This window comes from Mustela erminea, chromosome 7 (genome assembly GCF_009829155.1).
Source record: "Mustela erminea isolate mMusErm1 chromosome 7, mMusErm1.Pri, whole genome shotgun sequence".
NCBI lineage: Eukaryota > Metazoa > Chordata > Mammalia > Carnivora > Mustelidae > Mustela > Mustela erminea.
In genome coordinates, this window is record NC_045620.1 from 125,000,757 (window position 1) to 126,103,854 (window position 1,103,098).

Consider the following 1,103,098-nt stretch of genomic DNA (forward strand, 5'->3'; position numbering starts at 1 on the left):
GAAAGAATCTTTGACTGTAGAATTTCTGGCATCGGACAATTTCACCACATTTGAACCACTGTTCTTACCCCGATGGGTCTACCTAGTGCATCTGAATGAGAAAACAAGTAGGCTTTCACTTTGTCCCTCATTTCTGATGCCTTGTCACCTGTTCCATTTCTTCCACCTAGGCTTTCAGGGAATCTCCACCCTTGGCTCCCTGTCTACATTTGCCCTCTGAAAAGCCACAGGAACTCACCCAGGCTTTTTAACTCATTCCTAAATGTCCATAATTATTTTAGTCTTGAGCCTTGAGTCAAAAACCTTCATAACCAAGACAGTGAAAGGCTCCCATGTGAATTGTTCTATAGCCATTCAAATATTCAGATTACCTCCACTCGAGGTGCCATCTTGAACTATAAGAAGATAGGGTCAAATTTATTCCTATCTATAGAAGAGCATTAATTAAAATATATATATATATTTTTTTTTTTTCTTAGTATTTCCATTTTTTGTTAAGTCTGAAGGCTAGGACGTAGAAGGAAGAGAGAGAATATGGATAGAACACAAGCACAGATAGACTTCATACAGATACATTCTATTAAAAAAGCAAAACCAACTAATAATTCAATTACATTTGGATATGGCAGTTTTTCACCAAAACAAAACCATTGAAGAATATGATAACATTTAGGAAAACTCATGAACAAATGAGACATTGAAAAAGGAAAAAAAAAAAAAAAAAACAAGAGAAAATACCACCTTTTATTTATACACACTCTGGATATTTTAAAGATTATTTTTTTATGACCAATAAAAGACTGAATCCCACAATACTTGTGAAAAGAAAGCAGGCAGGGTATTTTTATCACAATTTATGGATAAAGAAACAGTTTCAGGGTCCAAGGTTATGCAATAAATAAGGAGTTCCCCTCTGAAGCAATTAGGCCTACGGAAAAAAATGATCAACAGAGTCTAGAAGGTTGGTGTTTTTTTGTTTTCTTGTTTTTTTCTAGACTGGGCGATCCTAAATTCAATCCAGAAAAATACATTAGGGTAAAGCAAATCAGTGGAAGAAAAGAAAAAGAACGTTTCTTTTTTTCTTGAAATTAATTAAATGCAACTGCAGTTATCATAATCTGAATATGCAAAATCTGAAATTAGCCTGTACTAGAAACTCACAGTACCAATTTGGATTTATAAGACTTATAAAACAGTGAAACCTGTTTTTGTACTTTTAGATTAATATGCCAACTTTCTTTTCTTAAGTTTACAATAATTGAATAAATAGATGTCTATTAAAATAGAATGATATGGTGATGTTCATTATATACTTTTAGGGAAAAATATGAAATGAAATGTGATTCTGTTCCTGTTTAAAAATACATGTATTTACTTATATTTAGCATTCAACAATAGCAAAAAAGTCGGAAATTGCAACATGAACCTTTTTTCAGCTTTACTGAGGTGTAATTGACAAAATTTTAAGATATTTAAAGTGTACAATGTGCTGATTTGATATATGTAAACATTGTGAAAAAAAACACAAACATTTAATAGCAGCAGCTATCTAGGAGTGAAGGGATGATGGGTATTTTTTTCTCACATATTTACCTGTGTGTGTGTGTGTGTGTGTAAGAATGTTTAAATTCCACTCAGCAAATTTCAGTTACACAATACAGTGTTATCAGTGATGGTCACCATATTATACATTAGATCCTCAGAACTTATTCATTGTGTAACTGAACATTTGTACCTTTACCAACCTCTGTCTACTTCCCCCACCTAAAGTTTCTGGCAACTACTTTTCTACCCTTTGTTTCTATAAGCTCGATTTTAGTTTAGATTCCAAATATACATAATACCATGTAGTATTAGCCTTTCTCCATCTGGTTTATTTCACTTAGCATAATACTCTCCAGTTTCATATATGTAGTTGCAAATGACACAATGTTGTTCTTTTTCAAAGCTGAACAATACGTGTGTGTGTGTGTGTGTGTGTGTGTATTTATATAATTATATATTATTTATTTTTATAATTAATAAATAATTATCTAATATTAAATTAAATTCAACTAAAATACAATTTAAAAATTTTAGATCAACTTTTTATAATTTTTAAATATTTTTTTTAAATAATTTTTAAAAGTTTTAATTAAAAAATTAAAAAAATGGGGCACCTGGGTGGCTCAGTGGGTTAAAGCCTCTGCTTTCGGCTCAGGTCATGATCCCGGGGTCCTGGGATCGAGCCCCACATTGGGCTCTCTGCTCAGCAGGGAGCCTGCTTCCCCCTCTCTCTCTGCCTGCCTCTCTGCCTACTTGTGATCTCTCTCTCTGTCAAAAAAATAAATAAAAAATCTTTAAAAAAATTAAAAAATAAAAAAATTTAAAAAAATTTAAAAAATAATGCACTTCATTGGTTATTAGAATTCCTTTCATAGGTATTCATTATGGAGCCTTCTTTTCCTTTGCAACAAATTGCTGAGAACTGCCCCTGAAAAGCTGAAGTTTTTTTGGGAAATTAGGAGAGAAAGAAGGAATACCTTTGGACCCAGAACTCCAAATCCTTCCTCAGATTCAAAACTCAGCCATCCTATTTACTAGTTTTGTGCTTCAGGCAAGCTTTTCAACATTTCTGTGCTTTAAGTTACAGAACTGTAGTGCCTATCTCCTAGGTTCAGTGACAAGTACAGTGCAGAGTACTTAGTGATCACGAATAGACGCCCAGTTTCATTATCAGTTGGCATGTCTGACAACTTGACTGCAAGCCCAAGACAATGGCAGTTCTGAGGAGAACAGAGAAAGATGCTGCATTAATAATTCATAAAATGAACGTAATGGCAAATAAAAGAAGCTTTAAACAATGTTGGTATTTAATATCTCATTTATTACACAATTTAGTTCTAGCATTTCTAGTATTGGTTTCAAGCAGCTTAGTGATGACACCAAAGACTCAGGAGTTCAGTTATCTTCAAATATTATTTGTTCCGTGCATGATGCATGTTGCAGCTCTATACAGAAAGCAGATGGTGGAAACCAAATTATCTATAAGGAAAAATTTTCCTAGGAACATTACCTCATCCCTCTTCATCCCAAAGATTTTACTTTATGCCTCATTGGCCAGAAATGGGTTGTGTTGTGCAGCCACCCATAATTGTGGAAGGATCCAGAAAGCAAAAATACTGTAAAAGAGAACAGGAATTCATTATTCATTCTCTCAGACTGGGCACATTGTTTTCTGAACAGAGTCGAGGTGTCCTGAGCATGGTTAGAGGAGGATGAGTGGGTCACTCTGAGTGTGCAGTGATTGTTACCCTGGGAGCTGGGTATTCAATGGTGGACATGGCCTATGAATGTCACATCATTAACACGGTGGCATATTTGGTTTTGCCTCTTGGAAAAGGTATTGCAAATGTTACTCTTTATAATATAGCTCAACTTGTATAACTAGCTGTAAATTCTGGGCAAGGCATACTTCTAGGTGGTATGGAAAAGTATTTGCAATTAAATGTATGCTTTTAATACTAGTGCTGCCCATCTGATGATCAGTGTATCTCAGAGGAGTTTATAAAGAACTTTGGGGGTTTTGGTGGGGACCTTTTTTTTTTTTATTTCCTTGCTTAGGTTTTAGCGTGAAGACTAAACTTTCTTAATTGATTTTATTACTTGTTTCACCAAAATCTCATTTTGCAATGCTTTGCACATTACCACATAGTTTCAGAGCCCGAAATTATCCCTGATTTAGATTTATGGGAAGAGTTTGCATATTTTACAAACATGGATTTTCTTCTAGTTCTACCAAAGTGCATTTATTTTGTGTACAAACAATATATCTGTTTTGGAATGCTTTTATTTAAATTCTAATGATTTATGGGTACTGTAACAGTTTGGCTGCCCATGTAGCATTTTATCTGGCCCTTTCTAGAACCCTAACCCTTAATTGGGCAAGACTATACTGCAGAAGCTCGTTGATCACTATCTTTTGGCTTCTGTATTATCTCTAGGTGGGGGGGAAGGGGGTTTTTGTTTGCTTTTATTATTTCCTTCAACTCTCTTGCTGGTTATTGCATCCCTGTATCATTTTGAAATTTATAGTCTATTTAATAGCATTTTTATTTTTTTATGATTATGTCAGTCTTACCCATAAGAGGGTCTTAGGGAATATGTTTTGAGTTTCTTTCAATAGCAACCACATCTAGAAACTACCTAACTGAATTATGAGTTTTATTTTTTTACCAGAGGGAGCTATGAAAAAGAAATGATTTTAGATGTAGATTATAATAATAATTTGGAGGCATCTTTATGATGTGTGAGTTTCATATGACTCTCAAGCCTGGTGCTCCTTTGATTATTATTGTTCTAATAGAACACTGCAAAACTTCTAAACGTGTCCACTAACAACCTCCACTTCAGGGGTAGGTGCAAGGAAGTGGGGCGTGCTTAATACCGAATCATTCACCAAAATGTCAAGAACAGTTTGATCAAACTACCCCAAAGGGCAGCACAATCTGGTGTTTCTTCTTCAGAGATTAGGTGTTTACAAGGACTAAAACACTAAGCTATCATTATTGGGGGGGAGGAGATAATTTATTGGAAGGATAAGGGGATGTTTCAGGGAAGCGCAAAGTCCTCTTATGCAAAACCAGATCGAGGAACTAGTTATCCAGGAACAAGGCATCCTCCTATCTGACCCTCTCGCTTACAGAAATGTGAGAGTGGGTCCTCCTCATACATGGATACAGACATATAATGGTAGATTAAGACTTCATAATTAGTCACAATTAAAAATATATATACCATGTCCCAGACCCCCTTCCACATGCGTTACCTATATTGGCTCATTGGATAATGAGCCAATGACCCTATGAAAGACTAAAATGATCAGGGAGAAGTTAAGTAACTAGCTTAAGGTAGCATCTACTGGTAAATAATAAAAAGTAGAGACCTGATTGGACCCCAGCTACCCAGCTTCAGACATGAGCTCTGAATTTCTGAGAAACACAGTGTGTTTGGTCAGTCTGGGTGAACAGCGCAGTTGACTATGAAGAGCGCAATGGGGTCAGATTGTTCGGACCTAGGCATCTAGGTCCTCACTGTGGTGAGGACAGATCTTATAGAGGGGATATGACTAAGTCCCTTGCAAAAGCTGTCTCTTTATAATTTATAACTGATAATAAAATATCCACATCTGGGGAGGTCATTCACACGGTTTCCAGTACTTTTCCATATGTATCAATTATTAATTTTAAATCAACTTACTCTATATTTCCTCAAGAACAATTTTTAAAATACAAATTAATGGCAATGCATACACTTTCTAACGTCATTTTATTTGTCTTTTTTGCATCCATTTCTCTCGAGATTAAATTTAGAAACCAAATAAACACAATGAAGATTTAGCAGTCTAAAGTTACCATTGAAGATAATAGCTAAAATTAATTACCTTATTTAATCCTCACAACAAATCTACGAGGCAGAATCAATACTATCCTCATCTTAACAATGAAGAAACTGAAGCAAAAAAGCTCAAATGAATGATCCAGGTCTCATAGTTAGAAAGTTGTCACTTCTGTGTACAAACAATATATCTGTTTTGGAATGCTCAGGACCTGGAACCCAGGTCCAAATCAAGTCTGAGCACAGGACCTGAACTTTAAACAATTATACTACATTAACACGTGCCTGTTTTTACTTACTTCAGCCAGTATTTGGGGAGGGGGGGCAGGCCCCCATCTAAAAATACCATAGCAGTCTGAGACATAAAAGTGGTTCATAGAGCAAGATCTTTCCATGTGTATGTGCATCTGCTCACCCTCAGAAGAAGTACTTGCCATGAATCTTCACAACGTCATGCACATCTGGCAGCACTTGCCTCATCTCAGAGAAATCTGGGAGCTGGAAGCAGTTTACCTTTGTGGCTGAGATGGGAGACAGGTCTGAATTCAGGCCACTGAGATTGGAATGCTAACTATATTTCTTAAGCGCTGTGCAAATTTGAGCAAAGAACCAAACTGCTCTACACTTCATTTTTTAAATCTGGGTGTTGATGCCTACCTCCCAATTTTGTGAGGACTAAATGAGGCATGATACACACTGAGTTAATTTGGCTGCTAAGTTTAGGGCATCCTTGTTGCTTAGTCTCAACTGCCTCCTGTCTCTTCCTTTTCTCCACCTACCATGGTCCACACTGGCCCTTGCACACCCTAGCATTAGATCTACTTTAATTGTGTGGCTCTTCAGTCTGCTGTCCTGTGTATCTTCTGCTGTCAAATTGTAGCTTCTGTAATAAATGAGTGAAACACAAGAACTCGTAAATCTCCCTGATTTCTCTGCATAGGAAGGCTCAAGAGGCAATACTGTGATATTTTAACTGGTCTTTATATTTGCAGAAAGCCAAAGAAATCATCATCTACTAGAAATAGCTTCCAAGGAGAATCCAGCAGAAAAGAGAGATGTTAGGTCATCTCTGGCTTTTTGAGAGAACTATGAAACATATTCAGCCATCATTGATTTTTTGTGGGTGGAATATTTAGGAAATATGACACTTTATGTTCTAAAATTGTATTCTATGATCAGAATCTGTGAAGTCTTTTTTTTTTTTAAGATTATTATTTATTTATTTGACAGACAGAGATCACAAGTAGGCAGGCAGAGAGAGAAAGGGGGAAGCAGGCTCCCTGCTGAGCAGAGAGCCTGAAGCAGGGCTCCATCCCAGGGCCCTGAGATCATGACCTGAGTCGAAGGCAGAGGTTTTACCCCACTGAGCCACCCAGGCACCCCACAGAATCTGTGAAGTCTTAAATCTGCATTAATAATAATATAGATCTAATTTCTATTGTTCTTGGATTTTGTAGAATACTCTTTTTATATTATTATTTTTATATTATTTATATTTTGTTGAATACTCTTTTATATTATAAATTTTTCCATCAACCCTTACAAAAATGAATGAAATATTTGTTATGATCCCTATTTTATAGATGGGAAAATTGGTTTCCAGAAAGATTAATGGCTTCTCACTTCGTTGTTCAAACCAAGGGCCCTCATGCCTTGCAGCATATGGCTTGACAGCAAAGAGTTTGGAATCAAAGGGACAGGTTTTCATCTGAGCTTGCTGGGTAGCAAAAATAAAGATAGTAACACCACCTTCCTAAATGGGAAATGTGTTTGGCTGCAAGCACCAGAAAGCCAGTTTACAGAGATAGAACTGAGTTGGGGATTATAAATCTCAGACAAAAAGAAATGTGGACCCTGTCAACTGCCAGGACTGGTTTCCTCCTTTGACAGTGTTGTTGACAACCAGTCTGCAGTTGCCTTGGCTTTTCCCTATCCTTGCCCCCTCTTCCATAGCTTCAGGCATGCTGCCTGGGGTCTGGGGTAGAAATAAGAAGGATGAAATTTTCACTATCTCTGTTTCATAGACAAAGCAAAGGTTTTCTTCCTAGAGCCTCCCCATGGACATTGCTGCTCTGCTACAGTGTGTCCTGTTACATGGCCACCACCAGCTGCAAGGGACTCTGGGAAAAAGAGTGTTGACCTTGGGGCTGGCAGTGGTGTTGCCCACAACTAGAATTGGGTCATTATTAGTAAAAAATGGGGGGTGGATCTTAGCAGGGACTGCAAGTGTGTCTATTTCAGATAGCTTTTAGACATATTTTATTCAGTATATATCTTCTTGTTATAGAATAGGTAAGTAATAATTAATATTATAGGTAGTGACCTTTATAAGATTAATAATCATATGATGGGAGCATTGTTTTTCTTTTCCATAGCAAAAAGCACCTTTGAAAGAAAAATGGTAGTTGCTAATAATTATCAAAGTTGAATGTTACCTCATATTTTTATATTGTGTTGAATTCTTAATCTCTTTCAATTTGTTTTAGCCTCATAATATTCCTGTAAATAATGGTGGATAGTATAATTATTATAATTTACAGACAGGAAAACTGATCTCCACAGAAGTGAAGGGAATTGCTTAAATTAATGGCAGGGCATGTGTTTTTACTTCAAATCTTGCAGTCAGATCTGAATATCATGTGCTAGTACTCAAAGCCACTCCTTTCCCCAGACCGATAGAGGGAGTGACATAAATGATAAGTAACAGTCACTTTGTTATTGATTCATTACTGAAAAATTAAAGATAGATAATATTCTCTAGTAATAGGATCCCTTGTGACTTAAGAAGTATTTCACTGACATTAAAAACAAACAAACAAACAACCAAACACAAAAGTAGACATTTGATTAGTATATTTGCTCTCTATAGGCGGGTATGTTTGTGACTCCCTAATTAACTTACAGATAAGCCATTTCCTGGTACTGGTCACTGGAACAGATGATACAGCATTTTCCTTTTCCATCTCTGGGATTTCTTTGGGCTCTTTGTACATTCACAGTAGGAGAGGAAATTTTGGTTGTTTTCAAGGTAGATGGAAAAAATGTACTGGCCTTTAGTCTGTGTGGCAGTGACTGGTGTCCACTAAACGCACTCAGTATCTACTGGATACAGATTTGACCTCGTTAGCCTCCTGGGACAGAACAGAGAAGTCAAATGAGGCAGCTAAAAACAAGGTGATGGATGGAAGTTGTTGCACGAAACAGGCCGATTCCACACAGGCTCGATGCCACCAGAGTTCAGATTTCGGCCACCTGAGGACCACGGCTTGACAGAGGACTCCTCACTTACCCCCACTGCTAGTAAAGGAGGCCTTCTTCAAGGAGTTGACTCATCACTTGTTCCCCCCCCCCTCGTAAATATAATTAACTATGAAAAGTGGTGATCGCAGCGGAACATCTGTCTTTAGCTTTCAGATTTTTCACAGTCTGTTGATTAGGTTATGTTTTGTATTATTTCAATGTCCACAGCTGTCAAGTGAAGTGGGAGCAGGCCGGCCCGACTCGAGGAGCTGAGGTCTGCCGTGGCTCCTCACGTTCCACGTGGTAATAGCCGGTGACAGCTTCTACTCCAAACAAATTGTTTTCCGTTGGTTGATGGGTCTCAGCTGTTCTAACCTGGGAAGTGATGAGTTTTGCTTTCGTGTGGAAAGTAAGCTCTGTTCAGAGAGTCGCTGGCTTCTTTGGGTGTTACCGTTTGTTTTATTTTATTTATTTTTATTTATTTTTTAATTTTTTTTTTTTTTTTTGTTATATGTGTGTGCACCTGTAGTGGTGCTTTGGTCCATTTGACAGCAAGTTCTAAACTTACCAAAGCATAATATATTTAGACTTCCAAGGTCTGTGCTGTTCCCAATACACAGGAGGGAGTGATCAACACAAGGGCAGACGAGCATTTCAGACCGTCTCACTCACACCGGGCTTTCTGAGATTGATTTCCCACCTTGACTCAAGAGCATTTGTTTTGGGTATTATCTTTTTCTTCATGAGTGAGGTTAGCTCACACCAGTATCCTTGGTAATGCCAAACAGTGGAGTGCCAATTAAAATGATAGGATGGGGAAACACAGAGGGTCTTCCTTCAGAGGAAGGATCAGTTGTCAGATCTACAGACTTAATATATATACTCCAAGTGTGAGCACATAAGTTGGGAGTTGAGTGTGTTTAAAATGGAAAAGCCAAGAAGATTTTTCCTTAATGCCTTCATGTCCCCTTCCCTTTCTATGTATCAGAACGTGGCCTTAGAAAAGGATCTAGGGGTACCTGGGTGGCTTAGTTGGTTAATTGCCTACCTTTGGCTCAGGTCATGATCCCAGGATCCTGAGATGGAGCTCCGCAACGGGCTCCTTGCTCAGCAGGGAGCCTTCTTCTCCCTCTCCCTCTGCTGCTCTCCCTGCTTATGCACTCTCTCTCTGTCAAATAAGTAAGTAAAATCTTAAAAAAAAAAAAAAAAGGAAAGGATCTATACATATTTTGTCCTAAAGGTATAAATAATGAATGATTGCTTGGTTAGTGCACTTTAATAAGAAACAATGAAAGGTATCTATATCTATTCAATACAACTTTCTGTGATGGTAGAAATGTTCTATAGGAAATGTGGATAATATGCCGGAGGGACTCAAGTTTTATTTTTATTTCATTTCAGTTAACTTTAAAGAGCCACACGTGGCTAGTGCCTGCCATATTGAAAGTGTGGAAATAGACCATTAACAATAATCTTTAAAGCCTTCAGCTATCTCAAATGAAGTGTGTTTTTTTGAAGAGGGTTTAATTATCCTGGCATTACTGAAATGGTACCATTGCCACCTAAAAGAGTAACACTGACCATTTCTAGTATCTAGCACAGCAGTATTAAATCATAGGCAACAGTAAGAATGAGTGTATGAATATAGGGCCTTAGATCTCCAATGTCCCCTTCCCTTTTCAACTTGATGATTATATTTAAAATAAAATGTCTACATGCAACTACCAAAGAGTAAATATTCCATTAAAGGCAGCTATATTCCTTTTCACTATAATCATAATGATATGACATTTCTGTACACTCAGTTGTACATGTGGTATCAATCAGAATGGTCATTGAGTCATAAATGATTCCCGTAAGTGATTCTGCACTTAATGTCACCAATGACAAAAGTGTCACAAAATTATTGTTCTAAAGATTTAAGGGTCCTGAAGAGAGTACTAAAAACATCACATCCCAAACAGAAGAGCTTTTGCCATATGGGATTCTATTCTCCACTCAAAATCAGCAATACTACTTATGAATATAGTTACCAATATCACAGAATTTTAAACTTTTTAAAAAATATTTATTTATTTGACAGAGAAAGACACAGAGAGTGAGGGAACACAAGCAGGGGGAGGGGGAGAGGGAGAAGCAGACTTCCTGCAGAGCAGGGAGCCTGATGAGGGGCTCCATCCCAGGATCTTGGGATCATGACCAAAGCCAAAGACAGATGTCTCATGACTGAGCCACCCAGGTGCCCCACAGAATTTTAAACTTTTAAAAAAATTTGTGCCTCAGGGGCGCCTGGGTGGCTCAGATGGTTGGGCATCTGCCTTCAGCTCGAGTCATACTCCCAGGTTCCTGGGATCAAGCCCTGCATCGCTCCCTGCTCAGTGGAGAGTCTGCTGCTTCCTCTGCCTCTCTCCCCTTCTCATACCCTCTTTCTCTCTCAAATGAATAAATAAAAATATTTAAAAAAAAATTTGTGCCTCATTGTCTAAGTAACTACTGCATAGTGAATTTGGTGGGGGCGAGGAGGAGGATGTTGTCTGTAAACTAAATGGAATTGTTAATTAAGGGTGAATTGAGTCTACCATCATTTCTACTGAGTACAGCTCTAACTTTCTGCCATTCATTCTCCCTGAAATGTATTTCCTAGTGTTCCCACCCATAGGACTTGTCAACTACTGCTCCAGGCACTGAGATTGGTAGAAACTTATCCACTGGTTATATTAACATGGGAAAAAAAAATTCTACCACAAGGCACTTAGCTGTCAGCCATATGATCTGAAGTAAATTCAATGGAATTGATTTAATTCTTCAGTATTTCTAATTGGTCCCAAGCTGATTGCCAGTTAGTGTTTATAACACTAAATTCAGGTTAACCATTTGATTATCAATCTTTGCATCAACAATGGACTCTGTAATTTCAGGGCTCCTCAATTTCACTGTAACTTCTTAGTGGCCATGTTAAGATTTATTTTCTGTTTCTCTGTGACATATAGAATGATTCTGATGACACACAATATATTCAGTGGGTCCCTAGTAGATTAGCAAAGCAGCTGAATGCCTGGGAGAAGGGGTCAAGGTAATGAATTTTGTTGGTCCTATAGCAAAGAAGACTTGCAGGTATGGTCTGCTGTGCACTAAGATAGGAGTAAGAAACTATAATAGAGATCATTAGGTTTGTAAGGCCTGGAAAACCCAAGAGTCAGAGTGTAGTGGGTAGGACTATTGATGGTCAGAAGGCCAGTGTTGGAGGCTAAGCCTTGAGAAATGTCAAAAGTCCAAGCAGGGTGAGGAAAACATGGCAGGCCCAAGAATCTGTTGAGGATAAAAAATAGAGATGAGGCAGAGTGAAAAGAGGAGTTTGAGTCCTCCTCTGCTAGAGGGCTGAGCTTTGTTTCTGTAAACCCAGGCACAGCATCTGAGACTGGATAAGTAGGACACCGGATTCAGTTTATTTTGTACAGTTTTTTCCTTTGATAAAAATATAAATCTCTATTCACTCATTTCCTTCATTTACATTCACACTGATCTGTTAAGACAAGCAGTTGAGATGGGAATAATTTTCCAGTTGAGCATATGTCAGCATGATGCTAAAAAATGTAGTTGGTGCGCTGTGTTCACCCCCCAAAAAGTTGGATATATTTCCTTTTAAAGTAAACAGACCATAAGGGAGGAGATGTTAATAAGTAATAAAGAAGGAAGGGATAATAAGCCTTGAAAGAAATTAAAGCACAGGCTAGATCAGCAACATTTCATTGAGCAGAATGATGGTCCTTCTTCCTTCTCCTGCTATAGGTTATAGGGAGGGAAAATCACATTGGTTCTTAAATTCTTTATAGGGAAACCTGTTCATCTGAAGTGAGTTTTTACAAACAAATGAACTATAATCAGAAATTAAGGGAGGGCAAATCGGGGAAGCTTATTAAATAAATTATAATCAGAAGTTAAATGAGTGCAGGCCAGAGATCAAGGTTTGAAAAATGGGACCTTGAGGAGCCAAAAGCTGCCTAATATTATAACCACAACTTCATGCTTTGAGGGGTCAGTTGAGTTGATGGAGAAATCAGACAGCAGGGGTATAAAATATTCTGCAGAAAACATTCTGTGATGAACATTCTCTGCCACAGGTCTTCATTGTGTTCAGGGTCTTATGCATACTCTCAGAGAAGGCATAAAAGTTTCAAAGAAAGATCATTACAGTCACACAAAAAAAATGTTCTTTAAAATACATATACATATGTATGTATGTGTTTCCTTCAAAATAGTATCTCACTTTTTGTATTGTTTTATAATCTGCTTTTCTTACTTACCAGTATATTCCATATATAAATATTGAAACCTAAATTCATATTCGTGGTTCTATATGGTTCCTACCAAGTTAAAGTGGTGTTTGGTTTGTAACTGCCAGTTAAATTTTTTGATTTCATGATATCTGATAAATCACCATTGGAGCTAAAGATATAATGACCCAAGATTATCTTAAAGAAGCAAAATTTTGCAAAGGGCATATTTAATGTGCATCAATGTACAGCTTTTCTCTATTCTAGTTCCAGTTCTCTTCTTACCCATTACAATGACTCAAAGGCTGTAATGAACGAGTATAAACATTAACAATATAGGTTGGAGGAGGGAAGAGTCTAGCGTTTATTGGGTCTAGAGCCCCAACATTTTCTGTGCTATTACACATTTGTGGGGTTTATTTCCAATTTCATAGGTTTTTATTTAAATATTTTATTGTGATAATTATAGATTTACATTCAGGTAGAAAAACAAAACAAAACAAAACAAAACACAGAGTGATTCTTTGTATACTTTTCCCAGTTCCCCCTAAGGGAGTCATTTTGCAAAACCATAGTATAATATCATAACCAGGATATTGACCTAAATACAATTCATTGATCATATATAAATTTCCTATTTTACTTTTACTGGTGTGTCTTGTAAGAATATATTTTTTACTAATGCATATTTAGTAAAGTATTTTTAGTCTTTGGTCACATTTTCTAAATTTGAATATTTAATGCATTTTACCTTTTTTTGGTGTTAGGGTTTAGGTTTTCTTTTTTAAATTTGAATATTTGAAAGGTAATGTTACATTAGTTTCAGGTTTAGTTCTTCTAAGTGGGTATTACGGAGGGCACGTATTGCATGGAGCACGGGTGTGGTACATAAACAATGAATTCTGAAACACTGAAAAGAAATTTAAAAAATAAATAAAATTAAAAAAAAATACCCCTTTCCCTTGGATTTGAACAGTTTGCTTGATTGTATATTATAAGTGTAATATATTCTTTCCTTTAATTTTTCCACATGTGGCATTGATGCCTCTGCCTTTTCTTGAACTTGTCCCATATCCTTTAGTTATTATAGCTTTAAAATATATTTTACTCTTTGGGAAAGAAAACCCATTCCCATTACCCTATTTAAAATGAAAATTTACTTGCAATCCTTAGACATTTATTCTTCCATATAAATAATTTATATAATTTAGCATTTGTTTTCATTTCTTAAGGAAATCAGTATAAAGTTGATTTGTATTATGTATGTAAATTAATACTTAGAATATTTTCCTTCTTACAAACCTTTCCATATAAATTCTTGCCATTCAACTTAATGTTGGATCCTTACTTTTTTTTTTTTTTAAGATTTTATTTATTTATTTGACAGGCAAAGATCACAAGTAGGCAGAGATGCAGGCAGAGAGAGGGGAAGAAGCAGACTCACCGCTGAGTAGAGAGCCCGACAAGGGGCTCGATCCCAGGACCCTGAGATCATGACTTGAGCTGAAGGCAGAGGCTTAACCCACTGAGCCACCCAGGTGCCCCAGATCTTTCCTTTTTGTCCAAGTCTTTTTCGTGGACCTTAGCAAAATTACTCCGTTTGCTCCACACAGGTTCTGCATATTTTCCAATAGCTTCAGAGAAGTTTCCCTAGCTCTTAGGTTGAATCATTAAAAATGAGTTTTCCCCACATGCTTCAGTACATTTCTCTTCGTCTGACTTAGTGACAGGGTGGCCACAACTGTTGGAGTGTTACCACTAAGGGAAAGGAAGAGTAAGTAACATGACTGTTTCTCTCTGATGGAAACTCAGTGTCTTATTTGGACTGAGACTCAAAGGTGTTGCGCAGTGGGGACAGGATTGATTACTGAGTAGGCTAAATGATCTCAGAAGAGTCCACGCTTTCACTATAGGTTATACATCTGCAGTGTATTATCTCTGCAGTCCCATTTCCCCCAACTCCATCTATGCCCTCAGGATACAGAAAAGACACAGTAAGCGTGCTGTCACTCTTAAATAGCAGCTCAGAGAAGTAGGCAAATGACTCACTCAGGTGGGAAAGAGTCAAAGATAATTCAAGTAGACCATATCAAAGCAAACAGGATATGATATGGGAAGTGTTGTTTGGAATAAAAGCAGCATTTCCCCACTGCTTTTGCTATTAGAGTGTGATCATAGGACTAAGTTTTGACCAATGGGATGTAAGCAAGAAAAGTGTGTATGAATTGCAAGAAATATTGTCAGAGAAACATGGTTGGCTCATTTTTCTGCATTTCTCCTTACGGTGCTTCAAATACTGACATAATGGCTTCCTCCAGACCTTTTTTTTTTTTTTTTTTTTTGTATGAGAGGAAACTAAGCTATTATCTTGTTAACTCAGTGTTATTTTGGGTGTTGCTGATAATTGCAGCTGTACTTGATTTTAACAAATATAGGATGTGTCTTTTGCAGAAGAATTCATACATAACAGCTACTGCCACAACATATCCTCAACGAATTACTGAAATTCATGAATGGAGAAAGAAATTTTCAGTCATCCAAGCAGAAAAACAACTCTCAACGTGAAAAAAAAAAAATCAGGTTCATTTTCTAATTCTTTGCAACAATGTTGAATTTTTACAAAAAAGTCCTAGGTCTACAGTTCTGCATACAATAACATATGACCAAACTATCATGATAAGCTGAGTTATGTCATATCCAAATGTTAGAAGAAGATATTCTCAAACAGGGATGAACTTGGGGAACTGTTGTACCTCTGAGAGAATTTTGGGGAGAATTTTTTTTTTAAAGAGAAACATAAAAAATAAAGAATTAAACACCTGACCATGAAATCTAACCAGAATCATGAATGGGAACACAATGCTAAAAAGGGCTGATGATGAGTACTGGTGCTACTTAAATATTACACTACAAAGGAATGACAGTGGAAGAAATGACATTTTAAAAAATCTTATGCATAATAAATGAGTAACAAAACTCCCACAGTGAGAAGGGAAAAGTGGGCGAAATCATAAGCTCTACTTTTCATTCCGGACTTATATATCAAGGCTTCTTGATATGTTATCTTGGGCATCTTAAAGTCAGTATGTATAAAACCAGATTGTTGTCTTTCTCCCCCAATGTGGGCGGTTTTCACTGTTCCCTATCCGTGAATAATTACATCATTCATTCACAAACTGGTCTGGAAGACTCTAGTGGTCACTTTTCATAAGGGGCCAAGTGTTCTTAGTTGTTCAGCCTAAGGTACATACATGCTTTTCCCTCTATATAAATCTTTCTGTCTCTCACCTAACCCTGTTCTTAACTTCCTTAAAGCATCCTGTCAATTCTGGTTCCTGGGACAGGATCATAGGGCCAGGACTCCTAGATGTACTTTCCTTGAGTGGATAAATTCAATTCAGGGATTAAAGAAATGTCCTCAATATAATTTTACCAAAATAGGCTCTGTATTGTGCCTCATCTTGGTATTCTTGAGTAAGTTCTCAAAGTAGTTCAGAAGCAAGAGAGGCTTATAATTAATCTCTGCCCCCTCAAATCACATCATTTTCTATTGTTTCTGCCTATGTGGGTGAAGGACATTTTACCAAACCACTGTAATTTGAGACTTTGATAACCTTTCTAAATCATTTGTTTTAAGTATATCCCTTGTATGGAGTATATAGAGTTTTGACTTGTGGTCCAACTGATAACTGTTTCTTTCAATTGGTACTATAACCATTTTGCTCACATGACAGATAGGTTTAACTTTAGCTTTTTTTGTGATGTGTTCCTAGGCTTTATAATCTTTATATGGTGATTTTATTTGCAATGATTTGTGTATGTGTTCTGATAATTTTGAAGGTTTTTACATTTTCTTCTAGTGGGTTTCTAAAGATACTATACCTTTATGTAATATGAATTTTATATAATTAGCATGTTTTAAAAGTAATATCTATTTAGCAATAAGAGCATTATAATTTTACATTCTCTTCATTTTTTTTTCTGACCTCCTATGTTTCATTAAACCTTAATTAAAAAAGATAAAGGAATTAGTGTCTTTATTCTATTTCTATTCTATTAGTATCTTTATTCTATTCAGTATCTTTATTCTATTTGTTGGGTTATAGCATTCCTACACTCTCAGTGTTTATGACTAAATCTAAAACTAAAGTTTATGACTAAATTTAACCATAATCCCAATATTTCTTCTACTTCATTGCACAATAAAATGAATTCAATGTCATTTGTCTATAGACTTAGTTTTAATCTTCAGTATGTTAACAACTGAAAAAAAAAAAAAAGTAAAGGGCCATGAAAGAATTGTCTTTAAGTTAACATTGGGCTACTTGGGCAGCTCCCTGAAAGTATTAAAGTAGCAATTTCAATAGCCACCATAACATAACTAATATATTTTTTAATTCCCCTTTACTCCTGTGTTTCGTTTGTGAATTGGTCAGTGTCTGTAAAGGAGAGATGTTTATTACTAACATACAGAATTCCAAGAGAACATAAAATATACAAAATGGTGGTTAGAATAATGGCTGTAAGTTGTGGGATCAATGGCCTGCTTCGAAGCCTAACTTTACTACCTACTATTTGAGAAAAGTACTAATATTTCCTATAAAATGGAGATTAGAAATGAGACCAGAAGTTCAATGAGGTTTATAAAAAAATAAAGCATGTAGAAAAATGTCATCACATAGTACACACTCAACAAAGGCTGGCCATTATGGTATTATCCATCTTCTTAATGTTTGCTGGTCTGCTAGATGAGAAATGGTAGCTAGTTGTTTGAATTTGCAGCTTCCAGATCAATAATAAATTAAAGATCTTTTTAAAAACATGTTTATTAGCCATTTGTATGCCTTCTATGAATTGCTTGTTAATGCTCTTTGCCCATTTTTCTCTTGGGTTATTTGTCTTTTTCAAATAAATTTGTTAAAGTTTTGTTTTGTTTTTGTTTTGTTTTGTTCTGTTTTACTTTAGACACAATAACCTTTTCTGGGTATTTTCTCTTTTTTGCAAACTTTACTCTTAGTCTTGTGTTTGTACTTTTAAAGCATCTTTTTTTATTAAAGTGATATACATTTAGGGAAAGGTCCATCAAAAAAGCCATCAAAAAGAATGAAATCAATGAACTTTCATAATCTGAATGCATCTGTGTTCAGCTACCACCTAAATTACAGAAATAAGAAAATAATCCAGCAGTCCAGAAACTCCCTTCTTGGTCTATCCTTAACAGTACCACATCTAAGTGTAACTATTATCTTCAGTTCTGACAACATAGATTAATGTGTTTTCATGTTTTTGTACTCTAAATGAATTTGAATCGTATAGAATTGAGCTCTTTTGTGCCTGTCTTCTGTCATTTGTAATTTAATTTTTTTTTAATTATGGCACCTTTCATTTTAGTAGGATTTTTTTAATGTTTTAAATAATTTAATCCCTTAAGAACTTAGTGAAGTGAATAAAGAAAATACTTTTAAGTGTGGTTGTAGAGGACGGTAGACTAGTAAATTTTAGAATAATGTGATTTTTTTTTTTTTTTTAGTAATTTCATCTCCTAAAACAGTGTTTCACAGAAAAGAGAATACAAACTTTTAATCATTGGGATTCTAGTTTTCAACAATATTTCATCTAATCTCATTATGTAGTTTTAAAGATTTCTATAGTCTGGCTCACCTGACCTTTGCATCCATATTATGTGCTACTCTCTGAAACAGTCTATAAAGGCAGGGCTGTCATTATCTTCCAAACCTAAGGTCTCTTTGCATCTTTCATTCTGTCAGGAGTTGCCCTTTTCGTGCCCCTTCACTATTCAAATCCACATTATCCCTGATACCTAAGTGTACAGTCTTGGTGTCTTCAGGCCAATGCATATTTATTGAGCAACTCCGGTGTTTCACAGAGGTCCTGAGGTTAAAATAAATAAATAAATAACTGTGCTAGGAAGTCACTGTTATTAATGTGATCACAATCTAGTAGGAGAAACATTTAAATGCATACTTATAATCAAGTAAGTTTGGAAATATAGGGAAGTTATAAAATTTGTAAAAGGAAAGAGTGGTTCCCTTTGCATACATCAAAACTCTCTGAAATTAGGAAGTGGAACTTGACAGAGTGATATATGGTAAGTGTGGAAAACAATGCTTTTGAGTCCACATGTGGGGGGAAGAATATTTTAAGAAGAGGGAACAGATTGTGGAAACCCACTGAGGACTGAACCATTCTAGTAGTTATAGTTGGAAGTCCTTGTATCCTAATGGAGAAAGCAGAATTTGGTCCCCATTTGGAAAAGAATCCACAAAGCATGAAGCAAGATTAGGCAAAGAGGCATTTATTAAGAGGTAAGGCTGAAGAAGGAGATTGTGTCCATATTGTGAAGGGACATGTCACATAGCATCCATAGAAAAGGGAATGAATTTTCTCCTATTGTTGGTGAGGGGCCTAAAGAATATAAAGGATGGTTCTACCTTAGGTAAGTCACTCTTTACTTATGACAGGTGCAAAGAGACAGGGTCAGGGTAATAGCTGTGCCACCAACTGAGTGGGGTGATGCCTCTGAACTCCTCTCTGAGTAGAAGCATCAGTCATCTTGCTCTCTGCCACCTGTCTCCTTGCAGCCCAGGCTTGGGGTATGCCATGATCTGCACTCTATTTGCATGCCTAGGTGACTGGTAACTTCTGAAGAAAACCCCACCACGCCTGTAGATGACAACTAGATCCACGTCCACTATTGCAAGAGTCTTGGTAACACTGAGCAGTTAGTTCAGTTTTCTTCCTGGGAAGGGTTGCTCTTATTCTTCTTAGTTACTCTTAAAATTTAGGTCTTCTCTTAAACCTGTTATCCAAGTAACTAATTTAATTCTCAGCAAACAAATTTGCCTTTTATTTCTTGAAGAATTTTGGAGACTTCATGAACAATTTCTCTAAAAATGTCCTCTCTTCCACCAAGATTAAAATTATTGCTTATTACTACTAAGTATTATTCAAAGGACATAAAAAATACTGATATAAGGAGGCACAGGCACCCTGATGTTTATAGCACTGTTATTAACAACAGCCAAATTATGGAAAGAGCCCAAACACCTACTGACTGAAAAATGGGTAAAGAAGATGTGGTAGTGCGCGCGCGCACGCACACACACAGGAATATTACTCAGCTTTCAAAAAGAATGAAATCTTGCCATTTGCAATGACATGGGTAGAGCTAGAGTGTATTATGTGAAGCGAAATAAGTCAGAGAAAGACAAATACCATATGATCTCACTCATATGTGGAATTTAAGAAAATAGATGAATATATGGGAAGGGAAAGAAAAAAAAACAGGCAAGCCATAACAGACTGTTAACTACAGAAAACAAACTGAGGGTTGCTGAAGGGAAGGTGAGCAGGGGATGGGTTATATGGGTGATGGGTATTACGGAGGGCACTTATGAGCACTTACACTTACATATGTAAGTGATGAATCACTGAATTCTTCTGAAACCAATATTAACCTACATGTTAATTAATTAGAATTTTAAAACTTAAAACAAACAAAAACCCCTATTGCTTATTTATTATATTTAACTCCTTCCCCTGGGGGAAGAGGTCCCTTTTCTATATGAAAAAATCCCATCCAATTGTAACTATAATTCCATATCCCTATATTTACCAGCACTCACTCATGGTCTTTGCTAGAGCTTCAATTTCTCATGCCCATTTTGTTCACTTTAGCTTATGTTATTCAAGCCTACATCCTAAATTTAAAACTAGCAACAACACTGATATGTTTTGTTTGTTTGTTTGTTTGTTTTTGCTGGATTAACATTCCTGCTTTATGTAAGGTAGAAGCAGTGAGCTACTTTTTCCAGTTGAAGAGAGTTTCTTCCATGTGTCCTTTGCTTCTAGTACTGTTGGATACCACCAGAGAAATGTAATACTCTTCAGTTTACATGCCATGCATGGTAAAAGTTACATGTGAGTGAGAACCATCCCCTGATGCTTCATTTACAAGCCTCTTACTAATTTCCATAAGTTATCAGTTAAACATTTCCCCAACAAATCTTGACTTTCAACCCTGCCATTTGGAGCCTAAGAGTACAGGTGGGATAACATTAAATGATCTTATTCATTTATTCCTGTGGACTACCCTTTCTTTTTTGTGGGACTCTTGGGTCAATTAACCCTTTTCTTTCTCAAGCTGAACATATTTGCCTTTGGTTTCTCCTTGATTACAAGTGCTAAAATATTTCCTAGTTTTTGTATGTTTTTGGTCAACTAATCCAAATATGTTTCCTGGAAGCCTTTATGTCATGCACTGGTCTAGATTTTGAAAATATAAATATGAATAAGACAACTTTCCTGAACTTGTGGTCTTACACTTGGAAGAGTAAATGGGAGTGAGTAGCACGCAAACAGACAATATGCAATTTTTTTAAATGAATAAAAGCAGAAATGGATTTTTTTAAAGAAGGAGCTAGGGCTAGCTGGGAGTAGTTAAAATAATTTTTGTTTTCTTCATTTCATACTGCCTGAATGGAATTTTCATACTTCTGTGCTTCTAATCTTTGCATCTTTGTGTTTATGCTCTGCAGACCTCAGCACAGGTCTAATTTATACAGCCAAGGTTTTGCAGAATAATGTGACCATTTTTGACTTTAAGAAAATGTCTCTTAGATCATCGAGGTTCTATGCTACAAAGGTCTTGTTTTCTTTTCGTATCAATTTGTCAGTCTGTGTTTCAAAATATTGAAAGTCTACTTCATCCCATTAACCTAAATTGGGATGAAAGCCCTTTCCCATGTGAGAACCTCCCCACACAGTTCTTGGCTTTAACTTTCTTGGCTTCTTGGCTTTAACTTTTAGTTTCCCTCTTGTGCTCAGCATTAGCTGGAAGGACAGGACCTGTGTTGTCCTGTCATCACAGTGCAAGGGTCTTTGATAGATGGGACAAAGGACTTCTTTTTTTTTTTTTTTTTTTTTTTTAGTGGAAAGGACTGCACTGAAGAAAGCAGCATGCTAATCTGGTAAATTCAGAAATCAGTCAAATCAATTAGGCAGCAACATGAGGACCAATCCTCTAACTTGTTCAACCATAGTTTGTCTTCTTACCATCTGTGTTAGCCTCCTATGTTTCTTTCAATGGGAAAGATTTAAGTGGCTTCAGGAAGATACTGTTTCATCTTTTGTTTTGTTAATAGTGAGTGAAAGCTTTGACAAAGAAGTGAGTCTGATAACAAAATAGCTAGATTTCAGCGTTCATGAGCCAACATGATTGTTTTTCAGAGTCCATAGTCTCTCATGATTCAACTCCCCTTCATGAGCCAGTTCTGTTCAGCAGAAGAAGAAAGCCTGTAAGCAAATAATATTTGGAGCTTTATAGATTTTAACCCCAAAACTGAACATTAAAATAACTCTTTATGGCCATTTCTCTCTGGCCTTTATTGAGCCACTGCTGAGGTAGGTTTTGTCATTTTCACCTAAGGATCACAATAGGCACTGAGTGGGCAGCAAAAGATTAATACAGAATGAAAAGTTGAGTGTGTACGTACAGCCCCATATCCAAGCTTACATTCAGGAATAGGTGGAATAAAAAGCGGGTTGTAGGAAAGGTATATTTCATAAACATCAAGTCTTCAGTGGGCTTCTTTCCCCATGCACATGGTGAGCTAAGGCAAACCTCACTCCAGATATTGGCACAAAGCGCGCTCTGCAAGAGTTAAATTTCTTCTTCCACTGTCAAAGCACTCATGTGATCTAGTACTGACTGTTGACATTCACGCCTGTTTATACCTGTGATGGTTAATTTTTTGTGTCGACTTGACTGGGTCATAGGATACTGAGACATCTGTTGAAGTGTTCTTCTGGGTGTATGTGTGAGGATGTTTCTAGATGAGGTTAATCTTTGAATCTATAGACTGAGTGAAGCAGATTGTTCTCCCAACGTAGGTCAGCTTCATCCGGTTAGTTCAAGTCCCGAGTAGAACAGGGAATAGAACAGCTGAACCTCCCACAAGGGAGAGGACATTCCTCCCCACTTACTGCCTTTAGCTGGGACATCATTTCTTTCCTGCCTTTGAAAATGAACTGAAACGCTTGCTCTTTCTAGGTCTCTAGGATGCGGAATCAATCAGCCTCAATCAGTCGCTCTCTTTTATTAAATCTGTTTCTCTGTAGAGCCCTAACTAATGTAATACCCACATGGTTCTGTCCCAGGGCTGGTATATGAATTTTGAAGGGAAGGACAATGGACATGAGGAGACTGAGGAACACTTCTGAGGTTTTAGAAGGCTCATCTCTCCCTCTGCTGCTTCTTTGTTTCTCCTCTTCCCTGACAAAGGGCCTTTGTTAATTTTCATAATGATCTCAGTGATATCTCTCTTTTCATCCACTTCCTCCAACCTATTATAAAGCTAGAATCTTTTTTTGTAATCACCAAGACTCTATAACTGAATTCCTGCTATGGCTCCCAAATGCCTAACATTACATGCACTAATGGCAAGTGTATCCAGAAATAATCTCAGCAGACTTCTCCACAGGCCCAGAAGCCCTCGTTCTTTTTATCTAGAAAGACAGTAAATATATCCAAACATTTCAGTAAACCGAACAATTGTATAGTGAAGCAAGACTCCGTACATAATGAAATGAAAAGAAAGGAAAGTGGTAAGGCTGCAAGAGGGGAAGGGAGGAAGAAAGAAGAGTTTGCTTGATCTACAAAGCCATTATTTCAGTGATGTGATGTCACTAAGGTAAGTAAGAAATAGTGTCTTGCTTTCAGGGGTTAATAAGCCAGTGAAATGTGAGAACTGTACACAATTAACTTCAGGCATAAAATAATACTCTTAAGAAACTCTCAGCCAATGTGCTTGCCAATGAATCTAGATCATTCCTAGTTCTCTGTTAAGTGAAATACTCCAGACTTCAACAAAGCTTTTCTTCTCTAACATAAGTAGATATCTGACTCTGACTCAAATAGCGTTCATGCTGCAAATTATTTCCGGTGATAAAGCCAGCAATTCCAGAAAACAGCAGGGCATTTGTTTGCTAAAAAGAAGTGCAGGGAGAAGGGAGAATACTTAAGGAAGTACACTTAGGTTGTGTTCCCCTCTGCTCCGTGTGTTTTGACAATGTCGACTGGTATCTCAGGAGCTTACAATTCAGAATTGGTCCTCCTGCATATCTCAGACTCTAAAATCAGTTATTCCCATAAACAAGAAGCTGTCGTTCAAAATAATTTGCATTTATTAATAACACTCACTGTGGATAGGCATTTCATTTTTTTTCTGGGTAGCGTTTTCTTCCTAGTATACCTAAATTTAATATCAAATTATAATGTCTCAAGCGCTAGAGTGAGTACTTTACCGATTGTTTCTTATTCAGTCTTCCTAATAGAAAAGGAAAGATGAATGGTATTTTCTCTGTTTTAGAGATGAGGAAAAAATGAGGCTTAGAGTTAAAATGAATTACCCAAGAGGGCACCTGGGTGGTTCAGTTGATTAAGCATCTCACTCCTGATTTTGGCTCAGGTCGTGAGCTCAGGGTCCTGAGATCAACACGAGTGTCAGGCTCAGTGCTCAGCGTGGGGTCTGCTTGAGATATTTCCCCCTCCTTCCCTTCCCACTCAACCTCTCACTTATAAATAAATAAACAAACAAACAAATAAATAAATAACCTAAGGTTACCCAGCTGGTAAGCAGAAGCATTAGAATTTAATCTCAGATTTGCTGGGTTTGGGACGTGGTACTTGATAGTAAACCAAGAAACGGGAAGTCACACTCACATCACAGTGGACATCCAAGGAAGGGGTGATGTGGTAGACAAATCAAGATGAAAGAAGTCTGGCTCTCCTTTCATTCAATCATTTATCCACCAATTTGTCCATTCGTCATGTATATTTAGCCTCACTTTGTACCAGTCATTGAGCAGGATGTCACAGCTCATGTATTAATCATAATCCATGACTTCAAATAACTCACAGATGTTTCCTTTGAATTGGAAGTATTTTGCTTTTACAGTTCTCTCTCCTTTCTTTCCTCAACTTCTTCACTGCCATTCCTGTCCTTTGTTTACTCACCCCCCATCACCCCCTAATGCTTAATCTCCAGGTAGCGTTCAAGCCTCCTCTTTTCCAGAAAACCTGCCCTGAATGTACCTACCCTCCTCAGATACTTAACGTGAGATGTAGCCCAATATTTAATTATGTTCCCTAAATATTCTGTTTGATTTTTCCAAATGGACCATAAGCTTATGGACAACAAGATCTGTGGATAAGACATTTCCCCCTTATTAAAAAACACAATACGGACCCCATAATAGCACCTAAATAAATTTCAGTATAATTTTAAGCTAGGTGTATTTCTTGAAATTCAGCCACACATTACTAAGGGATCACTTAAATTGCCCATTCTTTTGTTTAAAACATTGCAATGACTTGCATCCTCCCAGTAATCTAGGTTCTTCCTTAACTCCAGGTAGATATTCAGTTTCCAATCTTGTCTAACTTCCCCCAGTTTCCAAGGAGAAGGTTTCCATTAATTTGCAACCACATTTGTTCTCCGTAACAGGAATGAACTTCTGAAGTCCCACTGGAAAGCAGGTAGCTGATTATCTAAATGGTTCTCATACACAGCAAAATAATTTTTCATCTGGGTTTTAAAAATTGCAAAACATGATACTCCACACACAAAACTGCTGATGTACATTTTTTGTTTAATTTTGCCAAATGCCCTGGGCTCAAATCTGGAAGAGAATTCCTCTTCCAAGATTTTCTTTCGTTGCTAGCACTCTGGAACCTTGTGTCTTGTTGAGATTTGATGGTGACCTCACAGGTACCTTATTAATAATAAACCAGAGGGGCTCAGCAGAGCCTGGGTTTGGTGTAATAAATCATACTGTAAGTAAGTGCCGTGTTTGCAGTTTTGGAATTTAGAGGAATATAATAACCGAGATTGAGGATCTGGCAGGTGGTAAGAGTGACTAAGGGTGGGGACTGGACTTTTATGGGTCTGACACATGCTTATGGTTATTAATTACTTTTGCATTTTACATTGCTAATTGCCGGTATTCTTTCCAGTTACAATGTAATTGAATTTTTTTAAAAAATGAAGCCTCAAATATCACATCCAGATATTACATTGTACCTCTACCTAAGGAAGTACATACAGTTTAGGTTACTTGAAAGGATGTCTAATAAAGGTAACTAATGATATCCAAAGCAACGATGCACAGCATGGGAAATGCCAGGGGGTTGTAAAGGAGAAATAAGAACTCACAATGTTAACATGTGGATTTTTGTTAGTGAACCAGCATGCAATTCAGTTGTCCTGTTTATCAGAAAAATCCTTTCAGTCACTAAAGAAGAGCGCTGCTAGAATAGTTCCAAGTCCATGTGTTTTTAAAACACAGTCTATTTTCCATGCATTTTGTGGCCACACAGTGCTAAGTGATGAAGGTGACAACATTTGTTAAAAGCATGTCTTCAGCCATATGAATATTGCTATGTGGGCTTCTTAGCATAGTTCAGTATAACAGTTTGGAAGTGGACATCTTGGACAGTGTAAGGAAAATGTGGACTTCTTTCTCATGCACATATGTATGTAAGCATAGATACACTATGGACTTATCAACAAGCTGGGGAGCATAGGTGGGTTCCTTGGGTCTTTGCTTTGATGGATCCTGGAATAGGAATATCTGGTCCAGGGGTGGGATGACTGGCGACTATAACACCACCCCACTGTATCACCACCCCACTATGGTGATGGATTATCATAATAATGACCACTCGTTACTGTGAAAGATTAAACCATGTCTTTTGTCCTTTCTTAAGAAGGCAGATAGATGGGCGATTTATTTGTTGGTTAGAATTTTCAAATAAAATAACTGTTCCTTAATTAACCTTTATAGAGCAAACTTTAATAGTAAAAATGCTATTTATTCTAATGACAGTGTACTTTTTGACAGTAATTGCTAAATAAGGAGTTACTGTAAGTCGAAAGACCACCTGTCCAGGGTTACTTTCTGCACAAGGGAGGCTAAGAACAAGGAGCCAATCCTTGTTCTTCAGTTCCTTGTTCTTCTGTTCTGCCAATCCTACTACCTCCTCTTGTGAAGTTAGAATGCCCTGCATGATTAGGATTGCACACATTTCTGAGCAAGGCCAAATTGCCCCATACTGTATCATTCACATCTTGAGATATCGTACTTTTCCAGCATCCTCTTCCTTATCACACAGGCTACCTGAGAATTCGTCATCATCAAAGAGGAATTTGATTGGAAGCCTGAGTTTCACATCATCATAAATCTCTCTTTGTAAAGATGAGAAAACAGAGGCTCCAAGAAGGAAGGGGAATGATTCTTCTAAATCTCCACTAAGCATGAGATTGGAAATGAGAGCCAGTCCTGTGTTCTTTCAGAATGGGATCCATGTAACCATTGGGAGTACAGTTCCTTGGGATTTAGCAAACCTGTGGTAACTGCTTTCAGGCAGAAAGCAGCCTGAAAACAACATTATTGACCTCTGTCAGAGAGAAGCCTGCTCCCAGATCTAACAAAAGTTCATGTCTAATGGATGTGTTCTTCAGTGACTCTCTGTAAGGCAAGATGCCTTTAACAGCATCTTTGAAATTATAGTACTTTGTTCTAGTTTCACAGTAAATGCTCCGATGGCTGTATGGGCTCTCTTGGGTTTCTTCTTTCTTTGCTGTGCTATGAAAACACACACTGCATATACATTGTTATTATCATTGTTGCTAAGAAGTAAGAGAGCATGAGTTTCTACCCCGTCATCTGTGCAGAGCAGAAGCAGTGAATCCTACTGGAGCGTAATAACAATCTATAAGTAAACCAGTCATGGTAAAATCTATCAAAAATGTGGCAATTTACAAAAATATGTCCCTCAAGCACACCAAAGTTGTCATCAAAGTGAGTTAGCTGCCAATTAACTTCTACATCTTACACAAAGGGCACAGAATTCTAGTGTAAAAATAAAACCAGTTATTGCATATCTACTGTCTATGAACAAATAAATCAGAAACAAAAAATGAACACACCACTTGGTGCTTTTCAATGTATGTTACCATCTTATGGAATGCTGCTGCTTAGGCTTCTGATTTAGGAAAATGACTTTCCAAGAAGACAGTGATAAAGATATTTTTGCCTACAAATTTGAGATTCAAATTTCAACTGCTGAGCTCTTAATTGATCACCAAGTATGTTCTAGGTGCTGGGTCACAAAAAGCAGGACAATTTGTTAAAAACTCATTAGCACTATGTTAATTCCTGTCACAGATTATAGTCAGCATATTTATATTTTCAACAGATCATTCACTTTTCACACTGGGCATTCAGTTAATCACTTTTGGCAAATTCATTTATACCCCAAATAGAAATGTACAGAGGATGCTACATGTGCCTGAGAGAGAGAATGAAATGTTCAGGAAAGGAGGAGATACTAACCCTTAAGGGATACTTAGGTTTCTATCATTTCCAGCCAACCTATTAGTGTGTTCTTGTTCTGCTTCACTTATTCAGCTGAATTCTCTCAAAAACATAGAAATAAACAAAAAGAACAGCTACCACCTCTGACACCTGCCTCCCAACCTCGAGTTTATGCACTCTGATGAGTTTCTGCAACACTTGTCTGCAGCACACACCTTTCCAGCATTCCACTATCCCGCTATCATAAGGAATCTCTTGACACTTTATGACTGACTCTAATACAAGACTTTCACATCACACTTCAGAGCTCATAGGCAAAGCATGTAGTCACTGCGGGTTCGGAGTAATTTTCCTCTGCCCACATTTATCCACCCAGCTCTCACCCAGCCACATACTCGCTCATCTTGATGGTGACACCATGCATCATGGGCTCTTCCTGGAAAACCTCTATGCACACCTGCCCATCTGCTACCCAGTTTACCATCAACCCTTCCCTGGTCCTCTGTGCCTTTCAAAGTAATGCTGTTACCTAAATCTCATCACTCATCAGTTCTACTTCTATACTTTGATCATTTTCTTCAGTCATATAGTTCAATAAATATATATTGAGCCTACTGTATTCTAGGCATTATTGTGGAAGCTTTGAAACAACCCTTTATCAAAAACAAAGATCTTTGCCCCCTTTGAGTGTACAGTTGTGGGGAAAGAGATGATAGACAAATAGGTAGCCTAGATTATAATAAGTGCTCTGGAGAAGACAACTTATCACAAATACAAGGAATGCTTGAGTCCTGTACAGTAGTAAAGAGGATGATCAGGGATGCTTCATGGAGAAGGGAATATTTGAGCAAGAATCTGAAGGGGGTATAATTAGATAAGCATTCATCAAGCATCTGTTGTTTTACTACTCCCTAAGATTATAAAATAAATAGATGACAGATCAGTCTCTTGTCTCTATATCATTTCAATCATATATTAGACATTAAACAGCTTGAGACCTATTAATTATTTTTATCTTGGGCATCCCATACAGAATCAGGTATTTAGTACTTATAAAAAAGAATGGATGAATAGTTGAATGCATGTGCAAATAAATGCAGATCTATCTTTTCTAAACTTTTTAAGTCTTAGCCAGCCCCTACCCTTCCCGCCCCCCTCCAAAAAAATGCTATGGAAGAGGCAGTAAGGTAAATCCAATATTTGATGAGCTCTTCCATATTTCCCAGGCCCCTTTGCAGTTAGCAGGGACAGATGACTAGATTTATCCAATAAAACACAAGCAGAAGTGAAATGTATCACTTCTTTTTTTTTTTTTTTTTGGAGATTTTATTTATTTATTTGACAGATAGAGATCACAAGTAGGCAGAGAGGCAGGCAGAGAGAGAGAGAGAGAGAGGAGGAAGCAGGCTCCCTGTTTACCAGAGAGCCTGATGTGGGGCTTGATCCCAGAACCCTGGGATCATGACCAGAGCTGAAGGCAGAGGTTTTAAGCCTCCCAGGTGCCTGGAAATATCACTTCTAAGCCAAGGCATTTATGAGACAATGTGTAGCCTCCAGTGTTCTCTTCCCTCTACTCTGGAAATCTTGAAGGCCACATGTTGAAATGAGTGTGTCAAAAATAGAATAGTTTGGGACACTGGATGGAAAAGAGTTGTCTTAGCTTTCAGCAGATTTTAAGAGAGAGAAATAAATTATTCTGCTATCACTAAGATGTTATCAATTGTTTGCTACCATCACCTTGTCTACTTTATTCTTATCAAATAAGTATGAGCATATCACTGCTGGGAGTATGTAATCAGTCTATTGTACATCACTGAAAATAGAGGAGAACTAGTATTCTGAAAGTTCTCAGTAATTACGTTGAGACATTTTAGTTAGTTGAAAAGTCTTAATGTTGGTGTCAGTTCTAGGAAGGTAAGGGGCTTTTCTGAAGATACCTATGTGGCATCTAGAGACCCTATAATAATAGGAAACTAAGTTTCCTTGAGACTTTATTTGCTGTGAGACTTTAGTTGCTGTTCTATTCCCCCTAAGTTGCATGGGAGAGGGGTCAAGAAATAGTGGCTTTAGCTCTTTTTTTTTTTTAAAGATTTTATTTATTTATTTGACAGAGAGATCACAAGTAGGCAGAGAGGCAGACAGAGAGAGAGAGAGAGAGAGAGAGAGAGGAGGAAGCAGCCTCCCCACCGAGCAGAAAGCCCAACGCAGGACTCGATCCCAGGACCCTGAGATCATGACCCGAGCCGAAGGCAGTGACCCAACCCACTGAGCTACCCAGGCGCCCCTGGCTTTAGCTTTTTAAAATCCCACAGCGCTCCTAGGGAAATGAGTGGACATGAAGCACTGAAACGCTTACTGCCTTGGGAAGGCTCATGCTGAGTAGATATATTGCAGCTGACACTTTATTCTCATGGTTTTCACTAGACTACCTTGCTGTCCTATGAATTCCTGGATAATGAGAGCTTTTTTTTTTTTTTTTTTTATATTTAATTTATTTTTTTATTTTTTTTTTATTTCCAGCATAACAGTATTCATTATTTTTGCACCACACCCCGTGCTCCATGCAATCCGTGCCCTCTATAATACCCACCACCTGGTACCCCAACCTCCCACCCCCCGTCCCTTCAAAACCCTCAGATTGTTTTTCAGAGTCCATAGTCTCTCATGGTTCACCTCCCCTTCCAATTTCCCCCAACTCCCTTCTCCACTCTAAGTCCCCATGTCCTCCATGCTATTTGTTATGCTCCACAAATAAGTGAAACCATATGATAATTGACTCTCTCTGCTTGACTTATTTCACTCAGCATAATCTCTTCCAGTCCCGTCCATGTTGCTACAAAAGTTGGGTATTCATCCTTTCTGATGGAGGCATAATACTCTATCCCCAGGGGTACAGGTCTATGAATCACCAGGTTTACACACTTCACAGCACTCACCAAAGCACATACCCTCGCCAATGTCCATAATCCCACCCCCTTCTCCCAAACCCCCTCCCCCCAGCAACCCTCAGTTTGTTTTGTGAGATTAAAAGTCACTTATGGTTTGTCTCCCTCCCAATCCCATCTTGTTTCCTTTATCTTCTCCTACCCACTTAAGCCCCCATGTTGCATCACCACTTCCTCATATCAAGGAGATCATATGATAGTTGTCTTTCTCTGCTTGACTTATTTCGCTAAGCATGATACGCTCTAGTTCCATCCATGTTGTCGCAAATGGCAAGATTTCATTTCTTTTGATGGCTGCATAGTATTCCATTGTGTATATATACCACATCTTCTTGATCCATTCATCTGTTGATGGACATCTAGGTTCTTTCCATAGTTTGGCTATTGTGGACATTGCTGCTATAAACATTCGGGTGCACGTGCCCCTTTGGATCACTACGTTTGTATCCTTAGGGTAAATACCCAATAGTGCAATTGCTGGGTCATAGGGCAGTTCTATTTTCAACATTTTGAGGAACCTCCATGCTGTTTTCCAGAGTGGCTGCACCAGCTTGCATTCCCACCAACAGTGTAGGAGGGTTCCCCTTTCTCCGCATCCTCGCCAACATCTGTCATTTCCTGACTTGTTGATTTTAGCCATTCTGACTGGTGTGAGGTGATATCTCATTGTGGTTTTGATTTGTATTTCCCTGATGCCGAGTGATATGGAGCACTTTTTCATGTGTCTGTTGGCCATCTGGATGTCTTCTTTGCAGAAATGTCTGTTCATGTCCTCTGCCCATTTCTTGATTGGATTATTTGTTCTTTGGGTGTTGAGTTTGCTAAGTTCTTTATAGATTCTGGACACTAGTCCTTTATCTGATATGTCATTTGCAAATATCTTCTCCCATTCTGTCAGTTGTCTTTTGATTTTGTTAACCGTTTCCTTTGCTGTGCAAAAGCTTTTGATCTTGATGAAATCCCAATAGTTCATTTTTGCCCTTGCTTCCCTTGCCTTTTGCGTTGTTCCTAGGAAGATGTTGCTGCGGTTGAGGTCAAAGAGGTTGCTGCCTGTGTTCTCCTCAAGGATTTTGATGGATTCCTTTCGCACATTGAGGTCCTTCATCCATTTTGAGTCTATTTTTGTGTGTGGTGTAAGGAAATGGTCCAATTTCATTTTTCTGCATGTGGCTGTCCAATTTTCCCAGCACCATTTATTGAAGAGGCTGTCTTTTTGCCATTGGACATTCTTTCCTGCTTTGTCGAAGATTAGTTGACCATAGAGTTGAGGGTCTATTTCTGGGCTCTCTATTCTGTTCCATTGATCTATGTGTCTGTTTTTGTGCCAGTACCATGCTGTCTTGATGACGACAGCTTTGTAATAGAGCTTGAAGTCCGGAATTGTGATGCCACCAACGTTGGCTTTCTTTTTCAATATCCCTTTGGCTATTCGAGGTCTTTTCTGGTTCCATATAAATTTTAGCATTATTTGTTCCATTTCTTTGAAAAATATGGATGGTACTTTGATAGGAATTGCATTAAATGTGTAGATTGCTTTAGGTAGCATAGACATTTTCACAATATTTATTCTTCCAATCCAGGAGCATGGAACATTTTTCCATTTCGTTGTGTCTTCCTCAATTTCTTTCATGAGTACTTTATAGTTTTCTGAGTATAGATTCTGTGTCTCTTTGGTTAGGTTTATTCCTAGGTATCTTATGGTTTTGGGTGCAATTGTAAATGGGATTGACTCCTTAATTTCTCTTTCTTCTGTCTTGCTGTTGGTGTAGAGAAATGCAACTGATTTCTGTGCATTGATTTTATATCCTGACACTTTACTGAATTCCTGTATAAGTTCTAGCAGTTTTGGAGTGGAGTCTTTTGGGTTTTCCACATATAGTATCATATCATCTGCGAAGAGTGATAATTTGACTTCTTCTTTGCCGATTTGGATGCCTTTAATTTCCTTTTGTTGTCTGATTGCTGAGGCTAGGACCTCTAGTACTATGTTGAATAGCAGTGGTGATAATGGACATCCCTGCCGTGTTCCTGACCTTAGCGGAAAAGCTTTCAGTTTTTCTCCATTGAGAATGATATTTGCGGTGGGTTTTTCATAGATGGCTTTGATGATATTGAGGTATGTGCCCTCTATCCCTACACTTTGAAGAGTTTTGATCAGGAAGGGATGCTGTACTTTGTCAAATGCTTTTTCAGCATCTATTGAGAGTATCATATGGTTCTTGTTCTTTCTTTTATTGATGTGTTGTATCACATTGACTGATTTGCGGATGTTGAACCAACCTTGCAGCCCTGGAATAAATCCCACTTGGTCGTGGTGAATAATCTTTTTAATGTACTGTTGAATCCTATTGGCTAGTATTTTGTTGAGTATTTTCGCATCTGTGTTCATCAAGGATATCGGTCTATAGCTCTCTTTTTTGGTGGGATCCTTGTCTGGTTTTGGGATCAAGGTGATGCTGGCCTCATAAAATGAGTTTGGAAGTTTTCCTTCCATTTCTATTTTTTGGAACAGTTTCAGGAGAATAGGAATTAGTTCTTCTTTAAATGTTTGGTAGAATTCCCCCGGGAAGCCGTCTGGCCCTGGGCTTTTGTTTGTTTGGAGATTTTTAATGACTGTTTCAATCTCCTTACTGGTTATGGGTCTGTTCAGGCTTTCTATTTCTTCCTGGTTCAGTTGTGGTAGTTTATATGTTTCTAGGAATGCATCCATTTCTTCCAGATTGTCAAATTTGTTGGCGTAGAGTTCCTCATAGTATGTTCTTATAATAGTTTGTATTTCTTTGGTGTTAGTTGTGATCTCTCCTCTTTCATTCATGATTTTATTTATTTGGGTCCTTTCTCTTTTCTTTTTGATAAGTCGGGCCAGGGGTTTATCAATTTTATTAATTCTTTCAAAGAACCAGCTCCTAGTTTCGTTGATTTGTTCTATTGTTTTTTTTGGTTTCTATTTCATTGATTTCTGCTCTGATCTTTATGATTTCTCTTCTCCTGCTGGGCTTAGGGTTTCTTTCTTGTTCTTTCTCCAGCTCCTTTAGGTGTAGGGTTAGGTTGTGTACCTGAGACCTTTCTTGTTTCTTGAGAAAGGCTTGTACCGCTATATATTTTCCTCTCAGGACTGCCTTTGTTGTGTCCCACAGATTTTGAACCGTTGTATTTTCATTATCATTTGTTTCCATGATTTTTTTCAATTCTTCTTTAATTTCCCGGTTGACCCATTCATTCTTTAGAAGGATGCTGTTTAGTCTCCATGTATTTGGGTTCTTTCCAAACTTCCTTTTGTGGTTGAGTTCTAGCTTTAGAGCATTGTGGTCTGAAAATATGCAGGGAATGATCCCAATCTTTTGATACCGGTTGAGTCCTGATTTAGGACCAAGGATGTGATCTATTCTGGAGAATGTTCCATGTGCACTAGAGAAGAATGTGTATTCTGTTGCTTTGGGATGAAATATTCTGAATATATCTGTGATGTCCATCTGGTCCAGTGTGTCGTTTAAGGCCTTTATTTCCTTGCTGATCTTTTGCTTGGATGATCTGTCCATTTCAGTGAGGGGAGTGTTAAAGTCCCCTACTATTATTGTATTATTGTTGATGTGTTTCTTTGATTTTGTTATTAATTGGTTTATATAGTTGGCTGCTCCCACGTTGGGGGCATAGATATTTAAGATTGTTAGATCTTCTTGTTGGACAGACCCTTTGAGTATGATATAGTGTCCATCCTCATCTCTTATTATAGTCTTTGGCTTAAAATCTAATTGATCTGATATAAGGATTGCCACTCCTGCTTTCTTCTGATGTCCATTAGCATGGTAAATTCTTTTCCACCCCCTCACTTTAAATCTGGAGGTGTCTTCGGGCTTAAAATGAGTTTCTTGGAGGCAACATATAGATGGGTTTTGTTTTTTTATCCATTCTGATACCCTGTGTCTTTTGACAGGGGCATTTAGCCCATTAACATTCAGGGTAACTATTGAGAGATATGAATTTAGTGCCATTGTATTGCCTGTAAGTTGACTGTTACTGTATATGATCTCTGTTCCTTTCTGATCTACCACTTGTAGGCTCTCTCTTTGCTTAGAGGACCCCTTTCAATATTTCCTGTAGAGCTGGTTTGGTATTTGCAAATTCTTTCAGTTTTTGTTTGTCCTGAAAGCTTTTAATCTCTCCTTCTATTTTCAATGATAGCCTAGCTGGATATAGTATTCTTGGCTGCATGTTTTTCTCGTTTAGTGCTCTGAAAATATCATGCCAGCTCTTTCTGGCCTGCCAGGTCTCTGTGGATAAGTCAGCTGCCAATCTAATATTTTTACCATTGTATGTTACAGACTTCTTTTCCCGGGCTGCTTTCAGGATTTTCTCTTTGTCACTGAGACTTGTAAATTTTACTATTAGGTGACGGGGTGTGGGCCTATTCCTATTGATTTTGAGGGGCGTTCTCTGAACCTCCTGAATTTTGATGCTCGTTCCCTTTGCCATATTGGGGAAATTCTCCCCAATAATTCTCTCCAGTATACCTTCTGCTCCCCTCTCTCTTTCTTCTTCTTCTGGAATCCCAATTATTCTAATGTTGTTTCGTCTTATGGTGTCACTTATCTCTCGAATTCTCCCCTCGTGGTCCAGTAGCTGTTTGTCCCTCTTTTGCTCAGCTTCTTTATTCTCTGTCATTTGGTCTTCTATATCACTAATTCTTTCTTCTGCCTCATTTATCCTAGCAGTGAGAGCCTCCATTTTTGATTGCACTTCATTAATAGCTTTTTTGATTTCAACTTGGTTAGATTTTAGTTCTTTTATTTCTCCAGAAAGGGCTTTTATATCTCTCGAGAGGGTTTCTCTAATATCTTCCATGCCTTTTTCGAGCCCGGCTAGAACCTTGAGAATTGTCATTCTGAACTCTAGATCTGACATATTACCAATGTCTGTATTGATTAGGTCCCTAGCCTTCGGTACTGCCTCTTGTTCTTTTTTTTGTGTTGAATTTTTCCGTCTTGTCATTTTGTCCAGATAAGAGTATATGAAGGGGCAAGTAAAATACTAAAAGGGTGGCAACAACCCCAGGAAAAAATGCTTTCACCAAATTAGAAGAGATCCAAAATCGTGAGGGGGGAGAAAGGGGATAAAAAGAGGTTCAAAAAGGAAGAAATAAAAAAAAAATAAAAAATAAAAAAAAAAAAAGGAAAACACCTAAGAAAAATGTAAAAAAGAAAAAATATATATATTAGATAAACTAGTAAAAAATCGTTAAAAAAGAAAAAGGTAACAGTTAAAAAAAAAAAAATTTACCCGAAGGCGAGAAAAGAAAAAAAAAAAAAAAAGAAAAAAGAAAAAAATTAAATTAACTGCAAGACTAAAAAAAAATCACAGGGAAAAAGCCATGAGTTCCGTGCTTGGCTTTCTCCTCCTCCGAATTCTGCTGCTCTCCTTGGTATTGAAACCGCACTCCTTGGTAGGTGAACTTGGTCTCGGCTGGATTTCTTGTTGATCTTCTGGGGGAGGGGCCTGTTGTAGTGATTCTCAAGTGTCTTTGCCCCAGGCGGAATTACACCGCCCTTACCCGGGGCCGGGGTGAGTAATCCGCTGGGGTTTGCTTTCAGGAGCTTTTGTTCCCTGAGCGCTTTCCGTAGAGTTCCGGAGGACGGGAATACAAATGGCGGCCTCCTGGTCTCCGGCCCGGAGGAGCCGAGAGCCCAGGGCCGCACTCCTCAGTGCGCCCTCAGAGAACAGCGCCCAGTTACTCCCGTCTGCCTGACCTCCGGCCGGGCTCCGAGCTCTCCGAGCCTGCGACCAGTTCAAGGTAACACCGAGCTGTGAGCTTACTGTCGGCTCTGTCTCTGTAGCCGGCTTTCCCGTTCCAATACCCGCAAGGTCTGCGACACTCAGACACCCCTGTTCCTTCTGTGACCCTGCGGGACCTGAGGCCACGCTGAACCCGCGTGGGCTTCGCCCCGGTTTAGCCTCTGGAGCGATGTCCCTCAGCGGAACAGACTTTTAAAAGTCCTGATTTTGTGCACCGTTGCTCCGCCGCTTGCCGGGAGCCGGCCCCTCCCCCCGGGGTCTATCTTCCTGTCGCTTTGGATTCACTTCTCCGCCGGTCCTACCTTTCAGAAAGTGGTTGTTTTTCTGTTTCCAGAATTGCTGTTCTTCTTCTCTTCGATCTGCCGATGGATTTTCAGGTGTTTGCAATCTTTAGATAAGCTATCTAGCTGATCTCCGGCTAGCTGAAGCAGTCTCAGCCTGCTACTTCTCCGCCATCTTGACTCCTCCCCGAGCTTTTTTTTTTTAATATTTTATTTATTTATTTGACAGAGAGGGAGATCACAAGTAAGCAGAGAGGTAGGCAGAGAGAGAGAGAGAGAGAAGAGGAAGCAGGCTCCCCACTGAGCAGAGAACCCAATGTGGGGCTCGATCCCAGGACCCCGAGATCATGACCTGAGCCGAAGGCAGAGGCTTTAACCCACTGAGCCACCCAGGCGCCCCATGAGAGCTTTAATCTGTTACTCCCCCACATTCCTCACATCACTGAGCAAGAGAAGGATCAATAAACTATGGATAACTGTATTTGGTTGGTTAGTTCATTAGTTGGTTGCTTACTCAGGTAGTTGAAAAGCCATGAAATGAATGAATGAAAGAAACCAGACTGGCAAGAACGCATATTTACTTATAGATTCCTTAGATATCTGGGTTTGAATCTGGACTTCTCAAATCCTAAATTTATCACTCATTTATCTTCCATTGGTCTAGATGCTGAAGACCAAACCATCCATAGGCATACTCATTTCTAAACAAAATAAACTGACTCTGGATGATTGAAGCAGTAAAGACAAGTGAATGGATAGCTAAGATCAAGGATATAAAGCCAAGAACAAGCTCAGATCAGCTGCATACTTGATATATGAGGACACCAACACCAGACACCACACTGGGCACTAAGTGCTACAGTTTACGCCACCAACCACCAAGCCTTGTCGACTGGAAGGCATAACCAACATCACTGTCACTGCTGCCCAGGCTATTCTCTCTGTAACCTGGTCCTCTCAAAGTTATTCAGTATCACTTGTGTGTTCTTGATAGTCTTCTTAGTATACCATTTGCTGTATTCCTTTGTTCACCTCACCTTTATTTAACAACCCCAAACAAATGGCTTCTTGCTTCATCATTCCACTCATGCTGCCCCTTGGCTAAGACCTCAGTGACTCTCTAATTAGTAAATGCAATGACCACGTAATCCAACTAAATTATTTAATGTTCTTGACCATTCCCTTTGTCATCAGCACCTGTTTTCTTGCCTAAGCCTTAGAGTATTAACATCCCAAGGGGCTAGTCTGCAACCCACATATCTACACACTGTAAACTTCCCAGGGATTTCATCCGCTCTTGTGATTTTAACTACCACCTACATGGTGATAACTGATAACACCAACATCAGCATTTCAAACCATGTCTTCTGAGCTTCACACTTGCATACAGAGTTTGTGGCAAACATCTCTAACTGGATATTTCCCAAGAACTTTAAGATTAACATATCTTAAATTTAACTTACCATCTACCCCCAAAAATGATTTTATTTTTATGTTCCTTGACCCAGTGAATAATACTTTCCAAGATTCCCAGCTTGGGAATTATTCACTCAGGTTCCCAGCTAGAGACCTGGTAGTCATATATTTTTTTTTCATCTTGCACACCCCCAACACTAAATTAAACAACCTCATGTACAGTAATTTTATATTTTCTTGAGCCTGTTCAGTAAAAATGAATAACCTCTTAGATTAGGCTTTCACCATAATTTTCAATATCTTGTGACATAGTCTTTGTTAGGTGGGACATGTAATGCTAAATGGAGTGCCACTTGTTCTTTTGGAGTGAAATCTTATTTAAAGAAGTAATATGGTTGAGATCTTTGCCTCTGTGAAACTAATTTCTCTGTAATTGCAGATTTGGTCTTGAAATTAGGTACTCTATGCTTATTAATTTTTACTGAAATAGGTTAAACTGCCCAGATCATTTATTTATCTGGCAAGTGTTGTTTGAGCATATACAATGGACAAGGCTATATGCTTGATAGTTGGGGGAAATATAAAACAGTTCCTGCCATCAAATAATTTACTATCAGTAGAGCCAGGGACAGATACATGTAAATATTTACATATGATAAAAGATATAAGGGGGGTATAAACACAATACCCTGGGAATTCAAAAAGGAAACCCTCTTCTACATTAAGGTCAGGGAAGGGATTGGTGGGAAAATATCACACCAAGTGGGGCCTAGAAAGATAGTGTTGAGTGGCTCAGTAGTAAACAGGCAAGCCTGTATAGAGTGGTCTTAGCAAAGTTTCTGAAGTTTGACTTGAACTTCAGCCTTGCCTGGGTCCATCAGCTGAGGGTCTTATAGTCCATCCCTATCAAGGCTATATATTTCCAATGATATTGGTTATTCTTCCCCAACTCTCAGATCTGTCTGCCCTTCTAAGAACACCCACAAATCCTATTTACTATTTACACAAGGCAACAGTCCTGTTTCAGGTGTAAAGTGCAATCACATACATACACCAAGACTTGGCATTTGTTATTATAAATTTTTGAGTATTATAATCTATTGCTCTTTTCCCTAGTAAAACTGTCTTTGAAAATAAGAAAATGATTTAGCTTTTAGTCCAAGAGGCTATTATTATGGAGTTGTATAGAAAAGTTAAAAAGAAAGATGCATGGTTTCCAGAAATGCCTGTTTTTTTGGTTTGTTTGTTTGCTTTGTTTTGTTTTGTTTTGTTTTTAACTGTTTTTCCAGCCACTCCTGCTTCTCTAGGACGAAGATGGTGTGGGTGGGGGGTAGTGGGGCAGAATATGAAACTGGTCTTGGCTAACCTGTAGCTGATTTTCAGATACTTGATGAATGAATGGATGTGTCTTTTTAATATATTCCAGAGACTCAGAAGTTACTTTGCCCGGAATTTTGCCTCAGAAGTAAATTAAGTGGGAGCAGGAACCAGAGTTAGGTGGGACAGTTCCTTGGAACTTGGGAAGAGAAGATGTAGAAGAAATAATATCTTCTTGGAAACATCTCATTAATAGAATTAGCCTTGGGTAAAAAAATGACTCAAGGCTGCAGCATGGTCTGTAGATTTTAACTTGGGTTCCCACCTACTTCGAGACTTTTCAATGTCTTATGGGAAAAGAACACTGGAAGTTTGTATTTATTTTATTTTGAATCTTGTTAACGGAAAACAAAAGCAATCTAAAGTTGTAGACTTGGATATATTTCTTCTGCATATTCTGTTCACATAATCCCCCCTGTGTCATATGGGCCATGTTCCATGGCAGGTCAGAAGTGTTGGCTGAACTGACAAAACCAGTGAAAGCAAGAGAACCTCTAATGTGAAGGGGTAGGCAGATAGCTCCCTCCTGTCCAGTCTCATTCATGTGTCCTTGTGACAGGGTGATGCCAACTTGACCAAGTGGGAAAGGTTGATAGACATTTATGTGCATGTTTTATACTAGATCTCATGCCAGTGTAGCCTTGTTCAGTGATTGTGATCAAGACCTTCTCTAAGAATGCTGAGGTGACTGGGGATCAAACCACTCTGCTGTGGGTTAGCCCTAACAGACTCTTGCTGCTGGGTCCTGGCCTCCAGGTCAGAAGCTCTCCAAAGCAACACAGACTCCATTCCACTTCCTGACAGCTCCAAGGAGTCCCAGCTGTGCCTGTGATTGATTTCAACACAGTTCTCCAGCCACATTCATTTCGGCCAGAAGCGGATGTTCTTGTTCACCATCCTGTGTTAAATCCTCAGGACCAGGGAAGATGCTCTCTGACTGAATGCAGGAAATAAGTAGGATTTTTGAATTAAAGTCATTTCGCAAAATGGATGCTGAGGAGGACCATCTCTAAAATAATAAAAACTAGATAACCTTGTTAGTGTTAACTTTGCCTCGGGGCCAGTTCCCTTTTATAGGAGCTATGATATAGAGTCTGCAACAATCTGGCAGACTTTTGTTTGTGTGTACAATATGTCTATATTGAATATTTAATTTTGCCAGTAAGTAGTATTTATTTATTTGTTTCTTATGGTAAAGATGCAACAGTAGTTTTTCAGCCTTTTTGAGGTAGAATTGACATATAAAATTGTAAGATATTTAAAATGCACATCATGAGGAGTTGATATACATAAATACTGTGAAAAGTTTCCTCACACACTCATCACCTCACATATTTATCTTTTTTTTTTTTTTTTTTTTAATAAAATTTAAGTTCGGGGTGCCTGGGTGGCTCAGTGGGTTTGGCCTCTGCCTTCGGCTCAGGTAGTGATCTCAGGGTCCTGGGATCGAGCCCGGCATTGGGCTGTCTGCTGGGCAGGGAGCCTGCTTCCCTCTCTCTCTACCTTCCGCTCTGCCTGCCTGTGATCTCTCACTCTCTCTTTCTCTCTGTGTCATGTAAATAAATAAAATCTTACAAAAAAAAAAAAAAAAGTTTAAGTTCTAGCCTCCTAAAATGTCAATTATGCAATACAGTGTTATCAACTATAGTCACCAGGTTATACACTAGCTCCTCTGACCTTATTCATTTTATAGGTGACAGTTTGGACCATTTAACTAGCCTCTCCCTAATTTCCCTCTCCCCCAGCCTCCAGTGACCACTAGTCTGCTCTCTGTCCCGTTTATATTTCACTTAGCTTAATCCTCTCTAGGTGTATCTATATTGTTGCAAATGATAGGATTTCCTTCTTTCTTGTGGCTGAGTAATATTCCATTGTATGTGTAGCTTCTTTTATCCATTCACCCCCTGATGAACATTTAAGTTGTCTTCCATCATGGTTATTGTGACTAATGCTGCAATAAATATGTACAGAGATATCTCTGATATTCTGTTTTCATATCCTTTCGAGAAGTGGGATTGATGGAGCACATGGTAGTTATATGTTCAACTTTTTTGAGGAATCTCTATATGGTTTTTCATAATGGCTGAACAAAGAAGGTTATTTTTAACTGATTTTCTATTTGAGTATTTCAAGGGAATCTGCAAAACAGCTGCTAGGCCATTAGAGAAGCAGAGCAGTGGGGCAGAGCATTGGGTTTGAGCCCTGCCTCCCTCCACTATTGACTGGCAATGAGAACTTGGTCAAGGTACTCAATGTATTCATATATCAAAATTATTATAATAGCAACATGTATTACTTACAATAATTCACACTATTATGTATATACAATGAGATATTCATGGAAAGCACTTTTAAAATGCTTCTTGCAAATATTAAATCCGTACTTAAAAAAAAAAAAACTATTATTGTGGTAGCGTTTTTAGATAAAACATTTGGCTACAAAATACCTGAGGGCTTCCTTTGTTCAATGTTCAGAACAGAGGAATATGTAAATAGAGGCAGGTTAAAGGAATTTGATATTGACGAACTAGAGAAAATAATCATTTAAGCATTTTTTGGGTGACTGGATAAAAGGAATCCAAATTCTTTTAAGATTCTATTCAGTAAGCATTGGGTGGGGGAGAAAGGGGCTCTTATCCTAGCCTCTGCATATCCATAAAGAGCTTTTGAGGTCAGCAAAGAAGGAAAGCAAGAGTTTTTTTGTTTTGTTTTGTTTTTTTAACATTTTATTTATGAGAGAAAGCACAAGTGAGGAGGGCAGAGGAAGGGGGAGAAGCAGACTCCCCGCTGAGCAGGGAGCCTGACATGGGCTCCATCCCAGGACCCTTAGACCATGACCCGAGTCAAAGGTAGATGTTTGACCAACTGAGCCACCCAGGTGCACCAAGAGTTTGGTTTTGTTTTTTGGCTTTGTTTTCTGGTTTTTTGTTTTTTTTTTTTTTTTTTTTTTTTTTTTTTTGGTTTGGTTTGGTTTTATCTTGAGCTTTAATCTCTGACAAGACTGATGACTTTAACATCACTGTTGTTATCCAACCAGAAGGCAGTGGTCTTGAGGACAGGGTTCATTTCCTCTTTTCTGAAGCAGAACAGCAGAGGACACAGGTATGTGTTTGATAATCACTTGCTGATGGATTCTCTTGCTTCATTTCAGTTCCGTCCTTAAACAGAATGTAAAATGCTATCTGATGCCTGAAACATAACAACACTAAATATTTTTATAGATTCGGTACCATGGACCTTGTGATATGAGGACCCAGTAAATTGTTCTAAGGATATACTGCCACACAGGGCAGTGCCTCTCACCTGCTTTGCCTTGCTCGTATAAGCACAGACGCCATCCCCCAGCACCTACGTTTATTAAAGATGGAAGAAATACCTCTTAGTGCTTGTACCCAAACCTAAAACTGCTGGTGCACTGCACAATAACGGTCTGGTGTTCCTTATCCCTCTTCTTCTGTTAATAATACATTAAACCTCAGTTAAAAAAAAAAAAAAAAAAAAAAAAAAAAAAAAAACCTTAGAAAAAAGAAAAAGAAAAGATAATGATTTCTTGACAGATCTTGAATGAAAGGCTTTAGCACAGCTTTAACTGAACTTGACACACCATTTTTTAATGTGCACGTCCCTTCTCTTTCCCAATCTCTTCATACTTAATTGAGAAGTCCCACTTAGGGGTGAAGCAAAGAGTTTAATGAACCTCCCCCTAAAATCATTAATTCAAAATATCTGATGTCGATTATGCATTTTTTTTTCTTTTTTTGGTGATAAGTACTCTCCCTGGTGATGTCTGCATAGAAATGGGCTGAATAACCATGTTTTGTGAATAGAACCCACACTGTTCAAATTGGAATGTTTTATTAATCACAGTTCTTAAAAGATATTGAGCATTGGAGGGGGTAGATCAGGAAATAAATAATACATACTCTTGAAATGGCCCTGAGATGAGTAGCTGTTCTCTTTATAAATATTACAAACCTCACATAATCCCTTAGGTAAAGACACAATATTCAACACACATAATGATAAACAACAAAAAACCCAGCATTTTAATTTGAACCAGAGTAACCGTGGTTGTGGTTTGCTCATCCTCTTAATACAATATTCCCGTAGGTCTTATTAACTAGGCTATTAGTAGCCCCAAATAATACATGATTATCCTGAGATACAACAATCGACCCACATAGTATTACGTTTGGTCACTGTCAGTGATTAAGTGATATGAAATAGAAGAGAGAATTCACATGCAGGGAAGGTTATTGTATCATTTTCTGATCATGTCTTATACCAAATTTGTTGGACATACATGTTTTTATAGCTTCTTTAATCATTTCCCTATACAAACAGAATCTGGGTGTTGCTGAGATTCAGAAAATATTTTTTATTGCATTTATTCTTTAGTAAGAATTATTATGGCATACATTAGCACTGTGAAACTAATTGCTCTAATTAGCAACTCCTGTCAGTGACAAACTAACACAGAGTATTCTATTTTCCACAACTGCCAGTAATAGTTTGTTTTAAAAAAAAATAAAAAAGGAAGAAAGAAAAAGAGTTTTCAAGTAGCCATTGATTTCTCTTGGACCAGAAAGACTCATGTTCCTTTTTTCCCTGACTTTTGGCTCCAGCTGCTGAGATCAGGGGTTGGTACTAGGGTACCTCAAGTCCTGGGAACCCTTTCTCCCCAGTGGTTTTTACATTTCTGTCTTCTATTTTCAGACTGATCTCCCATGATCTTTATAGCTAATTATCTGTTGACATATTTTAGGCTTGTCTTTTCAAATAGAACAAGGCTAGCAACTATGTCTAATTCATCTCTGTATGACCGATATTTGATCCTGGGATCGTATCTTTTTACAATGTCTTTATACAATAGTACATTCACAAAAAAGAAAATAGGCTGGTTGTTTGGTATTTGAATGACAAATCAATTTAGGATAAGCAAGTTTTTTTCCTCTGAAAAATCAGAAGAAAGTATAGCTACTTATATTCCACTTAAGTAGAAATGATGTATCATATATTTGCAACTCCTGAACTTGTTCAGAGTGTAATAATAGCAGATAGGCCTTCAAGTTTCTCTTTTAGAGAATCATACTTATGAAGAGACGGATTCTGTTTCATTTTGTGAAAAATTTTTGAGGACATACTATGATCAGGTCATGGAGGATACAAAAATATGCAAGATCAGGCACTGTCCTTATATATACTTTGGAGAACACAGATACAGATATGATGGAAATAAAACAGATATGATGGAATGAAAATAATTTTAAGTAAACATACAATAGCCCTGCTGTTGTCTGAAATTTAAGGTGGTTACACACATACCTGTTGAACTCACAAGCTCCTTGAGTATAAGATATAGGTTTTTATTTTTTTTCAATGTCTCAATTCCCCACAAGTCCTACAAAGAAAATCATATTATCAGACATTTATCTAAAAAGGATACTCTCTACAAACTTCTCCTCTTTTCTGATATTCTTTCTTACAGTTCCACAAGCCAGTAACTGGCTCATATAGCCAACTCATATGGTAAGATTAACAGATTTATATCTGTATTTTTCTGCTCATTGTGTGACTGGTACCTCAGTGGGAATAACACACAGAGGTCAAGAGGCAGATGTTCTCTTACAAATTGCTCAGCTTGTTCAAAAGGAACAGGGTGTTTGGCAAGGGAAGAAGTCAATTTAATAAAATTTATTTAATAATGCTCTGAATATTTTATCTGCCAATGCTTTATTTTCCAATAAGTTGAAAGTTCTACAAAAGTAAAAATATAGTCATAAATTGAAAGAGTGACTGGATGGATAAACACTTTCTATTTTGTATATAAGAGCCAACAACATCAACAGGCACAAAATAATTACAAAAATGAAATGAACTTTAATTAATTTGCTGCCAAATTTGCATACCTGTCTTTTTTACTAGGGCAGGAGAGAGAGGATTGTATGTTGGAAAGGTAGGGTTATAAATGCACTTAAAATACCATTGCAAAAATAAATAAATAAATAAATAAAATAAAATACCATTGCAAACATCACAAATCAAAGTGCTTTTTTCTGAAACTGGCCACTGTCTGGTGTTTGGTAATGATGAAGTTTTAGAACATAAGTGAAGTTCTGTGGGGTGAGGTCAGGAGCGGATGACCAATAAAGAATTCTTGAGACATCTTTGGTGCAAAATGATGGTTTCCATAGCATGGAGGACATGGGGACTTAGAGTGGAGAAGGGAGTTGGGGGAAATTGGAAGGGGAGGTGAACCATGAGAGATTATGGACTCTGAAAAACAATCTGAGGGTTTTGAAGGGATGGGGGGTGGGAGGTTGGGGTACCAGGTGGTGGGTATTATAGAGGGCACGGATTGCATGGAGCACGGGGTGTGGTGCAAAAATAATGAATACTGTTATGCTGGAAAAAAAAAAAATGATGGTTTCCAGGACCTTGATGGGCTAGCTATTGTTGAGAAAAAGGTTATTCATCACCAGTAATAAACCTTTGTATTGAAACCCTTTAGATATGTATCAGTGGGCCTTATGCTTGGGAATGATTGTCAACATGTATCTTGGAGGGTTTAGAGATAAAGGAAGTTTCCAAAGGAATTGTTAAAGTAGACTTACAGGATCCTCCTTGGGGGTAGGGGTCAGTCAAGGTAGGATTGCCCTTTGCCCTTGGCAAAGCCTTAAGGTGGAGGTAGTTGAGTCCCTAGAGGGATGTCACCCTGCCTGTTTCAAGGGCTTGTCAGTGGGTAAGGAGATTTAATAATTTTTCTTCTGCCTCTGTTTCCCACATCATTAAGGTTAGTCCCACATTATCATTTCCAAGCATTTCATGTTGAGTTCTGTGTTTGAGTTGATTGAAATCCTACTCCCATCGTGTGTGTGTGTGTGTGTGTGTGTGTGTGTGTGATTTTGAGTGAGCAAATCCTCTCCAGGAGCTAGGCTAGAACTGGACAGAGAAACTCTACCCATAGTGTGGCAAAAGCCTCTGGAAGGTACCCTGTTTCACAGTAAGTTAAAATGCATGGCAACAACCTAGCAAATCCCCACCTGATTTGTTCTTTTATAGAGTGAGTGCTCCCCTGGGAATGAGAAAACTTATCCCCAAATCTTTTGTTAAACTCTCCCTGGGTTGTGCTTAAAGCACATGAGCTGTGTCTGTCCTTGGGTTTTCTTGGTTTGTGTATTGTGTTGAGAACCTAGAAGATCTGGGCAAGCCACCTTCTCCCCCTGCATTAGAGAACATTTTCCATAGACTCCAATAACATGCACACCTTCTCCCACTGCCTCACAAAGCCCTTTATATCTTCATAAAAAGTTTTCATTGGAGCTCCCACAGTGAAGAGCTTAAGGAATGGAACCCTGAGTTCATTTTGATTCATGAATCTGAATTTCCACAGAACTTCAGATAAACTCATCTTTGCTGACTACTGCAGTGTAGTCAACACAGTGATCTTGGGCAAGTTAGCAAACCTCCCTGTGCCTTGGTTTACTCATCTGTAAAATGGTGCCAGTGATGTTCCAACCTTAGAAGGTTGTTGTGAAGAATGAATGAGCATATGGAAAGGGCCTGGAATATGCCCTGGCAAATAGGGAGCATCTGATATATCTAAGATATGTTGCTGATACTGCTTCCTGGGGCCACTGAATGGCATTCCTTGGAGATCTACTGTATTACTATAGGAATCGGAGCTGAGAAATCCTTGCATCCTTGAATTCCTGATCCAGGAGCTTGACAAGCTCTTTCCTACCGCCACCTTTGGTAAAGAGCATTACCCTCTTGTCATTCATGACTGGGGGGCACTGAACCCATCTTTCCCAGACCACAGTGATCTTCTCTCCCCTGCTCCTCATCACAGGTACCCTGCACAACTTATCATATCCCCTCTTAAAGGGGGCTTATGCTTCTGTGCTGCTGTCCCACCTAGACTGGGAAGTCCCACCAGCTCTTGGTGTTTTATTTTGTTGAAATTCTTTCATCTTTACAGTTCACACATGCAGAGTATATGGAGGTTTATTTAGGCAGTATCTCGTGGGAAATACATTTGTGTGTGTGAGGGGAGGTGCTACTGGAGGGGTTCATATTACTCTTCCTGCCATGTGGGCACCAGAATTTGATGGTAATTGCACATTGTACCCTCCCTGCCCTAAAACCTATATTTAACAATCCCCAAAGGGGCTCTGAGAACTGTACATAAAGGCAACAAAGATTAAGTAACAATGGCTAAACCCAGTTGATAGAAATAACTCTGTGTAGTTTTCTAACTTAGCATAATTATGTATTTAGCAAACTATAAATTGATGTTGGAAATGTGCAGAGATGTTTCTTTCATTGTTAAAGCACTGCAGAGGCTTTCAAACTACTTTATTCTATTCTATTTTTAATATATATATATGTATATATATATATATATATATATATATATTATTTTTTACCTACATGCCTCCTTCTTCTAACAAAATCTTATGCTAAGAACCAAGTACATAAACAAAAGAGAGAAAGAGAAAGAGAGAAGTGTGTGGGCAAGTGAAAGGCGTGGAGAGCTGTTCTGTCTAAAGAGGGAGCATGAGTGGCAGCCCTAAGATCTCCCCATCATCTCCTGGGCACCATCCATGGATATTTAGGGAGCAGTGGAACCTACTGGTTTTAAAGAGAATGAGTTGTGGAATGGAACAAGTCTTGGTTCTGTCACTTACATGCAAAAAGAATATGGAATGAATAAGTCACAGAAATAAAAAGGCACAGTGTGAGAGATATAATCAATGATACTGTGGTAGCATTGTGTAGTGATAGCCATGTTTGTGGTGAGCACAGCACAACATATAAACTTGTGAAATCACATATTGTACACCTGCAATTAATGTAACATTATGTGTCAGATATAGTAAAAAAAAAAAAAAGAAAATTATTGGAAAGTCTTTTGATATCTTTGAGCTACAAGATAAGATAATAGTCGATATATTATGTTCAAGTGTTGGGAGAATCAACTAATACAGGATAGAGCATGTCCTCCTACAAGATAGAGACTATTATTCTTTTCTGTGTTTCATGTCAAAGAAAGCCATGTGGGAGCCACATGCCTCCTTCCATAACACAATTGTCGCAGATCCTAGTGAAGAAGACAGAAAGAGATACATCATCCCTTATACCTGATGCTTGTGGTTCCTAATGCCCCACCGCTTTACCACAGCAAGTCCACGAAGTGCAGGCTAAGAAATCTATCAAGCAAAGGTGTGCCTCCTGGCTGGTATTCTCAGCTCTAGTGTAAGCCTCATCTCCTGAGGATGACACCAAAGTTGTGAGACACATCTGTACCCCAACTCACTCCTTATTTTTTATTTTTATTTTCATTCTCAGATTTCCTTGTAAATAGCCTTACACAGATGATGAAGGCACACTACAAATGGACTTCAGTATAAGAGAAAACTTGCACTACTCAGACAAAGGGAGGCAAATGGTTTTTTGTAACTGCTTGTGACTGGAGTCCCACAGAAGAGTTGTCTTAATTGGTTAACAGTCATTATCAACATGACCTAATGATCCAGGTAGCCCAGGGACTCAGGACCGTGCTGGGGCTCACCCAGGGACTCAGGACTACCCTGGGACTCACCCAGGCAGGTCAGAGTTCTGCATTCATCATCATTGCCACCTTTAGACCTCCACATGTCTTGTTGATTTCAGAAAGTGAGTAACACAGGAGTCAGGGCAGGGTTTCTTGGACTTTAAAGTGCCCTGGCGTTGAAATGACACAGCTCTCAACAGCCACAGCCAGTTCTCTCCTTCTGGGTATACAGCCCGTTGGAAGGATCTGAATGACTTCTGGTATGAGGTGATATACTGAATACTGGAAACACAGTCACTTTTAGGATGTGGACTCTATCATTGTTTGATAGTTTTCATAAATAGAGCACACTAACCATTTTTATGCTCACTATTGTAGAGTATATGGGCCCTGAGCAGAGCACACAGCAAAGCTCACTTAGGACTTAAGAATGGAACCACTTTAAAGATGACTCTTCAGTGTGCACTGCCTGTAATTAGGTATGCTTCAAATGAGGTTTCCTTCCCCCTTTCTCGGATGGTTTGCTGGGAGGGAATTTGGGGTGGTTTATAAATTGCAATCTGCTCTCTTTTCTATTTTCTTTTAAATTACTAAATGGAAGTTTTGCACCTTTGGACCTATTGGTAACCTTGGGGCTCTGCCAGGGGGAAAGGAGAGAGATTAACTCAGAGTTCTCCCCTGGCAACATGGAGCAGTTTGCAGAGATGCAAGGGTGGGCAGAAAGTCATCCTGGGCCCTGTAGTCCAGCCCATTTCCACTGGGCCTTTCTTTTCTGACTGCAATTTTCACCTCACCCAGGTGTGAAAACCTTTCCTGGGGAGAGGAAGATGCAAGCTCCTCTAGCCACACCAGGTTGAAGTCACTGTCGTCCTTGTTACTGAGGAAATGGGTCTGTGGCTTGGCCTCTGATTTTGCTCAGACACTTGAACTATTCATACTCTATTAGACACATATGAAGGAAGGAAATTGGACTTTCTCAGGTTGCAGATGTATCAGCAGGGATGTATGACTGAAAATTAATTCCCTGACACAGACTGATGAAGACAGCAGTTTCCTGAAATACTGAGATACATTTTATATATATATTTTTTATAACATATGATCTCAATGTTTCATATTTTCCCTAGTTCAAAGTGCTATTGAAATTTTGACAATAGGACCTAGAATATTCTGTTTTCTCACACATACACACACACACACACACAGACACACACACACAAACACAAACCACCTTTCTTGTTAATTAGCCAGGATGTCAAGAAATTGGTCAGTGTGTCTAGTAATGAAAATACTGTAATAAAATCTATGGATCTTTTAATGAATACAGAATGTCACTTAACTATTAAGTGCTGGATGAACTTATGCCTTTTGAGATCTAGGGTTTAGCTACAACCGAAAGCTGAAAGTCCCTTCTCTTAGTGTTTCTATGTTTTGCTAAAATCCACTTTTTTACAGGCTTTTTTTTCCCCTTCCCTCTTTATATAATAATGGTGTCAGCATTGCTAATCACTCGAGATTCATTCATGATGCATTAGGTAGATGCCATTCTTAAGTCAGTCTTGCTTGTTTTTAAATCTGATCTTGTTTTTCATTTTTACTCTTACTATGCTGAAGTCTCATGAAGTCTCTGGTCATTAAATTTTATATGTCACTATTATCCATGGCTTCGAGAGTAAGTTTCTTTATTTTTCTGATCCCTTGTCCACTTACTTGAAAGAAAGTAGCATCTCCTTGATCTTACATCATTGTTTTGATGAGCAAATTGCTGATATATATTAGAGAAGGTCAAAACCTGTGAAATAATTATACAAAGACTATTGCTATTACTGTGCTATTATATATACCCATATTATGCTTTGTAGCAGAAGCAATAATCTAATCAAGATGATTAAAATCTGTATCATAGAAAAACATTCAGAAGATGCTCAACATATTGACTGAAAGAAAGACTGAAGGATTTAATAAAAGTTGGCAGGATTCTCTTGACTGTGTGTCAGAGCCAAATAATTGGGATCTTTCTTAGCTGCAAACACTTGATATCAGAGAGGACTTTTAGAAACCATGAACCATCTTGGTGAAAAAAGGCAGAAACAAAGAATCAGCAAGACACCGAGGTTACAGATATCCCCCAAACGCATCCAAGAACAGCTTCTCTTCAACTCCAGCAACAGCCCATGGCAGGGATGAAGTCAGAGATGAAAAGCAGTAGTTCTTTAAAATACTGAGTAATATTGGTGATGTGAGGTTTATGGTCACCTATATACCAGATCTCTACATCTCTCTGGGTTTTAAACAAATTGCTTTGTAGAATGAGTCCTGAAAGGGATTAGAGCAGACCAGCCAGTCTTATTACAAAGATATGAAGCAGCTCATTGTACCCCCAGGAATGGCTTTTCAGAACTGATTTTGGGGTGTGCACACACACCCCAACTGTATTTCCTTCTGAAAACCAAAGGCATTATAACCATAGACCAGTGTTTCTGAAAGCAATTTTCTCTACAACTTAATTCACTTTTTTAATTATCTTAAGTTTAAGATACAATCTGGAATGGCAACTAAACAAAGCACCCTGTAGTTGTTGGAACAATGACAGGTTACTTACATTGTGCTTATCGGTGGATAGAACAAGGAGAGAAAATGTGGATAAATGAAGCACCAATGACAAAGAAGGGAGGAAGTATTTGACACCACTCTGACTTTTGACTGTGTTATTTCTGGGTTGAAAGGATCACCTTGAGAACCAATAGGAAAAGGAGGTGCATGGTTGCAGTGGAATCTAGAGGAAAAGGTCCTCCTTTGAGATATTTTCAGATACTAAGTTACTTCCTCATTTGTTAGAATATGGAGATTTGCAGTGCAGTGACCACTGATGGCTTTCAGAGTTCATGACCGCTTCAAGCTTCAGAATATATTTACCTTGATCTTTGAGTATGTCTGTGGGGGTGTAGGGGATAAATCTCCCTCCCTGTCCTACAGGAAGGAGCCATTTGGAAGTTCTCAAAGCAATCTCTTATATACAGGCGACTCCTTAATTGTTCTCCTTTTCTCTTTAACCTGTTAATATGAAAATAGATATAAAAATATAAAAACTATTTCATACTGTATCCAAACATGAAGTGAGCTTTCTTGAATCTGTCCATCTCTGTTTTGTGCTAGGCTAGCCATGTGGCATCATGATTGGAGAAGTATGGTGGAGTAACAGTATAAGAATAAATTCCGTGCTTGAGCTTGAGGAATTAATGTGTTGAGACCTGTGCATAAATGGAAAAAAAAATAAAAAAATAAAAAGGGAATGCTACAGTGTCTGTTACATATGTAGTAGACTCTAAATTACCTAAGGGTTAGTAGGGGTTAGAGTCAGGTATGTGAGGGGAAGCCTGATAGTGGAGTCTTCAGTTCAGTAAATATGTATCAGATGCATATTTCTCCTATCTCTTCCTAAACACTTAGGACATCAAGATGAGTCCATCAGAGCCCATGTTTTCTGTTTGCTTATAAATCTTTAAAAAGGGGTTGGAAAAATAGGAAAATGAAAGTAAAAACATAATTAGTAGGTGGGCTATTATTTCTATATGGAGGAATTAGAAATGAAGTTGACTCCAGAAACAGCCTGCCTGCAACATTTTCAACCTGGGGCCATTGCTTTCCCTTTTTTTTTTTTTTTTTAAGTATGTTATGTTGGTCACCATACAGTACGTCATTGGTTTTTGAGGCAATGTTCCAAGATTCATTGTTTACGTATAACATTCAGTGTTTTCCTAAATGAAAGTTCCAAATACCCCAGTAGTCTCCATATTGACAGTTGGGAAAGAGATGGGCTGGTCAACTCTATCTGATAACATACTTGGTTTTTTCCTCTAGTGTTCTTGGTCTTTTAGAAATCTCATTTCCATGGGTTGAAACATTCTGGAATACTTTCCATAATGCTTTTCATTATTACTCAAAAGACCTTTTTGTTCATAGAAGGCAAGAATTGGAAGAAAACAAGTTTGGAAATCTCACTGGTATGGAAACCAAGACCTACTATTCCTCTTCATTTTCCTCTCCTTGACATGCCAACAAAGTATTATTAAGCACTATTTCTCAGAGAAGTGAGAATCATGCTTGGCTTGTATATCAGGAAAGACTTCACAGAGTAGTTGGAATTTGAAAAGAAATCTAAATACAGATTAAGATTTTCATGGGAGACAGAGTAGAGAGAAGATACTTCACATGCAGAGAATATGAATGGTGATACAAAGATAAAAGAGTGGGAAACATGATAGGGACAGTGTCTAATTATATTTTGTGGGAGGTTAACCATATATTGATGAAAAAATGAAGTAAATTCTGAAATGTAGGTGTAAACCATGTTTTGCATAATTCTAAATGCTAGGATGTGTGTAAAATCCTCTAGAGAGGGAGAGAGTCATAGAGGTTTTGTTGGAGGTAGTAATGCAGTTGAAGTTTATCTTCACAAAATTAGTATGGCTGTCATATGTGAATTAGCTAGAATAAAGCAAGTAGGTATTAGAGAAACCAATTAATGAGCTATTAAAAGAGCCAAAGCAAAATATAATAAAAGTCTAATTAATTAGATGGCAATGGACAGGGTGAAGAGGGGGTGAACGAGATGAGTATCATGAAGGTAGCATTCTGCATGACTTGAAATGTAGATTTAGAATATAGTGAGTGGCTCTAATGAATGTAAAGAAAAATGGAAAGGTAAATGAATACGACTCCAGGAACTGGTTGTTTAGGAATAAGAGAGTGCCATTATAGGAAACTAGATATATAGGTGAAGAACCTGGCTGGATGTATAACCGCATGGAGGGCTAGATGATTTAGGGACAGGAGTCTATTACTTGCAAAGGCATATTTTAGGATATTCAATTTGGTGGTAGTGAGAGGATGGGTTGAAAGGGGTAAGTGCTTTGAATAGTAGTTGGTTTATCATTTTTAGAAGCTTTAAAAGGATCATCCCAAAATGGCAGGATACATAGCTAGGAAATAATGGGGCATCACAATAAACAATGATGATTTGTGAGTACATAACTAAACAGACTTTATGTCTAGCAAGTGGCTATGACCACAGATTTTTAAGAAGAATTTTCAGGGGCATGGAACCTATTAATTTACATTTAGAAGTCAGTTTTCACACACACACACACACACACACACACACAACCAAAAACCAAGAAACCAGAAAAAAAAAAAAAACAGTCCTTACTAATCCTTCTGGAAGGCACACACATATCCACAGGAGAGGAGGGAAGAACTCCATGTATTTTCACTGAGGGACCCCCATAGTTAAAGGATAAAGACAAGAAAGAACACATATTGATAAAGAAATTTTAATAACTGGAAGGAAAGGATAACACTTTTCAGCTTACAGAACTTGAGTACAATTACCTGACATCTATTTTTTAAGAAAGAGAAGGAAATTTAATTGAATGCACAGTTAGACATCTATCAAAATGAATTTTCTTTAAAAACCTCATATAACAATATCCCATTTCTCTCTCAGCATAATGATTTCTTACCAACAAAGCCTGTCAGTGTTTCCTAGAAGCAATATTGAAGTGACTTCTTGCTGGAAATTCAGCAAATGAACTTTTTCTGCTCCCAGAATCTCTGTCCTCATTAGGCTAGTTAGAAATTCGCCCGGGGCTCGCAGCCCTTCTTTTCTCTGACGGATGCTAAGTGTAGAGGAGCTAATGGACACTTTAACTGTTAGGGGGCTTTCGATGCAATCCCTGGCAGCTCATTCTAAGTCCTTTCAGAGAAGCTGCAATCATATGCTCAAATATGATGGTTAAATATGGGAAGGGAAATAGCATTTTCCCCCTCATCACTAGAGATACTTGTTAAAAACAGGAAGTCATTCCTGAAGTTTCCCAACTGGCTGGAACCCTCACCCATTCAAGAAGTGACTCTCCCTGGATGTCCCTGTAGGAAGTTGCTCCTTGTAAGGAGAAAGGGGGAAAGAAGACTTTTCTCTAGTTGCATCTATGTTCATACAGACTCCTCCTATGTGCCATAATGTCATATATTTCTTCTTTAAAATACCATCTAATAGCAATTGCTAATAGAATAAAACAGCTTGAAAACAGTTTGAATTTCAAATAAAGGAAAACTGACAAGCACCCTGTAACCATGAACCATGTTTCCAGGTAAATGTGTATTATCTGAATAGGTGTAATTAGCAATTTTCCCATTTACCTTACCCTTCTCTGAACTCTGCCCCCTCCAAACTTTCTTGCCCCAATATTAGCACCAATAAATTGGCCAGTGATTGCTCTCTGATTGTCTGTGTCCTCTGTTTTGGCATTTAGTTGGAAGGTTTTTTAAACGATGTTTTTTGCTTCCACTTCTCAGTTCTCCCCCAAGAAGCCTGGCACCAAAGCTCGATTTTGCAATTCTTGATTGCATTCTTAATCTACAGGTTAAATTTGGTTTGGGGAACATTGCCTTGATGTTTCAGATGGTTTACATTCAATAATCCACAAATGTCTAGACATTCAAATGAGGTCAGGAAAAAAAAATCTATTCTTTGAAATTTATTTAGCAATTTCAGACATCGATTTGGAGAATGTGTCTTCCACAGGCAACTGAAAGAGAAATCTGTACTGGTTCTAAATATGAATCAAAGTGGCAAGACCCAGACTGTCTTATCTTTCTAAATGTAAGCCTTTTGGAATCTATAAAGATGCTCCTGTGAATTTGGCTGGTGGTAAAGTGTCAAGGCACAATTTATCCAAAATGACTGCCGTTGCGGGGAGTCCAGAGCTGAATGTAAAGAGGCACTGTCTTGCCGAAGCATTGGAGTTCAGAATTCAATATTGCTCGGATTTTGTTTTCTCCAGAATGTCACCTCATGACTTCTTCAAGTTCTATTGACTATTTTTCCTTTGGAAAAAAAAAAAAAAGAGAGATATTTTGTGTGGTGGCTATAGAACTTAGTGGTATAAGATCTAGCTCATGTGTCTCCCAAGACTGTAGAAAAAAACAAAGGCTTTTGAATCAGTGGCAATCTATATGCTGCTGCTCTGGCAATAGCATGTCTCATTGTTAACTCTGATGGCATGACCTAACATAATATGACACACAGTAGAAGAAGTAATGTGACAAGTGGATCACGCAGGCAATGCTGCACATGAAAAATATGACATCTTATCTGAAACCAATCCTGCTTTTAGCAAAGATACTACCTCAAAGGGCACATCACTTTTGTCCACATCCTTCAAGCTTTTGGATAATATGAGATCCATGTAAAGACCACATTGTCTTTAGGCACAGAAGTAAGCAGTCCTCAGGCAGTAACAAAAGTCAATCTTTGAGAGTTGACGTGCTCTAGCAATCAGTCAGAAGAGGTGTAATTAGACAGTGGGAATAAGAGGGGCTGCCTATCTCCTACACTACCAGGTCTCTAGGACTAAGATCTATAACAAAGCAGTCAAGTTATTCCTGAAGAGGAAAGTTGGGATGAAAGCTGTTGGGAAAGCATTAATCTGTTCTCCAAAGATTTCACCGCAGAGTTTCAGAACTTGGTCCTAGTTCATTTCCTCATTCAATTAGTATAATTCATGTATATATTACCTGTATCAGCCAAGGTCCTGTCAGGAAGATAGAAACCACTCTAAGAACTCCAAACAGAAGAAACATATTTACAAATTGTTGGAAAGGGGTTATAGGGAAATATAGAAAAGAGACTGGAAAACAGAGGAAGTCACTACCACTACCTCTCAGGGCTAGAGAAAGAAAAGTGAGAAAGTGGAATTAATTCCTTACCCCAAGACCCAGATGCTATTGGAGCTCATATTTTTCCTTTCTCTGATTGTGTTACTAAGACCCAAGCCCAGAACCCGACTGTAGTTTCTAGACTTCCAACCCTACAATACAGTGCAGAGGATGTTAGGTGTGGCAGGGAGGAGCGGGGTTGAGCATGAGAATACAGTAACTGTCATTTTATGCTTTAGTCATTGTATAAAATATAAACAAGGCAAGGAGATATATATATATATATATATATATATATATATATATACATATATATATATACACATACATACAACAAATTGTGAATGCACTATAGGTAAATAACAGGTAAATGCGCATTTATTCTCAGCTATCTTCATACCCCTGGGACTGGACAGTAATGCCTGATATGCATTTGCATTAGTGGAATGCAAAGGATACAGCATTATCTAAAGATATGACATGCTTAGTTACAGTACGCATCAAATGCTTTACTATGGCTTATTCTTTAATCCTATTTGCCAAAGGTTTGCAAATCATTTTAACACTATAGTTCTCAAAGTTTGGATCTCAAATAGTGGGTTAGAACTTGTGTTTTGTTATTTACTGCCTTCTCAACTGAGGCACAATAAATATTGGATATTTAATTTAAAGATTGACCCTAATACCCATGGAAGAGAGACACATATTTAACATGTTACTACAAATCTTGTAGAACATCACACTTTTCTTTTTTTTTAAGATTTTATTTATTTATTTGACACAGAGAGATCACAAGTAGGCAGAGAGGCGGGGGTGGGGGGCGGTGGTTGGAGCAGGCTCCCCACTGAGCAAAGAGCCCATGCAGGGCTCAATCCCAGAACTCTGAGACTATGACCCGAGCTGAAGGCAGAGCCATAATCCTCTGAGCCACCCAGGTGCCCCATATTTTTCTTCTTAGGGCAGCAAAACATAGGGGGAAAAAACCAAATTATGGAAAATTAAAGAATGTACATTTAATTCACAAAAAGAATTTCCTACAGGAAGTTTTTTTTGTTTTTGTTTTTGTTTTGTTTTGTTTTGTTTTACATGGCACAGAAATGCCTCATTAGATTGATCATCAATGGAAAGTGAGGTGTTCCACTTAGCTGGTTTCTTCACATAAGCAAAGACTACCTTTTTAATTTATTTTTAATCACTGGAATATTTTTAGAGTTTATTGTTTTCCCGCATACAAAATTAATACCTGACAGAGGAGTTGGATCAAGATTGCAAACTTAGGTCATTTTTTTTTTTAATTTCTATTCCTACTGAAAGTGAACTGAAAAGACAGAAATACTATTAAGCAAGAATATTTCTGTATAAACACTAAAAAATATTCGAAGCATGAACCTTCTTCACTTCAAAGTGCAAGATAGGATTATCTTTATTCTGAACATACAGAACTTTTTTTTCCTTTAAAGCAGTGCCACAGTTTTAAGTATTTTGTCAATGATCAAACAGCATGTAAAGTGGTGTATCCAGGATTTAATCCAAGTCTGTTTGCAACTAAAGGCCATGCTCTTTATTTATTTCTCTTTTTAAATTATTATCGTAGCTAAAATCATCAAGAAGGCATGATTTAAACTAGGGCTTAAAAAGTGGAAAGAATTTTCACATGCAGAATGACAGAGGTAGGAATACTAAAAGGTAAGAAAAGTTAGAAAACAATTCAGAAGCAAGAAATCACATAACATTGGAGAAGGCATCTACTTTCCCTGAAACAATATGTGGAGTAGCAGTGGCAGCCATAGTGAAGATACTGCACCCCAAACTATTTGGGGCAGATGATGGACATAGACACACTTCTATAGGAGTTGAATGGCATTAAATCTGACACATCTTTGTAATCTAGCAATGCATTTTTGGAATGGAAGTGATTATAAAAGTGGTAAGGCATAGTAAGATAATTTTTTTGATTGGAGGTGAGTTGTATGGGAAAGAAAATCAAACTTCATTTAGGGGAGTTTTTGAAGAAGTAGATAAATACAGCACAAAGACATATATGGCTGACTTAATGCTCATGTTACTAATATTATCACATCAAGAAGTAAGTACACTGTTATTTTCAGTATAAAATGATAAATTTAATTTTGGGTATGTTGAGAATGAGGGGATTATAGGTTATGCAGGAGATGATGTCCAATAGACAATTCTAATTTAGATCCATCGGATAGCTGAGGGCTGGATTTTGGAGTATTCTATGGGGAAGTGGTCATGTACCCAATACACAGTAATTGGTCAGATATTAATTAAACTGAATTGAATTGCATTGAACTGAATTGAGTTGAATAGGGTCATCAAGTACACCAGAAAGAAAGTAGTCAAGCAATTAGCAGGAAACCAATGTAGTTAACTTTCAGTGTTACAGAGTATAGGAGGAGCAATGAGGTATTACATGGGGGTAAGGCAGGGTAAGTGCTGGGAAGAAGGCTCTGAAAATGGTGACACAAGTGGTCAGGATGGTAGCTACAGTTCACGGAATTCTGGAATGTGTGAGGGATTTTGCATTAAAAACCCATTTATTGAGTGTCTACTCTAGTAAATACAGCAAATAAAATAATGAGATGCTTTCACATGAATGTGGATGCTTCCGGTTTACAAGGCAGCCAGGTGGTAATGGGTCCTGAAGTGAATCTAGGACAGAACCTGCCCTTAAGGAGCTCACATTTGTTGACCAGAGATGGAACAAGTCCAAGAGCAGAAAAGTTCAAAGTGTCTCAAGAGAAGACAACAATTGTGCCTTTTCCCCAGACATTCCTATTCTAGTAACATCTGGTCTGTCATCAGTTTCTGATGAATTGATGAGAGCCTAAAATACACTCCTGCTTTGTTAGACTATAAGCTCTATGAGGCCAGAAACTGTGTTTGCCTCCTTTGATGCTGCTTCCTTGGCACATAGAATAGAACCTTGTGCAAGGGTTGCTCAATAAAACATTTTTTAAGAAAAAAAAAAAATGACTGGATGGATGGATAGAAGGATGAATGCATGAATAGATAGATCTCTGACCACTGTTCAAATGTAAATGCTGCTTCACATCACTTTTTTTTCTTTTTTTAGTTGTATTTACCCATCGACATATTTCTTCTATTATTGCAATCCTTATTTTGAAAATACAAAAGGTAGTAAAGTACTCAGCAGCTCTCCTGTTTGAAATCTGCCACACTGCATCCTTCAACCTCGTGTCCTTGATTTGTTCCTTCAACATCATAGCAGCAGCCAAGGTACCCTAAAAATACAATAAAAGATAGTTAGATTCTTTTGAAAGATAGAAAATGCAATTTTCTTCACTTTCTCAAAATGATATAGCTTTTGAAAATATTAGACTTTTGACCAACTTCTGAATTCAGAGCTAAAGAGTTGCCTTTCAATTACTTCCCACATGAACATAATGTGATTTGATATTGTCACCTGGTTTGGATAAATGGGAAGTTATTTGCAGTTAGTCTGAGAGGTACTGAAGGACTCTTTTTGGAGAGTTGATCAGATTTTGCTAGACTCTGAAGTCCTTGGGGTCCTTGCAACCACCCAAGTACATCAAATTATTTGAGGGAGATGAGAAAACTTCTTTTGATTAAATTGAGACCATTCTCTGACTTTCTAAGCCTTCAGACAAGCTCGGGACTAATGCACACGGCACACGTCTCTTTCTGAAATGTTCTCTACGTTAGTTTTTGTATGAGAGGGAAAGAATTTCTTCATAAAATACATGAAGAAATCTGGGGATTCTATAGAGACAGGAGTGGTGTGACATAAATCCCAGGAAGGCATCTTACTTCATGAATGTCCCAGTGGAGTTCTGCTATTGTGTGAGGCTGGGCTCTGCATTTCTATCAGAATCAGTCAGAAAATGAAGTCTTCGGTCTGAGATGACTTCATGAGAAACTAATATTCCTGCAGATTGGACCAAAGAGGCCACACCCCCATTGGTCAGATTATACATTTAAGTATTGTTGAGCTTTAAAATTATATTGTAGATGCATGCCTCAATTTGTGTATATTTAGCATCAGTATTCAGTGTTAATAGGTTTCATGTGAGAAGAGACATTGAGCCCAGTCTTGGGAGTTTTATTTAGGGACATCAGATAGTCCTATATCTAGGGAAGTATATGGTAAAGAAAGGCCAGGGAATATGATACATTCTGACACGTCAGATTTTTTTTTTTTTTTTCTATTTCCATGTCCTGGAGGAAGGAGGGAAAGATTTATATGGTAAGCATGTGAGTGTCAGAGGCCAGGTGTCTTCTAGATAAATAGAAGAATTCTAGGTAAATAGAATTTCTAGTGATAAAAACAGTGCTAGGGCAGAGATCTAAGAAAGGTGAGAAGGTCAAAGGCAGTGAAGTGCTGTCTAACAGGAGTGGCCAGGAGAATTACCACGGGAGAAGCAGAGGCATCTGGGTATGTTTATACTCACAGAATTTTCTGTTTACTTTTTATAATCCAGATGGTTTTCTGCTAAGTGAAAATGCTTAGGCTTGATCTCTACACATTCAGAAGCTACTTTGTGTCCTTTTGTGGAAGAACATTATGATAAAATAATGTTTGAAATTAAATCTGCAATACATATTGTTGAACCTAACATTTTCTTTTTCTTTTTTTAGCATGTAACTCATGCCAGGCACCATTCCTTTTAAATTTATGAACTAATGTAAACCTCAAAACAATTTGATGAGATTACTACTATTACCTCTGTTTTACAGATGAGTAAACTAAGGATCAGAAAGGCAAATAACTTGTCCAAGAATACTCAGAGAATAAAAGGCAGTGTTAGGAACCAAGCATTTGTACTCCAGACTCTGCTAAATCACTATGCTGTGATTTCAGCATGTTTAATAGCTCTATCACATATCTTTAAATAACAATGAAGTTTTTACAACAAAATAACTCTTAATAGTTTCATATTATTGTTTGTTAGGAAGATACAATATCATTTACTCAGTTCTCTCTTTGGTCAACAGTTAGATTGTTTTCCATTTTTGAAAAATGCTATGATACACGAAGCTGCATGAATTTTTATCTTTGTAAACACACCTCCAGGAATACTCAGTTCTTAGCAGTGAAATGACTGGATCAAAGGATATGCATATTTTTAAGGATTTTTGACATATGCTATCATAAATCACTCTCCAGAAAGATTGTCTCAAATCACACCGTACCATTAGAGACTGAAATGATCAATATCCCTAAACCCTTACCAGAAATGATCATCTTTTCTTTATCTTTGATAGTTGCTAATCTCAGTATAACTCACTGTAGTTTAATTTAAAATTTTTGATTGTTAATCAAGAAAGTAAAATATTTTCATGTGTAATGTTAATTATAGCTCCTTTATTAGGAATCAAGTGATCCCATTGTTGTTTAATTTATTTGCAATAATGTTTTAGAGTACAGTTATCATCCCTTTATAATACTTATTGAAAATATTTCCCTAGAGATTTGATTTCATACTTTTTAGATGTAAAGAAGCTATTTCAAAATTTACACAAATATATCAATATTTTCATCAGAGTATCAGCACTTGTTTGGATGGTTAGAAAACCTTCCTCTAATCTCAACAGTTTATAATTGTTTGCACTTATTTTGTATTGTTCTTTAAAGTGTTTAAAAAAGAAATAACTGTAATTTATTTTGATGAATGAGCTGAAGTAGGCAGCTTGCTTTCTGTTTTTTTTTCTCAAATAATTAGCACTTGTCCTGTTTAGCAAGTGACTTTTTAGCCACTAGTCATTATGATCATAATTTTTATTCATACTATTAACCTGAATTATTGTATTATTAACATATAATATTAATGTATTGAGCAATGTTGAAACATATAACTTCATTAATTTAGGTCCTAATATGAATCAACTATTTCCTTGGGATATTTATCTTAATTATCATGGTACTTTTTGGCTACTAGAAAATATCTTGTTTTTAATTACACAAATAATACAGACTTATTGAAGAAACAAAGCAAACACAGTAGAAGAAAAAAAAACAGGCAATACTTACTATTAGGTTTTTACATTAGACCCTTCCATCTTGGTTGGCTGTTGTTTTTGACATGCATTTTTCAAGGTACTATACATCTTGATTTATAATTTATTTTTAAATTCAATCATAGCAGAATTTTTTCTCTACCTAGATAAATGTCTTAAAACATCAAGTATAATAAGTATATAGTTTGGCACACACACAAATGTGCTGCAGTTTATTCAACCAATCATAGATTTCTTACGTTTTGTCATTTTCCAGTGTTGCTTTTATAAATAATAATATAGCCTTCATATATCTAAATCTTTGGGGAAGGATATGCTTGATTTTAAGAAGATAAAGCACAATTTTTCCTGGGAGTTCTAACATTTTTTCCTTTCATTCTGTATAACATAGCTCAACGAAAGTCCTCTTCCTAAAGCATTGTTTTAAATGGAGGAATAATTTATTTTCAGTGAGGTGCATCCATTTGAAGTACAAAGCTTTTGAGATCCTATTTATGTACAAGCCTCTATAACCACCACACAGGAGGCTCTATCTTGCCTGTGCCACTCACCATCTATCCTCAGATTTGTCTCTCAGCTTCTGTGCCTGCTCCCCAATTTCCCTTAGCTAGAACCCCGGAGTGCTGGGATAAAGGATGTCTTTGCTGCCCTTCACCCCCATTACTCTGAGAAGGAGAATCTTCCAGCACTACTTTTCTTACTGCCCCTTACCTTTTGGATTCTCCTCAAGTCCTCCACAAAGGGACATAGGGATATGTTGGCAAGGCGATGTGTTCCTGCTTGGTGGCTTCCCATTTGGGGATTCTGCACTGTTAGACGATGTCAGCTCACGCACACAGTATGTTCACAACCTGATGGATAGTCTGATGGTCTAACCCCTTCTTTTCCTAATTGGATAAATTTGGCATGTAACATTATGTAAATTTAAAGTGTACACAGTGTTATTTTTAATACATTTAAATATTGCAATATGGTTACCATTTAATGATATTTATCACATTATGTATGTATACTATAATATTGTATATGTTCAATAAGTTGTACATTAAATCTCCATTGTTATTTGAACACTTGAAATAAATTTGTATTCTGAAACACAATTAATGTTATCCTACCCCCACCCCCCATCCCCTGGTAACCACCATTTTATTGTTTTGTTTTGTTTTGTTTTCTTTACAAGTTTGATTTTTTTAAGACACCACATTAAGTGAAAAAGAGTACTTGTCCTTCTCTGTCTAGTTTATTTTCTTTAGCATAATGTGCTCAAGGTCCATCAGTGTTGATGCGAATGGCAGGATATCCTCCTTTCTCATGACTTAGTAATATTCCTTTGTGTTTCTTTTACCCATTCATCCACTGAATGGGCATGTGAGTTTTCCATATATTGGCTACTGTGAATAATGCTGCAATCAACATGGGGGTACATACATTATATCTCATCAAATTCATGTTTTCATTTCCTTTGTCTTTATTTCCAGAAATATAATTGTTTGATTACATGGTAGGTCTACTTTTAAGTTTGTGGAGGAACCATCCTATTGTTTTCCGTGGTATTTGGACTAATTTATATTCCCATAAACAGCATATGAGGGCTCCCTTTCACCACATCCTTGCCAGCACTTGTTATCTCTTGTCTTCTTTATGATAGCCTTCCTTTTAAAAGTAATCTCTATGCCCAACATGGGATTTGAACTCACAACCCTGAGCACATGCTCTACCAGCTGAACCAGCCAGGTGTCCCTTGATGATAGTCATTCTTAAATATGTGAACTGGTAATATATTGTGGTTTTTATTTGCATTTCTCTAATGCTTACTGATGTTTAGCTTCTTCTCATGTGCCTATGGGCCATTTAGATGTCCTGGTTTATCCCTTTTTAGAAGAGTCTCATCTTTCTGCATTGGCAAGGATAACAGAAATGGCCTCTTCCTTTTTTTTTTTTTTTTTCTTCCTTTTTATAAGAAAGCCACTTTCATTGTTTAGTTTAGTTCGGTTTCTCAACCCTCAAATGTTTTTCAAAAACTGTGATATTATAGATTCTTGAGCTTGTTTTGGTGTTTGGTGTGAACTCTATTGTTTCTTGTAATTTTCTACATCAGAACCTAGTGCAGGACTCCCAATGTTTTTAATCTTGGGATATAGATATAGATCCTTAACCCTATCATCTATCTATCTATCTATCTATCTATCTATCCTGTGTGTGTGTGTGTGTGTGTGTGTGTGTATAAAATTTAGCTGTAGCTATGGTTATAGCTTAGTTTTCATTTTTAATGCTAGGAACAGTATATTGTCTTATTTCACTTATGATTCTTGCTGGATTTTCTTCTGTGGCTCTTAAAAATTTTAGTTATTGAGTAAATCAATTGTACTATGACTTCTTTCTCTAATTGTTTCAATCATATTTCTATCTTAAATTCGTTTCTTCTGGTATCATAATATTTACTGTGTTTCTCTTTTCTAATCTTAACTTAAATGTTCTATAAGCTCTAAAAATAAAAGTATGTAAAGCTATAAAATTTGCCCTAGTTATACTTTTGTTTTTATCTTATAAGTTCTGGTAAAGGTTTCTCAGAGTTCTTAGTGTTAAATAGATTTTTATCACTGTTTTATTTACTTTTTGATGAAATGATTATTTAGCAGAGTGCTTTTTTTTCATTTCCTAGTTATTGGGTATTGAGATATATAATAGTAAGTAATTACATTAGTAATTCATTGGTTGCAAAGTATTTACTGTTTATAGTTTAAGTTTTCTTTACTGAGTAGAATATGATCATTGTTACTCAAATATTCTGAAGACAACTGTAAAGCATGTCTAGTTTGTTTATAAGACATAGATTTGAACATTTGCCAATTATATAAAGTCTGGTGATTGACTCACCTCCTCTCTGTTTTTATTCTTATATCTCACATTTCTCACAGAAAGGAAATTTTTATATGCATAATCTGGTGACCAGGTGATTTAGAGAGCAGAGGAAGTGGGGGTGGAGCTAACAATCAGACACCTGACATAGAGTAGGATAGAATCCAAAACAAGAGTAGTAGTGGTAGAAAGGTGACTCGGTTATCAAATCCAAAAGATAAAATATTGATCTTAGTGGTACCTGGGTGGCTCAGTGGGTTGGGCCTCTGCCTTCAGCTCAGGTCATGATCTCAGGGTCCTGAGATAGAGCCCTATGTTGGGCTCTCTGCTCAGTGGGGAACCTGCATCTCCCTCTTTCTCTGCCTGCCTCTTTGCCTACTTGTGATCTCTTTCTCTTTGTGTCAAATAAATAAATAAAATCTTTAAATAATATTGATCTTCTCTTGATACGTACTTTACCCTTTCAAAATTGTTTTGTATGCATTTTCTCCTATATTTAGAACAACTAAATGGTTAGTATAGTTTCTTTCTTTTTAAGATTTATTTATTTATTTACTTACTTATTTTAGAGAGAGAGTAGGGGGTAGAGGCAGAGGGAGAGAGAGTCTTAAGCAGACTCTGTGCTGAGCACAGAATCCAACATGGGGCTTGATCCCACAACCTTGAGATCATGACCTGATATGAAACCAAGAGTTGTCAGATGCTTAACCAACTGTACCATCTAGGTGCCCCTGGTTAATATAGTTTCAAATTCATATATGTGGAAACTTACAGAAATTAAGCAGTTTTTCTGATAGCACACAACTTTTAAGTGGCAGAGCCAAGGACTAAACTAAATTTTTCTAACCATTGTCTTTCCACAATTTTGGAATTGTCTTCATAGTTTAAAAGTTCTTGTTACTAGGGCGCCTGGGTGGCTCAGTGGGTTAAGCCGCTGCCTTCGGCTCAGGTCATGATCTCAGGATCCTGGGATCGAGTCCCGCATCGGGCTCTCTGCTCAGCAGGGAGCCTGCTTCCCTCTCTCTCTCTCTGCCTGCCTCTCTGACTACTTGTGATTTCTCTCTGTCAAATAAATAAATAAAATCTTTAAAAAAAAAAAAAAAAAGTTCTTGTTACTAAATGAATTGGAAAAAAAATCAAAAAGGTGTAGAAGCCTACAGAATGGGTTAACTCAGTAGCTCATCCAGGGCAAGGTTATTTCCATTTTCCCCCTCATCATTCCTAGCAAAGCTGACTTCTGTTCTTAGGCTTATCCCCTTACATCCTCAACATCCCTATAGAGGCTACAATAGCACATCCTTATAACATCTAAATAACCCCCTTTCCCCCAATAAAAGCCTTCTCCCTTCCTTGTACCACATTTTAAGAATGAAAAAAAATCTTCCTAGGATACTGCTCAGTGGCCAGAATTGCATAGCATGACCAATCCTAACTAATTATGGGCAAGGAAAATGAAATTACTGTTATTAATTCACACTTACCAAGATTTAGACCATGGGACATTAGAGACTGACTTCTGATCCTAAAGAAAAGAAACAGAAAAAGAAAAAAAAAAGTACAAACTTCTATTGTCAAGAGTAAGGCAGGGGAGTGGCTTTGGGTAGATGACAAATAGTGTCTGTGGTACAGATACAACGATTGGAGACAAGAGTGAGAGGATGAGCCAAAGACTATTACAGACCACACATCCTGGGAAGTGTGGAAATAGATTATTATTGAGAGAAATATGAAAAGAACAAAGAGATGTCCGTCTTGACAGAAAGATGATAGCTTTGGTTTGGCACAAGTGGGTCAGAGATGGGATTTTCAAAAGGAATTACAGGCACATAGTTACAAAGATTTGAAGCACACAACAGCAGTCAGAATACAATATTGAATCCTGAAAACTTCTTTATAGATATGTTTGTCAATGCCATGGAAGTGAGATTGCAGAGAATGACACTGGAAAAGAACAAAGACTGAGCATTAGGAATTATCCCTAATTAAGACTACAAAGGCTGAATAAATGAAGAAGGTACAGGTGGAAACAGAGTAGATATTATTTTTAACAAGCCAATCTCCCTCTATTGCAAACATAGACTACCAGACTCATCATTGAATTATTAACATCCTCCATCGTTTTTCTTGTCTATAAGCAAATATTTTAAAAATTTTAGGTGTTCCATCTAGTGGCTGTACATGATTTATTTAATCATTGTTGTGTTTTGGGATATTTACTTACTCACCATTATTTTTTTTTTACATCTTCTCCTTTAATCTAGTTGCAGTTTTCCGCCTCAGAGTTTAGGCCAAGAGGTATATAGTCCCAGAGCAAGAAAATAAAGATATTTTTAGCAAAACAATTGCCTTGAAAACAATGATTAATATAGAGAAAAACTGCTTGAAATTCCTTTGGTAAATGATGAAATAAGCTTGATCTACTGAGAGCATATATTCTCTCACTCAGTTCAGAGTGATACATGTACACTCACTAAAGCTCAACGACAAGGTTGGATTCAGGAAGAAGGAGACTGTCATGTAAAGAAAGTAATATAAAATCCTATCTTTCTTGTCCTGAAGTATCGTGCAAAGAAAAGAAGGCAATGGAAGAAAAAGTGGTTAATCAAATGGGTTCCCCAACATTTCTTAATCAGATTTAAACCCACAGATGTAAAAATGAGTCATATTGATTTAAAAAAAATGGGGGGGGTTCAGGAGGCAATCTTCATTTGGTCCTGTACAGATAGGAAGGAAACCTGAATAATTAATGTATAAAATGTTTACTCTGAAAGAGAGGATTATGGTTTGCTTTCCTAAGTTTTCCCTAATTCTTCTGTGGCCTGGACACTGTGGCAGGGGCAAGGTGACCTCATGACATAAGCTGAAAATGGACTAATAATATGGTAGATTGTGTGACAGGGAAAGTCATATAAAATCAGAAATATCTAGAATTGGAACTAGATCTGAACAATTGAATTAGCACAGAGATCATCAGGCTTTATTGTAATGCTAAGGGACTTATTTATATTTTATCAACTAAAGATATTAACAATTGCCAGAAAAAAAAAATGCCAATGGATATTATGAGAGGTGTCTCCAAAGTGGACACTATGTACTTCTTTTCTCACTCTATATGTGATAATACTGTTGAGAAGTAGAATATATGACTATTCCCTCTGAATCTGGATTTTCCTTTGGGAACTTGTTTCACCAAAAGAATGTGGTAAAAGTAATGTTCTAGGATTTCTGAGGCTACATCATTAGGGGCTTTGAAGCTTTCAACTAGGTCTCTTGGAACCATATTATGAGAAGAACAAGGCACATAGAGAAGGCCACCCGTGGGCTTTCCACCTTCCAGCCTAAGGTGAACCTCATCCGTAGACAGAATCAACTGTCAGATATGTGAGTAGGCCATCTTGGATATACAGCCCAAATGAGACTTTAGACAGTCCCAGTCCTGAGAGTCTGTACCTGCAGTCCTGAGAGATCTGAGGATAGAACTATCCAACTGAGCCTTATCTACCCACAGAACTATGAAAGTTACTATCAATCTTTATTTTAAGTCATTAAGTTTTGGGGTGGTGTGTAACACAGCAAAAGGTAACCAGGGAGATTAGATCAGTCCAAACATCCCAACAGAGGTCTCTGAAGCCAAGCTCAAACTGGATCTTGTATGAGGATTCTTTTACCATATAGGCAAGAGGTCATGAAACAATTTTCCTAAATGCATTTTTGAGTAGAGCAGGATTAGGGGACAGGCATAAGAAAAACTGAACATTTTTTACCAGATACTAGATATTACCTGAGATAATTTTGAGATTACCATATTTGGTTAAATACTAATGAAGATTAAATAGAGTAAGTAGAAACTGAGGAGAAAGATGAGATCATGCACAATTAAATAAAGAAAATATGTTTTATATGGGCTGCATGGTAATCAAAGAGGACTGGAATCAGTCCACTGCAACCTGCTTTTTTGTAAATAAAGTTTTACTGGAACACAGGCATGCCCATTTGTTTACATATCTTCTGGAATGGTTTTAGTGCTATTAAGAGTTACAGAAGAAACTGGCCTACAATGTCTAAAGTATTTACTCTCTGGCCCTATAAAGGAAAAGTGTACTGACCTCTATATAAAATGAAGATTGGAACTCTGAGTCACAAGCAGATTTTAAATAATTTTCACAATTATATTTTCAGGGTAAATTCCTAGACAGAATTGCTAGGCCACAGAGTTTGTGTAACTTTAAAGTCTTTCATGTATTTTGGTCCTAAATTATCTCCAGAAAAACAGTGTTAAGTTTACATACAATCATATCAATACAAAATGGCTGAGTTCTCTATATCCTCCTCAGTCCTAAAATCTAACTTCTGAGTCATATAAGAAAGGAGGAGAAGGAGATAAAAGTCCTGTATGCAAATCTTGACCATTATTTAGCATACTTCTTACAAGCAGAATACAGGGTCAAGGGATAGTTGATTCAAAAGGGAACTATGTCCCTTTTCATATATTGCCAGATTAATTTCCAGAAAAGTTATACCAATTTGTAGTGCTCTTTATACTGTATGAAGTTGACATATTTCACTTAGCAAATAAATTCATTAGATAAGTAGACATAATTATTTCATGTAGTTGTGTCAATTAAGTTGTTCATATTTTAGGCAAAACTATCCCATATTTCTTTTTATTCATCCTTTATTCCTCAGTAAATTTGAATATTTCCTCTATGGTTATTAATCATTTTGATTTTTATAAAAGTTCTCATAATTTTTTAGCCAGCCTTTCTTTGTTTTCCTAACTGTGCTTATAAATAAAGCACAAACTCAAGAAATACATTTTTAAAAATATGCATATGAGTCTCTTGTAGGACTTCCTATTCCATTTCTGTGTTGATCTACTTCTATACTAGTACTAATCAGAAATAGATATTATAGATTATGATATGTTTTGGCATCTGGTAAGGCTTACATTTAATATTTTTTAAGTTTTGTGTTATTCATATACTTTTTCTCTTTCAGATTATTTTAGAAACACTCTGTCAAAACCATAAAAATCTTTTTGAGATTTGCATGGAGATTGATTTGGTATGTTTGCAGTTTCATCCAACTTTCCACTGAGATGTTTGTCACAAAAATTATTTTGAGTTGATTATAGATTAAATAATTATTGATATTTGTGAGAATCACAACTACCTTTTAATTTTTTAAAAAAAATATTTTGGCATAAAGGCTTTATCTTGATTAGTTCATTATATTGATCTTTTAAATTGTGTATTTTTCCTTTGCTGACATATTTTACTTTCTTGACATGTTTTAGATGGTGAATACTCTATTGCGTACATGGTTAAATAAAAGTTCTACCTTCAGAGAAAGAAAAATGTTTTGTTTTCTATAATATAAATACAAACCATAATGAGAATATTAACCAAAAATAAAAACTATACCATAGTCTGTTGATATTTTTTAAATAGTGAGGCTAGTTTGGGTATAAATGGAGTATTTATTTTGAGGAATTCGAAGAGTGCACATAAATAAATCTGGGTAGGGAAAAATTGTTTTAGGTCCAGACTTCATGGCAACCAGGACTCATTGGTGTCAGACACGGAGTCTGGAGTTCATGGATTCATCATGTTTCTGACTCATTTAAATATCAACCCAGTTGTATCCAGGAGAACAGAAGCAGGCTCTCATTCTTGGTCCTACAATGAGGTGGTTTTTTTTTTTTCGTTTGTTTGTTTTTGTTTTTGTTTTTTCTACATGTTATGTCTAAAGATCTGGTCTTTCTTAAGTATCAACTGCCATGTTTCTCTCTACTGTATCAGATCTTTCTATGGCCTCTTTAGTTGACATGGTTATCTTACTATGTAAAATTACTTTGATTTGAGGTACAGATCATCAGTTACCTCTTCTTAGTCTGCATATAGACTTGTGTGCATCTCTTCAGAAGCCAGGAGGAGTGGGGCAATCCAATAGGAAGATGCTATGAAACTGAGTAGATCTGAACACTGCTAATGGAAATATAATAGCAGTAACAGGGCCTTTAGTAGGCCTCTAGGGATTAAGATATCAACCAGCAAATGTTTATCTCAATTCTCCTTAAAATGGGTCTGCCAGTGAAGCAGATATCAAGATTCCTAAAAGCTTCCATGAAGACAAATAAAAGTTAATATTAGCCTTTATAGTAAACAAAATACAACAAACTATACAGCTTGAGATGCAAGGGCCTATGGCCATCAACCAGGGGAGCGCTAACTTGGTTGCATTTTTTTGTTGTTTTTTGTTTTTTTTGTTTTTTAACTGTCATTCTTCTCCCATCCCTACCAAGGATGAAAGGCAGCTATATGTTTTTTCTATTTTTAATTTATTTTAAAATTAGGTCTTTAATCCATTTTGAGTTTATTTCTGTGGTTGGTATTAGACAGTGGTCCAGTTTCATTCTTCCACATGTAGCTATCCCACTTTTCCAGAGCCATTTATTGAAGAAACTCTCTCTTCCTGTTGAATATTCTTGCTTCCTTTGTCATAGACTAATTGACTATATAATCATAGGTTCATTTCTGGGCTCTATTCTGTTTCATTGATCTGTATGTCTATTTCTGTCCCAGTACCTTACTGTTTTATTACAGATCTGTCATATATCTTGAAATCTAGTATTGTGATACTTCCAACTTTTTTTCTTCATTCTCAGAACATCTTTGGCTATTTGGGGTTTTCTGTGGTCCTATACAAATTTTAGTATTATTCATTTATTATTTATTTATTAATTTATTATTTATCTAGTTTGTGAAAAATGCTATTGATATTTTGAAAGGGATTGCACTGAATCTGTAGATTGCTTTGGGTAATACGGACGTTTTAACACTGTTAATTCTTACAATTCATGAGCTTGGGATATCTTTATATTTGTGCCACCTTCAATTTCTTTCATCAGCATTTTATTGTTTTTAGAGTACAGGTCTGTCCCTTCTTTGGTTAATTTTATTCCTAGGTATTTTGGTATCTTTTGGTGAAATTGTAATTGTTTTCTTAATTTCTCTTTCTGCTACTTACTTATTAGTGTATAGGAATCCAATGGATTTCTGTATATTGATTTTGTATTCTGTAACCTTTCTGAATTCATTCATCAGTTCTGGTAGTTTTTTGGTGGAGTCTTCAGCATTTTCTATGCTTAGTATCCTGTCATCTGCAAATAATGATAGTTATTATGCCTCTTATTTCATTTTCTTGTTTGATTGCCATGGCTAGGATTTCCAGTACTATGTTGAATAAAACCAGTGAGAGTGGACATTTTTGATATTACAGCAAACACAGACACCACAAGAAAAGAAACCTATAGGGCCATATCTATCCCTGATGAACATAGATGCAAAAATTCTCTACAAAATATTAGCAACCTGCATACAATAATACATTGAAAAGATCATTCCCCACAATCATTTGGGATTTATTCTGGGGATCTAAGTGTAGTTCATTATTCACAAATCAATCAGCATCATATACCATGTCAACAAAATAAAGGATAAAAAAAGGTATCATCTAAATAAATGCAGAAAAAGCATATGACAAAATTCAACATCCATTCATGATAAGAAGTCTCAACAAAGTGGGATTAGATGGAATATACCTCAATATAATAAGGCCATGTGTGAAAAACCCACAGCTAACATCATACTAAATTGTGAAAAACTAAGAACTTTCCCTCTAAGGTCAGGAAAGACTGCCATTTTTGATGATGATCTTGGCACCATTCTATAGTCCCCAGATGTAAAACAAACAAACAAAAAACCCCCAAAAATAATAACTTTGTCTAAGATTCCAGAATTATTTGGCTTTCTGCTATAACTATTATTTTCTAATATACTTCGCTTCTGAGCAATGAAAAAGCTTATGGGAGAAAATGGAGGCTCAGTACGTTCCCTAATTTTGGGTCAAAATTAGTGTACTACTCTGGTCCCAAGGTAAAAGTTTAATTTTCTTATTTTGGAAATATCAGAATCTGTGCAGAGTGTCCCACCTTGGCCTATGCTCAGGCATTTACTTTGCCACCACTTTGCTCTGATGTCTCCCATCATAGCTTGCTTCTCTTGTTATTGTTCTAATTCACTTTTCACTTTGCCTATTTCTTATTTCCTTAAGTTTCTCTAGATTTGGATTCCAAGTTATTTTGGCTCTAGTTTTGCAGTCTTCCTGGGCATAGCACACTGCTCTGAGTATCATCTTTTTTAACTAGCTCTTGCACTCGATAGTGGAGATACAGACATGAAACAGTTTCACTTCTCTCCAAAGATTATTCCCAAATATGCTGTGGAAGTATTTTCTTCCTACTGGCAAATAAACATTCTAATGATATTTTGGGAAGATATGGTAGGTACCTTGTCACTTAGTCAAAGTCTATTCCTTTTAGTTTAAACCTAAAACCACATGCCAGAGTTTCCCTATGACCCTGCAATTGCACTACTGGGTATTTACCCCAAAGATACAGATGTAGTGAAAAGAAGGGCCATCTGTACCCCAATGTTCATAGCACCAATGGCCACAGTCGCCAAACTGTGGAAAGAACCAAGATGCCCTTCAACAGACAAATAGATAAAGAAGATATGGTCCATATATACAACGGAGTATTATATCTCCATCAGAAAGGATGAATACCCAACTTTTGTATCAACATGGATGGGAGATTGTGCTGAGTGAAATAAGTCAAACAGAGAGAGTCAATTATCATATGGTTTCACTTATTTGTGGAGCATAAGGAATAACAGAAGACATTGGGAGATGGAGGGAAGTGAGCTGGGGGAAATCGGAAGGGGAGACAAACCTTGAGAGACTGTGGACTCTGAGAAACAAACTGAGGGTTTGGGAGGGGTGAGCCTGGTGATGGGTATTATGGAGGGCACGTCTTGCATAGACACTGGGTGTTGTGCATAAACAGTCAATTTTGGAACACTGAAAAAAAATAAAATTAAATAAAAAACAAAAACAAAACAAAAGAAAACAAAACAAAAAACATGTTTGCATAAAAGCTGGTTCTTTTCCATTTCTAGCCAGTTCTGATTCAGAAGCTCTGAAGTAGGGAGAGATTGTGGCCCCACTCTGGCATACAACCATCCAACAGTATGTATTGAGTAATTATTGTATGCAAGGATCAGATCTAGGCAATTAGAATTCATCAGTTACCATTAGAGCAGAGCCTGCTAATAATTTGTGGGGCCCAGTGCAAAATGAAAATGCAGGACTCTGGCCAGGGTCTCTGTCTCATGAGTCCACTGTGCCAATTCATCATAGATAGGTACTAGGGATTTAAATTTCTGCTTAGACGGACTCCTAAGTGGCTAAGTCAGGTAAGCATATGGCTCTTGATTTTGGCTCAGGCCATGATCTCAGATTTGTGAGTTCAAGCCCCACATCAGACTCCACGCTGGCTGTGGAACATGCTTAAGATTTACTTTACACCTCCCCTCCTCTCTTCCTTTCTTAATTTTTTTTTCTTTTTGCTTAGAAACGTCTTTGGTGCCTGGACTGGGAGGTGGGAAGCCCCCCAGTTGTTCAATGAATGTATCTTGCATTGCCAGGTTCTGCTAGTCTTGCATCTGAACCCTCCTTATATTCAGGCTCCTATTGGGCTGGAGGGCAATGGTAGAACACAGGCTTCTGTGCCACCACCACTCCCCAAGGGGATAGGAAGGCCAGGCAGTGCCAAGGATGCCAGAGACTAAGAAACAAGCAGCCTGAAACTTACTCTGGAGGCAGTAGATAACAGGGCAGCACAATAGGTTAAGAACATGCACTCTATAGCCAGACTACCTGGAACTGGAATGTGAGACCTTACATACCAAATGAGTAGCCATGGGTAAGTCACAGAACCCTTCTCAGTGTAACGAAAGGGTGAAAATGATATTTCCAAATTATAATGTTCAAGGTTGTTCTGAGAACAAAATGAGCTCATATATAAAGAACTTAGTATATAGCACCTAGAATGGAATAGATGCTTTACAAATGTTATTGCCTTCTGATTATCACCTTTCTTATTGTTTGCCACCTACCATATACTAACTTGTGTCATAGTGATTTGTCAACATTTAATTATCTTAAAGTTCTTGAAGGAAGAAACCATCTCTCATTTTCATTTTAGTAATTATAACACATCCATCTGTTCAACACATGTTTATTGGGGTCTATACTAGGCACTGGAGAAATGATGATGAGCAAGGTAGGCATTATCTCTATTACCTGGAACTTATAGTCCAGGAGAAGTTTGTTTAAATAATATATAATATTGTGTGTGTGTGTGTGTGTGTGTGTGTGTATAAACAAACTATAATTGGTCTAATCAGTGTTAATAACTATAATAGGAAACACAACATACTGTGAGGACATATAATAGTGGAATCCACCCAAGGGATTATTATCTACTTTGAGACCCTATTTATTTAAAGAATATTGTTGAAGGGTCACAACTTCTTCCCATTTCAGAGCTCCCGAATCATAACTAACAATGGAAAAGAGACAGTTTTGATTTAGATATGTATCTTGGGATTCATATAAAAAGGGATATTTACACCCAAACAAGTAGGATTTGGAAAGGCAAATAGGAAAATAGAGTAGAGGTTGAATTGGGAAAGAGTAGTCCAGGAAGAAAGGAGATAAAATTTTACGGGTGAAGGGAAATGTGGAATATTGGGCAAGGCAGCCATCTGTAATGATAATTTTGGCACCATTGTATAGTCTCCAAATGTAAAAACAACTCTGTAATACAATGTAATTGAAGTCAAGTCAAGAATAGCCTTGGGGTGCCTGGGTGGCCGTCAAATGTCTGACTCTTGATTTTGGCTCAGGTCATGATCTCAGTATCTTGATATTGAGCCCAGTGTCAAGCTATGCACCGGGCATGGAGCCTGCTTACGATTCTCTCTCCCTCTCCCTCTGACCCTCATTGCTCCCCACCCCCACTACTACTCATGCACATATGTGTGCTCTCTCAAAAAAAAAAAATAAATAAATAAAAATTAAAAAATAAAAATTTAAAAAAGAAGAAGAAGAAGAACAATCTTATGAGATATTTTAGTGGGCTTAGGCTTAGAAAGAGACACTATTGAATGATTCAACAAAGGAATAAAAGAATTGTATTTGCATCATAAAAGGATCATTCTGTCCTCTGTAGAAGAAAGAATGGATTAAAGAGATGCAGGACTATAGGTAGAGACAAGGACTAAGAATTAGTATTCGTAATCTAGTCAATGGAATTGGGCTATAAGGATAATTATAGCTAGAATGAGAAAGAGGGGATTGATTAAAGTTAAGTAGTAGAATCGAAAGGAATTCTTGATTAACTGGATATGATTATTGAGGGAAAGTAAAGACTCCAGGATTATACCTGGGTTTCTGTTGGTGGTGTCGATTACTGAAATAAGCACAGAGAGGAAAGTTTGGGGGTGGGGAATGAGGAGTTCAGAGTAAATGGAAATGGTTCTGTTATCTCTGAGTGATATTGTATAGTAGGCAATTTGTTGTAAAAACTTAACAATGTATAGCCATCTTCTGCATGATTTTATCAGATTTCCAGAGTCCTCAGAAGTAGGACTGACTTGACATTTTAGGAACTAAAGTGAAATCTAGACTGAGGAGATAATCATCCATGTTCACCCAGAAAGTATAAGGGATGGGCAGGAAAGAAGCTTTGCCTCCTATTTCTTGTCTAATACTCTTTGCTCTGTGGCATATAATCTCCCAGAAGGCACTACACAAGGGCTTGCAGAATGGGTGAATTTTAATTCTTTGTATAGAATACAATGGACTATTTTACCACACATATTATACAAGGTTATTTGTAGATATTGAAGGATGAAGTGAGCAGACCATGAAAAATGAGAAAAATTATAAAGGACCTGAAAATAAAACTTCTACTTCATTGGAAAGCCACCTCCATTATTTGGCTTTCAGTACATTTAATTCTTTATTTTAAGAATGTGTTTCAGTGCAAAATGATCTCAAATTGCATTTTCCCCCATGCTATTGATGGAATGCTGCTTTTTAAAGTGCTGATTACAAATTAATCAACATTATGAAAATAAATTATGGGAGGTGGTCAAAGAGAAGCAGAAATAATATTTCTTTAATGGTTGCCCTTAGTATTGTCACAAAAATGTCATCTCATATAAGGTTAGCACAAGGAGCGCATTTGGACTCTGAAAAACAATCTGAGGGTTTTGAAGGGACGGGGGGTGGGAGGTTGGGGTACCAGGTGGTGGGTATTATAGAGGGCACGGATTGCATGGAGCACGGGGTGTGGTGCAAAAATAATGAATACTGTTATGCTGGAAATAAAAAAAAATAAAAATAAAAATAAATTAATTAAAAAAAAAGAATAAATTATAAACAAGATCAAATGAAATAGCAGTGAAGAAAAATGGGGGGGCTTGTGACACGAGGAGAGAAAAATGTTGGACAAAAAGTGAAAAATTATAAATGGTGGCACGTAAACATTACAGTTCAGGACAGGTAAACTATTTGAATATAGAGAAAAAAGATTGGAAGATGGATGGAGAAATAAATTCCAGGCAAGGACAGGAGAGGGCTATGAGATTGAAAAGTGTCAGTCTGACTTCCTTCTGGAAGAATCTGGTCCTTTCCAGGACCCGGTGTTTTGCTGAAGTGGGCACAGCCGGAGCAGGTGTGACTGCTCTTGTTTCCATCGTCCCCAGCACCATCTTCTAGGCCTTGTTAATTGCATGTCTACGAGAATATTTTCTCTTTTGAGATACAAAGAGAGTTCAAACTCTGTCACTGTTAACTTAAACAAAAATCTTGTTTGTAGTTCTTGTCAGTCTTTAGGCTATGATCTAGATTAATCGAAGGCCCAATTATTAGAATACAGATGTGTGATCTGAATGAAGGAAGTCTCAATCTTCGGACTGCCGTTGGCTTTATCTATGTGATTAGCTTTGAAAATAGCTCCTTGCTAGGTCTCTGAAAGGCAGGAGAAAGGCAGGAAGGCATTTTACCTTAAAAGTGGCAGTCCTTGGCTCTTGCTAATCACAAAGACTCCAAAGATGTCATCATTCCCTCAAAAGGAAGGAACAGGATGATCTCCAAAACCTGAGGACCTGTTTTCCACAGAGCTCTTTCAGATTCTGATCCCCAGTTACTAGTCACTTTGCCCTTTCTGGGAATCTAGATACACTGAAGAGACATCAAGTCCAGGAAATAGATGACAAGAGCTATTTTTATCTGTGGCTGAAAAATTCTGATCCTAAGGTGCTCCTTGATTTCACATTGATAAAATACAACATGACCTATGAATGCAGTGCAAATAGAGAATATAATATTTGTGCAAATGCACATAAGCACCTTTAAAATGGTTCTCAAACTTAACTGTACATCAGAATCATCTGGAAAGTTTGTTACAACACTGTTGGGGCCCACCTCCAGTGTCTTAATCAGCAGGTCTAAGGTAAGGCCTGAAAATTTGTATTTCTAACAAATTCCAAGGGTGGTCCAGGATCACCCTTGAGAACCACCCCTTGATACCATCCAGTGTTGAGTGCAGTGCCAGGACTGAAGCTGGGTTAACCTCACAGCCGGCGCAGAGCTCGTTCCACGGCAGTATGCCCCTTCTCCCTGCAGGCTCCATGGTCTGTGCATTCATCAATCTATGTGTTTATTTGTTCCGGCGTTTCCTAGTTTGGATTAATTAAGCTATTATTCAACAAGACAGAGGAGGTCCTGCGACCTCTAGCCAATTCTGTCTGCTTGGTTTTCAGCATCACAGTCTTCAAATAAACCATGTACACGTGTATACACACTATTTAAACTGGCTAAGCTCTGCCACTGGATTACTCTTAAACTGCCTGACCTATGGGGTCAGAGAAGTTCGAAGCTGCAGAGAAACAGAGTATGGTCTACCCCGTTGGGTACTCTTGATCTACCCACTGTAACCCAAACTCAGGAACATTTGAAAAGCAAATTGCCACTTCCATGATCTACCCTGAGGATGATTCAACCCCATCTGCCCTGTTACGCTGCACTCTCAACTTTTATATTTTATCTCTCTTTAATCTCTGTATTTTTGCCTTCATCTATGCTCATTCTTCTTGTATGTCACCTACTTGGAAAGTGGTTCTTTTGATTTTTTTTTTTTTTTTTTTTTATGAGTTAAATTCCTTTTCAAACAGCGTTTTGACGTTTACCTTCTGGAGCCACCCACTCCCATGTGGGTAACAAAACTGAAAACAGACAGGGTGCTGCTCACCACCCACCTGTTACACCTGTCCTTCTGCAGATGGGGGCTGGCTGTAGAGGAGGGTCAGAGAGAAACAGCACACTGTGCCTACAGGCAAGACGTTGGAGCTAAAGGTCAAGACTCCTTTGAGGATGTCCCTTCAACCCCATCGCTTTCACAATTGTTACCAAACTGAAACCAGACAGAATACCCAGGTAGATCTAAATTTTTGAAACCACTCCGTATTTAGCTCTTGCAGGATGCTTTCTAAAGCATCACAGTCCCAAAATCTGCCATGTGAATTCCTGATAAAGACTGCAGTAGCTGTGAAGTGTGAGCTCTTGCCAAGCCCTGGCTGAAGCCCTTCACTGTATTATGTCATTTAAGAACTGCAGTGCCTTTATCAGAGAAGTACTGGTTTTTTTGTTTTTTTTTTTTTTTTCACATTTCACATGCGAGGAAATTAAAACTTCGATGTTAAGCAACCTGCCCAAAGTTACACTTGAAATCAGGGTCACAGCTAGTATCTCAGCCCCATCAGTCAGATGCCAGACATCACACGAGCACGGGTGGGGTGTCTGCTTTCTATGGCACAGACAGCCAGCCAATCGCATGGCACTTTCACAGTTTTTGTTTGACAGATTTGAGATGAATATCTTATGAACAAATGTACCTCGATTCAACACAAGCATGTGGTACACCAATTGGGTTTCCAGCCAGCTGTGTGCAAGGATCCTTCACAACATGGAGGTGAGGAAAGAAAACCGTTGAACTTGGTCCGTACCTAAGGAAAATTTGTGTATGCAAATAAGCCGTGGAGAAATGGATGGAGAAGCATATGGCTAAGAGGCCAAATGTATGAAAAGCAAACTATAAGATATGCATTTTAGCTAAAACCGAGAACTAAAAAAAGAGGCTAAGTAGGCTAAATAGTATAAAGGAAGATCTTCCAAAATCAGTGGCAGAGCTGCCCCTAGCTCAAATGGTGACAGACTGGCTGCCTAAAGTCCTAGGGACTTAGGCATGTATCTGTTGCACTGGGGGTATTTACAATGCCCTCTCATTTTAATATTTATTTAGAAGTTAATTACTGTCACTGTCAGCTCTTTTATCTCAACAACATTTCAGAGAAATGTATTCAGGCATTATGTGACTTGTAAGTAAGATTAACAAGAAAGTTCAGAGAAGTGTAATAATCAAGGGATTTGGCTGTTAATAAAGAACTTAATGAAAAACAAATGAGTTAACACCACATTGAATTTGAATTTGGCTAAAGCAAATTCTAGAATTACATACAGTACACTTTCTTAAGCATATGTTGGTGTACACCTAAAATCAAAATTAATGACCAGTGACCATATTCATGTGTCAATGGGCAATGAGAATTCTGACTTTGAGGATTATTTCAGACTCAAAATTCAGGGCTTTGCCTGTTTTACTTAAACCTTTAAGTCAATACCAGTGTGCTTTCAGGTGGGTTTCATTGGTTGTATTATGTGCACTCTGCCCTCATGCACACAGACACACACACAGACACACTGACACACCACTGATGAGTTGATAGAGTGCATTACTCCTGCTCTACAGATGGCTAAAGGGATTAAGCAAATATCGTTGGTGCAGCATGAGGCTGAGCCTTTGTATTCATTTATAAAGTTAGGGAAGTCACTGAAGAGAAAGAAAAATCATGCAACTGGAATGGAGAAGAAAAGCTCCAATTATAGTTCCAGAATTGGCTGCCACCTTTAGTGTTAACAGAGTGTGCACGTTTCTCAGAAGTGACACGTGCACTGTCTATTGGGAAACATTTAATCCCTGAAGTTGTATTAAGGAGACTGGTGAGCATACAAGTGAATAGAAATGATGTCAGGTCTTTCTCCGATAGAAGAAGCTGCACTAATTTAAATAGGAGCACATCAGACGGTTCTCTGGACCCCTCTTAATTTGATTTCAGTTGTGACGAACCATCCTGCCCCTGCAGAATATCTGGAAATTGCATAAACATATGACTATTTGAATGTAGGTATAGTTCTGATGTTCCCGCTGCCCTTTGCATATGCCTTTGCCCACGATTTGATTAACTTGTATCCCTTCTGCTAGAAGGGAAGACATTTTGTTTTATTTAACATAGTGTGGCCAGTGACGAAAGTGTGCTGTACGCACACAGTTGGCACCTAGGGAATGTTTGTGTCATGAATGGCAGTACACTCACAAAAACGCCTCTTTTTCTCAGGGTCACATTCTACAGCTTCAACCACAACATACCACAGCTGAGAAGCCATAGAAAGTTCTTCTGAACAGTTAGCATGATGGTGACGATGAGGCCAGTGATTAAACTCTGTGCTTTCTCTGAAGGAAATTCTCTTGAGCCTTCCCTTAATATCCAACTTCCTGTTCTTATTTTTGCCCCTAGTAATTGTTGCCGTTCCTGAACATAGTTGGTGGTCAATGTATGAGTGTCGCACCAAGAAAGAAATTTTATGTATACTGAGAGATTTCAGCTGAATGTGCTTAATGTGTGGGGACTTCAAAATCTAAGTTCTGGTGGCCTGATAAAAAAGTTCATGGTAGTAGCCGATTCTCTTGTGATTTAAAAAAAAAAAAAAAAAAAGATAAAGCGTTTTCATATAGGCTACTTCCAGGCAGCATCTCCCCCCACCCCCCAATCAGGAGACAACCTGGGTTGTTCAGCCTGCTGCTGAGTTTGCTGTGAGAACATAAAGTCAAGACGGATGCACATGCTAACAGGATGCTGACACCTTTTCAGATAACTGGCTTCATCTGTCTGCCTGTTTATGGGGAGAGCTGATTCTCAGCCATGTGCAAATACAAGGGAACCGATCTGATCTCTTTGCTGTTTTACTCCAAAGGCAGAGCCATCTCTCTATCCCGCATTCACTCAGCGAGGCAGGAACTATAATTAAGCTTTCATGCATATTCCCACAGTACCCTGCATAGTCATTCAATCATTAGAAGAAAAAAAAAATGAGTCCGTGTCAGCAGTGCTTGCTTGTTTGAAGACACTACCAAAAACTTAAGAGCTCTGGGAGGCAGAAGGGAGGATGTGAGGTATGGGTCTGGATAGTGGGTTTCTCAGAGAAGTAAAAGGGAGGCTGAAGGCATTTGTGCGCAGTTATTCTGCAATACACTCAAAGTGGATTTAGTCAGTTAGACATAATCCAGAGAGTTTTTTAATAAAAAAACAAAAATAGCCTCAACATTGAACCACTTGAAAGAGTACAGAGTCCTTGGCTGGGGTCAGGTGGCCAGTATTGTTGGGGTACGGTAATCACTAGTTAGCTGGGCCTGGAGTGGCAAGGGGCTTCACTGAAATCATTTGTAGAAGCTGTTCACACAAAGAAATGTTACTGTACCAACAATCATAAAACCCGATTTGAATTCTAGGTCTGTTAATTATCGTGTGAACTTAAGCAAATTATTTAACCACTAGAGCATCAATTTCCTCATCCATAAAATGCAGGTGCTAATACCTAATCATAGTATGATTGTGTGGATTAAATCAAACAATGTATTATATTTAAAGCAACCCATAGACTGCCTAGACCTCTATAAGCCACGATTGGTTTTATCAACCTTTTGTTGATATTCCCAGAATGTGCTCCATGAAACACGAGTTATACCAAATGTAAATATATCTAGAAATACATTTAGAAAGCACCACATCCTAGATCCTCTTTTTGATAGTTATAGTGAATGCTGGAATTCTAAAAGCTCTGAAAAGGCCTGAAGTTAAAGCAATAACAAAAAAAAAATAGCAATAACAAAAAACACCTGTGTGCCCTATGTTTCTTATCTTTAATTCTTACTAATATGTCTAATTACTCACTAATTATGACTCCTATGTCACAGAAATGCGGCACAGATTATATTTGGGAGAAAGTCCACTTTGCCCAAATTCTTTAATACCTAGGTCTCTAAAGTTCCTAAATAAATCTTTACCTTATATGGGTTTCCCCTGCTATCTGAAAGTAAAGCATTCCTGTGAAATCTTTCATAAGTCATAATGGCAAGATGCAAAGAAGCAATTGCCATTCGTTTTTCTGGACTTTTTTTGAGTGTTCCCAAACCCAAAAAATACCTTTCTTAGGTTGTTCTGATATCTTAAGACACATCTTGCTAACAGAATCACAAAATAAATTGAGATAAAACACACATGCTTGCAGACACCGTTCAGAGTCTTGGCAGCTTGAAGCTGAGATGTTGAGTGTGATTCCAGAGGAAGGAGCTGGGTGGTACCACTCTGGTTGCTATGAACTGCCTCTATCACAGCTTGCTATAAAACAAGTGCTGAACATGATTTTTGCTTTTAGCCTTTTTTCATAAAGCGAAAAGCATCCTTGAATATCTTTTGGCTAGCAAAAACAGGTATCAACGTTGAGTTGTTCATAAAGCCAAGTAGGGTAATGTGTCTTTTTGGGTTATGGTCCTTGCACAGGGCACTTCACATCCCATTGCCCTGGAAGACAAAATACTCTATAACTGCACTTCAGATTTGGCTTCATGCCACAATCAGCTAGGGTGCTTTAAAAATTACAGATGCTTGGGTCCCATCCCTAGAGATTCTCAAATGATTGGTATACATGGTGACCTGGGAACACTGCTGGAAACACAATTGGTAATTCCAAAATGCAGCTAAGTTTAAGAACTAGTACAAAATCATCATCTTCATCATCATCATCAACATCATCATCCCAGAGCTATTATATCTAACACTGTTGACATATTTTTCACTCAAATTTGAGAGTAAGACTGCAGTCTTTCTGACAAAGCTCAAGGGTATGGTAAACATTCAGTGATTATAAACACTATCATTCATTTTTTTAATTCATTCAGTTAACACGCACATTCTGGTCACAAAAGCAATAGCCACGTTCAACAGGTTTTGTTCAGCCTCTACTTCTGGCTGCTGCAGTTCTCAAAGCTCTCTTGTTTCTCTAAACTACTCATCCGATAGACTTTTACCATGCAAAATAACACATGCAGCGTTCTGCCCAGTTAATTACTTTTTTGTTTGTGTCTAGCTCACTCTTCCCTCCACCTAAGCTGAGACCATGAACTTCTAAACTCAGATACCAGCTATGACACATGAAGGCAGAGATAGCATCACATTTGGAATAAGACAGACATGAGTGTAAACACTGATTCTCCCTCTTATCAACTGTGTGGTCTCAGACATTTTCTTTAATTTCCCTGAGCTAAATTTCTTTATCTATAAAATAGGGCTGATAATATTGACCTGGAAGAGTGGTTATGAAGAACCAGTGGGATAAGGTCCTCAAAGTTCATACACCAGGGCGTAACACATGAGAGATAATCAAACAAAGGAAGCTCTTACTACTATCAATGTTGACCATCTTGAGACAGTTGATTGTATCCACATGTGTAGTGAGCAGGAATGTGGACTCTTCAGAGGGAAATCTTGCAGAATTCCTATCTCTGGGTCCAGGGAGAAGACTTCGCCATTTTATGCAGAGTGATTTTCCCTGAATTCATTATTTTCCTGCTATTTAAAAAAAAGAAGAGGAGGAAAATTAATGTGGTCACAGTAATACATGAATATGGAGAGGAAATATAGTATCACTCTAGATAAGTTATGTCCTTAAATAAAAATAAATCTGATGAAATTTTACTTCTGTTGGACTTGAAGGTGTTTTCAATAAACACCATTAGAGACCAAGAAAGAGAAAACATGAAAAATATTGGAACACAATCTAACGAATGCATTAGCAAGTTATTACCCATGGTAATGAAAACTATTAAGAAACTGCCTTTAGTGACACAGGGAGACCCCAGAACTTGTGGCTTACGATATGACCTCAGAGGTTTAGAGCTCTAGCTGTATATCTGTGCCAGACCCAAAAACGTAGTCATTTGGCATTTATACTTCATTAGTCATTACCTTCCCTTCTATTAGTAGCTCATCAAATTCAACAAACATGCTCCATTTCTGTTTTGGTTGGGCCTTATTGACTTATTCCTGGGCTAGCTATATGGAACTTACTCTCCAGAATGGAACCAAAGTTGGGTATAAAGAAATGGCTTTAAGGCCTTAGCTTTGCCTGTTCTCAGTGAGACCACACAAAGTTCAGAGTGACGGTTATCATGGGGAGAAGGTGAGTGGGAAAGGAAGGCAGGAAATCACTAAATAATCTCTGGTCACAGGTGTGGGGTGGCATGCCTGCCTCTTTAATTGCCCCATGAGTTAGTCCCTGATTTTCTGAGGCCTTTATCTGAGCACTGTGACCACTTCCCAAATATACCCAGGTGAACAGGGGAACAGGGGAACAAAAGAGACTTGTTACCACCAGCTTCTGCTTTGGAATCAGTGCTGTACTCTTCAACAGGATATCCAGGATCTGCAGGTATACAGAGCCCCAAAAGGACTCTCTACTCAACTTCTATATAATGGGTACCCTAATCTACTCATCATGGAATATGCTCAATTCACACATCAGGAAAAAAACCAAAAACCAAAACAAAACAGAGTGTTGATGCTTTTTTAGCACAGTGCCTGGCAAATTTTGACACTCAATAATATTAGCTATTATTATTATTATTATTATTATTACTACTATAGAACAAAGGGAACGAAGTATAATATCTAGTGATATAAAAAGGCCTAGTGAGATAAGAAATGGTCAAATGTCATTGTCTTTGGCAATTTGGAGGTCATGGTAACATGATAAGAACACTTCTGGCAAAGTACACTGAGTCGTGAATGGAAGAGAAGGAAACTGGATGGAGAGTAGAGAACCTTTTTGAGAAATCAGCATGAGGGGGCACCTGGATGGCTCAGTCCTTAAGTGTCTGCCTTCAGCTCAGGTCATGATCCCAGGGTCCTGGGATCAAACCCCGCATCAGCCCTATGACCCAGCAATTGCACTATTGGGTATTTACCCTAAAGATACAAACGTAGTGATCCAAAGGGGCACATGCACCCGAATGTTTATAGCAGCAATGTCCACAATAGCCAAACTATGGAAAGAACCTAGATGTCCATCAACAGATGAATGGATAAAGAAGAGGTGGTATATATACACAATGGAATACTATGCAGCCATCAAAAGAAATGAAATCTTGCCATTTGAGACAACATGGATGGAACTAGAGCGTATCATGCTTAGCGAAATAAGTCAAGCAGAGAAAGACAACTATCATATGATCTCCCTGATATGAGGAAGTGGCGATGCAACATGGGGGCTTAAGTGGGTAGGAGAAGAATAAATGAAACAAGATGGGATTGGGAGGGAGACAAACCATAAGTGACTCTTAATCTCACAAAACAAACTGAGGGTTGCTGGGGGGAGGGGGTTTGGGAGAAGGGGGTGGGATTATGGACATTGGGGAAGGTATGTGCTTTGGTGAGTGCTGTGAAGTGTGTAAACCTGGTGATTCACAGACCTGTACCCCTGGGGATAAAAACATATGTTTATAAAAAATAAAAAATTAAAAAAAAAAAAAAACCAAACCCCGCATCAGGCTGCCCGCTCAGCAGGAAGACTCCTTCTCCCACCCCCCACCCCAAAATAAATAAATAAATAAATAAAATCTTAAAAAAAAAAAAAGAAAGAAAGAAGCATGAGAAGGATCTGCAAAAGACTAGGCTGCATCTAGGGAGGGAACACCAGGTCAGTAAAGTCGTTTTGTTTTTTAAATTTTTTTTTCTCACCAAGATTAGGAAGTTTGTGGTGATGCTGAACTTCCCATACCTCATGGTCTTGCTGACTTGAGGTCCCTGAGGCCTTTGTGGCTTTCCTGATGTCTAGGTATCCTCCAAAGCAAAACCTTCTGGAACAATGGAATATTTCTGCTTAATTTTCTGTCCACAGGAAAGATGCAAGAAAGGAGCAGAATGATGGGCTTCTTTCCTCTGTGTTCCTTACATGCACTTGTGACCTGAAGCTGAGATATGAGCAGCCTTTTCTTTCTTAAGTTATGATTCATTTACCCCTTTTTCTGGAAACCGAGAGGAACTGGGTAGATCATTTAGCAGAGGTCTGATGGCCTGAATCTGAAGAAAACCCTAGAGCTGCTAGTAGGATAGCTGTTCCATGGGTGAGCAAAGAGCGGTATATGCCTAAGAGGTGTTAAGTTCCCCGCCCTGGAGAATTGTCAACTCTGCAGTCTTCCACTAGAATCAGCCTTTCTGGAGGCTTACTGGTCTTTTTTTGAAGCCTTTAGACTTCTTAAAAAGATTCCTAAGAGGGGAGCCTAGGTAGCACCTGTTGGTTAAGCATCTGACTCTTGATTTTGGCTCAAATCATGATCTCAGGGTCCTGACCTCAAGCCCCACCTTGATTGAGCCTCCACATGGAGCTCAGATTGTGGTTTTTCTTAGAGTTTATTTCTTAAAATTCTCTCCTATAGGTGTGTTAGTGATTCTTATTTGCAACTTTTTTTTTTTTTTTTTTTTTTTGCGGGTGGGGAGGTTTTCAATATTTTCTTATTGACAAAATAGCTGTTGAGAGCCACCAAGCAGTTGTGTTTAAGATCGTATAAGTGAATCCTTGTAGTCTATGATTATCCAAACCTGTCTGGTTGGTACAACTGGCAGTGTTCATTATCTAAATGATGTATCTCTGTTTTGAGACGATAACATGACCAAGACTTCAGAAACATCACAGATGTTGATTAAAAAATGAACTCTATGCAAAGTTTATTCAGTTTTTAAATTAAGATGGTATATTATTTTAAACTCTGCTAGCTCTCTATTGCCTTTAGGATAAATCCTAAGCCCTCTGACATAGCAAAAAAGTATCTCCCAAGTCCTGACATACTTTTCTAACATCATCTTTTGAGGTTTTCTGAATCTGTGTTCTAAGCTACAGTCATACATATTTTCCTTGCATTTGCAAATTCGACTTTTTCTGCCTAGATGTCTCTAGTTCCACACCTAAATCTAACTGGAAATTATTCCTGATAATTTTATATCTAATTCAAATGTTAACTCTTTTGTAAAATTTCTGGCAAATCCCTACATAGAAATCTTATCACACATACCTGTACCTCAATTGTATTACATTAATTTTAATTGGCTGGTTTCACTCACAGTTGGCATTTTACATTAATATCTGATTCTAAATGCCTGAGTTTCTTATAAATAGTAGTTAATAAATGAAATGTTTAAATTATTTATTGCTTACTCAAAATAAATTGCTCATATTATTTCCAAACCTTACTTAAAATGCTGTAGTCACCAATTCTTGACCAGTTGGTTGGGTTGTGCCTGACAGCCTCCCAAAGGTACATCATTTCCTTAATTTAGGTTTTTTATTTCTGTTAGAACATGTCCATTGCCTCAGAGAAATCAGAAAGTGAATGGTTAGCTTTTGGTTTCTTGGTAGGCTGATGATCCCAAATGAAAATGTAGATAAACAACAACAGCAAACAAAACAAAACAAAAAGTGTATATCTGTCTCATCTTATTCCGGCTAAATATGGAAAGAATCAAGGAAGGGGCGAGTAGTTGGTCCAAAGCCAAGCAGTGATCTAGAATCCATACAGGACTAGAATGTAGGTCTCCTGATTGACATTTCTAAGATTGCAGAGAATAAAATTAGATTAAAATATCTGAGTTCTATTTTTGATAATGCCATCAATAAATTGGGTGATTTAAAGCAAGGCTTTTATATTCTAGATCTTGGTTACTTTATCTGCAAAATGAGCAAAACCACACCTGTATTATAAAAATGTGAAGATTAAATGTGATAAAGGAGAGAAAAGGAGCACTGTAAATCACCTCAAAATATATGTTATAATTTTTATTACAAAATTAATTCTAGTTAATGCCTTTATGGCAGATAAAGAACCCTGTAGGTCACAGCTCTGATTGATTATCACTGCTTTTGCTTCCTCCATAATGGGAGAATTTTGTCATGGAGTAATCATGGTTGCTTGTCAGGAATATGCCTGTATGTCCCTCCCACTGCACCATACACCACTCAAAGGAGAAGCATCTTAATGACAGCATTTCAGGTATTTGGGGAAGAAGAGAATGAAAGATCTGGGGCACAGTGGTAGAATGTTTTTAAGGGAGCTCATTATTCATGATGGTTTCATACAATCCCAGCAAGCAGTCCCCCTTTCTAGGCTATGCCTCTCACACCCAACCAAGCCTTCTCTCTAACCACTAGAACTGCTGGGATTTTCCTTTAGCTTCTCTGTAGCTGATAAATACTTGTACAAAGATGACAATAAGGGTAGGACACGGATAACCTTGTAGCTTTCTTTGTTTTGTAGTGAGGGTGGTGGGGTAGAATGCTTTATAGAGGAGAACTTAATATGTGTCCATGCACAAAACCTAGTTTTCAAATCTATCTGTATAATTCCTCCCTCTGCTACCCCTTCACACTGAGAATAGTATAGATTGATTTCTGTATCTATATATAGGTAATATATTCTGTCTATCTATCTATCTTTCTATCCATAATAAAAATACAGGGACAACATTGTATTTGCCTTGGCAGTCACTATGCAAAACTGGCCAACTCCTCTGTACTTTACAGATTGTAGTCTTTAATCACCTCTTGTCTAGATTGCTAATATTGCCAAAGGTATATATGCTCTGTGTGTGTGTGTGTGTGTGTGTGTGTGTGTGTGTGTCTGTGTTAGGTAACACTTCCAAAGATACTGCCTGATGGAAAGGGACATTTCTTAGTGCATACGTTGTTATCTTCTTATTAATGAGATGCCCAAGCTCAGATTAACTCCCTAAGACTTTAAGATAGCCTCAGTGGGCTTTTCTGAAAATCAGAGTATTATAACCACTAGCTACCTTTTAGCCACCCCATATTGAAATTTGGATATAGAAGTGATCCCATTTTCTTGCCCTGTTTTATTTCCCCTTGTGGCTCTATTATCACCAAGGGACATCCAGATTTATCCGCCTTAATAGTATATTTCATTGTTTTCCGTAGGACTAGCGATAAATGGATTTATAAAGAGAAATTGAATTGGATTTTTCTCCTTCTTTTCATAACATAGTAGGAATTCCAAAATTATTACTTGGGAGATTTTCCTCACTGTGACTAGATTATTGTCCATGCTACATTTTAATTTCTTTTGCCCGTATCAATATATTTTTTTAAAGACATGACTATTTGAAGATACACTGTGTTCACTCTCTCTGGATATGAAGAAAAAGAGGTGATCAAGTTTCTGTTAATTAAGTGTATGCTGGAGGCATTGAGATACTCCTGGGTCATTCTTTTGGTTGTTAATTTTGTGATCAGTAAGCAGTGCCCTGTAGCACCTCCTATCTGATTCACTATCATGCTGGACATTCAAATGTTAGTTATCATGGTTTTTAAAATTATTGTATGTGACTTTTCCACGCCTGGTTCCCTGGACATTATAAACCATTGCTAAGCTTGTGTTTATGAAGATATCACAGCTCCTATTTCTTTTCTAATGGTAGGATGCATACTTCATCTAGAACTATACAGAGCTGATTGATAGTATTTTCCAGGCTGCTGGGTTATTGGAGACAGGAGCTATGGAATGAAGAGATAGATGGAAGGACTAGAAACTTCATGTGTGACGACGGGGCAAGGAAGGAAGGGCCACAAGTGGGGATAAGGAGGTCCTACACAAGCCACAGAGAGCGTAGCATTTTAGATTCTGTCTGCTAAGACAGCTGAGTATGTAAGGGCAGACAACTGGCTGGTAAGCTAACTAGCACACCAAAGTATGCTCACACAAAATTACCTTCTTGACGATGAACTTTAACAGACTTCCCCCAACTTTGTGTGTGTGTGTGTGTGTGTGTGTATGCATGCATGTGTGTTGCATGACTTATTAAATAGATTAGCTACATTGATTTTTACTTTGAGATTTCCAGGCAATCACACAATACTTGAATTTTTCAATCATGTTTCTACATTATATGTTAATAAAAGCCAATAGCAAACATTTAAAAAGTTTTCCTATATTAGGGCCCTTCCAAGAATCAATAATCTCATTGACACGGTTCAAAAAGCTATCAATTCTATGAGGACCACTAATGGCTGAAGAAAGCATGCATGTAAACACCACCAGAAAAATCGATGTCCTCTCTAAGTCATTGATAATTCTTGATGGAAATTGGAATTACAAAAATGTAACATGTGTCTCACACCTTAAGCATGAGAAATATCCAACGTCCTGATGTCCAGGACAAGGCACTGTGGGTTAGGTCTTGTTGATCTGATAACTTTTGCATGGACAAAATGGACTTTATGAGTTCTAAGATTACAGCATCATATACATCATTCATTTGATAGCCAGCGCAAACCTGTGAAGTGGAGAAGAAGGTATTCTCACCTTATTGTTGTAAGACTTCTCTTAAGTCTCAGAATAAGAGAAATTGTACATTGGCCGAGGTACTTAGGGGATAGCTGGCAGTAAAGCTCTTCTGATTCCTATGTTTCTGCCCTTGCAGAAACTGCAGCCACTGTAATGGGACATGCAATAATTATTTCTTATTTACCAGTTCTCAATAGGTGGAAGGATTAAAGACACAATGAACCCCACCTAGATTTAAAGAATTAATGTAAAAGAATATTCATTGAAGGATAGTGCTTTCTCATGCCCTTCTATTGTCTCAGTGGCTACTGGAGTATCTCTACTATCTCAAATGGGAGGTGTCCAGCATTTCTTCCCATACATTCCCATTTTAGAGGAGGTAATGATAAACAGAGCTGACCTCAGTGAGATAGTCAGTTACTAGCCCTAGCAATTCCTCTTCTAGCAATGAAAAAATTTATCCTCTAACAGGGTCACTTCTCTGTAGCAGATTCTATCTCTGTTTGAATATTTTTAAAATACAAATTTTTATTAAAATGAAAAGAAATGTTTACAAATGAAATGAAGCTTCACCCTCAAAGAAACAGAAGGAATAGGTGAAAGAAATGATCCTGGGAACTCCTCAATGTAATAATGAATTCAACATTCTTCAATCAAATTTAAAATTTAATTACAGGTAATTGTTCTTTTTTTAATGAAGTACGTTTGACATAATGCTCCATTATTATATAACTAGATAATTAACTCCATTAATCACCTTACAACTTATTTTTCTCTGTATTTTCTTTAAATATTTATATACCGTGCCCATTTTTACAGCCAGAAAGCTCACCATAATCAAGAATGTGAGTCAGGGTGAACAGAAGAGCTTGGTGAAGGACAGTCACTGTGATTTCCCCAAGTGTACCTCTCATGCTCTTTGATTTATCAAAAAAATTAAATGTTTGCAAAGTACCTTCTATATTCTGAAACCTATAACAGGCACTCCACATTTCTTCTACCATTTGCTGACCATCTAATATGTGTCATTAATGCATGTCACTAGTCCTGGATTTGAAGGAAGGGGATAACGAGAGATGACTAAGGCATAACCCTTGACCTAAAGGAGCTCATAATTTATTGATGGAGAACCCATGAAGGATGTTCATGGCTCCTTCTCTTAAGAAGTTCACACTGTAAAATAGAAAATCAAGTGTAAAATCTGTCACAGATAGGAGAAACATATTAGATTTAGTGCCCCCAAAATGGCAGGAGAGTTTTTCTGGCTACATCCAATCTTCTTCTGGTGACCTTGACCTGGTTACATTTTGCATACTGAGTTAACTCTGCATCACATGGGGGTCCTTTCAGGTCTGTTGTACACAGCTCATATCCCTGCTCACATTCTTGCTTCTTAATTGATATACTAGTGTGGCATGATATTCATTTTCCATGTTTGTTTATTACCAAAGAATTATGTTTAAACTGCCCTATTTGACTAGCGTCAGTTATCTAACCCAGTTCTGCAGCCTTCCACGGTATAATCTTAGGTAGGTTACTTGACCTTTTGTGCCTTAGTTTCCTCACCTGTAAAACGGGATATTCATAGAGTAATGAGAATTTTAGAAGCTAATAAGTATAAATCACATCAGTTTCTAGCACATAGCCAAAATGCAAGATGATAGATATTATTTCTATTCTATTTTAAAATTAACATTAGCTAGGGATGCAATGAAAACCCATCAATATCTTCTTTTCTATCCCAAACTCACATCTGATTATCCATGAATGGTTTTCATGGGAGTGGTTCAGGTAGCTGTGTATATTATAAACCTTCTCGTTTTTAGGAGGCAAACCAAACCAACCAACCAACAAACAAAAAAAATTTGAATCACAACTGTTGTCTTAAAGTAACTTCTCCACTGTTTTGATTGTCTTAATAGTTATTTTCCACTACTGAGCATTCTCATGGCTAAAGCAGTCTCACAAAAAATAATAAAAGAGGAAAAGTAAAATGAAAAGGATGAGCAAGAAAACAGGAAATTAACCTTCTCTTATTGCTGACTTACTAGAACTTTATTGTTTTACTGCTTCAATTCTCTTCACATATGGTTACCCTGGATTCTGTACAACTGATTTGTTGTCACTTGTAGAGAACCCTTCCAGCTTTGGTAAACCAGCTGAAACCTAGGTACTGAGACTCCTTTATAGAGGAGCTGTCTGCTTTGGGATAAAGTTCCTGAAAAAAACCTTTAGGAATCTCAACCTTAGTTGAGAAATCAAGTGATTAAATATTGTAGTAACAAATGTTTTCTCTTGGAAATGTCCCAGATTTTTTTTCTTTTCTGTAATTAATAAGAGGAAAAAAAAAATGTCATCCTCTCAAAGGAATACCATAGTGAACACCCTAATAGAGTATACTATGGGCTTTGTACTAGGTTGTCCATTATATGCTGAACTGACTCTGGATCTCATGGGAGTGTGATAAAGGCAGGTTTCACTGGGAAGAGTGAGCCTTCCCCCAGATTGGCCCTCTCCTCACACACCAGTGGGAACTGCTGCTTGCACAAGAAAATACAGTCCATTAGAAATGAGAGGCAGAACTGGATATTTCACTAGGATACTGGGAGAGATGGGACAGAATTTGACCCAGGGATTTTTATTTTCATCTTGTCTCTTAAAAAAGGTAAATTTCTTTAAGGTTGAGGTTCACATATTCTTTCTTTTATTCAAGTACCTAGCTTACTGGTGATGCTCAGCAAAGAACTGTTAATTTGTTGATTGGTTATGGGTGGAAACTAAGGTGACAAGTGCTGAAATTTAATGATGAATATGTGGCAAGAGATCTGGAAGTTTCTAAACTTTCATTGTGTGATTTCACCTTCACAGCCATTGTCTAAGGTCAACAGCAACAGCACCAAATTGCAGATGAGCAAACTGAGGCTCAAATAGGCTAACTAAATTTTCTATAATCAAAACTGTGTTTCTATCTCAATTCTATATTTACACATTAACTTGGGGGAGGGGGGAAAAATGAAGTTTTTGCTACAAAATAATCACATCTGTTGCCTGTTTTATTTCTTTCCCTGTTAATCACTAATGTTAGAGCCCTACATCTTATGTATACAATTACTCATTACGGTAGCAGAATTTTTTGATTATTTGTAAGAAAGAAAGGCTACAACCTGATTTAAGAATAAAAAGGTCAATGGTGGGGTTATGGACATTGAGGAAGATATGTGCTATGATGAGTGCTGCAAAGTGTGTAAACCTGGTGATTCACAGAACTGTACCCCTGGGGCTAATAATATATGTTACAAAAAAATAAAGGATATATATATATATATATCTATCTTTTATTTGCAAGTATATATATATATATATATATATATATATATATATATATATCAGTTAAAAGGTCAAGAAAACACCCCAAGACAAAACTTAAAAATAATATTAAATAATATTAAAAATAATATTCTGGAGGTATTCTTCCAGCATATAGTTTAACCAAAATGAATCCACTTTTAAATCCAGTTATTGGGGATTCTAAATCATGTTCAATTAACTGCACAGATACCAACAGATCCCTAAGCACTTAAGTTGTACTCTTTTAAAATTGAATGACGACCCCAGGGACTTCTTGGGGGTGGGCAAAAATGGGAATGGATATTGATTAAAAGCAGGCATTTATAACTCATCAGATGACCAAATGTAGAGGTGCTGGGAGAAACTGAGACCTGCTTTCCATAGGCATTTATAATCTAACCCGATGGGAGACACCCAGGGTTTAGAAGCAAAACTAATCTCTATGAACTTCTGTTTCACAACCTATGAAATAGGAAAGCAAACAGCTTCCTTGCCCCCCCCACCCCCCTTAGCAAAAGGAGAAAAGGTGTATGACAGCCACATGTTGGAGGTCAGCAGTTCTGAGTTCTCCTCCTTTCCATCCTGATCTTATCCCTGTCCCTTGGTTGAGATGCTGTTTGTAAGGCAATACTATTTACAAAGGTTGCTCTGTCAAACAACCCTTTCCTTCTTTTCTACCCCATGAAAGTGAAACAAGGCCCTTAAAATCCACAATTCCTACCAATGTCAAAAAGCACTTCTTACAAATGGGTAGAGCTTCAGGTACGGGGAAGGGCCAATGGGCGAGAATCATTCAGGAGAACTTGGAGGGGGGTGGCAGCGCTGGGGAGTTGTGAGGCTACACCTAGAGCTTAATAAGAAAATCTAAATGTCTGATGGTCCTCTCCTGGCTAAGGTAAATGCAAGTCAGACTGTCTTGAAGGGGGATCCTTATATTATACCAGTTAGCTGATGAACAGGAGACAGCTGGTGATGGGTAAGGCCAATTTCTCTTCATAGAATGGATTCAAATGCACAGGAAGTACCAGGTCCAAATTGAAAAACGGGGCTTGTTCATTCCTCTGGCAGAAGTAGAATCATAAAGGAGGAGGAGTTACACTTTGCAAGAACTGAAAAGAGAAAGGATTCAGAAGACATATCAAGGAGCCCCAATGAAAGGGCAGCTGCACTACACTAGACTCCTATAACTACAAAAAGTTTCAGGCTGATGGGATAACTTCATTCTGATGGGGAAAATAAAAATTGTTTCCTCTAGTTCTGGCAGCCCAGCAAGGAAAAAGAGGTATTAGCAGAAGTCTGAGCCTTCGGGGGTCTGGCCGACATCCCAGCCATATCCTGAGAAAATGGCAGGACTTCCAAAAATTCTTGTGGCAGGCATTCGCATTTCCTGTCCTAAATGGTTAGGCCATCTGGAATGTCTATTATGGAACCATTAAACTTATGGAACTGTCCTCACGGGCTCTCAAAACCATTTCAAGTATTCTACAGAATAAAAATAAGTTGAATAAACACAAACTATGCAGATTACCAACTCTTCTGGAGGAGGAGGCACAAATGTACTGAAGTCATATGGAATTATCAAAATATAAAAACTCAGAATTTAAAAAGTGCATTTCATTGAGTGATTTCAAAGTGTAAACTTAAGATATAGGGCTGAACCTAAGGTCAGGACATTTTGGTCATGGTCTTCTGGAGTTCCTACAGCTACCTGACTTATGTATGCTAATGGTCTCCTCACAGGCAGGAGAAGTGCTTTGTTAAGCCAAAGTGCTGTAACAATGGGGAGGCAGGAATGTCATCTGTCTATATACAAGACAGCATTACTCTTCTTTAGATGTCACTGCCATTTTAGAATGTACATGTAAAGGAACTGACAAGTAAAAATATATAACAGGAAAATCTGGTCATAGAGCAAACATGCCCACACATAATATAATAGTTTAGAGTGTCTGTATAACAATTTACCACAAACTCTGAGACTTTATACAATACTGTTTATTATCTCCCAAGTACATAGGTCAGAAGTCCAAGCAGGCCTGACCATGTTCTCTGCTTTAAGGTGCCAGAAGACCAAAATCACGGTATCTTCAGGGCTCTAACCTAGAGGCTCTGGGAAGAGTCCAGTTCCAGACTCATTTTGGCTGCTGGAAGAATTCAGTTCTGTGTGATTGTAGGACTGAGATCCCCGTTCTCTTGTTGTTTGTCAGCTCTTTAAGGCCACTTGCATTCCTTCTCAGGTGGCCTTCTCTGTCTTCAATCCTGTAAGGGCCACTAACTACTCACCCTTAGAATCTCTCCTCACTTTTCCTCTGAGGAAACATCTCTGATTTTAAGGTGTCCACATTACATTACTCCCACTTGTATAATCTCCCTTTTGCCATTTATGGAACATATTCACAGGAATAATGCCAGGAGGCAAAGATCATGGAGATCATCTTAAAATTCTGCGTATCATACATAACTCTGTGCTTTCCCACCAGATGATGACTCTGGTTAAAGAGAACACCAGAAAGGAGGCAGCCTGCATTTTTGTGTGGAGTGTATAATCACAGGTAGTGTGATATATGGTGATAGTTGTGATTATTCATCTCACATGACTGCTGCTTAGTATCCTTTAAAATGATCTCGGGCATATGTTCTACCTCTGCCCTTATAGCTCCTCCCCACCTTGACTTCCAACCTTACTCCACCTCCCATCACAGAAGTCTCAGGTCTGAGTCTTAAAGAAACCTCACTTTCCTCTGGCGATACTGCTCTTCTGAATACAGTTAGTGGTGTTGATGGTGCTCGGTTCACATTGATTTGCCTGTATAAACCTTTTCTCCTCCAGTCTGCTCTGAGCACCTCAAGGGCAGTTACAGTGCCCGAGGAGATTCTACTCACCTGTGAATCCCCTGGCAAAATCCTGCCTGAAAACTGAACCAGAACATGTGCTCAATGAATGATTGTAAGACTGAGATAGGTAGTGCCATATACTGTACTGTGTTATGTATAGGCAGTAAATTATATGCCAACAGCTTTGCATGCTGTTATGTTAGCAAAACAGATTAAGGTTTTAAGTCCCACAATAGCCAATCAATATATATTGCAACACAGAATCCATACACTTCTAAATGAGTTTGTACAGTTCAGTTACCTTCTTTCCCCATTCAGGTAATACATTTCTCATATTTAATCTGTTGGCTGATATGTGAGCTCTCAGAAGCCAGGGGATTATCTTCTTTGCTCCTGCAAATGATATCAGAATTAGCTACAGTGAGTCTATCCGTGCTACTTCTGCTACAGGTAACTTCATGATCTGGGGAAGAGGCAGCTGTAGTCAAGGAAGTAGCTCTTGCACACTCAAGATTATTCTAAAATCAAATAATCAATCCATATCAATGTCATTTCAACCCAACAAATGTAGGAATTTCAGGACCACCTATCAGAATGTGATATGGAAATCTAATAGGTATAGCCAGATCTATGACAAAGGACTGGATAGGAAACAGCTTCAATGCCAGGTAGCACTTGGGTGTGCAGACACTTCCACCAAGAATATGGCATTTAACTGCTGCCCATAAAACATAAGGAGCTACTTCTCAGATATGCAGAACCAGAATGGGAACATAAGTATACATTATTGGGGCAGGGCTGAGGAGTCCCCTGATTGCAGAAACAGAATATCTCCAGTGATATGCACTTAAATGTTGTCCAGAGGCTAACACAGACCCAGGGACTTTTACAGAATAAAATATGATTGGAGAGCTGCCAAGTGAAAGAAGGGGTGGAGGAAAACTATTGTTACTTTGAATCATAAATGACCTGCCCATGGATGGTCCCTTAGACAGGGTAGCCAGACTCTCAAATGATCTGCCCCTGCATTTCCGATAGTTTAAACAGTGGACAGATATCCCAAGGAATGAGAAACAGTGGCCAGATGTGGATACTTAAAAATACTAAACTCTGTCTTCAGTGGCCTTTCTGGTGCCTCAGCAAGGTCACCGAGGGCAGTGTAGTAATTTAATACTTGGCGTAGGTGCTCTCTCTATATTGGTTTAGGCATTAAAATATGCTAGGCTATAAATTAAAAAACAAAAAATAGATGAACTGTATATAAACTGATGCTATAGGAGAAAGCCAGAAAATCAAGATGGCTATGAGGTGATATCTTTCTTGTTTTCCATTATTAAAGGTTACCATATATTGTATTTGAAGAATAATCCCTGTCTTTATACTTAAAAATTTATAGACTACATGAATGGTCTTCTTAGAACTTCAGATGAGTCCCTTTACACATGGCTCAAAAGCTGTTGAGAAAATATTGCAAATGTATTTTTCAATGAATAAGTACATTATTGAAGTAGTACTGCGTAAACCAAACTTTATGATATTTTGGTTGGAGTGTTTAGGTCTTTTTTTCCCCCCAGGGAGCCCTCTTGTGGGTATTTCAGCATATTACTGAAACATAGATTATCAGTGACTTGGTTGGAATTGAGTTGGGAAGAATGCTTCATGTTTCATTCATGATAAGCCTGATAAGCCTGAATATGTATGTATTTTTCTGCCCCCACATTGTTTCTCCATTTTTAACTTCCCAAATTTAATTTTAGAATCTTTGACTTCCAAGCTTTCAGAGAACTCAAAGGTCACCTGCTTTGGTGGATCCCAAATCAACTGATCATCATTATCATCCAGGGAGCATTTAAAAAGTATATATCCAGGGATGCCTGGGTGGCTCAGTTGGTTGAGCAGCTGCCTTCAGCTCAGGTCATGATCCCAGCGTCCTGGGATCGAGTCCCACATCGGGCTCCTTGCTCGGCAGGGAGCCTGCTTGTCCCTCTGCCTCTGCCTGCCATTCTCTCTGCCTGTGCTCGCTCTCTCCCCTCTCTCTCTCTGATAAATAAATAAAATCTTAAAAAAAATAAAAAAAAATAAAAATAAAAAGTATATATCCACATATCCTTGGGTTGCTCCCAAAGATATTCTGGGTTGGTATGTCGGGAAAGGGACTGGCAATCACCAGTGTTTTAAATCCCCCTCCCCCGCCCAGTGATTCTCGTTATGAATCAAACTTAACACTGAATCTGTCTAATTCCCCTTCTGATTATACTTGCTGCAACATAAGGAATACTCAAACTTAAAGTTATTCATTTACTTGTAAACTCAACTGTGAATCTGGGATAAGGTCCTGCTTGACTTCTTCCCCTAAGAACCTAGTGTAGTGAGGAGTAAAGAGTAGGTACTCAATAAATGTTTATTAGATTGAGTTAGGTAATTCCAATCTACTAATCAATATTGTTAATAGTATTGAAACAATAGTCCCAATGGATTTGTACCTTGGGAATCTTAAACAAAGAGATTTCAGTATAAAATCTAATAGTAATCAATCAGTTCAATGACCTTACAGAATCCCAGAAGCATTTAAACATGTATCATGTGTATTTGGAGTCCTTATGTTGAATGATAGGAATAAAGCTGAGACTTGTTTTCCCTCACTTTTAGTTTAAAAGAATGTGGTGTTATATTTCAGTTAAAGTTAATAAAGTTTTTCAGTCCTTCTCACCATTCAATGTAATGTACTTGTATGACTGCTGTAATGGAAAAAGACAATCATGGCTACTCTCATTTATATGCACAATTTGAATTCCAGGAAAATAGGGAGCAAGTTGCCATGCATTTACCTTTACAAATGCTGGGATGAGGCAAGATTGGATATAAGCAATCGGATCTGACGATAATATATTCCATTTGCGATTGTTAGAGATTTATGCAAGATAGCAGGTAACACCTTCCTTTTGAATTTCAAATGCTGTATAACCTTTTGAAGATAACAAGGGATATTCATCCAAAATAATGGTAGGAAATTTATAATGGAGACTACATAATTAGTTGTTATTTTTTGCAAGTATCATATATTCTGATAAGAAGACGGCTAAGGAAAAAATACATACTCCTTCGTAAAAAGTCAGCCCCTTTCCTATCCTCCCCCTTCGCTGTTCAGCTCTCCGGGCCTCTCCTCGCCTCTTCTCGCCTCTCCGGTCCTGTCCTGTCCTTTAGTTTAACAACTTGGTACATAGGGCACCCAACAATTTACAAGAATGCACATTAAATGTAAAAGCATTCCGAAATGCTTATGGGCTCTGTTGGATTCTCGGGTTTATTTCTAATGTATATCCTTACCAAAATAAGAGTTATATGGTTCTGGGTTAAACTCTTTGGCATGGTAGACATCTCTCAGTCCCTAACCTAGCAGTTCAATGTAAGAAGGAAGAAACATGAATTTAATTATTTTAAATCTTTTATGTATGTATTTATTTATTTGACAGATAGCGATCACAAGCAGGCAGAGAGGCAGGCAGAGAGAGAGGAGGAAGCAGGCTCCCTGCTGAGCAGAGAGCCCGATGCAGAGCTCGATCCCAGGACCCTGAGATCATGACCTGAGCCGAAGGCAGAGGCTTTAACCCACTGAGCCACCCAGGCGCCCTGAATTTAATTATTTTAGAGAAACCATTCTTTACATGATATTTTGCAGCAGAATTCACACCTCACCTTCAATTTCAGAGTAAAGCTACTTCAAAGCAGCTTTACTCCAACAGGAGTAATTCAACAGGTATTCCCCTAGAACTGTGGCCTGGCAACTCTGTTCATCTAGGATAATTTTAAGCTGATATTTCCTGATATGACCATTTACTCCTTGTGTGGTTGAAATGGGCCATGCAGAGTAAACTACACTGAGTCTTCACATATCTCTAGAAAGTTCTCCAGTGGGCAGCAGCTACTACTGAGTGACTGTATTCATCTCTGCCATTTCAACTTTGGTGTTCAGAGAGAGGGAGAGAGAGAGAATCTTCTACGTCATCCCACCAAGCTCTTAATCTTGATGAAGTGAGATAGAATGACTCTGCTTTTGCTTCCTAGAAGACACTTTCAATTCTACGTACTGAATCAGTGGTTTTATACCACTGATTCTTCTTTTCTACCAGACCCACGGTGCAATTTCAGAGGAAAACTCTTTGCCTCCTTGGCTATTCCTCTGTCACCTTTCTCCCACTTGTATACAGCCAGAAAAAACATATTTCTAAACAACTCTGCCAGCAGAATAGTCATTTCCTTCTCTTTACATCCATCCAGTGACTTCTTACCTAAGTCCTCCTTTGTTAAATATTAAATGAGGGATGTCCTCCTCATCCCCACAAAACAAAACCAAACACCCTCCTTCTTTGAGACAAAAACAAAACAAAACAAAATGTTAATAGTAATATAAGTTCTCATAAAATAACAGCAACAAAAATTACTATAGACAATAATGTCTGTGGGAGTTCAGCACATGACCTGGTTACATGTTCCAGAATAACCAAGGGAAGCCATGGGAAGAAAGGGAGATGTGAGTGGGAACTTGGAGGATCAGTGAATTTCCATAGTGGAAAGCAGAGGGGAAGCATCTGAGTATCTTTTGTCTATGGGAAACCCTGCCCTCTCAAGCAAGAGGAGGTCCAATCTGGATGCTACTCTTTAAAGGGAACTGATCCCTAGACTGTTCAATGTTTTCATATACATAGTTGTTGGCTGTGTGTACTCAATCTTATGTCTATCCTTAAATTAGAACTTAAATGTCAACATTAAGACAACAAAGCTTTAGTTGAAAATGGTTGGGCATACACTACTGAATATAAATTATATACTGTTTGCCAAACACACGACTTGGGAGCATACAGACACTTTTACATTATAAGTGATATCCAGAAATAACTGCATTATGATTCTTCTGTTAACCGCAATACCAATGTTCCATAACTGAATGGTTGAGGTCGAATTTTACTCCTGTTTCGTAGTCCTAATTCTGTAAATCTCTAGTTGGAAGATCATCTCTTTTTATGAGAGCTCTTCTTTTCCGTCTCCTTCTTCTCATCTTCTCCTTCTTTGTTACAGAGTACTGGCGCTACAAAAGTCAGTGTTTAAAATAAAGACCCTTTTAGTTTCCAAAAGAGACCCCACTGACAATACTTTGATTCTGGCCATTTCTGATATTATTTGCTATTGTGTATAAGAGAGAAAACTCAGTCAAGGCTTAACGCTTCCAGTGCAAACATTCCGGTAATGCTCTCCACAAATTGTTTGTACACTGGGTTTCTACAAAATGTTTTCTGTTGCAATGGAAGGAAAGGTACTGAAAAACTTCCTGGCTTTAGGTAGAACAAAATATCTTTTATCCTGAGGACTCAGGGGAAGGCTTGATTTTCTCTCCATAATAACTGGGCTTTTAAAGTTGCAAGGATGAATACTCCCTGGTTACATTAGTAAGAGGGGTTCCTGCATGGATACCAAGAAGTAGCCCATATCATGAGACTTAAAAAAAATCATTAGGTAGGGTACCAAGCAAGAAATTGTGTGATACTTAGTGTTTTATTATGAGTCATTTAACAGGTGCACCTTCAAAGAGAGAGGATCCTTATGGATCAGTCACTCTTCAATATGAATCACCCCCCGAACAGAAGTTTTCACCACAACTTTTATTCATATTAGTCCAAGAACCTATTATGTGCCTCACACTGTATTGAGGTTTCAATCCTCTTTTTGTTGTTGTTATGTTAGTCATTATACAGTACATCATTAGTTTTTGACGTAGTGTTCCAAGATTTATTGTTTACATATAATGCTCCATGCAATACGTGTCCTACTTAATACCCATCACTGGGCCAACCCATCCCCCGCCCCCTCCCTTTCAAAACCCTCAGTTTGTTTCTCGAGTCCACAGTCTCTTATGGTTCCTTTTCCCCTCTGATTTCCCCCTCTTCCTTTTTCCCTTCCTTCTAATGTCCTCAATGCTATTCCTTATGTTCCATAGGTAAGTGAAACTATATGATAATTGACTTTCTCTGTTGACTTGTTTCACTTAACATAACCTCCTCCAGTCCCATCCATGTTGATGCAAAGGTTGGGTATTCATCATTTCTGATAGAGGCATAATATTCCATAGTATATATGGACCACATCTTCTTTAACCATTCGTCTGTTGAAGGGCATCTCAGCTTTTTCCACAGTTTGGCTATTGTGGACATTGCTGCTATGAACATTGTTCTTTAAATAATACCTGACCTTTGAGCTTACATTGTAGTAGTCTTTCAGTTAAAAGAAATTTAGCTTTTTTTGGTAGATGGTCAAACACAATTGACTTTGGCTCAGGCGGTAATAACCAGAATAACACAACTGGTTTCACTTGAGCCAAATGGCGGTAGCCACTACAATGTTATATAGACAAGACTTCCAAGAGATCTTATTTTTTTTTTTTATTAGAGGGTATTTTAGGTTTATGAACTCTATGAGCACCACTCCAGGGACACATTATGCTTTGGAACACTTTTCTCTACAGTCTGTCCAGCTTTCAGCCTCAAATGACCCTCCAAGAGGAGTTGGAACTAAGTCTGGATCTTTTCTGAAAAATAGTAGTGTGGTTTCTTTTGTATTTGATTTCCATGTTCATATTAGTCACAAATATCGGGTAACCTAAAAATATATATTAAAGATACAAAATAAGCAATGATTTAATTATGAAAAGCATGACTAACATAGTTTTACTGAAAATAAAAGAATTATTCAGACACACAGACACATCCCTTTACAATTCAGAAAACAAATTTATATGCATTTAATTTCACCTCATAACAGACCTGCGAGACTGATTCTGGAAGCATTACTGCTCCCATTTAACAGATGAATAAACAAGGTCTCATGTTTTGAAAACGGGAGAGTTAGAATTGAAACTGTGCTTGCCTGGCTAGAAGCCCAGTTCTATTTCCATGTTATGTTCTGCCGCCCCTAAAACTGCTAATTTGATTCAGCAAATATTTATTAAACGCATGATTGAGTTTTATTTCCCCCATGCTTGCTACTTGATTGACTAGTGGTTAGAACTGATTGGTATAAGTAGCAGATTCTACTAGGCAGCTTTCATAAAGGAAAGGGATATTTTGCTGTATGATTTTAAGTGATGATGCTTAACAACAGGCTTGCCAACACACTCAACACTCAGAGATAAGTACCCCATAATAAATTTACACCCAGAGTTATTTGAACAAATCATTTGATTAGTAAAGATATAATTTCAATGCTTAGAACAGCTAGAAGTGACTTAGGTGAAGGACCCCAGAGCCTGGGAGTCTAGAGGTAATAGGAACAGTGTGTGTCTGAAATCTCTAATGTTCACCCACTCCCACCCCCTGCCACTGTCCTCTCAGATCCCAGAATTTTGTTGGTGGCACCTTTTGGCTCACTTGCCTTTCTGATGATCTGTAGCATGTATTATGAGGTATTGATTTCGCTTTTCCATCATATTGCATTTTTTATGTATATCTTATGCACAGTATGATTAGGGGTAAAGAGTGTTTTCCTACTTCTTGAGGTACCCCCTTAGCTTTTAACACAGTCATGGCACTCACTACACTTGGAAAATAAAATTAAAACATCACCAAGCAATAGAAATGCCCACTATGGAAGTAATATAAAAATGCCAAAACCCTAGCTCTCAATTCACTTCTCTGCCACTGGAGTCTATTAATTTAGCTGATTAGATTCTAAACATGTGCACCCATGTTTCTAAGGAAAAAAAAAAACATGGAAAGAATTTGTAGTCCTTTTAAAGAAAACATTCTACTTATTGATTCACTAAAATACTTCTTTTCCCAGAACACTTTCCCATGTTTGTTCTAAGGGAGAAACGTGGTACAAAGTCTTCAGGCAGAAATTAAAGTGAGAAATATGCTTCCACTGGGATCCATTGACTATACATTTGAATAATTCTGAAATGGAAAGAAAAGTGTTCATTATTATCCTAATTCTCAAGTGTTATGTTTCTTCCCTTCAGGGTTATAATAGAAGCAGTTTCTTATGGGTCATGAAATGGTAGCCTGAGTCTCAGGAATAGGTTTCCACAGGGTCAAGACTGAGTGTCCTTGAAGTGGAATTAGAGAAATTTTACACTTGGCATCAAAAGTAAATCTGTGCAGGCCAACAGAGGTGGACATTAAATGAGCACTATCTACAGAGCACTTTCTGTGTTTTAGGCATAGTCCCAATTGCTGCATATCCATTATTTTGTACAACCTACAAAAGTCCACTGCAAATAAGTGATTGTGTTCTTATTTTACAACTGAAGAAAATACATTTCGATGATTCCAGTTATTGGGACATGAATATGGTAGCTTATTATACTCTGTGCTTCCGCAAACTGTCTTAACACAAACTTCCCTGTCAGCCTGACCAAACTGAACAAGGTTTGTACATCTCTTAATAGCTTATTTGCTCTCAGAAGTACTTTACTCCAGCATAGCTGAAGTTCTTCATGCCTTATTGTGATGGAATATAGTCAAAAACATGATGTGCCTCATTTGGGTATTTTTAAATTTTGATATGTTTTCTAACTCATGGAAAAGTTGCAAGAATAGTATGAGGAACTAATGTATAAATTCAAATAAAATAAATTCAAATAAATTCAAAATGAATATGTCATTTGCAAATATCTTCTCCCATTCTATAGGTTGTCTTTTAGTTTTACTGTTTTCTTTGCTGTACAGAAGATTTCATTTTCATAAAGTCCAAATTGTTTGCTTTTTTTCCACTTGCCTCAAGAGACATATCTAGTAAGAAGTTGATAAGGCCTGTGTCAAAGAAGTTATTGCCTATCCTCTCTTTTTGAATCTTTATGGTTTTAGATCTCACATTTAGGCTTAATCCATTTTGATTTTTTTTTAAAGATTTTATTTATTTATTTGACAGAGATCAAAAGTAGATAGAGAGGCAGGCAGAGAGAGAGGAGGAAGCAGGCTCCCCGCTGAGCAGAAAGCCTGATGCGGGACTGGATCCCAGGACCCTGGAATCATGATCTGAGCCAAAGGCAGAGGCAGAGGCTTTAACTCACTGAGCCAGGTGCCCCTTTTTTTGAATTTATTTTTATATGCTATAAGAAAGTAGTCTGGATTCATTCTTTTGCATGTTGCTGTCCAGGTTTCCCAGCACCATTTGTAGAATATATTGTCTTTTTCACATTAAATATTCTTTCCTGCTTTGTCAAAGATTACTTGACCTTGTAATTATGTACTCATTTCTGGGTTTTCTATTCTGTTTCATTGATTAATGTGTCTATTTTTGTGCCAGTACCATACTGGTTTGATGACTACAGCTTTGTAATATGAATATGACTTGAAGTCTGGTATTGTGATGCTTCCAGCTTTGTTTTGCTTTTTCAAGGATTCTTTGGCTATTTGGGGTCTTTTGTGGTCCCATACAAATTTTAGGATAGTTCTGTGAAAAATGCTGTTGGCATTATGATAGGGACTACATTAAATGTGTAGATTGCTTTGGGTAGTATAGACATTTTAACAATATTTGTTCTTCTAATCCATGGGCATGGAATGTCTTTTCATTTCTTCATGTCATCTTCAATTTCTTTCATCAGCATTTAATGGTTTTCAGAGTTCAGATCTTTCACCTCTAGGGTTAGATTTAATCCTATGTATATCTTACTGGTTTTGGTATGACTATAAATGGGTTTGATTCCTTAATTCCTCTTTCCACAGCTTTGTTATTGGTGTATAGAAATACAAGGGATTTCTGTATGTTAATTTTGTATCCTGTGACTTTATTGATTTTGTTTATCAGTTCTAGCAGGGTTTTTTGGTGGATTTTTAAAAAGATTTTTATTTATTTATTTTTTGACAGAGAGAGACACACAGAGAGAGGGAACACAAGCAGGGGGAATGGGAGAGGGAGACAGGAGCAGGGAGCCCAGTGAGGATCCTGGGATCATAACCTGAGCTGAAGGTAGACGCTTAACGACTGAGCCACCCAGGTACCCCTTTGGTGGAATCTTTAAAATTTAAAATTTTCTACTTATAGTATCATGTTACCAGCAAATAGTGAAAATTGTACTTCTTCCTTGCCAATTTATTGTCTTTTTGTTGTCTGATTGCTGTGACTAGGATTTCTAGTACTACTTTAAATAAAAGTGGTGAGAGTTTTGACAAAATTTTGTCAATTTTTGACAAAATTATTGACAAAATTTTGTTAATTTCCTGACGCTATAGGAAAAGCTCTCAGTTTTCCCCCATTGAGGTTGATATTAGCTGGGGGGAGGGGATTCCTTATTACATTCCCTCTAAGTTTACTGTGTTGAAGGTTTTTATCATGAATGAAAGTTGTACTTTTTCAATGCTTTTTCTGAACCTATTAAAATGATCATATGGTTCTTATTCTTTCTTTTATTAATGTGATGTATCATGTTGATTGATTTGTGAAAATTGAACCACATTTGCAACCCAGGAATAAATCGCACTTGATCATGGTAAATGAGTTTTTTAATGTATTGTCAGATTCAGTTTGCTAGTATTTTGTTGCAAATTTTTGCATTCTGTTCATCAGGGATGTTGTCATGTAAGTTGTCTTTCTTTGTGGTGTCCTTATCTGGCTTCAGTGACAGGGTAATGCTGGCCTCATAGAATGACTTTGGAAGTTTTCCTTCCCCCATTTTTTTTTTTTTAATAGTTTGAGAAGAATAAGCATTAATTCTTCTTTAAATGTTTGGTAGAATTCACAAAAAAAGCCATTTGGCCCTAGACTTTTGTTAACTAAAAGTTTTTTGATTACTGATTCAATTTCTTTCCTAGTTATCAGTCTATTCAGGATTTCAATTTCTTCCTGTTTCAGTTTTGGTATGGTATATATTTTTAGGAATTTATCTATTTCTTCTAGGTTGTACCATTTATTAGAATATAGTTTTTCATACTATTCTCTTATAATTGTATTTCTCTGCTGTTTGTTGTTTTTTCTCCTCTGTCATTTGTGATATTTATTTGGGGCCTTTCTCTTTTCTTTTTGATAAGTCTGACTGGAGATGTGTCAATTTTATTAATTTTTTCAAAGAACCAACTCCTGGCTTCATTGATCTGGTCTATTGTTCTTTAGTTTCTATATTATTTACTTCTGCTTTAATCTTTATGATTTCTTTTCTTCTGCTGGTTTCAGCCTTCATTTGTTTTTCTTTCTCTAGCTCCTTTAGATGTAAGGTTAGATTGTGAGTTTGAGATTTTTCTTACTTTTTGAGGTAAGCTTGTGTTAGCTATTAAATATATCCCTCTTAGAACCACTTTTTCTGCATCCCAAAGGTTTTGGACCATTGTGTTTTCATGTCCATTTGTTTTCATAAATTTAAAATTTCTTCTTTGATTTCCTGGTTGACCCACTTATTCTTTTTTATTGTTTGGTAGCATGTTGTTTTACTGCCATGTATTTGTGGTCTTTCCAAAATTTTTCTTGTTGTTCATTTCTAGTTTCATAGCATTGTGGTGAGGAAAGATGCATAGTATGATTTCAATCTTTTTGTATTTGTTGAGGCCTGTTTGTGACCTAATACATGATCTATTCTGGAGAATGATTCATGTGTACTTGAAAAGAATGTGTGTTCTGCTGTTTTAGGTTAGAATGTTCTGAATATATATATTAAATCCAACTGGTCCAGAGTGTCATTCAAGGCCACTGTTTCATTCTTTATTTTCTGTTTAAATGACCTGTCCATTGATAAAATTTGAGTGTCAAAGTCCCCTATTATCATTGTTATTATCAATTAGTTTTAACGAATTATTTTAGATATTTTGCTGCTATCATGTTGGGTTCATTAATATTTACAAATATTTTTATCTTCTTATTGGACTTTCCCACTTATAAGTACATAATGCCTTTATTTGTCTCTTTTTATAGTCCATTTGAAAGTCTAGTTTGAAAGTCTGATGTAAGTATTGCTTCTCTGGCTTTCTAATGACATCCACTTGTGTGATAAATGTTTCTCCACCCCCTCACTTTTGATATCTGGGTGTCTTTAGGTCCAAAATGAGTCCAATTGTAGGCAGCATGTAGATGGGTCTTGTTTTTTTCTTTTTTCTTTTCTTTTTTTAATCCATTCTGTCACCCTGTCTTTTAATTGGCACCTTTAGTCCATTTACATTCAAAGTAATTATAGATAGATCAATATTTATTTCCTGCTTGCTTTTTTATTGTTTCTGGAGATTTTCTCTGACCCTTTCTTGTCTTTGTCACTTCTGGCCTCTCCTTTACACCCAAATGTTCCCCTTTAATATTTCTTGCAGGGCTTATTATTTAGTGGTCATGAACTGATTTAGTTTTGTTTTTTTCTGGAAAACTCTTTATCTCTCCTTCTATGCTGAACGATACTCTTGCTGGATGGAATATTCTTGGCTACAGATTTTTTCCCATACAGCATATTGAATATATCATGCCACTCTCTTCTGGCTTGCCAAGTTTCTGTTGAGAAATCTCTAACTAGCCTTATGGGCTTTCCCTTATAAGTTAAGGACTTCTTTTGTCTTGCTGTTTTTAAGATTTTTTTCTTTATCATTATATCTTGCAAATTTAGTTACAGAATTCTTGGTCTTGACCTGCTTTTGTTAATTTTGATAGGAGTTCTTTGTGCCTCCTGGATATGGATGTTTATTTCTGTCCCATTTTAGGGAAGTTTTCTGTCATTATTTTTTAAAATAAATCTTCTGCCCCCTTTTCTCTCTCATCTTCTTCTGGAACTCCTATAATATGAATGTCATTATGTTGGAGTCACTGAGTTCCCTAAATCTGTTCTTGTGTTTCATAATTCTTCTCTCTTTTGTTCATCTTCATTATTTTTTATATTATTTTGTCTACTAGGTCAACAATTTGTTCCTCTGCTTCTTCCAGCCTCTGCTTATTACATCGATCCTGTTTTCAAATTCTTCATCTCTGATTCTTTTTAAATTCTTCTGTCTCTGTGGTAGGCTCTCACTAATATCTTTATTCTTTCAAGTCCAGTGAGTATCCTTACGATTGTTGCTTTTTTTAATCTAAGTCTCTGCCTTCTGCTGTGTGTTAGAAAATCTAGTTATGGGGGCACCTGGGTGGTTCAATTGGTTAAGCATCTGCCTTTGGCTCAGGTCATGGTCCCAGGGTCCTGGGATTAAGTCCAGAATTGGGCTCCCTGCTCATCAGGGAGCCACCTTCTCCTTCTCCCTCTGCAGCTTCCCTACTTGTACATTCTCTCTCTTTCTCTTTTTCAAATAAATAAAATATCCTTTAAAAAAAAAAAAGCCAATTATGTCTCCTGCTCCTGAAATTAATGGCCTTATGAAGAAGACATCAAGTACTGACCAGGGCCTAGCATTTCAGAAAGTATTTTTGATGTGTTCTGCATTCACTTTGCTGTTGTGTTTTGGTCTCTCCTTCAGGCCTGTCATCTGCAGAGGCTCTCCTTGCCTGCAGGGCAGTGTTTGGTCCCTGACCTGAATGTTATGAGTTTTAACTGATGTGCTCTGGTCTGCTTGTGAAATGAGACCTTCCACCAATTCCACCAGAACTGAGGCTCTGCAGAACACTCTGGTTTGGAAATGTGATGTGGGCACAGGTTTGCTGTGACCTTCTGTGGGAGGGGCCCACCATACTGGGACTGAGGCAAGCTTTATTGAGAAAAGCAGTCCCACTAGAGCACAGTGGGTCAGGGCTTGGTGTAAACAAGTTAAGTACCACTGTCCATGCTATAGTACTTCCCACAGGTAGCTCTGTGTTTATGCTGAGGGGCAGGGAAGAGAAATGGTACTAGCCAGTTCCTTTGTTCCTGGTGAGGTGTCTCCATGAATACTGCTTCTCAGAGATGTGCTCTGAGAAGAGTGAATAATCTTCCCACTGTGGACCCCAGGCATTCTTCAGATAACTGTTTCCACAGAGTCTGCCCCCAAGTTTTTTGCCTGCTTTATCTTTAGGAGCATTGTTGTACCCTCTGGTCTCTATTCCAGCCAAATCTTTAGGAGCAGTGTGGTACCCTCTGGTCTCTATCCCAGCCAAGCCTACCACTGACCTTTAGAAATCCAGGCTTTAAGCCACACTGGTTGCAAGAACTCACAAAATTCACCTCCTCTTGTTTTACAAGCCAATGACTTTGAGGACATGTTCTCCAGCTGCATTCCTCTTGTGTACCTTTCTCTCTCACCCCTCTCTGAGACCATGCTCCCTCCTCTCTGAAAGCACTGTGATCCATTTATCCCTTAAACCACATCTCCACACTTCCTACCTTCTTCACTGTGGCTCCCTTCTCTCCTTTTAGTTGTAGAGTTTGTTCTGTCAATCTTCAGGCCAATTTCTGGGTATTTAGGATGATTTGATAGTTATCTGGCTGTGTTTGTGGGACAAGACTAGCCTAGGGTCCTCCTCTACTGTCATCTTCCTCTAGTCTCTCATTTGTATTCTGACCTATTTGTTTTATCATTCTCTTTCTCCCTCTATTCCATGTATTATATTATGTGCATATGTGCATATTTCTTTTCTGATTCATTGGAGAGTAAGTTCAAAAACTTCATATCCATTTTCCCCCATATACTTCAGGGTATATTTTCCAAGAGCAAGTATACACTCTTAAATAATCATAGTACAGTTATCAAAATCTTAAGGTTAAGAAGTAATGCGATACTGTTGTCTAAATTGTGGCCCACATTTAAATATCAATTTTCCAAGAATCTCCTTTTGTTTTTCCCTGTTCAGAGTCTAATCCAGAATCATATGTATATGTGCTTTTAGTTGTCTTGCTTATTTGTTCTTCTTTAATCTGGATAATTACTCAGACCCCCAGACCTCCTTTTCTTTCTTTCTTTCTTTCTTTCTTTCTTTCTCTCTTTCTTTCTTTCTTTCTTTCTTTCTTTTTTAGTCTTTCTTTAACTGGGCAATTTCAAAACACATGATTTTTTGAAGAATTGCCCTTCATTTTGGTTTGTATGATATCTGCTCTTATTTAGATTCAGGTTACACATTTTAGCAGATATATTATATATGAAATTTTATGTTCTTCTCAGTGTTTCATAGTAAGAGACACATGATATTGATTCATCTGAGTATTGATATATATCAATGATATTAGCTTTGAATCATTTGGTTAAATTACCAGCCTTCCCTATAAGATTACTATTTTCCCTTTGTAATTAATGTAATTCATAAAGATATACTAAGTAATTTATGGTTGAAATGATGTAACTACTCTTTAATCAAACTTTCACCTGCTTATTTTAGCATCCATTACTGATTTTTCTAACTCCATTACTTCTCCTATAACTGTTACATAGAATTCCACTGCAAGGGAGACTCTTCCCTTGTTCATTTATTTATATGTTCATTCATTTATTTATGTCACTCTATGGACCCATGAATTCTAACTTTATTCATTAGATTATAGTCCATTCATTACTATCATTATTTATTTTGAGGCTCAAATTGTCCCAGATTTAATCAATGCAAGTCCCTCAAGCTTAGCTCCTATGTCTTTTTAACATGCTTGTGGTTCCTAGAACATCCATCACCTTCTGATTCAAGTTAATCTTTTGTACTGTCTTTTAAAGGGCTGTGTGAGACTTTCTCTAGTTTCTCTAGATGTACTTTCTCTTTCTTGCTCTCTTGTCTTAGTTTACTACTTGTGGACACTTTGAAAACACACTGTACTACCTGGACTAGTCTTTCTTTCAGTGATTGAGGTTAAACATGTTTCTAGTTCCATGGACCATGTAAAATGACAGGCTAGTTCCAAAATCAAGTCCTCTCTGTTATGCATGTACTCTAAAAATGTGAATATCAGCATTTGGACAGTTCTTTAAATTTCTAATTTGCATCCATGCCTCTATAACCTCCCCTTGTGGCAGAAGTAGTGCTATGTGGCTCAGAATGTATTCTTATGAGTTAATTAAGACGCCGGTGGAACAGAGATTGTGTATTTGCACCAACAATATGAGTACCACAAATATAAATGATAACTTATCAGGTTCAGAGCATACCATGTGAAAATGGAGTGCCAAGGAGAGGGGCCTAAGAACTTACATATCATTGACTGATTCAGTGGAAATGAATAAAGTATGTCTTAATACTTGATACCTATTATTTAATTGCTGTGACTTTAGAAAAGTCATTCACCATGTCTGATTTTTAGTTTCTTCATCTGCAAAAAATGGAAAATGTGACACTTGCTCTTTGAGTTTGAAGAGGCTTTTAGTAGAATGCAACTGTAAAGATAAATAATGTGTTGCTAAAATACATACTCAGTTTATTGAGTTCATTTTAATATTTACTTTGTCAAGTTAAATGTAGTACATAAACGTTGTGTAGGGCTGTCTAGAAAAAATGTAAAACTAAGTGGCAAGTCCATTAGCTATCTTGATATTGATGAAGCTGCATAGATTTCTTTACATGATGGGGGGGTCAATACTCTGATACATAGTCTGTACAATGTAGCATAGATATTTAGTATGAAACTATGTCAGCAGCTCTTCAAGCATTCACACTCTAGTCCTTTCAAGACTGGAGCCAGAACAGAAACTCAGTATCACTATTCTTCCTGATAATTATTCTGCCTTCTTACTATTCATCTAGAAGTAATGTTTCCACCATGAGAGGAGTTGATTGGCATTGTTCTTCATAGATCAATGAGAAGGAAATTTACTGAGTAGAATTTGATCCCAGATGTCTTAGAGGCTGCCGCCATCCACCTTTTCTAGATTACATGTTACTTTTATAGTTCACTTTGGCCAGGATGAAAGGGGTAGTTTTACTGAGTCACTGTGGCAGGGCATGTAACCTAGGGAGAAATAAACTTCCAAAGTTCACTTTCCTTAAGGGAAATGGAGCATAAATAGAGCATCATAGGGTGTGAAAAACACTAGGGTATTGCTCTATCTTAGTTCATAAGCACAGAAAAATGTTTCCCAGAAGACAAACAGACAAAATCCACTATCCTGCCAAGTACCTTGGCTCTGATTTGTGCCTTATTTTAATGATGTCCTCTCTTACCACTTCCTCCTTGAAATTGAAATAGTTTTGCTTTTGCATATTGTGCCATCACGTTAATTGATTATGAGATGTTGATAACATAGTAACGAGAAGATCCATAACAAATGAATTGTATCATGGCTGATAAATATTTACTGCTGGTATAACCAACTAGCTCACTGCATGCCATATAGCAAGTGCTCAGTAGGTGCTGGATTCTTTTATCTCCTTGAACACATCTAGTTTTACATACATGCTTTGCCTATGATAATGTTCTCCAAATTCTGGAAAAATAAAATCAATAAAATCAATTTTATCATGATATAGTATGGTTTTTCTGAACTGATCATGTTTTGTGAATTAAGAGTCAGAATTCCGACAATTATTTTCCACAGCCAACTACTTAGTGCCAAGTGCACCTAAAGGTGTGTTAAAGGATTCATGCTATCTTACCTCAATGCTAAAGGACAAAAGTAAAACTCACCTGTAACTTGTTTGCTACATATTCTAAGCTAATGAGAACAATGACCCAAAAAAGTATCTAAGGCAAGCACTGTGCCAGTAGCAAAAACTTCCAGGACAACATACCTCCCTGTAACTAGACTAGTCTCAAGTCACAAAGAGCCATACATTAATGTTGTAAGAAAATAAGCTTTTCAAACATCATTTTTTAAACCTCAAATATCATTAATCCCTCATTTTTACCCTCCTCTAAAAATACATTCCAAAATAGAGTGCCTTAAATAAGAAATCTCACATTCGTTTACATATGTTACCAGAACATATTTTGATATTTAGTTATTAAGTTACTTATACTTATTACAGTATGTGAATGATATAAAGTAATAATATTCACAGTTTTGAAATTTCAAGTAAAACATTTCCCACAAATGTATCTGTTTCTTAAGCATACAATCTTCAATTTTATTATCTTCTCTCATAAGTCAAAATTAATATGTGTACAAAAGTGCTAAAGTCTTCATATGTAGTGACATATGAGGGGATGCGATGTAAGAGATAATGAATGATTTGTCAACATTATACTGAAAACTCTTTACTAATACTGCTACAGAGAGCTTAAGCTTTTTCATTATCTGTACATTAAAGCCCATAATAGTTAAAGTCAAAGCAATGTATCAAAGTAAAATTAAAGGAACTAAGTTCAGTCAGTTTTATTATCATTACATTCAGGACTTTATAACATAGAAAGTGAAATAACATCTTATAAAAGCAGAATCAAATTATACTTTTGTTTTGTTACCAGTGCTGTTTTAAGATTTCACATCTTACAGCTAATCCACTGCAACTGATTTTTATGCAGAAATGATCTATTTCTAAATCTTTCCATCAAGCTACATTGAAACTTCATATTGACAAATGATTAAAATATTACATATTTATAATTTTTATTTTCTTTTTTTAAAAAATTATTTAATTTTATTTTTTTCAGTGTTCCAAAATTCACTGTTTATGCACCACACCCAGTGCTTCATGCAATACGTGCCTTCCTTAATACCCACCCCCAGGCTCACCCAACCCCCCACCTCCACCCCTCCAAAACCCTCAGTTTCTTTCTCAGAGACCACAGTCTCTCTCTCATGCTTTGTCTCCCCATCTGATTTCCCCCATCTCACTTCTCCTCTCCATCTCCCAATGTCTTCTGTGTTATTCCTTATGCTCCACAAGTAAGTGAAAGCATATGATAATTGACTCTCTCTGCTTGACTTATTTCACTCAGCATAATCTCCTCCAGTCTCGTCCATGTTGATATAAAATTTGGGTATTCATCCTTTCTGATGGAGGCATAATACTCCATTATATATATGGACCATATCCTCCTTATCTGTTTATCTGTTGAAGGGCATCTTGGTTCTTTCCACAGTTTGGCAACTGTGGACATTGTTGATATGAGCATTGGGGTACAGATGGCCCTTCTTTTCATTACATCTGTATCTTTGGGGTAAATACCCAGTAGTGCAATTGCCGGGTCATAGGGTAGCTCTATTTTTAATTCCTTATGGAATCTCCACACTGTTTTCCAAAGTGGCTGCCCCAACTTGCATTGCCACCAATGGTGTAAGAAGGTTCCCCTTTCTCCATGTCCTCTCCAACACATGTTGTTTCCTGTCTTTCTGCTTTTGGCCATTTTAACTGGTGTAAGGTGAAATCTCACTGTGGTTTTTATTTGAATTTCCCTGATGGCTAATGCTGATGAACATTTTTTCATGTGTCTGATAGCTATTTCTATGTCTTCTTTGGAGAAGTGTCTTCTGCCCATTTCTTGACATGATTATCTCTTTTGTGTGTGTTGAGTTTGAGGAGTTCTTTATAGATCTTGGATAACAGCCCTTTGTCTGTAGTGTCGTTTGCAAATATCTTCTCCCATTCTGTGTGTTGCCTCTTTGTTTTGTTGATTGTTTCCTTTGCTGCGAAGAAGTTTTTGATCTTGATGAAGTCCTAAAAGTTCATTTTCGCTTTTGTTTCCTTTGCCTTTGGGGACATGTCTTGAAAGAAGTTGCTGTGCCTAATGTCAAAGAGGTTACTGCCTATGTTCTTCTCTATGATTTTGACAGATTCCTGCCTCACATTGAGGTCTTTTATCCATTTCAAGTTTATCTTTGTGTACAGTGTAAGAGAATTGTCAAGTTTCATTCTTCTACATATAGCTGTCCAATTTTCCCAGCACCATTTATTGAAGAGGCTGTCTTTTTTCCACTGTATATTTTTTCCTGCTTTGTTGAAGATTATTTGACTATAGAGTTGTGGGTCCATATCTGGACTCTCTACTCTGTTCCACTGGTCTATGTGTCTGTTTTTGTGCCAGTACCATGCTGTCTTGGAGATCACAGCTTTGTAGTAGAGCTTGAAATCAGGCAACATGATGTCCCCTGTTTTGTTTTTCTTTTTTTCAACATTTTATTAGCAATTCAGAGTCTCTTCTGGTTCCATACAACTTTTAGGTTTGTTTGTTCCAGTTCTTTGAAAAATGCTGGTGGAATTTTGATTGGGATGGCATTGAAAGTATAGATGGCTCTAGGTAGTACAGAGAGTTTAACAATGTTTATTCTTCCGATCCATGAGATTGGAAAGCTCTTCCATCTTTTTGTGTCTTCTTCAATTTCTTTCATGAGTGTTCTGCAGATCCTCAAGTATAGATCCTTTACCTCTTCGGTTAGGTTTATTCCCAGGTATCTTATGGTTCTTGGTGCTATAGTAAATGGAATCAATTCTCTAATTTTCCTTTCTATATTCTCATTGTTAGTGTATAAGAAAGCAACTGATTTCTGTGCATTGATTTTGTATCCTGCCACATTACTGAATTGCTGTATGAGTTCTAGTAGTTTGGGGGTGTAGTCTTTCGGGTTTTCCCTATAAAGTATCATGTCATCTGCGAAGAGAGAGAGTTTGACTTCTTCATTGCCAATTTGAATACCTTTTATTTCTTTTTGTTGTCTGGTTGCTGTTGCTAGGACTTCTAGTATTATGTTGAACAAGAGTGGTGAGAGTGGACATTCTTGTTGCATTCCTGATATCAAAGGGAAGGTTGTCAGCTTTTCCCCATTGAGGATGATATTTGTTGTGGGATTTTCATAGATAGATTTTACAAAGTTGAGTAATATTCCCTTTATCCCTATACTTGGAAGGGTTTTAATCACAAATGGAAGTTGTATCTTGTCAAATGCTTTTTCTGCATCAATTGAGAGGCCCATGTGTTTCTTCTCTCTTCTCTTACTGATTTGTTCTATCACACTGATTGATTTGAGAATGTTGAACCACCCTTGCATCCATGGATAAATCTCACCTGGTCATGGCAGATAATCTTTTTAATGTACTGTTGGATTCTATTAGCTAGGATCTTGTTGAGAATCTTGGCATCCATATTCATCAGGGATATTGGTCTGAAATTCTCCTTTTTTGGTGGGATCTTTGCCTGGGTTGGGGATCAGGGCAATGTTGGCTTCATAAAAAGAATATGGAAGTTTTCCTTCTGTTTCTATTTTTGAAACAGCTTTTGGAGAATAGATATTATTTCTTCTTTGAATGTCTGGTAGAATTCTCCAGGGAATCCATCAGGTCCTGGGCTCTTGTTTTTTAGGAGGTTTTTGATCACTACCTCAATCTCATTACTACATATTGGTCTAGTCAGGTTCTCAATTTCTTCCTGATTAAGTTTTGGAAGTTTATAGGTTTCCTGGAATACATCTATTTCATCTAGATTGCTTAACTTGTTGGCATATAACTTGGTAATAATTTCTGATGATCATTTCTATTTCTTTGGTGTTAGTTGTTATCTCTCCCTTTTCTTTCATAATTTTATTAATTCGAGTTCTCCTTCTTTTGTATTAGTTTGGCCAGTGGTTTATCAGTCTTTTTGGTTATTATAGAGGGCACGGATTGCATGGAGCACGGGATGTGGTGCAAAAATAATGAATACTGTTATGCTGGAAATAAAAAAATAAATAAATAAATAAATAAATAAATTAAAAAAAAAACAGCTTCTAGGTTCAATGATGTGTTCTAGTCTATCTCTAGTTTCTATCTCATTGATCTCTGCTCTAATTATGATTATTTCCCTTCTTGTGTGTGGGGTTGGCTTAATTTGTTGTTGATTCTCCAGTTCTTTACGGTATAAAGACATCTGGTGTATTCTGGATTTTTCAGTTTTTTTGAGTGAAACTTGGATGGCTATGTATTTGCCCCTTAGGACCACCTTTGCTGTATTCCATGGGTTTTGTACCCATGTGTCTTCATTCTCATTGGTTTCCATGAATCGTTTAAGTTCTTTGATTTCCTGGTTGATCCATTCTTAAGCAGGGTGGTCTTTAGCTTCCAAGTGTTTGAATTTCTTCCAAACTCTTTCCTGTAGTTAAATTCCATTTTCAAAGCACTGTGGTCTGAGAATATGCAAGGAATAATCTCTCTTTTGGCATCAATTGAGCCCTGATTTGTGACCCCATATGTGGTCTATTCTGGAGAAAGTTCTGTGTGCACTCAAGAAGAATGAGTATTCCATTGTTTTAGGGTGGAATGTTCTATATTTATCTATGAGGTCCTTCTGGTACAATGTGTCATTTGATGCTCTTGTTTCTTTATTGATTTTCTGCTTGGATGATCTGTGTATTACTGAGAGTGGTATGTTAAGATCCCCTACTATTAATGTACTCATATCATTATGACTCACTCTCATGATTAACAGTTGTCTTATATAGTTGGCTGCTCCCATATTGGGGGCATAATATTTAAAACTGTTAGATCTTCTTGGTGGATAGATCCTTTAAGAATGATCTAGTGTCTTTCTTTATCTCTGACTATAGTCTTTAGTTTAAAATCTAATTTATCTGATATGAGAATCACTACCCCAGCTTTCTTTTGAGGCCTATTGGCATGAAAGATGCTTCTCCATCCCTTCACTTTAAGTCTGGATGTATCCTTAGGTTCCAAATGGGTCTCTTGTAGACAACATATGGACAGGTTCTGCTGTTTTATCCAATCTGCAACCCTGTGCCATTTTATGAGAGTGTTTAGGCAGTTCACATTGAGAGTGATTATTGAAAGATATGTTTTTAGACATCATGTTGCCTGCAAAGCCCTTATTTCTATAGATTGTCTCTGTAAATTTCTATTCTATGACACTCTTGGGTTCTTTCTTCTTTTGTAGAACGCCCCTTCTCTTAATATTTCTGGTAGTGTCAGCTTGTTGTTCTCATACTCTTTTAAACCTTGCTGGTCTTGGAAGCTCTTTATTTCTTCATTCATTCTCAATGTCAACCTGGCTGGATAAATTATTCTTGGCTGCATATTCTTCTCATTTAGTGCCTTTAATATGTCTTGCCCGTCCATTCTGGCTTTCCAGGTTTCTGCGGACAGGTCTGACATTATTTTGATAGGCCTTCCTCTGTACAGAAAGAATCTCTTCCCCCTAGCTGCTCTCAGGAGCTCCTGTCTAAAATTATGATTCATCAGTCTCACAATCGAGTTTTGAGGTGTTTCTAGACTTGTTGATCTTGAGGGGTGATCTTCCTGCCTCTAGGACATCAACGCTGGTTCCATTCCCCAGATTGGGAAAATTTTCATGGAGAATTTGTTTGACTATATCTTCTAGTCTTCTCTCTTTCTCCACCCCCTCAGGGATCCCAATAATTCTGACGTTGGGACATTTCCTGGTTTCATTTATTTCCCTAATTCTGTTTTCATGGTTGCTAGGCTGTTTCTTCCATGCCTACTGCTGTTCCTTTTTCTCTATTAGTTTGTCCTCTAGATCACTACTTCTGTCTTCTGCCTTGGTTACCCTAGCTGTTAGAGTTTTTAGATTAGATTAGATCTCATTGATAGCATTTTGAAATTCTTCCCAGGCAGCTTTCACTTCTGCCCTTAGAGATTCTATGTTGTCACTAATGGTTTTCTCCAACCTAACCATTGCCTGGATAATTGTTACCCTGAATTCACTTTCTGACATACTATTTATGTCCATATCCAACAGTTCTGATGGAGAGGGCACAGTGTCTGAATTTTTCCACTGTTGGGTGTTCCTCCTCCTAGTCATTTTGGTGAGAGGTGGTTGAGGGGATATATAGCTGAATATATCAACCATGATCCAAGAGAGGTGCACCCTGGAAAGCTTCTGAGCAATCGGAAGTCACCACTAAAAAGAAAGAAAAAGAGAAAAGGAAAAAAGAAAGAGGGAAAGAGAGAAAGAGAGAAAGAGACAGGGGAAAAAAAAAAGATAAAACCTAGCCATAATGGGCCTCAAAGGTAAGCTTTATAAGGTATACAAACAAAAACAGACAAACGAAAAGACCGCCAAAAGTAAATGACAAGAAAAAAAAAAAAAGAACCGAGCCAAAATGAACCCCAAGGAAAAGATTTATATAATACCAGAACAAAAACAAATACAGAGAAACACTGACAGCAGATAAAGGTGGGAGGGTGGTTATAAATCCTTGATGTGACAAGGAAGGTTATTGTGATTCTTCCTGGGTGTATTTTGATATCTTTGTTAAAGGACTCAACTTGCCAGAGACAAAAGGAGATTAAAACTGGTTTATATATAGGAGTAGTATTGATTAGGGAAAGAGGATTACCTTGAAGCTTATATCTATATGTATATTTAAAAAATAGAAAAGAAAATGGGTGTATGTTTGAAAAAAGTACAAGTTAAAAGGTTAATATGGAATATGTTGTATTAAACCTCTAGTTTTAATGTTAACTAGGTTAAAAAAAATTAAAAAGAACAAGAATAGAGAGAATAAATTAAAAATAATAGTTGTATCTATGAAATAAACAGGTTTTAGGGTAATACCGGGAGCTTAATACATTGTTTTCTCCTGATAATGGGGTTTTACTGTTTCATGGGGATCCTGTGGTGGTTGTCCTCTCATACTTTTGGCTGGCTTTCTGGGGGAGGGGCCTGTCCCATTGGTTTTCAGTCAGTCTTCCTTGGGTTGAGTCCTCCTTCTCCCTATCAAGGGGATGGGCTCTGAAGGTTTTTATTCTTTGGCGGCTTTTTGCTTTTTGGAGGAGCAAAAAGCAAACTGCAGTGGAATGCAAACTGCAGTGGGTTAAAGCTTCTGCCTTTGGCTCAGGTCATGATCCCAGGGTCCTGAGACTGAGGCCCGCGTTGGGCTCTCTGCCCAGCAGGGAGCCTGCTCCCCGCCCCCCTCTCTGCCTACTTGTGATTGCTCTGTCAAATAAATAAATATCCTAAAAAAAAAAAAAAAAAAAAAGGAAAGAAAGAAAGAAAATTGCACCCAGACCTCCAGACCTCCATCTTGGAGAGAAGCCTCAGTCTGCTCCCCTCTGGGTGATCCAGAACACACAGACTACCCCCTGCAAATTCTGCTAAACTTTCCAACCTCCCACAGGCAGTGCACATTCCTAGCCACTGTCTCAGAGGTCACCCGAAGCACTTGCTTGTCTCTGCACCCTATCCCACTAAACTGCAAGTGTTATTGGTCCAGGGAGCCTGCTTTTGGTGGCTGCCTTTGCCAGGATTGTTGTCTGGGGTCCAGACTTCAGGGTTTCACAGGTCCCTGGACCAGAGGTAGCACGCTGAGTTCCTCCAGGCCTGGGATGGAAGTTTCAGACTCTAGGCCGGTCCTAGAGATGGCTGGCTAACACCCTGACAGAGCTCTCTCAGGTGCAGGTGAGGAGCATGGTTCAGACCTGGGTCACACAGTGCATGCAGAGTGCAAAAGGCTGTAGCTCTAGAGAGTGCAGGCTGGTGCTCACATCAGACTCCCTCATGCAGGGGTGGGACTGCACCCAGCTGAGTGGTGGTACAAGCCACGCAATCCTGGGGGCTCCCCTGTACTCTCTCTGGAACGGGTGGTCACCGGTGGTGTCCATCCTGGGACCGTGGGTTTAAGCCCATGTCCATGATTGCCCAATTCCACCAGTTGCCCCTTAAGGTCTTTTGCTCTTTTTGAGTGCTTTAAACCAGACTCCAAGTTAATGCTGGTCCCCAATCACAGGGCACTTTCATATTGGGGTATTAGTTTCCAATGGGTTGATTCTGATGGCTCCCTCCCCTTCTGTTTATCCTCCGATATCAGTCCAAGCATTCCCGCTCTGCTTTACCTTTCCACTGGTGTCTTCTGCCCCCATAGAGACCCAGAAATGTATAATCCAAAACTCAGGCTGATTTCATGGGTGTTCAGAGTGTTCTGGTAGATAATTAGCTCACTTTAGGGGACCAGTTGAAACAGGGTCTCCTACTTCTCTGCCATCTTCCTCCTCCCTCTGCTATAATTTTTCAAGTATAACCTAAATTTCCCAATTTTGATATAGTTGCTAATGGTAACTAATGTGTTTTGTCTGTGTTTACCATTCTGCCATTTAAATGAAGAAAGCATATGCTGCTCTCATTAGGAAAGTTGGCATGAATATAATTTGCATGGCCTTACCCAAGGCTTTTTAGTTGGAAAGGGTAAATGTCTTTAGGCAGTCTCTGGATTAAAATAAAAAATCAGCTCCCCCAAATGCCTCAAAGCTGGATCAGTAGCAAGTCAGTCTTGATGAGCTTTCGTAAAGCTGGGCTTTTATTCTTGGCAAGAGAAGGAAGGACTTACTGGACTTATCTTTTTCATTTAAAAATACAAACCACAAGTCTATAGAAACCAAAGCCATTTCCAGTAAGCACTGTCATGATTTAATAATTGAGGGCTAAAACTATCAAATTGAACTATTTTTTTCCTATTCCTTCCATAAAATATAATTGAGCTTTTAGACTTAACATTGACAAAACAGATCCATGAAATACATAAAATTCCAGAGAATAAATTTACAGCAGAGATAAGAAAAACACCTACTTAGGGGCCAAGATGATTCATAAGTAATGGACATTTGGGACTTGCAATACCTTTGAATCACTTAGTTAAGGACGCATAATCTCTTGATAGTGTCTTTGCTTCTGTCTTGCCTTTGCACACAAGTCTATTATTTACATAGAAGCCAGAGAAATCTTTTTAAAAGAAAAATCAGTGCATGTCTGTCCCCTGCTCAGGGACTTTCCATGAGTCGTTTTCTCTTTGTGGGACACTCTTCTGAAGATATCAGTACAGTTGACCATCTCATGCCATTTGGGTCTCTACATAGATGTCATCTCCTCAAAAAGTTTCCTAAATGTCCTAAGAGCAAATGTTACTCTTGTTTCCTCTGCTTTATTTTTCTTAACACTTTTCAGAAACAGATACTTAAGAATTAATTTGTTTATCTGTGATGTAACATGCCCAGTCACCACTGTATCTCCAACACCCAAAGAAGGGTCTAGCACATTCTGGATAATGAAAAATATCTGTTGAATAAATTAAGGAATAGATACCCAAAATAGACCATGCAAGAACATAAAACTCACTAAAAGGGTGCATTGAACAAAGGAGGAGTAACTATACAGTGGTCAAGACTTGGCAGGAGTCAAATAAATGGTCTACATTATTTCTAAAGTTGAAGTGGGCAGGTGAATGTTTCAGTTTGGGGACACAATTAGAGAATGTTTCCAGTTTATTAGAGCAATCCAAATTAAGGAAATAAGAAAATATGCAAATATTCCTTTCCCCAGTCATCATTTTTTGTAAAATCTTTTTTTAAAGTATAAGTATATGAAGACTAGAATATCTCACCAAAATAATTTTGCAAAGTTTGTATATATATATAATATATATACAAACTTTACAAAATTTATATTATTATTATTTTTATATGATTTTTTAATATTTATTTATTTTCAGCATAACAGTATCATTATTTTTTCACCATACCCAATGCTGCATGCAATCCTTGCCCTCTATAATACCTACCACCTGGGACCCTGACCTCCCACCTCCTCGCCACTTCAAACCCCTCAGATTGTTTTTCAGAGTCCATAGTCTCTCATGATTCACCTCCCCAACCCCTTCTCTCTAACTCCCCATGTCCTCCGTGCTTTTTGTTATGCTCCACAAATAAGTGAAACCATATGATAATTGACTCTCTCTGCTTGACTTATTTCACTCAGCATAATCTCTTCCAGTCCCGTCCATGTTGCTACAAAAGTTGGTTATTCATCCTTTCTGCTGGAGGCATAATACTCCATAGTGTATATGGACCACATCTTCCTTATCCATTCATCCGTTGAAGGGCATCTTGGTTCTTTCCACAGTTTGGCGACCATGACCATTGCTGCTATAAACATTGGGGTACAGATGGCCCTTCTTTTCACTACATCTGTATCTTTGGGGTAAATACACAGGAGTGCAATGGCAGGGTCATAGGGAAGTTCTATTTTCATTTCTTGAGGAATCTCCACACTGTTGTCCAAAGAGGCTGCACCAACTTGCATTCCCACCAACAGTGTAAGAGGGTTCTCCTTTCTTCACATCCTCTCCAACACATGTTGTTTCCTGTCTTGCTTATTTTGGCCATTCTAATTGGTGTAAGGTGGGATCTCAATGTGGTTTTAATTTGAATCTCCCTGATGGCTAGTGATGATGAACATTTTTTCATGTGTCTGATAGCCATTTATATGTTTTTATTGGAGAAGTGTCTGTCCATATCTTCAGCCCATTTTTTGATATGATTTTCTGTTTTGTGTGTGTTGAGTCTGAGCAATTCTTTATAGATCCTGGATATCAACCTTTTGTCTGTACTGTCGTTTGCAAATATCTTCTCCCATTCCGTGGGTTGCCTCTTTGTTTTCTTGACTGTTTCCTTTGCTATGCAGAAGGTTTTGATCTTGATGAAGTCCCAAAAGTTCATCTTTGCTTTTGTTTCCTTTGCCTTTGGAGATATATCTTGAAAGAAGTTGCTGTGGCTGATATCGAAGAGATTACTGCCTATGTTCTCCTCTAGGATTCTGATGGATTCCTGTCTCACATTGAGGTCTTTTACCCATTTTGAGTTTATCTTTGTGTACAGTGTAAGAGAATGGTCGAGTTTCATTATTCTACATATAGCTGCCCAGTTTTCCCAGCACCATAAGATACCTGGGAATAAACCTGACCAAAGAGGTAAAGGATCTGTACTCAAGGAACTACAGAACACTCATGAAAGAAATTGAAGAAGATACGAAAAGATGGAAGACCATTCCATGCTCTTGGATCAGAAGAATAAACATTGTTAAAATGTCTATACTGCCTAGAGCAATCTATACTTATAATGCTATTCCTATCAAAATTCCACCAGTATTCTTCAAAGAGCTGGAGCAAATAATCCTAAAATTTGTATGGAATCAGAAGAGACCCCGAATCGCTAAGGAAATGCTGAAAAACAAAAATAAAACTGGGGGCATCACGTACCTGATTTCAAGCTTTACTACGAAGCTGTGATCACCAAGACAGCATGGTACTGGCATAAAAACAGACACATAGACCAGTGGAACAGAGTAGAGAGCCCTATATGGACCCTCAACTCTATGGTCAAATAATCTTCAACAAAACAGGAAAAAATATACAGTGGTAAAAAGACAGTCTCTTCAAAATTTATATTATATATAAACTGCAAAATTAGTATTTTTTAAAAAGTATATATATATATGTGTGTGTGTATACACACATACACTCCATCTTGCCATTTCTGAACCAGTTTTCATCTTTATAGCAGTAGTAAATTTGTGATCAGTGAGTGTCTTCTCCTAAAGTTTACTTGTATTTTGACCATGATCTCCTAAGTCAAAAGAAAGAAGAAGAAGAAGGAAGAGGAGGAGAAGGAAAAGGAGGAGAAGGAGGAGAAGGAGAAAGAAAAGAAGAAGAAGAAGACTTTCTCCGGTGCTGAAAAATCTCATGTTGTAATTACACAGTGATCTCCTTAAGGAAAGGAGCGTTTTCATTCTCTCTGTATATCCTCTTATTGTAGCACACTCACTCATAGAAACTGTGGTCAAAAAGTATGAGCTTCTGATGTTGTTGGACGAATGTTTCAAAACGTGTGCAAGGTATGTATATTAGCAGTTCCTGGGATTGGAAGTGGAGAGATAAATAGAATCTTGCAGAAGACCTTCTACCAATTCATTCTAGGACCATGGAAACTAATTGAGCCAAAGAACTTTGATTCCAGAATTGTAGCAAGGTGGACAAGTCAAGGTTGAAGAAACTTCAATAAATTCAGGTACTTCTTGCAGATCAATATTTAATGCCTACAAAAGTGGAGGTTGCAGTCTTTAGGACCAGGTTCATTTTTTTTTTTTTTCAAGGAAGCCAAAGCAAACTTCCTCATATCAAGAATATAGATGCACAGAGTGATGAGAAATAAAGCCAGAATCATAAAAGTTATAAATAGTGCCAGGTCTAAGGATAGGCAGTTCTATATTTAGAAAAAATGAGAGATTCAGGATAGGCTTAACATCGGTGAGACAGTGAATGGTAGAAAGATGATTCATTTCCTATCAGATGGTAGTAAGGGTCTTAAGTAGAGAGTGGTCTGGACTGCTGCAAAAGTCTCTGTGCCTGGTGGATTCAGCCACAATCCAGAAGTTAGTGGATTGTTTGAACTCCAGGGTGGGAAGAACATAGTGAAAGTGTGGACTATGAGTTTCGTAACTCTAGTCACTTGTTTCTGATATTCCACTAATGAGCAGCAGACCAGGATACTTGGGAATGAGTTTAGAACTGAGTATAAAGACCAGGCAACAAAATTTGGAAACAAAGATTGGAGGTTGGGAAACTTTCTATTGAAAAACAATGCACATCACATCGGGTGCCTGGATGGTTCAGTCAGTTGAGCATGGACTCTGTTTCCCCTCAGGTCATGATTTCATGGGCTGAGATGAAGCCCCCTGTTGGAGCCTATGCTCAGCAGGGAGTCTGCTTGAGATTTTCTCCCTTGGCCTCTCCCCACTGCTTGTGTTCTCTTGCTCTCTCTCTCTCTCTCTCTCAAATAAATAAATAAAAATCTTCTAAAAATGCAAATCTTGGTAAACTATAGAGCAGAGCCATCCAATAGACCTTTCACAATGGTGTCTTCATGACCACTAACCATATGATTATCGAATAATTGAATTGTGGCTAGTGTGTCTTCATGACCACTAACCATATGATTATCGAATACTTGAATTGTGGCTAGTGTGACTGAGAACTGAACTTTTAATTTAATTATGATTTTAATTTAAATGACCATGTGTAACTAGTGGTGGCCATATTGGACAGCATCAGGTCTGAGGTTTAACTAACAGCATGGAGACTCAGAAAGCAGTGGCAGAAAGAGGTAAGGTAGAAATAGAGACAAAGAATTACAGGATCGCTTAGGAGTGTTTTAATTTTCAGGAATACATATGTGTTTATTCATATTAGTCCTATTTCATATCTAGGTTTTTCTAAGAACTTGGAAGGAACTAAGCGTTCAGGGACATCATAGTGTCATCAGCTTTTTGGATGTATGGGGAAAGGAGAGGTTTCACTACACTTAACTATGAAGTCCTTGAAGTCATAAACTGCTTTTGCTGTTGTTTTTTTTTACTGCTGTATCCACAGCATCTAGAAAGTAGGAACTTAATAGATATTTGCTTCAAGAATGAATAAAATAACATAGTGTCTGATATTCCCTGCATCAATGAATTGGTGGAAATGGATTCTGGGAATCATGAAGACTTTCTGTTGGCCCTGTAAAAAACCTTAAATGACAAAAACAGGCATCAATTTCCCCTTTGGGTAAATGTATTCCTGGTTATTATGGCATTTTACTACTCTTATTACTAGGAAAAAAGAATAATCATTGCTATTGCCACTTGCAGCATGGGGGAGATTTGACGATCTTGACAACATTGGTGAAGGAGGGACTTCAAACAGGGCTTGCTTTTGAAGGAATGATGTGCTCCCTTACCTATTTCACAGAGGTGTTGCGAGAATTTATAAATATTTGGTCATTAAATGCTCATAAAAATGCCTGCTAAACGCCTCCAGAGTCTGTCACAGAAGATGCTTGTTTGAATGTTTAGTGGATCCAGTGCTGTCAGTGAAAAGGCAGACACTCACTGAGGAAAGGGCATTCATACTTTTTAGTTTATTTTTAATGCTTGTTTTTCTTTTCCTGACTATGAAAATAGTGGATGCTCATTAAAAAGAAAAGAAAAGAAAAGGAAAGGAGAGGAAAGAAAAGAAAAGAAAAGAAAAGAAAAGAAAAGAAAAGAAAAGAAAAGAAAAGAAAAGAAAGAAAGAAAGAAAGAAAGAAAACACATGTAAAGCTGAAAAGGTTAATGAAAAGAATGAACAATAACTTCAAATCAATTACATATATTAAATTTTATATATCTCTGTGTATCTACCTTTCTCCATAATAGATATCTCCTTTTCTCCTTGTCTATACATAGTCAAACATACAAGTGGACTTTGAATATTTTGTACTATTTTCAACAAGTATTTTTCTCAATGTGTATGTATGTTAGATAAAATGCTAAACGGTTTTGTATTCTACCTTTTCAATTATGATAATGATAGTGGACAGTCATCTACAGCGTGAATTTTAGTTCATGTTTATCAGTCCCTCATGCAGATATTCTGTAGTTTCCAACTGTCTATTGTTAGATACTTGGACTGTTTTCATTTTTACACTATGATAAACTGATACAATAATCACTACTTTGCACAATCTCTTGCCTATCTTTCTCTTTCTCTTTCCCTTTGTTTCCGTCTGTCTGTCTCTCTCTTTTACATAGATTACTAAAAGTGATATTGTTGAAGTAAAGGATAAGTATCTATTAAGGTTCTTAGCTAATTTTGAAAATTGTTTTATAGTAGGAAAACCAAATTTATACTCACTTTAGGAGTATATAAAACTGCTCATAAAATGCATTCTGCCTAGTACTGAAGTTAAAAAAAAAATCTGTTTTAATATGGTGAATGAAAAAAATCTATAGGACTTTAATTTGCATTGCTGATTACTTTGAGGCTGATCTTTTCAACACATTTTCTGACCTCTGTAAATTGTTCATGTTGAGTGGCCACTTTTTTTTTAAGTTTTTATTTTAATTCCACTTAGTTGACATAGTCTTATCATTTTCAGGTATACAGTATAGTGTTTGAATTATTCCATACATCACCTAGTGCTCATCACAAGTGCCCTCCTTAATCACCATCACCTATTTAACCCATCCCTCCCACCCACTTTGCCTCTGACAGCCATCAGTTCTGTGTAATTAAGAGTCTATTTCTTGGTTTGCCTTTCTCTTTTTTTTCCTCCAATGCTCATTTGTTTTCTTAAATTCCACATATGAGTGAAATCTTGTAGCATTTATTTTTCTCTGACTAATTTACTCCACTTAGCATTATACTCTCTAGCTCCATCCATGTTGTCACAAGTGGCAAAATTCTTTTTCTTGATTGAATAATATTCCTGTGTGTGTGTGTGTGTACCACATATTCTTTATCTGTCTATCAGTTGGTAGGCACTTGGGCTGCTTCCATAATTTGGCTATTGTAAATAATGCTACTATAAACAGGGGTGCATGTATCCCTTTGAATTTGTGGTTCTGTATTCTTTAGGTAAATATCCTATAATGCAATTACTGGATCTCAGAATAGTTCTATTTTTAAGTTTTTAAGTTTTCGAGAAACCTCTGTACTGTCTTCCACAATGGCTGTGCCAGTTTGCATGAGGGTTCTTTTTTCTCCACATCCTTACCAACACATGTTTGTTGATTTTAGCCATTCTGACAGGTGTGGGGTGATGTCTTATTGTAGTTTTGATTTTTATTTCCCTGCTGGTAAGTAATGATGAGAGTATTTTCTTGTGTCTGTTGATTTTCTGTGTGTCTTTGGAGAAATGTCTGTTCATGTCTTCTTCCCATTTTAAATTGGATTACTCATTTTTGGGATGCTGAGTTTTTTAAGTTCTTTATATATTTTGGATACTAACCCTTTATCAGATATGTCATTTGCAAATATATTCTCCCATTCAGTAGACTATCTTTTAGTTTTGTTGACTATTTTCTTTGCTGTGCAGAAGCTTTATATTTTGATGTAGTCCCAATTGTTTATTTTTTGCCTGAGGAGGACCTAGAAAAAAGTTGCTATGGCTAATGTCAAAAAAAGTTACTACCTGTGTTCTCTTCTAGGATTTTTATGGTTTCAGGTTTCACATTTAGGTCATTAATCTACTTTGAATTTATTTTTGTGTATGGTGTAAAAATGTGGTCCAGTTTCATTATTTTCATGTTGGTTTCATGTTTGGTTTCCCAATACCATTTGTTGAATAGACTATCTTTTTCCCATTGGATATTCTTTCCTGCTTTGTCAAAGATTAACTATATAATAAATTGTCAAAGATTATTTGATCATATAATAAATTGACCATATAATAAATAGTTGACCAGTAATAAGTGGGCTCATTTCTAGGTTTTCTATTCTATTCCATTGATCTATGTGTCCATCTTTGTGCCAGTACCATACTGTTTTGATGACTACAGCTTTGTAATATAACGTGAAGTCTGGAATTGTGATGCCTCCAGCTTTGTTTATCTTTTTCAAGGTTTCTTTGGCTATTTGGGGTCTTTTGTGGTCCATACAAATTTTAGGATAGTTCTATGAAAATGCTGTTGGTATTATGATAGGGACTGCATTAAGTATGTAGATTGCTTTGGGTACTCTAGACGTTTTAATATTTGTTCTTCCAATCCATGGACATGGACATGGACATAGAATGTCTATTTCTTTGGGTCATCTTTAATTTCTTTCATCCGTGTTTTATAGTTCTAGAGTACAAGACTATTTTTGGTGCAATTTTATGTGAAATTGATTCCTTGATTTCTCTTTCTGTTGCCTCATTATTGGTGTATATAAGTGCAAGAGATTTCTGTATGTTGATTTTGTATCCCTCAACTTTACTGAATTCATTTTATCAATTTAAACAGATTTTTGATGGATTCTTTTAGTTTTTCTATATATGGTATCATGTCATCTGCAAATAGTGGAAGTTTTCCTTTTGCCTTACTGATCTGGATGCTTTTTATTTCTTTTTGTTGTCTGATTGCTATGACTAGGACTTCTAGTACTTTGTTGACTAAAAGCTGTGAGAGTGGGTATCTTTGACCTTGACCATTCCTGACCTTCTGGGAAATACTCTCAGTTTTTCTCTATTAAGGATAATGTTAACTGTGGGTTTTTTATATATGGCCTTACTATGTTGAGATATGTTTCCTCTAAACCTACTTTGGTGAGGATTTTTATCATGAATGGATGCTGCATTTTGTCAAATGCTTTTTATGTATGTATGTATGTATGTATGTATTTATTTTTTTAAGATTTTATTTATTTATTTGACAGAGAGAGATCACAAGTAGACAGAGAGGCAGGCAGAGAGGGAGGGAGGGAAGCAAGCTCCCCGCTGAGCAGGGAGCCCAATGCGGGCCTTGATCCCAGGACCCTGAGATCATGACCTGAGCCGAAGGCAGCGGCTTAACTGAGCCACCCAGGTGCCCTTTTTATGTATTTATTAAATGATTATATGGCTGTTATCTTTTCTCTTATTGATGTGATATATCACATTGTTTGTTTTTTAAAAATTGAACCACATTTGCCAACCAGGAATAAATCCCACTTGATCATGGTGAATGAGTTTTTTAATGAGTCATTGGATTCAGTTGGCTAGTATTTTGCTGAGGATTTTTGCATCTTTGTTCATCAGAGATACTGACCTGTAGTTCTCTTCCTTTGTGGTATCTTTTTTTAAAGATTATTTATTTACTTATTTATTTATTTGACAGAGAGTGTGAGAGCACAAGCGGGGGAAGGGGCTGAGGAAGAGGGAGAAACAGGACCCCCTCTGAACAGGGAGCCCAACATGGGGCTTGATCCCAGGATCCCAGGATTATGACTTATACTAAAGGCAGACACCCAACTGAGCCAATGAGGCACCCCTCGTTGTCGTATCTATATTTGTCTTTAGTGTCAGGGTAATGCTGGCCTCAGGGAACGACTTTGGAAGTTTTCTTCCTTTTCTAATTTTTGGAATAGTTTGAGAAGAATAGGCATTAACTCTTGTTTAAATGGTTGATAGAATTCACCAGTGAAACCATAGGATCCTGGACTTCTGTTTGTTAATAGTTTTTTGTTTGTTTGTTTGTTTTGCTTTGTTTTTATTACGGATTCAGTTTCTTTGCTGGTTATTGGCATATTCAAATTTTGAATTTCTTCCTGTTTCAGTTTTGTTAGAATATAGGTTTCTAGGAATTTATCCATTTCTTCTAGGCATACAATTTTGTGCTGTTATTTCTCCTCTTTCCTTTGTTATTTTATTTACTTTTGTCCTTTTTCTATTTTTCTTCATAAGTCTGGCCATAGGTTTATCAGTTTCATTGATTTTTTTTTTTAAATAATCAACTCTTGGTTCCATTGATCTGTTTTATTTGTTTTTGCTTATGTTTGTTTTTGTGTATGTGTGTCTATATATTTTATTTCTGCTGTAATAATTTTTTCCTTCTGTCTGCTTGCTTTAGCTTTCATTTGTTGTTTTTCTAGCCTCTTTAGTGTTAGTCTTGGTTGCTAATCTAAGATTTTTCTTGCTTCTTGAGGTACGCCTGAATTGCTATAACTATCCCTCTTAGAATGGTTTTTGCTGCACTCAGAGGTTTTGAATCCTTGTGTTTTCATTTTCATTTCTTTTCATGTGCTTTTTAATTTCTTCTTTGATTTCCTGGTTGACCTATTCACTATTTAGTAGCATATTATTTAACCTCCACGTATTTGTGGTCTTTCTAGATTTTCTCTTATGGTTGACATCTAGTTTTCTAATTTCTAGTATTATAATCAGAAAAGATGCATCCTTTGGGGGGAAAAAAGAAAAGATAAATAGTATGATTTTGATCTTATTGAATTTGTTGAGATTTGTTTTGTGGCATAATATGTGATCTATGCTGGAGAATGTTCCATGTGCACTTGAAAAGAATATGTATTCTTCTGTTTTAGGTTAGAATGTTCTGAATCTATATGTTAAATCCAACTGGTCCAGTTGGCCCTACACCCCTCTTTCCTTCTTTGTTTCCTGTTTAGATGATCTGTCCATTGATATAAGTGGGATGTCAAAGTCCCTTACTATTATTGTTATTATCAACTAGCTTTTATTAATTGTTTTAGATATTTTGGTGCCATCACCTTGGGTACATAAATATTTACAAGTGTTTTTATCTTCTTGTTGGATTATCCCCTTTATAAGTACATAATACTTTCTTTGTCACTTTTTATAGTCATTTTAAAGTCTAGTTTGTCTGATATAAGTATTGCTATTCTGGCTTTCTTATGACATCAACTTGTGTGATATATGTTTCTCCATCCCCTCATTTTTTTTTTTTAAGATTTTATTTATTTGACAGGCAGAGATTACAAGTAGGCAGAGAGGCAGGCAGAGAGAGAGAGGAGGAAGCAGGCTCCCTGCTGAGCAGAGAGCCCAATGCAGGGCTTGATCCCAGGACTCTGGGTCATGACCTGAGCCGAAGGCAGAGGCTTTAACCCACTGAGCCACCCAGGCACTCCCATCCCCCACTTTTGATATCTGGGTGTCTTTAGATCCAAAATGAGCCACTTGTAGGCAACATATAGACGGGTCTTGTTTTAGTTTGTTTGTTTATTTGTTTTGTTTGATTATTTTATCCATTCTGTCACCCTATGTCTTTTGATTGGAGCAATTAGTCCATTTACATTCAAAGTTATTATTGATATATATGTATTTATTACCATTTTATTACTTGTTTAATGGTTATTTCTGAAGGCTTCTCTGATCCTTTCTTGTTGTCCTGTAATGCTCTGCCATGGAATATCCTGTTCCCCAGGGCCTGGCACTTTCAGGAGTGTCTCTGATGTGTGCTATGTGTGCTCTGATATTTTGTCCCAGGAATGGTCACTTCTGTACCGTGACATTTAAAAAAATGTTTAAGAATTATTTACAAAGTGGAAATAATATGTTACAGTAATGTCTCAGTTTGTTCTTTGCTTCATAAATTTATTTCTGTTTTAAGCATATACATTGTATATGGTACATAAAATAATCATTGTATGATGTCATCAATGTATTTGTTCATTTGTCTTTAAAATTAGTTTTAATTAAACAATCAAAATTAATCTTCCTTTCTGTAAAATATTGAAAAACAAAGACAGTTTATCTTGATTTTTACATAATTCCATTGCCACCCCTAAAATCTTTTTATTAACCTTTGTGCTTAATTGTAGACATGATCTATATATTTAATTATCTACATACACATGTAATAGTATAATTCCCTTATTATATATTAACAAAACTGTAATTATATATTTATTTTGCATCTTATGTTTTAGTGAACTGCATGTCTTGAATATCTTTTGGCTGATTTATACTTTGAAAATCTATCTTCTATACACACACACATGCAGAGGTGACTAGCCAATTTTTTTGAAGGATATCTTTATTTTCTACATCAATTCTTTGATATAGAAAATACATATGGCATATATATTAATGGATTTCATTCAAATCTAAGTTTATCATTTTCCTATGTGTTTAGCTCTTCTCCTGAAGTCATATTCTGAATAATTAATTAGTTCCCCATTGGTGTATGTTGCTTTATTATCATTAGACTCTAATAAATTCTATAGTGTAGTTGAAGGCTAACTAGTCTATTCAATTAGCATGTTTTCTTACACCAACCATCTTTTGGTTGTTGTAATTTTATAATTACATATCCATTAAAATTTGGGAAATTTTGGGGCACTTATTGTTACTTTCTCTTTCAATATTATCTATCTTTTCTTTTAATCAAACTTTCAAATAACTTTTTCATACCTCCGCTGCTTTTGCCAGGAAGAATGAAACAACCTAATTTAAATCTTTATCAGAATTATGTTAAAACTACAAGTTGATTTAGGGAGACATGACACCTATACAATATTTAATATTACTATCTAGAAACATGGTATATATCATCAACACTTGTTGTTTCCTGTCTTATTGCTTTTGGCCATTCTAACTGGTGTAGGTGGTATCTCAATGTGGTTTTTGATTTGAGTCTCCCTGATGACTAATGATGATGAACATTTTTTCATGTGTCTGTTAGCCATTTGTATGTCTTCTTTGGAGAAGTGGCTGTTCATGTCTTCTGGCTATTTTTCTGATGTCATTATCCATTTTGTGTGTGTTGAGTTTGAGGAGTTCTTGATAGATCTTGGATATCAGTCCTTTGTCATTTGTGAATATCTTCTCCCATTCCATGGGTTCCCTCTTTGTTTTGCAGAAGACTTTGATCTTGATGAACTCCCAAAAGTTCATTTTCATTTTTGTTTCCTTTGCCTTTGGGGACATGTCTTGAAAGAAGTTTCTGTGGCTGATAGTGAAGGGGTTACAGTCTATGTTCTTCTCTAGGATTTTGATGGATTCCTGTGGGATCCCTGAGCAGATAGAGAGAGAAAGAGGACTAGAAGATATAATTGAACAAATCCTAGATGAGAATTTCCCTAATCTGGGGAATGGAACAAGTGTTCGTGTCCTAGAGGCAGAGAGGACACCATCAAGATTGATGAGGGTAGAAATACCTCCAGACATGCAATTGTGAAATTCACAAATTGTAAAATTAGAGACAATGTCTTAAGGACAGCTAGGGATAAGAGATTCCTTACATTTTCCACAATTCTTAACAAGGTGTTCCATATAGTCTGTTTTTTGCTCTCAAGACTAGCACACTTTCTCACGGCATCTACCAATTTGTTATTTATGGTGCATTACAAAGGTTTTGACTTACTTTATATCTTGAGTCATATTTCCATTAAATTATCTTGTATTTCCACAGAAGCTGCTCATAAATATTGATATTTCTCTTCTTATTACCAATATCTACAGATTTCATTTGTATTTCTTGTCTTCTTAGTCTGTGTTTTAAAATGATATGAGATAACCATAGGGATAGTAGGAACTTTGTCATAATCCTCATTTAAGTAAAAATTTTTTTTCATTTTCCAGTAACTATTATATTAACTTTAATGACTAGTAATCCATGGTGTTTTTTAAAAATAGATGTCATATTGAACAAATCCATTTATGCTTATTTTTTAATAATTAATTTCCTAATAGCAATGAAGTAAATTCTACTTGTTGGTTATAAATTCATCTACTAATATTTTAATATACTGTTTGTCAATAATTTATCAGGAGTTTTTGAAACTGCATTCATAAATTTTATTGGTCTACAATTATGGGTTATATTATTCATGGTTTCCTTCTCAAGGTGATATCTGCACCACAAAATAATTTAATAATCTTTCCATATTTCCCACATGATGAAATATTTGACATGACTTTAGAATTTCTTTAGTAATAATCTAAATGAAATCCATGGTAAAAGTCAGACCTAGTAAGCCTTTGTTCTATCAGACATTTAGTTTTGTTTTCTAAGATTTTTGAAGCACTTTTCATCAGTTAAAAATGTCCTGTAAGGGGCGCCTGGGTGGCTCAGTGGGTTAAAGCTTCTGCCTTCGGCGCAGGTCATGACCTCAGGGTCCTGGGATTGAGTACTGAATCAGGCTCTCTGCTCAGCAGGAAGCCTGCTTCACCCCCCTCACCCCACCTGCCTCTCCACCTACTTGTGATCTCTGTCTGTCAAATAAATAAATAAGAATCTTTTTTTAAATTTATTTTCAGTGTAACAGTATTCATTGTTTTTGCACCACACCCAGTGCTCCATGCAATCCGTACCCTCTCTAATACCCACCACCTGGTTCCCCCGACCTCCCACCCCCTGCCCCGTCAAAACCCTCAGATTGTTTTTCAGAGTCCATGGTCTCTCATGGTTCACCTCCCCTTCCAATTTCCCTCACCTCCCTTCTCCTCTCCCTCTCCTCGTGTCCTCCATGCTATTTGTTATGCTCCACAAATAAATAAAACCATATGATAATTGACTCTCTCTGCTTGACTTATTTCACTCAGCATAATCTCTTCCAGTCCCGTCTATGTTGCTACAAAAGTTGGGTATTCATCCTTTCTGAAGGAGGCCTAATACTCCATAGTGTATATGGACCACATCTTCCTTATCCATTCGTCCATTGAAGGACATCTTGGTTCTTTCCACAGTTTGGCGACGGTGGCCATTGCTGCGATAAACATTGGAGTACAGATGGCCCTTCTTTTCACTACATCTGTATCTTTGGGGTAAATACCCAGGAGTGCAGTGGCAGGGTCATAGGGAACTCTATTTTTAATTTCTTGAGGAATCTCCACACTGTTCTCCAAAGTGGCTACACCAACTTGCATTCCCACCAACAGTGTAAGAGGGTTCCCCTTTCTCCACATCCTCTCCAACACATGTTTCCTGTCTTGCTTATTTTGGCCATTCTAATTGGTGTAAGATGGGATCTCAATGTGGTTTTAATTTGAATCTCCCTGATGGCTAGTGATGATGAACATTTTTTCATGTGTCTGCTAGCCATTTGTATGTCTTGATTGGAGAAGTGTCTGTTCATATCTTCTGCCCATTTTTTGACATGTTTGCCTGTTTTGTGTGTGTTGAGTTTGAGGAGTTCTTTATAGATCCTGGATATCAACCTCTTGTCTGTAATGTCATTTGCAAATATCTTCTCCCATTCCGTGGGTTGCCTCTTTGTTTTGTTGACTGTTTCCTTTGCTATGCAGAAGCTTTTGATCTTGATGAAGTCCCAAAAGTTCATCTTCGCTTTTGTTTCCTTTGCCTTTGGAGACATATCTTGAAAGAAGTTGCTGATATCAAAGAGGTTACTGCCTATGTTCTCCTCTAGGATTCTGATGGATTCCTGTCTCATGTTGAGGTCTTTTATCCATTTTGAGTTTATCTTTGTGTACAGTGTAAGAGAATAGTCGAGTTTCATTCTTCTACATATAGCTGTCAAGTTTTCCCAGCACCATTTATTGAAGAGACTGTCTTTTTTCCACTGTATATTTTTTCCTGTTTTGTCGAAGATTATTTGACCATAGAGTTGAGGGTCCATATCTGGGCTCTCTACTCTGTTCCACTGGTCTATGTGTCTGTTTTTATGCCAGTACCATGCTGTCTTGGTGACCACAGCTTTGTAGTAATGCTTGAAATTATGTAACACAATGCCCCCAGTTTTATTTTTGTTTTTCAACATTTCCTTAGTGATTCGGGGTCTCTTCTGATTCCATATAAATTTTAGGATTATTTGCTCCAGCTTTTTGAAAAATACTGGTGGAATTTTGATCGGAATAGCATTAAAAGTGTAGATTGCTCTAGGCAGTATAGACATTTTAACAATGTTTATTCTTCCAATCCAAGAGCATGGAATGGTCTTCCATCTTTTTGTATCTTCTTCAATTTCTTTCATGAGTGTTCTGTAGTTCCTCAAGTATAGTTCCTTTACCTCTTTGGTTAGGTTTATTCCCAGGTATCTTATGTTCTTGGTGCTATAGTAAATGGAATTGATTCTCTAATTTCCCTTTCTGTATTTTCATTGTTAGTGTATGAGAAAGCCACTGATTTCTGTACATTGAATTTGTATCCTGCCACGTTGCTGAATTGCTGTATGAGTTTTAGTAGTTTGGGGTTGGAGTCTTATCAACAGTTATATGCCAATAAGCTAAGCAACCTAGATGAAATGGATGCATTCCTGGAAAACTATAAACTCCCAAAATTGAACCAGGAAGAAATTGACAACCTGAGTAGACCGATATCTAGTAACGAGATTGAAGCAGTGATCAAAAACATCCCCCAAAACAAGAGCCCAGGACCTGATGGATTTCCTGGGGAATTCTACCAAACTTTCAAAGAAGAAATAACACCTGTTCTCTTGAAGCTGTTTCAAAAAATTGAAACAGAAGGAAAAATTCCAGACTCTTTCTATGAAGCCAGCATTACTCTGATCCCCAAACCAGGCAAAGACCCTACCAAAAAGGAGAATTTCAGACCAATATCACTGATCAATAAGGATGCTAAGATTCTCAACAAGATTCTAGCAAATGAGATCTGACAGCACATTAAAAAGATTATCCATCATGACCAGGTGGGATTCATCCCTGGGCTACAAGGATGGTTCAACATTCGCAAATCAATCAATGTGATAGAACAAATTAATAAGAGAAGAGAGAAGAACCACATGGTCCTCTCAATTGATGCAGAAAAAGCATTTGACAAAATCCAGCATCCGTTCCTGTGATTGAAACGCTTCAAAGTATAGGGATAGAGGGAACATTCCTGAACTTCAATAAGAATCTTTAAAAAAAAAAAAGTCCTGCAAAGGGCATCTGGGGGGCTTGGTTGTTGAGCATCTGCCTTCAGCTCAGTTCATGATCCCAGGGTCCTGGGATTGAGCCCCGTGTTAGGCTCCCTGCTTGGCAGGGAGCCTACTTCTCCCTCTCTTGTGTTCCCTCTCTTGCTATGTCTTTCTCTGTCAAGTAAATAAATTTTAAAAATCTTTTTAAAAAATGTCCTTTTTTACAGTATCTTTTTCATTAAGGTTTGACTTCATTGATGTAACTTTTATTTTTTTTTTAAGATTTATTTATTTATTTTGGGGAGAGACAGCAGGAGCTGGGAGAGAAGCAAAGGGAAAGGGAGAGAGAGAATTCCTAAGCAGACTCCCTATAGAGCACAGAGCCCAATGCAGGGCTCAATCCCAGGACCCAGAGATCATGATCTGAGTCAAAATCAGGAGTCAACTGCCCAACCAGCTGAAGCAGCCAGGAACCCCTGGTGTAGTTTCTTAAATAAAAAATTCCTTACTCTTTTAATGACCACTCTGTTGAAATCTTTTTCATTGTAATGCTATATATTTGTGGTTTTGCTTTTTTTTTTTTTTAAAGATTTTATTTATTTATTTGACAATCAGAGATCACAAGTAGGCAGAGAGGCAGGCAGAGAGAGGAGGAAGCAGGCTTCCTGCTGAGCAGAGAGCCCGACGCGGGACTCGATCCGAGGACCCTGAGATCATGACCTGAGCCGAAGGCAGCGGCTTAACCCACTGAGCCACCCAGGTGCCCCAGTGGTTTTGCTTTTTTTTGCCCTTAATTAAAACAAGCTATTTGTCTATTTAATTTATCATATTCTCTATGACTCCAGAGTGAATTCATCAAATTAATTTTTCAAATGTCCTTTTTGAATATAATCAAATCGTCTATTTTTGATTTTTTAAAAATCCTTCTGCTGCCTTAGACGTGTTATTTTATAGACATTGAAAGTTTAGCTAATTGCTATTTCTTAGTAAATAATGAAATCAGGGCCACTTGGGTGGCTCAGTCATTATCATCTGCCTTTGGCTCAGGCCATGATCCCAGGATCCTGGAATCGAGCCTCACATCAGTCTCCCTACTCAATCGGGGGCCTGCTTCTCCCTTTCTGCTCCCCCTGCTTCTCTCTTTCCCACTCCCCCTACTAGTGTTCCCTCTCTTGCTGTGTCTCTCTTTGTCAAATAAATAAATAAAATATTTTTATTTTTATTTTTATTTTTTTTAAAAGATTTTATTTATTTATTTGCCAGAGACAGAGGGAGAGAGAGCGAGCACAGGCAGACAAAGAGGCAGGCAGAGGCAGAGGGAGAAGCAGGCTCCCCGCCGAGCAAGGAGCCCGATGTGGGACTCGATCCCAGGACCCTGGGATCATGACCTAAGCCGAAGGCAGCTGCTTAACCAACTGAGCCACCCAGGCGTCCCAAAATAAAATATTTTTATAAACAAACAAACAAACAAACAAACAAACAATTTTATGGTTTCTGCAGCCTTTCTCCCCCTCATTTATTGATAATAAATCTGTGTTTTTATTTTGTTTGGTCCTTAAATTGTTATTATTACTTTCCAATGTTGTGCTTCAATGGTTTTGATGTCAGATAATCTTGTATGTTTCCTTTCATATTTTTATAATACTTTAGTGTTTAATTTGTGGTCTGTGATATATAAAATAACTCCTTCATCAGATCTTAAAAAGATACACACTGTATTTGTAGGGTATGTATTCCTATAATTAAGTAATTTTAATTTTAACTTTATTAATAATAATGTTCTATGTTTAGAGAGGCAAAGTTTGAAAATATTTTGTTGTTTTCTAGTTTTTATAAATTTATTTTTTTTAAATTACTTATCCATTAAAAGCTGAATGTTTGGTCAATTTAGTCTTATATTCATAATGGGCTTTATTTTATATATTTGAGGAAAAAATTAATCCTACATAGATATTTAGCTTCATTATGGATTTACTGTTATTTTTCAATGGAAAAACTCATCTCTTTATCTAATGTAACCTGAATGTTAAAAATACATTGATGAATTTTGTCTTATTTCTATCATATTGTTTTGCAATTTTAAGAAATTACACTTGTGCTATGTATCCTTTTTCTTCTACATATATTATTTTAAAAATACTAGTGATTGTTAAAATGAGACATTTTTTAAATAGAACTGTAAAGATAATTTGATTTGCAAAAACTCATTCTTATTGTTAATTTTAGAATTCTAAAAGTCATGAATTAAACACTGCCTTTTGTATTCATCATTTCAGGTAAGTCACCTTTGTCTTTGGTATTTCATTTTGAGGTTTTAGATACAGGTCACTGTTCATAAAGGATGACTGTACCATTTAACTTTCAAGAATAAGTTTAATATTTGAGTTCTTTTTTGTTGCCAAAATTTAAATAATTATAAATATAGTTTATCTGTTTCTAATATTTGGCTAGGCTTTTTATTTTTATTTCATGGCTATGCTAAGTTTTTTTTTTTCTTTCCTGTTTTTATTACTTGCACTTTTTAACTTGAAAACATGGAATTATAGTACCTTCTCTTACATGTCTAGGAATGTTTATTTATTGGATACATATTTATTTCACTGACGGCTTTTTCCTTAAATTCCTATAGACATTGCTCCATGGATTTTTGCTTGTTCATTTGTCTCTGGGGGGCTGACTTATTTGTTTTGGCTTTTTACCTTGTGCAAGAGAAATCTGAGGCCAGCTTGGGTTTTATTTAATGAAGCTATCCTTGTTTTACACCTGAAATTTTTTTAACCACTTTTAATTACAAACAGATAGATGTCTTTTTTTAACTAGACAAAATTGGTCTTTCCATTTGGGTAATTTTTTTTGTCTGTTATATACCTCTCTTTCTTCATTTTATTTTCTAGATATATCCATTTTTCAAAGGTTGGATCTCACCTCTTCTACATGTGGCATATTCTTTGTTGTTAATTTCTGTTTCTCTTTTGAATTAGTGGAGAGCCTTTCAATCTCATCCTCTGCATAATTCAGTTTCTTGGAGGGTCACTTCTGATGATTAATTCCTCTGATTTCTTCTACTAACCAACCTTCTTTTAGAAGCAGAGTTCTCAACTCCAGAAGTGTTGGTGGCATTTGAGCCAGATGACTCTTTGATGTGAAAGACTGTTATGTGCATTGTATAATATTTAGCAACAGTTCCTAGCCACAAGATAACCACTAGTATCCTTCACGTCGTGACTATCAAAAATGTCACCAGACATTGCCACACTGTCCTTGTGGAGAGACAGGTGCAAAACCACTCTCAGTTGAGAACCACTTCTTTACAGTTTAACATGTTTTAATGTCTTGATTTCTCTTTGTATTAGTCTTTACCTGAGTGATTTACCTACGAATCCTTGCTCTGATTTGATGATTTAATCACCAGTTTTCTTGTTTTTTGCCTAGTCAGTATTTCTATGGTGGACTTTTCTTAGGCTATAAAGTCTTCATCTTATCACAGTGTGGTGAGGAGATGTTTAATCTGTAATTTTTAATTCATGTGTAATGTATTCAAGCGAGCAACCGTAGCATCAAGTACTTTCAGATTTTTCTAGGGGGTGCCTGGCAGTTAAGTGTCTGGGACTCTTGATTAGGTCATGATTAGGTCTTGATTAGTTTGTGGTCTTGGGGTCATGGGATCTAGCCCTGCATTGGGGCTCTGTGCTCAGCATGAAGTCTCTTTGTCCCTCTTCTCTTCTCCCCACCCCCCCAATAAATAATTAATAAAATATTTTTTAAAGATTAAAAATAAAAAGATTTTTATAAGAACAGCTCCTGCTTTGCCTTGTTAACAATGCATGCCCTGCTTTTCACACCACAATCTACCTTGTTTACCTTCAATACGATTGCAAATTATATAATTTCTACTTCCTCATCCTCCCTCTGCCTCTTCTCTCTTTTTCTTTTTCTCATATTTCTTCCCTCCTTGTGTACATAGGAGATGGTCGCAGGAAGAACCATAATAATATTTGATAGATGATAAATAAGAATGGCAATTGAATACTTGTTATATTTGTAATCTTGGGCTAACTATGCCTTGGGTACTGCCTCAAGCATCACAATTCTTTGAAATAGGTACTGTTACTATCCCCACTTTGCGAATGATAAAACTTAGACTTAGCCTAAGTAAAATGTCTAAGCTAGTAAGTGGTGGAGCTAAGTTTTAATTCAGGTTCTGCTAACCTCAGATACAACCCACATTCTTCTGCACATTGATTTCTTTTTTTTTTTTTGGTGGGGGGGTTCCAGGAAATAGTCACCATGACATGGAGGTGGGATAGAAATAAGGATGAGTAGCTGCTTAGTTTTCTACTTGAATCATCTTCTCTGACCTCAAGCAAGGATAAGACAGTGCAATGGGTCAAAAGCTTTTGTTACCATTTTCTGGCTGGATGAATGTTTTACTTCAGGTGGCAGACCATTTTCCCAAGTCAAATTTATAGTCTCATCATCTGTGAATATCATTGTCATATTTTGGCCTGAATTCTCTTTTGTCCCCAAATCCCAGGAATGTTTAAGTTTTTTTCTAAATTATATGATTCTGTCGCTATTCTTATGGGATCTTGGAAGAGAATCTATTAGTCATTGGTAGCATGAATGTTAAGATTTTAACTAGAAATCTACTTTCTAAATGTGTTTTTTGTTAATCATTTTGAGTACTAACAAAAATATTAGTGGTCCATCAAATAAATACATGTATTTATGTATTAAATTAAGAAGATTAATTTAAAAAATTTAACATGTTATCTCTCATTAAACAACAATTTTTTTTTAAGGGCCTAGAACAATGTCGGAGTACTTCTCAAAAGTCTATGTAGGAAATTCTGGTTTCTGAGACTTCTACATTGTCATAGGGCAGTCTTTATATCCTACTTTGGCTCAAGAGTTATAAATACACATGGGAAACTGAATGAAGATTTTCAGCTTCTCATCCTCTGACATTTTTATTTGAAAATGTCTCTTATTTTTAACAAGATACTCAACTTGCAAAAATAATTCTTCAAGTTTGTATCCATACAATAGACTTACATTTTTCCAGAGAATAAAATCCTTCACAGAATACCATAAAGAAAGAACCCTGTGTTGTAGTGGGATAGATAAATTGAATCCCAATTCTGGAAAGCCAGTTTTCATTGCATGGCACAAGGTTAAAGTCAGGACATAACTCGGAACCTGAGCTACCTCCCAGGACAGATATAACATCAGAAATTCAAATGGAGCTTATGCCCTGTCTACACATACAACCTGAAATCGTATTTAATTCCATTTAGTGTCCAGGATACCCAATACCCTTTACCTCTTTGTCATGGCTAAAGAACCCTTGGTTTTGTTTGGAATAGCAACATGTCCAGCTCAGACTATAGACTAAAATTAGACTACTATAGTCTTAAGGGATCACATGGCCCATTTCTGACCAATGAGCTCTTTGAAGAACTCACTGGGATTCATTTCTGAGAAAAGTTCCTTCCCTAATCCAGACAGAAGAGGACAGACATTAGGAATATAATTCTGTGCACTCCCTCCCTTCCTTTTTCATGAGGCCTGAGGCTTGCACACTGATCTTGTATCTATGAGGCAAAAAATAAATTAATTTTAAAAAAGATAAGAGGATAAGAGCTATCACTGATGTTGATGGAACGGAAGGATAGGAGAAAACTTAGTTCTACTCTGAGCAGCTAAGCACATGCTAGCATCTCACACTCAAATCTTGCTATGTAAGAGTAATAAAGTCCTGTGTTCAAGGCCTATAAGTCAGATTCACTTTACTTGCAGCAAAACAAATTCTGAAGTGGTACCATTCCAAGAATTTCTTCTCTTACTTTGGAATTTTGGGAATGACCTTTACATGTAAGAATGGAGGATTAAGAAAGAAGGGAATTGGAAGACAGTTGTAGTTATTTTCTAGGCCATGGAAACTTTATGAAGAAAGTTTACCCTTTCTCACTCTTGCAATCAATAATCTTTAGAATATACAGTTGATTCTCATTATTCACTGTAGTTATGTTCTGTAAAATTCCTGAGGAACACTGGATTAGTGAATGCTGAACCAGTGCCCCCTAAAGGAAATAGATATAGATGTAAATCTAGATATTTCATATATTAGAATCTTAAATATCAAATACTTGATTCTGGTAGATTCTATTTTCTTTATTTAACAAAAGAATAAATGAAGTTTAGAAATTTTAAGGGATTTCCCTGAGGCTGCTTCGTTAACAAGAACCAGTTCTGGATTCAGACTCCATTCAGTTGGACCCACAGTTTGTACCACAATGCTCTGCCCCTGAACTTCTCCATCCTCTGGTCATCTCTAAAGCTGAACAAGGAGTCATTCTGTTGCCTTGGTTGATATCAGATGAGAACATAGGGGAGGGAAACGAAAGGATTCCCATTTTTCACTATTCTATATAGGTCTGCAAATGACTGCAAACCATGAGTATTGATTTGGGGGTTACAAATAACAATTTCTTGTTTTGTTTTAAAGTTTTGTTGTAGACTTTGCTGCTGGATACAAAATAAAAGGCATGCATCTGTCACAAGCAGAGCAGTACATACAAATCCTAGGCTATAAAAGCCATTTCAAATACAAACTCATTTTTTGGAATACATTGTGTCAGAGGTTGCCCACATTAATACCTTCTCCATAAAACAGTAACATTTCCCTTATAAAGCACACCAAACCTATGCATTGTAACTACTTTACCTAGTCTGGTCTCTACCACCCAATTAGTCACAACTCACTTCTGTCCCTTCAGAGACATAAAGGAAACTGGGAAGTAGGTAACCTAGTAGGTCCATCCTATGCAATCACCATGCAGTCAACATAGATCCAGTGCTGGCTACCTATGCCCCAAAAGCACACCTCCCCTCAACAGTCTTACACACAACCCTTAAACAAATATGAACATGGACGTGTTCACCAGACCCCAAAGAATCTGCACAGCCTCTCAGTCTGCTCGCTGATGGGCATTCCATTTTAGCAAGTGGGTGAACTGCAAGTACAGAATCCCTAAATAGTGAGAATTCATGTAACTGTATGTTTGTTCTTTTCTCATTACAATTCCCTTTTCTCAGTAAAAAGTAAAATCTTGTTATAACCACTTTGAATACCTCTGCTGACAGCTTTTGCTTTCAAAGTGTAAGCTGACTTCCAACCTTTGTTTCTCTTCATGAATGATTTCTTATATTTCCTTTAGCTTCTGTGCATGAACATAGGGGCTCATACACATATAGCCACAGAATAGCCATGCCATATCATGTTCTCCAACGCATACCAGTGCCAGTCGATTATTCAGTGGCCCAATTCACAAAGCAGCAGGCATATGAGATCCAATAGCTCCAAGCCAAAATGGAGTAAAAATGAAATATAGACTGAAGGAGTGAATAGGGAATAATTGTAAATGGGTGTAAGGACTCTTTCTGGGGAGATGGAAATGTTCTAAAATTCGTTTGTAGTAATCATTGCACCACTTTGTAAATATATTAGACATTATTGAGTAGTATACTTTAGGTGGGAGGATTGTATGCTTTGTAAATTATACCTCAATGAGCCTGTTAATAAAAACAAAGTGATGCATCTGCTACACATGCACAGGCCTGCAGAACAATGGGGGGACATACTGTCACTGCTCGGGAATTTACACTCACTGGGGATTTTCTATGTACAGTTGCCACGTTCTTGGGAGGCTTTATTATTCACCTGTCACAAGAAAGCTGCAAAACTCCATGTGCTTGCATGGGTTGGAAATGTCTATTAACTTGTCAGTAAATGAAAAGGGTGAAGGGTTTTCATCTCTGCAGATGAATTGGAACAGGTGCAACGTGTCTCCGAGATCGCTAATTAAAACTACTCAGGACTTATATTTATTTTACATGAAAAAGAGTTTTACACGTGTTTGAAAACTGTATGGAAATATAGCTTTTAAAAATTTGACTATAGAATCAAGCTTTATTTCTGCTTTATATCACTTCATGAATGGAACCCTTGCTAGGGCATTTCTCATTTTTGGATTAATATACTGGTTTTATATTCCACATACCAATGTAGCAAATCTAAGTGGTATTTATTAGCAAGAGGATTTTAGTTAGTGTGGGCATAAATATATGCTTTCAATTTGTACAATTTGTATTTGACTCCATGGAATGATGCTAATACATTTTTATACATAATCTTTGGAGAGTCTGAGACTCTTGCCCTTCTGAACTGCATATTTCTTTGCAGCTCAAGGAAAGGAGAGAGATACATGTGCATGGGAAAAGAAAAGAACAACTTGATGGATCTATATTATAAATTTTTGAGAAAAGTCTGAATCTAAGCATAAGAAAACCGGTATTGAAGAACTTATGAAATTTTAAACAAGTCCCTAAGCCTATCTGTTCCTTAGATACTTAGTCTCTTAAGGTCTAGCTCAAATGTCACTTCCTTCACAAAGTTTCAGGAGATCTCTTTAGCTGGAATCAATATTTTCTTCTATCCTCCCATAGAACTGTACACCTTGAGTATATTCTATACCATAGAGGAGTAGGTTTGGAGAAAGCAGCAAGTTGAGAGACTGTAGTTGTGTGATGAAGGTTTGGATTCTGTTACCAGAGTCAGGATATCTAGGATGAAAGCCGAGTCTTACCCCTTATAGCTATAGAACCTTGAAGAAGATTCTTTAGGTTTCTTATCTACCAAATTAGAGTTATAATGGTACTTGCCTTACCTAGTTTTTTGGGGAGGGTTAAATGGGAGAAGCCAAGTAAAATGCTTTGAATTGTGCCTGGGAGAATGTAATTGCTCCAGAAACAATGATTGATATTATTGATATTATTTATCAGGAAGGCAGTGTAACTTAGTTAAAAAAAAAAATTGAAAAAGGAAGATTGGATTGATTTCTGACTCAACAAATTGCTAGACTTGTGATCTAGAAACTCAGTTAACTATGTGTTAATTCCCTCATCAATAAGGTTATACATAAGGGTGCTAAGGCTCCAACACGATGGAATCCATGAACGTGTTTTACAAGTGACACAGTGCTATTCAAGTATTACACACTATTTGGAGGAAGTTGGGTCTTAAAAAATCTGTAGTCAATTAGACCTGGTTTTAAATTCAGGAATTATCCTTCACTTAGTGAAGCAATGAAAGGTACAAGTCCAGTCCTCGCCTGAAATGGTTCCTACCTGGCTGGAGAGATTCTGTCTGGTGGGTGTCTGTACTTAGCAGCCTTAGGATCCTTCACATCATTCACTGCACTTTGTTTCTTACTAAATAACTTACCTCTGTGCAAGTTTCCTAATATCAGTGAAGACTGGATTGTTATAAAAAGCATTAAGTTAAACAATATTTTATGTACAGGACCCACTGTGGTGTATGTAGCAGGAATCAAATTGCATAATGTCATTCCCAGCATAGTTTGTTTTATTATTTGTACTTATGTCTATCTGGTCTCCTGGACTATATAGTGCTCTGTTTTGCACATTACAAAGACCCCTGAAAGAAACCACAACATAGGGAGATTTTGGCCAAGTCTTGAGTTGCTAGACAAAAATAGCTTACCTTCAAGGCTTTGTACAGAAAACCAGTAGATTCTGGGATAAGTTTCCCTTGTCATACCCAATGTTTTGAACAAAAAGTGAAGTGAATCAACAAATACAAAGATACTCTGATCAATTCCAAGGCCTTTAATATAAAGATATTTTATTGTATAATGACTGTTCCAATGTCAGCACCCTCCACATCAGCCTGTACCTGTCTTGCTCTGCATTTTACTTTAGCCTGGCCACCAGCTGGAGGGAATAGAATCCCCTGGCATTGGGCAGGTCATGGCAGGAATGAGCAGTCAGCCTCCTTGTTTATGTTGAAGAAAGCAGGCCATCTTGAAGAACTATATTGTTATTTCAGTGTAACTGCCAGTCCACTAGCTTTTAGGCTCTGTAGGTTATCAGTGCTACTCCCTTTTCTTGCTCCTTAGCCCCAGTGGTTGAGAAGCAATGAAAGGTACAAGTCCAATCCTCACCTGAAATGATTCCTACCTGGCTAGATGGTTGTCTATACTTAGCAGCCTTAGGAAATAGTATGGAATGTGGAAAGAAAAATCATAGGGCTTGCAATTTCATTTTGGAAAGAGGAATAACGATAAAAATGCAAATCATATGTCAATCAGGAAATTATTTGGTTTTTCTCCATAATTTTCATGGTACTAGGCAGTAACTGAGAAGTGTAGACTGACAGTGGAAGATTCCTGGGTGCAACACAGGTGGCCCCCTCTTTGTAGCTCTGCAAAACCAAAGGTCATTTTTTACTGTCTTTCTGGCATCTGTCCCATGGCCACTCTTTCTTCTACACCCTTTACTGTGCCAGATCTGCCAGTTACCTACAGCCCCCAAAATTCAGCTAAAATTTAAAACAAAGAGAAGACTCAGTAAGCAGTAGCAAAACAATTCAGTGGCAGTGGCTCTCTGTGCCACTGGTGTTCATAGAATGAACAATGAAGTAAGAGTCAAAAAAGAAAAGAAAAAAACAGAACAAAACAAAAAGAGAAAAGGACAAAAAAAAACTGTCACACTTAGTAATATGTAAGAATCATGTCATCAATTCAGACTCAACTGGTCTACCCACATCTTTCCAGAAGAGACTGGACCATTTTCAAGTTCTGTTTATGTGCCCACAGGAAGCAGGGTTATAAATATCCCCTGATGCACCATTTGAGCAGCTGGCCGGTCTCAGGAAGTTTCAAACTTTAAACATTAATTTCCCCACCTTCTGGCTCTTCCTATCCTGTGTCCTCTCCTTGTTCTGTCTCTCAAGGCAGAATGAAACTGGGTTCCGAATTGCACTGTAGAAAGACAAAAGAGTTTCCACAGCTTGAAGCTTATTCCATCCAGGGAGGGAGCGCAGACTTCAGGTGCTTGGGGAAGCCATCTGCAGCTCTTGAGGCGACAGAACTGGGCTGAGAATGAATGCTTTCTGGCTTCTCTGCCTCCAGCTGGAAAGACCACTGAGGAAACCCATCTCGCAGCATTGCCTGCAGAATTGTCTTTATCCATCCCATCTGCTCTTTCCCCGTGATGGAGAGCTGCCTGAAATGTCCCAGAAACTGAAGGAAGGGATGCCAGAAAGGTCTGGGGAACTATGTTTTCCAGGTAATCACAAAATGCTGGAACATACCTGCCATACGCAGGCTACCTGAGCCTGAGCCTGGGGAAGGGGCTCAGATACAGGTCTGAGCATCTCCGGTGGAAAGGGAGGGATTATCACAGGTGTACCAGCAGAAGAGAAGCAGAAACACACGAGGCTGCTTTTGAAGTATGCAAACCATAGACCAAATTCTACTTTATAAAATCACAAAACAAACCACAGCAACTTTTTGCTATAAATGTGGACGTAATCTGACTGAGATGAAATAGAAATCTCAAAGGTATGCAGAAAGGAAAGCCTAATAACGTCCAGGGGGATGTGAAAAAGAAATGAAGAGGAACTAAGGAGAGAGAAAGGAAAGTGAGCAAGGAAGGGAGGGCGAGATACTTATCCTGTGCAACGCAGTCTCTGGGGAACAGGGACCTTCATCTCCCTGCTCACTGCTTATCAAGGCACATGAGAGAAGCAAAGCACAGTGTGCTCCTTGTGTGGTTTTTCATCATTTTTTTCAGTATGTTCTGATTGAACCAAAGCCTCCATGTGGCACGCTAACAATACCCTTTACCCTCCTTTTATCCGGCCTGTTCTCCAGACTTGTCATTATTTCTCAAGCCCCACGTGTTGGGTCCCTTTCATCTTTTCTCAGAAATGATTACCTTCAGACCTGTTATGTGAAAAGCTATGACATAGCACATAATACCCAAGACCTTTCAAACAGACCACCTTGAAAAATCCTTGTTAGTACGACACAGGGACCTTCTGGATTAATGTTTGCTGTATATTATTACCACAAGATGCGTAGGAAGGTAGCTTCAGGCACATTTACCTGTAAGACCCTAGGGAAGAGGAAGGGAGAAATCTGAGTGGTGAATCCAGTTTATGCTTTTGTAGAGAATAAATATTTTTCTTTTTGGTAAATTTGTGTATAACCTACTTCTAATAATGATTTGGGTGTCTTACAAACAACAACAACAACAAAAAAGCTTGTTCAACAATAGGCACAGATAATTATAATAACAAAGATGGAGAAGGATATTAAGACACCAAAAATATGAACTATTATAGTAACAAAACCTTGCATTTAGCTTGCTGGAAGCCAAAGCAAACACAAACCTACATAAACATATACATATGTGTGTGTGTGTGTGTGTGTGTGTGTGTGATACTTATTTATTAATAGTTGAGGAATAAAATCATAACGGTTAATTGAGTGGGACAATTATCTTTCTGGAAATAAATTCTAAAATATGTTTCAATACATTTAGATACCATTAGCTAGCTAAATTAGCATGGGAGGTGAATGAAGTCAGAAAAATTTGTGTGTGTGACTTCAGAAAACACTTTATCACTTCAATTTATTCCTCCTACATTTGTGCATATATGTAAAGTCTCTTAAAATACAGTGGTATCAAGCTGGAGCAAATTATATTACAGAATTAGCATGGGAGACATTTTAAATGTGCCCGTTCTTCCCATCTCCCGGAAAATTCTGATTTGAAGGATATAACAGAAAGGGATTTGTGTTTAGGAATGTTATTGAAATAAATCTTTCCTATCCATATCCCTCCCTGGTAGAAAACTTGCTGCAGCCCCAAGTGCCAAGAAGGTAGCAGTCACCGCGGACAGCTTCGCTGCTCTTTAAATGAGGCGGGTGTGATCGGGAGGATTTATTTGATTTTAGCTTTCTTAGGAAAATCTAACTCATATCCCAGGTTTGTCCTGTCCCATTAAGGTGTGGAATCTTTTAGTTTCTACCTCATTGCCCTGATCACTAAAAAATGTATTATTTTTTTTTCTTGAGCTATACATTGCTAGTTTGACTTAAAATGTTCTTCTAAAGAAACAAAGAGTAAAAAAGGCTTCTTCTTTCTTTAAATGGTCCTTTGACATAAGTTCTCTTCATTGTCAATTCTTGAGTGGGGAATTTGTCAATGCTTCATCCACGCCATCACTATGGGTTTTCAGTACACTTCTACAAACCTAACCCAATAAAGGATGTGACTATAGGCAATGAGGCTAAAATTTAATAATGATTGTCATTCATTGACAGTCTACTAATGGCCATGAATATATAATTTCACCAACAAACCTTATGAGAACAGTCTTACTATCTCCCTTGTTTCATGGATGAGTAAACTAAGTGATTTTCCCACGTATCATGCACCAAATAGATGACAGAGGGCATTCTGGGCAGAGCCCATAGATCTCAGCAACTTATTAGACTGAACCTGGGCTACCTCATGGACCCTTAGTAGTCATGGTTTTATTTACACACCAGATAAAACCTGTTTGGGAAAGTACCTTAAAGCCGGGTCAAGGGCCTTGCCAAATCTGTGCCCACATTCTAAGAATATCCCCACTGATCATCATTGAAAGGCAGGGTCCTGTTCATTGAGTTCATTTCTTAACTTGAGAGTATCTGTAGTTAAATTTGTAGCTTTGCAGCTAGAGAAACGTGGAACTGGGAACCGTACTGTCCATGTACAAATCCTGCCCTCACACTTGTTAGCTTTGTGACTCTGCTCAAGTTCATCTCTCTATGCCTCTGTTTTCTTCCTGATAAAAAGATGGCAACTATGGTGCTTATCTTCGAGGTTTCTTGTGGGCACTGAATATGTTTTTACATGTACTATACATGTATAGTACTTATTAAGTACCCGACAGAGTATACATACATTCAATGAACACTGATTTTAGTATTCTCTTCCATTGAAGTTAATCTATTTGTCATCTTCTTTGGACATCACACTAGCTATGTTCTTTTCATGAAGAACATGCTTTTTAAGGTAGACCTGTGGGTCCAGTGACACTTGAGGTAGCATCAAAGACAGCCTGCCTGCTGGGACCCAAAAAACCCAAACCTTTGCCAAGCTACAAAGGAAAACTCCATCTCTATATTTCTCCTCCAAGCATGGCTGCACCTTCTGGCTCATACGTCAGAAAGAACATCTGAATGAGGCAAACTTTCTCCCTGGCTCAGTCTCTCTCCCTTTCTCTCACTCTCTCAAACAAACACACAGAATTTCTTACGAGATATTTTTCTTTCTATATCATAGTCTCCTTTTTTTATGTTCCTCAATTTTAAATTTAAAAGACTACCTATGCTGGGAATTGTTCACTGATGTTGATTTATGAGACTTATGCAAAAAGGACAGTCTTACCGATGCACGTATCTATTTGGCAAGGCAGCAGTGATTTATAAAAAGACAGGCTGGTGACACTCATATAAAGGCAGCTTTCGTGTGGCAAGTGTAAAGGCAAAAAGAAAACCTGCTACCAATTGAATGACAAAATCCTTTGCTATTTTAAGAGGAGAGTAAATGCCACCTGAGTTTCAGCTAGAAGTCCACCTATGGAGAATGTGCTGTTTCAGTTGGGGTGCCCAAGGTGAGCTTGTATTAACTGTTCTAAATCTCTGAAGCTCAATTTCAATTAGGTTGGCTGGTCTTTTTCTAATCAGTATTTATGGGGCTGCCCACTATGAACTTCTCTCCACTTCGCTGAAGCTCTATACATTTTGTAGATATTTTTTTCATCTAGATGACCCACTGGGGAAATGATATGTAATATCAAGCTTCTTTTATTTACCCTAGAAGAATATATTTCACATTTTGTAAGACATTTTCTATGAAAACTAGACTTGGGACATTGGACTTCACTCATTAGGCTTTCTGGACTATTTTTTGGTGCAGTAGCCTCAATCATGATTAGTCTTGTTCCTGAGACTCAGTGTAGTTCAGCACAAACAGGAGTCCAGCTTTATTTCTAGGACTTTCCCTGGCAATGCACAACCTATCAGAGAGAATGGCCATGGTGAATTATCAAACCCTTTCAATGACTGCAGAACATCACACACATTGCCTGAAAGTGACTGCACAAATGCTTCCACCTGTCACATCAGTTAAAAGTTCACTCTTGCATTCTTCCCACCTGTATGTGTCAACACAGGCTTGGTGTCATAGACGGAATGTTTAGGTCCCCCCATCATATGTTGGTTAACCATAGTTGCAGCAATTTACCATCAACAAAGGTTCTTTCCTGCTCAGGCTGCATGTTTGTAATGGGTCAGGTGAAGTTCTGTTCCATATCATCTTCACTCTTAAGGCCATGTTAATGGAATAACCTCTAGAATTTTGCCTGTCTTGTGGTATACGGAAAAGGAATCATACCAAAAACTATGAAATGGCTGCTCAGAAGTGACACGCATTTCTGCTCAAATTTCTTTAGCTGAAGCAAGGCATATAATCAATATGTACTAGTCAATAATCCTCCCTTAAGGAGGGAGGACCATCGGGAGAGAAAATGGAATCTTTTCTGTGACAGAGAACTAACATGATCCCTCAGGTTTTGTTTTTTTTTTTTTAAGATTTTATTTATTTATTTGTCAGAGAGCGAGCAAGAGCAAGAGAGCACAGGCAGACAGAGTGGAAGGCAGAGTCAGAGGGAGAAGCAGGCTCCCTGCGGAGCAAGGAGCCCGATGCGGGACTCGATCCCAGGACGCTGGGATCATGACCTGAGCTGAAGGCAGCTGCTTAACCAACTGAGCTACCCAGGCGTCCCAGTCCTTCAGGTTTTGATGAAAGCACAAAGAAGCAGGAGTAAAGTGGCCACTGAAACATCCTAAAACTGGTCCTTAAGGTAAGATGTGTTTGTGTAGTGGACTGATTGGGGAAAACTATGTTGTGATGAATATAAACACAGGGAATTTCTAGAAAAGAGGAAGAAAGCAGCAGTTCCTTTTTTACCACGTGTTAAGAATTTCAGCTGAGCACAAAAGAGATAATGGTGGGTTTAAACTGTTAGACCTTGGAGAATCTTCCCAGAATAGTGTTTGTAGAGGACAACAAAATCAGAGACCCTGGACTCTGCTTGAAATCAGATCTTCCCCAGGCTGAGGATCAGCAAAGGATGGCCTGCCTCTTGAGAAGGAAACTGCGCGGTATGGCGAGCAAGAGATAGGACTGTGCAAGGGAGTGTTTGGGGGGAATGTTCTTCAGTGAACAGAAGAACTAGACATTTCCATGTAGAACGGAAATTCCCTTTGCTTCCAAAAAGGAAAGCAGCAGCTGAGAGTGGGTGAATGTGAATGGAAGAGAAAGAAGAACATAGAACACTAAGAAATGGAGAAATAAAGGAAACTGAGAAGCTTAGGTTGAGAGGGAATACAGGAAATTCCAGGTGGGGTGAAGGCAGCAGACAGAACGAAGCCTGGGTAAGAACTGGAAGATGATAAAGAGTCAGGTGAAGGAGAGTTTTTATTTAAAAAGTTTGGAATTACTAAAAAAGGGATTATGAGAAGCAGTGAGAATAGTGGCCTGACTTCCTCAAGTCAACAAAATCTTCAGATCCTTGTTATGATGGGCTCTGTGCCAGGTCCGAGAATGGAAATTTGAATAGAGCACAGACCCTTACCTCCAGAATCTTATATTCTAATATAGGTGGTGGTCATTAAATAGAAACACTTAGTATTGTGTGGTTAAGTGCAAACAGAATTAAATTCAAGATGGTAATAGAATATAGGAGAATGGCATTTAGGTAAACAGAGACAAAAGTAATGGAGGAAGATCAAGAGAGATTTCCTGGGATGGTAATACTTGACTGTCATATTGAAGGATAAAAAAGACTGGACTATATAATGAAAAGTTAGAAAATTTGCACCTCTTTGCATGGCAAAGAGCAAATGCAAGTGCATACAGATATTAGAGCCATTAAATGGAAGGCCATATTCAGGGAACTTAGCACAAACTGTGCCGTTGTGGCTGAAGCTGAGGGGATAAGTGAACACTCAAATGTGAATCACAGGCTGGGGTCCATGTGTCAGCTCTGCCACTATGAAGCTGAAAATTGAGCCAAGATTCAACTTTTCTGGACCTCAGTTTTATTTCCGGGAAAAATGATGGTGTTGAAGGACTTGGTTTCTCAGAACCCCTTGACACCTGACATTGAAAAAGGTCAAAGTGAAGAATTTTCAGTGGAGGGCTAGACATCTGCAGCACTTACTAATTACCTGTTAGAGCAAAGGCGCTAAGAGGAGACATACCAAGTCCTGAAGAAGGTAGCTCAAAGGTTGTTCAGGTCATTTATTTTTTTAACACCAACTTCCCCACATTCGGTATCCTTTCTACTGACTTCCTGAAAGAATTGTGTCTGAGAGCTCATTACCACTGGGGGCAGGCTTTTTAAGTGATAGGCTATTTTGCTGTCTGGAAATGCTCCTTAGACTGTGCTGAAAAATCATAGATGAGACATGACAGCCTCTGTGGCATCTCCACATTTCCGCACAGGTGCTTGAGAGGCACCACTGTGTGAAGGACTGACTGCAGAGAATAGGTGCACTGGACATTTCCACCGGAAGAAAGAAGGTGCAGCAAGAGTGAGTGAACATGGATTGCAGAGAGGAGAGGGAGAATGTTAGAAGTGGAAAAAGAAAGGAAGTTGAGAAACTGAGGGTGAAGGAAGAAGAGAGAACACCGATTAAGGGGAGGGTCGCAGAGAGGATAAAGCTAGAAAACCAGTGGGTGAAAAGGAACCAAGGTGAAGGAGAATGTATTTTTCACCCATAAAGTTCAGTAATGCTTTTAGAATTGCAAATATGCATTTAAATTTAATAATACAATTATGGTATATTAAATGTCAAATGACTGTTACAGAAAAGCACTTAAAATTAATACATATGCATGAGATAAATCCTGTCTAGTTGTCAAGGTCTGAATTCAAAGTTACATAAGTGAGGCTTTTGCACTGAATTTTCTTAGAGCTTAAGGTTGCAAAGATCTATGAATTTCATTGGTATTTAACAAAGAAGGCTGAGCAAAGCTTCATCCAAAAGACGGGTATCTAGGCAGTGAACATCCAAGCCCAAATGCTGTTCAAATCAAAGTAAAATTGAAGGGAATAATGGTCTTCATTATTCACCATCATCACCATCACGATTGACAAATGACTACTGAGGCCCCTAAGTATAACTCTGTATTACCAAGGAGTCACCCTTTACTTCCTTCCTTCCTTCAAAAAAGTACCACATTAACTATATAAATATAAATAAAATATATTTTTATATAATTTATATATAACATATATAAATCATATGTGATATATAATACATTAGCATGTATTAATATATAATTTATAAATATAATTTTATAAACATAAAACAATACATATATTTATGTATATTGTATATTGTGTATATATAGTATATATTATGATCTATATTGTATATTGCATATATACAATGTATACGTATTGTGCATATATACTGTGTATATATTATATATATTTAGTTTTCATCTTAAAGAGATGCAATAAATATATATTCAGGAAAGAGTGAAAGTTTCTTGTCACAATCAATATCCCTCCACCAATTCTACTTTTCAGAAGTAACTCCTTTGTGACCTTCTGAACCTTTTTCTTCAAGGAAATCATTTTCAACAAAATCATGGGATACCTCTAGAGGACCCATAATTTTAAGAAACTAACAATGGACAGTGGAAGATATAACACTCATGCTTCATAGACATGTATTCTGTGCACAATGGGGTTCTATGAGAAGGTCACCACATCCCCATGATTGGAGACCCTTGGAAAACATCCCTCTGCTTATTATTATTATTTATCTGCTTATTAGCTCGTTATTTTTTGGAGTAACTCATTTCCTTACAGTTGTGGGGCTATGTTCCAATTTTCTCGCCAGTTGCCAACAGGGGCCTGCTCTCAATCCCTGAATGACACCTATATTCCTTGACACATGATCCCCTTGATTAAGTTATTTAAGGTAAACTGTGCCATATACACAGGGAGAGTGAGTAGAAAATCTTGGAGGCCAGCTTAGATCTGCCTACAGAACTTCTTTTGGCTCTGGAACCAATACAAAATAAAATATAGGAGATGACTATGAAAATGATGAAGCTGATAACAGAATGTGATCTTTGGACTGTGACAGAATGGGCTTACAGATATTCCCTCACCAAATTAAACCACTTTACTTTCCCCATCCCTGACAAGATGTACAATTTCAGGCCTCCACAGGACAGGAAGATACTGACTTAATGAACATATCTCATGGTAGAAGAGTAAGTCAGAATGCACTTTCTCCATAGCCAGGCAAATGTGAGAGTTGGAAACCAAAACACAAAAAGAAAAGTAAGAGTTGGGACTGAATCATTCTGATCCCTGAAATAGTTCATGTATTCCTCCCAGTTCTTTCTTTCATCATCACTGAGTAGAGCAAGAGGGTAGAATCAGAAAATGGAAGAATTGCCAAGTCCAATCTGATCCACAGTGGGCTTTTTGTGAGTGAAGATTAAACTTACTTTTTTTTTTTTTTTTTTTTTTTTGCATTCAGCCACTGAAGTTTGGGGTAGTTTGTTTAGTAGCCAACAGTGAGTTCTCTGATAAATGGCCAATAGATTCTTTATAAACTTAGTATATTTTTACCAGTCTTATTTTCAGTCATATAGCCCATATGTTTTCACACCTTTATTCCATTACTAAGGTTGTTACCTTAATCATCACCTGAAAAATATTCAGCCAGTGACACCAGGAATGTTGTTCCTCTCCATTCTCCTTATTATCTCTTTCTGTATGTATCATTCAGAATCAAAACACAGTATCCTTGTAATAGAGTTGTATGATGATAGATGGTAGCTACACTTGGGGTGAGCATAGGATAATGAATAGAGTTGCCAAAACAATATATTATATACCTGAACCTAATGTAACATTCTGCATCAACTATACTTTAATTTTTTAAAAAATGCAATACCTGGGGCATTCAGGGTGGCTCAGTCATTAAGTGTCTGACTCTTAATTTCAGCTCAGGTCATGATCTCAGAGTAGTGGGATTGAGTCTTGTGTTAGGCTCTGCTCACTGTGTGTAGACCCACTTGAGATTCTCTCCCCCTGCCTCTCCCCACATTCTTCCTCCCTTAACAACAACAACAAGAAGGAATATTATTTAAAAATCCCAATTTTTAAAAATAACCTGCCAAAAATTTGTTTGTGTATGTGTATGTTTGGTATGTGTTAATTAAAACATATGAAAAAAATGGACAAATAAAAAGAATATCATCTTTAACATATGAAAATATGTCAAAATTGAGTATATGGCAATAATGAAGTCATTCCAGATCAGTGAGTAAAAATAATACAGTTAATATGTTATGTTGGAATAAATAGCCATTTGGATAAGGAATGAGATATAGATCATTTTCATAATTCTAACTAAGCATTTAAATACAAGATTAAACACAAAATTACCAAGAGTGAATAATCCCTGGCTTATTTAAATCTAACACAGAAAAGACCTTTCTAAGCATAATTCCAACACAGAATAGAGAAATGATAATTCACAAAGATTTCAGGAATCATTAGAAGAAAACAAAAATATAATTGCATAATAAGCAAGATGCAAGAAGAGAAAATCACAGATTAAAACAGTCCCAAAATATGTGAAAATATTTCCTTCATATCATCAGAATTTAAACTTCATGAAGGCAGGATTCATTTTAAGTGTGTTCATCAAGATACACTAACAACTTAGTTTAGTCCCTGGTAAGCATTAATTTTATAAGTAAATGAATGAATCAATCAATCAATAATTAAATAAATATTATCTATGGTCCTTTGTTTTTGGTTATTAGGTTAGCTCTACTAAAAGATCTGTTGATGTACAAAGCCAACTTAGTTAAACTTTCTGAATAAGAATTTATAATACCCTTTTATAGGTAAGGGTTGTATAGGAAACATTTAACAGAATAAATATTCTAACAATGTAAAGATAAATATTTGTTTTATAAGCTTGGGTAAATGTGAAAAAATCATACTTTTAAACACATCTGTGTATGGTATGTGGAAGCAACAAAAATTAGATGAACTAAAATTCCAGAATGAGAACTATCTTGAAACAAACTGTTACCAATTGCCATTCATTTGGCACCATGGGGGATTTATCAAATCTGGGCATGTACTGAGCCAAAGAAAGGGGCAATACTATGGGAAAGTTGGTGATACAGGAATAGAAAACTATATTTGGTATTGTTTTTGACCTAGCTGTCCTTTTCTTTTGTTAATTTCAATAATATATGTATTGCAAAAGCAATATCTAAAGCCATATCACTTGAAAATTTTCCAAAAATGCTGAAAGACATCAACTCACAGATTCAATAAGGTCTGAGAAACCCAAGCAGAATAAGTGTCAAAACAAAACACATGTTTGCAAACAAAAGTTTCCATAAACCAAAGACAAAATCACATATGTTCAGTAGAAGACAAACATCCAAATGTTCAGATCTTCACTATCTGAAAGTAAACAACAATTGAAAAGTACCTAACTGACCTTGACCAGCATAATGGAATACTGTAAAGCAATGAGAGTGAACTATACATAATAGTATTGATACAACCTATAAACAGTGTTCAACAAAACTATCTGGACACAAAGAAATATATATGATCCCACTTATAAATACTATAGCATTGTCAAAACTAATTAGACATGGGTTTCATTATCAGAGAAGTAGTGACTAAATGGATATCTGGGGTGCCTGTAATGTTCTTTATCTCATACTCTTGATATAGCCTGTTTAGCTCAGAAAACTCAGACTATACATGTATGAAATATGCATTTCTGTATGTGTATTATACGCCCATACAATTCTTTAAAAATAATTATACTTCTTGGAATTGGAAAATCCCAATTTTTGACCATAATAGATAGCAGAATTAGAATGGAGGTAAAATTCATTGGGTTGAGAATTTCAAGGATATAAGCAGGCAAATTTTGGATACACTGTTTAAATGGACATTGATTCTCCTCCACATAAAGCCAGAACTTGAGAAAGCCTGTAAGTCAGCTACTAAAATGACTTAGAGTTGAATGAAGAGGTTGGCTGGCAATATTCCTGAGAATATTCATAAGGTAGATTTTGACAAAGAGTAAGAGCTTTGAACAGGACAGGGAAAAGTAAATATCTGAAATCAGAATTATGGGGAAAAAAAGAGAGTCCATCTCCCCAAAATATGACAAATGGGTTGTGAGAAATAAGGATTCCTCACTTTGGAGGAATGGAGGTCAAATAAAAGACTCAGGATAGAGCTATATTTTTGTTATAGTAGGAAACAGAGGTGACATGTAGAAATGCATTTAGGAATTTAGGAAATGTTTTGTTTCATAGAAAATGGGTGCCAGAGAGAAGTCTAGAAAGATTTGAGAGGGAAAGGAGTAAAAGGTAGTATGTAGAGTTAGAGGAGAGAGAGACAAAGGTGCAGAGAAACAGAGGAGCCAAAATATTAGATATTACCAAGGATAATGAGCTTTTGAAGATATCTCAAGCCAGGTAAGTCTTTGATTATTCAGTTTGTGGAATATACTTTTCAAAAGTATTTAGAGAGAGTGAGATGTACTGATAGTGGTATGCTTGGGGAATGAGAGGGGAAAATGCTGCCTTCTCATCATACTATAGCTCCAACTTTATATAAAATGTAAAAGAGGGGTATGTGGGTGGCTTAGTCAGTTAAGTGACTGACTCTTGATCTCAGCCCAGATCTTTGATCTCAGGGTCGTGAATTCAAACTCTGCCACACTGTGCTCCACAAAACAAAACAAAAACAACCTTAAAAGACCTCAGTTACTTTGGTCTAATATAATAGATACATTGGATGTAGATAGCTTACTCCAAGCATGCATATAATATAAGAACCCTTCTATAACATCCTTGAAAAGAAATCCTCCAATTTCTCCTTTAATCCTCCAAGCAATGGAGAATTGACTGTTTCATACAATTTTCTCTTCCAATTTCAAATAATTCCAATTATTAGAAAGCACTTCCTGGGGCACCTGGATGGCATTGATTAAGTGGCCTAGTCTTTGTTTTGGCTCAGGTCATGATCTCAGGGTGAGGGGATCAAGCCCCATATCAGTCTCAGAGCACAGAGCCTGCTTGTCCCTCTCCCTCTTCTCCTCCCCCTGCTCTCTCACTCTCTCTCTCTCTCATAAATGAAAAATAAATAAATAAACAAAATCTTAAAAAATAAAAAGTTCTTCCTAATCTTGAGTCCACATCTGCCTCCACGTCATTCCCATATATTAGTTCCAGTTCTGCCTGCTGGAGCCAAACGGAGCAAGCCTGCTTCCTGTTTCACATGACAGCGCATCAAATATTTATTGACAGTTTGCATGTCACCAGTGTTTTCTCCAGGCCAAACTCCCTTAGGTCCTAGCTGTCTCAGAATCAATGGACTATGGCAACACAGATGATGTATCCTTCATTTCCAAACTACTAACACCTGTTTCAGATACTAAATGGTAGAAAATAAAGAAAATCCTGGTCACATTTACACCTGGGGTTCCACTGGCATACTGTATATAGGAAATCAAATGATTCATCTTCAAATTTATACCATTGTACAGTGGCTTCCAATACCTCCAGTGGATGCCTGAAACTGGAGATAATACCAAATCTTATGTATAGTATGTTTTTTCATGTATATGCAACCTATGATAAAGTTTAATTTATAAATTAAGCATAGTAAGAGATTAGCAACAGCTAATTCTAAAATATAACAATTATAACAATATGCTATAATAAAAGTTATGCAAACATGGTCTCTTTCTCTCTCAGAATATTTTATGGTACTGTACTCACCCTTCTGATGATGGTGATGATGATGTGTGATGATAATATGAGGAGTGCCTGGGTGGCTCAGTGGGTTAAAGCCTCTGCCTTCGGCTTGGGTCATGATCCCAGGGTCCTGGGATCGAGCCCCACATCGGGCTTTCTGCTCAGCAGGGAGCCTGCTTTCTCCTCCCTCTCTGCCTTTCTGCCTACTTGTGATCTCTGTCAAATAAATAAATAAAATCTTAAAAAAAAAAGCCTATATGATGACATAAAATAAGAGAAGGACATAGGCACTATAATAAAACATTAGGCAACTACTGACTCTCTGATAGGGCAGAGCACGGATCATCTGCTTCCAGACTGCCATTGACTGAAACTATGAAATGTAACTGAAACTATGAAACGTAACTGAAACTATGAAAAGCCTAGCGTGGATAAGTGAGGACTACTCTATTGATAAATACATGCTCTGCTTTTACTATTCAAACAGAAAATATACTATACATTCCAGGTGTATATTGGTTTTAAAGAATCACAATTACACTTTTGTGGTTGATAAGTACCAGTTATAAAACACTGATTTTATGAGAATTGTGGGTCAAATGAACTGAACCATGAAATAGCAAATGTGTCTAAAGGTGATATTCTGTCACAAAGTTAAGTTATATTTGTACTCCAAAATTTTACTTTTGAAAACTTGGGAATAAGGAAGTGCTTTAGGATGTTCAAAAAATACTAAGTTTCTCCAACTAGTTTCTACTTGGTTCAGAAATGGCCTTTAGACTCACTTAATGCAAGACAGTCATGGGAAATTTATTTTTTTCTCTCTAGTGAGATGGGATACCTACATGGGCAGTATGGCAATTATTGATTTTGGCTCTTTATGCTTGTATTTCTACCATGATTCACCATATAATGTAACTTTTCCCTGACCAACTACCAAACTAAAAGCACCTTCTGTGAGCAAAATGCTTAGATTTTGGAGGGAATTGTGCAGGTGTGTTTCCCACCATGCCTTCTTTAAAGGGCTTCCAATATGATTGGGGAGATAATACTGAAACTTCAGAGGGATCAATTGTAGCAACGGTGAAGGCATGGATGATGGATAGATAGATAGATAGCTATACCATCCATGCCTTCACTGTATGTGTGTGTGTGTGTGTGTGTGTGTGTGTGTGTGTGTGTATACACACATATAAAATAACAGAGCTGCATGTGAATCCTAGATTTACCATATATCAGCAGCATGGCCCTTGACAAATTATTAAACCATTATAAGCCAATATCAGGAGGATAATAGTTACTTTTATATTAGAGTATTATATAGCCTCTTCTATAATCTTCTTAGTCCCAAAATGACATGGAATATCACTGATTTCAGTGATTTTCAGTGGTTTTTTCTTGGTGTCCCTATTCTTCTGGTTCTTCTACTCCACTGGGTGTCCCATCACAGTCTATCTTGCTATTTTTCCCCTCTCTTTCAGAATTCTCAAAGTTGAACTGCTTCAAGGGTTGGTCCTACAACATCTTACCTTCTCTGGTTATTTTTTTTCTCTATGTAATCTCATATAGTACCACAGAATTAAATATCATCCATATGTCAGTGATCTCCAAAATCATATCTCTAGACTTCATATCCTAAGTTTCAAACTCTATATCTAATTACCTTTTTAACATTTTAAAAAAATACTTTATTTCTTCATTTGAGAGAGAGAGAGCATGAAAGGTGGAAGATCAGAGGAAGAACCAGACTCCCTGCTGAGCAGGGAGCCTGATGCAGGACTTGATCTCTGGACCCAGGATCATGGTATGAGCTGAAGGCAGTTGCTTACCCAACTGAGACACCCAGGCAACCCCTTCTTAACATTTTTAATGAATGCTGTATGTGTAATAAGTATCTTAAGTTAAACATGTCCAACACAGAAAATTGGATTTTCCCACCTTTGAAATCTGTTCTTCCCTTACTCTTCCACTCTTAATAATATAATCCTGTCCACAGAGTTCCTAAAGCCAAAAATAAGGCATAACCCTTGAATAATGTTTCCTTCCTTTGGAGGCTATCGGAAAGTCTAAACTATCAGAGTCATGTTGACTCAATTTCTAAAACATTCCCCAGATGAGTTAACTCCCTTGACTTCCATAATGACTATAATTGTCCATGTCCTGGCCTAACTCTCTCACCACTACTAGACCTTCTAACTAGCTCCCTTCCCCTATTCTTGTCCCAAACACAACAGAGAGGCTAATCTTTAAAAATATCATAGCTAAGATCAGTCTACTCACTTGCCTACAACAACAACAACAACTGCATAGGCATTGTAGAGGTTGTGGTCCAAGATGTCAATGTAGAAAGACCCTGAAATCACCTCCTCCATTGAACACACCAAATTACACCTATTAACAGAATGATTTCTCCTGAAGAACTGAGGACTAAATGGACAGCCACTGAATAACTAAAGATAGAACAACAAGAAAGGGGCACCTGGGTGGCTCAGTGGGTTAAAGCCTCTGCCTTCAGCTCAGGCGATATCTCAGGGTCCTGGGATCAAGACCCACATTGGGCTCTCTGCCCAGCAGGGAGCCTGCTTCCTTCTCTTTCTCTGCCTACTTGTGAACTCTCTGTCAAATAAATAAATAAAATCTTTAAAACAAAATAAAACAAACAAGCAAAAAAAAAACAAAACCAACAAGACAGACAGAGACACAACAGGAGTGGGGGAAGATACTACTGAGGGAAAGGAACAAATTCTTTTGTCCTTAGGAATTAAAAAACAAAAAATCAAACACACAAACAAAACCCTGTGGTTGAAAAGAACAACTATCATAAAAGGAAACAACACTAGAACTCTGCAAAGCATTGAAGGAACTATGGCAATGCTGTCCAGGGTAGAGAGACTGGAAAACAACACAGTTTACATTTCTACTCCACCTTAAAAGCTTAAACCGGAGCAGGGTCTGGACACCATAATGGGTGGGCTAACTCATTACCGTAAGCTTGTGACCTCAGTGAGCCCAGAGTCCATAAGCCCACACCAGCCCACATTGCATTGGGACACAGAAAAATAGCCAAGTTTTAAATAGAGCTAAGAAACTTCTAGAACACTCTCCCCATCCACCTTAAAAGACCAGACTGGAATGGAGTCTGTTCATAATGAATTTGCAACCACAGTGAGCCAGGGGTCCTCAAGCTCACACCACCCTCTGTAGTGCTAGTGCACAGAAAAAAAAACAAAGCAAAACAAAAACAAAAAAACAGTGGGTTTTTTTAAAATAAATTTTGTTTTTGTCTTTTTAATTAAAATTTTATTGTATCTTTTTTATTTTTCTAATTGATTTAATTTTGGTTTAATTTTGGTTTTCTTTGGTATTGTTTTCTGTTTTCCTTTTTCTCCTCCCCTTTTAATTTTTTCCTTCTCTTATTTTCTTTTTTCTTATTATTTATTTTTTCTTCATTATGAAAAAAGCAGCATTTTAAGAGAGTAACTAGAATATACAGCCATAGTGCCAGGCAGCCAGCAAAAGTCACCAAGTGCACAGTTTATATAAGGGATACTAATACAAAACCACTCCTTCAAGTGTAAGAGAAGTTACCATTCCACCTAATCCATAGAAACACACAAAGAAATTCAAACAAAATGGGTAGGCAGAATATGTTCCACAATAAAGAGCAACAACAACAACAAACCCTCAGAAAAATAACTAAATGGCACATGGATAAGCAATATGCCTGATAACAAATTTAAAGTAATGATCATAAATATAGTCACAAGGCTGGAGAAAAGAGTGGAAGATCCCGGTGAGACTTTCAACAAAGAAACCAAAAATATTAAAAAGAATCTATCGGAATTGAAGAATTGAATAATTAATATTAAAAAAAATAGAGGAAATCAATCTAGACTGGAGGATGCAGAATAACATACAAACAATATGGAAGACAGGGTAATGGAAAGCACACAAGATGAATAGCAAAAAGAAAAAAAGGATTTAAAAACATGAGAATAGATTAAGCTATCTCTTGGATAACATTAAATGAACTTGCATTATCAGAGCAAATGAAATGTATAGCAAATGCACCTGAAGAAATAATAACTGAAAACTCTCATAATCTAGGAAGGAAAAAAAGACACCCAAGTCCATGAAGATGGAGAGTTCCAAAAAAGATGAACTCGAGGAGGTCCACACCACAGCAAATAATAACTAAAATGTCAAAGGTAAAGTTAGAGAATCATTAATCAGCAAAAGAAACAAAAAGTTACCTACAAGGGAAAACCTATAAGGCTGTGAGTTGATTTTTCAGCAGAAACTTTGCAGGCCAGAAAAAAGTGGCATGATCTATTCAAAGTGCTGAATGGAAGAACTTACAACCAGCAATACTCCACTCAGCAAGAGTATCATTCAGATTTCAAGGGAGATAAAGAGTTTCCCAGACAAACAAAAGATAAAGGACTTATCACCACTAAACCAGCATTATGAGAAATGTCAAAGGGAAAAAAAAGTCCATAATTAGATATAAGAAAATTATAAATAAAAAGATGTAAAATGTGGCAACATATACATAAAATGTGGAGAATGGAGTAAAAAGGAAAGAGAAGAGGAAAAAGAAGAAAAAAGTGCTTCTTTTTCTTTTCCTTTTTACAATGTATTTGAACTTAAATGACCATCAAATTAATATAGATTACTATTTACATAGGATGTTATAGATGAACCTTGCAGTAACCACAAACCCAAAACCTATGATAGTGTCACAAAAAATAAAGAAAAAAGAAATTCAAACATAACAGTATAAAAACTCATCAATCACAAAGAAAGCAAGATTAAAAGGAACAAAATAGAAGAGCAAAAACAACCAGAAACAAATTTTAAAATGGCACATACCCATCAATAATTGCTATAAATCTAAATGGCCCAAGTTCTCTAATCCAAAGACATAGGGAAGCAGAATGGATAAAAATGCCAAGAATCATGTATATGCTGCCTAGAAGAGACTCACCTCACATCTAAAGACACATACAGACTGAAAATGAAGGGATAGAAAAACATTGACAATGTAAATGGAAGCAAAAAAAAAAAAAAAAAATCTTTAAGATTCTTACTGATTTTCTGCCTGGATGATTTATCTAAGAAAACATTGTCTTTGAATGACACATTGGACCAAATGGATATAACAGATATATATGGAATGTCCCATCCCAAAACAACAGTGCACATAGAATATTCTCCAGGATAGAAAACATATTAGCCCATAAAGAAACCTAAATTTAATATTTTTAATAAATTTAATAAATTTAAGAACCCTGAAACCATACCATGAATCTTTTCTGATCAGAATGGTATAAAGCTAGGAAGAAATCGCAAGAAAAATACTGGAAAAACCACAAACATATGGACACTAAACAGTATGACACTAGACAACCAATAGGAGAATCAAGCAATCAAAGAAGAAATTCAAAAATACATAGTTACAAATGAATGAAAACACAACAGTCCAAAATCTTTGGGACAGAGTGAAAAGAGTTCTGAGAAGAAATAAGAAAAAGCTAAAATAAACAATCTAAACTTACACCTAAAGGAATGAGAAAAAGAAGAACAAATGAAGCCTGAAGTGAGAAGAAAAAGGAAAACAATAAAATCAGGACAGAAATAAATGACATAGAAACTAATAAAAATAGAGAAAATCAATGAAACTATAGAACTCCATTGCATTTCTATACATTATTGAAACAAAAATCATATGACCATCTTGGCCACAATACTCAGAAGAATAAAAAAGAAGCATTCATATTGGTAAAAAACTTAAAGTATCAATAATCACAGACAACTTATACTATTTATACAAAACCCTAAAGACTCCATAAAAAAAAAAAAACTGATAGAAGTAATAAATGAAGTCAGTAAAGTGGCAAGATAAAAAAAAAAATTAATACCCAGAATTGGTAATGTTTATATTAACACTAATACCAAAGTAGCAGAAAGAGAATTTTTTTAAAAAGTGCCATTTAATAATGGACCCTAAAGAATAAAACACAGGAATAAACTTAACCAAAGAGATGATAGACCTGTACTCTGAAAACTATAAAACACTAATGAAAGAAACTGAGGATAACATGAACAAATGGAAAGACACTTCATGCTTATGGGGCTGGAATAACAAATATTATTAAAACATTCATATTACCCAATGTCACTATAGATTTAGTGCAATCCCTATCAAAATACAAATAGCATTTTTTACAAAGCTATAACAATCTAAAAATTTATATTGAACTACAAAAGACTCCAAATAGCCAAAGCAATCTTGAGAAAGAAAAACAAAGCTGGGGGTATCACAATAAAAAATTCCAAGGTATACTATAAGCTGTAGTAATCAAAACAGTACGGTATTGGCACAAAAACAGAATAGGGGAGAAAACACACAACTATATGGTCAATTAATCTATGACTAAAGAGACAAGAATATACAATTTAATACTTTTATATATAATATCACTTTAATAAATGAGAAAATTGGACAACTACATGTAAAAGAATGAAACTGAACCACTTTCTTACACCATACACAAAAGTAAGCTCAAAATGAAGTAAGGACTTCAAAGAGAGACTTGAAACCATAAAACCCTAAAAGAGAGCATAGGCAGTGATTTCTCCGATTGGCTGTAGCAACACTTTTTTTAGATACAACTCCTAAGGAAAGGAAACAAAAACAAAAATAAACTATTGGGAATACATCAACATGAAAAGCTTTTACATTGCAAAGGAAACCATTAACAAAACAAAGAGACAACCTCTGGAATGGGACAAAATAACTTGCAAATGATATGTCTGACAAGGGGTTAGTGTCTAAAATATATATATATATATATACACACACACACACACACACACACACACACACACACACACACACAAAATGGAATATTATACAGCCATACAAATGGTGAGATCGTGCCAGTTGAGACAGTGGGGATGGACCTGGAGGGTATTATACTAAGTGAAATTAATTAGGCTGAGAAAGCCAAGTACTATATGATTCCATTAATAATTAGGATCTAAAAAATATAATAAGAAAGAATCAGAACTATAAACACAGTGAATAAACTGGGGTACTGGGCAAAATAGGTGGACAGAGGGAAATACACGCCTCCAGTTATTGAATGAATAGTCATGGGTATAAAAAGCAGAGCATAAATAATATAGTCAATGGTATTTTAATAAAAATGTAATGGGAGAGATGGTAGCAATACTTGTGGTGAACATAGCATAATATATAAATGTGTCAAATCGCTAAGTTGTATGCCTGAAACTAATGTAACATTCTGTGTCAAGTTTACTTGAAAAATAAATAAGCCAATAAAAAGCAGAAGTAGATCTATAAATATAGGGAACTGATGGTTGTATATAATGTAACACTGCGTGTCACCCATACTCAAATAAAATTCATCTTTTTAATTAAAAAAACACTCTGGTGGTTCTACATTTTATGCCAAAAAATTGAAACTCTTCACATAACCTATGAGGCCATACAGTATCTGATCTGGCTACTTCTCAGATATCGCCTCCTATAACTCTCCCCTCTCTTGCTGCATTGCCAGTCCTACTAGCGTCACTGAACATGGTGAGGGCTCAGTTAGTCTTGGAACCCTTATAATAGATGTTTCCTCTATATACCAGTATGTTCCATATCTCTTCATGGCTGGTTCCTTTTGTCATCCATGTCTCTTCTAAGAAAACTTCTTTGGGTATATTTATAAAAGTTACAGAAAAATGAGCATGCTCTCAGACACTCAACCATAGGGAACACAACTGAACCAACTATTGTATTTTGGTATTCATCACTATCTTTGCACAAAAGTCATGCCTACTTTAAATAATGACTGAGTTTGGCAGAGACACTAAGGCACACCCATTGCTAGGAGATGTGGAACTTCCCTGATAGCCATCTTTAGCTTGAAGGCTCTACAAATGGCTTTGCCAAACCACAGACTGTACAACAATCTATGACACATTTGCCCAAACTTCCTACTTCTCTCCCTCACTCAGGGTCACACTTGCATCAAGGTACTCGGTTCCCCCAGCTTCCTTCATCTCCCTCCCTATTTTTCCTGATGTAGGCATTTCCACTAGTAAAAATCTTGCAGATTTAAACCCTTCTTTTTAAGCCTGTTTTTCAGAGAACCCCAAATAACACCCCATTAAAAATATATCTGATTCTGAGACACTGAGTTTTAAAATTTGCACATCATAATTTAAAAATTGTTTTTCTGCACAGCAATGGAAACAGTCAACAAAAGAGGCAACCCACAGAATAGAAAATAACTCGCAAATGACAATACAAACAAAGGACTGATATCTAAGATCTATAAAGAACTCCTCAAACTCAACACACACAAAACAGATAATCACATCAAAAAATGGGCAGAAGACATGAGCAGACAATTCTCCAAAGAAGACATAGAAATGGCTAACAGACGCATGAAAAAATGTTCATCATCATTAGCCATCAGGGAGATTCAAATCAAAACCACAGTGAGATACCACCTTACACCAGTTACAATGGCCAAAATCAAAAAGACAGGAAACAACATGTGTTGGAGAGAATGTGGAGAAAGGGTAACCCTCTTACATGGTTGGTAGGAATGCAAGTTGGTGCAGCCACTTTGGAAAACAGTGTGGAGATTCCTTAAGAATTTAAGAAGTTAAAAATAGAGCTAACATATGACCCTGCAATTGCACTACTGGGTATTTACCCCAAAGATACAATGTAGTGAAAAGAAGGGCCATCTGTACCCCAATGTTCATAGCAGCAATGGCCATAGTCACCAACCTGTGGAAAGAACTAAGATGCCCTTCAAAGGATGAATGGATAAAGAAGATACGGTCCATATATACAATGGAGTATTATGCCTCCATCAGAAAGGATGAATACCCAACTTTTGTATCAACTTGGATGGGACTGGAGGAGATTACGCTGAGTGAAATAAGTCACCCAGACAGAGTCAATTATATGGTTTCACTTACTTGTGGAGCATAAGGAATAACAAGGACGACATTGGCAGATGGAGAGGAGAGGTGAGATGGGGGAAATCAGAGGGAGAGACAAAGCATGAGAGAGAGACTGCGGACTCTGAGAAACAAACTGAGGGTTTTGGGGGGGTGGGGGTGGGGGGGTTGGGTGAGCCTGGTGGTGGGTATTATGGAGGCCACGTATTGCATGGAGCACTGGGTGTGGTGCATAAACAATAAATTTTGGAACACTGAAAAAAAAAACTAAAAAAATTGTTTGATTATTACATCATCTGGCCCACATACAACATTGTCCCCATTTTTTGCATTAGGAGCTGAGGCTCAGAAAGAATAAGTGACTTATGCTAAGGATCATAATAAGCGAGTGTAAAAATAGAACTCACCTTCTAACTCTAAACACTTTCCACTGTGTCTGTTGTATGCCCTCCTGTGTACCAAGGAGGGCTTCAGAGATGCCTGAAAAGACTGAAATCTCCACCAGATCTGCATCCAAATTATGCTCTGAGTGTTTGTACTTTGGTTGTGACTGACCCTAGGGTTATGCATTTAGATGGGGAGGACAGAATGCTTAGCATTTTTATTATACATGACACTCTTCTTCGGCAGTAGCACACACACTCTTTACATTATGCAAATGCATTTTCTTCTGCCCTCTCATTATTTTAGTGAATGAAGTCTACCTAAGGTCAATGTCTTTGTCAGCAACAGGGTGGATGTTGGCAGTGTGACGGCACAAAACTTCAGCCCGTTAGCAGTCACTGTCAGCAGTAAGCTGTGTTCCTACCTCTACTACCCTAGCAGAGCCCTTTCACTCTCCCTTCACACCAGCATAGAAGAAAGAATTTCCTCTCCTTTTGATATTTGAAAGCCATATCCACCTACTTCTCCAAATGCCCAGCAGAATTCTTTTGGCTGCTTGGAAGGGTCACTTTATCAAAACTTTACTGTGAAGACTTTTCATTCCTTCACTCAGCTATCATTCCTGCACCAACATTCCTGCTTCTTGCTTTTCAAGAAGACTTAACAAACCTCAGAGAGGCCAGGGAATGCAGCCACCAACGTGCAAACCCTGAAATATTCAAAGTAACAGTTGTTCTCAGTAGTACCAGTCCTATTTCGTGAGATTTGGATGACATGCCATCATCATTTCCTTTGGAAAAGCCTCGATCTGCGACACACGCGTGGCCTAGTTGGTTAAGCATCAGCCTTTGACTCAGGTCATGATCCCAGAATTCTGAGATCCTGTCCAGAATGGGCCTCCTTCCTTAGTGGGGATCCTGCTTCTCCCTCTGCCTGCTGCTTCCGTTGCGAGCTAGTGCTCCCTCTCTGATGAGATGAAATTTAAATTAAATTAAATTAAATTAAATATAAAATAAAACATAAAATAAAAGAAGTCCTGATCTGTCAATATAACACCCATATAAGCTGTGCACCATTTCTTCCAATACAAGTTTTCTTCTAAATTTTATATTTAGGTTTATTTTCATCTGATACATAGGCATAGCAGGGAACTATTTGTTGGGGGGAAAAAATCATGTAAGAAGAGAAAAAAGTTTTCTGTCAGAATCACAGAAGAAGTACCATATATTTAAAGAATGAATACATGGTGGGATTCTAAAATAATGAAACTGATTTTCAAGTGTAGCTGATATATATCTCCTTAAGAATCTGATTCATTTTTATAAAAATTGCATCAACACTACTAATTTTATTTTGTTTATCAAAATTGGAGGACACATTGCAATTTTTCTACAAAATCTGGTTAATATGAAATGCCACTTATTCTAAAATTTTAAGAAATAACATTTTTTGACAGAAGCTTTACATGAGAATCCACTCACTCATAGAGTATTATCTTTTGCAGAGAATACTAAAATGCAAGGAGGAGAATTAAGTTTCCCAAGATCATACATCTGGTTAGTGACTGAAAAGGAATTAGAATCCAGATTTGCTAGTACATAATTACTATCATGCTCTGTACTCATCTTGCAAATACCTGAACGCCGTGGCATAGACTAAATGGTTTTTAACAATATAGCCCATATATGGTACACCAAGGTAAGATGACTTTATCTTGGAAGTGTTGTGGTTTTGTATTACTAGCAGTGTCCAAACAGTAGCTGGGAACCAGCTGTCAAGAAGTTTAGGGAGATTTCTTTCTTTCTTTCTTTCTTTCTTTCTTTCTTTCTTTATTTATTTATTTATTTATTTTGGTTGTTGTTGTTGTTAAAGATTTTATTTATTTACTTGACAGAGATCACAAGTAGGCAGAGAGGCAGGCAGAGAGAGAGAGAGGGGGGGAAGCAGGTTCCTTGCCAAGCAGAGAGCTCGATATGGGGCTTGATCTCAAGACCCTGAGATCTTGACTTGAGCCGAGGGCAGAGGCTTTAATCCACTGAGCCACCTAGATGCCCTGAAGTTTAAGGAGATTTCTAACCCTGGTTTGAAGAAGGTAGGACTTGAGCTGACCTTTGACCTTTGAAAAATGTAGTGAGATCCAGGCCAAACAAGAGAAGAGAGAGCTTTTAAAGAATGGTCCGAGAAGAGAAAAGAGTGGGAACATTTGGTGGTAGTAACTGTATTACTATGTACATAAGAGAAGCTTTAACTCAGGCTGGAGAAGTCAGGAGGACCAAATGTGGGGCTCTTGAAATCTTATTGGAGAGGGGATGCTAGTTAAGTGTATTGGACTCAAGGGGAGCTAGCCTACATAAATGGCCAAGGCAAAAAACTGTTGGCAAAGAGAGAGAAAGAGAGAGATCTTGGAATTTCTCAGAATCTGCATTTCTGTTCAGCCCTATATCTGACACAAACTTGCAGTCATAATTTATATGGTCTTGCTGTACTCAAAGGTGGGTGCACATTTCCTGCAGCTTCTAAATGAAGCTTATAGTCACCTATGGGAAGGTAGTTTCTCTGAAGGTCAAATGCACTGAGCAGTAACACAAAATGCAGCCTCAGGAACCATAGACTTGACTTCCCAGAAGTACTCTGGAATAGATAGAAGTAGCATTGCATTAATCGATGCAAGAAAGAAGCTGAAGGCCATGAACACAATCAAGGCCAATTCTTAGCAAGGAAAAGAAACAGTGAGAGGTTTCCAGAAAGAGGGGATTTGAGGGTTCTAAAACTACAGATAAGTAAAAAGAAGAGTATGTTAAAAAATATATATATATATATCATTTCCTCTTCTGTCTCCCCCGGCTCAACTTCCCACCTCCATGTAAAAGACTCAGGTACTATCATTTGTTACAAATGTCTTTAAAGCAGATGGGGACCCAACTGAAACGTATCTCAGAAGCAGATGCAACTTCACAGAAGTTTAAGAGCCCACAAATGACAATAGAGACTGTTACCACCATAAAACATGTAGAAAACCATCAAAACACAGAGAAAAAAATGTTTTTATATTTAGCAAAAAAAAAGTAGGCCAATAACTTAGGTATTTAAATTGATGCATGAACCCCACAGGGCAGGAGGAAATCCAATGTACTCCAGAACCAAATTACAAGGTAGAAAAGTTCAATTCACATAAATACATGGATTAACTGATCTGAGAACTGGGTTCAGTTGTCACCTTTGGGAAAATAAAATCTGTCATATTAATAACAAGAGTATTAACATGATCCTCCTATTCAAATGCTAATCACAATAAGGGCTTTTCTACGTGTTATCAAGCAAAATAAAACATTTTTCAAATATAAAGATTCTGCAAACTTCATAATACCGTCAGAGCCTTATTAAAAGTGTTCACACATTTAAGTAAAATTAAATTCCAGCCTAATCACCTCAGGCAGATATCTTTCCATGTGAGGTGGCTTGCCCCCGAAGTCACATCTGAACAACCATATGCAGGGGATTTCACAGTGATTTATCTCTTGTGGCATTACATATATTGAATTCAGATTATTTATGTTGCAAAACTAGTGGTTTAATGATCTAGAGGCCATGTCCACAATCTTAGCACCTAATCACTTTGACCAGGGTGGAAGAATGCTTATATTAAAACAAAACAAAACAAAAAACAGAAAGCTTCCTAGAATAAGGCTTATTTCTGGAGGCAAGGCTGCCAAGTCCTTATACCTAAGAAGGATTACAGTTTATATTCAAAACACCACAGCCTGGATTCTTCAGGTAGTTTGGAAATAAATGACAACCTCATTAGGTGCTGAAGTTTATAGTCCCATGCCCTGTGCACTCAAGCAACAAAGCCAAATCTTCAATCCCAGATTGAGTTCCTTAAAGATTTCATTCAACTATCTCATTTAGTGATGAGCATCAAGCAGTATTTAATGAAGTCCTATGGATTTATTCTCATTACTGTATAAAATGTATTAGGAGAGTGAACACACAGCTGCAGAGACTAACAATTTCTCAATCTCTGCAATTTAACACAATGGAAGCATATTTCCACTTATCTCACAGTCCCCTGGCTTTTCTTGCGCAGGATCCTAGTTCTTTACAACTTGTGTCACCATCACATTTGAGGGCCTTTTCTCACTCCTCCACTGAATTATTTACATTCACTCAGCCAACTAATAAAGAGAGTAAGTATGGAAAATAAGGAACAATAGAAAATGGATTGATAATCCAGTTTCTGTTACGTAAATTGACTCATTTGTATTTAAATTCAAAAAGAGGAATTTCATAGGAGAACATGGGAATGGTAGAACAAATGAGAAAATTCCCTAGGTAGGGGTGCCTGAACGGCTCAGTCAGTTAATCATCTGCCTTCAGCTCACTTCATGATCCTGGGGTCCTGAGATCACTATCTGGGCTCAGTGCTTCTTCTTATACCTCTGCCCTTCCCCTGCTTGTGCTCTCTTTCTTTCTCTCAAATAAATAAATAAAATATTTTTTAAAAAAATCCCCTAGGTAAATTATAGCTTCAACAAAGAAAATTCAAAAGAAAAATTTATGCCTCATGCCTCAATTCCCTCGATCAGCCACTGACACATACATTGTCCACCTGGTCACATCCTGGATTTGAACCTCTGGAACCACCCCCATGCCCAAGAGCTTGCAGGATACTGGGAGTGTGCTGGGGAGGGGAAATAATAAATAGAGAAACCCAGTGTGGTGGTCGCAGGAACAGTGATATATTAAAAGGTGTTACCTCTTCTGTATTCTTTGTGTCTGCTTAGTCTCTGAAATTCTTTGTGACAACTCATTTGCCTTTGAATTGCCATTTCTTGGTCTCCTGGAAAAAGTGTGAAGACCTTGGAGTATCTGTGTAAGAGCAAATAAAATAAGGAAAATACTTAAAATATACTGAATAAAAATTAAACATTAATATCTAGTCTATAACAAAAACCATAAAGATATTCATTCCCTCTAACCTAATCATTGTTTTCATGAGAACTTATCCTAAAGAAATCATTCAACAGAAGGAAATTGTTTTATAAATCAACAGGTCTATTGAAGAGTAAGTTAAAATAGTTTAAAAATAGAAGAAAGAAGAGCAAAATACCTAATACTAAACTTGCATTTACTTGATGGGTATGATAGACTCTTTAAAATCATACTAAGTTGCCACATCAAAATGTTTATGTCACAGTTTTAATACAAGTAGACAATGGAATGTTTCTTTCACAGAGTATATATAATACAAATAAAAAATTAAAGTAACTGCTTTATTGGGATGATGAAATGACAGGTAATTTTTTAATTCACATATTATCTTGAATATTGCTACATCACCTCAGTAATTAAAACATTTATACCATCTGTATGTGGGAGGTGAAACATACAATTTATTATTCATTCTGAAAAAATTGTCATTTCACAAAATTGCTAGCATTTGTCATCTAGAATTTTTTATTTGGGTTACATGTCCTCCTCTTCCCTAAACATATTTCTTTCTTCTTCACAGGATCCTCCCCCAAATCCTCTTTCTCCTGTTCTCTTCAAGCACATTTTCCCCAAATCATAACATTGTCTTTGGCCCTCAGAGGGCTGGATTCCTGGGTAATGGGGAAAGCCCACAGCCACATCCATTCCCAGCACTCATGATTTATCATCTCATCCTTAAAATTCAGAAAATCCCTAAACTCTGGGGCACAAGGAATTGTGCTTTCTCTGAATCATACTTGAGGCAGGAGGTAAACAACAGTTGAAGACACAACAACAAAGGTTGTTAGGGTTGTAGGGTTGTAGGGTTGAGAATTAAATAAGATAATATATGTAAATTCTTAGATTAGGAGAGATTGGCTCTGTAATAAATTGCTTCAGATCAAATTCTGGCAGGTTCATCTTATTATGATATTGGGAAATTTATTGAAAATTTCTATGCCTCCATTATTCCATCATGTGAAGAACAAGAAGAGGAAATGAAGGGAGCTGCTACCCCCACAAAACCAGTATAAGGATTAAATGAGATAATGGATGCACTTGCTTAGAACCATCCTCGCATATTGTGTTTTAGCTATTTTCTCAGTAATAGTTACGAAGGTGGAAAGAGATTGTGTTTTCATTTAAATATGGGTGAATTATGTAGAATTGACCAGGTATAAAATTCCTCAACCTTCTGCCCTCCCTTGTAAGTGTCACCCGCATCTCTGATGACAGGCATCCTAGTTCTTACTTGCTCCACTTGTGTTCTTGTCCCCATCTCTTCAAATCTTGAATATTAACCCATAATTTTTTATCTTATATTTTATTTTTCTTCAATCAGTCCCATTTTGATTGTCCTCTTTCCATATCATTCTTCTCCATGCTATCAGCAAATACTGTTGATTTCACCCCCTGGTAATTCCCAAATCTATTCTCTCCTTTCTGTTTTACCTCGGGTGCTCTAGTTGATTTCATCAGTTTCTGCCTAAAATATTGCAGTAAGGAGCCACCTAATCAGTCTTACCTGAAATCTTGCACTGTCAGAAATTTTCAGAAATCCAGAAAATTTACCTAAAACACAACAAATTACTGTACCAAGTGTTTCTCTCTTTGTAGACCTTCAGTGGCCTTTCATTACTTATAGGATAATGTGCCGTACTTTCAGTATACCATGCCCCTTCTACCATGTTTGCTCTTTGACTCACCTTGCTATGAAATTTGCCATTTTTAAAACTTATTTTCTGTAGTACAACATACGAGATAATGAAATGTCTCAGTTTGAAAATATTCAGGCATTAACAAAAGCAAACACAAACTCTGTACACTCACAACTTTCCTTCAACAATAGCCTCCAATTAAAAAGATATTTTTTTAGATTATGACATCATAGGCAAAAGACACTAAACACACAAGAAAAGAAGGCACCATGAACAAAAGTAGACAGAAACAACAGATCATAGAATCAGATGTCCAGACACTTTAACTGTGGAATTATGAAACACTGAATATAAAATAAGTATGTTAATATATTAAAAGGGAAATTTTTAATGTAAGAAAATATAAAATGTCAAGCTTATTTGAAAAAAAAAATCCAAATACATCTTTGAACTAATACATTTTGAAAAATCTCTAATGGAAGGTTTAAAGGTAAATAGACATGATTAAGGAAGTAACTGATGAATTGTTTTAGAATGTAGCTTAAAAAGATGGGAAATAGAAGAAAGAGGTTGTAAGACAAAATAAGGATATCCATAATATATCTAATATGATTCTAGAATAAGAATTGATAAGAAATGAATAGAAGTTATATTTTAAGAGAAAATGACTAAAAATTTTAAAACTATTAACAGTTATGAATCAATAGCTTCAGGAAAACCACACACCCATTTTACACAATGGCAAACTGCTACATATCAGAAACAAGGAGGTGACTATAGAAATAGCTATAGTAAAATATAGATTACTAACATAGGAACAATTATTGGAATGGCAGCTGCTTTCTGATCTGCAACAATGAAAACTGGAATACAGTGTAATAAAATATTCATTGTGTAATAGGTAATAACTATCAACGTAAAGTTGTGTTCCCAGTGAATGTATCTTTCAAGAGTAAGGTGCAATAAAAACAGTTTTGACAAGAAAAAAGTATGAATTTGCTACCAGCAGATCTTCTCACATAAAACTGGTAGGAATGTAAATTGATATGATCAATTTAGGAAACAGTTTGAGATTACCCAGTCCAGTACACTTGGACATGGACACACCCTCACACCCAAGTTTTACTTCTACACATGCTCCATATATGCACTAAGAAAAATATATTAGGATATTCATAGTGGACAAAATGACAATAAGCAAGATGTTAAAACGGTTAACTATCATTATGATATATTAATACAGTGTAACAAATCAGTAAATCATAAACTGAAACAACAAGGTGCAGAATATATGTAGTATAACCCATTTATACACATTTTCAAACACATGGAAAGCTAAACAAAAATCATTTAGAGTCAGAAATATGTGGAAAAAAAAAGAAAAGAATAAAGAAAATCAAGAATCTGATAAATACAAAAATGAGGACAATGTTACCTGAGTAGGGCAGAAAACAATGGAATGGGAAGGAGTATACCATGGGCTTCAAGAGTCATGATCATTTTTAAATGGAGCAGGGGATATACGAGTGCTTGATATATTGTTATCCTTTATAACTTATCTATTTTTTTTAACAAATATTCATATGTATTTACCCAATATTTAATTTGAAAAGTTAAAGTGAAGGAAAGTCATCTACTCCAGACTCTGAGTTTTCCTCCAATTTGCCTGTACACAAGCTGGTCCTGCTTGGAATACTGCTCTCTCCCATTTTTGCCTGGCTAATACTTGTAATTACCTATACTCTCAAAATTTTTTATCAAACCCATGGTGGATCTACGGACTGTCTTTCTCTACCCTTCCCCCAAATACATACATAGACACCTTCCTTTGACTTCTACGAGGGCAAACCAGTCTTTATCATGCTTTACATAATATGCTGAAGATACTCTGCTTCCCTCTCTCTCCCCAATGCATTGCAAGTTTCTATAAAGTGGGTATTTTCTCTTATTTTCCATATCCAGTGTCTGGTTCATAGTAGACGGTCAATGAAAATTACATGGATTGTCACTTGGAAGTAGAGTTTTGTCCTTATATCCACCAGAGTCATTCTGGAGGAGGTGCAAACTGAACAAGGTCTGAAAGGAGAAAGAAGAGGAGAATGAAGAATTTAAACCTGAAATGACTGGGAATTTCATCAGGACTACAAATTATTCTGGTGTTGCTTCTACAGCTAGGGCCAGAAGTTCTTACCATTCTTACTAGTACACACATACATCTCTGCTTCCAAGTCTTGTTTCAATCCTTCTTTCTCTTGGTATGTGCAATGCCTCCCTTTACTCATCTTACATTCACATCCAATTCATGTATTAAAAAACTTGATCCTAGAAAGACAATTTTCCTCATTCATCTCCAGTGCTTAGGAATCATTTAATTAAATTATAAATCATTGATTGAGGTGGTGACTAGCTGGTCACTTTACATTTTCAAGATGCCTATTACCCTTGGAAAGATAAATAGCCCTAAGTGGTAAATAAGTCATTTGGGGCCTGACTTCTGAAAGAATTTTTTTTCCCCCAAGGAAAATGTTGGTCACATAAGGAAACACATCAAGAATAGCTTTAGCTATGGATGAGGGTTAAACAGAGGTCCAAGATTCCTAGAACCGGCTCTCATGGAAACTAAGATAATATCCTTCTTTGTCACGATCAGCAATAGACATTTCCGTAGTAATGTTCACCAGGGGATATAGTCCCTCAGGGTTGAAGAGGTTTTATTGAGCATCTAATATGTATTCAATTAGAAGAAACTAAGGCAATAGTGCTTTGTCTTAACCTTTATAATTTAAAAATTATTTTACGAGGAAACAGTACGACACCCATATGGCAATAAATATAAAGAAGCTATTCCACTCAATCACAAATATTACTGAACATTTATGACACACACACACACACACACACACACATATAACATTCTTCTAGGCATGAGATATAACTAAGAATGAATTATGTTGTTAAATCTATTTTTCCAGATATTTTGAATAACTATCAAGGCTTCTCTGTTTTCACTGCCTCTAAGAACTTAGAATGGTGCTTTACACAGGTTCCAGGCTCAACCAAGTTATGTTTTAGAAGATCATGGCAGCTATGTATATATAGGAAAAGTTGGTGGACAGTTTGTAGTATTAGAATACCTCAGTGGCTTAGGAATTGCATAAGGCAAAGACATGGTTACATATATATTCTATGTGTATTTATTTTAAGTGAATTCTGACTATTGCCTCTATAGTGATACTGTCCACTCTCTACTCAATTCAGACTGCTTCCATTAGCCCGAAATCAAATGTTGCTGACATGCTATTGATCTGAATTAGCATGAAGTAGGATATTAGTTAAAATGGTCCTATGAGCACTCATCCATTGTCTACCAGCAGCCCTGTCCCGATCACTATCCAAAGTATTGCCTGAGGACTAAAGTGACCAAATGTGGAAAAAACAGAAGGGTGGAGAGTAAGAATGCCTAAGGTTTAGAGGAAAATCACAATGGGGTCCTTGAGCTCTCCATCATCTTTACTACGGGAAATACAAGCTCTTATTTCCTTCCTAAGTAGCTTATGCATACCCTTACTGTCAGCCATTTCAGTTTCCCAATACAATGATGGTCGATTCTCTTTTATAATAACTCTTTCCTTTCTTACTACTCCCAAGAGATAAAACTGGTTTATTATATCTTCAAAGATCTTGCTTCTCAGAAACTCAATATTCTTCATTTAAAGGTTGTTTTTTAGCTTCATGCTCTCTTATCAGTGATGGAAAAATAAACAAAGGGCCAGGCATATTTGGATATGCACCACAAGGGCCAGGCAAGAGCTAGCAGCTTATAGACATGATTTAATATAATCCTCATAACACTGAATCAGCTGTTATTATTTACTTTATTTGCAGATAAAAGAGATTAAGTGAATTGCCTAAGCAATTCTGAATTAAACCAACCATTCAAACTTTAAACCAAATTGTATCAAACCCATCCCTGTGTTGCTTACACTACACCTACCAAAACCCTTTGTTTCTCAAGGAAAGAGGAAATAGTACCAGTCTTGAGTAAAGGAGATTCAACTCCCTTAAAGTAATCTTACAGAATTTTATTGTGAGAACTTTGCTATGGAACATTTTGTATCCCCTATGAATACATGAATATAAATATTTTGTAGGAAAAGAAGTTTTGTGTGTGTATGCATACACATGCTATATCTGAGTTCATTGTAAGTTATTAACCCTTTTATACTGTAAGGAATTTGAAAATATTTGTATTTTTTTGCAGATTTTAAGATTTTTATTGTTCTTATATCCCTAGGAATTAAGGAAAAAAATAATGGTCTCTGCAGTGTTCATTTCTTTAGTAATCCTCAAAAGAAACATAAAATTTGACCTATAGTTCCTTAGCCAAAACTAAATATAAAATCTGACACCCTGAGCTGAGTATTCCTTATGCTAACTCTTGGAAAGGAATGGCCTGCTTCCTCTCAATCCCATCTGGATCTTTATATTTGGCTGAGATTAATGGATTCAGCTAATGAGTCACCCCATCAGTGTGTAGTTGTTCAGCACTGGAGGGAAAAAAAATAAAAAATAAAAAAAAATAAACCCAACCAACAACAAAACACTTCCACCTTTCTTTAGAGCAATTAAATTTCTTAGGTAAAGAAAACATTCAATAGAAATACATAAAGTTATGAAAAATAGATTTGCCTCTTTCCAAATAACAGTATGGGCATTTTATAAAGTGTAATTCCAAAATGGCCACATTTCTATGGGTTCAGATACAACAGGGTATCTACAAATTGGATTTAGCATTTATTACTGAAGTTGGATGTGATATTATGATCCTTCCTTTACATACTTGGCTGTCCATTGGTATTACACATGTGATTAATGTGTGTGAGTGTATATATGTGGTTGTGTGTGTTTACCAACTCTGGCTATTTCCTTTTTTGGAACACAATGGATGATGATCTTAAAATTATTACTTAGGGACTATAAGAAATTAGAACCTGTAAAATACAGGAATCCCAACTTTATGTTCTTCCTTTTCCTGTAGTTGGCTTCCTGAACTATTAGCCTTACAGTGAAAGAAAAGGAGGAATAGGACATTTCTGAGTGCTTCTGATTTAAAGGAATAGCTCATTTTTGTTGGTTGTAATTATGTCATTCCCGGTGGCAACCAGAGAAAAAGAAAGAAAAGGCAGGACCAGAAGAGCCACAGACAACATTTTAGGATAGGTGTGTTGGTGAGTACAGGCAATGACCTAGAAATAAGGATATCTGGGAGAAAAAGATGACAATGAGGCACAGAGAGAAACTGGAGACAAATGTGGCACAGATAAAAGGAAGTTATATTTTACAAAGTTTCAGTTACCTGGAAACAAAATCCCAGTTTATGGCCTTTGAGAATGCATGGTGTAACAAGATGGGAACCCCAGGACATTAATCTGAAGCACTTTCAAGAACATTCAAGACTAAAAGTCTCAGAAGTCTTAATAATGGTCATATACATTAGATTAAAATGTTTAGAGTTGGTTTTTGGAAGGACTGAATGGTTAAAATATACTAACTTGCATTTCCTAAAGAAGAAGTACAGAGGATAAGCCTGGGATACACTCACTAGAAGAACAGCTGAACTCATGTATCTTTAGATATGACCCTGGGAAAACTCTTTCCAACAAAAGAGACATATTTCCTAAGAAAGCAAGGAGGCTGGACTAACACTGATATGGAAAGAAAGACACCATGACAATTGTTTTCCACAGCCTTGAAAGTGGAGAAAAGCTTTGGATGTTTAATATTTCAAGGAGCTCTTCTGGTGGTAGGAAATCCAGTGGATGACTTTAAAAAATATATGATGTTGTTTACATAAGACTTGTCTCAGGAAAACTGTAATCCTGTAATGAATATTAAAAATCTATATGATATTTACCTATTCAAATAGTTGATCATAATGTATTATTCATTTTATGTATTGTGGACTGTAGTATGCTAAAATTTTGTTTAGAATATCTGTATCTATGTCATAAAGAATATTGATCAAAATGTTTCTTTTTTTTATTATTTTATTTTTTCATCATTATAAGTGTACTCTTTAATTCCCATCACCTATTTTACCCATCCCTCCACCAACCCCTCCTCTGGTAACCATCAGTTTGTTCTCTGCAGTTAAGTGTCTGTTTCTTGGTTTGTCTCCCTCTTTTTTTATCCTTTGATCATTTGTTTTGTTTTTTCAATTCTAAATATGAGTGAAATCATGTGATATTTGTCTTTCTCTGACTTATTTTGTTTAGCATTATACTTCATAGCTCTATCCATGCTGTTGCAAATGGCAAGGTTTCATTTTCTTTTGTGGCTGAATAATATATTTCATTTTATATATGTGTGTCTGTATATACATCTTTTTTTTTTTTTCCAGCATAACAGTATTCATTATTTTTGCACCACACCCCGTGCTCCATGCAATCCGTGCCCTCTATAATACCCACCACCTGGTACCCCAACCTCCCACCCCCCGTCCCTTCAAAAAAGATGTATCTACAGAGACTATGGACTCTGTAGATACATCTTTTTTAAAAATATTTTTATTTATTTATTTGACAGACAGAGATCACAAGCAGGCAGAGAGGCAGGCAGAGAGAGAGGAGGAAGCAGGCTCCCTGCTGAGCAGCCAGATGCGGGGCTCGATCCCAGGACCCTGTGATCATGACCTGAGCCAAAGGCAGAGTCTTTAACCCACTGAGCCACCCAGGTGTCCCTACATTACATCTTCTTTACCCACTCATCTATTAATGGACACTCGGGCTTTTTCCATAACTTGGCTATTGTAGATAATTCTGCTATAAACATAGGGGTGCCTGTATCCCTTTGAGTTACTATTTTTCTATCCTTTAGGTAAATACCTAGTAGTGCAATTGCTGGATCTCAGGGTAGTTCTATTTTTGACTTTTTGAGGAATCTCCATACTGTTCTACAGAGTGGCTGTACCAGTTTGCATTCCCACCAACAGTGCAAGAGTTATCCCCTTTCTCCACATCCTCACCAACACTTATTGTTTCTTGTTTTGTTGATGTTAGCCATTCTGAAAGATGCACAGTGATATTTCATTGTGGGTTTAATTTGCATTTCCCTGATGATAAGTGTTGAGTATCTTTTCATGTGTCTGTTGGACAACTGTATGTCTTCTTTAGAGAAATGTCTGGTCATGTCTTCTGTCCATTTTAAAATTGGATTATTTGGTTTTATGGGTGTTGAGTTGCATTGGTTTTTTATATATTTTGGATACTAACCCTTTATTAGACACGTCATTTGCAAATATCTCCTCCTATTCAGTTGGTTGCCTTTTAATTTTGATTATTCCATTAGTTTTGCAGAAGCTTTTTATTTTGATACAGTCCTAATAATTTATTTTTGCTTTGATCTCCCTTGCCTCAAAAGACATATCTAGAAAAATGTTGCTAGAGCCTGAAGGTTCATTTTCTTGTAATAGCTTTGTCTAGTTTTTATTTTTTTTTTTTAATCAGGGTAATACTTTCCTCAAAACATAAGAGGCATGCTCTCTTCAATTTTTTAAAAGTAGATTTGTAGAATCAGTAGTATTTCTTCCTTAAATGATCAGTAGAATTTACCAATGAACCCATCTGGGTGTAGAATTTTCTATGTGGGAAAATTTTTCACTAGAAATCACACTACTGTGGTTGATATAGAGCTATTACATTTCTTTTTAAGTTAGGTTTTCTAGGTGAGTTATTCAAAGAATTTGTCCGTCTCTCCTAAGTTGTAGAGATTAGAATAAAGTTATTCAAAATATTATCTTATTAACATTTTAATATGTATAGAATGTATACCAATGTCACCTCTCTCAATTCCAACAGTGACAATTTTGTATCTTTCATTCATTTTTCTGATTAGTCAGGTTAAAGATTTGTCAATTTCTTAAAATCTTTTCAAAGACCAAAAAAAGATCATTTGGTTTTCATGTCTTTCTCTATATTTTTCCTTCTTTCTAGTATACTGATTTCTGCTCTGATATTTATGTTTCTTTTCTTTTACTTATTTTGTACTTAATTTGCTCTCTCTTTTCTAGTTTCTTAGGGTGAGCTGAGGTCATTGGCTTGATAAAATTCTTGTTTTCCAATATAGGCATTAATATGATAAATTTCCCTCTAGCTATTACTTTAGCTTTATCCACAAACTTTGATATGTCGTGTTTTCACTTGCATTCAGGACAATATTTTAATTTCTTTTTTGCTTCTTTTTTGACATGGGTTATACAGAAGGATGGTATTCAGTTTCTAAATATTTGGAAACTTTCCATAGATCCTTTGTATTTCTGATTTAGTTCCCACATAGTCAGAGACCATGTTTTTGAAAAATAAAATTACTGAGATCTACTTTAAGACCTGAATATGTTTTTTCCTGGTAAATGTCCCACGTGCACTTAGAAAAAATAATGTGTATTTTGCTAATGGTAGGTGGAGTGTTCTATTAATATCAGAGTTTCAAATTGGTTCACTTGTGATGATTAATTTTATGCATCAACTTGATTGGACTAAAAGATGCCTAGAAAGCTAGGAAAACATTATTTCTAGGTGTGTCTGTGAGGGTATTTCTAGAAGAGGTTAGTATTTAAATCGGTAAACTGAGTAAAGACCACCTTTACCAATATAGGTGAGTGCCGTGCAATCTGTCAAAGGCCTGAATAGAATAGAAAGATGGAGGAGGAACAAATTTGCTCCCTGCTTGACTACCTAGTTCTGCCCTTGGACATCAGCACGTAACGGTTCTTAAAACTTTGGACTCAAACTAGAGCTTATACCATTAGCCCCTGGTGCTTAGGCCTTTGGATTGGACTGAAACTGCACCATCAGCTTTCCTGCGTTTCCATTTTGAAGGTGGTAGATCATGGGACTTGTCACCCTCCAAGGTCATGTGAGCCAACCCTTCATAATGTGTCTTTCTATGTAGCTCTTGGTAGATATTATACTGGTTCTATTTCCTAAAGAATCCTAACTAACACAAGTCTTTTATATACTTAATGATATTATTCTTTTTACTTGTTTTATCTACTATGGAGGTGGGAATAATTAAGTATCTGAATATAATTGTGGCTTGTCTATTTCTTTTTCAGTTACACCAAGTTTTCATGTGTATTTTGAAGCTCTGTTATTTGGAATATAAATGTTTAGTATTGTGATGACCTCTTGGTGAATTAACTTTTCACCGTTATGAATCTTCTGTTTCCCTAAAAATATACCGTTTTCCTGCAATCAACTTCATGGGACATTAATACAGCCACTATAGCTTTATTTTCATTAGTGTTAGCATTGCTATACTTTTTTCTTTCCTTTTTACAACTTACTTATGTCATTAGAAAGTGCATTTGGGTCTTGCTTTCTTCAAACTGATAATCTTTGCCTTTATATTAGGATTTTTTTTAAAAATGCTTATTTATTTACTTTAGAGAGAGAGAGAGAGCATGAGCAGGAGTGGCAGAGGGAAAAGGAGAGATAATCTTAAGCAGACTCCATGCTGAGCATGGAGACTGATGCAGGGCTTGATCTCATGACCCTGAGATCACAACCTGAGCCCCAAAGTTGGACACTTAACTGACTGTTCCACCTGGCACCCCTTATTGGGATTATTTTTAAACCATTTACATTCAGTATGATTCTGAAATGCTGAAGTTTAAGTCCAATGCCTTGAAAACCATGTTTCATACATTTTATTTGTCTTTTGACTATTTGGAGGATAGATTCATTTACTTTTATGGTTCTCTGTCAACCTGATGTGGAAGTTGTTATATTGGAATTTAAGTACCTGTGTACATTTCTATATTATATTCTCTGTCATTAATGCATTATGAGCAGAAAATGCCTTATTCATCTTTCTTGAACTTTTGACATTATTGGTATTTTACATCTAGAATCTAAATTGCTTCACTATCTTTGCAGCAAATAATGAAATGAATACATCCATTCATTCTTCACTAAGAAGTGTCAGTTGTAAATGGGTGCTTTATCCTTAGGTTAACTTCTCATTACAAGCCAATCAACATCATCTGGGTTAAAAATTTTACTCCTATTATATGGTTTCAAACTCTGTTTTTAACTCTAAATCAGGATGGCGGAGGTAACTTAGAACAAATTTGAGGTCCTTTTGGAATCCATGTTTTATTGGATATACCACAGGTATTCCAATTGGAATGTTAGTATGTCAAGTATATGTTCCAACAAGATGTAAGAGAGAAAACTAGCATTAAAACTACTTGCCTGATTAATTCTCCTTGTCTTACAGAATAAGATTCTGTAAGTGGCATATATGCTATCGATTCAATACTGGAGAGAGTCAAAAGAGGGGTATTTGACCAGGACAGTTAGTGCATTCAATTGAAATACTGGTCTTAGCCCTTTCCAAATCCCAAATGTAGAGAAGTCCAGAACCAGATGAGCAACTTGACCTTTCTCAATTAGTAAGAATTTTAAAAACAGTAACACTAATTTGATTTTTTTTCATTTTTTAATATTTTATTTATTTATTTGACAGACAGATCACAAGTAGTCAGAGAGGCAGACAGAAAGAGAGAGGAGGAAGTAGGCTCACTGTTGAGCAGAGAGCCCGATAACGGGGCTTGATCCCAGGACCCTGAGACCATAACCTGAGCTGAAGGCAGAGGCTTTAAACCACTAAGCCACCCAGGTGCCTCTGTGACACTAATTTTAAACCCATCTTCAAAGATTTAAAAAGCAATTAGTTCAAATTAAGTTTAAAAATGTAACTATTTTCTGAATTCTGGCATTAAGATTAGTTGCACTAGATCAATATTAATGCTATAAACATGCTTTTAAGTTATTTCTTTTAATTTACGACTTTTTTGTACTCATTGTAGTATAAAAATATATAAGGTTTTTGGGTTTACCTATGAAGCCATAAATCAAATTTTCCTGTAAATTCGGACTGATACTAACTAGAAATTTTAAGGGGAAGAAAAAAGCAAGCACATCTTATATTTTGAAGAAGTTGTAGAGAATATATCCTTACAGAATGCTTTTTTCCAAAAGAAAAAAAAAAGAGAATGTGACTTTTCCTCCTTAAAAAAGGTTTGAGAATTTGAGTGAAAGATGAAAAATGATTCTCTCTTCATACAGTGAAACCACAGGCAAAACAGAATAGTTTTGGCATCTTAGGAGCTGTAAGTGAAAAATGAGTACCCAGAAGTAGATAATTCTATTCTGGTTGTACAGTTATAGAAACTTAATGGAAACTTTTTTGTTTTGTTTTGTTTTTCCCCAGATAGAAAGATAGATAAACAGAGATATGTATGTATGTATATATGCGAAGTATTATAAATTGGCCAACATATAGTTAGGTTACTGTAATTCAAAGTATGTGAAAGGCAAAATTATAACTGGACATCTTTTATCACAAATTACTTAAAGTAAGATTGGGCTCCGTAGAATATGAATCATCGGCATACTTATATATTCTGTTACATCAACTTGGTGAGTTATCGCCACTGCTGCTCTAGCATGTAATTTATTAATAGTAATATTAAGCAATATTCCCTTGATTTCCATAACTGTAGTTTCCCGGGACAGTGTGATGCCACAAATAAGCTAGGATAATGGTTGTTGTCATTTGTATTCATTACTTTGATAGCTGCTCCCAAAATAGACCTACTGGTAATTTACATGTCTGATTTTGTGTTCAAGAAGGTTATGATTTTAAGAAATGCTTGCCCTGTTATGAACCACAGTTTGTTGGTCTATCAGTAACACTGAAGTGTAAAGTTAAACCAGGTAGGTCTTTAAGGGACTCTTCCAAAGGCTTGAAATTACCAAAGGGGCACTTAGTAGTTTCTCTGGGGTGCAGCTGTACTGCAAGGCACAGAGTCCCAACCAGCCACACAGGCTGGCAAGTTAGTTTATATGCACAGGAACTCACAGTCCTAGAGGTTCTCCCCTGAGGAAAGTTTTTCAAGTTTTCCGTTACGCACATCATACTGCCCTCCTTCATTTAAAGGCCTTGGTCTCTTACCACTGAATAATAGCATGTTGTTGAGTAGAGAAGTGACATTGGGCAAGCAGCTCTTGAATGAGGAAGTCCTGAAGGACTGTTAGAGGCAGGGTAGTTTACAAATGTCAAAGATGATTATTCCCTAGGACATAAAATAAAGGTAAATGGAGAGCATAAATCTTGTCTTTGTACACTGAAGGTTTTATTGTGTTTCCCCCTAGTTATTGCAAATCCAATTTTCATTGGAATCCCATTGGGAGTGTGGCTCACACTAATTTTTGAGCTTGAAGAATTATCAGGGAACAAAATCATTGTATTGTTTTTGGACTCAAATGCAAATCTAGTATGAATATGGAGTAGGCATTTCTGTACATTGAGAAAGTGTGTTTCTCTTCAGCTTAAAAAAACAAGCTACAAGAGACATATTTCTCTCCAAACATTAAGAAACAACTGAGCTAAGTTGCAAAATACCTTCTCTTCCTAGGTTGCCAGAACATGAAAAATTGCAGAGCTTCTAGGCCTTGAGCCAACCTTATTCAGGACTCAGGAAAGAAAAAAAAAAAAAAAAAAAAACAGTCTGGATAAATTCTCAATGTAAACTGCTATGGGATCATGCTACCACCTAAGCCTGGAGAGAGAAAGGTTGTGCCTGTACCTCTGTCTTGCCTTTCCGTTATTCCATCCTCAGCAAAAGGCAAAGCAAGTTAAAGTGCTATCTCTAGCCTTCCTTTTGCTCAGCTCACTTAAGTCATCTTTATAGACGTCAACCACACATTGTGTCTACACATATTTCCGAAGTATTTCCAAAGCGAGTGGTCAGTTTTATCAATTAAAAGAAAAAAAAATAGATACTAGTCACATTACATGAGTGGATTGACAAGGTCTAAAATCAACAAATAATTCTACAACAGCCCTGGTTTTCTACCTGTGCTTTACTCCAGATACCTCTCATCAGTTGAAATAATCCCCCAAATCCAATATATTCAAATGAATAAACCAGAGGGCTCTGGCTGAAATGTTTATGGAGATCTCTGAGCCAACCTTCCCCAGCCCAAGAGCTTCCTCTTCCCTGAACAATTGCTAAGACCCCTCAGAACGTCTATGGTTGCACCTGACTCAGTGTACAAACTTCTAGAATAAGATCACCCAACTCAGATGGAGGCCACTTGTACCCCAAAACAATAATCATGACTAAGATAAGGTATGTGTTGAAATAGAATGAGATTAATGGAAGAGATACTAGGATTTGAGTGTGTGTTAAAGAATCTAAAAGAAGCTAGATGAAGCCAACTCTGATCCTTTTGATGAATGTCTAATGATAACTAAATAAAATAGTAAACCCCTCCTTATTTTCATGATCATATCACTCTTCATCAGTTCTTGAGACTAACTGTATGTGATTCTCCTTCTGAATTTTCAAGGAGATGGAACTTCTCACATCAATGTGCCAGGGACCCCACCCCCCCAAGACTTACACTTTCTGTCCTGTGCTTGATAACTTGAGCCTTTTGGCCTTCTGCAACCATCTTCTAGCAATCTCCTATCCCAGGTAAAGATGAAGCTCAAGAAAGCCTCTATTAGAATTAAAGCAGATCCTTGTTTGACCCAGGTCACGGACACATTCTTGCTCATCAACATTAACTTAAGTCAAATATTTTAGCTAGAAGAGACTGATCCACTTTGGCCAACTACTTGTCCCCACCAACATCCCTCCATGAATCACTAGGTCTCCTTATAGCAGACAAGTTGCCTTGTCTTCCACTCTCTACATTTCCAGAGACCACTAAGATGCCATGTCCCTAGGAAAGTGACAACCTCTTTTACGATGGCAAACTTAGAGTGGCCCTGGAATACGTATTAGACTCTAGGAATGCTGGTTGCTATGTAACACTCATGCCGATATTTTCCAACTTGTGTAATATTTTCTAACTTATGTAATAGAATATTCAGGGAACAACAGAAAGTAAGTATTTTTCCAATAGGGTATGTAACTTGCTATAGAAAGAATTAATTTTTGAGTTTTCAAAGATACAAAAGAAATGACTAGAGGCTGTTCATGTGTCTGGGTAAGGAGCATATGGAAAATCTCTATACCTTTTACTCAATACTACTCTAAAAAATAAAATCTATTTTAAAAAAAATGAATGACTCCTAAAATAAATACAAACATCTGGAATAAAACAAATTTTAATACTAACTCTTAGCCTTTTCCCTGTCAACACTATTCTGGTGTTTATATATTTTTTTCTATTTTTAAAAATTGTGATAAAATATATGTAAAATTAATTTACCATTTTTACCATTGTAAGTGCACAGTCCTATGGTACTAAGTCAGTTCACATTATTGAGCATCATTATTATTATCCATCTCTAGAATATTTAAGTTTTCCCCCAATAAAATCTGTCTTTATAGATTTGACTACTTTCTAGGAACTTCATATAAGTAGAATCATACAAGATCTTTGTAATGTTTTTTCATTCAGCATAACATGAGGTTCTATGTTGTTACATGTGTCAGAATTTCCTTCCTCTTTAATAAAAGGCTGAATAATATTCTGCTGTATGTATGTACCACATTTTATTTACCCATTCACTCATTAGTGAATGCCTGGAGTGTTTCATTTTGTCTCTTAACTATATGTAACTTTGAAGTCATAAACAATAAAGAGAGAACATTATATCATTATATGATATAATATATGTAATATATATAAAATATATATATAATATATATACGATATATTATATATATATACATTATATCATCACCATTTCCTTAAAAAATTAAGTAAATGACATTCATGAAACACATGTTAACAAGGAAAAATAATAAAGAAAAGAAAAATAAAGTGGCCATATCATATCAGCATGAGAAGGCTTAATCATCTCTCAAAAATCAAAGTAGATGACATGAGTTACAGATTCTAGGAAGTTATTATATGGCTATTGTAAATTTAATGGAGCTTTATACAATGTCTTTATTATAATAATGGGTGATATTATGCCTACATTTTTCACCTTCTTCTCTAACTGCTCTTCTTGTTTTTATTTCTCTACTTCATTTGGGATGGCTGCCCTCTCCTCCAAGCATTTTTCAAATACCTCAAATCCTATCTCTTACAGAAAGTCTGACAGTTATAATTATCCACCTACCCTGATCTTGCCTTCATTCTACAAACATGTGTTGATAACTACATGTGATAAGCTCTTGTCTAAGTAATCAGAGCTAACAGCTTTGACTTATTGACTTATTGACTTCCTTTTGCATGTCCACATACACTAAGAAACATGGATTTCCCATGCAAATATTTGGTTAAGTGTCTGCCTTTGGGTCAGGTCATGATTCCTGGGTCCTGGAATAGAGCCCATCCTCAGACTCCCTGCTCAGCAGGGTGTCTGTTTCTCCCTCCCTCCCTACCCCTCCCATTTGTGCCCGTTCTCTCTCTCAGATAAATAAAATCTTAAGCAAAAACAAAAACAAAAAACCTAGTGTGTTATCTCATGTGATAACAACAGAATGCTTGAGCTGAAGAAACCATATTCATTACCCAAGTAACAGCACAAAGGTGGGTATCAGATCCCACAAACTACAACCAGTAGAAAGCATATGGTAAGTGACTCACAGCAGTTCAATGCTTTGGTCAGAGCTTGAACTACCAAAAAGGACTCTCAGATCTGATGCCTTTTGGGATGGCCATTACAACCTTTACCACACAACACTAACTGCACCCAGCTAAGTGTAAATAACTCAACATTAGTACTCCTCTTTATAGAAAAGTCTGTGTAAAGCTAACCCCAAGCTCTAGGTATATGGAATGGGATAAAAACCATAAATATCTAAGTTTCCACTCATATTTGACCATACATATATCTTCTAGAGAAGCTCAGTTTTCTTGCTATTTCTTCAATGTTCCTTTGCAGAGAGGGGAACAGGGGAAAAGTATGCTACTAGAAGTCAGAACATTTGGGTTGACTTCACATCTTCCATACTCAAGGCATCCGAATTTAGTTCATTTTCTCTCTAGCCTGAGAATGTGTTTCCTCTTGAAAATAAGTTCAGACAGTCTTTTTTACCTTTTATGATGTTGTGCAATATTAAATATAATAATAAATGTGATTTTTTTTTGTAACTCTGAATGGCTATATATACCCAAGCACAGTTGGTTCACATATTGTCTATGAGGCAAGCAGTTATAGCATGGGAATAATGGCAATATTAGAGATTTTAAATGTTTGTCTCCTTTTTCTTCCATTCCACCAAGATTTGATTTCCTATTCTTCCCTAAACAGTGTCAAAGGAAAAAGAATCAGATCCCTAGGACAGTTAGAGGCACAAATCATGGCAGGAAGCACATCGAAATCCTGGAGATTTGAAGTGTAGGTGCATCTTGATAGTAACCTGTGCACAGATTCAGGTATGCCTCTCTGGATATGTGTAAGCAGTATGCAATGATAGACAGTTATTGAACATGTACAGGTGCTGGGTCCTGTCAGTGTTTTCAGGATAATGATAGCAAATGTTTAGTAAGCCCTACCTAATTTGTATCAGGTACTGTTCTAATAACTTCATATACACTATTTTATTGAAATATCACAGCAATCCTAAGTCAGTGACTATTACTATTCTATTTTACACCCAAGAACACTGAAGCACAGAGAACTTGAAAAACTTACCCAAGATCCCTCAGCTAATATGTAGAAGAGCCACAATTCCAAACCAGGCACTTATCAGAAACCATACTAAGCATTTCTCTGTTCCCAAGATAATAACAAGGCAAAGCAGAAGTCTGGCTGAGTGAGAAATGGATAAAAAATCTTTATGAAACAGCAGCTGCTGAGCATTTCCATCTTCTCTTCTAAGCCCTAAGTATAGGCAGTTACAACCAGGAGAAAGAAATTCTTAGGAATCTTCTAGATTTTCCAAAGGAGAATGAAAGACTGGTAATGACAAAGCAAATGGGTATGTTGAGGTTATCCAACACTAAACTCACCAGAGGGAGCAGAAGCCCTTATCCTCTGGGAAACATGACTAGTTAAGGTAAATGAGCTTAAAGAGAAACAAAAGAAGCTATCGGAGTACAGCCTTTAAAACAGAATGTAGGCACATAGAACAATGTATATTCCATGATTCAGAATAAATGGAATATAGAGACCAATGTTTAAAAACAAACATAAGGGGCGGGGGTGGGGGGGCCGGGGGGGGTGGGGGGGGTCCCTGGGTGGCTCAGATGGTTAATCATCTGCCTTCAGCTTGGGTCATGATCTCAGGATCCTGGGATCGATCCCACATCAGGCTCCCCGCTCAGCAGGAAGCCTGCTTCTCCCTCTCCCACTCCTCCTTCTTGTGTTCCCTCTCTCGCTGTCTCTGTCAAATAAGTAAATCTTTTTTTAAAAATAAATAAATAAATAATAAAAACAAACATAAATATATTAAAAGAGCTAGGATAGGATATACTGATGACATCAGCTGCAATGCACAATTATCAAGAAGAAGAAATAGATTAATTGGATATAAAAATAAATATATTTTAAAAATCACATGAAATGGATAGTTAATAAAACTGATAGAGCCACAAATTAGTCAACAGGAAGATCAAATCTAGGAAATTATTTAAAGGGTGATAGAAAGCAATAAAGTAATGGAAAGTATAAAAGAATAATCAGAGATGATAAAAACACAATGGGCATTTATAGCAGTTTCAGAATAAAATAAATGAAGATGTCAAAATAGATAAAATAATATTCTACCAGTATGTCCCAGGATTTAAAAATATGAACATGTAAGATAAAGGACCTTGGAATGTGCAAAATAGTATAGATAGAAAAACCCCCACACATATGCATCTTAAGGAAATTTAACAAAATATTCTACATGCTTTCAGAGAGTGAAGTTATTTTAAAGGGTAAAGTTTCAGATTTATACCAAATTTTTCACTATCAACACTGGGAGCAAGATGTCAAAAGGCTAACATTTTCAAAGTGTTAAAGATCTTTAAACCTGTATCTACCAATTGTTTTATTTATTTATTCTATTTTAGAGTGCAGATGATTCCCTGAATAATTATACCCCTCTTTGAAAAAAAGTAAAAAAAATAAATTAATCCTAGACAATGCTATGTGAAATTTGGGATATGAGTGTAATCAAATAACTAAGTAAAGCTTATGATTATCTAAAAGTAAAGAATATAATGAAAACTTAGGAGAAGTAATGATGAAAACAGAAGATAGTTTATGAACCATGTGGGGATATCCACTGGGTTTCTCCATCTTTCTCGAATATTTCTGGCTTGTGATTTAAAATCTAAAGCAAGGGTGCCTGGGTGGCTCAGTGGGTTAAAGCCTCTGCCTTTGGTTCAGGTCATGATCTCAGGGTCCTGGGATCGAGCCCCACATGGAGCTCTCTGCTCAGCGGGGAGCCTGCTTCCTCCTTTCTCTCTCTGCCTGCCTCTCTGCCTACTTGTGATCTCTGTCTGTCAAATAAATAAATAAAATCTTAAAAATAAAAAATCTAAAGCAAAAGACTCCTCTCAATGCTTTCTGCCTCCAACCACTTAAAGACAAAAAAACTGTCTGGAAGTGTTGTTGCCTGGTGGTATGGGAGCCAGAAGGAATACTCAACAGAGGACCAAGGATATACTGGTTTTCTATTGTTGCATAAACAACTGTCACAAATTTAGAGGCGTTGAACAGCACACATTAATTACTTCCCAGTTTCTGTAGAAGTGTAGACCCAGCTTAATTAGGTCCTCTGCTTTAGACTATCATCAGGCAGCAATCCAGCGTTAAGTGGGGTTGCAGTCTCATCAGTGGCTTGGTGGGGAAAGATGTGCTCCCAAGCTCTCTCAGATTGTTGACAGAATTCAGCTCCTGAAGTTGTGGGACTGAGATTCCCGATTTCTTGCTGGCTGTCAGCAAGTGCTCCTTTCCATCCCTAGAGGCCACTTGTGATTCCCTGTCATATAACATTTTCCATTGGCAATTCACAATATATCTGCTTTCTTCTTCAAGACTAGCAGAAAAATGTCTCCCTCCAGTCTGCAAAGATGAAATCATACACAACAAAAAATAATCATAGGAAGACCTTCCATAACATTTGCCAAGGTCTATTGCTTAGAAGCAAGATGCAGGTTCTGCTGGCACTGAAGAGGGAGGGGACTTACAAGGAGTTACAAGGACATGATCTGTAGTAAGTGACCAAAAGGTGTGTCTGCCACAGGTGCCCAGGAGTGTCCACCTTGATCTTATTTCCTCCTACTATTAGACTGCCAAGGTAGGTTCAAACTTGAGCTTGTCCATTACCACAGGTGATAACCTTCAGGAAAATATGAAGTGGCATGCCAAATTTTCAAGCACTTACAGAATACAATCACTGTGTAAGAAAGACTACAAACCAAACAGCATATGCTCCATGAAGCAGAATTATTGAAACAGATGGCCAATGAATATAAAATAAGCATACTAAATATTCTCAAAGATAGGAAGAAGTATACTATTAATATAGAGAAGGGACAAGAAGTCATAAAAAGTTGGAAATATTAAGTTTGCAGGATATAGTAGCTAAACATTTTTAAATGGTTTAATTAGTATGAATACAACTGCAGAGTGAATGAGCAGGCTGAAAGATCAGACTAAAGAACTCTCAGAAAACACAAAAAAGAAAAAAAAGAAATAGAAGATGTAAGGGAAAAGCTGGAGAATACAGAGGTTAGAAATAGGAATGCTAATCACTGTAATAGTGTCAGAACAAAAATAATAAGCAGGAGAAAGAAGATATTTGCAAAAAGAATGAAGATAAATCTAAAATTAAAACCATGATAAGAAACATCAGGCTGGAAGGGTACATATGGTACCAAGTAAGGAAGGGAAACATCCATAAGGAATGTAAGGTAAAGGAACATCAGTACCTATACACGTTGGAAACACCCAACACACATGGACACTATCCTCCAGAAAGAACATAGGTTACTTATAATGAAACTGGATGAGACTGACATCAGATCCTAGAATTCTTTGTTTAGCAAAATCACCATTTACAATATGATGGTGAAAAAAAGTATCTTCAAGCATGTGGTCTCAGAGATTCAAAATACAAAAGTTCCTTTGAAAAACACTCTTGGAAGACACATTCAAAGAAGAAAAAATACATATCCACAGGGATGATGCAACCCATATGAAAAGTAAGGATGATTAACTATTTTAGCACAGATTATGGTTTACTTCTTAAAACAAGGAGTTTACTTCTTAAAACTTCTTAAAACAAGGATAAAAGAGGAAAGCAGTACTCTGTGTTGTGTAATACATTTAGGACAAAAATGTAGAGGGAGGTAAGTGAGAGAAAAGACCAAAACATCCCAAGAATGTCATAATTTTATTTGTTTGGAGGAAAGATGCAGAAAATAATAAGTTTAAGAAATCAATATGAAGGGCACCTGGGTGGCTCAGTCATTAATTGTCTGCCTTCTGCTCAGGTCATGATACCGGGGCACTGGGATCAAGTCCCACATTGGGCTCCCGGCTCAGCAGGGACCCTGCTTCTTCCTCTCCCGCTCCCCCTGCTTTTATTCCCTCTCTCGCTGTTTCTCTCTCTGTCAAATAAATAAATAAAATCTTTAAAAAAATCAATATGAATATAAACAGGAGGATACTTTATTGAAAGAATAAGGAATAAGAAATAAGGAATATAAAAACAAAAGAAGCACCTAGAATTTCAAAACCAATAGAAGAAAATCTAACATGACCAATGTTGACCAAAGTAAACAAAAATAAAGGACATTAAAGGGAAAATATTAAAATAAGAACACAGGAACAATTCCCCATGTAATTATGAAAATAAGATTAAACTCACCAATAAAACAGAATAACTCAGACTGAAAACAAAAAAAACAGTTCCAACAATATATCATCTGTAATATTTGAAAATAAAGTAAGGGTGGAAAGTAAAAAATGGATGAGCAATATGTCATACAAATATTAAGCAAAAGAAATATGGGGAAGTATTCTCAATATCTAGCAAAATACAATGGCAAAGAAAATCACAAGAGATGAAAGGGGAACATTATGTCGGCAAAAAGTGCAACTGAACAAGATCATAAAATCATCATAAACAGCTATCACTACAACAATAAAATCACAAAATATATAAAGCCCAAATGGGAAAAACTAAAGAGAGAAATAAATACATAATCAATTGTTGCAAGAGATTTTATTATACTTATAACAGAAATGGATACAGAAAGCAAAATAAATAGAAATATGGAAAATCTGGATAAATGAACTTCTGCTCCTTGACACAAATAACACAGAAGTATAACAGTAGGGAGAGGGCAGGTCATACAACAGTATCTATAAAGAGAGGACCCCAAAATAAATGTGAACAAAGATATTAATAGGTAATAGAAGAAAACAAATTGACTGAGTACAAGAAGCTATCAGACTCACTACAAAGCAGAGACATACAAGTGAAATTATGGTATAATATTTTACATCATAAGAAAGGCAAAAAAAAACAATTTTTTTTAATGACTAGCACCTATTAGGAAAGATGTGTACTCTTTTGTACCAGAGATAGCAATGCAATATCCAAAAGAAACCCAGGCTCCCTTGGCACTAGCACTGTATCCAATGAGGGTGCAATCTCAGATGGGAGACATGGCAGCGGAAATATAGTAAGTGTACAATACTCAAAATCAGTTCATCCTAATGCCAGTTCAGCTGGCATTCAGAGTGTGTTTTCATTTAAATCTAAAAACAACAACAAAAGAAAAGACAAAAATTCCACTCCCTTGCAGCAGGAAGGTTGGGATAGGCCTTACCTAATTCACTCCATGGCTGTCCCCGGATGCCCAGAGTATCTTGAGGACCTCAGCTCCTATCTTCCTGGGAGATCTTACTCTCCAGTGCTGCTCAATGATGTCCTGGGTGTGAGTGTTTTATTTAAAATCTCATCTTTTATTTCCTGAGAGTAAACCCTGAATATGGTAGGTTTCCTTCCTAAGCCACAAACAATGGACTCCAGATAAACCAACATACATCATATTAGTGGATATGACAAATCAATAGTAATCTTTTACTGCCAATTTGTTTCTGATTAAACATAATATGATAATTATGATCCATTAATAATTATCAATTTTTGATTGACTAAATGCTAATATATCCTAATAATCAATTGGACTTAATTTTTAAAATAACTTCAGCAAGTATCTCCTAATCTAATGCTTTTCCAACTCAGTTATAATCACCCAGCCAATTTCTCTGTGTGTATTTAACACTGCATGGTGATCTTCACATAGAGAGAAATCCTTTTTTGGCACATATTCATGACACTTTGTGATCAGTTTTGTCAAATAAAATATAAGAAATCTAGTTAAATTTGAATTTGAGATAATTTTTTTTTTTTTAGTACAAATACGTACCAAATATTACTTATACTAAATCTGGCAACTGCCTGTGACTCCACCTTAGCCTTGCCTCTAAACAGCAGAGCTGTTCATACTGAGTATTCTCTTCTTTCTGTTCACTTTCCTCAAAACTGAGTCTCATTCTTCTGGTAATTTTTCATTGCCCATAAACTGAAATCTGTTGCCAAGACAAAAAAAGGGAACATGCATTTTTTCCCCTTAATTGTAATAAAACTGTGATATTGGTATCATTATCCCCAATGTCTAAAGAAGAAAACTGAAGTTCATATGTTCAAAACTGCTCCTGGGATCACAGAGCTCCCCAGTGGAGTCAATCTTAGAATATGAAGTAGTCTGAGACCAAGTCCTTCTCTTTCCATTTAATCATACAATTAGGAAGAATAAAGGAGAAATTCAAAGACTTAGTGTTGTGTCAGGGTGGGTGAGTGGGCAATATTTTTGCACTGATTGAGGAGTTTTGACCAAAGTGGGATACTATCGTAAATATATAAAGCACTTATAAAACTCAACACCCAAAACACAAGTAATACACTTAATAAAAGGGCAGAAGACGTGAACAGACATTTCTCCAAAGAAGATACAGATGGTCAACAGACATATGAAAAGATGCTCAATATCACTGATCATCAGGGAAATACAAATCAAAACTACAATGAGATATCACAATCTGACACCTGTCAGATTGGCTAAAATCAACAACATAAGAAACAACAGGTATTGGCAAGGATGCGGAAAAATGGGAGCTCTCCTACAGTATTGGTGGGAATGAAAACTGCTGTAGCCATTCTGGAAAACAGTATAGAGATTCCTCAAAACGTTAAATATAGAACTATGCTGAGATCTAGCAATTGCATTACTAGGTATTTACCTAAATAATATAAAAATACTATTTTGAAGGGATACATAAACCCTGATATTTGTATCATTATCTCCCAAAACCAAATTATGGAAAAAACCTGAATGCCCATCAATAGATGAATGGATAAAGAAGATGTGGTATACATATACTATGGAATATTACTCAAACATAAAAAGGAATGAAATCTCACCATTTGTAATGATGTGGATGGAGCTAGAGAGTATTATGCTAAGCAAACTGTCAGTCAGAGAAAGACAAATACCATATGATTTTACTTATATGCAGAATTTATTTATTTATTATTTATTTATTTATTTATTTATTTATTTATTTATGTCCATGATATTTTTAAGAAGTCAAGTTATAAACAGTATAGCTGGTAAAATCTCAGTTTTGTAAAGCATACATATGTACATAAACATTCATACCTAAACACTTAAGATACACATTCATAAAGACTAAATAATATATACTTTTTCTTTTTTTTCCTTTATTTTATTTTGTTTATTTTCAGTGTTCCAAAATTGTTTATGCACTACACCCAGTGCTCCATGCAATACACACCCTCCACAATCCCCACCACCAGGCTCACACAACCTCCATCCCCCTCCCCTCCAAAACCCTCAGTTTGTTTCTCAGAGTCCACAGTCTCTCATGGTTTGTCTCCCCCTCCGATTTCCCCCATCTCACTTCTCCTCTCTATCTCTCAATGTCTTCTGTGTTATTCCTTATGCTCCCTAAGTAAGTGAAACCATATGATAATGGACTCTCTCTACTTGACTTATTTCACTCAGCATAATTTCCTTCAGTCCCATCCCTGTTGATATAAAAGTTGTATATTCATCTTTTCTGATGTAATACTCTATTGTATATGTGGACCATATCTTCTTTACCCATTCATCCATTGAAGGGCATTATGGTTCTTTCTACAGTTTGGTGATTGTGGCCATTGTTGTTATGAACATTGGGGTACAGATGGTCCTTCTTTTCACTACATCTGTATCTTTGGGGTAAATACCCAGTAGTGCAATTGCAGGGTCATAGGTTAGCTCTATTTTTAATTTCTCAAGGAATCTCCACACTGTTTTCCAAAGTGGCTGCACTAACCTGCATTGCCACCAACCATGTAAGAGGGTTCCCCTTTCTCCACATCCTCTCCAACACATGTTGTTTCCTGTCTTGTTGATTTGGGCCATTGTAACTGGTGTAAGGTGGTATCTCACTGTGGTTTTGATTTGAATCTCCCTGATGGCTAATGATGATGAACATTTTTTCATGTGTCTGTTAGCCATCTGTATGTCTTCTTTGGAGAAGTGTCTGCTCATGTCTTCTGCCCACTTTTTGACATGATCATCTGTTTTGTGTATGTTGAGTTTGAGGAGTTCTTTATTGATCTTGGGTATCAGTCCTTTGTCTGTATTGTCATTTGCAAATATCTTCTTCCATTCCATGGGTTGCCTCTTTGTTTTGTTGACTGTTTACTTTGCTCTGCAGAAGCTTTTGATCTTGACAAAGTCTCAAAAGTGCATTTTCGCTTTTGTTTCCTTTGCCTTTGGAAACATATCTTGAAAGAAGTTGCTGTGGCCGATGTCGAAGAGGTTACTGCCTATGTTCTCCTGTAGGATTTTGATAGATTCCTGCCTCACATTTAGGTCTTTTATCCATTTCAAGTTTATCTTTGTGTACACTCATATGCAGAATTTAAGAAAACAAAATATACCAGCATAGGGAAAAGAAGAGTGAGAGAGGCTGACCAAGAAAGAGACTCTTAACTCTGGAGAACAAACTGATGGTTACCAGATGGGAGGTGGGTGGAAAGATGGGTTAAATAGGTGATAGGGATTAGGTGGTGCACTTATTGTGATGTTACATGTGTTATATGTAATACTGAATCACTAAATTTTATACCTGATACTAATATTATGCTGTATGTTAACTAACTGGAATTTATATAAAAATTTTATAAAATAAAAACAAAAGCAAAAAAAAAAAAAATCCTCCAGATATTGATGTTGAGATCTTAGGCTGGGTTAGAGCAATGGTGCCTGGACCTCTGTAAGTTGCAGAGCTAAGTTCACAGTGCTGCTTCTTCTAAGTCATCTACTGGAAACCCAACAGTGAAGAGACATCATAGACATGCAGGAAATAGAAAAAAAAAGCAGTAACTTGAAAGCACATTCATTTGTTCCTGTTCTCAGAACCCGCCCCCCCTGATAAGTCATCTTATATCTTCTTGCTTTACTCACCATCTATAGAACAAAACAAAGACCAAATTCTAAATCCTACTTCTAAGAACCATTTACAAACTCCATGCCCTTTCTTCCATCTGTCCTCCTCACTGAGAAGAGATAACTCTCCTATATTTAGGAAAATCACCCAATTTATATGAGCTAATTATCCATGTCATGTCTTTCTCTCTCTCTCTCTCTTTTTCCCTAAATTATGGTCACCTTTAAGAGCATCCAATTGCTTTTTTAAAACAGAAGAGTGAACCACCTTTTGGAATATAAAATAATGTGCTAACTCGAGTTCAAATCAAATAATGGGACACAGTCTAAATTTATACTTATAAAACAAATTATCCTCACCTGTGCACCCTTAACTCCATGGACTCAAAACAGAAGAAAGACCCAAAGTCACCTTGAGTCTGCCCATCCTTACAACCTGACAATGATTGCTCTGTTTTATTTTGTTTTGTCTCTTTCAACCAGAAGTAACTGCTCTTAACTGTGAGATTATGCAGCTCTGTTTGGAAAGCTTTTGTGAGTCCCTGTAGTATAATGACTTTCCTTTAGAGAGCATGTAATTTTAGGTTCTTGCATAACAGCACAGATTTTTATGGTATTACTAAACTTTGTAATTTTATTTCCCTCTGACAATTAAGTGCACATTGATGTTATGGAATTTTTTTCTTCCTTCCATCACAGTTGGTTGAAATTGGAAAGGCAGACTGTGCTGTGTTGGGAGTGCTCATGTCTAGAAGTGTAAACGTTTTGTGATTCCCTTGTTGAAGATCCATTTCACACATAGGCAAATCCATCACATCGCTACTGTTTGCTTTCAGTTACAAACAAGCTGTAACCCAAAATACACAATGCACCAACCAAAAACAATCAATGTGCCATTTATGCACTCCCTTTGTTTAGGAAATAGTTTAACAGTTTACAGTACATTAGCTCAGATGTTTAAACTAACCTTTCTGCAGAAAGTGAGCATCTTCTGAATAAATGCATTTTTTTCCCTCTTGGAATTCAGCATTTCTCATCACTAGCCATATCACTCTCTCATCTATTGCACTCAGACTTGGGCAGTAACACCTGTCTTCTATAGAGACCCTTGTTGCTTCTCTTTGCTATGTAAATGAGGCACATCACCTGTTCAGATCCAGGCAGCTGAATGTAGATGACTGTGAGCTAAGCAACCCCATTTGGACATATATGACTCACTCTGTCCCTTGGAGGCAAGGTCAAGGTTTCTCTACCACAAAGGTGAGTGTTTAGTACCCATTAGTCATTTGGCAATTGGCCCCTGAGTCCCTCTAAATTGAATTTTGTAATTTATCCAAGAATCTCTAAGAATGATAATGCTCCTCTTTTAATTTTCATCTGTTGGCTTTAATCCATTCCCCGATGATTAGAGTTTTGCAGGCTTGCTAGGACTTAATGATGCCTCTCCTGGAAAGGTTTATATGATCAGTAATAGTATGGTCCCAAGACAGTGTGGATAGAAACCCTGAGATTCAGTCTGGCTCAGCCTCTACTCTATGGTCAGGTGCAGTCATTTCCCACTGGAAATCACTTCCCATAGTTGGCAGTTCCCGCATCCTTATATTCTGTCACTCAGATTTGTGAAATGGAGGCACTAGACAAATGTTTGTGAACTTCACTTCATGTAATAGCTTTATCTTAAAATCTACCAGTGGCTCTTTCTCCTTCCCTAACACTTGGGTATACTCTCTTACTGACTGACTGTTCACACAATCCCCTCCACCCCGGAATTCATATGTTGAAACTCTAGCCCCTAGTTTGGCTGTATTTGGAGATGGGATCTCTAAGGAAGTAATTAAGATAACCATTATGGGGGTGCCTGGGTGGCTTAAAGGGTTAAGCCACTGCGTTTGGGTCAGGTCATGATCTCAGGGTCCTGGCATCAAGCCCCACATCAGGCTCTCTGCTCAGCAGGGAGCCTGCTTCTTCCTCCTCTCTCTCTCTGCCTGCCTCTCTGCCTACTTGTGATCTCTCTCTCTCTGTGTCAAATAAATAAATAAAATCTTTAAAAAAAAATAACCATTGTGTGTATTTGTGAGGGTACCTGAAATCTACTCTCTTAGCAAGTTTCCATTATACAATATAGTACTATAGTTATCATGCTGTACATCAAAACATCATATTGTACTCCTCAAATATATACAACTATCATTTAAAATTTCTTAAAGAAAATCTCTAAGATTGTTTTTAATTGGGAAAAAAAAATAAGGTTAAATGAAGACACAAGTTTGGGCTGATCCCACAGGATTAGCATCCTTACAAGAAAATACACCAGAGAGCTTTCTCCCCCAACACACATGCCTGGAGGGAAGGCCGTCTCAGGACAGAGTGAGAAGGAGGCCACATACAAGCCAAGAAGAGAACTCTCACCAGAAACTCACTGTGCTGGCACCCTGATCTCAGAATCTGCCTCCAGAACGATGAGGAAATAAATTTTTGTTGTTTAAACCCTCCAGTCTATATTTGTTAAAGCCGCCTGACAGACTAATACATACTCATGTGTATAATTATCCTAGAAGCCATCTTAATATTCTTGCGGTTTTCACCAAAGAAGTTACAGATGAATTGGGACTCATTTTCCACACACAAAACACCATTTCCAAAGTTAAACAATCAAGAAATGAATACATGTAGATGTATGGTCCTAGATTTAGCAGCCTGGGTAAATAATTATGGACTTATTCCTTCTAAACTTTGAAGTTTGCTTCCATGAGCTATCCTGAATAAATACAGAATCATTAAGAAAAGAAAGAAGAAAAAAATGCTTCCCCAGTAGTGGTCTGTCCACTTAATGTCCAGAACGTTGTATCTAGAAGCAATATCTCAGAGCTCAGTAACTTTGCTGAGATAGTCTGTTCATCCTTAACTCCCTAAATACTTTTCACGTTGGTCAAACCCACCAATCATCCATTACTTTTTCTAACAGAAGTTTTCCCCAGATTCAGAAACCTGTTAGACTGATTAGACTGCAAAGTTGAGTGGCTGTGCTTGCCTAAGTGTGAACACACAGAACAGAGCAGGCCCCACATAGTGCCATGTGAAGATGACCGCTTTGTGGCCATTCTGTCCATAGTAATTCAAGAAATTTTCCACCAAAACTGACTTATGTCAATTTAATAAACAATTTAATTGGGTCCAAGAAAATAACCAGGAAACTTTGCCTGGTGTATCAATGTAGATTGCAAATCTATAACTCTGTGTGTGTGTGAGAGAGAGAGAGAGAGAAAGAAAGAGAAGGAAGATTTAATCACAATTGTTATTTTTAAGCATTTATGAAATATCCTGTGCACTGAAAATTATGGATATCTGAAGATCCAAAATGGACTTAAGTGAGCCACGCACACTTCAGGAGCTCAGTCAGCATTAGATTTCTTCCTTCTCACAGGTGTTGCATGCCAGCTGGTTCCCCCTACCCCTCATTCATCTTTCCATCCCAAGTTCAGTGTTTTCAGCTAGACCTCTAAGGCATTCCCTGTACTATGAGTATTTTAACTGAGAATAGGGATAAATAAATGTAGAGGCAGGGATGAACTTAGCCTCCTCTTTGACTGAAGCACCTGTTCAGTGAAGGTTTTCCCAATATGAATCAGTGACCCAGGTTCTCAGAGCAGATAACTTTTTCACCCTGTGATATGACTTGCTCTTCCTCCATTTGGTGACTACAGATTATGATTAATGACTCTCTCTCTCCATTTATCTGGTCCAAATCCCCTCTAGACCCTCCTCTGGGACTATGTAGTGAGACTAGAAATACATTTCTCTTCCCCAAACTCCATTTCCCATTCCTGGAGGGACTCTGAAGCTTCCTGTTGATCAGGGCTGACAGGGGAGCTTGTGTATATGCTGGCCAAATTCAAAGCAGGATTTATGAATCCTGAGCAGGATTTTCATGGTGTCTATACCACCGTGAAATTATCTGCTGATTCCATTTAGTGAACAAGGCAGCAGGTTGAAGCCTGCCATTCCCAAACCCAGCAGAGAGATTATGTGGTCACAATGCTAATGTGATAATGTAGAGACTAATGAATAGGACTTCTACTGGGGAGGTGAGCTCCAACCCAGCATCACTTTTCTAGTGCCTAAATAGGAGGCAAATGAAAGAAGATGTGTTTGCATACAATTTCTCCACTTATGCACAGTGTATATTATTCAAAATAAGAAATTATCCCAAAGAAAACAAAACTGTTTTCATTTCCCAGGAGAGAATTTGCCCCTTTGAGGAAGTTAGTGTCAGAGAGTAAGAAACAACTGCTTAGAGCAGAAATAGTACCGTATTCCCTCTGCAGGAGAAAATCCAAATGCTTCAGGCTGGCGAGGCCAGCATTCCACATCCTGGCCTTGGCCAGTCTGATTTGTTTCACTTCACAAATGCCCAATATAGCCCTTGCTCTTGAACTGGACTTAGCTCTTATTCAAAATAGAGACCAATGTCGTAAGCACCAATATTTAAAAAAATTATGGGTGGGAAAGCCTCCACTATTCGCTTCCTTTGGTGAAATAAATATAGTGAGCATTACAGTATTAAGATGATTCTTCTGCATAAATCCTTTCTTATGTACTCTACCCACAGTGTTTTTTCTTGGATATTTGAGCAGTGGTTTTCCAATTTTCATAAGCAATCAGAGTTCCTTAAGAGGCCTGTAAAAACAAAGATAGCTGGGCCCCACCCCCAGTGTTTCTTATTCACTAGGCCTACATTGAACACCAATAATTTGTATTTATAAAAAAATTTCCCAGTGGTTCCTATGCTGCTAGTCCAGGTACCAATTTTGATAACCATTGTTCTGAAATTGTGCTGTCCAACTCCAGATAATCAAAGTAATCTTGAAAAAGAAGAAGTGGAGGTATCAAAATCTTAGATTTCAAAATATCCAACAAAAGCTGTTATAATCTAAACATAATGGCACTGGCACAGAAAAACAAACAAAAAAAACCCCAAAAAACAAAAAACACAGAAATCAATGGGACAATGGAGAACATGGAAATAAACCCACAATTATATGGTCAATTCATCCTTTACACATGCAAAAATTTGCAATGGGAAAAAGTCTCTTCATCAGAGTGTTGGAAAAACTGGACAGCTACATACAAAAGAATGAAACTGAACCACTTTCTTACATTACATACAAAAATAAATTCAAATGGATTAAGGACCTAAATATGAGACATGAATCCATAAAAATCCTAGGAAAAAAACACAGTAATTTTTTGACATTGGCTGAAATAATATTTTTCTAGATACATCAAGGGAAATCAAAGCAAAAATAAACTATTGGGACTATATCAAAATAAAATGTTTGTGCATAGCAAAGGAAACTATCAACAGATCTAAAAGACAACCTACTGAATAGGAGAAGATACTTGTGAATAACATCTGATAAAGGGTTAATATCCAAAATATATAAAGCACTGATACAACTCAACACCCAAAACACAAATAATCCAGTTAAAATGGGTAGGAAACATAAACAGACATTTCTCCAAAGAAGACATACAATTGCCCAACAAACATATGAAAAGATGCTCAACATCACTCATTATCAGGGAAATTCAAATTCAAACTTCAATGAAATATTACTTCATACCTGTCAGAATGGCTAGAATAAAAAACACAAGAAATAATGGGTTTTGGAGAGGATGTAAAGAAAAAGAAACCCTCGTGCACTATTGGTGGGAATGCAAACTGGTGCAGCCAGTTTGGAAGTTCCTTAAAAAATTAAAAATAGAATTACCATATGATCCAGTAATTTCTACCACTAGGTATTTACCCCAAGAATATGAAGCAGTAATTCAAAAAGATACATGCACCCTTGCGTTTAGTGGCAACAATAGCCAAACTATGAAAGCAGTCCAGGTTTCCATTAACAGATGAATGGATAAAGAAGTCATGTATATTCATATACAATGGGATATTACTCGGCCATAAAAAGAATGAAATCTTGCCATTTGCAACAACCTGGATGGATTTACAGAGTATTATGTTCAGTGAAATAAGTCAGTTGGAGAAAGACAAATACCATATGACTTCACTCATCCGTGGAATTTAGAAAACAAAACAAACAGGGACACCTGGGTAGTCCATCAGTTAAGCATCCAACTCTGGATTTTGGCTCCGGTCATGATCTCAGGGTCATGAGATTGAGCCCTGTGTTGGGCTCCATACTGGGTATGGAGCCTGCTGAAGGTTCTCTCTCTCTCCCTCCCTCTGCATACCCCCGGTCCTTAAAAAAAATGAACAAAGGAAAAAAGGAGACAATTCATGAAGAAGACTCTTAAGCATAGAGAACAAACTGACGGTTACCAGACAGGATGGTAACCAGGTTACCAGTGGGTGGCGGGATGGGTGAAATAGGGAAAGGGGATGAGGAGTGCACACATCATTATGAACACGGGGCAATATATGGAATTGCTGAATCACCATATCATACACCTGAAACTAACATAACACTATATGTTAACTATACAGAAATTACAATTTTAAAAAGTTGTGCTGTCCAATAAGGTATGTACTAGGTGGCTACTGAGTACCTGAAATGTGGCTGGTCTGGGATGTGCCATAATGATAAAATACACTTTAGACTCTAAGACTTTGTACATAAATAGAATGTAAAATACCATATTAATAACATATATATGATTTTTGATAAAATTATAATATTTTTGAATATTTTAAGTGTAACATTATTAAAATTCATTTCACTTGTTTTCATTTTTTAATGTGGCTACTATAAAATTTTAAATTATAAAAATGGCTCACATCATATTTCTATCTAATAGCATTGTTCCAATGCTAAAGATGGCATACTGTTAATATGAGATTGAATGGTGAATACAGATTCAAAGTAGAAACCAAATTCAATTACCTGAGTATTAGGTGACTCTTCTAGATCTTAGGGAAGACTAATATACTGAGCTATGAAGTAGCTTAGATGATCCAATTCAGAGAAACGGGGTTGGTCTAGAGGAAAGAAACTAAAAGAACAATTTATGTCAAAAGTATCTAATAGAATTGGACTTTTAGAGAGTCAAAACATGGTTTTCCATTTGCCCAGTCTTACAGGTGATACCAGCATGTGAAACACAGCTCTTATTATCCGATGAATTTGACTTCTATGTGTATAAATTGATTCTTCAGGGAAATTGCTAGCTTTACAAGGACAAGAACTAAGTCTCTTATTTTACATAATTTTGGATACTGAGCACTTCATCAATCTACATTACAAAAATAAGTGTAATAAATGAATTAATGAAGACATCTTAAATATTTTACATCTCTAAACCAAGAATAAAATCATGCTCGTATTTTATGGGACTAACATCAAGCCCAGGGAAACAATTCTCAGCTGGTGTTGAATAGTTTACAAGTAATCTGTAGTTGTAGCAGTTTAGGAGAATATATATACAACCGCTGCTTGGATATTCACAGCAACAACAAAATACATAAATACAAAATTGCACTGAGAAGTCCTGCAATTATTAAACATTTGACTTTATCTTACTGAGCATTTTATGTAAACATAAGATGATTTTTGCTCATAGTATCTATTAACTTTTCATGAAGTTAAACTTAACATTTAAGTTTTTATGGAACTCACTTCTAGAAGATATAGTCCAGTGACAAGAGGTTTCTTGCTCATGATTACTCTTATGGGCCAGGAGAAAAGAAGCAGGAAGGCTACCTCCCTGACGAACCATGTAGACAAATCCTTCCTGATACTTTACCTTTGACTCTCCCAGTCTGTGAAGGCAGGAAAGAATTCTACTGTTTAGATCCATCTAATCCTTTCTGAAATCAGCAAAACCAAGCATTCTGAGGTGAGATCTCTGCATGGCAAACCTCTCCCAAGATCTTTCACTTTCTGGCCCCTTTCCTGGGATTTCTTAGCAGTGGTCCTGTGTCCGACCCATGACTTGAAGAGAAATGTCCTCAACATGTTATTTTGCTGGGCTGACTAAGGATAAGATAGTTCTTAGGCAGTAGCTGATAGACCCAGGCACTAGTCTGGCCAGGAGAGCAGGAGGTAGAGAAAAGGAGAAGCAGAGCAAAGCATAGCTGTGTTCAGGGGTCAGGGGCCCTGCTTTCAGCAACTCCCTGTCAAATATCTTTAAAGGTGTTTGAAAACAATTCTAGTAACATGTATTATTTTTCATAAAATCCATATGGTTACCTTTGGACAGAAAGTATTTGGGCTTTCATCACAGCAGAGGCTAAAGTAATTTGGAAGGTAAATATTTAAAGTAAAAACTGTTGTTTGCCTTAGCGCCAAATCACAAACAACAATCATTCTCTCTTATAAATAGATTTGGGATTCTCTAAGATAGCATTTTTACTCTAGCTGGACTTTCTGTCCCCAAACTCCAATCTGCCCCAGTTGACAGAGCAAGACTTTTTGTCCCCGTGAACTGCTATCTAAGGTTGCATGACTTGATTATGTTGTATGCATATGATGCATACCCTCCTTAGGGAGGAGCTCTGTAAGTAAAAGGCATTGTTGGAATTTCTTTGTTTTATTATTCCACATTGTTCTTCCCAAGCCTAAGTAAGGAGTTTTCTCTGCTGGTACAGAACCAGAATGAATGCACTGTTCTTACAAAGTTAATAGGCAAAGATGTGCTTCCATAGGAGGGTCAAGAAACTATCCTCACATTCTTATGTTGGGAGAATCCAGTTCAAGTGAAATCACTCTTCCTTAATTTCATAAATATTCATATTGTAGGGAGGAATTTATCCAAGTCAAACTATGTTACTCTTGTAAGTGACAAAGGACAGGGGATAAGTACACTTCCTCAAATCCCAAGGTTCCTACCCTGTCAAGTGATGGCCTGACGTTTCACTGAGGTTTTTCCTTTCTGCTTGGATGTATGGTAGGCAGCTAAGAGAAACCGATTCATTTTACATAAAATATTAGCGATCGTCAGGGTGTTTGTTTTCTTTTTTCGTTTTTTCTTTACATGATTAGAGCAATGTGGAAATAAATGTAGTTCCCTAAGTGAGGTGTGAGTGTGCCGGCCCCAAGAAAAACCCTGGGCATGGAAATGGGGAGAAAATTGCAAGCAGACATGGAGAATTTCTCTCATTACTTTACTCTAAGAACCTTAATTAGTCCCCAAGGTTTTTCTCACTCATTTTAAAGCAGACTCAGGTAGATCATACAATGAAATACGTGTCAATCAATCTCTGTTAGAGTCGACCACCTTTACGCAATCTGACCCTCTATACTTGGAATCGTGAGTTGGCTGGGATTTTGTTCCATTTGAAACAGCAGATATGCAAGTGGAATTGTGCCGATAGATGAGCTTTTCTAATTCAGTTCATCCTTGTAAATTAATAAAAAAAATTCCTGCCAATCAAACATGTGCATGTTTGCAGGAATATTATCAGTAGGTAATGGAGATAATTAATACTTCATGACATCAAGGTCTGAAATTAAAATCAAATCTGAGCCTTAACTGCGATTATTAAATCTGAGGAAAATTATCTTTCAGATGACAAGTGTCACAACCTTCAGCACCTGCATTAATAACAGGGAGCGAGCCTCCAAAAACACAGTGCACACTTCTTTTTTTTTTCCTTTTTTGCAATAATTACCACTTCATGACATCAAGGACCCTATATGTCTGGCTCAAGATAATATTGGACATCAGTGAAATATTACTGAAGCAGAAAACACAAATTTCAGACAGAGGATCTAGTAGCAAAATATTACCGGAAGGGTACATGATGGGCAGCGGGGAGATACTGGCTATAGTGCTGACTTTTTGAGACCTGGCTTCTAACCCAGAATCTTGCTGATAATTCTCCTTTTGACTCTAGTCAAGCAAACCATTTTCACCTAGCGTCTTCTTAGTTATTTCATCATGTGAAGTTAGTTTTTGCTCCATGGAAAGGATGGATCCTAGAGGAGTCTTTCTGAAACCAGTTATTTGTTTTCTTTTATCCATTCATCTTCCCAAGAGGTACTGAGCCCCAGCCATTATGTGAGGGATTTGAGAAAGAGAAATTAGAAAAGACAAGATACAGTCCCTGCTTTCAAAGGACATCATGACCTGATGATAGAATTGTCTCCATAAAGTGTACCAGGACGGGGAGAAACTTGGAGTCCCGCTTGCGAGGCATGTCTTATGGGGCAGTGCTGAGGGTGGAGGCCCCAGAAGAGAGAGTGCTGGGCTGAATCTTGGGGAACATGCGCCTTTTAACAGACAGACAAATATCCAAGGACACACGATAACTGCTCATAAATTATTTTTCCCACCATAAGTAGGTTGGAGCGTTTGATTCTCAGGGGATAGTTACATACTAATAAGGTATGACTATTATAGGTACAAGCTGAAAACAAAACACTGTTTCTCAAATCACATCTACATTCTGGAAGTGGAGAGCTATGGTTTTAAAAAGGAAAAAAAAAAAAAAAAAACTTGCCTGAGGATAGCGGACTAGAAAGTATTGGAGCTAGGATTTGAACCATGTAGCTTAATGGGTACATGTAACATCTTCTTTTACTGCGATTGTTGAGATCCAAGAATCACCGGGGTAAGGCCAGTGAGGACCCTTTCTTATAGGGGCAGGACCCAATAAAACATCTGGATTGAGGACCAACCCCAGACCCAGAGAAGCTGCCCAGTGCCCTTCAGGGAGTGCAGTCATGGAGACCAAGCTGGGTTTTAGGAATGAGGAGAGGGATGGGGCTGACCAGGGCCCACTAAACCTCAGATCGAAGGCTGAAGAGTAACTCCCGACACTGCACTGGGGTCTCTGAGCTCGCTTTGGCCCTGGCTTGCTTTGCCAGTATTGACTCAGGAGAGGCTGTATCTTTTTACAACTGAGAAAGGGGAGAGGCAGGTCCTAGCAATACCCAGGAATGACTGAAGAGGAGTAAGAATCCTGTGTTCAGCTGGATCCGGCAACACTCTCCCTGCCAAGGGAGATGTTGATCTACAACTGTGCCTACTGCTCTTCAGACCTATACCTTCCGACATACAGGCCCCAAGTCTTTCCCTTCTGTGCAAGCTGGCGGAAACTCAGGTGGTATGCACCCACACTGGTGGTTAAAATATGAAGAATCTTCCATCCTGGTGTGTAAATAACCATGACGCAACCTCCAACCTCCCTACCACAACAGCTCCTCCTCCATGATCTTCTAGGGCTCCCCTCGGGGGGCCTTCAGGGCCTCTCTCCAACCCTAGCGCCACTGTCTGTCCAGTGGCTAGGCCCTGTGCTATATACACTCTCAAATATTTTGAAAGTCACCACTAAGTCAAAGAACAGTGCTACCCTCCTCTATGCCCTGGGTGACTCCGTATCCCCTGCCCCTGATCCCACTTGCTGCCCAAATGCGAAATCTCCTCTCAACTCAGATGCGACCAATAGGAAACTGTTGGAAAACATGACTTAAACTCAATGCTGGCCTAGCATATGCCCTTCTCCAGCACACACCCAGCACAGACTGCTGTTTCTTACTCTCTCGTCTGATTAAAATCCTTTCTATATTACTTTGTAGCTGAGACATGAGATGTTCAAACTGTGTTAAGACAAAGGGCCTGCTAACATACAATTTCCTCTTTCCTCTACCCATCCGAGCTTGCCATTCGTTATCTCATTTCTCCTGAGCCTGTCAGATGCCGGAAGCCTAATTTAGGACACCAATTATCACTTTGGAAGTGACAGTTGCCGGAGGGGTAGTACGGTCTTATGACTGAGCACAAAGGTTAGTCAGAAAGACCTGGGCTGGAGTCCTGTGTCAGCTACTTAAAAGATTAATGACTTTGTATGGGTGATCTTGTCCCTTCAAATTTCAGTTTTTCAACTATATATATATATAAAATGGAGACATTAATGGAAGTATATATTTGTAAAATATATATACATTAATGGAAATATATATAATGGAGATATATATATATACACACACACACACATATATATATACATATATATATATGTATGTATATATATATATATATAATGGAGACATTAAGAGGATCCAACATATAAATTTGTTGTGTGGGTAAATGTGATCATGGACATTAAATGCTTAGAAAGCTTTAGTGGAAAATAAGTGCTTTTGCTGGCCCTTCTTGCTGCTTATTAACACCTTTGCAGTATATTGTGCTCCAAAGCTCAAAGAACAAGTGTGTTCAGCCTTAATGTGAATCCTTGAAACCCAGGTAGAACGCTGCGAAATAGCACAGGAAGGTCATAAACCATGGGAGACTGCTGACAGGGCTTTGAGGCAGGGATGCTTACCCTGCTGTCAGCCACCTTCCCATAGTAAAGATGTGGCTGAGTGTTTCCTCAGACATTACAAAAGCCCTGAGTCCAACTCTAAAATCTGGGTCTCATGAGAGCCCCTGCAAAATGGGGGTTTGGAATTTACTTGTAAAGAGATAAACATATGCTGTAGTTGAAAGGTAGCTGAATCTCCAGGCCATATCCAGTCTTCTGGGAATTTGGTGTGTATTAGCATAACTACAGAAATCATCTTTTCAGCAACCCTGCCATGGCCAGAGTTGCAGTGGACTCCCTGTTAGCACAGGGAGCCCTGGGGTGCTGGGACTCCACTTTGTGTGATCCAGAGAGAAGAATCTGGAGAAGCTTAGATTCTTAGATTCCACTCCCCTCACCTTGGAACAGTGTTTATTTCCTGCTTTATCCTCCAAGTGAATGCATATGTTTCTTCGATTTGTTGTTTGCAGCAAGGTACAGCTTAGAGGGGAGTGTGGATACGCTTGTGTTTGCCATGAAATTAAATAAGAGCAATGATACATAGCCAATGTGCACCCATAAATTTCAAGAAGGAAAATTCCAATGTGGCATGAGGATAGGAGTAGCTGATATATTAGAAGCGAACGACACTGAATCTTGTGCAAAACGAGAGAAATATAATTTCCCTGCATTATCTTGTCCCTTTCTTAATTGCCTACCAAGATGCATTCATCAACTAGCTTCCCCTAGGCTCAAGCTTATGACTTGCATGCATTTTTATATAAAACCAGCTTGTGTTTTAAGTCTAAAACACACTGCTTGTGCTATCACACCAGACACAGCAAATGGATAAAAATCTTCACTTGTCAGTTTCTAGATCCAACGCACTTTGCATTTCAAGACTGGGAAATAGGCTGCAAACACCAAGCTCTGACAGTAAATATGGAGCTTTGGAGGATTGGCTGGACCATATTTACTGTGGAGCAGGCTCATACCACTCTCCAGGGCTTTGTACAACCTTGGAGTTGAGAGAGGGTAAGGATGGCTAGCTTTTCAGCTGCTCCCTACCCCGGCGGCAGGCTCAGTGCCCCCTTCCAGACATGGAATTAGTTGCTGAGAGATGTACTCAAGCTCCATCCACTCCTAAAAAAACTGAAAGGAAGGCAAATTTGGAGAATGTGGGCTAAACAGCAAATAAGGACTTGATGTAGAAAAGAACATGAAGACCACACAAAGGGGACACATACAAACCGTAACATCTCCTGCTTTGATAATGAGGCCCTCTGGTACATATACCCCAAAACAGCAGGATACAGAAGCTGATGACGGTACCCAAAAAAGAATGCCAGTAGGCAGAAGAATGCTAACTTACCTTAAGACCAATGATTCCAGAGGTGGCAGAAGCCACACTTCCTATCCCATCTCCTGCCATCACCTCACCATGCAAATGGTGTACATTCAGAACTTGGCATGAAAAGCTGGAAACATATGGAAGCAATTCCTAGTTCTGACGCCATGCGATTTTTGGCAAATTACATAATCTCTCTCAGCCTCAGTTTCTTAATTTGTAATTTGGGGATAATAAAAAAATCAATCTCATTGAGTTATTATAATTATTGAGTTAGACACTGCATCTTAGCTTCCTGCCTGCTAAGTGCTGAATAAATGTGAACTATCATTATTGGCTTTGACTGATGTTGCACGAAAGCCATGTGTATGCACAGAACTGCAAAGAATTTTGTTTAACAGTTTACGTTTTGAGGTCAAGGAAGAATATATTTCATCATTGTTTTGGGGTTTCCAGTTTAAGGATCTTGCACATATTTTGTTAGATTCATATTTGCCTCTGCTGCTGCTGCTGCTTCTTCTTATTTTTATTTTTTTTGGTGCTGTTATAAATAATTATTTTTAAAAAATTAAATTCCAAGTGTTCATTGTTAGTATAGAAAAATACAACTGATTTTTGCATTATCTGTGTGCTTGCATTATCTGTGACCTTGCAGATCTTGTGTGTTAGTTCTAGGAAGGTTTTTTATCAATTATTTGGAATTTTATGTCTTCTATGAATGGATACAATTTTATTTCTTCTTCTCTTATGTGTCTGTTTTTATTTTTATTTTTTCTTTTATTGCACTGGCCAGGGTTTCCAGTACAGCATTGAAAGGATTAGCGAAAGAGGAAAATCTTGCCTTAATCCTAATATTAGGTGAAAAATACTCACTCTTTCATATTATATATGATGCTATCTGCAGATTTTTGGTAGGTGTCTTTTTATCAAGTCACGAAATTCCTCTTCTATTTCTGGCATGCTTAAAATTTTTATCATGAATGGGCATGTTAAACTTTTTCAAAAAACATTTTTTTCCGGTGGCTGGGTGGCTCAGTCAGTTGAGCTTCCAGCTCTTGATTTTCACCTTAGGTCATGATCTTAGGGTCCTGGGATAGGGCCCTGATTGGGGTCCATGCTCGGTGGGGAGTCTTCTTTCTCTCCCTCTCCTTCTGGCCTTCCCCTTGCTCTCTCTATCTCTCTCTCTCTCTCTCAAATAAATAAATAAATAAATCTTTAAAAAATGTTTTTGCATCTATTGAAATGATCATATGATTTTTCTTCTTTATTTTGTTAATATAAATTATGTTGATTTTTTCAGAAGTATATATATATATATATAAAATTAGAAGTATTATAACGTTAGTGGAATCATTTTTATTTTTCTGAGGATAGACATTTTGATTTAGAGAACTTTAGTAGGGGAAACTGGGAAATAGCTATTTACATCAGTGTTAAATTTAATTAGTGGATAGTTCCCATAGGTCCAGAGGGTAGGACATCTGCTTCTGAGTTTGGAGAGTGCTTGTGGATTTGTCCAAGGTGTTCCATGTGAAACTGGCTTATGCCATTATTTTTAAAAATAAATTCATTTTAATATGTTATTTTCCCTAAGCTTAAAATCAAGCACAATATAATTCAGCTTAAAGGCTGCAATGTGCTCCAAGAGGCCCTGAGGAGAAGGTCCATATAGAGACCAGCCAGGTCTGTCACAGCTGAGGGCTGGGGACGGTGCAGAGATGGCTGAACCAGCACTGGCATGCCACTGCAACTACCATTACACCTGCCCTAAAGGTCCCAAGGCAGAGATGATAAAAGATAAAATGAGTTAATACCCAGGCATTGGTTCCAGAACTTTCCAGCCTCCAATTAAAATTTTATGTGTGGGAGTTTGAATGGGTGCTTTAATAAAATTTTGATTCATTTGGGTCCTAATTTTTTTTTTTTTAATAAAGAAACAGGTCTTTTGTCTCCTAAACAGCACTTGCTCCTTTCTAAATAACATCCATGCCAAACTTCTACTTTGCTTTCATCATTCAAGTCTGATCTGTCTTAGACTGTCAAGAGTCTTTTGGTCCTTGGCTCCTTTGCCCATTGTCCTTTTCCTCTCACACCCCTTGAGCGACAGCTATTCCATGAAATGAAGTTAAAACAACAACAATAATAAACATTACTTAAACCATTTTAACAAATAAGTGCAAGATCTTTCTCCATTTAATATCCTCCCTGGCAGTTCGGTGCAGACAGGAGCCCTCACAGCCCCAGACTGTAGCAGATATTCTGGTTCACATGTTCCATATGAAGGAAGCCATGTATTAAATTGGGATGAGCCCTTGCATTTCATCACAGAAAGTGAGTGTTGGCTTGAAATGGGGGATCAGCTCATGTGGGGATGAGATGGTGGCTGGGATCATCGACTGCTGCTCCTGAGCAAAGGACCGAATTATTAAAACTGTTGTTTATGGCCCTTATCATTTACAAACAGGTGAACAGAGAAAAAAGACTTTCAATTTCCCTAAATTAATTTGCAGTTGAGGGTTCTCTTGTGTTAAAAAGATAAGAAACTTGTATGGAATTACAGAACAAGAAGTTTACAGCTGTCTAAAGGAAGTGCAAGTCTAAGATTATCTAGCAAATATGGATAAAATGACATTTGTCAGGATGACTGTTACTCTTTATGACACATCTGAGAAACTGAAATGGCTTTGAGACAAATAATGTCCAAATTCGTGATCCCATCCCCTGCAAAAAACTACCAGGTAAGTTCAATAAAATTGGCTCCAAGATAGTAAGTATTGGCAGAGAAGGGAGTCAGGACATTGATGCTCTGAGAAGCCCAAACTGGGTATTATTTTGTATTTTAATTTCAAGAAGTCCTTCCCCAAACCAGTGTCATTGGCTAAGTAAAAGACTCCTCAGCATTTCAAAATGAAGAACTATCAGCTTTTTTTTTTCTTCTCTTCTACTGACTGGTACTACTACTACCACCGTGCACATAAACACTCATCCACATAAATTCACTTCCATATTAATATTTATATGCCTCTCTCCACATTTATATATATATATATAGACACTCACAAAACCTTTTGTATCTATATAATAATAATAGTATAAAATTTATAATACTAATAACTCATATCTATTGGATGTTACCATGTCTACATAACTTACCAAGTATTTTATATATATATCATCCCATTTCTACCTCATAAATTCCCTACTTGATTCAACTATAAGAACTACACCCATCCTACTATTGAGAGAGTTGAATTTTAGGGGTTGGGCGACTTGCTTAAGTGCCCATGAATAGCAAAGAAAGAACTCCAAAGTATAACTTCTCTGATTCCAAAGCCCACGCATTAAACCGGTCCATAGAACTTCTCTGATTCCAAAGCCAATGCATTCAACTGGTCCATAGAACTACCTGATACAACTCATTCAATAACTATTTAGAGTGTGTCAAGTACAATTCTATATGCCTTCCTAAATATCTTGCACTTCCAATCATATACACAGTCCTCTCTCCATTTCCCGCTTTGAAATTCAATACCACTCATGTCTTTTAGTAATACTGGAGTATTTTTCTTTTTTTTTTTCTTATTTTTTTTTAATTTTTTTTTTTTAAGATTTTATTTATTTATTTGACAGAGAGAAATCACAAGTAGTCGAAGAGGCAGGCAGAGAGAGAGAGAGGGGGAAGCAGGCTCCCTGCTGAGCAGAGAGCCCGATGCGGGACTCGATCCCAGGACCCCGAGATCATGACCTGAGCCGAAGGCAGCGGCTTAATCCACTGAGCCACCCAGGCGCCCTGGAGTATTTTTCTTATAAGAATTCTCCTGGGTTTTATTTTTTTAATTATTTTTTAAGATTTTATTTATTTGACAGATGGAGATCACAAGTAGGCAGAGAGGCAGGCAGACAGAGAGCGGGGCGGGAAGCAGGTCCCTGCTGAGCAGAGAGCCTGATGTGGGGCTTGGTCCCAGGACCCTGAAGGCAGAGGCTTTAACCCACTGAGTCACCCAGGTGCCCCAAGAATTCTCCTGGTTTTTGTCTTTTGTTATTTAAGACAGTGTTTATTTTTCCCCTCCTCCATATATTCATCAATTGTGCCATGACAAATTATTCTGAGGCAAATTTAAATTCCCCCTCAGTGTCAGATTTCTCCTCACCTTCCCCAATGGATAGACATTCTTCTCTCATTGAAGATTATGCTATTTCACTTCATAATCAGCAATTTGAACCATATGTCCTTTTGTCAGTTCTGGTTGTGATACTGTTTAGAACATATTTTAATGTCTTTCTTGAGCATAAAACTGGGTTCCCAGCTTAAGCTTGGTGAATTCCTATTAAATGATCAGATGATTAAATAAGTACCCCCAAAGATTACATGCTCAAAACAGCAATGAAAACAGCAGCAAATAAAACACAATACAATTTTTAAAAGCAAGTTTTTATGCCTTTTGGGAGAATGATACCATATATCAAAGCCAAGAGAATGATTCCTAGAAGAAGACAGAGAATCAGAAAGGGTCCAGGGCAGAGTAAACTAGAGGCTATGTGGCTTGAGCTAAGAAAAAGGCCACCTAGAGTTTTAAGCAAAGTGAAGTGAAACAGCTGTGCTTCAATTCAGACACCTTCTCTGGGCTGAGAAAAGTCTAGAACGTGACCTGAAGATCACAATTCATTCTTCCACAACAGTATGGGGACAGGTCTGTCTGGGTAAGAGATTCAAGATTTGTTTGTGCAGGACACAAGATGGATGTCCATTATTTTCCCTCAACCATTTTATTCTCATTATGCACAATGAGGGCTTAGGTTAGCAAGGATTAAAGAACAAATTATTCTAAAGCAAGAAGCTCTAGCCTCAAGACATACATATAGAGAGAAACTGGCTTTTAAAAAAATAAACAATGTAGGATTAGATTATGAACTTGTTCACTGAACAGTTACATGGCAATTTGCTAAGGTAATTATTACCATTAATTCGAGAGCCAATAATTATCATAGCAGTTCTACCATTTCGTCTCTCATTTATTCTGAAATCCTAGAAGCAGACTTTTTGTTTTTGTTTTTTAGATACCTGGTTTTCTTGGCTAGTCTAAAAACCTCCATTCTAATGACTTTTATAGTCTTAGGCATTTTTTTTTTTTTTTTTTTTTTTGGTGGGAATCGCAAACTTTTCAGAAAGCTTTCTTAACATTAGTGAAACAATGCACTGAGATCCAAAAGGTAATTAATCTTGGTCACTCTTCCTTCCATAGAGCACACCAGCCTGGAGGTTAATAGAAAAGGAGTCAGTGGCTGCCATTTTGGGTCTCATTCTGTTTCAATTTTCTGGTCACAAACACCATGATTTTTCTAGCCAAAAGGGGTGAGCAGGAGCATATAACTCTCCCCATGATGCCTTTCCCTCAGGACCTTCAGTCTTTGGAGTGAGGACTTGGTGCTAGTTTAATTGAACTGCTGTGCTTGGCTTCTCCTCTGAAAGAGAGAGATATATAGTCCCTATGGTGACTTGTTGCAACAGATTTCAAACACAGCTGGATTAAACTCTGTGAATTAAAAATACTCCTTGAGATTGGGAGCCTCATGAAAAGAGTAACTCCAGATACTAGCATGTAAACAGACACCTTACAAAGACAGTGCAAAAGTATTGGCTTCTCTTCCACTTGACTACCATAAATTTGCATTGCTCAATTTTCTTTTTTAGAATGTAGTAATGGCTGGTTTTTGGGTGTGGGTAGTCACGGTGTATCTTGGTGGAACATCTAATAAATCTGTGCTTGAGGCAATAAAATACCAATATCCTTGCCTTAGAGAAGATATTAACTTCATAGTTTTGAAAGAAGACAATTATCAGCACTATTGCATTTGCTCACAATAGGTTAGAATAGGCTCATTTAAATCCAAATAACCTAATTACACTGATGTTTTGAGAAGAAGAGCTAGAATCAAAGACTTACAGAAACTAGAAATCTACCTTCTAATCTATGCAGCTACATGAATACAAAAATGAAAAAAATGAAAATAAAGAAAGAAAACACAAAAAACTGAGGCCCAGAGAGCTTGAAGTGACTTGATCTATTATTGCTCGGCTAGTTGGGGGAAGGATGGAGCCAATATTCTAAGGCTTTTTAGGTCTTCTTTTAGGTCTTCTTTAGGTCCTAAGGCTTTTTTTCTCCTCTACATAACACCGCCTCAAAGAACTTGGGGAAGCTCTGAAGCCTATTTCCTAGCTATATTACATAAGAGAAGGTGAAGTCAATAAGGCTTTATAAAGCCCTAATAAGATATTAAGAAAGGATGCTTGACCTGGATGACAAATAGCAGCCAAATAAACATCCACATATTCCTTCCCATATTTGGACTCAGAATCCAGCCTTCCCTTCTGACCCTCGGGCTGGGCTAATGGTGGAACCAGATAGGTAAGAATGGGCATCAGAAACCAAGGTTTCCATAAGTCTGCACATTGGGCTCATGACCAGAGAAAATTTCTCAACAGTCAAAGAGGGAGGGAAGCTATTCAGGGAACAGGGAGAAAAAGTGGCAAGGGAATTCTTAATTGAGGTGGGGCTTATAATTTGGTCTTAATAGAGGGTGTTGAGGCTTTAATTCTTTATTGCTCTTCCAGACCCAGGACTAAAGGAATAGCATGGAGAATATTGCAAGGCAGAGCCTTAATCCAATATTTAACCTAGCTAGTTCATAGTAATGAAATCCAACCACTTATCGAATCTCCTAATGTTTGTCATGCCCTATGCTGGGTGACAGATGTACAGAGATGAATGGGCCATACTCCTTGCCCACAAGAAAGAGAACTTCAGAGCAATGTGGTACATGATAGAATCAGCATGTGGCTTTGTGGAACAAGACAGATACCTCATTCCTAACTGTGATTAAATATCCCCGATAAGGGCATAGAGAAATCTCAGAGCCTTCATGTGTAGGAAGAACCTGTGTCCAAGGATGAGTGAATATAGCTGAGGAGAAGGGACCATTATTACAGGAGGTCAAGTGGTCTTTCTTTCAAAGACACAAGCAAGGCAATAGGAGGCAGCTCACTAACCATGATCATCACCCAGTATGAGAGTGTTTTGTGGCCCAGGAATGAGCTGCAGGGCAACATGGCTATGCCACCCAAAAAAAAAAAAAAAAAACTATAGCCAAAGAAAAACAGCTGAGATATTGCACAGGATACTAAGGCCCTCTTCCACAGGGAAAGGACAAGACCGAGACAAGACTCTAGTGTGCTAAGAGAAGCAGAGCTGTCAGTAATAAGTGGACATCCAACAGATTTGCTGCATTGTTTGCATTTTCAGCCTATGTTTAAAATAAGCATGATGGTTGCAAAGAAAGAGAGCTCAATTTTATGGACACCTGCTTCTGTTATGAGCTCCTATTCTTCTCTTAGCTGGGCCCTCTCTTTGCTGGTTCCATCCTTGTCCTACAGGTACAGTCCCTCTATCCTCTGTATGGCAAATCGCTGTGAGTCAAGACTCTTTAGGAGTAAAGCAGTTGAAGATGGTAAATGAACCTGACTCTTTGAACCTGGAAGGCTCTTTCTTTGGGCCTCAGTTCCTTCCTGATATCCCCTGAGGACATGGTAGATGGAGTTAAGATCCCTTCCAGGGAAGCTATAAAGAAATATTGATTCAAAGACAGCATCCAACTTCCCGATTATAAAATGTAAAGAAGCTGTCTAACATCAATGCTGCATGAGAGTGGGAGGGAAGAAAAAAGAGGTAGTAAACACACAATGTGTCCTGAAGCTGTTTCATGTCTTCAGCACAGTCAAGCAGACAAAACAAAGGAGAGGCTGAATCTTTCCTCATGGGCCTTGGGCTCCACAGAGAGCAAAAGATCATCATTATTATCCTGCTCTACCTCAGTGAAGATGAGTCCTGGAAACAGAAGGGATAACTGATACTAGAAGCACAGTCTTCCCCTGTTCAGGGAGTTTTGTGTTTCAGAATGCACCTTATTGATGAATGTCTGCTGTCCGGAGATTCTGGACCTGCACAATTATTGACCTGGTGTTGCGACAAGACTAGCTGCCCGGCTAGGTCCAAAATGCTTAAGGGACATAGATAATTCAGGTATTTTTCTCCAGTGAAATCCCTCTGGTGACATCCTAGAGTCATAGTGCATGCACAAAGATATTGATGTAGCTCTCACACCTGAGCTCCAGCATCTTTCTTTGACACAAAATAGGCTTAACCTAAGATAAGTCCAGAGACACTCAATGCACCAAGAGGCAGATGTCGGTGGGATGACCTTTGGAAAGCATAATTCCTGGAGCCTCTGTCACTGTTTTATTTAGCATACTTTCCAAGAAATGTGACCTGTGACTTTACTTTTCATTTGGTGCAATCAATGCCTGCTCTGATGCATGGGGGGCTCCATTATGTTAAATTACCCCCTTATCACTTTTACTCCTCGACAGTGTGCCACTTCCTTCCATACTTATCATGCCCATTTCCCAACATACACTCTCCCTAATTTCCCTGATTCCTCTCTGCTTTTTTACTCACCTCCTATTCCTGCCATTCCGGAATATTCTCCACTCACTTCTGGCTCTGTCATTTTGATGACCCTGCTCCTCTCATGTTGACTACTTTGTCTACTCTAAATGCTCAGAAGAACTGTTTTTGTTTTTGTTTCATATTCCCCAGTGTTATCAGATAAATGTCATTTCTCTTAATCTCAGACTCTGGGACTCTGGAGTTCTAGAGGTGTGCTATAGATCATGCATATCTATTCCCAATTCCACATTCAGTTAAATCGAGGTTGGTAGCTTGAGACCAGCCTTTGTGGTTGGAGTATAGTATTTGCACAACAGAAATTGGCAAATGCTACAAATCAGAGCTTTCTGCTACCCCAAAACCAACCCATTTTTGAATAGGAAGTGGTATAGAAAATTACATATATGTGGCACTCAACAAATTTTTACTAAATGGATTTTCACATGCTAAAGATACTTATTTTTTATTTCCACCATATGAGATATTTTTCTTTTTTTTTTTTTGAAGAATAAAATATCTAACCACTGTAGACAAAAGAACTTGGTAAAATTGTGAAGAGTATATTTGTAAGAATGTTATTTTGTTTACAAACAGAATACATTAATTTAATGGGAACCAAAGCCAGCTGAATTCCTGCTCTCCTCCAGCTGACAGATTTGCTCATCTGAGGATAGAAGTCTGTTAGGATACAAGTCTCTCCTGCCCAGAACAGACTTCTGAAAACAATCATTGGAGCTACAAAATAACTCTGGCTCTTTATTTTTCCTTTATTTTTTTCCCCAAAGCAAGAACAGCCTTAAAAGAAATTTCTGATCCAAGATACCTGTTTTCTTGGAATGTAATCTTAGCCTACATGTCATCCAGCCATGATCTTCTTTTTTTTTTTTTTTTTTTTAAGATTTTATTTATTTGTCAGAGAGAGAGTACAAGCAGGGGGAAAGGCAGATGGAAAAGCAGACTCCCCACTGATCAAGGAGCCCCATGCAGGACTCAATCCCAGTACCCTGGGATCATGACCGGAGCTGAAGGCAGATGCTTAACCGACTGAGCCACTTAGGCATATGACCTTCTTTTTGATGAGAAAACCTCCAGAGGTGGAAGAAATGGTCTGGATACACACTAGGAGACAGTTGGTATATGGCTCAAGGATATGATTCTTGAGAGTCTTAAGAAAGTGAGAGAGGTAGACATATGACCTTAATCTCTGGTTTTAAATATCCCACAGTCTCTTATTTTTAAGAGAGCCCTATTAGTAAGTTTCTATGCATGCCAGCACACAAACAAGATCTGGCTCATTTAAGTAACAAAGAATATAAGGTAGCTTACAGATTCAATAAAAGTCCAGTGAATCAGATTCAGAAAACGGGCAGGAATCAAAAAAACAAGGTGACAAAACACAGCCTAGGTTATGTCTCTGACAACTCATGTGTTAGAATCTCAACACTTCTATTATATGTGGATAATTTCTCAACTGCATTCTAGGGCCTTGAGCTGCTTCTCCCTGATTTGAAGCCCTGGGCAGGAGTATTAGCTTAGTTGAGCCTAGATTACATGTTCCTGTGTTAGCTTACTGATTGAACTCTTTAGACTCCTATAATGGGAAATAGGCACTGCCTCCCATAAGAATTCCACTCCAAGGGATGGCTTAAAATAAAGAATGTGTGGAGCTAAAAGAGAAAATGAGAACTATACATAGAAATGCTGAAAGAAAAAAGATAGGGAGGAACAAAGCAAGGCAACTCCTGATCCGCTTGCATATCTGTTTTTCTAGATGAAAAGAAATCTTGAAAGTCATGTAGTTTTGATATTGCCATTAAAATATATTCTGAAGATATCTAGGCATTGAAATACTACATAATTAATTTTATAAATAATCCCCTTCACTCCATTTTATAAGTAAAATACTTCATTTTATAAATAATCCCCTTCACCTCCATATTAAATCTGGTAAAGTGTTTGGGTCAGTGTGTATTCCAAAAATGGAAGAAAGAAAACATTTGAAACAAGGTGTGAAAAACCTAAGTCAACTTTTGCTCATTCAATAAAAACAATTAATTAACTCTACATTGTTTTTCCCATTACATCACCAAAGAGCAACCACTCCATTTTAAAGTTGTAGAAAGTCAACTTGATATTCAGAAAGCCACTAGAGTCATCACTGTTGGTTGCCTGCCCCATACTGTGAATACTTTTGGTCCTTTCTAAAACAAAACCCTTTTACTTCATATAACTATCTTTACTTCATACAATGTGCCTCAATTTCACAATGGCTATCCCATTCTCCTTGCCAGGGATTGGCTTAGAGGGCGTATATGACCCAACTCTGATCATTGAGATTTGAAGGGGGTCTATGGAAGTCCCCTGAGAAGATAAAGAAAGAATCATGTTGGTCCCTTCACCACCTGAATGTTATTAGGACCAAATGTGACGCTGAAATTGCTCCAGTCACCACACTAGTTAAAAGGGAGGTTATCCTCTTAACTAACCTCTCACAGGGCACTGCCCTACCTTTAGATTTCTTGTTATTTGAGACCATGGTTTTCCTTTGTGTGAAAGCCAATTTAAGGTGGGATTTCTTGTTAATTGCCATCAAATGTGTCCTGATATCACTAGCTGGTTGGTTGGTTGGTTGGTTGGTTGGTTGATGATTAATTGATTTGGACAAACGGAAGGCTACACTGCTCATGGTGTCTATTAAGAGGAAAGGCAAGAGGAAAGGAGAGACAACTGATTTTCTTTTAGGAAGAAGGTAAAGCATACCCTAATAAAAAGATCTAATTCTTTAGAATTAACGTAAAGATCCAAACTGGATGTTCCTCCTGCCTTTCACAAAAACAAATCCATAACATGGTCTAATGATCACATGTACTCAAGGGACATTCAAAGTGGAGCCATTTCTCAGTACCGTGAAGCTTATTGAATTTGTCATATATCTAGTAATACAAATAGTAATGCAGGCTTGGAAGAGCATTCTATTAAGTGTATATTCTTTAGAGAAAGAATAAATGGACTCAATTAGTTGGTTTCATAGGAAGCAGGTCTACTTGGAAAGGGTTAATCCAATATAATTGCCATCCATTGCCTGCTAACCATATGTCCCAAGTGATTCATAATGTACCAGAATCGTGTAATCTTTAAATAATTCCACGACCTGGGTTTTATTAAACCCATTTCTCTAGGAAAAGAAACTAGCTTTCAAAGAGGTCAAGTAAATTGTCCAAGATCATAGAGCCAGTAATTAACATGTTGGAATATGAATCCAGCATGCCTGACTTAAAAAGATAAAGATATTTATCTTTTTTCTGTCTTGTTTCTGGGTTAATAGGCCTAGATTTAAAAAAAAATGTTGAGAAAGACTTCGTTTGGTCATCTTTTCCACTTCTTCCTTCTTAAAATTTTTTTTCTGTTATTATCTTCCCTTTTTTAAAAATTTTTCTTCTTTCCTCATAACATATTTAGAGCAACTATGAAGGATACAAAGCTGACTCAGAATAGGTCCTAATCTTGCTGTCTTCAAAGAAGCTAATCCATACATACCTATAAGTCAAAGTGGAAATTAATAAACAATGTAAGAGAGACAAGTGAAGGATGATAGACATTTGGAGAGAAATGAATGATTTCATAACAATGAAAAATTTGTACAAAGAATGCAGACAAGTGGTCCTCTATGAAGACAAGTGATCTAAACGCATATTATACTTAGGCATCAGTGAGATCTTGGCTTTTAGAGATGAGAAAATCTTGGGAAGATAGTAGACAGAGATAAACATTTCTCAGGTTCTAAAAATAGTCAGTTATCCTGACATATATGAGAGTATCCTAAATTCAACTTCAGTTACCTCAAGATGTACTGAGATAAATTCACGTGAATTGATGGCCTAGAGGAGTGGCATGTCCCTCCATTATACTCCGTGTATCTTCTCTAATCAAGGACTCGGGATCCTCAGTTGATCACTCATACATGCTCCCTAGGGCAGATGTATGCAACAGCCTGCTACTGAGTAGATATAAGGATCTTCAAAGGTTCCCTCTATCTATATTTCTATGGAAGAACATATTTTCCATGGATATTTTCTTCTTTGGGATGAATACACAGTGCTTGAGAATGTGAAGTATTTGTTAAGATTTTAGTATGTTAGGGAGCTAGATGGGGTGAGTAATATTATATCCATGTTAATAATTCTCCCACAGACAGGAAGGTAATTTATTATACTCCATTACTGAGATTGGGAAATAGGGTGAAAAAACATAAACATTTCAGTCAAGATAACCTTCCCTTACCCCTGAAAAGTAAGTCTTCATTTATCTTCTTTCTACCCAGATAGCTTTGACTAAATACTATTATACGAAAAAAGAGTGTAGTAGATTTTAAATAGGAGGGGATAATACTATGTTTAATATGGCTATATATCATCTGTGCTCTCATGAAACTCTTGCAGCAACTATTTGTTCATTCAAAAATATGTTTGAAAACACCTTTTTGCTGGTCTTCCTATTTCTTAACACATGGTATCAACAGACATAGGTGATTTGTGAGTTTTACAAATATATGGATTCCCTAAACTGATTGTTTCCATATTTTCCAAGACTGTCATAAAGTTATAGACATAGACAAATTGAGATGATTTTATAATCTATACCTAAAGCAGAAGAACATGTTATAAACATTCCAATCCAAAATTTAATAAGCAAATAATATAAGTAATAAGAAAACTGCCAGATTCCCTATCTCAATTCAATTCAAAATAATATAGAGCACAATTTAGGAACAGACATTCTAGGGAGGTAGAGGCAAAGAGTTGTAGAACATAGTTCTTCCGGCAAGAAGTTCACTGTGGAATAGAAGGCTGGAGCTGAATGAGTGATATGAGGCAGAATACGGTCAGCTGTGATAGGTATGGATGAGGGCCACGTGATGTAGAAGAGATGAGCTTCACACATGACCGGAGAATCAGGAAAGGCTTCCGAAACACTTGATGTCTCAGCTGCACTCTGGATAAGTGGACAGAAAGAACTTCCTTACATAAAGATGGGGAGGAGTAAATGAGTAAAAGGAAGGCCATAGATGGCCTCGCTCAGTCGATGTGGAAACAATATAGCAGTGAAAAGATCAAGAACTGCTTCAGACAAAATAGATTCGTATCCTGGCTGTCCACCCTCTAAAAATTAACGAAATAAAGCCTATTTCATTTCTTGGGCCTCATGTTTTTCCCTATATGAAATGAAAATTTTTACCTTATAAAACTCCTCAATTGGTTTGTTTTGAATATTAAATGACGTTTACAAGTGTTCAGCCCAGGCCAACGGGAAATATTCTATTATTTCTTCCCCTCTAGTCTCTCTACTTAACAAACTTAACAAACCCAATCTCTAATCTTTAAGAAGACATACAGCCTGCAGGCATGCATGCATTCGTTCCACAAATATTCACTGAGCCCTGTCTACATCATTCACCTTCTTCTCCTAATACCTACCACACTTCCTTTCAGTATAGCAATTACCTTGAGAGCAAAGAAGTGTTCACACTTTCTGTCCTCCTCAGTTTGAGAATCTCTGTTGTCCTGAGTCAGGATGAACTGGTGAACTACAGGAGTGGCAGATGTGAGTGAGTGACTGCCGTGTGCAAATAAGAATCAAGATCAGTGGTTACCCTCTGCCCTCTTTAGCACAGGGGACCCGAGAGCATACAGACTTAGCCAGCTCTAGACTTAGGTAGACAATGAACCCTCACTGTGGAATTTAATTTCCCATTTTTTATTTGTCACTTGAAAATACTGACCTATTCCAGCTCTGGATCCAAGATGAACACACCCTGGCACAGTGGAAGTATCTTCAGGTGCCCACAGCCTTATAAGGCCCTTTGGAACAGAAGAAAGAACAAAAATAAAAGAAACAAAAGGCATTAGCGACTCACTTTTCTCCACATGTAAACATAATTGCCACTTCTCTTCTTTCCCACATGGCCTTCAGACTCTTAAATGCAATATCTCACTGTTGGTTTTTTTCTTATTTTGCTTTTTTTTTTTCTCTTTTTGTTTTGTTTTGTTTGTGTTCAGTATGTGCTACAAAAAAAAAAAAAAAAGAGAAAGTTGAGCTATATTCATTATATAAAAATAAGAAAGTAACACAGTTGAAGTGTCAGGGAGTCTGTGAAAGTTTCTGATAAACAATACCACTGCTGAGAGGTCCCTAGAAGAATCTTTTACACTATGTGCGAAATGAGCAGATCCTGAGCCCATTTACCTGGGTTAGCTTTCTTAGAATCAAGCCTTCAAAGTCATACATGGAGATTATCATAAATAATCTCGTTTTTGTGTTGTTGTTGTTGTTGTTGTTTTTCTTTTACATTGTTATCCTTTTTCTGCCCACCCTGACCCCAATTCTATATTTGATGATTTCTCTAAGGCAAGGAGAAAGACAGCCATGAGTCCCCACAATTACAGAATCAGTGATGAGAAGACAGATAACACATGCCCCTGGGGGAAAGCCCATTTAATCAGAAGACCAATGGAGCCTTTACTACTTTGCTATAGCCTTTAGAAAGGTATATCCAAAAGCAACTGAATGCCCAGAGTCCTACAGAAATAAACAACTGATAAATATTAAAGGGATTTGATATGTCCAGCAGAGCTATCTTCTTTCTCCCCCCAGGCTTCCTTATCCAGTTGAGTCACTTAGAGGATGCATTTAAGGAAAAACAAACAAACAAACAAAGAAACCAACCTCAAAACTTTTTGCCTTGCCTTTAATGTCTTCTGAATTCATCCATTATATATTCATGATGTATTATAAAGTATTTTTCCTTAAAAGTCCAGATATTCTTGAAGAAGAAAGAACAGTCAGAGTGTAAATTTAAGTCAACAGATTGCTTTTCTCCTAACCTTACCATGTGGACAGAAGTTTTTGAATGGCTGGAGGAAAGAGTATTATGGTGTGTGGGTTATTTTGAGGGTTTTGGACTTGGATATGACACTGGAGTCTAGGATTTTAGCCAAGGGAAAAAAAAAAGAAAGAGGGAGAGAGAGAAAGAGGGAGCAAACTCTGCCAGTGATAAACTAGGGCCAGACAGTAAAAAGAGAACATAAAAGAATTCAAGAAGTACCAAAAGCCAATTTCTCAGTCTATGAGATGCTAGATATTCAATACAGTAAAAACACTTTTAGAGGGTGGCAACTTTCTAATCACCATGTTTCTTTAGGATAATGTTGTTTATTATTAACAAAGGAAGTGTCTGGAAACACTTTCTGGCCAAGTAGATTCTTGGCTACATCAACCTTCTCCAGATTTATCGTTTGATTTGTTGCTGTGGCAGTTTTCTTTTTTAATTATTGTGATGTGCTCAGTTTGAAAGCATTTTTATTTTCACACTGGAGATATATCCAAAGATCTCTGGAGTAGACTCTTCCTCAAAATTCTACTCATCAACATCGGGTTGCGATGTAGGAAATACTACCCTCTGCCCAGGTTTGGACACAGTCCTGAGCTACCATGTGTTCCCAGTCTTCAGGTCACAGGGCTCAACTGCAAATTTCCTACTCTGTGTCTGGTTCTTTTCCTTGCCTCATATGATTTTCAGTTCATTTCTGCTTTTGCTTCTGGCATGATGCTACTTAGCATGTCTTCAGTAAATAAAGATTTGGCATGTTACAGGCTTTTTTTCACACTGCTGCACTCAATGAGAACTTTCTGTTGGTTCTTTTTTTCCAGTGAGAATGTCTTAAAGATTGCAGGTTAATTCCTCCTTGTTAGATGCTTTATTCAAGAGCATCCTGATTCTGGAAGATTCAGCTTTCAGTGGTTATTTTTAGTACTCAATTGATTCAAGCATATTCCAAATTCTGAGGGGAAAAAAAAATCACTTCAACCAAGAGATCCTATCAATCACAGCATGGTTTGCATGCTTATTTAGCTGGTTAGTAATTAAAGGCAGCTAAAAATACCAGGCATGCATGAATGGTGTGATTTTTATATCTTAGCTCCTTTCCAGAGAAGACACAAGTTCCATCAATCAAACAGTTGGTAGCTGAAGTCATTATCACTGAAATTAAGGCAATTATATACAAATGAATATTAATGAAGTATCTAGTCAAAATTAGGGTCAGTTCTTAACACGTAAAAAGAAATTGTAGAGAATCTAGGTTCACTGTTAATCCATTATAAAATAACTTAAGGACACACCTTCCATATTAAACTGCCACTACAGTTAAGCGGGCACCTATCACATTTATGTTATCTCTTGTTTCAGAGACAAATGATTTTCATCCATATAGTAGCCTCTATTTTAATATTTCAAAATGGCCTACATTTAATATAATCACACAACATCCTAATAAGAAAAAGGCCTATTGGCCCCAGGCATTGTGATTTTATAGCTTAAAAAAAGTCTACATGATATTCATTGCAATTTACATCAGTTATTATTTATAAAATAAGGAGGCTATACCAGATGATCTCAAAGGATTTTTCAGTCCTAACATTCTATTGTTGGAGGATTCCAATGTGAAATGAGAACATATTTCTTTAAAAACTGGAAAATTTAATGCTGGTATGTTGATCCTTTAAAATGCTATGACTAGGAAAGAATTGTGAGAATGTAAGAGGTCTGGATTTTCTAGATCTGTTTGCAGATAATTAAAGTTCCCCAAATGAGACTTTTAAAAAAATAAATAAATAAATAAATAGAAAGCACGGGGGGCGGGGGACGGAGAGAGAGGGAGAAGCAGACTCCCTATTGAGCAGGAAGTCAGATTCAAGGCTTGATCCCAGGACTCTGGGATGCTGACCTGAGCTGAGGGCTGATGCTTAAACAACTGAGCCATCCAGGCACCCCCAAATGGGACATTCTTAACTAAAATCTGGTAGTATCCCCCCAATAACCAGATGTATGCCTCCAGGCATGGCTACCATATCCTGCAACTCCAGGGACACCATTTACATTAGGGTCTAGACAAGAAGTTCTCCTGGGATTGTACAGTGTACAAACTGTGTGGCTTTAGATGCTAGCCCCATACAACAAAGCATTTTGTGTCACTTTATTTTTCTTATCTTTATACTACCTATTTCATATACCCAGAGAAATGAAAGGAAGAAATAGAACACTGTTCTGTGACTATTGGAAGTGGAAAAATTTGGACTCAACAGGTCTTTGCGTTAGTCATGTCTCAGCCAGAAAAATCAATGATCAGGGCCTTTCAGATGGTCCCTAAAAGTAGCCAAAATGTAAGGAGCCACTCTAATTTCAAAATATATACGCCTTTGAAAACTGGAAAAGAAGAATGAGAATAAGAAAGCAGTAGGCTAACTGAGCTAGATGGATTCTAAAAAGAATAGATCTGGAAATCAATAGCAGAAAGCAAAAGTAGTTGGGAGAGGAAGAGAAAAGACAGTTGTATAAAAAGATACAGTTATTCTGATTGAATCCCATTGGCTCCGCTCTCCTCAGTTGCTTGCAAGATGGCATCCCTGTAGAATAGTAAGGCCTCAAATAAAAGTAAATAGCCTAGGGTGCTTGAAAAATTGCCACACGTAGAATACAAGAATACAAAGTAGATATTCTTTTATTCTTTAGAACCCTGTGCAACACTACAAAATGATTTATCTTTGTGAAGATTTAGAGTAAGGTACTATAAGTATATAAGTGTGTACACACACACACACACACGCACACACACAAACACACACACATGCACTATAGAGTACTATAGTTCATCTGGTTAAAAACATACAGCTTTCTACTAAGATTAGGTACAACTCACCTGTTTCACTAGAAGTCCTTGCAAATGCCATAAGGCAGGAAGAAGAAATAAAAAGTACATAGATTAAGAAGGAAGATATAAATTTGTCTCTGTTTGTAGATGACATCACCATCTATGCAAAAAATCGAAATGTAGAAAATCCAAATGGAACTGGTAAGCATTATATAGCAAGGTTCAGGGCACAAGTTTATTATATAAAAGTCAACAGCTTTCCTATATACCAACAATAAAAAATTGGAATTTGAAACAAAAAATACAATATCATTTATAGTAGCATCCCCCAAAATTAAATACTTAGATATAAAGCTGACAAAATATGTATGAATCTATATGAAGAAAACTACAAAACTCTGATGAATTAAATCAAAGAAGAACTAAATAAATGGAAAGATATCCATGTTCATGGGTAGGAAGATGCAATATCACCAAGATATCAGTTATTTCCAAATTGATCTATAGATTCAATACAATCTCAATCAGTATCTCTGAAAGTTAACTTTTGGATGTCAACAAACTTATGTTTTATTGGAGCTAAAATGCCTGGGTTTGTTGGTTTGTTGGTTTTTATTCAAATTTAATTAGCCAACATATTTTATTTATTTTTTTAAGATTTATTTGTTTTTTTGAGAGAGAGAGAGAGAGAGAGAGAAGTAGGGAAGGGACAGAGGGGAAGGGAGAGAAAATCTCAAGCAGACTTCCTGCTGAGTATGGAGCCCAATATGGGTCTTGATCTCACAACCCTAAGATCATGACTTGAGCCAAAAGCAAGAGTCAGAGGCTTAAGCAACTAAGCCATCTAGGCATTCTTCCACAAACTTATTTTAAAAGTTTTTACAGAGAGATAAAAGACCAGAAAACCCAACACAATATTGAAGGACGTTAACAAAATTTGAGGATTGACACTACCCAGCTTTAAGAATTACTGCAAAGCTGGGGCGCCTGGGTGGCTCAGTGGGCTAAAGCCTCTGCCTTCAGCTCAGGTCATGATCCCAGGGTCCTGGGATCGAGCCCCACATCGGGCTCTCTGCTCAGTGGGGAGCCTGCTTCCCTTCCTCTCTCTCTGCCTGCCTCTCTGCCTACTTGTGATCTCTGTCTGTCAAATAAATAAAAATATTTTTAAAAAAAAGAATTACTGTAAAGCTACCTAATCAAAAGAGTATAGTATTGGAGAAAGAATACACAAACAGATCAATGGAATGGAACAGAGAACCCAGAAATAGACCCCCATAAGTACAGTCAACCCTTGGAAAGGAGCAAAGACAATACAATGAAGCAAATGTAGTATCTTGAACAAATGGTGCTGGAACAACTGGACATCCACATGCAAAAAAATACATCCAGACACAGATTTTACTCTGTTCCCAAAAATTAGCTTAGAAATGGATCACTGACGTAAATGACTATAAAACCACTTGAGGATAATATAGGAGAAAACCTAGGTGCGCTTTTGTAAAGTGATGCTTTTTTTAGGTATAACACCAAAGACAAAATCCATGAAAGATATCATTGATAATCTAAACTTCATTAAAGTTAAAAAATTCTCCTTTGCAGAAGGCAGTATCAAGAGAATCAGAAAACAGAACACAGACTTGGAGAAAATATTTGCAAAAGATATAGCTGATTAAGAAATGCTGCCTAAAATAAACTCAACAATAAGAAAACAAACAGCCTGGTTAAAAAATGGGCCAAAGACCTTAACAGACGCATCACCACAGAGGATACAGAGATGGCAACTAGCCTATAAAAAGATGCCGCATCATAGCTCATCTGGAATTTCAAATTAAAACAATGAGATTCCACCACACACCTATTAGAATGACCAAAAGTTAGAACACTGACAATACCAAATGCTGATGAGAATGTGGAGCAGTAGAACTGTCACTTATTGCCAATGGGCATACAAAATGGCACAGCTACTTTGGAAGATAGTGTGGTGGTTTCCTACAAAACTAAATGTACTCTTACCATATGATTCAGCAACTGGGCTCCTTGGTATTTACCCAAAGGAGTTGAAAACTTATGTCCACACAAAAACCCACACATGGATATTTATAGCAGTTTTATTCATAATTGTCAAAACTTGGAGGCAACAAAGATGGCTTTTGTAGGTGAATGGATATAGAAACATCTGGACAGTGGAATATTATTCAGTGCTAAAAAGAAATGAGCTATCAAGCCATGAAAAGACAGAAGAAACTTAAATGCATATCACCAAGTGAAAGAAGCCAATCCAAAAAGGCTGCCTTCTGTATGATTCCATATGACATTCTGGAAAATGCAAAACTACGGAGATAATTAAAAGATAAGTGGCTGCAGGTCTGGGGAAGGAGGAAAGAAGACACATAGGCATAACACAGAAGATTCTTAGGGCAGGGAAAATAGTCTAAATGATATTATAATGATGGACACATGCCATTATATATTTCTCCAAACCTATAGCATTTACAACACCAAGAATGAACTCAAGGAAAATTATGTACTTTGAATGATTACAGTTTCATCATTGGTAAAAACAAAACAAAATGAAACAAACAAACAAACAAAAACTACCATTCTGATGAGTGATGTTGCTAATGGGGAAAGCTATGCAAGTATGTGGGCAGGAGATGTATAGGAAAATCTCTGTACTTTCCTCTCAACTTCGTTGTAAACCTAAAACGTATCCACAAAGCAGTCTTAAAAAAATCATGTATATAGGTATATTCAAAGTGTAACTAAAACCAACCTTTAATGGAAACTCTCTAAAATACTCTAGAGAGATGGAAAACATGTGTGTATATGTATGTATATATATACGTATGTATACATATATACATACGTATACATATACATATACATATATACATACATATACACACACACTCCTCCCCCAAGATTTTCAGTTTGCAGCTAGGATTGCAAATGATACACTGAACTGTAGGCTGCTGTTGAGTAAATGTTATATTTTATCTTTCCCTAACTCATATATTGTGAATTCTAGATAAATGTCTGTTTTTAAATATAAAGTTTGTTTTTAAAAAAAATCAGTGCCATACACAATCAATGGAAGACTCCCATAAATAAACCACATTCACAGTATTTGTAGTCAGTACTATGAGAGAGATTTTTTTCAGGGTGCTTTTAAGTTCAAAGGAAGGTCACTGCAACCATACTAGGCTTCATGGTTATCCTAGTACAGAGCCCAGGCACATTTCCTCCCTGTGCATTGAGAACTTCTCAGCACTGGGAGATGCCAACAAAATGAACAAGTGTATGGGTTTGGCAATGGGTTCAACACAAACCTTAGAACCTGCATTCTTCTCACTCCTCTTCCAAATAGCCCCCTTAAGGAGAAGTTTGGTTAATTCAGCAGTATACCTCATTCAGAGTTTTTTCTAAAATATATTTTTCAGGAACTAAGCCACAAATGCATGCACAAGCGATACTAAAACAGATTCACCCTCAAGTGTCTTAATATCACGGTAGGAATGAATCCGTATTGCACTCAGAAAATCCTGTATGTCTCCAAATTCTAAATTCCAAGAGTAATTTGTTGTTCTGCTGATAGCATCCACAATAAGCTTCCCTAAGTCACTTATTATTGAGACAGTCCTTCTTAGTATGTAGAGTGATATGGCAAAGGAATTTATCATTAGGCAGTTTTCATTTTAATTATACTATTGTGAAACAACAAGCTAAATATAAAATTTACATGACTTGGAGGGTGCTAATTCCTCCCACTTATCTACCTTCTCATTCATCTATTGTCTTTCAATTTTAAATAATGAATTATTTCAAAAATATAGAAAATCACAGGAAATTCTATCATAGCTATTTGTGCATTCAACACAAAGATGAAAAACACATTTATATTCTACCGAATGGCTTCAGCTCCCCTTGTTTTAAAATAAAGTAATTGTACAGATTCAGCAAAATATCTACCTATCTCTTCCCATTCCTTCTTCCGTCTCTTGAGATAATCTCCCATGGCTAAGATATGTTTCATTCACTGTTTTATACTTCTACTATACCCATAAACATGAGTATGGCGGTTCATATAAATATAAGTCATGCATTTTAATGACAATGTCAAACATATGTCCAACAGATGAAAAAAATCAGTTTATTCATTTAATTTATTGTGGACCAGTTGGGTTGTTTCCATTTTCTAACTATTGCCAACATTTTTGCAGTGTCACAACTATTGCAACAAATATGTTAAGCATGTTTGAGAGTTTCTCAGGAGAATACACTTACGGAGTAGTTGGGACTGCTGGGGTATCACGTATGTACACTTTTACCTTTAAAAGATACTGCTAATTTACTCTCCAAGTGATTGTGTCAATTTTTTCCCACATTAACTATACACAATTTGCCTACTTCTACATAATTTCTTCTAAAATTCAGTTTTATTAGATTTATAAATTTCTACAAATTTAATGGACATAATATTATCTCAGGTTGATCTTAGCATTTTTTATTCTTCAAAATTCTCATTTATATTTGCATTTTTACAGGTGATTTTATTATTCAAAATTTAGTTTATATATAAGTGTGTATACAAAGACATATATGTTTGTATATGTGTACTTGCATGAAGAATCTATTCTCTTATTTTGTGCTTCTCATTTATCATGATTTCTCTTTGCTTCAATTGCCTCTTTCCATTGGATTACATTTTCTTAGTCTCTTTTTTTCCCATCTATTAATTTAAAGATTATTTATTTTAAAGAAAGAAAAAGAGTGAGCAAGTGTGGGGAGGGAGATGAGAAAGAGAGAGAGAGAGAGAGAATCCCCAAGCAGGGGAGAATCTCCAGCATAGCCCAATGAGGGCTCCATCCCAGGCAAGACCCATGAGATCATGACCTGAGCTGAACCCAAGAGTCAGATGCTTAACTGACTGAGCTACCCAGGCGTCCCTCCCATCCATTAATTTAAGTTATATCTTTTTTCACTTTTTGTTCCTTATCATGCCTGCTTGTCAAAATCTGAAGTTAATCACATTATCCTCTTGTATGATGCAGAGACCTCAAGATGGTTTAACGAGCCAACCTTCCAGCTTCCTTGCAATTATTTTCTGATAATACAATTTCAGTCTGTTTTTATGTCATAAGTTAATTTTACATTTATTTTTCAAACGAATGCATATTTATTAACAGATGTTTACTAATTTATTGCTCCCCATCCTTTTTTTTCCACATTGTACTTTATCCATCTGTTTTTCAGTTATTTCTGAAAATGTATACATTTAGTGATTTTTTTTCCCATAAAGAGTTTGTGAATGAGAAACTCTCAGACTTTACTTTTCTGAAAATGTATATTTTCCTCCTTCACTTTATCTAATCCTATATTCTTTTTTTTTGTTTTATTTTTGTTAAAATTTATTGTAATTTCAAGTGTTTTTGTTTTGGGTTTTTGTTTTGGTTTGGTTTTGGTTTTTGGTGGTGGTCTGGGAAAAATCTCCCAATCTTCCATGGTTTTGGGAGCCACGTTGGGAGAAGGGGCTGGGGGTCTCAGGTTCAGTATTTATTACACTCATGCTCGTTTTCATCCCATGACTATGCTGGGATTCCCCCATTTCAGAGATCATCCATTTTACCATCCCTAGAGAATAAACCTCAAGATTCCTTGGAGGTGGGATGGGTTAGTCCCCAAAATCCCAGAAAGAGGAAGGACATCTACATTCTCAAACAGATTATCCCAAATACTGTGTTTTTTTGCTTGTTTGTTTGTTTGTTTTTAGCCTTCCTCATTCACTTCTAGTTTCAGAGGTATGGGGTGCTTATTTGTCCTACTCATATAAGTTGCTGGGTTTTTTCCTTTCCACTTTATACAGAGTGAGATTTGTAAAGGTCACTGGTCTATGAAGGTTTATACAGAATGAAATCTGTAAAGGTCACTGGGTCACTATTTATCACAAATCCAAGTCTTATCAACCTTCCCATTAAAGGATTTAAAAGCCACACTAACACTCGTTCTCAGCCTCAGAGCTATCCTCAGCTACCCTCTTCCATCCCTTGCCCTGGGTGGCCCAAGGCTGAATGGGGCTTGGTAGGTAAAGGCAGGAGAGAAAGGCAGGTGGCTAAAGCACCAGCTCATGTGCTCACTGATCTTAATTTCAGTTCCCTCTTTACTTCTGGATGAAATTCTCAGGCATTTAATTTCTTTAAGAATCCATTTATGTATTTAAAATATTTTAATAGCCTTTTCGTTAAATTTTATCTAGCTTTTAAAAATGTTTGTGTAGGGGCACCTGGGTGGCTCAGTTGGTTAAGTATTTGCCTTCGGCTCAAGTCATGATCCCAGGGTCCTGGGCTGGAGCCCTAAATCAAGCTCTCTGGTCATTAGGGAACCTGCTTTTCCCTTTCTTTCTCCCTCTGCCTCTCTCCCTGCTTGTGTGGTTTCTCTCTGTCAAATAAATAAATAAAATCTTAAAAAACAAAACAAAAGAAAATTAAAAACAAGACAAAACAAAAAAAAAAGTTTGTTCTAGTGGTGCCTGGGTGGCTCAGTCAGTTAAATGTCTGACTTCGGTTCAGGTCATGATCTCTGAGTCCTGGGATCGAGGTTCACATGGCATTGGGCTTCCCACTCAGCGGGGAGTCAGCTTGCCCCTGGTCCTCTCCCTCTGCCCCCACCCCAGCTTGTTTGCTCACTCATTCTCTCTCTCTCTCAAATAAAGAAATAAAAGCCTTTAAAAAATATTTAAGAAAATAAATTAGAAAAAAAATGTTTGCTCTGGGTGAATTCCAGTTAATTCTCTCTTACCGTCTTCCAAGAACCACACCTCTCCATTCACCAAATACAATGGCAGCCACTTACTTAGTGTGACTATGGGCCAGGGACTCATCCTTACCCTCTTCCTGTTTACCGGGCATCATTTTCTGTATTTCACAGATGTGAAAACAGTGATGGATGGAGGGTAAATTATTCTCTGACGAATACCCAATTTACTGGCAGAACTGGGATTTAAAAGCAGGTTCGTCCATCTCTGAAGCCCATGTATGGTAAACCAACCAGTCTCCCGTAAGCATTAATAAAGACTGTAGGGATGTGCTGGCGGCCTCCAGGGGAAGGGCGTGCAAAGCCATATTTGTTGGTGTGTGTGTGTGTGTGTGTGTGCCTGCTCATGTAGAGAGCCATAGCTGTGGGCACAGAGTATTTATAACATAGTGCTATCATGCTACTTGGTTCAGGCAGTGCCACTTTTCACTGATTTGCCTTCTTTCTCTGTGCTCGTTCAACAACATCTAATAAACACCTTATTTCCCTTCTTACTGACTTTCTATTTATTCCGTACTTTCTGCTCAAAGTGCCTATTGTGTTCTGGCAGATGAATGTCACAGCACGCACACTGCTTTGTAACACTAGGGACTATGAACAAGAATTTTACTTTGAGGTAAAAACGTAGTGGAGACAGGGAAAATGAGGAGGCTGTGCAGAGACAACACAGAAAATAAATGTGTGTGACCCTGTCAGCTTCAAAAGAAAGCCACAATATGTGTAATATTGCACTTTTGTTGAATAAACTGGTAAAAGTGTTAACTCTATGTCTTTGAAAGATAGAAACATCATCTTAAACATGCTCTTATTTCAAGGGCCTATCATGTAGGTACAGAGTAGTCATTTAATAAATATTTGTCAAGCTGAAAGGGTTATAAATTGGGGAACTTTCCAATTCATACTGACATTGTATATTTTATCACATTTCCAAGTGAGCTATTAGTGTGGTCTTGTTTCATTCTTTATTTTTAACGAATCCTAGAGTTCACTTCTCCAAGATATCCTGAATCACTTTTGTCCTCAAACGAAATAATCAAGTCCATCTCTTAATATCTGGATCTGTATATTATAGTTCTGATGCATTTATCATTGTGCCCAGTTGGGTGACTTGTACACAGTAGGTCCACAGTATGTGCATCACTAAAGATAAGGATTCTTGTCTCTCTGGAAAAATAGAATGCACACTTCGTGGCACTGGGACAGACGACAGAGCTCATAGCCAGGTACCAGGAGGTGCTAGAAGAATCTACATTATATGGTTCCTCCCCAGACTCAAAGAAGGATGGTTAGAAACCCGTAAGAGTAAGGTCCCTCACATGACCGTTTTTGCTCATTTTTCATGCCTCAGCTACATGTCAATTCCTTACAGATGCTGGTCATAGCAACTTAACTAAAATAGAATCCCTTTCTTCTTTCTTCTCAGTTACTCTCTTTATACCTGCTTAGAACTTATAGGCATTTGTATGTATTTAATTGTCCTTTTAATTGATTTCTGTCTTTCCTTCTAGACTTTAAGCAGCATGAAGTTAGGGACCATATCTTCTTCACGTATCCCCAAAACAAATAGAGACCCAGTGTTTATTTAATGAATATTGACTTCATTGAAGTCTTTCCCTTTCTCCTTCCTTTTCTTTAACCCAGAAATGGGAAGTGTTATTCAGAGCGTGGAGTAGCCACACAGCTTGCCGCTACTTCATTTCCATGCTTAATACAAGCTTCTAGGCTGTACATACCAAGAATAGTGTTTCAGAAAGCTGGAGACTCTCCCTGCAGTTGAAATGGTCTTTCCATGTAAAATCCTCCTGTGCTCTCTATACTGCTCAGCAGCAGTTAAGAAGCAAGTCACTTGCGTAAACTCTGAGAGACTACTGATAAAAGCAAAAGGATGACATTTGCTGCTGGCAGTTGTACTCAAAGGTATGTGCCTGAGAGTGAGAGAAAGATATCATGAACCATAGGAAGTAGGAGAGATCTCTGAAGAGAAGTTAGGAAAAGGATGTTCACAGGGTAAGGGCATTTTCCACTGTGTTTGGCAGAAAGAGCAGCTGAGAAACTGAAAGAAGAGTGAGTGGGTTTTAGTAGGTAAGGCCAAGAGAGAGATTGTAGAAAACTGACTCTCGTTTCTTATGCATCATGACCGTGAGCCTTATTGGAGTTTCTAGGTGAGTTAGTCTAGTGGCAAATAGAATTACGGCCAGGGTTCACTGCAAACACTTGTTCTGATATAACCCATCATGTAAACTATCAAGAGAGAGTCAAACAGAAGTGAATGGATAAATCTGATCAAACACGTACCTACTTTGACGAGACATATAAAAAGAGATAAATAAAATATTTCTAGGACAGATATTGGTTGGAGGAAGGGAAGGAAATTGCCCTAAATTTTGTTACATTTTAACTGAGATTTCATGGAAAAATTCACCCGAGAAATCAACTGATTCCCAATCAGTGTTTTAATGCTGCCATTTATAGTGCTCTATGCTGCTTCATTGCCCAGGTAATTACTTCTCATCAACCTAAAATTCTCCAGCACATTCAGCTGGAAAAGCTAGTCCTCATTTCCCCACGCTGAAGTCAGTTGCAAAATGTTATTGACCCAGGTCTGCTGTCATCTTCCATTTGAATGCAACTGTATGTGTAAGAGAGCCATTATTTACAGTTGCTTTCATGGGTACTTAAAAATAGTGCTTAGCCTTAAGGATGGACAAATGGATATAAAGAATAAATAAATAAATAAATAAATAAATAAAGATAGCAGGATGTGTTCTAAATGGGTAAGTAAATGAATGAGTGCTGTGTACCAAGAATACCTTCATTTATTATATTCATTCAGTAATTCAACAGACGTTGAAAGTGAAACATACTGCTTTTTATTTTTAACTTCAAATGGGCAATTTATCAGCCAGGGTTTAATTAGAGAAGCCAAATCCCTCGCAGTGATCTAGACGAATGGCTTGATTAAAGGGAGTTGACTACACAATTGCAGCAGCTACACAGTAGGTTAATAGTCTATGTATAATTTCTGCTTTTGCATGTGGTGCTAGAGGCTAAAGTCCACATGGTGGGATGCTGGGAAGGAAGGATGGATATAAAGCTCTGGAGAGAAAGGATGAACAGGACCCAGGAGATGACCTAGAACCTGTGACGATGAACTGGATCCCTTTCAAATTCTCACTGCATCTAAGTTTTCACATGGGATAATGCAGGTTAATTATAGAAGATGGTGCCCCTCTTCCCAGATCCAAACACACATTTGACCCAGAAGCTAGGGAAACGGAAGAAGATAACCCAGTGGCTGCTGTAGGCTGCATGCCTGGCTCTTCACTCCTGCTGACAAGGTCAGCCTGCAGATCTGTAACAACATGGCTTAACTTCAACAACACCTGAACCTAACCCCCACCTTCTGAACGTAAAAATCACCTGCGCAAATCTCTCATGTGGTTAGTTTTATCCCAGAACCACACACTAAGAACTCTGCTAAACGAAATGATGACACCCAACAGGAGGCCTAGGAGAGAAGGGTGGGGAGTGCTTGGGAAATAACTCTTGGTGAGCACTGAGGCCCTGACTCCTATACATCTCAGCCACATATGTTCACTTTTTTATTTTGTTAACTAATGATTCTTTTTATGCATTTAAGGCAACTCAACTTGAATTTCTTCTGCCTGAAAGTTAAAGAGATCTGATCAATGCATACATTGTATGATAAGTTGAAGCTACTAGGTATGGAATGTAACTGGAGGAGGGTCGATCAACTGTGAAAAACAGAGTCTAATATATTTACATGGCCCAAACAATGAATGAATGAATGAATGAATGAATGAGAGGTTCAAAAATGAAAAACATTATGGTGCATATATGTGGAAAGTACAAAGTGATTATTAGTATTGACTTTTTCCCCCCAAATTCCATTTGCATGAAATAGCTTCCAAATGAGTTTGGCTTCACTGTAGTTCCAATATAGACTTTATGGCACAATTTGTTTGTCACTTGTTATCATCATGGTGATTGTAGAAATTTCTAACAGTAAAAGACCAAGGCTATCCACATCCAGTTTCTGCATTTGTTTTCTTTTAAATGCTCAGCAAAGTGTTAACATCGTTATGGACCAATAATTATAATAAATTAAGAAAAAAATAATTTAATTAAATAATTCCACAGTTAAAGTTGATTCTGCCTATGCTGTTAGTTCTGAGATGCCAAGATTTCTAGAATGCTAAGGGAAAAAATTAAGTCCCAGATCACTGAGTTCTTGTATTTATTTTCCTGAATTTAATTTCTCCCTTCATACATGTTAGTGTTTAGTCAGGATTCCTAATGTTCCACAACAAAACCGTCTGGAGATACATTGTCTAGCAGGTCTAACCATTTGTGTTTTACTCTGGTAATTCATTAGAGGAAAGAAAGTTCTCTCAATGTACTCTCTTAAAAGTTTTAAAGAGGGGAAAAAAAAAATTATTCTCAGCACCCTGTAAAATGGGCTGCACAAACCCTGATTCCAGTTTGGCTGGCTAGGGAACACAGTTAATTACTTTGCAATCTTGTCGTTAGAAAAGAGAAAGCAAGTGGCATTGAATAGTGAGATAAGTGAAGAGATTTTAACAGAAAGTGCAAACTAACTGCATGTGGTTGGAACTGCAGGTGCACACTAGCCCAGGGCCCACAGGGCTTTCCTCACAGAGCCACGGAAACGTTGCCTCACATGTGAATCAGCCCCGGAAAATCACAACCATTTATCTACATCACCTATATGGTTCTTCATTATGACTTTCCTGCATGGTTGTTTAAGTTAATTTTCTCTAACACATCAGTGGATCAGTTAGATACATAAACTGAAGACGTTATTTACAACGGTCTAAGCAAGTTGAAGCTTATTTCTTTACATAACCAGTCATCTCTTGGTAAGGGGTCAAGAGCATTTGTTTACAAGCACAACATTTTCCAAACTGGCACTCCTGTGATTTTCTTGACATTGTTCTCACTATCAACACATGAAAGTTGCAAGATGGCTGCTACAGTTTCAATACGGCTGCTCGCCTCAGGACAGAGAGGGGGTGGGTAAGCCATACTGAATGCATTCATTTATACCGGCTCTTAAAAGCAAACATCTTTGCAGAGCATGTAGCAGATTTCACTCCTATCTCAATGGAAAGATTATGTCACATGCCTGCACATATGGCACGGGAGGCGGGGGTTCTGTCAGTAAGAAAGAAGGAATACATGGATATTAGGTGGGGAACCAATGGCTTTAGCTATATTTGCCAAGATGGCTATGGGTTCTTTGAAAGAAGGAACTAAGCTCTATAGTTCTTTCACATTTTCTTTTTGCTTTAAAAAGTTTCTCATATTTTCATTTCCCTTCTCTGACCGTAATTGGGAAGGAATTGGCCTTTGACACCTGATGGCTCATTTAAATTAAAAATGAGTCAACGTTAGACATTAAAGGCACTCACACATATGATGCCTTAATGTTTTAAATTGGCAGGTTAATGCAGACATTGCCCAATATAAGATTAGTCAAGTAAGCTGGGAAATGGGAAGGAAAACAAACAAATCAGCAATAGCAACAACAACAGAAGGCTCAGTCTATGCAAAATTTGGAGAAAAAAAGAATTTATCAGCAGCCGGGAAGGGAAAACACATCTATAAAGAAAAAGAAGTATATTGATATAGATTATTTTAAAGACAATGGAAAAATTTCAAAAGATTTTTGAGGGAATACAAAAAGTAAAGTACTACAGATGCTCTTTTTCTTGACACTGATAAATACAGAAATATAAGCTTAGGTACGTGTGTTTAAAATATAAAATATCTGGGATGTCTGGGTGGCTCAGAGAGTTAAGCATCTGACTTCCGCTCAGGTCATGATCCCAGGGTCCTGGTTTTGAGCTCCGCATCTGGCTCCCTGCTCTGTGGGGAGTCTGTTTCTCTCTCTGCATGCAGCTCCCCCTGCTTGTGCTCTCTCTCTCTGAGACAAATGAATAAATAAAATTCCTTTAAAAAAATGTAAAATATGCTACTAACAGAGTTAAAATGTGCTATAGAATTTTCAAGTTAGAAGAAATAAGGAAGAACAAAAGTTTAAAGGACAGTAAATAGATGATAAAGTAAGCTGCTAAAAAAGCAAAGAAACAGAAAGCAAAATACAGGCTGGACTTGGACTTCTAATTCCTCTTAGTTGTTTCTGTAAAGAACATCTAGTAGTAAACTTGGACAACACAGAAAAAACAAAAACACTTGAAATTCATCAGAGTCATGAAGCTCTCAGCACTTGAGGTTGCAGAAGAGAAAAGGAAGGAGAAAGAGGCAACCTTCTGTAAGCTGCTTTTCTCCTAGGCTTTTTTCTAATTCTTCCAGGCAACAGGATGGCAAACCAGCCGGAGGGTCACTGCTAAGAGATTAGTATTTACCCACTTTACAGAGCAGGAAAGATCATCACTGGAGGAGTCACGGCCACCAAGGAGGGCAGGACCTAAGAGGTCAAGGCTCCAGAGGAAAAGCAGGTACAGAGAAACTAGCCCAACACTGGAGTGGAGGTTCTCCGTTAGGAGGCATTTGCTGAATTTAAACCTGTGCAGGGTAGAAGTTAGGAGGCCAAATAGAAAACCACTGAAATGCAGAGCTGAGTTTTTGGAAGTCTCCTTGTATCGAGGAGACGAAGACAGTGCCCAGGGCCTGCCAAAAATAGAGGCACTGAGAGCATCGCAGTCTCTCAGTTGGGACCCTTTTAGAGCTACATCCTAGAAGCATCCTAGAAGCATGTAGGAGCCACTTACGATCTGTAAAGTTTATAAAATTTCCTATATTTTTCGTTAATAATTTATAAATAATTTACAAAAAAAAACCCCAACAAAATCCACAAAAACCCACAATATACACAGTATCAAAATAAATGAAAACAGGCTGAATCCTTAAAATGAAGGCCAAAACTGAGATTGGTTTAAAATAACTCACCTTATAATTTCTGTAAAAAATCACACCCAAATCAAAATAACAAAAAAAGGGGCAAATAATGGGGAAATGCCAATACACAGGCATTTTCTATATACAATAGAAATAGTAATCATAATAGCAAAAGTAAAATCATGCAAAAGACATTAACTCTGAAAAAGGAAATTATTTAATATAAGAGACAATTCACAATGAAGATAAAGTTGTCATGGTTCTGTGTTCTGAATTCATTAATTCCAAAGTATACAAGAAAAAACTTAGAAAATAACCAGCAAGATGAAAAAATAGGAGGAAGAGACTGACATATATTGCTATATATAATTTTTTTATGATTTTTTTATTTGAGAGAAAGAGAGCACACAAGAGGGGGTGGAGGGACAGAGGGAGAGGGACAAGCAGACTTGGAGCTGAGCACAGAACCCAGAGTTCAGCATAGAGCCCAGAACTGAGCACAGAGCCTGACCAGGGGCTACAGAACAGAACCCTGAGATCATGACTCCAGCCGAAGTCAGACGCTTAACCAACTGAGCCACCCAGGTGCCCCCTATATTACTATATCCTTTACAGCTCGATCAGAACAAAATGATGGGTACAGTATTAGAATAATATAACCAATAAGTTAAACCCAGTAGATGGTATTCACTAACATTGTTCCACTACATTTATTTAGAAAAGATCACAATTATGATCATAAATCCTCTATTCACAATGTAATAAAACTAGAAATGTATTACAAAATGATTAAAAAAAACTAATCTAATCACTTAGAAATAAAAATAAAAACCTCTGCTAAATAATCTTTGGATCCGAAGCTTAATCAAAGCTTCTATGACAACTTATTAAAATTAACTACAATAAGATTTTATGTAGCATGGTAATCTCACTGTAGCTATTTAGTCATTTATAGGTGTGGTTGAGACTTTAAAAAGAACAAAATTCATTTTCTTAATTATATTTTTCATTAAATAAGAAATTATAAAATCAAATGAAATAAATATCCCACTCCAGAAACTAGCAAAGTTGCAGCACAACAAACCTAATAAATTTTAAGTATTAAATCAGAACACAGAAAAAGTTCTAAACACATCTGAGAACTTTCAAAATTTAAAAAAAAAAAAACACTAATGTGTTTGCAAACATATCAAGTCAATTAATGAAAGATGAGAAAAAGAAAATACAATTATGCAACTGATGAAGGCTAAAAGGCATAAAAAAAAAGCTTTGGTTATCTAAGAGACAAGCAGATAATGCTGCTTTTTCTCAGAATGCAGACTTGTGAAGAGCTCCTCTTTTCTTCCTTCAATCTGATCAAACTGTGCCATACAGACTGGACTTGTTTTTTTTTTTTAACCTTAACTAAGAGATCATCTCCTTCTTATTTACAGGGCTGCTGAAAGCTTTTCCCTATTGTTATTTTAATAACTTCATCAAAGCCCGTTTTTGTTTTGTTCTGTTTGTTGTTGTTATCACTGCAAGGCCTTCTAACCCTTCTCTTTGTTCCTTTCCGAAGGAAGATGAAACAGGAGCAGAGACGACAATGGGAGGTCAACATGCTACTTTTTTAATCAGGGTTACTTAATTATTAGTCAGACACATGCCTTCTATCATACAGGACTTTCCGAGACCTATCTGGAATGCTGGTTTAATCTAAGGCCGGGCCACAATTTTGCCTAGTGGTCCCTATCTGACCACTCACCATGTTCTGGAGAGCAAAAATCCTAACACCGGATGTGCGAAGGGTAAAAGAAAACCACAAGGGAGCAATCTATCCAAGTCTTGAGCCTTGAGCAGAACCACTTACAGAGGATCCCTTGAACACCGGCTGACCTTGCCTATCAGGAAATAGAACTTCACTGCCTGCTGCTGTCTCCACCATCTGATAAGCAACTTCACAGAGGGAGGTGGGATGGCGAAAGAGGAAGAACAGCGCTTCCGGAGACACAGTGATTGTTCCCCAGGTGTGTATGGCCGCAGGCGGAAAGGGTTACAAACCTGCTAAGTAATGCAGGTTTGCCTCTGTGTCAAGGGACTCCAAGAGCAGGAATGAAGCACAGGTCCCAGCCTGGTTAAAGATGTCGCTGTGGATTTTCATGTGCTCCTCCTGATGATTTATAGATGTGCATAATCAACCTGTTTTGGCTAACATATGTAAATAGTTCCTAATGATTGCTTAAGTAACAATGACTCTGCCACAAGAGCACTTTATAAAAGCAAATTTCCTCTGAATAGAGAGTGCCTTGAGAACAATATTTTTCTGAGCCTTGATACAGAGTACTGAGTTGAGCCCACTGTATTTTTATATATAATTGTGAAAAACAATTAGTCCTTTTCAGTAAATGAAAAGGCATTCCACAAAGGAAATTCTCTAGAAAATAGTTCATCAACCAAAGCCTAAGGGAACTGAAGGGAAAAACAACTGTTGTAGAGGATTTAGAAACATTTTTTTTCTGTCTCCAATTAGAAAAACAATATATTTAACCCTTGGTCTTTATTGTTGAGAGAGATCATGGTTTTCCTCTCAATTCTATTCTCCAAAGATTTTCTGGGACACTGAGTGCTGAAATTATGAAGATGAATGAAAACCCTGAAGTTTGTCAGAGACAGATATATAAGCATGTGTAATTCATCTTCTGGTTTCTTCTACTGAGACTTTATTGCAGGGATTTAAAAATATCAGTGAGAATTCTGGCATGTGGAGTCATCAACCAGAAATAACTTTGCATCAAATCCCAAAATGGTCTTTCTGATTGGCAGGCATGCACAGGCTGAGAAGTAGCATTTCCTTTCTCTTCGACTTGTTCTGCCCTTTATATAAAGGAGGCAGCAGTTCTAACTAAAACTCTTGAAAGTAATAGATCTTAATGTGGATTCAATTCCATATCAGTGGCAGATTCCTGCACTATAGGTAGCAGGTAAGTTATAAACGACTTTCTGGCTGTCTACAGTAGCTAAACTTAGAATATAAAATTTTAGGACTAAATGGAACTTTAGGAACTATCCCACTCATTCTTAATTCTCTCATTTTGAAAAAAAGAGAAAAGAAAACTAACTTAACTTAGATGTTTTGACAAAGAAAACATTAAATAGAATTCTTGACTCACAGAAGTTATCTGTCTGTAGGACCAAAATTTTTATCAATTTCAATATGATTACTTCACCAACTAAATGTATCACAAAGCTTTGCTTGATTATTGCTAAATAAATAAATAGACAAACAAACAAATATCTTTCATAACCTTTGGAGCATGGGAAAAGTACCTGAAATTATTAAAAAAAAAAAAAAAAAGATGTTGTCTCAACTGTCAGAAGGAGATAAGAGATGTACTGTAGAAACATCTCACTACTCAGCCTCACTGCTAGCTTCAAACAGATGAAGAACAAGATGACAATGAACTTTGGTGAAAAATACGGGAGGAAAACATAAGGTTATACTAGTTTTTGTCTTCTCGTTATCCAGACAAAGGCTGTTAAAGTAGGTTTATCTTGGTTTTAGGAAAACATTAAAGATGACCTTTATTTCCGTTATATTTTCTTCGAGAGTATGACAAAATGTATGCCAGGGTACATATCTGTTTGTGAACTGGTTTTATAGCTGCTTAAACAATAAGGTAGGGTCACTTAGTGGCTTCTTGTCAGCCTAGACAAAATTTCCAGTGGTCCCACTCAGGATTCCTCCCTTAGGTCTATTTGGTTCAATATTCTCAGCCCAAAAACTGACAAAAAAAAAAAAAGGAAGAATATGTGTTCTTTACATGGGACCCCTGATCGTTGTCGGAAGGGAGCACTTGGTATTGTCAATGGCAAAATCAGAGTTCGAAATTATCTTGAAAATTTGTAATGCTCTCAGCCAATAAAATGAAATCTGACACTTAGAAATGCATAAAGTTCCATATGTAGGATCAAAAATCCATTTGCATGAGTATAGAATGAAAGAGACCATAGGTTTCTGAGAGTTTTATTTTTAAAATAGGCTCGTTATGAGCCTGTGATCTCATGGAGCTAATATATTCTAACACTGAATTTACATGAATTTATAAATAAGAGTTTATAGAGTCATAGGGAATCTGAAGGTTAACCCTGCATTGGGAGTTTTCCAGTTCAGATATCACATCGTTAGAGGATGGTTGGTCAAGTAAAGACCGTAGTCAATTAGACAGGGAAAGAAGCAGACAGATTACAGGGAAGCTAATGATGTCGCAGACCAGAGACTCCTATGAACAAAGTGCAGTTGAAGGAAGTGGTCATTCATCAAACACTCTTTCACATGTTAAGTACCGATCAGTGTATAACATCATGGGAATACAGAGCCTTACTTCCACTCTTGAAGAACTCAGGGTCTCATGAGGGAGAAAGACAAACATTTCTAACACTAGGTGTGGAGTGGAACGGTCTACAGAGCACAGAAGCACAGAGAAAGATATGTTTCTTCACGGGGACAGCAGCAAAGCAGGGTGTCAGGATAGTTTAAAATTGGGACTATTTCATTTGGAAAAGAAGGCTAAGGAAAAGAACTATCTAATTAAATCTAATAGTGCTTGAGGCATCCTGCAAATATGCCATGTTCATTTTGCTTCTGTATCTTTGCTCATTCTCTTGCCCCTTCTGTAGGATCCACCTGTCCTAAATTCTACCTACCCTTCCAGACTTGCTTACAAACCGGTCTTTCCTATCATGCTGCCCACAGGACTATGTCAGCTGACCCCGAGGGCAAGTATTCCCTTTACACTTGTTACACCATTTGTCACATTGTCGTACGCTAGTATCGTAACCAATTCACCTGAGCAGAAGAGAAACACCTTTTCAAGTTCTTGACTGTGCTTTATACCAGACTGGCACAGAAAGGCTCAATAAATACCTTGCAGTTAGCCAATTAGCCTACTTTCTTTAATAAAGATCAATTCTAGACCTCTGACTAGTGAGCTGACTTCCCAAGTTCCTTCCTTTGTGCATCATTTCTCCACCTAACAGAGCAGAATTCTTCCTGCCAACATTAACCCTGTGGGGGTAGAGTGAGAATGCACTGCACATCTCTGATGGGTCCTGCCTGGTGAGGTTGTCCGGATAGGGAAAGCTCCCTCTCCCAAAAGAAGACCCTAGATCCAGACCAATTTCTGTCCTAGTTGTAGTGATTTTGTCCATAAAGTTTCATTTCGAGCCACAAGGAAAACCAATATCTTTGTGTCCCATATCCTGAAACTTGTGAAGGTATCTTGCTTTTATCTTTCTGATTTTTTTTTTTTCATCTATTACAAAGCTGCTAAAAGCCTCAGGCATGGGCAATGTTTCTTTGGGCTCAGTTGCATACATCTCAGTGGCTCCTTCCCTTCCAAAAACCAGTCTTTTCTGTCAAACATGCCTTCATCTTGTTACAAAATAGGGCTCATGAATTCGGCCCTACCCAGGGAACAATCCGCATGCTGGTGATTGCTTTGAAAGCAGTATTATACTAATACAGGATCTCATTAGAACCTCTTTCCTGGGATCTGGGGGTTTCTTCCAAATCCAAATGGAGATTGTGGTGTTCATTATATGTTCAGAAGCGCTGCTTCTCTGTACCATCAAATGGCCTGAGGAGAGAAAATCTTTTGACCTTTGTAATTGCTACAATATTATGTAGGGTTCTTCCTCCATTTGAACAGAGCAATAAATATTGCAGAGCTGTACTTCTTTATTCCTTCTAAATGCAATTAAAATAGAGGGGAGAAAATTATTCTGAAGATATTTTGGTGGTGCCATGCCATCCAACACCTGGGTGGGACATTTGTAGGCAGTTGTGCTGCAGGTGGCAAAAGTTTGGGTCCATTTCAGATAATTTTCATCAACTGGCTTGGGGCCAAGGGTTGCAAAATTAGCTCATCCAGGACTGCAGCTCCTGGTTTCAGACTCATTAAGACTGTCTTGTCAGGGTAGGTATGTGATCAGTTTCTGGACTGCAAACTAAGCCCAATAAATTGCTGAACTCGGCTTAAAAAGTTAATTACCGAATCTGGTGCATGTGGTGCAGAAAAAGGACAGAAACTACAAATTAATGTGCAGAACAGCAGTTAAAAAAAAATTAACTTCAAAAATATAAATATTCTACCATGACTGCTTGGGCCTGAGCATAATCTCAATTCACCTCTAAGTTCTCATTTCTTTTTTACTTGCCAGACTGTTTCCTTTTTCTGTGCTCACATGGGTTTGTGTGGGGATGAGCTCTGAAACTTGTCAAGGTATCTTGACAGATCAAGCACAATGCACAAGGTATGAGCAGTTTCTCCAGACACATTAAAAATGTCCACATTCAAGCTGAATATGATGTGGATTTGTAGTAGAAATATATATTGGCTGCCAGTTCATATGTTTTCCTGAAGGGCCACCATTTTTATGAAGGAAATTCTTTGGTGTATTTGAGAATTTTCTTTTTCAAACTAGTAATATACAAAAGCAATTGCTGTAGGGTCTACAGTGGGCCATGCCATGCCCTGTGCCTGGCACTTTGGGAGACGTAACAGGAGGCAATGTGACCACTGGAATAAGTGGCCTGCACTGGGGGCAATTCAAGGAGTGGCTGCACCCTCCACCCATGCCCCCCTCCCATTCTCTTTCACCATGCCCCAGATTTAGTGGAGTAGAGGGAGGAAGTGGGCCTTGATCTTCCCTTTGTTTCCATCTTTTTCATCCTCTTGGGTTGAACATAAATATGTTTGTTTGTTTTTTTCACCAGAAGTGTTTGAACAATCCTCACTTACCTGGACTAGGTTTACATATACCCAAGGAAGCAGAGTTGATCCAAAGGTGCTACAGAATATAAACTCTGTAGAAGTAGATGCTTATCTTTCCATTCATGATTCCTACGGTGCTTAACACAGTGCCTGTCATCAAAATTTCAGAATGGCAGTTAGTCCTTGTTGGAATGAAGGAAAAGTGAAGAAAGGAATTGGAATCCGTTCACAGTGTGTTTAAAAGAGACATGATGTTCCAAGACTCCTATGTGAATGTGGTAATGCCTTCACAGACATCTTGCAAAGTGTTTCAGGATCACCAAAGATGGAGGGCCTGCAGGACACAGTAGCATTTCAATAAATGTCGGAGCAATAGTTTGTGGGGTTTTACACGCTGGATCTGTTGTTTCACATACAGCATGTTCCAGAAAATTAAGTCATTCCTTATTTCTCCAGCCAAAAAGAAATAGTATTTCCAGAGTGCTTACCAGGAGGTGGGTGCCATGCTAGGAGCTCCAGTTCATGGTGTAATTCTTTAAAGAGTTCTGTTCCATTAAGATATTGTACATAAATATAATTATACCAATTTAAAAGATGTAGAAGTTGAAGCTCACGAAATGTAGGTCACTTCCCAAATATATAGTAATTGTAAGTAGCAGAACTAAAGGTTCAAATCTAATTACATCTTAAAACACCAATGCCCATGGTCCATCCACACCACCATGCCATGTAGTTGGAGAACAGGAGAAGGAAAATCTTGTCTTCTCTCCTAGGAAGAAATAGTGTATACTTTTTTTTCTCCCTTCCTAATTCTTTAAGTGCTATATTCACTTCTTAGGTGCTTTTTTATTAATACCCCATAATAACTTTTATTTGCTTTATTGAAATTAAGAAAGAAAAGGAAAGCCTAGAAAATCCACATAGCCAGTCAACACTACCTCCTCCCGTGTCCTCCAATTTGTTCTGTAAAAACTTTGCAGTTGGCTAATAGTTATAACATCAACAAAATAACTTCTTTCACTTTCCTCATTAAACTAAAGGAAAAAAAAATCAACTGATACACTGCGTCCTTGTTGACTGGTGGCTCATTACAGAGGCTAATAAGAGAAAATACATTTTCATATACTGATCATTGGAGCTGAGAGAATTTGAGGAGAGCCACCTGCTGAGTAAGTATCTATTTTCGCTTCTGACTTTATATGTATTAGTCTGGTCAATTTTCCCAAGCTGGCCTGATTAGGAAAGTTTTATTTAAACAAATGGATAAGACCTGAAGTTAGTGGAGAAACACAGAAGCTGTGCCCGACCACTCAGCCAGTTTTCACCCTTGGCCAGACATACTGACCACTGGTGCCTCTCTGGGGCACAGACTATAGGCCATTCATCAGAGTCCAAGATTTTTTCTTCTTGCACACAGCTAGACCGCATTTCTCAGCCTCCCCTGCAACCAGCTGCCACCTTCCATTGGCTATCCAACTGCGGGGAATGAAGTATGCTATTCCAGATCCCAGCAAGAAGATACCTCCATAGGCACATGCACAGCTTCTCTCCCTCCCACCCCGCCCCTTGTTTGCCTCCAAAATTTTTTGGCTCCTGGTGACTTATAAACCACATGCCAAATATAGCAGAACTTTTTTAGTCCGGGTTGCTGAATGACTACATGGACATCACTGCTTCACAGTGCCAAACAGTCACTGATTGGACTTTAAATGAGCAAGAAGTAAGTTTGTGTGTATTAAGCTCCTCAAATTTTAAGCATTATGTGTTACTTTATGTTATGGACTAAATATTTGTGTCTCCCCAGAATTCCCATGTCAAAACCCTATCTTCCCTACCCCCACCAACACACACACAGAAGATGTGTTGGAATTAAAAGGAAGAGCCATTGGGAGGTAATTAGGATTAGATGAGGTCCTGGGGGTGGAGCCCTCGTGAATGACATTAGTACCCTTATCTGAGTCACAACAGAACTTGCTTCCCCACTCTGCTCCCAACCATGGAAAACTACAAGTCTGAAGTCTATAAGCCCTGATGTGGACTCCTGCCAGAACACGACCATGCTGGCACTTTGATCTCATACTTACAGCCTCCATAAATGAGAGAAACAAGTTTTTGCTGTTTATCATCTACTCAGTCTATGGTATTTTTATTATAGTAGCCCAGCTGACTAAGACCGAAGACAGCGCTAATTTAACTAACATATACTACCCCTTAAAATATTTAGCAGTATATAGCAGGTATGGATTTGTTCTTCTTTTTAGAAAATACTTTAAAATTCACATGTCACATTTTAACACACTGAAATCTAGAAATGAATATATTGAACAGCTTATCTGTTTAAATGTAATAGTAACAGATGTCAATATAGACATGGATGTGGTATGGATGGAAATGGAGATTCGGGTGTAGCTATACACACAGACATGTTCCCTAACAAAGATAAGGTGGTATCTGTACACAAATTCGACACAAAGCTCATCACACAATAAGTTTCAATGAAGATTCTGTGAACTTGAGACAAACTGAAAATGTAATCTAATTGAATACAGTTGCCTGGAAAATTTACTTGTGAATCATTTAATATCACATCAATAAGAACTTTTAGACACAACCTAATTTATAAACAGAGGGACACACAAAAAAGAGAGACTAAGTAAGATAAATAGGGGACGAGAAAGAAGGTCACTTTATAGTTACATTTGTAAATTCTCCATGAAAGCTTTATCTTGAAAATCTAAGTATGAAAGTCTTAGGTTCAAGTAGGATGAATCAAGAAGAAAAATTCAGAACTTGATAAGAAGTGTCATAGTAGATTCTAAGCCTTGTAGAAAATAAGCCCCTCAAGAACCAGAATAGGTTCAATTTAATAAAATGTTTTGAGAGATGACCTTGAATAAGTCATTCTGCAAAATTAAAATATGAGTAATACCTAGAGTATGACAGGACAGCTTCACAACCCAGTGGAAGGACAGGCTTAGGTAAGAAAATTTCAATACTGTGTGCACATACAACAGAGGTGCACATAGGATAAAACAGAAATTGGGGGAGATCATGGCAATATTATGAAGGGAAATGACACAGCTATCTCTGGAAAAACAAGAAAGTTCGGGATGAACATAAACCAGAAACAGACAATCATAGGTAAAAACAGACTGCACATGTTTCTTTATCGTTTCATTTTGTTCCAAACCCCTTGTGTGTCAGAAAAGATGTATGTGTTAATGTTTTATAATTGTTATTTAGAATGCATCTATTAAAAGGATAAAAATCCAGAAAGTGTCTCAATCAGATTAAGTATGAGGAATTCCTGGAAAATCAAAAAAGCAGATGATATCAGACTGATAGGGAAATATAATAGAAAATTACAAGCCAAATATATGCATAAAAATAAGTAGAGGCAGGTTCTGGAGTGGAGTGTGATTTTGGCTACAAATAAGGGAAGAGAGAAAAAAGTCATATAATCTGTTCACCTACAACAAAGTCGGGATATGGGCCATTTCAGGCTGATTTCCCGGGCCCCACTACAGCATCAAGGGCCTCCAGGCCCTTCTTGTATTCCTTCTCTACTAATACCTTCTGTTGTCAGGGTTGCAGAAAATTTGGGGGGTCTGAAAACACTATTTCCTGACTTGAAATCTCCCAAGCAGGGAAAAAGGGAGCAATAAAGGAAAAGCCTTCTTCTTGTGCATCTCCTTCTTTTATAATGGAACAAGGAGTAAACCTTTCCCAGAGAGCTCAGCATACATGGCAACCTCTTCATTCTTATTTTCCTTGCAGCCACATTTGGGGTACATGTTCACTGCTTAACCAACACAGACACACTACAGAGTCTGCTATCATTAGGTAAACTAATCATTATTCAAACTCTGAGGCTGATGCTTAATAGTTTTCCCAAAGTGAGGGTCCTATTAGCAAGAAATAAAGGATATAATTCAATGGGTGGGTAACAATATATAGCAGGTATAGGGAACTCAGATTAGAGGTCAAGTGACATAAGGAACTGGAAATGACCTGGCAATATTTGTTAGGATGATTGTTACTAGAACTGTACTGAAGCAATGAGGTCTGTGTGACCTTTATATCTCTCCAGCTTGCACTTCACAGAGTTCACTGCTTGCCTGGAAACTAGATAAAGCAGTGAGTATGAGTGGTTGGGCTGGTGGAGCAGGGCCCTAGATGGCTTCCTGATCCAAGAAGCAGCACAGGAGCCCTCACACTGGATTGCCGATCCTTCCCCTTTCAAACACAACCAAAGGTAAACCCCCACAGGCAGAGCTTCTGTTAATCAGAGAGCCCTGAAAAGTGTGGTTAGAAAACCCTGGAAGAAAGGCACCCAATTAACCAAAGAACTAAAAATCAGATTGAAAAGCGTAAGCATAGGATAAACACAAAATAAGGAAATTTGATGTCTTTACAGAATCTGAAACAATTACCACATTCCTAAAAAGAGGACAGGTTGCTAAAACAAACCAAACTAAATATGAACCAATCAAAGAACCTGAACAATGAAAGTACAGTCACAAGCAAGGGCAAGAAAAATTTAAATCAAGAGGCTTAAATCTCTGTTGGAAATAAGGGCATGTACTTCCCTCCTCCCTTTTCTTAGAGCATTTTCTTTGGAAAACTTGTTAATTCCAAGTTCTTTTCCCAAGGTCTTTGGAATGTATGAAAATCTTTTTAAAGGCTAAATAAGGCTTTTGCCAGCTTTACAACCCAAGAATGTCTTTATCAAGGACCCCAGGGTCATCTCTTTGAAATGCAATCATCCAGAGAGAAAGTATCCCCATTTCCCACTTTCTGGGGAAGGGGAGGAGGTTAAGCTAAGAGGGCCAAAGTCCACCAAATTGTAAAACCACTTCTCATTAAAACTATGATGTTTCTTGGGGTTATAGACATTGCAGAGGTTATGTACTATGGTGAAGTGTGTAAACCTGGTGATTCTGGAGTAATAGGAAGGTGATTCTGGAGTAATAGGAAGTTTTGTTTTTAGTTATATTACCCCAAATATCTAAGAAACACATTATAGAATGAAAAGAATGAGCCTAAAAGTGCCCCCAGAAGGCAGCATATTAAACAAATGACAAAAAAAAAAAAAAAAATTAAGTGACATAGAGGATGGATCCAGAAGTTCTATAACATATTTACTAGGATTTCCAGAAGAAAATTAATATAATTGAGATGAGATATAGTAAAGCAAAAAAGAAAAAAAAATAAACTTTTCAATATTGTAAAGAAGACATTTAAGTTCTCAAATTGAAAACAAACAAAACAAAACAAAACAAAATGTGTTCCAAGGAAGATAAGTCGAAAACATAAACAAAAGGCCACACTTCAACATTACCAAGCGAAATTTGAGAACTTCAATAAAATGTTAAAGTCCAAAATGTGTTCAGAGAAAAAAAAGTACATTTGAGTAAAAAGAATAAAAACAACCTATTAACATTATAAATACTGGAAGATAACTGAGTCATTTCTATAAAGATGTGAGATAAAATAATCCCTAACCAGAAGTTTTGTACTAGGCAAACAGCACTTGGAAAAGAACCAAAGCAAGAAATTTTCATGTGGGTCTGGCGTAAACAGCTCTTAACTATAACAGGCTCTAAAAATCTTACTTAGATATATGCTCCATCGAAATTAAAGTAAATCCAAGAGTGAGAAAATACACGTTATAAGAGCAAAGACACTAGTAAACAATAAAGCTTGGTGATTTTATAAAAAAAATAAATCTTGAAATAAAATATCTAATGATCTTAATAGAGGAAGTGACCAAGGAAGTAGAAGAGAGAAGAATATAAGCACTTTAAGTGTCTTCTCTAATCTAGGGGAAGATATAACTAAAAATTAACCCTAAGTATTAAAAATGGAAGATTGAAAATGTATGTTAAAATTTTTATAATAACCACTAGAGGGATAATTAGCATATACAACTGTTATACTGCCAATGGGAGAGAATAAAACAATAAAAAAATCTAAAAAGATAGAAAAGAGGAAAAAAGAAATTAAGAAAAACAAAGCAAACTGGAGTAAACTGAAATTTAAAAAAAAAACTATTTGGTAAACGTAAACCATATTCACTGTTAAGTCTGAATTGATTAAATTCCCTGTTAAATTCACTATTAAACAGAGATCCTCAAATCAAGTAACAAAGTAGTATATTTTAATTATAAGAATGATACCTAAAATGATATATCAGTGAGCCTTTAGAAATAAGCAAATGCAAATACAAAAAAAAAAAAAAAAAAGTTAGAGAGCTGTGTCAGAAAAAGACAAACAATAAGAAAAACTTACAGAGATATCACTGGAAAAAATAAAATCCAAGTGAAAAGGAATGAGCAACATAATTTTAATTCATTCAAGAAAGATAAAACTTAATAGACAAATAACTATTTAAAATATTGGAAAGTGTCTAATAGTATGTCTCTAAAAGGTCTCTAAGCATCCTTTAACAGCTGTGTTCTACCAAATTTTCAGGAAATACTTTATTCCTCTGTAAAACAAACTGTTTCAGATCCTCATCCCAATCACCCAGTTATATTACTGTGTGATATATTGATGGAAAGCCTTCCAACTTAATTTGAAAGATCAAAAAAACTATGGTTTAACAAGATAAAGGTAGCACCAAATGTTAAAACTAAAAAATAAATATAAAAATAGAATTTTTTATTTTATAAAAAATAAATATATTACTAAAAAATATAGATAAAAAATGTTAAATAAAGTAATAGCAGATAGAGTTTATGGTAGATTAAAAGTATGAAATAATAAAACACAAAGAATGATACATTGAGATCAAATGGCCTCGATCCTGAAATGTAAGTATTGGTCAATTTTAGGATAAAAAAACCTGGAGTGTGGCTGATCACCTGGGGAAGTAGTCAGTGCAGAGAACAGGCTGACCAATACGAGAAAGAGCACACAGCAAAGGACTAGCTTGAAAACATGAAATCCAGAGTCCAAATAAAGAGAAGCCCTTGAGAAGGGGAGAAAGAGCCCATCCTCTGAGGGTCCAAGGAAAGCAGCAGCTGTGATGGGAGTACAGGTAAGTTAAAACAAAGTTGAGAAGCTGAAAGTTGAGGGTGATCACGCAAAAGGCTCTCCAATTCTCCTTCAAAATTAAAAAGAGATTTCACATTGCAAATTCTGGACTTGTGGCTTGGGTGTGGGGGTCTCAAGAAGAACGATGGGCATTTAAAGTTGTCGGGGCAAGCAGAAAAGGTTGCAAGCCAATGCAAAGTAAAACAGTAGTCAGGATTACTGAGTTTAGAGGTGAAAGTGAAAGAATTATATTAACATGATTATTACTGTTATTAATCAGAAGAGAGGCAATAATTGCTATTTTTTTTAAAGATTTTATTTATCCATTTGACAGACAGAGATCACAAGTAGGCAGAGAGGCAGGCAGAGAGAGAGAGAGGGAAGCAGGCTCCCTGTTGAGTAGAAAGCCCAATGTGGGGCTCCATCCCAGGACCCTGGGATCATGACCTGAGCCAAAGGCAGAGGCTTTAACGCACTGAGCCACCCATTTGCCCCAATAATTGCTATTTTTTGAGACTACCTATAATTCAGGTGACTAATACTATTGTAAAGTAGGGGTGCATGGGTGGCTCTGTCAGTTGAGCATCAGACTCTTGATTTTGGCTCAGGTCATGATCTCAGGGTCTTGGGATTGAGCTCCACTTCCAGGTCCCCTCTCAGTGATGAGTCTTCTCTCAGTCTCCCTCTCTCTCTGCTTCTCCCCCTGTGCATGCTCTCTTTCTCTCTAGCTCTCTTTTGCTCTCGCTCTCACTCTCAAATAAACAAATAGATCTTTTAAAAAATAGTATTGAGAAGTAGAAGTTAAAACAGAATTTTTCTTTGGCTTCCTTTCATATTTTAATGTTGCCTTTAAAACTACCTAAGGCTGAGACAAAGAGAGAAAATGCTCTCAACAAAAAGTCAGCTCCAAAGTGGGAAGCTATGGACCTGGGATAGTCCAGAACAGAAGACACTGGCATCTGACAAAGAGAGACCAAGAAGGGAGCTGTGGTCCAAGGATGGTGGCATGTCTGCTTCTCACATCAGAAATTACAGTAGAAGTCCCTGTGAAGAGGAGTGGATGATGAAATCTGGGGGCTGTCGTACCCAATAGCTATTTTTAAGATTTCCTTTTCTGCATTCTAATTCCATTATTTAGTCTTAATACCTTAGAAATTAAACTTAACAACTTTTGTCAGTAATGCCTTGAAAGGAAATTGTCATACCTCTCTCCTAGCGCTGGGGCAAAGTGGACCAGGAGAAGATCAGAAACCACCAGAGGCAATGAGAAGAGAAAGTAGAGGACTAGGCAAGAGGAAAAGGTGTGAGGAAGCATCTGCACATGTAAACTCCCTATCAAGGATGCACAGAAATCCTAACTAAGGGAGGGATAGATAATAATTATATTATTATAATATGGCCATGCAGAATGGGGGGGATTCAATATTTAAATAGACTTTTAGAGAAAAGGGTCATGCCAGAAGGTTGGAAACCCTGAAAGCTTTTATGTTGTCTTTACTAGGAGTGATACCAAATCAAGGCATGGCCTGAGTTCAAAGAACATGTGTATTCTGTGGCTGACCCTCCATGGGGTCATGCAGACGTGATGTTAGGAAAAGGACAGCAATTAAGGAAGTCTCAGTTGAGAGCAAATGTGTGGACACTAAGTCGTTTATGTCTCTCCCATACCTAAGAACAGAGAAGGAGATGCTTCATCTCTAGCTGCATAAACCCTTCCTTAGACTCATAATAGATTCGCCTTAGCTGAGAAAAAACATGATTTAATTATTTCCCTGAATGATAGCTTTTTTTTTTTTTAAGATTTTATTTATTCATTTGACAGAGAGAGATCACAAGTAGGCAGAGAGGCAGGCAGAGAGAGAGGGATGGAAGCAGGCTTCCTACTGAGCAGAGAGCCCGATGCAGGACTCGATCCCAGGACCCTGAGATCATGACCCGAGCAAAAGGTAGTGGCTTAACCCACTGAGCCACCCAGGCACCCAATAGCTTCTTTGACTATTATGTCTGCAAACCCATTATACCAATTATGATATGGACACCTCTATATATTTTCCTTAGAATAAGATCTGGGTTTCTGGAAAGTCCCAGGGTCTGCAATAGAGAAGATTCTATTCTCTGATCCCTAAGAGTATTGAGCTAAGGAAGAGAAAAGATACCAGATCAGTTTTTGCAGATACCTCCACCCCTGCAAGTCAGCGGGGGTCTACTTGGGTCAACAATTCCAGCAGCAGGGCCCTTAGAGCATTATCTTTTCTTTGATCTTAGCAATGCCATGTGGATTGATTTTTAAGGCATGCCTATTCTTCAAAAGGCTTGATCTCTAGCTTAAGAATGTGAGTTAAGTAGGGATTTTATAGGAATTTTTTGGCTTTAGGAAATAAAACATAAGAGACCCCCTGCCTCTTATAGTCTTCTGTAAATCACCATCCCTAATTGTTTCTCCCCTTCAAAGCAAATTCCCATACATTTCATAATGTATTAGCAACATCTCCAGCAGGCATGTGTCTAATTACCCTCCACCTTCCCGACACAGTTCGGAGGGAAATGAGTAGTCGTATTTATTGTCAGTTTGTCTCTGAGAGATGACAGTTTATATCAAATCACTATGTGTCAAAAATTGAAGGGTGTGCCAAGGTGGAAATTCAACTCCACAGTTCCCAAAGGTGGAGGGCACCCCTGTTCCACATGCGACTCCAATGTGTCTGCGGCTTAGAGATCTGGCCTTCGCAGCCAGCCAGCCTCTTTCCCACAATGGACTGAGCATATGATGCAGCAGGACTGCCTTTGCCCAAATCTGCAGGTCCTCTTTGTTCAGAGGCCTGTTCACATATTCCCTACCTGCCCTCCCCTTTAATCCAGTCTCTGCTGACTCGGAGCTCCCGGCTCTACTCCACAATTTTGATGCACCCTTTGGCCTTCTGGTCTTTTACTCTACTTAGCATCTGAGAAACAACTTTCCCTATCAAACTCCAGATTGAACTTGGACCAGCCTCTACCTCCTATGCCACCTTAACTGTGACATTGTCAGAAATGAAGACCCTGGCTTCACCAGTTTTGTGTACAACCTTGGCGACATCCTCAAACTCCCCTGTGTTGGAATCCGGGGTTATTCTTCAATATGCAAAAACAAGGCAAGACAAAACCACCCCCTAAAAAGGGAATCAGGGTGTTAGTCTCTTCCTACTGTTCAGTTATACTTCCAATGTATTTGTCAGTACATCACTGTGACCTACTCTCAGGTGGCAGAATTAGAGCAACCTCCTCAACTTAGAATGCTAACCCTGGGGCGCCTGGGTTAAGCCGCTGCCTTCGGCTCAGGTCCTGATCCCAGGGTCCTCGGATCAAGCCCTGCATCAGGCTCTCTGCTCAGCGGGAAGCCTGCTTCCTCCTCCCTCTCTGCCTCTCTGCCTACTTGTGATCTCTGTCAAATAAATAAATAAAATCTTAAAAAAAAATGCTATTCCCTGTCCTCTGGTCTGTCCAGTCTAGTCATATAAAACAATCCATCCATCAATCAATCTCTCCACCTAATTGAATCTCCCCTTCAACCTGGATTTCATCTCTTCCCTATCATTTGGCAATCCCCTAATTTCTGTCATCACAGCAGAAAGGGCTGTTGCTAAAAAACAGAACGATCTACCAAGATAGGATAAAGAGAAAGGAATAATACCATTTGCACTTGAACTCTTCTGACCATCTGGAAAATGGGGGAGGGGACATGAAACACATAACATTTGCCAGTACTTGTTCCACTAATCCCTTCTTTGCTCATTCTATGAATTCCCAAGTGTTCCCGTTTATTCCCTCTGTTGGAATCATAACTATCCCCAAGACAGAAAATTCCAAGTAAGAAAATCATCATAAATGAGATCTAGTGAGACTAAGTGGTCACCTTCAGTTTATCTGAGACAACATAGGGACTTCTAGATTGCATTTTAGAGGGTGAACACCAGCAATTAGCATATAAAGTATGCAATTTGACCAAAGAAATTCTGCAAACTGCACATTAAATTTTAGTGTGTTCTATTGCTAGAGAAGAATACCACAGACTAGGTAGCCAATGAACAACAGAAGTTTATTCCTTATAGTTCTTGAGGTTTGGAAGTCTAAGATCAAGTTATCTACAGATTGAATGTCTAGTGAGGGCTCATTTCCTTGTTCATAGATGGCCTCCTTTTAGTGCATATAAAGGACAGGACTAGGGATCTTCCTGGAATATCTCTTATAAGGTCCACTAATCCGCAGACCCCTCATGACCTAATACCTATCAGAGGCCCCACCTCCAAACACTATCACAGTGTGACAGCAGGGATTAGGTTTAAACATATGAATTTTGGGGTGACGAAGGCTGGGGAAATACAAACATTCGTTCTGTAGCAGCCGAAGACCTATCCTTGAAGTTAATTACTTCCTAATGGAGAGAAGAGGCACTCCTCTATTACACACATTGTAAATCATTCTATATAGTTCATACCAAGACACATATATTAGGGTTGCTTAATAGATCATTGTTTCTTGCAATGACTGAGATATTTCCTGGCTGTTAATGTTCAGTACATTTCTTATTTCTGGATTTTTTTTTTCTAGAGAGAGAAAGAGAGACAGAGAGAGTGTCTGCACATATTAGTGGGGCTGGGGCACAGAGGGGGACAGAGAGAAAAAAAAATCCCAAGCAGGCTCTAAGCTCAGCAGCCTAGTGGGGAGCCCAATGTGGGGTTTGATCTCACAACCCTGACTGAGATCATGACCTGAGCTGAAATCAAGAGTCAGACACTTACCGAACTGAGCCACCCGGATGCCCCAAATTTCCGGATTTTTATTTTCAGTGCCTTTCCTTCTTCTATCTTACAGTTAATTTTCCCACAACCTATCATTCTCCAGGAAATAATACCATGATCCATCTCTGAGATTAGCAGTTATGAATTAGCTTTCTCTCCTTCTCCCAAACCTAATTATCCCACACCCAGCTCAACCTGGTCAACAGAACTGGAGGCTTGAGGCACTGCTGGTGCCTCATCACTCAGAGAGCGCCATTCCTAACACAGGGCACAAGATGAGAGCTATTTCTTTCTGGCAACACTGATGGCCACTAAGAATTAGGTGAAAAAACATCACAGGGTATTTTTATTTTATTCTTCTGCATGTTGTACTTGATTTTTCTAGAACGTACTGTTTGGTAGTCCAAATTTGGTAGTCCAAATATGTGGCTCATGTGTGTTCAGAATTCTGAACTCACTGCTGTGGATGGATAATGGAGCTGAAACGACCATAAGGCAAAACACAGTGTGATTATCAAACTTTTGCCTTTGAGCCACTCCAGGTGTCATTTGATCCCTTTATAGAACATCTTATTGTTTGCTGCCTAAATCTGGTCATATAAAAGTAATAGGGTATTGTTTTTTGCCCTTTGTGTTGTGAGGTTATCTAATTTCCATTCCCAGACGCACGTCAGGACTGTTCTTTTTTTGTCTTTAAAATAAATCTGTTGCCTAAAGCTAAATATACAATACTTTGAACATGACAATGAAGCTATTTTTAATTTGTCCTTTCGTTTTAATTATGCTCTTGGTATTATTTAGTTGCTACAATTTGCAACATTCTTGCTGCCACCTACAGGCAACCCTATGCACCACCAAGGCTATGTGTGGTGATGGCTTGGGGCGGGGGTGCTTTGGTGTAGCATTACCTGTTTATCTTGAATTAGAGATCCTGCTGTACTTCTAACTATTATTTGTCAGCATGGATATGAGGGTGTTCAAAATGTTTTTTAAACAATACCTAAATCTTTATTTATTTCATGAAAATAAAAATATCTGCAAGATCCTCATAAAATCAGTAAATAGGACAATCTTTGCAAACATAAAGAATTCACTTGGGACAATACAGGAGAAATTCTACACAAATGTGTTCTTAATCGTTTCCATAAGTAATAAAATCAGCATGTTTATGAAAAACCTAAATACATAATTGATCAAAGCAATTTTCACAGTTTAAAATTTATTAGCTATGAAAATAGCTGATGTGAAAAGGAAGGTTAAGAGAAAAGAAAACAAGTCTATTAAAGAGTGATTCTCTCTCATCTTGACAACTATTGCTAAGTGCACTGAGCTCACTCTGAAATAAGCACAGAGAAGAAAAGTTGAAATGGAGAGGGAGCCGCTGTTAAGAGGCCATTTAACACACAGAGAGAAGAACAGAATGATGAAGTTTGCAAGAGAATCCTGGAACTCTGTTATGAATCTTAGTCCTCTGTGAGGCAGGAAGAGTCCAGCACTTGTGGGACCGAAAGAATATTCTCTTTGGGAAGCTGGCCTCAAAGGTGAAAGGTGGTTACTTATAGAATATGCCTGTCGTCTTTAAGCATCTCTTCAGGGATCACTCATTAATTTCCTTCAACTTTCTATTTTTTACTGTAATATACATACCTGTTAGAGTAAATCTCATTGTTCACAATGTGATACAGAGTTATATGCCACTTTCTCAGCCTTGAAGAATTGCATCCCCTGGTCCTAAAACCCCAGCATTTTGAAACTCCTTCATGCAGTACATACCAACATTTGAGAGTGTGAGAGGGAACCTGTATTCTGGTGGATAATCTATTTAACTTCTCTGTATAATTCCTGATTTTTTTATTGAAGAAACTAGCATTGATTCACCTACCGTATTCCACGCTATGTATTTGATGTTAAGGATTAGGATTTAGCCCCGACTTCAAGAACACTTTCTCAGAGGGGTGACAGAAGCAAATGTTGGGCCCAGGGTAAGTTGCCCCCAAAATGTGCCACTTTGGCATCAGATTATTTTGAGCTGAAAACAATCAGACGCAAACTCTCAGAAAGCAATTTTCACTTGCTTGTGGAGCATAAGGGATAACATAGAGGACATTAGGAGAAGGAAAGGAAAAGTGAGTTGGGGGACATCGGAAGGGAGACTAACCACAAGAGACTGTGGACTCTGATATACCAACTGAGGGTTTGTATATCAAACAAGGGAGAAGGCTGGGTGAGCCTGGTGGTGGGTATTAAGGAGGGCACATATTGCATGGAGCACTGGGTGTGGTGCATAAACAATGAATCTTGGAACACTGAAAAAATAAAATTAAAAGTTAAAAAACAAAAAAAGCAACTTTGGCCTCTCCCTACCTGCCTAAAAAGCATTTAGATAGAAACCTGCTCTAGGAAGAGAGCTATCTCCATAAATAATTAATTATAATAGGAATGAGAGGTGATAGGCAGGGAGGAACTTAGCAAAATGTGTTTGTTAAAATTCCTCTCTATGCCCCATTGCTTTTGTACAGTCTAGCAAACATTTGCTTATCAAACATTCACTCTTTTTTATCTTCCTGCAAATTGTTTTCCTTCCCTTTGGAGCCTCAGACCCCTACCCTCTTCTTAGTTCATGATGGTATTTATACCTCATTTTGCTTGATTGTCTCTGTCGTGTGGATCCCCGGTACATAGGCAAGTAAATCTGATTTTCTTCTGTTGATCTGGCTCATTTAATTCTTAGCCCAGCTAGGATAAGCTTAAAAGGGTAAAGTGTTTTGGTTCTTGTTTTTGTTTTTTTTTTCCTCCCTAGCAGTGACACCAGGGAGTGCAATTGAGTTTGAGGACTACTATACACGCAGGTACTGGCGCAATGACAGCCATAAAAGAAGGATGTGACCTCTCAGCAGAAAAAAATCCTGGAAGGCAAAGGGATAGGGGAAAAAGGATAAATATATGAGGGAGAAAAGGCAGCACAGCTTTCGCTATTCCCTTTTAGTTCTTCCTTTCTATTCCTTTTATTTCTTGCCAAGAGAAGGATTTTTAAAATGAAAGAAAAATCTTAGCAGTATTAAAAAAAAAAAAAATCTTGACAGTATCAAGTAGGACCCCAGGCTCAGTACTGTATTTGCCACAAAGAGGATTCCCATTAATAATTCATTCTCAATATTCTCCCCTGTCCCTTCACCTAAAATGCAAATAATCCAGAAATGTACAGCATACCAACCTTCCCTGTCACATTTTCCTGCATGAGAGCAAGAAAAGAAAAAAAAACTTGATCAGTAGCACTGAATTGTTAAGTGAACTTTACATGACTGGACATCACCATTATATGTCCCCCCTCATTCTTGCCCAAAAACTAGATCCTATTGGGTTTTCTTTTTTCCAGCATTTTCCCTCTGACATTAAAAAAAAAAAATTATCAATGCTGAAATTAAGTATAAACTACTATTATAACATTTCAGTTTTGGAAACCTAAACTTCTTTCACATAATAAAATAAAATAGACATAATGAAAATCATTTTATTTCAATCATCATGTTCTCAGAAATTTCTGTATGAGAAAAACTATATGAGATTCTATAATAGAGATAATCTTGGATACATCTCTTCTTCATAAAGAATGTCAAGTTCATAGAGAGAAAGGAAAAAAAAATACACACACACACACACACACATACATAAAAGCAGATAGGCTTGGCACTGGGAAATCCTGAAGTCCACGAAGCCTATCATTAATATCTTTAAATTCTCTTTTTGTACTATTTCCTAATTTTCTCAAATTATTTTCTGTCTCTTCACGATGTATGACAATCTCCAGACCTCCAAATAACAATGTGGCTCAAACTCCTAGTCTCTTTCACTGTGAAGGAAGACATGAATCAATTTGATGGAAGCTTTAATTTGTGATACTCCCTAGTATTATATGAGTTTCAATAATGAACAAACCAGAGAAAACACTGTTTACACCAATGGAATAATCACTTCTGATGGAACTTCAGACACCATAAATAAACACACGCAAAGAAGACCGTTAGCAGTGATAAAATCACTGGGGCAATGTCCCATTGGCTGCTCCATATATGTGGAAATCCTGCTCTGAAATCACAGAATGACATGGTAGAATTTACAATGAAGATTATGAAACAAAGAAGGTCAGGGAAGAAATATATCCGTGTTTCCTCAAATAGTCTGGAAAAGCTTCCTGGAAAGAAAAAAAAAAAAAGAGTTTTGAATAGTTCTTTAAGAAGGAAGATGACTTGGATAATCAGAGCTTAGGAATCAGGAGACAATCAGGAGCTGGGAAGAGAAAGGACATCCAGGCAGAGGGACAGCAAACACAAAGAGTAAGCCTGGCAGGTATGGGAGACAATTTGCTTTTAAAGATCTATTTAAAAGACCAACTTAAAAAACCATTAAAACATTTTAAGTTCACCAATAACCTTTGTTAGATATAGATGACTCTGAGAATACTCAATGTAGATTGACTACTTTTCTGATAAAAATGAAAAAAAAAAAAGTTTTCCCATGTTAAAAATACCTAATGTATAATGTACAAAATAGATATAAATCCTTGTGATATTTTACCATTTTCCTAATTGTCTTTAAATACAGTATTTGATGTATTGTAATAAAATTTAAGGATGGGGCTTGTTTTTTAATTATTAAAGTCTGATCCTAAAGCAGGATTTTAATTAAGAACAAGAATTAGGGAGTGTTTGAAATGAATTCTGGTGAGTTTTTCCACAGACAAGAGAAAAACAGATAGACAACGTTTTGACCTTTTCCTAAAATTCCCCAGACCCACTGACCTTTCTGACTTAGTTCAGTCTATTCTGATTAGATTCTAAGAATTCTTGACCAAGAATATTTCATTAGAAATGATATGTGTGTCTGGGTGGCACAGTCAAGTATTTGGCTCAGGTCATGATCCCAGGGTCCTGCAATGGAGTCCCACTGGCTGCTTCTCCTTTTCCCTGCCACTCCCCCTGCTTGTGCTCTTGTGCACTCTCTCTCTGAGAAAATAAATATCAAAAAAAAAAAAAAAAAGGAGAGAGAGAAATTATATTTATATCATTATATCACAGAAAATAGTAAATATGCAAAAGTTTTGTTCTTTTTCTAAAATATCTAGTCAGATGGTTGGTTTATTTTCATTCTTTCTTTCATATGAAGTCTATAGGCTATGAATTTTCCTCTGAGCTCTGATTTAACTCTGTTCCATTGATGACTGTATTGCTACTTTCTGAAAATTCTGAAATTTAGGGTTTTTTTGCTTTCTTCATTAATTCAAGAGTGTTTGAGAAAGATTTTTATTTAAGTATTATTTTTCTACCTTGTTATGATGTCTATTGTACAAGAATACCTTTTAGATACATAAAGGCTTTCTTTACAGTCTAGAATATAGTCTTAAATGTCACTATAGGAACGTGCTTAATTTTCTTTATATCATTATTATTAATTAATTAATTAATTAATTTTTTAGAGCAAAAGCATGAGCGGCAGGTGTGTGGGGGCAGAGAAAAAGAGCAAGTGGAGCCTTACCCAGGCTCCATATAAAGACTCTGAGATCATGACCTGGGCTGAGATCTAGATAGAGTCCAATGCCTAACTGACTGAGCCACCCAGGTGCCCCAGACTTGTGCTTAATTTTTAAAGCAATGAGTACCATATACATCTTCTTGATAATATTGTTAAGGAATACCATATTCTTAAGTATGTTTTGTCCTTTTGTTATATTTACTTTTGAAATTAGGGACTAGAAAGACTTGATTATTTTTAAGCCTATTTTGTTATCTCCCATAATTTCCGATTTATGAAAGTTACTGCAATGCTATTTGGTACACTGGTATTTATCATGGTTATTTTTAGTGTGAATTATACCGCTTAATATTATAAACTGTTCTTTGTATCAGATAATGCTCTTTGACCTAAATTCGGCTTACCCAAAGTTAAAACCAAGACTTACATTTTTTCTGAATTTAAATTAATATGGAATAGCTTTACTCTGCTTACCTTTTTGGGGGGACAGAGTTTTTCTAAGTGACCTTGTTTAAGTGTGTCTCAACAAATTAGAGTAGGGTTTTGTTTTGTAATAAACAAATAATCTACCTTTAAATAAGTGAGTTAAACTCATTTATATTTATTAATATAACAGGCATGTCTTCTTTTTATATTATTTTGTTGTTTTTTGTTTATATTTATTAATGAAGTATTTTTTCTGTTTTATGTCATTCTTATATTTGTAAAGTTTAATATTTTAAATTATAGTGCTTACATTTTGTTTGCATCTTTATCTAATACTGTTTGCCCTTATTTTTAAATAGTATCATCTCTTAAAATATTAAAAGAGATGTCATCTCTTAATTAAAATATTCCCTGGATCAAATCTATTATAATACTTAAACTTGAAGAAAAGTGATGTGTTTAGATATTTTGGCTCACTCTTCTGGAATATATTGTTAAGTGTTCTTTCATTTCCTGTCACTGAACATTACCATCAAGAAGTCTGTTGAAAATCTTATTTTCTTTTGTTAAAACAATAGTTACCATACTTTTTTGTCTGACTATATATTTTTTTAAAGGTTTGATTTATTTATTTGACAGAGAGAGACACAGCAAGATAGGGAACACAAGCAGAAGGTGTGGGAGAAGGAGAAGCAGGCTCCCTGCTGGCAGGGAGCCTGATGGGGCGCTGGATACCAGGACCCCAGGATCATGACCTGAGCAGAAGGCTTAACGACTGAACCACCCAGGGGCCCCATGTCTGACCACATTTTGAGATGAAAGAGACTACAATTTATATTGATTTATGTTTACGGAACAATAAGCATACATTTGGATTGCCCCACGTAAACTGAGCTATATGGTTTTGCCACCTATACATGGCTTGATTTTTTTTTTTTATTTGGGAGCCTAAAATAGCCTTTCTTTTTTTAATCATCTTATCTACAACATTCTTTTCCTTACCTACATTACATTGATCTTTCCTCTAAATAAAGATATTTTTTCTTTCATTTTCACCTAAATCATGTTCAGTGTTGACAATTCTTTTTTTAATTCAAGTATAATTAACAGTGTTATATCAGTTTCAGATGTATATTATAATGATTCAACAATTCTATACATTACTCAGTGTAGTGATGACAATTTTTAGTCAATTTTCTTTTAGTGACTTGTCAATATGCATAATTTTCCTCATATTTCAGAAGAGTTTTCTTGAGTTATACTTTTAAACATCTATGTTCCTTGTTTTGCTTCATTCTCCTTTGCCTATATTTTATATCCATCATTTGGCCCTCTAGTTTCTCTATTCCTCATTCACTTTGTTCCATTTCTTAAATTTCTAATATTATTGTTTATGTAGTATATTGATAATTAGTGATCCCCCATTGGCCATGCTTCCTGACATCCATACCCTTTTGTAGTCCTCTCCCATACTGACTCTTGACTTAACTATGTGACTTGCTCTGGCCAGCAGGACATCACTAAGTGTGGCAAATGAGGAAGACTGATAAGCACTTGCTCATGGGGACTTGCTCTCTTCACCATGTGAAGAAGCCTAGTTTAAACTTGTTGAGAATGAAAAGCCACATGTAGACAGAGGCTCAACCATTCCAGCTTAACATAGCTCTCAGCCAATTCAACAGCTAAATTCATGCATGTGAATGAGCCCAGGCAAAACCAACCCAAGTATGTTATTGGGCATATCTGATTCACAGAATCATGAGATACATGAAATCATTGTTTTAAGCCACAAATTGTGGGGGTGTTATTATGTATTATTAGATAACTGATAGAGAATTTGTGGCCTAGAAGTGTGGCATAGATGTGATAAAACCCCCAAATACGTGGCATTGGCTTTATAAAGGGGCAGCAGATGGAGGCTTGAGAAGTATAAGGAGTCTGTTGGCAAGATCTGAAGGAATGGCAAAGGAATGTTGGCAGAGACTTGAAATGAGCTGAAGAAATCATTAGTGGCAGGGGGAAAAAAAAAATGGTTGCCCATACTCTATAATAACAAAACATTTGACAAACCAGTTAAGTGCTGGTACACAAAAGATAGAATCATACTGATGAACTAGTGGATCTGGCTAAGAAGACCTCCTAGCAGAATATTGAAAATGCCTATTGGCTTCTCTTAGGTGCATATGGTCGTATAGTGGAAGAGAGTTATAAGCTAAGGAGAGAACTATTTAGTCTGCAAGAAGAAACTAGACATGAAGAAAAGCAGAACTTCCTGGGTTGGAAAATAAAACAACATTTACAGACTTTCCAGATGGCAACTCAGTTTAATCAAAGGCCTCAGGGTAAAGACAAAACCAAGGATATGGATGTAAAACCATTTTTTAGACCTTAGAATGATTGAAAATGATTTTTAGCTAAAAAGAAGGGCTTGCAGGAATTTTACAAACAGTATCCCACAGCATTCTGAGATACCCAATATATAGCAAAGTCTATGTTAAAGAGTATGGATGTGAACTTAAGGCATGGGGTGAGTCTATCAATAAACACAGGAAATCATTAGGATTTTTAAGGTAGTTGTATCAGTTTCGACTAAAAAGAAGAAAGACAATTAAAAAGAAAAGAGCTTTTCCTGCCTCTACCTTCCTACATACAGAAAATTCACTGATAAACCTACTCAGCTATTTCTTAGAGAAGAAGAAAAGTCTCCAAGAGAACTGAGCCAAAAGCCTATAGAACAAAGCCAAGAGCCCTGGACAAGAATGGATTAGGAAGCCATTTCAAGGGGTGGGGGGGAACCCCCGAAATCTTAATTAAGGAATATTCCAAGACCCAAAGTAATTATTCCTACAACATATGTTCACCTAGATATCAGAATTGTTATGGACTAGTGATTGCTATAAGCTTCCAATTATTTTCCTTTTCAGTGGGACTTTCTATTGTGGCCATACTGTTTCTGTCTCACAATTCGATGTTGGGTCTGTGGATTCTTTACTTCTTTTTAAAATTTTTTAAATTTAAATATAATTTAGCTAATATATAGTGTATTATTAGTTTCAGGGGTAGAATTTAGTGATACATCAGTTTCATACAACATCCAGTGCTCATTGCATCATGTGCCCTCCTTAATTCCCATCACCCAATTACCCTATCTCTCCCCACCTCCCCTCCAGCAATGCTAAATTCGTTTCCTATATTTAAGAGTCTCTTAGAGTTTGCCTCCTTCTCTGGTTTTATCTTATTTTATTTTTCCTTCCCTTACCCTTGTTCACCTGTTTTGTTTCTTAAATTCCCCATAGGAGTGGAATCATATGGTATTTGTCTTCCACTGACTCACTTATTTCATTTAGCATAGTACACTCTGGTTCCACCCATGTCATTGCAAATGGCAAGATTTCATTCTTTTTGATGGCTGAGTAATATACCATTATATATATATATATATAAAATATATATATACACACACACACACACACACATATATATGTGTGTGTGTATATATATATGTGTATATATATATGTGTGTGTGTGTATATGTATATATATATATATATATATACCACATCTTTATCCATTCATCTGTCAATGGGCATCTGGGCTCCTTCCATATTTTGACTATTGTGGACACTGCTGCTATAAACATTGGGGTGCATGTGACCCTTTGAATCACTATGATTGTATCCTTTGGATAAATACCTGGTAGTGTAATTGCTGGGTCATAGGGTATTTCTATTTTTAATCTCCATACTGTTTTCCAGAGTGGCTGTACCTTCTCAGTTCTTTCCTTCTGATGAGTGATTTCCTTCAAGGAAGCAGTGGCTTCATTTGACATTTTAAAAATTATTATTATTGGAATATTGAAAAACAAATTTCTTTTTGATTTCTGACTACACCCTACTCTTTTTATTGCTTTGTTTTGTTTTAAGTAGGCTCCATGCTCAGCATGGAGCCCAACATGGGGCTTGAACTCATGACCCTGAAATCAAGACCTGAGCTGAGACAGGGAGTCAGACACTTAACCTACTGAGCCACCCAGGCACCCCAGATATATTCTATTCTTACCTTTTGTTTTGTTTTTGAACCTTGCAATGACATTTTGCACATTTCTTCCTATAACATATTTGCATAGTTGTTAAAATGGTGCCTTCAGTTTGAAACACCAACAACCAGGATTTTCACTGAACCAACTATTTTTAATAGATGAGAGATAATGCAGGGAAGGAGAGGGCCATTGATATTGGCTGCTATAACAATAAAATAGTTTTAATGAAGAAAATGAATGTGTAATTAGTGCTCATTTGCAACTTAAAATTTAACTTTCTTAGGACTTCTACCATCCATCCTATGACTGACTTATTCTTATTGATTCCAACATAATTTGCAGTCACTAAAGTGCACAGCCTCTAAATTTTAAGTGTTGCACTCATTTATAGTACTTGATGTTGTATGAGTCCTTCCATTTTCTGTAGCACTTAAACCTAGTTAATTTGATCTCAGCCTAGTTAATTTGATCTCATAGCAGTTCCCACCTAAGGTGGGGACTCTTTCCAAAAGTGAGTAAGTTCTGGAGATTTCTGAAATCTATCCTCAAAATATCTTCTCTAGGGTACCTGGGCAGCTCTATCAGTTAAGTGTCTGCCTTCAGCTTCATTTATAGTCCCATGGTCCTGAAATCAAGTCCTGCATCAGGCTCCCTGCTCCACAGGGAACCTGATTCTCTCTCTACCTCTCTCTCTCTCTCTGTCTCTCATCAATAAGTAAACAAAATTTTTAAAAAATATTCTTTCTGTTCTTCCAGTGTTTCAGCATCTCCCCTTTTCTCAAGATTTGCATGCTCTTGCTCTGCTGGTCCCTGTGCATTTAAAAATAACTAATAATAACTTGGAGTTGACAACTTTTTTTTTTTTTAAGATTTATTTATTTATTTGAGAGAGCAAGAGAGAGATCAAGAGATAGAGTACACAAGTGGGGGAAGGGGCCAAGGGAGATCAAAAAAGAGAATCTCAAGCAGACTCCATGTTAAGCATGGAACCCAGTGTGGGGCTTGATCCCAGAACCCTGAGATCATGACCTGAGCCAAAATCAAGAATTGGCTGTTTGACTGAGCCAGCTAAGTGCCCTGGAGTTTAGAATTTTTACAGAAAACTTGTGATTTCATTCAATATGAGAGTTTTGCTTTTATTTTCATTTTCTATGCAGTTGTAGAGTTTTCAAGAGAATTGAGAAAGGAAGAACAAAGTTGACATCATGATCTTGTTAGAAGCCCTCTCCTTACGTCTTCTGAGCACAGAAAACTCCCAACAAAATCAACAAAAGCAGATCTACACCAAGACATATTATAAAGAAAATGGCAAAATATAATGATAGAGAAAAAATGTGCTGCCTACAAGAGGCTCATTTTATACCTAAGGCACCTGAAAATTGAAAGAGAGGGGATGGAGAAACATCTATTATCAAATGGATGTCAAAAGAAAATCAGGATACCAATAGTTATATCAGACAAAACAGATTTTAAAACAAATATTGTAATAAGAGAGAAAGAAGGACACTATATAATAATAAAGGGGAAAATACGACAAAAATATATAACAATTATAAATATTTATACAACTAACATGGGGACACCAAAATACAACAGTTAGCAACAAATATAAAGGAACAAATCAGTAATAATACAATAATGATAGGAGAGTTTAACAAACACCCCACTTACATAAATGGGCAGAATATCTAAACAAAATTAACAAGAAAGCCACTTTGAATGGCAGTGGATGAGGTGGATTTAACAGTTACATTTAGAACATTCTAACCTAAAACAGCAGAATACATATTCTTTTCAGGTGGACGTGGAACAGTCTCCAAAATAGATTAATATTAGGCCACAAAACAAGACTCAACAATTTAAAAAGACTGAAATAATACCATGTGACTTTTCTGACCACAACACTATGAAACTAGAAGTCAACCACAAGAAAAAAATCTGAAAACACCAGAACTACATGGAGGTTAAATAACATGCTACTAAACAAGGAATGGGTCAACCAGAAAATCAAAGAAGAAATAAACAAGTACATGGAAACAAATGAAATGAAAACATAATGGTTGAAAATCTTTTGGACACAGCAAAAGAAGTTTTAAGAGGGAAGTTTATAGCAATACAGGCCTACCTCAAGAAGCAAGAAAAAGGGTGCCTGGGTGGCTCAGTGGGTTAAGCCGCTGCCTTCGGCTCAGGTCATGATCTCAGGGTCCTGGGATCAAGTCCTGCGTCGGGCTCTCTGCTCAGGACGGAGCCTGCTTCCCTCTCTCTCTGCCTGCCTCTCTGTCTACTTATGATCGCTCTCTGTAAAATAAATAAATAAAATCTTAAAAAAAAAAAAGGAAGCAAAAAAAATGTCAAATAAACAACCTAATCTTATACCTAAAGAACAACAAACAAAACCTAAAACCAGCAGAAGAAAGGATATAATAAAGATCACAGCAGAAGTAAATGATATAAAAACTGAAAATACAATAGAACAGATTAATAAAACCAGGAGCTGGTTCTTTGAAAAAAATCAATAAAATTGATCAACTTATAGCCAGACTTATCGAGAAAAAAAGAGAAAAGACCCAAATAAATAAAATCACAAATAAGAGAGGAAAAATAACAATAAACACCACAGAAATACAATTATGAGAATATTATGAGAAACTACATGCCAACAAATGGTACAACCTGGAAGAAATGGATAAATTCCTAGAAACGCATAAGCTACCAAAACTGAAACAGGTAGAAATAGAAAATTTGAACACACCAATAACCAGCAAAAAAAATACACAAAAACCCCCCACAAAAAAACAAAACAAACAAACAAAAAACTGACAGTAATAAAAAAGAAAACAAAAACCCAAAACCAAACAAATAGACAAAAATTCCCAACAATCCAAAGTCTAAGTTCTGATGACTATATAGGTGAATTTCAGAAAATGTTTAAAGAAGAGTTAACACTTGTTCTTCTCAAACTACTATAAAAACTAAAAAAGGTACAAAAACTTCCAAATTCATTCTCTGAGGCTAGTATTATTCATCTGATACCATACCAAAACCACACAAACACACACACACACACACACACACACACACACAGAACTGGAGGCCAACACCCCCAATGAACACAGATGCAAAAATCCTCAACAAAATGCTAGCAAACCAAATCCAACAATATATTTTAAAAATCACTCACCACAATCAAGCAGGATTTATTCCTGGGTTGCAAAGGTGGTTCAATATTCACAAATATATCACATCAATAACAGAAAGGATATTAAGCATGTAATCATTTCAATAGACATGGAAAAAGTATTTGATAAATTATGATATCCACTCATGATAAAAACCCTCAATAAAATAGGCTTGGAGGGAACACACCTCAACATAATAAAGGCCTTACATGAAAAACCCATAGTGAACATCACACTCAATTGGGAAAAACCAAGAGACTTTCCTGTAACTCAGAGACAAGACAAAGATATCCACTCTCCACTTTTATTCAAGATAGTAATGGAAGGTCTATCCATAGTAATCAGACAACAGAAAGAAAAGGAATTCAGTTCCATAAGGAAGAAATAAAACCTTCATTACCTGCAGATGACATGATGTTGTATAAAGAAAAACTAAAGGATTCTACCAAAAACAAAGCAAAGCAAAACAAAACAATAAAACACATTCAGCAAGGCCACAGGACACAAAAATCAATCAATAGAAATCTGTTGCATATCTATAAGCCAACAGTGAAGTAACAGAAAGAGAAATTAAGAAAACAATCCCATTTACAATTTGTACCAAAAATAAGATACCTAAAAAATAAACCTAACCAAAGAGGTAAAAAATTTGTACTCTGAAAACTAAGAATACTGACTGAAAAAAACTGAAGACAACACAAAGAAACAGAAAGACATTCCATGGTTATAGATTAGAAGAACAAATAGTGCTAAGATGTCTATACTACTTAAAGCAGTTGACACGTTTAATGCACTCCCTATCAAAATACCAATAGTATTTCTCACAGGCCTAGAACAAGCAATCCTAATATTTGTACAGAACCACCAACGAACCTGAAGAGCTTAAAGCACCTTGAAAAAGAAATGCAAAGCTGGAGGCATCACAATTCTGGGCTTCAAATTATATCACAAAGCTGTAGCAATCAAAAAAGTATGGTACTGGCACAAAAACAGACACATAGATAAACAGAACAGAATAGAAAACCCAGAAATGAAACCATAATTATATGGTCAATTAATCTTTGGCAGAGCAGGAAAATATATCCAATGGAAGAAAGACAGTCTCTTTAACAAATGATGTTGGGAAAACTGGACAGCAACATGGAGAATGAAACTTGACCACTTTCTTACACCATATACAAAAATAAATTCAAAATGGATGAAAGACCTAAATGTGGGATGTGAAACCATAAACATCCTAGAAGAGAGAACAGGCAGTAATTTCTCCGACATCAGCAACTCTTCTCTAGATTAGGTCCCCTGAGGAAAGGGAAACAAAAGCAAAAATAAACTACTGCGAATTCAACAAAATGAAAGACTTCTGCACAGCAAAGGAAACTACCTACAAAACTAAAAGGCAAACTACAGAATGGGAGAAGATATTTGTAAATGACATATCTGATAAAGGGTTAGTAACCAGAGTATATAAAGTACTTGTTTGGGTAAAAATAAATAAATAACCCAACTGAAATTGGGCAGAAGCCACAAACAGACACTTCGTCCAAGAAGACATACAGATGGCCAACAGACATGGAAACAGACATGAAAAGATGCTCATCATCACTTACCATCAGGGAAATGCAAATTAATGCTACAATGAGGTATCACCTCACACCTATCAGAATGATTAAGATCAAAAACACAAGAAACAACAAATTTTGGTGAAAATGTTGGGAAAGAGGAACTCTCATGCAGTGTTGGTGGGAATGCAAACTGGTGTAGCCACTCTGGAAAACAGTATGGAGGTTCCTCAAAATGTTGAAACTAGAACTACCCTAAGATGCAGCAAGCGCAGTACAGGGTGTTTACCCACAGAATACAAGAACACTAACTCAAAGGGGTACATGCACCACTATGTTTATTGCAGCATTGCTCACAACAGCCAATCTATGGAAGCAGCCCAAGAATTCATCAACAACTGATATACAGGTATGGGAGGGGTGTGTGTGTGTGTGTGTGTGTGTGTGTGTGTAATTATAATGGACTATTAATTAGCTATTAAAAAAGAATGAAATCTTCCTATTTGCAAGGACATGGATGGAGCTAGAGAATATAAAACTAAATAAAGTAAGTCAGTGCAGGAAGGACAAATACTGGATTATTTCATTTATATGTGGAATTTAAGAAACAAAACAAGTGATGGGGGTGGGGCAGAGAGAGAGAAAGAAAGACCAAGAAACAGATTCTTGACTCTAAAGAAAAAACTGATGGGTGTGGGTGTGGGGGGTTGTTGGGAGTATGAGATGGGTGATAGGGATTGAGGAGCGTACTTGTCATGATGAATACCAGGTGGTCAAAAAAATGTAAAAAATGAAATGAGGCTTTCTAGAAAACAGCATAGTTTGTTGAGACCTTTGAGGTATGGGAAATGCAACCTGCCAACCAAAGTTCTACTGGCAGAAAAACTACATTACTTTGGCCACATATGGAACAACTTTAATTTTTCACAGAAGTGTGGGGCTATGGCACTGATGAAGTAAGGAGCCACGTAAATCACCTTGGTGCATTGCTTTTAGATTCATAATCAGGTTCTGAAAAATCTCTGCCATATGCTGGAGGAATTAGCACCTAAGGCCATGAAGGTTGATAACTTCTCAGAGCCAGGGCCTTAAATTACTGCCTGAAGGCTTTTGGCAAAAAAAAAAAAAAAAAAGAAGAAAAAAAAGTCAAAATCTAATATTGTTATTCTTTTTTTTAAACAAAGAATTTTTTTTTTTTAAGAAAATATTTAGAGTACCTCACGGAATTTTAGGAAATTTTTTTCGCTTTTTTTTGCAAGTAAAGTAAAAACCCATTCTCAGAACATTTATCAGAGAAAGATTTATTCATAGACTCCTTGAAAGATATTTTTGGCTGTATGAATGAAGCAAATCTTCTGAATCAAGGCCTTGGATTAACTATTTAAAACAGCACTAAAACTCTGTGAGCAATTTTGGATAAACTGCCATTTTAGAAGAGGAGTTTGGATGCAAACAACTTTGCAAACTTTCAAACATTGGAGGAAGAACTTCAGAAGACTGGAGCCTCAAGGAACTGAGGATGCCAACTTTTCTGCAGTCAAAATCTGTATAAACATTTTATAGTTTTTAATGTCAGTGCTGCTCAGAAACTTTACTTCCCTCTCTTATTATCAGGTATGGCAAGACTTTGCACTAATAATATTTTCAAAATATTTAACTCTTTTGCATTATCTCTTTAGGACTTTGGGAAGTTATCTTGTTCCATTACATGAAGAAAACATCTAATTTTCTTCCACAGAGAACTTCCACAGAGTTCTCATTTCTCGAACACTCTCTCTCTGTTTTCAGATGCTTCTATTAAATATCACAGGCCAAGTTATCACATGGTAAGACATGTCTATTAAATACTTTTTATACTAAAGAACAGGAGGAAAGAAAAAAGGATAAAAGGAGAGAAGAGATAAGAGAAGTACAAAGATGAACTTTGAGCACTGCATTAAGTAATTTCACATAAACTATATACGACTTACTCTTTTTTCTGGGTTATTCTTAAACTAATGCCATAAAAACTTTAATGAACATGTTTTACAAATTAGAAAAATAAAGTTCAGAAAATTTAGTAGCCAATGGTTTTGGCAGAGATATGTGGAGAGACTGGCTGAATAACTGATTATGGAGAACTAAACCAAGTAATGGGAAACTGGTTATAATCTAATCTATATGCATATGTATTTCCAGAGTTTGAAATTTTATAGGAATGAAGATTAAATGTGAGTTTTTATTAACTCAAGTATGTAACATAGTGGCAAGTCCATTGTTAACATCATATGAAATTATTCCAACTTAGCCGTTACTCAACCTGGCCCTTGTTACCACCAACCAGTGTTTTATCGGTTTTATCTCTTAAAAAGACCCCAGGTCTACATATAACCATTGCAACTTCACTTCTTATACTGCAGATGGGTAACATTCTGGGGATTGCACTGAAGAATTATCATTTTTTTTTTGATGCTGTAATACCCCAATCTTTCAAATTAATGTAGTCATGTTGATGGCATATATTTAAAGCTAATCAAAGTGATATTTTAGAAGTGGTATGATTTTATTTTAAATAAAACAGTTATGGTTGAAAAACCTTTTCGAATTGAACTTTCCGTATTTCTCCAATGGCTCCTCATTTGATGTCAACCATAATCTCTCCTCATCTGCTACTTTCCTCGAAGATCGATTCAAATAGTCCTCTGGTGAAGTGTCTCCTAGATCTGTCCAGTCGAGTGTGGCAGTCCCTGTGCTCTCTCAGCACTTTGTTCATTCCATTATTACCACACTTAGTACAGTGAAGAGTGACTATGTAGTACCACCTGGGCTTTCACCATTAGGCTGTGGGAATCTTGTGCCAGTGGCTATAGCTTATACCTCTACACCTATCAGTCTAAAAGCACACTGTCCAATCTAGTATAAGAAAATGATAAGAAGAATTTTTTAAAAATAATAAAACTAAACATAAAACTATTATTAACATTATAATATGCTGGGACGCCTGGGTGGCTCAGTGGGTTAAGCCGCTGCCTTCGGCTCAGGTCATGATTCCAGGGTCCTGGGATCGAGTCCCACATCGGGCTCTCTGCTCAGCAGGGGGCCTGCTTCCCTTCCTCTCTCTCTGCCTGCCTCTCTGCCTACTTGTGATTTCTCTCTGTCAAATAAATAAATAAAATCTTTAAAAAAAAAAAAAAAACATTATAATATGCTTTAGTCTTTCATGTATATTCAGAGTGTCTGCATATATACATATATATGTATAAAATATCAAAACATTTTATAATATATAGTCATATATTTTTTAAATAACAGTATACTATGAAAATATTTCACATGGATAATTATTCAACAACACAATTACTTTTACTTGTCACTAAGGATATTTCAAAAATATACCAAAGTAAAACAAAAGCATGATCAATCTCTATGTAACTACCACCCAACTCAATAATTATTAATATGTGGCAATTTTTAAAGATATGTATCTCCACCTACTTTCCCACTCCTCACTCTGAGTTATTTTAAAGCAAGGTCCAGCTATCATAGTGTTTCATTAGTAAGCACTTCAATATGTACATTAAACAAAAAGCATAATGCTATTATCACCCCAAGTTATCTTAAAGTTTTATTTATTAACTTTGGAGAGGAAGAGAGAGTGCATGAGCAGGAGGGACAGAGGGAGAGGAAGAAATAATTTCAAGCTGATTCCATGTTGAGCACAGAGCCCATCAGAGCCCCTTAGATCCCAACATGGGATTTAATCCCATGACCTTGGAATCATGACCTGAGCCAAATTCGAGAGTCAGATGCTCAAACAATTGTGCCACCCAGGAATCCCCACCCCAAGTTATTTTAAATAATTCTTAATATAATCAAGTATCCAGTCAGTATATAAGTTTCCCTGATTTTCTCATGAGGGGTTGTTTCATGGTTTATTTATTAAATTATTAAATCAGTGTCCAAAGTCTTCATGTTGAAATTGGCTGATGTGTTTCTTAAGTCTTTTATAGTCATGCTATCTCATTTTATTTTCTCCCTGTCATTATTTCATAGAAACATTTCAAAGCCTTCATCCTATTCCATACTATGGCTATAAGACAATTCAAAAGGCTTCTATCATTGAGCATTTAGCTTATTTCTAATTTTTTTCCCTATTAAACAATGTTCTAATGAATATGCATGTAGATAAATCTTCGAGCACACCTAGAATTATCCTATTAGGATTAATTCTTAGAAGTGGAATGCCTCATGGGTTTTGTTTTTTTTTTTTTTCTTTTTTTTAAGATTTTGATACAGCTTGTCAAATTACTCTTCAAAATGATTGAGCTAATTTACACTCCTACCAGCAGTATGAGCATATCTGTGCCCCTCCACCCTCATCAACACTGCATAATATCTTAATTTAAAATATTTGCCAATTTGATAGACCAGAAAGATCTTGCTGTTTCAATTTGCATTTTTTTGAGTTAATAGTAAGAAGAAGTGCCCTGAATCCTTGAATCCTTATTGAATGCTTACTATGATCACAAAATCCCTTTCTGGTAAGTCTACGAATGAGATACACGTATTTAAGGGACAAAGCCAAGAAATGCAGATTTTTATTACTAGATTTAAGCAGAAATTCTGGCCCTGGTGAGTATAAACTGCAAGCTTTTTTTTTTCCCTTAGTCTTCAATTAAGTTTAAGTGCCTTAAAAAATGTAGTATTTCCCTTATGTGCTTTTGTCAGGATGATGATACTTCCCAAATGGGATGCAGCTCCAGACCCACTGTATTGTCTCAGGCACACAGTTCCAAAAGTGCATGGTCCCTAAAGTTCCTTAAGCCTTTTAGTCACACATGCACATAATAACTCCTTATACTACGGCCAAGCTGTAGCCTTGGCATATTACTGTCCAGCATCAATGTGCCTCCTTCCCAGGGTAGAATTCCTGGGAGGTAGTGGGTAAAGGAGAGTGTTCCACATGGAGTAGCAGTGAACCAGCTCCCCTTAGAATAGGGGAGGTACAGCCAAAGTAGAGTTAATTTTTTTTCCTGTAACACTTTTGGTCATCAGAGTATGTCTTTTGTGAATCCTGTATTCATTTTCCTGCCAATCAAGGAGTAATGAACAAATGAAAGAATGAATGATCACATTTTGGGTATAATCATTCAACTAGTTACAAACCAACCAAATTGCACTGTCTTTTAGTCCATATTTCATTTTCTTGTCAACTTTTATTGCAGACACTATCCAGTCTAGTAGACATCTATTTTAAAGCAGGCTTTTATGTCTAACTTCTTTCTCAGAATTCTTCAAAGTAACTTAAATAGCCAGGGTTTTATCTCTATATACCCTTTAAATGAGGCCAGTCAAGATCCCACTGGTCTAAAAACCAATGGATCAAAGATCACAGAATTATTGATCGTGAGTTTGCTTTCTTCATCGTCGTGTCAAGAAGAGGACCCCTCCTTTCTGAGAATAACCCAACCACGTGCCCTGCATTTTTATTCAATTCTTTTCTCCTCATCATGCCCTTCTCCCACTGAGCTTCTCCTCCCTCCTAAGTCATCAACCCTACTCTGGGAACTGTAACAAAGCCCTTTATCCCATCTTTTCACAACAGACTTAAATATGAAATTGTTTTTTGGTTCTTACAGTGCTTAGCTTACGCATAGGAGTAGTTCTCTTCAGAAAATGTAAATTTGGAAATCAGCTGGAAATTAATGTCTTTACAAATTCGTATTGTATACTGGTAACAAAATTTAGATAGAGGATGGATAGACGATATATAGATAGATAATCATTCTCCATGGCCTGTAGAACATTTCCCAAATAGTGTCCCACTAAACCACTCTTAAATTGTTACCATGCTCAGAATTTTTTTTGTAAATACATTTTAGAAATGTATTTTGCATTTCTTTAAGATTCATAATACATGTAAATATTAGCATATTAAACCCTCTGAGGAATTTTTCATTGAAGAAACCTTACTTATCTCTTTTAATCAAAATGTAATTTGACCACAGAATCAGGGTTTTCTGTTTCTTTGTTTAATGAGGCATCCATTAATATTTTTTGCAGCATTGTTTGGGACACACACAAAACACAGGTGATGACACACAGGTGAAAGCATCTGGAATTGCCTACCAGAGAATGCTAGATTCTGCATAACATTTTGGTCCTCTTTCTGTGGAACTTCTTTGGTCCCTGTTGCTCTCTTCCAGTCTCTCCACTTTCAGTGCAGATATACTAGTTCCATTAAAATCAAAAGTCCCATGCTTCCCTGAACACAAAGTGCTTTAAGATATTCACAAGCCGTTTTACATGCTGTTGTTCGCTATCTCGAAAACATTCTTCTGCAAATTCACCTGCAAATTCCCACATATTTCTTAACACTCAGTTTATATGATAGCTCTTCAGTAAGATGAGTCAAGCTTCCAGGTTTTATACTCCAAGCTTTATCTCCTTGGCTCCTCCAGAACTTTATTTCCCCTTTATAATAGTCCATCCATACTATACTACCTATATATCTGTCTGTTTCCCTCTTTAGGCCATTTCCCCCCATAGGTCAGGTACCATATTTTATTCATTATTTTATATTTACTGATTAACATAGTGCCTAGCACATAAAAGGTATTCCATGTCTATTTTGGAAGTTGATTAATTTGCTTATCCAACAAAGTTCTTTTCATTGAATTCTAAGTAGCATAAATATCATGTATCCTGTCCTGACTGTGCACCTCCCTGCAATATTTTAAGACTGCAACGTGCTGTCCTAACAGAAAACAAACAAGAATGGCTTGATTGTTCCCTATCAAAATGATGGCAGGTCATTTTGTTGGCCCAAATGTCTGGATCATTCTGTTAATTTGGCTGTGATGGAGCCACGTAACCATGAACTCTCAGCTTTAGAAGAACCATTCAAATCATCTATCTAGTTCTGCCACACTTGTCTCTTCATTTACTATGGAGCTTGTCTGGAGTTTTCTACCTTTCAAAGAAAATATCTTAAAATGGAAGTTTTATTGTGCATTTTTCACATTCATTGATGTACATAAAAAGATCTATAAAGACTACCCATCAGTCATAAATTCATGAGCCTCAAGGTCTCTTAAGGATCATTCATCCTCTCCAGAAATTGTTCTCTCCCCTCATGGAGAAGAGAGGTGAGCTCCCTCCCGGGCAGTAAGGACAAGTTTGTGTAGGGGATACTATCAGACCTGGCCCCAGCATCTAAACTAGTTTATACTTTTTATACTTCTTTCGTCCTTTTTTGTTTTTGTTAAAGAAGAATTTATTTATTTATTTATTTATTTGAGGGAAAGTGATAGTGAGAGAAAGAGAGAGAGAGAGCACGAGCACAGAGGGAGAGGGAGAAGCAGACTCCATGCCAAGGAGAGACCCTGACTCGGGGGCTCAAGTCTAGTACCCTGACCTGAGCCCAAGGCAGACACTTAACTGACTGAGCCCCCCCAGGTGCTCTGTATAGTAGCATAACCATAGGCTACAGAAGTATAGCCACCTCTATACTTCTTCTGTCCTTCCTAAATTGCTTCTTAAAGATTTCAGGAGTATCATTCACCTTGCTTCATAATGACACATAGAAGACACAAATGGATCCTGCATTCCCATGAATAATGAAGGAAATTATTCAATGTGCTGTCTTTTAGTCACCTCGTTATTAAGGGCTAGTCTATCTGACAAGTCACAAGGAAATCAGAAGTCTTTGCTAAACCATTTGAAAAATGTACTCCTCAACTATCATTATCAATTCAGATATTCAGAAACCTGAATCCCACCCAGAAAATGTCATTTTTAATGCTTTTATGTCATCTTTTGTGTGAATCATTCGCATTAGGTCTGGCTGGAATCAGCAAAAAGAATTTCGGGGAAGTTAGAGCCAGTGACACTCGCTCTGTAAAGTTACTGGGCATCGTACAAGTTATATAATTTCAATGTAATTGTTTCATTTAGAACAATTCTGAGAGCCAATTCCCACTGTTGATTTGTATCTATTCATTTATTTATCTAGTACTTCATTCAATCAATTACACCATAAAAATAGGTGCTGAATACTGTTATGGACATGATGGTGTATAAGGCACATGGAGTTTATCAACATAGTCCTTAAACTTTCAGGAACTCAAGGTTCTGCACAGGTCAAGTGCACACATGAGAAATAAAATGACTTACGGACATTTTCAAAGACAGAAAAAACATTAAGCTTAGAGTAACATAATGAAATTGCTCCACCGAGTATACATATAAATACAAACACTGGGTAATTGTATATCTTTTCTGTCCAATATGGTAGCTTCTAGCCATAAGCGGCTAGTAAGCACATGAAATGTGGTAACTCCTCATGGTAATATGTTGCCTACATATAATACTCACCAAAATTTGAAGATTTCAAATGGAAAATAATGTAAAAGAGCATTTATACATTTACCTTGATTGCATCATCACCTGGGTGGCTCAGATGGTTAAGCCTCTGCCTTTGGCTCAGGTCATGATCCCATGGTCCTGGGATCAAGCTCCACAGCAGGCTCTCTGCTCAGAGGGGAGGCTGCTTCTGCTACCACTCTGCCTGCTTGCACTTTCTTGCACTCTCTGTCTAATAAATAAATAAAATCATAAATAAATAAATAAATTTAAATAGGTAAATAAATAAATTTACCTTGATTACTTGTGAAAACTGTAAGACTTAGTATACATTGGATTAAATAACAAATTGCTAAAATTAATTTCGTCTACTTCTCTTTACTTTTTTCATGTGTGTGGCTATCCGGAAACTTAAAATTACACACACACCTTCTTTTTACATTTTTATTGGCCGCTGGTGGTGGAGATGATCTGTGTGCAGGCACAGGACAGGCTGGAACACAGGCACCTATGTATTCTTACCACTTTCTCATACTGCAAGGGCTACAACTAACAATCATTTCCCCCCAAATCCTTTGCAGCTAAGGATTTAGAGGCAATTTACTCCCATTAATTATAAGCACGCGCATGAGACTTGACCAAGGGGCAAAGAAGGAGAGATACAGGTCATTTTGCTGGTTCAGACCCTGGGAGAAGTGGCTCTGAAAGAAGAGCTGCATTGGTGGGTTTCCAGTTAGATGGGGGAAATTTCCTGATTGTGGCAGAATAATCAACTCCCCTTGATGGTTCCTTGGTACTGCATAACTTCGGAAGTCAATCCTAGAATGCCCTTTCTGGCTTTGTCAACAATTATACAAGCTACTTAAGAATCTATACTAACTCTGTTTCTTCTTAAATGAGCTAAAGTTGATTCTGGTGTCTGCATTTGAACACTTCTCAGTTCAGGGTTGGTGGAATAGGTGTTAACCGATTTAGCATAAGTTAAAGCGTATATACATACAAGTCGCTTGTTAGTAACAATTTCTCTGTTATCTCCTATAGGTACAGATGTATAGTAGGAGAGCATTTAGCTGTTGAATGCATTATAAAATAAAGAAATATAATGTAACAAATGACTGTAAGTTATATATTATAAATTTTAATATTATCTTTCTTATCTAATGTTTAAGTAATGTTATAGTAAGGCCCAAGAATTGTAAAAATCACACTATTTCCTATACTGTGTATGCCAAGATTTTTTTTTCTTCGTAAGTGGGTCATCAGCTGGGCTTATAGTGTTCTTCCTTATATCAGAAATGTGTCTTTTTTCTGTTTCTATCCTAAGGACTGTACACATTGCTTTTGATATGACAGAACTAATTCAAACCTTTTAGAAATTGCAGCAGATAAGGACATGCCCCTGATTTGTCCACCTAAGGGCTTGGGACCTTGGTTTACCATTAAGTTCATGGCTTGGCATTTTCCCAAGAAAATCAAGAAATCATCTGTGAATGCTCCAAAAAGTTCACATCACGGTCAGAGAAAGCTAAGTTTGGCCATGATCAAGCATCTATAAGGTGGAAAAAAGGCCAAATGCACTGAGGATTGAGATGACCCTGATCTCCCTACTAGCCAAAGTCCACAGAAGGTACAACTGCCTTGGGACCCCAAGAGCTGGAGGTCAGAGGAAGCACCAGAGCATGCCACAGAGTTCTAAAAAAACAATTAAAGATTTTCTGGCTTAATTTTCCCAGATAATTAACTTCAGCGGATGCCTTTGAATTTTCTATCCCTTACTGGTATGCAAATTTTTAGTTTTCTAAATCAGTGGTGATCATACTAATAACTACTGTGCCAATAGAAGAGATGCTTCTATAGCCATTTGCAGTCTCAGTCTGGCCACTCATTTGCATAACTCTTCCATTTTTAGATATTACTCCAATTTTAGTGTCACTGCCCAACTCTCCACATGCACACTACCTATTATCACTGAAGCAGAAAGAGTGAGCTAAGAAATACCATAAAAGAAAAAAAAAATCAATGTGTAGAATTTTTTTGCCTCCAAGTACTAAGACCTTATAAAGTAGAAGAGAAACAGAGAGAGACCCAGAAGACAATGCAGTATTAAGTGAGAGATTCTTGGAATGAGTGTTTGTGTGTGTGTGTGTGTGTGTGTGTGTGCATGCATATTTGTGTTTTAAGATCCAAGGTAAAAGAGCAAGTGAGATAGAAAAGAATGATGCAAAACACAGAATAAAGAAGGCCTTGGTGAACAGCGTTTGACCACATTGGTTCATGTCCTCACCATGCTATTATAAGATTCTGCTTTAATTCAGAGAAATAGAACTTTATGAAATGGACTTTCAAAAAAAAAAAAAAGCCATTTCTATCTTCAGATACCTAACTCAGCCCTCAGGCATGATTAATGCTCCAGTGGACCTGATCCAAAGTGAAATCATTACAGCCTATGCAGTTCATGCCTTCGAATGATTCATTCCTACAGGAAATTGAAGAATAAAGAGAATTCTATAAGTACAATGATCAACCCAAAAGAGAAATTGGAAAGTTTAAAACTCATTTTTGGCTCCCAGGTGGAGGCCATCCACAGACCCCTGCCCTGAGTTTAATGAATCTGAGTCTTGTTAATGCAGAGCAATACTTCCCTCTGATCCCATGGATCTAGTCCCTGGGTGGATTCACCACTGATGCCATGGGAAAGCACTTCCGCATTACCAACAACCTGCAGAGGCATAATAGCTATGCCAGTAAAATCCTCAAAGACCTCTTACCTTTCTGCCATTAATCACTCTGAAGAGCTGGAAAGTGTGAGGCACATCTTTTATCAGGGTACATTTTGAGAATATAACATTTTTCCTTTGCTTTCTCTTGGCTCCTCAAACCACACTTTGTGTCCCTCTTCTGTGTACCCTGGAATTTCCTCCTCCAAGCTCCAAAAATTCGGCATGCCAGGGAAATCTCCAGATCTTTTCAAGTGTCTACCCAGTTAGGATGATCCCATCCAATCCCTACATACTGAACCTTTCACCCCTTTACAAACCAAGACTCCATTCATCATTGCAGTGCCTTAAGACTGATATTAGAAAGAAAGCAATGTTCTGAAATCTCCTTAGAGTAGGGCTGATTTCTAAGGAAACTGGCTCTGTCACTGGAAGTTCTCAGAGCCTTGAACATTTTCTATTACAAATGCCATAAAAGGGATTCTTATCCTTGGTGGGAGGTTAGACCAGACCCCTAAGGTCCTTTCAATCTCTAAAATTGGAAGTTATGAGTAACCCGTGGACCACTCAACTCTCCCTGTGTAATACATGTTTTTAAAGAGAAGGTTGAGGTGATGAATATAGAGTTAGGTTCCAGGGGCCCATTCCTAGCTCAGAAATTGTTGGAGGCAAGACAGATCCTGTTTCCATTGCTATTTCCACACCTGACTTAACACAAGCCCCAGGAAGACAATAATATATCATCTTTTTTCTCAGTGAGGGTCAGATAAAGTCTATAAAGTTCAACAAAAAGTGACTGTGACCCTTACTTTTCTCTTCTCAATGCACTACCAAAGTCTCTGGGATTTTGACTCAATTACAATGTAATTTGGGGTCAGCAGAATAAGACTGTTGTTGGGTCTGAAATTGGAATAGAGTTGTTTTCTGAGATATTAGCAATTGTGGACAGTTAGGCCATTTTCGCTTTAACATCTCTTCCTCCATGACTTCACTTGTGGTTGAATTTGCTCTGTTGTGAGAGCAACAGTAGTGGCAGCTGTGGGCAAATCACAGCTGTTAAACATCCAACCGGATGAATCAGGGACAGAGGCTGGCATAATAAAGTCAGTGCTTAACAGCTGTGGGCACAGCAGATGTTCTTAAGGTGTACTAGAGGGAGGAAGGAGAGATATGGTAGGGAAGTTATTAAAAAATGAGTAGGCCTTTACATAATTGAGCCAATAAGATTGAGCTAAAAAGATATGTTTTTCAGAAAACATTAATTTGTTCTCCTTTTCCAGCCAAGCTACTTGAGACAACATATCCATAATTATCCAAGTCCATTTCTTTAAGAAATGAGAAATGACATATTTCACAATTTGGCTCAAGATCACTCAACCCTGTATTATAGACAATTCCTTGTGTTTTCTGAGCATAATTATTTCCTAGGGAGGTACAAAAAGAGCAGTTTTCAAAACAAGCTCAGCCCAAACTCAGGCCTGGATAGGATGTGCTCTGGGGTGGGTGTCACCAGTGTTCTCCAATGTGATTTGTCATAAAAATAATCTCACGTGGGTCTAGATTTCTATATCTTTCATAATGCATTTAAGTTCACATGGTTTGGGATGTGACACTTGAGTCCAGAGACTAGAAGACCCAACAGATATTGACCCTCATGTTCTGCCTTTATCAGCAAAATTCTCCATAGAATGATATGAATAAGGATACAGAATATTTAAAGGTGTTTAAGGTGCTCCCAGAAAGTGATTGAGGAATCCAGAGAAGGAAATGCAGTATAACAATAGGTATGAGGTTAATAAATTGAATAAAGGTGAGAAGAACTTGTAAATGTTTTATAGAGCATTTGTCTGAAGACCACTAGTGGAGACCCCACCTAAGAAAAACCAACTGGTGTCAAATGCATGAATAGTATGTGTTTATCAACATCCCCAAATGATTAGTAAAAATGATTCTGCTGGGTGAGCTTAAGGAGAAACAAAGTCAAAGTTTCTTTAGTGAACAGAGCCCCATTTTAGGGCCCAGTAAGCTAGTCTATCCAGAATGTTGACTTCCTTTTTGGCTGATAGCTCTATGAAAGTCTCCTCATGGTTTACATTGCTACTTATTTTTCCTTTGTCCCATCTCCAACATCATTTCTCATTTCTCCCATCTCAGCATGCTTTACTTACCTAACCGTGTACCAAGGAATAGGGCCAGGGCAAATGTAGAGAGTGCCACCTCTGGAAGGTAGGATGGGCAGGAGGTCATACATTTGCGTATGGACAAAGGAATGCTAAGGTTTAAATGGTAAATATGTGTACATTTCTTCCTATATGGATTGAAAATCATAAAACACGGGAATTTTCAAAATTGCAAAGGGCACATTAAGTTGCTTGAAGTCTGGATAAGATTCTCAAAAAGAATGGAGATAACCTGGTGGATTAACTGTGTGGAAAATGGTTCATTTCACACCTTCCAATGACCCCACTAAGTCCAAACTCCATCTCTGCAGTACACACCTTTCTGAGATCCAAAACATTATCTCTAACAGTTTAACAAGTGGTACTATAGTAAATATTAGGAGAAAAAAAAATCACTTGCTTAAAGAAAATAAGTGTAAGGACATTGCTCTGTTGTCATCTTTCTTCTAAAACAAAAGTTGGCACTAGGCATTTTTTTTTTTTTTAGATTTAAAGACATTTAAGATTAAATTTGGAATCACTTTCAGAAAACACAGACTCTATTTCAAAGATACCATACTGCCTCTAATTCTATTAAATGTGACCTTGTAAACATCTGCAAACTTCTGCAAAATTACTATACCTAAAATCCCCCAAATCCAGTGTGCTTCTTCAGAGATTAAAAACACTTGAAGTACTATAGCTCTAGCAAAACACATCAGAGTAGAAGAGCATCACCCAAAGCTACTCTGGTCATGGTTGGATTGTCACCCCAAATTAGTATGCATGAGGGTCTCTCTGACAAATGGAGTTATTATCCACAGATGCTGTAAACATAAATCAGGAGGATATCATCAATAATGTTGTATTCTCTTTGTCCTCATCGTGTTTACAGATCTCGCTTTGAACAGCACATAAATACTTAGAGCATATTGTGGGAAACATGCCACTCATCTTATTAGCTTTCTCTGGCTCCAAGCTCTGATGCTGATCATCCCCTGACAGTGTTTGCCAACAACAAAAGAAGCCTATTGATCACATCGCTTCTCCCTTTGGCAGCCTTTCTGCCCACGATTACCTTGCATCACTCGCCTTAAGTCAAATGTCACAGAACAACTTACAAGGGATGTATCTATCCGGTAGAGCAAAATGTATTACTGTGAGTTTAATTGGAGGAAAATCCTTTGGTATTATGAATTGTTTACAATTTAAAATTTTATTCCTTGGCACTAATGAACAGTCAAAATCAAAGCTTACTTTGTGCGATGCAAATCCATAAAATTGTACTCATTTTCAATTTATTTTCTGAACAGTTTGCAGAGTCCCAAATATCTTGGAAGCTGACCCATCAATCATTCTGAGTCACTCTATGTATGAACGGTTTTCTCTGTTGGCATTTTCTTTCTATAACAGAGTATCTCTATTGAAATTTCCTGGTAATTTTTCATCTATAGCATAGTCTTCATTTGGCTTTTTACTTTGATTCCAGATAGATACTATGAAAGGATACATGATTTTTGTTTGTTTGCTTAAATTGAAAAGGAAACTACAGATTGAGAATGTAGGAATATAACTAGGATATGCATACTCAGTGTGAAAAAGAAAAAAAAGAAAGATTATTGTGGGATTATTTGCCAGAGGAAAAATAATAGTTATACTGGAATGCCATAGAGAAAGGTGCTCACATGTAAAGACAGTCATTTCTGGTCATAATTGGTCTTCTTGTCATTTTGTAGTGTCCACCCTGTTACCTATAATTTGTAAGGTGTCCGTTAGACTCTCCAGAGAGATTAGATGTCTGTCTCTTATCAAATCAGGAGCAATTTGACCATACTGAAGCATATCATGTGGTTTGGTTGTTAGTGTGCATCTTCAGGCCCATGTCCACTATCAGGTAGTGTGAAGGAAGCAGGAACTCACCCCTCCAAATGCAATTACCTGTTTCTGTCCTCGGGTAAATCTTGAAACTTTGATTTACTCTATGTTTTCTACCTTTGTTGACTTGACTCTACGAAGCATAGTGTTCAATTACCTGCTATTTGAATTCCCTGCCTGACTTCTCTGCCCTTCCTTCCAGTCCCTGACCTGTCAGATTCACAGCCTCTTCTCAATCACAGCTGCAGTACTTAGGGAATTATATATGCTTAGTCAACTGTTGGTGTCCACTACCAACTACTCACCTCCATCGTGTCTCTGAAAACAAAAAATGGGTTTCAGAGCAAGAAACCAAGAGAATTCTTCATGCAAGCATGTTTTGTTTTTTTAAGATTTATTTATTTATTTGAGAGAACCAGAGAGACAAAGAACAGGGGGAGAATGAGAGGGAGAAGCACACATACCCTGAGCAGAGAGCCTGATGCGATGCCGGACTCCATCCCAGAACCCTGAGATCATGACCTGATCTGAAAGCAGACACTTAACTGACTGAGCCACCCAGGCACCCCCAGGGTTTTAGTTGAGAAGAGGAATTGAAGAATCTATACTCCTATGTGCCATGTTTCACTAAAAAGCCCAAGTCACCTCAAAGTCATAAGTATAACTGAAATAGAAACCATTAAAAGAAATTTCTGCAGAAACCACTAATCACAGGTAAAGGAAACATTTCATTTAAAAGAGGATCCCTTGGGCGCCTGGGTGGCTCAGTGGGTTAAGCCACTGCCTTCGGCTCAGGTCATGATCTCAGGGTCCTGGGATCAAGTCCCGCATCGGGCTCTCTGCTCAGCAGGGAGCCTGCTTCCCTATCTCTCTCTCTCTCTCTGGCTGCCTCTCCATCTACTTGTGATTTCTCTCTGTCAAATTAATTAAAAAAAAAAAAAAAAAAAAAGCTTTAAAAGAGGATCCCTTGAACTGTCCTGTAAGCTTCTGAAACTCCACGCTTTATACATTAAAAAGAAAAAAAAAAGTTCATTGGTACCAGACAAAAAGACATATTTTCTATGTCTTTCTATCATTCACTAAGTTACAATTATATACTTGAATATTTCCTTCATTTTTTCATCCTCATTGCTCTTTTGTGTGTGTGTGTGTGTGTGTGTGTGTCTTTAAACAACTTCCCACTTATTTCCCATGGAACTGTGTTCTTTGACTCCTTCTCTTCGAAGATGTCCGTTCTAACCCCCCCCACATGTCAGTCAGTTTGAACATCAATCATTTTTTCACTGGTTTGTACCTGACATGTCCAGACTAGACTCCTGAACCACTACATTTGTATTGACGTTGCCTGTCGAAATATAGGTCTATATGATTCATTGATTGAATCATTCATTAATTTATTCATTCATTCAGAAAATAATTAAAAGATAAGCATGAGCTGGACTGTATACCTGGAATCTTTAAGTCAGCAACAAAAAATAACCAGGGTTAGCATAATCCCTAGAATTATCATGGATTTTCATTTCTTTTTCTTTTGTAAACATTAATGAGCTAAGCAACCAGGGTTTTAGACCCAGAGGGTACACTAGGATCAAGATTCTAGCTCCAGATGTGAAGATAATATATGCTATACTGGCCCCTGAAAAACTCAGCTTCTTGGTCTACCTCCTTTCCTTTCCTGAGGATATTTGCTGAATAATTGAAATAATTGCAGAGATACATATTGAAAGACTCTTTGTAAATTCAGGGTATTATTGTCACTATAATTAGGCCATGCATGGTATATGGAAATCTTGATTAGAGTACTGCTTTTTCAAAAGCTAATTCGCTTTCATGACAATATGTTTCCTGGATGTGTTTTCAGAGAACTGTTTTATATTTTCTTTTCACTCCTGTCCCCCAGAGCAAATGAACTGAAGTGTCCTCCAAGGAAGACTCGGAACCTGAAGGGTAAAAGGTTCTGAGTGAGACCGATGAGGAGACATTTCCCCATGGTGGCTTAGGATAAGCATCTGAGCAGAGGCAAACAGATGACCAGGTTATGGGAAGCTCTTCTGTTTCCTGGGATTGTGTCAGAGGCTGACAACTGCCAAACTAACAGTTTCATCTGTAGAGTGATTTTTTTTTTCAATTTTCCCTGACAAACCTTTCTCATTCTGCTCAAATGCCTTCAATCCTCCCTGACCTGCTAACACTCTGTGCCCACATAACACTTATTTGACTTATCCTTTTATTTGTTTAACATGCCTATACTACACTCTCTCCTGTACTAGATCAGAATCTTATCTTCCAATCTCATTGAAAGAAAGGACAGGAATTGGGCGCCTGGGTGGCTCAGTGGGTTAAGGCGCTGCCTTCGGCTCAGGTCATGATCTCAGGGTCCTGGGATCGAGTCCCACATCGGGCTCTCTGCTCAGCAGGGAGCCTGCTTCCTCCTCGCTCTCTGCCTGTCTCTCTGCCTACTTGTGATCTCTCTCTGTCAAATAAATAAATAAAATCTTTAAAAAAATAAAAAAAAAGAAAGGACAGGAATACATCTCACTTGTCTTTAAGTCACCAGTCCTTAAACAGTCTTGATCTCAGGCTTCCATGAGTCTGTTGACTTTCTCCTAAGTGAAATACATACATATATGAATTTTTCATAAAATTGCAGGGAATGTATGAAATTCTCCCATTTGTCAAAACACACATACTTGCTCCACAAGAATCCTTGCATTATTTCTGTCCCCTTCCCCAAAATGGTCTTGAGATTCTGGCATGAGCTGACCAATCAAAGACAACCATGGTCCCACATCTGAATTTTGGACAGAGAGAACAAAATCCAGTCATTTTTGAATCCTTTGGAAAAATGATCACCACTGCCTTCAAGGTGTATATATTTACTTCTGAAATTCACAAGGGAAGAACACATGAGCTGCTCTAGCACTCAGGGCCACCATGCAAACCTCACAGACATACGTACAGAAATTCTAGGAGGGAAAAATATTTTGGACTCTTGCCGCAGGTGAAATGATTTCTACAGGCAATTCTCCTTGGTGGTTTGAATTAATGTTTTGCTATTGCCACCAACAATACACTTGTTATAGACATCTTCATCATAAATGTGGACTAGTTCTCAACTCATATGAAAGGTGGGGAATGATATCAAAATCTTTCAATAGGCTCTTACTAAAGTACACATATCCCACTTCCCTCCCCACTGGAAACCCACATTCAAGAAACGTGATTGCTGTATTGAAAGAAGTAACTTCTGGAAGCTAAGGAATCCTGTGCCATTTCTGCAGATGAATGGGCATTTATAACTAAAGTAATGTCGCAAACTTATAAAGAAATGTATTAAGAACTTAATATATATGGATATATTATATAATTACTCTAAGTTCTTTATTTGTGTCATCATGCTTAATATCTATAATAATCCAATGACATAGACATAACTATTTCTGTCGATTGCAAAAAAAGGAAACGGAATTATAAAGTTCACAAGTGGCAAACCCAGAGCTTCTGGCTCCGGAATGTGCTTGGAATCCCCCTCCTACTTGCTTCCCTGGACAATGATGACATCCCCAACCCTACCCTCAATCACGTGAGAACTACTCCGATAGAACCTTAGCAGGGAAGGCAGCATAGTATCCATCTGTCCTGAAGAAGCAGCCTCATCTTCTGAATCCCCCAATTGTGTTTCACCCTCCCTCCCTGCTTTGCCACTTCCTCTAACTTTGCCCATGATTAGAAAACACAGATACTCATTAAAGTCCATCTCTCCATCCTATTGGCACAAATTAAAACTAGCAGTGGCCCATGCAGTGAACTCAGTGGGATCCCAGCTAATCATTTTTATAAATTGAAAAATAGACTTTTTCTTCATAAGCACCATCTGTACCTTCAGGACATTCTTATTAACACTTTCTCTCCTGAGCCATGCTTGCCACTGAAAATAAATGGAAGCTAAGGTCCTAGATCTTCTCATTTTTCTAGCCTCTGGGATTTTTCTAAAGGGCTCCAGGCAGTCCACAGCTTATCTGGTTATTGTACAGCAAAGTGATGAAGTCCTTAAGACTTCTGCTACTGTTTCCATCCTGGGACTACAGACGTTCAGAAACTTGAAAGTGATATGTCCATTCACTGAGCAAAAGTTTTAGGGGGCTTTTACTATATAATGGGCATTGTTCTAAGTTCTTCAGATACAGCAGTGAGCAAAACAGTGAAGATACCCTAATCTCCCAGAGAATATATTCTAAGTTTAAAAAAAAAAAAAAGAAAAGAAAAGAAAAAGAAAAAAAGGCAAACAATGTGTCATACTTAATGTACACCAAGCATTGTTCTGAGATTAAGTACAATATGTACATGTGTGTTCACACAATAGCTTTACCAGGTGCTTACTGCTATTATCTCTGTTTGGCAGTGGAAGAAACTGTGCACAAAAGTTAAGCACCTTCCAGGTCATATGGCTACTAAGAAGCAAATCTAGCCTTCAAGCCTCAGAGTCCGGTACCAGAGCTTATGTTTGAACTACTATTTCATCTCTTTGTCACGCAGCTAGCTGGTGGAGAGATATGCAGGACACATCATGCGGCACTGGGTCTAGCCTTCCAGCACAGAACTAATTTTCTGGGATGAAGACTTATCAAACTTTATTAACTGCCTCTAAAGGGGTTTTCTAAGCTTTCCATTCTCCCGTTTGGGTTGTGGCCAAGTGTACTAGGCTTCTGCATGCATTCAGGCATGGCTCATGGCCAGGCTCCCCCACTCAGCAGGGGTGTGGTCTGGACAAGCCCAAACCTTTCAAGCCATGTATCAAAAATGAAGTACTTATATCATAAGTTTGATTAACAATTATATATTATATACATACATATATATATATATATATATATAAACATACTTAACATAGTGTCTAGTAGAGAATAAGCACTGAAAATATTTTCATTATTATCATATTAAGCTGATGGGTCTTTAACCTTCTCTTAGGACTTCTTATCTGCCTCTCCTTTTGTTCGAGAGAAGCTGGAACCACAAGGAAACAGAGTCAGTCTCAGAACCTCATAGGGATTCAGACCCTAGACAGTACAGCAGGGAATTCCAACAGTGGTCCTGAGGGAACACAAGGATCACGTGGAGGTCTGAAATCCCTACCGAGCATCTTTGTCGTTGCTGAGAATTTCGAGTGGTCCCTCAACAACTTTTACCATGTTCTCAAACCACGAGTAAAACCAGTGGGTTAGAATTTGATTAAATTAGTTGATAGAACAAAACTGTTTCTGAGAGACTGTGTTAAGGACATAATGCTGAAAAATGATGATGAGGAGGATGATGGTGATAGCTACGATTTTTGGAGCACTGACTGCATACCAGGCACACAACAGGTGCTCCACATTCACTATGTTGTTAAATGTCAATATATTCCTGCAATATAATCATAATTTTACAGATGAGGAAAATGAAATTTAAGAGGGACAAATCCTACGTCCAAAATCATGCAGTAAAAGTAGCACAAGTAGGGGTAAGGCCCAGGGCTATCAAACTACATAGTCTCTTTGGGTTTTTCTTCTTTGGTTGGGACCTGGTTTCTCATCTTCAAGAGCTCCTCACAGAGAGGGACATGGGGATATTCCCCTGCCTCCCAAAGCCAGTGCAGTCATCACTGGTGCCCAGGGTGCATTCAGGAGCTATCCACTCCAAAAATGTTGGTCCTCTGTGTGCTGCCTGGACTGCTCAGGAATTTACCTCTCCAGAGGCAATCCTTAGTTAGTGATGGATGGGAATCCATAGATGTGCACCTCAGTACCCATGCCCCTTGGTAAGATAATACTGAAATGCATTCTATAGGACTCTTCAGAGGATCTCCTGAGAGATGAAGCCCCTGGTGGCAGGCAACTTGTTCATTAATGCACCTTTTACTGGAGTCTTATCCTTCCTTGTCACCTTTGCCCCTCCCTCATCTATGTTTCCTAAGGTCACCTCCTAAATAAACTGCGCATACCCAAGTCATTGCCTCAGCATCTGCTTTTGAGGGAATACCCCCTAAGACAGGGTGAGAGAGCATTCTAATTAGAGAAAGCACCATTTCTCTGGAAAAATTAGTAGCAGAGTCCTTGCAACTAGCACATATTAACTTCTTCTTCTTCCTTTTTTTAAACTTATGTCCTTATTACATATTGACTCTGGCTGATTAAACAGCCACGTGTCAATCTAGTTGCTGGTAGCACCGAGCTGAGTGCTGTCATCAGGCAGTGAAAGAAATGTCAGACCCAGGGCCTGTCCGGGGGAGGTTGATAGTCTGCAGGGAGAAGAGGGTGACTCTCATGCCACAATTAGAGAATAAAATAAGACAGTGTATAATCAGGTGTGAGTCTGAGAGACAGCTGCTTTGCGTGCTTTAAGACTCTGGAGGCGGTGGCGAGGGTAGAAGTACTAAATAATGCAGATCTCTCCAGCTGTGCCATGGGGGGTGGTTTCCAGTGCTCCGTGGTTTACAAGATGTAAATTGCCTTTGCTCTTTGGTTTCCATCAACTCTAGTCACAGCAAGTTAAGCTCAGCATATAGAAGAATGGGACACCAGGAGAAGATTAACGAAGCACACCAAGTAAGAGCCTCAAATACACTCGAACCCTCCTTCCACAGGAGGTGGCTGAAGTTCTGAAACAGGCAGGAGGGGTTTCCCACAAGGCAGCCTAAGGGGCAGGACCACTCACCCCATACCACACACTACAAGAGGAGCTGTGTGCATAGCCAAAACTAGGTAAGCCCTATATTTTGCTTATCCCAGATTTCCCAGTCGAGTTATACAGGATGTGAATTTGGTCTTTGACAAGTTTCTGCAAATGAGACTTATACTGAAAGCGCCGCAATGAATAATGGGGAAATTTGCATTTGATTTCAAATTTACGTTTGATTTAAGTTACATAGGCCATGAATTGGTTGTGATTCTGGCTCTATGGACAAAAGGATTGGGCAGGGCCAGCTAGCTAAGCCTGAGTCTGATTATGTGAAGTTTTTAGGTTAGCTTTGACCTAGAGCTCATCAAGTCATCCCTAGTAAGATTCAGATACCAAGTGAAGTTCTTCCTATTATTCCTCTCTAACTTGCACGACAAATTCATCAAATAATACTCCCTTCATTTCTCAAGTGAGGAAACGCGTGCCCAGAGTGGTTATATGGCTCAGAAGAGCTAACCAAGATCTCAGGGGAGTGTGAATCCAACGCCCTTGTTCCTAACCACATTTGTATTCATATTCAGCCATTTAATAATACTGGCCATAGAGGTTTGTGCAGTGTAGGTAGATAGGCTCATTTAAAATGCATTCTCCATGCACACACATGCATATGCTTATCACCACTATACCTTTGGCTGATAAAAGTTAGCTTTCCAACAGGCAGACCAGCACACCTGCTTTTCAAATGTCTTGTCTAATGCACGAGACATAATTGTCCTGTTTCATGTTTGAGAAGGGCATGAATGGAAGGTTTAGACTTACGCTGTCCTTTCATTTCTAAGGCCTTTTCATTCTTACTAACCAAAATGCCATGCTCTTATTCAAAGCAACATTACCCAGGAGCAAATGTGTTTGGGGTTCGCCTGTTGTGTGTATGTGGATTTGTTTGTCTATTTGTTTTGGCAACTGCAACATCTCCATGTAGCTACTGAATAAGTAAAAGGGGATAATATTTCATAAAATTAATGAAGCTTTGTGGACTCACTAAGTGTTCTTTCCTGCTATAGACATCCTCTCCTATAAGAATGTTCATTTATTTTGGATTGCCATTTTTTTAAAACAATTTCACATGGATTTTTCTACAAAAGTGATGCAAAGTTGGCAGGGGATTATAATGCCCATGTGTGGCTTGGAAAATCGAGAGTCAGAAGGTGTACCATTCTACTGAACACCGTTCAGGCAGAAATGGAGTCAGGTCTTTGCTTCAAAATGTGTGCTTGTGTGCTGTGTGTATGTATTTTAGTCTTAGTCAGATACACAATTACTGAGCACTCACAATGTACCAGAAGAGGTATAGAGATGTGTGAGTTATGGACTCCGCACTGAAATTAAGGAGAAAAACATGTAGAACAGTCTTTTTTTTTTTTTTTTCCAGTCACAGATGTAAATAAGTATGATAAGACCATGTGCAGGGGGAGAATAATCTGTCCAGAGGTGAGAAATCAGATAAATCTCTGAGCTATTTTAGTTAGCCTTGAACGAAGAAAAAAGGAAAATGGACAGGTAGAGAAATGGGAAGAAAGGGTTCTATGCAAAGTATACCACTAGAGGACAATGAGCACGTTAGGAAAGCTGCAGGGTGGATTGTCCCGGAGGACATGGTGATGAGAGGTGGAAAGCTAAAGTGGCAGCCAGGGCACCGAGCACCCCTTAGAAACATGTCAAAGAGTGTGGGCTTTGTTGAATAGGAATTGGAGAGGTTTTACAATTTCCCAGTGAAGTGGAAAGAATGATTGCTATGGGAGAAGCAGGGAAGGAATTGGAACAAGCTGATGGGGCCGTCAGGTGGCTGAGGTAGCATTGTCTCCTGTAGGAATCCTTCCCTGACACCCTGAGGAGAGGGTAGTTGCCTTTCCTCTATGAGCAACAGCACCTTCCCACGTGCCTATAACAGCACTCGGTATTCTGGGTTTTGCTCCGCCTGTGTCTGCATCTGTTTCTGTTGGTCTCCCCTCTTCCTCTACTGCACACAAATCAGGCTCTGCACAACTGGCAACAGGACCTGCCATTTTGTATATAGTTAATCTTTAGATCCTAAGCGCCAGGCATATTGATGGCTCACAGTAGGTACTCAGATAAAGGCCTATTGGATTTCATTGAATGGAATCCATAGGAAAGGAGACAAGGACAGATGGAAATATTGATGGTTTTCAAGTAGAATGAAAGTAGTTAAGAAATTTCGTGTCTGATGATCATTATTTTCTCAGTGTGATAGGAAGAAAAGCCATCTATTGTGAGGGAGAAGAACATAAATTATGCTGATTTCCTAAGGAAATCAGTAAAGGTTTTGCTCTGGAGGATGCAAGGAAAAAAAAAAAAACCTAAAGTGGAAATGTGTATGCACTGGGGGAAACATTTAAAACTGTACTGTGTGTCCAGATGGGAACAGAAAGCACTGTTGTAGAACAGAGCATATAAGTTTGGTTACACAATTTGTTTCCAGAGAGGAAAGATGGTTTTATGACCTCAAGTTGGGATTTATCACCTGGTTCTTTGATTTAAGTGGTCAAAATTGCTGAAGATGCTAGAGAAAGAGTGAAGTATCATGGATGGGCAGGGTAGAAAAGCAAGGGACTATGCCACTGAGAAATTTTACGGGATTGACTCTGGAAAACAAAGAAGGTAAAAACCAAGTTCAGTGGACAAAGTAGAAAGATAGACTTGTCAGACTACTGAGAACGCAAATAACACGGTAGCCAAAGAGAACTCCGTTTTAATTTCAACTCCACTACCATATGTTAGCTGTGACTTGACTTGAATTTACTAACCACTCAGAAACTGAATTTCCAAACTAGAACATATGTGTCATCCCATGGTTTGGAAACTGAGAAGGTTCCTGTGCTTCTAGGCCAGAGCTGAGAACCCTAATGTCCCACAAACTAAATTCAGAGAAACATCAAAGGGCGGATCATCCATCCCCGGCAAGAAGTGCCATTCCTAGAACTGACAGATACCAACGACCCCACAATTCAGTAATGCTGTAAGGAAGGCTATCCCAGTATTAATGAAGAGAGAAGCAAGAGGAGTGCTAACAATACTGACTCCGTCTCTGGCCCGCCATCTTGTTCATGTTTGCTCAGAGACCTCTATTGGCACTATGTGTTCTGGGCCCCTTGGAGATTAATATATATAACTTTAGAAATGCCTGCAAGGGCCAGGATGTAATGAGGTTTGTTTTGGCCTCCCATGAATCTGCTAAAGATAACAAAGTCTTTCTTCTTCTTGATGCACAGGTGGTAGGTACCATAAGATCTAATCATAGGTTAGCTGTCCATCAGGTGCATGCAAACCCTCTGGGGTGTGTGCAAACCCTCTGATCGCCATACAGTGTTCTTCTGCATGTCTTCTTGTTTTATAAATCTGTGGACTAAGGTCCAGATTTTGTGGAGAATAACTCTGCCGCTGCCCTGGATTATCCTTTGCCCGATCTCCCCTTAGGAAGCTACCCGGCATAAATCTCTGTGTAGATTGTGTGGAGTAGCTGGTTCATTTTCCAGTCGCAAAGTGCCTTCTTGGTTTGTGAGAAACTTTACTGTCTCTCCCCCACCTTCTAACAAGATACCACCATTCCCTCCTATAGGTACCCTCAGCCTGCCCACACACTGTCTCTCCACACTGCTCTACCCATCTCCAGGTCCTGAAAGAGTGACTTCTGTGAACTGGAACACCAAGACCTCTAGCCCTCTGCCAGCTTCTGGCTGGATTCAGCTACTGTGAGACACCAACAGGAAAATGAAGGATAAAGAAGAGATATTTTGCAGAGTATTTTTCCCCCCGGCTGACTTCCTGTCAGAGAGCAAGTTGCCCATGGCAATGTTGCTAAGACCAGAGCTCCTGCCAGGCAAAACCTCTCATAGTTACAACTCTCTTTCTTCACATCCCTGCTGGGTTAGGAGACTCTAATGAACAACATTTAATATTTATTTCTTGATCAGTTGGCTATCTTGCATATTCTTAAAAGGCATCATTTTGAATGTCATTTCTCACCGCTCGAGGCACAAAAGCCATAGATTTCATACAAGTTTAATGGATGTACTCCATCAGTTCTTTCAATATGTGGGGTGTGTGTGTGTGTGTGTGTGTGTGTGTGTGTGTACGCACGTGTCGTTGTATTGTATTTTGTTAAATTAAATCATGGACTTTTTCCCAGAATTTTTCTTCTCTTAAGATGGAAATGTAGCTAAAAACAAAAGTCAAACTACTGAACTTGAACATCTGTTTCCTTGAATTCTGGTTAATTGAAGTTGACAAAAATACTCATGCTGAGAGAGCAAAATAAAACATTTCCCATGGAAGTTCTGCCAAACAGAAAGGCAGCCTTGCAGGACCTGGAGAATATCAAGCATTGAGTTTTTTCTTGATTCTGAGCACATTTTAGAGAAGAAAAATCCGCATGCTTCTGAGCCACCCCTGATGCAATTAGGAGGGCCTTTCGCCTCACCAGCCCTGCAACCGCAGCCAGCCCTGCCTGATGTCACCTTTGTTCAAAGTGCAGCTAGGCAAAGTGGGCCCATCGAGTCCTTCACAGCTAATCTCACAGCAGCTGTAATTCTTGGTGCTGGAAAACACACAGAAAGCCTCAACATAAAATCTGTCAACTCCGAGTGTCCTTTTCCTATTCAAATTCACTCAGGTTAGTTTCTCACGGCTCTCTACTTGCTCAGGATGACAATGGCAGAGCGGACATCAATTAGCTATTAATAGTATTTTTTAAACCTTCATCATGAGTATCAAATATTCTACAGCTCTACACAGAGGGCCAGATTCTTCCCTGAAAACACGCAATGGCTAAGTTGGATTTTGCTCAACTTTTGTTTTCACAGAAGCACTCAATCATTATGGTTATTTTTGTTATAACCATCTTTTAACAAGACTATTTTTCCAATTATACAGCAATTTATGTGGAAGAGATTGGCTTAGATGATGTCTAAGCATTCAACATAACCCTATCCCGACTAATACAAATCACAGGAAAAAGTGGTAAGTTCATCTCTAAAAAAAAGGTCTGTATCACTACAATTAACAAACTGGAAGGTTTCAGAGCTTCCTAAGGGATGACAAGTAAAACTGGATCTATGTAAAAGCAAGCCAAGAAGGGAATGCAGCCAAAACACACAGATGAAGACTCCTGCAGAAGCAGGGCCAGTTCTGGGGAACTCTGAAGCCCAGACGTACAAGAATCAAGGAGCAGGGGGATGAGTTGGGCCTTACACAGGGGTTGGTTGGGAGAACTCCACAGAACACCTAAATGGTTGTTTCTGGACTGAGACCAGCAGAGGGATGTAGAGGGATTTTCATCTTCACCAGGGCAAGAATGATGCTGCAGGAGACGGGCGCTTCCCTGGTAGCTCCTAATCCCCAGAGAGATGTTGGCACACCGAGGAGCTGGGTGTCCAGTCACCACCTCTGGCAAGTCCTTCCTCCCCATGGAATTACTGAAGGCAGACCAGGTTGAGCAAAGTTATCGCCCATTCAATCATAAAAGCAAAGGTGAGGAAACAACCCATATTGTCATATACATGTACTATCCAACTTCACTAGCAGTTGTAATACCCGAAGAAATAAAGAGATCTTTCCCATCTTATGAGAGTAATTACTGTATTAAAAAATACATATTTTAAGGAGCATCTGTATTGCTCAGTCAGTTAAGCATCTGACTTTTGATCTCAGCTGAGGTCTTGAGCTTAGGGTCATGAGTTCCAGACCTTCACTGGGCTCCACACTGGGCATGAAGCCTACTTAACAAAAACAAACAAACAAACAAACAAACAAAAAACAACAACAACAAAAAACAAAACAAAACAAAAAACCAAACTATGTATTCTTGAGCCTCCAACTTGATATACCTTTATACCAAAACATGTCAAATCCCATTAAAATGAAAATAATTACGTCAGTAGTTCATATTAAGTATTATTTTGTAATACAACAATGTATTTCTTTGTAACAAGTTTTGCTTTATAATTTGGCCGATTACTTATTCTCATAAACTCTTGTAGATATTACTAGAAAATACATATTATGCTTGCAAACAGCATTTGGACCAGGACTAAGGAAGTCAATCTTTAATTTAAAGGTTGGATCAATATTAAAAGGATAGAATCAGTCAATGGACATAATATAAATGAGATAGCGTTTTCAAAAATGTTTTTTATTGTAACAATTATCTGGCATGAAATTATCACTGCTACAGATTGTGAAACTTTGAGTACTCAAAGTTTTCAAGCACATAATATACACACAACCGTAAAAGTGGGGCTTGATCAGAGTCATGGCATCTAGGCTGGGAAGCAGGATGTACACAGATATGAAGACAATTAGTGACAGGGAAGATACAGTCAAGGTATTCTCCAAGATTCTCCAGTTCTGCATAAAAGGTAAGACAGATGGGAAGTCTGGCAATTAAATTAAGAGCCAGAGAGAAGAGCTCCAGAAAGTCCAGCTAGAGAGAACAGGGTGTAAAATGGAAAAACATCAACAAATAACTGGACAAGGTATGAATCTTTTTTTTTTTTTTAAGATTTTATTTATTTGACAGAGAGAGACACATGGAGAGAGGGAACACAAGCAGTGGGAGTGGGAGAGGGAGAAGCAGGCTTCCTGCTGAGCAGAGAGCCCAATCCCAGGACCCTGGGATCAGGACCTGAGCTAAAGGCAGATGCTTAAAGATTAAGCCACCCAGGTGCTTCAAGATACAAATCTTTTCATTCAAAGGCCAAACACAAATTCTGAATAGATCATATGTAGATAAGCCAATGTCTGAAAATAATGGCTTTGAGAACGAGAGGCCAGGCAAAGGATGAGGGGGAAAAAGATGATGTGATAGAGTGAAAATAAGATTAAATGAGTAAAAAAGGCTGTAAACTCGACAAAGTGAGACACACAAATCGATCCACCCAAAAGGTGATGATATTTTAAAATATTTTCACCTGACTACATTGCTTTGAAATATTTAAAACAAATCTCATAAAAAATACAAGAAAAAATTGAAAAATCCATAACTGTTGTAGGAGAACTTAATGACATCTCTCTGTATTGATAAAACAAATAGGTAAATAAAAGTAAATAGGGTATCAAGGATTAAATAAAACAATAGGCTTCAAGGAAAAGGTCCTACCATGTGAAACAAACCACCATACCCCTACAAATGAGAGAAAATAAACATTCTTTCAAAAGCACATGAAACCTACACCCATACAGGATAACTGTAATAAAGAGCCCAATAAATTACAACCATATTCTCTAACTGCAAGGCAGCAAAAAAAAAAGCAGAAATTAAACGTGAAGTAGACTGTCCAGAGACTCTGTTAGCTTGGAAACTTTTATACTGTTGTTTAAATAACTATTGGGTTGAAAAGCAATCTAAGCAGCAATCTGGCTTGTAAGGGTGGGTTTGAAAGTGTATCTGCAAAGCCTTTTATATAAGAAGGAAGAAAAATCTTTGTCCATATATATATATTTTTTAAATTTTTAAAATCTTTGTCCATATATATATACACATATATGTATATGTGTGTGTGTGTGTATGTATGTATAAGTGACATTTCACCCATTTTATGGAATATGAGGCAGATTTTGTTCTATTTTGTTTATATTAATTTTTGTTTAATTAATAATGAAGTGTACCTATATATTCCAATATGGAAATAAATCAAGACATATTACTAAGTGAAAAAAATGCAAGTTATATAATAATACATACAATATGAGCTCACTTACTTTAAAAAATGTACATTTGTATATGTGTATAGAAACAGATATATAGATAAGAAAAAAACTTAGGGTGAGGATATGAAAAACACATTTAAAGGCTTAGAAAAAACCTAGGACAATGTATAGTGAATTATTAAAACCTGCACTTCTAGGCATGGTTACCTTTAGGGAAGTTTGGGGACCACTTTCATCTCTTGATTATGAATATTTAAGTACTGCCCAGATCTTAACAGTGAAAATAAATTCACATATTTTTCTGAATAAAAACAACAAAATTATTATTCAACTTAGAATTTTCTACTTAGAAAACACAAAATATTTTTTTTTAAAGGCAGAAAAAAAATCACTCAAAATTCTACAAAATTCACCCATATCAACCAGAGTGTGCATTATACAAATTCTTGTATTCGGAAATATCTGGGCCACGTTCTGTGTTCTACTCTGTGTAGAGTATCCCTTCGTCTTCCAGGGATAATGTCAGAGTCCTGAATACTGACAACTGATACTCAGAGTAAGAATGATAATAACCCACAGAAGCACTAGGACGAAAAGAAATACCCAATTTTTTCATTACACTCCACTGAATAAAGCACAGAAGTAGATTAAGTCATTTTAAAGAGCTTTTTCTATGAAAGTTGATGTGTACAGATTATAATATTAGTATCCTTCTAGTCTCAAAAAAAAAAAAATCTTAAAAACACAATTCTTTTCACTTCGGCAGCAAACTTCTGTTTCATACTTAACAAATGGCTCAAACAATTCAGTGCTGATTCTCATTCACTCAGTCATGAACACTCTTTCAGATTCTGCATCCAATTCAGATTCCCTGGCTTTCCTTTGAAAACTCGTCCTTAGTTGATTCTTTCTCACTATCTCTGCCACACCCCCCATCCAGCCTCAGATGTCTCTGGAAGATTTCAGTCATAGTCTTTTCACTCCCATTTACCCCACCACAGTCCTCTTCACAAAAGACCAGCTATTATCTTTTAAAATATAATGCTTGGGGGGCCTGAGTGGCTCAGTGGGTTAAAGCCTCTGCCTTCAGCTCAGGTCATGATCCCAGGGTTCTGGGATCCAGCCCTGCATCAGGCTCTCTGCTCGGCGGGGAGCCTGCTTCCCCCTCTCTCTGCCTACTTGTGATCTCTGTCTGTCAAATAAATAAATAAAATATTTTTAAAAAAATAAATAAAATAAAATATAATGCTTAAAATATAAATCATGTAATTTACTTCCTGGTCAAAAAGACGTGTGCTTGGTGATGTGGAGATCAAAGGTAAAAGGAATGTTTAAAAATAATAATAGTAATAGTAATAGTAATAATAATAATAAAATTTCCTTACAATTTACAGCCCACTGACAAGTACTTGACACAAGCAGAGTGACCTTCCCCCAGGTACTCAACCATTTCATTGTGAGTACTTTGCTAAAACAAAAGCCAACCTTAGCCTGACAGTAGCCTGACCTCCAGGATCCTGTAAGTCTTCTTTAACATGTAAAAATCCCTTTGTGTGGAGGTAGGTGGGGGATGGAGTAACTGGGTTGATAAGGGAACAGAAGGCTAACTGAGGACAAAGCAGAAGCTGACACCCTACAACCTTCCCTGCTCCCACTACTGGGTGGGACCTAGGTGACATTCTTTAGAAATCTCCCAACTATCTTAATATCTTGGGAAGAAGGGAAAAATGGCCTTGTCTTCAGCATATGAAAGTTCTGTAGAAACCTCCCTTTTTCCTTACTTCCCCACCCCCCCCATATATAACCTGCCACCCCTCAAAACCCCAGGGCAGCAGCTCTTTCTGTCCTTGGGTCCTGTCCCCTTGTCCCCATGCTTTATTTTAATAAACCACCATTTTGCACCAAAGATGTCTCAAGAATTCTTTCTTGGTCATCAGCTCCAGACTTCACCACATGAACCTCATGTATGTTCTAAAACTTCATCGGGGTGATGGGCCTTAAGGAGGGCACTTGATGTAGTGAGCACTGGGTGTTATATGCAAGGGATGAATCACTAAACTCTACCCCTGAAACTAATACTACACGTATGTTAATAAACTGAATTTAAATTAAAAGAAAAACCTCTTTGGATGGGTGCCTGGGTGGCTCAGTAGGTTAAGCGTCTGCCTGTGGCTCTGGCCATGATCCTGGATGTTAGGTCGGATGTTGGGTAGGCAGGCTCCAGGAGCGCAGGAGGAACAATAGAAATGAACAATAGAAATGACTGCCGGGTCCCGAGGTCTTCCAGCCTCCTCCCCACCCTTTCCTTCACCCTTGACTCTCCCGCCAAAAGGATGTATACCCAGGTCACATCTCCATAGGCAACCCAATACCTATGCAGGAAACAGATAAAAGACCCCCCACCAACTCCCTCCCAGTGTGACTTCCCCCATTCCTCTTTCGGGGTGGAGGAACCTCACCCAAGGGTGCCCACCTCCTCCTGCACAACTTTCCTGGCTCCCCTTCTCCTGAGCCCTGAAACTTCGCTGGAGAGTGCCTTTAATAAATCTTTCCTTGCACTCACTTCGCCTGGTGTCATGTTTATCTCGCCTATAAAACCTTACACTGGAGTCCTGGGATTGAGCCCTGCATGGGGCTCCCTGCTCAACGGGGAGCCTGCTTCTCCCCATTTCTCTCCCCAGCTCATACTCTTTCATGCTCTCTCTAATAAATAAAATATTTTAAAATATATTAAAAAATTCCTTTGGAAACTTCCTTTACCTCCCCCACCTAAGATATATGTTAGCAATCATCTGCCAAGCATTTGGTCCACTGATAGACATCTAAAGAGACTAATGGTTTACTAGACAGTAGTAAATGACCTTATCCTAACAACAGCTAGTCCTGGAAACCTCGCTTCCAATTTCCTATCACTAACACTATCACTAACCCCCTCCTAATGTAAAAGTATATAACCAGTCACCCATCACAACCCCAGGATAGCTCTTTCTGTCCCCCATGCTTAAATAAAACCACCGTTTCAGTACCGAAGACATCTCAAGGGTTCTTTTTTGACCATTCACTCCTGAATCCCAATACTTCACGTCACTCAGAAAAATAAAAATAAAAATGCAAATCCATACTCCTTACCATGACCTGCGTGATTGAGTCCCTGCCTTGCATCCTCCTTGCTTACTCAGCTCTGTCTAAAGAGGTCATCTTGCTTCTCCTCCACACAGCGGGCTTACTCCCACTTAAGGTCTTGGTTCTTATTGTCCCACCCAGGAAGATCAATTCCATTTCTAAATAGGGTCATTGGCTCATTCTGTTGCAAATGTCATCTTCTGGGAGACTTACCCTGGCTGTCCCGTCTAAAATGGCACCCACGCTAGTGCGTGTCCTTACCCTGCTTAGTTATCCTTGGTGTCTATCACTACCTAATATTGAGTCATGTAAGCATGTGCTGTTTGTCAATCTCCCTGATTAAAAGGTAGGTTCCATCACACCAGGGATTTTGTCTGGTTCACTTCAGCAGCTCTTGTGTCAAAAAGACTGACAGGCACATACAACATAATCCTGACACTCAATGAAAATATGTAGATGGAAGAGAGAGGCATAGAGAACGAGGATTAGAGAATTGCCTAGGAAGTCACCTGCTGAGCCTGGACTATGGTGATGGTGCTAAGACAGGAAGAAGCATTCAAACTTGAGAGATATCTCAGGGGTAAAATTATCAGAGCAGGGGACAGACTACACAGGGAGTGGGGAGTGGAAGGAACGGGAAGGTATCAAGACCTGGTTGAAACAAGTAAATATTGTGCCATTCGTTGAAATGGAGAACACTGACAGGTGCCCAGAACAGGGGTGAGGGAGACACAGAGAGAATCAAGGTTTCTGATGTGTTCAGTTTGGCACATGCTGCTTGAGAGGTGACTTTGGCAACCAATTTCCGGTCTAGAGAGAAGGGCATGCTCATTTCAGGCTTCGGTTTCTGGGATCAGCTCGTCAAACATCCTGCTAGCAGGCATAGTATTGGAATCTGAATGTGGGCCTCACTTTTCATCAGTCAGCTGTGTTGCTGTCAGATTTTATCTCAAGTTGAACACTTTGGAGTCTTTCACTGAAAATGGATGAAAGATAAGTTAGGCATGACCTGGCTGCTGCCATAATAGCTAGAAGTCATATTTTGTTGACCCAATTTGAGAACCTTTTTCTTTAATAGAAGTGTTTAAAGTTTCATATTTATTTTCAGAACCCTGCCTATGTTTACTCCTGTCAACTTATTTTATGTTTTCTAGGTGGATTTGTTCTAGTCTCGTTTTTTCTACTCTTCTCTTTCCTCTGGCTCTTTCACTACGTTGACTAATTTTAGTTTCTTTTTAAAACCTTTTATGGAGATTTGGGTGCAAACTTACAATTTTCCTAGTGACTAGTTTCAGAGTTAGAAAACTGAGTTGAACCCATATGTATATAGTTCCTCAAATCAGAAATAATGAGGCTCCGTCTGGGGAGGATTAGGAATTTAGTGTGTGACATTTTATTTCTCCACTCAGAAGGCTGCATCCTCATGACCCAATCACTCAAGCAGCAAATACGGAAGTCTTCCCTGGACTCTCCCTGCTTCTCTCTTCCCCATCAGACTTTTCAACAAATTACCCAATTCTACCTAGTTTCCCTCCTAAATTTCCCAGGAATTTAATAATTCTAATTATCTAAATATCCCTGGAATTTAATAATTGCCCTTGTATCTACTTCTCACTCTTCTAGGTCCTCCCTTTTCTCACCTGGACGAACAGCCTCTCAACTAGTCACCTCACCCCCAATTCATGTTCTTGAGGAGCAGCGAGTGTTTAATGTAGCATGACATCTTTGACCCTGCATAAAACCCTTCAGTGATGTCTTATCATCTTGAGATAGAGTTCCTACCCTGAAACATGGCATGTAACATCCTCTGAACTCTCATTTGCCTACTTTCCTGGCCCTGAACTTCTCCAGCCCATACTCTGGATTTCTTTGATGCAGAAATCAGAAAATGTATATTCTCCCACATAAATGTTACACGTTTCTATTTTATTTGTCCCTATTGTCCTGAAAACTTGAATAAATATCCTTGCCATTTCCTTGGGTCTAGTGCTTAAACATAATGAATATTTTATATTTTAAGTCCTTTTAGAAGTCTGCACCAACAGACGAACCATAGATACTACCAACCAACCATTTGCCTTGCTCTGATGCTACAATGATCTGCATGATTATTTTATCACTAAATTGGCCATATTTTAAATAACCATCTTTTTTTCTGTTGTTGTTTTTTTCCAATAGACATTTATCCCTTTGAGGCAAAAAAACTATATTTTGCTATCTCTTTTATAGTACTAATAACACAGCCACCAAACACTAGGTGCTCAAAACATATTACTGAATATAATTCCTGTTTGTTCAAAACATGGCAAGAACTTTTTACCTGAAAAATTCAAATCTTGTTGTTGTTGTTATTGCTATTGTTACATCTTAGGAAAAGATGTAACATGGAAGCTAATCATGTAGCTTGAGCTACATTTCTGGTTTTTTTTTTTTTTTTTTAATTTCAGTTTCATTTGTTCTGGTTTCCTTTCTAGAAAACCCCACTATTCTTCAGTTAGCTCTCTGCTCTCTACGTATTCATTCCTGTGACCTTTACATTCCAATTTTTATTATTCAACACTGATTTAATTTTGTGCAGTGGAAGTTCTATCATTTATTGTCTCCTGTCAGGATTTTAATTCAGCTTTTTTTTTTTTTTTAATTATATCTCTATAGCATACAATGCTTAAGAACACTTGCTTTGGAGATAGTCTAGTTTGTTGGCAGAAAGATCAGGTGTACGTGACCTCTTGCAAATAACTTATTCTCAGCTTCAGTTATCTGTAAAATCAAACTTATAGCAGTATCTATCTCACACACTTGTACTGGTTAAAGATAACAGCACATAGAAAGCACATGGGAGCTGGGCACATTAAAAGGTACAGAAAGGGACGTTCATTCCCGGCTGCTGGTTTCCTTCCCACTAGAAGAGCATCCAACAGAGGAATATTCCTACCTCTTTCTTCCCCTTCTTGCCTTTTCCCTTCAAGTTACCTAAAGGTTTGGTAAGGAAGAAATGATCAGCCTTTCTTTTTTATTTTTGGAATCTCCCTGTCTAGTTGAAGAGAGCAGCATGTGTGTTCTTGATTGCTACCAGTTAAACTTTAAGTTTTTAATAATTATAAGCAGTTTCTTTACTATTTTTGAACCTTTTTTTCCCCCCCTTTTAAATCAGTGGCTCAAACTCAGGTGGGTAAGAAGAATGTTATTTCTTGGAACACCTTAAATTCCCAGTATCTGTTTCGTTAAGCTGGGAATCCTGAGAGGGAAAAAAAAAAAAAAAATAGAAAAAATTCTGGGAGATCAGAGTCACACGAGGAATTTGAGGAGTAAGGCACCAAAGGGTGTGGCTGCCAGCCTGGAAGGCACTGTACTGGACAATGTCCATACGGGATTTTCCCTTTGTTTGCTATGAAGACTTTATATTTAATGCTTCTATGAGGAAACTGTGAATATTTCCCTCTCAGAGAATTTAATATTTTAAGAGTAAACTTAAGAGTTCCAAGATTGGAAGAAACCACTTATTGTTTCATGGGAACATATCTCTACTTTCTATTTCATGTTCAAATATGTGTTGTTTTTATTGTGTTGTTTACAGTTCTTGCTAACATTTGAATAAAAATAACTAAAGATGACACCTCTTCTAGCATATATTGCTTTCTTATTCTTCAGTCCTAATTTACAGGAGAGAGAATTTCTCTGAGCTTGAGCTAATCATGGATGCTTTACATCTTTCTGACTTGCTGGGACTAGCTGAACGCATGGAGAATGTCAGATGTTCGACAAAAAAGCCTCTGTCAACTTGGTTTTCATGTAGCTCATCAATTTAAAAAGTTTTGGTTTTTTGTTGTTGTTTTTGTTTGTTTGTTTTTTAAGCAGTATGATGTGGCTTTAAGATTTTCTTCCTCTTTTGGTTAATGCAACTCACATAACATAGAATTTACTTTGCTAAGTATATGAGTTCATGCTTTTCAGCATATTCACAAAGTTGTGCAGCCAATACCACTAAGTCCAGTACAATTCCAACAGCCCCAGAATAAGCCTCATACCCCTCACAGCCACTCTCTATTACCTTCTCCCCCTTAGCCCTGACAACAACTTTCTATCCCTATGCAGATGCCTGTTTTGGACATTTATTATAAATGGAATCATACACTATGTGGCCTTTTGTGTTTGGCTTCTTTCAGTTAACATAATATTTTTAAAGCTCATCCATGTGGCATCATAAATTGGCATTTCATTCCTTTTTATGACTGAATAATATTGAAGTGTGTAGGTATACCATATTTTTTCTCTCCATTCATCAACTGATGGGCAAGCTGCCTGCTTGAAGAGACCACATATTTTTGATTGTTCCCTGCCATGCAGGAATCTTTGGGTTTACAGGTCTTCCTGGACGCTGCACTGTTGGCTAGGTAAGTCTCTCTAATTCTGAGACCCAGTGTTGGAAAGAGCATGTCCTTGCCTCCAAATGAAAGCTACAGTTTCTGTTATCATGTTCATTTGCAAGAACAGAGATAGTTTGGTCTCCCATCTGTATTAATATATGTATTTTTTAATTTAACAATTGGTTCAAACCTGAGTAGAGTAGAACGGTGTAACTTATTGGGTCGTCCTGAGCTCCTGATAGTAATCAATTTAAGCAGTGAGCATGAATCTCAGTGTCATGTTGCTGTCACTGTCATTGCTGAAGCTGTCACCCTCATCATCTCAGCTGGGCCCTTGCATTTCAGTCTGTTCAGTTCTTACAAAGTCACACTTGGGTTTCAAGTTCTCATCTGTTTCCCAGATATTAGTTTCAAGAATAACAGTTTAGGGGTGCCTGGGTGCTTAGTGGTTAAGACTCTGCCTTTGGCTGAGGTCATGATCTTAGGGTCCTGGGATTGAGCCCTACATCGAGCCCTGCATTGGGCTCTCTGCTCATCAGGGAGCCTGCTTCATCACCTCTCTCTCTCTGCCTGCCTCTCTGCCTACTTATGATCTCTCTTCTTCTCTGTCAAATAATAAATAAAATCTTTAAAAATAAAATAAAAGTTTATAAAATGTTCTCTTCTCTTTTTACAGTAATCCATATCAATGGTACCATTTTCTTCTGCATTCTCATGTCATTTTCAGTTAGATATTTTAGAGGGAAAGACAGAGGGATAGAGATGAAGATATCTGTATCTGCACAATCTCACCACCCATCTCCAGAACTCTTTTCCTCTTGTAAAACTGAAACTCTGTCCCCATTAAACAATAACCTTCATAATCCCCACCTCCCTTGCCCCTGGTAATCACCATTTTACTTTCTATGTAGGTGTTGTTGTTGTTGTTGTTGTTGTTGTTAGTGCTAATTTCCTCTTCTTCTCCTCACCCCAGCTTCTTTCTGGTAATCACCATTCTACTATGCTACAATGTTACATTCTACTATGTTACAAATGGTTTTTTGGTTTTTGTTTTTTGCATTTTTTTAGATTCCACATGGAAGTGAGATCATACAGTATTTGTTGTTTGTGTTTGGCTTCAGTTAAGATTACGTTCTCCAGGTTCATCCATGTTGTTACAAATGGCAGGATTTCCTTCTTTTTTAAGGCTGGTACCTTTATATTTTTCCCACATTTTTTAGCCATCCATCTATTGATGGACACAGACTGTTTCCATATGAGACTATTTTGAATAATACTGCAATGAACATGGGAGTGCAGGCATCTCTTTGAGATACTGATTTTATTTCTGTTGGATATATGCCCACAAGTGGGGCTGCTGGATTATAGGGTGATTCTCTTTTCACTCTGTTGAGGGACCTCTATACTGTTTCCCATTATGGCTGCACCATTTTACCTTCCAACCAACAATGTACAAAGGGTTCCCTTTTCTCCATTTCCTTGTCAACACCTGTTATCTTTTGACTCCTTGATAATAGCCATTCTAAGAGCTGTAAGATGATATCTCATTGTGATTTTCATTTGTAGTTCCCGGATGATTAATGATATTAAGTATCTTTTCATATACCGCTGGCCATGTCTATGTCTTCTTTGGAAAAATGTTTATTTCAGTACTTTGTTTTTTAATTGTTTTTTTCTTTTTTTGTTAACGTTAAGAGTTCTACATATATTAAGATACATGGTTTACAAATATTTCCTCCCACATTGTCTTTCATTTTATTGTGTCTTTTGCTCTGCAGAAACTTTTCATTTTGATAGAGTCCCACTTCTTTATTTTTGCTTTTGTTGCCTTTGCTTTCAGTGTCAAATCAAAAAAAAAAAAAAAAAAATCACTGCTAAGGAAAACGTCTAGGAAATTTTCCCCTGTGTTTTCTTCTAGGAGTTTATGTTTCAGGTATTAGGTTTAAGTTTTTAAACAATTTTGAGCCAAATTTGAGTCAATGAGTATGCTACCAGATAGAGGTCCCATTTCACTATTTTGCATATTTTTAAAATTTTTAATAATCTGAAGAAAATATGACATGTTAAAATATTTAAATATTTAATATTTAATTTTGGCAAGTGCCTATAAGGATCTTGTCATATATTGCTCTCTGAATATTCTTTATGTAGAAAAAGACATTACTTTCTTGACCTTGTATAAATTTAAGACAATTCCCGAAGTATAAACATCTTTTCATACAATGAGAACAGGATGATCCAATTAAGACCAGAAAGGAGAATGGTACAGAGACGATGGAGAAAGGTATCTAGGAAATTAAGTAGAAAGGAGGCAGAATATAGTGCATTGCCCTTCATCCTTTGTGAAGGGATGGATACAAGAAATTGGAGGAAGTGGAGTCTCACTGTAGGGACTGGAATTGATGAGAAAAAGCTAACAGATAGAGGAAGACATATAGATTTGGCTTATTCATAATGCTAAGATTCCCATCCAACAGTTTCTCTTTTCTTTATCAACCTGAAGCATAGGTTGACTACTAAGACTGAGAAGAATCACAGAATGTACAGCTTGAGGTGTTTGGAGATTTTATGTGGGAAATGGGAGTGAGGGTTCAATGGGTAGATATAGCAAGATCATTGTACAGTGTTTTTTTTAATTTAAATACAATTAGCCAAGATATAATACATCATTAGTGCCAGGTGTAGAGTTCAGTAATTCATCAGTTGCATAAAATACTCAGTGCTCATCTCATCACACGCGCTCCTTAATGCCCATCCCCCGGTTACCCCATCCCCCTACTCACCTACACTCCAGAAACCCTCGGTTTCTTTCCCATAGCTAAGAGTCCCTCATGGTTTTTCTCCCTCTTTGATTTCTTCCCCTTCCAATTTCCCTCCCTTCCCTATGATCCTCTGTGCTGTTTCTTATATCCCTCCTGTGAATGAAATCATTTAATTGTCTTTCTCTGTTTGACTCATTTCACTCAGCATAATACCCTTCAGTTTTGTTCACACTGGTGTAAATGGTAAAATCACTAGGGGAAAATAGTATGCATATCGGAAAGATTGGGTTTTACAGTATTAACAGGGATGACAGCCCATTGCTAGTGGTTCCAACTGACCCAGCTGCAATGGGTCAAGCTGTTCTTAGCAGTTCAGGTATAGCTACAGAACCAGACAGTTCCATAGTTAGTTAGAGTCAACACAGTGAGATTTTATCAAGTGTATATGATAAAGATAATCACAACTTAATTTAGCGTATTGTCAAGAGAGTAGTTAAGTAAAATAGAGACTTTAGTCTGGAAAGAGATGAAAATAAGAAGATAAGAGGGATCTAGAAAAATGAGAGAAGAACAGAAAACAAATATATATATATAAATATATATATAAACAAGTATTAAATAAAATTCTCACAGTCCTTCTACCTGAGAATAAGCACTATTAACATTTTGGTGTATTTCCTCTAAGCCTTTAAAAATTATACAGACATAGCAGTGCTTGAGTGGCTCTGACAGTTAAGTGCTTGACTCGATTTCAGCTGAGTTCATGATCTAATGCATGGAATTGAGCCCCATATTGGGCTCCATGCTCAGTGGGGAATCTGCTGAGGTTCTCTCTCTCCTCTCCCCATTCTTGTCTCTCCAAAATAAAAAGATACATTTTAAAAAAGCATACAGGTATAAATAGACATAGATGTGTATATGTGTGTGTATATATATACACACATATACTATATATAACATGTTTATATGTTGTATGTACAATATATATATACAAATATAGATACACACATATATACCATATACATATTCATTTTGTAAGTAAAAAAAAACCAGTATTATACTATGGTTAGGGTTTTATGTCTCTTTAAATGTATGTGACTATCTTTCCAAGTCAATAATATTCATCTAGCATCGATTTAATGGATAAACGATATTTCTTTTTTGAAAAATAATTTATTTAACTTATTTTCAATTGTATAGCACTGATATTGTTAGCAATTATTTGCTATCATAAATACTGTTGTAATAATCAACTCTGAGATTAATCTTTCATATATCTTAATTAGTTTCTCAGATAAGTGTCTGAATATAGAATTGTATCAAAGGGTTAGTACATTTCAGCTACAAATTGCACTTTAGGAAGTTTTGACTAACGTTCTCACACAGTGTACAATATGAGAAAGTCTATATCGTTGCACCCCTATCTATACCTATTTTTTTTCCTATCTATACCTATATATTTGAAAAATGATCTTTAAAACTTCCCTAGGACTCTTCATGAGAGAAGGTTTTATAATACCAGCAAGTACAGGAGATGGTATCCAGAAGTGATACCTTCTTATAATTCTTCAGTGACTATAAGGGCAGATACCACACAGATACCATGAACCCTAAACTCACACTTAATTCAGTTCCATAAGTTACAGTCTATTAAACATTCTGAGGCAGGACACAGAAAAGAACAATCAGTTCAAATTTTCTCCCTTGGTTCAATTCTTTACTTTTTGAGAATGATGAAATATGTTCTCTGCCATCTAAGTCAATCATTTTGTACTTATGCTCCTTCCTGCCTTTCAACACCCAGTGAGCTTTCCTGAGTACACAAGCGATTCGTATCACAAAAATCTATTGGGTTGACCATGTAACAAACATTTTGCAAGCCTGGGGAAATAAAGAGATACTTAATTATATAAAAATTGAGAGATTTCTCTCTTCCAGATATTCATATAGCATTTATTATCTGTACCATTCTATGAGCCTTAAAACACAAAAGCTCTGGTTTCTCAGGAAACAAACTCTGAGATGGAAATTTGTGCACAAATGGAAGGGCTCTTAGGAACAACAAATCTAACCAAATGAAGAAAGCAGAATTGGGCACAGAGAAATGTAGAATTAGGATGCACTGCAACATAAGCTCTAGCCAGTTGAATGGCAAGCCCTTCAGTTCCAATGACCCTCAGAGACATCTCTCATTTAGACAAGCGGGTTGGGCCTTTGTGAACCCTCCCCCATCAACAAGTCATTGGATGTGTCTTGTCCCAGGGGAAAGGGAGTAACCTTGGGTAAGGCCACTATCTCAGGCCAAAGGAAGTTCTTCAAGAATACTGATCTAGGGACACCTGGGTGGCTCAGTTGGTTAAGCAGCTGCCTTTGGCTCAGGTCATGATCCCAGTGTCCTGGGATCGAGTCCCACATTGGGCTCCTTGCTCAGCGGGGAGCCTGCTTCTCCCTCTGCCTCTGCCTGCCATTCTGTCTGCCTGTGCTCGCTCTCTCCCCCTCTCTCTCTCTGATAAATAAATAAAATCTTAAAAAAAAAAAAAAAGAATACTGATCTGTGAGCCACCAGAAAGCAACACTCTTGAGGAATGAGTCATAAAGATACAGAATCTGAGAGGTATGATACAACGTTCGCTACAAAGCCCAAGCTAACTTGTATTACTGAGCTGGGTTCAACCTGTATTCACATCAAGAACTTGCCTATATATGAGCCTCACATCTCCAATAATTTTTAAACTCCTAGAGCTCAAAGAGGGGATATGAAATGTTTTTGGTTTACCGATAGATCCTGCATAATGGTTTGTAAGTATTATGCTCAATAACACTTGCTATTTAAGTTTACAAAAATCCTACCTCTTACTTTTACAAAATACTGCCTGTCCCTGTCCCTGTTGCTGTATTTGCTTTCTCCTTTATAAGCACCATCTTAGCTGGATAGTCATTCATAATTTGTTGCCTGACTTGTTGCTTAATTTTTTACAAGCAGTTCTTACATTTTACCTCTTCAGTAAACTCTCTTACATTTAGCAGGAAGATGGGGGCTTGCATCCTTATGGTTAATTAGGAAGGATGGTGAAATTTGAACACGATATCTTAGAGTGGAGTCATGTATTAGTTATTCATTCTCTTTTGTATAACTTGCATATTTACGGGCCTGGATTTATACATCTGATGGTGGGGGCTATGTTTGCCTAATCTTTGCTTAGTCCAAGAATGTGGACTTCTGGATGAATAGTTTATATGATACTTTATATAGTTTATATGAATAGTTTATATGATACTTCAGATTGCATCTCAGAATAGAACCTGAGAGATACTGGGTGAAGTTGCAACAGCAGGTATTTGTGGCAATAGCCACGCAAGCATTCTGGCCCAACTCTGATTCAAGAGGTATGACTCTTAGGGACCTGCCCCACTGCTTTTCCTAAAATTCTTTTCTCAGTGGAATTCTAGTTCCTCTTTAGCAATGAAATCTCAGCTTCTGCTTCTTGGTTCATATTTACTCTCCAAAGATCAGAAGATGAAATAAGAAAATAGGAATCTATCAACAGGAAAGAGAAATCTTAGAAGAGAAGTGTATGCACTAGCATTCAGGGAGGTACACAAGTCAGTCCATGTGGAATCTGATACATATCTTGAATTGAATCTATGTGTAGAAATTTCACATTGTATCCATTTCTCCTGCTCTGAATGCTTATACTTCTGGAGACACAGCATATGAATTTTCTATTCTCTGTTTCATCAAAGAATATGGTTAAGTTCATTTTCTTTCTTTGCTTCTGCCTTTATCTTTCTCTTACTGGATCTCTTTCCTGTCTTTACCTCAGATACCATCTTGTGATACCCGTTATAAGCCAGATATCATGACAACGGCTTTATATTCAACATCCCTTTGTATCTAATCCTCATAACACCTGTTCTTATTGGTGATTATCCCTATTGTACCGTAATTGAAACAGAGATTTTTCATATCTTGCCAATGGTTACACCGCTAATAAGTGAAAAAACTAATGGTATGGGATAATCCCTACTTTTCCAAAATGCTCCATGCTATCTGCCCACAAATATCTGAAAGAAAATTCCTGATTGTTGGGCTCAAAAGTAAATAAATAAAACCTATACCCAGCCTACTTGGTGTTCTAGACACCTCCTCCAAATCCCTAGCATCTGCCTTCTCTACCAGAGCAGAAGCCAGCTAGGAGCATCTCCTAAGGTTGGCAAGTGAGGAAAGGGAAGCTCAGGTAAGCACGAAGCAACGTTAACAATGCAGGACTCAAATTACACCTTCCACACATGCTCCATTATAGGTAGCTGCCCCACACAATACTGACTTTTACAAAGTATCACAAGGTTGTGATCATTAATACACAAAGCTCCATGAAATAGGATGACTAATCAATAAACATAAGCATGAGATGGAATGAAATATATGTTAAGAAATACATACTGTATTAATTTTGCATAGACAGTAACATATTCTGTAGAACTTCTTGCACAATGTAGTGACATACCACTGCGTTATTAATGCTTTGGAAAAATTTATTTATTCTATTCCATTAGTGTATTTTAACAAACATTGCTTTGGGACAGTATGCTTGCCAATTTATGTTTATGAGACTGTCAACATAATTTACATGCAGACAAAAATATGATACAATATTGCCAATGCAGAATTGGCTTGTCAAATGATATTGTCACAAAAAAATGAAACAGTACCCCAGCTGAGGAAGTGAGCATATTCATCACTGTTGGCTGCACAGAATTTGAGGTGACACGCTGAAATACATTTAATGCCTTTTTTTCATGCATCAAATGAATAAGAAGTGAATGAATGAGGTACTTCTGACTGCCATATACCGTGCAAAAGCAAATAGATTTCTTGTTTTTCAATGGAAAAAAAAAAGAATAAAAAGAATGCATGGGTTTTCTGAAATTTTTGAAGAATTACATTTATTATTCATCTGGAAAACTGAGGATGCTACAAAAATCATGAATAGTCTAGGTGTTCAGCCACAGTGATGTAGTGATTGAAATTGTAAGGGAAGGAGATCCTGTCAATTTAAAGTTCCTGACTCACCCAGGATGAAGAGCTGGGCAGTGTGGAACTATAGGAACATGTCCCAGGAAGTGAGGAGAAAGAGTACAAGAGGTTTTAATAAGACTACTTCCTCTAGAAGTGAAGAATTAGAATTGTGGGCCTGCTTTTCTGTGCTTGAAAAACTCCAACCCCAAAAGCCATCATTTCTGGGTCCTAGTAGGTTCGAGTCCTGGTTCTATCTGAAGACATCTGAGCTTCAGTGGCATGTATGTAAATACTTCAGTAAGTGAACCTGACTCTAGTAAATGATTCTGTGGTTCTAACATTCAGACTTTGTATTTTCAAGAGGAGAAGAAAAAAGTCCTGGTCAGGAACTAATGTTCACAGTTTACAGGCTCTTGGTCTGCAGCACACTGGGGACACTGAGTTCTCCCCTGAAACTTTTTGTTAACCAAAAGGAAACATGGAAATCACAAAATGAGATTAGGGTGGGTTTGGTGTAGCAGTAGTTCAAACATACATTCCAGTTTGAGGCTCTGACTCCCTATAATGTTTTCTGATCTGGTCCTTGGTGTCCTCATGTAGGGAACAAGAATAGGCTTTACCTGATAGCCTTATTATAAGAATTAAATGTGAGACTATTGAACCACATGAACACACCAAAAAATTTATCATTTGATTTGCCAGCCACAATCCCAGACATGTAATAAGCATTTATGAGAAGCTGGTTAACCCAAATATATTAAAAGTTGAAGACATTATTCAAACAGAAAGGTAGTATACTGCTATTTTTACTGCTAGAAGTACTGCTACTGCTATTATTACTGTTCCTCTCTTAGTCATTGTTCTCCATCAATGATATCTGAAATCGAATCTGTGAAATGTAGTATGCCAAATATATTACTACCACAATAAAGTATATGATGAAATATAAGATAGTCTATCTTAGAATGTATTTAAATTGATGTAGCATGTATATGGAACTTTGGCTATTTATTTTTATGTGCTATGAAAACATCAGTTGTATCAGAAAATGTTTTCCCTGAAATTGACCTTTAATCCAAAACCCTGAAAACTCTGTTTAAGCTAATGTCTCCCGTTAGATAGCATAGAACCTGCCGTATTCCATTTTACACCCTCACTGGCAGCACTGTCAAAGCAGCAGCTGGCTCCTGCAATTCAAACGAGGATGTCAGCGAATGTCCTTATTAATGGCTGGGCAGAAGAAATGATGACAAGAGGGTATAGGTGGCCAGTACACCAAGATGGGTGAAGGGACAGATACGATTCTCAAAGCTCCTAAACCCAGATACATGTACAACTCACTGTAAAGAGGGAGAGAAAGGGGGTAGGATATAAAGAAGAAAAGTAGTACAAAAAAAGAGACACTGAGGCAGGAAGTAGGTAAAAGAAGGAGCGATATGTAATGAGAAGAGTAGGCTGTAGGAAAATCGGCTGATGCATCATGAGGAGTAGCTCACACCTGCTGTGTCTGAGAAAAGAAACTGTTTGCATGAAGGGTACATTTCTCTGGGCAGAAAAATTTCTTCCTGACCCCAGCTGGTGATCAGATGGTGTCCTGGAGAAGGAGGATGAATAGCTTTTGTCATTTTGATCTCCTCATTAGAAATTACCATCGCTATCTTAAAGAAATTATATTAAAGAAATCTACCTTAATAACAACTTATAGCCAAAAGAAGATAAGATGGTTTATGGGGAAAGAGACAGAATGTAGAACAAACAAACAAATCTCTTCCTTCTAAGTCCCTGCCAACATAAAAGATTAAAATATATTTTATTCTTATTTAATTGTATGGAGTGATAAACATATTGGTCAAAACCACTAATGAATTTGACAAATTATTGAATCTGGAATTTTTTAGCTGAAATCCAAAAAGATTCTGATGATATACTGCAAATATATTTGCACCTGAATCAGAATATTTATAGGCTCTGAAAAGGCTGTTAGAATGTGAAATCATATATAAGTTGGATTGGGATAATTTTAGAGTCAGAGACTAATGAAAGAGCCAAATTAACTAACTAAAATAATCTGAACTTTTTAAAACCGAGCAAATATGTCAAGACTGAAAAATGCCTCTGAGTGAAAGGACTTTTATACAGCCCTCACTGTGTCTGTCAACATTCTCAGATTATGGTTTCCTAGATCATCCAGAGCTCTGGCCTTTGGCTCTACCACAGAAAGTGGTATCATAGATGAGACAAACATTTGATTATGAACGCACCCAGCACTCCACAGATGACAGGAATAAATATCTTCCCTTCCAAAGGGTGGGACTGTACTACTGGTAGGTATCTCACGTGAGAGTTTTATTTAGGACACAGACCAAAACTGGTTTATGTATGTAGGTATCTTGTACATCAAACTCATGCTATAAAATTCTTTAAAAGTAAATTTATATAAGTAAAAAAGTGAAAATATTGAATTTATAAGATGCATGTGAATATTCAAAAATGTGTCAAAACTGTGACATTGGTCCTCAAATAATTAGTTTGCAAAACACTGGCTTAGATGAAGGCATAGGTGGCTGTTGGCCAAATCCCCAGATGGTGCAAAGCTAAGAGGGATGGAAGCAAAGTCTGATGAGAGAACCTCGATGGGGGGAATACTGAGCTGAAACTAATAGAAATAAAATATCAGAAATGTATATTTTTATATTTTTAGGTGAAAAACATCAGAACAAGTATAGGACGTGTGGGACCTCACGTCACTGCTATTTATATGGGAATAGCTTGTTTCATTAATAATATAAAAGTTTTGTGCTTGTGTTTGGCCTCACAGTATATAAGTTGCATTCACATATCTTTTCCTCTTTCAGCTATAGATAAGCACAGCTGCAAATGAGTCAAGAACTTCCTAAAGTCTAATTTAATTTGGGATGTAAATAGAAAAATATAGTAGAAGTAGAGGGTAGTATTAATCATACTCCAGAAAGGGAGAAGAAAAGAAAAATCAAGTCCTATCACTTTAGTTATGTTTTCCATGTTGTAGTTAAGATTAAATGCAATGTCTTAATCTTCCACCCTTTTACACCATAATTTTGTGCTTTCCTAAACTCCCATTCCCCTTTGTCAATAATCTGGGAACTTATTAACTTTATTCTCAATGTCATTAATATGCAAATAGCCAGGTTTTATTTTTAATTTACGTTCAGTTTTGAAACTGGAGCTAGAGAATATTTACTTTGACTTTTTAAATGGGCTTTACTCTACCTCTTTATCTCATAACAACTACATTCTTGACCTTTTGCTTCTTTTTTTTTTTTCCTTCTTCCTTTATCTCCCTATCAGAAGACTGTAATTTCAGGAGCTTGAGTGTGTGTGCATGTGTGTTGAGCATACCTGGCTGGTAGAGGATCTGATTGTTTGCAAAGTTGAAATGTTTCTCCATTTTTTACTTTTAAAAAAAAAACCCAAGCTGAATAAAATATTCTTAAATCACAAAAAAATTCTTCAAAATTCTACATATTTTTTCATCTATTATCTTCTTATAGCTGGTGTTGTAGAGCAAAAATTGAAGCTACCCTGAAACTGGTTTCTCTTTAAAACACCCTTATTTCTAGTTTTGCTTTTTTCACCTTACTAAATGCTTATGAGATATAACATCTATTTATATTTATTGCAATTCAGATTTTTGTTATTATCTATGTGAGTATTTTCCTTATCTCACCATGCCTGCAAAATGGTGAGATACTTCCTTCCACATATAGGTCTTTTTTCAGGCAAAAGGAATAAATGTCTGTTTGATTTTTCCTTCTACTATATTTTTGGATATTGACTAGTCTTTTCTTCTGTTGTTTATTCGCTACCATATTATTTTTCTTACATTTATTTATCCTATTGTTCCACGTTTTGAGAGGTCTTTTCAAATTTTTATCTACACTACAGATTAATTTTTTACAGAGTCATACCTATTTCTTATGACCTCATCACCCCTTTGTGTTCTTAATCCTCTTGCATTCTTCCTCATATCATCTCTCTTTTTTCATTTGCCTTGCTGTTTCTCCAACAAAATCATCTTATTCTTTCCCTCTTGATCATTTGTGCTCCTGTTTTAGAATGTAAAATCTTTTTTTACTCTAAGGAGAATGCCAAACTTTGCCCGTAAATTTTCTCCTTACAATTAGAACACATTATTTTTAGAAATCTTCCTCTAGTCTCCCAACATTTGTTAGTATTTCTTCAAGGGCCACATGACCACATGAAGAATCTCCCTCCCCTCCACTCCTCTTTCCATCCTTGAACCAGGCAAGACTAATTCAGTCATCATTTGTCAATAGAGTGTGTGCGGTCTGTTTGTTTCCTTTCACCAAAGTTTCTTCTCTATCAAAGAATCACCATCTTTGCAGTGGTGTTTTAAAAAACAAACAAACAAAACTAAGGAACAACTTTGACACTTTCTTCTCTCACAGTTGCTATATTCTAGCACATTCACAAGTGTTGTGGGTTTAACCTCGTAAACATATCATTAGTATGTTCACTTCTTCACTTCTGTGCTGCCATATTCCTAGCTCAAGGCACCATGATCTCTGGTTTGAACAATATGGAAGGTCTCCTTACTGGTTTTCCCACATCTACTTCCTCTTGCCCAGAGTGACCTTTTAAATGCAAATGAACCTGTGACTTCTTGGGTGAAAATTCTTCAGCAACTTCCCATTGCTCTTAGGATGAAAAATCAATAACTTCACATTACCTACAAGATTCTACGTATCCTGGCACTTGCTCAACTCACCAGACTCACCTGATACTCTTCCTGACTGACATTTCCTTTTCCCTTTCGTTACTGGCTCTTTGCATTTGTTGTTTCTTCCACAAGGAAGGCTCCCCACTGTCCTTACCCCATAGGAAATATCCAGCTAATACTTACACAAATTTTAGTCTTTAGCTCAAATTATATCATTTGGGAAAACATTCCTTGACATTTAAGATAAGAATTAGTCTTCTGTTACATATCCTGTGATCAGATTCTCATTTTCCTTTATGGTACATCTAACAATGTATAAAATATATTTCTTTTTTTTTTTTTTTAATTTATTTATTTGACAGAGAGAGAGGGATCACAAGTAGGCAGAGAGGCAGGTGGGTGTGTGCGTGGGGGGGCGGGTAAGCAGGCTCCTCACCAAGCAGACAGCTCAATGTGGGGCTCAATCCCAGGACCCTGAGATCATGACCTGAGCCAAAGGCAGAGGCTTAACCCACTGAGCCACCCAGGCACCCCTAAACTATATTTCTACCATTATTTGAATATTGAGTTCATCCATCTAACTGAAATCTCCATCACATGGTAACTGTGTCTGTTTTGATCAACATTTGTTGAATTAATAATTGAATCTGTGTCCTTTTCTCAGATGTACACTTGGAAAGCAGGTTGAACTACATAACTCTAATCCAATCTAACATTTCAAGCAGGCTTTCATCTAATTTCCTCATGCCATACTAAAAAGTCATCTCTTTGTATGGAAAAACTACAATTCCAAGCAGGCACCAGAAATAGGGCTTTGGCCTTGCCCGTAACAGTTTATGTCAAAAGACTCCAGAGTTTACTGCCTAAAACACCCCAATTAATTTAGGATCCACATAGGTTCTTGTTATTCTAGACCACATCAAAAGCCACCTTCTTGAAATCGATAAACTACTTTCTTCAACTCTCTATATCATTATCTTCCTATTTTTCTTTCTTCTTCATAATTAACACAATTTACAGAATTCCTCATTATTTGGTGGACTCTCCACAAAATTCCTGAGCCCAGAATCTCTACCCTGTCTTATTTCTACTATAATCAACCACAAAAGACAACTGGATAGTATCACATTAAAATGAGGGGTAATATATGGAGCCACCTCAGCATTATCAACAAAGACTGCCTTAATTCAGAGCTGCTTAGCACCTTCTTTGCCCTGGGATGCTGATCACTGATGCTTTTCCAATGTAGTCATAACCACTCTCCACAGACCACAGAGGCTACTTAAACCACACTTGAGATTGTGTCATCAGCGTAAGTGAAGAAGTCAGAGGGAAAACTGCTTTGATCTGTTCATATATATATATATATATATATATATATATATATATATATATATATTTTTTTTTTTTTTTTTTCCCTTGCAGGACTCCAGGCAAGCTAGCAGAGCAGACGGAGAGGTGATGGCGGTTCAGGGAGAGCCTGTGGCTATAGTTTGGGCAGCATGTCGTGGAAAGGAACTGCAGCCACAGGCCCCATAGCTCTTTAGAGTTCCTCCTAAATCTGGGAAAGAAGTTATGAAGTGAAGGGAAGAGTATATTGCAGGTAAGAGTATTGAGGGAAGCAATAGGATCAGCCTCTGCTCAGAAGGTAGCACTGCAGTGGACATTCTCCCTTCCTCTTCCTACCAGAACAGCCTGCCCCACGTGATGAACCTTGGAACCTTGTGTCTATGTCTCATGGGACTAAGAATGAGTGGCGCCTCTACAGACACTGGCCTTGCCTTTCAGATTTGAACTGTTCTGGGGCTAGCTGCTTCCACAGAAAGCCTGAGCCATAAATATACTCACAGAGCAGGAATGACCTGGCAGAGATGGAACACAAGGTCAAAACCATTGAGTGGGGGTCTGGTCAAACACCCTTCTTGTTCCGGTGAATGAGGAATCATGGTGATGAACCACATTTTTTCTGCTTCCTTGATCCCAGGAAGCAGAGTCTGAGAACTTAATATGAAAAATTCTATATTGAGACTGTTGCAGAGGCGTGGTTTCCCTCCATTGTCCTAGGACAAAGATGGGCAATCTCCCTTCTTTTCTTTATTTTTCCCTTTTTTTCTTACCTCTTGTTACTTTTGGTACCCTAGAAAGATTGTTTTGTCCAAAAAGATGTGAAATATTCCAGATGTATTGCACTGAGAGTGTGTGAAGCACAAATCAACTTGCCTTGAGCTTCTCTGATATATAGCCAGTGTTTTAATGTTCCCATTTATACTGATCTGTAATACATCTTCATAGTGTTGGCTTAATCACAAATGACAAGGGTGGAAAATGTAATAAAGACAGGGGCACATTAATCCACTTTGTATGAAAATGTGGAAAAGTAATCCAATTCCAAACTGCTTGCTCTTAAAAAATATAAGTTTGTAAGATTTCTGTATCTTAGTTGGGGAGAAGGCAGTCAATCCTAATGAGCAATATTTCAGGATAATGAGGCTTTGGTTCCCTGAATGTGTGCACAGCGGTGGTGGGCCCAAGCTGAGAAAGGACCCCAGGGGAAAGAGAAAGGAGGCTCTGGGGACCAAGTTGTCTGATGATCTGGAAACCTGTTTGTCAAGAGATCAACATGCAGACAGCATCCCGGCGAGTTCATTCTGTGTGAGCTTCAGAGAGAATCCAGGACTAGGGATGCTCTTGTGTCTCCCCACTGCATAATGCCTAAGGCTAATTCATATGAAAGGTAATTCTGACTCTGCTCCCTAAAGACAAGCCAGAGTTCATTTTGTAAAAAATCCATAGAAGGGAGGTAGATATAGCAGGACTGCATGTTTCCAAGCAGGGGAGATGTTGTGAGGGACAGAGTGGTCATGGTGATATCAGGTTTGTCCTAAACCACAACTGATGTCATTCTGATAATTATGCATGTCTGCATAATTATCTTGGAGGGGGTGATGTTCATCAAATGCATGGACATAGCTGCATATTTAGTGCTCACATCTGGCAGAAGTATAGTGGAGGAGACATGAACTATGGACTTAAAGGACACAGAGTTTTAATTTCACTTTATATTTGCTCTATGACATTGGTCAAATGGTTTAACTCACCTGAAGCTCAGTTTCCTTATCAGTACATAGATTGAGCTACACAGATCCTAGATAGATTGTTAGAAAGACAAGACTCAGTAATTCTACTCCCATGGATTTACTCAAGAGAAAGGAAAACTGAACTCATTTAAAAAAAAAAAAAAAAAAGCATAAAGAGAATATTACCCAACTATCAAAAAGAATTAAATTCTTTGAATATTGCCATATCCAATGATATAGATGGAAATACAAGTTTTTATACAAAGCAGAGTAAGTCAGTCAGAGAAAGATAAATATCATGTGATTTCAATCCTATGTAAGATTTGAGAAACATAACAGATGAACATAGAAGGGAAGGAAAAATAAAATAAGATGAAAATGAAGAGGGAGATAAACTGTAAGAGACTCTTAGCTATAGGAAACAAACTGCGAGTTGCTGGAGTGGAGGGGGTAGGGAAATGGGGTTAGGGAGCTGGATGATGGATATTAAGGAGAGCACTGGATGTAATGAGGGCTGGGTATTATATGCAACTGGACATTTAGGAGGGCACTGGATGTAATGAGGGCTGGGTATTATATGCAACTGGACATTTAGGAGGGCACTGGATGTAATGAGGGCTGGGTATTATATGCAACTGGACATTTAGGAGGGCACTGGATGTAATGAGAACTGGGTGTTATATGCAACTGCTAAATCACTAAATTCTACATCTGAAACTAATAGTATACTATATGTTAAGTAAATTGAATTTAAATAATTTTTTAAAGATGCATAAAAACCTATAGATGAATATCCACAGTAGCATTATATATAATAGTCAAAAGATGGAAACAACCCAGATGTCCATCAACTGATGAATGGATAAACCAAGTGTGGTACATCCATACAATAGAATATTAATCTGCCACAAAAAGCAATGAAACACTGATGTGACAATGTGCATTGTCGTACCTTAAAAACATTTATGTTAAATAGAAGAGGTCAGTGAAAAAATATGACATATAATTCTTTTATATGAAATGTCAAGAAAAGGTGATATAAAGAGACAGAAAATAGCTTGGTGGTTGCTTCGGGCTGACGAAAAGAGGAACAGAGAGGTGATTGCTAAAGAGTATAGGATTCCTTTCTGAGAGGATAAAAATGCTCTACAATCAACTGTGGTAACGGCTATACTTAACTGTTAATATACTTAAACCATTGAATTGTATACCTTAAATAGGTGGAATAGATGAGATATGAATTATATCCCAATAAAGTTATTTTTAAAAAAGAAATACAGGAGATAATATATGAAAAACCTATTCCTAAAATCATGTGATAAGAACTAAATAAATAATTGGTATTCTGTTTACCCCAATATACACATAGTTACATAGTGTTAAATATATAGAAAGTTCAGAGTATACTACACTTGCTTTGCGTTTCACATTTGCAGACCTGACACAAAGGAGCATAATCTGGAAATTAATAGAAAATTGGTAATAACTGACATAGCCTTGAAACTACAGGAGTTCACTCAGCCTTCCCTCCATGACTAATCAGCCTCACTCCAAAGGTAGCACTTCTTCCCAGGCCATATCTCTGTCCCTGGGGCAACAGGACCAACTAGCTGACTCAGCGCCTTCACCTGATGTGGTCCAGCATCATGGTCAAAGTACTACCAAAGTGATTAGAGCAGAGACTTAACCTCTGTTGTCAAATTACAAGTACATCATGAGATGAACTTGGAGTTAGCTATTACTGCCCTGCTGTGGTGGAATAGTATTGTGTCAACTTAGCTAATGGACAGAGTTCTAGGTTAGTGTGGGCCACAAATAACATTTTTCAGAAGATTCAGAGGGCTAATGTGAAACAGTAGCTATATTTTTTTTATAATGATAACTTCTCTGGGTTGTCTGGGTTCTGGGTTGTCTGGAGTTGATTCTTTGACCTGTATTGAAATTGAAGGGTGTTTGACCATATCTACAATGGTTTGACCCAATCTATAATGGTGAGAGACTCTAATAGCTCATGTCATGCATTAATGCAACAATTACTTAATTAATCATCTCCATGTGCATTTAATTAAAGGCCCTTTGAAAGTGATCAAGTATTTGGTGTCACAGAACACTGTAGGAAAAAAAAGTTGTATAATATGGTTGTCTGGTTATGTCTAAGTGCACCAGAGAAATTGGAGAAATAAAATTATTTGGGAGTTTTAAATTTCCAACTCAAGGTATGTGTCTCACACACCTACCTTACAATAAATCCAAGTGAGTTGTACCCTTGTAAGATCTCCTTCCTTTGAATGTTGGTAGAAACTGTGACTTACTTCTAGCCAACAGAGCATGGCAAATATGTAGATCCTACCATAAAGCAATTATATAAGACTCCATCGTAAAAGGCTATAGAGAAATTATTTTGCTGCATTTAAATAAACAAGCCATCTTGAGTTCTACAGTTGCAAAGAAATGGATTCTGCCAACAAACTCATGAGTTTGGAAAAAGACCTGGGCTTTAGCTGAGATTACAGTTCCAACCCATGTGTTGACTACAGCTTTGTGCAACCCTAAACAAAGGACCCAGCTGAGCTGTACCTGAAATCCCAACACATGGAATCTGTGAAATATAATAAAATGGAGGTTGCTTTAAGCTTCTAAGTTTGTGGTAATTTTTTGTGCAGCAACAGAAAACTAATAAGCAAGGACTTAGAAGTTTCTGTGACTGCTTTAAATAAAATCTTGATATCTCAGGGTCACAGGCTCAGGATTTTTTGAAAACCAAACCCAAAGTCTAATCTTTCAGATGGTTGAATTATAATTAAAACTGAATTCTCAATTTTGTAAGCTCTTACAATAACGTTGAGACATTGACTAGAAATAAAGGGGACTGTGAAAATTGGGATGGGGACATACAAGGTATTTCAGTGAAGCTGGTGACCATTAATCCCCACATTTTGGCAAATAGCCTGAGGAGGTTTGACTGATAATGGCCTCTCCTGTATGTAATACAGTTTCCCTACAAAGGCCTGATGATTGTTCTAAGGACATATCCTTACCACCTTCTGTTACTTCTTCAACTGGCAGGTGACTCACAAACAGAGAAGTACAAAGCATGACCTGTGAAGAGGGAAATACACATCCAAATAATTGCATGATTTTTACAATTTATCAACCAAATCCATGTGTGTTGGAATGAATCCTAAGGCTGTGGAGTAAGGATGGGAGGAATACCACATTGGGTTGAGCCCATTTTATTGATACGGGCTTACCAAAGAGATTCAGGATTCAATATGTTAGCTTAGGTGTCCGAAGTGATCCTACCAGCTTGCTTGGTAGGTTGACTGAAATTTGGACTCAAAGTGACCGATATTAAATTAACTTAAGATGCCAAAAATTGTCTGGTATCATATTGTAGAGGAAAATATTAATTTGCTTGGAAAAATTAGAATTCTGGAGTAGTCTTTCATGTAACACCCTTCCCTGTTACTATGTCTCCCAGAGGATATATCCTTCACCTAGGCTATGAGGAATACACTGGTAAGGAGAGCCCCAGAACCCTTTAAGAATTCTCTAATACATATTTACTCTCTATATATTGGGATTGGCAGTAGGAATTTCTGCCAGTGAACTGAATTCATTAGGAGTAATGGATTTGAGAAATCCAAGAGCCAGGTGATGGTACTTAGTCACCAAAATCAAAGTAAGAGACATTAACATAATAAGCTGCACAGTCAAAGCAGTGAACAGCTTTTAGTGTTGGTTACTTGATAATGGTGTCCCCAGAACTGAAATAGATGGGCAGATTACTAAAGTCTTACTTGATCTGTATTAGGAAGAATCACTAGGTATGAGAAGAAGTCTGACTTGAATCACCACAAAAGATGGTCATGACCTGTCAATTCCCCATTTTGAGACACAGAGCCTCTTAAATGAAGAGGAGGCTAAGACCCCTTAAGGAAAAATGCTGCCATATTTCCAGCATTTATACATAAATCTTCTCTCCCCTTCCTCAAAAAAACCTGTGGCCAAACTGTTTACCAGAATGATAATACACTAGGGAAGGGAAACTAATCACACATTTTAGGGGTTGTTGGCATTGATTATAAACTATTATAAATTATATGTATCCCAGAGATCCATAATATCATTTTGGTCTACTAGTCAGAAAAAGGGCTTGAGAAGATAGGAAAATTAATGGAATTTTATTGGGTTCTGACTCACAGTGAACCCGAGTCACCAAAATCATATTCTGTGTTTATTTTCCCTGTTTCAGTGTACATAATTAATGTAGATTAATTATGCATCTGATAGAATATCCCCATCAGTTCCTTGACCTGTAGGATGTAGGCTATTATTATAGGAAAAGTCAAAGGTAGAATACTGTGATTAATTGCTTCTATCAAAATAGAAAACCAAAAGTAATACTACATTCCTAAGGAGATTGCAGAGATTAGTATTACCATCAAGGATTGAAAGATGCAGAGGTGTGAAATCCTTCCACAGTCCAATTCAATCTCCTTATGCAAAATCTGATTTTGGGAATGACAGTGGATTATTAAAACCTTACTCACGTGATGATTATAACTGTATATATAAATTCATTGTTGGAGCAACTCAACACATTCCCTGCTAACTCGTAAGCATCAATTCATCTGATGAATGTCTTCTCTTTAGGTAGAGACAATCTATGTCTTATCTTGTTAGTAGAGACAATCAAAAAGAGTTTACTTTCAGCTGGCAAGGTCACCAAGAGATATTCCTTGTTCCGCCGAGGACTGACTTTCCAGCACTATGCCATAATCTAGACCATAGTGTCTTCAGTAGCCTTTTCATTCTGCAGTATGTCATGTGGATCTGTTAGGTTACTACATGGAGCAGACAGTATGCTGGAAATGAGGCAGCTCTTTTAGTGTCTGACATTAGAGTTAGATAGATATGCCCCTACCTAATAAAGAATTGGTAGCTTCAACACTTTGGGCCAAGTTACAACTTTAATGAGATATTTTCCTCCTACAGGAAAATAAAGATGTTGACAGTCTTTCCCCCAGAGTAGTTGAGAAAATGAGATAATGAATACAAATATAGTATTTATTACATAATAATTGCTAAGTAAATGTTAATTATGTTGGAGAAGTATGACATGCAATATGTTCACAATAAGTTCAATTGAAAAATACTACAAAATGTGACCTCAAAAAAGCCCAGAGCAAGAAAAGGCTCTGAAACAAGTCAAGAGACCCACTCGAGCTGCTCTATCAGTTAGGCCATGAGATTTGGCAGATCTAGTAGTTGAAGGGTCTGTGGCAGACAAGAATGTTGTTAAGGAGCCTCAATTAGATCTCTGTAAGTAAATCTTAGCATATACTCAGTGAAGTCATTTACTTCCCTAGAACTTTACACCAGCGGTCTGGATGTGGACACTTCCTTCCTAAAATTTATTTTCAACTCTTTATTGAAATATAGCTTTCAGGAAGAAAAGCACACATAAGTTCACATGTACACGCATCAGAAGCATTCAGTTTTGTGAAATATTAAATACTGGTTTGAGGGGGAAAAATCTACCACTACCACCCTGAAGCTCCTATTGGGGTCCCTCCTATACCTATTCCACAAGTATAACTATCATCATTATTTCCATACTGTACCATACTTTAGTTTTATACAAATAGAACTATGTATAGGGTACTCTTTTTGTGGCTGACTTCTTTTGTTTAATCTTGTTTCTTGAGATTGTCCATTCTGTTGCGTGCAGTTGTGGTTCATTCACTCTCATTGCTGCTTAATATTCCATTGTAGGAACTCCGAGCTAATTCTTAGACTAGCTTGCTGTCGGGACAGACTAGTGACTGACGTTGGTTTAAATGCAAAGACCTCAGACTCTAATGACACAGTTTATTGGAAGAGGTAGGAGGAAATGTGGAAAAAGGAGATAGTATTAAAAACCCACTCTGGATCATCCTCTACACAAAACCACAATGATTTTTCACTGACATGGGAGAAGAAATAATTTCAAAAGCGATTTCCACTGTCTACTGAATATAGACCATTTAATACACCAGACTGAAAATTAATTTCAATTCAAACCGGTCAGATTCACAGTTCCCTGGGTGCTTCTACTGACCCTGAAGAAGCAACTGAGATACTGAGGTTCACTAGCAGGAATTCAAAAACAAGGAACCATTGGATCCAGAGAGTGACTGGTAAGGAAAATGGAGACCAAAACCATGGACCCCAACATCTAGAAGGCAGAGAGCTGAGAAGTCATTCTTATAAATGGGGACATATTACCTATTGCTTTATACAATATATTTCCACATCTTTCAACCAAAGACACTTTTCATCCTTCCACGCTGTCTCTTAATATCTTTATGCTTGTCATTTCACTTTCTGGTAATGAAGACTATGTAGCTCTCTAAGCCTTGGTTTCCTTGTCTTTAAAATGAGCATAATACTTATTTGCATAGCACCGTTGAAAGGATTAAATAAGTCAACATGGACACAGTGACTCATGTTATCATTATCTGTTAAAACCATTTCAATCTTTAAACACCTTTTCTAGCAGTCATTGTCTATTTAATACGTGAATATTAAGTTGACAAATATCAATGAGACCATAAGCTACTGATTTTCCACGTGATTATTAATTTGTGCACAGACTTAAGTACTGATAACCTTGTATGTCACAAGAACTAGAAGAGGTGTTGAGATGTCTTTTCTGCCATTGCCTGTGTCCTAAGGGACCTGCCCAGAGCCCCTACCACTCTGAGTTACAAAGTGTCCTCTGAGGCGGGTGAGGTCACCACAGTCTAGGCTTCTTTATGAAATTTCAAATCCTGAAGGTTATAAGGGACCTTACAGGACATGTGACCCAATTTCCCTCACAGGATAGTATGTATGGCATCTTTGACAGGAGTCTTTCTCCTTTTGTTTGAACACCATTCGTGAGAGGAAGTTCTGTGCCTTATAAGGCACACCACCCTCTTCTTGTTGGATTGCCTGGATTTTTACCTGCCTCCTTTTCACATTACATTGCAATAGTCTCCCTGTAACTTCCACCCAGTGGTTCTATTTCTCCATTCTAGAGGCTACGTAAACAGTCTGTACTCTTTTCCACATGACAGCCATACAGAAAGATTTCCTTTTCCTTTGGAGATACATCACTTACCAAAAAGATGGCTAGCAAGTGATCTTCAAACCAGGGGAATTACAGTGTAAGTTTAGTAAAATAAGTGTGTGTGTGTGTGTGTGTGTGTGTGTTTGTATCTATATATGTGTGGAACTTTTAAAAAAATATTTATTTATTTATTTGAGAGAGAGAGTGAGCAAGCACAGGGGGTGAGAAGCAGAGGTGAAGGAGAGAGAGTCTCAAGCAGACACCCTGTCATGCATGGAGCCCAGTGTGGGGCTTGACCCTACAACCCCAAGATCGTGACCTAAACTGAAATCGAGTTAGGCACTCAATCAACTAAACCACCCAGGCACCCCTATGTTGAATTTTAAATGTATGTGATGTAAAATGTTTATCAATGAGGTTCGCCAAAAACTTTCATTTACATGAATATGCTTGATAAGGAAATAGTCTAAAATTCAAATTCATTAATATGTTGAATCTGTACTGCTAGAGGGTCTGGATTTGGTGATAGTTTTGGAGAAATGCGGAAAGAGGGTTTAAGAATATGAGCTATGGAGTCAGACTGAATGAAAAACTTTGCTTTCCTCTACCCTTTCATAACTGTGTCACCTTGAACAAATTTCTTATCGCTCTGAGCTTCAGCTTCCTTATCCATGGCTTGTCTTTTGAGAGGATTAAATAAGAAATTATGAAAAATTTAGCTCAGTTTAGCACATAGTAGATAATCAATAAAAATAAATTATGTAATAACAGTTAGTTTGATTATTACAATTCTGGAGTTCCCATGACCTCATTTTAGCACAATAACCTGAAATCTATTTTTCACCAAAATTCAGTCACTTATTTAAGACCACTTAAGTAGCAAGGGTCAGGGTAAGAAATCATGTCTAAAGCATATCTGATTTTAAGTTTCATGCCTTTGTTACCAGACCCAAGGTGACTATGTGTCATAAGACTAATTAGCAAGCCAGGCCATCAGCAAAAATTGAGACCAGCTCTTCCAAACAGCCTTTATAGGAGATAATATGTATTTTTCAAAGATGTTTCCTTTGATCAGAATATGTCTAGACTCCTCCTTAGAATGGACTTCAGAGCCAGTAGATTTTTTTTTAATTCTCAATGGCAGAAAATTATGTCTTTTATTGCCAAAAAAATAAAATTCACCCTCATTTAGAAGTCATTCAGAGTTAAAGTCTGATGAGTAAGCTGGGTGATAAAGCTGGGAGTTAGTTTTATGCCACACGCAGCAATGTGCTATTGAAGCTGAGCCCAATTTCCTTATGTGATTTGTAAGCAGGCTCCAAAGCAGTCCCCAAAGAGGAGTTTCCATAAGGTTTTGAATTTTTCTCACCAGATTAAGCCAACACCTCCAAGAAAATTCTTTCAGGAAAGACAATGTTTATTTAAAGACAGAAATTCTCACTTATTTTTTGAAAGTTTAAGTCAACCCTGTTAATTCACCTAAAGATATTAATTTGGTGCAAGATGTGCTAAAGATATTATATTAAATTCTAAGGCTACAAAGACAGAATCATTCCCAATAAGACATTTGAAATGCAGCTGGGGAAAAAGAAAGAGTAGTGACATCATGGAGATTGATTTAGAATTGTTTTATACATAAGGTGTTATGAGAACATCAAGGGAGGAGTTTAATTATATTCAGAAGCCAATGTTGGTAGCTTTGTTGGAGATGGTGACAATTTACCGACTTTGGATGGACCTCCAGGAGTAAGCTAGGCAGATAGTCAGGAAAAAGAAATTCTAGACAGGTGGAATAGAATAACAGTAGTCCTTGAAACAGAATGCAGCACTGAAGTAACTAGAAGATTATAGTTATGGCCAAAGGGGTGAGCATTTACCAGGTTGTGTTGCAAAACAGATTAAAAGAGTCAGGCAGGAGCAATATCTTAATATTTGGAATATTAAGTTTAGTTTTAACCTTGAAAAAAGCTCAGTTTTATAGGTTAAAAGCAAAACAAAACAAAGCAAAAACTACTCTGGCAGCAGCGTGAAAGGACTTTAGCAGGACAAAACTTATAAAGCTGTAGATAACTCAATCAAGGTGTCATGAAGATCTGGATGGAGGTGGTAAGAATGAGAATAATGAGAGGGTATGGGGTTGAACTAACAACAAACAACAACAAAAGGTAGGACTAACAACAAAAGGGTCCATTCAGAAGACTTGGTAACCAATGGAAAGTGGCAAGTAAAGAAAAGCAGTGCATTTTTATTACAGTGCAGCTCACTCAAGGCCCCTCCATTTCTGCAAAGGTTTAACACTATCAGAGAGGATATTTAGGCATGAACATCTAGAATAGTTCCTCCCTCCTCCCCCCATCTCTCTCTCACACACACACACACCCTCTACATAATGAATACATTTCATTATTTTTAGTCGATCGCAGGGCCATCACATAGAACGTAAGTGATGCATGAGGCCAGAAATAATTTTAGACCTTTGTGTTTGGCATTTATTTAAGGTTATTATCAAGAGATAATAGACTATGTGCTCCTTATAATAGAGCTGTAGTTTTTTTAGAAATTAAAGTAGCAAGTAGTGGAATGCTTCGTGCATGGCAATGATATTTAGCTTCTTCTTTTAGTTTCTTTCTGAGATATGGGGGTCCAAGGTGATTTTAAAGAGTCCTTGGAGACTGCTGTGAGTTTTCCATTGATTTCATATGCACAGAGACTTCAGGTGTGCTCCAAATGGTGCCTATTGTTAACCAGTTTCAAAGGGGGAAAGCAGTCATTTCAAAAAAAAAAAAAAAAAATTGAGATGAATTTCAGGCCAAGAGAAAAACAGCAACCACTGAAGACCTATACTTTGCTACCTCTACAACAACCTATTCCAGATTGACATAGGAAGGTAGACAAAGATTCCTATTAAAAAAAAAGAAAATCTTTCTGGAATGCTCAGGCTGCTAATTCAAATCTCATTGGGGGGAGGGATAATTATTCTTTCCCCATGAAAGATTATTCATAGACGGAAGAGCCCAAAGAAGTTTGAGCAAGGATCTGGGAGCACGCTTGGTTAGGGCAGGAAGTAAGATCAATAGGGCAACAAAGGGAAGAAGGACCATCACAGAAGAGATGCCTCTCTCCTAAACTCAAAATTTGGCCTCACCGAAGGGCCCTGGAACTAAGAGCCCAGAAAGAGCACACATGCAAGCAATTCTTCTCTCTAAACAAGTCAAATTTAGCCATCCCTTGCCCTGAGTGAACTCATAATCTGACGGTGAGTCCTGTCTTAACTGTAACTCATTATAGCACAAGATGCACACAGCTCAGTATCACAAAATCAGTACAAGTGACATGCTGAAGGAACAAGGAGGAGACATCAGCCCTGGCTTCCAAGATGAGACAATTTTTGCACAGGAATTTGAAGAATATACATGAGTTTCATAGCAGAGACAGTGCTATGTTTCCTTCAAATGGACATTGTGATGAGAGGGGTGTAAATGGCACAAGCTTTTTTACCTTCAGTGAAGACATCATTTGCTGTCTTCAGTAATCAAGTGGCCTCCCCATGTGTCATTACTGAGTAGGCAACACTATGACCTCCCTAAAATATCTTTCCATCTGCTAAAAGGACGTCACTGAATCTAACCTTAGCAAATTAAACGGACACTTACAGATTCATGCCAGTCTGAGATCTGCCAAAGAATAAGATTGTTGAAGGGCATATGAAGGGAGAAATATTTTGGGAACCCAGGGAACTTATATTTAGAGCAGACATAGATTGAGAAGCAAATCTGACAAGTGCCAAGCTTGAGGTAATTTACAACATTCTGGGTTAAATCTCAGCACTCCTTAATCCCTTTTTTAGCCTCTCTTTTTCCTCTTTTTCTTACTTCTCATTGCAACATCAAGGTACCAAGATTTTGTCTACAACTTAATGTCCTTCAGGCTCCCCTGAAAATCACAGAAGAGACTGTAGAATAATTTGGAGATAGAACAAACACTTTCAGTCCATAAGGAATAATGAAGAAAAAAGCCAGGTTTATCTTGGGACAGAAACGTCTTTTCTTTATTGTGGACCCTCCAGAAATCCGGAAACAAAATCCAGATCCAGGTATGTGGGAGGTAAATACTTTACTATAGTAAATCTTTCAAGGGAAACAAATCATCGAAATTCACATGATTTGGATAAAGAGTGAAGAAGGCTTGTGTGCTATGATGGCCGTGCTAAGACTTCAACAGTGTGGGTGTATGGGTGTCAGTTCTTCTGTGAGGAGGGTCAAGGCTCGGATTGCTGGACTGCAGCTCTCCAAGTAGGATCACACCTTGCCTGCCTGACTGACTCCTTCATCTGTTGTGTGATGTGGATCCACCATGTGACTCTCTAGGACAAATATGGCACATATTTTGGGAACATTACTTTAACTTGACTATCACAGGAAAAATAATCTAATCCTTATTAAAATAGTAACTAATATTTGTTGAGTACTTAATAATTGTTTAGCACCATCTTCAGTGCTTTATATAAATTAACTAATTTATTTGCTTACCTCAACAATAAGGTAGAAACAACTGCAATCTTTGCCTTAAAAGTGAGAAAATGAATGTATAAGAAGCTGAGCAATTGGGCCAAGGCTGTCTTGTAATTGACCCAAGACTGGTGGAGTCAAATTTTGGATTCAGTCTCTTGACACAGGTATATTATGGCTCACAATGTAAAATTAAAAAACAAAAACAAAAATAAATTAAAATCACATATGCAACTTCAAGGAAAGGCCAACTTAAGTGTATCTCTTAGAATGAGATCCTTACTCTTCTTTGCTTAAAGACATTTTTTCTTAAGGATATTTTTGTAGAAAACTTTAAAACATATCAATTTATGTATGCCAAATCATGTGCTTAACACATCAATGAGTTTGAGAGAAATGTTAGAATCCCTGCCCCCAAAGGCTTGAGGAAGAAAATGCACATGCAGGCAAAAGGCACACATATGAGTTTAAGGCAGCAAGTTCCATGTCTTGTTAGTGTTTGCAGAAAGATAGAGATTGCATAGTCTGGATAGTCAGGGTAGGTTTCCATGAGCATTTAGAGTTAAAATAGATCCTTGAGGAAATGTAGATTTAGGTGGGGAGAAGAAAAGCCCAAAGGAGTGTGGAGCTTAAACAGGAGCATAGAAACAGGATGGGGATTCACCTTGGAAACAAGTGGGGGTGGGGAGAAGGTCATGATAGGAAGAGAGGATTCATATTATTAAGTTAGAGAAAAATGTTGTTAGGCAAAGGAAAAAGCTCTGATAGAGATTTGTGAATGTTATTCAGCTCCTCCCTTCATTTATTAAATGCTTTCTATCTTCAGGCACTGACAGTTTAGGCTAAACTTGATCCAAAGAGAAGGGGGAAATTGTATATTATATTGTATATTATATATATACAATTGTATATTATATTATTGTATATTATATATGTATATTGTATATTATATATGTGTATTATATGTGTGTGTATATATATATCTCCATACACACACACACACATATATGTATATATACACACACATGTATATAAACATACATATATATGTATATTCATATATACTGGAAGATATGGTGACAGTGGTCTTAGGAAGGTTTGAATAAAATGGGAATGGAGAATGAGAGGATCAGAACTTGCCAACAGGTTGTTTTGCAGTAATCATGTTGAGAGGTAATGAGAGCCTGAACTACTAAAAAAGAAATGGTTAGAGACAAAAGAGGGCACATTTGAGAGATGTAATGAAGAAAAAAATCAATATGCATTACTAATAGATTGAACTGAGGGACAAATTGGCAATGTAATATAACAGTTTGGAAATCTAGAAAATGGTGGTATCCATGGCTACAAGGGGTAGGTCTGAGAGAAGCACTAAGCTACAAGGAGTATTTTGGTGTTTTCCAGTTAAGCTATAACCGATTAGAATATCTAGGTAAAGCTGCTCTGTAGGAAAGTAACCCTTTAAAAGTAGAACTTCAGTGAGCTAGTACATTCAGAAACTTCGATCTTCCTATCAACAACAATAAGAAAATAAATACAGTTGAACTCTAAAAGTTGATGAGGACCTTCAATTAATGACAGTAGTTTCATCACACAAATTGGATTGGCCACAGCCAAAAAGAAACAAGTCAAGATATAAAACACAATAAAGTAATTGTAAAAGGACATAAACACAATGGCAAAAAGAACATCAGTGGAGACAAGACAAATAAAATTTTGAAGCTGGAAAGCAGTCAGTGTTAACTGCCTTCGCATGGCTGGAGAATGTTAAATCTACTTTAATTCCTAATCTGTGGAAGCTAAGAAACATACACATTTACATTATAAATTCCCTAAAGGCTCTGGAATTGGAAGAAGCAGGTATCCAGAAAATTCATTTGTATCGGAGGGTGGGAATATAAGGTTAAAAACAGCCTGACTCTGAAAAGCTTTGCTGAAAGCTGTGATCACCAAGATAGCATGGTACTGGCACAAAAAAACAGACACATAGACCAACAGAACAGAGTAGAGAGTCCAGATATGGACCCACAATTCTATGGTCAAATAATCTTCGACAAAGCAGGAAAAAATACACAGTGGGAAAAAAGCCTCTTCAATAAATGGTGCTGGGAAAACTGGACACGTATGTATAGAAGAATGAAACTCAACCATTCTCTTACACCATACACAAAGAAAAACTTGTAATTGGTAGAAGACCTCAACATGAGGCAGGACTCTATCAAAATCCTAGAGGAGAACATGGGCAGTAACCTCTTCGACACTGGCCACAGAAACTTCTTTCAAGACATGTCTTCAAAGGCAAAGGAAACAAAACTGAAAATGAACTTTTTGGACTTCATCAAGATCAAAAGCTTCTGCACAGCGAAGGAAATAATCAACAAAACAAAGAGGCAATACATGGAACGAGAGAAGATATTCGCAAATGACACTACAGACAAAGGGCTGATATCCTAGATCAAAAAGTACTCCTCAAACTCAACACTCAAAAAACAGATAATCAGGGCACCTGGGTGGCTCAGTGGGTTAAGTCTCTACCTTTGGCTTAGGTCCTGGGACTGAGCCCTGCATTGGGCTCTCTGCTCAGCAGGGAGACTGCTTCCCCCTCTCTCTCTGCCTGCCTCTCTGCCTACTTGTGATTTTTCTCTCTGTCAAATAAATAAATAAAATCTTAAAAACAAACAAACAAAAAAACAGATAATCATGTCAAAAAATGGGCAGAAGACATTAACAGACACGTCTCTAAAGAAGACACACAAATTCTTCATATCAGGGAGATCATATGATAGTTGTGAAGAATTTGAGAGGCAACGTGGGGAGTTTGGGTGATAGGGAAGGAAAAAATGAAACAAGATGGGATAAGGAGGTAGACAAACCATAAGAGACTCTTAATCTCACAAAACAAATGGAGGGTTGCTGCAGGGAGGGGTTAGGGAGAGGGTAGTTGGTTTATGGACACTGGGGAGTATATGTGCTATGGTGAGTGCTGTGAAGTATATAAACCTGGTGATTCACATACCTGTACTCTTGGAGCTAATAATACATTATATGTTAATAAAAAATTTTAAATTTTTTTTTAAAAAAAGACATAAAAAATGGCTAACAGACACATGAAAAAAGGTTCATCATCATTAGCCATCAGGGAGATTCAAATCAAAACCACATTGAGATACCACCTAACACCAGTTAGAGTGGCCAAAATTAACAAGATAGGAAACAACATGTATTGGAGATGATGTGGAGAAAAGGGAACCCTTTTACATTGTTGGTGGGAATGCAAGTTGGTGTAGCCACTCTGGAAAAACAATGTGGAGATTCCTTAAGAAACTAAAAATAGAGCTACCCTATGACTCTGCAATTGCACTACTGGGTATTTACCTCAAAGATACAGATGTAGTGAAAAGAAGGGCCATCCATCTTTCATAGCAGCAATGGCCACAGTCACCAAACTGGGAAAGAACCAAGATGCCCTTCAACGGACGAATGGATAAAGAAGATATGGTCCATATATACAATGGAGTATTAGCCTCCAGAAAGGATGAATACCCAACTTTTGTATCAACATGGACAGGACCGGGGGAGATTATGCTGAGTGAAATAAATCAAGCAGGGAAAGTCAATTATATGGTTTCACTCACTTATGGAGCACAAGGAATAACATAGAGGACAGTAGGAGAAGGAAAAGAAAGGTAAATTGGGGGAAATTGGAAGGGGAGACAAAGCATGAGAGACTGTGGACTCAGAAACAAACTGAGGGTTTTGGAAGGGAGGAGGGTGGGGGTATGGGGGAGCCTGGTGGTGGGTATAAAGGGAAGGTATTGTATGGAGTACTGGATGTGGTGCATAAACAAAAAATCCTGGAACATTGAAAAAATAAAATTAAATTAGAAAAAATTTTTAAAAACTTAAAAAAAAAAGAACAGCATGACTCATAGAAACTTTTGATGATGCAGTTAGACTCCCACAGATGTCTTCCTATTCCATGTAACTTCTTCCTCACTGCAGGAGCCTAACGGGCTTTTCTCTGGAGAGAATAAAACAGAATTTTTCTGGACTGAAGGATACCGGGCACCAACAAGAACAGAGATAATAAACACACTATAAACAGAGAGCCTGATGAAACTCAAGATTGCTAACTCCATGTTTTGCCCAAAACTCTGAGGGAAAATAATAGCCAATAAAGTTTCAGAACCAAACTCTCAGTTAAGTTGAAGAGTAGGAAAAGATGTTTTATGGATGAATGTATATAAATCTAAATTATCTTACCTCCCTTACTTTTTTTTATCAAGAAGCTTCTGAAGAATCTGTTCAACTGAAATGATGCTGAAATCCCACATGATATGAGGTAAAAAGACTCTTCAAGATGCAGCTACAGGGAGTTTCCGTCCCACAATGCAGTTGGGCAGTACACTTAGAAATCAACAAATCCAAACTGAACAGGTCAGAAAATTGTGGGAGAAAGTTCTTCAAGAATATGGGACAGACAGGGATACCTGGGTGCCTCAGTCAGCTAAGCATCTGCCTTAGGCCCAAGTCATGATCCTAGGGTCCTGGAATTGAGTCCTGCACTGAGTTGGGCTCCTTGCTCAGCAGACAGCCTGCTTCTCCCTCTGCCTGCCACTCCTCCCACTTGTGTTCTTTTTCTCTCTCTGACAAATAAATACATAAAATCTAAAAAAAAAAAAAATATATATGGGACTGGCAATACCTAATTTGACTGGAAAGGCTGAAAGAAAATTTATACAACTGGAAAAGGGTATGGTTAAGAGGTAAATGCAAAAAAAAAAAAAAAAAAAAAAAAAAAAGAGGTAAATGCATAGGAAATTTAATAAAGAAAAAAGTCTTTCCAGAATAGAAAATTATTTTATAATACATAATTCAGCTATGAATAGTGTTTTTGTAATAGTAGTAACACAAAAGTTGCATTTGATCTTACTTTAATTTTACCATAAAGGAAGATGAAAGGACAAGAAATGGACATATTTTATAGGATGTTGAGAATGAAAGGTAGCTAAATCCTCATTTTCTATAAAGGGAAGTCAACACATAATTACAAAAACTGAAAAAAAAATCAAGAAATTCTAATTTAGGAATTCTATTCAGAGAAGCTGGAGTAATTACCAAATAATTATCTAAAAGAGCTGAATGTGAATATCCCTTGTATAGTAGGCAAAATAATGCCCCTACCCCAAAAGATGTCTAAGTCCTAATTCTCGGATGTGGGAATGTTACTTTATATGGCAAAAAGAACGTTAAAGATATCATTATGTTTAAGGACCTTGAAATGGGGGAGAGTATTCTAGATTATCAGGGTAGGCCCAATCATGAGTCACTAAAGTGAAAGAGAAAGGCAGATGCGGTGAGAGAAACAGCAGAGTAAGAATAACCCAAAGTTGTGTTGCTTGTTCTAGATGGACGAGGTTATGTGTAAAGACCAAGGCTCTAGGCAGCTGGGGGACCCATCCAGAAACTGTCCCACAACTGCATGAAACTAAAGTCTGCTGACATGTGAGTGAATGAGGAACCAGATTCTCCCCTAGAACCTTCAGAAAGGACTGCAACTTCAATGACCTATTCTTTTTATCCCAGGAAAATCTGTCAGACTTCTGACCTCCAGAACTATAAAATAATAAATCTGTGTTGTTTTTAGCCACTAAGCTTGTGGTAATTTGTTAAGCCAATAGAATACTCATACACATGAGAAGTGGGAAATATTAACAATGAAGCAGGTAAAATGTTCATAAGAAACTCTGAGGAGATATCTGATTTTTAAATCATATTTCTGTGTATCTGTAATAAAAGTTTAAAAAATGATATACAAAGTTAATATAAGATAGTAGGACCTATTAAACCTACCATGAGAAATTTATAACTCAATTTTCTTTTAATTTAGGATGAGTTGAAAAACAAAGGACAAATATGAAGGGAAAGCTAGGATTACATTACCAGAAATAGGTATAAATGGATGTAAATCACATTCAGTTATAACTACATATTTGTATTTCAGTTTTGTTAAGATTATGATCTTATGAATATGTTTATATTTATTTTATGTATTATCCATTATTAGTACATATGTTACTTTAGTTTATATCTTGCTATTTTTAAATAAGGTTTGTGGGAAGCCCTATTTCTAGGAAATCATACTCAAGGAAGATGCACCTAGGAAGAACCAAAGAATATCTTGAGTTTAGGCTTTCCAATGGCATCTATTGCTTTTCTGTCTTCTGGTGATCTATCCACTGCCTTGAAATGAATTACTTCACTTTCTAAAACAAATAAATAATGAAAGAAGAAGGAAAGTGAAGTGAGTGAAAAAGGGAAAACCATAAAGTGGGATGAGGGAAAGACTTCAAAGAGAAAACCTGGAAGATCCTGTGGTTTGGAGCCAGAGTATATAAGAAAGAGACCTGGAAAAATCAACTAAAGAGGGTCAGACGGATTTGGGGTTGGCAGAGTGGGTTCAACATGGAGGAAGATGATGAGTGTGTAGAGATCCATTCATTTGGCAAACCGTTCCTCGTTGGCAATGAGATAAGCACTCTGCTAGGCACTGAAGATGTAAAGGAAATAAAAAGACGTCAAAATAAACATGAGAGGAAAGTGGAAGAGAAGGAACACTTGAGAACAAAAATTCATTTATACCTACTCACAACCACAAAGTACAGCTAATTAATGACATCAGAAAAAAACATTAGTGTCTCCCTTGGTTTGGTAACTGGGAAGAAAGAGGTGGTCAAGGACACTGAAAACTTCAGTCCAGTTGTTCATACAATGGTGTGCTCAGTCTCTGTGTCTAGAGACAAAATCCATGGATGGACTACTCACTGGTATCAGAAATTGGGAGGGGGAAGCCAGACAGGATTGACTCAAAACATTCCCCTGGCCTGGGGGGGAGTTAAGAGTCAATGTAGAGGCTTAGGGAATGCAGACGCTATGAGCCCTTCTGCTCCCAATGAGGGTTTTACCAACTACAGAGTTGGTGCCACCACTTAAAGTGGTCACCTCCATGAATGAGGGCACACGACCTAGAGATGATAGAGGAGCATAGAAAGAAACATGCTCGGAAGAAGCATACGTGGCTCTGAAGAATTTGCTTTGCAATTTGAATCATTTTCATGTTTTTTTTTAAGTTTTTTTTTTTGTAATATTTCATGTAAAGGCAGATTAGTAGTGAAAGGCACATGTTTCTCTTGGTTCTTTTATGTTGTCTTGTAAATGTTGGGTCTTCAGAAGTTGTATTATTTTTGTCTCTGCTGTGGAGGCCTGCTGTTTCCTTAATTGATGTGGTAGCATTTGACTGGCTTTATTCCCATCGTCACATATTCATTATTTCCCATATCTCAGTTGTTGCTCCATTTCATTAACTTTTTCAGAAAATTGCTCCCTATTTATCTATTTATAGGTTTTGAATGCGTGTAGTCTTTGTCCAAAACCAGTATGATTTCCTTTATCTTCTTGCTTTTGATCTTTAATTTTCCTTTGTTCAGAATCAATCATTTTTCCCCTCGATACTTCCTTTGATATTCCCTTTTTCTATATGCTGCCACAGTAATTGGAATTTTCTTGAATTTGTACTTCATTTAAAACCTTTTGGTTATGGGTGGTCAATTTGGAGGACAGCAGTAGTTCACCAGCCACAGCTCCTAATTGCGAGTGCCTCCGGCTCTTGGTCCTCTGGGCTCATTTTTATCCTCATCCTTCACCAAAGTCAGTTCCCTGAAAGGCTCACTGAGCTCCTTCTGATTAGTTTCCTCCCCCCCCCTTTTTTTTTTTTTAAATTTTTGGAATTTTTCCTGCTTTTGTTTGTCTACCACTTCCTTTTAACCATAGAATCACCATTATTTATCATCCTGGTCCTTTCACAACGTGTCAACTTATCCTTTTTATATCATTTTCCAGTTTTATATTAACTACTAGTACCATTATTTACTTATGGACCTAAACCTTCTAGGTTTTCTATTTATTTTCTATTAACTAGTAAAAATGGCCTTTTATTTGCATCATGTATTCATTGGTTTGATGTCATCTTTATCATGTAAGATCATTAAATCCATTTTAGCTGATTGATTCTTTTGGCATCTCTTATCCTCAGACTTAAGCCAAGAGGAAACTATGCCATAGCATTCAACATTTATCTGTAGAATGAATGAATGAATGGAAACCCATGTGCATAGGCTCGCGGGAGCAGTGCCGAGTATCTCACCATCTCATTCCGTGTTGCTTTCTGTGATGTACATTTAGATCCAGCCAAGCAAGGGAAGGCTGTGAATCTCTGGGTTCTCTGATTTCAAGATTTCACTAACTGTTTATGAAACCTTTTATCTAGTTAACTCAGCTGCTTGCTATTAAGATGCGTTATCTTCTTGGCTCAGAAATAAAAGTCCCAGGGTAAAGAAATAAAGAGGCCTGGTGTTCCTTGTTACTAAAGCCCTGTTTGACTGTCCCTGGCTTAAGCTTCCTGGGGCTAAATTATCTATAACAGATCTTGTTTTATCTTGTAAGAAATGTAAATTCTAAGGAATGAGGTGGTGCTTCCTGGGCCCAAGAAGGCTGTGATTCTGAGAGATGGTAAATGGAAGGAACAAGTAAAACATTCTCTCACTCTCTTTAACCACTGAAGATCATTTTCCCCAAGGCTCTAAGGGTTCCAATGTCTTTACCATCATTTAATGCGTATTAGTGGCAAACAGGTCTCTCAGTTTAATTTGGAATCAGGGAATGGGGCTGGAGCTACACTGGCCAGTGGCTTTTAGTCCTTTTCTATCGGAAGCAATGTAGACACTCAGCTCCAAGTTTTGTGACATCTGTGGTTTGGTTCTCACAAACACATGTACCATAACAATGACCCTCTCTCAGGATCCTATAATTGATATTGCTGGTGCTTTCCTATTAGTTCATGAGAACCTTTATAGCTGCCACTCCACTCCACCAAACCTCTTAGATGACTCTTCCTACTCCTCCATCCCTGTCAATTATGCCATCATAGCTATACAACAACAGGCCCACAGGGGATAAAAATGTCCTCTGCAGGGACACCATCATTACTGCCTGCTACTTTTAAGTAGGAAGCAATGATGTCCAGAACAAGGCCATTGGGTCCCATTTTTCCCAGAGTCACTGGCACACTTCCATCTCCATATCTGAGTGGCATTCCTGCTGCATCAGGGGCTGGGCACCACTGTTCCAACTGGGATGCGCCCACCCTGAGTCCCATCACTGCCATGAATCCTGCTGCCTGCATCAACGCCCTCTGTGTGCCCAAACCAGACTACGTCTTCTGAAACTCTCACTATGATCCAGCTCATTTTGTATCCAATGCCAAGGCAGAAAAAGAGCCTCCATTCCCTCATAGAGTTATGCTTTGCTACATGGGAACTGGCATGGGTCTTCCACACCATACAGAGTCTCACAGAGATTTTAGTGGAATTATTTTTGTTTGTTTCATTTTTTTTATTCCTTGTCTTTGGTTATTGTTTCTACTCTCCAGGGCACAGCAGAAGAGTTCTGGGGCTCAGGGGTTAAGGAACAGGTAGAAGCCAAGAGCTGGGTAAGTCACACACTCACAATGCCTCCTCTCCCTTGGGCCCTCTCACCATCCTTTCAACATCCTTTTGTGCTCATTCTCTTATAAATTGTCCTCCCCTTCGGGGAACTCCTGGGTAATTTGTACACCTAGACACCTTTGGTCCTGCCTCTTAAGCTTGCCAGTCCTGGTCAGGTGTGTTTGAATCTTAGTGTGAACATAGAGTAGGTTTACTGTGAGACGTGACCTCCTTTGATTTATTGGTATGAAGGGACATTAGCACTTCTATTCCTTACCATCTTTATTTCCCATAATCCCTTTACACACAGCTCTGCCAGTTCTAGGTATTTTCATGCCAATCACTTCATTAGTGTCATTATAACTCTGTGAGGTATACAGCACAGGTGTGATTATAACTGAACCAGCTGAGACCACAAAGCTGTCCCTTGCCCAAGGCCACATGACAAATGAATCCACAATCTGAGCTGAACTCACCTCTGTTAGTTCTCGTGACGTCGCCGTAGGACACCAATTCTTAAAGTCCCTGAGTTATGGTTAATAGTAAGGTTTGGATAGGGATACTCTATTTTTAATCATACATACCATTCATTAAGGAGTTTGAGAGGTTGGCAGAGCTTAGAAAATATAAAACTTACTTGTCAACTAAGTAGAAAGTTTGGTAAGAGAGTGTTTTCCTAAACAGAATTCCCTCATAGCTAATAAACATGGTATGACTAAGCTAACATAGGAGGGGGAAAAAATGTAACAAATTGATTAATTTATTTCCTGTATAGCATTTCATCCAGAGGGATGGTCCTGCTTGCCGGGGATGGAGGAAGTGCTTTAATTCTGTTCCCCAAGCAGACTCAAGCCACCTCTTTGCCAGGTCCTGTGCTGAGGTACAAGGAGGGACTGAAAGGATGATCACAAACTGGACCTTGATATCAAAGAGTTCATGGTCTGCTCGGGAAAATAAATCTGAGACATAAGTAACTGAGAGCCAGGTTGAGTGCAATAAGAAACAGATAAAAAGCCATGGTAATCCAAGAAAAGTAAGAAATGTGAGTTACAAAAACATACTTTAAAATGTGCGTAGCTTTCCTTTCCTGAGGAGCAGGAATGAGGATCAAATCCAGTATATGTCAAATATAGTAGAGACATAATGTAGCCCCAAATGCCCCACCCAGACATGTGGTCTTCCGTTGTCAGGACAGTCGGAAACTTAGTCCTGCTAGGTCCTACCATTGTTCGAAAGGAATTGCACTGAATTGTTCTCACTCAGGGACGGAATTTAGTATCTTTGGGTTTAACCTCTGAAAATCGGGCCATTCAGCTGTGTGGGTGATCGAACTCAGCCCAGTCCCTTTTGTCACAATTGTATTTTCCAGTTTCATTAGGGTCACTGAATTTCCATGGGACGGATTCCCATTTCAGCAAGGTGCACACAACTCGCTAATGATGATCTCAAATAAGAAACCCGTGTGCATCCCTACAAATTGAGATCACACCTTCATTCTTGGACTATAGTTGTAATTACATTAAAGACACATTACAAGTCTGTCGCCTCTCATTTCATTTGTTGTGTGTGTGAGCTGTTTTGGATCACTTTATCTCCTATTAAATTGCTAGCATTTCCTTTGGACTCTGATATGCCTTCTCTAGCACAAAACAGCAGCACACCCAACAGTTGCAGTTAGGAAGTGAAAGGGAAACCCACGACCACTCAAACAAGTTTGTATATGGTCTAATAAGCACAAATACGCCTTCTTCGCTTCCAAAATGCGAATTATGGGTATTATGCCTAGGACTTGGCCTCAATTTTCTTTTAAAGAGACAGTGCCTGGTTGGTTTATACCCGCTGCGTCTCCTACTCACTTTTTTTCTGAAGTAGCCAGGCACACCTCTTCTTCTGCTTCACATGCAGAGTGGCAAAGGTGACCATGAGCTCTCAGAGTTTTGGGGGTTACCTGGAATGTGGTAAAACAAAGGCTATAGGGTCCATAAGATCATTTGAGGCTCCCCCACCCAGGAATAGAACTCATTATATTTTTACATATATTTATTTTTAAATATTGAACATTTCCTTTTTTTCCTAAACATTACCCCACGCTTTACATTTATCATTGTAACTCCTGAGTACACAGGGCTAATCTTACTGCCCTCATTTTACAGAAGAGAAATAAAGATCCAGACATGATTTTTTTAAAGTGGGGAGAGGGGCCACATAATACAGTTTCTTAGTGGTAGAACTATAGTCCCGGTTGTTCACTGGTAGTTCTGGGCTCTTTCTTCTAGGTTCATAAGCATGCGGGATGCTGACCATATGCCAGACATTGCGCTAGGTGATGAGAATACCCAGGTAGTCAGAAATGGGCTCTACCCTGGAGACTTCAGTCTGTAAATGGCATTGCCCTTTCTATGTCAGGAAAAGCGTTGACCTGGGAATTGGGAGCCTTAGTTTTACCTTGGATTTTGCCCCTGACAACTATGATCACTGTGAGCAAGTACTTTAATATCTCCCAGCAATAATAGCTCAGGCTCTGCCTATCCCTTGGCAATTGTGAGATTCAAAGGAGAAAACTCACAGAACAGAGCTTGGAAAGTAGGTATTGCACTAACAGTATGCATCTGCAGTGATAGTAGGGATATTTAGAGCTGTCTGAGGTACCAATGTGGGTGGAACACAAAATATATCGGCTTAGAAAGGACTCCACTAATACATAAAGCTTGAAAGGTGAACTAGTCTATTACACATGGTAGGTTTTAAACCCTTTGTGTGAGCTGATACTTGGGGCCAATAGGGGGCTAAATAATTAATCATCCAAGTGCAAACAGGCATAAACCTGAAATGTCCTGGCAAATGGGGCATGGACTCCTACAATGAGTAGAGTTCTAGATTTCTCAGATTCAGCCCAGAAAATCGGTTCTGTAAGGCCTTTCTGATGATCAGTGTACTTTCTACCTAAGGCACCCCCTCTGTCACATCTTCCCCGGATCACCTTCACCCGACTCTGATCATCTCTGCCCCCTCTCCCTTTCTGCCCGAGGAGTTCACAGAGACTCAGATCCTCCTCAAGGTCTGTGTGTCAATCCTTTTGGTGAAGAATAATCACCATGGAGCTTTAGCAAATGCTGAACTGCTGGGCACCACTCTATCTTCCTGCATGTTGTAATAATCCCTTTAAAATAACTGTATTTGGGGCAGCTAGCTGACTTAGTCCATGAGGAATGCAACGCTTGATCTCAGGGTTGTGAAATTGAGCCCCATGTTGGAGGTAGAGTTTACATTAAAAAAAAAAAAATTTTGTGTTTCATGGTTGAAATCTGAAGTTCTATATTTCAAAGTGCTTCAAAAATATAAATAGCTAAATACTTCTTGAGCTTTATTTGTAGTTGGCTGGAAAAGCTGTAGATATATTGTGATTTCTACTTTCTGCCCAATCATAACCTGTTTTTCTGAGCCAGACTGAACCATCCACAGTACCAAGTACCAAGTTACCAGTCTGTCTACCACATTAAATCCTAAGCTCGTGAGCAGTGGGATCTGTCAAGTTCACTGTGGTATTCTTTAGGCCTATAAGTGAGAGACCCACAAGAAGCCCTAATGGAAATAAAAAATATAAGACATTACATTTGAGTCCTCTGCTTGGCTCTTAAGACCATCATAACTTGTCATTAGTTAGTTCTGGAAAACAGAACCTAAAATATTTAAAGTAATTGATTTTTTCCCTGTGTAAACAACATCAGAGATAAGCTAAGGGTTAGCATATTATCCTTACATTTCCCTTTATATGCACTGGGGAGAAAAGGGAGGGCTGTTTGGGAAGACGCAGTTATAATCCTTCCCAGCAGAAATACCTAATTACACACAGGTCTTGAATCTCCAAGTTAGCATATTTTGCCCATTCATTGCTCAATAAATATTAATTGGTGGAGATGGGTTATAATTTAGCATGTACATAATATATAATTTACCTGTAACCTATAATTATCTTAAATGTTCAAATAAGGGAATTGATTGGACTGAAAAGAAAATAACTTATTTAAGTTTAAAAATGTTGTTATGATCTAACTCTTAATAAAATCACCCACCTTCAGACATCATTTCACTTAGATAGGCAAACTACCATTTGCCATGTTCTGTCTCAAGGAAGACAAGATTGAAGTCAATACTGAATGCAGCTTTATGTATGCTCTGAAGCTCTCTGGTGTATTAGAAATATTCTGTGCTATTTGCCCAGCTCAGAATGGCCAGTTTCCATGACTGCCTCCTCCACACACAGGAACAAGCCCCCATTGGTGCAAATTTGTTAATTCATAAATGGCTGGTTCAAAGGCTGAACTTTTTTTTTTTTATTTAAAAAATCATTATTACTGTTTACTAATGGGAAGATGTACTTTATTTACACCAACAGCCAAAGCAACAAGGTGAGTACACAGAGTTAGTTAACCATTGGGAGAGGACTTTTAAGTCAAATCCATCAGATGATCATTCCTAGGAACATGGAAGTGGGATTCAATTCAGCCAGTGTGGTGAAGTTAAGAGAATAGAACTGGGAGATTGCTGCGTAGCCATCTTCTGCCTCGTATATAGGGAGAGAAACAGAGGACAGTCTCAGAGAGAGGATAAATGAAGAAAAGGAGAGAAGCAGAACAGTAGAGACAAAGGACAGAGAAGTCCCCACTAAATGGTTTACTGATGGCTTCCCATTTCCTCCTTCTGCCTTTAAAAGATCCTATACATGTGTCCCACAAGAAGCACCAGCAACCTGACAATAAATCCACTTTCATCCGACCAGCTTTTTTTCTTAAATTAGTTCTAACTGGTTTCTGTTGCTTGCAATCAAAAGAATCTCTTCCTAGACATTTAACAATACTTAACTCATTCAGCTAAAAGGTGCCTCTGCCCTTTACCGTGTTTTTCCCAAGGAGACTCCACAGTCTTTGTCCACTGCTACCCTCTAAATTCCATTTTTCAATGAACAAGAATAAATCACTATATCTAACTTTGTTAATCTCTGTTGGTAGAAATGAGTAGTAAACATGGTCTTCGTTCTTGGAGACCAATACTGATCTAGACAAGAAAATGGGGGCAACTAAGTGGCAGTTGCCTCAAGATACCTGCCCCTGATTTTGTGGTGGGAAGAATGCAGTTAAGGGGCATAGAGAATGATCGCCCTAGCTCACTCACACATGTACCTGCCCAGATATCTGTATACACATGAGCACATATATACGCATGTGAGCACAGTGGGAAAGAGAGGGAAGTTCAGAGTCCAAACTCTTGCCCTTGGTGACATACTTATTCTCCACACACCCAGAGTCTCTCACAATCCACTGGAAGTATTCAACCCAACCAGCCCTCCCATGGAGCTTGTAATCAGAATTACCATTCAGATCCATCTTTCAGGGTTCCTTGCTTTGCAGTTCTATTATTGTTTCATGAAACTTTAAAACTTTCCACACTTCCTTCATTGTAGTCAACTTTAAATAAATTCAGAGTGTCACTTGTTAAAATAAATGACATTTAAACAACCTCAGCATGGTAACTCATTCCTCATTATCATAGAGAGCTCTTCTGAAAGGTCTATAGTACATTATCTCTACGAAATGGATTTTACCTTCAATATTAACCTCATTGCTCAGAGAGGACAGGTGCTAAGCACTCTGGTGAGAGGTGGCATAGAAATGCATAGGTAGATTGATAGAACCGAACAAGTGATGATGAACTAAAACAAAAGAAGTGAAAAGGTTTAGGTTAAATATTAGGTAGCAAAGCTGAGCCGGGAGAGGGCTACAGTGATTGAGCAAGCTGCCATGGAAGACTGAAGCCAATGTTTTATTATTTTAACTTACAAAACTTACTGTGTCGGCGCTTCTGGTAAAAGAAGCCACCTGTGAGGTATGGCTGATAACTACGGTGTGCCTCAGAAAAGCCCTAGGTACTGTTAGCCCAGTGTCTGCATTGCACAGTTTGGGAAACTGAGGCCCAAAGCAAATACTGCTTACTTTCAGGTGCAGAATGAGTAACATAACTCAGCTGGTTGGCAACCATGCAGTCCATAGACTTCTCATAGTTCTTTCGCTTGTTCACTCTCTGCCTCCCCAGGTTTTTATTTTCTTCCTCCTTTAGAGCATGGAACCAACTGATCTGACAGCCAGTACCATATCTGACAGGGTGTTTCCTGTGCCTGCATATTCCCAGCATTATAGATCTGATTTAAAAAAAAAAAAAGTTGTTCTGTTCCTAATAACCTAAGGAACTTAAAGGACCTCTGCTCTCTTAGCAGGCTCTAATGTCAGAGCCCAGGAATGAGGTTATGGACACTAAATGAGCTCATCCCTTCTAAGGAGGGGCTGGTAATCATCTCTAAATTTTGAGTCTCACAAAGATGGCTGTTTCCCTATCTGCAACCTCTCTTTGTTTTTGTTTGTTTGTGTTTTATTTAATTTACATTCAATTAATTAACATAATGTATTAGTTTCAGAGGTAGAAACAAGAGGTTGTTGTGGCCAAGGTCACAGAAGTTGCTGCCGTGTTCTCCTCTAGGATTATGATGGATTTGTGTCTCACATTGAGATCTTTCATCCATTTTGAGTCTGTTTTTGTGTGTGGTGTAAGGAAATGGTCCAGTTTCATTCTTCTGCATGTGGCTGTCCAATTTTCACAACACCATTTGTTGAAGAGACTGTCTTTTTTTCCATTGGACATTCTTTCCTGCTTTGTCGAAGACTAATTGACCATAGAATCTAGGGTCTATTTCTGGGTTCTATATTCTGTTCCATTGATCTATGTGTCTGTTTTTGTGCCACTACCATACTGTCTTGATGATTACAGCTTTGTAATAGAGCTTGAAGTCCGGAATTGTGATGCCACCAGCTTTGGATTTCTTTTTCAACGTTTTATCTATTTGGGGTCTTTTCTGGTTCCATATATATGTTAGGATTATTTGTTCCAGTTTTGTGAAAAAAAGTTGATGGTAATTTGATAGGGATTGCACTAAATGTATAGAGATCGCTCTTGGTAGCATAGACATTGTAACAATATTTGTTCTTCTAATCCATGACTGTGGAATACTTTTCCATTTCTTTGTGTCTTCCTCACTTTCTTTCCTATGTGTTCTGTAGTTTTTGAGTACAGATCCTTTACCTCTTTGGTTAGGTTATTCCTAAGTATCTTACGGTTTTGGGTGCAATTGTAAATGGGATTAACTCCTTACTTTCTTTTCCTTTGTCTCATTGTTAATGTATAGAAATGCAACTGATTTCTGTGCATTGATTTTATATCCTTCTACCTTGCTGAATTCCCATATGAGTTCTAGCTATTTCTGGGTAGAGTCTTTTCAGTTTTCCACATAGAGTACCATGTCATCTGCATAGAGTGAAAGTCTGACTACTTCTTTGCTGATTCTGATGCCTTTTATTTCTTTTTGTTTTCTGCTTGCTGAGGCTAGAACTTCCAGTACTATGTTGAACAACAATGACATCCCTGCCATGTTTCTGATTTTAGGGGGAAAACTCTCAGTTTTTCCTGATTGGAAATGATGTACACTGCGAGCTTTTCATAGACGACTTTTATGATATTGAGGTGTATACCATCTATCTCTACACTGTGAAGAGTTTTAATCAAGAAAGGATGCAGTATTTTGTCAATTTTTTTCTACGTCTATTGAGAGAATCATACGGTTCTTGTCCTTTCTTCCATTTATATAGTGTATCACATTGATTGATTTGCAGATGTTGAACCACCCTTACAGCCCAGAAATAAAACCCACTTGGTCATGGTGAATAATCCTTTTAATGTACTGTTGGATCCTACTGACTATACTTTAGTGAGAATTTTTGCATCTATATTCGTCAGAATATTGGTCTGCAATCCTTCTTTTTGGTGGGGTCTTTGGTTTTGGGATCAAGGAAATGCTGGTCTCATAAAAAGAGTTTGGAAGTTTCCTTCCATTTCTACTTTTTGAAACAGCTTCCTCTCCTGGGGGAAAGGAATCGGGGGGCGGGTGGTGTTTCTCATGGCAGTTTTGCTGCTTGCTGGGGTCTGCTCGGAAAGTGGTTGCCTGACCGTGAAGTGGTTCCCCACTACACCTCTTTGAATCCAAGATGTTAGTTGTGATGTTGTGACTAACAATAAGAAATAGATATATTTAGCTTTAGTCCCTGCTTTTAGTACAGAGCTCCTAAATCCTTTGGAATTTCCTGTGATAACTATGGTGTCTTATTTTATGTTAATGAGGTAACTTCAGGATATATCTAATGATGGGGGTTGGTTGCCCAGAGAAGCAAAAAAGTCATTAGAAACTTGGAACTTTTGGTCCCATCCCCAACCTCCACAAGGAAGAGAGGGCCTGGTGGCTGAAACAATTGCCAAGAGCCAATGATTTATTTAATCAATCCTATGTAATGAAACATCCATAAAAAAAGGATAGGGTTTGGGGCCCCTGGGTGGCTCAGTGGCTTAAGGCTCTGCCTTTGGCTCAGGTCATGATATCAGGGTCCTGGGATCGAGCCCCACATCGGGCTGTCTGTTCAGCAGGGAGCTTGCTTCTCCCTCTCTCTCTGCCTGCCTCTCTGCCTACTTGTGGTCTCTTTCTCTGTCAAATAAATAAATACAATCTAAAAAAGAAAAAAAAATGGATGAAGAAGAGCTTCTGGGTTTGTGAATACAAGGAGATTTTGGGAGAGTAACAGGCCTAGGAGGGCATGGAAGCTCTGTTTCCTTTCTCTATACCTTGCCCTATGTTTTTTTTCTACCTGCCTGGTCCTAAATTATATCAACTTATAATAAACTAGTAAGCTAATAAGTAGAATGTTTCTCTGAGTTCTGTGAGCCACTTTAGCAAATGAGAATCAACAAAGAAGGGGGGTATGGGAATCTCTGATTCACAGACCGTCAGCCAAATGTATAGGCAACAACCTGGACCTGTAATAGACTTTGGAAGTCCAAGGAGGGGGTCATTGGAACCTCCAACCTATAGCCAGATGGTCAGAAGCAGAGGTGACAGCCTGGGTTTGTGACTAATGTCTGAGGGGGGTAGGTGAGTGAGAGGAGTCTCATAGGACTGAAATTTTAACCTGTGGAATCTGATGTTATCTCTGGGTAGATAGTGTTGGAATTGAGTTGAATTACAGGACACCTACCTGGTGTCCAGAGCATTGCTTGCTGGTATAGGGAGACTTGCCTCCCAAAAGTAAAAGCAGCTGACCAGAATCCCTTCATTAGCCCATAGGAATCTCATGAGGAATAGAGTCTCTTGTATACTGCTCAGGTTCCATGAACTTGGGAATCTCCTGAGCAAATCTTCATAGTCCCTGTCCTATGTGCCTCGTCCTGAACATGGACTGGTGAAGGCAGAAGCCTGAAAGGGAACTTAGCCTTTGATTTATCTACAGCCTAGCAGTAGTAGAAGGGTAAGGAGGCAAGTTTTAACATGCATGAGACAAAGTAAGATGATATGCCTACGGGCTTTTAATTTACTGCAAAAATGAAATAAAGAAGTCAGTGTGGATTTGGGTCAGAAGGCAGTAAGAAAAAGCACTGGATGTGAATAGGTTTTACTAAAAAACAAGTCTAAATTTTCAAAGAAAGTAAGAACACAGGGATGAGTGTACAAGGATGAGAATTATGACCTCAGCCCATAATTTACCACGTGACCTAGGACTCACTCTCCCTCCCTGGATTCCCTCACCTGCTCGGTGAGGACACCTGGGTCTTTCTCAGCTGAGGGAACACTACTGTGTCTCGGCAGCCCCTCCCTTGTGGAACCGTGTTGAACAACAAGTAAATTCACTGAACAGTGCAATATCTGCTTTCTCACAACTTCCCCAGGGCACGGTGACTGGTGAGTCTTAGACATTTTCCCTCAGACTAAAAACATTGCCACGAGGTCCAAAAACAATCCAAAGTTTATCTTTGCACTCATACCAGTAAGTGTTTAAAATAACTATTTACTGGTAATAATGAAAATATTTGAGGTGCTCTTACAAAGTTCCAGTTGTGAAATATCAATAAAATAATTGCCTAATTCTAAACCGTGTACTGTTCTAATTAATTCTGCATGAGACATTTTTCCAGCTTCAAAGATTGCTTTACTTGTATTGCATAACAAAATAATGGTATAATTAGGAATAAATTTGTCACTTTTATAAGTAATTCCTTTTTATTATGTGTTTGGAAGCAAAGCACAAGCATGATTAAAGCCCCCTTTAAAAGGTTTTATTAATTATTATGATTATTATGGATAATAAGCGTCCACAAGCTGCAGAATATATCCCAGGCAAGATGCACAAAGCCACAAAACATGGCAGAAACAGGGAGGGATGTTGGAGTCAGGTTTCTTTATTCTCTGTGGTTCAAGTCTTACTGTCTATCTTGTCCTTTGTGTGAGGCAGGAATTTTACTTTTAGTTTCCTTTTATGTCAGCGAAGGCACCATTCCCAGTAATGCCTTACTTACCTCCCCTCCAACACCCTGTTCCGTAAAAATGCAATCAGTCCTCAAAAGTTAGCTCTGAGAGTCTTCTGCTAGAGAGCTTCCTCTGGCTTGTCACTCTGGACTGGGGGCCTCTCCTGAGCTATTGCTTCTGTCCTGTACATTTGGCAATGAGCAACTTGAGGCAAGAACAGCATCTTGTTTTTATCTGTTTTTCTTCTATCCCCAACATAGAGCCAGTTGTAGAAGGCATTCAAGAACATTTACTGAATAGATGGGTCACTTAATGACAGAATAAGTGAAAAATAAAAACCATATTCCCATTAATATGTATTGCCTGAAACCCATGGATTGGACTTTATTAGTGAACATAGGTGTCCCAGAAATCTGGTATCCAGCCAGCTGTCCTGACAATTAACTGGGGTAGCTACTAACTAAACCTCTCTCTATGTATAATGTGTAAACTATCCTGCTTTTGAGACTCCACATGTTAACCTAAAATATGCCCTACCAGCATTCTCTCCTCAAATGACTTAACATGAAGCCACAGATTCACAGATCATCATAGCTGCAAGGACCCGTAAGGGCCATTTTCTTTGTTTCTAATTTTACAGATGATAGAAGACTCAGATAAAGGCAGAGCGCACTCAACATCATATTATGTTAGGTGATATAGGACCCAGGGTTCCCAAAATCTAGACAGGAGTTCTTTACTGTCAATTGTTAGTTCATCTCTTTCTTCTAAAGACAGAAGAGGCCACTGTACCCACAACTCCCTGGGCGATGAGGAAGGAAGCATACCTCTACACCTTCTTCTTTTTCTGGGCTGTTCTGTATGTTCACAAACATTTCACAGGTGTTATTGGGGTCTTAAGACTATTAGGACCACCAGTCCGCATCATTTATCAAGGCTACTCCTCTTCCTCCTTCTCTTCCCTCCCAAATCCCATAGCCCTTACCCTCATTCCAATTTTCAGTTTAAAGGCAGCCTCTCTACTGAAGATGATGACATCATCCTACAGATGACAATCCCCATGGAAACCACATAAACATGAAATGAAGCAGAAGCCATATGTCTTATTTTAGGTCTACAGCCTGGCTTTCTAAACTTGCTCTGACTTCCTTTAATCAAGCCCTCATTTCTATAAGTATCTGTCCAGGGGCACAAGCATGAGGAGGGGCAGAGAGGGAAGCAGGGAAAGCCCTCTTGTTGGGCTGGTCAGATGGAGCACTCCAGCCATAGGTCACTGAACAAAACATAGGATGGTGCAAACAGGAATACATTAGTCCTGGCTCTGAGTGGACATCCCAGAGAGGGTATTTAAACTACTAGTTTGAGCAACACCCCATGAGGGAAAAGAAAGTAGCAAGGATAGCTATGGAGGGAGAAACTAATGCCGGTCTTCACTAAAAGTATGTACTACCTACCACAGTTTTTCCATTTTTCATTCTGTCCAGCTTCTACCTTCAAGGTTTCCACATGCTCTTGGTTATGGCTTGCGTTTAGCTAGAAGCACCCTGAATGTCTCCTCAGTCCAACAAGGTGAAACGGGAAAAGAACAGGAGGGTTGAGGAAGGGACCAGCATCAGGTAATGTTCTGAGGACACTTAATAGGGGCACAGGAGCTCTCTGATTTTTAGCAGATGAGGAATGGCTTTCCCTAATAGTTGGCTTTCCTTAATAGTTTCATTCTTTCATTAATTCTTCCTGAGAAACTGTGTACCATTAAAAAGAAAAGCACAAACTTTGATTTCCCACTAGACCAAACAAAATGTGAGGCCATGTATTTTACACACTAGAGAAAACTGCATCCTCTGGAGGAATGACTGGTAGGTTGGCTGGGATGGATTTCCTCTCCATTGTCTCCTTGGAATTCAGAGTCATCATTTCCAATTTCCAAACCCCTCTCAAATCCTACCACTCTGTGCACCTTGCCTGGTTTCTCTATAGCCTGTCTTATCTACCCCCTCTAAACACTTATAATATATATTACATGAGTCTATTTAGTAATTCATTGTCTGTTGTATCTATTCTCTTTTGGCCCACATCCAGACTTTGAGCTCTTCAAGAGGTAGAGGATGTGGCTTCCATTTTTCTTATGTCCAGGGACACGGAAACTATGCATTCGTCCATTCATTTATCCCTCAATCATTTACTGAACACCCACTCTCTGCTAGGATTTAATCTAGGCACTAGAGTTACAGAGATGAATAAAGTATGGTTCCTGACTTTGAGAGCTCTCAGTCTAGTGAGTGAATCAGCTATGCAGGCCTGTAATGATCATACATTGTGGTAAACATGCTATAAAAGTACAAGCAAACTGAGCTCTATGAAAGAAGGGCAGGTTCAGAAGGCATGGTGGTAGGATTCTGTGCCAGAGCTGTTCAATAAATATTTGTTGATTAATTAGGGGAGGAGTATACTTCTTTAGGGATTACAGGGACAAAATGTCCTCATTAGCTGATGATGAAAGAAACGTTTTTCCTTACAGGCAGGAAGCTCATGGGAGCTGGCAAAAGATAATCTGTGTATTAATGATAACAAAAGGAAGAAACACTGGCAGAAGCAGAAAGCTCTCAGGCATGTTGAGCATCAGATAAGCCCATTACATTGCGGGACGTGCAATGCCCTGTCCTATCCATGGGAGACCTCCCATCTTTCTCTCTCATCCACGGAGATTCTCACACCCAAAGAGAGCCACATTCCAAAGATACAGGCGCAGAAGTTCTGTGGGCTCAGACCGGCAGCTGACAGGCTGGCAGATGTGCAGGTCTTTCTTCAAGACCCTGGCCTGGCCAGGGGTGGGAGCTTCTCTGTGTGGCCTGGGCTTTGCCCGCACAGTTTATTTATTCAGCAGCATATGCTGGCTCAGCACATTAAGGCAGCTCCAATTTTCCATGTTCATTTTAGATGTCCCTTAACTCTCATAAGTTGCCTTTTGCAGCGATCTCGCCCTTATGGTTTACAAGGGGAGCAGCTGTGATTCTTCTTCCTTTGAACTTTTGAGCCAAATAGCTTAACACTACCCCCTAGTTACCCTCTCGCCTGGATCAGATGACCAACAGTGTGGTGGTCAGTAACAAGCGTCTTCTGCAAAGCTGGCAGTGTGTTTATTTTTCCCCCCTGCTCACACCATCATAGTGCTTGTATGTCCTCAGTATTTATGTCCATATAGTCTTTGAGGTGTAAGGAAACACTGACAAGTGAGAAAGTGAAATTGCTTTGCTCAGGTGGCAGGAGAGACCTAATCATACATGCAATGCAAGGAATACTTAACACTCCCTTTCAGGTCATTTCTATCACTTACAGTGGGCTTCTACCCTTCATCGACTCTACAATTTCTATGACTACCCCTCTTTTTCCATTTTGATGACTGCAACCCAGGACTTGTAGTAGTAGGTCTTATTGATCAATTAATAAGAAAGGATGTACACTTTTAATTCTATTTATGTTTAAAGAGCAGCAATGGTAAAAGGATTTTTTATATTAAAACTCATGGTATTAAGCAATTAATTTCTGTATGGATCAACAGTCTATCTCTGTGATATATTTTTTAAATCATTATTTAAAGCTAAAAATGAGGTCAATATAGTTTTAGTGATCTTTCAGTCTTTGGGAGTTCAAGGTTCAAGAGCAACATATCCAGTGCTTCAAAGCTCATACTTGGTTTGCATACTGAACCCCTTTATAATAGTTCATTGTACTATTTCATTCATCATTTTAAATTTTGACTCTAGAGATCTAAGTACTATGTGCAGATGTGTCTCAGTATTTAAGCTCATCTCTAAATCCCACCTGGACGGGGAACCCAAAGAGAGGGAAATAAAGTCAAACGAATATCGGGAAATGGCAAGGCTGGAGTGGAGAAAAGACTGAGCTGCAGACCTTTTATTTCATCTGTAGTTTCTGTTGGGTTTGACATTTATTCTTGAGCAGAAACTTTGGTCATTGCCAAAGGTGCTGAGCTTAAGAGGACAGCAAAGTAGATTGCAATGTTGTAAGGAAAATAGACCTTACTGAAAAAAGAGAAAAGCACAAATTAAGAGAGCAATTCACAAAGGATCATCTCATCCCCATAAAATGAAGTCTGGTTAGCCTCTGTTTTTGTGCCTGGTATTCCTCATTATGGTCCAGGCTAACAGGTGTCTTGAGTGCTGGTACCTAGTGCTGTTGCCAGTGGCTTTGAGGCACAGTCACACCCCATTGGTTATGCAGCTGACCCGGACACTCTTGAGGAGAAGCAAAATGGATAACCTCCAAAAGTGTTTGGCCAAGAGTGACAACTGTAGAAGAGTTTCATATGAAGAAGAAAGATGATATGATTTGTGTTTAGCAAGTAGTTAAGAGTTCAGAATTTAGTTCCACACTGCCTTGGAAAGAGCACTTAGGATGTGTATGTGTATAGCGGACCAGGATCATGGGAGAAATTGTCCATGGTTTTAAATGGCCCCACTGGGTGGGAATCATTAGAACAATGGCAGAAAGTTTGTATTTAACTTCTCCCAACATTGCCTAAAAAACTAGCACTGTTTGAAATGTGTTTCTCCTATACCACACATGATTGCCTCTGTGCTTAAGTCAATTTTCCATAGTCAGAATGGAGAAGGTCGCAAGATTTAGAAATCCAGGTCAAACTTCTGATGTCAGTCACATCTCTGTTGCAAGTGGAATGGACCCTGACATATGTTCTACGTTCTGGGAGTACAGATAAAGCAAGTTTGTTTGCTATTTGCCCCAGTGCTGAAATGGAGTCTGAGGAAAAAATGAATAAATAAACTTGGGGAAATGATTTTCTTCATCTGAAAAGTTCTTTAGTATGTAACTAGGTTTTCCTTGATTCTGTTAGACCAATGCATACAACTTCACATCTTGGTAGCTGTCCATATGTCAAAAGACTAACATCAGTTCGGCTCAGAAATGCCAGAGTTGAGCCTCAACATTAAAAACGGTCCAGATGAGAGATTCTGGGCAACAGGTATGTAGGTGTCTAGAAATGCCTCTCTCCCCATTTTATTATCATTGCTCAGATTAGAGCAATGGTTCTCAACTGGAATGAGGTGCCACCCCCAGGTAATATTTGGAGACATTTTTTGTTGTTGCCGTTGAGGGGTTGCTACGGATATCCAGTGGAAAGGGGACAGGGATGCTGCTCAATGTCTTACAAGGCATGAAACAGTCCCTCGCTAGCAAGAATTATCTGGCCCCAAATATCAATAGCGTCAAAGTTGACAAGCCTTGCCCTGGAATCACTAGAGTATTGTAGAGCTAAAAAGATTTTCTAGCTGTTCTTGGGACACATGACACCCCACTAACCAAACTGGCAAGTTTCTAGACTCTTCTCAGGTCTCTCCCTCACTGACACATCCAACTTAAGACGCTGGTCTTTATTCCATCCTCCAATATGTGCTCGCACTACATATTCATTCCATGCATGTTCAACTTCCCATAATATTCTTAAGGGGGCAAAAGGGCCTGCTACATAGCAGAACAAAAGTCAGAGCTCATTTTTAAAATATTAAAGTCGCTGCTTTGAACTTGGCATATAATTCAGCATTGGCCCTCCTCTCTGAAGCCTTCAGATAATTTATGAACAGATTCTGTTGGTAATACCCTCTCTGGCCTCTTTCTGATTAGTTCAGATGTCTTATCCTTAGCACTGAGTGTGGTTCATCCATGAAGTACTTCCTGTCAACGTGGCACAACTTAGACCTTTATGTTCTAAGAAGTTGCATGTCATAGCCTGTCTTTGTGACCTGTTTCACATCCTATCTCTTCAGGGAAACCTTCCCTACCTGCTCTAGTTCACATTTCTCTCCTTTTTCTGAGAAACAGAACTGAATGTGGAATGCCCTCATACCCCTACCTGTACTAAGTGGTTACTGATGATATAAATCTTATCTTAGCCATGAATGGTCATTAAGGGCACTAGGAACATAAAAAGAAAAAAAAACACTTTGTCCTGCATTATCATCATCATCATCAGCAGCAGCAGCAGCATCTCATCATTATTAAGAGCTTCAGTGCTCTTCATGAGCCAGGAATCTTGCTAATAAGCATTTTAGATGTACCACCTCGATTTTGTAAGAACCATGTTATTATTCCCATTTTCCACAGGAGTAAACTGAGCTCAGAAAATTTAAGTAAATTGCTCAGGATCCAACTTTTAAATTCCAGATGTTTAATTTGAACTTAGATGTCTGTGAATCTAATCTCACGAGTCCACTGCACAGTCTCCCTCAAGGTGTTCACAGTCTAACAGAGGGACAAATATATTCATTTGGGGGTTAAGCCTTCACAAGCCAACTCAAGCTAATGAGCTTGTTGGTGACTAAGCATGATCAGGCTCCAGGCAGACATCCCACTGATGACTTTAATACACCTTTTTTGAAACCAGCCTTGAGGACCCTGCAAACACGTGACTCAGTGCTACATAGTCTTATGAATAATAATGAAATCCAATCAGGAACAGAGGCCTTAGATTTTAATTGAGCTATCTTTTAAAGGACTGCTTTTCTCAGTGTCAAGGTCATGTTCTCCTAGCTAAAGCAGTTATTTTATGTGTGTAGCAGAGATAATAGGCACTGGAGACACATTGAGGACATGTGGCATACGGCATGAAAGAAAGGAGGAAATATACGAAAAGCAATCATTGAAGTATACACTATAGACCTTCCCATTGATAATTGGTTTAAATTATTAAAGCACATAAGAGGTTATTAACTAGAAAGAGTATAAATTACTTTTTTTTTTTTTTTGCTGAGCATGACTTTTCAAAGTCTCCCAAACTTCCACTTAAAAAAAAAAAAAAAAAAAAGCTTTAAATTTAAAGTCATTAGAAAAAATATCTTTTAAAAATTATCTCCAGAGTGAATGGATGAGGAGAGAGCAGATGCTTCATGAATTCAAGATCATGCTACCTGCCCAGAGAATATAAAACGAGAACTGGTATTTAAATAATGGTAAGGTTGCTCAGGAGGTGGCTGGCATTGTCTAGGTCCAAAAAGTCAGGGTTGTAGGACCCTGGAGTTGAAAGCATCCTTGAGGGACTGGGACAGGTAGCTGAAAATATACACTCAGGACTTCTGGAAAACTCTGGAATGAACAGCTCTTGGAGCACAGCTACCTCAGGATGGAAGGGCACATCTGCAGTGAACATGATGAGTAGGAACCTGAGACCCGATCTTGTCCCCTCCGCCGATGTGCAAGAATAGTAGAGGGGAATTGTTGAACCCAGGAGACTTTATGAAGAGGCCCAGCCAGAGCAGAATGAGTGACATACATCTTTCTTCTTGCACTCGAGATGCTGAGATATATCCCTGTTCTCTAAGCCCTTCCGGACTTTTCTGCAAATAGGTCTGATGAGCCTGTTCTTATCTAAGGCTCTCCAATCTTCTGGGGTTCTGAATTAGCATTTTTAGGATGTACTGTTCTGGCAAGAGACCCTATATCTAGTAAGGCCAATTATCTCCTTGGATTCTTAGTTCTATCTTTATTCATTAACTCCCATTTCCTCTCTCAGAAATGAGCTCATTTGGGCTGCTTGCCTTTTCTTTGAATGACTTTTCCTCCTTGTGGCCTAAATCCAGGATCCTTTTGCTCAAAATGCGCCCAGCCTCCTACTCTGCCCTATGGTTTCCTCACCTCCATATTTTGTCATCAGGGGTATCTTAACTGAAAGAATAAAATGAGGACCAAAACTTTTCTCCCCTGCCATCCAGCCCAGGCCAGGCCCTGCTTTGTCTGGCCCATCAGGATGACAGATCTGTTACAGTCACAGAGCCATCTTTTTAAAGATGGTCATGATGTATCATTACATGAGGTAAGAGGATATGAAACAACATGCCATATGGATGCACATACTAACACACACACACACACACACACACACACACACACACACACACACACAGAGTAGTGCATACTTCCCACCAAGCTTCTCCAGAACTTCTTTTCTTTTCGTGACTGTTTGTGCCCCAAGTCCAACCATATTCCTATAATGCCAATTCTCTTGTTTAGCATCAGACTCTAGCTAATATGACCAATGAGAACTTTTCTCTAGAATAAGAATTCTTCTCAGACTTGAAATAGTAAAGTCCATTCCAGAGTCAGCATTTCCTCCATCTGCAAGAAGCTGTGTTAGAGAAAGACATAATGATGCTAACAGCCCTGGAAATGGGACAGTGAGTTAGGGGGACAAAGAACAAAAATGTTAATAGAATCTGAGACCTGGGTTCCAATTACTCCCTGTCCTTCCTAAATTGGAATATTACCCTCTCCTTCAACTCTATGACCTTACCAGATATCCTTCCAGTAAATCCACTTCTTATTCAAGCTCACAGTCCACTTACTATTGTTTGTACCCAAAGGACTCCTGAAAAACACAGAAATATATTCTTGAATAATATACTGATATAGTAATAGTATTTATCGCTCTCTATTTTTTTCTTTTCCTTCTCTGCTTTTGCCACTGCATTATAAAGAATGCACATAATATTTTGGTCCAAATGATTTTGTCTGATGATTTACCTAATTAAGAGAAAAGTACTTTTCAAAAGAATAACAGACATAACTGTGGAGGAAGTCACCTAGATATGAGGTGACCCTCTTCCCCGACTAGATCAGGATTCTACGTCTGTCCTGCAAATATTTACTGAGTGCCCAGTACTGCCAGAAATTGGAGGTATGGAGTAAGAAAATCTGGACATAGATTGTGCAGTGTCTGAACTTGTGGGAAATATGGATACATCAGTAATCACCCAAATACATGTAAAGTTGCAACTACAATGTGTGCTATAAAGAGAACAACTTGGAATTAAAAAGATGTGACTAAGTTGGAAAAATCAAGAACACTTCCTGGAGCAAAATGACACTTAAGCTGAGACCTGAGCAAGAAGCAGGAATTCAAAGAGGAAGAGAGAAAAGGAAAGAATGGGGACTCCACAGCAAAGTCTTCATCCAGGAGGAGGTATGGGGCATCTGAGACACTACAAGTCCAGTTCCCTTTATGTGGAAGGAGCAAGGAAGCCAGAGTCAGAGAAGAGACTGGAGAAACAGGTAGTGACCAAATTATGTGATGTGGGATCAAATGCAAGAGTTTTGTCTTTTTTTCTCAAAGCACAGGAAGTCTACAAGTATATGTGGATGTAGTATCTACAAGTGTACGTGGATATAGTATCTATATGTAAGTGTGTTTGGGATGTGGTAGATGACCCATGATTAGAATTGCATTGTTTGGGCATAATCCTGACCCTAGTGTGGAGAGCAGATTTGAGAAGATCCAAAGAGGACACAGGGAAATTAATTACAAAAGTCTCCAGAATGGGCATGAACCAGGGGCAGTGAGGGAGAGGTTGGTAACTTATGTTAGGTTGGTGATGAAGGATATACGGGAGAGTCTGAGAGATATTTAGGTGTATAGCCACAGTTCTGTTTTCAGGAAGTTTAATTTTTGTCAGAGGCAGGAATTTTTTTTGTTATAGGCAAAGGAATTTAAATATATAAAAAACATGACATGGGCAAATATAATTGAGCCAAAATTTATTGAGCCACATTTCTATCAGAAGTAATTAGAGAAACCTTAACAGCAGAGGTAGGACCTAAGCTATGTACTAAAGAATAGACCAGGTTCTATGAAAAAGGAAAAGATTCCTCTGGAATTTAGCAAGAAACAGAGGTACCCTCAAACTGGGTAATTTCTTTTTTTTTTTTTTTAAGATTTCATTTATTTTTTTGACAGAGAGAGATCACAAGTAGGCAGAGTCAGGCAGAGAGGGAGAGTCAGGCAGAGAGAGAGGGGGAAGCAGGCTCCCTGCTGAGCAGAGAGCCAGATGTGGGGCTTGATCTCAGGACCCTGAGATCATAACCTGAGCTGAAGGCTTAACCCACTGAGCCACCCAGGTGCCCCCAAACTGGGTAATTTAAAGAGGGTTTAGGTAAAGGAGTATTTATAAAGATATGGGCAATAGGTATAGAAATCATAAGCAATGGTGAAGAGCCACAGATCTAGTGATCACCCTTAGGATCGATGCGCTGAAGTGAGAAAACAGCCCCTGGAATTTAGAGAGTGTTGTGTGTAGAGAAAGTGATGAGAGTGGAGCAAGGCATTTCAACAAATTAAAGAGTCTGTGATGATCCTGCAGGCTGAGGAGGAACCAGAGAACAAAACCTCTTCCCTCACTCTCCCTTATTCCTCCAGATCTCTGACCTATGCTCCTTATTGACTTATCTCAGTTCAAAGTCAGAAGGCATGAGGGTTGTTTGATAAAGTACATAGATGTCAGTCTCCTAGGGCACAAAGGAAGAGAAAGAGGGATGGAGAGTCTATCTACAGAGAAAAACAAAAGAAGACCCAGCTCATGGATAATCAAAACCCATAAAAAAAATCTAACAAATAGACATTTACTAAAGACACACTGTGTTCATGGAATGGCCCTGGGAATCTTAGTGAATGCGGAAGGGGGTACAAGTCTATTTTGGAACTCTAAGAGGGCATAATCAAAAAGGGAAGAGGGGTGAGACTATATGGGCATTAGAAACACTAAATAAAAAGAGAAGTGATAAATCAGAGAACAAGAGAGCAACACAGAGTGTCACTTGGCAGTATGTGAACAATTATCAGGGATGTATACAGTTAAAATGTGCTGGTGGCCATCAGAGGTGAGGAACTCTATAGCCTACAATGACCATAAAACACTTCTTAATAGAAGGCCATGATTTGAGCCTTGCTGGATAAAAAACATCCTCATAGATAAAGATCAAAAGGACAGGCACAACATTGTAGGCTAGGAAATGATTGACTGCAAAATGGCAGAACAAAAGAAAAGCGAGATGTGCTTGAGAAATTTGACTATCTAGTTATTACAAGGACTGGATAAACAAGCAGAGATCAATTGTGTTGGAAATGTTATTTTATTCATTGATTTGTTTTTCAAATTGAGCATCCAGGGTATGTTACGCACTGCTCTTGATGCTGGGGATGCACCAGTGAATCTGATAAGACAAAAACCTTGCCATTGTAGATATTACATTCGTGAGGCAAATGGAATATAGATAAATATATACATTAGGTAAACATTAGATAGATTCAAGTCTCATGGAGAGAATTAATATCGCTATGTACCACAGAATGACTAAATGGTAATTATAAGGGATATTCAAGGAAAACCTCACTGAGGATCACTTTGGGCTCAGGTAAGATCTAAATAAACAGAATTCTTCTTGTTCTACATCAAGATCAAGTAGAAGAGCATTTCAGGCAGAGAGAGAAATGATGCCTAAACCAGAAACTTGAATAATGTGTTGGAGGAAATAAATGGCTAGAGTGGCTAGAGCACTGTGATGGAGATTTATACCAGGTGGTGGGGCTGACTTGTCCTGGCTACTGAGAGACAATTGTTACATCGCCAGGAAATTTCTGAATCAGCGGACATCATTTTGGTAGCTTGTAACTGGCCTTGGTGGGAGAATTTACAAGAAAGAAATTGGAAAAAACACTGTAAATCCAGTTTCCCTACAGTTCCCAGCCCCCTCCTCCAACTCAACACCCCATATATAGAGCCTGTTCTTAAACATTTACCAGCATACCATAGGGTGGATATGAGAGGAAACTGGAGAAATAACCAGGGACCAAACACTGAAGGCGTTATAAGCCAGGGTAAAGGAGTTTTTTATTTTATTTTAAGTGTGATGAGAAGCCATTAGAGGGCCTTAAGTAGGACAAGAACGTGATCTGATTTGCATTTTAAAAGACAGTTCAGGCTGTGTTGCAGAAAACTGAAAGTAGGAAAAAAGGGGAAATAGGAAAATCAGTTGATTTGCTTGAGAAGCCACAGTGGCTTTGACTAGGATGTACTAAAGAAAACTGAAGAAAATTAAAAATTTGAGACTTATCAGTATAGAAGTAGTAGAATATATACTTCTTGCTCATGGATTTGATGTAGGAACTGAAGGAATGAGAGGAAACAAGGATAATTTTTGTTTTAACTTGAAAAACTAGGTATATGACAATGCCATACACTGAGAGGTAAAGCATTTATGTTAGAGCAGGGGTGAAGTGGGAAATTAAGAAAATTATACTCACTCTGTTAAGTTGGAGGTATGTATATGACATCCATGTGGAAATTTCAAATTGAGAGGAGGAGGAGGATATTTGTACTTGGATTATTGGGGAGAGATAAGAACCAGAGATACAGTGTGAGAGTTACTGGCGCATAGGTAATATTTAAAACCAGAGTTCAGGTTCCATCACCCAGGGAGAGTCCAAAGAGAGAAAATGGAAGGTAAAAATGGAGGCAGAGCAGAAGGGAAAGAGCCATCAAACCAGGTTGGAGGAAAACCAGGGGAGTCTGGCGCCATGATGCCAAGAGAAAGCAGCTCCAGGAAATCAGAGTCCATTTTGTTGAATGCTACTGGAGATCAAGTAAGATAAGAGGAGAGAAGTCACTTGGACTGATGACAGTGGGATAAAGAATGCTTCTTACAGAAGCAATGTTAATGAAGGAGTGAGACTATAGGAAACCTCCCTGGAATAAATTAGAGAAAAGTACATGCAACGAAGAAGCAGAATTGGTTATTAAGGGGGCAAGGAGATGACAACAGCTGATGGAGGATTTGAGGTCAAAAGAGGTGCTTGCTCATCTTACTTTTTAGATAGGAGTAATCAGAATATGTTTGTATGCTAATGAACTGATCTTATGGAAAGGGAAACCTCAGTGAATTGGGGGGAGGGGAGAGAAATACTGGAGAAAAGTCCTTGAAAGGCAAGAAAGAAGGGAGTCTAGAGCACAAGAGGAGGGATTCCTATTCCACAGACATTTATTAAATGCTCCCTATGTGCCATGTTTCATTGCACAGATTTCTGGTATCACATCGGGAATATTTTCTAACATTTATTTGTCCTATTAGATTCAAGCTGCGTAATGACTAAGACCCTATTTTGTTCTTGTTTCAAATCCCAAGTCCCAACCCAATTTCAGGTACACAGTAAGACTTAATAAATATTTGTTGAATATGTGTTGAATGAGACTAAAAAGTTTTAATCTAAACTATCCCTATTAACAGCTATTTGAACATTTGATTAAATCATAGACAGCAGTGAAGAGCCAGATATAACTGGCAAAAAATAGACAACTTCAATTATAGGATTTTTTTTTTTCCCTTACTTTAAATTTGACTTGGAGTGACAGAGAAAGAGGTTGGGGCCAGATGGATGTGGGAGTCAGGGAAGAGATAGCTCCCTCTATGGCACCAATCAAAGAGAAAGAAAGCTATTTTACATAGAATCCAGTTTAGTTCTTTAAAAAAAAAAAAAAAAAAAAAAAGTATTGTTCCTACACATAGTGTATAGCGTCAACTTTATAGTGTGTTATCTTAGTATGTCTTCTCAATAATCTTAATCTCCTGGATCTCCTTGAAAGCATATTTTACTTCTGCCTCTACACATGCCTCATGCCCCTGGGGCCAGTGAGTCCAATGCCAACTGTTTCACCTAACCCCAGGCACACCCCATCACCAATACATCATGTTTCGTCCTGCATCATATATCCTCTTCTCTGATTATGACCCAGATGCTCTTTATCTTTCAACATCTAATTTAAGTCCCACCCAGCTCCAGGAATGCTTCTCTGAGGAAAATAAATCTATCAGTTTGTTTAAGTTCTACAGTATTCAGGAAATCAATTATTTAGCAATTGTCAGATAACACCTGATTAATTTAACTTTACACAATTATACATGTATGCAAGCAAGTGAGCAAGCGAGAGAGATTCCAGTGTATGAGAATTTGACCTGGCAGCAGATGACAGGTATCCGTCAGACAAGGATTTCACTCTAGCATCTCTTCTGCTCTTCCACCCTCAGCAGCCCGGAGAACAAGGTCAAGGACTGAATGTCTCTGGAAACTCAGCTGTAAGTACGGATGGAACATTTTTAATTGTCTGCACCGCATAAGTGCTCTATCAACCACATTCCAGTAGTAAGTTATTGACTCTGATCTTTTTCTTCAAAAATATATAAAAGGTACACACTTCCAGTTATCAAATAAAGAATTCATAGAGATATGATATACACCATGGTGACTATATAGTTAATAATACTACATTGTATATATACAACTTGCTAAGAGAGTAATCTTTAACGTTTTTATCACAAAAAAAAAAATAGTGTTGTAGCACATTTTCCAGTTTTGAAACCAGAATAATTATGACATCATATCTAGAAAATGAACCCAGGCCAGGTAGAAGGAGGAGGCGGAGCAATGGGGTTAAGTGGAGAGCTCACAGAACAGCTTCAGAAGACCTGGAACATTTTTAAATCTCTGTAACAGCTGTGTGATCTTGGGAGAGTCACCTCCCTTCTCCAGGCTTTGGGTTTCTAAAATGAAAGCTTTTGAATAAATGATCCCTAAGGTCCTTCCAGCTCTGTCAACCCACAGCTCCAGGGTTGTGAATGAGATCTGAGCTTTCCTGCCATCCTTTGATCAATGCTGCAGACCGTACTCTTTCCTGACATGCTGTGCTTCCTGGAACATAATTGAAATAATGTGGGTGTCACATCTCTTTTGATTCCCCAAACATGAACTGCAGTCATCAACTCTCCTCATTTAATCTTTCAACAAATAGCTCTGTTTGTTTCAGCTGGGGGGGCAGTATAAATAATCATAATAAAAAGTCTTAATATAAAGAGGAAGAGATAACATTTGAACAAATAAATTAGAAAATATCCAAGTGCCCATATGGCACCCAGAAATTATTCTCCCATTAGTGACTGGATTTCAGTTAGTAAAAATGGAAATCAATTTACCAAAGCCCACAGCCATGCTGGAAGCGGGGCTGCCCTAATATCCCCTTTGGTGTTGTCTTCCGTGTTGGGACTAGGGCTGGCTAGCAGCAAGGAGCACCCCTGGATTCCACACAGCAATGGGCTTTGTTGTTAGCCAGGGCAGATGCCCTCTGGCAGTCCTCCCTAGTGCCTGGTGCCCGCATCTGCAGCAGATTGGCTGCCTCTTCCTATTTGTCTCCTTGTTCCTATTGGCCTAATGTGGGTATTTGTTTTACTAAAGGGTTTGCTTCACTCACTTGGTATTAGACTTAGGGATCAGACATGAAATAATTATTCAGCCTAGAGCAGCTTTTTTCTGGTGCTGGCATTTCTAAGCAAGCAGCTAGTTCCTGCAGGGATCTGTGTTACAGGAGAAAAAGCATTCACAGCCTGACCGGAGTTCTGTAGAGATGGAGGGAGGCCTATTAAATCCTTTATCTACTATTAGCTTGAAAAAAGAAGATTCTTCAGCTTTTCTCTGAATTGTGGAATTCTAGGAATCAAGCACATGGCTCTGCCATTAATATCTGTCAAATTCAATTTGTATCTTGCAGCTCTGTGGTTGTGACCTTCCCGTGTGGCCCACAAACTCCGCAGACTCCGTCTCAGGCACATCTATGTGCTGAATGGGTCAAGACTACATGTCAAGAAGGCTCAATCCACTACATTTGGAGGACCTCAATGTTGGTGCCATATGCAGGATTTCAGGCTCCTATTCTCTAATTGCCACTTATAAGGACTGATCAGAAGGATGAGCATTCAAAATTCTTCCACACAGAATTAAATTCGTCCTGTTTGGTTATTATCATTGTTGTTGAGAATGCCACAAGTCCACCTATTTCTGAGGATTCTACGTGCTTGCCAAACCCAGGTCTCAGGATTGTGCTTTAGTTTGTCCAATCCAAATGACTCATACTTAGTATTTAGCATCTGAAGATGTGGATAACCACAGATAAGCACTTTCAATCATTCCTCAAATATTTAATGAGCAATCATGTGCTGAGTTCTGTGGATAAATGGTATTTGCCTTTCTAGAGATCATAGTCCAGCCAGAAAGACAGAAAAGTGAATAGACACAATTACTGTAAAATATACCAGATCCAGCAAAAGGCACGGTACAGAGTGAAATGAAAGCATATGGCACATCACTCATTACGAGAAGTCAGCCCCAGCGTGATGTTCTGTGACACATTCCAAGCCATGCTTTATCCATTAAGTCAATGTCATCTTTGAATATAATGATATATATGCACATATTCACCTATACACACACACTGTGAGGTCATCCCTGTTCAAAAGACTTAGTCGGTAAATGAAGCAAAAGACAAAATCCCTACTCCTAAGGAACTTAAGGTCTGCCTATAATATCATTATTGAGAAAACACAAATATGGTATGAAGTCTAGCTAAGCAGGGTCAAAGGAGTAGAATGCCATCTAAAAACTGTTTCAACTATAACTATACATCACGTCTGGGAAGACTTCATTGAGGAGAGCCATTAAATCTAATATGGCAACACCATTAAGTATTTCCTGTGCACCTTCCATGTTTCAGGCTTCAAGGATGTAAAGAACAAGACAGGTGGGGTCTACACTCCAGGACAAAATTAAAGCCCCAAGGAGACAAAGAGAGAGAGGCATAACTGTTTCGAGTGTAGCCCTCTTAGGCAGATTTGCCAGATTCAAAACCTTGCTCTTCTCCTTACCAGCAACATGCCTTTGGGCAAGTAAAACGGGGATAATTAATACTAGTTACCTCATAAGGTATGTAGGTATGTATGTATTTATATGAGAATATGGTTAAAACCCTTATATAGTTATTAACTTATATTGAGTATTAATAAATGATATTATTCTCTTATTAAAATGAAGCACACAGTCTAATGGAGGTCCTTTCATCATCTTCTTTCAAGGCAGGATAACCAGTCACCTACAAGATAATAGAATCTAACAGAACAAATGAAATCTTCTAGTCAGTGATATTGCTACTAAGATATATGAAGCCTTATGACTGAACCCCTACAGTGACTGAGGAAGTAAATGTATCTTGGAAGTAGATTTTGTTGACTTAAATGGTTAATTTTCTTTCCTATGTCAATGCACATCACACAGCATGAATTAAGGCTGCCTTGAGTCCAAAGATACAGAAATAGGGAAGGTGGGTAGTGTGTTTATGACCTATCCATTTGCCCTAACGCTTTTAGTCATCCTGACTCTTGTCCAAGGCTGAGGCATGGACAAAGGGCATCATTTTCTACTGCATCGCTGACACTCAGTAATTAAGGGGTTCCTAAGACTTTTGTCAAATTTTTGCCATAAAATATTTCCTAGGTCTCTGGAAGCTTTGCACAGTAGTAAAAGTCCTCTTGCAAACCATTTTACATATTTGGAGATAAGCCATGCTGTTAAAATAGGGGACAGAGGCATTAGTTATTTCTAAGGATCCTCAAAGGCAGTTACAGATAAAATATAGAAATGGCCGAATTTATCTTGGCAAACTTCTTCAACTAAGGAATTCATGAACAGTTAGACTCAACTCAACATTATGGAAGAAAGATAGGCAGGTAGAGACCCTGAAGCAGAGACCAGATCAAAACTACTGGGGTGTAGAAACTGGTGAAGCGCCAGAGGTTAAAACAGGAGCAAGATGTTTACGGGGTCTCTCTTTAGTCCAGACTGAACTAGGTGGGGAGGAGGAGAAAAGTCCTTAGGTGAATGTTTCCATGAGAATATTTCCTAAAGGAAGCTCGTTGGAAACCAATGGCTGAAAAGTTTACTTTCTGAGAGAAGTATACATCAGAGTTACATTTCTATTTCCAGCAATAAATGAAAATGAGATAAATTTGATGGACTCAAATAGGTAAAGGCTCCCCACAGAATGACTCTGGAGCTTGCTGGAAAATCAATGCCCATGAGATCCTTCTCATTAGAGGGCAAGACCAGGAAGGTCACCTTCCACATAAGGGGCCAAACCTGCTATGGAGCAGCTTCACTTCTAGTGGATTTTTTGCAGCCATCTGAAGAAGGACAGCTTCAGCAAGGAGGCTGCTCTCCCCAGGGCTGAGCATCACCTGTGGTCCTATTAGGCAGCCTGTGAAACTTCCAAGCCATGAAGAAACTTTGTAGTTGTCCAGGCTCACACCATCATTGTCTTTGTGTTACAGAAACAGGCATAGGGACAGTATGATTAAGAGCAAAGAGTCTGAAGTCAGCCTCCCTGAGTTCAATCTAGGTAGCATTTACTACCTAGATGACCATAAGAAGTTATTGAATCTCTCTAAGCCTCAGTTTCACATGCAAATGGAGGTAATGAGAGTAGCAATTCCATAGAGTTGTTACGGAGAATAAATATAAATATATGAAAAAATGCACTCCAAATAATATCTGATACATAACAAAAGGTTACCATTATTACCGAAAATTGTTCATACCTTTTTCCTAATTTGGGCCTTGGAAAATGACAAGTAGGTCCACCTATGCAGGCCTTTAGATAATATCTTCTCATGATTTCTTTGTAGAAGTAAAAATAAAAAATGCTTCTTAGGAGGCAGCTCCTTTCTCAATGTTGTCCCGTTTATTATAGGAATATGCATGGAAACCAAGATGATAAGTTATGTAATCTACCAGTAACACCCCATATCGCTGGGAGTCCCCACCAGGAGCACTGTTGACAGAAGCTGAAAGACTGTCAGTTCACTTGTTTGACAGCCATGTAAGAGCCATCTTTCAGGCTCCCATGATTGCAACAGTACCCGTGACACTTTTCAACAACTCTATGCCCAGGACCTGATCTGTGTGCAACCTATCCTGGGCTCCCCCAAGAGAGAAGGATATCCCTCCCATCAAAGGTACCAGTTTGCTTAGGAAAAATGTCCTATCCTCAGGAAACAACTGGCAAGCTTTCTGAGGTCCTGCTTGGTTGACCCTCTCTCTTAGGAGTGTATAGAAACAAGAGCACAGGGTTTCCTATAAAAGATTAAGATTCCTACCCCAGACATAGAGAAAAGCTGAGGATACTCAGACCTCTTGTCTGTGAAAGGGGACCTATGCCTTCCAAGTGAGCACCCAGAGATCACTGGCAGATTCCCTTGCTATGCAGAGATCCATTACTTATTTCTGCTGCATCAGTTTGCCCCACACCTTCTTCTTTTTTTTGAAAAATTTGCTCTCAACTATTTATTTTTATTATTATTTTTTATAAACATATCATGTATTTTTAGCCCCAGGGGTACAGTTCTGTGAATTGCCAGGTCCAAACCTTCTTTTAATGGTGGTTCAAATACCTTCATTCCAGTTAACCTGGATACCTGAAGGGGACAGTGGCACTGGCTCACCTTAAAAACCAAAGGTGTCATTTTCTGAACTTATTTTTATGTATCACAGTATGATAGAAAATATGCTAGTTTGGAAGTCAGGAAACTAGAGATGGGTGTGGCTGCCTCTACCACTAATTTGTGTGATTTTCAGTACCTTTCTTCAACTCTCGAAAGAATGAGTCATCTCTTCAGAGTGAGATGAAGATAAATAATGCATGTGCCTTCCCAGCTCCATGGTTCTCTGATCAGGTGAGGATATAATGACCTCCATAAAAGCTTCAGGCAAAGAGATCTCTAGCAGAGATTCTATAGTTTCCAAACCTAAGTCTAAGGAACTTCACTGTAAGAGGTCACTGACTGACAAGTTAACTCTATAACAAATCTGTGGTATTTGACAACTAAAGACAACTTCTTATTTAAAAAGTATATAATTACTACCCTCCAAAAAAGAAAACAGGACACTAGCAATGTACCCATATACTTTAAAAGTATCCACTTTTGGTATGAGAAATATATCAAAATTATTTTTCCATTGGCCTCTGTCATGAAATAATAACTCAATTATGAAAAAAACCCTTAAAAATTTATGACAAGCTGAGTACTGGAAATATGAACTTTGGAAATACTTAACTTTATGACCATTTCTCAATCCTCCTTAATAAGGAATTTCTTCCACCTCTCCCCAGAAATGACCACATATCTGGGGCTTCTTGCATCAACTAGCATATACTAGAGGACTGTAATGGTACATTTCCTAAAATTTTCTATTTTCTGGAGTTTCTGCCAAACTCCAAACAAGATAACAAAGAGTTGTCCCTGACTTTATTAACACAGTATATTTGACTTTGAATAACCAAGTTCTGCAGAAAAGGGAAACCCTCCAATGAAAGGCTTCTGGTGCATCCAAGGTGGAATCATATATCACCATTCACTTTCTCGAATCATTACTTAGTGGCTTTTGTATATTACCATCAACTATATGCCATGTATTATTGTAAAATAAGTCACTGGAATTTCTATAGTTATGTATCATCAGCTCCTAAACTTAGATGTCGGCAACTGAGAGCTGCATGACCGTGTGACAATGGATGATTATGAAACAAATTCATATTTTAAATTCTATTCTTTGTTCTCAACACTTTCTTGAGAAAAGAGGAAATCTTAGTTCTCAACAAGGAATATATAGTTGCTGAATGATGGATAGAATGCTGCCATCTCTTGGTAATCTAGCACAGAGGAAACAGTTTCTAGAAAAGTGATTTTGCATTTTTATTGGCTGAAGACAATGCAGTTAAGAAGTATAATTCTACTCTTCTGATGTCAGAACAATCTATAATTGCTGTTATTATTTTTAGCATTTAAAGCTTACAGTGCATATTGAAGCTATTCCCTGACAATAATACCATATTAAAAAGAATCCATCACATGGTTTGAATGCCTTAGCTTTCACGAAGGAAGGTCTCAATTAGGTTGGCCCAGCACTACCTCTCACAAATCTGCCTTTTGGATCTGTGCTGAGTACTTGCTCAGTAAAGTTCACAAGCTGTGCATGACCCCTTTGAGTTGTGGGCATCACCCAAATGCTCTCTCTCCCAATGTACATACAGATAAGATTGCCCCTCAGACTGGCTTTTGATAGAATCAAAAAGCTGGGATGCAGAAAACTGTGGCTCTTACTGGTCCTAAAACTTCAGCCCAGCAAGTCATATCTCCTCGGTATTTTTTTTTAAGATTTTATTTTTTTATTTTACAGACAGAGATCATAAGTAGGCATAGAGGCAGGCAGAGAGAAAGGAAGGGAAGCAGGCTCCCTGATGAGCAGAGAGCCCGATGCAGGGCTCAATCCCAGGACTATGGGATCATGACCTGAGCCAAAGGCAGAGGCTTTAACCCACTGAGCCACCCAGGCACCCCCTCCTCAGTATTCTTAATCTGCAAAGTGGAGACAAGCAATCTCTATTCCTCCTACCTCATCATGTTACTATAAGGATCAAACACAATTGAAGATGTGAAAATGTTCTCAGAGGAGCAAAGCACTGTACTTAGGTCAAGGATGATCAGAGAAGGAATGACATTGTTCTTGCACTTTAGAGATTAATAAATCTAAATGAGTTTTATTTGGCTTTGTTCACAGTTGATTACCATTTTTCTCAGAGTTGAGCATCTGATGATACCAATAAAACAATATCAACAAGCTGGCAGGCTTTCGAGGTAGTATTATCATTTATAAACTGTCAAGTAATTCAGATTTGTCAAAGAATCATATCAACTCATGGGCCTACAATTTTGGCCACTCAAAAACATAGCATATTAAAGATAGCTTGGAAGGTTGGGGGAACCATTCTGCCTTACTGTCATTGTATTATATCTATAATATAACTTCTACCAAGCTGATCAATTTATTAGAGCTACTTGTCCACACTCTGTCGTATAGCAGACTAGATCTTCCTTGGTTACTAATATGTACCTCAGCAGAACTTAGCACTGTACCTGGGTCTGTATTTGTTCCATAAATATTTATTTTATTGTTAAATTGAAATGGATTAAGTATTGCTAACCATTCTCAATGTTCTGAGTGCTAAACAGTGAAGAGGAGTGACTTAAATTCTACATGTGGTCTGCACATTAGAAAAAATGTACCCATTTTGGGAAAACGTAGAATTTTTAGGAGAGAAAATAAATTGACAATGTCACAAAGCTATGTGTTGATTCTATTTTTTTGAAGTCTGAAAATATCTTGATAAAAAATAGAAAAGTCATGTTTATTTGGGAGTAGTGAGTAAAATTGGGGGGACAGGAAGGAATCTGTGCTTCATTATAAGCCACTACAATGGAAAGTCACTGCCAGCACAGACCTTGGGATCTTGAAATGCACAGGGAAAGCATAATGTTCATAGGAAAAAATTTAATAGGTTCACTCTAAGCTGTATATTTATACATCTGACATATTATATTAAGCTATGAGCTATTCATTTAGAGGATCATGGAGAACTTTACGTAGAATGGCAACTAACTTAAAAAAAGATTCTGGGGAAAAAATGACAAGTAGGAACAAAAGACGAAATTGAATAGGGATACAAAAGAGAAAACAGATTTTCAAGAGATATGTCAACTATATTCAGATATTAGAAAACTTTCCTGTGAAAAATGTTGAGAGTTGATGCACAAGTCCAGAAAGTAAGAATTAATGTCACTGGAAAGAAAAAATAAGGAAGTACCTTCTCCATATAAAACAAAATAAAACAACAGTAACCATAACTTTCCAAGGGGAATCTCAGATGGTGCAATGAACTGTCCAAGGTAGAAATGAGCTTCTTGCCCCAGATATATTTTAGTACAGGACAGAGAAAGATGGAGGCCCCTGGTAGGATGTTAATAGAAGATTCTTTCATGATGCAAAGGTCTTCCCTAAGTAAAATAATAAACTCTTGCATTGTAAAATAAACATGCACTGTGAATATAATATTTTTCAATGATATGTTTATGAATATCATATGGAAGATGTTATTAAAAACTATGGCTTGAAAAGGAAATAGGGAAAGCAGAATCCTCAACAGTGAAAGAATAAAGCAAATTTGCAAATTTTGACAGAATCCCTAGATACAAGTCATAGCTAGCTGCTGCAGGGTCAGCATTTATGTACTAACTCTATGGTATAACATTTACCTAGGTGCCATTTGTAATCTATAGGTAGGGAGGTCGCCTTACATATAATCACTAAATGCAGTCCTTCATCAAGGTGAGTTTGTCTTATATTCAGATAAAATGATTATAAGTGTTTGCTTTTGAGATTGTAACATCCTCTGTACCAGCTCTCCTGCCTAGTACATAATTAACCTGTCAACCCACCCTGCAGTAATAAGTGTGATAGACAGGAAATATATTAGGAAGGAACTTTTGTGTGATGTGCTTTCAAGCCCTCCTTTATCCTTCAACTATCTTTCCTTTTAATTAGCACTCGGGTAACAGCATACCATAATGAATTACCATATTACTGTTATCAATAAAAATTATTTTGGGTCTAAAGTAGTCATTAAGATGAAATGTGTAAGACCTGTTCTGGATAGTATGCAGGGAGATAGCAGTTGGAAATCAATCTCTGTTTTGTGTATGAATTTTAAAAGATTCACAGAATGTCCAGATTTGTGAACACATATTTACTAAACATGAAGATATGCATGTATGGGACATAAAGAAAAGGGAATAAATGTGTGCAGCTGGGGAGCATATAGCACTGATGTATTAAAGAAGACATTTTTGTTAAAGACAGCAGATTGAGCAAACACATTTGTCTCTGTTACCTCTCTACAGATCCAACTGAAACAACAGTAAGAGGACCACTGGTATCCCAGATAGAAAATAGGAGAAAGGATGATAATAACCAAATGCTGCAACAAGAAAGCTGAAGAATGAGTGAATCTAACTTATCAAATGTGAGCATATTGAATATTCAACTCGTAGTAGGAAAAATAGAGAAGAGATTCAATTTACCTCCCACAAAAAAGTCTCCCATAAGCTTAAGAATTGCCAAAATCAGCCATCTAGAAGGGACAAAGAGAAAAAAGATTAGGTAAAAGATTTTTTATCAAGCTAGGTCAGAGATTCCCTTCTCCTCTTGGATCAGCTGAGCAACTTTCCTCCCATACCATGCTAGCAGATTGGAGGTGGAAGCATCAGCCCTGGAGATGGTAAAAAACCAGAAAGAGATGAGAGCAAAGATGTGATATGCTACCCTCCTCCCACAAGGCTCTAAGACTGTAGGCAGCCAGAATTATACAACGTAGGCAGAAAATTCTCAGTCCTGGAGAAAAAACTTAGAGCTCCAGTGAAAAGCTTAACCAGTTCCACCTATAATAAAACCTACCAACATGAACACTTTATTAACATCTAATCAGGTTTTTTGTGTCATTCTCGTAAATGAACATGTAGTTTAAAAAAAAAAAAAAAAAAAGGACCAAGAAATCCAAGGAAAATAGCATGCAGAAGATGAAGAACAAAACAAACAGTAAAAATACATTGGAGGAAATAAAAAAAAAATCATCTAATAGAGCAAAACTTGAAAAAGAAAAAAAAAGTACTACTCTAATCATATCCTTAGTGAAATAAAAGAAAATACTGCATCCCCTAAGTAGTAACAGACTATCATACAGAAAGGATAACCAGAGGAAAGGAATAGCTGAAAATGAATGCAAGAAGGGAAAAATTAGAAGTTAAATAAGTGGATTGAACTACACAGTTATGAACAGTTGTAGGTATCCTCCAGAAAGTGGAAGAGAGGATGGGGACCAGTGAATAGAAAAGAAAATTAAAAAAAAAAAAAAAAGATTATGGTTAGGTTAAGATTACTACAAGAGGTTTCATATATAAACAATAAAAATAGAGAATAAAATAATTCAAAAAAGCTTCTTAGACATGATTATCTGAGTTCCTAGAATGAACAGTGTCATCAAGTTCCCTGCAAAAAAAAATGAATAAAATACACTACAAGGTAAAACATCATGAAATTTTAGGACACTGAAATAAAAAAGAAAAATCTGAAAATTAAAGAGAAAAAAAGAAAAAAAAAGTAAGCGACTTCAAAGAATGGAGAATAAGAAAAGCTTCACACTTCTTAAAAGTAGTACTTAAATTTATAAAATAAAGGAACAAAGCCTTCAAAACCGTGAGGAAAAATTATTTCCAATTTTGAATTCTTTAATCAGCTTAACTCTCACTGAAACAGGAGTATAAATAAAAGCATTTGAAACATGTAATAGCATAGATTTGTCTTCCATATACCCTTTCTCAGGAAAGTGCTAGAAGAGGTGTTACACCAAAATAAGTAAACCAAGAAATGAAAACACATGGGATCTAGGAATCAAGGCAGAAAAAGAAAATCCCCAATCAGATAATGGGAGGAGATGTGGTAATAAAAGATGTTTCTCAGTCCTAAAGATAAATCTGCTCAGATTGGAGCAGGTTAGAGGGACCAAAATAACACCCCCCCAAAAAATAGATTCTTCAAGAAGATGAAAAGTGACCAAATATATAAATGATGTGTTTTGACATATTGAGAAGAGATGCATACATCATAGATAAGAGTTTAATGATGAATTAGTGGTAAGACCATGGAATATTAAACATTAAAAAAGAGTATTCCTAATTCCTGAGAAACCAAGAAGTTTTGCAAGAAAGAAAAAGTGGTCATGATATAGTACATGGCTTCCTTGTGAATAACACTGACACAATCATAATTCTGATCTAGCCAAAATTAAGTCATAATTATGATGGTAGGATGAAGTGGAAGGTGAGCAGCAAACAAACAAACAAAACACACCCTGAGCTTTCTCTTCCACAATGGGAAGTCAACAGATAATGCTTTAAAAATGGTAAAATGAAGAAATGTCAGTGTAAAGGTGGTGTTAATGTGAAGTCAGATAACAAAGGAAAGCAAAAATATTTGCAAGCTCCCAGTTTCTGGAGGAGTGATTGGGGGTCGCAAGACTATCATATTTCTCATAATTAATTTGGTTGAATTTGTGTCTTTAAACTATGTGTTCTTTGGGAAATACAAAAAATGTATTGCATGTCTACAAAGTTCAGACTCATAACTACACATTCTCTTTCAATAAGCCTGAAGCTAGCCTCAGGGACAGAAGGACCTTGTTAGAAGTTACCAACATCTTCTGTTGAGCTATTTTGAGGACGCAAAGCCTCTGGGGGAGACCACAAGAATCCAGAGGAAGCAGCAGAATTAAGAAGGAATGCTTAAATCCCACTCCTCATTTTTGCAGAATGAGAAATGTTCTCATTTTCTGCTCCCCATGAGAGAAGAGCATGGAAACACTTTCTGCGCTCTTCCACGACCTCTGATGAAATGAAGAGAAGGCACTGAGTATATAAAGCTCAGTTGCTTCTGGGGATGTTTCCTCTTTCCACTTGGACTGCCCTCAGGACACAGGTGTCCTCTGGTAGCCCAGTGGTATGCATTTCAGACAGTGCCAGCCCCAGATGCTGTAGAGGGAGATCTACAGTTTTGAGACTATGTCCAGTTCCAGAGAGGAAGCATGTCATACAGGGTGATTATTGAAAGAAATAACTCTACTTTCTCCAATTCACCTTTATCAGTAATACATCTAACTCCAAGTGTATGATTCCTCTATTTTGTATCTCAAGTGGCTTCAAACTCAGGAGAAAAATAAAGAGGCTGTTTTTGCTGAATACCCCCTCGAAACCCAGCAGACAATATTGCCTTACAGGATACTGCACACTCCTTGCCAAATGATAGGGCTGGTCATGATGAGTATAGGGGATGCTGCCATGTCTGCCCAATGCTCCTTTCAGAAGTGAAGACCTTAGTTCCTAGCTATGGAGAGTGCTGCTTATCAGCAACCTTCTTCAGGAGTTGCTTCCATAAAGAGAATTGCTTTAAGCAAAGATGCATCCCTTTGCCAATGCAAACAACATCCTTTGACTGCCTAAGGGAAGGTTAAAGGCCCAGCCCTTCACTCTATCTCTGGAAAACTCTAAAAGACTATCTCAGGGTCAGAGATCTCTGTGTGGTCAGCAGAAATCTGGATGGAAACTTTATCACAACGTAACTTCTCCCTCTGACAAAGTCTGCTGCCTGCTTTGACACAAATCCATCAGATTCTCAACCACATGTTAATCTTCCCACCCTAATAGATAGCTTAAGTGTATTTGGTCTCTGCTCTTTTTTTTCCCACTACTTCTCTTTTCTTCCTATTTCCAAAACTGTATTGTAAATAATTACACATATGTAAATAGATTATAAAATTTATGTATATTTATATGTGTATAACGCCATACACATACATAGTTGTGTACCCACTTTCCTACTTCCTCCTCTGTCGACTTTTCTTACTACCCCTCTCAAATCCCAACTTTTTCCTATCTACTACCAGTATTCCTTATGTTACAATCAGCAAAACAGGTTCCTAGAAGGGATGTGACTATTTGGTAGGCTCATTAGCTGGCTGGGTAAGTTCTACCTATATTTTGAGTCTGCTACTATGTAGAACAACAATATTCTACACACAAATATAGTGTAAGCCACATCTGCAATTTTAGATTTTCTAGGAGCCACACTAAGATGTAAAAAAAAGAAAAAAAACCAGATATCTGAAATACTGTCATTTCAATATGAAAACTATATAAAAATTTAGTAATAAGTGTTTTCTATCCTTTTCTCCATACTAAATCTTTGAACCCCGGTATGCATTTTATACTTACAGATACATACGTTTGGACTAGCCATGTCTCAAGCACTGAATGGCACATGTGGCTAGTGGCTACTATATGGGAAAGTGCAGATACAGAGTCTAGACTAAGACCATGACTTGTGGCTTTTTTTCAGAGAGATCTGCCAATTACATGAGGATTGCAACCTGTGCGGAACACACCAACAATGCAAAATGTCCAGCAACTCCACTAGTCCTGACCTCTCACTCTCACTATCCAAGCTTCAAATCATACTTGTCCCAACCCAACATTGATTCTCCAAACTTAACAAAAGTTCTACACTAACCCACTCCTGCAACCTGCAGACTAAAATAACCTAGTTCAAGAGGCAGAAACTGTACTTACTCTCCAAAGAGAGAAATAATAAATCCGTCAACAATATAGCAGAGTGAAGCTCACAGAACAGGGCTACACATCCCACTTCAGTCTTGGGCTTACTCTCTTAGAAGTCATCTGACTCTCAGAAGTTGCCGGAATCCTGTTTACTACCTTAGAATAGCAATTCAGGTGGTGCTTCCTTCCTTAGAACCTGCTGTGATTACTTACCCTCCTATACCGCTTCTCAAATAACTGTCAAAACCTAAAAGGAGAACTCGGATGGCCTCCAGGCTTTAGAATTTCAGACAGGGAGAACAGTGAAAGTTCCTCTCTTCAATCACTATTCTGTTTGCTGAAAATGAACAGAACTCATGAGTAAACAAAAGTTTGTAGGCTCCTTCTTTCCATACTTCCTGAGATGGAAACAATTTCATGTGTGTGCATATGCATCTGAGTATGTTTGTCTGAATGCATGTTTATGCATTTTATGGTATCACCTTCTGTATGGAGCATAGAGACGCGAGCTGAATTTATGCATCTTGTATGCATGTCATTGGAATTTCAGAATTAGGTTTACCATGAAATACAGAAATGTAGATATATAGAGAGGTGACTCATTTTTCCAATATTATTAGAAAATTATCTATTTCATATATGTGACTTTTCCATATAATTAAGTGCAAGTTGTTTCTTTCTGTCCCATGGTGCTGCGCCATGTGAAGTAAAGTCTATACAAACCCTGTGAAGTATCCCCATTTCACATATGAGGAAATTGAGGCCAGAGAGGTAAAACAAATTTGGACTTGGAAACTACTTATGTATTGCGTTACCACAGATTTTAACCACTCTGCTGAATTATCCATACACCCAAACCTTCACTGTTCCATTATTTCTAATGATCTCTCCTAAGAAGCTTAACGTTACTAGCCATACTAAGTCTCCTCTGTTCTGAAGGTCGTGTTGTATCTCACCAAAAGGCGAAAGAGCATATTATTTGTGAAACTCTTTTGCTTCTTAGAAATATGTTTAACTAATTTCAAGTGCTTTGTGTGGATGGGGTGCCTGGAAACATGACCTGTGGACAAGTAAGGCATTTCTTTATGACTTATTCAGAGTAAGAAATGGGACCAAAGCTCAGGACACTAATTCTTGAGTCAGAGGTTAATCACCTTTCTTGTGATGTGAGTCAACTGAAGGCAAATAAGTAGCTCAGTTCAAATGATTTAACAAATATTTCCTGGATTATCATTATCCTCAAGACATTATGTAAATATCTATCACCATGCATACATATATGAGCATGTATTCCTTTGAATATGTATCTATTCCTTTGAATACAAAGATGACACAAACATTCTCCTGTGGCATTTTGAGTCCCACCAATCATTTGTATTCATACCACATTCCCCTTATAACCAATAGTATAGCTTTGGGCCAGTGCTGAGGGTGGTAGTTACAGTTCATAATAGCTATGGAAAAATAGATGCTGTATCCAAGGAAAACAAACTGAACTTGTACATAAACAAAATTGTGGTTTTTTGCTTTATTTCTACCATGGATTCAATATGTATTATCATAAATAATCAAATACATCACAAAAATGAAACTAGAAAACTATTCTTTGGATTTAAAACTATGCATACATTCAATCAATCAAAAAGTATTGACTAAGCTCTTACAATATACGTGGTCTAATACAAGGACTAGTATTATGAGAAATTGGGAACATGAGCTTCATGTGTAATAAGGAGTTAAGAATAGAAAGAACTGAAATTAGGAAAATGAAAAGTGAGATATGTATTTCAAGTTTTCTGTAATTCCTGTGCTAGGATCAATATCATCCCCTATGAAGAGGATCCTCTTGTCCTTGATGATGGAGGCATCAACCAGAGCCTTGGCATGAAAACAAAGAAGAGCCAGTCCTCTATCCCCAACCACAAACCCACAGGCATGAGGGACATGTACCTTGGCTTTCTCTGTAAATGGAGCCCACACAGTTTAGATTTTTACACATGGATCACTGACCTTTCACTGCCTTTAAAATTACCCATGGAATATGTAAGAAGTTAAAGTAAAACTCCCTCCCCGACATCCACCTCAAACCACTACACAGACACACAGAATTAAACCCTGATGAGCAATTTGCTGAGGCACTTCCTTTTCTATAGTTCCTCCCAGGTATATTCCTTCCTGTATGGTATAGATGATAGATGGTCATAATAATTTGTTCATTTGTTTGTTTTGCATCTAATCACACACAAAAAAGTGCGGTCTATTTCCATCTACTTTGAAACGTGGCCTGTCCTGTGATTCCCTGCAACCAACAAGAAACAGAAGTGCCTCCATTAATTTCTGAGGCTAGGCTTTAAACTGATCTTCAACTCCCACATTATCTAAGTTAGAATTCTACGGGAAGCCCAGCCATCATGCTGTGTGAAGCTCAATCCACGCAGAGAGGCCACAGGAGAGGAGGAGATTCAAGATGCTCTGGGTGACAGCCCAGGTGAGCTTGACCTGATGCTGCACCAACTGTTAGCCGTAGGAGTTAGTCATCCTGGACATTACACTCATACCAAAAAAAAAAAACTCATTGTGCCTTCAGAAGAAGCCCCACCCAATAGCAGATCCATCAGAAGAACTGCCTTGCTAAGACCAGCCAAACAGAATTATGAGAGATTATAAATGGTCATTCTTTGGGGCCATTAGGTTTGGGACGTGTGTTATGTTGTAATAAATCACTGAAGTAATCCTATCTCCATTAAGCTTTTAGTCCCAGTTGGAACCCATACTATTCTCAGTATTTTAGAAAAACACTCCCAAGTAACTGGCACAAATTAAAAGCCATATAAATATTAGCTGAGTGTGTGTGTGTATACAATCCACATCTCTGTACACCACAAGGAAGTTGCTTTAGAAAAGTAATGGGGCGGGGCACCTGGATGGCTCAGTGGGGTAAGCCTCTGCCTTCGGCTGTGGTTGTGATCCCAGGGTACTGGGATCGAGCCCCACATCAGGCTCTCTTCTCAGCGCGGAGCTTGCTTCCTCCTCTCTCTTTGCCTGCCTCTCTGCCTACTTGTGATGTCAAATAAATAAATAAAATCTTAAAGAAAAAAAAAAAAAAAGGAAAACTAACAGGGGAGCAGACACCCAGGACTCCAAGATGGTGTCAGTCATACCAGTGAAGGAGAAGAAGCTCATGGATGTGAAACTAGGAGAGCTGCCCAGCTGGATACTGATGCAGGATTTCACCCCTAAAGGCACTTTTGGCGCATTTCAAAGAAGTTACTACCGGTATACCACAAGTAGGTCAAGGTGAAGAAAGGGGGCATCGCTGGGATTTCTATGGTGCTGGCAGCTTATGTGGTTTTCAACTACTTTCCTTGTTACAAGGAACTCAAGCATGAACAGATACACAAGTAGCACTGAAGAGGGCCCAGTGTGAAAACACACATGGCATTCCTGACCATGACCTTTGCTTGGCACCCTTGAATCCTTTCATACCGTAGTTCAGAATAAAAGATGACTTTTAAAAAAAAAAAAAAAAAAAAAGGAAAAGTAACAGATAATCACATGTCCTTAGTATTTTTAGATTACTCAGGGGATATCATAATTCTTTCCTGGCCACTGCAGTACTTAGAAGAACTGTAGAAAGGCAATATTACTGCATACATTTTTATATATTCCTGCTGCTTACAATCCTCACTCCGTCCCATCACCCCTCTCTAGGCTCCACACCAATACATGCTGCTGAGTTCCCTGTGGGGTTTCCACTGTCAGGTGTAGGATAGAATGTTTACTTTCCTGAAACTAGGTTGTCTCTATGACCTAAACTCTAAAATTCAAATAAGAAAGACTCTGATAAGGAGGCTGCATTGTCAAAGGACTGCAGAGAACATTTCAGAGGCTTGTTCAATGCACAGATCATTCCAATGATAATCATAGATTAGGATCTTTCATTCACGCAATTTTTTTCTTTTCTATTTTAATAGGTCTCAGTTCTTTCCAATACATGTTGAAACCACAGGCATCTTCCTTTATGGTTTCACTACCCCAGAAATACTGAAGACCCAGAGTAGGGGGTCTTTTAATGAACTGTTTGAACAAAACAGCTCACATTTGGACAGTTTCTTATAATTTTGAAAGTACTTTTTAAACACTGTCTCCTTTGTTTCAGTCTCTTTATGAATAAAATTCTTGCTTTGGGTCATTTAGGGTTTGCCTTCTAAGGAGGGTAATTGTATAAGGGCTATTGATCTAGCAGATGTTCGCCTGCTTCTCTCAGATGTTTCTCCAGTCCATTGTCTGTTCTCAGACATTCATAAAGGCAGGAAATATACAGATGTATTTTATTCTGGGACTTGTAGTAGCTAATCACATTGCAACAATCATTTTGAAAAAAGCAATGGCGTCATTGATGCTTTACAATTATGTAAATCCATGAGAGGGGAAGGACCGTCATCCCTTTCCTCTGCTGTGAAAGCAGAAGGGGATGGAGATTTGGGTGTCAAGTGGGCCCAGGTGAGTGACCTGATTAGACAGCATCAACAAACTCCATAGCCTCTCACTCTACTTGTGACACTGGAAGTGAAGATTCCACCTTTGGTGCCTCTTCCATTTTTGAGAAATACTACCATCATTATGGAATTAAATCACTTAGAATCCAAGTACCTAAGCTAACTGTATAGTGTGACTTTATACACTCCTCGTTCCCAACACCAATCCCCTATAAGCTCCTCCATGGAGAATTGCTGACTATTTATACATCTTTTTTTTTAAACCATAAAATACCACTTTCCACCCCACCCTCCAGAGATGATTATGGTGATTAAACAGAGAAGAAATAAAAGAATAAATCACGGAGCAAAGCCCTGGAGAGAAACATCATCACATCGTACGGTATTTGCTCTAAGACAGAACCCAACTTCATATCCCAGCTCTGACACTAAGCACACTGTTTAAAACATCTAGTTTCTCAATTTCTTCATTTTTAAAAATGGAATAGTAATGGTATTTAACTCATGGAGTTGTTATGAGATAACATATAATGTGCTTAGCATGTAAGTGTTCAACAAAATGTTATTACTATCTAATGTCTCACAAATACTGCTTAAGCAATTGGCCTGTGCCAACTCTGTGCCAGACAGTGACAAGGAGGTTAGGACACAGTGTGGCCATGCAGGGGCATAGATCTATTTAGTCTGTTTAAGGTCACATACATACTAGAAACATTAAGTTGCATGAGAAGTAAATAAGAGCACAAGGGAAGTATACATTGAATGGAAATGGAAGTGGTCAGAGAAGACTTCTTGGAGGAGGCAGACTTTGAAGAAAGGGCTTATTTTTACTAAGTGGTACTAAGTGGTATAGGTAAGAGAAAAGAAATTCATGAAAGCAGAGATCGGTTAGTAGGATTTTGAATAAAGATCTGGACATGCAGAATATATTTGGGAGAAATTGCACTTTTCAGCCTCTTATATTCTACCCACCCATAAAATAAACGTGCTTCAGTGGATCACTGTACTCTCTTCCAAGTTCAGTGCCCAAAAGAGTATAAGTAAACCCAAGCGGCCAATACACAAAGAAACCAATATTTTAAAAGTAATGGGACGCAAAACAATAAACTAGGAAAGCATATAATGAAGAAGTCATAGGCAAACATGGAGCTGTATACCAGAGGAGGTAATGACCTGAGTGTGGCATTTCCACCATCAGATGAGGGGTCGGACATGAATGAGAAAATTATCTTGTGGGCAACATGAACGAACACGAGACCTGTACAACCTTACACTGGTGTTTGGACCCTGGTCTTGTTAATTCCTGTTCCCTTCATTGCCCCTATCATACTTGGTGATTGCTTTTCCACTGAATTGTGGGAGAGAGAAATTAGAATGTAATTAATAATTAGATGATATCACATGTTTTGCAAATATGATACTAATTAGGGTGGTTATATTTGAAATAAGTTCTCGTTGTGTTCAAAAGCCAAGGTAGTTTGGGAACAGAATGAGCGTTATCCTTTCATTCCAAGAAGATTCTAACAGCCAACATTCCTAATGCCTTAGATGGATACATGCTGACTTCACCTAAGGCACAGCAAAGATTTAGCAACCAAAAGCAAAGCAATCTTAGCCAAAGCATTAAGCACATGATGCAACAACAAAAAATAAAATGTTTTAAGACTAGGGAGAATAGAACTCTTTTGATGATGGAAGAATCTATTCACATTTATTTTTTAAGTCATTTTGGCTTGATGGGGTTTATCGAGAGACTATGGATGAAAGTGGATTGGGTGTTGAGGGAAAGCAAGGGCTTCTTGTGGAAGAATCTATTCACATTTATTTTTTAAGTCATTTTGGCTTGATGGGGTTTATCGAGAGACTATGGATGAAAGTGGATTGGGTGTTGAGGGAAAGCAAGGGCTTCTTGCAGCCAACAGACTCAAGACACATTTTCCTCAATACTGTTTTGGACTTTATTCCCCCCATAAGCTTTCAAATTTCAATCACTGCCCCACTGAGTCTGGGGAGAAATTGATAAAGAAAATAATATAGCACACAATCACAAGTGAATTGAATTTGAGCACAATTGAGATGAACTGCAGTGTTTAAAAATAGAATCATTTCAGAAATGGGCTTAAGGGAGAGCGTTTTTCTCTTATGTGTTGCTTAAATGTTTGAGACCAGAAAGAAGGGAAGGAATTAGAAGGGTGGGCAGATGGGAGGGGGGAAGGTTGTACAATGACTTGGCTAAATGTTTATTTAATTCCTCTCAGCTTTTTCATTTTTTGGACACTTCTTCAAACTACCTGAACAGCATTAGAAAGGGAAATTGTTAAAATAAAATGATGTTGCCTATAATCACAAGTGAATTGAATTTTTCCACTTGGGCTGTGGTGCGTAAAAGCCTTTTCTTTTTAAGATATATATATGTCTATATAAAATCACTGAAGTTTTGAAGAGAGAAAAACAGAATCACAAACTCAGAGACTTTTAGAACTGAAAAGGACCTTAGCATCTTACCCATTTGCCAAATTGGGTTGTGCCATCAGGATCCTTGGAAAAACTTAAAGAAACATATTATTTCTTAAACCTACTTAAGATCTATTGAATCAGACTCCCTGAAGCTGAGGCTCCACATTGAATAGTTTATAAGCTCTCAAAAAAAAAAAAATTAAAAAGTCAAACTGATATCTAGAAACTACGGACTCAATACATCTCTCATGATTTATAGGAATCTAAATCTCCAAATATTTATTTATATGGGTATTAAGCAACAAAGCAAAGAACTGAATCCAGCATTCCTGAATCCTAGTGCCTTATACTTCCCACTACTCCAAAAAGCGAGGAATGAAAGAATATAAACATTTCTTCAGTAATCTGGATTAAAGGAAATCTCCCCAGGAAAGTGTGGATGTCCCCAGCTAACATGATGTAGGATTTCCAGATCACAGACTGACAGGACCAAGTAAAAAATTGCCTGGCCCTATTCAAGCTTGAAAGCTGGGAAATCAGCACTGCTTTGGTTAGAAACTATAACTCTGTGCCTCTGCTCTGGTCTTTTGGAGTGTATGCTCATTGGACAAAAACCATTCCTTTATTTACAGGATAATTAACAGGCTACAATCCTAAAATAAGCTCTAGTCAGATAATATGAAGACACAGGTAAGAGGTCATACCCACAAGATTTATGCTGGACTTATGTCAGGAAAAAGCTAATGCTTTAAAATATCTAAAGAACAAACCAATCAACACTTCCTGTAAGTAGGTTTCCAATTTAGGAAGCTGTTCATGCCAGTAACAGATTCTCAGAATTTGGAGTGACCTTAAAAATCACTTAGCTCAACCTTGCACTAAGGCAAGAATCTGGTCCATAATGGCCTTGCCAGATGATGGGCTGGACTCTGCCAGGACATGTTCAGTGGTGTGAAATTCACTTTTTTTTTTTTTTTCAGGGTAACCTATTATCTCATCTTTTATTGTTAGAAAAATTTTTTTTTACCTATGAATAGATGTTCTTTTCTACGATTTCAAAATGTTTATGCTCCTTCTGGTGGGCTTTGTTTGTTTAACAAATCTGTTTCTTGTGTCAATAGCAGCTCCTTAAAATATTTGCAGAAAACTATCAAGTTACCCTCTTCTGTGATTCTCCTCAAACAGAAGCACTTCAGCTGACTTCCGCTGCATCTCATAGTGTGTTAGCCCACTGCATATATTACTAGTACATTATTCATCCTATCACAGTGGAATATGTGGTCCGTCTCTCATTTACTAGACTGTGATCTCCTTGAGAATGGCCATCTATTCAATGGCCATTTATTCATCCCTGTATCCCCGTTATCAAACATAATGTGGGAGACAGAGGATGTACTTACATGGTTTTGGTAACTGAATCACACCTTATCCTCTTATCCTACTCTCAAGTTACCTCTTCTTTGGGATGAATACCTGAAATTGCTTGAACCTCAACTTCTGATAAGCACTGTTTTGTTTGGCATCATACCATAATATCTATCACAGGGTACTCCATTAATACAATTAATTAATACAATTAATACTGTTGAATTAATCTGGCAATATATTCCAGGGCCTTCAAAAATCTTTTTATTGTCTTCTTCTGGACACACTGTGTTTTAAAGGCTCTTCTTAAAAATCAATACCACCCCAAATGGGGTCTTGATGTGTGGTAGGATTATTGCTTCCCTTGAGCTACACATTATGTAGCTCAGATTTGCATTTGATTTTTCCTTTTTTTTTTTGCATTTATTTTTCAAATAGCCATCTTATGCCTTTGATTCAGGTTGACCTTAAAGTTACTGAAATACGAAAGTCCTTTCTCATGAATATTAGAATTTATATTTTCCCAATCTTGAACAACAGTTACACATTTTTTTTTAATTTATTTATTTTACAGAGAGAGAGAGATCACAAGTAGGCAGAGAGGCAGGCAGAGAGAGAAGGGGAAGCAGGCTCCCTGCTGAGCAGAGAGTCTGATGCGGGTCTCGATCCCAGGACCCTGAGATCATGACCTGAGCCGAAGGCAGCAGCTTAACCCACTGAGCCACCCAGGCACCCCAACAGTTACATATTTTACCTAAAATATAAAGCATATTTTAAGGTATATATAAAAGGTAATATAAAGCTATATGAAGACCTAAACAATTTATAGAGTAGGCTGGTTAACTATGCAGGTTCAAATCCTGGCTCTGCCACTTACTAGCTATGTGAATATTGGACAGGGCCCAACTTCTCTGAATCTCAGTCTCCTTATCTATTAATTGGACATTTTGTTCGCAAAATGCATGACAAAGGCTTTTGCAAAGAATAGGTGAAAAATTTTTGTAATTCAATGATAAAAATCAACCCAATAAAATGAGGGAAATGTTTTTACAGACTCTTGATAACTGTACGTAATGTAGTAGGTAAAAGGAACTGATGTCAACAGAACTTTAGGATGTGGTGAGGTGCGGTGATAAGGGAAGTATTCTATGGTCCTACTAGATTTCAGTCTTTCAGTGGGGCTATGCCTCTGGACTGTGAACTTCAGGAGCACTTCTTAGTTTTTCTTGCCCTCCCTTAGGTGGAACAGGATAGCTAGAGTGGGTTGGAGTTGGCTATTACCCTCCCCTAGATCAGTCAGTCTCTGATAAAACCCTGGTAGTTTAGGCCCTGGTTTAATAGTTTCTCCTAAGGGGAGATCTTGTTAAGAAGAAGAGAATGCTTTGGTATATTTCAAAATAAGGAACTAAAGCTCCAGTTTTCATACCCCAGCACTGGTTCCCAGGGAGGTTTCAGCTCATGGCCTTCTTTCTGCTCTGGTAGGTTTTGATTCTTTGTATTTGCCTGCCAGCCACTCCAGTCTGTGGAATGGCAGCTTTTGCCCTAGGACCTCACTTCTTTTAGGGATCTGGAAAGAGTTTTTGAATTTTCAGTTTGTTCTGTTTTTTACTTGTTGTTAGGATGAAATGGTGACTTCCACGCTTCTTATACCCTGGGCAGGAAATCAGAAGTTTCTTCAATAGCTTTTTGGGTACATAGTACATAGCATTTTTTGAGGTAATGCGTGTACAGCACTTTCTTCTGCGCCTAACAAATAGTAGATGTTAAATAAATATTTATGATTTTATATGTTTAGGGCTGTTATTCTAGCTTAGCAAGATTATTTGAACCTTGTCTGTCAAACAGCTTATTAAATTGACCCTCCTAATTTGGGGCCAAATGAAATGTAATTAATCTGCCTCCAGATATGACATTGATTAAAAAGACATAGAGACAGGAGCTCTAAGTTTTCTTGGATGTGCTGATTCACACTTTTCTTTTTATACAATCACTTAATCACTTATACAAATGAATCTACAACATAAACCATAAAACTTCATTCTCTTCTTCCTTACAAATTTAATCTGTGTGTCAACTAATGTTCTTGGATGACATTGTGAGAGACATTGTCTTGTTCTACCACTGGATATATAGCATATATTTCGTACTGATACAGTAAGGCAAACTAGCTGTCTTAGAATCAGTAAGGGGACTCCTCATATATTCAAACGAAAGAAGCCATTTGCTCAGTGCTGCTGCTGAGCTACACAACGCAATGTTCTGGGCAGGGTACTGCAGCTTCACGTTTTGGGAACAGGTTTATAAGTTAAAAGTAGAGCCACCATTTTTTACTCTAAGTCCATAATGTCTTATGTCAATCTCTAAATAATTTGAGCCTGAGTCTGGATTCTCCAAGAACACTGAGCCACATGAGGACAAGCACTGGATCCCCACTAACATCATTCTCACTCAGTCTCCTCCATTGGAGGAACACTAATGATAATAGTCTATCCTCAGACTCTTATGAGATTGAAGCAGAAATTACCCTTTGGGACTACTGATGTCTTTTTTTGGTCCATTGACCCAGAATGTGAGAATCAGAAAAGACAGAATCCTTGCGCCTTCCGCTAAGTGAAAAATCTCATCTATTATTCAAGGGTCCCATTCTAAAGCTTGCTGCCAGGTGACACATTACTAAGAACACAATACAAAGAATAGACACACACAAAACAATCACACACACACACACACACACACACACACACACACACTCCCTTGTAGTCATAACCGATAGTATCACCTGAAAACAAACAACAAAACTGCTCATGGCCTCTAGACCCTGCCCTAGAATTCCCTTTCCAAAGCCTTCCACATTCCTATGTTTCCTGCCCCAATCTCTCCCGATAGATATTCTGGAAAAGCCAGTTAGAAAATATGTGCTGAATATTTATATTGTGCCTAGTTATGCATAAAGATCTGGGCCAGATTTAGAAAGTTTTTTTTTGTTTTTTTTTGTTTTTTTTTAAAAATAGAAGAAGAAAAGAAAAAGACTAACCCCTGCCTTCAATGAGTTCACTGTCATCAGGAGGGGAAGGACCCCACGTGAAGGAGCGGTTCATCAGCAGTTCAGCATCCAACAACTGAGGGCCAGATTGCGTATTACAGACCATAAGTGTCAAGGACTTCTGAGGATAAACAGCACAATGAACAAGTAATGGCTGGGAAAACTTCATGGAAGGGGTGCTTTAACTCACTGCAAAAAGACAAACAGGACTGTGTGTAGGCAAAGTGATGGTTCCAGTTCTTTTTTTTTTTTTTTCAATCATTAGACTGCACTGCAGCCTACATACATCCTGTTGCTTCTATATTCAGAAAGAAAAAAATAATAATAAATTCCAAGTTCAAAGTTAATCAAGGGCCCTAGGCTTGTGCCTATAAAGTTGCCTCCTATTTCCCTGGGGCCTCTCAGGGTCAGTAGCTGTCAGAGGTTATGTGGGAAACAGGGTAAACACTAATAAATTTTGTGTGGCATTTTTTTAATAAAAACATTATGGATAAATTGCAAGCAAGTTTCTACATACTGAGAAAGCACTTTTGGATACCAAATTAAATTCTGAACTTATGTTGATGTTTAATTATGATTTTGAAATCCAGTTATACCGCACAAAAAAGTAGAATTTAGAATTATTCAAGCAAGGGGACAAAGTTATTCCTCCGATGATGAAGCTTGAGATCCCTGGCCATGAAAGAAAAGAAAGGGAAGGGACAGGGGAAGGGGGAACAAAAAACAAGAAAGAAAGAAAAAAGAAAGGAAGGGGAGGCAAGGGAAGGAACGGAAGGTTTAGCTACCTAATAGAATGGGTTAGCTTTAAACACTTAATGAATTCCCTAGGAATTTGCTTAAACAACTGTATCTTCTACTATTTATCAGATAAAAAAGACCTTAATGTAAAGAATTAACTAACATTGTAGTAGTGACTAGGACCAGAAAAAGACCCAAAGATATGAGCCAGTGTAGAAATAATCAGCAATTATTCAATCAACAAACATTTGTCAAAAGCATGCCATGCACCAGTTATTGTGATGAACATTAAGTTTTCCTAGAGAGGAGGTACTGAAGGCAAGGTGGAAATGTGTTAGGAATAAGTTTAGATTTGGAGAACTCTGTGTTCAGTCCTAAGCAAAGTGGCTCCTGATGAAAGAAACTCAGTCAGAAACCACAGAAAATGTTAACATATCTATATGGTGAACATTTTCCTTTTTTTATGTTATGTTTGTCATCATCAGTACATCATTAGTTTTTTGATGTAATGTTCCCCTGATTCATTGTTTGCATATGACACCCAAATCCATCTCAATGACCCAAAGGAGTTGGAAAGGAAATTATTGTGACTTTATTGCTTCACTGGAATTACTTTATTTAATACTACTAAGTTAGAGCATTTATAACTATTTCCTTCGTTAGATATGCAACATGACAATGATCATTTTACTCCTCCCTCTGTGAACCTTCAATGTTTTTTTTTGTTTTGTTTTGTTTTTAAATTTTATTTATTTATTTGGCAGAGAGAGATCACAAGTAGTCAGAGAGGCAGGCAGAGAGAGAGAGAGGAAAGCAGGCTCCCTGTTCAGCAGAGAGTCTGATGCGGGACTTAATCCCAGGACCCTGAGATCATGACCTGAGCGGAAGGCAGAGGCTTTAACCCCCTGAACCTCCCTTCAGTGTTTTCTACCAAGAAATATTTGGTTCATTTAACAAATAGATACACAGGGGGGTCTGGGTTGCTCAGCCAGTTAAGCATCTGCCTTCTGCTCAGGCCATGAACCTAGGGTCATGGGTCTCACATGGGGCTCCCTTGTTCAGCAGGAAGCCTGCTACTCCCTCTGCCTCTGCTGCTCCCCCTGCTTGTGCTCTTTCTCTCTCTCTCTCTCTCTCTCTCTCTCTGTCAAGAGATCTTTAAAAAAAATCTTAAATCAAAATACATAGACTGCTTATACACACACATAATACACATATAAGCACATGTGTATATGTATGCATATGTATGTATATGTATCACATGTGTTGTAAATACACATGTAAGTGTGTTATACATTTTACAAATATGTTGTTTATATATTCATGCACATATATTTGTGTGTATGTACTATATATATAGTGGGTTAACACATATTTTGTTTTGTTTTTAAATGCAATTGTATAGTCACACAAGTTGTAAGTAGATGAAAACAAGGCTTGAAAATTATTGAAAAATACAATCAATTCTTTCATTTATAATTAGATATACTTGAAATTAAATTTTGTTGGTTTCTTTCAGAATGGCAAGTAAGTAGCAACTATTGATGAAAAAAAAAAAAAAACTAAGAAACCTAATTCCATTATCTAATTCTCTAGTTGGAGACAATAATTTTCTTTTTCCTCACATTGTTGGAATAATAATTACTGCAGTGTAATATTACTTCCACACCCCCAAAACAAGTGAAAAGTAAAACAGAGAAGGCAAAATCAAAATGCATAAGCTGTGGAGAAATTCCGAGATAAAAAGTTGCTGGGAAAAGATGTTAGATGGTAAATTCATAAGCTCTGGTTTGTATCTTTTTTTTTTTTTTTTGTCTTGGTAATGGTGGTCTCCACACTATACTATATATGGCGTGGACAACTATGTCTGTGGAAGAGCCCCCTCTCCCTACTGAACAGGAGAGCAAGGATTGTTTTTTGTTTGTTTTGATAGGTTCATGAAAAACTTGACTCTCATGAGACCATCCAATGTTACAAAAATCAAATGTATATTTTAGCCTGGAGAACTATCAAAAGAACTTACATTTAGATTCTAATCCAATAAGGAGAAACACAGTAAAGGCAGAGAGCGTGTCCTCTGACCCATTTATATCACTAGATGGTAAGATGGCAGAATGTTGTATTGTACTGAATAAGGTGGTGTGGATGAGCATAGTGTGGAATGGTGTGAATCTAGTAAAAATCTTTGTGGGATCGTATCCACATCATCCCCAAATACACCATTTAAACATGCACTGTTTATAAATATGTATCTTTATGATTCCTTAACCCACCCATTCACCTTTTATTAATGTGCATAATTACTGTCCTCATCATTCAAACAACATTCAGTATAAACTAAAACTAACAAGCTCACATAGCTTCTTTTCGAAAATCTGTGCTTTCACTGTAGTCAAAAAAAAAAAAAAAAACCAACTGATAGGGGGACAGTCTCTTTGTTAAAGCTAATAGTATAGAGAGAAAGGAATATTTAGCAAAACACTATAAAGGTAGAAACTCAGAACAATATCAAATATGTTTCCTTGATAAGTGACTGTGCATATCGGTAGACCGACCCCACCCATCCCCACGCCCTGATGTCTTACTGCACCTCAGTATAATGACATGGCACCCATTTGGAAATAGTAATAGTGATTAATAGGTGGGGTTTCTATTGTATTATTATGACACATTCTTACTATCTGAGTAGGGATGCTGAAGATTAATAGAATTTGGAACAAAGCCAAGAAAATTTTCAACAGAAAACCTATACACCTATGAATTTTTTAGTTAATTTTTGTCCAAGGTAGTGCTGCCATTTATAGGTTTCATCCGTGTGGTCAGAAGAACAGTAAAGACAACATGACCTATGACAACACACCCTGTCATTTCACCTCAAACTGGAGTGAGCTGCTTCCTCTTTTTTCATCCCATTCAGCTGGTGCTGCCTTTGCAGAGTCAAATCCCCAAACACACCACAGCATATAGCTCTGAAATCCTCCATAGCTCAGACAACAGAATGGGGATTATTTCTTCTTTATGGACATGATTATATTCTTATTTTATTATTATTACTAAAAACCACTGAGAGTAATAATAAGGAAATATATGAAACTTTAAGTACAGATATTAAGAAAGGGATGAGAGATACCAGATAACTACAAATAGCTAAGAAGAACAAGGTCTGGGAGATCTCTGGGTCAATCTCACTTAGGGGACTCAGAAAAAGAGCTGAATTTGTTAGAGCATTGTTAGATTCAGCTTGAGTCAACAAAAGGAAGCAGCTACCAAAGAAACTTCTTCAGACCAGTTAACACAGGTATAACGTCAGATCCATGAGAGTGGTAGGCCAGCCCTCTTCCGTGTCATCAGAGTAATATATCCAATTCAGGACACTAGGATAGAAAAATATAATGATAGCTTATTTTGAGGTGCTGGATTAAAATAGTGGCAGGTCTAGAAATGTATTATCTAGGGCACAGTTGAAAGTAGAGAGAACAAAATCAATCAATCAATTAATTAATTAATTAATTTTTAAAAAGAAGAAGAAGAAAGCAGAGAGAACATTTAGCCGAGGGAAGATTTAGACAGTTCATGGAAATGGTAGTGAAATAGTTAAACGGTGTCTGGTGGGGGAGGGAAAGAGCATATCATATGGCTCCCTGAGGCCAAAGTCCAGCTGGTAGACATCGTAAGAAGCAAGTTCTTTAATCCATAAGAGGGATCATTTCGACCATCTGAGAAGGTCGTCAACTCCCTATCCCTGCAGTGTTCAAGTACAGACCCAACACCCGCTTGGGGAGGATATAGAGTCAGATGAAATGAACGTAAAGGTGCTTCCAATGCAGCAATTACTCTCATGCAATTCCCCCAATTCTCCATCTCTCACCAAAGGTAGCCAGAAATGGCAGGTCTTCTTGTATAACTTTCATCCCTACTTCATTTTCTTTTCATTTTCCAAAACTGCTGCTCTCATCACGGGGTGCAATAGCATACCGTCTTCTCATGCTTTCTTGCTCCCTTGAGGAATGTGTTCCAGTTTGGGTAATTACATTCTGCCAGCCTAAATTATGCTTGCAGTTTACATTGAGTAAGGCATTTTTCTTTAATATCTATCCTAAATTGTTGCATAGTGTTTCTGTGTACCAGTAAATATTACATACCTGCCAAGGTAATAGTCAGAACCTTGGAAACAGCCCACCCTATTTCTAGGAGAACAAGGAAGGATTAAAACTAATTAAAATTTCCTTCGATTATTCATACTCTTTCTGCATGTTTGGGCCTTTACACCAGCAGTTAAGGGAAATTGGCTTCATGTAACCTGCACTTATTTTGGGGGGTTTTGTGAATGTTTTCAACTCCCGTATCTATCCAATTCCCACTTCACCCAATGGGCACCTGAAATAACTTTGTGAGTGGCAGGAAAGAGCGATATGTCAGTAATATGGTTGTGGGGTGAAGAGGAGGATTTGGCCTGAAACCCTTCATCGTGGAGGTAAGTTTTAAATACAGCTCTGCAAATTTAATCACAGTCATGGCTGCTCCAGTCAGAGGCTATATCTTCCACACACGCACACACACACACACACACACACACACACACACACATATTTTTTTGCTTGTCTGCTTCCTTATTAAGAATATTTATTCTAGTTACTTTCATTGCTGACCTTGGGAGTTAGTTTATTGCAAATATTATTTCTGTTGTTTGTTTGCTCTCACTCTCATTCTCATACACACACTCTCTCTCTCTGGTCTCTGACCTCATTCCTTAATGATCTCAGTATCTCAAGATAGCATTTTTTTCCATCGGCACATCATTTTTTCTATCTATGTTCTGCATTAGGCGAGAGGTGCATGAGGGTACACAGCAGCTTATTTGGAGATCGTGAGTATCGGCGAATAGTCTGCATATGCTATGCTTACTACAGGGTGAGAAAGTTTATCAACTATTGACTCTCAAGGTCAAAAAAGCAGGGGTGGGTCTACTATCCTCATCTCTCTCCAGGGTTCAAATGCATTCTAAAACAAACAGATTTCCAGGAAATGCTGTTTGAACTAACTTGAACGGAATGGAAGAAGTGAATTGCGTGTGTGATACTTTAATCTCCAAAACCCCAAAGCCCTCTTGGACATCTGCCCAAAGTACAGGATCCCTTTCTCTGACTTCCAGGCTCTTCTTCCTCTTTCAACCTTTGTATCTCTATTTCTATGTTTTCCAGAGCAGAGATGCCACTCTGCAAATATTATGTACAAAGAAATACTCTTTTTCCCTTTAAGATTTGGTCCTTTTCTTTTGCCATTTCTTGCTACGTCGAGATGTTCACTGACATCTTCACATATTTATCCTTGATTTGGCAAATCCTTACAGAAAAACAAAATCAGAATTGTGTGATATCCAGAGGTACACAGATGAGGGCTGCATTCATGAAACATACAGTGTAGAGAAGAAGAAAAATGTTAAATATTTATACAAAGAATTAATTTCTATTCTGAGATAGAAAAGCTCAGAATGATAAAAGAGTATTATAGAGAAAATAAAAAATTCCAAAGTCCTTATGTGAGGCCAAGAGACCTTTAAAAGCAATCTTTGATGTTCGGATAGGAACTGTCATAGCAAACCCTGTCTGCACTTGACTGTCTTCTTATTCCCCAGTCTGGAGCAAATAGAGAGAGGGGTCGCTGACTAAGAATTAGGAGACCTTGGATCTTCTTTAGACCCTGCCATGGAGTCCGTGGTGGTCTGGGGAGAGCCCCTTCCTTTCTGGGCCTCTGATTCTCTGGAAGCAAGGTAGGCAGATGGCACTGTGCTCACTGTGGTCCTTCAGGCTCTGACATGTTTTGATTCTCAGAGCCAATGCCTTACCTTAGAGTGAACAGCAGACAGGTATGACTGGGTGGCTATTCAGGCCTGAAGTTGCTAATTAGGCATGGAACACTACATGCGTTTTACTTCACCCCAACTTTAGATAATTTTTGCTTTACAGTTTACTCTTTCCTCCGTACAATCTCCCCATCTATTCTAAACTGATTCACAAATGGTTGCAAGAATTTGGGGGCTTACGTTGGCTGTTTTGCAATTCAGACAAGTGATTAGAATATTCCCAGCACATACACTTAATCAAAACAAGCCCAATTAAGCTCACTACTCCAGATTCCACCTCATTAGCTTTCTGTTCCTAAAATATAACAGATGTCATTGCTGCAGGCCCGGAGGTACAGACACATTTTTCAGCTAAGCACTTACAATGCAACCTAAGTTAGAGGAAGATTTAATTATTACTTTCATTGTCATGGCTTCCTGTGGAAGCTCATTTTTCACTTAATAGCAATCTCTTTCTACCTAGTTGCCCACTGCCACCAAAATAATGCGTCTTCCTCCTGAAATAGTGGGTTCATAAAAAGTCTCATCCCGGTCCTCTCCTTTTTTTGCTTGGTAAATTGATTTTGGTTGTTCCTGGATTTATCTGACCCTGCAATTTTTATTAAGTGAATGGAAGGAGGAAGAAATGGTGTGCAGTGATTCCTTCACCTTTCTTAGTAACATGCGTCCCTGTTTATGGGAGGCTCTGGACCCTGCACTCAAAGAAGGGTTCACGTCTCTATTTGTTCCCGCTGCATTTTGGACAATATTGTATTATAGCCCTTGTCTGCATTGCAATTCTTTGTATGCATTCGCTCCTTCTCAAGGCCATCAACACTTCGAGTCCTGGACCCCGACTTACTTCTCTTCATATTCTCAGCTCCAAGCACACACTGGCACCCAGTGGGCACTTGTTTTTAAAAATGAATGGAAAATTAAAAAAGGAAATGAATCCAATTCTGCTCTGGGCAACCAAAGAAAGGAAAATGCTTAATGTGAGAGAGAGTTGGTAACTGATTCTTACAAGTGGAGTAATTAGTGATTATTTGTCCGACAAGCAGGTAACTGTAAATCTCAGTCTAATACATTATTCACCGGTTTAATCCATTTTTCTAATCAATGTCAGCATGAGTTCACTAGTTCTTAGTTTTTTTTTTTTTTTAATTACATATGTTCTTAATTATTGTGGCAATGCCATAGTTTGAGATTATAACATTCAGGGAAGGAATAAGCACTGTGGCAAGCCGTGTATACAGACTCCCATGCCTTCCTGCAAGGCCACGGGAAGAAGTATGTCAGATGGCGGCTCCCAGTCAAGGTAAATTAGGCACCTTATGTGTTTTAGGTTGGGTTTTATTCATGGGCATGTCTTTTTTTCCTCCTCCCCTCATTTTGTATTCCTAAATAAGTACTTATTTTCTAAAAAGGCTGTAGGCAGTCCCCCACTCCAGAAATATTAAAAAATTAGACTCCAAAATAGCCACCCCTACATAGATGCATCTCTTGTTTAGATTTGCAGGTGACCCTGGGCTTAGAATTCATAGTTACTAGGGAGTTAAATAAATATGAAGCAAACCATATATATATATACATATATATACACGTACATACATATGATTTTATACAGATATGATTGTAGTTTTTAAAACTGACAAGAACCTATGTAACCAAATGAGTGTCTTTCTCTTTACTGAGTCTCCTTGGTGAGTGGAAAATAATTCCAAGAAGGCTGACATTACTCAGAACTTTCCAAAGTCTCCTTTAGGAAATTTCTAGAGAGCCATGTATTAGTCAGCTCAGCCTACCATAACAAAGGGCTACAGACTGGGTGGCTTAAACAATAGAAATTTATCTGCCACAGTTTTGGAGGCTGGCAAGCCCCTGATCAAGGTGCCAGCCACTTAGTTTCTTGTAAGGACCTGCTTCCTGCCATTTCCTCACTGTGCTCTCACAGGGCCTCTTCGTGCATGTGGAGTGGATGGGGGAGGGGATAAAGAGCAAGTGAGAGCGCGTGCACCAGTGAACTCTCTGGTATCTCTTCTTATAAGGGCATTAATCCCATTGGACGAGGACCTCACCCTCATGACCTCATTTAATATTAATTACCTTCATGAAGCCATTAACTCCAAATACAATCACATTCAGGAGTCAGGGCACCAACCGAAGAATTTGGTGCGGGGACAAAAATATTCAGTCCACAAAAAGCCAGTCTAAGAAAAATAACACAAAATTTCAACTGGGTTGCCTTGAAATCAGAGATTTTGTGTTTCCGAAGGAACAAGCGTTACTTGCTTTTTTTAGTCACCCTTACTCATCTAATTCATTTACTTAACTTGGCTTTAAATAATCCTTGGCAGTTTCTAATATTAAAATTCACAATCATGTAAAAGATTGTCACTGCAGAATAACGTACTACAGAGTCTGAAGACAGTTTTCAAGGAGGAATTTGATATTTATTTAGAATGATTACAGAATTGTTGGAATTAGTGCAAGGGCATCTAGGTTGATCTGATATAGGGAAAAGCATTTAATCAGATAGAGACTGTGGGGTATGTTTATTGAGGCAACCAATAGCCTACCTGTGTCTAAAGTAAGAGCTTCTAGTCATAACATATCTACAACACACCTGTAATTAAATAGCACAGTGCCATATAAGAGGCAACAGGGCATACTAAAGTTAAATACTGATGCTTTCATTTTTGGATTCTCTGAGAGTAGGACAATATTTGTCTTATTTATGACTTTATCTCTAGGGCCTAGAATAATGCTGAGCACAGAGTAGGCACTTAACAAATGCTTACTAAATTGAATTGGTAGGTAATTCTCTAAAAGGCTAACTAACTGTATTCTCTTAAACCTGAAGCCTCTTTAATATAAAGCAAGGATTGGCAAACTATATCCCTGGGGTCAGATATGACCTGCTACTTATTTTTGTATGGATTGTGGGCCAAAAATGATTTTTACATTTTTATAAGGTGGGGGGGGGGGGATCAGAAGAAGAATAATAGTTTGTGCCACTTGGAAATTATATAATATTCAAATTTCAGCATGCATTATCACAACACAGTGTAAATACGGTGGTTTTTATTAATACATCTGTACTTAGTAATGAGAAAATTTTACTGAAGAATTATTGCAAGGGGGTGATTGGGGGGATTGGTGCAATTAGGGAGGAGACCATAGCAATAGAAAGAAAGCACTAATTAAAAGATTACCAAACACCTCAAGGGTTAGACAAAAAGGAGTTTTCTTTTGTAGAAAGAAATGAATGAGACAAGAGAGAACCAAGTGTGGAAGTAAGTCAAAAAGTTGGTGTAAAGGGTAGCAGATGGAATGTCAGAATATTTTGTGCTGAGGCTAGTCTATTTTCTGGGCGCAGCCCCTAAAGTGGGTCTGTAGGCTGACGGAGGGCAGGTCAAAGTTCAGAGGCCCGGAGGAAAGTGAGACTCTTAACCAAAGTTTGGTTTAAAAGTATTTTGTTCTCATTTATCAATGGAAAAAAAAGTTTAGCTAATTATTTATGACGCCAAAAATAAAAAAAGGGGGGGGGGGATCTAGCCTGGCATAGGTGAACAAGGGGACCACCAAGGAGTCTCATGTAAGTCATATGGGGAATGGTGGTTTTTTTGCAGTAAGCTGTCTCCTAGAAGACAACAGGGTTGGGAGATTTCTCAACCTCTTTGTTTTCTAGGATCACAGGGGGCAGGTGAAATTCACCATGTCAGTAGCTACACACCTTCATTTATATATTGTTCATGGTTGTTTCTAGACTACGAGGCAGAGTTGAGTACTTACATGGAGACTGGATAGCCCACAAAGCTAAAATTGTTGCCATCTGCCCTGTTACAGAACAAGTGTGTTGACTACCGATATAAAAAGAACTGGGGTGGGGGCGGGGGGTTGGTTGAACTGGTGAAAATTCTGAATAATGTACTGAAAGCATCGTAGCTTATCAAACTCTTACTCAGCCTCCCAGAATTCAGCGAAGTCTCAGAAAGACATTGCCCCCTGACTGCCGGTACAGGCTGTGCTGAGCATCTGCTCTGTGTGCCTGAGACACCCCCTGTGACTCCATCCCCGCCCTCATGCACTGTAAACATCCTGGAGGGAAGAGTAAGACTGTGCCTTCTTCTTTGAAATCTTAACACCAAGAAAAGAACCCAGAATCCTAAAGAATGAAGAAAATAACACGAACAAACTTTGATGTTCAAACTCATCATGAACAATAAGGGCACACCTGAGAGACATGGCAGTTCAGTTCCAGACCGCCAGCACAAGACAGCGGATGTGGCAATAAAGTCAGTCAAATGAATTTTTCAGTTTCCCAAAACATATACTATACTGTATATGTAGTATACATATACTATATGTATATGTACATATATATGTATGTACATATATACGTATATATGTGTATGTACATATACTATACTGTAGTTTCTTAAGTGTATAGTAACATTATATCTAATAAAACCAATGTACATACCTTAAGTAAAAATACTTTACTGCTAAAAAGCGCAAGCCACCACCCGGGCTTTTTGCCAGTTGAAGGTATTCCTTCTGGGTTGATGGCTGCTGACAGATCAGAGTGGTGGTTGCTAGTGGCTGGGGAGGCTTTGGCAATTTCTTAAAATAAAACAATGAAGTCTGCCACATCGAGTGACTTCCTTTCACGAAAGATGTCTCTGTAGTATGCACTACTATTTGATAGCATTTTACCCAGAGTAGAATGTCTTTCAGAATTGGAGTCAATCTTTTCAAACCATGCTGTGGATTTATCAACTAAGTTTACGTAATATTCTAAATCTTTTGTTGTCATTTCAAAAATCTTAACGGCAACTTCACCAGGATCAAATGACATCTCAAGAAAGGATTTTCTTTGCTCACCCATAAGACGCAACTTCCTATCTGTTGAAGTTTTATCAGGAGATGGCAGCAATTCAGTCTCATTTTCAGGCTCTACTTCTAATTCCAGTTCTCTTATCGTTTCCAACACATCTGCAGTTACTTCCCCCACTGAAGTCTTGAATCCCCCAAAGTCATGCATGAGGGCTGGAATCAACTTCTTCCAAACTCCTATGAATGTTGATATTTTGAATGTACTTAATGACATCTAGAATAGTAAATCTTTCTCAGAAGGCTTTCAGTTTACTTACCCCAGACCCACCAGAAGAATCACTACTTGTAAGCTACTGCCTTACAAAATGTATTTCTTTTTAAATATAGGACTTTAAAGTCAAAATTACTCCTTAATCCATGGGCTACAGAATGAATATTGTGTTAACAGACATGAAAAGAATCTTAATCATTAATCTTAATCATCTTAATCATTAATCATTAATCTTAATCATTAATCTTATTGTACATCTCCATCAGAGCTCTTGGCTGACCAGCTGCATTGTCAGTTAGCAATAATATTTTGAAAGGCATCTTTTTTTTTTCCTTCCTGAGAAACAGTTCTTGACAGTGGGTTGAAAATATTCAGTAAACTATGTTGCAAATAGGTGATGTACTGTTATATAGACTTTGCTGTTCCATTTATAGAGCAAAGGCAGAGTAGATTTAGCATAATTCTTAGGAGCCCTGGGATTTTAGAAGGGTAAATAAACACTAGTTTCAAGTTAAAGTTGAAACTAGTCACCAGCTGCACTAACCCCTAAGAGAGTCAGCCTATCCTTTGAAGACTTAAAACTGGGCATTGACTCCTCCTCTCTAGCTATAAAAGTCCTAGATGGCATCTTCTTCCAAGAGAAAGCTAGTACATCTACACTGAAAATCTCTTTAGCATAGCCACCTTCCTTGATGATCTTACCCCAGTCTTTCAGATAACTTGTTGCAGCTTCTACATCAGCACTTGCTGCTTCCTTCACCTTGCACTTTGACTTTGATGCTATGGAGATAGCTTCTTTCTTTCATGAGCCAAGTTCTGCTAGCTCCAGACTTCTCCCAGCTGCCCTCACCTCTCAGCCTTCTTAGAATTGAAGAGAGTTAAGGTCTTGCTCTGATTTAGGTTCTGGCTTAAGGGAATGTTGTGGCTGGCTTGATCTTTTATCCAGACCACTAAAACTTTTTCTATATCAGCAATAAGGCAATGTTATTTCTTATTATTCACGTATTCACAGGAGTAGCACTTTTAATTCCCTTCCAGAATTTTTCCTTTTCATTCACAACTTGGCTAAGTGGCACAAAAGGTCTAGCTTTTGGCCCATCTTGGCTTTCAACCGGCCTTCCTTACAAAGCTTAATCATTCCTAGCTTTTGATTTATAATGAGAACTATGTGACTATTGGACACAGAGAAGACATTATAGGGTTAGTCACTGGGCTAATTTCAATACTGGTGTGTCTCAGGGAATAGGGAGGCCAAAGAGGAGGAGAAAGATAGGGGGACGACCGGTCTGTGGAACAGTCAGAACACACACATTTACTAAATTTGTCTTATTTGTGCATGGGTTGTGGAGCCCAAAACAATCCCAACAGTAAAATCAAAGAGCACTGATCACAGATCACCGTAACAAATATAACAATAATGAAGACTAAAATATTGTGAGAATTACCAAAATGTGACAGAGACATAAAATTAGCAAATGTTGTTGGAAAGTTGGGTCCAATTGACTTGCTTGAGGCAGGGTTGCCACAAACCTTCACATGGCTTAAAAAAAAAAAAAAAAGTACAGTATCTGTGAAGCACAATAAAGGAAAGTGCAGTACAATGAGGGATGCCTGTTTTGCCAAAGACAAGTCTGGCTCCAGGGAGAAAGTAAGAGCCATCTCTAATCACACCGTGCATATGCAAATAGCTACTGTTAGAGTGCAGAGAAGCACTTTGTTCTCTTTCATAGGTTAAATATGCCTCCCCACAAATGTGTTAACATCCTTCCTTTGCTCAGCAAATCCTCCTTTCATGAGCTGTTCAAAGGTAAACTTTATCCCCAGGTTGGATTATCATAACCTCCATATCTGTGTGCCTGTATTAAGCTCATCTTTCCCATCTTAAAAAGAAATTACTCTTCAACCCCCATATTCACTGCAAATATCAACTAGATTTTCTCTCCTCTTTCATAGTCAAACATCTTTAACAAGTGGTCTACATTCTCGCTCTGAAAATTTACTTCAACCATTAATGATTCTCCTGATATCAATTTTCTTCTGGGGACTCATTCTTTGCCAACTCTTAGGTGTTACTGCTTTTCCAAGTATCCAGTTAGTTCTCTCACCCCTAATGCAGTCTTCTTGAACAAGTTCACTTACTTTCGTGGCTGAAAAGATCATCTAAAAGCTCATCACCCACAGACGCTTAAAATTTAAAACCTCTAAGAGAGAACTAAAGCCCTTTCCTCCAGCCCCCAAGGTCTTCATCTTGGGTTTCCTATGAGAATGTCATTGTCTTCTACCACGTACTCCACATTATTTAAAATGTCCTTATGGAATTAGTCATTGATGCCTGCTAATTTTACTTCCTCAGTAGTTCCCAAATATCTTCATATCCACAATTCCACCTGTCTTTCTATATGTGCTTCTCATAACAACATTTTAACTGGCTTTATCCCTGCAACAACCTCGTAAGAGGTTTCCCAGTCCTCAACTTTATCATCACAGAAAGTTCTTCATCCTAAAATGCAAAGGAGACCAAGGCACGGGCGTGCTTAAAAATACCATGCGGTAAGTCCAAACTCCTTAATATAACTTAAAAGACCCTTTGTGATCTGGGACCCCCAGACTTACGTCTTGTCTTTTCCTAAAATCACATCCCTGTCCCCAGGACCCCATCACACACACTTGTCTCTAGCTACACAGAAGAATGGTGTTTTCTGAATATATCATTCTTTCTCTCTCATTCCTTTTCAGAGGAAGTTTTATCTTTTCAGAGTATCTTTTCCCCAGGGAAACCAGGCCTCTGTTCCCAGCCAATTTCTACTCATCATTTGTATTGAAGCTTAGACATTTTTTCTCTAGGAAATTCCTGCATTGTCCCTGCCTCACCACCACCAGGTCTGTCAGAGGACTGTCCCATCTCTCCCTTAGGACTCCGTTCTCCCCCTCTCACAGTCCATATCACATTGTGTTTTAATTGCCTACTTCCTCATAGAAATCTCACATAATTGGCAAGTTATGTGAAGTCAGAACACATGTTTATATTGGTCTGTCATGTGTCCCCAAAACCTATTTCACCACCTGGCACATGGCTGGCATTCAACAAATAAAATAAATGGGAGAATAAAATCTTTTCCATACTTCAAAGGACATTAGTGAAAGAAATCCCTTCTTTTGTCTCCTTCAAAATAATTCGTAGAGATTATTAAGTACCTGATCAGTTTATCAGCCTGAACCTGTAGAAATAACTTTAAAAAATTAAAAGGTACGTGGGCTATGGAAGATTTTACCTAAAAACTCACCGTTGTGCTATTATTGCCGTTGTTTCTGTTGTTGTCTAGATTAGTCCTGGGGTTTCAAAATGTCCTTCTTTGTTGGATTTGACACCTGAGAATAAGGTCTTGAAGGGGATCAGAACTTTCACTCCGAGGGATGGTACAAGAGGTTCATAAACCCTAGTTATTGCGTCGCGTGTTTCAGGACCATGGCCTGCTGTGACTTCTTGTTCCATCTAGACAAGCCCTGCCCTTTTCCTGAACCCCTTCAATATCTGGTTTCTGAAGCCCACCTTACCTCTGCGATAGCCCCCCACCCACCCAGAGCCTACATGCATATCATACGTATTTCATCCAACCCGAGAAAATTTCTAGAAAATTGAGATGGAACTTTCAAAAGATATAAACTGTTGTGGGTTTGGCATCACCCACGCCAGCCATTTTAGTCGATTTGCTATTAGCATCTGTGATGCGGCTTGGAGGTGGCTGCCAAACCTTGAATGTCACTGAGATGAAATTTAGCTGGTGGGGCTGAAGCCAGGCTTATTACTGTTCAGATTATGGAGCTTCATGACTGTCCTCTCTTGTTAGCATGCCTCTGCTTGAGCATAAAAAGCATAGATTGCTTTGCAAAATCTATCTTAATTAATCATAAATACTGCCTGATGGGAAGATTGCTGCTTTCATCTTTGTTAAATAAAACACAATCACCAAATTCTTTTCTTGCTCCGGGTTTTCATAGTATTGTGCAGGTTGCCTCCTTACATATTTGAGATGCTGGGAGGTCTAATCGCATGAGTGTGTTACTGATAGCCTCATTAGGTGGTGCCATCAAAAGCTGTTACCAGCCCCTTCTCCACTAGCAGAGCCAAGTCCCAATGAGTTAAATGGGGACACTGGAATGGCAAAACAATTCCACTCCTTCCCAGCAGCTAATTAAGAAGGAGGGTAAAGCATTGTGCTAAAGACTTCAGTGAGTTTGCCTTGCAGCTCTTCAAGGGTGACCTTGTAGCAAATGGTGAAAGTACAGAAGAGAGTCACTGTTGCGTGGTAAATGATCATCAGGAAAGTTCAAATGCTACCAAATGGGTGGCTAAGTATGCTAGAATAAGCTTGCTTTGTTCTCTGCCCCTTTGAACTCACAAAATTTCCTTTCTGTACAAAACAGAAAGCAAATAATGAAGAACTTAACACTCTACTTAAATGGACAATATATAATCAGCCTCTTGCATCAGTAATATAAATGCTATGTATTAGGGTTTAAATACCGCAGTTTACTGTCGGGCACCCATGTAATATAATGGGACGATGTATCTGTATAATGAGTATTGTAATTGTCCTTCTTTCTCGCCAGCCTCTATTTATAGAGCTTAAAAAAAAAAAAAAAAGGCTAAAAATTTAATTTCCCATCTTTGCTTGCAGCTTCAGGTAATGCCCTGATACAGTTCTGACCAATGACATGTAAGGAGAAATCTCCTGACACAACTGCTTCTCCCATCATCCTTCTGCCTGGAATGAGGAAGTGTACCAGTACTTGGAACCAGGAAAACAAAAGTCACACGCGGAGAATGGCAAGCTAGATAGAAGAAAACTGATTTCTTAATGCCATCTGGATTCTTACAAGTCATGGATTGCCTATGTCCAGGTCTCTTGGTGTATATGTGTTTAAGTCTCTATTAGTCAGATGGTGTGTTCCAGATAGCAGAATCCAGTCCCTTCTGACGGAGAGCACAAACGGCTTTGGATTACTTCACCTCTTTCTAAAAAGCCATTTCTCTTTCACTCCATGGGTCTAGACTATATACGTGAGCATTGACAGAAGAGCGCCTCATGAAGAGATCGGATCTTATTCATCCCCTCTTCTGAGAAAAAAAAAAAGCAACAGGTTCTTAACATGCAGGAAATAATGACCTCAAAACCTCCTCCTTTTCTCAGATTCACAAATACCACTTGTGTTAGTCCGAATTCAGTCAAGGAAATAGAACCCATACTGTATACTTCAGTGGAGGATTTAACATTAGGGATTTGATCTTGGCAAAGGAGGAGCATCACTGGGATAAACCAGAGAGAACAACAGGGAGCAGTTATTACTCCTAAAACTGGAGGGACAAAGAGAGCAAGTAGGTGGAAACAGAACTCAGGAGCTCAGAGAAGGAGCCTCAAGAGTTGGTGGCCCGTTCTTGATGAGGAGAAACTTCCAGGAAGTGAGCTCAGTTTCAGTCTCAGAGAAGCGTGATGACATTCACACACTGACCTCTGAGAAGGGGACTTTGCCCGGCTGTTCTGATCTCTCTAAGGGGACAGGGTATCTCTAGGCTTGTTCCAGGACTGCTGCAAGATGCTGGGCCAGCTGCTGCAGCTGGGGTGAACTGCACTGCCTGGAGAGCTGCGGGTGGGTGATTCTGACAGGGCCCAGAGCATACAGGAAAAAGGAAGCTCCCTTTCCCTTCCTCTTCCCTTCCACGCCCCTTCTACTGCCTCTACTGGCCAAAACTAAGGGGAAGCCAGCTGGGAAGAGTCTAGAAAGCATAGTTCACAATTTCTACCCCGAGCATTACATGCCAGAACAGACTGGAACAGGGTAGATTAGGAACTCTAACACTTTGGACAAATAAATTACTACAGCAGAAAATGCAATAAAGAGTAACTGAAACACTGAAATGATGCCACAGCAGCAGTATTAATACAGAACTAAAGTTATTTTTAAAACTATCAGGCAATTCTTCTACAAAAACAAAATTCTACATTTCTGGCTAAAACTTGCCAGTAATTTAAGTAATTATAAATGTTATTTTTCTCTTTTTTAGAAGTTTAGTAATATAAAGTCATTGTATGATGATTAGAAAACAGTTAACCAAAAATCAGAAAATAAAAACTACCTTTAATTTTATTGTTTATATTTCTGACATTAATATTGCCAGAAGTCAAGTTTCACATCCTTAATAACAAAGATAATTATTACAACTTGCCAAGTACCCTTTTAAATGCTTTGCATGTGGTATACCTATTAATCCTCAAAATAGCCCTATGAGTTAGGTATGAATATTATCACTTACATTTTGCAAATATGGAAATTAAAGCCCAGAGAGGTCAAGGGACCACCCAAAGTCATATAGGAGTAAGCAGTAGAGTCAGATTTGAGAGTCAGTATTGTCAGATCTAGACAATCTAACTTCAGAAACTGAATGCTTAGCCACAACCCCATATTATTGTCTTCGGTGCTCCAAAGTCCTCTTCAGTCAGCATATATGGTATTTGACCAAGACTTTTTTTTTTTTTTAAAGATTTTATTTATTGATTGTCAGAGAGAGAGAGACAGCAAGAGAGCAAGCACAAGCGGGGAGAACAGCAGGCAGAGGCAGAAGCAGGGTCCTGGCTGAGAAAGGAGCCTGGTGTAGGACTTGATCCCAGGGTCCTGGGATCATGACCTGAGCCAAAGGCAGATGCTTAACTGACTGAGCCACCCAGGTGTCCTCATAAAGACATTTTTACTGGGCACCTGGGTAGCTCAGTGGATTAAGCCACTGCCTTCGGCTCAGGTCATGATCTCAGTGTCCTGGGATCGAGCCCCGCATCGGGCTCTTTGCTCAGCGGGAGCCTGCTTCTCTCTCTCTCTCTGCCTGACTCTCCGCCTACTTGTGATTTCTCTCTCTGTCAAATAAATAAATAAAATCTTTAAAAAAAAAAAAAAAAAGACATTTTTACTTAACATAAAAAGTGTCATATCGGGGCGCCTGGGTGGCTCAGTGGGTTAAAGCCGTTGCCTTCGGCTCAGGTCATGATCTCAGGGTCCTGGGATCAAGTCCTGCATCGGACTCTCTGCTCAGTGTGGAGCCTGCTTCCCTTACCCTCTCTCTGCCTGCCTCTCTGCCTACTTGTGATCTCTGTCTGTCAAATAAATAAATAAAATCTTTAAAAAAAGAAAAGTGCCATCATCATTATTTCCTTGGGCTTAAATCCTAAGCATGTAATTATAAAGTCACAAGACTACATGTTTCATAGTTGGGGGAAATACCTCATTATTCTTGAAGTTTACAGTTAGTTATAATCTCACCAAAACAGTTTAGCATCTTCCCAGTAGTTGATGGTTTCTTCCAGGTTATACCCACTATTGTTTCTTTCCCTGATGTTCTTTCTCTTTCTTTTGGAATGTCTATTATCCATTTTTTAGATAGCCTGTATTTGCTCTCATGAATAACTTATTTTCTTTCATTGTTGTTCCCCTTCCCGTTTCCTCTAACTCCTGGACAACTTCCCCAAGTCCATCTTCTAATTCACTGATTTGGTTTTCTATGATATGGATGCTGCCAGTCCCAGGCTTTTTTCACAGTTTTAAACTCAGCAATCACATTTTTAATATCCAAATAATCATTCTTAACTTCGGATTGTTTCATGTTTATCAGTGTCTTAATATCATAGGCACAAAAACATTTCAATGTCTTTGAAGACAATATAGTCTCAGGTTGAGACCATAAATTAGACATATTCTAAGGAATTTTTCCTCTTTCTTATAGACACTATTTATATGGTTATATGTTCTCCTATTTCCTTACTATGAACTGCAAAAAAGCCACATTACATGCGGCTGGTAACTTTCTATTCTTCCCATTGACTGACATATAAATGTGTTCATTTATGTGATGGGTCTGAAATCATGGTGTGTCCATTCAAGTATTTCCAGCATAGATGAATAGAAAAGAAGAATTTTAAATTTAGTATAATTTTTCTTTGCCCTTTTATAATTCTATAGCCTTTAGAAATAGCAAGAGCCCTTCTGTCATCGGCCAGTGGATTTTTTTACCAAAGAACCAAGAATTGTCTTTTACACTGTGAAATAATAAGAAGTATATATAGTGGTCTCTGGCCCTGGTTCCTAACACACACTTACTAAAACCTTTGTAAACAGGGGTGCTACGAGGCCTTTTGTTCTAACATTTAGTCTTTGATCTTACCTCCTAACACATGGCTCCTAAATCCCTTGGAATTTCTTGGTTGATAGCAGTGTCTTTTGTTCTAATGAGATGGCTTTGGATGGGCTCCTAGATGGGGGCTGCTAATCTGAAAGACCAAGCCAGAAGTAGAAGCTTGGAATTATCAGTCTCATCTCCCCATCTCCCAGAGAGGGAAAATGGTCTGGAAACAGTTTGTTGTTGTTGTTTTTAAAATTTCATTTATTTATCTGAGAGAGAGAATGGGGGAGGGAGAGAGAGAGAGAGAGAGCGCGAGAGCAAGCGCCAGCGCATGAGATGGGGAAGGGTCAGAGGGAGAAGCAGACTCCCTACTGAGCAGGAAACCCAATGCAGGACTGGGTCCTAGGACTCCAGGATGGTGCCCTGAACTGAAGGCAGTCCCTTAACCAACTGAGCCACCCAGGCACCCTAGGAACAGAGTTAATATTTGATCATGCCCATGTAATGAAGCCTCCATAAAAATCCTAATAGTATGGGCTTCTAGGAATTTCTAGGTTGGTGATCATGTGTACGTGCCAGAAGGGCTACACATTCCAACTCCATAGAGACCAAAGTTCCTATTTTGAGATCTTTCCACACCTGACCCTATGTACATCTTCACCTGCTGTTCTATCTATACCCTTTATCATATCCTTTATTATATAATAAACTGGTAAACATGTTTTCCTGAGTTCTGCAAGCTTTTCTAGCAAATAATCAAATCTAAGGGGGGAAGTCATGGGAACATCCAATTCATAGCCAAGTAGGTTGAAAGTTGTGGGTAACCTATACTGGGTAACCCCAGTAACCTGGGGACCTACCAAATGTGATTGACATCTGAAGTAGGAAGCAGTCTCTTGGGACTGAGCCCTTAAACTGTGGGGTCTGGGTTAACTCTAGTTAGTGTGAAATCGAATTGAAATATACTCGCTGGTATTACAAAGAACTGTTTGGTATAGGAAAAAGTCTCACACATCTGGGGTCAGAAATGTTGTGAGTGTGGTAGCAGTGTGAGAGTAAAGAGAAACACATGAGAAATTAATTTTTCCTGTACAGCACAGAAGTTGTGGTGGCTTAAATTCCACAGAGATAAAGTGCCCTTCTTTAACTGGCAGAACTGCCCACATTACAACAAGGCAGATGAGCACCCTAACGAGAATGTCCTTTCACAAAGGGATAACTTTGAGCTGGACCGAAATTGATCCCTAATGTCTGATGTTCTCCCGAAGGGTAAAAGTAATATTTAATAATTTTCGTTTCTCTCTCTGGTCCCATAACCCCCCTCAATCTCCTTTCCTCACTGCTCCAGGCTAAGGGTTGCTAGTCGAGTTCCTGCAGGAGCTTCTGCCATTTCACTACTCAGGAAGACTTTTCCTTCTCATAAAATGAATTGCCAGCAGGCCATTCCTTCCTCAAACTGACTTTATATTACACTACATTTCATGAGACTTCTGACTTGCAGGTACCACTCATTCTGGTTTCTTGGTGTGACATAAATATCGTCCCCTCATTTTAATGTGACTTTTTCATTTAGAAATGTGGAACCAAGTGTAGTTAAATGCATATGAACACATTTCCCCATCTACCAGAACCAAAATATCAGTTTCCATGACCTCTTCAATACATTTTTGCTATCTAATCCAGAAATTCATTTACATTTCCACACATCGGTCAAGTTGTCCTTTCAGCGTTAACATTTATATAGGGATTTATATTCCCGTAGCCTAACAAAAGAATGTATGATTCAGAAACATCACAGTACTACAGATCACACCATTTACCAATAGAAGTTGTGAAAACAAAATCCTCAATATATTTCTAAGCACATTCTAACTGATGGCAGATACAGTACCACCTCTGAATTCAAAAGTTCTGTCAAGGAAAATAAGTACTTTGAGAATTTAGAGAAGCAAACACCCACGAATATCTTGGAATAAAATTTCTGGATAGATTGTCTATGGATCCAATGCTGATTGCAATTTCCCAAGGCACTGTGGGTAGCCTTGAAGCGAAGGGGAAAAGAATGAAAATGCTGGGTGCCTAGGTGGCTCAGTCGGCTAAGCAGCTGCCTTTGGTTTAGGCCCTGATCTCAAGATCTTGGGATCAGGTCCCACATCGGAGGGAGTGGAAGGTGGTCCCTGGTCAGCAGGGAGTCTGCTTCTCTCTCTGCCTCTGCCTCTCCTCCAGGCTCCTAATCTCTCTCTCTCTTAAATAAATAAATAAAATCTTCCAAAAAAAAAAAAAAAAGAATGAAAATGCCATTCTAAAGTATGCTGATGTCTCAGGTTAAAAGCACTGCAATGTCCATAAGGGAAGCAAAACTGCCGTGTCAGTAAGCAATAGAGAATATGTTGTCAAAACACCAAGCAAGTTTGAAGTCCTTGTGGCTCCTTAACTCCTTACTGAAATCTGTATCACCCTTTGCTACTGTTGGACATTCTTGCTCAATGTAACAGAATGTGCAGCAGGTCCCCACTAGTAAGCAGTTTTCTAAGACAAGTTTGCTTGTTAAAACATGGAGTTATCAATTGCCCTAACAGTTTCTAAGTAGAATCTATATGTCTTCTCCCTGCCACTAAAGAGTGACTTCATTATGCATTATTACTAGCTGCAACAAATCAGCATGTAGTTATTTAGGAAGCATAATAAAATGAATTCCCTTAAATGAAGGTAATGGAAAGGGGAAGAGTCTTTGAGAATTTAGGTTGAGGAGTCACCATGAAGATACCCTGTAAGGTAAATAAAAGAATCCTTTCTTATCTCACAAGCTGGCCCAATTTCTCAACGAACAGAAGATATCTTTTGTTCCTAGAACTGTCATAAAAATTACATGATGATAATAATAAGTTTAATAACTGTTGGAGACTTGCCTAATACTAAACATACAAAAGATGCAGAAGAAATGTGATAATGAATAAGAACATAAGGATGGAGAACAAAGTTCAGCAAGCCAAAAGCTCAGACTGGAAGTTCACCTCACGCTGTCAATATTAAAAATAGGCCCATCAAGGAAACTTGATGTGCAAATACAGCTCTTCATCAAACCTGCCACGTTAAATAAGAGCCAAAGTGATGGTCAGATGATGGGTGCAAATCCATCTCCATCACCCATCTGGATGTCTATGAAGAGTGACTTGCAAGAATATCTAATTCACATATGCCAATAAAAGATCACTAAGTATCCTGATGCCTATATCTATAGGCATCAAGAATCATTAATGCTGATATAAATTCAAAAGCATTTTCAACTTGAAGACCAAGCGGGAAGTGTTTGTTTCTATTGTTCAGTTTGTATCTCAGCACAAATTTTACATTCCTCTGAGAACAGTGATCCAAGCAGTTGTATTACCACTTTAATTAGATAAGCCCCATCCTCTAAATGGATTTGGATCTAAATGCGCCCTCAGGTACCTAAAGCTAACGCTCCAAGTGGTGGGAGACAAGAGAGGGAGGGATAAGAAAGTGGCAAGGCAGGGTTCTGCTGGATTAAAGTGACTGTTTTAGAATCTGAAACAAAAATCATATACACTTCAGCTATAAACTCTATTTTTCTTACACCACAGAAATCCACCCAATATTATGACATTTAGAAAGCATATCATATGTCAGATTAAAGCACACTTTGAATTTAGTAAGGATCATTATATTTCAAATTAGAATCATGTTGGTTACCTCCTGTGAAAGTCACCAGTTGGTTGGCAACGTTTACACAGAAGAATCCAGGGTATGAAAGTCCACTAAACCTGTATTCTAAATCAAACTGTTACTTTGGATCCAAATGGGACATTTCAATCAGTCAGCAATCATTACCTATTTGTCCAAGACCTTATGTTCTAAGATACATAGGGAAGATCTTGGGGGAGATCACAATCTAATTGATAAAATTTTTAAAACCACTTTTTTTTTTTTTTTTTTTAGAAAAACAGCAAAGACAAGCCATTAAAATTCAGTTCTTAACTATGCAGTAGAGACCTCAAACCCTTTAAGCGTTAAGGGAAGGTGGCTGCACTGTGAGCTAGAACAACCAGAAAAACCTGCCCTGGGGTGGTGAGATCTGGTTGAAGCCTTGATTGAGTAGACAGGAGAGAATATTTTAGGCAAAGGAAACAACAGATGCAAAGTCAAGGAAAGAAGATAGGCAGAATATTATTTTTCTTTATCTTTTTTTTTTTTTTAAGATTTTATTTATTTATTTGATGGAGAGAGAGAGAGATCATAAGTAGGCCGAGAGGCAGGCAGAGGGAGAGGGGGAAGCAGACTTCCCGCAGAGCAAGAGCCTGACATGGGGACTCAATCCCAGGACCCTAAGACCATGACCTAGACCATGACCTGAGCCGAAGGCAGAGGCTTGACCCACTGAGCCACCCAGGTGCCCCAATGTTTTTCTTATAAATACAGTGAATAAGTGCTTCCTTGCCTCCTGACTTGTCTGCATTGTTTTAACAACTATGTCTGAACTAGTCCAATGATGAATGGCCCCAGGAAGAAAGGTGGAGCACACAAATGAGTGGAAGTAGATAAAAAGAAAGAAAATCATCAGGAGTTGAAATGGTAAAAGATAAATTAAATTGCTGGGACTATATAGTGGATTTAAATTTTCAGTCATAAACTGATATATGCAAAAATGTAACTTATTTTTCTATATTCAAATATAATTTCTATCATTAAGCTCCCATTTCTGCTCAGTAGCAGAAAACCAACATCAAGTTGCTTTCAGGTAAATTTCTTCCCATTCAGGCACTTTTCAGTCATTTCAGGTTTATAATGCAGCTGTATTCACATTTTTTAAATCACTCTCAGATTTTATTCTCTCTCTCCCTTTTCCCCATTTGATTTAAATCTCTGGGAAACTTCAACCACCATTACCAATTCAATAATAGAGAAAGAAAGAGAAGCTCCATTCCATAGTCTCTTTATGGCTATTTCCTGTTAAAAAACAAAAACAAAAACAAAAAACCAAGGGCCTAAAAACAGCATCATTTGCCCCAAGTCAGTAAACTAATACCTAACTTAATTGGAGTTTCAACATCCCAGAGATGTAACCTTTAGCCAGTCAACATGGGACGTTCCTAGGCAGCACTAGGAAATTTACTGAAAGACCCATTCCATTCTCCTTAGGAGCACAACCTTTCCTAAAACAATGGATTCTTTGCTGATAATTTACTCTTTTTCCTCCTTTCCTCCCTTTAAAAACTTCCTTTTCTGCAGAAAGTTCCTTTGGCGCTCCCCTCTGTTTGCTGGGGAGTTAGATGGGATGCTGCCCAATTCCTGAGTGGATTAATAAAGCCAATTAGATCTTTAATATTTACTTGTTTGGATTTTTGTTACTTAATGATTCTAATCTACCTTTCTGTGAGATGTACCTTGTCTTATGTGGTCTTCAGACATACCTTCTTCATGCTGACACCCACGGAGATAACCAGTCAACTGGTCAAAGATTTGGGTTGAAGGCCTCCATTCCTGTTAATTTACCCAGGGGTCCAAAATCCTGGCTTAGTTTTCAAGTTTTGAGTCTAGTACTGTTACATGGGGGTCTTCCTTTTTCACATCCTCAGTCCTCCCAAGGTCTTCTATACCTTTTCTCCAGGGCACTGGGAAAGTTAACCTATTTTGCTAGTCCATCTAGTGGCCTCAGAAGATCTGAGTTGCCAGCAGACACTCACTTTGTCCCTAACAAACCGCTGAGCATCTCTTCTCTATATTCTCGGCACCATTATATCCAAGAAACACACCATCTGCCTATCACCAGAGCTCTGGGCTGGATTAGAAAATCTCTGCTATATACTGCTTCTGCTCATATTTGTTCACTGTATCCTCCTGCCCAGTATACCCAGGGCGTAGTACAAAGGCTGTCACAAACCCAAAAAATGCCTTCTCTCCTTCTCTACTTCTTTCCCTGACTGGAAGATTTTTAATCAACTTTATTCTGGGAGCTTGGTAGAAGAAACTTGGACATACATATCTATTCCTTGTTTTTCCTTTTTGCTCCTTTGTATCTATGAGTCTCTCATGAAGTTAAACAGAAAGAATATAGCTACTTATTATTCCTCCTCTGAATAGTCCAGAATCGGAAGTGTTATCAGCTACTTAACTGAGAAGGTGAGAAAAGGTGTAACATAAGCCAAAATTGTGATTCACCAGTCTACTTCTAGTGCTTTTAATGTTCAAGAGTAAAATAATAAACTGAGATGTAATGGTGACTTAAGATTTGAGCAAGCCTAGAGTACGATTTCTATTACTCTAGGACAGAAATTCTCTTTGTTCACTTATTCATTCACTCATTCATTTATTCATTTAAGAATATTCACTGAACACCTATTAATGGCAAGGTGTTTGGATATACCAGCAGGGAAATTTCCTGTTCTTGTTGAATAAACATTGTAATGGGGAAGATACACAGTAGAAAAATAAACAAGTAATTACTCCTAACAGTTATAAGTACCATGTGGAATTGGGATTTGGGGATAAAAACTCTGGAGGTGGATCTTTTAGATTGGTGGTTAAGTGATAAGAAAAAAAAAATTTTTTTTTTCTCTTAATAGTCTTTAATCAAGTCTGGACTTCCCAACCAAATAGGGTTGGAGAAGCCTATCCCTTCACTGTCTTACTGAGGCTAGAAATACAACTACAGAGAATGGGAACCACAGGCCTCATTCCTCCTGAAAGGAGCTCTACAACGCTTGAAAACAAGGAGTGCTCCAGACTCCTGTGGTGGCGCTGCTTTTGTGAGAGTTTAATTGCTTTTAAATGCATATGAATGTCAATTTGAACCAGGCTAAAAATGTCTTCCTGGAGACAGAGCATTTGGTCTTTCTTTCAAGTTCTTTTGTTTGCTTGAATCAGCTTTGTAGTTTAACAGATGTTTTTAGAGGAAATGGAGACATAAGCTTTTATAATGCTGAAAATTAAATGAGAAACAATACTCTTCTCATCACCCTCCCCTAAAACATGCAACCCTACAAGACTGGCAACCCACCTTACACTGCAGAAAATCTTCACTTTTAGAGGGTACACTCTGCTAAAATGAAAGACTGTTTTATTTATTTATTTATTTATTTATTTATTCATTTATTTATTTATTTATTTTTGGTGTGTACCTGGAGTTCATTATATATTGTTTATTCTTTGGGGAGATATATAATTGAATGTGAAGTGATTATCTCTTTTGCCTTGGGGAAGGATAGTGTTTCCAAGATTCATAAAATTTCTTTACTTTAATTAAAAATAAAGTAAAACTACCATAAGAATATAAATGCCTAGATCTTCTGTGCCAAGCTTATCTCTCCAACCTTCTGTTGGACCCCACATGTAAATTTTTTGTCCAAATTCAAAGACTTCCCCCACCTTCCCACCTTCAATCTCTCCATGTTTCTGCCACCGTTTCTTGTATGATACTGTTCCCTTACTGGGCTGCTTTCCTCTTACCCAGATCCAACAACTAACATTACTTGTGCCCTTGCCTCTACAACACTACTACTGTAAGGTCTTTACTAGAAGATAATAAAATACAAAGAGCATCACTTATGGAATCAAGCAAACCTATTTTAACTCTATAACTTTTTACATAGTTGATATTGGACCAGTCAATTAACCATCCCAACATCACTTCTCTAGTCTGTTAAATTTCCCTCTCTCAGAAAGGTTCTGTTTTTCTCTGCAAGTAACGTTCCTTTCAGACATGTCTCCTGTCTTCCATGTGAAATTGCTGTAGCATATCTAGACTCCACATGCTCACCACTGCAGGTTATCAGAAAGAAAAAAGGGTTCTACCAAAAAACAAGGATTCAGAGTGATTTATCAGGCTATGCCACCTTTCTTTAGCTGAACAGATCACAGAAGCACAGGAAACACTATACATGGATTGTGCTAATTCACATGCCCGGCAATTAGATCTGGGAGTTCTGCGAATTCTACCAGAGCTCTTGTATTGAACATAGAGGAAAGGGTGAACTGTAGGACTTTTCAAACAACTGGACAGAATGATTATTGCATCATGAAATCAATTTGGCAAGTTGCCACCAAATATTCTTTTTGTTTTTGTTTTTAGTTTTAGTAGAGAGAATAGAAGGGGACAGAATAGAATTTAAAAAAAAAAATGTGAAGAAAAGAGACAAGAAGAGAAATACCAGAAAATAAAATAGGTAGTAAAAATATTACTTTATAAAATTTTTCTTTCATATTTAACAGTATTTACCAGGTTGCAATACTAAATAAACTGTTATGGCAGGTTATGCTAAAAAAATTTTGAAAACCAGTGTCCTGGTGGAAAATTAAAATATGATTATTAAAGGAGATATGGATGCTAAGCAAGCAAAAACCTATGAAAATTCACTGTATCAGGAAAGATTATATAGTGGGTACTCAAATGATATTTATGGAATTTTTTTAGAACTTATATTTTGATTGATATGCCTCTTCTCATTGAACAGAGTTTAATCACATCCACTAGAAGGAGACAGTTTATACCTCATAGGTTTAAATTTCTGAAGGAATTGTCAAGACACTTGAGTTAAGTGTTTAAACAGTTAAGGTCCCTGAATACCCTGGGCTGAGGCTGGAAAAATAAGGTTTTTCAAAACTGGGTGACTTTGGCAAATGCACAAACAGGTATGAATGGGAAGGAGATGTATGAAATAAGTACAGTTTGTCTTTGACACCATCTCTCCCCTCAGATTACCTAGTCTCCTTTCTCTAGCAATCCACCATCCCCATTAACCTAAGCCACACACTCTCGGTTCTACGTGTGTTATTTTCATAATAGTTGTCTACAGCTAAAAAAAAAAAAAAAATGATTCAAAGCAGGAGAATTTATTCTGTTGAGAGGGATAAGAAAGATGTGGAAAGGAAGAAAGGATAGAAGAAAGGAAGGAAGGAAAGAATACTTTGTAAGTTTTTCCATACATACTTACTTAGACTAAGAAAATAAACTTTGGGAGGGGAGGGGGGTTGGAGGTTGGGTGATCCTGGTGATGAGTATTAAAGAGGGCATGTATTGCATGGAGCACTGGGTGTGATGCATAAACAATGAATCTTGGAACACTGAAAAAATAAAATAAAGTTTAAAAAAAAAGGGAAAAAAAGAAAATGAACTTTAGAAGAAATTAACAACATTAAGGATACAACTGGAATTTTTAAATTGCATAAAGACCCAGACACACAGCACAAAAGTTTTAAAAGCCAACACTGGCCACAATAGCCTTGTAAAATGTAGTAACTATACAGAGAAAAATAAACCCATTGACAACATAACTTTTAATCCTAGAGTCACTAGTAACTATTGGATACATGTGTGTATGTGTGTGTGTGTGTATGTCATGTGTGTGAAGGCTGCCAGCAACAATCACACACATCTTAAATACATTATGGAAAATGAATAACTTCATAGAATTCCTTTATGAGAGACCACTCCTTGACTCTTCCCCCTTCAACAGAGAGCAGAGTGACTAGAATCCTGATGTAATGAGTGATTCTGTGGATAAACTGAGGCAAAATTTCAACCCACCCCCCTTCTTTAATCTTCACCATAATCTCTTGTGTTTATTTAGCATTATCATGGATTTTATTTCAGTTGATCATGTAAAATCAAAGAAAGTGATAACTGGAAGGGATCCTGGAAAACACTCTGTCAAATCTATGTATTTTTTAAGTAAGAAAACTGAGGCCCTGAGCTGTTAAGCAACTTCATCAATATCAAAACAATTAATGTTAGAACCAGAACCAGAATTAGGTGTGATGCAGAACTATGCTGTGGCCATTTCTCCTTTTCTGTTGAAAAAGACAATGCAGGTGGCAACATTCATGGAATGACCTCATTTCTTCAAAGAGAAGACACTAAAACATGATTTGAGGGTGGTCTAGTGGGCAGCTATGGTCAGGCAGTAGCAGCAGCAGCAGCAGCAACAAAAAGGAACAAAAGGGCAAGAAACCAATTACTGAGAAAGCAATTTTGAACAAGTGTTTTGATCAATGTATTGAATCTCACAACAACTGTTCAGACAATTATGAGTGTAGCTTTTATTAGGACTGAAATGTCCATCAGTGATTCAGGAGCTTGTCCTCAATGAAGGGAAAAAGAACCCGGTCACTCACCAGGCACCAGAATGGCTTTCTTTACTTCCTAAATATACTGAGTTTTGAAGCTCAATAAATAAAATGATAATCCTCAAGAGCACTAAATTTTAAAACAAACCCATGAAAATTGCACATTTTATTCAATTTAGAGAAAATTGCACCCATATAATGTGTTTAACTTTCATCATGAAATACATACCGGAAAGTTACCTTGTCTGATTTGTAATTTCAAGATCTATAATCTTAAAATTCTGAATACCTAGTTTGACATCCTAGATGCTGCATATGCAGGAGTCAGTAGAAGTGCAAACTTCCATTAATAAAATAAGTTCTGACAATATAATGTATAGCACAGTGGCTATAATTAGTACTATATTGTATAATATCAGGTAAAGGGCTAGTATCCAAAATCAATAAAGAACTTATCAAACTCAACATCAAAATCAAAACCACAATGAGTTTCTTAGAACTTATATTTTGATTGATATGCCTTTTCTCATTGAACAGAGAAGATATTTTAAAATTACATATCAGATAAAGGGCTAGTATCCAAAATCTATAAAGAATTTATACCCAAAGAACAAATAATCCAATCAAGAAATGGGCATGAAAAGACATTTCTGCAAAGAAGACATCCAGAAGGCCAACAGACACATGAAAAGGTGTTCCACATCACTCACCATCAGGGAAATACAAATCAAAACCACAATGAGATACCACCTCACACCAGTCAGAATGGCTAAAATGAACAAGTCAGGAAATGACAGATGTTAGTGAGGATGCAGAGAAAGGGGAACCCTCCTACACTTTTGGTGGGAATGCAAGCTGGTGCAGCTACTCTGGAAAATAGTATGGAAGTTCCTCAAAAAGTTGAAACTAGAGCGACCCTATGACCCAGCAATTGCACTACTGGGTATTTAGCCTTAAGATAAAATGTAGTGATCCAAAGGGCCATGTGCACCCCAATGTTTATAGCAGCAATGTTCACAATAGCCCAGCTATGGAAAAAAGCTAGATGTCCATCAGAAGATGGGAGATAGATACACACAACCACACACACACACCCCCCTACACAATGGAATACAATACAGCCATCAAAAGAACGCAATCTTGCCATTTGCAACAATGTGGATGGAAATAGAGGGTATTATGCTGAGTGAATTAAGTCTCAGAGAAAGACAATTATTGTATGATCTCTCTGATATGAGGAATGTGAGAAGCAGGGTGGGGGGCTATGGGGGGTAAGGAAGGAAAAAATGAAACAAGATGGGATTGGGTGGGAGATCAACCGTAAGAGACTCTTTTTTAAAAATTAACATATAATGTATTATTAGCCCCAGGGGTACAGGTCTGTGAATCTCCAGGTTTACACACTTCATAGTACTCACCATAGCACATACCCTCCCCAATGTCCATAACCCAACCACCCTCTCCCTCCCCCTCTCCTCCCAGCAACCCTCAGTTTGTTTTGTGAGATTAAGAGTCTCAAACCATAAGAGACTCTTAATCTCACAAAATAAACTGAGGGTTGTGGGGGGAGCGGGGGAGGGAGAGGGTGGCTGGGTTATGGACATTGGGGAGGTAAGTGCTATGGTAAGTGCTGTGAAATGTGTAAGCCTGATGATTCACAGACCTGTACCCCTGAGGCAAATAATACCTTATATGCTAATTTTTAAAAATGGGGGGGGGGGAAATACTGTGCTGTATATTTGAAAATCACTAGAAGAGTGTGTCTTCAAAGTTCTCAACAAGATAAAGTAAATTTGTAACTGTGAGGTGACAGATATTAACTAAATTTACTATGGTGATCATTTTACAGTATATACATTTTACAAATCATTATGTTGTATGCCTAAACCTAATACTATGTCATATGTCAATTAAATCTCAATAAAAACAAAAGAGACATAACTCAGCATCACTGAAACCAGTCCCTACCCTTAAAGGGAAATAAGAGATATTAAAAAGTTAGAGAGAAACACATACTAATATCAAACATGTACCAAGAAAATCTCTTCAAATTTTGCAGAAGTGATGAAGATGAAGGCTAACCAGAAATTTTAATGTGAAACAGCCAGATCGGTTTGTTGAGAAACACTCATTGGTCTTTGGACGAAGAAGCAGGCATCAAAAATTTAAAGAATTATCACTGAAAGTATTCTTTTCCTTCCAATTTTTCCTTCTTTTCAAGTTGGAAACCCAATATTATTAAATATTTAGTGATGACATTTCTTCTAAACATTCAAGAGAGCACATTTCATGAACACAATGAAAAAGAATAATTCTTAGAAATATAAATAGATGGTCATTTTTTGTCTCTGCTGGTGGTGGTAAAATTATTCAAGACACAATAACTTTTGGCTGAATGTCTGTATTCATATCTGGGAAGTCTTTCAAACACTAAATGCACATCTAAACTCTCTCACAGAGCAGCGTGATAAGCTTTTTCTGAAAAATCCAGCCATCATTATCCTATCGTCTTGCTTCAGTGAGACCCTGAGAAAGAGCCCACAGAATTCACAAGGATACAATCTTTCTTCATCGGTTTTTTCTTCTTTGAAAACTTCAGGTATAACCTCAAACCAAAAAGGTATTTGGCTCTATTTTTCTTTGAGGAACAGAGTCAAACACATTCTAGTAACCCCATTAGAAATTATATGCCTCTGTTCCTGAGTCTGCGTGCTGTTTAGAACTAGTATGACACACATGGATTCTCCATAGGTATCCGCCTACCCTTCAGATTTCACTAAGTTTCCACTACGTGGCAGCTCCTGTCTAGATCTTTTGTAGGTATCACAGATATAAGGACCCACCTTGACACTCTGATGCTTAAAGTGTAGCTCAAAATGCATAAGGTAAGTATACCACTAATATGAAATATTAGTTCTAGAATATACATTCTAGAATATACTGGGTACTCCAAATAGTTAATATTACAAACATTTAAAATAAGGAGGACCAGGGGTGCATGGGTGGCTCAGTCATTAAGCATCTGCCTTCAGCTCAGGTCATGATCCCAGGGTCCTGGGATTGAGACCCACATCGGGATCCCTGCTCAGTGGGGAGCCTGCTTCTCCCTCTCCCTCTGCTTCTCCCCCAGCTTGTGTTCTCTCTCTCGCTGTCTTTGTGTCAAATAAATGAATAAAATCTTTAAAAAAATAAAATAAAATAAGGAGAACTAGATACAAAAAAGGGGTGGTGGGGATCGGAAGGATAGGAGATTTGAGTTGTATCTTTTAAAATAGTAAGTGCTCTCTCGCTCTCCTCTGGATTTTTTAATGGGACCTACGAAATGTACCTGCTTATACTCCACACATCTAGATCTATATCTACCTTCCCTTAACATAGATGCATATATACCCTCAGGCTTATATTGAAGGTTTGTATTAAATAGCATTTATATGATATGTGTGTGTGTGTGTGTGTGTGTGTGTAAATGCTAAGTCAAATACAAAATAAAAGCACTAGATTTCTGCTGTGTTTCATTTATATTTCATACCTTATCAATTCCTGAATATTTGGGAAACTCAACTCAGAAAGGATTAGGTAATTTTCACATACTAAGCGCTAAACAAATATTTTTCACTAAAATAAATAATTATTATTGGACTCCTACTTACGTGAGATACGACAATATATAAGATATTTCCCTCCATTTGAAGAGAAAACAGGTAACTTCACTGTGATGTGCTATGATAAAGGTATGAAGGTAGTGTTAGGAGAGCAGAGAGGAGAATCACTAGGTACCAAGGAGGGAGAGGAATAAGGCTGGATGGAAAAGATACTAGGAAGGACAAACTGATGAACAAATGCTGCATAAATGAACAAACAGAACAAAAAGAGGAAAGTAATATGAGAACAGGTACTACAGAGACAAATTTGTCTATATTAGAAATCTTAGGTGGAGTAACTTTGGGGAAAAAAAAATACAACTTGATTGCATCACACTGTGTAAGGTTCTGGCTCTCTGATTAAAAAAAAAGTAACCTGTTTCTGAAATAGGGTTGATCCCTCCTTCTTATTCTTGACCTATATAGTCCCTGCCACATCAGGGCTGGGGAACTTGGAACTGACCAAGCTTGACTCTGTCAAGGCCAGGTATATTAATTTACAGAGTTCAGAACTACAGCTGAATGTGGAGAAAAATGTATGGCAATCCTCAATCACAGAAATGTCGTGAGCATAGACACGCATACAAATAAGTGTATATATGTGTGTACTTCTCTTCCTCCAACACACATAGACTCATTTGTCCTAGGGCAGCTGTGAACTGAGGGATCTTACTTCAGAGCAGAGAATACTAATGCCAGAAGATATAGAGAATTTAGCCTCTTTCCTAACATTTTATGTGAGGCCAGGAGTGTGGAGATTTCAGATCTATATTGCAGCCATCAGGGACATTCAAGTAGACTCTAAATCCCTTCTAGCTAGGATGTCATTATAATGAATTAGACCTCCAGGGATAAAGCAGATAGCAATTTGCCATGGAAACTACAATGCAGTTGATTGATCAGCATTCCACAGCGGCCAGAGCAGAGTATCTGGAGTTTGACTACCAGCATTTATATCCTCATTCAGTCTCTTATCAGCTATGATTGGGGGGCATGTCGCCTAACCAATCTGAGCTAGTTTTTACTCATCTGATGAAAGTCATCAACTGCCTCTTAAATGATAAATTCAAAAGACTCCGTAACCCCTCATCTAGTGTTTGTTCTCTAAATACTTCCTTTCCCATTCTCTGGCTTCTCTGAAATCACCCTGTCCTTGTTGCCCAGTTTGCGCTCATGCTCCTCTTTGTTTTCTCGTGCTTCCTCCATTCTCTCTGCCCACTCTTTCCATGACAGTAATATTCTGGGGCTGTGCACTTCGTAGTAATTCAGTCTCCCTGGAGAATCTCATTGCCTCTGATGGCTTTAGTGCTACTTATGAGAAATGTTTCCCACACCTCTCCAGATTTAGCCTCCATTAACTCCAGATTCATTTTTCTGACTGCTTACAGAACAACATAATCATTACTGGTGCAGAGCAAAGTCTATACCTAGCTCTACTCTTCTTCCAGGAGCAGTTAAACAATTAGGAGCAAAAGCCAGTCGAGTGGTGCTGGGTTCACATATAACATATGGTAAACAGAGTGACTTAAAAGGCAGAAGGAATCATGAAACTCAAAAGAACCTGGGAGAGGAGACCAGAAAGTCTGAGCATCAATGAGGATAATAATTGGAATGGATGGAAGCGTTTCAAATATAATTAAATGCATGAAAATGTATCATGGTATTTATTTTTAAAAACTCCCTGGTCATCTTTGAAAGATGCTCAAGAACCCAGTGAAAATCGGTAAATATAGGGAAAGAGGCACTTCATTTGCCTTGAGGAATATACCTCAAGGTAAATAAGTAGTTAATGAAGGACATCTCTCCCTTTCTAGGAATTATTCTAAGTATTTAAAAGAAAAAGAAAATCAAAGAATTAGAATCTCTCCACGTGATCATGGTATCTCCCCTGCCAGGTCTCCACGTTACATATAACGATGTGCTGTAATGAAACAATGGACTAATATGTTAACTATCAAGGATGCTACTATCGCTAAAAAGGAAAACAAGCAGGTATGATGAATGCCTAATGAAAATAAACAATTCTACCTCTGAAGTGTTCTTGCTTAAATATCAGAACCTGAGTCTAACTTTAACTTCAGCAAATGAAAAGAATAGAGAAAATGCAATCAACAATCCTGTGGTGTATGTTACAAGAAAAAATTATGATTCCGTCAACAAATAAAAAGGGGTGAAAAAGATTTGGAAATGAAACAAAACAGATCTAAGAGATATATCAACTAAAGTCAATACATTCCTTGCTTGGAATCTGATTATATAAACTAAAGATGATTGACATTTGAGAACATTTTAACACTTACTGACTAGAAATTTGTTAATAGTAAGAAATTTATTATTATTTTAATAATTATTATTTATATGCATGATAATGGTACTGAGATTTTTAAAAATGTATGACTTTTAGACAGTCATACTGAAATATTTATAAGTGAAATGATATGATAACTGAGATTTGTTCTTAAAAATAGCAGGGATGAGGGAAAACAAGTGAGGTATAGAAAAATGGTAAATTTTGAAGCTAGCAATGGGTAGACAGAATTTCATTAAACTAGTCTCTCTTTTGTTCATCAGCAATTTTCCATAATAAAATTAAATATATATATGTATATATATATATATATATATATATATATATACATGATAGTTTGATTGAATAAAGATTGTGATATAGCCAGGGGCTTGTTATAAAATCACTACTAGGGGGAGCTTGAGTGGCTTAGTCTGTTAAGTGTCTGCCTTGGTCTCAGGTCATGGTTCTGGGCTCTGGGGATCAAGCCCATCGTAGGATTCCCTGCTCAGCAGGGAACCTGTTTCTCCCTTTCCCTGTGCCCCTTTCCCTCCTCTTGCTGTGCTTGCTTTCTCCCAAATAAATAAAAATCTTTTTTTTTTATTTCTTTTCAGAGTAACAGAATTCATTGTTTTTGCACCACACCCAGTGCTCCATGCAATACATGCCCTGCTTAATACCCACCACCTGGCTCCCCCAACCTCCCACTCCCCCACCCTTCAAAACCCTCAGATTGTTTTTCAGAGTCCATAGTCTCTCATGGTTCACCTCCCCTTCCAATTTCCCTCAACTCCCTTGTCCTCTCCATCTCCCTATGTCCTCCATGTTATTTGTTATGCTCCACAAATAAGTGAAACCATATGATAATTGACTCTCTCTGCTTGACTTATTCCACTCAGCATCATCTCTTCCAGTCCCGTCCATGTTGCTACAAAAGTTGGGTATTCATTCTTTCTGATGGAGGCGTAATATTCCATAGTGTATATGGACCACATCTTCCTTATCCATTCGTCCGTTGAAGGACATCTTGGTTCTTTCCACAGTTTGGCAACCATGGCCATTGCTGCTATAAACAGTGGGGTACAGATGGCTCTTCTTTTCACTACATCTGTATCTTTGGGGTAAAAACCCAGTAGTGCAATGGCAGGGTCATAGGGAAGCTCTATTTTTAATTTCTTAAGGAATTTTCACATTGTTCTCCAAAGTGGCTGCACCAACCTACATTCCCACTAACAGTGTAAGAGGGTTCCCCGTTCTCCACATCCTCTCCAACACACGTTGTTTCCTGTCTTTATAATTTTGGCCATTCTAACTGGTGTAAGGTGGTATCTCAATGTGGTTTCAATTTGAATCTCCCTGATGGCTAGTGATGATGAACATTTTTTCATGTGTCTGATAGCCATTTGTATGTCTTGATTGGAGAAGTGTCTGTTCATATCTTCTGCCCATTTTTTGATATGATTATCTGTTTTGTGTGTGTTGAGTTTGAGAAGTTCTTTATAGATCCTGGATATCAACCTTTTGTCTGTATTGTCATTTGCAAATATCTTCTCCCATTCTGTGGGTTGCCTCTTTGTTTTGTTGACATTTTCTTTGCTGTGCAGAAGCTTTTGATCTTGATGAAGTCCCAAAAATTCATTTTCACTTTTGTTTCTTTTGCCTTTGGAGACATATCTTGAAAGAAGTTGCTGTGGCTGATATCAAAGAGGTTACTGCCTATGTTTTCCTCTAGGATTCTAATGGATTCCTTTCTCACATTGAGGTCTTTTATCCATTTCGAGTTTATCTTTGTGAGAATAGTTGAGTTTCATTCTTCTACATATAGCTGTCAAGTTTTCCCAGCACCATTTATTAAAGAGACTGTCCTTTTTCCACTGTATATTTTTTCCTGTTTTGTTGAAGATTATTTGACCATAGAGTTGAGGGTCCATATCTGGGCTCTCTACTCTGTTCCACTGGTCTATGTGACTGTTTTTATGCCAGTGCTATACTGTTTTGGTGATCACAGCTTTGTAGTAAAGCTTGAAATCAGGTAACGTGATGCCGCCAGTTTTATTTTTGTTTTTCAACATTTCCTTAGCAATTCGGGGTCTCTTCTGATTCCATACAAATTTTAGGATTATTTGCTCCAGCTTTTTGAATAATACCGGTGGAATTTTGATCGGAATGGCATTAAAAGTATATATTGCTCTAGACAATATACACATTTTAACAATGTTTATTCTTTTGATCCAAGAGCAAGGAATGGTCTTCCATCTTTTTGTGTCTTCTTCAATTTCTTTCTTGAGTGTTCTGTAGTTCCTCGAGTACAGATCCTTTACCTCTTTGGGTAGGTTTAATCCAGGTATCATATGGTTCTTGGGGCTATAGTAAATGGAATCACCTGTTTCTCCCTTTCCCTGTGCCCCTCCCCTTCCTCTTGCTGTGCTTGCTTTCTCTCAGATAAATAAATAAAAATCTTTTTTAAAAAATCACTGTTAGGGTAGAAATCTGTTTTAGGGTTTGAGCATCCCTGACATCAAATGGCTGCAAGTAAGCTGACACCATATAGGTACATATGAATCTCATGGTGCATGGTGAATGATTAAGTGGATGGAGAGATATTGCCAAGGAGTAACTGAGAGGTCTTGCTGACTTTCAAGTCAATCACACTTTATTAAACATTCCTGAAGCTTAAGAATCACCTCCAATACTGATTAAATGTACAAATTCTAGGATCCAATCAAGATCTAATGAAGAAGGATCAGAAAAGTCATAGGTTTAACTACCTCTCCAAGTGCTCATCATAATTTAGAAATTAAAGTGGTTAATTTCAAGATACAATATAATATTCAGTTGGGAATAACTTATAGAAGAAGTTAGAAGTTGGATGTAGTTAGACCAGAATTAGACTAGAATTAGATGAACAAAGAGTACTATAGATTTATGAGTCATTTTCATAGATTTTAAAAAATATTTAATTAAAGGCATTCTCCAAAGGAGGGAAAATGACATTAGCAAAAAGACACTACTGACAATTTGGGGTGCCAATCACTAACTACTCTTGCCTCCATAACACAACTGATTGAAAACAGTATACACAGACAAGTAGGGCTAAAGCATCAGTTGTGATCGTGATGAATGGAAGAAGGCAATTTGGGCCTGATGCCAAAGTGGGAGTTCCTACTCTTTTCCTTGTAGGCTTGAAGTTAATGCACCCCAGGTAAAGGACACTTGATATACCTTCTCATCTGAGCCTTTAAGAGGTTGTCTGGCCTAATCTTTTTACTGTTGAGGAGGTATGAATCAAAACACTGGCTGTTTTAACTGTCAAGGCATTATGTATCTAGAGACACAGAAAGTGGAGCCTGTTTCTTGTCCTTCTGGCATCATGAATCTATCTGAGGATAGAGTGGCCCAATGGATATCAGGTTCCCCCAAAAGAGTGAATAAGTAATAGCAAGAGACCAGAAATGTGCCTTCCAACAAATGCGTTCAGCTATAGGCCAAGGTAGGATTTAAAGATTAGCATTATTTGCCCCTAGTCCTATTTACACAAGCCTCTCTATTCACTTATGTCTATTCAAAATTTCTATAATATGATGTAGCAAGCTCTAGCATACTGGAGAACAGAAATGAATTTTTCAGATTTATTTTGGTTACTTCCTAAGATGGAGGAAGGTGATATAAAGGTGATAATTTTACTGCAAACAATCATCAATGGAAAATTTCATTTTCTTTTTCTTGTTAATTGAGTTAATACATGATATATGTTCAGAAGATGCACTAGCACATAGTAAGCCCCTGAAAAATGTTTGCTGTTATTGTTGTCACCATTAAATAAAACTTTTTAAGAAATAAAACAGTTGTGACAGAGAGTTTTAGGGAATGAGTTTGCTTCATTAAACCTAAGAATTGTATTACTTACTTTAATTTTTTTAAAGGTTGAATCTTACCAGTTGAATCCTGAAAATTTAAAATATGGGTATGAGTCTGAAACACTTCTCAGCCTACTTCAGTTTACTAAGAATCAGTGGAAAGTGCCAGGGTTTGGAATTTAATATTTGTCAGTTTAAACCTGAGTTCCTCCGCTTACAACTGTGTTGCCATCAGCTGGTTACTTGATCTCTCTGAGATTCAGACTCTTCATCTGTAAAATAGGTATAACAGTTCACTGGACTATTTGAGAGAGATGATAACATTATATCCTTCAGAGTGTTACTAGAGGAATAAATGGGATCACATTAATAAAGTGTTTCTTTTTTTTTTTTTAAGATTTTTTATTTATTTACTGACAGACAGAGATCACAAGTAGGCAGAGAGGTAGGCAGAGAGAGAGGAGGAAGCAGGCTCCCCACTGAGCAGAGAGCCCGACACGGGGCTCGATCCCAGGACCCCGGGATCATGACCTGAGCAGAAGGCAGAGGCTTTAACCCACTGAGCCACACAGGCATCCCAATAAAGTGTTTCTTTTAAAATACAATGCTCACATAGTGTTTCAGCATTTTAAAGGGCTCTTAAATATACCACCTTTTAACTTTTTTTTTTTTTAATCCTGTGATTAATGTAAACAGATGTTTTTATTTCTATTAAAGAACTCTGGAGATCCATATTCAGTGAGTCACTCATTGATTTGTTTCTATTGTTGTTGTTTTCAAAGATTTACTTATTTATATTACAGAGAGAGAAAGAGCAGAGGTGGGGAGGGGCCGAGGGAGAGACAATCTCAAGCAGACTCCACCTCCACGTTGAGCACAGAGCCCCACACAGGGCTCAATCTCACCACCCTGAGGTCAGACTTCATGCTGTTGAAAATTTACTGGGAACAAGTCAGTTAACTTTCCCACAATTGTCATTTCCTGTTCAAAGACACTTTCTAAATACAAAAATAGAATTTGGTAAATGTTGGTTGTCTTAGTACTCTGAGATGTGCTCCATAAAAAAGCTCATGATAAACACGGACAATGATACGACAGTCATTTCCCCTTACATATCTAAGAGCAAGAACATCGTAAGCTGTTATAATGTTAAGCCTTATCGGTGGAGGTATAGAATTGAAAGGCTTTAAGCTGGGGAAAGAAAAATGATTTAAGGGTTTGGATGAATTGCACGGGCCTGTAAAATGGTATTAAAGCAGTTCTGAAAAGATTTGAAGAGGATACAATACCCTGTAAATGTGTTATGCTTTGGTATCATTAGCGAATGATTGGACACCACAGAAGAGGGAAATGTGAGATGGAATATCAGAATCGCACAAGACACTTAGTCTTAAGAGGCATCTGAACCATGATGGTTGACAGCTAAGCTGTTACTCCTTATCAGACAAATATTGATCACTATAAGAAAGCTTGCTCTTAAAGCAGAACTCCCACAGCCAGGGACTGATAGAGAAACTCTAGAGATGACATTTTGTTTTTATGTCTTGGATCAACTCAGGAATGCTGTAGCCATGCGCAATTGTGAATATGTGGGAAATCAGACAGGAAAACTTAGGAAAACTAGTTTATCTTTAGGGAAGAAAGGAAGGTCAATAATCAACAAAATGTATTAAACAAGTACTACTTTTTTTTAAGATTTTATTTATTTATTTATTTATTTGAGAGAGACAGAAACAGAGATAGTGAGAGAGAGAAGAGGGAGAAGCAGGAGAGCATGAGCAGGGACCCTGGGATCATGACCTGAGCAAGAGGCAGACGCTTAACTGACTGAGCCACCGAGGTGTCCCAACAATTACTATTTTAACTTTTATGTCTAATGCTCATATGTGGCCACTTGCCAGCCTAAGGTCCCCATCTATTGGGCTATTTCCTCTGAACAGAAGGAAATGCTTCAGCCAAAGATAAATGTTAATTTTTTTTTTTTTTTAAGCTCCTTTCCTTCCACACCTGTTGAGGATAACAATACTGAGACTGGGTACAACAGACAAAGGCTGATTTTTCTTTATGATCTTGTATTGCCGCCTCTTCTAAGTACTTCTCATGTCTTATTTATTCAACCACCCAGAACCCTATAAATCTCTTTTCAGATGAGGAAACTGAGATGTAGAGAGGTTACAAACTTCTTCAACCTTACAGAGAAAGTAAGGGTGGAGCCAGAATTGGAACCCAGCTACAGAGCCCCAAAACCCATACTCTTTTCACCATACTCTAAGGACAGCTGTCAATGATGCCACCAAAAATCTCTTATAGGTTAGCAGCTGGAGAACAGTGTCACATGCTCAGGTTGCCTGTAACAGGTCAGCATTATTTTTGAGCAATTGAATTTCAGGTTCAGAGACTCTAAATTTGATCTATTAAAATATTTGAGCCACCCAGTTTAGAGACTACAGCTAGCGGTGTTACCTCTAAGTATTAGCCTCTACATGTCTGTTCCTGACTAATTGTCAGAGCTGGATTCCCAGGTAGCAATACAATTCAAAAGGTTGAAATAGGATGGTATCCCCCAACTCTGTTGATATCTGAGGCATTTCAGTTAAGAGCAGTGATATATTCTCATATGTAAATGCAGGGAGTTGATATTATTACTTTTATTTTTACAATGCTATAGAAGGAAAACAAACCAACATGCTATGTAGTAGAAAGGATTATCAAATGCTGATTATCCCCAAAATTAATGGAAACAGGTCCCTAACAAGATAGGCTCTCCCAGGATAATTGCTTATGTTCTGATCTTTTCCCTCTAATACAGACTTACATAGTAATTAACTATTCTAGGGCTCATTTCCCAAAGATGCCAACTAAGTACCTGAAGCTAGTATGATTTAATTAACTAAGGTGTTAATGACCATAAAGCACCTAAAAATTTGCTTTTTTGAGTACACTTTTACTTTACAAGAGCTGTTGCCTGCCTTTGGTACCAGAGTCTCAGTCTGGGATGGCTAGATCACATGAAGGGAAGTCAAAACCAGGTTGAATACGGGTCAAAGCAGGTCTGTAAGTCAACACAGCTGCAGCCAGATGAGAGTGCAGTCAAGGTAAGAGAATAAATAGAAAATTACTGGGATGAAAAGGATACCAGTCAGAAGAGTCAACAGGTGATGAGAGCACTCTAGTTCAGGAAAGTAAATATCAGGGTAGAACAATGCTGTAGACAAACACTTCTCAAAATTTAATATGCACAAGAATTGCCAATAGATTTTGTTAAGATGCAGGCTTGGAGTGGGGTGTGGGATTCAGTATTTCTAATAACTTTCCAAGGATTCCTATGCTGCTAGTCTGCAGATCATGTGTTGAGTAACAAAACCTCAGAGACTGGGCCATTTGTGGCATTGGGTAGGAGAAATGAAAGGCAATCCTCTAATAGTAACTAGGACAAATGTTTAGTCAAGCTTTAGAAGGAAGCACAATCATAGGGCTTTATCCTCAAAACCAAAGTGTATATTCAGCTGACTGTATTCACCTAATCACTGGTTATTGAGTAACTTTTATGCTAGACCTAGTTCTTTTATGGTAGAGCATCAAACTTCTGAAGATATTGTGGAGAATGGTAGACTAGAGTTATATGATATGTGTTCAAGTGGAGTTTCTATTATCTACTTGCCATTTTGCCTTGATCGAAGTTTTATTTTCTGAGTCAATCTTAACTTAGTTGTGAATCTGGGAAAACAGTATTTTATCTGCTATATTAATAAAGGAAGACCGATTAAGAAAACAACTCCTAAAAGTCAATGGTTTAACGTACTAATACTTTAATTCTTATTTGCATAATAGTTCAATAATGGTATTTGGCAGGTGGCTTTTGACACTGTAATTTAGGGATTCAGGATCCTTCACCTTGGGGCTCTATTCTTTCCTGTATCTTCAGAGGTCTCTTATTTCAGTCAGCGGACAGGAAAAGCATATGGACCAGCATGCAGGAGAATTTCTATTAGCTGGGTTGAGAAGTGGTACATATCAATTCTATATGATTCTATTGACAAGAACTTAGCTATTTGGCTCCACTTCCCTTCTAGAGAGAATGATAAATGTGGTCTATCTTCATAGTCAGGACAAAGAGGGGGTAAGTTTGGTGAATGTCTATCTTACGTTTTCTCAACCAGAGAATTAAATCTCAATGCCCTATGACACCCATGGCATGTAATGAACTAACTGTTTTCATATGCACATAGAACAAAGCCCTTTATGTACTCTCCATGGAAAAATTGAGAAAATCATCGCTTCAATATTCTGTAGTGCTTGGTCAATCTCTGCTACAACTGAAGGCAGCTAGAAGATCAAATGAGAAAGTACATGTGCATACTCTAAAACTACACAGGATTATACAAATGAAAGCTTCCCCAGAAGAGAAAAACAAATGAATCAGGTTGGGGTGGAGATGTAGAAGCAATAGTAGTAGCAGAGGTATCAGGTACTGTCCAAGGTGGTTTCCTTTTTCTGAATTTTTTTTTATTATATTTTTGAGGACTCTCTCCATCCAACATAGGGCTCAAACCCACCATCCCAGGATCAAGAGACACAAGTTCTACCAACTGAGCCAGCCAGGTGCTCCTTTTTCTGAATTTCTTTTGCATTATTTTAATCCTCCTGGTCTACCTGAGGACCTCTTAGTCCTTATTAGCACTTTTACCCTGAAGCCACTTTTTCCAGAAAGCCTTGTTGAACCCTTCCCTTAAGCCCAGTGTGCTACTAATTTCTCTATAACCCCAAACAACATAATGCATTCCTCAGTTGGCATACTGCATGTGTGCAGTTATTTATTTTGTTATTACTTGCCTCCCACTAAGAACAGAAGTCATTTTGTATTTCTCCCTCTTTGCTTGGCACATAGTATTGGGCATTTAATTCACATGCATTGAAAAGCTTTAGATTTTTTTTTTTCTTTAGTCAGAGCAGAATCCTGTTGTCTGTTTAGACTAACTGGAGGCTCTGTTACCATGTTGAGATTCTCTTAGTTTCCAAGGTAGGGTCCCCAGGAGTTATCCCATATTTTTCACCCAGATACAGTTTATTTACTGGTACCACCCTTAAATACATACTTAAACTGAACTGGCTGAGAAAATAACCTATGGGACTTTGATTCCTATGACTGGTGAGCGTAGGAACGATTTCAGGAACTTGGGTAAGCTGGTACAGATGACTCCTGGAGGTTATGAAGTTTGTCTCAATGCCCCCCAAATTATGCTCCATAAACATCTACATGTAGCACTCAATTCGGGTACATGATGACTTGGATATGATGAAAGGGTATACTCTTCCATTACTTCTTTTCTGAGGAAACAATTTTGTTTCCCAGAATGGTTTGGAGCTGTGGTTTTTGTCTAGAAAAGCTCTGTTAAAAAGATAAAGATAGAGGACTGCTTTCTCTATCACTCACCGTTGAGTAAAAGGGATGAGAAATCTGTCTTGCAAACCACCTTTCTCAATTTAGTTGCACCAGAGAATCAAATAAATGTGTATTTTATCTACGTAATCTCATGAATTCTGTGGATGCCTAGCCCAGTGGCTGACTATGACAAGCCATCAAAAATTTCTCCTTAATTTTATATTTCCCCATTTCACAATTGCTTGATAAATGATAATATCTGACAGCTTTTAATCCATGTAAGAGTGATCACTGGCAATGAGGGCTATAGAAGAATTGTCTGTATCTTGTCCTTCTCCTTATACATCCCTTTACCTGGTTTTTAATCAAGAGATATGCCACACACTGACAGAGTCTTTCATTACATGCTCCATTCAGGGCTTCAGTATTTTTTATAGCTGTTACATGATAAACAGGAAAGATGCACCCCCTACTACAAAAACAGATTTATTAATAAATAGCTGACACTTTGTACTTTTGCAGAATACCAAAGCAATTAGTGACAACGGCAGAATGATTTCCAATACCTACAGAGCAAAATATCATATTGATTTAAGCTCAAAGCTTTCTCTAAATAACAGCCGAGGAATTGTCTACTGTATTTGGTCAATCCTTTTAAGTAACAGTGGTAAAAAAGAAAATACATCAGTTAAACTGCTTTGAGTGTCCTTCCCCCTGGTTGAACTGGATATTTCAGCTGATTTTCCAACATAGAATAACTGGAAGACCAAGGACATCAAAAATTATTTTGGTTTCTTTTTTTCTTATATTTGCTTTTATAAATCAATCAATCAATCTGGATTTCATGTAAAATTGAGATATTCATTGAATTTAAAAGCAAAGGATTTACTGTGGGAGAAAACAGAACATTTAGATCATGAAACTGTAGAGTCACAGAGTCAGAGGACTATGAACCAGAAGAGAGGTAAAGAGATGGACTAATCTAGTTTCTTCCCTGGGGAAATATGATGTTATTCCTACTCCCAGCCTCTCCTAATTCACACAATATTACAGATGACGCATTGAAGTTAGTGGAGAAAAGCTCACCATCCAGTAACTAAGAACTGGCATGGATCAAGAATTCTGCACTCTCTGGTTCTCAGTGCTTTCTCCCAGGGAGTGTGCATTCATTCATTCATTCATTCATTCCCTACTAAATTTTGTGCACTGGGGAGGCAGCAGAGAATAAACATAGACAACACTCCTTTCTTCATGGACCTTTTGTTATACTCGAATGAGACAGACCATAAATAAATAAGTAAATAAATGGTATTTGGGGAAGTGAAAACTGCTATGGAGAAAAGCAGAGTAAGCAGAATAGGGTAAACAGAGTATGAGAAAATGGATTGCTCTTTTTTTTTTTTCATTTATTTATTTTCAGCATAACAGTATCATTATTTTTTTCACCACATCCAGTCCTCCATGCAATCCGTGCCCTCTCTAATACCCACCACCTGGTACCCCGACCTCCCACCCCCCTGCTACTTCAACCCCCTCAGATTGTTCCTCAGAGTCCATAGTCTCTCATGATTCACCTCCCCTTCCAATTTACCCCAACTCTTTTTTAATATGAAGGTCGAGGAAAACCTTATTGATGAAGTAGTGAATGAGTGAGGATCTAAGGAAGGGAAGGAAAGAAAGGAGTCACTTGGCTCTCTAGAAAGGGCACTCTGGACAGTGTCCCCAAAGTGGAAGAACATTTAGTATACTCACACATGTGCCTGCTGAATGCCTACTTTTCTTTGGATTTATTTTATCACATTCTATCCCTTTTCGACTTCTTCATTGAAACTGTCTTTTTTCGTTCTGTTGAAGACTAAGATAGCTCAACAAATCATCACCTGCTTCGGCGATGGCTCCCCAGTCTTGGAGCTGTGCCATTTCGAGTCACTGTCTCCGCTTCTATTCCAGCCTCTCAGCATGACTGTCAACCTCCCCCTCGCCTATGCCGGGTTCATCTCAGGACACACAGTACCTCAGCTCAGGGAGTCAACAGATTCTCTCTTGTCACATTCAACACCTGAGGTTTATTTAACCCAAGCTTTTCTCCTGAATTTTAATTCTACCCCATGCCTAATAATCTTTGGAGATAACTATGATGTGAAAGGGCTGTAGAGGTGCAGGTCACAAAGAGGTCTTGCACCTTAAATAGAATCACATGCTCCTTTAAAGCACTTCTTCAGAAAGTTTGCACAAGCCTGTTCTTTACCATAAGCAATCACCCTGTGTCTTAGGTCAGCACTGTGGGGGCTGCCCGCCACACAGCTCTAATCCAGTCCTCTCCACATGTAAGTATTTTGGGGGGAGAGAGGTTGTCTTGTGTATGTGTATATGTTCCAATGTGGCAAGCATTGTGTTAGGTGCTATATGGCAGAAGAAAAAGTAAAATACATGATTTTCCCTAAGGAGCTGGCTGCTTAGTTGGTATGACAAGATATAAAAATATACACACACACATATATATGAAAAGTTATATGGTGATGCACCACGAAAACCAGAGTTTAAGACCACAATAAGAGTATCATAAAACAGAAATTACTGATTCTTGTCCTCTAGCCATTTCCCAACATTATACTCATGTATTCTAAGCTCAATTGATAAATGCAAAGGAACCAACAACATCACTGCCCACATGGATTCAAATATGCTATTGGTGATTTTCTTTATTTTTTGTTACAAATAGCAAAAATAAATTTTCTGTGAATTCTATCTGTGGAAGTATCAAAATGTATTCCTTTTAAATCCAGATTACTTGTAGGCACTCTGGTATGGGAATCCATTATCCAGTTTTCGTTTCTACTAATAATCTTAGCAGTTCACCTATATTTGTGTACTTTCTTTTTAAATACCACACGCCCACTATTTGGTAAAAGTTGTAGAAACATCTAATAATAGTTTTCTATCCTTGTTTAAAATTTATTTTTTTTTCAGTGTTCCAAGATTCATTATGCACCACACCCAGTGCTCCATGCAATATGTGCCCTCCTTAATACTCACCAGCAGGCTGGCCCAACCCTCCCATTCCCCTCCCCTCCAAAACCCTCAGTTTGTTTCTGAGAGTCCACAGTCTTTCTTGAAATACTTTGCTTTTGGCCAGATTTCCTAAGAATCTTGCTCTTTTACACTACTCATATATAAGGGACATGGTCACTGTCTACCTAATTCCTCTTCCTTTCCTTCCACTCCTCTGAGCATTCCTCTTACTATTCCTTGCATGTAAACTCTTCCACCAAGCTTCAGTCCTGTGAAGTTGGAAGTAAATATGTAGAATAATATATTCCGATATTAGCTTTTCTGGTTGAAAAGCTCTAATGAAAAAGGAGTACCTGTGCCAAAGCAGAAATATTAAAGTTAGAAATGGAGGAGCAGCTCTGCCTATATGGCAGGCCCAATTTTGCTCAAAAAGATAGGATGTGAATAGGTACAGTTTTCAGGAGTCGTCATTTATTTGCAGGCTAAGTAGCAAATGTATTATTTATTCGTCCTCATATGAAATTATTCTCTCTGACATGATTTTGAACATCCTGGGCAACGTTAAGTCTGAATTCTTATCCGCTAAAACCCAGAATTCTGTGTGCATAACCATTATCAGCTTGTCCCCAGAGCAGCAGATACAATAAAGGATCTCCAGGGGAGAGATCTTTCTCATGACCATCCCATTCAAATCCCAGGGAATGGTCCAAGAAGACCAGTCACATCCTGGAGCAAATGATGACACGTTTCCCTCACAATGCAGAAAAATTCTCCCATCCAAGTACTAACCAGGCCCGACCCTGCTTAGCTTCCGAGGTCAGACGAGATCGGGCGCGTTCAACAATGCAGAAAAATTCTGATTCCCCTTGCCCAAGATGCTACCTTAACAGACAATGTAGCTCATAGGAGAAGCCAAAATGAGCTATGACTCAACTTACAGGAAAGGGTTATCCATTTAAAGTTTTAGTACCTGAAAATCAGCCAGCATTAATGAAATAGCTAATTCAGCACCCTTTTATTTTTGGTTTAATGTGCTTTTCTAAAAAGTTGGTGTTCCCTTCATGAGATGCATTTCAAAGTTTTAGCAAAGCCCAGCTTAAGCTGGGAGTTCATATCTAGTGCCATGACTGCGTCTTTGGATTCCCTGAGCATGGGTGTGAGGCCTGTTTATGTGTTGTAAGACATGCTATCTCTGCTCCAAGTGTTACATGCCACTAAGATTATGTTTTCTCCACTCCTATGGAGCAGCTAAGTACCCTTGACTGTTGAGGAATGTAGCACAGCTACTAATCTTGCTGGTCATTTATTCTACAAGGGCATTGTCTGCCCTCTCTACTTTCCATAGTTTTCTCTTACCAAACTTTAACCTTGTGGGCTAGGAAGGTAAATACTTAGCCAAATTGTGAATTTTGATGATGCAGAGGAGGAAGTAGGGATGCAGGTATGTTCTTCACCTGTCTATAAATATATTCTATTAATTAGGTTAACAAATATTCACTGAGTATATAGTCTTTTCCATGCACTGTGCTAAAAAGTTCCATCGGTATCTCCAAAAGCTTACAATCTGTTAAAGAAACATGCAAGGGAACATAAACTCAACCACACCTACAGTCATTCCAGGTGTTTACCTACCCATAAGACCTCATTCTGCACCCATGCCATCATCATTACGCTTCCTCTCATATCTCCTAAACTGTGATGCTCCAAATTAGATATAATATGCCTACAGATGGATGACAGATGTAAAACAAAATCTGTTATTTAGATTCTATTATTCAAAGAAGAAGCAAGTATTAAGGATTGAGTTGGCTTTGAGGGGAATAAAAAAGCAGCTCAAGTACCATTGTTTAACTCCAGGTATTAATCTGGTGATGGGGTTGACAGAACTACCCATGAAACATCGGGCAAAAACTGCAGTATGGTGTTGTAGTAAAGGTGCGCCCTGTAGAAGGCCAGAAAAGATAGAACAAGGGTGTGTTGAACAGGCAGATGAGGTTGCATGGCAGATTTGGGAACTGGAGTGTTCCCTGAAGAAATCCGAAGGACAGAAGAGAGGCTGAGAACTTCAGTAGGTCACCGTATACTGGTATTTATTGTTGTTTACTGAGATACATATTGATGCTATTCCCCATAATCGCTCATATCCAACTCAAAATATGTTATATACAACATGGTGTGAATACTCAGGATTTTAAAATGACAATTTTATTTTCTAAGTTGTAGCTCTTTCTCTCAGTATTTTTCAAGATGTTATAATTGGGCTAACAGGGGAGGCCACCAGGCATACTCAACGTGGACACATTTTGTGATCTCTAAGGAAGTAACTTCTACTAATTTACTAAGTATTATCTTAGACTCTATGCTTTATCCAAGGCTATGGTAAGCACTGTTGGACATACAAGAGAGGAATACACAAGCCTAGAAGAATTAGAGAACCAAATGAGAGTTTTTGAGGTTGAGTTCAGCCGTGGCTCTTCAGTTACCAGTGTTATCAATTTGATGATCCTTTAAAACCTCTCAGGATCAGTTTTCTTATCTATAAAATAGGAACTACTGTATTGACCTCAACTTCCTGATAAGGTTACTAAAAACATAAGATATATCACAGATATAAACGGTCTTATAATTATTAATGTGCTCTAAAAAATCTTTCAGATTTCAAAACCTACTTCCATGACAGTTAAAAAAAAAAGACAACTTCACTATCATTGTGGATGAACTCTTCAGATGGAATACACACACACATATTTTGTGTAATATATATATACACACACACACACACAAATACATAATATACATATATACATATGTGATTCATAAATATATTATATACATATATTGTATGTATATATATTCAGTTTTATATTTTATATACATACACACTTTTCTGTGTGTGTGTGTATGAATGAAACAACTGGGAATCAATTCTAAGTTTAAATTTAATCACTATGCCAAGGCAATGACAGTTTGTGGAATTGCTAACAGATCTGAAAATACAGGAATGAAATGTGTGAGGAGAATGATACCAGAATCCTTCCTGGCAGAGACGCAAACCCAAGTGGGCCTTGAAGAAACTGAAGGAAGATGGTTTGTCCTCTAAGCTGGGATTACATCCTACTTGAACCTTGAATCAGTGAACTGTTGATATGTGTTCCTAACACAGCTTCCCAATGCCTTCGAAAAGATCTGTTTTCAACCTCCCTTTGGGTAGAGAAATCAGCAGCCATCTAGGAGGCATCTGTTTTATGTGTTCAAGATGGCTATATTCTTAGATAAACAGGGGGGAAAGAAGGCTTATTACAGAGTGATTTTATAAGGGCAGAGTCACCTCAGTTACAGACTTAAGATTTAACTATCTGAGGTGAATTCATTATAACTCTATTCATTTAGAAACAAAATGCCACTTCTCATGACCCAATATAAATGAAGTGTAATTACTGAAAGTACATAAATGATAGAATGGGAATTTTTCTCCTCCCACTCAGGCTCATGACAAGAAGCGATTTCACGTATCTAAATAACTGATAACTGTGAAGAAACACCTGAAGAGAGACGGAACACTTTGGATAGAAAGTCAACATTAAAGATCATGTTTAAAAATCAGTCTTTTGAGAGATCCTGGGCTTTTTGACAACTGTTAAAATCCTAATGTGAATTTCACTCTCCCTTAGGAAATATTTAACACACACTGAAATTTAAAGAGCCAGAAACCTCAGGAATGTGACCGAAAACCCTAGCATGGCCTCTTGCCTTCTAAACCCAGGGCTTTGACCCTTTTAAACTGTCAGTGTCTTCCTACAGTTCCTAGGGATTTTAATCCTCTGTGGTGCAAAGATTATAAACAAATAATCCACTGATTGTTTCAAATGAAAACATTTGTAAAATTCTTCATATGATAGTTAAATGAAGTCAAGTATACAGGAAACGCCAAGTCTGTCCTTCAACTCATTCAGGTTTGGTCTACTGAATGTTCAATTTTTAGTATTACTAGAAAAATAAATATTCTGTCAAGCACTTCTCCCAGAGAAAATCTGCTTAAATGACTTCTTATTCTTAAAATGATGCCGATTTCTTCCAGAAAACTGTATGCACCACTCAATGATATATGATTAGAAATTATGAAGCCAATTTTCCAAAGGTGTTTCTTCATTTGCATCAGCAAAAAAAAAAAGAGTACTTATAATTGTCCATGCAAATCAAGGACTTTTCATATGCAAATCATTATATGTGGATGTAATTATGCTGCTCCAATACATGGAATGAGATTTTAATCTGTTATACAAATAAGTGTGTAAATATGTATTTGTATTTTTAGTTCCTCTAGAAAAAAAATAGTGTCCATATGTGTTCCTATTGATAGGAACAGAAACGAAAGGACCAGCAAGGTCACCTATTATACTCCAGATAATGTTATTTTCACTAGCAACATGCTGTAAATAGAATTCCCTCTCTCTTTTTACCCCCATACCCCATTGCAAATCTTGTCCACTGAGCCAGACTTCATCTTCTATGATGAAATTCACTCTGTGGTGCCTACTTACCCTCACTTTGCATTTGGTTACCACTGAATTTACCCATCCTCCAGCCTTCCAGACAGTCTGAACTCTATTGGTTTTTGTTGTTGTTGTTGTTGTTGTTGTTTTGGTTTGGTTTAATTTTTTTTTTATTAAGTTCAACTAGCCAACATATAGTACATCATTAGTTTTTGATGTAGTGTTCAATGATTCATTAGTTGCATAGAACACCCAGTGCTCATCAACTCTATTACTGTTTGAGTTGGCTTCCCAGGAGGAGTTTCAACCTCATATAAATCAGATATTCAAATGATGTTGGGAAGAAGGTGTTCACTTACTCTAAAAGAAGTTCAGTTCTGGCCAAACTGGAAAGCATACTGTATAAATATTTGCTCAAAGATGCCTCATCTGCCATATAGTCTCTGAGAAATCACAGTGACCCCAGGGGGAATAGTATTTAAATGGATAATCTTTTGTTCTAAAAATCCAAGCCATTCAGCCAACACAAAACTAAATTCTTATAAACCAGAATAAACTAACAACTCACTTCTAGGAACATTTTTCTCTACACAATGAAGCAGTACAAAGAGATCTGTTTCCTGGAGAGGATGTTCATCCTAATTGACAAGGTGGCTCATTTCGGTTTGACCCAGGGAGGATATTTCACTGGATGAGTAAATTATATAGTGTTGTAAAACCGGGAACATTTTCTTGTACCTTCCCCCATTCCCCCAGTGGACAGTGAAACCTAATGACTAGAATAGATTTGCCTCATTTGACTACAAGATCATATCCTATTTTATATAAAATCTGAAAAAGAGAAAGATTTACAAGTAACAGCTAGTGATCTTCTTACTGGAAAACTTGATGATATAAGCTATGACAATATTTTCCATCTGGAAGTGTAGCTCATGGTCTGAATAATTATATTTATCTTGGTTTCAGGAGCAAGAAGGAGCTGAGATGATGTGACCTAGATGAAAGATATTAAAATTACTAGAACATTTAAATGGTTTAATGGGGAAAGCAAGACAGAATACTGAAATAGCAGACATCATTAGAGCAAGCCACAGCGTAAGAAGAGAAAAATGGTTAATTTTCTTAAGTTGCTAAGAACACTAACTTGCCCATCAGTTATATAAGAGATACTGGGATTTCCCGGAACCGTCTGGGAGAAGTGAAGGGAAGGATTGGTGAATGTATAACTGTTTGTGTAATTGTTACTGAAACACTATTCTTACCTCTTTACTATTGTAGCCTAGAGTACGTGAATCGCAGTGATGATAATATTGACAACTTCTACTCAATTGGTACAATTAAACCTTCCAAAGTACTTCCATGGATGAAGCAACATTATGAATATTGCTGAAACTTAAAATGGTCATTGGACATTCAGACCTGGTCCTACTTCAATCCAATTTAACCAAAGGACAAAGGACAAAGTGTTGTAATTGGTTATTGCTGGATTTCATGAAACTCAGTAAGTGTAAGAATTCATAATAAATATTGGGGAAAAACAGCAAAAAAAAATTTAAAAATTTTATTGAACTCAGAACTTTCATTGTTGCATATTATCCCTGTGGCAATAGCACCTGTGTATGATCTCATAAATCTGTGCTGGAAGCTATGGAGCCCTGCATGGGTAAGGAGAGGGTTAGAATAGAATAAAAAATCAGATGGTAAATAAAATGCATGCATTTGTCCTTTCAGAGGGGCATACTGGATAGACACAAATACAATGCTGAATCAGATATCATTCTGCTTAGAAATGTGCATTTTTCGTCACAGTGAGGGACATTTGTATTACGGTCTCTTACAGGTGATATAGACAAAATAGGAGAATTCTGGTTTCTCGATTGTGTGATACACTTGCTCTCCCTGGAAACAGGGAGAACCATCACCTCCACTTTACTAATTTAAGATGGGGAAATAATATAATTGTGAAAATAGAGAGCAAAGCCTAATCCCCAGTGTGCAACTATAGAATCCTCCCCTCTTTTTAAAGACAGCTCTGGCGATATAGTTTATTATCCATTCTTGTCATTTAAGCAGATGCCTTCAGATAATTTCCCAAGATTGTTCTTAATGGAACCATATGAGTATCAGTCAAAAATATCACAAAATCCAATGTTAATCCCTTGTCTGATACAAGTTAAAAGAGAGTTTGATCTTGCATGCTGCCAGCCAGCCCCCAGCCTTGCATTGTGCTCTCCCTCTGATTTCCATCATAGACAATTTTATCTCTCAGAAGAGCCTGAAGTATAATCACATTGTTATACAACAGGGGTTGTGTGTGCTTGTAAGCAAATATTTCTTTTTGCGAAAAAAATCTCCCTTGGTTTTACACCCTACTGGGACTGGCAGGCCCACCAGCTCCTGCCATTCAGCACAAATACATCTTAGCTTCAACCAGTTAATAGATACCGACACATGAAACGCTTTGCCTTGATGGATCTGTATTTGTATCTAGCTTGTTTCAAGTTCAATTTGCAAGGGAGCTTTATCTTAGGTGCTATCAAATATGCTACTTACCCTGCCATTTCCACCTGACAGCCCCTGATGGTACAGATCTCATTTCAGTGAAACCCACAGCTGCCTTCCCCACTTGCATATGCCTTCTGGGCTATCATATTATCCTGTCTATACAATGCTATTTCCTGTTCCCTTCCCTCATTTCCCTGGCCAGCCTTATTTATCTTCAGTGCTCTGCTCAGCTCAAAGGTCACCTCCTCTACCAAGTCTGAGTCTTGTCCTTGCAGACTCACTGTGCAGTGGACCACATACTCTCTCCGAGCATTGCCTTGGACACATTTCAAAAAGAACACCTGTGACAAATTTTTGCCTTTATTTGTGACCTTATCTCTCTAATTAGGATTTAAGATTTCTGAAGACATGATTGGGTTACATCCATGTTTGTATTCCTAATGTAAAGTACTATGACAGCATATAAGTGCTCAACATACATCTGCAAGGAATCTTTACAGAAATGAGGTATTTTTACTTATATCAAAATTTATCAAAAGAAAATAAAGACTCTTAAATTAAAATCTGTTCACATTAACTATTCTTTTGTATCTTTCTTGTCTGCATTGTTGGTAGTGTCTCCATTTTTTTTTTTTATATTTGTTTTCAAGGTCTTTCAAAATCCGTAATTGGTTCCAAGGAACACAGTCAACTTTGCAGAGCAATATTGTGAACTCTGGAACAACAGAACAAGTTCCAGTGATAAGGCTTCCTATAAAAGTCATTCATCGCTTATCAAAAAAGTACAACTCATCAATCCTTATCACTCCAAGTGTCTGAGCATTACTGTGAACCAAGTATGAGTAGGCACATCATTGCATTTCCCCTCCTCTTCCTTTTGTACATTGATTAAGTTAGCAAGAGCCTACTATGTATCATATACCAAGCTATGCATTAGAGATTCAAAAACAAACAAACAAAACAAACAAAAACAACTAGTAATGCAGAGTCCCTGTCCTAAAGGAGTTCATTGTCTAAAAAAGGAGTTTATTGATGCAATAACTTATTATGATACATAAGATAAAAGTTGTGATGGAGTTAAACATTAAAACCAAAGGGCAAGGAACTCCGGGTTGGGAGGAGTGCTTCTACCTATAATCCTCTATAGAGCTCCTAGAATGATACCTTTGTGAATAACAACAACTATTTCCTTTGGCTCTTACATTTATTTTTCAGTTGACACTGAAAGACCTCTAATACTGAATAAAATCCTAATGGACCTCTCCAAATGATAAAATAAACAGGAATCCCCTATTCTATTGGATACCACGGCATTTTTCTACACTTTATTTAACTCCATGAAGTTTCTTATCCCATGTTACTTTAGATGACCTAGATACTACCACATAATTTGCACTGGTTGTCAGATTGGATTGATTATGAGTCCAGATACCCTTACTCCATTTAATTTTACTGCCAGAAGTTCAGCAAAATGTTTAATGATCAACCATAACATAAATAACCATATGTCCAATATTTGTCTTAGGAAGCCTAGCAATAGGAATGTTACCAGTGTACCAGTAGCATCCAACACTATAAAGCTGATTACTATCTCAAACGACTTGGTGGTGAGTCTTGGAGGCAAGCTCCACCATTTGATCTTTCAGAGATAACACAAATATGGAGGGAACTTACTAAGTACACTTATCCTAGGGAAAAATGCAGTTGTCAATAGAAATGTATAAGAGTGTGTGCATGTGTACGTGTGTGGGTATGTGTGTGTGTGTGTGTGTGTGTGTGTGTGTGTGTATCTGTCTGTCTGTGTGGATGGGTTTAAGTACAGAAGGAGACATTTGGAGTCTAATACCAGAGGTTTGAAGTGTTTGGAAAGAAAGTAGAATCGTGCCATATGGCAGTATAAATGAAGTGACAGTGCTTGGATTTTATGTTCTCTCTAAAGCTGGAGATATGGTAAGGATAACTATGGTTAAATGGCTGTGCAGGCAAGTTTAGTGACAGCCTCTGAAACTGGGAACTCAGCTTCTATTCCATGCTTTCTTACAAAACTTAAGCATTTTTGTTTTGGGAAAAAATCTATAAAATTTAAACTGTCTGTATGGGTATGCTTAACCCAAGTGTAACCATTTCATTTTAACTGTTTGACCCTTTATGAGACCAGTTATTTATCTCAGTATTCTTTCTTATGCAGAGATATAACATAAGCACATTAAAATAGTCTGGCTAGATTTGAAATCCTGGCATGAAATAAGGAATTTGTGTATGCCATAAACATTCTGAATTAGGAATCCTTTTCCAAACAACAACTACTACTGGAAGCTAAAGTCAGAATGGAAATGCTATTTTTTAGACAGGTGTCACTCAGATGGTGACATATGTTATTTCTGACTCTGATCCCCATCACAAGAACAGCTAAAACCATTTAAGAATAAGCACTAGTAATAGAATCCTAGAACATAAGGGTAAGCCTGAAGTACTCTTCTGCACTACAGACCAATACAGCCTGCTGTAAAAGGTAAGGGAAGCAGCTACACATTGGCCACACTGTTTTTACCCAGGCCAGGACAGCACCATGTAGAGAGGTCTCCCCTGAGCCTGTGGTTTCTCCAGTGGGGAAAGAGAAACCAGGGGACAACATCTCCCACAGAGCATTTGTGATTGCTTTGTTGGAGCCCCTACTTTGATCTCACACCAGGAGGATTTCAGGAAAATCTGTGACGTTCAACCCCTGGGAATTTAACTGTGACAGAGAAGTAGGGAGGGGTTTGCAACAACTAGCAGGGATCTTGGGACACTGAGTTTATATCTGCAGTGCCCAAGTAGTAATCCCAACCAACTACTCCTTTTGCTCATCAGCAGTAAAGTTGGGGGAGGCCCCAAATCACTATTAATTAGGGACATGCAAATTAAAACCACAATAAGATATCACCATATGGCTATTAAAATGAAAACATTAATTCCAAGCCATGGAAACAACCTAATGTCCATCAATGTATAAATGGCCAAAGAAGTTGTAGGGTATATGTGTGTGAGTGTGATACAAATCAGAAAGACAAATACTATATGATCTCACTTATAATGGAATCTAAAACAAAAACAAGAAAACAAACCAAAAAAAAAAAAAAAACCCCATAAAATCATAGAAAAAGAGATCAGACTTGTGGTTACCATAAGCAGAAGGTGGGCGCAGAAGGGAATTATAGGAAGGCAGTCAAAAGGAACAAATTTACAAGTTGCAAAATAAGTAAGTTCTAGGGATGTAATGTACAACATGACTACTATAATTAACACTGTTATATGATACATAGTAAAGTTGTTAATAAATTCTAAGAGTTCTCATCATAAGAATCTTTTTCTTTCTTTTTTTTTTCCTTTTATTGTATTTCTGTGACAACATAGATGTTAACTGAACTTACTGTGGTAATTGTTTCACAATATAAGTAAATAAAACTGACATGCTCTATGCCTTAAATTTATACAGTAATGTATGTTACTTATTCTCAATAAAACTGGAAAAAAATGAAAATGTTGCCTAAATCGTTAACCACAATTTCCTTACTTTGAACAACAGCTGGAGTCTGTCTTAGCAATGTGAGGTCTATAGATGTGTATAGAAACTGTCAGAATTTGGCATGTATATACAACTTTTTCCTCTTTATCTCTAGGGACTGTCAGTCTTGTTAGTTAATCATCTGAGTTGAAGACCAATTATCTCCAGATTGTGTTTCTTGTACACTCTTAACAAAAAACATAACAAAGCTATCAACTTATACTTGGGATTCCCTGAACCGCATGAGATGACAGTCCCTTTCCCATTCCCTTACTCAATTTATTAATTCAACAAAATTTAAGACTCACTATGAGCCAGGAACTGTGTTAGGCACGAAGAAAACAAAAATGTATGTAAGTTTTACATGACAGAGTGAGGAGGTCAGCAAGTCTTTCCCTAGTAACCAAATATAAAGCCACACAAAAGTGTCAAAGTAATTTTAGCATTCTGGAAATGGACCAAAAGCATAGAAAAAAGCAAGTATTTATTTATAAAAACTATTAAATTACAAATAGGAACAGTAAGAGTCTGCGACGTTCTTGCCTAGAACTGCTTCTGGTTTCCCAGTGTGATGGTTCCACCAGGGCAGAGCAGGTCATGAAAACCAAGAGTCTCTATGCCACTGCAAGGGGTATATGGGATCACTTGATTTGAAGTGTTGCTATGGACTCACAAATTAGCTTGTGTTGTCAACAGGGATTTCTAGATGATCAGGTAGCCATATGAGACTTGAAAACTCCTCTACATATCCTGGAAAGACCCAAAGCTTTGTACATGTGTAGTTTAGTCTAGAGTGGGTAGAAACCAGTGACATATCCCTAGTTGATGGAATCGAACTGTGTTCCCAAGGAAGACATGAAAGTAACTATCAGAAAATTAAAGCAGGAGAGAGTTTAATTAGTCTACAGCATGAATGTGGTTCCCAGCCCACACACAGATATATAAGAAAAAAAAAAAAAAAAAAGGAAGACTTACTTGTTTCAGGTTTCTTAAAATCTGTCTCTCTGAAGACGCAGACCAAAAATTAAGAATCTGGGCTTAAAACTTAGAACAGAACAAATAAATCTGGAGACATCAATGGCTACACATTGTAGGGAAGAGAGAGCTTACAAATTTATCCAGGCAAATTATGTTTATCAACATATAAGCAAACAAAAGTAACAATCCTATTCCATTGCTCACATTGTTCTAACCTGGGCCTCTGACAACCATTCAGATTGGCTCCTTTTCACATGTCACATTCTTTGGGGCTTTTTTTTTTTTTTTTTCCCCTTTCTTACTTTTTGACACTATAAGAGGGTCCAGGCTCATCTCATATTTTTCCACTCCAGCCCAAGAATTAGTCATTTCTCCAAGATGCCTTGGTTCTTTTCCATGAAGAATGATATTCAGAAACCAACATCTAGGAGCATGGTAAACTAGGTGTCACTTCTTCTAGGCCTAGAAAAGTTTGCATCCTGTGTTTATGTGTGTATGAATATAAACTCAGTTGCATACACATATCTATCTATTTATCTATAGATATGTATCTACATCCATCTATCTATCTTTCTATCTATTTATCCTGATAGGTATCCTGATAGATTTATCAGGATATAGATATTTATTAACAGACATGGGCTCATAATTATATTTCCAACCTCAATCCAATATTGCAGGGTCCATTCTAGACTTCTCTCTTTGATTATTTATTATTTCTTTCACCTATAATGAGAAACTGGGTTTTAATTATCTATAATATATTTACTAACATTATAAAGTAGTTTTATAATTATAAACCCATACCCTTGTGAAAAATAAATTAACCAACTAGAGTACAGTATTTGTGTATACTACTTTAGCTATAATAATATGCAGTTAAAGCACTGTTTTCCAAAGTTCCTTAGGTCAGGATCTTTTGTCCTCACCACTTCAATAAGGTTATCTCACACATTCATAACAGATTAATCTGTCACTGACAGATTAATTTGTCATTCTATCTGGTTCCCCCAACCGGAGGAATGGACCAGAACCTGCAGCTGATTCAATACAGAAACTAAAATATGCAATATTCAATAAAATATTATGATATTTCTAAAGAAAGAGAAAGTGGAAGTCATACTCAAGAAGAACAAAATTTTTCAATAAAAAATTTGTATGGATGTCCCTAGATGTTCTATGTAGCCAACAAAGATTTTCAAGAAGCTATGATAAATTTGTTTAAGAAACAACAGGAGATCACATTTAAGAACTAAAGGAGGGGGGCACCTGGGTGGCTCAGAGGGTTAAAGCCTCTGCCTTCAGCTCACGTCATGATCCCAGGGTTCTGGGATCCAGCCCCCACAGGGCTCTCTGCTCAGCGGGGAGCCTGCTTCCTCCTCTATCTCTGCCTACTTGTGATCTCTGTCTGTCAAATGAATAAAACCTTTAAAAAAAAAAAAAGAAAAGAACTAAAAGAGGGGCACATGGGTGACTCAGTTGGTTAAAGCCTCGCCTTCAGCTCAGTTTGTGATCCCAGGGTCCTGGGATCGTGCCCCATATTGGGCTCTCTGCTGAGCAGAGTCTACTTCCCTCTCTCTCTCTGCCTGCCTCTCTGCCTACTTGTGATCTCTGTTTGTCAGATAAATAAATAAATAAATAAATAATCTTTTAAAAAGAGGCCAACTTTTGATTTCAGCTCAGGTCATGGATCTCAGGATCCTGGGCTCAAGCTCTATGTTGCGCTCCGTGCTCAGTGGGGAGTCTGTTTCAGGATTTTCTCTCTATATATAACCCATCCCCACTCACTTGCTTTCTCTCTCTCTCTAAAAAATAAATAAATAAATCTTTAAAGATGAAATACAGAAAAGTAGGACAATGAATCAACAAATAGGGGATCTCAACAACAAAAAAATTGAAAAAAAAAAGAAAATTCGGGAGTTGAATGAATCAATACTTGAAATGTAAAATTCATTAGAGAAGCATAATACTATAGTTGATATGGTGAAAGAATCAGTAAGCTTAACTACTGATCAATAGAAATTATCCAATCTAAAGAAAAGAGTAAAAAAAGGAAAAATAAACAGAATCTCAGAGATAAAGGAACAATAAAAAACATACCAACAGATGTGTAATGGGAGTCACAGAAAGAACACAGGGAAAGATAAGGCTAAAAAATTGATATACAAGTGACAAAAATGTCCTTAATGTGATGAAAATCATTAGTCTACAAATCTGGGAAGCTCAACAAAACTCAAGGATAAACATAAAGTCACAGCTAAACATGCCATAGTCAGTTTCCTAAAAAATAGAGAGAAATCTTGAAAGCAGTAGGAGAAAAACAATTCATCATATACAGAAGAACAATGAAAGGATAAACATCTGACTTCACTTAAATAATGGAGTCTAGAAGTATTGAAATGGGAAAAATATATCAAGCAAACATCATATATCCAGCAAAATTACTTTCTAATATGAAACTGAAGCAAAAGGTATTCACAGATATGCAAAGACCAAGAAAATCCATTCTTAGCAGACTTAAATTACCTAAAATACAAAAGGAAATCTTTTAAGTTGAAAAGAATGACACCAGAGGGTAGCATAAATCCAAAAGAAATAACGAAGAGCACTGGAAATGGGAAATGCTTTGGTAAGTAAAAATGACTCTATAAATATATATTTTATCTTTTTTTTTTTCAAAATTTAAAGGATGTAATATTGAATAAAGCAAAAATATATCATTGTTTTTGGGCTTATAACACATACTTATATATAATAATATTAAAATAAAGGAGAGATGAAAGGAGATATATTAGAGCAAAAATTCTGAATTTTGCTGCAATTAAGTTAGTGTTATTTTGAAGTAAATTGGGATATGTTAAGATACATATTGTACTTCTGATAGCCACTGCTAAAAAGCAACTAAAAATAAACGTTTAAAAAGTTAACATAGAAATTAAAATGGCACTCCATAATATTGACTTAAAAATGACAGTAAAGGCAGAAAAGGGGGACAAAAAAGGACAAATGATGAATAGCAAAACGGTAGAGGTACCAAATTATATTACCAAGTTGTAGTAATCAAAACAGTAGGGTACTAACATAAAAATTGACACATAGATCAATGTAACAGAAGGGAAAACACAGAAATAAACACACAATTATATGGTCAGTTTATTTTTGACAAAGGAAGAAAGATATCCAACGGGAAAAATAGTCATTTCAACTAATGGTGTTGGGGAAACTGGACAGCCACTTTCTTATACCATACACACAAATTTAAAATAGATTAAAAGACTCAAATGTGAGACCTAAAGCTATAAAAATCCTAGAGATAACACAGGCAATAATCTATTTGACAGCCATCATCATAGCAACATTTTTCTAGTTAAGCTTCCCGTGGCAAGTAAATAAAAACAAAAATAAACTATTGAGACAACACCAAAATTAAAAAAACAAAAAACAAAAAACAAAACAACAACAACAACAACAAAAATCTTCTACACAGCAAAGGAAACAACAAAACTAAAAGGCAACCTATGGAATGGAAGAAGATATTTGCAAATGATCTATCTGATAAAGGGTTAGTATCCAAAATACACGAAGACTGATACAATTCAACACCCAAAAAACAGATAATCCAATTTAAAAATGGGCAGGAGAAAGTGAAAAACAGAGCAAGAAATTAAAAAAACAGATTCCTAATTATAGAGAACTGATAGTTACCAAAGGTAAAGGGCAGGGGTGGGTGGTGGGAGAGAGGGGTTAAATAAGTGATGGGGATTAAGGAATATACTTGTCATCATGAGTACCTAGTGATATATTATGGAATCATTGAATCATTTATTGTACGCCTGAAACTAATATAACACTATATGTTAACCAATCGGAATTAAATTAAAAACTTTAAGAAAATAAAAAACAGGCAGAATATAAGAACAGACATTTCTCCAAAGAAGATATACAGATGGCCAACAGACGCATGAAAATATGTGCACCATCATTCATCATCAGGGAAATGCAAATCAAAACCACAATGAGTCATCATCTCACACATGTCAGAATAGCTAAAATTAAAAACACAAGAAACAAGTGTTGGTGAAGATGTGAGAAAAAGGAACCCTTGTATACCGTTGATGGGAATGCAAACAGTGCAACCACTATGGAAAACAGTATGGAAGTTTCCTAAAAAGTTAAAAATAGAACTATCTTACAATTCAGGAATCACACTCGTGGGTATTTATTCCCCAAAATACATAAATACTAATTCAAAGGGTTACATGGACCCCTACACTTATTGCAGCTTTATTTATACTAGTCAAATTATGGAAGTAGCCCAACTGTTCACTGATAGATGAACGGATAAAGAAGAATGATGAATGGATAAAGGAGACACACACACACACACACACACACACACACACACACACACACACACAATGGAATATTATTCAGCATAATAAAGAGTGAAATCTTGCCATTTTCAAGAACATAGATGGAGCTAGAAAGTATAATGCTAAGTGAAATAAGTCAGTCAGAGAAACACAAATACCATATGATTTCATTCATATTTGGAATTTAAGAAACCAAATAAACAAGCAGAGGGTGGGGGAGAGAGACAGAGAATTAGAGACAAACGAAGAAATAGACTCATCTGCAGAGAACAAAATGATGGTTACCAGAGCAGAGGTGGGAAAGAGTTGGGGGGGATAGGTAAAAGTGGTGATAAGGTTTAAAGAGTACAGTTATCTTTATGAGTATTGCGTAATGTATAGAATTGTTGAATCACTATATTGCATATTAACTCTACTGGAATTAAAATTTTTAAAAAACAATGAAAATGCTATGTAGAGGTAATATGAAACATATCAGTAATTACATTAAAGGTGAATAGTATACACGTTCCCATCCAATTGGCATAGATTATCAGACTATGTAAAAAAGCAAGCCCTACTAAATGCTGTCTACAAAAGATACACAGTAGATTAAAAAATATAAATACATAAAATAAAATGTATAATATGCAAACAATGACCAAAAGGGAACTGAGTACCTATATTCATATCATACAAAATCAACCTTATGACAGGAACTTGTACTAGAGACAAAGACAGACATTACAAAAGAATAAAAACATCATCAAGGATATATAAAAATTATAAATACATGCACACCTAACAATATAGCCCCCAAATACACAATATACAAAGCTGATAGAATTAAAAGTAGAAACACAATTAAATAACAAGGATTTCAATGGCTTATTTATAAATATTCATAAAAAAACTAGGAAGAGATCAGCAAAGACATAAAGACTAGAATAATACTATCAAAAGAATTTTCTAGGGTGCCTGAGTGGCTCAGTGGATTAAGCTGCTGCCTTTGGCTCAGGTCATGATCTCAGGGTCCTGGGATCGAGTCCCGCATCGGGCTCTCTGCTCAGCAGGGAGCCTGCTTCCCTCTCTCTCTCTGCCTGCCTCTCTGCCTACTTGTGATCTCTCTCTGTCAAATAAATAAATAAAATCTTTAAAAAAAAAAAATTTCTAGCCAACACCAATAGAACACTTCAACCAAAGTCTGCAGAAAGTACACTCTTTTCAAGCACACATGAAAGAGACTCTAGGATAGACAACTTGCTAAGTCATAAAACAATTCTCAAAAGTTTAAAAGGTTGAAAGTATGTAAAGTATCATCTCCGACCACTTAAAATTAAATAGGAAATCCTCAACAGAAACAGATCTAAGACAATGCCAACACACAGACATTAAATAACACTTCAACCCCTGGTTCAAAGGAGAAATCATAAAACAGTTTGAAACTATGAACACACATCAGATCAAAATTTCTGAGATGCAGCTAACATCTTGGAGGGCCTGAACTTTAAATGTCTGTATCAGAAAAGGAAAAAAAAAGTTCTCAAATCACTCACCTAAGCTTCCACCTTAGCAAGTTATAAAAAGAGTAAACCAAATTCAAAGCAAGAAGTAAGGAAATAATAAATATGAGAGTGAATCAATGAAGCTAAAAAAAAAAAAAAAGAGAGAGAGAAAAGAAAAACCCAGAAATGCAATAGAGAAAATAAACAAAACCAAAAGATAATTCTTCTAAACAAATTTTTAAAAACATAAACCCTTAGCTAACCTAAGAAAATAAAAGAAACAAATTACCAAAAGCAGTATTGAAAAAGGGAATCAGGAAATAGGGAATTTATAGGGAATCTATAAAAATTAAGAGATTTATAAAGAAATATTAGTTTAAATGAATGCCAAAAGATTAGGCAAGTCAGAGTATATGCACAAATTCCTAGAAAGATATGCATTACCAAAATTTACTCAGAAAAGAAGAAATAGAATCTGAATAGATCTATAACATGTAAGGAAATTGAATTAATTAAAAATAATTTCTCAGGGAGAATTTTAAGCACAAGTGGTTTCACTGATGAATTATACCCAACATTTAAAGAGAAATAATACCATTTCTTAATGAACTCTTTCAGAAAATAGAATACTTCCCAAGTCACTCTATAAGATTAGTATTATTGTGCAACAAAAATTGATAAAGAAATCAAGAAAGAATACTATAGACCAGTAGCAAAAGTGAAGAGATATATAAGTCTTTAACAAAATATTAGCACACTGAATGCAGCAACATATAGTGATTATACATCATGACCAAACAGAATTTATAACGGGAATTCATAGTTTGTGAAATATCTGAAAATCAATTATTGTAATGTAATGTATTAATGAAATAAAGGCAAAATCCTCTTGATAATCCCAACAGATGCAAAGAGTTGGTGAAAGAAATTCAACACAATTTCATCATAAAATTTCACTACAAATTAGGGATAGGATATTCCATAACAAAAACACACACACGCAAAAACAAAAACCAAACCAAAAAAAGAAAAAAATAAAAAACCTACTGATAGCCAACTTAGTGGTGAAAAGACTGAGTGCTTTTTCCTAAAGATGAGGAAAAAGGCAAATATACTCTGCTTTGTTGTCTCCATTTATATTCAACATCGCACTGGTGACTTTAGTCAACACATTAAGGCAAGAAGAAGGTGAAAGTGGAAGAGGAAGAGGAGGAAGGGCTGGAGGAGGACAGAAATTATTTACTATTCATTATTACTTATTTTTGAAGAAATAAAACGATCTTTATTTGCAGATGCATAATCCTACATGTAGAGAATCCTAAGAAATATCCCTTTTCCTCAAAACAATTTACTAGGATGAATAAATGAATTTAACAAGATCACAAACTGCAAGATTAATACCTAAAATCAACTGAATTCTATATACCAGTAATGAGAAATCAGAAAATAAAATCAAGAAAATCATTCTACTCAGAATAGCAGCGAAAAGATAATGCACATTGGAATAAATTTAACACAAGATGCACAAGATCTCTATACTGAAGCTATAAAATACTGGCATAATAAATAAAATATAAATAAATGAGGACACATGCCATGTTTGAGAATTGAAATATTTTTCCCCAAATTGATGCAGTTTTTCCCCAAAGTGATCTGTAGACTTAATGAAATCCTTGTTAAAATTCCTGCAAGACTTTTTTTTTTTTTTTTTTTTTTTTTTTTTTTTTTGTAGAAGATAGCAAGCTAAATTTAAAATGCAAAGACCTAGAATAGCCAAAACACTTGCAAAAGAAGAACAAATTTGGAGGGCTTAAAGTACCAGATTTCAAAATTTATGATAAAGCAACAGTGAAGAAGACAATGTGGTATTGGCACAAGAGTAAGCAAATAGATCAATACAACTGAACTGAGAGTCGAGAAATAAATCCTTATGTTTACATTTTTTTCTTAACAAAGGCAACGCAATTACACTTTAAACAAATGGTAGTGGTATAATTAGATATTTGCATGCAAAAGGAATAATTTAAATGCTTAACAAAAATCCACTCAGAAATCAATCATTGACCTAAATGTAAGAGCTAAAACTATTAAAATTCTTCAAACAGAACATAGGAATAAAGTTTTAAGACTTCAGTTTAGGCAAAGAGTTATTAGATATAAAACCAGTTATAAAATATAAATTATAAAATAGATTATACCTCTTTAAAATGGAAAATATTTACCACTTCACAAGAGTCCATTAAGAAAATGAAAAGATAAGGCAAAGACTGGGAGAAAATACTTGGAAAACGTATCTGGTAAAGGACTCCATTCATTATATATTATGTAACATAGTGTATAATATACAATTTATAACAGAATAATATGATATAATACTGTATGACAACTCAAAAACAAGAAAAGTGTCCTAAAATCGAAAACAACTTATACATACCAAAGAACACATGCAAAGGGCTAGCAAACATATGCAAAGTTGTTACACATGATTAAGCATTAGGAAATGAGATTAAACCTACAATGCAATTCCACTGCATACTTACAAGAATGGATAATTTTAAAAGTGTGACTATACTATTTTGGGAAGGAAATTGGATTCCTTGCCTTCTCCTGGTAGAAATGTAAAATGGCATAGCCAGATTGGATATCGGTTTGACAATTTCTTTAAAGTGAGACATAAATTTACTTATCTGACCCAGAAATTCCACTCTTTGTAATCTAGCACAGAGAAATGAAAATGTGCTCATATAATGATTTTCACACAAATGTTCATAGAAGCATTCCTTCAATAAAATGAAGGAATGCAATATTGATACATGCTACAACATGTATGAATCTTAAAAACATTACACTAAGTAAAAAAAGCTAGACACTGGCTGAGTCTACATATTGTAGGATTTCATTTCTATGAGATGTCTTAAAAAGATAATTTTATAAGAAAAACAAAGCTGGAGGCATCATAATTCCAGACTTCAAGTTATATTACAAAGCTATTGTAATCAATAGCATGATACTGGCATAGAAAGAGACACATAGAACAATGTAAAGAATTGAAAACACAGAAATTAACCCACAGTTGTATGGTCAATTAATTCTCAACAACACAGGAAAGAATATTCAATGTGAAAAAGACAGTCTTTTCAACAAATGGCACTGGGAAAACTGTAAAGCAACATGCAAACGAATGAAATTAGACCACTTTCTTATACCACAGACAAAAATAAATTCAAAATGGATTAAAGACCCAAATGTGAGACCAACCTGAAACCACAAAATCCTAAAAGAAAACACAGGCAGTAACATCCTTGACATTAGCTGTAGCGATGTCTTTCTAGATATGTCTCCTGAGGCAAAGGAAACAAAAGCAAAAATAAACTGTTGGGACTAAATCAAAATAAAAAGTTCTACACAGTGAAGGAAACAAGCAATAAGACTAAAGACAACCTATGGAATGGGAGAAGATACTTGCAAATGACATATCTGATAAAGAGTCAGTTTCCAAAATATATAAAGAACTTATAAATCTCAACACCCAAACAACAAATTATCCAATTAAAAAAATGGGCGGAAGACATGCACAGACATTTTTCCCAAACAAGACATATAGATGGCCAACAGACATATAAAAATATGTTCAACATCACTCATCTTCAGGGAAATGAAAATCCAAACTACATTGAGATATTAACTCATACCTGTCAGAACAGCTAAAATCAAAAACACAAGAAACAACAGGTATTGGTGGGGATGTGGAGAAAGGGGAACTCTCTTGCACTGTTGGTGGAAATGCAAACTGGTACAGCTACTCTGGAGAACAGTACGGCATATCCTCAAAAAGATAAAAATAGAACTACCCTAGGATCCAGTAATCTCACTACTGGGTATTTACCCAAAGAATACAAAAATCCTAATTCAAAGGGGGTACAGGCACCCTGAAGTTTATCATTATCTGTAATAGCCAAACTATGGAAACAGCCCAAGTGTCCATCGATTGCTGGATAAAGAAGTGATTTATCAGTCAGAGAAAGACAAACACCATAGGATTTCACTCCTATGTGGAATTTAAGAAATGAAACAGATGAGCAGAAGGAAAAAGAAGAGAGAAAAAAAAAAAGTAAACAAGAAACAAACTCTTACCTATAGAGCACAGACGGATGGTTACTAGAAGGGAGGCGAGGTGGCTGAGGGGAGGCATGAAAAAGATAATGGGTCTGAAGAAGAGCACTTGTTCTGAGGAGCACCAGTGTGCTGTTTGGAAGGGTAGAATCACCACACTGTACACTTGAAACTAATATTACACTGTTTGTTAATGAGCTGGAATTTAAAGAAAAATTTTAAAATAAAGTAGAATTTTTAAAAAGGGTAACTTTATAGAGACAGAAAGCAAATCAATGGTTGCCTCAGTCAGGGACACTCTTTATAGTAAATGACTGCAAAAAGAGCTCAAGGGAGATTTTTAGTGATGAAAAGTTCTGCAACTGGATTAAGGTGACAGTTGCATAACTCTATAAATTAAAAAAAATCAGTGATTTGTGTACTTACAAAAAATGAGTAAGAAGCAGTTTCTGTCCTAAAACCCACCAGTGACCCATTTTGATGGATGCAGTATAGGATAGCTAGACATGGTCTTGCACAAAGACAAAGAGCTGGATTTTTAAAAGAACATCAGTACTACTGGAAGTTAAGCCAATATTGAAAATGACAAATTAACAGATGCAAATCCAGTCAGTACTACTTGAAGCCATGCAAATAAGAGTTTTGTAGATGACCCACAATATCTAAAGGGCATGTTATTTTGCTCTGAAAGAATGTAGAGAAATAGGAGATAGCTACATTTTGAAGTAAGGTTAGCTTACTTCAACATCATCAAGAACCTGATTGGATGGCAAGGATTGTGGACTTTCCAAAGATTAGGAAGTGACAAAGTTCAGCCTCCTTCACAAGTCCTGCTCTAAGTACTTACTACTTAAGGACTTGACACCTCTGAATACCAGTCTCCTCTCCGTGAAATAGGGGCGTAATATGAAAACATATATAAGCTCTACAGTAGGCACTGAGGACATGTTTCATGTTAACTATGTCTTTTAAATAAATGGGAAGTAGAGGAGATACATGCTTGGGGTTTTAATATTTGTGGGTTCTTTAGGGAGTTGCCTCTGAATCTACTTCATTAAGAGATTTGAAAAAAGTAACAGATGTTCTTTGAATAGAAACCTGCTGAGATAAGCCATCCAAAGGGTCCAACCAGGTAAATGAAATGAGTCATTACTGAAATTATTTCTTACCTGTGGAGTTTCACTGTTTCTTTCCAAAATGGAGCTTTGTTTCTGAAAATAAATGCACCGGAATGTCAAGAAGCTATTCTGCTTGAAGCCACAAAGCTGTCTTTGCTTTCTGGAAGTTCCTGAGAGTCAGAGCTCCCAGGCTGGGAATCAGAACAATAGGTAAGAATTGCAGTAGGCATAAGAGAAGTGAAAGATCCTACCTAAGCAAGGGAGAGGGAGAAATGCCTGGGAATTCATTCAAGGCACAACGTAAAATCCTGAGGAGACACTGGGGCTCAATTAAACCCAACTGAACAAATACTTCTTTCGAAGCTTAAGTTGGGCCTAAAACTATTTCAAGGATCTAAAGAGAGTTTAAAACAAAAATATGGCCCTTGCCTTTAAGAAGCTCACAAATTTGTAGGAGAGATAGATGTGAATGAATAATTATCTGGGTGAGAAATGCAACAATGGGAGGGAAAGAACAATCACCTCTGCTTAAGGCACACAATTTTCACAAATTCCAGCAATTGAAAAAGCTTTCTATGCTTCAAGGAAAAGTCTCAAAACCTTGCAATATGACAACACCTAAGAGCTGATTTAGTAATGCAGTTTCCAGGAAAATTTTCCTTTTGTGCTTTTAGTCAGGACTTGGGGCCTGAAAGTGTTAGAAATACAAAACCAAATTAGTTTCAAGAAATAGAAAAACTTTGAGAAAAGTGAGGATCGTATGGAGCCTTGGAGATGACCAGATGAACTCTGCAGTATCAGAATTTCTCTCCACCTCCCCTTCTCTTCTCCCTGTCAGCTTCTCTCACTCCTAAGAGCTTCTTTCATGCCTACTGGTACCTCTAAATTTATATATTTCAGAATCTCCACAAAGAAAAGGTCTGACACTTGTACTTTTCTAAATTGATGTAAAAATCTGAAGAAGGATGATTACAATGTGGGGGAGTTCACCCACTCCGTGACCCAAAGTGTGAGGTCATTAAGAATGTAGTCTCCACGCCAGCATGATAGGTCTGGAAGAAGAGAATCTCTTACAAGTAAGATGGCACATGTCCCAGAAGAAGGGTCAAGCATAAAAAGTATGAAAAGTAACACTTTTCCACCACACTGTTTTGCTTTAAATTCTGACCCATCCTTTTTCACACTTCTTGAACCTGCCTTTACCCCAACCCCCATTCAGCTCTGCTCTAAGTCTCTTCTGTCCCTCCACCCATAGTACATGACCTTGTTTTAAAAATTAGTTTGTGGAAGGAGATAGCAACATGCCTCTTGGTTCTGGGCACCTTTGGGAGTATTTCTAAAGCAAGAGATCAGAAGGGGTTAAGTTGACTCCCTGGAGAGGTAGGCCAAGGAGACAATACTGGAGGGACTAGTCAAATATGGAGGAAACAAGAGTGCAATGACACAGTCAGTAATGAGAGAGTTATTTTAAGTGATCTAAAGGACACAAAAGTCTTTTGACAGATATTTTGAGTAATCAGCTTTCTTTACCAAATATAAGGTCTGAGTGTCTCTGGTAATACATTTCATTTAATCATTTTTCCCTTTTATACATATGGCACATTAACCACAAATGAAGAATAGCAGTGATTATCTTCCTGATGAAATATGGAGAAAAAAACAATTTCTGGAATCCCAGTGTCCTGTTTATCTATAATAAGACAAGTGCATGTGAATGCATGTGTGTTGAGGAGGGGCAGTAGTCAATGTCAATAAGTCGTATGCATAAGCACAGCTTTGAGGCAGAGCCTACAAACAGTCAGACTTCCCCTGGCTTGCTGCTTTTACAAGCAGACATGCTTATGTTGCATTACCATTTTGACTGAATGAACAGGGTCAATAATGTTACTTTTTCCCACCCAAGGACGAAAATTATTCTGAATCCAATCATCAATCAATGTATGTAATCAGTCTGCTTAAAACACTTTGGGTTCTCACACAGCTAGCTATTCCTAGGAACCCAAAGGAAAAAGCCATGGTTTGGGCTGACTTGTTAATCCTACTACATCCCCCCTAAAGTGTTAAAAGGCCAGCTAGGATTCAACATGTGCTCTGATATTAACAAGAGGATGGCAAGGGATTCATTTGAGAAGTTATAGAGTCTGCACTCTGAGACCTCTAGTATCTACATTCATTTGCATATAATTGTTTATCCATTACTTTGCCATACCATACAGCTACACTATTTTTCTATAATTTCTGGAGGTTAATGGCTTTTTTTCCCCTCTAAATTCAAAGTCAACACAAACTGACACTAAAGTCAAGAAATGTGCTTTTCAAAGTGCTATAACAACAGTTGGCAGTCTGTACATTGTGAAAAATGTATTTGATCAAGGAACTTTTGCTAGCGGCATGCCAATGGATCCACACTGATTTCCCTGAAAACAAAGGAATTAATCCTCATCTTCCATTTGGGGATAGAAAACAGACTGAGACATCTTGCATCATACACATCTCTGACTTAGCCTTCACTCAGCCTTTTGTACAAGTAAATATAATTACTGAACAAAAGAGAGGAACAAAAGAGCAGATTTTGATTCTCTTCCTGAATGGCCAGAATAATCAGCAGGCAGCTGGAGATGGGGGGTTTCAATTGTAGCTATCATGTCCACGAAGCCGAAGCCTCTGACTAGGCACAAGCCTTAGAGAAATGAATGGCAGGGCTGGGCAAACTGGTTTGGATATGGGCTCCTTCTTTCCCTTACTTTCAACTATCACTTATGTGCTTTCTGCTTCTTAAATTTATCCAGAGAAATACTGTATCTAAAAACATTTCAACTGTACATCTTACTACTGGATAAAGCATGTTGAAATTTACTTTAAAAGCATAGCTAAGGCAGAGGTAAAGATAGGCAAAACTTAGATGCCAGGGAGATAGCACACCAGAGAGAATAGGGGCATCTGCTAATATGTGGAGGCCTAAATAAAGCTATTTTTAAAAAATTATTGGGACACCTGGGTGGCCCAGTTGGTTGAACAACTGCCTTCGACTCAGGTCTTGATCCCAGAGTTGCCTAATTGAGTCCAGCAACGGGCTCCCAGCTTCACAGGGTGTCTGCTTCTCCCTCTGACCTTCTCCCCTCTCATGTTTTCTCTTTCTCTGTCTCTCTCTCTCTCTCTCAAGTGGATAAATAAAATCTCTTTAAAAATAAATTAACTAATTAAAAATTAAAAATAAATTTATAAAATTAAAAAAATTATTTTAAGGGCACAAAGACAGCTCAGTTGGTTAAGCTTCTGCCTTTGGTTCCTGTCATGATCCCAAGGTCCAGGGATGAAGTCCTGCGTCAGGGTCCCTGCTCAGTGGGGAGTCTGCTTCTCCCTCTACCCCTCCTCCCTACCACCTGCCTTGTCCTCATTCTCTCTCTCCCTCAAATAAATAAAATCTTTAAAAAATCCCTTAACTGTGATTAAAATACATATAACATATTATCATTTTTAAGTGTGTAATTCAGTGCCGCCCATTACATTCACACTGTTGTGCAACCATAATCACTATTTCCACATCTTGCCATCACCACAAACAGAAACTCTGTACCCATGAAGCAATGACTCTGCATTGCACCCTCCTCCAATTCCTGGTAACCTATAATCGATTTTCCGTTTCTATGAATTTGCCTATTCTAGATAGTTCGTGGGCATGGAAATGTTCACATGCATGGAAACATGCGATATTTGTTCTTTTGTGATTCACTTATTATACTTAGCATATTGTTGTCAGGGTTCATTCATGTTGCACGAATTCATTCCTATTTTCAAGCTTAATAATATTCCACTATGTCCATGTACCATATTTTCTCTATACATTCATGTGTTGATGAACACTCAGGTTATTTCCATCTTTTGGCTGTTGTGAATAATGCACTCCAATGAACACTGGTACACATACATCTGTCCCAGTCTCTTTTAAATTTTTCTGAGATATATATCTAATACAGATCCAGAGTTGTGATGGGTCACAGTGAATCAACAGAAAGTAGACATGGCTTAGAACTCCAGAATCTGGAGGAAGCTTGGCTTAGGGTGTCCCTAATAAACCTGAGACCACCAAAGGGCAATCCCTTCAGTAAGTGAAATAAGAACCAAAAACATTCCTCAGGTACAAGGCATGCTGCATAAATTTCAGCTGTGAATGAATGGAACAGAGAGAAAACAACAAAATTCAGATGATTCCTAAACCAGAGCCCTGAATCACATGGGGTTTTGGCTCTAATTCATAATGCCTATGTAGCCAGGAAAACCTCAAGCCAAAAAGTCTTGGATTGTTTGGGTATCCAAGTACCTAGCAAAAACAAATACCAACCTTCCTTGCCAAACAGAAATTTTCAAGAAACATTAACTAACAATAAGAAACCACTAAACAAGTGTAGACACGATTCACATATGAATAAAGTGAACAGAAAAACGGAAGTAAGATACAAAATCAATCCCCAATGGCTGAATGTATTAGAATCATGACGTATTTTCCAGGTCATGTGAAAAACAGAATTGAAGAAATTATCTAAAAAGCAAAACAGAGAAAAATAAAGAAAACACATAAAATTGAGGTGAAGATGTATTGGACACAGAGTAGCAAGGCCTTATAAATCCAGTCAGAGAACCAGGAAAGAATAATTAAAGAAAAAAGTGAATAGGTAATATTTAGAGATACAGTAGCTAAGAATTTTCTGGAGTAGATTAAAGGCAATAATGCTTAAGTTCTAGACAATCAACAAATCCTAAATAGAAAAAAAGAACAAGAAATCAATATCAAATTAAATGAGACATACCTTAATGAAGTTGTAGAACCTCTCAACAGACAAAGCATATAAATGAAAAATACACAGTTTACTTTTAGAGAAAGGACAATTAGACTGACATTCAACTTTTTTTTTTTTTTTTTTTAGTATAGTTGACACACAGTTTTACATTATTTTCAGGTGTACAACAGTGATTCCAAAAGTTTATATGTTATGCTGTGCCAACCACAAGTGTAAGTACCATCTGTCACCATACAACACTGTTTCAGTATCATTGACTGTTTTCTTTATGATGTGCCTTTTTCCCCCTGAGTTATTCATTCCCTAACTGGAGGCCTGTGTCTCCCACTACCCTTCACCCAACTTTTAAATAACAAAAAATGGGAAGCCAGAGTTACTGTAAGAAAATAACCTTTGATCTAGACTTATAACCAGAAATACTATCTAAATCAAGTAAAATAAAGATGTTTTTCAGACAAATAAAAACAGAGAGGTAACTAACAATAGACCTTCAGTAACAGAACATGTAAGGAAGAAAACACAGGATAAACGACACGACCACAGAAGGAAAATCTTAGATGCAAGAAAAAATTGTGAACAATGAATGCCATGGGATCATAAACATACCTAAATGATTATCTTCATTAGAAAACAATAAAAATGACTTCTTATATAAGTGTAGAAAAATCAAGATTGAACTATATAATTGTATGTAAAAAGGGTATAGATAAAAGTTTATAAATTTTAAGTACCCTATTCCCTTTGGGAGAAAGATAGAGATTAAGACTTAGTTTGTTAAATCAAAAATGCATGGTAACATCTCTAGGGTGATTGTGGTAGACAGAATAATGGCCTTCCAAAGATATTCATGCCCTAATCCCAGAAATCTGTAAATATGTTACATGTCAAAGGGGAATTGAAGAAGCAGATGGAATTAAGATTGCTAATGAGCTGACCTTGACATGGGAGATTATTTTGGATTATCCACGTGGACACAATGTAATCATAAGCACCCTTAAAAGTGGAAAAGGTGGATAGAAGAGTTGGTGTCTGATACAATGTGGGAAAAACTCCACTAGCCATTGCTGTCTTCTAAGATGGGAGTGGGCTCTGAGACAAGGAGTGCAAACTACCTCTAGAAGGCAAGAAAACAGATTCTCCCTTACACTCTACAAAAGTGAAGATAGCTGTATTGACACCCTGATTTTATCTCAGTGACATTCATTTCAACTATCTAAACTCCAGAAATGTAAGATAATAAATTCATTTTGTTGCAAGCCACTAAATCTATGGTAATTTGTTATAGCAGCAGTAGGAAACAAATACAGAGACAACATAAAAAATGTAAAGAGGATATCAATCCTAAATTTGCAAACTTTAGAAAAAATATACAATAAAAAATACATAGGGAAAAAATCATACAATACACACTATAATATATACCATACAAAATATACAAGAAAAATAATAAAATAAATAGATTTTTAAAAGTCATGAAGGAGACAAAGAATAGAAATAGCAAAAGCAGGGCAGAGACCCCAAAATAAGATGATAGGTATAAATCCATATGTATGAAATCCATCCTCAATGTTTACATAAGAGACAAAATTCATCATACTGGACTTGACAAAATTTCATGAAACATCCAAAAAACTAGACTTGCTTTGGTGGTAATTTTGTAATGTATATATCTATCAAATAACTATATTGTATACCTGAACTAATATAATATTATAAGTAAATTACTCCTCTTGAAAAAGAAACTAAAGTTCTTTGGATATTCGAAATTGACAAACCTCTGGCAAAAATAATCATGAAAATAAAGGAAAGAAGATAACTAACTAACATGAGGATATAAATTACAGATGCAACAAGAGAGATTTTAACAGATAATATCTATTATGAAATCAATTTTCCAAAGAAATTGAAAATTTAGGTTAAACTGAGGCATTCTAAGGAAAATACAAATTAAAAAATCTTACCTAAGAAGAAGATTTAGGTTTGAATGACTCTTTAAACATTAAAAAAATTCTTAAGTAAAAATTTTCCCATAAAAAAAAACCATCAGGCCTTCATAAGTTTACAGACAAGTTCTCATAAAATCTCAAAGAACAGATAAGAGTAACAAAGATACTTCTGTATTTTTACACATTTCAAAGAACGCACACAAAAATCTCTTCAACTTGTTTTGAGGGAAGTAAAATCTTGACATCAAAATCAGACGACAACAGCACAAGAAGGAAAATTCATAAGATGATGTCATTTATATAATTAGATGTAAATTCCTAAATATATACCAAGTTCAGCAGTGGATTAAAAAAATATAATATACTATGATAAAGGGGTCATCCAAAAATGTAATTAAAAAAATTAGTAATGTAATTATTACACAGTCCCATTAAAGAAGAAAATTAATATACGATCTCAATTACCAAAATTACACAAAGTCTTCATAATAAAAACAACTTTTAGGAAACAATGAATGAAAGAAAACTTCCCTATCCTATGTATACTAATTTTAAATAGATGCAATTCTTAACAGTGAAATACTGAAGGATTCGTTTTAAAAAGCAGGAGAAAAACAATACCCTCTACTGCCCTTTTCAACAGACAACTTTTTCAACTTTGGTTGCAGTAAGACAAAAAACAAAAAACAAAATAAGACAAAAAAAAAAAAACAACAACAAAAACAAAAACAAACCATAAAAAAAAAACCTAAAGAAATAGAGAAAAGAAAACTATATCATTATGGCAGATCATAGGGCTGTCCACATAGAAACTCAAAAGAATCTAGAGACAAACCATCAGTATAAATAAGAGAGAACAATAGTTAATTATGTTTCTGGACACAAGATAAGTATATAAAAATCAGTGCATTTTTGTATATCAGCAATAAACAGAAAATGCAAATTTTACAAAGATCCCCTTTTAAAAGAGCAAAAAAAAAAAAAAAGCTACATAGGAATGACTCCAACAAAAGATTATGAATTTTTTACATAAAAATCTATAAAACAATTTTAAAACTATAAAAGACTTATGTAAGTCAAGATAAATGAAATATTTATGAACAGAAAGACTAAATAGTGCAAAGATCCTGCCCAAATTGATCTATAGGCTGTGCTATAATTCTACTCAAATTCTCAACAAAGACCCCCAAAATGAAATACACACGCCTATGAAAAGAGCACATATGGAAGAACTGGAATTGCTATTCAATTGGCATAGGATGAAATTTTCAATGAATTTTGTTAAGAAAATTAGATTTCCATATATTAGAAAAAGTGAATCCCTAATTTTTGTCATACTGTGATAGATTAAAAACTTTAAATGTAAAATATGAAAATGAAACTTTAAATTATTTAGAAGAAATGTAGTGAAAACTGTAGAGGCTGGCAATAGGCTTGATGGAGAGAATGTAGAAAGGCCCACAGAGAACCCCCTGGCTGAATACAGAAGGGCCAGCAGGTGACCACCTCAAAACAGCCATAGCCCCAAACTAACAAATGGGCTACTCACCACTAGGGACAGCTACCAAAAAAGAAACAATCCCATACATCCCTCACTTCCTCATCTTTCCCCTTTAAAAAGAGCCCCACCCACTGCCTCCTGGCAGACAGCTTCTCCTCTAACATCCTGCCCACTACCCTCTTGCTGTGTATTCAATAAACTATCTCTTTTGTTTTCCCTCAGATGAATTCTTTTACCCCCTGTGCCACTGGCTTCCACCCCATAATCTTCCCCAATTTGGGGCCTTCATTTGATTTAGGGATACCTTGTGTAGACATCACAAAAATATCTTTATGATTTCAGAGTGGTGAAAGTTTCTCAAGGAAAAAACATAGAAATTATTGGCCTTTTTAAAAAATTTTATTATGTTAGTCACCATACAGTACATGTTTGTTTTTGATGCAGTGTTCCATGATTCATTTTTTTTTTGCATGTAACACCCAATGTTCCAAGCAATCCGTGCCTTCCTTAATAGTGCAAAATAGATAAAAGATATTATTTGACTATGTGACAATTGGTGATCAAGAGAATGGGAATTATATCCATGCAAGATGGCATTTCATGTCTTCCCTAGCACCCTGGCCCCCTTGTGCCTTTTCGCCGGTGCCTTCTAGCTATGGCTGGCCTCAGGTTGGGGGTGTGTAGTAAGAGGCGGAGTTGTCCAATCTCACCATTGAAATGCCAGACTGTTTCTAAAGTAGTTTGTTTGTTACCTTCCCATCAGCTAGTTTGCATGAGCATTTGCACTGCTCAGATCCGCACCAATGTTTGGTATTTTCTGACTCTACAACACAGGGAAGGTGAGTAATCGCCAGCATCAGTCCTAAAGACAAGACATGAAGGGTTGAGGGGAAGTCAAATCTGTCTTCCATTCCCACTTTGCTCTAAATGTCATCCTCATACTCCTCTCCAGACCAATACTTCTCCTTTTAAGTAATCAGTGTGTATACACCCTCTTGACTGCCAGGAAGGAGTATGTTTTCAGACCTTTGTATCACAAGGTAACTGTGAGCCTGGATGTGGTACTCTCTGCTTGGATACAGAAAGACAATGAAGGAAACATTAAATCTATTTTAAAAACAGCCCATAGCAGAGAAAAAGGTATCCTTCCAATTCTCTGCATGGAGCACAACTTAGCATTCTGAATCCAGACAAAAAACATGGGTGAGACTGAAAAGGTTTTTTACCGATTTCAGCAATCAGCATTTAGTTGAATCAGGGTTTTCATTTCAGAGTCTCGTTTTATAGACCACAGAGTAAGGAAATTCTCCTAGATGGCAGCAGCAGGTCAACTGTCAGTTCTGGTGTTTCAGTGAGTAATTTATCTTTATTGGTGTCTTCCTAGGTATTTCAGTGTCCGCATGAGAGACTAGGTCTGCATCAGGAGCTGAAGCCATCCTCTGCACACTTACTCCTGAAAGGAAACTGTCAACCCAAAGAGATGAATCTTGGGCCCTACAGATTAATCCTCATCCTAAAACCAGTCTTTACGAAGATCAGAGCCTCAAGGTCACCTGCCAGTTCCCTCCCCTCTAGTTGCTCCTGATAACCATAGGGCATTACTTCAGGCCTTGTCAGAAGACCACAGCTGCCCCGATTTGTGGTCTTCACACTCTAAAGAACTTTAAAGTGTTTGGTAGACCTTGATAAACAGGGCGCCCAGATCTGTTTTTCTCATCAGATGAATACCAAAACCCTTGTCAAGGTGACAGAGCTATTAAGTGTCTATTCACACAGCAATCAGAAATTGGAGCATCAATCAGTAATCATAAAGTCAGGGGCATTTTCTCACAAAGTCAGGAATTCAGAAGGCTTTCATAAGCTAATCAGCAGGCATCAAATAGACAATCAATCTAATTAGCTGCTCACATTCGGATGGTAATCAAAGCAGCACAGTGCGCTTCATTAGTAAAGATATTGAAAATGGTGATCTGTGCCGTATTCAGCTAGCAAATGAATATCCTTTTCTGCAAATAGGTAGGCAGGACATGGCTGTTCTGTATGCACCCTGGGCCAATTCAAAGATGCGGGAACCAAGAAACCAACCAATGACTATTTTTGCTTTTCTGTTGGTCTCAAGTGAGGGAGCCAGGCAGGGTCATTTATTGTTAAGTCTGACAACACATCAGTAAACTGTGAGTGATGGGACCCACCTTAGAAGAGAAGTACAGTAGAGCCATGTGAAGGGGAGGTCATTAATTCTGGAAATGTACTCTTCTTTATGAAAATGCCATCGTTTAGCTTCAAGTTCAACTCCTCTTTACCTTTAAAATCCACAACTTGGGGCACCTGGATGGTTCAGTGGGTTAAACCTCTGCCTTTGGATCAGGTCATGATCAGGGTCCTGGGATCAAGTTTTCCATTAGGCTCTCTCCTCAGCGGGGAGCCTGTTTTCCCCTCTGCCTGCTTCTCTGCCTACTTGTGATCTCTCTCTGTCAAATAAATAAATAAAATCTTTTAAAAAATTTTAAAATACAATAAAATAAAATCCACAACTTTTCTACTAGAAATACCTTCGTTGGATAAAATGGGCACCAAAGTACACATGAGTATCTTAAGAATCATCTTTCTTGGGTGCCTGGCTGGCTTAGTCGGTTAAGCGATTGCCATTGGCTCAGTTCATGATCGACTCCAGGATCGAGTCTGCATCAGGCTTTCTGCTCAGTGGGGAGTCTGCTTCTCCCTTTGACCCTCCCCCCTCTCATGTTCTCTCTCAAATAAATAAATAAAAATCTTTAAAAAATCATCTTTCTTTAAGGTAATAGCACTTCTCTCCTTGCAAAGCAAGCACCAGCTAGAAAGCTGTGGGCTGCCCTCGTGGTAGAAGGCCTTCTGAGACAGACTCAGTCCTTCATAACCCAGAATGACAACGTGTATCACATATTCTGCCTGGCATTTTGAAGGCAATGAAAGGGATAGACATGATCACTCTTCTCCAGGAGCTCATCTTATCTTTGGCTAACACTAGGGAAAAAAATAACAAACATTTAAAAATATCATGTTAGGGACTAAATTGCTGTGTTACAAATCTTCCTATTTTAGGATTTGAGAAATGAACAGAAGGAAGAACACTGATAGACTGAATATCAGAAAAGTCTTCTGGAAAAAGCTAGAGGCCAGGAGCCAGTCGCTTTCAAAGTGGTATATTTCTGAATTGCCAGCATTTCAAGAAAATTGATTGTCATTTTTAGTGAAGGTTGGAATATACTTCACAAAGCTGATCCAAAATTGTCACATAATGGAACTTAAAGGGAAAAAACTTACAAATAAACTCCTCCATGTTTGCTTAGTTTAGCACACTTTTAAGAGCCAAATTTCATTCTCTATGAATCTCCATGGTCAATACATGTTTATGAGTAAAAAAAAAAATAGTAAAAATATTCAGATACCAAGTCCTAACATATGTCGACTGGGCTCTAAGTTCCTTAAAGGGAAAGTGTCCTGTCCCACATGCCTTGGGACAAATACATCAGAGCTAAGAGAAGAGGCAAGGGAGTTTGACTAAACATCCATATACTTCAAGTCTCTGCTCTACAGTCATCTTCTCTAAAACGTCCCCCAATTCTGTCCCTGCTCTGCTGGTGGTCCATCCACTTCAAACCTCCACCACACCTCTAACTCCACCCAGACCTATGCTTTCCTACACATATTTATATACATGTTCGAATCCCCTTTTAGGTTGAAAACGCTTCAGAGCAAATAATGTTTCTGACTCAACTTTGCAAACCCATCTGCTGATATGTGTCTGATGATTAAATTAACGAATATTTTCCAATTAGTTTTCCTTTATGTGAAAACATCGAGTTCTATGGAGGGAAAGTGCTTTAGACACTGAGACAGACATTATAGAAATTTATTAAGAACACTTAGTACCTGAAAGGCTATGTGTGAGATATAAAATCTCACGTCTCTGTCTCCAAGGAGTTTGTGTGTCTATGTACGACAGATCACTCGTGGATTCACTCTGCAGGAAGTTTAATATGAGGGCTGGAGAGAACAAGCATTCAAAGAATGAAAAATCTGGTTTATGATCAAAAAAAAAAAATCCTAAGAGGTGTTCAAGGGGCTTGTTATATAGAGAGAAAAGTTTAAAAGGCAGGGAAATAAATGAGGACATGGTATCTTAAGGGAGAGAGCAGGAGCAGGCCTTCCTTTATACAAAGAAGAACACCCGAGTCTTAGAAAATGTATAGAAATTCCATTGAAGATATTTAAGCTTCTATGTTCCAAGAGAAAATTTTTGGATGAAAAGCGCCATAAGTAAACTAGGAAATAAAACCCCCAGGAGTAAAGTAATCTGTGTGTTTCGATTGTTTTCTTCCTTTGTGATGTCTCACCATACAGAGCATTTGATTATAGAAAGCCTGGGTGCCAGTGCACCTGACAATGGCACTGAGCAGTGGGTGTTCAGAGCCTGGCGCAGACAGGCCCATCAGCAGCAGACCATGGCGAGACCCCCACGGAAGGAGGCGCCGCAGGGTCTGCGGCTGGCTTGGGCTCGGATTTTGAAAGGCCTGTCATTACAGTATGTCCTGAGAGGAGTGACAGTTCACTGCTGTTCTGTGTGGGGAAAGCCTGGGTGCTCCGTAGAGGGGGGCGTGCTGTTGAGCCGGCCGGCTGGCAGAGATGGAAGTGCTATTGCAAGAGGCCTTCTGTCTGGGCTGTGGATTGGTTCGCTAGGACTCCGTGACTAAATATCACAGACTGGATGACTTGAACAACAGAAATTTGCCTTCTCACAGTTCGGGAGGCTAAAAATCCAAGATCAAGGTGTTGAAAGGGTTGGCTTCTACTGAGGCCTGTCTTCTTGGCTTGCAGTTGGCCGCGCTCTGTGTGTCCTCATGTGGCCTTTCCTTTGTGTGTGTGTGTGCATTCCCGGTGTTTCTCTCTCTGTCCCAATCTCTTCTTATAAAGACACCAGCCATATTAGACCATGTTCTACCCTAAGGACCCCATTTTAACTTATTTAATAATATATATTATTAATATTAATTAATTGATATAATATTAATATATAATAATGACTTATTACCTCTTTAAAGGCCCTATCTCTAAACATAGTCACATTCTTTTGTTGTTGTTCATGGTTTTTTTTTTTATTTAATTTTTTCAGTGTTCCAAGATTCATTGTTTATGCACCACACCCAGTGTTCCATGCAATACGTGCCCTCCTTAATACCCAGCACCAGTCACATTCTAAAGTATGAGGGATTAAGAATTCAACATTGGAATTGAGGGTGAGGCACAATTTAGTCTAGCAGGAATGAGTAGTTGCCCCTCAATCTCCACATGCAAGATTCACTCAGAAAGCACTCTCTCTGTTCTCAGAGTTATATTCTTTCACTGGTCCAATAAAAACACACACACAAACACAATACATGCTAGTATTTTGAGAAGTTATACTATTGCCAGGAACAGTTCTAAGCATTCAATATGGGTTACTAATTTCATAATCACAGTAATCTTTTGAATTGGTCTCATTTATTTTGGGATTTATTGGGATTTATTTGGGATATATATATATATATATATATATATGATATAAACTACCTATAGTTAAAGCACATAATTTGATAAGTTTCAATGTATGTACACACCTGTGAATTCATCGTCCAAGAAAAGCTTCTCCCTGCCCCCCCATAACCCATCCGTCTTGTGCCTTGCCACAACCCACTAACCTCATCTCTACGGAACCATAGTTCTGCTTTCAGTCATGATAGAGTTGCCTGTATTTTATATGGATGGAATTTACAATATGTACTCTTTTCTGTCTTGACTTCTTTCCCTCAACATAATCACTTCTAGATTCATTCATACTGCTGAGCACATCAATAGTTTATTCCTTTTATTGGAGTAGTACCACCTCTCCACTACAACACAATGGATAGACAACACTTTCTTCTTGAGAATGATCTTGAGTATGATCTTGAGAAACATACTTTATTTTGTTTGGGATCCACGTTATACTATCTTCAAGTTTTGTCTCATTGTCTCTTAGAAATTCTAAAGAGTTATTCCTATCCCCAATAATAATACCACAAATAAAAAATTATTAGGTCTTCTCCTAGTTCATGTACTAACTAGTAACTAGGAATCAAGAGAACCTACATTGTTCCTTAGTATGTTTTCAGTTTTCAAACATCATGTATGAACTATGGAGCTAAAGGATTTGGTGTACAGTTTTTATATTTACACATTTTTATTAATGACCTAAAATCTTCTTCTTCCCCAACTCTGTTTAAAATCACTGTACTTTTCTATCTTCAGTGTAATTTAACCTCTCACTTGAACATAAAGCATAATTCAATTGAGAAGTGTGTTTATAGCACATGAAACACAATAAAGCATGATGAAGTATATCTTAAATCATTTGTGAATGAATGGCTGCCGTATTCTCAGGGTGCTCTCTGCTTTCCCACAAAATAAAAGCAACCGTGGTTATTTATTAATATATGGGTCCCAAATGCTTCCTCGAGATATTTAAAAGCTGGATGAGATGAGCACAATCTAATGGAAAATCACAGAGAAAGATACTGAATGGAAGATGTATGCTGAAACAGAGAGAGGATGTTTAGGTGAATAGCAGATAAAAGCTATTATCTAGGTAAGAGCTAGATGAGGTGGGAAAAAATGGGAAAAAATGACTCGGGAACCTCCGAGAGGGTCAATGCCATGGCCAAAGTTAGAGCCAAAAATAATACCCAGGTCTCCTGACCTCACAATCTATGCTGCAGTGGAGGATAGAACTTGAGAGACAGGAAACCTGGACATCTGCTCTCCTGGTTCACAGCTACAGTTCGGAGCCAGTCAGTCCTTAGTCCTTCATTATAAGGAATTTCTGTTCTGCACGTGAGCTCTCTTGTTACTTCAAGTACTTTATTTTCCTCCAGTAGCTGTTTTCATTTTAAATCAAAATATATTTTTCCAATACTTCGTTTTTTCAATGCAAGGTTACTCATATTTCTAATGATGGTAAAATATCATTTCAACACTTCCATGTAAATAGTTCTTTAAAAATCACCTTAAATGTAGCTCCACCTATCAACTACATAAACACCCCGTTCACCTCATTAGAAAAATAAGGATAAAGATAATTTTATAATCTCATATTGCACAGGAAAAAGTACTTGACAAAATTCAGCATCCATTTATAGTAAAAATTAAAATCTCTGAGCAAGCTAAGAAGAGAAGGAAACATAAACATGATTAAAAATAAAGTATATATATAAAAATTATGCAGCAAGATCAGAAACAAAACAAGATTTTACTCTCTTCCACCTTCTCGTCCACATTTTACTAGATGTACTGACCAGGATAAGAAGGCAAGAGACACATAAGAAGGGCAAGAGACAGAAAAATAAGACAGAAGGAAAAGAAAGAAAGAAACAAATCCATCATAATTCACAGATGATTCGATTTTATTAAAATTCCTAAGTGAGTTTAGCAAGATTTCTACATCCAAAAATCTGCACTTCAACCTTAAAAGTAATCAAAATATTATATGTAATATCACTACAAATATGAAATATCAAATAATTATATGGCCAATGTACAAGATTTCTACAAATCTAATAATAAAGCTTTACCAACTTGTATTCAAGAAGAGCTAAATAAAGGAGATGGTATTGATAGGCTTGGAGTATCCATATTTAAGGTTATCAATTTTTCCCAAATATACTCAATTTACTAATATTCAAAATCTATTAAGTTTCCCCAAGTGTGTAAGTTGACAAAGTGAGTAGTATGACTTGTATGAAAATGCAAAATAAATAAGAAAGAAAGAAGGAAAAAGAAATAGCCAAGATGCACTTAAAGAACAAAGTGGGAAGATCTGCTTTCCATATATCTTACTACGTTATAAAGCTTTGATAATGAGAAAAGGAAAATAGACTAATGATGGAGAATAGAGAGCCTTAAAGAGATCTGGCTCTCCATGCACACTTGGTTTCTACAGCAGTTGGAACTGCAGAGCTGTGGGGCAGGAACCGTTTTTTTTCTTTTTTTTAATATATGTTTCTGTGGTAATTTGATAAGCCATAGGGAAAAGAAATAAAGTTAGAACTTGCTTCCTACCATAGAGAACATGTTAACTTTAGATAGATCATAAACTTAACTGTGAAAGGAAAACAATAGAAAAGAATGTCTTCATGACTTTAAATATAAAGTGATTTCCTAAATAACAACGTGATAGCTATGAATATTGATAAATGCCAATATTTCAAAAGTTATCTACTTATTAAAAGATACCATAAAAAGAGAGAAAAATCAAACCAGGGAATATATTTGTTACACACATAAACAAAGGACCTTTTTCAAAATACATAAAGATTTCCTATAAACCAATAAGAAAAAGGTAGACAAGAAAGATAGGCAAGAGTTATGAAAAAACAAAAAACAAAAACCACTTCATTAAAGAGGACCTTAAGGAGGACAGATGACACGATGAGCACTGGGTGTTATAAGCAACTGATAAATTATTGAACACTATACCTGAAATTAATGATGTACTATATGCTAATTGAATTTAAATTTAATAAAATAGGAAAGCTAAATGGCCAGTAAGAATGCAAAATTTTAACATTATTAATCATTTAAAAATGTAAATTAAAAGTGAAATGTAATACCATTTTAGATACATCAGAGTAGCTAAAATGTAAATTACTGGTAATGACAAGTGATGATGGTGTGGAGGAAATGGAACTCACAAATAATTAGCTTATTTAAAATTGTTTAAATTTAGGGCGCCTGGGTGATTCAATGGGTTAAGCCTCTGCCTTCAGCTCAGCTCATGATCTCAGGGTCCTGGGATCAAGTCCTGCACTGGGCTCTCCGCGCATCAGGGAGCCTGCTTCCTCCTCTCTCTCTCTCTCTGCCTGCCTCTCTGCCTACTTCTGATCTCTCTCTGTCAAATAAATTAAATATTTAAAAAAATTTTTAAAAATGTTTAAATTTAGAAAACTGTTGGATAATATCTCCTAAGGCTAAACCTATGCATCCCCTATGATCCTCTAATAGTATTTCTTAGCATACAGCCTACAAAGTTATGTACAGATGTTCACCAAAAAAACATGAACAACAATTTCATGGTGACAGTATTTGCAAGAGCCAAAAACCAGAAGGAATTAATATACATAAATTAGAGCATCCTCATTGAAAGGCACAAAAAATAGCAATGAAAAGACCCACAGTTACACACAACCAGCATGGGTATATCTCATAAATATAAGGCTGAATGAGGAATTAAGATACAAAAGAATATACAGAGTATGAACACACTTATATAAAACTCCAAAACAGACTATATTATTTAGCAAAGAAAGCTTTTATAATAAAGAAAAGGTCATTCTTAACCAAAAAAAAAAAAAAAAAAAGTAGGGGAGGAAGAAATAGTGATTGTTCAGGGGAGATAGTAGTGTTCTCTTTCTCAAGCCAGGTAATGACTCCAAAAGAATATACTCTATGAGTTTTTTATTTGTATGTTATTGAATAACATTTTTAAAAGTTTCAAGAATTCTCTTTAATCCTTATCAATGATCAGTTTTGTCCCTGGATACTGAGTTTAAGAACCATGTAACTTGTTCTAAGCTATCTACTTTGAAAGGTCTGCACCATCTGCTGTTCTGAATGGTATGTCCTGTAACTCATACTGGTATATTTATATCTGTGAGTTCTTGGGTGAAACTGCTAATTAAGCCTTATGTTTCATTTATTCATATAATTAAATCTCACCCAACGGGATATAGGTTTTTATTCATATTACATGGAGCACAGTGATTCTTTTGATCTGCATTCTTTGGTTGTTTATCTTTTTATTTTAATTCAGGAAATAATTTCTTTCTCAATCTGTTGATTTGTTCCAATTGTTTTTGACATCTTCCTCAGAAGTAATGGTCATGTTTATCTTAGATCTTGGATCACTCATTTATTTTCCATCTTCTCTCATACTGTAATTTATTCAAAAATTTCCATCTAACCTAAGAGGATTTCCAAACTGTATGACCCACATTATTATATCTACTTCCATATTATCAGATACTACCTTCACTGTCTCTGTGTGAATTTTGTTTGTCATTACCATTTGAATTTTTCTCTTAATTATTCCTTGCTTTCCCACATTTAAAAAAATATCTAATTTCTTGTCGTTTGTTGCCCCTATCTCTTTTTTGTCTTCAAATACAGAAACAAGAATGCCAGGTTTTGATGCGTTTGATTGAAATATTTTAAACTATTTTCCTTCTGTTTCTTCTAATAAATAATTTTTAAAAGTAAATTCTTAATCTTCAGAATGATCTTTCCTTCCTGGCCTATACAGTACATTGTCATAGGCTCCATGTTGGTTTTCTTCTGTGTCCTCATCCCTGGTAAGAAACTATTCTTCCTAGATTTAATATGTGCTAAAAATCACAATATATGAAGTTTCCTTTGGTACTGAATTGCTGAACGTCCAACTGGATGGCAACTTTATGAAACCTCTCAAGACTTTCCCTAACCTCGTTGCTATACTATAAATTATGCTATGTACTGATTCAATATATAGCACCCTAACCCCCCCAAATGCACTGCTATCAATGTTTTCCTAACTTATTGCAGTGTTTTTTTTTAATAGGTTCATGACAGCCAAAATTCAGCGTGTCCCTGTGAGCCCTTCTCCTTCCCACATACTTCATGTAGTATTATTTTGATGATTTTAGTCTTTTACTAGATGGTGAAAAAGAAGCAATAAAGGTGTGATTTGGAGATGGAGTTGGGATATGGGGGAAAGCGGGAAATGAGAGAGAAATGCTGTTTAGGTATCATAAAAAAAAACTGTCATGCAGTGGAGAAAAAGATTATTGCTTACTAGGGAGCTTGTGTTTCTAATCAGGAGGACAAAGAATGCATGAAGAAGGTAGGGATTTTCCAGCTACACTGGAATGGGCAGATTTCTCATGAGCTTAGAAAATGGACCATCAATTGCACTTTTCAATCTACTTCAATCAACTTAATAGTAGAAATTCCTGCTAGATTTGGTAATAGATTTACTGTCAGTCTTAATTTATCCTGTTGTGAGTTTCTTTAGTAGTAATTCAGATGGAAACCAGAGGCTTCCTACCTTAAATATTGTTTCTTAATGATATTTTCATTTTTTAAAATGTCAACTGACCTTACAGGATATGATGTTCTGGGAACATGGGGAATCCAAGCCAACAAAGAGTCCTGCTTATACACACAGTAAAATGCTGTTCAATTACATATAATTTATAATATAACTTATATTTGAACTCAAAGAAAAAAATGTGAAATTCCTCTGTATAATAAAAAAGAAGAAATGTAATGAAAGCATGGTAAACTAAGAAGCCAAAATTATAGTGGTTTAAGAAATAGAGTATGGCTTTGATGATATTGAGGTATGTGCCCTCTATCCCTACACTTTGAAGAGTTTTGATCAGGAAGGGATGCTGTACTTTGTCAAATGCTTTTTCAGCATCTATTGAGAGTATCATATGGTTCTTGTTCTTTCTTTTATTGATGTGTTGTATCACATTGACTGATTTGCGGATGTTGAACCAACCTTGCAGCCCTGGAATAAATCCCACTTGGTCGTGGTGAATAATCTTTTTAATGTACTGTTGAATCCTATTGGCTAGTATTTTGTTGAGTATTTTCGCATCTGTGTTCATCAAGGATATCGGTCTATAGCTCTCTTTTTGGTGGGATCCTTGTCTGGTTTTGGGATCAAGGTGATGCTGGCCTCATAAAATGAGTTTGGAAGTTTTCCTTCCATTTCTATTTTTTGGAACAGTTTCAGGAGAATAGGAATTAGTTCTTCTTTAAATGTTTGGTAGAATTCCCCCGGGAAGCCGTCTGGCCCTGGGCTTTTGTTTGTTTGGAGATTTTTAATGACTGTTTCAATCTCCTTACTGGTTATGGGTCTGTTCAGGCTTTCTATTTCTTCCTGGTTCAGTTGTGGTAGTTTATATGTTTCTAGGAATGCATCCATTTCTTCCAGATTGTCAAATTTGTTGGCGTAGAGTTCCTCATAGTATGTTCTTATAATAGTTTGTATTTCTTTGGTGTTAGTTGTGATCTCTCCTCTTTCATTCATGATTTTATTTATTTGGGTCCTTTCTCTTTTCTTTTTGATAAGTCGGGCCAGGGGTTTATCAATTTTATTAATTCTTTCAAAGAACCAGCTCCTAGTTTCGTTGATTTGTTCTATTGTTTTTTTGGTTTCTATTTCATTGATTTCTGCTCTGATCTTTATGATTTCTCTTCTCCTGCTGGGCTTAGGGTTTCTTTCTTGTTCTTTCTCCAGCTCCTTTAGGTGTAGGGTTAGGTTGTGTACCTGAGACCTTTCTTGTTTCTTGAGAAAGGCTTGTACCGCTATATATTTTCCTCTCAGGACTGCCTTTGTTGTGTCCCACAGATTTTGAACCGTTGTATTTTCATTATCATTGGTTTCCATGATTTTTTTCAATTCTTCTTTAATTTCCCGGTTGACCCATTCATTCTTTAGAAGGATGCTGTTTAGTCTCCATGTATTTGGGTTCTTTCCAAACTTCCTTTTGTGGTTGAGTTCTAGCTTTAGAGCATTGTGGTCTGAAAATATGCAGGGAATGATCCCAATCTTTTGATACCAGTTGAGTCCCACCGCAAATATCATTCTCAATGGAGAAAAACTGAAAGCTTTTCCGCTAAGGTCAGGAACACGGCAGGGATGTCCATTATCACCACTGCTATTCAACATAGTACTAGAGGTCCTAGCCTCAGCAATCAGACAACAAAAGGAAATTAAAGGCATCCAAATCGGCAAAGAAGAAGTCAAATTATCACTCTTCGCAGATGATATGATACTATATGTGGAAAACCCAAAAGACTCCACTCCAAAACTGCTAGAACTTATACAGGAATTCAGTAAAGTGTCAGGATATAAAATCAATGCACAGAAATCAGTTGCATTTCTCTACACCAACAGCAAGACAGAAGAAAGAGAAATTAAGGAGTCAATCCCATTTACAATTGCACCCAAAACCATAAGATACCTAGGAATAAACCTAACCAAAGAGACACAGAATCTATACTCAGAAAACTATAAAGTACTCATGAAAGAAATTGAGGAAGACACAACGAAATGGAAAAATGTTCCATGCTCCTGGATTGGAAGAATAAATATTGTGAAAATGTCTATGCTACCTAAAGCAATCTACACATTTAATGCAATTCCTATCAAAGTACCATCCATCTTTTTCAAAGAAATGGAACAAATAATGCTAAAATTTATATGGAACCAGAAAAGACCTCGAATAGCCAAAGGGATATTGAAAAAGAAAGCCAACGTTGGTGGCATCACAATTCCGGACTTCAAGCTCTATTACAAAGCTGTCGTCATCAAGACAGCATGGTACTGGCACAAAAACAGACACATAGATCAATGGAACAGAATAGAGAGCCCAGAAATAGACCCTCAACTCTATGGTCAACTAATCTTCGACAAAGCAGGAAAGAATGTCCAATGGCAAAAAGACAGCCTCTTCAATAAATGGTGCTGGGAAAATTGGACAGCCACATGCAGAAAAATGAAATTGGACCATTTCCTTACACCACACACAAAAATAGACTCAAAATGGATGAAGGACCTCAATGTGCGAAAGGAATCCATCAAAATCCTTGAGGAGAACACAGGCAGCAACCTCTTTGACCTCAACCGCAGCAACATCTTCCTAGGAACAACGCAAAAGGCAAGGGAAGCAAGGGCAAAAATGAACTATTGGGATTTCATCAAGATCAAAAGCTTTGCACAGCAAAGGAAACGGTTAACAAAATCAAAAGACAACTGACAGAATGGGAGAAGATATTTGCAAATGACATATCAGATAAAGGACTAGTGTCCAGAATCTATAAAGAACTTAGCAAACTCAACACCCAAAGAACAAATAATCCAATCAAGAAATGGGCAGAGGACATGAACAGACATTTCTGCAAAGAAGACATCCAGATGGCCAACAGACACATGAAAAAGTGCTCCATATCACTCGGCATCAGGGAAATACAAATCAAAACCACAATGAGATATCACCTCACACCAGTCAGAATGGCTAAAATCAACAAGTCAGGAAATGACAGATGTTGGCGAGGATGCGGAGAAAGGGGAACCCTCCTACACTGTTGGTGGGAATGCAAGCTGGTGCAGCCACTCTGGAAAACAGCATGGAGGTTCCTCAAAATGTTGAAAATAGATCTGCCCTATGACCCAGCAATTGCACTATTGGGTATTTACCCTAAGGATACAAACGTAGTGATCCAAAGGGGCACGTGCACCCGAATGTTTATAGCAGCAATGTCCACAATAGCCAAACTGTGGAAAGAACCTAGATGTCCATCAACAGATGAATGGATCAAGAAGATGTGGTATATATACACAATGGAATACTATGCAGCCATCAAAAGAAATGAAATCTTGCCATTTGCGACAACATGGATGGAACTAGAGCGTATCATGCTTAGCGAAATAAGTCAAGCAGAGAAAGACAACTATCATATGATCTCCTTGATATGAGGAAGTGGTGATGCAACATGGGGGCTTAAGTGGGTAGGAGAAGAATAAAGGAAACAAGATGGGATTGGGAGGGAGACAAACCATAAGTGACTTTTAATCTCACAAAACAAACTGAGGGTTGCTGGGGGGAGGGGGTTTGGGAGAAGTGGGTGGGATTATGGACATTGGGGAGGGTATGTGCTTTGGTGAGTGCTGTGAAGTGTGTAAACCTGGTGATTCACAGACCTGTACCCCTGGGGATAGAGTATTATGCCTCCATCAGAAAGGATGAATACCCAACTTTTGTAGCAACATGGACGGGACTGGAAGAGATTATGCTGAGTGAAATAAGTCAAGCAGAGAGAGTCAACTATCATATGGTTTCACTTATTTGTGGAGCATAACAAATAGCATGGAGGACATGGGGACTTAGAGTGGAGAAGGGAGTTGGGGGAAATTGGAAGGGGAGGTGAACCATGAGAGACTATGGACTCTGAAAAACAATCTGAGGGTTTTGAAGGGATGGGGGGTGGGAGGTTGGGGTACCAGGTGGTGGGTATTATAGAGGGCACGGATTGCATGGAGCACGGGGTGTGGTGCAAAAATAATGAATACTGTTATGCTGGAAATAAAAAAAAAATAAAAAATAAATTAAATATTAAGAATTTCCAAAAAAAAAAAAAAAAAAAGAAATAGAGTATGGTATATTGGACTGTTGGATGTAGGACCTACAGAGCTGGGTTTCTGAACCTGCTTGAGGACAGGATATGTGATATTTCACACATGTGAAGCAGGATGATAGAAATGAGAAACCTCAGTGATAGTGACAATAGTACACCCACTAGCCTGGACACCAAAGGAAAAAAAAAATGTGTCTCAGGAGCAGTGTGTAAAAACATAAAGTATGGAAAAAAAAAAAAAAAAACATACAAACCAAAAAGTAATTGCACAAGATCTGTAGCCGAAAAGGCTTTTTGTTAGGTAACATAACCTGTGTTAAGTTGTAAAGCCTACATTTTTTTCTACCAAAAATGAAATTCATATCTCCAGAGTGATAACTGAATCAAAAAATTGGTTCTAGACCTATAAAGCTCCCAGATTACCTGGGAAAAAATGTTCTTAAACCCAAAGAAATAAAACTATTTCAAGCAACAGGTCCATAAGAAACTTTTATGGGAGCAAATATCCTGGGAATAAAACAGTGCTTATGAACTAAAGCTTATCACTAAACAAACAAACAGAAGAGGAAATGATCCCTTGAATAATCCCAGAGAACCTGACAGTAGAAGAATTAGCTCCATAGATAGCATATTCAAAGGGAGTACACAGACAAAAGAAAAACTGCAAGGAAAAACTGTATTTTATAGGGGATTATGGAAAAGAAGTAGGCCCTCTGGAAGCAAAATTTGAATGCAATGTCTAACAATTACATGCATAAATACAATGTTTTTCAGAGAAATTCAAGATTTAGTGGATAAACAGAGCCAAAGACTAAGTTGGGGAGCTGGAATTTCCTCATACTGATTAAAATATGGGAAATATGAAATAAAATTTAAGAACTATGGATGACAGGGGCACCTGGGTGGCTCAGTGGGTTAAGCCGCTGCCTTCAGCTCAGGTCATGATCTCAGGGTCCTGGGATCGAGTCCTGCATCGGGCTCTATGCTCAGCGGGGAGCCTGCTTCCCTCTCTCTCTCTCTGCCTGCCTCTCCATCTACTTGTGATTTCTCTCTGTCAAATAAATCCATAAAATCTTAAAAAAAAAAAAAAAAGAACTATGGATGACAGAATGAGACATCCAACCTATACTTAATGAATGTTCTACCAGGAAGTTAGAGAGAACACTGAAAAGTCAATATTTAAAATAATAATATCTTAGGGTACCTGGGTGGCTCAGTCGGTTAAGCATCTGTCTGCCTTTGGCTCAGGTCGTGATCTCAGGATCCTGGGATGGAGCCCCACAGGGAGTCTGCTTCTCATTCTCCCTCTCCCTCTGCCCCAGCGTTCTCTCTCTAATAAATTAATAAAATCCTTAAAAAATAATAATATCTTAGGATTCTCCAGAACCAGTGAAAGGTAAGAATCCTCTGTACCTTAACAAAGTCAACATACTTAAAAAGAAAAAAAAAAAAATCCACAGTTATGCACTAAATTAAATTGGTACACAATTAAAGTGGCACTTTAATTGCCACTAAATTGCAAAACCCTAAAGATAAGCAAAGAATCTTAAAGAGCATCCAGAGAAAAAGCAGAGTATTTACAAAGAATCAACAATTACACCTGTCATTAGCAAAAATAGAGATTAAAAAAAATAAACTCTCATGCTTAGTGAAATAAGTCAAGCAGAGAAAGTCAACTATCATATGATCTCCCTGATATGAGGAAGTGGTGATGCAACATGGGGGGTTAAGGGGGTAGGAGAAGAATAAATGAAACAAGATGGGATTGGGAGGGAGACAAACCATAAGTGACTCTTAATCTCACAAAACAAACTGAGGGTTGCTGGGGGGAGGGGGGTTGGGAGAAGGGGGTGGGATTATGGACATTGGGGAGGGTATGTGCTTTGGTGAGTGCTGTGAAGTGTGTAAACCTGGTGATTCACAGACCTGTACCCCTGGGGATAAAAATATATGTTTATAAAAAATAAAAAATTTAAAAAAATAAAAAAATAAAAAATAAAAAAAATAAAAAAAAATAAACTCATGTTAACAAAATACTATGGGAAAACTATTTAGAAATTTTATTTCTAAATTTCATTTATTTATTTTTAAACTATTTAGAAATCTTATCATTCAGGGGAGAACAACAGAGACATTTTCAGACTACCTTAGTAATTCATAGAACCTTATTGAAAGAAACGATAAAAAATGTAATTCAATATGAATTAAACTGAATCCAGGATGAAGAGTTTGATAAATATTCCACCATGTTTTCTTCCCATTCACATACAAACAAATTTATTGGTGTACTAGTAAAACCAAATAATATATGCAGAGTACTTTGTAATAAGCAGTCAATTAATGTGAGCTATTAGGAGCAGTATTTTAAAATTGTATATTTTAACCTTCAGTTGCTGGGGGTATAAAAAGATAGAGGATGTTTGCATAGTGTTACCCACACTCTTAAGCCCTCTTATTATTTCTAGTAATTTAACTGCAGTTTCTGATAAGAGTTTTCTGAGCTATAAATTGGTATGACTTGAAAATTAGGGGATATGATTACTAAGAGGTAGATTTGTATAGGATGATTTCAAGAGCTCTGGATTAATTCAGAAAGTAACAGGTGTGTCAAAAGTGGAAATGGAAGGGGAATTCTGAGTTGACACCATATGAGATTTCTGCCAAACATCTGTGTTGTCTGTGCTTTGGTTTCCTCATCTGAAATGGGAATATAATGATGATTCCCACCACATGAATTTGTACTACCCTCCTAGGAGAGGTCCAGCTATTTTACTGTCATCAGAGCGCCAAAGATTTAAATTTTTTTTTTTTTTAAGATTTTGTTTATTTATTTGACAGAGAAAGAGATGGCCAGAGAGGAAACACAAGCAGTGGGAGTGGGAGAGGGAGAAGCAGGCTTCCTGCTGAGTGGGGAGCCCAATGTGGGGCTCTATCCCAGAACCCTGGGATCATGACCTAAGCCGAAGGCAGACACTTAACAACTGAGCCACCCAGGGGCCCCAAGATTTAAATTTATTAGGGGTTGCATGGCACCAAGTACAGCACCAGCTCTTTATTGTACAGAGAACTTAAGTAGAGCCATCATGAAGACTCTGTATTCAAATGTCAACCATAGGGCCATAATCTGAGTTTGGATTTAACTAGCACTTCCTTGCAAATAGAGTGAAGCTTTTCTCATCTGTCACTATGTTGCTCTGCAAGATGTGCCTGTGAATGCAATTAGCAAGCAACACTTGCCCTATATCATAAATAGCAAAGCAAGAGGTCTTCAGTGTTAGGCATTACGACGGATCCTAGAAGTCAACAGCACTTCTGCCAGACTAAGATCTCACCCCTCCACCTGTTCTGGCAAGAAGCTTCCACTTCACACATGCAGCCTCTCAATGCTCCGTGTGACTACACAGAGGCAAATGCAGATGAATTCCATTATTCATGAATACTTAGCCTATTTCTTGCTTTCTCTTCTTGATTACATTTCCACTCTAGGAAGGGAGGCTAGGAGCTGGGATCAAAGTTCCTAAAGTATCTTAGGAATAGAGATCTGAAGAATTCCTAAAGCCACTTAAGCCTTCCTCCCGGATGCCATCCATTGTGGTCCAGGTCCTGCATCTCCTTGGGTAAGATCCTCAGCCAGAAAGATGGTTGATCCCCACTGGCCTCCACTCACACTGCTGGCAGCCTCCAGGCCAGAGAACCTTTTCAGAAAACTCAACTCTTAGGCCGGGTCTAAGCCTCCATTCTCCAAACAATTGGAAACCACAGTGAATACATACTCTTATTTTCTGTAGGATGACCGCTCCAGCACTAAAGTAGTTTCTGTGCGATTTTCTACTTTGCAGCAGGAGGCTGTGGGAAATTTCTGGCTTTGTTTTCCTTTTTCATGGTTTTAACCAATGCATCTGAGAAGAGGTATGAAGAAAAAGCAGGTGACGTAAGTGGAATTCTGTAGCTTTTATGCTAGAGACCCTTCCGAATTATCAACAAAGTACATGTTCCCAGAGGGAGCTATTTATCAGCCAGTGGGAGAAGAATCGACCAACTAAGCTTGTGGTTCAGAGAAGAGCAGCCTCTATCCTAAAGGTCTTCCCTCTTGGTGCCTCCCAACCCTCTCTCCAGGATTTTTAGACATCTTTTTAACATTCTCTTCCAATGTCTGAAAATCCTACAGATGCTGCAGCCGGCACCCTACAGTTAACAATTACACTGTCTATAGATACCTGTGTTCCTTTCCAGATACGAACCCTTATTTCCTTAATTCCACCCCAGGTAGAGTGTGGTCAGCTCAAGTTCCCTTTCTCTATGTTGTCAATTGGTAATAGTGACACATCCCATTTATCTAATGGTTTGCTTCTTTGGGAATCCCTTTTGCTTCTATTTCTTAATTCTCAAAACAAGCATGTAGAACAAGTCATAGTCTAATTATAAAAAAAGGAATCCAAAGGTCCTCATCGAGTTAAATAGTGGGAACCCTAGACCCAATAACACCTTTTATTTATTCAATGGTATTTTCACTGTAACACTTTGCCTCTCTGTCTACTGATGGTTATGGCTGACAAAACCTGGATCCTGGGTGAGTGATAAGGATCAAAAGCAAATTATTGAGAGCCATGTATCTAACCCTGACTAAACCCAGAAGAGCAAATGCTGATTTTCTTGAGACAGAGAATCACTAAGAAAACAAAATCTCACATCTGGAGCCACCAGAGAATCATATATAACCACAGAGAATATAATTGTTCATTGTGAGGTATCAGCTACAGAGGCTGCAGGATTTTCAGACAATGAAAAACAGTGATAAAAGATGTCCAAAAATGTTTCAAGTTGATCTTGAAAGATGGGAAACATGGGGAAAGTCAGAGGTGACAGGAGGGCAAAGGAACAGCAAAATGTGCAAAAGAATGTGATCTTGTGATAAAGGCTGCTCTGTGCTGCTACTTCTCCCAGAATTTTATCCTCAGGGCCTCCTGTGGGAACAGAAAAAAGAACCTGAGTTGCTCCTCAAGGGGCGCTCCCACTACCAGTCGGTGCACCTGCTGCGTGCTGTTCTGTGTGGGGCATTCTGCCAGGCTGAGCAGGGCCTAAGGAGGTCATGAGGGCTCTCAGAGTCACACCATGAAAACATCTGGCTCAGGGACTGCTTGCCTATGTTCTGTCCAAGACAGCTGACCGTGTAAAGTGATTCTAATCTCCTTCAAATATGCAACATAAATACTCCATATAAATGAGTTTGCAGGGGAAAAACATCCTTCTATCCTGCATCTTTGTGTTAAAGTCGTTACTTTGAACAACCATGAACGGGGGTCTCTATCAATCTAAGCATTTTTTTCTCTCTTCAAGGATGTTTCCACATAGGTGTTTGGGAGAGGGAATTTCTGAAGGCAAGGATACCTCACTAGTCAAAGTAAGTCTAAACCTTTCTATTTCTAGACAGTGTTGAGTGGCTCAGATGGCTATGGCCGAAAAGGAAATCTGAGCAGTGGCTCGGGCTGAAATTGTCCAATCTCAGAGGTTTGCTCCATCTCCTTTGGAGGGCTATTATGCCTAGACTCCTCTCTGCCATCTAGTGGTCATTCCTTCTCTTGCCTGCTTCTTTTGCTCTTTTTCTTTTTTTTTTTTTTAATTTTTTATTTTTTATAAACATATATTTTTATCCCCAGGGGTACAGGTCTGTGAATCTCCAGGTTTACACACTTCACAGCACTCACCAAAGCACATACCCTCCCCAATGTCCATAACCCCACCCCCCTTCACCCAACCCCCCTCCCCCCAGCAACCCTCAGTTTGTTTTGTGAGATTAAGAGTCACTTATGGTTTGTCTCCCTCCCAATCCCATCTTGTTTCATTGATTCTTCTCCTACCCACTTAACCCCCCATGTTGCATCACCACTTCCTCATATCAGGGAGATCATATGATAGTTGTTGCTCTTTTTCTTAACCCTTGGCTGTCTCCTGCAGCACCAGCCTGGATAAAGAAATACACACATTCCCTGTAGGCCCTTTGCTAAAACTCCTAGGAAGATACAAACTAACCTCTTTCCAGCCTTTGACATTGCACATTGCTTTGAAACTGCTCCCCATACTAAATTGTCTGTTAAACTGTAGGTTTTTGAACAGTGTTTTATATGGGACTTTGTAGACACTGCCATGAAAATTAATTGAGTTATCATTAAAAGGGATGCCTCTGAAACAAAAATCATTCTCATCATTTCTCTTCTCTGAGTGGCTTATCATCTGTAAGCTTAGCATTTGTTTTAGAATGAGGGCTCACATGCAGCCAGTGCCTCCTTCCTCTAACAAAGTGCCTATGTGAACAGTCTTTAGGACAGCAGCTCATGTTTATCTTGGCCCAGTAAGATTTTTACATCCATACACTGTCCCAGGTCCTATGAGAAGCCTGAACTGGATTTAGATGGAATTTTTTTTCTTTCATACTCTGTCTTCTTTCATTATTACTGACAGCAAGATGCACTATGAATTAGGCGGCTGGTTGGCATCCCAATTTTTTAGAGCAGCCAATTTCTGGGAATTCTTCTGAAGAATTCTTACTTTGTAGCCTCTTAACCACTATAAAAAAATCAGTCCCCATCAGAGAGAAGCTCTAAAAACCAGTATACAATTGGGCTGAAGAAGGAGAAGGCAGGTTTCTAGGGACTAAAGTGGCATGGTGTGACAAAGTAGGTTTAATGTTCTGGGCGACAGAGAAGCTAAGGGCCACCAAGTGAGGAAGACTGGGGGCAACCAAGACCAAATACTGACCCCTACACCTTCAGTGAGTACCTTAAAATTTTCTTATATGTCCACCTTCTTAAAAAGATACAGTTCTCAGGTTTACCTTTGGCACTGGCTGCTCCCAGAATACACATTCTGGTTTCATAGCTACTCTGTGCGACCTTGGACAAAACTCAACCTTCTTCTTAACTCACTGTTTTATTAAGTGTTTCTGGGAGATCACCTGTATCCTATCTTTGTTAGAATGAAGATTCCTGGGTGCCATCTCAGACCTAGTGAATCAGACAGAATCTTCAAAGGCCATGTTTGGGAATCTAAATTTCTTTTCCAAACAGATAATTCTTAAAAACAACAAAAACTGGCAACCCACTTGCCTAAAGTACAAGAACACTGCCACTTGTAGCATATTAATGATCTCAAAGCATCATTTCATCTGAGACACTGGAGGAAGCACCATCTTGCCAATTTTGCTAAAAGCCCTTCCTCCCAGGTAAGCTTGTTAGAACATCCTTGAAATGACAACATGAGAAACGAAAGTGCCATTAGGCCCCATTTAGTAACTGCAGAGTTACTGGTTAGTTTTATGGGGGTTTTTTTTTGTTTTTTGTTTTTTTCCCAAGCCACTGCATACAAATTATATTTTCTACTGTGTCAGCATTTTTCTAATTCAAATTTCCACTAGTAATCTGTTTTGCTGTGAATACTGGGTAAACTTCATGCCCAGCAGCTAAAATTTTTGGATGCAACAACTCATTTACAAAATTCTCATATATTCATCAAGGAATGAAAGCATGATTTTGCAGAATTGAATTTTAGAGCTCTGATGCAACTGAAAATTATATGGACCAATTTCCTCATTTTAAATTAGAAGCATTAACTTGATTTTTCTCTTCCCATCCCCATCTCAGCCCCCAACTCATCATAGCTTTCCTAATTCTAAATATCCTTCAGCTCAAATGCCACACTTTTAGCCCTTTTCTTTCCCTCTCCTGTGCTGTGTCAGCAGTTTGCCTCAACCCCTCTATGAAAGGTAGTACACTTGATATTAAATATAGATATGGATATAGATACAGATAGCCCCCTAATGAATCCTTGAAAACAGAAACGGCATCTTCTTAATCCCTGTTAACTAACTTGTAGGCAGTACAGGGTACTTAGTTAGTGGTAAATTTTAGTTGGGAAAAACTTGGCACAGGGCATGCTGGGAGGCAGCAGAAGAATTAACATGGTCATTACTATAATTGCAGACAATTATTTAGTTCTTGCCATGCAAGTGTTCTAAGTGTTTTACAGCATTATTGTACGTAGTTCTCAGAACAAACCATAAAAGCAGACATTATTGTTTTTCCATTTTAGAGTTGAAAAGACTGAGGCACTGACAGATGAAATAACTTACCATCGATTATATGACTGGAAAGACAGAGGGCCATGACTGGAAAAGGGAAGTATGAATCCTGAGATTCTCCTCTCATTCTCATACTGCGCTGCTGCTCATAGTGGCACAGGACAGTCTTCCTTCCTCAGCCATGCTTTCCCACTGTGCACACCCCTTCACAGTCAAAGATGGAAAACTCGACATCTTGAAAGCCCGATCCTCAAGGAAACACACTCTTATAGGTTAGAGTGGCTGAATTTCACAACATGGTCACAGAATTGTGGGGCATCAAGAAGAAACAGAACCGAATGAATATATTTTTTTAAACATTTTTATAGATTTCTCATAATATGAGCTTATGAAGCTTGAGATACATGAAATCAACCCATCAATAGCTGTTAAAAGTATAAAAATACATAGATAGTCATTTCTGGTCTCACTCTAACCAATAATTTGGAAAGAAAAGGCTATCTATACGGAAATGCCAAAATCTTTCTTGGAATAAAACAAACAAGCAAATGTGTATGGAGAGGACAAGGAACCATAAAGAGCAAAAGGTGGGCATGTGTCCACCCTCCACATAAACCATTACAGTTCCATGACTTAATCCTAGAACTCTGTTACTAGTTCTCTACTAAGGGTCTCAGGAGTATTTACTTGGTTTTCACCTACCAGTGTGCTGCCCACCCCCACCGCCCCTGCCCGGTGGCTTTTTCTGTACTACTATGTGAGTTGTTATCCAGTTTTATCCCTTCTTCCCCTCCAAATATTAAATCCTTCTCACCATGAAGTACATGGTAGGTGGTAAATTAATCCCATTGATCAGAAACCTGAGCTTACCTGATTTCTCTGTGACCCCATAACATGCTAAATCACATTTATGTCACTCTCACGAGAGAGACACTATCACTCCAGGATTCCTTGGCTCTCACCTCAACACAGCTCAACCAACCAAGTAGTTAAACCCCACCACTGTTCCTGCCTTGTCCTAAAGTAATAATTTTGTAATCTTACACACCCCACAGTCACCTTCATCTGCATTCTTCCTTTTTCGTATCCCTTATTGGAAAACATCACAATATTGATGATTTTGAAGACATTATCAAGTAACTATTTGTATGGCTGTCTCTCTCACTATAGCATGAGCTCCTAGAAATCAGGAGCAACATTTTTTTTTAAACTGTTCTTTCTCACAGGGTGCCTAACATTTGGTTAATAAATATATGCTAATTTAATTGAACAAAAATACAGAATAAAGATCTTTGACTTGAATGTACAGTGTTTACTCCTTCTAGCACTAGCACCACTTCCAGTAAGTTTTTGCTTTTTCTAAGGGTTTTGTTGCAGAATTCAAAAAAGTCCAGAGCCCTTCATTACTCCTAGTGGTCATACTTGTTGCAATGTGTCATAATGTGATGTTTCATCTCATTTCATCAAAAAGTGGACTTCATTTCCTCTCCACTTGATTCTAGGCTGTGTGACTTGCTTTGGCCAACAGAGTTCAGCAGAAATGATGGTATGCCCGTTCTGGACTACCGTCCTAAAGCCTTGCATGCTCTACTTACTCTTTTGGAACCCTGGAACTACCATGAACACATGCCTGGCTGAGGCTGCTGGAGGGCTTCAGACACTTTTTATAGCCATCCTGTTGCCCCAAGCCAACAACCAACCAACTCTAGAAGCATCCCTGCTTGGTTAACCTAAAGCTGACTACAGATATAGAAGAGGGCCAAGATGAAACCCAAACTGCCCAACTGATTCAGCCTAAGTTATAAACTAAATAAATGGTTGCTGATGAAAGCCACTAAATTTTGCACTGATTTGTTATGCATTAGTTACAAGTTCTAAGCATTGACATCTAGTGATTTTAATCCTCTTTTGTAGTAAGCAAGAACCTACAGCCGAGGCCTCAGAGGCTTTAACTGCAGGTTGGATGCTACCCTGGCTCTTTATCAGCCCTCTGGTAGTGGGTGTCAGACAGATTACCAATGCTCCTCCCTGCTTTGGCTTCTGATGTTGCTCTCCAGGTTTGCTCAAACTTGAGAGTTTTAATCTCATGTTAATAAATATGTGCCTGTTCAGGCAATTTGTTTGGCTATAATTATGCCAGTCTCCTAGGAAATTACTGCCACCTAAGTTATTACAAATTCACCTTGGAGACACTGCATCTGGCTGGTTCTTGTTCAGTCAAGTGCTCCCTTGCCAGAGACCAATACATAATGCTTTAAAGCTCTCTCTGCTTAAATTCCTCTTCCTTCTTGGCATGATTCTTGCTAGAAACACCCTGCATAAAACACAGCTCTAGAGAATCAAAAGAGCTGATATGTCCAGAGGCACACTGCAACAAGGAGGTGAGAGGTTCTTAAACTTAAAAAAAAAAAAAAATACGAGTTTGAATTCCAGTTTTTATTTTTCTTTCCTTCTAACTGTTTTGAAAAAATGAGGCTGTTTGTTCTATGGAATAGCCTGCCTTGCAGAAGAATTGACAGAATTCAATGTCCAGGAACCAGACATCTTTGAGCTCCAGAGATTATGTGGAAATTCCTTCCCTGGAAATCCTATTTCTACTGGGTCCTTTGAAAAAGAGTGACCTGTAGCTATAATAGATAACATAACAAACAAACAAACACAAAAATACCCCTGTGCTTCTGAGCAGTAGCACATCAAGGCCAGAGTATTGGGAGATGTCCACCCCAGGTGCAAGTAATAAATGGACTATTATTTGTAGAGAATTTAAAAACAATAATGGAATGGACCAAAAGTCAGTGTGCTCTTTGTTATTACCATGAGTCAGCACTTCTAAACAATGTCAGTGATAAGACACTTAAATTTGTGGATTTCCCATCAAAACTGACCTTTTTGTACCTGCCTCCCTATGTGTGTTCTTCTCTTTAAGGAACCCTGTAAGGAGGCTGAAGACCTATCCCAATGATTCTGGCAAAGCTTAGGCCATTTCAGGAACCTTCCTATAGGAGCTGCCTTCAGGTGTTCTTTTCAATTAATAGTCTCAATGGTAATAAATATGTATTCTTACACATTGAAAGTAACTGAAAGCCAGATTGTTCTTTGCTACCCCATCATGTAGCCAGCAGGAATTATAAGAGTTCTTGATTCCTGGCTATCTCGTGCATGGGAGGGCAAGGATGGGGAATAGAGCTACCTCAGTCCCATGTTCTAAATACAGAACTACATTTATGACATTATAAGGAATCTTAATGCGTGATGGAATATACCAAAAAAAGGAATTAAATAAGCTGACTGGAAATGAAAAATACAACATTAGAAATGAAGATCCCATTTGATGACATTAACAATAGACTGATAAAACAAAAAAGAACCAATGAATTATAAATTGAAACATACAGGTAATCCAAACAAAATACAAAAAAAAAGTAGTGAAAAATATTGAACACAGCATCAGAAATATGTAAGACAATATTAAATAGTCTAAGACATGTGTAATGTAGTCCTGGAAGGAGAAAGAACAAAGGTCAGTAGAAGTATCTGAAGAGCTGCTGATCGAGGATTTTCAAAAATGGGTGAAAATTTCAATCCACAGATGAAGGAAGCTCATTGAATCCAACAAGATAAGTTAAGTCAGAACAATGCATACCATACTTTTAAAAACTAAAGCTAAGGGAAAATTATTAAAATCAGCCAGAAAAAAAAAGATTATATGTAAGGAAAAACTGGTATTAAACACACACACACACACACACACACACACAACTTGGGTCACCTAGGTGGTTCAGTTAGTTAAAGGATCCTATTCTTGATTTTGGCTCAGGTCATGATCTCAAGATTGTGAGATTGAGCCCCACATAAGGCTCGAGGCTGTACACTGGAGCCTGCTTGAGATTCTCTCTCTCCATCTCCCCCTCCTCTTTTTTCTCTCTCCTTTTCTTTAAAGAACAAACGAAACAAACAAACAAACAAAAAAAAAATCTTGTCACCAAAAACAATGGAGGTCAGAAGTCAAATAAACAGCATGTAGAGAAATGGGTTCTGGACTCTAAAACAGTACATAGAAAAGGTTGAAAGAAAAAAGCCCTGTTAATTTAGAATTCTATCACACATGAAAAAAGGCAAAATAATGACATTCTAGACAGAAAAAAAAAGTCAATATAATTAAGTTTCAAAAGATCTTCCCTAAAAACAAACAAACAAAAGATATTCACTACAAGAACTATTAGGAGAATTTCCTCAGGATGGGAATTCAGATGAGCAAAAGTCATGGTAAACTTGTATAATATTAATATTAGATAACAGTATTTTATCGACGTTAATTTTTTTTCACTTTGGTATTATACTGTGGTTATAGATTTTCACATTTCATTGTTTTTATAATTTTTTCAAAGTTTCATAAGATTAAAAAATTTAATGTTAAAAAATATATTAAAAGAAGGAACAAAGTTGGAAGATGTATGGTACCTGATTTCAAAACTTACTATTAAGCTACAATAATCAAGAAAAGTCTGTAACTGATACCTTAAGGATAGATCATGTCTATAATTATATTTAATCAATAAAACAAAATAGAGTCCAGAAAGAGATCCCCACAAATATGTTGATTTATGACCAAAGTACTGAAGCAAATCAATAGAGAAGGATCACGTTTTTCAATAAAGAGTACCGGAACATACAGATACCTAGATAAAAAAAGAAATTAACCATAACCTTTACTTCACACCATTACTTTACACCAATCATGAAAGTCCATTTGAAATGGACCTACATTTAAAAGCAAAAATCTATGAAACTTCTAGAAGGAAACAGGACAATTTCGAAACCCCACTGTATGGAAAATTTATTATAGAGGATACTAAAAGCACAAGCTTTAAAATAAAAAAAATAATAAATTGGAATTTACCAAAATAAAAACAATTGTCTTTTGGAAGACAAAGGTAAGAAAATGAAAAAGCAAGCTCCAGACCAGGTGAAATATTATACATGGAAAATATTATATGTATATGGCATGGAATTTATATCTAAAATATAAAGCATTCCCACAAATCAGCAATAAAAAATTAAATGATGCAATAAAAATTTGGGCAAACATTTGCCCAGACACTTTGTAAATAAAAGATGCACAAATGGCCAATTTATAAACACAAGAAAGATAGTCAGTGTGATTACTCACCATGAAAATGCAAATTTAAAAACTGAGCTATCATTTATGACCACTAGAATGGCTAATGGCTAAAAGATAAGATGGAGGATACCATACGCTGGTGAAGATTTGGAGTAACTGAATCTCTCATGCGGTGGGAATATAAAATTATTCAATACGTTTGAAGAAGTGTTTGGTAGCTGCTAAAAATGTTGAGGATACATGCACCTTATGACTCAGCAATTCTATATCCAAGCTTGTAACCAGGAGAAATAAAAATACATGAGTATAAAAGACTTGTAACAGCCTTATTCATAATAGGAAAAAAAAACTTGAAACGGGCCAAATGTTCCTCAACAAGAACATGAATACAAAAATTCTAGTGTATTCATGTAAGGGACTGCTATTAGGCAATAGAAAAGAGTAAACTGGTACCGTATGTTAAGAGATGGAAGTCAAGCTCAAGAGGTACATGCTACATACAGAAGAAATCAAAGAATGGGCAACACTAAAATGATGGAAACCAGGAAATTGGGAGCCTCTAGACTGGGAAGGAACACAAGAGAGCTTTTAGAGATGAAGAAAATATTCTAGATCATATTTTGGGTACAGGTTCCATGGCTGTATGTGAATGTCAAAATTCAACAAACTAAACAATTTAGATCAGTGTATTTAATTGTATGCGAATCATACAGAAACTAAAGAGAGAGGAGAAAGCGGACGAGGAGGGAAGGAGAGATACAGAGAGAGGAGAGGTGGAGGAAGAAAGGGAGGAGGGAATGGCAGGGGGAGGGAATGGCAAGGGGAGGGAATGGGAGGGGGAGGGAATGGCGGGGGGAGGGAATGGCGGGGGGAGGGAATGGCTGGGGGAGGGAATGGCAGGGGGAGGGAATGGCTGGGGGAGGGAATGGCGGGGGGAGGGAATGGCAGGGGGAGGGAATGGCAGGGGGAGGGAATGGCAGGGCAGTGATAAAAGATCACATGCTAATTCTGAACCCAAGTGTGCCAAATTAATCAAAACAGACATTTAAAAATTCATGGTAGTTGCACTGGATCTTTCAAAAACGAACATTGTTACACATTTTTCAAGTTAACTTACCATTACCTTTCCAAGAAAATTAACAATCCAACTGTAAAATCTGCTCTTTTCACATGTGGATAGAGTAGAATCCATAGAAACTGATTTTTGTTTTAATGCTGAGGTTTAAAAAATCAGATTGCTGGATGAATTTCATGCCAAAATGAGTGATTATTTCAAGGTTTGAGGTTGTACACAGCAGGCCCTGTGCCCTCTCTCTCAGGTATCCAGTAGATAACAAAGTTTCTTTCTATACCCCAGCAGGAAGTAGAAAGTTTCCTCAAAAACACAAATTCAAAAATCCTATTAAGAAAGTTCTGGAAACATCTTAGTCTGAGAATTAAAATTTCAGCCTCAGCAGGCTCTTTTCTTTCATCCTTTCTCCCCTTAAACAAACAAACAAACCACACACCTCAACAATGAATACCTTATGCTCTTAGAAAGGTTCCATATTTGAAAGTAAATATCAGGTTTATTTATTGGTTTAATCATTTGAAGATCATATATTTAAACTTCATCATTCATCTTTTAGCAGATGATATACAGAAGTGAGGGGAAGGTTTGCTTGAAAAGAACAAGTAGACTAGTGTATGAAATAATGTTAAGGAGGTCTTCTTTATTCTAACAATGGAAGCACTACCTTTTTCTACAGGCTGTTTTCTTTTTTCAATTTAAGCTTTCCAAAAATGACTATGATTAGTTTCAGATAACCAGATATAAGGACTCAAGCACTTCTGTTATTTTTCTCTAAATTTGTTTATTCCTTCTTTTGCTCTCTCAGGGAAGAAGGAACAGGAGATTTTTTTTTTTTTTTTTTTTTTTGTAATGTTCAAGTAGATTTGACATTGAATTGATTTACTTAGTTTTGGTCTTTTTGGAGAGACAACACCAATTAAAGTTCATTTCTCTCCCCCACTTTTTCCTAGAGTCACAGCTAAATTCCAGAGAACTTTTCTGGAACCCAGAAATCATTAGAGAGAAGAACTTTCATCTGAGACTATTCCATGAGCTCAGACTTTATTTGCCTCTGCACTCACTGTCCACGCTACAACTCTTTGTCTGTATCCCTCATTCAGTTGCTAAATCCCTTTAGACCACCAGATCTCCTCCTTAGTTAACTTCTGTACCTGCTCAGGGGTGAATAAAACTGGTTTGGCTGTGTGTGTGTGTGTGTGTGTGTTTTCCCCATTTTCATTTTCCTTCAGGAGAGAAAGGTCTTCTTAATTTTGTCAGCCCTGTGCCTTGATGATGGGTAAAGTGATACAGTATATAAAAATGATAAAGACTTGAACCTCAAAGATACGGAGTCTCTGTGATTATAGAATTTATCAAATGAAGTTTATGGATGGAAATCACAAGTACAAATGTGTGATCTTTCAAATATTATTGAGTCATGCAATACATGTTTATTGGATGTGCATTATGTGTACCCAGTATCAATCTAAAAGCTGGGACTACACAGAATAATAAGGCAGACATAATTGCTGCCTTCTTGGAATTCAACTAAAATGGAAGCCAAAGAGTGGACAAGTAATTCCAGGTTTAAGATCAATTTGGGAGAGGAACGAGGGGTGCCACAAGAACACATGAAATAACCCTAACTCTTGGGAGAAGAAGAATATTCAACAGTGTTCTCTCTTGTTTTTTCACTAATTACTAAATATTTTTACACTCCATATAATGTACACAGAACTTCACTAAGCATTGAGATTCTTAGATTTGAAACTCAGAAGTCTTGCTTTTCAACAACAGCAACAAAAATGGTGATCCTAATTACAATATAAGTGTCAGTAAGACTTTAATTCATACATTTGTTAATGGCTATCCCTGCTGCTCAAAAACAAATACAAATGTGATTTTCTCTGCTCAATTGCCCTCTGTTCCACCTTTCCACTGAGATTTCTCAGCAGCACCTACTTGCGACACTCACTCAATAAAGAAAGAGTTGACAGCAGTGAGAAGTTGGACTAATCTTCTAATCTTGTCTTAGCCAGGCACAGTAGCCCTCCTGGTTCAGACTCAACCAGTGCCCAGACAAGAGTAAGCAGCAGATCAAAATGCAGCAATCCCAAAGGCAAAGTAACCACCACTGTGCTACCCCTCCGGCTTTCTGAGATGGTAGTCTGCTTCCTCAGCATAGAGTCAAGGTTATTTTCCCATAGTAAGACCAAGACAACTTTTTGGTGCTCACACTATTCACAGCTACCGCTGATATCCCGTGGTGTCTGCTCCAGAGGTCAGGCTGCAACTTTTGATTCACACCATTTGATTAAAAAAATCAGAGATGTGTTGCCCTTGGAAATAGGCTGCAGTAAAAATAGATCAAAATATCCAGTGTCTCTAGGAAAGCTCAGGTTATTGTCTCTTTATCCAATTTTTTTAAATTTGTAAAGGCAGGAAGAGCTCTAGGTCTCTGAAGAAATTGTACAGCTAAGGATAGATTTAATAATATAAACTTTTCTCCTGCACAATGAGAGTGACTCACAAAAATCTGAACTCACGAAGCATTTAGGGTTGTGACATCCTGGGGAAAAGCGAGAAGTTAGAACTCATATTTATCTTTCCATAATTAGAATTTGCTCTAGCTGTCACAAGGAACATCGCAGGGCTCTGAGACACCAACAGCATTCAAATTTGGAGTAATGCTGAAAATGAAGGCATATTCCACTGTCAAGCAGATCAGTTTGGAGAAATATTCCAAAAGAAGACATGTCATTCAGAGTGTTGTTTAAACTCAATGGTTTCTCTGGAGTTACTTCTACCTCCCAGGCATACCCATCTACTTGAAAGAGACACTGGCTGCACATTAAAATATCTCCAAAGACCTTTTTGGAAAGAGAGATTAATGTGAGTGGTCATTAAAAGCTGTGTCGGGGCCTCGTAAACACAGGCACCATGCAGAGTTTACAGAGCAATCCATCAATCAGCAACAATCCTTGCGGGCCTGTTCCAAAAGCGGTGGGAGCCACAGAAGGTCCTTGACCAGATGACTGGCATATGGAAAATGCTCTCTGTCTTATGGAAATGGTGGGTTGGCAGTAAGGGCAGCTGAAGGGGAAAGCCAATAAGAAGACAGTGCAATGGGTGAGAGCCATTTGAGAGCCTAACCTAGGTGGGGAACAGTGGACAGGAAATGTTTAACAACAAGAAGCGTTGGAGATGCTAAACATCAGGGCCAAACAGGTGGAGGTAGGACTGGAATCCAGATAATTATGTCCAGGAAATGAGGAAGGCAGTGTAAGCATCAGACAGAAAAAAGGTCAGAACCTAGAGCAGCCTCAGAGGGACAATGATACTGAGGTTTAGGTAATGTCAGAACGATGTGACGAGCAAAGAGTCTTCAGGAGTCTTTGAGAACAAATTATAGCTGTGTGGCACAGAGGCCACATCTTGCCACCCACCCAACCCATAGCCCCTCCCCACTGTATTGTTCTCCCCTTAGTAACCACAGGTCTCAAAGCACTTCTGTAAGTTTCATTTTAATTATTGGCTTCAGGATCCTGTGCTGAATCAAAGGCAGGGCAGAGTAAGTCTTCTGTGCACAGAGCCATCCTATCTACATACCCAGGCACCCCCAAGGGAGGAAAAGCACAAAGTGTTTTGGAAACATAAATAGGTTAAGGGGAAAGTCATACATCCAGTCATACCATGAGAAGTACTGCAGATCCATAAAGGCATAATTAGCCGATGCAGAGATTACTGCTCCGGCAATGGAGTATAGACAGACACTTGCTAAGGCAAAGGGACATGGGAAGGAAAAAAAAAAAATCAAGGAGGCAAAGAGGAAATTTTACCCTTTCATAGTGAAGCTCTTTTCCTATAGAGTTGGAGAAAGCAGATCAAAAAGATGCTTCAGTTAATTGTGTGTTGCTATTTGTTGTTTGGCAAGCTCCCTGGGAGCCTCTCAGGGGTAATCTGAAACATGACCCCATATGCAGGAGAGAGACCAAAGAAAGAGGCAGGCCACTCCAGACGGATAGGTGGCATGAACTTACATATAAAGGCTTGTCTTGCACAGCCATAAAATTAGTATCTCCACATCATCTGCCCACCACACCTTAAAAGTTTATACTCTAAAGATGCCTTAACTGGATTCAGTCATGTATACCATCCAGACATTTTCAACACCACATCATTATCTCAAAGCTATGTCCTTTAAAGTAACCTCTGGGAGAAGGGAAGTCAACCAGAAACCATATTTCAAGGACAGAGGATGGGTAAGGAGCCTCTAATTGCCCAGGTCTAGCTCATGGTTCAGCTGGTGGTCATGTCTTCTCAATGACCTCCCCTATACTGCTAGGATCCATCTTATCCTCTGCAATGTGTCACATTATTGTTCCATTATGCTTATTTTGTTTGCTGTCAAGTCATTGCTTTTTTTTTTTTTTTTTTTTTTAAGTCATTGCTTTTGTTTAATGTAACAGATATGTATTGAATGCGCTGTGTTATATACTACTCTGCTAGATGCTAAACGGGGTCAGGTGAGAGCAGAAGGTGGGTAAAGCAAAGGGGAAGAATGGCATATGGGAGGAGCCACGGTGCTATGGAGGGAAGGTTGGTTCAAAGTTCTAGGTTGAGTCCTTGATGTCAGGATTAGAAGTCAATTCTTAAAATCCATCATAGCAGCAGATGGATGGCAGAGAATCAAGCAATAGGTAGAGGGCAGAAAAACAAGCTTGATGAAAAAGTATGAAAAAGTCCCACTAAAAAAATGCAGAATCAAATAGATGGATAAATTCTGAAGATCCTCAGAGATCAGTGGAAAGGTTCTCAGAACATGCAGTGCAGATCGCAAGTAACAAGACACCCTCGTGGTAGAAAGGGGAAAAGACTGATGGACAATATCCCAGCTTCTCTCATCAGCTGACATATGACCTTAGCAAAGCTTACCGGCCTCAGTCTTCCCAGATGTCCAAGAAGGAAGGTAAATGGCATACTTCCTGTCATGCCAGCATAGCACTGCCTTTTATTACTCTGTTTTGCAATGCAACCGGGCCCTGCTCTTCCTGATGACATTCATAGTGACAGTCACTCTCTACTCCCCAAGGATACTTTTCATTTCATCCTTGCCATAAAACTTTTTTTCCTCTGATAAGTGAAAATATCATATGATTCTCTATCTACTCCAGGTCCTACCTGAGATCACTCATAAGCAAAATCGTAAATTAAATCCACCCAAAACTCCCCTCCGTTGTCCTTCAAAAAGAGAATCATTGCTATCTAGAGTGAGTATGCGTCCATCGCTTCATAATGCAAAATTCTTAGGCTGTCTGTGGGGAAAGAAGCAGAGGAAACAAGGCAAGGGCTGACTCCTTAGGTGGAAGCCAGCGCATGTTAAATCAGATATGACCTACCTTTGGATATGTCATTTCTGAATTTGTTTGCACATATTAGGAGAGATATTTTCCTGATGTTATTTCATGATGAACATCATCACAGAAACCTTAGAAATGAAACAAATATTCAAAGGGCTCTCTGACTCTCTAAAACCCATTTGATAGGGTTCAATCTTTTCTCTGGGTTACCCTATATATACTTTTATTATTAACTTTATCTGTTTAATGCAGTTACCTCTCTGTGCAAGTATTTTAAGGACAGAGACCACACGTAAATCACCTCTGCATTGCCAGTGTCTAGCACAGTATATGGCACTGGGTAGGTGCCCAATAAATATTTATGGAGGCACCCAATGAAAATGCAAATGAATAAACATGGCCAGTGGGTAATGTCCTAGTATAATAGGTCACCAATGGCTATTTACAGATTCAAAGACATGTGCTATTGGATTGCTCTCTGCCAAAGAACTCATCTGTGTGCTTCACAATTATTTCTAAATAGGGTTTGTGTAATAATAAGAGCCATGATTTGAGCTTCTCAGTGTGCCAGATCATGGACTGTTAGCTCATTTAATTTACACAACAACCCTGTAGACACTATCATTATCTTCATTTTATAGAGGAGATAACAGACACTAAGGGAACAAATGCAACTTGCTTAAGGTTATCTCATGAGCCCAATTTTGAAAATCCAGAGCTAACTCCAAATTTTGTGCTCTAAACCATGATGAAATATGTCTCTCTAGAGGCAGCTAACAGACTAGGTCAGTTTCCCAGAATGTTACCTCCCAGAGGATATTATGTTGATGAATCGGAATAGCCAGTCAAAAGGTCACCAAACCACCATATAATCCAAAACCTCCCACTGAAAATGCTTACATTTTGGATTTTACGTTCCTTGTTTGAAAATAATGGTAGTAGACTCTGAAATCTCTTTCTAGAATATATTGTGACTCTAATAGGTCATGTGTTTTAACACATTTTTTCCCTCTATCAGCCTTTTCTTATTGGCTACACTTTCTGTCACCATTCCTTGCAAATGCAGATGTACTCTTCAGTTTCAAAAAAGAAGACAACAGTAAAAACTTTAGGCTAAGTGGAGTATGAAAATGAACAGGAAAGGATTGTTAACTGAGTTTGACGTTGGAGGTGACATTGCTAATTTCTACCACCTCTTCTGTCTTTATGAAATGTACAGAATGACAGAATATCTGTCAAGGAGTGGCAGAATTCCCTGTCTTATCACAGATGTGTGCAAATTTAAAAGCTATGCAGAAGGTCAGTGAAAAAGAGGAAAAAGGAAGGGTAATGTATGCCAAGTAATAATTGGAGCCAAAAAAGAAGGTTTAGTGGATTTCTATGAGGCAAAAGGAAGAAATTGGAAATAAAATAAACATTCATTTAGAAAACAAGATATAACCACTACCTTCGGTTTACAAGAATTTCAAAGATAACAGTAAATTCATGAATAGCACTGGAATTTACTTATGCAACTCAACAGATTGGCTACTATGATCAGTCTTTTCCTATGTGCAAAGTATTATGCTGGGCGATGTTAGGAGAAATGTAGGTAAAGTATCAGCTACAACCTGTTCTCTGGGAGCTCAGTATACCATGGCACAGCAAGACCAAAACATGAAATAAACAGAAAATTTTATAAAATATATGATGCAATATTCCCAGACCCAGCACTGGACTTGACAAAAAGTAAATATTCAAACAAAGGTTGAATGGAATTGAGGTAAAATCAAAGTCTGTGTGGTACCAGTCCCAAGTGGTAAAGATCAGAGATGAGCTGGTCTAGACAGGTTTCACAGAGAAGGTGAAATCGTCCCTGGGTTTTTAAAGATTGACAAGATTACAGATCAATTGATCTTTAACATACTTAGATAAGTATCTCCCAGAATTTGTGGCATCTTTGAAACCATGGTCAATGAAACTTAGAAATTTTCACTTCTCACTTGACATCCAAATTGCATCTAACTTGGGACAGTTCAAATGCAAAATGCTGTGTGCATGACTGGTCTATGAAAGCTTGGTAGCAAGATGCAGAGGCAGATTTCTAAGTCACTTTTGGTTAGAAAGACTCCAATACAGACTCTTTGTGGATGCTCAGTAAATAGATGCTCCTGAAGGAATGAATGATTCCTTTCAAAATACAGTATTTCAAAGAGTTGCATACCAGCTGAAATACAAGGGTGGCGCCAGTGGAACTCCATGGGTTGGTCCCTCCTACCTGTAATCTTCCACTGCAGACTGCTGAATGCCCCAGTCCTAACTGCAGCACACGTCCAGCCATAATTGCACATACAGCAGTGCGTCCCATGATGGAGCCCCTTCTAAGAACTACACAGATCAACCCTTCAATGACAAGTCTGATTTCTCAAAATTTTCAGCTAGGGGAAATCGTTAAGCCCCTCAAATTAACTAGGAAGAGGGCTTCAAATTATTCCCTTTATTCTATCTGTATCAGTTACTGTATTTCTGAAATGGGACTAACAGAGCTGTTGGAGGGAACAATTATTAAAAGTGATTATGAAGAACTTTGCAATATAAAGTGCTTGTTAAAATTGAGAAGTACTCAATGTACCCTTCTCAATTCCCTCCAGACTATGAAAACCCCATTTGTAGAAATATCATAAGCTTGCCTAGACAGCAAGTATTTTGAAGCTTATGCTTCACCATTTAAATCTGTCATCTTGCAAAGTAGCTCATTATTTTAAAAATATGAGCATTTTAAAGATGCTGCTGCAGTTCTCAATCATAAGTCTTCACTGCTTTTATTCAAAATAAGCCACCTTGAAATTGGTCTCCAAATCTATGTCTTTGCACATAGGTCTTAAATAGCGGTTATGTGTGGGCACATACGTGTATATTTTAAATGTGACATCTAGGTGACATCTCTTTTAATTATCCCTGTTAGAATGGTCTTCCCCCTTTAGAATTCCCATTTGGTTGAACAATAAGTGGAAGAATTCATTTTCTCATGTACACCTCATTGAAATGAGCTTTAGTGAGAAGTTAACTTAGCTAATTTGTTTGCTTTGTATAATTATTATAATCACCCTCTAAGTACTACCAGTGAGTAAGCACTAATATCCTAAAAGAACATCACAGGCATTTTTTATAAATCCTTCCTTTTAGTCCAAGGAATGTATTTTTGCTTCCTTCCCTATTACAGAGAGACAAAGGGATGGAGAGAAAGTGACGTCCAGCTAAAACCCAGAGCGTGAATAAAGTCAGACCTCCCTGTGAGAGGGTGACAGTGAATAAAAAGGTAGAGATGACAACATAAAGAAAACAGACTGTGGTAGAGGAGGCAGGGCAACATAATGCATAATTGTTTGGGCTTTACAATCAGACTGCCTGAGTGTCTCACACTAAAACTTACTGCATAGGCTTGGGAACATTATTTAATTTCCTAGTTCCCAGTTTCCTCATCTGTAATAGAGGTAATATTAGTTAATACTTCAAATTTATGCTGTTAGATATTATGTGATAATAGGTAGAGTACTTATAAAAGTGCCTGATTTATAAGTGCTCTAGAATGGCTAACAAGTATGAATGGCATATATTTGGAAGCACACCCAAGAGCAGCACCCAGACACTTCTCGGGAGGGAGTTATAAGAAGAGCATCAAGCCATGCCACCCACCTCTGCCAAAATCATCTCCCACTTCTACCTGGAGAAGCGTTGCCTAAGTCAGAGAACTTGGCTTGCTTTCTAGATCTGCTACGCACTAGGTTGTTATTATGTTCCAGACACACTGCTAATTGCCTTACCCTGAGACTTAATTTCATAAATGTAAAAAAGAGAAAATAGTAATTCTTAGCATGGGTTTGTCATAGGACTCAATGGTGAGAATGCATGTGAAAGCATTTTGCACATTGGCAGAACACCAGTGGCTACAGATTGGATGGTATTAATGCTAAATACATCTGGTTGTGTTTATTTTACTACATAGTCTAGTTTCAGGTAATCCACATCTGCATTTGACAATGAAGTAAGTTTTTATGGTCATTTTCCTAAGAGCATTCACTAAAAGCTACTTCCTCCAAGGGCAGAGTGTGACACTGAGTTTGTGGAACCTTGCCCCCAAAGCCCCTGCCTGCTGCTTTCCCTGCAGAGGTCTGACATGAGGGAAAGAGATGTCAAGAGAACCTGTCCTAGCTTGTACTGGCTAGATGGAAGCTGTCAGAATGACTCCCATACTGCTGTGGGGGGTGAACATGTAATTAAAAAAAGAGCAAAGGTGGGGGAATTTCAGAATATTCATATATGATGGTGTTCTTCTTTGCTATTCACTGATCACCTTATTCATTATCCTCTCTGGAGTGGCTGTGCCTGGCTGTGCCAGAATGTATGTTCCAGTATTATGGATAAGGAAAAGGCTAATGTGCTATTTCATTCAATCAGTATTTACAACATAACTTTGGTGTGTAGGTGCTATGCAAAGATACAGGGCCTGTGAAGAAGATCAAAACATGCCTTGCCTTTTATTCATTTATTCATTTGCCCAAAATGTCTTGACTGTCAGCTATGTGCTGGAAAATGTTCTAGGAACTAGACCAGCAACAGTGAAGAGATAGAGCCCCTCTGCCCTTGCTTCTTAGAGACTGCATTTCAATGGGAGAAAGTGCTTGTAGACTGATGGTGTAACTGCAAGTTTCATTGCAATTATGGTACATACTATGAAAGAACAGTACAGAGCACCATGAGAGCATTTTACAAGGGACCTGACCTGGGATGAAAAGTCAGGGAAAGCTGCTTGGAGAAGATGAAATTTCATCTGGGATCCAAAGACAATAGAAGGGGTAGTTGAGCAAAGAAAGGTAGAGGAGGAAAACTCCAGGAAGCTAGAAATATGTGTAAAGTCCCTGATGCAGAAACATCATGGAGCTTCAAGGAAATATAAGAAGGCCAGTGTGGCTAGAGTTTGGAGAATGAGTTGTGGAACAATGTGTGAAGCTGGAATGATAGACTGGTGCTTAATCTTCAGGCCACATAAGACACATTAGGAATTTTGAAATCTATGCAATGGAAATGGGAAAAATCTAAAGGTTTTATAAGGAAAATTACACAATAAAATCTGTGTTTTAAAACAGCAATACATATATACTACGGAAAATTGATTGGTAAGGGCAATACTAGATGTCAGAGAATTATTGCAATAGACCCAGCCAGAGACATTGTTGAATAAGAACTAATAGTGGCTGTGAATATGAGAGTATAGGGGGAGGTGAGAATATTTGAGGGACGTTTAAGTGCTAGAATTTTCTGAGTCATTTTATGAATGATTGGCATTAAAAAGACAATGATGTCAAGGATGACAACCCATCTGGTTTGCATACCTGGGTACATGGTGCCACACCTTTCACTGAAATAAGGAACTGTGAAGGAGATCCAGCAATAAGAAATGATGAGTTTACTGTCTTTTGTAGAATTTTGGTTATTTGTGGGCTTTCTCTGGGAGAAGTCCAACAGGTGAGCTGGAGCTTAGAGGTAAAGACAAAGCAGAAGTTGGAGATGCAGGAGTATTATCTGTTGAATTGTGTCCTCCTCAAAACACAGTGAAGTTCTGACCCCAGTACCTTGGAATGTAACCATACTTGGAAATAAGGTCATGGCAGATGTAATTAGCTCTGATGAAGTTATACTGGTATAGAGGGTAGCCTCCTAGTCCAATATATATGTCTATGTCCTTATAAGAAGAGGAGAAGATGGTGACACAGACACATGAGGGAAGAGCACCATGTGGTGGCAGAGCAGAGACTGAAGTACAGCAGCTACAAACCAGGAAAGCTTAAGTCCTCTAAGGCTGAAAGAGGAACAGAAGTGTCCTCTGTGAGAGGTTAGAAGAGAGAGTAGGACATGAGCAATATCTTAATTTCAGACCTCTAGAACTTTCAGTCTTCCAGAACTGTCAGAAAATACATTCCTATGGTTTTAAGCTACCTTCTTTGTGGCACTTTATGAAAGCAACCCTAAGAAACTAAGACAAGGAGTCATTGGCGACGGATGGTCACTGAAGCCAAACTTGTAGCAAGATCACCCACAAAGACAACATGGAATAGAGAGGGAGGGTCCATATCTAGGAAACCACTCTTTAGGTAGAAAAGAGAAGACCAAGGGGCAAAGAAGAAGCCATAGACTCCCAAAAGATGTTTGTGGTGTTTCGTATATTAAGTGACAGAGAGTTAAACTTAGAGGATCATCCAATGGTTCCCAAAACTCTGAGCACCACAGGCAACAGGGAGATGAAGATAAAAGGCCAAACTCACCTACCCATAAACCTGCCTGAGGTCCACCTCCCGAACCTTAAGCCAGAGAGGACAAGCCTTCTTACTTTCAACCTTAAAAAGATCTTGCTTTTAGCAGAGAATTAAAATACAGAGTGTATATGTCAAAGTTTAATATCCAAAGTTAATTTGAGGATTAAAATTCTCATCTCATTAGTAACACAAAAATATGAATTATTTTCAGTCATAATATTGAGACTTCCAGCAAGTAAGTAGAGGTTATTAACCCTGTCTCAACGTAGAGGTGCCTGCAATGTTTCTTTAAGATACTAATTCCTGAAGCCTAGTTCCAGAGATTTCTCTCTCATTTTGTGTCAAGTAGGACTGAGGTATCAGTGTTCATAAAGCCTCCCAAGAGGATTATCCTTTTAGCTAAGGCTGAGATCCACTGGAGAAGAGCCAGGGGACCTCCTCTGTTCTTTATCAGTGAGTTTTCTGTCTAATCTGTACACTAACAATGTGCTCTTCCCCCTTCCCCTTTTCTCACAGCGAAACGAAGCTGTGTATATATATGCCCACACATGTGTATGCTTGTTTAGGGGTTTACGTATGTGTACTGCACAGGCTCATTGATTTGTTGGTTCATCCAGCAAACATTTATTGAATATCTGTAAGGTTCCCAGTATTAAGAAAAGTGTTAAAAATAAGAATTAGGCCTTCATCTCTTGAAACTTGAGTCTGGGGTAGAAATGGAATGAGAAGTGGCTCTAAGTGATGATTTATTGCTTTATTAATATTATGATGAGACTAATTCTGATAGGCTGGAAGCTAGGTGTAAAAGCCAAGCCGCAGCATGCATGGGCAGAGCGCTGAGCAGGGTCCGGGAGGAGGCTGTGCTGCCTAGACCTCTATCTCTCTTCTCTTAACTGCTCACCTCCAACAAAACCAATTCCACCCAGAACTCAGTGTGCTGCAACTATGTTGCACATGTTGGCAAGGCAGAACACATGATTAAATATAGGCTTGCAAACCAAGCAGATGCAGGCTTCAGCTTCAGCTTCACTATTTCCAGGTGGGGGCTGCAGCAAAACTTCCCCCTCTGAAACTCCTCTTCCTCTTTGCATAAGTGGAATGACAGTGTTGATGGGGATAGTAACTGAGTTAGTACTTATTCTTTGGGTTACAATAACTACTATTTCAAACTAAACTAAAACCAATAAAGAACACTACCGGTCTCTAATATTCTTCTGTATACCCATAAAACACAGTACTAGACTTGCTAGTTTAATAAATGCTTATTGATGTATTACCATGTTTATAAAATCTGTAATAAGTTATTAGGAAGTTCACTAATATGATAATATGTGCTTATCATGTATAAATCCTGGTGGGGAAGGGATCCCGGGGAAAGACTAATGGAGAACCCTGAATCTTTCACCCTTTCAACCAGAAAAATTCCTCCTTTACGCATTTCATTCTGTAAGTGATAATGAGTATATTTTGCTTCAAAAATGATGTTCCTAAGACATGAGTTGGGGAATAAGAGGAAAGGTGGCATCTGGATTACTTATTGCAATTTTTTTATGTGGTTTTGGGTCATGCCACAATCTCATGGGCCTTAGCTCCCAGCTGTTAGACAGGTCACCTGGGGTATCTCAACTTAGTCCAACACTTAATGGGTTACCATGAAATGCTAAACACTTTTTAACCATGATATACACCCTAAACAACTGCCCTTGTATACACTGAATTGACACAGGTCCCTTACCCTTCCCTTACTTCCTGCATGTGGAGTGGCTGCTCCACGGTGCTCTCGAAGCAAGTAAAACAAAGGTGCTGAGAAGCCAGTGCCTCCACAGAATGAAAGACCCAGGAAAGAGAGGAAAAGAGAGGTGTCTCATTCAGCCAGTGATCGCGCTGCTCACCCTATACAATCTAGATGATGAAGGGGTTGCAAAAAGGCCCATTTTGATCCTTCTCTGTGAAGAATTTCACTGTCTCCGTATGGTTGTTTCTCCCTGGAGGGCCATGGTTATTTTATAAATTCAACTCCGTACTCACCTTTCCTCAGTGGCTATCCCCAGGGGGCTAATAAGAAGGAGATCACTTTAGTATGTCTTTTTAGTTTTAATTTGTTCATAAGAATCATGCAGGACACACTGGCATTGATGAGATTTTTCTCCCAGAGCTACTATTGATCAGCTTATTTGGCACAAAATGTGGGCGTTATTAAAGGGGCTACATGAGAAATAATTGCATCCAGGGGGGATTGCACGTATTTTCAATTTAGCCATGACCTGATGAAGAAATTGGCCTATTTTATCATTATAATAGCCAACAAGCTTGGCTTCTTAACTGAAAACTAGATTTCAAATCTGGACATATGGTTATACATTTTTAAAAGTTTTACTCTCACAAGTAGAAAAAAAACTCAGGATATGCTTAAAAAAAAAAAAAAGGTATGTAACCCTTGAAATTATCAGGGGAGCAACCCATTGTTTCTGTGATGCTGACAGAGACGATTAAGTGGTAATGTATAAGAAAGTCTATTCTCTGCAGGAACTCCATGATGAATCCCCTTCCATTATCAGTGTAATGCTCAAGCTTGGGCACTAAAATGTTTTAATTCCTAGGCATGGAATTAAAAGTGGAATAAAAAGTGCTGGATTAGCTTTTACTCTTATGTGTAATTGCATTTGCTGCCATCTGGACTGAAGTCAGAGCAAGAACATTATGAGATGGAGGACAGATTTGACCCAAAGACTATAGTTATGAGCCATTTAAAATATGGTGAACACATCATTTTAAAATGGCTATTTCTGTGAAAACCCACTGGCCTCTAGATAAAGAGACTTCAAATTTAGTTCTAAATTTCACTCATAACCTAGGGTGAGACATTAGCAGCAGAAATACATACTTGTTAAGATGATGAATATGTATCTGAAATTAAAAGCTAGATATATTCTTAACAGAAACCCTAAAAGTCACCATTAATGCCAGAGAGAATACCAGAATGTCCACTAATTCCAATCTTATCTTTAAACAAGGACATACAAATGCAATTAGGGAAAAGAAAAAAACAGCAATAAAGGTGTACAATTGAAATCCAGAAACGTTTCCATTATTTTGAGGATGACAGATGGTTGTTATTTTACAAAACTCGAGACAGTCCAGATAAAACTCATTAAAAAGATTTTAACAAATTTATGTAATTAACATTAAAATTAAGTTTTCTTATATATAAACTATAGCCATGAGAAGATATAATGAAAGAAAGATTCAATTCAGAATGCTACTCCCAAAAATAAAATAGTTTAAAATTAACTTGAGAAAGGCACAGGATCCATATGAAGCAAAATGTGAAACTACTGAGAAACACGAACTAAGATTTAATTGCATGACATGTTCTAACATAAGAAAACCCAATATTGAAAAAATGTAAAGTTCCCCCAAAACTAATATACAACTTTCACAGACAAAATTAAAATACTAATGAGATTTTTTATTAGTAACATGAAATGATGCCAAAAGATTTTCAAGGAGAATGAATATAAAATATTATCACAGAAAATTCTGAGAAAGTATAGTAATGAAAGGACTCAAGCCTAAACACATATTAAAAACATTGTGATGTTGTTATGATTAAAACAGTTTGGCACTGTTTTCCATATTGGAGTTATTCATGAAAAATTATATTAGGTCAATTGGCTAATGTTTTGGAGGAAAAAAATTCTTGGCCCCTATATAATTCCTTATATCAATCAGATAAATATATTCCTAGAAGAAATCACATACATAATTACTATAACCCTAGAGTCATAAAAAATATTTCTAAGCAAGATAAAAACACTTAGACTCCTTGGGAGAAAATATTGATAAATACTGGTGCTAAAAAATGTATAACTTCTCTATAGGAAGAAAATGAGTAAAAAATGAACTGAAAAAATACACATATACCACAGGGAAGAGAAATTCTTTTTAACCTATAAAAAGTTTCATAACAGTTGATGAAGAAAGTAAGCAAAAAAAAAAATGTAAAGTACATATATATACTCATAGAGAAACAGAAATGGCCAATAAAGATAAGAAAGAAAATATTCAAATCCACTTATGATTAAAGCAATGCATATCAAAATGAGATACCATTTGCAGGATACAAAATCAATATATGGAAACCCAGTCCATTTCTATACACCAATAATAAAGTAGCAGAAAGAGAAATTTTTTAAAAATCCCATTTACAATTGGTCCAAAAGTAATCAAATATTAAGGAATAAACTTAACCAAGGAGGTGAAAGACCTATACTCTGAAAACTTAAAATATTGATGAAAAAAAGTGAAGATGACATAAACAAATGGAAAGATATTCTATTCTCATGGACTGGGAAAACAAATAGTGTTAAAATGTCCATCCCACCCTAAGAATCTAGAGGTTTAATGCATTCCCCATAAAAACACCAACAACATTATTCACAGAATTACAACAAACAATCCTAAAATTTGTATGGAACCATGAACGACCCAAATAAAGCATCCTTCAAAAAGAAAAACAGACCTAGAGGTATCACAAGATTTCAAGATATACCACAAAGCTGTAGTAATCAAAACAGTAAGGTACTGGCACATAAACAGACACACAGATCAATGGAACAAAATAGAGAGCCCAGAAATAAACCCACAATTGTATGGTCAACCAATTTTTGACGAAGCATGAAAGAATATCCAATGGAAAAAAGAACATCTCTTCAACAAATAGCGTTGGGAAAACTGGACAGCTACGTACAAAAAAAATAAAAGAAAAGAAAAGAAAGAAAGAAATTGGAGCACTTTCTTACACCACTCAAAAATAAACTCAAAATACATTTAAGATCTAAATTTGAAACCTGAAACCATAAAACTCTTAAAAGAGAACACAGGCATTAATTTCTCTGACATTAACTGTAACAACATTTATGTCTCCTAAGGCAAAGGAAACAAAAGCAAAAATAAACTATTGGGACTAAATCAAAATTAAAAGCTTCTGCACAGCAAAGCAATAATTATGGAAGGAATAATCAACAAAACTGACAAGCAAACTACTGGATGGGAGAAGCTATTTGCAAATGACATATCTGATGAAAGGTTAGTAGCACAAATATATAAAGAACATCTACAACTCAAAACCAAAAAGCAAATAATCCAATTTAAAAATGGGCAGAAGACATGAACAGACATTTCTCTAAAGAAGATATACAGAAAGCCAACAGACACATGTAAAGATGCTCAACATGACTCATCATCAGAAAAATGCAAATCTAAACAACCATGAAGTATCACCTCACACCTGTCAGAATTGCTAATATCAAAAACACAAGAAACAATGTGCAGAAAGAGGAACCACTGTGCACTGTTGGTCGGAACTCAAACTGGTATAGCTACTGTGGAAAACATTAAGGAGGTTCCTCAAATAATTAAAAATATAATTACCATAGGATCCGGTAATTCTGCTACTAGGTTTTTGTCTGAATAATATGAAAACACTAATTCAAAAAGAAAAACACACCCAATGTTTATTGAAGCATTATTTACAATAGCCAAATTATGGAAGCAACTTAAGTATCCATTGACAGATGAATGGATTACCAAGAAATGATAAGCATATAGAATGGAATGTTACTTGGTCATTTAAAAGAATGAATTCTAATCATTTGCACAACATGGATGGATCTAGAGTATATAATGCTAAGTGAAATAATTCATTCAGAGGAAGACAATGCCATGTGATTCTACTCATATACACAATTTAAGATACAAAACAGGAGTCTTGGGTGGCTCAGTTGGTTGAGCATCTGCCTTCAGCTCAGGTCATGATCCCAGGGTCCTGGGATCGAGCCCCACATCAAGCTCTGTGCTCAGCTGGGAGCCTGCTTCTCCATCTCCCTATGCCTGCTGCTCTGCCTATTTGTGGTCAGTCTCTGTCAAATAAATAAGATCTTTTTTTAAAAGATACAAACAAATGAACAAAGAAAAAAGGACAAACATAAAAAGAGATTCCTAACTGCTGGTTACCAGAAGGGAGGGATGAGTGAAATAGGTGAAGGGGACTAATCTTACAGTGATATGGACTGAGTAATGTATAGAATTGTTGAGTCACTATGTTCTACACCTGAAACTAATATATCACTGTATATATTAACAATAATTGAATTAAATATATACACATAATAAAGGCATGGAGAATAAAGTTAAAATCCACCTATCAACCTCTTGCATTTAGAGTGCATACCTCTGAAAATGTTAGAGCATATCTTTCTCTTACTTGCTAAGTATATATATCTATATTATTTGTGGGATATCATACTTGCTATTTTATAGTTTTTTCATATGTGATTTATTAAAAGCATATATGTGTATATATATATATATATAATATATATTTCCAATATGAGTCATTTTGTCACTTTCAATGCCACATAGGATTACATGGTAATGGTTGTACCATAATTTATTACATTTAATTATGGAACCCATTTTAGGATTATCCAGGGAAACAGAATCTGTAAGTTAACATACCCCCAAGTATATATGACAATCTAAATATTCTGACGTTACGAAATTCCATGAGGTTTTTTTTATCTGTATTTGGTATACCTTCCATAATGTTTACCTAAAACACAATATTCCTCCACAATTTTAAGCCTCAGATCTTTTCCTTGTCATTATCTTCAATCATATTTTCTTTTATTGTTTCTGTTCTCCCTGTTTATACTCTCTGGGATCCCTGATATATGTAAATTCAAGTCTTCATTTTCATCTGTTGTTTTCTTCTGATTTTTTGGAGAATTTCTCACATTTGCTCTTCTAACTCACCAGTTTGATTTGATACAGTGATGAAATTGTTATTCAGTGGTCCCACTGGCATTTTTAATTTGACAAGTCTGATTCTCATTTTCATCCAATCCTCCATAATCTTCATGACCTTTTCCCTCAATGTCGTCATGGTTGCAGTGAACTCTGTCTTCTTGAGAACACACACTTTCCATTTCTTGCAGTAATATATTTCATTTGGAGGCCATTATTCTAGTTTTTTAGGGCTCCTGTTTTCCATTTTGTTCTGTTTTTAAATTTATAGTGTTTGTAGATAGATCTTGCTCTCCACCATTCTCTCTTTTCCAAAAAGAATCTAACGTATGTATTACCAGTTTTTAGCCAAATAGGAAGTAGGTTGGCTCCTGTCAGAATTTTGTATCACTGCTCTAGAAAAACTAAGGAGGAAAAAATTATATAAAATAAATTAAAATCTTCCAGTAAAGTTCAAGCAGTCTCAACACAGCAGTGGTGACAGAGATGGGCCTGAAGGAGCACTGACTCCCTGTGAAGTATGTCTCCATATGGTGAAAGGCTGCCCAGGAGGCATAGACCATGCATTTCTAGGCCTTTGCAGGGTTTGGACAGCAATACTAGAGACACAACGTGGAACAATCCTGAGCCATAAGTACCAAATGCCCTGGAAGTTAGCAGGTGTGGAAGGTGGTTTTACTGTCTTATTTTCCAGCTCTTTCCTATCTCAGATAAAGCAAAGGTGTGTCCAGCCACCATCTCCTCTACTTCCTTTCATGCTGCTTCTGTGCTCAGTGAAGAGCCACATACTCATCCTCTAAACTTCTTTAGTATGGTGCCATATTTGTATCAGTTCACAGAAATTCTTTAAATTCTGCCATGTAGTTGATATCTTTTCCTTCATTCTATGACTGGTAAAGACTTTTCATAATTTGTGTATTTTCTATTGGTTATTTTAATAGGAGTGGGGGAGACATGTCATCATGTCTTGAACATGAATGACTCCTCTCCATTAATTCTCAATATTCTCTTCTCTTTAATTTCATTGCCATCAGAAATAGAACAATTATCTTTATTCCCTCCCTCTGTCCTTCATTTATTGGCATAACTTGAAAAATCTTTTGTCTTGGTGGAAGAATTGTCATTTTTTTCACCTTCATTGAAAACACCCTTGGGATTTTCCTCAAATAATTGATTAAACTGTATTTAAAATAAGTTACCCATTTTATTTATTTCTCACTGTTCTTGATGCATCTAAATTTCCTCTTAGTTTGAATTTTTATTTAGTATTTTAGTACCTTTTAGTAATTGCTCTACATTTGATGAGATGTGGAAGCTTGTATTTATTAGATTGTAAATTATTATGCATATGCAATTTTGATTAGCAAAGTGAACCAGAGCGTTGTATGGATTAATAAGGGAGAAAATATATGGTATTACCCAAGAGAAATGCATTGAAATTTTAGTTCACAAAAGTAATGGAAACAAATGGCTTGATTGTCATATATGTTAAACTGCAAAAAGAATTACTGCTAACATCTCTGTACTATGGTAACCTGACTCTTGAGAATACTTCAATGGTATTTTGGTATTTTTTTTACCCAGAATATGAAATTTATAGCTAACTAAACCACCTGTACTATTTTTCCATTAGCTATAATGAATGCATATTTATTCAAATATATTATATATATATTTATACACATACACTATATATATATATATATTTATACACAGACACACACACATATATATTTGGCTATGCATTCAAATATATACATAAAAGAATATAAAAATAATGTTTCTAAGCATGACTTAATATGATCTGGGCTTGGTGAGTTAGGAAATGGGGTTAGGGATATTGCTTTGAGTTCAGCAGGGCACTAACTGAGTTATAAGATAATTATTCCTCTTGAATGGCTCTCACCATGACAACTTGGTTCTGAAATTCAACTATTATTCAGCTCAAATTATTGTCAAAGTTTAAAGCTTGAATTTTATTGACCTCCTTCTGATGTCTATGACATTTAATCATCTGGGTATATGAAACCAGATTGTTAACAGTAAGAGCAGCTCAAAAGATTCCTTGCTGTACACACCTGGACAGTTCCTTTGTTAAGCCCAAATGATGATTCAGTCCCTGGGCTCTGTTATACATGCACCACCTTGGGGCAGAAATTGAACATGGCATTCCCATCTCCCTTACTATCAAGCTGCAAATCTTTCACAGCCCAAACATCACAGTGTTTTTTTTAATAGTCAAATATAGGTTATCTTATAGTGTAAACTGCAAATGTCTGCTCAACTTAGAAAGAAAGAAAGAAAGAATAAGAAGAATGAGAAATATATAGGAGCCATTGGATTTTAACGCCAACAACTCTGATAAATACTACCCCTCCCTGGGTTAAAACTATGTGGGCAAGTATCCTATCCATTTAACCCATTGTCTGATTTTTTTTTTCCCATTGTCTGATTTTTGACCCGTCTGTAGAATTAAAAGAAAAGTGTTGTTTTCAAATGTCAAGTCCAAAAGAAGTATTGGTCCTTGACCCCCAAATCTGGTTAGTAGCAGTTAAACAGCATATTAGTTTTCTAGTGCTATTTTAACACACCACAGTCTAGGTTGCTTAAAAAACAGAATTTATTTTCTTACAGTTCTGGAGGCTAGAAGTTCAAGATCAAAGTGTTAGCAGGTTTCTTCTGTAGCCTCTCTCCTTGGTTTGTAGATAACTTCCTTCTCACCGTGTCCTCACATGGTTACCCCCTGAGTCTGTGTATTGTCTATGTCCTAATCTCTTCTTCATAAAAGGACACCAGTCATATTGGATTAGGGCCTACCCATATGAGTTCCTTTAAACTTAATTACCTCTTTAAAAGCCCTATTTCCAAATATAGTCTATTCTGAAGTACTAGTGGTTAGGACTTGAAGATATAAATTTGGGGGTGGGAGATGGTCACAACTTGTAAGACTACTAAAGGAACCCAAAATAATTTTATGATATCTCTTATAACTACTATTACAAGTAAATGCTATTGGTCATATAAAAATACACTGACTGCATCTCTCATAAACTGACAGACTCATTGGTGAGATCAGACATACACATGAGAAAGAATAATAATTAGAGAGTATACCAATGAGTGATAAGGGCTATGGAGTTACTCAGCTCCTCCCAAGGTAAGATCCACACTGTCTCTGCCCACAGCAAGCTTACTATCTAGAAAGAAGAAACAGATCCATAGACAACTGTAACTAAGCCTGCTGATTACTCTTGATATTTAAGCAAAATGCTGTGGAAACTCAAAGAAGAGAGATATATATCTTCTGAGTTGTTGAGGGAAAAAGGCAGGGTTAGAAAAGTTTTGCTGAAGAGGTGATAGGGTGAGTGGTCTTTAGCCAAGAGAAAGTCGAATCCTATCTGGTGAACAGTATGGCAATAATGATCAAGTATGAGGCATGTTTAGTGTGTGATCATGAGTACAGCTTCTAGTGTTTAGGTATAGGTCTAGAGATCAGAAGAGTGGTGCCTGGCATAAAAAAAAATCTGTTCATGGAATCACAGTCATACAGAAGGATATGGGTGAAGTGGAAGCTATGGGAAAGAATGGAGGGAGTATAAGGAAGAGTAGCACTGAGAACAGAGTTTTGGGAAACATTCATATGCAGGAGTGAAGCAGAGATAGACAAGCCAGTGAAGGGGACTCATCAAAGGGACACAGTAGAGGCAGTCACGTGAGCGCAGGAGATGTAAAAGGAAGCCAAAGGCAGGGAGAGCAATCACTTGAGAAGCAGGTGAATTATACACTGTAAGCAACTGAAGTTGTTAGGTATCCAATGCTTCAGAAAGATCAAACAGAGTCCCCACCAAGGCAAGATATCAGCTTTAGCGACTAGGAGGTTACAGGTGATCACACAGGCTTGGTTTTAAAGTAATAACTAGGCTAGAAGCTGGACTGGAGAGATGAAGAATCAAATGGTCCCAGGAGACAGGGGGGGTAGCAAAGCCAAACCCTGTAAAGTAGTAGCACTGAAAGGAAAAGCATGAGTGCGCAGCCAGAGGTAGAGGGCATCAAAGCAAGAAGAGAGGGATAAGAAGTAGAAGTTGGTGATTCCCAACAGAGCTCATTCTATTCAAGAAACTGTAAATATGTCCTCTCTGCTAGTCCTCTCAACATCTAGTATCCTAATTTGACCATGAAGAAACCAAAGCTCAGAGTGCCTAAGTTTCAGTAGTTCGTAATGGACAAATTGAGACTCAATTTTAAGCTGTAGTTACCAGCATTTTGTCTCTTTGTTTTTGTTAGTGGAATTTCAAGTACTAGGGACAAGTCTTAATTAAAATATGGGGGGATCAGAATCTTCTGAGACTCGTAATATACCACCTTACAGAATAGCTATCAGAGGAGCTTAGAAGCAGGGGATGCCGTGACATGTGGAATGAACTACTCTATCAGGTTTAATGTGTGAATCTGTGAGTGTGAGTCTCCAAGAATCTGAGGCTATTAATACCTAAGTGGTGTGATGTGCAGTGCTCAGGACAGGTTCATCATCAGTGTTGGAAAGGAGACTCTGGATGCCAGGTGTGACCTATTGGATGTCTTGATGTTGCAGATCCTTCCTGGTGATTCTCAGATGAGGGTTTAGGGGTTAGTGGAGTAGGACCACATTCTGTTTGTGCCCCATTCATTTCATTTGTCATCAGAAGAGATAGCATGGAGCAGGTTTGGAACAGGACTTTTAACCAGATTCCCCGGGTTCAGTCTCAGTTTTTTCCACTTACCAACTGTGTGACCTGTACCATTGGGTAGGCAATTTAACCTCTCCTTTTTTGCCTCTTTAATAAGAATAGTTCTGTGTAACAGGGTTGTTATGACAATTAAATCTCCTTAATGTCCATGAAGGGCTTGTATATTTATTAAATAAGTCTGGGACTGAAAATGGTTCAACTAACTTCTGTACATACAAGTTGGAGGAATATAAAGAATGTGGAGGGGGTTAGGGAGATGGTGGTTGGGATATGGACATTAGGGAGGGTATGTGCTATGGTGAGTGCTGTGAAGTGTGTAAACCTGGAGATTCACAGACCTGTACCCCTGGGGCTAATGATACATTATATGTTAATAAAAAATTAAAAATTAAAAAAAAGAATGTGAATATACATTTTAACCATTTGCAAATATATTTTCATACATTTACTATTAAATTTCTACATAATTTGGTTTTCCTCATTTTTAGATGAGGGAGTTGAGGTGACAAGTCAGGTGACAAGCCAGGAGCAAGCCAACCAAGTCTTTGGGGGAACTGAGCTGAAGCCTCCTGACTCTCCTTCCAGAGTTTGTTAGCTCAGAATTACAGCTGCAAAACATCTCTGCTGCTTCCTGCCGAAATAGTGGTGTCTGACTTTTCTATCTAACCAGCTGGATGGGAGGTCCTCAAGGTATAAGTGCTTTGAAGCAGTGTGGTGGGCAGAATAATGGCCCCCAAAGTGGGGCATATCCTAATTCATATTAGGATATTCATATTCATATCCTAATCCCCAGAACTTGGGAATATGTTGGATATGTTACCTTACATGGCAAAAGGATTGAGCAGATATGCGTAAGTTAGGATCCTGGGATGGGGAGAATTCTGACACCAACAGCAACTGATACAGGGTGGACTGCCATTCAGTTCTGTCACTAACCACCCAGAGTTAGTGCAGACTCCACTAGGTAAAGAGCACAGTACACAACAAGACTGCCCTTGCTTCAGACCAACTGGCTACAAATCCAGGGAATGCTCATGACTTCCTCAGGTTCAATAATCGGCCAGAATGACTCCCAGGACTCAGAGAAGCACTCTACTTACAATTATAGTTTTATCGTTGAGCCCGCTTTGGATTTCTGCCCTCCAGAACTTCAAATAATAAGTTTGTGTTCCTGAAGCTTCAAAGTTTGTGGTAATTTGTTAGAGGTGCAAAAGCACACTCTAACAGTAAGTGTGATGCAATCGTTTGAAGCACAGGCACTGGAGCCAGACGCCTCAGCTTGAATTCTGATTGCTCTGCTCACCACTTTGGCCTTGGTCAAATTACCTCTTCTCTCCTCTCCTTAGTGTGCTCATCCTTTTCCATAGAGCTATTGTGAGGACCTAGTTTTTACATATAAAATGCTTAGAAAAATAATGAAAACTTAGCATATATTGAATATTATTTGATGCACAGTGTTTAAAATACATGGAAGTACTCATCAAGCAAGCCTGTAAGATTTTCTAACTCGCCTTGGGAATTCTGGTCCTGACCAACATCCTCCCTGCATTTTGGCAGTCTAAAGGACCATTCTGCTGGAATATTGATTCACAGTCATTGCTAAAATCAGTCAGTCAATTTTTCATCCCTCTCCTTCTTGCTCTCTTCCTTTCTCTGTCTGAAAAAGAGCCAGGCAAATCACTAAGTATGCCAAATCTCTGCCTTTGGACCCTGGCGTCTCTGGCTTCACTTCTCCAAGGTGACCTTCACATGTGCTCCCATCTCTGCAGTGCACTCTGCTCTGCTCTCATCTAGACTAGAGGCTGGTGATGGCTGAAGTAGCTGTATGTTCTGGCCTCCAGCACCATGCTCTGGGGACACTGAGACTCTGAGGAGTTATCAGTATGGTGAGAACCTCTAGTAGTTGCACTCTGCTGGTTTCAGCCATCCGCTGGTGGTGCACACCCGCTGGAGTAGAGCGGTCCTATTCTGGTGACTTCAGATGAAACTGAGCTTCAGGAAGCAATAGAATTTGAGAAAAAAAAAAAAAAGTCCCTTAAAGTTCACCTTGGCCCACTATCTCATCTTACAGGTAAAGATAATACAAACTCCAGACAACAGACTTAATCTTAAGTCACCAAAATTGTTTTTTAGTCCAAGTCAAATATAGGCACTGGTTTAATTCTCATTTTACCACCTGTCCCAGATTTGAGCTTTACAAGAAAGCATCACTAAGCTTCCCAAAAGGTTGTCCTAGCAAACAGTCTTTACAGTTTGACTCTCACACTGTTGGCCTGTGGAAGTAACATAACAGGGACTAATTCTTGACAGCCAACCTAATATCTCAATCTGGTCCTCAGGCCAGAAATGATTCAGAGCAATGAGTAGCTGGCACAAGCAGGGACCACAGCTGGGACCATGGTAAAGCAACATACAGGATATTTGGCTGTAGAGTTTGTGAGTAGTGAAGAGTTCTAACTATAGACACACAAAAAATAAATAAATAAAAGTTTTGGATCCTAAATTTGATTTTGATTATAGGACTCATTTCAGGACAGCTGCTGCATGAGTTGTTGGTATGGTTTAGCAATAGGAAATGATAAGTCAGAATATGGTTCTCAGCCTTCTGCCCTGGGAAGGAGCAAGCCTATATTTCCCATCAAACACCTGACTGATAGGTAAGTGCAAGTTCAACAGGGGCAATCCTCTGAGACTATAGAGAAGATAACAAATAACTCACTAGGATATCTCTGTCAGTCACACTGATGAGAAAACTGAGGCACACAGAGATCTGCTGTAGCACACCCTTCCTTATGAGCCCCCACTGCCTTCCTACGGACTAGAGGTAAAGCTTCTTAGGGCTACAGGCCTTCTCAGTTGGTTTTTCCACTTTATCTTCTAGCATTTTCTCTGTACACATTCCCCTCAGCCTCTCTAATGAATAATTATTCCTGAAAATCACCAGAACTTCCATCTTCCCTGAGCATCACCCATACTGACCCATCATCCCAGAATGTCCTCCAAAGACCAGGTTCCCCTTTACCTTATTCAGACCAACTTATCTTTCATGAGCCAGCTCAAATGTCACTTCCCCTTGAAGCCTTCCCTGACCCCTTGATGCAGTCAGTGTCCCTCTCCATCATGATTTCACAGTTCTCTGCTCATTACTGTTTAATCACTTAAGCCATTGTATTGTAAAATCACATGACTTTTGAGCTCTAAAGTTCAGGGAATATACTTTATTTTTTCCTTTGTAGCCCTGGTTCCCAGCATGGGGTGGGTTCCTGATCTATGTTTACTGAATGGATAAACAAGCAGCAGAAACTAATGTTTGCTGACTTCCAAATGATTCTCCCTATCACTGCATGGACACTATACCTGGGCCATTCTGCAAGCATGAGGCCAGGCCTGAGCCAGCAAAGCCTCATTCCATTTCTGTCATCACTTTCCCAGGATCACTGTAGGAGGTATGGAGCAACACCACTGCCCAATTCTGAGAACTCACAAGATCTCCCCAAGAATCCAAGGGCACATTGCTGTGACCTCCTCCAGACTCCTTATTTCCCTGAGGTGTGTTTTTATCTGTCAAAATGCATCCTTCCATCACAACAGAGCAACCTAACCACACTCCCACTTCTGCCTGCCCTCCCCAGGAGCCCTGGGTTGTGGTCTGGTTGCCTTCCTGGCTGCAGCCTGACTCCAGGCTTGGGGATACTTGCTCCAGGCTTCATCTATGACCTTTCACCTCCAATTGCTTGGCTCCTTCTGTCCTCCTTAAGGCTCTACCTTTGTTCCTTTTCAATTTGTCTCCTGCTTCCCTCACCTACTCAGAAGTCAAAAGTTCATGATTTCACTCATTGTGAGAATAAATAACCCAAAAGTAGGCACACTTAAACATTTAAAAATATCTAAATAGGAAGCCCAGCACACCTATCACTTGAAAGACATTTCTAGAACATGTGTCCATCTTCCTGAAGACTGAAGGGAAAAATAAAGCCTCACCAGGGGCTAGAGTATGGTAGGAAATTTCTAATCTTAACTAACTAATGAGTCCAGGTACCTGATGGCCTTGCTGGTTACAGTGTACTTTTACGCACATTTGAGAAATTCAAAGGACCTCAAAATTGCTGCTCTGAAATCTCCCTCATCATTTTAAGTAGGAGATTAAGAGATTTCGTGTTGTTAAAACACTTTAATGGAAGGAATCTTGAATGACATTATTTAAATCGGCAGAAAACTGCCTTGATTTTCATTTCCACCAGCCACAGGCTTGGAGAAAAATGAGAAGACACGCAGTCAAGGTCCCCTCTGAGCTGACTGACAACTGTGGCTGTATCTGAGGACAGCCCGGCACCGCAGGCAGATAGTCAGAGTGCCCAACCTCATTGATTTTTATAACAGGTCACTCCCATCGAAACTCACTATTCTTCCCCCTATGAAAATACAGGCCCAGGGGGAAAGGGAGGTCTGCATCGTGTTTCAATGAGCACCACCTGAATCCATATAAGCATATGATTCTATCTAAAACTCAATAATTCACTGAACTGGCATCCTTTTAGCATCTCTGCAGTCAATGCCTCTCAAAGAACAGCATTACAATTGAACTAGAAAATTAGAGCTTTTAGCTGGACTCCCTGGAGGTGCATATGTAAAACAGAATAATAAATGATTGTCATTTCAGTTCAGAACATAGAATTAATCATGGCAAAAGAGAGAGTCTGGAGCCCTTTGAGAAGGGCCACGTGGGTCACTGGTCATCATCACTTGCCAGCAATGAGGTCAGCAATGGAAAAGCCCATTTTCTTTGCTACCTGACTATCCATGTGGAGTATCTATAGTTGCATATAACCTTTAGAGAGCCCACCAACAGGAAAATTATTTCCTAGTATATTTTTTCCTTTCTGCTGAAAAATTCAAAAGCCCAGCCTCAGGCAGTAGAAACACAATCAGGCTACAAACATGATGAACACACTTGTCTTTCCAGCAGGAAGGGGGGTAAGAAAGGCGTCCCAAGGCCCTCCGGGGGAAGTCACAATGAGCAAGGCAGAGGCTGTGAGAGCTTCTAGAAGCCTCTCTTCAACCAGATCAATTAGGTCACTGAAAAAACATCAGTCCAGACTCTCAGACAGAGAAAACCTAACAGCCACTGGCAACAGGAACGGTGATGCATTTTGAGAGCCAGTTGGAGTATGTGTCTATGGGCATGTCGGCTTAAGAGCTTGATGCCTCTGGTACAAAAGCAGTTAGATCTGTGCAATGTAAGTGAGGTCCTTGGTGTCTGTCACAGCTAGAAGAAATACAGAATCTCAGGTTCCAGCTTGGACCTACTGAATCAGAAAGTATCACTGGGCAATGTTTGTACACACTGAATTATGCTTTAGCCCTGGTTTACAGCACTGTTTCCTGGCCTTTGAGAGACATTTTAGAGCAGTGCCAGTATTTGCCTAGATGAGCACTTATTGAAACAAAAGAGAGATGTGTTTTTGCCTAATTAATGGTTTTGTGTTGCAGAGACAGGCCTCTGACCTCCTGGGCTTTCTGTTTGACATCAGTCTATACAAACACAGGGCTGTGGCCTGTAAGTCAGTGTCATTGGAAGGAGGTGACCCCTACTCCCTAGTCTATCAAGAACAGCTTGTTGGGGCACCTGGGTGGTGCAGGTGGTTCGGTGTCTGACTCTTGGTTTCAGTCCAGGTTGCAACCTCAGAGTTGTGAGATCAAGCTCCGTATCAGGCTCTGCATTCAGTGTGGAGTCTGGTTAAATTTTCTCTCTCTCTCTCTCTCTCTTTCTCCCTCTGGCCTTCTCACCCCCCCCCCTTTTCTCTCTCTTTCTCAAATAAATAAATAAATAAATCTTAAAAAAACAAAACAATAGCTCCTTAGAAAAAGGACTTGACTTGTAACTAAGTATAAAAGAGACCAGGTTGGGAGCCTCTATACAAGGATGACCCTAGAGACAAACATTTGAAGCATTCCTTTGGAAGGGGCTACACTGCAGGCAGTGGATGGTAAGTAGAAGTCTCCAGGGAAACCAGGAAGCAGAAGAGATATGGATTTCTAATTAGGCCTCAATATATCCCCTGCTCTCAGACCCTTGTTCTGTTCCCACCTCTAGCCCTACACCCAGGACCTGCTCCTCCATATCCCTCTCTCCCTAGACCCAGGCCTTCTCATAGACCAAAGCTCCCTTCTTCTCTCTGTTAATCTAACTACTACCCTACCCAGGCTAGAAAACCTCTTCTACCTCTTAAAGCCATCACATCCACACCCTGCCCCAACTCTTCCTGAGGGACAGCAATCCTAAATCAGGGAGAAATTATGGGGAAGCCCTGCTTAAAACCCAGGAACCGCTCCCAGAGGCATTCCAAGTCCCCTCTGTCCCCCAGTACACTGCCACCTTCCTCAGCTCGCAAGTGCTAGTGCAGTTGAATTGAAGGGGATGCAAAGAAGATGAAGGGATTAGAGTTGGCTCTGTGTGCCCAGACTTCAAGGGAAAAGGGTCCCTGAGAAGAGGAGAGTGCCCCCGCTCGGTGAGCAGCCTTTCTCTGGGATCCACCCACAAAGGAATGTGCCTTTCAGACCTCACCACCTGTACATAATATACTCTCAGGACTAGCAGGTAAGAAAAGCTGGAGGGTTACTATTATAGACTTGTGTATAACCAAATGTGCTTTTAATCTTCCAAAGTCTTAATGCTTTGGACAGCACTTGGAGTAAGACAGACTGATATTTGAGTCCCACGTTTCTCCTCTATGAGCTTTGTGACCTCAGGCAAATTACTGAACCTCACTTTTGTCCTTATTTTCTCTTCTGTAAAATGGAGAATAATAGAGATCTCATAAGGTTACTTAGATGCACAAAATAATAACATATATTCTCTGGCAAATGAGAAGGTCAGTAAATTTTATTCAACTTATTATATCAAAAGGATAGTGTCTCCAAACATATTTCCTATACAACAGAAATAGTTCCTAACATTAAATAGTTTTTTTTTTATTTTTTTTTAAAGATTTTATTTCTGTATTTGACAGAGAGAGATCACAAGTAGGCAGAGAGACAGGCAGAGAGAGAGAGAGAGAGAGGGAAGCAGGCTCCCTGCTGAGCAGAGAGTCCGATGCGGGACTCGATCTCGGGACCCTGAGATCATGACCTGAGCCGAAGGCAGTGGCTTAATCCACTGAGCCACCCAGGCGCCCCACATTAAATAGTTTTTAAATCCTTAAGGCTGAAATTTGAACTTGACACTTTTTTGGTTGAATGGTAGGAATACAGGCTGACAATGACTTCAAACTTTAGAACCAGACAAATTAAGAGAATTTTTCATCAGTATAAATACTAATTAAAAAAAAAAAAATAGGGGCACCAGAAGAATCAAAGCTGATTGAGGCGGGAGAGAAGATGGTAACGGAAGCTTTTGTGACATTGTTTGTAAAATGCTGCTAGCACAATGAGAACCAAAGTAAATCCAATATTAACATCATGAAACAGCAATAGCATCATTAATCTCCTTCTCTTTGCATTTCTGTTATCAAAGCTAGGCATTTTGCTTAAGGTAATAACAGATCATTTATGGATTTTAACTTCTTGGTACTAAGTGTAGTTCCTGAGTAATGCAAACATAATTGTTTGAAATGCAAACATATATTCATTTACCAGTCATCCTGAATTCACTAAAAAAGAATCTGCCTACTTATATTAACACCTTTGGGAATCAAACAACTACTTTTAACACTTATATAAGTCAACTCCTAGAAGTACTATTTATCAGTATTTAGACTCCAGCCATAGTAAATATAGTGGCTAAAATATTTCCAATCAAATATATTTTCTGTAATAAATGATTAAGAGTCAGATCTAAAAGTCAAGCATTGTACATGTACATTCACAAAATGAATAAAATGTGACAGCAAAAAAGTGTATTTTGAAAAGTATATATATCTTGAAAACAATCCAAATTCAAACATCACTCTTTACAAGTTCAGCTCAATATCAAGAAATACCACATCAAAAGAGTCTAATTTTGGGAAGTTTTCACGTGAGGGGAAACAGGGTTGGTCTGAAAAGAAGCTTGGATGCATTTTTCACTGTAGTGTTCACTGCTGCCAACAAGTTGGAATTTAAGAAGAAGAATAACACAGAAAGAGAACATGAGGACAAATGCATCTAAGGGTTTCTTCAAACCAATACAATGTCACCAGCAGCTATTTTCTCTCAGGATCCAGGGAGACAGACGTACACTCAACCGAGATCCAGAAAGAGAAGTACCTATGATGGAGTTTATTGTTTTAAACTCCTGTATTCACATGTGCCTCTCCCTAGGGGATGAATGGCTCCTCTCGGAGGGACCCCTTCTCTCATTAAGAAGCTTGTGCTTTATACATGAAAATCAATATCTGCCAAAGGAGTCCTAAATTACACTGTGTGATACCTCCAGCTGGAGTATACACTGTGTGATACCTCCAGCTCGAGTAGATGCGAGGAAAGAGCACCTCTGGGAGATCTGGGGCAGCCCATTCAGAATATGCCAACCTCAACTATCCATTGAATACCTAGTCTCTAAAAGGAGACTCTGAGTTGTAGGGAGCAAGGAGCAGAGAGTATCTACTGTCTGCAGGAACATGGGAATGAGTAGTCCATGGATAAATGGTATAATCAAAGAGAATTTCTAGGTACTTTGTTAAGTGGGCTGAAAAAGTATATCTTAGTCCAAGTGCAAGAGATTATTTCAATAGTCACCTTTGCAAGAAAAACAATGCTAACAGTCACCATTTTTGTTCCTGAGAGTATCATTATACCATGTAAATTAAATTTTGGTACTTCTTCAGAAGTTCATAGTTTTTTGGGGGGCAGGTAAGGTGTTGTTGATTGAATTTCAGGCAAGACAACGAGGAAAGCCTGAGATAAATTCCTTATTTCCACCAAGGATAAGGCAAGAGCTCCAGATTAGCTTCTCAGACGCTTCTGAGCAAAGCAGAGGCCATGTCATCAGAGACTCTCCAACAGTAAGTCTTGAACATTCACTCTGAGCTCTTTATCCCACGGCTAATCTAAAGACTTCTGACTATTCTCTCTGTCCCATGTGATTTTGTCCTGGACCAGGAGGGGCTTCAGAGGCTATTTGTAGCAGACATCCTTGCAGGAACACGGGACAGCTTTGATCAAGACTCTGCTTTTACTCAGCATCTCACTGTCTGGTTTGCAAATCTGAGGGAGTGTCATTTTTGGGGAATAAGCACTGCTTTTTCTCTGTTTGCAGTAGGTAGGACACCGTGCTAGGTGCTGGGAAGGGAAGACACTTCCAAAGCACACCTGTGAAATTCTGTATCTGGGAGGCTGGTTGTGCTGCTCCACCTTGGATCCAACAATCCCTTCCTCCAGGTCTCAGTCTCAATCTGTCCTAATCTACCACCATGATCCATTTGACTCACAAGCCGAGAGAACCAAGTTTTACCTCTGCATGGAACTGCTCTAATATAATCTCTGGTAGAATTTAGTAGACCTGCAATACCTTTAGGATATCATGTTTCATACCATCTAAAAGGATTTGTGTTTTTCTTATTCTTAAGTTTAAAAAGGACTTTGGGATACCTGGGTGGCTTGGTTGGTTAAGTGTCTCTGCCTTTTCCTCAGATCATGATCCCAGGACTGTGGAATCAGCCTCACTAGGCTCCCTGCTCAGCAGAAAGTCTGTTTCTCCCTCTGTCCCCTCCCTGCTAATGCTCACTCTTTCTGTCTCTCTCTCATGCTCTCTCTCTCTCAAATAAATAAAATCTTAAAATTTTAAAAATAATTTTAAAAAAGTAAAAGGGACTTTAGAAAGCAACTGTTCAACCTCTCTACTAAAGGGAAATTGAGACCTAGGGATAGGGTGATGTGCCATGGTTGTCAGATCACTGGAAACTGTGAACCCTAGTCTAGGGCCCTCTCCATTCAGAGACTAGTAAACCAAATGTTTCCTCAAGATCTGGCATAAACAATGAGATGAACTAGGGGCACCTGGATGGCTCAGTGGCTAAAGCATCTGCCTTCAGCTAAGGTCATGATCTCGGGGTCCTGGGATCAAGCCCTGCATTGGGCTCTTTGCTCAGTGGGGAGCCTGCTTCCCCCTCTTTCTCTGGCTGTCTCTCTGCCTACTTGTGATCTCTTTCTCTCTGTCAAATAAATAAATAAAATCTTAAAAAAAAAAAAAAGATGAACAGGATATTGTGAGGAAAATAGCAGCTAAAAGCCCCTGTTTCTAACATGAGGGCTTTAATTTGGAAATTAGAGTGCTCACTACCATCTCTATAGAGTACTGACCTCTCCTTTTCTCCTACTTTCCAAATACCATGTGAATGTCACTCCTTGGCAGACTCTTCCCTAAACCCCTAGGAGAAAGGACAACCTGTGCGATGTGGCTCGCAGCTTCCCTCTGGAAGAAAGAGGTAGTGATGTTGAGTTAACAACAGATGACCCCGCAGTGAAGAATTCATTGTTAAAATGTGTGATGGGTCACAGAGGCCATGACTAAGCAAAGGGGATTGCTGAGTTGTTAACCTGTTAACCAGGGAAGTAACTGATCCGAATGAATCTTTTCTAAATCCTTTCTCTCGGACTCTCTTTTTCCAAAAACTGCACGGGCCCAGATTACTTAGAAAATGTCCTCCCTCGCAGTAGAGATCACATTGAAGGAAAAAAAAGAAAGTCATTTAGGAAGTTAGAAACTATAGTGGGTGCTGACAGTCATCCTCTGAAAAGGAAAAATAGTTGGATGTGGGCCTGAGACAGTGATGGGAGGGGAACACACTGGGAAGATCTGAGGGACTTCCACCTTTGCTAAGTGAGGGTAAACCAGGAGAAGGAGCTCTGGACTTAGAGACAAATTAATCTCAAACATATCCAAATGAATGATATCTTCTATTCAGAGATATCATTGTGCATTATTCCTCATAAAAGGCAAAACCAAAACAAAGGACATATTGTTTATCTTAAATTATCTAGATGGTAGGTTTTATGAGTCTCCTAGAATAATTCATTCAGTTTATATTTACTGAGCACCTACTATATTCCAGGCCCTGGACTTAGTAGAAAATACATTGGTGAATGAGACAAAATCCCCACCTTCAGGGATCTAGTAACCTAACATGGAGACTATTTTTTTTTTTAAAGATTTATTTATTTTAGAGCAAGTGAAAGTGAGTGAGTGAGTTTGGGGGAGTGGGATAGAGGGAGAGCAAGAGAGAGAATTTCAAGGAGACCCCCTATTGAGCACAGAGACCCTGACCTGGGGTTCTATCCCACAACCCCAAGACCATGACCCAAGCCAAAATCAGGAAGCAAATGATCAACAAATTGCATCACCCAGACATCCCAATGTGGAGACAAACTTAGCAAACTAGTCACTGCTATAAAATAAACTACAGGTTATGAAAGAGGAACAAAGGACAATGAGAAACAGGAAGGAGCAAGTGTCTGGTTCCCTCTGAGAGTGACAAGCTTAGCAGAGGAAGAAATGTCTGAACTGAGTTTTGTAAAATGAATAAGCATTCAATAGGCAGAAGAGTGTGTGTTGCATGTGAGAAGGCATGAGGCTTCTAGACAATGTACAAGAGCAGACAGACATTACGTAATTGTTCACTTTTATGACTCCACTCGACAAAGCTACAGTTCCCAGTTTTTTGATTAAACACTGGTCTAGATGTGGCTGTGGAGGTAGTTTGTAGATATGGTTAATACCACAATCAGCTGACCTTACATAAGGAGAATACTCCTGTGAGTGGCCTTCCTCCAATCAGGTGAAGACCTGAAGACCAAAAACGGAGGTTTCCTAGAAAAGAAATTCAGTCTCAGTACCAGAACATAGAACCTACCAGCCTGCCCTATAGATTTCAGACTTGCTAGCCTCCCAATAACATGAACCAGTTCCTTAAAATGAATATATGAACATATATCCTATTGATTCTATTTCCTTGGAAGACCCTGATGGATATGTGGATATGTATCAGTGCATGATGGGTCTAAGCAAGAAGAGGAAAGACACTGTGGAGAGGTACAGAGAGTGGTGGCAGAAAGAACCATAGGCGACGTTAGCATCATTATGACATTTATGCATCACGCTCAGTAATTAGGATTTTATCCTATAAATGAACAGTGACCACTGAAGGTTTATAGGCAAGGACTGCCATGCCTATTAGAAAAATTCCATGGGACCCCTCCAAATAGTGGAATCACCTCATAGAACACTGTGCCAGTCTGGACCCTATAATTTAGCCTATCACTCATTTTCTTTATATATATTAATGTTTTCTTTACTTATTTGAGAGAGAGAGAGCACAAGCATGTGCAGGGGCAAAAGAAGAAGCTGACACACTGCCGAGTGGAGAGCCCATTGCAGGGCTAGATTCCAGGACCCTGGGATCATGACCTGAGCCAAAGGCAGATGATTAACCAACTGAGCCACCCAGGCACCCCTAGCCTATCACTTCTTTCTGTCTATTCACTTCACTGAACTTCACTTTGTTTTCCTGTATCCATATGTAAGATGAGGTATATGAGTGATCCAGGTTATGCTGGTCACCAGAATTTCAGGTCACCCACCCCTATCCAGGGCCTCAGTGAAGCCCATGAACAGGGATACTCTGCCTGTCGCCTGTTTCCCCCAGCCCATCAGTATTGCAATTGTCACCATCCTGAGTGACACCCTTGGAAATTCATCACCATGTCACACTTGGCAGCTGAATCAACGGGCACCTTTTATTTATTTATGAACTGAGCACTGGGGAGCAGTGAGGCTCTGTCTCCTGATCTATAGGGCTGCTGGTTTTGAGAGCACAGCATATTTATTCAAAACCATCCTCAGCTGTGTGAGACCTTTACACATTTGTAAGTAAATAGAGTGGGATTATTCATGCTTCTTGTGCAGGCCCCCATTCATTGCCTTCCCTAAAGGCTGTAGGCAACCCGAAAGTGAGAAGGTTCCAGCCAGTCAGAAGGGCAGCATTCATCTCCAGGTGATTTGTTTACTGACATTCACCTAAAGGATTCCAGGCTGCGCCATAGAAGAATCACTAATCTGCCAGAAAAAAACATGGCCACATTTCTGCTCATGCTCTGGAGACAACCCCCAGTAGGCAGCACCCCGAGGCAGGGAGGGAATTCAATACTTACCCCAGAGAACAGTATCACAGAGGGCCACCCTGGCTTGACTTCATACTGTCAACCCAGCATGCATAGCACTGCACACTCCCGACCCAGAGAATACACAAAATCCAAAGAGCTTCTCCTTGATTCCCAAGAGCTTAACAAGTCTCCACAATGCTTTTCTTCACTCCCAGCCTCCTTAAAGAGGTGATGCCAAGCTAATTGGATTTAGAAGCATGAAATACAAAGAACCCAGCTTAAAATCAGATTCTGATGCCAGGAAATTTTCAAAATGCTTTTCGCCTGGGCTTTTCCTCATTTAATCTCCTAAAAGAAGGCTTGTATCGTTTTCTAAGGATTAGGTAATCTAGCAAAGATCCGAACTATTTTCAGACTGTCCTAGATGCAAGGAATGATTGAAAAGGGGTATTTGAAGAAGTTGGCCTATTACAGAAAGGGGTCACAGGGTGACAGAGGTGTCCCCCAAAGTTTCAGATAACTTCTGTTTTCACCAATAGACATTCAGCAACACAAATGACTCGAAAGAGAGGTGGTCTAGAGCACATAGTGGGCTTCATACTGGAGAAATTTCTGCACAGATACAGTCTGTGGTTAAATATTTGAAATTTTGCTCTTGTCGAGCAAAGAGCAAACCCTGACTCAGGTCCTTTGATAAAGGATGCCCAGAACCCCTGTATGACCCTGAGCACATTGTAAAGCAGCAGTCAGACCCAATATGCTTCAGCATTTCAAAGAGAAGAGAAATGTGAGGTGGCAGCAGGGAAATATGCAGACTCTGCCTCTTGCTTTTCAAAGTCCAAGACGTATAGCCGGTGTTTCTGTCCAAGCCTTCCTTGTGGGAGAGTTGCTGGCCATTTTGTTTTAATGACCTTTTGCATACTTTGTTAGTGTAAACTAAAAGCAGCACATGAGTGATGCTAGGTGATGGTTGACAAGCATTATGCTGGCTCTCGGTACTTTGTCTTGGAGACGTCATTCTCTCTTCTGGTCTAACCTTCACTGCTCCACTATTGATCTTTTCCCAGACACAGCTCCTGCTTTGACCACAAGCTCAGAGAATACAAAAGCATAATTGATACAGACACTCCCTTTGCCTGGAAAGAAGAAGGACCCCTGTCCTTCATCCACTCAATAAGCTATTTCTATGGCCCTTATTTTTAAGTGCCTGTGGTCAGAGGTTGTCAAATAAATCTAAGTGCACAGATGACATAATCTGCATATTTACAAAACCATTTTAAGACCACACAAAAAATCTGCCAAAGTATACTATGTTTTGAAAGTGGATCGCTAACAATGCAAATGTTAAGGCATTTTTTTTGTAAGCATAATTAACTGAAGGGCCCTCTCTAAGATGCATGTGAGACACAGATATCTGAGATTTACTTTTTTTTTAATTATAGAAAGAAACTTAAACTTATTATTATAAAGTTTCCATATTGTGACATTCTCAGAGAAGAGTTAATATGACTTAAACTTGCTTATGACTCCTGCAAAGATGAGGCCAAATCAGTTAATTCAATAAGAAAATAATTTCATAAATGATAAGCTGCCATCCCATCTTAAAATCACCATTGTACCAAAGACTAAGTAGGCGCAAATCTGCACCAAGGCAACCTTCATCCTTACCAAGCCCTCAATCCACTTGACCTCAGCCATTGGTCATACTTTATTCACTGGAGACAGAGGAGTTGTGTCAAGAGATTCTTTGAAGAGAAAAGCATTAGAAGAGGAAATTTGGGGGTTAATACCTAGTAGTGCAATCACTGTGTCATAGGGTAGCTCTATTTTTAATGTTCTGAGGAAACTCCATACTGTTTTCCAGAGTGGCTGTACCAGCTCTCATTCCCACCAACAATGTAAGAGCATTCCCCTTTCTCCACAACCTCACCAACACTTATTGTTTCCTGTCTTGTTAATTTTGGCCAATCTAACTAGTGTAAGGTGGTATCTCATTGTGGTTTTGATTTTACATTTCCCTGATAGCCAGTGACATTGATGTAGTAAAATGGAGGCACATGCACCCCAGTGTTCATTGTAACAATGTCCACAATAGCCAAGCTGTGGAAGGAGCCACAATGCCCTTCAACAGATGAATGGATAAAGATGTGGTACATACATACAACAGAATATTACTCAGCCATCAGAAAGGATGAATACCCATCATTTGCCTCAACATGGATGGAGCTGGAGGGGTATATGTTAAGTGAAATTAGTCAAGCAGAGAAAGACAATTATTATATGGTTTCACTCACATGTGGAACACAAGGAATAGAGGACCAGAGGGGAAGGGAAGGAAAACTAAATAGGAAGCAATCAGAGAGGGAGACAAACTATGGGAGGCTCTGGACTCTGGGAAACAAACTGAGAGTTACAGAAGGGAGGGGGGACCAGAGTAACTGGGTGCTGGTTTTAACGAGGGTAACTGTTGGGCTAAGCACTGGGTTTTATATGCAACTAATGAATCACTGAACACTAAAACAAAAAATCATGATGTACTATGTTGGATAACTGAACATAATAAAAGAAAAGAAAATTTTTAAGAGGGTAAACTCTAAGAAAGGGGCAACAGTGGCTGAAGGAGACACTTACCTGAAACCCATTTCTTGTCTGTTGTTGTTGAAATCTAGACAGCTGAGACCTGACCTAACATGGTGACACTTATCACACTGGGAGCAGCTGTGCCCCGGAGCAACAAGGTGGAGAGGCCTGGAAATGGTTGTATCTGACCAAGACACATAGACTCTGGATTGCACAGCAATTGGGTCTTGTCTCCTACTTGGTAATCACTGCTACTCCTATGAGTTCCTCAGGGAGGATGGCTAAAATACAAGTGACAGAGAGAATTTAGGGGCAATTTTATTGAATATCTGCTAAGCCTCTGTGCAGCAGTCTACATAAGGAAGATGCTGAGAGAGTAATACACCACCCTATACTTGGGGAGCTCCCAATCTACAAAGAAAGGCAAATAAATATTTGATGAATTGTACAGAGACAGCAAAATACGATAACATTGCCTGGGTGGAACATAATGGGAATGGTAGACAATAAATATGGAAAGAGAGTTTCAAGACAGATGACACTGGTATGAGTTGATAAGTTGACCTTTAATTTTTCTGAAGCAGGGAACCACTGGATAGTTCAAATACAGAATGAGAGCTCTGCTTTTATGGAAAATTGTCCTGACAGCACCTGCAAAGGTTTGATATAAAGAGTGGGCATTTCACAGAAGAAGGATTGGTAAGAAGCTATGGGTAACACAGTAGACAAGGGAAAGATGATGAGTAGTGCAGTGAAAGTGAGAAAGGAGAAAAGACAAGGGTTCCAGAATCTTTAAGGAGAAAGGTAATTCACAAGAATTCGGTGAGTGACTGTAGGTCATCCATGTAGGAAAAAAATGATGACATTTATGTTTCTAGCTGGGGGACAGTGGCAAATGCTACTGAGAGGGGGGCAGTGGGAGGACAGAGAAGAGCAGACCCAATAAAAATGGTGCTACCTCGCATAAAAGTGACTTAGGATAACCAGGGAGAGGTATCCAGCAGGCAGTTAGGTCAAGGAAGTAAAACTTGGGAAGACAGTCTATTTTGAAGATCAGGATTTTGGAGCTCTCAACCTACAGGCATTGTTTGAAACTGAAAAATCAAGCAACACTAAGTATACACAGCTTTGCTTAACAGCAAAAACTGGGCCAGGGGCTCAAGCCCTATTCTTCTCTTTCCCTCTACTGTAAAGACAAAAAGAATATACCTCCTCTCCGTGGTATGCAGAACAATATTCCCCACAAAAATATCCAAATTCTAATCCCCAGAACCTGTGTTAGATTATATGACAAAGAGGAAACATCTGACCTTAAAATAGAAATTATCCTGTATTCTTTGGATGAGCTCACATACTCATAGTCGTCCTTTTAAGTAGAAGACAGAGCTAGAAGAGAAGGTCAGAACCAGAAAAAAAGCAGTGTGAGAACTCAACCCAATTGTGATGGCTTGAAAATGAAGGGGCCAAGAGCCAAGAAATGCAGGTCTTTCCTCTAGAAGCTGGAAAAGGGAAGAAAATGAATTCTACCTTAGATGTTCCAGAAGAAACTCAGTCCTACCAACATCTTGACTTTAGCCCATTTAGTACTGCTGACATCCAGAACTACAACTCTCTCTCATTTTTCCTTTGTAGGCCTTACCTCATTTCCACATCTCTTTCTGTCTCCACTTTTTTTTTTTTTAAAGATTTTATTTATTTATTTGTTAGAGAGGGAGAGAGAGAGCGCGAGCACAGGCAGACAGAATGGTAGGCAGAGGCAGAGGGAGAAGCAGGCGCCCCGCGGAGCAAGGAGCCCGATGTGGGACTCGATCCCAGGATACTGGGATCATGACCTGAGCCGAAGGCAGCTGCTTAACCAACTGAGCCACCCAGGCGTCCCTCTGTCTCCACTTTCAATGCTCCCCTCTACCTGACCAACTTCTAGGAGGAAACCGCCAAGCCACCACCATTTGGGGACACTTCTGAGAGGAACAGACCCTTGCCTAGAAAGATCTCTCTTAGGAGCAGCTCTTGGGAGCCAGCAATGGCAGGGAATCTTGCTGAGAGAATGTGCAGCCTGGCCATGTACCTACCCAGACTGAAGGTGCTGTCAGGACCAATACCTGGGAGGGTGAGAAGATAGCAGGACTGACCAGAAGGCTGTGATATAAAAATCTGAGATAGTCCCCTTGTAAACTAAGGAGCTAGGATGGCCCTCAGGGCTATCTGGACTTGGACAAAATACCAGACATTCTAAATTCTGTATCAATCATCCAATGGATGTGGGTTACTACCCCAAAAGGGGACTAGGAAAGGCAGCTCTCTTCAGCTAAAAGTAATGCAAGAATGGGGTGAGTCGCAGCTATGAGCTCAGTCATCAGCATTCCCATGGCTGAAAAAACTGAAGACTTAGCTCTGCAAGTGAGTATCTGGATGCTGCAGTCAATAGCCAACGTGTCCCCCCAACATCATGGTTGCTTTCATTCCCTCCTTCGCACCTCTACCTCCTACACCTAACTTAGACACTACCACCCCACTGTACCCCTTCCTCAGCCATAGGGCTCTCGCCCATCCTGTAGACCCCAAATGGACATCGCACTCCCCTCACCTCGAATTTTACTTGACTTGCTGTCTCTGCAAATTGCTAATTAACCAGGGTTCCTTCCCCACCTGCACCAGCTAACAATGCCCTAAAGGATTTCCTTTGCTTCTCCAACCCTGATATCTTCTAATCTTCATCTGCTCAACCTACCTCCTTAACACACACACACACATATACACACAGACACACATGGCAATACATTGGTCAGACCATAAAGCATAAGGCTAACCATGCCAATATAGGGTTTTCTGGGTTTTAGATACTTGATTGATGCGTAGGAAAAAGAAATGGTGGTGGATTTAATCCCCAAATGAGGGGAATGAACTGGGGTGACAGGTACACAAATTTCAGATACGTGATAAAATTCTCCTGCTTCCAATACCTAGACTATAGGAAAGCTGCTGTTCTTCTGACCTAGCATAGAAATCTCCAACTGGTTTTGCTGCAGAGTGATCACAGCACTGGATGAGCAGCAAACTCTAAAACTCATCCAGCACCAGAACCAGAGCAGTTATGATATGGGACGCCTGAGTTTGCACCTCTTCACTTCCCAGCCATGGTCCCTCCAGCTAAATTGCCTCTCAATTACATGTGACATAAACTTTCAGGTTCTTGGTTCCCTGTTTAATAGTCAGACAAATAATGGTCTTAATCGCTCGTGAAAGACCTATAAGATTTTAGAAGGAAAAGCTAATGAAATGGGAAGAGAGTAAAACAGCTCTGGCTTGCACTATCTGAATAAAGAGCCCCACTGGCTTATAGCAGGTGACCCTTGATTTTTGCTTTATCTTTCTTACCTTTTCATTTCGTTGGTTATAGCCACGGGGGTGACAGAGCAGAGAATACCACTTAGTGAGCTGTTATTGGTCTGAAACTGTCTTACTGCTTTGTGGAAAGAAATTGCAGGAAGCATTTTTAGATATTGATATCTGTTTGTCAGAGAAAGTACAGTCATTCATAGAGGGTTTGACAGGTCAATTTTGCAGAGAGAATCAACCACCTGGAATCTTCACTTTCTTATTTTCAAACATTGGCTTCACCCAGGGTTCACAAAATGGGCCCTAGAATCTCTGACCCTCATGTTCGCCCCCCACCCCTGCCCCAAATTTGGCGGTAATAGTCCCATTTGATTTTGATCTGTTAATCACTCATTCTCCAGTTTATTTCATTTGTAAATGGGAATTTAGCTGATTTTATTATTCTGCATTATTAAGCATTGTCTGTTTCCAGATGGTCTGTGGAGCAGGTCTGAGCTGAATGTGTGTGTCATTGGGCCTTTGCTAATCTATCACTGGGGGAACATGTTCTGCAGGCTTCACTTTCAATAACTGGTCTGTGTTTTTCCAAATGGATTTACATTTTTATGTTCGACTGATGACTTCTCTAGAGACACATAACATGAACGTCTGGCTCACTATTATTACATGTACAAGTCATAAAGCTATGTAATAAGACTCATAAAAACATGCAAATAGTACTTTTCCAGGGAGGAAAAGAACATGATCACCCCTGACATCAGAAGCTTTGCAAAGCTGATCGCTCCACTGGGAAGTGACAGGAAGGAAGAGAAAACTTCCTCTGGGATGTCCATTCATAGATAGGATAGATAGATAGATAGATAGATAGATAGATAGATAGATAGATAGATAGGCTGGCCAGCCAAACAAATGCAGATTTTTGTGTGGCTGGGGAACCAGCTCTAGGGGTTAGGAGAAGAGGGTCCCAGCTCTGTCCTGCTCTCAGCTGAAATGTGTTCTCCCTGCTCCCTGCTATGAACCCCATCATCAACACTCTCCAGTCCTGGAAACTCAATCTTGAGGCCTATCTCCTCATTTAAAATTCTTTCTTTCATTCAGTGGCCCCTCTCCACTGAAGCCCTCTCACTCAACACAGTTAGCTCTTGGTTTTATATTCAGCCTGTGGTTTTTCTTCTGTAGGATGTTCATGACTTTCTCCTCAAAAATGATTTCAAGCTCTTCAAGAATATATACTTCTTCTCATTCACTTCCTCCTCCAACATGCTCTACTTACTCTGGAGTTCATCCAGCAGTTGCCACAATCAGTAGACAATAAAAGTGCACATGTTAGGTATTCAAAGCATGTTCACAAATGGGTTCTCAGCATCTCTTTGTGCTTACCTTCAATCCATTCTCCATCCTGCAGACACAGTGGATTTTTCCAATGTGGATCTGATCACATCACCCACCAGCTTAATAACCTGCCTGACAAGTTCTCCGAAGTCCTGCCAAGTCCTACTGCCCTCTTCCACAGCTCACCTTATATCCCTGCCTTAGCTTTCCTTGCTCCAAACACACAAACAGCTACTTTCTATTCTTCACACACAAGGATTTCCCCTGCTTCAGACACCTCAGGCAGGCTATTTCTCTGTGTAAAGTGCTATTCCTCCTTCTTTGATAGTTAACATCTACTAAGTGATTTACTTACCATTCAGTTCTCAATTATTAAGTATTCCTTCTCTCTGGAAGTCTTCCCTGATCCTGTAAATTCACATGGCACCTGATACTTCTCCTTTGTAGTATTTTCCATAGTTATAATTAATTTATGTAATTACTAAACTAATTTCTATTGACCTGTGGAAACTGTCTCATAATGGACTTTACCTCAGCTTAGAGTTTAGCATGGTTTCTGGCATGTAATAAGCACTCTATAAAAATTCTTTAATAAACAAGTAAATAAACATAATATATGACACAGTTTAATTTGCTTCAGTCATCTCTACTCTTTTTTTTTTTTTTTTTTTTTTTTGGTCCAGGCAGCTTGAGTCTTTGGTAAAATATAGGTCGCAAGTACCTCAAAATATTTACACTACCACACCACAGAACTGCCCCAGGGATGCCCCGATGACTCTCAGTACCTGCTTTATAACTTCCCTCAGTCACATAGTTGAGCAGCAATAGCAATGCCAAAAGATCCTGAGAGAGAGGACCAGTGCATGGAGAGAAACACAACACTGCTGAAAAATCTGTCCTTCCTGAAATGTCCTCTCCCCCTAGCTTCCATGCTTCCATGTTCTCTGGACTCCCTTCTCCTCTCTGACCTCTCCCTCTTGGCTTCCTCCCCAGAATTATTGACCTAGGTCTGTCCTATAAATGTTAATGATTTGTTTGGGACCTATTTTTGAAGCTTTCTCTTCTTACTCTGAGTTTTAGATTTATATGTTCAGTTACTTCCTGCACACTGCCCACCCCCCAGCCACCTCAGTTCATGTAAAAATTAACTTTCCCTCTTCATTCTTCATTCTCAAATAAAAACAAAGTAGAAAAAAAAAATCTCTTTCTTTCCTGGTTCCCCATCTCAGAGAATGATACCACTTTGGGTTCTTTGTGATTCAAGCCATCCAACTCTGAATCATCCTTGACCATGTCTCAATCCCTATAACTAATTAATCACCAGGTCCAACAGCTATCACCTTCTAGATATCTCTCAAATCTGCCCACTCCCTGCCATCACCACTGCCACTACACAGGTCAGCGTCACCATCTTCCTCCCGAACAACTATAATAGTTTCCTATCTAGTCATCCTGCCCTTTTAATTGCTTTAACTATAAGCCCATTTCCACATTGCAGCCAGCATGAAATTTCTAGAATAAAAATCTGACCATGCCATTTCCCTAATGCATCACTGATTCTCCATTGATCTCTATATTATATACAACAGCACAGCATGGCATTATCCTGCTGCTTCTCTCATCAGCCCCTGTGGTCCACCCTCCTGAAACACTTGCTTCCTTAAGATGATTTCTGTCATCTCTGGGTTTTACATGCATTCCTCTCTCTGCCAGTCTGTTCCTACTTGATCTTCAAGTGTTATATAAATATTAACTTTTCCGTAGAGATTTCCTGATTTTGCTTGGATTAGGGTAGTCACTCCTCCTCTACACACAGGAGGAACAGCAACTCAAAGCAACCAGCCACCTGCGTTACCCTAATGCTTACATTGGGATATTCATCTCTTTACTCTTTGCTTATGATCTTCGGCTCTCATACATCCCCTCTTCATTGCTAATTATTAACAGCTCATGTTTTGGGTTTACACCAAAGACATGATCCCTTTGCCCAAAAATCTTCAACCTTAAATTCTTCAAGATAAAGAAGTCAAGCAAAACTGACCATAGGTAAAAGGGCAAATTCAAATGACATTTGTACCTATATGTTTATTCAGATTTAGAAGATATGAGTATAGCTCTTAATCCATATGGACAGGGAGGCAAATAATCAATTGTGGATAAGACTTTGAAATGAAGACAGATGTTAAACACAATGCCCAAAGTATGTTATAGGATTCTCAATGCTATTAGACTGTGTGCAGGGCCCATGTCCACCTTGCTTATTACTGCCAGCCCCAGTGAAACAGTTGTTGAAAGAATGGGTTATAAAAATAAACACTAGATATAATTAACAAAAAACAAACTGCAGAATTCATCGTTTGAAATGTCTTTCTCCTCCATACCTCATTGATTATTTATGAAACAAGAAATTTCTTTGATGAAGGATGAACATACTAAAGCATCTCTTGCAAAGTCAACTGTGTGTATGGATTGAGCACTAGGAGTATGTAGAACTGAAGAAGGAACACCTGCAGCCTAGTAGATGAGCACTGGGCTGGCAGTTAGAAAGCTCCACCCCCAGGGCCTTCACATGTCTCCTATCCTTTTGCAACTTGGTTTCCTTTCCGGAGAGCGTGGGATCGTCATACCTTGTGAGGTTGATGTGAAAGATGAAGGAAATAACAATTCTGAAACCACACATCTCATAACAGATGCTCATAAATATCAGTTTTATTATTTATTTCATAAAACAAGATTCCTTTCCTTGGTGAACTCAGCAGTTGGCAGGAGCGATAAGCACATACATACATAATCAACTAAAAGGTCATGTGGGATAGGATCAAAGCCTCCAGGAAAGAGGAGTGGGTCCGTTCATAGAGTGGGCTGTCCCGAGAGTAGGAAATAGTATGCAGTGCTACAATGAGAGCCTGCCACCTCCCAGGTACTCTTCTCCTCCTATGCACACCAGTCTTGGCTGCCAGCCACCCACTTGGACTGATGAGCTGTTCTCCACTAATGCCGTCAACTTGTTAGGCCAAGAGTACAATATACTCCATGTGAAATCCATGAAAGCCTTTCCACTGCCCCTAGTTTTAATATATCAGTGAGTCCCCCTCTGAAATATAATTTTATCTATAGAAATAAGGCCAAACAAAGATGTCAAATCATTAAATACAACTCAGTGTCCCTTAACTCTTCAGGTGATTTCTTTTGAAAAGTTTATTTCCCAATTCCCCCCTTCCCTCACTTGTCCTTCTAGGCCAGATTCCTGACCTTCAGTAGACTGGGAAGCACACCCTATACTCCAGATATGTGCCTTGTCTTCCATACGAGTTAGGCACTAGGCAGAAGAGCAAGTTTATGCCAAAGCCCTAGCACCACCCCAACTGGACAGGCACCTGCAGGCCTTTGCCTTCTCTGATCCTTTAAAATGAAATGTACTCCTCATATTGAATATGCCACCCTTCCTTAGCCTTCACCCACCCAAGTGCACACCCCAAATCCACTCAATAGTTAAGTATTCATCTTTTAGAACAGAACTTGTCAACTCTTCTGAGAAACTATCTCAAATACCTTATGAGAAATGTTCACTTTGGCTACTCTTTACTGGCCTATGGGTACAAACTAGTGATATTCACAGTAATGTCTAATATTTTGTTTTGCTGTAGAAACTCAGTCCCTGCCAAGAATTCCCATCAAGACCTTCTGATTGTTTCCTATGCAGTGTCTCGCAGTGCCTCACATATGGTCTTGGATAAGTCTGCCTCCAGTGGGAACTCAGTCTCCACCACTGTTCTGGCAGAGTCTTCCATCAAGCTCCATTGCTTTTCCCCTGAAAACTGTGGTCTCCCTAGGATCTTCTCATGCACCTATAAACCCCACAACCTCCATCCTGTTCTGGAGACACTGTGCTCTCCACCAGGTCTTGTTTGATACCCCTGTACCCCCATATACCACCACTGATGTATTTGAGCAATATTCCCAAAGTATTCTCCCAGGATCAGAGTTTCACAGAATACCACATGCATTCTATAGATTTTTTTTTTATTAAATGTGTTTATTAAATTTTTTTAAAGATTGTATTTATTTATTTGACAGAGAGAGACACAAGGAGAGAAGGAACACAAGCAGGGGGAGTGGGAGAGGGAGAAGCAGGCTTCCCATTGAGCAGGGAGCCTGACACAGGCATGATCCTGGGGCTCTGGGATCATGACCTGAGATGCTGGATTTCATGGTTAAGTCAGTTGAGGGATTCTAAACTACTATTTCTCAAAGTGTGGTCCTTAGACCAGCAGTATCAGCATTGCTTGGTATCTTCTGAAAATGTAGAAACTTGGCCCTACCCAAGACCAGAATTTCAACAAAACCCCCAGATGAATCATACACACATTAAAGTCTGGAAAGCACTGCTCTAAATTAAACAAAATTAAGTATGTTTCTTTATGTAAATTCCTCAGAGCCTTTAATATGTTAGTATGCATTATAAATTCCAAAAAGTATGCAAGGCTAGTGTTTTGCAGTACACATTTTGAGAAATCTTGTATTAGTACTTCACCATGCCCAATAGTACTGTGGTCGGGGACTGCTTTGGAGAAAGATCGTCCCTCTGACTTCGTTGGTTACTAACATTTTGTTAGTGGCATGCTGGTAAATGTTTAATAATCACCTCTCCAGGGACAAAATAGCTCCAATCTGCTTATCAATTTCCAGGATGTAAATATTCCCACTATAACCAATATCAAGCTACCACACTAATGACACTGGTAAAAGGTGAATACAGTCAGCTCTTATAAGTCATTAAGATTGGCATGGGAACTTCATTGGTTAGGGAGCACTCCCGACGTGCTGTATGCACCCCAATGACTCATACAAGTTTAAATGGAACATTTAGTCCATTTGTACTTCCCTCCTCCACTCACCCATTGGTGATATATACCAGACCGTACTCAGAATTATCTTTCCCTCCATGAATAAGGTTTTCTTTGTAGGACCAACCCCATCATGCCTTTTTCTCATCATCCTTCTCTCAGAATGAGCTCTCCTATGAGGGTCCTCATTCTTCCATTTCCACAGTGCTCTTCCCCATTTATGTAGTATCTACTCAACCAATTTGTCAGGTGTGGTCTCCAAGTTTGCCTCTGGCTGACAAACACATACACAGGGGTGGTGCTACCCCAGTACTTTGCTAGGACCTCTATGAAGCACCCATCTAGCACATTATGTTATAACTCATTGCACTTCCCTTTCCCTGGTACACCATGAGTTCCTTCAGGACAGATATTCTGTATGAAACAGCTTTATACCTCTGGTGCCAGAACCTGGCCCATGGTAGGTGCTTAAGGAGTGTGAATAAAGGCAAGGCCACATGATCATGGTACAACCTGTATCTCACCTTCTCTGCTCCTAAATTTTAGTCTCCTGCCCAGTGTTTCAGCCCTCGACCACAAAAACTAATTTCTCCTGGCTACCTGGAATGTGGCTAAAGACTTTTCCCAGCAGGATGTGTTGAAGTCAAGTGCAGCCACAGGACAGACATGGTAAAAACAGAGAAGTTCATTCCCCTTTTATCCCAAGCAGTTTGAAAATGACTTCTGATTCTGGACTACTCAGTTCCTTCTTTTCTGAAACATTTAACATCTCTCTTTCTGTGGGCTTTTTAAGTTGTCTTCACTAGAAAGTTTGCTTACAAAGTATTGCAGTACAGAGAACCAAGCGGAGAGAGGAAAATTACACAGTGAAAATCTTTGAAGAGAGGGACTGTGATGGTTCCTATGAAGGAATGATCAGTAGGGCTCCTTAAACTTCATGTAGCCTGACTGTCCCAGGTGTCTGAGATCAAGCCTGGTGTCTGGAGAAGGCTGGTTTGGCTAGGAGAGCTTTACAAAAAGCCAGTTTTCTATAGTGAGAACAGCGGATCTTAGCATCTGCCTCAACCCCAAGACTCCTGAATTGCCTTCTACATCTTTAGGAGGACTCAGGCTTATAGACAGAGCAGTCAGCTGGGCCTAAATTTCTCTGCTGACAGATAGCTACATACCAAGAACTTCTATCAGATACAGAAAATGATTATATGGAAAGAGGTGGGGGATCCCTAGCCATGATATTGTGTGATTAAAAATGAAAGGAGATGGTTTATGCTGTGGGCTTATCTTTCATCCTCTGAGCCACACTTCTCAACTTCGTGGGCCATAAGGAGTCCATTCCTAACTCCTATTAGAGCTACCATTCAACACATAATTGCTGAGCACTTACTATGAGTCAGACCCTTTAAACTACATTGAGATAAGTAAGAGTCAGTCTTATCCCATAGGGAGTCGAGTGGGAAGAGGCATGGCCAGGTTCACCCAATAAGGAAGCAACAAGGTGGGAATAAAAATACAAGCCTCTAGATTCCCATCCCAGGGTTCTTCTCTTTCTTTACATACTGCTCTTGGGAGCTACCCGCTGTATAACTAATAATTCTTCTTAGTTTGAATCTCTGGATATACAAATCTATGTCATTTTAGATTTTCCACAGCCTGTCTTATATCCTAAGTAGTTGTGAATCAATTTACTAAAGATACTTGCTGCTTGCAGCCTTTTAATGAAGCTGAAAGTAAAATCATGTTACCATCTTTTTTCACAAGAAGGACAATTTTCACTCATTTATTCATTCAACAAATACATATTAAGTACCAATCATGTGCCCAATAATATGCTAGGAAATTGGAAAGCAGAAGTGGGGAAGAAAATGGAATCTCTGCCTTTTGGTGTTTATACTGTAGAAGGTTAGATAGAAATAAATAATAAAGGTAATTTAAAAGTAGGTTGTACATAATAGCCAAAGAGGATAAGCACTATGGTTTTATTTTTGTTACTGATCCCATCCCATCCTATTACCTGGCTTATTGCTTTCAAAGGAACTTTTACAAAATGCAAATCTCACCATGTTACCCTACTGATTAAAAAGCTCCTATTGTTCCCACTATGTTTCAACTAAAGCCCATGGCTCTGACTCCTGCTTAACTCTCCAGCTGGGTCCTTATTACAGATCCCTTTACCACCTAGCTGCAAGGTATACCATGCCCATGGATACATTATGTGGCTTTACATTTTTCAAAGGATCTGAAAGAAGAATCTGTCACTCATTTCTCTGTCACTCATTGTACTCTGTCCCTCATGAATCCTTTGTAAATTTTTTTTTCAAGCACAAGTAGAATATTTATTTAAAAAAAGAACATTTCTGAAAACTCTCTTCATGCTATACAATATGACTTAATTTATCTAATTTATATGCCCTTGGTTTCATATAAACCACATTTCTGATCAAAACACAATTAAGTTAGAAATCAATAGCAACACCAACGACAAAAACTAGAAAACTCCATGTGATTGGGAATTAGAAAAAGGATGTGTAAAATCACAGGGCAAAGAACAAATTATCACAAAAAGTATAACATTTAACTACACTATTCTTTTTTTTTTAATTTTCTTAAAATTTATTTATTCTTTTCAGCATAACAGTATTCATTGTTTTAGAACCACACCCAGTGTTCCAGGCAATCTGTGCCCTCTCTAATACCCATCACCTGGTTTCCCCAACCTCCCACCCCACGCCCCTTCAAAACCCTCAGATTGTTTTTCAGAGTCCATAGTCTCTCATGGTTCACCTCCCCTTCCAATTTCCCCCAACTCCCTTCTCCTCTCCATCTCCCCTTCTCTTCCATGCTATTTGTTATGCTCCACAAATAAGTGAAAGCATATGATAACTGACTCTCTCTGCTTGACTTATTTCACTCAGCATAATCTCTTCCAGTCCCATCCATGTTGCTACAAAAGTTGGGTATTCATCCTTTCTGATGGAGGCATAATACTCTATAGTGTATATGGACCACATCTTCCTTATCCATTTGTCTGTTGAAGGGCATCTTGGTTCTTTCCACAGTTTGGCTACCATGGCCATTGCTGCTATAAACATTGGAGTACAGATGGCCCTTCTTTTCACTACATCTGTATCTTTGGGATAAACACCCAGTAGTGCAATGGCAGGGTCATAGGGAAGCTCTATTTTTAATTTCTTGAGGACTCTCCACACTGTTCTCCAAAGTGGCTGCACCAACTTGCATTCCCACCAACAGTGTAGGAGGGTTCCCCTTTCTCCACATCCTCTCCAACACATGTTGTTTCCTGTCTTGTTAATTTTGGCCATTCTAACTGGTATAAGGTGGTATCTCAATGTGGTTTTAATGAACTAGTGATGATGAACATTGAAGACATACAAATGGCTATCAGACACATGAAAAAATGTTCATCATTACATAATCTTTTAAAATGCATTTTTTACTATTTTTACATTTTATTATTTACTATTTTATATTTTTACTTTTACCATTTACATAAATATGTGCCTTCTGATTCTTTACATATAAAGTTTTCCAAACTCTAATATAGGATATGCCAAACAGAGTTGCTTTTATCCAATTTCTAAAATGTATACAATTAGCATAACTACTCATTGGTTAGTTCAGAAACAGGTGTGGAACAGACCTGTAATCATTGGTTTTTGGGCAAATAAGTCACAACACAAGCCAAAAGAGATCCATCAAAAGACATAGTGCTTCATGTAGCTTTTTTCTAAGGAAAGCACTATTTTTCCCTTTCTGACAGGATTTATATGGTTTTATTAAACATTAGAGCTTAGTGCCTCAAATGAATAATTCTTTAAGGAGATTGTACCAATGGGCATACAAAAATATCATGAACAGGCTTCAAAGCATTCAACCTGTATTTAATGAGTACCCATTACATAATAATCATGATGTATGACGATGATAATACTCCTTATACTAAGGCCAATATTTTAAAAAGTACTCCTATAGATCAGGTTAGCTGGAAAATAAACTCTGATATGGAGGTTAGCATACAGAAAGTATATTAGGCAATGCTTTTAGGACCAAAATCTGTGGGGGATGGAAAGGGAGTAGATTTGGGGAATGGAAGAAATTGGGCTGCAATACAATCACAACAAAAGCCTCAGCTGACTCCACAGGGAAATTAGAAGGCTGTATATTCTTTCAGAATTTCCACAGTTGGGGTGAGGAGGCTAGTCTTTATGCCTCTGCAATGACTGGTCAGTCCTTGGATGCATACTGCCTAGGGGAAGGGGTATCTTTGCAGTAGAGGGAAGTTCCTGGAAAGGGCTGACAGCTAGGTCTGAAAGCTAATGTGAAGTCCTAATAGGAAAGTGTAATGCGTTCAATCCTGTGTCAACAACACTCCACTGTTGTGCCTCACAGATTCCCTTTATGTAAGCTCTGAGATAAGTTCTTCCAGCACGCCTGGGGGTCTTTATTCCTGGTGTAAAGTTATAAAAGAAATAATAGTGAGGGAAATTAGAACCTCTGTTGCTTCAGCTGGTCTCTAGGCCTCAACTGCTACTAATTATCTCCACCCTACACCACCCATCCTAGATGTCCTTTACTTTCAGCTAGCACCTCTACTATCTAGGTGGCATGACCCCCTCTCTAAGGGGTCTCACCTTTGGGTCACCATGCATGCCTTTCTCAGGCCCTGGCTGCTATATTTGTCCATTTACTATTAAAATTATACAAAGAGGTGACAAGAGAGGTCCAAGTGCAAAATGCATTTTCCCTATCCTGATTAGGTGGCAGGAGCCCTATCTCTTCCTGATTCATCAAGCTCAAATGCCCCTGACATGATGGTAACTCCTCTCCTTGTCTCTTGGTCCCCTCTCACAAGGAGCACAAAGTACACACATAGCAGGTGGAGGTCAATGTTCAGTGGAACTCCTGTTAAGTTTCCTGTGTTAGCTTGTCTCCTTTGGGAATCAGGAACCCAAAACCTACAGTGCCCAAAGTCATGGAAACAGGAAACCCTAATTCTCTCAAATGGTTTTCTGAGACGGATGGTGAGAAGGGCCAGTTCTTCTCTTACCCTCTTGGTTCTCAGACCTACATATCCTACCTGTTGGGGATACAGTAATCATACGCCACTCCGACCTTACCTCATTACCACAGTTTCACCTATTTTCCTTCTGAGCACTAAGAACCACACCCCAGCCTCTATTATTTGAGGATCTTATCATCCCATTGCTATTAGTGAACATAATATCTAAATTCCCCAACTGTCAGTCACTGCCTTTAGGGAGAGCAATCATGGAGTTCTGGTGCCCTTCTTTCTAGTACATCTCTTATTGCTTTGAGACATGAAGCACCCTCTGGGTCCTCCCACTAAATATAACCAGCTGTAAGTTCTCTAGCCTTACATGATACATAGTATTCTAGCATGCTCATTTTTCTGAGACTTTTGATCCACCATATGCCGTAGCACTTCTGGTGTTTTTATCTTACTTGATTCAAACTATGACTTTCTCCATGATTCTAAGAGTTATCCTAAGAGCATGTTAACACCATCTCCGGGGGGTCCTGCCATGTCGGTAAATTTTGAAGATTTAATGCAGAAGAGTGCATCTATATTGACAAGTCCTCCCTCATTCAACTTTATGTTCCGTCCTCCTTGATTCAGCTACCTATCTACTCCTATATGTATATTATTCTCCTATGGGTGTATATTCCTCCTATATTTAATTATAGTTTCTGTCATGCCTCTGTATCTTCCTTCCCAGTTTATCCAAACTGTGAATGAAGACATTATATGAAGTTTGCCTCCAAGGAAGGGAGCAGTAACCTTGGATAACGAGAGTCTTTTCAGCCAAGGGCAATACCTGAAGAGAGCTAATAGGTGGATGCTGTCAATCACTAGAACTCCCAATATTTGAAGGGATACGTTCTTCAGTAGTGAAGGGGGCTGGTTCTGAGTGGTAAAATCTGATGTCCACTACAAGTGATTTTCCAACATTCTCCTTTATGACCAGATGAAAGTAAGACCTATCTCCTAGGAAATTAGTTCCTGGCAGCACCAGATATAAAACTTTCCTAAGGGAAAATTTTGTGATCAGACTATTTCAAGAGAAAGAAACTATTTCTTACATCATGATGAGGAAATTGAAGCCTAGAAGGCAGATTTGCCCAAAGTTTACTGAAACGACATTTTGGGTTGATTACAATCTCTGTTCCAGAAATTTCCTTCAAACAGCTCATTCTCCGTTTGCCATTCTATGTTCTCCATACAATCACAGAGGTGATGTAAAAATCTTGAAATAAAGGGCTCCCAAATCTCCATCTAGTAAACGTCATAAACCAGGGCTGGGAAGGGATTAAGTCACCCATCAGCATGCTTCTGACCAGTGGCCAAACTACTGAAGACAAGCGTGACAGCCCAACCAGGTATGTCAATGCCAGCCCCTGATATGCAAAGTGCCAGCTAACTGTCCTGCAGGGGAAGTCTTCCAGTAAAAGCAGGAAGGAACTAGGAAGTGGCCCTATCCAATCTCTTCATTTGACAGAGGAAAAGGACTTGTCCCAAATCACAGTGTAAATTGTAATAGACCCAAGGCAAAATAAGAGCCAGAAAAGGTTAAGTCCTTTCCTCCAGGAGTTAGTGGCAAGTGCTAGAGGGAGCCCATCTAACTTCTGTAATGGGGGACAGTGGAAACAAAAGACATTTTAAAGCATAACTGCAAAAAAAAAAAAACCTCAATGCTGTTTCCTCTGCAGGGGAGTTAACAGTTGCTGGTGGTATTCTACCAGATGGAGGATGGAAAAAGAGACTAGATTAAGTGTTTCAGTGTTTCTCAACAACCCTATCCCAAGGTTGTGTGTGTGTGTGTGTGACTATCAGAAGTCCAGAGCTGACTCTTTTCCCTGAGGCAGGTCTCGTGCTCTCACATGAGAGAGCCCAAGCAACCATCCACAGCAAAGTCATGATTTTGTCTTCATTTCTTGTGTCCCAAGAAAAGAAGGCCATCTTTAGAGTGATCCTGGGTACATAGTCAGGTCTTGATTATTATACTTTAGGGACAGAAATATGACATGCTTGTAGGAAATCTCAGTATACAAATGAAGAAGTCCTCAGAATGGGGGAAGATTTAAAACCAAGATCTTGATGAGAACTTTCAGAAGAAGACCGGGAGCTAGGATAGGTCAAGGATGCTGCCTTCAATTTTATGAAGAGCAGCCATGGAGATCTATATGTCTCCAAAAAACATGAGTTAGAGTTAAAGGGAGGCAGCTCTCAGCTCTTCCTGACATGTGGCTTCCTGATATCTCAAGCTATTTAGCAATGTTAAATGGCATAGCCTGTCCTTGGAAGTGAGTTTCTCAACTCTTCAAGTGTTCAACAAACCATATGTCAGTAACACTGTCAGTGGGGTTTCTAAACTGCGAGAGAGTCTTCAAGAGGTGGATGTTAAGGTACCTGCCAACAAGAGAGTCCTCCTTGCTGTCTGGCTTGGTGGAAAAGCAGAGGGCAGAGAAGTGGCCCTAATGTATAATGCAAACTTATTTGGACTCCAGCTATTATAAACATAAAATTCTCCTCTACCTTTGACCTGTGACTGGCATCTACCTGGGCAGCAATGAGATGACACTCAGTCATCTGTGCTGCAGCTAACACACCCTAGGAATTAAATTCTATCCCAGTCACAACATTGCAGCAGTCCTCCTATCAACTTCCCTATTTATAAACCCAAAAGTGCCCCCCAGGTTACCCACATTTTCTGTGATTTTGGATGTATTCATTTACAGCAATTTAAGTGACCACTCTCTTGGGGCACCTGGATGGTGCAGTCAGTTAAGTGTCTGACTTTTGGTTTCAGCTTAGGTAATGATGTCAGGGTCCTGGGATCAAGCCCTATACTGGGCTTTGTGCTCAGCATGGAATCTGCTTAAGAGTCTCTCTCTCCCTGTCCCTCTGTACCTCTCTCATTCACGCTATCTTTCTCTCTCTCTCAAATAAATAAAATCTTTGAAAAATAATAAGATAAAATAAATGAGCACTATGCTATCTCCTCTCTCTCATATATACTGTGACTTGAGAATTATATTTCAAGGGAATTGTATGTCCAGGTTTCTTCTGACAGTACTCATTTTAAACACCAGATGTTTATGAAGAGGAAGAACTAACTACTGGGGATACCCCAGAGTCTAAAGGCCCTGTGAGACACTCTCAGAGGGGAAAGTAGGTTGAACCAGGAACCGCACTCCCACTTCTCACTTGCAGAGGAACTACTTAAAAAACAAACAAAAAATTAGCCAGTAATTCCTAAACATTAAAGAAATTCAAACAAAAAACTCATTAAAGAACTAGAAAAGATATGGGGTGCCTGGGTGGCTCTTTCTGCCTTTGGCTTGGGTCATGATCCCAGGGTCCTGGGATCGAGCCCTGCATCAGACTCTCCAGTTGGTGGGGAGCCTGCTTCCTCCTCTCAAACTGCCTGCCTCTCTGCCTACTGCCTCTGTCTGTCAAGTAAATAAATAAATAATTTTTAAATATATTAAGAACTAGGAAAGACAGCTTTCTGGCAGTTTGAAAATTGGGTTTATAGGGGAGGGATAAGGAAAAGACCAGAGTTTGGCAGATAACTAAATGCCAGGTGTTTACAGAGGTCTCACTCCCACAGCCAGTGCTTTGGTGTTGAGAGATGAGCTAAAATACTCCATGTAGTTACTGTCTCTGTATCCATTTTGTGGGACCAAATGGCTTGCAGGGCCCTTACCCTGACACTGGCTCCTCATCCAAGCACATGTCTGCCACTGCAGCCAAGACTCAGAACAAATGCAAATTCATAATAAGCTGTCCCCAACATCCCTGTGAGCAACAGTCCCCCTGCCACCCAGAGTCTGTCTGTCTTATGTACCCCTTAAATGGGAATCCTGTAGGGCTTACCAATACCATATACCTTTAGTTTAAATTGACAAATCCAGACACAGCCCAGGAATACCAAAGCACTCTACTTACAGACTATAATAAAGGCATGAGCCCCAGACCCTTTCTCTCTCTCTCTCTGTCCATACCCTACCTTGACCTCCTCATGCAGCTCTTCAATGTGTTCCTGGGACCTGCAAGTAATCAACTTCTCTCTTCCAATTTCTCTTGTGGTCCATTGTTGAACTGAGGGTCACCAACCAATACCCCATGCTCCGCTTGAAAATGTTAATTTAACACAGTCATAACCCTTGGGTAAAGAGGTGAAAGTGAATGCATTTGGGACCCAGAGTCCCCTGAAGCTCAGTGTTTCCAGGCCCAGAAGATAAGAAGCATCTGCCATAGGCAGGCTGGCACCTAGTCTGAGAGTTTTATAGAAATATGGCTACTTCTTAGAGTCATAAAACACTCTGGGAAGGACCCTGAGAAGCTCAGAGCAATTCCCTCATTTGACAAATAAGGAAACTGCTTAGAGTAGTACTACGTCTTGCCAACATTCCTGAGGGAATAATTGGCAGAACACGACTGGATCCCATTTTTCCTGACCCTGAGGTCAGTTATTTAATCTATCATAACCATACCATCTCTTTAAGTGTTGCCTCAGAGAAAGCTGACCATTTAGACTGCATTCTAAGGTAAAGCCAGAATTGAATAGATCTGTCACCATCATCCCTCCCCTTCTGTGAACCTCTCCCACATACAGGACCTGCTCTGCCTTCCAGTTGCTTCCACACTGCCAAAAACTCCTCACAGGTTGGCTCTTCCATTAAGGACTTGCTTTTCTCCCCCTCCAGTTTTCATCCAGCTTATTTCTTGAAGGGAACTGACCTAAGCCAGGTGGCTCTAATAATTCTCATTAAGATGGTTACCTCTCTGAGCTTAAGTTTCCCCAGAACTTGTTAACACAATGCATATCTGTGGGTAAAATGGAGAGCTATTTTTAAGCAAAGGCACTTTCCCTGTGGCCTTTGCCAACTCCACACTATTCCCAAATCATAGTGCTCCAGGGAGAGACTCTTCGAAACTTCCTTTCCACAGTGCAGGGCACCTCTGCCAAGATAAGTGCTACCAAACAGGAAACCTGACTGGAAGGGGCTATTAGAAGCCCCCTTCTGCTGCTGCCAACACGGCTGGGGTGCAGCCAGGAGCCAAGGAAAAGGAGTAATCAACTCACCCTCTCATGAGGCGACTGCACAGCAGTCATGTCTAGAAAAAGACAAAATGTCATTACTGCCCATGGGAGAGTGTAATGACCCAAATTATGGCCTGTCAGATGAGGCAGTGCCTACCCGAGGGAGGACACTGTAACAAGCATGGTTCACAAAGCAGGCGGGAAAGAGAAATGTGCTCCTGAGTAGCCTAGGGGAGTAAGGACTTTGGTGTCAGACTTTCACACTCCAAGTCTCTATGAGGTCTCCCAGGAGACAGCATCAGGGCACCCCATGCTCAGTGAGGGGGCATGGGGGCCCCTACCTAAGTTGCCCTCTAAATAAGGCTATGTAACCAGTAACCATCCCCTTCACCAGAATCCTTAAAGACTTTTTCTTTTCACAGACTTTAGTTCTGGAGAATTTTTATGGACAATAGAATTGTATGAATAAAATCCCTGCTACCTGAAATGGTGAGGAGTAGAAGTTATGGAAATCACACCTCACTAGGGTCAGCTAGGGCTGAGTCTCTGTCTCAGTTTCATCTCTTGGTAGCCTTGGGTAAGGAATTTTTCTCTCTGAGCGTCATTCTCCTCACAATATGAACATATAAGGACAGAGGATTGGGCATTCATTCATTCAGAAAATATTTTTTGGACATCCATTCTATGCTGGAACTCATTGAAACAAGTGGTAGTAATAGTTGTAATAATAATAATAGTAGGTGTTATCACAGTTGTAGAAATGGTAGAAGAGAAGTAGCAATAAGTATGCGATGAGTATCAGACACAGTTGCAAGAACTTTACATTATTAACTCATTTCAGACCCATAATAATCCCATGAGGGAGGTCTTAATGGCACACTGTTCTTCATATTTGAATAAATTCACAAGATAAGTAACTTATTCAACAGCCATAACCACACCTTCAAATAACTTATATCTTACAGGAATAAAAGATAAGGAATTCATTATAAAATTACAATGGAATAGACCAGATTAAAATTTAGGAAAAAATCAGGAAAGAGACCTAATTAGATCAAGCCATCCTGGATAACACTGAAGCTATGGCTGAGGGATGAAAAAGCACCAACTACAAGAGAAGCCTGGAATGAGATAAGGGAACACCTAAAACACTGTCTAATGATAGTGGTTGCTTAATAAATGCTAGTTTTCTCTCCCTTATCAATTCCCTGTTACAGAAACTTGACAGGAATATCCACTAAAATGTTTATAATCATGGTGAAGATAACTGTATGTCTAAAATTGAAGAAGAAAGTGCTGAAAATCAGAGTAGATTTGACCTTTGAGCCAGAGAGCCTACCTGAATATATAAGACTAAAGGTTACTGAAGCCCCATGAAAACTAAGGAATATCCTGTCCCTCATCCAAGGAGAAGGACCCCACAAAAAGCCTGATCTGGCACTATGACAGGAGATCATGTGAAATGTGATAGTATCCACCATATATGAGGCACTTGAGAATAATAAACCCAAGGACTTAGTTAAGGCCACTCCTTTGAGGAATTTAGGATATTTGTTCTACAACCAGTTAGAGATCTTAACTCTTTATAACAATTGGATGGATGGATGGATGGATGGATGGATGGGTGGGAGCCTAGCTGGCCTGACATTTCTAAGTGACTTACTCCAATCATTACCTTCCTATTAAAGAACAACCATATTCATCCTGACAGTAGCTAGGCTTAGCATTTAATAAATACATTTCCTAGCACTCAGACAAGTGACCTATTAGACTAGTAATGGAAGCTGCACTTTCAAACTAGCTATTTGTGGCAAAACGACTGTTCAATATATTTTGAAGCTCCTTGGTAATCCATCTAGTGCATCTTCTATATTCTGTGGAGGCCCCAGGAAATACTTCAGGAGATGAGGGAAAAACTGAGATGGTGTTACAAGTTACAAGAAGAGCATTTTAAATATTTTGTATGTTGGGGTTATACTTAAAATTTTGTTGAACTAACTTATTTATTGCTAGATCATGAATCCAACATAAGTTAATATAAAGATTCTCCTTTTTAATGTACATCTGTGGAAAGGGGGTGACAATAAATTTATAATTAAAAGAATGTTAAAAAGCTTGGTAGTCTTAAGGATTTCACAATGAATTGATAAGAAATATCAAAATCATGGGATATTTTTGATAATTAAATAAAAAACTTTAGAATATCTTAAAAACAAGCCAATAATTTTATGTATTTCCCCTGAAATCTTGTTTACACATTAAGAGCCAAATCACTTTGAATTCTATGGGAATCTCTCTCTCTCTTTTTAACAAAATAAAGAGGTTTAACAAGGAGAGATTTAAGAGTTTTAGAGAACAGATATATGAGCTCTTTGATGAATGAGCTAGAAAAGTAGATAGGTGATGCATGGGCTGAACTGAAAGAGGTATACATTTTAAGTTAAAGAAGGTGAGGCCACTATAGCAGTAGGTTAATTTTAAGAAGCACAATAGTAGCCTAGAACACTCCCAACAAAAATAGTCAAAATATTAAATAATTTTAAAACTGTGACACATAAGAAAATGTTGATAGACCTAGAAAACTGGGGACTATAAAAGGGAAGATCTAAAGAGAAATGTGATGATTATCTTGGATGTATTCACGTCTGTTCTTTGCCTAAAATGAGTAGACCAAGGAATAGTAAGAGAAGAAATATAAACCTCAGATATAAAAGACCTTGCTAGTAAAGGAATTTTGTGAATTTCCTTCCATAAAATAGTTTGGGGAAAAGACAACAAAGAAAATCTTAGGCATGATGCAGAAAATCATGGCAATGGGTAAGAGGTTGAACAACCAAGTTGACCCCAACATGCCAGTGTGACCTGGGCTTGCTCATAAAAATCATTCGAAAAGCTTGTTTTAAAAATATGGAATCAAAGTGGAGCCAAGCCATGTGGTCTTCACGCTGAGGGGAGGGCACATAACCTAATGTGGACAATCAGAGACCAAGTGGAGAGAGAGACTAGCCCAAGGGAAGATTAGGGGGTGGGGGTGGAGGCAGCCCAGAGTTGCAGTCTCAGTGGGGCATGGAGGATACCTGAACAGGGAAAACAGGGGCCGCCCAGCTAGGACCTCAGAGCCCAAGCAGGGTGAAGAGCCCTGCAGGAGGCAGTAATAGCAGCCTGGAATCTGGTGTTAGAGCCCATAAAGGGTGAGAAAAGATTCCCTGCAGCCTGGCAAAGGGTGTCAGAGGCTGGGTAGGTGAGGAGTGTGTTCAACAAGAACAGAGGGGGAGTGGTAGCTCAGCATGGAAGGTAGGACTGCAGTGAGAAGGACATCAATGCAGGGAGTAGCAGTGACAGCATTTTGGGGTGAAGTATTTGAGACCAAGAGGGGCAGAGTAACTATAATTAATGCAGATGTGTCAAATTCTAATTGGAGTCTGAGATATAAATTCATAGATTTTTAACATATATTTGATCATGTAGACAGAGAAATTCATATAGATGTGTTTATATACACGTATATATTCCCTGGCTCTGCCCACTGAGAACTGACAACAGTGACACCCAGTAACAAAGACCACACCTAGCACTGAGGACCTGGTATCTAAACACCTTACATCGCTTAAAGAAGCCAGGACCCCTTGGAGAAATAGCTGAATCTAGAGCTGGGTCAGGGCCAGTACGAGATAAAACTGGATAATCTTTTTGTGCTAGAAAATTAGGTCATGTTCAGTTGAATGATCAGGAACACATGAAAAAGACACAGGAGACAGCTCAAAGGGGTTCTTTCCACCCAAACCTAGGAAAATTTAAGTATCAAAATAAATACAGTAATGAACACCTGGGTGGCTCAGTTAGTAAAGCACCCAATTCTTGATCTCTGTTCAGGTCTGGATCTCAGAGTTGTGAGTTCAAGCCCCATACTGGGCTCCCTGCCGGGCATGGAATTCATTTAAAAAATAGATAGATAGATAGATATCTAGATAGATAGACAGATGGATAGTAACAGATTATAACCCAATAAATAAAACAGGAATTCATGAGTCCATCCTGTTATAGGTAAATAAATGGAAGTAAGAGATAGTTTTTGTTGTTTTTGTTGTTGTCCCAGTGCAATGTCAATGGATAAATGTAGAAAGAATGATGTGATTTGAAAATCACTATATAGCAACCATCATAGCATTAATTAATTCAACCAAGAAATATCAGTGGACACTAAAACTAGTACATTAAAGTCTGCTGAGGCATGTGATAGCTTCAAAATACCTCTCCTCAAAATATTTACTTAGCTCATAAAAGAAGAAGAGTTAAGTTTACAGTGGAAAAGCCTGGCGCCCATCACCTTAGTCAAAGATCATGATTAATATCACCAGTACCAGGACAAATAGAAATCAAGTAATATTTGGTAAAATGCAATGAGGAAGAACCCAGCATCACTTATGTGACATTCCTGGGGGAAAAAATGCATAACCTGAACCTAATCATGGAGAAACTTCAGACAAATCCATACTGAGGGACAGTCAACAAAATAACCAGCCTGTGATCTACAAAAGTTTCAAGGTCATGAAAGTTAAGGGAAGTCTGAAAAGCTGTTTTGGATTCAGAGAAACTAAAAGAGACAAAACAATTAAATTTAACTTATCATCCTGGATTAAGGACAGCACAGTAAGATTTGGAAAAGCTCAAATGGTGTTAGATGATTATATGTTAGTAATAAATCAGTGTTATCTTCCTTATTTTGATGGCTACATTATTGATAAACAAGAAAAAAAGACCTTAACTGTAGGAAATAAACACTAAAGTTTTCTAGGTGTAATAGGGCTATACATAGACAATTTATTCTCAAATAATCCAGTGTATTTACCAAAAGAAGGGGTGTTTTATAATATTCTTGATATTTATTTGTAAATTAGAAATTATTTCAAAATTTAAAAATTGAAATTCCTGGGCCTCACTGTACACTTAAAGGAGAATGTGAATTTATGGCAATGAGGCACAAGGAGATCTATGTTAAAAGCTATCCATATCATTCATTGCCAGGTTTGGAAATCACTGGACTAGATCAGTGTTTTTCAAACTTTAGTGTGCATACAAATCATCCAGGGACCTTGTTAAAATTCAGATTCTGATTCAGTAGTTCTGGAATGGGATCTGAGATTCTGTATTTCTAACAACCTCCCAAGTGATGCCAATGCACTGGACGACAGACTGACCTTTTGAGTGTAGAACCAGATGATCTCTGAGAGCATACTGCCCCTGAAAATCTATGAGACCAAGATTCTTCTTCCAGACATCAAAAAAACTATGGCAGTAGATTTCATAAATTCGAATGTACCTTCACAAGAAATCTGTTAAATAAACTGGCAACAGACTTTGTATTTGTGGATGATCTTGCTTGATCTAATGAAAGAAAAATCTTGCCCCCAGAGAACATCCTGTCAGGCCCCAGGAATGTAACAAGAAGAAGCTTTCACTTTTTTGCCAACGTGATCAAAATCTAGGTAATGACACTTCACCAGAAGTCTAGAGACTCATAGAAAAAACATGAAAACTTATTTGGGTAATATCCCACTACCTCTTATATCACTACTTGCTTATATACATATATAATTTTCTTTTCCTCAAAGCACAGAAGGGAAAGAGACCTAGAAGTTTGTGCCAAAGATGACTGTTATAGCTACCTGGTGAGCATTCAGTTCTTTTTTACATTATATCAAATCCCAACAAACTGATTTTTTCACCACTTTTGTATAGGATAGTCATTATTACTGAGTGTCAGCATATGCCTAACAATGAACTAAGCCCATTGACTGGGTTTAACCTGTTATATGTTTTTTTTTTTTCATTGACAAAAAATGGGCAATTTCTGTCCTCACTTTCCTATGCATTATACCAGGTTCACGATTTCATGCTTTTCCACATATGGATGCCCACAAATGTGTACACACACATACACACACAACGTAGTGTGTATGTGTGTATATATATATGTGTATATATAAATAAAAAATTTATGTGTGTTTTAAAGACTCACTTCAATGTTAACAGAGTGTACTTATCTTTTTGAAACTTGGTATTTTAGTTCAAAATTAAAGTGTTTCGATCTACAAAGACAGGCAGATACATGGAAGTATTTCATTCTGTACACACTAAACTTTTGATGATTAATTTTCATTCAGTTTTTTGCTATTCAAGCAGTGCTAATATAAGCATCTTAATACATGTTTCCTACTTACTTCACATCTGAAAGAGCTTCTCTGGGTATGTAACTAGAACCCAAATTGTGGGTCAGAGGATGTGTGCACTGTCAAATGTGCTCGATAAATCAAATGTTCCTCCAAAGTGATTTTGCTCATTTCTTCTCCCCCAATCAGTCTAAGGCAGTCCTCACATCCCCACTTACATGCTAACACTTGATCTTCTCACCTTTTTGAACATTTGGTTGATCTATCAATTGTAAAATGGTATTTTATTATTTTAACTTATATTTATCTCATTACTAGCAGGATTGTTTATCTTTTGCTAGGTAGGTTTCTTCTTAACGCACTGCCCATTTTTATCTTTTGCTCACATTTTAGGTTGTTTGTCTTTTACTTCACAACTTGCTGAACTTCTTTTTTTTTTTTTTAAGATTTTGTTTATTTATTTATTTGACAGAGAGATCACAAGTAGGCAGAGGGGCAGGCAGAAAGGGGGGGGGGGAAGCAGGCTCCCCGCTGAGCAGAGAGCCTAATGCAGGGCTCGATCCCAGGACGCTGAGATCATGACCCGAGCCAATGGTAGAGGCTTAACCCACTGAGCCACCCAGGTGCCCCAACAAGTTCTTTTACCAGTCTATTCACAGATGATTTTCTTGGATTTTTAAAATGTCCTTTGTGAATGCATGGTTAATTTTCATGAATGTTCTGTATGCCTTGAAAAAAATGCATATTCTTTAGATATATCTACTCTATAACATCAAGCATGATATTCATGTTACTCCAATATTCTAAATCTCTTCCAAATTCTTATTTTTCATATGTAGAAATGTACGTTGATAAGGATATGCAACTGTTGTCCATTTATCTCTCTGATATTTCCTTTTGATTAGGAAGTGTCCGTCTTAATCATTATTGTGCTTTTTACCTTAAATTCTTTTGGTAAAACTAATGTTGTTTTTCTTTACTTTTTAAGTATTTTGTTCTTTTTCTGTCCAATCAAGCAAGTTTCCTTTATCCCACTTCTTAAATCTTACTGGCTTGGAAGTTACCCATTGTGTTTCACTAAAAGAGTTTGCCCTTGTATCTTAACACACATTTAGTTTACGGAAGTCTAAGGTATTTATTTTGACATTGTTTTTGAAAACTCACTAAAATATCATTCACTATCATTACTTTTTCTAGTTACCATGTATAAAATCATCACTGTGTAATCAATTGAATGTAAATGTCTCAGTACTCCTGTTTCCCTCCCTCCTTCCCTCCTCAATCTCTCTACTGCCTCACCCCAGAATGGATGAATTTTGCTGTACTCCTGTTCCACAGGTTAAAGACCCAGGACTACAGGCATCTCACTTTGTTCCCCACTATACCAACAGCTTTGAGTCAGGAAATTCAGATAAAAGCATCTTTGGTATGTCTGGCCTCCTATGGTATAGACTTGGAGAGAAATACTAGAAGATGCAATTTGCAGCTGTCTATCTGATCCATATTCTCAAATTCAGACTTATGATTAATAAAGTTGACATTTTAATCTCCATTTCTCTGATTCTTTCACCCATTTTCTTGACTGGTTCTAAACTGAGACAAAGAAAAAAAAGATAATGGAATTATAAGCCTGACATCCAAATCTATAAATTGAGTAAAGAAATACAGATAGCAAAATTTTGTCACTTCCTTGGGGATCTCCATGACACAGGATGCATTTCCTAACCAGGGTGCTAGAACTGAAACTGTGCCCAAGAGGGTTAATGAAATTCACTAGCTGTCTCTGCAGAAGCCTGGATTCAAGGTCAAGTGACATGGGTCCAGCTTATGAACAAATAAGGTCCTGCATTCCTTTCTCAAGACCCCATACAGATTATATGGGCTCTCAGATCATTCCCAGAGCACCTTCTCCTTGTTCTAAGATAACTTCATTCTGAGATTAAGTCTCCACTGTAAACTAGACATAGGATGAATGTTATATGTATGTTTGCTCAATGAAACATGCTCCACCTTTCCTCACAAATAGTCAGGAGTCTATCCACTTTTTTCATCAGTGGGTATGTAATTTCAACTCCTTTACTATATAAAACAACAACAACAACAACAACAAAAACCCAAACCAACCCCCCCCCAAAAAAAAAAGCAAAAACAAAAAACCTTGTTCTCTTCCTCTTTAGGGCGGTGGACTTGAGGCCTCCATTCTCATCTCCATGGGTTGCTTCTTGAATAAACTCTTTCCTTGATATATACTCAATGTTTCAGTGACTGTCTTTGCTGCACATCAGGCAGACAGAGTTGGGTTTGGTTACAGAAGTCCAAGATCCACTTTGGGTGATATTGAAACAAAAAAGGGAAGTTAAAGAGAACAGAACACCAGTTTGCATTCCTATCAACAGTCCGAGAGGGTTCCTCTTTCTCCACATTTTCCTCCAATCCAGCAATGCTAGATATTTAAAGAAAGGATACAAAAATACTAATTGAAAAGGATACATACACCCCAATGTTTATAGCAGCATTATCAACAATAGCCAAATTATGGAAATAGTCCAAGTTTCCATCAACTGATGAACGGGTAAAAAAGACATAGTATAGATACAAAGGAATATTACTCAGCCATAAAAAAGAATGAAATCCTGCCATTTGCAACAAAATGAATGGAGACAGAAAATGTAATGCTAAGTGAAATAAGTCCATCAGAGAAAGAAAAATAACATATGATTTCAATCATATGTGGAATTTAAGAAACAAAATAAATGATCATAGAGGAAAAAAGGAAAGAGAGAGAGAGTCTTAACAGACTCTTAACCACAAAAAAAAAAAAAAAACTGAAGAGTTACCAGAAGGGAGGTGGGTGAGCAGATGGGTTAAACTGGTGATGGGAATTAAGGAGTGCACTTACTGTGATGAGCACTGGGTGCTGCATAGAAGTGTTGTATCACTATATTGTTCACCTGAAACTAATATTATCCTCTATGTTAACCAACTGAAATTTAAATAAAAACTTACAAAAATATGTAATGCAAAAAAATAAAAAATAAAAGGAACAGAATAGAGACAAGGATGACATCAAAAGGCAGGTCCATTTTGCCCCTGGCATTGGATCACTGATACTGAAAAATCTAGCTCTAGAGGAGACCAAGGTCCTTATCTAAGTAAATGTTTGAGCACTTTGTTCAAGTCAAGTTGTTTGTTGTTGTTGGTTTGTAGGTGGGGAGGAGAGCCTATGGTTTCTCCCTGAAAATGCCCCCAATTCCCCCAGGAGAGCACAAAAGAAGTAGTTCTTGCTTTATTGACTGAGGTGGAAAACACATTGTGGAACATTGGTCCCATGCCAGGGCTGTTCCAGAGGCTCTGCTGTGCTATTGCTAATGCTGTGATATTTCCAGCCAAGATAGTGAAAGGAAAAGCAAGATGATCCATCATTTTTGAGACAAGACCTTGACAATAAGCATCTCTCTGGCCTTCAGGCAGCTTGACTTTGGCTTAAGCTCTACAGAAGCTCTCCATAATTTCCTACTCACTGCACAGGCACTGAGGGGGGCGATGGTGTGGACAAACTCCACAGAGAACTAACAATTGGGAAGGGCACAGGGTAGCAAGGAAATTGGTCTGGCACAGGAAGACAAAAAGGCATAAAGGATATTCAATGACCATTAAGTAGGCATTTTTGTCCTGAGTAGGTATTTCAAATAAGAACTGGATGATCACTTTGACAATATATTTAGAAACCCTCCACTTCTGTGTGCTCACAATAGCACGTTATTATCATATTACAAATAGTCAAATTACATAATCATCCTCTCTCCTGCCACTCTGTTAAGTTTGAACAAACTGTATCTGCTATAGAAAGTCTTACATAAAGACAAAGTTTGTTTTCATGGAATATACTCAAATATTTTTAAAATGCAGAAACCACCCGCATCATTTCTTAGGTTCATTCTTAGCTAATATTTATAAAGAACTTATGCATGATACATGTTCTAGAATTGACAGTAGTAATAGAGGCTTATATTTTATTTAACTTGCTCATTGTGGAAAGTCCTGTATACTCTTGTTAATGTGCTATAGCATTTTAAGGAAAATGGTGCTGCAGAGAAGGCAGGGTGGGCTTTTCCCATGTTTTCCAAAGGGAGTCTCAGCCTACACCAGAGGAGTTCTGGGCATGGGGGAAAAACTGAGAAAAAGCCATGTGTGAGACGAGCCAATGTTAAGTGAAATGGCTGTGTGGAGAGTCCCATCAGCTCCTTTGCAAATGGACAAGTCATAAACCTGCCTAATGTCTTGGAAACTCAAAATTGCCCCCTTTCATTTTAAAGAATTTTTAATGTTGTCCTCTCCAATGGGCACCATTAACAAGGAAACTCTCCATTCCTCCACATGGTTTCCCTGAGAGGCGAGTATGTTTTCAGTAAGACCAGAGGGGAAAAGAACTCTCAGTGGGGGAAAGATCTGTGTGGAGAGAGGAGCACTTGCTAATTTCTCCAACCCACCCAACCCACTGAGGCGGAGAGACTGCAGGGTGTGCAAACCACAGAGAAAGTAGAATTTATCTCAGCTGTGATTGCATCTTCCAACCATTTTAATCTCTCTCTTTCTTTTGACACTGTATAATAATACTTTCTTCAAGGAACGTTCTTTAATCTTATAATTTGAAAACAAATTCTATTTCAGCTGTCCTTACAGTAGGCGACCTTTAATGGCTTTGCTATAGGTAAAACTCTGTCATTATGTTCTGCCTCCCTGTTCAGCTTTCCGGATATCAAATTGCTCAGATGCTGCAGTTTTTGTCAGTGATAATATTGCCCTTTCAAAACTTCTCTGTAAGCAGCCTGAAAGGATTCATTTGGAGCAGCAGTTTCATTAATTTATTTAAATGCATTTCTCAAACAAAACAGGTTAGCTGTTCCGAAATGTCAGGATCCAGAAGCAGGTTTGAAAATATTCTGCAAAATACAATTGTCCAGACTTTCCAAGGGAAGGAAAGAAACCCGGCGATTATAAAGGAAGCTAAGTGACAAGTAGCTGTATGCCTCTCCCAAAGGCCCAGTGGCCCTCCCCCCAAATCAGCAACATTTACCCCAGCCTCCGTGTGGGGATCATGCTTACAAAGTGGTTTTTGCTACAGATGACAGTCAGTGCTAATCTTTCAAACATGACCTGCTCCTCCCTTAAGAGCATCGTTTGGAGACAGATAGCGTTAGCTTAGCAAAGTGTCTGGGCCTGTTAGATGGGAACCATGATGTAGTGACTCCCATTGTGCCTGAGTGGGTGAACTGGGGCCTAGGGAGCATCAGGTTGGAGGAAACAGGCAGCTCTGGACCAGGCAGGGGAAATGAAAAAACGTGTGTTGAAAATCTGCATGAAATGGGAACAGGCAGTTTGGAAATACTGGATGGTAGATGTCATTTAAGAAAGAATAAAATAGATCATCTTCAAAGAAAACTCTTATCACTCTGGATTTTAAATCACCCAGATGTTTTAGCTCTTTTTCACTCCCTGGCTAAAAAAGCAATGACTTCCCATTGTCTCCTGAATAATATCTAATCTTCTAAGCATGACATCCAAGACCCTCTGCAAGCTAGCATCAGCTTGTTTTTGACATTGTAATTCCCTACCACGGTATCCCCCTCTACCCACATACACACCCTTTACATACGCCAGTGAAACTAGACACCTCTCCATTTACTAAACATGGCAGGCATGTTACCCACATTTATCCTTTATTGATAGCCTCAGACCCCCTTTCTTCTCAGGCAACCCGTCAGCCCCTTTGATTCTTCAAAACCCAGCACAGATGCCTATAAACTCCATGCTATAAGGAAGTCCTTGCCTTTGGGATTTTCATGACACTTTGTAACTCTCTAAGGCTTCTAGGACAATGGACTGACTCTATGGTGTTCTCTGTGCACACTGCACATTCCCTCCAGAGAATGAACTCCCAGATTGCAGGACTGACCCTTACACAACCTACCTCCACTCCAGTGGTTCTTAACCCTGCTGCACACCTCAGTTACCTGGGGAGCTGTTTAGAAGCACCAACCCTGGGTTCCTACCGCACATATTTTGGTGCAATGGTCTGAAGTTGGGGTCTGGGCATGGTATTATTTTAAATCTCTTGAACATTTCTTTTTTCTTTTTTTTTTTTTTTTTAAGACTTGCAAACAGAGATCACAAGTAGGCAGAGAGGCAGGCAGAGAGAGAGAAGGAAGCAGGTTCCCCACTGAGTGGAGAGCCCAATGCGGGGCTCGATCCCAGGACCCTGGGATCATGACCTGAGCTGAAGGCAGAGACTACCCCACTGAGCCACACAGGCTCCTGAACATTTCTAATTATACAATTCAGTAGTGTTAAGTATATTCACATTATTGTACAACCAATCTCCAGAATATTCTTATCTTGTAAAACTTGAACTCTATACCCATTAAATAACAATTCATACCTCACCCTGTCCCCACCCCTGGCAACCACCATTCCACTTTCCACCTTTACGAATGTAAGTGTCTCGCATAAGTAGAGTCATGCAGTTTTTGTTTTTTTGGTTGTGTTTTTTTTTTTTTTTTTTTTTGTAACTAGCTTATTTTGCTTAGCACAACATCTTCAAGGTTCGTCCATGTTGTAGCACATGACAGGATTTCCTTCATTTTAAGGCTGAATAATGTTCTATTTTATGTAGATACTACATTTTCTTTGTCTATTCATTCATCCATGAACTTTTGGTTTGTTTCCATATCTCCGCTCTTGTGAATAATGCTGCTATGAATATGGATGTTCAGATATCTCGAGATCCTGCTTTCAGTTCTTTCATATGTACCTAGAAGTAGGGTTAATTTTTTGAGGAATGACCATACTGTTTTCCATAGAGGCAGCACCATTTTACATGCTCATCAATAGTACACAAGCATTCCAATTTCTCCACATTCTCACCAACACCTGTTATTTTGTGTTTCTTTGACAGTAACCATCCTAATGGATGGAAGGTGACAGGTCATTTTGATTTCCATTTCCATTTCTCTAATTAGTGGTGTTAAGCATCTTCTCACGTGCTTGTTGACCATTTGTGTATCTCTGGAGAAACGTCTATTAAAGGGTCCAACCTCATATTTTTGCATGTGGATCTCCATTTGTTGAAGAGAATGTTCTTTTCTCCTTGAGTGGGTTTGGTCCCCTAGTTAAAGATCATTTCACCATACAGACCAGGGTTTATTTCAGAGACCTCTATTCTATTCACTATATGCCTATCTTTATGCTGGTACCACACTGTTTTAATTACTGTAGCTTTGTAATATGTTTTTGAAATCAGGGTGTCTGAAACCTCCAACTTTGTTCTTCTTCTTTTTTTGTTTTTTTTTTTGTTTTGTTTTTTAAAGAATTTATTTATTTATTTGACAAACAGAGATCACAAGTAGGCAGAGAGGCAGGCAGAGAGAGAGGAAGGGAAGCAGGCTCCCTGCTGAGGAGAGAGCCTGATGCAGGACTCGATCCCAGGACCCTGGAATCATGACCTGAGCTGAAGGCAGAGGCTTTAACCCACTGAGCCACCCAGGTGCCCCCTGTTCTTCTTTTTCAAGATAGGTTTGGCTATTCTGGGTCTCTTGAGAATTTTACGATAATTTTTTTCTATGTTTTTAATAAAGATTTTATTTCTTTATTTGAGAGAGAGAGAGGGAGCATGAAAGGGGAGAGGTCAGAGGGAGAAGCAGCCTCCTTGCTGAGCGGGGATCCTGATGCGGAACTCAATCCCAGGACTCTAGGATCATGACCCGAGCCAAAGGCAGTTGCTTAACCAACTGAGCTGCCCAGGTGCCCCATAAATTTTTCTATTAATACAAAAGTGTCATGGTTTTAAAAAAGATTTTATTTATTTATTTGACAGAGAGAAGGAGCACAGCAGGGGGAGTGGAAGAGGGAGAAGTGGGCTTCCCTCCGAGCAGGGAGCCCTATGTGGGGCTCAGTTCCAGGACTCTGGGATCATGACCTGAGCCAAAGGCAGATGCCCAATGACTGAGCCACCCAGGCACCCCAAGTCATGGGGTTTTGATAAAGATTGCATTGAATCTGTAAATTGCTTTGTGCTCCATGCTCTCTCAAAGTAACCTACAGATTTTCTTTTATTAGAAGCTCCTCAAGAGTTTCCAATGCATAATCCAGGCTGAGAAACACCATTTCCTCTCTACAGCAACTTGTAAAGTCATTTAATGAGAATTTGCTTTAACTTATTAATCAGTTGTTTAGCATGAATTTTGAATCCGTTGTTTTCCAAAGCAATGTGACAGTAAATCTGATTTAAAAGGGGAAAAAAGAAGCCTAGAAATGGGATTATAATCAAAAGCACCTAGGCACTGTAAAACAGTGAATCATGAAAGGAAATCACATTTGTAACTATGCCTCATTCCCAGGAAAGCATCTCTCACTGAGAAAAGTGAAATGAGGAGAAATAGGAAAGGGGAAGTAATGAGCAAGCAACGTAAGGCAAGAACCCGCATCTAGAGACACAGCCAACTTATTTTAAACTCCTGCAAACCACTAGAAGTGTCTTGTCCTTATGAATTCAAGTAACATTTGTTTGATTTGATAGACTTTTATATTACAAAATGATTACCATCACAGAGTTAGCTAACCCCTCCTTCATGTCACGTAATTACCATTTTGTGTGTGTGTGCTGAAAACATTTAAGATCTACTCTCTCAGCAACTTTCAAGTGTATAATTCAAGAATTATTAACTACAATCAGCATGCTGCACATTAGATCCCCAGAAATTATCCATCTTATAATTGGAAGTTTGTACCCTCTGACCAGCATCTCTCCATTCCCCACAACCACCACCACCAGTCTCTGGCAGCCACCATTCTACTCTGTGTTTCTAAGAAAAACAGATCTTTTTAGATTTCACATGTGAGGTTATACAGTATTTACACTTCTCTGTCTGACTTATTTCACTTAGCATAATGCTCTCAAGGTCTAAACATGTTTCCCCAAATGACAGCATTTCCTTCATTCTCATGGCAGAATAATATCCCTTTGTGTCTCTGTGTGTGTGTGTGTGTGTGTGTGTGTGTGTGTGTGTGTATTTATTTGTTTGTTTATATGGGGGGCCTATGATTCTTCCCAATAACCTCATGGGTAGAATTTTCCTGCATGCTTCTAGCCTCCTCCTAACCCTCTCCGAGGCAGTATGTAGCTATCCACAGTTCTGATTAAAAGTAAGTTCTTTCTCTCTCCCAACCTCTTTCTCTCTTAAAAAAAAAAAAAAATCCTTTTTCCTTGGCTCTCCATCCTTTCCTGAAGCTTGCAGTTATGGACATAAGCTCTGTAGGTCACCTTCTTTCAGAGAAGCCAGTGTCAATAGAACAAGAGTCAGGGAAGGGGCCTGGGAACATAGTGTTACCTCTAAATTCCCAGAGGAAAAAAGAGTGTGAAAATACAATAGCTATGAAAAGCCACAAATGTCGTATAATTATGAAATATTATTTTATACTTAAAGAATAGTGCATTTTTTCACTAATTGGAAGGGATACAAATACCCCTATATTTATTGCAGCATTATTGACAATAGTCAAATTAAGGAAGCAACCCACATGTCCATTGATAGACAAGTGAACAAAGAAGATGTGTGTATACACACACACACAGACATACACACATATACATACAATGGAATATTATTCAGCCATAAAAAGAGTGAAAACTTGCCATTTCTAACAAAATGGATGGAGTTAGAGAATATAATGCTAGGTGAAATAAGTCACTCAGAGAAAGACAAATACCATATAATTTCACTCATATGTGGAATTTAAGAAACAAAACAAATGATCATAGGGGAACAGAGGAGGAAGGGAGAGAGAGATAAAAAACAAAAACAGACCCTCAACTATAGAAAACAAGCAGAGAGTGACCAGAGGGGAGGTGGATGGGGGCATGAGTGAAAAAGGCAAAGGGAATTAAGAAAACATTTATTATGATGAGCACTGAGAATATATGGAAGTGTTAAATCACTGTATTATACACCTGAAACAAATATAACAGTATTAACTACGCTGGAATTTTTTTTTTTTAAGCTGGAAATATAGCACATTTCTCATTAGGAAAAAAATTAAAATCTACTACTAATGCACTCAAATATCCTGCCCTTCTGCCTGTATTAATTGGACAGAGTACTTTAGGTTCTGAGAACGTTCACTGAAGCTCACATCCATCTGGTAACACAGCTCCTTCCAAAACACTTTGATTAAGGGAACTCACAGTTCACAGTTGTAAATGGCAAGACCAGAACAATGACACTCAGCAATTTGGTTGTCTTAAAAGAAATCCTCTTGAAAAATGATAACAGGCTCTCTTTGAGAAGGAATATTAGACCTTGGCTCAAAGCTAAGGGAGAGACAAGATGCCTGACTGACTCAGTTGGTTAAGGGTCTACCTTAACCAACTCATGGGTCCTGGGATCCAATCCCACTTCAGGTTCCTTGCTCAGCGGAGTGCCTGCTTCTCCCTCTGCCTGCTCTGCCAACCACTTCCCCTGCTTGTTCACACACTCTCTCTCTCTCTTTCTGAGAAATAAATAAATGAAAATCTAAAAAAAAAAAAAAAAAAAAGGAAGAGACAAAGAATGTGTTCTTCACTGGAAGTGCCCCAGGTGGCTCTTCAGCCATCAGTTCTCCTCCCAAAGAAGAGAGAACTGGTGTTAAGGAAATCTCAGGAGCCTAGAGGAGTTAATATTCCCTGGATAGGAGGCAATCAGTCACCCCATGTCCCAGAGTCTCAGCTTCTAATTTTGGAATGACAGCCCCAACAGTCCAGAATACTTTGACTGGTGTTGTTCTGGCCCCAGTCTCCAAGACCAGGGAGACACCAGGATGGAGTGTATGTGAAAGAGTGTGGTATAAAGAGTGGGAAGAGGAGGGGAAAGGGGGAGGAATGACAGTGAAAAGGGAAAGAGAAGGAGGAAGAGGCAGGGAAGAAACAAAAGACACATCACTGTGAATACTGCTTCAGGCACTTCCAAGTTGATCTTTGGGGGGTTTGGGACTGCTGTAGAGTTGCAGAATTCTACAGTAAGCATGGACATAAGTAGGAATGTTGACTACATATTTCTTCCTTTTTTTTTCTTTTGGTTTTTGGTTTTTTGGGTATTTTGTTATTGTTGTTTTATTAACATACAATGTATTATTTGCTTCAGGGGTACAGGTCTGTGAATCATCAGCCTTACACAATTCACAACTTTCATTCACCATAGCACATACCCTCCCCAATGTCCATAACCTAGCCACCCTATCCCTCCTCCACCCGCCCCGCACCAGCAACCTTCAGTTTGTTTTGTGAGATTAAGAGTCTCTTATGGTTTGTCTCCCACCCTGGTCCCATTTTGTTTCATTTTTTCCCTCCCGACCCCCACGACCCCCAGCCTTGCTGCTCCAGTTCCTCGTATCAAAGAGATTATATGATAATTGCTTTCTCTAATTGACTTATTTTACTTAGCATAATACCCTCCAGTTCCATCCACATCATTGCAAATGGCAAGATTTCAGGTTTTTTAATGGCTGCATAGTATTCCATTGTATATATATACTCCTCTTTTTTATCCATTCATCTGTTGATGGACATCTAGCTTCTTTCTATAGTTGGGCTATAGTGGACATTGCTGCTATAAATATTCAAGTGCACATGCCCTTTTGGATCACTAGATTTGTAACTTCAAGGTAAATACCCAGTAGTTTAATTGCTGGGTCATAAGGTAGCTCTATTTTCAAATTTGAGGAACCTCCATACTGTTTTGCAGAGTGGCTGCACCAGTTTGCATTCCCACCAACAGTGGAGGGGGTTTCCCTTCCTCACCAACATGTCACTTCCTAACTTGTTAGTTTTAGTCATTCTGACTGGTGTGAGGTGGTATCTCACTGTGGTTTTGATTTGTACTTCCCTAATGCCAAGAGCTCTCAGCTCTTCCAAGGCCAGAGATTGGGAGGTCTTTCTTTCTTTCTTTCTTTCTTTCTTTCTTTCTTTCTTTCTTTCTTTTTTTTTTTTTTTAGATTTTATTTATTTATTTGACAGACAGAGATCACAAGCGGGCAGAGAAGCAGGCAGATAGAGAGGAGGAAGCAGGCTTCCTGATGAGCACAGAGTACCTGGGATCATGACCTGAGCCAAAGGAAAAGGCTTAACCCACTGAGCCACCCAGGCGTCCCTGGAAGGTATTTCTTCTTTCTTAAAACACTGATAATTTTCAACAATTTTTACTCCAGACTAAATAATCAAAATCAATTGGTTAGCTCCTGAAAACACCTCCTCACTTTCACTCATGTGGAGCGAATCTGTTCCCCTTACTCCCCTGTTTCCTCTACCTACCCACCCAGTCCATCCTTCCAAATGCTGATCAGATTATACATTCTTGTTTTAGTTTTTACTAACTACCCAGCATTAAGTAATGATGCCACCCTTTCATATTTGAATCTCTAGAGTAAGTATAAATTGTAAAATTCACTTTGTAATGAATGATGTACTATTAGACATTTATGGCATTGTTCTTACAAAGTGTTACTAGACAGGGATTAACATATATCCAGGGTTAGCCCCATGGTACTGGTTTATGCAGGTTAGACCAGATTAACAATTAACAACACCCTCCATTTACTCTCACAAGTATCCCATGTTGGGAAGATAAATAATATGGCCAGCCTGTTGGAACATTAAATCCTGTAAGGAGAATCTAAAAGCTCCCAGGGAGCTCTATCATTTTCTCTACCAGCCTGGCTCCTTACACGCACTGCCCAACAATATTTTTATTGTGAGCATGAGTTACCCTTTTCATTTTAAAAGATGAAAATGAATAAGCCCTACAAACTTGTGAATATGTGGAATATAAGGAGGGACGTTTCAATTTAGCTTAGGTTCTCATTGCTTTTATCATGTAAGACCTAAATGTATCACATTCTGAAACTGAAGATGTGTGTTATTCTCATATTTGCATCTGATTTTTAAAAATCACAGTGAAGGAGAAAGTACCAGTTCAAATTCAAACAATGCTGGTCTGCACCTCTTAATAACCAAAGACTTCTTGCCCTCTAGCAAGCTCAGGCTGCCTAGGTCTGCAGGTCACCTTGGGTTACTCTGAAATGTATTTATTCAATTTCATTCTTCCAGGAATATAAATGGTTCTGTCAAATAAAGTGAAAATTTCAATGACAAATATTCTGAAAACAACAGTCCAGAAAATGAAATCTTATTTCTTATTGAAACATTATGTTCCTCCAGCTGACACCAAAAGTCATCTCTTTTTTCATTTCTCTTCATCTACCTCTAATGGGGAGAAACTGGAAGATGATTATATTATCTCCCACCTGTTCATCCTCCCATTTATCAATATTAAGTATGTATCATGTACAAAGTTTTGTGATCTGTGCCAGACATGAGTGATGAAGAAAATGGCATGGTTTCTGCTCTCAAGCAGCTTATAGTCTGGTATGCAAAGAACGTATCAAATGCTTATGAAATAATTATGTAACTAATATCTACTGTTAAGCAAAAAGTTTATTTCAGCAAAATCTTGACAGAAATCTTCATTCTACTCTAGAAAATCAAAATGGACTTTCCTAAACAAGAGACACTTAGACTGGAACCCAAATGATGAACAAGAAATAGGCAAGCAAAGAAAAGGAAAAATGTTGCAGACAGAGGTTGAAACTGGCATGTAAACCTTCAGATGGGAGTGCATGTTGTGACTTTCAGAAGGGAAAAGTGTGCCAGCATTCCTGAGCTTTTTGAGTGAGGTAGTAGAAAAGGGAAAGGCTCCGTTAATCTCGTCCTATGGCTCCAGGGTTGGGTTTCTTACTCTTTCCTTTGATTGGTCAGCCCAAAACAGTGACAAAGTCAAACAACAACAACATCAAGCAAACAACAAGCATTTAGGGACTTTCAGTCTGCATCATGTCATTTTGGGAGACAAAGGATGAAAATTAGGCTTAGTAGAACTCTGAGCCTTGGCCATAACAATCCTTGAAAAGTCAGACATACTAAGCATCATCACTTCTAAACCCATTGCTCCATTTCTAAGCATTCTTCTTGGTCTGAATATTCAGGAATATTCTGCTTCAGGAATAATCAATATATTATATTTATTGTAGTATATTAATTAGTATATCATATTAATTATATTAGTAATTAATCAATATATTTCTTATATTATATTAATTATATTTCCTAAACAGCAGCCTGGATGTGGTTGTTACTACAAAAAAAAATGTCATACACATAAAGAGGAAATAGTCTCTCTCCTTAAACTTGAAATGGGCAAAAGGGAATACTGGGAATAGAATTCTAGTGTGGTAGGAAGCATATGGACTTTAAAGTCAGAGAGGCTCGGGTTAAAATGCTGACTCTGTCACTTATGAACCTTGTAACTCTTATACAATTGTATTAACCACTCTGAGCCTCAATACATTAATTTGAAAAGTGAAGCTAATATCCATCTGCTTCCCTGAATTGCTGGGAAGATTGAATGAAGTAATATTTTCAGATACACTCTGTGTGTGTGTGTGTGTGTGTGTGTGTGAATATGTGCACGCATGCATGGGGGAGGGAGTAATCCAAGTGAGAAGGAGCAAAAGGGTAAACAGAAATTGTCCCCTACTCTTAAATTTACAGACTGATAGAGATATAGACACATAAACGAGCAGTGCAAATCACAATATAAAATGGAAATTTAACAATCCAGAAAGAGATAATGAATGTCTGAACTAAAGGAGAGGCAGAGGTGATATCAGAAAGGGGCAGAGTCAAGGACCATCTTAGATAAATTTAAATTATGTAGACTTGAAAGTCTACATAAAAATATTTATATAAAATTTTATTTTATATAGTTTGAAATAATGTGAATTCCCTGTATATAAAATACATTAACGCATGGTTCTTTTCCAAACTATCAGGCCAAATATATTGAAGCTTTGTTTACACTCTAACCATAGGGCAGTGACACTTAAGCTGGTCACCAGAAATGTCTGCCTTCCACAGGGTTAGGTCTTATACAACTTCTAAGCTATACATGGTGCTCAGAAACTACATTCCTCCTAATAACTGCAAGTTGCCTTGCATTTGGGGTGGGGTAAGGGAAGTTAATAAGACTTAATAAATCAATAATGAATAAGAGGCAAATGAATGATATAAAGTGGGTAGAAAATACAACGGCTGGCTTTTAGTTCTCCACCTTATATGACTTGGTACCTGACAAAGCCAATTCATAAGGTCACTTCTACCTGATTCAGAAAGAAGTGAGTTCCCTATTGAGAAGTGTGCAAAGTACATTGGACAATTATATGCCAAAAATATTAATTAGGCTCATGTGTCTTGTCGAGTATTGGATGAGAGGATCACTAAGGCTCCCTTCAGTCAAGAGACTTTGAGATGAGGATTTTCCTTATACTTCTGCTCAAATCCTGTAATTCTCAGTATGAACACATTTCCTTTTGAATTGACTATGTTATCTCTTCCCCTATTTGATTAACTTTTTAAAAACGCTTTATTCATTAGAGAGAGAAAGAGAGAGCACACAAGCAGTGGGGGAGAGGCAGAGGCAAAGGAGAAGCAGGTTCCCCGCTGAGCAGGAAGCCTGACTTGGGGCTCAATCCCAGGACCTGGAGATCATGACCTGAGCTGAAGGCAGCTGCTTAACCACCTGAGCCACCCAGGTCCCCCTATTGTTTAGCTTTTTAGTATGTTCCAGTGTTGCTCCTATGTGGGTTATGATCTAGAGTTGGTGGTGGTAGTAGTGTAGTAAGTGACAGCAGTGGCAATGGTAATTTTGTGTCATGCTTAATATGTGCCAAACACTATTCTAACTGCTTTTCGTATATAACCCACTCAAGGTTCTCACAGACCTTTGACTCAGATAACAGTGTTATCCTCATCTCACAGATGAAGAAATGGAAGATCAGAAAGTAACTTCCCCAGGGTCACACAGCATAGCCAGAATTCAAACCCACAAATTCTGTCTCTGCAATCCATGCTCTTACCCACCATGCTATCCTGCTTCTCCAACAGGGTGACAGTTCACAGCCTTCTAGCTCTGCAGGTGCAGCATATGATAAGGGTAGAGGTTGTCTGAGCCACTGGGACCTGGGAAATCTTTTTCTGGGGTTGCTTTCCTTGTAGTAAGTGGCCCTGGCAGTATTAAAGTGTTGTAGTTCCAGCAGGAACGGATGGGGGCAGGAAAGTCTCTGACAGACTCTGTTCTTCTCAGCCTCTCCTCTGTGTCTCTGGTCTGTGAGTTTCCTGGGGTTCAGTGTAAATAAAATTGCCAATATCTACAGCTACAATGTCACTCCAACTTCTCTCTTATCCTTAAGACCATATTGGTTTGACTACCTTAGAACTAAGAATATGTTATCTACCATTGTTTCTTTCATTCCAAGGGACAACATAGACAGTCATTTTTTAAAATTACTGTATACAATCTGCTGTGAGTATAATGATAATGACCAACAACTTAGAAAGGCCAGGTGGGTGTAATGTAAGCTATGTGTAACAGCTTTAATGTCTGTTAGACATGTGTTTTGGACGCCCGTCCTGGTATAACATTCATAGAAGGTATTACTCAGAATTTGGGGGGTTCCAAGAGACAAAAACTCAACTCTCAATAGCTTAGGGAAAATTAGAGATTAATTGTTCAAATGCTTCAGGATCATCTCAGGACTAGAAATATGGCTGGTTCTCAGGAATAAATGGAGCAAGGTAGTGCTTGGGATTCATTCTCCAGCTCATATTCCCACTCCTCACTACACACCCCCTACATATAGCTTTCTCTTTTTTTCTTTATATTTCTTTTTCCTTCTCTAGACAAAATTCTTTTGCTTCTGGGTCCACATGGAAGGAAGCATGGTTACTCTAATATCCCCTCAGTTATTGATCTCACTGCTATAGACAAAGAAAGAAGCAAACTTAACTTTCAGGGTCCCAAGTCCAAACCGTGGGCCAGTCAGCTGTGCCTACAGAATAGAATCACTGCACTGGCACCGTAACACTGACAGTCACATTAAGGATGAGCAAGGGGAAGACAATTATTAGAAAATGGGGAACTGAAGAGACAGCCCCATGGGTATCTTCTACAAGAAGCCACTATGACAATTAACATAGCTGGCAGTATCCTCCATGAGATAAATTGTGCCAAGGGACTCTGTCTCATGTAGTGTGGAAGCCATAGACACCATGACTTGGTAAACCTGTGCAGAGCATTTATACAGTTGGTGTTCTATAACAACAGTTAATGTTTATTGCACATTTAATATCTGCAGAGCATTTAGGAGTCACAAAATTTCTATAAGGTAATAACATAGTTATCTCTATTATAGAGACAAAAAAGCTCAGTTTTGGAGAAAAGAAGGAACCTGCTTAATTTATACACCTGGTAAATTGCAGTTTCAAGACTTGAATGTGACTCTGTCTGATCTTAGACCCAGCACTCTTGCCACTAAGCCACATTTTCTTTAATTCAGAAAATATGTACCATGCACCAAGCCTGATGCCAAGTGGAAAAATTCCAAACACACATTCCAGGCAATGAAAAGGAAAAAAAAAAAAAAAAAGAAGAAGTAAACAGAACCACTATTCTTGTAAATGTAATATTTCAACTTCAACTCCCCTCAACCAGCCAAAATGAAGAGCTGACACTGCTTACCTTATTAGCCTCAAATGACTCCAAATGGCATTCCAGAACAGATGTACAGCTATTCAGCAGCCTTAAGAAGAATCTAACGCCATGAATCTTTTTCACATTGAATTTCCAGGAAGGTCTTCCAAGTCCCTAAAGATCCAAGAAATAATTCTATGGCATAAACTGTCATTTACAGACAAAGGCCAAATAGCAGCGTAGTCCCTATGTGATGCCATCCATGGCCCAAGAAGCATTTGCAGGACTTGGAATTCTAAGTACTTTCCATGACTGAACCCGGGTTTTGTGGCTATTACTATTTTATAAGTGAGAAAAATGAACACTGGAATATTTCATTTGGCTTATCAAACTCTAGAATCATAGGCATCTCTCAGTTAAATAATCATATAAAAGGTTTCAGAAAACCCCAGGCTGAAAGGTTTCAGGGGGAAAAGACCCATCCCTGCCTGCCTCCTTATATCACAGAACCCTGTTCTCTCTCCTATAGTGATGGTTACCAGCCTACCCTCAAGCTGCCTCTTTCTGTGTCTGATTTCCGGACTAGAATTTGTCTTCTTCTCCATAGTACTTCCAGCATCTAGCACGGTTTCAAGTACATCATAACTTGGGAGATGCCCAACATGGAAGGAAGGAAGGATGGAAAGAAGGGGAAGATAGAGAGGAAAGCAGTGGGGGAGGGAGGGGAGAGAAGGAAGGAAGGAAGGAAGGAAGGAAGGAAGGAAGGAAGGATGGATGGGTATGGGAGGAAGGGTGGGTATGGGAGAGGAGGGGATGACGGGAGGGGAAGAGATAGGAAGAAGGAGAGTGGAGGGAGGCTTGAGGATGAACAGAGTCTATATGTCCTAACATCAAGACATTTTTTTTAGCAAGTCATCTATAAACCTAGGTAAGTATCTGTTAATACCTGGAGATCGTTAGTTCTGACAAGAAGAGGATAACCTGAGTGGCCTCTGGACTCCATCCATAATCCTTGAGCAGAGAAGAGCAAAGCCTAAATTCACCCAAGGCTCAGTGCCTGTTTCCCTCTAGGAGAGTGAGAACAACTCCAAAACTCTGTATATGGAAATGGCTAAATCAAGAGAATGGACATTTAGTTCTCTTTCTCAGCCTGCCAAGGAGATCCTCCTAGTTATACCAATTAAATTTCCATTTCTCATGTACCTTCGACTACTGTCTTAAGAAAAACCTGAGCCTACAAAGTAGGCACTCTGACCCTCACCAAGGAAATAGTGTTAATTGCATGTCTTCGGGCTTTGGGGCTTCAGCAGCATAAATTGGAAAAGTAAACCCAATTTGAGGGATATGCAAATGACAAACTGAAAGAAGAATTAATATTTAGCTTTGTAAAAAAAACACAGCTCTCCTCATTATGAAGGCTGGTTTTTTTTCTGTAACCAGAAGGAAAAATGAATTGTTGGAAACTCCTCAAAATGTGCAGAGGAGAATGCCTTTATATTAATGAGGAAAGTGATGTTGATTAATGGGTAGACCAAAAGTAGTAAGGAAGCTTTCCTCCCTTCTGTCCTCCTCTTGGCCTCAGAGCAGGTAGTCTACTGAGGTCCCTGGGCACAACAAGAACACAGTCCCCTGGGTCTGCTGCTGGCTGGAACACATGTTTTCTGATCATGCTTCTTTCAATTATGCTAACAAACATGTCTAGAGTTGAACAAATTGGCCCTTGGGAATTAAACTGTTTATAGAAATCCATATCCTTTGGAGCCTCCCCGAACTTAATTGATCAGTACCCCTCTATTGTAGTCCACAGCTAGTCCAGTAAAATATTTTCTGGAAGTTTAGCTAAGTGACAATATTGATTTTTTTTCTTAACATTTTCTTATATTCATCACATTTCTTACATCTGCTTTGTACACTACATGTTCCCATGGCTCTATGGCCAGCATTACATAATAAGTTCTTTAACACAATCTAGCTAAGGATTATAACCCCCATTTTATAGAACAGAGTCCAAGTCACAGGGAGTTGGAATACCCTAACTAAGGAGTGAGAAGTGAAGTCTTTTCATCTCCTAAACTAGCAGTGCCTCTTAATAATGGTTCTGAGCATCTATTTAGGGCAAGACATTTTATCTGACTTCACCACCTTCTGAGTCACATAAGCCACCCAGGAATGAGAAGACCACTTTCTTTCCTAATGAATCACAAGGAAAACAGCCTCCTCTGCCTGGCCTATAGTATGCACACTGGCTAATCTTTATTCTTCTCTGTACAAAGAGAGGGCTTTCTGTGAATGATCAGAGGCCAGACTCCATATGCTGTACTGCTCAGGGCACTGCCACCTGTGCTCCGTTTCAGGAAGCTTTTCAAAGATTGATGTTCTCTGTAGCTCATGAAACATCAGTCCATGTCATAGACAAGCAAATAAAGCCCTGGTGGCATGTGGAATTCTACTCTGGTCAAGAGCCCAGGCTTGAGAAGAGCAAGTTAAATGAAGTCTGAAACTCACACAATTTTGAGAGCCTACTTTAGAAGAGAATTCAGAGTTACAAAAACAAAAATTTAATGTGCAAGTAAACATTTATAAAGACAAAATATATCACAACACACGCATCATAGAAAGCTAACAAATATCATACAATCATAAAATCAAGAAAAGTAGCATCATATTTGTATCAGTTAAGTGCCTGTCCTTCTTCTTTGGTACTTTTTCTTACATTTTGGGCTTATATGCCAACGATTTTATGGCATAACTTTCAAGGCAGAGAAGAGAATGTCTCTTGTCTTTTCCTCTGCAGGTTCTCCTCCAGAGCCTATGGTGGTGCAGTGCTGTGCACAGCAAGGCAGACTCACGTGGCAGCACAGCCTCCAGCCTTGTGTCCTCCTACCAACACCAGGCAGTTCATCTCAGCATGTGGCAGGAGAATCCTGGAAGCCACTTCTACAACAGGACAGCCAACTACAACTTATATCTGCCAAGTAGGAGCTGTCAACTACAAAACTCCAGTTTACTGTAACCTCGAGGCAATTTCTCCTCAGCTGGATCCCAAAACAGTCTGCAGCTACTGCACCAGCAACAAAACAACAGAAATGTTTAGAGAAGTGGGGAATAAAGAAAGAATGGTCTTAACCAATAATGGTTAAAATATTTTGATTTTGCCAATTAAAAAAAAAAAAGGATCATTTGAACAGATTGCCAAGACCCCTAACATATCTTGAAAGGACCTGTCCAAGTGTAGACTCCTCAGTGTAAGCCTCACTGTCTTCTATCAAGCCACTTCTGTATCCATCCTCAATCTCCCTGCCCCAGCAAGAGTGGGGAGCCAGGAAGAAGTCCAGAGGATATTTTCATCTCTAACACAATGGGGGATTTACACTTCTCTACAGCACCTGGACTCTAATCACAGGTAGGCAGAAACTCTGACCCAAGCATGGTCTTGTCTAAACAGACCTTCATTACACTAGATCACCAACCATACGGCACATCTGGTAAACATCTCCAGCCTGGATTCCATACCACTTTCCCAAGACCAGGTAGATTCACTTGTAACTCTTAAAACCATACTTTGTCAGGAGGAAGGCTAAAAGTGCATGTTCAGTATCTAAATGATTCAGCCCCAAACTTGAATCTTTATTTGGTACCTGATGATTTGGTTGCATAATTAATAGAATTGCAGGTTCATGAAATTCAGCCCTAACATTAGTCTCCAGGCTCTATATACATTATAACATGCCAGCCCCAGTATGAACAAATGTACAAATGTGTCATACAACATAAGAGCATTCTATTCAGACAAACTGGAATCATCCCTTCAGGCAAGCAGAAGCACTTTTAGGGCTCTCAACTTTCCCTATAGTCATACTATGAATTTTATTAAAGGCAGAGGATTTAAATAGCTGGACATCTACTGATACACTTCTCTTTTATTTCTGTATTTAGTTAACTAAGTGATTCTCATCAGGAATACAAGAATTACTACATAGGATTGTACTTTAAAAACCTCGTATATTTTATGAATAGTATAAAAGATTTTCATGTGTAGTTTTAACTACATATGATTTGGGCCCTACTCATTGATTTTTTAACCTAACCCACACAGATGTGACTTCACAGAATTCTTGTTCATTAAATCAGGAAAGTAAATAATTTGCTTTTTAATGGATACTTATAAGATAGACACTTTAGTGTTATAACCTGGGAGTGGGGAGGAACAGAATGGAAACAGTAGTGTGCAGCATCCTGATAAACTTTTCTAGACACAAAAGGAAATTGCATCTCTAATCTCCAAATCTGATTAAATATGAAAGAGAAGGGAGGTGGTGAGAAAGCTTCACATAATCTTGAGTAAGTCTTGAAAGGAAGGCTTCTGAGCTCTACATCATAGGGCTTTTAATGTGTATTCCACATTTGTCTTATAAATATAAACCTGTATATTACCCAAAGTGATTGCATTTGGTTATAAACACTGAAAAAACTTGAGCTTTTATTTTTTTAATATGTATGTTATTCAGATGGGAATGAAAACCAAAAATTTCAAGCTTACAAATAGCAGCTATGAAGGATGCAGTAGGGACCCAGAAATCAATGCTTATCCAGCTGTCTGGTCAAATCTCATGAAGGCAACTCCCAGAGACCATTCCCTGCCTCCAGTCACTCTCCCATTTCTAACAGGTTTCTGTTTATTCGCATTCCCAATTCTTTTGGTTAATCAGATGTGGTTTGTTTGTTTTTTTTAATTCTCATCCAAAGTTGTTCTACTTATCTTCGATGATTGGTCTCCAACTTGATTTCATTCATTTATTCCATCAACAAATAATTATTAAGAACCTACTATGGACCAGATATTATTCTAGGCATTGGACAGACAATTGTGGGCAAAAATCTCTGTGACATCCTACTACATTGAATCATATGAAACTGATACTCTTGTAGATCAAAATGGTCAAGTATCAACAATCTCATGTGGTTCAGCCCATGTCAGAGAGACAGAAAATAAACACAATAATAAGAACCTTGATAGAATGTTAGAATATTTTACTGAAGTTAGAGACCTTGATATCGCCCTCTTATTGCATTCACCATTTTGGATGAACTCTTGACTTTATCTCCTGTTCCAGCCTTGAAAATGGAAGTTCCTGATGCCCAGGAGTCACCAAAAGGCCTCAGAAAACAATCTACATTCAGTGATTTCCCTGCCCTCTATCTTCTGCTTTTATGGAATTTTTGGCCTATGATGAAACCCAACATTCCTACTGGCTCAATAATGGGTCAAAAAATTAGTTATCATTCTTTATTCAAGAGCATTAGTTATTTTTAATAGGAGGTTTGACAAAAGACTGGTTCATTTAATAACAGCTGAAGTTAAGTAAGTCATTGGTAAGTATATGGGAGCATTTTCTTTACCTTATTACCCTCAGTATAATCACCCCTGATAAGGATGAGTTTGTTCAGTTCTGATACTTACGGCTTTTAGTGTGATGTTCCTTCTAACAGAATTGTGAAATAAAGCTCTCCCAAGATTTTAGTTACTTCTATGACCTATTGGTGTACAAATCTCTATGAACCTTCCGAGATTTACAAACATCCCTATACTGCCTAGGGGAAACTGTGTCTATACCAAGAGGCATCCTGAAAAAGGAAGAAAATGGAAAATATGGCTTCACAGAATTGACAGATATTTAGAGCCATGTGTAGTATTGAAACAGTGAGAAAAACCTCAAAGCTGGAGACAAGTATCTCTTCCATTTATTAATTTGTTAGTTTTGATACAGTATTACCTACCTGAGTCTCAGTTTCCCACAGAAAACACTGAAACCCTACCCCAAGACTGTTGAGAGAACATAAAAGCATAAGTAGAAAATATAAGTGCTTTATAAATTATATAGGAAAGGGCAATTTTCAAAATGAGGAAATAAAATTAAAACGAGAACAAAAAAAAACCCTAATTTATCCCAGAAACTAAAAAGCAAAGTACCTAGATGGCTAGAGAGAAGATTTCTAGGGAGTTTTGGGGAAGGGAAGGTCAGTGCATTTCAGCACAAATTCACTAACAACAGCACAGAACCTGTATTTATACACTGTTGGTATTTGGGGGTTTACAATGCACCATGGCAAAGTGGGAACATGACAAATGGGAAAAAACACTGGTTTGCTAATAAATCAGCTGAAGTTCACATCCTGGCTCTAACTCTTAACAGTATGAGCTGAAGCAAGTTAAAGGACTTATCAGAACCTTTGCTCCTCATCTGTTAACAGGTGAAAAAGGTGTATAGGAATTCACACTTAAATTCATAAAGTGTCTGCATCTATAAGGGACTGTACAGCAATAAATTCCTTATTCCATTGTACAGATCAACACAGGTAGTCCTCATGCCAATCCTGTAAGTTGGACTTTTGTCTTTCTCATCTTAAAGATGAAGAAACTGGACTGTTTAAGAATACGTATAGGCATAAGTAGCAAAACTATGGCAAAAACCTAGCTCATTTACAATGCCAGCTCAGTTATTTCCACTACACTACACTACTGTCACCTCCAAAATTTTCATTGTTATAATATATTTTATCCCTTCATTGTATTTAACCTTATTTTTTTCTTCTTTAAAAATTTAGGATACAATTTCTTCTAAAAGATCAAAATATACCCTTAATCTAGCCCATGGCTTTGTTCTAGTCTCCAGTCTGATCACATTCTCTCCTCTTTTTCTTTTTCCAACCAACTCGTCTTTCCCATTCCTTTTTTACAATCTTTTTTAATTTTCATCTTTACAGTCATATTCCATCCCTTCATCATGTTTACCCTTATGTGTGTGTGTGTGCGTGTGTGTGTGTGTGTGTAATTATTTAATTTTCCTTCTTTAAATTTTGGGAGGTAGTTTCTCCTGAGACCAGAATACACTGAAAATCAAGTGGGTGTCTCTGTTCTATTCACCAGTCTAATATATATTTATTTTTTTATTTTTTTATTTTCCCCCTCTTCCTTCTCCCCCATATCAGGTCTCTTCTGATTTGGTTAATGTATATTCTTCCAGGGTCTTTGCCACCCTTTTAGTATTTTGTTCTGTCATTCATCTATTCTTATCTGGATAAAATGACAAGGTGGTAAAACTCACCACATAGAAAAAGAACAAGAGGCAGTACCAACAGTTAGGGACCTAATCAATATGGACATTAGTAAGATGTCAGAACTAGCATTCAGAATGATGTACCAGGGAGACCTGGCTCCCATTGAAAATAGAAGGAGAAATAAAAAGCTTCCAGGACATAGCCTTAGCAATCAGACAACAAAAAGAAATAAAAGCCATCTGAATCAGCAAAGAAGAAGTCAAACCCTCACTCTTTGCAGGTGATATGATACTTTATGTGGAAAATCCAAAAGACTCCACTCCAAAACTGCTAGAACTCATACAGGAATTCAGTAAAGTGTCAGAATATAAAATCGATGTGCAGAAATCAGTTGCATTTCTATACACCAACAGCAAGACAAAAGAAAGAGAAATTAAAGAGATGATTCCATTTACAATTGCACCCAAAACAATAAGATATCTAAGAATAAACCTAACCAAAGAGGCATAGAATCTATACTCAGAAAACTATAAAGTACTCATGAAAGAAATTGAGGAAGACACAAAGAAATGGAAAAATATTCCATAGTCATGGACTGGAAGAACAAATATTGTTACAGTGCCAATGCTACCTAAAGCAATATACACATTAAAAGCAATCCCTATCAAAATGCCATCAATTTTTTCAAAGAAATGCAACAACTAATACTATAATTTATATGGAACCAGAAAAGACGACACATTGCCAGAGGAATGTTGAAAAAGAAGGCCAAAGTTGGCAGCATCACAATTCCAGACTTCAAACTCTGTTATAAAGCTGCAATAATCAAGACAGTATGGTACTGGCACAAAAACAGACATCAATGGAACAGAATAGAGAGCCCAGAAATGGACCCTCAATTCTATAGTCAACTAATCCTTTTTATTTTTTTTTAAAGACTTTATTTATTTATTTGACAGAGATCACAAGTAGGTAGAGAGGCAGGCGGTGGGGGTCGGGGGGAAGAAGTCTCCCCACAGAGCAGAGAGCCCGATGTGGGACTTGATCCCAGGACCCTGAAACCACAACCTGAGCCGAAGGCAGAGGCTTTAACCCACTGAGCCACCCAGGTGCCCCTATGGTCAACTAATCTTTGACAAAGCAGGAAAGAATTTCCAATGGAGAAAAGACAGTCTCTTCAACAAATGGTGTTGGGAAAATTGGACAATCACATGCAGAAGAACAAAACAACCATTTCTTTACACCACACAAAAACAGACTCCAAATAGATCAAAGATCCCAATGTAAGACAGGAATCCATCCAAATCCTTGAGGAGAACACAGGCAGCAACCTCTTCAACCTCAGCCATGCAACTTCATCCTAGAAACTATTGCCAAAGGCAAGGGAAGCAAGGGCAAATGTGAACTATTGGGACTTTAAGATCCAAAGCTTATGCACAGCAAAGAAAACAGTAAAAAAAAAAAAAAAAAAAAAAAAAAAAGAGAGAGACAATGGACATAATGGGAGAAGATATTTTCAAATGACATATCAGATCAAGGGCTAGTATCCAAAACCTATAAAGAACTTATCAAACCCAACACCCAAAGAACAAATAATCCCATCAAAAAATGGGCAGAAGACATGAACAAACATTTCTGCAAAGAAGACATCCAGATGGCAAACAGACACATGAAAAGGTGTTCCCTTCAGAATCATGGAAATACTAATCAAAAACCACAGTGAGATACCACCTCATACCAGTCAGAATGGCTAAAATTAACAAGTCAGAAAAGGACAGATGTTGGTAAGGATGTGGAGAAAGGGGAACCCTCCTACATTGTTGGTGGGAATGCAAGCTGGTGAAACCACTCTGGAAAACAGTATGGAGGTTACTCAAAAAGTTGAAAATAGAAATACCCTATGACCCAGCAATAGCACTACTGGGTTTTTACCCTAAAGATACAAATATAGTGATCCGAAGGGGCATGTGCACCCCAATGTTTATAGCAGCAATGTCCACAATAGCCCAACTATGGAAAGAAGCTAGATGCCCATCAACAGATGAATAGATTAAAAAGATGGAGTATATATATTCAATGGAATACTATGCAGCCATCAAAAGAAATCAAATCTTTCCATTTGCAATGATGTGGATGGAACTGGAGGGTATTATGCTGACCAAAATAAGTCAGTCAGAGAAAGACAATTATCATACAATTCCTCTGAGATGAGGAATTGAGAAACAGGGTCGGGGGCTATGGGTGGTAGGGAAGGAAAAAATGAAACAAGATGGGATTGGGAGAGAGAGAAACCGTAAGAGTCTCTTAATCTCACCAAACAAACAGGATTGCCGGGGGTAGGGGAGGTAGGGATAGGGTGGCTTGGTTATGAACATTAGGGAGGGTAGGTGCTATGGTGAGTGCTGTGAAATGTGTAGGCCTGATGATTCACAGACCTGTACCCCTAGGCCAAATAATACATTATCTGTTAATAAAAAGCAAAGCAAAGCAAAGAAAAGAAAAGAAAAAAAAAAAAGAAAAGAGAAGCGTAGTTAAAAGATGTATATGCTAATGACATACAGAGAGGGTATTTCAGCTCAGCTAAGGTGAAATGATGTTTCCTAGAAATCCCTTTTCTGCACAGCTTCAGGTTAGCATAGGTTAAAGGAGAAATCTGCAAAAGATTTGCAAAGTCGCATAAAGCAGTAAACAGACCAGCACTGGCAGCTTACGTGGCTCATTGCTGATCTGTTGGCTCACCTGGCTGCCATGGGGCAGTAGCCAGACTCCCAGTAACTCCAGCTCCCACCACATCTCCCCTTGCATCTTCTGACTCTTGAACCAGTATGGGTCTATCTCAGCTTCTCCTACAGATTACCTGCATCATCAAAGATGGAGTACTGGAGGTAAATAAGAGACTTTGGATCCAATGTGAATTGCAGCCCATTCTGTGGGCTCCAGGACATCCTCCTGAGTTTTCATTTGTCCTTGCTTTCCTCTATTTCATACCCATATTTTCTTCCCAATTGATTATCTTGCTGCTTCAGGCCCTAGAAATAGACACAGAAGTAACAGCCGTTCATACTGTTTATCCCACAACTGCACAGTTCAAATCTCTATAACAAATCCTTTTTATGTAATTATATATATAAATCATTCCTCGTGTTTCTGCTTCTCTGAATTGCCCTAACTGAACGGTACGCAGATACAAATGGCAGAGCTGGAACTCCCACCTAGCTCATTTCTAATAATGATTCAGGGTACTTTCCACTAAACAATAGCTGCTTCTGACATAATAATTCAAGGCCATGTAACTGGAGGGCATTGGTGGTTTAAAACAGCATGCTGACCATCACCTTCCCTCTTGGGGAAATGGGAGACATGTAGGCTGCTCGAAGAACTTAAAGATATTGAGATGATTGAATGCCCGGTGCAAAGGTGCAGATTAATGAACTGAAGTCAGCCTGCAGAAGAGGTCCCTGGGAACAAGTGCCATCCCAGGGCTAACTTCCACTTTGGCCCATTCAGCACTTTTAGCTATAAATTCCTTAATAAAGACAGAAGGTATGTTGATCAAATTTTCAGATGACACAAGGCTGGGCCAGCTAGCAAATGTGCTGAGTGACAGAATCAAGAATCCAAAAGATTTGACAGGATGAATAATGAGTCACAGCTAACAAGATGAAATTTAACAGGATGGATATCAAATTTTACTTTCCACAGCCCTGCCCTGGATAGTGTAGGTGCCAACACCCTCTCTACACTACAAACTTGTGCAGGGGTATCACTTGAGCTCAGTGTGGGAAGAAACACATGATGCTGAGGAGAGAAAGAGAGAGGCCTTCCTCAAGGAAATGCCCCTGAGTGCAAAAATCATCTTCAGAGACTTAGACAGACTTGGCTTAGTAGCAGCCTTTGTGAAAAAGACATTGAGCTCAATACTAAGCACTACTGTGACTGGGTTAAAGGATTCATTAACTGCTCAGGCTTCATTATTCAGAGTATGGTATTCCAGTAAAGGCTGAAGATTGAATTACAACTCTGCCCTGCTCAAAATCACGTAGCTAAGGTTTGGGATACAATCCTGCAGGCCACATCTTAGTTACAAACCAGAATGAGACTCACATGGTGAAGACATATAATAAAGGTCATAGGAAGGACATGTTAAGGAGAGTGATCATGAGACTTGTTTCCAAATAATTTAAGAGTTTTCATATGGGGGGAAAAATAGAATTTTATTTGTACTTCTAGAATATAGCTTGATAGCAACTATAGGAAGGAGTGCTTTAATCACTATGAAGAATAAGCATATAATGGTTAAGTCATGTTCTGGAGCCAAACTACTGAGGTTACAGCTAATAATATACTCTCCAGCCATTGGACTTGGACAAATTACTTGATTTCTTGGTTTCAGGTTTCTCACTGATAAAACAGGAAAGACAAGAATATCCCCCTCATACATTTGTTATCGAGATTAATTAAGTAAAAACAAATAATATCTACCACACATGAATGTTTTGAGTATTAAGTGGTATGACACACTTACAAAGCATCTAGGAGTGCCACATGGTTGGAGGTCAATAAATATTTCCCAGTAAAATTGGGCAGTACATTCTGATACTTAGATCTATCCCTACATTGAATGCCCTGGAATGTGAGGAAGCAGCATCTTGTATCTGAATGTGTTTAAACTAAAACTGGGATATCTTAGAATAGTATTTCTCAAACTTTAATGTACATGTGAATTCCCTTGACATCCTATTAAAATATGAGTTCTGACTCAGCAGGTATTGATTGGGGCCTGCGTGTCTACATTTCTCACAAGCTCCTGGGCACTGCTGGGGCTGCTGTGTAGTTATCACATTCTGAGTAGCAAGTTTGGAGAACTCTTCCACTGGGAGGGGAAGGAAAGGTGTTTTTTATTCTAAAACATTCATACTTTATGATGTTGCCAATCTGAGAACAATAACTATATTGAAGCTACATGATAACTGAGTAATCTAGAGCAAACGATTTAACCTCACACTTTATTTTGGTATATGCTGCAAAGCACTTTTTAAGAAATGATTACTTTTTACATCAAAATCCAAAGTCCTCAGATGGAAGCTGATCTACTTCAGCAGAGGGTTTCATTTCCTAATTGGCTAAACATCTGTTCCAGGTCTGAGCACAGATTTATCTTTATCAAACACTGATTGGTCTTTGGCTCCTGCCAGCTGCTTTGTCCTGGTGTGATGGAGAACAAAGCAAGGCAGCTGTGTGATGTCAGGAAGCCTCAGAAGGAAGGCAAAGAAGGAACAGAGAAGTAGAAAAGAAGGAGAGACTCACAGGTTACTGGAAGAAGAAAAGCAATAGCAAACACCACTGGCTTTAAGGTTGAATAGAACCAGATCTTATACTAGGAGGACCCTAAAAGTTCACCCGACCCATTCTTTTAAGTATTCGCATAGTGAGAAGCTCCAACTTCCTAAAAGTAACACATGGAAGGAGCTTAGTACTAGAAGCCAGGCCCCACAGTTTAGACCAGTGCTCATCCCACTGGCCCTGCCTGCCTCCCATCTCCTCCTAGGATTTCTGCCCCAACAATGCTGCTTGGTCTACCTGTGGTTTCTTTTCATGCTTCAGTTTCCCTCTAGGGTAAGAAGGGGTAAGGAAGATTCTGAGGATGTAGACTAGAGAGTGTAGAGTTGTTTTTCACTCAAGTTAATTTCTCAGGATGAAACTGCTCCAAAAGACCTGAAGAGTATTTCCCTATCGTTCACCTTGTTCCCTGTTTCTGCTCTGTGAATAGAGTAAACAGCAGAGGTAACATAAAGACTGAAGACCTTGACCAGTTTTCAATACCCAAGAGGCCAGAGTCAAGCACTAATTTCCAATATTTCCCCCCTCAAGATCGCTTGATTCTCTCCTATCTCCTCTTTCATTCATGAACTTCCCTCATCGAAGTAAGAGTAGAATCAAAATGAAACATACTCACTTTCCTTTCTGTGAGGATCAGGTTGAAAAACTCAGTTAACTTTCTTGGACAAAACTTTGGCCAAGAAAGAAGGGAACTTGAAAAGCCACATGGAATTATTTTGAACCCCAAATCCCTCATTTCTCCACCTCTTATATGTTGATACTAGTTAAGGGCTCAGGCATTCTTAGTAGAGGTCTAAAAGTCATTAATTCATACTAACATGAAATAACTAGTACCAGTGTTTATCCTGTGGCTAGGTTCTAGAGTGGTCTTCACTTAACTGCTAAACCTCTTCTTCTACATGGGAGAAGCTGTCTGTTTTGGTTTTCTATAATTCCTTGATCACCTATAAGTGGAATTTTCTCATGCTTAACCTCCAACATTCTGTGCAGCAGTTTATTATAGTATCATCTCTGTACATGATGTGATCTCCAACCTCCACCACATTGGCTCCATTTCTCTCTTTATAAATTTGCTGAAAATAAAAAAAATAACAGTATTAACCACCCATCACTAATGATAAGATGCATTATTTCTGGCCATAAATAAACTTGTAGCAACAGATATATATACACACATCAGCAAAAGGAAAACCCCAACTACTGTTCTTGAGAGACTTCCAGGATCATGCATTTATTTGTTTGTCACTGTCACACAGCACTGATGATCCAACCTCTAGCATGCAGCCAAAATCAGGAATTCAGGGGCTGCTACTCAATGGTGAGGTGACATATGGTTCTCTGTATTTAGTTGTTTGGGTAATTTTTCACTGTTTCTGTAAAAATGAAGGGCTGCCAGTCATTTATAAATCTACCCAGATGTACTTGAGTAGGTAACAAAGACAACTATGGGCAGCAGGAACATTCTGAGCAGGCAATTGACATCTTCAAAGTGATTACCTAGGATCTGAAAACCAGAAAGGGTCTTGGGGCAACTACACATTACACATTTTGCCTTTTGCTGAGACATCTCTCCATTACTTTAGGTTAAAAACGACTTCCATGTTTAGACCCATGAATAGAAGTGGTAGAGTAAACACTTAAGCCTACAAGTCTGTAACAGCAAATGTGTTAAGGATTTAGGACAGATTGTGTTGGCTAGACAAACACAACCTAGCAAGTCCTGCTGCCAAATTGAACTCCTGTGTTTATCAGCTCACTCTGGACCTCAGTGTTCACAACAGTAGGCAGTAACAGGGTCAGTGTCAGAACAAGTTCCCAGAAAGAGGAGAGATTCACATAGTTGAGTTTAAAGAACTAAAGTTTTCCTTAGTATTTAGGCATTCCCTTACAGGTATTTTTCATGGAAACCCTGGTATCTTTCCTCCTCTCTTAGACAGGCCAAGTCTCATAGACTGACAGCAGGAAGGAAGACTGTACAGAATGATCTATGTGAAATGGCCACTATCAGTTTGTTTATAGTTATAAAGTTAGAACTAAGCCCTCTATCCATATTTGCATGCAATTTTCTGAGTTTGCTTTAATGGATATGACATTTCATTAATTCTGGTTGTGTACTCAAGCCAAAACACCTACAGTTTAGTCCCATTTACTGACAAAAAAATAGAAGCCCCAAAATTCTAAGTCAGTGTAATAACTGAAGGTATGTAATTACTCATTACCCAATCAGCTACCAGGTTCAGAGGGCAAGAATGGTTTGGAGATAAATTGCAACTTTTTTGAGTGAATCTGACAGGCTGGGTTAGTAGGTATGTTTCTTTTGATTAATGACACAAGGAAGAGAGGTTTAGGAAAGGTGTTCCTACTGATTCTGCTGCTTCTAGGCTGACTCTTAAATGTTTCTACTGGTTACCAAGGAAAACATAAATTATAGTGAGCAAAATGTGAATTTTGTAAAAAAAAAAAAAAATGTTACATCTATAACTTCTCTGCTATAATTCAAAATAAAATCAAAATAATAAGTCCCAGAATATGCCAGAATGGCTCATTTGGCTACAGATCTCAACTTTCTCAGAAAATTCACTTATTTAAATAGAGAAAAAAATACAATTAGAGCTATTCATCATGGTCAATTACATAAGAGTTTGAATAGAGCACAGTTACTGCATGGGTTTTGAGATCTTTAATATTCTCCAACAGATCAGACTTCTGGATATAGAGCATACATCTGTTTGGTTACTAATGAAGTGGGTCCAAAAGAACTTTTCCAGGTCCTTGTCCTCCATAAGCATCCCCCAACACAGACACACACTAAAGAGCATAATCACACAACATCCAGTGAAGCATAATCTCATAACATCCAGTGAACATCCACAGAAAGGGGAAAAAGAATTCTGAGAAAGAAAGAAATATTTTGATCTTGAAATTGTTTCCAAAGACTTCACAAAAGGGTAAGGACTAGGGACCTTAAGGATGAGCTGAGATGGGTTCCAGAGAGAGAATATCTTGAACAGTATGATGGCAGAAATGATCATGATTTGGGGAGGGGAATTATAACAGTCAGGTGACAACAAGAAAATTCCTATTATAAAGATCAGATGGGGTCCCACTGTGGGTTGGAGGGATGGGTGGAAAGAGATTCTGATTTGAAGATCATTAGTTTTATGCAGAACCATCAGAGTGTTGACTCTAGGTACTGATATTCTGCATGGTTTTTTGTTTGTTCGTTTGCTTTTGTTTTTGTTTTTGTTTTTGTTTTTTCCGAAACACTGGCTCCAAACACTCTCCATGTAGGTTGGAGTGAAGGAAGAATCAAGTCATAAAGACTTGCTATGCATTTGTGATAGCTGGGAGATGATGAAAGACTGAACTAGAAGGATCAAAAAGGCAAAAGAGAAATTGAAGCAAGAAGCAATAAGAAGGAGACTTTTCAGGATTTGGGGGACTGGATAGGTATTTGAGATGAAGAAGTGAAAGGATACAGATGGCTCTAGTCATTCAGTCTGACCAGGAAATCTGGAAAAAGAACCAGATTTAAGGTAAGAAAATGAATCCTTGGCAGGGAAATATGCTATAGAGAATGGAAAGTATGTGGTGGATATGCAAACAGAAATCTGAAGTAGGAAGATGTGGATGTTGGTCTGGAGCAGGAGTGAGTATCCAGGTCGAAGACTGAGGTATAGACAATGATTAGCTAAGAGAGATTAAAATGTAGCACCAAGTACTTCCCCTAATGCTGTCGCTGAAATAAGTCCTACATATAATCTGCATGGTGGAAGCTCATTCTCCAATCCATCCTTACTATGCAACCCTTGTCCTAAATAAACACAGGACTAGCAACCAGGGAGGATACCAGTAGTCATCTGTTTATGGAGGATGAGAGGAACTATGTGTGGTGGTAAAGTGTCTCAGTCTGTTTCAGCTACTATAGCAGAAACACCACCCATTGGTTGGGATATAAACAACAAACATTTATTTTTCACAATTCTGACGGTTAGAAAGTCAAAGATCATGGTGCTCCGTGTCTGGTGAGGGCCCACTTCCTCGTTGATGGGCATCTTCTCACAGTAATATCACATGGCAGAAAGGAGGACAGCTCTCTCTGGGGACTCTTGTATAATGGCACTAATCCCACCTACCTCCCAAGGCCCCCACCTCCTAATATCACCTTGTTGGGGGTAGATTTCAACATATGAGAATTTGGGGGGTACACAAACATCCAGTATATGACAGAAAGAGTCCTGTTAATATTCTGTTGTGAACTCTGCTCTGCTGAGGTAGAGGCTGGTTTAGGAGCCACTACAGTAGATTGTGATGAATGTAATCGTGAAATCTGAGAATCAAAGGGCCTTGGGAAAGAATCCAGTAGGGTATTTTAAACTGTTTTAATGTGGAAAAGGGTTTTTTGTTTGTTTTTTTTTGTTTGTTTGTTCTTTTTTTAAATAAAAACTTAAGGTCTAATATGAGTCTCTTGAAAGCAAATATAGATGGGTCTTGTTTTTGTTTGTTTGTTTTAATCTATTCTAATACCCTTTGTTTTGTTTTTTGTTTTTTTATTTAAAGTGAGGGGATGGAGAACCATTTACTATATAATGGACATCAAAAGAATGCTGGAATAGCCATCCCTGTATCAGACAAACTAGATTTTAAACCAAAGACTAATAAGAGATGAAGAAGGACAATATATCATAATAAAGGGATCTATCCAACAAGCAGATCTAATATCTGTAAATATTAATGTCCCTAACATGGGAGCTGCCAAATATATAAATCAGTTAATAACAAAATTAAGAAAACACATTGCCAATAATACATAACAGTAAGGGACTTTACCACCCCACTCACAGCAATGGACAGATCACCTAAGCAGGAGATCAACAAGGAAACAAAGGTTTTGAATGACACACTGGACCAGATGGACTTAAAGATATATGCAGAGCATTTCATCCTTAAACAGCAGAACACATTATTTTCAAGGGTACATGGAACATTCTCCAGAATATATCATATACTGGGTCATAAATTAGGTCTCAACAAGTACAAAAAGATTGAAATCATACCATGCATATATTCAGACCACAATGCTATGAAACTTGAAGTCCATCATAAGAAAAATTTGGAAGGACCATAAACATGAAGGCTAAAGAATGAGTCATTCATTAAAATTAAAAAAATTAAATTAAAAATTAAAGGAAAATTTAAAAAAATACATGGAAGCAAATGAAAGTGATAACACAGCAGTTCAAAACCTTTGGGATACAGCAAAGGCAGTCCTAAGAGGGAAGCATATAGCAATACAGGCCTTCCTCACAGCACTGGGTGTTATACACAAACAATGAATCATGGGACACTACATTAAAAACTAATGATGTACTGCCTAGTGACTAACGTAACATTTTTAAAAAATAATAAAACAAAGAAAGTCTCAAATATACAACCTAACCTTACACCTAAAGGAGCTGGAAGAAGAACAGCAAATAAAGCCTAAGGACTGCAGGAGAAATAATAAAGATTAAAGTAGAAATCAATGATGTAGAAATAGAAAAAAAAAAAACACAGTAGAACAGATCAATGAAACTTGGAGCTGGTTCTTTGAAATAATTAAAAGATTCATAAACCTCTAGCTAGACTAATCAGAAAGAAGAGAGAAAGGACCCAAATAAATAAAATCAAGAATGAAAGAGGAGAGATCACAACTAAAACTGAAGAAATACAATCATGAGAATATTATGAGCAATTATATGCCATCAAATTAGGCAATCTGGAAGAAATGGATAAATTCCTAAAAATATATAAACTACCAAAACTGAAACATGAAGAAATAGAAAACCTGAACACACCTATAACCAGCAAAGAAATTCTGAAACTGTATTATTCACCATGACAAAGTGAGATTTATTCCTGGGCTGTAGGGATGGCTCAATATCCACAAATCAATCAACATGATATACCACATTAATACAAGAAAGAATTAGAACCATATGATCCTCTCAATAGATGTAGAAAAGCATTTGACAAAATACTTCTTCCTTTCTTGATAAAAACCCTCCACAATGTAAGGATAAATGGAAAATACCTCAACATCATAAAAGCGATATACAAAAGACGAACAGTGGATATCATCCTCAATGGAGAAAAACTGAGAGCTTTTCCCCTCAGGTCAGGAGCATGATAGGGATGTCCACTATCACCACTGTTGTTCAACATAGTATTTGAAGTCCTAGCTTCAGCAGACAACAAAAAGAAATAAAAGGTATCCAAAAGGCAAAGAAGAAATCAAACCTTCACTCTTTGCAGATGACATGATATTCTATGTGGAAAGCTCAAAAGACTCCACCAAATAATTGCTCTAACTTGGATGCCTGGGTACACTGTCAGTTGGGCTTCTATCTTTGGCTCAGATCATGATCCCAGGGTTCTGGGATCGAGTCCCACATAGGGTTCCTTACTCAGCGGGGAGACTGCTTCTCCCTCTGCCTGCTGTTCCCACTGCTTGTGCTCTTTTTCTCTCTCTCAAATAAATAAATTTTTTTTAATTGCTAGAACTCATACAGGAATTCAGCAAAATGGCAGGATATAAAATCAATGCACAGAAATCAGTTGCATTTCTATACACTAATAATGAAAATGCAGAAAGACTAATCAAGGAATTGATCCCACTAATAATTGCACCAAAAACTATAAAGTATTTAGGAATAAATCTAACAAAAGAGCTAAAATATCAGTACTCTGAAAAATATAGAATACTTACGAAAGAAATTAAAGAAGACACAAAGAAATGGAAAAACATGGATGTATTGGAATGAACATGGATTGGAAGAACAATTATTGTTAATATGTCAATGCTACCTAAGCAATCTACACATTAGTTCAATCCCTACCAAAATACCACCAACATTTTTCACAGAGTTGTAACAAACAATCCTAAAATTTATATGGAACCAGAAAAGGACCCAAATAGCCAACGGAATGTTGAAGAAGAAAATCAAAGCTGGAGATATCACAGTTCCAGACTGCAAGCTATATTACAAAGTTGTAATCATCAAGATAATATGGTACTGGTACAAAAACAGACACATAGATCAATGAAACAGAATACAGAACCCAGAAATGGACCCTCAACTCTATGGTTAATTATCCTCAACAAGCAGGAAAGAAAAGCCAATGGAAAAAAGTCTCTTAAAAAATTAGTGTTGGGAAAATTGAACAGCCATATGTAGAACAATGAAACTGAACCACTTTCTTACACCATATACAAAAATGAATTCAAAATGGATGAAAGACCTAAATGTGATATAGGAATCCATCAAATTCGTAGATGAGAACACAGGCAGCAACCTCTTTCACCTAGGCTGCAGCAACTTCTTGGTAGACATGTCTCCGGGGGTGAGGGAAATAAAAGCAAAAATGAACTACTGGGACTTCATCAGGATAAGAAGATTTTATATAACAAAGGAAACAATCAATAAAACTAGAAGACAACCTACAGAATGGGAGAAGACATTCACAAATGACTCATCAAATAAAGGGCTAATATCCAAAATCTATAAAGAAGTTATCAAACACTGGGCACCTGGGTGGCTCAGTGGTTAGGTATCTGCCTTTAGCTTAGGTCTTGCGCCAGGACTCCTGAGATCAAGCTCCACATTAGGCTCCCTGCTCAGCAAGAAGTCTGCTTCTCCTTCTGTTCTTCACCCCGCTCATGCTCTCTTTTTCACTCTTTCTCCCTCTCAAATAAATAAATAAATAAATAATCTTTTTTTAAAAAAGTTACCAAACTGAACACCCAAAAAACAAAAAATTCTAGTAAAAAAAATGGTCAGAAGACATAAATAGACATTTCTCCAAAGAAGACATACAAATAGCTAACCGACATATGAAAAAACGATAAACATCATTTGGCATCAAGGGAAATACAAATCAAAATCACAATGAGATGCTACCTCATACAGGTCAGAATGGCTAAAATTAGCAACCCAGGAAACAACAGATGCTGAGGATGCAGAGAAGGGGAACCTTCTTACACTGCTGGTAGAAATGCAAAGTGGTGCAGCCACTCTGGAAAACAGTATGGAGGTTCCTCAATAAATTAAAAATAGAACTATACTATGACCCAGCAATTTCACTACTAGGTATTTATCCAAAGGATACAAAAATAGTGATTCAAAGGGGAACATGCACCCCAATATTTATAATAGAAATGTCTATAATAGCCAAAATATGGAAATAGCCCAGATGTCTACCAATGGATGAATAGATAAAGAAGATGTGGTATATATGTATTTATGATGGACTTTTACTCAGCCTTCAAAAAGAATTAAATCTTGTCGTTTCCAATGACATGGACAGAACTAGAGAGTTTTGCGCTAAGCAAAATAAGTCAGTCATAGAAAGACAAATACCACATGATTTCACTCCTATGTGGAATTTAAGAAACAAAACAGATGAACGTAGGGGAAAGAAAGGAAAAATAAAATTAGACAAAAATAGAGAGGAAATCAAACCATAAGATACTCTTAACTAGGGGTCTAGGTAGCTCAGTTGGTTAAGCAGCTGCCTTCAGCTCAGGTCATAATCTCTGGGTCCTGGGATCCAGCCCTGCATCAGGATTCCTGCTCAGCAGGGGAGTCTGCTTATCTCTCTCTCTCTCTCCCTCTGTCCCTTCCCACCACTCATTTTCTCTCTCTCTCTCCCTCCCAACCTCTCTCAAATAAATAAAGTCTTTAAAAAAAAAAAAAAAAAAGATGGACTCTTAACTATAGGGAACAAACTGAGGGTTCCTAGAGGAAAGGTTCGGGGACAGAGGATGGGGTAACCAAGTGGTAGGTATTAAGGATGGCACTTGATGTAATGAGCACTGGGTATTATAAGCAACTGACAAATCACTAAATTCTACCCTGAAAACTAATAATATACTCTATGTTAACTAAATTGAATTTAAATTAAATAAAGAAATAAAAATGAAAATGAAAATTTAAATGGAATATAAATAGCTAAGTTGTCCCATGAGGGACTGGAGGGAAGGTCTACAGGAGTCCAGAAGACATCAAGAAGTTCATTCAAGGCCATCTGCCTTATTTTATACATTTGGGTACTAAAGCCCAGATTAGAGAGCCCAGAAAACAGCTAAGTTGGTACTGTGACATAGGGTTACAGAAGCCCAGACCAGGACTGCTATGCTGATCTTGGGAAAGAGAGAGAGGGCCCAATTCTACTCTATATTGCATCATCCACTGTTGAGAGTATACTTATAAAATCAATAAAAGTATATTGAATAACTTTACCCAGCATCCATCACTACCACTCCCCCACCCATACACACATACACACACACACACACACACACACACACACACAAAAGGGCCATCCTCAGTGATTAGGAACAAGCTAGGAGGTGGGAGCATCAGGTAAGGGCAACAGCTCTACAGTTCAAGTCTACCTCCAGTGCTAGTCCAAATGAAGACAATATCTACAGAATCCTTAGGCTGCCCCAGGGCAGGGGCCATGCCTCCTTTTGTTCCCTTAACTCCAGTAGGTAGTTTTCAGCGTTCAACCTCCAAGGAATCTTTGCACATTTCAGAGAAGATCCCTGTATGCACAATACCTGCTCCAAATTTCATCCCCACAAAGTGTTCTGCAGAGCTAGTTCTCTGGCTCCGGGGAGAAGCTTCCTGGGGCCTTCTCCCACTTGGAAAAGAAAGCAAGAGTCTAATTTGCTGTGAGCTGTCATGAGCAATAAAACATTCATTAACTTTAATCGTAAACACTTTAAGTCCCAATCATTGTAATGAAAGGATAAATTGAAAAATCAAGAGTTAAGTACCCTTTTAAAATTTCATATCTTCTATATTCACCTGGTGTCTTAAACCAGACATAGTCAAATTCAACAGAACACTGACTGAATGCCCTCCCCAATTCCATCTGTCAAAACCTTACCCATCTTCCAAGGCCAGGCTCAGCATCTCTGATCTTTCTCAACTGCAAGGAATCAGCCCACTTATGGCCCCACAAGGTGCTTTTAGAGTATTCCTGATAATGGCACTTGTTTTGATGATATGTTTTATTTGTCCCAAGCATTCTGAGTTACTTGCCAATCAGTATCATGTCTCGAGCATCCCTATCAATTCAGCCCCAGAAACAGTGTTTCCTGCTCTCTCCAAAATAATTGTAGCTAGGATGAATCAGTGGGTTAAATCTTTTTGAAAAGCCAGTGAAAATTCACTATGAGAGACTCAAAGCTGCATTAATTTGTTTAGCCTATATCTGCATAACTATTATACATCATACTGACAATTCTAACATTATATACATCATTTTGCTATGCAATTTCACACCTAACATTGTCTTATTATCTACATATTTGCTAGCTGTGATGCATACTGTTGTGGAGTACCTGGGTTAAGATAATGTATTTTGGGGTGCCTGGGTGACTCAGTCAGTTAAGCGTCTGCCTTTGGCTCAGGTAATGATCCTGGGGTCCTGGGATCAAGCCCCACATCAGGCTCCCTGCTTAGCAGGGAGTTTGCTTCTCCCTCTCCCTCTGCTCATGCACTCTCTCTCTCATGCTCACTCTCTCTTTGTCAAATAAATAAATAAAATATTTTTTAAAAACCCTCCCTTTTTCCTTCCCTCCCCCAACCCCATAGTATAAAATCAGCCACCCCTCACAACCCCAGTGTAGCAGCTCTTTCTGCCCACAGGTCCTGTCCCCATGCTTTAGTAAACCACCATTTTGCACCAAAAGCAAAAACAAAAAATAAACAAATAAGAAAAAAAAAAGATACCCAATTTTATACTTTAACATAAAGTCACCTCTAATGCTTCATACAGGTTTCAGAAAAAGTCATGATCAATGTCACTGAAGAAAAAGATGACTTGAGACAAATGTTTAAAATTTGTGTTTCTAAGGCAAAAGTATGCAAGCACATTTTTTAATTTAAATTCAAATTAATCAATATACAGCAAGTTATTCGTTTCAGATGTGGTGCATGCAAATTATCAGAAAAGAAATTCATTTTATTTTTTTGTTCATGAAGAAAAAAATACCAGAAAGTTTATAAAACCTTGGTCATTCAGTGGCTTTGGGGCAGAGTAGACTAGCAGTTTGTGGGCTGCCTCAGGGTAAGCCCGGGTCACAGAGGCAGGCAGTTGGCCAGCTTTTTGAGAGGTTCCCTCAATCCACTTGCCCATCCCTACAGCCTTTGGAGGACAGGGCACAGGTTTCACCTTTCAACTCCCAAGTGCCCATCACACTGACACACCTGAGGAATCCCCAAGACCAATGAAAGGTGACCTAGATTCTACTTGGGGTATGGGGGAACTCTGGTGGATTAGTCTGGAACCTTCAGAAAAGTGGCTCATCAGTCCAACCTGAAAGATGCATTCCTGGACTGATTCTTCCTGTCCTCCCTAAGAGTCATACAAATTAAATACTGCTGATGATAGAGGGCAGAGTCAGGTGAAATTTATTTTAATCCCTTCCGATGAACAAAGTGGGAATGGGCACAGAGCTGGCCTAGTCGTAGCTGCTCAGCCAAACCAAAAGGTACAAGTCATATAATTCTGGTTTTATTCTTATTGTGGTTAGATTAGTAATTAAAAACTCTCTGTCCAGAGGTTGCAATGTCTCTGTTTGTGTAAATGATGACTCTGACTTTTTCTGCCCTTAACCTACTAAGATTAACTATCTATGATGACTAGACTGAATGATCCCTAACAAACCAGCTTGCTTTTGTGCTGGTGTATCTAGACCTATAAAAGTACAATTGTTGTGGCTTCCAGGGAAGAGTGAAGAGTAGGAGGATGCTGGGCTCACTTCCCATGGATACAACTAGATAATACCATGTCTGTGTAAATAAATCAGAAAATGATGTAAAAACTGGCAGAACTCTCCAGCTAATTGTAGAGAAGAGGCCATATCAAAGAGAACAGGAAAGGCAGAGACTGGGTCAAGAAACAAACTAGCCCTTCAGACTGTCCCCAGGAGGGAGGGACACTGCAGGCATGGAGAGCGGTGAGGAGCAGACCCCACAGCAGGCACCCAAGGCATTGACAACCTGCACCAGGAAGATGAATCCCTGTAATACTCAGCTTTGAAAACCAGAGGAGCTTAACTTCTCAAGTTCTTAAAATTGGTGCTGTTTAACACCCAGAATTGCATAAATCAGTGGGCACAGCTCTGGGAGAGGCAGAGGGCAATAGGAAACTGAGTCCCCACCCTTAAAGAGATAGCATACAAACAGCCCCACTGAGACACAGCTTAGAAGTGGCAGTTAGAAAAATGTCTGGGATACAGAAGAGGCAGGTTTCTTTACTAATCCCAGAACATATGCTAAAGGGGCAGGGATCTTTGAAAGACTTCTCCAAGAATAGAAGCTGGTGAGTGCCATTTCCCTCTCCTCCTTCCTCCAGCCTAGATGCACTGATACCTGCAGGAACCAGCACAGCTGCAAATAGCAGCTAGCGCAGCAGACTTGCACACACCTTGAGAACAATGGGTGCCATGCCCCCAAGTCCTCCTATAAACCTTCCCTCTCCCACCTTGTCTCAAGGAATCCAACCAAAGTGGTGCCACAAGCATGGCAGTGTGCAAGCAGTCCCAACACGAGTCAGTACCACTCCAAAGTAACTCATGCCCTGGGGAGACTGGAAGATAACCACACATACCAGTTTCTCTGTGACCCCAGCAGTGGGCTGATCTGACTGCAGGACCTGTCCACCAACAAACACTTCTCAGGGAACAATACAGGGAGAGTGCCCTACAGTTCTACAACTCAACACACACACACACACACACACACACACACACACACACACATAAACCAAAAAAACAATTAAATATGGACAGAATGAGGCACATGGGTGGCTCTGTCAGTTATGCAGCTGCCTTTGGCCCAAGTCATAGTCTCAGGCTCCCTGCTCAGCAGGAAGTCTGCTTCTGCCTATCACTCTCTCTATATGTTCTCCCCTCACCCCAATGAATTAATCAAATCTTTTTTTAAAAATGGGCAGAAGACATGATCATATATTTCTCCAAGGAAGACAGGTGATCAAAAGTTACATGAAAAGCTACTCAACATCACTCATCATCAGAGAAATACAAATTAAAACTACAATGAGATATTACCTCACACCTACCAGAAGGGCTATAATAAAAAACACAGGAAACAACAAGCATTGGCAAGGATATGAAGGAAAAGGAACCTTCATGTATTGTTGGTGGGAATGCAAACTGGTTCAGCCACTGTGGAAAACAGTATGGAGGTTCCTCAAAAAATTAAAAAGACAATTACTATATGATCCAGTAATTCCACAACAGGGTATTTACACAAAATTATGATAACACTAATTATAAAAGATATTTGTACCCCTATATTTATTGCATTATTTACCATAGCCAAATTACAGAAGCTACCCAAGTGTCCATCAGTAGATGAAGAGATAAAGAAGTGGTATATATAAAAACAATGGAATAATATTGAGCTATAAAAAAGAATGAAATCTTGCCATTCACAACAACATGGATGGATCTGGAGAATATAAAGCTAAGTGAAATGAGTCAGTCAGAAAAAGATAAATACTATATGATTTCACTCATATGTGCAATTTAAGAAACAAATGAATAAAGAAAAAAAGAGATTAAAAAAAAAAAAAAAAACTCTTAACTATAGAGAATGAACTGATCGTTACCAGAGGGGGGATGCGTAGATCAATGATAAGGGATTAAGAGTACACTAACTGTGATGAATATTGAGTAATACATAGAATTGCTGAGTCACTGTGTTGTACACCTGAAACTAATAAAGCACGGTATGTAAGTTATACTGAAATAAAAAAAATTGGCTGTTGCACATTATCAGAATGATAATTATGCTGCTTAAGGAAAGGTGAAACTATATTTCCAGAATCTTCAGGAGATTCCCTAAGGAGGGTAGAAGGGAGAAGGAGTCATTTTATAGCATACATAGACTTTTACTGATGTGGTGATTCATCTCCAATGTGAAGCAGCATCATGACCAGATATGTGTATTTAGGTCCATGACTAGGACTCTAGTCTCTGCAAAATACCCTCGTCACAAAAGTCAGAGGCAACAAAAACAGACCAAGATTTCAGGTCATCCTAGTGAGAAACTAGGTCATGCTTCCAGGCTTTAAGCTTGTGCCTGCAGGATTTCAGCCTCTTTGTGATCTTCCCTTCCTGACTGTCTGCCCTGTAGACTTAAGACCTAGAGTCAGAGATGGAGACAGCCTTACAGAAACTGCTTAACCAGCCCCACAATTGTATAAGCAATTCCCTGTAACAAATTCATAGATCAATGGTAGATAGAAGGAGAGAGAGAGAAGAGATCTACTTCCGGTTCCACTGAAGTTCTAGTTGAACCTTGGCTGAAACAGAAGCCTTCTTCAAAATCTCATGCTTATGATGACTACATGGAACTGTAAATGGGTATACATGGTGTTGGTCCTCTTTTTACACAACATACAAATGAGAATGTGCTATAAGAGAAAGTAAAAAAAAAAAAAAAAAAGCTATCGAAACTCTACCTTACTGGTTGATATGAAATTCCATTTTCCTGATGGACTTTGCAGTGAGTTCTAGATTCAAACCCTGGTTGTGGAAGTATGTTAATCTATGTAACTTTTTAATCCATGCCACTTAATTTCTAGTGCTCAGTTTTCTCATCAGTAGAGGTAATAATTTACTGACTTATAGAGCTAAAATGAAGATTAGTGCCACAACATATATAAAGTTTAAAGTACACTGCCAAGAACAGTAGGAGTTTCTTGATCTTCCTTTCCCATCTTTAAAATTCCAACTAGAGGTGCCTGGGTGGCTCAGTGGGTTAAGCCTCTCCCTTCGGCTCAGGTCATGATCCCAGAGTCCTGAGATCAAACCCCACACTGGGCTCCCTGCTCAGCGGGGAGCCTGCTTGCCCCTCTCTCTTTCTCTCTCTCTCTGTCTACCTCTCTGCCTAATTATGATCTCTGCCTGTCAACTAAATAAAATCTTTTAAAAAAAATAAATAAAGTCCCAACTATTATTTCATTTGCTCCCTGAAGCTTTCCCCAACAAGCACAGCTTCCACTGGTCTCCCTGCTCCTTTCCTTCTATTCCACTGCACTACTGATGTTAAATCTTCATATTGTATATGTTACCAACCCTAGCAGCTAGATTTTATGTTTCCAGATCAGGAAGCAAGTGTCATGCTTCCATATTAATAAAAAAAGAATTGCATTTGCTTAGCACTTCATCTCTTAACCATACACTAAGACATACATTTCATCTTTGGATCCACACAGTGAGTACCATTAACACTCATGGATACAATAAAATGGCCACAGTGTCTGTAATCAACCTGTACTTTCAAAATCATTCATTTCACTGCATTGTTTATAGTCAGGTATAATTTGAATGGCCATGAACAAGGTAAAGTTAGTAATAGACAGGCTGGTTATTAAAAAAGAAATACAGGTGATTCAGTCAATACTAAATCTGATGCACAGAAATTAGTATTCATTCAGATTTGGGAGTGAAACAAATAACCAAAGGGTGTGGTTGAGAATACCTAGTGGAAGGATACTGCGAGTTGCCATGAGACCTGCACCTGTTAATGGAAAAATTCTGAAGATCCACAGAAGAACAGTGGAAGTTGTCTTCCACTTCCTATATCATCAATTTAGAGTCCACCTGCTAAACCAATGTTTGTCACCAACTACTAAAACCAGCATAAACTTTTAAATAAAAGCAATATTCTCATTGCAGGGCAGAGATGCCACCTTCTGGGGGTGAATAGTCTCCTTTAAAATGCCCCAAATGCAAAGACTGTCTCTGAGTTTTAATATTCATTGATATATCCATTCTATTTAAATAAATCCTATGAAAATAATTCAAATTTTCATAATCACAAATTTAGCAACATTCATTTAAAAAAATCACAGTGTGTGGATGTGCAAAAGAATTTTTTTTTTCCATCTGTGGAAAATGCCAGAAGGGCATATGGATTTACAGACTCATTGTTAAATTTCCTATGTCCTTTTGGGGTCCTCAGCACCCTCACTGGAAACCAGTGCGCCAAGGCAAATTACCCTGACCCGAGGTGACTAAAAGGGAATGACTGGAAATACATTTTTTAAGCCACTTAGAAGTGTTCACATCAAAGGCCACTGAAAATGGATTAACCCTGGGTTTGAAAGAATTGTTTGTCAGGGATCAAGAATTGGTTTTAAGACTGAAACATAGAGAGGGAATAGATGGGCAATTCTCTCTGCATGTAGGTGTAAAGCATAACATAACCAAGTGATCTGTACTAAGTTTAAATCTTATTTAACAGGCTATGAATGTAATGAAAAAATAAATTTAGTGAGATATGTTTCAATAGACTAAAGGTTTTTTGGTGTTAAAGTCAACTTGACAAAAAAAATTCAGAGGCTGCAGGAGTAGACAGAGTGTGGACAGTTAAATTCAGTATGAGAAGTATTATGTAAAACAGTTGGAGAAATTATCAAAATTTTCTTTAATGGGTGGTGACTCTTAAACATGTAAACATTACATGTCTTGTAATAAGAGCCTGGGAGTTTCTAAAGACATTTCCTAAAATCCATTAACCTTACAGACAGCTCTAGGAAAAATGGCTGATTAAATGTTGGACTGTTATGCAAGGGCCTGGAATCCAAACAGAAAATGGACACCTGCCCAAAGTGAAGTGCCTGAGGCAGTCACACCTAGGTACTGTTGCTGTTTGTTGTTACCACATTCAGAAACTCAAAATTCTAGAACAAATCTGGTCAGTAAAAGGAGCCTGAAAGTTACAGTTGGGCAGAAAAATTCATATACACTTGCCACTCCCCTCACTAGAAGAATATATTCCCATGGCTTCACTATCATGATTTGTATGATTACATGTGAAATGAAGATCCAACCAAGAATGTATTTATCAAATGGTGGCTAAACCCTCTTAAAAACGATCTGCCTTTGGGCATTCCTGTTTAACATACAGGACCGGTTTTAACCCCTGAAGAAGACTAGACCTCAAATAAGGAAGGTAGGTCTCAATTCTCAGAGAAAGATCTGCATTGGGAAGATTATTTATAATTCCTCTGAGTCTTAACTTTCTCTTTGACAAACACCCCTCATTAAGCCTTTGTTTCCATGGGAAGTACTTTGTGTCTCAAGGCAGACAGAGAACAAGGCCTATTCAGATATGGAAAACAATGTGTATTCAAATTCCCATTGAATTTAATCAAGAGGCCTTGTTTCACATTTCATAGTGATGATTCTGAACCAACTGTAAGATATTTGGGACATCTTCTTAAGCTTACTCAAGACATGTGTGGTTTTGGGAGAGCTCATTAGATTACCCGACTTGACCTCTCAACTTTCTCAGTGAGTACTCAGGCATAACTCAATATTAGTTCTTTTTAATGGTTGTTCTCCAGCCCCAGATACTCATTGAGAATGTGACACTGGATGTCAGTGGAAAGTTTTGCTGTTCAAATCACACACTAATGCAAAAAAAAAAAAAAAAAAAGTAGTTAACTGACAAAGAAGTTGGGAGCTGATGTAATTTAGCCCCAGTTTGTATATTCAGAAATATTTCAGGGATTAGAAAGTTTATTTTGTTAAGATTTTATTTATTTATTTGAGAGAGAGAGAGCAGAAATGAGGAGCAGAGACAGAGGGAAAGAAGCAGACTCCCTGCTGAGCAGGGAACCCTATGCAGAGCTCAATCCCAGACCCTAGGATCATGACCTGAGCTGAAGGCAGAAGCTGAACTGACTGAACTACCCAGGTGCCTCAGGGATTAGAAAGTTTAGAGAGAAAGTGAGGTGAAGGGAGATGACACAAGACAATTACACAAAAACTTCATGTCTCTATTCCTGTGAACACAGATGCTGTCTGAAGTCTTCTTCCAAGATTTCTGAAAGGCCCGAGATCAATCTGAAATCTAAAAGTCGTCTCTTCTTGTTCTCTAATCATTTTCACCAGCAACAACTATTAGTCACTCAAATGCAAAGGTCAGGGTCAGAGGCCACCAAGGGAAGAACATGCTATTTCAGCTATGTTCAGAAGAGATGCAAACATCTTGATGACCCTTGCTGAGATGTGTATTTTCTTTTGGACAGAGCTTTCAGGAGAAATTAAAAAGATGGGTAACATTCAACAAGCACACTTGTCCTATCAAGTGATTTCTAAGATGATGTAATCTTGAAGGGGAAAAAAGAGGCCAATGAAGTATGGCCAGAAATAACAGAGGATGGACAAGGGATGCAGTCTTTTCTGTTTTGCCTTGGTAGTGGTGAAAAGAACAAGGAATGTGTATTACTGAGGGTCTCAGACTATAATAGATGACACATGAAAATTGAGTAACTAAAGGAACAATTAATAAGAGAATCATCTGCAAGAGCACTGGCAGAATATAGGTAAAAAATACAGGATGGTGCTGGGACTAGTATACTGGGGCTAAAGAGAATGAGTCTTCCCTCCCCTAGGCCAGAAACAGCAAAGGAAAAGAACAGGTTCCATAACCTGGAGACAGAGGCCATGTAGAGAAAACTCAGACAGGAGATGTGACCTTTCCTCTCAACACCAACCAAATCTAAGATGATGCTACAAGTCAGAAGAGAATAACACTCACATCACATATTTTCCTTCCTCCTGCAGAGCTCCGCCCACGGTTCCCACTGGCTGAAACCAACCTCAAACCAGAAAGTATGGGAGCCTGTGGAGGGAGTCCATACAGGCCAGCCTCCAGGAGCACAAAGTAGGAGCAAATAGGATAGGAATGAATTTAATTGGAGAGTTAAATGGAAGATATTCAACTTGGAGACGAGCGAAGGCCCATTTCTTAAAAATCCTCACGTAAGAACACTCATTATATGGTTATGATGACAAATGAGATTTATGCTAAAGTAGCATGCATGTATTAGTTCATTTAATCAAATCTTTTTTTTTTTTTAAGCCTACCTGGTTGAGTTGTTTCTTTCTCCCTAGATAATTCCTTCCCTGAAGTAGTTCAGAACCCTCAATGCATGAGACCATGGGACCACATATTTATCAGGCAGAGGAACTGCAGCTATGAATCAGAAGTGAGCATCACATAGCCAGGAATGCCTGAAGGAAATTAGTCTGCAACAACCATTGTCCAAAGCATCAGATCTAATGCAGAGAGACAGCTTTGTAAGGGAGTGATGGTTTAAAGCCTCCAAACATCTGTTGCCACTGTAGAGAATGTATTTGCTCACTTCAGCATAAAAAAAGCTGTTCTAGACCAATCATTTTTCTCACTACTTTAAATGATATATTCTAAGCCACAAAGCTCTAGAGAGCAGTGACAGGTTGGTTAGCCATGTTGTGGGAGCTTAGGTTCTGTGTAGGACACCAGAGTAGTGAGTAGGTACCAGATGCACTGCACTGGTGGAAAGCTAATACCAGAGCTAGGTTGTAGATCCCTAGCAATGGAATCCTTATAGTTTATAGTGAGGGCTGGAATAAAGTGCTGATCCCCTTCAGATCTATGCACCTTGCCTAGGATACCTCAAAGAAGGTCAGAATGACAACTGATGCTGACCTCCAGAGCATGATTAGAGACTCTTATAGGCAAAGCAACAGATTCCACTTCTGATGTAATATCTAAAGGAAGATCTTGAATTGATTTAACTAAAATTATGCAGGAAGTCAAAGAAATGGCCCACCTGAACTCCAGATGGCTTTTATATTTCTTTACTTCATTCCTGGCAAAGTGCCAGGAATGGCACCTATTATCACTAGAGATATGGATTATACATCTTATCCACAGTGTAAGTGATGAAAACAATGCTGAGAGATGTAGTATACATTTCTCCCCCAAAACTCTGGGCCCTATCTGTGCCTATGTTTGCAATTTTAATGACCTGCATACTCACTAAGTTAAAAAAACACCATAAATTTCTTTTCAAATGAGAAAGATTATAATTCCCAAAACCAAATATTCAGTTCTGAAATTAGACTTCCTTGACAATTTAGATAATTTTTTTCATTGCTTTATACTTTGTTTCCATGAAAAACTTTCTAACTCAGTCTCCAGAGATGCCAAGCTTTCACCATATTGCCCCCCAAATTATTAACATCTTAATCTTGCTTTAATTAACTCTTGCTCCAATGGGATAAAACAGACAGAATCTGAGTTTACAAACCAGAAGCTGAAAATCTGGCATACTCGATTAGCAGCTCAGAACAACTGTGGAGAGCAAAGCAAACCTCCAACCACATGCAAACATAGTGGGAGGAGACACATGAAAATTATAAGTTCTTCTACCACCATGTCCATACCACCAACTACCAAAGCCCTATTCTCCACCATTACACATCTCCAAAATCAGGAGACTTTCACCTAATGGGGAAAGGCCATCAGGATGTTATCTATCATTCAGATGCTGAAGAGGCTGATGCAGTTCTTCAAAAAATGTAGCGTATTAAAAGAATTGACACTCCGTTATCCACTTAGCTTCCAGGACACTAAATATTTTTGAGGGAGAGAGAGAAAGCAGAGGAGAAGGGCAGAGGAAGAGGGAGAGAGAATCTTAAGCATACTCTGCATTAAGCACAGAGCCCAACACAGGGCTCCATCTCACAACACGGAGATCGTGACCTGAGCTGAAACCAAGTGACCCTGAATTCGTCCCTTAACCAACTGTACCACCAAGCCACCCCTCAAATAGCGTCTTAATGTCAATGACTCTGAAAACTGTTCTTGAGCCTAGACAGTTCTCTTGAACTTCAGATTCATATATGAGACTGTCTACTCAATGAGTACACTTAGATATCTAATAGGTATCTCAGCATACATCCCAGAAACTGAACTTTGGACCTCCCATTCTGCATCTTGATCTACCCCTGGTCTTCCTCATCTCAGTTGACCCTTATGGCTTCTCAGGTCTAAGAACACTGAAGGTCTGAAAACACTTCACTTTCACTCAATTTAAATCATATATATATATATATATATATATATGCAAAATATATCTAGAATCTGACCACTTCTTAATAAATTCACTGCTACCAAGTTGCACAAGCCATCATTATCTCTTGCCTGGATTTTCACACTCACCTCCTAAGTGGTTTCTCTCCATCCTATCTTGTTCCTCTGTTATGTATTCTTCAAATCCCAACCAACCTGATTTTTTTAGTATAGCTGGCACACAATGTTACATTAGTAACATTGTACAACATAGTGACTTGACAGGTTTATACATTGTGCTATGTTCACTCCAAGTGTAGCTACTACCATCTGTCACCACACACTGCTTACAATATCACCGACTATATTCCTTATGTTGTACCCTTTGTTTCAATGACTTATTCATTCCATAACTAGAGACCTGTATCTCCCACTGCCTTTCATCTATTTTTTGCAAATCCCCTACCTCCCCAGCAATAATCATTTTATTCTCTGTATTTATACATCTGATTCCGCTTTTTTGGTTTTTTTATGCATTTTCTTTTAGATTACATATACAAGTGAATTCATATGCTATTTGTCTTTCTCACTCTAACTTACTTCACTTAGCATAATACCCTCTAGGTTCATCCACATTGTCTCAAATGACAAGATCTCATCCTTTCTTGTGACTGTGTAATACTTCACTGCAAATATACACCACATCTTTATCCATTCATCTATTGATAGATACTTAGTTTGTTTCCATATCCTGTCTACCGTAAATAATGCTGAAATAAACATAGGAGTACATATATTTTTATTTTTCTTAGGTAAATACCTACTAGTGGAATTATTAGATCATACAGTATTCCTACTTCTAATTTTTTGACCAACCTCCAGACTGTTTTTCTAGATATGTCTTCTATGGTAAGGCAAACAAAAGCAAAAATAAACTATCGGGACTACATAAAAATAAAAATTCTTTCACACAGCAAAGGAACCGATCTACAAAACAAGAAGGCAACTTAATGAATAGCAGAAGAAAGCTGCAAATGGTACATCTGAGATGGGGTGAATATCCAAAATATATAAATAACTTAGCCATAAAAAACAATGAGATCTTGCCATTTGTGATAAGATGAGTAGAGCTACAGAGTATTATGCTAAGTGAAATAAGTCAGAGAAAGATATTATATGATTTCACTTATATATGAATCTAAGAAACAAAGCAAATAAATGAATGAACAAAAAATAAAACCAGACTCATAAATACAGAGAACTGGTATTTGACAGAGGGAGGTATACTGAGTAGGGGATGAGTGAAATAAGTGAAGGAGATTAAGAGGTACAAACTTCTAGTTATAAAGTGAGTCACAGAGGTGAAAAACAGAACATATGAAATATTGTTGATAATACTGTAACAGTATTGCATGGTGACAGATGGTAACTATACCTATCATGGTGAGCACTGAGTAATGCATAGAATAACTATGAATTATTGAATCACTATGTTGTGTACCCGAAATTAATATAACATTGTATGCCAGCTATACATCAATAATAAACATTATAAGAAAAAGAAAATCTTTAAAAAATAAACCCACAAAATTTTTTCTAGAGTTAAAGAAGGATGCTAATCTTATTTCTAAACATTAACAATGAATATCCAAAAATGAAATTAGGAAAATAATTTCAATTATGGTAGTATAAACAAGAATAAAATATTTATAACTAAATTTGAGTTTAAAAGAAATACAAGACTACACAGGGCAAACTAAAAGGTGTCATTATAAGAAATTAAAGGAGACCTAAATAAAGGGAAAGATACCTTATTTTCATGGAACAGAAGACATTATAAAGTACAGCAATAATCTATGAACTGATGTAGAGATCTGACCCAACCCCTATCAAAATCCAAGCTGCCTTTTTTGCAGAAATTAGCAAGATTATCCTAAAATTCATATACATACACAAGGAATCCAGAATAGCCAAAATAATGTAGGAAAGAAGAACAATTCCCAGTTTTAACATTTATTACAAAGCTATAGTAATCCAGGGTGCCTTGGTGGCTCAGTCAGTTAAGTGTCTGCTTTCAGCTTGGGTCATGGTCCCAAGGTCCTGGGATGGTGCCCTACATCAGGCTCCCTGCTCAGTGGGGATCTTGCTTCTCCCTCTCCCTTTGCTGCTCCTCCTGCTTATGCTCTCTCTCAAATAAACAAAATCATTTTTTAAAGGTATAGTAATCAAAACAGTGTAGTACTGGCACAAGGACAGATATATAGATCAATGGAAGGGAATTGAGAGTCCAGAAATAAACCAAAATAACTATTGTCAACAGACTTTCAATATGAGTCCCAAGACAAATGGTGAAGGAACAGTCACTCATCAAATGTGCTGGGACATGCTGGGACAACAGCATACCCACATGTATAAAAATTAACTTGAAATTAATCAAAGCCTAAGTATAAAGAAAATGTCAGTCTTTATGTCCTTAGATTAACTCTTCATGACCTTGGATTAAAAAATGGTTTCCTAGATATAATAACAAAAGCACAGCAACAAAAGAAAAAGAATACTAAACTGGACCTAAAATGAAAAATTTTGTGCTTCAAAAGACACAGCCATAAAAGTGAAAATACAATCCTCAGAATGGGAGAAAGTATTTATAAGACATTATATCTGATAAGAGTTTAGTATCTAAGTTTTTGAGTCAAGATGGCAGAGGAGTAGCAGAAGAAGATGACTTCAGGTCACAGGAGTTCAGCTAGATAGTTATCAAACCATTCTGAACACCTACAAACCCAACAGGAGATCAAAGAGAAGAAGAGAAGAAATTCTAGAAACAGAAAATCGACCACTTTCTGAAAGGTAGGATGTGTGGAAAAATGAATCCGAACTGACAGGAATGTATTTATACATTCTCCTGGCAAGCGGCAGAGCAGTGGAGCACAAAATCCAAACTTTTAGAAGTTTGCTCCACTGAGGGACATTGTTCCAGAGGCTAAGGGTGGGTGGAGCCTTCATGGGGACAGTGTGGCCTCAGGTCCCGTGGGGTCACAGAAGGATCAGGGTTGTCTGAGTGTAGCAGAGCTTCCAGGTATCAGAGCAGGGAAGCCAACTACAGAGATGGAGCCAAGGAGTGAGCTCAGCTTGGAGTTACCTTAAACTGTGATCTGCAGCACAGTCTGACCACTGCTCTTTGAGCAGGGCCCCCACAAGTGGCAGATCTGGGAAAACCCACCTTTTTCCATCAGAAGAGCAGCATGGCAGAAATATGTTGGATTTGGAGACTCTGTGTGCCAGAGATAAAAACACCCAGTCACAGGCCAGGTGAGCTCAGAGCATGGCTGGAGACCAGGGAAATGGGAGTGACTGACCACTTTTTTCTGAGGGCACACTGAGGAGTGGGGCCCCGAGTTCTTGGCTCCTCTGGGCAGAAGATTGGGAGGCTTTCATTTTCATTCCCATCCTCCAGAGCTCTATGGAAAGTGTTCAGGGAATGAAAGCTCCCAAGAGTGAACCCAAGCAGATTACTTAGCCTGGCCCCTGGCAAGGGTGGTGCAATTCTACTTCGGACAAAGACATTTGAGAATCACTACAACAGGCCCCTCCCCCAGAAGATCAGCAAGAACACCCAGCCAAGACCAAGTTCACTGATTAAGGAGAATAGCGGAATTCCAAGGAGGGAAAAGCAAAGCATGGAATTCATGGCTTTCTCCCCATGATTCTTCAGCCTTACAAAGTTAAATTTTTTTTTAATTTTATTTTTTCTTATTCTAATTTTTAAAACTTTTCCTCTTTCCTCTTTTAGTGTTTTTTAACCAGCTTATCTTAAAAATACCTTTTTTAAAAAAATATTTTTAAACCTTCATTACTATAGTCATATTTTATCCTTCATTGTGTCTAACTTTATTTTTTGTACAAATATAGTGTTTTTTCTTCTAAAAAAACTTTGGGATACAATTTCTTCTAATAGATCAAATATACCCTAAATCTAGCACAGGACTTTGCTCTGGTCTCTGCCTGAGCAAATTCTCTCCAATTTCTTTTTCTTTCTCTTACCAACCAACTTATCAATTCCTTTTTTTTTTTTAATTTTTATTTGTATTTTTTAAATTTTTTTCAGTTTTCCACAATTCATCATTTATGCATCACACCCAGTGCTCCATGCAAGATGTGCCCTCCATAATACCCACCACCAGGCTCACCCAACCTCCCAACTCCTTCCTTCCAAAACCCTCAGTTTGTTTCTCAGAGTCCACAGTCTCTCATGGTTCATCTCCCCCTCTAATTCCCCCCCCCCCAACTCATTTCTCCTGTCTTCTTTAGAATTATTTTTTTAATTTTCATTTTTATACTCATATTCCATCCCTTAATCGTGTTTACCCTTATTTGTGTGTGTGTGTGTGTGTGTGTGTGTATGTGTATATATATATATATATACACATACACACATACATACATATACATATATATATGTTTTTCTTTCTTTAAAATTTTGGGAGGTTGTTTATTCTAAGAGACCAAAACACACCCAGAATCAAGTGGGTGGCTCTGTTCTATTCACCATTCTAATATATATATATATATTTTTTTTTTTTTTTTAAATTTCTTTTTACCTCCTTTTTTCTTCCCCTCATTTGGAATCGCTTCTGATTTGGTTAGCATACATTTTTCTGGAATCTTTGTCACTCCTTTAGTATTTCATTTTCTTGTTCATATATTCTTATTTAGATAAAATGACAAGGCAGAAAAATGCACCACAAAAAAAAGAACAAGAGGCAGTACTGAAGGCTAGGGACTAATCAATACAGACATTGGTAATATGTCAGATCTAGAGTTCGGAATGACGATTCTCAAGGTGCTAGGTGGACTTGGAAAATGCATGAAAGATATTAGAGAAACCCTGTCTGGGAAAATAAAAGCACATTCTGGAGAAATAAAAGAATTAAAATCTAACCAAGCTGAAATCAAAAAAGCTATTAATGAGGTGCAATAAAAAATGGAGACTCTTACTGCTAGGATAAATGAGGCAGAAGAGAGAATTAGTGATATAGAAGACCAAACGACAGAGAATAAAGAAGCTGACCAAAAGAAAGACAAACAACTATTGGACCATGAGGAGAGAATTTGAGAGATAAGTGAGACCATATAACAAAACAATATTAGAATAATTGGGATTCCAGAAGAAGAAGAAAGGGGAGGCAGAAGGTACATTGGAGCAATTTATAATAGAGAATTCCCCTAATATGTCAAAGGGAACAAGCACCAAAATCCAGGAGACACAGAAAACCCCCTTAAAATCAATAAAAATAGATCCACACCCTGTCATTTAATAGTAAAACTTACAATAGTGACAGAGAGAAAATCCTGAAAGCAGCTTGGGACAGGAAATCTGTCACATACAATGGTAAAAATATTATATTGGCAGCAGACTTAGCCACAGAGACCTGGCAGGACAGAAAAAACTGGCTTGATATATTCAAAGCACTAAATGAGAAAAACATGCAGCCAAGAATACTATATCCAGCTAGACTATCATTGAAAATAGAAGGAGAGATAAAAAGCTTCCAGGACAAACAAAAACTAAAAGAAATTGTAAACACCAAACCAGCCCTACAGGAAATAATGAAAGGGGTCCTATAAGCAATAAGAAAGCCTAAAAGTAGTAGACCAGAAAGGAACAGAGACAATACACGGTAACAGTTGCCTTACAGGCAATACAATGACACTAAATTCATATCTTTCAATAATTACCCAGCATGTAAATGGGATAGATGCCCCAATCAAAAGACACAGGGTATCAGAATGGATGAAAAAAAAAAAAAAACCATCAATATGCTGTCTACAAGAAACTCATTTTAGACCCAAAGACACCTCCAGATTTAAAGTGAGGGGGTGTAAAACAATTTACCATGCTAATGGACATCAAAATAAAGCTGGGGTGGCAATCCTTATATCAGATAAATCAAATTTTAAGCCAAAGACTATAATAAGAGATTAGGAAGGACACTATATCATATTCAAAGGGTCTGTCTAACAAGAAGATCTAACAACTTTAAATATCTATGCCCCTAACAAGGGAGCAGCCAACTATATGAACCAATTAATAACAAAATCAAAGAAACACATTAGCAATAATAAAATAATAGTAGGAGACTTTAACACCCCATTCACTGAAATGGACAGATCATCTAAGCAAAAGATTAATAAGGAAATAATGGCCTTAAGTGACACACTGGACCAGATGGACATCACAGATATATTCAGAACATTCCATCCCAAAGCAACAGAATACACATTCTTCTCTAGTTCACATAGAACATTCTCCAGAATAGATCACATCCTGGGTCACAAATCAGGTCTCAACCATACCAAAAGATTAGAATCATTCTCTGCGTATTTTCAGACCACAATGCTCTGAGGCTAGAACTCAATTACCAGAGGAAAGTTGAAAAGAACCCAAATACATGGAGGCAAGAGCATGCTACGAAAGAATGAATGGGTCAACCAGGAAATTAAAGAAGAACTGAAAAAATTCATGAAAAGAAATGATAATGAAAACACAATGGTTCGAAATCTGTGGGACACAGCAAAGGCAGTCCTAAGAGGAAAATATATAGTGATACAAGCCTTTCTCAAGAAACAAAAAAGGTCTCAAGTACACAACCTAACCCTACACCTAAAGGAGCTGGAGAAAGAAGAGCAAAGAAAGCCTAAACCCAGCAGGAAAAGAGAAATAATAAAGATCAGAGCAGAATTCAATGAAATAGAAACCAAAAAACAAAACAAACCACAGAACAAATCAACAAAACTAGGAACTGGTTCTTTGAAAGAATTAATAAGATTGATAAACCCCTGGCCAGACTTATCAAAAAGAAAAGAGAAAAGACTCAAATAAATAAAATCATGAATGAAAGAGGAGAGATCACAGCAAACACCAAAGAAATACAATTACAAGAACATATTATAAGCAACTAGATGCCAAATTTTATATATAAATTCGACAATCTGGAAGAAATGGATGCATTCCTAGAGACATATAAACTATCAAAACTGAGCGAGGAAGAAAAAAAAAAAAAAAAAGCTGACTAGGCCCATAACCAGTAAGGAGATTGAAGCAGTCATCAAAAATCCACCAACAAACAAGAGCCAGGGCCAGACAGATTCCCAGAGGAATTCTACCAAACATTTAAAGAAGAATTAATACCTATTCTCCTGAAACTGTTCCAAAAAATAGAAATGGAAGGAAAACTTCCAAACTCATTTTATGAGGCCATAATTACCTTAATCCCAAAACCAAAGACCCCACCAAAAAGGACAATTACAGGGCAATATCCTTGATGAATACAGATGCAAAAATTCTCACTGAAATACTATCCAATAAGATCCAACAGTACATTAAAAGGATTATTCACCACGACCAACTGGGATTTATTCCTGGGCTGTAAGGTTGGTTCAACATCCGCAAATCAATCAGTGTGAAACAATACATTAATAAAAGAAAGAACAAGAACCATATGATACTCTCAATAGATGCTGAAAAAGCATTTCAGAAAGTACAGTATCTTTTCTAGATCAAAAACTCTTCAAAGTGTAGGAATAGAGAGTACATACCTCTATATCATCAGTGCCATCTATGAAAAACCCCAGTGGATATCATTCTCAATGGGGAAAAACTAAGAGCTTTTCCCCTAAGGAAGGTCAGGAACACAGCAGGGATGTCCACTATCACCAATGCTATTCAACATAGTACTAGAAGTCCTAGCCTCAGCAATCAGACAACAAAAAGAAATTAAAGGCATTCAAATCAGCAAAGAAGTCAAACTATCACTCTTTGCAGGTGAAATGATACTTTATGTGGAAAACCCAAAAGACTCCACTCCAAAACTGCTAGAACTCATACAGGAATTCAGTAAAGTGTGAGGATATAAAATCAATGCACAGAAATCAGTTTGCATTTCTATACACCAACAGCAAGACAGAGAAAGACAAATTAAGGAGTCAATCCCATTTACAACTGCACCCCAAACCATAAGATATCTAAGAATAAACCTAACCAAAGAGGCAAAGAATCTATACTCAGAAAACTATAAAGCACTCGTGAAAGAAAATGAGGAAGACACAAAGAAATGGAAAAATTTTCCATGCTCAAGGATTGGAAGAACAAATATTGTGCTCTGTTACCTAAAGCAATCTACATGCTTATTGCAATCCCTATCAAAATACGATCATTTTTTTTCAAAGCATGGAAAAAGTAATCCTACAACTTATATAGAATCAGAAAAGACCTCAAATAGCTAGAGGAATGTTGAAAAGGAAAGCCAAAGTTGGTGACATCACAATTACAGACTTCAAGCTCTATTACAAAGCTCTCATAATCAAGACAGTATGGTACTGCACAAAAACAGACACAAAGATCAATGGAACAGAACAGAGAGCCCAGAAATGGACCCTCAACTCTATGGTCCACTAATCTTTGACAAAGCAGAAAAGAATGTCCAATGGAATAAAGACAGTCTCTTCAACAAATGGTGTTGGGAAAGTTGGACAGCCACATGCAGAAGAATGAAACTGGACCATTTCCTTATATTACACATAAAAATAGACCCCAATGGATGAAAGACCTCAATGTGAGACAGGAATCCATCAAAATCCTTGAGAACATAGGCTGCAACCTCTTTGACCTCAGCCACATCAACTTCTTCCTAAAAACATCACCAAAGGCAAGGGAAGCAAGGGCAAAAATGAACTATTGGGACTTCATCAAGATCAAGAACTTTTGCATAGCAAAGGAAACGGTCAAAAAAAAAAAAAAAAAACCAAAAGACAGCTGACAAATGGGAGGAGATATTCACCAGTGATATATCTGATAAAGGGCTAGTATCCAAAATCTATAAAGAACTTATCGAACTCAACACCCAAAGAAAAAACAATCCAATCAAGAAATGGGCAGAGGACATGAACACACATTTCTGCAAAGAAGACATCCAGATGGCCAAAAGACACATGAAAAGGTGTTCCCCATCACTCGGCATCAGGGAAACACAAATCAAAACCACAGTGAGATACCACCTCATACCAGTCAGAATGACTAAAATTAACAAGTAAGGAAAGCACAGATGTTGGTGAGGATGTGGAGAAAGGGAACCCTCCTACACTGTTGGTGGGAATGCAATCTGATACAGCCACTCTGGAAAGCAGTATGGAGGTTCTTCAAAAAGTTGAAAATAGAACTAACATATGACCCAGCAATCACAATACTGGGTCTTTACCCTAAAGATACAAATGTAGTGATCCGAAGTGGTATGTGCACCCAAATGTTTATAGCAGCAATATCCACAATAGCCCAACTATGGAAAGAGACTAGATGGCCATCAACAGATGAATAGATAAAGATGGGGTAGATATATATGTAGAATACTATGCAGCCATCAAAAAAAAATGAAATCTTGCCATTTGCAACAACATGGATGGAACTAGAGGGTATTATGCTGAGCAAATTAAGTCAATCAGAGGAAGACAATTATTATATGATCTCCCTGATATGAGGAATTTAAGAGGCAAAGTAGGGGTTTGGAGGGTAGGGAAGGAAAGAATGAAACAAGATGGGATCTGGAGGGAGACAAACCATAAGAGACTCTAAATCTCACAAAACAAACTGAGGGTTGCTGGGGAGAGGAGGGTGGAGAGACGGTGGTTGGGTTATGGACAATGGGCAGGGTATATGAAATGGTGAGTGCTATGAAGTGTCTAAGCCTGATGATTCCCAGACCTGTACCCCTGGGGCAAATAATATATTATATGCTAATAAAAAAATTAAAATTTAAAAAAGCAAGAATCTGTTATATAAAATATAAAAGGAACTCTTATAGCATAATAGTAAAAACACACACTGTGAAAAGAAAAAACTATGTATTTTTTTAAATGGCAAAAGGTTTGAAAAGACCTTTCTCCAAAGATATACAAAGAACTGATAATCACAGGAAAAGCTACTCACCATCACTAGTCATTAAGGAAATGCAAATCACAACCACAATAAGATAACACTGAGATGGCTAGAATAAAAAAGACAATAACAAGTGTTGTTGAGAATACGGAGAAACCGGAGCCCTCACGCATTGCTGCTGGGAATGTAAGATGGTGCAATTCCTTTGTAAAGCACTTTGACAGTTCCACAAAAAAAGTTAAACAGAGAGTTACCATTTGACCCAGCAATTCCACTACTAGGTGTATACTCAAGAAAACTGAAAACATATGGCCATATATGTATACATTGAAATATCATATAGCCACAAAAAATCTTAATGATCTTGAAAGCATTATAAGAAGCCAGATACAATAGGGAACACTCTGTATGATTCCATTAATATGAAATGTCCACAATAGGCAAATCCATAGAAATATAGAACATTTATTAGTGGTTTCAAGGAGCTGGAGGAAAGGGGGGATGGGTAGTGACTGTTCATAGGTGCAGGGATTTTTAAGGGGATGTTGAAAATGTTCTGGAATTAGATAGATAGTGGTGATGAAATATATATTTAAAAATTTTAAACTGAATTTTATGGCATATGAAAATCTTGATTAAAATTATAGGCTAAAAATATAAAATGCATCAATGACACAATGACATTTTACTTACTTTAGTATACCTACTCCCTTAAAGTGCTTGTTTCTTTTTTCTGTGTCATTTATCACCTTCTACCATATTACAGAAGTTACACATTAACTCTGTTAAAAATAGTGTTTCTCTCCATTGCCAATAGAAAATAATCGGTATAAGCACAGAGATTTTTGTCTTCTTTCACTGTGTACTCAGTGCCTAGAACACTGCCTAACATAAGAGACCCTCAGAAGTATTTACTGAATGAGTAAGCTGAACTTTGTTAAGGCCTTAAAAAAAAAAAAAAAAACTTGGCTTCCCTCAAAAGAAAAAGATCATGTCCCTTCACAAAAACAAGGTTAGACAAACCTCAGCTACAGAAACATGTTAGATGGGCTTTTAAAGAGTTCTTCATGTTTTTTATTTCTCTTTTTATTTGGGGGAGTTCTGAGAAATCCAGGTACTGTCCACTTTCTGTGCATATACAGGACTCTACAAACAGGTAAGTTAATACTTAATCTCCTCTTTGGCCTGCAATATGCTAAGTGCTAGGGATGCAGAGAGGACTTCCAAACCAATTAATTCCAGTCATCATTCTGACTTAATGTTCCAGACCAGACTGTTTTCTCAGCTTTCAAGTTCCTCTCCACCTCCCTATCTTAGCCATTCTCCCATGTCTAGGCCCATTGCTACCTTTTCCAAGAAGTCCCCCCAGCTACACAAGTCCACAGTGATCTCCCTCTTCTCTGAAGACCAGGTGATATTAAGGTGACTTACAGCACCTGTCCTCAATATGTGCGCGTGTGTGTATGTGTGCATGTGCCCATGACTCTCCATTATTTAATGACCCTCCCCCTACAGTAACAAGCAGTGAGCTGACATACAGTAGGTCCCTAACTGATTTAGATGGGTGAAAAAGTAGTTGAAGATGGTGATTTGTAAGTTTTGTGTTCAGACAATGCTGGAAATCAGTCTTTTGACTGCAAAAGAAAAATAAAAAAAGAAAAGAAAAAGAAGAATCTCCATGGTCTGCATAAAAGTGTAACTATTACAGGTGGCCCAATTCCCAGTTACTTTGTTCCTGACACCAGAGACCTGTTTTTCAATCAAAATCACAGCAGCTGTGAAGCTGTAAGGCTGGGCTGGCACCTGGGTCAGAGGTTTCCCATTAGTGCTGGCAGATTTTTCATAATCAAGACACTTCTGAAATGCTGAACCCTACTCAGTGCCAAAGGTTAACGATTCAGTGTGCAGGGACTGAAGCGCAAAGCAGGGCAGCAGACAGCTCAGAGAGAGATGTTACCAGTGGACCTGCTCTCGATGCTTTCGTTACATTCTTGAATCTATTGGACATTTGCCTCCTTGCTGAGAAGCCATTCAGCAGAGAACATTCATTAAGCAGGCTGCATTAATCCTGTTTTTCTAACCCTGGTTCATGTTTACGCATTTGACAGCCAACATTTTTGAGCAGTCCCTCTATCCACCATTGAGTCTAGTTATGCACAAGCAAAGAGAACTGGAAAGTGAAAGGGTCACCTACTGAGTTCAGTGTACACAGGCAATCTGGATAATTCTGCATTAACAATCACAACTTGCTTTCAGTTGCAAAACATTAGTAGTGTATGAGAGACTTCTTCATTCCACTTCATTCCCACTAGCAAGCTGTTTCATGAATACAGAGCAAAATAAACTAAAATTAATTCTTATGAAAATCTGCTAGCATTCCATAAGAACACTGATAACCTGTATGTCAGAAAAGGAGATACTGGTTTATACAACCAATCTATCTGTAACAGGTTAGACTTCCACATATTTTTCCCCCATTTGAGGAACATTACTGAGGACTTTTTATAGGTAACTTCCCAACTCCGCTTGGATATCTTGTCATTGTCTCAAATGCAACATATTCCAAAGAGAACTGACCAATCTCCTTCCTCCACCTCATCATTCCTGGCCGCTTATGTTTTACCTGTAAGTAATTTTATCTTTTAGCTTAAAAGCCTCTGTTTCCTTCATCCATCATACCAGCTCAGTCTTTTAAGTCTAATAAAAGTCTGATAGCTTTTCCTATAATGTATTAGTCAGGGTTCTCTAGAGAAACAGGACCAATAGAACATGTGTTTTTGTGTGTGTCATAGGGGGGAGGGGTAGATTATAAGAAATTGGCTTCTGTAACTATGGGGGCTGACAAGTCCAAACATCTGCAGAGGTGTGACATCAGTTTGGGTCCAAAGGCTAGAAGAGGCTGTAAAACCAGGAAGAGCCAACATTCTAGTTGGAAGACAGGAGAATTGTCTCCTAACAGGGAGGGTCAGCTTTATTTCCTTCCTTCCTTCCTTCCTTCCTTCCTTCCTTCCTTCCTTCCTTTCTCTCTTTTCTTTCTTTCTTTTTTTTTTTTTAAAGATTTTATTTATTTATTTGACAGAGAGAGATCACAAGTAGGCAGAGAGGCAGGCAGAGAGAGAGGGAAGCAGGCTCCCTGCTGAGCAGAGAGCCCGATGCGGGCCTCGATCCCAGGACCCTGAGATCATGACCTGAGCTGAAGGCAGTGGCTTAACCCACTGAGCCACCCAGGCGCCCTCTCTTTTTCTTTCCTTCTTTCTTTCTTTCTTTCCTTCTTTCTTTCTTTCTTTCTTTCTTTTTCAGTGTTCCAAAATTCATTGTTTATGCACCATATTCAGTATCCCATGCATTACGTGCCCTCCTTAATACCCACCACCAGGCTCACCCAACCTCCCAGCCCCCTCCCTTTCAAAACCCTCAGTTTGTTTCTCAGTGTTCACAGTCTCTCATGGTTTGTCTCCCCTTCTGATTTCTCCCAACTCACTTCTCCTCTCCATCTCCCAATGTCCTCCATGTTATTCCTTATGCTCCACAAATAAGTGAAACCAGATGATACCTGATTCTCTCGGCTTCTATTCAGGCCTTCAGTCTACTGATTTAAGTGTTAATCTCATCTAAACATTTGACCAGGTATCTGGGCATTCCATGGCCCCAGTCAAGTTGACACATAAAATTAACTATCACAGCGTATCTTTAAGGGCTGATCCTTCCATCCCTTCTTTGTGGGTAACCTCAGAATCTCTCCTACACTATTTTAAGAGCTTCTGGCTACTCCCCCTGTCTTTATTCTCTCTCCCTTTCTACTCCACAGAGCACTTAGCATACACCTAATCCATTAATGAACTTTGCATGACTCCACTGCCCAACAGATTGAAATCACACTCACCATAGACTTCCTTTCTCTATCTGGCCTCTGCTCCAGTTTACTATCCTTGGAGCCCTCCCTGATTCTAGTCTACCCTGTGTTTTTCTTCTTCCTTAAAGCTTTACAACTTCTTGGAACTGTGCTGAGAGCTGAGCTGGGCCTCCCTTGAGTTCCAGTCTGACCAAACTGTGCATTTTGCTTTCCAGGATAAAAGCAATCAATACTTACTCTGAGTATTGACAGAGAGAGGATATTCTCCCCTCCATAGTATATATTTCTCTGTATATAGATATACATATAGAGGGAGAGATAGAGAGGGTAGAAACAAGCAGAAACCACCCAAATGAGAATGACCAAAAACTATTCCCAGTTTACTAGAGAGCAAGAAAGTCAGCCACCATCACTTGAATTTCCTAGAAACTAAGGCTGAAGGGGATGTAAAAGTTGTTCGCTCAGTCACACCCTTCTTGGAGGCTGTTGGCATAGTGAATGCCAGAGGCAGGCTGACTAAAACCAGAGCATCATACGTGATTGGTTAGGAAAGCATATTTGACTTTCTCTGGTTTGTTCTAAATTGAGTGCAAGGGCAAAAATTAGGGTAGCTGTCTGTTATTAAGTACTGACTGTTTTGAGTCAATTGCTACAGATGTTGTAGTTTATCTTCCTGGACTGGCTGCTGCTGTGGGTCAAAATTCTATTTTTTTTAATATGGTCTGGACACAGTCCATTTGTAAAATTGGTCTTTCAAGATAGAGACACAGAGAGAAATTCTGATGAGATCAAAATGGTATTAGATCAAGACCTAAAATCACCCAGTCCTGTCTACCACAATATAATAGATCCCCAAGGGAAACAAATACATTCAGAGAACAATATATATACAGATAAGAATGTTTTTACCTGTTTTATCTCAAGCCTTGATCTATGACTCTGATAAGCTAGAGGAGGATTGCTTCTTTTTACTCTGCTGAGTTGGCCTTAATTGCAGGCCAAAGACCTGACCCTCTGTTTCCCCTAAACTCAAATTGGAATCCTGCCTCTTGCCACTGTAATATAAGAAAAAGGGTCCAACATCCGCCTCCAACACCACCATAGGAAAAGACTAAGAGAAGAAGAAATATTTGCTCCAATGACTGTCCCCCCCCCCACAGTGACCATTTTCTCAACTCTCCCCACTTCTAAGAGGAGAAAAAGGAGATCAACCAAATATTAAAAGTTCTATTATAATTCTGGCAGGATACAAGCAATAGTCACTCCAATAATGAACATAACCTTAAAATTATACAAAGTTATTCTACCTGCTAATATATTACTCAATAAAAAAATGCCCAGATTTCACTATTGTATTCATCATTCTGCTGGAGGGTATGAGGTAGGTTTAAACTTTTTCTCCCCAACATATACAAATTTCTTTAGTGGTCTTTTCTGTGCTTTACTAATAGCACATGCTTGCTCCCTGTCATTTTCCTTCAAAAAAAAAAAAAATAGTTTCTTAAGGTTTTAAAGAACTATAGTATAAGGCTAAACCAAAATGTAATGAAGCCATCCCCTATTATAGGTATTTATTTTGCTTCTAATTTTCACTATAAAAACAATGCTCTAGAGCTGAACATTCTCATACAGTAATCATTACACAAATCTCTGATTATGTCCTAAAGAAAAAATCCTAGAAGTAGAATCACTTATAGAAAGGTTCTGGACATTCTAAGAATGCATATTCTTTAGACTCTTAATGCATGTTTCCAAGTTTCCCTGGAAAAGGGATTATACAAATTCACAACCTCAACAGGACAGAAGAGTCCAATTTACCACAACTACATCATAATTTTTTTCTTTACAAAGTAAATAAATAAAAAATACATTGTTTTTAAATTTTTGTTAGATGCTTGGTAAAGTTGAACATTTTCACATTCTTATTGATCATTTATATTTCATTTTTATTAATGGTTCATAAACTTTACATATTTTTTTACTAAGGAACTCACATTTTTTATTTATAAGAGGACATTTAACTGAAGTGATGTAGAAATTTAACATTGGTATTTTTTCAAAGATTAATCAATTGCTCTAATTACTGAGTAATTAATTTTCCCCAGGGATCTGAAATATTATCAATATCCTATGATGAATTTACCTTCAGGGAGGTTTTACAATTTTCTTAATCTGTTCTTCTACTCATTAATGCCTTCTTTTTCTTGAAAGAAGTATCTATGCACTTCTCAGTTTTGTGCATTTTTATTCATGGCAAGATATATTTTTTTCATAATTTTTATTAAATAATCTTCCTTATTCATTCTGTTAAGGAAACTTTAAAATAATCTTATCTATTCTTTTAAATAAACAAATCCAAACTTTTTTGGAATTATATTAAAACTACAAATTAATTTTCAGGAAACTGACATCATTACAGTGCAGTCTTAGCCTATGAATAAGGTGACTCCATTTTTAGAAGATCTCTTTTATGTTGCTCAGTTGTGTTTTGTGGTTTTCTTACAGATATTCTGATTTCTTATTAAGAGTTCTTTTAATTGCTAATGTGAATGACATTATCTTCTATTATTTTTCCTAAATAGTTAATGTTAAAATATGGGAAAAGTAGTGCTTTTTAAATCTTTGCTTATATCTTAAAAACTGGCTAATATTAGTTATATTTTAGATTATTAGGCAAAGCTTCAATCATATTAAAATGTAATATTGCTAATCTGTTTCACTAGTTCTGCTTGCAGTTTTTTTGTTTTGCCTTATTCCATTAGTTAAAACTTTCAGGAATAAAATTTTAATAATAATGAACATGCTTTTCATGTTCCTTTTTTTTTTTAATTTTATTTTTTCAATGTTCCAAGATTCATTATTTATGTACCACACCCAGTGCTCCATGCAATATGTGTCCTCCTTAATACCCACCACCAGGCTAACACATCCTCCACTCCCCTCCCCTCTAAAACCCTCAGTTTATTTCTCAGAGTCCACAGTTTCTCATGGTTCCTCTCCCACTCCGATTTCTGCCAACTCAATTTTCCTTTCCTTCTCCTAATGTCTACCATGTTGTTCCTTATGCTCCACAAGTAAGTGAAACCATAATTGATTTTCTCTGCTTGACTTATTTCATTCAGCATAATCTCCTGTGTGTTTACCCCAAAGATACAGATATAGTGAAAAGAAGGGCCACATGTCCCCCATGTTCATAGCAGCAATGCCACAATCGCCAAACTGTGGAAAGAGCCAAGCTGCCCTTCAACAGATGAATGGATAAAGAAAATATGGTCCATATATACAATGGAATATTATGCCTTCATCAGAAAGGATGAATACCAAACTTTTGTCATGTTCCTATTTTAAGAAAATGCATTGGGGTGCCTACGTGTCTCTGTTGGTTAAGTGTCTATCTATCTTTGACTCAGGTTATGATCTCAAGGTCTAGGGATCAAGCTCAGCAGGAAGCCTGCTTCTCACTCTCCCCCTGACCACCTCTCCATCTGTATTCTCTCTCATTCTCTCAAATAAATAAATAAAATCTTTTTAAAAAGAACTATTAGATTAAGTGCATCTGTGTTTGATCCTTTGGTATGCTAGTGAAGATCTGTTTACTATATGTTTGCAGAACAGCCTATTTTTCTATATTTGTCTCATTTGCTTAAGAATCTCAGAACTGAAAATTTATATAATCAGTAAACAAAAGGAATGAATTATTTGTCCTCATAGTTGCTGTGGGAATTTTTCTTTCACATTTTAAGCTTACTGGATTATTAACATACATAGCCTCTAGTTCAGTGGTTCTTAATCCTAGCGGTACATTGGATTCATTGGGGAAGGTTTTAAAGTCGCTGATCCCTAGGACCTCTGCCTGACGAATTAAGTGAAAATCTCCAGGAGGAGGGGTTTAGACCTCAGCTTTATTTTGTTTTTGTTTTTGTTTTTCCCCAAAGCTCTCCAGGTGATTCTGATGTGTAGATAGTGTTGCAATTCACTAACATTCATTTTCAGATTTAAGTGAGCATAAAAGTCAGCCAGGGAACTTGTGAAAAATTCCCAAGACCCAACACCCTTCCCTTCCCAGAGATTTTGATTTGGTGTGTCTTGGGTAAGGTACATTATCTGTATTTTTAACAAGTACTTTGAGAAACACAGTGCTTTGATTATCCCCTTTCTAGGGTAGTCACTGGACTGCAAAAAGATATGCTTTTACCTCTTGCCTAAAGGAAAATGTATTCCTGAAAAATCTGAAATGGTGGATTGTAACCTTAACTACATAGATTTACCTACAGAACTTGGGGAAAAAATGATGCCTCCTGAGCCCGCACTGCCATTCTCATTTACCACCAGGAAACTCTAGCTCCCAAAGTCCCTCTCTTTGATATGTTCCCCTCCTCTAACTTTGCTGGTTACAGAGCCCCTCCCTTGGTCTGATCTGAGGACTAAACATATAACAAAATTGGGATTTGTAAGCTTTGTGCAGATGGAGAAGAAGAGGCACTAATCAAGGGAATAAACCATTCTTAGTCCTTTAGAAAGCAGTTTTGCTATGGGTTTTCCATTTGATGCAATCCTCCTCATCATATGTGTCTCCTAACCTTACTTCTGGGCTGTAGGTGTGCCATCTGTCCTTCCAATGGTAAAAATCACCAGCTCCAGTTGATTCAAGTATATATACCTTCCCATAATTAATGCAAGTCCATCTCAGATGTTGTCATAGGAATTTTTTGGCTATTAGGTTTTTTCAATATTTTCTCAAAAGACCTGAATATTTTAGTGGGGCACCACAGGCCAGATCACTGATTTTTGCCCAACACTATCTTAAGGGAAAATCACAGTTCATGCTTTTAACAAATATTTATTGAGGGCTACTGTGTACCAGCTACTGTGTTGTCTCATCATAAAAGTTGTTTCTCACCAACAAGTTCTGTATTTTTCCTGATGGGTAAATTAGAAAGCCAGGACTCAGGCCAAGGTCTATTTCAGTACAACTGTCGCATGCCTCTATAGCTTAGGGCACAGTATACACGTGGGCTAGGGTCCCTCATCCTGTGGTTCAGCTGCACATGGAAAATCTTACCTGCCTGCTGTGCTAAATGGAGCGAGGAGGAAACCTATCTGAGCAATTCAGACAAAGTGGAATTTGTTTTGTTGCAAATGATTCAAATCATTAAATTCAACAAATACCCATTAAGCCTCTATTATGTGTAAGGCTCCACAACCCTTTGCAACTGCCAACTATAAATTAGATTTGGTTTATGTGAAATCCTCCCCTCTTATTGCTGGGCTGTAATGCTGTATTTTCATTTTCTCCCCACTTATTCAATCGTTTAAAAAAAGAGATATACATTTCTAACATGTGTCAAGATCAGATATCCCTGATGAACCAAATGCTATTTCAGCAAGAAAGAATAAGAGCAATGTGCTGATTTCATGAAGGAGCTGATGATGAGTCTTCATTGTCTCCCTTGTCCGTTTCTGAACTCACTTAAGCTACTAGGTGTGGTGCCTCCCAAGTCCTTTTTACCTGGGAATGCTGATTTCTTAATAATCTGCAGTAGTAGTAGCCATAGTCCCATCGTTCAACCCCAGTGCTCTCCATTCCCAGCTGGTGTTAAGATTCACAAATTCAGATAAGGGCCTGTGAGGCCAGTACAAGGTCTCCTGGGTCACTGTGCTCTTCTAATCCAGACCAAGCCACATAAGCAGCTCCATGAAAAGTGCCCTACCACTGGTGCTGGTCAGCACTTTCCTCCCAGTGTGGTAATAAGGAAATTAGGATTTAATGAGATCCAATCCCAATTCTTCTCTTGATCTCCCTTTTGAATATGCTCCATTAGGACCTTGGTTCTGCCACTTCATATGCAGAAGACAGTAAGGGGCTTAAGACAGACACCTATCAAAACCACCTCTGAGCTTGGGAAATCAACAAATGTTGATGCAACAAATGTTTTACAACCCTCAAGAGGCATGGACCAGTGAAGCCTGCTCTGACCAGTGGAGACCAGGGAAGATGATTTGTTCTACATCCTCTCACATACCTTGTGGTGGCTGTAAATAATGAGAGTTTGCACTTTAGCCCCCTCACTTATCCCTGAGATCAGGAGCCAGACCCAGAAGAGGTTCCACAGATAATCTATTGGCACCTGTATCTCAGCTTGCTTTATCCAAGCATCAGATTTGAAATTTCACTCAGAGAAGTTAACCGTCAGGGAAAAACACAGAAACCTTTGACTCTGTTCATTGATTTATTCTATACCTAGTTCTTGAATGGCTACAATCTGCCCCACACTATAGTAAGTCAGACTGCCTTCCTAAAAAGATAGACAGAAAGACCAAGGTACCAACAAGCCCACCAAGAGCTTCCCATCATAGTGAGTAGTAACTGAAGACAAGGCCATCTCTATCAGGGGGCATATGAATTAAACCTAAAAATAAGGTTTAAGGAATTTGAGGCAATTAAAACCTCAGTAAGCTGGCAGATCAGAAAAAAATCTTCCTAGAGAAGGTTTGATCTGGTAGAGAAGGATGGATGGGAGAGTTGAATGCATATAAAAGAGAGCCTTTGAGTGTTCATTTGTCCAGCAACATAGCATACAGATTGAACCATCAGCTACAAATATTTAAACAGTCTGATTTTAATTCATTTAACTTCTTGATTTAACATGAATAGTCTGGAAAGTAGATAATTTCAAACTAGAGAATGAGTAAATAAAGAAACTTCAGATGTAAAATGATCACAGAAGCCAACTTTAGCTTAAAAGAATTTACCAAACCTAGCAAATATGAGTATCAGGTATATCAATACAATGGAATATTATTTGGCCATATAAAGAAATGATGCTACAACACAGATGAATCTTTAAAGTATTGTGTTAAGTGAAAGTAGCTGGTCACAAAAGACAACACATTGCATAATCCATTTATATGAAATGTCCAGAATAAGCAAATCCATAAAGGCAGACAATAGATTAGTGGTTGACAGGGGCTGGGGAGCATGGGGAAAAAACGGAGAGCTCTAATGTGAATTTTTTTAAGGGGAAAAGTATTCTAAAATCAGATATTGGTGATGGTTGCACAACTCTGTGAATATACTAAAAATCATTGAACATTTAAATGGGTCAATTGTATGATATGCAAATCATATCTCAAAGCTGTTAACAACAGACCTATAGGACAGGGATAAAGGAAGTGATTTATAAAGTCATTGTTGAGAATAAAGTTCAAAATATCAATTAACCCTAGGCTTCTAGTTATATATACATGTTAAAATTTCCATAGCAATCACTAAAAGAATGATAGAATGTACAATTACTAAAATAAGATGTAATACAAAATTACTCACAAGTAAAAAGGAGAAAAAGAAATATTGAACACATAAGAAAGATTTTATAATTAGAAAACACAATATATTGTACATGTATGACTACATAATAGAAACAAATATATTATATATGTGTATCAGTAATTATGACAAATATTGATGCATGAACTCTTCTAGCCAAAAGATAAAGACTGAAGATGAAAAAATAAATCAGCTCTATGGTGTTACGAGACACATCTAAGAGGACACAAATAGAACGAGAGGAAAAAAATGGAAAGATATACTAGGTAAATATTAAAGAAAGCTCTCTCAGTATCAGATGAAATTGGCTCTTTGGGAAAACCACAACTAGAGAAAGAAAGAGGGTCACTACATAATGTTAAAAGGTTCAATTTATCAAAAAGTTGCAATCATTCTTAGTGTGACCGTACCTAATAATATATCCTGAAAATATTTAAAGCAAAAATTGTTATAGCTTTGGAGAAAACCAGACAAACCACCATGTTAATGGAAGATTTTTTTTTTTTTCAAACATAACTACCTTGGTAGTTAGCCCAACAGAAGAAAAAAAAAAAAAACATTAAGAATACTGATTAAGATCATACTATTAACTGTATAACTTAATTGGTGTTTAAAGACATTCCACTCAACAATTAAAGATAAAAAAATCTTTTCAACCAACATTGACAATATGTTGGGCCGTAAAATAAGTCTTAACAAATTTTAAACAATTTGGTATCATACTAGTTCTCTGAGTACAAAGAAATTAGGTAAGAAATAGTAGCTAAAAGATCACTAGGAAAAACTTCAAATGTGTGGAAATTTAAAAACATACTCCTAAGTCACTCATACATCAAAGAAATCATATTATAAATTAGACAAAATCTAGAGCTAAACAATAATGCTATGTAACAATTTCCTATAGAACAAAATGTAACTAACAGTACTGATAGTAAAAGGTATAACCTCGAATGTTTAAATTAGAAAAAGAAAAAAGGCTGAAAATTATAGAGCTAAACATCTGTTTTAGAATGTTAAAAAAGGAGAGAGAGAGAGAACAGCAAGTTAAATCCAAAGAGAGTAGAAGGAAATAATAAAGATAAGAGAAGAAGTTAATAAAATATAAAACCAACATGAAATAGAGGATAAAACAAAAACCAAAAGTTGGTTCTTCGCAAAAAGTAACACAATTAAACCTCTAGCAAGATTGATCAAGATAAAAGTACAGAAATATGAACAAACAATATTAGGGGAAAAAAGGGAGAATTAATTACAGATACCACAAACATTAATAAGATAAGAAGAGATTATGAAGAGCTTTGCACTAATGAATAGGAAATCTTAGATGAAAATTAACTTTAATACACCAAAATTCGCAGACATTTAAAGTGAATGGAAGAGAGCATCCAAGCAGAGCACTCTGTGAGAGAAGAGCTGAAAGTAGGAATGGCAATGGCTTTGTGGGATACCCTCGCTGATGGGTTCTACAAACATTTACTGAAAACCAGTCTGTGTTACAATCTGGGCTAGCAACTGTGCAGAAGACCCAGTGTTGGGGATGATTACCCCTGAAGAGTAGAGGGAATATTATCTCTAAGAATAGAGCGAATATTATCTCTTAAGAGTTTCCACTGTAGTGGGAGGTTTAAGGCATGTATATAATTGTGTAATGTAAGGGAATTAAAGTTCTCTGTGGTTCACTGAAGAAATTAGTGAAGATGGGGCTTAGTTTTGTGTTGGAATGTATAAGGATGAAGCTAAAAACTGGTTTGGTTTGGAAGGGCCTGAATGTGAGAATGAGGAATGTGGACTTTAATCTGGATTTAATCTAGACCAGCAGAAAACAATGATGTTTCTGAACAGAGGAAAATGATTACTAGGGCTTAAGATTTATGAAACCAATATAGATATGCATGTATGATGAATGGGATTTGGGGATGTCAAAAGATGAGGCATGGCAGCAATATTGGAATATATTTCAGTAGTCAAGCTATAAGAGAGTCCCAAATTAGAGGGTAGGCGTGAACAGCGAGAGGAAGAATATTATAGAGAAGCATCAGTAGACTTACTGATCAGATATTAGATGCCCAAGGTAGAGGGAAGTCTTTAGGGCACCTAGGATATTCAGTTTGAGCAAATAGGAATTAAACAAATTAATAACTTTTCATTCACTAATTTCTTTGTTTTGAAGGAACAGATGTGAATTAATAAAGTCTCTAATGAACTCTAATTTTTCAATTCAGGTAGCATGTGACCTACGGGACAACACAAAGGATAGTTCATATGCAAAGATGTAGCAAGAATGTCAGCTTGATTTTGGCAAAGAAATCTTCTAAAGGGCTGCCAAGCAACCAAAAAACAGTAAGAAGGGTATACTCAAGCTCAAAGCTGTGAGAATGGACAGGACTCCTCAGTGTCTCCTTTTGAATGCTCCCCCACCACCGCCCCCCACACCTGGCCACTCAACAGCACAGAATATAGGAACCATAGAATCAGAGACACAGTACTAGGGAGCTACTGCCTTTAATGCTATTTTAAAGTGGGATTATTGGGTGTTCAGGAGTTTCAGCAAGCAAGGGTCCACGCTGTTACCATAGAAAGAACTTTGTGATGTGGATTCACTGCCTCACTGGGTTTATTCCAGATGTCCGTGAAGCAGGCCCCCCTGTGGACTACAAGAGCAGAGCAAGAGAAATGACTTGATCAGAAAATCAATCCAGGAAGAACCCTACGAAGGGTATGAGAACAACCTTCTTCTTTTTCATACAGGGAAACTAAGATACCAAAAGGGAGTGTCTCACCCAAAGCCTGCAGCTTTAGAGCCATGACTGATAGACCAGCCATCCCTACCAGGTCAGTTGTCCCTACACCACATGCTGCCTACACTGTGGTAAATATTCTTCTTGGAAATTCGTGAAAGGATATGGAACCTGGAGGACAATGCTCTGTGAAGTAATCTTTTTAACTAGATTAGGGATGAGGTGATAACCTTCCTTGGATCCCAGGGTGGACTTCATTTTCACAGTTCTGTGGATCAGACTCATGAGCTCTATCTTATGATACAATGGTCTGGGCAGAATACCAATAGATCCTTTGAATGAAAAGCAAGGCAAGAGTCACTAAAAGTCCCATCAAGGTTCCCAGAGAAACCATCAATACCCACCTTCTGTGATATCAAATGATTCTCTTTGGAATAACCCACCTAAAACTGTCAGCATCTTGAGGACAGGTCTTAGGGTCTCTTCAGACCTGACACAGAACAGGTAAGAAACAGATGTTAAATTAACTTAATTCTTAATTGACACTTTGTGGAAATGTGGCATTCTAGATAAGTTTACCATCAGAAAGTAAAATCATACCGCCATTTTTTAATCTATTATGAATGGAAAACTTTCCACAATGCATGGCACTCTTACTTCCATCTCTAAAATAATCCAATGTTTTTTTAATGATTTATATTCACCAAACTGTATATTTTTAATGTGTATATTTTTTACATATGATCCTGATATAGGAGGAAGATTAAGAGATTTCAAACTATTTGTTTATGCAGTAAATAGCCCCAGACTGCTGCTCTGTTTGGGTTGTTGTTGTTGTTTTTAATGTTTGATGGTTCTCATCTTTCTTTTGCAGTCTGGCTTTCACCTGTAACTTCTTGGTATTCTTTTCTTTCCTCACCCAACATCCTAGGCACCCCAATCCCAGAGACTAGAAGAATATCTCACATTTTGGCAAAGGTAGAAGAGTTGTCCAAAAGATACAATAGATAATTTGTGTGGCTCAGAGGAGAGTTACTCCCATCACAGGCAATTGTGCCTCTAGACCAGGCTGGCCCTACCTTACAGTAGGAGGCCAACCACACACAGTGGTGAAGTTGAACTTAGCTCAGTAGAGAGATGATCTCCCCATTGAAGAACATAAACCATATTTTGTTTTGCTCTATTTTATCGTTTTTGATGTTGTGTTTTGTTTTGCTTCCTTCCAAGTTACTAGATTGAATTATTTTCTCACACTTGAGAGACATGGACCAGACAAATTTTTTTTTTTCCTGGTGCAGCTTGTATTCTCCTTTCAGATACTGTCATATTAATACTGCTATACTGTAGCTTGATAATATGGCTGTAGATCAATATTCTAGATAACTTCATCAAACCAAATACAATTTTTAAAAACAAGCAGAAAGCTGTCTATAGCCTGGATTGGGAAAGACCTAGGATTAGCTTCATTATCCCACACAGAAAAACTATATATGTGAAAACATCTATTTTATATAGGTAAGTTCCCGCTATACACCAGATGCAGCACCTTCTACAAAGATGCTGCCATCTAAAAGGGCCTGAAAGAGTATCACAGAATTAGTCACCGGAGTGTTGGGCTTCTAGATTTTATAGGCTGAGGGAACTGGATGTAGTTTTGTTTTTTGTTTTTTTAAGATTTTATTTATTTATTTGAGCCCACACAAGAGAGAGAGAGAATAAGAAAGGTGGAGGGGCAGAGGAAGAAGCAGACTCTCCACTGAGCAGGGAGCCCAACATGGGACATTTTCCCAGGACCCTGAGATCCTGACCTCAGCTGAAGGCAGATACTTAATCGACTGAGCAACACAGGTGCCCCTGGATGTAGTTTTAAGAAGATCCATTTGGAAATGTTGAAAAAGAAAAACAAAACTGGGGGCATCATGTTGCCTGATTTCAAGCTTTACTACAAAGCTGTGATCACTGAGACAGCATGGTACTGGCACAAAAACAGACACACAGATCAATGGAACAGAGGAGAGAGCCCAGATATGGACTCTCAACTCTATGGTCAAATAATTTTCAACAAATAAAGAAAAAACATCCAGTGGGAAAAAGACAGTCTCTTCAATAAATGGTGCTGGGAAAATTGGACAGCTATACATAGAATGAAACTCGACCATTCTCTTACACCACACACAAAGATAAACTCAAAATGGAAAAAAGACCTCAATGTGAGGCAAGAATCTATCAAAGTCATAGAGGAGAACATAGGCAGTAATCTCTTCGATATTGGCCACAGCAACTTCTTTCAAGATGTCTCCAAAGGCAAAGGAAACAAAAGCAAATGGGACTTTTTTGGGGTACTTCATCAAGATCAAAAGCTTCTTCACAGCAAAGGAAACAGTGTACAAAACAAAGAGGCAACCCACAGAATGGGAGAAGATATTCGCAAATGACACTACAGACAAAGGGTCGATATCTAAGACATATAAAGAACTCCCCAAACTCAACACACACAAAACAGATAATCACGTCAAAAAATGGACATGAACAGACACTTCTCCACAGAAGACATACAAATAGCTAACAGACACATGAAAAATTTTCATCATCATTAGCCATCAGGGAGATTCAAATCAAAACCACATTGAGATACCACCTTACACCAGTTAGAATGGCCAAAATTAGCAAGACAGTAAACAAAACAAGTGTTGAAGAGGATGTGGAGAAAGGGGAACTCTCTTACACTGTTAGTGGGAATGCAAGTTGGTACAGCCACTTGGGAAAACAGTGTGGAGATTCCTTAAGAAATTAAAAATAGAGCCTCCCTATGACCCTGCAATTGCATTACTGGGTATTTACCCCAAAGATACTGATGTAGTGAAAAGAAGGGCCATCTGTACCCCAATATTCATAGCAGCAATGGCCACAGTTGCCAAACCGTGGAAAGAACCAAGATCCCCTTCAATGGACGAATGGAAAAAGAAGATGTGGTCCATATACACTACGGAGTATTATGCCTCCATCAGAAAGGATGAATACCCAACTTTTGTATCAACATGGATGGGACCGAAGGAGATTATGCTGAGTGAAATAACTTAAGCAGAGAGAGTCAAGTATCATATGGTTTCACTTACTTGTGGAGCATAAGGAATAACACAGAGGACATGAGGATATGGAGAGAAGTGTGTCGGGGGAAATTGGAGGGGGAGACAAACCATGAGAGACTGTGGACTCTGAGAAACTGGGGGTTTTGGACGGGAGAGGGGTGGGGGTTTGGGGGAGCCTGGTGGTAGGTATGATGGTAGGTATGATGGTAGGTAGGTATTGCCTGGAGCACTGGGTGTGGTACATAGACAATGAATGCTAGAACACTGAAAATAAAATAAAATAAAATGGGGAAAAAAATTAAAAATAAATAAAAATAAAAAGATCTATTTGGTATGAATTATGTCAACTCTTCCTCCTTTCCTGTTCCACATTCCAGCGGCATGTGGAACCTTTAGCCTACTTCCTTAAGTTAAAGAAGTAACTGAACAGCAGGCTGTGAAGAGACCGCTGTGGAAAACGCAGAAGTAACAAACAGAGCAAGCACCCCCAGCCACGGGGACCTATGGCAGTATGCAAGTACTCAGAAAGAAGCAGGTATTTGAAATAAGCATAGGCCTGAGGAGCTCACAGACAAGCAGCAGCAAGAAGACAAACTGTCCTTTTGTTTCATTGGAATCACTTTTATAGAGGATTAGTGGCTGTTATTTTCAAGTTGGTCCACATTCACCTTTGCTGTCTGACTTCATCTGGCATTGCAGAAGGTAGGTATGGAAAATGTAAGGTATATAACTCTTGCTCTTTAGAAGCAGTAAGTTCCCTGTAGGCAGGGACAATGTCACACTTATTCCTATATCTTCTAAACACTTAACATAGGGTCTTCTTTACAGTGAGAAGGTGTTTTCTGTTTTATTTTTTCAAGTTATATTTATATGCATATATAAACAGTATTTTCAAAATATGTACACTTTATAATATTCAAAACACTTTGCCACCCATTAGTTCACTTGATTCTTCTAACATTACCAAGGTAACGGGTTTTGTGAACCAGCTAGACTTGGCAGTGTACAAGCCAAATTTAACTTTATTCTGTCTCACTACTATTTCTTTAAACCTAGTCTGAGGGATCAGTCTTTTCCACGGCTGGATAAAATAGGAAGAGTTCCTGTTCCAGTGATCTACTGATCATTTCAAAATTTTAAAGTCCCCGTATAGTCCACTATTAAAGTTTCAAACCCTCAGTGTCAAGTTCTCTGCTCCCAAGCTTGATTCGGTCTCAGGCAAAAAACAAACAAAACAAAATAAAACAACAACAACAACAACAAAAGCCTGCATCAGAGAAGCAGAGAAGCATGGACAACTTGGATTTGGTTTTGCTTCACCTCCCTTCCACCCTTGACCATTTCTGGCCCCTCGAGAGTTGTCAGGTAAAGGTAAGAGGGAAGTGATAAGAAGAACCAGAAAAGATGTCTCTTGCCAGGCAAAGGTACAATCTGGGGTTAGTACCCCTGGGTGTAACAGGTGTCCATATGCTGACTTAATTCTTGCTCTCCAGGGTGCTTTTACAGATGTCTAGAGCTTGCATACTCCGAGTGCAGATCCCTGGTATCAGCCCCAGCTAATCTTGTGATCTTCCACAGCTTCTATACCTAATAATGCATTCAGGCTTCTTGTGCTAAGCTCAAATCACATCCCAATAGGATGTGCTCATGACCAGAGTTCATTTGCAAGATGACTCATGGGCTTGTCTGTTCCACAGGAAACAGCCTATAGTCCCTCTGTGATGAAAAGGCAGCTTGATCCACTGTGGTCCTGTTTCTGCTCTGCCACCAGAGGGATTTCAGCTAGCCTCTCTCTCAGGGTGAGCTATATTCCAGCACCTCCGTCTCTCAAAGCTCAATAGACACATCAAGCTTTCTGGGTCACTCTCTAAAGCCCTGCCCAGTTGACTGGTGGGAGGAGGAGGACATGGACAGCACACTCTTTCTCCAAAGAATTCTTCACTCTCCATTCCTTCCTAGTTCTTCCTGCACTTCCCATTACGTAAATTTGAGGAAGGTGATGACCAAGAGGTACTAGCTCATCATGGATTCATTCCTTGGAGGTGGAGAATGTAATACCAAGATCCAGTCAACAGGAAAAGTCCTGTTGTGGCAACCTATTTCAAAAGGCAAGCCTTCAAATATAAACAGAGTAGAAGTTAATTTTCATTCATTTAACAGGCAAGAGAACTAAGCTCCTGCCTTAGGTCACATGGTCACTAGAAAGATTCAAACTGAAGCTGGCCTCAAGGACCACATTCTCTCTATTTCCCTGTGCTTTCTCTGCCTCATAGCCCCCACAGTGTGACCTCTGCTCATCCTAACCTGGTCAAGACAAAAAACTAGACCATACCTCATGTACACTGCCTAGCGCTGAAACCAGGCACAGCTGGGAGTTCATAAGGAACTCCTGCTACTACCAAACTACCATTAATAGTGCTAATAATAATAGAAAATACCTACACAGCATTTCCTAAACATTAGTTTAAAGCCTTTAACATACATTAATTATACATACGAATTCATATGATCCTTGCAACTACCCCATGAGTTAGACAATAGTGTTACCTCCCATTTTATTGATAAGGAAATAGATACACTGAGAGATTAAAAAGATTGTCCATAGTCATTCTATTGAATTAGAGTGACAAGCTTCTGGCCGCAATTTTGGATGCAGATTGATAAGAATTATATAGGGAACTTGTTAAAACATGGACTCCTAGTCCTTTAATTAAGTTACTGACTCTATATCTGGCATAGAGTCTTCTTCAGGTGATCCATATGAAGGTCTGTATGCAGGAAGACTGGTGGATGATTTATCAGGGGCTAAACTTGGACTGTGCTCAGAACTATAAGACACTATGGTAACTAGGCCAAGTATGGACCCCTCTTGGGTAATATGCCAAGGACAGCCAGTATCAAAGGCCAATGGAAACCTCCTCAATTTGTTCTCTTTCTCCATTTTCATAGTAGTACTGTTTGTTGAATAAGTGAACCTGTTCCCAGGATCCTGAAGAGTGAGAAAAGAAGTTTACTTTTAATATAGTTCAAAAACACATAATCTAAAAAATAGCTCACACTATTGAGCAACTTTAGCAAATCTCCTGTACTACCTGCCAAGGTCATAGTTTTGATCTCACCTTCAATTATTGATAGATAGCCTGATAATTTCAGAAGAGAAAGACAGACTTTTTTCAAGCTTTAGAAAAGGAAAGTCCTTTTAATAAGAGATTCCATCATGATTACATAGTTCTTATCAAAAAAAAAATCCCTTGAAAGTTGAATTCCAGAAGGCAACTATTAAAAATGCCATTGAAAAACTGGAAATTATCTGCTTACACAGTTTAGAACAGACCCAGGAGAGATTATGTATTTGATGCAGAACAAGAACTAAAGATTGTTCTTGTGGCCAGACTGGACTAGAATTTTTCAACTATCTTTGCCCCACAACCAAACCTCCTTTCAAGTTTAACCAGAAAGTACTCAAGCAAGCAGACAAGAAGGCAAAAGCCAGTTCTGATTAAGGTAGTCAATGTACCATTAATGACACCACCAGTCAGTAAGAGTTACTCAAATCTATTACAGAAGTAAAGGAGGCTCAAGCCCAGATTCAGGATTGCTTCAGTGGCCAAAGCTTTGGATAAAGCATAAGGGAAGGGATGTAACAAAGCAGGAAACCACAGACACTGGACATGGAGTTAACACCTTTAATGAAGACGCAGTCATGAAAGTTCTAAGATTCTGGAAGGCCTATGTGCAAGCTCAGTACTCCAAAGTTGGACTCAAGAGTTTTAGCAGGAGAACTTAAGTGGCTTAACATTCACAATTACTTATTCATCAGATGGAGACCAAAGATATCAACAGACTTCAACATGTCAGTAAGAATTCAACTGTTGCTCAGCTCTGGCCATATCACCCTCAAACATGGCCCAAAATATTATCTGATTTTGAACAAATTTTTTTCTTAAATTTCTTTGACTCACTCTGCATTAAACTGTTTTAAGGAACTCTTCCAAATGTAAGACCAATTACGCACATAACGGAAAGTAAACAGAGATTTGCCTATGTGCCTCCATCTCCACCCTCTGTCTATCCTTTAACTGACTACTGGATTTCACATGCCTTCACCAAAACTTTTGACTACATGATAGGTGAATATATTTCTAGGCTTTCACACTAACCTTGGAGAAGTTACTGTCTCACTAGTACACAGAGCAGACAGTGACAGAACAAATGAAGGCTAAGCAAAGAAATGACCTGGTTGCTTTCTCTTATCTACTTGGTCTGCCACTCAACCCTTCAAACAGGGAAAAGGGTCCCCAGCAGGAGCCATTAGTCACAGAGTCATGCTGGTTCTACCTGGTACTATGGAACTCCTAGATGATCAAAAAATTGAAGAATGATTTGTCTAATGTCATTACCAAGCATTGAGATTAAGCTACAAATCAGGAATTATTACAGTCTCTTATTTACCACTATTAAATACAGAAACTACTGTTTTAATACCTAGTTCAGAAGAACCACTTAAACTAAATATGAATATGGATTTTTTTTTTTTTTAGGATTAATGAACTGAATACTTCAATGCTGTCTTGTCAGAAAAAAATTTGCCTTTCGAGCACTAAAACAAAAGAGTCAGTTCCAGACTTTTTCTCCCATTGGATCAGCTCAGTGAAAGAAAACTACATATAAATATATACACATTAATATTTTCTTTCTACAGAAATATATATTTATCATACATGTATTCATCAGCTCTCATGCCTGCTGTCAGACAGGGAAAAATTAGCTTTCGCATTTACTAACTCCTCCGTGGGAAAGAGTTCCCTCATGAGTTTAACAAAAGGGAGCTTTATTGTTTATAAGATTGAAAAATAAAGGTTGCCATGGCTTTAAGATCTGGTGATTGGTAATCAGTTTTTATAAATGACCATGAATCACTTTTGGCTGGCTGGGCTTTGTTTGGAATATGAGATGGCTGTTCTGTCTTACAAGTAAGGAATTATTAGTGTACCCTCCCTGGAGGGTTTCAATTTCACCCATACAAACAGCTGTATATCTACCAAGAGTATGTTCAGAGTGCCTATCTATGAAATTTAAAATTATATGCTTTGTGTAAAACAGAATATATAATAGACTCTGAAATTGAATAAAACTTATTGGACTCATTTTTTATCCTTTGTGACATTTTTCTAGTAAGAAGAGTTCAGACAAAAGGCACTGCCACCAAGGAGCCAGGAATGCAAAGTCCTGTCCAATTTAAATAATCACTCCTTTCTGTCATGTTTTACAAAGAGATGTATTCAAACATGCTCTTTGAACATTTCTATATTCTGTTCTTGGTTTTTACAAATAGGAGCAGGCAAAGATCCTCCCCTGCCCCATTTGTATGTTTTTGTTACTTGAAAAAATATAATCTTGGCAATTCTCTCATTATAAAAATGAGAGAATTTTCTTCTATGATAAATAGGACAGAGGCCTGGCACTTGAGACTGTAATTTAGTTCAGAACTTCACATTCCTCCTGTTCTCACAAATAAGGTAAGTAAAGCTTAAGATAATAAGGAGCTCATGGAAAATCTGATCATGTCACTTGCCTTTTAAAACCCTTTGCTGATTACCCACATCCATATGGCCCAGACTCCCTAGTTCACAAGGTTTGGCTCATAAAGCTTTCCACAATTTACATACACCTTGACAGCCTCTCCAATTTCATCTCCCAACCTGTCTTTGCCAACTTCCTCTCCTGTTCTCCAGCCATCTGAACCCCTTTTAACTCTGGTAATATAAGTCTCCTCCTCCTCTCATTAGATCCCATGTTACTGGATCTAGGACTATATTAATCCCTGAATAGTAGTGCTGGCTGAGGCCCTGCAGGCAGGAAGGACACACCAACACAAATTACATGTACTTAGTCCAGTAAAAGTGAACTTCAAGCCTCCCAGGATGAAAAAGGCCCAATGCTATCATACTGCCATTAAATGGTCACCTGATATTTTTAAGGAATGGTACTCATTCGGGTACTAATTGATTGATCTCTATTGCTGGCAGACTGGAGAGTTTACAGTGGCTATAGATAAATCAGTCTTGATAAGCCAGAACTCATGCTGTTAAACCCATATGTAGCTTCCATCTCTACCACAGTGGCTACTCTGTTCACATGTTCATCATGCCAACATTGAGGTGTCTGATAATAGAGACTGGCTGACATCAACCGGCTGAGTACTTTTGTCCATTTGTTTAGTGTCTCTTCTTTGGTGGATGTTCTCTGGTGGGCATTAACGTGTACTGTAAAAATGTTTACACAGCATGACAACTCCTATTTCTCCATCAACATGTCATTAACCCAGACTTCTCTGTTCCTGATCTTTCACTCTGCTTCCATTTGGCACCGCCCATGAGTCTGTGCATACTAAACCTTGGGGTACTTTCTCTTTACATACAAAATGGATGGCCAAGTGCATAATCCAAAATTCTGATAATTAAAAGGATTATTTCCTTAAATGAAACAAGATGAGATTGGGAGGGAGACAAACTATAAAAGACTCATAATCTCACAAAACAAACTGAGGGTTGCCAGGGATAGGGGCGTAAGGAGAGGGTGGTTGGGTTATGGACATTGGGGAGGGTATGTGTTAGGGTGAGTGCTGTGAAATGTGTAAACCTGGCAATTCACAGACCTGTACCCTGGGGCTAATTACACATTATATGTTAATAAAAATTTTAAAAAAATAAAAGGATTTTTCCTTACTGTTGTCTTTCAAGGCTACCCTGAGGTTATAGTGTATTTGTCCATTCTTGGCTTGTACTCACATAATGGGTTAACACATTTATACACCAACATAAGACTTTTGTTCCTTCTTCAACTGCTTATACGGGATCCTCATATAGCCACAGGCATGAGCTGAGGGAGGGTATTAATGCCACAGTGGGTGTCATGGGGGAGGTTGGCAACCTGTTCAGGTACTAGTCTGTGCCCCTGGTCCTGCTCATGCACAATCAAGGATGCACCACTTCCATTTTCGATGGATTACAGGCCAACCCCACCTTTGACTTCATGGGTGTGACAGGACTCAGCTAATAATAAGTAATTCCAGCCATGTGATCATTTGGTATCCCATTGTCAGGAACTCTTTTTTCACTAGGGCTCAATGACAAACTAGGTGTTGTTTTAAATCATATAAATCTTACAGACAGCATGCCCTTATTCCAAAATCCTGGGGGCCACAGTTGTGATTCTCCCATTGGAGTTTGTCAGAAACTTCATATGGCATTTTTCCCAACAAAACCTCCAACACCATTGGGCTTACTGGATCATAAGACCCATTGGTGAAAACTGAGAAGTCATGGCCCACTCAAGACTGGCAGCCTTTTGAATTACCTGGTATATGGGCCAGAATGAGATCTCTATGTGCAGAATATTCTGCCAATTTAAGTAAAGAGTCCCACCCAGTATTATTGTGCTCCCTCCCATAAGACAGAAAGTATGGGAAAAAAATAACATATTTTCCTTTTGGAGTGATGTCATGCCAGACATCCGAGCACTGGGCTCCCAAAGATCTTATGAATATGGCTGATCCCAAACTATTTGCAGGGTGTCCTTCCCACTTCTTGGAACTTGCATCTTACCAAGGCTTCCAGTGTGCTATCTACCTCTCCCTTATCCAGTCCAATCAAAATTATGTCATCAATAGATGGATGAATATGATTGTTTCCAAGATGTCTAAATGTCCTAGTCTGTGTTGTCCATTATGTGGCCACTAGCCACAAGTATCAATTTGCCATGTGAAATATGGCTTAGTGCAACTAAGAAACTGAATTTTTCATTTTAATGAATTTAAAGATTGAAGCAGTATAAAAAAAAAGAGATTGAAACAGTGTAAAATACATTTTGTTAAACATAACTTCATTGTTTTGGTAGGATTACATGTCATGGTTAAATATCAAATGGAGAAATGTAATATTATTATATTGTAAAGTGCTCTTCAAGGACATGCATCATTTCTAGCATTACACAGAAACACATCACTGATTACATGGATGTCAACAAATTGATTAAGTATAAATGACTTTTTCCAGGCATCAGCATAATGTTATGTTTAACATTTTCTATAATCCACATACAATATAATGACACCTATATGAAATGTTATTAGTAACTAGTGTGTTATTATTTTAATTGTAGTATAATTAATCTATGTTTTTCTTAAAGAAGTAAATATAAATTTTTAAAATCAAAATGAAGGCACATTACTGATGCAGATTGAGTGAAAGTGTGAAGCCAGTACTTCAACTGGAAAGGGAAAGGGAAAAGGTGGCTAGAAGAAAGTATGTCATAAATTTCATGAAGGATGGCAATTATAATTTACTACTGCAAAGAAAAACAAACAAGCTGTTTGTGTAGAAAATTTTTTAAGATAAATCAGCAATACTGAGGCATTTTTAGCCAAAAATACATAATGAATTTGATAAGAAGATCCCTCTTATAAACAGTGAAAAGAGAATAATAAAATTAGTTACCTGAAATCTGAATTAAATACCCAGTAAAAGGGGAGCCTGGGTGGCTCAGTGGGTTAAGCCGCTGCCTTCGGCTCGGGTCATGATCTCAGGATCCTGAGATCGAGTCCTGCATCGGGCTCCCTGCTCGGCAGGGAGCCTGCTTCCTCCTCTCTCTCTCTCTGCCTGCCTGTCTGCCTACATGTGATCTCTCTCTGTCAAATAAATGAATAAAATCTTTAAAATAAATAAATAAATAAATAAATAAATACCCAGTAAAAAATTTTTATGAGTCTTAACAGAATGTGGGGTTGTAATGTTGACCAGCTATAAAATGTCTCAGATTCTCACACAAAATAGAAAATGATTTTTAGATGTAGAAATTATAAAAATGATTTCAATTATGGAAAGTTTGTTAGGAAGTAAGAAAAATCTAAAAAAGATATTTTATAAAATGTGGAAGACCCTCAATGAAACAACCAAGTAGTTATCACTAGAATAATAGATTTTCCCAACAGCACCAAAAGTCAATTGATTCAGAATTTGAAAAATTAAGAGGCACCTGGATAGCTCAGTCAGTTAAGTGTCCATCTCTTGGTTTTAGCTCAGATCATGATCTCTTGACTCATGAGATTGAGCCCCACATCAGGCTTCACTTTTAGCAGGGAATCTCCTTGAAATTCTCTCCCTCTGCTCATCCCTTGATTTGTGCTCTCTCACTCTGTCTCTCAAATAAATAAATAAATCTTTAAAAATGTTTTTGAAAAATAGCAAGTACTTTTCATTAGCCTTAGACAAGCCATGCAATGTTAAGAGAAAAAGCCCAATTAATACTTTGGTATATTATATTATTTTAATATGTTATATGTATATTATGTTATAATGTATATTATATTATGTCTCCATTTGACTTCCAAATTTATATCAACCTGCAACCTAAATAATCAGACTCATGTAATAGCTATTTTTTTTTAATTTTTTAATTTTTTTTTAAGATTTTATTTATTTGAGAGAGAGAGAGAGTGAGAGAGAGCATGAGAGTGGAGAAGGTCAGAGGGAGAAGCAGACTCCCCTTGGAGCTGGGAGCCCCATGTGGGATTCAATCCCTGGACTCCGGGATTAAGACCTGAGCTGAAGGCAGTTGCTTAACCAACTGAGCCACCCAGGCAGCCAATGGAATAGCTTTCTTTTTTTTTTTTTTTTAATTTTACTTATTTATTTGACAGAGAGAGAGAGAGAGATCACAACTAGGCAGAGAGAGGGGGGAAGCAAGCTCCCCGCTGAGCAGAGAGCCCAATGCAGGGCTCGATCCCAGGATCCTGGGATCATGACCTGAGCCGAAGGCAGAGGCTTTAACCCATTGAGCCACCCAGGTGCCCCTCGAATAGCTATTTTTAAATCCTTTTATCTCTCAAAGAAAAATTTTATCTAGATATGAAAAAATAGTTTCTATAACTATGGATGGTGTTCCAACTATGTTAAGTCAAAATTGGATTTTCATTATTTTAAAACAAGACACTGATATTCCCCCTTGTTGATTTATCCCACTACAGGATATATATTGGAAATATATGTACTTAGTTTTCTGAAGAAAACTCTAGGAAAAGAACCACTGATATAATTGTTAAAATCATGCAGTATATATGTCTAAAAATCATCACCAATTATCAAACTTTTGAACAAATAGACAATGAATTTAATGATCTTATTTTCATTGACCAAGTCATGGAAAAGCTGTAAAAAGATTTCTAGAATCATACTCCAACTGCAATCAACTATAAACTCATTAAGACAAAAGGAATATTTGCTGACATTCAATAATCAAAGGCAAAAATCCCAGCAACAGACTTTACATTTTCTCACTGATGACAAACTGCATATGAATAAACTAACTTAGAAGCTCTTGAGGAAAGAAAAAGTTTATTTGTGACCTAGCTATACTTGCATACAAATTCATATTGTACTTGAAGTTTTTTGTGTCAATAATAATGATTACATTTTTAATAATTTAATTAATAAATCAGTCATACTTTTACACATTTTCCAACATGAATATTGAAATTTTAATTATAATTGAGTGTTATATAAATTTATTGAAAAAACTATAAGAAAAATTTGAAGAACTCTTTTTGATATTGGTAAATTTAGAGCTTTTCAATTGACATACTGCATTTTGAATTCAATTTTAATAATACTGCATTGACTAAGAGTTAAAAAATATACTGTTAAAACTACTGTTTTTTGCTGTATAAAACTGTTGTAGTTTCAAAACTGATACATATTTCCTTCAAAGTCAAATCAATTATCTAAAAAAGATAAACCAGTTTTGTTAATATTGATGCAATTATTGAAGGAAAAGTATATTTTTGGGCAGTTAATTCAGTTACTAGTCAAATTTTAAGTATGTCTGGAACAATTTGGGCATATAAGTCTACTTTTTCAACTGTAAATTTTATGAGATCAAGTACATCATGTGAAAATTTGGCATCTGAATTGAGATATGCTATAAATTTAAAACAGAAGTATAGACGACTTTGTACAAAAAAAAACTCATTAATAATTTTTACATTGATCAAGTGTTGACATATTTTGGGAATACTGGGTTAAATAAAACATACTAAATTACCTGTTTCCTTTTACTTTTTAATGTGATTAATAGAAAATTTGAATTACATATGTGGTTCACAATTTATTTATACTGGACAGAACTGATCTAGAGCTCTTCAGCCTACATATCTGTGATAAAGAACACAAAAGCTAGAACAGCTCTGAAGCAAAATAATAAATGCATACAGTTCTGCATTCTATTTGAGACAAATGTGAGCTGTTTCTGAACCTTCTTTGTGATAGTGATAGAAAGGAGCTAGTCACCAAATCAATGGCTGCATAGCTTGTACCTGAGGCTATATTAATTTGTTTTAGCAAAAGTAACATATCTGGCAAGGCAGCTGTGATTAGGGCTACTATTTTGTTGAATGTGTTGTAATCTACCATCATTTTCCAAGTTCTATCCAGTTTTTGCAAGGACAAAACTCGTGAACTAAATGGAAATATGACAGGGATCACCACCTGCATCCTTCAGATCCTTTCAGTATGACGCTAATCTCAACTATACCCCTAGAATACAATATTGATTTTGTTTCACTATCTTGGCTGGAGGGGTGCAGAAGGGTGAGGGACAGTCTGAAGTTTGTCTCTACAGTAACTTTGACCCCAGAGACTAATGACCCAATATGGTGGCTATATCAGCTGCCAAGTATGTCAAGCCCAATTACACATTTGAGATGGGTAAATGTCCACCAGACTTTGTGCAGGACCTCATTTGCCCCTACTCTAATAGGAAGACCACATGGTTTCAGTCTCAGGTTATCACTATCAACTTAAATCCTATGCCAGATAGTTCTTGGAATGTCTTAGTATTTCCATTTCTCCAGAGCATAATCACTTACGTAAATGACCTTAGCTCTGCCTGGAGAACTGGGCAACAGTTACTGTGCATGTATTTGATAGTGTTGCATGATCTTTCTTTCTCTCTAAGGACTTAGTTATCTCCTCGGGAAGTATCTCTGATTCTCTGTGGACTCTAATCAGACTTGCTATGGTTGGGCACTTAACAGTCTCTAAAACTCAGTCACTATTACTATTAAGTCTTTACATGGCACTTGGTTTTGAAATGAGAACTTCTTTTTATGTAAGCCCAAATGCCCTTTGGCTTTTGTGCCTGGCTTTCTATTACCTTTACTCACCTTGGGCTTTTCATTATGTCTCTACAAAGCATCAGTGGCATTTAGCAGAAGCAATCTACTCCTATCACCCTTTATAGAGACTATTGACTCACCCCACATATTGATTTCAACATATTGCATGCTAGTGTATTCCATTTCACCAGTTCACCTTATCATGTCACCGGTAGTGAAAGCTATAATAAAGTGCAATGTTGCTTTTGGCCAAGAGCTGTCTGTGCAAATGACTTGGTCTTTTTTGAATCCTGGTGTACTCATCTATCTCACCTGTCTTCCTGGACTACTCCCAGTACCAACTTTCACAGGTTGGGTCTTTTCAAAGCAGAGATGGGAGTTTTGGGTGGAAACTGTTGCTTCCCAGAGGAGGGGCAATTGGAGGTTGACCTTAGAATGTAGGTTTGAGATAACATAGAGGGATAGGGAGACTATTTCATGTATCTTTTTAATAGAGTAGGGGAAAAATAAATCACTATTTTGAGAAGACTGGCTTTGTGACCAGAATAGATTTGAGAGTAAGATATTAGGTACTAGTCATATGGAGGTGGAATCAAATGAGGAGTGAAAAGTGTAAATACAAAAAGGGATTGCAAAGGAAGAATTGGTGGGGCCCTTGTAACAGTCTAAGAGATACAAAGATTTGGAGCCTGAATGTCCAGGATGGAATCATGCCCCGGAGAGAGTGGGAGATTGAGAAGAAAGATAACTGATTGAGACTGAATCAAAATGAGTTTTCTGAGATGACAATAATTGTACATTCCAGGAAAGATTTTCTATTTGTATGTCTCTACCAGTAAAGTCTGGGTCAAAGAAAGGAAAGGGCCATACAGATTTAGAAATAAACAGTAAAAGCCTGAAGTGCAAACCTTTGAAAAATTCACAGGCTTAAGAGTTGAGACTCAAGGAACATAACAGAATTGATTAGGGCCGAACTGAAAGCGACCAGACAGGATGTTCACAATGTTAGGGTGGAGCTTAAAGCTACCAGGGAGGAGGTTCACAATGCTCTCAATGAGTTCCAATCTAATCTAAACTCTCTCAAAGCTAGGGTAACTGAGACAGAAGATAGAATTAGTGATCTGGAAGACAAACAGATAGAGAGAAAGGATCAGGAGGAAGCCTGGAACAAACAGCTTAGAAACCACGAAAACAGAATCAGGGAAATAAATGATGCCATGCAGCGTTCCAACGTCAAAATTATTGGAATCCCTGAAGGGGAGGAGAAAGAAAGAAGTCTAGAAGATATAGTGGAACAAGTCCTTCATGAAAATTTTCCCAATCTTGCGAATGGAACCAGCGTTCATGTACTAGAGGCTGAACAGTCTCCACCCAAGATTATACTTTCCAAAAAAACATCACGACACCTGATAGTCAAATTGAGGAACTATAATTGTAGGTATAGTCTCTTGAAAGCCGCCAGGGCAAAGATGCTCCTTACTTACAGAGGGAAGCCCATCAGAATAACATCAGACCTGTCCACAGAGACGTGGCAAGCCAGAAGAGGCTGGCAAGATATATTCAGGGCACTAAATGAGAAGAACATGCAGCCAAGAATACTTTATCCAGCAAGACTGGCATTCAAAATGGATGGAGAGATAAAGAGTTTTCAAGACTGGCAAGGCTTAAAAGACTATGCAACCACCAAGCTGACACTGCAGGAAATATTAAGGGTGGGTCTATAAAAGAGGAAAAATCCCAAGAATAGCATTGAACAGAAATATAGAGACAGTCGACAGAAAGAAAGACTTCAAAGGTAACTCGATGTCAATAAAAACATATCTATCAATAATCACTCTCAATGTGAATGGCCTAAATGCACCCATAAAACGGCACAGGGTTGCAGATTGGATAAAACGACAGGACCCATCCATATGTTGTCTACAAGAGACCCATTTTGAACCTAAAGATACATGCAGACTGAAAGTGAAGGGATGGAGAAGCATCTTTCATGCCAATGGGCCTCAAAAGAAGGCTGGGGTAGCGATTCTCATATCAGATAAATTAGACTTCAAACTAAAGACTGTAGTCAGAGATACAGAAGGACACTACATAATCCTTAAAGGGACTATCCACCAAGATGATCTAACAATTGTAAATATGCTCCCAATATGGGAGCAGCCAATTACTTATGAAAACTGTTTATCAAGATAAAGAGTCATATTGATATGAATACACTAATCGTAGGAGATCTTAACACGCCTCTCTCAGAATTAGACAGATCATCGAAGCAGAAAATCAATGAAAAAACAAGAGCATTTAATGACACATTGGACCAGATGGACCTCATAGATATATACAGAACATTCCACCCTAAAACAACAGAATACTCATTCTTCTCAAGTGCACACGGAACCTTCTCCAGAATAGACCACATACTGGGTCACAAATCAGGACTCAACCGATACCAAAAGACTGAGATTATTCCCTGCATATTCTCAGATCACAATGCTTTGAAACTGGAGCTCAATCACAAGGAAAAGTTCAGAAGGAACTTAAACACCTGGAAGCTAAAGACCACCTTGCTTAAGAACGCTTGGATCAACCAGGAGATCAAAGAAGAACTGAAGCAATGCATGGAAACCAATGAGAACGAAGACACTTCGGTCCAAAACCTATGGGATACAGCAAAGGCGGTCCTAAGGGGAAAATACATAGCCATCCAAGCCTCCCTCAAAAAAGTTGAAAAATCCAGAACACACCAGCTGTCTCTACACCTTAAAGAACTGGAGAATCAACAACAAATCAAACCAACTCCACACATAAGAAGGGAAATCATCAAGATTAGAGCTGAGATCAATGAGGTAGAAACCAGAGACACAGTAGAACGTATCAATGAAACTAGAAGCTGGTTTTTTGAAAGAATCAATAAGATCGATAAACCATTGGCCACACTAATCCAAAAGAAAAGAGAGAAAGCCCAAATTCATAAAATTATGAATGAAAAGGGAGAGATCACAACTAATACCAAGGAAGTAGAAACAATCATCAGAAGTTATTATCAACAGTTATATGCCAATAAGCTTAGCAACCTGGATGAAATGGATGCATTCCTGGAAAAATATAAACTACCAAAATTGAACCAGGAAGAAACTGACAACCTGAATAGACCGATATCTAATAACGAGATTGAAGCAGTGATCAAAAACGTGCCAAAAAACAAGAGCGCAGGACCTGATGAATTCCCTGGGGAATTCTACCAAACCTTCAAAGAAGGAATAACACCTATTCTCCTGAAGCTGTTTCAAAAAATTGAAGCAGAAGGAAAACTTCCAGACTCTTTCTATGAAGCCAGCATTACCCTGATCCCCAAACCAGGCAAAGACCCTACCAAAAAGGAGAATTTTAGACCAATATCACTGATGAATATGGATGCTAAGATTCTCAACAAGATCCTAGCCAACAGGATCCAACAGCACATTAAAAAGATTATCCACCATGATCAGGTGGGATTCATCCCTGGGCTACAAGGATGGTTCAACATTCACAAATCAATCAATGTGATACAACAAATTAATATGAGAAGAGAGAAAAACCACATGGTCCTCTCAATTGATGCAGAAAAAGCATTTGACAAAATCCAGCATCCATTCCTGATTAAAATGCTTCAAAGTATAGGGATAGAGGGAACATTCCTGAACCTCATCAAATCTATCTATGAAAGACCCACAGCAAATATCATCCTCAATGGGAAAAAGCTTGTAGCCTTCCCGTTGAGATCAGGAACACGACAAGGATGCCCACTCTCACCACTCTTCTTCAACATAGTATTAGAAGTCCTAGCAACAGCAATCAGACAACAAAGAGAAATAAAAGGTATCCAAATTGGTAATGAAGAAGTCAAACTCTCTCTCTTTGCAGATGACATGATTCTTTTTTTTTTTTTTAAAGATTTTATTTATTTATTTATTTGACAGAGAGAAATCACAAGTAGATAGAGAGGCAGGCAGAGAGAGAGAGAGGGAAGCAGGCTCTCTGCTGAGCAGAGAGCCCGATGCGGGACCCGATCCCAGGACCCTGAGATCATGACCTGAGCCAAAGGCAGCGGCTTAAACCACTGAGCCACCCAGGCGCCCCGGCATGATTCTTTATATGGAAAACCCAAGACTCCATCCCCAAACTACTAGAACTCATACAGCAATTCAGCAACGTGGCAGGATACAAAGTCAATGTACAGAAATCAGTGGCTTTCTTATACACTAACAATGAAAATACAGAAAGGGAAATTAGAGAATCAATTCCATTTACTATGGCACCAAGAACCATAAGATACCTGGGAATAAACCTAACCAAAGAGGTAAAGGATCTGTACTCGAGGAACTACAGAACACTCATGAAAGAAATTGAAGAAGACACAAATAAATGGAAGACCATTCCATGCTCTTGGATCGGAAGAATAAACATTGTTAAAATGTCTATACTGCCTAGAGCAATCTATACTTTTAATGCCATTCCGATCAAAATTCAACTGGTATTCTTCAAAGACCTGGAGCAAATAATCTAAAAATTTGTATGGAATCAGAAGAGACCCCGAATCGCTAAGGAAATGTTGAAAAACAAAAATAAAACTGGGGGCATCACATTACCTGATTTCAAGCTTTACTACAAAGTTTGATCACCAAGACAGCATGGTACTGGCATAAAAACAGACACATAGACCAGTGGAACAGAGTAGAGAGCCCAGATATGGACCCTCAACTCTATGGTCAATTAATCTTCGACAAAACAGGAAAAAATATACAGTGGAAAAAGACAGTCTCTTCAATAAATGGTGCTAGGAAAACTGGACAGCTATATGTAGAAGAATGAAACTCAACCATTCTCTTACACCGTACACAAAGATAAACTCAAAATGGATAAAAGACCTCAACGTGAGACAGGAATCCATCAGAATCCTAGAGGAGAACATAGGCAGTAATCTCTTCGATTTCAGCCACAGCAACTTCTTTCAAGATATGTCTCCAAAGGCAAAGGAAACAAAAGCGAAAATAAACTTTTGGGACTTCATCAAGATCAAAAGCTTCTGCACAGCAAAGGAAACAGTCAACAAAACAAAGAGGCAACCCACGGAATGGGAGAAGATATTTGCAAATGACAGTACAAACAAAAGGTTGCTATCCAGGATCTATAAAGAACTCCTCAAACTCAACACACACAAAACAGGCAAACATGTCAAAAAATGGGCAGAAGATATGAACAGACACTTCTCCAATCAAGACATACAAATGGCTATCAGACACATGAAAAAATGTTCATCATCATTAGCCCTCAGGGAAATTCAAATTAAAACCACATTGAGATATCACCTTACGCCAGTTAGAATGGCCAAAATTAACAAAACAGGAAACAACATGTGTTGGAGAGGATGTGGAGAAAGGGGAACCCTCTTACACTGTTGGTGGGAATGCAAGTTGGTGCAGCCTCTTTGGAGAACAGTGTGGAGATTCCTCAAGAAATTAAAAACAGAGCTTCCCTATGACCCTGCCATTGCACTCCTGGGTATTTACCCCCAGGATACAGATGTCGTGAAAAGAAGGGCCATCTGTACCCCAATGTTTATAGCAGCAATGGCCATGGTCGCCCAACTATGGAAAGAACCAAGATGCCCTTCAATGGACGAATGGATAAGGAAGATGTGGTCCATATACACTATGGAGTATTATGCCTCCATCAGAAAGGATGAATACCCAACTTTTGTGTCAACATGGACATGACTGGAAGAGATTATGCTGAGTGAAATCAGTCAAGCAGAGAGAGTCAATTATCATATGGTTTCACTTATTTGTGGAGCATAACAAATAGCATGGAGGACAAGGGGTGTTAGAGGAGAAGGGAGTTGGGGTAAAATGGAAGGGGAGGTGAACCATGAGAGACTATGGACTCTGAAAAACAATCTGAGGGTTCTGAAGGGGCGGGGGGTGGGAGGTTGGGGTACCAGGTGGTGGGTATTATAGAGGGCACGGATTGCATGGAGCACTGGGTGTGGTGAAAAAATAATGAATACTGTTTTTCTGAAAATAAATAAATTGAAAAAAAATGCAAGTCAAGAAAAAAAAAAAAAAGAGTTGAGACTCAAGGAACACCCACATAGGGACTAAAGGAAGAAAACAAGGAGCCATTGGTGAAGAGGAAAACCTAAGCAGAGCTTGGAGAGTACCATGGGAGAAGAATTTCATACAGACAGCTCATCAGTGAGGCAAACCTACCAGAACTCCCATGAGCGAATTTGCACAAGTGGTACACTGATACTTCATTTTTCCTAATTAATCTTTTAATGTTTTTTATTCATTATTTATGACAAATGTTGTTGTCAGATCTTTGATTCTGTCTTCCCTCAAGGTTTGAGCTTATTCATTTTAACACACATGAGGAGAAAATGTGTCTTTGCTGAAGAAGTATTTGGAAATAGATCTGGAGATAAAAAAAAAATCTATGCAGGATGAGTTTTCCTGGATATTGCAATATTCTATTTAGATACCTCATCATTACACATCAATTTGAAGGGTCATTCAGTCAACAGCTTGTGTCCAGGAAACAGATCTCCAGAGATGCCCTTTGGGTTTGCATACTCAAGCTGTGTTTAGAAACAAAGCCAACTGGCAGCACCATAAAATTATGGCTCCAGCTTTAAATACACGAAGTCCACTTAGGGGAAGTAGTAGCTTCTTATTTTCACATTTAATAAAAATATGCATAACAAATCCTCTCTAAAAGCTTGAACAACCTCCTCCGTCCATCAGTTTTGGAAAACTGAAAGCCATCAAAATCCACGTGCCTTCAATCCACATTAACTTCAGCAATCTAGTTTGCAGTCCCCCCTTTGCTTCTGAAAACTGTGGTCTCTAGAACCCCAGTCCAGGTCCACATACCCTAAGTCTTTTCAAGATAGCTCCATCCTTCTTCTTGCTTTATCTAAAATGTGGCTTTCTCTTTAGAAATCATTTCTACCTCCCTTTCAGTTAGAGACTAATCATTCTTGGATATTCTTTGCAAACTGCTCAGCATTATTTCTGGATTATTTCTCCACTGCTTTCTTATAAAAGCCCTCTGCTCCTCCTATACTCATGTCATTCTGTTTGTGGACCATTTTCTATATCATCATCATCACCCCAGTCCCATAACATATGTCAGTCAGTAAGACTGCAGCCACTGGCCCAAGCTCTCTTCTTCACCTAGCCTTCCAACAAAGTACTCACTCAGTCCACGGCCTCCTCATCTGGCACCTTCTCCTCCATTTCTCTTCTCCATCTCCACATCAAGAGCAGTTCTTTATTGCCAAGAACCAGTCAACTGGTAAGCCATCACCTACCAAGCAACACACACTCTTACAGTGATTCCTTTCACCTACCACAGAAAATCTTCAACCCAATGAGGCTTTCAGTCCTTTGACAAGCACCCCCTTGCTCTCTATGGGCTCACACCTATTAAGTTTAAACCCTGCTGTCTTCATTTAGTCCCTTTCTTAAAAATATCAGCTCTCTTGTCAATAAGTATCCCAGTTTAAGTTACCGTCATCTTTTTCTAGACTACTGAAACAACTAACATGTTGATCTCCTCATTCAACCACAGCTTCTCCAATCAACTCACAAGGATGTTTCAACATTTGCAAATCAATCAATGTGATAGAACAAATTAATATGAGAAGAGAGAAGAACCACATGGTCCTCTCAATTGATGCAGAAAAAGCATTTGACAAAATCCAGCATCTGTTCCTGATTAAAAAGCTTCAAAGCATAGGGATAGAGGGAACATTCCTGAACCTCATCAAATCTATCTATGAAAGACCCACAGCAAATATCATCCTCAATGGGAAAAAGCTTGTAGCCTTCCCGTTGAGATCAGGAACACGACAAGGATGCCCACTCTCACCACTCTTCTTCAACACAGTATTAGAAGTCCTAGCAACAGCAATCAGACAACAAAGAGAAATAAAAGGTATGCAAATTGGCAATGAAGAAGTCAAACTCTCTCTCTTTGCAGATGACATGATTCTTTATATGGAAAACCCAAGACTCCATCCCCAAACTACTAGAACTCATACAGCAATTCAGCAACGTGGCAGGATACAAAGTCAATGTACAGAAATCAGTGGCTTTCTTATACACTAACAATGAAAATACAGAAAGGGAAATTAGAGAATCAATTCCATTTACTATGGCACCAAGAACCATAAGATACCTGGGAATAAACCTAACCAAAGAGGTAAAGGATCTGTACTCGAGGAACTACAGAACACTCATGAAAGAAATTGAAGAAGACACAAATAGATGGAAGACCATTCCATGCTCTTGGATCGGAAGAATAAACATTGTTAAAATGTCTATACTGCCTAGAGCAATCTATACTTTTAATGCCATTCCGATCAAAATTCAACTGGTATTCTTCAAAGACCTGGAGCAAATAATCTAAAAATTTGTATGGAATCAGAAGAGACCCCGAATCGCTAAGGAAATGTTGAAAAACAAAAATAAAACTGGGGGCATCACATTACCGGATTTCAAGCTTTACTACAAAGTTTGATCACCAAGACAGCATGGTACTGGCATAAAAACAGACACATAGACCAGTGAAACAGAGTAGAGAGCCCAGATATGGACCCTCAACTCTATGGTCAAATAATCTTCGACAAAACAGGAAAAAATATACAGTGGAAAAAAGACAGTCTCTTCAATAAATGGTGCTAGGAAAACTGGACAGCTATATGTAGAAGAATGAAACTCAACCATTCTCTTACACCATACACAAAGATAAACTCAAAATGGATCTCTCTTAATTGCAAACCTCATCATATCACCTGCCTACTTTGAATACTATAGAGGTTTCCCCATCCTGAGATTGCTTACAAGGACCTACTTGTTCTAGCCATTGTTGTCTCCTCTAAATCCCCTTCACTAACTTTTGCTCCCATCCTACTGCCATAATCGACTGCTTTCAGTTCTGAGAACATAACTCTTCTCCCCTCCCCTCCCCTCCCTTTTCATTCCCTCCTTTTCCTCTCCTCCCATCCTCCTACTTGCCCTGTCCTCTCCCTAACTCATCTCTTTCTATAGGATAGTCCTCTTGGAATAGTTTCTTCCCTCCTGGCTTCCCTGGGCTCCTCATATTTATCCTTGAGATATTGACCCCTCCAGAAAGTCTTTTCCTAGCCCTTAATTGGGATAACTAGTCTTTGTCTTTCACAAAATCTACTTTAGCATTATAAAAGGTCTTCCTATCTGAATTAGAATTGCTGCAGTTCCTTAGCATTGCTATCTCTACAGGATGTTCAATACTCACTTTGCTCTTATCATCTGCCCACTTCATTCCTGACCTTGGCACTTAGGCTCCTTCACAAATCAGAGCAAACCACCTCTCTCACCCTATCTTCCATCTCTCTTATAAAACGCATTGTTCTCATTTTCACATCACCCCTTCTCTCCAGCTACAATGCTCTCTTGGACATTCTTCAATATACCAAATGCTTTGATACCTTCATGTCTACCAAATGTTTTGCTGTCTGTTTAAAAAGTCTTGTCCCATCCTCTCTATCTAGAGACTTTCAACTCAGCTTTGAAGATTTAGCTCAGATCTCAGTTCTTACAAGAGTCCAGTTCTCTCCTCTATACTCCCCCAGCATCCTGCCTAAAACTCTCTCAGGGCACAGGGCACTGTCATCCAGCTTCATAGGAATGTCTTTCACTGAGACAATGGCCTTTAAAAGCAGGAATGATGTATTCAACTTTGCATCCCTTAAGCTTTGAGAAAAATATGAGGAGTTTTAATAATCATTAGACAAGTACGGTATGGTTCAAATTTTTTTCAAGTTGATAATTTTCATCATTTCCCTAAATTCAGCTATGTTTTTCAAACAATCACTATTATCAGATAATCACCCATTAAAATGTATGTGCCATATATTTTACTTCAAAATAGTATTTATAGGGGTGCCTGGGTGGCTCAGTGGGTTAAGCCGCTGCCTTCGGCTCAGGTCATGATCTCAGGGTCCTGGGATCGAGTCCCACATCGGGCTCTCTGCTCAGCAGGGGGCCTGCTTCCCTTCCTCTCTCTCTGTGATCTCTTCCCTTCCTCTCTCCTACTGTGATCTCTCTCTGTCAAATAAATAAATAAAATCTTTATAAAAAAATAGTATTTATAGACAAGACAGTCTAAAGTGTATTGTTCATGTTTTCATGAGGTCACAAGAATTTGCTAAAGGCAAAGTTGGTTGCTTTGACCATACATTACCATATTTCACAGGAAGATGATGATACAATTTCATTCCAGAATCGCTTCTCGGCCTTTTGGCTAAGATCAAGTGCAGAATAAGCCACAAGACTAAGAAAGAATTTATCAGAACAAAATTGTTTTGTGTATTTATTTCTTCTCATCCTACCAAATCTACTATCATCTGACTGTAAAGTGTGAAAATGAAAAAGAAAGAGCAAAAATATTTGGCTTTTATTCTAAAATTTGATTAATGACTAACTTTCTTGGATATGGTGTTATTTCACTAAAATATTAAAGCCTTTGGACTGTTATTTACTGAGCCTCAAAACAACACATTTCTAAGCTGTATTTGTTTTCTGTCTTGCTGTCATTTGAAGTAAAATTCGTTTCCTAAAATCACATCTCATACTGGGTAGTAACCAAGTATGCATTCTCACAGGATATAACTTGACCTCTGACTTATATTGAGTCTTCCAAATATTGGAGAGGCAAGGAAAATGGGAGGAGTATCATTGGAGAATTATACTTTACTTTTGCTGGAATTAATCAAAAGTCCAAGGCAATAAAGTATTTTTTAATCAGCAAGTATTTGTTGGGTGCTTACTTGGTATTCAGAAATGTGTGTAAAGTTTAGGGACATAGCAATAACGAAGAGAAACACCATCACTGCCCTCACAGAGCTTCCAGTCCAGTAGGAGTGGCAGGTAATTAAATAAGCTACAGTGCAGTATGATAAATGCAATTACAGAAGAAGTATGATGTCACAGTAGTATGTGTCATAGGGTGTCATAGGGTAAAATATAGTAAGGTATCAGAAAACTGAACACTCCCTGGTTCGCAAACCAATAGATGCCAGTAGGGAGGTTAAATTTACTTTTAGGAATAAAAGAGAATCAGGTTTGCAGACCCATGGTATATGCTCAAAAATATTTATTTGATAAACAAGTCAACAAATACAGAGGCTTTTCCTCACAGCCGAAGTGGTCTCCTGGGTTACTGATGACAATGCTTGGGACTGGGCACAGTACTGTAAAATAACTTGCCCCAGAACAGCAGATCATTCACCGTTCAGCTCATAGGGAAGGGTAGGGCCTCCAAATTATCACTTTAGGGTAAAAGACCTCACAAAGAACAGCTACAGATGAAAAGTCGGTATCTTGTCTTTACCCTTCCCAGAAAGAGGAGCCAATAGAGCTGACCCCTGAGGGATTCCTATAGTTCTACAGCTCAGGGGGAAACTGCCAGCTGCATTCACAAATAGATTATCCCAAACAACCCTAATGTATCCTTTCTTGCATTTTACTACATTTCCACTCACATTTGATTTCCCCAAAACAAAGTTGCCCTAGAATCCTAAAAAGAATCCATCTTCTGGGCAAATAAATGAAAAACCTGTCAGTGGTTTGATACTTTTTAGAATCTCCAAATAAGCTAACCTCTCAGTACAAAGCTGTTATATAATGGATTTGAGATTTCTAGTTTCTAGACTTCACTTGGCAAAAGGATCTATGTCTTTGCCAAACCATTTAGCAAGTGTTCACAGCATGTCAATCTGTCATGGGTTATGTTTAATAAGGCATGTACATCCACAGCTACCCTCACCAGGCTGATTGGAGCTTATCACCTGCTGGATGGTTGCCATCATTCTTTTCCAATAAGAGAGAATTGAGATAGAGAAGTGCTCTGAACCAGCAGTGAGATCCTGCTGATTTGGGGGTATTATCCAAAGATGATTCTCTGAGGCTGTGACCTAGAGGTCCAGGGCAACTGAAAAACTCAGTTGACTGGGGTAGAAAAATGGACCATCATCCCAAATGTTATCAAAGCTCTTCCTTCCTCTCAAGCCCAGAGAACATTAAAGACCCAAGAGATGTTCAAGAGGTCATTTTCTTCAGCCTACACAAATAAAACTTTATTTAAACTTTAGAGAAGAAGAGGTACTGGTAAAGAGAGGACAGTATTGCTGAGAGCTAGACAGCAAGTCAACAAAATGTTTGAGTTTAAAAACCAACTTCCTTCACTAGAGCTCCCAAACTCTTCCAACAAAATATCTTTATATATTTTCTCTTTCCCAAGGGAAAGAGGTATAACTCTTGGTAGCTAAAAAGAAGAATGAAATTTCTTTGAACTCCTATGTCACAATTTAAAATGTTTTGTGAATTTTGTATCCTACCCAGTGAAGCATCTATTTGGATTGATATAAAATCATTTTCCCAAAAGTTATTAGACAAAATTAGTGGTTCAAGAAGATGCTATGCTTGTTCTATATCTTTGCAAACCTTTAGAACAATGGGCTCCCAAGTTCAGGAAACATAGCTTGCTTCATGAAAATACAATTGCTGTTTCTCTGGCTTCCTTTACTTCATTCTGAAAGAGTCTTATTATACAAATGCCATTTTGCCACCTAATCCATCTAGATTTATCTTCTGAGATGCATTCATAGTGGAAAAAGACAAAAAAAGAACCACTCTCTTCACACAGTTCCAGTTTTTTAAGTTCAGTTCTCCAACCTGCAAAGTTATTCCCTAGGCTGAGGCCATAACACCTCTGGCTTGGCAGATGACAATGGTGAAAGAAAGAGTCATGATTCCCTGCAGAATCTATTCAAATAAATTGGCTCCTTACCATCCATATTTGTATTTAAGAATCACAGTAGCATGATAGGCTCATAGGAACTCTATGGGTTTGTCAGGAATATAAAGAAGTTATTAGACATCCTGGTTTCACTCACTAACTCTGAGCCTCTTCTCTTGGGAAAAGCATTATTCTATAGCAGGGATCAAATTCCTTCTTCTAATATCAATTTTTCTCTAATGTATTTTTTTTAAAGATTTTATTTATTTCTTTCTTTGCCAGAGAGAGAACCACACACAATCAGGGGGAGCAGCAGGCAGAAGAAGAGGGAGAAAGAAACAGGCTCCCAGCCGAGCAAGGAGTTAGATGCAGGACTCAATCCCAGGACCCTGAGCGGAAGGCAGCCACTCAACCAACGGAGCCACCCAGGTATCCCTCTTCTAATGTATTTTAACAGAAATTATATCCAGGCATTTAGAAGAAAAATCACTTAGATATAAAATATTGGACAAAAAATACACACTGATAAATTAAGCCACAAATGTCACATGCATATCTTATATTCAGCTCCAAAAGTTGTTACTCTAATTTTTAATTTTATTGTGGTATTATACAGAAATTACATACCCACCCCTGTAAAATCAGGTGTGTCTTTCCTCTGCTGGACCACTTCCAAGACACAACACTGGTGGTAATTATTTATATATGTCAACTTAACTGGGTCACAGTGTACTAGGATATTTAGTTAGATTTTTTATAGGTGTGTCTATGTGGGTGTTCCTGGATGAGACTAATATTTGAATCAGTAGACTGGGTAAAGCAGATTGCCCTCCCAATGCTAGCAGGCCTCATCCAATCTGTTGAGGCTCCAAATAGAACAAAAAGCCTGAGAAGAAAGAATTCTCTCTGTTGAAGCTAGAATGTCAGTCTTCTGCCTTCAAACTTGAACTTAAACTGGAGCTTACACTATTGGCTGCACTGGATCTCTACTTGTTGAGCACGGATCTTGGGACTTCTTAGCCTCTATAATCATGTGAGCCAATTCCTTATAATTTCTATATGTTTCTTTGTGTGTGTGTGTGTAATATATATACATATATATACACATATATATGTGTGTGTATATATATATATATATAAATTTAATCTGTATATATGTAAAAAAAAAAAAAAGGTGTGGGGGTGTGTGTGTGTACATAAACATCAGGTTCTCTTTCTCTGTAAAACCCTGAGTACCATAGCACCTTCCTGCTGCCACTAGATCTGGAGCTCTCCAGAAATGACTTGTAGCCACTGACTACATCACTGTCATTTTCCCAGTTGCAGTCATACATTAAATGTGTTTTCTCTCTCATTTTGAAATGTTTTCTTTAAAATGGCAGCATTTACTTGGTCTGTGTTGTTTTTTATGACTGTTGAGTAACTGAGTTTTATGGTATGTCTATTACTAATATACTTGGATCCCACAGAGGAATTTATGTGTGTTTCTTAGGTTTAATAAAATATTATGCATATGCCTTTTTTAATGTTTTTGGCAAGATTTCCATCACATTGGCTTGGTGCAGTTTATGCATTTTTTATTTTCTATTTTAATATAGGCTGTACTCCTTGGGATTTCTATTAGTAATGCTGAAAGACTTGGAGCAGGCTTTTAGAAGTAAAGGTTGTTATTTAAAAACTTCCACAATGCATAATGAAAGGCATGGCAGTGAAGGATGATACAGTACATTTAATAGATGAGGCCAATTACAGTGGCAAATTTAAGGAAGAAACTTGACATTCTACTAACCCTGACTTAGCAGGGGCCTTAGAAGGCCAACTAGCTTCTTACCCCTCCACATTTATAGTCATGCCCAGAAGGCCACATGATAAAATAAGGGAGGCAATGACTATGGGGCTGTCTCTCTAAGGGACCTATTCCAATATTAAGAACACAAGGATGTCCCCAACTAACATGGGGAGGAATCAAAGCTCCAGCAGAGACAGCAAAGCTCCCATACATTACAAAGGGGCCATCAATGTCTCCAAATATACCCTATGAGCAGCAACTCCTAGACTGCTGTGAAGGAAGTCTTTATCTAGGCTCCCTGACACAGTCTGCCTTCTTCTCACCCCAACTAGATCTTTCTGACACCATAAACCTAGTATACACCCCTACTGGTACTATGGCTACCCATCCAACCCTAACTCAACAGTCTGGGACTATGTACCCCAATACTACCTCTTTCTTCCCTTTTGCTTTTTATATCGAAGACCCAGAGGCAAAATATCATTTGAAAATAATCCCTCACACTCTAATCCATGTGGTCTCTGACTATGAACACTTCTGTGGTTCTGCTGATAAATATCCCTTGAAAACCAAGCCCTGACCCTGTGCCAGATTCCATAGTCATGTACTAAATACTTACTGCACCAGAGCTTGTGCTGTGTGCCAGGGATGTGCCGGATAATAAGACAGAGTTCTTGCCTTGTAAAGGAAGTTGGACATAAGCAGATCATTTCAATCCAATGTCAAAGGTGCTAGCAAACATACAGTGCTAAAAGCTTAGATCAGGGTCACTAAATTCAACCTAGAGTTCAGAAATAACTTTCTCAAGAGCATAAAACCTGAACTGAATCTTGAAGGAAGTTAGAACCATTAATTAGACGAATGGAAGTCTTCCTTAACTCTCTCACATTGTACCATCTCCAATTTATAATTTGCTTTTCCAAAAATAGCCCAGTGATATAAAATCCAGGTCCCAAAGCCACAGGGCACAGTGGCCTAGTTCCTGGAGCCCTCAGCGGTCAGAACCACCCCAGGACACAGCTGAGGGAAACACTTGCCTACTGAAGCTTACACTGCATCCTCCTCCCCTGCTCTCCAACCTCATGTCCCCAGTGCTCAGGCTTTGGTTACTCATAAGGGCACTGTGTTCCCTCCATGCTCCAAGTGATAAAGCTTAAAAAACAGCTCCTTTTGTGCAGGAGGCAGGGATATTGAGCAAACATTTAGCAACCTCAAGGGAATTTTTAGAAAGACAAAATAAATGATGCTCATTTGCCCTGATTGAGAGGGGATATTTTACAATCTTTAGTAAATGGTTACTGCATCCAATTTAGATTTTCAATCTCACAGCCTACCCTGTGTGGGCAGACAGAGAAAGAACCTCAATTTTCAGGTTTATAAATGTCGAAAATGGGATATTTTCACCAAAATTGTGGTACACATTTATGTGTTCATTAAATGTGATTGCTGCAATAATGATATACACCTAAAATTCCTTTAACCATAAAAGAGAAAACTTAAGCTCCAATGAAACCCCATACTATAGCATTAAGACCCAGGATGGTTTTTTTCCTTTTTAACAAACCAATTACAGTGCCAGAGTGGGTGAAACACCACAAGGAATAGTCTGTAAGATCATATAGCAATGGGGCCAATTTATAGTAGGTAACTGAGAAATGCTTGAAATTGTCATTTCTCCTGGTTAGGGCTGAATAGGAAAGAATGTGATTAATAAATAGCTTAAGCAGCAAACAGAAGGTACTTACAATGCACGAATGCTCTGGGGAGATGAGGTATTGAGAAAATCATTACGATAAAGTACAGGCAGGCGTTAAGCTTAAAGAGGCTGAAACAAATTTTTAAAACAGCACATTAACGGGTTATCTGGGCTGGAATTGCTTATTAAGATTTTCTTTAAATGGCCATTCCATTATAAGGTCAAACTCTAGGTCTGTTAAGATGAATGGAGATCAAAGAAAATATTTCAGAGTGCAGGAAAATCCAGGGTCCTAGAGCCAAGACCAAGTCTTTGAGCTCTTCTAACAATTTCTGTCTAGAAGACAGTGCTGGGTACCTCTCCTCCTCTCCCTACAACTCTGACAGGGCTCCCAACAAAAATGGTTCCCATCCCTCTATCTCTGCATTTATAGGAAAGTCATACTACACAGGTGTCATCCAATGTGATACTCCCATTCATTAAGTCACAGTGACTGGTTTAGGAACAATGTCATAACCCACATCACATCCATCAGAAGCTTTCCTTCATGTTCTATATTTCAGTTCCTCTTAACAGACAAGTTAGAAAGCCTTGATTATAGTACCGCTCTCCCCGCCAACACTATTGCTGCAATACAGAAGCCTGGCTACACTGAAAGAAACAGTCCTGAATACTAAGGTCTCCTCCCTGTCTGCTTTTGCTCCTATTCCTCTGCTTCTTTTCCTCAAAGCTTTGCCCTCAGATCACTGTTAGATAATCTTCATCAAATTTATCCAATTACTTATTAGCTAACTGCTCTAGCTGCTGGCCCACACTAAAAGAAAATACCATCAAAGGAAGGTAGAAATGGTAGAAATATTAGAAACCATGTAATTTTGGAAATAATCACAGATATGGAGGATACCCTCACGAACAGAAGCCTCTGAAGGAAGCTGGGAAGATGGCAGAGTAAGAAGACCCTAAATCTCACCTCATCCCATGGATACAACTAGGTAATGCTCGCATCAGTGTAAATAACCCAGAAAATGATCTGAAGACTAGCAGAACAAACTCCACAATGAAGGGAAGAGAAGAGGCAATAACTAAGTGGGAAGAAGGGGCAGAAATCTGGCAAGGAGCAATATGGACTATGGCTGGGAGACTGGGAGGGCAGTGGGTGCAGAGAACGGGGAGAAAAAGATTATCACACCAGGGAGTCCACATGGGCAAGATAAATTCTTACAACCAAAGGAACTTAAAGGCTGGAATTTCAAAAATCAGTTGGCTAGGTTTTGGGAAAGCCTAAAGGCCAATAGGAATCCAAGTCTCTACTTTTAAAGAGACAGCATAACAAATAGTCCCTGGAGATACAGCAGAGAAGCAGTAATTTGCAATTGCCTGGGCCATATGGGAAGGAGTTTACTCATTTCAGAGGATGTCCTGGAGGGGACTGGACCACTAAGGGACTCCTCCAGGAACCAAGGAGCTGGCAGTTGTCATCTCCCTCCCCTGCTCCCCAGCATAACACATAGCCACCTGCTAGAACCAGCAAAATGATACTCACTACCTAACCTGCTTACACCAAGCCCTGCCTCTTCCAGCCCAGCCTGCCTCAGTCCATGTTTTGCAAGTCCCCTTCCCCAAAAGACCAGTACAAACTTTGCCAACAACATAATCCAGGCATTTTTCAGGGCCTGGTTTCCTGGCAGCACCAGTGGCAGTAGGGCCTCTGAGACTCTGAGGCACACTTTGTTAAAATTTCACATCCCACCTACTTTGTGAGCTTTATGGATCTGCCCAGTTGGCCCAGTCCTACCCTTGCGGCCTGTCTCATTTTATAAGCAGACTGAGGGGTGCCTTGTTAAAACTGCATGTTCCTCCCCTACAGGCAACGAAACACTACCCACGATAGGCAAAGAATGCTTCTGTAGACAACTAGACTAAAGGAAGAAGTGACCAGAACACAATAGCAAGGCACACAACACACACAGGAAGCATGCCCTGAAATGCCAGGTTCCAGTGAACAGGGGACACTGCTTGCAGGGCACTACAGACCTCTTCTTCATGAGGCCATTGTTTTCAAGAGCAGAAGACCTATTTATCTCTCCCAGCACAAAGAAATGGACATAGAGAGTTAGACAAATGAAAAGACAGACAAATGTGTTTCAGATGAAAGAAGAGGACAAGATCACAGCAAGAAACCTAAGTTAAATGGATATAACTAATATGCCTGAGAGAGAATTTAAAGTAATGATCATAAAGACAGCCATTAGACTTCAAAAAAGAGAGGAGAAAACAAGGAGATAAAAAAGAACCAATCAGAGATTAAGAACTCAATGAATGAATTAAAAAATACATTAGATGAAATAAATAGCAGGCTGGAAGAAGCAGAGGAGTAAACTGGTGACCTGAAAGACAGGCTAATAAAAAGTTGTGAAGCTAGGCAGGTGAGAGGAAAAAACAATATGCAAAATGAGAAAAGACAAGGAACACAGCAACTCCATCAAACATAATAATATTCACATTATAGGCATCCCGTAGAAGAAAAGAACAGGGGGCAGAAAATTTACTTGAAGAAATAATAACTGAAAACCTCCCAAATCTGAGGAAGAAAACAAATATCCAGATCCAGGAGGCACAGAGATCCCCCAATAAAATCAACCCAAGAAAGTCCACACAAAGACACATAGTAATAAAATGGCAAAAAAAAAAAAAAATAGTATTAAAGAGAGAACTTTAAAAGCAGCAAAAGAAAAAGAGAGTTACATACACGGGAAACCTCATATGGGGGATTTTGCAACAGAAACTTTGCAGGCCAGAAGAGAATGCCATGATATATTCTAAGTACTGGAAGGAAAAAGAAAAATCTGCAGCCAAGAATCCTCTATCCACCAAAGTTATCACTCAGAATAGAAGAGTTAGAGTTTCTTAGACAAATAAAAACTAAAGGAGTTTATAATCACTAAAACCAGCCCTACCAGAAATATTAAAGAGAACTCTTTGAGTGGAAAGGAAAGACTATAAGAAAGCATAAGAAAAGTAGGAAACACAAAAGCAATAAAAATAAGTATATCTGTAAAAATATGTCAAGGGATTCAAAAAATAAAAAGGATGTAAAGGATTATACCATATAGTTAAAACATGGAGGGAGAGAGATGTAAAGAATAGATTCAAACTGAAGCAACCATCAACTTAATATATACTGCTATATGAAGAAGATTTTATATACAAATCTAATGGTAACCACAAAGCAAAAAATAGTTATAGATATGCAAAACATAGAGAAAGGAATCTAAGTATGTCACTAAAGAAAACCAGCAAACCATGAAAAAGAGAAGAAAGAATAAGAGAACTGCAAAAACAAGCACAAAACAACTACAAAAATGGCAGTAGGTACAAACCTATCAATAATTACTTTGAATGTAATGGATTAAATGCTCCAATCAAAGGACATAGGGTGAACGAATGGATTAATAAACAGGACTTATCTATGTGTTGTCTACAAGAGACTCTTTTTAGACCTAAAGACATGCAGTTTGAAAGTGAGGGGATGGCAAAACATGTATTATGCAAATGAATGCTAAGAGAAGGTTAAAGTAGCAATTCTAATACCAGACAAAATAATATTTTAAAGCAAAGACTAGAACTTAGGTGGCTCAGTCAGTTAAGCATCTGCCTTTGGCTCAGGTCACGATCCTAGGGTCCTGGGTTGAGCCCTGTGTTGAGCTCCCTGCTCAGCAAAGAGTCTGCTTCTCTCTCCCTCCACCCTTGCCCATGCTTATGCATGCTCTCTCTCTGTTTCTCTCTGAAAAAAATACATAAAACCTTTAAAATTTTTTTTAATTTAAAAATAAAATAAATAAAACAATGACTATAAAAAGAGACAAAAAAGTATATATATTAATATATATATATCTATATTATATATATAATATATATAATAATATATATAATAATAAAGAGGAAAATCCAACAAGAAGATGTAACAATTGTAAATTTATGCACCCAACATGGGAGCACACAAATACCTAAAACAGTTATAACAGACATAAAGGAACTAATAAATAATAATAACAGTGTAGAGGGCTTTAACACCCCACTTACATCAATGGACAGATTGATGTAGAAAATAAAATAGAAAATAAAAAAGAAACAGTGACTTCACATGACACACTGGACCAGATAGATTTAACAGATATATTCAGAATATTCTATCCTAAAACAGAAACATACACATTCTTTTCAAGAGTACATGAAATATTCTCCAAAACAGATCACATATTAGGCCACAAAACTCAACAAATTCAAAATACTAAAGTCATACCATGCATATGTTCTGACTACATGCTATGAAACTAGAAATCCACCACAAGAAATAATCTGGAAAGAACACAAATACACGGAGGTTGATTAACATGCTACTAAACAATGAGTGGATCAACCAAGAAATAAAAGAGGAAATAAGAAATTACATGTAGAAAAATAAAAATGAAAACACATTGGTCCAAAAACCTATGGATGCAGCAAAATTGGCACTAAGAGAGAAATGTTAAGTGTTACAGGCCCACCTCAAGAAGCAATAATAAATCTCAAACAACCTATGCTTACACATAAAGGAGCTAGAGAAAGAAGAACAAACAAAACCCCCAAAACTGTAAAAGAAAAGAAATAATAAAGATTAGAGTGGAAATAACTAATACAAAAACTAAAAAACAATAGAACAGATAAATGAAACCAGGAACTGTTCTTTGAAAAGACCAACAAAATTGATAACCTCTAGCCAGACTCATCAAAATATTTAAAAAGGCTCAAATAAACAATCAGAAATGAAAGAAGAGAAATAACAACTGACACTACAGAAATAAAAGCAATTGTAAAACAATATCATTAAAAATTATACATCAATAAATTGGTCAACCAAAAGAAAAGGATGATTTTCTAGAAATATATAACCTCCCAAAACTGAATCAGGAAGAAATAGAAAATTTAAACAGACTGATTACTAACAATTAAATTGAATCAGTAAAAAAACAAACAATCAAAAACCTTCCAGAAAACCAAAGCTCAGGACCAGACATCTTCATGTCTTCACAGGTGAATTCTACCACATTTAAAGAAGAGTTAATACCAAGTGGTAGGGAAGATGGAGGAGGAGTCAGAGACCCAAATTTCTTCTGGTGCCAGGAATTCAACTAGATATCAAACCATTCTGAACACCTGCAAACTCAAAAGGAGATCAAAGAGAATAGCAGCAATTCTATGAACAGAAATGATCGCTTTCTGGAAGGTACGAAGTGTGGAGAAGTGAATCCGAGGTGATATACAAGAAGATAGACTGTGGAGGGAGGGGCCGGCTCCTGGCAAGTGGTAGAGCAGTGGAGCACAAAATTGGAACTTTTAGAAGTCTGCTCCACTAAGGGATGTCACTCCAAAGGCTAAGCACTGGGGTGAAGCCCTCACAGGGACAGTGTGGTCTCAGGACCTGCGGGGTCACAAAAAGACCAGGGGTTTCTGAGTGTAGCAGAGCTCCCAGATATCAAAGCAGGGAAGCTGGCTGCAGAGACTGAGCTGAGACGTGCACTCCCAGCTTGGGGTTACCTTAAACTATGGTCCGAGGCACAGTTGGGCCACTGCTCTTCAAGCAAGAACCCCACAAATGGCAGATCTAGGGAGATCCCCACCCCCGCTTCCTCCACCAGGGGCAGCACCATGGGAGTGCACTGTAGCAATCCGCTGGGTTTGGAGAATCCAAACAGGAGCATGTGTCAGAGACAGAAATGCTCAGTCACAGGGTGGGTGAGCACAGAGTGCAGCTGGAGACCAGGGAGACGGGCATGACTGACTGTTTTTCTCTGAGGATGCACTAAAAAGGGGAGCCCCAAGATCTCAGCTTCTCCGGGGCTAAAGATTGGGAGACCGCCATCTATATTCCCCTCCTCCAATGCTGTACAGAAAGCGCTCATGGAACAAAAGCTACTGAGATTGCAGAACCGAGCAGATTACTTAGCCTGGCCCCCGGCAAGGGTGGTGAAATCCCACCTCAGGCAAAGACATTTGAGAATCACTGCAACAGGCCCCTCCCCCAGGGGATCAGCAAGAACATCCAGCTAAGATCAAGTTTACTGATCAATGAGAACTGCAAAACACCAGTGCTAGGGGGATATAGCACATAGAATTCATGGTTTTTTTCCCCACGATACTTCAGTCTTTCAAAGTTAAATTTTTCAAATTTCTGTTATTTTTTTCCATTTTTTTTTTTAGTTTTTCCCTCTTTCCTATTTTAACCTATTTTAACTATTTTATCTTATCAATACTTTTTTAAAGATCTTTTTAAATTTTCCTTTTTATAGTCATATTCTATCCCTTCATTGCATTTAACCTTATTTTTTGTATACATATATGTTTTTCTTTCTTTAAAATTTTGGGATACGTTTCTTCCAACAGACCAAAATACACCCAAAACCAAGTGTGTGGGTCTGTTCTATTAACCATCTTAATCATTTTTTTTCCCTTTCTTCTCCCCCCGGCACCAGTTTTGGGTCTCTTCTGATTTGGTTAGTGTATATTTTTCTGGGGTTGTTGATACCCTTTTAGCATTTGATTTTCTCATTCATTTATTCTTCTCAGGATGAAATTACAAGACAGAAAAACTCACCTAAAAGAAAAAAAAAAGAAAGAAAGAAAGAAAAAGAACAAGAGGCAGTACTGACTGCTAGGGACCTAATCAGTAGGACACAAGCAAGATGTCAGAACTGAGTTCAGAATGACGATTACAAAGATGCAAGCTGGGCTCAAAAAAAGTATAAAAGATATGAGAGAATCCCTTTCTGGAGAAATAAAAACCCCTTTCTGGAAAAATAAAAGAACTAAAATATAATAATGTTGAGATCAAAAAAGCTATTAATGAGGTGCAATAAAAAATAGAGGCACTTACTGCTAGGATAAATGAGACAGAAGAGAGAATTAGTGATATAGAAGACCAAATGATGGAGAATAAAGAAGCTGAGAAAAAGAGAGACAAACAACTACTGGACTACAAGGGGAGAATTTGAGAGATAACTGATACCATGAGACAAAACAATATTAGAATAATTGGGATCCCAGAAGAAGAGTGGGGAGAAGGTATATTGGAGCAAATTATAGCAGAGAACTCTAATTTGGTGAAGGAAACAGGTATCAAATTCCAGGAGGCACAGAGAACCCCACTCAAAATCAATAAAAATAGGTCAACACCCTGTAATCTAACAGTACAACTTACAAGTCTCAGAGACAAAGAGAAAATCCTGAAAGCAGCTCGGGACAAGAAATCTGTAACATATGATGGTAAAAATATTAGAATGGCAGCATACCTATCCACAAAGACCTGGCAGGCCAGAAGGGACTGGCATGATATATTCAGAGCACTAAACAAGAAAAATATGCAGCCAAGAATACTATATCCACCTAGGCTATCATTGAAAATAGAAGGAGAAATAAAAAGCTTCCAGGACAAACAAAAACTAAAAGAATTTGCAAACACCGAATCAGCCATACAGGAAATATTAAAAAGCATCCTCTAAGCAAAGAGAGAGCTTAAAAGTAACATAGACCAGAAAGGAACAGAGACAATATACAATAACAGTCACCTTACAGGCAATACAATGGCACTAAATTCATATCTGTCGATAGATACTCTGAGTGTAAATGGGCTAAATGCCCCAATCAAAAGACACAGGGTGTCAGAATGGATAAAAGAATAAGACCCAACAGTATGCTATCTACAAGAAACTCATTTTAGACCCAAAGACAACTTCAGATTTAAAGCAAGGAGGTGGAAAACAATTTACCATGCTAACGGACATCAAAAGAAAGCTTGCATAGCAAGCTTTATATTAGACAAATTAGATTTTAAGCCAAAGACTATGATAAGAGATGAGGAAGGATACTATATCATATTCAAAGGGTCTGTCCAACAAGAAGATCTAATAATTTTAAATATCTATGTCCTTAACATGGGAGCAGCCAACTATATAAACCAATTAATAACAAAATCAAAGAAACACATCAACAATAATACAATAATGGTAGGGGACTTTAACAGCCTCCTCACGGAAACGGACAGATCATCTAAGCAAAAGATCAACAAGGAAATAAAGGCTTTAAATGACACAGTGGACCAGATGGACATCACAGATATATTCAGAACATTCCATCCCAAAGCAGCAGAATACGGATTTTTCTCTACTGCACGTAGAACATTCTCCAGAATAGATCATATCCTGGGTCACAAATCAGGTCTCAGCCAGACCAAAAGACTGGAATCATTCCCTGCATATTTTCAGACCACAGTCTTTGAAACTAGAACTCAACCCATGGAGGCTAAAGAGCATCCTACTAAAGAAAGAATGGGTCAACCAGAGATTAAAGAATAACCTTAAAATTGATGGATGGGTGCCTGGGTGATTTAGTTGGTTAAGCAACTACCTTCAGTTCAGGTCATGATCTGGGGTCCCAGGATCAAGTCTCATGTCAGGCTCCCAGCTCCTCAGGGAGTCTGCTTCTCTCTCTGACCTTCTACCCTCTCATGCTCTCTCTTACTCACTTTCTCTCTCTCTCTCAAATAAATAAATAAAATCTTTAAAGAAAATTGATGAAAACACAACTGTTCAAAATCCTTGAGACAAAACAAAAGCGGTCCTAAGAGGAAAGTATATACATTTCAAGCCTTTCTCAAGAAACAAGAAAGGTCTCAAGTACACAACCTAACCCTACACATAAAGGATCTGGAGAAAGAACAGCAAATAAAGCCTAAACCCAGCAGGAGAAGACAAATAATAAATATCAGAGCAGAAATCAATGAAATAGTAACCAAATGAATAGTAGAACAAATCAATGAAACTAGGAGCTGGTTCTTTGAAAGAATTAATAAGATGGATAAACCCCTGGCCAGATTTATCTCAAAGAAAAGAGAAAGGACCCAGATTAATAAAATCATGAATGAAAGAGGAGCAATCACAATCAACACCAATGAAATACAAACAATTATAAGAACATATTATAAGCAACTATATGTCAGCAATTTTGACAATCTGGAAGAAATGGATGCATTCCTAGAGACATATAAACTACCACAACTGAACCAGAAGAAACAGAAAAGCTGAACAGACCCATAACCTTAAGGAATTTGAAGCAGTCATCAAAAATCTCCACCCACCCCCCCCACCGCCAAAAAAAAAAAAAAGAGCCCAAGGCCAGACAGCTTCCCACAGGAACTCTAAAAATCATTTAAAGAAGAATTAATACCTATTCCTCTGAAATTGTTCTAAAAAATAGAAATGGAAGGAAAACTTCCAAACTCATTTTAGGAAGCCAGCATTACCTTCCTCCCCAAAACAGACAAAGACCACATCAAAAAGGAGAATTACAAACCAATATCCCTGATGAACACGGATACAAAAATTCTCACCAAAATACTAGCCAATAGGATCCAACAGTACATTAAAAGGATTATTCACCACAACCAAGTGGATTAATTCCTGGATGCAAGTTTGGTTCAACATCTGCAAAATCACTATGATACAATACATTAATGAAAGAAAGAACAAGAACCACATCATACTCTCAATAGATGCGGAAAAAGCATTTGACAAAAGTATAGCATCCTTTTTTTTTTTAACAGATTTTATTTATTTGTTTATTTGAGAGAGAGAGCACACACAGCGGGAGCAGCAGGCAGAGGGCAAAGTAGGCTAGCATCCTTTCTTGATCAAAACTTTCACAGAGTAGGGATAGAAGGTATATCCTCAATATCATCAAAGTCATTTATGAAAAACCCACAGTGAATATCATTCTTAACAAGGAAAAACTGAGAGCTTTCCCCCTAAGGTTAGGAACACAGTAGGGATGTCCACTATTACCACTGCTATTCAACATAGTATAGAAGTCCTAGCCTCCCCCATCTGACAACAAAAATAAATAAAAGACATTCAAATTGGCAAAGAAGTCAAAATCTCACTCTGCAGATGATACGATACTTTATGTGAAAAACCTAGAGACTCTACTCCAAAACTGTTAGAACTCATACAGGAATTCAGTAAAGTGTCAGGATATAAAATCAATGCACAATAATCAGTTCCATTTCTATATACCAACAACAAGACAGAAGAAAGAGAAATCAAGAAGTCGATCCCATTTACAACTGCACTTGAAACCATAAGATACCCAGGAATAAATCTAACCAAAGATGCAAAGAATCTGTACTCAGAAAACTATAGAATACTCATGAAAGAAATTGAGGAAGACACAAAGAAATGGAAAAATGTTCCAGCTCACAGATTAGAAGAACAAATATTGTGAGAATGTCTATGCTACCTAGAGCAATCTACACATTTAATGCAATCCCTATCAAAATACCATCAATTTTTTCAAAGAAATGGAACAAATAATCCTAAAATTTATACGTAACAAGGAAGGACCCCAACTAGCCTGAGGAATGTTGAAAAGGAAAGCCAAAGTTGGTGACATCCCAACTGCAGACTTCAAGCTCTATTACAAAGTTCTCATCATCAAGACAGTATGGTAATGGCACAAAAACAGACACATAGATCAGTGTAACAGAACAGAGAGCCCAGAAATGGACCCTGAACTCTATGGTCAACTAATATTTGACAAAGCAGGAAAGAATGTCCAATGGAAAAAAGACAGTCTCTTCAACAAATGGTGTCAGGAAAATTTGACAGCCACATGCAGAAGAATGAAACTGGACCATTTCCTTATACCACACATAAAAATAGACCCCAACTGGATGAAAGACCTCAATGTGAGACAGGAATCCATCCAAATCCTTAGGGAGAACACAGGCAGCAACCTCTTCGACCTCAACCGCAGCAACTTCTTCCTAGGAACACTGCCAAAGGCAAGGGAAGCAAGGACAAAAATGAACTATTGAGACTTCATCAAGATCAAAGCTTTTGCACAGCATAGGAAACAGTCAACAAAACCAAAGAAAACCGACAGAATGGAGTAGATATTTGCAAACGGCATCAGATAAAGAGTTAGTATCCAAAATCTATAAAGAACATACCAAACTCAATACCCAAAGAATAAATTATCCAATCAAGAAATGCACAGAAGACATGTACAGACATTTCTGCAAAGAAGACATCCAAATGGCCAACAGACACATGAAAAAGTGCTAAACATCACTGAACATCAAGGAAATACAAATCAAAACTGCAGTGAGATACCTCCTCATACCTGTCACAATGGCTAAAATTTACCAGTCAGGAAATGACAGGTGTTGGCCAGGATGCAGAGAAAGGGGATATGTTGGTAGAGTGCAAGCTGGTGCAGACACTCTGGAAAACAGTATGGAATTTTCTCAAAAAGTTGAAAATAGAGCTACCCTGTAATCCAGCAATTGCACTACTGGGCATTTACCCCAAAGATACAATTGTAGTGATCCAAAGGGGCACATGTACCCAAATGTTGATAGCAGCAATGTCCACAATAGTCAAACTATGGACAGGAAGAATTAATACCTATTTTTCTCAAACTATTAAAAAAATAGAAGAGGAAGTATACCTTCCAAATTCATGCCCTGAGGCCAAAGTCAGCATTTTCTTGATACCAAAAGCAGATAAAGACACACACACACACACTCCCTACCAAAAAAAAAAAAAAAAAAAAAAAAGAGAGAGAGAGAGAGAGAACTACAAGCCAATATCTCTGGTGAACATAGATGTAAAAATCTTCCGCAAAATATTAGCAAACTGAATTTAAAAATACATTAAAAAATCATTCACCACAATTAAGTGGACTTTATTTGTGGGATGCAAGGGTGGTTCAATATTTGCAAATCTACCAACATTATATATCACATCAACAAGAGAAAAGGTAAAACTATATAATAACTTTGATAGATGCAGAAAAAGCATTTGACAAAGCATATCATCCTTTCATGATAAAACCCTTAACAAAGTAGATGTAGAGGTAAAATAACTCAATATAATAAAGGCCTTATATGAAAAAACTACAGATAACATCATAATCAATAGGGGAAAACTGAGAGCTCTTCCCCTAAGGTCAGGAATAAGACAAGGATGTCCACTATCACCACTTTTATTCCACATAGGACTAGAAGTCCTAGTCACAGCAATCAAACAACAAAAGAAGTAAAGAGCACCCAAATTGATAAGGAAGAAGTAAAACTTTTACTATTTGCAGATGACATGATACTGTATGTAGAAAACTCCAAAGACTCCACCAAAAATCTATTAGAACCAATAAATGAATTTAGTAAACTTGCACAAAACAAAATCAATATATGGAAATCATTGTATTTCTATACACCAATAACAAAGCAGCAGAAAAAGAAATTAAGAAAACAATCCCATTTATAATTTCACCAGAAATAATAAAGTACCTAGGAATAAACTTCACCAAAGAAATTAAAGACTTATATGGTGAAAACTATAAAACACTGGTGAAAGTAATTGAAGATGACACAAAGAAATGGAAAGACATTCCATCCTCAGGGACTGGAAAAACAAATATTATTAAAATGTCTATATCACTCAAAACAATATACAGATTTAATACAATCCCTATCAAAATATCAACAGCATTTTTCCCATAACTAGAATAATCCAAAAGTTTATATAGAACCATAAGAGACCCCAAATAGCCAAGGCAATCATGAAAAAGAAAAACAAAAGTAGATGCATCACATTCCAGACTTCAAATTATATTACAAAGCTATAGTAATCAAACCAGAATGATACCAGCATAAGTATAGACACATAGATCAATGGAAAATAACAGAACGCCCAGAAATAAACCCATAATTATATGGTCAATTAATCCTGGACAAAGGTGGCAAGAATATACAATGAGAAAAAGATGGTCTCTTCAACAAATGGTGCTGGGAAAACTGGACAGCTACATGCAAAAGAATGAAAGTGAACTGCTTTTCTTACACCATACAGAAAAATAAACTCAAAATGGATTAAAGGCCTAAATATTAGGCCTAAAACCATAAAAATCCTAGAAGAGAGCATAGGCAGTAATTTCTCTGACACTGGCCATAATAACATCCTTCTGGATCACTCTCTTGAAGCAAGAGAAACAAAGGAAAAAATAAACTATTGGGACTACACCAAAATAAAAAGCTTCTGCACAGCAAAGGAAGCAGCCAATGAAACTAAGAGATAAACTATTGCATGGGAGAAGATATTTACAAATAACGTATCTCATAAAAGGGCTAGTATCCAAAATATAAATAACTTATATAACTCAAAACCCCCAAAAAATACATAATCCAAGTAAAAATGGGCAGAAGATATGGATATATACTTCTCCAAAGAAGACATACAAATGGCCAACAGACACATAAAAACATGCTCAGCATCACTTAACAATAGAGGAATACAAATCAAAACTACAATGAGGTATCACCTGACATGTCAGAATGGCTAAAATCCAAAATTCAAAAAACAACAAGTGTTGGCAAGATGTGGAAAACAAAGGAACCCTTCTGCACTATTGGTGGGAATGCAAATGTTGTAGCCACTATTGGAAACAGTATGGTGTTCCTCAAAAAATTAAAAATAGAAATAATTTATGATCCAGTAATTCCACTACATTATTTATAACAGCCAAATTATAAAAATAGCCCAGTGTCCATTGATAGGTGAGTGAATAAAAATAAAAAAAAATAAAAAAGTGTTACACACACACACACACACACACACACACACACACGGGAATATTATTCAGCCATAAAAAAGAAAGAGCACTGGGTGTTATACTCAACTAATGAATCATTGAACACTACATCGAAAATTAATGATTTACTATATGTTGGTTAATTGAATTTAAATAAATAAAAAATAATGAAATACTGCCATTTGCAACAATATGGATGAATCTAGAGGTATAATGATAAATGAAATAAGCTAGAGAAATAAAAATACCATATGATTTCACTCATATGTGGAACTTAACAAAACAAATGAACAAAGGGAAAAACAAAACAAAACAAAAAAATTAACTACAACTTAACTATAAACAAATGGTTACCAAGGGGGAGGTGGTTTGGGGCAGATGTATGATATAGGTAAAGGGGATTAGGAGGACACTAGTCTTGATGAGCACTGAGCAATGTATGGAACTGTTCAATCATCATATTTTTCACTTGAAACTAATATAGCATTATATGTTAACTACACTGGAATTTTTTTTTAAAGGACTCTTCAAGACATGAAAGTTGACAGTGAATATCCAGTTCTGTCATGTTCTATAGATTTAGAAAATAGAATAAAATCCAATGCATGGAAAGTATAAGAGACATACTTTTTTTTTAACAATTTAAGTAGAGACAGATTATCCTAACATAGAAAGTTTTCCATGAAAGATAACAAGTTCCCTGTTGATGGACATATGCTGGATTTTAGCTAGAATATTTTTGGAGAGATTTTCACATTAGTGTATACAAAGAAATAACTGGTCATATATTCTCAGATTTTTTTTAAAGATTTTATTTATTTATTCGATAGAGAGAGAGACTGCGAGAGAGGGAACACAAGCAGGGGGAGTGGGAGAGGGAGAAGCAGGCTTCCCACTGAAAAAGGAGCCCAAAGTGGGGCTCCATCTTAGGACCCTGGGATAATGACCTGAGCCTAAGGCAGATGCTTAACGACTGAGCCACCCAGGTGCCCCAAGAGTCTCAGATTTTAGAAAGAATCAAAGTAATGCTCTAAACATAGGGCTGCATGGCAAACAAATTTTATTAATGTCCTCACCCATCCTATGAAAGTACGGAACAACAATGGGCATCCATTCCTCATAAGGAGCATATTAGACTAACCTCTAGATGTTTTCTGGTGGTTCTCTGTGTTTTAAGCCTAACTGGAGATGTCAGACATGCTAGGTGAGCAGCTTGGGGTAAAAGCAGAGAGCAGCACACCTATAGATTAGCCCCTGAAAGTCATCCTGGATCAGGGCCATGAAAGATGAACAGATAACCAGGGCAATCACCAATATGGTAAGGTATTAGAGACCATAAAGGCCTGTTAATTCCTGAAATTGCTGCTCTACTCAATATGGATTCCTGAAATTCCACCTTTACGGTTTACTTTTTTTTTTTTTTTTTTTTGAGGTTCACTTTTTATTACAAAGTTTTGACTGCTGTTGAAAGAGAGAAAGAAACAGAAACAGAGATTCTAGAATGGAATCAGACACTTCAGTAGAAATGAAGAATTACAGAGCAAAAGAGGATGTGACAGAGCAGGAGCAACATCTCTTTCTCTCCATCCTGCTCTGTATCTCGGGCCTCATTGTCTCTTAAAAACATTTCTGCATCAGATTCTCAAACTAATCCCTCAGCCTTGAGTTTTTGAACCCACCTCCCACATTTTAGCCAGAATGATCTTTCCAAAATGAACATCTGGCCACGTAAACTACCACCACTTAAAATTCTCCAGTATCTCCTTATTGACTTCAGAACAAAGTCTATGAGCTTTAGCATAACCTAAATAACTTAGCCATAACTCTCTACCCTCAATTCCAGCCACTTCTGCCTCATACTGGTTTCTATGGAATTTTCCATCACTCCTTGTTATTTCTCATCTCCTTGTCTTGGTTTAAGATGTTGCTTCCACCTAAAACATCATTTTAATCTTGTTTGTATGAATAATTCTTAAACATCCTTCAAGAGTCAACTCAGATATCAAAATTTTGGCATCTTTCTTGGTTCCCTACTTCTCCCCATCCCCCAATCAAAAGTCAGATGACATCACCAAGGGAACAAGTCAAAGAGCATCATCAAGAAAACAGATGGCATGGATTCAGGAGGAGGCTGAAATAATGGTAAGAAAAGGTAGTGACAAATATTAGGGTTTTTTAATGCAGTGGACACATTCTGGGCCCTCTTTGTTCAGAATGTATGTCTGTAACCTAAGCCAGTTGGTATCAGGCTCTCTCAGGATCCATGTCCTAACTGGAGGGCCACTGGAAACACGTTCTTTAGGAAAGAGAATCATTGATGTCTTGTTCTCTAGGGTACCTAACTTTTGCAGAAAACAAAGCCACCCTAGAGTGTCTGCCACCATATATTAACTGGCTAAAGCCAAGGGAACAGGCTGCTCTGAGAACGGAGGCCAGAGCACACACAAGCTTTGGCAGAGCTGCATCTCCCCCAAGGACTCTGATAAAGTATGTCACTGTCCTGGACAGGACAACCCCAGTGAAAAAAAGCACCATAAGTTGGTGCTTATTAGCATCAGTTTTGAATTGACATTATAAACTAAAAGGTTATAAAAAGTCAAGACATAAAAAGACAGAATAACTGAAAGTATTTTACTCATTCCAGAACAGTTATTGAGCATCCATTTTGCGCTTAGAGCTGGGGCTAAGGCCAGGCTAGGAAGCCATGCAAGCTTACTATACCCAGCACTGTCCCACCACCTTAGGAGCCAACAGCAATGATAAAGGTAATTCTATAGTCACGGTTTTCCCTAATGTCCACAAGGCCAGGGGTCAATGAGACTCAAAGCACTTGATAACAACAAGCCCTCATCCCTGACCAGGGCTCTTCTTGGGTTTATGGATGCTTGGCTTCACCGACAAAGCAGAATGATCAAAGAGCAGCCCACTACTGGCCAGGATGATTGAATCTTACAGTTACCAGAAGAAAAAAATTAGGATTTGGGGAGAGAGTCGAGGGCCATGGAAGCATAAAAGAGAAAAAAAAAATTTAAAAAGAGCATAGTTACTATCGTGAATCTGAAAATTATTTTTTCCAAAAAAAAAAAAAAAAAAATAGAGCACTGTATCCATACCTGAGTTTTAAAAACCAGAATCCATTGCAGGCCTCTCCCAGATGCTGATGTCAACCCAAGTATTGAATGTGGATTGATTATTGAGGCATTTTTATTATGCATTAACAGTATACATTTTAAGTCAAGCGTTCTTTAAAATTCAATAAATGTAATGTTTAAAAATGAAAGACCTTCATAAAATGAACTCAGGTTAAACCAGGTTCTTAGAGTCATTACAATCACTGTCATAAGGATGAATTAAGAAGGTTGTCCCGGTCTCCAATTTAATAACACTTTTGACTGCCTCGTAAATTGTGTGATATATAGTAATTTGGCATCCAGTATTTGATTGGCTTTTTCCTCCAACCCTTCCTCATAAATTAATGTCACCACGAGCACAGACAAGTTCTTTCCTACATTCCCCAAGTCCTTTTTAAATAGCTATTAACCCTTGCTTGCCACCAAGACTGTATTAATTTAAGAACAACAAGACAGCCATGACAATTAAAAGACTCAAGACTACCTCTTATAATCTATGCAACTCATTATAAACATTTGGCATGTGGAACATCTGTTTTCTTCTCAAATAAAATAAGAACAAGTTTTCAGCATCCCTTCCATGCACTAGACTCCACAAAGTTCACAACTGTATAGAGCCCAAATACCATGCAAGAAAGAATTCCATGAATGTCTAGGTTCCAATGGATATGTCCTAGCCAGACAGTGAGAGAAAAAGGCCATTAAAGCAGCAATTTAAACACTTCACTGTGATGGGGGGACCCTAGAGAGAGTTGAAGACAATGAAAAGCACCACATGCAGTCTGCATGAAGTCAGCAAAAGCTTCTCGAAAGCTGCATCTAACCAGAGATAGAGCAGAGAAGTAGCCAGGCAAGAATGTATGCTTTGGGGAAGGGGCAGGAGCAGTGTGTCTTTGGAGGTAAAGAAAATAAATATGCAGGGATGAGCACTGCTTACTTGAAGAACAAATGGGGCTTAACATAGCCAAAACTTAAAGGGCAAGAGGGAAGTATTGTGAAAGGCATGGCTGCAGAGGTATAAAAAGAGTCACCCACAGAGGACATTGGGAGATGGAGAGGGGAAGTGAGTTGGGAGAAACTGGAGGGGGAGACAAACCATGAGAGACTGTGGACTCTGAGAAATAAACTGAGGGTTTTGGAGGGGAGGCGGATGGGGGTTTTGGTGAGCCTGGTGGTGGGTATTAAGGAGGGCACACATTGCATGGAGCACTGGGTGTGGTGCATAAACAATGAATTCTGGAACACTGAAAAGAAATAAAATGGAAAACAGAAAAAGTCACCCAAAGAAGTGTCATGTAAACCATTTGTTTAGATTTTATCCTAGGGCAATTTCTGAGCAGGAGAATTCCTTGAGCAGGAGAATGACATGTCAGATTTGCATTTTTGAAGGCTACCACTGACTGTAGTAGTGAGAATCAGATTGGATGAGGCAAACCTGCAAGTCTGGAGGTCAGTGAGACAGCAGGCTGCTACGATAATCTGGGTGGCAAATGATGGCCACCCAGACTTGAGAAATTACAGTGGAAGTGGAGATAAAGTATTAGATCTGAAAATATTTAGGCAGCAGGTGCAATAGGATTAAGTGATTATTGTCACATATCGGTGTGACAGTTGATGGGGAAAAAGAAATCAGCAATGATACCCATCTTTCTAGCTATAGCAAATGATAGGAGAGCTACCCACTGAGATGAGGGGCACTGGGGGGACCACAAACTGTAAGGGAGTTAAGAGTTCAGTTCTGGCTAAATTGAGGTTGACACACCTGCGGAATTCCCAGGGGGAGATAATTAGCAGGCAGCAGGATATGTGAGTTCAAAGCACAAGAATGGTCTGGGCCTCTGGGACAACTTGCTTTTCAGAAGCACATAGCCTTAAGGATATAGGTGCATTAAGGCAATGTGCAGTCAGGGCCTTCAAGTTTAGAAATAGAACTGTCATGTCAAACAGAGGAAGCATTCATATTCAGTCGTGGGAATCAGGGATGGCTTTACAGAGGTGATATATAAGACCTTTAAAGGTGGGTAGGATTTTAGTTGGTTGTTAGAGAAAAGGTGACCTGTTTAAAGCTGGGGTGGGGCGGTGGGGTGCCTGACCAAAAGCAGAGAGAAAAACTGATGAACTATGGGGAATTATGAATATTTACATCTGGCTAAGGTTTAAGGTCTGTCTAGGAGTGAACAATAGCTGGAAAGAGAAACTGAAAGGCGGGAAGACCAAACGTTATTCTATGAGTGATCTGAATTCTTCAGAGATGTCTGAACTAGGGAATGACAGTCTTTGTGCATTTCACAGACCGCATCTCATCTTGCTGAGTCTTTATGAAGAAAGTGGGATTAGCAAGGCACTCGCACAATAAGGCAAGGTTTTGAACGCAGATATCTCTAGGTTATAATCCTAGTTTTGGTACTCAGAAGCTATGTGATCTTGTTAAATTAGCTCCTACATCCTTGGGTATAAAGTGGGCAGAGTGACACCCACTTTTCATGGTTGCTGTGAACTTGTAGATCACAGATCTAAGGTTCCTGGGACACAGGAGACAATTATCAAATTAAGAACTGCCTTTGGAGTGGGTGATGGTTGGAGTAGGTGATGGTTGGAGTAGGAGTAGTTCTGCTGCCACCTCCTCCTTGGCCAGGCTAACCTGTCAGAAGCAGGGCATAATAATAATAGCAACCATTTCAGTGAGGAAGAACATAGCCACCTGGAAAGGAGCCACATTTTTTTCTCAGAACAAACAAAACATGACTATTTCCTGTGAGACAGGAAAGAAGTCTCAGAACCAGGAGGTTCTTTTTCCAGGAGCTGCAATTGTTCAGGAGCTCACACCTAGGTCCTTGCATAGGCACCGTTGTTCCATAGAACAATGGCAGCGGCCTACAAATTAGTGCCTGGGGCTCCACCATCAGGTAACTTCTTAAGTCACAGCTTGTCAAGTAACATGAATCTGAATTTGGGGACAGGGCCCAGAAGTGGGCATTTAAGCAAGAGACCTGAACACCTCTTCTCAGATTCATAAAATTGAACAGGCAAGACCCAGGCAGCAACAATTTCCCACACATGAGATTCTGTCTACCCTATCCGCAATGGGTTAATGAGTCAAGATTTATCAAGTACATCCATGAAAGAGCAGGTCTGACACAAAAGGGATGTGTGTACGGCATTTTATTTCTTAGACATGAATGATAGACATGAAGATCTTGAGATCTTCTCAGACTTTAGCCTATCCATGAGGACTATACACAGTAGAACTGGATATTCCAATAGGAGGAACTGTATCTCTGGAATAGACAGGGGAAGGAGAAAGCAACCACAAGCATTTCACATTAACTTTCAAGGTCTTCAAAGGGTCTGAGAGGTTATTCTACTTGTAAGCTAACAAGTTAACTTGTCACAATTTCATGGATGCTTTCTTGGGTCAGAGAAAAAAAAAAAAACTGTTGGAACAAAAAGTAGGCAGAGGGTCAGCAAGATCACTGGGTCTCAATTCCCCCAGATAAATGCACAGGAAGTAGACTGCATTACAAGAGAGGAATCCTGAACCCAGAGAACCCATTGCTTTATAGGAATATATAAGAGAACCTGCTCTCTGTCTTGAGGAGGATACCACCTCATCCCTCAAGGTTACTTGTTACAAACAAACCTTGAAAAAGGGCTCAAATGAAGAGTGGTCAGGGCCTTGCAATCTTGGCATACCTGGCATGATATATAGGAGTACAAGAGACCTATAAAAGAGTGTCTTCCCACACTAAGTCCTATCACACTGGACCTGGACTTTAGCTGTATAACTCAGCATCCCAATGCAGTTTTTCTCCTCTGAATTACAGAGCATCTTGCAAAGACTAAGGGACCCCTTAATGCTAACTAAGATGATGACCTTCTAAGGTACCTTCACCTAATCAGTGTCCTTAACGACTCCTTAGAAACCATGATATAAGTGAGGGTCAAACCTACACACACACACACACACACAGAGCAGGGAAGAAGGAGAAACAGAGAGAAAAGATTTAGCTCCTTTTCAAAGCTGTCCCCAGCTTTATAATACTGAAATCAGAATATTCCAGTCCTGAGGAAGAAACTTCTGTTAATTCTTGAGAGGAGTTCACAATCTGCCACATAAATCAGAGTAATACGGTAAGCTGTGATAAGCATAGCGACACATGTGGAGTTCGATTAAGTCTTTTGTTCTCCCTGGGGAAAGGAAGAAAAGCTTCTTTACATGATATTGCAATATCAAATTATCTGCTATTTTTTAATATTGCACATCTTAGAGTCATATCTGGGGTTGTTTTGTGAAAAGTGAACTGATGAATAATTTAGAATGGTGTCTTAGCACCTCTCCCTGCATATAAAAAAATGTAATCTTACTTAATTGTATGTTGCCATGATAACATTAAGAAAGTCCCCAAGGGGTAACTGGGACATGCCCGGCTTAATGAAAAGTCAAAGGACATTCCTTGAATTTATATGAACTCCGTTTTCATGCTTGCACTGCATGTTCTTCAGGATGTGGTGCTGGCCTCCCTCTCCGGAGAATGTGGAGTGCACGGCGGTGTCTGCGGTGGCTTGCCTTTGCTTAAAAAGCTAATTAACTACTTATCATGATTTTCTCATTTGGAAATCAAGAGGCTTATGGAAATCTTTTGGAACCACAACTTGGAATTCACGCAACTTCATTACCCATTGAAGTTGGAACTCCTTTGATTGTGACAGTTTTTGTGTTGCGTGTGTGTGTGTGTATGTGTGTGTGTGTGTGTGTGTTTCCCTAGTGCATCCATTACACTGAAAGCCATCCCAGGAATTGAAACTATGCGCCTACAAAACAACAAAGTAAGTGCCTGCAGGGGAAAACATCCAGCAGCAGAATTACCAAGGCAAAATATGTCTGTATTTATATGAAGACAAACTATACTCAGCTGGCCAAAACATAGAAGGATTAGATTGCCAATTATATGGCCAAGAATTAGATGCTGGAAAATTGATGAGTCATCAACTTAGACAAGAACCTGGGGACTAGGAAGGGTCAGATGGTTCACATCATCAGGGTTTAACAAATGAAGAAAAGACTGAGGGTAAGCATTCAGAATGCCAAGAGAAGGGAAGGTGATCAGAGAGAACTCAAACAATGAAAAATCCATGGCTAAGGACAGCTCTGGGTCTACTCCCAGCTCCAAAAGCAGCCCTTGAATTTGTGTGGCTTCTACTTCCTGGCCTTGCAGGGATACCCTTTTATTAACCCTTCTTCCTTTCTCAGAGGCTAACCTAATGCTTTGCACAACCGTTGGCATTTACTGAATGAACATTAAACTTGAGGCCTGTTCATCTTGCCTTTGATGCCTTGCCTCACTCTTCCCTCCCATCCCCATATATATGTATTCCACATTCTGATTCACCTCCATGTTCTTACCCACATCCCTTTTCTCACTCGGGTTCCCTCCTCTTCTAATCCTTCCCCTTTCTCTGCTTTTTCCTCATCTCAGCCCATTGAGCCAAATCTATTCTTCAAGGCACAGATCAAATGCCAGCTCCTCTATGAAGCATTCCTCAATCTTTGACTGTCTTTTTCCTTGATCAGAATTCCTTATTCCTTCATCTGTGCTCTCATGAGTTTTGTATGATATTTATTATGCTTTCTACTCTGTAGGTGTGTGTATATTACTCTCTAGCTCACTAGGTTAAATTATTTCTTGAGTTCAATATCCATGTTTCTTTCTATATATACGTTACTGAGCACAATACTTTAAAGTTAGGACACACTTCTGGGGCACCTGGGTGGCTCAGCGGGTTAAGCCTCTGCCTTTGGCTCAGGACATGGTCTCAGGGGCTTGGGATTGAGCCCCTCATTGGGCTGTGTGCTCAACAGGGAGCCTGCTTCCCCCCTCCCTTTGCTTGCCTCTCTGCCTACTTGTGATCTCTGTCAAATAAATAAATAAAAATCTTAAAAATAATTTTTTTAAATAAATTTAGGACACACTTCATAAATGTAGGTTAAAAATTAAAGTTAAGTGAACACTGACCATCTTGGAATGAGGGTGGGGATTTGTTCTGAATTTCCCAGAAGACTATGGTATGAGAATCCACAGAGAAAATTATGCCTTACAGCCTGGGAATTCACTGTGGTTCCTAAAAGAGCTGAGAACACCTCTCTAACATACCACTGTCCTGTTGGCCACACTGTGGAGAATGTGTTACATACAACACAGGAGGAAGGAATTACATATAAGGTGTGAGAAATTCAGGTACCAGTCTCCAAAGGAAAGAGTCTGGAGACTCAAGGCCAGCTCTGCAGACTGACCACAGTCCTTCACCTGAGACTTCACAGTAGCCATAGAGCAGTCCATTACAGTGATATGCAGTGACACATCTGGTCCAAAATAAATGTTCTTTCTGCTTCTTATATGTCACAGTGTTTATTTCACTTGAACTTCCTCTTTGTGAGTTGGAGGCACTTAAATCTCTCAACCTTTCTAGGTGGCAGTCACAGTAAATCTCTGCTCAGAGTTTTCACAAGTGACAAGTTATCTTGGATTGGATAGATTAAAAGACAAAACATTCAGACAGGTAGGATAATGCTGCCCAGCTGTTCAAAAAAGACCCATAGCTTCTCCAAATCCAGGTTTTCCTTGAGATGTGGATTTGCTTGGTACATGCACCTTTTTTTGTTGGCTTCACAAGGATGGTACTCTTTAAGGAAGAAGATGGCATGGCAGACTCAGAGGAAGATAAGGCACGCAGAAGTCTTGGATATTGATTGGAGACTCTTTGACATGAATGGTGATGGAAATTCAAGGACTTGGGTGGATTCAATTTGATTTAAAGAGTAGAGCTATTGACAAGCCCAGTTAAAGCAGAGGAAAAAGGGAAAGGTATATAGACTGTGGATGGAAAATCCTAACTCAGGTTCACAGTTTTTAGGTTTGTTCAGTGATAGTGAAGACCTGGATATTGTAATGTCAGTGGGTATATTTTAGAAACTGGGGGCAAAGGAAACAGTTCTAACACTGTGATAGTTGTGTAACTATCATCTGATTGTTGAAACCAAAGAGGTGATGAAGACCAAGGACAAAAATTGATTCAGGTGATTGATTAAAAATTGAAGAAGGTAGAAATCCATTTTGGAGGTAGTAAAGGATGGAAGTATGGTTTTAGAAATAAAGAAGGAAACAGAAAGCATGAATTAGGAAACAGAGGAAAGAGTGAGGAAATATTGTTCTGTTAGGACACGGTCACCCTGTTCAATTGCAAATATCTTTAAGGTCATTTTTTTTTTAAAGATTTTATTTATTCATTTGACACAGAGAGATCACAAGTAGGCAGAGAGGCAGGCAGAGAGAGAGAGAGGAGGAAGCAGGCTCCCCGCGGAGCAGAGAACCCGATGCGGGACTCGATCCCAGGACCCTGAGATCATGACCTGAGCCGAAGGCAGCGGCTTAACCCACTGAGCCACCCAGGCGCCCTAAGGTCATATTTTTAAATGATGTCTGTCACTTACCTTCATAAGGAAGACTTTCTTATTGATTTTTTATATGAGGATTGAGTAGAGAATCTATAAATAGGGGCTGGGAGTGGGCTCTGAAGTCTGAGGTAGAAAGGGAGGGTGGAGTGAGGAGGTACGCTAAAGAAAACCTGAGTGCACATCTTTCACCACATTATGTTAGGAAGGGAGAAAGGAGTGAGCAGACAGGATATATTTGAAGGCCATGACCCTGGATATAACAGACATGGGAATAAGCATCTTTCTTGAGTCTCTGTGTATTCTGTAACACAGAGAAATGGAAAATTGGTTTCAGCATGTCACATTAGTAGCCAACTGCTGCTACACATGCCCCATGACAGAGGCAGAGCCTAAAGCAAAAGGCACAGCATGAAAACATAAGATGATTCATTTTGTTGTTGGCTTTCCACCAACATTAGGATATGACCAGCAACCAGGAACCACTGCTGTATCCTGATCAGTGACAGAGTGCCTCTTCATTACTGAGTTAGTGGCCTCAAGGAAAGATCCAGAATGGTGGTCCAGCCCTTGGGCACCATTGTCCTTCCAATAACCAAACAGAATTTGAATCATGACAAACTTTTGGCCAGCCTGTTGCCCCCTTAGGGACAAGCCATCTTCCTCAGACAACTCCAGCTAGCAGAAGAAACCCTCCTGACGCATTATCTGCCACTGTCAACCACCTTCAGGCTGTTTTATAGACTCCCCAGTCTTAAGCAAGGGCAAACTCAAATTTGGAACCTCATTCTGATTTGTGGTGTACTGTCTCTCTCGGAGTTAATGTTTCTCAGTACTTCCTCATCAAAAGCATCAACTTCTGACTCGTTTGTCTCACATACTGGTGAGTTTCTTTCCGGTTGTGACTCTCTTGTATGAGTAACTGGTCTGAGACAATATAAGTCTCCATCGATCTCTTCTGGCTCTATCTGCGGTACAACCATCAGAAGAACCAGGGAGACTGAACCTGGAAACTCTAAGTTGAGGACCTTGGTGTTTTATTCCACCTTCAACGCTCAGTTACAGCCTTTATTCCTTCTTTGATCCATTTCTACTCAACTTGGCTAATAATGCCAGAGGAACTTCTCTGAGTCTTTAAAAGCAAAAGGGTCATTCAAGCCTACATGTTGGGAGACATTTTCAACTGTGCCTTCATCAATTCAAAGGGTTTGGAAGGACATTTTTTGAAAAATTCACTTTTTTCTACCTTTCCACCAGAATTTTCTGCTTGTGAAATTTCTTTCCTATAAATATGGATCCTATTGCTGAGTCAAAAGCTACAATATCCCTCTTTTTCTTAGGTAAGAGGGACAGAGAGGAGAGTGTAGCAAGTCAAAATTTTGAAAGGACTCAAGTTCAGGGCAAGAACCTAATTTCTCCTCAAGGCCTTTCTCCTTTTTTTTTTTTTTAACATTTTATTTATTTGCCACAGAGAGAGAGAGCGTAAGCAGGGGGAGCAGTAGGCAGAGGGAAAAGCAAGCTCCCTACTAAGCAAAAAGCCCAGTGTGGAACTTGATCCCAAGACCCTGGGATCATGACTTGAGTCGAAGGCAGAAGCTCAACCTAATGAGCCACCCAAGCATCCCAAGGTTTTGCTGTTTTCAAAGTAGACCACTTTTTAGTAACACAAAACACTGAAGAATCAGGTGCCTTTGGATAAGCAAATGGTGATGTTGTTGGTTCCTAAAAAAAGGATAGCCCTCTCTGGTGGTAGATACAAAGGCTTTCATGGACATGAATGCAAGTGCTGGGTATGGAGGACAGCAAAGCTGAATGCTCTGAGTGATAATAAATAATAAAAATAGTGATAAAATCTAATAATGTCACTATGAGATTTACTTATATAATCCCCTTATGATAGTTCTATCATTAGGTATTATAATTTACATCATTTTCCAGATGAGGAAACATGTTCATGAGGATTAAGTAGTTTTAGCACAATAGCTCATTCTGTGTTGGAACCCATTAGCTGTGATGTCCAAAGCCAGCCCTCCCACCCACAACACTAACTGGTCTCTTATTTGATGTCCTATACCAGGACGAGTAATCAAATCCTCCAGCCAAACAGCCCCCAGCAATGGCTCAGTCTCTTGGCAGGCCAGTAGAGACTGCTCTTCGGAAGAGCAGAGTATTTTCTATCTCAAGTGTACATGACCATTCGTAAGTTTTTGTGTTAGAAAACTTCTGACATCAGTGGTCTGATTGCAAGTTCAACCTGTGTTCTAAGTAAGGGCCAGAATGGGGTCTTCTCCTGCCCAGGAAATGTTAATGATGGAATCAAAAACCCCTAGTTTCAGTTACCTTTAGAGGATCTCTGACCCCAGGAGCAACCACATGACATCCTAGGGAAATGTCGGTCATCTGTGCTTGCTAATCTAATGAAGTTGGAGCTCACCTGAAGGTTTATGTGGAATGTAGAGTAACGTAGGTGAAAGGGCACCTGCTTTCCCATGAAACACACCCGCATATGAATCTTGGCTCCCTTCCTGACGAGTTCAATGGAGTTAGACATATCATTTAAATTCCTCCGCACCTCAGTTTCCTTATCCGTTAAAGGACGGTAACACCTTCCTTTCAGGATGACCCTGAGGATTAAGATAACATGGGTAATATACTGGGCACATGTAAGGTCTCAATAAATATTAATACCCTTTCCACTGTTCCCCTTCCAAAATAAGTTTCTAAAAAGTGATTTTTTTTTACCAAATCAGCATAATGCTTGTAATATCAAAGTTCACTTTAAATAACTTTTATTTGATTTAATCACTTATGATGAAACAAAATGGTGATCCATCAAAGTTTTTAAAAGCATTGTTTTTATAATATTTTGTCTGATATCATTCTGATGTGGTACGGCTGCTACCTGAAGCTGTCCTCTGCCAGACCAGAAAGAAGAATGACGGCTTTAAAGACATGGTCCCAAGATGTACCTTTTCTATCCCTACACCTTATTCTAGATCAGTGCCAGAGTAGTGAAATTCAGACAATCATAACCAATTATCCACAACGGAATGAAATGGAATGGACTGGAATGAAAAATATCAGTCCATCCAACACAGTGAGATAAAGTACTGTTTTACAATATGTTTGTTTCATTTTTATCTATATGCATAGATCTTTATATAGGTATCTGTGTACTAGTTGGCATCAAATTATTTTTTACTGTGGGTCCCCAAGAGTCTGAATGCCACTACTTTGGATGGTATTTTAGAGGCTCCAGGAGTCAAGCCTTTCCTGACAACTTGAAGTTTCCAGAGGTTTGAGGCTGGCCTACGTGGAGCCTCCCAGTGGCACTTGTATGCCTCCTTGTTTGGGCACAAGAATTAGGTTCAGCTTGTTTTCTATTATGTCATGATGTCACCTTTAACTCTGACCACACAGCTGGCCCACCCAGAGACAAAGATCTACATAGTAAAAGAATGGAAAAATGAAGCTGTCAGAGTGTAGATGATCTAATCCTATTTGCAAACAGCTGCAGTGTAGGCACAGACTTTGTCACCTGCTCAGACACTTGAGCTCATTCTTCTTTGGGGGACTTTCGATGAACTCAACCAAGTACATATTCCTCCGTGGAACCCTAGGCAGGGCAGCGGATGAGAGGAGGTGAGGAGAGGGTTTTCTTTTTGAAGCAAATACTGACTTATTTGGCCTCTCGGATTATCTGTTTCACTGAACTAACCAGTGGTCTTCTACCTTTCTTTCATTACCTATTCTTATGCCATTACAGGAAATGGGTTGAACTGCCTTTTACTCTCAGACATTCATTTATATCACATTTTCTTCTCTCATTTCTTATTTGTTTTTCGGGTCCTATTTGTCATCTTCTATGACTTCTCACTTCAGAAATCTAGTGCTGAACCATGATATATGTGATCTACCTTTATGTTCAGTTCCAAAAATAATATATATGCATACTTTTTTCACCTTAAGTGCATACTTATTTCCTCATCTCAATGTAATTTGATTGGTTTTGCGTAGAGTTGTAAGAAGAAAATTCTGGGAGGCACAATGAGATCAGATAGAGAATGTGTTAATATAATCAGGGCTTCTAAGAAAAAGCAATTTTGACAGATTAGAAACTGTATCTTTGTGTGCATCCTGCCCAAGTTGTCAAGCCCCCCCTCCCACAGTGACAGCAGGCTCCCTCAAACTTCAGGGACGCCCTGTCTTCTCATCACATTATGGAAAGCTAGCCTGGAGCTATATTTGGACCTCTCTGTCAGAAAAAACTAACAAACAGGAAGTAGAGCTCCCTACTTTAAGTTTCCAGCAGCTATTGCTGATGCTTCTAGATATCACCACAGAGGTTCCATTTTACAGAGCTAGAAGCTGAGGTGTAATAAGAATAAATAACTTCACCTACTGTCTGAGGAAGGGGTCTCTGTGCTCTCTCATACAAAGTGTTGGAATGTGTCTGGGCAACTTTATTTTGTTTTTAATTTGGAAAACCCACCAGCAACTAACAAATTCTTTACGTTAGAAATGAAAAGGTACTAGTGAGTAAATCTGTCAGAGCAGAGAGAGAGAGCCCAGCTCACGGCTGTGAAAGATGTGGGAAGGCAGATACATTTAGCCTTTCCCTCTCTGCACAGCCATTAGGGACCCTTGCAAGAAACTAGCCACCAGCCCAGGGAGAAAGGGCAGAACAGTGCTGAGTGAACAAAGCAGATATTTAGTGCCTATAGATAATATCCAACTCGAGCATCAGCAGAGAGCTTGGCCGGTGAGGGCATCTCCTAGGAAACCATCAGATAACACTGGGAGAGACAGGCTTTAACATAATAAGAGCTGCAGGGGAAACAAGGCGCCTTAGCTAGAAATGAGCCATGTTTCATAACGCGGCAGTCATTTCTTGTACAACAAATAGGCCTGCTCTGCTCACGTGGAAGCATTCATGCTCAGAGCAGAGAATCCTATGCTCCTGATGCTCTGGAGGTCAGCATCTCTTCTACCAGGTGAGGTGGGAGAGGCAGAGCCTGGCCTGCCAGAGAGCAAACAACCCACCTTCCCAGCCAGGCCTGGCACCAGAAAACAGCAGTGGTCTTGCAGACTATAGAGAAAGCAGATACTAGGATGGAGGGTGGCCAGGTCCCTGGCCTGTAGAGTAACCTGCACATCAGCATAGTTGTCAAGCCCCCCCATCCCAACAGGATGGCTGTTGGCTACCTTCTGCCAACAGAACCTGAGAGCCCTCAAACCCTTGTCTCGTACTGCTTTCCAGGACCTCATCTTTCCCCTCTCTTTCCTCCTTCAAACATACACACACACACACACACACACACAGTCCTTTCAGAGCCTGCTTCACGCTTTCCCTTTTTGAAGATTCATTGGATTCATTGCAAGGTTAGCTTAAAATAATAATAATAATAATAATAAAGCAAGATCCTTTCAGGGTAAGTCCTTCATTCATCTGACCCTGTGGTCACAAAGGCATATGGATAATGCCCATTATTTGCTAAGCAACTTTCCGGGATGAGGCAGAAGCCAGCTGAGCACCTCTTGTCCAGCGCCAAGCCCCACATCAATGCCAGCCAGAACAAGACGCAGAACTTAGAACTGTTGGTCCTTTCCCTGACGACTGTTCAAATTCTTGGTTGCCAAGCAACAGGTAGTAATAGCGCAGTGATAAACATCAAGATAATCTCAATCTGGTCATTTGGCCATTAAAATAAAGAAGTGTTCCCATGCTAAGGCTGTTTCCTTGCTGAATGTGGCATGCTGTCTGGTTAAGGACATGTTTCCATCCCATTGTTTCTCTGGTTCAAAAGTTTCCCTTTGATATTGCCAGGATGCATACCAAAATTATTTCATGTAGGCATGCACTGGTAACTTGAAGACATTAAGCTTTCATAGTCCCAACCAGCTACACAGGTATTTTGATTCAGAGTTTCAGCTCTGATCTGATGAAGAAAGCTGTCTGAAACTCACCCAAGCCTCCTTCAAGATACACATGACCTGCTAAGTTAAGCAATGGTGTAAACAAAATCGTGAGAGAATTAAAAAGACAAATCATTGCCACATCCATTAAAGAGAAAATAAGAAATATGACTTTCTTGAAAGTAGTCAGAGCAACTATGGACTAACATCCTGGTGAGAGACGTTTCGGTGCATACACGTTCATTTATGACAGCAGTGCAAAAAGCAATGGTTCATGATCTGACAGATCTAATAGAATTCTGAACTATCACGTAAAATCTGCAAGTTGAGCCACGTTAATCCATAATTCGGAAAAGTAAACTATCCTGAAAGCTATCGCACCCACCTAGTGGGAGGTTAAATGAGACAAGTAGTGAAATGTGCAAATTCCAGTCCTGGCTCACAGTAAGTACTTGCTGCTAATAGTGAAAATTCACAGGCTACATTTTTACTAACTCTTTAAAAGACTCTCCTGTCTGTCCCTAACAGCTACTCAGATGCTGCGAAGCCCCTGCCCTCAATCCCTCCTCTCTTTCTCACTGCCCCCACCGGTCCACTGGCGCTTTCATTCCGCTTCCACCTTCAGCCCTCACCCTGCACACGCTGACCTCCCTTTCCTTTCCTCCTGCTAAATTTAGAGGCCGAGCTGTCTCCCTGGTGTGAGAGGTTGGAGGGCCATGGCAGCAGGCTACAGAGCTGGTCTGGAGTTGGCTGTCGGCAGCAAGGGAAGGACAAATGTCAGGGAGACGGACTCCCCGGCCACCCTCCCCGCAGCCCCAGTACTCGCTCCTCTGCAGCCTCTCTTGACAGGCAGGGTAAAAGGAGGAGGGCACGGAGGGCCTTTGAAGTCTGGCTGCCTGTCACTGAGCTCAAAGAGACCAAGGGCTTGTCAGAGCACAAGTCACTGGGGCTCTCTCCCTTTCCCAATTAATTCAGTTGGCTCAGGAAGGAAAGGGATTGTGATATGCCCAGGCTGGGCAGAAAGCACAGCCTACCAGTGCAAAGCTGCGGCATCTAAAATCTTTTCTAACTGCCAGATCCCAGCCATGGCAGAAGATCTTTATTCAGAAGAAAGAGATCCAAAAGATTCTTTTTCTTGGTCCCACTCTTGGCCCCACATATTGGCCAATGTCAAGAATTCTGTCACCAAATCTTCCTCTCTTTACTTGGGCTTTACTTCTAACCCCATCTATCTGAAAACCAACATCAGTCATTTGTAAGAATCGATGAGTCTCTGCCCTTTTCTGAGAACATGTTTGGAAAATGAAAAGCACAAATCCTCTGACAGTTGATGTCAGGAGCATTGGGGGAAATTCCAGAAAGACGGGGGACCCCCAAAGGCAAATGCCCTCAGCTCACCATTCAGACCATTCCTCACCTTATATCACTGTTTCAATTCTAATGTTTCCATTGAACTAGTGTTTGTCAGGTCCTCGCTATGTGCCAAGCCTTGCACAGCTATGTTCACACGCATTCTCCAAGGAGAAGCCAGCTAGGACAACCCCCATGCTCTCACTGCCCAGGCCTGGCTATTTCAAGGCTCCTCTCTCAGGACACATGGAGGGCAGACAGCAGAAGGGCTCACCCAGAGCACTGAAATGGCATCAGGTCAGCACCCAAAATAGGAGCTAAGAGGCTAGAAAACAGGGTCTTCGGTGATAAAAACCACCATTTACTTCAGACATTTCAAGATAAACACTAATGTCCTCTGAGGGTGAAGCATCATTGAGGAAAACTTGCTGTTCCTTGTCAGATAGTTCTTGGACTAGGGTGGCAGCGAGCTGGGAGTAGATGGACCCAGAAGTATAGATTTCTGATGCCAGTCCTCTCTCTACTCAGCTGAATAGTTCTGAATCAGCCACTTGACCTCTCTCAGCCATAGTTTCTAGTTCTGTATAAATGGAGGGCAACATTAGTCTGACTTGCCTCATAGGGGTGGGGTGAGAACCAAGGTCACTGTTGAATGGGCAAGGGCTTTCTAACCTGCAATGTGGGAGCTGCCGTCACACGGCTGGCATCAACACTAATAAGAGAAGATGGCACAGAAGGATAATGGAGAAGTAGCCCTCTAGATTATAGATAGAGATACAAAGTGAAGACCCAGAGCCAGGTCTGGCTTTGATGGCTACAGTGTGACTCTTCCCATTTCATGGGAAATGCCTGGCTGTGGGGTCTGCTGACCACATCCCTGTCACTGCCTCGATGTCATTTTGTTACCTCGATGTCATTTTGTTACCATTAAACCTGCAGTCATGCCGGGGTGGGGATAGTTTGTCCTGTGTGCCCTGTCTTGCTCTTGGAAATGCTGCAATGGACAAGTGTTCTCAAATCACATTTAACATGACCTCATGAGACTACATTTCAACCTTCTGCGGCCCCAAATCTGAGCCTCCTTTCTCATTCGATGACTACCTTTCATGGATCTGAGCTCAGATGAACTAAGAATGACAGAGAGACATTAAACATTCAGTGTTTGCCGTGGGGTGTTGTGGGTCTTGTCCCAGATCCAAATTTCCTAATCATTACCCAGTAATGGTGACTGTGTACATACCTCAAATGATTCAGCCTGACCAGTCAGTCTATGTCCCCGGTTATTAAGAAAATGAAGAAGTTAGGGGTCCTCCACAGAGAAAATGAACCGTACACTCAGCTTAGGTCACTTGTATAAACCACAAGAGTTTCAACAGCCCAGTGATTCCCTTCAGCCCACAGAGGCACTGCAGGCTGAGGACCACATGCCAGAGGGAGGTCTCTAACTGCCGTGGAAGCTCAGTCACCCACGCCTGCCCAGGCCAGAGGCATCACAGTCCCGGAATCACAGTCCTCACCTCTAGCAAGTGAGCCCGGCCCAGGGGACGGCAAGGTGGTGAAATAGTGAATGGTTAACTCTGTCAGTTCACCTGACAGCATGGCCTCATTTACTCGGGCTTCCCACGGCATATTTCACTTATAGCCAGTGCTATTCATTGGTGAAAGCCACAGCTTTTCTGGGAGAATCCTTCATTAGTTCGGCAAATGGATATTGACCACCTGGCCTGTTTCAGGAGCGGTAGGGCAGGCCCCAGGTTACAGGAGTATAAATCCTCCCAGCGTGTTAGCCACACATAGACACATAACGCAGGAAGCAGGTCTGACACCAGAGGAAAAAAGAGAAGAGTGTCTTGAGGCGACCCTTGGCAGGGGACACTGCAAACACCAACCATCAGGCCAGCTCCTCTGACCTGGAGCAGTCACTCACAGGTGGGTTGTGCTGGGGGAGAAGGCAATTCTCCTCTCCCAAGGAAGCGGCTGTTAGGACTATGGGGAATGGCACCCACCACGACTTGTGGAAGCACAGTCTGTCTTTATGTCCCCATGTAGAGCCAGGGAAATGAATATTTAAAGGTATGGGGTCATAAAACTGTGGGATATGAGAAAACACCAGCCTTTGAGGCCTGGCTGCTACACACTGCTTCGTAATATACACATGTTTATCGTTCCCCAGATGCTTTTGGCTCATTCACAGAAATGCCACACCCGAAAACTGGCACCATGCCCTTCATCCTAGAAGTCTGAAAGTCACAGAGAGCCCAAGGAAGCAGAGACCCCAGAGCAGGCGCGGCTCACCTCACTTTGTCTGCGGCTCCACACATCTGAACGTCAGTGCCCAGGATGGAGAGACAGGCCAGGCACGAAGCAGACCCTGGGGTGAGTCAAAGGACTAGCCAGGGGGAAACTGGGCTTTGCAATGTATTGTCGGTTGAAATTATTCCCTCATTATTCCTCATGAACCCATTAGTTCAGAAACCATCTTCGATTTAACCGTAGGTGCACAGACTTAGCTCAGTATTTTCTTCTCTATTTTATGCTAACTACATTGCTTTAAGGTAGACCATACATACCCTTACAGGCATCCACACACATACAGGCACACACATGCACACACACATGCACATTTCTTCCAGAAACACTGACACATGCCACAGTGATTTTAACAGATACTCTGAAATTATGCTTTGGTTTCATCAGAACTTCTCCCATGCTGTCTGGATCATTACGACCCTAATGCTTCAACAGGATAAAGCACTGAAAGTGAAAAGCCTCATTTCCTACAGCATTCCCAGGGCCACGGTTTTATCAGGTTAAGACCGTGATGCCCACTGTTTCAGCAGCGGTGGCCATGGGATTCCCACTAGGCATAGACCCCAGGGAGCTGAGTTAGAAGGGTACCAGCAGAGTCTGAATTTGGACCAAACCGACCAAACACAGCTCCTGGAGTAGGAAGGCCATTCTCCTGAGAGCCCTTTGGGAACAGAGAATTAGAGGAGGGAAAGTGTGGTTCCTATTTATATCTGGGCGAGGAAATCAAGAAGGCCCAGAGGCAAGAAACCCAGGCAAGGAGGACCCAGAAAGTGTTCTAGAATACAGGTTTGGTTCCTTCCAAAACCCAAAAGTTGAAGCCCGGTTCCCCAATGTATTCATATTTCAAAATAGGACCTTTAAGAGGTAATTAGGTCATGAGGGTGGAGACCACATGACAGGCTCAGTGCCCTTATAAAAAGAGACATAAAGAAGAGATCTAACACTTTCTTTCTACCACATGAAGACATTGCAAGAAGAATGCAGTCTGCAAAGCAGGAAGAGGGCTCTAACCAGGAACTAAACTGGCAGTCATCATAATTTTGGATATCCAGTCTCTAGAATGGTGAGAAGTAAATTTCTGTTGTTTAAGTCACACAGTCTATGGTATTTTGTTATGACAGGCCTAAGAGAGGGAAGGCCGAGGCTGCCAACCCAAAAATCCTTCTCAACACCAGTGAGTGGCTGCTCATTTCAAGCTACCTTGTGAACAGACAGGAAAGCTCTCTGAAGCAGGTGTCATGCCCTTTGTTGAATTCAGCCCACGCAGGATGGGACATACTGGGGGCTCAGACCCATGCTCTGCTCTCTGGAGACCATTTCTGAATTCCAGAAGCCTGAAGTTCACTGGTCCAGGTACCCTGACTATAAGATCAAAGAAGAACATGAAGAGAGATGTTCAAGTCCTCAAATACAGAAACTTGAGACTGTCTTCAAAATGCCAGCTCTAGCCCACGCACATTACTCTTAACTCTGTGGAGTTCTCGGAAGAAAAGTTCTCCCACAGGGTAAGAGCCAGACCAATTTCCTCCTACCCCTGAGCACTCTGCCCTTTTCCAGCAACATGCCACAGCCTACCACTGCCTCCAGAACCAGAAGACAAGACTAGAGTGCCACCCAGCAGCCGCTGCCAGTTCTGGGCAGACCCAGCTTTCCACTTAGAGTTGGTACATTTCCTAAATCAGTAAGACTCTGTTGCAATAATTGCAGTGGTGGTGGCAGTGGTAATGCTAGCATGAAATAGGGAGAGATTTCTGAAAGACGCTGGGTCTTTTTCTCTTCTTTATCCTTGACAGAGCCCAAACCCAAAATAATTTTCAATAGGTGTCTAAAGGCATAAAATGCTACATGAAGAAATACATAGTTAAATGCCGAGGATTCCTAATTTTCCTGTCTTCCAAGGTCAGCAGGGCCTTTTCTATCTAAATAAAAATAATAATTCAATTGCTCCTCTGTGACTGAAAAAGACCTTGTGTCTCTTAGCAGGTGCCCTCTCTTCACCCTGGCTATGAACCCCAGGAGAGGTGAAGAGCTAGAACCCTGAGGGGCTGCTCCTCACTGCTACTTTTAGAAGATCTGCTGTGCTCCTTCCTGCTGATCTCTGGTCTTTGAGGCCCCTCGCCTCCTGCTTTGCTTCTTCCCACATGTGGGCACTCTCTTTGCTGTCATGCCCCACACTGAGGTTGACACTCAGCTACAGAAGTTCAGAACTTGAGTGCTAAAAAGGAAATCCTCAGAGTTGAATATCAGAATCCGCAGCTTCTCATACCCAGTCAACAGTGAAATTCCACATGGGAGGCAGAGCTCACTTGAGGCAACACAGACCCTCATACACTCATACTCACACACTCCCCCATGAAGCTGGAGACTCTCCCAGATGGCACTCACGGGAGCTTTCTCCTTGCTCCCCAAATCAGGAGGCCCATGTCCCATTTTGCACAAGTCCACCAGCCCAAACACAACAGACCTTCTCAGAATAACACTGCCAGAGCTCCTGCTCTGACCACAGCAAGGGCACAGCCCCTATGTCATCAGACATAGATGAGTTTTATTTAGGTTATATTTTGTCACACTCTTCCTCCCATGGGAGGCTCTGGCCTTGCTTTTGTATAACCAAAGGGCAACTACAAAGTGTCTCAGGCCACAGAACACAGCTCCTTCAAAGACTTTGAGACCACTCCTAGACTAAAGAATAACATGCTTATGTGTACTTTATAGCCAGGGAATTTAGCCAGGGATCTGCCACATGAAGGGAGAGAAAAAAATTTTCAAGGGCCTCCAGTATAGGTGGCCTGGGCACATCCCACCAAGCACGGCAGGGCTCTGGCCTCAGTAAGTATCCTTTCCCACCCAGTACCCTGCAGTGTCCCTTGTCCTTACTCTGCCCTGCTCTGTGGAGAGGACCAAGGAGGAGGACCATCAGAACAGACAGGGCTGGGCAGCAGGTACGCAGCAACAAACTCTTCCTACCACTTGCATCTTAACAATCACCAAGTTTTCAAAGAAACTTCCAACCACACGGAAACTTCTAGACAAAATTGATGTCCAGTGAAATGCTTTTACCTCTTAGCTCTTCTCCACATGTACTTTATGACAGTGCTGAGAGTCTCCTGCCTTGGGTTGAAATCTTGTCAGCTTGTAGGAGCAAAGCAGGATGGAGGGGAGTTAGTGTTGAGAAAGAAAAATGTCAGTCAGGCTCTGAGACATGCCTCGGAACCTGCTAAAGAGGTACAGAACCCCCAGCCCACACTCATGCTGCCCACTATGGTCCCACTGACTTCCTGGAATGGCCAAAGCCAGGGTCTCACTGTGGCCAGAGGTCACAGACTACACACGGAAAAGTGAGCAAGTGGGTGGCTGCCCTGGCCTATGACCTAGGACCACCTCACCCTATGGCCCCTACAGGGCCAGGAGTATTCTGTAGGGGACCTCCACTTACTCCACCTTCTAGAAAAATCTCTAAAGTCATTTACACTTCTGTGTCCTCTCCCCCAGGGGATCTGCTCTCTCAGCCTGCATGCTCACTGGCAGACTCACAAAATGGGTGACTTATCTGAGGAGGGGAGCTACTCTTTCCCTCCTCTGAGCCTCCTCAGCACGGCAGCCTCCTCTCCCCTGCAGAAGTCCTGTCTGACTCCACTGTCACACCAAAATCGTGACAGTTTTCAAAGCTCAGCTTATACCCTTCCTCACCCAGAAAATCGTCCTTAACTCTTCCAGCCAAGGAAAACCTCCCCCTTCCCTGAACTGAATCCTGTCACTCAGTCCAGCCTCCTACGTTCTGGGCCCAGAAGGGCTTCGCCTCACGGTATAATGGAGCCTGGGGCTTCTCTCCCACACAAGGCAAGAAGCACAATGCGGACCCACAGAAAGATACAGGACTATCACCCCTTTGTCTTTTCTCCCCATTGGGAAAACAGAAACAACTTTCCCCTGCAGAGGCAGAAAACCAAGGTCTCGCTCAGTACTGTGACTGCAGGCTGGTGGCCTGCCAGCACTAGCTATGACAACCCCCCCCCCTTCCTGACCTGCTCTTGTTCTTAAAGTTCATGGCTTTTCTGGCAGCCACAGGGGACAGGACTGTGGTATTTGTCAAGAAAACCACATCTGTACAAGGGGCTGAAGGAAGGTTGAGCAAAATATGTCACCATGTGGTACGAGAGGCTCCAGACTAACAACTATCAACAAACTCTGCTCTGCCCACCACTGACGTGGGCCTGTCACAGGGTCTCGGAGAGGACCAGGAGGTCACTGTGGAGGTGGAGGAGCTGAGGAGACAGAGAATTTAGCTGCACCTTGGCCTTGAGGAGTCATGAAAAATAGGGTTCTACGGGAGAAGAGGCACGAGTACTGGGTGGGAATCAAGAAACCTGGGTTCTAGGCACAACGTAGATGCAATACACACCCATAGGGCTTCTGACAGGGCAATGAACCTCTCAGAGCCTCTGTTTCTCGTTGTTCTTGTTAAATGAGGTAGTAATTGGACACTCATGAGCTTCAATATATTTTAAGAAAAGAGAACAATGCCTAGACCTGGGGGTTGGGTGCCATCGTGGATCTGGAGACCAGAAGCCAGGCCAAAGAACATCACAGAGGAGGAGGGGTCAGGACCCCCCTTGCCTTGGAGGTGAGAGATGGAGGAGGGGATCGGGAAGGACCAGCTGCAAAGGTGGCGGTGCAGGAAGGTATCTTCTGGATTCGCTGAGGTGGGACACGTTGGGGTTCTTTGCATGAAAATGACAGCTCCATCTGGGTAAGGAGAACCGTCACTGACGTGAGGAATGAGTGTAGAAAAGCAAAGAGTACTTTTGCCACAGACTTGTTTTCTAACCTAACCAGGACTTGTTTTCCAGGAGCTGGTTGCAGAACATTTACCACTTCCCGAGAGAGTCTCGTTTTGAGAGAAGAGATACAGGCCAGTAAAAGAAAGCAGAAAAACAGCTTCAGATGGTGGGAGCAGCACCAGGAGGGAACAGTGCCCTGAAACCAAGGCAAGAGAAATGGCCCAGAGGAAAGGGGAAGAAAGGATGGCTGTAGGCGTGAGCCTGTCCAGACACACCACCTGCACCGTGGCTCGCATGTCCTGGGACTGGCTGTGTGCGGCTGAGACAGCTGGCTGGCCCCATGCCGGCAAGGGCAGGGCCCCGGGTGTGGGGTCCTCTGCCTGGTCCTCCTTTTAAGTCCCCGCCCATGGCTCCTTCATGCCACTGACAGTGCACACTTCTTCCCGACATTTTCTCTAAACCCTTGGCTCTTTAGGATAATGAAGGCATAATCAGAAAGCTATTTTCACAACATCCAAATCCTCCTCTGACAACATTTAGCTATTGATGATAAAAAACCTTCATGTTTCCTGGAGTGCAGATGTGAGAGCAGTAAGAAAGAATTAATAGCTTCACTTATTAGCCAGACTGCACTCAGACCCCACCTCGCGTACCCACCATCTGAGACACATGGTCTCCTGCTTCTGGGAGCCTTCCAGGCTGTTCCCAGATTGCGGGGCTCATTCCCTGTAGAACACTGGCAGGCTACAGTCACATTATGTATCTGCTCAGCACTCAGGCAAGAAACCATTATGTTCACGGATCATTATTGACATCCTGACATTTGTCACCTCCTTTCATAGCAGTTAAATCTTGCTTTATCTGTAAATGTCACCATGTCATTTATTCATGAAAAGGGTCACATTCCCGAAATAGCATGCTTCAGTTTAAAAGGGGAGCTTGGCTTTATTTGCAGTGGGTAATCCTCAAACAAACTTAACTGCTGATAAATGCTTTTTTTATTGGAGTTTCTTGGCCTTAAATGACATCCTCAAATGTAGAATGCTGTTCTGTGAAAATAAAATCTGAATGTTGAACAAGAGGGAAGTTTGTTGAGATTAGAGCAAATGAAAGTTTTCTGTTGCCACCATACATAAGAAGGTAGATGTAAACAGATTCGAATTTACTGAGCGTAAGCAATGATTTTAAAAAATGTTGTTATGCTTCTGGAAACATGCCGTGGCTTTTTTTCCCCATTTATGCCTCAGAAACCTCAATGAGATCAGGGGCTTTTTAACCTTCCTGGAGTGATCCCTAGCTGGGGACATTAGGAGGGATCACTCAGCAAATAAGATACACTTCATCCTCCCGCCCTCAGATTCCAGAACACGGGTCAGGGAGGTGATTACTCATCTCTGGAGCTTATGTTTGCAGGAAGCAATGTCTCTTTGTTCTACAAAGCTTGCTCCAAGTTCACTTTAAAGTAGGGTGACTATATAATTTATCATCCAAACCCACACACTTTTCAAGGGGGAAAGGAGACACTAAAAATAATTAACAGGTATTAATTGAGCTACAACAACCATGACCCTAGAAAAAAACAGGGCATATGGCCACCTGAACTTAAAGACTTTATCAACTGACTCATTGAAGAGGTTTATATCCACCAGCTGCTAATTAACTATTACCTGGGAAAGGTTTCTGTGTGTGTGTGTGTGTGTGTGTGTGTGTGTGTGTGTGTGTCAAGGGGCATGAGGAGGATCCTGCAGCTATCTGCCTTTAATTCATTTTTCTAATCCAGTGGTTCTAAAAGTGTGGTCCGGGAATGGAAATGGCCTAAATAGGCTGTGAAAAATGCAGGTTCCTTGTCCCTACTTCAGATCTACTAAATCAGAATGTCTAAAGATGTGTCTCATGCACCTGCATTTTAAGACCTCCCGGGTACTGAAGGTAGAACACATACTGAAATTTGAGAGCGATTACTCCGATCCAAATCTTTTGTTCTCCCTAGGGACCTCTGTGTTCTGGTCACACTGTGGTAATAGGAAATAAGTGGGTAAATTCTGCTTTTGTTGTTGTTATTGTGGTTGTTGGCCTAGAAAAGTAACTTGCAGGTGGAGTGTAAGCTGAAAACAGAGTCTCCATTACACACAAATATGGAGGCCATGACAGTCCTGGGATGAGGCCATTATACAGCAATCTACCCCCTCACTAACAGTCCTGTGTATAACCATTTCACACCCACTACGTGCAGGCTATATGCACGAATACACTCTCAGAGAAGCTGGAAGATAAGAAAATGATTAGATGACATTGAGGTCATAGAAAAAGGTGATTGAATGCAATTAAAACTGCTCAGTGTTAGAAAAGAAAAGGGCCAGGGAGGAAGGTTTCCCCAGGTGGCTAATGAGATCTTTTGTGGGTGTGATATATGTGTAGCAATAAGCACCGCAGACCACAGCCCATCAGAACTCCTGTTTGTAAGCCCAGGCCAGGGTCATGGTCATATAACTATCACTGCCTCAGATAATGCCCTCATTAGTTCACCATAGTCATCACTGCTGTGGCTACAGTATAATACCCTCATCCCGCTATTGGCCCTGAAAGGGACCAGGAGGGTGGCCAGCAAATCAGGGCAGCAGAGAATACGACCACACTCTGTTTGTGTGGTGCTCTCACATGCATCGTGTCATCAGTGCCCCCAATTCAGTCATAGGTGGGGCTGAGCTCAAAACCCATACATGACCCATGGCCCCAGGTCAGCCTCTACATCTGTTCCCCTCTGCCTCCAGGAAGAGCACTGGCACCAGGCCCTACATAGAATACCTGCTGGGCACCAACTGCTGGAGTTGGACCCTCACACAACGGAGATCCTCCCACTACTCCTGGGCATGCAAGTTGGGCACCGTGCTGGGTTCCAACCTAGGCTAGATCTTGTTGATCTATGTTGATATATGGTGAGAGTCCAAGGACAATACTGTCATATGCCCAGGGTATGTTGATTAAATGCCTACTCTGAGTCCAGCTTAAAAATGGCAAAATCTCAGGACCTCTCCACTTGTCATTCTGTGACCCATCCACTGAGGTCTCTCGTTTGACCTTCAAATGGCTCTGACCTCAAGCTCCCATTCTCATTTAACTGGACATATTCACCCTCAGGTTCTCCCCATCTACCTAGACTGACATTTCACTGAGTCTTAAGAAGAGAAAGTTAAAACTCCACACTTATAATAAATAAAGTCCCACATTATTTCAAAGAATAATAGGCCAGATCCTCCCATCACCCCAGAAATCTCATGAGTTTCCACCAACTCACCTGCTCTCAGCAGCCTTGAGAGCCCCCTGCCCTGAGCTGGGTACTGACAGGGAGGGGTACACGGTTCCTGATCTAGTGTAGGTCCCAGTCTTGCTGAGAAGACAGAACAGATGCTGTAGGTTCAAGAGGAGAGTGTCTCTACACCAGACCATCTGATGCCAGTTCTCCTCTGCAGCAGGCCTCTGAAGAGCTACATCAACTACTAAGACAAATGTCCTTACCTTCCTGAGCCTCAGCTCCCTATAAAATGAAGAGAATATTGATCAAATTTACCGTAATATTGAGTTAGAGGATGTTAAGCCCTTCACAAGGGCCTAGTACACAGTAAAAATACACATTAATACCCTTCCTTCTTACATAAAAGTTAAATGTCAATGTGCTCGTCTGTTCCAGGATGAGCCAGTTAGGAGTAGGATTTTACTAAATACAGACGGGTTCATCCTTTGACTTGTTCTGTGCCTGTGAGAGAGTAGATTAACCTCCAAATGCCTCTGGTTCCTCATCTGGGAACAGTAATTGCTGTCCCTCCAGCTACCCAACTCCAGCTTTCATCGAAAGAAAAGCACAAGGCACATTTTAGACTGTCCGAGAGCGGGCTGGGAGACGGTTTCCAGAGAGGTACAGGGCGGGGCTCTATTATGACCATTGGGATTGAAAAGACAGCTCTATTTTCTACTCTGTCTTTCTGTTAAATTGAACTTCAGCCTTGGAAATTAATATCCCCACTGCATTTTAGTGAGGTGGCTCTATTTTTACAAGCGCCGCAGAATCAAGCCCTAATCTGTTATGCTGTGACCTTTCACTGGGCTCTGCATCAGGGAATCATAATTCAGGGCAAGCCTCAGCTCTGGAAACCTCCATAGGCCTTTTATGACATGAGTGCTATTGAATATTCTATAAAATCTCCTTGGAAAACTGGCCCACATTTCTTCATAATCTCCCCAGACTGTTTCTGAAGTCTCTCTATAGATTTTTTACTCTAAAAATCCATAGTGTTTCTTAATAAGGATCTGGGCCTCTCATAAGGGATTGTGAAGAGGATAAGGCTAGATTAAGTCCCCAGGGGAGGCTAAGGTGGGGCAACAGGAGCCATTTTGTTACTGTTAAGCCCCTGGATGAGGATTCTGAGCTTAGGAGTCTGTCAGCAGGATGCAATCATTTCCAGTAGATGGGGTTGAAAGAAGGAATTTAGAAGTTGACCCATACCACCCCCTTGCTCTGTTTGACTGCAAGTTCTCCTCACCTTGAGAAGTCAGTGTTCAAGGTTGCATGCCGTCTCACATCGCCTGAAATGTCTCGCTCATTCTTAGTCAGACTCCACCTGGGCCAAGCTGTCCCCCCAGCTTCTGTGCTTATATGAAGTACACCATCATGGGAGCTGGCTTTCTGTCCTTGACAGGCTAGAAAACTCAACCTCAAAGTGCAACTGGGCTAAATGTCTCTTTAACCTTGACCAAAGCTCAGAAATGGAAGTAAACTGGATAGTCCAGGATGCCAAGTAAATATTCCTGCTGAGGATCTAATGAGACCTTACCATTTTTATCAAAACCCTCTCTCCAGCCAATGCAGCAACACATAGCATAGCCGCTGCTTTGCATCTTTCTTTGTCTCCCTTCCCCTCTTTTGCCTTCACTCTCATTACCTTGAGCTTCCACCTCCCAAAAATATTAAAGTGTTCCTAATTTAATTCTTGCCATAGGCTCTGCCTTCACAAGGACCTGGCTAAAGCATCTGTGGTTTTGCCAAGAAGGAAGGTTGGCTACATGTGCTAGGCCCCATCAGAGCCAGACTTGGGGACAAACTTCTATGTATCTTGTCTCTTTGCCACATCATCCCATCTTCACTTAGCATAGGGCCTGGTGCATAGTAGGTATTCCAGAAGGAACAAAAACATATTCACTGAATTGAGTATATTAGCACCAGGAATAAGCCAAATAAACCCAAAAGTGCTTTCTACTTAGAGTTACTAGCCTCTTAGCTTCTGCCAATACTGCCTCTTGTAACAACAACTTCCGAGAAGCCCTAAAGGGGTCAGATATCATACCCTTGCCTGCATTAGTCAGGGTTATCCAGAGAAATAGAACCAAGGGTGTGTGTAGAGAGAGAGAGGGAGTGATTGAGTGATTGATTCTGAAGAGTTGCCTCACAGCATGTGGAGGCTGAGAAGTCCCTCCGTGTGCCGCCTGCAAGCTGCAGAGCCAGGAAAGTTGGTGCTGCAAATCTGTCTGAATCTGAAGGCCTGAAAACCAGGGAAGCCAATGGTGTAAATCCCAGATGAGGGCAAGAAAGGAGTGATATTCCAGACCATGCGGTAAGAGAGGAAAGGGGATGAATCCTGCCTTCCTCTGTTGTTGCTCTATTCAGGCCCTCAGTGGACTGGATGACACCTATCCACACTGTGGGGGACAATCTACTTCATGAGTCCACAAACTGAAGTGCTAACTTCAGCCAAAAACGCCCTCACAGACACACCGAGATGATCTTTAATCTGGGCATCCTGGTAACCCAAATTGACACACAAAATTTACCACTGCATCATCCTTCAAACTTGTACAATTTTCAAGATTCATAAGCAGACTGTATTTTATCTGATACTTGTAGCAAGTCTCCAAAGCAGACAAAATATACGGCATTTCCACTGGATGGCCATTTAACCCACAGGGACCCTAAGGCTCATATAGGCAACATGACTTGCACAAGCTCATACCAAGTCCAGGGCCTTTACTGTGGCACCATTATGGCTAAAACAGTGTGGGCCCCAGGCAGCAATTCAACGCTGACATGTCCTTAACATCAGTCAGATATTATAGAGAGATCATCCTTTACTAAACGGCATATGTGCCCCACTACCATAGAGATGGAAGACATGGAGACAGACAGAAACAAAGCAAAATTACTTTCTAAAAAGAAATATGAGGAGTTCGAATAAAACTGTGGGAATTATGAGCACTTTAAGGGATGATAGTATTCAAGAGAATCATTATAAAGAGCTCATCCTTTCCTCCAAAGTTTTAACCACCAAACAAAGAAAAAGGAACATAAAGAAGGTCTCAGAGTAATGCCATGCTACCCAGTGCCAGCAATTCTTTTTTCTCTCCAGCATTTCCCTGAAGCGAGGAACAATATTTGGCTCTGGAGCCAATTACTTGCCAAATAACAAGTCCTCAAATATCACCTACACCTCCTGAATTTAGAAATGCCCCCAAAAGCCAAGGGCTGGGCTAGGAAAGGTTCCAGACTCTCCTCTTCCTGGGAAGATTAGAGGGAAGAAAGACTAGGACCCGTCAAAGGCTCCCATTAACTTAGAAATACTCAGAAGAAGGTGCACACTTGTCTCTTTTTTTTTTTCTTCCTTCTTTTTCCCCCCCTCAACTGATTGTCAGAAACCTCAGTCTGGCTTACTTGCATGACTGGTTCCAACTTCAGCGTAAACTCTTCTCCTTAATCTCCCTCTTCAAAATCCTGTGCTCCTCCCTGACCTCCTGTCTAGGGGCTCAGCCTTGCACTCTCTGCCTGAGCACGTCTGGGCCTGAGCCCTTGGCCAAGCTTTCTGTCACATCAGGATCTCCATGATGGGCCCCTTGGAGACTCCAGTGGCCACAAGCCAGGAGATCCTGAGCTGCTCCTGTTCTTCCCTGAAGGACCTCTGACAGACAGAGTGATTCTAATAAAACCAAAATAAACTCAGGAAGGCAAAACAGCACAGGAAAGGGCAGATGAAATATCTATGACTTTTACTGACAGACATTATGTTGCAGCCACTAAGTAGAAGACGTGTTTATAAACATTGTCTTTTGCTGACCCTGTATGATTCTTTAAAAAAAAAAAAAAAAATGCACTCCACTTGAAGCACATACAGAAATCCAGAGACATTAGAAAGGCCTCTGGATCTAAAAACAACCTTAAAAATGCCCATAGACCCACTGGACTCTAATGACCTTCTTGTTATTTATTCCCTATGTACTAAAAATTATAATTAAAAATAAAGATACCTTGGGCAGTTTTTCTGGTCATGGGATTGGTGAAGGAGGACAGTAATGAGGGACACCACTAAAGGGCACTGCATTAGAAGAGCCAGCAGGGACAGTTTAGGATAGAAGCTGACTGCTACAGTTTCACGCCAGAAGGTGTCGCTAAACTACAGCCCTGGGGGGGGAAAAAACCGGATATTCCTAAAGACCAGGAGAATTTAGATCTAAGGAAGGACCAAACCAGATAAAACAATTGAGGCTCAGGGAGGACCCAAAGTGTTATTTAAAGCCTGTTCTGTCCACTTCTTTCCTGAGGAGCCAGCCAACCTGAAATGGTATCCCAACTGCTCTTTGAAAGGGAGGAAGGCAGGGGGCAGTCAGTCTCTTCCAAAGAGCTTTAGAATATAGTGCCTCTAACACAGGAAACTTCTGTGATCTGGAGAACACTTTTGTAGGGCAGCTCCCTCCCCAAGAACCCAGGGAAAGCAGAGGTCATGGCACCTGTGGGAAAGGGAGTAGAAATCCAACCGCGCAGAAGGAAGGCAGCAGCATCAGTGCCAGGAGCTAATGCAGTCCGCAGCAGATCTGTCTGCCTAAGATCTGGCCTCCCATCTCTGGAGACCTAAAGAACTAAAAATCTAGTATGGCCAGAGGCAGGGAAATCACCCAGCAAGCTGTGGGCATACTACTGGATTTGGGCAGCTTCTGTGCTGAATTTTAATGAAGTAATTAAGAGATAGATAATAGAGATGGGGCTCTGCAGAGCAACACTCATGGACCTAACCTCTTTGATATGTTTCTGCATCAGGAAGCAAGTCTATCACTGGATGGCTTCATTAATATTCCAGCCAGCTCTTTGGCTCTTAAAGTGATCTATGCCAAAGTTTGTTAGTCTTTCAAATTACCTGCTGAGGTTCTCTGAAAAAAAAAAAGAAAGAAAGAAAGAAAAAAAGAAAGAAAAGAAAAAGGGAAGGAATGCATGCATTCTAAGGAAAGACAATGTTACAGAGGAGCAGCAGATCCATTGGGCCAGCTCATAGTTCATGTTCAAAAACTGGACTGGGTTATAAAGAAAAAGCAATTATGGGATCACTCCATGCAGATTAATCAGGAGACATGGCCTGTGGAAAGCAGCCCAAAAGAGTAAGAAACCTGTCTTTACCTGGCACCCTCTCTTTAAGAGCTGGCCACTTGGTGGATACATTCACTACTGCACAACTCAATTGTTAACTCCTTTGCCCAGAATGAAGATAAAAAAAGCCCAATCCTGAGGCTCTATGAGGCCCACAGAGCTTTTTTTCAGAGAAATCTAATCTGTCTGCTCCAAAGGCATACCTTTATCACCCAAGGTCAGGGAACAGAGAGGAGCTAGCTCTCCTTTGGCTCACCTAGTATGTTCTTCTTTCTCCCCATTGCCTTCCTGTTCCTCAAGGCTCATGTGAAACCCCACCTCCTCTAGGGTACCTTCCTGTATAATACTAAAAGCTTAGAGCTGGGATCTCAGAGTTCAATTTACCTCTATCCCCTCTCCATTTATTACCACTTTAAAAAATCCCTGATAAAGAGGATATAGCTGCTATTTGAATGCTTCCAAGGACAAGAAGCTTACAATTTCACAAGTTCAGTGTCAGGCATTTCTTGCTATAAAAATATATTTCTACCAAGAATTTTGTTTCCTCACTATTTCAACAAATTATAAATAATTGTCTGGTGTGACTATAAAAGGGTAGCAAGAAGGATGCTTATGCTTACAGTTCTAGACCTTGATTATGATGGTGATTACATGAAGCTGTGTGTGAACTTACACATGCAGGCTTGCATGTGCACACACATACATATGTACACACACACACACACTGGGGCATGTAAACCTGATGAAAACTGAAAGAGCTCTGTAAATTGTACTAATACAAATTTCCCAGTATTGATACTGCCCCATAGTTACCCAATGTGTCAGCTTTGGGGAAGGCTAAGTGAAGAGCCCACAAGACCTCCCTATACATTTGTCCTCACAACTTCCTACAAATCTATGGTTATTTCAAAATAAGAAGTTAAAAAAGTAGCTGGCATCTCTTGAAAGATATCTGTCTGGCATGTACTATTTAAATACTTTTTTTGTGGGGGTGACTAGGTTGCTCAGTCAGTTAAGTGTCTGCCTTTGGCTCAGGTCATGATCCCAGGGTCCTGGGATCAAGCCCTGCATCAGGCTCCCTGCTCAGCGGGGAGACTGCTTCTCTTTCTCCTGCCCCCCTCCCCTGCTTATGCACTTGCTCACTCGTGCTCGCGCTCTCTCTCTCTCTGTCAAATAAATAAAACCTTAAAAAATTGTTGAAATACCTTTTTGAATTAAAACTCAGGTATTCATTTTAGGTGTCAACTCACCTAAATCTGACAGAAACCAGAGAGAGAAGGTAGGAGGTAAATTTGGGATTAGAAGCCAGGTAGTCTGGTAGCAAGGCATTCCTGCTTGACTACTGCTTTGCCTCCTGACATTTGGCAGGAAGAAGGTAAAGTAAATTTCATCAGCCTTAATATATGGCATTAATCTCTATAACTACTCTACTACAACTAGTATTTATACAAATTCTGTCCCTCAGAAGGCTTTCACATACCGTATCAGATTGATCCTCAGAATCACCATGCGAGACAAGTTTTTACTTCCTACAAGTCACAGATGAGAACACAGAGTTCCCAGACCTCAGACTCCAAATCTTGGACTCCTACTATCTTGTATTTCCACTCTTCTGCTGCTTTCCTGTATGGTCAGGAAGTAACACAATTTTTTAAAAATGCTGATCTTCCATTAATTCCAGTCAGCCTTTACCAGGAAACAGTAGCCTAAACAGTCCAGTCCTCTCCATGGGGCTAGCCAGAAGACATGAATGGCATGATGGCTGTCTAAGCATTGGGACTGGCTTAATGAAGTGGCAGAAAGCAGTCTCCAGGGTTCCATCCCCTAAAGAAGTCCCAAGGCATCTTCTGAGCTTCCAACAGCAGGTGTCAGTACAACCAGGTGCTTTAAAAAAACATATGTGCCCTAAGCTTCCCTCACCCAGTAATTTTAAAATAACCAGCTTGTATAATATATCGTCCACCTCTTTTCACTCCAAAGACAGAGGAAAGGGAGCACAGAAGCACATAAGCAGGCTTCACCCTCATACAGGAGGATTTAAGGAATCTAGAGAGAGAGATTAGGGTGCAAGGGAAAGGAAAATACACAGAAGTTTCCTCTCAAAAAGACTGACAGAACTAACACACGTTTTTATATTCTATCATTGGTTTCTTTGCCTAGAGAAGTCTTTTGCAATTCCTAGAATCCCCGCTAGAAATACAAATATCTCTCAGAAAAATTATTTCTCATGTCTCTGTGGAATCAGGTTAGTGGGGATCAGTTGACAGCCAAGCTTTGCTGGGATGAAATATCATCATGATGCCTGATTTTTTTTTGTGGGCATAGAAAGAGGGGAATGACAAGGCAACATAGAAAAAGTAGAAAGAAGGGCATTTAACTACATGTTAAGGGTTGTTTCTAAAAAAGGAAAATGCTATAGACTGAATGTTTGTGTCCCCCAGAATTCAAACATTAAAACCCTAATCTCCAATGTGATAGCATCTGGAGGTGAGGTCCTTGGGAGATAATAAGGCCTTGAGGCTAAAACCCTCATGATGGGATTAGTGCCTTTAGAGGAAAAGACGAGAGCTTGCTTCTTCTCTCTCTCTCCCTGTTCTTACGCACAAGAGAACACCAAGAAGAGAGCCATCTGCAAACCAAGAAGAAAGCTGTCACCAGGGCCTGACCATGCTGACACCCAAATATCGGACTTTCCAGCCTCCAGAAGTAAGAAATAAATTCCTGTTGTTTAAAGTACCTTCTTTATGATATTGTGCTATCACAGCTGGCACAGAAAATGATACATTTACAAGTGTATTCTCCAGTAACCCTCAGAGAACAAAACTTACCAACATTGTTCAAAAGCTCAGGGCATTTCTAAAATTTCTCTTGGAGTTGGCCTTGTCCTGGGTAGGTTAGGTCTATCCTCAGGTCGTCTTCTCTGATTTGCGTCTTGGGTGCTCTTATAGAAAGTTTTCAAAAATAAACACTCCCTATGTTTCAAATCATTCCAGTGAGATCTAACACATATTTATCAACTTTCTATTCTGAACAGGGCACCAGTCTTGGTATTAGGAGCAGAAAGGGGACAAATCATGCCCAACCTGTACTCTCTACAATTTCTTCCAGGGAAAAGATAATTGCACATCCTAGTTCAGAAAAATCTGGGTCCCTCTCCACAGGGCTTATATCACCCAGTGTGTAGCCATCAGATTCTCCTGCTGGTCCTTTCCTTACTAGGCATGTATCAGTGCATTAGCCAGCTATTACTTCAAAACAATGCTGCATAATGAACAATCCCCAAACCTCACTGGCTTATAACAAACAACAGTCATTTTTCTTCCTTATTGGTAAATCAGTAGGCTGGGATTCAGCTGATATCACCTAGGCTATGCTAGGCTGGGATCTGGACTAAGGACTAAGCACTGAGTTGTTCCATGTGTCTCATCATTCCCTGTGGACCAGGAGCTATCCAGATCGTGTTATTCCACGGCAGATAGCAGAAACACAAGAGGTCAAGCCAAGTAACCCAAGCACTTTCAAAGCCTCGGTTCACAACATAAATTTCAATATCCCATTGAATAAGTAGATGCTCAACAACAATGTGGCATATACTCATACTCTAATCAGACATACACTAAAGTCACATGGCAAAGCTCATGAAGGTATCCTAATACAAAGAAGGACAAAAGAGTTAAGATCAATAATCCACCTACCAGTCAGAAATAACTAATTTACTGTTTGAGACAACTTCCCAAAACCTCAGATGACTCTGACAGAGCAGGGCCTCTGAGACCTAAAACATGAGACAGAATCAACTGGACAATCAGTTATATTTCCCTTCCCCTGTGACCTAGCACAACAAGGGCCCACTGTAACCATAAAGCGCTACAGACACAAAGGGAAACATCTTTACTATGCTTCCCTGGCTTTATTCCAGGCCCCAGTAGAATATAAACCAGAATCCCCGGCAGACTTGGTACTGGACTAAGCAGAATCATCTCTGTAGCAAGTCTGCAACCAGAGAGGGTAGGTCAAGAATCAAGGGGTCAGATCTCCCTATCCATCCCTGCCACTATCCTTAGAGGCTGTAGTGTCCTGGCCCTCAAGAGCAGCTGTGGTCACCCAGGCTTCATGATCAAAAACTTACATTAGTAACTGCCATTTTCAGAGGGGCTTACTATGTGTCTGATACCAAGTGAAATATTCTATTTTGATATACTCTTTTGAAGACCCTGTGAGATTGGTGATGATCACCCACTTTATAAATCAGGTTCAAAGAGGTAAGATAATTTTCTCAAGGCTACATAGCACAAGGCCTGACAGGTGGCAGAAGTATAAAGATGAATGAGACAGAGGTCATGAGGCTGGACCCCAGCTCTTATGTTAAACAACACTCAGGTTATTTCTAATTCTAGGGTCTCAGTTCAACCATTTTTAAGTTGCCACCATGAAAAGTTACCACTGTAAGAGGGCTGCAATGAAAATTAGGGAAGAGCTTTGTACAGAACTGAGCTTTCAGTGTCCCTGAAAGAACAGACACAGGAGTTCTTGGCCTATGACTTTAAATCTTACCTTATCTCTGATGGCCTAACTTCAGAACAGCATCTCTGAGCTACAGCCAAGCTGAGTGGCAAGAAGTCAAGAGAGAGAAGCCTGGACAATAAGGGGAAAAATTCTCCCTTGGATCTAACTATGGGTTCCCTTATCCCAGGCTATTCTATGGCAGGCTGGGAGGAACCCAGCTGCTCACCCTCTGCTGAGTGATTAGTGATAGTGCGCCTGGCCCACATGACATTTACTGTGAGAGTTGCCTCAATTATACTACCCCTGCCTCTCAGAGCTTGAGGAGCCAACTGTAAGAATAGGGGCTTAAAAGAGAGAGGGTTTGGACGGCCCTGACCCTCCCTCAGGGCCTTCCTTCAAATTCTGTTGGCTTACTCAGAAAGAAGCCCCACATCCATTGTATTTAGAATCCCAGTGTTCTCTAAAAGATAACCTCCAAGACAGTTGGAGAAATACAACTGTCCTGAGGCCACTGACTCTGCCCTCTGATGTTAACCCTGCCAACATCACATTTTTAACCAATGTTGGAGAATGGGGCTGGTTGTTGATGGAAGGTGAGATGACAAGCCTTCCTGAGAAAGACCCATGAGCTCCTAAGTAGGCAAGGAGAACAAAAAGGTGAGCCAGGGAGCACCTGGGTGGCTCAGCTGTTAAGCGTCTGCCTTCAGGTCAGGTCATGATCCCAGGGTCCTGGGATTGAGGACCATGTCAGCCTCCCTGCTCAGTGTGGAGCCTGCTTCTCCCTCTCCCACTGCTGAAGCTTGTGTTCCCTCTCTCACTGTCTCTTTCACTTTCTCTGTCAAATAAAATCTTAAAAAAAAAAAAAAAAGAGGTAAGCCAGATCCCAAGCTAGGTCAGGGCTATCTCTAGAGGATAGTTCCCTCTACCTGGAGCATTCCATATCCTGCATGCCATGTAGTAGGACAAAAACGTGTGAAAGGAAGGAAGGGAACCATAATGGGTCCAGCATGAGGGAAGTCTCCTTGGCAAAGGGCTATAATCAGAGATTCCCAGCCCCCATGTAATTGAGGAAGGTACTGGGGGCAACCTAGGCTCCCATCTAACCCCTCCTCTAGTGTATTTTCTGAGATAAAGCATGACTGAGGCCAGAGCAAGCCCCAGAAGATTCCTTCTTCATGTTGTCATAATGGGCTATTTGAAAAAAAATAATGATAAAATAAAGGCGATAAAAACATTTGACCTAAACTTTGGGAACAACAAACACTTCTTTCTGCTGGTACCCTGTTGATTCTTCTTAATAAGTTTGAAAAAGAAAGGCATTTTGTCTGTCTTTTCCATGTCTTCTGCTTCTTCAGTTGCAAGAAGCCTTGACTTGTCAAGTGCCTCTGGCTGGGGCTCACACACCTTCCATGCTCTCCAAACACAGCTCAAGTCACACCATAGTGTTATTGCCCCTTGCTTCTTTTCCCTCCCAGAAAACACTTTCAGTTTTATACATCTGGCTTATGGAAAGCTCATCAGGTTTTTGAATAACAAAGTTTCATTTTCTCTTATCCTCCTATCCTTGTCTCTATTCTCCTCCTATGTGTCTCTATTCCAACGCCACTACATGCCTCTGAGATTTCCTCTGCTTTGAGTTTTAGAACTCAGAAGACATGTAGCCTAGTACTAGGCTCCCAGATAGAGGGTCCAGCAACTCAAATGCAGGTACCATACTGGACAAGTCTCTGCACCCCAAACCCTAGCATCTCCAACAGAGCAGGACTCAAAGACTGTGTTCAGTCACCCTTTGTCTCAGTGATATGCACTGGTGGTGATATGCTTTGGTGTGCACCAGCTCCCTGACTCACCTGAGAATACTAAGCACAAGATCAGGATCACAAATGCTACTCCTGCTCTAAATCAAAGCAACCCAAATTTCCCACTATGTTCCAATCCTATCTTTCTCATCTCTTTGTAGATGGCTCCAAGGGAAAGCCATAGGTATCCACTATGCAGGCAGGGCAGGGAGAAAGAATGATGTCAATTCATGACAAAGTCAATCCCTGCTCTACAGGAGTAGAAACTGCAGTGTCTGGGAAATCAATGAGCTCAGCATGGACAATGAGACAGCTCTCCCACTCCATCCCATCCCTACCTCTCAGACCACATTGTACCTCATACCTTGAGCTGTTGAGCTCACTGACATGGAAAGCATTAAGGCCTAGAGAAAACTGGAGGGAAAGAGGGAGCAAGAAGCTCCTCAAAGCACTATCTAACCAACATTTTAAGGACCCTAATGTCAGGAACCCAGAAAATACAGACCCTTGCACACATAAGGCTTCCTTTTGTTGAAATTAATCCATCAGCATGTATTCTCTTCCAACTAAGTGAATCTGTTTGAGCCATAGTCTTGGTATTCCCAAAGTGCCCTATTTGGGTGGGGAGTCAAGATTCACATGGATGTAAGGACATCATACTACGGATGAACAGACTGTGTAGGTGGCACGGAACTTCAAACAGCATGCATTCACATGAAGCAGTACAATCACCTGCAACTCTAAGTCCCTAAAGATGGCAAACCTGAACCGGTTCCCAAAAAAGAGACACATCAATGCAAGTAGAAGACTGAAAGAATGTTAAGTGTGAAACACCAATGCAAGCATGGGTTTTGTGGTAAAATATGCAAACTAAATTTTCAGCAATGGCAGAATGGGCCATTCAATCCCACTGTATGAAATGATATTGTCTTCTTAGGCTTGGTATTAGTTTTAAATAAAATAAAACCATTTCCTGCTTGATTACAGTTAGAATCAGAGAAGGATTTTCAGTCTGACCCTCAGTAGTGCTTAAAATAGTAGAAAAGAGCACATAAGGCATTGAATAAAATAAATGTTTCTGATCTCAATCCAGTTACTGCTGAATGCAGCAGCGGATTGGAAAGGTAGGCTGCCTCTGGCATTCTCAGCCATAAGAAATTTAACGATGGATGAAAATGGATAAAATCAAGATGCTCTGATAGAATGTGGAGGCTTCAATATCTCAGAAAATTAGGATCCTTGTAACCAATTTTACGATAGCTGGATTATAGCTAAATAGGATTTTAAGTCTATTGTAAATGAAAGGAAATCTAATTTAACTGGGCCACATCATTTTTACTGAAATGTGATAAATGCTAATTTCTTTGCAGGGCACCAGTGACTTGGCTTGTGATAGCTGTTCGCGAGGTGCTCAAGTCTGACCAATCTCAAATTGGCCTTTTCGAGTCGTAAGGCTAAGCCTGGAATCCATGGTTCGGGATAGGGTGGGCAATTAAGGGAAGCAATCAAAGTTTTACCTGCTTTGCTCCAGGCCCTCATCATTACATGCCCGAGGTCATTTAGCCATTTTTCATAACCATCTCTCTTTACCAACTTCAGCCTCACCAAAGCTACAAGACAGTATCCCAATCATCTTATTTTTTGCAACTCTCCCTCTTTAATTATTCCTCTCTATATTCTAAGGAAAGTAAAAAATATCCCCCCCCAAAATATCTAAAGGCAATATTGTTATATACACAAAAGCCAAGAAATAGAAAAGGACAGGCCAACATGGAAGACAGTAAGTAATAAGCATGGTTGATGACTAAGATGTCAGAGGGAAAGTAATGACACGTGTGTATTATTGAAATGTCCTTGAGCATTGCAATTCTTGAGTCATTCTTTCCTTTAATATTAAAATAAAATCATCAGATCCATATTTCATTTCCCTATCATACCACTTCTTTGAGAATGTAAACACATGGTTGTTTCTAGTTCCTAACCACAAACCATGACTGACACAGAATGCAGGACTTAACCTACTTTTTAACACCTGAGGATGTCATGAGAAATTATGGTACTGAAAAATAAAACTTAAGAACTCCTAAAATCTACTAGCTGTAACCCATTCCACATCTTTACTAACTCTTTCCCTCCTTAGCCCTCACCCTCTTGCTGAGGTCTGCCCTTGCTCACACCAGACTTCCTCCTACTGACTTATCTTTGCCTATTTTCTGGGACCCCAGTCCCTATCTCCAAAGCCATTTAATAAAGATACTCATGTCTATAACTAAAACTAGTATTTACTGAACACTTCCATATAACACTGTTCTTCTCTATATTAAGTAATTTAATCATTGTATAATGAATAATATTGTATTCATATTTTACAGATAGGGAAGTTAAAGTAAAAATAGATTAAGTAAATTACTCAAGGTTTAGAGAACTGATACATGGTACAGATTACAATTCATATTCAAGAGTCTGATTCCAGAGATCATAGTCTGAACTACTTTCTTATACTGCATATGCAAAGACCAGTCTCTCCATCCAAGGAACACTGGTTAATATATAAGACAGTTTAGTGCCCTGTGATGGTTAACTTAATGTGTCAACTTAGCCTAGCCTATAGTGCCCAGTTGTTGGTGAAACACCAGTCTAGTTGTTGGTGTAAAGTTATTTTTTAGATATAGACTTTGAGTAAGAAAATCAGCAAATCAGTGAATAAATAAACAGTAAGTAAATAAATAACAAGTAAATAAATTGGTAAGTAAGTCAGTAGACTTGGAGTGAGTAAATTATCAGATTAACCTCCATAATGTTGGTGGGTCTCATCTAAACAGCAAAGACTAGGGCACCTGGGTGACTCAGTCAGTTAAGCGGCTGCCTTTGGCTCAGATCATGATCCCAGGGTCCCGCACTGGGCTCCCTGCTCAGTGGAGAGCCTGTTTCTCCCTCTCCCTCTGCCTGCCGCTCTGTCTATAGTGCTATCTCTCTGTTAAATAAATAAATAAATCTTTAGACCGCAAAGGTCTTAAGAGCAGCTTGAGATTCCTCAAAGAAGAAGGAATTCTCCTTAACACAGACTGCACTGTATACCTGAAATTCACTGGGAGAATAGATCTTAAGCATTCTTATCACTGGGATGGGGGGGTTGGTAACCACTGAGTTTAAAGATAAATAAATACACACACACACACACACACACACACACACACACACTCCATCAAATTCTATACTTTCAATATATACAATTTATTCATAAAATATACCTCATTAAACCTGGGGAAAAAATAACCATAAATGCTAAAGATATGTAGATAGAGAATATTTTAAATAAACAAAAGAATGGAACATAGTACCCTGCCTGAGTTTCCAGCCTGCTACCTTCTGGAACTCCAACTCAAGACTTGGAACATCAACTCTTACCTGAATTTCTAGCCTGCCAAACTGCTCTACAAATTTCTTTTGCCAGCCCATACAATCAAATGAGCCAATTCTTAGAAGGGTAGGAGCAGATCTATAGCATCTAAGTAGACTTACATCTTCCAGGTGTCTAAAATCTTGTTTATATATGATGCCAATCCAAGAATAATTCTCATTTTTGATAATAATGAAAGGAATCCATCCCAGATAGAATAAAGAACAAAAGGTATTGAGGGGAATGAAACCCATCCTTCCACACTCCTCTGGATGGAACTTGCCCCAAGTGTATGATCCATACTTCTGTGCAAAGGGAAAGTCCTGGGCAGCACTCTGATCCACAAATGAGGCCACTTCTACCACATCCAGAGGGGTTTCCCTAAGGCACTTCTAGCTCACATAGTGCCCAATGTAAAAACATGTTCCTTGCTTCTCTGTTTTGGACACAGCTATGATCTGAATGTTTCCTCCCAGAATTCATATGCTGAAACCAGAACTCCCAAAGACAGTGGTATTAGTCATGGGGCCTTTGGGGGGTGATTAGGTTAGGAGAGTGGAGCCCTCATGAATGGGATTAGTGCACTTAGAAAATCCTACAGAGTTCCCCATCCCTTTCCCCATGTGAGGATCCAATGAGACACCTAAAAGAGAACAACCCGAAAGCGAGCTGTCACCAGACAATACTGGCACCCTGTTATAAGATTGTTAGTCTCTAGAACCATGAGAAATAAATTTCTGTTGTTTATAAACTACCCAGTCTGTGTTATTTTGTAACAGCACCCCCAAAGACAGACACCAAGATCTCCTTGTGTTTGATGGCATTTATCACATCCTGCCCAATACTGTTAGATATGTCACTCAGCTTAACATCTGAGGCATGGGAATTAACATCTTCTGAGTAGAGTCCAGTAGTCTTCCTATGGAAGGAGCGATGGATGTGTCACTCACGTATTTGGAAAAGCCTATGTTTCTGAGCCTATGCTGGATTTTTTTTAGCCCTTCACCTTTCTCCAGTTCACTCTTCAATTTCTACTCTCAACCATTAAGGACAAAGACACAGACTACCCCCCCCCACCAGCCTCCTAATACCTTCCAACTTACCCACCCATTCAGCTCCATTTCACTGGCCTCTATGTTGTACATCAAAGACCCAAACAAGCTCCTTTCTTCCTGAAGACTTTTGCAGTCACTTGTTCCCTCCACTCAGAATGCCCTATTCTCCCCTTGTTAAAATTTCTGGCCAGTTATCACCTTATCAAAAAGGTTTTCCCTATTCCTTATATCCCCTGCCTCTCCCCCATTTCTTTATCTTGCCTTCTGCACTTTGACTAGGAAAAGCTAAAATCCATTGTGTGCCTGTATATAAATGTGTATGTATATGTATTTTTAAACATGTATGTTAATGGTCCATAAAATGAAAGTTTCAATAGACCACTACAACGAAAGTTTATCTAGACCAGCAGCCCACTGTATGTTTTGCTTGTTCCTGTTTCCTCAAAATCTAGAAAAGTGGTTGGAACATGTAGGATATTCAGCTAAGTAAATGAAAGAATAAATTTTTATGTAATTCAAAGAAAGGATTCAGCTTTTTTTCCCTCCAAATAAGTGAACTGGTATTCCTATTATTTGCTACAAAACGACCCATCACTTACCTATTGGTTTTGTGATGCTTACTTAATCATAAGCCAAGTTCCCACATTGAAGGTACTAGATCTTGAAAAAAGCAGGTTGAAATTATCACTAGAAATACCAATAATATGAATAAAAAATTAAAATCTTGCACCTTACGAATTATATGGGTCTTTCTGATACATGTATTTTTTTAAAGTTCCCCATGTGATTCTGATATGTTCTCTCACCTCTACCCCACATAAAGAACTACTGCTATAGCTATTAAGCACCTCATGTGGGCTCAGCACTGGAAGATAAAGAAATGGTGTAAGGCATAGACTTTGCCCTTGAATCACTTACTGTCTCAGTGGGGAGACAAACATGTACTGAAAACCATCAGAATATTAAGTACTAAATTTTCTGGGAAATTATACACATGGAAGAAAATTAAGATAAACGCTGTAGGAGACAATCAGAAACAAAAAATAACTTGGTCATGTGTGAAGGATTCATTGTGACTATTAGACCTGATTTTTATAAAGGACAATAAATAAAATTGAATTTTGCCCTGTTCTTTGGGAAGAAAGTTTAAGATGGCAATTTCATCCACTTACCATCCAGTTTGTTTCCCGGTTTAGTATCTGCAGGTGAAAAATGAACTACCTTGATAGAACAAGCAAAACTTGAGTAAGGCTTTTATTTAATTAGAGTAATTTACCTAAAATTAAATGGTTATGACACAACTGTCAGAAATTAAGCACATGGTGGATCTGTTACTCAATCCATCCCATGTGTGTGCACATGTGTGTATAGCACATGCCTATGTATTTATCTTTTTAAAAATATGTTTATGATAATGCATCAGACTGCCCACTCCTCAAGCTAACCATGGAAATTCTGTCCCAAACAACAGTTCTGAATAGTTAGTGGTTCTTTTCAAGATGCCATAGGTGATTCTATTTTTAAAATAGGCAACATTTCTGGCAGTAGAGAAATTTGAAACACTTGCCACTATACCATCCCCCACCCCGGAAAATATATCAGATCTTTGAATTTGAACTTTTGTATTTGACTCATTGCCAGTTCCATGATTTTCTTCTTTCTTCTCTTCCTTGAAGAATGTACACATTACCTACTTTAAGCCCACACTGGACCAAGGCAGGGACAAATATATATTAATTTCTAGCATCTCTTAAGCAGTTCTCAGCATGTGGGCTCCTAAACAGCAGCAGCAGCATCACCTGAGAACGTGTTAAAATTGTAAGATCTCAAGCTCCACCTCAAAAATACTGAATTAGAGAAGCTGTGATGGGACAGGATCCTAGATTTACCTCATCCCACACATAAATCTAGATAACACCTACATCAATGTAAATAACCTAGATAATTATGGGAAGACTGGCAGAATAATCTCTCCACAGCTAAATGTTGAGAAGAGACCAAATCAAAGAGGGAAGGAAGTGTGGAGATTGGGTCGGGAATAACCTGAGGTTCCTGTCCCCAAGTGATATGGATTCTGTGGGCATGGAGAGGGAAGAGAATCAAACCCCACACTAGGCAGCCCAGACACACAGAACCATTGCTGGGAAGATGAATTCTCCATAACATTTGGTTTTCAAAAACAGAAAGGTTTAACTTCTTAAATTCTTACAATCAATGAGGCTTAACACATGGAAATTTATAAACTGTCAAGCACAGTTCTGGGAGAGGCAGAGGGCAATAGGAAACTGAGTCCCCACCTTTAAAAATACAGCATAACAAACAGCCCCGCTGAGACACACCATGGCACCAATTTGAAAAACTCCTACACTATACAGGAGGAACATGTTTACTAACCCCAGAGAATATGCTGAAGGGGCAGGAGTCTTTGAACAATTTCTCCAAGAACAAAAGAACTGGTGAGTGCCATTTCCTTCCAGCCTATATACACTGATAGCTGCAAGAACCCGCTCAGCTGCAAACAATGGCTATAGGTCCCCTCCCACAGCAGAACTGATCATACATTGCAAACACTGGTACCCTGCCTCTATGTCCTCCTGTAAACCTACCTCTCCAACCTGACCTCAACAGGAATCCATCTAAAGTAGCATCACAAGCATGGAAGTATACAAGCAGACTGGATATGGGTCAGCACCACTCCAAAATGACTCCTGCCCCAGGGAGAAGGGAAGATAACCACACAAAATGCTCTACCTTGGCACCAGCAGTGGGCTGGGGACAGACATCTGATCTGACGGCAGGACCTGCTCACCAACAAAAGCTTCTCAAAGGAAAACAAAGGGAAAGTTCCGTGCAGTTGAGTGCACCACAGCTCTGGCAAATTCCAGGTCTGACCCAAATCAAGCCCAAAGCAGCCTCAGTAAAAGGACAGGGACCAAATACTCCCCATAATAGGCAAGAATTATTGGCAGATGACTGGACAGAAGACAAAGGTGGCTCAGGACAATGGCAGGGCACATGCAACACATATAGGATTAACCCCTAAAGGGCCCAGTTCTGGTGAACAGGGAGCATCTCACTGTAGGACATTACAGACTCTTCCTCATAAGGCCACTACCTTCAAGAATAGGAGACAGAGTTCACTTTCCTAATACATAAAAACAGACACAGAGAGTTAGACAAAATGAGGAAACAGATGGCTATGTCCCAAATGAAGAACAGAACAAATTCACAATAAGAGAAATAACAAAATGGAAGCAGTATGCCTGATAGAGAATTTAAAATAATAGTAGTGATGATACTCACTGGACTCAAGGAAAGAGTCAAGGATCCCAATTAGACCCTCAACAAAGAGAAAGAAACATAAAAAAGAACCAATCAGAAAGGGAGGACCAAGATGGCAGAGCAGTAGGAGACCAATATATCATCAGGTCCCAGAAGTTCAGCTAGATAGTTATCAAACCATTCTGAACAGCTACAAACTCAACAGGAGATAGAAGAAAAGAAGAGCAGCAATTCTAAGAACAGAAAACTGACCACTTTCTGGAAGGCAGGACATGCAGAGAAGTGAATCTGAAGCAACATACGGGAAGATTGACTGCGGGGGAAGGTGCCGGCTCCTGGCAAGTGATAGAGCAGTGGGCCCAAAATTGGAACTTTTAGAAGTCTGCTTCACAGAGGGATGTCACTCCAGAGGGGTGATGGGGAGAGTGGGAGGGGGTGGAGCCCTCATGGGGGAGTGTGGTCTCAGGACCCACAGAGACACAAAATGACCAGGGGTGTCTGAGGATGGCAGAGCTCCCAGGTATTGGAGCAGGGAAGCTGGTTACAGAGACAGAGCCAAGAAGTAGGCTCTCTGCTTGAGATTACTTTAAACCATGATCCAAGGCATGAACCACTGCTCTTTGAGAAGGGTGCCCACATGTGGCCTATATGGACAGACCCCCTCCTTCCTCTTTTGGGAGGAGCTGCATAGGAGCTCGCAGCAGGAATCTGCTGGGTTTGGATACCAGATGGGACTGTGCATCAGACAGAAATGCTCAGTCACAGACTGGGTGAGCACAGAGTGCGGCCAGAGAGCAGGAAGATGAGAGGGATTGACTGCTTTTCTCTGAGGGTGCACTGAGGAATGGAACCCCAAGCTCTTGGCTCCTATCAGCCAGAGGTTGGGAGGCTGCCATCCTCATTCCTTCCTCCAAAGCTGTATGGAAAGCATTCAGGGAACAAAAGCTATGGAAAACTAACCCAACTAGATTACTTAGCCTGGCCCCCCACAAGGGCGGTGCAATTCTTCCTCGAGCAAAAACATTTGAGAATCACTACAACAGTCGCCCAGAAGACCAGCGAGTACATCCAGCCAAGACCAAGTTCACTGATCAACAAGAAGTGCACAACTCCAGAGCAAGGGAAAAGCAACACATAGAATTCATGGCTTTTTTCCCATGATCCTTTAGTCTTTCAAAGTTAATTTTTTAAATTTTTTTCTTATTCTATTTTTAAAATTTTTCTTCTTTCCTATTTTAACGTTTCTTGACTATTTTATCCTATCAATATCGTTTTAGAAATCTTTTCTAATTTTCATTGTTATAGTCATATTTTATCCCCTCATTGTATTTAATTAGTTTTTGTATACATATAGGTTTTTTTTCTTTAAAATTTTGGGATACAATTTCTTCTAATAGATCCAAATATATCCTAAATCTAGCACACAGCTTTGCTCTAGCCTGATCATATTCTTTCCTCCTTTTTTTTCAACCAAGTTCTTATCTTAACAATTCCTTTTTTGGAGTCTTTTTAAATTTTCATCTTTACAGTCATATTCCATCCCTTCATTGTGTTTACCCTCATTTTTGTATATATATGTCTTTCTTTCTTTCTTTAAAATCTTGGGAGGTAGTTTCTTCTAACAGACCAAAATATACCCAAAATCAAATGTGGGGCTCTGTTCTATTCATCAGTGTAATATATACATTTTTTTTCTCCCTCCTCCCCTTTATTCTTCTCCCCCTGGTTTCAGGTCTTTTCTGATTTGGTTAGTGTATATTTTTCTGGGGTCACCGTTACCCTTTAGTATTTCATTCCCTCATTCATCTATTCTTGTCTGGATAAAATGACAAGGTGGAAAAACTCACCAGAAAAAGAAGAACAAGAGGCAGTATTGACTGCTAGGGACCTAATCAATATGGACATTGGTAACATGTCAGAACTAGATTTTAGAATGACAAATCTTAAGGTACTATCTGGGCTTGAGAAAGGCATGGAAGATATTAGAGAAACACTGTCTGGAGAAATAAAATTCGCTTCTGGAAAAATGAACTAAAATCGAATCAAGTTGAAATAAAAAAAGCTATTAATGAGGTTCAATCAAAAATGGAGGCCCTTACTGCTAGAATAAATGAAACAGAAGAGAAAATTAGTGAAATAGAAAACCAAATGACAGAAAACAAAGAAGCTGACCAAAAGAGAGACAAACAACTACTGGACCATGAGGGGAGAATTTGAGATATAAGTGATACCACAAGATGAAACAATATTAGGATAACTGGGATCCCAAAAGAAGAAGAAAGAGAGAGAGGGACAGAAGGTATATTGGAGCAAATTATAGTAGAGAATTTCCCTAATATGGCAAAGGGAACAAGCATCAAAATCCAGGAGGCTCAGAGAATCCCCTCATAATCAATAAAATAGGTCCACACCCCATCATTTAATAGTAAAACTTACAAGTCTCAGTGACAAAGAGAAAATCCTGAAAGCAGCTCAGGACAAGAGGTATGTAACATGAAATGGTAGAAATATTAGATTGGCAGCAGACTTAGTCACAGAGACCTGGCAGGCCAGAAAGGACCGGCACGATATATTCAAGCACTAAATTAGAAAATGTGCAGCCAAGAATACTATATCCAGCGAGGCTGTCACTGAAAATAGAAGGAAAGATAAAAAGCTTCCAGGACAAACAAAAACTAAAAGAATTTGCAAACACCAAACCAGCCCTACAGGAAATACTGAAAAGGGTCTTCTAAGCAAAGAGAGAGCCTAAAAGCAACATGACCAGAAAGGAGCAGAGACAATATACAGTAACAGTCACCTTACAGGCAATACAATGGCACTAAATTCATATCTGTCAATAGTTACTCTGAATATAAATGGGCTAAATTCCCCAATCAAAAGACACAGAGTATCAGAATGATTTTTTTTTAAAAAGGCCCATTGATATGCTGCCCTGAAGAAACTCATTTTAGATCCAAAGACATCTTCAGATTTAAAGTGAGGGGGTGGAAAAAACAATTTACCATGCTAACAGACATCAAAGGAAAGCTGGGGTGGCAATCCTTATATCAGACAATTTAGATTTTAAGCCAAAGACTATAATATAGTCTTATATAGAGATGAGGAAGGATACTATATCATACTTAAAGGGATTCTCCAACAAGAAGATCTAACAATTTTAAATATCTATGTCCCTAACTTGGGAGCAGCCAATTATATAAACCAGTTACTAACAAAATCTAAGAACCACTGTCTTAATAGATGATAAATTTTCCAGTTCTGTTACAATCATGAGGGATGCCCTGAAAATGAGAGTAGGTAAGGCTTAAAGTGTGGATTGTGCTCAGATTAGAAGATTTGATCATCTTAACACTTAGAAAATTTTTAATTTATCATGTGACTTCCAGTGATTATATTGTAAACAACCCCCTAGATATCCATCAAGCTATTTTGAAGTGTCAGCTTATAACTGAAGCCATTGTGTGAATAGGGTTTATTTTCATTGAGAAGACCTTAGACAACTCTTCTGGAACTACAGCAAGGCACCTGAACTTTCCATGGTTAATAAATAGAAAACCTTATAATCTATAAGAACAGTTTTCAACCTTATCAGACCTAACACCCCTTTTACTATCCTGAGATAAATTTCAAAGACGACATACCTTTCCTGTGCACAAATTTAAAATAAAACATCTGTAATCTAAAAGAGAAATAAAAATGAATTTATAATAAAATAACACATATTTTAATAAGTGAATTATTGGGCATGCCTACTGAAGAACACATAAAACAGTCTGATGGTTACCCCATGAATGAAACCCCTACAAATACAAATCTACACAAAGGTATTGTACTGGTGATTCAGTTACTATAAGCTACAATGCTTTCAATGATAGGATTTTCCAAAATAGTGAACCAACACTTGGTAAAAGTCTAAGCAAAAAAACAAAACAAAAATATATAATTATCTCTCAATTTACATAATGCTTGCATTCCTTCAAAATTCAGTGTACAGTAAAATGGTACAAGTATAAACTTTGTATACACACACACACACACACACACGCTTTCTTGTTGTTTGCTTCTAGATTCAAATAATTATTAAAATGTTTTTCACCTACCTGAATATTTGGTGGGTCATTCAAAAATCATATGAGACATGGGATCATTCATTATATGGGAGTATACCATATATTATAGGATATCTAGCATACCTAGTTCATGTCCACTAAATGTCAGTGATTCCCCCTAAGCATTATAACCAAAAGTGTTCCCCACAAATTTCCAAAACACCCCTTAGGAGATGGTAATACATCCATTAATCTAAACAAAAATCTATCTGAAATTCTTCATTTACTCACAAATTGCATAGTTAATATGTTTCCAGCATGGTGCTAGATAAGTGATAGGAACACAGATCTTACATTCTTTAGGGTACATGGAGCATATATAATCATAAAGAAGCAACAAGGAAATGTGCAATTGATGCTGTACATGAAAGAGGTATTATAAGCCACAGAAGCTCATAGAATTAACACACCACTACTGTGGGTTATTAATTAAGACACCATGAAAGACACACTTTGAACCCTGAAGAATGGACAGGATACAAACAGAGACAGTGAAAGATATTCTAGAAAGAGGTCATGGTTTGAGAAAAAATATTTTATGCGTGTGTGACAAGATTCAGTCAGAATCTCAGACTTCTCAGGCAGGGAACCTGTTGTTTCTGATTTCTGTTGAAGGTCTTTGAAAGTCCTACAGCACTCTCTTTTCTTATTATTCTTGGCATTATATACCTACTTATCTTTCAGACCCCAGTGATATATACTTCTCTGGCTCTGTTTATCCCCCTTTCATGTTTCTCTGCTTAAATAAGAATTTACAGAACAATCATACATTTTCAGGTACCTTCAAGTACCCCATGCATGCAGACCTTGCATCCTAGAGGTCACCTGACCTCTATAAGAAGAAGAGATCCAGGACACTTTTTTACATTTTCCTTATCACTTCTGTTCATTGAAATCTTACACATTCCCTATGCTCCCTGTTCCTTTAAGCATCCTATGCCTCTCTAATGGGAGGTAACTCTCCTTTCTCTGAGCCTGTATAGTCCCCGGTTTGCTCTTCACATTCTGTATAGCACACTGAGTTATCTGTGGAATGACTTAACCTCTCATTTCCACAGGATATGGGGATAACACCAAAATAACAGAGCCCATGTATAATCATATCTCTGGGTTGACACATTTTTACTCTTACCTCTGTGAGTTCCAAAAAATAATGCCAGGCCTGTATCTTAGACCATAACAAACTAGCATGATAGGATCTGCTTGTCACAGAAAGTCAGGTGAACTTTATGTAATCCAATAAGAGAAGAAAGACAAGAGAGTTTCTGAACCGACAGGAATTATAATAAGTGGGGTTGGTAGCATCGGTTCAAGAACCAAAACTCTGTTAGTTTCAGGAGTGAAACTAACCCAACCCTTAGGAAAATTATGTTTAGATATATTGTCCTCTTTGCTACAGGCCAAAAGGACTGGCCTGCCACTGTCCAGTGTTTTTAAGGGAACTCTTCATTTTTTAAAGGATGGGGGACTGGATATTCTATGCAAACAAAGAATCATGGAACACTACTCCAAAAATTATGATGTACTGTATGGTGACTAACATAATACAATAATAAATAAATAAATAAATAAATAAATAAATAAATAGGGAGCCAAAGAATGAAGTGATACCAGCAGTGGGGATTTCAGGACTGACCTGAACAAACATATCTAATAGAGCCACTAGGCTATCAGTTCATTTAGGGAAATGTCACCTAACTCTGGTCCATTCTGTGAAAGAAGAAAGTACTTTGGGGGTGGGATGGCCAAAAATAGGCAATGAGCTAAATTCAGAAGCCAATGTTGTAAATCTTTTTATTATAAATTTTTAGGATGCCCTCAAACACATTTCTTTAACTTTATTTTTTCAGTGTTCCAAGATTCATTGTTTATGCATCACACCCAGTGCTCCATGCAATACGTGCCCTCCTTAATACCCATCACCAGGCTCACCCAATCCACCACAGTCCAGCTGGACTTACTTAAATTTATTGCTAATTCAATGCAATTGTTTCAAGATCATTGACTAAATAATCAAGATTTTCTCACTGATTAAAAGTGCTGATTCCTTCATACATAAAACACTAACATAAACTAGACTCTGTTTATGATTATTCTCTTCTGTTTGATTTATCTACCTATTCTTTTGCCATACATTAATCTCATTACATGCACATCATAGCATACTTTGATATCTAATAAGAGAATATCCCCCAGTTTTTCCTCCCAAATTTCCTGGCCATTGGTTAGTCACTTTTTCCTCCAGATGAAAGCAAGAATCAATTTGTCAATATTTTTAAGCTTCCAATTTGTTTTGAATCAGCATTAAATTTATAGACTCTTTTGGTCAGAACTGACATCTTTATGGTAGTCTTCTGCTATAGAGAATACATACATAAAAAATCAACTCCAGCATTACTCTGCATGACTCTGAATGTATTCTTCATTTTAAGCTAATTACAATAAAATCTAATTATTACCATTAAATTATTATACCCATTTGACACCAAAGATTTAACATTAATTATAAAACAAATTAATTCTGCATTGAAATATGTTTCATGTTACTGGATGACAGCTTTGTTAAAATATGACACCTGACTGAAAATAGGTCTTTTGTTAATTAAAATATTTGTTACCCCCATAATGGATAGAAATATTCCCCACCAGAATGGGGTCATGGTGGGATCTATACTTTCAGATACTGACTATCATAATAAGGAATGATAGCTAAGAATATAGAATTCTTGCGGATTTAAAGGAGAGAAAAATTAGAGTAAGATATGATTAGCTAATTCAGTTTTTCTAGAAAAATTAGGCTTATGGTAAATTTTTCCAATAACTAAGGGAAAAAACATTAGGGTTCTTGGCAGTTCTCTAAGGCCCAAAGTTAGACACACCATGCAGTCCTTTTATTCCTCCCCTTAATAATAGGTACCTGGATATTGAGCAAAATGGAGAAAGTCTCTAAAATATAGATAGAAAGCAAATGATTTTGACTCTAGAAAAACCTATCATATGAAAAAAATCTATTCCCTATTTAGTTAAAAATCCTACTGGAGAGACAAATCTTGGGCACTAGAGTTAAGAGACATGTGACATTCTTCACCTTAAAATTTTCCTGAAGTATCCAGTAATCTCCCTAAGTTTTATCTGTAAAATAAAAAGGAAAGTACATGACTAAGTGACAAGTTTTATGGGACAGGTTTCAAGCTCTACACAGCTCTCAGAAGGGAAGAGTAGGGATACAGATACGCAAATATCTAGTGGCAAACAAACAAACAAAAAAAAAAAACAGACAGACAGACAAATATGGGAACAGTAGCTTCTGGTTGGATGATATAGGTATAGAGTGATAGATGGGCTTGAATCACAGTTTAAAAAAAAAAAGAAAGAAAGAAAAGAAAAAATAGTCTCTCAAGCAAAGAAGTGACTCCACAGAGAGCTCCCTGACATGAAAGAAGCAGCAAATGGAATTAAAATACAAATTTTAAGAAACATTACAAAGTGTAAATTCATTTCATTCAATCATTCGTTCTTTTATTCAAGAAATATTTATTGCAAGAGAATTCATTTAGCAGTGGTCAATCTCTGCATAGAACATCCATGCAGTGGGGGGAGAATCAGGGTAGTCGGCAAACATAAACATAGTATTATGTTAAGTACTATGAAGGAAAAGCAGGACAAAGAGACAGAGAATGCTAAGAAGGTGTTTTTTAGGCAAGGTGATCATGGATGGCCACTCAGGTAAGATGGCATTTGAACAAATTTAAAGAAATGAGGGAATAAGCCACATGAATATCTAGAGGAAAGCACTCCAAGCAAAGGGAATAGGAAAAGCAAAGCCCCTAAGACAGGAGCATGCACAGTGTCTGGTGTGGCTACCTGTAGTATGACATGAATAGAACAGTAAGAAATAAGGCGAGGAAGGGTAAGTGCTATGAGCTAGAGTATAGAAGTCTATATAAGTCTTAGTAAGGGTTTGCATTTGTTCCAAACATGATGGGAATACCTCCAGAGGCATCTGAGCAAGAGAATGATACCATCTGAATATGCTTCCTAACACATGACTTTGGTTGTTGTGTGGAGAAAAACAAAGAGGGAAGCGAAAGCAGAAGAGAGGCCAGTTATAAGTCCAGCCGGGGTGGGGGCCGGGGAGGCAAGTCTTAGAGTAGTTAGTAGCAGTGGAAGTAAAAAGAGGTAGGATTTCCCTCTTTGCTGCTAGAGAGGATGTTAACAAGACTTGGCCTGAGAATCTGGGTAAATGACAAAATTTTTCATGTCATCCCCTCCCTATGGCTCTTCAAGTCCCCTAATCTGACCCCATCTTTCACTCATCCTCAACTTCCTTTCACCAAGCCCTCTGGAAATCATGGTCTATCATCAACAAAATCCCTGATATCCTCAATCCTTTCAGTAACTGTTACCTATGTCTTGTTTTTTGTTTGTTTGTTTTTGTTTTTAAACCACTTTGTTGGGAAAGGACTGATGCAAAAAGCTGTAGGTATTTAATGCTTACAATGTCCTGAGCTTGCCTGTATACCTAAGTAATGGTAATAGTTTCACAGGCATACATGTATCTTCAAATGCTATGTCTTCTTGCTCTATTTTGCCCCAGAAAGGCACGTCATTCCCCTACAGTCCACTTACATGATGGGCTATTTACTTTCTCACACCCTTCACAAATCTGGACATGGAAGTAATAGATATCCTTTAGGCTCCTCATTGCCACTTCTCACTAATTCAAAAAATGAGAAATTCAGAAACTGTGTCACAAGAGGACCAGTGAAAACCTACTTCTTCTTGTAAAATTCTTGTTGAGGATAGGTATCATCTTAACATCAACGATGATAAATTTGAAATTGATTCAAAGATCTTAGAAACACAACACCTGTCTTGAGTTTCTACTTCCTGTGAATAATAATTCATGCACCAACACAGCTTTCAGAGTATTGAAAGTATTGCAGTATTCACTGCATCCCTGAAACACAGGGATATATACTCCAAAGCCCAGTTATTCACCCATGGAGAATGGCTTCCAGGGTAAGATGCAGATAGTGAGATCCTAATCATGAGATTTTTCTCAGTAGAATTTCCTGGCTGTGGCAGATCAGTTCTGCATATGTCTGTAAGTATGGGCTTTTGTGTGTATCTATACATAAGCAAGGGGTATTTCTCCAAGGAAATAAATCCCATGGGACATTTTCCCTGTGCAACACTGCACAGCCAAGGAAACTCTACACTGGGGAAGCAAGGATGTAGAAGGCTCCCCGACATATGGCTTGCCCTCCAGAGAGATCTGTGGCATATACAAGGCCTGGTCCTGTCAGTCATGGGCAGGGTATAAGTTGAGGCTTCCTGCTATTTTCTTAGCTCCCTGCTGTCTTGAATATCTCCCATCACTGGTAATACACTTCATATGCTTGATTAAAGGACAGTCCATGCCTCCAAACATGTCTTCACAGTAACCTTGATATGGCCATGTCATAGCATTCCATTTGTGCTGTTTATGTGACTGTCTCACTAAACTGTGACTTCTTTGAGGACATATGTGTGCAAAGCACCAGGGACTCTCTCAGAGGTGGTATTGGTACATAAAAATGAGGCACAATTAGTTGTGTGAAATGCTTAGAAGAAGGTACACTGCTGACAGGATGCATGTGCCCAGTCATTCCAACCTCAGCTTCCTACCCTAAGAACTGTCCTTTCTGGGGAGTTTCCATGAAATTTTCTTACTTTTCTCCTTTATAAAAAATTATCATTACCTTTCCTCTCATATTGATGCCACACATAATAGTAAGTCAATGTAAAAATTCACTATGAGATGTGATTGACTACCAAAAAAAAAAAAAAAAAAGACGTCTTTTGCCCTTCTGTATCAGTTAAGGTTCTAAACTGAAATCTATAAGACAGACTCGTGGAGTAGAATTCAGACATCATTTCTACATGAAAGTCCTTTTCCTTTTTTTTTTTTAAGTTTTTATTTCAATCTCAGTTAGCTAACATACAGTGTAATGCTAGTTTCAGGTATACGATTTAATCCTGAGGCAGAATTTCTCCTTCAGGAAATTGCAGTTTTTGCTTTTAAAGCATTCAACTAACTGAATAAGTCCCACCTATGTTATTGAGGGCAATCTCCTTTACTAAAGTCAACAGACTCTAGCTGTTAGTCACATCTTCAAAATACCTTCGGAGCAATATCTAAATGAATGTGACACCAAACAGCTGGGCAACACAGCCTATCCGAGTTGACAAATAAATTTAACCCTTAAAAACATTATTTTGGAAATGGCACAAAGGTTTTACTCTCACTATAATCAAACAAACAAATGACAAAAAAAAATAAAAACTAGACAAACGTATGAAATATTTGGTTTCAGATTTTAGGTCAGAGAAATTATTGCCAAGCTGATTTTAAATCTACATGAAAATACAAAGTACCTAGACTAGCCAAAATAATTTTTAAAAAAAACAAAGCTGGAAGACTGACACTATCTTTCATCAAGACTCATCATAAAGTTACAAGAATCAAGAAAGTATGATAGTGACATAAGAATCTTCAGACTAGCACACAGAGCCCAGGCATATATTCACACATATACTCAATTGGTTTTCTTGCCAAAGGCGTCAAGGTAATCCAATCTGAAAGGAGAATCTTTTCAATTGTACTGGAAAACCTGCATATTCACTTGGAACAAATATGAACCTTGACTCTTGCTTCAGTACATACCCAAAAAAGTTGAAATGGATCACAAACCTAAATATAAAGACTAGTACTTTAACTGAATAGAAAGAAAAATATTCAAAATGTTGGGGGAGGCAATGATTCCTTAGATGCAGGGAGACTACTCTGTATGACATGACAATGATGGATACATGTCATGATACATTGGTCCAAACCCAAAGAATATACAACACCATGAGTGAACCCCAATGTAAACCATGGACCTTGTAAGATTATGATGTGTCCATGTAGGTTCAACAATTTTAACAACTGTACCGCTCTGGTGGGGGATATTAATAATAGGGGAGCCTATACATATATGGGGGCATAGGTTACATAGGAACTCTCTATGCCTGACTTTCAATTTTGCTGTGAACTTAAAATTTCTCTAAAAAATAAAACCTATTAAAAAAAAAAGCTTCCCTACATAGCATGCCAAAGTTCATAAAGGAAAAAATGATAAATTGGTTTCATCAACTCTATAGTATTTGTTCTTTGAAAGACACCATCAAAAAATGTAAAATCATTGTCATAAATGATGTCCAGAATATATTTTTAAGGATCCTACAATTTGGGAAGAAGACAAACAACCCAAAGTTTAAAAATGGATAAACAGTGGAAGAGATACTTAATATAACAAGATCTCTGAACAGTGAAAAATCACATGAAAAGACATTGACATAACTAGTAAAAAAAAAAAAATTAAATTAAAACCATAATTAGATACCACCACATATCACTAGAGTAGTAAAAATTAAGATTAATAACACAAGTGATAGTGAGGATATGGAGCAACTAAAACTCTAATGCACTGCTGTTGGGAATTTAAATACTAAAACCATCCTGGAAAACAGTTTAGCAGTTTCTTAAAAATTGAAATTAACACCTACCCTGTGATCCAGCAATTTCACTCCAAGTATTTACTCAAGATAAATGAAAACATGTCCACATAAAGAATTGTACAAGAGAGGCAGGTGGATGGCTCAGTTGGTTAAGTATCCAACTCTTGATTTTGGCTCAGGACATGATCTCAGGATCATAAGATCAAGTTCTGTGTTGGACTCCATGCTGAGTGTAAAGTCTGCTTAAGATTCTTTCTCTCCCTCTCCCCCTCACTCTTTCTCACTCTTAAAAAAAATTGTACAAGAATATTCTTAGTAACTTATAATAGTCAAAAATTGGAAAAAATCCAAATGCCCATCAACAAGAGAATGGGTGAACTATGGTATATTTATGGCATGCATTACTTCTCAGTAATTAAATGAAAAAATGCACTGTCATCTGCAGCAACATGGACAAGTCTCACAGACGCTATAGTAACCAAAAAAACTGGATTCAAATAAATACATATTTAATTATTTCCTTTACATGAAGATTAGGAGAAAATGATCTACTCTATGGTGACAGATACAAGAACAGTTTTCCACCCTTTGGGTGGGAAAGAATTGTTTAGAAGGAGGCATGAGGAAACTTTCTGAGATGAAGGTAACGTCCTAATTAATGTGTGTGTTCCTGCACCCTTAAAACTGGTATATTTTATTGCACATGAATCATTCCAAAAATGACACATGTGCTCCTTTATACCAATAATTAAAACATGCAATTTTACATATTTGTGAATACATCTGAATTCTGTATTCTATTCTATAAACCTATATGTCTATCCATTTGCTATTTTAATTTCTTAATTATGTAATTTATAACAATTTAATTTATAAAAATAACCTACAAATAATATCAAAAAAGTATTTTATAGGACTTGACAAAGTAATATTAAAATTAATACTAAAGAACAAAGGCCAAAAATTGTCATGACAATTATAAATAAAAAGATCAAATAGGAAAATATGTTCTGACAGATGTGTATACTGACTCTAAAGCTACATCAAATAAGACAATGTGACAGTAGCATAGAAATAAGCAAACCAACTGGAGAAAAATATGAGGAACTCAGAAATAGACTCACAAGTATATGGGAATATATATAGGATAAAGGTAGCATTAAAATATATAGATAGATACCAGTAAATTGTGTTAGAAATACTCTTCATATAATTAAACAAAATTAGAGCCCCACTTGACTATATATATTATTATATCAAGTGGGGGTCCAATTTATACTAACATAGGTAGATAAACCAAAGATAACAGCAGAACTTTAAAGCTTATAGATTAAAAAACAGATCCATACCTTTATGGTTTTGATGTAGGAAATAACAAGAATGCACATGCACAAAGAGTGAAGGAAAAGAATGATACACTTGATTATGTCATGTATTTTTTACTGCTTAACACACTATCCCCAAAACTTAATGGTTCATTATACTCACAAACCCATAATTTATGTAAGCCTTGGTGGGGGATGTCTTCCCTCTTCTCTACATCTGGTGTCCCATGACCAAAAGTAAAGGACCCACTTTTGATTTTGCATGTGTGTATGGTGAGAACGCAATTAAGCCTCTTACCAAATTTCAAGTTTATAATCCAGTATTATTACCTATAGTCACCATGCTGTACATTAGATCTGTAGAATTTATTCACTCTGCAAACTAAAATTCTGCACCATTTCGACCAATATCTCCCTTATCCCTAGCTGCGAGTTCTTGAAAGCCACTATTCTACTCTCTGGTTTTATGAGTTTGACTTTATTTTTGTTTTATTCGGGGGTAGGATCAGAGAGAGAGAGAGAGAGAACAGGAGTGGGATGGGGATGGGCAGAGGAAGAGGGAGAGAGAGACTCTTCAGCAGTCTCCACACCCAGTGCAAAGCCCAACACAGGGCTCATTGTCATGACCTGAGCCAAAATCAAGAGTCCGACACTTAACTGACTGAGACACCCAGGAACACTGAGTCTGACTTTTTTAGATCACAAATGAGTGAGATTATGCAGTATTTGTCTTTCTGTGTCTGGCTTATTCCATTTAACATAATGACTTCTGGTCCTCCCATGTTGTCAGAAATGGCAAGATTTCCTTCCTTAAAACTGAATATTCTGCTTTGTATGTATGCATGTGTGTGTACATATATTTTCCATTTGTGTATATTACACATACATCACATATATTGTATTTTCTTTATCCATTCATCCACCAATGGGCACTTGGGTTTTTCATATAACTTGACTATTGTGAATAATGTTACAATGAACATGGGAATGCAAACATCTCTGACAGTGATAGAGAAGTTAATTAGCTTGATTGTGGTAATCACTTCACAATGTATACATACTTTGAACATCACACTGTACACCTTAAATATACACAATTTTTGCTGTCAATTATGCCTGAATAAAGCTGCAGAAAATGTAAAGGACCCACTTTCAAGATAGCTTACTCACATGGCTGGCAAGTCGGTATTAGATGTCAACTGGGAGGTTAATCAGGGCTGGGGGCCAGGCAGGGATCTTGGTTCTTCACCTTCTGAGCCTCTCTAAGGTCTGCTTGTATTTATTTACAATATGATGCCTGGACTCCAAGAGAAAGCATCCCAAGATAACCTGGCAGAAATGAATTACATTTTTGAAACTTGTCTTTTGAAGTCAAATAATATCAGTTCTGCCAAATCTCGTGTCAAGGCAGTCATGAAGTCCCTCCCAGTTTTAAGTGCAAGTGACATTGATTCCGTCCCTCAATTGAGGGAGTAACAAAGTTCTAGAAGAGCACGTTAAACAAGACATACACTGTGGCTGTTTCTTTGGAAAATACAAATGCCCGAAACTAATATTCACTGCATGTGAACTCGAATTTAAATAAAAACTTAAAAAAAATAAAAACCGCAGAATTTTTTAAGAAGTTACAGATTACCCAGTAGTGCAATTGCAGGGTCAAAGGGAAGCTCTATTTTTAATTTCTTGAGGAATCTCCACACTGTTTTCCAAAGTGGCTACACCAACTTACATTCCCACCAACAGTGTAAGAGGGTTCCCCTTTATCCACATCCTCTCCAACACACATTGTTTACTGTCTTGTTTATTTTGGCCATTCTATCTGGTGTAAGGTGATATCTCAATGTGGTTTTTATTTGAATCTCTCTGATGGCTAGTGATGATGAACATTTTTTCATGTGTCTGATAGCCATTTGTATGTCTTCATTGGAGAAGTGTCTGTTCATGTCTTCTACCCATTTTTTGACATGATTATCTGTTTTGTGTGTGTTGAGTTTGAGAAGTCCTTTATAGATCCTGGATATCAGCCTTTCTTCTGTACTGTCATTTGCGAGTATCTTCTCGCATTCTGTAGGTTACCTCTTTGTTTTGTCAACTGTTTCCTTTGCTGTGCAGAAGCTTTTGATCTTGATGAAGTCCCAAAAATTCATCTTCGCTTTTGTTTCCTTTGCCTTTGGAGACATATGTTGAAAGAAGTTGCTGTGGCTGATATCGAAGAGGTTACTGCCTATATTCTCCTCTAGGATTCTGATGGATTCCTGCCTCACACTGAGGTCTTTTAACAATTTCGAGTTTATCTTTTTGTATGGTGTAAGAGAATGGTTGAGTTTCATTCTTCTACATATAGCTGTCCAGTTTTCCCAGCAACATTTAATGAAGAGACTTTTTCCCACTGTATATTTTTTCCTGCTTTGTTGAAGATTATTTGACCATAGAGTTGACGGTCCATATCTGGGCTCTCTACTCTGTTCCACTGATCTATGTGTAATTTTTTGAGCCAGTACTATATACTGTCTTGGTGATCAAACTTTGTAGTAAAGCTTGAAATCAAGCAATGTGATGCCCACAGTTTTGTTTTTCCTTTTCAACATTTCCTCAGCAATTCGGGGTCTCTTCTGATTCCATACAAATTTTTGGATTGTTTGCTCCAGCTCTTCGAAAAATGTCGGTGGAATTTTGATCAGAATGGCATTGAAAGTATAGATTGCTCTAGGCAGTATAGACATTTTAACAATGTTTATTTTTCTGTTCCATGAGCATGTAATGGTCTTTTATATTTCTGTGTCTTCAATTTCTTTTATGAGTGTTTTGTAGTTCCTAAAGTATAGATCCTTTACCTCTTGGTTAGGTTTATTCCCAGGTATCTTATGGTTCTTGGTGCTATAGTAAATGGAATCAATTCTGTAATTTCTCTTTCTGTATTTTCACTGTTAGTGTATAAGAAAGCGACTGATTTCTGGACATTGACTTTGTATCCGGCCACATTACTGAATTGCTGTATGAGTTCTAGTAGTTTGAGGGTAGAGTGTTTTGGGTTTTCCATATAAATTATCATGTCATCTGCGACGAGAGAGAGTTTGACTTCTTCATTGCCAATTTGGATACCTTTTATTTCTCTTTGTTGTCTGATTGCTGTTGCTAGGACTTCTAATACTATATTGAACAAGAGTGGTGAGAGTGGGCATCCTTGTCATGTTCCTGATCTCAAAGGGAAGGTTGTGAGTTTTTTGCCATTAAGGATGATATTTGCTGTGGGTTTTTCATAGATAGATTTTATGAAGTTGAGGAGTGTTCCCTCTATCCCTACACTTTGAAGCATTTTAATGAGGCATGGATGATTGGTAAAGATTTCAACACAAGATACTGTAAAGTATATATCCACAACATACAAAGAGCCCATACAAATGCTAAAATTCAAATGCGATGTAGTAAAAAATACAAATAGAATTCCTTTAGAATGGGAAACCAATGCCAATAAAAATAGGAAAATCTGTTCAACCTTAGTAATAGAAATGTGAGAAATATAAAATAGAGAAACCACTTCAAAGACATCAGATTGACAAAACTTCTAAAATGAGTCAATGTTGGCAATGAAATTAAGCAATTAGAACTCTCATTACTATTCGTCAGAATTTCAGTGACTATCTACTTTGAGTGCTAGGCAGTATCTGGTAAAGTTGATGATATACATGACCTATGATGAAATTTCCATTTCTAAGTTTATCTATTACAGAAATACTTATATTCACTAGGAGACAAGTTTACAGAACAATGTTTATTGTAATACTACTTGTAGAGTGGTAAAAAGTTAAAAATAATGCAAATGTGCATTAGTAAGACAATGATTATATACATTACGGTATATTTATATAATGGAGTAATACAACAGTTAAAGTACATGAATGAAATTCACAAAATATCAAAGTACATGTAAAAATACAGTAAGGAACAAAAAAGCAAGATGCAGTCTGGCATGTCAATATTATGTCATTTGTATAAAGTTTTACAATATTAAAAACAATCCTATATATTTTTATGGACATATACTTATGTTGAAAACTCTGAAACCATGTACAGTCATATTAAACACAAAATTCAGTAGTAATTACTATAGGAAAAGTAGGAAAAGAAAATGCAGAATGGGATTAGTTTTGGTACCTGATAACCTTCAACTTCATGAAAAATGTTTTATTTGAAATCAGAGGCAAAAATGACAATTTTTAATGTTAGCTGATGTGTGTTTATTATACTCAAACATGCATTTTTGCATGTTTAAAGTGTATCTTACTGAAGTCCTGTGTTTATACAACAGAGATAGATAGAATGAACCTTATAGCTAATGTAACTTAACAATCCTTTTCAACCATGAGCCAAAACTCATTTTGCAGTTGTAGAAATTGCATCCAGAAAGAAAAATTGACTACCTTAAAGCTACAGAATAGGTTAAGCAATCTACATATTCAATGCAATCCCTATCAAAACACCACCAGCATTTTCCACAGAGCTGGAACAAACAATCCTAAAATTTATATGGAACCAAAAAAGCTGCCAAATAGCCAAAGGAATGTTGAAAAAGAAAACCAAAGCTGGAGGTATCACAAGTCCAGACTGCAAGCTGTGTTACAAAGCTGTAATCATCAAGATAGTATGGTACTGGCACAAAAACAGACACACAGATCAGTGGAACAGAATACAGAACCGAGAAATGGACCCTCAACTGTATAGCCAACTAATCCTTGCCAAATCAGAAAAGAATATCCAATGGAAAAAAGACAGTCTTTTTCAACAAATGTTGTTGGGATAATTAAATAGCCACATGCAGAAGAATGAAAATGGGCCACTTTCTTACACCATACAAAAATATAAATTTAAAAGGATGAAAGACCTAAATATGAGAGAAATCCATCAAAATCCTAGAAGAAAACTCAGGCAGCAACCTCTTTGGCCTTGGCCCCAGCAACTTCTTCCCAAGACACATCTCCAGAGGCAGGGGAAATAAAAGAAAAAATGAACCACTGGAATTTCATCAAATAAAAAGCTTTTACATGGCAAAGGAAACAATCAATAAAACTAAAAGGCAACCAACAGAATGGGAGAAGATATTTGCAAATGTCTTATCACATAAAAGGCTAGTATCCAAAGTCTATAAAGAACTTAATAAACTCAACATCTAAAAAACAAAAAATCCAGTCAAGAAATGGGCAGAAGACATGAACAGACATTTCTCCAAAGAAGACAAGTGGCTAACAGACACATGAAAAACTGTTCAACATCATTTGGCCTTGGGAAAATACAAATCAAAACCACAATGAGATACCAGCTCACACAAGTCAGAATGGCTAAAATGAACAAGTCAGGGAACAACAGATGTTGGTGAGGATGCAGGGAAAGGGGAACCCTCTCACACTTGGTGGGAATGCAAACTGCATTCTGCAAATGCAAACTGGTACAGCCATTCTGGAAAACACTATGGAGTTTCCTCAAACTCAAAACAAAAATAGAACTAGCCTACCATATATATATATACACACACACACGTATATATACATACATACACACACACGTGTGTGTGTACATATACACACATATACATATACACACATATATACATTGTGTGTGTGTATGGTGTGTGTATATGTATGTGTAAAGGAATATTACTCAGCCATGAAAAAGAATGAAATCTTCCCATTTGCAGCAACATGGATGGAACTAGAGGATATTATGCTAAGCAGGTTAGGCAAAATGAGTCAGTCATAGAAAGACAAACACCATATGATTTCAGTCCTATGTGGAATTTAAGGAAAAAACAGGTGCACATAGAGGAGGTGAAGGAAAAATAAAATAATATGAAAACAGAGGAGGCAATTCGTGAGACTTTTAACTATAGGGAATAAACTGAGGGCTGCTGGAGGGGAGGTGGGAGGGGGAATGGTATAATTGGGTGATGAGCATTAAGGAGGGAACTTGATGTAATGAGCACGGGTGTTACATACAACTGATGAATCACTAAATTCTACCAATGAAACTAATAATACACTATATGTTACCTAAAGTGAATTTAAGTAAAACGTAAATTTTAACAAAGCTAAATGGGTTTATTAACACAAATGGGCAGTCTTCTGAGTCCCAGATAAGCCCTTTTCTTCTACACCTATTTCAGAAGGATTTTAAAGTGTGATCTTGGCCACATCTGCCTGACCCAGACAGGAGTGAAAGGGTAATAACCCTTCCACAGCAAATCAGACAGAATAGAAGAGGAGAACTAGATGAACCTTCATACCTTGGCAGGAGAATAGATTATAAATCTAGGGACTAAAGTGGGGGCTAAAGTCCCCACTGAGACAAAAATCACTAAGTGGCCTTGGACAAGTCATGGTAGCTAGCTAGCCTCTTTGAGCTCTTCCCTTCATTTGTCAAACAAGCCTCACAAAACTGACATATCCTATACAGGGCTTTCCAGGTTCACATGAAAAAAGGGGCTTGAAGCTCTGATTGCAAGAAGCTGAGAGATAGCAAAGGCTTTACCTTATCATGTATACCTTCCACATGCAACTATGTCAAAAAGGACGATAAGATCCCACCATTAAAGAATCTTTTTTTTTTTAATTCAGCATTGCCTTCTCTAGTGAATTCTGTTAGAAGAGGAAAATATCTTCTTCATGAGATGTGAAGCTTTCAATGTTCAGAATGAGTTTTGAACAGTCCAGAATTGGTGACTTCCGGGAGAAAAGGTATACAGGGTATGGAACACTCACATGAACACCTGGTAGTGTGCTAGAGTCCATTCATTTTACCTAAGCTTAAACCACTTAGGTATCTCCCTCTAAGCCCAGATAAAATAGCCAACCATCCTACAATCCAGGAGACTGAACAGAGCATGGACCCGAACCAGCTTCTATCTCCAGACAAATATTTAAAATTTTCAAGTCTTGTAAATAATTTAAGCAGCCTAATACTCATTAACTTTAATGTATTCTGCACAACTGCTTCTACGAAATGTTAACTGTTCTGTTTTCTTCTATTTTTTTTAAGCTTAATGAAGCTTTTAGTCTTATTGTGAGCAGCATCATTTATGATGGAAAATAGCCTCCTTGGATAGGAAAAAAACTCTCTCAAAACACTGGAAGATAAAGGCAAACAAATTGTTTAGATCACACTCTCTGTTTTCCACCTGACCAAAAGCTATCTATCACCTTGGCTGGGATCCGGTGTTTCTGAAAGTTAGTACTGACTTCTACAAACATCTATTCTAAAAGGGTCGCCTATTTCACAAACATGCTGCATCAATAAACAGGAGGGTAGGAGATTTTGGCAAAAGTCCCCACTGAGACAAAAATCACTAAGTGGCCTTGGACAAGTCATGGTAGCTAGCCTCCTTGAGCTCTTCCCTTCATCTGTCAAACAAGCCTCACAAAACTGACATATCCTATACAGGGCTTTCCAGGTTCACATGAAAAAAAAAGGGGTTTGAAGCTCTGATTGCAAGAAGCTGGGAGATAGCAAAGGCTTTACCTTATCATGTATACCTTCCACATGCAACTATGTCAAAAAGGAAGATAAGGAGAGAAATTAGAACCTGAAGGCTACTCACACCTTTTCTCTGTGGCTGAGGTACTTTCCTTAACTCCACTCATTTACTACTCAATTCTCCACTCTTCATCTTCCTCTACCCAATATTTTACAAGATAGAATTCCATTTACTATACAAGCAAAGTCTTCCACTGTAAGTGGCTCAATTCCTCCCGCCCACTTCCTGTATTTCTCATGCTACTTCATTATCCCCAAAGCTCAAGGATTTAACTGTTGCACTGAACCACACTCTCTTGTACTTTTTTTTAAAGATTTTATTTATTTGACAGAGAGAGATCACAAATAGGCAGAGAGAGAGGGGAAGCAGGCTCCCTGCTGAGCAGAGAGCCCGATGCGGGGCTCTATCTCAGGACCCTGGGATCATGACCTGAGCTGAAGGCAGAGGCTTTAACCTACTGAGCCACCCAGGTGCCCCATCTTGTACTCTTAATGTACATCACTAGCCCAAGGGGAGATTCTTTGCATTTAGGTGGAAACTGAACTCAAATACACTTATTTTATAAATATTATAAGAATGCTGCAGGAAGGGCACCTGGGTGGCTCAGTTGGTTGAACATCTGACCCTTGGTTTCAGCTCAGGTCATGATCTCAGGGTCTTGAGCTGGAGCCCTGCATGGAGCTCCATGCTCAGCATGAAGTTGGCTTGAGATGCTCTCTCTCCCTCCCTCTTCCTTGCTCCTCTTCCCATTCACACTCAGTACATACATATATGCATACATACATACATAAAATCTTTAAAAAAATTAAAAAGGAATGCTGCAGCAGGTCTTATTAACTGCTCTCCAATCCAGCTATGTTCAAAATTGGATTACAAGAAAACAAAGTTTTCTTAATCTGCATTCGAGATTAATTAACATTCTGTGCCTTCTTCCCAAATGCCCTTTCACTTATGCCTGCAATAAACCTGAGATAGATAAAGAAAAACTGAGGCACCATTCATTTATGAGATTTCTCCTTAGGAACAAAGAACATCATTAACCTTTGCACTACATTCTCCCACTCTCCATAAATAGATCCTCACCTTACTTGTACACAGACGGTGGCTCTAATCCCCTTGCCCCAGGAGCAGTGTGCATTTTTCTACTTGAAAAGGTGATTTAAATTTCCGGTCAGATTCCCATGAGCACTCTGTAAACTCTTTCTATGACATTTGACCCTTATATTGAGAAGTCATGCCCTGGGCATATTTTAATCAGTTAAGGTAAATTGACAGGTAATCTGGTGTTTTACTTCTTATTAAATTTATAACATCGTTTCTTTGAAAATCAGTCTCTTCAGTTTAAAGAAGTCACTCATTCTTGATCTTTTGAATTCTCTTTAATACAAAAGCACACTGATCTGCAAGAAATTTCAGGACTGAAGTATGGCAAAGATGAGACAGATGCTTCACTTTGTATGACATAATAATTGTTTTTATCACACCACCTATATTTCACTAAGGGAATATAAGAAACAGGAGACAATTACTGCTAAGTAAAGAGCTTTTCTTGTTTTCTACATGACTTAATCTTCAGATCTTTCCATTAAAGCTTCCAAATAGAAGCAAATATCTATATGCCTGATTTTACAAGGTAGTAGGCTCAGGGCTATCAAAAGGAGCCTCTGTCCCTGTCTGTTGACCAGTTGCTGTGCAAACCACTGTGCTTAGTTGGTGATAAGGTGATAAAGACAATAGCATCTGGGCTCCAGAATCTCCAGTGTGGTGGGGGAATGCAGTCACATAAACAATTACCATTCGGTGTAATAAATGCTATTAAAAAGGAAAGAAGGACACAGATAAGGGACCCTAACAAAGACTGATCATGAGGTTTAAAAACAGTAGCTGTTTTGGAGGATGAGAGAAGAAATAAAGGCAATAGAATGAAACAGGAAGCCTTATAGGTTGTATTAGGAAGTTTGGATTTTGCCTTGAAAGCAATACAAAGTTCCTGCAGAATTTTAAAGCAGAGGATGGCGTCAATTTTTTTGAAGGATGGTCTGTAGTATGAGGGTGGACTAAAAGAAGAGACAATCTGGAGACATAAAAAAATTAACCAAGAGATGGTGGCAGCCTTCCTTAAGGATTGGCAGTAGAGAGGGTCAGAAAGGAATTGATTTAGAAAAATATTTAGGAGTAGAATCAATAGGATGTGGTGATATGCTGGATGTAGAAAGGGAGGGGAAAAGGATTTTATTTTATCTTATTATTTTTATTTATTTTTTTATTTTTTCATGGGGATGCATTCAATGTGTCTCCACTAAATGTAATGTTAACTATAGTTCTTTAGTAAATGTCCTTTATCATACTTAGTAAATTCCCTTCCATTTTTTTGTCCTTCCATTTTTTTTTAATTATTTCTTTTCAGTGTAACAATATTCATTGTTTTTGCACCACACCCAGTGCTCCATGCAATCCGTGCCCTCTCTAATACCCACCACCTGGCTCCCCAACCTCCCAACCCCGCCCCTTCAAAACCCTCAAATTGTTTTTCAGAGTCCATAGTCCCTCATGGTTCATCTCCCCTTCCAATTTCCCCCAACTCCCTTCTCCTCTCCATCTCCCCTTATCCTCCATGCTATTTGTTATGCTCCACAAATAAGTGAAACCATATGATAATTGACTCTCTCTGCTTGACTTATTTCACTCAGCATAATCTCTTCCAGTCCTGTCCATGTTGATACAAAAGTTGGGTATTCATCCTTTCTGATGGAGGCATAATCTCCATAGTGTATACGGACCACATCTCATCCATTCGTCCGTTGAAGGGCATCTTGGTTCTGTCCACAGTTTGGCGACCGTGCCCATTGCTGCTATAAACATTGGGGTACAGATGGCCCTTCTTTTCACTACATCTGTATCTTTGGGATAAATACCCAGTAGTGCAATTTCAGGGTCAAAAGGAAGCTCTATTTTTAATTTCTTGAGGAATCTCCACACTGTTTTCCAAAGTGGCTACACCAACTTGCATTCCCACCAACAGTGTAAGAGGGTTACCCTTTCTCCACATCCTCTCCAACACACATTGTTTACTGTCTTGCTAATTTTGGCCATTCTAACTGGTGTAAGTTAGTATCTCAATGTGGTTCTAATTTGAATCTCCCTGATGGCTACTGATGATGAACATTTTTTCACGTGTCTGATAGTCATTTGTATGTCTTCATTGGAGAAGTGTCTGTTCATATCTTCTGCTCATTTTTTGATATGATTGTCTGTTTTGTGTGTGTTGAGTTTGAGGAGTTCTTTATAGATCCTGGATATCAACGTTTCAAAGTATAGGGATAGAGGGAACATTCCTCAACTTCATAAAATCTATCTATGAAAGACCCACAGCAAATATCATCCTCAATGGGAAAAAGCTTGCAGCCTTCCTGTTGAGATCAGGAACAGGACAAGGATGCCCACTCTCACCACTCTTGTTCAACATAGTATTAGAAGTCCTAGCAACAGCAATCAGACAACAAAGAGAAATAAAAGGTATCCAAACTGGCAATGAAGAAGTCAAACTCTCTCTCTTCGCAGATGACATGATTCTTTATATGGAAAACCCAAAAGACCCCACCCCCAAAATACTAGAACTCATACAGCAATTCAGCAATGTGGCAGGATACAAAGTCTATGTACAGAAATCAGTGGCTTTCTTATACAATAACAATGAAAATACAGAAAGGGAAATTAGAGAATCTATTCCATTTACTATAGCACCAAGAACCATAAGATACCTGGGAATAAACCTAACCAAAGAGGTAAAGGAACTGTACTCGAGGAACTACAGAACACTCATGAAAGAAACTGAAGAAGACACAGAAATATAAAAGACCATTCCATGCTCTTGGATCAAAAATAAACATTGTTAAAATGGCTATACTGCCTAGAGCAATCTATACTTTTAATGCCATTCCAATCAAAATTCCACCAGTATTTTTCAAAGAGCTGGAGCAAATAATCCAAAAATTTGTATGGAATCAGAAGAAACCTGAATCGCTAAGGAAATGTTGAAAAACAAAAATACAACTGGGGGCATCACGTTACCTGATTTCAAGCTTTACTACAAAGCTGTGATCACCAAGACAGCATGGTACTGGCATAAAAACAGACACATAGACCAGTGGAACAGAGTAGATATGGACCCTCACATATGGACCCCCCCAGATATGGACCCTCAACTCTAAGACAGTCTCTTCAATAAATTGTGCTGGGAAAACTGGACAGCTATATGTAGAAGAATGAAACTCAATCATTCTCTTACACCGAACACAAAGATAAACTCAAAATGGATAAAAGACCTCAACGTGAGACAGGAATCCATCAGAATCCTAGAGGAGAACATAGGCAGTAACCTCTTCGATATCAGCCACAGCAACTTCTTTAAGATATGTCTCCAAAGGCAAAGGAAACAAAAGCGAAGATGAATTTTTGGGACTTCATCAAGATCAAAAGTTTCTGCACAGCAAAGGAAACAGTCAACAAAACAAAGAGGCAACCCATGGAATGGGAGAAGATATTTGCAAATGACAGTACAGACAAAAGGAAAAGGATTTTAAAATAATGCAAGTATAGCAGTAGGCAAGGATATGTTACATTTGATATGCCTGGGATATCTTGATGAAGATCCATAATAAGTCACTAAATATACAGAACTGAAACCCTGGAGGGAGATGGGGTCTGGGGGTATAGTTCTAAACCTTGTCACTTATAGGCAGTAACTAAAATGAATGCTATTGCCATTGGAGATTGAGGGAGTATATACACTGAGAAGAGAACAAAACCTCGAGAAGCATCCACTTTGAAGGGATCCCATAAGGAAAAAGTGCTTGCAAATAAAACTAAAAAGGACTGGCTAGAGGGTAAGAGGAAACAAGGGGTGTGTAGTGAACGATATAGCAATATAAAATAGATACTCAAAAGAGAAGAAATATTGCTCAGCATGAATGGACAGCCAGCTAGGTAGCAGAACAGATACCTAAGAAGAATGTGCCATCAGTGGTTATGCATCAGAGGTAACTGAGTTTCAGAAAAGCAAAATCAATGCACCTACAATTAATAAGTATTCCTGCACACCTAAGGATTCACCCACCAGTTTCAAAAAAGGAGATATACTTGGGATCAGAAAGATCTGAATTAAAATACGGTGCCTGTCAGTGACAAGAGACATGATCTTGGGACATTCAAGTGAACTCAGACTGTCTTCATCTGCAAAATGAAAATAATACTTCCACCTCACAGAATTATTGCAAGGATTACAGATATAAAGAGCTTAGCACTGTGTTTAGTATATAGTAATGCTTATTAGCAAATGCCTATTGAATCTGAATGAATTATTTTATTGGAGTGCCTACCCTCTAGGGCCTTACAATTCTTACACAGGAGAGGTCACTAAACTGCCTAATTGCAGACTTGGCTTCTCTCCTGTCTAATCTGATTCCATTCAAACATGGCCATCATCTATTAAAAAAATATAATAAGGACAGGAGGCTGAGAATAAGGGAAAAAGTCCTTCTAAAATACATTCCAGTATTAGATCACCAACTGTTGTGGTTCTAAGTATTTAAGCCCAAAGGCAATTGATAGTGATGCTCACTGTGTGAAGAACCTTCTGCCGACTCTGAAGAGGGAAGAGTGGCAAAAAAAGAAAAGAATTTAAAACAGAAATAGAAACAAAAGCAAAAACAAAAACCTGACAGCACTAGGAATACCATGTCTGGTCAGGAAAAAGGTGATAAATACCAAGAAAAGTACCTTCACATCATCATATGTCATAAGTAAATTAGTAAAAATAGAGTAGTTTACTTTCCTGGAAAGGAAGCAACAAAAGAATGTAAATATTTGGGGCATCTGGATGTCTCAGTCAGTTAAGCTTCTGCCTTTGGCTCAGGTCATGACCCCATGGTCTTGGGATTGAGCCCTAGTTTGGGCTCCATGCTCAATGGGGAGTCTACTTGGCTCTTTCCCTCTGCCCTCCCCTCCCACTTGCACTCTCACTCTCTCTCAAAAATAAAATCTTTAAAAAAAAAAAAGAATGTAAACATTTTTTAATCCCATTTCACTTATTCTCTTCTCCATAGATTCTCTAGAATTAGGTAGCCAAGAGTTCCAATTTAAGTTCAACCATGACCCTAATCATATTACTCACAATTTTTGAGGTTGTTTTTTTTTTTACGTAATCTCAACATAGGGCTCAAACTCACAACCCCAAGATCAAGTTGAAAGCTCTTTCAATTGAGTCAGCCAAGCAACCCTATTACTTAATATTCTAAGCTTTGGCTTTCTCAACTATAAAATGAAGATAAAAATACATTATACAGCATACATATAATAATACACTCTAAATCCTAAACATAATGCTGGCACGTATTATGTACTCTAGTTATTTGTTAATTCATTAACATTAATAATAGCAGTTGTATGGATACAGCAATTGAATCTCTTTGATCATGTTCATCCTCCCTCTGTACCACCAATAACTATTTCCAGCCCCCTCTCCATGCTCTCCATCACCTATGGCCCTCCTCACAGTAAAATCCACACAGCTGCTATCCAGCCAACTTGCTGGGTCCTACACCAGAGGCAGAGTCCTTTTCTGCTCTGAAAAAGAATCATGAAACCCAAAATCCACTGTGGTATCTTAGAAGTAGCACCAGCCTAGGGGACAGTCTTAGTTCTGCCACTTGTGAATCCAGTACCTTATACACGTCACTAAGCTTCTGTGAGTTTGTTTCCATATGTGCACAGCAGGAACAACAGGGCTATGGAAATAGGACTGTTTTGATAAATTACATGATGATATTTATGCACACATAAACATATATACATACATATATATTGTGTGCATACATATATGCACACAAACATATATACACACACACTAAAGAGTACTAAAATATATTTTAAAATATAAATAAATATATATAATAAAAATAATATAAATTAAATAAATAAAAGTATATAAAGCAAAAGATATTAACAAACCCAAAAGGATAAGTTGACAGAAAATCAATAAGAAATATTAACCTTAAGTGACATAATAGACCAGAGAGACTTAATAGATATATACATAATCTTCCATCCAAAATCAGAAAAATATATTCTTCTCAAGTGTTCATAAAACATTCTCCAGGACAGATCACAAGTTAAGCCACAAAAGAAAGGTCAATAAATTCAAGAATACTGAAATCATATCAAGCCATCTTTTCCAACTACAATAGTATAAAACTAGAAATCAATTACAAGAAGAAAACTAGAAAAACTAAAAGTACTTGGGAGTTTTTTTTTAAATATTTTATTTATTTGACAGAAAGAGAGAGCAAGCAAGCAAAGACAGGAGGAAGAGAGAGAAGCAGACTCCATGCTGAATAGACAGCCGAATATGGGATTCCATCCCAGGACTCTGGGATCGTGTCCTGACCCAAAGGCAGATGCTTAACCAACTGAGCCACCCAGGCACCCCCAAATACTTGGAAAGTAAACAACATATTATTGAACAACTACTAGGTCATATAAGAAATGAAAAAAGAGATTTAAAAAACCCCAGAAACAAATGAAAACTGAAATATGATATACCAAAATCTATGAGATGAAGCAAAAGTGACTCTAAAATAGAAGGTTCATAACAATACACAGGCCTACTTCAAGAAACAAAAGAAATCTCAAACAATTTTACACACGAAGAAATAGAAAAAGAAGAAAACAATAAAAAGTCAACCTACTGAAAAGGAGATATTTGCAAATCATATGTCTGATAAGAGGTTAACATTCAAAATATATAAAGAACTCATACAAATCATTAACAAAAAAAACTAATTAAAAGAGGATCTGAATACTATCATATGATCTCCCTGATATGAGGAAGTGGTGATGCAACATGGGGGCTTAAGTGGGTAGGAGAAGAATCAATGAAACAAGATGGGATTGGGAGGGAGACAAACCATAAGTGACTCTTAATCTCACAAAACAAACTGAGGGTTGCTGGGGGGAGGGGGTTTGGGAGAAGGGGGTGGGATTATGGACATTGGGGAGGGTATGTGCTTTGGTGAGTGCTGTGAAGTGTTTAAACCTGGTGATTCACAGACCTGTACCCCTGGGGATAAAAATATATGTTTATAACAAATAAAAAATTAAAAAAAAAAAAAGAGGATCTGAATAGACATTTTTTCAGAGAAGACATAAAGATGGCAATCATGCACATGAAAAGACATTCAACATCACCATCCATCAGGGAAATGCAGATCAAAAGCACAATGAGATATCACCTTACATATGTCAGAGTGACTTATCAAAAAGATAAGAAGTAACAAATGGTGAGGATGAGAAGAAAAAGGAACTCTCATGCACTGTAGGTAGGAATATGCGCCACTATGGAAAACAGTATGGAGGTCCCTCAAAAAATTAAAAATAGAACTACCATATGACCTAGCAATTCCATTACTGGGTATTTATCCAAAGAAAATGAAAACACTAATTTGAAAAGATATATGCACCTCTATGTTCACTGAAGCATTATTTACAATAACCAAGGTATAGAAACAACCTAAGTGGCCATCCACAGAAGAATGGATAAAGAATATATTGTGTCTGTGTGTGTGCCATAAAAAAGGAAAGAAATCTTGCCATTTATGACAATGTGAATGGACCTTGAGGGTATTATAAGTGAAATAAGTAAGACAAAGACAAATACTGTCTTATATGTGGAATTTAAAAAACAAAATACATGTATTTTATATGTATTTATATGTGGAATTAAAAAAAATAAATAAAAAACAAAATACAGAGAAAATACTGGTGATTATTAGAGGAGACTTTCGGGGTTTCAAGTGAAATAAGTGAAGGGAATCAAAAAGTACAATACCCATTTGAACACAAATAAATCATGGGGCTATAATGTATAGCATGGGGAATACAGTCAATAATACTGTATTAAACTTGTATGGTGACAGATGGTAACTGGACTATATTGTGGTGATCTGTTCACAATGTATACAAATGCCAAATCACTATGTTGTACTCCTGAAGCTAATAATATTACATGTCAATTATAACTAAAAAAAAAGTGGGTAAGTACATAAACACATTTCATAGAAAAAAATGGGTAATCACTGACACTTAAAAAGACATTTAATTGAAGTTATAATTAATGAAATGATAGGGGCGCCTGGGTGGCTCAGTGGGTTAAGCCACTGCCTTCGGCTCAGGTCATGATCTCAGGGTCCTGGGATCGAGTCCCGCATCAGGCTCTCTGCTCAGCGGGGAGCCTGCTTCTCTCTCTCTCTCTCTCTCTCTCTCTCTCTGCCTGCCTCTCCATCTGCTTGTGATATCTCTCTGTCAAATAAATAAATAAAATCTTTTAAAAAAATGATAATTAAAATATTTTTTAATAAATAATTTTGGCATTCATAAATGGTATTTATGTAGTTGGAACCATCTCCGTAGCCTCGACTACGAACTGTGATGGGACAAAGTGCTAAAATCTTTTCCATTAGTGACAATTAATAATAATGTACATCTATATAGCAATGTACCATTTATACTATACTCTCTTATATTACTTTAAAATGAATTTTCACAATATGCTATGAAGTGAGCATTTTGATCTGCATTTCCATATTGATAAACTAGGATTCAGAAAGTTTAAGTAATTTTCTCTGGCTAACGCAACTAGTAAATGCTGTTCTTGAGCATTAACAAGATAGGTCTTACTTCAAATCCCATGTTCTTTCATTGACACTTTCTTTGTATATCTTCCCATTCTACTCTAATTTTTTACTATTGCATGAATTAACTTTTCAATTTTGAAAAAGAAACAAATAAAATAAAATAGCTTTAAAAAATAAGTAGGTAATGAGAACAGGAGAAATCTAGAGATTTAGTAAATACTAGATCTAGGGGAAAGATGTCTTAATTAAGAATGAATGGACAAAGAGACTCAATCTCACAAAACAAACTGAGAGCTGCTGGAGGGTGGGGGTTAGGGTGGTGGGGTTATGTAAATAAAAGAAAAAAAAGAAGGAATGGACAAAATTCACCACATAATGTACACAAAAAGATGCTGTATCTTAAAAAGAAGAATACTATAATATTCAAGAAGCAAGAAAACAGTATACTAAGTAAACAGTAAATAAGTAAGTATAAGGAAGCCACAGAGACTTAAGAAGAGTGGTAGTCCCTGATCAGGTGATCTCAGCAGATGGGCAAGAACCTGGGCAGAGAGATGGTTGCCAGGGGTCAACAGCATCAGTTTTTCAAGTCATGCATAAAGCAGCCACAATAGACTCTTGATATCCTATTATAGTTCTCAGGAACCCTATACGCGCAATGGGAAGATGGGCCCGAGATCTAACAGTCCACAGGCTTCTACCTGTGTGTTCCAGGCACTTGCCTGCATACTTTGAACATCTTCAGAAAGTACAACTCTGCAATATCCCTAGTAAGTTAGGAGTGTCTCTGGGGTGCCTGGGTGGCTCAATCAGTTAAGCAGCTGCCTTCGGCTCAGGCCATGATCCCAGGGTCCTGGGACCAAGCCCCACATCAGGCTTCTTGCTTAGCGGGGAGCCTGCTTCTTCCCTGCCTTCCATTCCCCTGCTTGTACTTGTTTTCTGTCTCTCTCTCTCTCTCTCTCTCTCTCACTCTCACTCTGTGTCAAATAAATAAAAAATATTTTTTTTAAAGTTAGGAGTGTCTCTAAGTTCTCTGAGTCCTACCAACTTTGTAGAGTTTGCTAATATAATGAAAACACTTCATAACTAACAAATGAGTATTTCCCCATGTCCTTTTCACTTCTAGTTACCATATAGCTGGTAGAGGCGAAGAAAGAACTTTATAAATTAGAAGTTCTTTAAATATTTGGTATGTTTAAGGGGGTATCCTCCCCCAAAACATTATGGGAGCTATGCCATTGTTTCTCATCTAAACCTGTTAATTTTTCATTATAAAGCAATGCAATTTTTTAAATTTTAGTTAACATGAAATAGAAGCCAGCATCAGTCTTGTTTCAATTATGCTAGAGATACTTTGAATATATATTTATAACCTTATCAATTTCATTCATGTATTTTGTTTCATCTAAGTTATAAAAATTATTACCTTTTAAAATTAGCAACTTCTGGGGAAACTGGGTGGCTCAGTCAGTTAAGTGTTTGCGTTTAGCTCAAGTCATGATCTCAAGGTCCTGAGATCAAGTCTGGTATCAGGCTCCCTGCTCAGCAGAGATCCTGCTTCTCTCTCTCCCTGACCCCCATTCATGCTTGCTCTCCCTCTCTCAAATAAAATATTTTTAAAAATAAATAAACAAATGAATGAATGAATAAATAAATATATAAAATTAGCGACTTCCAATGTGTGCATAGAAAAAAAAATACTTCCTGCTTTAGGGCAGATTCATTCTAAATTAAGAAGTGTGAAGTCACCTTCTTTTCCTCTCTATAAATAAACCCAAAAAATGTGAAGACTATTAGACATATGTTCTAATTTTCTTTTCCCACCTAACCTGCAATTTCTTAGACCAATCTCTTTAAGCTGTTTAGCCCTTCTGCTTTAAACCAATAGTATAGAGCAAACCATGTAAAAAGCAATAGGGAATTAACTTGAGATTATCAGGCTAATGATACAGCTATCACAGTGTGGAACACTTTTGTGAGAAGAATATCACTGCTGGAGAATAAATGTGAACACATTTTCTAAGATTTCACCAGATACCTACATCTAAATGCACAGGCCAGGTTTTTGTTTGGTGTTTGTCTGAGCAGCTTAGGGCTTTGTCCCATAGAGGGACAATCATGCCTAATTACTATACTCCATTTGTCTCACACCTAAGAATACATAGTTTCCTTCTTTATTAGCTTCTCCTAGCAAAACAGAACCATGACACCAAATCTGAACTCAACCCAATTAGGAAATTTTTAAGTTGGAATAAAAGGAAGAAGCTCCATGCATACCTCATAAAACCTACATTCCGGAAATAGATCTGAAACATCCAGGTGGGCCAGAGCCAGCAAGTTCACTTTCCTGTCACCAAGTCACCACTAATAGGAGAAAGGATGTCTCTGCATCACCTAGGAATATTTCCTTATCTGCCAAGAGAAAATCACAGTTCCCTCAAGGAAGCCAACCCTTCCAATCTCAGAGGTTTTAATGGGTACTACTAATCTTCTCCCTGACACAACACATATAAGGAAGCAAGTAAGCCACTCACTAACCTAGTTCTATTTAATGAACTATTGGTCTTTGTGTTTCCTCTCTAGTTCCCTTACCTTCTACTCTCAATACAGAAGCCACAGTAAACCTTTAAAACTATGTCAGAACATATCTGTCTTCTCTCAAAGCCCTGCCTTGGCTTCCCATTTCATGCCAAGCAACAATGGATTATAAGGCCTTTATGATCTGCCCACCCCCATGATCTCTGACATCTCCTCCTCTCCCCTCACTAACTTCTCCAAGAACCCTGGCATCTTTGCTATTCTTCAAATAGAAGAGACCACTTAGAAGCCTACACAAAGTCTTTATACTTCCTGGTCCCTGGACTATTCTTCCTCTACATACTCATCACAACTAATTCACAGACCTCTTTCAAGTATTTGCTGAAAAATGACCTTCTCAATAAGGTACCCCTTCCCACACAATCCCCCTTTCCTGCCTTAATCCCCCCTCCCCCAGTATCACTTATTATCTTCCAACATAGTAAACATTTTAATTTATTGTCCGCTTTCCATTATTAGAATATAAGCTCCATCAGGGAAGAGATTTGTCTGCCTATATACTTATATATCTTTAGTCTTTAACTCATAATAGTACTCAATAAATATTCATTAAGGAATTAACACTCTAAGATGTCTGGGTGGCTCAGTCAGTTAAGTGTCTGCCATTGGCTCAGATCATGATCTCAGCAACCTGGGATCCAGTCCTACATCAGGTTCCTTGTTCAGTGGGAAGCTTGCTTCCCCCTCTGTCTGCCACTCCCTCTGCTTCTGCTCTCTCTGACAAATAAATGGTTAAAATCTTTAAAAAAAATTAACACTCAAAAAATTAGTATTATAATAGTCTTCTCACTGTATAGATTATGTAATTTTAGCACGAGAACAACCATGGGTAGTCTTTGGGAACAATAAAGTACTCATGACAGAATGCATGATTAGGGGCCTTCTCTGAAAATAAAGATTCTTTATCTGTTACCCTCAAAAGAATTCAAATCACTATTTCTGATTCATTCTACTTGCAAAGCCTACCCAGACTGCAGCCACTATCACCTAGTTTTTGTGTTTGTACTTTTTTATTTTGCTATAAAAAAAGACTATTTGAAACTATTGCCCTACATCTTGACTTCAGATTATCTCCACCATCCTCCATTAATATTGCACACAAATTACTTAATCTGGATCCATTTACTTTCTAAATGTTAAAGAAAAGATGTAGCCATTGGATTCCAAAAGAAAATCAAGTCCATTTTTCATTCTGATGATATCTGAGAAAGACTTAAGTTCCGTAGTTTAAGATACATTTAACAACAAAACAAGTTGTTCTTGATTTCCATACAATGTGAGAAAGCTATTGGTTAGACATTTTATTTCCCAGTTTCTCCTTTGAATTTCTTCATCATTGAAGAGAAATAGAAATTTTTAAGTCAAACATAATGTAAGGCTGCCACATCTTACCTTCAAAAACTGCAACAAAACAATACTAATTTCTTCCACTTCCTCCATAGAGAATATTGTTTCCTTGAAAAAAATCTCATCTTGGACACAAAAGAAAGCAATGTCCAGACACATTTCAGTTCAACCCCCAACAGTAATATAGGCAGGCACTATGTATATATGCTACTATTTACTTATAATGATAATAGCCTTACAATATAAGTCAGTGCACTTTACAGAAGGAAAGATAAGTTTTCAAAGAGGTGAAGTTGCTCATGGTGGCATAACTACCAGGATCCAAATCTAGACCTGAAGACATGATTACATTCTTCCCACCTCCCTGTACTGAGGTTCTGCACTAGTGCCAAGGCCAGTCCTGACAGAACCTCCTCAACTGAAACATGGCCTCATATTCCCTCATGTTATTAAGGAAATGAATCATTAGTACTTGGCAATATTTGCCAACCCTTGGTTAAAAGATTAGACTCTTTGCATTTAATCATTTACTAAGTATCTAAATTACTATTTTAACAGCTCTGAAGTTGTTAGTGTAAATGAGAAATCATCATAACCATATCAGTGACTCCCACTCCTAAGTAATATACTCTGTTCATAGTGTAGCTTATAGGATGATGTTTACCGGAACTTAGTTTAATTTTATCACAGAACTTGAAATGCATAAATACTTATGGGATTTAAATCAGGTATTCTGAATCAGAGAAGTAAACCATATTTTACAGTATTTTACATATTTACAAGTAGTATCCAGTAAGTAAAAGATCTACTTCAACTTCCTCTACTTTGGCCTTGTAAGTTTAGCTCTACATGAGATGAATCATTAAGATTCAAAAGTGACAACTGGATAGCTCTAAATTTAAATGAAACTTAGAGCCCAGGAAAAAATACAAAAATTTACTTCTAAGTTAACACCAGAAAGTTACATCAGACAGCAGCACTTTAATTCATCTGCTCTTCATCTACTTAACCAAAAACGCACACACACACACACAAATCAGAATGAGAAAGGAAATTTCAAGAGCACTAGAAATTGATAATATTGGTAAATGATCTATCAGTTAAAAGCATGTTTAATTTCAGAACATATAGTTGGAGTCCTAGGTCAAAACTAAAAGGCCAGAGTAATAGTAGATTTCCACCCAAGCTATTTATATAAACGTCAATGTTGGGGAGAAAGAGATGGAAGAGGATAGGAATGAGGGGAAAAATGTGAAGAAATAATGGATAGAAACTTCCCAAATTAAAAAAAAAAAAACTATAAACCTACAGATCCAATAATTCCAACTAACTCCAAGCACAAAAGAAAAAAGGAAGAAAATGACACCATAACACATAATTATCAAACTGACCTACATAAGTGATAAAAAGAAAATCTTAAATACATCCAGAGATGTAGGGGGTAAATATATTAAGTAAAACAAATATGGTGGTAGCAGTATCTCATTGGAAACACTGCAAATGAGAAAACAATGTCACATGTTTTAAGTGCCGAAAGAAAAAAAAAATGTCAACCTAGTTTTGTATATCCAGTAAATATATCTTTCAAGTAAGAAAGTGAAATGAAGAATTTTTTAGTCATTATAAAAGCTGAAAGAATTCATCACCTGCAGACTCATACTACCAAAAATGCTAAAGGAAATAAGCAAAAGAACTCATTTTCTTCAAGCAGAAGAAAAATGAGAACAGATGAAAATGTGGATTTACACTGGAAATGGCAATTACATGGACAAATATGCAAGATTATTTTTATTATTTGTATTCCCTTAAATTTAAAATTTTACTGTTTAAACAAAAATAATAATGCAACGGGGAGTTTATAAAATATGTGTAAGTAAAATACATGAAAACAATATGTTAAAGAAATGAAAGTATCCAATATTAAGATTCTTATGCCATATCTGAGTGTAGTATCACTTGAAAGTAAACTTCTATGTGTAATATGTAACTATAGATCATAAAGAAGCCACTAAATTACCAAAACTTAGAGTTATACCTAATAAGCTAACAAAGAAGATAAAATTGAATCAATCCAAAAAGAAAGCAGAAAGAAAGAAAAAGCAGAACAAAGAATAGATGGGACAAATAGAAAACAAAAAACATGATATACTTATACCTAATGACAGCAACAACTATGTTAAATGTCAAGAGTCTGATAATTCTAATTAAAAACCAAAGATGTCAGATTAGGGAAAAAAAGGCAGAAAAGCAATCCCCAACTATATGCTCCCTATAACAATATATTTTAAATATAAAGACACTAATAGCTTAAATGAATGTTTATATTTTCCTATTCCAGAAACTATGACATACAGTATATTTATATCAGGACAATTACATGATCACAATGGTGTCCACAAATGTGCAAGTGGTTCCTGGAGTTGCCCACCCACCCCCAGCAAATAATAGGCATGTTACAAGCAATATGAGAGTGATGCTCTTTTATATCTATAAAATTTTGAGGATAAAACTGTGTTCAATGACTCATATATTATTTTTCACCTACTACATGGAAGACAATGTGCTAATCATCACAAGGGACAACATTAAAAAAATACAAAATTTAGAATGATATGGGTGACCAACCACTTTAACCAGGTCTTTTCAAGTTTTAGTCTCAGATATTGAAACCACCCTTCCCCCAGTCCTGGGGAAATTGGGTAGTTGGCCAGAGAGACACTTTATTAGTTGTAGTTGTGACAAAGATCATCAAAACTATGAGCCAAACTGAAAAATCACTTATACTTCTGACTTTACTGTCAGGTCTAAAATCAGAATGTATTTGTATTACCTGGCATAGCACATTATTATAAAATAACTGTAAAGTCTATACCTAAGCTCCAACATAAAAAGTTGATGCTATACATCTCAAATATCTCAGAATTCCAAATTCTCTACATGTAATGCCAAATAAGTGACCCCTAACCACTTTTGTTTAAAAAAAGGAAAAAAAAGAAAAAAAGGAAAACCTTTAGGATAAGCTTAATTTTCCTCTATAGTTAATTCTTTGATCTCACTGAAAATATAAAAACTGGAGAAGTCGCAAAGATGGCAGAAGAGTATGGGACCCTATTTCAACCAGTCCCCTGAGTTGAGCTGAATATCTATCAGACCACTCTGAACACCCATGAAATCAGCCTCAGTAAATAGCAAATACATCCAGATCTCTAAAAACAGAATATCACCGGTAGTTGGCCTAGAAGTGTGAAGTGGGGAGCCATAATTCTGTGGACAGATATTGGAAGATAAACAGAAGAGGGAGGGACCTCTGGGATCCTGCATTGCCAGAGCACAAAAGCTTTGTATGCTGGGGACCAGACACAGACTCACAGACTGGTAGCACTGAGGAAAAGACTTTTAGGCAGTCCCCAGACAGAAACCTGGAGCTGCAGTGGTGTGTACAAAAACTGGGGGTGCAGGCAGTTTTAGAAGAACAAAGAACAGAGATGTGCCTGAACCTGGAAGTGAGAGCTGGAATGCTGCTGTGGGGTGTACAACCCAGGACACTGCGGTTTAGCAAGTTTTAGCAATACAGACAGAAATGGAGACAGTATGGCCTGGAGAGCTCACTAAAGAACACACTGCACTCTCTCTCTCTTCTGAGAAAGAGGTTTGGATATAGTCCGTTGTGCTCAGACACTTGGAGGAGACACAGAAAGCCACAAGGGAAAGCCACCAGAGAAAAAAAGCCCCCCAAAAACGGTTTTCACTGAGCCCATTCCCCACCCCATAAGGGCAGGGCAACTCTGCCCAAACAGGGTTGCCTGAGTAATAGCATTGCAGGCTCCTCCCCCAGAAGACAGGATGGAAGAATAAGAGACCAACAACACTAAGGTCCCTATAAAACAGGTGCACCTTGCTTGGGTTGTGGTCAATAACTTGGACTTCGTACATCCCCTCAACCACCCCTCAACAGAATGATGAAGAGGAGGAACCCCCAACATAGGAAAGATTCAGAGACTGTCACAGAATTAATGAATTCTCTGCCACAGAATTAATGAATATTGCTATAAGCAAGATGTCAGAAATAGACTTCAGGGTAACAGTTATGAAGATAACAGCTAAGATGGAGAAAACCATTAATGGCAATGTATATTCTCTAAGGGCATAAATGAGAGCTGATATGGAAGAACTTAAAAGTGTTATCAATGAGATCCAAACTAATCTAGATACTCTAAGAGCTAGGGTAAACGAGGCACAAGAATGAATTAGTGATCTAGAAGACAAACTGATAGAGGAAGAAACAGGAGGAGGCCTGGAACAAACAGCTTAAAAATCCTTGAAAACAGAATCAGATAAACAAATGACAATATGAAGGATTCCAATCTCAGAATTATTGGGATCCCTGAGGAAGTGGGGAGAGAGAGAGGACTAGAAGATCTATTTGAGCAAATTGTAGCTGAGAACTTCCCTAATCAGAAGAATGAAATAAACATTCATGTCCTAGAGGCAGCAAGGACTATTCCCAAGATCAAGGAGAACAGACCAATGCCCGGCATGTAATAGTAAAACTCACAAATCTTAGAACCAAGGAAATCATCTTAAGGGAAGTCAGGGGGAAGAGATTCCTTACATACAGAGAGAGGAACATCAGAATAATGTCAGACTTGTCCACAGAGACCTGGCAAACCAGACAGGGATGGCAAGACATATTCCGGGTACTAAATGAGAAGAACAGGCAACCCAGAATACTTTATCCAGCAAGGCTGTCATTTAGAATGGATGAAGAGATAAAGACCTTCCAGAACTGGCAGAATAAGTAACCACTAAGCTGACTCTGCAAGAAATATTAAAGGGGGTTCTATAAAAGGAGATGGAACCCAAGAGTGACACAGAACAGAATTTAACAAAGACAATCCATAGAAAAAAACTTCACAGGCAACATAATTATAATTAAATCATCTCTCAAAATCACTCAACATGAATGGCTTAAATGCTCCCATAAAATGGCACAGGGTTTCAGATTGGATAAAATGACAAGACCTTTCCATCTACTGTGTAAAAAAGATTTATTTAGAATCTAAAGATACATCCAGACTGAAAGTGAAGGGATGGAGAGTTACCTTTCATGCCAATGGACCTCAAAAAAAGTGGAGTAGCAATTCTCATATTAGAAAAATTAGATTTTAAGCTAAAGACTGTAGTTAGAGATACAGAAGGACACTATATCATCCTTAAAGTGTCTACTCAACAAGAAGACCTAACAATTGTAAATATCTATGCCCCCAATATGGGAGCAGCCAACTACATAAGCCAACTCTTAACCAAAATAGAGACATATTAATAAAAAATACAGTAATAGTAGGAGACCTGAACACTCCACTCTCACCAATAGACAGATCATCTAAGCAGAAAACTAACAAGGAAACAGGAGCTTTGAATTACACACTGGAGCAGATAGAAATCATACATTTATACCAAACACTCCACCCTAAAACAATAGAATACTCAATCTTCTCGAGGGCACATGGAACATTCTCCAGAATAGACCACATACTGGATCACAGACCAGGTCTCAACCGATACCAAAAGACTGTTATTATTCCCTGCATATTCTCAGACCACAATGCTTTGAAACTGGAATTCAATCACAAGAAAAAAGTGGAAGAAATTCAAACACTTGGGAGCTAAAAGACCATCCTGATGAAGAATGTTTGGATCAACTAGGAAATCAAAGAATTTAAACAATTCACAGAAACCAATGAGAACAAAGACACATTGGTCCAAAACCTACGAGATACAGCAAAGGCTGTCCTAAGGGGGAAATGCATAGCCATCCAAACCTCACACAAAAAATAAAATAAAACAAAATAACTGGAAGAGATTATTCTGAGTGAAATAAGTCAAGCAGAGAGAGTCAAGTATCATATGGTTTCACTTATTTGTGGAGCATAACAAATAGCATGGAGGACAGGGGAGTTAGAGAGGAGAAGGGAGTTGGGGGAAATTGAAAGGGGAGGTGAACCATGAGAGACTATGGACTCTGAAAAACAATCTGAGGGGTTTGAAGTGGCAGGGGGTGGGAGGTTGGGGGAACCAGGTGGTGGATATTAGAGAGGGCACGGATTGCATGGAGCACTGGGTGTGGTGCAAAAATAATGAATACTGTTATGCTGAAAATAAATTTAAAAAAAAAGAAAAAAGAAAAAGAAATAAAAAATTATAAATAAATAAATAAACAAATAAAATATAAAATAAAATAAAATTTAAAAAATGCTGGATACACAAACTCCTTTCTACCTTAAAGAACTGGAGCATCAACAACAAATTAAGTCTACCCACATAAGAGAAGGGAAATAATTAAGATTAGAGCAGAGATCAATGAGATAGAAACCAGAGATACACTAGAACACATCAATGAAACTAGAAGCTGGTTTTTTGAAAGAATTAATAAGATCAATAAACCACTGGCCAGAAAAGACTCTTTTCTTTTCCAAAAGAAAAGAGAAAGGACCAAATTAATAAAATTATGAATGAATGTGGAACGATCATGACTAATACCAAGAAAATAGAAACAATCATCAGAAAGTATTAACAACAGCTATATGCCAATGAGTTGAGCAACCTAGAAGAAATAGATGCATTCCTGGAAGCCTATAAACTTCCAAGACTGAAACAGGAAGAAATTGACAACTTGAATAGATTAATAAATAGTAACAAGATTGAGGCAGTGATTAAAAACCTCCCAAAAAACAAGAGTCCAGGATGTGATGGATTCCTGGGGAATTCTACCAAACATTCAAAGAAGAAATAATACCTGCTCTCCTGAAGCTGTTTCAAAAAATAGAAACAGAAGTGAAACTTCCAGACTCTTTCTAGGAATTCAGCATTACCTTGGTCTCCACCAGGCAAAGACTCCATCAAAAAGGAGAATTTTAGACCAATATCCCTGATGAATATGGAAGCCAATATTCTCAACAAGATTCTAGCTAATAGGATCCAACGCTACATTAAAAAGATTATTCACCATGTCCAGGTGGGATTTATCCATGAGATGCAAGGGTGGTTCAACATATGCAAATCAATCAATGTGATAGAACAAATCAATAAAAGAAAACAGAAGAACGACATGGTCCTCTCAATTGATGCAGAAAAAAGCATTTGACAAAATACACCATCCTTTCCTGATTAAAAATCTTCAGAGTATAGGGATAGAGATAACATTCCTCAACTTCATAAAATCCATCTATGAAAAACCCACAGTGAATATCATTCTTAGTAGGGAAAAGCTGAGAGCCTTCCCACAGAGATCAGGAGCATGACGAGGATGCCCATTCTCACCACTATCATTCAACATAGTACTAGAATTCCTAGCAAGAGCAATCAGACAACAAAAAGAAATTTAAAAAAAAATTCGAATTGGCAAAGAAGTCAAACTCTCTTCACAGATGACATGGTACTTTATGTGGAAAATCCAAAAGACCACCCCCAAATTATTGGAACTCATACAGCAATTCAGTAATGTGGCAGGATACAAAATCAATGCACAGAAATCTGTTGATTTCTTATACACTAAAAATGAAACTGTAGAAAGGGAAATTGGAGATTTGATTCCATTTACAATAGCACCCAAAACCGTAAGATATCTTGAAATAAACCTAACCAAAGAGGTAAAGGATCTATACTTGAGGAACTACAGAACACTCATGAAAGAAATTGAAGAAGACACACAAAAAAATGGAAAAAACATTTCATGCTCATGGATTGGAAGAAAAAAACATTGTTAAAATGTCCTTACTACCTAGAGCAATCTATACTTTCAATGCCACCCCAATCAAAATTCCACCGTTATTTTTCAAAGAGATGGAACAAACAATCTTAAAATTTGTATGGCATCAGAAAAGAGCCCAAGTCACCAAGGAAATGTCGGAAAAGAAAAACAAAGCTGGATGCATCATGTTGCCTGATTTTAAGCTATCTTACAAAGTTGTGATCATCAAGACAGGATGATCCTGGCACAAAGACCATAGACCAGACACATAGACCAAAGGAATCAAACAGAGTCCAGATATGTACCCTCAACTCTATGGTCAAATAATCTTTGACAAAGCATGAAAAATATCCAATGGAAAAAAGACAGTCTATTCAATAAATAGTGCTGGGGAAATTGGACAGCTATATACAGAAGAATGAAACACGACCATTTGATTTAAGTAATTTATTTTATTTTATTTTATTTATTTATTTGACAGAGACACAGCGAGAAAGGGAAGACAAACAATGGGAGTGGGAGAGGGAGGAGCAGGCTTCCCACTGAGCAGGAAGCCCAATGCAGGACTCGATCTCAGGACCCTGGGATCATGACCTGAGCCAAAGGCAGACACTTAATGACAGAGCCACCCAGGTGTCCCTTGACCATTCTCTTATTCCATACACAAAATTAAACTCTAAGTGGATGAAATACCTCCATGTGAGACAGAAATCCATCAAAATCCTAGAGAAGAACATAGACAGTAACCTCTTCAACATCAGCCACAGCAAATTCTTTTAAGACATGACTCCAAAGGTAAGGGAAACAAAAGTGAAAATGAACTTTTGGGAATTCATCAAGATAAAAACTTCTGCACAGCAAAGGAAATGGTCAACAAAACAAAGAGGCAACTCACAGAATGGGAAAAGATATTTGCAAATATCTCTGAAAATACAGACAAAGGGCTGATATCTAAGTTCCATAAAGAACTTCCCAAACTCAACACCCAAAAAACAAATAAGTCAAAATATGGGCAGTCAAAAAATGAGCAGAAGACACGAACAGATACTTCTCAAAAGAAGACATACAAATGGCTAACAGACACATGAAAAAATGTTCATTATTAGCCATCAGGGAAATTCAAATCAAAACCACATTGAGATATCACCTTACACCAGTTAAAATGGCAAAAATTGACAAGGCAGGAAGCAACAAATATTGGAGACATTGTAGAGAAAGGGCAACCTTCTTACACTCTTGGTGGGAATGCAAGTTGGTACAGCCACTTCAGAAAACAGTAAGGAGATTCCTCAAAAAATTAAAAATAGAGCTACCCCCATGATCCAGCAATTACACTACTGGGTATTTACCCCAAAGATACAGATGTAGTGAAAAGAAAGGCCATTTCAACCCCAATGTTCATAGCAGCATGGTTCACAATAGCCAAACTGTGGAAAGAGCTGAGATGCCCTTCAGCATACAAATGGATAAAGAAGATGTGGTGCATATGTACTATGGAATATTACTCAGCCATCAGAAAGGATGAATACTCAACTTTTGCTTCAGCCTGGATGGGACTGGAGGAAATGATGCTAAAGAAATAAGTCAAGCAGAGAAAGTCAATTATCCTATGTTTTCACTTATTTGTAGAACATAAGGAATAGCATGGAGGACATAAGGAGAAGAAAGGGGAAAATGAAGGAGGAGTAATAAGAGGGAGAGACAAACCATAAGAGACTATGGACTCCAGGAAACAAACAGATTTTAGAAGGGGGGGATGGGTGAGCCTGGTGATGGGTATTAAGGAGGGCACATATTGCATGGAGTACTGGGTGTTATACACAAACAATGAATCATGGAACACTACATCAAAAAACAATGATGTACGGTGACTAACATAATAAAATTATACACACACACACACACAAGAGACTGCTTAGTTGCAATATTGCAATATTAGGCTATAAATAAGTATTCATTGGAGTCTTTTCTCAGAGAATCTCTTGGCACTATTTAAAGGAAAGTTATCTACTGCAAAAGGTTAATCAACTCAAACTCAACAAAAGGTCTGACTTTAATTGAAAGTCCAAATGTCAAAATCTGAGACAAGCTTTAAATAGAGCAAAACAAATTTAACATGCATGATGCTAAAAATTCTCTTGTGTAAATTTGCATCCTCAAATACTTACTAGGATGACAGTACATATTTTGGGAGAATGGCAGCAGTTACTTGCTAAAATGACAGTACACATTTTAATGATAATTTCAAACATGTACATGAGAGATACTGGTCTACAGTTATTATTCTGTAAAGTCTTTGTCTGGTTTTAGCATCAGGGTAATGGTCGCCTCTGAAAAACTGAGGAAGCACTTCATTTTCATTTTCTGTAGGAGGTATTTATGTAGAATTGACATTTTTTCAGCTTTAGTGTTCAGAAGAATTCGCCAGTGAAATTAAGTGTTGAGTTTTCATTATTACAATGTTTTTAACTATCAGTTAATTTTCTTTAATAGATAACTATTTAGATTATTTCTTCTTGAAAGCATTTCTGTAGTTTGTGTCTTTGAAGGAATCTGTCAAATTCATCAATATGGTCAAATGTATAGGCATAAAACTGTTTATAATATTCCCTTATTGTCTTTTTCAGTATTTGAAAGATCTACACTGGTGTTCCTTTTAGTCCTTTTTTTTTTTTCTTCATCACTCTTTTATATTTGGTCTTTCCAAAGACATTTATTTATTTTTATTGACTTTATTGTTTTTCTAGATTCCAATTTATTTTTTATCTTATTTTCTTCTACCTTGCTTAGGTTATATTTGCTCTTTTTTCTTAAGGTAGGTCTTAACACACTGACTTGAGATTTTTACTCTTTTATAATAGAAATATTTAATGTTACAGATTTCCCTCTAAGAACTGCTTTAGCTGCAGCCCACAGATTTTGATACATTGTATGTTTGTTTACATTTAAGTAAAAATATTTTTAAATATTTCATATAATTTCCTTTTAGAGCTATGAATTATATTGCTAAGTTTTTTGAGGATTTTTCCAGATGTCTTTGTATTATCCATTACTAATTTAGTTTCATTGTAGTTGGAAAATAAATTTAGTGTGACTTTAATTCTTATATGAAGTTTGTTTTATGGTCCAGAATATAGTCTGTCTTAATAAATATCCCACATGCACTCAAGAAGAACATATATTCTACTGTTACTGTATGAAGGATTCTATAAATATCAGCTAGGTCAAATTGGTTGACTGTATTCTCAAGTTTTCTATATCCTAACTAATATTGGGATACTAAAATATCCGATTATAATTTGGGATTTATACCTCCTTTCTAGTTGTCAGTTTTTTGTTTTGCTATGAAGCTCTCTTATTAAACATAAACATTTAGGGTTATAGACAGAAAATCAGTAGCATTTGGAATACCTGAACAACATGGTCAACCAACTTGTCTTAGTTGACATTTATAGAATGAAGCTGCCCACTATTTGCACTTCTAGTCAACAAGTAATGAGACACATACAAAAATATTCATTGCAGCACTTTTTATAATAGAAAAAATAAGAACTCATTGTTCAGAAGTAGAGAAATCAGATACATAAACTAGTTTACTCACATGATGCATATCACAGAGTAGGTGAAATAAATAAATCATATCTTCATGTATCAGTCAAACCTCAGAAACAAAATGATGAATGTATGAAGCAAGTTGCAAAAGAATACATACATTATAATGAGAGTTCAGGTTTACAAAATCTATCAAATTAATTGTTTCTTTTTTTTTTAAAAGATTATTTATTTATTTATTTATTAGACAGAGAGAGATCACAAGTAGACAGAGAGGCAGGCAGAGAGAGAGAGAGGAGGAAACAGGCTCCCTGCTGAGCAGAGAGCCCAATGTGGGACTCGATCCCAGGACCCTGAGATCATGACCTGAGCCGAAGGCAGTAGCTTAACCTACTGAGCCACCCAGGCGCCCCAAATTAATTGTTTCTTAACGAAAAGGAAACACAATATAATTATATCAATATATAAGAAAAATATATCTGATAAAATCCAGTTCTTTTAATAAAAATACTATGTAAAAGAGAAATACAGAAAAAAGTTAATAGAATGTGAAAATTTGTATTTCAAATCCTAGAGGATCCAACAACAACAACAACAACAACAAAACAAAAAGAGATAGAATTAAACACAGCCAATACTGGGAGTAATTGTATTCTTAGTGAATACTGAATTAATCCAAGAGAACAGAGAAGAAAAAAAGGGAGAAAAATAGGTGAAAAATTAGCAAAATGGTAGTTTTTAAATTCTGCTATATTAAAAATACATTAAGAATTGATGGTTTAAACAATCAATTAAAATACATAGATTGAAAGATTGGAGGGAAAAAAATCAAAATCAAACTATTTTGCCTACCAGAAATGAAAAATAAAAGGATGGTAAAAGATATGCCAGGAAATGCCAATCAAAAGAAAGGAGTCACTTTTGGAAGACAAAGTAGATCTCCTATAAATGAATACTACCAGGTTTATGAGAGAGATCATACTATGTTAATGAGGATAATTCATCAAGAGAATGTAACAATCCTTATTTATGTATGTACCTAAGAACAGAGCTTCGAAACACATAAAGCAAAAAGAGAACTAAAATTAAAACATTCACAACATAGCTGGAAACTTCAACAGTTCTAATAATAAAAAGATAGGGAATAAAACTTCAGTTAAGAATATAGAAGAGCATTAAAAGAAAAAAGGATTACAAAGGCCTAATCTAGTGTCCTTTAGAGCACATTCTACCCATTAATAATAGAATACATGGGGCACCTGGGTTGCTCAGTCGTTAAGTGTCTGCCTTTGGCTCAGGTCATGATCCCAGGGTCCTAGGATCAAGCCCTGCATTGGCTCCCTGATCAGTGGGAAGCCTATTTCTCCCTCTCCCACTCCCCCTGCTTGTGTTCCCTCTCTTGCTCTCTCTCTGTCAAATAAATCAACAAAATCTTTTAAAAAATTGAATACATATTCTCTTTAAGTACACATGGTACACTGACCAAGACAGAACATAATAAGTATTTTAAAAATATAAATCATCTGGGCGCCTGGGCGGCTCAGGGGGTTAAAACCTCTGCGTTTGGCTCAGGTCATGATTCCAGGGTCCTGGGAATGAGTCCTGCATCAGGCTCTCTGCTTGGCGGGGAGCCTGCTTCCCTTCTCTCTCTGCCTGTCTCTGCCCACTTGTGATCTCTGTCTGCCAAATAAGTAAGTTAAAAAAATTTTTTTTAATCATTCAAGTGTGTTTTCTGGCCACAAAGAAATTATTAATCAACAATAGAACAATATCTAGAAAAATTCCAAATACGTGATAATTAAAAATATATTTCCACATAACCAGGGATCAAATAGGAAATGACAAGGAAATCAGAAAATACTCTTACATAAATCAAGGCTTAGAGGATAACACATAGCAGTACATACTCATATAAAAAAGGGTTTCATGAGTCACTTATGGTTTGTCTCCCTCCCAATCCCATCTTGGGGGGAGGGGGGTTGGGAGAAGGGGGGTGGGGTTATGGACATTGGGGAGGGTATGTGCTATGGTGAGTGCTGTGAAGTGTGTAAACCTGGCAATTCACAGACCTGTACCCCTGGGGATAAAAATATATTACATATTTATAAAAAATAAAAATTTTTTTTAAAAAAAGGGTTTCAAATCAGTTACCTGAACTGTTACACTGAAAACTAGAAAATAAAAGCAAAAGCAAGCAGACAAAAGGAAATAATAAAGAGCAAAAATCAATAAATTTAAAAACAGAAAAACAATGGAGAAAAATTAAAGAAGCAGAAAGTCAATTATTTGAAAAGATCAATAAAGTTGAAAATCATCTAGACAGCAACACAAATTATCAATATTGGGAAATGAATTAAGTATAGCTGCATGCATCAAAATGGATGAACTCCTATAATACACTATTCAGTAAAAAAAAAAGTCATTATATAAAAACTAAAAAATGAAGACTTAAATAGTGTATTTTTGGATCAGATACAATGTAGTATAACTATACAGACAAGTACTGGAATGTTAATCACTAAAATTGGAAATATGGTTATATTAAGAGGAAGAAAATTATATATTAGGATGGAGTTTTGTTTCTCAAGTTGAGTCATGACTATTTTTTCTTTATTATTATTAGTCAAAACAAAAAATATCAATCGGTTTTCCAATTATTTAAACAATAAATCTGATTTTTTTAAGTCATGAAATTCTTTAATGGGAACTAGCAACATTCAAACTGTCAAAATATATTCATAATTAAGTAAAGACTAATAGAACTTTTTTCCTTCTCTAGACATATCATGAGCTTCTGCCACAAATAGTCTGACAAAACAGCACAGACTTTACAAGATGTTTTCTTTTCATGCAGAGAGAGATATACCATGTATTTACTAAACAATATACCACTGAAATAAACTATAAATACTGAAACCTCTAAGCCCTAAGCTGGGTGAGAGATTCAGAGTTGACAATATTCTTTATCCAGAATTTCTTCTTAGATGGGTATATTTTTACTCTCCCCCAACTCAACCTACCCACTCAATAAGAAAAACAAACAGGAAAATCAAATGTTTGAATGGTAAAATCTGAACTTTAAATTTTATATTAGCCATAAAACTATGAACCAAAAAAGAAATTTTGAAATATTCAGTACAACTTGCTTTTTATAATTATTTGTTTTTCAAGAGAATCTGAGGTGTGAACTCAGCACGTTCATTTTCCCACAACTATGAAAATGTATCCCAGTAAAGAGGCTGATCACTTAATTTGACAAAAGAAAAAATTCTACATAATTATTTTTTATCAAAAGACACTCCTCCAGCAAATACTAAGTTGTGCAGAATTGCTCTTAATCTTCTGACAATAGTGACATGTCAGCACCTAGAAAAAGGTTGAGGCAAAAGGCAAAACTGGTAAGATGTGTAAATATCTATTTTGCTAACAAATGTTCTGGTATTTGAAGGCATTAACATGATAACATGGAAATAATAGTAAATGTAATCTAAATCAATGCCAATTTATTGGGGTCATTTTTTTCCTCTGACTGTGTAGTAAAGCTGTCACAGAAAAGAGGTTAAGAATGACATGTGCTAACAATCATTGGTCTCTGCGAAAACACCACAACATGATAGCACCTATGTGTAAATAGGGACATGAACAAGTAATACCATCCCTGGGCATAGGATTCCTCTAGCCACATCATTACTAATTCTATTTCATCAAGGATATGAAATCTTCTAAATCTCAGAGGCATAGCCCAGAGGACAGCCCAACATTTTGGCTACCATGGGCAGTGAAGAGAATAGTTTCCTGAACAGTTCATGCCTGGGGGGATTTTATGGGTAGGGAAGAAACAGAAGGGGGTATACCAATGATTCACGTATAAAATACTACTTATCTTAATCTTCATTACCAAATCTGTTCTGTAGGCCACACTCACATAAAATTCAAATCCATTTACTTAATATTAAGTTTAGAAATGTCTGAATAATGAAGCCACTAGGCTTCACATTTACAACTTTTATTTTTATATAACTTATGTAAGGAAAATATCTACAGAATTTGTGCCCTGTTTTCTTTCAGTCTCATGACCATTTATGAAAATAATTTCCAACATTTATCATGAGATACAGGCAATATCTAATGGACTGTGCCTGGCCAGGCTGGGAAGATCAACAGCGGGACATAAGGTAATACTGGTATTTTGCTCATTGGTTGGTTTGCTTCTGCTGAGAGTCCAGAAGGAGAAACACAAGCTGCAGCAACCACTAGTGTTGACAGTCATGAAACACCAGGTACAATGAACAAGCTCAAAAATGAATCTTGAAAAAAGGCCCCCCAAAACTACCTAATGTCAAAGGAACAAATAACCAAAACTAAGAGTAAAACCTTTTATGATATTACTGTAGACCAAATCACTATCTTCTGGCTAATTTCAAGACCATTAAGTCCTTTCTTGATAAAACATGAATCCATATGGCATCATGGGTCTGAATTATCAGAAGGATGAGCTAATCCCATTTATGAAGTTATAAAGATAATTTTAAAAGGACAATGCTAACCAATTCAGACATTTATTTTTGCCTCTTGTCATCAAACCTGGCTTTTTTTTATTGAAGATTTTTTAAATATATTTTCAGCATAACAGTATTCATTATTTTTGCACCACACCCAGTGCTCCATGCAATCCGTGCCCTCTATAATACCCACCACCTGGTTCCCCCAACCTCCCATTCCCCCGCCACTTCAAACCCCTCAGATTGTTTTTCAGAGTCCATAGTCTCTCATGGTTCACCTCCCCTTTCAATTTCCCCCAACTCCCTTCTCCTCTCTAACTCCCCATGTCCGCCATGCTATTTGTTATGCTCCACAAATAAGTGAAACCATATGATAATTGACTCTTTCTGCTTGACTGATTTCACTCAGCATAATCTCTTCCAGTCCCGTCCATGTTGCTACAAAAGTTGGGTAATCGTCCTTTCTGATGGAGGCATAATACTCCATAGTGTATATGGACCACATCTTCCTTATCCATTCATCCGTTGAAGGGCATCTTGGTTCTTTCCACACTTTGGCTACCGTGGCCATTGCTGCTATAAACATTGGGGTACAGATGGCCCTTCTTTTCACTACATCTGTATCTTTGGGATAAACACCCAGTAGTGCAATGGCAGGGTCATAGGGTATAACAATACCTATATTGAGTTACAGAGGAGAAGGGAGTTGGGGGAAATTGAAAGGGGAGGTGAACCATGAGAGACTATGGACTCTGAAAAACAATCTGAGGGGTTTGAAGTGGCGGGGGAATGGGAGGTTGGGGGAACCAGGTGGTGGGTATTAGAGAGGGCACGGATTGCATGGAGCACTGGGTGTGGGGCAAAAATAATGAATACTGTTATCTATTTTTAATTTCTTGATGACTCTCCACACTGTTCTCCAAAGTGGCTGCACCAACTTGCATTCCCACCAACAGTGCAGGAGGGTTCCCCTTTCTCCACATCCCCTCCAACACATGTTGTCTCCTGTCTTGCTAATTTTGGCCATTCCATCTGGTGTAAGGTGATATCTCAATGTGGTTTTAATTTTAATCTCCCTGATGGCTAGTGATGATGAACATTTTTTCATGTGTCTGATAGTCATTTGTATGTCTTCATTGGAGAAGTGTCTGTTCATATCTTCTGCCCATTTTTTGATATGATTGTCTGTTTTGTGTATGTTGAGTTTGAGGAGTTCTTTATAGATCCTGGATATCAACCTTTTGTCTGTACTGTCACTTGCAAATATTTTCTCCCATTCCATGGGTTGCCTCTTTGTTTTCTTGACAGTTTCCTTTGCTGTGCAGAAGCTTTTGATTTTGATGAAGTCCCAAAAGTTTATTTTTGCTTTTGTTTCCTTTGCCTTTGGAGACATATCTTGAAAGAAGTTGCTGTGGCTGATATCGAAGAGATTACTGCCTATGCTCTCCTCTAGGATTCTGATGGATTCCTATCTCACGTTGAGGTCTTTTATCCATTTTGAGTTTATCTTTGTGTATGGTGTAAGAGAATGGTCGAGTTTCATTCTTCTACATATAGCTGTCCAGTTTTCCCAACACCAAACCTGGGTTTTTTTTCACCATCATAACATCAGGATTTTGACAAATCAGACAGACAATTTCTTGAGCTTTCATTTGTTCTTCAACTTACTTGATGTGGAAGCATTGTTCTAAAAGAATATAGGCTATCTTGAAATAAGGCACACTTAAAATAAGTGAACTCACCTAGAACCTAAAAGAAGTGCTGTGGCCCATGAACACACCTGGGAGCCTCCACCACCAAGGAAAAATCACAAAGAAGAATGAGGTGACCACAGAATCTTCAGGAAGGTCATGTTTCTCTTTTATTGCACATTTAGTAGACTAATCAGAGCTCTGTATCTCCATATGAAACAAGAGGATTTATAATAGCAAAGCTGATAATGTTTTTAAACCCTTTGAGGAATACCTAAATACTAGATTTACCCTAGAACCTAGAATACTCAGGAACCTAGAATACAGAACCTAGAATACTTAGGAAATAAGACTATTTAAATTGTGATCCCTCCATAGCTCTATCTTCCTCAGCAATGCCCTGCTTGAAAAGATGAAGATTCCATATCCCTGATACTATCACAAAAACTCCATAGCATATGATTCCCTAGTTAAAGTCTGCAGATTAACCACTATGTAAACAGCTAGACCTCTTCCCCTCCATATGAAAAGGAAGGCATAAGGAGGGCAATTCTTCACACATCTTTGAATCTTCCAAATATTAAGAGATGGCTGTGATAGTATTTCTACTGAGCCTTGAAAGATAATTTTAATGTGTACATGTGTGCATATTATTTCCCATCATGCATACTCACACAAAAACAGAAAAAGTAAACTAAATTCAATCTGACCATTCCATGGGGGGAGAAAAAAGTGTGCTCTGCAGATCCACGGCACAAATTTCTACACATTCTGGGCATATACCGTGCACAGCTGTTAACTAAATCTGGCCCTTGGGGTCCAGGAAGAAAGAAAATACAATTAGAGATGAAATAAGCAGGTGTTTTCCTTTGTTTGTTTGCTTTCATTATTTGAGTGGGAAGAGCAAGGTAACTTCCTGTAAGACAAAGTACACAGAAGAATTTCAAAGTCTGTCTAATTGCCTTGTCTCTTAATGACAAAGTGACAATGTTCTTTCTGGAAATAAATTCACCTCCATGCCCATGGAGTACAAGGATGAAAAAAAACCAAAATGTCTTTGTTGGTCTGAACTAAAATTAAAATACATTTGTGATACTAAATCCTAGTCTGTCCTACTCCTTAAATATTAAATGGACATCAATGCAGAACTTACTCTCACACACCTTTTATTACAGATAACTAATTTTCTCATCTCCCCTATCAGAAATAAATGTCTTGAGGTCAGGAATGATGTTATTCATTTGTGTCCCAAACACAGATCTTGCATAAATATTTATGGAATGATTTGCATCAGCAGACACACCAAAATATCTGTAGAATGAATCAAGTCTGAGTCCCTGAGGAAAATGCTCTGAGAACAAGATCTTTTTATAGAGTCATGATATTTGAGACAAGTGTAGTCTATTTATACAGGTAGCAAATTTCACTTGTTAATGGTGATTTAGACAAGGAAACAAGGTGGACATTTCAAGTAAAATCCTCATGTTTCCAAAGTAGGAAAGTAACAGTGAGGATAGTGTGGAGGTATCTTCCTCCACACTATCCCCAGTATATTGTTGTTAGAGTAGTTAAATTTGTTTTTTAAAACACTGGGGGTCCTAATAAACTATACATACATTGAAGTTATACTACTATGTGTTCATATGCTTATGTGTCTGTGTGTATATCATATAGATGTACGGCAGGCTGATTTCAGCTTAAAAGCTATCAGTGTGATGCTGGCCATATGTCTCTGAGAAAATTAGAGGTAAAAATGTGGAAAAAAAAAAAAAAAAACCTATGCCTAAGTTACTATAAGGCAGCCAGTGATTGAGCACATGAAAACAAGAGCATAAAAATATTTTAAATACATTTTATGTTACTGGTATGTGTGTGTGTGTGTGTGTGTGTGTGTGTATACACATACACACACACACACATATAGTACATGTATATATCCATATACATACATGTGTATATAAAGAGCACTGAAATGGTCATGAGAAAAATAAAATTAGGTTACCTTTACTCTCTTAATTTTTAGTAATGACCTAAAACCCTCTGTGTACATTGCCTGTGCTATATTTTTAATATTTAGGGCCTCAAAAGCCTTGATGCAGCTGGGAGATAGACCCTTTTTTAACAACTATGGTGACAGTACCCAATAGAAGTGCGCCAAGGAAAATAATCTTGGGGATAAAATTAGGAACCATCTAATCCTAACTATACCTCCATATCCAAGATTTTGCTTTCAAGATTTTTTGTTTAAGTTCCTGGGTATGTTTTACTAAAAATGGAATCATTGCCTTTAAAAAGCTCTATTAGGTAAAAATCATGAAAAATATTTGGGTTTCATACATTTTTTAACAGGTTTGTAAAACATTTCCTCAAGTTAGTAAAAATATGAAATATTTTTATTTTATATTTATATTAATAATTTGTTTTATATATTATATTAATATATTTGTATATCATATTAATTATGCTTATATAAATATTTCTGTCATCTATAGGCCTATAGAATTTCACATCTCCATACATAGAAAAAATGGTAATTTTATAAACCCTGTTTTATCGTAGAATATTTGTGTCCACAAATTCACAAAAATTTTTAAACTTATATTCCAAAAATAAAAATTTGGTATATTTACATTTTATCCAAAATTTCCTTTCAAAAAATACCAATTTCTCCCCATATCTCTCAAGTTGACTGCCATTCTATACTTCTCATCCTAAAATTTCCTGACACAATATCTTCTGAATTACATGGCTCCAAACCAAAGACCACCTAACATTTGTATTACCAGCACATTAATTTCAGAGTGTGATTTTCAATAGCCTTATATTTTCTGAGTACCAGAAAAGTACTCTTAATCACTTGGTCTACTAGAAAGTGACCAGAATTCATCTAAGGTGCAATGTACTTATATCTAACTCTGAAGAGCATCTTTCTTCTAAAGTAAGAAAAGGAAAAGACAGTCACAGTTACCTCAAAAGGCTAATTTACTAATCTTCATATTAAAAGATGACTGCCGATAAAGTCTTGTCTTGGGTACAGATCAGAATTATTAGGTAGCTTTGAAAGATTGGTGGCTTGATTAAGTCGAATCAGATCTCCCTTTTATTGTCTGCATCTGTGGTATCTTCCCCCATTGGGTAATTGGAGGTTTTGCTATTGAAGGTGCAAAGCCCTTAATCCACCTCAGTCTGCTAACTACAGCCACTCAGTACTGAGGACAGTCGTGGAAACACTCAAAAAGCAGAAAGCAGCAGCATATGATGTTCATTCCTCAGGTGCTGATATCGCTGAGACATGGGGCATTGTTCTGATTTACTTCAACAAATCTTCAGAGCTTTAAGTGATTTCAAGAGACTTTAATCTCTCGCTGTTAATTAGTGCTTTCCACTGACTTGACATATTATCTAACTGTTACATCTCGGCCTTAACAAATCTTACTGCCCTTTTACTAATTTGATAAAAGGCCTCCTTGTTTCCAGAGTTGGTGATTTCCACCCCTAATATATATGCTGGGAACACTGAAAATATATAAAATGTCCACTCAAAGCTTAAAATATATATAAGTCTTTTGTTCTCAGAATTCTTCACTCTCAGCAGTTCTCAAATCTTCTCAATATTAAGGGAACTGTACACAAGTCAGGACAGAAAGTCAAAAGTGATTTTTTTTCCACTTTATATTTTAGTTCTCACACTAGCTAAAAACACAATTTCTTGAGAAATCATCCAATTCACATAAAACCTTGCGGACATTTTCAAGTTGGTTTCTATGTTTTGATGGCTATGGTCTTTTCCCAAAAAAATTTCTTAGAGGACAAATGAATTTAAATGCAGAATACAGAAGAACAAGAAACACCTATCCAACCAGTTGCCTAAACCTTCTACTTTTCACAGCTGCCACCAGAGAAAGGAGAGAAAAGGAAATATGTAAACCTAATATGTAAACAACATAATTGACTAAATTTTATTAGCAGCAATAGGGTCAAAAGGGGATATACTTAATTATTTCTTAGGATATATCTAGTCTTATTAGTAAATTGAAATAAGCAGAGATAAACAGGTCAGCATTGAATTCCATCTTTTCTCCTCTCTATGCTTTTATTCACTGAATAAAAATTCACTGGAATTTTTTTTAACTATGAAAATTCTACTGAGTCCTTAAGGCCTTTCAACTGGCACTCAGCAGTGAAACCATACCCCCAAATACCAAGGCCAAATTAGTCCCTCTCAATATTCCAAAAAGCATTTTTATGCATTTCATTATAATTTATAATCAAAACTGCCACTTACACATCTCCCCACTCTGTCACCAGGGCCATAAAATACAGTGTTACCTAGAGTAGATACTCACTTGTAGCAAACTAAATGGTCAGTAAGCCTCCAAGATCTCCTGTATAAGACCAATCAGAAGTTCAAATGGTGGAGAAAAATTAAATATATCTTTTTAACAGTATTATGCAGCCACTAAAAATATATTTACCAAGATTTGGTATCTAATGTGCCTAGTGGCTCAGTCAGTTAAGCATCTGCCTTCAGCTCAGGTCATGATCCCAGTGTCCTGGGATAGAGTGGATAGAGGCTACCTGCTCAGTGGGGTGTCTGCTTCTCTGCCCCTCCCTCAGCTGGTGTACTCTCTCTCTCTCTCTCAAATAAATAAAATCTTTAAAAAAAAAATAAGAACATGAAGTTGTACAGAATTTTGACTTCAGTTATGTGTATTTGAAAAAAAAAAGAAAATTTATCAAAGTATTAACCATAGCCTTCAAGATCATGAAATAATTACATTTAACTCTTCTTTGAAACTGAAATGACTAAATGTAAAGAGACTATGCCCCATTTCATTCCTGAAGTAGGAGAGGGAATAAATCCACTTGTCAGAAATTTCTAAAACATACCACAAGATATGACCAGAATGAGGAAAAAGCAAATTCTAAATTACTGTATGCGAAGGACCTTCCTAACTTGGAAGTAGGTAGTCCTGATACCTCAAGCAGAATCTCCACTACCCATTCTAAACCCTGGGGGGGCAGCGACTGTAGAGGAGAGTGGACTACAAGGTAATGAACGGGGAGCAAATCCTGCCAGTAGCTCTAAGGGAAGACACCTATCCCTACAGATAGAAGGGTGAACCTTGATATGCACACTCAGCCGAGCTTTAGAAGAGCCCAGAGTGAGGCAAGAGAAGCTTCTAGGGCACAAAATCTAAGGAGACACCCATTGTCAGGGTCTGCCCACTAGGCCATTCCCTTGCCTCACAATAGTCTCTGCAAGTGTCTAATCAGTTGGGCCACAAAATAAAAACAGGGCACCCAAGTGGTACAGTCAGTTAAGCATCTGACTCTCAGTTTCAGCTCAGCTCCTGAACTCAAGGTCATGTGACTGAACCCCAAGTCTAGCTCTGCACTCAGCGTGGAATCTGCTTAAGATCCCTCTGCCCCTCCAGCTCATGCATTCCCCCTCATGCTCCTTCTCTCCCCTACCTCCAAATAAATCTTAAAATATAACAAAAACACTGAAAAGATACCCATCAGAATAATGGGTGAGATTATTGCCAAGAGGCTGCTGCCTACTCTTTCTCCACACCTTTAAAAGCAGTTAGGTCTCTCACTCCAAGATGTCCCCCTTCATTTTTCCCTTCTCCTAATGTCCTCCATGCTATTCCTGAAGTTCCATAAATATCAGAGTCGGAGACAAACCATAAGAGACTATGGACTCCAGGAAACAAATGGAGAGTTTTAGAAGGGAAGGAGTCGAAAGGGGAGAAGGGGAGGTTAGCCTGGTGATGGGTATTAAGGAGAGTACATATTGCATGGAGAACTGGATGTTATATGTAAAAAATAAATCATGGAACACTACATGAAAAAGTAATGATGCACTGTATGGTTACTAACATAACACAATAAAAAAAAATCCTACACATGCTTCAAATCCTCAAAACACACACACACACACACACACACACACACAAAATAAATAAAAGCAGTTAGACCTCTAATCTAAATTAAATGCTAATCTTTTCTTTCTCACATAAGAAATTCCTTAACTTCCAACACTGAACAACTATACACTTCCCCCCACCACAAATACAATCATCAATAACAGGATGAACAACAGTAATTAAACAAAAAAAGGCAGCCATATGAGAGAATTTTGTAGATTGAAAGAAAATGACCAATCTAAAAGAATTAAGACAAATCCATTTTTATGAAGATTTGCAGCAAAAATCACATTATTAAATCTTAGTATACTCATGCAAATTTTCAAACATTACATCTATAACAAATAATGGAGACCGATGTTAAAACATACTATAAATTTACAATAGAAAGTATGAATGCTAGCACCAGAACAAACAGATATTGGAAATGAACATGATAAAAATCCCAGAAATAGCCCCAAATATATAAAGCAGTGATTGATTTGACTATTATATAATAAAGCAATGACTGATTTGATCTAAAAATTTTCTGTATAACAAATTTATAACCTCACTTTAAACAAAGTTAAAAGGTAATCAAGTGTAAACAAAGCTAAAGTGCAATTAAGTAGAAAAGCAAATTTTCAACATGAGAAAATAAATTTTCTTACAGTATTAAGAGCTCTTAGAGATGCCTGGGTGGCTCAGTCTGTTAAGTGTCTGCCTTTGACTCAGGTAATGACCCCAGGATCCTGGGATCGAGTCTGCTGAGCAGGGAGCCGGCTACTCTCCTTCTGCCTGCCTGCTGCTCTCCCTCCTTGTGTGCTCGTTCTGACAAAAATAATAAAATTCTTAAAAAAAGAGCTCCTTAAAAACAGAAGGCAAACATTCCAAGGGAAAAATACATAATTCAACTCAACAAATATATATTAAGCACTGTATTCATTTGCTAGGGCTGCCATAACAAAATACTGCAGACTGGGTGTCATAACAGAAATTTATTTTCTCACAATTCTAAAGGCTAGATGTTTTATAGAAGAACTGATTTCTTCTGAGGCCTCTCTCACTGACTTCTTGAGGGCTATCTTCCCCCATGTCTTCACATAGACCTCCCCTTGTTTACATCTGTGTCCAAATTCCCTCCTTCTTATAAGGACACTAGATTCAGGCCCACCCTAATAACCTTACTCTAATTTCATTACTAAAGAACCTCTCTTCAAATACAGTCACATTCTGATATACTCATGACTTCAGTATATGAAGATGGGGGAGGCAGAAGTGGAGGTAGGGGCAGGGAGGGCAGCGTGTAAGAAATACCTACTATTTGCTGTGCAGTGTTCTAGGTACATCAATATACAAAACAGACAACAATCCTTGCCCTACAGAACTGACCTCTATAGAGATGTCCATGAGAGATGGACAATAAACAATAAATATAGTAATTTATATATCAGAATGTGATAAGCACAATGGAAAAACTAAAAATAGTCGTTTAAGGAGGATCAAGAATGCAAGGTAAAGGTTTGTAACTTTAAAACAGGAGAGTTAAAATAGGACTCAGTGGGTAGATAAAATTTTAACAAAGATGGGGGAAAATGAATCACACATACTCAAAAACTTAATTTCTCAATGAACATAGGAAAAATGTTCAACTACAACAAATCATCATATATCATCTAGGGAATGGACCAAAATATGTTAAAAAAATATGCCAAAAATTGGCCATGGGGCAGGATAAAGGGTTAATGGGAGTATAAATGGGTATCATCACAAAAAAGTACAAAAATCAAAGGAAATAAATATAAAGAAAAAGTTCCTTACAGCATAACCAAAGGTGAATTTCAAATGGGTCAAAGATCAAAATGTGAAGAGCAAAATAAAAGTAAAATCTAAAAATTATAATAGAGGAAATGTTAATAAAACTCTACACAACAAAGACTTTCTTTTTACAACAAAGACTTTTTAAATAAGATTGAAAAGCACAAATCATACTACTAAGAAATAATGATAGATTAGACCTTATTCAACAGAGAACACTATAGACAACATTAACTGGGAGAAGATGACAACTAACACCAATAATGGATTAGTATCAGAATATTTAGGAAATATTTATACATCGAGATTAAGAAGGGGAAAATAGGAACATTTGTAGATGGTTGAAGAATAACAGATAATTCCAAGGAAAAAGAAAGCTGGAATGGCTAACTAATGAAGAGATGCTTAAACTCACTAGTAAACAGAGAAATGCGAATTCTAATAATGAGATAGCAATTTATACAACTAATTCTATAGAAATTTCAAAGGAGGCAAATACCAAGTGTTGACAATACTATTTTTTTTTAATTTTTATTTTTTTTTATTTCCAGCATAACAGTATTCATTATTTTTGCACCACACCCCGTGCTCCATGCAATCCATGCCCTCTATAATACCCACCACCTGGTACCCCAACCTCCCACCCCCCGTCCCTTCAAAACCCTCAGATTGTTTTTCAGAGTCCATAGTCTCTCATGGTTCACCTCCCCTTCCAATTTCCCCCAACTCCCTTCTCCACTCTAAGTCCCCATGTCCTCCATGCTATTTGTTATGCTTCACAAATAAGTGAAACCATATGATAATTGACTCTCTCTGCTTGACTTATTTCACTCAGCATACTCTCTTCCAGTCCCGTCCATGTTGCTACAAAAGTTGGGTATTCATCCTTTCTGATGGAGGCATAATACTCTATCCCCAGGGGTACAGGTCTGTGAATCACCAGGTTTATACACTTCACAGCACTCACCAAAGCACATACCCTCCCCAATGTCCATAATCCCACCCCCTTCTCCCAACCCCCCTCCCCCCAGCAACCCTCAGTTTGTTTTGTGAGATTAAAAGTCACAATACTATTAAAAGTAGAAACCTCATGTACTGCTAATAGCTGTTACCCCAAAACAATCTGGCAGTGTCTATCTACCCTATGACTGAACAAGTCCATGTCTGACTATGCATCACAGATAAATCCTTGCTCACAGAAATTCCATGAAGAGAGAATTACATGGATATTTACTGCAGTGTATTTTAGATAGAAGAATGAAGGCTGAGTGTCCACTATCAGGGAAACAGAGGAGTAAAAGCAGTAGATGTATAAGAAAATATAGTATTCCATAGTAAAAACTAAATGCTCTTCCATTAAATATGACAAATTAAATGACATATAGTGACATGGATAGTCCCAACAGTATTGCCATGAAAGAAAAAAAGATTTCTACATCACAGTATTTTTGTAAATTAAAAACACACGCACCCACAAAGTCATTAGAAATATAAAATATATATATATATATATGAGGACATATTTCAAACATATTAGGATAGTTACCTATCAAGAGAAAGGAATGCAGCAATAAAAATGAAGGGGGGGGGGGACACGAAGTCAAACAAGATAAGGTATATATCAGTGATAATATGTTATGAGTTTGGAATATAAACTCAAGTCTTTCTACCCAATGGCTACAAAAGAGGGAAAACAAAAACTACTCTCATGTAAATTTCTGAAATTAATATTGGGATTGCAATTTTTGAAAATTAATGAAATTTTAAATTTAACCTGGAAGGATAAATAGGTAAGAACAGGCATAAAAATGTTCCATAAAAAATAAGATTTATACTGCCAGTCATTAAAAAAGAAAACACCTAAGTTTACAATACTTAACAAAAGATAGTATGGTTGCAGAAATGGCGGGAAAAAAATTCAGAAGTGGACCAAAGAATAGGTTAGATTTCAGGGTGCGGAAGAATAGCCTTCCTTCTGTCAAAACAAACTGCTTACCTATTCTCTTCGAGCCAAACTCTTCCACTACATTCACTGACTCAAAGAAATGTCCATGATATAGAAAGTCAAAAATTGAGTAGCAGATCAACTAAAATAGTTTGATTTTTATAATCATTTTAATAAAAACCAAGAAGGAACCTCAGATTTCATCCAAATCCAGTGATTTTTTTTAAATAGTTTTCATTAAAACAGTTCCATTTGCCTTGCTGAAATAGTTATGCCTTTACAATTTCACATAGCCTAATGAAAGAGTGACAGGCAGAAGCAGAGACTATCAGTTTGGGCTGTGGAATACTTGAATTTTGTCCAGTATGGAACCCTCCAGACCCTACCAACACTATTTTCCAGTACTCTGGGTATTCTCTATTTATAGATGGTTTTCAGCTATTATACTGGTAGAGCTCCCTCTACTCTCAAAAAAACAAAGACCCCTGCTGCTCTCAATGTGTGTTTTTTTGTTTTTGTTTTTGTTTTTCAACTTACTTACTTGACAGAGAGAGACAATGAGCAGTAACAAAAGCAGGGGGAATTGGAGAGAGAGAAGCAGGCTTCTCAAAGAGCAGGGAACCCAATGCAGGGCTCAGTCCCAGGACCCTGGGATCATGACCTGAGCCGAAGGCAGATGCTTAAGGACTGGACCCACTCAGGCATCCCTGTGACTACTTTAAATGAAGTTGACATGTCAGAAAATTCTTGATGTAATATACAGGAAGGAATCCAAAAACTTGCAGAGGCAGTAATGCTGGAGTTCATTCATAATGAATGATCTCCTACATCCCCCAAGATAATCTAGAAGATACTCAGTTCAGGAATTTAGAAATATATGGATTGAGGGAAACGCCAGTATCAATGAGAAGTGTCAGCATCTGCTCTGTAGAAAAAGGCTGCTGGAGGATGCTTACACATGACACAGGTGTCAGGATTTCAATAGGAATGATCAGCTCTCAGGATGGTGTAAGTTTAGAAGCTGCATTTAACCTCTCAAAAGAGGACACAGTTATTGTTAGAGTGGCAGTCAGGATGTTGAGTAGTAGTGACCTTTGGTATCAGATAATTAATGAGAGAACTAAGATGAATGAGCAGCCTTCTAAGATTCTACATGATTTGTATAACTCAAAAACCTCTAAGTCTGGTGAACTAACATGAGCCATCAAAATAGAGTAACAGCCCTTCACAGAATACTTTGAGTTACTCCACACATCCCAAGTCACTTGAATGAAGGGGTTATACATTCCATAATTCTTAATTTTCTCCAAGGGGGCACTGGGGGTAGGGAAATATCTCGATCTTTGGGGACTGTTTCACAGTGGCTTTGAGTTAATGTTGAATCCTATGAGTTTAGAAAGCTTCTGTGGTCAATTAATTAAAGATAAATCAAATTCAGACATAAGTCAGTTTTACAGGCAGATCAGTGTAACAATGGACTCATCCTATGGTCCTTTCCCCAGGACTTTAATATACAGTTGGAATAGATACACTAGGAAACAGAAGAACCCTTGCATTAGCTCTTATGAAGAAGTCTTTTATAGTAGGAAGGACCAAGTAGACACCTCAAGTGTCATCTTCTACCTAATTAGTACATTAATAGAAACACCAGATAGCTCTGGAGAATTAGATTAGCACCACCACCAAATTCCTGAAAGTGGCTCAAGTAGGGATTCCTAACACATCTCCATATAACTCCAAGACAGGTCTTAAAGGAGGACAGCATAATCAAGTGATTTTTCCAATTGAATTTGCTGTTCCAGTTGTGGTCTCTCATTAAAGTTATCAACCAACTCATTGCCTGGCATGCAGCTACTGCTCTGAAATTCTTTCTCTACTGTCCAATAGACTGTACTCTAATCAGTTTGTTCTCACTTAACGATGACGGAAGTAACTTTCACTGTTTTGCTTCAGGGTACAGCAAATCTTGGGTTCTATAAAACAATGTAAGCTATATAGACCTTGATGGTTTCCTGTTCCACAGAGCATGATGTTAGTGTATCATACTAACAATGAGATTGATGGAACATAAAAAGCAGGAAACATCAGATATACTAGTTATCTTGATAAGACATATGTAGTAATGAATCGGAGAAAAACTTGAAAACACAGAGGCCTGATACTTCAGAGAAGATTTGGGACTCCAGTGATCTAAGGCATGTTAGGATATCGTAGAAACCTAAATGCAAATATCCACACCTTTCATCTCTACTGCCAAGAAACAAGTACACTGTGTGGAGGGCTTCTCTGGATTCCAGAGACAACACACCTGGTACACTGCACTGCCACCTCCCTCTTACCGATGGTCTGGAGGGAAGTTCCCAGAGACCAGCTAACTAAGGAATATCAGATTGCTGCAGCATTACTAATCAAGTAGCCTTGCAGAGAACAATGGAGATGTAAAAACCCCACCAGGGAGGAATTTAAAATGTCCACTAGATGATCAGTCTCTGAAAGAAGTAGTTTGAGGATTAGACATGAGTATTGTAAAAAAGCACATAAACAGAAGAGGCATATAAGTATTTTTGACCAATCAGAGAACAATAAGAGATTTGGGGTTGATATGAATGGCAGGAGTGGCCATTTGTCATTGATTATAAGGTTCTGTTCCTGATGCAAAAATAGCATCAGTAGGAAATAAGGGCTGCAGCAACAATTTCATCAAAGGCTACATGGGGACAAGAGCAACAATGGACATTCTCTCATGGGGCAGATCAGGCAAAAGGATTTTGGATAACTATTAGATATGTACTACCCTTTTTAAATTTTTATTTTAATTTCTTTTCAGTGCTCCAGAATTCATTGTTTATGCACCATACCCAGTGCTCCAGGCAATGTGTGCCTTCCATAATACCCACCACCAGGCTCACCCAACCTCCTACCCCCCACCCCTCCAAGACCCTCAGATTGTTTCTCAGAGCCCACAGTCTCTCATGGTTTATCTCCCCCTCCAATTTCCCCCAACTCCCTTCTCCTCTCCATCTCCCCATGTCCTCCATGTTTATTCCTTATGCTCCACAAATAAGCGAAACCATATGATAATTGACTCTATCTGCTTGACTTATTTCATTCAGCATAATCTCTTCCAGTCTTGTCCATGTTGATACAAAAAGTTGGGTATTCATCCTTTCTGATGAAGGCATAATACTCCATAGTACATATGGACCACATCTGCCTTATCTATTCATCTGCTGAAAGGCATCTTGGTTCTTTCCCCAGTTTGGCGACTGTGGGCATTGCTGCTATGAACACTGGGGTACAGATGGCCCTTCTTTTGACTACATCTGTATCTTTGGAGTAAATACATAGTAGTGCAATTGCAGGGTCATAGGGTAGCTCTACTTTTAATTTTTAAGGAATCTCCACACTATTTTCCAAAGTGGCTACACCAACTTGTATTCCCACCAACAGTGTAAGAGGGTTCCCCTTTCTCCACATCCCATTTGTCTTTGTTGTTTAATTTCAGCCAGTGTCAGGTTCTGTGGCCTTCAAATAAGGACACTAGGCTTCAGTTAGCATCCTAGAAGGAAGCAAGTGGTATAAAGGTCTCTAAGAAGATTTTTTAAAGAAGGTTTTTAAAGGGTTAAGGAAATCATCAAGGGATGGTGCAGTATCCTTGAACCAGCAACAAGAGCCTGCCTGTGTGTGAAGGAGAAAGGAGACAGAGTGGATACTGGGACGTAGAGAGAGTAACTGTGGCCCTCAGGAGAGGAACACAGCCAACTCCTGGCAAGATAATAACGAGGGAGGAAGGTAAGCACACCAATCTCACTTTCTTCCCACCTTCTAATCTCCTGCCAGTGCATCCCATTGATCACACCTAAACAAAAGCCAGAGGGCAAAATAGCCTCTTGATGCAGTCTATAAAGGTCAGCCTCTGGGAAAGAGCAGGCTCAAGAATAGTGAATAAGTTTGGAGGGAAAAAACGAAAATACCCAGCACACTCACAGCTATATCCTCTTAACAGTCACTCAGTTCATTTTCAGGTTTATATGGCAATAGTTATTAGGGTTAAGATGCTGAAATTTACAGCATTATTTCATAATTCCACAAAAATACAATACTGCCTACGTAAGAGAAAGAAAATTGTCTTGAAGAGTACACAAGAATATTTAGGGCTGAAGAGTATTTTGTGTCTTCTGCTCCTTTTCACTGTTTCTCTAGGAATGTCCTCCCAGTTAACAGTCTCTACATCTTCATAATTTTGAGTGGAAAAAAAAATCAAAATCAGATTAGTTTTCTAAAGGCTGTAGATACTCCAGCAAATGAAAAGACTATAAATCACCCTGGATTCTTCTTTAACTCTCACAACCAATCCAGCCAAGACTTGGTGGCTCAACCTCTGAAAGATATTCTAAAGAGACTCTTTTCTGATATTAACCACTGTCACTGTAATTTAAACTATCACCACTGTTCAAATAATCTTTTAAATGAGAAAAAAAGTTGAAATGCAACCTGACCTTCTGGCTAGTCTATAAACTATTGCTCTCTTGGATTTTCCTAATAACAATCACCATTATCCACAATCATACTGTTCATTGTTTACTTCTTACTGTCTGTCCTCCTCATAAGGTAGTAAACTCCGTAAGTGTTAAAGAGTTGACCGTTTTGTATTCTCCAGAACCTGGGATAGTACCTGACGAACAGTATGTACTCAATAAATCTTGACAAATGAATCCTAAAGCACTCTTCAATATTGGGTTCACTAAGAAAGTCACCCTATATTTAATATGTACACTATTTTATGTGTTGGTGTAAGTAATTTTGCAGGGAGAATGTGCATACAGGAATTCTTCATTTCGGTTAATCCTACAAAGTCATGAATGGACTTTACTGATGTCTAAGTTGTGTGTAGCTTTCAAAAGTGAAATTCCATTAACTATTTATTATCCATGGTGTAATATAAAAGTGACTAGGTAAGAGGTTAAAATGATAACACCCTCTGTGATTTGTCCTTTTGCCCAACAGGATATTCTTGTTTTAAACATGAAAAGGCAAGAATTCAAAAAATAAGATTAGTTATCTGAAGTCCTCAATATGCCATGGCAGGACATAAATGATTCTACATGTTTCTGCAGAAGCGAAATAGAGTGAATGACAAATTCACTAATTTACTAACTGCCCTCATTTTGGTGCTGAAGATACTAAGAAATAAGACAGGATTCCAGACATCCAGTAACTCTAAATCTATGGAAGATCTAAATCAATAAAATTAAATACTAGTGATAATATAATAACACAAACAAAAACATAGGAGCACAAAAGAGGGAGCTATGTTACTTTTGTTCAATGAAGGAAGGCTTCTCAAGTTACACTTAAGCTGAACCATGGATTCCAGCATCAGGCTGGGTCAGGCTGCAGAGGACCTTGCCATGCTCAAGAGTCTGGACTTGACCCTGCACTGAATGCAGTCTTTGACAGATATGGGCAGGTCATCTTTGTTTTAGGCACATTAGATTGCCAAGATTGTAAAGGCCAATGGGACAGATGAGAGAATGAAGAACAGTTAGAAGGTGATTTCTCTCACTCCCTACAAATGGCAAACTATAGCAGAGTTCATCAACCTCTTCGTGAGGTGACTGCAAAACACAAAGCAAATTTTTCCTCTAAAGTTCAGGTCAAACAGCACATAGGCCATGAAATATTTTTCTTCTCCTACCATTACCATAAAAAGATTTAAGGTTGTTTGTTGGTTTTGTTTTTTGTTTTTGTTGGGATTTTTGTTGTTCGTTTTCTGATGCGGTGAAGAGAATGGGAAGCAGCACCTCTAGAAGCAAGCTAAATAAAATCTAGTGAGGAAAACAGAAAAATTATTTCAAATTTCCATTCTGGGATCTTCCTTTCAAATATGAGGAAATCATATTCACTAAGAATTACCCTGGAAAACCTTTCCATTGCTTTAGGTATTTCATATGTGGTACATGTAGTCTCCAAATTGTGTGGCTCTAGGTAAAAATGGTACCAAAAACGAGAGAGAAAGTAATAAAATTCTCCAACTTCTTCATTCATTTAAGAAAGAACAAACACATTCCAACCTGCCTGGTCAAAATTTCTCAGATCTCGCTGCTGACAAATTTATGGAAGCCGCCTACTTTTGTGACCTTCATTTGCTTCTCTATTCTGCTGTCCTGGAAAGCACACTTTAGTTACACCTGCTTTACCACTCTTCCCCCACCCCGTTTGTTTGTTTGTTTGTTTGTTTAAGTAGGGCTTGAACTCATCACCAGGAGATTAAGACCTGAACTAAGATCAAGAACCAGACCCTTAACCAAATGAGCCACCCAGGCATCTCTGTTTTTTCTTTTAAACTCTTCCCTAGCCAGCCCTTTTTCCCCACGAATACAAATCCCTTGACACCTAAAATTTTATCACTCAGCGTTACTCACATTTTCACTTTCTCCAACACTCTGGTTTCCCAACCAGCCTTTCCCAAAGAATCAGCCAAGTACCCTGATCTTTGTATGGATCTTTAATATTTAAATAAATCATAATCTAGGACTTTTTTACTACAACTTGCTAACCACACCAAACCTTCCTCAATATTGCTAATATCTCTAAAGAGTAAAAATTAGAAAAATACAGAGTAGAAGGAAAAAATTAAAGCATCTGGTTTCAGCAATTTTTATTTTCATGATTGTTTCTCAGATAGTCTATCATAAAAAGTTAGTACTGGGTCTCCACCTGGTGGCCAAAATTTCTATTTTTAAATTCCAAAGGACCTCATTATTTTTTGGTCTATCTTCCTGACAGGGAAATACAAAAGATAAAAGACAAAATTACCCTAAAAAGAATGGACAAACTCATTTAATTATTAATTCAGAAGATTATAAGTTTGATAATGCACAAATTAAAGGCATACTTACAAAATAAAGTCTAGTTACCATAAGAATTGAGCCAACTCTCATGCAAGAAAAACAAATGTAGGTATGCTCTGAATTGAGCAGAGAGTTGCAAAATGTTATTGTAATCAGAAATGCATTTATTCCTTATTCAGTAAATATTTATTGGGCACATATTATATGTCAACATTCCCCTAAGTATAGGAGCTATAGGGAACAAGATAAGCAAATTTCTTCTCTTCGAAGAGCTTACCGTTCTCATGCGGAGAGATGAACATGAACAAATAAATATACATGATAACATCAGTTTGTCATCAATGTTATAAAGTAAAATAGAGTAAGAGGATAAGAAGTTATAGAATTGAGGACATATTACTTTATAGAGAAAGATCAAGATTGGCTTCTGTAAGGCAGTATTAGAATAAGACGGGAAAAAAGTGAAAAATTTATACATTCCTAAGGAAAAGTATTTTAGGTTACAGAACAGTATGCACAAAGGGCCTGAGGTAGAAACATGTTTTGAGATCATTAAGTGAGTCAGTGAGGCTAGAGAATAGTGAGTGATGGGAAAAGTGGAAGAAGGTAAAATAAGAGAGGTAACAAGTGGCCAGATCTTGCATGGCCTTAGAGGCCACTCAAGGGCTTTAAGTTTTAAGAAGAAAGCCACTGAAGATTTTGGAACGAATCATGTTTGGATTTTAATAGGCTCATTCCACCAGCTACATGAAGAATGGACCAGGCATAAGTGGAGAGATAGCCAAACTGGCAGCAGGGAGACTAGTTGGAAGTCTGTTGCAGTAATCCACATTAGACATAGTGGTGGCTCGGGCTCTAATGGTAGCAGTGCAGAGGGTGAAGAGAGGGATGCATTTTAGAGGCAGGGCCCACAGGAAGGTCTGTGAGATAGTGGAAGAACAATCAAGCATAACACTAAGGTTTTTTCGTCACGATAAGTAGGTGAACAAAAGTCAGTTACTAAGATGAAGAACTTTGGGGACCATGGGGTTTGGGAAGAAATACAAGAATTTTAGACATACTAAGTTTGAACTGGCTATTAGGTATCCAGTTGAAAATTTCAGAAGTGCAGTAGGGTATGTGGGTCTGTAATTCAAGGGAAATGAAAGAAATGGAGATATAAACCCCAAGCATTTTGTAACTTGTGTTGTTAATCAATGGGAAAATACAAATGGCTCACTCAGTACCATCTACCAAAATGAGTTGAAACGTGAAGTTGATTGCAGAATAATTTAGAACATGTGGGTAAATTTTAGTTGATTAGTTTCAAAGCCCCTCCTATGTGCTGATCATAATATAATATACCAGACAACATGAAATACAAAGAAAATAAAAGTTTCAGTCACTGCACAGAGCTTTTAGTTCTAGTAAACAGGCAAGATAAATTATTAAAAAAATAACAGGAAACAAGCAATCTGTGAAACTGAGCAGGATAGTAGGGAAAGGATCAGTGACAATAAGCAGAACTACATATATAAAGTGACAAAGGCCAGAACAACAATGGCGATGACATGACCAGAGAAAGCTAAATTAGTGGGGGAAAAAGCAATGTCACTTTTTTTTTTTTAAAGATTTTATTTATTTATTTGACAGAGATCACAAGTAGGCAGAGAGGCAGGCAGAGAGAGAGGAGGAAGCAGGCTCCCTGCTGAGCAGAGAGCCCAATGTGGGACTCGATCCCAGGACCCTGAGATCATGACCTGAGCCGAAGGCAGTGGCTTAACCCACTGAGCCACCCAGGTGCTCCGCAATGTCACTTTTTTAAAAAGCTAATTACATTTAGTAATTTCATTTCACATTTAGGAAAACTATTACAAATATTAAATCATATGAATATCCCAATTATGTAATATAGTCAAGTAAAAACATTCCCAATAAGTGTATTTTAAAATCATGAGACTGAACTTTCTGGACTCAAGCTACATTTGTTGTTCTGTCTGGCTGCTTCCATGCTCATAGTGTACACTTTCACATACAGATAAAACATTACCAGTAAACGCATGATAAAATGGCTATACTCCATACACTGAAAATCTAAGCATGCTGTGTGAGGATTTCTCCTTTGGAAATAGAGTAGATCAAGTTTGCTGAGGACATAGGTTGTGATTAGTAAAATTCCTGCTGCATGGTATATGTCTATGTCAATGCATATTTCTGATGAATGTTCACTATATGTTGAGCCCTATATTAAGTATTAAAGTTTGAGGTGACACTTTATTAGATTGAGAGGATAGTCTCTATCCTTCATAAGCATAATTAGATCAATAAATTATATTGCTTTCTTAGAACTATCTGGAATGGGATAGGTTAGGGCTTCAATCAATAGATGTCTGCTGAATAAAAAGTCAACTTTTTAAAAAATAACCTTTTTAAGGAATTGAGTCTCTTCCTCTGGTCGAGGGTGATATTCAGAACATAAGGGAGGAGGGAGGTTTTATAAAAGAGAAAATAATATCTAGCTTGGGATTAAGGAAGCTTACCACAATGGTTTAGTATAGAGGACAAAGATTTAGCAATAAGACAGTCCATTTTTGTATTGCATTTCTGATACAAGGAGTACAGAAATATTTACATGAAAGCTTACTGATCCGAAATCCCCAAGTAAAACTTCTGTTTCTTTTGTGTCTGCCCAAAAGGTCCAAGCTACTTCAGTTTCCTGACAAAAATCTATCTAAAGTGGAATATAAGGATCAAGTTGCAAGTATTTTTGATGACTTTGAGCTATCCCTGCAAATACCCATCACTTTCTATAAAAAAGAGGGAAGCCAGAGCACATTTATAAGCAAAACTTAAGAAATCCCAACAACAGGAACTAGCAAGGATATAGGGAAAAAGGACCCTTCTTACATCTTAAGGGTATAAACTGATGCAAATTGGGAGGGCAATTTGGTAATGTGTTCTGAAATTAAGTGTACCCATGCTCCATAAACCTACAATTCCATTCATCTTGTTATACACTACAGAATCCCAACTAAAGGACTAAAGGGGAAATGTATGATCAAAATTCCAAAGCATAAACCATAAAGAAAATGTATTTGTTACATAAATCATTTTTGTACAACAGAGGACACCAGCAAGCAGAAGATATTTGTAGTGTCCCAAAATGACAAAGAAGTGTTATCTATGCCTGCACTAATCCAATGCATGAGCCACCATCTACATGTGGCTAATTAAAATTTAAAAGTCAATCCCTCCATCACAGTCGGCAGTAGTTACTGTTTACTGAGGCTCAGTAGCTCAGTAGTGGTCCCTGTAATGGAAATACCAGAATAAAATTCCCATAATCACAGGAAGTTCTAATGGATATTTCTGATCCAGAACCTATGAGGAACTCATCCAAATCAATAAGGTGGGGTTGGGGGGGGGGGCGGTGGTAAGTCCAGCAGTAAAGTAAGAAAAAGATGTGTATGGACTAACAAGAATTTTAAAATATGCTCAAAAGTAGTAAAAACAGGACTAAAAAAAAAAAAAAAAAAGTACCATATCACTACTATACCATCAATGTAACAAAATCAAACTTGGATGATATCAAGTATTGATGAGAATGTGAAGGTACAGGAAAAATCGTATACACATAATCATACAAAAGTATACACTGGCGGGGCACCTGGTTGGCTCAGTGGGTTAAAGCCTCTGCCTTTGGCTCAGGTCAAAGGTGTCCTAGGGTCCTAGGATCAAGCCCTGCATCAGGGTTCTCTGTTCAGCAGGGAGTCTCCCTCCCCCTCTCTCTCTGCCTGCCTCTCTGCCTACTTGTGATCTCTGTCTATCAAAGAAATAAATAAAATCTTTAAAAAAAAAAAAAAAGTATACACTGGCGCAGCCATTCTGGAAAGCAATCTAACGCTTCTCAAATATATGTATTCCTTCTCAGAAATTCCATTCACTGATATATATTAAAAACTATCACCAAAATCCAACACTGGAACATGTAAGAGTCATTAAAGCATTAAATAATGGAAAAGAGGGATAAGAGTATATGAGGAAAAGGAGAGACAGATGGAGACAGAGATGGAGATGGAGATGGAGACAAGAGTTGGATGCAGGTAGAGAAATGGAAATAGTGAGAGAGACAGGTGTGACAAAGCAAAAAAAAGAGAATTTCAAAGATCTAAATATTAAGAAGATTTTAAATAGAAAGAAATCCTAGAAATAACAATGGATCCAAAGCAACCCTCAAAAACAAAACCAGAGACGTTGTACACCAGTTACAAAGATCTATGATGAAGCTAGAGTAGTTCATTCATTCTGGTACTGGCAAGAAGAGGAACTGATTGCTGGAAAAGAATAGAGTCCAGTAACAGATCTACTCATATACAGTCTGTTGACTGCGTTTTACCAATAAAGGATGGGGTTTTCATCAAGCTTTACTGGCCAACTAGCTAAAATAGTTGCAAAATACACATCTTGACCCCTACCTCTAAAAACATCATTTCCAATCTAAATGTAAAAGGCAGTATAATAAAGCTTTCAGGAAAAAACACTAGACTGCCTTTGTAGTAATACAGCAGTCAAATACTTCTCAAATAGGAGACAAACCTGAATGGCTTAGTTTCAAATTTGAAAAACAAAACAAAACAAAACAAAAAACAAAAAAAAACCCTGATGAACAAAAGTAGTTGATAGAGATTACCCAGAAAGAATACACAAAGTTAAAAATACAGAAGGCAGTTTAAGACAAGAAAGGTCTAGAATGAAAATATCTAACTTTTATCTAAAATATCCCAAAGGAGGAGCAGAGAAAATACTGGAAGAGAGAATGGTGAGAATATTCCAGATTTATGAGTGACACCAACCTACAGATTTAAGATCACCAATGAATCTAGAAGATAACTGCAATGCAAATTAAGAACTATTAGCATCCAGGGACATCTGGTGGGGGGGTGCTCAGTGGGTTAAGCCTCTGCCTTCTGCTAAGGTCATGACCTCAGGGTCCTGGGATTGAGCCCTACATGGGGCTCTCTGCTCAGCAGGGAGCCTGCTTCCCCTTCTCTCTGCCTGCCTCTCTGCCTATTTGTGATCATTCTGTCAAATAAATAAGTAAAATCTATAAATAAGTAAAACCTATAAATAAATAAAATATATAAATCAATAAATAAATAAATGAGAAGTATTAGTAACCAAAGTCAATATGAACAAGACAATAACCCAATTAGAAAGGGGAAAAATAAAGGAATAAGGATTTTACAAAACAGTAGCATAAATGTCCAATAAGCCAACTAATTTGTCATCTAAGAAATGTCCATTAAAACACTGAGAACACAGCCATGGTGAGAAGATGGAGAGTTAGGTCTTGTGGACACCATATCAGAATGACGGGGGGTGGTAAACATGACCTTCTGGTCAAGGGACTGGCTACTTAAAATGGGACTGAACAATTATGTAAATATATTGAGGGTATGGGAGGCAGGTTTCTCATTACAAATGTGAAAATGGGAAAAGACAGAATTAAAGTTCAGTGAAAACTTGTGGCTTTTTTTTTTTTTTAAGATTTTATTTATTTGACAGAAAGATCACAAACGGGCAGAGAAGCAGGCAGAGAGAGAGGAGGAAGCAGGCTTCCTGCTGAGCAGAGAGCCCAATGTGGGACTCGATCCCAGGACCCTGGGATCCTGACCAGAGCCAAAGTCAGCGGCTTTAACTCACTGAGCCACCCAGGCATCCCAAACTTGTGACTTTTATTATATAGAGATAGCATATGTAGAAATAGATATAAATGTATATATAGACATATATACATATGTAAGTATGTAAGTATATATATGAATATAAATATAACTACCATCTGAGAGGGTGGCAGAAGACAGACAGTACAAATGAAACACCAAAATCTAGATCTCAGATTATAATAATTATTCACTAAAAGATAGTAAGGCTCCTTGAAGAAATAGCTGATTCCAAAGTTGAGGCACCCTAAAGTAAAGAAGGGTTCAAAGAATCACGGGGACATATTAAAATAGAGAAATCAGCTCAAAGGAGTCCACACTGACCATTTCTGTGACAATTTAGGATTGAATGCATAATGGTAGTAATGGATTGTAGCTTATAAAAAAATAGAAATCTGATTTGAGTACATGAATGAATGTTAATAATAAATATGTAGAATGATGGAATTAGAAAATCATCTGGCAATCATGGTAATATTTGATTAAAGAATTATCAACAATGTCAAAATTAGGTAAATTATTGATGGATAAGGTATTTATACAACTCACAAAGTAGTTATGATCACTCATTAATCAAACATAAAAACTACAAATAAATCTGGGCGACACCTTCTTAGGAAAATGACAGAAACTGACAAACTGAAGCTGACATCAACTGGGGCACCTGGTTGCCTCAGCTGGTTAACCAGCAACTTCTGGTTTCAGCTCAGGTCATGATCTCATGGGTAGGGAAGGTGGCCTGCACAGGGCTCCATGCTCAGTGAGGAGTCTAAAGATTCTCTCCCTATGCTCCTCCCCCCATGTATGCATGCTCTAAAAAAATAAATCTTAAAAAAGAAGTCAACATCAGTAAGGGGACAAACTAATATTGTGTGCATCCTGATAGAAGTACAGAGTATCAATCTTATGGACTAAATGCCAAAACACATACCAGAATCTAATCATTAGAAAACATCAAACCAAAACTGATAGTCATTCTACAAAAACTTGGCCTGTATTCTTCAAAAATATCAAAGTCCTATATGTCAAGAAAACTGAGAAACTGCTCCAGATTGAAGGAGACTAAGAAACATGACTACCAAGGGGAACACACCACTTAGATTTAATTCAAGAAAAGAGAAATTATAAAGGACACCACTAGAAAAATTGGTAAATGTGAATTGGGGGGGTCTATGGATTGAACTGTAGGATTATAATTGATTTTATGCAGTGTCCTTGTTTACAGGAAATATACCCTCAAGTGTTTATGGAATAACTTACGCAACTTAGTCTTAAACAGTTAATTTTACATCTATGTTTATGTACACACCTTGTATGTTATATACATATACATACATACATATACAAACTCAAAAATGGGCCAAATATGGTAAATTAGGACATCTGGAAAGAGTTGAAGAAAATTATTTTGTAGAAGGCCTTTAATTTTAAAATTTCAGAACAAATTAAGATTCATTTTGCACCTAAATTAGTAAACATTAAATACCAAAGTATTAAGTGTTGGTGAGGATATAAAGCAACTTTCATAAACTGCTAGTATAATTCTGAAAACTACTAAAATAGTCTGGCAGTAATTAATAAAATTGAACATAGTCATACCTGATGGCTTGGCAGCCTAAGAATACACCTAAGAATACACCTTAGACACTTTTGCAAATGTGCAGACACATACACAAAAATGTGTTATGGCATCATTATTAGAACATCAAAACCAGAACTACCACAAATGCACAAACAGAACAGAAAAACTGTGATATGACAGCATACAGCAATGAAAATGAATGAGCTATCAAATGTATTAAAGTGGATAAAGCCCCCAAACCCAATAATGACTAAGTCAGAAAAATTCACAAAGTAGGGCTCCATTTTATAAGGTGAACAGGACAAATTTTTTTAAATGTATTGTTTAGAGTGGTCAGTGTGGGTGGTAATTTTTTTTTTTTACAATTAATGATAAACACAAAACTTAGAATTATGATTTGTTTAGACAGCAAGGCTTCTAGGAAGCTTCTGCAATATATTAGTGTTCTATTTCTTGGTCTTATGACAGTGATATTTTATTATATAATATTTAAAGTATATATAAATGTTGTAAACACTCATTTGACAACTTTAAAAGCACTGGGTATGGTGCATAAACAACGAATCTTGGAACATTGAAAAAATAAAATTATATTTAAAAGTAAAAATAAAAAATAAAAATCTTGAAAAAAATAAAAAATAAAGAAAAGGAGGGATGATAGGAGATCACAGCTGAGTTTTATTTAATCTAACCAAGCAGAACTTCAGGTACATAAAGAATTCAAACTCAGGAAATCAATAAAATGATATCAAATTAAAAGAGGGAAAATGCATGATTGAAACAATAGATGCTAAAAAGGTATTTAAAACTATTCAGCACATTTCATATAAAAATGCTAAGTAAAATGGAAGTTGAAAAAAATGAAATGTAAATAAAAACTACTTATAAACAGCAAATATTGTTAGAACCAAATACAGTTTAAATTGGTAAATAGAATGGTGTTCATAGTCAATATTATTCATTTTCTTAGAAATTTTAACACATTCTGTAAGAAAATGAAATACATATAAAGAATATATTATAAATCTGGTGATATTTTATAACTAGGAAATTGGCAATGAAATAATTTCATAAACTGATAACACAAACTTTTTAAAAACCGTCATATTCTTTGTAACCAGCGAAAAGTGCATTTCAATAGTTAAAACAATTCAACAAGCTATGGGACCTACACAAACATTAGGTTAATAACTAACTTAAAGACAGAATTCAAAACAAAATGAAAAGTAGCAGTCTAGATTGTTTTGGTCCAACTACCATGCTAAGAAAATCTACAACAGCTTCCATGTTCATGGAAAAAGTATCATAAAAATATTCAGTTCTCACAATTATAATCTGTATTTCATAATTTTCATTAAATCACCAAAAGGTTTTTCTTAAAATAAACAAAATTATCTTAAAGTTTACATGGATGAGTAAATATTTGACAGAAGTATAAGGAAGAATAACATGGGGGACAGGGGACTTGCCTTACTTGAAATCAAAACATTCTAAAGCCATGAAAAAGAAATATTTGTATAGCAATAAGTATATTAGCAGAACAGAAGATAAAAATCAAAAAACAGATACCAGATAAGAATGTACCACGATGATTGTAGTTGAATTCTATAGGAAAATGATGGATTATTTAATGAAATTTCCTGGCAAAAACAACTAAAATTTTATCTCTTTTACCACAGGTAAAAGTAAATTTGGCATTCCAGATTGATTTCAACCAAGTGTCATGCCAAGAAAATCTAGAAAACCTGAACAAAATATAAGATACATTTGTCTGAAGCTATCAGAGCAACCAAAACAGTAAAACTTGCAGAGCCAAAGGCCAGAAAAACATTTCAAACAAACATTTTAAAATGAAAACAGTAACACAAAAGGCAAAAGTAAATGGAGTTAAGGTGTTTCAACACCATACTAAATATAGGCAGGGAGAGGTAGGGGGGCCCTGACTAGCCTCAGACTAATCTTGGCAGGCTGAGGCACTAAGACAGAGTGAAGCAGAGATAAGGGGACAGACCACCTGGCCTTGGATGGTCAGGAGTATTTTTCTTTGGCAGCTATAGCATATCACAGAAAATGACCAGACCTCAAGGAATTAAGTCATTAAGGATGTTATCAATAGTTCGAGCCAAAACCAAGATGGCACAAGAATCTCAAGGCGACAAGCTTCCCAGTCAGTTTTCAATAAAAGATTGCCACTAAAAGCCCTCAGTGGCAACCCATTTGGGACATCTCTCACTCTAGAGAGCTGCTTCTTTCCTTTCCACTCTCACCTTCACTAAATAAACTTTCACTTCAACTCCATGAGGGCTAAGAATCCCACAATCCTGTAACAGTATCAATGTATATGAAGTAGAAAAATAATTTAACTTAGACTCTACTAAATCAAGGATTCGTGTGATAAACCCTGGGTAACCATTTAAGAAACTGTGAAACAAAATATAACTAAAACTAACAGAAAAATGTAACAAACTGAAGATTCAAAAGAAAATGAGGGAAAAAAAAGAACAGGTAGGACAAAAAAAAAAACAAATGGCAAGATAGTATATATACACCAAATAATATCCCTAATTACATAAATGTCAGGAAGTACTCCCTTTTATATAAATATACTCAGACTGAAAGAAAATAACTACAAATTGCATATGACACACACACAGTAAGGAGAAGGCCAAAGGAAGTTTGAGACTAAAAGGAGAGGAAAAGTACACGGAAAATCCTCCAAACACTAAACAAAAGCCAAAAGCTGGGGTAGCTATATTATTATCAAAGTTAGCATTAAAGCTAGGAACACTATTAGTGGGAAAAGGAGTCTTTTATAATGACAAAAGGGTAAAACTACCAGGTAGACAGGACAGTTCAAATGTGTATGTGCTTAATGACCTATCTTCAATACACATAATAGTAACTTTGGGCTGTCATATTTTAGATCTTATTTTGTGAATCCCCTTAATTTTTTTAGATGTAGTTGGTTTTACTATTTTTGTCTTTTAACCTTTATGTTATCTCATAAGTGATTGTTCTACCCTTACTGTATGCTTTTATCCACAAAAGTTTTTCCTTTCATAATTTTCTTCTACTATGGTCTTTCTTTTCCACTTAAAGAAGTCCCTTTAGGTTCTTGTGAGGCCCATTTAGTAGTGATGAACTCCATTAACTTATGTTTGTCTGGAAAACTCTCCATCAATTCTGAGTAACTTTGCCACATAGAGTATATTCTTGGTTGTAGGTTTTTTTCTTTCAGTTCTTTTATCTGTTTTTTTCTCTATTTCCATTCTTTTTTATTATGTTCAGTTAGCCAGCATATACTATATCCTTTCAGTTCTATGAATTCATCATGCCACTCCCTTCTGGCTTTTCTGCTTTAAAAAAAAAAAAAAAATCAGGGACTAGCCTTATGGGCATTCACTTGTATATTACTGCTTTCTTTTCTCTTGTTGCTTTTAAAATTATCTTCAATAGTTAGTATTTTAATTATAATCTGTCATGGTGTAGACTTTCTTGGGTTCATCTTATTTGGAACTCTGTGCTCCTGAACCTAGATGTCTGTTTCCTTCCCCAGGTTAGAAATTTTTTTTTAGCTATTCTTTCTTCAAATAGGTTTTCTGCCCCTTTCTCTTATCTTTCAGGGACCCATATAATGCAAATGTTTGTTTGCTTGATGTTGTCCAAGCAATCCCTTAACCAATTATATTTTTCATTCTTTTTTGTGCTGTCCACCTTGGGTACTTTCTATTACCCTGTCTTCCAAATTGCTGATTCATTCTTCTGCATCCTTTAATCTACTGTTGATTTCTTCTGTATTTCATTTCAGTTACTATAGTCTTCTAATCTTCTAATCTGATTGGTTTTTATGTTTTCCATCGTTTTGTTAAGTGCTAAGTTCATTCATTCTTCCCTCTAGTCAAGTGAGCATGTTGTATGGTTACTTAAAATTCACAGGTGAATTTTTATCAAACATCAAAGAGTTAATACCTATTCCCCTCAAATTATTCAGAAAAAATAGAGGAAATCTTCCAAATACATTCAACAAGGCCAGCATTACCCTGATACCAAAAAAAAAAAAAAAAGACATTACAAAAAGAAAACAGACCAATATTCCTGTATTGGGATTTACATTTTACATAAATGTAAAAATCCTCAACAAAATATGAGCAAACCATATCCAACAATACATTGAAAAGATGATTCATTCACCACAATCAAGTGGGATATACTGGAGGGATACAAGAATGGTTCAATATTCATAAATCAAAATGATAGATCACATCTACAAAATGAACACTATGTATAGCCATTGCAATAGATGCAGAAAAAGCATCTGACAAAATTCAACATTTTATGACTGACAAAGTGGGTTTCAAGGGAACACACCTTAGCATAATAAAGGCAATACATGACAAGCCCACACTTAACATCAATGATAAACTGACAGCTCTTGAAGATAATAGCCACTCTCACCACTTTTATTCAACAGAGTACTAGAAATCCTAGCCATAGCAATCTGATGGAAAAAAAAAAAAAAAAAGCAACCAAACTGTAAGGAAGAAGTAAAACTATCACTATTTGAAGATAACATACTATATACTGAAAACCCTAAAGACTCCACTGAAAAAAATTATTACACTGAGTTTAGTAAAGTTGCAGGATATAAAATATGCAAAAATCAGCTGCACTTCTCTATACTACAATGAAATAGCAGGAAGAGAAAGTAAGAAAACAAACCTATTTAAAATCCCCAAACAATGCACTTGCAATATATATCCAAAAATAATATATTTCAGAATAAACTTAGCCAAAGAGGTGCAGGACCTGTACTCCAAAAACTATAAAACGTTAATGAATGAAATTAAAGACACAAATAGGAAGACATATCATGTTCACGAATTGTAAGAATATTATTAAAGTCTCCATACTCTAAAGCAATCTATAGACTCAGTGCAATCCCTCGCAAAATACCAGCAACATTTTTCACATAAATAATCATAAAATTTGCATTAAACCACAAAATAACCCAAGTAATCAAAGATTTTTTCAGAAATAACAAAGCTGGAGGTATCCCAACATACACTATTAAAGCTACAATAATCAGAACAATATGGTATTGGCACAACAGACACATAGATCAATGCAACAGGATAGAGAGCCCAGAAATAAACCCATAACTATATGATCATTTAATCTACAATGAAGGAGGGGCGCTGGGTGGCTCAGTTGGTTAAGCAACCGCCTTCGGCTCAGGTCACGGTCCCGGAGTCCCGGGATCGAGTCCCACATTAGGCTCCCAGCTCCATGGGGAGTCTGCTTCTCCCTCTAACCTTCTCGCCTCTCATGCTCTCTCTGTCTTTCTCTCAAATAAATAAATAAATAATCTTTAATCTACAATGAAGGAGGCAATAATATACAATGGCTAAAAGATCATCTCTTCAATCACTAGTACTGGGAAAACTAGGGAGCTACATACAAAAGAATAAAAGACCACTATCTTATGTCATACAGAAAAATAAACTCAAAATAGACTACAAGACCTAGATGTGAGGCCTGAAGCCATAAAACTCTTCAAGGAAAATATAAGCAATAATCTCTTTGATAATAGCCTTAGCAATATTTTTCTGGATTTGTCTCCTCAAGCAAGAGAAAAGCAAAACTATTAGGACTACACCAAAATATGAAGCTTTTGCAGAGTAAAGGAAATCAATAAAATGAAAAGGCAAATTACGGAATGGAAGAAATTTGCTAATGGTGTATTTAATAGGGGGTTAATATCCAAAATATATAAAGAATTTATACAACTCAAGGCCAAAAATACCTAAATAATCCAATTTTTGAAAGGGTGGAGGACCTGAAAAGATATTTCTCCAAAGACATACAGATGGCCACAGACATATGAAAAGACACTGAATGTCACTAATCATTAAGGAAATCCAAATCAAAACCACAATGAGTTATCAAATTATACCAATCAGAATGTCCATTAAAAAAAAATAATAACAAGTGTTGGTGAGGATGTGGAGAAAAAGGGACCTTTGTGCACCACTGATAGGAGCTGCACCAATTTTATTTCCTATGGAAAAAAAGATGGAAGTTCCTCAAAAAAAAAAAAATTGAAATAGAAATAGCATATGATCCTGTAATTCCACTACTGAGTTTTTCCCATAGAAATGAAAACATTAATTCAAAAAGATATCTACACTCCATTTTTATTGCATAATTTACAACAGCCAAGATATGGGAGTGACCCAAGTGTCCATCCATAGATGAATGAAGAAAATGTAGTTTGTGTATATATATTATATATACTTTATAAATATTATTGATGATGCTCATCCATAAAAAGAGAGATCTTGCCATTTGACATACTATGGATGTAACCAGAGGGTATCATGCCAAGTGAAATAAGTCAAAATAAGACACACATATCATATAATTTCAATTATATGTGGAATTTAAAAAACAAAACAAAACAAAAAAAAAGGGGGGGATAGATCCATAAATAGAATGTACTGGTAGTTGCCAGAGGAAAGGAGGTTTGGGGGATGGGCAAATTGGTGAAGGAGAGTGGGAGGCACAAAAATCCAGTTATGGAATGAGTCACAAAGTTGAAAGGAGTATAATCAAAGGTATCATAACAGCAATGTATGGTAACATGTGGTAGTTACACTGGTAGTCCTCATAGTATAATATATAAAGTTGTCAAATCACTATGTCATACACCTAAAACAAACATAACATTATGGGTCAACTATATTCCAATAAAAAAAAACAAAACTGTAACTTGAGGGAAATAGAGAAATCCCCTATCAAGATGAGAGACTATAATATAACCGCCCAACGTAAAATCTGAACAAAGTAGGTAGGGATATAAAACATCCAAATAGCACAATTAAAAATGACCTGACAATCATAAGTAGTCTTTTCAGCTGTACATACAAGACAAACAAAATGATTATATGTAGTTCATAAAATAAGTCTTAAACTTAAACTATAAATCATTCAATTATGTTGTCTGACCACTGTTGAATTAAGGTAGAAAAAAAAGTAAAAAGTAACTTGAAAAATGCCTAAATGTTTAGAAATGAAATAATATATTTCTAATCCATTGTTCAAAAGAGAAATGGAAATGGATATTAGAAAACATTTTAAACAATGGTACTGAAAATATATCTTAGGAAGTTATAAAAAGGACAGCAAGTTAAACCCAAAGAAATTAAAGAACAGAATTAAGAAAATAAAGATAAATGTACTCATCCAAACCCCCAAATTTGGCATCCAATACAACATTCTCCACTAATAGAAACCAGAGCTCTTTGAAGAAATTGCTGATGCTGGAACTCGGGTAGGGAATATATAAGATTTGCCTAGAATATCTCATAGCACCATAAAGAAGGAAAAAAAATTCTTAAGAACAGGGGCGCCTGGGTGGCTCAGTGGGTTAAGCCGCTGCCTTCGGCTCAGGTCATGATCTCAGGGTCCTGGGATCGAGTCCCGCATTGGGCTCTCTGCTCAGCAGGGAGCCTGCTTCCCTTCCTCTCTCTCTGCCTGCCTCTCTGCCTACTTGTGATCTCTCTCTGTCAAATAAATAAATAAAATCTTTTAAAAAAAAAAAAAATTCTTAAGAACAAAACAATGGGACCATGAAAAAGGAACACAGGAGACAACTGAAAGAGTGCTCAATGGCCAAAGCTGGGGCCATTCGAGTAAGAAAACACATGGTATCAGGAAATAACCAAAAGTATGAAATAAATATCCATGGATCCATACTAATAAAAAGAAATGAGCAAATATTCAAATGCGGGAGAACAAATATCTCAACTAATTTATGTAGAAACCCCCTCCTCCAAGAGGTAGGGCATAACTTACCACCCATTAAATATAGGATGCACAAACTGACTCTTTCCTGAAGAGTATATATATTCCAGAGAGGGGAAGAATACCTTTACCCAGAAGAAATCTAATTAATACTACCTCAGTTAAATGAATAAGTTTTCATCATCAGCGATAAGTCATGTTAACAGTATGGACCCCGATACACAAGAATGAAAGTACCCCAATAGTCCTCCTCCCACTCAATCCCAATCAGAAAGATAGTCAATATAGGAAAATATTTTAAAAGATATCACTACAGATCTTGCAAACATTTAAAGATTAATAAATTATGAATTAATGTTAATAAATTTGGAAATTCACAAATATGGACAAAATATATCAAATCTGATACAATAAAAAAAGATAGAAAGTTTGATCCTTTAAGAATGAGATCTTGGTTTTTAAATTTTCCTAGAAAGAAATCAATAGACCCATACAGTTTCACCAGTGAATTTTTCAAAACATGGAAAGAAAGCGTAACACAAGTCTTACATAAAGTCTTCCAGAGAATACAAATAAATATTTTCCATTCAATTAAAGATAACAGCATAACCTTTACATCAAAACCTCTAAAGTTAGAAGAAAAAAAGCATAGATAAATCAATGATTATGAAAGCAAAAATCTGAAACAGAAAATTAAATATGAACTCAACATGAGCAAGGAGAATTTAATCCATCAATGTAAGGTTGATCAAATATTTTCAAATGAAACAAAATGAGAAAAAGTTTTGAGATCATATCACTAGAAGCAACCAGATAAAATTCAATACCAGTCATACTAAAAATTTTAAACTAGAAATAAAAACTTCCTTGATCTATTAAAGAATATAAAAAGCACTTTGCACACATCATACTTAATGGTGAAATATTAAAAGCCTTTTTCTAAAATTGGGAATGACATCAGGATGCTCACAACCAGTACTTCCATTCCATACTGCATAGTCATCAAACACAGTAAAGAAAAAATTTTAGATATAAGGATGAAAAAGAAAAAACTCTTCAAAAACTTCATCAGGAATAAATTTAGCAAGATCACTAGATACAAGATCAGCAGACATAAGTTAAAGGAAATAAAAATCTTAAAAATTATACCAATATCCAAAATATCAAATACCGAGAAACACACCTATTTAAAGATGTAGAAGATTCTTATTATGAAAGTTACAAGTATTTTAGAAGAATTTTAAAGGATTTTGAAGAATTTAAATGTAAGAACACACCATATTCAGAGACTTGAAGATTCAATTTTTTTTTTTAAGATTTTATTTACTCATTTAACAGAGAGAGAGAGAGAGAAATCACAAGTAGGCAGAGAGGCAGGCAGAGAGAGAGGGGGAAGCAGGCTCCCTGCTAAGCAGAGAGCCTGATGCAGGGCTCGATCCCAGGACCCTGAGATCATGACCTGAGCTGAAGGCAGAGGCTTAACCCACTGAGACACCCAGGCACCTTGAAGATTCAATATTATGAAGCTGTAAATGTTCTCTAAATGATCTACAGATTGAATGAAATCACAATGAAAATCCCAACAGTGTATTTTTGTAGAAAGTTAAAAGGCTAGCATTAAAGGGTTTATGGAAATGTAAAAGTAAAGAAATGCTAAGGAATCTTTAAGAAGCTAGTGAATACCGGCCAGGTATCAAGACTTAGTGTAAAGCTACAGTAATTAAGACAGCAAGGTATCGACTTTATTGTCCATGAAAGAACACAAGAGTCCAGAAGCCTACCCAGGATAATAAACTCTTGATTTATCAGTTCAGCAGAGCATGTAGAGCCTTTTTCAGTAAGTGCTATGGGGTCAAATAATATCTATATGTAAAAAGTGAATACTGATCCATTTCTTATCACTTATGTAAAAATTTTTAAGTGACTTGTAAATTGAACTTAATAAAATTCTCTAGGAAACAGAATTTGAGTATGTTTAATTTCTTCAACATGACAAAAAGCACTAAACATAAAGGAAAATAAATGTAGAATTAAGAGTTTCTGTTAACCAAAAATAATATACTGTCATAAAAAATTTTTTTAAAAAGCACTAAGTGGAAAACAAAGAGCCTGATTCAAAATATGTAAAGAATTCCTACAAATCAGTAAGAAAATATCTACCTAAGAGGAAAGTGGCCAAAAGCAATTTTTAACTTAGTGACTAGTGAACATATGAAAGTAATTCAACTTTAGTAATCAGAAAGGCAAATTAAAACTCCAGTGAATGGGATGATTACTAAAGTTGAGACAGTCTCTTCAATAAACGGTACTGGGAAAATTGGACAGCTATATACAAAAGAATGAAACTCAACCATTCTCTTACATTATACACAAAGGTAAACTCAAAATGGATGAAAGATCTCAATGTAAGAAAGGAATCCATCAAAATCCTAAAGGAAAACATAGGCAGTAACCTCTTCCAACATCAGCCACAGCAACTTCTGTCAAGACACTTTCCCTCCAAAGGCAAGGGAAACAAAAGTGAAAATGAACTTTTGGGACTTCTTCGAAATAAAAAGCTTCGCACAGCAAAGGAAACAGTCAACAAAACGAAGAGGCAATCCACAAAATATGAGAAGATATTCGCAAATGACACTACAGACAAAGGGCTATAAAGATCTATAAAGAACTTCTCAAATTCAACACTCAAAAGAACAAATAAGTCAAAAAGTGGGCAAAAGACATGAGCAGACACTTCTCTAAAGACATACAAATGGCTAACAGACACATGAAAAAAATGTTCATCACTAGCCATCAGGGAGATTCAAATCAAAACCACATTGAGATACCACCTTACATTATACCAATTAGAATGGCAAAAATTGATGAGGCAAGAAACAACAAAGGTTGGAGAAGTTGCAGACAAAGAGGAACCTTCTTACACTGTTGGTGGGAATGCAAGTTGGTGCAGCCACTTTGGAAAACAATGTGGAAGTTCCTCAAAAAGTTAAAAATAGAGCTACTTTATGACCCAGCAATTGCACTACTGGGTATTTACCCCAAAGATACAGATGTAGTGAAAAGAAGGGCCATATGCAGCCCAATGTTCATAGTAGCAATGTCCACAATAGCCAAACTGTGGAAAGAGCCTTCAACAGATGAATGGATAAAGATGTGGTCCATATGTACAATACAGAGGGGATGAATAACCAAGTTTTGCACCAACATGGATGGGACTGGAGATTATGCTAAGTGATATAAGTCAAAAAGAGAAAGTCAATTATCATATGGTTTCACTTATTTGTGAAACAAAAGGAACAGCATGGAGGATATTAGGAGAAGGAAGGAGAAAATGAAGGGGGAGAAATCAGAGTGGGAAACAAAGCATGAGAGACTATGGACTCCAGGAAACATATTGAGGGTTTTAGAAGGGAAAGGTATGGGGGATGGGTGAGCCTGTTAATCGGTATTAATGAGGGCACAGATTGCATGGAGCACTGGGTCTTATATGCAGACAATGAATCATGGAACACTATATCAAAAACTAATGATGTACTACATAGAGACTAACCTAAATAAATAAAACTACAGTGAGATACCAGTATCTACCCATAAAAAAGAGTAAAATTAAAAAAGACAATGATAAGTACTGGTGAAGATGTAGAATGTTAGAATTCTTACTGGCGGAAGTGTAAACTAGTGTAATCATTTTGGAAAACTTCTGGGCAGTAATTACTGACCTACTGAAGTTGGAAATCTACATGACTTATGAGGCAATTTCTCTCTGAAATGTACATCCAACTGAAATGTATGCACAAAAGCCTCAAAAGTAATGCATAAGAATATTCATAGCTATATTCTCTATTGCCATTCATTGAAAAAAATCCAAATATCTTTCAACAGTAGAATAATCACATTCATTCAATGAAATACCATACAACAAGGAGAATGAACTGCTACACACCACTATGTAGATAAAACTCACCAACAAAATGTTAAATAGAAGATATTGGATATAAAAATACATATTATATGAATTTATATTAAGGTCAATGAGCAACAAACTAAACTATAATGTTTAGAGATCCAGTTTAGAAGACAATAATAGGAAGAAAAGCAGGAAGGCAATTACCATAGATATCAGGACAGTAATATCTAGGGTTAGGGTTAGGATCTATTTTGATAATTATTTGATATAGTACTTCACTGGGTATATGGGATCTTTCAGTTCTGAAAAGTGTAATTAAATTCCAGATGGGTTAAAATTTAAACTTAAAATTCAGACAATAAAAATTCTGCAAAATTTTTTAAAAAAAAAAGGAGGGGTGGGGAGGAAAGGGACCTGGAAGGTACAACCCATATGGGTGAGTGAGACTTTCTTCATTACATGCAGGAAACTCTGTTTAAAACAAAGATAGACCTGTTCAGTTGTATAAAGAGTTAAAAACTTTGTTATCTTTTGTACAAAAAGATTTGTTAATTGGGATGATAAACAAAAGGAGTTAACTTCTTACAATTTAAAAAGTGCAAACATAAAATTAGAAGTTTCACAGAATAAATTCAGTGTCAACAAACATGTAAAATTGTTCAAATTCTCTAATTAAGAAATTAAAATAATCATTTTAATCTCTCATACAGGTAAAAATGTTTAAATTCTATAAAATGTATTAACGGTAGTATAAGAAAAATGTATTCTCATACACTGACATTTCAGCTGTTTTTAAAAGCAACAGGGTAACATCTATTCAAATTAAAAATATATTCTTTCTCCCAGTAATTTCGCTACTAAAAAGCTATCTCAGAGAAACAAAATTACACCTAGAGAGGGATATACATGCAGATATTTATTGCAATCATATTCAAGGTGGCAAAAAATGCAAAAATAAATGTCTATCAAGAGAAATTATTAAAAACAAAATTAAAATACAACTGCTTTTTAAAATCATGCATACATTTAGAATAGAACTACGTTACTTCTTAGATTTCTGATATGCTAAGTGAGAAAAGCAAAATGCAGAAAAATTATGTGATCTTTTTTCTAAAACATAACAAAAGCATATCATTGTATTTATGTTCACATAATTATATCCATTCATTCACTGAATTCTATGCACATGAAGAAAATGTAGACTATTATGATGTACCTCAGGGCAGAGGTTAAAAAATTCTATGAATGGTAAAAGGAAGGGGAACCCAAGCAAGTGATGGAAAGAATGCAGGAAAAACTGCACTTAAGAATGAATAACATGGTCATGTTTATTCACTTCTGTTAAATTATATAGGAGGCATATGTAGAACATCATTTCTTCAAAAAAAAAATGATAGCCTCTCTTTAGGCACCTGAAATATCTTCTTCCTTAAAAAAAAAAAAAAAAAGTCTTAAAAAATTAAGAGAAGACGGTGCCAGGAAAACGAGTAGAAATAAAGCTTGAAGGAATTTAAACTATAGAAATGACTGCCAGTAGATGGCAGTAAAACCCTCCAAAAATTATAGGAACATTTTCTTAATTGCTAGAAAAGCTTGTCTATAATTTTTACCTCATAAAAATATTCAAATTATATATGCAGACCATGAATGAAGTTCCCTAAGACAGACTTTAACCCTTAATTTAACATATATATATATAATTACCTATTTCCTAAATCATCTAGAAGTCATTAAAAAAAAAATAAACTCAAGGATAATGCCCTCTGAGAGCTGACAAAATATTCAATTAGTATGTATTTATCTTACATCTACTATGTGTAAAATATGGAAGCAAACTGAAGAAAACATTTGAGTTTTAATCAAGTAAAACAAAATGTAAAGTAAATAGAATGTTTACAAATAAACTAGTACAAGCTAATGTATTGGTTTTTACAGTGGCATGTCAACAACTCTCAAGAGTGCATATGGCCACAGAACTTAGTGTCCCAAAACCAAATAAATAAATAAGCAAGGCATTAGGCAGATAAAACATGTCACACTTTTTCACTGAAACTCGTACTTTACTCAGTAGCAGGCCTTTTTACTCTTAGTATACACCAAAAGTTCTAATGATTCTTTAAAGTGGTTTAGAAGTTATCCAGCCATTCCACTTACTACCTCAAGGCTTAGAATAGAACTACTTTATTAAGTTTATGGGTCCTGTAGCTTAGGAATTTGCATATGATGAATATGTGGAGTTGGCTTGTTTCTGTACAATCAACACCCATGGCTTCAGCAAGGAAAACTCAAATGGCTAGAGTCTGGAACTATTCACGGGAGTCCTTATACATGGCCTCCCCATGTGGCCTGGGCTTCCTGGATGCAGTATCTGGATTTCTTGCATGACGGTCCAAGGCACCAGGTACAAGTGTTACAGAAAATAAGGTGAAAGCTACATCACTGCTTGAGAAGTAGCCTTGTAAGATCACATGGAATGATTTCTACTCTACGCTTTGGTCAAAGCACTCAAACCTACCCACTCCCAAAGGAATGGTAATTATACTCCTTTTCTTGAGGGGGAATAGCAAAGTCACAGCAGATAAAAACTTAAATATTACTGTAGTAATCTCTGGGTAATAAAGTATAACACAGTATGCCCTTTGGCCCCAATTCACATCATTCCCATATGCAGGATTCACTACACCCTTCCCCGAAAGATCTCCAAAGTCTCAATCCATGATGGTACCAAAACAGTCTCAGACCTCATCATCTAAATCAGGTCCAAGTGTAGATTAGGCTTCCCAGTAGTCGTTCAAGTACAGTTCCTCTTGATCTGAAGACCTACAAAACAAAATGCCATGTTAGCCCACACACATCCAACACACCACTGTGGGACAAGCATAAAGTAACTTCTATAGGCACTCTCATTCAAAACAAAGAATCAGGAGGCATACAGTAATTGCTTGGAAATCCCTGCAGACTAAATCCTCAATTCATTAGGTACAATTTCATTTTTTGCATATTGTGGCAGTAGCAATTTTGCTAGATATTCTTTTATTATATATAACAAAGATCTCCAGTCTTCTTTCTTTCAGCTTTCAACATTTTCCTTAGCTTAAGGCCTTCACTGACAGCCTCCTTGAGGCCTGTCAGGTTTCCTCTCAAGGACCTTCCAGTTTCTGCCCATGATTCAGTCCAAAAGTTATAACAGCATCTCATATCTGATACCAAATTTTGTTTCAGTTATTATTTCTTTTTTTATTAACATATAATGTATTATTTGCTTCAGGGGTACAGATCAATAAATGGGTAGAAGACATGAACAGACGTTTCTACAAAGAAGATATCCAAATGGCCAATAGACACATGAAAAAGTGCTCAAAGTCACTCATCATCAGGGAAATACAAATCAAAACCACAGTGATATACCACTTCACACCAGTCAGAAGAGCTAAAATTAACAAGTCCAGTTATTATTTCTATACAATAACTTCTTCCTAAAACCCAGGGATAAAATAATATTATATCACAGATTCTATGAGGCAGAAATTGAAACAAAACACAGCAGGTTGGCTTAAATCTGTTCCATAATGTCTGGACCTTAAATAGGGATATGCAAGTGGTAATAAACCGGAACTATCAAGAAAAGACCCCAAACGGAACCTTTCCATGTAGCTTGAGTTTCCTAGAGCATGGCAACCTTCAAGGTCACTGGACTACTTGCATGGCAACTCAAAATTAAACAGGACTATTTTAATGAACAAATTAGAGGTACACAACCTTGTACAACCTAATCATACAAGTCAAGCAGCACTCCTTAAAAAAGGAACAGGATAGAATACTGATGGTGTTGTAGCCATTTATGAAAACTAAAATCCTCTATCCCAGTTTATCAAGAAATAAACGAATACCAAAGTGCTACTGGCAATATGCATAATGACAGGAGGGAGAAATAATGCTTTCAACACATGCATTGTTTTTTTAAAGATTTTATTTATTTGACAGAGAGAGATCACAAGTATGCAGAGAGGCAGGCAGGGGCCAGGGGAGGAGGCTCCCTGCGGAGCAGAGAGCCCAATGTGGGGCTCTTTCCCAGGACCCCAAGATCATGACCTGAGCCAAAGGAAGAGACTTAACTCACTGAGCCACCCAGGTGCCCCAACACATGCGTTTTTGCTATCTCTCAAAACCCTATTAAGATAACACGAGAAGGTCTCCTGGGTGGCTCAGTGGGTTAAGCCTCTGCCTTCAGCTCAGGTCATGATCTCAGGTCATGAGATCCCCAGAGTTGAGTCGGGCTCTCTGCTCAGCGGGGAGCCTACTTACCCCTCTCTCTCTGTCTCTCTGCCTACTTGTGATCTCTGTCAAATAAATAAATAAAATCTTAAAAAAAAAAAAAAAGGTAACATGGGGAAAAAGCCACTTGGGTTCCTCATCCACTGAACCAATAAGTAAAGAAGAGTTATATATAGTGGCTGAGGTGCTTGATCCAGCTTATAATGGAGGAAGAGTAGAAATTAAAACAAAGAGGTCAGAGAATATGCCCAAAATCCAAGTGATTGTATGACTTCCAAGTTCTTCCTTACCCAATGGTGTAAGTTAATGAAACACTAGGGAATTCTTGTCTTGGCTATGAGATGGATATTAAAGTTGTCCTATTAACAAGCAACAGGACATAAAACCTAGAGAATATATAGAACTTTTGAAGGCACTGGACAGCACTCATGAAAGGCTGTAATCCTTAAGAAAGGAGATATACATGGAAAAATCCCTATATTCATCCAGATTCCCTAAGTAAATTATTTGAACCACAGCACAGGAAGGGAGACCAAGCACAGAACAGTAGTTTTACTGGATTAAGGATGCAGAAATCAAGGTTCAAGACAGCTGGGATTTAGGTGTCACAGTTAGATCCACAGAGAATGAACCCCAAACACTTGCATGTTAATTCCACTCGTCCTTAGCCAACTTCTAAGCTGCAAATTTATGGGGCAAGACTCTTTATAGTTAGTGTAGCTGTGGTAAGAGGTTGAAACCTGGGAGGAGTTTCCAGACATAACAGGGTGCTTGGGAGAATTTGCAGTTTGGGCCAAACCAGAATATAAGCACCCTGGAAAACAAGCTGGACTCTCAGTTGAGACTCCAGAAAAGTGATCTACAGAAAGATCAAGATTAAAGCATGAAAACAAAATTAAAAATACATCTTCCCTTATACTAGATGAGTAAAAGCCAAGTGATCCATCTGTAACTTAAACACCTACCAGAACAAAAATTTATAATCTTAAAAAGAAGGAACTATAACCCAAAATAACTATAACATATATCTACATTGTCTTCTATGTAATAAAAAAATAGGGAAAGAAACCGGTAAAAGTGATACATAACCAAGAGAATTAAAGTAGGCATCCATTAATGATGAACTCTCAAATTTAGACTAGAAAAAAACTCCAACCTGTTTAAATGTTAACACAACCACAAACATCATACTTAGGTATAAAACAGGCCTTTCCCCTAATACAGGCAACAAGACATGGATACCTGCTCCCACCATTTCTTTCCGTTATATTGGAGATTCTAAATATTGCAATTTGGCAAGAAAAAAAAAAAAAACAGGATCCTAATAAAGGGAAGACTTAAATTTTTTTGCATAGTATATTCTGCATGCAGCAAATCCAAAGAAACACATATACAAATTATAATGAATGAATAAGTACAGAAAGGTTACAAAACACAAGGTCAAACTTCAAAAAATCAACTGTATTCTAATTCCAATAGATGGAAAAATCAATTAGAGAATGAAATAAATATCTTTCATAATAGCAATAAAGAATGAAAATATTTATAAATATAATAAGTTCTTCAAGACCTGTACATTAAAAATTACAAACATGGAGGAGGGAAATTAAAGATCAACAAACAGATCATTCCCGTTCATGGACTGGAAAATTCAGTGTTGTTAAAATAGCAACTCTTACCAAATTAATCTACAGATTCAACCAACTGCCATAAAATCTAGCAGGCTTTTTTGCAGAAATTTAAAAGGTGACCCCCGCCACATTCTTATGGAAATGTAACAGACCCAAAACCATTTTGGAAAAAAAAAAATGAGAATTTTCACATTGATTTCAAAAATATTCCAAAGCTATAGTAATCAAAATGATGAAGTACAGGCAAAAGGCTAATCCTATTCATCAATGGAAGATAATTAAGAGTCCACAAATAAATCATTTTGGGTCAAGTGATTTTGACAAAGTTTCCACAACAACTCAGTGGACAATGAGTCTTTTTAGATAAATGGTGATGTAAAAACTGGAAATCCACCTGCAAAAAAAAAATAAAAATAAAAATGAAGTTAGGTCCCACCTCATTCCATATGAAAATTAACTTAAAATAGATCAAATACCTAAATAAGAACTAGGATTCTAAAACTTAGGGAAAAACTTTTATAAGCATTCATCATCTTGAAGTAGGTAGTAATTTCTTATGTAGGACACCAAAAGAAAATGTAAAAGAAACAAAAATATGGATATCACTGGACTCCATCAATATTAAAAATATCTGTCCTTCAAATGGACATCAAAGCCAAGCAGACAACCCTCAAAAATGACATAAAATACTTGTAAAACTATACGGGATAAGGCCTTGTATCCAGAATACACATTACTACTCCACAATAGAGATAAAAAAAAATTTTAATGGTGAAAATTTTTGAAAACTTATTCAAAGATATACAAATGGCTAATAAGCACATGAAGACATTCTCAATCTCATTAATTAAATGCAAATTAAAACCAAAAGATAGCTTTTCACATCCACTAGGATGGCAAGAATAAAAATGGATAAAGAACCAAGAACTGGTCCTTTGAGAATATAAACAAAATTGATAATTCTTTAGCCAGACTGAAGGGAAAACAAAGGACTCAAAATCAGAAATGGAGAAATAACTATCTACACCAAAGAAATACAAAATAATATTATACCAACCGAGAAGAAATGGACTCTTAGAAGCATAATCTTCCCAAACTGAATTAGTAATAAATAGTAAATCTGAAAAAAACAGTTACTAGAAATGAAATAGAATCAATAGTCAAAAAAATCTCCCAACAAAATCCAGGACCAGATGATTTCACAAGTAAATTCTACCAAACATTCAAATGATTTAAAGAATATTATCCATTCATTTCTATTAGGGCAGCATTACCCTGATACCAAAACCAGACAAAGACACTACAAAACAAACACACACACACACACACCACAACAACTACAGGCCAGCATCTCTGATAAACAGATACAAAAATCCTCAACAAAATATTAACAAACCAAATCCAAAAATACATTTAAAAAAATTACTCACCACAATCAACTGGTATTTATTCCAGGGGTGCAAGGGCAGTCCAATATATATAAATCAATCAACATGATAAAATATATTAACAAGAAAACAAACATTTCAAAAGATTCAAAAAAAAAGCATTTGATAATGTACATCTTCCACTCTGATAAAAATCCTCAACAAAGTAGAAGGAAACAGGGTTGCTGGAGGGAAGACAGGTGGGGGGATGGGATAATTGGGTGATGTGATAAGCACTGGGTGTTATATGCAACTGATTAAGTATTGAACAGTACATCTGGAACTAATGATGTACTATATGTTGGCTAATTTAAAAAAAAAGAACACACCTCAACATAATAAAGGCCTCATGTGAAAAATGCACAGCTAGCATCATATTCAATGGTGAAAACATGGGAGCTTTTCCTCTAAGATCTGGAAAAAGACAAGGATGTCCACTGTCACCACTTTTATTTCAACACAGTACTAAAAGTCCTCATTACAACAATCAGACAAGAGAAATAGAAGGCATCCAAACCGGTAACAAAGAAGTAAAACTTTTACTATTTGCAGATTATATGATAATATGTATTTTAAAAACCTAAAGACTCTAGGAAAAAAAAACTAGAATAAGTGAATTAAGTCAAGTCACAGGATACAAAACTAATACCGAAATCTATTGAATTTCTATACACTAATAATAAAGGAGAACAGGGAAATAACCCCATTTATAACTGCACCAAAAATAATACCTAGAAATAAACCAAGAAGGTGAAATACCTATAAGAACCATAAAATGCTGATGAAAGTAATTGAGGACACAAATAAATGGACATATGTTCCATGGTTATGGATTCAAAGAGCCAAAACGGTTAAAATGTCCATACTACCTAAAGCAATCTACAGATTTACAAAAATCCCTATCAAAATATCTATTGGAAAAAATGATCCTAAAATTTGTATGGGACTACAAAAGAACCCAAATAGCCAAAGAAAGCTTTGGAAAGAATTACAAAGCTGGAGATATCATAATCCCAGATTTCAACATATACTATGAAACTATAGTAATCAGAACAATATGGTACTGACACAAAAATAGACACACAAAACAATGAAACAGTATGGAGATCCCATAAATAAACCTATGCTTAAATAGCCAATTAATCTATAATAAAGGCAGCAAGAATATACAGTGGGAAAAAGATGGTCTTTTCAACAAATGGTGTTGGGAAACTGAAGAGCTATATGCAAAAGAATGTAACTGGATCATTTTCTTACACCATGCAGAAAAGTAAATTCAAAATGCATTAAGTACCCAGAAGGAATGCATACTGAATTGCAGGAATGATACTGAATAATAAGATATTGCAAAAATTATTTATGGAGATAGTCGCTCAACTTGTTACAACTGCCAAACACAGAGTTGTACACTCCAAGTTTATCATAGGATACAAAAACATGTCTGAAGTTAGTTTTAAAGTAATGACAAAAGATATTCACAAAAAAAAACAAAAGCTGAGAAAATTTATTGTTATCAGATCCAAGTTAGCTAAAAGGATATTAAAATAAACTAAATGAGAACATTTCAAAATATATGGGATGCCAGTGAAGAATGCTTAACAGTTTATAACATTAAGCACTTCCATTGCAAAAAAGAAAGATCTAAAATAGTTCACCTCAAGAAGCTAGAAGAAGGAAATAAAGTACAGAGTAAAAGGAAATAAAAGTCATAGCAGAAATAATGAAATGGAAAAATGGGAAAAACAAATTTCTCTGAAGATGAGTCAGAAATACAAACCTCCATATGATTTCTCAGAGGGGCACCTGGGTGGCTCAGTGGTTTAAGCCTCTGCCTTCCGCTCAGGTCATGATCTCATGGTCCTGGGATCGAGCCCCACATTGGGCTTTCTACTCAGCAGGGAGCCTGCTTCCCCCTCTCTCTCTGCCTGCCTCTCTGCCTATGTGTGATCTCTATCAAATAAATAAATAAAAATCTTTAAAAAAAAAAAAAGATTTCTCAGAGGAGAAATTTCCCAACTCATTCTATTACCCTAATACCAAGTCCAGAGAAGACATCTGGAACAAAACCATAGACCAGTATCCCTCAAACAAAATTCCTTTAAAAATGCTAGCACCAAGTCTAGCAAGACATTAGAAAGAGTACATAACATGCCTAAATGGGGCATCCCAGAAATGCAACAGTGTTTTAACACTCAAAAATCATATATATAAGTTGGTTGGTTGGTTGGGGCTCAAAAGGAACAAATCTAGAAAACAAATATAAGAAAGCCTGTAGAAGAGGAATTTGGATTAGCCAGTAGTAATGGCCATGTGAATCTTGGTGATTCATGCCAATGCTTATCATATGCATTTGGAAAACGCATATCCACAAAAATACACTCAGCAACCAGGTAAAAGGACTTATTCACCCACTAGGTATCCTAGCTCTTCTATTCTCTGCCACACTAGTGTACAGCCAATGACTCAATTCTAGCAATGGAGCCCAGCACATATCCAACAGAAATGCACATATATATTTTTGAAATTCACAGTATTCAGATCATTTTATTTTTTTTACAATTGATGACATTTTTCCAGTTTTCAAGGGTGGGATGAATAAACAGATGTTTGATAAAGTATTCAGAAATGAATGAACCACAACTACATCACACACAAAAATGGATAAATCCTGTATTTTAAAACTGTGCAAAAAGAAACCAGTATTAAAAACTTAGTATCGGTTCCATAAAGAATCATTAAAAAATAAACACATTTTTTCTTGGTTGTTGGCAAAATTAGGTAGTAAAACTATTTTTAAAAACCCAGAAAGGAAGATAGTACCACGAAAGTCAAGATTGTAGATCCATTGGAGGAGGGCATAAGTATTTGTGAGGATGGGAAAAGAGCTTCTGGAGTTTTGGTAATGTTCCATTTTGAACTGAGTAGCAGTTACATGGGTGATTCAACCAGAAATAAAGCCTCTAGCTACAGATATGTTTTTTATACTTTTATGTCCATACTTTTAAAAAGGTTTAAAAATGAATTACACACCAATAGCTAATAATGACATGCACAGAATGATCTTGGCTAAGGATGTTACTTTCCCCCTTCCTAGGGCTCTCCTTTTCATCTATTCTTTGAACCTTGAGGTTTGAGATTTTTATTCCCTTTAATTTTGAGATCCTTAAACTAGATATCAGAATTTCATTACACTTCTCCATTCTTCTCTAGTCTTCAAGAATAGCTTATTGAATTCATAAGCTATATATAAGCTCCATACATGCAATTTTTAAGAATCGTCACTGAAATATTCACTTGGCATAAAATTCATTTTTCAAGTATGCAGATCAATGGATTGTAGTATATTAATGCAGTTGCACAAACCACTATCACCATTTAGTTTCAGAACATTTTCAGAGCTCCAAAGGAAATTCCATGGCCATAAGCAGTCTCTTCCTATCCCCAACTCCCCATGGGCCTTGGCAATCAAAACTGGTTTGTACTGAGTCAGTTTTGCTTGGCTGTACTATGTGGTCTATAATTTCCTTCCTTGTAGGTTTGCCTAAGTTCCCTGACAAATTATACCACACATCTATCAAGAATCAGGCTCAGAAGTCATATTTTTTTTTAAGTCTTTTTCAACTGGTTCCTCAATCCCAGGGAAGTTAGGCTCACTGTCCTCTGTGGTCCTAAAGCCCCTATTATACACCCTTATTACATGCCATGTACCACTTATAATTACCTTGTTCCCACCACTGTGAATATCTTAAGAACCACAATTTGACTCATTTTTCTAACTCCTATATTGAATACAGAGATTTCCAAAATGTTTGATGAATGAATCCACCATATAAGAAACTGTGACTGGATTATAAAGATGATGATTTAGTACTCAGATGACATTCAGAGATATCTATGTTCAAGAACATCAAGACAGAAATATGTTATCGAAAAGCATTATGATAAAATAACTTTAGTCAACTGATCATTCTATGATTAATAAAAAATTATGAGTAAACTAAGAAAATACATTAAAACTATTACATTGAGTTCATCCTAAGATTTTAATGTATCCTGGGGCACCTGGGTGGCTCAGTCATTAAGCATCTGCCTTCAGCTCAGATCATGATCCCAAGGGTCTTGGGACTGAGCCCCACACTGGGTTCCCTGCTCAGCAGAAAGACTGCTTCTCCCTCTCCCACTCCCCCTGCTTGTGTTCCCTTTCTCGCTCTCTGTCAAATAAATTAATTAAAAAAAAATTTAATGTATCCTAGCCAAAGGGGAATAGTTATTAGAATCTTAAATTTACTATGGCTATCCTAATATAGCCTAAGAAAAATTATAAAGTGTAGAAAAAAAAAATGTTGTTGGAAACCTCTGAAATGTTGAAAATTACATCCAAACTACCGGCCAAATAAAAAAATCAAGGTAATGTTTAACTCATAGAATGAGTTTTGGAAGTTTTCATTCCATTTCTATTTCTTGGAACAGTTTGGAAAGAATAGGCATTAACTCTTCTTTAAATGTTTGGTAGAATTCCCCTGGAAAGTCGTCCAGCCATGGACTTTTGTTGGAAGGTTTTTGATTACTCATTCAATTTCTTTGCTGGCTATGGGTCTTTTCAGATTTTTTCTTTCAGTTATGGTAGTTTATAGGTTTCTAGGAATTTAGCCATTTTTCCAGATTGCTCAATTTGTTGGCATATAATTTTTCATAATATTCTAATTGTTTATATTTGTGATGTTGGTTGTGATCTCTCCTCATGATTTTATTTGGGTCCTTTCTCTTTTTGAGAAGTCTGGGTAGGGGCTTATCAATTTTATTCTTTCAAAGAATCAGCTCCTAGTTTCATTGATTTTACTGTTTTTGCGTTTCTATATCATTTATTTCTGTTTTAACCTTTATTATTTCTCTTCTGCTGGCTTTAATTTACTGTTCCTTTCTTAGCTCCTTTAGATGTAAGGTTAGGTTGTATATTTGAGACTTTCTTGCTTCCTGAGATAGGCCTATATTGCTATATACTTTCCTCTTAGGACTGCCTTTGCGGCAAGTCCCAAAGTTCTGAACTGCTGTGTTTTCCTTTTCATTTGTTCCATTCATTTTTAATTTCTTTGATCTCCTAATTAACCCATTCATTTTTTTAGTAGGATGTTCTCTGACCTCCATGTATTTGTGATCTTTCCAAATTTTTTCTTGTGGTTGACTTCAAGTTTCATAGCTTTGTGGTCTGAAAATATGCATGGTATGATGTTCATCTTTTTGTAGTTTGTTGAGATCTGATATGTGACTCCGTATGTGATCAATTCTGGAAAATGTTCCGTGTGCACACAAGAAGAATCTGTATTCTGGTACTTTAGGATGAAATGTTCTGAATATATCTGTTAAGTCCATTTAGTTCAATGTGTCATTCAAAACCAGTCTTTCCTTATTGGATTTTCTGCTCAGATGATCTGTCCATTGCTGTGAGGTGTTACAATCTCTTCAAATGGTGTTGGGAAAACTGGACAGCAGCACACAGAATGAAACTGGACCACTTTCTTACACTATACACAAAAATTCAAAATGGATGAAAGACCTAAATGCAAGAAGAAACCATCAAAATCCTAAAAGAACATAGTCAGCAATCTTTGACATTAGCCGCAGCAAATTCTTACTAGACATGTCGCCAGAAGCAAAGGAAACAAAAACAAAAGAACTACAGGGACTTAAGATAAAAACTTCTGTACAGTGAAGGACACAGCAAAATTAAAAGGCAACCAACAAAATGGGAGAAGATATTTGCAAGGGACATATCTGATAAGACTTTCAGATGGCTAACAGACACGTGAAACAATGCTCATCATCATTCATTAGGGAAATACAAATCAAAACCACAATGATATACCACCTCACACCTGTCAGGATAGTTAAATTAACACAGGAAACGACAGATGTTGACAGGGATGCAGTGAAAAAGAAACCCTCTAACCCAGTTGGTGGGAATGCAAACTGTTGCAGCCACTCTGGAAAACAGTATAGAGGCTCCTCAACAAGTTAAAAATAGAACTACCCTATAACCTACCAATTATACTACTAGGTATTTACCCAAAGGAAACAAAATTACAGATTTGAAGGGGTACCTGCACCCCAGTGTTTATAGCAACATTATTAACAATAGTCAAACTATGGAGAGAGCCCAAATGTCCATCGATTGATGAATAAAGATGGATAAAGAGGTGATTGTGTGTGTGTGTGTGTGTGTGTGTAAAATGGACTTTAAGATTTTATTTATTTATTTGACAGAGATCACAAGTAGGCAGAGAGGCAGGCAGAGAGAGAGAGAGAGACAGAAAGAGAGGAGGAAGTAGGCTCCCTGCTAAGCAGAGAGTCTGATGTGGGGCTCTATCCCAGGACCCTGGGGTCATGATCTGAGCTGAAGGCAGAGGTTTTAACCCACTGAACAACCCAGGTGCCCCTGTGTAATGGACTATTACTCAGCCATCAAAAAGAACGAAATCTTGTTATTTGCAAAAACATGGATGAAGCTAGAATGTATTGCTAAGCAAATTAAGTCTGAGAAAGACAAACACCATATGATTTCACTCATATGTGGAACAAAACAAAACACATGAAAATGAGAAATGGGGGGAAAAAAGGTGAGGAGGGGGTGGGGGTTAAATGAGTGATGAGTATTAAGGACGACACTTGGGATGAGCATTGGCGTTTATACATAAGTGATGAGTCACTAAAGACTACTCCTGAAACCAATACTTCACTATATGTTAACTAACTGGAATTTAATAAAAATTTGAAAAAAAAAAAAACCACAAAAAGTTATAGGCCAAGTAAAAAGATCTAATTTAAATATCCAACATTCCTTTAAAAGTGAAACATGAAAAAAATAAAAACTTTTGAGAAGTACTTTTAAAGAGAAAAAAATGTACTAAGTGTTTGAGTAAAGACTTTGGTCACAGGAAATGTTAAAGTGAATTCAGTTTTTCATCACAATATGCACAAGGTATGATTCTGTTAATGCTATAGTACCCTTTTAAAACACATTCATACAGACACATTCAGACTTTAAATATTTTAATGTGATATATTTTTTACACAAAATGCCCCATTACAAAACAAAAATAATTTCCCTTAGGTGTACACAACTGTAAGACTCTTTAAGTGATATTAGAGTTAAATACTCATAAACAAGTCAGAGAGTTATATTAATACAGATTTTAAAATTTTTTAAAAATCAGACATAAATTTAACCAACTCAGCATCTTATATAGAAGAATTTAGAATCAAAGTGATCATGCCAGGAAAAGACAAATGAATAAATTTGTCTTTTATGAATGTTTTTATTCTATATCAATATAGTTTTGAATAATGCATATGTGAATATTTTTTAAAAATCCATTCCTAATACTTTTTCCATTCTCAAACCATTTTATGAGAGTTCAAAATATTTTTATTTATACGAATAAAGCAAAATTATGTTATTTTAAAAAGTAAAGCTAAACAATCATCAACTTTGAAATATTTTCAGCTAAAAACTTAAATGTGATATTGCTTCCCAAATTTTGAACCAACAGTCTGTTGCTAACATAAAACAAGATTCTACTAACAAACTAATACAAATGTTTTAGACTAGGAAAAATGCCCTTAATATTGACTTATCTGTGAAATACAGTAAAACGTAATCTTACGAAAACATAAATCCTAAGATGAATACACTATTTTGTTTTTATTTGAAAGTACTCTGAATTACTAATTCATCCTCCATGTTGTAATTTTACAGTATATTAAACTAGCTAATGGGGTGGGAAACGTGCCTTCAAGTATAAAAAGAAAACCATCACTTTAAATTCATCATTTATATCTTAAAGGGAAACTTAATTTTAATGTTACCTTCAACTACTTTCTATATTGGGCTTCTGTTGAAGTTAAAAAAAAATCAAGTAGGAATTACAGAATTATAAAAAACGTAATTTTAAATCCTACAATAAATTTGTGAATTTTTGAAATAGACAAATGTAAAATACTATACCTGAAGACATACATGAAGTTAAATCTGAAAAACTGAAGGGATATGAGGCTCTTCCTGATAAAACTGGTACCAAAACATCCATTACTACTTTATCTTATTTTGGCATTCAAATTCATCTAATTAACGAAATCACTACCTTTATCATATTTTATGGTACCAAAACCAAACAACAAAAGCAGCCCAGTGATACAATAGTTACAGAAGTTGAAGCAAATTATTTTTCCAATAGAAGCCTTTTTCTAAATTGTACAAAGTAATCTCTAAGATCTGGTGAGGTTTAGGGGAAAGTAACACCAAAGGATTCCAAGAAATTAAACTATAAAGATTATAAATTACCTGCTCTAAAATCACATACTACAGATTAATTTGTAATGTAAATATATAAAGTCTCCCTGCCTTGAATAAACTTCAAGATACCAGATTTAAACTCCTATTCCTATTCTGGAAATTACTTCCTAACCTCAAAAAAAAAATTACAATATCAATACACTAATATATATGTACCAATGATAAATTTGTCCCCAAGTAGCTTAAAATATTCCTAAGTTTTCTCAAATATTCTCTAAATCACCAAATCCCTAGTTCTTCAAAACGATTTGGCATACATTGACTTTAAGTGCAATTGTATGATTTTATGGTTCTATCTTTACAACAAAATACTCTGAATTTGCACAGTAAATATTTACTTGTAACAAATTCTAATTCATAGGTAACTGCACTGGCAAGATATCTCCCTACCCTCACCCTCCCACCAACTAAACAGTAGTGTTCTTGAAGATCACAAGTATCTATAACAAACCACCAAAAATATAAAGCCAAATTAAAAATAGATACAACTGCCAAATAAAGTGAAAGAAAAATCTCATTGCATGAGCTAAAGAAGAGGAAGAATGGGATGAAGTTGGACTTCTCTTCCATATTCTACTACGAAGTGTCAGTCCTATAAGCACCTATATTCTCCTGGGAATATGGTTGTGTAGCGTTAACTATAGATTATCCATGACTGCAATGAAGACTCTAAAAGTGCTGACAGAAACAAAGGCTTTAGTCAGGAAAGACACCTGAAAGATGTAAATAATGGTGAAATAGCTAATGACTGAAAATATAAGCAAAGAATGGTTTATCAAATATTTAAAATGCTTTAGGAGTGAACCCCATTTCCTAAATAACCTTTCTGAAAACAAGTCATCCTAATTCCTGGTCACTTAAGATTTCTGTAACATTCTAATCACTGTCTGCTGGGAAAATAAGCTAAACAATCTAGATGCCTTTCAGATACTTTAAATATTAGAAATTGTCATATGCTTACCACTTTTATTATATATTTGGAGCATCTAAAACAAAACAGTAATTACTGGGTATCCTATATATAATTTGTTGCCAAACTGATGCATAAAGGATCTGAGCTTTCATCTCCCTGCACTGAAAAACAAGCAAAAGAGAATAATTAGTATTTCATAAAGGATTTTTCCAAGCATTTCATTAAGCATTTCATTAATAGTCAAGACTATTTTGAAAATTGCTACTATAAACAGAATTTTTTTTTTTTTGGTTTGTATCCAAGGCATATTTTTTTTTAATTTATTTCCAGCATAACAGTATTCATTATTTTTGCACCACACCCCGTGCTCCATTCAATCCGTGCCCTCTATAATACCGACCACCTGGTACCCCAACCTACTAATTTCTAAAGTCACAATTTAAAAAGGCAAAGAACAAATGAAATATGGCATATAAATTACATACTCTTACATATATACATAATTATACATATAAATAAAAATATTTTATTACTAATATATATCCATTTTGGAAAAAATACATATAGCTTATTCTAATCTTTATTTAGAACTATAATTCTCTCAATCAGAAATCCTATCTTCCAAACAGATCTAACCATTAATCAAGCCACTATACTGCAAATATGCATGTTCATATATACACTGTCCTAAATACTGCAATTTCATGCAGAGAAGCATCAGCACTTTTTCAAGTTACTATTTCACAAAAGATTTTAAAAACAATTGTAGCTCTATTAAGATGGCTATTTCTAAAATTAGTGAGCATGTATTTTATACCAGATACTAACAGATTTTACATGTTTTAACTTACATAGCCCTCACAAGCAGCAAGTGGCATTCATTATTAGCTGTGTATTACAGATGAAGAAACTAACTTAAGAAAGATATGTTAAAAAGCCTACCTCCAGTTTCACAGTTAAGGAATGAACCAAGAATGCAAACTCAGGGAGGGTGTCTCACTGCCCTTACTTTTACATACCATGCTAGATCCAATGTAAGTGATTCTTAAGTATGTATCACTTACAAATCTTGTATTTTCAGAATTCAGTCTAATGTTTTATATGCCTGTCAGCCATTCCCCTTTGGATATCTAGCTATACCATCTCAAATGTAAAAGGTCAGACAATTCTCTCCTCAAAACTGGGCTGCCGGGCGCCTGGGTGGCTCAGTGGGTTGAGCCGCTGCCTTCGGCTCAGGTCATGATCTCAGGGTCCTGGGATCGAGTCCCGCATCGGGCTCTCTGCTCGACAGGGAACCTGCTTCCTCCTCTCTCTCTCTCTGCCTGCCTCTCTGCCTACTTGTGATCTCTCTCTGTCAAATAAATAAATAAAATCTTTAAAAAAAAAAAAAAAAAAAACTGGGCTGCCATTCCAGACTTCTTTCAAAGGTGTCCTCCAGTTAAATAAACAACTGTAGGAAAGTAGCACATATCAGCATCAAACACTGCCTCATTACCAGAGAGTAACTAGACATTTTTGCGTTTTTTAAAAGGGTTATTACATTCTCTGACTTCCATAATTATCTATTCAAGGACATCCAGGGAAAAAGCAAGTGAGCAAGCAACGACAGCAAGAACATCCCAGAAATGGACTAATAACTTATTTTGAAAAAAGTCTGCAAATAAAAACAATTAGCTATTTTAATATTGATATGTTACAGTAGGCTGAAACTATGGGAAAGTTAAGCCCATTTTCTAAATGTAAGTGGCAGAAACTTCTATAATTAAAACAATACCAGGACAAAATAAATGGATTATACTTCAAGGCCATTTCTAACACAATGACACTCTAAGTTTAGCACAGAATTACTGTGACTCATTGTGTATAGTTTGGACTCCAAACACCAGAAGGATAGATTCTATGAGTTTTCAGAGTCCAGAATTAGTGTTTTCTCTCACAAAAATAATTCAGGAAGTTGTCCACAGTCATCTTCGGAATAGGGGTTCTTGACCTTGGCTATACATTGGAATCACCTGGGGAACTTTAAAATCCTGATAGTGAGACCACAGCATGACCAATTTAAAAAATCTCTCTAAAAGCGAGGCCCAGGCATCAGAATTTTTTTTAAAGCTTCCTTTCTTAACATCAGTGCAAAGCCTTGAGTGAAAAAGTACAACCATTAGATCCACTTTTCTAGATTCTTCAACAGGCAAGGTAGTATCAAATATTGATAACTTTAACCCAGAAGAAAAAAATTTGCCCCAGATTCAGAGCAGACAGTAAACAGCAGTGACTCCTACAGTGAGGCCTTTGGACGAGTAGTAACAGATGTTAGGAGCATGGACAGTACTCAAGGCGATGAGACCATCTGACGTTTTCTCATTTTGTTTTAAAATGGAGAATAGCAAGTGCATTAGTAAGTTCTTAGTCCACGTAACCATGTTTCTTCTATTTGTCTCAAAGTTATGATTTTCCCCTAAATGAAACTTCAGGTTCTATTTTTTAGAACTGTAATTTGACGTTTGGACTACTTTTTTAACAGCTACTTCCACTTAACTCACTCACTGATTCACTGTGTGCTAGGCATGCAGGAGGTGGATGGAGATAGGGGCTCACAGTGGGGTCTTAGAGAATTTGATAAGAAAAACATGGAGGTAGAAGCATACACAGATGAAGTAGTAAAAGAAATTATGTAAGCACTAAGATGCATGGGCTGAGGGACAAAAGCTTACTGAAATTCCTCAAATGATATCACTGCTTTGCAAAAGGCAGTATGATTAACAAAAAACTTTGTGGAGTTGGGGACACAGTTGCTAGTAAATAAGGAGCTGAGATTCTGTCTTTATATCCAAAGGAAAATTTAATTTTCCTGAGCCTCCTCCATAAAATGCTGATAATTCGGGGGGTCATTCTTCCCATTCCTGAGGTAGCCTTCCATGTAGAAGTATTCACAGTTGAGGCACTCTCCTAGCCTAACACTCCTCTGGTTTGTTTCCTCCCTTACTTACACCAGGAGTGGGACCAATCTGATTGGTCCACTTAGAAGGACCAATTCCTATATTAGTTTAGCCTGTTCCTTCTCCCTCACTTTTTGGAGAGAAATGCCTCAAGCCATAGTTTTTACATGGGTAGACTCCTCCATATAGAGAAGTTCTCCTTTGTGCCTGTGCAGATAAGTCTAAATTATTGATTCAGTGTTGGTAAGCCCATTTTACCATTGATACAAACCCACACTTATCACATTTATTAAAAAAAATATATTGATATTTTGCTCACCAGTTGTTTCTCTCCTTGTCCCTCTCTAAAGTGATTTAGAATTCAGGCAAAGAATGACTCCATTAAAACATAAAAACATTTAATGACTCCATTAAAACATAAAAAATCAACTTACTTCAGAGTTTGGTAAGCTTTAAATGAGGTAATATGTACAAAAATTTTAATACATAACATAGTAAGCACTCTACCATAACTGCTAATCCAATACAAAATACTCAAAAATAAGAGCCAACTTTAAAGCATTTATCAATTCACTATAGAACACCTAAATATGAATTCAAATATTCTTTCTAAAATATATCAATAAAAACAAGATCTCCCCACACTGATTAAAAGAATGTAACATGCTATAATAGAGTTATAACATGAATAACAGATTCATTAAACAGGGAACATTTAGAGGCTACAAAATCCTCAGTAACTAATCCCCACAGAAAATGAAATATGATGTGCATAAGCAAAATCAGACAATACCCTAGCCATAACATACTAAAATTTTATTATAGAATCAGTTTTACATCTAAAAATTTTAAGAGGAAATAAGTTCCAGTTTATTCCATAAGTTTAACTACATTATCAATATGCTAAAGGCATATTTGAAAAACCTGAAGATACATTTCCCCTGATAAGAGGCCTTGATCTTCAGAATGAGCCCAGGAGCTCACTAACAGCAAGATTTATTAACCTGAGCTCTATGGGGCTTTAGTTTTGTGAAACCCTTGAAATTATCTGTAGAATGTCATGTTATATGCAACTGATAAGTTGTTGAACACTACATCGGAGACTAATGATGTACTATATACTAATTAAATTTAAACTTCAAAAATGTCACGTATGTGTGCATGCATATATGGTTAAAAATGCTCTCCACTTTCATTACAATCTCAAAGGTCACCACCATTCAAAAAAGAACTAGTCACATACCATTCTATAATTAAGTGATCAGTCCCAGTTTATCCATTTATTCAGATTTTCTAGTAAGTTTCCTTGCAGTATGATATTTTCAATTTGGATAATTGACATATAATAAGCTTTTAAAGAATCAAAAATGGAATCTACAAAAAAAGGATATCTTTTTTAAAATAGCTACTTACCATTTAAGTAGTCCTCTGATACTATTTTTTCATTAGCGTGCAATGCTTTTACTGCTATTCTCAAATCCACTGTGTTCTTTTCCTGTGTTTCTTCAGTTGGTACTTTTTCAAAAATGTTTTCAATGCAGTTGGTGTTGGTCTTTAAACCATTAGGCAGTTCCCAAAATGAAGCTGCTGAACACGTATCAAACATAGCAGTACTTTGGGGATTATGTTTTCCAAAGTCAGCCTTCTTCCTCAGAGCTACGTTTTTGGAATATAATCTTTTACTGATACGGCTTTTCCTTAAGAGGTTCTTACAGACCTCTTTCCTCTTTACAGTTTTCTCTTTCAGCTTTTGTTTCTCAGTGCATGTACAACTTGTATTTTCTCTTTTGTAACAATTTTCATCTAATAGTGGGAGAACAGGCTTACTCTGTAACTGATATTGGACTTTAGTAGGTCCAGTAGTAGTACCTCCATCATTAAGAGGATCTGAATCTTCAGAATATACTGCAAGACCAGATGCAACTAACAAATCTGCCAAGTTATTTTTCTCATGAAGGACATCTACTTTCAGTTTTGTTTCAAAATTATGCTTCCTAAACTGAAAAACTAAGCCTGGTTTACTTAGGAAGTTTTGAAAGAAACTTTTCACATCTTCATCCCAGTGTTGTTCCTTAGCAGGTAAGATACCATATAAGATACAAGGATAACTTAACCTTGGTATATCCAAAAGTTCAACAGGAACAACTTTCAGATTTTTTGTATCTGAATAAGGTATGCAAACAGAAAATCCATAGTCGATCAACACAAGTAATAGGGACTGACTAGAGACTTCAGAGATTTCTACTCTATTCCACTGATCTTCCAAATCGTATTTGAACAAACAACTAGCACCAGGAGTTATGCACTCTTGAGGCACTGTTTGCAAGTTTTCTGGTAGATCAGAAAGCAGCACAAAGAGCGATTTCATTGTGTCAAAGAAATCTTCTAACTGAACACAGAAATCTGACGGATCACAAACCGCTGTGGCAATACCTGAATACCGCTTTCCGTTTTGGAGTTGGGCCCAAGTATATGATCTCATTGTACAGGACGACACAGGAGTCACATTAAAAATAGCTTCTGAAGATTTAAGTTTGTTTTCAGCATGAACTGTATTTAAGTATTCTAGAAGTAGCAGGCCATCTACCAAAATGTCGACTTTCCACACAGAGTTTAAGTATTTCAAGAAAAGAATACTTATTTCCAAATGAGCAAATAAAGACACAATGGACTCAAATGACCGGTTTCTAAAATTTTCAAACCAAATCCACTTACAAGGCACAACTTGTCTTGGAATATTTCTAATCTCCTTACTGAGCAGCCGGATATTCCCTAAAGGTACTATTTCATACCTACCACGATCTACTAAAAAAACAAGCACTTTATCAACACACTTCTTTGCTACTTCTGATCTATACCATTTCAAGGTTTTTTTAGATTTTGCCAAGCACTCTAAACCTTTTTCAATATTTTCCACCGATAAAGAGGGGTTTTTTACTTCTTTATTGATGAATACTGTTAAATCTGATAATATTTTTTTATTTTTGGATAACTTCACATAAAATGTCCCACTTTTTGAGACATAAAGTATCTCAGACTTTTCAAGTTGTCCAGGTCTTAACTCTTCAAAAGGAATCTTAACGAGCCGTTGGCAAGATGGTTGAAGAGTCCCAGAACCTTCGCACTCCTTTGACTTTCCTTTTTTCCTTTTGTTCTCCTCCCCAGAGCTCACCTTTTGAGAGACAGCTGTAGGCAGCTGCAGTACAGTCTTCTGTAGTTTTGAACAGGCTGTCCATTTCATTAGTTCATTAATGACACATGTTCCATCACAGATGATATTGACCTCCCATTTCTGCTCATGCTGCTTCAGAAATTCACAAGAAACGGTTTTGTTACTCACTCTTGACATGAAATAATCCACAGTTTTACTGTCCCATATTTCATCAGGCTCATGCCACTTGACCCCACTGAGAAAAGAATGGATTCCTAGCTGAGGAACGGTTAAGAATTCCCTCTGAAATTCATAAATTTTGGATGTGCTTATTACCGCAGTGTTACCATAATCAATAAACTCCACTTCAAAAGAATTTCCTGGCAAAATTTTCTTAATAACGGCTCTGTAAATGGCATGGTCACCAGAGTATTCTGCAACTACCAGGTCTCCCACCATAGGCTTCGTGGACTTTCTCTCTTTCACTATATTCAATCTTTTTTCATTTAGAGCATCTGCAAGTCTGAGGATTGCATTTTCATTCTCCGCAAGCTGGATATGGAAGCTTGCTGGATTACTGATATTAGAAACATATCCTTTAACTTTGGCATTCAAGTAAATCTGGGGTTGAGGAAGATCTTTGATCTGTGGTCTAGTAAGAGTAGATAGGTTTTGAGAAGCTGCTTGGTTTAGTTCTTGGATAAAAGACTGCGATATAACCCTTGTTGATTTGCAGCCCACATCATTTTCATCAAATCCAGAGATACTTTTTACACCTTTATTTTTTAGTCCATCACTCAAAGATTTCACTTTGTTTTTTGAGGCAGGCTCAATTTTATAACAAACTGATGGTTTCAAAAGCTTGGCATATGTACTTCCCGGATTTGTTAACTGATCTATTTTACTTTCAGAGTATGTTACTAGCTTAGTTTTATTTATCACATTATGGTGATAGTTTTTTTCTATTTTGCCTTTCAAAGAAACAGCAAGTCGCTTATTCTCACTTATTTTAGGACCCTTTTCCACATAGTGTGCTTGGTCACAGAGTTTTTTTCCATAAGCATGAAGCAACATTTTAATTTCCTGATTTATATGTTGACATCCATCATATAATTCTACACCAAGCTGGCCATCTGACTCCCTGGTCAATATTATTGCCCTTAAAGGTTTGCCCAAGAAATTATCTTCAAACCAGCTACAGATTTCTACTGGAATATCTACATCTCTAAAATCTGACAAAAAACACTTAATAGCTTGCATAGGTGTAAACAGCAACTCTGGAAACTGATCTGAGATAGCCCTCAATGTACTTTCTTCTACTAACTGCTTATTTCCGAAGTCTACAAAATAGACCAGAAAGTCAGTTAGTGAGTCTGTTGGCGTTGCTAAAGCTCGGTAAGAGAGACCATCTTCTACATACTTAGATAGGCACAGTCTCATTTTACTAGGATCGTATTTTGGATAATTTTTGAGGTTACTAATCTCTGTGATTTTTGTTTCTATCATCTCTAGGTCTTTATTATTTCTACTGAGTTGGCAATAAAACTTTTTAGGACTATAGATGTGAGAAATGTATATTTCTTCCTCACTTCCAATTTTTATGTTAAAGGAAGAATAATAGTAACTGTAAAGACTAACTGAAGATGGAAATGGCCTTGATAATGTATTATACTGTGCTGAGCCATGATTAATAAGAAATTCTTTTGCACTAGTAAGTGGAGATTGTAAATCCACTAAGTTACATAAACAGTTTGGATATATAAGAACTAGGGCATAAATGACACAAGTCAATAATCCTCTAGATGAAGAAATAAAATTCCCAAAGTCTCTGCATGCTTCTCTTGTCCAACTGAATTTACAACTGATGGGTTCAACTAAATGGTTAAGACTACATCTGAAGGCTTGGCCTTCTAAAAAAAGGAAACGTGGGTTAATGGCACAAATATCTTTAACTAAAACCCTTTCTTGGTAACCATAATCAACAAATACCACGTCAAATTCTTTTCTTGATACTTGAGTCAAAATAGCAGCTCTATACCACTTCCCATCTTTGGAATACTTAGCAACACAAGCAATCTGCCCAATTTGATAAGGATCAGAATGATCGCTGTAGTAATTCTGAATTTGTTCCATTAACAATTTTAGGTCCTCTAACTTACATTGAAGCTGGCAGGAAAAGTCACCTGGGCCATAATAAGAAGAACACTTGACTTCGAGCACTGTTCCTGGTTTAAACATATATTCTTTATAAGGTCGTAGCAACTCCGGTCCCACAGACAAGGTGAAAGGATTTTTTAAATCTGAGAAATTAACAGCTGGGGATTTTAACAAAGATAAGGTCCTTTCTTTAAGCTTATTTGAATGGTACTTTTTAGGTTTGGCTCTTTCAAGAAGGGCAGATAGGACTTTAACTTTGCTTTTAGGTTCTAAATTTAATACTGAATATTCACTTTCAGATTTGGGACAATATTCTGGTTCTACTTCCCAATATTCTGCATATCCAGCTTGTAACATAAGAGAGACAACATCATTATTTTCTGAGGCTTCCATACTCTGAATATTTACAATGTACTTGTCATCTTTTTTTGCTGTAACTTGAAGCAAAATTGCTTTGTTCAAGACTATTTTTTTAAAATAGTCAATTGCTGCCTTCACCCATAAGTCTTCAACAGGAAATATATGTGCAAGTGAACAGCACATAGCTAAGGCAGGCAACTCACAAAACTCTGGAAGCAAAATTTTTACATCAAAAAATGGTATGGAATCAGTATTTCCATAATCTAAAAAATAAACATTAATCTTGTAACCATTAATTTCAGTGATGACAGCTCTATAAAAATGTCGGTCTCTGCTGTATCTAGCACAACAAAATAATCCAGGTTCTGGATTTCTTAGAATCAGTTCATCATTTTCACACGAATCATAAGATTTGTTTATATTTTTCATTAGATCTTGAAGTTCATTCTGATGTTCATTAGTGCGTACCCAGAAATTTGATGGGTTTAATACATAGGCTACAAAAGCTATATAGGCAGTCTCTATCTCCATATTTACAGTTTTAATAGGAAAACTTATTTTCAAAGTGTTTTTATTTGAAGAGCTTATTGATGGTTCTGTATTTCCAGTAAAAGAGTCAACCACACTGTTTACATCAGAAGCACTAGCCTCCTTAAACATATTAGAGATCTTTGATTCAGACACTGGACAGAGTACTTGTGTGCCTACGGTCTTCAGCAGACACTTAGAATTAATTGTAGACTCCTGAGTTTGTAGTGTTACATAATACAAATGTTCATCCTTATTGAAACAATCAATGTGTGCATATACTATTTGTCCTAACAAAGCTTGTTTAAAAACAGTCAGTTGAGATTTTCTGGCATCTCTATCTGGACTGTGTAAATAGGTCAGAGAACATGGAAACGAAAACAACGGTACTAAAATAAAATCCTGTTTAAGTTTCTTCACATGGATTGAGGGTATAGCCTCACTACTGCCATAATCCATGAACCAAATTTTCACTTGATTATTGGGCAAGAGTTGCTGAAGAATTCCTCTATGCCACTGTCCATTTCTCCTTTTGGCAACACAAAGTAGTCCAAAGTTATCACATGTGGGACTACTTTCTTGACTGACAGTATCATAATGCAAAGTCATACACACTGTTAAGTTTTCTAACTCTGGAATCCATTTAATTAGTTGACAATAAAATTTACTTGGGCTCAATGCAGAGGACACCTTTATACTTTCAACCCTGCCTACTGGCAAAGATGGCTGCAAATTAGCCAGAATGTGTTGAATATCAAGTGAAGCATCATTATTACTTAATGATAAGTCAGGTCTTTTATGTTTTATTAAATCTGGCATTTCCTGTGAGAATTCTTTTAACATTTCCACAATAAGGCGAAATGAATCCCCATCAATAAGTCTGCCTAATTGTAATTCAAGAACCTGGGATATAATTTTTGGCACTTCAAGAAGAATCGTTTGAAGAGGCAAAACAGCTTGTACACAACCTTTCACTTGTAGTCCTACTAATGACCTGAAATAATTCAAAGCCTTAGGAGGCCATCTTTCCCCATTTGGTAGTATGTTGGCGAAAATACCAACTATTACCCTTGGTGGTAGCTCAAATAAGTTGCCACAGGCTGAAGCAACCTGTGTACCATCAACTCTTAGTTCTTCTCCATGATCTATGAGGAATACTGTATAGAGTTCATTTTTCTTTTCCATGACTCTTCCTCTCTGCCATTCTCCAGATACTCTTTCTTCAACCAAACAAAATTCATCAATGTCCACATTATTTTTTACTTTTGGAATATGCTGCATTTCTCTCTGTAATATGTGGTAGTCAAACTCACATTCGATATGATTTCTGCCTTGAAATTTCACCAGAATGTCCTTGGGAAGACATTCTACATGTGATATTGTCAGATTCATGTTTAAAGACGTCGGTAACAAAGGTGTAGAATCCATTTTCTAAAAGCAAATAAGTATGAATTAGCTTTTAGACAGACCACTGTCAAAATTAAATAAGCCTTCTATAAATCTGAATTAAGTTTTATTTGGTATTTAAACATTATCCTTAAAATCCTTATATGCCTGGGGACACCTGGGTGGCTCAGCTGGTTAAGTGTAAGACTTGATTTTGGAGGTGCCCGGGTGGCTCAGTATGTTGAGCCTCTGCCTTCAGCTCAGGTCATGATCTCAGGGTCCTGGGATCGAGCCCCACATCAGACTCTGCTCAGCAGGAAACCTGCTTCTGCCTCTCTATCCCTGTCTCTCTGCCTATTTGTGGTCTCTGCCTGTCAAATAAATAAATTCTTTAAAAAAAAAAAAAAAAGACTTGATTTTTGGCTCAGATCATGATCTAAGGGTCATGAGACAGAGCTCTGTGTTAGGCTCCAAGCTAGGAGTGGAACCTGCTTAAGATTCTCTCTGCCCCCACCTCTTGTGCATGCATGTTCTCTCCCTCTCTCATTCTTAAAAAAATAATTAAATGAAACATTTAAAAGTTACATGCTTGTTTTTCTAAAACTGAACACACTGGTTAAATAAATTACACTGAACTAGACAAAAATGTATGCAACTTCACTGCCTTCTGCTTTCAAAAAATTCAACTGAAATAACCAAGAGAACAGGAAAAATAGAGAGTATATATAATCACTGGAAAAAAGTAGAGAGCAATCTCTAGTTTTTAGAAATTTCCAAGTTTCTACTGGATATTGGGCATATGTGGTATAATAGAAGGAGACCAAATAAAGTCTACTGGAAACATCCTCCTACTGCTGTGAGAGGAACTACTTTACTTCATGCAGACTTCTAACAACCCAGAACTCAAAGGGGTGAATGCTAGGAGCAAGGGCAGATGGTGAACCCACAGGAGACATAATTTTTTCACTCCCCACTTTGTCAATCAATAACATTTGGACCCTATCAGCATCATTACACAACTCTAGATTCTTCTTTGAGGGCAAGAGGCTAAATCCTGGACACCATTAAGAAAAGCCAGGCATGGAAAGACCCTAAGGTTAGGTACATTCAGGCTTTGTGACTGGCATGGCTGGCCACATAAAGTGTAGAGGGAGAAGAGATCTTTAGCATCTGTGCAAAGCTTTCTACTCAAACAATGGCTCCACCTAATTTTCTCTAGATTTTTGGAATTCTAAAAGTAGTAAAACCAATATTCAAATATAAAATATTCCCCAAATCCAGGCAAGAACCAACATTTGTTGTGATAGGACACAGCTCAACTCCTACTTGACCTGGAATTAACACAACTATAAATTTTGTTCTATGATGAGAAAAATACTGGACCTTAAAAAAAAAAAAAAAAAAAGAGAAGAAAGAAAACCATGTGAAAAATGAAGGAAATGCTCCCCTAAGGAATAAATACATTGAATGAAAGAGCAAATAATTGTTCCTCCCAAGTCTGACTTGTGTTTTCAAAAGGTCAAAAAAGAACACCACGTTTTTATATGACTCTGTGGCCATTAAGATGCAGCAACAGAGATTAGGAAAAAATACACATAAGAAATATAAAACTGCAGTCAGGAAAAAAAAACACAAAATGAAGATAAATGAAAGAGAAGGAAATTGAGAGAATACCCCAAAACTCAGAAGATAAAAAGAGAAGATGAAAGAAACATGGAGGATGAGATTATAAAATCTTATGAAATTATAAATGTTCTCTCAGAGATAAACAGAACAGAAACCCTTTCTAAGACTTAAACTCAAGCCTGAAAGCTGAAACTAGCCACAGGAAAGCTAGGCAAAGAGTTAAGATTTAGGGACATCTGGGTACTGGGTACTAACTATGGTTTTTATTTCTTCCTAGATAATTAATTTGATGATAATTATCATGGTCTGATCTACAGATTATAGCCTATATCTATTTGATCCTTGAGTCTAAAAAAATCATCATCAGGCTATACACTAAAGACTGTCATTGAATAAACCAAAACACTTCAGGACAAGAAAGACCTTAAGCCACTGTTAAAGTGACAGTCCTTTTCCAATTCCCAGACTTGAGTCAGTGTACAGACCTTATATTCCTTATATTCCAGTGTATATTCCTTATAAAGGGAAGACCAGGTACTCAAAGGATCCTCTGGGGCACTTCAGTGGCTCAGGTGGTTAAACAACAGCCTTCAGCTCAGGTCATGATCCTGGGACCCAGGGTCTGTCCTGCTCAGCAGGCAGTCTGCTTCTCCCTCTGACCTTTCCCCTCTAGTGCTCTTTCTCTCATTCTCTCAAATAAATAAATAAAAATAAAATCTTAAAAAAAAAAATAGTAAAGAAAGGATCCTGTGCTATAAAGAACACAAGAACATTCCTCCTTGCATTCACCCAAAGGGTCAGGTCACAATTCCCTTGAGTAAAATACGAAAAGAAAAATACCTAAGCCTTTCACCACACCACTCTAGGTATAAAAAGCAAATGTAGCCAGAAGGATTTCTTCATTAAATGAAGGGGTATATATAATATTAGCCCCACGAAAACACAGAGAAATTGAATGGCATTGTTCCAACTACCAGGAGCCTATTCCTCCACACTGCTAACCCTCCCTCAAACAATACAGATGGCCTCATATGGCATTTCACAGCAGGCAGGAGAAAAAAGAAGTCTGAGCCTGGTTTACATATGCTCTCACCTAATGCCAGTAACATCTAGAAATATATTGCTGAAGTACTGGAGAGCCTTGCCTGAGAAACAAAATGAAATAGTCACAGCTGACAGCACAGTACATCTACTTTGCTTGAAGAAATTATTGGTGTTAAGAATCTATTCCATTAATGGACAATAGCTTATGCTGCAGGATGATTAGTAATTCTTTTTTTATTATTATTATTAGTAATTCTGATGGGGAAAGACTGTGGGATTTACTAAAAATAAATTGAAGAGTAAAGAGTAATGGGGATGAGCCCCTAAGAATCAACACGTAAGTCTGTAAGTCCTGTATGATGACCACCAAAGGTCCCCACTAAGTTTTGGGGTTTTTTTGTTTGTTTCTTTTTTTTTTTTTTTTTGAGGAAGGGAGAAGCAGAGGGAGAGGAAGAGGAAGAGAGAATCTCAAATCTCCATGCTGAGCTCGAACTCACAACACTGATATCATGACCTGAGCCAAAATCAAGAGCCAGATGCCCAACTGATGGAGCCAGCCAGGCCCTGGAAAAGATTCTTGATCGGCAGACAGAATGACCTATTCTGTGGGTGTCAATGAGCTTCCTTCCCCTGCCTCTTCAATTCTTAATAGGATCATGAAGGAAGTTCCCAATGCCATGGATAAAGTTCCTACCCTTGTATTTTTGAAGCTCAAACTGTAACAATTCAGAGAGAATTGGTGGGGGGTGGAGATTAGGGCATTTAAGACCAAACATGTTCAAATAATCTTCAACAAATCAAGAAATAATATCTAATAGAAAAAACAGTCTCTTCAATTAATGGTATCGGGAAAACTGAATGGCAGCACATAGAAGAATGAAACCAGACCACCTTAATACACTACACACAAAAATGGAAGACTTAAATGTGAGAGAGGAAATGATCAAATCCTGGAGAACACAGGCAGCAATCTCTGACATGAACAGCCGTAGCAACATCTTACTATACACATCGCCTGAGGCAAGGAAAACAGAAAAAAAAATAAACTGTTGGGACTTCAAGATAAAGGGCTTCTGTACAGTAAGGAAACAACAAAACTAAAAGGCAACCTAGAGAATGGTAGGAGACATTTGCAAAGGACATACTTGATAAAGTGTTAGTATTCAAAATCTATAAAGAATTTATCAAACAAAACCCCCCAAAAAACCAGATAATTTAAGAAACAGGCAAAAGACATGAATAGACATTTTTCCCAGAGACCTACAGATGGCTAGCAGGTACATGAGAAGATGTTCAACATCACTCATCAGGGAAATAGAAATCAAAACCACAATAAGATACTACTTCACACCTGTCAGAATGGCTAAAATTAACAACACAAGAAACAACAGATGTTGGCAAGGATGCGGAGAAAAGGGAACCCTCTTGACATGTTGGTGGGAATGCAAACTGGTACAGCCACTCTGGGAAACAGTATGGAAATTCCTCAAATGGTTAGAATAGAGCTACCCCATGACCCAACAATTGGACTACTAGGTATTTATCTCAAGGATACAAAAATACCGATTCAAAGGGACACATGCACCCCAATGTTTATAGCAGCCTTATCAACAATAGCCAAAGTGTGCAAAGAGCTCCAGATGTCCATCAACTCATACATGGATAAAGAGGTGATTTTGTATGTATATATACACAATGGACTGTTACTCAGCCATCAAAAAGAATGAAATCTTACCATTTTCAAAAACATACATAATGCTAAGTGAAATGTCAGAAAGACAGATACCATATGATTTCACTCATGTGAAATTTAAGAAACAAAACAGATGAACATAGGAGAAGGGAGGGAAAAATAAGAAAAACAAAGAGGGAGACAAACCATAAGAGAATTTAATTATAGAAAACAAACTGCAATTGCACTACTGGGTATTTACCCTGAAGATACAGATGTAGTGAAAAGAAGAGCCATCTGTACCCCAATGTTTATAGCAGCAATGGCCACGGTCGCCAAACTGTGGAAAGAACCAAGATGCCCTTCAATGGACGAATGGATAAGGAAGATGTGGTCCATATACACTATGGAGTATTATGCCTCCATCAGAAAGGATGAATACCCAACTTTTGTAGCAACATGGACGGGACTGGAAGAGATTATGCTGAGTGAAATAAGTCAAGCAGAGAGAGTCAATTAACATATGGTTTCACTTATTTGTGGAGCATAACAAATACCATGGAGGACATAGGAAGATGGAAAGGAGAAGGGAGTTGAGGGAAATTGGAAGGGGAGGTGAACCATGAGAGACTATGGACTCAAAAACAACTTGAGGGTTTTGAAGGGACAGGGGTTGGGAGGTTGGGGAAGCCAGGTGATGGGTATTAAGGAGGGCATGTATTGCATGGAGCACTGGGTATGGTGCAAAAACAATGAATTCTGTTACGATGAAAAGAAATTTAAAAAAAAAAAGAAAGAAAAGAAAATAAACAGAGTTTCTGTAGGGGAGGTAGGCAGGGGAATGGGTTAAATGAGTGATGGGCATGGTTGTGTTGAGCACTGAGTATAATGTGTAAGTGATGAATCACTAAATTCTACTGCTGAAACCAATATTACACTATATGTTAACTAGAAAAAATTAAAACAAAAATCCAAACATGTTCTTAAACAGTGGTTTTATACAATGGACATTTAAAGACCTAATTTAAAATCAAGATATTCTAGATCAAACAACTTTTATTCAATATTCTATTCTTTAGATATTACTATATTCATGGAAACACTTTGCATACACAAGATTAAGACATCAGGAAAGGAGTTTTACTGGAGATTCAATTGTATGAGATTTTGGGAATGGTTTCTTAGAATCAGATTCTAAATTTGTAAAATGAGATGGTTGAACTAGAGTTTCTTGAACTTTTTTTCTCAACAATAGCAGCAAAAATCCTTCTTAACCTAATAGAAGATACAAAAATAGAAAACATAAAACTTCTATAAATTGGATTCAAGGTGGTATTCTAATAATTTCATAAATTGATAGAATTTTATTATAAAATGAGTAAATGAGAATATAAGACTATTCTGATTAACACAGTCTTCAACATACAATTTTCCATATTACTGTGTTGGATAGTACAGTAGTAGTAGTAAGAAAATTAGGCTCAGACATATGTAATAGTTCCATAATTTTATATGATCAAATACAGATTCAAATAAAGATAAAACCACAATTTAATAATCAATAAATCTGAGGACAATAATTAGTGCTTATCTCTTCTTTTAAATTTATCCTATTTCAATTTTTAAAAAGTCTTTTAAAATTAAATTCAAATCAAAATTTCAATCTTCTGAATTAAATTTAAATAAAAATTCACAGCATCACAGCTTTCCTAAGGTTAGCATTCAACTATGGCCACTCTAATAGATACGGAAAGCCCTTCCCACACTAAAATTCCTGATTCTATAGAATATACATAGAACATATGTCCCTATTACCTTTTTGGCAACTGTCTATGAGTTCACATCTAGTACGTCTAGACCAGTGGGATACAATAGAAATGTAGTTGATCCATATATGTGACTTTAAAATTTTAAAGTTTTAAGTTCTCTCATAGAAGTGTAAATGTCCTTCCTTATATGAATAGCTCCTTATAATACTACTATTTTTATTTTTTAAGATTTTTTATTTATTTGACAGACAGAGGTCACAAGTAAGCAGAGAGGCAGGCAGAGAGAGAGAAGAGGAAGCAGGCTCCCTGCTGAGCAGAGAGCCCGATGTGGGGCTCGATGTGGGGCTCGATCCCAGGACCCTGGGATCATGACCTGAGCTGAAGGCAGAGGCTTTAACCCACTGAGCCACCCAGGCACCCCAACACTACTGTTTTTAAAGAGGCTTTCAGTACATTAGTTTAACTTATGTCCACAATAAGACTGTTACTTTTTAGACCAAAGAACTGAAGATAAAAGATTAAAGAGCTTGAATAGTCCAGTTCTCTATGTACTTACTCCCACTGTTTCATACTCCTCTTTCAACTAAACCACATAATTCTGGACAAGCACTAAAAGCGGAAGATACAAATCCAAAATGGACCTATGAACAAAAATGGGGAAAGCACCTTACAGAATAGAATCCATTTATGAATTCTCTCTTTTTCCAAAATCTAACATAGTTCTTATAAAGCTGACTAGTAGATACTCTGGCAAGGTTACCATGTTCCAAAAGACTGATTAAATTAAGCATCTGTGGGTGCCCTGGTTTGCCTTCTCCTTTCTTCTCTATTCAGTTGATTTCTAGATTCAGGTCTTTAAGGACACCAATTCAGCAGAAATACAATGGTTTATTTTTTAATCTGCATATTTTAAACCCAGAGCTTCCATTTAACATTCCTCATCCAAGGGCCTTCTTGTCCCATCGGGAACATCTGGCAATGTCTACAAATATATTTGCTTGTCATAACTGGGCCAGCGTGGCTGGCAAGAGTAGCTACTGGCACGCAGCAGGTAGAGGCCAGAGATGTTGCTAAATATCACAGAGTGTACAGAAAAGTCTGCCCATCCCAACAACAACTTTTGTTCTTTCATCCAGACCAAAATGTCAATAGATGAAGACTAAGAAACACTACTTTGCTGAAAACAAAAATAAATACCGGGCAGATAAAAGAACTAATTTTTTTAACTATCTAAAAGATTTTTTTTTAATTTTTATTTTTTTAATTTCTTTTCAGTATTCCAGAATTCATCGTTTATGATTTAAAGAGGAAATATTTTTGCTAAAGAAAGCTTTCAAGAGACGGAAGAGGCTACAAAAAGTTAGTGTATTAAAAATACAGGAAAAGACTATGGACTCTGGAAAACAATCTGAGGGTTTTGAAGGGGGGGTGGGAGGATGGGGGAACCAGGTGGTGGGTATTATGGAGGGCACATATTGCATGGAGCACTGGGTGTGGTGCATAAACAATGAATTCTGTTACGCTGATAAGAAATGAAATATATAGGGAAAAGAAATGAAGCTAGAACAAAATTAAAATCAGTATGATCTACCACATACAAGATTTGCTCAGGCCAAGTATCTTCAATCATACCTGACTCCACTTTTTTGTATCCTACACACAATCCACCAGGAAATCCTACTGGGTTTATCCTCAGCACATAAAAATTCTGATGCTTTCTTCCATCTCTGCTGATACATCCCGACCCAAACCACCTTCCTCTGTCTTCTATAACATGAGACTCTTGTCTTCCTGCTTCTATCCTTAACCCCACCATTCCATGACTATTCTAACCATAAGGACCTTTTTAAAATAGAAGACACAGCATACACTACAAAAACATCAGTAGCTCCTAATTACTCAGTGAAAACTAAAGCCATTACAGTGGTTTAGGAAGTCCTACAGGATCTAACCATCACCACTAGGACTCCCACCACCACCACACACACATTTTTCTGTTACCTTATTCCTACTATCCTATTCCTACTGTCCAGCTACAGTGCTTTCTATTCCTTGAACATCTGGGTTTTGGATCTGGGTTTGGGGCCTACTGCCCTTCAAGTACAGTTTGCTTCCTTACAGCCTTCAAGTTTTTGTCAGAGGTTTCTGTTTAGCTGAAGCATTCCCTGACCATTCAATTTAAACTGCAATCTTCTCCTAATTTAGTAGTCTCTGGACCCCTCCCCAACCTCTCTTGCTCCAACACCAAAAAAAAAATTCCATTAAACCAGTGGTTCTTAAATATCTGGTCTTAGGACCCTTATGCTCTGAAAAAATTAATGAGGACCTTGTTATGGGCTATTTTTGTGCCCCTCCAAAGTCATACATTGAAACAATCTCCCAATGTGGTGGTATTAGAAGGTGGGGATTCAGGAGGTTCTTGAGGATTAAATGAGAACATGAGGATGGAGCCCTCGGCAATGTGATTAGTACCCACACAGGAATCACAAGAGAACTTCTACTCTGCCATACAGGGATACCAGGAGAACACAGACATCTATGATCTATAAGACAGGAAGCAGGCTCTCAACAGATCTGCTAACACGTTGATCTTGGACTGCACACCACGCAGGATTCTGCGAAATAAATTTGTTGATTATGGGCCATTCAGTGTAAGTCATTTTGTCAGAGCAGCCCAAGCCATGACAGACACCAAAGACTGTTTATGTAGCTTCTGTCAATGTTTACCATATTAGAAAAACATTTTTTAAATATTTTAAAATCATAATTCATTAAATATTTTCATGAAAGATATTTTTCAAAACCAAAAAAATAGTGAGAAGAGGAACATGGTTTTACAATTTTTGCAAATCCCAATGTCTGCTTAATAGAAAATAGCTGGATTCTCTGAGCTGCCCCTACAATGTGTTGCGATAGGCTTTTTTGAGGTAAAGTATCTGAATAAAATCTGGCCACACACATATAATTAGAGAAGAGTAGCATTTTAAGAGCTTTTTCATAGAACTGAAGATACTCTTTGATAGTTATAAAAACTCATTGAGAGGTGGTTTCTTAGACATTATTTACAATATGGAAATACTAAGCCCTATATGTGAATTTTTTGTATTCGGACCTTAAAATCCCTTCATCTTGAGCTTTGAATGGAATTTTTAAATATGAACGATTTTAAAGGTACTACATTGATCTGCTTGAAAATACTGGTTCAGAATTATGCAGAACTTCCTTAAAACCGACCTGCTGCATTAACATCTCAAAAATCAAATATCACAACCAACCTCAGACAACTTAAGTATTGGGAAGCTCTAAAGCCTGCAGTGATAGGCACAAGTTTTCCAACTTCTAATTTTGGCTTTAAAGTGTGAATTTTGTCATCAATAAATACTGACATTTTTCCTTGAAATATCAAGCTTGCTTCACTCACTCCTGAGAAAAGGTCTACAAAATACTCAAATCTGAGTCACAACAGTTTGTCTCTTATGGAGTTGAAACCACCTAATGATTGTAGGTCATAAATAGAAAGTGATAAGCAACAAAAAAGGGACAAAGTACTCCACATCTGAAACTAATGATGTGCTAGATGTTGGCTAATGTAAATTGTTAAAAAGATGCTTTCTGTGTACACACACACACACACACACACACAATAAAAGGGACAACATATTGACACACACAACACAGATGAATCCCAAAATAATTACTGAGTGAGAAAGCTAGGGGAATGTATACTGTGTTTCATTTATATGAAATTCTAGAAAATGCACACTAATCTACAGTGAACAGAGAGTGGATCAGTGTTGCCTGGGAAGGGCCACAACAAACTTTCGGGTGTGACGGGGTAGGTTTATAATCTTGATTACGGTGATTTCTGTGTTAGGTTTCAAATGTCATCGAATGGCACACTTGACCTGCAATTCGTTTTTCCTCAATTATAGTTCAGTAAAGCTATAGAAGACACCCAGCACACTACCTAAACATATGCTAATGGTGGAGCAGGTTACAGAAGACCTCTTTTATTTTTCAATCACAAAAACAAGCAAAACAAAAAACCACCACCACCACCACATCAAAAACAATGAATCTACTTTCATTGGTTCTGATGAATAGGTCTCAGGAACCCTGTCGCGTTGGGGGGCATGTAAGGGGTCCCAGTAAGGCGTGGAGAAAACTATCAGGACCCCCCACACGCGTCCATAAACGTGTGGCTGTAGGCACACGGCTGACGGCGGCCAGGAGGGCCGCGTGGAAGCACCGACGAGGGATTCACCTGGCCTTTCAGGTTAGGGGACACGCCACATAGCGTTTGCATTTCTTCAGAATTGCGAAAGGCAAAAAGTTACTTCTGAAAGTGTGTTCAAGTATCACAACAGTGACGAGACTCAACAAAAATCAGTTTCCTCAGAAGAGCGATGGCGTCGTCTGGGTCTTTCCAGCTCCACAAGTACAACAGCCGGCCATAGCCTCAGCCTTCCCACAGGCGACCCTGAGCCGTATGCTCCCTGAGAACGACGCTCCCGGGGGCAGAACTACTGGCACCCACGACGCCGTTAGCGGGCAGAGAGGACGGCCGGGCTGCGCGCACGCCCCCACAGCGGGCAGAAGGCTGGTGCCCACTCCTCTGGGACCGAAGCCACGACGGTTCAAGGGACAAAGGTGGGGGGAGTGAGGGACAGAAAACAATACAGCCCAGAGCAGGCTGACGGAAAATACAGACTTACGGAGAAGCGCTAGGCCAGGCCGTTCTTCCCGAAGCTTTTAGACGAGTACCAGCGCTCAAGATGGCAGCAAACTTAAGACCTGGTTCCTCGCTTCCTCCACCCCACCCCCCAACCCCCGCCTTTTATGCCCCAGGGTGCATGCGCAGAGCTTGGCGCCTTCGCGGGGGAGTAGGAGGTTCACAGGTGGGCACAGTTCCTCCTGCCCTGGGGCGAGGGCGGAGGCTGCGTAGGGCCCCGGGAGGGCAAAGCCCAATCTGAGCTCCAAGCTCCACAAGTACAACCTGACAGTCTTTACCCACCCTGTGGCCGCCCAAGATAGAAACCCAGGAACCCCTAATGAATTTCCAGATTAGTAAAAGTAATGGTCAGTTATTGAGCACCTGTTAAATTACATACTTAGATATATTATTGCATTTACTTCTTCTGTTTTTCTGTTTTGGAGAGACTTGAATTGGATCTCTGGTTAGATACTAGTAACTTATGATGTTAATTTCCTGATCTTAATAAATCTATTGGGGTTATGCAGGGAAAAGTCCTGCATATCTTGTTGTAAATAAACACTAAAGTATTAGGGGTGTTGGGTATGATGTCAGCAATATACTTTCAAATTATTGGCGGTGACGTGTTCTTTCTACTCCTCTTGTACCTTTTCTGCAAATTTGAAATTATTTCAAAAGAAAAAGAAAGCCTTAATTTAGAAAATTATTCTAGCTGCATAAAATGAGTTGCACAACTCTCGCTATTTTTCTATATTCTGTAGCACTTTCTATTAAACAATAATTAACAGTTCCTTGAAAGAATAGGAACTGAGCTGTAAAGTCATCTAGATACAGGTATTTGGAGGAAGACAAAATCTTTGACTTCCTTATAATTTCTTTCATGCAGATCTAGTCAAGTTTTGAATCCCTTCAATGAATTTTGACATTTTATTTTTTCTATCAATTTATCCATTTCCCTAGGTTTTCTAATTTACTAATGTGTAGTCTTAATAATACAAGCATATTATTTTATTTTTTTAAGATTTTATTTATTTATTTGGCAGGCAGAGATCACAAGTAAACAGAGAGGCAGTGGGGGTGGGGTAGCGGCTAGGGAGCGGACTCCGTGCTGAGCAGAGAGCCCAATGCAGGGCTAGATCCTAGGACCCTGGGATCATGACCTGAGCCAAAGGCAGACACTTTAACCCACTGAGCCGCCCCAGCTCCCCACAAGTATATTATTTTAAAATCTTTTTGTGTCTATCATTTCTCCAAAGACATACATCTGGCCAACAGACACATGAAAAGCAGCTCATCATCCCTCGTATCAGGAAAATGTAAGTCAAAACTACGATGAGGTTATCACTTCAAACCTGTCAGAATGGCTAAAATCAACAACACAAGAAACAACAGGTGTTGCCAAGGATGTGAAGAAAAAGAAACGATCTTGCACTGCTGGTGGGAATGTAAACTGGTGCAGCCACTCTGGAAAACAATATGGAGGTTCCTCAAAAGTTAAAGCACTATTTACCTAAAGAATACAAAAACCCTAATTCGAAGAGATACATGTACCCTTATGTTTATAGCAGCATTATTTAAATAGCTGAGATGTGAAAGGAGCCTTAATGTCCATTGATTGATGAATGGATAAATAAGATGTGGATATTACTGAGCCATTTGAAGGGGGGGTTCGGGGGTAGGGAGGGAAAAATGAAACAAGGTGGGATCGGGAGGAAGACAAACCATAAGAGACTTTTTTTAGAAGATTTATTTATTCATTTATTAGACAGAGATCACAAGTAGGCAGAGAGGCAGGCAGAGAGAGAGGAGGAAGCAGGATCCCTGCTGAGCAGAGAGCCAGATGCGGGACTCAATCCCAAGACCCTGGGATCATTACCTGAGCCTAAATCAGAGGCTTAACCCACTGAGCCACACAGGCACCCCATAAGAGACTCTTAATCTCAGGAAACAAACAGAGGGGTGCCGGGGAGGGGGTAAGGATAGGGTGGCTGAGTTATGAACATCCAGGGAGGTATGTGCTATGGTGAGTGCTGTGAATTGTGTTTTAAGACTGATGATCCACAGACCTATACCCCTTGGGCAAATAGTACATTATATGTTAATTTTAAAAAATGAGATATCACATAAAAAAAAGAATGAAATCTTGCCATTTGCAACGACATGGCTGGAGCTAGCGTATTAAGTGAAATAAGTCAGTCAGAAAAAAACAAATACCATATAATTTCACTCCTATGTGGAATTTAAGAAACAAAGCAAACAAGTGAGGGGTAAAAAGAGAGTCAAACCAAGAAACAGACTCAGCTATAAAGAACTAATGGTTACCAGAGGAGAGTTGAGGGGGGATGGGTTAAATAGGTGACAGGAATTAAGGAGTATATTTGTGATGAGGACAGGGTGATGTATGGAAGTGTTGAGTCACTATATTGTACACCTGAAACTAATATAACCCTATGCTAACTGGAATTAAAATAAAAACTTTTAAAAAGAGATAAAAGAAAAAGGAATAATAAAGTAAAAATCTATGTCTGTGACCATTTCCTCCTTTATTCTGTATTTGTTTATTTATATCTTCTCACTTTTTTTCTTGACAGATCTGATTAATCTTCTTTACTGATTTTTCTTGTTCTAATTGTTCTCTAGTTCATCTATCTTTTCTATATCAGTATCCTTTCCTTTTAAATAATTTCTTTGAGTTTGTTTTATTATTTATCATAGCTTCTTTCATTGACTGTTCACTGTCTTTATTATTTATTTAAGTAGACATCACATGTACTCAGGTCCTGAACTCATGACCCTGAGATCAGGACCTGAGCTCAGATTGAGTCCAATGCTTAACTGACTGAGTCACCCAGGCGTCTCTACTGTCTTTATTTTTAACCTCTCATTTCCTAAAAAAAAAAAAAAGTACTTAAACTATATAATTTTCCTCTAACAATTGCTTTAGTTGTATCCCTTAAGTTTTTATGGCTTATTTCATTATAATTCAATTTTAAATTTTTCTAATTCCTACTGAGATTTATTTTGTAGTCTATGGGCCAAAAATCATTTTAATTTCCAGATATGTGAAGTATATTGTTGTCTTCTTTCTATTCATTTATAACTTGTATTAATTGCATTGTGGTCAGAGAATATGGTCTATATAATACTGATTACTTCAAATTTCTTGACACTTGCCTCATGCCTAGCGTCTGGTCTTTTTTTTTTTTTTAAGATTTTATTTATTTATTTGACGGACAGAGACCACAAGTAGGCAGAGAGGCAGGCAGGGAGAGAGAGAGAGGAGGAAGCAGGGGGAAGCAGGCTCCCCACGCAGCAGAGAGCCCGATGCGGGGCTCGATCCTAGGATCCCAAGACCATAACCCAAGCTGATGGCAGAGGCCCTAACCCATTGAGCCACCCAGGCGCCCCTGGTCTTTTTGTAAACATCTATCCATGACAACAAGTTGTTAATTTTTTCCAAGTATCAGGTACAGAAAGTGATTTTTGTCAGCTTCTTGTAAATCTGCCAATTTTTTCTTTCTATATTTTGACTATATTTTATAAAGTTCATAAAAGTTTAAGCTTCTTTTGATGAGTTTGCTTATTTAATCAATTTGTAATAATCTTCTTCAAGTCCAAAAAATGTTTTTGCATGGTATTGATTTAGCCATGCCAGCTTTCATTTAGTCAATATTTGCCTTTGTTTATCTTTTTCTGTTCTTTTTCTATTAACCTTCTGTGTCTTTATAAGTGTCTCTTGTAAATAAGATGTAGCTCAATGTTTGCTCATTTTTTGTTTGTTTAATCAGACGTAGTAGATTCTTTTTACCTTTGGTCTATTGACATTGTGATTTCTAATTTTTGAGATTCATTCTTACCATTTTAACTGTTAAGATTTTGACACGTTCTCTAGGTTTCTCCATTATTGTTTTCTTTGAGACTGAGTGAAAAAAAAAATTACCTTCTCCTTCTCTAATTCTCCCCCACCAGCCACTTTCTTCTCTACCACTTGGGAAGTTATTCACTCTGTTACCATCTCTTAGAGATCACCCTACAATTTGTAACACTTATTTAATGGAAGGAATTCTGAAGTTAATCAATGTCTTTACCCTCCTAATAAACCATACAAAGACCTGGGGGCATTATAACTTCAATTGTCACCTCCCCCTTCTAACTTATCTGCTGCGAGGAATTTCTGTGAATATCTGACAGATCATCTGCCCCTTGTATTTAACTTACTCCTACTCATCCTTCATTTTCCTGCTTAAATGCCATTTCCTCTAAGAAGACTTCCCTAAAGTCTGGGTCAGTAGTCATCAAACTGGATTACCCTGCACTTAGAAACACCCAAAGAGGGGCTTCTGGGTGGTTCAGCTGGTTAAGCATATCTGCCTTCAGCTCAGGTCATGATCCCAGGGTCCTGGAATTGAGCCCTGCATTGGGCTCTCTGCTCAACGGGGAGCCTGCTCTTCCCTCTGCCTGCCTCTCCCCCTGCGTGTGTGCTCTCTCTATTTCTCTCAGTCTCATTAATTAATTAATTACTTAATTACGTCCAAAAAAATACTCAAAGACTTCCAAAAGGGGCACTGGCATAATAATTTTAAAGGATTCAATCTCCAGAGCCTTACCTTTTTTTTTTTTTTTTTAAGATTTTATTTATTTGGCAGAGAGAGAGATCACAAGTAGGCAGAGAGGCAGACAGAGAGAGGAGGGGGGAAGCAGGCTCCCCACTGAGCAGAGAGCCCCCTGCGGGGCTCAATCCCAGGACCCTGAGATCATGACCTGAGCCAAAGGCAGAGGCCTAACCCACTGAGCCACCCAAGCGACCCAAATCCCCACCTTTTTTTTTTTTAATTTAATTTTATTTTTTTTTTAATTTTTTATTTTTTATAAACATATATTTTTATCCCCAGGGGTACAGGTCTGTGAATCACCAGGTTTACACACTTCACAGCACTCACCACCTTTTATGTGTAGTCTTCCCTAATACTGATCTGCCTGAGAAACAAGCTACCTACAAGCCTGAAGCAGATAGTTCTTTTCTCCTTCCCTTTCATCACTTTATAAAATAAAGGTATGTCTATATTACCTCTATTTACCATTGTGTTTGGTCTGGCCCTGGCATATAAATTCCCTTCAAACACCAAACAAATAGTCAGCAGCTCAAAATATTAACATCAGTGAAATTTTAGTTGTGCTTTCTCTGTATTATTCAATTTTTTCTGAAAGGCAAAGCATTAGAAATGGAGTGTTTTGGCACCTGTTCGGTTGTTAATAATTAGACATAACATGGAGTCAAATAAGAGTAGAGTTGCCAGATTAAGCAAGTAAAAACACAGAAACCTAGTTTCATTTGAATTTCAACTAACAAAATTTTTTTCAGTATATGGATTACCAGATATACTGAAACACTGAAAACTTATTGGTCTCTGAAATTCAAACTTAACTCTGCATCTTGTATTTTATCTGACAACCCTAGCTAATATTAAGAACAACTTTCATTTTTTTCTTTCATCTCTTTGACATTTTTTAAAAATACAGTGTTCCCAAGGGAGAGTTCTGTTGGAGCAAACCCAACCCAAAAATGTAAGAACTTTTAAAGCAGAGATGCTTTATTTCAACCAGGCTACAAACTCATGGCAAGAATCTTTTCCTTATTTAGCAATCTATCTTAGAATTAGAATTACAAAATAAGATGGTTATCATAGTGATGTTTATTAATATGTTGATTTGAAATGAAAACTTAATTCAGACTTGTTCTGTTGGAAAATGATTCAGATTGGGCTAAACAATTTGGCTTTATGTGGGAACTTTTCACATATTAAATTCACCAAATCTTCAACTCCGGGGCTTTATAGAAACTAACACATTATAAAAATAAATGTTATCAAATAAGTAATGATAAATATTATCAAAGTGTCTTCATATTGATCTGCATACTTAAGATGAGTACCCTTTATATATGTTATACCTCAATGAACAAGAAGAAAAAAGCTTTGAAAAGGAATGTGGAAATTAACAATATATTTTCTAATTTATATCAGCTAAGTCACAGCTAAATGAAAGAATTACACACATAATTTGGTAATTTATGATAAGGCCTTTTTGCTAAACTGCCCAGAAATTCAGAATGTAAACAATTCTGAAGGCTGGGAAGGAAATTTTTTTTCAAGTCCACTGTCCCCAGTTTTGGCACTAACAACAAAAAGAAGAAGATTGAAGAATCTAGCCAAGTCCTCAGTCAATCATTGTAGATATGAGAGCATTAAGAATGCAAGAGCAATAAGGTTTAAGAACCACAAACACCAAGTTTTAGTTTCTCATAGCAACCTGGACTTCTTCCTTTGCTTATCATAATATGTAAACATATATTCATTCATGTAACCATTTAATGTCTGTGTATCCTACAACATCAAGTCGTACAGAAGCAAACACATTGCTGAGCACGTTGCTTTTCCTCAGTGAACCTTGCGTGAAAGATTTAATGGGCAAATGCACCAGATGCAGGCGGTGTTTGCAATTCCAGGAGTGGATGTGATTAGCCAGAACACGTGCGCAGAGCAGAGGATGGAACTCTAGAAACAGAAGTAGATTAGCAAGCCTTTTTAGGGCCACATCTGAGTCATCTGCATTTACAGCTCTCCCTTTTCCTTTCCTCCCTCATCTCTAACAGGGGCATGGTGTCTTGCACACAGGAACAATACAAAAGGAAAAATGACCCTGCTTGGACTGCTTTACCAAACCAATCTAAGACCCAGAGTAGATAACTACTGTTAAGAGATACAGTTACTCTAAAAGAGTATGGGACTAGGCAAGTCTCTCAATGTCTTCAATCTTTGTTGTCATCACCGCCTTATGGAAGAAACAGATGTTAAATACATAAAACAGAGTAGCTCCTACCTCCCCTTCAAGGAAGCTGCACATAATCCCTCCTGAGAACTAGCCATTTAAATGTTTTCTTTTTCTATCATCCATTCTAGCCAATCATCTCTGATTGCATCATGCACTCATACCACATACGATATTTGTGGGTAAGAATCTTTTCCTCCAGTTTCCTTTTCCTTCAATATCCTAGAGTCAAGTCCATTTTTTTCTGTTTCCTTTTCCTTCAGTATCCTAGAGTCTAGTCCATTTTTTCTAAGTTTCTACTACCCACTTTCTATTACTTTAACCCTAATTGATTTAGCAGTGATGACTTGTTCAGATAGTTCAGTTTGACTGGGTTTGAGTGTTGTCTGGTTTTTTTATAGATGCCACCAGAAGGCAGCATGAACTTAGTGATGACCTCACAGCTATGGTCATTTTGTCACTTCTAAAAGAACATGTCTTTTCTACTTAAGATACAATTAAACTTGACCCTTTTTCTTTTTTCTCAAACAATACCCAGTGTTAATGAGGACATGGGGGAGCAGTTGAAGTGCTCATACAATGCTATATACTTACAGTTGAAGTGTTCATTGGGGACAATTTGAAACACCATGATGAATATCCTTTTTTCTAGCATTCCCCTTTCCCACAACCTCTCTCTTACCCCCTGTCATTTCATTTGAGGAGATTACTGAGGTTGAGAGCAAAGATTTAGCTACAGGGACATTCAGTACAGCACTGCTTAAAATAACATAAACTAGAAAATGATGTAAAGATCCATCAATAAGAGATTCGGGTCATATAGTTGATTACTACATGGCTGTTAAAAATGATATTGTTGAATTGTTTTCCAAATATGTGGTGTATATATCACAAGATGTGGTACATGGGACAATTGTAAATGCACATTGTTTCATCCCTATATCTGCTCTCATTTCCTAGAAACTGCCCTGGCTCATCATGGCCTCCTCCTGGACAGCTAGAAGGCTAAAACTTCCCATATAAGCCCACAATCTTCTTTTACCTATCTTCCTTAGGGGCTCTCTGTCCCGTTCCTGTTTCAAGGCCGAGGCTTCGTCCTGCCATCATGGCCCCAGTATCTTTTCCTTTCCACTTAACCTTTCCTCAGTCTAGCAGTCAGCTTCATCCTCATTGCCTTCAAGTCCTTTTTAATGTTTCCTGAAATTCCAACTCTGCCCCTTCTTCTACACTCCAGGAGGTGGCACTGAAGTAAGCTTTGAAGGATGGGGAGGATTTGGTGTGGCAGAGACAGAGACCGTGGAGGTATGTCAGAATAATATAGACCAGGGCAAAAAAAGAGAAACATAGCATGAAATGCATAGAGAACTAAAATCAGGTCAGTGGCAAACAAGAGTAAATTGAGAAACTTATTCAAAGATCCAACCTAGGGGTAGCAGGGACAGAACATGGTATTCTACAGAGTTTCAACTTCACCCTGGAACAAAGTTTAAGGAGTGATGAAATCAAATCACCACGTTTTGTGGGAAATGGATTCATGAGGAGAGTGGGTTTTCACAGTAAGAGATGTGAGACACGATAAGGGCTTGAATTAGAGCAGAGGCAGGAAATATAGAGAAGATGGGTCAGATTCAAGATTATGAAGAACACCAAATTAACAGGACCTTGTGACTATGGACTGCAGACCTAATGTAGGTTAGGTAAGAACCAGGATCGTATCTATCTCACCCACAGCTGACGTCTCCTGCACCCAACACAGTGTATTCCACACATGTACACAATACGTGTTTCTTTTTTTTTTTTTTTAAGATTTTATTTATTTATTTGACAGAGAGAGATCACAAGTAGGCAGAGAGGCAGGCAGAGAGAGAGAGAGGAGGAAGCAGGCTCCCTGCTGAGCAGAGAGCCCGATGCGGGACTCGATCCCAGGACCCTGAGATCATGACCTGAGCTGAAGGCAGCGGCTTAACCCACTGAGCCACCCAGGCACCCACAATACATGTTTCTTAATGAACTGAAGGTGGGTAGATATCAGAAGAATTAAATGCAAAATGACTGCAGATCTTATTACTGAGTAGAGGAATTTATTTCTCCTCCCCTTAAACGCTCGCTGGCCTTGTGATTTGATTCACTTTAGCCACCAGAATTCCTGATATCAGAAGGATTAAAATGAGAAAGAAAAGAATGGTCTCTAATTGAATAATTAGCATAAATTTAAATAATGACTGATGATACATCTGTGAAATAATATGTAATTGAATGTTCCTCAAAATAAAAGTAGAAATGTGTTTGACAAATTTAATGATTATGTAAAATTAAAATTGTTGGCAATGTCAAGATGATTTAGAAAAGGAGAGGCATAGATAAGAATGAAGTTAAAATCAATTAAAAGAATCATTTTATTTGGCATGAGACTATAATATTGATTAGCTTCAGACAAAGTAAGAAAATAGAAGTACAAATAGGTTTATCTATTTGAAATGTAATGTTACAGACTGTAACTATAGACAATATTAAAGAATAAAATACCATAAAATCCAGTTATATGAGACTTACAAAATACATACCAAAGGAGCACCATATACAAAGATTGAAACTGAAGGGATAAAATACATATACCTTGTGAATCACAAGGACAGCTGAGTTTCAAGGGGAGAGAAATAAACACTTCCATGTGATGGCCTGATCTTCAGAGTCATTTTGCAAAGTGCGTGATTCAGGAAGACATAAAGATGAGAGATGTTTTTGCAATTAATCACCACATCATGAAAATTCTAATTGAGATCAGTAGGAAAATAGAAGAAAGAAACAGGAAAATACGGAGAAAAACAAAAGATATGGAACATAAGAAACAACAGCAGATGGTGGATATAAACCTAGCCATACTGATAAACATGTTGAGTATAAATGTTCTAAACATTTCAGTTAAATGCACAGGTTGTCAGATTGGATAAGAAAGCAAGAGTCAATTATATGTTGTCTAAGAGAAACTCCCCTCAAATATAAAAACACAGGTTAAAAGCAAAGTGTGGACTTGATTATGATGACAGAAAAATATTTATTATGCCTACACAATCCAAAGAAAGCTAGGGTGGCACAAGAATATGAGAGGAACCAGATTTCAGAGCAAGGAACAATCCTAATGACAAAGAAGGTAAATGCATAATGATATAAAGGTCAGTTTATTAAGAGGACATAACATTTCTTCGGCGTGTATGTAAATAATAACAGAGTTTCAAAATATCTGAAGCAAAAACTATTGGAGGTAAAGGGACAAATGGACAAATCCATAATTTTAGCTGGAGATTTTAACAGTAATAGACAAAGTGAAAAGAAAATTGGTAAAGGTATAACAGCTGACCATTATCCTCAATCAACTTGACCTATTTGCCATTTAATAAAAATTCCACCTAGCAACAGCAGAATGCATCATCTGCCACCATAAGCCATATTCTGGGCTTATTCTGATTTATTCTTTTAAATTTATAGAGCCACAAAGTAAGGCTCTATAAATTTAAAAGAATAAATCATAAAAAGTATGTTATGACCAGAGTAGAACTAAATTAGAAATCAACAAACAGATATTTGGGGAATCTCTAAGTATTTGGAAATTAAACACACATTTCTAAATAATGGAGGGCTAAAGAAGAAATTACAGGGGAAATTAGAAAATACGTTAAACTAAATGAATACAAAGTAGCTTATCAAAGTATATGAGTCACTGCAGCAGTAGTGCTTTAAGGGGAATTTATATTATTAAATGCTCTCAATTTAATGTTATGAAATTTTACTTTAAGATCATAAAAATGTGAATTAAGTGAATTAAACTCATAGGCATTAGGAAGGAAATAATAAACATCAGAGAAGTCAATAAAATAGAAAATAAATAACAAAGAACAATCAGTGAAATAAAACCAAAGAACAATAAAAGTGACAAAACTCAGATCAAGTTTGACTCTTGAACAGTCAGACTGATCAAACATAAAAGAAGGAAGACACAAGTAAAAGTGGATAGGGAGGACAACACTACAGATACCACGTATTTTAAAATAATAGAATATTATGAGGAATTTATGCCATTTAGGTGAAATCGACAAATTCTTTGAAAGACAAAATAACAAAGGTCACTCAAGAGAAAGTGACAGGCTGGCTAGCCCCAGGCCATTTAAATAAGTGGCATTTGTAGACAGAAGTTTACCCCAAAAGAAAAGTCTAGATCCAGAAGTCTCCAGTGGTAGATGATACCAACATTTTAGTTAAGAAATAAGACCAGGCTTATGTAAAATCTTTCCAAAAACATGAAGAGGACAATATGCTTCACAATTTTTTTTTAAGATTTTATTTATTTATCTGAGAGAGAGAGAGAATGAGAGAGAGAGAGTGCATGAGAGGAGAGAGATCAGCTGGAGAAGCAGACTCCCTGCAGAGGAGGGAGCACGATGTGGGACTCAATCCTGAGACTCCAGGATCATGACCTGAGCCGAAGGCAGTCGCTTAGCCAACTGATCCATCCTGGCACCTCCACAATTTGGTTGAGGTAAACATTACCGTAGTACCAAAACCAGATAAAGCTAATAGAAAACAACTACAAACCAAAATCTTTCATAAAAATGTGTGGGAGGCCACAATAAGGCTTGAGACGAGGACCAAACCAGGCCCTGACTTGTGCCTGCTTTAAAGTCCGAATAACCTAACAAAAGGTTTAGGATGGGAGAAGTTGAGTAGCACTGAGAAAGGGTCTGTGCTATGTGTTGTGCGCTCGCCTACGTGACTGCCCACACGCTTGCTAAACAACTGAGAACAATTCGGTTGGGGTCAAAACTTCTTTGCTGGTCCTTGCTGCCTTAGTACAGCCCATAAATTACTTTCAGGTTTACTGTATCAATACAGAACAATTGTACTGGCATCAGCCTTTTGGCATCACGAGGTCTGCTTATAGTTAAATGTGAAACTTATTATGGGAACTCGTGGTTGTTCAACTAGACACAGGTGTATTGCTTCTCCTATTATCACTATATATATGGCCATAGTGCTTTGAATAAACTTAGCACTGTTGGACATCCTCCTCAGTGTTCCTCCTGCCCCCATCTCTTTGCTTCTCGAGTTCTTCTCTTCATCCTCTTACCTTCACGTTCCTGGTCGATTTGTCGCGCCGGCCACGACAAAAATGAATGCAAAAAATCCTTAACAAAACATTAGCATAGCAAGTCCAGAAATACAGGGAAAACACTACATGGGATTTACCTTGGGAATGCAAAGTTGATTTAACATTTAAAATATCTATCAGTGTAGGGATAGGTGGCTGGGTTATGAACATTGGGGAGGGTATGTGCTATGATGAGTGCTGTGAAATGTGTAAGCCTAATGATTCACAGACCTGCACCCCCGGGGCAAATAATACATTATATGTTAATTATTTTTTTAAAAAGAATGTTATAGGGGAAAAAGACCTGAACTACAGGTAAGGTGAAATAGATTGATTCCTGTCCAGCAGTGAAAATGAATGAACTGAATCTACATATATCTAAATTTCTTGAAAATATAATTTCGAATTAAAATAAACTGCAGAAGTCTATGTCCGATATTGTACATTTGTGTAAACCCTAAGCAAACAATAGTATATATTGTTTATGCATGCTTACACGTTAAGATTTTAAATTCTCATTTAATACATGATAATTAGAATGCTCATTTATCAGCTTTAAGATACTGGTTTCCTCTGGCATGAAGAAAGTCTGAAGGAATGGATGGTGGGGTACCAGGGGAACTTGAGCTATATCTTTATGTTTTATTTCATTTATGTCCCAGAGAAAACAACAGAGACAGAACAGAATGCAAAAAAAAGGGGGGGGTACTATTATGATCTTCTTGGCATTATGGGAAGTACATATAGGTATCTGTTATAATATTTTCTGTACTTTTGATATATTTAAAATGTTTTACAATTTAACATCGCTTTGAAATTGAATAAAGCTAGTCACACTATCCACTTGGCCCCACAAAGTGCAGTATAGGGTAATCATATTCTTGAAGAATTTCACAATTGACACAGATGTACAAACAAGAGTCAATACCTATTCTCTCAGAAAACTTCCTAAGAGGAATGAAAAGAGAATCAGGTCACCGGTTTCTTAATGACACTTCTGTAGTGATCCCTTGAAGGATGCCAGTCAACCCTAGTGATCCACCAGATAGATAATGGCAGCAAGTCAGCAAACAGATACAGCTGCATGATTAAATTATCACTGAGGGTGAGGGAGCGCCCTGTGATACTAGCCTTGCAAGTGAGGTCAGAGATATGTCTGTGCTTAGAAAGGAGGATTCGGTGCAATAAAAATCCAGCCTGTAAGAATCTCTACCATGTTCTTCCCCTATCTTAACACTGATTACTTGGAATCATCATCACCTGTCTGTAGGCTTAGCTCAGTAGACACACAATAAATAATTGCTGGCTGACTAATTAGCCTCCAGGAAATGAAATTCCATTAATAAGGGGATTGTGCCTACTTATCCCTGACTCCTAATATGGTGGACTAGAAGATGGGAACCAGCAAACATACTGAATGGGTGAAGGGAAAGCCAAAGCTGGGGCTACTTCCATGAAAACTTCCCAATTCTCTCCAGCCAAAAGGATATCTTCCTTTCAAATTTGTACCCTCTTAGAATATTTAACATTCATTCTTACAGATACATGTGTTTGGGTCTCATGTTCCATTACTACCTTTTAGGTTGAAAAGAAAGGACTGTTTTCTGGGATGCGTGAGTGGCTCAGTCAGTTAAATGGCTGCCTTCAGCTCAGGTCATAATCCTAGTGTCCTGGGATTGAGTCCCACATAGGGCTCCTTTCTCGACAGGGAGCCCACTTCTGCCTCTGCCTGCCTGTGCTCTCTCTCTCTGACAAATAAATAAAATATATATATATTTTTTAAAGGGAGTAAGGACTGTTCCCTTTTAGTCATTTATTACAGAATGATAAAAAATAGGAAAAAAAGTCTTAAAGCTAAAATTAACTCATTTTATAATTTCCTAAGTTCAGCAGAATTATATTAACCTTAATACACGCAACTCCAGACCCTTGAAAATGAAATCCTACCTCCACGAATTTAGTTAGTTGGTACCGGAGCACTGGGCGATGATTTGCGCCAGACCAATAGGGTCAGTGTGCCTGTCTGCTCAGCCATTTCCCATTAAACACCAGCAAACAAAGACAGCTGCCAAACATTTTCTAGGTCATTTGTTCTGTTTGTAAACAGAAAGTGTACAATAATTAACAAGATGTAATCATTTGCAAACTGGGTTTACACAGAATGAAAGTTTTTTTTTTTAAAAGGAAGGAAATTAAGGCAAGTCTTAAGTGCTTAATGACCCCATTAATTGAGAGATAGGTAATTAAAGAAATTAAACAGGAGGGGTAATGGCCTTGGAGCCATTAATCTATTCTGGGAGTACTGTTAATGCTTACCAGGTGATTTTCATCTGAATTAAGAGCTGAGAGTCAGTCTACTTTCACACAATATTTCTTGGATCTGGCCAATCAGAAGAATCACTGGAAAGCTCTTGAACAACACAGATCCCAGGATTCTCTTTATATAGCCTTAATCAGAATCTCAGGGGTAGGGCTCATACACAAGGATTTTTCAAAAGCCTAACAGGTGACTCTTTGAAAGGGCTAGCTAGGTTTGGACAACATTGTGCAGGACACAGTTTCTCAACATAAGCACTGCTGACGTATTTGGATAGTTAGTTGTTGTGGATGCTGTACTGTGCATCATAAGATGTTTAGCATCATCCCTGGCCTCTACCCAGTAGATACCAGTAGCACCCTCCCTTCCACAAATTGTAAGAAAAACAAAATGTCGTCAGACATTGCCAGATTTCCCTGGGAGCTGAAATCACCATCTATTTAAGAATCACTGCTTTATTATTTTTTTATTGTGTTATATTAGTCAACAGACAATATATCATTAGTACTGGAACAAATAATCCTAAAATTTGTATGGAACCAGAAAAAACCCAAATCGCCAAGGAAAGGTTGAAAAGAAAAACAAAGCTGGGGGCATCACGTTGCCTGATTTTAAGCTTTACTACAAAGCTGTGATCACCAAGACAGTATGGTACTGGCAGAAAAACAAACACATAGACCAATGGAACAGAGTAGAGAGCCCTGATATGGACCCTCAACTCTATGGTCAAATAATCTTCGACAAAGCGGGAAAAATAAGACAGTGGAAAAAAGACAGTCTCTTCAATAAAGGGTGCTGGGAAAATTGGACAGCTATGTATAGAAGAATGAAACTCGACCCTTCTCTTCCACTGTGCACAAAGATAAACTCAAAATGGATAAAAGACCTCAATGTCAGACAGGAATCCATCAAAATCCTAGAGGAGAACCTAGGGAATAATATCTCCGACATCGGCCACAGCAATTTCTTTCAAGACATGTCTTTAAAGACAAGGGAAACAAAAGCAAAAATGAACTTTTGGGATTTTATCAAGATAAAAAGCTTCTGCACAGGAAAGGAAACAGTCAACAAAACAAAGAGGCAAACCATGGAATGGGAGAATATATTTACAAAAGACACTACAGGCAAGGGGCCGATATCCAAGATCTATAAAGAACTCCTCAAACTCAACACCCAAAAAACTGATCATCAAGTCAAAAAATGGGCAGAAGACATGAACAGACACTTCTCCAATAAAGACACACAAATGACTAAGAGGCACATGAAAAAATGTTCATCACCATTAGCCATCAGGGAGATTCAAATCAAAATCTCATTGAGATACCACCTTAGACCAGTTAGAATGGCAAAGATTAACAAGGCAGGAAATAATGAATGTTGGAGAGGATGTGGAGAAAGGGGAACTCTCTTACACAGTTGGTGGAAACCACTGCTTTAGAACAACCCTGTCAGATGGAACTTTCTGCAGTGAGGGAAATGCCCAACATGGTAGCCACAAGCCACATGTGATTACTGAGCTCTTAAAATGTGGCTAGTACAACAATGGACTTGAATTTTAAATGCTATTTTATTTTAACTAATTTAATTATAAAAGCCACATATAACTAATTATTATCACATTGGACAACACAATTTTATAAGATTCAAATCTGACTCAAGGCAGTGAAATGTATACAATGTCTTCTCTACGTGCTTCTGAGACATGCCATGTAGAAATAATTTACAAAAATAGAAAATCTACCTACTCTCTTGTATGAATTAGAAAGGGGGTTGTTGGGGCGCCTGGGTGGCTCAGTGGGTTAAGCTGCTGCCTTCGGCTCAGGTCATGATCTCAGGGTCCTGGGATCGGTCCCGCATCAGGCTCTCTGCTCAGCAGGGAGCCTGCTTCCTCCTCTCTCTCTCTCTCTCTCTCTCTCTCTGCTTGCCTCTCTGCCTACTTGTGATCTCTCTCTGTCAAATAAATAAATAAAATCTTAAAAAAAAAAAAAAAGAAAGGGTGTTGTTAATAGCCCCCTTCAGTCCCAATCTTGATCTCTTTTTATTTTCAGTCCCTAACATTTTCTTAGGGAAAAAAAAAATCCCATTGCTATCTGGTTTTTATTAATTCTTAGCAGGTTAAACATAGAGTCACCATCTGGTATAGCAATTCTACTTCTAGATGTATACTCAAGAAAGATGAAGACAAATGTCCATGCAAACACTGGAACATGAATGTTCATAGCTGCATTGTTTTTTCCAATTGTACTGATGTATAACTGACATTCAGCACTTTATAAATTTAAGGTATATGGTACAATGATTTGACTTACATAAAAGGTGAAATGATTGTCACAATAGTTTAATTATCTCATATAAATAGAAAAAATAGAGAAAAAGAAAAATAAAATTATTTTCCTTGTGATGGGAACTCTTAGCATTTATTCTAACAACTTCCATATATACCATATATTAGTATTAATCATAGTTGTCATGTTGTACATTACATCCACAGTACTTATTTATCTTATAACTGAAAGTTTATACCTTTTGACTGCCTTCATCCAATCCCCCCTCCACCTCTGGTAATGAACATCTGATCTCTTTTCCTTTGTTTGTTTTGCAGATTCCATATACATATGAGATCATACAGTATTTATCTTTCCCTGGCTTATTTTTCTTAGCGTAACATCTTGGAGGTCATCCATGATGTTGCAAATGGCAGGATTTTCCTTTATTATGGCTAATTACCACACTTATATAGATATAGGTATATATATATATATATATATATATATAGCTATCTATCTATCTATCTCACATCTTCATTACCAATTCATCCATCCATGGACAATTAGATTGTTTCCAGGTATTGGCTTTTGTAAATAACACTGCATAGCTGCATTATTCATAATAACCAAAAGGGGAAATAATCCCAATGTCTAACAACTGATGAATGAATAAACAAATGTATATCTATCGATGGACTATTACTCAGCAATAACAAGGAATGAAGTCCTAATATATTCTACAACAGGATGAACCTTAAAAACGTTATGCTAAATTAAATAAGCCAGTCACAGAAGACCACATACTATATGATTCCATTGATACGAAAGATCTGTAATAGGCAAAACAATAGAGACAGAAAGTAGTTAAGCAATTGTCTAGGACTGGGGTGAAATGAAGACATTGGTTGATTATAGCTAATGGTTATGGGATTTCTTTTTAGTGTGATGGAAATGTTCTAAAATTAGATTGTGGTGATGGCTATCCAATTCTATGATTACACTAAATCTGTTGAATTATACACTTTAATAGGATGCATTGTATGGTACGGAAATAGTATCTCAACAGAGCTGTTAAAACCTCTGTTGGTGTAATTCCCTCAAACAAGAAAATCTAACAAGAAAATCTGTATAATATCATTTGGTGGATAATATTTATTATCAAACTGGAAGCAGCTTTGGGTAATGTCATTATCTTATTTCAAAATAGTCTCTCCACTAGTTACTAGCACTCTCATTTCCAAGATAATTGAAGTGACCTTGCATTGCATTCAAACTCAGGCTAAAAAATTTTAAGCCCAGCCCTTAACAACAAATCCTCTCACTCTATGAGACCCATTGTAGGACAATGAATCCATTCAAAGGATATTCTGCATAACCCGAGCCTGCAATTCAATGGGCCCATCCTTGTAATTCCTGCGTTCCTCTCTAGTCCATAGGAATAATGGACTCATGAACATTGCCAATGAGAAAAAATAAAAGGATTAAGAGATTTTCTATCTAATTCTGTCACAAGTCCGGTCAGTCAGACCCTGTCCTGGACATAAATTGCTAAGTCATGGAAAATAAATAGTTCTGTCAAGCAATTAGAAGAGGACATTCACTTTTAGGACCTTGAGTTCTTCAAGCAACCCCAGAGAGAGCCCATTCTCTGCCTTTAGCTCCTCTGACTCAGATAACTTTAAAGGAAATGAAAACATTTCCAGGTTTTCCATTATGAAGTGAGACCTGGTACTGAAGATAACTGCCAGGCTTATGCTGCCTGAGCGTGGACCCTTCAGGAGACCTCCAGCGAGTGTGCAGAAGATGAGGAAGAAAAACAGCAGGTACAAGGGAGGTAAAATTTTTCATAATGTAAACCAACAAACAAACAAACAAAAAAGGTCTATCTATGGCAATTTTGTTTTTATTGTCCAGAAGAAATCATGTCGAAGGAAATTAAGCTGTTTGTCTAAGTGGTTAGATAGAGATCTGTGAAGAATGATATATAGAGAAGTAGGCGCTCAGATTCCAAGGCAGAAAAGAACAGGCTTTTTAGAGGAAAAATGTGTAGGGAGGAATACTAATTCAGTAACCCATTCAGTAGACAAGGCAGGAGACCTCAGGTTACAAAGCAGTGACATAGTTCTGACCTCTCTTCCATTCACAGAGGATGTAGTTGAACAAATACATAGAGCATTTATGAGAAAAGCTAAGTCCTTTGGAATGGTTCTGGGAAAAGTCTGAGTTGTTTGGAGGAAAAGTGCCATCTTCAAGACATGATGCATTAACTGTACCTTGAATTTCTTATAACTAAATAGAGTGGCAACCTTCCCTGGCCTTCATCACCTGGCTGGATAAGCGTGTCCCTCTTCTGTGTTCTGACAATGCCCTGGATATACCCTTAATTACACCACTTTAAATTATTTAAGGTTATTATTTTTTCATCTTCTTTCATCACAAGACCGTGAACGTCGCAAGAATGAAGACATTGTTGGCATTTGTATGGTTTTCAGTTTTCAAGGTACGCCTCAACAGAGTTTCTAAGTGGGCATACTTTCTCATCCCTGGTAGATAGTATTTAATTTTCAGGTATTCCATAGGCCAACTGGCTCCTACCCTGATTAGGTAATTCAAAGATTACCATACCTGGACTCTGCCGCAAGACTTTGTAGTAAGTCAAATTGTAATGTAATGCTGAATTCCACTAGTATTTGGGCTGGGCTCCAAAATGGAAGCCTTATACAAAATTGTGCACTGGAGGGGATTTGGTGTCATTGAATAGGCTTCAAGTCTAATGTTTTCCAAAAAACATTGTCTCGTGGGACATCTCAACCGCACTTCCCCAATCTGGCACCCACGTGAGGTTTACATGTTATTTCAGATGTTAAAGAAACAAATTGCTTAGTGACCGCCATAGGCCCTGAAAGAATTCAAGCACCTTCCCTGTTGCCTGTCTTCATGGGAGGGGGCACTGTGGGGGCAGGGTAGCAGAGCCACTGAAGAGTCCGATGTATGTCTTAGACCACGTACCCACATCCCTGACATGGAATCAGAAATTTTATTATGTTCCTTGCGTGTTCCAGGTCATTAAACCTAATCCCAGATCTTGTCCTTTTTCTCTTTTCTTTTTTTACTCTTGCTCTGAGTAGAACTTTTTAATTGCAACATTACAATGGATTTTCTGGATAGGAAGTATGTTTTCAACAAATCTTTCAGTTATGATCATTCCATTTATCCCACTTAAGTAAAAGTTATAAAAGACACAGTTTCTTTTTTCTGGACTGCCTGTGTCAGTACAGACACTATGTCAGCCTGAGGGGGGCAGGGGGACTGGGAGAGAGAGAGATAAATAAGGTCCATGGGTATCCCCGTGCGGCGCCAGCTTGTTTGAGCTGGTCATTATCTCCAGAGCTATAAGAAGACCTTTTGGAACTCTCCTGCCTCTGCTGCCAAGGCTCCTGGGATTAGACACCAGCAGACAGAAATGCTCTCTTATTTCAGGGAGCACACATAGATGGACTTTGGAGTGAAGAAATCTTATTTGTTGAAACCTTTGCTCAGAGTTATAAATCTAAGTGCTGCGTGGCAGGGATGTCTCTAACTCTGGAACAAAGAACAAAGAGCATTTTAGTTAGTCACACTGAGGAAAATACCAAAGAAACAGAAGCCACAGGAGGCTTCATAACATTCCCCTGCCTCCTCCCCTCCTATATTCCCTTTAACTCAAGTAGAGATTTCTTGGGGCGTCTGGGTGGCTCAGTCATTAAGCGTCTGCCTTCAGCTCAGGTCATGATCCCAGGGTCCTGTGATTGAGCCCCACATTTGGCTTCCTGCTTCTCCCTCTGCCTCTGCTGCTCCTCCTGCTTGTGTTCCCTCTCTCGCTGTTATCTCTCTGTGTCAAATAAATAAATAAAATCTTTAAAAAAAAAAAAAAAAAGTAAAGATTTCTTGGCACATTCCAGCTCCACGGCTAGGGTTTTGAAACAAGCTAGTATCAATAATGCTAGTATCTGAAACATCCCCCGGGCTCTACAGATACATTTTTAATGATGATGAATTTAGATCTTTCATAGAGTCATAAAACCCCGATATAGCTAAAAGCCTGGCAGTCATACTGTTTCACTTCACCACAGAAGTGAGGGAGTGACTAAGATCTGATGTCACAGAACCCCCTCAGCCCACAACTCCTACTGCACCGAGAAGGATTCTTTAAAATATTTATCTGATGCATAAACATAATAAATTTTCTTGCCTAAAAATTTTTTTAGGTTATTTAAATTCCAGTTAGTTAACATACAGTGTAATATGAGTTTCAGGTGTACAACATAGTGAAAAAGGAAAACACTTTCATAATCTACCACAACACATTTTGTTCACCATGTTCTGCAAGCTTAAAGAAAAACTAACGTGCTAAATCCTACAGAATAAGAAAGAAAAGCGTGGGTTTCTACTTTTGATGCTTCAATCCTGAATTTTGCAACTTATGACATAAAACATCAAAGCATGCTTGGACAGGGCCTTTGTGTGGGATAGGAATAGATTACGATAGGTGTGAAAAATTGTGAAATCGAGCCAGCTCCAAGGAGTGTGCATAGCGTGACCTGCTCTATACAGGTCCGGGCAGTGCCAGGAAAACCCTGTACTCATAACTGGCCAAATCCTGTTATCCTCACTTGCGAGGCACAGCCCATAACTGGTGGAGGAATCCCAGAGGTGTGTGATATTGTGTGATATTGTGCTTGAGTTCTTACCACAGACCCTGAATTCAGGCAATTAAGTGAGAGAGAGCAATCTGGAGTGGGTGAAAACAGAGTGATTGAGGTTTGTGGACTTGTGTTGATCTTGCACTATTGGGGCTGCCTATAAAAGCCACCAACCGCCCTGCAGAGATAAAGAGGCAGATCTAGGGAACATGATGTCAAGTTATCCGGGCTCAGAAAGGAGTTCTGGTGTCAAGAAGAATGAGCTAAGTGCTAAGCCAGGTTCTGTTGGCCTTAACTCCATGTATTTATTGAGATGATATTTGGTCTGGAGTGTTCTTCCATTGTCCTGTAAACTCTGCGGACCCTGGGGGACATCTGAAGGAAGATCTACTTACCAGTCAGTAATGGCTCCCTGGATCCAGGATTGACGGCTACACAGTCTTGCCTCGTTCATCTTGCTTTCCGTTGCATTCTTCAATTTCCAACTCTGAAATGTAAAAGAAAAATAATTGACACCTCTCCTGGCTTTGTCATCTGCACAGTGAGAGCGTCGGTTAGATGGGGTCATCACCGAGAACTATCTCCTGCTCTACATTCTAACTCTCCTCTGCCTGGTGGTTCTAAAGATTAAGTCTCCTGCCTCAGGCAAGAGTAGTGTGGTTACTGCTCCACACCAGCAGGGCTGGCCTGTTGAAAAAGCTGCCCTGTTTACTGTCTTAAACCAGCCACCTTGTTCCTTCCTTATGCCACAGCATGGATGACCCAGAAATCCACTGAAACAGCCCCCCTTTAATCTCAGGCCAAACTGCATCACCTTCAAATCTCCCTGGGAACAGAATTAAACCAAATCAACAGTAGTGTAGAAAAATAACTGCCCCCGTAGTAGCTCAAGACCCCAGATGAGTCAGGTCATGTCTGACCTCTCCCCTGAGGCTCTGGCCAGCTCAGGGTCTGAAATGGAACTGACCGAGGGAGACTGCATTCACCAAAGATCAAGGATGAAAAGGTGAAAAAAACAAAGATCCATCCCCAAACACCAAAGAACACCATTCCTGAGTACTACAGAGGCATTCTGCAGAATCTTTGCTATAGAATCAGAAAACTCACTCATAGAAACTATGTGAGGACATCCCATTTATTCCCCTGCTTTCAAATAATTAATAAGGTTTCATTGAATCACTTCCTGCACCCTCAGACAGGTCCTGGGATGGAATCTAACCCATAGCATTTTTTCAGGACTTTAGTTATCTCAAAGTATCTTTTGGTAATCTTTTTCAGTTTCTCACCTACATCAGCCACCCAGTTAATATCTAACCTAAGTCCTTCTTGCCACTTATTGAAACCACTTATTTTCTTTAATACCATAGGACATATGGAAGAATAGCAGATATCCTTTTATTGGAATCTTTTCTCAATGTGTGAGCTTTCCTTTTGCTTTGATTCCAGCGAACAGAACATGCAGGAGAGAATCTCAAAGAACACAGACTGTTTAATTCTCCAAATAATAAAAAGAATCAGGAATAAAGTTTATGTGTTTGGCTTTTCCATATATTAGCTTTGTGATCTCCAATGATCTTGCAATACCTCTGACTTCAATTTCTGCTTTTGTAACATAAATATAATACTTAAACCAAAGATTATTACAAAGGTTCAAAGACTAATATATGCAAAAAATTATCAATAAAGATGCTAGATAGAGTAATAATTATTTACTTGTCTTCATGATGAAGTCCAAAGAATACTGGTAAAATAATGTTGGGAGGATGTGGAGAAATTGAAGCCTTACGTATTGCTGGTGGGGGCATAAAATGGTGCAACACTGGGAAACAGTTTCATGTCCCCTCAAAATAATTAAACACAGAATTACCATATGATCCAACAATTCTGCCACTAGGTATATACCCCAAAGAACTCAGTGCAGGGATTCAAACAAACATTTATTTACATTTAGAGCAGTATTATTCATTGTAGTCAAAAGTGGAAACAACCCAAATGTCCACCATGGAAGAATGGAAAAGCAAAATACAGTGCATACATATAATGGAATATTATTCAGCCTTAAAAAGGAATGAAGTTCTAGGATGCCTGGGTGACTCAGCCCGCTAAGCATCTGCCCTTGCCTCAGGTCATGATCTCGGGGTTCTGGGATTGAGTCCCAATTCAGGCTCCTAGCTCAGTAGGGAGCCTGATTCTCCCTCTCCCTCATCTATCTTTCTCTATCTCTCAAATAAATAAATAAAATATTAAAAAAAAAAAAAAAGAATGAAGTTCTGACACATGCCACAACACGGATGAACCCTGAAGACATTATGCTAAGTGAAATAAGCCAGACACAAAAGGACAAAGATTGTTATGACTAGTGTCACGTATGTAAGTGCAGTCAAACTCATGGAAACAGAAAGTAGAATGATGATTGCAGGGGTTGGGGGAAGGGAATAATAGGGAGTTGTTGTTTAATGGGTACAGAGTTTCAGTTTGAGATAATGAAAAAGTTCTTGAGATAGACGGTAGTGATAGTTGCCCAGTAATGTAAATGTATTTAATGCCACTGAACTGTATATTGAAAAACGGTTAAAAGGGTAAGTTTTACGTCATGTATATTTTACCACAATTCAAAAAAAAAAAAAAAAGAAGAAGAAGAAGAAGATAATGATCACTACATGGTCCCCACTTGGCAGAGGACATGGGGGATAAAAACATTTAAAAAAAGATTGCAGAGACTGGACAATATATCAAACAATCCAGTCGAATGGGCAGCACTCTGCGATTGGAGGCTTCTCTGAGAAGTGCGAAGAGGTGTTAGGGAGGGTGCGGGATCAGAATGTCCAGAGAATGTGGGCCTCATGGACCCGGACTGGACTTAGGTCTTTGAACGGACATAACCAAAGCCTTAATTAATTTTAGGCCTAGGAAGTATTTTCCCAGCAATGACTCCTCCAGTTTCTATCTTGGAAAGCACCCATTTTCCTCCTGTTCCTACATGAACCCCAGGAATCCTATGCAATATTGTGTAGTGCCTTCATGCCAAGGGTCTGCCGGGAGAGCTAGAGGCTGGCCATCTTCAACACCCATTTGAAATGGGGGATTGGGAGAGATGGCAGGGAGAAAATCAGAAGGCTAGGTATTGATTGACAAATTATCTGGGGTCAACTGAGATAAGCAGCAGTAAACCATTTATGTCTGTATTCTCCTGTCTGTGGTGCTAAAGACGAAGTGTCCTGCATCAGGCAGGGGCAGTGTGATCACTGCTCCAGGTCAACAAACCGGGCTATTTACCATCTTAGATGAGCTACGAAGGTACCATCTTGGTACTCTAAGGACACACCTGCTCTAAGAAGCTCTGGTTTGGTAATGGCAGCAAAAGGTTATGGTGGTGGATTTTATTAAGAGTGGTGACCTCAGGCTGAGTGATATAATGGGAAGAGCATGGACATAAGTGACAGACAGACATAAAATCAAGTCTCAATTTTGTCACATACTGTCTTGTGAATTCGAAAATTATGTCACTCTCTCAGCTTCTGATATAGCATAATAATACTTATATCACTGGGTTTGTAATAAGATGGTGACAGTTTATATAATGTCCCTAAAACAGAAAGGGCCTTTAATAATAAAAAGAAAATCAGAAAAAAAAAGAAAGAAGAAAAAGAAAAAGAAAGAAAGAAAGAAAGAAAGAGGTTTTTAGAGAAGGTAGTTGTGATTGGTTCTAGATTATAATAAGAATAGCTAAAGTACCGAGAACTAACATTGTCCCCAGGACTGTTCTAAGAACTTTATATTTTGACCTCTTCATCCTTGGGAAACTCCTATGAGGTAGGGACCATGGTTAGCCCCACTTTACATTTGAGGAAAGAGAGGCAGAGAAAGAAAAAGAAACCTGCCAAATGTCGCAGAGCTCATAAACGTTGGCACCAGAGTCCAAACTGTGACAATATAGACCAAAATGATCTTTGATAGCCCCCTAAGGAACAAATTCACTGTGCATTAAAAACTATAACTTTGGTTTTAATAATGAGATGACCAGAGGAGACATAAGAAAATGCACCTTTAAATTCCTACAGCAAATTATATAAAGGTTATTTTATGGTCATACTAAGTTTCTATCCCCAAGGAATTTTTTTTTTTTTAGAAGGTTACTATTTATTGGCTTTGGTTAATAGTGAAATCACAGAGGGAATAATCACGGGAGAGTATAATTCATGCTACTTTGTATAGTCAGTCTTTTTTTTTTATCCCCAAAGAATTTTAAAGATAAAGATAAGAAAGAAACATGTATCACCATATCATATTAATAAGATACTTTGTTTTTTACACATAGATATTAAAATATTTAAAGACAGAAATATGCAGATTTTCACTGCTTAAGGCTTTCACATTTTTATAATTTTAGAATTTAAAGGTTTTAATATAGCTGTAGTTCAATATGTACATTTTTCTAATTAGTAATGAAAAAGAAATAAATTACCTATTAAGAGACTTTCACAGATAAAACTATACCTCAAAAATACCAGACATATTATAGAGGAATGTGGGGTTGCTTTGGCTCCTTACTCATTACCCAGAAATGAGTTACAAAAAGAAAAGTATGTGCCAGAACACTCCAAAATCCATGGAAAAATGTAAAGATGTTCTGCTGGTCTGTGATTGGCAGAAAGCACACAATGTCAGTTCTTATTACAGAAGTCATTTAACAAAGAACTTTATGAATTAATAGGTTAGTTAGCAAAAAATAAAAAAATGTTATGAATCAGTACTTATGGAATATAGGAAACTTCATAGCCCTGAATGCCTTTCTAATGAAACAAACAAAAAATGAACGACACTCAAGATATTAGAAAAAGAGCCCAAAATAAAACCAAGGAAAGTAGAAGGAAGGAATTAATAAAAATAAAAGCAAAAATAGATAAATTAGAAAATGTTAACACTGTTAAATCAAAATTCCATGGTAATAATTTTGATTTATCATATTAGGGGAGTAATTAACGGTTTAAATATCTGTGATACTCTTGAGTAACCATCAGTTTCTTCTCTATCACCAAGTAGCTCAGTTTCTACTCTCTTGTCAAGTTTTTTCAAATAAAACTGAACACCCACTCCTGCTTAAAACAACAAAAGTAAGTTAGGAATGGAAGGGAACTTTCCTAACTCGATACGGCATATCCACCAGAAACTTTAATCTCCTGTCTTATTTGGGCAGGTACAAATGAAGCACATTTCCCACTTAAGTGTTAGTCCAAGGCAAGAGTTGTTGGGCAGCAGGAAACTCCCCTCCATAGGGCCTCGCACATATTCAGAATCTCTGTGTCTCATGTCACCATCTCCTAGAACTTCATCGCCATTATCCAGGCTTCAGAAAGGATGATGGAAGAAAATAAATGGGTCTGGCATGAATATTGTTCACATCGCACTGGAGAATTTAGTCACCTAGCTCTACAGTGAGAGAGGCAGGATGATAGACTCTACCCATCCGGCCAAAGGGAATACTGGAAAATTATTTCAGTGGACAATACTCGCTGCCACGGTCAGCTTCTCTGGCTTCATGTATCTACACATGCCCTTCTTCCTACTCACCTGCTCCCCAAGAGAGAGGACACCAATCCCAGGCAGGTCCTGCATTCACCTCAAGGTTCAAGAACTCTGAGTGCTGCACAGTCCAATCCTCAAATATCAACTTGGTTCATTATGGGGGGATGACCTATGAACTAAAAAATATTAAGCACTCCTGCATACCCACCCACCTAGAACATGTTAACAGAATAAGGAAGGACATCAGCAATTAATAAAATTTTCATTTTAGAAGAGAGGGAATGGGACACACACCAAATCTCACACAAAACACAAAATTAAAACCCTGATCCATCCATATCCAAACATGAAACATGTAATCACAAAAGACTGAACCATGAAATAGTAAAGGGCACTTTAATAAAAATGGGTTTTGCAACACAGCATCCAGAAATCTTAAGATAAAAAATGAAGTTTGTCCTCCTAAGAATGTAAAATTTCTGTATCTCAAAAGTTACCTTAAACAAAACCAAAAGGAATATTTAACGAATATTTACAACATAAGTAACACTTTGCTTACTATCTCTAATATCAATGGGGGAAAAAAAAAAAAAAGGCAAACAACCCAAAGTAAAAGTAGAAATTTTGCCTTCCAGATAGGAAACTAATTGGAGACAGCCGTGTCCCCTCTTTCCACAACTGTCTCTATCCATCTACTCTAAGCTTTAAATTACTTTATTGAGTATGAGAATACATATCTTATACTGTAAAGTCAAAGAGAAATTTTTAGCTAGTCAAAATTATGAAAAAATTCCCGAGAATCTAAAAATACACAGGATAAGTTTGAAAAGGGTAAGTACAGCCTAAAATTTGTCCTGGAGCCTTTTGGAAAGTATGTCACAGAAGACAGAAGAATCACCAGGGCTATCGCAGGCTTTCAGGGTGCTAAGAGGAGGGCTTCAACGCACATGACAGGGAAATGAGTCGAAGTACCCACACTGTGCCGTGTGTAACCCACTCCCCTCCTCCACATCCTCCACAGACATTCAGGTCTGTCTTTGGGCGGGGGCCATGCTGAAGGACAGCAAAGCCTGAAAATGCCCAGAAGGAATGACTTTGCTCAGAATATTGGCTTCTAAGATATCCCACCCAGTATACATCCCATCTTTTTCCCATTCATCCTGGAAACATGCACAGCACAAACCTCAGTAGCTACTTCTCCACCTCTTTGAAGGCTGGCTGTGGGACCAGAAAGAGAGAGAGTCCAGATAGGGGATCCAAACCAAAAAGAGGAGCCCATAGGCAAAATCACCAACATCTGGCATGAAGCCACCATGAAAAATAGTTAACAACCCAACAGAAGAATTGTAATTACGGAAAATTAATGGACTGTTAAGAAAAGGCCTTTAACACAAATTTAGTGTCTTCAGACACAGTGTGACCTCACAGTAAGGAACTCTCTGCTATAAAACAAACTAAACAAAAACCTTAGAGAAAAAAACATGATTACTGAAATTAAAAATTCAGTAGGTAAGAATAGAAGAATGGGCCCAGCTGAGAAGGAAATTAGATACCTGGAAGACAGCCTAGGAATGAAGCACGGGTGAAAAAAAAAGATGAAAATTTAAGAGCCATGGAGTAAAGTTCTATGAGTCATAGTATCCACCTAATGATGAATAATGAGGATAGAAGAGACAGAGAAAATCTGAGGAAATTAAAGCGTAAAATTTCCTCTTACAGTTGATGAAGTATAAATCCTCATATTGAAATGGTTCACAAAATACACAGCAGGATCAAAATAAATAACCAGGGGCACCTGTGTGGCTCAGTTGGTTAAGCGCCTGCCTTCAGCTCAGGTTATGATCCCAGGATCCTGGAATCAAGCCCCACATCAGGCTCCCTTTTCGATGGGAAGCCTGCTTCTCCCTCCCCCACTCCCTCTGCTTGTATTCTCTCTGTCACTGTGTCTTTCTCTGTCAAATAAATAAATAAACCTTTTTTAAAAAGATAAATAAATAAAATAAAATAAATAACCACACACACACACACACACACACACACACACACAAAAGGTAATGTACAAAGGTAGTGACAGTTTGTAACATTAAATAGACAGTCAATATGCTAGGCACGAGAATAGCTACAAGGATAAAGAGAAGCTGTGGAAGCTTCCAGAGAGGGTGAGAAAATGACTATTCACAGTAATTCTAATCAGATTTGGCATTAGGTGTTTCATCAACAGTGTAGGGTGAAAAAAAGACATCGGACAGTATCTTTACTTTGCTGAAAGCAGAGAAGCTCAAATCTAAATATCTATATTCAGACATATTATTGTTGAAATGTGAGAATGACCTAAGATTTTTTTCAAATACCCAGAAAGTCAGAGTTTTAACAACCCAATAGGTGCTGTCTGAAAGTTAAGAGAACTACTAGAGAATATTCAAAGAAAATAAATCCAAGACTTAACAACAAGCTGCAGTAGTTAGCAGGAAAATAATATAACTATTTTTTTCTGTGGGATGCAATTAACAAATTATTTTTTAAAAACAAAATTTTGGTGCCAAAACTTCTGATTATGTCAATGTGGGATATGGGAGATGGAGGCAGGGATGTTGGCAAAGAAGTCAGGAAAATAAAAGCATTTGAAGATTCATCAAAAATGATCAGTAGATAGTGCGTAACTTCAGACGCAGTTAGAAAAACATAAATTGAGCAACTTATGATAAAAATTTAAGCATAAAAATAAAGAAGCATAAGAATAAAATGTGTGTGGTTTTCAAAGTCATAAACGAAAGGAGGAACAAAGGAAATCCTAGTAACCCATAGAAAGGCTGAAGAGGAAATGAGAAAAAGGATGGTAAATGGAAACACAAAATGACATGGCGGGAATAGATCTAAATACATCCAAATAAGGATAAAAACAACTTGGGTAAGTTTTTTTTATAAAAGGTAAATTAGGTTGGATTTTAAAAATCCAGCCATGTGCAGCTTACTAGAGAATGCCAAAACTATGATTACTCCAAGTTTGCAAACATACTCCCAGAAACTACTAACAGAAAGCTGCTCATAGCCCGATCAATATCACACAAAACAGAATTGAAAGTCAGAAAGATCACAAGTTTATAAAAGGACATTTCACAAACAGAGCTACCCTACAGCCTAGCAATTGCACTACTGGTATGTACCTCAAAGATACAGATGTAGTGAAAAGAAGGGGCACATGCGGCCCAATGCTCATAGCAGTAATGTTCACACTAACCAAACGTAACTCCTCCTGTGGAAGGAGCCATGATGCCCTTCAACAGATGAATGGATGAAGATGTCGTCCATATATACAGTGGAATACTACCCAGCCATCAGAAAGGCATATAAAACATAAAACATAAAACATCCTCCATTTGCATCCACATGGACAGGACTGGAGGGGATGATGCTGAGTGAAATAAGTCAATAAGAGAAAAACAATTTTCATATGTGGAACATAGGAATAGCACAGAGGATCACAAGGGAGGGAAAACTGAAAGTGAAGAAATCAGAGGAGACAAACCATGAGAGACTCTGGACTCCGGGAACCACACTGAGGGTTAGAGAAGGTGGGGGGGGGCGAGAAGATGGGGTAAGTGGGTATTAGGGAGGGGACATGTAGTGCTGAGCACTGGATGTTATGTACAACTAATGAATCCTTGAACACTGCATCACAAACTAATGATGTACTATATGCTGGCTAACTGAACATAATAATAAAAAAAAGAACATTTCACATTGTTAAATAATTCACCATGAAGATATAATAATCATCAACTTAAATGATCCTAACATCGTTTGGGAGTACATGAAAAATTGGTAAAATCACAAAAGGAAATTATGAAATCCACATCTGAGAGGTCTGTTAAGGTCTCCCACTATGATGTATTATGAGTAATAATACATTACTCTGTAATAATAAATATAGAATACTTACGTAAGATAATTAACTGGTTTATGCTAATAGATGTGCATAGAACTCACAGTCAACAGAGAATACATAATTTGTTCATTTGCTCAGTTAAAATTTACAAAAATTGGTCCTATAGAAGGCCACTAAGAAAATTATGATAAATTTTTAAAAAGATATATAGACTTAAGTCAATTATCATATAGTTTCACTTACTTGCAGAACATAAGGAATAACATGACGGACAGTAGCAGAAGGAAAGGAGAAGTGAAGGGGGGAAATCAGAGAGGGAGATGAACCATGAGAGACTGTGGACTCCAAGAAACAAACTGAGGGTTTGGTGGAGGGGGGCGGTGAGTCTGGTGGTGGGTATCAAGGAGGGCACATATTGCATGAAGCACTCGGTATTATACGTAAACAATGAATCTTGGAACACTACATCAAATACTAATATATTGCATGGTGACTAACATAATATAATAAAAAAAGATAAATAGAAATACATAGACCACTTCATTGAATATAGTATATTAAAACCATAATTTTTTTTAAAACTTGAATCCATGCATCTAGATATTTTAAGCCATTTCTAAATAATTCATTGGTAAAGAAAATGCCATAATTGAAATTTCAAATTGTTTAGAAATGAGTAAAAATAAAAGCATCCCGTATCAGAACCTATATGTTTTGTTCATGGACACATGTATATATGGTTTCAAATGCATTACACATTAACCTAAGAAGCTAGAAAATAACTCAAATAAGCTCACAGAAAGAAGAAAGAAGAAATAAAAATAATAAAAGTAGAAATGGGTAAAATAGCAAATAATAAAGGTAAAATAGCAAATAATTCCATCTCTTCTACCTCCTACCTCATTTCTTCTCTTTCTTGTAGCACAAGTCTTCAAAATAATCATCTAACTGTCTCCACTTGTTGTCATCCACTTTTGTAAACCCTTCCAACCAGGCTTCCGTCTTCAACAGTCTGCCAAAATTTGTCTTGCTACGGCTACCACTTGTACATTTCAACTTTAATTTTATCTGACCCATCAGTAGGTTGATCATGTATTTTTGAGAATAAGGAGATTGCTGTTAATTATTATACCTGAAAAAAGACATAAATTGGGGCATATGATCACTCCAAACATCAGCAGCATTTAGCTATAATCAGTGCATGGCATACAGTGCATTAAAAAAAAAAAATAGTTATCGAATAGATGGCATTTACAGCTCCCCAAACTCCCCTTCCTCCTTCTTTTTTTTTCCAATTGAATATAATAAAAGTCTTTCACAAGATTAGTCAAGGAAAAAAGAGAAGCCACAAAAAACACATTAGGAATGAGTGAAAGTTGTAGATGCACATATATAAAAGATAAAAGGAAATTATGACCTATAACAAATTAACACTAATCCACTGGAAAACCTAGATAAAATGAATACACTTCCTGAAATACAAATGATTAAATTTGACCTAAGGTGGAATAGAAAACCTGAAAAAAATCAATCACTGTTTAAAAAAAAAACATTTCTGAGGGGCACCTAGCTGTCACAGTTCATTAAACATCCAACTCTTGGTTTCAGCTTAGATCATGATCTCACATCATGGGGTAGAGCCTTGGCTCAGGCTCCACACTCAGTAAGGAGTCTGCTTGAGACTCTTTCCCCTCTGTCCCTCCCCCTGCTTGCTTTTTCTCACTCTCAAATAAATAAATCTTCAAAAGAAATTAAAAATAAATAAATAAATATTTCCCAGCTATGCTATGGGGAAGTAAGAAAGTGACCTGCATACATGCTGGGAACCAATGTAACAGGACAGTAAGAAACTCCTTACAGAAAAGTGGGAAAATTACATAGCGGAAAGAATTTTTTGTAATCAAAGAAATCAGGTTCAGCTTTATATTTCCTGATTTCAAACTATATTTTAAAGCTATAGTAATCAAAATAGTATAATATTGGTATGAAATATTCAACAGAATAAAGAACCCAGAAATAAACTTACACATAGAGTAAGGTCAATTTTTTTTTTAAAGATTTTATTTATTTATTTGACAGATAGAGATCACAAGTAGGCAGAGAGGCAGGCAGAGAGAGAGGAAGGGAAGCAGGGTCCCTGCTGAGCAGAGAGCCCGATGTGGGGCTCAATCCCAGGACCCTGAGATCATGATCTGAGCCGAAGGCAGAGGCTTTAACCCACTGAGCCATCCAGGCACACATAGAGTAAGGTCAATTAGTTAACAACAAAGGAGCCAAGAATATACAATAAGAAATGGAATAGTCTCTTCAACAAATGATATTGTAAAAACAACCTCATGCAAAGGATGAAACTGGACACCTAACTTACACAATACGAAAAATGCAACTCAAAATGAATTAAGGACTTAAAGTTAAGATCTGAAACCATAAAACTCCTAGAAGAAAACATCAGTGGTAAGCTCCTTGACGTTGATCTTGGCAAAGAGCTTTGGAATTGACACCAAAAGCAAAGGTAACAAAAGTGAAAATAAACAAGTGGCACTACATCAAAATAAAAAGCTTCTGTTCAGCAAAAGAAACCATCAAAAAAAAAGCCTATTTGCAAATGATATAGATGATAAAGTGTTAATATCCAAAATATATAAAGAACTCACACAACTCAATAGCAAAAACAAACAATTTGATTTAAAAACAGGCAGAGGTAAAATAGGTATAAAACGGGTATTTTTCCAGGGGCGCCTGGGTGGTTCCGTGGGTTAGGCCTCTGCCTTCCTCTCAGGTCGTGATCCCAGGGTCCTGGGATCGAGCCCTGCATCGAGACCCGCATCGAGCCTCTCATTGAGCCCGCATCAGGCTCTCTGCTCAGCGGCGGACCTGCTTCCTCCTCTCTCTCTATGCCTGCCTCTCCTCCTACTTGTGATCTCTCTCTCTGTCAAACAGATAAAGTCTTTAAAAAACAAAAAACAAAAAATATCCGGGTATTTTTCCAAAGAAGATATACAAAAGGCCAACAGATACTTGAAAAGGTGCACAACATCACTAATCACTGGGGAAAGGCAAATTAAAAGTACAAGAAACCTCACACCTATTAGAATGGCTCTTCTCAAAAAGAAAAGAGGTAACAAGTATTAACAAGGATATGGGGGAAAAGGAATCCTTTAGCACCATTGGTGAGAATGCAAATTGGTTCAGTTACTATGAATAACAACATGGAGATCCCTCAAAAATTTAAAAATAGAAGCACCATTTGATCCAGCAATCCTACTTCTGAGTATATATCCAAGGAAACAAAAATAGGATATCTAAGAGATACCTGCATTTTCATGCTCATTACAGAATTATTCACAATTGCAAAGACATGAAAACACCCTAAGTGTTCATCAACAGATGAATGGATAAAGAAGATGTGGGATATATATTTATACAAGGGAGAATTACTTAGCCATTAGAAGGAAGGAAATCCTGCCATTCGCAACAACATGGATGGCATAATGCTAAGTGAATTAAGTTAGACAGAGAAAGACAAATACCACATGGCATCACTTGGGTGTGGAATCTAAAGACAAAGCCAAACTCATAGGATCAGAAAATAGAAAAGTGGTTGCCAGGACTGGGGGCCTCGGGGGAGGAGAGAATAAGGAGAGTCTGGTAAAAGGGTACCAACTTTTAGCTATATAATGAATAAGGTTCTTGGGTGCCTGGCTAGCTCAGTTGGTAGAGCATACAACTCTTGATCTCAGGGTAATGAGTTCAAGCCCCATGTTGGGTGTAGAAGATTACTTAAAAATAAAATCTATAAATAAGTAAGTAAATAAATAAATAAAATGAGTGCAGATCTAATGTATAACATATTGACTATAGTTGGTAATACTGTACTTTATTATGAAAATTTGCTAAGAGAGTAGAACTTAAGGCTTCTCACCAAATATATTTATGTGATTATAAAGCATACACATAACATTACAATCTATATTACATATATACTACATGTAAAAATATATGAGGAGACAGATGTGTTTGTTCATTAACTAGATGGGAGAAATCCTTTTACAATGTACACACGTGTACATATCATCACAAGGTACTCTTTAAATATCTTACAATTTTATGTCAAGTAAAACTTAATAAATCTGAAACAGAGAGAAAGAGAGCAGGTTCAAATCCTGTCTCAGCCTCTTCCCAACTGTGTAACCTTGATACAACAATTATCTTTGTAGAGGATACCCATCCAAGACAGCCTTCAATGTCATGACATTATTCTACTACCTCAGGCTGATGTGACTAGTCTCCTCATGGAGAAAGCATTAGGAAAAGATGATCCAAGAGGTCATAGTTTCATCAATGTGTATTTCTTCAATTGTATTTGCACTTGTTTTGTGTTTTGAGGGTCCTATTTTGTTGAGCTCTGCTCCTAAATTCTTCACCCCATAGGCAGATTTTAATCAAAATTTACAGTGGATTAGGGACATAGCATTGCAAAGCATTCCTATCATTCCAAAGCAATTTCAGCTCCCCTAATCTCACTTCTGATCTAATACCCCCTTAGGACAATGTAAGCAGTAAAATTAGAATATTCCTCCCTCTAGCTATCTCCCTAAATGTTGCCCATGATGCTTTCCCTTGTCAAGGCACCATTGCTTGTCTATACCAAGTACCCTCCTGCTTCCCTAAGAATCCTCACATAGATGAATATATGCTGATATGGAAACATCAAAGCCAATATTCCAGTGGTTTTAGAACCTGTCCCTGTTTTCAACCATTAGTTCAAAAAAGAAAGCAATGCGGATCAAGAACTTATAGTGAGATAGACCTATCAGGAATCTTTAAAAGGGTTGGGAGTTACTTAGAAAGCGTATGAGGATTGTTAGTGAGAAAATAAAATGGTGCAACTTCCTTGGAATGGAAGGCAATTTGATACTTGTCATCATTTACCAGCTGTGTGGTGCTGAGTTTTATTTCCCTTCCTGGTAAAATGGAACTCTTAATACTTGCCTCCTAGTTTTGTTTCAAAGATTAAATGTGATAGAGGGTCTTATATGTAGTTTGTACTTAACAAGTATTACCTCCTATCTTAATCAGCTTGGGCTGCCATAACAAAATACCAAAGACTGGGCAGCTTAAACAACAGAAATGTATTTCTCATGGTTCTGGAGGCTGGAAGTCCAAGACCAAGGTGCCAGGAAGATAATTCATTCTAAGTCTTCTTGTCTTGGGAAGGAGGGAGGGAGAAGATGGCCGGGGTGGGTAAGGGATATAGATTGAGGGGTGGAGGAAGAGATGGAGGGGGAGAGAAAGGAAGGGGGAAAGAGACGACTCTGTGGTATCTCTTTTATAAGAGCACTAGTCTCACCGTGAGGACCCCACCCTCAAGATCTCATCCAACCTTAAATACCTCCAAAAGGCCCCACCTTTAAATATCATCCCTTTGGAGGTTAAGGCTTCAACAAATGAATTTGGACGGGACACAGACATTTCAACCATAACATCACCAGGGAAGGAGAATTTCAGGAAAGGGAAAGATATTCACTCAGACTTTGGATTCTATTGAAACAGATGTTAAGAAATTTATTCCAGGATTTCAGGTTTAAGTTGGTATTTCATTTTTAAGTTGGAAAATATATTCTAGGGTTTTCTGTTTATGCCCTAAAACAAGAACACTATCATCCTACCAAGCACATAGCAGGTTTATTATTCCTCTCAGAAGGTACGGGAAAGAAATATTCTCTCTGATCCATATCAGAGACAAGAAAAAGTTCAGGGATGGGGCCAAAAAGCCTAGTGGGCTTTGGCCACAGGATAATTCCTATAATGCTTAACTAAAATTTATCTTAGGCTTTCTTGGCAAACTATGCAGGAGGTGGAAACACACCAGAGATCTTGCACACACCTGCCTTTATTCTGGTCTGAATTCAGTCACCTGAGTAATAATGAGAATTTTCCATTAGAATGACTTACTTTAATCCTCAAATTCTAACTTTAAACCTTGCTAGGCTAAGCAAAAGAAGCCAGACACAAAAGAGTACCTGCTGTGTTTCCATTAATATGAAGTTCTAAAACAGGCAAAACTAATCTTTGATGCTAGAAATCAGGACTGTAGTTGCCTCAAGAAGGGCAGGAATTGAGTTAGAGGGGTCACCAAGGAACTTTCCAGAGTAATGGAAATATTCTATAGCTTTAGGGCTTACAAATTCATCAAAACTCACCAAACTGCTCTTAAGATTTGCTCATTTCACTATAAATAACATCTCAGTTATAAAAAGTGAATAAATGAATGTAGGCTCTTTCGTACCAAGTGGAATGTAATTATGAGAATTATGTGCATTTTTCCTTGGAAAGATCTGTCAGAAATCTAGATTCATGTTTTTATATAGTCTTCAGTAACAAACAGAAGTATGGATGGGATAGAAGCCACATGTTCCTCAGAAATTCTCCTGCATTTCTGTAGCCATCCATAAAACAGCAGTTCTCACTGGGAAGGGAAGGACAGTGGAAATTAATGCTTTTTAATGGGGTATACTGGAATTACCAGGCTAAGTTTTTCTAGTATAGATATGAACCATCACCCTACTTCACCCCCAAGGATTCTTTTATGATGCTCCCCCACCTTAAGAACCAGTCCAGAATGTGCCACTCTATTAATGGGACTGTTGTACTCCTCATAGTTGTTGGATAAAAGCCCTTGATTCTATGAGGTTGAGTCATTCAGATAGACCAACCTCTGCCTCATTTTCTTACTGCTGTCTCCCAACTTCTCAGTTACTCCTCTTCATTAAATGACAGTGATAAGACCTGCATTTTTCTCTCTACCCCAGTTATTATTATAATTCTGGATGATATTAAGATTCATCTAAATAAGCCATCCAGAAACACGGACTTGGACCTCCATAATTCCTGTAGCTGTCACCTCTACTCTACTTGGCTAAGTCATGCCTGGAATCATACTAACCTCTGGAGCTGCACCAGATCAGAAATTCTGAATTCCATTATTCCATTATGGTCCTTCTCATCCGTCTCCCTCTCTTGTGCCTTAATTCCCATTAAACCTACTTTTTGACTGTATAGACCTCCAGTTCTTTAACCCCACAATTTTTTCCCAGCCTATGAGGAACTTCTAAAGCTCCCTTATCAACCTAATCTGTAATAACATGATTGGTTGTCTCAATTACTCTTTGCCAGTATCTTTGATACATTTTGTTAATATACTTTCCCTGCTACAGCAACTGTATAGTAAATCTCTATCCCAAGATCAATGCAAGATTATTGCTTATATACCTCCTTATTTTTTTGTGCACATGTCCCTAATGACCCTTTTACTTGCTTTTGGTCAGAAACACCTATTGACCCTATTACTTGCTTTTGGTCAGACTCCTCTCCAACATCCTCAACAATTATTCCAAACATCTGCCATTATCCTCAAAACTCTCAGCTGATCACCTATGCTCCTGTGTCAGGGAGAAATTGAAATCATCAAGCTTACTCTACATTAGCTTCCTGTTTTTAGTCAGCAGTTTTAATGTATTCTTTAGCTCACATTCTCATTCATACCTATCCTTGGTTCTTTTCCCCAATCTAAGAACATAAGGTAAACCTTAAAACATCACAAAGTCATTGCCTAAACTTAACTCACCCCCTTCTGACTCCTCTGAGACTTTAGCAATCTTCTTTTTGTTCAAATATCAATCCCTTTCTTCTCACTTGTTCCTTCTCTTCAGTCTATAAACATGCTCATGTCAGGCCCATAATAAAAAACAAGTCATCTGGACCCCATCTTTGAGTCTAGGACTATTTATCTTATCACTATCTTATTAAGATTGTATTTTCTTGGTATAACAATGGCTCTGATTTGTAAATCCTGTGGATATCTTAAACCCCAGTGTAACTGGACCAAAGAGAAACATTAACCGACTGCCCTAAAATAAACATTCTAAAACCATAAGGGCTAATAAACAAGGTTAGCAAGGTTGCAGGACACAAGGTCAACATAAAAAAATCAATTAGTTTAAAGATATCACCTTACACCTGTCACAATGGCTAAAATAAAAAAGACAAGAAATAATAAGTGTTGGTGAGGATGTGCAGAAAAAGTAACCTTGAGCACTGCTGTAGGAATGTAAATTGGTACAGCCACTGCGGAAAACAATGTGGATGCTCCTCAAAAAATTAAAAATAAAAATACCATATGATCCAATATTTCCATTACAGAATACTTACCAAAGAAAATGAAAACACTAATTTGAAAAGATATATGCACCCCTATTTTATTGTAGCATTACTTACAATAGTCAAGATATGGAAGCAACCTAAGTGTCCACCAATAGATAAACAGATAAAGAAGATGTGGCACACATACACATACATACACACACATATGCAATGGATTATTACACAACCATAAAAAGGGAAGACATCTTGCCATTAGAGACAATATAGATTGACCTAGAGGATATTATGCTAAGTGAAATAAGTCAGAGAGAGAAAGACAAATACCTTATTATTTCACTCGCATGTGGAATCTAAAAAACAAAGCAAATGAATAAACAAAAAGGCAGAATCAGACTTATAAATACAGAAAACTGATGGTCCCCAGAGGCAAGGGGTGGGTGGATGGGCAAAACAAGTGAAGGGATTGGAAAATACTGACTTACAGTTATGGAATGAATAAGTCATGGAAATAAATTCACAGCACAGGAAATATACTCAGTGACATTATAATAGCATTGTATGATTGACAGATGGTAGCTACACTGTGGTGAGCATGATATAATGTTTAGAGATGTTGAATCACTATGTTGTACCCCTAAAATAATGTAACATTTTGTATCAACTGCACGCAAATGAAACAATTGAAATACAAAAATAATGATTTCATTTCAATATAGGAACAATGTGTAATCCAAAAATGAAATCTAGAAAACAGTCCCACTTAAAGCAGAATTAAAAGAATAAAATATTTAGGAATAAATTCAACAAAGTATAGTATTTGTACACCTAAAATTATAAAACATCACTGAAAGAAATTAAAGAAGACTTAAATAAGTGGAAAGACACCTGATATTTAAGAACTGGAAGATAGCATTATATTTTTTAAGGATTTTATTTATTTATTTGAGAGAGAGAGAATGAGAGAGAGAATGAGGCAGGAGGGTCAGAGGGAGAAGCGGACTCCCTGCTGAGCAGGGAGCCCAATGCAGTTCTTGATCCCAGGACTCCAGGATCATGACCTAAGCCAAAAGCAGTCACTTAACCAACTGAGCCACCCAGGTACCCCTAGAGACAGTATAATTAAGATAGCAAAACTCCCCAAATTTATCTAAAGACTCAATGCAGTCCATTTCAAAACCCCAGATGGCTTCCTTCTAAAATGACAAGATGACCCTAAAATTTATAAATGCAAGGAAAGCAGAATAACCAAAACAAACTTAAAAAGGAATAGTGGGTTTGAAGGACTTAAACTTCTCCATTTCGAAACTTACTACAAAGCTACTGTAAACAAGACGGAGTTGTACTGGCATAAGAGTAGACATACAGATAGAGTAGAATTGAAAGTTCAGAAATAAATTCTCACATTTATGGTCAAATGACTTTTGACAAGGATGCCAAAAGATTCAATGGGGAAGGAATAATCCTTCCAAGAAATGGTGCTGGTATAACTGTATATGCAAATGCAAAAAAAAAAAAAAAAGAAATTGAAACTTCTGGTTTCAGCCCTACTTACAGACAGATTGGAAATCAGTCACAATCTTAAGTGAAAAAACTGAACAAACTAAAAATTAATCACCTTTCTTGGACTCATAAGGGAGCTGATGTTGTGGTGCTAGCCACCCCAAAATCCAGACAAGGAATGGAATCCAGGGACACCTCCATGGCTCAGTCAATTAAATATTCCACTCTTGATCTCAGCTCAGGTCTTATCTCAGGGTCATGAGTTCAAGCCCTGGGTTGAGCTCCACACTGGGCACAGAGCCTAGTTAAAAAAAAAAAAAAAAAAAAAAAAGAATGGAATCCAGAGAGTCACTGAGATCTGCTTACGTGAAGCGCTAAAGCCAGGCATCATTGATAAGAACATTTTTGTGATAATTTCAACAAATTGCAAATTTCAACAAATTGACTACTATGAGCTCTTAGGGGGTCTCTCTTATTTTCATGGACTTAACTTCTCAAAACCCCACCAGGTTCTCATGGTGAAGAACCAAGAAAGATAACCTTATAGCTCTGACACATGATGAAGAAATGTTCTCTCTCTCTCTGTATCTTTTTTTTAATAAACCCAGAATTTCTTCCACAACAAAGTTCTACTCTCCAGGGGAAAGATTTTACAAGAGTCTTATTCTATCTGGGAGAAGTATACTTCCTTGATTCTAGCTCCTTCTACCTTTTCTGTCTTACTTAAGGGGTTGGGTGAGTCTAAGAAACACTTGTGAAGGTCACACCCCCAGGGACCCAGGCACACCAAAACAGTAAGGTTTAACCATACAGTTACAGAACACTACCCCTTCCCAAAACCTCACCACCACAAACACAGACTCTGTCTAAGGAAGAGAAATCCCAGGACAACAGGGGAGACAAAAGCAAAGACATTAAGAAATGTGAAGCCTCTGGCACTTAAAGCTACAGAAAACATTAAACACAGCCCAACTCCTAGTAGACCACCTGGCTTCATTTATTTTAATCATTCATAAATTTACTCACTCTACCATAAACTCTTTTATTGAACATGTGATTGGTTACATGGCAAAACATGCCTAACCTCTCTAATACTTTTCACACTATGTAAATGACCCTTACTGTATCATTTTAATCTCTGCCTATCTTATCCCCCCAATTTTAGTTGAAGTCCATTAAGGACAACATCTGTGTTTTACATTTCTGTACCTTCTGTGGGTAGCCTAACTCCGTGCTGAGTGAGTAAGTGCATGGTTAAATTAATGAATGACTCAGCCTAAGATTGCCTTTGGAATACAAGGGAGTCCTTCAGGGAGATACTGCAGTTCTGATTATTATTGCTCTGATAGAACTTTCTTGGTCCTGGACATCGCCTGCCAGGGAAGGAGTGTAGCACAGTCGGGAATGGTCTAGACTCTGGAAGTCTGGTTTTCAGACCTGAACGTGCCAGTAGGTAGCTATGTGGCCTTGGAGAGCTCAACTCTAGGCTTTTTGCAGATCTGTAAAATAAACATTCCTTTTAGTTCTATCATTCCAAGACTCTTGAAGTCACTGGTCCTTATTAAAATGAAAAGAATAAAAAAACCCTCTGAATATAAAAAATGAATTATCTCTTTTCTTATATCCTCTAATAGCTAGGACTTATTAAATGCCTGCTATACTCACACACAGTTTTCACCGCATTACGTTTATTAACTTATTTATTCTTATGAGATAAAACTATTTTCTCCCTCTTTCACATGTGAGGCACAGAAAGATAATGTGACTTACATAGCTGGTAGCAGAATTAACTTCAGATCCAAGCAGTCTGGCTCCAGTAGCTGTGCTCTTGATCCTAATGTTTCTCCGAGGCCCAAAGGTAGCACCAGTCTCCTGCCCTTGGAACCACTGGCCTTGTCCGTCACCATACAGTTCATTGGAAAGACTAACCTCTTGTATCTCTGGAAAGTGATCATTCAGAATGATGCTGTGAGAGAACACCATTCCCAGAAAGGAAAGACATTTGCCAATGCTCTCATTTGGGGGAAGGGCCTTTGTTTTATTTGATATTACCTCTCCTGGATTGGGAAATCAACTTGTGGAGAGGCTTTTGACCTGACTTTTGGACAGAATGCTGTTCTTTTCCCAAAACCGTATCAAACATGGGGTTGAAAGGTGAGTCCTTTCATTGCAACATCTCCTATCTTCCTCCTGCTGAGAGGGTTCTGTTTGATTCAATGTCAGAGAAGGCTTCCTCTCTCTGTTCTTCCACAGGAACTGGATTTAGGAAGCTACGATGACACCTCTTTCTCCCACTTCTCAGCTCAGCTCAGAATTTTATCAGCTGTAAGAGACTTACTGAGATGCTTAAACAGCCTTTTTAAACAGGCTCAGGAAGAATAAGTAAACAGGAACTTTTCATCACATGAAACATGTACTTTGAATCTAACAAAGTATACAGAGTAACAGGCAAGATAAAGGTAACTCCAGAACTAACAAAGACTGAAGTCAACATCTGGGCCTTCTTCCTGTTGTTCCAACCACATACTTCCCCCTCATTCCTCTCTCCAGTTCTTCCCTTTTCTCCCCTCAACTCATCTCCCCACCTGTCTTTTCTTTTCCAAGTACCCAGAGGACTGTGTTATTGTCACATTTCCCCCTCCTGAGACATTGAGGAAAAGAGCATCCTATAGGTGCATATAAAAAACCCTAGATACTGACATACGGATGGCATATATTTACATGTCGAGTTTCCTCATCCATATAATCTTGCATACATACATTCAACAGATGATGATTCAGTGCCCGCTCAGTCTAAACTCTCTTACCCCACCTCCTCATACACATGAGTGTATATACCTTAGGACAGACGTATATGTTTCCCCAAGGACACTGGATTTAGCTGGAGAGGCCCAAGGTAGCAGAAATTGGGGCATATTCTCAATAGTTTGCCACTGATCATGGATTCAGGGTTTCATAGAAGCCAGGTCTACAGATGATAGCCTTGGAAAACCAGCTGTTTGGGGAAACGAGTAAAAGCAAAGATCTTCTTCTTTGGTGCTTTTTATGTCTCTCTAGAACTTTCTTATGGAATTCTGGGAAAAGCTCAAACAGGGAGGAACCAAAGAGTGTTCCTCTGTCAGTACTTATTATCTGTTCATTGAAGAAGCCCTGCAAGCTTGGGAAACTTTTCCATCGCCAGCCCGTCGACCAATGGCTCGTAGACTATCACAGCCATGAGATTATACATGAAGCATAATCATACCTCATAAGAGATATGGCTTTGGACCAACTCTATTATACCCTCTGTTTATCAGGTATTCATTGAGTACCTCCTGAGCATCCAGCCAGATGTTAGGTGCATTTCTGGTCTGCTGGGTGTTTACAACTAAGTTGGGAAAGCTAGACAGACACAAATCAGATAATGGATGTAACATGATAAAGTAGAAATGACCCTTGATTTGGAATCTTAAGTCTGGATATGGCTTTTAACTTCACCACTTGTTAGCTGTGAAATATAGTTAAACCCACTTCAGAATTGTTGTAAGTATTTGCTTTGGATGTTATATGAACTGTGGATGAAGAAAGAATTATTTTTAAGATTTTTAGAGAAGAATGCAAAGCAGGGTAGCTCTCCTTTTCAAGCTCACTACAATCTCATGTGTTAAGTCTGTGTTTTGCAAACAAAAAGTGGTCACCCATTGGCAGATCATGAAATCAATTCAATGGGTGGTGACCAGCATTTTTTTTCTTAGCAAAATGAAACAAAACAGAAAATATCAGAGTGCATCGCATGATATAGTAAGGGTAAGTTTTGTTTCAGGTCACTTTTGTCTCTAGGACATATATTTGTGTTTGTTGTATTGTGATGGGAAATGAATGTCTTCGTATGGGTCACTTCCAAAAAATTTGCAAAATGCTGAGAAGATTCCATGCCCGCTCCACGCCAATGTTCATAAAATTATTTGGATTCAGTGTCACCTCTCAAATAACCAATAGTGGGATTTCTAACTCACTCAATCCAATAATTCTTGATTTCTGTACTTGCTCAGCCCCATGGAGCAGTATCTACAGACATTCTATGCTCAAGGATCCAGCTAGGGAAGGAGAATGATCAGAAACAACTGGAGACTATTGGGAAATGCCACATGGGTAATAATTCTTCAGTAATAAGAGATCACAGAAGAGAAGTGGAGCTGAGATATTAGAGGAGCTTTCCAAGAGGTCCATTGAAAGCAAACCCTAGAGAAAGAGTAAGATTTGGCTCACAGAACAAGAAAAGAAAAGAAACAACAAAAGAGTAGAGGGCAGAGCCTGAGACAAGTCAGGGAGACCGCAGTCCTTCCAAAGAGTCTGCCTGAGCTACCTTGCAGAGCCCTTCTCCCCATAATGAGTCCTTGTTTGCCTGGTTGAACCCAACTACCAGCTCTCAACAAGCATAGCCTGGATCTTCTCCCCCTTGGATCATCGTCCCTTAGCTCTGAGCCTGGCCGGTCACTCCATGGAGTAACTATAAGCCAGAACAGAGTAAGACACAGGCAGTACAACAATGTGTAGTTGCAGACTTAACCACATTTGTGTTCATGATATGCTGTGATTGAACTGAACCTTTGCCACTGCGGCATTTTCATGGAAACCTGATCTCTGCACCGATGAGCTATCAGTGACACACCCTGCCTTCAGGGCTTAGTGTGGCTCTGCTATGGAGGACTGTCAAGGCATTGGTGGGTTTCTGGGACAATGCTAAAAGGCTCTGGATCAGAAAAAGTCAAGTCACAGGTCGCATGTGCCTTAGAAATTCTAGCCTCAAAATATCTCTCAAAGTATGGTTTGAGTCCATAGCTTTGGGACCTCCTTCTGCATCTCCCTATCACACACACACACACACACACACACACACACACACACACACACAGCAGTCATAATCCTCTCCTCATCCTGAAAAGGACTGTGATTCTAAAACTGGAGCATGGAATAAATTTAAAGCCATTTCCTGTATTCTTTCTATAGCATAAATTCCCTGTCGAGATAATTAGTTCTGGACCTATGCCTCAGTGCACTGCTTCTCTGACTCATTTTAGAGATTTCTTGGTGACACAGCAATAGTTTACTATTTATTGGAAGACAATGATTTTCTAATAACGAACATCATCAGTGAAGAGCCCAAAACAGGATCATCCTGACAGCAGTGACCTTACTCAAGACTTGCCCAGTTGGTCATATTGGGCTTGCACTGCATTTGGTCATCACCCACACTAGCACTCACACGGCTACGCAGCCATCCCAGGCTTCCCGGAATCCTTCTCTCCTGAATAGACAAGAGGCAGTGGTGGGAGAGTGCTAAACCTCACACACAAGAGCACTGAGTTCCTAGGAGGCTTTCCACTGGTGCTCTGGAGCTCCCTGTGGATAAGAGCACCAACCCCAACCCCTAATAAATTATTGATTCCCAAAGTATCTGAAAATCTACTCCAGGCCATTCAGTGCACTAGAAAGTTTAGAGGTACAGAGAATTAAGTATGAACCTAATCTTCTAGTTGTCATGTTAAGTATCTTGACCAAAGAGTTGTTGGGGGGTGTGTGGATGGGTTTCAGGGGTTTCATTTATATGAAAAATTTGTTGGTATTTCTAGGTTTTTACAGTAAGAAGATACTAGCTCTTATCAGCAAAGGGCTCTGGGTTCCCCAAAATTTTTTTAAAGATTAGTTTTCTCAACTGTAGTTGTTATATATTCTTTTTTTTAAAGATTTTATTTATTTATTTGACAGATAGAGGTCACAAGTAGGCAGAGAGGCAGGCAGAGAGAGAAAGGGAAGCAGGCTGCCCGCTGAGCAGAGAGCCCGCTGTGGGGTTCGATCCCAGGACCCTGGGATCATGATCTGAGCTGAAGACAGAGGCTTTAACCCACTGAGTCACCCAGGTGCCCCTGTAGTTGTTATATATTCTTATATTAATAACAGAAGTCCTGTAACCCTGGACAAAAAGCAAGGGAGGGTGCTTTTGAGTAACAGGAGTTGGATTCTATCTGGTTTACTGTTCCAACATCTACTTGTTAAGTTTGATCAGTTATCAGACTCTAGCAATGGGGTAGCACTGTCCCCATGGACATATGGATCCTGCGGAAGATTAATTAGAAGTTCTCTGACCAAATCTAAGGGCTGACTCTTATTTTCTGTAGATAGTGTATCATATGTCACCAATCCCTGCAATAATTATGCAAGCATGTTCAAAACAAGTAAGCCGAAGGTAATCAGTTTGCTGTGCAATATAGACATTCCCATTATTTCTTGTCATTAATATGAAGAGTATGGACTGCCCCATGGTGGACTCTGTCACTAAGATTGCCGCTGTTGAAATATGGAGAAATTTGAGTTTCCAGAGTCCCACTTGGCTGTTATTTGATGGCATGGTGTATATATAATCTGATTTCTTTTAATTTGAATCTAAGCAAATCTAAAATTTATTCTTTGAATCTGGATATTTCTTTTTGCTTTTGTTGTGGGAGAGACATTTTTTTCTTTATTTTTATTTTTTTCTTCATTGCTGAGAATAAGGGGAAAGTTTACTTATAGGAAATGTCCTTTAAATTACTAAATAACTTTCAAACAATTGTATAAGCTAAATCCAGGTGTTTTAATCAGAAGATTAACCATGGCCTAATTTCACAGCTGTAGCTTTCTTGAGTTCAAAGAAGGTTAATTCCATACCTAAATTGGGATGCTTCTCTCTCTTTGTAGGAAAATACCTAATTATTTAGAGTAATAAGTTTCTTACAGATAATTAATACTAGCAAAATTAATTCATTCTTTTTTTAAAGCATTGGTCTGACAATAAGTGAAAAACTTGGGCTGAAGAAAGCATAAGTTGTCCTCTATTTATTTTTTCCAATATTCTAAATCAATAACTCTCTTTACCATAACTGGGTCATTACTGATAGAATAATAAAGAGTAGGAAAAGTTAACAGTTAACTACACTATATGACTTCATTTATATAAAATTGATTTTGGAGAGCTGGATAAAAGTTGTATAAAATAAGTTCTGGTTGGCTGCTGAAATAATAGAAAATAGTATCAGGCAGCTTTATTACCAGAAAAAAATCTAACATGATAATGTAAAAATACCCACTTAGTTTTTGATGCTGCATCTCAAATATATATTTAGATGATAATGGGAAATCTGATTAAAGTTGGTCCAGTGACACTTTTCAGATAGCTGAGAAATGAGAAATACATTCTCCCCTTCACAGCTTTATGTTTCATGGGTATGAATTGATAGGTTCCTTTGCTAAAGAAGTAAGCCATAGTCATTGTACTAGGGTGTTTCTATTTCCAATTCTAAACTACTCTTTTTTTCCCCAAATTCCAAAGAATATTACTAGAATGAAAATTATGTCTCATTACTGAAATCATAAGAATGAATTAAAAAGTGAACTCTATGCTTTTGCTCAAGGTAGAACAATACTTTATTAAATGTACAGCCAGAAGGAATTCCACATAGCACAAAGGAAGAACATTCTCCGTGTCAAGTCTGACCAGACAGATAGTAGAAACTACTAAAAACCATCTACTGCTACTAAAAACCATCTAAGGTAATATGGATTTTTTTCCTTCTTTATTCTTAATTTTATTCTTTATTCTTAATTTATTCTTATTCTTAATTTTTTTCAGAGTTTTGAAAGAAGTGTTGTACAAACAGAACTTAGAAAAAATGAACTGCAAATGATTCTGCAATCGAAATTATCTGTTGATCTTCGGTGTTTAAAAAAGGTTTATTTATTTTTACTTATTTGACAGGGAAAGACAGAAAGAGCAAGTGGAGGAAGGGGTGTAAGGGGTGGAAGGAGTGAGAGAGAAAGAATCTCAAGCAGACTCCACAGAGTTTGGAGTCCAACGAGGGGCTCAATGTCATCACCTTGAGATCATGACCTGAGCCGAAATCAAGAATCAGATGCTTAACTGACTGAGGCAAGAAGGCACCCTTCCTTATTGATCTTTTAAAATGCATGCCTACTTCCTTAAAGTGTCCAATGTCCTTTCCAAATCCAACTGCACCTCCAGAAGCATTCCTGTTAACACGTTACTTAATTCAAAAGATGATCTTTCCATGAAACAATGAAAAAGACCTTGGAGGAAAAACCATCTTGTTTGTCACACAACCAAGACTTGGAAAGGAGACCAATTGTGAATGCTAGTTGAGAAATAGTTATGAATCTCCATCAATCAAGACATGTGACTGAATATTGACCACCAAACAGGAAGATAACTCCTTCCCATACTCAAGATGCAGAAGATGGAAGAGATCTGTTCAACAAATTCATTCATTTATTCATTCACTGAACAAACACATCATGTTGAGATGGTTGCGGAATGCACAGATGCCAAGGGGATTTCCCAGAGCCCTTCCAGTCTCCGGGAAAGCTTATTTATTTCACCTCACAGGCTCATCAAAGCTCTAAAGAGCTTATCGGCTATAACTGGGCAGAGGGGTCCACCTCTGTGTTTTCTCAGTCAATAAAAATTTGTTGCACATTTGCTATGTTCCAGGTACTTTGTGTGACTCATAGGTCTACAAACTTTTCTACCATTCATGCCTTCTTGCATCAAAAAGTATATATAAGATACACACTAGAACATGCATGCTTCTGGATGCTTGATTACCATGAGGCTCACTTGCAGCAACTGGTGTCCACTCATTGTCTCCCTTAACATAAGAGTAAATTCTGAGCAAGGTTATCACTCTCCTCTGCACCTTCCAGGCCACACCATCACCATTTTACCCTTCACCATGCTTTAAAAACTCTATTTTATTTATTTATTAATGGATAATACTTAAACCTGATGTAAAATATATACTTATACATGTATGGGTTCCTATTGGTTCAGTGTCTCTGAAGAACTCTGACAAATAAAAAGGACATATGCTTATTTAAACATACATTTGTATGTTGCAGCTACCTTGTACATGTATACATATTTTTACACAGATAACACACTATGACCATTCTTTTCATCTGCTTTTCAAATAATAGTCTGTTTTGGAGTCTGTTCTATATTGGTGCACATATAGAACTGCACAGTTTCCCATAGTATATTTGTTTAGTAATTTCTTTTTAAGATTTATTTACTCATTTGTGTGTGTGTGTGTGTGTGTGTGTGTGTGTGTGTGTGTGACAGAGAGAGAGAGAGAGAGAGCATGAAGGGAAGGAGCAGAAGGAGAGGGACAAGCAGACTACGCTGAACACAGTGCCCAACATAGGGCTTGAACTCACAGCCCTGAGAGCATGACCTAAGCCAAAACCAAGAGTTGGATGCTTAACCAACTGAGCCACCAGGTGCCCCTGTTCAGTAATTTATTGACTTAATCTGCTACAGACGGACATTTAATGTTTCTAAACTTTGCTATAATAAACAATGTTGTGGGAATATCTTGGTACACATGCCATTTTATAGATGTAGGTATATTACATACATCTACAGATACATATTGTGTCTCAGGAAACAAACAGGGTTGTTGTGGGCAGGGGATATGGTTGGTTGGGTTATGGACATTGGGGAGGGTATGTGCTCTGGTGAGTGCTGTGAATTGTGTAAGACTGATGAATCACAGACTTGTACTCCTGAAGCAAATAATACATTATATGCTAATAAAAAATAAAATAAAATAAAATAAGTGTTTACAGGTAGAATTTCTGGGTCTCAAGTTATGTACATCTTATATTTTGTTTCATCTTGCCATATTGTCCTCCATGGAACTTGGACAGATTTACAACTCCCCCATCAATAACGACACAGTGTGTTTTCCAAATTGTTTTATCTTTGTTAGCCTGACAGGTGAAAACATGAATCTTAATGTAATTATGATTACATTTTTCTTATTATAAGAAAGAGCATCTTCTTACATGTTGAAGAATTATATCCTTTTCTGTGAACTATTTATATACTTTTCCATATTTCTGTTGGTGTGGAAAGAATAGCTTTTTGTAATAGTCATTACTGTGTATTTAGGAAGTAGTCCCAAGATACATAAATGTTTTAATGTTAAACTGGAAGTTGACAGCTGTCACTTAGACAAATTATCATTAAAATTTCAAAGATAGGGACTCTGATGAGGCATATGGACTGCAAGTACTATCATGTGGTAATCTATATCTTATGCTATAACTATAATATGAAGGTAAAAATACCAGTCAAACTGTTCCAGGGTGCCATAATTTCTGTTCTCCTTAGAACTCTCACAGTTAAATCCATTAAAGAATATTCTAAGGTTAAATAATTCATTATTAGAATTCATGGTTTTGTGAATTGTTATGTAGGGTAATACTTTCTCAAGTTTCAATTTCATGAAAAAGTAAATAATCATTGAAGACAAAAGCATCTAGTTTTCTCCTAACCCTGTCAGTTGTTCCAACGCTCCCTAAAGCTGTGATTCTCCCAGACACAGCCATTAAAAAAAGAAAAAGAAGAAGAAGAGGAGGAAAGAAAGAAAGACTTACTTTGGGTAAGTCTCTTAGTTTCTAAGGATCTTCTTATCTCACTCCAAAATCTAGGGAATGACTAAATAATCCAAAATTCTATGATATCTTATTTTCTCTCTTCTTAACCTTTGTGATTCTACATTATTTTACAAAAGAAAAAACCCATAAAATCATAAATTCCAATTCTAAATTCTTTAACATAAGATTATTCTCCAAAGGACTTATCTGTGAGGATTCACTTTCCATCCCTGACTGGATACTAGAGCTGTAGGCAGCCCTATATATTCCTGCCCATGGTGTCCAGGAGGTTCTAAGGCAACCCACCTTTCAGGCCAACCGTGAAGACTTTAATTGCATTGAAACTCTATAATGATACATATGATAATTTTATAAACAGGAAAAGAGTTGTTTCTCATAAATATGAAAAGAAAGGACAGCTTCCCTGAAAAATAATTTCAGAGTTTCCAGATTTCTGCAGAAACTCCACTGAAAACATAAAGACACCAGACAGAAGCTCAAACAGATATTTATAAAACTGAGAAGTTAGTGTTTCTACTTCAAAAAAAAAAAAAAAATTAACCTAGTAAAGAAAATATCATGAACATATTTAATACAACACAAGTATCACCAAAAACAATGTCAACTGGCCATTTAGCTGAAATCCAAAAGAACTATTTGCAAAATTCCTCATAGGATTGGGGCTTTCCTCATAGCAGTTAACCTCCCTCCCCGACCTCCTGTGACCCCAACAGTGGATGCACCCCTCTTAAGGCAATTACAGTAGGTCTTATAGTTTGGCTGTTCTTACAGGTCTTACTTCCTCTCTAAGAGTGTAAACTAGCAGAAAAGAAGCCCTTTTTATTCACCTTGGGAAAATGTCTGAGGTAGACCTATGTGTGCCCATCAGATCACAGACATTGGAAGAAGGAAGGGAGCTAAATTGAAAGGATGTATTGACAGAACAGATAATAACGAATACTTACAGACTATTTGTCATGCACCACAGCTAAGCCAAGTACTATATCTGCGTTAACCCATTTAATAATCACAAAACCTTATCAGGCAGGAACATCTATTATGATTCCCTTTTTACAGATAGGGAAGCAGAAGGGACAAGAGACTAAATATTGCCCCATGTCACATAGCCAGTAAGAGACAGCTAGGAAAACCCAGGCTTTGGGCTTCTGGAGTGTTTGTTCTTAACCCCTCCGCTGGTGCACTTCCTAAAAAGAAAAGATACATGAGGAAAGGAAGCTCTGGTATCCAGCTCTGAAAAAAAATGGTGGGTTTCTGAGTCTGCCCGTGATCCGCTTACTCTACAACAACAGTAAAAGTTCCTTAAACATAAAAAAGAATAAGTTCCTAAGGAGACCATCCAACATGTGGAAATTCTGCCTTCCTCCTTAGTCCATAGGTTACCTTGAACCAAGTTTAGCTAACCAGATGAATTAACCAAACATACATAAATCTTTAGAAAGGGAAGTTACAAATCTTCCAGCATATCATCATCAGCCTATACACACTAATTTCATACATAATGAAAACATCTACGTCTCTTAACTGGACTTATATCTTATTTTACTAATTGATTAATTGATTGGCTGATTCATAGGAGGAAGCCTAGTCTTTTTGTTTTTTGAGCCCCAGCTTCATTTATAGTCAAGTACTTCAACATCCCACTGTCAGCAATTCATAGAACCAACACACAAAATAACCAAAGATGTAAAAGAACAGCACCATCAACCAATACCATCTAATTGACATTTCTAGAAAACTACACCCAACTCAGTGAGATAGTTTTTTTTCTTCAAGTAATCATGAAATATTCAACAATATAGACCATATTCTGGGTCATAAATAAACTGCAACAAATTTAAAATAATTAAAATCACACAGCATAAATTCTCCAACATAATGGAATCAAACTATGGTTGGGTTCAGTCAAACTACTCAGCCAAGCAATATAATGCTATTTTTGCCTTATTTTGATATCATTTTTATGAAATAAAGTATTATCATACTTTTCTTCATAGGCTGATTGATATCAAAATTGTCACTTTTTAAATCTCCTAAATAGCCGGAAATATTTCTTCCAGCGTTCCTTTGAAGAAGCCTATATTTCACATAAATGATCCTTTTTTAATTTATAATTTTTGCACTTAATCTTTTCTTGCCAGAGACACCTTTATGTCTCTGTTTCCTACCGAAAGCATCCAGAGTATTAAGCATTAATCTGCCCTTCCAGATTAGCCGAAGGTCACTGGCTGCATTGTCTCTGGAGCTAAGTGTACTGCTGGCGTGGACATAGAAGGGAGTCCATTGCTCTCTGGGAGCCTGTCCAGAGATGGGTTTAATCTCCAGAGATGAGTTTACTCTACTAGAAGAAAATTAGCCCCTGGAGAGCAAAAGTCAACAAGCTTTATCATTCTTCTTCTTTGGTTATTTTGCTATTGTTGACAGGCTGTCTTAATGTCCCAGGGCAGTTGTTTTCTGGATTTGCCTTACCCTTGGAACAAATCCCTCAGGATTCATGGCTGTATGGCCCCAGAGAGCAGTAGAAATGCTGCCCAACAGTATGCCCTAGATGCACTTTCCAATAATATCCTTCCACTGCAGCAAGCACCATGGCCAAAACCTATCTCAAGAAGCACTTGGGCACTAAGGAAGCCATATTTAGCTCTATGAGGTAGATACAAGACCATTTGGATCATACTCCATAGTCAGGTAATCAGCTAACAGGATCTCCTTCTCAGGAAAAAACAAAACAAAATGAAAGCAAAAACACCCTTCTCAGGAAACACAGAAAGTATGCATCTATATCACAGCCCACAATAAGGAGAACATGTACTTCTGTTTGTGGTCCCCGTTCAGACTAGTATGGATGAAAGGGTGTCCACCACTACCCCCAAAATTCACATATTGCTGTGGACTGAATTGTGTTGCCCCAAAATTCATACGTTGAGACCCTTATCTCCAATGTGACAATATTTGCAGCACTTCTCTCTCCTCTTTATCTCCCTCTCCTCTCCCACCTCACCCCTACTCTCCCCGCCATGTGAGGGCAAGGCTTCCTGAAAGCCAGGAAGAGGGTTCTCACCAGAACTCATCCTGATCTCAGACTTCCAGCATCCAGACTGTAAGGAAACAAATTTGCATTGTTTAAGCACCCAGTATTTTGTTATGGCAGTCCAAGCTGACTAAGATGTACGTTGAAGTCCCAACCTTCAGTACCTCAGAGCATGACCATATTGGAGAAAGAGCCTTTAAGGAGGTAACGTAGGGAAACGAAGTCATTAGGCTGAGCCCTAGTCCAATATGAGTGGTGTCTTTATAAGAAGAGGAGATTAGGAAACAGACACAGAGGGAAGACCGTATGAGGACACACAGAAGAGAAGGCAGCCAAGGAGAAAGGCTTCAAAAGAAACCAACCCTGCCAGCACCTTGATCTTGGACTCCTAGCCTCTAGAGTTATGAGAAAATACATTTCTGTGGCTTAAGCCATGCAGTCTGGGGAACTTTGTTATTGAAGTCCTAGGAAAACTAATACTCAGGCTACTGGGGAAGCCCTTGTGGTATATTCCACATGTACCAGCATCACAGTCCATAAAGCCACTCAAAACAATAATTAATTCACAGAAAATGGAGTACTAAATTGGTGGATATGATAAAGAAAATGTGAAGGAAAAGGAATAGGACAGACAACCTTAATAAAGTGGTGATGAGAGCTGAGACCAGGTGACCAGGGCAAGGGAGTGAGCACACTGAAAGGGACCCAAGTGAGGTCAGGGCATGGCGGAGGAGTCACACACAGGAGCTACCCCTTCTCCACCTGTGGAAGAATGGTAAGGCAGGGGAGTGTGATGGGGTGAAGCCCAGGAGCCAGCTGAAGAGATCAATAGATGGGGGTCCAGTCATCAGAGGAAAGAACTCAGAAGCTACTCTAGCTATGTGACTCTCCATACCCCCCTACTTCAGGAAGGTTCTAGCTTCTCTGAGCAGTAAGGGAGTAAATAGTTCATCGACCCTCTAACAAGGAGACACAGGACTGTTATTAATGAAGTGAGAACAAAGTAATTATCTGGATAATTCAGACATCCATCCCCATTTTCAACTAAAATGTTCAGGTAAAAAAGGTGTAAGAGTCAAGTGGAATAGATTGATTTGAATTAATTGCCTCAATTTACCATTTTATATTGGACTTGTCCGAAGTAATTTACAAAGATGACCTTTAGCTATACTCATGGGTCAGCCAGTGATAGAGAATGTTATCAGCGAGTGTTGCATGAAGGGACTCCGGTCCCAAGACCTGGTCTGGAAGGAGAGAACAGACATATCATTTCATACTGACTCATCCTCAGAGATGTTTTCTGGGTATGATGCAGTGTCTCACATCTTAGAGGGTGAATCCAGTAGGATGAGCCATGCAAAGACTATTATGTACAGAACAAGTCTAGAAAAAGAACTAAGGTATCTGAGCCAGCTTCTTGAGTACCTATTTGGGGAAAATGCATGAAGGCAAGAAAAAGGGGACATTGCAATCAACAGCATTTACATGAAGATCTCATCCAAAGAGCAGCAACCACCAGTGTTCCAACATGCCTGGACGTCCCTCCCAAGCACATGGCATCAGAAATCTGAATGTTATCAAAGACCAACCTTGGGAAATGCCACTCGGTCCCATCTCCTTCTCTGGTTGTGAGTGCTAGGACATTTTTATGTTGCTTCCCTGAGTGTCCTCTCTGGAAGCCAGCTGAATCTAAAAACCCCATGCCTTAACTCTCTAAGAAGTGCCATAAAGAGTTCAGGATTTCCTAATCTTCTCATTGAGATTCAAGAGTACAAACTACTTGGGATATGGAGTCACAACACTTGAGTTCAAGTTTTAGCTCAGCCAGTTATAAGCTAGGCGATCCTGGAAAATCTTTAACTCCAGAGATCCTCAGATGCCTTCCCTGTGATATAGAACATAAAATACAGCAGGTTATTAGAAGAATTAAAAGAAATAATGAATACCAAAACAATGTGGAATTGCAGCTCTTCTTAGTAAGACACTAGCTTACTCCCCAGATAGTAGGCAACTTGTGTTTGAACAGAGTCACTGAGATACAACCTTATGCTGCTTATTTGATCCTCTAACACATTCGTAATTGGCCCTTGTAGGTATCTGTGCTTGCACAATGTAGATAGTAGAATCTGGTGAGTTATGTGGAATTTAACTCCGGTTTCCTTATTTGTAAGGCTGGTGGTTAAAATATCCACCGGCAGATTTCTTCTATTGAATATTAAATGAGACCATTTATGAGTTAACTACCACAAGGACTGGTACATTTCTGGTGTTTGATAAATAGGGTTTTGGGTGGCTCAGTTGGTTAAGCATCTGCCTTTGACTCAGGTCATGATCCTGGAGTCCGGGTTGGAGCCTATGTCAGGCTCCAGGCTCAGCAGGGGACCTGCTTTTCCCTCTGCCCCTTCCCCTGCTCATACTCTCTCTCACTCACTCATTCACTCTCAAATAAATAAAGAAATCTTTAAAATATATATATTAGGGTTTTAAAACTATTCGTAATGATACGACTGTTGTTCCGTTGCGCTCAGAACAGAGAGATGGCCTTTCTCCCTTCTCAGTGGCTGGCACACTGCTATCATTGGTCTGTTGGTTTACTGGTTTGTATATTCCCCACTCTAACTCCTACCCCCACACTCCACTTCTGTTCTTCTCCTCCTCACCCCCAAAGTAAACATTTTAAGGTTTTTGATGTTAGTTCATTTATTTTATTTATTTTTTTACTAGTTTTGTATGTTTCCTTGTAAAACATGTTAAACTGTTTTGGGTACAAAACAAAACAAAAAACTTCATTTCCCTAATCTCTGAGTCCTTTCTGGAGAAAAAGAGAGAATGGCTCTCACAGCATTATGGCATTTTGGACTATACCAGAAGCTTTAGAATTCAGCTTGAGACACCAAAAATATCTTTTTTCTTTCTGAAATGACAAGGGCTCAGGGCCTGTCCCTCAGGGATTGTGACTCTCAGTCCCAGGTGACTGGTCACTGCTTGGAAAGCACCAGGGAGGAGCAGCACCCTGATAAGGGACTGATCCTGCTCCTTGAGCAATAGGACTGTTGTCATCCTTGTGGGGGACAGGTCACGCTCTATTAGCGGGAGGAAGGAGAGGTTACTCAGGGCCATCCATAGGCTTATAGAACTTGGACATTTCTAAAAATGAGGCTCAAAAGTAATCTTCTATACACAATAATAGCTCTAAATGGGTCATAGACATAAATACAAAACCTGAAACTATAAAGCTTTTAGGAGAAAACCTTTAAGGAGAAAAAAATTCATTTTCTTGACCTAGTTTTAAATGATATATTTTAGGTATGATGCCAAAAGACAAGCAAAAAAAATAAAAAATTAATTAGACTTCACCAGAATTTAAAACTCTTGTACTTTGAAAAATACCATCAAAAAAGTGGAAGGAATCCGCAGAATGAGAGAAAATATTTGCAAATCCTCTATCTGATAAGACACTCATATTCAGAATATATAAAGAACCCATGGAACTTAATAACAAAAGTCAAAAACACTCAATTAAAAAGTTCAAAGCTATGAGAGACTCTGGACTCCAGGAAACAAATTGAGAGCTACATAGGGGAGGGAGTTGGGGGATGGAATCACTGGGTGATGGCTATTAAGGAGGGCACCCAATGTGATGAGCACTGGCTGTTATATGCAATTCATGAATTGTTGAATACTGCATCAAAAACTAATGATGTACTCTATGATGGCTAATTGAACATAATAAATAAATAACAATTATTTTTAAAATACTAAAACAAACAAACAAAAGGTTCAAAACCTTAAGGATTTGAATAGACATTCCTCTAAAGGACCTTTCTCAAATTTCCCAAAAGAACATGAAAAAAGGCCCAAGATCATTGATTGTCATGGAAATACCAGTTGAAACCACAATAAAACTACCTCTTTACACCCAAAAGGATGACTGTAAGCAAAGAGATACATAAAAATAAGTGTTGGCAAGGACACAGAGAAGTTGGAACATTCATATAACAGTGGTTAGAATGTAAAATGGTGCAACCAGCTTGGAAAAGTCTGAAGTGTAGCTGTTCCTCAAATGATTAATCATAGAGTTTCCATATGACCCAGTAATTCCACTCTTACCCGAGGGAAATGAAAAAATATGTCATGCAAAACTGATACACAAGGGGCGCCTGGGTGGCTCAGTGGATTAAGCCGCTGCCTTCGGCTCAGGTCACCATCTCAGTGTCCTGGGATCGAGTCCCGCATCGGGCTCTCTGCTCAGCAGGGAGCCTGCTTCCCCCTCTGTCTCTGCCTGCCTCTCTGCCTACTTGTGATCTCTCTCTCTTTCAAATAAAAAAAAAAAAAAACTGATACACAAATGTTCATAGCAGCATTATTCATAACAGCCACTAAGTAGATATAGCACACGTCCATCAACTGATGAATGGATAAATTAACTGTGGTATAGTCACACAATAAAATATTGTTTGGTGATAAAAAGGAATGAAATGCTACAATATGGATGACCCTTGGAAACCTTATGTCAAGTGAGAAGACACGAGTCACAAAAGACCATACATTGTATGCTTCCATTTATATGAAATGTCCAGAATTGGTAAAGCTATAGAGACAGGAGGAAATAGACCTATGATTGCCCAGGGCTGGGGAATGCAGAATTTAGGGGGTGTTGGTTAACTGGTTCAGAATTTCTTTTTGAGGTGATAAAAATGCCTAAAAATTATTGTGGTAAATGTTGTACAATTCTGTGAATATACTAAAAATGATTGAGCTATAGACTTTAAATGAGTGTGTATTAATAAAGCTATTAAAGAAGTCCCTTTCAAGGGCAGATCTCAGAACACTGAAGGTGGCCAATATTTTTCAAAGTAAATGTATTAAGGCTGAGTGCCCCCACTTAAAAAAAAAAAAAAGAACGACAAGGGACCCCAGATACTAAATGGCACACATTTCTACCCACTTTCTGTTTCAGAGACCAAGAAATCAAAGTAGCCCAGGTTGTGGGGCTGGCTTGATGCCTCCACTGCCACACCCTATGTTAATAGGGAGGAAGGAGGTAAGGTGAAACCATCAGACAATCTGGTAATTTCTTGGTTTTGACTTCAGAATATCAGTAAAACCTGGCAGAGAAACTTCCATTCCCAGATTGGCACCTTTCTCAGCTTTCCCTGCAGTGGATGGTCTGTGACCTAGACGGCGGGCAGAAATAGAAGGGGCGTAATGGGGCGCCTGGGTGGCTGAGTCCGTTAAACGACCGACACTTGATTTCAACGCAGGTCATGATCTCAGGGTCTAAGTCTGCTTGTCCTTCTCCCTCTGCTCCTCCCCACCAACTCTCTCTCACCCTCGCTCTTTCTAAAGTCAGTAAATAAAATCTTTTGAAGAAAAAGAGAGAGAGATGTCAGATATGGCCACAAAACATTGCTGTCCATGCACAGGACCATTTGTCCATCTGTAAACAAGCAGGCTGGGAAGCTTCCTTTTTAGGGACTCTGAATTGCTACACTGACTGAAGCATTATCTAATGTCACAGAAAGTACACCAGTTAGGTGGTCTGCTAACAGGTGCGCAGGAATTCTCAGACTGATGGGACACTTATATTGGGAGACAAATAGGATTCAATGACCTTAATGGCCCTTTGAGACCCCGAATCTCTGATTCTATTTAATTAGTCACATAGCAATATTTATTCTGAATATGAATCCACAAAAATTTCAATGAGCAGTAGATTATAAGGATACATGTCGATGTCAAGGAGTCATCTTCATAAAATAGTGTCCAAGCAATTTTTTTGTAATCAAAATAGATTTAATGCAATTAGAGTAGAATGAATGATCTAGATTATAATCGAGGAGAACCAAGTTTTTGTCCTGACTCTGCCCTTGTCTTGGACACTACAACCACGACCACAGGCTGCCCAGGCCTCAGTTTCCCTATGCATCTAGAGTCAGTCTTTTAAGATCTCTGTGTCTAACCTTCTATAAATCCCTGCTCCTCTGTTTCCCTTTATGGCTCTGCAAAGGAGAACTGTGCCCAATACTTGTGACCTTCTACACAACCTAGTGTTGTGGCATATGCACTATACTTAATGCCAAATATACACTGTGTATTTTGTATAGTAACTCTCCATTAGACCAACGATTGAACTAGCCAGAAAGCTCAGTCCCTGGTTGGGTCACAACAAACTGTCCTCCCTCCCGCTGCCCAGCTCACTTTCTCCCCAGCCTTTTCCATGGACTCAGCTGCCTGACTCTCATAGTCCCAGCTTCCTGCAACCCTCTATTTTGGTGATGCCCCCGGTCCCATTACCCAAATCCTGCCCATCATCCAAGATGCAGCTCAAGTCAGGACCTCTGAACCCCACATTGGACCTGTGAAGTCTGCAGAGACCCCACACTGGGCACTTTATATACACTGACTATCAGCTGTGATGCGTATCCATGCTCCTCTCTTCATCTGGAAGCTCTCAGAGCACTTACAGAGTGCTTACAGCCTCCCTGAATACTTGAGAATCAGAGGTGGTGTGGGGATGGCGAGTCTTGCTAGCCAACCAGCCATTAGTTGACCATCCGCACAAAAGGTCTCAGCCTTTTGAGGGTAGTGTATTCCAGTCCTTACCCTGTGAGAAAATAAAGGAAACTAAAGGGAAGAAAAAGTTAGCAAAGAGTAACTGACAAAAGTTATCAAAAAGTCTTTCAAAGAAAAGCTAAAGAAGGTGTATACCTAAGAAAGTTTATCTGAAGTCAAGGCAAAGACAAAGACCAAAGTTAAACATGAGAATGAACTTCCTGAGAGTTTGCCACTAACCCCAGGAAGGCATGTCTTCTTCTTACCAGGAAATCCACTTAAAATGAGTGGAGTGTTCTATTTCTTAGATGCAAGAATGCAAGTCTTCATGGAGGCAGGTGGCGTCCCAGAAAACCCGTCCTTCTCAAGGATTCCAAATCCTTTCCAACCCCTAACCACCATGAGGCTGGAGCCCAGGGCGACTTATAAATTCTTTTTTTAAGTTGCACCGTCTTCAGAGAATCAAATTAGTCAGAGCTGTGGAGGGCATAAGAGGTCACCTAGTCCTGTCTACTCATTACACAGGAGAGGGACAGACACTCAGACTTTTGGAGACGGTCCCATAATCGTAGTTCACAGCAGCAACTCTCTCTCATACAGATGCAAATGCACCACCACGCATTCTAAATTAAGACTGAGAGCTGCTGGGGGGGAAGTGGGTGAGAGGACGGGGTAACTGGGTGACGGGCACTGTGGAGGGCAGCGTTGGAGTGAGCACTGGGTGTTACCTGCAAGGGATGGGTAACTGAACAAGACCTTTGAAACTAATGATACACCGTATGTTAATTAACAAAATTTGAATATAATAAATAAAAAGATATAGGGGTGCCTGGGTGGCTCAGTGGGTTAAAGCCTCTGCCTTCAGCTCAGGTCATGATCCCAGGGTCCCGGGATCGAGCCCCGTACCGGGCTCTCTGCTCAGCAGGGAACCTGCTTCCTCCTCTCTCTCTACCTGCCTCTCTGCCTACTTGGGATCTCTGTCTGTCAAATTAATAAATAAATAAATAATCTTTAAAAAAGATATAGACACACGCAGACAGCACCCAGGAGTAAAAATGAAGTGCACATATAAAAAAGTACCTGTCTCACACCTACCATCTCACATCATAATCACAGGAAGTACATCCTCGCTACTGTCTGCCCAGCCTAATACAAGGTGTTGCTGAGCAAGAGGGATACAAAAGTGAAAACCACACACACTTCTTGCCCTCCTCACTTATGTCTCTGGCTGGCAACGTAATATGGAAACACATGAAACATTAAATCATATGACCAGAGAAAATAGAAGTTCAGGGCAATAGTAGAAGGTATGAAGGCTCTTTATGACCCGTTGTTCTAAAATGAAACTGAGAAGAGACCGGAGTCAGAAGCCTTGAGGGGCAGCTGGGCTGGACCAGGAGAAAGGTGCCTTGAAGTAGGTGGGGCTGCAGCCTGCCCCAGAAGGTAAATGGATGAGATGGGCGTAATCTAGGAAGTGCTACTTCACAGGCACAGAATCTCACTGCCCAGACAACAGTACTGATTTCTGAGGTTCCTCCCCACCACTTGTAAGAGCCGCTGCTCTGCATTCTGACTTTATCTCTTGGATAGCAGAATGAGGGAGTCAGAAAATTTTTCTTTTGCTTCCTCACGGGAGTTAATCACCCAACCGTCATGCCTTCATTTGGTTGACAATGTCCTACCCACTATCTTCCACCTAGGCCCTCCACCAAAATGCAGGCCCCATTTTTTTCTTGACATTCTTATTTGTGTATGTGTATGTGCATGGTGTGTGTGTGCGTGCATGGTGTGTGCACGCATACATGTACAGACCACACTGGGCCTGCATGGTTCCAGCTACAATTCTTTTTTTTTTTTTTAAGATTTTATTTATTTATTTGACAGACAGAGATCACGAGTAGGCAGAGAGGCAGGCAGAGAGAGAGGAGGAAGCAGGCTCCCCGCTGAGCAGAGAGCCGGGTGCGGGCTGGATCCCAGGACCCTGGGATCATGACCTGAGCTGAAGGCAGAGGCTTTAACCCACTGAGCCTCCCAGGCGCCCCCCCAGCTACAATTATTGAGGTCTTCTTTCCAGCTTCTGGGACCATTTGCAAATACGATGTAGTCATAGGCAGAGAAGAGATAGGCTCATTAGTCCTTGTCTGTACTGGTCCCTATTTGTCAGATGAGTTTTTTGAACAGCATAGCTGGGAATAATTTGTATCAGATTGCATTTCCTTGTATTATGTCAGTGAGAAGATTTATTTGGCATCATGGTCACTGTTCGTAAATATCCTGGAAGCAATGGGGTATAAATGAATGCCACAGAATCATCCAATAGTATGCAGCAAATTAAGTACTGAACATCTGTATCAGGATGTGAATAGCTCTGAACTCAAAATATCAGGCTTCTGGGGGGCCTTTACTAACCCCCACAGTTCCCTTCTGGTCACCAACAGGTGAGCCCAATGCAGAGTTTCACTTCTAGAGGCTGCAGCTGGACTATTCAACATTATCAAATTCCTTGAAAACTGGTCAGGTGGCTTCCTAATGGGGACCCGGGGCTCTGTGTTTACTCAGACTGATGGTTCACCCAATGGGACTTTGCATCTACTAGCCACGAAATCACCGCCACTCTCTGGGATTAATCTTGGTGACACCAGAATGCATCTCTGCTAGAGTCACTAGTCCGCCTGCTGTGGGAAGGCCCCCATGTGCCTCAGAAAGGGCAGAGATTTCAAATACTCGGGTGATGGGTATTAAGGAGGACACGTGTTGTGATGAGCACTGGGCGGTATATGTAACTAATGAGTTGTCAAACACTACGTCAAAAACTAATGATGTACTATACGCTGACTAACGGAACATAATAAAAAAAGAAAGAGACAAGAGGACAGCTATGCCTAACCCTCCTGCATGCCCTGTTCTGCTTTGGCTTTTCCTAAACCCAGATTTCCTATTTTTGTTCTATTAATCTCTGCTTCTTACACAGCAGGGTTAACTAGTTCAGTAGGTATGCTACAAAGATACTTCCGCTCTGATACACACATAGTAAGTTACTTTTCTTTCTTCTCTCTCTCTCTTTTTTTTTTTTTTTTTGGCCAGATATCACGCTATCAGTGCAATTATTTACATAACTGTTTCATTTAATTTTCACAAAAATAGCTAGGAGGAAGGAAGATAATTTTAATCCTATTTTAGGGAAGACTACACAGAGGCTTAGGAGGGTAGAGTCACTTGCTCAAGGTTATAAACTTCCCAAGAAAGCCAGGACTCAATCTCTGGTCTTCCTGAGTCTAATACTCACACTGGTTTCCTTTACGTCAGCTGACCTCTCTGGACCAGTATGTTTTCTGCTCAATGAGTAGCTTATACCATAAGATTTCCTGAATCTTAATTCTATTTAATGTCTCTATGGAAACTAGTTGATATCCTTTGAAACTTAGAACTTGTTGAGGAGAGGGAACTGAGAAATGTTTTACTCAAAGGAAAAAGATGAAGGGGATGCCTGTGGTCACAAACAATGCTAATGTTTTCCAATAGCTTTTGACAAAGGGTCTAAGTAGAGTCATAATTTAAGAAAAGTCCATATATTGGGCGCCTGGGTGGCTCAGTGTGTTAAGCCGCTGCCTTCGGCTCAGGTCATGATCCCAGGGTCCTGGGATCGAGCCCCGCATGGGGCTCTCTGCTCAGCCGGGAGCCTGCTTCCTCCTCTCTCTCTGCCTGCCTCTCTGCCTGCTTGTGATCTCTCTCTGTCAAATAAATAAATAAAATCTTAAAAAAAAAAAAAAAAAAGAAAAAAAAAGAAAAGTCCATATATTAATCCTCACAGTATTTCTGTGAACATACTCAGGTCAACTCAACGATTCAACGTTTGCTCCATGGTGCTTGTGTCCTGGGCCCAGTCAGAGGATGGAGCCCAGCACAGGGTGACTCTCTAGAGAAAATGAGGGAAACAGAAGCTAACCCCCATGTTTCCTTGTCTTGGGCTTTCTCCTTTAGAGAGGGTGACAGCTCAGAAGCATCCAAACACCCCACAAATTTTCCCAACGTCCAAGTTATCAGATTCATTTTTGATTCCCCAATCACAACAATTATGTTCTCTGCTGACACAGACAATGGTACGGAGACCTCACTCATCATCTCCGTTTGGTTCTTCCTACCTAAATTTGTCACCCATTCTCTTTAAAGTGAACATGCGTTTCCAAAAATACGAACATCAGCTCCTCCGACGGAAAGTCAGTCATAAAATCGTTCTAATAAAATGCTCAGAGAAATGATGTGGGGGGCGGATACTTCTTCCAGACCTTCCACAATTCAGTGGCTCAGGTACCATCAGCCTAATAACACCTTTAATACAGCGTGAATGCAAAACCGCTGGCACAGCAGGGAGTTCCGAGGCCCAAGGAGTTCCTGACTAAAGACCACTCACTATACACCGATGAGGAGAAATGTGGAAACAAGTGCCAGGAACAAGGCCTATGTTGTAGTGTGCATCTCCCCTGAGAGCACGGAAGGAACCTTTCTTTCATTTTTTGTTTGTTTGTTTGTTTAGGAACCCTTCTGGAACTACCCTTCTCACCACCAGAAGACTGCAGCCCTTCACAGGTAGTTTATTCCATCTGAATACAGAGGCACCTACTTGTGACTAGTAAGCACTGGCTCATGCAACAGGCGATTGTGTGTCTGGTAGTCCCCTGGCTCCGGGTCCTTGCCCCAACCCCTGCCCTGCACTCCTCCAGCCCTTACTCCCCACCCAGTTTAGCGCTCCTGACAGCCTACCTTCAGGGCACTCTAGCAGTTTCCCGTCTCTGCATCTGTTCACCAAGTGGACTGGAGGTGCCTTGTGGACAGGCCAGTCTCCCGTGTCGGTTCATCCCTTCTGTCATACCTGAGCCCGGCTCCTGGGTGGATAAAGTCTGCGCAGCTGAAATATCCATGCTGTGTGGATTCGCTACAGCTGCGAGAGGAGGCACCTCGTTAAATGTCTTCTGGAGGAAGAAGGAAGGATTTGTGGAGGAGGCTCTGGGGTGTTTCCAAGGAACATGCTGTCTTCATCCACCACTCGGTTTCTCCCCGCTGGCCTCCCCATCCCTGGAGGAAACTCAGGAGCTGGTGCATGCAGGGGAAAAACCCCCTCTACCCAGTTTCCCAAGAAGATGGAGGGGGCACCTCAGTGGGATTTCTTGAAGATTTTGACCCTTGGACTCTTGCTGGGACTGGGACTAGGTCCCTCAGGCCACTGGGTCAGTCACTCACCAGGCCTCCTGCCCCTTTCCCTCTGCTCCCTCCTGGTGGGCTGAACCCCAGGCAGGTGACCCATAGCCACAGGTACCTATCAAGAGTTGGGGCACGCGGCCACCACAAAGTCCAAAGTTTTGGTGAAAACAAAGTCACTGTTTTGGCGAAAACGGAACAGAAAGGAAAATGTCTCAACCAAGAGGCCATTGGGGACTAGTTCTGGAAATGGCTGCAAAGTCAGAGCAGGGAGCTGGGGTGGGTTTTGTCCGGGTGCCTGGTCATCTCCTGAAGGCACTGCTGGGTCGGCGGCGGGGCAGGGTCCAAGTTCCCCCAACCCCACCTCCCAGGGCCCCGTTCTAAACAGGCCCGAGGAGAGGAGCGCAGTGGTGCTGCTGGCTGGGCCTGGCCTCAGCCCCTGGCCGGCCCCTGCCGGAGCTCAGAGGCTGCGGAGACTGGTGTGCAAAAGCAAACAGGCCCGGCTGGCTGCCCTTTGGACCTTTTGCAATTCGCCGGGGCGCTGCGGCCTGGGCGGGCGACCTGGTATAAATGGGGCGCGGGCGCCGGCCGCGCATTCCCTCCTCAGTGCGCGGCGGCGGCCTGCGGGTGCCCGTCCCTGAGGAGCCAGCCGGACAGCCAGGCGACACGAGGCGCAGCGAGGGAGCCGCCCGCCCCGTCGCCATGGGCCCTCCGAGGCCCGCGCTGCTGCCGGGGCTGCTGCTGCTGCTGCTGCTGGCGGTCGCCGGCGCCGGGGCGCGTGAGTGGGGCGGCCCGGCCTGGGGGCCGCGGGGGTCTGGGTCCCGGGAAGAGGGGTTGGGGGGGCCGGGGACCCGGACCGGCGGTGGCTCGTCCAAGCACAACGCAGTGGGGGGCGGGGACAGCGCAGGCCGGGGAGAGGGTTCTCCAGAACCTGCTTCTCTCTAAAGACGCCAGTGGGCCCCCTGCCCGGGAGACCCGGGGCCCCCTGGAAGAGGGGAGAAAACCCAGCGCTGTCTTTCTCCTTTTCTTACAGAGGACGAAGTGCTGGAAAACGCCAGCCCCAGCTGCCCAAGTAAGGCTTTTCCCCACTGGGCGGGGAAGGGCGCCCCCAGCCCCCAGCCCCTCCTTCTGCACCTCAGCTCGCTAAGATGCTGGGATGATATGATGGGTGTGCACGGCTCTGAGCCCCAAGAAGCCAGTTCCGTGGGACTCTGCCCTCCTCCAAGGGATCTCAACTCCTTCTGCCTGCATTTCTACTCTGTCCCAAGCGCTTGGCCTGGGGCAGGGACTGTCACTCTCTTGGCCCGGGAGCACTCTACCGAGTCCCATCACCGTCTGTTTATCAGTGGCTAATCATTGATTCGAAGCACCTGAGGGTGAGGAAATGCTGACTTTAACCTTTGTGGAGAAATCCAGACCCCCACTCCTTCTTATTTACCTGACCTCCAGGGATCAAAGGAGCTGGCCTCCAGGTGGTACCCAGCGCCCTCGGCCGAGCGGGAGGCTGGCCTCTGATGGGACAGCACTGCCATCTTGTGGCCACCTGGCATCACTGCCCTTGTGTTCGTGCCCCAAATGCTCTTTTCCTCAAATTGTTCAGCCAATTCCTCTCAAAGTGGAAAACTCCAGAATTTCTTAAGACCGTCAGATATCCCTAAGACTTAATGAACTTTGCCTCAGGAATTTTCAAGCTGAAAAGGCATTAGAGCTGTTTGCTTTATGTTGCTGACTTAATTTCCCAGTCTCTCTTACAGACTTTCTCGGCCCCATTGTTTAACACTCCCCTCCCTGCACCTCAGATAATACATTCAGAAACTACTGGCAAATTTAAGCAGTATCCTCAACAAAACATAGTGGGGAAGTTAAATCTGTAAAGGGAAATTCAATATAATGCAAAGTCAATTCAAAATAATTTGAGTTTAATTACCATTTTTTACGATCTTTGCCACGACCTCTCTCTTCCCAGTAGACTACTCTTTGGGGGAATTATCTACTATGTCGCTGACCTATTTCTCCCCATGTTAGAAGGGGCAACTCGCTTCAAGCACCTCAGGAAGTACGTATACAGCTATGAAGCTGAGAGTTCCACCGGTGTCCCCACGGCCGCTGATTCAAGGAGTGCCACCAGGATCAATTGCAAGGTATGAGGAGACAGGAAGAGCCACTGGAGGAACCCAGGGCTCCTGTCCGAGCAGACCCTGCTCACGCTAGGACTGCCGTTAATCACAAAGTGAGGGACTGTCTCTGGGTTTGAAAGTCAGCCACTCTGCTGAGTTTTCTGCCGCAAAAAAATTTTGCCAACCGGATTTCTTATTCCATTAGCTTCTAAGATGTAACTGGAATACGTGATCTAGAATATTAGCATTGCAGCATGGTAGATTTAACATGATGAGAGAAGCCCAGGGGGTAAGCCAAAGGAGGGGGGCATCTCAGGAAAGCATTCTAGAGTACAGTTTTTAGACTCGGAGCGAAACAGAATCTTTGCTTAAGACAAACAGGAAAAAAAAAAAAGAAAAATTTGAACATGTAGTTTGTTTTCAAAACTTTATCTATCGCTGAAATGATTGTATTCATGTCTGTGTTCACATGGAATGGATCTAAGGGTCACTATTAGGGGCCATGTGGGAAAGAGAAGTCAAGTTGGAAAACACACCTCTTCTTTCTAGGGCCCCATAGTCTGTGTTGTCTTAGAAGGTGGCCATTGGCCACATATGGCTGTTTAAATTGAGTGAAACTTAAACTTCTTAGTTATACCAGCCACATTTCAAGTGCCCATGGCCAGCAGCTCTCCTATCAGAACATTTCAATCACTGCAGGAAGTTCTTGAACAGTGCCAAATAACCCTTACGGATCTCTGTAAACTCCGGCAGTACATGAAGTTCTGAATAGGCCCCAAGAGATATGAACAGTTAGGTTGCTTGGTTTTTTGATGACATTAAGGAAACATTTGCCGTTGAAACCAATGATGGCTTTCTTTCTGCTTCTGTGTTCTTCCTCTAGCTCTTAGACTGTATTCCCTCTAACCAGGGGTCCCCAGCAGTGTTTTCCTCTGTGTCCTGCTTAGAGAGTAAGCCCTGGGCTGTGAATGGTCTCATGTTCTTGATGCTGCTTACTACCCTTTTCAGGTTGAGCTGGAGGTCCCCCAACTCTGCAGCTTTATCCTCAGGACAAGCCAGTGCACCCTGAAGGAAGGGTCTGGCTTCAACCCTAAGGGCAGGCCCTCACTGCAGAAGACTGAGAACTCGGAGGATTTTGCTGCTGCCATGTCCAGGTAAGGCATGGGCCTGTCTGAACTTCTGAGCTCTCGGATTTGCTGGATGTGTTATGGATATGTGTGTGTGTGCATTCGTGTCTGTGTGTGCACGTGTGTGTGTGTGTGTGTGTATCCAGGGAGGGATGAATGCTTGTGTTTTATGTGAGGCCTGTGTGTGAGGACAAACATTTCATTCTGTATTCACTATGGATCAGGGAATTGCTGAGTTGTCCCAAGAATCAGCAAGAGGTAAACATTATTTACCCTCCCCTAGCGAAGTGCCCCTAATTATCATTTAAATGTGTTTCTAAAAACTCCCATGCTTTAAATCTCCTTGAGACAATAAAGGTGAGATGGTTTGTTTAAACAGGTGAATTCTTGTTTAAAGAATTAAACAAGACCCGTAGCCCCGTGGTCTTCAGGGAAGGTCCAGCAGGACTTGGTGTGGTGCAGGGTCTATTCCACAGGGGGCAGCAAGGCTCAGCCTCAGCAAGTGCAGAGAATGCCAAGTACCCCCCGCCCCCCACTGCCCTGCCCTGCCCAAGACTGTAGTTCTGCCCAAGCATAGTGACCAGGCCACCCTGGTGTTTGCAGCTAGCCTGTCTTCTGATTGATCTATGTCTGTATCGCTCCTGTTGTAAATATTGTGAACATCACCCCTGCCTCGAGTCCAGATCACAGTTGGTAGTGTCCTAAGTGTGTGCAAATACAGACAGTCATAGGTTTTTTGGTCTGGGGGCATCAGAAACTCCCCACCCATCTTTTTGATTTGTTAAACATTAGACATGAAAGCCAGTCCTTTCTCTGCCGAGTAAACCTTCATGCTTCTGTCTGTTGCCAATATTTTATCCAAGACCTGAATATGTCTGCAGCACAGGGATCCGTGACAGGAGGGACTAGTAGTTTCCTTTTGGGTTTTACCTTCTCCAAACTAAAGGGACTCCTGCTCTTGACTATCACCGGCTTCCCAAGTCTACACTGCAGTATCTGGAACTTTCTGCAAAGATGTTGAGCTATGGAAGATGTGCCTGGTCTCCTTCTCCTGCTTATGACCTACCCAGAGCAGGTGCAGCCCTGAATTTCCAAAAGGAAGTCCCCGAAGGGAAGTCCCTAAGACCATAGTTGATATGGGCTTCAGACATGGTCTCAAGGCTTATTAAAGAGTGATGACCCAACAAATGTATGGAAAGAGGTTCAAATTCAGTGTTAGTCAGCAAGTGTAATTAATGTAACAACAATATATTTATCACATTATGCCCATACGATTACCAAAATATAAAGCAACCAAGCGCCTGTTGCTGGTGACCTCTGAGGAGAAGTGAACATTGCTGGTGGAAATGAGAGCCAATCGTCAATATCTGTTATAATTAAAAACTTACTACCTGTGACATAGCAATTTCAAAAGGCTGGGACTCTCGCCCAAGAAGAGAAGAGCAGTAATGTGTGAAGATAATATGCATAAGCGTGTTTATTTCAGGGTTGTTCATGTGAGAGGGAAAAATCCAGAAAGAAAGTGAATCCCATCAAATAGAGGGAATGTCTGAATCAATTACATATAACCATAAAATGAGAAAGTTCTATAGCTTAAAAAAAAAAAATCTGTCAGACCTGTACCAATGGAGTCAAAGGATTTCTGTGGCATATAATTGAGAAAAGAAAGATAGGAGGAAAATGTGAAAACATTGTGTCGTCTATGTAAAACAAGCAATGAAAAAATCTTTATGCGTGAATGTTTCCACCCCACACCTCTAGATAGGAGTGCCTGAGTGTGGAGAGAGAAGTGGAAAACCCAGTGAGTTATTCTGTAAGGAACATGACAGCAGAGACTGGTGTGGGTCGAAAACAGAGTGGGGATGCATAAGGCAAGAAAAACAGGTAAAGAAGTCAAAGAATACAAAAAACATACACATATTTGTACACTTTTTTGAAAAATGTACACTTATAAAGAAAAGATGGGGAAAAAAAAACAGTAAGTAAAAGGAGGTTGCAAAGCTACCTAGCTTACATCCAACAGGCTTACAGCGGAAAAAGGACACGTCTGTGACCTCACTCTCTCTCTGAAACAGGCACGAGCTCAAGCTGGCCATTCCTGAAGGGCAGCAAGTTTTACTTTACCCAGAGAAGGAAGAGTCTACACACATCCTGAACATCAAGAGGGGCATCATCTCTGCCCTCCTGGTTCCCCTGGAGACAGAAGCAGATAAACAAGAGTTGTTTCTGGTGAGAATGCAGAAAATTGATAACCATGCCCTTTGAACTCATCTTCACAAATTTGAGCTGGGTCCCACTCTGTATATAAAGTGGATTATTGACTTAGCCACATGACTAGCTACACCCAGGAGGCCCTGTACTGGTGAGAAGTGCTGGTACCCAGGGCTCTTCCTGTCCCCTGGGCTCACTGATGGATCCCTTCTGAGCAGATAGAGAAAAGAGCCTAATTTGAAAGCAGTATTTGAGGAGTCCTGACCACCATACTCTTCTGTTTGATTTTTTGTGTCCCCACAAGATATAACACAGTAAAGCTCTGTGTATTTTAAACCCAGAAAATAATGGAATCTGTTGCTAGCCTCTCTCAAGAATTTGAAGTTTTGATCCGAGAGAGAATTCAATTTAGTTGAATCCCATGAACATTTTTGAGCCCTTACTATGTTCTAAGTTCTATACTCTGCTCCACTTGGAGAAGACATAGATGTGTCCTGCAGAGACCTTTCGTAATGTGCTCGGGATCTGGGGAGAGAACCAAGACACACTGAGCACAAGGCAGACTGGAATCCTTGCTGTAAAGGAGCAATAGAGAAAATCCTCTGAGAGCACAGAATGTAGTCAGAGTCCGCTGGGAACTAGGTGGCCAGGCGAATGTGCCTCAGAACCAGAACCACCCTTCATGGCCTTCTCAGTCTAGCTCTGGAGTAGCAGCAATGCCCACTGTCAGCCTAGGAGGAAGAAAATCCTTTCGCAATCCATGGTGCTCCTGCCTTTTCTCCCAGGCTCCTTTCCTAGCCCCTCTAAAGCATCCAGAGCTGTTTTTCCCTCATTGAATACACCTGTTGTATCTTCTACTCCCATAGGATACTGTGTATGGAAACTGTTCCAGTGACTTAACTGTTAAAACAAAGAAGGCAAATGTGGCAACAGAAATATCCATTGAAAGGAACCTGGAGAAGTGTGATCACTTCAAGGCCGTAAGCACAGGAGTTAGCCCACTTGCTTTGATCAAAGGCATGGTAAGTTTCACATCCACATCGCTCCTTGCAATGAACACTGTCCTCTTGAGTCTTAAAATTCTGGAATGTTAGAACTGGTAAGAATTTTAGGGAAGAATCAACCCAGACTCATTTTCGTCTAGACTATGGCAGGAAACTGAGGACAGGAAAGGACTGCCCAAGGCCACGTGACCTGTAATTAATTGAACCAAGACCAGAGTCAGGTTCCTGACTTCCCAGTCCAGAGCTCTGACCTTCTTGCTGTCTTTCTGTTACTGACACCGAACCATCCACCATCCCTGGATAGGAATGACTGTCCATCCCTGAAAAGGTTCTAGAGCTTAATGGAGGATAGCAAAGCCATCTACTGCTGTTCCCTACAAGAGGACTGGATGTCCCCAGCTCCAGGCATCCAACCTCTGAGGAAGTCCCAGGACCTGTTTTCTGCCCTCCTCTCCCTCAGTCCTATGAAGTGACATTACCAAGAGCATTCCAGTGTCCTATCCTTTCATCCCATGTATGGCCCTGCTCAATGCCTGGCCTCTCTGCCCCCTGCCTAGGCCAGCCTCTTAGTATTAGCCTTCTCTCCTGTCACCTCAACAGGGATCACTAAGCACCATATTACCAGAGCTTACCCAGTGCCTTGTAATCTTCTGGGACATGAATCACAGCTTATCTCAATAAACAGGAAGGACATGAGCAATCACTGCCATGCTTGGCAATGTTCCTGGTCATTGTCCTTGAGGCTGAATATATGATGTCTGACAGCCATAAGGGTCATATTCAGAAGAAGCCAAGGCACTGGCCTGTGTGTCTTTTCTGAGAACTTGCTGTATGCTTAGCCCCACTCTGGGCAGAACTGAAGGTCAGAGACAGTAGCAGATGAACCATGGGCCTTTCCTTTGTACTTACAGTCTAATCCAGGAACAAGGTTCCTACGCATGCCAATAAAGGACAATAAATGGCATACTAGATAAAGTTATAAACTGACCAGTGCAGACAAGCAATCCTAACCCTGACCAGGAAGGAGAAAGCACTATTCACATAGTTCAATGGGAAAATTTGGTGGTAGATCTGCTTAGAGGGAATGGTGGGCAGGTATCCATCAGTCTAGCCTCAAAGATTTATGGGGGATGTGGAGCATGAACCTGTAAGATACAAAGGATGTGAGAGACATAAGACATAAGGACAGGCTTCTAGGCAGAGAAAACTTAAGAAGCAGTGTGAAGTGTTAATGTGTGGTGGGTGGGTAGGTGTAGAATACCTGGTTAGATATACTTTGTGCAGGATGAGATGTTCATTGGGGTGGAATAACAAGAGTCTCCAGCTTGACTCCGCTTTGGGTATACTGAGTTATTGCATCCCTTTGTCTACATGCCAAGTACCAAGTTTCCTTCTTTAACTGAGTTTATCTAGTGGGGCAGAACTCCCATCTCCCATCTTCCTTGAAGTTAAATGCCCATGGCAGAAGAATCAGGTTCAATCCCCAGAGGCTGATCAACACGTTTTTTCTAATCTCATTTACAGCTCCGCCCCTTCTCAACTCTGATTAGCAGTAACCAGTCCTGCCAGTACACTTTGGACCCCAAGAAGAAGCATGTGTCGGAAGCCATCTGTAGGGAGCAACACCTGTTCCTGCCTTTATCCTCCAAGTAGGTCACCTTCTGCACCCTGATTCATTATTTATGGGTTGACGGGAGACGAATGCTTCTCAGTACCCTGTTCCGAGCAAGGCTGTGCTTGGAGGAGACTATGAGGAGGTACAAAGCAGAGCCCACCCCCATCTCTCTTTTCAAGCTAACAGATAATTAAGCAAGAAAATCTTAGGTATACAAAACAGTTTGAGACCAACAAAAGATATCTTAGACCCAGACTCTAAGGGTTATGGATCAGGAAAAACCAGGGATCATTGCAGGCTTCCCTGGTTAAAAAGGCTTTATCGAAGATTTGGGATTGGGACCAGAGACTTGTATATCCCAATCCATTTTGAAACCTGAGACATCAACTAGTGTTTACTGATTAATTGCTCTATTCTTGGCATTGTGCTGAGGGAGAGACACAGGAGTTTCAAGGCACAGTGTTAGTCCCTACCCTCTGGGGACTCCAGAGTAGTGAAAGGGGTAAGTTACAGATGTCCCTCTAATGGAAGGGCAGGTAGCATGACCAGGAGGAGGTGGAGGGTGTTCATTGGCAGGGAAGGAGGTCAAGGAGGCTGGATTCAATGGCTTGAAAGGTAGGCAGGATTTGGGTAGAAGTAGAGAGGGAAACATTCAACATGAAAAGAATATTACTCTCTAGGGAACTGGCTATCCATGACATGATGTGCTTCCTTTGTTACCAGGAGTCAGTATGGGATGAATGCACAAGTTACACAAACTTTGAAACTTGAAGACACACCTAAGATCAACAGCCGCTTCTTTGAGGAAGGTAAGATTTTATATGTATATTGTTGCCAGGACCTGGAAATCTGCCCAAAACATAGCATGTATTATGGCTAGGAGATGCCTGCTGACCGGTGAGTCCAGTGGGGTTTGACGTTCTGGGTATGGGCTCCTCTAGTGAGAAAGCACATCCCCTTCAAAATATTAAGTGCCAACGCAATAAACGAAAAGGAGAAGTATCCCAAAGCTACCTCGGTTTTCATAAAAAGGAAATTGGCCTCCTAAGTCTACCTTTGGTAGGTCTGACAACCTCCTACACTCTGAAATAAGCCTGGGACCTGGATGAGGTGGGGCAAGTGGGAGAGGCCCTTTGGAGTCAGAATTAGTCTTTAGAGCAGGAAAAAAACCTTAGCAATCTCTAGTCTAACCCTAACCCTGCATTTGTCTTATATTTAAATCAGTCTTATGCATTCCCTCATTGTTCCCTCATATGCAAACTGTGATGTCAGGTGTTAGCCGTGTGTGTTTTTATACCCATTCTACGGAGGGTGAAATGAAACTTGGAGAGGCTTGTGATATATCCAAGGTCTCCAAATATTGGTAGTGCAGAATCAGCCCTCAGGTCTAATTGAAGCCAGGACTCTTTCCATTGCACCACATTTCCCCCATTTTCCCCACATTTTCCACATTAACCCCCATCCTGGCATAGGTCAGGGCAGGGTGATGAAGGAGACACAGAAGCGTTTTCCCCCATCAGCTTCTTATAGATCCCATTGGAAAAAATGGCAGGTAAGCATCAATGGGTCTAGCCTCAGCCATAGTCATGTCAGTGGCAGCCACAGTCTTGTCTAGTTCCTTCCAGCAGAGAGGTAATCTGATCAAATTCAGATAAGCCTGGATTCAGTTGCAGCTCTGCCCCTTATACTCAGAGAGGTCTAAGGCAAGGAGAGTTCCTCATCTCTGGTTCTCAGTTCCCTTATCTTTAAATTGAAGAATAATAATGAACCCGTAGGACAGTGTGATGAGTCAGTAAAAACACTGAAGTCGAACACCAAGCACAGAGCCAGATATATAACAGGCATTGAGTATAGGATAGTTTTCTTTTCTTCTTTGCTGTACCTCCCTAATTTCCAATTTTCAGTAGGCCAGGAATTGGTTGAAATGTAGAGGTAAGCAAGAACCCCTTTGACACTCCCCCCCACCCTTCCAGGCACTGAAGAGGTGGGTCTTGCCTTTGAGCGCACCAAGTCCACACCACCCCCACAGCAGGCTGAGGCCATTGTGAAGACTATCCAGGAGCTGCAAACATTGCATGTCTCCGAGAAGAATGCCCAGAGAGCTAACCTCTTCAGTAAACTCATTACTGAACTGAGAAGTCTGAACAAGGAGGCCTTCACATCCATCTTGCCAAAACTGATCGAGGTGTCCAGGTATTTCCTTAATGGTTGTAGCCATATATTTTGTATGACCTGTGGTAGGGGGCTAAACTTTCAAACCTTGGCCAAGCAGAAAATCTCAGAGGCCACTGAAATATCAATCCAATAATTCCACTATTAATTAATCAATTAATGTTTGCTGGATAGAGAAATATCAGCTAATGTGCTTAGAGTTCTATGGGACAGACACACACAAACACACACACACACTCCCATGCTGCATTCAAGGCAGATAGGCATTTCTGTGTCAAAATGGGAGAGCAATGTTTCCCACCTTTTGATGGGTAACTTCTAGTTCCTCATTCTATTGTGAGTACCTTGGAAAGTTGGGGAGGAAAAGAAGTCTGTGCCCTCTGGAAGCCTACACTAGTGGAGAGAGAACTGGGCAAATAAAGTGATACTGTGATTTCTCCATACTTTAAGGCACTGGTTCTAACTGTTGGGAAGACCAGAGGAAGGACTAAGGACCGAAATGAGGCCATGCCAGTGCTTGTCTGGCACGGTCTATGTTCTGAATGAAAGCAGTGATAACAATCCTCTTTGGGCAGTAACTCTGGGGTCCTTCTTGAGCCTTTCCTCCGTGGTGCTTCTCCAGTGGACAGTGCTTGTAGAGAAGGCTTCCTGCTTCCTGGGATCTGTGTTGGATTTTGGAAGATGGTCAGATTTGGAGAGCGAATCTCAGAAATCATGGGCCAAGGATATTGGAGCTGCCTGAAGGTGATCTCTGTAACCTTCTCTGTTCTTTCCTTCTCAGCCCCATCACCTTACAAGCCTTGATTCAGTGTGGACAGCCCCAGTGTTATACTCACATCCTCCAGTGGCTGAGAAGTGAAAAGGCCAACCCCCTCCTGATAGATGCAGTGACTTACCTGATAGCCCTGATGCCAGAGCCCTCAGCAGAGAGACTGCAGGAGATCTTCAGCACAGCAAAGGAGCAGCAGAGCCGGGCCACTCTATATGCTCTGAGTCACACAGTCAACAAGTGAGTTTCACACTGCTTCTCCTAGTAGGAGCTGAGGAAGACCCCCACATCTCTGTACTAAGATTATACCCCACCTTCCACTTTCAGACTCTCTTGCGTACTCTTGTTTTTTCCACTAGCTATGTTGAGAGCAAAGACTTGAAATAAGAAATATTCACACACAAGTTTGTATCTTAAATAAACTTGGCTGTGCTTGCTAAGTCCTAACTCTCATTCTGCAGCTATCATAAGGCTAACCCCTTGGTGACTCAGGACCTACTGGATGTTGCTGATTACCTGTCGGAACAGATTCGTGATGACTGCACTGGGAACCAAGATCACACCTACTTGATTCTGAGGGTACTTTCAGTCTTTTGTAGGACATGCATTGTTTCAGAAGCAATTTCATGAACACCCCCTACTTCTCCTTCTGCACCTGACTTGCCCTTGTTTCTTTTCAATGCAGGTCATTGGAAATATTGGCAGAACCATGGAGACAGTAACCCCAAGACTCAGGTCTTCAGTCCTGAAGTGTATCAAAAGTATGGAGCCATCCCTGCTGATTCAGAAGGCTGCCATCCAGGCCTTGCGGAAAATGGAGCTTAATGATGAGGTGAAGTCCACAGAGGAAGTCCGAGTGTAAAAACTTTAGTCAGATTAACAAGGACTTGGAAAGAGATTCTAAATCTCATCATTCTACTGCTTTCTAATTGCCAATTTCAACAAGCCTCTTGACTGCCTAGCAGTATGTGGACAAGACAGAAATAATAGACCACACTCCTACACTAGCCTCAGAATATGAGATTTTAGTTACACGCTGTCCCCCTTCCAGATCAACCATGACTCTCACCTTAGGAAAACATGAACATGCTTGATTTCCACCATCTTCCCAAATTGGGTGCAAATGACTCCAGAGCTTTGGAAAACGCCTTATTTATTCACTCCAAACTCTCACTTTCCCTTCCCACCTACATTCCCGCATTGAAATAACTTACGGTTAAACAGATTTGTTTTCACTTATAGTAGCAGATCTTCCTCAAGTCCCAACTAGAGTATGTTAATGCGGTTGGATGTAACGTGCATTTAATCTGAGACCCTTCCTTGAGCTGGTTGTTCTGAGGGACACTGGTGAGAAGATACCATACCAGCATTTGAAAAGTTATCAGAAAGAAATTTGACTTCTATGTAGTAAACCACCAGCAGATCACACTGGTGTTTGCCAGGCATGTTCTGTGTTCTGACCAAAGGACAGTGGTAACAGTCTCCTTTTTTGGGTACAGGTCCGGGAAGTCCTTCTTCAAGTTTTCCTCAATGATGCCTCTCCAGGGGATAAGCGACTAGCTGCCTATCTCATGCTGATGAGGGGCCCTTCCCAGTCAGATATTAACCAAATCATCCAGCTTCTTCCACGGGAACAGAATGAGCAAGTGAAGAACTTTGTGGCTTCCCACATTGCCAACATCCTAAACTCAGAAGAACTGTATATCAAAAAGTAAGTAACATTAATTTTCCCACATCTGCCACAAAGGGCAAAGAGTAATTTCCCACCCCCCTCATTCCTAAAGGCCACTGCCTGCCCTTTATGGAGTGTTCTTTCTTCTGGACAACATGCACACAAAAATGCAGCAGTCCTGAGCCAAGCTCTTGGGCACATGAAATCCAGATTGTTTGGTAGCATTCGGCAATCCATATTTCCTTGGGGTGAGAGAGACATGGATTTGTAACATGGTGAGTAAGCTAAAAATATGCTCCCTGTTTCCATCTAGCTTGAAAAAGTCAGTGGAAGAAGCTCTGAAAGGATCTCAACTCCCAACCATCATGGACTTCTCAAAATTTTCCCGGAACTATCAGCTTTCCAAGTCTGTTTCCTTGCCATCACTTGACCCTGTCTCAGCCAAAATTGAGGGAAATCTCATATTTGATCCAAATAATTACCTTCCTAAAGAAAGCATGCTGAAAACAACCCTCACTGTCTTTGGATTTGCTCCAGGAGATCTCTTTGAGGTATGTGTGAGACTTAGAAGAAGCTCCCATTCTTTCTCCAGTTCGGTACAACTCCATAAATAGAAAGTCAAGGTGGGGCATGAGCCAGCCTGGGAGGAGCTAAGATCAAGCAGCTCATTCCTACCATCAGTTTGAGGCCTTCTTCTTTCCCTCCTCCCTCCCCCTCCTGCCTTCTAGCTAAAGGTCACCTGAAGCATGACGCTGTAGTATTAAGAGAAATGTTGATGTCTTAGGGAAGCCCTTAGATCCAAAGCCAACAAAACACATGGGCTGTGCAATCAGACTGATCTGGTTCAAACCCCAAATTCATTCCCAATCTGAATCTCTTGTTTAATTGCTTATCCTCTCTGACCTTAGCCTTTTCTGGAAAAAGGACAAGTAACAAGTCCTGCCTTTCAAGATTCTTGTAAGATTTAAAGAAGACAACTCCTGTGGTTGCCGAGTTCAGCTCCTACTGCATAGTATTCATTAAATACTTGTTTAATTAAATGGACATTAAAGAGGGATTGGAGGCTGACATAGAACAAAGCAACCTGATGGCATTTTCTTGCCTGATTTTCTTTCTCAGATTGGTTTGGAAGGGAAAGGTTTTGAGCCAACATTGGAAGCTCTTTTTGGAAAGCAAGGATTTTTCCCAGACAGTGTCAACAAGGCTTTGTACTGGGTTGATAACCAAGTTCCTGATCATGTCTCCAAGGTCTTAGTTGACCACTTCGGCTATACCAAAGATGATAAACGTGAGCAGGTATGTTTTCATTAAGAAAAGCTTTGTATCTCAATGCAAAACATTTTCCTCCTAGCCTAGAAGTCGTCAAGGAGCTATCTAACTGAAATGACAATTGTAGCTATTATTAACCAGTCCCATGGAAGTAAAGAGTAGAGTCCTCTGCAGTTATAAGCCTCCTAGAGATTCAATGTGCCCAGGAGCCAGACTTATTAGAGGCACTCTCCCATAATGATTACCTGTGGAAATTCTGGGGCATGGATTTGAATTCTGACCTTACTGTTTTCAAACTGTGCACGCCTGAGAAAACTGCTTGATACTCTGTCTGTTTCTACATCCCCAGAGTGCTAATAATCCATACCTCACTGGGTTATTTAAAGACTAAATGAAATAAAGTATGTAAAATGCTAAGCAGAGTGCATGACTGGTACTGATTGTTCAATAAGCAGATATTATTTTAATTTTTGAATTCTTATTTTCCTTATTAACCGCTTTCTTCGGCTCTTACTCGTATAGCGAGAGCAAAATCTACTTTGAAGCTAACATAAGCCCCCACTTAAGGAGTAGAAAATAGATTGTATAATCTGGAGTTTCTCATTCTTTAGTTTTTTGCTACTCCAAGTCTGATTCAGTCATTGGCTCACATCACGGTTTATTAGAAAAGCAGGTTCTGAGACCCCATTGAGATCTACTGCGTCAGAACCTGCATCTTAATGACACTCCCTAGGTGACCTGTATGTACATTTCAGTTTGAAAAGCAGGGCAATAATTTACTCCTAGATGCCAACAGATGCCCCAAACCTCCACTTTCTAATTTACTCATCTCCCTGTGAGGCTGGGGCTCTTTGCTCTGTTGGAGTCTGTCAATCGTTCTTTTTTTTTTTTTTTCCCCACATGTATAAGCATCAGTCTATGGTGTTCTTCTAATCTCTAAGAAGAACTTATCTAGGATAAGGTGTTTTTGGCCAATTTATATAGCAGCTATATTTTCTCAAGAAACCCCTGGTATTCATCTCTCATCAGAGGAAAAAGGGGTAATCAGGAGATATCTTCTACTCTTGGTGAGCCCTAGGAATCCTGGGATCCTGGAGAACAGAGGTCCCTCTTATTATGTCTGCATTCAAGTTTTCAACAGCATGGAGACACCTCCTATCCCTGATAAGACCTCAGTTTCTTTCTTTTTTTTTTTTTTCATCTCAATTTGGTAAAGCTATCTATCTTTCAATAAAAGGCGGGAGTGATTTCAGCGGCTTCCCTATATCCCCACCTGTGTATTTATGTCTAACCCACCACGGCTGCAGCAGATGGCCCCACAGGAGGACTCTAAAGGTGTGTGACGATGCTGACATCTCATTAGACATTTTATTGTTAAAATCCCAGGACATGGTCAATGGAATTATGCTCAATGTCAAGAAACTGATCAAAGATTTGAAATCCAAAGAATTCCCAGAAGCCAGAGCCTACCTCCGCATCTTGGGAGAGGAGCTTGGCTTTGTCAGGCTCCATGATATCCAGCTCCTGGGAAAGCTGCTGCTAGATGGTGTTCACACTCTTCCTGGTATCCCCCAGATGGTAAGTAGGCCAGGCGCCATCACAAGCAATGAGATTAGCCCATGCCCTTTGTAGATCTCCCAGACCCCTAAGATCCTGTCCCACAAACCAGAGAAGGTGCTTATACTTCCTTCAGGGAAGCAGTTTGCTTTGAATTTCAGAAAGGAAGATTCTTGGATTGCAAAGGATTGGTAACATTTAGAAATTAGGCCTTTGATAATATTAGGTGTATCTTTTGAGGGCATCCATTTGTTCATATGTGTTTCTCTATATCTATGCTACAAGTTCTCTATATCAAATGATTATGAAATCATTTGTATAGTATTTGACAAACCGTCATCCACTATCTAAATATGAGTTATAGTTTCCATCATTATTAATTTATTCATAAGGGAGAAAAATGTGTAAATATATCCCCTGGTATTTGATAAATAATAATGTTGGCTTTAAGAAACCAGATTTCAAGTTATTTTCTAAAAATGTTATTTAAAAAAAATGCATACTAATATGTTCATCATCTCAGTAGCTTGTCAGTTTAAAAAAAATGGTTTTGGGGTACGTGGATGGCTCAGTTGGCTAAGCAGCCCACTCTCGGTTTCACTTCGGGTCAAGATCTCAGGGTCCTAGGATCAAGCCCTGAGTCAGGCTCTGTGTTCAACAGTGTGTGTGCTTGTCTCTCTCTCTCTGTCCCTCCCCCACTCTAAAATAAATCATTCTTTTAAAAGAGTTGTTTTATCATAATAGATTATACTTCAGTAAGCCCTCATTTCCATGTAGACTCCAAATAACCAGAATTAATCCTTGCCATCCAAGGCTACTTAAAGCTCAGAAAGCTCTGAGGCCCAGCGCTATTTTTAAGTGACTCTGAACCACTAGTTCAAAATGACATGGTATCTGGGAAGGGCAATTTCTTACATCCCATTCTGTTGAAACCAGTAATCATGCATTTGATCAAATCCTCAGCTAATCAAAATATGCTAGTCTGTTCCTTTCTGGATAAAGAACAGTTACTATCTGAGATGTGGGAGACTGCCTTTCACAGATCCCACTTGGATGAGGCTTACTTGTCGTTGCCATCTTGGATCTACAGATTAGAGAGGCCATCAGGAAGGGCTCAGTGAATGACTTGTTTCTTCACTACCTCTTCATGGACAACGCCTTTGAACTGCCCACCGGACTTGGATTACAACTGCAAGTCTCCTCCTCTGGGGTCATCACTCCTGGAATCAAGGCCGGAATGAAGCTAGAAATAGCCAATGTAAGACCCTGTTCACTTTTTCATTCCTCAGGTTGTTCATTTCCTCCGCAGCGGGTTTCTTGTACGATTTTAAAATGTGTGTAGTTCAAGTTGAAGTACATCATCCCTGTCATCACCTTATTCATTTTTCAAAAATTTTTATTTATTTTTTAAATTTCTTTTCAGTGTTCCAGAATTCATTGTCTATGCACCACACCTGGTGCTCCATGCCATACGTGCCCTCCATAATACCCACCACCTGGTACCCCAACCTCCTACCCCCCTGCCCCTTCAAAACCCTCAGATTGTTTCTCAGAGTCCACAGTTTCTCATGACTCATCTCCCCCTTCCTCATTTTTATAAAAAACTTTAGCATTCCACTAGGAGGCTCCACCTGGCTAGCTCCTAGCAGTACGGAACAAGCTATTCTCAAGAAAATCTGATTCCTGTCCTCTTTTCATCCTATTCCGTTAACTTTAAGCAGCTCAGGCACTTCCTGGTGCTGGTATCAATGTAGTGTGGCTCTGGGGAACTGACAACATGGCTTTTCTTCCTCCAAAGAAATCACAGTAATGTTTCCTGAGGCGTGAGTGGTCCAGACATGTGTGCCCAGGGATGGGGAAGGGTGGTTGATCTGACTGCACAGGGACAGGGGTATTTAATGAAGCTGAACAGGTCATTTTCTGATTTACAGTTGCAGATGGAGCTGGTGACAAAGCCCTCTGTGTCTGTGGAGTTTGTGACAAACATGGGCATCGTCATCCCAGACTTTTCAAGGACCGGGATCCAAATGAACACCAACTTCTTCCATGAGACAGGCCTGGAGATGCAAGTTGCCTTGAAAGCTGGGCAGCTGAAGTTCATCGTTCCTTCTCCGACGAGGCCAGTCAAGCTGCTCAGTGGCAGGTAATCCATCCGCAAGATGGGACTAGCCAGTGTGAGAGGGAGAGTGGAAACTGGGTCGGTAGGACTTGACTGCCTGAGATAATTCAGGGCCCCGTGATCTTGGGGGTGTTGGGGAAGAAGGTAGTGAATTACCTACTTTTAACGTAGGTTAGACTCACCAGATAATACCAATTTCCTCGACTGTCCAGGTTTCACCAAATTGACATTTAGGCCTCACTGATTAATCACTTAATAGATTATGTTTTTTTGTGGTTTGTGTGTTTGTTTTGAGAATGCAGAAACATAAACTCTAGAAAAATCATCCTTGGGAAATGAACCTTTTTTTCACAGGAAAAATACCAGGGAACATACTAATCTGTGGTAGCTAGCTCAGTGGATAAAGCATGAGAGTCCTAATCTCATGATTATGGGAAGCATCATATATGGAGAGCTCCATTTCAATGATATCCTTAAACACTGATTTATCTTAGTTTCTATATCTTGGACTCATTAATTTGTTGATTCCAGAAGAGTAAAAATAGTATTTAAGTGCCTAATGCATGAAGCATGTGGAATGAAATACACCTGACCATCTAGTGCTTACACATGGAATGAGATATACCTGACCTCTGGCACTTAGTTCATGGGAAGGACATAGAAGTATCAAGTGCACTCTGAGAGGAAACACTGGAGGACATGAAGTTCTGTAAGACCTAGTCTGTGGCACTCGGGGAAAGCTTTCTGAAGAAGGCCATGCTTGAACTGATACCTGAAGGCTGTCAGAGTTCTGCAGACCAAGCAGAAAGAAATGAGTGTTCCCAGGCCAAGAGAATGGGTTGAAGGAAAAAGAACAGTTCAGGAGCTGCAGGAAAGTCAAAACTCAGTGTGGCAAAGCTCACAGGGGTCATGGAGGGAAGTGGCAGAGGCTGGCCAGGGTCCACCTTCTGAGCCACCTGAAGGATGGTGGACTCTTCTGAAGGCAGAGGACTTTAAAGGTGGGAGCATAGATAAAGAAAGGCTGGTGTTTTAGAGGACACGCTCTGACTCCAGAGTGGGGCATGGATGGACAAGAAACATGGGTGGGGATGGGGAGACTGGTTGGAGTCTGTCACATCCAAATGTGGTTGAGAGATGCTCGTGACCTGAGCCAGACGAGGGCCAGGGATGGTGTTAGAAGGAGCAAACCTACTCCAGAAACTCTTCCATGGTGGAAACCTGAGCACTTGGTGATTGACCAGTTGCAAGGTGAGGAAGAAGAGGAGAGCAGTGGGGGTGCCTCTCGCTGAGACAGGGAGAGGTTTGGAGGAAGTTAACAAACTCAGTTTGGGATGTGCCTCATTTGAAGTCCTGTGAGACCACCGGTTCTAATATCCAGCTGGGAGTGGGACCAATGGGTCTGAGCTCGGTAAACAGGCTGGAGCTACAAATACCACTTTGGGCATCACCTGCAGAAGGAGGTTGTTGAGGTCAAAGAGCAACTGGTGTAGGGTGAGGCGCGATGGACTAGGACAGACGTGTAGAAAATGTGAATGTGTGAAGCAGCAGAGGAGAAGCAGGAAAGCGTGCGGAGTAGTGTTCAGGGAGGTGGAAGAAGGGCCGAAGTTGTAAAGGGTCTCAGCAGCCCGAGAGAGACCCAGGAGAGACCGCCAGGATTACCCCATAGGCAGCTAAAGCTGACAGGGTTCCAGCCCACCAGCAAGGCTAGTTTTTTGGGTACCCTTAAAATGAGGAAATAATACTGAAAGAAGAACATGATATTTCCTAAAAAAAAAAAAAAAAAAAGCATCCTTGGATGAAATCAGCACATTGTTGAACTTTGTTGGACTTACTAATCTTTTTAAGTCCATTCTTGAGAGGAGGATTCTATCTATCATCTGTTCAGAGGTCAGGGTCTCTAAAGTCTTAATCTGGTCATAAGTGAGCAGGTCTCCCTAATGCTCCTGGGAGATCAAGGAAGATAAAGCCTAAGAAGGTCCTCTGGAGTTAGGAGCAAGAAGGTGATTGGAGATGCTGATGGAGGCAGGCCCAGAAGCGTGATGGTGTGGTGTCAAATCACAGTTTGTGAGAGGCGTGTTGAAAGAGTGAAGACCATGAGGCCGACCCGTTTCTTGACTGTGAGGGAGACGAGGGGGAAGCAGGGAAAGAAAAGGGTGCGTGTGCATGCGTTCACATGTGCACACGTGTCATGGGGAAGGTGTGCAATGGAGAGGTGTGCGTGATGGGAGAGATGTGCGATGGGAGAGGTGTGCAATGGGAGGGGGGGTGAAGGAGGTGTGCGATGAGGGAGGTGTGCTGTGGGGGAGGTGTGCGGTGGGGGAGGTGTGCAGTGGGGGAGGTGTGCGGTGGGGGAGGTGTGCGGTGGGGGAGGTGTGCGGTGGGGGAGGTGTGTGGTGGGGGAGGCTTGCTAAGGGAGAGGTGACTTAGACTTGTTCCGTATGGGAAAGAAGTAGAAATAAGCCAATACAGTAAGAGTTACCCTTGGGCTTCCCTTCACTAACGGAAGGAAGGGGCACACCTGAGTTCAGGGCCCAGGGATCCTTATTCAACATCTGAGTCTCTGTTTCCTCTATAAAATAAAGAGCCTCCTAATGCCTGCCATTGTGGGGATCCCAGCTAACAAAAGCGAACACCTCAGGGCAATGCCTGAAACCCAAGAGTCCCTGTGTTTGTTGCCTTGTTGATGTTTGTGCTGTTCGTTGTTTCTGAGTGAATGAGATAACCTGAGGTGGGTGCCGACAGAGGGGAGACGGAGAGCAGGTTAAGGGGGCACGTGTTGGCACTGCAACCTACGTACGGCCATCAGTGGTGTTCACGTCCACTGGTAACGTGAAGGTAACACAGGTTTCTTCTTTCTTCCCCAGTAACACATTGTATTTCGTCTCCACTGACAAGACAGAAGTGGTTCCACCTCTCAACGAGAACAGGCGGTCCTGGTCAGCTTGCAAGCCTCTCTTTCCTGGCCTGGACTACTGCACCTCAGGCACTTACTCCACCGTCACCTCCCTAGAACTGGCCTCCTACCATCCGCTGACCAGGGACACCAGGTCAGAGTCGCTCAGTGTCCCCCCCTGCATCTGCTCCCCTTCCACATTATGGCCACTTGGTGGGGTGAAGGGAAATCTGTGTGTTGTAAGAGGCCTGTGCCACCAGCCTTGGGGGGCTGCACCATCCTTTAATTACTTAAAATAGCGGTCCTCTGTCCAGCACACCTGAAAGGCACTCATATTCCTCCCTAAACTTTGAGTAGGACTGAGTTTCTTCATAGATGAGGTGGGGCGGGTGGGGGTAGAGGCAGCTGGAAGGTAAATCATGAGCCTAAAGGAGGTCCTAGCTCAGAAAATAAACAACCAAGATGATTCTGGCTCACTCCCTCCAGGGAGCTAAAGCCCTTGTACACGTACAATTGTACCAGTGTACTCCTTTGAAATCATCTCTTTATAGATGGTGTCTCCCTTTTCTCCCTTATGCATTAGGGAGTGGAATCAGAACACAGATTCCACTTTGCTCCTAATTCAGTGTCCAGGTTTCTGAGCCTCCACACCCATTAGCTGGATTTCCCCTGGGAGCCCACTGAAGTGTTTGAAGCGCCAGCCGTGCTTGAGGGCTCCTTGTCTTCAACTCTCTCTGCTCCCACTGCTTCTTGTCAGCTTTGCTGACACAACCAGTCAGCTCCTGCTCTGTGTGTCCAAACCCCCTGGGGTCTCCCCCTGCCTTGGGTTCTTGGAGGGATGGAAAGTGATCAGAAAGGTCCTCCTGAGTGAGGGACAAGAGATGACATTAAAATAAGGGCCGTACGTTGGTTGCCATGGAGGAGGAGTTATTTGGGGGCGGTTAACATCATCACCGAAAGCTCTAACATTGTGCACATGCTCTGGGATGTCTTTAGATTTGAACTGGAACTGAAGCCCACGGGAGAAGTTGAGCAGTATTTGGCCAGCGTAACCTACGAACTGCAGAGAGAGGCTGGCGCCCCGGTGGACACACTGACCTTTGTAACTCAGACAGAAGGCAAGTATCTGGAAAGGGCTCCTCAAGCTTTGCCTCGGTCTCAGATCCAGGACTCACAAGGAGCACTGACTAATTTACTGAATTTAACAAATATTTACTGTGGTCAGGCCCTTGTAAGAGCAGAGGCTAGAGCAATGAAAGTGGTGATCAAGTCTCTGTCCGCATACCGTTTACAGCCGACAGCCAAACACGTAACTCTTCAGAATGTCAGACTGGTGCTGGGGAGAAAAATAGTTAAAGGGATCTAGGGAATGTCTAGAGTGACAGGGAAGAGGAGGGGGTGGGGGAAGACAGTGCCATTTGACATGATAAGGGAAAGGGTCACTGGTAAAAGAACGTTAAAAAGGGACTTGAAGGAGATAAGGGTATGAGCCATATAGAAAGTGTTACAGTCTGAGGGGCTCATAGGTGCAAAGGCCCTGAGGCAGGTGTATGGCTGCCAAGTTTGAGGAGAAGGAGGGAAGCCGGTATGACTGAAAAGGAGAGATCAGGGAGGAAAATGGTAGAAAGTGAGGTCACAGAGATGGGGGGAGTACAGGAAGGACGTGCTTGTAGGTCATGGCAAGATATTGGCTTTTACTGTGAGTGAAATAGGAAGTCACTGGAGAGTTTCCATGATTTGATCTATGTTCATAGTGGGGAAAGACGTTACGGGGGACAGGGACATTGCAGTGGGCTGTTGCGGTGATCCAGACCAGAGATATGGGCACTTAGGATTAGAGCAGAAGCAGAAGAGTTCTAATAGTTGGATTCTAGACATATTTTGAAGTTGGGGTTTCTTGGGATTTGCTGACAAGGTGGGTGTTGAAAGTAAGAGAGAAGATGGAATCATGATGAAGTTTTTTGGCCCGAGGAACTAAGAGTGGAATTGCTGTGTACCTAGATACAAAATGACTGGTGGAGAAGTAGCTTTTAGGGGACATGGCAAACTTAGATGCTCACCTTGGAAGGTTTTTTAATGTAGGAAGAGTATGTCGCAAAATTAAATGAGAAAAACAAAACCCACAAGAAATGGGGTACATGCTGGGGGAAAAAAATGGTCATGTAACAACTTTCCAAAGGTATAAAATGGGCAATCCTGTGAATTGAAAACCTAGGAATCTTGTAAGGAGAATTTGGGGAGAGGGGAAGCCAGGACTGGCATGGCTAGGAACCAAGAAGGGTGTCACAGGTAGAGAGTCACATAGAGATGTCCTGTCTGTCTGACATAGAAGGACCTCAAGGCTTTGTTGTTCCCTGACTTTGCCAGGTGTGCCCCATGTCAGATCTTTTCATTCCAGGTCCCAGTGCCTGGAATGCTCTCCCTCCAGAACATGGTATGGCTCAGACCTACTCTTCATTCGGGTCTCTGCCCACACCTTGCTGCATCAGAGAGAACTCTCACCACTACACAGGAAATAGCACCTCTCTATCCCTCTCTTTATTGTCTTCCTAATTTTTACTTTTCTTCATGAAATCTAGTATCATCTGACATAAGTAATATGATTATTGCCTGTGCACCCCCCACTAGAATGTGAGCTCTATGAGGACAAGGACTCCCCAATACCAAGAGCAGTGCCAAGCATACGACAGGCAATCAATAAATATTTGCAGACTGAACAAATGTATAGTTAGGAATTGAAGGTAAACTCCTAAACTGTGTCCTCATTTGAGCACATTGAATGATTACTTAGAATTTCTCTGCCTTTTCGTCTCCTTCCTTCCTAAACATAGCTTCTGAATACACATGTCTTGATTCTCTCATATACCCTTTCTAGGTGCAAAGCTGACCGAGGCTACTATGACGTTCAAATATAACCGGCAGAGGATGACGTTGTCCAGTGAGATCCAAATTCCCGATTTTGACGTTGACCTTGGTACAGTCCTCAGAGTTAGTGATGAATCTACTGTGGAAAAAAAATCTTACAAGCTCACTTTGGACCTTCAGAACAAGAAAATTACTGAGGTTACTCTCACTGGCCGCATGAGGTATGGAAGGCTTGGATGATCTGACCTGAACAGCAGGCCCTTGTAGCTCTTCCTTTTTAGCTGTAAAGCTGACCAAACCAGGGGCACATGGGTGGCTCAGTCAGTTAAGCATCTGCCTTCAACTCAGGTCATGGTCCCAGGGTCCTGGGATCAAGCCCCACGTCGGGCACCCTGATCAGCAGGGAGCCGGCTTCTCCCTCTACCTCTGTCTGCTGCTCCCCCTGCTTATGCTCTCTCTCTCTCTCTCTCTCTCTCTCAAATAAATAAATAAGTCTTTTTAAACCTTTTATTAAAAAGTGATGACCAAACCAGGGGCATCCCCAGTGTGTGGTCCGAGGGGCAGATAGAGCCCTCAATACTCCGACCGTCTGCACATGTCTAGTTGGACCTTCCTACTATTCACTGGGCACTTACTACTCATCAGGCACTGTGCTGGGTTCTCTGAAGGAATCATCTCAGTTCTTATAATAAACTGCAACCTACATATGAGTCTCCATGTTTTATAGATAAGAAAATGGGAGCTCAGAGGGGCTAAATAATTTGGCCAAAGCCAGAGAGGTAGTAAATCGTACAGTGGAATTCAGACAATTTCTGAAAATCATTTCTTTCTCCCACACCTCCTTGGAAAAGTCCCGCATTTGTGCCAAAGTCAGCTTCAGAAGTTAATGAGCTCATTTTCGGAGCCATTCATGTATCTCATTTTTGTCGCCACAGATGACACTTTTGTTTAATCCTATGTATCCCCTTGGAATGGATAGTCATTGATATCAAATCATTTTCTTTTCAATAGCTACAACAAAAGGGAAGAAGGCAAAATCAAAGGTGTTATTTCCGTGCCCCGTCTGCAAGCAGAAGTCAGAAGTGAAATCCTTACCCAGTGGTCTCCCACAAAACTACTCCTCCTAATGGACTCGTCCGCCACAGCTTATGGCTCAACAATTTCCAAGAAGCTGGTCTGGCGTTATGGTATGTACCTCCTCTCCCCATGAGCACTTCCGAGAGCACTGTGGACAGGAGGGTATTTCTGAGAGGCATGGGTTAGGACTGACCTGGTACTACAAATGACGTCTCACATGTGCACTTTCAGACGAAGAGAAGATTGAATTTGAATGGAACACAGGCACCAACGTGGATACCAAAAAAGCAGCTTCTAATTTCCCTGTGGATGTCTCTGATTATCCTAAAAGCTTGCATATGTATGCCAATAGTCTCTTGGATCACAGAGTTCCTCAAACAGACATGACTTTCCGGCACATGGGTTCCAAATTAATAGTTGTAAGTACAAATCAGTCAGCTGATAAATACATGGTTAAAAGAACTAATTACATACTTAACTCTGAGTTAGGTGAAGAAGAGTATCCAAAGATGGATAAGGTATGCTTCCTACCCCCAGGGAATTCCTGGGGAGCAAACAAACATGAATGCATGGTTAGTTACCCAGTTACACAGGCCATATGTGATAAATACCTAATGAATATTACTAAGCTTCAAAGGAAGCTTCAAGACCTTGGCTAGGAGTTTGCCTATGTTATATATTCTTTTTATAAAATCCAGGAAAAGATCAATGATGAACACCCCAAATTCATAATTTTCTGTGATTTCTTTATAACTTTCAATGCATTATTCTGCTTAATGATTGATCTGTCAAATATAGATTATCACCTGATGTTAATTATACTTTGAGGTCCCTCCATACCCTTTGCTCTAAAAGCTTCTTTTATTTTGTAGGCAACAAACACATGGATTCAGAAGGCATCTAATCATCTTCCTTATGTCCAGAATTGGCAAGATCAACTCAGTGGTCTAAAAGAATTGTACCTCCAGAAAATGGGATTGCCTGAGTTCCACATCCCAGAAAACCTCTTCTTGAAAAGGTAGAAAAAAAAAGAAAAAGAAAAAAGAAAAATGAAAAATTTCTTGAACCATGGAAAGTAAATGGAAGGTTTTACTTAGCATAACTTAGACTCTTTTTAAATTTACCTTTTTAAGAGAAATAATTGAAGCATCTTAAGGAGATTAATAACTCTCACATAAGCATGATGGCATTTTTGCTTTATGGGTCATGGGATCTGAATGTGAACACCAATCCAGTCAGAAAGAACCTGAGAAAGTGATTGGGGGATTCTGGTACATTCCCACAAAGAAGTTTTATGCACCGCAGACTGAATTTGAAAGCCATCTAGTTTTCCTCCGTTATAAATGAACTATTATAATAGTCCACTGTATGTGCATAGTATTGAAAAAATTTCAAAGGGCTTTTAGGTATGTAAGGCCAGCTCTGTGAGATGGGTACTATTATCCTCTCTATACAGATAACATCACTGAGATTCAGAGAGGCATAGACACATAGCATCACCACTCCATGGAAGCTAAAACTATAACCCAAGATTACTGCCCCTACACCACACTCTTTTCACACACCCAGTTGTCTCATTTCAGTTTGGCAAATAGGAAGTATCAAGTGTCACGTGTGTGTAAGATGCTACACTAAGTGCAGTGAGGAGCTAGAAACCAGATAAAGTATCATCCTTCCTCCTGGGAAGAACATGTAAGCATTGACAACTGAACAGGTTAATTATGTAAGCAGAATTGCGACATGTTCTTTGAGATAGATTTAAGGGACTCGCTCTTGGAAGGTTTTTGAATTGATTTGAGTCTTTGATGGTTGGAGGTAAAAAGCAGGGTTCTGGACACAGGGAGCAGCATGAGGAAAAGGCAGTGTGGGTTGGGGTATGGGGCACATGTGCCACTGCCTCTGTCAGAGAGCAGGGAACTCTGAGTTGTTGATGTCTGACTGTGGGGATGTTGTCTTTCTTTCATTTTAGTGATGGCCGTGTCAAATACACATTGAACAAGAACAGTATGATAATTGAGATTCCTTTGCCTTTTGGTGGAAAATCCTCGAAAGATCTAAAGATGTTAGAGACTATTCGGACGCCAGACCTCAACTTCAAGTCCGTAGGATTCCACCTGCCATCTCGGGAATTCCAAGTGCCCACTTTTACCATTCCCAAGTTGTATCAACTGCGAGTGCCTCTTCTGGGTGTTCTAGACCTCTCTACAAATATCTACAGCAATTTGTACAACTGGTCTGCCTCCTACACTGGTGGCAACACCAGCACCAACCACTTGAGCCTTCAGGCTCGCTACCACATGAAGGCTGACTCTGTGATTGACTTGCTGTCCTACAGTGTGCAAGGTGAGCCATGGTGGGGTAGAGGGTACACAGGGTGAATTCATTGCACGCTCTGACAGGATAGTCTCCTCTGGGAAGGAAAAGACTTGGGCTTTCTTACAGATATTTCCCTTCTATTTAGAATCCTATTCATTCATTCATTCACTCAACTAATAGAAATATTAATTAAACGTATAATATGTACCAAGCATTCTACTGGGGCAGCAACAGAGTAAGAAGGCAGCTAAACTGATAATGAAAATTTAGCATAGGAGATACTATGAAGGGTATAGTGGAAAAGTACAAGGCACAGAGAAGCACTTGATAAGGGAACCCAACAAGATCTGTGGTGGTCAGGGAAGCCTTTTGCTGTCAGATTTTATGCTTGTGTTATGGATGGAGCAGACTTGCATGACTAACTCAGATTAAGGGGACTTTATTTTTTTTTGAAGGGGGGTACTTTATTACTGAAAGACTTTCAACATAGAAATTGCTACGGAAATTTATTATTTGATTTAACTAACTTTAATTTTTATGTCAGGGTCTGGAGAAACAACCTACGACCGCAGGAATTCATTCACATTATCATGTGATGGGTATCTACGCCACAGATTACTGGATTCAACGATGAAATTCAGTCACGTGGAAAAAATTAGAAATAATCCAGCCTCAAAAAGTTTGCTAACATTTGAAGCTTCTAGTGCCTGGGGACCTCAGATGTCTGCTTCAGTACATTTGGACTCAAAAAAGAAACATCATTTGTATGTCAGGGAAGCCAAGATTGATGGGCAGTTGAGAGTCTCTTCGTTCTATGCTAAAGGCACATATGGCTTGACTTACCAGAGGGATTCTAACACTGGCCAGTTAAGTGGAGAGTCCAACCTGAGGTTTAACTCCTCCTACCTCCAGGGTACCAACCAGATGACAGGAAGTTATGAGGACGGAGTTGTCTCGTTAACCTCCACCTCGGATCTGCAAGATGGCGTCATTAAAAATACTGCTTTCCTAAGATATGAGAACTATGAGCTGACCCTGCAATCAGACACCAATGGGAAGCACGAGGACTTTGCCACTTCTAACAAAGTGGACATGACCTTCTCCAGGCAAAATGCATTGCTACGTTCTGAGTATCAGGCCGATTACAAGTCATTGAGGTTCTTCACCCTGCTTTCTGGATCACTAAATTCCCATGGCCTTGAATTAAATGCTGATATTTTGGGCACGGACAAAATTAACAGTGGTGCTCACAAAGCAACGCTAAGGATTGCCCAGGATGGACTGTCCACCAGTGCAACTACCAACTTGAAGTATAGCCCGCTGGTGCTGCAGAATGAGCTGAACGCGGCGCTTGGCCTCTCCGGGGCATCTATGAAATTAACAGCGAACGGCCGCTTCAGGGAACACAATGCGAAATTCAGTCTGGATGGAAAAGCTGCCCTCACAGAGGTGTCACTGGGAAGTGCTTATCAGGCCACGATCTTGGGCGTCGACAGCAAAAATGTCTTCAATTTCAAAATTAGCCGGGAGGGCCTGAAGCTTTCAAATGACATGATGGGATCTTACGCGGAGATGAAGCTTGACTACACAAACAGCCTGAATATTGCAGGGTTATCGCTGGACTTCTCTTCAAAACTTGACAACATTTACAGCTCTGACAAGTTTTATAAGCAAAATGTTAATGTACAGCTACAGCCCTATTCTCTCGTAACTACTTTAAACAATGACCTGAAATTCAATGCCCTGGATCTGACCAACAGTGGGAAGTTACGGCTAGAACCCCTGAAGCTGAACGTGGGTGGGAACATAAAAGGACTCTACCAAAACAACGAAATAAAACACATCTACACCATTTCTTATGGTGACTTATCAGCAAGTTATAAAACAGACACTGTAGCTAAAGTGCAGGGTACGGAGTTCAGCCATCGGGTCAACACAAACATGGCTGGGCTGGCTTCGACCATCGACATCAGTACAAACTACAACTCAGACTCACTCCACTTCAGCAACGCTGTTCACTCTGCCGTGGCCCCATTTACAATGACCATTGATGCACACACAAATGGCAATGGGAAACTGAGTCTCTGGGGAGAGCACAGTGGGCAGCTGTATAGCAAATTCCTGCTGAAAGCAGAACCTCTGTCCCTGACTTTCTCTCATGATTACAAAGGATCCACAAGCCACCATCTCCCGTTGAAGAGCAGCATCACGACTGCTCTTGATCACAAAGTCAGCGCCCTGCTTACTCCGGCTGAGCAGACCGGCACCTGGAAGCTCAAGACCCGGCTGAATGAAAATGGATACAGCCAGGACTTCGATGCTTACAATAATAAAGACAAAGTTGGTGTGGAGCTTCAAGGACAAGCCCTGGCTGACCTCACCCTGCTAGACTACCCCATTAAAGTGCCATTTTTGTTCAGTGAGCACACCAACATAATTGACGCTTTAGGGTTGAGGGATGCTGTTGACCAGCCCCAAGAATTCCGTGTTGTTGCTTCCGTAAAATATGATAAGAATCAAGATGTCCACACTATCAACCTCCCATTCTTTGAAACCCTGCCAGAATATTTCGAGGAGAAACGAATGGTGATTATAACCGCACTGGAAACCATACAGAGAGAACTGAAACTCATTGATGTTGATCAGTTTGTGAGGAAATACAGAACAGCCTTGGACGAGCTCCCACAACAAGTCAATGGTTATTTGAATGCACTCAATTGGGAGAGACAAATTTCGAGTGCCAAGGAGAAACTAACTGCTCTCGTGGAGAATTATAAAATTACAGAAAATGATCTACAAATCACATTAGACAATACCAAAATCAGCCTTAATGACAAACTGTCTCAACTAAAAACATATGTGATACAATTTGATCAGTATATTAATGATAATTATGACTTAGATGATTTTAAAACTGCTATTGCTAAGATTATTGATCAAATCATTGAAAATCTGAAAATTCTTGATGAACATTATCATATCCATGTAAATTTAGTAAAAACAATCCATGATGTGTGTTTGTTTATTGAAAAGACTGACTTTAGCAGAATTGGAAGTAGTACTGCATTTTGGATTCAAAATGTGGATGCAAAGTACAAAATCAAAATCCAGATACAAGAGAAATTAAAACAGATCAAGACACAGATTGAGAATCTAGACCTCCAGCACCTTGCTGAACAGTTAAAACAGCAGGTCCAGGCTACTGATGTCAGAGTTCTTTTACATTGGTTGAGAACTATAATTCCATTTCAAAGAATACAGGAAATTATTGAGCATGTGAAATACTATATTATAAATCTTATGAAAGATTTTGAAGTAGCTGAGAAAATCAGTGCACTTGGAACCATGTCCCATGAGTTAATTAAGATGTATGAAGTAGACAAACACATCCAGGTTTTAATGGATAAATCAGTACAGTTGGCCCACCAATATAAGTTGACAGAGACTGTTCAGAAGCTAAGCAGTGTCCTACAACAAGTTAAGATAAAAGATCACTATGAGAAATTGGTTACATTTATTGATAATGCTATCAAACAACTTAAAGCATTGTCTTTTAAAAAAATCATTGAACAAGTAAACAGATCCCTTGACTTGTTGGTAAAGAGATTAAGGTCATTTGATTACCACCAGTTTGTAAATGAAACCAATAACAAAATCCATGAGGTGACCCAGAGACTCAATGGTGAAATCCAGGCCCTGGAACTTCCACAGAAAGCTAAAGCACTGACACTGTTTGTAGAAGACATCAAGGCCAAGGTTTCAGTCCATCTGGAACACCTCAAGGGCACCCAAATAAACATATTCTTTGATCAGTTGCAGGAAGCTTTAAGTTCAACATCTTTAATCTACATGAAAGAAAAATTCCGAGAAACCCTAGAAGATACACGAGACCGGTTGTATCAAATGGACATTCAGCAGGAAGTTCAACGGTACCTGTCCCTGATCGGCCAGGCTTACAGCACGCTTGTCACTTTTATTTCTGACTGGTGGAGTCTCGCCGCTAAGAACCTCACTGACTTTGCAGAACAGTACTCTATCCAAGACTGGGCTGAGAACCTGAAAGCCTTGGTAGAACGAGGATTCACTATTCCTGAAATCCAGACCACTTTCGGAACCGTGCCTGCCTTTGAAGTCAGTCTCCGTGCTCTTCAGGAAGCTACGTTTCAGACTCCGGACTTCATAGTCCCCCTGACAGATCTGAAGGTTCCCTCAATTCAGATCAACTTCAAAAGGTTGAAAGATATAGAGGTGCCATCCAAGTTTGCCACGCCAGAATTTACTGTCCTTAATACCTTTCATGTGCCTTCCTTTACAATTGACTTGGTAGAAATAAAAGCAAAGATCATCAGAACTATTGACCAAATGCTGCATGGGGAGCTGCAGTGGCCAGTTCCAGAAGTGGACCTGAGGGACCTGATAGGGGTGGACACTATTCTTGCTAGTATCACTCTGCCAGACTTCCATCTGCCAGAAATCACAATTCCAGAACTCATATTCCCAAATCTCGATTTTAAAGATTATCAAGTTCCTGACCTTCACATACCAGAATTCCAGCTTCCCAGCATCTCACCCACAGTTGAAGTCCCTACTTTTGGCAAGCTTCATGGCCTTTTGAAAATCCAGTCTCCCCTTTTCACATTAGATGCAAATGCTGACATTCAGAATGTAACGATTTCAGGGAACAGGGCAGAGATCGCAGCTTCTGTCACTGCCAAAGGAGAGTCCAAATTAGAAGTTCTCAATTTCGATTTTCAAGCCAACGCACAGCTTTCAGACCCTGAGATTAATCCACTGATTATGAAGCAATCCATGAGGTTCTCCAGCAAGTACCTGAAAACAGAGCACGAGAGTGAAGTGCTGTTTTTTGGAAATAGGATTGAGGGAAAATCAAACACGGTGGCAGGCTTACACACAGAAAAAAATACGCTGGAGCTTAGTCATGGTGTGCTTGTCGGGATAAACAATCAGCTTACTTTGGACAGCAACACAAAATACTTTCACAAATTGAATGTCCCCAAGCTGGACTTTTCTAGCCAGGCTGAGCTGCGTAATGAAATCAAGACCCTGTTGGGATCTGGACATGTAGCATGGAATTCTTCTGGCCTAGGGTCATGGAAATGGGCATGCCACACATTCTCAGATGAAGGGTCCCATGAATCACAAACTGGCTTTACTATGGAAGGACCCAGTGCTTCCTTTGGATTATCTAATAAGATCAATAGCAAACACCTAAGATTAAGCCAAAACTTGGTTTTTGAATCTGGCTTCTTCAACTTTGCTAAATTTGAAATCCAGTCACAGGTTGAATCCCAGCATGTGGGGCGCAGTGTTCTGGCTGCTAAAGGCACAGCACTGCTTGGAGAAAGGAAGGCAGAGATAACTGGCAACCATGATGCTCATTTAAATGGAAAAGTTATTGGAAATTTGAAAAATTCTCTTTTCTTTGCAGCACAGCCATTTGAGATTACTGCATCCACGAACAATGAAGGGAATTTGAAAGTTAGTTTTCCATTAAAATTGATAGGGAAGGTAGACTTCTTGAATAATTACGCATTGTTTTTGAGTCCCAGCACCCAACAAGCAAGTTGGCAAGCAAGTGCCAGGTTCAATCAGTATAAGTACCATCAGAATTTCTCTGCTGGAAACAATGAGAACACCATTGAGGCCCACATAGGAATAAATGGAGAAGCCAACCTGGATTTCCTCAACATTCCTTTGACGATTCCTGAAATGACTCTACCTTACACAACACTCACAACTCCCCAGGTGAAAGATTTCTCCCTTTGGGAAAAAACGGGCTTGAAGGATTTCTTGAAGACAACAAAGCAATCATTTGATTTAAGTGTAAAGGCTCAGTATAAGAAAAACAAAGACAAGCACATCATCCCAATTCCTTTTTATGCAAAAGATTTCCAGGTACTGAGTACCCCAAATGATATTTTCATTCCAGCCATGGGCAATATTACCTATGACTTTTCCTTTAAGTCAGTCCTCATCACGCTGAATACCAATGTTGGACTGTATAACCAGTCAGATATTGTTGCTTATTTCCTAACTTCCTCTTCTTCTGTCACTGATGCTCTGCAGTACAAATTAGAGGGCACCTCAAGTTTGACGAGGAAAAGAGGCTTGAAGCTAGCCACAGCTTTGTCTCTGAGTAATAAATTTATGGAAGGAAATCATGACAGTACTTTTAGTTTGACCAAGAAAAACATGGAGGCATCAGTGACAACATCTGCAGAAGTCCAAATTCCTATTTTGAGAATGAAATTCAAGCAAGAACTTAATGGAAATACCAAGTCGAAGCCTACTGTCTCTTCATCCATTGAATTAATGTATGATCTCAGTTCTACTGCTACAGGAACAATCAACCACAAACTCAACTTAGAGAGCCTCACCTCTTACTTTTACATTGAATCATCTACCAAAGGAGATATCAAGGGCTCAGTACTTTCATTAGAATATTCAGGAACTATTGACAGCGAAGCCAGTACTTACTTGAATTCCAAGAGTACTCGGTCTTCAGTGAAGCTGCAAGGGGCTTCCAAAGTTGATGGTATCTGGAACCTTGAAATAAAAGAAAATTTTGCTGGAGAAGCCACTCTGCAACGCATCTATGCTATCTGGGAACACAACACAAAAAACTGTTTACAGCTAGGAGATTTCATTTTATCATCTGGAGAGCATACAAGCAAAGCCACCCTGGTACTTTCCCCATGGAAAATATCAGCCTTCATTCAGGTCCATGAAAGTCAGCCCCATTCCCTCCTTGAAATCAATTACCTTGGCCAGGAGGTGTCCCTGCATGCTAACCCTGAGAACCAGAAGATCAGCTGGAAAAGTGAGGTCCAGGTTCATTCTCAGTTCTTCCAGAACAACATACAAATTTCCAATGGCCAAGAAGAGGCACGCCTTGACATTGCAAGTTCCTTAAAAGTGTCCCCATGGTTCCTCAAAGATATTGTCCTTCCAGTTTATGATAAGAGCTTATGGGACCTCCTAAAGTTGGATGTCACCACCAGCATTGATACGAAACAGGATCTTCATGCTTCAACTGCCCTTGTGTATACCAAAAACCCCAATGGCTATCATTTCTCTTTCCCTTTGCAAGAATTAGCTGATAAATATATTATCCCCAGACTGAAAATAAGTGATCTAAATTCAAGTTTTGCCATACCTACATTCCAAGTCCCATTTACAGATCTTCAGGTTCCATCCTACACGTTTGATTTCAGTGAAATAAAAATCTATAAGAAGCTAAGCACTTTGCCATTTTCCCTCTATATACCAACACTACCCAAAGTAAAATTCCCCCAAGTTGATGTGTTAACAAAGTATTCTGAACCAGAAGACTCTTCAGTTCCCTTTTTTGAGATAACTATGCCTGCATCTCAGTTAACTGTGTCCCAATTCACCTTTCCAAAAAGTTTTTCAGCTCACAGTGCTGTTGGGTATCTAAATGAGGTGGCCAGAAAAATTGCAGACGTTGAGTTGCCAGCCATTACCATACCTGAGCAGACTATTGAGATACCTACCCTTACGTTCTCTGTACCTGCTGGAATTTTTATTCCCTTCTTTGGAGGACTGACTGCACATTTTGGAGTGGCCTCTCCCATGTATAGTGGTAACTGGAGTGCTGGTTTGAAAAACAAAGGAGAATATGTTGAAACATTCCTGAATGCTACATGCAGTTCAACCATTCAATTCCTGGAATATGATCTAAATGGTAAGTAAGATCCTCTCCTATATGCTCTATATTTGCAATGAGAGTTGTGAATGAATAATTAGATATTTTTGTAAGACTGGAAGCAAAATTACTTCCACAGCAAAATTTTAAAAAGAGAGAAGGAGAAGGGTATACACCCCACATGTAAAAACCATCCTATAGAAAACCTATGGTATTCAAGAGAAATAGATTCCAAGAAAGTGTATTTTTTTTTTCTGTGATGACCTTAGGACTAAAAATGTTTCCTTCTGTTTATCATTGTTAAATATGGACTGCATGTTTCAAACATGTAAAGCATGTAGTTGAGATGGAATTCTTCTGGTTTTCACAATGAAAATGCTTATGTCTTGAAATTCTTAATCTAATGAAATATAGCTTTTCTCCTCTACAGTTGTGGGAACACACAAATTTGAAGATGGCATGTTCATCTGTAGGACGAAAGGAACATTTGCACATCGTGACATCAGTGCAGAATATAAAGAAGATAGCAAATATCAAGGACTTCAGTATGGAACTTTTATGGAAATCTCACCTCTTTTCAAATCACTGTGATATTTTTTTCTTCCCAAATCCGTGCCCCTTTCATGATGGCTCATCTGCTTTTCTACTTTCAGGGACTGGAAAAAAGAGATTCACCTTGACATCACCAGCCCAGCATTCACTGATGTCCATCTGTACCACCAGCTAAGCAAGAACAGCCTCTCCTCCTCTGTGACCTCCCCAGCCATAGGCACTGTAGCCTTGGACTTGGAAGAAAATAACAGTACCTTAAAATGGAACTTGTACTATCGCCCTCGGGTGAGTCCCATCTAATGGGTTACATATCCTGAGAATGGGTAGAGAATTTGGGAAGATCAATTCAATTCATTACAAGTATTCTCTCAAGGCTTTTCCAAAGTACAGGAAAACAAGCAATGAGCAGGCTGAACTTTTTCTCTGAGAAACTACTCTCCAGAATGTACTACCATGATTTTGTTGATTTTAGTTATGATGGGCACATATGACATCCTATTTCCACTATTATTTTATTACTTTGTGGCAAATTTAGAGTGACGAGGGTTATGCCTCATCATCTAAATCATGAGCAAACTCTCCTGAGTACAGTTTTTCCATAGTGGTTTCCAGAGTATCTGAGGCTTCAGAAATTTTTCCCACAATAGAAGCGTTAGCTGAGATATGCCAAATTTCTCTCATGTACTTTACACGTTCTACTGGGGCCAAATCAAAGTTGCCATTAGTAGAAACGAAGAAGCCATAAAGTTCTAGTGCAAGAGTTTGTCATAGGTTTGGAGAATGAATGCCTCCTCATACTAGTATCCTAGAACTCTGCTAGATGGGCTCTGGACTTTTTCCTTTTTGCTACTTCTCCTTTCTCTGAAGTAGTCTTCTCCTGTGTCTTTTTCCACTTTCTCCTCCTCCTCCTCCCCCTCCCCAACACTCTCCCCCCTCTTCTAATCTTCAGTCCTTAAGAAGGCCTTAATGTTAAGCGTTACTGTGTAAATGCCATGCATAATTTTATCTTTCCTGGGTTACATGATAAAGAGGAATTAACAACAGTGAATTTGTTTAACCATAACACAAACACATGAACTGACATATGAAAGATAAATCCCCTTCAGAGTATGAAAGATCCTCTGATCTTTACTTTTAACTGCTAATGAAGTTTTAGTGTAGTATATTATGTATCAGGATAATGGAAAACATGTTCTTTTCATCTTCTTTTTTTTTTTCTTAATTTTAGTCCTCTCTAGATAAAAAACTTGACATATTCAAAACTGAATGGAGGTACCAGGAATCTGGTAAGAACCGTCAGATCAAGGTCAGCTGGGAAGAAGAAGCAGCATCTGAACTACTAAGCTCTCTCAAAGACAATGTGCCCAAGGCCACGAGGGCTCTTTATAACTATGCTAACAAGTACCACCAGGAGCACACAGGACTCGATCTGGGAGATGCTTCTTTAAAACTGAGAAGAAGTCTGCAGAATAGCGCTGAGTGGGCCTATCAAGGTGCCATGAGGCAGATTGATGAGGCAGAAATAGAGCTCCAGAGGATAGCCAGAGACACCACTAGAACCTACCAGCAGTGGAAGGACAAGGCCCAGGATTTGTACCAGAAACTGTCATTGGCTCAGGGAGACCAAGCTGATCTCCAGGGACTCCAGAATGACATGTTTGACAGATTAATAGTAGTTACTCAGAAATACAAAGTCTTCATCAGTCATCAGATTGACTCGTTGGTTGATTTCCTGAAGTCCACCAAATTCCAGCTCCCAGGAAAAGCCGGGACATATACTATAGATGAAGTCTGCACTGTGGTCATGAAGAAAGTAGGGCAGGTGCTGTCCAAGATATATTCAAAAATCCACAGTGGGTCAGAAATACTGTTTTCTTATTTCCAAAACCTGATGGAGAAATCTGAATTAATCAAGGACCTAGAAATTAAAATTCCTTTTGAGTCAAAGAATGTTAAACTAAAAAATTTAATCTCAGAGTTTGGGAGTCTATTGGAATATTTATCAGATAAGCTACAGGATATATTTAATAAACTTCAGTCTCTCAAGACTACAGAGATGCTAAGTGATCTTCAAAACCAGTTACAAGACACTTTCAAAGACATAGAAGAAGTTATTCCATACTTAAAGGGGACAGAATTTACTTATCTCATTGATTATATTCAAGACAAGATCAACATAATTTTCAATGAGTCTATCACATATGTTTCTGAACTCCTGTCCCTTTACCTTGGCAAGTTTAATGAACTTGAATACAGGCTTCAGGAAGCTTCTGAACAGTTACAGCAGTACCGTCAGTACATAAAGGATCTTCACAAAGAATCTGTTGATCCAAGTGTGTTCAGCTGGACAACGAGGTTTTATGAACTTGAAGAAAAGATCATCTGCTTCCTCGAGAACCTAGTGGGTGTCCTTAAGGACTTGCACTCCACTTACATTGTCAGCACTGCTATGTTGTCTTCCGAAGTCTCGAATCATGTTGAGCAGTGGCAGAAAGATATCCAGGAGTACCTTAGCATCCTTACCGATGCAGATGGAAAAGGGAAAGAGAAGATTGCAGAGCTTTCTACCAGGGCTCAGGAAAAAATTAAAAGCTGGGCCACTGCAATGAAGGAAATCATTTCTGATTACCATCAGCAGTTCAGATATAAACTACAAGATTTTTCAGAACAACTCTCTGATTATAATGAAAAATTCATTACTGAGTCCAAAAGATTGATTGACCTGTTCATTCAAAAATACCACATGTTTCTAACATATATCACTGAATTACTGAAAGAGATACAATTGACCACAGTCAATAACATGATCCCCTACATCATGGTTTCTCCAGGAGAATTTACTATCACCTTCTAATTGTTTATAGCAATTAATTAATTGTTTCAATTAAACTTTCATATAGTAGGGGGAAATTCAAGCTGTACTTATTGATATAACCACACACTGAGCCAACCTTATGGCAAGCAGCTCACTATAAACAGAAGCCCATATGAACTGGATCTGCACGGAAGCTGGTATCAGATCTCTGAAGGTCTCTCAAGTCTGGGAAATAACATTTCTTTCGCCAGTTAAAAAAAAAATCAGGATCTGAGTTATTTTGTGAGACGTGGGGGAGGGAGAACAAATAAATGAATTCTTTATTGCATATACTAGCACGCAATTTGACTCATTCATCTTGAAAAATAACAAAATGAGGGTATTGGTTCTAATATCTGGTATTTCAAAACTTCTAGAAGAATACACGCAGAGTTTAGAGTAATAGAATAAAAGAGGAAAGGGAGAATTTGAGGAGGGAAATATTTTGCCACCTAAAAGAAAAAAAAAGGTAACTGATATCAAGGATTATATTTGCCAAGTGAAAAGGAAGAACTATCTCTAAAGGCTTTCATGTAATATGATTCCAAGGAGCAACTTACTTGTCTTCATGGGCCACAGTCTTCTTTGTCCACCAGTCTGCCCTCACCAGGCAAGGCACTCTATTGGGCTCTGAGATAAAAACAGTGGGCTCTTTATTTCACCAGCCTGCCAGGGATAGAGAAAGGATAGTAAGGAAATCCTGGCCCAAAGGGCTTTATGATAATAGGGACCTCCGATGTCTCTCTGCGGCTTAGCAGCATCCACTCAAAGCACAGAAAATAAGGGTGGAAGAGGGATCATGCAGACATAAATTCCTAACATTTCTGAGACCGAGCATACATTTACGTTCTTGAGTTGCCTTATTCCCCCAAATTTAGTATTTAACAAACCCAAGTATAATCAAAACTTAAGAATGTCTCCTGCCACATCCACTCACCTCAAACTCTTAGTTTCAAACCTTGGCAACCTCCGGTCAGAGCATCCAAGCTGAGCTCTAGCAAGGGAAGGCTGCAGAGAACCTGTGCGGCACAACCATCACCAATATCTTGGGGAAGGTGAGCTCTGTCTTTCCTTTCAATGGCATTGAACAACAAAAGCTGGATGTGGCCTCTGGAGAAAAAGACATTGGAGATTACCACCCCTTCTGAATCCTAAATGAAGTCTGTTTGGAAATGACTCTTTTTATCCCCAAATTCCTTCAAACTTCATTATTTCCTAAAGCTTTCACATTCCCTTGGTGAATCTCTGTTAAATCCCTGTTAAAATACACAAGCATTACCTGGAAAAGAAAAACACATTAGCCTATTGGTATCTTAGCAGGATTCTTTAGAACTAAGGAGCCAAAAATAGTCCTATGGAAGTGGAATACATGGTAGTGTTTGGATCTGGTCCTGAAGAAACCAGATAATGAATTGGATAATGAATCAACAGATGGATGGACAGACAGATGGATGGATGAATGGACAGAGAGCTGAGTGAAAGAGTGGGTATATGAGGGGTTAATTCCAAATGTGATAGATGGAGGAAAACTAGCCCAAGGTCCCAGGGCATCACATGAGTGCTTCTAGGCATTGCCCTAGAAGAGTTCCCCTGATGAGCTCTGAGTAGCAAGAACGTACTAAGTGCCAAATTGGAAGGAGGCCTGGAATTGCAGCTTAATTTGGAGGGGGAGGGGTAGTCCAAGTTTTCTGATGTTCATGTAATGATACCTACATCTAGGGCATAACAAGAAGAAGAAATAGAACCAAATCCAAAATGATCGCATAATCCCACACTGCCCACGTGTCCCTTCACATGGTGCTCCTGGATGACTTAGAAAACCTTCAGTATGCTCAATCAAGTTGGGATAAGGGATACTTAGGAGGACTTCGACTTTGATTTCTTCTTTGGTCTTCTACCATCAATCAGGACACTTCCCTGGGATCGATTACTGGCTACATTCCTTACTTGCTTATTGATTTGGATTACTTATTTCCCCTCAGTGAGCCTGTTTTCTAAACTACCAAGTGAGGCTAATATATATCCTGCCTGTCTTGGAAGGGTTGTTCATTAAAAAAAAAAAAAAATCCATTGGATTAATACATGTGAAAGAACTTTTACAATCATTAACTTTTTTTTTTTAAGTGCCATGATTTTTAGATGATAATTTAAATGTCTTTAATGCAAGGAGAGGAAATAGAAGCAGGGAGACCTATCCAGTTCAATGAGCATTCATTAAAATGTTTCCATATGCTAAGCACAAAGGCTCTATAGAGGAAACCAAGGTCCATACGATGCAGTTCACTGGTACCTTCCCATTTGCCTATCAAAGGTAGAATGTGTTATCTTGTGATGGGCATAAAGAAAGTACTGTGAGGGCTTATAACAGGAAAGAATGAGAATCAAGAAATTTTCCTGAAGAAATTGGAATGAATCTTGAAGATGCAATGACAAGTGATAAGGAGGAAACTGCATTCTAGATGAAGGAAAACATGCAGAAAAGAAGATGGGTGTGTGTGTGAGAGACGCTGGCTCATCTAGTCGCCAGAGCACAGGAAACGTAAAGGGAGACAGGATTGCAAAGGCAGGTTTGGCAGGTTTGCAGAGATCTCAAAAACCAGGGTGTAAGGTGGTACCTTCGTTGCTGGAGAAGGGCACCCAATGAAAGTTTTGGAACAGGAAGGGTGATAGAAGTTGTGATCTAAGAAAACTGCTATGGCAACTCACGTAGAATAAATTGTAATTGGATGAATATGGATACGAAGCTGTGTCAGCATCCAAATAAAAGATGCTAAGTGCCTTAGCCAAGTCATGATTGCTAGGAATGTTGAGGAGGGATAGGACATAAGAAGCTTCGTGAAGGCATTTTTGACAGAACTAAGGGGCTGATTATTAGAACAGAGGGATAGTGCAGAAGCTGTTGGAAAGGAAGTTGCCTTGATAAATCACCAGCACCAAGAATTGCAGAGGGTACAGGAGACACCAGAAGAGCAAAGGAGAACAATGAGTGAAACAGGACAGTTATAAAATTTTGAACCTGAATAGCTTGAAGACCTATGGGGCATCATGGAAACAGAAGGAATGTGCTGGGGGCAGATTATTAGTGTAAGGCGTGGACTCACAGACTATCACCGCTGGAAAGGGACTATGGTAGGTTTCAAGTTGTAGCGGTATGCCTAAGCAGAAATTACAAGCAAGCTATGAAGCTGGAGATATGTGCTAGAGAGACAATATTCAAAGGAATAGAGACAAAGGAGAATTTTAACTAATACTGCATTAATTTTATGACTTATAAGTATCTTTAGAAACTTAACAAGAAAACAAAGAGGTTTTTTTTTTTTCTTGTACAATTAATTAGGTATGATCTTGAGAGTGAGCCAACATATACATCTTTTAAAAACATATCGTGAGGTGACATGGAAAATCCTACTATAATCACAGATCTTCTTTCTGTAAAACAAATGGCCAATGTTTCAAACCAAAGGAGAAGTGAAATAATGGAACCCAGGCCAGGTCCTTGGAACCTTGGAAGGAAGCATGATCAGGCTGTGTGCTTTAGTTTTACTTCTGGCTCTTGCCTAGAGTAGGGGTGTTGTCCCCACAATAAACCTTATAATTAATAAGTTCACTGGGAGTGGGCACCCCCAGGTGCATTTAGAGCAAGGCTGGTTAGGTGAGGAGCCCAGTGACCTTTCACCCATGAGATGAGCAAAGCACCCCCCACCCGACTTCTTATTCTAGGTCCCCGTTCTGGCTCTAATTTATGACTTAGTCCCCATTCAGTCAAAGAAGAGGCCAAGCTGGCCCTCGAACAGGGCCTGCAGTATGGGAGCTGGAATGGCCAAGCAGATGTTCCCTCTAAAAGTGTCTAATAACCAGAGATAAATGTGCAGAAACAGCCCCTACCTCTTAGCTCATCTCCCTGTCTTGCTGTTTCACATTAAGAGGTCAGCTGCAACTCCCTTCGGAGCACTCCATTTGTTGGTGCGATGGTTGGGTGGTCACCAGCAAATAACATTCCAGTTCCTCATAAAAGTTAGTGGGGTTGGTGCACATGTTTCTGTGAGGAAAGGGCCCTGCCTTCTCCTCCTGCACAGACTGCCTCATGCCCTGTTCAGGTCTGAGCAGTCAGTGATGTGGGTCAGCGATGCCTGGGACACCACGTGCTAAGCCCTGACCTCTGTGTCAATTTTACACCTCAAATGGCACCACTCAGTTTCAGGTGAAAGGGATGACTCAGGCCTGGGAGGTGGCCTGGTCCATGAGCAGTAGATTGGTGTCCTCACCCTCGTGTTTAAGCCATGTATAGGGCTGTGGCTGTGCAGTGTGAGTTCTAAGCTACACTGAGTGGAAGGGTTTGGAGTTGACTCTAGAGAGTGGCCTGAGGGAAGGGTAATCGGTGAACAATCCAGCTCCATCAACTCCCCCTGGTTCCCCAAGTGCATGCCGCCCCTTCTCTGCAGGCAGGGAAGGTCAGGCTCAGGATGTCATGTGGGTCCCTATAGAGCAGGGGGCACCAGAAAAGCTCCAGGAGCCTTAGAGCGGGTCTGAGCTAGCTTGGTGGGGCCCGTGGTCATTAAAGCACTTCTGGAATTGCAGGAGGTACTAGAAGATCATAGAAACTCATTCACAGTAAGAAGATGAAGGCTTCACTGTGGGTGGGTTCTGTAACGTCAGGAAAGTGACTTGGTTTTTCCAGTTTCATCTTTAAAATGGGAGTTGTGAAAGAATAGGTTGAGCCACTCCGAGCAGTAGTAGAAAGTGGTTGCCTCTTATTCATAGGGTTGTAATGAAGATTAAACAAGAGAATGTAGGGGCGCCTGGGTGGCTCATTCGGTGATGACCGTATTCAGGTCATGATCTCAGGGTCCTGGGATGGAGCCCCACATAAGATTCCCTGTTCAGCGGGGGGTCTGCTTCTCCCTCTGCCTCTGTCCTTCCTCCCCTTGCTCTCTCGCTCTCAAATAGATAAATTAAATTAAAAGATAGAATATATATCAAGCGCTTGGCATACGAAGAGTGGATAAATTGTCATATTCACAGAAGTAAAAATGAATGATACACAGTTACGATTATACACAACTATGTAAAGGGATTTCACAAATAAAGGATGCGGTGAAAACGTAAGATGAAGTGCAGCATAATACCCTTTTTATAAAGTTAAAATCAACTAAAACCAAACAATTTGTTTTCTAGTTTTAGAATTATAGTTTTAAAGACAGGGAATGATAAACTCAAGAGTCAGGTTAGGTTATATCTGGTGGAGACGGGCAGGGGCAGGGATGGGTATATTAGTCAGAGTATTACAGGAAAACGGAACCAGTAAGATATGAGAGATTTAGTACAGGAATTGGCTAAGAAATAGAGGATAAGACTATCCAGAATCTGCTCTCTGCGAGCTGGAAAACCAGGAAAGCTGGTTTTGTCCAGCGGGGTCCAAGCCCAAAGCCTGAGAACCAGGAACACTGATGTCCAAGGGGCAGAAGGGAGAAGACAGATGTCCCAGCTCAAGCAAAAGGAGCAAATTTACCCTTCCTTGTTTTATTCAGACCTCAACACATAGGGAGACCTCAACACATTGGAAGGTGAACATTTTTCCTGGGGAGGGCCATCTACTTTACTTAGTCTGCTGCTTCCAGTGCTGATCTTTTCTGGAAACACCCTCATAGACAAAACCAAAATGAAGGCTTCACCAGATATCTGGGCGTCCCTGGGCCCAGTCAAGCTGACACCTGCAATTAGCCATCCCAAGGACGGTGCAGTAGATGTGAATTACGCCATGTTCTTATTCTTGTGGGGACTGATGAGTTTGGGAGTGTTTAATATGTTACTAATTACTTTAACTATGTTGTTGATTATTTATGTAAAACAGAAGACCGAAAAGACAAGCCTTTAAGTGTCCAGCACATATGAAGCACTTAATTTATTTTGTGTTTCCTTTTCCCCTTCAGGGCATCACCCTGGGATTTTTGGATGGACAAGCCCTCTTTTCAAGAGGAAATCATCTCATGTCTTTAGTAGCTACTTATTTTTTTTTAAATAATGAATACTGTTTTTCTGAAAATAAATAAATTGAAATTTAAAAAACTGAAAAAAAAGATTTTATTTATTTATTTGACAGACAGAGATCACAAGTAGGCAGAGAGGCAGGCAGAGAGAGAGAGGGAAGCAGGCTCCCTGCTGAGCAGAGAGCCCAATGTGAGACTCGATCCCAGGACCCCGGGATCATGACCTGAACTGAAGGCAGAGGCTTTAGCCCACTGAGCCACTCAGGTGCCCCTAGTAGCTACTTATTAAGCTCCTTCTCTGGGCCAGTCACTCTCCTAGGCATTCAGGGTAGTGCTGGGGGAGGCCCTCAGTGTGGGAGGGGCCCAGATGAAGATGACTAACAGGGATCCTGGAGCCCTGGGGAACCATGGGGAGAGGGAGGGAGAAAGGTAGACTAGTTATAGGGGCCTGGGAGAGTCACTTTACCTCTCTGACCTTCAGTTTCTTCGTCTGCAAAATGGGAGCTCTACAGTAATGCACTCCAGGTGCATTGAGTTAGTCTGGGTCCTCCTGCATGTGGAGAGTCTCCACGACTGGCTCTCTTTTATCCTCACTAGGGAGATTCTTCAAGGCCCAGCAAACAATGTCTCTTAGTCTTCAAAGTCTTCTCCGATCATCTCCGGAGCATACCCAGGACTTGTGCTTGCATTGGTCTGCTATTCCTTACCGACTCATGTTGCTGCCCCAGACCTAACCCTGAAGTCAACCAGGCCATGTGCCATGGGCTTCCCCTAGGGCCTTGTCAGTTTTCCTCTATGTTTTATCTTAGGGCTGGGGAGATGAGGGGTCCAGCCCTTCTTGGGGATTCATTGATTTTGCTAAAACAATCATTCCCTTCTATGAAGTCCTGTCAAACAACTCACTCAACACTGCCAAGTGCTGTTTGCTGACTGACTAACCATTTCACTGAAGTGGTACTTCAAGGCTTTCCTCTCACAAAGACATTTGAATGGTCGGAGGAAGAAGCTGAGGACCCGTGAGGCTGACTTCTGTCCTTTGAAGGAAGACTGTCCACATCCTCCCAGGAGATGAGTGGCCAGCAGCTCCTCAGGATGATAGGGAGGCAAAACTCCCCTGTTGTTTCCTCTACAACTGCTTCCATCCCAGGAACTGCCCCCATCCCCCCAAGACCTGGCCTCCTCCTTCCTGACTCCCCCCGAACCCCCAACGGAGTCTTCAGAAACCCCAGTGGACACCAGGCCTCGGTCCTCCATCCAGTCAGTGGAGCACTTGGCAGAATCTGCAGTTGTCTCTCCTCAGAATCTCCTTCATGGCTGTCGGGAGGCCTGGCTCCTGCTCCATCTCCGTCCCTGGCCTGACTGCTTCTGTGAATTAGAACCTGTCCTTATGGTCCTCTCAGAGTCTCTATCCTTATGTTCTTCCCAATACTGACAGCCTGTGGGCTGAATACGACCACGGTGTGCCCTACCTTAAGCAAAACCTACCTATCCAGAATGCAAGCCTAAAACTCACTCTGCAACCAAGTGTTGGCTGCCTGGATATGCCCACAAAATCCAGCCTTCAAGATCTTCCCTTTTTGACATCTGAATACAGCAGTTGAGCGCCATCCCACGTGCCTTCCCGAGGTTCCCTAATGCATGAATGTCCTGTGAGCTCTCCACTCCTGTCTGTCTAGGTCTGTCTCTCTGTGTGTCCCCCATTTAACTTTCCCCAGGTCCCCAAACCCTGTCTGCCCCACCCAACAGAGGAAGACTCTTGCCCCTGTGGCATGAGGAGCAATTTGTCTCTTCTGTGGTTATATCTAGGGAGGGGGTGGGCTCTCATGTTTTATAACCAACAGGCCCATTGACCTATTTTCATTTAAGAAAAAGCAAGCAGTCTTCTTACTAGGAATCATGTTGCCTTCCTTTTAGGCCTCAGACTCCCAGCTGCATGCAGCCAGCTTTAAAATACTTTTTAATCTTTTACAAATAAAACAGAGCAATGACTCATCTTACCATGTGTTTGAAAGAATCTATTGATCTAAAACTCTGCACACAACTTTCCTGGAACAAGGTAGATTGGCAAAGAGACATCCCCATATACTTGCCTTCTCCTAAGAGGACAAGATGAGAGCCTTGCTCAGGGCAAATTACTGAAGTCTTCGGGTTTGTTCTAAGAGATGGGTCCTCTGGATTCTCAGCTTCTTCCTCCAACCATTCAAATGTTTTTGTGAGAGGAAAGCCTTGAAGTACCACTTCAGTGAAATGGTTAGTCAGTCAACAAACAGCACTTGCCAGTGTTGAGTGAGTTGCTTGACAGGACTTCATAGAAGGGAATGATTCAGGTTCCTGATAGCACATTCTTTGCCTGTGCCCTTTCTGGGCCTAAAGGAAGGAAATGGGTGCGAGAGGGTAGGGGATAGAATTTGCAGGCAAGTGCTGTGAAGTGTGTAAACCTGGTGATTCACAGACCTGTACCCCTGGGGATAAAAATATATGTTTATAAAAAATAAAAAATTAAAAAAAAATTTTTAAAAAAAATAATAAAAAATAAATAAATAAAAAGAATTTGCAGGCAATTTTCTTTCTTTTTTCTTCCATTGTTACGTTCAGTTAGGCAGGAAATTTTCTAATCTAAGAGTTACTTGGGTTGTAAGCTGGTGGCTGAGCCAGTCACAGCCTTGCCTCAGGTTCCATACATATTCACTAGGTTTAATAAAATTGGGGCATTCTCTTTGCTAAATCAAAGAATATTCGAAATTTACAACATACGAGAACCAAGTGGGAAATGGTCTTATAATGCAGTTTCCCCTTAGCCTGTGAACCATTGTACCTAAAATGAATCTTCACTGCAGATTTTGGGTTTTTTACGGAGTGTGCTTCAGTCAGTTTGGCGCCGGGCCAGGTCCTACTGAGGCCACTGGGACACTGTACACAGTAAGCCCACCTGCATAGCAAGAAGGATTTGTTCTAGTGTTACTGAAACACTTCTAGTCCAGGGAATAATCAATCAAGGAAAATCAAGCAAGCTACTTATGCATTGTCTTCACAGAGGCCCTAGACTGACAGGAACAGGAGATACTTCCTGTCACCTCGTCATCACTGACACATACACGAGAGTGAGGTTTCCTGGGAAAGTCAGTCAGCTGATCCACTCTCACCTCCGGGGAAGTCTCCTCCTGCCCCCTTGGCTACCCATCATGCTTTGCCATCCACCCCTAGGCTTTTTTCAGTCCCTTCCCTGTGCCTGAAACCCCCTCCCTGACCTTCTGTGGAAATAGTCAAGGTCTTCTCAAGTCCCACTTCCTCCCGGAAATCTTCCAAGACCGGTAGCCCTTGCTTTGATCATCTGTCTGCCCACAATGGAAGCCCACTGTTCCCTGTCAGGTTTGAGGTTCCCTCTGTGCCTGACCCAGCCTAGGCATGCCACAGCACCTCAGCAGCACCCGCCCACATCAGTCTCGTCTGCAGGCCCTCTCCTCAGAGTGGGATGACGTTCCCTGCACACCCCTAGCCTCCCTCAAGGACAGAATTTAGTCGTGCTCCCCCAAGAGTGGCATCCCCCTGCCCCAGATGTGGCCCTGCTTCCGGCCAGCCAGCAAGTCCACTGTGGTGGAAAGGGCAAGTCAGGTCAAGAAAAGCCTGGACCGGGACACCTGGGTGGCTCAGTTGGTTAAGCAGCTGCCTTCGGCTCAGGCCATGATCCCAGCGTCCTGGGATCGAGTCCCACATCGGGCTCCTTGCTCAGCAGGGAGCCTGCTTCTCCCTCTGCCTCTGCCTGCCATTCTGTCTGCCTGTGCTTGCTCTCTCCCTCTCTCTCTCTCTGATAAATAAATAAAATCTTGAAAAAAGAAAAGAAAAGAAAAGCCTGGACCTGGGAATCAGAAGGACCAGGTTCTAGTCCCAGCTCTGAACTATGGCGAGGAAGTCACGTCACCTCCCCAAGACTCCTGTTCTTCATCTCGTGATATCTCTCTCACAGGAAAACAGAAACATCTGGTGGGTGCTGACAGTATTGCACACTCAGCTTTGCACACCGCTGGCCACAAGATAGATGCTCGATGAAGGTGCGCTGACTGGAAAAAGGATGGTCAGGGATCCACGCTGTCCCAGAACAGTGACCCTTTTCCTTCTGGGCTCTGACCTCAGGAACCAACCTGGCTCCCCTGTTAGTCCAGCTCAGGCAACTGTCTGCACCATCTTGATTCTTGCAGAAACTTTCTCTTGTCAGACAGAACACACGCTTCCTGTCAGCTTTTATTTCTGTGAGGGCTTGCTTACGAGCAGGGCATTCTGTTCTTGGAATTTCTTGTTAAAATATTTCATTTAATTAAGTTTTTACAACCAGCTCTGCTTTGTGTCTGTCAGAAGGTAGGGGCCAGGACAGCCCTCTCCTCAGCTCCCTGGGAGGCCATGTCACGGAGACTCTGGAGAGAGCTGAGGCCAGGCCCGGGGGCCGTGTCCCTAGGTCTCCAGGCGTTCCTATGCAGCTACAGGGGCTGGGATCCTCCACGGGCTCATCTCCATGACAGGCCCCGCTGGAGACCTAAGTGGAAATCTCTCTCAGCCCAAGAACTAACTGTTCAGGCATAGTCCAGAACAAATATGTTATGAATAATCTTAGCTACCTCTTAGCACCCCCAAAACTCCAGTCAAGACCCACTGCTCGTCCCCTTACTACTCAGGACCCTCCTTACCCATTCTTCTGGTCTGTTAAAGCCTTACTCAGGTTCTTCTCTCCTGCGGGTCCTACCGAGTCCCTCGGTTATAACTGCTTTTCTCTTCCAGTCGCTCACTAGATGGAGATGGTACCTCCCTGGTCAACCTGGTGATTCAGCCATACTCTTGTCCCCTGCCGTAATGCACCGCAAGGCTACGGTCAGAGCACCTGTCTCTCCTTCCCAAGCTCCAGCTTGGGGCCGTGCTGGGGAGGCCACAGGAGGTCACTGAACCTGGCTGAGCGTGTCCTTCCCTGTCCCCACAGAGCCCAGCTGCTACAGGACAGGAATGTGTAGTTAGGGACGTGGCATAAGGTGCTGTTCTCCGTCACCTGTGTTTTGAAAGGCTGCAGACCACGTGTGCCTAACAGGTGGAACGTCCGGTCACTAAGAACAGCGGGAGAGGAGGGGGCCCAGGTAAGCAGGCAGGTTTGTACAGACTGTTCTCAGCAGAGGCGTGGCTGCACCCACGGCTCTTCATGGAGCCTCGGCCAACTCTCTTTTTATAACAAACCAACCAACGTTTCTGCATGAGTCTCCAGGATTCCATGGTAAAGCTTCCCCCAACTCCTCACCGCCCCAGTGCTGCTGGAAAGCCTAGGACCCATGCCTTGGGAACCAGGGAGGTGGGCTGCTTCTACGCCCTTCCCAGCTCATCCCCGGGGGCTAAGGCTGTGCTCTGGCCTGTCACAGGGTGGCACTGGAGGCCGAGGCTCTGCCTCCGAGGGCTCTTTTCCCCCAGCCGGCAGCCTCCTGACCTGGCCCATACCTGGCCTAAGGGAACCACTGTGGCCCCTGGATAATTCCAGGCTCCTTGTGGGTTGCTAAGAGCCTGGCTGCCACCTGTCAGGAATTCGCGGTCAGGGATGTGGCAGAATGCACTGTTTTCCCACACTCATATTTTAAAAGGTTACAGACCATGTGTGCGTAACAGGCAGAACATTAGGTCACTTGTCTCACTTAGAACAATAATCCGTTTTGCTAGGGGTCAGGTTGACACAAAGAATCTGTCCAGACCAGGTCTCTGGATGGGACTTAGCCCTCCCCTCAAACTAATGAAATTTTCAACTCGTGGGTACTTGAGTTAATAAAGTGTGCCACACATCTGCTCAGGCCGCTGGCAGAAGAAAGCCCTGGGGTTCAATTTTGAGATCACTGACATAATGTTTGAGTGGCCTCCCGCTGGCGCCCGGTGGGACACCAAATTAAGGAAAGCCGCACAATGAATGTGTGAGAAAAAACATTAGTGTATAAACACAGAGGCCAAGGCTCCCCGAGGGGAGGGTGAGCGAGGGGAGGCCTTGGAATTACAGAGAGAGGGTCGGTGGGGGCTACCGCTGGGATTTCACGCCAATGGCCCGCAGGTAATGAATTATTTTAAAGGAAATTGGCATCAACATGATCTTAGGTCAAAGAGATGAAAAAAGTAAAAAGAGCATATTTTCTATGGCTGTTGAATTAAGTGCTAAAGTATAATGTGAGTGGTTCTAAACAAAATAAAAACCTGGAGGTGAGACTATAACACAGCCCCGGGAGAGGCTACAATTCAAGCCCGCAGACCCCTGAGAACCTAGCGGCTCCCTCTCACCGGCCTGGCTGGGGCAGAAGGCCTGCCCCCTCCGGGGGACTGGGGAGGAAGGAGCCCCTGGCCCACTGGAACAGGAACTCTTCACGGTCATTCCCAGAAGCCCTCAGATAGGAAATCAAACTGAAAATTCCTCGGGAGAAGCAAAGCTGGATGGCGTCCCTCCTCCAGAGACTCCCAGGCTCTGGAGAGGAAGGGGACAGGTAGCACGCTGAATTTTCTGTGGTCTTTCCTTGGGGAGAAGGGAGAGGACTTCTGACTTCCATGGCCCGGCTCCCAGGAAATGCCACGTGTTTGCTTTGAGGTCCGAGCAGGTCAGGCCTGAGACCTGCCGCTGACAGTTGCCTGCACCTCCCCCAACCTGCCGGATGGCCGTAGGCTGTGGAAGCCGAGAGCCCCCCAAGTCCTCAGACCAGGTCCCCAGGCTGCAGGTGGGGGTCCTGGAGGGTGAGGCCACATCACCGGAGCAGGTCAGCTTCCCCTCAGACACCAGTCCAGAGGCTGTGTGGGTCGAGGAGGTATATACCTAAGGCCACGTAAAGGCCACCTGCAGCCTTGGCCAGCCTTCTGTTCAGGTGCTCTGCTGGGGCACTAAGGTCAGGGTAGGGAGCCAGCTGTGGCTTGTCCTTGGGTTTTTTGTTCCTTAAAGTGCCTACCATGTGCTTTGGGGTCTTGCCCCATCAGGTAGGCAGAAAGGCCAGGGTGAACCGAGCACAGGAGATGAAGACATAAGCCTGTCCCAGGGGGTGGGGTTCAGCCCTCCTGACACATGACGAAAAGGGCTCAGCAAATGTGGCCCCCAAGGCTTTGCCCTTAGCACCCCTTGCCCTCTCCTTTCCCAGTGACATGCCACACTTTGTCTATCCCCTTCCCCTGGGAAGTCTTCTCTGACCCCAGTCCCTCAATCTGTAGGGCCCTACTTGTCCTCTGAGCCATGAGCCCTCTCTTCTCCTGACTGTGTACTTTGATGGGAGTTTCACACACCTGGTCCCCTCTGTAGCCCACTTCTGGGGTCCAAGCTCTTGGTGGAGCTGGGGGACAAGACCTTGTAGATCAACTTAGAGCCAAATTGGTCCCAGCTACACACCTTCAAGAAGGTCAGGAGTTTACCCACCAAACAAAAGCCATGGTCCCTTCCTCAGAGAGGACTTAGCAAGGGAGGGGGAGAGGCTGGTCGAGGTGCAGCTGGTCCCCACAAAGGGCCACACCATGATTAATGATGTTCCCCAGAGGCTGTCCCAGCAACTGCACAGGGCCACTGCGGAATGCAAAACCAGTGCCTCTGGGAGCGGCCCAGCCGTGCCGCGCAGCTCAGGCCTTCCCTCTCTGCTAGGAGAAATGTCCATGCTTACAGCTTCCCAGCATTCAGCCCAGATCTCCCCTGGGGGAAAGAAGAGGCTTTGTCCTTCAGTCCCACCGTCCAACAGAGGACACGGAGGAAACAGACGCCAGGCCCGGCCACCTGGATCTCATTCCAGCTCCCTCCCGGTCTTTTCAGGGCACTGTACCTCCAGTCCTCATATGTAAAATGGGGATGACAATAGCACCTACCTCAGAAAGTTCTGGCGAAAATAATAGACGTTTGTGTGTGTCAGTGGCTCAGAGGAGTGTCTCACGCAATGAAATGCTATGTACATACTTGCTACTTTTATTATCTAATGATCTGATTTCAGAAACATGTTCTTCCTTGAGAACCAACCCAGCACCTCATGGGCCATCAGCCTCTCCCTCTCTCCTCAACCCCCGAAAGTAGCAATACAGTTCTGGACTATTCAGTACCCAAGGTGCAGGGAGGCCTTGTGCTGCCTGAGTTTCTTCCTCTGCCACTAACTTAAAGGCAGCATCTTCACAGGCCTCATAACATGGAGAGTTTTGCAGGTGATGGGACCAGGGCAGCCGAAGGACCTGCATACACCAGCCAGGCCGCGGCTGCTCCCAGCACGGAAGGAGCCCAGCAATGCCATCCCCACTTCTCCCCTCTCCTCAAAGTCACTAGGAGTCGGGGCTCCGAGGAGGGTATGTGGACAATGGGAACAGCAATCCGCACGTTTACTGAAAGTAATGAAGGCGTAGATAACACCAACGCCTCACAAGGTCCAAAGGGCAGCTTTGGGGCCCAGGCTCAGCAGAGTGAAAAGGCTGTTCCCGCCAGAGGCACACCAGCCTGATGCCTCGGTTGCCTCCTCAGGCTGCTGGCCCCAGGGAAGCCTGAGGTCAGTCACTTGTCACAATTCTCCAGACCACAACAGGCCCATCTGTACAATGAAATGGTTGAACCCGGTGATTTTTAAAGGCCTTCGGGCTCTGAAGGACTGCAGAGGGGTCCCTCCGTTACCTTTACCAGCACCATCACCATCATCATCATCAGGAATAATAACCAACTCATTTATAATTACTTACTCTGTGCAAGGCGTTGGGAATCATCAGAACAAGCGCATAGTAACATTTTGTGGTCTTCGTGGGGATCACAGTCAGGGAAACTGAGATTCAGAGAGGCTGAGTAGCTCAAGTTATCAATAGCAAAGAGGGCTTAAAATCCAGATCTCTGTGATCTCCGAAACCATAGCTGGTAACCTACACTGTACCATTTTTATGGTAACAGTGACGACACCGGTGCTGTTAACAACTCCTCTGCCCAGCGCACTCGATGAACGTGTTCTCATTTCGTCTTTACACCAATCTGACCTAAAGGTAGGGATGGTCACGGTCATCCCATTTTTCCAAGGGCATTAATGCAACTTACCTAGGGCCGACAGTGTCCTTTCTAACACAGAAATCTGATCCTGTCACTCCCTTTAGTGAAAATCGAGCTCACGGTGACCGGAGAGTATTTCCTTAATTACTCACCCAACGTGATTTTCGGTGACAGCAGAACTGATGTTCTTCCCGTGGGCACAAGGAAAACTATACCAGTTATTAAAATATTGAAATACATCTGAGCCAGTTGGTACGTAGCCACTGGCCCAACCTCCCCACAAAACCCCCTACCCTGCCCCCTCACTGTAGCACCTTCCAGGGGACCTGTGGGCCTCCCTGGGACTCCAGTGCTGCTGTGTTCTGATTGGTCAGTGCCCACGTCAGGCTGGGTGTCACCCCCTTGGTGAAGGAGACCTATGCACATACACAGGCGTGTGGGACACATTCTTCCCATTCACACCTGGCCCTATGCACTTGCCCACAGGGGACCCGGGAACTCCGAAGTGCCGATGTTAAGTTCATTAAACACGGACGTCGTCAGCCTGAGGGGGTTCCAGTGTCTCCATAGCTCACACTGGCAAACCAAAACCAGCCTGTAAATGTCTCAAGATTAAAAAAATTGAATTCTGGAACACTGAAAAGAAATTTTAAAAAATAAATAATAATTTTAAAAATTAAAAAAAAATAAAGAGAAAAAAATTTTAGAAAAATGGAAACCTCAAGCAAACTTAATCACAAACAACTAGGCTTTCCCAGAGACAGCAACCGCTTTGGCTATAGCTGATCAGACAATTTCCCTGTTTGGCTTCGCGTCTCCCAGACGAGTCTTGCCCCTAGCTCCGGCAGTGGGGTGTTCCTCAGCGCGCGTGCTCTAGCACTGCCCAATTTGAATCCACTGTGCTCACATAAACTCTCAAAAATTTCTCTTATGCTTCAGTTTATCTTTTCAATGCCAGGACTCTGCCCGGCTTCTACGTACAGACTCTAGGCACGTGCGTGCACACGCACAGATACACACATCCGCAGAAATGCGCACACACGCAAATGAGCAGGTGCACCTCCTCCCTCATACAGACCCCAGCTCGTGCCTCTGGCTGCCTCTCTGAGGCTGCCAGACATACTCCTTCCCAGGCTTACTGCCAGCCTCGGCTTCTGAAATTCTCTCTTTCCTGCCCCATGTTGCCTTCAGCGGCTCCCTGGAAATCCGGGGCGGGGCCTCTCGACAAGCGGAGGCAGAAAGGAGCGCAGCGACAACGGTCAGATGAAGGGGGACCGAGAGCACGTGCTTTGTCAGCCTGGCCTGGCACGCTGAGCACACGCCGCAGCCTGGCGTGATAGAGGTCGCCTGGACGAGGAGAAGTCGCCCGGTTGCCGGCAGGCAGGTGCTCTTGCCCGCAGCCTGCAAGCCTCCAGGAAGTCCTCCCTTGGGGAAGGAGGAGCTTCCAGTGAGTCCCAGCTTGGCACCAGCTTTAGGGAAGGGACCAGGGACATTCCTGATGCTTTCCAGGGGGGTACTCAGAGACACTCAGGGAAGGTGGCCTTCCTGTCGAAGTGATAGAAATCTCCAAGAATGCATCACAACACTTTGCCCTCAATTGAACTCCTGTGCAGGTCAGTTCACACCTCTTGACTTGAGCACAGGTGGAGGTGGGGGCTCCGTCAGCTCCCTGCCTCTCACTCCAGCGAGAGCCAATACGGTGCTGAGACAGGCCCAGGAGTGGAGGTGGGCTGTACTTGTTCACCCAACAAACAATAAATGAGCACCTGCTACGTGCCCGTTGCCCTTCAAGGAGAGAACAACACAAGAAAATCTCTTGATTCCGTCTGGAGTAGCTCTGCCTACAAGGCCAATCCCTTATCCCCAGGGAGCACAATGACATGTTGGTGGTTGGCCTCTATGACATCTATTGGGGCCACAAACTTCCCTTCTGTTCTACAATGTATTTGGGTCTTAGAACCTCTCATATCCCTTCTAACGTAAACTTGTTTAGCAGGGTAACCTCCAGAGACATCTAATCTTCATGGCCAGGAGAACAACTGAGCCTCCAAGGACAGACCTACAGAGTCTGGAGTCTGGGGACCACAGTGTCAGCCATGGTCTCCGCCCGAGAAAGGAGTGCTCCCGCCCAGCACAGGCACCAGGCTTGGGTTTCTCCAGGGAGTATCTCACTTTAGTAAGATGCCCTGAAATAAAACCCATCCCACCTGAAGAACTTCACCTAAATCCTTGTCCATGATTATCCTCCCTTACTTTTAGCTGCGTATCAGCTGTCTCTGTTGCATTTCAGGTAGGGTGGCCCCTGGGGACTTCAGAGGTGATGCTGATAAAGGGAAGGCATAGGACCCGACTGCCAAGACCCACAGAGCTGTTTGGGGGACCTTCCAGCCAAATTTCTGTTCCCTAGGAATCGTTCACTAGAGGGGCCACCCCGGGACAAAGCCACTCTCAACTGGGGCCACCCACCCACCTGCCTATAGCCTGAAAGTGCCCTGTGCCCTCTCTGGGGGCCAAGGCCACATCCCACAGCATCTTCACACCCAGTGAAGGATCAGGCACAGAGTAATGACCCCATACACATACTGATTGTGCTTTCCTCCAGCAGAATCAGCTCAGTGAAGGCAAGGTCTCTGTTTCAGACCCTCTCCTTTCCTGAACACTCATGTGTCCTTCTCCCCACCAGCCATCACCTCTGTACTTCTACCAGCTGCCCGCCAGGCAGACATCAGCTGAAGGAGTCAAGGCAGGGAGCCCATTTTCTGGATAACTCCTGCCTCCAGGGGGCTGGCTCGAGTCGTCCCTGCCGCTCATCTCCATTTCCCGCTCACACCTGCAACCCACTCGGGGCAGAGGAGGCAACATCTGCACACCGGCTGTCCTTAGCCCGAGGGCAGAGATATTTTATATGCAGCCCTGAGGTTCAGGCTAAGGCCCACTATTGGCTCCAAGCAAAATTTCCAAATTAGCTAAAGCTCAAAATGGGCCAAAAAGGCTCAGCCCAAGAGAGGGATTTACAGAGCATCGACCAAGCCATGGGTGTTAAGCTGATGGTGCATTCCTCACTGACTAGAGGACCAGTGCGGAGCAGACCCCTGGAGCTACTCTCGGACCCCCAAGTCCTCTCTAGGAGGGTGCTATTCTCCCCAGCCTTGTCGCCCAACTCTGTGGTTCAGGGCGGGAGGCAGGGGTTTGCTGCGTGTTGGACCACAGTCACTGTCCCTGACAACCAGCTGGATGCCAGAGAGCCTCAGGCACAGCCAGTGGCAGAAAGCCTTGCGGCCAAGCCTGGAGCAGAATGGCACTTTGCTCTCTCCCCTTCCTGCACCTGCACCGGGAACAGTACAAGAAGGGAAAAAGACAAGAACAAAATGCTGCTCTGACTTTGACTCACCTTGGTAATATCTGCCATTTCAAGTACCTCCCATCCCCAGGAAACATACTTGGAAGAAAACTTCAGCCCCCTCAGTAACATCAAGAATTCACATAATGTCGAGCATTTCCACTGAAATGACAGCTGTACTGAGGCTTGAACTCTACCCCGCGCTCTCAATGCCCAGAACAAGGCAATCATGTGGCTCGTATTCTCCAATGGGTGACAAGAGCCAAGTTATTTCTGTTTGGTTTGATTTGGGGTTTTGTCCATTTCTTAAGCCTCTCGCCATGTTTTGTTCATGCCACACCAAGAAAAGCCCTAGATGTCCAGCCCATCCAAGAAGACAGGCATCCTGGGGCCTGTGAGAACTCAGGGCTTCACAGGAAATCTGCAGGACTAAGTGTAAAGCTGAGCTGAGGACCCCACGTCCCACAGTCTGCGAAGGCGAGTGAGCATTGCTTCCTTTCTCCTCCTGGGGCTGTTGGCACTGGTTGTTACTGTCGTCTCTCTCTCAGGTTCTGTCCACTTCTTACTCTTTGTTCAGTTCTGTCTTCCAATGCCTGGCTGATAACTTTTGGAGGGATGAAAAATCATGGCACCACCCAATTTATCAGATGTCCAGGGGGCTTGAGAAAAGTGGGCATTCACCATCTGGCAAGTAGAAGGGTTTTGGGAAACACAGAACTCGGGTCTGAGCAGGAGTCCTATTTCAGGTCTTAGTTCTGTCCCCAGCTTCCAGCGAGACCTTGCGAAAACCTCCTCTTCCTTCTAGACTTAGTTCTTAGTGTTCTTAGTTTCTTTGTAAGGAGGCCAAAGGACAGAAAAATGTGGAGGGAGCCAGGGAGCTGCCCTCCTGGAAAAAGATGCTGAAGTGAATGGAGTCCAACCAAGGACGGACTGATGAGGCTATTGCCCTGGCTAAGGTGCCTTCTCCTCGGCCCTTGGAATCATACAAGCAATCAGGTTCCCTAGACCCATACGAGGTAGGAGAGCACAGGCAGGGGCCCTTTCTTTCAACTCTGGGGTGCACAGCAGACTTCCTAAGTCACTACATGTACCAAAGTCCCCAGGGCAGCAAGCCAAGCTATTCCCGGGCCTTTCTCTCACCCTGCGTTTGCCCTCCTCTGCAAGGGAAGTTGGTTAGCATGGTCTTGCTTGCTCAGTGTGAGCTTCTACAGGACAGAGGTCTGGCCAACCAGCCCTGAGGCAGTTTGCATGTTCTGTGATCTTACATGATCACAGAAATGATAATGAAATCTTGGGCTCAGAAAGACCAAGACACCATAACCTCTCCAAGAGTGAAAACAGGTAGTAATCTCCACATGCTCCTGGGATTCTCAGTGTTTCTGTGAGATGCTAACACTGTGACAACCACGTTCTCCTCTCCGTCTTCCTTCCGCCCTGGGAAACAAGGCTGGTGGCGTGTTTTTGAGAATCAGGCAATGGGAAATTGGGCCTCAGAAAGACAGGTGGAAGGCAAGCCAGGAGCCGGGGATTGCTCGCCCATACAAGGCTGGGAAACGAACCAAACCAGCACTTCCCCAATCCCCCCTTTCGTCCCTTTGCCCCAAGTGAAGCCCCAACCATGAGGTTTCCAGAGTGTGCCTCACAGGCATCCCAAGACCCAGCTCCTTAGGAAACATTACCATACTCATTTGGGCACAATCAGATTTTTTTTAATCATCTTCCTGAGCCTCAGTTTACAGGGATAGATCATTTCCAGATGTCATTCAGCATACCAAAAAAAAAAGCACACTCATTGATTAACAAATAATTTCTAGATGGCAAATACATGTGCCTAGAATCCCCACTCACAAGTTGTATCAAATTTTGTTTGAGCGGGAGAGATGTCAGCAACCCGCACCCCTGGCCACCCGCCCCCAGAGAAGTCCATCTCTTTTCAGCTGAGGGCTCTTCCCCAGGCTGGCTCCAGGCGCATCTTCTTCCAACCAGATCAAACAGGAGCTGGAGAAAGAGCTCTGGCCTTTACCAGATCCCCTCTCCCACTTTTACTGATGACTTCCCACAGCCACCAAGGGCAAGAGTAAATGATACCTAGAGGAAGAGTTCTGGGCTGCCAATCGAAAGAAAGCTTTCTCGTCCCTACTCAACAACAAGCTGCCTATGTGAGCTTCAGGGAGACATTTCACCTGTCCATTGTTCTCGCTCTTCGTTTGACTATTTGATTTACAAACATTTCTAAATCACTTACTGTGCACTAGTCCCTGATTAGCCTAGGTGTGTGTGTGCCCTTGTCCACAAGCAGACATTGCTGACCGATGGTCGCACACTTTCCCAAAGAGGGTTCCCAAAGAACCTTCAGCCTCAGCACCCCCCGCCTAAAATCTACTTCTGCCTGAGATAAGGACTTGGTACAGGTCTGGTTGGACTTGGTGTCCTCAGTGGAGCTGACAATTCAACAAAAGAGGCGGATCCCGTCACAGCTGCCGCAGAAGGCGATGAGAACTGAAGATTCCAGAAAGGGAGGAACCTGGGCTTGGTGTGTGGACCCTGATGTAGGAGCTTACGGATTCAAAGGGGGGGGGGGTGTGCCCATCCTAAAAAGAATAATAAAGACCCTGAGAATTTGGAAGGATGACCTCGAGCCAGTCAAAGTCTCTGGACCAGCTTTCGTTCTGACCAGACTTAGCCAACCCCTGTGCACACAGGGACACACTTTGCTCTTTCCCTGGCCTCTCAGAGCCCCTGCAGTTCCCCTAGAGGCTCCACATTGCATCAGTTAATTGGTTTGTTCCTCCCATTCTGTGGCAGCCGATGTCACGTGACATGTGCATTATTCTCAACCCTCTTTCAAAGGGTATCAATTCCTCCAGTGACCGTAAGTGATTCTTCGTTCCTGCATGTTTCACGGGGCCACTGGAAGGACGGATGCGCCTATCAAAAGGGAAAATGTCTGCATCTTGGGCTGCAACCAAGCCACAACTTAATTTCCTTCTCTGGCTGTACTTCTGGAGAAGTTAATATGAAAAATGGGGCTGGGGTGACTTTGTCTCAGATAAATAGGCCACACTCCGTAACTGGACAAACAAGGTGCTTGGCTGGAAATAAGATGTTCTTTGGCTGGCATCTCCGAAACGTGACAGATTCTTCCCAGATGCTATTTTAAGCACGCGGCGAGCTTTCCCCGCCTCGATGCATTGCTTACACCGGACTTTAAAAATCAGGCAAAGTAGAAACATAGCACCAGCAATGTTGACTTTAAGAAAACTAATGTTTTCCAAGCACATGAAAGGGAGCAGTCACTGGGAGAAGCACTTTGCCTGTGTTTTCTCACTTAATGTTTACTGCACGAATCCGGTGTTATAATAAGGAAACTGAGGCTCAGTGAGGTTAAGCAAATTGCCCAAAGACACACAGTTAATAAGTGATACACTAGGAGTTTAAACTCAAGCATAACTTCAAAAGGCGTGGCCTTAACTGCTGGAGGCCATGCCTATCGGATCTCTGTCCACCTCTGTGCTCCTGGCTGAAGCTTGTCACCATGACAACAAGCCCCGATCTGGGCCACGGTGATTCAGCGATGATCAGCAAGTCAGAACGGCTTTCTGTCTTCCTCCCAGGAAGTCTGGGGGCCATTTTCCACAGCTGGGGGGCCTCTGGCTGGCAGAGGGGCTGGAATGCTAGGTCTCAGCCTCAGCAGAATGGTCGTTGCTCTGAGAGAGAGACAGGCAGGTTTCTGATGAGCACAGAGCAGGCTGAGAGGAGGCATGTAGCTGGTTACTGCCTCACAGGAGGGACGGAAATGCAGCGTGAAGGCCAAAATACAGAGAGTTGACAATGTGTTACTTTTACAGCCAAAAGCCAGTGTTTCAGGCAAAGCAGAAATTCTATATTGAACACACCCCTCTGTCACAGCCCAGGATGATGACTTTCAAATGCAAATATAAAATAACACACAGAAATTTGTCATGGATCTCAGTTAATGACTCTCTTTTACCCTCCAGAAATATCCATTACCACCGGCAAGCATTTCCAGCCACAGTTTCTTTCCAGCTTCATCTATATCTCTACATTAGGCCCAGCTTTTCATTTCCTGTAGAACACTGGTCCTCATCCTGTGGATCTGGATCCTTATCATATCTCAGAACTGCAACAAGAAGCCCATGAGGCTGTTCACACACTAATGCCTAAAGCCTTCGTATGTCTTATTTCACATAAACTTTGACTACTTTGTTAATCCCATCTGATGCTACCGTGACTAAAACATACACATTTATGTCACAACTTTCTCAAATTTACAGTAACTTGGTTATTAACTAATTTTTCAAACATTAGATTGTGAAAGGCCATCAACCATTCTGTGGGGTTTTTGAAACTTTTTGACATTAAAAAGGAATCCTTATCATCTCCCAGACATTGAAGTTCTTCTCAGATTCCCTTTTCACAGTTTATCTGATGGACCTCAAAGGGCTGGAGGGAAATCCTTAAAGCTACCAAAAGCACAGAGGACACATGCGGTTGACGGCAAGAATCGCCACAATTCTTTGCGGCTTCTTGCATCAAAAGGTGGAATCTATGTCTTGAGCTGGTGATTTGGTTTGGACGATAGAACTCAGAGAACATGATGTTCCTGGGCCTCAAGAGTTTCACACATTTCCATAGACTGTCTTGGGAGCTGTTACGTGATAAATCTAGCTTTGCCTGATGGAGGATAGGAGAGCAGCTTGTAGGGCCCTACACCTCTGGGAACACTATATTCTTGAACTTGGCTGACATTGACCCCTGTCTTAGTCAGCTTGGACCTCTGTAACAAAATACCATAGACTGAATAGATTAAACAACAAACATTTATTTCTCACAGTTCTGAAGGCTGAGAAATCCAAGATCAAGTTACCAGCAGATATGGTGTTTGGTGAAAACGGGCTTCCTGTTTCCTCATTATATCCTTAACATGGCACAGAGCAGAGAAGAAGGAAACAAGCATGTCTTGAAGACACAAGCATGTGTCTCCAAATAAGGACTCTAACTCCATTCACAAGGGCTTCACCCTCACAACCTGATCACCTCCCTAGGCTCCACTTCCTAATACCATTTCATCGAGGGTTAGGATATCAACATACGAATTTGGAAGGGGACACAAATACTCAGTCCCTAAAATCCTCTAAAGGCAGAGCCTTCATAGTTGCCAAAGGAAGGGATCTGAAATTTCAGAATGAAGTTAGGACAGTTAGTGCCCCTTAATTTTTGGCATCTCGCACCTGTTTGCTGCGCTCAGGTTAGCCAGACTGGAGATGCTGCCTCAGCACCTGTCCCTCCTCCCTCCAGCCTCGTGTATCTCACCGTGCATTCCCTGTGATCATGAGTCCTTTTTATTCTCTCATTCCTCCTGCTGGGATTTCCATTCTGACCCATTCTGTCGAAGGTTGAGATTATGCTCCAACCATTTTCAGCAGGATACCTCAGATCTTTTTTCCATAATAGCTAAAGTCCCTAATGCAATTGTGAACAAAGTGCTTGAACCATCTGACCACTTCAGGGGTCCAGGGTCCCTGGAGAGTCCGTCAACATAATACATTTAAATCTTCTAATTAAATCAGGTCAGAACTAGTAATATAGGAATATGTCCAGAAGATCCATGTCCCCATTTTCTTATGATGCGAAGTCATCTCCACGGTCAACTGCTGAGAGGGGTAAGGGCCAGAAGACAGTCTTCCTGGGAAAGGATCATCCTCAGGTTGCAATGCTCAGCCTCTGGGCCAGGTCTTAGTCTATGGCCTTTCTCTTCTGACTGTTTCAAAAACTCCTTTTCCTCCTATGAGGTCACTGTTCATCAGTAAATCCTTGAATCGAGGAACTGCACTATTTAGGAACAACTTTCTGAGAGAAAAAGATCAGAATTTAGAGAAGTTTGCTTTAGTCCAGAACCCAAATAGCTGGATGGGCCAGCCTCTCTCTGTGAGACCCTGCCAGTCAAACCTAGTAGGATCTGGACTCTCCCTGATACAGAAAATAGAGCTTTTCTTTAAAAAATAAAATAAAAATAAAAAATAAAATAAAAAAAAAATAAAAATTTTCCCCCAGAACAAACCTGGTATACTGGCTTTAACTACTATTCCCAGGATACAAAGGTGGGGAGTGGGAAGTGACCCTTCTTGCCCAGCCCATTGAATGCCTTGGTAATAATTTCCAAATATTTGGATTGAAAGATATTTTGGTTAGTCTCACAATAATACTGGAAGATTATTCCCAGGAAGGAGTGAGAGTTCATAGCCAAAAGAAGGAGTGCCTGTGTCATAGTAATTATCATCATTAAGTCAATTCAACATTATGTAGGGCTCTGGGTGCCCCCACTGCCCCCTAAGGTCAACCCCATCAGGTTCTGCTGACTGCAGCATTAGAGTAAACCCTTCACCTTGCAAGTACTACCTGGGAGTGACACAAGACTATTCACAGGAAAGAGTCTGCCCAGAGACTGCTACCACCATCCACAGAGACCTCAGAGCTAGTATGGTCCAGGCTGCAACAAGCAATAGATCTTTTGAGATTGCTGAGTACAAGGGAAGAGAAAGGTCATCACCATCATCACCATCATCACCACCACCATCATCATCACCATCATCATTACCATCACCATCATCATCATTACTCTCACTGTCATCATCATTACCATCCCCATCATCATCACCATCACCACCACCATCATCATCACCATTACCATCAACTTCATCATTACCTTCACCATCATCCCCATCATGACTACCACCACCACCACCACCATCACCACCACCATCACCATCATCACCATCACCAACACCACAACCATCATCCCATCACCACCACTATCACCGTCATCACCACCACTGCCACCATCACTATCATCACCATCACCACCACCATCACCACCACCACGACCACAATCATCATCACCACCATCATCTTCATCATTACTCTCACCACCATCACCATCATCACCATCGCCACCACCACCACTACTACCACCACCACCATCATCATTACCACAAAACTCACATAGATTGGTGCAAGGAAGAGTTCAGTATTAACTCCTTTAACTAATTACAACTCTATGGAACAGATATTAACAATATCCCCCCTTTCATAGGTGAGGAAGTTGAGGCATGTAAAGATTAAGTAACTGGCTCAGGATCATCAGGTGCTAAATAGTAAACCTGAAATTTCCCCCAGGTAACAAGCACCTGAGTCTATGCTTTTCATCCTTCCATGAAAAGAAATGGACTTCCAGCCCTTGGGATGGATGGGCATCCAGTGTTCCTGCACTCAAGAAACAAGAGAGCAGGTACCTGGAGGATTAAGTAAAAGAAAAGATGCAGAGAGTAAGGACTACAGCGGGCAGAAAGGTAGTTGACTGGTGATGGAAGTCTCTCCACATTCCAGCCACAACATGGTGAAGCATGCTTCTACTGGGTCCAACACTATGACGATCCTGGGGATATCATAATTTCTCTCTAAAAGTTGCCCACACCTGGATCATACTTTGTCCTGGGACACTATAGGGGACATCATGACTGAGTTGTTCCTAAGCTTGTCATATTGGGAAGAACTAAGTCCTTCTGCCAGAGCACAGAGCAAGCTCAGAGCTTTTTGGAGTACAGTACTGGGAAGGAACAAGGTGGGTGGGCAGAGGAAAGGGGTTTAGGTTGGCATCCTTGGGAACCTCTCACCAAGCCCATTGATGGAGAACCTAACTAATAATTCCTACCACAGCTGTTACTCCCTTGTTTACTCAAAGATACATCCAAGGGACCCAGGCCTAACCATTCCTAGGAAGAGGTCTTTCATATCCTTAAGGCTGAGCTCTATTTCTCTGGCTCGTGAAACAAAGTTGAGAAGTTAGTCTTAGGTTCATGAGCAGCTATGAGCCAATAGGACATGGGTTGTGAGTTGCCAAGGGAAAATCCAGACAAGGCAACACAGCAGCAAATGGTTAGTGCCTGATATAGGAGAGCATGTGAACTCCTGAAATCAAGTCAATCATTTGAGAGATAAGACAATAACAAGCAAGCTAATTGTAGCTACATCTTATTTAGTACCAGACTCTATGTTCAAAATTACACACAAAAATCACATTTAATGCACATTTAATACAACAGCAGTGCAATTGGTTCTAACTTGAATAAAGTCTGGCTTTCTGGTTCTGTTCCTTTGTGAAACCATTGAAGTGGTAGAAAAACAGACTCAATCAATACTGTAGTCCCTCAAGGAAATACCAAAGTTGTAGCACCATGCTAACGCACAGAGAAACTTCTAAAGATTGTCATTCCCTAGTTCCCTCTGTTACCATGGTTCACCTGCTTGATGGATGCTCTGAAATCCTTTCTTCCCTCAGCCCTAAGTACAAGAGAATTGCTCCCAACTGAGCCTGCAGGACAACACCTCCCTCTCTGCTTTCCCCACTATGTCTTATTCTGAGCCAGTAAGTAGCGCCTGCTATTTGCAATGGAAATCCTATAAGGCTCTGTGTTTCACCCTCCCCCTCCCCAATCTGGGTGATAAAGACTCCAGAACTATCATGCAAGGATAGCGGTTGCTTCTTAGCCAGCAAGGGGAGGGCAGGGGATGGTAGAGACAGAATTTCGTATTTGTTGGACCATCATAAGTGAATTGTCAGCCATAATTTACAGTTAAAAGAACTGAGGCTCAAAAGTAAGTACTTTCTCAAAACACACTAATAAATGGATTTGAACCCAGGTCATTTGCAAATAAATAATAAAAAGCCACCACTATCTGAATGCTGTTAGTTCATGTGGAATATATGTGCTCTTCCCACCACTCTCTCCTGGGTTGATAAAGAAAATATCTTATTTTTTATTTTTGACCTCCAGGATATCACAAACACAGATTGCACAACTGTGCATACACACCACAATACACACTCACGCACGAGAAGCACACTGTCACAATCTCACCCACTGTGTGGGTGAAAACTCGGGCTGCTTGTACGCTGGCCAGTGGGAGCCTGTTATGGGAAATGGCTCCTGAGAATCCAGCACTTCTGCATTTAGCCTTGTCTGCTAATTTGCAAGGAAATAGCTTCTTCTCACCAATGTAGAAATAGCCCTAAGTATGTTTGTGCTGCAGTAAAGGAGGCGGCTGACCAACATTCAGTTACTGGGGCCATACCCTTAGGCCAACCAGCTAGGGCACATCTTGCTGCCCACTGGGAAAAGAGAAGGGAGATGGAGTCTGCCTCCTGGAAGATGTGGTTGTTTTTTTTGTTTGTTTGTTTGTTTTAATAAACACTTTGTTCATATTTTTTACAGAGAAACATTTTGAAAAATAAGGATTACTTTTTTTCTCTTTCGCATTCCCTTATGCACGACCTAGTCTTTAGCCAGCTGAGGAATACATTGGGCGGGTGAGGTGGAAAGGGGGTAGCTGATACTGTTATAACAGGAATGCATAAAGGAAGAGTTAATGTTCAGCTCCTATTATTGAAATACGATTTCACAGTAAGAGGATAGCCTGAAAGCTAGCCATTGACAAGAGAGAAAGGATGCTCTAAATCACTTTAGCTTCTATTCAACATATTGACAATCAATCAGGCAATATTTATTGAGCCCCTTCTCTGTACTATTCCAGAAGATTAGTTTTGTCCTCAAGAAACTCAGGGCAAAGAGACACATCACAAACAAATAAACCGAGGGAAGGTAATATTAGGCATTAATAAGTGCTATGAACGAGATAAAATTGGATAATGGGATATGGGGTGTGTGTGTGTGTGTGTGTGTGTGTGTGTGTGTGTGTGTGTGTTGGAAGGTGAGCAGAAGGCCTGTTTTATTTAGAGAGATCAGAAAAGTCTTGTTGTGGAGGTGACATTTAACCTGAGACCTGAGAAATGAGATAGCAACCAAGCAATGATCTAAAGAACACCATTCCAAGAACTAATAGCAAGTAAAAATGTCCTGAGACAGGAACAAGTTTAGAAAATTGGAGAGAAGGACAAAGGTCACTGCTGCTAGAGTATTATAAAAAAGCAGAATGGAGAAATTGGGAAAAGAGGTATACAGAGGATAGATTCTATAGGGTTTTGAGACTAATGCAAAATTTTAAATTTTATTCTTGTTGCACTAGCAACCCATATTGTTTTAAGCATAGAAGTGACAGGATCTAATTTATATTTAAAAAAGATCACTCTTGTCACTGTGTGGGGAAAATAAACCCTTTGGCAGTATGGGAGGGTTTCTTGAGCTCAGTACCTTCTGGGCCAGGTGACTCCTGGTTGTGGAGGGGCTGTCCTGCGCACTGTCAGATATTGGGCACCCTCTCTGGCTTCTGTCCACTAAATACCAGTGGCACCTTCCCCCCAGGAACAACAACAAAAATGTTTTCAGACATTGCCAAATGTCCCTTGGATGGAGAAGGATTGACCCCAGATGAGAACCTCTGCTCCTTGGAGACACAAGTAGGAGTCAGAATCCCAGTTAGGATCCATAGCTACGGTCAAGTGAGAGAGATAGTAGCTTAGATGCTGACAGGCTCTTCCTCTTCTTATAAGGGCACTAATGCCATTCATGAGGGCTCCACCCTGATGACTAATTACCTCCCAAAGACCTCATCTCCAAATATCATCACATTGGTGATTAAGATTTCAAATATGAATTTGGCAGATCAAAAACATTTGATCCCTAGCCAGTGGCCTAGGAAGATGTGATTAGAGAGGCCTGCCCACCCCCCACCATCATGAGTCTTGACACCATCCCCAGAGGCACAGTGTTACCTCATGGAAGAAGTTCCTTCAATGCCTATGGTAACTTGAGCTGTCACCAAACCAGCAGGCAGAGATGGCCAGAGGGAACTTCTGTTCCCAGCTCCTTTGCCAACAGCACCAGCCCAACTGGGGTATTTGGATGGGGGGGGGGGATGGGAATATAAATAGAGTTAATACTTCAAACACCCGCTTTCTTAAGCTGCACTCTACAAAATATAGACCACTCAATTTTGTTTATTTTTGACTTTATACTTGCATTTTACTGAAACACATTCTTTGTATGTAAAATGGGACCAACTTGTGATTCCACACCTACCTTTCAATCTGGCAGTGAATCAGAAATCCAGGGACCTAGTTCTTCCATTGGCTCTGACACTTGCTCTAGAACCTGGGTGGGGTTCTTTACGTCTCCAGATCTTCCTTTCTGGGTAATGAAGGGATTAAACCTCAAGCTCTCTAAGCCTTCCAGCTCTTACCAACTGGGCTTTGAAGAATAAGCAAGGCGTGGCAGCGTACTTCCCGTCCACCCTCCTCCACTGTAGACAATGGGGAAACAACTGAACCGGCCACCACAATCCTTAATTTTTTGATCCTCAATTCCTCAACCTACAGGAAACGCTGGATCTTGCTTCTCTTCTGGAGGTCATTCCTAGCCCTGCAGAGCTGGCCGTAGGGACTGGGAGTGGTAAGGAGTAGTCAACCAGGAAGACTTGAGAACAGTTCCCCTGGTGGCTAGGAAAACCCATCAGAAAGAAGGACCCTGTTTTCCTTCTTCATTCCCTCAGCGCTTCCTTGAAACTGAAGGGAATGACATCACAACAAAACAAAGTTGCCAAGACATACTCTACAAAAATGTCCTCACATGGTTACATTTTCTGCAAATTATAGCGTTTGGAGTATAAATCAGAGTAATTGTTTAAATCAGAGTGACTGTTGAAACAGATTTCCAGTGATCAAATCAAAAACGCAATCATTCTTGCGGTCGCTCCGGTGCTTGGAGCCCCACATACTTCTGAAACTGTCGGTTGTCAGTTACACGGAGTGTTTACATTAGCATGCTGCCCTACAGAGAAAATATATATTTTAAGAAGAAAATGTGAATCCAGGGTTACAAGAATGTTTCTGAAACAGCTAAGTCATCTTGTTTCAAGTAAAACCAGATGTTTGCATCAAGAGAAAGCCAATCATTTCTTTTAATTATGCTCAATGGTCAGGCCACCAAGAATACCCACATGTGTACACATGAGCCGGTGGAAATCAAAGGCTTTGTGACAGAGAAAGCAATCAGTAACTCCCAGACCACCAAATGGTATCCCCAGCACCAGCTCTGGGCACTGTTCGAGTTCCTTCTCTGAGAAAGCCAGGATTCCCAGCAAGGCCAGGCTTAGGAAAGGATTCTCTAATCAAGGCTGAAGTTCACGAAAAGGCACCTCAGCAGTTCAACTATCCTCTTCAGTGCCCTCCCGGGACACTTCTCCATCACCAAAGGCTCAGGAACGTGCCTAAAGGCAGAGCCCATTCCTCTTCCCTTAGCCTGAAGGAGATGCAGTGGGGGGTTCCCCACACCAGCCTCATCCCCAAGTCGTGGAGGAGCCAGAGTTCACAGATGACATACCTGTTGGCTTGGTCTTTGCTCAGGTGTGCGATGAGGTCTGATGGTCCCGGGGGAATTTCATCCAGGTGGCTGGCAGCGTTATCCCTGACAGGTGGGTAGAGGGCAAGTCTTTGGAGCTGTCAGCTTCCGTCTGAGGTCTAGGCTCCATCCAAGAGAAGGTCCACTCTCTGAGGAGATACCACTGCCTGCTGGGAGGCTTTACTGGTGGACTCACAGAATCTCTATCTAGGAAGATCCTTTAGTCAAAATGTTTCCCATAACCCAGGAGAATGGCCACACCCTTGAGACTTCCTCCAAACACAACCACAGTATCTGAGCCTTCCCCCAAGTGGATTGCAGGTCCTGAATATTTATTCTAAATAAGGCTGCAGAATCTGAGTATTTCTCCTAACAGTGCTGTTAGAATTCTTCTTTTAAATGTTACCCAAACTTCATTGTGTAGGTACCAGCCTCACAATATCACTACATACTATTATTAGTTTTCTTTAACTTAACATGCCTCTTTTTGTTCTTACTTAAATAGCTTCTTTAGGCTTTTCTTAAACTATTCATGAAATCACATGTAAGATGTGTTAGTTGTATATCCTTTTAATGTGTGTTAAAATAGATATATGCCATTAAAATCAATGCCACTAAATAAATAGCCACGAAATATATGCCATTAAAATACATTCGTTGGTGGGGCGCCTGGGTGGCTCAGTGGTTTAAGCCTCTGCCTTCGGCTCAGGTCATGATCTCAGGGTCCTGGGATCGAGTCCCGCATCTGGCTCTCTGCTCAGCGGGGAGCCTGCTTCCCCCTCTCTCTCTGCCTGCCTCTCTGCCTACTTGTGATCTCTCTCTATCAAATAAATAAATAAAAATCTTTTTAAAAAAAATACATTTGTTGGGCCACCTGGGTGGCTCAGTTGGTTAAGCCTCTGACTTTGGCTCGGGTCATGATCCTGGGGTCCTGGGATCGAGCCCAGCATGGCGGGGGTTTCGTGGGGGGGAGGTCCCTACTCAGCAGGGAGTCTGCTTCTCCCTCTGTCTGCTGCTTCCTTGACTGTTCTCTCTCTCTGTCTCTCTCTCACTGCCAAATAAATAAATAAATAAATTTTTAAAAATAAAGTAAATAAGATACATTTGTGAAAATAAATATATGCCATTAAAATAAAAATACTTGTCCATGTCTTGGCTTGAATTACGTCACGTGCTCCCATCGGTACTCATTCCCGGCTGTGGGAAATCCAGCTCTAAATTTGTGCATAGAAGCCTAGTGTTTCTCCCAAATCTTTAATCAATTTATTTCAAATGACATGGCAATAAATGACATCCAAGGCCATACCTCTCCTTCTCTATGATTCTGTGAGCCCTAAAACCAACTTCCAGTGTGGTGTTTGCTGACGGGAGGATTAAAGCCCAGGCTTCATTCGTCCCAGGAAACAACCACCGGTTCCCATCAAGAGAATAAAGGAGAGACATTTTCTCCATGATTCATCATGACGGGGTGTGGACAAGAACTCAAATACACGCTTCTTGTTTTCTCAGAGTCTTCACTTGGGCCCCCAAACTTTCAGGGATGTTTCTGGGTTTTGGGGGCTTTGTTTGTTTGTTTTCCAAAGGGTCCCAGCATGGAAAATGGAAGCAAATCTTATATTATTGTTACACTAAGGGCTCTGCTTTGAACTCAGCCTAGCAGTCAGAGCCATATCTGTGAAGCAGGCCATTGGTAATCACTTCTAGGCTGGGGTTGACTTGTTATATCCTCAAAACTCAGCCATCACGGCACTTCCTGAAGTCAAAAGACAAGTGAATTATTTAAAAATAAATCAGTCCTACTTTAGGCCCCCGATGCCCATAAAATAGTGGGTTTAATAACATAAATGATTATTTTAAAAAGTGATTTGACTCCATTTTGCCAAATGTTTACTTGGGTCTTTCCAGCGTATCAACTGAGTACCTGACTTGCTCCAGGCCCTCTGTCCTATCAGGTAATTGTGAAGTTCACATGTCCAATTGCTTCGCACAACACTGGGACTTCATAGCCCAGCAGCTCCATCTGAAGGACGACTGTTGAGATTCCGCCCATCCCTTCGTTCATTAAGCCTTTTAACAAACTACTGTTCAGCACCTGTTAAATGCAATGATCCAAGAGACTTGCTTTGGGGGATTCAAAGATATATTCCTCCTGCTGACAACTGACCTTTTTCAATCCAGAGACAGTGCCAGGGGCATTTAGTCCTCTTCATTTATTAGAAATAAGTCTCAGAAAGATAGAGCATGCTGTTTAGGTAAGAAATTTTTCAGAAAATCACTTCTTTTGGAAGAGGTTGAGTCAAAGACTGAAGGGAGATGCAGATAGGTGCTCATACCATCAGAAAAGGAAGAGGCTGGTGGAAGGGGCAAGACAGACAAACTCTGTGCCGGAAACATCCGGGCTCTCCTCTGGCAGCTCCAGGGAAGAGATGCATCCAGGTGCCTGACATACAGCAAATCACCCCAAGCACGTGGACCTCATCAGGCTACAAGGTAGGTCCCCTGGAAGGAAGCTTCAGCTCTTGGCCCCACTCAGCATTCCTGACATTAGGTAAAGACACCCACAGGAAGCTGCCACCCAGCTGTGGGCAGTCAAGGAGAGATAGCACCACTTGAGACTCAGGGGCCTCATACTGCCCACCCCAGAAGCATTGTCTTTCAGCCTGGCCATGCCAGGCAGTGCCCCTACAATGAACTCCACACTGGAAAGCCAGCTGCTGTTGAGGCTGGTGAAGGCTGCTACCTTAATCCCATAGCCTGAAGCCTTCCGACTTCCCACACTTTGGAAGAGCTACTCAGCATGCCAAGGTCTGTCCTGTACGCTCTCACACGGGAGTATTTCTCAAGGCAGGAGCCTTGGAGGAGACCTCAAGGAGACCTTGGGGTACTACACACTTCACCTGGGAGTGAAGCTCACCTTGCCCCTTCGCAGAAACAAACAGAATCTAGACAGCCACAAGCCAATGGACAAACCCCATTGAAGTCAACGACTGCAGCAAGTTACAGAGCTCACCGCCAGAGGGCAGCCCTGTACACAGACACAACAGGTCTCTTCCCATTTGAGAGAGGAGAAAACTAAGGTTGGAGGAGGGGTTAGCAAGGCTCACAAGGAGCATAGGACAGAGCCAAGCTCAGAACCCCAGACTCCCACCTCTCAGCTGGCCCTTCTCCACTTGGCCCCAAGATGTCAGGAAAGGGAAGTCTGGGAAGGTTTGTGTATCTTTACTTATAGTCAATGAAGTTGCAGCCGCTTCTTCCCCCAGGGACTGTGGGATCCCCAGCCGTCCCTGGGGTGCTCTAAATTTTTTTTACTTTGAACCACTGCAAGAAATACACTGCACATCGCAACCCTCATTTACTATTCTGTATATCATACCCAAAACTGAAACACATTTTTTACAAAGTAGTATCTGTATTCTTGAGATACATTCTGTATTTCTTTCTTTCTTTCTTTCTTTTTTTAAGTTTATTTATTTATTTGACAGAGAGAGAGAGATCACAAGTAGGCAGAGAGGCAGGCAGAGAGAGAGGGGAAAGCAGGCTCCCTGCTGAGCAGAGAGCTCAATACCGGGCTCCATCCCAGGACCCTAGGATCATGACCTGAGCCGAAGGCAGTTGCTTAACCAACTGAGCCACCCAGGCACCCCATTCTGTTATTTTCAATTGTACTTGATTCTATGTCTCCTTTTACCTTTTTTAAAAATGCTTGACCACATGAATTTCACTCCCCACCAACTGGTTACAGGCTGAAGGTTGGCCTGGAGAATATTCAAGGCTGACGCACCGCCATGCCTTGTGTGACTCAGGTTCTGCAGGCACATAGGAGGGGTCTAAGGACTGTGCCGTTTCTCCACTTGAAGGAGAAAAATGGCCCAGGGACAGTGTCAAAGGCAACCTTGACTCACCATTCACCCTCACTTAATCCCCTCAGCAAACACTAAATCAGCCCTCAGAGTTCCACCCAGTCCTTAGCCAGCCCTGCCAGGACGTGATTTCTGGCTTCAGACCCCTCCCCGGGGTCAGCCTTCAGGTCCTAGAAATCAGGTAGGGTCCGCATTCAGAAACTCTGTGTGAAGAAGACAGGAATGAGGGGAACCATCTGAGGCCAGAGGACCAGAAGAAGCTCGAGGCCTAGGGCCTTCACCAGACAGAAGCTTCAGGGGGATTTTTTTTGACCAGAGGCCAAAACCTCAGAGCAGGGGCCCAGCGGCAGAGTCCCCAGAATGCTCTCTCCTGCAGCCAATATGGGACTCCCCCAGGCTCAGTCCACAGCCCCCTTCCTCTGGGGCATGGGTAATAGATCTGCCCAGAAAGTGCTTCCTGACCTTCTGTCAAGTAGTTCACTTGCTCAATTTCATCCTCTTGCTCCCCACATGTTACTTTATGAGGAAACCCAAAGGAGGAGACATCTATCACTGATTAACCCTCAAGTGATCTTAGAGTTCTGCTTGAACCGAAGGGTGGCTCTTCAGTCCAGTTCCTTGACATCTGGAAAGTTTCCTGGTGAGGCCCTAGCTCTGGACTAGGGTTCCCAGCTTTAGTCCTGGTATTCATCTCTCATGGGGGGAGAGGGGGTTGATGCATGACAAGAAAGAAAATTCTCTAAACCTTGGGGCCAGGGCTCTGCCCTGAGGATGATGGCTCAGTCCCCCTCATGGGCAACTGTCCCTGACTTCCAGGCACAGCACAGTTGAGCAAAGTGGTCCTAAAGATAAAAATGACTACGAAAGAGTTGAGTCAGTTCCTTGCAAGTAGTATATATTGGGTGTCTATGGGGTACAAAGCCGTGAACTTAGCACGGAGGGAAGGAAGAGGAGGAGTTCACCCCAGTCCCTGTCTTCAGGTTTTTCCAAGCTCGGGTAACAGGGCTCAGAGGAGCCTCCCGGCCTAGCCTGCTCCCACCCTGCTCCCTCCCTGAATCCTGCCTCATTTACTGTTTGATCACATTTGTTGGCTCACTTGGCTGCTGCTGAAATAGTGTCTCTTCTTTGTGAGCAGGTCAGAGACGGTAACTCTGCTGGCTTTGAAAAGAAAGGAAGGGGCCATGAGGTGAGGAACGCAGGCAGCTTCTAGAAGACGGAAAGGAAGGGAAAACCTTCACCCCAGGGGCTCTGCAAAGGAACACAGACCTGCCAACAACTTAATTTTAGCCCAGTGTCCAACTTCGCCAGAACCATGAGATACAGATTTGTGCTGTTTTAAGTTACCGAGCTGTGGCGATGTAGCACAGCAGCGATAGGAAGCTAACCCAGACGTTGGCCATTTCCTCTGGAGCCAGAACCTGTTGACCTCTCTTCTGTGTTCAGAGCAAGAGGAGAGAGATATCATCATGTGCGACAAAGTGGACTTTTCTGGAAGGCCAAATTCCAGGAAGAGAATTATCTAGTTCTGCCTTCATGGGGAAGGAATCAGGAGCTGGTTCTTTGAGGGGTCGAGGGAGGTGGACCGCCTCAAGGGAAACCTGCCCTGGAGAATGGAACCGATCTCTAGCCTTCCCACACACATCCTGCCTGCTGCAGGATGCAGGGGGGTGGGGCAGACAAGGAGCACCAGGGCCCAGCAGACCCTAACCCCAGAGACTCCCATGCAGAACAGGCCTGCACCTGCCCGTGGAGTTGGCTGCCTTCTAATGAAGCACCTGGCCCTGGGCAAGAAGCCGTCACAGGGGCAGGTGTCCTGTGGGCGGCCCCTGGTTCTGCCGTGCCCACCCTGGGTTGCAAAGCCTTGAGGTCTCAGTGTAACACAAGTGAGGAGGAGGAGCCTTGGAAAGTCACAGATCCATGGGGCGCCTGGGTGGCTCAGTGGATTAAAGCCTCTGCCTTAGGCTCAGGTTATGATCCCAGGGTCCTGGGGTCGAGCAGGGAGCCTGCTTCCCCCTCTCCCTCTCTCTGACTACTTGTGATCTCTCTCTATCAAATAAATAAATAAAATCTTAAAAAAATAAGAAAGTCACAGATCTTATACCTTAACCCTGTATGGGCACACATTTACTCAATTTAGTTATGCTGTAGGGAAAGAAGGACTTAGGACCTTCTTATGCCTTCACATCTCTTAAAGCCCAGGTTCCTGCCTCATCTAGGACCAGACTGACACTCCCACCTCCGATTCCTCTCTCCAAACAGGGCACAGCATGCTGCATCATTGGGCCTTTCCAAGGACTCAGCGAACAAATAATGCGGAGGAAGAGGGGGCTATCTCTAGGATGTAAGTAGCCTCCGGGGACCCTGTGGCCATCAGTCACCAGCCCTGGCCAGCTGCACCCAGCCATCTTCATGCTGGCTCACACTGGTCCACGCTACTGTTCTGGTGCAGCTACTGTCCCTGGGAATCCTGGTGTCCAGGTCCCTGCCTCCCCAGGGCACATCACAGCCACCCCCTCTGAGTGCTGACACCTCCTTAGGGCACTATCTCAGGCGGAGTGGGCATCCATTGTGATTCCCAGAACCCCAAGCTTCCTCCTGCCCCATCTGGTCTCCCGAAGTCTCCTTCTAGACCTGGTGGGGTGGCTGAAGGGGAGTGTCTCTTTCTTTGTTTCCTGCAGAATATCCCTCCCTCCGTCTCTGTCATACCCTCACTCACTCCCTCTACCTCTGTCTCTCTCTCTCTCTCTCCCTCCTCTTCTCTCTCTCCTCACACCCTTCCCCCGCGCCCCACCAGGCTCCAGCATCATCTCTTCAGTGGCCATACACATTGTGGAAACAAAATCCAGGGAGGACAGTCTCGCAGACAGCTTCTGCCTTCAGCCCAGCCACAAGTCTCCCAAGGAAAGAAACCCACAGCCGCCTAACTGCTGGAAAGGGGGATGGGACTTAGGAAAAGACAGGGAGGGATAAAAACATAATTAAAACCTTGAAAGCTTATCCTGACATAATACGCATCACAGTCATCATTCCTGCAACCTTGCATCCAATAGCTCGTGAGCCAGTGCCCACTCTGTGCCAGACGGTGGCTGCCGAGGAACAGTGGTCCGCACAGAAGCAGGGTCCCTGCCCTCACCGGCTTTCCTGCCAGGAGGAGGCAGACAACACACTGTTAAATAGAGAAGCAGGGAAGCATCCATGCCCCGCAGAAGACAAGGCACTCAATGTCCCCAAGCTGGCGATTGCATTAGATGAGAGCTAGGGGGGTGGGGCGGCGTGGTAAGAGATGGTCCCTTGATGTTTACACCCAGACCGGAATGACCGAGGACACAGAGAGACCGGGACTCACCTTTCATGTGCTGAGCACGTCCCATGCATTGTTTTATATGATTCTCACAGCTGACCTAAAGAAGCTACACCACTATCTCCATTTTACAGATGACAAAACTGAGGTTTGCAGAGATTCGGTTTCTTGTCTGAGAAAATACAGCCGCTGCAGGGGAGTGAGGAGCGGACCAACCTGCGGCGTGGCTGGCGCTAAAACCAGCTCCCCGCCGACTCTGCTAGGAGAGACTCTGATTGCATCCCTCTTGGAATTTTCCCAAATGTTCCAGACAGAAATTTCTTTCCTGCTAGGTGCTGACATCTCAATCTTTCCTCTTTGGTCCCCTGGCAAGGGCAACCTGCAAGGCGGTTTCCCATACTTGTAGCCGTCTGTGTGAGAGGACAATCCTGTCCACCAGCCACCTGCACTGGCCTCACTCTGGCTTCATGCTGCCCTTCTCCCCGGGGCGGCCGCCTTCCTGCCCCCCTTCTCCATGGGCTCGGGCTCGGACCACCGCGCCTCCTTGCAGCCCTGTCCTGCAAGGCCTGTAGCTGGGGGAGACCTAGACCAGACGGGCTGCAAGGAGCCCCGAGTGACTGGCCAGTGGTATTCAAACCTATTTTTATTCACAAAAAATCTGTTCTGTATTTTATTCAGCTTTGGGGCAAGGAGAGGTCAGCTCTCTTCACCTCTGCTGTAAAATGAGAATAGAGCAGGAAATGAAATGACAGGGAAGCCGGCCCAGGAGAGGGAGCAGGGCAAGTTACAGGGAAATTAAAAACCTGTGTTCAGATCAGAGCGGAGGGTGTCAAAGCTCCCCTTCCACGGGGGCCCTTCTCCCCAGGCCGCCGGCCGTGGAGATGCCTCACTTGACAGACACCACGTGAGGGCCGGTGACTCAAGCGCTGGTGGCCTAGCACAGGTGTCACCCATCCCGGCCTCCCGAAGGGGGTCCCGGCTTCCGCCCACCGCGCGTGACCTGCGCCTCCCGGCTCCAGTGGGATGGCCGGAGCGAGCCCGACAGCTGGGTGTGCTGGCGGCTGGACCCCCTTCAGCCTCATCACGGTTCCTGAGTGACTTCTGCAGGCAAGGCAGAGGGTCCCAGGGCCATCAAGTCAAACACGTGTGCAATTATTTGGAGCTCTGGTTCAGCAGCTCCCTGTTCCCTCGTTCTCACGGAGGCATGACTTCAGCTCTTGCATATCCTTCAAAGCCTACCTCAAATGCTCCCTCCTCCACTCAGGCCTCCCTGAACTGGAGCAGAGGCTGCCGTTTGGGTCCCACTGTCCCAACAACTGGAAAACGCCAGACGGGCAAAAGGTTCTCACTTTTCCTCTTGGCCTGCTGGATGCAGAGACCTAATTTCAGTTGTAGCCAGAAGTTAATCTTTGAGCACCTGTTATGCGCGGAGGGCACAGTGTTGGGTCCTGGGACAACGGACGAGTCTCTGTTCCCCAAGATCCCACAGTATGGCGGGCGAGAGAGGTAGACGTGCTCAGGGCAGCATAGCGGGGGCAGACACCGAAGAACGGGACGGAACCTTCTACCCGTTGTGGGAGCACAGAAACGAGGGGCTCAGGGTGAGCTGCTTGGAAAAGGAGGCATTCAAGTCAGACCTTGAAGAGTAGGCAGAATTCCATTTTATTTGGCTTTGTTGGTTTGTGTTGTTGCTATAAGAAAGACAGTCGTGGAGCCCTGAGGGAGGAGTATGGAGGCTGCACAGAATCATGGGACGCAGCACTTAAACCTTGGGGGGAGCACTTAAACTCGGGGAGTGGGGAGATCCAGCTACCACAACAAAATACCACAGATGGGGGGGCTTAGACAACAGAAATGTATTTACTCACAGTTCTGGAAGCTAGAAGTCTGAGATTGAGGCATCGGCAGGTTGGTGTCTCCAGGCCTCTCTTGGGTTTGCAGGGCCTCCTCTGCAAACCTCATGTGGCCTTCCCTCTGCGCATACTGGTCATATTGGATAGGGAGCTCACCCTAATGGCCTCATTTTAACTTAACTACTTCTTTCAAGGCCTTATCCCCAAATGCAGTCGTATTCTAAGATCTTGCAGATTAGAGCCGCGGATATGAATTTTAGGGCAACAGAATTCCGCGCACAGGGACAGCATGCTTGGGGAAGGAATCCAGGGAATCTAGGGAGAAGGAGCAACATGGCTGCGAGACAGGGAGATCCTTAGGTCAAAAGCGGATTTCATCATCTCTTGAGTATGAGGCTAATTCATCTGGTCATTGTGCTGTAGGTTACTGTGATCAAACACCTCCCAGAGTCACCATGTGCTAATAGATGTTAAGCAAACAAAAGACAAAGTCCATTGTCAAGCTTGAGAAACCCATTTCTTCCCTGCAGTCTTCTCAGGGCCCCTAAGTATGCTAATGTGTGTTGTAAATCCTCAAGAGTAGAACCTTGACCACAGAGGCCAACTTTGAACAACACCTCCCGTAACAAAGAGTGCAGGGAGCACCGCTGAAAGGGAGCCAGCCAAGATTTTGGAGCAGAGAAGCAATATGATCAAATCCTAAGTTTAAGGACTGGGCTTGGTTGAATGCCAGCCATCAGAGGCGGGTGAACACCAGCAGCGGGGCAAGGGTACGTTCTAGAAGGTAGAGTAGCCTATGACAGAGTGGAACTATCTGACCTTCAAAAAGGCTGCTCTGCGGCCTCATGGACCCTTCTGTCTAACAGATATGAATTAGGGCCCCACTGTGTGCAGACCCTCTGGTCTCCCAGCCTGCTGGTCCCCCAACCCAGAAAGCCAGGGCCAGGGCACACCTCCTCCCTCCTCATGCACATCTTTGGGCAAGTCTTCTGTTCCATGTGGATTCAGGCCCAAGCCCTGGGCCCCTCCTCCTCCCCTTTCAGCACACAGAGACCTAGGACACATATGAGGGTGACTACGACCTTCCTGGTGCCTCAAGGCTGAGCCGAGTCCCTGCTGCTCTGGTCCAACAAAGCAATTACAGGGAACTCAAACGCATTCCTTTTGGAGCAAAGACTTCTATTGTCCAACTCCCAGGGGTCCCAGGAGGCACAGAAACCTCCTGGAGGTACTCATTCTCAAGAATCGGGAGGTTCCGTCTCCACCGAAGGCCCGGAGCAGATTGCTAGTGCTGATTTGGGGAAAATGAGACCCAAGTATCAGCCTGATACCTGCAAAAAAGATTGTGTGGGACAAAGGCCGGAAGGAGCCTATAAATGGGGTGGCCGAAGTGTGCTCCTGGGGTGCAGGATGGAGCCCGCAGGAGAGTGGCCAGGACCCGCTGGGAGGGGGAGTGGTGTGCAGAGATGGAGGGCACGGGCAGGGAGCTGAGGGCCCTGGGGCTCCGGCCCTCTCTGTGGTCCTCCCCCAGGGCTGCTAAGAACCCAAGTGAGATACTTACACGCAGCAGTTTTGTAATCCGGGACTCTCTGAAGCAGCCCCTTCCATATATTAAAAACCCTTTTTTTTCTTTTTGACTGTGTTTTTTACCAGGTAATGTATAGGATTCGTAGCCCCGTGTATCACCCAGCCTGTAAGCCTCACCTGGGGGCAGAGGAGCCCTCTTACCCAGATTGTTAGTAATTACTATTAAAGAAAAATGAAAAAAAGAAAAAAGAACTAAGCATTTCCCAGGGTATCTTTGTTTATATTTTTTCTTTCTAGTCTTTTTAAATTTTATTTCACGGAGTATTTTTTTTATGCCACTACCGCATGTCCCCATGTCAAAATGCCAGGTGCCCTCCAGGGCCAGGGGACGTCCTCTTGTCCCGCACCTCCCACCCCGCAGCGCACACACTCTTCAGGAAACAGGCTAAGGCCCTACGGTGAATCTGGCCCCAAGGAGGCAGAGAGCCTCCCCATCTCCCTCCCTGGGCTTCCTTGGTCATTCCTGAGCAGCTCCACAGATCAAACCAACAGCCTGCTCCCATCCAAGTTCCCTTTCTTTGCCAGCTGGCCATGGTCACTGGCATCTGCTGGGGTTTAGCACAAAGGCCCATGGCAGAAATGGACACAGTCGCCCCTTCCTAGCGGGACCCATCTTCCCTCTGGTCCTGAGCTGGGGGCTGGGGGGGGGGGCAATTAAGTACCCTGCTTACAACCAACTTCTCTTTGCCACAATCAAGCCGGTGACTTTGGATGTCCCAAGGGACACAGAAATGAGAAGAGACAGGTGTCCCTTAGGCCCACATCACCTCCTCACAGTCTGTGACCAAACATGGCCACCATTCAATTGGCAGGTGACCCAATTCCACTCAGCGGCTGCCTCAGATAACCCCATGATACCGCCTTCCTGAAATGGGGCAAGAGCCCTGGGGGCTCCCCATCCTGCCCTCTCATCTGGGCTCCAGGCCGTGAACACCCTTCCCCAGACCTGAGTTTCTTCATTTGTAAAATAAACTCTAGAATCCCTTCCAGTTCCCAGCGTCTATAATCCTGTTCTCCTATAGTTGAGCATATGTAATGTTTATTTTGGGAGAAAGGGATTTTTTTTTTTTTTTTGGCTTTGAAAGTGTAACTTCACACTAATAGTCATTTTGGATGACATCACACGAATTCAGGGCGAAGTGAGTAGCTAGAATATTGCTGTAGTGTGCTCTCTGTGGGGAAAACAGAATGATTTGGGAAGCCTCCTGTCCCTCTCCCCCAAAACATACGTTTTGAGCACAGACTCTCTTTTTCAGCTTCACTTCTGAAATGGAATTTTGCCACTTTCTTCCAGACTAGAGGGACAGGTCGGGACACCCCCTTCTAGATCTTCTCAGAATGCAGAGGGGCAGGGTGGGGGGTGGCAAGCAGATGGTGAAAATGGAGTGAGTGAGTCTGCCGACAGAGAGACCGGACCTCCAACCAGAGCCTGGTGCTTTGCCCCCAACACTGTGCTTCTCTAGGGCTAAGGCACTAGTGCTCTGGGGGATCTTTGGACGAGCGTCACACAGCTGTTGGGGCCAAATGGGGACAGTCCCCAAAAGTTCATCTTCACTTTTGTTTCCTTTGCCTTTGGAGATATATCTTGAAAGAAGTTCCAAATGGGGACAGGTGATCCTTTAACCTTTGAGCTTCAGCAGCCCTCCCTTTCAGCTTTAAGACCTGCCAGTGCCTGAGCCAAGAGGGCCAGCAACATCCGGTGATATCAGCAAATGTGAGTGATGCTACACTCTTTTTGGAACGCAGTTGACATGAAACAGAGTCTTGGGTTAAGGTGCTTCATAAACGTAAGGGGTTGCTACTGAGGACCTCACTATCTCCCCAGATACTTTAGGGGTTTAATCCCAAGAGAATGTTCTGGGAGGCACAGAAGGGATCAGGCACTTGAACGGCCTTCAGGCTATTGAGTGCAGTGGGCGGTGTTGCCCAAGACCTCAGGTGTAACTCTAATCACAGACGGTGCTGCAAGGTTGGCAGGGGCCCCGCAGGGCGGGAAGCAGCAGGTACATCAGAACCTCCAAGTAGAGCCGGCTTTACTGCCTAGTGGGGACAGAAGCCTTGGGGAGGTTATTTTCAGGGCTCTTCTGATCTGAAATCATGCAGGAAATCATGCAGTCTCCCCCTGCTTCTCTCTGCAACAGGCCAGCACACTCAAATTGTGAATTGCTAGGTCACAAGAGGACAGAAATCAATCACACTGTTTACAGAATCCTGTCAGCACATGCCGGAGGGAGCAGGCCAGCCCATGCCAGGGACATTCTGTGGATTTCTTGTAGCATGTTCGCCCCATCCTTTTCTTATTAAACATTCAAATCCTCTTCACGTCCTCTGAAACAGGATTCTGTTGTCTTCTCACCCGCTGAGAACCAGTAATCAAAGACACATGTCCGGAGCCACACTGGACTGGGTGTCCCCAGGGTCCCAGTTCTACCACATCATTCACAACACACACAAAGACACACACAGCCGGCAGGCGTCACGTCACACAGACACTGCAAGGCCAGGACCTCCCCTGAGACTCAATCTCTCAGCCTCTGCCCTGAAAGCCTAGAGCTGTCCCTGCAGAGCCAACCCCTGAACCCCTCCTCAAGGCCTCAGCACAAAACACCTGGTTCCTGCAGGTGTTAATGAGGTATGAGCTACCCCCTTGTTCGCACGGAGAAACTGAGTCCCAGATGGAAGAAGCAGCTGGCCCAGCTCTGCCCGGCCTCTCCACGCCAGTTTGGCGCCTGACCACTGATCACCACTGCCCTCCTCGCAGTCTAACCCATTATCTGATGGTGTCCTTCACAATCAGAGGCTCAGAGCCTGGCTCAAAGTCTTTTTTTTTTTTTTAAAGATTTTATTTATCCATTTGACAGAGAGAAATCACAAGTAGATGGAGAGGCAGGCAGAGAGAGAGAGAGGGAAGCACGCTCCCTGCTGAGCAGAGAGCCCGATGCGGGCCTCGATCCCAGGACCCTGAGATCATGACCTGAGCCGAAGGCAGCGGCTTAACCCACTGAGCCACCCAGGCACCCCTGGCTCAAAGTCTTAACACGGCTACGTAGAAGTTGGCTTGTGCGGTCTCCTGACAGCCGATTGTTAAATGTTCCGGAATCTCACTAGTCAGGTGTTTCAAGGTTGGTATTTTGAAATTGCCTGTATTGGAAATGGTAATCTGCAAATGCCAAATGCTTCAAATCAGGGTTTTTTCTTTTCTTTTCTAGAGAATGGTTTATCAGCACATCACTGCTGGCTAGACAGGATCACTGGGACTTCAACGAGACCTCTGGCCTCTGTGAGCAGGGGGGGATTTATCAAAGCGTCCGTGCTTGTACGAACAGAAGCTAACTCTGGTAAGCACGAATGTGACTTTTAGGAAGGCTATCGGGTAGCTCACAGAATCCACAGGGAATATGGAAAATCCAGACCAGGAAACAGGCTGGAACCCAGGGTGGCAAGGCAGGGTGTGCTGGGCCATATAGAGGCCCACGGAGGCTCACCTCCAGGCTGCCGGATGCTCATCACAGGCCCTGACACCAGGGGGCGCTGGACCTGGATCTCGGGTGCTTCCACCTTCTGCCAGAAAGGAGTCTAAATAGTTCCTGCCTCTTGGCATCCCACGGCTCTGGTTCTAAGTGGGTGCTTTTGATTGGCTGACTTTAAGTCCTATATCTGCAACCCCCAGCAGTGAGGGGCTTAAGGAGCAGTCTCAAACCATTTCTGCTTCCGTAGCAGGAGGTGGGAGGCTCACACCTAGTGGATTTCCCAAACAGACAGAATACTGAAAATGCCCACGGCAGAAACACTCTGCTCGGGCCCATAGGCTGATGAGTGGATTGGTCTTAGAACCCTCCCCTCAAATCTGCTCCCACCCTTACAAAACTATTTCCCCTCCTCTTCCCACTTAGTTGGGATTTTACACCATAAATCTTTCTTTTAGCCAATAAGATCCTTCTCCAAAATGGAATAACCTTTCCCATTCTTCCAGGGCTCCAGGGGCATATGACTCACCTCAGTGTGCATCAATGTATTCTGACATTTTCCTTTTATTTCCTTGATTCAGCTCAACTAAGAGAGGGGGAGTCACTCTAAAACACATACATTAGTAGAAGAGTGAAGCATGGATAATCCAGAACAGCAGGTAACCCATGAAATCATTCCATGTGGCTCTGAGTGATGGCCTATGAATTTTTAATTATAAAAGAATTGCCAATGTAAATTGTGACTGCATAATCAATGGATATAGGGCTGCTATAGTCCACAAGTCCAAGAGTGCCTTTCAGCCTATAGACTATGCATGGATGGTACCACTTGTGCAGTGCACAGCCTATGCAACTGTATGTGGTAGCCCTGGAGGAGGCTGTTCGGGGGTTTCTGGGCAGGAGGGGAAGATAGCTAGGAAGACAGCAACCAAAGATGACATCAAATTGATCACATCTCTGGGATAAGAGAACAAGATTTAATACATAAAATTTAAGTGTACACATAGCCCACAAATACCTACAGTAAGGGATTTTCACATTCATCCAGACTCACCCTAATTTATATTAAAAAAGAATTAGGAGAAGGACCAAAGAACTTCTCAGTGTTGATTAGGCTTATGAAAAACGAACCGTTAGGGACTGTTTTAGTACTCCAGGATGAGCTGGTGGGAAGAGGACAGGACTGCTGGGAGGCAGGTGAGAAGACACCGAGCTGCTCATCAACCTGTCCTTCAGGCTGTGGGAGTCACAAGGGGCTGAGAGAAGACAAACACAGGGCTTGCCCTGCTTCCCCAAAGGCATGTTCCTTCATAACATGGGAAAGAAACTTCGAGAGTAACAAGTACCCGATGGAAGACGACTTTGGTCTCTAAGTGATCCCACGTTTGCAGCCTGTTGTTGATTTCCCTCTGAAATGAGGAGACAACTCACCACTGTTCTCTCGAAGGCCACAGCCAAAGGCCTGCCTCAATTTTCTGGTCATCCTGGCAGGCCACACATCCCCAGCAGGCGTCTGAGCTCAGCCAGGCCCAGGCAGCAAGGCAGCTATCCAGGGCATCCGGCGGGCCCTCAGGGTGAGGAGGCATGTGAGCCCATCAGCCTCAGAGCAGATCTCTCGTTCAACTGGAACCAAGCTGTGCTTGGGCCCCTGTGACCAGAGAACAGTCCCTCGGCTGGTGGTTACCAGATCTGGGCTCCAGTTCTTCCACCACCCGGCTCACAGAATGGTTGAACAAGCCCCTTCCTTTTCTAGGCCTCAGAGGGAGGCTGCGTGAGCTCCTGCCCCTCCCTGTTATGGCCGCTAAAGTTCTCAGGCAGCTCTAGAGACCAACGCCTGACCCATAACTGCACTCGAGGAACAACACGGACCCAAGTGCAAAGGTACGTACCTCTGTGTTCCCTTGTCCCTCCTTCTTTTGCCAACCCCCAAAACCCGTTTGCTCAGGATCAATCCAGCCTCCTGGTAATACGCGCCACCGGGTAGCACCTCTCAAAGATTAAACAGGAAACATGAAGGCAGAAACGTCCCTGGAGAAAACGCCAAAAAACACGTTTAATAATCCAGCAGGGATGGGGCGCCTGGGTGGCTCAGTGGGTTAAAGCCTCTGCCTTCAGCTCAGGTCATGATCCCAGGGTCCAGGGATCGAGCCCCGAGTCGGGCTCTCTGCTCAGTGGGTGCCTGCTTCCTCCTCTCTCTCTGCCTGCCTCTCTGCCTACTTGTGATCTGTCAAATAAATAAATAAAATCTTTAAAAATAATAATAATAATAATCCAGCAGGGGAAGGCCTTTGTGAACATAGAACACACAGAACCTCAAAATCCACAAAATACGAAATTGATAAATTTGACTTGATTTCCACATAAAGAAGAAAAATACCAAACAGCAAGTGAAAAGATAAATGGAAACCTAGAAGCAGTATTTGGGACTCCTATCGTACAGGGAAAAGATGAATTTACCTCATACGTACAAAGCTGGCGTGGTGTTGGAGGAGTATGATAAAGGGAACGCCTTTTCCTACTAAAAGTCCAAACCAACTTGGAATAGGAACACGAGGAGGCAAACGAGGATCTAAATATCAGCTTTGTTACTGACAGAGATATTGGAGAATGCGACTTGGGCAGGCAGATCAGGGGTCTCCTCATGCTGGGTCCCTGGATGAAGCAGACCCGCTCCCCCCCCAAGCCACAGGGAGATCTTAAGTGACTTCACTGCTAAGCTCGGGGCATAGCCAAGGGCCCCCAGGAGCACCTGTGTCTGCAGGCAGGTGATCCCAAAGTGTGAGGGGAGCGAGGTAAGACTTCTCCTCTTCCTCCTTCCAAACTTACTCTCAGACCATTTACCTCCATCTCCGCAGCTGGAGTGAAAGAGGGGCCAGAAAGAGGACCAGAGTTACACGTACTGGCATCCTTTTACTTGGAAATATAAAGCCATGGAGGAGGGGAATGCCTCCGTCTCTTCCAACAAATTCCCAATAAATCAATAGAAAAAGCCCTAATACAATAGAAAAACGGGAAGAACATGGGGGCACGTTCCAAGCATCAAGGGTCCTCACCTGTAAACAGATCAGGCTGGAGGAGATGATTTCTGAGATCCCTCCGGGCCCACAGAACGAGTTAAAAACAGATCTCAGAGCTTGCCTCAGTCAGCTCAGACCGCTATACCAAGAAACCATAGACCAGGTAGCTTAAACAACAAACATTGACTTCTCACCGTTCTAGAAGCTAGAAAATTCAAGGTCAAGATGCCCACGGATTTGGTGCTTGGGAAGGGCACTCTTTACAGTTTGCAGACAGCCACCTTTTTGCTTTGTTCTCCCATGGCTGAGAGAGGACTCTGGTCTCCTCTCTTCTTATAAGGGCACTAGCCCATCATAGGATGGACCCCATCTAAACTGGTTGATCTACCGCAGACTCCCACTGACAAATACCATCACACCAGGGATTAGGGCTTCAACATATGAATTTGGAGGGGATGCAAATGTCCAGTCCACAGCAGGGCTGATAGGCAAGTAGAGCTGTTGAAAACCATCTTGAAAGGATACATTGTGCTTATCACACACCCTCCCTACAACCCTCCCCTCCCTTCCCTTCTGTCTGACCACCTGCTTGCTAGCTAAAGGCCTGGATTACAATTCTGGGGAACCTCAGTCTCTCTTCCAAGTCTTCATTCCCAGACCATTGCGTAGCCTGAGCCTTCACACCCATTCTTCAGGGAGAGTGAGGACTTTGAGCACAAGCCAGAGGGTAACTGGAAACCCCTTTGCTCTTGTGGTTCTCAGATCCGCCCCCTGAGGACCTGCACATTCGAGCTTGTTATTGTACTCATTTGCTAAAGCCCAACAAAGAACATGCACCTGAAAAACACTGAAATTTGTTTGGTACTTGGAGTTCCAGGGTATAAAACTGGAGGTTAATCTTATATTCCTGCACAAGGGAGAGAGCCGAGGAACCAGAGAAGTAGCTTTCCAAAGCACACAGCTGGTCCTGGACATCTTCCCAGCTTGGCCGGAGAAGGAAGGGTGGGTTGCTCCCCAAGGGCCAGGCAGTCAACGCCTCCACAGGCAAGGGGTCCAGCCAGAGGAATCCCATAGCCCAAGGTCCCTGGCAATCCTGAAGCATGGCTTGCAGGTATGATGGGAAGCTGCTAGAGCCACCTTCTTCCACCAGTCCTCTAAGGAGCATGGCTTATGGATCTCATGACCATACAAATAGCCAAAAGATGTTTAAACCATCAGCGATCCAAGCATCTGTCATTGCTCAACAAGCCACCCCAACCTGATAGTATTAAACAATGATCATTTATTATTATTGTTGTTGTTGTTGATATTTTCATCGTTCTAGAGGCTGACTGGGCTCAGCTAGATGGCACTCTTCCAGGTCCCTCGTGTGGTTGTGGTCAGCAGTGGCTGGGGCAGGAGAAACTCTAGACATTTCCGCACGTCTAACAGACAAAGAGACCGGGATGTTGGCTGAACACCTCCAGCGTGGCCTCTCCATAGGGCCTCGCCTCCACTTTTGTCTTGGTTACAGTTCTGCTCTGTGATGTGAGGTAAGGGGGAACAAAGAGGTGTGGGCCACGGTATCCACCCTCCCTGAACTCAGTCTCCCTTGGAAGATGGAGAAAAAAAATCAAGACAGGCTAAAGAGCCATAGCAAGTAGCATGAGGCCGGTGGTGTGGGCAGAGGAGAGATGAGTTTCCTTCAGCCTAGAGAGGGGTGCTTCCCCACCACGCCAGACAGTATGCTGGAGGTTTGGCATAAACTTGACACAATGGGCGGTGCCTCCGTTCTGCCATTGTCCCCACTGCTGGTAGAGAGTGTGTTTGTTAGCTTTGTTTGTGTTTGTTTTATGTTGTGTGACTGTCATGCCACACAACAGTGTGGAGTGACAGAGTGGAGTGAAGATAGCAGGGAAATTAGTGTTGGGCCCCCAGATAAAAAGGGAGGGAAAAGTTCTAGTGTGACCCAATTCCCCTTCACCTTGAGTCATTTATTGCTCTCTTGGGGGGTTCCAGTTGACCCAGGGGAGGGTGGCAAAGCAGTCTGGAGCTGGTATTTGGCATGCAAGGGTCAGAGCTGTCCTAGGAGGCCATGTCGAAGGTATACGGGAGCTGAAACAGCCCAACGGGGACACAAGCCAAACCCCAGACCATACTGAGCACCACCCTGCTTGACGAGTCAAGTTCACGTGATGAGCCCAAAGAAAACTGGGCTAAGCTGACAGTGACAGAAGCCAAGAGTCAAAGATAGGCTGGAACAGGACTGAAGCCAGGGCCCCATCATGAGCACAGGAGCAGCGTATGGACCACCCCGTGTGGGCTGTATAGAACTTTCTGCCCTGTGGTGTTTGGGGGAGTCAGACCCTCTGCTGGACAGCCAGATTTCTGCTTGTGTAACAGCCATGATGGTGAAGGCGCAGGGAGGGCTACCATGTGCCAGGCCCGCTGCCAAGCAGGTACCGTGCCGATTTCCCTTAATCTTAACCCTGTGGGGTATTTGTATCCCCATTTTACAGAGGATAGCTCAGACTCAGAGAACTGTGCTCCTCAGCAGGAGGAGCACATGCCCCATGTCCATGCAGGTGCCTCCCCAGAGCCACTGGCGAACCCACAAGGAGCCCGGGATGCTGCAGCCTCTGCCCTTCTTCGTCCGTGAAAAAACAAGATGAGTGACTTGCCTGAGGTCCCACAAAGCTGGTGAGTGACAGCGTGGGGATTCGAACCCATTCTAACTCCCCAGTCTAAGCTCTCTGCACCGCTCCGAAGGCTCTTACTTTGGTGGGGGTGGGGGGGAGTCCTCCCCTGCAGCCCAGAATGGTCTGGAAGAAAGTTAAGGAGGAAAAGAACGCCAAACAGAGCTCCCTGTAGCCCCAGCAGGGGCAAGAAAGCAGATTGTTAACAGAGGTGAAGAGCAGGGCAAGGAGCAATGCTAACCATATGCCATCTCCCATTTTTCCCATAAAAAAAGAAAATCACCTTGTCATTTTTTTAAATTACCTGTCCTGAAGAGGGAAAGGAGCAGGTACTCCAAAGAGCTAGACACCTGCTTTCCTCACCGTCTGCTTCCAATCTGTTATCTGGCCTGGCACATGTCTCCTGTTCCTGGGATGTTTTAAGGGGCCTTCCTAGCTGGATCCAAAGAAAACATTCATTTTGATTACAGAAAAGAGGCGCATCTGCTAGCTTGGATTTGGGGGAGAGCCCATAATCCCTGCATTTTACCTCCTATTAGCCCTCTTCTCCAGGAAAGAAATGTCCTGCTCTTTAAAGTCAAGGCCATAAAATTGTGACAGCTCGCTTGCAAACAGAGCTGACTCTGGAACATGAAACAACCCTTCAGATAAAATATACAGCTCAGGTGTGGGAGGGAGAGGGCCGAGGTCTTAAAATGGAATCCGTCGTTAGTTACATTTTGTTTGATGGATCTAGCTGGGCCGTTCCCTACTGTAGAACATCACCCGTTCCAACATTTTGGACATATTTCCCATTAGCCCTTTATTTGAAATTTTATGTTTCCCCTCATAAAAACCTTCAGCAGATTACTGTGCTGGGGATGTTTATTTATAAGTACAGCTGGTTTCCCTGCGAGTTGCTTTTATTGTGGGGTTGCCTGAGTGTGCCCTTTGTGCAACAGCAAAATGGTGGGACTGCGACCCAGCAACCAGCATTATCTCAAAGATGAGGAGACGCATGGGGGGCGGGGAGCTGGGGGTAATAGAGGACATCAGGCAGGACTTTGAGGTTTGCCGTACAATGGGGCACTCAGGAGCCTTCTTTTGCCTGCCTGCTGTTGTACGTCCGGGCTAGTAGAAGGCGAACACAAGATGGCCATCTTCTCCACCCAGGGGCTCCTGTCCTGAGGGCACCTCCTTTCAGCAGGCAGGGACTGGCTGACTTTGTCCCAGCAAGGACTGTTCTCCCCTGAGCTGAAGAAGAGGACCGAGTACCGCCCAAGACCTGCCAGGACTGCTCTAACTTCGGATGAACAATCATCCCTTCCTTTTCAGGGTACATGATAGTCACCTGTCTTGAAAGTTTATTAATTTGTACTGTTCTTTTCTTCATCCTCCTGCTTCATGATTTTTGCACTGAAGATGAGCAATATCATTATTTTTAAGCTGGGTCCTTATCAGGTTGTGTGTGTCACTTTATTATTAAAGACCACCAAGTTGTATGTTCTCATCACACGTTTGGCTTTGTAGGCACCAGGCGTTATGGAAACACTTAGCAGTATCACTAATGAGTATCCCCCTAGCTTTGGCTGTTTCCTTCTAGACCTAACAGCAACCCTGCCCTTTGGTTGTCAGGAAGTTCCGTCTTCTATTGGCCTACATATACCACACTTTGGGCCCCTCTAAAGCCATACAATCTTTTTCCTCTCCTTCCCTTTGATGAATCCCCCAAAATCATCCTTTCCCTGGACAACCTGTCCTGGTGCCCTCCTGCTTTGACTCAGAATCCAAATGAGTATTGGCAGGTAAGTCTGTTCCATCTTCCTTGGCTGGTGGATTGTTCTGTTGGTGAGACAACTAAGCTCCAGCCACACATACCAGCCAGTATGCATGTATGTACTCTTGACAAAGACCATGGAGAGATAGTTTTTTATCACCCAAATGTCTTTTGATTACCCAGACAGTACCAGAGGCAGAAGACAGGAAAACCAAAGAAAGAAATGACAAAAGACTGAAATGTGTCTTACCCTTGCTCTCAGAAATGTTTGGTGATGTCCAAAGCACAAGAAAATGCAATCCCAGGATCAATTATTAAAAAACTATTCACGTGGTCTTTGGAAAGGCAAACACCTCATTCCCCAGAACTCCTTATGAGTCCCTTACCTCCTTGTTCTGTAACTGGTGCTCAAAGACCCTCTGAGTGTCAAGAAACTCGTGCCATCCCCCCAAATTCCGGAGACTAAAGGGGAAAACAGAGGTAAAAGTGACTGTGGTCACAGGTTCTGGTCATTTAAGGGAAAATATGAACAGTTGTTGGCATAAGTAATCTCTTTAAAATACTTACAATTGTAACAATGATGTTGCCCTAAGACTTAAAAATTTTCATTAACCCACAACAAGATAGAAGGGCCTGGGAAGTTGGGAAGAGCAGAGACCCATCCCTTCTGCATCTGGGGCCTGGACCACACCACACTTAGGTACTCAAGGGGCAAAGTCCGCATTGCACTCCTGCTAAGGTGTTCTGATCTATACATGGCCTCACTTCCATCAGCTCCCCCTGCTTGGTTAAACTCCAGGGTCCAAGTCTAAACTGGTCAAGCTTCCAGATTATAGGTACTTAGGAGAGAGGAGCCTTTCTGTAGGACAAGTCTAGAAGCAAGGATGGAGTACTTCCCACGCCAGCAATTACCCTGTCAGTCACTCTGGGCAAAGACCCAAGATGCTCCGGGCTCCCAGAGCGTGAGGACCAGGACTGGGGATGGGCGGGGAAGACTTCCTGAAGAAGGAGAGAACTGAGCATGGAAAGAGGCTGAAGAGGCAGTGCCTGAGGAATGGGAGTATGAGAACCCAGCTGTCCGTCAGCAGCATACTTGCAGAGGGAGGAATGGACAAGTTCAATGCATTAAACTAATTCAGGAAAGGATGTGGGTACCTTTGAACATCTCTGCTTTCCAAAGCTAAGCCAGTCTCCATGGTACAGAACTCTGGTTCCTGAGAAACATGTCTGTGCCCTTAGAGGCATTGCGGTCTGTTTGACCTCTGCCACAAGGTCCAAAGACTCACACCGGGCACTCCCAGCCCCAGGGATCCCCCTCAGAACTCTTGGCCCCAGCCTCAGGGGAAGTGAATCCTGAGAGGGTCCTTTTTCCAGCTAATATGATCCAAGAACTGGTTTTTTTTTTTTTTTTTTCCCTTATAATAAACAACAGAACTACAGTCCTGATTCCTGGATTCCAAAATCTGTAGCTCTGGTCCTTCCACCAAAGTCAGAAGGTTCACACAACTCTCAGGGAGAGGGAGAGCCATGCAGGGAAGGATTGCTCAGGGGGCAATCCAGGTGGCCCAGGAATGCTAGGGGGGGTCGGAAGGCTGCCCATTTGTCATCCCTCTCTTTCTGGGGGGGCCAACGACCATCTCTGGACCCTGTGTCCCAGACAGTGTAGCCTCCCGCATTACCTTCTTCGGGCAGCCTCTTGGTCCCTGATCCAAGCTCCGCCCACCGCAGACCCCCAGGTCTGTCCTCATGAGCTTTCCTCTAGCCAGACCCCCCCATTCTGATTTTGTAGAGTCAACTTTTAAAGTTGTAGAGTCAACTTTTAAAAAATAGATTTTTGCACAGTTAACAAGGCCAGAGGTCTTTGCTTGTTTTTTGTTTTTGTTTTTGTTTTTGTTTTTAAATGGGGGAGGGCACCTGGGTGGCTCAGTCCATTAAGTGGCTGCTCTCAGCTCAAGTCATGATCTCAGGGTCCTGGGATCAAGTCTTGCATCGGACTCCCTGCTCAGTGGAGATCCTGCTTCTCCCTCTCCCCCTGCCTGCCTCTCTGCCTACTTGTGCTCTCTACCTCTTTGTCAAATAAATAAATTAAATCTCTAAAAATAAATAAATAAATAAAGTGAAAAGGGACACATGGAATATGTGCAAGCCATTAGATTTCTTATTCCATCCCACTCAACCAGATTTTTTTTTTTTTGAAATTATCTCTAAACAATATATAAGGACCAATGGAATGTGGGGCAAAGTGTCAGCCTCCGGGGAGAGAGGGGCAAAGTAAGATCACAGGTGAGAAGAGCTTTGGAAATGATCATGCGTTGGACATGCTGAAATGTTTCCAGGATTATTCCTACCATGCCCTGGTCCCTACAGTCTGGATCACCAAGAGCACTCTTTCCTGCCACGGGGGTGTCCTGCCTGGGCTCCAAGTGCTGACTCCCAGAGGCTGATTTGGGTTTGGGGAGACACTGGAACAGTCCCTACAACTCACGGGGCTGATTCTCAGTAAAGGGGCTCCGGAGTTGTCAAAAGACAAGACAGCCCTGAGTTCCCTTCCAGTCGTATGTTCTACCAGTCCCTGGTCCTGCCTTGTCCATCGATCCCCTGAGGAGGACAGGGCTCCTGTGGGTTTTCAAGTAGAGCTGACCCAGCCTTTCACATGGGTGCGGCCTGATCTCCACGGGGCCTCTACTAGTGGCGCGCGTGAACGCAGTCACCTCCCTTGCAGGTTCTGGGCTGCAAAAGGTGAAGGGACTCCACGAATGCTCTAGTTCATGTTTCACTGTGGACTGGAAGAAAAACCACAGAAAAATAAACCGTGTCAGTCAGCCCTGCTGTGTCAACAAGGGGCCGATGATAACCCAGGAGAGAGTTTGCATTTCTTTATGGAGTAGCCGGCCACAAAGATCCAAAAACAAACCTGCTCTTTTACGGTGATTTGGAAAAGGAACAAGGGAAGCATTTGTTTGACCTCTGGGAGCTGCCCTGACCAGCCCCTCGTTCCCTGAACAGCCTCTCTGCGCAGCAAGTCTGTGGTTCTTCTACGGCCTGGACCCCCGAGTGGGAGCCAAGGCTTCCAGTGGACTCCTGGCGACTACCACCCTCAGCGACATGGCTGGGATCTCCTCTGGAGGGCTTGGCTGGCCCACTAGGCATCTTTGTGCAAATTAGAAGAAGACAGCCTCTACGTTCCAGAGGCAACCCTGGCTTGGCAGGAAGACAGAACCTTTGCCGATTCAAAAAATGTGCTTCTGCCTCTAGATCAGTGTTCTCTCAAGGGCCAGGTAACTATTTTAGGCTCTGCAGGCCAGAAGGTCTCTGTACAACTACTGAACTCTGCTGTTCGTCTCATGAAATCAGCCACAAACAATTCATAAACAAATGGATGTGGCAATGTCCCAAAATATTGTTATTTATAAAAATGGGCAGTGGACCTGATTCAGCTCATGGGCTTTTGTTTGCCAATCCCTGCTGCAGGGGGATGTAGGCCAGCACCGGGGCTTGTAGAATGACACCACCTAAAACACATCCACTTCTCATCCCTTCGATTGTGCACATCCTGCACAACGGTACATGGTGGACCTGCCTCTGAATCCCCAAGATGCTGAGGACCTAAGGGGACAAAATTCTTGGACCTGGGATGGACCAATCCAGCAGTCTTACATCCCTGAAGCCCCACCAACTCCCCCCTGCTCCAACAGCATCCATATCTTGGGGTCAGAATACTGGTGGGGCAGACCCAAAGCCCCTTCCTCATTCTACTGGGTAGCCCCAAGCTGGTGAACTGCACTGAGCATGGCTTTTAAAACCCAACTTCTTCTATTATGTGAAGAGCTCAACACAAGGTCTGCAAACGCAGGAAGTACAGCAGAGCCAAATCAGAGGGATTCTCAGAGGAGCAAAGCAGCCTTTCTCCAGAGACCTCTCCTTTGGCAAAATACCAATTAACCAGTGAATAATTGGTTAAAGTGGAAGATTAAGACAGTTGGCAGAAACAAATTATTTCTGGACATTTTCCACCTTTTTCCCAAACAGCCTTCCAATTATAATTAAAATATGGCAGTGGCTTCAAGGAGACCATGGACAGTCCACAACGTTGCAGCTCAAGAGGAATCTACGGAAAACCCATTTCTTACAGCACCAGAGAGCAGCCACAGCGGTCGTTTGCAGGAACTGATCTGACATTAAGTAGAATACTCTGTTGTATGACTCACCCTGCCTTTGACCTTCAGAAATACCAAAACCTTACTACCCTGTATCCTGACATTTAAGTCTTTCCTGTCGTCTAATGAGGTCACATTTGGTTAGAAGGTCACTTGTCATTTACCATGCTGAGAGAGACATACTTCAGTGAAGCTCCTAATTCACAGTTAGTCACGAAGTTGTGGACAAGGTTACAACATGTGCTGGCCTAGAGACAGTGGAGGCCCTTGGACGTAGCCAGGCGTTTGTGGGAATCACACTAAAAGAATGAAAAACAACTGAAGGAGGCTGGCATTCCTGCATGAGCTGCAGAGTCTGGGCCATGTCACTCTAAATTCAATTATCTAGAAGAAAGTGTGGATTCATGTTAATATATTTTACAAGGTCCTATAATTTATCTTCTTTTGTTTTTCTTTATGAATAACAGATTTTCCCTCAGTTAAAAAGCACATTGGGGGTTGGTTGGATGAAAGAAAGAGCAAGAACCACTCGATTTTTCCTCAGTGGACAAGAAGCCCATACAAATTCCTTTCCCCAAGATAGCTTGGCGGAGATTTGACAGGGAGAAGTGTGAGGAAGTACATGGTAGAGATCCAGATTGCAGATGCACCCACACTTCATGCTGGGGGGAAGGAAACCAGGTGAATGGAACATTCTAGAAAGACGTGATGGTTGATGATTACTCCAAAACCTCCCTGGCCCAAGAAGGTGAGGGTACAGACTTTATGAGTAACAGGAGGAACTATCCAAATACCACCCAGAATTCAGCCCAGGAGGACACAAACCTGCATGCCAGAGGTGAGGACTTGATGACGTGGAGATTGACTTGGTTGGGAAAGGCAAAGCCTTTTCAGATAGCTCACTCATGGCATCACTATATTCTAACATCATCTCACAACTCATGTCTTGGGCAGGGGCCAGAGTTTACCCGAAGACCTCTGATAGGAATGCTTCCTGCCATGCCCCCTCCTTGTCAATAGACACCCAAAGGATGAGATCTCATACTGCTCTCCTTCATGTTCCTGAGGCTGCCCCATGTTGTTGTGGATGCAAAGCTGGTCAAAAGGAGCTATGGAGAACCTTGGTGTAATAGTTTGAAGAAGCGAGGTCAGTTTCATTCTCTGATGGAAATGTGAGAACAGAATAGAGTGAGCTCTGGAAAGAGGGGAGACTCTCCCCTTCAGCCGATGGAGGCCTGCCTGGAAAGGAGAGAAGGCTGTAGCAAGAGGGCAGGGGGACATCAGACAGAGAGCCAGACTGGTGAGATTTTCCCACAGTGATTGACACAGATTGTATTTTCCAAGAATGAATTTAATAGGATCTCCTGTTCACTTGCTTTTCTGTAATGTGATCTTGGCACTCTTCTGCCCCTTGAATCTGAAAGGGCCCTTGGAAGCTTTGACAAATAGACTGTGGTGGTGATGGCACCAGACCAGGTCAGCTTCCTGCCCTGGGCATGCTGGCTCTTGGGATCCTACCTCTGGAAAAATCAGCCACCCTGCGGTGAGAAGCCCAAGCCACTCAGAGAGGTTAGACGTAATTGTTCCAGTTGGGTGGACAGTCCCACCAAGCTCCCAGCTGGTGGACATATCAACTTCCAGCCACAGAATCGAGCCATGTTAGATTCTAGTCCAGCTGAGACTTCAGACAATGGCGGCCCAGCCACCATCTGACCACAGTCACAGGAGAGACCCCAGTGAGGAACCATCCAGCTGAGCCTGGTAAACCCATGGAACTTTGAAAGATAATAATAAACTCTTGTTGTTGTTGTTGTTGTTGTTAAGCAGAGATTTTTTTTAAAGATTTTATTTATTTATTTATTTGACTGAGATCACAAGGAGGCAGAGAGGCAGGCAGAGAGAGACAGAGAGGAGGAAGCAGGCTCCCGGCGGAGCAGAAAGCACATGTGGGGCTCGATCCCAAGACCCTGGGATCATGACCCGAGCCAAAGACAGAGGCTTTAACCCACTGAGCCACCCAGGTGCCCCAATAAACTCTTGTTTTAAGCCACTAAGTTTCGGCGTGATTTGTTGCCTATCAATGGATAGCCAAAATGTATGGTATGATGTACACACTGACCAACTGGAATTGATGCTAACTGGCAGTAGGGCCGGAGCACAGTCTTTAGAGATCTCCTGCTGTGTCAAATGATTAACCTTTAATTTCTGGGGGAAGGCCAAGGTGGCAGGGAGGCACACAGGGAGACTGGGGCAGGAAGCATGTCAGTATTTGAACACAAGTTATGGACAAACTCATGAGCACCAGCTGGACATCGTCCTTGGCCTCCATCATGCTAGAACTCATGCCTACATCCTTGCTGGGTCATGTCACTGGGGAAGGCAACCTACACCCAGATCCTAGGACTCAACCTTTTCACCATTTTTGTACCTTTTTCTATCCATGATTGCACTGGGTCTTCATAATAGTCTTGAGAAGCAGATGTTGCTGACCTCCATTTGACAAGTGATGCAAACTGAGGTCCAGAGAAATTAAGTAGGGATGGAGGCAATGATGGGAAGTATATTTGTTGAGATACTTTATTTCTAATTCTGGTTCTGACACCACCACGGTCTGGGACTTTAAGCCTATGCTGTGACTTCTTAGAGCCTCCCCATCTCTCACTGAGAGAAATGGAAAGATGATCGTTGAGGACCCATCTGGCATCACCATTCTCTGATTTTGTGACTTGCCTAAAGTGCCCAGGAAGGGGACAGAAGAATCAAGGCCTGGTCTCAAGGCTCCTGACTCCATGTGCAGTGCTCACATGACTGCCTCCATAGCTGCCTTCCCTAAGACATCTCAGTATTATTATACAACGGTGAAGCCAAACCCTATCCCTAGCTCCTAGACAGGAGACTATATTCGGGTCTCATTCAGATCTGCTTCTGCCTCTGGCCCCGGGCCTTCTGTCCTGATATGTGAGAACTAAATCCCCACCTTCATGCTTTGTAGGGGAGTACATATGGGGATAAAGAGAGAGGGGGATGGAGAGAGAGATGAGGTGGGGAGTTGATTCTGAATCTCAGCCAGATCTGCCCAAGCTAGCCCTGAGTAAATCCTGCAGCCACCACACAGGAAGCTGCTAATCAGGGCAGACACTGTCTCATTCAGGGGTCCAGGGCCCCTATCCTGACCTAGTCCTAAGGCAGCATCAGGAGGTGATGAATCTTTCCTAAGATTGTGTGGTTTCCAGGAAAGCATTCCAGAATCTGAAACCGGCTTCAAAGGAATGCATATCTTCGCCCTCCCTCCCTGGCTGGGAACCAGCCCAGGGCACCTTATTCTTATTAGGCTGGAGATGTCTTAGACACTAAGCTTGAAAAATGCACCAAGGATTTTGACACAGATGGGGAATGGTGTAGCTATGCAGAAAACCCCATTGCTGGCAGCACTTAGACTCTCTGAAAGATTTTTGGGGCAGGAATTTAATTCCTCTTCGTTTCACTTTTCCTAGCTTTGAAATAAAAATGAAAAAAAAAAAACTTTTTTCATCTTATCACCTTCCTATACCTGTGAGGATGGGATGGAGTGGAAGCTGAAGCATCTATTACCTGCTCAAGGGTGCAATACTATAAATAGTCGAATCAAATGTGAAGGAGACTCTCCATGTAGAGAACAAAGAAGAGTGTCCAAACTAGGCAGTCGGAAGAAAGGAGGCCTGAAGTGAAAGTTAGGTTGGAGAATTGGGAAAGATCAGGTTGGAATGAGTAAATATGATTGAATAGGTATTTGGCCCCACACCTCCTATTCCTCCCTCCCCGGAGTGCATGTGTGTGGTGAGCGTGGTGAGGAGTGGGCATGTGGGTCGTTATAGCAACTGTGAAGGGGCAGGTTGTTCTTTATTATGTATCGCTCTCATTTGAACCTGGGTATGAGGCTTCCAGTGGGTGTCCCCCCTTGTAATGTTGTTGTTTTGTTTTTAAGATTTTATTTATTTATTTGACAGACAGACATCACAAGTAGGCAGAGAGACAGGTAGAAAGAGAGGAGGAAGCACGCTCCCCGCCGAGCAGAAAGCCCGATGCAGGGTTTGATCCCAGAACTCTGAGATCATGACCTGAGCAGAAAGCAGAGGCTTTAACCCACTGAGCCACCCAGGCGTCCCCCTTGTAATGTTTAATTTTAGGTATCAATTTGACCAGATCACAGTACCCAGATATGTAGTCAAATGCTAGTCTAGGTATTTCTGTGAGGGCCCTTTTTAGATGACACTAGCATTTAAATCAGTGGACTTGGAGTAAAGCAAATTACTCTCCAGAATGCGGGTGAGCCTTGTTCAATCAATGGAAGGCCTTAAGAAAAGTTTGATGTCCCCCAAGAAGGAAGGAATTCTGCTTCCAGTCTGCCTTTGGATTCAAGACTGAAACATCAACTCTTCCTTCTGTTTCCAGCCTGTTGGCCAAACCTACAGATTTTGGACTTGCCCACCTGAATCCTCCCATGAGCCAATTCTTTAAAATAAATCTGTGTATCTAAACCTAACCTAACTTTAATTCCTTATTAATAATACCTTTATTTAATATAGGTAAATATATGTCAGAGGAGAATAAAAAAATGATTGGAATGACATCAAGTTGGTTTGAAGTGGACTGTCAGCAGACGATGAGAACCCTGTGACAGCCTCATTTAAGAGCACCTCTTTCTCAGCATACCCAGAAAATGTATACCTTCCACCAAGACCTGCTCTCTGCCCTCCTCTCCTCTCATTTGACACATTTTTCCTGGTTGGTCTAATCTTCTTTCATCTCTTCAGCCAAATTCCTTTTGTGGACTATTCCCAAACCTCTGTCATCAGCCCTGACCTCTCTGTTGAGCTCCAGAGCCTTGTGTCCAACTGCCATTGGACAACACTTCTGGAATTATCACTCGCACCTGCCACTCAACATGCACATCATCTCTCGTCCAAAACCTGTCCAAAACCCCTGATACCCCTCCTGGTGAATGGTATTATCATCTGCTCAGTTTCCCAAGTTATTATCTTAAGAATCAAGGGTGACTTCTCTACCCACCCCAGCTTTCACATCCAATATTCACTAAATCCTGCTGGTGTTGCCTCTTAGGGTTCTCCCCATGATAAAGTCACGGCCCTAATTCAGTACTCATCTCTGGCTTGGACTATCAAATACCCTCTAGTTGGTTTCACTGGTCCCACCTATAGTCTATCAACAGAATGCCCCCAAGTTGCCCTGCCCTTGTGTTGAGACACTTTCTACAAGGAATATTTCCTACTTCTCAGAGGTGATGAGAATATACTGGTGTGAACATATCTAACTCGAGGGTGGCTACTTGCAAGTAGTAAGGCATTATGAGTCAGCCTCTTCCAGGCAACTTGGGGATACATCATTTTTACATTCTCAAGTTTGCTCAGATCCTTTGGTCAATCTTCCCACATCAGTCTGGAGAGCATAAATAGCATTTTCTATCCCTCAAACCTACCAGGAATGAGACAAGAATGGAGGGGAAGAAAGATACTCCAGATGACCTGGGTGAGCTTCAAGGCACATTTGCAGTGTAATGTGTCCTCTGGGGGAGTTGGCCTGAGCTATCAGCACCTTGGAGAGCGCCAGCTCTGACCTCTGCTGGGGAGCTAACTGGACCAGTTCTGAAGGAAGTGACAGGGGGCAAAAAAAGAGTTGATGTTGAACACCTCTGCTAGCCAGCTACCCAGCCTGGTGATCTCCAGGATCCCAAAAATACAAATGGCCCTGAAGTCAGCCCAGAATTAGGTGTCAGGGACTCCACAGTCTCTGCTCATGTGGTCCACAAGAGGTTGGTGGTTATGCTCCTGAATCATAGCTGAGCTAGTTTAATGCTAAAGACTGGTGCCCCACAAGTTTTGGTGCCTAGACTACACAGGATCCAGCAGCTTTCATGATTTCATTTCAGGTTAATTGCCAATGAAAAGACAAGCCCCCTATGAGTTACCCCATCTTTTTGGACTATTGCCACGTATGCTTCCCGGAGCCTACCCCTGCCATCCCACTATGGACATTCCAGCATCTCAGTCCTAGCAGCATAGGATGAACTGGGCAGCAAGGACAGCAGTGATGTGTGAGCCACCTGACCTCTGGCTCAGTGCCCATTTCAGGGGAGGAGGTTTTGCCTCTGGTCACATGCTCAGGGAACCCTGAGAAGATTCATACACTGCGTCAGTCTCTGCCCTGCTCTTTGTTCCTACTGGAGCAGAAGCCTCTAAACCAAGAGTAGAAAGGAGTGGATCTCCAAGTAAAGACAGCCTATGTCTGTGGGGTGACAGAAAATATCTTTGCTCCCTGGAGATAACGCAATTATTCCTGCACTCACCTATGCTCCCTCAGGTCCAGCCTTGCCCTACTGCTGCCATTTCTGACCTGTGCTTCTATGGAACAGCCCTGCTGAGTCCCAGAGCTGAGCGCCACAGCTCCCAATCTGCTCTCATTGTTTGACGTGTCCAGTGCCCCATTCAGTTTTTACAATAGCTCGGACGGGTAGATAGGGGTTTTTGTTATCTCTCCTTACAAATGAGAAGCTTCTGGACTAAAGTTTAGCTGACTTGTCTAGACACACAGAGCTCCTGACTCCAGTCAGGTGCTCTTTATAATTTCTTAAAAACTGCCATTAAACCAGGACCCCATGGTGGTGCCCAGAAACACTGCAGCATGAGCTTGGAATGCTGCCAGTGAAGGAAAAAAAAAATACAACTGAAAGTAAGAAACCTACCTTTTGAACATTATACTCATCTGCCGAAGTTTGTCCAAGCCCATCTGCTACTCTCTGCCTTCAGAGCACAAGCAAAAGTTCACCGGAAGCTGGTCAGCAGCTTCCTCTGAGGTTTTGGAGATTTCCTGGGGACATTTCCACCCCCTCACACATAAAGGTCAACCAAGGCTCCAAGAGAAAGCACAATTCTTTTTTAAAAAGACTCACTGGCAAATATTTTGATCCCTATTTATTTTGTCAGACTTGCCTTTAACTCTTCAGGTACAATCTCCTCAAAAACAAGATCTGAATCCCACACAGGGAGACATATTTAACTTTGCCCTTGACTCCAAGTCCCTGAGAGACATGGCCATACATAGGAGATGTTCCTGATCAGTCCAGAAAATTGGTGGGCGGAGGTGGGGGGGATGCCTCACCATCCATAGCTGTGATCAGCAGCAGCCTTAATGGTGCACATTTTGGTCTCAAAGGATAACATTTTCCTTTAAGTTTCGTTATAGTATATGACTCCATGTTGTACCATTAGCCATACTGGACCAGACAAAACTCAAGGCCACATGGGGAGCATCATGCTGGAAGCCAGTAAGTTCACACTCCTCTGACCGTCTTCCTCTATAGTTCCCTGCACTTAGAAATAAATGCGACATCACACAGAACTAGCCAAGATGATTTCTAGGGCAGGCACGGCTTATTCTCTATCTAGGAAAAAAATCCTCTTCATTTTTGTTTGACGGCTCTTGAGGCTCAATTAGAGTTTTGCTTTGGATAATGTGTTCTTGGAGGTATGTGGGTCAATCACTTTCTGTACATGTGACTCCTATCCTATCTGAAATTTGCTCTTTAAGAAAGCTCAGGTCTGAGGCTTTTTGTTTTTACGAAGAGACAATCTCTGTTGCAAATTGAAGAATGAACCTTCACCTTTATTGGTTAAGGGTAGTCAGAACCATGAGAGACTAAGGACTCTGGGAAACAAACTGAGGGTATTAAGGAGGGCATGAATTTCACGGAGCACTGGGTGTTATACACAAACAACAAATCATGGAAAACTGCATCAAAAACTAATGATGTACTGCATAGTGACTAACATAATTATGATAATATAATAAAAAAAAGTTTTAATTACATTTTTTAAAAAGGGTCAGACCCAGGGCTATCCCTGTTCCAAAGGCCAGAAAACAGCCTCAATTCAAAATGCCCCACAGGATTGGGCTCTTTCTTTACCTGTTTTATCCTGGGGCAAAATAGGCAGGATGGTCTTATTCTTTTGTTACTTTCTCTTCTCACTGCTCAGTGACCCTGTCCTGCAGTTTCAGTCTCTCAGTGCCCTCACGCTGTCTCTGCTCTCAAGAAAGAGGCAATGCCGGCCACTTACCCACCACGAGAATCAGACCCTTAGCTCCCTCTTCAGAAGTATTGGGATCCCTACCCTCCATTCCAGCTAGGGAAGGAGAGGTTCTATTTCCTAGGAATGGGTTTCAAGCCTTCTTGCAGGAGGAGGAAGAATGCCTGGGGACAGGAGAGACTAAAAGAGACCAGTAGCCAGTTTCCCTGTAGGTAAGAACAATCCTGGAAAGGTCCACGTAAAATGCTGCCCGCACTTGGGTGTTGGGCACCTGCCAGACAGAACCAGAGATCAGGAGGAGCAAGAGGCTGAAGAAAGCAGTTCTGTGTGGCGCATCCAACACGCTCTAGAGCGAGGTTTTTCTGGCCTTCCTGGGTGAAGCATGGGAAACTCTGGGTCCCTCTGTGCCATGGCTCACAGGGAAAGTGCCATCTGTAAGCTGGGAATTCACAAGAGGTCACTGCTGCCCCTCGGAGGCACAATATGAGGTCGGCCCAGCCAGGAAAAGCAGGCGTTGGGAAGGAAGCTGCACGAGTTCTTCATATTCAACCTGAACACTTGGAAAATGACCCATCATCTCTGCCTTAAACTTTTCCATACGCTCAACATTATTAGAATTTCTCCTTAACTACACAAATCATCCTCAGGATCCGGGACAGCTGGACGAAAAAATGTTTCGCTCTCCACCCTCTCCCTTGAGTTCTTATAATGAAGGTGCTTAGTTAACACGAATCACCAGCTTTGCTTTTTACTTTTTTGACAGATGAACAAACATAAAACCATCATCAGCATAGAGGCCTGGCTGACCAAATCCCTTTCAATTACCCATCACCGGGGCAGAATTCTCTCGCTGAGATGGGAAGACACGGATGGAGATTTCCAGGTTGTACTGTTTGCTCCAGGAAGCAGCCTGTGTTCTGCTCCTAGTGGGACAACAAGAAAGCCTTAAATATACATCAAACTATGGCATTGGGGTATCTTACTTATTAAAGGACAAATAACAAAGGTGCCTGGGTGGCGCAGTGGTTTGGGCCTCTGCCTTCGGCTCAGGTCATGATCTCAGGTCCTGGGATCAAGCCCCGCATCAGGCTCTCTGCTCAGTAGGGAGCCTGCTTCCCCGCCCCTCTCTCTGCCTGCCTCTCTGCCTACTTGAGATTGCTGTCTGTCAAATAAATAAAACCTTTTTAAAAATAAATAAGTAAAAGACAAATAACAGGGGTCCCTGGTTGGCTCAGTTGGTTAAATGTCTGCCCTCGGCTCAGGTCATGGTCCCGGGTCCTGGGATCCAGTCCCATGTTGGGCTCCCTGCTCTGCAGGGCGTCTGATTCTCCCTCGAACCCTCCACTCTGCTTGTGCACTCTCTCTCTCTCATGCTCTCTCTCTCAAATAAATAAATAAAGTAAATAAAATCTTAAAAAAAAAAAGCAATAAAGACACTTTTTTACTCAGACAAATTAAGACAGATAGAGAATATAGTTGAAAGAGCTCTGGGGTGGGGTGCAGAAGACCTGGGTTCTCACCCCAGCCTACCACCTAGTGTCTGTGTGGTCTTGACATGTCCTTGTCATACTGCATCTCACGGTTTACTCATCTGTGACACAAAGGGTGAACTCAATCAGCAAGTCATTCAACACACTCTGGACCCTAGAGAGCCAAGTTACTTTATGGATTCTAGAAATGTTTTATTTCAAATTTTTATACATATATATTTTAATTTCTTTTCAGTGTTCCAGAATTCATTGCTTATGAACCACACCCAGTGCTCCATGCAATACGGGCCCTCCATATATTTTAAAAATATTTTTATAAGCTTGGAATTATAAAATAAATACATTTGTCTAGCTGATCTATTATTCATACACTTACTTGTTATTTATTCACTTCTTTGTTATAAGCTTGAAATTGTACAATAAATATATTTGTCAATAGGATTTAATTAATTTTCATTAATCACTAATAAATATCACTATATTCCTAAAATCCTGCCTTGTCTGGTTGTGTAGTTCAAGCTTCTATACAAAATTTCATTTGAAAAAATGGCTCCAGTCTTTACAAATCTTAAAAACCACTGGACTAATTATCTCTAATTTTCCTTCCATCAAGAGCATACTTTATTCAAATCCTTCTCTGGGGATAGGAGAATTGTATGATTTCAGGAAGTTTCTGGCTTAATCAGAACACTCATAAAAAAAGGAAAAAAAAGCAAGCTTGATTCCCACATCTATAAATTTCCCTGAATAGCTATGCTCCTTTTCCATGGTAGAGGAGTCTTGATGAAACAGGTTCAGAGCAGTCCTAGTCGTGCGCCCACACTCCATGTCAGTTACCGTGTAAGACACAGAGGGTACCAGACACAGGGATTCTGCCCCATGGATCTCACAGCCTCACGGCCAAGACTTGCGTGTAAACAGCTGACAGGGACACAGGCAGAATGCAGCCAAAGAGCAGGAAGAAGCCTAACCCAGTCTGAGTATCTACTCTGTGCAGGACTCTGTAGCAGGCATTACACACATCACTTTATTTATTCCATGAATTGCTACTCAAAACATTTTGCAATATTGTTTCTCTCTTATAGATGAGGAAATCAAGATGGTTGGTTACCCAGGCAGTGAGGAGCAGAGACAGGTCTCAGACTGTCACCACCCCTCCCCCCAACTACCTCCTGGCAAGTGGTGAGCCCCCATTGGGGGACACCAGGGGGAGGGTGATCCATGTAGACCACCCCCAGCAGTCAGGGAAGTCTGCAAGAAAGACTGGCATCTGAGCTGGAGTTTGCAAGACGAACAGAAATTCTCCAGGAGGTAAAGAAAGGAAGTGTTTCCGAAGTAGAGAAGGCAGTGTGAGAAAATCACAGAGAGAACACGAGGATCGCTGTTCAGGTGACAGAGAACATCTTGTGCTGCAGAAATGAGAAGGTTGAGAACACAGCGATGAGAACACAACGATTCTCACAACGAAGCAGGTAGGGTGTGATCCAGGAGCAGAGCATGGTTCCCCCCGGGCTAGAGACCGAGACTCAGCCTGGAATGCCAAGCTTCATGCCATCCTGTGCTACCAGCCGCCTCTCCCTCCACCCTGGCACAAGGACCCTGGCTACCAGCAAGTCAGACCAGCCTCTGTCCCTTTGTGCACCTGGCAAGCTCCTTCTAGCCCACTTGTGCCTGGGAAAGTCTTTCCTGTCCTTCCAGACCCCACCAAAGTGCATCTGCTAGATGAAGCCATGCCTGATCCCCCATAACTAGATGTGATGTCTCTTCCTTCTGAATCCCCAGAGTTCTTTTATTGGTTCAAAGTTGGGCCTCGGTGGATGAACACGCAGTGAATGTGTCTTGGGAGGAAATATTCTCCGGCAAAGATGCTGAAATGGAGTCTGGGGTATCAGCCTCAATAATATCTCTATGTCAACTTCACAGTTCAGCAACCAAAAAGCCCCAGCCTCTGGCCCATACTCCTTGTAGCTCAGGGCCCTGGAGTCCCTAACCCCAACACTGTGAAGCCAGGCGTGGCCCTGGGTGCAGCGCACTCCAACTCCTCTGTCCGCATTTTCAGGACGATTCCCGGCACCATGGCAGAGCTCCAAGCACCTAGAGGGGCCAGGAAGTGTTTGCTGAACCCGGCCGAACACTAGTCCTAGCTTTCCCAGCAAATTCCCCTCCTGGGCATTATGCATCTTTGCAAGGAACTCACGAACCTCTGACTATGACCATATTACTTATTTGCAGGAAATACTGTCATTTTCGGATTAAATGTAAAGTTAAATTTTCTCAGATTAAAGTTTATGTTTCTCCCAGAAAACAGGGTTTTCACTGCAAGCCCCATTTCCAGGCCATTATCCAAGGGCTTCAGTCTGCCATTCAGACCGCAGGCCCAGCTCAGACCACACGGCAGGGCCCGCGCAAGCGCGCACGCACACACACACACACACACACACACACACGCACACACACACACACACAGAGCCATCCTCCCCCTTGGCCTCTGCTCCTGTATTCCCTCAATTCTCCCTCAATTCGGTCTGCTGCCCAGCCCACAGGCTTCTACCCTCTTGGGAAGCTTGTGGACCAAAGGGCTGTTCGAGTCCTTTGCATCCAAATAAATTCCATCTTGCTGGCCAAATTTTTGCATGAGCTCGGTCCCTAAATAGGGGTCTAAGGGCAGAGTGATTGCCTTCTCTTTCTCTCTGATCCCCACGGCCTGGCAGAGAACTGGACCCTTGGAAGTGCTCAACAGAGACTCATCCTACAAGCTCTACTTCCCGTGCAGACGTGGATCTGGAGCCCAGAACTTTCTTGGACTGGCCCTGAAGGAAGCATTCAGAACAACCTTCCAGAACAAAGCCTGGCCTTGGAGGCCAGCTCGGCATGCACAGAACATCAAATGCCTGGACATGAAAGGGCCGGGAAGGATGCTTGCTGGAGAGGCACTTAGCCCGGAAAACCTGAAACCATCTACTTGACGGAGGGCCGCTAACCACAGCTTCCATGAATGATTAATGATTATGGCCAGAGCTTATTGCAAACAGGCAAGTGACAGCAGAGCCACTACCCACCCGCAGGCCCTGCCCGCGTGATTGATGAGCCACTGAGGGGTGCAGAGGGGCTGCAGAGGGGATGGGCCGACTCAAACTGCAGCTGCCCAGAAGCACCCATCCTTGGGGTGACCTGGAGGGACGCCAGTGTTTGTGCTCCAGTGGCGAGGGCTTATCTCAGGCTCAGGATCAAGCCAACCTGCACTGACCATCTACCTGGGGGGTGGGGGAGGGCGCAAGAGGGCTGGGCTCAGCATCCAGGAGAAGAGAGATACCAAAATGGATGAGAAATGACCCCTGGCCTTGTAGTATCTCTAACCAGTGCTGTGCATCAAGAAATGGAACAATAGTTCCACAACTACCGAGAGAGTGCGTGGTGCTCTGAGAGAAAACTGAGAGCTCTATGCGGACAGAGCAGGCTGCCTGGCCCAAGACACCCTCCCCCAGCCTCCCGATGCCATTGCCAGCCAGAGACAGCCTCCCCTGAGCCCTCGGTCATTTTCAGCAGGATTTGCACGTGAGCAAAGAGAGTAACTGAAGCTCCTATGGTCACGCTTTCTCCACCCTTCACCAGAGAAGGAACGCAATGCTGTGTCCCTGTGGCTTCTAGAACGGGTGAACCAGGGTTTTGTGCCCCCTTCCAAAGCCAGCTCCGTCGGGAGGCAGGTCTTGACTCTGACACACGGATTCGGTACAGCCCAGCAGGATCCACGGGGCACAGACTGCAGGGCTGGCAGAGACAGGGCTCCTGCCTTTGGGAGTTTGTAGTCTCGTCAGTGAGGCAAGCTTCCCTCACGGGAGACACAACAGAACAAAGCAGAGCCCCCAAACATGCTGCCAAGAGACAGTGAGAAAAGGGAGAGTGATGTGGAGTTGAGAGGCCATGGAGGGTGGCCAGGGAAGCTGAGAAGGGCCCTCGAGCCCTCCCTGCCGCTCTCCCCCACCCCCTGGGCTGCAGGCCTCTTCCTGCCAAAGCCACTATCCTGTCCAGTCTGGGCCACCTAAGGGCCCAAGCCCACCCCCTCTGACCTGGAGCTCCAGAGGCACCTCTGAGCTCCAGAGGCCTGAGGCAGCAGCGGCAGCAGGTTAAGCCCAGCAGGGACCCATGAGCTGGCGCAGAACCGGGCTCTGAGGTGACCCAGAGAGCCGGTCGGGAGCCCAGGACGACTCTTGTAGGGGCCTAGCTGCTCTGCAGACTCTGGCTCTGTTTCATCTTAATACACTCCTGCATGTACCTGACATTGGATACTCGTCCTAGAGCATGCAAATCTAATAAATTCTTGGCTCCTGCAAGTTTCTTTAAAAAATATAAAAGAGGATCATATATAAAGAAGTTGATTAATATACACCCTGGTAAAACAGGCTGGAACATCTGTGTATTAAGTTCATTTATTAAATTACACCAATCTGTATTTTAATGAGTGAAAGATACAGTACTTATTCTGTCATCCATCAAAATAAACTCAGGAAATACTTAACATTATAATCATTTTTCTTGTTTGAACACGAGTTATGAAATATGAACCCCACACTAAGAATGCTGGACTTGCCATCATGATCAAATATGTTTTCACAGGTGCAGCAAATATTCAGTTTTCATTTCTTTCTCCAACTGTTGAAAATATAAACCATGCTTTCTAGTTCGTAGCTGGGTAACATTGTCTTCCCTCCACATGGCAGCCATTATTACAGACTTATTACCCCACCGTCTTTCTTTCCCCAAACACACTCCTCCTAAAGTTGCTTAGTAATGAAAACATAGGCTTCTGTGGGGCCCCCTCGACTCAGGCTCTTTTAGCTCAAGCTGGGCACTGTCCCCTTATCCCCCATCCTGGTGGCACCTAGATCATCTGGGTTAAGGCCTGAGTTTCAAAAGCCATTTGAAGCCAACCGTACACTTGGTTGAAACACAAAAGACAATGGGCTTTGGTCTTATTGTTGAGCTCCCCCTGGCCGTGGGGGACCCATGCCCCACTTCTGCCCACCCAGAGACCCTGCTCCTCAGATGAGGAGCAGCTTTCATATGGACTAGAGCCTGAGGAGCGAGTCCGGGCTTTACCTGGGTTCAGCTCTCCCAGAACCAGAGACCCCATGACCCATGGAGCGATACCATTAACAAAGCAGCTGGGCTCCATGAGCCTCAGAAGGCTCCGCTCAGGGCGCCTGGGTGGCTCAGAGGGTTAAGCCTCTGCCTTCGGCTCAGGTCATGATCTCAGGGTCCTGGGATCGAGTCCCGCATCGGGCTCTCTGCTCAGCAGGGAGCCTGCTTCCTCCTCTCTCTCTCTCTGCCTGCCTCTCTGCCTGCTTGTGATCTCTGTCTGTCAAATAAATAAATAAAATCTTTAAAAAAAAAAAAAAAAAAGGCTCCGCTCAGTGGCCAGTGGGAGCCCGTCGAGACACAAGAGCCTGGAAAAAGGTCCCAACTGAAGTTAGGTGCTGGACTGAACCACAAGAGGAGGCTGATGAAACCCAGTGACAAGATGGCCGGGCTTCTGTCTGCTTACCACGCCCAGTGGCTCCCCATCACCAGAAGGAAAATCAGACTTCAACTAAGATGTCCCTGCCTGTCTCTTTGCTCTCATTCCAGCCACCCCACCCCGGACCCCTAACGTACACAACACACGAGCTTCTCTCCAGCCCTCCTGAACTGCCTACGACTGGTGGACAAAGCCCCCTTTCTCCCAGTCTTCTGCCCACACCGTTCCCTCTGCCCGGGAAGCCCTTCTGCTCTCCTTCTTCTTCACCTGGGTAATTAAGTCGGCTCTGATCTCGGGCGCTACCTGTTGGGAGAGCCAGTGAGGGGAACCACCCATTTTGACCACTAGGAGTCAGGGAAACTTCACAGAGGGATTGTCCCCAATGGGAAGGAAGGAAAGACAATCAAGGCAGAAGGAACCCAGTGAGTAAAGCCATGAGGACGTGGGGACTCCACAGCTGTTTGGGGGATCGAAGAAAGATGAAAGGTAAATGGGTGTCTGTGGGGAGGAGGGCCATGGGCCATGGGACAGCATGAGAGCTGGCCCGGCTGAGAGTAGATCTTATGTGTCGGGCTGAGGGATTTTATGCTAAGACAATGAGGAGCTTTTCTCTTTCTTTTTTTCTTTCTTTCTTTCTTTTTTTTTTTTTTTCCCAAACTCTCCCTTTTATCCTTGGCATATTTCAAAAAAGTTCTGAGCTGTGGACATTAAAAAATATAAAATGAGGAATGCAACCATTTCGGAATAGTATAATCCCAAAATAATTTCAATCACTGAAGATTTCCTTCTCATGTTTTTCAAATGTTCACACCTAAATACTCACTTCACTTTTGGAGAAGAACATTTAGTTTTGTTTTTTTTTTAATCCATCATATAAAGCTAAAAGGGACCCAACCAGTTATGCTCCCTGGATAACACAATACTAATAAACAATAAGGGGCTTTTGAAGGGTTTTGAAAATTCAAGAGATACGTCCAGATTTGTATCTTAGAAATACAGTTGAGTTGGGATTTAGGGTCAAGAGTAGGTGTTTGGGGGCGAGGCCTGAGCAGGCAGAGGCTAGTGGGACACGGAGTAATCGAGGCAGGTGTGTGGAGCTGGTGTGAAAGCAGAGGTGGTGGCAGCGGTAGGACACCCTCTGCCCACTCACGCCAGGGACAGCCACAGCAGGTGTTCAATAAGCCTTCCTCAGGAATGTCACTGATCGCCTGGGCTCCCAGAGAGCACAGCTGCAGGCCTCTGCTCTTCTCTGCCCAAGGAACCCCCAGTATTCTCAGCCTGACCTTCTCCTAGGCCCTGAATCTGTCTGGCCTCAGACCTGAAGGCCTGCTGGTTCTGGTGGGGAGCTAAATGAGGGAGGACCCAGCCTAAACCCTTCACCCTCACTTACCCCACACTCCCCACCGCAAAAGCCTGCAACCTGAAACACCATCCTCCTGGATAAGGTTTAGAAACTCCAGAGAAAGACTGCAGAAGGTTATACCCAGGCAGTTCATGGCAAGGAAACAGCTCCTTTCAGGGCGATTTTCAGAGCAGACATGACACAGGCACTGGCCCATGGAACGGCCTGGCTGCATTCCTGAGTCAGGGTCATGGAGGACCCCCGTGGTGCTAGACACCGCTGTGAACACTGGATTGTGAAGTGGTCTAGGGGGTCCCAGGGGAGGGGCTGAGTTGGTGGTTGGGCCAGGTTAGGGAGGCGGCATTTGGGGGGTTCGAGCCGGGGCCATTTTAACATCTGATTTCAGCTGGCTGAATCAGCTTTACTAATGAGCACATAAAGACATTTCCAAACTCCCCAGTAGTCGGGGAGATGCAAGTCAAAACAGCAATGAGATACCACTTTCTCAAGTCACATGCAGGAAGATGTGTGCCCCGATCCCCATCTGAAGAAGGACTTGCTGTCCACCTGCAAGAGTGTCTTCAGCACAGAGCCGTGTTCAGGTTCAGCCTCAGCTACCGTGGGCAAAATGGGAAAGAAAGGCCTGGACTTTGCAGCCAGCGCAGGACACTGAGGGGCAGCAATGACGCCCCAGCTGCTTTGCGAGGTCAGCCACAACCTGCCCAGCTTTCCCCAAGCCTGCATGCCCCTTCAGCTTCCTCCTCCCAATTTTCCTTCCTCCTCCTTCCCTTCATAGATGTTGATCCCTAATAAATATCCTCTCGCTCAAGATTCTGTCATGGTGCCTGTTTCTGGAAAACCCAGCCCGCAACACCGGAAAGTCAATCTCCTGCTTTGCGAGGGATAGAATACATGGGCAGAGCCACTTTTGAGAGAAAGCTGACAATTCTTAGTGTGCACTCCCAGGTCTGGGTGTCCACCCCAGAGAGGCTCAGTCAGCCATCCACACGGAGAGGGGGCCAAGGATGGCCAGCCCAGGGCAGGTTATGGGAAATGGAGCTGTCACCAGGGAAAGGGATGTGTGACAGGTAGTGAACGCCCGTATTGGGATTCCCTGCAACTGAATTGCGTTTGTATACAGCCACTCGTGGAGTTCTCAAACGCAACGTTACGTGAAAACGGAAGCAGAAGCTAAGACAAGGATCTGAGGGGAACTAGTTTTCTTGGGTAGAGATCACAGAAAGAACTGGTAGGTGAGTGGGGGAGATGTGAAGAGGAAGAGGAGGGAAGGCGAGGAACGGGCTGGTTACAGAGCAGGGCGCCTCTGTGGGCAGCTGGGCCTCCCCCCTGCCGAGATCTCCGGGGAACCCCCTAGAGCACACCCCAGGGTTGTGAGAAAGCTGGGGTTTTATTACTTAATGGACTGAGGACTGTTCCCAGGGACGATGCCCACCCTGTCCCCTTCCAACCTGTCCCGCTCTTACAACAGAGAAAGTTCCTCTCAAGTCCCAGGAGCGGACAATAAACAGTGAGTGACGAAAGGATCTGGGGGGTGGGGCGCTGAGAACAGGTGCTCCGGGAAGAAACCCTGGAGCACAGCACCTTCTGCAAAGTAAAACACGCCCTGCATTTTACACGGCCACCCACAGGTCTAAATGGAATGATGGCAGACGGTTTGGAAGTACAGGTATGAAATGCACAGAGCACTCTCCTCATTGTCTACTGCTCAACCTGTTGCCCCAAATCCTATGCGTCCATGGCGGTGGACCCAGGACAAATGAGACTGACCACTGTTTATCAGTCACGTGTACTCACAGCCCCGGGGCGGAGGACACCACACAGCACACAGGTCCATCGGGGGCCGCACTAGGGAGCAGAGACAACCCGCAGGGGCTGCAGGCAGCAGGCATTTCGGGGCTGCAGGGTGGGATGCCCCTGGCTCCCCTGGGAGAACAGGACTGGCTTGTTTGAATAATTCTGCAGGCTGGCAAGGAGGCGAAATCATTAGATCTCTGGCCGAATGGGATGCGGCTGGTCCAGCTGGTGGGGGGCTAACCAGGAGGAGAGAGTTTCCTGCGGGGTGGGGACATGTCTGTTGAGAGCAGGGAATTCACAGCTAGGCCTGTGGGGCTCTGTGCGGCTCAGCCCACAGCATTTCAGGCCTTGCAGTATAAATGGGTTCCTGCAGAGGGAGAGAATGGGACAGAGATGGAGGAAAAAATTTGTGGAGCATAACAAATAGCATGGAGGACATGGGGAGTTAGAGAGGAGAAGGGAGCTGGGGGAAATTGGAAGGGGAGGTGAATCATGAGAGACTATGGACTTTGAAAAACAGTCTGAGGGGTTTGAAGTGGCGGGGGTGGGAGGTGGGAGTACCAGGTGGTGGGTATTATGAGGGCACGGATTGCATGGAGCACTGGGTGTGGTGCCATAATAATGAATACTGTTATGCTGAAAATAAAAAATAAATTAAAAAAAAACAACACAAGGCCTTGATGGTAGTGTGACTTGAACTGAAGCACATATATATACTTCACTTCTGTACACTTGAGGTCCTCAGAAATAAATAATATTATTAAAAACGACAACAAGAAGCAAGAAAGAATGCAGTTCAGGCTGGGGGAAGGGATAGGCTAGGCTCTCAAGTACGACCAGGCTATAGGCCAGAGACCTGTGTTCTCAGCAGAACAGAAAATGCTATTTGTTACGAAATGTCCTGGGAGTGATTGCCCATGGAGATAACAAGAATAGAAGGAAATAAAACTTCAAACAGAGTTTAATGGCTAAGCGAAGCCAGTTGGCTGGTAAGGCAGGCGGCTCCGTGTGTGAGCGGAGCGGGGAGAGAAGCCAGTCAGGCCGAGGGGCTGCAATAGGCCTCCAACTTGTTTTCTCTGCCACTTAGATGCTTTCCCCAGGAACAACGCTGGTGTTACCTTCTGGAGTCCACAGGGAGCCATGCAGAGACCTGGACACCCAATAAAATATAATGAGGCAGGTTATATCATCACGAAGCTTCTAGACGTCTGGGCTTTTCAGAAACGTTGACAGGGACAGGCTGAGGTCAGCCACTGCAGATACATCTCCCAGCCTGTACCACTGGCAGGGAGATGACAAAAGGAGTGCGGCCCGTCACAGCACTGTCTGAGAGAAAGCAGGAATGCAAGTTCAGTCTGGGGCACCCACAGACCTAGAGTCCCCCAGTTCGAGACTAACTCTTCTATCAAGCCACCTCCCCCAACATGAAGAAACTTGTCAGTCAGGCTGAAGGAAGTACATGGAGCCCAGTCCAAACGTGCGGAGGGCTCTTCTCGGCTGCTAGCTGCGAGCAATCAGACGGCTTCATGAAGAAGCAATGTTTCTTAGGGACCTTGCACTTGAAGGACATCAAGATGGTTCCCAGTGACATACTCCCCGACCTCGCCCACAGAACAGGCTCCATTACCCATTCACTTGGCATGTATTTACAGCACAATCATTTGTGCATCTTACCACAGGAAGTGAAAATAACATCATTTGTGGAGGAGGAAAGAAGGAAGAGCACTCATAATAAAACAACCACACACACACACACACACACACACACACACGCATGTGCGCACACGCTTTGTCACAAAGACCAAAATCCTCAGAGAAATTTGATTCTGTGGGAGTCCCAGGTGGGCCTCAGAGTCACGGGGTCAGGAAGATGGAAGAGATACATTAAGCACAATCACTGGGGAACGTTCTAGAATATATGGCATCCGTAAAAGAGCTGTTCTGGACTGAGAGACACGCACATTTTCACAGTCAGCCAGTAGGCACTCATTTATCCCTGGCTCTGGGTTGAGCCCATGCACATAATGGGGAAAATCCCTCTGGGAGCACATCAGTCTTTCAGGGCCTTCATGCATAGTCCTAACTGTGATGATCTGATGGAGTTCAAGGTTACCCAGCAATGGTGCCCTTAACCCTACCCAGGGATTTAACCACACCCCAGGGCCCCAAGATACTGCTTTTCCTAAGAGGCACAACCATGCAGAGACACCAAACCTTGGGAAGGGCTCCAGGGTAGAAAAGAGGCAGTAATCACCCAGTTTTCCTGTGCTCCACATCTTATAGCAACTGTAGGCCTGGCTCACAGCCTTGGGGACAAACTGCTGGCCGACTGCTCTTGGGCCATAGGCTCTGAGAGTCAGGGCATAGGTGTGACGGGTCCCATCTCCACTACAGATGTACCTTGGCCCAGCCACTCCCACTTGCACTTTGCTCTGCCCAACCCAGCTCAGAGGGCATTATGAGGTTCGGATGAGGAAATAGGAAAACAAAGTTTTGTGAAATGCAAAGTTCACACAATCCTATGTGCTTAGGAACAGCTCTTCAAAGCCACAAGCGCTAAGGACACAATCGGCGGAAAAATGTTTAAGGAGCCATAGATAGTCTCTTCTATGTAATGCCACTGCCACTCTGTCCCTGTTCCTATTCCAACACTGGGCAGATGCTCACTTCTAGCCAGGAGACAGTCCTGCTCACTGTAGTATGAAGTAGTATTTCCCCTCTGCTGGCCTGGGACACAGGAGAAATGGAGAGGCAGAGATTGAGAAATAGGCTCCAGTGTAAGCCAAAGACTCCTCTTAGGAGAGATTGCCAGATTTAACCCATGACAGAAGGAAACAGTCAGGGCCAGATGAGCACCTTGTTTGCCCTGACTTGCTCTGTATCTTAGTGGGGTGGAAGAGAAGCTTCCAGTACTGCAGATAGAGGAAGAGAGGGGAGAGGAAACTAAAGATCCTAAAGAGCAGTCTGAATAGGGGAACCTCCTACTAGCTTGTCTCTTTTTCCTTATTACAGAACAAGGTCTATCTCCTGTCCAGCCTTGAGTTATACTGTCAAAAAGTAAAAGTATTTTAATTTCTCAACCTTAGGAGGCATCAGGTTTAAAGATGAGGAAGTGATGGGGTGCATGGTACATTTGTGTGGAGAAAAGCCTGGCAGAGTGTAGTTAAACCCTAACAGTGCTCCTTTCAGGGAGATAGGCTTTATACCTGACATGAGAAGCTTTCTATAATATCCAAACTTTGCATAACTGTATGTGACTTCTTGCCAAAAGAACAGTAGATTCTTTACATAAATGGAAGCATAAAGAACTATTTAAAATGTGGTCATGGGTGCCTTGGTGGCTCAGTCATTAAACATCTGCCTTCAGCTCAGGTCATGATCGCAGGGTACCGGGATGGAGCCCCACATCGGGCTCCCTGCTCGGCGGGGAGCCTGCTTCTCCCTCTCCCGCTCCCCCTGCTTGTGTTCCCTCTTTTGCTGTGTCTCTCTCTATCAAATAAATAAATAAAATCTGTAAAAAATGTGGTCAAGTTTGAAAGAAATTGAAGATGACACAAATGGAAAGATTTTCCATGTTCACGGATTGGGAGAATACATATAGTTAAAATATTGATACTACCCAAAAGAATCTATAGATTTAACACAATCTCTATCAAAATACCAGCAGCATTTTTTCATAGAGCTAGAACAAACAGTCTAAAAATTTGTATGGAACCACAAAAGACCCGGAATAGCTAAAGCAATCTTGAAAAAGAAAATTGGAGGGAACACAATCTTAGATTTCAAGATATGCTACAAAGCTGTAGTCATCCAAACAGTATGGTCCTGGGACAAAAATAGATACATAGATCAATGGAACAGAATAGAGAGCCCAGAAATAAACCTACAGTTATTCTAATTAATCTTTGACAAAGGAGGCAAGAATATGCAATGAGAAAAGACAGTTTCTTTAACAAACAGTGTCAGGAAAACTGGAAACCACATGCAGAAGGATGAAACTAGACCACTTTTATACACCACACATAAAAATAAACTTCAAATGGATTGAAGACCTAAACGTGAGACCTGAAACCATAAAATCACAGAAGAGACCATAGACAGTTATTTCTCTGACATTGGCTATAGTAACATCTTTCCAGATATGTCTTCTGAAGCAAGGGAAACAAAAACAAAAATAAATTATTAGGACTACATCAAAATAAAAAGCTCTACACAGCAAAGGAAATAATCAACAAAACTAAAAGACAACCTACTGATGGGAAAAGATAATTATGAATGACATATCCCATAAAGGGTCAGTATCCAAAATATATTTTAAAAAACCTACACAACTCAACACCCAGAAAAACAAAAAATTCAATTAAAAATAGGCAAAGGACATGAATAGACATTTCTCTAAGGAATACAAGCAGATGGCCAATAGACCCATGAAAAGAGGCTCGATATCACTAATCAGGGAAATGCCTATCAAAACCACAATGAGATATCACCTCATGCCTGTCAGAATAGCTAAAATCAAAAACACAAGGAACAACAAGTGTTGGTGAGGATGTGGAGAAAAAGGACCCCTCAGGTACTATTATTAGGAATGCAAACTGGTACAGCTATTGAAAACAGTGTGAATTTCCTCAAAAAATTAAAAGTAGAACTACGATGTGATCCCCAAATTCCACTACTTGGGTATTTATCTGTAGAATAAGAAAACACTAATTCAAAAAGATATACAAACCCTCATGTTTATAGCAGTGTTCTCTGCAATAGCCAAGTATGGAAGGGGCCCAAACATCTACTGATAGATGAATAGATAAAGAGTATATTTATACAATGGAACATTATTCTGCCATGAAAAAGAATAAAATCTTGTCATTGCAACAACATAGGGGGAACTAGAGAATATAGTGTTAAGTAAAATAAGTCAGAAAAGAAAAATACAATTTCATTCCTATGTAGAATTTAAGAAACACAACAAATGAACAAAGCAAAAAGAGACAAACCAAAAAAACAAACTCCTAACTGTAAAGACCAGGTGTTTACCAGAAGGGAGGTGATGGGGGGGATGGTCGAAGTAGGTGATGGGGATTAAGGGGGGCATTTGTCATGATGAGCACGGAGTAATGTTTGGAAACAATGAATCACTATATTGTATGTTTGAAACTAATATAACACTATTTGTTAACTACACTGGGATTAAAATTAAAATTAAAAAATAAAGTGTGATCAAAGTCATTTGCTTTGGTCACTACAAAGGAGCATGGAAGTGTGTGCTCAGGGAAGCTCCGAGGGGACCGTAGCCAGGGGCTGCAGGAACCGGCCCCGGGCACAGTCAGGAGCCTGCTAGGCAGAGCAAGAGAAATTGAAAAGCAATCGCCAAAGAGGCAGATGACCAGAGGGAGAAGGGCAAGAGAGACTCCTGATAGCAGGTCCTGATTCTGAACAGTATTCATTAACATGACGTTCTTGTTTTTAACTATAAAGCCCTGTTCCTTTGGGAATTTCTCGCTGTTGTCATTACTATAGGGGATGGAAAAGGAACCCTCAAAAGGGCCAGGCAGATCAATGGGACAGGATCTCGGTAAGGTTTGGTTTGGTTTTGTGAGAGAGAGAGAATGGAGGAGGTAGGGGAGGGGCAGAGGAAGAGAGAGAAGCTTAAGCAGACTCTGAGCTGAGCACAGGTCCCCTGTGGGGTCCCCTCTGGGCTCGATCTCAAGACCATGAGATCATGACCTGAGCCGAAATCAAGAGCCGATGCTTGACCGACTGTGACACCCAGGCACCCCTCCATTAGGTTTTTAAAAGAACGAAACTGCTGCCCCAAATCAGGGAAAAGAAGTGACAGGGATTGTCATACTTACAAATATTGAAGAGCTAGAAGAACAATACAGATCCTTCTCGTCCAGTCTTCTCATCTCCCAGGGAGGAAGTGGGGACTTGGAGAAGTCTGGGCACGGGCTGTGGTCCCACTGCATGCCCTGCCAGAGCCAGGACCGGGATCTCCGCGGCCTGCCTCTGGTCCAGAGCGCACTTGCGCACCTGCACCCTGGCCACGCAGCCCGTCTGTGCTGTGAGGGCGCCTCCTTCAGAAGTCAGAGACCCAGAGCTCCACCCCAGGTAGCAAAACTTCTCGCTCAGAGTCTGAAGATAGGGCCAGACTCTCAGGAGACTCCACCTGACAGCAGAGGGACCAGAGAACTCCTTGGTCAGTGTTAAAGCATGAGCTGGCATCTTGCTCCGGCCACAGGGTGAGGGAGCCTGAGAAGACAAGTGTGTGGACACCCGACGCTTTCCTCACGCTAGCATCACATTCGCTAGCACCTGGGCTCCGTAGCCTCTCAGTCCAAACCCCACGCCAGCAGCCCCACAGACCCCAACTAGCAGCTTTCCTCCCCACAACGTGGGTGCTGGACGGAATTACAGAAGCAAGGGCAGGGGTGTGGGCGGAGTGAGGCAGGAAGGAGAGGTGGGGTTTATACAGATCCTACAGCAGGTTTGGAACCCTGCTCACCATTCCAGTGTGCGAGTCACCTGTTTTCCTGTAACTTCCTCTTTATTTTGAGTCCCACTGCCCTGGGTGGCAAAAGCTTAATCTCAGGGACCTCTGCTTTCCCCGGGGCTGTGTGTGTTCTGGAAAGCTCACGTAGTGCTAAGGGACCGGCTGGGAGGTCTCATGGAGCCTCTGTAGGCATCCTCCTTCTGGGCCATCAGTTTTCAGTCCTTGGCAGGACATCCCTTATTCCAAGCAGAAATCCCTTTAGATCGGACTATTCCTTTAGCTTTCCTGTGCTGCTCATGAAGGCTCATTTTATCCCATGTCGGGGCTGGAGGACCTTTCCAGATGGAACTGCCAACAGGCTGACCAGAGTTCTTTATCAACCTTCCGTCCCCCAGGATGGCCCTTCCTACAGATGGCACAAGTGGACATCGTGGCTCTTATTCACGGCATCCATTCCACCTTGTCTTAACAGAGAGTCCTTGCTTCTCCCTTAAGAGTATCAGCTTCTGGAAATGTATGTCAAGACAACCCTTCATTGTCCCTGCTTCCTAGTTTTCCCATCCCCCTCCGGAGGGACTGAGCACAGAACAGCCTCACTGCTTAAACTGGCTGAATGGAGAGGGAAGGGCAAAATAGTTAACTATAGGGAGAAAGAAAAAAAAAATCCCATAAGTTCATGTCACAAAATGTTGCCGTGCCACGTATCCCATTGCTATAGGATGTGGCTCTGAAGACAGCCCTTCGTGCGTGTTGAATCTTGTGGGCGGGAGTATCCCGGAAGAAGCTGACAATTAATAGGGGAGATCAAGCACTTGTGGGCAATGGCAGGAGAAGAGAAATTCCTTCCTCCCTGGTCTCTCCTTGGCCCTAGAGAAGCCCGAGGGTCACCTGGAAGAGGAGGCCTGTGAAACACCAAGACGGTAAGGAGCATGGCAGACTTACTGTGCAGCACTTCTGGGCAAAAGGATGACAAGTTACAAAAAGATGCCCCACCTTCTGGGCGGACACAGCCAGGACCAGAGAGCAAGGCCTAGCAGGCGGAGGGCTGCATTCCAGTCCGACAAGTACCTCCTCATCCCCACCCCCAGCTAGCACCATCCCCCACCCCGCCTCAGGCCATGTATTTTATACCTGGCACCAACTGCCCAACTCTGAGTGGGACCTGGCTACTTTTTGTTACAAAACCATGTTGCATTTTAGATAAGATTTCAAGGGAACCTGCAGGAGGGCATGGCTCGATCCTCAGTAATCATGGGTAGTTAAGAAACTCAAAACACAAAACACCAAAGTCCTCAGACATTCGCTGTCTGAGGTCTTGGTTAACTCTGGTCTGTTGTTTTTGTTAAGGACCTCCACCTCTCAGGTAATGAGCCAAAGCTCGAGAATGACACGTCCAAAAAGTTCTGCGCTCAGAACTTCCCCGCTACCATAAATGGTTTTCATGTGTTACGTATCGGTGCTCCCCAGTGTCTACACTGTGGGACCCTCTGTGGGGAACTTTAGAAATCACCTCCCAAGGTTACAAAACGATAAACAAGAGCAGAGCAAAGACTAAAACTGTTAAGCCAGCCCCCCCAACCCCCACACATGCCCAATTTTCTGGTAACCCCGATCATATCTGATGCAAAAGCTGCTTCTAATCAAAGGTGGTTGCCAAGCTGTTTTAATACTTTCCACATTGGACATATTCACTAGTGCATGGTGAATCAGGAGGCCCGTGCATAAACAGACTGTCAGGTTGAGGAGGTATGCTCTCACAAAGAAAAGCCTGCAGAAACACATATGGAATGATAAGCCTCCAAGAACCTCCTGCCCTCACTCACAGTGACCCAGTGGAAAATTGCTAAGCAAGCCGCCAAGTTAACCTGATTTGAGGCTGCTGTTTACACTGTGGAAGTGAGCTGTTCCACTGAGGTGCTTTCCAGGATCATCTGAACCACAGAAACGGGAAAAATTACTGTTGTGACAATTTTCCCACTTTTACAAAGATAGCCTGGAACTGGGACCATTCTAAATGCACGCAGGAGAAATTGATTTGTTATGTACCATCGATGCTTCTAGCCTGTCAGTCAATGAATGGGAAGTCAGGAGAGTGTTAGGGAGGGTGGGAGACAGGGAAATACTGAGTGTTTATGATGGGATGGAGAAGGTTCCGATTTTGCACACATGACCGAGAGGGGAAAACGTGTTCTGGATCTGCAGAAAGGTCCTGGATGGTGGGGGATTCAGTGGGCCACCGCAGAGCAGGCGGCGTCTCGCATGAGGGGATGCTGCTGGGGGTCGGCTCAGCTGTCATCCTGCCCACGTTACTCTGGGACAGACTGTGCACAAACTCATGTAGAAGGGACAGCAATCAAACCCTTTGAAAAGCATGACTACGAAATTTTGGAAAATGTGAGGGTGGGTTCAATGTCAATGGGGGATTAAGATAATTTTTCACAGAAGACACATGGCCTGCCATGCCTTTGAAGGAGAATGTAATCAGTGCCTTGGGGATGGATTGTTTCCATGTGTTTATTTGTCAACAGCCTAATGAAATAATGCAAAAGCGGTGAGGATGTCCCAGCCCTGATCTTCCAACCTAGGGTGCTAAGCAGCCCACCAGGCTTGAAGGAGCTGGGCTCTATTTCCTTCCCCTGCTCCAGAAAAACCTTCAGCTCTCAGAGCCACGTTGATAGGGTTGCACGTCAGTGGGGACTTTGCCTTTCCCCCTTTGAGCCTTTCCTCACTCTGCCCCAGCACACAAGGAACCTGAATGCCTTCTCCCCTTTACTGGGGCCTCCTTCTTTTATGTAGAAAATGGTCCAGCTTCCCTGTCATCACAGAGCTGCGGAAAGGGACTTTTTTTAAAACAAAGGGTGTGATAACAGTTGCTAGATCTAATGTTTGCTCCGTCCATGGGGCCAACACCCTGACCCTTTGGCATGGTGGACGGGATGTTCCTTTAGCAATCCTGGGCTCTATCTCAGGCCAGGTAATGGGCTGACCCTGGATAAGAAAATCAACACTGGCCAGGATCATGGACAGAGACCTGTAATTATTTTTAAAATGTTTTGTAGTGAATTCATTAGATTATAAGGATGTTTTTCTCAGAGACACTCTCCTTAAGTCAATCCATCTCTTAAAGGGGTGGCGAGGGAGTAGTCAAATTATTCAGAATAATACAGAAAAAAACAAGTACAAGCTTGCTTGTCCAGACCAATGTCTAGGTATGCCTAGGTGGTACTTTGGAAAGAGGTTTGCACCCAGGGAGCTCCCCGTATTTTATGTCATCTTGATATTTCATATGAAACATTTAATGAACTCACTAACACGTGCTCCTTCTCTGAGGCTCTGGTCACACCATCCCCATGTCTGTCTCGGTTGCCATGTTCTGATGCTCCATTAGTAGACATCTAATGCTTCATACACACTCAACAATGTGTGTCCATTGTTAGGGAATGATTTCTGAATTTGGCTCTGAAAACCGGTCACATCCAAAATTACCCGAGGGCTTTCTGCAGACCATGAGCAATGGTAGGCATCAGAAGGAGATGTCCTCCCCTCAGGGACCCTATAGACCAAGGGCCAAGCCAGAAGAGAACAGATGATTACAGCACATGCAAAGAAATTATATGGCAGAAAGGCAATCAGAGGGGGCACAGAGGAGGGGCATGAAATCCACGTTGTCAGGGGTGGGAAGACCTCAGAGAGAGGGGACGTGGAAGTTGAGTCTTAGAAGATGAGCGAGAGCTATCCAAGGCATCATCCATCATTCCCAGGACTTTTGATTTTCCTATTCCGCATCAGACCTGCTCATATAGCTGTTTATAACGCTATACTAACCCCTCAAAAGTCCTTCCCTAAGATGCTGACAGTTGTTGCCAGGTTGGCTCTCTAGGCCACAGTGCTCCTGGCCTTGGCAAGCGGAGGCTAGCTCTGCCATCACCCGGCCCTGAGCCGGCCAATCCCAGGGAAGGAATCTCTCAGACTCACCTCGTTCTGCAAAGATCTCCCAGGCACGCACGCTGCGACCGGGCCTGTGTGTTCTCAGTCATGGCATGGCTGTGTTAATAATCTGTCACTGTTCAATTTAGAAAAGAAACAAGTGGGACCCTGAAGGCCTTTCCTTGGCTCCTGTTCCTGCCCGTGTTTGTCCTTAGGCCTCTTTCCCCTCCCCGGGGTGCTAAAAGCCATCACTTTCACACTGCCCTTCCCTGAACACAGGGATTCCATCCTCCTGTTTTCTAAAACAGGGGACTACAATGGAGCTGAAGAACCAAGGCTCTGTGTATAGGAATCAGAGTTTTAAGGACGGTTCGAAGGACAATATTGTCTTCCCACATGTGCAGGCCATCTGTTTTGCCTGTAGTTAGTTGGGGATTTCTTCTTTGCTTCTTAAAAACAACAAAAGTAACTTATCTGTAGTCTATGCCATCCTTCACCAGAACTCCCGACTGGTCGGGTTCCTCTACCAACCAGACTGGTTTGGTCACCTGCAGCTAGTGGGACATGGATGCTGGAGAAGATCCTCTGGGTTGAGATCAATTGTATAATCCTCTTTGGAGCCTCTCTCAACTGTAAGAGGCCCTCTATGCCCTTCACTTGTAGGGACCTGGCCAAAGCACCAAGAGATAATTCACATGGGCTGCAGAATAGAGAGCTGCCAGTGGGTTCCCAAGGAGCTGCTGTATCTGAGGCAGAGGAAGAGGCTCTTATCATGGACAGTGGTATGGCCAGCCAGTTGGAGGGAATGAAAGGGGTGAAAGCCAGCAGTCATTCCAAAAGGATGCCCTGGTGCCAGGGACCACATGCCCCAAGGAAACCAGTTAGACAAGGCCGATATGGCTATCCACCAGACTCGGAGATCAGGAGGCTGTTCATGAATTTAGCAAGAGAAGCTTCAGTGCGGTGGTGTAGACAGCAGCAGAGCGCACCGTGGTGCTGTACTTCAAGCCCCCAAAGGTGGTGTACCTAATGCCCGCGAGTTATACACTTACAACACTTGAAGGGGTCAGCGTGCTGTCTTGTATGTTATATATACTTTACCACACACACAAAGGCTAAAACACCAAAGGTGGGCAGGGTAGGGGTGTGTGGGGGGAGGCAAGGAAAGAAGAGACAATGGAGGTGGAAGAGATAGGAAGTCGTGAATTTCTGCTTTGTTTTAAGACAGGAGTGACTGCAGCGTGTCCATAGGCCCAGCGGAATGAGCTGCTAATAATATGTGTCCGAAGACTCGATGGTCCAAAAAAAGGACACCTGAGGGAAGTGAAGTCAAGGGCAAACCAGAGGGACTAGCCTTGGAAAGGAAGAGGACTGACTCCTCGGGGAGAGCCAGAGTGAAAGACGGTGGGTCAGAGTGAAGTCGGCCCCCCAGGGTCGCAGCGAGACAGCCCACATGTGGCATGGTGGAAAGTGCGAGACCACTGTGGTAAGGCTGGAGAAGGTGCTCACCTAGACGGAGGTGGAAGGTCTCCTAGTTTTCATAGCAAGTTTATCAAGTAACAAAAGGCGATGAGTCTTCTGTGTGCTCTGGGTCACTTGTTCTCGTCCTGACTCCAGCTGCTGAAGTGTCTTCAGGAGGCCACCTACACACGTGCTCCTGGGCCCAGAGGTCAGAGTGTCAGGCCACCACAGCTGGGCAGAAGCCTACAGAATTCTGACTGGACTCCCAGCCTGGCTCTGAGCAACCAGACACAGCCTGGGGATGACCCCAGGTGGGCAGCAGCTCCAGAAGAGTTGCGGGGACCCAGAAGACCTGCAGTTACTGGGCCCTGTTACTTGGGCTTCCCCTCTAACCAACCAGGACAATACACACCAGACACGGCCAGACCAGTGGGTTCCTGCTTTTCTTTTTCGTCATCACGTGGTTGTTGTGACTGCAGATGGTACCATCATCGTCATTATTGTAGTTGAATTCTGCCCATGGGATCTGAAGGCCAATGTGGAACACCGATGCAGCACAAAAGCATTTTTTTATCTTGCCTGCCTTGTATATTAAGTTTCAGTTTTATGGGATTAAAACCAGCTGAGGTCTGAGGGCCTCCTCAGGCCCACTTGACTACCTTCAGGCGTCCTTCTGTGGTTTGCCACCCACAGTGGTGAGGACCCTTCTGGGATGCAGACAGCAGGGCCTTAGGCCGGCAGGCGGGTGGTCTGGAGAAGCCTCTAATTAAAGCTCCTCAGACCTGCAGCCGTGGGATCCTGACCTCTGCTTCTCAGTGTCTGAACGCATCTCAAATCCCAGGCCTTTCTCAGGGCTCTGAGGGACAGAAAACCCAGAAGTAAGAGGTCTGCACGGAGAGTAGGCATGGAGGCGAGGGTTGGGCTGGAGGCTGGGTCTGGCTCACAGTTGCCCCAATTCTTCAGATGGCAGACATCTGTGTCAGCCCAGGAGAGGAGCAAAGGGGGAAGAAAGCCAAGGGAGCAAGAGCCACCATCATGGTCTGGATTCAACTGCAAGAAGAAGCCCCTGGGAAAATGAGTGTAAACACCCCATTCCAGAGCTTTCTGGGGACTCGTGGCATCATCTCTGGACTCCCCAGCAGTCCAGTACACCTTGGCTGGAGCTCTGGAGTTGAGTGAGCACGGACACTCCTATTCCTCTACTTCCCCACATGGTCTCAGAGGACCTGTCAAGGCCTTCTGCACTCAAAGTCCCCCTTGGTGAAATAATTCCCTGTGAGAAATATGCATTCATTTAATAAAATATGTTTATTGAATTTCTCAGGTGCACCTGCTTAAAACACAAGACCCCAAAAGAGATTCAACTCTGAGTGCCCCCCGAGAGGTGGTTTTCATGCTGGGAATGAGCTGCAGATCTCTGATAGGCAGAGAACCAAGAGTGGGAGTGGTATGGAGTGGTGGGTAAGTAGTTCAGAACAGGACTGGGCCTTGACTGCCGTCTTCAAAGACTTTCCAGACTTCTTGTGTGCAAAACTCCTTGGATACCACAGCAAGATGCCAGAGAATTCTTTGAGACTACATTCCCATTGGGCTTGTTGAAGGCTGTGATGAGTCCCCAGAGCCAGAATTCCAACCCAGGATGTCCTGGTTCTAAAGCATGTTCCTCTAGCTTTGCTTCAGTCCGACTTCTCTCTTGCATGCTCCCACAGGTGTTTTCTGGGACAGCATGAGTTCCCTGGTTATCTTGGGGGATGTGTGCTCCCACTGGATGTACTTAGGGGTGGGCTAGAATAAGGAAGCCTGCAGAAATGAACATGGAAAAAATCAATCCCCATTGGGCCAGAGATCCTTGCACACTGGGCTCAATTTTTGTTCTTTTGTCTTAAAGGGAAAATCCAGACAGAATCCAGGGGCCAGAGGACACTGTCTTCAGAGAAGCTATTGACCTCCTGTGTGCTCCAAGCTGATGTGGTGGGAAGGGGAATGGACAAAGCTGGGGAGTTGGAGGAAAGATTAGTCCTGTTCTTGGAGTAGCTGCCCATCATTGTGACATACAAGAAAGGAATGGAAACTGGCCCCTTCAAGGAAAACAGACTTAAGAATGAGGAGAAAAGCTTTCTCATGGAAGGCATGAAGTGTAAGATCAGGAGTGGCAAACAGAAAGAAAAAATACCAGCAAGAGAGTAAAACCCAAGACAAATTATATGAAGATGGTGAGAGTAAAGAAGTGACAAATGCACAAGAGTTATGTTGCCAGATAGTAGCTAGCCTCTAACTTGGGTTTTTTCCTGGTTTCTTGAAAGAGCTAAGCTTGTTTTCACAGACCATGATCAAAGAGGGTCATCGCAGCTCTCTTGAGCATGCGACTTGCAGAAGATTAGTGACACTGAGAAAGGATAAGGATGGATTCAAGTTCTTTTTTTTTTAATGTTTTTTTAATAATTAAATTTTTTAATTTTTTTATAAACATATAATGTATTTTTAGCCCCAGGGGTATAGGTCTGTGAATCGCCAGGTTTACACACTTCACAGCACTCACCATAGCACATACCCTCCCCAATGTCCATAACCTCACCCCTTCTCCCACCCACCCCCCAGCAACCCTCAGTTTGTTTTGTGAGATTGAGAGTCACTTATGGTTTGTGTCCCTCCCGATCCCATCTTGTTTCATTGATTCTTTCCCTACCCCCCAAATCCTCTACGCTGCATCTTCACTTCATATCAGGGAGCTCATATGATAGTTGTCTTTCTCCGACTGACTTATTTTGCTGAGCATAATACCCTCTAGTTGGATGGAATCGAGTTCTAACCAGACCCCAGCATCCAATCAGCTCACAAACGTGTGTGGATTCATGTCATATTTCTGCAACTTACAGACTTATGACTTTGGGCAAGTTTATTTAAATTGTCTGGATCCTAATCTCTTCATCAGTAGGATGGATTTATAATCTACCTCAAATAGTCATTGTGGGGGGGAGGTCTACATTAGATAAGATAATGTTATAAACACCTAGTAATGTACCTGGCATACAGCAAGCCCTCACTAAATGTGATCATTTTACTGATCCATCTGGATTTCTTGCATTTAATTACATTTCCTGGAACAAAATACCTGAGACACCTCAAAAATTAGAGTGAACTTAAAAACCAGGCAAAGCCCCGCTAACATCCAGAGATGTTCCGCTGCACTTCCTTTCAGTGTTTGACCAACCTTCAAATGGCCAGAAAATAGGTCCTGCTACTCCCAGCCCGCACCACCATTAAATAGCATTTGGGTTATTGTTTTAGCTCACTGTACCCTTGACAAGGAACTCTGAGTTACGAATGGCATGCTGCAGCCAGGGTACTAACAAATCCTGGCCTATCTCTCCACCAGATGGGGTGAATGGATAGGACACACCACGTTACTCTTTGTGCTCTAGCATCGCTGTCATTTAAACTCCATGATCAATGCTATTTCAGTGGTGTAGTATCTGTAGTGATGTAGTGGGTTTTGTTTGAATATATAAAGAACTTACATGAGAAGCTCTTCATTCAATAGACTTACAATGATGAAGGCAAAGCGTTTCCCAACACAGACATGAGAACCACTTCTTCACTGTTCTCTGTATTTTCTACAGGGGCGGATGGTTTTCTCAATAGAATTGCTCCTCTAAAATGAAATAGAAATTATAAGAGTACACATTTTTAATTTTCATTCAGTTTTTCATAGCAAGTAGAAGTAAAATAAGATAAATATACATGTAATGTACATTATGTGTATATAATATACTGTTATATACATCATGTGCTTTATGTATATGAATTATATATTATGTACTACATGTCTATATAAAATATTACGTGTGCATGAAATGTCATAAAGATCACATAGTAACTGTAGCAAAGGCAGTAATGCTCACTACGCATTTCATTTGCTCTCCTTCTAGCCTGTCTGGTCAATGGATTCTGGTCAGAAATAAGACTTGCCACTTCAGTGAGATTTCTCTGTGCTTCCTTCTTCCTCTGTTTTGGTAATGGTGTGTTCCACATAGGTGTAGCAACAACACGGTGGAGAATCCATTAACTAGATCCCAGGAGCAGAGCCCCGTCTCCCAACTAATCCTTTGGCTGGTTCACAATGGACAGGTAGCATGAGGGGTAAACCCTTGCTGTGTTAAGCCACTGGGGTGCTGCAAGTAATTTGTTATCCTGATACACCTTACCCTATCCTGGCTGATACCATAACTGTTCCTTGAAATTCTCTAAATTAGACCTCAAGTACAGTTTTAAACTCAGAGTGAATAGAAGCAATGATTGCATTCTATGATCCTTACTCAAATTGATGTTAAAAAAATCAAGTAATCACTCAATTTTATTAAAAATATGTAAGTGTTTTTCTCTTAAGCCTGGATAGTTTTGTTTAAAATTCCAAACTGTTTTAACTAGATGAGGTTTAGATGCTCTTAAGTCTTCAAAGTTCTTCTTATTTCTAGACCATCTTTCAAGCAAAGGGACTCTCCTTCATAACTAGTAAGAACACTTCCAAATCTAGTAATACAGAGGGCTTGGAGTTGTGTCTCACTTGTACTACCAAAGGTGTTCACCAGATATTTTTGTGACAGTAAGATAATTGAGTTAATGTTTACAATGTAAAAAAATAATAATAATAACAAAAACAAAAACAGCAGCCCTCTGCCAGCTTTATGGTTTATGGGAGACGAGATGAAATGGTAAGGAAACATTTTTCACAATTTTTCCATCCCAGCTGGAGCCAAGTGATAGAGAAGGAAGCAAGCACTCTTCAGAGGCTTGAGCTCGAGACTAGGAAGTGAGAATAACGTACTGCTTGCTGAATTCCTCACCTCACAGGGGTTTTCTGACGATTAAATGGTTAAAACGCTTTGAAGATGACAAATGCTTAAGAGCTAAGCATTGGTATTATCTGAAACTATTATTACATCAATTCCTGGTGTAATCAAGTATTATTATTGGAAGCGCTGCAAGAAAATCTAATCTTTGGAGATTTTCAGCTCTATTTGCAGAGCAAAGGGGCATAGGTATCATTCATCCTAAGCACTTCAGACATGTGAATCAAAAGTATTGAGACAGTGAGTGAGTATTTCTTGTTTGCCCATATTTCAACTAATAAGAACTTTGTATTTATTGGCATGACCCAAAAAGCAATATGGTACTTTGGGGAGGAAAAAAACCCACAAGATTTTGATTCTAGAATAAGGTAAAACTAAGATGGAACCTACCCAAACATTCTCAGCTGAGATTAAAACCCCTCCTGGCTATTTGAATAAATTGCTCTTTAAGTAATTAAAACTGTAACCTATGGTCTTTAGTAAATTCTAGCAATTTCTCTGTAGTCAATTTCAAGTATTTTCTAACTGGCTTCCTTCCAAAGAGTACACCTGTGTGTTAGTTGAACAATGTCTTACTGAAAGATGAAATTAACTAATTTTGTTTGATTTGGATCTTGGTTAAAACTCTGAAGTTAGATATTTATATGCAGAGCCACATAAAGAATACTAGCTTAAATTATTCCGCCAGGGACTATAATAAGATTTCCATTTAGCTAACAGAACATTAGAATATGCTTAGCTAATGAAAACAATTTATCTCTGTTTTTCTATCAAACACAAGAATTGGAGGAGGGGCAAAGAGTTATTATTTTAAGTATAGAACTTCTAATATTTTAACTTTCTTCCCTTCCACACTACATCCTCTTCCTAAACTTATTCATTTTCGTTTCTGAACTTTGAAAAGACCTTGACCTACTTTAATTCATGAAAACCCAATAAAACATTGTTTTGACTTTAAATAATGGGTCTTTCATGCCTTTGATCCCCCGTTCCCATGTAAAATAAAAGCCTAATGATTCCTATAAATGGGAGGAATAAAGTTTATTTCAATGACTATTTTCATTTTATGAGGGTAATTTAAGTTTTCACTTTTGTCCATTAATTATATGGGATGTCACAAGTGTTGGAAGATGGGATTTGTTTATGTTTCCAGTTTTGATCTCAGTTAGTTTTTGCTTTGTATGGAATTAACACGTAAGATCATGGGTGCCACCCTACCTCCACCCCTGTACCACCTCAAGAGTGCAGGTGCATGCAGTAAGAATCTACCAGCATTCACAACCTTCCTACAATTCTTGAACAATCACACTTTCCATGGCCCCCCCCCATGACCTCCAACGAGCCCCTATCTTGCTGTCAGAACATGCAAGCTCTCCTTCCCCTTGGACATGGGGATGTTATACACCCTTGATGGGAAAGAACATGGCCGGTTTCCCATGTCCTGCACTCTGAGACCCAAACTTAGTCAACATCGGGAGAGATACTGAAGTTTATGAGAGGAGACTTTTAATTGTGCCTTGTGTGCCTCCTTTATTACCTCCCCAGTTTTTGCAAACTGCCTTGGGGAAAGTAATAAATGTTTGTGATTTTTTTAAAAAGAATATTCAATTCTGCAATCAAAAAATTAGAGAAACAAATGAGGATAAATGAAACCAAGCATGGAAACAGATATCATGTGAGTAATGTTTTGGAAAAAAAAAAAATTAGAACACACATGTGTTAAAAACAGACTGGAATGGATAGAAGGCCCAAGTAGACACTAAATATTCATGAGGCATGTGAGCCATCAAATTTTCATGAGGCACTAAATAAATATTCATGAGAACTTTAATGAACCACTTGGTGGTGGTACCTATTTAACCTCCATTTGTTTGCAACCCACCACACAGTTTGCATGCTTGTTCTGGAGCAGTATTCATGGGACACTTGTGACCCACAGGCCTGATGCCCAAAGAGCAGCATTTGCATTTTTGGAGGGCATATGTTCTAAAACTTTAAACAAACACACACACACAAGAAAGTCCTAATTATATTAACATATATATAAAGAATCCTTATAAATCAGTGAGGAAATATAAACACAATAAAAAATTGGCAAGAATTATAAACATGCAGATTCACAGTAAGAAAAATATATGTTAAAGCATGTTTTAGAAGTATTTAAGATCAAATAAAGAGAGAGAGTCTTTCTGATACTCTCTTGGCCGCCATCTTGTAGCTCCTCCAGGGTTGGGATAGGACCAGGGAAAGTAGGAAAAGGCAAATGGATGCCGCACAGTTGGGACAGACAAGCCAATGGTGGTCTCCCGTCAGCACACATGTGGTTCCTTGGAGGGTCACATACTTCTCAACTTTTACCTAGTTTACCAAAACAGTGTTTTTCGAAGCATTCCCAGAGATGTCTTATGTATGCTACCTCATATACCTAGACTTCATGTGGTGCTTCTTTTTTTTTTTTAAAGATTTTATTTATTTATTTGACAGACAGATCACAAGTAGACAGAGGTGGGGGGAAAGCAGGCTCCCCGCCGAGCAGAGAGCCCAATGTGGGGCTCGATCCCAGGACCCTGGGATCATGACCTGAGCCAAAGACAGAGGCTTAACCCACTGAGCCAACCAGGCACCCCTCATGTGGTGCTTCTATGCCAGTCCTTTTCCTGGAAAACTGATGCCTCTGCTTCAAGGATTTCCCTACCCTGATGTCATGATGTCTCCCTGCACAAAATGAGGAGACTGGACCCTTCCACATTCTGCATCACCCTTGTCACATAGCTTAAAGAGAAGCAAACACAGACAACCTTACAAGATAGAATTCCATCACAAACCTGACTAAGGAGATTCAGTGGCAGAAAAATTCAAAGGACCTCCTCTGGAAGTAGTCCCATGGTGTGGTCCACAGTAGCCATTAGGGTTTTATCCCTCCGTCCCTCCTTCATTTCTGCCATTCCTTTTCTACCTTATCTTCAGTCTATGGCGTGGCTACTACAGTGGAGTCCGGCATCATGGCGTCACTGAGCAGGTCTTAGAAAGGTAGAGCCCTAGTTCTACCTGAGACCCACTTCATCAGACTCTGCGCGTGAACAAGATCTTCTGGTCATTCGAAGGTACGTTAAGTTTGGAGAAGTACTGATTTCTCAAACAGAATTTCTGGATTCTCCTGCTCCTGTCTCTCATGCCCATATGTGTTCTTAGCTGGGGTGGCTCCTTTCTCCATCAGACTCCACCTCGTAAAGCCATCCTCGGCAACATTTTAGTCTCCGCACCCCTTCTTTCCCGTTTTCTGTTACCTTTTGTAACAGACCTCTTGTGACCTTTGGCCTTCCCTTCCTGCTGATAAATGTCCACTCAGGCTCCTTGGCTCCATTTACCTTCCTCCCAGAGAGGCTGGAAACACACACCAAGGATAGCTGCGACTGGATCGAGGGACCCCGCCCTGCCTCTTCTAGTGCCAGACATGATTTAATCATTCCCAGAGTTCAGAGGTTTATGACTTGTTTCTTGTAGTTCCAAATGTGTGGTCAAGATGCCCTGGTGTTGGGTTGGCAGGATTCGTGGCTTCTTTAAATATTTTCCAATCTTTCCCTTTCAGACCACTGCTTCCGCCTTGCTCTCCCTTGGAAATGTGAATGTAGTGAAATCATGAGGCTTCTGTCAAGTTTGCCTTTAAACTTTGATGATGATTAAGTCCTTATACCAACAGTTTCTATGAACTAAATCTATTCTGAAAGAAGGACTATCTGGAATTGGGACCCGAAATCTTCCCATAGGTTCTTGGATGTAATTTGTGAGTGTGCTTTTGTTTCCTAGATGTGGCAAAAATTTTGAATTTGAAATCCAAAAAAGGCATGGATGACTTGCTTATGTCTGGGGTACTCAGAGAACCCACCTGCATTCACAGAGTGAGGTGCTTTTATCTGAGTGTGCACACACACACACACACACATGCGCACACACAACTGCTGTATACTACTGTCCAAATTTCTTGTCCCTGTCAGAGATGGGAAAAAAAAAAAAGGTTATCTTTAGGGAAAAAATCAGCTCTTAAACTGGTGATATTATGCATTTTAAAGGCATCGGACTATTGAGGGCAATTCAGCTGAAAGACATTACTGGTTACAGAAATCGAATGACGGATGCTGGGGTTCACACAGGCCACAGAAGAAAAATATAGGTAAACTTGACTCCACTAAACTTGAAAACTTTTGGGGGTGTCTGGGTGTCTCAGTTGGTTAAGCATCTGACTCTTGATTTTGGCTCAGGTCATTATCACAGGGTCCTCAGATGGAGCCCCACACTGGGTTCTGTTCTCAGAGCAGAGTCTGCTTGTCCCTCTCCCTCTGCTCTTCCCCCAACTCATGTGCACTCGCCCTCTCTCTCTCACACACTCTCTCTCTCTCTCTCTCTCTCAGGTAAATGAATAAATAAAATCTTTTAAAAAATTCAAAACTTTGGTACATCAAAAGACACTATCAACAGAGTGAGAAGGCAACCATGGAAAAGGAAAAAATCTTTGCAAATCATATATCTGATAATGGGTTAATATCCAGTTATATAAGGAACACCTACAACATAACAACAGAAAAGCAAAGAGCTCAATTAGATAATGGGCAAAGGATTTGATAGACATGTCTCCAAAGAAGATCTGCAATGGCCAATAAGCAGGGAAAAAGATTCTCCACATCACTCATCATTAGGGAAATACAAATCAAAATCACAATGAGATGCCACCTCCCAGCTACTAGAATGATTACAAATGAAATGTTTAAAATAGCAGATATTGGTAAGGATGTGGAGAAACTGGAACACTCTGCATCGCTATTGGGAATGTAAAGCGGTGTGGCCGTGCTGGAAAATAGTTTGTTGGTTGCCCAACAAAACTAAACAAAGAATTATCACATTGAACCAGCAATTCCACTTATCGTATACATCTGAAAACAGGGACTCAAACAGATACTTGTATGCCAATGTTCATAGTAGTGTTCTCCACAATAGCCAAAAAGTGGAGATAACCTGAGTGTCCATCAACAGATGAAGAAATAGATAAAGAAAATGTGGCCTATACATACATTGGATTATTGTTCAATAACAAAAAAAATGCTTTTTTTTGCATACAAAATATGCATACAAAAATATGGATGAAACTTGAAGACATTATGTCAAGTGAAATTAGCCGGAATGTTGAGGATAGGCAAATTCATAGAGACAGAAAATGGATAAAGTTTACCAAGGGCTGGGGGAAGGGAGAAATCAGTAATTATTGTAGAATGGGTAGGTCACTAGTTTCATACAGAGAAGCCATAGACCCCCTCCCCATGATGGAAGGAATCTCAAGGAATTGGGGGCCATATTTTAAAACTACCACACTCTCTGTAATAGGTTGAATTGTGTTCCGCCCTGGTACTATAGTCCTGGTACTATAAATGTGACCTTTTTTGGAAGTAGGGTCTCTGTAGATCTAATAAAGTTAAGGATCTTGGCATGAGAACATCTTGAATTTAGAGTGGGCCCTAAATCCAATAACTGGTATCCTAATTAGAGAAAGGAGAGAGAAATTTGAGATGCATAGACATAGAGACACAGGAAAAAAGCCAGGTGAAGGTGGTGGCAGAGACTGGAGTTATGACAAGCCAAAGAATGGCGGGACCACCAGAGGCTTTGAGAGGCAAGCAAGGATTCTTCCCTAGAGACTTCAGACAGAATGTGGCCCTGCCAAGGCTTGATTTCAAACTTCTGGCCTCCGAAACTGTGATAAGATACATTGCTGCCATTTAAGGCTGCCAAGTTTATGGAAATTTCTTATGGCAGCTCTAGGAAACACTACACCTGTGAAGAAATGAAGAATTGTGTAAGTTTTTAGCTTTTGTCTCTTCCAAAAATTTGGGGAGTCAGTATAGAACCTGTCTCCTCTACTCTTCTTACAAAATGGCATCTGATACAGTGCTGCCATCTTTGAACTGCCCTTGGTGGCAAAACAAGTTCAAGAGCACCATCACTCTGCTCCTGCTATCTGCTATCACTCTGCTCATGATGCTCCCATTATTTCAAATAAGAAATTGTTGGTTTTGTTCCTCGGGACGAGCCATCTACTTCATAGAACTCTGTTCTGCCAGCTTTCTCTGAGACATCCAAGACATGCACCATCTTCTGATTTCTCCCATTTCATCTCCATGGCATTTCTTCATATACTATGGTTCAAGGTTATAGATATGTCCTGTTTTGTTAGAGATGGAGATATGTCTGATAGTTTTCTTTGTTGCTTTGATTTAATATCCAAGATGAGAAGGTAGCATAATCTTAACTTTATTCTGCCACTTGAAAACTGGGAGTCCAATCATGCCATCCTGAAGTTTGATCCTCCACTGCAGAGATTACCAAACTTTTCCTGTCAAGGGCCAGGGAGTCAATATTTCACGCCTGGCATTGCAACCACTCAACTCTGCCACTGTGGTACAAAAGCAGCCATAGGCAACATGTAAACAAATGAGCATGGCTGCCTCCCAATCAAACTTTACGAACAACAATGAAATATAGTAGATGCAATTCACAATGTGATTTTTAAGGCTGAGTCATAAAAGGTATGCAATGCAGCTTCTGACCTGTTTCTGGGATGCTGAGCAGTCCGACCATGCTGAACTGCCATGCCGGAGAGCCTTTAAAATCCCTAATGAGATACTATGCACAGAGACACATGAGGGAGCTCCTCACATCCTAACTGCCACAAGCACCAAATGTTTCTAGCCCGATAAGGTCCACAACCACCATCACTGGCCACATGTAGCTAAGGAGCACTTGAAATGTGGCTGAAGCAACTGAGGAACTGAATTTTAAATTTTAGTTCACTTTATCATTATGGTTAATGTAAAATATATCGTTATCATGACATGTGGAAATGATAACATTTTGGATATACTGGGTAAAATAAAATGTTATTAAAAATTAATTTTACCTATTTCTTTTTCATTTTTTAAGATGTGTCTACTAGGAAATTCTAAATTAGTTATGGCTCACCTTATATTTTTGTTAATTTGTATTTATTTATATATATTAAAGCCAGTATAATTAATATACAGTGTTACATTATTTTCAGGAGTACAATATAGTGATTCAACAATTCAATAGATGACTCATTGCTCATCAAGATAAGTGTACTTTTAATCCCCTTAATCTATTTCACCCACTTCTCCTCTGGCAACCACCAGTGTGTTCTCCAAGTCTGTTTTTTTGTTTGCCTCTTTTTTTTCTTTTAAAGATTTTATTCATTTATTTGACAGTGAGAGCAATCACAAGTAGATAGAGACGCAGGCAGAGGGGTGGGGAGGTAGGCTCCCTGCCGGGCAGAGAGCCTGATGCAGGTCTCAATCCCAGGACCGTGAGATCATGACCTGAGCCGAAGGCAGAGGCTTAACTCACTGAGCCACCCAGGCGCCCTGTTTGTCTCTTTTTTTAAGTCTGCTCATTTGTTTGTTTCTTAAATTCCACATATGAATAGATCATATGGTATTTTTGTCTTTCTCTGACTTATTTCACTTAGTCTTATACCCTCTAGATCCATCCACTTTGTTACAAATGACAAAATATTCTTTTTCATGGCTGAGTAATATTCTATCATATATACCACATCTTCTTTATTGAATCATCTATCAATGGACACTTGGGCTGCTTCCAACATTTGGCTATCGTACATAATGCTGCAATAAACATAGGGGTACAGGGATCTTTTCAAATTCGTGTTTTCATTTTCTTTGGGTAAATGCGTAGTAGTAGAACTACTCTGTTTTTCTATTGGAAAGAGTTTCTTGAGCATCATTTCCAAGCTCAGGAGCCCAAAGCTGGGGACCTTGGGCAGTTGTCCCCCACCTCACCAGGTGAGTCACTTGAACCATGTGACATTCCACAGGGCTTTCCTGCCCCTGCTCTGTTCCCAAGCATGGAACAAACCTACAGTTCACAGTGGGTCCAGGTGGAGGTTGAAGGACACTTTGGAACAGACAAAAAGTTCTTTCTTTGTCTGATGATTTTTGCTCCTTTAGAGCACTAAGGTCTTTTAGAATAATTTTAGTTTCTTGCTTTAAATATCATCTCATCCCATTATTAGCTGTATGATCTTAGGTGTTTCTATACCTCTCTGAACATCTTATTCTTCATGTTAAAAGAGAGAGAGAGATTTATTATGAACCCATTTAACCTGCCCTACTCTGTGAGTTTCTTGAAGATGTGATGGGATGCCTGCCTGGCAGAGATGTTGTGAGATCAGGCATCAGGGCCCAACAGCTAATGCTAAATCAACAAATAAACAAAACTCAATGCCTAAGTGTTCTGAAGGACCAGGAAGGAAAATCTCTAGAGAACCCAGCGCTGATGAAAGAGTTTACATTCCTGTGTGTGCATGTATGTGTGTGCACACCTATATGTGTGTATGTTGCTTGGAGGACAGTGGTGCAGGAGACAAACAATAAATAAATGCACAAATAAATACCCAACTCCGGACGGGGTCTGTACTGGGAGGAAGAATAAAAGAGGATGAGATGCTGCTGTGGGCAAGGGTGGAGAGGGACGGCTTCTCGCTAAGGGGACCTCCACTGAGGGCCGGCGTTGGCCATTCTTCACTCCATTAAGTGCCAAGCCCACGGGTATATAGACTTTGGACAGGAACCTGTCCTTTAACACCTTCTCCTTTTGCTTTTTCTGTATCCACCAACACTGTTCTTATTTTCACTCCAAAAACTGCTGGTCTAACCCAAGAATCACCAGAGCAGGGCAATTTTCTACAAAGACAATTGAACTAAAGCCAGTTCTCCTAAAATCAGTCCCTCTAAGGTGAATCTACATATAGACAACCTGCTCAGGGATGCTACTGCTGCCTACCTTTAAAAAATTAGTAATAATAAGTATTAGAGCTTTTTCTATGGAGTAAGTCAGTTTTAGCCTCTTGTGAATTTTTTTTTCTAAAGATTTTTCTGTTTCAGTCAGTTGCTAAAGACTTCTCTTATTTTCCTGTTTCTGATGAACATGTCTGTGGTTATTTCCATACAATTCACCAGATTGATCCCTTTTTTGATTTCTACCTGTTTGATTCTTGGTTTCTTTACATCTATGTGTCTCTCTGGGATTTCAGACACAAATCCCACCTTCTGTGGTGGATGCATTTAATGGTGCACTACTATTGGGACAGAGGACAAACCATTCTGCAGAAAGTTTCCTAGTGGAAAAATTTTTACTATGTGCTTCTAGCTTTGTAAAGTGGAAAAATAAAATGATGATTTCAGTGTGGGTGTGCACCTTGAACCCACTTGGCGAGGGCAAGCTTTGGTAGCCCACATGTGTGGGCAGAGACCGGGCAACAGGTTTTCTGACACCAGATTCAGTGTGTCCAATTAAGCCCTCTACACTTCTTCCATTAATAATTTTGTAAATGTACTAATTATGTTGCTAATTAGCTAAATAAGACACAGTTGATCTACCATTCCTCAAACATCATCTCATTTGCACTTCCAAAATGTCATTTTTTATTAGCACTTTAATGAGAAAGAAACTTGATTGAATGAACGAACAGGCTTTATAAACCTAGCCAGTGACAGAAGAAAAAAAAAAAACGAGACCAGGAAGTAGTTGAACAAAGTAACAAAGAAACCTCCTCCTTTAGAACATATAAGCCAGTCAATCTCAGATGGGAGAGATCTTGTACCCAACCCCCGTGACACATCTAGAAAGTCTGGACATTTTTATTGTCACATTAGAGAGAGGGTGCGACGGGTATCTCATAGGTGACGTCACGGATCCTGCTAAAACATGTCCTACGGTGCACAGGACAGCCCTTCAGGAGAAAGGACTCTCTGACCCAAAATGTCAATAGTTGCTGAGGTAGAAAAACCCAGATTTCAGGGCAGCTGATGCAAGGAGGTGAAAATAAGATGTACTCTGAGGACTAACCGATCTGGACGGGAGTGGTCTTCCCTATGTGATCCGCTTCCCCAAGAGGCCCTTTGCATGTTTTGCCATTTACAGCCAAGCCCCATGTCAGAAAGAAATCCATGTTCCTATTTCATTTTCTCAGCCTGCAGTCTTGGGTGAGGTTGTTTTGCTTGTCTGTTTTCTCTGGCACAGCCCCCTCTCCATCAGCTCTCTTTATATGAGCTTAACTCTTGCTCTCAGTGGAGAGAAAAGCCATTATGGCCTCAAGTTTTGTCCCTGCTCCCAGATGCGTTGTCTGGGTGAGGCTCCCCAGTCAAACAGAGTGGGCGGGGTCTCTGGCTCATTCTACTCCCTTTCTGGCCAAGGCCAGCCCCAAATCAATGTTTTGTGTTTCTTTCCATCTGTCCCTCTGACATCATGCTCCCCGTGTCTCTGTTCTTCCTCTTCTTTCTTCCCTCACTCCTCCCTCAGACAACCTGGCTTTCTGACCAGCCAGGGCAGATGTCTAGACCTTGGGACTCCTTTCTTTCAGTCTTCCTTTTAAACCCCATTCTCAGAGAGGCCATGCAGGAAAGTGTCAAGAAGTTGATAACTCATAATTAGTGTCTGACCCCTTCAGGCAAAGCTACCTTTAAGCCAAGGACTGTGACAAAGTAGGACAGCTACCTAAGGCACCCCAACAAATGTGCAACACTTATTCCAAAGCCTGCCTTCATCTTATCACTGCCACAGTCATCTGGTTTTATTACTGTCTGCAGCTAAGCCTCCTTAGCCCAGCTGGCCGCTCCCTGCCCTTTCCCTTGAAACTTCCCCAGCAAGCCTACCGCTCTTAGCCCAAGGTTTTGCTTTGTCTGGTTTTGTTTTGTTTTCACAGGACAATTACCTGTTCCAAATAACTTTTTTATTTTTAACCAAATGAAGCAGCAAAGTTCCCAAAAGTGCATTGGTTTGGGGTGTTCTCCATCCACAGATTCGGGGCATAATAATCCAAGGTCATGGGGATTATGACCAATGATGTACTGTCCTATTTTAAATTAGAAGTGGAATCAGACAGACCAACCCAAGATACAACCTGTCCCCTCTAGCACTTCATGCTCAGCAATTCTGGGATGGCAAGAATTCTGGAAGTGTAGGAGGGACAGTGATTACTAAAATCTAAGGAGATACTGGAAAATTGGAAGATGGGAGATGGACTGGATATTTAAGTCTGGTAGGAAAGGAGAAAGGCCCTCCAAGGAAATAGAACACCTCTAGCATGGCACCATGGTAGAGAACAGCCTGCAAAAAAAAAAAAAAAAAAAAGAAGAAGAAGAAGAAGAAGGAAAGAAAAGAAAGAAAAAAAAAAGGGAGAGTCCATCAGTGTTGCTGGAGACGGAAGCCCTGGGGTAAAAGGACAGTAAAGGAGGAGAGGCTAGATAGTTGGGTCAGAGAAGATCACGTAGAGCTCTGGATGACAAGCTGAATATGCACCTTATTCTGCATGCATTCCAATGACAAGTGACAGGCTCGGACACTTGCTGCCTAAAGGAGAAGAGGGGGAAAAGGAACTTTGTAGCAATCAAAGTGAGCCAACTGACATCAGGTTAGATATGGTAGAGTAGGGCCAAAAAGCTGGTATAAACGCCAATGATTAGACAATGTATATGAAAATATTTTCCCAGGGCAGTGTCCAAGGTAGACACTCAACAAATACCTAGTGAAGTTGATGGTTCCAAGATTTGGAGTGTAAGCGACTGGTGATGACATTCACTGGGATCAGGAAAAGAAAACTGGGCATTTGAGGGAGATAATGGGGTGACCCGTGGGCCATGTTGTATTTGAGGTGCCTGAGAAACATCCAGATGGAGATAACTAATCGGCATTGGACATACAAAGCTGGAGCTCAGGACAGAGACGTAGGACAGAGAGGAAATCATCGGTGTTTAGAGCATAGGTGAAGCCACCAAAGTCAATGACATCTTCTGAGAATCAGAAAACTCATGGTTCTTCAGGGGTTCTTGTGTTTTCTCCTTTAATTTATTGATTCCCTATTTTCTAACAGCCTCCACTGTACATGTGGGAAAAAGAAATGGCTTAGCCCACTACAAGCTCGACATGTGGTTAAAATGGGTGTGTGCTCGTTCATAAGCACACATGAGTGCAAACAGCCTGCTGTAGTATAATCTGTAAGTCAGCACTATATTCTGTGGGTGCATAAAGAATAGCACACCTAGTTCTGGCTTAGAAGTACAGATAAAGGTGGGAGATCATGGGATTGTTCATAAAAGTTACAAAAACAAAGCCTTGAGAGCTAAATGAATTTGGGGTTTTTTTGTGGTGGTGGTGGTGGTGCCTGGCTTTTCCCAGGCAGAAGGGACCACATAAGCAAAGATGATGAAACATAAGATACCCTGAGCAAGAACTCTTTGAACACCTGCAGCAGCGTCCCAGAAGGGTCTGAAAGGAGTGTGATATCACTGGATTTGTGTTTGCAAAAGATGATTCTGGTGGCAAGTGCGGCTGTTGGATGAGAGCCTGGAAAGATGCCTGAACAAAGAACTTTATGCCACGATGTCTTCCTTCCATCCCGTTTTCTGCCCCTACAGAGGCCACAGGGAGACTGAACTTTGAAGACCTACATGTGTGAGTAGGTTGCACCAGTAGAACAGGCTGTCGACCTGAGCACCTGAGCGTAGACATGAATGCAGTTGTGGCCTGAAGAACACAGGGAAGGCACAGATTCTGGATTGTGGGGAGTAAGAATAAGGCTGCTCAAGAACATAGCTCCATGATTTGGTCCCATTTGTACTTCCAAGTCTTGATTTATCACAAATAAGATTTCTTCTAGCCGTTAGTAGGTTTACACTTAACTTCCTAAATCCCCTTCTGTGTTCTAAAGAGTTGTTTCATGTGTCAACACTGGCCCTGGCTCCAGTCCCAGCCCCAGCCCCAGGCCCAACCCCAGCTACAGGAAAAATGCAAAGCTCTAAACCTTGAGGGACCCAAAGAAAAAGTGCCTGAACTCAGCAGAGATGCTCTCACTAGGCTTTACGCTTAGTAACTTATATTTTAACAACTGTTAACACAGACCATCGTGCTACAAAATTCAAGTGGGATTTGCAAAGAACTTTTGCGACCTAATACGGTCCCTAAATGGTATCTTGGAATATGCTTTAACCAGCTCGTCAAAACCATTCAAAACCATTTTTGCACATGTGCTTTAAGTATTTTGCACATATGTAACCAAATGAACTAGAGACTGAAACTCTAATTTCTTAAGAGCCAAAAAAATAAGAATGGGGGATTTTGTTCCACAGTTTAGGATGCATGAGCCCTAAGAGGTCTGGCAACAGAGAGAAGCAGAGCCACAAAAAGGACTGTCCTTTGCAGTGCTGGGATACTTCTACTCATTAGTTTTCTCACCAAGAATAAAAATGCTCGTTCCTTCTGGGCCTTGGAAAGTGACCTCTGTCCCGCAGCGGATGATAGTGTCAGGCCAGGTTCTGCATCGGGAAATTTGCCGTGATGACGGCCTAGCATGAGCCTTCTGAGTCCCATGTATGTCTGCCTTTGTTCTCAGCATCTCTTCTCTCCTGATCTGTGAGTAATGTCTCAGAGGGAGGTTTCTGAAATGTCCTGCTAAGTAAAATAGAAACCCACACTGGCTCTTCAGAGCACTGTCATCTGTGCATTCAGCGCAGAGTGCAGAAGAGAGGTGCTTCCTTTGGAAAACCCCCAGCAAAGCCCGGCAGGATCGGCACTTCCGCTGTGAATGAGACTGTCTGCTGAGGGTCTCCCCAGTAAGAGATGAAAATCCACCCTGCTAACCGGGATAGTCAGTGTTACCACTGACTCCCTCCAAGGGCTTTACTGTTCCACCAAAGCTTATGTTCACCTATATCTGAATTTTAGAAAGACATTTTAACCCCGGGAAGTCACTTCTCATGATCACCAAATTACTTATGTTTAAAAATATTTGTAACATCAACCTACCATTTGTAACAATGGATGAAACTAAACTCATTTCCCTTTTTCTTTCTTCTTATGCTTTATTTTCTCCTGATGAACAGGAAGGAGCACTGAAGGAAGAGTCCGGAGTTCTGTATTTCAGTCTGAACACTGCCAAAACTGCCAGAAAAAACTTGACGGTCTATGAACTCTTCTTGGGTTCAGATTCCTCTAAAAAGGCACAGAAGCTTTCTAAGCTATTTGTCCCACAAAACTGTTCTGAGCTTCAGACGGAACCATGTCTGAGAAAGTAATCTGAAACCCATTGTGAGCCATATCAAAGAGAATTTCAAATTTTCTACAGACATCTCACATCAAATGTCATGTCATTTCAGTGTACTTAGTTTCCTTTGATATTGTCCATAGCTTTGGCCCTAAATAGTCCACAGTTTTAGAATTAACTTATTAATAATCTGACAGGGGCACCTGGGTGTTTCAGTTGGTAAAGCATCTGCCTTCAGTGCAGGTCGTGAAATCCACGTCCTGGGATCAAGTCCAGCATTGGGCTCTCTGCTCAATGGGGAGTCTGCTTCTCCTTCTCATGCTTCCTCTGTGCTCTCCCTCTCAATCTCTCAAATAAATAAATAAAATCTTTTAAAATAATAATAATAAATAACTTGACAGCTGTGTTCCCTGCATTATTCATAGCCTCCTATAAAGCCAATAACTTTCTCACCTGGGAACTAAAGACTGTGATGGTTATTGATCCATATTTAAATCCACTTAAATTATGTAGTATCAGATCATCACTGACACCATTCCAGATCTAAGAGATTTAACAACATGGCCTCAGGTACTGCCTATTACTATTGTATTATGCTTTGAGCCCACCAACACTGACAAAGCAAACAGTCGGCAGAGAGCTAGCCACAGAGACCACGCAGCTGCTGGAAACTAAGAATTGAGTGAAAAGTTTAACGACGAACATACCCTACGGACTGTGAATTTGGGGAGCATTTGGAGAGGAAATTTTTTTATGCAAAGCTTCTTCTTAGATTTCCACGCTTTGTCATTAAAAATGACAATGATTTTTTCAAAATGCGTCTTTGACAGTGAAGATTATATTTGGCCTGATAAAAATCTTAGCAGCTTGCTTTTTTTAACCAACAGCTCGTCAAAAACCTTTTTATCAAATTCAGAATCTAAAAGAAACTATAATGAAGTCTAGAGGGTAGGAAACCCAAAATCAGCTGAAAGGAAACTAAGCTTCGCTTGGATGCAGCCTGTGCAAAGTCATATGTATCTCTGTATCAGACTACACTGAGCATTGTTTTTAGTGCTGAATGCAAAAGCTCCAGGTGCAAGGAGTAATGATGAAACTAGATCAGGTCCAGGAATGCACACTGGGACTAGAAAGAGTGATTTCCCAAAACTCTGAGTTTTGTTTTCATCTGTAATCAACTTGTGAATAAATAGAAATTCCATTATGAGAAATCCTGGCACCATTTTGGCTACAAAAGAGCCACATGTACAATTGCTGTGAGCTATTATACCTTGTCCATTCTAGATCACAGAGAAAGTAGCATAGGTGCCTTCGAATGGTTAATGATCTCCGAATGAAGGGCATTTCTGGACAATTTAAATATTTATAACTGATCATCTGAGTTTCATTCATTTGTTAAACAAATATCTGTTATATTGAATAGTCTGCTTCTGTTTGGGTTTATCTTGAGGAAATTTGAATTGTTTTAATATTCACTAATCATGTACCGATTTCAAGCACCATATTTTCAAATTAAGCTTGCTTTTGTTTAAGATCTTTCTTTTAAATACTATAGATTTAACTAAGTAATATGTATTTTGTTATATTTTAAGTAAAGACAGAAGGAAACTTTGAGGAAAAAGTTAGCAAGCATTCTTCTTTTTTCAATAGCTGTGAAGGAAAAGAACGTGTTTAAGCAAAAGCAAATGACCAAAAGGATTGACAGGTTGTAAGACGACAAGTTTAGGAACTAGGTAGCTAAAACACACTGTCTTCCTCAAGGTCTGCAGAGAAGGGATTAGCTTACTTATGTTTCCAGCAGCATAGTGGATTCAATCCTCTGAATGACTCCTGATAAACACCACCAAAATTTCTGAATAAAATACTTTTATTCACTTTTTTAACTTGACAAAAAGGTTAGGAATCTCCAGAAGAAGAAAAAAAAACGGGGAACTGAACAAATACCAAAGTCAGCTAAATGAAAGCATGTAAGCATCAGAGGAAAACATACGTGAGTGCCATTTTAACCACAATGTAGAAAGAGAATTTTTTTGCCATGACTCAAAATTCGGAGGCAATGAAACTGAGAGAAAATATCCATGACAGATACTACAGATAAAGGGCTCATAGCTCTAATTTTAAAATTTGGGAGGAAAAGGGGAGAAAAGCACAAACAATTCACAAAAAGAGATATAAAAATGGCTCCAAAACATGAAAAGGTGTTGTTCTTACTCATGATAGGAAAAATAGAAGTAAAACCACACTGAAATGCCATTTCTTACCCTACAGATTAACACAAATTAAAAATGTGCAGTGCACTTTTTTGGCAAAGCTGTGGGAAATTGAGGGTTTCGTATTTTGCTGGTGGAGATGCAAAAGAGGAAGGACCCCATTTAGAGAACAGTTTGGCAATATCTAACAGAACCATGAATGCTTCTTTGGCCCATAAATCCCCCTGCTAGAAATTTACCTAGAGGAAACCCCTCCAACAACAAGGACATTCATTTGCACAGAGCTATTCATGATAGCATCTTTTGCAATTACAAAATTTGGACACGTCCTGAACATCCAAGCGCAGGAGAGCAGTTGCATTGACTCTGGGATATACACTCAATGGAATACTATGCAGCTGTTAAAAATGAGGGTGATCACTGAACTGCTGTGGAGTTATTTTTAGGAGATATTATTAAGTGAAAAAAGCAAAATGCTAAAGACTATGCTACCTTTTGTGAAAGGCTGAAAAAAATAGACATATACGCTTCTATTTGTCATGACAAAACAGAAATACAGGTTGCATTCACCAGAAAATAATGAAGTTGGTTACCAGCATAAGGGAGAATGCAGTGTAAAAGACACGAGAAGGAGTGAAACATCTTTGACTTTTGAAAGCATTTTGTTGCCCTCCATGTTCAAAAAGAAAATTAAATCAATCAGAACAGGAACACAGGGGTGGAAGCTGGGAGACACTAAAACTGAAAGAAACAGACACAGAACAAGAGAATGAGAAGAGAGAGGAAAGAAAGTGCACATGAGAAACCTGGCAGGGTAAAATATTGCCAACAGGGGTATTGGGTTGAATAGCGTCCCCCCAAGAATTCATGTCCTTCTTGGAACCTCAAAATGGGACCTTATTTGGAACTAGGGTTGTTGGTGGTGTATTTAAGGTAAACTGGGGTCAAACAGGAGTAGGATGGGCTCTTAATCCAGCATGACCAGTGTTCTCCTAGGAGGAGAAGGGACACACAGACAGACATCACTGAGAAAAAAAGATGATGAGAAGATACGCCAGGGAGAAGGGCACATGATAAAGGAGGTAGAAGTTGGAGTGGTCTGTCCATGAGCCCAGGGATGTCAGGATTGCTGGCAGCAGCCCTAGCCAGGAGGGCACAGAGCAGATTCTCCACAAGAGCCCTCAGAAAGAGTAGGGCCCTGTCAACACCTTGATTTTGGACTCCAGCCTCCAGAATCGTTGGAGAATACATTTTTGCTGGTTTCAGCTACCCAATCTGTGGCAATGTGTTACAGCTGTCATGGGAAACTAACACAATAAGCAGATTAGGGTAAAAGGAAGAGGAGGTTTACTTTGTATTGTTTTTGTTCTGCAACTTTTTCTAAATTTGAAGGTGTTTCTAAATAAAGGCAAAAAACAGGTCCTCTAACAATCTTAGGGGCCTTGTTCCATGGGTTGTGGGCCCTCAGGGAGCCTAAAGATTTGTGAGTGTAACTTTGGGCTAATGGAAAGGCTTATAAATTGATACACGAAAAACTCACAACATTTTTAAAGGAACATTTTTTTTAAAAGATTTTATTTATCCATTGGACAGACAGTAGTAGTAGACACAAGTAGGCAGAGAGGCAGGCAGAGAGAGGAAGGGAAGCAGGCTCCCCGCTGAGCAGAGAGCCCGACGCGGGGCTCGATCCCAGGACCCTGGGATCACAACCCGAGCCGAAGGCAGAGGCTTTAACCCACTGAGCCACCCAGGCACCCTAAAGGAACATTTTTAAAGAGAACACAAATGAAAAGAGGGCTCTGTACTCCCAGACTGTCGTGGGCAGGAAACAGCCTTAGAAAAGTCCCCAGCTTCAACAGAATATTTCTTCTGGAAAAGGACAGGGGACTCACAGAGCCCAGAGAGCGAACGGTTCTGGAGAACAACTCCCAGGCAATCCCACTGAGCCCTAAGCAGGGAACACGTGACAGATACCTGGCTGAATTTCAGAGCTACTCCAAACAAGTAACGGCTGTGTACTCTCGCATCTCCTGTTTGGGAATGGGAGTGTCTATAGCAGCTGACTTCTGTGTGTCTCATTCTTTCAGGCTGAATGCATAAGGGATAGAAAACTTGTCTCTTCACTCCACAGGTGTTCAGGTTAAACAAAATGATACTTGAGGAATTGTATCTGCAGGACAGTATGCCCCCCAGAGGAGCTCCATCTGCACCTGGACCAGGTCTAGATGGTAAGATCCCCACTTCAAGCTGACTGTTGAAAGGATAAGAACTGGTGCTCTAGGGGATGAGGGATGGGTGCATTTTGCATAGGTAAGGGATGGCAACTGCTGTGCCCAGAGAGCAGACTGGGACGGGCAGAGGGAGGGTCTTTTCCAACTCTGGGCATCACAATACTGTCATTTCACTTGATCTCCTTACTATGTGCCTTTGACTCTTCTTGCATCAATACAGGTCTGTAAGAAGATTGCCAGATGTAACAAGGGAAAAATGCAAAAAACCCAAATAATCGTTGACTCTATGCATGGCTCCCAATTTGCATGTGACACAGTTAAGGCTAAAAAATATTGTTATTTATCTGAAATCCAAATATAACTAAGCACCCTGTATTTTATCTGGCAGTCCTTGAGTTCCACCCCCTTGAGTTGGTGGGCTGGTGATTACAGCAGAGGCGATGCTATGTGAGTTCCTGGGGGAGGTCACAAAGGATGGTACAGCTGCCTGGTCCTCTCTTTTAGGTTGTTTGCTGTTGGAATATAGTCACCACGCTGTGAACAAGTCCATGTAGCCTGTGGTCCCCATGGGAGGCAACAGGGCTGCTGGCCAACAGCTCTGGCTAAGCCCCAGACAGCAGCAGGCAGCAATTTGCTAGCTATATGTGGCGTCGTCTTCAAAGAGGGTCTGGGATGCCTTGCTAGCTGAGTCAGTGGCACGTGCAACTCTTGATCTCTGGGTATGAGTACGAGTCCCATGTTGGGTGTAGAGATGGCTTTAAAAAGAACAAAATCTTTAAAAAAAAAAAGTGGATCTTCACTCTAGCACATCACTGAGCTGGCCCAGCTCTGCCACTAAGTTTTAGGGTTGTTTGTTATGTAACAATAAGATAAGTAGAAAAATGGATCACGTTATATTAATCAGGGTTCTCCAGAAAAATGGAACTGACACTATAAATAGATTCACACAGCCTATATAGACAGAGACAGAGAAGGAGAGACAAAAACTTAGGGAAAGAGGGAGACCAAGGAAGATTGAGAATTCAAGGAATTATCTTAAATGACTGTGGAAGGTTGGGAAGTCCTAAATCTGTAGGATGGGCCAGAGGCTGGTGATCCAAGCAAGAGTTGCAACTTTAGTCCAAAGGCAATCTTGTGGCATAATTCTGTTTTGCTTGGGAGAAGGGGGCAGTCAATCTTTCTTCTACAAAGGCCTTCATCTGCTTAGATGAGGCCCACCTGCATTACGAGGGGTAACCAAAGTCTACCAATTTAAATGTTAATCTCCTCCAAAAAACTTCTCAGAAATATCCAGAATAACGTTTGACCAAATATCTTGGCACCATGGACCAGTCAAATTGACATATTAAATTAACCATCACACACATCAAATCTTGTAGCCCATAATTTGTCTAAAACAGCAATTTTCTTCTGGGCCCAAGAAAGATCTTGACTTTTGTATATGACTTCATAGGAAATGACAAAAGTACATGCTCTCTGCTGCCAAGATTTATCATGATTGGCACTGAAATTACAACTCTGGGGTGTAACAGTCATTAGATGACAGAAGAGGTTTGAACAATCCCTTTAACACCATACATAGAATGACCCAAGTGGCAGGTATCTCTCTCAGAACCCCAGGAACTGTGAGAGGAGGGCAAGTTACAGCCCTGAAAAAAGGCATACGTGTTTCAAGGTTTTGACACTAACAACCAGTGTCCAGAGACGAAAATGGATAGGAGGATTACTTCGTACTTCCACTTGCCCCTGACCTGTGGAAATGGGGCAGTGAGAACACACAGTGCTGCTCCAGCTGTAGTTCTCAAACGTCCCAGCAAGGTGTGGACATCTTGACACAGAGCATCACTTCCCATCCTGCGAGAATCACACAGTAGAATGTATTGCTTCAAGAAGTCCTTTCTATCATTCTCTTAACTCTCAAGTGCTATGCCTTATTCTGGCCCCATCCCTCAACTTGTTTAGCCGAAACAATTTTTCCTCTTTGAAAGGAAAAAAAAAGGGGGGGGATAACTCTTAATGTTATATACCAGAAAATATTTAAAAACCTAAACCCAAGGTCACACGAATTTTGCTCTCACCGCAAGACTTCCTGACTAGGACTCCTGCCTTCCTTCAGAGGGATCGTAGATTGTCCTAGGACATCAAGAAAGAGAGAGTTCCACAAAGTGTGATTGAGTAGAGCCCGATCAAAAGCTCTGGAAAGAATGTCAGAACTACTCTAGGGGCCATTGGTAGTATGTTGACGGCTGCAAGGGAGTTTCTCTTTGAGAAGCCAGCCCCAAGAGCAAATGGCATAGCTCCTCAACCCAGAGGATACTCACAAGGAGACTAGACATCCCGTGAGCACTGGCTTAACTCCTTTATGGCTCATGCATAGCGAATACCTTGGCTGCTTGCTCAAGGGAACACTGAACGGTCTCCAGATGCCATCTCTCCTCCTCTCGCATGGTCCATTCTACGTTCCCCACATTCTTCCCTGGTTAATCATATCTTCTCCCTTTCTCTTTCAATGCCCCTAGCCTAAGGAATGTCTCCAAGCTTTCTCTTACCACTTAACCTTCCAGTCTACAGGCCAAATACTGTAGGGGAGTGCCTTCCCCTTCCTCTGAGACAGAGTCTTGAAACACAAAAACAACTATGGCCTTCTTTCTTTTTTCTGCTGTGTCTTTCCTACCCTGCTTTCCTACCCTGGAATGCTCACCCAACCAGGTGGGAGAAGGGCCAGAAGGACACACTGGGGACAAATCTAAATTAGTTTATTTCAGCAGCATCATACCACAGGCATGCTCATTTTGAAAGCATGGAGTATGTATGAGGTACCAATGACCCAGTCGAGGTGAGCAGCCACTTAGCAGACTCCGACCACAGCTACACCTGGACCCAATGTTCTCCTTCAAAGTGCTATTTATTCATTCACATCACTCACTCCATGACATTAACATTTTCAAATTTTATTTTGTTAGCTACTTTGAGTAAAGGAAGTGTGATGCATAAAATATCTAATAAAACGAGTAAGGAAAAAAAATCACTTTGGAAATGAACATAATTTTCCAAGTCAAGAGAGGTCAGAAATTATATTGAATGAGTGAACATCCAGTTCAATTCTCATGTTGAACTGAGAAAACGCTTGTGAAGAATGAGGGAAAATATCAGCACTGACTATAAAGCACCAGGCCTTTCAGTGCAGTCAACACTAATAGAAACAAGCATTCAGAGGGGAAGATGAACCATGAGAGACTGTGGACTCCAGGAAACAAATTGAGGGTTTTATAGGGGAGTGAGGTGGGGGTTGGGTTAACCCGGTGATGGGTATTAACGAGAGCACAGATTGCATGGAGCACTGGGTGTTATACGCAAACAATGAATCGTGGAACACTACATCAAAAAATAATGATGTACTATATGGTGAGTAACATAACATAATAAAAAAATTTAGAAAAATAACTAGCGTTCATCTGTCAGCAGGTGGGATCAGATATGGAAATGTCACCTGCCTCCGAATGGAGATCCTACTGTAATAAAGGTATTTTCCCAACAAAGTCTTAGTTACAATTACAGTAGAACATCAAAGAAAAAGATTACAGTGAAAATACAGCTACTTTTTCCTTCAGAAGAAACTGCTTTGTAGATGGAATTAGGGAGTGGGAGGGACTTACCTGTTGGAATCTCATTCACAGCAACTTGGAAAAACAGATGAAGAAGTTGTTAAAATTGCCATTCTCAGATAAAGAAGATGTGGTATATATATATATACAATGGAACACTATGCAGCCATCAAAACAAATGAAATCTTGCCATTTGCGACGACGTGGATGAACTAAAGGGTATTACGCTTAGCGAAATTAGTCAATCAGAGAAAAACAACTATCATATGATCTCCCTGAGATGAGGAAGTGGGAGATGCAGTGTGGGGGTTTGGGGGGTAGGAAAAGATAAATGAAACAAGATGGGCTCAGGAGGGAGGACAAACCATCAGATACTCTTAATGTCACAAAACAAACTGAGGGTGGCCAGGGGGAGGGGGATAGGGAGAGGGTGGTGGGGTTATGGACATTGGGGAGGGTATGTGCTGTGGTGAGTGCTGTGAAGTGTGTAAACATGGCGATTCACAGACCTGTACCCTTGGGGCTAATAATATGTTACATGTTTATTAAAAAATGTAAAATTTTTTTTAATTTTTTAAAATTGCCATTCTCCCAAACTTTACTATTTATGCTATGGCTCATAGTTTGCTCTTGCAAATTTGGTTTTTAAAAAAAAAAAGTGGATTTCTTCTCTCCAAAAATATGTAAACCTGTGATTTTTAACATTTATTTTTACTCCTTGACAATTGATTTCTCCAGGGAACTGATACCAATATTGCAGAGTGGAAGGACATTGAGCTGGCTCTGCCACGAGCATGGGCAAGTTCACGTAGCCTCTGTGGATCTCAGTTCCCCATCTGTAACATAAGAAGGTTGGACGAAATAACCTCCATGTGTCCTTCTGTTATGATGTGTTCATAATTGAAGGGAAGTTCAGTATTCCTTAATGGACAGCCTTGTATTAGAAGCAAGTGCTCTTTGTGGGAGGGGTGGCTGGCCCCTTGATATACTGTTCTCACTCTTTCTTCCTGAGTTCTCCCTTACTCCATGGACCCTGGCCAATTCGTGGCTACCATCATGCTAACTTAGAAAGACTCTGCCAACACTCAGGCTCAGGACAGAAACAGGCGCTTGCCTTGGCACTCCCGAATAATGCTTAGATAGGGCTGAAACATTTAAAATGTAAATACAGAGCAGCATGCATCTAGAGCGAACCAACTTACAAGCTACGGCTTACTCAGTTTTACTCTGTGATGCACAACGGTCCCAACTCAATCTGGGCCCCCATCAGTCTCGTCACCTGTAAGTGTCCTTCTGGAAACCCAGACTCCTCACAGTTCAGGCTCAGAGAGGATGAGAAAGGCCCAGTTAGTTATTTGTCAGCTGGTTCCTCTTTACAATTCCTCTGGTTTTATCTGAAGACTTTGTCTGTCCTCTGGATGATAGAATGACCTTTTGGGAAGGACCCATTCTCACCCCCAAGACCAATTCAAAAGTCATGTCCTGGCAGAACTCAGCACAATAGTCTTGCTATATTAGAACACAACACAGTAACCCTGTCTCTCCTCCTGAAAAGTAACAGAGTGGGGGACATACATATGAAAACAGACCAATATTATAATTTTGGTAATTGCTATAATGTGGATGCATTCGTCCCAATTAGAGTCGGTGAATATAAAAGAAAGCCTAACTAACGACGGCATACCACAAGCATATTTCAAATGCGCAACATTTGAAAAATGTAAATTCCCAATTTACGGAAGTTTACAGGGAAATCTTGGGATTCAGATAAACGTAAAGGAGGGGGAAATTAAGAGGTGGATAAAAAGTCACAGATCTAATTCTGATCTATTCCTTTGTTCTGCCTTTTACAGATCAGCCTCCCCCACCACCACTTAAATTCTATGTCACTCTTAACATAATGGAGAGCCAATTTTTTAATCAAAAGCCATTTTTAGGATCAAAGAGAAACATATTTCTAGGCGGATAGTATGTTAGTTATATCTTGTAATATCATATGGTGAGGGGTATTCAACTAAAATTAGAGATGATATTTACCGAAATTCTCAAAAAAAAATCAAATGCCTCCAAATCCAGGGGAGGCAAATTGAATCTTTTTTCTTTCGGGATATTTTTCTCAAGTGCTAGCGGAAGTGCTAATGAGAGACAGGCCTCCATGCCATCCAGTGACAAATGTAATAGGTTACATGAAACCACAGAAAACGAGTCTATTTAAAAATGTCAGATACAGCACTAAAGGAAAACTCAGTCTTGTATTTTTTCCTCTTGATCATGGCCTAATAGAGACAATTCAGAAATGATTCCTCTTGGTGATATTCGTGATTGAAATAGTGTTGCTAATGATAACAATGTGTAGAATTATTACATGGAAAGTACTAATAATGCAAATCATATGGTCTGTAGATGCTGTTCCCCACAGATTATTTTTTCCTAGGCATATTTGATTACTCAGAGATTAACATACTAGAACTCAGATTTGTGCTAACATATCAAGAACTGGGGTTTATAAGAACAAAATTAGACATTTAACCAAATTTTCACTTACGCCAGCTTTGTCCTGTACAATAATGACAATACAGAGCAGGACGTTTTGAACCAAATTAATATTTTCACATATTTTGGCACCTTATGCTTTTGCTTTATGACAAAAAAGTGCTCCATAAGATATAATATTAAAATAATTATAAAATTATATAAGTACTCAGCAGTAAAAGTACAACTCAATCCGTGATTTCAAAATGAGATGCATATTTTAGAATCTTTAAACATTACCTGATTTCTTGAGGATGGTTTCAAGAAAAAATTTAAATGTTTTCTTTTTCCTATTTAGAGGAATTTTTTTAAGTATTATTGATTTGAGAAAGAGAAAGTCCAAGTGAGGTGGGATGGAAGAGGGACAGAGGGAGAGGGAGAAGCAGAGTCCCCACTGAGCAGAAGCAGAGTCCCCACTGCCCAATGCAGGGCACAGCAGCAGGACACCCTCAGGGCTCAATCCCAGGACCCCGGGGTCATGACTTGAGCCAAAGCAGATGCTTAACCAATCGAATCATCCCCCTTAGGGATATCAATATAAAATCCTACATAAAATATTAGTTAGTGGAATATAGCAGCATATAGACATAATATTTTATGATTGTTTTTATCCTTTATAATACTCCCAAAATAGTACCCTCCATCACATCAGTGTTCTAAAAACACCGAGAAGACTAGAAATAGAATATATGGCGACCGAAACATCATCTGGATTTCCAATAAAGTTTATATTAGGGTCCACAGCTGGCATGTGAGTCGAAAGGGACTGTAGAGTGAACCCCAGAATCAGATTTACCCAAACAGTGTTCTACTAGGGTGGAGACCTGCCCAGATTATCTCATGGAGAAGCAAAGACCTCCTATACCCTGTGCAAAGCTAGCTCCAGGGGGAAACCAGAGACGAGTCAAGGATGCACAGTTTATTCTCCCAAAACTTACATATCAGACAATTCATTCCACTTTCCTGGGGCAGAGTGAGGAAAGATTGAGAGGGGCCAGGAATGTTACCTTTATTTAGATCCTCACTTTTTGGAAAGAAACATTGGGCGTGGAAATTATATTCCAGCTTTTATTACTATTACTATTATCATTATTATTATTTTTCATTTGGTTTGACCATGAGTCTGTGGTCCATATCCCTCAAGAAGGAGATCATAAAGAGTCCAGTTCTTAAACAGTCCCTCAGAGGCTCTTCCACCTAAATGTTCTTCACATGTCCTGTTCATGTCACCAATGAACAAGATGGATTTCTCTCCGGGAGGGCTATGAACTGACTCAGAAGAATACATTAACAATGAATTTTGGAACACTGAAAAAAAATTAAGTATAATTTAATTTAAAAAAGAATGCCTTAATTTTTTTCAACTAATATCTTCTCTTTTAAAAATTTATTTTATTTAAATTAAATGAATTAGCATATAATGTATTATTAGTTTCAGAGGTAGAAGTCAGCGATTCATCAGTTGTATATAACACTCAGTGCTCATCACATCACATGCCCTCCTTAATGCCCATCCTTCAGTGATCCCATCCGCGAATCCATCTCCAATCCAACAATTCTCAGTTTGCTTCCTATTGTTAAGAGTCTTTCACGGTTTGCCTCTCTCTCTGATTTTGTCTTTTTTATTTTTCCCTCCCTTCTCCTATGATCTTCTGTTTTGTTTCTTAAATTCCACATATGAGTGAAATCATGTGATAATTGTCTTTCTCTGATTGACTTATTTCCCTTAGCATAATACCCTCTAGTTCCAAACATCTAGTTGCAACCATCGTTGCAAATATATATATATATATATATATATATATATATATATATATATATATATATATATATATAAAACATATTCTTTATTCTTTATCCATTTATCTGTCAATGGACATCTGGGCTCTTTCCATGGTTGTGGACATTGCTGCTATAAACATTGGGGTGCAGATGCCCCTTCCGGATCACTATATTTGTATCCTTTGAGTAGCAGTGCAACTACTGTGTCATAGGGTATTTCTATTTTTACCTTTTTGAGGGACTTCCATACCATTTTCCAGGGTGGCTGTACCAGCTTACATTCCCAGCAGTGTAAGAGGTTTCCCTTTTCTCCACATCCTCCCCAACATGGGTTGTTTCCTGACTTGTTAATTTTAGCCATTCTGACTGGTGTGAAGTGGTATCTCATCGTGGTTTTGATTTGTATTTCCCTCAGAAAAGTACACTATGTAATAAAGCCAAAGTCATGAGTCCTCAGGGCTGAAATTTTATTCTCCATTCTATTTTGTATCTTAATTTTTGTCCTTGCTGTGCTGTCTAAAACAGAGTTTCTGCAATCAGTTTAAGTGGCAATATTACAATACTCCAGTGGTAAAACATAAATCTTTATTGTTGTCCTAGAAGCCCCAGATTGGAACCTTGAGGATGTAGTCAGCTAAATCCATTTCAGAGAAATTGGAGAAATTTAATAAAGACTAGGTAGTAAAAAGATATTACAGAGTTATTGTTAATTTTATGAGGTGTGATAATGCTGCTGTCGTTCTATTCTTAAAAGTCCCTATCTCCAAAAAAAGTCCTTATGTATTAGAGACTCATACTAAAATATATGAGGTTAAAATAATATGATTTCAGGAATTCACTTTTAAATTTCCCAGCAAAAAAATAAAGCAAATAAACAAACTACAGTAATGTGAACATAATGTAGATGTAGTGAGTGCTGGATTCTAGATATGTTCAAGGTATCTCAAAAGCCCAAGAGTCTGATTCTGCCTGGGAATATGAGAGCAGTATTATTTGTGTGTTGGAAGATATGTAAGACCTTTCTGGTCTATTTGGGATAGGGTTACCAGGGAAGGTAATAGCATTCTAAACAGAGGGCCTGGGATATCTAAGAGTACACAGGTTTGCAAGAGGATTTTAAAATATACATGAAGGAGCTCAGGGCAATTTTTCAGTAAAAAAATGTGTGCCTTTAAGGTAAAAAGGGTTATTTGTTCTGATTGTGCAGAGTTGAGACTGAGTCAACTCTTCTCCACTGGATCATGCCATTCCAGACCAACTAATTTTGTTAAATTATCTCCTCATCTAGAATGCCATTTTCTTTTTTCCTTTATGAAAATACCAACTATCTTTCAAGACAGAACTCAAGAATACCCTTCAGTCAAAAGTTCTCCTTACCCAATTTATCATTCACTAAATTCCCCTTCTTCAGACTTGAGAGCAGGCTATTCAATGTGGTGTTTGATAATGAGCTCATTTACAATATCAGTATAGTTTTATGTGGAATCATCTCATTCCTTGGCTAGAAGAAGTTACCTCTAACAAGGCCTAGGACAATTTTTAAGATCTTGTTGGACTCATCTATGGGGAATTTCCCCAAACACAGGCAGGGAGAGGACCAGATATGAGCATTCAGAAGTCCATGCATCCATTCAATACCCATAGATGCTCTTTGGGGTTGATATCTCTGTTTTACCTTGTGGGGGGAAAGTCCCCCAGAAAGGGAAAATGAATACAATTCCCTGATGTTTCTGAAATGTTACAAAAATGAGTAATTCCAGAACTAAAAGTTGAGATGCTCTAATAATATTGGAATTTCAACATTTCTTTTAATTTTTTGTTTGACTTTGTCCATTTCACTCAAAATTTCTAAAGGAAATCATGAATTAAAATGGAATCTAAGAATGGATTTGAACTCTAAGCTAACAATGTGATTACATTTTGTTTCTCAGGAACTAGACTATGAAAAGAAAGTGCAAGCACAAGACTCTTTTAAAGGTATCTAAATCCAAGAAGGCAAGATTTAACAAAGAAACCCTAATACAGAGCAAGAGAATAGTAGACATTTTAGTTCTTCTGTTGTGTGGTACCCAGGTTCATAGTGGGCAGTATCTTTGACAGATAATTCAGAGAGCTGAACTGTAGGCCTGGGCATCATTAAATCTATTAAATATGTGAGTTTGGTCAGTTTGGGTTGAGTATAAAATGGTTTTGCAATTTTTAAGGTCACAACATACTGCCTTTTTAAGCTATAAACTTTAAAAAACTAACACATATGGCTAAGCCCAAAGAAAACTAAATATTAGAGAAAAACATGTATCAGCTGAGTCAGTTGGCTTTCTCTCTGTGGAGACTGGAAACTTGTCAAAAGTCACATCAAACGGGAATATTCAGCCAACAGCAGGACAAAGATGCAATGAAGGAGAAATGTTTGGTGGAAGTAAGAGAAGGGATAGTATTTTGGCAGAAGCTGACACTCTGAAGCTTGAAATCTACCTGGCTAATATTATTTCCTTGTTTACAAAACAGAAATGATCTAAGCCTTTATTTAGTTGGTATATTCCTTTACTATTGCTGCTGCCACAAATTACCACAAATTCGTGACTTAGAACAATACAAATTTACCATCGTACAGTTCTGGAGGTCAGAACTTCAAAGTCAATTTCACTGGCCAAAATCAAGATGGTGGAAGGCTTGTGTTCCTTCTGAAAGATGTAGGAAAGCACCTAGCTCCTTGGTTTGTCCAGCAGTTGGTTGCCTGCATTCCTTGGGTTTTGGCCTCTTCCTGCATCTTCAAGTCAGCAGCATAGCACCTTCTGACCTGTCTCTCTGATTTGGAGTGTTGTTTCCACCTTTGCATCCTCCTCTCTGATTCTGACCCCCTCCAAACCCCTCTCCTATGGCCCCTTGGGATTACATTAGGTCCACCTGGATAATCCAGGATAATCTCCCTACCTTGAGATCCTTAACACATCTTAATCACATCTACAAATTCCTTTCTATCATGTAAGGTAGCATGTTCACCCGTTCCAGAGATTAGGACATGGACATCTCTGAAGAGCCATTTTTCAGTCCACTACAGTTTGATAGATGGGTGATATGGGAAGACATTTTGATGGACAAAAATTTCCATTCTTATTTTACTAAAGAGTTTCCATTAAAAAATTTAAAAAGAAGGAATAATTTGTAAAAGTAACAATATGATTAGCTCACAAAAACTTACTGAATGGAGCCATTAGTTTCTGAGGAATCCAATAAAATGGAAACTTACAGTACTCTAAAGGACTATTCATGTGTAGCTAGTCCCAAACTCTATTTTGTCTTTAATTTTAGAGATAGTTGAACTACATGTCTCATATTTTCTTATTTTCACCAGTCCTGACATTAAAAGTGTCTTTATGATACATCTTTATATATATATTATATAAATACATATATTGTATGTATATTATATAATATATATATATTTTTTAAGATTTTATTTATTTGAGAGAGAGAGATCACAAGTAGTCAGAGAGGCAGGCAGAGAAAGAGAGAGAGGGAAGCAGGCTCCCTGCTGAGCAGAGAGCCCGATGCAGGACTCGATCCCAGGACCCTGAGATCATGACCTGAGCCAAGGCAGCAGCTCAATCCACTGTGCCACCCAGGCGCCCCTATGTTATATATTTTTTAAGACTTTTATTTTTAAGACTTTCAGGGTCATTCACCATATATAACATAACTGCAACTTCAAATGTTTTGTTGTAATCCATCACTATGATCCTTTAATTCCCCTCAATGAAACCACATCATAAAGACACTTTTAATGTTATATATATATATATATATATAATTTATATATTGTTGCTGGCCCAAACATCTAAATGTTGATGTGTGCCAGATTTTTAAAAATTCATTCTTTTTGTAAGCCCAGTGCATCTTTGAAGGCCATGTTATCAGTGAACAGTCCTTTAGCAAGAATTTCCAAGTCTCACAGCTCAAGTATTCTGGCTCTTAGGACCATCTATCTCTTTACATCTCTGCATAATGAAATGTCAACTGAGATAGGATAGCTATAATATAGGAGTTAAATATGGCTTTGTCAATGGTTTAGCTATTTGTTTTTAACTTGTGCTTAAAATAAATCATTATATGGATCAGTTTTCTTGATCTAAGGTGTTTGAAAAAGTTATTAATGTGGGTCTCAGGGTGCACCAGAACTATCTTAGGGAGGCTGCATGAAACAATCATATGTTCACAAACTTTCAGAATTACATATACTAAAAAATTTACAAAGTCAAAAATTCACTATTAGAGTCAGTGGGAAACCACAATTCAAAAGTTAACTGATATTTATGACTAGTGATTCTATTTCTAGAACATATATTGGAATAAATTTTAGTTGTCTTCTACAGTTAGAAAAAAATGTTTATTTTCTTCTATTTCTTTTCTCTTTTTCTTCCTCTTGTTTCTTTTTATATAATCTTCAATCTCCATATTCTAGTTCAAAGTGTGGGGGGGTGTCAACAAAGAGTTTCAACTTCCTGTGCAATGGAAAAATGAAGAAGAGGAGAACATATTTTACTAGTAAGTACGAGTCCTTCTAACAGTTTTCTAACATCCACCAGAAGAGTTCTTTCCTGTCATAAATATCTAAGTGCCATACTTTTCTCTGTTTCATTCTCATTACTATTGTGGGTCCTCCCCACAAAGTGTCTCTACTCTCTTACCTCCATGAAAGGGTCCTCAACAACTGTGGCAGTTACTAGGAGTTATCTTCAAGGGTCCCTACATAGCTGATCTGGGTCATATCAAAAAAGCAATCATTTTTACTCTCCTTCTCATCACTGGCACTGCCCATTAAGTGCCAAGAGGCTCTGGCACTACCTCTACTACAGCTCCCTCTTTGTAAGGGCTGCATGTGGTTGACAGTCCTCTGAAATCACTTCATATCCATGGGACACTGTGCAGAGGCCTCTCTGAGCTCAACAAGAGACATATTTTCTTGGTACTATACACTGCCTCAGTAGTTCCTGAGGAGTATGGCCTTGGGATCCCCAAATCTCTCACAGATTATGTGGGAGAAATTACTTCTTTATGCTTTCCCCTATAATCTTTCTCTCTATGCTACTCAAACATAAATTAAAATGGATAGGGCTAAGAGGAGACCATTTATCTGAGATCATCATCCTGAACTCTGTCTTGAAATTATATAGCATTTGGCACAAAACCCAGCATATAGTAAATGTTCAGTAAGTGCTAATTGACAAAAGTCTCTCCTTCTAGTAATTTACGTTCCTTGGAGCTCTATACTTAGCCTATTCAGCCTAAGCTAAGCTTTCTTTCCATAAGTTATTCCTTGCCACCCACTCATGAGGTTAAGTAATCGGAAAACCTTGCACAGCATCTTTTCGTGGACATTCTTTCATCTGTGAAATGTGAAGCCAGCTCCTCCCTGACTGCCTAACCTAACTGAGCCACTCTCTTTCACATTACCATTTTTTAAATTTTTAAAGACTTATTTATGTAAAGATTTATTTATATATACTCAAACATTGATTTATGTATTTTAGAGAGTGTGTGTGTGCATGAGAGGGGGCAGGGGGAGGGTAGAGGGAGAGGGAGAGAGAGAATCTCAAGCAGACTCCCCACTAAGTGCAGAGCCCAACACAGGGCTTGAACTCACAACCCCAAGATCAGGATCTGAACTGAAATCAAGAGTTGGAGGCTTAGCCAACTGACCCATCCAGGCGCCCCACCATTTAATTTTCTTTTATTACTTTATTTCCTACTTTCTCATTTTTTGTTTGTTGTCCTTCGAGAAGGCAAAGATCCTTCCGTTTTGTCTCTAGCATCTGAAACAATACCTAGCACATAGCAGCTATATATTCAAAAAAATATTTCATGAAACTTCTGTTGTGAATGCTAGAAGTGATGACACTTATACATAGTCTTAGGTAAAAATGACTATAAGTCAAGACCATCACCCTCCCACGAAACATTGTCTCTATGCCCATCATATGGTGTCCAGCCAGGAGAAGTGTGACCTGAAGAATAGCAATAGTAGCAGCATTATCTCTGAGTTTGAAATGCAAATTCTAAGTCCCACTCAAGAACTACTAAATCCCCACCCTGAATCTGTTTTAACAAACTCTCTGGATGAATCTTATGCACATTAAGGTTTCAGAAGCATTGATTGAGGATAATTCTAGGAAAAAAATGATTTGATTTCAAAATATGCAGCTCTTCAAATAAATTAATACATGCATAAGAACATTAACACTCTTTACTCAAGGATTGTATACAGCATAATTTTCAGGGCAATCTCTGTCTTAATTAGACCTAAAAACAGTGTGGAAGAAAAGATACTCATATGAAAACTCTATAATACCAGTTTACCTGGAACACATGCCAAACAGATCCTATGGCCCTCACAGGGCGCTACACTCTACTACTTGAGTGGAATCATTTAAACATAGACTTATTGAATGCTCACCATGTCTCACACTCTTTTCTAGACCTGAGGAATACAAAGATAAAAGAAGGAAGGGGTACTTGTTCTCTGGAATCTCACAGTCTGATGTTGGAGACAAATAAGCACCGTAACAGAAGAACACAGGTGGTGAAACAGGACTATAAAAGAGGGACCTCAATCCACCTGGGGGCACCAGGGACTGTCACGCCAAAGTGAATCTTGCATCGTGTGTTAGAGTTAGTCAGGGTAAATGGAGGGATAAGGAAAGGAACCCCAATAAAGAGAACAGTGTGCACAAAAATATGAACGCTGTATGGAAGAGAAATTGGGCATTCCAGAAACAGCAAGGAGAGAAGATGTGGAAAACAATGAGGCTGCTGCAAGTAACCCAGGAGTAGAAGAGTAAGAGCTTCAACAATAGCAGAAGTGGTGGGAATTCATCCAAGCATGATGTACAATACAGAGTTGTAGAATCCAGCTTTGCCAAGTGACTTTGGGCAAGTTAATTTCTCTGTGCCTTATTTTATCCTTCAAATAAAAACGGCGATAATAGAGTGGTCATCAGTCTAGAAAGATAGTTTTAAAAAAAAAAAATGATTGAACTCCCTTGCTTATGTTTTCTGGCATAGGCTTATTGAAGGAAATCAGAGCCATAAATCACTTGAGCAGTGCACCACAAAGGCACCAGCATGGATTGAAAGGCTGCATTAGTGAGAGAGAATACCTTGAATGCGTAATGCCACTGTAACGTAATCATTCATTTATTTTGTGTATTTGTTTTTCCAGACTCTGTGGTCACATGTTAATACTGACCTCATTGGGCTGCTATGAGGATTAAAAATGAGTTAATTCACCAAAAAAAAAAAAAAAAAAACCCTCTTAGGCAGTGAGAGGCTTTTTCTAAACTCATCGTGTTAACTATTGTATTAAGGAAGTAAAACTGAACTGAAAAATGGAAAGGTGATGAAGAAGAGGTACCAGTCCATGCCCAGGACTGGTAGGAGG

The 1,103,098-nt window shown here is 39.1% G+C and overlaps 3 protein-coding genes and 4 long non-coding RNA genes across 9 annotated transcripts; 2 read left to right on the forward strand and 5 right to left on the reverse strand.

Moving 5' to 3' along the window:
- Positions 1-60,488: 60,488 nt before the first annotated feature.
- LOC116596119 lies at positions 60,489-67,770 on the reverse strand. Its single transcript, XR_004288003.1, has 3 exons — positions 67,735-67,770; positions 64,106-64,281; positions 60,489-60,639 (listed from the first exon to the last, which is right to left on the reverse strand). It is a non-coding gene; the product is annotated as an uncharacterized LOC116596119 (long non-coding RNA).
- A 93,689-nt stretch (positions 67,771-161,459) lies between these two features.
- Positions 161,460-234,898, reverse strand: LOC116596120. Its single transcript, XR_004288004.1, has 3 exons — positions 234,818-234,898; positions 179,433-179,545; positions 161,460-161,604 (listed from the first exon to the last, which is right to left on the reverse strand). It is a non-coding gene; the product is annotated as an uncharacterized LOC116596120 (long non-coding RNA).
- Positions 234,899-361,163: 126,265 nt separating this feature from the next.
- TDRD15 (tudor domain containing 15) lies at positions 361,164-874,483 on the reverse strand. 2 transcript variants are annotated; one of them, XM_032353201.1, is made up of 9 exons: positions 874,394-874,483; positions 857,399-863,612; positions 853,098-853,210; positions 839,195-839,273; positions 763,447-763,605; positions 599,536-599,661; positions 383,520-383,637; positions 378,031-378,105; positions 361,164-361,262 (listed from the first exon to the last, which is right to left on the reverse strand). In XM_032353201.1, exons 2-3 carry the CDS (start codon positions 863,607-863,609, stop codon positions 853,152-853,154), a joined length of 6,270 nt encoding a protein of 2,089 aa, XP_032209092.1. In that variant the 5' UTR covers positions 863,610-863,612; positions 874,394-874,483; the 3' UTR covers positions 361,164-361,262; positions 378,031-378,105; positions 383,520-383,637; positions 599,536-599,661; positions 763,447-763,605; positions 839,195-839,273; positions 853,098-853,151. The 2 variants fall into 2 exon arrangements, with proteins under 2 accessions (XP_032209092.1, XP_032209091.1); XM_032353200.1 differs by lacking the exons at positions 361,164-361,262; positions 378,031-378,105; positions 383,520-383,637; positions 599,536-599,661; positions 763,447-763,605 and having other exon boundaries at positions 837,357-839,273.
- LOC116596122 (ATP synthase subunit f, mitochondrial-like) lies at positions 400,577-400,857 on the forward strand. The gene is given in 2 exon segments (XM_032353202.1): positions 400,577-400,714; positions 400,717-400,857. Coding segments are annotated over 2 exon segments (258 nt in total). The 5' UTR covers positions 400,577-400,584; the 3' UTR covers positions 400,845-400,857.
- A 19,576-nt stretch (positions 874,484-894,059) lies between the features above and the next one.
- On the reverse strand, positions 894,060-916,695 carry LOC116596123. Of its 2 annotated transcripts, XR_004288006.1 has the most exons (6): positions 916,475-916,695; positions 905,941-906,173; positions 901,201-901,331; positions 896,992-897,099; positions 896,025-896,116; positions 894,060-894,529 (listed from the first exon to the last, which is right to left on the reverse strand). It is a non-coding gene; the product is annotated as an uncharacterized LOC116596123 (long non-coding RNA). The 2 variants fall into 2 exon arrangements; XR_004288005.1 differs by lacking the exon at positions 896,992-897,099.
- A 23,871-nt stretch (positions 916,696-940,566) lies between these two features.
- Positions 940,567-977,975, forward strand: APOB (apolipoprotein B). Its single transcript, XM_032353203.1, has 29 exons — positions 940,567-940,755; positions 941,011-941,049; positions 942,003-942,118; positions 943,103-943,248; positions 945,297-945,450; positions 946,299-946,454; positions 947,961-948,085; positions 948,775-948,860; positions 950,025-950,244; positions 951,005-951,232; positions 951,454-951,571; positions 951,678-951,824; positions 952,492-952,703; positions 952,978-953,215; positions 953,784-953,960; positions 955,320-955,511; positions 956,581-956,748; positions 957,422-957,633; positions 960,474-960,656; positions 961,499-961,620; positions 963,378-963,588; positions 964,379-964,554; positions 964,676-964,863; positions 965,317-965,462; positions 966,414-966,787; positions 967,305-974,486; positions 974,878-974,992; positions 975,101-975,284; positions 976,228-977,975. Exons 1-29 carry the CDS (start codon positions 940,680-940,682, stop codon positions 977,851-977,853), a joined length of 13,317 nt encoding a protein of 4,438 aa, XP_032209094.1. The 5' UTR covers positions 940,567-940,679; the 3' UTR covers positions 977,854-977,975.
- A 408-nt stretch (positions 977,976-978,383) lies between these two features.
- On the reverse strand, positions 978,384-984,864 carry LOC116596125. Its single transcript, XR_004288007.1, has 3 exons — positions 984,780-984,864; positions 978,791-978,963; positions 978,384-978,519 (listed from the first exon to the last, which is right to left on the reverse strand). It is a non-coding gene; the product is annotated as an uncharacterized LOC116596125 (long non-coding RNA).
- Positions 984,865-1,103,098: the final 118,234 nt, after the last annotated feature.

Bases quoted from the DNA above. Each gene is read 5' to 3' on its own strand.
- TDRD15 (XM_032353201.1), bottom strand. From the start codon at position 863,609: ATGGATTCTACACCTTTGTTACCGACGTCTTTAAACATGAATCTGACA. The intron at 853,211-857,398 runs GTAAGTAGCTAT...CTTGTTTTTCAG, and splicing joins ATCAGAGGACTACTTAAATG to TGCAGGGAGATGAAAGCTCA.
- APOB (XM_032353203.1), top strand. From the start codon at position 940,680: ATGGGCCCTCCGAGGCCCGCGCTGCTGCCGGGGCTGCTGCTGCTGCTG. The intron at 940,756-941,010 runs GTGAGTGGGGCG...CTTTTCTTACAG, and splicing joins GGTCGCCGGCGCCGGGGCGC to AGGACGAAGTGCTGGAAAAC. The intron at 951,825-952,491 runs GTGAAGTCCACA...TTTTGGGTACAG, and splicing joins AAATGGAGCTTAATGATGAG to GTCCGGGAAGTCCTTCTTCA.